This window comes from Dromaius novaehollandiae, chromosome 3 (genome assembly GCF_036370855.1).
Source record: "Dromaius novaehollandiae isolate bDroNov1 chromosome 3, bDroNov1.hap1, whole genome shotgun sequence".
NCBI lineage: Eukaryota > Metazoa > Chordata > Aves > Casuariiformes > Dromaiidae > Dromaius > Dromaius novaehollandiae.
Window position 1 is genome coordinate 520,094 of NC_088100.1, and position 1,112,269 is coordinate 1,632,362.

Genomic DNA, 1,112,269 nt, shown 5'->3' on the forward strand with positions numbered 1-1,112,269 from the left:
ATCTCCCCACCAGCCCCAGCCCCATCTCCTGCCCCGTCTCCTGCCCTGTTCCCACCTTCATCCCACCTCCGTCCCCAGCCCCGTCCCCACCTTTGTGCTCATCTCCAGCCCCTTCTCCATCTCCAGCCCCAGCCCCATCTCCCCCACCGTCCTCAGCCCCAGCCCCATCTCCCGCCCCATTTCCAGCCCTGTTCACACCTTCAGCCCCAGCCCCAGCCCCAGCCCCAGCCCTGTCCCCATCTCCGTCCCCAGCCCCAGCCCCATCTCCAGCCCCACGTCCCGCCCGGTTCCCACCTTCATCCCCAGCCCCAGCCCCAGCCCATCCCCAGCCCCACGTCCTGCCCTGTCCCCGCCTTTGTCCCCAGCCCCAGCTCCAGCCCCTGCTCCTGCCCCATCCCCACTTTCAGCCCCAGCCCTGTCCCCATCTCCGTCCCCAGCCCCAGCCCCATCTCCAGCCCTATGTCCCACCCTGTCCCTGCCTTTGGCCCCAGCCCCAGCTCCGTCCCCCATTTCCGTCCCCAGCCCCATCTCCAGCCCCACCTCCAGCCCCAGCGCCAGCCCCTCCCCGTGCCCCCGTCCCCATCCCCGTCCCCATCCCCGTCCCCCAGCCCGGCCCCCCGCCCGGGTTTGGAGCGGGCTGCGGCCGGGGGGGCCGGGCAGCCTCCGCTGGCGGGGGCCCAGCGCCCTCCCCCAGCCGCTGGCTTTCGCCATACAAGGGCAGGCTCAGGCCGTGGGGCCCCCGGGAGCCGCCCGCGGGGGGGCCGCCGCAGTGGGGCGGGGGGGGGGGCGTGGGGCGCTGCCGGCGCTGCTCGTCGGGCCGCGGCGCGGGGAGCCGCCAAGACCAGCGGCTCCCGGCTAATTATAGCATCTGGCCGGGCCGCGCGGCGGGGGCCCCGCTGGCAGGGCCTGGGCCTGACGGCGTCTGCAGGCCGGGCCTGATGGGCCGTACTGGGCCGTACTGGGCCGTACTGGGCCGTGCCGAGCAGGACGGGGCTCTGCGGGGGGCTGTGCTGGATGGCACTGGGCCATGCTGGGCTGGGCTGGTGCCGGCGTGGGGTGCAGGGGCTGGCGCTGGGTCCAGTTTGGGGCTCCCCGGGGGCGGGGGAACAGGGGGGCAGCCCCAGCCCCACTGAGGGACGAGGGCACCGACCCCGCTGCCACCCCCCGGCTCCCCCCAGCTCCCCACGTCATCCTTGGCCCCAGTCGGCAGAGCCCGGAGCCCCCATCCTTGTGCCCCAGAGCTGGGAGTGGGGCTGGGGCTGCCCCACAGAGCCCCGGGAGCAGGTCTGGGGCCAGGGCCAGGGCTGCCCCACAGCCCCACAGAGCCCCGGGAGCAGGTCTGGGGCCAGGGCCAGGGCTGCCCCACAGCCCCACAGAGCCCCGGGAGCAGGTCTGGGGCCAGGGCCAGGGCTGCCCCACAGCCCCACAGAGCCCCGGGAGTGGGCCCCAGGCCCAGGGCTGCCCCCCAGCCCCACCCCGGCACCAGGCAGCCCCGGGCTCCCCAGCCGCCCACGCGCCCCATCTCGGGAAGGGGCCGGGGCTGCCGTGGGGGCGGCGTGACCCCCCCCCCCCCCCCCCCGGGGCAGGCCCTGGCCCCGGCCCCATCCCAGCTGCCGGCAGCTGTTTGCGCTTAACCCGCGCTCGATCCCCAGATAACGGCTGGTTCCCGCGCTGCCGAGCCAAGGCGTGACGTCACCCCGGGGCCGGGGCCAAGGCGTGACGTCATGGGGGGCTGGAGTCAGGGGGGGCCTTTACATCACTGTGTAGCCTGGGGAAGCCATGATGTCATTGCAGGCCCGGGGCCAGGGTGGGCGTGATGTCACCGCACGGCCGGGACACTGTGATGTCACTGCGTGGCCGAGGTGGCAATGACATCACTGCACGGCTGTGATGTCACTGCAGTGCTGTCACTGCAGGGTCCCTGCCGTGTCCCCACGCCCGTGACCCTGCTGCCCCTGTCCCCCCTGCCGGCCCCGGTGCAGCTGAGCTTTCCGGAGACGCCGGCAGCCCCGGCCGGTGCCGGGAGCCCCGAGGGGAGGCCGTGGGCCCGGCCGGGGGGTGCTGCCCGGTGCCTCGGCACCCCCGTGCTGGCGTGCTGCCGGCGGGGACGTGCGGGGCTGGGGAGGGAGCCGTGCAGGAGCCGGGTGCCGGGTGGGGCCGTGGGGGGCTGTGGCCGTGCAGGAGCCGTGCAGGAGCCGTGCTCTGTGCAGGGCCGTGGCTGTGCGGGGCGGCGAAGAGGAGCCGGGCAGGAGCAGGGGGCCGTGCAGCACCGCGGCCGTGCAGGAGCCGGGCACCGTGCGAGGCTTGTGGCCATGTGGGGCCGTGGTGGTGCAGGAGCCGTGCCCCATGCAGGGGAGCCATGCAGGGCCGTGGCGGTGCAGGAGCCGTGCTCCGTGCAGGGCTGTGGTGGTGGCAGTGGCGGTGCAGCAGCCGTGCAGGGCCGTGGCAGTGGCGGTGCAGGAGCCGTGCTCCGTGCAGGGCCGTGGCGGTGCCGGTGCAGCAGCCATGCAGGGCCGTGGCGGTGGCGGTGCAGGAGCAGGAGCCGTGCTCCGTGCAGGGCCGTGGCGGTGGCGGTGCAGCAGCCGTGCTCCATGCAGGGCCGTGGCGGTGGCGGTGCAGCAGCCGGGCTCCGTGCAGGCCGTGGCGGTGGCGGTGCAGGAGCCGGGCTCCGTGCAGGGCCGTGGCGGTGGCGGTGCAGGAGCCGTGCTCCGTGCGGGCCGTGGCGGTGGCGGTGCAGGAGCCGGGCTCCGTGCGGGCCGTGGCGGTGGCGGTGCAGGAGCCGTGCTCCGTGCGGGCCGTGGCGGTGGCAGTGCTGGTGCAGGGGCCGTGCTCCGTGCAGGGCCGTGGCGGTGGCGGTGCAGCAGCCGTGCAGGGCCGTGGTGGTGCCGGTGCAGGAGCCGTGCTCCGTGCGGGCCGTGGCGGTGGCGGTGGCGGTGCAGGAGCCGTGCTCCGTGCGGGCCGTGGCCGCGCAGCGAGGGGCGGCAGGGACCCCGCGCAGTAGCACCGGCCGCGCTGGCTGCCGCGCAGCCCTGGCCCCCGGCCCAGCCTCTCCGGCTTTCCCTCCCCGGCCCGCCGCGTCCCGGCCTAACGAGAAGCAGATGTGCGCGGTGCGGCGCGGGGGGCGGGGGGCGGCGGCGGGGGCGGCGCGGCGGTGCCCGGCGGAGGCCGGGGCGCGCGGGGGGCGGGCGGGGGGCCCCGGGGACCCCGGGCGGGCAGCGGCGGGGCGGCCCCGCGGCGAGGGGCCGGCCGAGGCGCGGCCGAGGGGAGGGCAGAGCCGCGCGGCGCAGAGCCGGGAGGGACGGAGGGGCGACGGGACGCGCCATGCGCTCCTGAGCAGGGCCGTGCCCGCCGCCCGCCCGCCGCCCGCCCGCCCAGCATGGCCCCCTGGCTCTGGCCGTGCCTGCTGGCCGCCCAGGCCCTGGCCGCCAACTTCCCCCCCCGGTACAGCCTCTACACCGGGGGGGCCGCCCCGCTGGGCCAGCCCCAGGCCGCGGCCCCGCAGGGCCCCGCCGGCGCCCGGGCCGCCAGCCGGCACAGGTAGGCGACGCCAAGCCGGGCCCCGGCACCGCCGCACGTGCCGCGGGGGGGGGGGGGGTGCGTTGGGGGGGGGGCACGTGGAGGAGCCTCGGCCTCGAGGGGGCACGTGGGGGGGGGGGTCAGGGATGGGGATGCACATTGGGGGGGGTCAGGGATGGGGATGCACATGGTGGGGGGGGGGTCAGGGATGGGGATGCACATGGGGGTCAGGGATGGGGATGCACATGGTGGGGGGGTCAGGGATGGGGATGCACATGGTGGGGGTCAGGGATGGGGATGCACATGGTGGGGGTCAGGGATGGGGAAGCACATGGGGGGGGTCAGGGATGGGGATGCACATGGGGGGGGTCAGGGATGGGGATGCACATGGTGGGGGGGCTCAGGGATGGGGATGCACGTGGAGGAGCCCGAGCTCAGGAGTGCCCATGGGGGGGGGGGGGTGTGGGGACGGGGGTGGACATGGGGGGCTCAGGGCCAGGGGTGGACGTGGGGGGTGTGGGGACGGGGGTGGATGTGGGGGGTGTGGGGACGGGGGTGCACGTGGGGGGTGCGGGGACGGGGGTGCACGTGGGGGGGGGTGCGGGGACGGGGGTGCATGCGGAGCGCTCCGGACACGAGGGTCTCCACCGCGGTCTTGAGGAAAGGCATGTGCATGGCGGGGCTCGGAGAGGGGCGTGTGTGCCGGGGGCTGGGGGGGCCGCCGAGGGCTGGGGAGGGGGCTGCATGCCAGGGGCTGTGGGGGGGCACGCCGGGGGGCTGGGGAGGGGGCCGCACGCCGTGGGGCTGGGCGGGGGGGGTCCCGCCGAGGCTCGGCACCGCGGGGCGGGGGGGGCGCGGGGCTGCGCAGGGGGCCCGGGGCGGGCAGCGGGCGCCGGTGGCCGTCGGTGCCGGGGCTCTCCAGGGCGGTTTCGGGCCGCGGCCGGGGTCCGGCGCGCGAGGAGGGGCGCCGGGGCCGTGGGGCAGCCCCACGGCGGGGCCGCGGTCCCGCTCTGCCCGCGGCCACATCAGCGCGGCGGTGGCGGCAGCGTGGCCGCCTGGGGTGGAGCCGCACCGGCACGTCCGCGCCCGGCCGGCGCCCCGCTGCCCGGCCCCACGGCGGCCCCACGGCGGCCCCACGGCGGCCCTGCTCCCACGGGACCCGGCGGCCGGGAAGGGGGGCGTGGGCCCCCAGCCCCACGGCGCGCCGAGGTGGGGTGCGGGCACGGCTGGGCTGGGGGGGGGGGCGCGACAGCGGCGTCCCCGCGGTTGGGGGGCGCGGAGGGCCAGCCCCACGGTTGGGGGGCACGGCGGGGCCGTCGCCGTGCTCTGGGGCAGCGCGGGCCGTGCACGTGTGGGGCGGGCTCCCTCCCGGCGGCGGGGCCGGCTGGCCGTGCAGCCCCCGTTGGGCCGGGGCTGGCCGCCGTGGGGCTGGCCGTGGGGCCGGGCCTGGCGGGGGGCGGCGGGGGCGGCGGCAGGAATTCCCGGCGGCCCCCGGGCAGGAGCTGGAAGGCGGCCGGGCCCCGAGGGAAACCAGCCGGGCTGACGGGAACCGGCCGCGGCACCGCGCCGGGCCACTGCCTGCCGGCCCCCCCGGCGGGGCCATGGGGCTGGGCTGCGCCCCGTGGGGCCGAGCCGGGGCGGGGGGCCGGGGGGGGGCTGTCCTGGGACCCTACGTCGTATGGGGCTGCGTCCTATGGGGCCGAGCTGGGGGGGGCCATGTGGGGCTGTCCTGGGGAGTCCATGTCGTATGGGGCTGCATCCTATGGGGCTGCATCCTATGGGGCTGAGATGGGGGGGCTGCGTGGGGCTGTCCTGGGGAGTCCATGTCGTATGGGGCTGCATCCTATGGGGCTGTGTCCTATGGGGCCGAGCTGGGGGGGGCCATGTGGGGCTGTCCTGGCGAGTCCATGTCTTATGGGGCTGCATCCTATGGGGCTGCGTCCTATGGGGCTGAGATGGGGGGGGCCATGTGGGGCTGTCCTGGGGAGTCCATGTCGTATGGGGCTGCATCCTATGGGGCTGCATCCTATGGGGCTGAGATGGGGGGGCTGCGTGGGGCTGTCCTGGGGAGTCCATGTCGTATGGGGCTGCATCCTATGGGGCTGCATCCTATGGGGCTGAGATGGGAGGGGACTGTGTGGGGCTGTCCTGGGGAGTCCATGTCGTATGGGGCTGCATCCTATGGGGCTGCATCCTATGGGGCTGAGATGGGGGGGGCCATGTGGGGCTGTCCTGGGGAGTCCATGTCGTATGGGGCTGCATCCTATGGGGCTGCATCCTATGGGGCTGAGATGGGGGGGCCATGTGGGGCTGTCCTGGGGAGTCCACGTCGTATGGGGCTGCATCCTATGGGGCTGCATCCTATGGGGCTGAGATGGGGGGGGCCATGTGGGGCTGTCCTGGGGAGTCCATGTCGTATGGGGCTGCCCTGGGGCTGCATCCTATGGGGCTGAGATGGGAGGGGACCGTGTGGGGCTGTCCTGGTGAGTCCATGTCATATGGGGCTGCATCCTATGGGGCTGAGATGGGAGGGGACCGTGTGGGGCTGCCCTGGGGGGCTGCAGCACGTGGGGCTGAGCCGGGGGACCTGCTCCGTAGGGACGCGGCTAAGGGCCCACCCCTATGGGGCTGGGCTGGGGCCAGCAGCATGCACGGGCAGGGCCCCCTCTATGGGGCTGCGGGGCCGGTGCTCTGGGGGGCTGGGCTGGGGGGGGCCCACCGTGCCGGGACACTGCCCCCCGTCTAGGGCCGGGCTGGGGGCCCCGACCCCCGTGCAGCGCAGCGGGGACCAGGGGCGGGGGGGCTTCCCGCGGAGCCCGGCGCCGGGGCGGCAGTGATGGGGCAGGCCGTGGGGCAGGGTCCCCGTGCCCGGCGCTGGGGGGGCGGCTGCCCCACAGCCGGGGGGCACAGTCGCTGCCGGGCCCCGCTGGGGTGACCACAGGGCCCCGCGCTGCGGCGGCCGCCGGGACGTGAAAGGGCTGCGGCGCGGGGCGGGATGCGGCCCGTTCACCCGGCAGCGCCGAGCCCAGGCAGCCGCTGCCCGTGGGGCAGGGGGAGCGCGGCGCCGGGGGGGGGGTGCCGGGGGGGCGCAGGGTGGGTGCTGGGGGGTGCCAGGACAGTGCTGGGTGCATACTGGGAGGGTGCTGGGTGCGTACTGGGGGGGTGCCAGGACAGTGCCGGGTGTGCGCCGGGCGGGTGCCGGGTGTGTGCCAGGTGTGTGCCGGGTGTGCGCCAGGCGGGTGCCGGGTGTGTGCCAGGTGTGCGCTGGGTGTGCACTGGGCGGGTGCCGGGTGTGTGCCGGGTGTGCGCCAGGCGGGTGCCGGGTGTGTGCCGGGTGTGTACCGGGTGTGCACTGGGCGGGTGCCAGGTGTGCGCTGGGTGTGCGCCAGGCGGGTGCCAGGTGTGTGCCGGGTGTGCGCCGGGCAGGTGCCGGGTGTGCGCCGGGTGTGCGCCAGGCGGGTGCTGGGTGTGTGCCAGGTGTGCGCCGGGTGTGTGCCGGGCAGGTGCCGGGTGTGCGCCGGGTGTGTGCCAGGTGTGTGCCGGGTGTGCGCTGGGCTTGCGCCAGGCGGGTGCCGGGTGTGCGCCGGGTGTGCGCCAGGTGGGTGCTGGGTGTGTGCCAGGTGTGCGCCAGGTGTGTGCCGGGCGGGTGCCGGGTGTGCGCCGGGTGTGTGCCAGGTGTGTGCCGGGTGTGCGCCGGGTGTGCGCCGGGCGGGTGCCAGGTGTGCGCCGGGTGTGCGCCGGGTGTGCCAGGTGTGTGCCAGGCAGGTGCCGGGTGTGCGTCAGGCAGGTGCCGGGCGGGTGCCAGGTGTGTGCCAGGCGGGTGCCGGGTGTGTGCCGGGTGTGTACCGGGTGTGTGCCGGGCGGGTGCCGGGTGTGCGCTGGGTGTGCGCCAGGTGGGTGCCAGGTGTGCGCCGGGTGTGCGCCAGGCGGGTGCTGCGTGTGTGCCAGGTGTGCGCCGGGTGTGTGCCGGGCGGGTGCCGGGTGTGCGCCGGGTGTGCCGGGTGTGCGCCGGGCGGTGCCTGACGCGGCGTGCCGCAGGAACCGCTGTGCCTTCGTGGTGACGCGCACGGTGAGCTGCGTGGTGGAGGACGGCGTCGAGAGCTACGTGAAGCCCGACTACCAGCCCTGCGCCTGGGGGCAGCTCCAGTGCCCGCGGGTGCTCGCGTGAGTGCAGCACCGCCCCGGGCGGGGGGCCGGGGCCGACGGGCGGCGTGGGGCAGCGCGGGGCAGCGTGGGGCAGTGAGGGGCAGCGTGGGGCAGCGTGGGGCAGTGAGGGACAGGGCAGGGCAGTGTGGGGCAGTGAGGGGCAGTGTGGAGCAGGGCAGGGCAGTGTGGGGCAGGGCAGCTTGGGGCAGTGTGGAGCAGCATGGGGCAGTGCAGGGCAGTGCGGGGCCATGTGGGGCAGTGCAGAGCTGTGCAGGACAGCGTGGGTCAGCGCAGGACAGCACAGGGCAGTGTGGGTCAGCGCAGGACAGCACAGGGTAGTGTGGGGCAGTGTGGGGCAGTGCAGAGCTGTGCAGGACAGTGTGGGGCAGCGCAGGACAGCGTGGGTCAGCGTGGGGCAGTGCAGGACAGCACAGGGCAGCGCAGGACAGTGCAAAGCAGCACGGGGCAGTGCAGGACACTGGGGCAGCGCAGGACAGTGCAAGGCAGTGTGGGGCAGCACGGGTCAGCGCGGGACGCCGTGGGGCAGCGCGGGGCAGTGCAGGGCAGCCCCATGGCGATGCCCTGCTGCGGCCCCCCCAGCGCCGGGCGGCACAGCCTGGGTGGCGGGGCCCTGCCGAGCGGGGGGGGGGGGGCCCCCCCGGCGCGCTGCGACGCTGCTGTTTATGCAGCCGGGGCCGTGTTTACTTTCCGCGCAACAGCCCGCGGCCTCCCCTGGCGCCCGCCCGACCTGCCCCGACCCGGCTGCTCCGGGCGCCTCCGGCCCCCTTTCCCGGGGGGCAGGTCCCGGGCCGCAGCGGGGGCTCCCGGGGCGGGGGGGCGGCGGGGGGCCCGGCCGCGGCGTTGAGCAAGGCCCTGGCGCTGCCGCCAGCCCTGACCGCAGCCGGGGTTCGGTTTCCTCGTCCCGCGCTGCCGCCAAGGCCGGACGCCGTGGCACGGGGTGGGCTGAGGCGGGGGCAGAGCCCTGCTGGGGGGCCGGGGCGGGAGAGGGGACGGGACGGGGACGGGGACGGGGACGGGGGCAGATCATCCCTCCCGTGGGCCGTGCAGCTCATCCCTGCAGCCGGCAGTGGGGCGGTGCTGCCCAGCAGTGCGGGGTCAATGCAGTGCAGTGCAGTGCAATGCAGCGCAGCGCAGCGCCGTGCCCCCCCCGCGCCCCCCCCCCGCCGCAGCCTGCTCTGCCCGCAGGTACCGGAGCTTCCTGCGGCCCCGCTACAAGGTGGCCTACAAGACGGTCTCGGACCTGGAGTGGCGGTGCTGCCAGGGCTACTCGGGCGAGGACTGCGCCGAGGGGGGGCCGCCGCCGCCGCCGCCGGGCCCCCCCCTCCCCACCGGCCGCCCCCGGCCCCGGCCCGGCCGCCCCACGCTCTCCGGCTTCGGCAACCCGCTCAGCGGCCTGGGGGGCGAAGGTAGCGGCGGGCGGGCGGGGGGGGTCGCGGGGGCCGGGGCCCGGCGCGGGGCTGACGGCGGCGGCGGGGCCCCGGCAGGCGGCGGGGAGGCGGAGAAGGTGCAGCGGCTGGAGGAGACGGTGCAGCGGCTGAGCGCGCGGCTGGAGGAGCTGCAGGGCGCGGTGCGCGCCGGGCGGGAGGAGCTGCTGCGGGACCTGCGCCGGGCGGCCGAGGGCGGCCTGGAGGGGAAGCAGCCCGCCGACGCGGCCGCCCCGCCGGACGTGAAGGAGACGCTGCGGGAGATCCAGCGGCGCCTGGAGCGCCTGGACGGCCGCGTCCGCGGCCACGACGCCGAGCTGGGCGGCGGCGAGGGGCCGCGCGAGCTGGAGCGGCGGGTGCAGGAGTCGTGTGCCGCCTGCCTGGCCGGCACCGAGGGGCTGCGGCGGCAGCAGGCCGAGGACCGCGAGCGCATGCGGGCGCTGGAGAAGCTCGTGGGCTCCGTGGACCAGCGCAACCGGGAGGCGGTGGAGACGGTGCAGCGGCACGTGAGCAGCCTCAGCGGGCGCCTGGCCCCCGAGGCGGCGGCGCCCCTGGACGCGCTGCGCCGGCGCCTGGCCGAGCTGGAGGGGCGGCTCAACGCCTCGCGGCCCCGCCCCGACGCCGACGCCGAGGCCGAGCTGCGCCGGGCGCTGGAGGCGCTGGCCGAGAGCGGGGCGCGGCGGGACGCCCGCCTGGCCGAGCTGGAGGGGCGGCTGCAGCGCTGCGGGGGGCCCTGCCCGGCCCCGACGCCCGGCCCCGACGCGGCGGCCCCGGGGCGGCTGGAGCGGCGGCTGGAGGCCGTGGAGGAGCAGCTGGGCGCTGCCGGGGGGCTGCGGGAGCTGCTGGGGGCGCAGGGCGAGGCGCTGGGGCGGCTGGCGGGGCGCCTGGCCGAGCTGGAGGCGCGGGGCGGCGGCGGTGACGGCGATGATGGCGATGGTGATGGCGACGGCGGGGGCCCGGCGCGGCAGCCCAACGGCACGGCGGCGCGGCTGGGCCGGCTGGAGGCCGAGCTGCGGGCGCTGAGCGGCGAGCGGGACGCCTGCGCCCGGCCCTGCGACCCGCTGCGGCGGGAGCTGCGGCAGCTGCGCGCCGCCCTGGCCGCCTGCGCCTGCGCGCCCGCGTTGGAGCCCGGCGACGACGGCGACGACGACGGCGACGACGAGGAGGGCGACGCAGGCGCCTCGCACGAGCGCCTGGACGGCTTCGGCGTGTGGGGGGCCGGGGGGCCCTCGGAGCTGCGGGCGCTGCAGGGCGAGCTGGCCGAGGCGGTGCTGGGGCTCGGCTGGCTCAACGCCACGGTGGAGGGGCTGCAGGACGCCGTGGGGCGGCACCGCACCGACCTGCGGCAGCTGGGCGCGGCGCAGCAGCGGCTGGCGGCGGCGCTGGACGCGGCGGCGGCGGCGGCGGCGGAGCGGGCGGCGGAGGGCGAGGAGCGGCTGGCGGGGCTGGCGCGGGAGGCGGCGCGGGCGGCGGGCGGCTGCCCCGGGGGGCTGGAGCCGCGGCTGGCGCGGCTGGAGGGCGTCTGCGAGCAGCTGGAGGGGGTGGCGGGCGGGCTGCGGGGGCTGCGCGAGGGGCTGGGCCGCCACGTCGCGGGGCTGTGGGGCGCGCTGCGGGAGCTCAACGGCACGGCCCGGGCCCACGGCGCCCTGCTCGACAAGGCGCTGCAACCCCAGCTGCCCCGCCGCCTCGGCGCCCTCAACGCCAGCCTGCAGCACCTGCGCGGCGAGCTGCACCACCTCAGCCAGCGCCGCCCCGCCGGTGCGCCCGGCGACGTGGGCCCGGGGACGGGGGTGCGGGGACGGGGACGCGGGGACGGGGACGCGGGGGCACGGGATGCGGGGACGTGGGCGCGGGGACGAGGATGCGGGGACGTGGATGCGGGGACGGGGATGCGGGGGCGCGGGAAGGGCTGCGGGGACGGGGGCACGTGGGGGCACGGGATGCGGGGACGTGGGCGCGGGGACGGGGACGCGGGGGCGCGGGAAGGGCTGCGGGGACAGGGGCACGTGGGAGCACGGGATGCGGGGACGTGTGCGCGGGAACGGGGATGCAGGGGCGCGGGAAGGGCTGCGGGGACAGAGGGACATGGGGGCATGGGATGCGGGGACGTGGGCGCGGGAACGGGGATGCGGGGACGGGGATGCGGGGGCGCAGGAAGGGCTGCGGGGACAGAGGGACGTGGGGGCATGGGATGCGGGGACATGGGCGCGGGGATGGGGATGCGGGGGCGTGGGAAGGGCTGCGGGAGCGGGGGCACGTGGGAGCACGGGATGCAGGGACGTGGGCATGGGGACGTGGGCGCGGGGACGCGGGAAGGGCTGCGGGGACGGGGGCATGTGGGGGGCATGGGATGCGGGGACGTGGGCGCCGGGACGGGGATGCGGGGACGGGGACGTGGGGATGGGGATGCGGGGGCGTGGGAAGGGTTGCAGGAGCCGGGGGACGTGGGGGCACGGGATGCGGGGACGGGGACGTGGGGATGGGGATGCAGGGACGTGGGAAGGGCTGCGGGAATGGGGGCACGTGGGGGCACGGGATGCGGGGACGGCTGCAGGGACAGGGATGCGGGGCTGTGGGAAGGGCTGCGGGAATGGGGGGGACATGAGGGCATGGGATGCGGGAACGGGGGGACGTGGGGGCATGGGATGCGGGGACGTGGGCGCGGGAACGGGGATGCGGGGACAGCTGCGGGAACGGGGATGCGGGGGCGCGGGAAGGGCTGCGGGGGCGGGGGGACGTGGGGGCACGGGATGCGGGGACGTGGGCCTGGGGACGGGGATGCGGGGACGCGGGAAGGGCTGCAGGAGCGGGGACGGCTGCAGGAATGGGGGCACATGGGGGCACGGGATGCGGGGACGGGGGGGACGTGGGGGCACGGGAAGCGGGAAGGGCTGTGGGAACAGGGCTATGGGCACAGGGTGTGGGAACAGCTGTGGGAACAGGGACGTGGGGGCACGGGACACAGGGATGGCCGTGGGAACGGGGGCATGGGACGCAGGCTGCAAGAACAGGGCCGTGGGGACATGGGGGCATAGGGATGGGGGCATGGGGACAGGGGCTGCGGGGATGGGGATGTAGGGGTATGGGATGCAGGGATGGGGACATGGGGACATGGACATGGCATGGGGACAGGGGCTGCAGGGATGGGGATGTAGGGGTATGGGATGCAGGGATGGGGACACGGACATGGCATGGGGACAGGGGCTGCGGGGATGGGGACACGGGGATGCAGGCGGCAGGGAGAGGGACATGGCACAGGGACACAGGCTGCGGGCGTGGGGATGGGGGCATGGGAACGCAGGTGGCAGGGACAGGGACATGGGGACACAGGGATGCGGGCTGCGGGGACAGGGACACCAGGGCACGGGGACAGGGACACCAGGGCGGGGAGGACATGGTGCAGGGATGCAGGGGCACGGGGGACACAGGGTGTGGGCACAGGGACACGGGGCACGGGGGTGTGGGGACACTGGGTGTGGGGCTGCAGGGGACATGGGCCCAGACCTGGGGACGCGGGGACGCAGCTCCGTGGGGGACGCGGGGTCGCAGGCTGCGGGGACGCGGTGTTCGGGGTTGGCAGTGCCAGAGCCACGGGGCACGGGGACACAGAGGGGTAGCGATATGGGGCAGGGGGTCCCAGGGCTTGGAGGGAGGGGGACACGGGTGTGGGGCACAGGGTCACAGGACTGCGAGATGTGGGGCTGTGTTGAAGTGGGGCCTTGGGGACGTGGGAACGCAGGTCATGGGGACACAGGGACATGGGGAAGGGGGACATGGTGCCGTGGTGCATGGGGACACAGGGCTGTGGGGCTGCGGTGCATGGGGACGCGGGGCCGTGGGGTGCAGGACATGGGATGTGGGGCACAGACGGCTCTAACTCTCCCTGCTTTTTCCCAGGCCCCCCCGGCCCCCCGGGACCCGCCGGCCCCCCAGGTGAAATGGGCCCCGCCGGCCCCGCCGGGCCCCCCGGCAAGGACGGCGAACAAGGCCCCATGGGACCCCCAGGTAAGGAGCAGCCCCCACGCCGTGTCCACCACAGTGGGGCTGCCCCACAGCGGGGGGTGCTGGGGGGGTCCCTGTGCAGCGGGGCTGGGCACCCCCTGCCCTGCCGGGACCCGCCATGCATCACCCTCCTCTTCCTCCCCACAGGCCTCCCCGGAGAGAGAGGTGCGGCTGGGGATGGGGGGCCATGTGGGGCTGGGGCATGGGGGGCTGGGGAGTGGGGGGCTATGTGGGGCTGGGGCACGGAGGGCTGGGGGGGGCTGGGGCTGGGGGGGTATGTGGGGCTGGGACATGGGGGGCTGGGGGGGTATGGGGGGCTGGGGCATGGAGGGCTGGGGCATAGGGGGGCTGGGGCGGGTGTGGGGCTGGGGCACAGGAGACTGGGGCATGGGGGGCTATGTGGGGCTGGGGCATGGGGGGCTGGGGCATGGGGGGCTATGTGGGGCTGGGGCATGGGGGGCTGGGGCATGGGGGGCTATGTGGGGCTGGGGCATGAGGGGCTGGGGCATGGGGGGGTATGTGGGGCTGGGGCATGGGGGGCTGGGGGGTATGTGGGGCTGGGGCATGGGGGGCTGGGGTATGGGGGGCTGGGGGTATGTGGGGCTGGGGGTATGTGGGGCTGGGACATGAGGGGCTGGGGCATGGGGGGCTGGGGGGTATGTGGGGCTGGGGCATGGGGGGCTGGGGCAGGGGGGCTGTAATGAGGGGGGTCTGGGCCCAGGGGTCCAGGACACAGTCGGGGCAGCGGGCGCCGGGGGGGCGCCGGGGGGCTGAGCTGGGGGTCCCGGGCGCCTCCTGACCCCCGGCGCAGGCGAGGCGGGCGAGCCGGGCACCGTGCCCCACATCGCCTTCTCGGCCGCCCTGAGCGCGCCGCACGCCGAGCCCGGCACCATCCCCTTCGACCACGTCCTCGTCAACGACGGCGGCGCCTACGACCCCGAGACCGGTGAGCCAGCCCCGCGCTGCCCCACGCCCGCCCCATGGCTGCCCCACGCCCACCCCACGCTGCCCCACACCAGCCCCACACCAGCCCCGCGCCGCCCCATGGCTGCCCCACACCAGCCCCGCGCCGCCCCACGCCCGCCCCACGCTGCCCCACAGCAGCCCCACACAGCTCGCGGCATGGTGGCACTCGGGGCAGAGGGGCCATGGGGCGGCCTGGGGGCTGTGAGAGGAAATGGGAGCTGGGGGGCGGGGGGGGACACTATGGGGGCAGTGGGGCAGGATGGGGGCTGAAGGGGCAGGGGGGAAGTGTGGGGGCAGGGCAGCAGTGGGGGGACTCAGGGGGTGCAGTGCATGGCCTGGGGGTGCAGTGCGGGTCCTGGGGGCACATGGGGGGGCTCACGGTGCAGTGCAGGTCGTGGGGGTGCAGTGCGGGGGCTCAGGGGGTGCAGTGCATGGCCTGGGGGTGCATGGGGGGGCTCACGGTGCAGTGCATGTTGTGGGGGTGCAGTGCATGGCCTGGGGGTGCAGTGTGGGGGCTCGGGGTGCAGTGGGGGCTCAGGGGATGCAGTGCAGGTCCTGGGGGTGCAGTGCATGTTGTGGGGGTGCAGTGTGGGGGCTCAGGGGGTGCAGTGCATGGCCTGGGGGTGCAGTGCAGGTCCTGGGGGTGCATGGGGGGGCTTGGGGTGCAGTGCAGGTCGTGGGGGGCAGTGCGGGGCTCAGGGGATGCAGTGCAGGTCCTGGGGGTGCAGTGCAGGTCCTGGGGGTGCAGTGCGGGGGCTCAGGGGGTGCAGTGCATGTCATGGGGGTGCAGTGCAGGTCCTGGGGGTGCAGTGCAGGGCTCAGGGGGTGCAGCGCAGGTCCAGGGGGTGCAGTGCAGGGCTCAGGGGGTGCAGTGCAGGTCGTGGGGGTGCAGTGGGGGGCTCAGGGGATGCAGTGCACGTTGTGGGGGTGCAGTGGAGGTCCTGGGGGGCAGTGCAGGTCGTGGGGGGCAGTGCGGGGGCTCAGGGGATGCAGTGCAGGTCCTGGGGGTGCAGTGCAGGTCGTGGGGGTGCAGTGGGGGGGCTCAGGGGGTGCAGTGGAGGTCCTGGGGGTGCAGTGCAGGTCGTGGGGGGCAGTGCGGGGGCTCAGGGGATGCAGTGCAGGTCGTGGGGGTGCAGTGCAGGTCCTGGGGGTGCAGTGCGGGTGCTCAGGGTGCAGTGCATGTCGTGGGGGTGCAGCGCAGGACCTGGGGGTGCAGTGCAGGTCCTGGGGGTGCAGTGGGGGGCTCAGGGGATGCAGTGGAGGTCCAGGGGGTGCAGTGCAGGTCCTGGGGGTGCAGCGGGGGGCTCAGGGGATGCAGTGCAGGTCCTGGGGTGCAGTGCAGGTCGTGGGGTGCAGCGCAGGTCGTGGGGGGCAGTGCGGGGGCTCGGGGTGCAGCGCAGGTCCCGGGGAGCCCAGCAGGCCCGTGGGGGCGGCCAGGGCGCGTCGGGGCGGCCGTGCCGTCCCCGGGGGCCCCGCGGCAGCGCTGAGGCCTGCCCCCCGCCCCCCCCCCGCAGGCACCTTCACGGCGCCCGTGAGCGGCCGCTACCTGGTGAGCGTCATCCTGACGGGGCACCGCAACGAGAAGCTGGAGGCCGTGCTGTCGCGCTCCAACCAGGGCATCGCCCGCCTCGACTCGGCCGGCCACCAGCCCGAGGGGCTGGAGAACAAGCCGGTGGCCGAGAACCAGCCCAGCCCCGGCGCCCTGGGCGTCTTCAGCCTCATCCTGCCGCTGCGGGCGGGCGAGACGCTCTGCGTGGACCTGGTGACGGGGCGCCTGGCCCACGCGCCCGACGAGCCCCTCACCGTCTTCAGCGGGGCCCTGCTCTACGGCGCCGAGGACGCCTAGGCCCCCCCCGCCCCGCCCCGTTATTTATCGGCACCCCCGGCCCCCCCCCCCGCCACGCGCCCCCCCCCCCCCCGCCCCGGCCCCCTCCCGCCACCACCGAATAAAGACGCGGCACCGGGTTTTCTACCCCCGCCTCCTCGCCGGCCCGGCGGCGCTTTATTGCCCGGGGGGGCCCCCGTGCCGGGGGGGGGGGGGGGTCTGGGGGGGGGTCGCCCTCAGAAGTCCTCGTCCCAGCCCGAGAACTCGTCCTGCGCCGGCGTCCAGTCGGCCGAGAATCGCTTGAAGTTGGCGTAGGGGGGGCCCTGGGGGGGGGGGGGGGCCCGGGGTCAGCGCCCCGCTGCTGGAGCCCCCCCCGGGCCCCCCCCCCCCCCCCCGGGCCGCCCCGGCCTCACCTGCCTGATGAGCCGCAGCGTGGGCGCCCGGAGCTGCCGCAGCACCAGCTTCTTCCAGCGCAGCGCCGCGAACCACCTGCGGGCACAGTGCAGCGGGGGGGGGGGGGCCGGGGGGGCCTGGGGGGGGGGGCGTCCGCCCGGGCCCCCCCCTCACCTGTGCTTCTTGATGCCGCGGATGCCGCTGGCCGTGTTGCCCAGGCGCTGCCCCGGGCGCCGCCTGCAAGGCACGGCGGTGTGGGTGCACGGGGACGGGTGCCGGGGCCCCCCGGGGTGCTCGCTGCGCCCCACAGTGCTCGGGGCCCCCCGGGGCACCCCCTGCCCCCAATGCACCCCACGGCGCTCCCTGCACCCCGGGGCGCCCCCCGCCCCCAATGCACCCCACGGCGCTCCCTGCACCCCGGGGCGCCCCCCGCCCCCAATGCACCCCACGGCGCTCCCTGCACCCCGGGGCGCCCCCCGCCCCCAATGCGCCCCACGGCGCTCCCTGCACCCCGGGGCGCCCCCCGCCCCCAATGCGCCCCACGGCGCTCCCTGCACCCCGGGGCACCCCCTGCCCCCAATGCACCCCACGGCGCTCCCTGCACCCCGGGGCGCCCCCCGCCCCCAATGCACCCCACGGCGCTCCCTGCACCCCGGGGCGCCCCCCGCCCCCAATGCACCCCACGGCGCTCCCTGCACCCCGGGGCGCCCCCCGCCCCCAATGCGCCCCACGGCGCTCCCTGCACCCCGGGGCGCCCCCCGCCCCCAATGCGCCCCACGGCGCTCCCTGCACCCCGGGGCGCCCCCCGCCCCCAATGCGCCCCACGGCGCTCCCTGCACCCCGGGGCACCCCCCGCCCCCAATGCGCCCCACGGCGCTCCCTGCACCCCGGGGCGCCCCCCGCCCCCAATGCGCCCCACGGCGCTCCCTGCACCCCGGGGCGCCCCCCGCCCCCAATGCGCCCCACGGCGCTCCCTGCACCCCGGGGCCCCCCTGCCCCCAATGCACCCCACGGCGCTCCCTGCACCCCGGGGCACCCCCCGCCCCCAATGCACCCCACGGCGCTCCCTGCACCCCGGGGCGCCCCCCGCCCCCAATGCGCCCCACGGCGCTCCCTGCACCCCGGGGCGCCCCCCGCCCCCAATGCGCCCCACGGCGCTCCCTGCACCCCGGGGCCCCCCTGCCCCCAATGCACCCCACGGCGCTCCCTGCACCCCGGGGCACCCCCCGCCCCCAATGCACCCCACGGCGCTCCCTGCACCCCGGGGCGCCCCCCGCCCCCAATGCACCCCACGGCGCTCCCTGCACCCCGGGGCGCCCCCCGCCCCCAATGCGCCCCACGGCGCTCCCTGCACCCCGGGGCGCCCCCCGCCCCCAATGCGCCCCACGGCGCTCCCTGCACCCCGGGGCGCCCCCCGCCCCCAATGCGCCCCACGGCGCTCCCTGCACCCCGGGGCGCCCCCCGCCCCCAATGCGCCCCACGGCGCTCCCTGCACCCCGGGGCGCCCCCCGCCCCCAATGCACCCCACGGCGCTCCCTGCACCCCGGGACACCCCGTGCATGCCAGGGTGCTCGACGCACCCCAAGGTGCCCCATGCACCCCAAGGCACTCAGCACACCCGATGCGCTCCCGGGTGCCCCATGCACCCAATGCATGCCAGGGTGCTCGATGCACCCAAGGGCGCCCCATGCACGCCAGGGCACGCGATGCACCCCGGGGTGCCCTGTGCCCCCCCCCCCCCGCGCGCCTGCCCGCACCTGCAGAGCTTGCTGATGAGGGAGCAGGCGGCCTCGCTGAGGAAGGCCGGGAAGGAGAAGATGCCGTCCAGGATGCGGCTGTAGATCTTCTGCGGCTCGGTGCCGTGGAAGGGGGGCCTGCGGGAGACGGCCGGTGAGGCTGCCGGCGCGGCGGGGGGCGGGGACGGGGGGGGGGGGGGGCCGTGCCGCCTCACCTGCCCACCAGCATCTCGAAGACGAGGATCCCCAGCATCCAGAAGTCCACGGCGAAGTCGTGGCCCTCCTGGCGCAGGATCTCGGGCGCCAGGTACTCGGGGGTCCCGCACAGCGAGTAGGTCTTCTCCCCGCGCTCCAGCACCTTGGCGAAGCCGAAGTCCACCTGCGGGCGCCGGAGCCCTGAGCCAGCCCCGCTCCCCCCGCCCGGGGGGCAGCACCGGGGTGCGGGGGGCCCTGCACCCCCCCGGACGCCTGGGCTCGCTGCCCCCCCCCCCCCGGGTGCCCGGGGCTGCCCCGGGGCCGCGGCGCGCGCCGGCCCGTGCCATGCACCGCCGTGCCCGGTACCAGCTTGACGTAGCCCTGCAGGTCCAGCATGAGGTTCTCGGGCTTGAGGTCGCGGTAGATGATGCCGTGGCCGTGCAGGTACTCGAGGGCCTCCACCACGCAGGCCGAGCAGAACACGGCCGTCGGCTCCTCGAAGCAGCGCCTGCAAGGCCGTGGCGGTGGCGGTGGCGGTGGCGGTGGGCACGGCGGGGCACGGCCCCAGCCCCCAGCACGGCCCCCCGGCCCCCCCCGGCTCCGTACACCTCGCGCAGCTTGGTCCACAGCTCGCCGCCCTGGCAGAACTCCAGCAGCAGGTAGACGTACTGCCCGTCCCGGAAGGAGCCGAAAAACCTGCCAGCGCAGAGGGGTCAGCGGGGAGCCGCCACCCCCACTGGCACCCGCACTGCCACCCGCACTGCCACCCGCACTGCCACCTGCACTGCCACCCTGCAATGGCACTGGCACTGCCACCTGCACTGCCACCTGCACTGCCACCCACACTGCCATCCTGCACTGCCACCCTGCAATGGCACTGGCACTGCCACCTGCACTGCCACCCGCACTGCCACCCTGCAATGGCACTGGCACTGCCACCTGCACTGCCACCCGCACTGCCATCCTGCAATGGCACTGGCACTGCCACCTGCACTGCCACCTGCACTGCCACCCACACTGCCATCCTGCACTGCCACCCTGCAATGGCACTGGCACTGCCACCTGCACTGCCACCCGCACTGCCACCCTGCAATGGCACTGGCACTGCCACCTGCACTGCCACCCGCACTGCCATCCTGCAATGGCACTGGCACTGCCACCTGCACTGCCACCTGCACTGCCACCCACACTGCCATCCTGCACTGCCACCCTGCAATGGCACTGGCACTGCCACCTGCACTGCCACCCGCACTGCCACCCTGCAATGGCACTGGCACTGCCACCTGCACTGCCACCTGCACTGCCACCCACACTGCCATCCTGCACTGCCATCCTGCAATGGCACTGGCACTGCCACCCGCACTGCCACCCTGCAATGGCACTGCACTGCCACCTGCACTGCCATCCTGCAATGGCACTGGCACTGCCACCCGCACTGCCACCAGCACCCTGCACTGCCACCCGCACTGCCACCTGCACTGCCATCCTGCAATGGCACTGGCACTGCCACCTGCACTGGCACCAGCACCCCACACTGCCACCCGCACTGCCACCCGCACTGCCGCCCCACACTAACATCTTGCAGTGACACCGGCACTGCTACTCTGCCCCGAAACCCACGCTGACATCCTGCAATGACACCTGCACTGACACCTGCGCTGGCACCCTGCAGTGACACCCTGCAGTGACACCCGCCCTGGCACCCTGCACTGGCACCCCGTGCACGCACACCCCTCGCGCTGCCCCCCGCCCGGCGCGGCGCGGCCCGGCTCACCCCACGACGAAGGGGCTGCGGCTCAGGGCCAGCACCCGGCGCTCGGTGCGCACGTGCTCCTGCTGCCGCGTCTGCACCACCCAGTCCTTGCGGATCCGCTTCAGCGCGAACAGCCGCTCCCGGCACCGCACCTGGGCGCCCGGGGCACCGCTGGGGACGGCCGGGCCGGCACCGGGGCCCCGGGCAGGGGGGGGACAGGGCCGGGGCCCGGCGGAGGGCGGGGGTCCGGCGCTCACCAGCTCGACCCGGCCGAAGCCGCCGGCGCCCAGGACGACGCTGCGGCCCCGCTCGCGCCCCTCCTCGTACCGCACCGCCGCCAGCTCCTCCAGCCGCGCCGGCGCGGGGGGCTCCCCCCGGCCCGGGGACCCCGGCGCCCTGCGGGCACCCGGCCTCAGCCCCCGGCCCGGCCCCCTCCCACCCCGCACGGCCGGGGACCCCCGGGGCTGCCGGAGACCCCGACCTGCTCCGGGACCCCGGGATGGGCCACGGGGACCCTGCGGCACCCAGCCGGACCCAGGGCACCTGCAGCACCGGTCTGATTTGCCGCTGCCCGTCCCCCTCCTGCTGCACCCCACGCCCAAGCCCCCAGGCCAGGGAGCCTGGTCCCCTCCTTGTTCCCATCCCCGTCCCCATCTCCATCCCCATCCCATCCCCATCTCTGTCCCTGTCCCCATCCCCGTCCCCATCCCTGTCCCCATCCCATCCCCATCCCATCCCTCTTCCCATCCCCATCCCATCTCCATCCCCATCCCATCCCTCTCCCCATCCCCATCCCCATCCCATCCCTCTCCCCATCCCCGTCCCCATCTCCATCCCCATCCCGTCCCCATCCCATCTCTCTCCCCATCCCCATCCCGTCCCCATCCCATCCCCATCCCCATCCCCATCCCCATCCCCATCCCCATCCCGTCCCCATCCCATCTCTCTCCCCATCCCCATCCCCATCCCCATCCCATCCCCATCCCCATCCCCATCCCCATCCCCATCCCCATCCCGTCCCCATCCCGTCCCCATCCCCATCCCGTCCCCATCCCCATCCCATCCCCATCTCCATCCCCATCCCCATCCCCATCCCCATCCCCATCTCCATCCCCATCTCCATCCCCATCCCCATCCCCATCCCCGTCCCCGTCCCATCCCCATCCCATCCCATCTCCATCCCTCTCCCCATCCCATCCCCATCCCATCCCGTCCCCATCCCGTCCCCATCCCCATCCCGTCCCCATCCCTCTCCCCATCCCCATCCCGTCCCCATCCCTCTCCCCATCCCCATCCCGTCCCCATCCCTCTCCCCATCCCCATCCCGTCCCCATCCCGCACTGACCGCCCGGGCTCCACCAGTGCCGGTGCCTCCGTGGCCGGTGGGTCTCTGCGGGTGCAAGGGGCTGCGGGTGCGCGCGGCCCCGGGCACCCCACACAGCCCCCCCCCATGGCTCCCCGCGCCCCACGGCGGGGGCACCGGGGCTGGGAGCAGGTGCCGAGGGCAGCGGGGTCCCGGGGGGCCAAACCCACCCACAGGGCCACAGCAGAGCCGCCACGGCCGGGAGGGCCTGGGGCTGGGGGGCTGCGCCGTGGGGCTGGGGGCGCGGGATGGTGCCGTGGGGCTGGGGGTGCAGGATGGTGCCGTGGGGCTGGGGTGCAGGATGGTGCTGTGGGGCTGGGGGCGCGGGATGGTGCCGTGGGGCTGGGGGTGCAGGTTGGTGCCGTGGGGCTGGGGGTGCAGGATGGTGCCGTGGGGCTGGGGGCACAGGATGGTGCCGTGGGGCTGGGGTGCGGGTTGGTGCCGTGGGGCTGGGGGTGCAGGTTGGTGCCGTGGGGCTGGGGTGCAGGATGGTGCCGTGGGGCTGGGGGCACAGGTTGGTGCCGTGGGGCTGGGGTGCAGGATGGTGCCGTGGGGCTGGGGGCATGGGATGGTGCCGTGGGGCTGGGGGTGCAGGATGGTGCCGTGGGGCTGGGGGCACAGGTTGGTGCCGTGGGGCTGGGGTGCAGGATGGTGCCGTGGGGCTGGGGGCATGGGATGGTGCCGTGGGGCTGGGGTGCAGGATGGTGCTGTGGGGCTGGGGTGCAGGATGGTGCCGTGGGGCTGGGGGTGCAGGATGGTGCTGTGGGGCTGGGGTGCAGGATGGTGCCATGGGGCTGGGGTGCAGGTTGGTGCCGTGGGGCTGGGGGCGCAGGTTGGTGCCGTGGGGCTGGGGGCATGGGATGGTGCCGTGGGGCTGGGGTGCAGGATGGTGCTGTGGGGCTGGGGGCGCAGGTTGGTGCCGTGGGGCTGGGGTGCAGGATGGTGCTGTGGGGCTGGGGGCACAGGTTGGTGCCGTGGGGCTGGGGGTGCAGGTTGGTGCCGTGGGGCTGGGGTGCAGGATGGTGCTGTGGGGCTGGGGGCACAGGTTGGTGCCGTGGGGCTGGGGTGCAGGATGGTGCCGTGGGGCTGGGGGCACAGGTTGGTGCCGTGGGGCTGGGGTGCAGGATGGTGCCGTGGGGCTGGGGGCATGGGATGGTGCCGTGGGGCTGGGGGTGCAGGATGGTGCCGTGGGGCTGGGGTGCAGGATGGTGCTGTGGGGCTGGGGGTGCAGGTTGGTGCTGTGGGGCTGGGGGTGCAGGATGGTGCCATGGGGCTGGGGGTGCAGGACGGTGCCGTGGGGCTGGGGGTGCAGGATGGTGCTGTGGGGCTGGGGTGCGGGATGGTGCCGTGGGGCTGGGGGTGCAGGATGGTGCTGTGGGGCTGGGGGTGCAGGTTGGTGCTGTGGGGCTGGGGGTGCAGGATGGTGCCATGGGGCTGGGGGTGCAGGACGGTGCCGTGGGGCTGGGGTGCAGGATGGTGCCATGGGGCTGGGGCGCAGGATGGTGCTGTGGGGCTGGGGGTGCAGGATGGTGCCGTGGGGCTGGGGTGCAGGATGGTGCCATGGGGCTGGGGGTGCAGGATGGTGCCGTGGGGCTGGGGCGCAGGATGGTGCTGTGGGGCTGGGGGTGCAGGATGGTGCCGTGGGGCTGGGGTGCAGGATGGTGCCGTGGGGCTGGGGTGCGGGATGGTGCTGTGGGGCTGGGGGCGCAGGATGGTGCTGTGGGGCTGGGGGCGTGGGATGGTGCCGTGGGGCTGGGGCGCAGGATGGTGCTGTGGGGCTGGGGGCGCAGGATGGTGCCGTGGGGCTGGGGGCGCGGGATGGTGCCGTGGGGCTGGGGTGCAGGATGGTGCCGTGGGGCTGGGGGTGCAGGATGGTGCCGTGGGGCTGGGGGCGCGGGATGGTGCCGTGGGGCTGGGGTGCAGGATGGTGCCGTGGGGCTGGGGGCGCGGGATGGTGCTGTGGGGCTGGGGGTGCAGGATGGTGCCGTGGGGCTGGGGGCACAGGATGGTGCTGTGGGGCTGGGGGTGCAGGATGGTGCTGTGGGGCTGGGGGCATGGGATGGTGCCGTGGGGCTGGGGCGCGGGATGGTGCCGTGGGGCTGGGGGTGCAGGATGGTGCTGTGGGGCTGGGGGTGCGGGATGGTGCCTGGCCCCGACCTCCCTTGCGGGGCAGAGGCTGGAGCTGCTCCTGGCCCCACATCGCAGCTCCGGGGACGGACACCGGCGCCCGCTGCACCCCCAGCCTGGCTGCCCCCCTACTGCCCCCCAGCCAGCCCTGGGGAGTGGGGGTCTCCATGGGGCTGGGGGCTCCCCGGGGGGCTGGGGGCTCCCTGGGGAATGGGGGGTGTCTCTTGTGGGGCTGGGGGCTCCCCGGGGGGCTGTGGATTTCCTGGGGAGTGGGGGGGTCTCCATGGGACTGGAGGTCTCCCTGGGGAAAGGGGTCTCCCATGGGGCTGGGGGCCTCTTGTGGGGCTGCGCGCTCCCTGTGGGGCTGGGGATCTCCCGTGGGGTTGGGGGGGGAGGTCTCCCGTGGGGCTGGGGGCTCCCCGTGGGGCTGGGGGTTCCCATGGGGCCAGGGTCTCCCTGAGGGGCAGGGGTCTCCCGTGGGGCTGGGGGGGGTCTCCTGTGGGGCAGGGGGTTCCTATGGGGCCGGGGTCTCCCTGAGGGGCAGGGGTCTCCCGTGGGGCTGGGGGGGGTCTCCTGTGGGGCAGGGGGTTCCTATGGGGCTGGGGTCTCCCCGAGGGGCGGAGGTCCCCCCGTGGGGCAGGGGCTCCGTGGGGCTGGGGACACTCACGACTCGGCGCGCTGCCGGGGGCAGAAGGGGCTGATCTCCAGGAAGTCCCTGGGGGCAGAGGCGAGTCAGTGGGGCGGGGAGGGGGGCCAGGGACGCTCTCCCGCGCAGGGGGGTCCCGGAGCAGCAGGCACCCGGGGCTGTGCCGTGGGGCCGGGGCAGCCGGGGGGGGGGGGGTCCCCCAGCCCCCCCCATGGCTCACTCACTCCTTGGCCACGGTGATGCAGGTGACCTCCCCCTGCGCCTGGCACGACGCCGTCCGGCGGATGTTCCTGCAGCCGGGAGAAAAGCCGCGTGTGCCGGGAGCCGCGTGCGAGAGGCGCGTGTGCAGGGGGGCTGGTGTGCGAGAGGCGCGTGTGCAGGGGGACTGGTGTGCAAGAGGCACGTGTGCATGGGGAGCCGCGTGCGAGAGGCGCGTGTGCATGGGGAGCCCTGTGCGAGAGGCGCGTGTGCAGGGGGACTGGTGTGCAAGAGGCACGTGTGCAGGGGGAGCCGCGTGCGAGAGGCGCGTGTGCACGGGAGCCGCGTGTGAGAGGCATGTGTGCAAGGGAAGCTGGTGTGCAAGAGGCACGTGTGCATGGGGAGCCAGCGTGCAGGAGGCACATGTGCATGGGGAGCTGGTGTGCAAGAGGCGTGTGTGCAAGGGGAACTGGTGTGCAAGAGGCACACATGCACAGGGAGCTGGTGTGCAAGAGGCATGCGTGCAAGGGGCACTGGTGTGCAAGAGGCACGTGTGCATGGGGAGCTGGCATGCAAGAGACACACATGCATGTGGAGCCGGGATGCGAGAGGCACGTGTGCAAGGGCAGCTGGCGTGCAAGAGCCATGTGTGCATGGGGAGCCAGCGTGCAAGAGGTGTGCGTGCAAGGGGAGCTGGTGTGCAAGAGGTGCATGCGCAAGGGGAGCTGGCGTGCAAGAGGCACACGTGCACAGGAAGCCGGCGTGCAAGAGGCCCACGTGCACGGGGAGCCGGCGTGCAAGAGGCCCACGCACGCCGCAGCACGGTGCACGGGGCAGGGCAACACCGCGGCAGCCCCCGACCCCCCCCCCCCCGTGGGGCGGCGCGGGGGGCCGGGCACGTACTGCAGCAGGGAAATCTCCCCGAAGTGCTCGCCGGCGCCCAGCACCCGGATCACCTTCTCCGCCCCGTCCACCCGCCGGCTCACCCGCACCTGCGGCGCGGAGACACCGCTGAGGGGGCACGGCACCGCGTGGGGCACGGTGCGGGGTATGGCACGGTGTGGGGCATGGCATAGCACGGGGCACGGTGCGGGGCACAGCATGGCACGGGGCATGACATGGGGCATGGCATGGTGCAGAGCATGGCACGGGGCACAGCATGGCATGGGGCATGGCACGATGTGGGGCACAGCATGGGGCACGGCATGGTGTGTGGCACAGCATGGCATGGGGCACGGCACAGGGCACAGCACGGCATGGGGCATGGCACGGCATGGGGCATGGCATGGTGCAGAGCACGGCATGGGGCACAGCATGGGGCATGGCATGGCATGGGGCATGGGATGGGGCACAGCACGGGGCATGGTATGGGGCACGGCATGGTATGGGGCACGGCATGGTATGGGGCACGGCATGGCACAACGCGGGGCACGGCACAGTGTGGGGCATGGCATCAGCCATGGCACCGTATGGGGCACAGCACGGCACGGCGTGGGGCACGGCAGGGCACGGCGTGGGGCACAGCACCGTGCAGGACATGGCACGGTGCAAGGCCCTGCCCGCGCCGTGGGGCGGGGGCTGGCGGGGGGCTGGCGCGGGGGGCGGCTGCACCCACCTCGCCTCTGAGGATGATGTAGAAGCTCTGGCCCTCGTCGCCCTCGCGGATGATGACGTGGCCGGGCGCGAAGGTGCACTGCGGGGCGGGGGCAGCGGGCAGCCGGCAGCCACCCCTGCGCCCGGCTCAGCGCCAACCCCGCCGCCCGGGGACCGCGTGCACGCTCGTGTGCGGTGCTCGCTCGCGCGTGGCTGCAGGCTCACGCGCCGTGCATGGCCACGCGCTGGTGCACGCTCACCCACGGGTGCACGCTGACACGCGGCGCACGCTCACGTGTGGGTGCACGCTCACATGCGGGTGCATGGTCATGCTCATGTGCGGTGCACACTCACGCATGGGTTCACACTCAGGCAGGTGCACGCTCACGTGTGGGTGCACGCTCACACATGGGTGCACGCTCACGCACGGGTGCACGCTCACACGTGCAGGTGCACTCATGCACGGTGCGCGCTCACACCCACGTGCACGCTCGCACACGGTGCGCTCACGCGCGGGTTCATGCTCACGCGCGGGTTCCCGCCCCCGCGCTGCGCCCGCTCACCTCCTCCATGGCGTCGAGCAGCTGGGAGAGGTGGGTGTCGGAGAGGCCCCGCAGCCAGTGCACCCTGGGGCGAGAGCGGCCGCTGGGCCCCCCCCCGCCCCGGCTCCCGCGCCCGGCCCGGGGCAGGACGGGGACAGGACGGGGACGGGGACGGGTGTGAGGATGGGGCTGGGGCTGGGAACGAGGACGTGGCTGGGGACGGGGACAGGGAGGGTGACGAGGAGGGGGACAGGGCTGGGGCGGCCGGCCCCCACTCACGCTCGCAGGCAGCCCAGGATCTCGGCCCGCCGCTGCTTGGCGTTGCTGGTGACGATGGCGCGGTACCGCTGCCGGTCGATGGCCCACAGGCGCACGGCGGTGAGCGCTGCGGAGAGGGCGTCAGCGCGGCGCCGGGCGGGGGGTCCGCGGGAGGGGAGCGGCGGGGGTCCCGGGGCCTCACCCCGCACGGTGGCCGTGCGCTGGCAGTGGTAGAGGATGGCCAGCTCGCCGAAGACGTCGCCGGGGCCCAGCGTGCGGAGCGGCCGGCCGTGCTGCGACACGCTCAGCTGCCCCTCTGCGGAGACGCGGCCCCGGGGCGGGCGGGCGGGCGGGCGCACGTGAGTGCACGCGCCCCGCCTGCCTCTGCACACGCATGCACACGCGCCCCGCACGTGCACACGCATGCGCCCTGCACGCCCCTGCACGCTTGCACACGCACACGCATGCGCCCTGCACGTCAGCGCACGCGCACAAGCACCCTGCACGGGCACACGCATGCAGCCCGCGTGCCTCTGCACACGCATGCACACGCGCCCCGCACCCCCGTGCGCACGCACACACACCCTGCACGTTTGCACACGTGCGGCGCAGCCCCGGAGCAGGCGGGCAGCCCCTCACACCTGCACGTGCACACGCGCCCCGTGCATGCACGCCGCGCAGCCCCAGGGAGCCGCAGGCCGCCTGCACACGCACACGCACACGCGGACACGCACGGGCACGTGCGTGACACAGCCTTGCGCACCCGTGCTCCACGCGGGCACACGTGCAGACACGCGCAGCCGCACCAGCCCAGCCGCAGGCAGGTCCGCGCGGGCGCACACGAGCACGTGTCCCTGCGTGCCGGCACCGGGGCAGGCGCGTGACGCCCGTTCGGGCCCGCTGCCCGGCGCCTCACCTGCGACGACGTACATGGCGGTGCCCTCGTCGCCCTCGGCCAGCACGGTGTCGCCGGGGCCGTGCCGCGCCGGCGCGAAGCTCTGCGCCAGGGCCTGGGGGCAGCCCTGGCCCAGGCGCCGCAGGAAGGCGCTGCGGCTCACCGCCTCCGCGATCAGGCTGCGGTCCCTGCGGGGCGGCGGGCAGGGCAGCCCCACATTGCGCCCGGCCCCGCGCCCCACGGCGTGCCCCGCGCTGCACCCCGTGCTGCATCCCACACTGCACCCCACACTGCACCCCACGCTGCACCCCACATTGCGCCCTGCCCCGCGCCCCACGGCACGCCCCACACTGCACCCCACATTGCACCCTGCCCCGCGCCCCACGGCGCGCCCCAAGCTGCACCCCACATTGCGCCCGGCCCCGCGCCCCACGGCGCACCCCACGCTGCACCCCACATTGCGCCCGGCCCCGCGCCCCACGGCACGCCCCGCGCTGCACCCCACATTGCACCCTGCCCCGCGCCCCACGGCGCGCCCCGCGCTGCACCCCACATTGCGCCCTGCCCCGCGCCCCACGGCGCGCCCCAAGCTGTACCCCACATTGCGCCCTGCCCCGCGCCCCACGGCACGCCCCGCGCTGCACCCCACATTGCGCCCTGCCCCGCGCCCCACGGCGCGCCCCAAGCTGCACCCCACATTGCGCCCTGCCCCGCGCCCCACGGCACGCCCCGCGCTGCACCCCGTGCTGCATCCCACACTGCACCCCACACTGCACCCCACGCTGCACCCCACATTGCGCCCGGCCCCGCGCCCCACGGCGTGCCCCGCGCTGCACCCCACATTGCGCCCTGCCCCGCGCCCCACGGCACGCCCCGCGCTGCACCCCACATTGCGCCCGGCCCCACGCCCCACGGCGCGCCCCGCGCTGCACCCCACATTGCGCCCGGCCCCGCGTCCCACGGCGCGCCCCGCGCTGCACCCCACATTGCGCCCGGCCCCGCGCCCCACGGCGCGCCCCATGCTGCACCCCACATTGCGCCCTGCCCCACGCCCCACGGCGTGCCCCACGCTGCACCCCGTGCTGCATCCCACACTGCACCCCACACTGCACCCCACAGCACGCCCCACGCTGCACTTCAAATTGCACCCTGCCCCACAGCGTGCCCCACAGCTCGCCCCATGGCATGCCCCACACTGCACCCTGCGCTGCACCCCACACTGCACCCCACATTGCACCCTGCCCTGCACCCCACAGCACGCCCCACGGCGTGCCCCACGCTGCACCCCACAGTGCACCCCACAGTGCACCCTATGCTGCACCCCATGGTGCGCCCCACGGCATGGCCCACGCTGCACCCTGTGCTGCTCCCCATGGTGCACCCCACAATGCACCCCACGGTGCACCCCAAGGCACGCCCCACACTGCACCCCACATTTCACCCCACACTGCACCCCACGCTGCACCCCTCGCGTCCCGTGGGCCGGCCCCGCCGTACCTGGGCGACACGGGCGCCGGGGGGGCCCAGAGCTCGGCGTCGCTGGCCAGGGGCTCGGGGACGATGGGCTGCGCCCGGGTGCCCCTCCGCCCGTGGGGCTCCTCCGCGTCCCCGTCCCGCGCGGCCGGGGGCTCCCACTGCCCGGTGCCAGCCGAGACGGGCCGGGCCGCAGCGGGCGCCGGCGCTGGGTGCTCGGTGCCCTCCCCCGGCTGCGGCGGGCGCCCGCCCCGCACCACGCTGCGCAGGAAGGCCCGCTCCTCCCGCAGCCGCAGCTCCCGCAGCTGCTCGTCCATCCCGGCGCCGCCGAGGTGCCGCGCTGCGGGGAGCAACGGAGGGGGGGGGGCTCGACGGCACGGGGGTGGCCTCACGGCACTGCCCGCCCGGGCACGGGGCTGCCTGGCACTGCACCACCGCTGCGCTGCACGGCTGGGCACTGCACCTGGCCTCCACACTGCACGGCTGGGCATGGCACTGCCTGGCACTGCACATGGCCGCTGCACTGCACGGCTGGGCACGGCACCACTTCTGCACTGCTTTGGCACTGCACTGCCCCTGCACTGCCCAGCGCGGCCTCCACACCGCCTCGGCACTGCGCTGCCCCATGGCCCAGCTCTGCGCTGCCCACGCTGCCTCTGCACGGCACGGCACGGCACTGCCTCCGCCCTGTGCAGCTGGGCCTGGCGATGCCGGGCGCTCCGTCCTTGCCGCACTGCCTTGGCCCCGGGCCCCGCGGCTCCCCGGGCACCATGGGGCCGGGTGGGTGCTGGGGGGCCTGGTAGGGGCCACCACCCCCCCCCCGAGCCACCGGCGGGGCCTGCCCAGCCCCGGCCGTGTCACAGCGCTGCACGGGGCCCTGCACCGACGGCCGGGCTCACCCGCACCCGGGCAAAGGTTGTGCTGCGGCACGGGCGGGTGCTGTGCCGGGCCCCGGCCCCCATGGTCCCCACGGCCCCCCACGGCCCCCCACGGCCCCCACGGTCCCCCACGGCCCCCATGGCAGGGAGACCCCAGTGCAGCTGGGACCACGGGCACCGGGGGGGGCCGGGGGGGGGCCGCCCTCGCTGGGGCTGGCTGGTGCCCTGCGCTGCTGCACCCACTGCACTGCTGCACCCGCTGCACCCATTGCACCGCTGCACCTGCTGCACCCGCTGTACCCATTGCACCGCTGCACCCGCTGCACCCATTGCACCGCTGCACCACTGCACCCGCTGCACCCGCTGCACCGCTGCACCACTGCAGCGCCCGGAGGAGTCCCCGGCCCCCGCCGCCTCCCCCCGGCACCGCCGCCCTACCTGTGCCGCCCGGCCGCGATGGACCGTGTCCCGCCGCCCGCCCCGCCACGCCCGGCCGTGACACATTAACCAGCGCCGTGCGTGCCTGCTGCCACCCGCCTCCCGCGCCCGGCCAGCCCAGGGCACCCGCGCCCACGGCACCCGCCCCCGCGCCCACGGCACCCGGGCTGGGACGCGGCTGGCTGCATCGCACTGCGCGCCCGCTGCACTGCTCCATTGCACTGCTCCACCACTGCACTGCTCACACTGCACTGCTCCATCACACTGCTCACCCCACTGCACTGCTCCACCATTGCACTGCTCCACCATTGCATTGCTCGCCCCACTGCACTGCTCGCCCCACTGCACTGCTTGCCCCATTGCACTGCTCACCCCACTGCACTGCTCGCCCCATTGCACTGCTTGCCCCACTGCACTGCTCCACCATTGCATTGCTCGCCCCACTGCACTGCTCGCCCCACTGCACTGCTCGCCCCATTGCACTGCTCACCCCACTGCACTGCTCGCCCCACTGCACTGCTCGCCCCATTGCACTGCTCGCCCCACTGCACTGCTCACCCCACTGCACCGCTCGCCCCACTGCACTGCTCCACCATTGCACCGCTCGCCCCACTGCCCCACTGCCCCACTGCCCTGCTCGCCCGGCCGCACTGTTCAGCCGCTGCAGTGCTCCCCCCCATGCTGCCCAGCCCCACTGCGCTGCTCACCCCTTGCACTGCTCACCCCACGGCCGCTCTCACCCCACTGCACCGCTCGCCCTGCCCCTCCTCACCCCGTGGCCTCTCGCCCCGTCCCCGCTCGCCCGCTGGAGCCCCCCCCCCGTCCCCCCGTGTCCCAGACGTGCCCGGGCGGCTCCCGGCTCCCCGGGGCTGCAACAGCCCCAGCTGCCTGCGCGGGGGGCGGCCCCTTCCCGCCAGCTGCCCCGGCCCTGCCGCCCCCCGGCCGGCCCTGCGCCGACGTGGCCGACCTTGGACCCCGCAGCGGCCCCGGCCCCAGCCCCGCCGCAGCTCCCGCCGGCGCGTGTGCGAGCGCTGCACGGCGAGAGGGGTGGGCAAGGGGCGCGCGTGCAAGCAGCGTCGGCAGCGTGCGTGTGAGCGTGCGTGTACACACTAACGGTGCGTGCACCCGCGGCGCGTGAGCATGCAGCAGCGCGTGTGCAGCGGGGTGTGTGTGTGAGTGTGTGTGAGTGTGTGCGTGTGTGTGTGTGTGTGTGAGTGTGTGGGTGGGTGGGTGGGTGTGTGTGTGTGTGTGAGTGTGTGTGAGTGTGTGCGTGTGTGTGTGTGCGTGTGTGCGTGTGTGCGTGTGTGTGTGTGCGTGTGTGCGTGTGTGTGTGTGTGCGTGTGTGCGTGTGTGAGTGTGCGTGTGCAGCGGGGTGTGTGCGTGTGTGTGTGTGTGTGTGTGTGCGTGTGTGTGTGTGGGGGGGGTGTGTGTGTGTGCGTGTGCGTGTGTGTGTGCGTGCGTGTGTGTGTGTGTGCGTGTGTGTGTGTGTGCGTGTGTGTGTGTGTGTGTGTGTGTGCGTGCGTGTGTGTGTGTGTGCGTGTGTGCGTGTGTGAGTGTGTGCGTGTGTGCATGTGTGTGTGAGTGTGTGCGTGTGTGCGTGTGTGCGTGTGTGCACAGGTGCGTGTGCAGCGCGCGTGCCCGCCCGGCCGTGCACCATTGCAGTGCGCGTGCAGCGCGTGGGCAGCGGGCACGCGCGCCGAGCCGGGGGCGGGTCCTGCCCTGATGCCCCGCCCCCCGGCCGCCCCGGGGGGGCGGGGCGCGGGCGGCGGCGCGCCGCGATTGGCTGCGGGGCGGGGGGGCGGGGCGCGGGGGCGGGGCGGGGCGCGGGGGGTGTCGTGGCCGCCGCCGGCAGCGCCGAGCCCCGCTGTCGCCATGGCCGCGCCGCCGCCGCCCGCCGCCGCCAAGCGGATCCTGTGCGTGGGGCTGGTCTGCCTGGACATCATCAGCGTGGTGGAGGCCTACCCCGCCGAGGACACCGACACCAGGTACCGCCGCCGCCCGGGGCCGCCACCGGGGCCAGCTCCTCCCGGTACCGGGGCCACATCCACCCGGTACCGAGGTCAGCTCTGCCCGGTACTGGGGCCACATCCACCCGGTACCGAGGTCAGCTCTGCCCGGTACCGGGGCCGCCTCCGCCCAGCACCGGGGGCCGCCTCCGCCCAGCCCCGGGGCCACATCCGCCCGGTACCGAGGTCAGCTCCTCCCGGTACCGGGGCCAGCTCTGCCCAGTACCGGGGCCACATCCACCCAGTACCGGGGGCCGCCTCCACCCAGCCCCGGGGCCAGCTCTGCCCAGTACCGGGGCCACATCCACCCGGTACCGAGGTCAGCTCTGCCCAGTACCGGGGCCACATCCACCCAGTACCGGGGGCCGCCTCCGCCCAGCCCCAGGGCGAGCTCTGCCCGGTACCGGGGCCACCTCCGCCCGGTACCGAGGTCAGCTCCTCCCAGTACCGGGGCCGCCTCCGCCCAGCCCTGGGGCCAGCTCTGCCCGGTACCGGGGCCACATCCACCCGGTACCGAGATCAGCTCCTCCGGTACCGGGGCCAGCTCCACCGGGCTCTGTCGCTACTGGGGCCAGCTCTGCCGGGCTCCCCCGGTCGCTGAGGCCGGCTCCTCCCGGTACCGGCGCCAGTTCCACCGGGCTCTGCCGGTACCGGGGCTGTGCGGCGCGGCGGGCTCTGCCGGCGCCGGTGCCAGCTGCCGCCCCGCGTGCGTTGCAGGTGCCTGTCGCAGCGGTGGCAGCGGGGCGGCAACGCCTCCAACTCGTGCACGGTGCTGGCCCTGCTGGGAGCCCCCTGCGCCTTCATGGGCTCCCTGGCGCCCGGACGCGCCGCCGAGTGAGTGGGGCCGGGGGCCGGGGGCCGGGCGGGGGGTGACCCCCAGGTGCCGTGGCCCCGCGCTGACGCCCGCCCCGCCGCCGGCTCCGGCCGCCCTCGCCGCCCTCCCGCCCGCGTCTCTTCCCGCGGCAGCTTTGTCCCGGCGGAGACGTGCTCCCGCGCCCCGGCTGCTCCCCGCCCGCCTCCGTCGCCGTCGCCAGCGCCAGCCGGGGCAGCCGCACCGTCCTGCGCGCCCACAGGGGCGTCGCGGCCCGCCGGCGCCGCTGACCCCGCTCTCTCTCCCTCCCCGGCAAGCTTCGTCGTGGCGGATTTCCGGCGCCGGGGTGTGGACGTGGCGCACGTGGCCTGGCAGCCCCGGGGGGACGTGCCATGCGCCTGCTGCGTCGTCAGCGCCGCCAGCGGCTCGCGGACCATTGTGCTCCACGACACGTAAGGGCGGTGACGCTGCCTGCCGCCGGCCCCGCACGCCTGATCGCCTGATTGCCCCGTGATTCCGCACACACAATCGCTGCCAATCGCCCCCCAATCAGCCCCCGCCGCCGCCGCCGCCGCGATTGGCAACGGCGTCACCGCGCGGCCACCCGCCCCGGGGCCGTCCCCACCGCCGCGCCGGCGGAGGAGGCAGGCCGAGGGGGCCGCCGGGCTCCGATCCCGCGGCGGCGGCGTGCCGCCCTTGGAGTCCGCCCCAGGGTCTCCCGCCGCGCCGTTAATCATTCACCCGGCGCCGGCGGGATCTCTGCCCCCGGGGCAGAGTCGAGGTCTCCGAAGACCCTGGCGCTGCCCTTTGCCCCCCGCGCCGCGGCGCCGGGCCGCCATCACGCCTCCGGGCCGCCCCGCCGGGCCCCGCTCGCTGCCGCCCGCGGCGCCCGCCGGGCCCCTCCGCCCCGCCTGACCCCCCTCCTTGCCCCACGGCGCCGCAGCAACCTGCCCGACGTGACGGCCCGCGACTTCGAGCAGGTCGACCTCTCCCAGTACAAGTGGATCCACTGGGAGGTGAGGCCGGGGGCGGGGCCGTCCCGGGGCCGGGGGGCGGCGGCAGGGCTGGGCGCCAGTGGCCCCGGCTGGGGCAGACCCGGCTGCTGCAGCGGGGCAGGCCGAGGGGCCATGCTGTGCAGCGTGGTGCAGTGCAGTGCTGCGCTGTGCAGTGCTGTCCCACTGCTTACTGCCAGGCCTGGGCCAGGCCACCAGGCCATGCCGTGCTGTGCAGCGTGGTGCAGTGCAATGCTGCGCTGTGCAGTGCTGTCCCACTGCTTACTGCCGGGCCTGGGCCAGGCCACCAGGCCATGCCGTGCTGTGCAGCGTGGTGCCGTGCCAGGCCCTGCTGCACGGTGCAGCCCTGCTGACGGCTGCGGGGCTGGGGCGAGGCCGCAGTGGCCGCGGTGGCCGTGCCATGCAGCGCCGTGCAGTGCAATGCCGTGCTGTGCAGCGCAGCCCCACTGGCAGCCAGCGGGCTGTGCGGTGCCATGCGGTGACGGCGCAACCCCGCCGCTGGCCGCTGGGCCTGGTGGAGGCCACGGGGGCCGTGCAGTGCCACGCCCCGTGCTGTGATACCACCCCACGCTGCGCAGTGCAGTGCGATGCCACGCAGTGCCATGCAGTGCCATGCCCCGTGCTGTGATACCACCCCACGCTGCGCAGTGCAGTGCGATGCCACGCAGTGCCATGCCCCGTGGTGTGATACCACGCAGTGCCGTGCCGTGCCCCATAGTGATACCACGCAGTGCCGTGCAGTGCCGTGCCGTGCCGTGCCGTGCCCCGTGGTGTGATGCCACGCCACGCTGCGCAGTGCAGTGCAGTGCCACGCTGTGCCACGCAGTGCCGTGTGTTAGCACCCATCACCGTGTGTCACTGCACGGCGCGGCGCGGGGCAGCATGGCACGGGGCAGCCTGGTGCCGTGCGGGGCGGCGTGGGGCAGCGTGGGGCCCCGGTGACGGTGTCGGCGTCGGCGTCGGTGACGCGTCGCAGGGCCGGAACGCGTCGGAGCAGGTGAAGATGATGCGGCGCGTGGAGGAGCACAACCGGGCCCAGCCGGCGGCGCAGCGCGTGCGCACCTCGGTGGAGGTGGAGAAGCCGCGGGAGGAGCTGTTCCAGCTCTTCGGGCACGGCGACGTGGTACGGCCCGGCCCGGCCTTCCCGGCCCCGGGGCCGCCGCCGCCGCCTCGCGCCTCTCTATGGCCCCGCGACCGCTCTGGCCCGGCGGCGCCGCCTCGCGCCTCTCTATGGCCCCGCGACCGCTCTGGCCCGGCGGCGCTGCCTCGCGCCTCTCTATGGCCCCGCGGCCGCTCTGGCCCGGCGGCGCCGCCTCGCGCCTCTCTATGGCCCCGCGGCCGCTCTAGCCCGGCGGCGCCGCCTCGCGCCTCTCTATGGCCCCGCGGCCGCTCTAGCCCGGCGGCGCCGCCTCCGTGGTGCGACGCGGCCGCCTGAGGGCCGCGCTCGGGGAGCGGGACGGGCGGGTCGGAGCTGATTGGTCCGCGAGGCGGCGCCCCCAGCGCTCATTGGGCCTGGCAGCCGGGGAGGGGGCGGGGCTACCACCTCCGCCCCGCCCCTCGGGGCCGGAGGCGGGTGGAAGGAGGTGTGGGGCCGGAGGGACTGGGGGGGGGGGTGTGGGGCGGGGGCCGGGGGGGCGGCTGGGGTTTGGGGAGGCCTGGGGGGTCAGGTGTGGGGCTGGGCGTTGGGAGGGCCGGGGGGGGTCAGGTGTGGGGCTGGGGGGCGGTTTGGGTGCTGGGGGGCTGGGCTGGGGCACGCTGGAGGGGGCAGGGGGCTGCCTTGGGGGCAAGGGGGTGGTCGGGGCAGGCCGGGGGGGGCAGGTTGGGGGTCCCGGGGCTGTGGGTTGGGGGTCCCGGGGTGCAAGGAGGGGGATCCCCAGGGATGGGGGGTCCTGGGGGATGGGGGGCCCCAGGGATGGGGGGTCCCCGGGGATGGGGGGCCCCGGGGATGGGGGTCCCGGGGTGGGGGTCCCGGGGGTGGCGGCGGCCGGCCCGGCCCCAGCGCGCTCTCCCTCCCGGCAGGTCTTCGTCAGCAAGGACGTGGCGCGGCACCTGGGCTACGGGTCGGCGGCCGAGGCCCTGCGGGGGCTGCGCGGCCGCGTGCAGCAGGGGTGAGGGGCCGCGGGGCCGGGGCGGGGGGTGCTTGGGGCCGGGCCCCCCCCCGACTCACCCCTTCCCCGCGCAGGGCCACGATCGTGTGCGCCTGGGCCGAGGCGGGGGCCGACGCCATGGGGCCCGGCGGGGAGCTGGTGCACTCGGACGCCTTCCCGCCGGCCGCCGTGGTGGACACGCTGGGCGCCGGCGACACCTTCAACGCCGCCGTCATCTTCGCCCTCTCCGAAGGTAGTGGGGGGGGGCGGGCACAGGGGGGGGCGTCGGGGGGCACGGGGCCACCCCGCTCACGGCCCCGCCGCTCCGCAGGGCAGAGCCTGCAGGAAGCCATCACCTTCGGCTGCCGCGTGGCCGGCAGGAAGTGCGGCGTCCAGGGCTACGACGGCATCGTGTGAGCCGGGCGCCGGCGCCGCCAATAAAGCTGCCCGCGACGCCCCGCTGCCCCCTCCGCGCGCCGCTGGGCACGGCGGGAGGGATGCGGCGGGGGGCAGGACGTGGGGCGGGCTGCTCGCTCGCTGGGGAGGGGACGCACGTGGGCTGACCCCCCAGCTGGCGAGGCCCGTGCCCCGGCGTGGGGCTGCCCCGTCCCGCCCCGTCCCGCCGGCCGGCGGCAGCTCCCAGTGCCCCGCAGTGAAGGTGGCGAGGGGAGCGCGGGGCGGCACTGCTCCGGCACAGTGCACCGCACCAGCACCACGTATTGCACCAGCACTGCGTTGCACTGCACCATGCGCTGCAGCAGCACCATGCACTGCATCAGCATTGTGCAATGCACTGCGCCGTGCACTGCACCAGCACTGTGCACAATGGCAGCACCTTACATTGCACTGCGCCGTGCACTGCACCAGCGCCAGGTATTGCACCAACACTGTGCACTGCACCGGCACTGTGCACCACGCCAGCACCAGGTATTGCACCGACACTGCATTGCGCTGCACCGTGTGCTGCACCAGCACCATGTATTGCACCAGGTATTGCACCAACACTGCATTGCACTGCACCGTGCACTGCACCAGCACCATGTACTGCACCAGCACTCTGCACAGCACTGCACTGCGCACGGCATCAGCACTGTGCCGGCACCGTGCACTGCATTGGCACCGTGCGTTGCACTGCCACTGTGCACTGCACTGGCCCCGTGCACGGTGACGGCACGGTGCACTGCACTGGCACTGTGCTTTGCACTGCACCGGCACCACGTGCCACGCTGCCGCCACGCACACCGGGGCCCACGGGGGGGGACGGGGGGGGGGCAGGCAGGGCCCTGCCGGAGCCGTCCCCAGCCTACATGTCACCAGTGTCCCCCAGCACCGGGGCCACCTCGGCCTCCGAGGGGGCGGCGCTGCCCGGCAGCTCCTGCCCCACGGCCGGGCCCTGCCCCACGGCGCTCAGCTCCGCGCCCGGCTCCGGCTCCGGCTCCGGCTCCGGCCACCGCACGAGGCCGGTCCCCGCGGCTGGGGCGCCCCGGTCCCCGCCGGGCGCCAGCAGCAGCTCGGAGGGGTCCAGCAGCCCGTCACCGTCCAGGTCCTGCGTCTCCAGCACGCGGTCCACGAGCAGGGCCACCTGCGGGGGGGCGTCAGGGCGGCGGCGGGGGGCAGCGGGGGGGGGGGGCGCGGGGGGGGGGCAGCGGGACCTACCGCGTCCGGGGCCGGGCGCCCCGCGTCGCCCCGCGCCAGCGCCTCGCTCAGCAGCCGCAGCAGCTCCAGCCCGTCGAGCCGCCCGCTGCCGTCGTGGTCGTGCAGCGCCAGGAGGTAGAGCAGCGCTGGGGGCAGAGCGGCGCCGTGGGGCGGCCGTGGGGCTGCCGGGGGGGGCCGGGCCCGGCGTGGGGACGCGGCTCCTTACCCTGCTCCGGCGTCAGGCCCGGCTCCGGCGGCCCCAGGCGCTCCGCGGCGCTCCGCAGCAGCCTGGGGGGGGACCCGCTGCCCGCCCTGCCCCACGGCCGCCACCGCGCAGCCCCACGGCCAGCCCCGGGGTGCCCCGACCCTGCCCCACAGCCAGCCCAGGGGTGCCCCGACCCTGCCCCACAGCCAGCCCCAAGGTGCCCTATCATTGCCCCACAGCCAGTCCCGGGGTGCCCTGCCCCTGCCCCACAGCCGCCTGGGCACTGCGCAGCCCCATGGCCAGCCCCAGGCTGTCCTGCCCCTGCCCCACAGCCGCCCCCGGGGTGCCCTGCCCCTGCCCCACAGCCAGACCCAACACAGCCCTCCCTCTGCCCCACAGCTGGCCCCAAGGTGCCCTATCATTGCCCCACAGCCGGTCCCGGGGTGCCCCGCCCCTGCCCCACAGCCGGCCCCAGTGGAGCCCTGCCCCTGCCCCACAGCCAGCCTCTGCCCTGCCCCATAGCCAGCCTCTGCCCTGCCCCACAGCCAGCCCCTGCCCTGCCCCTGCCCCACAGCTGGCCCCAGGGTGTCCTGTCCCTGCCCCACAGCCAGCCCCTGCCCTGCCCCATAGCCAGCCTCAGGGTTCCCTGCCCCTGCCCCACAGCTGGCCCCAGGGTTCCCTGCCCCTGCCCCATGGTGCCCTGCCCCACAGCCAGCCCCAGCGCAGCCCTTCCCCTGCCCCACAGCCAGCCCCTGGGTCCCCTGCCCCTGCCCCACGGCCAGCCCCAGAGCAGTTCTGCCCCACAGCTGGCTGGGCTCTGCCTCCACCTGTTTCCCCCCCCCCCGTCCCCCCCCGTCCCCCCCACTGCGCCATGGGGCTCCCGAGGGCGGGACTCACCCCAGCACAGGCACCTCCGGGCTCAGCGGGTCCTCGCCGGGCTCCAGCCCCACAGCCGGGGGGGGCTCCGGCCTGGCCGGGACGGGGAGCCTGAGCCCTGCGGGGGGGGGGGCAGCTGGGGCCCCTCCGCCCCACGCCTGGCAGCCCCCGCAGCGCCCCACACCCGCACAGCACCCCTGCCCCACACCATGCGTCCCTGCGCAGCCCCCTCGGCAGCAGCCCCACGCCGTGCAGCCCCACGCGACCCTGCCCCACGCCACCTGACCCCGTGCACCCCCCACGTGCCCTGCACCCCACCTGAGCCCGTGCACCCCCCACCTGCCCTGCACCCCGGCTGCGCCCACGGCCCCCTCCGCACCGGTGCAGCCCGTCCCTGGGGGCGGCCCCCGCCGCCGGCAGCAGCAGCAGCGCCAGCAGGGCCACGCGCAGCGTCCTCATCCCGCGACCTGGGGGGACAGCGCGGGGCTGGGCGTCCACGCGGGGGGCCGGGGGGGCCGGGGGGCCCGGCCCTGGGGTGCCCCGTCCCCGGCTGCCCCCGCCGCCCCCTCGCCCGGTGCCGCGCTCACCTGGCCCGGCGCAGGCGGCTCCGCGGGCGGCTCCACGCTGGCAGCACTGGGGCTGGGCCCGGCACTGCGCAGGGCCGGCTGCGCCGCACGCTGCCTCCGCGGAGCCACGCCGCAGGGCGCAGCACCCGGGCCACGCGGCCTGGGCGCACGAGGGCACGCGCACCGCGCCCTGCCCCGCACGCGCACGCCTCACACCGGGCGCATGCCGCACACCTGGCACGCAGGCACGCACAGCACCCTGCACTGCATGCACACGTGTGCCACACCGGGCACGCTGCACAGGCATGCTGCACACACACGCATGCACCCAGCACCCTGCCCTGCATGCACGCACGTGTGTCACACAGTGCACGCTGCACACCCACACTGCATGCACACACACGCACAGCGCCCTGCCCTGCACGCACACGCGTGTCACACTGCACACCCACGCTGCATGCACACCCACGCACAGCGCCCTGCCCTGCACGCACACGCGTGTCACACTGCACACCCACGCTGCATGCACACACACGCACAGCGCCCTGCCCTGCACGCACACGCGTGTCACACTGCACACCCACGCTGCATGCTAGCTCATGCACACAGCACCCTGCCCTGCACGCACACGCGTGTCACACTGCACACCCACGCTGCACGCTAGCTCATGCACACAGCACCCTGCTCTACTTGTGCACGCACCGCACACCCACACTGCATGCGCACACACACACAGCGCCCTGCCCTCACACACACGCGTGTCACACTGCACACCCACACTGCATGCACACACGCACAGCACCCTGCCCCGCACGCACACGCGTGTCACACTGCACACCCACGCTGCACGCTAGCTCATGCACACAGCACCCTGCTCTACTTGTGCATGCACCGCACACCCACACTGCATGCGCACACTCACGCATCACCCTGCCCTGCTTGCGCACACTCTGCACACACTACATGCACACGCTGCACGCACACACACTGCACACATGCACAGAACACCCTGCCCTGCACACACACACACTGCATGCGCACACTCACGCATCACCCTGCCCTGCTTGTGCACTCTGTGCACACTACATGCACACGCTGCATGCACACACACTGCACCCTGACTACACTGCATGCACACGCACACGCACAAACACACTCGCTGCCCATCCCCGGCCTCACCTCACCTCACCTCACGTCGCCTCGCCCCGCCGCTCGCTGCAGCCGTCCCGGCCCGTCCCCGCCCCGCGCCACGCGGCCCCGGCCCCGCACCCGGCCGCGCAGGGGTTAACGGCGCCCTGCCCGACACCAAGATGGCCGCCGCCGCGACGCGCGCCCGGCCCGGGGCGGGGCATCACGAGGGGCGGAGCCTCGCTGGCGTCACCACCCGGGGGCGGGGCCTCGCTGTGTCGCCACTCGGGGGCGGGGCCTCGCTGGCGTCACCACTCGGGGGCGGGGCCTCGCTGGCGTCACCACCCGGGGGCGGGCCCTCGCGGAGTCGCCACTCGGGGGCGGGGCCTCGCTGGCGTCACCACTCGGGGGCGGGGCCTCGCGGTGTCGCCACTCGGGGGCGGGGCCTCGCTGGCGTCACCACTCGGGGGCGGGGCCTCGCGGTGTCGCCACTCGGGGGCGGGGCCTCGCGGCGCGGCGCGGCGATGGCGGCCGAGGGGACCCCGGTGGCGGCGGCGGCGCCGCTCCCCGCCTGGCCGCGGCCCGTCCCGCTCCCGCCGCTGCTGCTGCTGCTGGCGGCCGCCGCCGCCGCCGCGCTCGGCTACTACTGGGCGCGGGTGCCGCAGGTGAGCGCCGGCCCCGCCGCCCCCTGCCCTGCCCTGCCCTGCCCTCGCCGCCTCCCCGCTGACCGAGCGCGCTCCGTGCCCGCAGCGGCCCCTGCTCGCCGGCGGCCCGCGGCTCCGCGCCTTCCTGCGGCGGCGCTGCCCGGTGGTGGCCGAGCCCTTCCGCCCCACGCCCTGGTGCTTCGAGGGCCGCCTCCAGACGCTGCTGCGCGCCCTGCTCCAGTCCCGCCCGCCCGCCGCCTACCGCAGGTGAGGCCCGGCCCGGCCCCGCCGCCCCCCGGTCCCCCCCGGCCCGGCCCGCCGCCCACCGCGCCCTCCCCCGCAGCGAGCGGATCCGCACCCCCGACGGCGGCCAGCTGCTGCTCGACTGGACCGACGGCGCGGGCAGCCGCCGGCACCCCGACCCCCGCGCCCGCCCCACCGTCCTGCTGCTCCCGGGCCTCGTCAGCGACAGCCGGGCGTCCTACGTGCTCCACCTCGTGCAGCAGGCCCGGCGGGCCGGGTACAGGTGAGCCGCGGCCCCGGGAGCGGAGCGGGGGGACCCACGGCCCTGCCCCCGGGCGACGCCTCCGCTCTCTCCCCAGGTCGGTGGTGCTCAACCACCGGGGCTGCAAGGACGAGGAGCTGCTGGTGAGCGACGCGGCCCGGGAGCGGCGCGGCGGGGCCCTGCGCGGCCCCAGGGCGGGAGCCGCTGGCTGCCCCCAGCTCCTCTCCCCTCTCAGACCCCCAGGACCTTCTGTGCCAGCAACACGGAGGACCTGGAGACGGCCATCCGGCACATCCGGGCCCGGCACCCGCAGGCCCCGCTCCTGGCCGTCGGCGTCTCCCTGGGCGGGTAAGAGCCGGTCCCAGCGCCGGGCACGGCGGCTTTGCCCCCTTCCGCTCACCCCGGCGCCCGCAGGATCCTGGTGCTGAACTACCTGGCGCGGACGGGGCGGGCGGCCGGGCTGGTGGCCGCCATGGCCATCTCCGCCAGCTGGGACACCCTGGAGACCGCGGCGTCGCTGGAGACGCCCCTCAACGCCCTGCTCTTCAACCGGCACCTCGCGGCCGGCCTGCGCCAGCTCGCCCGCAGGTGGGGCCGCAGGGGCCGGGGGCCGGGGCGGGCACCGGGGAGCCCCCCGCGCTCACCCCGGGCACCTTGCAGGCACCGGGCCGCGATAGCCGACAGGGCCGACGTGGACTACGTCCTGCAGGTAGGGCCTCGCCCCCGCCCCGGCCCCCCGGGCCGAGCCCGGCCTGACGCCCCCCCCGCCCCAGGCACGCACCATCCGCGAGTTCGACGAGCGCTACACGGCCCCGGCCTTCGGCTACGGCAGCTGCCGCCAGTACTACGAGGCGGCCAGCCCCTCGCGCAAGCTCCGCGGCATCCGCGTGCCCGTGCTCTGCCTCAACGCCGCCGACGACCCCTTCTGCCCCCGGCGCGGTGAGTGGGGCTGCGGGGCGCCGGGCCCCATCGCGGTGAGCGGGGCTGCGGGGCGCCGGGCCCCATCGCGGGGCACGGCCGCGGCTCACGCGCCTTTCCCAGCGATCCCCGTGGAGGCCGTGCGGCACCTGCCCCACGTGGCCCTGCTGGTGACGGCGCGCGGGGGACACATCGGCTTCCTCGAGGGCCTCTTCCCCCGCCACGAGACCTACGCGGATCGCGTCTTCGCCCAGTTCGTCACCGCCGTCTTCGAGCACGGCGAGGAGCTGAGCCAGCTGGACGAGGGCCCCGGCGGCGCCGCGGAGGAGGCCGCTGAGCCGGCTGCTCCCTGACCCCCCAATAAAGCCGCTCCGGCTGCGCCTCCCCGAGCTGGGGGGAGCAAGGCGGGAGCAGGAGGACGACGAGAGCAGAGGTGGAGATGTGAAACCGCCCCCAGCACCGCGCCGGCACACAGGGACGGCACTGCCTTCGCGCTCCAGTTTTAATGGCAGCGGCGGGGCGGAGGGTTAGGCCCGACAGCGGCTGGCAGGACCGCTGCCCGCCCTGGGGCCAGCCCCACACCGCGGCCCCGCAGGGCTCCTGCGCCTCGTCCCGCTGCCCGGGCGCGGGTGGGCCCCGATCTGCTTCACAGTCTCGCGGGGGGCCGAGGCGCTGGGGGGGGGGAAGGCCAGGCAGCCGCCAGCCCCACGTCAGTCCCGGCCCCGGGCCGGGCGGCCTAGAGGAAGCCGGGGAAGGCGAGCTGCAGCAGCAGGATGGCGGCCACGATGAGCCCGGCGCAGAGCAGCAGCAGCAGCCACACGGGGAGGGAGCCTGCGGAGGAGACAGCCGCGGGAAGAGGGGGGCCGGGGCGTAACGGCCCCGATGCCCCCCCAGGTGTGCTGCGGGAGCGCGGAGGCAGCCCCCGCCCCTCGGCCCCCCGGCACCTACGGCGGCTGGGCAGCAGGTGCAGCTTGCAGCGGCTGTCGACGGCCACGCTGAGCAGCGCCGCCTCGTTGCCCGCCAGCAGCTCCCGCCCCTGCGGGCTCCTGGGCACGAAGGCAATGTCGGTGACGACGATGCCGTGCGCCTCCTTCACGTAGTACAGCCTCTGCGGGGGGGGGGGACAGCAGGGTCGGGGGGGCCCAAGGCAGCCCGGCCTCCGCACGGGGGGCACGTGGCAGCAGAGCCGCCACCGCTCCTCTCCGCAGCCAGCTTGGGCGGCCTCTGGGCTGAAGGCAGGGAAAGCCCAGCCCGGGGGGTCCGCGGGCCCGGCCGCCCCCGCGCCCCGGCTCACCTGCAGCGAGAAGGCGATGTGGATGGCGACGGAGCCCGTCACGGTGCCCAGCCCCAGGAAGGTGCCCGAATCGCTGCGGGGCGGAGGAGGGTGAGCGCCCGGCCCGCCGGCCCCGGCCCCCCGCCGCCCGCGCCGTACCTGACCGACAGGCAGGACACCACCTCGTTGCCGCAGGGCCGCGTGAGCAGCGGCAGGAAGCTCTTCCCGTCCCACTTGGTCAGGTAGCAGGGCGGGGGGCGGCGCTCCCGCTTGTGGGGCACCTGCACCGTGTAGAGCCGCAGCGCCCCGGCGTTGTCCTCCACGGCCCCGAACCTGCGGGAGGGCCGCGTCAGCCCCCAGGGCCGGTGCCGCCTCCTTCCCCCTCTGCTACGCCGAGCCCAGGCCCGCACCTGGTTCCTACCCCGTTCACACACACAACAGAGATGTTTCTTCCCGTAGCCTGGGGCCCATCTGGGAACTCCTCCCCCGAGGCACCGCAGAGGCCGGGAGAAATGCCAACGCGTGCTCGGGCAGGAGCCGGTGCCAATGCCACTCCCGGCTCCGGAGCTCCCGCACACGTGCCCAGGGCTACCTACGCGGCCGGTCCCAGGCTGTCCCCCGCGGCAGGTCCAGGCTTGGCACGTCCATTCCAGGCGGCCCGGTGCTGGCCCCGCGCCGAGGTGCGCGTGCGTCCCAGGCAGCGCTGCCCTCACCTGCAGGCCTGGTAGCGGTAAGCCTTGTCCGGGATGCCGGGCAGGTTCTCGTTCCAGCGCAGCTCCGTCACCAGCTGGTCCCGCTGCCACACGCAGCACTGGAAGTCCCGTCCCGCTGTCACCACCTGCGTGCAGACAGCGTGTGCTCGAGGACGGCCGTCGCAGCGGGGCTGGCGGGAACCTCCCCCCTCCTCCAAGCAGCTGCTCGTCACCTTGTTGTCCGGCCCCAGTGCGATATCCTCAATCTCCCCATCGTGGGCTTTGAACTCCAGCGTCTTCTTCATGCTGGGGAACTGCAAGAGCAGAGCAGGCGTCGGGGCCGCAGCTTGCGGGCCAGGGCTCCACGCAGCCCCCCCGAGCTGCCCCCGACACGGCCCCTGGGGTCACGCAGAGAAGGTGCCACGACTCCGCCCGCACACAGGGACGCGGCAGCTCGGTTTCCGCACCTCTCGAGGCCTGGCCTCCCGGGCCGGGTACGCGCCGGTGCCGGGCCGCAGCTCCCCCCCCGCCTACCTCCCAGAGGCGGAGGAAGCCGTCGGCGCCGCCCGTGACGAGCAGGGAGCAGTCGGCGTTGAAGCGCACGGCCTTCTGCAGGGCGTCGGGGCTGAAATCCGTGCGGACGCTGTGCAGGGTCTCCACGGCCACCTCGTGCGTCTGGCTCTGCGTGTCGCCCTGCCCCGCCGGGCTGGGGCCCTTCCGCTTCCGCGGCCCCTTCTCCCCGCTGCCTGCCGTGGGGAGCGGGAGGCAGAGCGCTGACGCGGCTCCCGCCGCCCCAGGCACGAGCCCCACAGCCCCGAGCAGCCGGGGCCCCTGCGGCACCGCCCCACCTCCAAACCGCCCCCAGCCCCCCAGCGCGGGGGGAGCGGGGTCTCACCGCTGCTGCCGGCCGCGCCGCCCCCGCCCTCGGGCGCCCGCAGGCTGAAGCGCAGGATGTGGCAGCTGGCGTCCTGCCCCGCGGCGATGACGTCGCCCGCCAGCGCCATGGTCATGGTGGCCCGGGTCTCGGTGTCGTGCGAGTGGAGCAGGGAGGCGCTGAGCCGGCCCCCGATCTGCTCCAGCTGCAGGAAGTGCTGCGGCACGGCGCGGGGCCCTCAGCGCCCGGGCACAGGCCCGGCCCAGCCCCCGGGCGCCCCACGGGCACCGCGGCACCCGCGGCTGGGGGAGCCGCCGGACCCCGCCCCGCTGCTGCCACCTCGTGCGCCTGCCCCACAGCTCCCCCTCCCCAGCCCCCCACGGTCCGTATCCCCCAGGTCCCTTGTGCCCAGGTCTTGAGCCCCTGCACCACCTTGTGACCCCCCAACCGCAGCGCCCCCCCCCGGGACCCCCACACCCCACCACTCACAGCCACACAGCCTCCCGCAGCTTAGCCCAGAGACCCCCCCAGCGCCCCACTCCACAGCCCCCTGATCCCCCCCACAGTCCCCAGACCCTCCCAGCACACCAACACCTCCTAGGCCCAAGGGCCCCCCCATCCCCATGACCCCCCCCAGCCCCTGGGGCCCTCTACCAGTGCTATGACCCCCCCAATCCCAGGCCCCCCCCTCCCCTGGGGCCCCCTACCAGCCCTGTGAACCCCCAATCCCAGCCCCTCCATCCCCATGACCCCCCCCAGCCTCAGGGACCCCCCCCCAGCCCCATGACCCAGCCCAGCCCAACCCCAGGCCCGGGACCCCCCCCACAGCCTCAGGGACCCCCCAGCCCCATGACACCCCCGCCGCCCAGGCCCCCATCCCCAGGGCACCCTCACCCCGTGACCCCCCCCCCCGGCCCGGCCCCCCCCACCTCCCCGTGACCCCCCCAGTCCCCGGGCCCCCCCCGCCCCCCCAGCCGCGAGGCCAGGGCCGCACCACGCCATTGCGGATGCCGGTCTTGGCGGCGCCGCCGCCGCCGGCGGTGATGGCGAGCGGGCGCCGCGGGTGGACGCGGACCGTGTAGAGCGGGAAGGGCGCGCGGTACAGCTCCGCCGGCCGCCGCGGCGCCATGGCTGCGCCCGCACACGTCAGCGCGCGCGCGACGCCGCGCGTCACCGCGCCTCGCCCCGCCCCCGCAAGACGCGCCCCGCCCCCGCTCGCCCCGCCCCCTGGCCGCCGCGCCCCGCCCCCGCAAGCCGCGCCCCGCCCCCGCTCGCCCCGCCCCCTGGCCGCCGCGCCCCGCCCCCGCAAGACGCGCCCCGCCCCTCGGCCGACCGGACGCCCCGCCCCCTGGCCGCCGCGCCCCGCCCCCGCAAGACGCGCCCCGCCCCTCGGCCGACCGGACGCCCCGCCCCCTGGCCACCGCGCCCCGCCCCCGCAAGACGCGCCCCGCCCCTCGGCCGACCGGACGCCCCGCCCCCTGGCCGCCGCGCCCCGCCCCCGCAGGCCGAGCCCCGCCCCCTGGCCGCCGCGCGAGTCTCCGCCACGGCTCCGCGCCCCGCCCCGCCCCGCCCCGCCCGGCCCCTGGCCGCCGCGCATGCGCAGTGGGAGGGGCAGGGAAGGGGGGGCGCGACGGCTGCGCAACGGGTGGTGCGTGTGTGCGACCACCGTGCAACGGGGTGGTGTGTGTGTGTGTGTGCAACTGCCGTGCAACGGACGGTGTGCATGCAACCGCTGTGCAATGGGGTGGTGTGTGCAAGCGCCGTGCAATGGGGCCCCGTGTTTGCAACCACTGTGCAACGGGGCGGTGTGTGTGTGCAACTGCCGTGCAACGGGGCGCTGTGTGTGCAACCGGTGTGCAACGGGGCGGTGTGTGTGTGCAAGTGCCATGCAACAGGGCGGTGTGTGTGTGCAACCGGTGTGCAACGGGGCGGTGTGTGTGTGCAAGTGCCGTGCAATGGGGCCCCGTGTGTGCAACCGGTGTGCAACGGGGCGGTGTGTGTGTGCAACTGCCGTGCAACGGGGCGCTGTGTGTGCAAGCGCCGTGCAACGGGGCGCTGCGTGTGTGCAACTGGTGTGCAACGGGGCGGTGTGTGTGTGCAGGCGGTGTGCAACGGGGCGGTGTGTGTGCAAGCACCGTGCAACGGGGCGGTGCGTGTGCAGCCCCGCGCGGCGTGGCGAGGTGCGAGTCCCCTGTGCGCAGCAGCCCGTGCGGGGCCCTGCATGAGCCGTCCCGGCGCGGTGACCCCCCCGTGTGCCCAGAGCACCCACCTGCGGGGGGGCACCGCGTGTGCGCCCGCCCTGGGCCCCGGGGCGGCGGGTCTGCGCGGCTCCGCGCGGTGCAGCACGGCCGGGCGCCCGTCCCCTGCGGCGGGGCGCTGTGCTTGTCCCCCCGGCGGGGCCCCCCCGCCTGCACCCCCCGCGCCAGCCCCGGCCCCCCCCACGCCCCCTGCCCCCGCCCCGCCGCGCTGCCTCCCCGGGGGCCTCGGCCCATCCTGTGCGGGAGCCCTGCCCCACACACGCCCCATCCCGCGTGGGTGCTCTGCCCCACACACGCCCCATCCCATCCAGGAGCCCTGCCCCACACACGCCCCATCCCGCGTGGGGGCCCTGCCCCACACACGCCCCATCCCATCCAGGAGCCCTGCCCCACACACGCCCCATCCCGCGTGGGTGCTCTGCCCCACACACGCCCCATCCCATCCAGGAGCCCTGCCCCACACACGCCCCATCCCGCGCGGGAGCCCTGCCCCACACACGCCCCATCGCATCCAGGAGCCCTGCCCCACACACGCCCCATCCCGCGTGGGGGCCCTGCCCCACACACGCCCCATCCCGCGCGGGAGCCCTGCCCCACACACGCCCCATCCCGCGTGGGTGCTCTGCCCCACACACGCCCCATCCCGCGCGGGAGCCCTGCCCCACACACGCCCCATCCCGCGCGGGAGCCCTGCCCCACACACGCCCCATCCCGCGCGGGGGCCCCACAGCACCAGGCCCGTGCCGGCGGGGCGAGCGGCGCTGCAGCAGGCAGCCGAGGGCCGGGGGAGCCCATGGTCAGGGGCTGCCCGGCGGCAGGGCCATGGCGGAGAGCGCCCGGGCGGGCGGGTGCGGAGCGGGGATGGACACCGAGCGCGGGTCCCCCGTGGCCGCGGGGAGCGGAGGCGCCCGGATCCTGCTGCGGGCCGGTGCGCGGTGCCGCAGAGCCGGGCCGGGGGGCGCGGGCAGGGCCCCCCACCCCCGCCCCCCCCCAGAGCCCCCCGGCAGCGCGACGGGTAAGGAGCCGGCACAGCGCGGGCGTCGGGACCCCTGAGGAGCTGCCCCACGGGGAGGCGGGTGCTGCCCCACGGGGAGGCGGGTGCTGCCCCACGGGGATGCGGGTGCTGCACTGCAGGGATGCAGGTGCTGCCCCACAGGAATGCGGGTGCTGCCCCACGGGGATGCGGGTGCTGCCCCATGGGGATGTGGGTGCTGCACTGCAGGGATGTGGGTCTGCCCCATGGGGATGTGGGTGCTGCCCCACAGGGATGCGGGTGCTGCCCCACGGGGAGGCGGGTGCTGCACCCCAGGGATGCAGGTGCTGCCCCACGGGGATGCGGGTGCTGCCCCATGGGGATGCGGGTGCTGCACCCCAGGGATGTGGGTGCTGCCCCACGGGGATGCAGGTGCTGCACTGCAGGGATGTGGGTCTGCCCCACGGGGAAGCAGGTGCTGCCCCACAGGGATGCGGGTGCTGCCCCACGGGGATGCAGGTGCTGCACTGCAGGGATGTGGGTCTGCCCCACGGGGATGCGGGTGCTGCACCCCACGGAGCCCATGGTGGGTGGTGCGGGTGATCCGGGCCCTGGGAGAGGCTCCGCAGCCGGGGGGGACGCAGCCCCACAGGTCCGGGGCGTGGGGGCATGGTGGGGGGACGCAGCCCCACAGGTCGGGGGTGCGGGGGCACGGCGGGGGGACGCAGCCCCACAGGTCCGGGGCGTGGGGGCATGGTGGGGGGACGCAGCCCCACACGTCCGGGGCGCGGGTGCACAGCGGGGGGACGCAGCCCCACACGTCCGGGGCGCGGGGGCACGGCAGGGTTGGGTCCCGGGAGGCACCGCGGAGGCGGGTGCGGGTGCTGGGGGAGGCCCTGCCCGCCCCACGCCAAGCTCGCCCGCCTCGGCCTGCTGCCGGCTGGTCCTTGCACTCCCCCAGTGCTCCCAGTGCGTGCCACCAGCCCGCCCCAGTTCCCCCAGTGCTCCCAGTGCCCCCAACGCTCCCAGTGCGTGCCACCAGGCCATCCCAGTGCCCCCAGTGTGTGCTGCCAGCCCGTCCCCGCAGTCCCCCAGTGCGTGCTTCCAGCCTGCCCCAGCGCTCCCAGTGCTCCCAGTGCATGCTGCCAGCTGGTCCTTGCACTCCCCCAGTGCTCCCAGTGTGTGCCACCAGCCCGCCCCAGCACCTCCAGTGCTCCCAGCACCCCCAGTGCGTGCCGCCAGCCCGTCCCAGTGCCCCCAGTCCCCCCAGCGTGTGCCACCAGCCCACCCCAGTGCCCCCAGCACCCCCAGTGCGCGCCACCAGGCCATCCCAGTGCCCCCAGTGCATGCTGCCAGCTGGTCCCTGCAGTTTTCCAGTGCCCCCAGTGTGTGCTGCCAGCTGGTCCTTGCACTCCCCCAGTGCCCCCAGTGTGTGCCCATCCCAGTCCCCCAGTCTCCCCAGCGCGTGCTGCCATCCCCACAGTCCCCAGTGCCCCCAGTGCTCGCTGCCAGCCTGTCCCAGGGCTCCCAGTGCCCCCAGCGTGTGCCGCCAGCCCGTCCCAGTGCCCCCAGCACGTGCTGCCAGCTCATTCCAGTGCCCCCCAGTCCCCCCAGCAGGTGCTGCCAGCCGGCCCCAGTGCCCCCAGTGCTGTCAGCCCACCCCAGTGCCCCCAGTGCGTGCTGCCAACCCGTCCCCACAGTCCCCCAGTGCCCCCAGTGCATGCAGCCAGCCCGCCCCAGTGCCCCCAGCACGTCCCAGTGCCCCCAGTGCCCCCAGCACGTGCCGCCAGCCGGTGGGGGGTCGCAGCCCCCGGGCCCCCCCGGCAGTAAACGCTGCCTGGCACCTGCCCTGCTGCCTGCGCGGTGCTGCCACGCGCGGGGAGGGGGCCGGGGGGGCGAGGGGGGGCCAAGGCGGCGGGGACGCGGGGGGCTCGGCGCGGGGGGGCTCCGGGAGCTGCGCAGGAACGGTTTATTGGGGGGGAACGGAGGGGCGCCGCGGGGAGGGGGCCGGCCGCAGCCCCGGCGGTAAGGCACGGGGCCGGGGGGGCCGCTCGGGCTCGCCCCCAGCTGTGGTCCCAGGGCCCGGGGCAGCCGGGGGGGGGGGGAAGGGGCCGGGGGCACCCGCCGGCGTGGCACTGCGCTCAGCGCAGCCTCGGGGCCGCGGCGGGGCCGGGGGGGCCGGGGCAGGGACCAGCCCCTCACCCGGCGTCTGGTGCTTCCCGGTCCAGGACCCGCAGCCCGGCCGGGCGGGCGGGAGGGGGGGGCTCAGAACGCCGTCTCCTGCACGGCGTAGGCGGGAGCCCCCGTGGCGCGGATGTAGCCCTGCCCTTCCTCCTCCTCCTCCTCCTCCTCGGGCCGGCGGACCCCCGCGGGGGCCGTGGTGCCGGCGGGGCCGTTGGGCAGCCCGTTGCTGCTCTTCTCCACGGGGTCCGCGGGCGCCGCGGCCTCCTCAGCCCCCTGCGGGGAGACCACCGCCGTGGGGACCGGCCTGCGGCCACCCCCCGGCACCCAGGCCTGCGGCCCCCCGCCCCTGGCACCGCGGCCCCGCGGCCCGAGCCTCCAGCCAGGGATGGGGGGATGCCGGGGGGTGGTTGGGCTGGGGGGATGCTGGGGGGCAGCTGCGGCTGGGGGGATGCCGGGGGGGCGGCCAGGGCTGGGGGGAAGCAGGGGGGATGCCGGGGGGGTGGACGGGCTGGGGAGATGCTGGGGGGCAGCAGGGGCTGGGGGGATGCCGGGGGGATGGCCGGGCTGGGGGGATGCCGGGGGGGCGGCCAGGGCTGGGGGGAAGCAGGGGGGATGCCGGGGGGGTGGACGGGCTGGGGAGATGCTGGGGGGCAGCAGGGGCTGGGGGGATGCCGGGGGGATGGCCGGGCTGGGGGGATGCCAGGGGTGGCAGGGCTGGGGGGAAGCAGGGGGGATGCCGGGGGGGTGGACGGGCTGGGGAGATGCTGGGGGGCAGCAGGGGCTGGGGGGATGCCGGGGGGATGGCCGGGCTGGGGGGATGCCAGGGGTGGCAGGGCTGGGGGGAAGCAGGGGGGATGCCGGGGGGGTGGACGGGCTGGGGAGATGCTGGGGGGCAGCAGGGGCTGGGGGGATGCCGGGGGGATGGCCGGGCTGGGGGGATGCCAGGGGTGGCGGGGCTGGGGGGATGGCGGGGGGGTGGCCGGGTGGATGGCCGGGCTGGGGGGATGCCGGGGGGATGGCCGGGCTGGGGGGATGCCGGGGGGGCCGGGGCACAGGGCTGCCCCCCCTCACCTGGGCAGGGAAGCTCACGCCGCAGCACAGTTTCTCCCGGTACTTCTGGGGCAGGCAGCAGAAGAGGCGAGGTAGCACGGGGTAGATGGTGCGGGGGTCCACGGCCTCCCCCGGCGTGGGACCTGGGGGGCAGGGGGGGCAGCGGGGGGGGCAGCAGGGGGGGGCGGCAGGCTGGAGCAGCCCCCTAGACGTGTAGCTCCCGGATGCACAGCCCCCCCAGGCAGGCAGCCCCCCTTAGACATGCAGCCCCCCCGGACCCCCAGCCCCTGGACCCCCAGCTCCCCCCCAGACATGCAGCCCCCCCAGACCCCCAGCCCCTGGACCCAGCTCCCCCCCAGACATTCAGCCCCCCGGACCCCCATCCCCTGGACCCCCAGCTCCCCCCCCAGACATGCAGCCCCCCCTGGACCCCCAGCCCCTGGACCCCCAGCTCCCCCCCAGACATGCTGCCCCCCCCCGGACTTCCAGCCCCTGGACCCCCAGCTCCCCCCCAGACTTGCAGCCCCCCCAGACCCCCAGCCCCTGGACCCAGCTCCCCCCCCAGACATTCAGCCCCCCGGACCCCCAGCCCCTGGACCCCCAGCCCCTGGACCCCCAGCTCCCCCCCAGACATGCAGCCCCCCCGGACAGGCAGCCCCCCAGCCCCGGGGGGGGCTCACGGGTGAGCAGGCTGACGAGGAGCCCCACGAGGATGACGGTGGCGGAGTTGTGGCCGCTGTACCACATGTACGACAGGCTGTAGAACTTCTGCAGGCCGCCGGGGCTGCGGGGACAGCGGGCGCCGTGGGGGGGGGGGCACGCGGCCGGCCCGGCCCCCCCCCCCCCCCGCCCCGCAGAGCCCCCGGGACCCCTCACCTCCGCGGGGCCGGCGTGGAGGCGAGCAGGGCGGTGGCCAGGCTGGCGGTGAGGTTGGCGGCGGTGGGGACGGCGGTGCCGTTGGGGGTCGCGGCCCCCCCGGCCGCCCGCGTGCTCTGCGCCAGGCTGCCGATGCCCACCCAGAAGGCCATGGCCAGGCCGGCCGCCAGCCCCACGATGGCGCCCTGGGGGGGGGCACACGGGGCGCTGAGCGCGGGGCCGGCTCCCCGCGCGGCCGTGCCCCCCGCCCGCCCCGCCACTCACCGTGGGGTTGGCGCAGGGGAAGAACATGCCGAGGCAGAAGAGGCCCAGCAGCGGGCCGCCCACCATGCCGAAGATGCTGATGGCCGCCTGCGGGGACGCCGGCCACGCTGAGCCCCGGCCCCTCGTCCCCCCCGCCCCGGGGGAGGTTGGGGGGCTCCGTGGGGCCCCGCACGGAGCCCGAAGCGCCGGGCCCAGCGCCTGGGCAGGACCTACCTGCAGCACGGGGCCCATCATGGAGGACACGTAGGCCATGCCCAGGCAGAGCAGCCCGTAGGCCAGCGCTGCAAGGAGAGCCGGGGTCAGCGCCGAGCGGGGCAGGCCCCCGCCCCCCCGCGTGCCCCGCGGCACGGCCGCCCCACGGCTCACCCAGCAGCTTGGAGAGCAGCGTGGCCCGCGACTCGGAGAGCCCGGGGAAGTAGGGCCGCACCAGGTCCTCCATGGTGACCGTGGCCAGCGAGTTGAAGGCGGAGGAGATGGTGCTGGGAGGACGGAGAGAAGCAGCGAGTGGGGCCGCGGCGGGGCCGGGGCCGGGGGGGCCGTGCAGGGTGGGACGGGGCGCTCACCTCAGCGACCCGCTGAAGAGGCAGGCCACGAAGAGGCCCGGCAGCCCGGGCAGGTCCTGCAGCACGTCCATGACGAAGTAGAGCACCATCTGGGGAGGGCGGGGGGGCTGAGCGCCGGCGGGGGCCCCGCGGGGCCGGGGCGCGCCGGGGCGGCGGGCGCACCTGGTCGGAGGAGACCTGGCCCTGGGCGGGGGCCAGCGGGCGCTCGCGGTCGTAGACGAACATGACGAGGCCGGTGAGGCAGCTGAGGCAGAGCACGATCTGCTGGCAGGGGAAGACGGCGTAGCAGGAGCTGCGGGCAGGCCGGGGGGGCCGAGCGCGAGGTGAGGCGACGGCGGGGGGGGCGGGGGCCGTGGGCAGCGCCGCGGCCCCCCCGCCCCCCCGCCCGCTCCCGGCCCCACTCACAGCACGGCCTCCTTCTCGCTGCGGGAGCTCAGGTACCGCTGCACCTGCGCCTGGTTCACCCCGTACAGCGACAGCATCATGAAGACCCCCCCGAAGGCCAGCGTCCAGAAGGTGTGGCGCTCGTAGGGGTCCGGGTTGAGGCTGCGGGGGGGGGCGGGGGGCAGGCGTCACGGCGGGGGGAGAGGGGGGGGGCAGCCGGCCCCCGCCCCGCGGCCGCCCTCCCCGCCTCGGCGCTCACTCGACGCCGGAGATCTTGCCCTCCTCGTCCGCCACGCGCCAGACGCGGGCGATGCCGCCCACCCGCTGGGCGCCCACGGCGATCACGGCCAGCTGCCCCGCGAACATCACCAGCGTCTGGAAGACGTCGGTCCAGATGACGGCCTTCAGCCCGCCCTGCGGGGGCACAGCGAACCGCGTCACGCGGCCCCGCCGCCGGACCCCCCCCCCCCCCCCCCGCCCCGCGGCCCGGGACTCACCAGCGTGGTGTACAGCGTGCAGACCAGCCCTATGGCGAGCACCGCGCTCCAGAGGTCAAAGCCCGTCACTGGGGGCCGAGCGGGCGGTGAGCGAGCGGCGCCGACGGCCAGAGCCGCGCCGTCCCCGGCCGTCGCCCGCGGGTCCCCTCCCCGGAGACCCCCATACCTGCGTTGAGGGCCAGCGCCGGCGCGTAGAGCACCACCCCCATGTAGACGACCTGCGGGCAGAGCAGCGCTCGCGGGGCCGGGGGGGGGGCAGCGCTCAGGCCTCGGGGGGCCGCCCCGCTCCCCACGCCGCCGGGCCCCCCCCCGCTCACCATCTGGAAGATGAAGGTGACGGTGCCGCAGATGCGCACGGCCTTGTTGAAGCGCAGCTCCAGGTACTGCCGGGGCGGGGACGGGGTCAGGGCACCGGCCCCCGTCCTCCGCGGGGACCCCCCCACGGCGGGGACGGCCCCCGCGCCCCGGGACGGCCGCCGGGGACGCGGAGGGCAGGGCCGGGCCGCCCCGGCTCACCTCGTAGGCGCTGGTGAGCTGCAGGCGGTAGAAGACGGGGATGAAGACGTGCGCCGGGATGAGCAGCCCCAGGAAGTAGGAGCAGCCGAGGAACCAGTACTCGGTGCCGAAGCGGTAGATCTCGGCCGGCACGCCCAGGATGGCCACGGCCGACTGGAAGGTGGCCAGCAGCGAGAGGGCCACGGGCAGGAAGCCCATGCTGCGGTTGGCCAGGAGGAACTCCCGCACCGTGCGCTGCCGGCCGCCGCTCAGCGCGTAGAACAGCCCGATGGCCAGCGACAGCACCAGCAGCAGCGCGAAGATGGCGTAGTCGACCGCCGTGAACTCCATGGCGAGCGCGTCCCCCCACGGACCCGCTCCCCCCAGGCCCCCCGCCCGGCACGCTCCCGCCCCGGCTCATGGGCGCGCGGGGCCCCGGCGGCGGGCGCGAGGCGGCATCTCGGCGAAGCTCCGACCTGCAGGAGAGGCAGAGGAGGGTCGGCAGCGCCGGCCGGGCTGAGCGCGGGGACGCGCCGCCCCGTCGCGGGCCGGGACCGGGAGCCGGGAGGAAGCGGCGCCGGGAGCTCCGCTTGCGCGTCTGATCTCCACCGCGTCTGATCTCCACCGCGTCTGATCTCCGCCGTCTCAAGGACCTGGCGGCGGGGGGTGGAAGGGGCAGGGGAACGGCCCCTTCCCCCTTCCGCCCCCTCCGGGCAGGGCCGGGCGGGCGCTGGCTCCCGGCGCCGCTCCGACGCCTTCTCCTGCCGGGCTCCCGCCGCCCGCGGGGAGCGCAGCCCCCGCCCACCAGCCTCCCCGCATCCACGGCGGACGGGAGCCCGCTCCGACCAACGCCAAGGGCCTGGCTGCAAAAACAGGCCCACCCGGGGCCCGGCACCGGCCCACGCGGCCGCACGCAACGCGGCCGCCCCGCCCCGGGCCCGGCCAAGCCCGGCGGAACCGGCTCACGGGGCCAAAGCCAACACGGCCGCTCCCGCGAGACGGCCCTGCCCCGGCACCGCCGCCCCCGCCCCCAGCCAGCCTGCGGCACCGGCACCTGCAGCCCCCGGCCCACCGCAGCGGGGACGGGGACGGGGACGGGGACGGGGACGGCAGGCGGGTCTGCAGCCGCGGCCCACGCCGGGCCAGCGGAGAGGCGCAGAAAGCACCCGGCGTCCTCACCCGACCCGGCCAGCGGAGCCGGCGGTCTCCGGCACGGTGACCCCCGCAACGCGCGCCCCACGCGTCGGGGGGGATGGACGGACGGGGACCGCTGCCCCCGTGGCTCCGGTGCCGGACGGAGCGGGTGCCCAAGCGCCCGGCTGGCACCGGCACTGCTCCCCGCTGCAGGCGCCCCGCCGCCTGCCCTGATCCGCGGAGGAATGCCTGCGGCATGCTCCCGGGGATTACGCTCGGCCCGGGACGGCCTGGCACCGGGGCTGGCGGGCGGCTTGTCCGGGCCTGCCCCCCCCCCCCCGCGGGCGCCGGCGGGAGCGGGGCGGTGGTGTGGGCACGGGCCCCACGCCGCCGCCGCGGGAAGGAAGGGGGTGAGAGGGCAGCACGCCTCCACCTCGGCACCGCAGCCGGCCCGGCCCCGTCCAGCCCGTCGCGGCAGCCAGGCAGGGTCCAAGGTCGCCCACGTGCTCCAGCCCGGAGACTAAACACGGCGCTGGCGGCGCCCGCTCCCCAGCACTGCCCCGCCGGGCCGGCAGCCCAAGGACCGCTGCCCGGCAGCCCCGCGGTCCCCGGCCCCAGGGCCCCCTCCCCATCCCCCAGGGTCCCTCGGGGGTCCCCCGTGCAGCCCCGGCCCCAGGGCCCCCTCCCTGTCTCCCGGGGTCCCCCAGGGTCCCCCGGCCCCAGGGCCTGCCCCCCATTCCCCGGGGCCCCCGGCCCTGCTGCCCCGGCCCTCGCTGTCCCCAGGGTCCTCCATCCAGGGCCACTGGGCCTGCCCCTCAGCCCCCCCCCCGTCCCCATCCCGAAGTCCCTGCTCCCCCACCCCCCCCGGTGCCCCCTGCTCCCCCGTCCCCGGTGCTCCCTGCTCCCCCGCCCCCCCGGTGCCCCCTGCTCCCCCGCCCCTCCGGTGCCCGCTGCCCGCGGCCCCGCCGCCCTGTGCCCTCGCGTCCCCCAGTGTCCCCGGGACGAGGCCCTGCTGCCCTGTCCCCCTGTGTCCCCGGTGTCCCCAGCCTGGAGCCTTGCCCCCCCGGCCCCGGCGCCTCCGGTGCCCCCTGCTCGGATCGCGGCTCCCCCATCCCGCCGTGTCCCGGTGTCCGCTGTCCGGGCCCGGCTCCCCCGTCCCCCATGTCCCCGGTGACCCCGGCGCGGGGCCCGGCGCCCCCAGTGTCTCTGTCATGACCCCGAGCACCGGCCGCGGCCCGGCCCTGGGGGGGGCAGCGCCGGCGGGACCGGGGGCGGCGGGGCCGGGGGGGGCGGGCGGACACTCACCGGGAAGCCGCGGCGAGCGGTGCGGCGGCGCCCGACCCACGTGCCGCCCTGACAGCCGCCGCGCGCCCCGATGGCGTCAGGACGGGCGGCCGCGGCACTTCCGCCCCTACCCCGCGCGCCCTGATGACGCACCAGGCCCGCCGCCAGTCAGCGGCGCTGCGCTTTCCCGCGCGCTCCGCGCCCCGCCCCCGCGGGGCTGCGCGGGGCGCCGGCCGTTGGTGACCCCGGGGTCACGGGGGCCGCCGGGGTCACAGCGGGGCTGGGGGGTCCCAATGGGGGGGTGACAGCGAGGATGGGGGGCAGGATGGGGGGGTCACACTAGGGCTAGGGGGTCCCAATGGGGGGGGTGACAGCGAGGATGGGGGGCAGGATGGGGGGGTCACACCGGGGCTAGGGGGTCCCAATGGGGGGGTGACAGCGAGGATGGGGGGCAGGATGGGGGGGTCACACCGGGGCTGGGGGGTCCCAATGGGGGGGTGACAGCGAGGATGGGGGGCAGGATGGGGGGGTCACACTAGGGCTAGGGGGTCCCAATGGGGGGGGTGACAGCGAGGATGGGGGGCAGGATGGGGGGGTCACAGCGGGGCTGGGGGGTCCCAATGGGGGGGGTGACAGCGAGGATGGGGGGCAGGATGGGGGGTCACACCGGGGCTGGGGGGTCCCAATGGGGGGGTGACAGCGAGGATGGGGGGCAGGATGGGGGGTCACACCGGGGCTGGGGGGTCCCAATGGGGGGGTGACAGCGAGGATGGGGGGCAGGATGGGGGGTCACACTAGGGCTAGGGGGTCCCAATGGGGGGGTGACAGCGAGGATGGGGGGCAGGATGGGGGGGTCACACCGGGGCTAGGGGGTCCCAATGGGGGGGGGTGACAGCGAGGATGGGGGGCAGGATGGGGGGGTCACACCGGGGCTAGGGGGTCCCAATGGGGCGACTGCACCGAGGCCGGGGGGTCCCAGTGTGTGGGGGTCACACCAAGGCCAGGGGGTCCCTGTGAGGGGGGGTCGCACCGCGGCTGGGGGGGGTCCCTGTGGGGTGGGGGGGGTGTCACACCAGGGCAGGGAGTCCCAGTGTGTGGGGGGGGTCACACTGAGGCTGGGGGGTCACAGTTGGGGGGGTTGCACCCAGGCTGAGGGGCGGGACGGGGGGGGTCACACCATAGCTGGTGGGTCGCAGTGGGGGGGGTCACACCGGGGCCGGGGGGTCCCAGCGTGGGGGGGTGTCACACCAGGGCAGGGGGTCCCAGTGTGGGCGGCTCGCACCGAGGATGGGGGTCAGGATGGGGGGGGTCACACCGGGGCCAGGGAGTCCCAATGATGGGGGGGGCCGCCAGGGCCAGGGGAGCCTGAGGGGGTCACACTGGGGCCAGGGGGTCCCAATGTGGGGGGGGTCACACCGAGGATGAGGGGCAGGATGGGGGGGTCACAGCAGGGCCGGGGGTCCCAGTGGGGAGGGTCACACCAGGACTAGGGGGTGGGATGGGGGGGTTGCACTGGAGCTGTGGGGTCCCAGTGGGGGGGGGGGGTCACACCAGGCAGGGCCAGGGGACAGGATGGGGGGTCACACCAGGGTGGGGCGGCAGGATGGGGGGGTCCCAGTGGGGGGGTCCCGGCGGGGGCGCTGGGGATGCGTGGCTGCATGGCACCTCACCCGCCGGTCACCGCGCCCGGGGCACGCCGCTCCGCCGCGCCTGGCAGCCGCTGTCCCCAGCCCGCGGGGCCCGGCCCCCCCCAGGGTCCATAGGGCACCCGTGGGGCGGAGGGGAGGGGAAGGGAGGGGGCAGCCGCCACCGGGCATCTTTCACGGGGTCTCCCGGGCGGCTGCTCCGGGACCCCCGGTGCCCAGGGGCCCCCACAGTGCAGCCCCCAGCGACCGAGGTGGGATGGCCGGGGAGCCCCTGTGCCACCCGGGGGCTGCGCCCCGCTGAGCCCCCCTCGGCCTCCCCGCGGCCCGGTGTCGCCCGCCGCGGTTAATGGCTCAGCTATTGCCCGCTGCCGGGGCCGGGCAGGTGTCGGCTGCGCTGGCACTTCTCGCCTCCGTCACCCATTAGCCAGCCGCCCTGCCCCGGTGCTGCTCCGCCGCCTTCCCGCCACGCTCGCGGCTCCGGCGGTGTGCCCGTGCCCGCCGCGCTCCGCGGGATGCCCTCCGCCTGCCGGGGCTGCTCCCGGGGCGGCACGGCACGGCACGGCACGGCACGGCACGGCACGGCACGGCACGGCTGCTGCGACCCGGGCAGGTGGAAGCCCCCCCCGCGCTGCGCTGGGGCCAGGTGGGTCCGTCTGGGAGCAGGGTCGGGCCGGGGCGCAGCCACGTCGTGCGGCTCCCGCCCCAGGCACCCCTCGGTGTCCCTGCCCAGCCCAGCCACCCTGGGGCCACGCACCCGCCCGCACCGGGCACGTGCACAGCTGCTGCCCTGGGACTGCGCTGCGTGATGCCGCACTGCCCTGCTCCGGGCTCAGCCCTGCCCTGCCCCGAACTGCCCTGCCCTGAACTGCACTGCCCTGCCCCAAACCGCTCTGTACTGCACTGCCCTGCCCTGAACTGCCCTGCCCTGAACTGCACTGCCCTGCCCTGAACTGCACTGCCCTGCTCCAAACTGCTCCGTACTGCACTGCCCTGCCCCGAACTGCACTGCCCTGCCCTGAACTGCACTGCCCTGCTCCCAACCGCTCCGTACTGCACTGCCCTGCCCTGAACTGCACTGCCCTGCCCTGAACTGCACTGCCCTGCTCCCAACCGCTCCGTACTGCACTGCCCTGCCCTGAACTGCACTGCCCTGCCCTGAACTGCACTGCCCTGCCCCAAACTGCTCCGTACTGCACTGCCCTGCCCTGAACTGCACTGCCCTGCCTTGAACTGCACTGTCCTGCCCCAAACCGCTCCGTACTGCATGGCACTGCCCTGAACTGCACTGCCCTGCCCTGAACTGCACTGCCCTGCCCCAAACCACACCGCACCACCGTGCTCTGAACTCACAGCCCTGCCCTGCCCTGAACTGGCCCGTCCTGCCCCAAGCCGCGCCGCACTGCCCTGCCCTGAACTCTCGGCCCTGCGCGGCCCTGCGTCACACTGCGCTGCCTCAGACCGGACTGTCCGGCCCCAAACTGCACCGCACCGCCCTGCTCTGACTGCCCTGCCCCGCACTGCCCTGCCCCGGGCTGGACCGCCCTGCCCCAGAGCACAGCACCGCGCCCTGCCCCGAGCTCTCACCGTGCCCTGCCCTGCCCTGCCCTGCCCCAACCCACGCTGCACTGCCCGGCCTTGAGCTGCCCTGCGCTGCCCTGCGCTGCCCAGCACTGCACGGCCCTGCCCCAACCACGCTGCACTGCCCGGCCTTGAGCTGCCCTGTGCTGCCCTGTGCTGCCCAGCACTGCACGGCCCTGCCCCAACCACGCTGCACTGCCCGGCCTTGAGCTGCCCTGTGCTGCCCTGTGCTGCCCAGCACTGCACGGCCCTGCCCCAACCACGCTGCCTGCACTGCACTGCACTGCCCTGCCCTGCCCTGCCCCAACCCACGCTGCACTGCCCGGCCTTGAGCTGCCCTGTGCTGCCCAGCACTGCACGGCCCTGCCCCAACCACGCTGCCTGCACTGCCCTGCACTGCCCTGCCCTGCACTGCCCCAGCCGTGCTGCCCCGCACTGCCCCGCACTGCCCCAGCCGTGCTGCCCTGCACTGCCCTGTCCCACACTGCCCTGCCCCAGCCGTGCTGCCGCTGCCCTGCGCGGCCCCAAACGGCAGTGCTCAGCAGTGCACCACCCCGCCCAAACGCACTGCAGGGCCCCCCGCCCCGCCCCACAGCCCCCCTGCCCCACAGCCCCCCCGCACCTCCCCGATGCCCCCCCTGCCCCACAGCCCCCCCCGCACCTCCCCGATGCCCCCCCTGCCCCACAGCCCCCCCCGCCCCGCCCCGATGTCCTCCCTGCCCCACAGCCCCCCCGCACCTCCCCGATGTCCTCCCTGCCCCACAGCCCCCCCGCACCTCCCCGATGCCCCCCCTGCCCCACAGCCCCCCCGCACCTCCCCGATGTCCTCCCTGCCCCACAGCCCCCCCGCACCTCCCCGATGCCCCCCCTGCCCCACAGCCCCCCCCGCACCTCCCCGATGTCCTCCCTGCCCCACAGCCCCCCCGCACCTCCCCGATGCCCCCCCTGCCCCACAGCCCCCCCGCACCTCCCCGATGCCCCCCTGCCCCACAGCCCCCCCGCACCTCCCCGATGCCCCCCCTGCCCCACAGCCCCCCCGCACCTCCCCGATGTCCCCCTGCCCCACAGCCCCCCCGCACCTCCCCGATGTCCTCCCTGCCCCACAGCCCCCCCGCACCTCCCCGATGCCCCCCCTGCCCCACAGCCCCCCCGCACCTCCCCGATGTCCCCCTGCCCCACAGCCCCCCCGCACCTCCCCGATGCCCCCCCTGCCCCACAGCCCCCCCCGCACCTCCCCGATGCCCCCCCTGCCCCACAGCCCCCCCCGCACCTCCCCGATGTCCTCCCTGCCCCACAGCCCCCCCCGCACCTCCCCGATGTCCTCCCTGCCCCACAGCCCCCCCGCACCTCCCCGATGTCCTCCCTGCCCCACAGCCCCCCCGCACCTCCCCGATGCCCCCCCTGCCCCACAGCCCCCCCCGCACCTCCCCGATGCCCCCCCTGCCCCACAGCCCCCCCCGCACCTCCCCGATGTCCTCCCTGCCCCACAGCCCCCCCGCACCGCCCCGATGTCTTCCCTGCCCCACAGCCCCCCTGCACTGCCCCGATGCCCCCCCTGCCCCACAGCCCCCCCCGCACCTCCCCGATGTCCTCCCTGCCCCACAGCCCCCCCCGCACCTCCCCGATGTCCCCCTGCCCCACAGCCCCCCCGCACCTCCCCGATGTCCTCCCTGCCCCACAGCCCCCCTGCACTGCCCCGATGCCCCCCTGCCCCACAGCCCCCCTGCACTGCCCCGATGCCCCCCCTGCCCCACAGCCCCCCCCGCACCTCCCCGATGTCCTCCCTGCCCCACAGCCCCCCCCGCACCTCCCCGATGTCCTCCCTGCCCCACAGCCCCCCCGCACCTCCCCGATGTCCCCCTGCCCCACAGCCCCCCCGCACCTCCCCGATGTCCTCCCTGCCCCACAGCCCCCCCGCACCTCCCCGATGCCCCCCCTGCCCCACAGCCCCCCCGCACCTCCCCGATGTCCCCCTGCCCCACAGCCCCCCCGCACCTCCCCGATGCCCCCCCTGCCCCACAGCCCCCCCGCACCTCCCCGATGTCCTCCCTGCCCCACAGCCCCCCCCGCACCTCCCCGATGCCCCCCCTGCCCCACAGCCCCCCCCGCACCTCCCCGATGTCCCCCTGCCCCACAGCCCCCCTGCACCTCCCCGATGTCCTCCCTGCCCCACAGCCCCCCTGCACTGCCCCGATGCCCCCCTGCCCCACAGCCCCCCCCGCACCTCCCCGATGCCCCCCTGCCCCACAGCCCCCCCGCACCTCCCCGATGTCCTCCCTGCCCCACAGCCCCCCCCGCACCTCCCCGATGCCCCCCTGCCCCACAGCCCCCCCGCACCTCCCCGATGCCCCCCCTGCCCCACAGCCCCCCCCGCACCTCCCCGATGCCCCCCCTGCCCCACAGCCCCCCCGCACCTCCCCGATGTCCTCCCTGCCCCACAGCCCCCCCCGCACCTCCCCGATGCCCCCCCTGCCCCACAGCCCCCCCCGCACCTCCCCGATGTCCCCCTGCCCCACAGCCCCCCCGCACCTCCCCGATGTCCTCCCTGCCCCACAGCCCCCCCGCACCTCCCCGATGTCCTCCCTGCCCCACAGCCCCCCCGCACCTCCCCGATGTCCTCCCTGCCCCACAGCCCCCCCGCACCTCCCCGATGCCCCCCCTGCCCCACAGCCCCCCCGCACCTCCCCGATGTCCTCCCTGCCCCACAGCCCCCCCGCACCTCCCCGATGTCCTCCCTGCCCCACAGCCCCCCCGCACCTCCCCGATGTCCTCCCTGCCCCACAGCCCCCCTGCACTGCCCCGATGCCCCCCTGCCCCACAGCCCCCCCCGCACCTCCCCGATGCCCCCCTGCCCCACAGCCCCCCCGCACCTCCTCGATGTCCTCCCTGCCCCACAGCCCCCCCGCACCTCCCCGATGCCCCCCTGCCCCACAGCCCCCCCGCACCTCCCCGATGCCCCCGCTGCCCCCCAGCCCCCCCGCCCCGCCCCGCCCCACACGGCCCCGCCCCGCGCAGCCCCGCCGCGTGCAGCGCCCCCTCGGCCCGGCAGGGGGAGGCCTGGCGCCGGCCCCGCCCCCTGGGGCGGTCCCGGAAGCGCGCGGGGGGCGGGGCCGGCGGGGGGCGGGGCGGGGCGGGGGCGCGCGGGGGTCGCGGCGCGATGGGCGCCCGGCTGCTCCTGCTGCTGCTGCCGCTGCTGCTGCCGCCGCGCGCCGCCGCGGGCGGGACGGTGAGGGGCCGCACCGGGGGGCGGGGGGTGCCCGGGGGTGCCCGGGGGGGCGGGGGGGTCCCGGGGGGATCGAGGGTGCCCGGGGGGGCGGGAGGTCCCGGGGGGCGGGGGGGTCCCGGGGGGATCGAGGGTGCCCGGGGGGGCCGGGGGTCCCGGGGGGCGGGGGGGTCCCGGGGGGATCGAGGGTGCCCGGTGGTGGTCGGGGGTGCCCGGGGGGCGGGGGGGTCCCGGGGGGGTCGAGGGTGCCCGGGGGTGGTCGGGGGTGCCCGGGGGGGTCAGTGGGTGCCGGGAATGGGGGTGCCCGTTAGCGGTGCCGGGGTGGGGGGGGTGCCCGGGGGCCGGGGGTGCCCGGGGGGGTGCCGGGACGGTGGTGCCCCTTAGCGGTGCCGGGGTGGGGGGGTCCCCGGGGGGCGGTGGGTGCTGCAGGGAGGGGTCGGCGGTGCCGGGGGGGGGGGTCACGGTGCCCACGGCGGTGCGCGGGCTCTGCCTGCCGGTGCCGGTGCCGGTGCAGTTACCGGTGCAGTTACCGGTGCGGCCCCACGGCCCGCCCGCAGGTGTGCGGGTGCTGCGCGGGGCCGCTGCACAACGGCTCCGCCGTGGCCCGGTACTGCGCGGCGCGGGCGGACGCGGAGCCGCGGGGCCGCTGCTGCGTGGCGGGGGGGCCCCCCCCGGGCCGCATCGTGGGGTGAGCGCCGGGCCGCGGCGGGGGGGCGGGGGGCACTTGGGGGACAAGGGGGTGCACAGGGGGTGGGGGGCGCTCGGGGGGCAGGGAGGTGCGTGGGGGGGTGCACAGGGGGTGGGGGGGTGCTCGGGGGGGCAGGGAGGTGCGTGGGGGGGTGCACAGGGGGTGGGGGGTGCTCAGGGGGGCAGGGAGGTGTGGGGGGGCTGCACGGGGGTGGGGGGTGCTAGGTGGGTGCATGGCGCAGGGGAGTGGGGGGTGCTCGGGGGGCAGGGAGGTGTGGGGGGTGCACAGGGGGTGGGGGGTGCTCAGGGGGGCAGGGAGGTGTGGGGGGGTGCACAGGGGGTGGGGGGTGCTCAGGGGGGCAGGGAGGTGTGGGGGGGTGCACAGGGGGTGGGGGGTGCTCGGGGGGCAGGGAGGTGGGGGGGGTGCACAGGGGGTGGGGGGTGCTCGGGGGGCAGGGAGGTGGGGGGGGTGCACGGGGGTGGGGGGTGCATGGTGGACGCATGGTGCTCAGGGTGTGCGGGGGTGGGGGGCACCGGGGGGGCAGGGAGGCGTGCAGGAGCCGTGGGGCGCTCGGCGGGTGCACGGCGCAGGGGCGCGGGGTGCACACTTTGGGGGGTGCATAGGGCTGGCGTGGGGGGACCGGGGTTGTGGGGGGGTGGGGGGTGCGTGGGGGCTGCGGAGGGGGGTGCGCAAGGCGGGGGCAGCGCCTGCTCCCCCCCCCCCCGACCGCGGCCCGTCCCCAGGCTGGACCTGAGCAGCTGCTCCCTGCGGAGCCTCCCGCCCGGGCTGCCCGAGGCGGCCGCCGCCGTCGTCGTGTGAGTGCGCTGCGCCCGCGCCGTGGGGCTGGACCCACATGCCGTGGGGCCCGGGGGTCCCGGCGAGGCCCTGGGGCGTGCGCAGCCCGTGGGGCCCGGCCCGGCCCCTGCTGGCACTGTGCCACGGGGGGGGCGGGGGGCGTGGGGAGCCCCGTGGGGCCGGGGCCGGGGCCGCTGTGGGGCTGGGACCCACGGGCCGGCTGTGCGCTTGCAGCGACCTGACGGAGAACCCGCTGCCGGCGCTGCCCAACGCCTCCTTCCTGGGCTTCACCCGCCTGCAGAGCCTGTGAGTCCCGGCAGCGGGAGAGGGGCTGCCGGGGGGGGGGGAGTGGGGGGCTCGGAGTGGGAGCGGGGGGCACCAGGAGCAGGAATGGGGGTGCTGGGGGGGGCACCAGGAGTGGGAGCGGGGGGCGCCAGGAGCAGCAATGGGGGTGCTGGGAGCAGGAGCAGGGGGGTGCTGGGAGCCGGGGGGGTGCTGGGAGTGGGGGATGCCGGGAGCTGGGGGGGGCACCGGGAGCGGGAGCAGGGGGGTGCTGGGAGCCTGGGGGGCACCGAGAGCGGGAGCAGGGGGGTGCTGGGAGCCGGGGGGCACCGGGAGCCGGAGCAGGGGGGTGCTGGGAGCCGGGGGGCACCGGGAGCGGGAGCAGGGGGGTGCTGGGAGCAGGGGATGCTGGGAGCCGGGGGGCACCGGGAGTGGGAGCAGCGGGTGCTGGGAGCCAGGGGGCACCGGGAGTGGGAGCAGGGGGGTGCTGGGAGCCGGGGGGCACCGGGAGTGGGAGCAGGGGGATGCTGGGAGCCGGGGGGCACCGGGAGTGGGAGCAGGGGGTGCTGGGAGCCGGGGGGCACCGGGAGCGGGAGCAGGGGGATGCTGGGAGCCGGGGGGCACCGGGAGTGGGGGTGCCAGGGCCGGGAAGCGGGTGCCGCCCCGGCTGCGCGGCCCGGGCTCCGATCCGCGTTCCCAGGGCGGTGCCGCTGCCGGTGGAGTGCCCGGGCGGGAGCGGCGCCTGGGAGCGGGTCAGCACGCGCGGGAGCAGCCGGCTGTGCCAGGGCCAGCGGAACCCCTGCAACGGCTCCGGGGAGCCGGGTAGGGCGCCGGGCCGGGAGCCAGCACCCACCGCCCTCCCTCCCTCCCTCCCTCCCTCCCTCCATCCCTCCCTCCATCCCTGCCTCCGTGCATCCGTCCATCACCGGGCCGGGCCGGGCTGAGCCACGGTGCCGGGGAGCAGCAGGAGCCCCGTCCCACTGCCACAGTCCTTCCACAGCCCCCGCGCTCGGCCCTGTGCAGCCCGTGGGGCGGGGGGGCCGTGGGGCAGCCCCGTCACCCCGTTTCTCTGCTCCCCAGCCTGGCTGTGCCCCGAGAACGCGCTCTGCGCCCCGGCCGGCCCCGGCCTCTCCCAGTGCCTCTGCTCCAGCCCCTTCCACGGCTACAAGTGTCTGCGCCAGGTGAGGGCTGGGGGGCCGCGGGGCTGGGTCCCCCCCGCGCCCGGGCACCGCTGCTCACGGCCGCTCTGCCCGCAGGGCGCCTTCCCGCTGCTGCTCTTCTGCGGCGTCCTGGGGGCCGCGACGGCGACGCTCTCCCTGCTGCTCTGGGGCACCCAGCGCCACCAGGCCAAGGCGCCCTGACCCGGGGGCCGCGCGCGACCCGCCGGGGGGGCTGAGCCGCGGCCCCGGCCTTTCCGTTGTACCCGCCCCGTATGTGCACGCGGTGCTGCCAGAGCCGAGGTCCCGCAGCGTCCTGTCGTTTCTCGCCGCTCCGTTCCCGCGGTGCGGGGCCCGGGGGGGGCGAGGGGAAGGGTGCGAGGCTGGAGCAGCGGTGGGGGAGGCGGAAAATGGGCCGGCGAGCCGCAGGCAGGCTGGGGAGTGCCCGGGGCTGTGCCCTGCGCAGCGGGAGCCCGCGGGCCGCCCCCTCCTCCCGGGAGACCCCGTTTCTGGCCGCTCCCTGGCGCAGCGCTCTCCCGCGTACCGGCCCCGGGAAGGGCTGCAGGGCTGCGTCGCGGAGAGGCCGTGCTGCGCGGGCTGGGGGGGTGCTGGGGGTGCTCGTGGCCGTCGAGAGGGAGCAGCTGGAGCAGGGGATGGACGCTGGGGAGCCGGCTGCCGGGGCGGCCCCGTGGCGCCCCGAGGGTCCCTGAGTTGCTTCCTGCGGGGCCGGAGGGTCCCAGTGCAGCCGGGGGCCACCGCGGGGCTGGGGGAGGGCTGGGGCTGGGGCAGTCGGGGAGGAGAAGGGCCGGCGCCTGTGTTCGCACGTGTGTGAGTGCGTGTGGGTGCACGTCTGAGTGCATGTGCATCTGTGTGTGCATGCATGTGGGGGGGTGCATGCGCATGTGCGCACATCCCCGTGTGCATGTGAATGGATGTGCGTGTGCATCCGTGTGTGCGTGTGCGTCCGTGTGTGCATGTGCAGGCGTGAGTGCGTGTGTGTGCCCATCTGCGTGTGCAGGTCTGAGTGCATCTGTGTGTGCAGGTGTGAGCGCATGTGCATGGGAATCGGCGTGTTCAGGGGAGTGCATCCGTGTGTGCAGGTGTGAGCACGTGTGCGTGTGCACCCCCGTGTCCCTGTGCACCCGCGCGGCGATGCCCGTAGGCGCGTGCGAGGCCCCAGGGCAGAGCCGGGGGCGCCCGGGGCGCTGCCGCGGGGGGCGGGGCGGAGCAGGGGGCGGGGCGTGGAGCAGGCGGGGCGTGTCTATGCAGATGAGGGCGCGCGGCACGCCGGGACACGGGCGCGGGGGAGGAGGCCGAGCCGGGGGCGGGGCGTGGAGCAGGCGGGGCGTGTCTATGCAGATGAGGGCGCGCGGCACGCCGGGACACGGGCGCGGGGGAGGGGGGCCGAGCCGGGGGCGGGGCGTGGAGCAGGCGGGGCGTGTCTATGCAGATGAGGGCGCGCGGCACGCCGGGACACGGGCGCGGGGGAGGGGGGCCGAGCCGGGGGCGGGGCGTGGAGCAGGCGGGGCGTGTCTATGCAGATGAGGGCGCGCGGCACGCCGGGACACGGGCGCGGGAGGCGGGGCCGAGCCGGGGGCGGGGCGTGGAGCGGGCGGGGCGTGTCTATGCAGATAAGGGCGCGCGGCACGCCGGGACACGGGCGCGGGGGCGGGGCGGAGCCGGGGCGGGGCGGAGGAGCGGGCGGGGCGTGTCTATGCAGATGAGGGCGCGCGGCACGCAGGGACACGGGCGCGGGGGCGGGGCCGAGCCGGGGGCGGAGCGGAGGAGCGGGCGGGGCGTGTCTATGCAGATGAGGGCGCGCGGCACGCCGGGACACGGGCGCGGCGGCGGCGGGGCGGCGGGCGCGGGCGGCGGCGCGCGGCGGCGGCGCGGGCGGGGCCTGGGGCGGCGTCGGGGCGTCGGGGGCGGGCGCGGCGGGGGCTGTTCGGGGCGTGCGTGCGGTGTGCGTGCGGTGCGGGGCGGTGTGGGTGTGTCGGGGCGGGGTGGGTCGGGGTCGGGGGCATACTTACCTGGCAGGGGAGACACCATGATCAGGCAGGTGGTTTTCCCAGGGCGAGGCTCGTCCCTTGCACTCCGGGCGTGCTGACCCCTGCGATTTCCCCAAATGCGGGAAACTCGACTGCATAATTTGTGGTAGTGGGGGACTGCGTTCGCGCTCTCCCCTGGCTTGGCTGGTTCAAAGGCAGAGGTGTTTCTCCACTGTGGTGCTGCGGCTTGTCCCCAGCATCGCTGCTCCCATGTTCCTAGCATCGCTCCCGCGTCCCCAGAGCTGCTTCCCGTATCTGTGCCACTGCTCCATGCGATGCTGGGGACACGGGAGCGGTGCTGGGGACACGGGAGCGGTGCTGGGGACACGCCGTGGGACCGCGGTCGGGGGGAGCAGGGCGCATCTCCGAGGCCAGATCCCGGCGCAGGCAGCAGCGCAGCCGCGTTGCCGCTCGGGCCCGATCGCGTGGGATTTCCCCCCCCGGGCTGCTCCGGGCTGCGCCCCTGCGGGCAGCGGAGCCGCGTCGGGTCCCGCCGCGCTCGGAGCGGCCCCTCTGCGGCGGCTGCTCCCGGGGCCGGGCAGCGGCACCCTGCTCCCTCCGCAGCCCGGTCCCAAGGCGTGTCCCCAGCACCGCTCCCGTGTCCCCAGCACCGCTCCCATGTCCCCAGCATCGCTCCCGTGTCCCCAGCACCGCTCCCATGTCCCCAGGATCGCATGGAGCAGGGGTGGGGATATGGGAGCGATGTTGGGGACATGCTGGGGAGCGATACTAGGGACATGTTACCAATGTCGGGACATGCTGCAGAGTGATGCTGGGGACATGGGAGCAGCGCCGGGAACATGGGAGCGATGCTGGGGACATACCGCAGCACCCGAGTGGAGAAACACCTCTGCCTTTGAACCGCCCAAGCCAGGGGAGAGCGCGAACGCAGTCCCCCACTACCACAAATTATGCAGTCGAGTTTCCCGCATTTGGGGAAATCGCAGGGGTCAGCACGCCCGGAGTGCAAGGGACGAGCCTCGCCCTGGGAAAACCACCTGCCTGATCATGGTGTCTCCCCTGCCAGGTAAGTATGCCCCCGACCCCGACCCACCCCGCCCCGACACACCCACACCGCCCCGCACCGCACGCACACCGCACGCCCGCCCCGAACAGCCCCCGCCGCGCCCGCCCCCGACGCCCCGACGCCGCCCCAGGCCCCGCCCGCGCCCCCGCCGCGCGCCGCCGCCCGCGCCCGCCGCCCCGCCGCCGCCGCGCCCGTGTCCCGGCGTGCCGCGCGCCCTCATCTGCATAGACACGCCCCGCCCGCTCCTCCGCTCCGCCCCCGGCTCCGCCCCGCCCCCCGCGCCTGTGTCCCGGCGTGCCGCGCGCCCTCGTCTGCATAGACACGCCCCGCCCGCTCCTCCGCCCCGCCCCCGGATCCGCCCCGCCTCCCGCGCCCGTGTCCCGGCGTGCCGCGCGCCCTCATCTGCATAGACACGCCCCGCCTGCTCCACGCCCCGCCCCCGGCTCCGCCCCGCCCCCCGCGCCCGTGTCCCGGCGTCCCGCTCGCCCTCGTCTGCATAGACACGCCCCGCCCGCTCCACGCCCCGCCCCGGCTCGGCCCCCTCCCCCGCGCCCGTGTCCCGGCGTGCCGCGCGCCCTTATCTGCATAGACACGCCCCTCCCGCTCCACGCCCCGCCCCGGCTCGGCCCCGCCTCCCGCGCCCGTGTCCCGGCGTGCCGCGCGCCCTTATCTGCATAGACACGCCCCGCCTGCTTCACGCCCCGCCCCCGGCTCGGCCCCGCCTCCCGCGCCCGTGTCCCGGCGTGCCGCGGGCCCTCATCTGCATAGACACGCCCCGCCTGCTCCACGCCCCGCCCCCGGCTCGGCCCCCTCGCCCGCGCCCGTGTCCCGGCGTGCCGCGCGCCCTCATCTGCATAGACACGCCCCGCCCGCTCCACGCCCCGCCCCCTCCTCGGCCCCTCCCCCCGCGCCCGTGTCTCCCCGGCCCGGGCGCTCGTCGGCATAGAGAGGCTCGCGGGGGCGGGCGGGGGGAGGGGGCCGTGGCCGCGGGGCGGTCGGCGGGGCTCCGCGCTCCGTCCCAGGGGCCGCTCGTCGCTGCCCGTCCTGCGGCGGGGTCTGGGGGCCGGGGCCGGCGGCTCCGCCTGGGCTGGTCTCCCCGCAGCCCCAGCTCTGCTGGTCTGGTCTGGTCTGGAGCCCGGCTCTGGCCGGGATGCGACGGGCGGACCCGGCCCTGCTGCGTCGGGCTCGGGGGAGCCCGTGACCCCGCGGGTTGGGAGCCGGCTGCGGGGGCGGCCCCGCGGCGCCCCGAGGGTCCGCGAGTCGCTGCCTGCAGGGCCGGAGGGTCCCAGCGCGGCCGGGGCCACCGCGGGGCTGGGGGAGGGCTGGGGCTGGGGCGGCCATGGGGGGAGAGGGGTGGGTGGCTGTGCTCGCACGTGTGTGTGTGTGCGTGTGTGTGTGTGCGCGCGCGCGCATGAGGGTGCCCATCCGTGTGTGCATGTGTGAGTGCATCTGAGTGTGCATCCCCGTGTGCGTGTGTGAGTGCCTGCGCCTGTGCATCCGCATGTGGACGTGTGTGCCCGTCCCCGTGTGCATATGGGAACGCATGTGTGAGTGCACGTGTGTGAGCATCCGCGTGTGGATATGTGCGTGCACGTGCGTGTGCATCCCTGTGTGCGTGTGCCTGTGTGATCCCACATGCCTGTGCACATGCGTGTGCATCCGCACGTGCATCCGCGTGTGCAAGTGCATGTGAACCCCCATGTGCATGTGTGAGTGCACGTGGGTGTGCATCTGTGTATGCAGGTGTGTTCATCTGTGCGTGCATCCGCATGTGCTTGTGCATCTGTGTGTGCCTCTGTGTGTGTGTGTGCATGTGTTTGCCCATCCACGTGTGCAACTTTGAGGGCATGTGCGTGTGCCCGCGTGTGCATGTGTGTGTGTGTGCATGTGGGTGCCCATCCGCGTGTGCATGTCTGAGCACATGTGCGTGTGAATCTGTGCATGTGTGAGTGCATCTGCGTGTGCATGTGTGCATTCACCCGTGTGTGAATGGGTGTGTGCAGGTGTGAGCACGTGTGCGTGTGCACCCCCGTGTCCCTGTGCACGTGCACGTGCGTGTGCACCGCGCGGCGATGCCCGTAGGCGCGTGCGAGGCCCCAGGGCAGAGCCGGGGGCTCCCGGGGCGCTGCCGCGGGGGGCGGGGCCGAGCCGGGGGCGGGGCGGAGGAGCAGGCGGGGCGTGTCTATGCAGACGAGGGCGCGCGGCACGCCGGGACACGGGCGCGGGAGGCGGGGCGGAGCCGGGGGCGGAGCGGAGGAGCGGGCGGGGCGTGTCTATGCAGATGAGGGCGCGCGGCACGCCGGGACACGGGCGCGGCGGCGGCGGGGCGGCGGGCGCGGGCGGCGGCGCGCGGCGGGGGCGCGGGCGGGGCCTGGGGCAGCGTCGGGGCGTCGGGGGCGGGCGCGGCGGGGGCTGTTCGGGGCGTGCGTGCGGTGTGCGTGCGGTGCGGGGCGGTGTGGGTGTCTCGGGACGGTGTGCGTCGGGGGTGGGGGCATACTTACCTGGCAGGGGAGACACCATGATCAGGCAGGTGGTTTTCCCAGGGCGAGGCTCGTCCCTTGCACTCCGGGCGTGCTGACCCCTGCGATTTCCCCAAATGCGGGAAACTCGACTGCATAATTTGTGGTAGTGGGGGACTGCGTTCGCGCTCTCCCCTGGCTTGGGCGGTTCAAAGGCAGATCACAACACACGTGGTTTTGTTTATTCGTACATTTTTTTTCAGCAGTGTCAGCGGTCTGGTTCCCCCCGGTCTGCAGGGACACCGCTCCCGCTCCCGTGCCTGGGCGGACCCGGCTGCACGCGGCCCCATCGGGCCCAGCACCCGCCCGTAGTTCCGCGGGTCTCCGCAGCCCGCAGTGGCTGGCACCGCCCACAGCGGGGCGGGCGGCGGCGGAAGTGGCGTTGCTGCGATGACGCCATTCGCGTGCGCCGCGGGCCGCCATGTTGGGCGTTCCGGTTCCGGCGGGGGCTGCGCGCGGCGGCGCGGCCCGGAGCGTGGCCGGGGCCATGCGGGCGGCGCCGGCCTGAGCGCGGCCGCCTGCGGGAGCGGCACCGCGAGCGGCACCTCGCCGCATGGCGTCGCGCACTGCCGGGGCTGCGGGGACGGGCGGCGCCGCCCGCGGGCCGCGCTGCCGGGAGCGGAGCCGCCGGTGCCGGCAGGGACGGGGCGCGGCGCCCGCCGGGCGGAGCCGCAGCCGGAGCCGCAGCCGGGCGCGGGCGGACGAGCCCTGCGCGCTCCGTACGTACGGGCGGGGGCGGGCGGGCCCCGGCGGTGTCGTTGCGCCGGCAGAGCCGTGACCGTCCCGCGGCTCCGGGCGCTGCGGCTGCGGGTGCGGCGTGCTGCGGCGGGGCGGTGCCGGGGCGGGACCCGCCGTGAGTCGGCGCGTTGAGCGGCCGCGCCCCGGCCCGCAGCGGCGCCCCGGCGGCGGGGGGGGGTCCCGGGGTCCCGCCGCTGCCCTGCGGGTCCTGCCGTCGGGGCTGCGCAGCCGGCGGCGGGGCGGCCCGGGGGGAGCGGCGGGGAGCAGCGCTGGTTCCGCTGCTGACCGGGTGCTCGGTTCGGGCAGGGGAGCTGTCGCCGCTTGCAGACTCGGACGCTCCTGCCGCTTCCGCAGACGGAGTGGAAGCCGCGAAGGCCCAGAAAAAGCCCGTCCGAAACCGGAGAGCGAGGAGGAGTCCCGGCGCTCCCGGCAGCCCGGCCCCCGCGGAGCCCGGGGGTCGCGGGGAGCCCTCGGGGGCCGCCGAGAACGGCCCCGCGCCGCCGCCGAGGGCGCCCAGGAAGCGAGGGCGCAAGTCCAAGGCGGAGATGCTGCTGCTGAAGCTGTCGCAGGGCCTGGAGTGCCCGGCGCCGGAGCCCCTCTGCGTGCAGAAGGTGCTGGGGAGCAGCGAGGCCCCCGAGGGCCTGGAGACCGCCCCGGCCGGGCGCCCCAAGCGCCGGGCAGCCAAAGTGTGAGCGGGGCGGCGGGCGCTGAGGGGGGGTTCCCCAGCGCTCCGGGGTCTCCGGGAGCAGGTTCAGGCAGGGCCTGGGTGTCCCCGGAGCGCTTGGGCGAGGCGCGGATTTGCAGGGGAAGGGCTGGCCGCGTTGGCGAGGGGCGGGAGCCGCCCTGGTCGCGTGTGTCTGTGCAGGGCTGGCGTAGCGCCTGATCTGGCTGCGGCAGGTTGCCCCGCGTGCGAGCTCCCCTTGCTGCGGGCCCTCCTGGGAAGGCCTCTGCCTTTCCTCCCCGGCTGCCGAGGGGCCGTGTGCTGCCTTAGCCCTTCCTGGTCTGTTCCCGAGCCCCTGGGGAGGCCGGGGTGTTCTGGGGAGGGGAAGGGAAGGGAAGGGAAGCCTCTGTGTCGGAGCGGCTGGCCGAGGTGCTGCCTGGTGCCGTGGAGATGGGCGCTGGTGCAGCCCGGTTTTGGGGGTGCTGAGGCAGAGCCTCTTCCCAGCCCACAAGCGGGAGGGGTGCGTCCGCCGGGCCTGGGAGGGCTGGCGGGGCCGCGTGCCGTCCCCCTGCTCACCTGCGGGCACTGCCTTTGGTGTCCCAGGGCTTTGCTGTACCTGCAGGAGCTGGCAGAGGAGCTGACGTCCGTGTACCAGCCGCCAGCTCCCGCGGAGGGTGCCCAGGAGCCGGAGCTCGAGCGCGTCCAGAAGAAGCGTCGCAGCCGGAGGAAGAAGGAGGAGGAAATAGACGGTGACGACCCCGTGCGAGATGCTGACTTTGTGCCCTCAGAGGAGGTGCTGCTGCAGGCGGAGGAGGAGGAGGGGAGCGACGCGCCGCTCAGCGAGGTCTCGGAGTCGGAGCCGGAGGCTCCCCGGGGACACAGCGCAAAGATGTCGTCGGCAGGGGTAATGGCAGGCTCTTTGCCTTGGCTGCTTCCTACTCGTCGCCCGGGGTAACAACACAGAGTGTCTGAGGTGCAGCGTGGCGCCCCTGCCCCTCGGGACTTGGGGACACCCCCAAACAGCCCCGAAGCAGGGTGCTGCCCAGCGAGTGTGAACCCAGGCACAAGCTCCCTTGGGAGCAGAGCGGGGGTGGCCGGGGCAGGGGAGGGGTGCGGGGCTCCTGCTGAAGCCGGTGGGAGGGAGGTAAGGGCAGGGTGGGGGAGGCTGGCCGGTGCTTGCTGGAGGAATAGGACTTTGTGCTGTGGCTTGGAGCGTCGTGGTCTGGGGCGACTGCTGCAGCTGGGATGGGGAAGGAGCTCTGTGCTTGTGGGCTGCATCAGCCTCGTCCCAGCAGGGGTTCGTGGGAACATCGGGGCAGGCAGAGACGGGCCGGCTCGGGCCCTTCGGCCAGGTCCTGCTCTGAGCCTGTTTGCTCTTGTGCCCAGAGGTCCAAGCCTCAGTGCCGAGGCCTCGCTCCCAACGGCTTCCACAACTCCATCATGGCCCCCGTGGAGAAGTGCTCCAGCCTCACCTGCAGCGTGTGAGTGGAGGGCTCGGGGCTCGGGTGGGTGCCGGAGGGTTCGGGAGAGGCCAAGGGGAGCGGCGGGGGTGGGTGTCCCCTACGTCCTCCCTGCCGCAGACGTGAGCACAGAGGGGTGCGTGGCGTCGGGAGCACAGGGGACGTTCGGGAGCCCCGACGGGAACGTCGGCGTTGCGCTAGCAGCCGCCGAGGACTGCGGCCCGGTCGGCAGGGGAAGCGCGGCCGTTGTGCGGAGCGGGTGGCGGCACCCTGCAGGGGTGGGCGCCGTGGGGTGCGGGCGGAGCCGCTATGGGGCAGGGTACGGGGGGGCTGGCGGTGCTGCCGTGGCGGGGCCTGGGCTGGGAAGGGAGCTCCGCTCTGATGGCCGGCCTGTGCGCTGCAGGCGGGGTCAAAATCACTCGCGGTGGGAGTTTCCTGACTGGATCCCTCTGGTGCACAAGTGGACGTGTCTCTCGGACAGGTACCGTCTCCTGGGCGCTGTGCAGAGCAGCGCAGAGAGGGAGGGTCTGGGGGGAGCGCGGGGCCCCGGCACTGCCTGGAGCCAGGCTGCGCGGTGGGGCAGGTCCCAGGAACGATGGAGGTGAGCTGGGGCGGGAGGGTCGGGGGCGGTACGGATGCTGAACCCCTGCGTCCCTCTCGGGGGGTCAGGTTCTCGCTTCCCCATCGCAGGATCTGGGGTCTCGTGGGCTTTCTCCGCGGAGCCTCAGTAACCCGCCGTGGCCCAAGGGCCTGCAGCAGGGCGGGGTGAGTGGGTGGGCGCTGGGCACGGCCGGCCGGCAGAGCCCCGTGCCGGGGGCAGGGCTGGGTGGGGGACGAGCGGTTCAGGCATCCTCTCACCTCCTCCTGCCTCCCCAGCGAAGCTGCCCCGTACCTGCCAGCGGAGGAGCAATCGCCCCTTTTCTTAATCCAGCGGGAAGGCATTGAGGAAGACGGTGCCTTGTACAGGATAAACAGGTCTGTGGACAGGGCCGCGGCAAGGCACCGCTGCGGGGGGGATGTTGCGCCTGGGAGATGCGGTGACCCCCGAGCAGCTCTTGGCGGGTGCCCTCAGCTGCCTCCTTGCTGGCAGGTTTAACTCCCTGCAGCCCCACGAGGAGCGTCTGGACGTGTCCTTCTTCGTGGGCGGCCCCGTGTGGGCCCTGGAGTGGTGCCCGGCCCCGGAGGGCTCCGCGGCCTCCCAGTACGTGGCCGTCTACTGCCACAGGAGCATGGACGAGACGCACAGCGTGGCGGGGCTCCACGGCGGCCCGGCGCTGCTGCAGCTCTGGAGCCTGGGCACGCTGCAGCCGGAGGAGGGGTGAGTCCTCCGGCGTGGGGAACGGCCTCGCGTGGCGGATGCGATGGGCTCTTCCCTTCCCTACCCCTAGGGAGGGCCGGGGGGGTGTCAGGTCCATCGGTGCCTGGCTAAGTCCTCGGCAGGACTCTGCGCTGTGCGTGCGGCTCCACGGAGCTCGCTCTGAGCAGCGGAGCGGGCCGCGGTGACCTGCCGGTGCCCGGAGGCTCGTCCTCTCCCCGGGCTGCGACCGTGGCCTGAACCGCGCAGGCTGTGCTGGAGCCCGGCTTTGCCGGCGGTGCGTCCTGCAGCTGCTGGGCGCCAGCTCCTGCCCTCTCCATGGTTCAACCTGTGCCTGCAGCTCTGCCAACAAAGCCGGGCTGGCCTACGGTGTGGCCGCTGACCATGGCTGCGTCTGGGACATGAAGTTCTGCCCGAGCGGGGCCTGGGAGCCGCCCACCGCCTCCAGGAAGGTAGGTCTGCATGGGGGGAGGCCGAGCGGGTGGCTCTGAGTCCTTGTCCCTGCTGTCACCTCAGCTTCCCCAGGCAGGGGAGCGTGACCTGCGTGGCCCCTCGCCCCCCTGAAACCACCGCGCGCGGCTGCTGGGGGCCTGAGCGTGTGTCTCGTCCCGCAGCATCCTCAGATGAGCCGTCTGGGCCTCTTGGCCGTGGCCTTCTCGGACGGCAAAGTGGTGCTGTACTCCCTGCCGCACCCCGAGGCCCTGCAGACCTGTAAGAGAACCCAGGTAAAAGGTAGGAAGAGCTGCGCCGCCTGGCAGGGGAGCGGGGCAGGGACGCCTGACCCCCGTCCCGCCGTGCTGGAGGGGGGACGGTGGAGCCCCGGGGCCTGCCTGCCCGCAGAGGTCGTGGCGTGCCGTGCTGCGGCGGGGGAGCTCTGGCAGCCGCAGCCTGCGGCCGTGGGGCCGGCCGTGGTTGCCCGAGGCAGCCCGGCAAGGAGGGACCGCGCTCAGGCTGCGCTGCCCTGTCTGGGAGCTGCGGGCGCAGCGGGGTGCCCTGAGCCCCCTGCACGTCTCCAGGCGTGATACGGGGTGGCCCTGCTGCTGTCCCCGCCGTTGGCTTTGGTCTGGCTTCTGGCAGAGGCGGGGAAGGAGCTGGGGGGTCCCGAGCTCCGTTCTGGGAGCTGCTCAGCCTGCAGCCGCGTGTTTCCGAGCCGTGCCTACGCGCCTGCGTGCTGCAGGGAGCCTCCGGGGTGGTGGGGCAGCGCGTCGTGCCCGGGCACCGGGCCTGCCGCGTCGTGGCAGAGCTGCCTGTTCCAGCCCAGCTGTGAGCGGTTTGCCGTGGCGGGGATCTGAGGTTTGGAGCTCTCTGCCGACTCCGGCTAACGGGGCTCGTAATCGTCTCATCTGCCGGGCGCTGAGCGAGATTGATGACCTGTGCGTGCCGCTCGTGGCCGCTCAGCCGTGGCCGACAGCCTGTGCGTGTTGCTGACGATGGGAAATTGGCTTCCTGCACCAGAACGTGGCTGCGCGTCGCCGGGCCCTGCGCAGCCTCCCCCGGCCCCCGTTCAGGCTGTCGCTTCCAGCCGGCCTCCGCTGCTGCCGCAGCCCCCACGTGAGGCTCTTGCGGCAGGCGCGGATCCCTCCCCAGCCCGCAGAGCTCTCGTGGACAGACACGGTCCTGTCGTGTAGCATCAGCCCCGCTGCGGCTGCGCGTGCCCGTGCGCCTTGCCGTCGGGCTGGGGGTGCTGCTGGGGGGTTGCAGCTGCGGCACCGGTGTCAGACTGGTGTTTTGGGGCCCTGCTAAGGCTCCCGGGTCAGTGTGACTGTGCCGGGTTCCCCGGGGGCCCCCCGTGCCCGTCACTAGGTCTTTCTGCCTCATGAGCAGCCAGTGCCTTCCCCGCGGCTGCTCCCTGATTCGGCTGTAATTGAAGTGCCAGGGAAGACGCATGGCTGCTCTGTGTCCGCGTGGCACCAGCTCTGCCTGCAGCTGCCGCGCGCTGAGCTGCAGATGCGCTTGTTTTTCTGCTGAAAGCTGCTGCTACCTCAGCCAGCCCCATCCGGGACGTGGGGGCCTTTGGTGTGGGGCCCTTCGGCCCAGGAGGTGTGGGACGGGGCCCCGCAGTGCTGGCAGGGCAGGCCAGGCTCCCCTTGCCCCAGCGCGGGGAATTTGGGAGGTCAGCCCCGGCGTGGCCGCGGGTTTGCTGAGCGTCTGCTCCTGCCTTCTGCCGAGTGTCGCCTGCCGGCCCTTCGCGGGCCGCGGTGGGGACGCTGCTCCGGCCGGGTGGGCAGGACGGGGACTGGGCCCCGGCCAGGGCCGCAGGGAGCAGCGAGCCAGGCCCCAGGCTGCTGAACGGCTCCCAGCACAGGGAGTTTCTGGGAGAGCTGCTGTCTGTCCTGACCCTCCTCTGCTCTCTTCCAGATGGGTCCCTCCACAAGCACCTTATCTGCAAGGTCAGTGTCCTCCACCACCGCGTTCCCATGTCGAGCCTGCACCCAGCAAGCCCCCTGCCCGGTGCGGGTGGGAGAGTCTGGGGTGGCAGAGCAGGGCCTTGCTCCCGAACCTGTGCGTCCCTGTCGCTTGGGACGCTGCTGGCGACGGTATGGGGCTGTGACGTGTGGTCTGTCTTGGTGTTTCCAGGTACAGTGTGTCGCCACCCTCCAGGTGGGCTCTATCCAGGCGGGGAATGCTTCCGAGTGCGGCCAGTGCTTCAGCCTCTCCTGGATGCCGTCCAAGCCCCATCACCACCTCGCAGCTGGTTTCTATGATGGTGAGTCCCGTCCCCCTCCGCTTGAGAGGGGCCGCAGCCCACGGCAGAGCCAGCGAGGAGCCGGGGAGGGGTCCGGTGCTCACTGCGCAGCGGACGGGGACGTGCCCTGAGCTTAGCACCCTCTTGGTCCCAGCGGGGAGCGGGAGCGGGGGATCCTGAGGATGAGGCGTGTGGACGGCGTCAGGGTGAGCAGCAGCGGGGGGAGGCAGTGGGGGCACGGAGCAGGCGCTGTGTAAGAACCCTCCGCCCTTCCCTGGAGCAGGGAGGTTGCTCTCCCTGACGTGGCTCACAGGCCCCCTCACAAACCTCTCGGCTCCAGGACTTTGCTCTGGCTTAATCCCCGTCTGACCACGACTTGCCTGGACGTGAGCTTGTGTCTGCAGGTCTCAGGTGACCCGCAGCTTTGCGCTGCCCTGCCAGGACCTGCTGCAGCTGAGCAGTGCCGTCCTGCCCCGAGCAGCCTGCCCTGGCTCTGGGTCTGCCGCTGTGCAGCACCGCTCCCGCGGCCTAGCCGGCTGCTCCTGCCCCTCGCGGTGCCGTTGCCCGTCCCCTCGGCCCGGCCCACGCCCCAGGCCCACGCTGCAGCGCTCGGCGTCCCCGCGGTGCCTCTGGCCCCAGCACAGCTGCTCTGCGGCTCGGGCACAGGGGCAGGGGAGCCGATGGAGCGGCTCATCGCGGACGCGTGTCCTTCCCCCAGGCACCGTGGCCATCTGGAACCTGCCCACCCAGTCCCTGCTGCAGCGCGTGCGCCAGCCCGACGGCTCCCTCAAGCTCTACCCCTTTCGGTGCTTCCTGGCCCACGACCACGCCGTGCGGAGCATCGAGTGGTGCAAGGCCGACAGGTGAGAGCCGGCCCGTGCTGCGTGCCGTGGGTCCTGCCTCGGGGAGCAAGCTCGCTCCTGGAAACGAGGTTCCTTCGCAGAGCTGCTCGTAAGAGGGCTCAGCGCTGGTGGCGCTTGGCCCTCCGAAGCACCAAAGCCTGGCAGCGGGCCGGGTTTTCGTGCTTTGCGGCGTGGGGGGTGGTTTAGCTGCTGCCTGCGGGAGCAGCGCTACGTCGCGGCGTCAGGCCCTCCCTCTCCCGCAGCAGGGATGGGCACAGCTCTGCTCCGGGGTCTGAGTGCTGCCTCTCTCCCGGTTCTCAGCAACTTCCTGGTCACGGCAGGCAACGACCGGAAGATTAAGTTCTGGGACCTGCGACGGCTCTACGAGCCCATCAACAGCATCAAGCGGTTCCTCAGCACCGAGGTGGCCTGGCTGCTGCCTTACAACGGCGTCACGGTGGCCCAGGACAACTGTTACGCCTCGTGAGTGTGGGGCCGGCTCGGTGTCTGCCAGGGCTCCCGGGGGCCAGCTCTGCTGCTGGGGTCTGCTCTTACCCCCTCCCAGCTTCCGAGAGCTGCCCTGAGCCGTGTTGTTACCTGCTGCTCGAGAGAGGGCAGCTCCCTTCCTCCCCTACCATCAGCCGAGGCCCCTGTGTCCCTGGGGAGGTGGCTTTCCGTCTGGGCTGCTTGGCTCTCGCTGGCCCTGGGCAGCGGCGCGGGGCACCGGCCTCACGTTCCCTTTCTGTTGCAGTTACGGTCTCTGTGGGATCCACTATATCGACGCTGGGTACCTGGGCTTCAAGGCTTATTTTGTGGCCCCGCGCAAGGGCACTGTGTGGGTAAGAGGCTTGTGCAGTGCGGTCCTGTCCCCGGGGAGCCCTGATGAGCCGCGGCCGGCGGGTGGGCGCCCACCTCACACCCAGGGCCAGCCGGCCCTACAGCTCTTGGGGTGGGGGGCAGACTGCCAAGCCCGTGTGAGCCCCTGGCTCTTGGAGTTGCCTTCTGCTGCCGGGAGGCGGGACCGTGGCAGCAGGGCGAGGTGGGGTCCCCGCCTGCGGCCGCGCTGGCCGCGTCTGTGAGCGAGGCCCTGCCGCAGGGGAGCCGAGCTGCGTCCGGGCGGTGCGTCAGCGCTGCCGCTGCCCCGCCGAGGGAGGCTCCCCCGGGCCGGGCGGTCGCGAAGGGCCTGCGGGTCCCCGGGGTCCTAGAGCCGCCTCTTCCTGCAGAGCATCTCCGGCTCGGACTGGCTGAACACGGTGGCTGCCGGAGACATCACCGGGGAGCTGGTGGCTGCAGTGCTGCCTGACCTGGCTGTCAACCCCCTCAACATCAAGCGGCCCTCGGAGCGCAGATTCGTAAGAGCCCGTCGTCCTCGGCGGGGCCCGTCGGTGGTGCGCGTGTGACTGGGGCGGGCCTGGCCCTGTCTTGCCGCACGTTCCAGTGGCCGGAACCCTCTTCCTCTGCTCCTGCCTCAGCCCACGGTGCCCCAGAGCGGGGCCGGACTCCCGAGGGTGCCCACGGCCCCAGCGTGGTCCCACCTGGCTGGGCCCGGGTCTCGGGGCAGCAGCGGCCGGGGTCTCAGCAGTGCCCCTGGAGCACAGACCGACCCCCGGCCTCAGCCCCCTCTCCCCCACAGCCAGTCTACAAAGCCGACCTGCTGCCCTGCGGCCCCGCGGGACCCGAGGGCGGGGAGCAGGCCCTGCCGAAGACCAGGCTCTACAGCGAGATGGTGACCAAGGCCTGCATCCACTTCCGCGACACGGACCTGGTACGGGGCAGGGGACGGACCCGTGGGGCCGGGGTCTCCTGACCGGGTGGGGGACCTGGCGGGTGTGGGAGCAGGCCCAGGGGCCTGTTGCGCTGGCACGTGGGGATGGCAGCGTGCGGAGATGCTGCTCAGCGTGTGCCAGCCCCTGGCCACCCGCGGGGCACGCGTTGGCCCAGGAGCAAGGGGCTGGTCTGCCGTGCTGCCCCGCATCCGCGCGGCCTGGGCCTCGCGCTGTCGTCAGCCTGGGGCCGGGCCGGACCGGGGGGTCCCCTCCCGCCGGCAGGGAGCCGAGTAGCGAGCGAGCCCAGGGCTCTCCCTGCTCCGTCACCCTGCCCAGACCCTCCCTGGAGGAACCGCCTCGGGCTGCCCTTGCAGGAGGCTCGAGGCCGTGGCTGTGCTCGGGGGTGGCCCTGAGGGGGACCCTCGTGTCTCCTGGCCGAGCAGCACCCGCCCGCGCTGCGGTCCGGGTCATACCCCGATCCCGCTCACGCCCGCCGCCCTCGCCCTGCCTCCACAGCGCAGCTTCAAGAACTTCCCCAGCCGCGAGCCCATGCGCAGGATGCACACGCAGGAGGTGAAGGCAGAGCTGAGCCTCGACCGCCTGCAGCTGGAGGCCCTGCACAAGGTGAGGCCGGGGCAGGGAGAGGCGAGCGGGGCGGGCGGGAGGCCAGGGCGGGCGCAGCCCCCTCCGTCGGCTCGCAGCCCCCTCCGTCGGCTCGCAGCCGGCGTCTGCCGCGGCCCCGGTGCCTCGGCCGGTGCCGCTGACCCCCTTCTCCGCCCGCAGGTGCGCTTCAGCCCCAACCTGGACTCGCACGGCTGGCTGGTGTCGGGCGGGCAGGCCGGCATCGTGCGGGCGCACTGCCTGGTGGGGCTGGCGTCCGCCGTGGGCCCCCAGCTGCTCCTGGAGAGCCGTGCCCGCTTCGGCGCCCTGGGCCGGGACCCGCCCGGCAGCCCCGGCCCCGGGGAGCGCTCCCCGCTGCCCCCCGAGTAGCACGGGGGGGGCCCTTGCGCTGCTCGCCCGGGCGAGAGCCCTGGCCACGCGGGCAGCCTGCGCTGGCCGGGGCCCCGCTCGGGTGCTCCTGGGCCCCTGGCTGCCTGGGGAGGAGGGCGCACCGCTCCTGGCTGTCACCGGGACCTTCGGGGCCCTTGTCCTCATGCTCCGGGCCAAGAACGCTCCTTTCTGCCCCGTTTGGCTTCAGCTGGCGTGGGGAGGGGGGTGGGACGGGTCGGGGGCCGAGCCCCTGGGTTGAACCCCGAGTCCTGCGCTGGGGGGCTCGGGCCGGGCGCGGGGGCAGCACCTCCGGGCCCCCACGCGTGCAGGGCTGTGCTGGTCCCTGCTCCCGGCTCCCCGCCGTGGGCCCGTCCCTGCGGCGGCCTCCCCCCGCCGTGGGGCACCGCGGGGCTTGCGGACGTGCCGGGAGCTCCGGAATCGCTCACATTGAGCCTGTGATCTTAACTGTGCAGTAAACGGTGTCGGTTTTGTAAAGGCTGTTTGTGCCCCCTCTCCCCCACCCTCCTCGCGGCAGCCGCCGACACCTCCGCTGCTCTCGGGCGAGTTTATTGGAGCCTGCGGGCTCTGCGCCCGCGGCCTGGAGCTCTTGCGCGACAAGACGGACAGACAGACATGCTCCACGGGTGCAACAGACACTGACGGGGGGGGGGAATGGATGGGGCCACGGCGGGGTGGGGACGGGCAGCAGCCCCCCTCGCCTCCCTCCTTGCTCGTCCCCGGCCTGGCGAAGCGCCGCGGTGCCCGGCACAGCGCCGTCCCCGGCACGGGCACCGGGGCCGAGCTGCCTCCTCGCCCTGGCCTTCTCCTGCAGCCGGGCGCAGGGGCAAGGGAGAGAGCGGTGGCGGTGCTGGGAGCCTCTGGGCTCTCGCTGCCCCGGGGCCGTCGCCCCCATCCCGGGGAAGCACGGGGCTGCGGCCCCCTCCCCACGGAGCGGGACTGGGGCGCCGGGCTCCCTCCTCCCGGGCGTGCGGTGCTGCCGGCGCGGGTCCCCCGCCGTCCTCGGGGCCGGGGCAGGGCTCGTCCCTCCGGCGGCGGGGTGGAGGCTGCCCCGGAGCACGGTGCCGTGCTGGGGGGCCGCGGAGCCCCCCCCCCCCCGGGCTCCGAGCGGGGGAAGAGGCTGGGCCCGGGCGGTCGCGCACATGGCTTGGGGTCGCCGTCCCCGCGCGGGGCCGGAGCAGGAGCTGCCGGGGCTGCGGCCCCGCTCTGGGGCAGCCCCCGATACCGGTGCTCTGGGGCTCAGGCGCGGGGGTCCTGGCAGTGCCGGCAGGCCGCCATGTCCTCCAGGTACCGCTCCACCTGCACCGTGCACGACGCGAAGCCGAACCTGCCCCGCAGCTGGGCCGTGGCGTCCCGCAGCACGGCCTCGGGGTCCGCGCCGGCCTCTGGGGGGGGGGGGGGGCGGCGCTCAGGCCGGGACCCCCCCCTCCCTCCCTCCCTCCCCGGGGGGGCCGAGCGCGGGGACACTCACCCACGGCCACGTGCGCCGACACCACGCGGTGGCTCAGCGTCAGGGCCCAGACGTGCAGGTCGTGGGCGCCCTTCACCCCCTCCACCGCCAGCAGCGCCTCCTTCACCGCGCCGAGCTCGACGCCCCGCGGCACCCCTGCGCGGCGCCCGTCACGGGGGCTCGGGGGGCGCGGGGGGGACGGGCTGCCCCCCGCACCCGCACCCCGCAGCCCCGCGCCCGCCCCAGCCGCCGCTCACCCTCCATGAGGACTCTGAAGACGTCCCGGAGGATGGCGACGGTGGAGCCGAGGACGAAGACCGAGAAGAGGAGGGTGCTGATGGGGTCTGCGATCTTGCACTGGGGCTGCAGGGAGCGGCGGCTGCGTGAGGCTGTGGGGCCGGAGCCGTGGGGCCTGGTGCCCCCCAGCAGCCCCCCACGGGGCTCGAGGGCGTCCCCGCCCGCCCTGGGCAGAGCAGGGGCGAGGGACCCACCTTGAAGTAGATGACGGTGGCGGCCACGAGGACGCCGACGCTCTGCAGCAGGTCGCCCACCACGTGCACGAAGGCCGCGCGGACGCTGGTGCTGCCGGGCGGGGGGGCCCGGCCGGGGGGGCAGCCCCCGGGGCTCTCCTCCAGCTTCGCGTAGCCGTGGCCGTGGCCGTAGCCGGCACCGGACTGGCGCAGCACGTAGGCCATGCTGCGGGGAGCGGGGCAGCTCGGCACCGCGCCGGGGGGAGCGAGGGGCCGGGCACGAGAGGGCTGTGGGGCTGGGGCACATGCATGGGGCTGGGGCATGCGTGTGGGACTGGGGCACACACATGGGGCTGGAGCACGCATGTGGGGCTGGAGCACGCGTGTGGGGCTGGGGCACACATGCAAGGCTGGGGCACATGTGTGGGGCTGGAACACGCGTGTGGGGCTGGGGCACACATGCAAGGCTGGGGCACACGCATGGGGCTGGGGGACACGCATGGGGCTGGAGCACGCGTGTGGGGCTGGGGCACACGCATGGGGCTGGAGCACGCGTGTGGGGCTGGGGCACACATGCAAGGCTGGGGCACATGTGTGGGGCTGGAGCACGCGTGTGGGGCTGGGGCACACATGCAAGGCTGGGGCACATGCATGGGGCTGGGGGACACGCATGGGGCTGGAGCACGCGTGTGGGGCTGGGGCACACATGCAAGGCTGGGGCACACGCATGGGGCTGGGGGACACGCATGGGGCTGGGGCATGCGTGTGGGGCTGGAGCACGCGTGTGGGGCTGGAGCACACGTGTGGGGCTGGGGCACACATGCAAGGCTGGGGCACACATGCAAGGCTGAGGCACACGCACGGGGCTGGGGCACGCGTGTGGGGCTGGGGCACACGCATGGGGCTGGGGCACACGCATGGGGCTGGAGCATGCGTGTGGGGCTGGAGCACACGTGTGGGGCTGGGGCACACATGCAAGGCTGGGGCACACATGCAAGGCTGGGGCACACGCGTGGGGCTGGGGCACGCGTGTGGGGCTGGGGCACACATGCAAGGCTGGGGCACATGTGTGGGGCTGGAGCACGCGTGTGGGGCTGGGGCATGCGTGTGGGGCTGGGGCACACATGCAAGGCTGGGGCACACGCACGGGGCTGGGGCACGCGTGTGGGGCCAGAGCACATGCACGGGGCTGGGGCACGCGTGTGGGGCTGGGGCACACATGCAAGGCTGGGGCATACATGCAAGGCTGGGGCACACGCACGGGGCTGGGGCACGCGTGTGGGGCTGGAACACGCCAAGGCTGGGGCTGGGGGACGGGGCTGGGGCGAGCACTGCACGTGGAAGCCGGAGCCGCGGGGCAGCAGGCTGCATGGGGGGGCCGGAGGCCAGGAGCGCGTGGGGACAGGAGGCGCGGGGGGGGCAGCGCTTGGGGACACCAGGACCGGGCGGGCGGGGGCGGAAGGTGCCCTGGGCCAGGGCCGGCGCTCGGGGCGATCACGCGGGGCCGGGGGCGGCGGGGACGGAGGGACGTACACCAGGTTGACCCCCACGGCGCCGGCGGAGGTGGCCAGCATGGCCCGCGCCTCGATCTCGTAGTCGCCGCTGAGGATGCGGGCGGCCGCCAGGTAGACGAGGGCCCCGGTCACCACCCAGATGGAGAGCACGGAGGCCAGCGCGCCCAGCGTCTCTGCGGGACGGGAGCCGTCAGCGCCGCGGGGCCGCGGGGCCGCGGGGCCGCGTGCCCCCCCCAGCCTCACCCGAGCGGTGCCAGCCGAAGCTCATGGTCCTGGTGGGCGGCCGGGCGGAGACCCAGAGCGAGAAGAGGCTCACGGACATGCTGCCCACGTCCGTCAGCAGATGGGCCGCGTCCGTCATGATGGCCAGGCTGTGCGCCAGGTACCCGCCTGCGGGCAGCGGAGCCGCTGGCACCCGGCCCGACCCGGCACCCCGTCCCCGTCCCCGTCCCCGTCCCGTTACCTATCACCTCCCCGACCATGAAGACGCAGCAGATGGTGCAGGCGACGCTCAGCTGCCGGCGGGCCCGGAGCCTCCCGGGGCCGGGGCCGGGCGCGAGGGGGCTGCAGTGGCAGCGCGGGGCCGGGGCCCCCTCCAGCTCCAGCTGCACCTCCTTCCCGGGGGGCTGCGGCGCCAGGGCATCCCGGGGGCTGGCAAACAGGCTGCGGGCGGGAGCGGTGCTCAGCCCTGGGCACCTGGCTGGGCTGTGCCCCAGGGCCCCCAGTGCCCTGGTCCTGCAGCCCCAGGGCTCCCAGTGTCCCCAGTCTGCAGCCCCAGGGCCCCCAGTGCCCCCATCCAGCAGCCCCAGGGCTCCCGGTACCCCAGTCTGCAGATCCAGGGCTGCCAGTGCCCCCATCCAGCAACCCCAGGGCTCCCGGTACACCAGTCTGCAGCCTCGGGGCTCCTGGTACCCCGGTCCTGCAGCCCCAGGGCTCCCAGTGTCCCCAGTCTGCAGCCCCAGGGCTCCCAGTGTCCCCAGTCTGCAGCCTCAGGGCTCCTGGTACCCGGTCCTGCAGCCCCAGGGCTCCCAGTGTCCCCAGTCTGCAGCCCCAGGGTTCCCAGTACCCCTGTCCAGCAGCTCCAGGGCTCCCGGTGGCCCCAGTCTGCAGCCCCAGGGCTCCCGGTGGCCCCAGCTGCAGAGCACCGGGCGCCCGGCCCCTCCCAGCCCCGGCACCCCACGGCGGGCCCGGCGCTCTGGCCCTGCCGGCCCCGGCGGCTCCTCTCCCGGCTCCCGGGGTCGCTACGCCCCGGCCCCGGCCCCGGCCCCGGCCCCTTCCCTGCCCGCCGCTACCCCGCGGCCCCGGCCCCTCGGCGCAGAGCTCGCGGCTCGGCCGGGCCCGGGACGGCGGGTCCGGGCCGGTCTCAGTCCGGGCCCGAACCCGCCGTCGCCGCCCCCGACGGCCCCGGGCCCGCCGCAGCGCCGGGAAGCCGGGCCGGGGGCCGGGGACCGGGGGGCGCGGGGCAGCGGCGGCAGCGGGGTGGGCGCGGGGCTCCGGCAGAGCAGGGGGGCTCGGGGGCTGGGTCCGTCCCGTCCCGTCCCGTCCCGTCCCCGTCCCGTCCCGGTCCCCGTCCCGGTCCCCGCACAGCCGCAGCCGCCCGCCTCCCCCGCGCTGCGCAGCGGCCGGCGGGGACGAGCGGAGCCCGGACGGCGGCGGGTCTGGCGGTGCCGGTGCGGCGGTGCAGGACGGTGCCTGCGGCGGCGGCTCGGGGCTGGGGCCGGGGCCGGGGCTGGGGCCGGGCTGCCGGACGCGGCGCCGGTGCAGGGCCGTGACGGCTGGAGAAGGGGGCGGCGGTGGCGGCGGGCGGGCAGGGCGCGGGGGCCGGGGAGCCGCGGGGGAACGGCGGGGGCAGAGGGGACGGACGGGGCATCGCGGGGGGGGACCGGGCCGGCGCCGGCGCGGGGGCGTGATGGATGGCCGCGGTGCCGGGGGAGGCGGCGGTGCCTGCGGTGGATGGCGGGTGCCGGGCGGGCGGCGGGGGATGGAGGTGCCGGGGGAGATGGTCGTGCCGGGGAGGTGGAGGTGCCGGTGCCGGTGCCGGTGCCGGGGGTGGTGGCGGTGCCGGGCTGCGGGTGCCGGCGGTGATGAAGACGATGGAGGTGCCGGTGCCGGGGGTGATGGAGGTGCCGGGGGCAGCGGCGGCGCCGGTACCGCGGGCGGTGGCGGTGCCAGGCTGCGGATACGGGGGGTGATGGAGGTACCGGGACGCGGGTGCCCGGGTTGATAGAGGTGCCAGGAGTGATGGAGGTGCCGGTGCCAGGGATGATGGATGTGCCGGTGCCGGTGCCGGGGGTGATGGAGATGCCGGTCACGTTGGAGGTGTGGGTGCCCGGGGGTGGTGGAGGTGCCGGGGGTGGTGGAGATGGTGGTCGGGGTGCCGGGGTGCCGGTGCCGGGGGTGACGGAGGTGCCGGGGGTGGTGGCGGTGCCGGGGGTGGTGGCGGTGCCGGGGGTGATGGAGGTGCCGGTCACGTTGGAGGTGCCGGGGATGATGGAGCTGCAGGTGCCGGGGTGCCGGGAGTGCTGGGGGTGCTGGAGGTGCCGGTCGTGTCGGAGGTGCCGGGGGTGCTGGAGGTGCCGGTGCCGGTGGCGGTGCGGGTGGCGGCGGTACCTCTTGAGGCGCAGGCTGCCGTCGGCGCGGCCGCCGCGGGGGCTGACGAGCCGGGCGGTCTCGGTGCCGGGCGGGGGCTCCATGCCGGGGACGCCAGCAGCTCCGCGGCCGCCGCCGGGACCCACCGACGGCCCCGCCCCCGCCTGCGGCCCCGCCCCCCGCCCCGGCGGAGACACCCCCGGGGGGGGGGGGAGAGGGGACCCGGGGCTCTGGCCCCGCCCCCAGCAGCGTGGCCCCGCCCCCAGCTGTGTGGCCCCGCCCCGGGGCACAGGTCACGCCCCCAGCAGCGTGGCCCCGCCCCCATCCGCCGCAGGGCGGGGCGGGGGGCAGGTGGTGGCCTCGCAGGGACAGAAAGGAGCGGAAGCGCAGTGCGGGGGGGGCGGGAAGGGCTGCAGGGACGGGCGAGATGTCCCTGGGGAGGCCGAGGGGAAGGACCGAGGCTGGAATGCGGGGATCAGGGAGGCCCAAGCGTGGGAAAGGGCAGAAAATGGTCCAGTCACCTGCAAACAGGCTGGGGAGTGCCTGGGGCCGTGGCCTGCGCAGTGAGATCCCGCGGGCTGCCCCGTCTTCCCAGGAAACCCCGTTTCTGGCCATTTCCTGGTCCGAGGGTCTCTCCTGCATGGGTGCCAGGTGGACGCTGCTGGGCACAGGGGGCTGTGGCTGGTCCCCAGCAGGTCCCTGTGGGCAGACGCCTCCCACCCTGGCCTGAATGGCGCAGGACAAGGCCGCGGTGCTGCCCGTGTTGGTGCTGCCCGGCCGCACCAGGCCCACGACTCCTGGCGGCTTCGCTTCGTCTGGCACCGCGTCAGCAGCCGCAAACCCCCGGTGCAGCCAGGCCGACGCGGTTGGCTGTGATGTTCCCGGGATGGCACACGTAACACTTCCCCTCTGCGGAGGGGACCAAGCCGTATTTAGATGTGTCCAGTGAGTTTTAGCCCTTTGCCAAACTTCTACAATATTGTGGGGAAAATCCCTGAGGTTTGAAAACAAAGGATTTGAAAACAAAAATTAGCTGATGAGAAGATTGAGAAGAGGCGCAAATTGGTTCTTGCGGGTGGGCTTATTTTATCTGACTGAAGCGCTGGCTCAGAGGAGCGCTGTCAGGGACCTCTGCAGTCCGGCCGCCCGGGCCGTGCTGGCGTGGGGCGGGCAGAGCCCTGGCAGCGCAGGCGGAGGCGGAGGCGGAGGCCTGCAGCCCCGTGGGGCCGGGACAGCAGCCGCGAGGGGCCATGAGCAGTCACGACAGGAGGTCCCCAGCCTACGACGGGAGAGCCCCGCGCCACGGCCCCAGGGAGCAGGGCCCCGACCTCAGTGCGACCTGGGAAACACATGCTTTTTTAACATACATGCATGCACGTATGCGCACACACACACACACACACACACACACACACACACACACACACACACACACACAGTTAGATGCTCTGTCTCCAGGGCAGCTGGGCAGTGGTCGCGCGGAGGCTGCTGGGAGCTGTAGTCGCGCGGGATCTGCCGGGAGCCGTAGTCCCGCGGGGTGTGTGTGTGTGGGGGGGGGGGGGGGGGCTGAGGTCGCGCGGGGTCTGCCGGGAGTTGTAGTCCCGCGGGGGTGTGTGTGTGTGTGTGTGTGTGTGTGTGTGTGTGTGTGTGTGTGTGTGGCGGCTGCAGTCGCGCGGGGGCTGCCGGGAGTCGTAGTCGCGCGGGGGTGTGGGGGGCGGGTCGCAGTCGCGCGGGGGCTGCCGGGAGCCGTAGTCCCGCGGGGTGTGTGTGTGGGGGGGGGTCTGAGGTCGCGCGGGGACTGCCGGGAGTTGTAGTCCCGCGGTAGTGTGTGTGTGTGGGCGGCTGCAGTCGCGCGGCGGCTGCCGGGAGTCGTAGTCGCGCAGGGGTGTGGGGGGCGGGACCCAGTCGCGCGGGGGCTGCCGGGAGCTGTAGTCGCGTGGGGGGGGTGTCGGGGGGGGGGTGTTGCAGTCGCGCGGGGGCTGCCGGGAGCCGTAGTCCCGCGGGGTGTGTGGGGGAGGTCGCAGCCGCGCGGGGGCTGCCGGGAGCTGTAGTCGCGCGGGGGCTGCCGGGAGCCGTAGTCCCGCGGGGTGTGTGTGTGGGGGAGGTGGCAGCCGCGCGGGGGCTGCCGGGAGCCGTAGTCCCGCGGGGTGTGTGTGTGGGGGAGGTGGCAGCCGCGCGGGGGCTGCCGGGAGCCGTAGTCCCGCGGGGTGTGGGGGGGGCGGAGGGGCGGTCGCAGTCGCGCGGGTGCCGCCGGGAGCCGCGGGCGCCACGCGCCGTCCCGGCAGCCCCCGCGGCTCGGCGCGGCGCGGCGCGATGGCGGCGGCGGCGGCGGCGGCGGCGGGCGCGGAGGAGCGGCGCGGCGGCTGGGGCGCGGCGGGGCCGGAGCGCGGGCCCGGCTCGCTGGACTCGCTGCTGAGCCGGCTGCCGCTGACGCCGTCGCCGCGGAAGCGCACGGCGAGCCAGTGCAAGCCGGAGCCGCCGCTGCTGCGCACCAGCAAGCGGACGATCTACACGGCGGGCCGCCCGCCCTGGTACAGCGAGACCGGGGCGCCCGTGGACGAGGCCTTCGTCATCGGTGAGCGCCGGGGCGCGGCGGCGGGGCCGGGGCCGGGGCCGGGGCGGGGCGGAGTGGGGCGTCCGCGCTCACGGCCCCGACGCCCGCAGGCCTGTGCGGCGGCAGCGCCTCGGGCAAGACGACGGTGGCGACGCGGATCATCGAGGCGCTGGACGTGCCCTGGGTGGTGCTGCTCTCCATGGACTCCTTCTACAAGGTGCGGGCCGGGCGGCGGGGGGCGGCGGGCGGCGGGCGCGGCGCTGAGCGGGCGGTGCCTCCGCAGGTGCTGGACGAGGGGCAGCAGGCGCTGGCGGCCCGCAGCGACTACAACTTCGACCACCCCGACGCCTTCGACTTCGAGCTGCTCGTCAGCGTCCTCCGCAAGCTGAAGAAGGGCAAGAGCGTGAAGGTGCCGGTCTACGACTTCACCACGCACAGCCGCCGCCGCGAGTGGGTGGGTGCCGTGGGCAGAGCGGGCCCGGCACGGGGCCAGGGGCAGCAGCGGGGCTGCGCTGCCCTGACCTGTGGAGGGGGGGGGGGGGGACCATCGGGGGTGCACTGCCCCGTGGGGAGGAGCAGCGGGGGCCGGGAGGGGCACCCGTGGGGCAGGAGCGCGGGGCTGGGGGGGCAAAGGGAGGGAAGGGGCTGGCTGCAGGGGCAGGAAGCGTGTGGATGTGGGCAGGGGAATAGGGGCTGGCACGGAGTTTGGGAAGGGGCTGTAGCATGGAGCAGGCAGTGCGGAAAGGATGGGGACAGGAGGAGGGGACGTGGGGAGAGGCCTGGGGGTCTAGAACGAGCCAGGCTCTAGCAGGGCCGGGGGATAGATGGCAGGGGTAAGAATAGGGGCCTTTAAAGGCTGGGGGGTGTAGGACGGCTCTGGGGGGCATCCTGCCCACCGGTGGTTAGAGCTCAGCGTGGGTCGAGGGTTGAGGTGTTGTCTGTACTGAGTGCGTTGGTGCTGTGCGATGGCGGGGGCAGCACCAGCGTAGCTCTTATCTGCCCACAGAAAACAGTGTACGGGGCTAACGTCATCGTGTTCGAGGGGATTCTGGCTTTTGCCAACAAGGAGCTGCTGAAGGTATTGCTGCCTGATGCGGCTGGTCTGGGGCTCCCCGGGGTGCGCGGGGTGGGCAGGGACCGCAGCGGGGTGCTGCACACGGCATGAACCAGGTCCCGAGCTCAGTGCTGCTCGTGGGGGGAGGTGGCTGGGTGTCTTTGGAGGCAGACATCCTCCCGCCGTTTGCTAACGGAGCGCCCGCGTGTGCCGTCGCTCTGTGGGGTCAGATCTGTCAGGGCCCTGGATGGGGAGTGAGGCGGGTCTAAGAGGGCCCCGGGATGTGAGCGGGGAGCTGGATGAGGGGGTGCTCACCCCTTCCAGTTTTCCAGCTCCTGGACATGAAAGTGTTTGTGGACACGGACTCCGACATCCGGCTGGTGCGGCGGCTGCAACGCGACATCATGGAACGCGGGCGAGACATCGTGGGTGTCATCAAGCAGTACAACAAGTTTGTGAAGCCAGCCTTCGAGCAGTACATCGAGCCCACCGTGCAGGTCGCCGACATCGTGGTGCCCAGGGGTGAGGCTGCGCTGCGTCTGCTGGGTCTGACCCGCGTGTCAGGAGCGGGTGTCCTGCGGGCCCTGGGACGGGGTGGGTCAGCGTACGCCTGACCTGGCTTCTTTGCTCTCCCGTCAGGTGGGGAGAACTTCGTGGCTCTGGACCTCATTGTGCAGCACGTGCACAGCCAGCTGGAGAAGGTGAGGTGCAGGCTTGACTGCTGCTAGCTTGGGGGGGGAGGAGGAGGAGGAGGAGGAGGACTCAGCACGCAGAGGGGAGGATGAGGCTGCTCACAGCTGCCTCAGCCCCCGCTGGAACCTCCAGGGCTCTCAGCGTCACCTCGCCCTTTGCCAAAGGCCTTAGCCCACCTCAGGGCAGACCGAGCTGGGATGCAGGGGCTGGGGAAGTGCAGAGAGGGCCGGGCACAGCACCCATCCCTGCCCGTGGCTCGTGGCACTTGCACTCCAGCCTGGCCTCGTTCAGCTGCTGCCCCCTCGGTCCCAAAGCCAGCTCGTCGTGATCGCACTTGTGCTCGCTTCCCTCGTCCCTCGCTGCATCCCAGGAGTCCAGTCTGGCCTCCCGCGTGTGCCCAGCAGCAGTTTCTTTTCAGTTCAGCCTCCGGAGAAGGGGTGGGGGTTGGATCTGGGCTGCCTTTCGGTGGCTCTGCCTGGCTAGTGCAGTGACTGGATGTTCGTTCTTTCTTTCTTTCCCCTTTTGCCGTCCTGAACGACTCTGCTGTGCTGCCTAGCGTGAAATCACCGTCAGGTATGGTGGAGACCCTGCCAGCTGGAGAGCGGCAGGTCCCTGGGCTGGGGGGTGGATGGCTGCCGGGACCTGCTCTTCCGAGTCCTGCCTCTTCTCTGTCCCTGCTGGCTGACGCTTTGCTGGGACATGTGAGCAGAGCTGCCCTTCTTTGACTTTGGAGGTGGCTGCCGTGCATGCAGCTTGCTTGGGGTGACTGGCTTTGGTAGGGCCCTGCACAGCCCGTCCCGCAGCAGCTATGTCTGACTTGTGTCGTTGGCTCCCTGTGCTGCTCCCGCTCCTTTCCGGACTGTGGTTCCTGCCCCGAATGATAGGGTGCCCCGGGCTGTTCCCTTGCGTGGGAGACGTGCCCTGGGCAACCCTCCCCGTTCTGCAGGAGACCATGGAGGTGCCGCAGCGGGGCGGTTCCCACACCTCTGCACAAGGTGGGCAGCCCTGTCCCGGGTGTCCTGTCTCGTCTGCGCAGAGCTGCCTCTCGCTCCCCGGATTCTGGCAGAAGCTTGTTTGTGCAGAGGCTGATGGAAAGCTGGATGTGTGGGCGGGGAGAGGCTTGTTCCGGTTTTACGGAATGGTGCTGACTTAGGGTCTAGTGTCTGGCACTAAACACGGAGCCCTCCTGGGCATGAGGCAGCGAGGGCTGAGCTCTTCCTCGTGTCTGGTCTGTGTGTCTGGTTTTCTGGGAGGTGCTTTTCCGCTCGGGAGAGGGCAATCGGGGCCCGCGGGAGCCCGGCGGGGGGGCTGCTGTGTGCGTGCGCTGTGCAGCTCTGCTCACTGCTCTCTCGTTGCAGGGCAGCCCTGGCCTCTGCCCACCAGGGACAGCCCCTGCCGAAGACGCTGAGCGTGCTGGAGAACACGCCCCAGGTGCGAGGCATGCACACCATCATCAGGTACGTCCCTGCTTCCTCTGGGGGTTTCCTGAGCGTCTCTTACGGGTGGACAGTGCTGTAGGACCGCACTGCCAGCTGCTGCGACGTTTCCTATCCCCTGTCTTCAGGGCTGCAGATAGAGGTGTTTTCTTGGAGCAGAACAGAGCTGGCTCCAGCCTGGTGGCAATTTTTGTGACAAGACCTTGGCACTTCTGCCCTAGGAGACGCAACACCAGAGAGGTTGTGGAGCCTCCGTCCTTACGGATATTCAAAAGCCGCCTGGACACGGTCCTGGGCAACGTGCTTTGGGTGCCCCTGCTTGAGCAGGGAGGTTGGACTAGATGATCTCCAGAGGTCCCTGCCAGCCTCAGCCATTCCGTGATTCTGGGGTGGCTTTTGGGCCACAGGCAGGCTTGTCTCATGGCCGGAGGAGTCTAGTCAGCTCCTCCCTAGCTGGAGCTCAGGTCTAGTAGCTAGTGCGGGGTCTCGTGCCACTGCTGCCTGCCTCCTGAGGCACTTGGTTTTAGACCCAGCTTACAGAGGGGATCCAGGCTGCTGCCCTGTTGCCTCTTCCAGGACTTTGCCCCTTGCTTGATCCTTTCATTCGCGTAGATGCTCTGTTTTATTCCAGGTGACAGTAGCGTTAGTGTAGGGTCAAGCCCACGTCCCATGGGACCGCTGCCACGTTCCTTGTTACTGCCGTTGTGCGTGTTACTGCCTTTGAAGTGAGTTAGCCGGCCTGGAGGCTGTTAGGAGGTGCCAGCTGCTCGAGTATCCCAGCACTGGAACGTAACACAGGAGCTGTGTGTGTTTCTGTCGCTGGGTGGTAAAGCAGAGAGGGCTGCTGGCCTAAGCAGCGCTGTTCTCTAGTGCCTGGCTGCTCGTGTCGTGGCTGCCAGCGCCCATGTGCAGATGTGACCGTAACCTCGGGGCCGCACACGAGCTGTGCACCTTCTGCATAGCAGGCGTGCCGCCTTCCTCTGCCCGGGTTCCCGTCTGCGCGGAGGGCACGGCTCCTCCCTGTCAGAGCGCAGGCCCAGAGGCAGGTCACCGCGGTGGTGAAGAAGCAGGCGATGTGCCGTGCCGCGTGATGTGTGCGCACCGGGAGAGACCTGTGCCGGTGTCTGGAGCCCGTTGTACCTCACCCCTAGGTCGTGGGCTCCCAGTAGCTCTGAGTTCAGGTCTGTCAGCTTCGAAGGGAGCCTTGGAGCAGGCGTGACCTGGTCCTTGCAGCATCTCCGGCACGCTGGCAGCAGCTCCTTCGCGATAGCCCGAGTTGATTTCTCCAGCTCATCTGCCGCCTGTGCCTGTGGTGCACCGCTGAACCGAGGTCGCAGGGAGAGCCCGGGGGCCCGCACAGCCAGCGGCTGAGTGTTTGCTTGGAAATGGGCAGGAGTCTTCCTTTATACCGGGCTTACGCGGGAGGAGAAAAACACGAGACTGTGCCGGAGCCCTCCCCGTCTCCGCCCTCCCTGTTCGCAGGCTCCGGTGTTGACCTTTTACCTGAGGCTCTCCTGTTTCTTAGGAGACCCGGCAGTGTTACGCTGTTTGCTGCTGTCAGACAGGCGGGAGCCTGGGCTGATGCATTAGCAGTGCCTAAATGCCGGGCTTCAAACGGTCCCTGTCCAGCAGGGACAGCAGCCCGGGAGCGCGCTGAATCCTCTCTAATCTGCTGCCTGCTGCTCCTGTCTTCCCCCTCGGTGCTGCCATCCTTTTGCCTTTCTGGGACTGGCCTGTTTTTCAGCCTGTAGCGCCTCTGCCTTTGTGCCACAAGCACCCAATAACGTTAAGCTGTTTCGACTTCGGAGTTCGTTCAGTTGCTTTGGGGAGGGATGGATCAAATGGATGTACAGTTTGGTTGGAATCTAGCACCACTGCTCATCTCAAATTACCGCAGCAACACTGTGCTTCTGGGGCTGGCTTGTGTGACTGACGGGAGTGCGGGAAGGCGGACTTTGCCTCTGCCAGATGGTCGATGAAAAATACCACATTTATGAGGGGCGTTGACTTGCCCTGTCAGCCACCCCCTCAAATCCTGCTGCAGCCCAGTAAAGCCAGGAAGACTGAAGCAATTCTGTTGTTAAGAACTCTTAAGTTGAGGAAATCTTTCAGCAAAAAGTTTCTGTATTCATCAGCACCAGGTAGCTTATATTTCTGGTGCTTACAGGTAACGTGTGATTGCTTGGCAGCACTCAGTTACTTCTGCGTGGCTTCAGCAAGGTCCTGTGTCCTCATGCCTGTGTCTCTGGACTTCCCTCTGCACCACAGGCACTGCTGCCTGCCTGCTGATGCTCTCCTGGCTTCCCTGGAGAGATCCAGGCCGGCGGAAGATTGCACGCACACTTGGCTGGTCTGCACCTTCTGCCAAACTGCCTGTGCTTCCGTTCATGAAGTCACTGTGTCTTGGTAAATCTGATCTCCCGTCTTTACTCCAGCCTCGGGGATGGCAGTGCTGTGGTGCCATCGGCTCCCCTCCGCAGTCGCAGCCCTCGTGGAGTGCCGGTGCTCCTGCTAGCACTGCGTTTCCGAGTCTCCTGGTACACCAGACCTGTTATCTGTGGATGCACCAGAGAGCTGTTAATCGGGTTTTCCCTCCAGCCTCCCTTTTTTTCATTCTGCCTTTCCCAGTGCAGTTCCCTTGGAGACAGCCTGTGAATCGCCAGGCTGCTGCTGGCCAACATCATCTCCCTGTTGTTCAGCACTGGAGGCTCCTCTGTGCTTCAGCTTCTGCCTCTTTGAGGGTCCTCCTGGAAGATTATGTTGTGGCGGTAAGCGAGCATCTCGCTGAACACGGTCACGGCAACTTGAGTCTTGGCATCCCAGGGAGAAGGGGTTTCCAGAGTGATTTTCTGCTATTGCGGAGAGGTGGAGACCGAAAAATAATCCTAAACATAGAGTAGCTGAATGATTTTATTCATGCTTAGGCTGAGAATAGTGTGTAATAAGGGTAGGGGGTCATACCTTCGAACTTACAAGACACCCCTGTGTCAGGGCTAGATCATGACAGTAGGTAGAAGCATTTCTTACCACACGTCAGGACTTCTCGGTACATGAACGGTCTTTTCTGGCCCCTTCACAGCCCTGAGAGCCTCCATCGAAATGGATGTCTGGCTGTTCGGGCATGTGATCCCTTTCAGTGGGTAATGCAGTGGGACTGAGCATGTGTTGTCTGCAGAGCCGCTTATTCCTCCCACCTCTTCTGGAGCATCTTGGGCTGTCTCTGCCACAAGGGAACGGGGCTTTCTCTCCCTTGTTTGCATCTTGGCACTCACGTACTTGTGGAAGGGCTCCAAGGCAGAAGGATGCTCCTTAACCCCCTGGAGTGCCGTCCTGAGACTGCGTGGGAACCCCTCCTCCTCTGTTAAGCTAGGGATTTCAGGACCCTCTTCCAGGTAAATACTTGTGAAGACCGCTCCGTGCTGCCCACGATGTGGGTGTGCTTGAGTCCTTGCTTCCCCTTTGGGTGCTTATCTGCTTCCTCAGAGGAGCCGTTCGCCTGTGCACTCGCCCCTCGCGGTTCTCCCGCTGCCTCACCGTTCCCCGCGGGTTCCCAGGGACGGCCGGTTGGGAAGAGCGGAGGGGCTGCCTCGCCGCAGCCGTGCGCGTGCTGGGGAGGCGGTGGGCTCCTACGCACCCCCGGCAACGCGGCCAAGAAGCCTGCGGGCGAGCGCGTGGTCTGAGCACACCCACAGCGGGAGCAGGCAGGCAGGCAGCCCGTCGTGAGACGGAGGCAGGGCACTTCTTTCTTCCCAGATCTGGACGGGTTTTCTGACTTCCTCTGGGAGTCCCCCACCGTCCCAAGGTTTGTTGAAAATATCCGTTTTAGTAGGTCACAGTTTGCTCCTTGGTCACTGCAAAGCTCTTGGATGCAAGCTGCCCGGGTCTGACTGCAAAAGATATCTCAGGATAGCAGCAGCTTTTTATCCTTCTCCTGAGCTACTGTTGGCTGGAACGTGTCTCATCATTTGCTGCGTGATGTGAGAAATGGCAGATGATGCCCTAAAATACAGAATTAAAAATATTTAGTATCCGTCTGCCTTTTCTGGACCATTGCCAACTCAACCACATCCATCTGGTAACTGGCAAATATCTTTGTTAGGATTCCTTTGTTCCTTATGTTCTCAAGAAAATATTGTGGGTATACATAGATAGCGCTGTTTTTAGATACAGGTCAAAAAGAAAAGACGGATTTCAGCAGCTCCTTATTAATACTGCCTCACAGTCCCTCAGTGCCAGCTCAGGGCGCTCTCTCTTGGTTATTGCTCAGCTGGAGAACCAGAAGCTTGTTCCTGAGGGTTCTCCAGCAAAATGACCCTTACGTTACAACCTGTTATTTATTCTTTCGTCAAAGCAGCCACGGACTGCAAGGAACAGAAAAGGGATATCCTTGGGATCTTTATGTGGTCACATTTTAAGTATCTAGCAAGTCTCAAAATTTCCCTGTTTTCCTGCTGATTGACCTCTTGGTGTAATTACTTTGCCTTCAGGCATTTCGCACTTACAAAACTACTAGTGGGATAATTCTTTTGCTCACCTGAAAATAGTGCTCTGAGAAAAGTGGGACTGGGACAGTCCTACCTGCCTGTTCTTCACAGAACTGCCTTACACACTTGTGTCACTGCTTTTTAAACCACATGTTGTAGGAAACGCATGGCTTCCTGCAGCAGTTGCTTTTGGGTAACTTGTGAGTTAGACTTAGCACAAGCGTGTGCTGATGAGCAAAACACTCCCAGTATGAAAAGCCATCCTTCTTCCCTTTCCGTCCCCTGCACTGGGGCTAGGTTGTATGTAAATGCAGTTGGCTTTTCCGTTTCTGGTGGAGAAGGAGGGAGGTTTCCTCTGAATTACCTCATTGTGTCTATTCTGTGCATCCCTTCTTGCTGCCCCGAGCACTTGGTGTGACGAGATTTTTGTCATTCATTTACAAATGTGTCTGGTTCCTGGCAGTGGTTTGTCCCTAATTTGGTACATAAACAGGAGAGTTGGGAACATGTGTCAGGAGTTGTTTTCCGTTAAGTTTCGGGGAACTCAGTTGCTCTTGACGGTGTGGTGGACTTGTTTCTTCCGTGTTCAGGGCCTCAGGAGCCAGTCGTCTCATGGTCATTTGCGGGTGTGCTCGGGTCCCAGCTCGGGCCTTACCTGACGACGGCCAACACAAGACACTCGTCCCTTGCTCCTGCGTTCCCAGTGCCCGAAGAGCCACTAATGCTGTCTGACGTTCTGCTGTTCCCTCCTCCCTTTCTGCTACTCCCCGTTTCCACGTAGTCAGCAGTTATCTTCTAAACCTCCCGCCCTGCAAATCTTCCAGCGGAGGCTCAGCGGCAGGCAGAGAGGTGGTGCTCAGAACGAGTAATGCTGCACCTTCGTGCTTGCTTCTCAGGCACCTGCATAACCTCCGTTCAGCGTCAGGATGGACGCCTAAACTAGGCTGAGGCCATGCTCACTGGTCCCTTCCTTTTGTTCTTGGTTTTATGCACTTTATTCGTCTAGCCAGCCCGCCACGCAGCGTCAGCTCTGAACCATCTCCCCTTTGTCCTGAAGAGCACCGAGCGGTATCACATGGCCTCTTTTTACTTTACACCATTTGCATTGTTTATTGCAGGCTTTACGTCCCGGTTCCAGGGAAACCAAACATTTTTCTTGGCTATGTTGTCTTTCCCAGACAACACCCTACGTCTTTACCAAGCCCAAAACATGCATTACCACTTCCTCTTATGCTCTGGACTTAATTTTCAATTTGGATGTCATTTCAGCTTCCTACCTGACAACACGTAAGTTCCCTTGCCTTGTTTGCATGCTGCTCTGATGCGCTGAAGGCTGGGACTAATACGTTTCCTCCCAGGAGGAGGTTTGATGCTGAATGCTTCAGGCCTTCTTCTGACTCCTCCGGTCTACGGTGGGCAGCGGAAGGGCGTTGACGCGTTAGTCCTGGCCGGCGTCGGTTGCTTGGGACTGCAGGCAGTGACGGTAGCTGGTCGTCTTGACCTCCAGATCAATGGCATTCAGAGCACCCTACTCCTTTCAGCATCTTTGTTAGCGAGGATGCCTGTGTTTTTGCAACATCTCTTCCTCAGACTTGCGTCGTTCTTGAGCCATTTCTGGATGGTAGTGGAACTCCCTGAAACTGCGTCAGTTTGGGATTGTCTTTGAAGTTATCTGCAGCTCTTCAGTGGTTCTGTACTGAGTTAACAACTTCTACTGGACGTTTTTAAAACTAGTTGAGTCTCACTTCATGTGAAGGTGATTATCTGCTCCAAATGGAAGTGCTTTCCCTGGAGAGCGGAAAGCCCCAGGACCTGTCTCGTCACTGCCTCTCCCTTCTGAGAGGAAGACAACAAGTCCTCCCCATGTACGTGAGACTAATCCAGCAGGCTCCTAGCTCCCTGTTCACGTTGTGTTTAGTTACTTGACTAGTTTGGGGTTTGGCCCCTCTTTTTCCCACTGGAGGAGTGGGTTTGGGGAAATGCCTTTTCTGGAGCTGTACGGTGCTCTTTGCTCTGGAGTGCTGGCAGAGACGGGCCAGCTTTGACCGCTGGCTTACCTGCCGTTGGATGTCCTCGGGACTGAAGGGCAGTACTAGCTGTTTCCTTTCCAAGCTCACCAGAGTCGTTAAGCAGCGTGAGCAGCGTTCTTTGACAGCACCTTGCTACAGGCCATCAAGTCTTTAGTGGCAGCAATATCTACGCTAAAGACTTTTGCCACAAGGTAGTTGCCTGCTACTTACGGGAAGTTACCATGATTCCTTCTGCTCTTCTTTAGCTACCACCCTGTAATAATAAAAATAAATAAAAACAAAAAATCACTGCTTTTTCTGCTACAAAGATAAAGAAGCTCTGCAGGAGGAGGGAGGTACAAAGAAGAGCAGGAACCATGGCCACGGTCACGGAGATGGTTAGAAAGGGTCTGCAGGCCACCTTTCCCTTGAGGGGAACCTGTTGGAGCTGTTTGAGGAACTGTTAATTATGGACAAAGGAGAATTATTTGCTAAAAATACGTCTTCCCCCCTAAATAGGTCCATTGCTGAAGAAGCAAAGTAGATATGGAATAAAAAGAAAGATTCTTGTAGTGACAGACACCTGGTTGAAAGGTAGGAAGTAGAGGGAAGGACTGAGAAAACAGGGGAGTCACCAGTCAGTCCTGCTGGGATCTGTGACGTTCAGCATATTCAGCCCTTTTGCCCAGATCAGTTTTGATCAAGATGACAGTTTGCTACTATTAAGTGATGAAAATGAGTGCCAGCTGGAGAACTGCAGGATGGTTTAGGCTGCGGTTTGCAGCTGTTGAGATGGAGATGAAGTTCGGCATAGTTAGGGGCAAGCAAGGCTGTCAGGAAGGGCCGCTGCTGCTGCGTGGCGTGGGCTGTGCTCTGAGAGCACCCGAACCTGGGTTTCCTGGCAGGCTCTGCTCGAGGTCGCTCAACCCGCAGCGCTAACGGCGGTGGATGTCTCGGGGAAGGATGTCTGCAGCGCAGGCTTGCCCCTGTGCGCAACCAGAGCCTGGCAAGACTGAGGACAGTGGCGGGTGCCCCAGCTGATGTGAGCCCGTGTGGTGCCAGACTGGCTTCTCCCTTACGGATTTCTGCCCTCACACGGGGCAAAGGCCCTTGTCTACATACGTGCCGTGGTGGAAGCGCTGAAAGGAGCCGCTGACAGCAGTGCTGAGCCCTGTGGGCCACGCGTGTTCGTGCATCACCTGCCACGTTGTCCTTGTAACTTCCCATGAGTAGCAGCTTTGCTGGTTGATGTCAGCAGCTGCCCTTGGCCCGGGTGCTTAGACATTTTAAGATCTTGCAGGGAATTAAGTTTCCAGGCGAACCAGCAGGCTGAGGGAAGGGGTTGTCCCTCTGTTCGGCACTGCGAGGCACAGCTCCGCACTGTGCCCAGTTCGAGACTCCAGTACCAGACAGATGTGGGCTCCCCGGAGCAAGCGGGACCCACCGGGCTGGCCGGGGGCTGGAGCACAGGACGTTCGAGGAGAAGCCAAGAGAGCTGGGTTTGTGCAGCTGGGTTTGTGCAGCTGGGTGGAGATGAGGCAAAGAGGGATCTCGTTCCTGTCCTCAGCTACCTAACGGGTGGGTGGAGAGAAGCAAGGGCTGAGCTCCCTGTGGGGGCACAGGGACAGGATGAGAGGCAATGGCTCAAGCTGGGGTAGGGGAAATTCCCATTAGATATTAGGAGTATTTTCTTGATGGCAGTAGTCAAATATTAGAGCAGTAGCCAGAGAGACCGGGACCTCCTTCCACAGAGACATTGCAGTGTTGCCTGCACAAGAAACACTGAAGTTGTTTAAGGACTGGCTAGCCTCAAGGCAAGGACTGCTAATGCAACAGGGTAGTCGTCATTTTAATGTCCAGAGCTCACACTTCTCTTAAATAGAGTCTTTGTCTGGACAAGCCGTAGCCTGGCCTCTCCTGAAGCCAGAAGGATTGTACACAAAGTCCAGTTCAGATAGAGGTTTCAGCGCTCAGCGTAGGCCCCGGGTAGGCGAGATGCAGAGGAACGGAACAGCTGTGACTCTGCAAACAGGACTTGCAGATCCAGACGGAGGGACTCTAAAGGCAGAGGGAGGAGGGCACCAGCAGGAACACTCCCTCCGAGTTACCACGACAGAGAATTTGGGAGAGCACCTCTGGAAAGCAGTAGCTGCAAAAAGGGGATGTGGGTTAATGCAGCTCAAGGACACTCAGACTGCAGCCCCCGCGGCAAGGGCTGAGCAGGGGGTGAGGAACCTCCAGCTGCCACCTTCCTGGGAACAGACCTGGGAAAAGGCCCCGTCAGGGAGCAAAGGGCGCTCGGCTGCGGTGTGACCAGGAACCTGCCAGCAGTAACAGGCAGGATCATGTGAACCTCACCAGCATGGTCACAGAAACGAGAGCCAGGAGGGCAAGATGTCGGCTGCCCTGGATGCTGCTCCAAGACTGCAAGCGTAGGAGAGTGAAGCCAGGGGGGCTGCAACGGTGCTCAGTGTCTGCAGGACTTGGCAGGGCGAGGCGTCAGCACCTGTGAAGGTCCATGGGGGGCCCAGAGGACAGAAGTGGTGATCACATCTGACCGGACATTGCAGGAACCACAGAGACAGCCTGATCGTGAATGCAGGCAGAACTAGCACAACTGTCCAGGTTCTCCCTTGGTAGGAGCCCTGCAAGATTTTAAAATGTCTGAGCACCCAGGCCAAGGGCAGCTGCTAACATCAGCCAGGTTTAGGGCTGCAGTTCTGCGCTCCCCATCCCCGGTGTGTGGTATTGGGGTTCCAGCTCTGCTGCAGCCGAGTGCCACTGTCCCTGCCGTCACATCACAGGACACGCTGATACGCCTCTCTTCCGTCACCTCCTGCTTCCTGTGCCAGACGCTTTTCCCAGCGTGATCCTGCAGGTAGAGCTCCATGCATGGAGCTGCAGCCAGCCTGTACAGCGCTTTCCCCCCATTCTGAGTGCCAGGTCTCCTGCCAAGGCCGTTCCTGCATAGGCGTCTGTCTAGCCAGAACGGCACCGCGAGAAGCTCTGTCCCACGCTGAGACTTTAGGAGGGGATGAGGATGGTCCTGTGGGCCCTGGCCCTGCTCCTCCCTGTGCAGTCTCAAGGGAGATCTCTGGATGGCCGCCTCTAAGCTGGGGGCTTAAGAGCCTTAATTAGTAGCACGTCTCATCCCCCTTCCTCCTCCCCCGGAGAGCTTCCAGGTTACCCCAGGCTGTTCCTTGTTCATTCTTGCTCTCCTTTTGAGCCCTTCCTTTGCTGGCTCCAAGGTGGAGCAGGGGCTCCGCTCTCATCTCCCGCACCGGTATCCTCCCTCAACAGGAACAAGGACACGACCAGGGATGAGTTCATCTTCTACTCCAAGCGCCTCATGAGGCTGTTGATCGAACATGCCCTCTCCTTCCTGCCGCTCAAGGTATGTGACTGCTCCTCGGGTGCAGCCGTGGCCACATCACTGTCTTCCCTGTGCCCCCGAGCAAGCCGGGCCGTGCCGGAGCCTGGATTTGTCTGCGCTCTGTTAACCTCCCCTTTCTTCAGTCGGTTACTGTGGAGACGCCCCAGGGGACAACGTACGAAGGAAAGCGGTTTCACAGGCAGAGGGTGAGACATTGTCCCAGCCCCTTTCTCCCTCGCAGACATGCAGCCCCCCATTTCCAGGGTCGGTGCTGGCTGGGAAACCCGGTGGTGCTCTGGGGCCGTTGCCGTGCGTAGGGACCGCTTGGCTAGGCTCGTTTCGGTGCAGATAACGCGTTCGGGCCTCCTCGGAGCCTCAGAGCCCCCCAGGCCGGAGGCTTGAGGGCGCTGCAAAGCTGGGGAGGGGCAGGTGAGACCGGGCTTAGGCACGAGGAGATCGGGGGCACCCGGCGGTGCTGCTGCCTCTCTGCGGCGAGCCCCCGAGGAGGCTGCTGGGCGGCCGCGCTGGAGGCAGCGCGAGGGGCTGGGCTCCCCCGCTCGAGCGAACGGCGTGCGGGGGCTCGCGGGGGTGGCCGCGCAAAGCAGCCGTGCTGCTGTCCCTTCCGCAGATCACGGGCGTGTCCATCCTGAGAGCCGGGGAGACCATGGAGCAGGCCCTCACTGCCGTCTGCAAAGACATCCGGCTGGGCAAGATACTCATCCAGACCAACCACGACACGGGGGAGCCCGAGGTGAGCAGCGCCCGCTCGCCGGGGGCCCGTTCTGGTGTGGGGGCTCCCAGCCCAGCCCCCGCCATCAGCCGAGGCACCACGAGGTGGGTGACCACGTCTGCTTCCGTCTGCAGCTCCACTACCTGCGCCTTCCCAAGGAGATCGGCGAAGACTACGTCATCCTCATGGACAGCACCGTGTCCACGGGTGCCGCGGCCATGATGGCCGTGCGCGTGCTGCTGGTGAGGGGACAGGGCTGGCGGGGCTGGGGGCTGGGGCGCGCAGCCCTCCTCCCCTGCCTGGCCTGGCTCTCACGGCCGCCTGTGCTGCAGGACCACGATGTCCAGGAGGACAAGATCTTCCTGCTGTCACTGCTGATGGCGGAGATGGGCGTGCACTCGGTGGCTTACGCCTTTCCTCGCGTCCGCATCATCACCACCGCCGTGGATAAGAGGATCAACGAGGAGTTCCACATCATCCCGGGCATCGGTGAGGGGGGACGTTGGTCCTGCGCCGCGCGCGCTGCCGCGGCCCTGCGGGCCCCCTTGTCTCGTCCCATCGTCACGGACCGTCCGGGCACCCGCTGGGTCTCCGGTGGGGTGACACGCTCCCCTGGGGCCCTCGGCTGCGCCGGGGAGGGCGCGAAGCGGGCGGGGGCCCCACGCTGCCGACGCCTCACTCTGTCCCCTCGTCGTCCAGGTAACTTCGGGGACAGATACTTCGGTACCGACGGCCCGTCCGCCTGGTGCGAGAGCGACGGCATGGACTGCTGAGCGGGCTGCCCCCGCCACCCCGCCGCCGGGGGGGCCGCCCACCTCCGCCCCCGGGAGGGGCTCCCCCCGCCAGCCCCAGGCCCTCCGGCCCCGCAGGACCAGCCCCGCCGCCGGCCTCTCCCCCTGCCCCGCGACACGGCTCCGGCGGGACGGACCGTCACCCCGCGGGCCGCTCGGAGCAGGGGCCGGCGGCCGGGGCGCAGCGCCCGCGAGGCTGCCCGGGGCGCGGGCGTGCGCGCAGGCTCGCTTGCTGCAACCTCTATTTATTTGTATTTATTCTGAGCAGCTGCCCCGGCGCTCCTGCAGCCAGCGGCCTGCAACCTACCGGGGACCGGGGCTCCTCCCGGGAACGCCGCCCCGCCGCTCCCGCCGCCGGCCCCGGGAGGGAGGCGGTGCCCCTGCAGCGCAGCCACGGTTCCGTGCTGGAGCCCGGTGCCGGGGCGGGGAGCTGGGCCTGCCCGTCCCGTCCCGTCCCGCCCGGCGGGGCTCGGTGCACCGGGGGCGGCCGGTGTCGCGCCGCTGCCCGCGCTCGGTCCTGTACGCGGCGCCCCGCGCTCGCACGGCAATAAAGGAGCAGCGCCGAGCGCCGAGTCCTGCTGGCGGCGGGCGGCGGGACCCGGGGGCGCGCGGGAGGGGGGGGGGGGCGCGCCCTCTGTGACGCAGCCGCTTCGGCCGCCGTCGCGCCTGCGCGGTGCGGGGCGCGGCGGCGCGCGCAGGCGCAGAGGCGGCGGCGGGGCGGAAGCGCCGGGCCGGGCCGGGCCGGGGCGGGCAGCGTTGGGCGCCGTGACGAGCCGCCGGTGCTCGTCGCCGCAGGCGGGATGGCGGAGCCCAGCCGGCCGCAGCGGAAGCTGTCGCGGGCCGGGGAGAGCCTCTACCATGTCCTGGGCCTGGAGAAGGGCGCCTCCCCCGAGGAGATCAAGAAGGCCTACCGGTACGGCGGGGCGGCGGGGCCGGGGCGGGGGGGGGGCACGGGGCCGCGGGGGGGGGTGCGGGCCGCGCCGTGCCAGCCCCGGTGCCCCGCAGGAAGCTGGCGCTCAAGTACCACCCGGACAAGAACCCCGACGACCCGGCGGCGGCCGAGCGCTTCAAGGAGATCAACAGCGCGCACGCCACGCTGAGCGACGAGGGCAAGCGGCGCCTCTACGCCGAGTACGGCTCCATGGGGCTCTACGTGGCCGAGCAGTTCGGCGAGGACAGCGTCAAGTACTACTTCCTCATGTCCAAGTGGTGGTTCAAGGTGAGCCCTGCCCCGCCGCGGGGCTGCCGGGGGGCTTGCGGGGCTGCCGGGGGGCTGCCGTGTGCCGCCGCCTCGGGGCTGGGGCCCGCCGGGGGGCTCGGGGGCCTCACAGCGCGCCCACCCCCGCAGGCCCTGGGCGTGTGCTGCGGCATCATCACCTGCTGCTGCTGCTGCTGCTGCTGCTGCTTCTGCTGCGGGAAGTGCCGGCCGCCCGAGGAGGACGAGTCCTACAAGTACGTCAACCCCGAGGACCTGGAGGCGCAGATCCGCGCTGAGGACAACGGTGAGTTCGGCAGTCTCTGTGCCCCCGCTGTGTGCCCAGCTCCTGTGTCTGTGAGCACCGGGCTCCCTCCTGCTGCATGGGGCTTCTGGGGGAGACCTTGTCCCGTTGGGAGAGACGGGGCGCTCGTTAGACAGTGGGATCTGACTTAGTAGCATTTATTGCTCAAGGATCAACAGTTGGTGCTGGACTTGGGCTTTGGCTGGTGACAGCTGGTAGAGGGAGCTCTTGCACAGGCTGTGGAGAGCGTCCTGTCCTTCCTCGTTCCCCCTGGGAGAGGTCTCCCTGAGGGCCCTGCGGAGGTCTGGGGTCTAGGGACACCTGGGCTCGCGCCCTCCTGGGGCAGGAGCTCAGCGAGCAGCCGTGCTCTAGGCTGGTCCGTCCCAAGTACGGGCAGGCCGTGGCCATGCGGGGATCTACGGTCTGAGGTACTCTGGGATTCGGGCTGTTCCTGGGTCATCGCTACGGGCTTCCCTGGGTGGAGGGACTGCCGGAGTGTCTGTCTGCCGGCTGGAGGCGTGGGCCCTTGTCAGACAGGGCGGAGAGCTGTGGTTCATGGGAGGCCGAACGAGGGCGTCGGCAGTCCTGAATAGCTGTTTCCCGGCGCCACGGCCTGGGGCTCCGCCGCTGACCTGCACTCTTGTTTTCCAGACCCGCAGGTCCCTATCGTGGTCCAGCCCCCGCCGGCCGGAGCGGAGCCGTCGCCGGGCGTCAGCACCAGGACGAACGCCTGAGGCCGGCCTCAGCCCCGCCAACAGCCCCAGGACTCTGGGCAGGGCCCCCCTTTGGGACCGCCGCTTCCCAGGACCCCTGTCGTGCCACCCGGGGCGGCTCTCCGGCCTCGCTGTGGCTACAATCTCAGGTTAAATTGGCCAGCATCAGCGCAGAGGCTCCCGTGCCCCTGTTTGAGCTCCGCAGAGGCGCCCCTGTGTCCAGCACTGGCGCCGGAGGTGGCCCGGAGCCCCCGGCCGCTGCGCCCCATCCGCAGTGCCTCCCCTGCCGCTGCGTCCCAGCCCCGCCCGGGGCGCCAGCGCCCAGGCGAGGCCCCGCTGGAGCAGGCGGAACCCACTGTGACTGGACTATGACCGGGGAGGGAGGCCGGGGCTGGCTCCCTGCTGGGACCGCCCGCCGGCACGGCGCTCCGGCACGGCGCTGCCGCCCCGCTGCCGCCCCGCTGCCGCCTGGCCGCTCACCAGCAGCCCCGGCCCCTCGCTGCCCCGCTGCCTCTGCCTGGCTGGGGGCCACCGCTCGCGGCCAGCGTTGCCAGAGCTGGGCGCTCTCCTGGGGCCCAGCGGCGGGCGGGGCCACCCGGCCCGGGCCCCGCGGCCTGCAGCCGGTACCGAGGGCGTTTGAGACCGTGAGCACTGTAATCCCTGGGGCTGAGCCGCTTCCCGCCCACGGGGCCCCTCCGCACGGGTGCTGGGTGCCAAACGCTGCCGGCGAGGCTGGGGCGCGGCCGCCTGCACCTCCTGCCTCTGCCCTCGGGGCCCCGGGGCAGCCGCTGTACCTTGCTCTGCCTGCTGCTGGCAGGCTCCCCGCGGGCTGGGCCCGGGCACAGGCACTTTCCTTGGGTTTGTACAGGTTTTATGGGCACCATTAAAGAGTGAGGGGAGGGGAGCGTGTTTCTGCGTGGTCTCTACGCCGCCGGAGCTGCCTGCACGCGGCAGGCGGGGGTTGCCCCGGTGGGACATGCCCTCGCCCGGCTCTGCCCTGCGCCGGCTGAGGCAGTGGCCGTAGGGGGTGGGCGAGGAAGGGGGGCCAAGCTGGGGGGTCGCAGCCCCAGCGCAGCCGGAGCCTGGCGGGGCGCCGGGTCCTGCCGGGCTGACGTGGGCTCTCAGGGCTCCAGCATTGCCGCCGCGAGGCCCAGCCCCGCTCTGTGCCCGCCGGGAGCAGCTTCGGCCCCCCCGGCCCCATTTCCAGCGCACGTGCCAGCTCACAGCTCCGTGTGTGTCCTGGATGCTCCCCGCCCTGTGCCGGGGTGGAGAAGGGCCGAGCGGCTGCCCGGAGCCCCGGCCATCGCCTCCCGGCCCGCGGCTGTGCGCGCTGCCTCACCCCCTAAATATAGCCGGAGTGTCAGGGCGAGCGGCGCGGGATGGGGAGTCCCTGGCGCCGGCGGTCCCGGGCGTCCTTCCACGCCGGCGTCGGGGGGCCGGCTCTGGCTGGCGCTCGTGGGCCCCGAGCCCGCTGCCCGCTCCGTTATCTCCCGGGAAGGGCATGTCCCCGCCGGGCGAGGGCCTGGCAGCCGGGCGCTTTTGTTCCTCCGGGGCCGGCGCATGGCCGAGCTCCCCTGACCCGGTGCCAGCCCGGCCAGAGCCGTGCGGGGCTGCAGCCAGCCGTGCACCGCCCTCCCCCCCCTGCTGCCGCGGCCCGGGCGGGGGCCCTGGACCCCCCTTGGTCCCTCTACGGGGAGCTGCGGGGAGCCCTGCCGCACCGAGGTGCCCCGGGGAGCAGCGTGGGTCTGCCCATGCTGGGCGCTTAGCGTCGGCCGGGGGGGGGGAGGGGGCAGCCCTGCGTGCCCGGGAATGGCACCCGGGCATGGTACCCGGACACGGTACCTGGGAATGGCACCTGGGAGTGGCACCAGGCATGGCACCCGGGCGTGGTATCTGGGAATGGCACCAGGCATGGCACCCGGACACGGTACCTGGGAATGACACCTGGGAGTGGCACCAGGCATGGCACCCGGGCGTGGTATCTGGGAATGGCACCCGGGAATGGCACCAGGCATGGCACCCGGACACGGTACCTGGGAATGGCACCTGGGAGTGGCACCAGGCATGGCACCCGGGCGTGGTATCTGGGAATGGCACCCGGGAATGGCACCAGGCATGGCACCCGGACACGGTACCTGGGAATGGCACCTGGGAGTGGCACCAGGCATGGCACCCGGGTGTGGTATCTGGGAATGGCACCCGGGAATGGCACCAGGCATGGCACCCGGACACGGTACCTGGGAATGGCACCCGGGAATGGCACCAGGCATGGCACCCGGACACGGTACCTGGGAATGGCACCTGGGAGTGGCACCCGGGCGTGGTATCTGGGAATGGCACCCGGGAATGGCACCAGGCATGGCACCCGGACACGGTACCTGGGAATGGCACCTGGGAATGGCACCTGGGCATGGCACCCGGACGCGGTACCTGGGAATGGCACCCGGCATGGTTCCCAGGCCTGGCAGCTGGGAACGGCACCCTGGCATGCTGTGCCAGGAGCGTGGGGCTGGGCAGGGGGCTTGCGGGGGTGGGGGTGTCCATGGGGCTGTGCCCCCGCAGCCGGCCGGGATCCAGAGCTGAGACAGAGACGGGGCGCAGGGCACGGGATCGCCGGGGACCTGGTGTCGGGGGGCCGCGAGGGCCCTGCCGTGGGCCTGGCCATGGAGGGGATCCGCTGCACGGGCGGGGGCCAGGCTGCGCCCACTGGGGCTGGGGGCCGGCGCGGGCGGTGCCGGGGGGGGCGTCACGGCCCCCGCCCGGCGCCGTGACTCAGTGTCACCCGACGCTGCTGACAGCTGCGACGGCCCCGCGCAGGCCTGGGGCGGCTAAAATTAGCACGGGCGCAGCGGCGGCAGCGGCGGGGCCGGGAGTGGGGCTGGGACCGGGAGCGGGAGCGGGAGCAGGGCCGGGAGCGGGGCCGGGTGTGCACGGAGCAGGCCGGGCCGAGGCGGGCGCCGTGGCCATGAACTTCGCGGTGGGGCTGAAGCCGCTGCTGGCGGAGGCGCGGAGCATGGAGAGCCTGGAGAAGCAGCTCATCTGCCCCATCTGCCTGGAGATGTTCACCAAGCCCGTGGTGATCCTGCCCTGCCAGCACAACCTCTGCCGCAAGTGCGCCAACGACGTCTTCCAGGTGCGGGGCAGCCGGGGGGGGGGGGGGGGGCAGCGTGGCCCTGACCCGCCGGGGAAGGGGGGCTGCATCCGACCCGGAGTGGGGGGCAATGTGACCCTCCACCCACCTGGGGGGGCCCCGACGGGCCCCACCGGGGAGGGGGCGCTGGTTTTAACTCCAACCCATTGGAGGTGGGAGCAATGTGACCCCCCCCCCCCACGGCATTGGGGAAGGGGGCGGGTTTGGAGCTGACCCACCCGATGGGGCCCATCCTGACCCCCCAGCGGGGATGGGGGGGGAAATGGACCTCGACCCACCGGGGAAGGGGCTGGATCCGCCCTGGGCCCGCCGGGCTCAGCTGCTCACCCCACTGCCGGCAGCGCCGTGGGCTCGGGGCCACTTTGGGTCACCCCGTCCCGGCCGGGTCGCCTCGGTGCGGGGTCCGAGCCGGGGCCGTCGGGCCGTCTCTGAGGCTGGCTCCCGGCCCAGCGCGTGGGGGGTGCCCGGTGCCCCCCGGCTCTGACCCCCGCCCCGGCCGCAGGCGTCCAACCCGCTGTGGCAGTCGCGGGGCTCCAGCGCGGTGCCGTCGGGGGGCCGGTTCCGGTGCCCGTCGTGCCGCCACGAGGTGGTCCTGGACCGGCACGGCGTGTACGGGCTGCAGCGCAACCTGCTCGTGGAGAACATCATCGACATCTACAAGCAGGAGTCGGCCAGGTGCGGCGCGGGGGGGGGGGGGACGGGGGGGCCGAGACCCTGGCTCTGGGGCGTGCACGGTGCTCGGGGCTGCAGGCACGGGCAGGGCGGGGGCATCGGGCGCCGGTGCAGCGGCTGGGGCCCCGGGCGCCGGTGCACGGTGGGCATGGGTGCTGGCGCGTGGTGGGCATGGGCGCCGGTCCCGCAGGCCGCTGCACGCCAAGGCGGAGCAGCACCTCATGTGCGAGGAGCACGAGGACGAGCGGATCAACATCTACTGCCTGCGCTGCGAGGTGCCCACCTGCTCCCTCTGCAAGGTCTTCGGGGCGCACAAGGACTGCGAGGTGGCACCCCTGCCCGCCGTCTACCAGCGCCAGAAGGTGGGTGACCCTGGGGGGCCGGCGCGGGGCGGGGGGCCGCCCGCCCCGCCGGCCCTCACCCCGGTCTGGCCCCAGAGCGAGCTCAGCGACGGCATCGCCATGCTGGTGGCGGGGAACGACCGCGTCCAGGCCATCATCACCCAGATGGAGGAGATCTGCAGGACCATCGAGGTGGGTTCAGGGGCACGGCATGGCCCCGCGGGGCTCTGTGCCCCCCCCCCCCAGCCCGGGGCGGCAGCAAGCTGGGGCTGGTGCACGAGAGCCGTGTTGCAGCCAGACAGCGCCCAGCCTGTGCTCTCGGAGCAGCGTTGGGAGCCCCAACAGCTCCTTGCACCCCGTCCCGCCACTGCTGGGCTCAGGATCCCCCCGGCCTCCGGGTGCACGGCCCTGGGGCAGCACGCGCGGGCTCACGGGCTGGGAATGGCCTCGGGAGAGGCCTCCCCTCCCGGCTTGCAGCACCTAAAAGTGACCCCGGGAAGCCCCAGGGGCAGCGGGGCTGGTGGAGCCGGGCCGTGGCGGGACCCCATGGCGGGGGGGCCGGGGCCGTGGGGCAGCCTGACCCCGGCGCCCGGCAGGAGAACGGCCGGCGGCAGAAGCAGCAGCTGGGGCTGCGCTTCGACGCGCTGTACGGCATCCTGGAGGAGCGCAAGAAGGAGCTGCTGCAGAGCATCGCGCGGGAGCAGGAGGCCAAGGAGCAGCGCGTGCGCGGCCTCCTCCGCCAGTACGGCGACCACCTGGAAGCCTCCTCCAAGCTGGTGGAGTCGGCCATCCAGGCCATGGAGGAGCCCCAGATGGCCGTGTACCTGCAGGTCCGCCCGGGGGGGACGGGGGGGGGGATTGGGGGGGGGGTTGGTTCCTTTGGGGTGTGTGGGGCTGCCCCAGGGCTCTTGGGGGGCTGTCAGTGGTGATCAGCCGTCAAGCCCCCTGAGGGTCCTGGGGGTCCCTGGCCCCATTGACTGAGCCCTGCTCCCCCCCCCCCCGCAACAGCACTCCAAGGAGCTCCTTAAAAAGTGAGTTGTGCCATGGCCGGGCACAGGGAAGGGTGCTGTGCTGGGGCTGTGGGGCTGTGCTGGGGCTGTGGGGCTGTGCTGGGGCTGTGCTAGGTCCATGGGGCTGGGTCAGGACTGTGGGCTGTGTTGGGGCTCTGTGGGGTTGGCCCAGGTCTGTGGGTCTGTGCTGGGACTGTGGGGCTGGGCCAGGTCCAGGTCCAGGGGGGTTTGTACTGGGGCCATGGGCCTGGGCTGGGCCCGTGTGGCTGGGCCAGGACTGTGGGGCTCTGTTGGCTCTGTGGGACTGGGCTGGGTCTGTGGGGCTGGTCCATGTCCATGGGGCTGGGCCAGGTCCATGGGTCTGTGCTGGGACTGTGGGGCTGGGCCAGGTCCATGGGGCTGGGCCAGGACTGTGGGGCTGGGCCAAGTCCCTGGGTCTGTTCTGGGGCCGTGGGACTGGGCCGGGTCCTTGGGGCTGGTGGGGGTCTGTGGGTCTGTGCGGGGGTCCGTGGGTCTGTGCCGGTCGGCGGGTCGGCGGGTCGGCGGCTGCCCGTTGTCCCCGTGCCGCCAGGATCACGGACATGTCCAAGGTGTCGCTGAGCAGCCGCCCCGAGCCCGGCTACGAGAGCCTGGAGCACCTGCGGCTGCGCGTGGAGGGTGCTGCCGAGGCCCTGCGCGCCCTCGACTTCTGCACAGGTGCTGCCGGGCGCGGGGGGACGGGGGGGGGACGGGGGGGGGGACACCCGTGGGGATGGGGGACATGGGAGGATGCAGGGAACAAGGGGGACGTGGGGGGACATGGGGCACGGAGGGGACGGGGGGGGATGCGGGGGCACAGGGTGCCCCGGTGACACGCGCCCACCGCAGAGCCTCTGGGCGAGGACGAGGCCGAAGGCCCTGCCGAAGGCAGCGAGGCTGCCGGGGATGAGGAGGGGCTGGAGGCGTCTGATGCTGCCGAGGGTGAGTCCTGCCATGGGGCTGTGCCGTGGGGCTGCGCCGTGGGGCCGTGCCATGGGCCGTGCTGAGGGAGCCGTGCGGGGGGGCCCCACACCATGGGGGCTATGCCATGGGGCTGTGCTGGGGGGGGGGGCCACGCATGGTGGAGCAGTGCCGGTGCCATGCCGTGGGCCGTGCCGTGGGGCCGTGCCGTGGGGCCGTGCCAGGAGGTCATGCATGGCGGAGCGGTGCTGGTGCCGAGCCGTGGGGCTGCACAGGGATGGGGGGGGGGGGGTCACACATGGCGGAGCGATGCCGGCGCCGTGGGGCTGTGCGGCCCCGTCTCCATCCTCCCTCCTCTCTCCCTCCGCAGACGTGGGGCCGTGGCAGAAGCCGTCCGGCGCTCCCCACGGTGAGACCCTCGGTGGGGCCGGGCCGGGCGGGCCGTGGGACGGGTGGGGGGTCCTGGCCCTTGTCCCCGCGGCGGGGGCTGAGGCCGCTCTCCCGCGCAGGTCAGCACTGAGCAGGGCCCCGGCGTCCCCGGCGAGCGAGGGAGGGAGCGAGGGACCCGCGGAGCCGAGCTGCTGCCGCCCCCATTAAACGGCGTGCGAGGAAGCCGTCTCCCTGCTCCTGCTTCGCCCCCGCGCCGCCCGCCCGCGCGTCCCCACCGCCGGCACGTGGCCGCCACGGCGCCCGGGGCGCCCTGAGCAAACAGGCGGCGATGAGCTGGCCCGGCGCTGCCACCACCGCCGGCAACACCGCCACCGACAACACCGCCACCGACAACACCGCCACCGACAACACCGCGCTCCGGCTGCGTCAGCCGCCTGGCCCGGCACCGCGGCGGCACGCGTCACGGCTGACGCCGGAGGTGGCACGTGCGGCTCGGCCTCGTCCCCTGCCCCGGCCGCCACCACCCCGCGGTCCCCTCCCGGGAGGCGATGAGCGGCGGTGGTGCAAGCTGGGACCCCCCGAATCCCCCCCAAGGAAGGGCGACGGTTCCCCCACGGGGGGGGGCAGCAGGGCAATGGGGTCTGGTCCCCCCCCCCCCCAAGAGCTGGGGCGCAGGGAGCCCGAGGGAGGGGGGGTGCGTTGGCAGGGCCAGGGGAAGGGGGCCCATTGCAGCCCCCCCGGTGCAGAGACGCCAGAGCCGGACTCTGGGGGGGGAGGGACACAGGGCGAGACGAGCGGCGACAGCACGAGCTGGGGAGGAGGAAACTCCCCGTCGGTAACCGGCCCAGCTCCTTCTCCCGAGAGTGGAGCATCCCTGGGATGGGCCTGAGTGGGGGGGGGGGGAGGGCCATGGGCAGCTCCAGCCCGCCCCAAAACGGGTCCTGCTTGGAGCTGGTGGGGGGGGGCAGGAGATGGCAGCGCTGCAGCTGGGCCCACCTCGGCACGGCCCTGCGAGACCCCCCCCCCCCCGGCTGAGCCCCTTCGGGGGGGACGTGGCAGCACCTCCCCCTGCACGGGACATGGCCAACACGGCGCATCCTCGACAGGGGACAAGGCCTGACACGTCCCCCTGCACGGGGCATGGCCAGCCCATCCCCGACACGGGGCACGACATGGGGGGGGGGGGGCACGACAGCTCTCCCCCAGCTCAGTAGCCCTCGGCTGATCTCCCTGCGGTTGGTCCCCGTCTTTCCTGTCGCGGGGTGGTGGGGCCGGGTGGGCCGCAGGGGCCGGCTGCAGTGTCACGGTGCCGAGCAGGGGAGGTCACCGCTTCCCCCCATCTCCGGCCGTGGTGCCGGTCCTGCCGCCCGCACGCTGGGCTCGTCCTTGCCAGGGCAGGGCTTTGCGCGGGGGGGAGGAGGGCCGTGCGGCCGCTCGGGGGACCGCGGCAGGGCAGGGAGGGCTGCGCAGGGCAGGGCAGAGCCTGCGGCTGGAGGGGGGGGTGATGCCGCCCCTCGGCTGAGCCCTGCGGAGGCCAAGCCTGGCGTGCTGGGGCCAGCGCTGGGCTCCCCAGCCCCGGAACGGCACGGGCGTGCTGGAGCCATCCAGCAAAGGGCCACGGAGATGGTTGGGGACTGGAGCATCTCTCATACGAGGAGAGGCCGAGCTGGGACTCGCTGGCTTGGGGAGCAGAAGGCTCAGGGGGATCTTACCAGTGCACAGGTACCTGGGGTGGGGGAGAAGACAGGGCAGGACTCTTCTCGGTGGTGCCTAGTGAAAGGACGAGGCGACAGGCACAAACTGAAATACAGGAAATTCTGTTAAAAACATAAGAAAAAGTTTCTTCCTACAAACGCTGGTGCAGGTTGTCCAGAGAGGCTGTGGAGGCTCCGTCCTTGAAGAGGCTCAAACCGCAGCTGACGTGGTCCCGAGCTACCTGCTGCAGCTGACCCTGCTCAGGGCAGGGGTCGGACCAGGTGCTCGCGAGGCCCCTTCCAGCCTCAGCCACGCCGTGGGCCCGTGACCACGCTCACGCTTGCAGGGAGCCCTTCGAGACCAGCCAGGTTTCCTGAGCTCCCTCATCCTTCAGAGGTGCTTCCCATGGGATCCACCCCCCCCCACCCCATTCCGTAAATACACTGGTCTGCACGTGCTACGCGCTTTCCTCGCTCCCTTCTGGATCCTGAACGCCGCTGTTTCATGGCTGCCACAGCCAAGGCTGCCACTGACACCCCCGGCAGAGCTGCCCGTCGGTACCGGCAGACCTCGCCCTGTCTCCCACGGCTGCTCCATCCGGTACCCGCAGCTACAGGTTAACCCTGACACCCTCCGGAAACCCCCGTGACGGCTTGCGTCCGGCTGTGCTGCCCTTCCGGCTGACACCAGGGAGGGTCGAGCCCCCCGTGAGGCCCAGGGTCCCCCGTGGGGCTGCTGCGTCGCCCTCCCGCTGCTTCAGGAAGGTTCATCCACCTCCTCTCCCGGCTCGGTGGTCTGCAACGCACCCCCCCCCCCCCGCCGCGGTGCCCCCCTCGCTGCCGTCTCCTCCGGTCCGACCCACCAGCCGGTGCCCCCCACCCCGCGTCGCCCCCGCCCCCCCCGAAGGGCCTGTGTCGCTCCGTCACGGTCTGTCCGTCCGTCGGTCCCGCCACGCTGCCGCTGCTCCTGCGACGTTGTGGCTCCCCCGGGGAGGGGGGGGTCTCTTGCCCCCACCGCGCCGCCCCTTTGCTCCCCACCACGGCCACTGCCGCCTCCTTCCCTGCGGGGGGGTCGTCACCCCCCCCCCCACCCAGGCCCCGCCGCCGCCGCCGCCCCACTCCCGCTGAGCCGGTTCCCCGCGACGGGCCGGTGCCGGTGCCGGTGCCGCGCAGCCCCCGCACTCGCTCACACCTCGGGTTTCCACCACGTTTTATTATAAAACCTGTGTCGGCCCCGAGCCGCCCCCGCGCCCGCCTGCCCCGGCGGCGAGCAGGGGGCGGCCGCAGCCCGGCGCCGCTCCCAGTCCCGGGGCCGGCGGGTTCGCCGGTGCGCGGCGCCCGGCGCGGAGGATGCGGCGGTGGCGGGGAGCGCGGCCCCAGGTGCGGCCCCCGTTGCAGCCCCCGTTGCAGCCCCCGTTGCGGCCTCAGCGGCCCCCGGTGCGGCCCCCGTTGCAGCCCCCGGTGCGGCCCCCGGCGCGGCCTCAGCGGCCCACGGCGTCGAGGATGAGGCGGTTGTCGTCGGCGCGGGCGCGCTGGCTCTGGGCGCGGGCGAGCAGCAGCAGGTGCCGCAGCAGGTGGAAGGTGAGGTCGATGGAGAGCGGCGGCTCGTCCCGCCGCGCCCGCCACGGCTCCCGGGGCGGCGGCAGCGGCGGCCAGGCCGGGCGGCCCCGCGCCTCGGCCCCGACCCCCGCGGCGGCCTCCGGGGCGGCGGCGTCGGGGCGCGCGGGGCGGGCGGCGGCGGGCGGCGGGCGGACGAGCAGCAGCAGGAGGGTGAGCAGCGCCCGCCGCATCCTGGGCTCCGTCCGCACCTGCGGAGCACCGGGCGCATCAGGGGCACCGGGGGGCACCGGGGGGCCCGGCGTGGCCGCGGACCCGGGACGGCTCCCGCACCCAGGAGCCGGAGGCGACACAGAGGCTCGGGGACCGGCCCCACTGGGGGGGCGTCCCGCACCCCGGGCCCCGGCCCCGGCCCCGTGCACCGCGCTGTCCCGCACCCAGGGCACCGTCCCTTGCCCCGTGCACCGGCCCGCACCCGGTGCACCGGCCCCGGCCCTTGCACCATCCCTGCCCCGTGCGCCGTCCCGGCCCCGGTGCGCCGGTCCCGGCCCCGCTCATTGCACCGTCCTGCACCCGGTGCGCCGGTCCCGGCCCCGTGCACCATCCCTGCCCCGTGCGCCGTCCCGGCCCCGGTGCGCCGGTCCCGGCCCCGCTCATTGCACCGTCCTGCACCCGGTGCGCCGGTCCCGGCCCCGTGCACCGTCCCGGCCCCGGTGCGCCGGTCTCGGCCCCGCTCATTGCACCGTCCTGCACCCGGTGCGCCGGTCCCGGCCCCGTGCACCATCCCGGCTCCATGCACCGCCCTGCACCCGGTGCCCCGGCCCCGTGCACCATCCCTGCCCCGTGCACCGTCCCCAGTTCCGTTGCGCACCGTCCCTTGCCCCGGCTGCGGGACGGTGCACGGTCCTCTGCCCCGCGCATTGCACCGTCCCGCAGCCGGTGCACCGGACCTGGCCCCGTGCACATCCCCGGCCCCGTGCGCCGCCCCGTACCCGGTGCGCGGTGCCCTGTCCCGTGCCGGAGCGCTGCCGGTGGAGCAGAGAGCGGTCGGTCCCTCGGGAGCTGAGCCGGCGGCGCGGCCGGTGCTTATACAGGGCCGGGAGCCCGGGCTGACGTCAGCGCCGCCACGCACCGGCCGGCGGGGGGCGGCGGGCGGGGGCGGGACGGCGGGAGCGCGGAAGGGGCCCCGGGACGGCGGCGCCCCGGCACCGGCCTTGCGCTCACCGGCACCGCCTGCGTTGCCGCTTCCGCCCCGCCGGCGCCCCCGGGGGTGCCCCGGGCCCGGACCCCGCACCGAGCGGGGCCGCCTCGCCCCGGCTCGTCGGGCGGCGCGGCCGCTACCTCCCGCTGCGCCCGACGGTTCCCTCCCGCGGCACCCGACCCGCGGAGACGCCCAGCCCGGTGCCCCCCGCACCGCTGCGGCCCCCCGAGCGGCCCCCCCGCAGCCCCCGGTGCGCCCCGTCCCCCCCCCCCCCCCCCCGCCGTGCCCCCACCCGCCGCCGGTGCCGCTGTCCGCGGTGCTGAAGCGGCGGCGGGGCCGGGCAGGGCAGCGCCCGCCGCCAGCCCCGTCCCGTCCCGTCCCGTCCCACCGCGCCGGCCCGGGCTGGCGGCTCGGGGCTGCAGCCCCCCGGCCACGAGCTCCTCCATGGGGCCCGGCCTGGGGGGGCCGCGCTGCGCCCAGCTCCTGGGCGGGCACCGGGCTCGGCACACGGCAGCGTTGGGGACTGTCCCCGGGGGGTGACGGACCTCGGCCACCGGCGCCCCCCGCCACGGGCCCGATGGGCCGGTGCGGCCCAGCCCGGTGGCACCGTGCCCCTGGCAGCACGCGCGGGCGCGGAGGTCAAGCCGCCGCGCGCCAAGGGCCAAGCGCTGCAGCAGCCCGAAGCAGCAAGGAAGCGCCGCTCGCCAAGGAGCTGTGACTCATGGTGCGAAGGGAGCGCGAGCCCGCGGCGCTGCGGGTGCGGGCAGCGTGTTCCAGCTCTGGGCACCGGCCGCTGCTGCCAAGAGGCGAGGTGGCTGCCGCGTACCGCCCGGCTCCCGCAGGCCCACCAGCGCCGCGGCCCTCCCAGCAGCCCCGAGCTTCGGCCTCGCGGTGCTTCGCAGCCAAGGGGACCTGCCTTGCCGCCAGCCCCAACGCTGGTGCGGCCGCTAAGACCGGCCCTAGGCGGGGTCCCCTCACGGTGCGGCTGTTCTGCGGGGCCTGGGGCCGTGGTGCACCGGGCCGCGGCACCGTGTTCCCCACGTGCTGTGCAGACGCGGTGGGGCACCGTCCTGCCCGCAGGGACGCCATGCACAGCGCCGCGTGGTCCCCGACGTGGCGCTGGGATGAAGGCTGGTGCCGCCTTGCCCATGGCTCCGGGGCAGAGCCCAGGCTGCAGCTCCCGGCGCCTTGGCAGCCCCACCTTGCCGGGCTGGTGCCGGGCACCCGTGCTCGTAGCTCAGGCCCGGGGACCACGCCAGGCCCTTCGGCCGGTGTGCGTGGTGTCTGCCTGGGTCTGGCCCAGGCCGGCGCTGTGGCTGGGTGGGCAAACGCAGGCCCACAGCTTCTGCCCAGGAGCTGGTCCCAGCGCGTCCCTGCCAGGGGACACCGCGCACTTGGCCGGGGACAGCCCCTGGGCCCAGCCTCCGAAGGACGGGCTGGAGGAGCAGCCGGGCTGAGGCCCACGGCCAGGCCTGGTGGCCGATGCCGGGCTGGGCCGGCACGTCTCCCGGTGCTGCTCCTGCACGGCCCCGCTGCGCAGCCCCAGCCCCAGCCCCAGCCCCAGCCCGAAATGCCCCACGGCCGCTGCCGCCCTCTTCACGGCCGCGAGCACGGCGCAGGCCGGCTGCCGCTGCGGGACGTCCGGGTCGCGGCCACGCGGGACGGCTGCAGCAGCCATCACCCCGCCGAGGGCTCCACGGTGCCGCCCTCGTCCCGGAGCAGCCCCGTCCCGGAGCACCGCAGCCAGGCCTTGCCCCCCGCCACAGCCCAGCTCCCCGGCGCTCCCAGCAGCCCCCCACAGGCCCCGGCTCACGGGAAAGGCCCCAAAGAGGCCGAAGCTGCGGCTCCTCTGATGGAGGGACCAGGCGCCGCGTTAGCACCCCAGGGCCGGAGCAGGGCCTGCCCTTCCCGACCCAGTACAGACCAGCAAAGGGCTGCGGTGAAAGTCGGCAGCGTGCAACAGCTGGCACGGGAAAAGGCTCCACGCTGGGCCTGGAAGGAGGCCGCCGGGCTCAGAAAGACGGTGCTCTGCCCGTCAGCTAACGCGCCTGTGGCCGGTTGGCACAGACCGTACCGGTGCCAGCAGCACGCCGGCACGGCTGCCTCCCGCGCTGCCGGGCTGCAGCGGCACTGCCCAGCGGGTCAGAGCCTCGGGCCCCGGGGTGAGATTAGCCACCGTGCCCCTGCTCTGCTCCGCTCCACTCCCGGAGACCCGGGTCAGGAGGCGGCAGGCCAAGGAGCCGCGGGGGAGGCCGGGCAGGAGCCGCGGGAGCCGGTGCAGGACGGGCAGCGCCACGAGGCAGCAATGCCGGACAGGCTGCAGCTTCGCGGGCCTCTGCGGCCAGGACGAGGCTCGTCCGGGGCCCCGTGTCCGGGGACAGCCAGGGGCCAGGGCCCTGGCGGAGGTCCATGAACTCGGCTGTCACAAGAATCAGGAGAGACCAACCCCATTTATTGGGTGCCAAATGCCAGCAGCAGGGCCAAGGAAACCTCCTGGCACCGCACGGCACAACCGGACCACGGTGCTCACTGCCGCGGGGCGGCGGAGGCCGGGCAGCCCGCACAGCCGCCCCCTCAGCAGCACCGACCCCAGCTCGGGGAGGGCCCTGCCCGCCGCGGGGGCCGCCCCGGCCTGCCCACGCCGAGCTGCCCGTGGCCGCAGAGAGCAGCGGGGACCGAGCCGCGCCGGGGGAGCAGGCGGCAGCAGGGGCACCCAGCTCGGCCCTGGGCAGCGCGCCGCTCTCAGGCCAGTGCCAGGCCCGGAGCAGCCCCTGGCACCAGCCTGGCTTGGGGCGGACGAGGCTCCAGCTTTACTTCCCACGTCCCTGGGAGCAGGAACAGCTGGAACAGCTGGAACAGCAGCAGATGGGGGCTCCCGAGGAGGGAGCTGGACGGATGCTGCCCTGCACACCGGGCAGCCAGATGCCCCATCCCCATCTGTGGCCCGGGGCCCATTTCGCCGGCTCTGGACGTGGTGCAGTCAGACAGCACACGGGGAGATGGGGCAGTCACGGGAGGGGGCCTCTCCGCTCACATCCGATTTGCTTTCCAGGAGAGGTAGCAGTTCCAGACGATGGCAACGCACTGGACGACGGCCAGCCTGGGGACACGGAGGGACAGCACTGGCAGCCGCAGCCGCAGGGACTGGAAGCCCCGGGGCCGGGGTCAGGGCCACCTTCCTACCTGTGGTGCAGAGGGACAAAGTAGAAGTTTGCAATTTGCACTGGCGGCCAGATCTGGAAAGAGAAGGGGAAACGGCGGTGAAGGACGCCGTGGGCGGACATGCAGCCAGCACCCCCTCGGCAGGACCCCCGTGCAGTCAGAGCATGGAGCTGAGCCCCCCGGGGCAGCCCTCGGGGGGGACGGGGCAGAGCAGGGCGGCAGCACGGCACGCACTGGGAACGCGGGCGCAGACACGCGTGCGGGGCCGACTTCAGCGCCCGCGGGCACCAGCACTTACGCAGTAGTTGGTGAGCAGGGCGTCCGCGTAGTCCTGGGGAAACAGGGAGAGCGTGAGCGTGCCACCCGGCTCCGCGGCACCCCAGCCCTGCCCGGCACGCCCGGCCGGCTGGGACCGAGCGGTTCCCCTCCTCCTCCCCGCCTGCGCCTCTCCCGAAGACGTGCCCGCTGGGGCCGGGACAGGGGAGGCAGGGACAGGAGCGCTGGCCACGGCCGCTGCCCCAGGAGCCCTTCCCACACCAGGCAGGGCCCGTGCAGCCACGGCCAGGCCACCTCGTCCCGCTCAGCCCGGGCAGGCCCGGCTGGCTGCAGCGTGGGGAGAGCAGGGGCAGCTGTGGGGCAGGATAAGGTGCTGCAAGGGCAGAAGGTGAGCCGGGACCCCGCAGCAGCTCCGGGCACGGGGACAAGGCAGGGAGCGCTCAGCTCCTCTCCTGGGCACGCGGCTGCCACCAGCCCCAGTCCAGCCCTTGGGGGCCTGCGTCCCCCGAACACCTTTCCAGGCACCATGGGGGCAGTGACGGGGAGCAGCACCAGGGCTGGAGCAGCCAGGCCGAGCACCCCGTGCGCTGCCCCTGTCCTCGCGCCACACCGGCAGACACACTGCAGCCCTGTCCCGTGGCCGCAGGACGAGTCCCCTCCATCCCAGGCCGGCTGTGACTCAGCCGGGAGCCCAGCCCTCCTCCAGCGCTGGCCGGCAGCCCAGAACGGGGAGAGCGGGCGCGGGGGTGATGGATGCTCCGGTGACGCTTCCTCTACGTGGCGAGGGAAGGATGTGCCCCAAGCCGGGGTGAAGGTGGCTGCAGGCAGGTGCTGCTCATCTCCCCGGCAGAGCACCAGCCCCTGCACGGGTCTGCGGGGCAGCCGCAGCCGGGGGGAATCACCCACCGCACGTGTTACGAGCCCTCCGGTGCTCAGGCCCCAGCCCATGCAGCAAGGCAAGACACGCAGCGGGACCCGGGCGCCTGGGAACGCGTGGGGTGCTGCCTGTGCCGCCTGCCCGTCTCCACGCGGGCTGCGAGCACTGCTGGGGCGTCCTGGAGCACCTCAGGGCTGCTGCAAGCGAGACTCCCGGCGCCGGGGCTGTGCTGGGGCCCGGGCAGAGCTCCCTCCCCAGGCCTGTGCGCGGCTGGGGCTCGGACCCCGGGCTGGGGCAGCACCCCAGCTCGCGGCCTGCGGGACGAGGGCCAGGCCAGGCCAGGCGCCCTCCACGCGCTGACCCTGGCTACGGCCCAAGGCAGCCGCCCGTGCGCCGGAGCGGCTGTGCCCGGCCCCCCCCGGGGCAGGGACCCCCGGCCCTCCGGTGCAGCCCCCCTGGCGTGATCAGGCCCCGGCCTGCGGCGGGCGGCCACCCCCTCCCTGGTGACTCACCCTCCGGACCTGCCGCCTCAGCCGCTCGCGTTTGCTTCCAGCAATTGCTGCTAATGGGAGCCATCACGGTAATGGCCCCGGAGACGCAGCCAGCAGCGGGGCAGCACGGACGTGCGTGCGGGGAGCCGGACGGCACCGGCACCCAGCTGCTGGGCCCGGTGGGACCCAAGCGAGCAGTGCTGCGGGGAGCAGCCCCGACACCGGCACCACGGGGCCAGCGGCACTGGCAGACGTTGCCTGGGGCGGTGGGACGCGGCACTGGACCCAGCAGGACCAGCCGGGCGGCTCCTGCTGCGCGCAGGCTCCAAGCACGGGGCCCCCCAGCCTCCGCCCCGCAGCTGCCTCCCCTTCCCCGGGCCCTGGCCATGGGCACCGGCAGAGCCGGCTCGGGGCTTGGGGCCGGGGTGCACGGGAGCTTGGGGCAGCCGGTCTGGGCCCGGCTGAGGATGGAAAAGCGCAACGGGAGAGCTGTTGCAGGGACCTGCCGTCAGTGCTGGGAGGAGGCAAGGCCTGGGCACGGGCATGGCCGCAGCCCCGCGCAGGAGCGGCCTGCGGCACCGACGTGCCGGGGAGCTGCCGAGGCGTCCTGGCTGCCCCGCACGGGCTGTGCACAGCCCCGCACCGCCCCGGGAGGCAGCACTCACCTGCTGCAGCTTGGACCAGTTCTCCTGCACCGACAGGCCGTTCAGTGCCCCCGCGATGGCGAGGAAGCAGCCAAGGAAGCACGGGGCAAAGCCCCCCTGTAAGAGAGGTCAGAGCCCCACGTCGAGGACCCCAGAGCCAGGCCAGCAGCAGGGCGACGGGGGAGCGCTTGGCAGGGCACCACTCCCTGCCCAGGGCCTGCTGCACCAAGCAGGGGGGCTCAGAGGACGGACCCCCCCCAGCCACGCGGCTGTGCCTTCCTGCCGCTGCCCGAGGCCCGCGCAGAAACCCCGCGGCCACCCAGCACTGACCTGGTCCAGGACCATCTTCTTCACGGCCACGGCTTTGGTAGCCCCCGGGATGAGCCGGTCCAGCACCTTGTACCAGCTGCCCAGGATGGGGCCCTGCGGGAGCCAGGCGTGAGCGGCAGGGCCCGGCTGTCCCGGGCCACGGCGGGTAGGGCTGGGGGGCTCGAGATCCCGGTGGCACTGGGACAGCGGGACTTAGGGCCTGCCCCGTTTCCCCCCCGGGCAGTGGGGCCTCCGCCTGCCACAGGGGCAGCCAGGCTTGTCCCGCTTGAGAGACGCGGGGACGCCGCAGCCCCGCTGGCCCCAGCAGCCTCCCCGCCCTTCCTCGAGCAGCCGCGCGGCGGGGGCCGCACCCGGCCGGCAGCGCCAGCGCCAGCACCAGCACCAGGACAGCCGGCCTCGGGGCTGGAACAGCCCTGCTGGCACGTGGCTGTGTCACGCGGCTGCACGTGCAGCGCTGGGCACGAGCCCCCGCCGCCCCGCGCCCGGCACTCACCACGAAGCAGAAGCCGATGGCCGTCATCTTCACGGTGCGGCGGCCCTGGTGCCCGCGCAGCCCCCTCCGCTCCACCAGCTGCTGCGCGATCACGTCGCCGGCTCCCATGAGGGCCCCTGCGACCGGCACGGCCCGCTGAGACGCCCGCCGCGCGCCGGGGCAGGACGAGGCACCGGCAGGCCCACGGCAGCCCCGTCGTCCTGCCACAGCTCTGCCCTGAGCCACCTCCGCCCCGCGGCTCCGGCCAAGGCCTGGGCCCGCTCCGACCCCCCGGGCCCGCTCCAACCCCCCGGGCCCAGCCCCACGCCATGGCAGCAGGGCACGCGGCCTGCTCCCCCCAGCGCAGCTCGCTCGGCCCCGGTTCTCCGCTCCCTGGCCCCTGGCCCGGCTCTGCGCCCTGTTCCCGTACCGGTGCGCAGGACCTTTGGCTGTGCCCTCGCCTTCTCCGCGGGGCCCTGCTCAGCTGGGCTTTTGGCAGCTCTTGCTCTCCCCCACACCCCTGACCTCGTGGACGTAACTCTGTTGGCTCGGCACTCCTCCTCCCCTCCCTGTTTATCCCTAGCCTTCCTCGCAAGACCGTTCCCAGGCAGGTCTCCAGCCCCCTTTGCTGGGCGAGCCGAGGACGCGCCGCGCACGCGCAGCCCGAGGCCGCTGTCCCCGGGAACGCCTGCTCCCGCCGCCGGGCCCCGCCGCCGCCCCTCCCTCCCTCCCGGGCCACGGGCTCCCCGCGACGGCACCCCGCAGCGCTCCACGGAGTGGATCCCAGCCTTCCCAGTGCGGTCTCGGACCCAGCGCTGGTCTGAGGGTGCCGTTTCCCAGTGCGACGCCCCGACGCAGCCCAGCGCGACCGTCCCGCACAGGCCGGGGCCGCAGCACGGCCCCCGCGAAGCCGAGGAACCGCGGAGGGCCTGGACGCGGCCCAGTGAGACCCGCAGCGGCCAGAGGAGCCGGCGGAGGCCAGCAGAGCCTGGCCGCGGTCCAGGAGGCTGGGCGGGAGCCAGGGCCCCGCCAAGGCCAGCGAGGCCTGGACGTGCCCCAGCAAGGCCAGCAGGGCCGGCCCGGGCCACCGCGGCCCCGCAGGGCTGGCTCGCTCCTGGCAGCCGCTCGCGCCGGCGCCCGCCCCTCGCCCGGGCCGCCACGGCAGCTGCCGGGGGCTCTGCCCAGGGCCCCCGAGAACCGGCACAGCCCCGGGGGCAGCGGAGCGGGGGCCTGGAGGAGGCCCTGCGTGGGGACGCCCCGGTGCCGGTGCTCATTGGGAAAGAGCCGCCAGCCGGCGTTACTCATCCCTGCCCGAGGCTCCGGGCGCGGAGCCCGGCGGGGGGCGGGCGGTGACGAAGCGGCGCTGGCGCTGCCGGGTGGGGACGGGTCCGTCTGCGCCCCACCCGCGCTGAGGAGCGCGGCCGGATCAGTCCCCTCGCGGTGACTTCACCTGCCCAGGGCCGGCGCCAGCGCTGCCGCCACCAGCCCGGTGCCCTTCCGAGGGAGACGCCGCGCGTGGCCCCACCGCGGGGCTGGAGCTCACCAGGACTGCCCGGAGCGGTGCGGCCCCGCGCTGCGCCCCACGCCACCCATGCGGCACCGGCCCCCGCGCCTGCCCCGCCGCCCGCCGGGCAGAGCACAGCCCCAGGTGCCCGCACGGGACACGCTCCCCGCCACGGCGCCGCGGGAACCGGGAGGCAGGATCCCGGCCGGCTGGGGCAGCTCCGTGCCCGCTCCGGCCCGGCCTGCCCTGGCCTGCGCGCCGGCTCTCAGCGCTACCGAGCAGCGCCCGGCTCCCGGTCAGGGCAGGCCAGGCCAGGCCGCGCCTGGGGCTGCCCCTCCCCGCGGCCGGAGCCCTGGAAGAGGCCCAAGCGTAAGTAGGGCAGGCCGTCTGCGGCCCCGCGGGCGGGCAGCAAGCGGCTGGGCTGCGTGGGACCGCTCTCCGCAGGCAGGGCCGGCGAGGTCGCTGCCACGGGCACGGGCTGCTGCCCGCCGTGCCCAGGCCCGGCTGGTGTCCTGGCCCGCGGCCCTGGTCGCGGGAGGCGAAGAACAGCCCGAGGCCACAGCTCCCACGGCCAGGTGGGACACTAGTCGGCAGGCATGCGCTGCCGGAGGCGCCGGGCGCAACGAACTGCCAGAACACCGCCCTGGCCCTGCCCCAGCCCACCTTCGGGCCTGCCTGGGGGGAGCCCCCCAGGTCCCACTGGGCCGGGGAACCAGCAGCGCTCGCCCCACACCACGGCCCCGCTCCAGGTGGGTCCAGGCCCAAAGACGGAGCCTCCTCTCGCCCACGTGGGCCGGCCCGGACGAGCCCGCTGCGCGGAGCGGCCGTGCCGGACGGCCGAGTGCCCAAGCGCCGTGGCTTGCCCAAGGACCGCGAGGCCACGTCAAGGGAGCCGGCTCATCCAGGCAGCCCCGCACTGCAGCGGCACCTCAGCACGGCAGGGCCGGGCTTTAACGCAAGAACTGAGACCAAGCTGCGGCCCGGAGCAGCCCCACGGCCGCAGCCTGCACCAAAGCCGGCCGCAGCAGCGGGCGACAGCAGCCCAGAGGGGCAGCGAGTGGCCCTGGCCAGACCCAGCTCTGCCTTGGCCCGCGCCCAGAGAGCAGGCAGAGGGATGTGCGGCTGAGCAACGCCGTGATGCAGCAGGTGCCAGGCAGTAAATTCCATCAAATAAGACAAAAATAGCGCAAGGAACAGTGAGGTGGCCTGGCAGCGCCCCAGCGGTGTGGCAGGCGGGGAACGTGCCGTCATCCCCGCAGGCAGCGGGGAGGGCAGCCAGCGGGGGTGAGTGGAGCGGGGCCGTGGCCCCCATGGTGTGGGGCAGCAGCGCAGCCCCCTGCTCCTCGCAGCCCTGCTTTTTTGGACATCCTCGGTTGGCAGCTACTTGCAAGCGGTGCGCTCGGAGCCCCAGCGATCCCTGAAGGGAGGGCAGCAACCAGTGAGCGCAGGGGAAGGACAGAGGTGGGCAGGGACCCCGCCAGCTCGCACCACATGCCGCCCCTCCACGGGCACACGCAGCACAGGCAGGACGGGCTTTCCCACGAGCGGAGCCCAGGCCCACACGGAGCAGCGCGGCCCGGCTCCCCAGGGTGGCACAGGTCCCCCCAGGCTGCTCCGCGCTCGGGAGAGCGAGCCCGGGGCCGGCCCGGGCGGGAGCATCCCCGCTCCCGCAGCTTCCTGCCCAGGGAGCACGTCCTTGAGGCGCTGGGAGCCGCCTGCCAGCACCCGGGCAGATTTATGGCACCTCCCACCCCAGCAAGCAGCGACGCTTTTACGGAGATTAAATCATCTGTGCAGAGGCCGCAGGCGGCTCCGGGAGCTGTGCGCACCTCTGCGGAGGCAGCGGGCTGCCCTCAGGCAGCGCACGGCGCTTCCCGCGCTGAGCACGAGCCTCAGCCGCAGCACACAGCCTGTGCACCCCGAGAGCCGGCGCCGCGAAGACGCTCGGGTGCTGTGCTGGCCTGGCTGTCCCCTGCCACTGCTCCCACCCGGGCCGCAGCCAGCTGAGCCCCAGGCGGCTACGTCCCAGCACCAACCCCGGCCGGATGGGGGGTCCCAAAACGGCCCCTGCGCAGAGCACCGGGGTGAGTCCTCGCGCCGGGCTGGGCCGCCTCCTCCTCACGCCCCTCATTAGCCCAGCGCAGGGCCCCTTCGCCCGCTGGGATCCACCCGCCAGCCCCGCGGGCCGCGACCGCCAGCCAGGGTGGCACCGGGACCCCCCTCAACTGCTGCCCCGGTCCCCGCGGGCAGGGCACGGGCCCGTGTCAGCGCGGCCGCGGGGCCCTGAGCTACCCAGGGGGGCGGGCCCGTCTGTGGGGCGGGCCCCACCTCGTGGGGCGGCGCCAGGGCAGGGCCCATGTCCCCAGGACGAGCGGACCGGGCGCTACGGGGCGAGGCGGGACAGCAGGGCCCGGTGCTCGGGGCGGGGGTGGGGGTCGCGGGCGCAGCTCGTTCCGCCGGGGCCCGGTGCCACCCGGGGCGGGGAGAAGGGGCGGACACGGGGCCCCACGCTACCGGGCTGGGGGCGGGACACACACGTTTCGTGCCGGCGGCGGCCCCGGGCCTTACCGGCGGTGAGGGCCTGCGCGGCCCGCGGCCGCCGCGCCAGCAGCCGCCCGTAGCCCCTCCACAGCGCCGCCATGGCGGCGACCCCGCCGCATCACCGCGCGCCGCGGGGCGCGGTGGGATGACGCAACCCGCCCCGCCCCCCTCGGCAGGCGATTGGCGAGGCGGCCGGCGGCGCGCGAGGAAGGAGGCGGGGCGAGGGCGGGCGGGCGGTTTATTGGGCGGGGCTAGTAGCGGCCGAGGACGGTGGCCAGCAGGGCCATGCGCATGTACATGCCGTTCTCCGCCTGCCGGAAGTACGCGGCGCGCGGGTCCGAGTCCACCTCCACGCTGCGGAAACAGCGTCAGGGGGCGGGGCCAGCGCTGACCCCGCCCCCCATCCAGCCCCGAGCGCCGGGGCCCGGGATCGGACCCGCAGTGGCCCCGACCCCCAAGTGCCCCAGGGCCCCGTGAGAACAGCACCGACCCCCCCGGGGTCCCCCAGCCCCCTCCGGGACCCCGGATCTCAGAGCCCCCAGCCCGACATCGGCCCCTGGGACCAGGGCAGATCCCACCTGGGCCCCCCAGCCCAGCACAGGCCCCCCTAGGACCCCCCAAGCCCGGCACCAATCCCCCCCCCCCGGGACCCCCAGCCCAGGGCAGATCCCACCTGGGCCCCCCAGCCCAGCACAGGCCCCCCTAGGACCCCCCAAGCCCGGCACCAATCCCCCCGCCCCGGGAGCCCCAGCCCAGGGCAGATCCCCCCTAGGGCCCTCCAGCCTGGCACAGGCCCCCCTCAGGACACCCCCAGCCTGGCACAGGCCCCCCCAGAACCCCCCCATCCCGGCACAGGCCCCCCCGGGACCCCTCAGCCTGGCACAGGCCCCCCCGGGACCCCTCAGCCTGGCACAAATTCCCCCCAGAGCCCCCAGCCCGGCACCGGCTCCCCCTGGGACCCCCCAGCCCAGCAAAGGCCCCACCCTGGGACCCTCCAGCCTGGCACCAGCTCCCCTGGGACCCCCCAGCCCAACACAAATACCCCCAGAACCCCCCAGCCCAACACAAATTGCCCCCGGGACCCCCCAGCCTGGCACCACCTCCCCCCAGGACCCCCCCAGCCCGACACAGGCCCCCCTAGGAACCCCCAGCCCAGCACAAATCCCCCCCAGGACCCCCCAGCCTGGCACAGGACCCCCATCCCTGTCTCAATCCAGCCGACCCCTCTGGCCCCCCCACATAGATGAGAGACCCCGGCCAGAGCCCCCCCCCAGCCGCTGCCTGGGCCCCCCCAGCCCTGCAGCCCCCACCTGATCTCGTTGACCCGCGGCATGGGGTGCATCACCACCATCTTCTCCTTGGCCCGCGTCATGATGTGCGGCGTCAGGATGAACTGCCCGAAGCACTGCGGGGGCACGGCCCTGAGCCGGGGAGCCCCCAGCACCCCCCCCCCGGGGACCGGCCCCCCTGCCACCCCCGGCCCCCCGCCGCGGCCGCGCCGCCCCGCGCTCACCGCCTCGTACTCCGCCGCCGACTCGAAGCGCTCCTTCTGGATGCGGGTCATGTAGAGCACGTCGGTGTCGGGCAGGGCCTCCTCGATGCTCTCAAACTCCTCCTGGGAGCAGCGCGTGAGCAGGGGCCGGGGGGGGGCACAGCCCCGGCCCCCTGCCCCGACCCCTCACCTGCTGGATGCCCTTGGAGGCCACGAAGTGGAGGATGTCGGGGGGCATGCGGAGGCCGCGGGGGGTGACGTAGCGCAGGTTGACGCGGTACTGGGTGAGGAGGCAGGCCAGCGAGTGCACCGTGCGCCCGTGCTTCAGGTCCCCCACCATGGTGATCTGCGGGAGCGCGTGAGGGCGGCCGCGGGGGGGGCAGGCGGCGCCCGGCCCCCGCCCGCCGCCCCCGGCCTTACCGTCATGCCGTTGACGGTGCCCAGCTCCTCGCGGATGGTGAAGATGTCGAGCAGCGCCTGCGTGGGGTGCTCCCCCACCCCGTCCCCGGCGTTGATCACCGGCTTGCGGCAGTGCTTGGCCGCCAGCTGAGAGCACGGGCCGGGCTCAGCGCGGGTACGGCCCCGGCCACGGCCCCACAGTGCCGGGGGAGGGCACGGCCCCCCAGCCCCACCGGGTCGGGACGTGGCCCTGGTCCCCCCTAAGTGCTTGAGAACGTGGCCACCACCAGCCCCCCTGGGGCAGGACGTGGTCCTTGTCCCCCCAGCGCTGGGGGAGGACGTGGACACCCCCAGCCCCGTGTCCCCGACGTCAGGGTAGGACACGACCAGACCCCCAGCCCCGCTGGGGCAGGACCGGGCAGAACCTCCTGCCCCGCGGAGCAGCCCCCGACCACCGCCATCGGGGCAGGGCCCCAGCGCCCCCGGGGCAGGACGCAGCCACCCCCCCGGCCGGCGCGGGGCCTGTCCCCCGGCCCCCGGCCCCCGGCCCCGCTCACCTCCACGGCGCCCGGCTGGGGATGCCGCAGCACCAGCACGTCGGCGTAGCAGCACATGGTCTGCACCGAGTCGGCCAGCGACTCGCCCTTCTGCACCGAGGAGGTGGCCTCGGAGAAGGGCAGCACGGAGCCGCCCAGGCGGCACATGGCGGCGGCGAAGGAGCTGCTGGTCCGCGTGCTCGCCTCGTAGAACATGGACGCCATCACCTTGCCCTGGGGGGCCGCGCGTCAGCTCCGGGCGACGTGGGGCGCCCGGCCCCTCCCCGCTGCCCCCCGGCCCGCCCCCGCCCACCTTGAGGATGTCCAGGCTCCGCTCCTTCTGCACCAGCATGCGCAGGGTGTGCGCCACGTTGAACAGATGCGACATCTGCGAGGAGAGGGGGCTCAGCCGGGGCTGCACGCGGTGCCGGGGCTGCACGCGGCGCGGGGCTCGGCCGGCAGTGCCGGGCTGCGTGCAGCACCGCGCCTCGGCCAGCGTGCACCAGCACAGGCTCGTCTGGGGTGCATGTGGCACCGCGGTCCCCGTGCATGCTTGTCCGGGGCTCGTGCAGCTCTGCGGCCTCTGTGCACACTTGTCTGGGGTGCACGTGGCACCGTGGCCCCCGTGCACACTTGTCTGGGGCGCACACAGCTCCGCAGCCCCTGTGCACACTCGTCCAGGGCGCATGCAGCTCCGCAGCCCCTGTGCATGCTTGTCCGGGGTGCACGCAGCTCTGCGGCCCCCGTGCACGCTCGTCCGGGGCACACATGGCACTACAGCCCCCGTGCACGCTCCTCCCGGGCACACATGGCACCACGGCCCCCGTGCACGCTCGTCCGGGGCGCACGCGGCCCCACACCCCGCTGCGGGCGCAGCCCTGCCTCCCAGCACCCCGCCAGCGCCCCGGGCACCTGCTCCTTGGAGAACTGCCGGACGGAGAGCACGTGCTGCCCGACGAGGGGGTGCAGCAGCGGGGAGGTCTGGAAGTGGGGCGTGCTCTGGGGGGAGGCCTGGCGCGGGAAGGGTCCCGGCCCGTAGAAGCCGCCGTCCTGGATCGCAGCCGGATCTGCAGCAGCGAGAGCAGACGTGAGTCCGGGGGTCCCGTCCTCGCCGGGGCCCGGCTGGGCGCCCTGTGCCGGGGCTGGGGGGTCGCGGGGCTGGGGCATGCGCGGCCCCCGCCCTTCCTGGACATCCCCGCTCCCGCGAGGCGCTCACCGGCCTCCGCCGCCTTCCTGCCGGCCTTCTCCCGGGCGTCTTCGGCTGGGCGGGAGAGGGAACGGCAGCGTTAGGGGCCGGGGGGCTGCAGCCGCCCCAAGCCCTGCTCTGTCCAGCCCGGCCCGGCCCCCCCGGGCAAAGGCCCCGCGAGGCCCGGCTCTAGGGTGACGGCCTCCCGGCGCAGGGACGGGCCTAACCGCGGCGCGGTGCCCCTCTGCCCGCACGCCCGGGGCCCAGCTCGGACGCCGCCCGGAGCCGCGAGCCCGGCCCGACGCAGCCCGGGTCGCCGGGCAGGCCGGGGTCCCCGAGGTGCCGCGCGGGCTGGGGCGGGAGGGCGGCGGCCGCACCGCGTCCCGCCGGGACCCGCCGGCGCGGGGGGAAGCCCCGGCGCCCGCGGCAGCCGCGCGGCACCTGGGGGAGGGGATGCACTCATCGGCTGCGGTTAGCGCCAGCGGTGCGGCCGCGTCTCCTTCTCTGAGTGAGTCCCCCCCCGACATTACCGGTGCCTCGGGCGCCCGGGCGGTGCGCGGCTCCCAGCCTCCGGAACGCTGAACGGGACACAAGGGCACGGCGTCAGCGGGGCCGCCCCGGCCGCGGCGCCCGGGGGGCACGCTCGCCCGCGCCCCGCCGCCCGCCCCGCCGCCCCCCCGCCGCCGCCGCCGCCGCGCGCCCCTCACCTGGCAGCCCGGGGTCGGAGGCCCGGTGGATGCGGGGCGGCAGGTGGAAGCGGCCCTCGGCCCCGGGGCCGGCCCGGCGCGGGCTGGAGGCTCGGCTGCGCAGCGTCTCGCCGGCCGCGGCGTGCCGGGGCCGCTCGGGGGTCTGCGAGGAGAGGCCGAGCTGGGACCGGCGCGGGCGGCCCCGCGCCCCCCGCCGCCCCCCGCCGCCCCCCATGCCCCCTACCTTCACGCTCTCCTTGGCGGGGGCCGCGGGCGGCGCCGGCACGGCTCCCGCCGGCCATTTCCTCACGTCCTGCCCGTAGCCGGGGGGCACCAGCACCTGGGGGGGGGGCAGCGGGCGACGGCTCGGCGCGGGGACGGGGCCCCGGGTCCCCCGCCGCCCCACGCGCAGGGGGACGGCGACCGAGGCGCCGGGGCCGGGGCCTCACCTGGCCGTCGATGTAGGCGACCTCGCCGCGCAGCACGACCCTCCGCACCGTCCCCTTCACCCTCATGCCCTCGAAGGGCGTCCACCGGGCCTTGGAGAAGGCCGTGTGCCTGGGGACGATCCACTCGTGCTCCAGGTCCACCTGCGGGCGGGAGCGGGTCAGGGCCGGCGGGCCGGGGGGGGGGCCGGGGGGGCGGGCGGGCCCCTACCTCCACGTAGGTGTCCTCCTGCGGCGGCAGCCCGAAGATCTTGCGGGGGTTCTCGTAGAGGCGCTGGACGATGTCCTCCACGGCCAGGCGCCCCTCGGAGACGGCCGTCAGCAGCAGGGGCAGCATCGTCTCCAGGCCGGGGTACCCGGGCGGCGGCTCCTGGCCCTGCTTCTCCTCCAGCGTGTGCGGGGCTGCGGGACGGCGACGGTCACCGTGGGGCGGGCGCCGTGGGGCCGGGCGCCCGTCCCGAGGAGCCGGCCCGCCCGGGCTCACCGTGGTCCGTGGCGAAGCAGTCGATGGTGTCCATGTTCTCCCAGAGGGCCTCCAGGTCCTGGCGGGTGCCCAGCGCCGGGCGCACGGCCCCGCGGCCCTCCCCGAGGCGCCCCAGGTCGTCGCGGCACAGGAAGAGGTGATGCGGGGCCACCTCGCACGTCACCGGGACCCCCTTCTGCTTCGCCGCCTTGATGAGCAGGATCTGGGGGGCCGCGGTGAGGGCCGGCCCCCGAGGGACCCCGCGGGCAGCGCCGCGCGCCCCGGCCCCGGCCCCAGGCGCTCACCTCCTCCCTGCGGGCCACGTGGCAGATGTGCACGGGGCGCTGGTGCAGCTGGGCCACCATGAGGACGGCGGCCACCGTCTGCCGCTCCGCGTGGGCCACGATGGGCAGGTGCCGCGGCCACTGCTCGAAGTGCTGGGGGGACGGGGCCGCCGGTGACGCCGGTGACGCTGGGTGACACCGGCCCCCGCGCGCCCCGGCCCCCGCGCGCCCCGCCGCCGCGGCTCACCTGCATCCACAGCGACACGTCGTCCATGCGCAGGTCGGAGAAGGTGTCGTTCAGGTACAGCTTGAGCCCGGCGGCCGCCCCGGCCACGGGGCCCAGGGAGCCGGCGTTGTCCGCCGAGGCGCCCAGGAAGAGGGCGAAGTCGCAGCGGGCCCCGGCCTCGGCCAGCTGCGGGGGCGAGAGGGGTCGGCGGTGGGAGATGGGGGTCCGCGCGCCCCGGCCGGGGATGCCGAGGGGACACCGAGGGGACGCCGGCGGCCCGTTACCTTCTGCGCCAGGGCGAAGGAGGCGGCGTCGGTGATGGCGGGGCTGGTGTTGGGCATGGCGCACACCATGGTGACGCCCCCGGCCAGGGCGGCCGCCGTGCCCGAGGCGAAGTCCTCCTTGTGGGTGCCGCCCGGCTCGCGGAGGTGCACGTGGACGTCGATCAGCCCTGGGGACCGGCGGCGGCGGCGGCGTCAGCGCGGGCGGCCCTCGGGGTCCGCCTCCCCTCCCCGCACCGTGCCGGGCACGGGGTCCCACCTACCCGGCAGGCGGATGAGCTTCTGGGACGTCATGCAGTCCACGTGCATCTTCAGCGGCGGTGCCGCCCCGATCTGCCCCAGCGCCTGGGGGGACAGGGCCCGTGAGCCGGGGGGCGGGGGGGCCAGGGCAGCTCTAGGGCGAGGACATCTGCCCGAATGCCCTCCTCATCCCCAACATGGCCCTCCACCCCGCAGCCAGGGACGTGCCAGACCCCCCCACGTACACCCCAACCCCACGGAAACCCCAGCGGCACCCCCCGGCCCCCAGCACCCCCCTGCCAGCCCCTCTGCCCTGCCCACAACCCGCACCCCTGCCCGGCCCCACCTCCACGAAGAGCTTGGTGCACTTGATGTCGATGATGAGCGGCACGGAGTAGTCGACGGCCAGGCGCCGGGTGCGGTAGCCCTTGGTGACGAAGGAGGAGAGCCGGCGGCCCCCCGAGTTGCGCATCGACAGGTTGATGACCATCTCGAAGTGGTTCTCGGCCAGGTAGTCCAGGATGCTGCGCTGCGTCTCCCGGGCGCCCGCCTCGCTGCCGTCCGCCTCCTCGAAGTGCCAGTCCACAGCCATCACCTGCCGCAGCGAGGCACCGTCACGGCCCGCGCCGGCCCCCGCGCCGGCCCCCCGCCCGCCAGGCCCCCCAGCCCCCACCTTGATGCCGTGCTCGGTGTAGAAGTCGGCGGTGCCCAGGCTGGCGTACAGCTTGTAGCCGAGGCTCTCCAGCGTCCGCACCGTGGGCAGCAGCTCGCTCTTGTTCTGCAACGACCCCGGGGGCCGTCAGAGCGTGAGGATGGGCCGCGGGGTCCCCCCGCCCCACGGGGTCCCCCTGCCCCACGGGGTCCCCCCGCCCCGCACCTTGTAGCTGCCGATGGTCAGCAGGATGTTCTTCTTGGGGATCTTGAAGCCGGTGCTGAGCATGGCCTTCAGGTAGGCCTCGCAGCGGTTCTCGCCGAAGCAGGCCACCTCGCCCGTGCTGGTCATCTCCACGCCCAGCACCACGTCGGCGCCCGCCAGGCGCGAGAAGGAGAACTGGGGCACCTGGGGAAGCGGGGCTCAGAGACCGCGCAGGGCCCCCCCGGAGCCCGTGCTGCCGCCCCCCGCGTCCCGCTCACCTTGACGCCGACGATGCCCGTGCCCGTCATGAGCCCCACGGGCTCCACGTCCTCGCCCATGATCACCTGGCTGGCCAGGGCCACCAGGTCCACCCCCAGGGTCTTGGAGACGAAGGGGAAGGAGCGGGACACGCGCACGTTGCACTCGATCACCTTCAGCTGGTCATCCTGCAGGGGAGGGTCGGTGTGGGGCGCGTCCGGGGCCGCAGGGACCCTCCCAGCCACCCGGCACCAGCAAAGCCCCAGCACAGCACGGTGCCGGCTGGGCACAGCCCTCCCCAGCGGGTACCTTGGCGATGAGCTGCAGGTTGAAGGGCCCGGTGACCTGCAGCTCCTGCCCGACGGCGTGGACGATGGCCTTAATGCGCTCCAGCGTCTTGGGGGTGATGTCCTGGGGGGGCGTCACCAGCGTGGCGTCGCCCGAGTGCACCCCGGCGTTCTCCACGTGCTCCGAGATGGCGATGGCCACCACCACGCCGTCGCAGGCCACCGCGTCCACGTCGATCTCCTGCGGGCGGGAGCGCAGTCTCAGCCTGCAGCCCGCGAGGGCCTGGGGGGGGACCCGGCCCCCCCAGGGGCGGCTGGAGCAGCCAAACCCGGCCCCGGGAGCCCTCGCAGACCTTGGCCTCCTGGATGAACTTGGAGATGACCACGGGCTGCTCCTTGGACACGGCCACCGCGTTGCTCAGGAACTTCTCCAGGTCGCTGTCCGAGTAGGCCACGTTCATGGCGGCGCCGCTCAGCACGTAGGAGGGGCGCACGACGCAGGGGTACCCCACCTTGCAGCAGAACTGCTTGGCCGACTGCGGGAGAGCGGGCGCCTTCAGGGGACGCGCCCAGGCCCGCGGCCCCCCAGGCCCCCCCAGCCCCACGGCCCCCACCTCCATGTCGGAGAGCTCCTTCCAGAGGGGCTGGCTGATGCCGATGGTGTCGAGCAGGCGGGAGAACTTGAAGCGGTTCTCGGCGGAGTCGATGGCCTCCGGGGAGGTGCCCAGGATGCGGCACTGCTGCCGGTGCAGGGCCATGGCGATGTTGTTGGGCAGCTGCCCGCCCATGGACAGGATCACGCCCTCGGGGCTCTCCAGCTCGTAGATGTCCATCACCACCTGCGGGCGCCACGGGGGCACGGGGACGGCTGGAACCCGCCTCCGGCAGCCCTCACCCGGCCAGCCCCACGGCGGGCAGCGCCCGGGGCTCCCCCAACCCCGGCCCCACGGCGGGCAGGGCCCTGGGCATCCTCAACCCCGGCCCCACGGCGGGCAGCGCCCGGGGCTCCCCCAACGCCGGCCCCACGGCGGGCAGCGCCCTGGGCATCCTCAACCCCGGCCCCACGGCGAGCAGCGCCTGGGGCTCCCCCAACGCCGGCCCCACGGCGGGCAGGGCCCTGGGCATCCTCAACCCCAGCCCCACGGCAGGCAGGGACCCCGGCACCCCCGGCCCCAGCCCCACGGCGGGCAGGGCCCCCGGCCCCGCTCACCTCAAAGGAGATCTCGTCGAAGTAGAGGCGGTCGCACATGTCGTAGTCGGTGCTCACCGTCTCCGGGTTGTAGTTCACCATGATCGTCTTGAAGCCCATCTGCGGGGGCAGCAGGGAGACGACGGGATGAGGCCCAGGGGCCCCCGGGGCCCCCCTCCGCCCCCGCCCCGTCCTCCCGCCCACGGTCCGGGCGCTGGGGCCCCAGCCCCACGGCTGCCCCCGCGGACGCCCGCCCGGAGCCCGGCCGACCTTGCGGAGCTCCTGGATGCAGCCCACGGCGCACCAGTCGAACTCCACGCTGCTGCCTATGCGGTAGACGCCGGAGCCGATGACCATGACGTGGGGCTCGCGGAAGGCCAGGTCGTGCTCGGTGCCGTTGTAGGTCAGGTACAGGTAGTTGGTTTGGGCCGGCCACTCCGCGGCCACCGTGTCGATCTGCTTCACCACGGGCAGGATCTCCAGGTCGCGCCGCATCTTCCTCACGGCCAGCTCGGTGCTGCGAGGGGCAGAGCGAGCGCTTGGCCCCGCGCCGGGAGCGGTGCCGGGCTGCGGCCGCCCCTCCGCCGCCGGCCCCCCGGTACCTGAGCACCGCCAGGGCCACCTGCTTGTCGGAGAAGCCGAGCTGCTTGGCCCGCTTGAGCACGGCGGGCGGCATGGTGCTCTGCTCCTCGCGGTACGACTCCAGCAGCACCGCGTGGTCCGTGATGTTCTTCATCTTGTGCAGGAACCAGCGGTCGATCTTGGTCAGCTCGTAGAGGCGCTCGATGGAGTAGCCGGCCCGCAGCGCGGCCGCCAGCACGAAGATCCGCTTGTCCGTGGGCGTCTCCAGCTCCTGCCGGGGCGGAGGGATGAGCGGGGCCGGAGCGCCCGAAAGGACCGGCCCTGCAGCTCCCGCCCCAGCGTCGTCCCGCCGAGCTCCAGCGCTCACCACGTCCGAGGCCGGCTTCACGGTGTGGTCGAAGCCCACGCAGTTCTCGTCCACCATCCGCAGCGCCTTCTGGAAAGCCTCCTCGAAGTTCCTCCCGATGGCCATGACCTCCCCTGCGGCACGGGGCGGTGAGGGGGGCCAGGGCCGCCCCCCGCCCGCCGCCCGCCGCGATGCCGCCCGCCGCTCACCCACGCTCTTCATGGAGCTGCCGATCTTGGTGCTGACGCGCAGGAACTTGCTGAGGTCCCAGCGCGGGATCTTCACCACGCAGTAGTCCAGGCTGGGCTCGAAGTTGGCCGTGGTGGAATTGGTGACGGAGTTCCTGCGGACGGGACGGGACGGGACGGGTCGGGTCGGCGGGATGGGCGCGCGGGCGGACGGGCCGGGGCAGAGGCACCTCGCGAAGCGCCGCCGTTACCTGAGGACGGGCAGGGGGATGCCCAGGGCCAGCTTGGCGGCCACGTAGGCCAGGGGGTAGCCGGTGGCCTTGCTGGCCAGGGCCGAGCTGCGGGAGAGCCGGGCGTTCACCTCGATGATGTAGTACTGCGGAGCGGAGCGGAGCGCTGGCAGCCGCGCCGGAGCAGCGGCCCCGCGACGCGGCGGGGGGGACGCGGTGGGGCCGGGGCGACCCGCGGACCGGGGCCGCGCTCACCTGCTCCGACTCGGGGTTCAGGGCGAACTGGATGTTGCACTCGCCCACGATGCCCAGGTGCTGCACCACCTTCACGGCCGTGCGGCGCAGCAGGAAGTACTCGGTGTCGTTGAGGGTCTGGCTGGGCGCCACCACGATGGACTCGCCCGTGTGGATCCCCAGCGGGTCCAGGTTCTCCATGTTGCACACCTGGGCGGGACGAGGGTCACCGCGGGCGGCCGGGGCTCCCGACCGCCCCGCACGCGCTCTCACCCCACGGCTCCCCCACGTCCTGGGCCGAGTCCCCGCCGCGTACCGTGACGCAGTTGTTGTAGGCGTCCCGCACCACCTCGTACTCGATCTCCTTCCAGCCCTTCAGGGACTTGTCCACCAGCACTTGGGAGGTGTGGGTGAAGGCCTGGCTCACCAGGGCCGCCAGCTCCTCCCGCGAGCTGGCGAAGCCGGAGCCCAGGCCCCCCAGGGCGTAGGCAGAGCGCACCAGCACCGGGTACCCCAGCCGCTCGGCCGCAGCCTGCGCCTGGGGGCGGGGACCAATGGGGCAGGGGGACGGCAGCGTCCTGCGCCCGCCTGCCCCTCCATCCTGCCCCAGGGACTGCCCCCATCCTGCCCCGGGAGCTGCCCCCCTCCATCCTGCCCTGGGAGCTGCCCCCATCCCATCCCATCCCATCCCATCCCCTCCCCTCCCATCCCATCCTATCCCATCCCATCCCCTCCATCCTGCTCCAGAAACTGCCCCCCTCCATCCTGCCCTGGGAACTGCCCCCATCCCACCCTGGGAACTGTGCCCCTCCATCCTGCCCCAGGAGCTGTCCCCATCCTGCTCCGGGAGCTGCCCCCCTCCATCCTGCCCTGGGAGCTGCCCCCATCCCATCCCATCCCATCCCATCCCCTCCATCCTGCTCCCATCCCATCCCATCCCATTCCCTCCATCCTGCTCCAGAAACTGCCCCCCTCCATCCTGCCCCAGGAGCTGCCCCCATCCCATCCCATCCCATCCCATCCCATCCCATCCCATCCCCTCCATCCTGCTCCCATCCCATCCCATCCCATTCCCTCCATCCTGCTCCAGAAACTGCTCCCATCCTGCCCTGGGAGCTGCCTCCATCCCACCCTGGGAACTGCCCTCCTCCATCCTGCTCCAGGAACTGCCCCCATCCCACCCCAGAAACTGCCCCCTCCATCCCGCTCCCTCCATCCTGCCTTGGGAGCTGCCCTCATCCCACCCCCTCCATCCTGCCCTGGGAGCTGCCCCCTCCATCCCGCTCCCTCCATCCTGCCTTGGGAGCTGCCCTCATCCCACTCCCTCCATCCTGCCCCGGGAGCTGCCCCCTCCATCCCGCTCCCTCCATCCTGCCCCGGGAGCTGCCCCCTCCATCCCGCCCCCTCCATCCTGCCCCGGGAGCTGCCCCCTCCATCCCGCTCCCTCCATCCTGCCCCGGGAGCTGCCCTCATCCCACTCCCTCCATCCTGCCCCGGGAGCTGCCCCCTCCATCCCGCCCCCTCCATCCTGCCCCGGGAGCTGCCCTCATCCCACCCCCTCCATCCTGCCCCGGGAGCTGCCCCCTCCATCCCGCCCCCTCCATCCTGCCCCGGGAGCTGCCCCCTCCATCCCGCCCCCTCCATCCTGCCCTGGGAGCTGCCCTCATCCCACTCCCTCCATCCTGCCCCGGGAGCTGCCCCCTCCATCCCGCCCCCTCCATCCTGCCCTGGGAGCTGCCCCCTCCATCCCGCTCCCTCCATCCTGCCCCGGGAGCTGCCCTCATCCCACTCCCTCCATCCTGCCCCGGGAGCTGCCCCCTCCATCCCGCCCCCTCCATCCTGCCCCGGGAGCTGCCCTCATCCCACCCCCTCCATCCTGCCCCGGGAGCTGCCCCCTCCATCCCGCCCCCTCCATCCTGCCCCGGGAGCTGCCCCCTCCATCCCGCCCCCTCCATCCTGCCCCGGGAGCTGCCCTCATCCCACTCCCTCCATCCTGCCCCGGGAGCTGCCCCCTCCATCCCGCCCCCTCCATCCTGCCCTGGGAGCTGCCCCCTCCATCCCGCTCCCTCCATCCTGCCTTAGGAGCTGCCCTCATCCCAGCCCCTCCATCCTGCCCCGGGAGCTGCCCCCTCCATCCCGCCCCCTCCATCCTGCCCCGGGAGCTGCCCCCTCCATCCCGCCCCCTCCATCCTGCCCCGGGAGCTGCCCCCTCCATCCCGCCCCCCAGACCTGCCCTATCCCCTCCCCGGACCTGCTCCAGGGAGGCCGCGGCCTCGCTGGGAGCCACGTGCTCCCCGATCTCCTCCATCTTCTCCACGAAGACCTTGCGATCCTCCGTCATCTCGATGGAGGCGACGGGGGTGCCCAGCACCCGCACGCGGTACCGCTCCAGCACCCCGGCCTTGGTGAGCTCCACGCCGCAGTTGAGGGCCGTCTGCCCGCCGAAGGTGAGCAGCACCCCGTCGGGGCGCTCGTTTCGGATCACCTGGGCGGGGGGGGAGCGCGGGGCCGTGGGGCGCGGGGCTGTCGCGGCCCCGCAGAACGTGCCCTGCCGCTGCCGGCTCCCGCCGCCCCTCCGTCGTCCCCCACCACCCCGCGTCCCCGCGAGAAGAGGGTGCCGGAGCGGGCGGTCCCCAGAGGTCCCTGCCGGCCCCTCCGCTCACCCCGGGCCCCGCGGCAGCCTCACCTGGGCGACGTACTCGGGGGTGATGGGCAGGAAGTAGACCTTGTCCGCCAGCCCCTTGGAGGTCTGCACCGTGGCGATGTTGGGGTTGATCAGCACCGTCTGGATGTTCTCCTCCTTCAGCGCCTTGATGGCCTGCGCAGAGCGGAGCGGTCGCCGCGGTCGCCCCACGCCCGGCCCGCGCCGCCCCGGCCCCCGGCCCCCGGCCGCGCTCACCTGCGACCCCGAGTAGTCGAACTCGCCCGCCTGCCCGATGGAGAGGCCGCCGGAGCCCAGGATCAGCACCTTGCGGGGCCGGGCCGCCTCCTGCCCCGCCGCCGCCGCCGCGCCGTAGCCCAGCCGCTCCCGCAGCCGCTCCCGCACTGCACACGGGGCGCGGTGGGGACGGGGCCGCCAGCACGGCTCCGGCTCCAGAGCGGCCCCCCGGCCCCCGACGTGGCCACAGCCCCACGGCGGCCCCCCGGCCTCACACCCGGCCCCAGACCCCCGCACGGGCCCCATCCCACGGCCCCGAGAGCAGCCCCCCCCCAAGCACAGCCGCCCCCAGCCCCAGCGCAGACCCACAGCCCCCGGCACGGCCCCACGGCCCTGACCACAGCCCCCCACGTGCAGCCCTGGCCCCACGGCCCCCTCTGCACACCTCCAGCCCCACGGCCCTGACCACAGCCCCCCACGCGCAGCCCTGGCCCCACGGCCCCCTCTGCACACCTCCAGCCCCATGGCCCTGACCCACAGCCCCCCACGTGCAGCCCTGGCCCCACGGCCCCCTCTGCACACCTCCAGCCCCATGGCCCTGACCCACAGCCCCCCACGCGCAGCCCTGGCCCCACGGCCCCCTCTGCACACCTCCAGCCCCATGGCCCTGACCCACAGCCCCCCACGCGCAGCCCTGGCCCCACGGCCCCCTCTGCACACCTCCAGCCCCATGGCCCTGACCCACAGCCCCCCACGGGCAGCCCTGGCCCCACGGCCCCCTCTGCACACCTCCAGTCCCATGGCCCTGACCCACAGCCCCCCACGGGCAGCCCTGGCCCCACGGCCCCCTCTGCACACCTCCAGCCCCACGGCCCTGACCCACAGCCCCCCACGCGCAGCCCTGGCCCCACAGCCCCCTCAGCACAACTCTGGCCCCATGGCCCTGACCACAGCCCCCCACGCGCAGCCCTGGCCCCACGGCCCCCTCTGCACAACTCCGGCCCCATGGCCCCAAACACAGTCCCCCACATGCAGCTCTGGCCCCATAGCCCCGATCGCTGCCCCCCATGCACAGCTCTAGCCCCACAGCCCTGATCACTGTCCCCTGTGCACACCTCCAGCCCCACAGCCCTGGCCCCATGGTCCCGAGCACAGCCCCCCATGCACAGCCCTGGCCCCATGGTCCCGAGCACGACCCCCCACGCACAGTCCTGGCCCCACGGCCCCAAGCCCAGCCCTGGCCCCACAGCCCCCTACGCACACCTCCAGCCCCACAGCCCTGGCCCCATGGCCCCAAACACAGCCCCGGCCCCACGGCCCACGTGCGGCCCCTGAGGCCCCCACGCGCAGCCCCACGCCGGGGCGTCCCCCGCGGCCGCAGCGCTGCCGTGGGCCCCCACCGTGGGCGAGGCCCTGCCCAGGGCTCCCCGCCGCCGACCCACCTGTTTTGGGGCTGCCCTCGCCCCTCTGCAGGTCCCGCACCGTCTCCACGAAGACGTCGAAGAGCCCCTCGAGGTCCGTGGGGCCGGCCCGGTGCTCGGGGTGGAACTGCACGCTGCAAAGGCGGCGTCAGGCCCGGCCCCGCGGCCCCCCGGCCTGCGGCTCCCCGGCCCCCCACGACACGGCCCCCCACGACACGGCCCCCCCACCTGAAGAAGGGCTTGTGCTCGTGCACCAGGCCCTCGTTGGAGCGGTCGTTGGCGTTGGTGAAGAGCGGGGCCCAGCCGGGCGGCAGGCTGCCGGCCTCCACCGCGAAGCCGTGGTTCTGGGCGGTGATGAAGCAGCGCCGCGTGTCCTCGTGCACGCAGGGCTGGTTGTGCCCCCGGTTCCCGTACCTGCGCGCGGAGCCGGGACGGCGTCAGGGGCCGCCCCCCCCCCCGGGCCCACCCCCCCCCCCGGCCCCCCCGGCTCACTTCATCTTGTAGGTGCGGGCGCCCAGCGCCAGCGACAGCAGCTGGTGCCCCAGGCAGATGCCGAAGACGGGCTTGGGCCGGGGGGCCGCCAACACGCGCCGCAGGCCGCGCACCGTCTCCTGGCACAGCCGCGGGTCCCCGGGGCCGTTGCTGACGAAGAGCCCGTCGAAGTCTGCGCCGAGACGCGCTGGGGTCACGCCGGGCCCCACGGCATCGCCCCGAGGCACCCCGGCCCCACGGACCCCCACAGCCCCAGCTCGACCCTACAGCCCCCCAGGGTCACTCCAAGGCACCCCGACCCCACGGCCCCCCACAGCTCCCCACAGCATCACTCCAAGGCACCCCAACCCCACAGTGCCCCACAGCCCCCCAGGGTCAGCCTGACCCCCCTGGCCCCCCACAGCATCACTCCAAGGCACCCCAACCCCACAGTGCCCCACAGCCCCCCAGGGTCAGCCTGCCCCCCCGGCCCCCCACAGCATCACTCCAAGGCACCCCAACCCCACAGTGCCCCACAGCCCCCCAGGGTCAGCCTGCCCCCCCGGCCCCCCACAGCATCACTCCAAGGCACCCCAACCCCACAGTGCCCCACAGCCCCCCAGGGTCAGCCTGACCCCCTGGCCCCCCACAGCATCACTCCAAGGCACCCCAACCCCACAGTGCCCCACAGCCCCCCAGGGTCAGCCTGACCCCCTGGCCCCCCACAGCATCACTCCAAGGCACCCCAACCCCACAGTGCCCCACGGCCCCCCCAGGGTCAGCCTGACCCCCTGGCCCCCCACAGCATCACTCCAAGGCACCCCAACCCCACAGTGCCCCACGGCCCCCCCAGGGTCAGCCTGACCCCCTGGCCCCCCACAAGGTCACCCCAAGGTACCCCAACCCCACGGCTCCCCACGGCCCCCCACGGCCCCCCCAGGCCCAGTCTGACCCCACAGCCCCCCACGGGGTCACTCCAGCCCCCCTGGCCCCCATGGGGTCACCTCAAGGTGCCCCGGCCCCCCACAGCATCACCCCGGGACACGGCTCCCCGCTGCCCCCGGCACCAGGCACGGAGACCCCCCGCACCCGGTCCCGGGTCCCACCGCCGTCCCGCCGCGGGCCGCCCACCTGCGGGGTCCAGCGCGTGGTCCCAGGGCACCACGGTGACGGCGGCCCCCCGCTCGCAGAGGCACCGCACCTGGTTGTGCTTCAGGCCGCAGTCGACGGCCGTGATGCGCAGCGACCCGCCGGCGTTGAACACGCGCGGGGCCTGGGGGGCCGGGGCTGAGGCGGTGCCCGCGGCGGCGGGGACCCGGCCCCACAGCGCAGCCCCCAGCCCCACCGCTGCGGGGACCCCCAACACCCCATGGCCCCACCGCTGCGGGGACCCCAGACCCCCACGGACCCACCACTGCAGGGACCCCCCACCCCCCATGGCCCCACCGCTGCAGGGACCCCAGACCCCCACGGACCCCTCCCACAGGGACCCCCCACCCCCCATGGCCCCACTGCTGCGGGGACCCCAGACCCCCACAGACCCCTCCCACAGGGACCCCCCACCCCCCATGGCCCCACTGCTGTGGGGACCCCAGACCCCCACAGACCCCTCCCACAGGGACCCCCCACCCCCCATGGCCCCACTGCTGCGGGGACCCCAGACCCCCACAGACCCCTCCCGCGGGGACCCCCCACCCCCCATGGCCCCACTGCTGCGGGGACCCCAGACCCCCACAGACCCCTCCCGCGGGGACCCCTGGGCCCCCAGCACAGCCTCCCCAGCTGCCCCACTGCGGGGACCCCCAACCCCCCCGCACAGCCCCCAATATCCCCTCACTGCAGGGACCCCCAGCCCTGACCACAGCCTCCCCGGCTGCCCCACTGCAGGGACCCCCAGCCCCCCAGCACAGCTCCCCCAAATCCCCCCGCTGCAGGGACCCCCAGCCCCACAGCGCAGCCCCTGGCCCCCCCCCACTGCAGGGTCCCCCCCCCCCCCCCCGCACCTTCAGCGACACCTCCTGCACCAGGTGCCGCGTGTTGGGGTCCTCGAAGGGGAGGCTCTGCTCGGGGGTCCCGTCCGGCACCAGCTTCCCCAGCAGCGTCCCCTTCTCGCGGATCCTCTTGGTCAGGGCCCGGGTGTCCACGCCTGCCGCCACCGCCGTGAGGGGCCGCCTGGCCCCCGGCCCCCGCGGGGGCAAAGCCCACACGACGCCACGCGGCCCCCTGCCCCGGGCCCCAGCCACCCCCCCACGGCCCCCAGCCCCAGCCCCATGGCCAGCCCCAGCCCCGCCTTCCAGCCCCACGGCCACCCCCGACCCTTGACCCCCAGCCCCATGGCCACCCTCCCCAATGGCTGCCCCTGCCCTGCAGCCCCCAGGCCCACGGCCACCCCCGCCCCATGGCCACCCTCCCCAATGGCTGCCTCTGCCCTGCAGCCCCCAGCCCCACGGCCACCCCCAGCCCCATGGCCACCCTCCCCAATGGCTGCCCCTGCCCTGCAGCCCCCAGCCCCACGGCCACCCCCGCCCCATGGCCACCCTCCCCAATGGCTGCCTCTGCCCTGCAGCCCCCAGCCCCACGGCCACCCCCGCCCCATGGCCACCCTCCCCAATGGCTGCCTCTGCCCTGCAGCCCCCAGCCCCACGGTCGCCCCCAGCCCCATGGCCACCCCCCCAATGGCTGCCCCTGCCCTGCAGCCCCCAGCCCCACGGCCACCCCCAGCCCCATGGCTATCCCCCACAGGGGCTGCCCCTGCCCTTTAGCCCCCAGCCCCACGGCCACCCCCGACCCTTGACCCCCAGCCCCATGGTCACCCCCCCAATGGCTGCCTCTGCCCTGCAGCCCCCAGCCCCACGGCCACCCCCAGCCCCATGGCCACCCTCCCCAATGGCTGCCCCTGCCCTGCAGCCCCCAGCCCCACAGCCACCCCCAGCCCCATGGCTATCCCCCACAGGGGCTGCCCCTGACCAGCAGCCCCAGCCCCACAGCCGCCCCCAGCCCCATGGCCACCCCCCCAATAGCTGCCCCTGCCCTGCAGCCCCCAGCCCCACAGCCACCCCGGCCCCATGGCTATCCCCCACAGGGGCTGCCCCTGACCAGCAGCCCCAGCCCCACAGCCACCCCGGCCCCATGGCCACCCCCCCAATGGCTGCCCCTGCCCTGCAGCCCCCAGCCCCACAGCCGCCCCCAGCCCCATGGCCACCCTCCCCAATGGCTGCCCCTGCCCTGCAGCCCCCCGCCCCACGGCCACCCCCAGCCCCATGGCCACCCCCCCAATGGCTGCCCCTGCCCTGCAGCCCCCCGCCCCACGGCCACCCCCAGCCCCATGGCTATCCCCCACAGGGGCTGCCCCTGCCCTTTAGCCCCCCGCCCCATGGCCACCCCCAGCCCCATGGCCACCCCCCCAATGGCTGCCCCTGCCCTGCAGCCCCCCGCCCCACGGCCACCCCCAGCCCCATGGCTATCCCCCACAGGGGCTGCCCCTGCCCTTTAGCCCCCGCCCCCCGGCCCCCCCGCGCCCACCTTCCAGCCCGGGGATGTTCTGCTCCTTGAGCCACTGGTGCAGGGAGCGGGAGGCGCTCCAGTGGCTGGGGGTCTCCGAGCACTCGCCCACCACCAGCGCGGCCACGTGGATCTTGCTGGACTCGAACCACTGCGGGGCGGCGGGGGGGGGACGTGAGCGCGGCCGGGCAGGGGGCTGCACCCGGGCGGCTGGTGTGGCTGCCTCCCCGCCGCACGGGGACCCCCACCCGGCCCCACGCCCGGGACGGGGCCGGCCGCGGGGAGGCCAGCGCGGCGCCGGCGGGGCCTGGACTTTGCCCGGGGCCGGGGGCGACGCCGGGACGGGCCGAGGCAGCCGGGAGGCCGCGGCAGGAGCTGCTCCGGCCTCGACCCGGAGGGGCCGGGACCCCCCTGCCCCACCGACGGGGCACAGACAGGGGGTCCCACCTGCACAGCACCATGCACCCGGGGCCACACAGCTCCCGGGCTGGCACTCGCCCAGCGGCACCGTCCAGCAACACCTTCCCCGCCGCAGACCCGGGTGCGGGCAGCGCCGTGGGGCACCGGCACCGCCCGGGCGTGTCCTGCCCTGCCGCCCGCCCCGGCCCGCGGCGATGCATTCCCGGCTGCTCCACGTGCGCCCGTCCCCGGGCCGCAGGGCACAAGGCCGCCCGCGTCCGCCCCTGCCCCACGCCTGCATGGCCCCGCACCGGCCCACCGCCCCACAGTTGCACAGCCCCACTGCCCTGCTGCCCAATGCCTGCATGGCCCCGCTGCCCCCTGCCCCATGCCTGCACGGCCCCACACCAGCCCACCGCCCCATGGTTGCACAGCCCCACCGTCCCCCTGCCCCATGCCTGCACGGCCCCGCACCGGCGCATCACCCCCCTGCCCCACGCCTGCATGGCCCCACCGCCCCCCTGCCCCACGCCTGCACGGCCCCGCACCGGCACACCACTCCCCTGCCCCACGCCTGCATGGCCCCACCGCCCCCCTGCCCCATGCCTGCACCGTCCCGCTGCCCCTGCCCCACGCCACCCTGCTGCCCCACACCCACATGGCCCTACTGCCCCCTGCCCCACACCTGCACAGCCCCACTGCCCCCCTGCCCCATGCCTGCACAGCCCCCGCTGCCCCTGCCCCACAGCATCCCACTGGCCTGTGCCCACATGGTCCTGCTGCCCCCTGCCCCACACCTGCATGGCCCCGCTGCCCCCTGCCCCACACCATCGCACCACCACTCCCCTGCCCCACGCCTGCATGGCCCCACCGCCCCCCTGCCCCACACCATCGCACCACCACTCCCCTGCCCCACGCCTGCATGGCCCCACTGCCCCCTGCTTGCACAGCCCCACTGCCCCCCAGCCCCACACCATCCCACTGCCCCCTGCCCTACGCCCACGTGGCCCCGCCGCCCCCAGCCCCCTGCCTGCACAGCCCCGCTGCCCCCCTGCCCCACACCACCCCGCGGCCCCGCACCCACATGGCCCTCACCGCCCCCTGCCCCACACCCGCATGGCCCCGCTGCCCCACACCACCCGCGGCCCCAGCCCCCCCCGCTCACCCTGCTGAGGCCGTAGGGGTCGGGCTCGTCCCGCGGCACCCCGTAGTTGCCCACGAGCGGGTACGTGAGCACCAGGATCTGCGCCTTGTACGAGGGGTCCGTGAGCGCCTCGGGGTAGCCCACCATGCCCGTCTGGAAGACTGCGGGGGGGGGGGGGCTCAGCGGGACGCGGCGCCGGGGGGCGGCACCGCCGGGGGGGCCCGAGCCCCACGAAAGCGGCGGTCCCGGGGGCTGCACCCGCAGGGCCCCCCCCCCCCCCGGCAGGAGCCCCCCCGGTATCGGCACCCCGCGATACGCGGGCGCCCCGGGGCCGGACCCGCCGCGCCGCCCGCCCGGACGGGACGGGACGGGACGGGACGGGACGGGACCGGGCTCAGGCCGCGGGGCTCGGCCCGGCCGCACTCACCCACTTCCCCGGCGGCGGCGGCGGCGGCCCCGAAGGGGCGGCCCCGCAGCACCGAGCCGTCCTGCAGCACCAGGCAGCCCATGGCGGCTCCACGTGCGCTCGGGCCCGGCGGCGGCGGCGGCGGGGACCGGGGAGGCGCGTGCGGCGCGGCGCGGCGCGGCGGCAGGAGGATCCGGGGCGGGGCCGAGCCGGGACGGCCCCCGGCGGCGGGAGGCGGGACGGCACCGGGTGCCCGCCGGGGGGGCGCGGGGATGGGGGGGCCCTGCCCGGCGCGACCCCCCGAGGACGGAGACAGGAGGCGCCGCCGCTCTGCGGCTCCCCGGCCCGGCGCTGCCCCGAGCGCGGAGCAGCCGCCCCGTCCCGCCGCCGGCAGCCCGGGCCCGGCCCCGCCACGGCCGGTGCGCGACGCCGAGGCTCCGGCCCGAGCCGGGCTGCGACCGCGGGAGGTGGCGGAGGCGCCGCTCGTGCAGCGAGAGCCGCGGACCCGGGTTGAGACACGGCAACGCCAAAGGGCAGCGGGGCGCGACAGGGGCCTCGGTTATCGCGCTGCGGGACAAAACCATAGAAATGCACACACGGCGCAGCCAGGAAAACGGGTTTCTGTTATTAAACCAGCCAAGCCAGGGGAGAGCGCGAACGCAGTCCCCCACTACCACAAATTATGCAGTCGAGTTTCCCGCATTTGGGGAAATCGCAGGGGTCAGCACGCCCGGAGTGCAAGGGACGAGCCTCGCCCTGGGAAAACCACCTGCCTGATCATGGTGTCTCCCCTGCCAGGTAAGTATGCCCCCGACCCCGACCCACCCCGCCCCGACACACCCACACCGTCCCGCACCGCACGCACACCGCACGCACGCCCCGAACAGCCCCCGCCGCGCCCGCCCCCGACGCCCCGACGCCGCCCCAGGCCCCGCCCGCGCCCCCGCCGCGCGCCGCCGCCCGCGCCCGCCGCCCCGCCGCCGCCGCGCCCGTGTCCCGGCGTGCCGCGCGCCCTCATCTGCATAGACACGCCCCGCCCGCTCCACGCCCCGCCCCCGGCTCCGCCCCGCCCCCCGCGCCCGTGTCCCGGCGTGCCGCGCGCCCTCGTCTGCATAGACACGCCCCGCCCGCTCCACGCCCCGCCCCCGGCTCGGCCCGGCCCCCGGCGCCCGTGTCCCGGCGTGCCGCGCGCCCTCATCTGCATAGACACGCCCCTCATTCTCCACGCCCCGCCCCGGCCCGGCCCCCCCGCGGAGGGGGGCGGCAGCGGGTCTCCCACCGGCCCCGCAGGTGCCAACAGCCGCCCGGGCCGCGACGGGCCCCGCGCTGGGGGCGGCGGCTGCTGCTCTCCCGCCCGGCCCCGGTCGCGGCGCGGGCGCAGGGAGCTCTCCCGGCCCGGGGCTGGCGCGGGAGGTGCGAGACCCGGGTGAGCCCGGACCCTCGGCCCAGCCCCGCGCTACGTGTCCCGCCAGCGGGTCCCCGGGAGGCTCCGTGTCCCTTGGGGGTCCCACAGGACGCACCCGGGGCTCCACACCGCGTACCGCGCCGGGCCCCGCGCTGTGCCGCGAGGGGCTGCGGGCGCCGGGGTCGGAGCCGACGCTCACGGCTCGCCGTGCCCCCCCGCAGCAGGGCTTCGCCCCCCCGGGGACGACGGGCTCGAGGAGCGGCGATCCGTGAGTCCGGGCTGGCTGCTCCCGACCACCCTCTTCTCCTCCACGTGCCGGGAGACGGAGCCCGCGACGAGCTGCTGCGGGAGCTCTGCGGGGCCGGGGGGGGGGGGCGGTGCCCCGCGGCTGCCCGGCTCCTGCTCGTCGCCCTCTGCGAGGGCGGGGGGGACGCTGGCTTTCTCCAGGCCTCGGCACCGCTCCCGATCCCCAGGCCCTTTCGGGGGTGTTTGATCGTGGCCTTGCAATGGCGTCGGCCAGTGCTCGCTCGCGGGGCGAGTGCACCCCCGGCCCCGAGGCGTCCTCGGTCCGTGGCGAGGGACCGGGGAGGGCAACGGAGAGGCTGCGACGCGACGGGCGCCTGCGCCGTAAGCAGGGTTACGTCGCGGCCGCGAAGCGGTCGTGCGCCGCTATAGCCGCGGGAGCGTGCCGAGCTCGGGGCTGCAGCAGAGCAGGCGCGCAGGGCAGCGTACGCCGTCCCTCGTCCCTCCCGGGACAGCCGGGCTGGGTCCCATCCCGCCTCCTCCGCACGCTCCCGCGTCCCCCCCCACGACCCCCGCGGTGGGGTGCCGGTCACCGGCCGTCCCCGTCTGTGAGCCGTGGCGGGTGTGGACAGGGGGGTTTGCAGAGCGACGAGACCGCAACGTCACACGAAACAGGGCCACGGAGAAGCAGAACCCCCGTGGGTCGGGTGGCCTCAGCCCCGGTTCGCGCGCCGAACCAGCTGGGCCGCGGAGCCCCGCCAGCACGCGGGCGGCCCTCTTGAATGCCAGCTTGCAGGTGACGGGTGGCAGTTTCGATAGACGCTGGTTCACCAGCTGCGCTGGAGCAGCACGTGCCAAACCCCGGCGTCCACGGCCGCGTCGGGGCAGAAGGTCCTCAACTGCTCCTCGGTTCTGCCACGTGCCCTGTCGCACCGCACTGAACTCTCTGTTTCGAGGCGACGGCTTCAGATGTCCAGCTTAGTCCTTGGGCTAAAGCACCAGCGACATGTTCTAACTGTTTATGATCCGAGTTACCGCCCCGGGACACCGGCTGGGCCCAGCAGCCACCCTGGAGCCGCCGGGACACGGGCGCGGGGGGCGGGGCCGAGCCGGGGGCGGGGCGTGGAGCGGGCGGGGCGTGTCTATGCAGATAAGGGCGCGCGGCACGCCGGGACACGGGCGCGGGAGGCGGGGCGGGGCCGGGGGCGGGGCGTGGAGCGGGCGGGGCGTGTCTATGCAGATAAGGGCGCGCGGCACGCCGGGACACGGGCGCGGGAGGCGGGGCGGGGCCGGGGGCGGGGCGTGGAGCGGGCGGGGCGTGTCTATGCAGATAAGGGCGCGCGGCACGCCGGGACACGGGCGCGGGGGGCGGGGCCGAGGCGCAGCCGGGGGCGGGGCGGAGGAGCGGGCGGGGCGTGTCTATGCAGATGAGGGCGCGCGGCACGTGCGGGCGTGCTGACCCCTGCGATTTCCCCAAATGCGGGAAACTCGACTGCATAATTTGTGGTAGTGGGGGACTGCGTTCGCGCTCTCCCCTGGCTTGGGCGGTTCAAAGGCAGAGGTGTTTTTCCGCTCTGGTGCTGCGGTATGTCCCCAGCATCGCTCCCATGTTCCCGGCGCTGCTCCCATGTCCCCAGCATCACTCTGCAGCATGTCCCGACATTGGTAACATGTCCCTAGTATCGCTCCCCAGCATGTCCCCAACATCGCTCCCATATCCCCACCGCTGTTCCATGCGATCCTGGGGACACGGGAGCAGCGCTGGGGACATGGGAGCGGTCCTGGGGACATATCAGCGATGCTGGGGACACGGGAGCGGTGCTGGGGACATGGGAGCAGCGCTGGGGACATATCAGCGATGCTGGGGACATGGGAGCGGTGCTGGGGACACGGGAGCGATGCTGGGGACACGGGAGCGGTGCTGGGCACACGCCGTGGGACCGGGCTGCGGAGGGAGCAGGGTGCCGCTACCCGGCCCCGGGAGCAGCCGCTGCAGAGGGGCCGCTCCGAGCGCGGCGGGACCCGACGCGGCTCCGCTGCCCGCAGGGGCGCAGCCCGGAGCAGCCCGGGGGGGAAAATCCCACGCAAACCGGCCCGAGCGGCAACGCGGCTGCGCTGCTGCCTGCGCCGGGATCTGGCCTCGGAGATGCGCCCTGCTCCCCCCCGACCGCGGTCCCAAGGCGTGTCCCCAGCACCGCTCCCGTGTCCCCAGCACCGCTCCCGTGTCCCCAGCATCGCATGGAGCAGTGGCACAGGTACGGGAAGCAGCTCTGGGGACGCGGGAGCGATGCTAGGGACATGGGAGCCGCGATGCTGGGGACAAGCCGCAGCACCACAGTGGAGAAACACCTCTGCCTTTGAACCAGCCAAGCCAGGGGAGAGCGCGAACGCAGTCCCCCACTACCACAAATTATGCAGTCGAGTTTCCCGCATTTGGGGAAATCGCAGGGGTCAGCACGCCCGGAGTGCAAGGGACGAGCCTCGCCCTGGGAAAACCACCTGCCTGATCATGGTGTCTCCCCTGCCAGGTAAGTATGCCCCCGCCCCCGACCCACCCCGCCCCGACACACCCACACCGCCCCGCACCGCACGCACACCGCACGCACGCCCCGAACAGCCCCCCCCGCGCCCGCCCCCGACGCCCCGACGCCGCCCCAGGCCCCGCCCGCGCCCCCGCCGCGCGCCGCCGCCCGCGCCCGCCGCCCCGCCGCCGCCGCGCCCGTGTCCCGGCGTGCCGCGCGCCCTCATCTGCATAGACACGCCCCGCCCGCTCCACGCCCCGCCCCCGGCTCCGCCCCGCCCCCCGCGCCCGTGTCCCGGCGTGCCGCGCGCCCTCGTCTGCATAGACACGCCCCGCCCGCTCCTCCGCCCCGCCCCGGCTCGGCCCCGCCCCCCGCGCCCGTGTCCCGGCGTGCCGCGCGCCCTCGTCTGCATAGACACGCCCCGCCCGCTCCACGCCCCGCCCCCGGCTCCGCCCCGCCCCCCGCGCCCGTGTCCCGGCGTGCCGCGCGCCCTCATCTGCATAGACACGCCCCGCCCGCTCCACGCCCCGCCCCCGGCTCCGCCCCGCCCCCCGCGCCCGTGTCCCGGCGTGCCCGATGGGACGAGGACGCGTCCGTCAGCAGAAACCGCCGCAGCGAGGATAAGGAGAGACGCGGCCTGCCCGGGGACGGCGGTGGGACCCGGTGAGGAGCAGGAGACCCCAGGGCTGAGTAGTGCTGCTGGTCCGAACCAGCGCGAGGGGCGGAGAGCTTCCACGGGAAAGTCGTAACTGCCCGGGGCGGCTTTGTGCGGGGCCCCCCTCGGAGGCACCCGGCTCGAGCTGTAATTACGGCACGCGCGCCATTAACATTGATTTATTTAATTCGCTTCGATCTGGCTCCAAGACATCCAGGGTGAAGAGGACCAACGGGACGCTCCTGGATCCACAGGGGTGATTTCTCTCTCTCTCTCTCTCTCTCTCTCTCTCTCTCTCTCTCTCTCTCGATGAAAGTCGACAAGATCTGATCAAAACGTGCGGCCCGGGACTTGTTTCTCTAGCTGACGTAATCGCCATTGAGTTATCGCTGCAAACCACAGGCCTCGTCTCTTCTGTTAACAACTCATCCAACTGGCTGGCTGGTGTCGTTTCACCTTGATTCAGTCCAAGGGCGTCCCGCACTTGGTCGCTGGTCCCCAGGGGAGGGAGGTCGTCCCGAACGACTCCTTTCGGGCCGCGACGCTCGCTCGCAGGGTGTGGCGGACAGATGAGTGAACTTTTGCCTTAAACATTTCTTGATACATAAGGTGCAAGCAAACCAAAACCCCAAACAAGCCATCTGTTCCCGGCGGGAACAGGACTGAGCTGCTGCGACCCCTGAAATGGTCTCCCTGCGACCACCCGGGACACACCGAGCCTGCGCTGAACCGGACCACGATCGGACAGAGACTTTGGGACCTGGACTGCAAATTACTGCTGCTTAACACAACTTTTATAAAACTTGCTTAGCCGCACTCCCTAGTTCAGTGAGAAAGGGCCCCAGAGCTGGTGCAGACTGGAAGGATAAGGGAGTTACAAGCAGTTTGCATTCCTATGCGTCACACTCCGGGAGGGAGGATGTTAAGGCTTTGAAATAAGGCCTGCTTGGGCGCCGGGACCCTGGGAAACAAAGCCTCCCCTCACTGCTGAAACAGTGTTAATTAGGGGGGGGTCTGGATTATATCCTCCTCGTCAGGACCTGGGAAGATAACACCCACTGTCACTGCTGGGGCAGTGCTAATTGCTGGAACAACACCTGTTTGTCAGGGCCCTGAGAAAGAAGGGCAGAACCCGAGGAATCAACACATTTGTCAGCAGAAACCGCAACAGTAAAGATAAGGGAGAAAAGCAGCCTGCCTGGGAACAGTGATGAGACCCAATAGGGAGCAGGAGACCCCAGACCCAAAGATTACTATTGGTCTGAACTACCGCGTGAGGGGCGGGAAACTTAATTTGAAAAAAGCTATAATTGCCCAGGGATTTCTTTGTTCAGGGTCCCTCTTCGGAGGCACCCAACTCGAGCTGTAACTACTGCACGCGTGTCATTACAATTTATTTATTTAATTTGCCTTGATTTGGCTCCAAACTTTTCAGCGGGAACCTAGGGTCGGACCCTGCTCGAGTTGTAATTACCGCACGCGCATCGCTAAAATTTACACCCAGGGTGAAGAGGACCAACGGGACGCCGCTGGATCCACGGGTGGTGATATCTCTTTCTCTCCCCCCCTTTTCTCTCTCTCTCTTTCTCTCTCTCTCTCTCCTCCCCTTTGCCTTTTCCCACCTTTATTCCCCACTCCGTGGAAAATAAAGTTAAAAGGTTGTACGATATTTGACCGGTTTTAGCGTCTTAATCTCGTCCTTGGGATCGTAACGAAACCCTCCCGATATTGGATCGGGACACAGGGCGAGTGCACCCCCGGCCCCGAGGCGTCCTCGGTCCGTGGCGAGGGACCGGGGAGGGCAACGGAGAGGCTGCGACGCGACGGGCGCCTGCGCCGTAAGCAGGGTTACGTCGCGGCCGCGAAGCGGTCGTGCGCCGCTATAGCCGCGGGAGCGTGCCGAGCTCGGGGCTGCAGCAGAGCAGGCGCGCAGGGCAGCGTACGCCGTCCCTCGTCCCTCCCGGGACAGCCGGGCTGGGTCCCATCCCGCCTCCTCCGCACGCTCCCGCGTCCCCCCACGACCCCCGCGGTGGGGTGCCGGTCACCGGCCGTCCCCGTCTGTGAGCCGTGGCGGGTGTGGACAGGGGGTTTTGCAGAGCGACGAGACCGCAACGTCACACGAAACAGGGCCACGGAGAAGCAGAACCCCCGTGGGTCGGGTGGCCTTGGTGTCCGAAAAGCGGATTCGTTGCCCGGTGTGCAATAAGCCAATAATCACACACTCAGGAGAGACATTTGCTTATTTATTTCAGAGTTGCGCAAGCCTGGGTGCTGGGTGGTTTCCCACAAATCGAGCACCCCCCCACTTTTCAAGTAGCATTTATACACACAAATTGCCAGATTTGCGACTTTCCCTTTTACACTGATTGGTTAGTGATTGCTCCATTCCCCGGGTCCCAGCCCTGCTTCTCAAGGTCCTGATCAGTTAACACTGCCCCAGCGGGGTCAGTAGCTGTTATCTCCCAAGGCCCTGACGAAGAGGACATAATCCAGACCCCTTAATTAACACTGATTCAGCAGTGAGAGGAGGCTTTGCTCCCCAAGGTCCTGGCGCCCAAGCAGGCCTTATTTCTCAGCCTTGGCATCCTCCCTTCCGGAGAGTGGGGCACAGGACTGCAGACTGCTTGTAACTCCCTCATCTTTCCAGCCTGCACCAGCTCTGGGGCCCTTTCTCACCGAACGGGGAGCGCGGCCTAAGGCTTCAGCAAATTTAGCTACTCCTGCTAAGCAAATTCTATCTAAGACAGAAGTTATCCAAATCTACCTGCTTCAGACATTCTTCCTGAGCTTCTCAGCGTTGCACTGTAACAGCACCAGCGACATGTTCTAACTGTTTATGATCCGAGTTACCGCCCCGGGACACCGGCTGGGCCCAGCAGCCACCCTGGAGCCGCCGGGACACGGGCGCGGGGGCGGGGCCGAGCCGGGGGCGGGGCGTGGAGCGGGCTGGGCGTGTCTATGCAGATGAGGGCGCGCGGCACGCCGGGACACGGGCGCGGGGGGCGGGGCCGAGCCGGGGCGGGGCGTGGAGCGGGCGGGGCGTGTCTATGCAGATGAGGGCGCGCGGCACGCCGGGACACGGGCGCGGGGGGCGGGGCCGAGCCGGGGGCGGGGCGTGGAGCGGGCGGGGCGTGTCTATGCAGATGAGGGCGCGCGGCACGCCGGGACACGGGCGCGGCGGCGGCGGGGCGGCGGGCGCGGGCGGCGGCGCGCGGCGGGGGCGCGGGCGGGGCCTGGGGCGGCGTCGGGGCGTCGGGGGCGGGCGCGGCGGGGGCTGTTCGGGGCGTGCGTGCGGTGTGCGTGCGGTGCGGGGCGGTGTGGGTGTGTCGGGGCGGGGTGGGTCGGGGTCGGGGGCATACTTACCTGGCAGGGGAGACACCATGATCAGGCAGGTGGTTTTCCCAGGGCGAGGCTCGTCCCTTGCACTCCGGGCGTGCTGACCCCTGCGATTTCCCCAAATGCGGGAAACTCGACTGCATAATTTGTGGTAGTGGGGGACTGCGTTCGCGCTCTCCCCTGGCTTGGCTGGTTCAAAGGCAGAGGTGTTTCTCCATTCTGGTGCTGCGGTATGTCCCCAGCATCGCTGCTACCATGTTCCCGGCGCTGCTCCCATGTCCCCAGCATCGCTCTGCAGCATGTCCCGACATTGGTAACATGTCCCTAGTATCGCTCCCCAGCATGTCCCCAACATCGCTCCCATATCCCCACCGCTGCTCCATGCGATCCCGGGGACATGGGAGCGGTGCTGGGGACACGGGAGCGATGCTGGGGACATGGGAGCGGTGCTGGGGACACGCCTTGGGACCGGGCTGCGGAGGGAGCAGGGTGCCGCTGCCCGGCCCCGGGAGCAGCCGCCGCAGAGGGGCCGCTCCGAGCGCGGCGGGACCCGACGCGGCTCCGCTGCCCGCAGGGGCGCAGCCCGGAGCAGCCCGGGGGGGGAAATCCCACGCGATCGGGCCCGAGCGGCAACGCGGCTGCGCTGCTGCCTGCGCCGGGATCTGGCCTCGGAGATGCGCCCTGCTCCCCCCGACCGCGGTCCCACGGCGTGTCCCCAGCACCGCTCCCGTGTCCCCAGCATCGCATGGAGCAGTGGCACAGATAAGGGAAGCAGCGCTGGGGACATGGGAGCGATGCTGGGGACATACCGCAGCACCAGAGTGGAGAAACACATCTGCCTTTGAACCAGCCAAGCCAGGGGAGAGCGCGAACGCAGTCCCCCACTACCACAAATTATGCAGTCGAGTTTCCCGCATTTGGGGAAATCGCAGGGGTCAGCACGCCCGGAGTGCAAGGGACGAGCCTCGCCCTGGGAAAACCACCTGCCTGATCATGGTGTCTCCCCTGCCAGGTAAGTATGCCCCCGCCCCCGACCCACCCCGCCCCGACACACCCACACCGCCCCGCACCGCACGCACACCGCACGCACGCCCCGAACAGCCCCCCCCGCGCCCGCCCCCGACGCCCCGACGCCGCCCCAGGCCCCGCCCGCGCCCCCGCCGCGCGCCGCCGCCCGCGCCCGCCGCCCCGCCGCCGCCGCGCCCGTGTCCCGGCGTGCCGCGCGCCCTCATCTGCATAGACACGCCCCGCCCGCTCCACGCCCCGCCCCGGCTCGGCCCCGCCCCCCGCGCCCGTGTCCCGGCGTGCCGCGCGCCCTCATCTGCATAGACACGCCCCGCCCGCTCCTTCGCCCCGCCCCCGGCTCGGCCCCGCCCCCCGCGCCCGTGTCCCGGCGGCTCCAGGGTGGCTGCTGGGCCCAGCCGGTGTCCCGGGGCGGTAACTCGGATCATAAACAGTTAGAACATGTCGCTGGTGCTTTAGCCCAAGGACTAAGCTGGACATCTGAAGCCGTCGCCTCGAAACAGAGAGTTCAGTGCGGTGCGACAGGGCACGTGGCAGAACCGAGGAGCAGTTGAGGACCTTCTGCCCCGACGCGGCCGTGGACGCCGGCGTTTGGCACGTGCTGCTCCAGCGCAGCTGGTGAACCAGCGTCTATCGAAACTGCCACCCGTCACCTGCAAGCTGGCATTCAAGAGGGCCGCCCGCGTGCTGGCGGGGCTCTGCGGCCCAGCTGGTTCGGCGCGCGAACCGGGGGTGAGGCCACCCGACCCACGGGGGTTCTGCTTCTCCGTGGCCCTGTTTCGTGTGACGTTGCGGTCTCGTCGCTCTGCAAACCCCCCTGTCCACACCCGCCACGGCTCACAGACGGGGACGGCCGGTGACCGGCACCCCACCGCGGGGGTCGTGGGGGGGACGCGGGAGCGTGCGGAGGAGGCGGGATGGGACCCAGCCCGGCTGTCCCGGGAGGGACGAGGGACGGCGTACGCTGCCCTGCGCGCCTGCTCTGCTGCAGCCCCGAGCTCGGCACGCTCCCGCGGCTATAGCGGCGCGCGACCGCTTCGCGGCCACGACGTAACCCTGCTTACGGCGCAGGCGCCCGTCGCGTCGCAGCCTCTCCGTTGCCCTCCCCGGTCCCTCGCCACGGACCGAGGACGCCTCGGGGCCGGGGATGCACTCGCCCCGCGAGCGAGCGTCGCGGCCCGAAAGGAGTCGTTCGGGACGACCTCCCTCCCCTGGGGACCAGCGACCAAGTGCGGGACGCCCTTGGACTGAATCAAGGTGAAACGACACCAGCCAGCCAGTTGGATGAGTTGTTAACAGAAGAGACGAGGCCTGTGGTTTGCAGCGATAACTCAATGGCGATTACGTCAGCTAGAGAAACAAGTCCCGGGCCGCACGTTTTGATCGGATCTTGTCGACTTTCATCGAGAGAGAGAGAGAGAGAGAGAGAAATCACCAGCGTGGATCCAGGAGCGTCCCGTTGGTCCTCTTCACCCTGGATGTCTTGGAGCCAGATCGAAGCGAATTAAATAAATCAATGTTAATGGCGCGCGTGCCGTAATTACAGCTCGAGCCGGGTGCCTCCGAGGGGGCCCCGCACAAAGCCGCCCCGGGCAATTACAACTTTCCCGTGGAAGCTCTCCGCCCCTCGCGCTGGTTCGGACCAGCAGCACTACTCAGCCCTGGGGTCTCCTGCTCCTCACCGGGTCCCACCGCCGTCCCCGGGCAGGCCGCGTCTCTCCTTGTCCTCGCTGCGGCGGTTTCTGCTGACGGACGCGTCCTCGTCCCATCGGTCCCGCCGCTGCCTCCCGCGGTCCTGACGAGGAGGAGGAGGAGGAGGAGGAGGAGGAGGAGGCGATTCCCGAGCCAGCAGCTCGCCCTGCCCCGCAGCGGGAGCAGCTCCGCGTCCCAGGTCCCGCCGCCCGGCGCAGCCCTTGCTCCAAGCCGGGACCTGCTCCGTGCGGGGCGCGAGGCACCGGGGCGCAGGCGGCGGCGGGGCTCCCGTCTCTGCAGCCCGCAGCACCGCGGGGGCCTTCGACCGGGGGCGAAGGGGCCTCCCGTGCCCCAGCGCGGCCTGCGGCTGCAGCACGCCCAGCTGCTCCTGCGGAGCCGGGTTTGCACCAGCTCTGCTGAGCGGCTGCCTCCAGGCAGCGGCAGCTCCGTAGCGTCCTTGACAGCAGGGCCGCGCTCGACCACCCCCGAAAGGGCCTGGGGATCGGGAGCGGTGCCGAGGCCTGGAGAAAGCCAGCGTCCCCCCCACCCTCGCAGAGGGCGACGAGCAGGAGCCGGGCAGCCGCGGGGCACCGCCCCCCCCCCCCCCGGCCCCGCAGAGCTCCCGCAGCAGCTCGTCGCGGGCTCCGTCTCCCGGCACGTGGAGGAGAAGAGGGTGGTCGGGAGCAGCCAGCCCGGACTCACGGATCGCCGCTCCTCGAGCCCGTCGTCCCCGGGGGGGCGAAGCCCTGCTGCGGGGGGGCACGGCGAGCCGTGAGCGTCGGCTCCGACCCCGGCGCCCGCAGCCCCTCGCGGCACAGCGCGGGGCCCGGCGCGGTACGCGGTGTGGAGCCCCGGGTGCGTCCTGTGGGACCCCCAAGGGACGCGGAGCCTCCCGGGGACCCGCTGGCGGGACACGTAGCGCGGGGCTGGGCCGAGGGTCCGGGCTCACCCGGGTCTCGCACCTCCCGCGCCGGCCCCGGGCCGGGAGAGCTCCCTGCGCCCGCGCCGCGACCGGGGCCGGGCGGGAGAGCAGCAGCCGCCGCCCCCAGCGCGGGGCCCGTCGCGGCCCGGGCGGCTGTTGGCACCTGCGGGGCCGGTGGGAGACCCGCTGCCGCCCCCCTCCGCGGGGGGGCCGAGCCGGGGCGGGGCGTGGAGCGGGCGGGGCGTGTCTATGCAGATGAGGGCGCGCGGCACGCCGGGACACGGGTGCGGGGGACGGGGCCGAGGCGGGGGCGGGGCGTGGAGCAGGCGGGGCGTGTCTATGCAGATGAGGGCGCGCGGCACGCCGGGACACGGGCGCGGGGGACGGGGCGGAGCCGGGGGCGGGGCGTGGAGCGGGCGGGGCGTGTCTATGCAGACGAGGGCGCGCGGCACGCCGGGACACGGGCGCGGCGGCGGCGGGGCGGCGGGCGCGGGCGGCGGCGCGCGGCGGGGGCGCGGGCGGGGCCTGGGGCGGCGTCGGGGCGTCGGGGGCGGGCGCGGCGGGGGCTGTTCGGGGCGTGCGTGCGGTGTGCGTGCGGTGCGGGGCGGTGTGGGTGTGTCGGGGCGGGGTGGGTCGGGGTCGGGGGCATACTTACCTGGCAGGGGAGACACCATGATCAGGCAGGTGGTTTTCCCAGGGCGAGGCTCGTCCCTTGCACTCCGGGCGTGCTGACCCCTGCGATTTCCCCAAATGCGGGAAACTCGACTGCATAATTTGTGGTAGTGGGGGACTGCGTTCGCGCTCTCCCCTGGCTTGGGCTGGTTCAAAGGCAGATGTGCATCTCCACTCTGGTGCTACTGTATGTCCCCATTACTGTGCCTATATCCCCAGCATCGCTCCCATGTCCCCGGCGCTGCTCCGATGTCCCCAGTTTCGTTGCTCCCCATCATGTCCCCAGCACTGCTCCCATGTCCCCAACATTGCTCCCATGTCCCCACCACTGCTCCGTGTGATGCTGGGGACATGGGAGCGGTGCTGGGGACATGGGAGCAGCGCTGGGGACATGCCGGGGAGCGATGAAGCTGGGGCCATGGGAGTAGCCCTGGGGACATATCAGCGATGCTGGGGACATGGGAGCAGCACTGGGGACATATCAGCGATGCTGGGGACACGGGAGCGGTGCTGGGGACACGGGAGCGGTGCTGGGGACACGCCGTGGGACCGGGCTGCGGAGGGAGCAGGGTGCCGCTGCCCGGCCCCGGGAGCAGCCGCCGCAGAGGGGCCGCTCTGAGCGCGGCGGGACCCGACGCGGCTCCGCTGCCCGCGAGGGCGCAGCCCGGGGGGGAAAATCCCACGCGAACGGGCCCGAGCGGCAACGCGGCTGCGGTGCTGCCTGCGCCGGGATCTGGCCTCGGAGATGCGCCCTGCTCCCCCCGACCGCGGTCCCACGGCGTGTCCCCAGCACCGCTGCCGTGTCCCCAGCATCGCATGGAGCAGTGGCACAGATAAGGGAAGCAGCGCTGGGGACCATGGGAGAGACACTAGGGATATGGGAGCAGCGGTGCGGACAAGCCGCAGCACCAAAGTAGAGAAGCACATCTGCCTTTGAACCGCCCAAGCCAGGGCAGAGCGCGAACGCAGTCCCCCACTACCACAAATTATGCAGTCGAGTTTCCCGCATTTGGGGAAATCGCAGGGGTCAGCACGCCCGGAGTGCAGGGGACGAGCCTCGCCCTGGGAAAACCACCTGCCTGATCATGGTGTCTCCCCTGTCAGGTAAGTATGCCCCCGACCCCGACCCACCCCGCCCCGACACACCCACACCACCCCACCGCACGCGCACCGCACGCACGCCCCGAACAGCCCCCGCCGCGCCCGCCCCCGACGCCCCGACACCGCCCCAGGCCCCGCCCGCGCCCCCGCCGCGCGCCGCCGCCCGCGCCCGCCGCCCCGCCGCCGCCGCGCCCGTGTCCCGGCGTGCCGCGCGCCCTCGTCTGCATAGACACGCCCCGCCCGCTCCACGCCCCGCCCCCGGCGCCCGTGTCCCGGCGTGCCGCGCGCCCTCGTCTGCATAGACACGCCCCGCCCGCTCCACGCCCCGCCCCCGGCTCCGCCCCGCCCCCCGCGCCCGTGTCCCGGCGTGCCGCGCGCCCTCATCTGCATAGACACGCCCCGCCCGCTCCACGCCCCGCCCCCGGCTCGGCCCCGCCCCCCGCGCCCGTGTCCCGGCGGCTCCAGGGTGGCTGCTGGGCCCAGCCGGTGTCCCGGGGCGGTAACTCGGATCATAAACAGTTAGAACATGTCGCTGGTGCTGTTACAGTGCAACCCTGAGAAGCTCGGGAAGAATGTCTGAAGCAGGTAGATTTGGATAACTTCTGTCTTAGATAGAATTTGCTTAGCAGGAGTAGCTAAATTTGCTGAAGCCTTAGGCCGCGCTCCTAGTTCGGTGAGAAAGGGCCCCAGAGCTGGTGCAGGCTGGAAAGATGAGGGAGTTACAAGCAGTCTGCAGTCCTGTGCCCCACTCTCCGGAAGGGAGGATGCCAAGGCTGAGAAATAAGGCCTGCTTGGGCGCCAGGACCTTGGGGAGCAAAGCCTCCTCTCACTGCTGAATCAGTGTTAATTAAGGGGTCTGGATTATGTCCTCTTCGTCAGGGCCTTGGGAGATAACAGCTACTGACCCCGCTGGGGCAGTGTTAACTGATCAGGACCTTGAGAAGCAGGGCTGGGACCCGGGGAATGGAGCAATCACTAACCAATCAGTGTAAAAGGGAAAGTCGCAAATCTGGCAATTTGTGTGTATAAATGCTACTTGAAAAGTGGGGGGGTGCTCGATTTGTGGGAAACCACCCAGCACCCAGGCTTGCGCAACTCTGAAATAAATAAGCAAATGTCTCTCCTGAGTGTGTGATTATTGGCTTATTGCACACCGGGCAACGAATCCGCTTTTCGGACACCAAGGCCACCCGACCCACGGGGGTTCTGCTTCTCCGTGGCCCTGTTTCGTGTGACGTTGCGGTCTCGTCGCTCTGCAAACCCCCCTGTCCACACCCGCCACGGCTCACAGACGGGGACGGCCGGTGACCGGCACCCCACCGCGGGGGTCGTGGGGGGGACGCGGGAGCGTGCGGAGGAGGCGGGATGGGACCCAGCCCGGCTGTCCCGGGAGGGACGAGGGACGGCGTACGCTGCCCTGCGCGCCTGCTCTGCTGCAGCCCCGAGCTCGGCACGCTCCCGCGGCTATAGCGGCGCGCGACCGCTTCGCGGCCACGACGTAACCCTGCTTACGGCGCAGGCGCCCGTCGCGTCGCAGCCTCTCCGTTGCCCTCCCCGGTCCCTCGCCACGGACCGAGGACGCCTCGGGGCCGGGGATGCACTCGCCCCGCGAGCGAGCGTCGCGGCCCGAAAGGAGTCGTTCGGGACGACCTCCCTCCCCTGGGGACCAGCGACCAAGTGCGGGACGCCCTTGGACTGAATCAAGGTGAAACGACACCAGCCAGCCAGTTGGATGAGTTGTTAACAGAAGAGACGAGGCCTGTGGTTTGCAGCGATAACTCAATGGCGATTACGTCAGCTAGAGAAACAAGTCCCGGGCCGCACGTTTTGATCGGATCTTGTCGACTTTCATCGAGAGAGAGAGAGAGAGAGAGAGAAATCACCAGCGTGGATCCAGGAGCGTCCCGTTGGTCCTCTTCACCCTGGATGTCTTGGAGCCAGATCGAAGCGAATTAAATAAATCAATGTTAATGGTGCGCGTGCCGTAATTACAGCTCGAGCCGGGTGCCTCCGAGGGGGCCCCGCACAAAGCCGCCCCGGGCAATTACAACTTTCCCGTGGAAGCTCTCCGCCCCTCGCGCTGGTTCGGACCAGCAGCACTACTCAGCCCTGGGGTCTCCTGCTCCTCACCGGGTCCCACCGCCGTCCCCGGGCAGGCCGCGTCTCTCCTTGTCCTCGCTGCGGCGGTTTCTGCTGACGGACGCGTCCTCGTCCCATCGGTCCCGCCGCTGCCTCCCGCGGTCCTGACGAGGAGGAGGAGGAGGAGGAGGAGGAGGAGGAGGCGATTCCCGAGCCAGCAGCTCGCCCTGCCCCGCAGCGGGAGCAGCTCCGCGTCCCAGGTCCCGCCGCCCGGCGCAGCCCTTGCTCCAAGCCGGGACCTGCTCCGTGCGGGGCGCGAGGCACCGGGGCGCAGGCGGCGGCGGGGCTCCCGTCTCTGCAGCCCGCAGCACCGCGGGGGCCTTCGACCGGGGGCGAAGGGGCCTCCCGTGCCCCAGCGCGGCCTGCGGCTGCAGCACGCCCAGCTGCTCCTGCGGAGCCGGGTTTGCACCAGCTCTGCTGAGCGGCTGCCTCCAGGCAGCGGCAGCTCCGTAGCGTCCTTGACAGCAGGGCCGCGCTCGACCACCCCCGAAAGGGCCTGGGGATCGGGAGCGGTGCCGAGGCCTGGAGAAAGCCAGCGTCCCCCCCACCCTCGCAGAGGGCGACGAGCAGGAGCCGGGCAGCCGCGGGGCACCGCCCCCCCCCCCCCCGGCCCCGCAGAGCTCCCGCAGCAGCTCGTCGCGGGCTCCGTCTCCCGGCACGTGGAGGAGAAGAGGGTGGTCGGGAGCAGCCAGCCCGGACTCACGGATCGCCGCTCCTCGAGCCCGTCGTCCCCGGGGGGGCGAAGCCCTGCTGCGGGGGGGCACGGCGAGCCGTGAGCGTCGGCTCCGACCCCGGCGCCCGCAGCCCCTCGCGGCACAGCGCGGGGCCCGGCGCGGTACGCGGTGTGGAGCCCCGGGTGCGTCCTGTGGGACCCCCAAGGGACGCGGAGCCTCCCGGGGACCCGCTGGCGGGACACGTAGCGCGGGGCTGGGCCGAGGGTCCGGGCTCACCCGGGTCTCGCACCTCCCGCGCCGGCCCCGGGCCGGGAGAGCTCCCTGCGCCCGCGCCGCGACCGGGGCCGGGCGGGAGAGCAGCAGCCGCCGCCCCCAGCGCGGGGCCCGTCGCGGCCCGGGCGGCTGTTGGCACCTGCGGGGCCGGTGGGAGACCCGCTGCCGCCCCCCTCCGCGGGGGGGCCGAGCCGGGGCGGGGCGTGGAGCGGGCGGGGCGTGTCTATGCAGATGAGGGCGCGCGGCACGCCGGGACACGGGTGCGGGGGACGGGGCCGAGGCGGGGGCGGGGCGTGGAGCAGGCGGGGCGTGTCTATGCAGATGAGGGCGCGCGGCACGCCGGGACACGGGCGCGGGGGACGGGGCGGAGCCGGGGGCGGGGCGTGGAGCGGGCGGGGCGTGTCTATGCAGACGAGGGCGCGCGGCACGCCGGGACACGGGCGCGGCGGCGGCGGGGCGGCGGGCGCGGGCGGCGGCGCGCGGCGGGGGCGCGGGCGGGGCCTGGGGCGGCGTCGGGGCGTCGGGGGCGGGCGCGGCGGGGGCTGTTCGGGGCGTGCGTGCGGTGTGCGTGCGGTGCGGGGCGGTGTGGGTGTGTCGGGGCGGGGTGGGTCGGGGTCGGGGGCATACTTACCTGGCAGGGGAGACACCATGATCAGGCAGGTGGTTTTCCCAGGGCGAGGCTCGTCCCTTGCACTCCGGGCGTGCTGACCCCTGCGATTTCCCCAAATGCGGGAAACTCGACTGCATAATTTGTGGTAGTGGGGGACTGCGTTCGCGCTCTCCCCTGGCTTGGGCTGGTTCAAAGGCAGATGTGCATCTCCACTCTGGTGCTACTGTATGTCCCCATTACTGTGCCTATATCCCCAGCATCGCTCCCATGTCCCCGGCGCTGCTCCGATGTCCCCAGCTTCGTTGCTCCCCATCATGTCCCCAGCACTGCTCCCATGTCCCCAACATTGCTCCCATGTCCCCACCACTGCTCCGTGTGATGCTGGGGACATGGGAGCGGTGCTGGGGACATGGGAGCAGCGCTGGGGACATGCCGGGGAGCGATGAAGCTGGGGCCATGGGAGTAGCCCTGGGGACATATCAGCGATGCTGGGGACATGGGAGCAGCACTGGGGACATATCAGCGATGCTGGGGACACGGGAGCGGTGCTGGGGACACGGGAGCGGTGCTGGGGACACGCCGTGGGACCGGGCTGCGGAGGGAGCAGGGTGCCGCTGCCCGGCCCCGGGAGCAGCCGCCGCAGAGGGGCCGCTCTGAGCGCGGCGGGACCCGACGCGGCTCCGCTGCCCGCGAGGGCGCAGCCCGGGGGGGAAAATCCCACGCGAACGGGCCCGAGCGGCAACGCGGCTGCGGTGCTGCCTGCGCCGGGATCTGGCCTCGGAGATGCGCCCTGCTCCCCCCGACCGCGGTCCCACGGCGTGTCCCCAGCACCGCTGCCGTGTCCCCAGCATCGCATGGAGCAGTGGCACAGATAAGGGAAGCAGCGCTGGGGACCATGGGAGAGACACTAGGGATATGGGAGCAGCGGTGCGGACAAGCCGCAGCACCAAAGTAGAGAAGCACATCTGCCTTTGAACCGCCCAAGCCAGGGCAGAGCGCGAACGCAGTCCCCCACTACCACAAATTATGCAGTCGAGTTTCCCGCATTTGGGGAAATCGCAGGGGTCAGCACGCCCGGAGTGCAGGGGACGAGCCTCGCCCTGGGAAAACCACCTGCCTGATCATGGTGTCTCCCCTGTCAGGTAAGTATGCCCCCGACCCCGACCCACCCCGCCCCGACACACCCACACCGCCCCGCACCGCACGCGCACCGCACGCACGCCCCGAACAGCCCCCGCCGCGCCCGCCCCCGACGCCCCGACACCGCCCCAGGCCCCGCCCGCGCCCCCGCCGCGCGCCGCCGCCCGCGCCCGCCGCCCCGCCGCCGCCGCGCCCGTGTCCCGGCGTGCCGCGCGCCCTCGTCTGCATAGACACGCCCCGCCCGCTCCACGCCCCGCCCCCGGCGCCCGTGTCCCGGCGTGCCGCGCGCCCTCGTCTGCATAGACACGCCCCGCCCGCTCCACGCCCCGCCCCCGGCTCCGCCCCGCCCCCCGCGCCCGTGTCCCGGCGTGCCGCGCGCCCTCATCTGCATAGACACGCCCCGCCCGCTCCACGCCCCGCCCCCGGCTCGGCCCCGCCCCCCGCGCCCGTGTCCCGGCGGCTCCAGGGTGGCTGCTGGGCCCAGCCGGTGTCCCGGGGCGGTAACTCGGATCATAAACAGTTAGAACATGTCGCTGGTGCTGTTACAGTGCAACCCTGAGAAGCTCGGGAAGAATGTCTGAAGCAGGTAGATTTGGATAACTTCTGTCTTAGATAGAATTTGCTTAGCAGGAGTAGCTAAATTTGCTGAAGCCTTAGGCCGCGCTCCTAGTTCGGTGAGAAAGGGCCCCAGAGCTGGTGCAGGCTGGAAAGATGAGGGAGTTACAAGCAGTCTGCAGTCCTGTGCCCCACTCTCCGGAAGGGAGGATGCCAAGGCTGAGAAATAAGGCCTGCTTGGGCGCCAGGACCTTGGGGAGCAAAGCCTCCTCTCACTGCTGAATCAGTGTTAATTAAGGGGTCTGGATTATGTCCTCTTCGTCAGGGCCTTGGGAGATAACAGCTACTGACCCCGCTGGGGCAGTGTTAACTGATCAGGACCTTGAGAAGCAGGGCTGGGACCCGGGGAATGGAGCAATCACTAACCAATCAGTGTAAAAGGGAAAGTCGCAAATCTGGCAATTTGTGTGTATAAATGCTACTTGAAAAGTGGGGGGGTGCTCGATTTGTGGGAAACCACCCAGCACCCAGGCTTGCGCAACTCTGAAATAAATAAGCAAATGTCTCTCCTGAGTGTGTGATTATTGGCTTATTGCACACCGGGCAACGAATCCGCTTTTCGGACACCAAGGCCACCCGACCCACGGGGGTTCTGCTTCTCCGTGGCCCTGTTTCGTGTGACGTTGCGGTCTCGTCGCTCTGCAAACCCCCCTGTCCACACCCGCCACGGCTCACAGACGGGGACGGCCGGTGACCGGCACCCCACCGCGGGGGTCGTGGGGGGGACGCGGGAGCGTGCGGAGGAGGCGGGATGGGACCCAGCCCGGCTGTCCCGGGAGGGACGAGGGACGGCGTACGCTGCCCTGCGCGCCTGCTCTGCTGCAGCCCCGAGCTCGGCACGCTCCCGCGGCTATAGCGGCGCGCGACCGCTTCGCGGCCACGACGTAACCCTGCTTACGGCGCAGGCGCCCGTCGCGTCGCAGCCTCTCCGTTGCCCTCCCCGGTCCCTCGCCACGGACCGAGGACGCCTCGGGGCCGGGGATGCACTCGCCCCGCGAGCGAGCGTCGCGGCCCGAAAGGAGTCGTTCGGGACGACCTCCCTCCCCTGGGGACCAGCGACCAAGTGCGGGACGCCCTTGGACTGAATCAAGGTGAAACGACACCAGCCAGCCAGTTGGATGAGTTGTTAACAGAAGAGACGAGGCCTGTGGTTTGCAGCGATAACTCAATGGCGATTACGTCAGCTAGAGAAACAAGTCCCGGGCCGCACGTTTTGATCGGATCTTGTCGACTTTCATCGAGAGAGAGAGAGAGAGAGAGAGAAATCACCAGCGTGGATCCAGGAGCGTCCCGTTGGTCCTCTTCACCCTGGATGTCTTGGAGCCAGATCGAAGCGAATTAAATAAATCAATGTTAATGGTGCGCGTGCCGTAATTACAGCTCGAGCCGGGTGCCTCCGAGGGGGCCCCGCACAAAGCCGCCCCGGGCAATTACAACTTTCCCGTGGAAGCTCTCCGCCCCTCGCGCTGGTTCGGACCAGCAGCACTACTCAGCCCTGGGGTCTCCTGCTCCTCACCGGGTCCCACCGCCGTCCCCGGGCAGGCCGCGTCTCTCCTTGTCCTCGCTGCGGCGGTTTCTGCTGACGGACGCGTCCTCGTCCCATCGGTCCCGCCGCTGCCTCCCGCGGTCCTGACGAGGAGGAGGAGGAGGAGGAGGAGGAGGAGGAGGAGGCGATTCCCGAGCCAGCAGCTCGCCCTGCCCCGCAGCGGGAGCAGCTCCGCGTCCCAGGTCCCGCCGCCCGGCGCAGCCCTTGCTCCAAGCCGGGACCTGCTCCGTGCGGGGCGCGAGGCACCGGGGCGCAGGCGGCGGGGGGGCTCCCGTCTCTGCAGCCCGCAGCACCGCGGGGGCCTTCGACCGGGGGCGAAGGGGCCTCCCGTGCCCCAGCGCGGCCTGCGGCTGCAGCACGCCCAGCTGCTCCTGCGGAGCCGGGTTTGCACCAGCTCTGCTGAGCGGCTGCCTCCAGGCAGCGGCAGCTCCGTAGCGTCCTTGACAGCAGGGCCGCGCTCGACCACCCCCGAAAGGGCCTGGGGATCGGGAGCGGTGCCGAGGCCTGGAGAAAGCCAGCGTCCCCCCCACCCTCGCAGAGGGCGACGAGCAGGAGCCGGGCAGCCGCGGGGCACCGCCCCCCCCCCCCCCGGCCCCGCAGAGCTCCCGCAGCAGCTCGTCGCGGGCTCCGTCTCCCGGCACGTGGAGGAGAAGAGGGTGGTCGGGAGCAGCCAGCCCGGACTCACGGATCGCCGCTCCTCGAGCCCGTCGTCCCCGGGGGGGCGAAGCCCTGCTGCGGGGGGGCACGGCGAGCCGTGAGCGTCGGCTCCGACCCCGGCGCCCGCAGCCCCTCGCGGCACAGCGCGGGGCCCGGCGCGGTACGCGGTGTGGAGCCCCGGGTGCGTCCTGTGGGACCCCCAAGGGACGCGGAGCCTCCCGGGGACCCGCTGGCGGGACACGTAGCGCGGGGCTGGGCCGAGGGTCCGGGCTCACCCGGGTCTCGCACCTCCCGCGCCGGCCCCGGGCCGGGAGAGCTCCCTGCGCCCGCGCCGCGACCGGGGCCGGGCGGGAGAGCAGCAGCCGCCGCCCCCAGCGCGGGGCCCGTCGCGGCCCGGGCGGCTGTTGGCACCTGCGGGGCCGGTGGGAGACCCGCTGCCGCCCCCCTCCGCGGGGGGGCCGAGCCGGGGCGGGGCGTGGAGCGGGCGGGGCGTGTCTATGCAGATGAGGGCGCGCGGCACGCCGGGACACGGGTGCGGGGGACGGGGCCGAGGCGGGGGCGGGGCGTGGAGCAGGCGGGGCGTGTCTATGCAGATGAGGGCGCGCGGCACGCCGGGACACGGGCGCGGGGGACGGGGCGGAGCCGGGGGCGGGGCGTGGAGCGGGCGGGGCGTGTCTATGCAGACGAGGGCGCGCGGCACGCCGGGACACGGGCGCGGCGGCGGCGGGGCGGCGGGCGCGGGCGGCGGCGCGCGGCGGGGGCGCGGGCGGGGCCTGGGGCGGCGTCGGGGCGTCGGGGGCGGGCGCGGCGGGGGCTGTTCGGGGCGTGCGTGCGGTGTGCGTGCGGTGCGGGGCGGGGTGGGTGTGTCGGGGCGGGGTGGGTCGGGGGCGGGGGCATACTTACCTGGCAGGGGAGACACCATGATCAGGCAGGTGGTTTTCCCAGGGCGAGGCTCGTCCCTTGCACTCCGGGCGTGCTGACCCCTGCGATTTCCCCAAATGCGGGAAACTCGACTGCATAATTTGTGGTAGTGGGGGACTGCGTTCGCGCTCTCCCCTGGCTTGGGCTGGTTCAAAGGCAGATGTGCATCTCCACTCTGGTGCTACTGTATGTCCCCATTACTGTGCCTATATCCCCAGCATCGCTCCCATGTCCCCGGCGCTGCTCCGATGTCCCCAGCTTCGTTGCTCCCCATCATGTCCCCAGCACTGCTCCCATGTCCCCAACATTGCTCCCATGTCCCCACCACTGCTCCGTGTGATGCTGGGGACATGGGAGCGGTGCTGGGGACATGGGAGCAGCGCTGGGGACATGCCGGGGAGCGATGAAGCTGGGGCCATGGGAGTAGCCCTGGGGACATATCAGCGATGCTGGGGACATGGGAGCAGCACTGGGGACATATCAGCGATGCTGGGGACACGGGAGCGGTGCTGGGGACACGGGAGCGGTGCTGGGGACACGCCGTGGGACCGGGCTGCGGAGGGAGCAGGGTGCCGCTGCCCGGCCCCGGGAGCAGCCGCCGCAGAGGGGCCGCTCTGAGCGCGGCGGGACCCGACGCGGCTCCGCTGCCCGCGAGGGCGCAGCCCGGGGGGGAAAATCCCACGCGAACGGGCCCGAGCGGCAACGCGGCTGCGGTGCTGCCTGCGCCGGGATCTGGCCTCGGAGATGCGCCCTGCTCCCCCCGACCGCGGTCCCACGGCGTGTCCCCAGCACCGCTGCCGTGTCCCCAGCATCGCATGGAGCAGTGGCACAGATAAGGGAAGCAGCGCTGGGGACCATGGGAGAGACACTAGGGATATGGGAGCAGCGGTGCGGACAAGCCGCAGCACCAAAGTAGAGAAGCACATCTGCCTTTGAACCGCCCAAGCCAGGGGAGAGCGCGAACGCAGTCCCCCACTACCACAAATTATGCAGTCGAGTTTCCCGCATTTGGGGAAATCGCAGGGGTCAGCACGCCCGGAGTGCAAGGGACGAGCCTCGCCCTGGGAAAACCACCTGCCTGATCATGGTGTCTCCCCTGCCAGGTAAGTATGCCCCCGACCCCGACCTACCCCGCCCCGACACACCCACACCGCCCCGCACCGCACGCGCACCGCACGCACGCCCCGAACAGCCCCCGCCGCGCCCGCCCCCGACGCCCCGACACCGCCCCAGGCCCCGCCCGCGCCCCCGCCGCGCGCCGCCGCCCGCGCCCGCCGCCCCGCCGCCGCCGCGCCCGTGTCCCGGCGTGCCGCGCGCCCTCGTCTGCATAGACACGCCCCGCCCGCTCCACGCCCCGCCCCCGGCTCCGCCCCGTCCCCCGCGCCCGTGTCCCGGCGTGCCGCGCGCCCTCATCTGCATAGACACGCCCCGCCTGCTCCACGCCCCGCCCCCGCCTCCGCCCCGGCCCCCGCGGCAGCGCCCCGGGAGCCCCCGGCTCTGCCCTGGGGCCTCGCACGCGCCTACGGGCATCGCCGCGCGGGTGCACAGGGACACGGGGGTGCACACGCACACGTGCTCACACCTGCACACACGGATGCACTCACACGCATGGACGCACATGCACTCACAAATGGATGCATGCACACATGCACTCACACACACATACACACACGCACACGTGTGCAGTTGTGCACATGCGGATGGGGACCCACATGCACACACGCATGCACACACATGCGCCCTCACAGTTGCACACACGGATGGGCAAACACATGCACACACACACACACACAGATGCACAAGCACACGCAGCTGCATGCACAGATGAACACATGTGCGTACACAGATGCACACCCACGTGCACTCACACATGCACACGTGGATTCACATGCACACGCACACGCAGGTGTGTGCCCACATATGTGCACACGGATGCACTCACACATGTGCTCAAATGCATGCACACACGCGTGCACATGCGTGCACACACACACACACACACACTCACACACACACACGTGTGAGCACAGCCACCCACCCCTCTCCCCCCATGGCCGCCCCAGCCCCAGCCCTCCCCCAGCCCCGCGGTGGCCCCGGCCGCGCTGGGACCCTCCGGCCCTGCGGGCAGCGACTCGCAGACCCTCGGGGCGCCGCGGGGCCGCCCCCGCAGCCGGCTCCCAACCCGCGGGGTCCCCGGCCCCTCCAGGGCCGCGGCTGGGGCCAAGGCTCAGCTCCCCCAGGCTGCAGCGGGCTCCGTCCCTGGGAGCAGCCCGGCGAGCATGTCCCACGTCCCAGCACCGCTCCCACGTCCCCAGCACCGCTCCCGGGCATCTGCCGTCCCCGGGCCCCCGGGTGCTTCGCGCTGGCCTGGGCCGTGTGCCGGCAGCAGGAGTCAGGGCAGACACGGGCACAACCACCTTTTACCACACGAGTTTATTTTAAATAAAACTTGAACACAGATGCAGGCTTTGCAACCGGTGGGACTGACCAGACAAGCGATGCAGACGGGGAGGTGGCCAAGGCGGGCGCTGCGTGCCATCCTCGTCGGACCAGCAGCGGCCGAGGGCGGCGGCAGGGGGACGGGGCAGCCGCCGGCCCCCGGCACGGGCAGCCCGCTCCCCTCCGGGACGCTCTTCCCGGGGCCGGCGGGGGCTGTGGCGGCCCCCCCGGCCCCCCCACTGCCACCCCAGCGGGTGCACGGCTGCTGCTCCGGCCACGCTGGGAGTTTTGCACTATTCCCTCGAGGAAACCGGACCCCCGCGTCCCTTTCCGGAGCCCATCCAGCCCATCCCCACGGCCTCGGGGCGCGGCGCGAGGAAGACGACCGAAATAAATACGGGGGGGTGGGGGGGAACGTGGCGAGGGCCAGGGCCAGAGCCCCCCCCGGCCGCTGGCGTATTTACAGCCGCGCTCTCCTCTCTGCAGTATATATATTTATTACGGCTTCCCGCGGGGCGGCCGGCGGGGCAGGCGGTGAGGACGCGTGAGAGTGCGGGGCGAGGCGGACAAACTCAAAACCTCCAATGTCTATGGCGGGGGCGCGGCGCGGGGCGGCTCGGCGCCGCGGCTAGTACTCGTCCTGGTCCTCCGGCTGCTGCTCCTCCAGCTCGTCGTCCTCCGGCGGGGCGAAGCCCTCCTGCGGGGCGGCACGGCGAGCTGTGGGCGCCCGCAGCACGGTGCCCGGCCCGCCGCCGCCCCCGGTCCCCCCGCGCCGGCGCTCACCTCCGTGGCGTAGAGGACGCTGACGATGCCCGTGATGATGGGGCTGTTCTCGTGCTCGTGCTCCTGGCAGATCAGCTCGATGTCCCGCAGCTTGCTGAAGTAGAAGTCCCGCTCCTTCTCCAGCCCGTCCACCGTCAGCTTCAGGTCCAGCAGCTGCGGGCGAGCCGGGTCGCACGGGTGCTGGCGGCGGGCCGGCCCCCCGCGGCCCCCCCAGCCCCCCGCGCCCACCCTACCTGCTGGTTGAGCTCCAGGATCTGCGCGTCGGCGTCGGGGCCGCCGTTGCGGGCGGCCGGGGAGTTTTTCCGCAGGACGTTGCTGGGGACGTTGCTGAGGCGGGCCGGGTTCGGCGTGCTCTTGGGGCCCGTCGGCGAGGTCCTCTGGGGGACTTGGCGCCGCCGAGACGGGCGGGGGTCAAGGCGGGCCGGGGGGCCGCTCCTGCCCGGGACCCCCCGAGCCGGGGCGCGGGGTGGGAGCAGCGGGGAGCAGGCGGAGCGCTGGGCGGCCGAGCCGGGGTGCTGCCCAAGCCGCCCCTCCCTGCCTCAGCTTCCCCGGGTGCATCGCCCCCCCCCCAAGCCCCCCAGCCCCGCCAGCATCGCGGCAGGCGGGACGCCGGGCTTTTCCCCGGGGATGCACAGAGCAAGCGGGCGCTGCCGGGGCGGGGGGCAAAGCGGCAGCGGCAGCGGGGGCCCGGGGCTGCCGCCCAGCTGGGCGCAGGCAGCCGGGGGGGGACGGGGGGGGACGTCGGAGAGCCGCGAGAGCAGCGTGGGGCGCAGGCGGCCGGCGGGAGGGCGGGGGGCAGCGCTCTCCGGAGCGAGCCGGACATTACCTGCAGTGCCAATGGGTTTCTTGGGTTTGTTGAAGATCTGATCACCTGGGTTTGGGGGGGGCGCGACGTCCTGGCCCTGCCGCGCCAGCAGCGGGTTGTACTCCTTCCCGTCGTAGTTGGCGTCGAAGAACTTCTTGAACCACTGGATGAACTCGAAGTTGTCCTGGAACTTGCCTTTCACCAGCCGCTCCACCGCGATGATCTGCGGGCACGTGGGGACGGGCTCGCGGGCTGCTCCCCGCGCCCCCCCGGCACCCCCCCCCCGCCCCGCGCCGCGGCACCCACCTTGTCCACCCCCATCTTCTTGAAGGCGGCCTGCAGCACCTTGAAGTTGTGGATGTACTCGTGCTCCAGCTTGGCCTGGAACTTCACCTTGCGCAGGTGGACGCAGCCCGGGAACAGCATGTCCATGAACTGGCAGTAGGCAGCACCTGCGGGGCGGGAGGACACGGCGGCTCGCGCAGCGCTGGGCACCCCCGGCCCCCCCCCGACCCCCCCCGGCACCCACCTGAGCAGAGCTGCTCGATCTTGGTGTAGTTGAGCTGCAGGGAGTCGTTGACCCAGGCCAGCATGTCGTGGCGGCTCAGGTTCTCGCTGGTCACCGACGTGGAGTACACATTGACGGCCATGCCCCAGCTGCCGGAGAGACGGGCCGTGGCGCCGGGCTGCCGCGGGCACGGGGGGGCCGCCCGCCCCGGCACTGCCCCCCCGGCACCCCGTGTCACCGCCGGGTCACAAAGCCCCCCCGCCCGCCCCACGCCATCACCCCCGTCGTGCCCCAAGGGATGGAGCCGTGGCGGAGGGGGGCATGGGGATGGGGCGGGGGGGCCCGGGAGCAGCACCCCGGCGGCCCCCCGGCAAGTCCTGGGGGCAGGATGCAGCCCCACATCGATGCACGACCCCCCCCAGCTCCCCGACCAGGGAGCCCGGCTGTGAAGCCCCCCCCAAACACGCTCCTGGGCACCGGGGCAGGATGGGGGGCAGCACCGGACCCCCGAGCATCACCGGGGCTTCGGGGCCTCCGCGTGGGTCCCCGCGCCGGGGGGAGGGGGCACGCGGGCGGGCGCTAAGCAGCTTGCAGCCCCCCCACTTCTGCCCTCGATCGCTGCCTAATCCGCCGGGGCCGGGATTGGGGTCCGCCGGGGAGAGGCTTAGAGGGACAACATCTGCCGAGGAGCCTCCTCCCGGATGGAGACAGGGGACGAGTCCGGCCCCGGTCCCGGCCCGAGGCCTGAGCCCGTGGCCCCCCCCCCGGCCCCCTTGCAAACACCGCGGCGAGGAGCCCTGCAGCACCGGCCAGGCGCGTTGCTGCAGAGCCCGGCACGGTGCAAAAGCTGCACGTCCCCGTCCCCGCTGCCCCTGCTCCCCCGGGCCCCCCCGGCTGCACCGGGCACCCCGCGGGGCCGCGCAGCACTTTCCCGGCTCTAATCCTCTTCCACTCTTCCTGGCGGGCGGGAGACGGCGGGGCTCGGGGGCCAGCTGCGCGCGGGGGGAGCGCTGCACGCCGCCCCCCCGGCCCCGCCGCATCGCTCGCATGCAGCAGCGAGCCCGCCGGGTATTTTTAGCTGCGGGAGCAGCTGGACGGGGGGCACCTGCAGCGCGGCAGCCCCCGGGGCCGCTCGCGGTGGGGGGGCCGGCGCCCCGGGGGGGTCGCAGCCCTGCAGACGGCACGAGAGGCCGGCGAGAGTTAAAGCTACCTATTGCATCTGCGGCGACCGCCGGTGCAAGCAGCGGCGCTGCCCGGGGAGCTGAGTCATGCACGGCGCGGCGCGCACTGCGGCGCGGCACGGCACGGCACGGCACGGCACGGCACGGCACGCAGGCCGGGCACAGGCCTTGCACGGTGCTCGGCAGTGCCGCACCGCAGCGGGGCCCGCGCCCCCTCTCCCGACCCCCCTCCGGCGACGAGGAGCCAGCGGGCAGCCAGCAGCCCCCCCGCGCCCCGCCATGTCCTTTCCCGAAATAGCCGGGGGCAGGTGCACGAGGCAGAGCCGGGCCGGACACCGGGGCTTCCCCGTCCCAACCCGCTGGCCTGCAAACCCCGCAGCGCCCGGGCTGCAGCGCGGCCCCGGCACCTCCAAACCCCGCAGCGCCCCGGCTGCACGCGGTCTCCAACCCTGGCACCAGTTTGGCGCAGCGCTGCTCAAGTCCGAGCGGAAACACCCGCAGTTTCTGGCTGCAAACCGTCTGCGAGGGGTGTTTTTCCTCTCCCGCTGCCGCAGCCCCGTGCACGCCGGCAGCGACGGGGCGGGAGGTGCCCTCGCACCTACGTGCGTTTCCCGCCGCGCCGCTCGGCACGACGCCGGGACCAGGGACGAGCCAGCACGGAGCCGCAAAACCGCCCCTCCGCCCCGGTGCTCGGGGACCGTCAGCCGCCCGAGGGTCCTGGCTCGACACAGGTGCGCGGGGTCGGCGCTGCACGGTGAAAGCCGCGGCATGGCCAAAGACCCGCGCGCCGTGCTGCAAGCACGGGTTTTTCCCTGCATAAAAAAGCAGCCAAGAGCTTTGCTCGGAGCATGTGAACGGGCAGCAGCGGAGCCGATTCGGGCCGCGCCGGCGCCGGGTGCCTGCAAGCCCTGACGGTGCTCAGAGCCGCGCGAGACGCTGCAGAGCTCGTTTCCACCCTCCGAAGCACCACGCCGGCCCCAGCGCGGCTTCAAAGCACCTCCGAGGCTGCGGCAAACACGCCCGGCGTCTAATGACAGGGGAGCGGAGGCCCGGCCTTGGCGCAGGATGCTCCCCGCCACCGCGGCCCCGCGGCGAATGCACCCGCGCTGAGCAATGCGCCTTTAGCCGGGCTGTTTTTCTTGTGGAAAAATGATTTAGCTCAAAATCCTGGCAAACCCTTGGAAAAGGAGGTATTCCCGAGCCCGCTCGCTCCGTGCCCTTTCCCTGAAACGGTCCAGACGAGCTTCCCCGTTCCCGACCAGACGTGCTTACGGGGCAGAGGGAAAATCGAGCTTACCACTGCATTTTAATTGTCGAATTGCTGAATGCGGGTTAATCAGCGACCGACTGCAAACAAAACGCTGGGACGAGTGTTTATGCACGGGGACGCCGTGCCGTGCTGACCCCCTCGCCCGGGGCGCGCGGAGGGGGTCCCGGGCAGGTCCCCGACCCGCCGCAGGGGACGAAGCCGCCGCAGGCCCTGGCGCCCCGCGCCTGCAGCACCGCGGGGTTTCGGCTAGGGTGGTCTAAAGTCCAAGCAAAGCGGGAGAATTGGATCAGCCGCAGCGCTGGGCCTGTTTATTCAGCAATAAAAGCGCCGATCGCTGCCAAAGCCGATCGCTGGCTTCTCGCCTCCATCACGGGAGAGGTTCTCCAGGGCAAGAGGGGCAGCAAGGGCACCGAACGGCCGGGCAGCCGGCAAAGGACGACGGTGCCGGATGGGCCAAGGGGCTCTGGCGGGCTTGCATGGATGCCGTGGGCTTGCATGGATGCCGTGGGCTCGCACGGACGCCGCGGGAGCCGCTGGCCCCCGGGGACGGTGCACGGGGCTGGGCCGGCCGCCCGCCGTCTGCGGCACCACCTGCTCGGAGCAGTTCTCGCCCGCGGCGACTGGCAGCTTCTATTTCGGGGCCGCATCCTTGTGGCTTTTCAAGTGACAAATAAACGAAGGCGGGAGAGGCAGACGGGCGAGCCGGGGGCTGAGCGCGGCGCGGAGCCCGGCTGATTCATCCCGGCTTGGCAGGAGCCCCTGTCCCGCAGCCAGGGATGCTCCGGCAGGTCCTGCGCGGGTGCGGGCAGCCTCGCGAAGGGCTCCTCCGGGTCCTCCTCCAGGGCTGGGTCGAGGCCGCAGCATCCGAGCGGCTCCGGGACGCGCTTCCACCGGGAAAGGCAGGATCAGCACGAGTGTGAGAGCGGCCGCTCATCCCTCCGTTCCCACCGGCCTCGCGTGGCATCGTCCTCTCCAACACCGGTTTTGGCTAACCCAGGAGACCCAGGGCCTCCTCGGAGCTCTGCCTCTCCCGCCGGCCCCTGCGGCCGTGAGGACATCGGAAAAGCGGCGTGCGGAGACTCCCAGCACGCCGGGGGCTCTGCAGTGAGCGGAGCGCGGGAGCATCCTCGCGCACCTCCGGCCGGCATCCCCGGGGGTCATCTCCTCTCCGAGGCGGTGACACCGGGCACCTCCCGGCATCCCGGCTCTTCCCCGTCTTCTCCATCCCCTGCTCATGGTTTTCCCGGTTTCCCACCTATTTAGCAGAGCGCGGCCCCAAGACGAGCAAGACGGACGGGCTGCGAGTGGAGCCCCGGGACTCGGCAGCGCGCGGGCAGGCGATCCCGGACGGAGCGCTGCGAAAGCCCACCCGGGACAGCGGGCACGGAGCGCGGCGGCCCGGCTCCTCCGGCAGCTCCGCTCGCGACTAACCTAAATAACTTTAAATAGCATCTGCAGGAGCATGTGCAGAGCGCTGCTGACTTTGGCGGCGCTTCCCACGGCTTTCGTTTAGTGCCCGTATTCCCGGAGTCTCCTACTCCAGGATAATCACCCTGCACAATATCCTCCGGAATATGAACGCCGAGCGCCTTTTGATGATTCAAATTGGGTGTTTTTTAAAGCAGCCTTGCGGAAAAGCAGGAGCGTTTGCCAGCGCGGGGAAAAATCTGCTGGCTGGCGTTTTGCGAGGAGGGTGCCGGTGACATCCCGCTCCGGGCCGCCCGGCGCGGCTCAGCCCCCCCGGCCGCGGGCCAGGCCGGCGGCAGCAGCCAGCCGGTGCGTCGCGCTTGGGCGCGTTCCCACGGCCCCCCCCGCCAGGCCCCGGCGCTGCGGCCGAGCCCTGCGCCGCAGTGCCGCCCCCCCCAGCCCCCCCCGCCCCCGCCGTCCCCGGGAGAAACCCCCCGAGCATCACACCGTGCCGGCACCGTGGCACCGGGCGGCAACCAGCACCGACCCCCCCGGTGATGCTCGGCCCCGGGAGCTCCCGTAATGCCGGCCCCGGTGATGCTCGGCCCCGGGAGGCCCCGATAATACTCAGCCCCGGTGATGCTCGGCCCCGGGAGCTCCCGTAATGCCCAGCCCCGGTGATGCTCGGCCCCGGGAGCTCCCGTAATGCCGGCCCCGGTGATGCTCGGCCCCGGGAGGCCCCGATAATACTCAGCCCCGGTGATGCTCGGCCCCGGGAGCTCCCGTAATGCCCGGCCCCGGTGATGCTCGGCCCCGGGAGCCCCCGTAATGCTGGCCCCGGTGATGCTCGGCCCCGGGAGCCCCCGTAATGCTGGCCCCGGTAAAGCCCAGCCCCGGGAGGCCCCGGTAATGCCCGAACCCGGTGATGCTCGGCCCCGGGAGGCCCCGGTAATGCCGGGCCCCGATAATACTCAGCCCCGGGAGCCCCCGTAATGCCAGTCCCGGTGATGCCCGGCCCCGGCAGCCCCTATAATGCCGGCCCCGGTAAAGCCCGGCCCCGGGAGGCCCCGGTAATACTCAGCCCCGGTGATGCTCGGCCCCGGGAGGCCCCGGTAATGCCGGGCCCCGATAATACTCAGCCCCGGGAGGCCCCGTAATGCCAGTCCCGGTGATGCCCGGCCCCGGCAGCCCCTATAATGCCGGCCCCGGTAAAGCCCGGCCCCGGGAGGCCCCGGTAATGCCGGCCCCGGTGATGCTCGGCCCCGGGAGGCCCCGGTAATGCCCGGCCCGGCGGCGGCCGCCCCGGCGCTCACCTGCCCCGGCCGTGCTGCATGTCGGCGCCCCGGCGGGTCCGGTGCGCGGCGGTGCCAGGCCGCCCCGCCGGTGCCGCGGACTACAGCTCCCGGCGTGCCGCGGCCCGGGGGGACGCGCAGCCCGCCCCGCTCCCCCCCCCGGGGCTCCGCCGTCGTCCCCCCCCCCCCCCCGCCATCACCGCGCAGGGCCGCGGCGCCCGGGGCCGCACTCACCGCGCTCGGGCCGGCGGGTCGCTCCGGCCGCCGCTCTGGCTCCGTCAGCACCGAGCCGGGCTCTGCGGGACCGGGACCGGGCCGGGACCGGACGGGCCGCCCGCGCATGCGCCGCCGCCCCCCTCACCCCCCCCCCCCCGCGGGCGGGACCGGCCCCCCACCCGCCCCGTCCCCTCCCGCCGCCGCCATGGCAACCGGGCGGGGGGGGGGGGGGGGGGCTCCTCCATCCGTCGCCATGGCAACGACGGCCGCGCCGCCGCCGCCGCCGCCGCCGCCACAGCGCCCTCTGGCGGCCGCCGCCGGGACCGCCGGGAGCCGGGAGCGCTGCGACCCCCGCGACCCCCGGGAGCGCCGGGACCCCCGGGACCACCCGGGACCCCTGCGACCTCCGGGAGCGCCGGGACCCCCAGGACCTGGGACTGTCGGGACCCCCGGGACCTCCTACGGCCCCCGGGATCCCCGGGAGCGCCGGGACCCCCGAGACCCCTGGGAACCCCTACGACCCCCGGGACCACCCGGGACCCCTGCGACCTCCGGGAGCGCCGGGACCCCCAGGACCTGGGACTGTCGGGACCCCCGGGACCTCCTACGGCCCCCGGGATCCCCGGGAGCGCCGGGACCCCTGAGACCCCTGGGACCTCCTGCGACCCCCGGGATCCCCGGGACCCCCGCGGCCGCCGAGACCCCCGGGACCCCTGGGGCCTGGGACTGTCGGGACCCCCGGGACCGCCTACGACCCCCGGAACCCCCTGCGACCTCCGGGACCCCCGGGAGCGCCGGGACCTCCTGCGACCTCCGGGACCGCTGGGACTTGGGAGCACCGGGACCCCCGGGACCCCTGCGACCACCGGGACCTCTGGGATCCCCGGGACCACCCGGGACCTCCGGGACCCCCGGGACCACCTGCAATCTCGGGGACCCCCGGGAGCGCCGGGACCCCCAGGACCTGGGACTGTCGGGACCCCCGGCACCCCCTGCGACCCCCGAGACCCCCTGCGACTTCCGGGACCCCCGGGAGCGCCAGGACCCGGGACCCCTGGGACCCCCTGCAACCTCCGGGACCGCTGGGACCTCGGAGCACCGGGACCCCCGGGACCCCCTGCGACCTCCAGGACCTCCAAGACCCCCGGGAGCCCCGGGACCACCTGTGACCTCCGGGAGCACCGGGCCCCCTGCAACTGCCAGGACAGTCAGGATCACCGGTACCCGGGACCTCCTGTGATCGCCGGAGCCCTCCTGGGTCCTCTGGAGACCCCCCCCCCCCGGGCCCCCCGGGGCGTCCCAGGGACCTTCGGGACCCCGGTGACCCCAGAGCCACCCTGGACCTCCCTAGACCCCCTGGGCCCCCCGAATCCCCTCTGGGACCCTGTGGGACCCCCGGGGCGCCCTGAGCCCCTCCAGACCCTTGGGACCCACAAGGTCCTTCTTGTGACCCCAGAGACCCCTGGGACCCACAAGGTCCTTCTTGTGACCCCAGAGACCCCTCTGGACCCATGGGTCCCCCAGAGCATCCCCAGGACCCACAGGACCCCCCAACCCCCCCAAGCCCTCAGAGCCCCCCGTGGACCCCCTGGGGCCCCCTGAGCTCCTCCAGGACCCCCCGGGACTCCCAGAGCCCTCCAGGGACTCCAGGCCCCTGAGATCCCCCAAAGCCCCTCAGAGCCCCCCTGGACCCCCAGGAGCCCCCAAGCCATCCCAGACCCACAGAGCCCCGGGCCACCCTGGGCCCTTAGAGCCCTCCTGGGACCCCCCCAGAACTCCTGGGACGCCCACACACCAGAGCCTGTCAGGACCCCCCCCCCCCGGGAGAGCCAGAGCCTCCCTGGGATCCCCCCCAATACTATGTGGGACCCCCCCGCACCCCCTGGCAGCCCAGAGACCCCCTGGGACACCCAGCAGCCCCAAACGCCAGACCCCCCGCGCCCGGGACCTCCCCTAGAGCCCCACACCACACTCACACCCCAGAGCCCCTTTGCCCCCCCCACATCCTGCCTGTGCCCTGTCTGCACCCGGAGCCCCCCCCACGCCCCATCTCCACCGTGTGCATCTCAGCAGTGCGTGTGTGCATGCATGTGCACGTGTGTGTGTGTGCATCCCAGCAGTGCATGCGTGCATGCATGTGTGCGTGCATGCATGTGTATGTCAGCAGTGCATGTATGCACATGCCTTTATCTCAGCAGTGCATGCATGCGTGTGTGCATGCGTGTGCATCTCAGCAGTGCATGCGTGCGTGCATGTGTGCATGCATACCAGCAGTGCATGCGTGTATGCACGTGCGTGTGCATGCGTGTGCATCTCAGCAGTGCATGTGTGCATGTGCATGTCCGTGTGCGCACACACGTGTGCACCCGCCTTCGCCCTCCCCGCTGTCACGCCTGCACTAGCGGTGCGGCTGCGCGCGGCTGGCGCTGCTGCGGTTCCCTCTGCCGGGGGGTGGCAGAGCCACCTCCGTGTCCCCACACGCCTGTGTCCCCAGGCAGCCGCTCCGACGCGTGGCTTTGCCCGCTCTCCTGCAGCAGCGGCCGCAGCCAGGGGCCTCTCGCCCCGCGGGTCTGCACGCCGTGGGACGGAGCCGGCCGGGGGGTGCGTGTCCCTGCAACGTGCCCCTCCACGGTGTGCGCGTGTCCTTGCAATGTGACCCCCCCTCCATGCCCGACGCCCGCAAGGCTCGGGAGACGTTTCGGTGCCACCGTGAGCACCGGACGGGCAGCGAGGCAGAGAGGCTGAAGCCGGTGTGTGCACGTGTGTGTGCATGCACATGTGTGTGTGTGCACGTGTGTGTGCACGTGTGTGTGCACGTGTGTGTGTGTGCATCCGTGTGCTCCGGGCTGGCTGCAGCGTGGAGCCCCTTCGCCCCCCCCCAGCTCCTGTCCGCCCGCCCTGGCCCCGGGACGGGGGTGGCTGCAGCCCCCGGGCGGGGGGTGCCCACGCTGGAGGGGGCTGCCCAGGTCCCCAAAGCCCCTCCGTGCCGAGGGAGCCGTAGCAAGAGGGGCGGCACAGCTGGGACACGGTGCACAGAGCGCACGCGGGGAGGGGGCACGGTGCAGAGCCCCGGCGAGCCCCCCCTCCCCGCGCCACCCCCAAGCAGGCAGCGAGGCCGGGCGCTGTGAGAACCGTCTTTAATGAGCAAACAGAAACGCACGGCAGGTTCCTAAAACGGCCAACACGCTACTACCCGGGGGGGCGGGCAGGGCTGCCCGGGGGGCCGGGCCACCGCCGCCGCCGGGACCCCCGGCCGCCCGCCCGCGCGCCTACGGCGACCAACTAGGGGGGAAAAGTGCACAAGTTACATTTCACATTTCACACTACCCCGAAGGAACAAGGCGGAGGAGACGGGAGAGGGGAGCGGGGCCGGGATAGCACCATTGCGTCGGCGGGGCCGAGAGCCCGGGGCCGGGGCCGGAGGGCGGCGGGGATGGAGAGGGCCGGGGCACGCTCCCGGCACGCGTGCACACGCGTGTGCCGCTGGAGACCCCGCGCGCAGGGCCGGGCGCGTGCACGGGGCAGCGGGGAGCCCGCGGCACGGCGCGCGGCGGGTTGCACGCGCGTGTGCAAACGGGCGCCCCCGGGATGGGACGGGCAGGGAGGGGTGGGCCGGGGTCCCCGCTTCTCCCGCTTCTCCCCTAACGCTAGCGACACAAACCACTTCAGATTATTTCCACGTGATGCACAAACAAGTCGAAAAAAGGAAAGGAAAAAAGAAAAATCACTGATCCAAACCCAACGTGCAAACAGAAAAGGGCCGGGGCGGCCCCCCGCCCCGCGCCGGCGGCCCCCCCCCGCCCTGGGCTCGGCTCGGCTCGGCGGCGGCGGCGGCAGCCACGCTGGTGCAGGGCTCGGGCGGCGCGGGGAGCCCCCCCGGGGGGGCCCGGCCGGCCGGCGGCGGGGCGGGGGCGGCGTGGGGCGCAGCGCCCGCGTCCTCAGTTGGGGGACAGGTCGCCGGCTCTACCAAATGCCGCTCGACCGGCCTCCGGGGGGAGCGAGAATCCGGGCCGAAGCTCGCTTTGGAACGTGGTCATCGATCTGAGAACCTGCAAGAGACGGCGGCCGGTCAGGGGGGCATGCGGCACGCAGCAGCGCCCGGCACGGCCGCGCCAGACCCACGGCACCAACGCAGCAGCATCCCCGGGAACGGCCGCAACAGCATCCCTGGGAACGGCCGCGCCAGACCCGTGGGAATGGCTGCACCAGCATCCCCGGGAACGGCCCTGCCAGCATCCTCCTGGGAACGGCCGCACCAGCATCCCCCGGGAATGGCCGCACCAGCATTCCTGGGAACGGCTGCACCAGACCCATGGGAATGGCTGCACCAGCATCCCCCAGGCACCACACCAGCATCCCCCAGGAACGGCACTGCCAGCTTCCCCCCGGGAATGGCCGCGCCAGCATCCCCCGGCAACGGCCACGCCAGACCCACGGCACGGCTGCACCAGCATCCCCGGGAACGGCCGCACCAGCATTCCCGGGAATGGCACTGCCAGCCTCCCCCTGGGAACGGCCGCAACAGCATCCCCCGGGCACGGCCGCGCCAGACCCATGGGCACGGCCACACCAGCATCTCCCTGACACGGCCATGCCAGCATCCCCCGGGCACCACACCAGCATCCCGGGGCACAGCTGCACCAGCATCCCCTGGGAACAGCCACGCCAGCATCCCCAGGAATGGCAGCACCAGCATCCCCCGGGCACGGCCATGCCAGACCCATGGGCACAGCCACACCAGCATCCCCCGGGATCGGCCGCACCAGCATCCCCCGGGAACGGCGGTGCCAGCATCCCTTGTGAACAGCAGCACCAGCATGCCCCAGACACGGCCGCACCAGCGTCCCCCAGGCACCACACCAGCATCCCCCAGGAACGGCCACACCAGCGTCCCCCAGGCACCACACCAGCATCCCCCGGGCACGGCTGCACCAGCATTCCCCGGGAATGGCTGTGCCAGACCCCTGGGAACGGCCGCACCAGCATGCCCTGGGCATGGCCACACCAGACCCACAGGCACGGCCGTGCCAGCATCCCCAGGAATGGCTGCACCAGCATCCCCTGGGAATGGCCACGCCAGCATCCCCCAGGCACAGCAGCACCAGCATCCCCCGGGAACGGCCACGCCAGCATCGGCCATGCCAGCATCCCCCAGGCATGGTTGCACCGGCATCCCCCAGGCACGGCTGCATCAGCATCTCCCGGGATCAGCCGCACCAGCATCCCCCCGGGATCGGCCATGCCAGACCCATGGGAATGGCTGCACCAGCATCGGCCGTGCCAGCATCCCCTGGGCACCACACCAGCATCCCTGGGAACAGCCGCACCAGCATCCCCCAGGAACGGCTGTGCCAGCATCCCTGGGAACGGCCACGCCAGCATCCCCCGGGCACCACACCAGCATCCCCTGGGCACGGCTGCACCGGCAACCCCCGGGCACCACACCATCCCCGGGAACAGTCGCATCCCCGCGGGGCCCCAGCCGCTCCCCCATCCCCACGCAGCCCCTCTCCTCCGCCGGCACCCCCCGGGCACCACCACCAGCCCCACGGGTGCCCCCACGGGACACCCATCTCTGCGCAGCCCCCCCTCCCTGGGTGACCCCCCCAGGGCGACCGGCAGCGGGCGAGGGGGCCGCCCGGCTGTGCCCCCCGGGGGGAAAACAGCCGCGCCGGGGGAGGGGAGGGAGCCCTGCCCCGGTGCACGGGGCCTGGGGGGGGGGCAAGGGCCGGCCCGGCGGGGGGGGGGGGGGGCTGGGAAGCGCCCCGTCCCCGCGTCCCCCCCGCCGCGGCCGCCCCCGCGGGGTGGCTCTGCACCCCGTCGAGGCGCCGCGGCCGGGTGGGCACGCCGGGGCCCCCGCCGCGGCCCCGCTCTTACCGGATAGGCTGAAGCTGGACTCGTGCAGGTCCCTCATGCCCCCGTGCCGCGTGGCCGGCCGCGTGGGCGTATCCGCCAGCGGCGTCCCCGTCTCTTTTTTCCCGGCATGCACGGCCACGGCCACGTCCCCCAGGTACGGGGTGCGATCCACACCCCGGAGCTTTAAACTCTGCCGGAAGGGAGACAAAAGCGGAGCGTGCCGTGAGCCGGGGTGCGGATGGCCGCGACGCGGGAGGCCACGGGGGGCCCTTCCCCGGGAGGACCGGCTCCCCGGGGCCGGCGCGACGGCGGGGACGGGGCGCAGCCGGGGACGCGGGCGGGGGTGGCGGGTGACCGACGGGGCGGCCGGCGGCCCCGTCCCCTGCGGCGGTGCCAAGCCGTGACCCCCCCGGCAGCCAGGCGCGACGCCCGCGCAGGCAAGCGACGCCCCGCGCATCCTCCGCGGCGGCCGGCACGGGGGCACGGAGCGGTCCCGGCGATGCACCGCGGGGCAGCCCCACGGCGGAGACCCCAGCACCCCCAAAGCTCTGCACCACGGCCACCACGCCGGGCTCCTCCATCCTCCTCCTCCTCCCTGCTCCTGCCCGCGGGGACCGCGCCGTGCCCCCGCGGCCCGATGCTCCCCACGCCGCCGCGACCGCCCCGGTCCCCACCGCCGCCGCGTCCCCTCCTACCTTCTCCCGCTGCACCAGCTTCTTGTAGACGGAGTCCGGGAAGGAGCGGAGGGGGCAGAACTTGCCGGTGCCCTCGGCGCACATGAAGACGCCGTTCTCGTAGACCACGCGCCCGCGGCTGATGGTGACCAGGGGCACCCCGTGGCAGCGCATGTTCTCGTACAGGTTGATGTCCCCCCCCTGCACCTGGGTGCTGGCCGAGATGGTCCTGCGCGGGGCGGAGGGGCCGGTGAGGGGGGGGCCCGGCGGCCCCCCCGGCGCCCCCCCCAGCGCCCTCCCGGCCCCGCCTACTTGGTGGCCTCGGGGTCCCACACCACGACGTCGGCGTCGGCCCCGGGGATGATGCGGCCCTTGCGCGGGTACAGGTTGTGGATCTTGGCGGCGTTGGAGCTGGTCACGGCCACGAAGCGGTTCTCGTCCATCTTGCCCCCGACCTGCGGCGGGGAAGGGGCTGAGGCGCAGCAGCCGGAGCAGCCCGCCGCGTCCCGCCCATCCCGGCCGCCCCGGCCCCGCCGGCCCGGGCCACGCACGCACCACGCCTCGCTCCCAGATGATGTTCATGCGGTCCTGCACGCCGCTGACGCCGTGCGGGATCTTGGTGAAGTCCTCCTTGCCCATGGCTTTCTGCTTGGGGCTGAAGGGCCGGTGGTCAGAGGCGACGACGTTCAGCGTGTCGCTGCGGGCAGAGGCGGATGGCGGCAGCGTCACTGCTAGCGGGGATGCACGGCGCCGGGGAGCGCGGCACCCATGCAGCAGGGCACCGGGATGCCCCGGGTGCACAGCACCCATGCAGCAGGGCTCCAGGCAGTGGGATGCCCTGGGTGCATGGCACCGGGGAGCACAGCACCCATGCAGCAGGGCACCGGGATGCCCTGGGTGCACGGCACCCATGCAGCAGGGCTCCAGGGATAAAGATGCCCTTGGTGCATGGCACCCATGCAGCAGGGCTTTGGGCAGTGGGATGCCCCAGGTGCATGGCTCCGGGGAGCGCAGCACCCATGCAGCAGGGCACGGGGATGCCCTGGGTGCACAGCACCCATGCAGCAGGGCTCCAGGCAGTGGGATGCTCCAGGTGCATGGCACCCATGCAGAACAGCTCCAGGGAGCAGGATGCCTCGAGTGCACAGTACCGGGGTGCACAGCACCCATGCAGCAGGGCATGGGGATGCCCCGGGTGCACAGCACCCATGCAGCAGGGCTCTGCGCAGCAGGATGCCCCAGGTACACGGCAGCCATGCAGCAGGGCTGCAGGGAGAAAGATGCCCCGGGTGCATGGCACCCACGCAGCAGGGCTCCAGGCAGTGGGATGCCTCGGGTGCACGGCACCAGGGAGCACAGCACCCACGCAGCAGGGCTCCGGGCAGTGGGATGCCCTGGGTGCATGGCACCCGTGCAGCACAGCTCCAAGGAGTGGGATGCCCCGGATGCACGGTGCCGGCGTGCACGGCACCCATGCAGCAGGGCTCTGGAGAGCAGGATGCTCCAGGTGCACGGCACCCATGCAGCACAGCTCCAAGGAGTGGGATGCCCCGGATGCACGGTGCCGGCGTGCACGGCACCCACGCAGCAGGGCTCCGGGGAGCGGGAAGCCCCGGGTGCATGGCATCCACGCCGCAGGGGGTCCGTGGGGCGCGGGGGGCCGGGGCCTTACTTGGCGAGCAGGCTCATGAGGTAGGCGGAGGTGTTGGTGTCCAGGCGGAGGGGCGGCACGGTGACGTAGGCCGCGGCATGGAACCAGTCCTGGTGGTAGTAGTGCAGCCCGGTGAGCGTGGCGTGCGCCGTGGTCGTCTCCGCGTACACCACCTTCCCTGCCGGGACGGAGGCACGGGCGTGGGTGCGGGCGGGGAGGCGGCAGCGGGCGTGCGAGGGGGGTGTGCAAGCCCGCGGGTGCGAGGGGTGCCGAGCATGCAGCTCTGCACGTGTGTGCTCGCGTGGCTGCGTCCCCACGTCCGCGCTGGCTGCGCGGGCCCGCGGTGCACACACGCATGCAAACGTGCCTGCGTGCAACGCACGCCCCCGTAGCAGCACCGCGCGCTGCTGCTCGCGCACGCGCCTCTTTGCACGAGGGGAGCGCGTGGCGTGATCCCGCGCGTGGCCCGTGTCGGCGCGTGTGTGCCCACGCGTGTGCCCCAGCTGTGCGTGCACACTCACCCGGGTGTGCTGCCACGTCTGCGCGTGTGCCCCACGTCCCTGCGTGTCCCCACGTGCCCTGTGCCCCCGCCCCGTCCCGCGTGTCCCCACGCGCCCCACATGCACGAGGCCCCCATAGGGCGGGGGTCCATAGGGGCTATAGGGGGAGGAGAAGGGGCCGCATAGGCGGGCAGATGGGGGGGGTCTAATGGATGGGCGGGGCCTTGTGGGGGCGGAGCCAGGTCTCACTGCATGGGCGTGGCCATGGGGAGGGGCGGAGCTAGCAGGGCTCATGCTGTAGGGGCAGGGCCCGATGGGCGGGGGGCGTGGTCACATGGAGGGGGTGGAGCTAGGGAGCACATGGGGGTGGGGCCACATGGTGGGCGGGGCTCGGGCTCATTGGGGGCGTGGCTATGGGGCAGGGGCGGAGCTCAGAGGCCGTCCCGGGGGGGGGAAGGGGGCCGCCTGCCCCCCGTCGCCGTGGGTCGCCCCGGCCGCGCCGCCCCCCTACCTTGCATCTTGGCGGCGGCGACCACGTCCCCCGCCGACATGCTGGAGACGTTCACCAGGTAGACGGGGCAGTGGGTCTGCGGGCAGCGGCGTCAGTGCCGCCCGCCCCACGGCGCCGTGGGGCCGGGACCCCGGCGCACCCCTCGTGCCGTGGGGCGAGCGCGCCGCGTCGCGGGCGGCAGGGCCCCACGGCGGGGTGCAGGGGCGGGCGCTGCACCGGGGGGCTCGGCCGCGCGCGGCGCGGGGGGACTCACCCTGTTGGCAATGGTGATGACGCGGTGCGTGGCCTCGGCCTCCAGCTGCGGGGAGAGCGGGCGCTGAGCCGCCGGGCACGGAGCGGCATGGCGCGGCACGGCACGGCACGGCACGGCCACCGCGGCGCGGCGCAGGGTCAGGCCCCGCTGGGCCAAGCTGGGGCCAGCGCGCAGGATGCGGTGCATGGATGGGCGTGCAGGTGGGTGCATGAGTGGGTGCATGGACGGGTGTGCAGGTGGGTGCACGAGTGGGTGCATGGATGGGCGTGCAGGTGGGTGCACGAGTGGGTGCACGGACGAGTGTGCGGGTGGGTGCACGAGTGGGTGCTTGGATGGCCACAGATTGATGCACGGACGGGCGTGCAGGTGGGTGCACGAGTGGGTGCACAGATGGCTACAGACCGGTGCACGGACAGGCATGCAGGTGGGTGCACGAGTGGGCGCATGGACGGGCGTGCAGGTGGGTGCACAAGTGGGTGCACGGACAGCTGCAGATTGGTGCACGGACCAGCATGCAGGTGGTTGCACGAGTGGGTGCATGGATGGGTGTGCAGGTGGGTGCACGAGTGGGTGCATGGACGGGTGTGCAGGTGGGTGCACGAGTGGGTGCATGGACGGCTGCAGACCGGTGCACGGACGGGTGTGCAGGTGGGTGCACGAGTGGGTGCTTGGACGGGTGTGCAGGCGGGTGCACGAGTGGGTGCAGGTGGGTGCACGAGTGGGTGCATGGACGGCTGCAGACCAGTGCACGGACGGGTGTGCAGGTGGGTGCACGAGTGGGTGCATGGACAGCTGCAGATTGGTGCATGGATGGGCGTGCAGGTGGGTGCACAAGTGGGTGCAGGGACGGGCGTGCAGGTGGGTGCACGAGTGGGTGCATGGACGGGTGCACAGGTGGTTGCACGAGTGGGTGCATGGACGGCTGCAGACCGGTGCACGGACGGGTGTGCGGGTGGGTGCACGAGTGGGTGCATGGACGGGGGTGCAGGTGGGTGCACGAGTGGGTGCAGGCTGTGGGGAGGGTCCCGTCCGCGCCACCAACGCCGGCCGCGACCTACCTCCTCCGGCCGGCTGATCTCGATGCCCTCGGGCCCCGTGATGCCCAGATCCAGCGCCTCCTTGGCTCCCTGCGGAAGGGGGGTTAGGCTGGGAGCCGTGCGGGCGAGCGGGCCCGGCCGGGTGCCCCCCCGCGCCCCCCCCGCCGCTCACCTCGGCCACCAGCTCGCCGTTCTCGGCGTGCACACGGGCGATGGCACCGAAGTCGCGGCAGGCGCGGAAGACCTGGTAGAGCTCGCTGTCCCGCAGCATGTACAGGTCCTTGTAGGTCATGAACATCTGGAAGGAGTTCACCCCCTTCTCCCGCACCAGCGTCTCCATCTCCGCCTTCACCTGCGTGGGGGGGGCCCCGGGTCAGCGCGGCCGGGGCACCGTGGCGCTGGTCAAGGTGCCCCGCCATGGGGCAGGAGGGGGGGGACTCGCTCCCCCTCCGTGGGGCAGGCACGGGGTGGCATGCCCCCTCCATGGGCTTGGCGTGGGGCAAGGTGCCCCTCCATGGGGCAGGCATGGGGTGAGGTGCCCCCCTCCATAGGGCGGGCCCAGGGTGAGACGCTCCCCTCCCATGGGGCAGATATGGGGCAAGGTGCCCCCCTCCATGGGGCAGGCCCAGGGTGAGATGCCTCCACCGATGGGGCAGGTATGGGGTGAGGTGCCCCCCTCCATGGGGCAGGCCCAGGGTGAGATGCCCCCACCGATGGGGCAGGTATGGGGCGAGGTGCCCCCCTCCATGGGGCAGGCCCAGGGTGAGATGCCCCCCTTGCATGTGGCAGGTATGGGGCGAGGTGCTCCCCTCCATGGGGCAGGCCCAGGGTGAGATCCCCCCCCCGATGGGGCAGGTATGGGGCGAGTTGCCCCCCTCCATGGGGCAGGCCCAGGGTGAGATGCCCCCCCCCATGTGGCAGGTATGGGGCAAGGTGCCCCCCTCCATGGGGCAGGCCCAGGGTGAGATGCCCCCCCCCATGTGGCAGGTATGGGGCAAGGTGCCCCCCTCCATGGGGCAGGCCCAGGGTGAGATGCCCCCCCCATGGGGCAGGTATGGGACGAGGTGCCCCCCTCCATGGGGCAGGCACAGGGGCCGGTGCGACATCGGTGCACAACCCTGGGGGGATTTGGGGGGGTGACACGCAGCGGGGCACAGCGGCATTTTAGCACTGGTCACCAGCATTCGGGTCGGGGACCGGTCCCGGCCGGGCGCCCGCGGTGCCAGGCGCTGCACGGCCAGCAGCCCCCGGGGGGGGCACGGCGCTGGGAGCCCTCCCGCCGCCGGGAGCTCAGCCCCGCGGGGTGATCCCGGATAAAGGCAGCTCAAAAGGGAGCCGGGGGCTAGCGCCAAACAACCCAAACAAGCGGCTAATGGGATCAGCGGGCCCAGGCAGGCGGCGGCGGGGCCGGGCAGGAATTAGCCCCGGCTGCGGCAGCTGTTAGCCGGCCGCCCACGGCCCCAGCTCCCTCCTTGCCGCGGGGATGATGGTGATGCCGTGCTCCCGAGGATGCTGTGCTCCCGGGGGATGCTGTGCCGGCCAGGGATGCTGAGCTGGCTGGGGGATGCCGTGCTCCCAGGGATGCCGTGCTCCCGGGGATGCTGAGCTGCCCAGGGGATGCTGTGCTGGCCGGGGATGCCGAGCTAGTGGGGGATGCTGCATTGCCCAGGGATGCTGTGCTGGCCAGGGATGCTGCGTTCCTGCGGATGCCGCACTGCCGGGGATGCTGCGCTCCCAAGGATGCTGCACTGGCTGGGGATGCTGCACTGGCCCAGGATGCTGTGCTGGCTGGGGATGTTGCGCTGCTTGGGGATGCTGCGCTGGCCAGGGATGCTGTGCTACCCAGGGATTCTGAGCTGCCCAGGGATGCTGCGTTCCTGGGGATGCCGCACTGCCAGGGATGCTGCACTGCCCGGGGATGCTGCGCTGCTCAGGGATGCTGCGCTGCTCAGGGATGCTGCGCTCCCGGGAATGCCGCACTGCCCAGGGATGCCGCACTGCCTGGGAATATTGTGTGCCCAGGGATGCCGCACTGCCGGGGATGCTGCGCTCCCAAGGATGCTGCACTGGCTGGGCATGCTGCACTGGCCGAGGATGCTGTGCTCCTGGGGATGCTGCGCTGGCCGGGGATGCTGTGCTACCCAGGGATTCTGAGCTGCCCAGGGATGCTGCATTCCTGGGGATGCCGCACTGCCAGGGATGCTGTGCCGGCCCAGTGACGCTGCGCTCCCAGGGATGCTGCGCTGCTCAGGGATGCTGCCCTCCCAGGGATGCTGCACTCCCAGGGATGCCGCACTGCCTGTGGATGCTGCGCTGCCCAGGGATGCCGCACTGCCTGGGAATATTGTGTGCCCAGGGATGCCGCACTGCCCGGGAATGCCACGCTGCCCGGGAATGTTGCGCGCCCAGGGATGCCGCAGTGCCCGGGATGCCCCCAGCGCCAGACTCACCTTGGGCGCCCACCAAGTGATGCCCATGTGCAGGGCGTAGTCGCAGCACACCTTGGGGTCAGCCAGGCTGCGGCACTTCTCGTAGGCGTCCAGCAGCGAGGTCTCCTTGTCGGGCAGCACGTGGCCGATGATCATCGTCGTCCCTCCCACCAGGGCTGCCTGCGGGCGACAGGCGTCAGCGGCGCCCACCGAGCTGGTCCCCGGGCGAACGACCCCCGGGGCCGGCTGTGCCCCCCATGCCGTGGGGCAGCGCTCACCCTCCCGAGCCCTGCTCACCCCCGAGCAGCCGGCCCGGCCCGGGCTCTTTGCACCGCGGTGGCCGCACCCGGCGGAGCTGTGCGGGACCCCCACGGTGGCCAGGGCCAGGCGGGGATCTGGGCTCTGTGCACACGCAGGGACCCCCCACCTCAGCCCCATGGGTGCAAACTGACCCACGCAGCGCCCTGGCCTTGCCCGCAGCTGCCCCATTGCAGGAGCGCGTTGGGGCGCAGTGCACGCCGGGGAGCCCGGGCACCGTCTGCCGCCCCTTCCCAGCACCCTGCTCGCTGCGTTTGGGGTGTCGGGGTGCTGCCCTACACGGGCCTGGGCACAAAGTCCCTGCAAACCCCCCCCCGCACTGCATCCCCGGCACGGGCAGGATGAGGCCGGCAGGACCCGAGCGGGGACGGGGCTGCCCGGACCCCGCTGCCCCCCCGGCACGGCGCGCGTGGGCAGCAGGGCGAGAGCCGCGGCGCCCCGGCGGCGTCCCCGGCTCACCCGGCCCGGCTAATCCCCAAAGCTCCTTTACCCACCCGCCCTGGCAGGCTGCCGCGGGCTGGCCGAGCCGGGGCTGGGCGCCGGGCTCAGCCACAGCCCTGGCCCTCCTTGGCACGTCGCCGCGGCCCTCCGGCCCCTCGCCGCGCCGCCCCTTTGCCGCAGCACCGCGCCGGAGCCCCCCCGTCCCGGGGATGCTGCGCTCCCGCCGCGGGGCTCGGCGCCCCGGAGCCAGGCACGGCCGGCGCTGCACAAAGGCTGCTCTGTGCGGGCTGCGGTGCCAGGCGGCCCGGGGACGAGGCGGCACTGGCCCCCGGGGCGCCGGCGGGCAGCGGCACCCGGCACTGCAGAGAACACACGCGTGCCGCGGCAGGACAGGGGCTGCAGCACCGTTCCTGGCGATGCACGGCCCCGCGCACCGCTGTCCCTGCCTCGCGCGCGAGCTCTGCGCTGGAGCAGGGGCTGATGCTGCTGGCCATCAGCGCGGCCCAGGAGGAGGTTTTCCTTGGTGCAAAAAGCTGCCCCGGCTGCAAAGAGCATCTCCGCAAAAGCATCGGAGCCCAGCAGTGCCCGCGGGTCCCGGGCAGGCACAAAGTGCTGCTGCTGCAGCCGCTCGCTCTGCGCCGCAGCGGCCCGGCGGCACCCGGGACCGGCAGCCAGCCCGGCCGGGCACGGGAGCCGGCCCCTGAGACGAGAGGCTAATCTGCCGCAAAACAGGGCAGCTTTAAATAGCTGCCCCGTGTCACTGGACAGCCTCGCCGGGCGCGCTGCGATTCGGCTCGGCGGCTCCTTGCAGGCACCGCTCGGCGGGTGCAACGGGGCGCTCCCGCGCTTGCAGCCCCGCCGCACTGCTCGTCCCTGCCACCCGCTGCCCGGCGCCAGCCAGCCCGGCGGTACCTTGGTGCCGTGGTAGAAGTCGTCCACGCAGGTGGCGTTCATGAAGGTCTGGTGGAAGTGGGTGCTGGTGTCGATGCCGCCGGGGATGACGAGCTTGCTGGTGGCGTCGATGACCTTGGCGCCGCCGGGGATCATGAGCTCGCGGCCCACTTGCTGGATGATGCCGTTCTCGATGTAGACGTCCGCCTCCAGCGTGCAGTCGTCGTTCACCACCTTCCCCCCCTTGATGAGGATCCGCATCGTGGCCGCGTTGGCCAGCATGGCTCTGCAAGGGCACAAGGGGCCGGGAGGGGAGGCGCGAGCTCGGGTGCCGCCGTGCCGCCAGCTCATGCATCCCTCGCCCCGCTCCGGCCGGCGGAGCTTCCCCAGACGAGATCCATAATTCATCCGGGAGATGAAGGTCAAACGCGATCGACCCGCCCGAGCACGGCACCGGCACGCACAAGCCGCACAGCTGCCTGGGGCAGCGCGTCCCGCTGAGGCTGGGCCACACGGCAGGCCAGGGCCCCGCGCAGACCCACGGGCCCTCCCCAGGCACGCAGCCCCGTGCCCGCCCCTGCTCTGCCCCCCCCATCACCCTGCAGCCAGGCAGCCTCAGAAACATGGGGCAACAGAGGCTCTGACGGCTCCCTGCTGCAGAGACCCCACTGCATGGACCCCATTGCAGAGACCCCGCTGCATGGGCCCCACTGCATGGACTTCAGCCACAGAGACCCCCCTGTGTGGACCCCATTGCATGGATCCCTGCTTCAGAGACCCTGCTGCATGGACCCCAGCCACAGAGACCCTGCTGCATGGATCCCAGCCACAGAGACCCCCCTGCGTGGACCCCGTTGCATGCACCCCACTGCATGGGCCCCAGCTGCAGAGACCCCACTGCATGGACCCCAGCTGCAGAGACCCCGCTGCATGGGCCCCGCTGCATGGACCTCTGCTGCAGAGACCTTGCTGCATGGACCCCGCTGCATGGACCCTAGCTGCAGAGACCCCCACTGCAGAGACCCCCTTGCATGGACCCCACTGCATGGACTCCGCTGCATGGGCCCCAGCCGCAGAGACCCCATTGCATGGACCCCAGCTGCAGAGACCCCAGCTGCATGGATCCCAGCCGCAGAGACCCCCCTGCGTGGACCCCATTGCATGGACCCCATTGCATGGGCTCCAGCTGCAGAGACCCCGCTGCATGGGCCCCACTGCATGGACCTCTAGCGCATGGACCCCTGCCGCAGAGACCCCACTGCATGGACCCTGCTGCACGGACCCCAGCTGCACGGACTCCTGCTGCAGAGACCCCCCTGTGTGGACCCCGCTGCGTGGACCCCGCTGCGTGGACCCCAGCCCACGGTGCTGCGTGCCCGCGGCGCGGGGCCGTGCTCGGCGCAGCCAGGCAGCGCTGCCTCCCTCCCCTCAAAGGCGGTGGCACACGCGTGCACGGCACGTGGCTGCCCGGCATCGCCGGCACGGCGGTGGGTCGCGGCCCGCGGCGGCTCGGGGGCCGGCCCGCGCCAAGCAGCCCCCCGCTGTGCAGGGCCCCCACGGGCAGGGGGAGCGGCTCCCTCCCAGGCTGGGGGGCTGCCCCACGGAGACCCCCCCACGCGCCAGCGATTCCCAGCCAAGCAAATGGCTCCGCGGCGGCGCCGGCGCCCGACGGCAGCTGCGCATTCCCGGCGCGGCGGGGAGCGGGGCGGCCGGCTGGGGGGCACCGGGCAGCTGCTCTCCCCGCGGGGGGGGGGCCCACGGCTTGCAAACGTAGCCCCCGGCCCCTGCTCGGCGCCGCCAGGGATGCTTCACCCACGCCAAGGCGACGCGGCCGCTCTCGGCCCGTGGGGTCCCGCTGCGGAGCGGCGGCGTGGGAGGCCGAGGCCGGGTGCCACCAGCCCCGCGTGGGATACGGGGGGGGGGGGGGGGGGGGGGCAGCCCCGCGTGGGCTGCGTGCACGTGCCGGACAGGCTCGCCGCAGCCTCTGCAGGGCCCGGGGCGCTTGCTGCTCGCCCCCGCGCGCCAGCCCCTCCGCTCCCCCCTCCGCGGCCTCGCCGGGCCCCGGGCAGGCAGCGAGCCGTGCCGTGCCGTGCCGTGCCGAGCAGCGCGGCCCCCCCGCGCCAGCGGCTCAGCCCCCGCCTTTGTGCCGCCCGGCGGAGCCGCATTGTGTGGAGGGGCTGCAGCAGCGGCCGGGGGCCCACCCGAGCCCTGCAGCAGCCGGGCGGTGCAAGGGGGCCCTGCAAGCCTGCGGTGATGGGGGCGGAGGCCGTGCGCCCCACGGCGACCCCCACGCGCGGGGGGCACAGCCTGGGGCCGAGCGGGGCCGGGGATGCACGGGGATGCCCCGGTCCCGCGGGCACCTTGGCGCGCCGCCGTGCTCCCCGCACGCCGTGCACCAGGCCTGGCCACACCCGAGCGAGCGACGGGCGCGCGCTGCATCGCAGCGGCACCGGGCTGCGGCCGCATCCCGCCCCAGGCTGCTGCAGGGACCCCTCCCGTGGCAGCAGGCCGGGTCCCCGTCCGAGGCGGGCTCCGCGCGTGCACCGGAGCCGCCGGGTGCTGCCTGCCCTCCCCGGGGTGCCGGCTCCGCTGGTGACCCCTGCCAGGCCGCCGGGCAGGGTGGGTGGCTCCGCTGGGGTGCCCGGGCGGAGGGCTGGACCCGCCTGCCCCAGGGCGCGGAGCTGGGCTGGGCACAGCCCTGATGTGGGGCAGGGGGCTCGGGGCAAGGCGCAGCCCCAATGTGGGGCAGGGGGCTCGGGGCAGGGCGCAGCCCTGCCGCGGGGTGCAGGGAGGCTCGATGCAAGGTGCAACCCTGCTGTGGGGCGCAGGGGGCTCGGGGCAAGGCGCAGCCCTGGTGTGGGGCGCAGGGGGGCTCGGGGCAGGGTGCAGCCCCGGTGTGGGGTGCAGCCCCGGTGTGGGGTGCAGGGGGGGCTCATTGCAAGGTGCAGCCCCGCTGTGGGGTGCAGCCCTGGCACAGGGTGCAGCGACGCTCGATGCAAGGTGCAGCCCCGCTGCAGGGCGCAGCCCCGGCTCGGCGCAGCCCCGGCTCGGTGCAGGGCGGCTCGGTGCAGGGCGCAGCCCCGGCTCGGTGCAGGGCGGCTCGGTGCAGGGCGCAGCCCCGGCTCGGTGCAGGGCGGCTCGGTGCAGGGCGGCTCGGTGCAGGGCGCAGCCCCGGCTCGGTGCAGGGCGCAGCCCCGGCGCGGTGCGGCCCCGGCGCGGCCCCGCAGACAAAGCGCGGTGCCGCCGCCCAGCACAAAGAGGCCGCACCGAGCCGGGGCGGGGCCGCCCGGGAGCGCCCCGCCGAACAATGGCCCGGTCCCGCGGGACCCGCGCCCGCACCTGCCGCAGCCCCGCCGGCCCCGGCGCCGCCGCGCTCCCCGCCCCGCGCACCTGCTGCTCCGCGCCCGGTCGCGACACGGCGCCGCCGGGGCAGCCGCGCCCGCCGGGGCGGAGCAGTCCCCTCGCGACCCCTCCGCGCTGCGGCGAGCCCCCCCCCGCCATACTTCGGGCTGTCGCGACGCCGCGGCCCTGTCGCGATAGGCGACCCGCAGTACGTCGGCGGGGGCGGCACGCGGATCTTCGCCGCCGCGATACCCCCCCCCCGCGAGGCGCCCCCGCGGGGGTGGAGGGACTGGCTGCCCGAGAGTGTCGCGACACCCCCGCCTGTCGCGACACCCGCACCTGTCGCGATGGCCCCACCCGTCGCGATAGAGCCCCGACAAGCCAGGTCCGGGCGGGCGCCGCCCTGCCCTGCCCCTCCCCGCCCCGCCCTGTCCCCGGTGCCCGGCGGTACCTCCCGCTCCGCTCCCGCTCCGGCTGCGCCCGCCGCACTCCCCGTCCGCGATCGCCTCTCACCCTAACCTGCGCGGCGGGGGCGGGGCCTCGCCGCCGTCTCGGCCAATCGCCGCCCGCGCCGCGCGCCGGGGGCGGGGCCGGGCCCCCAGCAGGGTCGGCTGCGCGGGGCCGGCGGCTCGCCTGAGTGACGGGCGGGAGGGGGCGGGGCCGGCCCGGGGGCGGGGGGCGGGGCCGGCCCCTTAAACCACGCCCCCCGCGGCCACCTGCCCGCCCGGGGTTGCCATGGCGACGGGGACCCGCACAAAGGCGGCGGGGCGGGGCGGGGCCCGCATCGACCTCCCCTCCGCGGCCTGGGAGCCCCCAGTGCACCCCCACTGCACCCCCCCCCCCACATTGCACCATCGCTGCACCCCCCACTACACCCCCCCCACTGCATCCCCATTGCACCCCGGGAGCCCGCACTGCACCCCCCACTGCACCCCAGGAGTCCCCACTGCACCCCCACTGCATCCCCATTGCACCCCGGGAGCCCGCACTGCACCCCCCACTGCACCCCAGGAGTCCCCACTGCACCCCCCGCACCCTGGGAGTCCCCACTGCACCCCCACTGCACCCCCCACTGCACCCCAGGAGTCCCCACTGCACCCCCCGCACCCTGGGAGTCCCCACTGCACCCCCCACTGCACCCCCACTGCACCCCCACTGCACCCCAGGAGTCTCCACTGCACCCCCACTGCACCCTCCATTGCACCCCGGGAGTCTCCACTGCACCCCCACTGCACCCCCCACTGCACCCTCCACTGCACCCCCCACTGCACCCCCCACTGCACCCCGGGAGTCTCCACTGCACCCCCCGCACCCTGGGAGTCCCCACTGCACCCCCCACTGCACCCCCACTGCACCCCCACTGCACCCCAGGAGTCTCCACTGCACCCCCACTGCACCCTCCATTGCACCCCGGGAGTCTCCACTGCACCCCCACTGCACCCCCCACTGCACCCTCCACTGCACCCCCCACTGCACCTCCCACTGCACCCCGGGAGTCTCCACTGCACCCCCCCGCTGTACCCCCCCGCTACACCCCGGCCCGCTGCACCCTGGGAGCTCCTGCTGTGCCCCCGCTGCACCCCCACTGTGCCCTGCAAGCCCCCACTGCACCCTGTGCCCCCCCACTGAATGCCCTCTGCACCTCTGCTGCACCCCCCCGCTGCACCCTGAGAGCCCTCACTGCGCCCCCCCCCCCACTGCCCCCTGAGACCCCCATCGCACTCCTTCCTGCACCCTGGGAGCCTCTACTGCACCCCCCCCTGCACCCCCCGCTGTGCCTCCCACTGCAGCTCCACTGCACCCTGGGACCCCCCACTGCATCCTCCCCCCATAGCTCCCATCCCACCTCCCCACATCCTGGGACTGACCACTGCACCCCCACTGCACCCCCGCCTTCACCCTCACACCTCCCACTGCACCCCCCCCAGTGCACCCTGAGACCCCCCACTGCACCCCCATCGCATCCCCCTACCCTGGGACCCCCCATTGCACCCAGCGCCCCTTCGCTGCACCCACTGCCTGGGCACTGCCCAGTGCCCAGCAGAGCCCAGCACCCAGGAGCCAGCAGCGCCCAGCAGCGCCCAGTGCCCAGTGCCCAGGAGCACCCAGCACAGCCCAGCACAGCCCAGCAGCACCCAGTAGTGCCCAGCACAGCCCAGCAGTGCCTGGGGGCACCCAGCCCAGCTCAGCACAGCCCAGAAGCACCCAACAGCACCCAGCACAGCCCAGCAGTGCCTAGGAGCACCCAGCCCAGCTCAGCACAGCCCAGCTATGCCCAGTATTGCCCAGTAGTGCCCAGCACAGCTCAGCCCAGCAGCACCCAGCAGTGCCCAGCAGCACCCAGGAGCACACTGGAGTGCCCAGCAGAGCCCAGCAGAGCCCAGGAGTGCCCAGCCCAGCCCAGCCCAGCCCAGCAGCACCCAGCTGTGCCCAGTATTGCCTGGCAGTGCCCAGCCCAGCCCAGCAGCTCCCAGCACAGCTCAGCCCAGCTCGGCACAGCCCAACACTGCCCAGTGCAGCCCAGCAGCACCCAGTAGTTCCAGCAGCACTCAGCAATGCCCAGGAGCACCCAGTATTGCCCAGGAGCACCCAGTAGTGCCCAGCACAGCCCAGCAGCACCCAGCAATGCCCAGTTCAGCCCAGCAGTGCCCACCCAGCAGTGCCCAGCACAGCCCAGCAGCACCCAGCTGTGCCCAGTATTGCCTGGAAGTGCCCAACAGTGCCCAGTGCAGCCCAGCAGCACCCAGGAGTTCCGGCAGCACCCAGCAGTGCCCAACACAGCCCAGCAGCACCCAGCCGTGCCCAGCATTGCCTGGCAGTGCCTAGCACAGCCCAGCAGTGCCCAGCTCAGCTCAGCCCAGCTCAGCACAGCCCAGTGCAGCCCAGCAGCACCCAGTAGTTCCATCAGCACCCAGCCGTGCCCAGCACAGCCCAGCAGTGCCCAGGAGCACCCAGCAGTGCCCAGCGCAGCCCAGCACAGTCCAGCAGCACCCAGCTATGCCTGGTATTGCCTGGCAGTGCCCAGCAGCACCCAGTGGTGCCCAGCACAGCTCAGCACAGCCCAACAGTGCCCAGTGCAGCCCAGCAGCACCTGCAGCACTCAGCAATGCCCAGCACAGCCCAGCAGTGCCCAGGAGCACCCAGTATTGCCCATCTGCACCCAGCAGCACCCAGTAGTGCCCAGCACAGCCCAGCAGTGCCCAGCAGCACCCAGCAGAGCCCAGCCCAATAGTGCCCAGGAGTGCCCAGCACAGCTCAGCAGCGCCCAGCCATGCCCAGTATTGCCTGGCAGTGCCCAGCACAGCCCAGCAGCACCCAGTAGTGCCCAGCACAGCCCAGCAGTGCCCAGCACAGCCCAGCAGCACCCAGCAGCACCCAGTACCTCTCTGCTGGGGTGTGCTGCTGCAGTGTCCCTGGGAAGCTGCAGGGCAGTTCGGGTGGGACAGAGGCGCCGGTCGTCCCCCGTCCTCCCCCCTGCCCAAGGTGGCGGGGGCTGAGCGCCCCGGGCTGCTCGGTGCAGCCGCCGAGCACAGAGGCCCCCCGGCCTCGCTGGGCCCCCCTTTCCCTTGCACCCTGTCTGAGCTGCGCTGGTGCGGCCCGTGCCCGGCCTGTTTGCTGCACCACCGCCTTGGTGGGCACCAGCAGGACATCGTGGCGGCCTCTGCGCCAGCGAGGCCACGTCGCTCCGGTACCGGGGCAGGGGGTCCCGAGCTGGACACGGTACTCGGACGTAGTGTCACGGTGCCGAGCAAGGGAGCTCACCGTTTCCCTGCATCTCCTGGCCGTGGTGCTGGTCCTGCCGCCCGCACGCTGGTGGCCAGGGCACTGCTTGCTGGCACACGGTGGGCTCGTGTCTGCCGAGCCCCCCCGGGCCTCCCGCGGCGCCGCTCCCCTGCCCACCCATCCCCAGCCCCGGGGCTGCCGGGGCTCGTCCTTCCCAGGGCAGGGCTTTGCGCTGGTCCCAGGGGTCCCGCGGGACGGCGATGTCGTCCCCGTCCTCCCCAAGCCCTGTTGCCCACGGATCCAGTTGCTTCGTTGGGGAATGCAACCACGCCGTGATTTACCCTTGGCAGATGTGTGCCAATGGCTCTGTCACCCTCCCCTGCCCATGCTGGGACCCGTCCCCAGGTCACCATGGGGGGCTCCACGACATCTCCTGCCCGTGCCGGGACGTGTCCCTGGGAGGTCACCATGGGGGGGGAGAGGGGGTCCATCACCATCTCCTGTACTGGGACCCGTCCCCAGGAGGTCGCCTTGGGTGCTGGTGGTGGTGGTGGTGGGGCTCCATCACGTCCCCTGCCCGTGCCAGGACCTGTCCCCAGGAGGTCATCATGGGGGGGGGGGGTCCATCACCATCTCCTGCCTGTGCCAGGACCCATCCCCAGGAGGTCATCATGGGGGGGTCCATCACCATCTCCTGTGCCAGGACCCGTCCCTGGGAGGTCACCATGGGGGCTCCATCATGTCCCCTGCCCATGCTGGGACCCATCCCCAGGAGGTCACCATGGGGGGGGGTCCATCACGTCCCCTGCCCATGATGGGACCCATCCCCAGGAGGTCACCATGGGGGGGGGGTCCATCATGTCCCCTGCCCGTGCTGGGACCCGTCCCCAGGAGCTCACCATGGGGGGGGTCCATCATGTCCCCTGCCCGTGCTGGGACCTGTCCCTGGGACATCACCCTGGGGGGGCTCCATGATGTCCCCTGCCTGCGCCAGGACCCATCCCCGGGAGGTCACCATGGCAGGGGGGGTCCATCACCATCTCCTGTGCTGGGACCCATCCCCAGGAGGTCGCCTTGGTGGTGGTGGTGGGGGGGTCCATCATTTCCCCTGCCCGTGCCAGGACCCGTCCCCAGGAGGTTGCCCCGGGGGGGGGGGCTCCATCACATCCCCTGCCCGTGCTGGGACCCATCCCCGGGAGGTCACCATGGGGGGAGTCCACCACCATCTCCTGCCCGTGCTGGGACGCGTCCCCGGGACATCACCCTGGGGGGGCTCCATCATGTCCCCTGCCTGCGCCAGGACCCATCTCTGGGAGGTCACCATGGCAGGGGGGGTCCATCACCATCTCCTGTGCTGGGACCCGTCCCCAGGGGGTCACCATGGAGGGGGGGGGTCCATCACCATCTCCTGTGCTGGGACCCGTCCCCAGGAGGTCACCATGGAGGGGGGGGGTCCATCACCATCTCCTGTGCTGGGACCTCCTGCACCCCGGGTGCCCCCCGTGACCCCCCCGGCTCCCTCCCACGGGCGGCCGCGGTTGGAGACCCCGGACGGCGGCTCGCCGCCCCCGCCCCGCGCGCCCGCCGGCGACACAAAGCACAGGACCGTGGGGAGGTTTTTCTCTTTTTTTTTTCCTCTTTTTTTTTTTTTTTTGCACAAAAACAGTACATTTATTCAAGTGTTCTCCAGCACAAGTACATTAGAAAGGAGCTTGTCTTTATTATAGTCTTCCGGGCACCAAAGAAAAAAAAGGAAGATGGGATGAAAGCGGAACGGACAGACTTTCTACATCTGCTGCACGCATTGACCTTTTAATTAGTTCATAACAGCTATGTCACGAGCAATACTTACACAGATACAACAGAGTGCCGGGCAAGCCCGCCGCGGGCCAGAACCATACGGTGAAATGTACAGTATTTATCGTCAATAAATAGAGAAGCGACCCTAAAATTAAAAAAAAAAAAAAAAAAAACCAAAACGACGAAAAAAAGGACCAAACCGAGAAAAATAATAATAAAAAAAAATAACAACAAGGGATCAACAGCAGCTGAAGGATGCTGGGAGCAGAGATTATCGTGGGGGCGGCGCGGCCGGGGCGCGTGGAATGTGGTCGGGGCGCGGGAGCCAAATCATACGGACAGGAGGGCACCAGAGTCGCTACGCGTTTATTCCTCGGTATGGATACATGATTCCCCACAAATAGTTAAGCGTCAGCTACTTCAATGTCTAGGCTAAAACACATGAAATCTCTCATTTAGTTTTCAAGTACAAAGTTAAAATGCCTTTTTGTTTTTTGTTTTTTTTTTTAATAATAATATATAAGAGTAAAATAATAGTGCTCTTTGAAACTCCACTACAAGAAAACAAAACAAACAGTCATTGTCCAGACAGCAGACTTAATTTAACAATATATATTTTTAATAAAATGTTTTAGCACCGTGTTTTTCACCTACTCCCTCGGCGGATCTTAAGGAATTTAGGCTTTTTGTTTTTTTTTTTTTATTTTTTTCTGTTTAAATCTAGGGCTGTGCAACAAAATTTGCCTGTTTGTTTTAAAAAAAGATGTGAGTCGGGTACGTTAAAAACTGAACTCTTTCCCCCACGCGCCCCCACGGCCCCCCCGACGACCCGGCGGCTGCGGGGGGGGACGGCGGCGTGTCCCCGAAGGCCGGGCGCCCGGGCGCCTTTCCAGTTGTGGAGCGGCAGGAACCTGCTTCCCGGCGCGGGACCCGCGCGCGGCACGGCGGGCACACGGGAGGCTGGCACCCGGCGCCGCGGGGACACGTGCCACCCGCGCCCAGCGCTGCGGGGCGGCGCAAGTCTTGCACCCGGCGCTGCGGGGCCATGCAAGTCTTGCACCCAGTGCTGCGGGGCCATGCAAGTCTTGCACCCAGCGCTGCAAGGCCATGTGCCACGTGCACGCAGCGCTGCAGGGCCATGCAACACTGGCACCCAGCACTGCAGGGCCATGCAAGTCTTGCACCCGGCGCTGCAGGGCCACACGAGAGTGGCACCCTGCGCTGCAGGGACCTGCAAGACTGGCAGCCGGCACTGCAGGGCAGTGCAAGTCTTGCACCCGGCAATGCAGGGCCACATGAGACTGGCACCCAGCTCTGCAGCACCGTGCAAGACTTGCACCCGTCTCTGCAGTGCCATGCAAGACCGGCACCCAGCTCTGCAGGGCTGTGCCAAGACTGGCATCCAGCTCTGCAGGGCCGTGCAAGACTTGCACCCATCTCTGCAGCACCATGCACGACTGGCACCCGGCTCTGCAGTGCTGTGCAAGACCAGCACCCATCTCCGCAGGGCCGTGCAAGACCTACACCCGGCTCTGCAGGGCCGTGCAAGACTTGCACCCATCTCTGCAGCACCATGCACGACTGGCACCCGGCTCTGCAGGGCTGTGCAAGACTGGCACCCACCACAGCAGCACCGTGCAAGCCCTACACCCGGCTCTGCAGGGCTGTGCAAGACCGGCACCCAGCTCTGCATCACCATGCAAGCCCTACACCCGGCACCGCAGCACCGCGCAAGCCCTACACCCGGCGCTGTGCGACCACGCGGGACCCAGGCCCGGAGCCAAGCCGGAGCCTGCGGACGGCGGCTCAGAGCTGCCTGGGGCCGGGAGGCGCACGGGCCTCATCCTGCCTCCCTCCTTTAGCAAAAGACCCAGCTCAGCCAGCTGGTGCCCAGCCGGGCCCGCAGCGCCCCGCGGCCGAGACGCCCTCGAGAAAACCCCCGCGCACAGTTAAACGGGGCCTTCAACCCCTCTTAGCACCAGCGCGACGGCGGGACGGGGGGGCCCTGCAGCTGCCCCCCCCCCGCCACCGCCTCCTCAGGTCCTAGCACCGCTCCGAGCACCCTGCGCGGCCCCGGGGGCCGCCGGCGCGGCTCGCTGCGAATTAGCCAGCACCCCGCAGCGAGCGGCCGGCGGCGCGGCCGGCCTCGGCGCCCGCCCCACGGGCGCCCCACGGGCACCCCGGCACCATTCACAGTTAGAGGAAGAGACGGCGACGGGGGCCGGAGACCCTCCGAGCCTCCCCCGCGCCTTAGCACCAGTCCCCGCGGCTTCTCCCGCGCCGGTGCCCGATGCGGCCGCCCCGGCGCGGCGATGCCCCGTGTCCCTGCTCCGCGGCGGAGGAGCCCGCGCCGACCCAGCGGTGCCCCGCGGCATCTGCCAACGCCGGGGAGCTGCTTTGCAAAGCGGTGCAACGCCGCAGGGTGCTGAGCGCCTTGCAAAGCGGTGGAGCACCTTGCAAAGCGGTGCAACGCCGCAGGGTGCTGAGCGCCTTGCAAAGCCGTGCGACCCCGCGGCAGGAGCGGGCAGGGGGTGCCATGCCTGTGGGAAAGGGGGGGCTGGGACGGCCCCGGTGCAGGGCACCGCGGGCGGCAGGGCCCGGTGAACGCCGATGGGAGAGGATTGCTTAGTCCGCGTCGAAAGCACGCTCGGAAAGGAGGAAAACGGCTCCCTGAACAGCCCCGTGCAGCAAAAGAAGTCCAACCCGAGGACAGAGCGCGGGGAGCCGGCGAGCTGCCGGGGGCCCTGGGCACGGCCACCGAGGGGGGCACACGGCCCCCGGCACCGTCCCTGCCCGCCCGGCGCCTGGCACGGCCCCGTTGCCATCGCCGCCGACCGACCGGCCCGGCCGCGCGCTCGGATGTAGCACCAGCGCCCGGGATGTAGCACCAGGGCCCGCAGCCCACACACGCCTCCCGGCCCCTCCGGCTCCCGGCCCCGCTCTCGCATCCGCCCTGCCTGCCTCCCTGCCTGCATCCCTGCCGGGCTCGGCCCCGCCGCGGCCCCCCCGGCTCGCGGCCCCAGCCCGGTTTTTGCAGCACCCTGTGCCGGGGGAGCCGGCCCCGCGCCGCCCCGGCAGGCAGCACCTGCAGGCAGCAGCAGGCAGGCGCGGGAGGGAGCAGCCCGCTCGCCCCGAGCGGCCTCTGCCCCGGCACCAGCCTCAACACGCCACCATCAGCGTCACCGCGCCGGCACCGGCCTCTCCGTGCTGGCATCAACCTCGCCGTGCGCCCCGCGGCAGAGACGGGCGTCTGCACCGGCATCGGCCCCTTTGCGCTAGCACCAGCCCCTCCAGGCACCCGGGGTGCAGACGGGCATCTGCACCGGCACCAACCTCACCGTGCACCCCGGGTGCAGACGGGCATCTGCACCGGCACCAACCTTGCCATGCCGGCACTGGCCTCACCGTGCACCTCGTGGTGCGGATGGGCATTTGCACCAGCACCAACCAACCTGGCTGTGCCAGAATCAGCCTCACCGTGCACCTCATGGTGCAGACGGGCATCTGCACCGGCACCAGCCTCACCGTGCACTCCGGAGCGCAGATGGGCACCTGCACCAGCACCAACCTCGCCATACCAGAACCAGCCTCACTGTGCACCCCGGGGTGCAGCCAGGCATCTGCATCAGCACCAACCTCACCGTGCACCTTAGGGTGCAGATGGGCACCTGCACTGGCACCAACCTCACCGTGCACCTTAGGGTGCAGACAGGCATCTGCATCAGCACCAACCTCACCGTGCACCTTAGGGTGCAGACAGGCATCTGCACCAGCACCAGCCTCACCGTGCACCCCGGGGTGCAGATGGGCACCTGCACCAGCACCAACCTCGCCATGCCAGCACCAGCCTCACCGTGCACCCCGGAGCGCAGATGGGCATCTGCACCAGCACCAACCTCGCCATGCCAGCACCAGCCTCACCGTGCACCCCGGGGTGCAGATGGGCACCTGCACCGGCACCAACCTCGCTGCACCAGCACCAACCTCGCCACACTGGCACCAGCCTCGCCGCGCGCCCGCGGTGCAGACGGGCACCTGCACCGGCACCGACCTCGCCGCGCCGGCACCAGCCTCGCCGCGCCAGCGCCCGGCTCGCCGCGCGCCGCGGCAGGGACGGACACGCGCGCCGGCAGCGGCCTCTCGCCGCGCGGCCGCGGCCCGGGGAGGGGGGGACGGGGACGCCCCGGGGCCGGCGCCCCGGGGCCACGTACGCAGAACAGCACCAGTACGTTTGTGTGTCGTCGGTTCTCCCGCGAGGGCCCGGCCGGCGGCGGGGAGGGGAGGGCGGGACGGCGGCCGCTGCCCGGAGCCGCGAAGGGAGGCGCTTTCCTTTGGGGACAGAAAAAGGTTATTGCATGACTCGGGATGGAGACGGCTTCCCGCCCCGCGCCGCGCCGCGCCGGCGGGGGCCCCGGCTTTTCCGCCACCCCTTGGCCCCGGCCCCCTCCCGCACGGCTCCGGAAAGGCCTGGCACGTAAGGCAACATGGAAGCTGATGTCTCGACTCACCCCGCTGTTTGTAAGCACCATTATGAAGTCAGGTTGTACAGTAGTAACAGTACCTTTTATATATATATATATCTATATCTCATATCTATCATATATATATAAACTGTAAACAAGAGGTAACAGCGGCTTCTAGGATCTGCTTTCTTCAAGATATCCTGTGTGGTAGGCACCCAAAATACTGTAGAAAACGTGTGGTGTGTGGTGTGTGTGTTCTTGGCTTCCCTGCGAGTTGGGTTTGCTCCGTATCACCAGGAATGGTGCTGGTGGAAAGAGTGAGGCCCGGCGCCGCGGAGCCGGCCCAGCGCCTCCCGCGCCTGCCGCCCCGGCCGAGGCGACGCGCGAGCCGGGAGCGGCGGGGCCGTCCCCTCCGTCCGTCCGTCCGTCCGTCCGCCCGCCTCTCCGGGCCGGGGTTTCCCGCTGCCGGTTCCCTCCTCCGGGAGCAGCGCTCGCGAAAGCGGCTCGTCTCGCTCGCTGCTCCGAGAAGCAGAAACCAAACGAACAGAAAAACCCAGCCAGAAAAGAGCGGGAAATTAAAAGGTTTACCCCCCAAAAAAATGGTTTTGGTTTTTGTGGTTTTTTTTTTCGCTTGTTTTTTTTTGTTTTGTTTTTGTGTTTTTTTTTTTTTTTAAATAGGCTAAAAGCTGAACATTGGGAATTCAGGAGAGGACACCGAACCCTTTCGCTCGGGGAGACGTGTGCCAGATCCCGGTGGGGCTGTGAAATCCTGTCTCTCTTCTGGGTGCTGATTCTTCTCTCATTCCGCGTTTTCACTTCTCGTGGATGGTTTAGTTGGACTCGCTCCGCGTCACCAGTTCCTGTGCGTGTCTCTTAAACGCAGGCAAAGTATTCCTTCAGGGGAGCGAAGAGGTGGCGGATCACCGGCACGCTCCAGGATCTGCCGAGCAGTCTCTGCCGGGCCAGGCGGCTCATGTTGGACACGTCTGTGTAATGCACCGGGAAGCCGAAGACCCTGCGGGGCGGCGGGGCCGAGGAAGAGGAGGGTGAGCAGGGTCTGCGCGGGGACCGCGGGGCGCTGCATCCCGCGGGAAGGGCTGGGATGCGGGGAGGTGCCTGGAGCCCCATCGCCCCGGGATGGAGCCGGGATGGAGCCGGGATGGGATGAGGGTCCCGTGTCTCGGAGGAGCCGTGCCCGGCAGCGACCCGACCCTCCGCCCCGCATCCCGAGCCCGACGCGTCCCGGCGCGGCGGAAGAGCCCTCGTCGGAGCGGGGGGCCCCGGCGGCGCCCGCCCCCGGCAGCGGTACCTCTCCATCTCCGTGCACCACAGGATGTCCTCCTTCTCGTTCATGAAGACGGGGAAATGCTGGTCTTTGCCCTGCTTGATGGAGTTGGAGCGAGTGGTGATGGTTCGCACTTTGCTGAACTGCAAGAGGCAGGGGGTCGGCACGCCGCGGGGCTCCGCGCCCCCCCGGCCCTCCCCTCCCCGCGGACCCCGCGCCGGGGCGTCGGCGGCGTCGGCGCGCGGCGCTGACCTTGGCTATCCTGCCGTGCTCCAGGCACTCCTGCAGCTCCAGCTTGTCGTTGACCGTGGAGGCGAGCGGCCTGCGGGACACGGAGAGGGCGGTGGGCGCGGGGCGGGCGGCGGCGCTGGGGGGCCGCGCCGTGGGCCCGGCACGGGCCGGGGCACCCGGGCTCCCCTCACCAACCTGTTCATCCCGGGGAGGTTCCCCCAGAAGTACCGTGCCCTGTGCGCTGCAGACACTTCTTTGGCATCAATCATGACGGGGTTGGACTGCAAGCGGAGAGAGCGGCGGGGGGTCACCTCCGGCACCGGGACGGACCCTCCGGCGCCGGCTCTAGGCCGGATCCGAGCGCCGGAGCCGGGGGACGCTTCGGGCACCGGCGGCACTCACCTCGAGGAAGCGCGAGATGTCCCGTTTGTCGCTCACCCCCATGGCCACCACGTTCTCGAAGAGCCAGAAGAAGGGCCGGTCGTCGCCCTCCTTGGGCCGGGCTTCGTGCAGGAGGCGGTAAAACTCGAAGAAGAGCCGCCCGGTGCCCTCTGGGCAGGAGAGAGCGGGGGGCCGGGGTCAGCGCCGGGGGGGGGGGCGGCGGGGGGGCGCGGGGGCCGGCGGACACCTACCGTAGAGGCCCTTCCTGGCCGGGTTGACGATGGAGAGGTCGTTGCAGGGGCTTCCTCCGATGACCAGGTCGAAGGGGCCCCATTCCTGTATCTACAAGGGAAAGCGCCCCGCGGGGTGAGCCAGGGGGGCTGCCGAGCTTCCCCGGGGGACGGGGGGGCCGCTGCCCGGCCAACCCGGCAGGCGGGGAGGATGCAACGCGGGGCAACGTCCCGGCTTGCAGGAGAGACCGCGGCAAGGTCCTGGGCCGAGCGCGGGAGCACGGGGAGGACTCGAGGGGGTCAGGGTCGGCGAGGTGCCCCCCGTCCCCGGGGAGGGGGCAGCCGCAGGGGGAGGGCCGGCCGGCAGGACGTACGTGTTTCTGGGTGACATTTCGGACGTCCCCGACGTACATGATCTTGCCCTGGTGCCTCACCATGCCCACGGTGATGGAGTCCTCGCACACCTCGGAGGCGATGTAGCGGTCCACCTGGATGCCCAGGTCCTTCAGCACCAGCAGGCCTGCCGGGGAGCGGCGCCGGGGTCAGCCGAGCGCGGGGACGGGGGCGGCCGCCATCCCGGGCCCCCCCCTCCCCGCGGCATCGCTCGGCGCGCACCAGCCCCGCGCCGTCCGCCTCCCCTTCCCCGGGCACGTGCCGCTTTTCTAAGGGGGCTTCCCTGGTGCCGCTGCGAGGAGACGGGAAGGTGGCTGGAGATGGCCCCAGCTCCAAGCCTGGACACGCTGGCTGCCCTGATGGGCGCAGGGACCCCTCTCCGGCCCCGCACGCATTCCCACACCCTGCCTCCACCGTGCAGCCCAAATCCCAGCCGAATCCACCGTTATCCCGTGGCTGGGACCGCGGTGGGACCCACCCACTGCCGCTCTTCTAAGGGGGCTTCCCTGGTGCCACCGCGAGGAGATGGGTAGGTGGCCCGAAGACGGTCCCAGCTGGACACGCTGGCTGCACCCAACACCCTCGTGCGTGCAGCGACCCCTCTCCGGCCCCGCACACGTTCCCACCCCCCCGCCTCCACCGTGCAGCCCAAACCCCACCCGAACCCGCCGTTATCCCGCGGCGGGACCAGCTCCCACCCACCTGTGGCGATGCCGTCGAAGAGCGAGAGCACTCGGATGGGCTTCCTCTTCTCGGCCGGCACCGGCGGATAAACCTTTGGTGGGTCCTGGGGGAGCACAGCGGGGCGTGAGGGCGGCGGGGAGGGCCGGGGGGGCCGCGGGGGGCCGGCGCGGGGGGGGGGCACTCACAAACTCTTGGTCGTGGTTGTTGGCGAAGAACATCTGGAGGCGGGAGGGCCAGTCCTCCCGCCGCCGCAGCAGCCCGTAGATGCCCTTATGGCCGCACATGTAGCAGTTCCAGGGGTCCTCCTTGATGGCCGCCTGGGCTGCCCCGGGGCCCACCAGCAGGTCCACGCACTCCACGCAGAAGCACCTGCGGGACGGGGCGCCCGTCACCCGCGGGACCGGCCTCCACCCCTGCTGGGACCCCCCCGGCAAAGCCCCCCTGCTCCGGATGCGGCGCGACGTTGATGGGAGCCGCAGACCTCCATCTCCTCGCAAGACCCGCCAGGACCTGCAGCCCCACGCGGGACCCGCGGCGCTGCCCAAGCCCCCAGCCCCACGCCGAGACCCCCGCCAGCCCCACGCCGGGACCCCCGCGCGCCCGGGCCCCGCGGCAGCCGTTGCCCACCTGCAGCAATTGTTGTTGCCGCACATGAGCACCTCGCGGCCACCGCAGCAGATGGTGCAGTAGGACTGGTAGCCGTCGTCGTCGTACTGGTACGCGCACTCCAAGAAGCAGTTCTGGGGGGAGCGGGGCCGTGAGCGCGGGGCGGCCCCCCAGGCAGGGCAGCCGCGGCTCCCCCGCGTCCCGCCCGGCCCCTCCGTACCTTGCAGTTTTGGCACATTCCTCCGATAAATAGAGGGTGTTCCAGGGTGACGTTGAGGCTCCCGCAGGAGATGCAGATATCTGGGTGGCGGGAGGGGAGAAAAGTTACCTTGGAGGCTTTGCAAATAAATCCCTGCCCTGCCGGCCGCTGCCCGCCCGCCTGCTCCGTGCCCCCAAAATGCCAGGACCACGGGGCACAGGATGAGCCCAGCACCGTGGGAGCAGGTTTGCCCAAACACGGGGATTTTGGGGCTCTCCATGGAGAGACAGCTCATCCGCGTCCTGCAACCGCCCCGGGCGAACGCTCACGTCCCCCACGGGGAACCGCGGCCGCAGCCGCTCCGTCCTCACCTTCGATGTTCCTGCACTTCTGCCGCACCTCGTAGACGAGTCGCTCTGGAGGAGGGAGAGCCGCGGTCAGGGCCGGCGGAGAGGGGATGCTCCCCCCCGGCGCCCGCGGGACCCCCGGCACGCGCTGCCCGGGGACGTCCCCCGCGCGAGGACGGTACCTCGGGTGCGCTCGTCGATGATCTCCTTGACCTTGGGCTTCTCCGTTGTGCTTTTCCTGGGTTTTTTGGCTGGCGGGGGTGGGGCGTAGGCGGCTGCCTCCGGCTCTACCCACATCTCCGTGTAAACTTCTTTGTAGGGGTTGCGCTCCTCTGCGAAACACGGGTGGGGAGGTGTGAGGCGGGGGGGGGGGTGCGAGGGTTGGCACCGCGGTAAAGGTCGGGGATGAGGGATGCAGCCCCCGCCGGCGGCGGCTCCTCACCTTCGGGGGGCTCCAGGCCTTTGGGGCCGGACGGCTGGAAGCCGCCCAGCGCCCACTCGATCATCTGCTTGTTCTGGATCTCCACCACCTTGGAGGTGTCCGTCTCGTCGTTCTCCGGGCAGGCGGGGAAGATCTTCCCCGCTCTGCTGCTCGCCACCTGCGAAGGCAGCCACGGCCCGGGCCGTCACCATCACTGTCACCATCACTGTCACCATCACTGTCACCGTCACTGCCACCGTCACCGTCACGGCCCGCCGTGCGCGGGCGGCTCTCACCTGCAGCACCTCGTAGATGGCTTTGCGGTACATGGGCTGCTTGTTGTAGGTGGCCTGGTGGAAGGCGCTGGAGAAGGAGCTGAGCGGCAGGAGCTTCTCCACGCAGACCTGCGGCGACGGGGAGGCCGTGAGACGCCGGCCGCGTCCCCGTTCCCCTTTTCCAAGGAAGGGAAATGGGGACGGAGGGAGGCAGGAGAGGGCAAGGAGGGGATGGCCCTGGGGCCACCAGGTCCACCCGGACCCGGCGATGCCACTCACCACCGAGAACTTGCCGTCCCCGAACCACATGACCCAGCGCGTGCCCTCGGCCGCCCGGCTCCGGCCGGTCATCCACCAGGAGACGATGCGTCCGGGCCACCACGAGAAGCCGCGCAGCTTGCCCCACACCAGCTCGCCTATGCCAAAGCCTCGGCCGTCCTGCGCCGGGGCCGGGGGGGAGAGACGGAGGCGCAGTCAGGGGCTGGGCGATGCCGGGCCGCACTGCAGGAGCACGGCGGGGGCAACGGGGGCCCGCGAGAGCCCCACAGGAGCGACTGGGGTGGCTTCGGGCTTGCACCAAAGCCACGGCACGCGCGAGGGTGGTGGAGCAGGACGCTGGATCCCCGTTTGCTCACCTCGTACTCGGGCTCGTCGTCGGCCGACTTGGACGTGCTCTTGTCCACGGCGTCGGCCACCACTGGCTCAGGCGTGGTGGCCACGTTGGGCGAGGCGGGGTCCGTGGGCTGCTGCGAGGCCGGGGGGCTGGCCTCCTCCTCCTTCTGGGGCTCGGCCCGCGGCGTCTCCTCCACCACGTTCATCACGGCGATGACCTTGGCCTTCTTCTCAGCCTGCCGGGAGGAGACGGGGAGATGTCGGGGCGCTGCGTGGAGGCAGCGATGCCCAGGGAGCACCCGCGGGGTCTGGAGGGCCCGGTGGCAGGGTCCCCGCAGTGGCACAGGGGGTGACAGGCTGGGACCAGGCTGCAGAAAGCCCACTGCTGGGGCACGAAGGGGAGCACGTGCTCCTTGGGCAACCCAGAAGAACACCGCGCTCCTCTTCCTCACCGCGCAGGGGATGCTCGGAGGGACCCGGCTGCCCCGTGGAGCGCTGCCGGACCCCGGGCGCGTGCCCTTCCCCTCCGCCGCCCCCCAGCCCGGCTGTCCCTGGCGCCCCGAGCATCCCTGGGGCAGAACCCCCCCCTCCATGCCCCCCCCGGGGCAGCAGAAACGCCTCCTCCCGGTACCGCCGCTCCCAGGCCAGCCCTCCCCGTTGGTCCCTGTGTTCCCAGTCTACCTCCCCCGGCACCAGCTCCCCCGGGGTCCAAGCACATGGGACCGGACGGGGCTGGGATGTGCCGGGCCGAGGGAAGTTGCACTGGGCCGGACCTGTGCGCCTGGGCCAGGCTGGACTGGACCCATGTGCCTGGGCCAGGCCATACCCGGGACAGACCCGTGCGCCTGGGCCAGGCCATACCTGGACTGGACCCGTGCGCCTGGCCCGGGCCATACCTGGACTGGACCCGTGCGCCTGGGCCGAGCCGGGCCAGACCCGGACTAGACCCGTGCGCCTGGGCCGGGCCGGACCCCGGCTGGACCCATGAGCCCGGGCCGAGCCGGACCGGACCCCGACCAGACCCGTGCGCCTGGGCCGGGCCGGCGCCCCTCACCGCGGCCGCCCCGCGCAGGCCACCTACCCATGCGGGCGCCGCGGCCGGGCCGGGCCGGGCCAGGCCGAGCCGGGCCGGGCCGGGCCGGGCCGCGCTGCCGGGGGCACGGCCGGCGGTTCTTTGTCTGGGAACTCCGGGTCACATGGTCCCTCCCGGCCCGGCTGGTTGGCTGCGGCGGGGAGGGGGCTGCGCGCCTGGCGAGGGGCCAGCCCGGCTGCGGCCGCCCCGCCCCCCGGGCACGCCCCGCCCCCTGCCCGGGCACGCCCCGCCCCCGGACACGCCCCATGCCCCGCCCCCTGCCCGGCTCGGCCCGGCCCGGTCCGGCAAAGCACGGCTCGGCCCCCGGCCGCCCCAGCCCGCACCCGCTCCCGGCTTCGGCCCGCTCCAGCACTGACCCCCCGGCCCCGGCACGGTTCGGTCCGGTCCGGTCCGGTCCAGCACCCCTCCCCGGCACCGCACGGTCCAACACCCCTCCCCGGCACGGCACTGCACGACCCGGTCCAGCACCCCTCCCCGGCACCGCACGGTCCAACACCCCTCCCCGGCACGGCACTGCACGGTCCGGTCCAACACCCCTCCCGGCATGCACGGTCCGGTCCGGTCCAATTCCCCTCCTGGGCACGGCACTGCACGGTCCGGTCCAACACCCCTCCCCGGCATGCACGGTCCGGTCCGGTCCAATTCCCCTCCTGGGCACGGCACTGCACGGTCCGGTCCAACACCCCTCCCCGGCATGCACGGTCCGGTCCGGTCCAATTCCCCTCCTGGGCACGGCACTGCACGGTCCGGTCCAGCACCCCTCCCCGGCATGCACGGTCCGGTCCGGTCCAGTTCCCCTCCTGGGCACGGCACTGCACGGTCCGGTCCAGCACCCCTCCCCGGCATGCACGGTCCGGTCCGGTCCAGTTCCCCTCCTGGGCACGGCACTGCACGGCCCGGTCCAGCACCCCTCCCCGGCATGCACGGTCCGGTCCGGTCCAACACCCCTCCTGGGCACGGCACAGTCCGGTCCAGTATCCCTCCCCGGCACGCACGGTCCGGTCCGGCCTCACCCGTCACCTTCTGCCCCGGCGCGGTCCGGACCGGTCCAACACCCCTCCCCGGCACGCACGGTCCGGTCCAGTACCCCCCCGGCACGGCTCTACCCCGGTCCGGCGCCTCCTCCCTGGCACCGCACGGTCCGGTCCGGCCTCACCCGCCACCTTCTGCCCCAACCCGGTCCGGTCCGGTCCCTCCTCACCGCTGCGGCCCGGCGCAGCCCTGCCCAGCACCCGGCCCGGCCCGGCCCGCAGCGGGGAGGGAGCCAGCGAGCGGACCGGAGGGGAGCGGGCCGGTCCCGGAGCTGCCGTGCGGCAGCGGGACTGCTCCCCGCCCGGGCTCGGTGCTGCCCCGGCCCCGGCTCCGGTCCCGGTCCCGGTTCCGGTGAGGGCTGTGCAGGAGCGGGTCCGCTGCCCGGAGCTCCGCTCCCCGTGCGTGCTCGGTGCTCCTCCGGTCCCGTCCCGGTGCGGGCCGTGCAGCAACGAGGCCGCTCCCCGTGCGGGCTCGATGCTGCTCCGGTCCCGGTCCCGGTCCCGGTGCGGGCCGTGCAGCAGCGGCTCCGCTCCCCACCCGTGCTCGGTGCTGCCCCGGTCGCGGTGCCGGCCCGGTCGCCGGTACTCACCGGCCGTGCCCGGCGGCCTGCGGGGCGGCGCGGCGGCAGCGCGGCGGGGCTCGGCGGGCCCGCGGCGGCGCGGCCCGGCTCGGCTCGGCCCGCGGCGGCGCGGCCGGGCCCGGCTCCCGCCCGGCGCCGGGCAGCGCGGCCTTTTGTGCCGCGGCGCCGCGCCGCACCGCGCCCGGCGCCCCTTTGTGTTGCAGAGCAGCAGGACAAAAGCGGGGGCGGCCCGAGCCCCCGGGCATGGGGCTGCCGGCGCCGCGCCGCGCTCCGCGGGGGGCCGCCCGGCTCCGGGGGGGGGATGCGGGGGGGAGCGCAGGGACCGGCCGTCCCGGTTCGGCCCGTCCATGCACGCTTGTGCTGATCCGGGGCCAGCTGTCCCGGTTCGGCCTGTCCATGCACGCTTGTGCTGATCCGGGGCCAGCTGTCCCGGTTCGGCCCGGCCGGGCACGCTTGCACTGAGCTGGGACCGGCCGTCCCGGTTCGGCCCATCCATGCACACTCGCACTGATCTGGGACCAGCCATCCCAGTTCAGCCCGTCCGTGCACACGCACGCTGCTTCAGGACTGGCTGCCCCGGTTCGGCCTGTGCCGGCACACTCACACTGATCCAGGGCCAGCTCTCCTGTTTCAGCCCGTCCTTGCACACTCACACTGATCCAGGGCCAGCTCTCCTGTTTCAGCCTGTCCTTGCACACTCACACTGGTCTGGGACCAGCGGTCCTGGTTCGGCCCATTCTTGCACACTCGCACTGATCGGCTGGCCCTGGTTCAGCCCGTCTGTGCACACTCGCACTGCTTCGGGATCAGCCATCCCGGTTCAGCCCGTCCGTGCACACTTGTACTGATCCGGGACCAGCCGCCCCGGTTTGGCCTGTCTGCGCACACTCGCACTGGTCTGGGACCAGCCGCCCTGGTTCAGCCCATCTGTGCACACTTGCACCAATCCGGGGCCACTCGTCCCGGTTCAGCCTGTCTGCGCACACTCGCACTGATCTGGGACCGGCCGCCCTGTTTCAGCCCATCCGTGCACACTCACACTGCTTCAGGACTGGCCGCCCCGGTTCGGCCTGTACAGGCACACTCACACTGCTCCAGGGCCAGCTCTCCTGTTTCAGCCTGTCCTTGCACACCCACACTGATCCAGGGCCAGCCGCCCCAGCTCAGCCCGTCCTTGCACACTTGTACTGATCTGGGACCAGCCGTCCCAGTTCAGCCCATCTACGTAAGCTCGCACTGCTTCAGGACCAGCCGTCCCGGTTCAGCCCGTCTGTGCACACGGGCACTGCACGGCTCCGGGTCCAGCCGACCCGGTTTGGAGCCCCACGCACCCTGACCGACCCGGCCGGCAGCTCCTCCGGCACCGAGGGGCCATCCCCGCTGGCCGAAGGCAGAGCCCGGCAGCTGGAGCCGGCGGCCTTTTGGCCCGGCACAGCTGGATCCGGGAGGCAACATCTGTCCACAGGCCGCACAGCCAGCCGAGCAGCACCGATCCCGCTCGCCTCGTCCCGGCGAAGCCGCCGTGGACTCCGTACCGCGGCCGGGGCCTCGTGGCCCCGCCAGCCCCCCTGGGCCGGTGCCGGAGGCGGCGCTCAGCCCGGCGCCGGGAGCTGCCCGCAGGCTGCAGCGGCGTCTGCCCCGCGGCACATCTCCGGCGTGGGGCCGGCCCGGAGCAAAGCCACGGCGAGCTCCTTGCACGGGATGAGAACGACCCAAAACAGGTCCCAGACACCCATCCAAGACCCGTGCACGGACCGGCAGCAGCCAGGGCGACAACCAGGAGCGAAGCCAAACCCCACCGCGCGACCAGCCTGGGCTCTCCTGCGAGCCCGCAATGCAGCCGCCGGCCATCGAACCCGGGTCCTGCCCTGGTGGCTGTCACAGAGCCGGCCTGTCACCTTGAGCCACCACGTTTTAAGGCCGTAGCGAGCTGGCTGACCTCTCCTCTCAGCCACGCAGGGCAGGCGGATGCACGGAGGAATTTGGGAGCAGAGCTGGCCTTGGGTTCGCTGCCACGGGAAGGCGGAGGGCAGCACCTTGCTTCTTCCAAGTCTCCCTATTGCCACAGCTCCCTTCTCCATGGGAAGTCTCGTCCTGCCTCACACCGGGGGCATTATTCTGGCTCCCCTAAAACAACCGACTCGGCCCCCCAGGGCTGAGCCTTGTGCCAGCCCTGTGCAGCCCCCCCGCACATCCCGACTCCCCGCGGGGAGAGGCCGAGGGGTTGCACCCACCTGGTGCCAGGGCTGGGGTGGCTGGTGCACGCAGAGGTGCCCAGCTGCATGCAGAGGTGCCCAGGTGCACGCAGAGGTGCCCGGGTGCATGCAGAGGTGCCCAGCTGCATGCAGAGCTGCCTGGGTGCACGCAGAGGTGCCCAGGTGCACGCAGAGGTGCCCAGCTGCATGCAGAGGTGCCCGGGTGCACGCAGAGGTGCCTGGGTGCATGCAGAGGTGCCCAGCTGCATGCAGAGGTGCCCAGGGCCAGGCAGAGGTGTCTGGGTGCGCACAGAGGCACCTGGGCACGCACAAGGGTGTCTGGGTGCATGTAGAGTGCCTGGGTGCACACAGAGGTGTCTGGGTGCATGCAGAGGTGCCCAAGTGCATGCAGAACCATCTGGGTGCACACAGAGGTGCCCAGGTGCACACACGGGTGTCCGGGTGCACGCCGAGGTGTCTGGGTGCACACACAGGTGCCCAGGTGCATGCAGAGGTGCCTGGGTGCACACAGAGGTATCTGGGTGCACACAGAGGTGCCCCAGTGCACACAGAGGTGCTTGGGTGCATGCCAAGGTGTCTGGGTGCACACAGAGGTGCCCGGGTGCATGCAGAGCCATCTGGGTGCACACAGAGGTGCCCAGGTGCACACAGAGGTGCCTGGGAGCATGCAGAGCCATCTGGGTGCACACAGAGGTGCCCAGGGGCACACACGGGTGTCTGGGTGCACGCCGAGGTGTCTGGGTGCACACACAGGTGGCCAGGGGCATGCAGAGGTGCCCAGGTGCACACAGAGGTGCTCAGGTGCACACAGAGGTGCCCGGGTGCATGCAGAGGTGTCTGGGTGCATGCCAAGGTGCCCAGGTGCACACAGAGGTGCCCAGGTGCATGCAGAGGTGCTTGGGTGCATGCCGAGGTGCCCAGGTGCACACAGAGGTGCCCAGGTGCACGCCAAGGTGTCTGGGTGCATACAGAGGTGTCTGGGCTCCTAGTCCAGGCCGTCGGGTCTCAGATCTGGGCACGTTTCTGGTGGTTTTGGCTGAGCCGCAGCACGGACACGGCTTGGTGCACCGGGTTGCCTCCCTGGCACAGCAGCAGCACTCGGGTTTCGGGGAGCGGGCTGCTCCGGTGTTAAGTGGCGGTGGGAGACGGCACTCAGCAAGACCCGCCCGTGCCCGGGACGCGCTCGGGGTGCCCTGCACCCCAAACCCAGCCTGCGGGCCCTGCGGCCGGCAGCAGCGCGGCCAGGACGGGGGTGCTCGGAGGCTGGGGAGGCCCCGCCGGCGCCGGGACCCCCGGGACCCCCCCCGGGACCCCCCCGGGACCCCCCCGGGACCCCCGGACGCGCCGCCTTTGCGCCGCTGTGTCATGCAGAGCCGGCGCTGAGGGGCCGCTTTGTGTTGCAGAGCGGTGCCACAAAAGGGGCGGATGGGCCGCTGCCCCCGGCGATGGGGCTGCCGGGGGGGGGGGGGGGGGGGGGGGGGGGGGGACAAAGCCGGCGGGCGGCCGTGGGGAGGGCGGCGGGGCTGGGGACGGGGGATGGGGCTGGGGGCTGGGGCTGAGGAATGGGGCTGGGGCTGGGGAGCGGGAATGGGGATGGGGAATGGGGCTGGGGAGTGGGAATGGGGCTGGGGGCTGGGGCTGAGGAATGGGGATGGAGATGGGGGTGGGGAATGGGGATGAGGAGTGGGGATGGGGATGGGGAGCAGGGAATGGGGGTGGAATGGGGATGCAGATGGGGAATCGGATGGGAATGTGTCTGGGGATGGGGAGTGGGAATGGGGGTTGGGGCTGAGGAATGGGGATGGGGATGTGTCTGGGGCTGGGGAATGGGGATGGGGACAGGGATGGGGAGCGGGGAATGGGGATGGGGAGCGGGAATGGGGATGAGGAATGGGGATGGGGATGGGGAGCAGGGAATGGGGGGGAATGGGGATGCAGATGGGGAATGGGATGGGAATGTGTCTGGGGATGGGGAGTGGGAATGGGGACAGGGATGGGGAGCGGGGAATGGGGATGGGGAGCGGGAATGGGGCTGAGGAATGGGGATGGGGATGGGGAGTAGGGAATGGAGGGGAATGGGGATGCAGACGGGGAATGGGATGGGGATGTGTCTGGGGATGGGGAGTGGGAATGGGGATGGGGATGGGGAATGGGGATGGAGATGGGGATGGGGAATGGGGATGAGGAATGGGGATGGGGATGGGGAGCAGGGAATGGGGGGGAATGGGGATGCAGATGGGGAATCAGATGGGAATGTGTCTGGGGATGGGGAGTGGGAATGGGGGTTGGGGCTGAGGAATGGGGATGGGGATGTGTCTGGGGATGGGGAATGGGGATGGGGAATGGGGATGGAGATGGGGATGGGGAATGGGGATGAGGGATGGGGATGGGGAGCAGGGAATGGGGGGGAATGGGGATGGAGATGGGGAATGGGGCTGGGGCTGGGGAATGGGGATGGGGAGTGGGCATGGGGGCTGGGGCTGAGGAATGGGGATGGAGATGGGGGTGGGGAATGGGGATGAGGAGTGGGGATGGGGATGGGGAGCAGGGAATGGGGGTGGAATGGGGATGGAGATGGGGAATGGGGCTGGGGCTGGGGAATGGGGATGGGGAGTGGGCATGGGGGCTGGGGCTGAGGAATGGGGATGGAGATGGGGGTGGGGAATGGGGATGAGGAGTGGGGATGGGGATGGGGAGCAGGGAATGGGGGTGGAATGGGGATGCAGATGGGGAATCGGATGGGAATGTGTCTGGGGATGGGGAGTGGGAATGGGGGTTGGGGCTGAGGAATGGGGATGGGGATGTGTCTGGGGCTGGGGAATGGGGATGGGGACAGGGATGGGGAGCGGGGAATGGGGATGGGGAGCGGGAATGGGGATGAGGAATGGGGATGGGGATGGGGAGCAGGGAATGGGGGGGAATGGGGATGCAGATGGGGAATGGGATGGGAATGTGTCTGGGGATGGGGAGTGGGAATGGGGACAGGGATGGGGAGCGGGGAATGGGGATGGGGAGCGGGAATGGGGCTGAGGAATGGGGATGGGGATGGGGAGTAGGGAATGGAGGGGAATGGGGATGCAGACGGGGAATGGGATGGGGATGTGTCTGGGGATGGGGAGTGGGAATGGGGATGGGGATGGGGAATGGGGATGGAGATGGGGATGGGGAATGGGGATGAGGAATGGGGATGGGGATGGGGAGCAGGGAATGGGGGGGAATGGGGATGCAGATGGGGAATCAGATGGGAATGTGTCTGGGGATGGGGAGTGGGAATGGGGGTTGGGGCTGAGGAATGGGGATGGGGATGTGTCTGGGGATGGGGAATGGGGATGGGGAATGGGGATGGAGATGGGGATGGGGAATGGGGATGAGGGATGGGGATGGGGAGCAGGGAATGGGGGGGAATGGGGATGGAGATGGGGAATGGGATGGGGATGTGTCTGGGGATGGGGAGTGGGAATGGGGACAGGGATGGGGAGCAGGGAATGGGGATGGGGAGCGGGAATGGGGATGGGGGTTGGGGCTAAAGAATGGGGATGGGGAGTGGGGATGGGGAGCAGGGATGGGGAGCAAGGATGGGGAGGGGGAGTGGGGTGGGGGGAATGGGGAAGGGGGGTGGGGGGGAATGGGGATGGGAGGTGGGGAACTGGGTGGGGGGAATGGGAATGGGGAATGGGGAATGGAGATGGGGAATGGGGTGTGGGAATGGGGATGGGAGATGGGGAATGGGGTGGGGGGAATGGGGAATGGAGATGGGAAGTGAGGATGGGAGATGGAGACTGGGGATGGGGAGTGGGGTGTGGGAATGGGGATGGGAAATGGGGAATGGAGATGGGGAGTGGAGAATGGGGTGGGGGGCATGGGGATGGGAGATGGGGACTGGGGATGGGGACTGGGGTGTGGGAATGAGGTTGGGAGAGGGGGACTGGGGATGGGGAGCGGGGTGTGGGAATGGGGATGGGGCCGGGAATGGGGGCAGCCAGCAGGGCCCCTGTGCGGGTGCCTACCCCCCCCCACCGTGGGCCCCCGGCCCCCCTGGACCCCCGCCAGCGGCCGCGGTGCACGGAGGGGATGGGGCGCTGGGGCCGCGGGTGTGGGGGGCACAAACGGCACCGGGAAAAGCTGGGGCTGGGGGGGGGGAACGGGAGCAGAGGGGGCTCCTCGGGCCCGGCAGCGGGAGAAGAGGCCGGCACGGGATGGGCATGGCCCCGAGCGAGGAAATCCCCCATCCCCGGCCATTAGCGAGGCGTTAGCGGGCATCTCCAGCCGATGGCCCCATCCCGCATCCCCATAACAGCCCCAGCCCGGCCCTGCCCTCGGGCCCCGCTGCCAGCCGGGCCATCCAGACGGACATGGATAACCCCGGCTACGGATAAGCCCAGGTATGGATGACTCGGCCTCGGGATAACCCCAGCTACGGATAACCTGGCTACGGATAAAGCCGGATACAGACAAACCCAGATAGGGATAACCCGGGTACGGATAAATTTGGGTATAGATAACCCTGGCTATGGACAACCCCAGCTAAGGATAAACCCGGCCATGAATGAACCCAGCTAACCAGGGCTAGGACTAACCAGGGCTAGGGCTAACCCCGGCTAGGACTAAGCAGGGCTTGGGATAACCCTGGGCTAGGGCTAACCTGGGCTGGGGCTAAGCCCGGATAGGGCTAGCATGCACTAGGGCTGACCAAAGCTAGGGCTAAACCCGGTTAGGGATAACCCGGGCTAGGGATAACCAAGGCTAGGGCTAACCCGGGCTACGGATAACACAGGCTAGGGCTAACCTGGGCTAGGGCTAACCCCGGCTAGGGCTTACCCAGGCTAGGGCTAACCAGGGCTAGGGCTAAGATGGGCTAGGGATAACCTCGGCAAGGACTAACCTGGGCTAGGGCTAACTAGTGCTAGGGCTAACCCCAGCTAGGGCTAACCAGGGCTAGGGATAACCAGTGCTATGGCTAACCAGGGCTAGGGCTATCCGCAGCTAGGGCGGACCAGGGTTAGGGTTAACCCGGGCTAGGGATAACCCCGGCTAGGGATAACCCCAGCTAGGACTAAGCAGGGCTTGGGATAACCCCAGGCTAGGGCTAACCTGCGCTAGGGCTAACCTGGGCTAGGGCTAAGCAGGGCTAGGACTCACCAGGGCTAGGGATAACCAGGGTTAGGGATAACCCTGGCTAGGGCTAACCCTGGCTAGGGATAACACAGGCTAGGGCTAACCCCAGCTAGGACTAAGCAGGGCTTGGGATAACCCCGGCTAGGGCTAACCAGGGCTAGGGCTAACCAGGGCTAGGGCTAACCCGGCCTAGGCATAACCCTGGCCAGGGACAACCAGGGCTAAGGCTAACCCCAGCTAGGGCTAATCTGGGCTAGGGCTAACCAGGGCAAGGGGTAACCCGGGCTAGGGCTAACCCGGGCTAGCTATAACCAGCGCTAGGGCTAACCAAGCCTATGGCTAACCCTGGCTAGGGATAATCAGGGCTAGGGCTAACCCCGGCTAGGGCTAACTCCAGCTAGGGCTAGCCTAGGCTGGGGCTAACCTGGGCTAGGGCTAGCCTGGGCTAGGACTAACCCAGGATAGGGATGACTTGGGCTACGGCTTACCCCAGCTAGGTCTAACCACTGGTAGGGCTAACCAGGGCTAGGGCTAACTGCAGCTAGGGCTAACCAAGGTTAGGGGTAACCTGCACTAGGGCTAAGCAGGGCTTGGGATAACCCTGGCTAGGGCTAACCTGGGCTAGGGGTAAACAGGGCTATGGATAACCTGGGCTGGGGCTAACCCAGGCGAGGGCTAACCCAGGCTAGGGCTAACCCCAGCTAGGGCTAACCCCGGCTAGGGCTAACCAGCGCTAGGGCTAACCAGGGCTAGGGGTAACCAGGGCTATGGATAACCTGGGCTAGGGCTAAGCCCAGCTAGGGCTAACCTGGACTAGGGGTAACCAGGGCTAGGGCTAACCAGGGCTAGGGCTAACCCCGGCTAGGGCTAACCCCGGCAAGGGCTAACCTGCGCTAGGGCTAACCTGGGCTAAGGCTAACCCCGGCTAGGGCTAACCCAGGCTAGGGCAAACCCCAGCTAGGGCTAACCCGGGCTAGGGATAACCCTGGCTAGCGATAACTCTGGCTAGCGATAACCTGGGCTAGGGGTAACCTGCACGAGGGCTAACCCCGGCTAGGCCCAACCAGAGGTAGAGCTAACCTGGGCCAAGGTTAACCTGGGCTAGGGCTAACCTGGGCTAGCGCAAACCCCAGCTAGGGATAACCCCAGCTAGGGCTAACCGTGTCTAGGGCTAACCCCAGCTAGAGCTAATCTGGGCTAAGGATAACCAGGCCTAGGGATAAGCCAGGTTAGGGCTAACCCCGGCTAGGGATAACCAGCGCTAGGGCTAACAAAGCCTAGGCTAATCTGGGCTAGGGCTAACCCCGGCTAAGGCTAACTCAGGCTAGGGCTAACCAGGGCTAGGGCTAACCCCAGCTAGGGCTAACCCTGGCCAGGGATAACCTGGGCTAGGGCTAACCTGGGCTAGGGCTCACTCAGGCTAACGCTAACCCAGGCTAGGGCTAACCCCGGCTAGACCTAACCCGGACTAGGGATAACCAGAGCTAGGGCTAACCCTGGCTAGCGATAACCCTGGCTAGGGTTAACCTGAGCTAGTGGTAACCTGCACTAGGGCTAACCCCGGCTAGGCCCAACCAGAGGTAGGGCTAACCTGGGCCAAGGTTAACCTGGGCTAGGGCTAACCTGGGCTAGGCCTAACCAGGGCTAGGGCTAACCTGGGCGAGGCCTAACCAGGGCTATGGATAACCTGGGCGAGGGCTAACCCAGGCTAGGGATAACCCCAGCTAGGGATAACCAGGGCTAGAGCTAACCTCAGCTAAGCCTAACCAGGGCTAGGGCTAACCTGGGCTCAGGTTAACCAGGGCTAAGGCTAACCACTGCTAGGGATAACCAGGGCTAGGAATAACCTGGGCTAGGGCTAACCCTGGCTCCGGTGTGACACCTTCCCATGGTGGCTGTGTCGAGCACCAGCTGTGCTGTGCTCCGGCTGTTCCGTGCTCCGGCTGTCCCCGCCACCGCGCCGGCTGTCCCCAGCGCCGTGCACTGCCCTGGGCATGTACCCTGCTGCTGCCAGCGCTGCTGAGAAACTGGGGAAAAATCCTAAAACCGATCCTAGGGAGGGAGGAAGGCTCCGACGGCGAGAGCGCCAGCCCTCGCGCTGCCGAGCCTGCTAAAAATAGGAGCGAGGTGACTTGATTACAGTGTTGAAGGGCCTCCGGAGAGAGAAAATAGATGGCATGGAAGGACTCTCTAATTTAGCGAGATGAGGCAGGGCTGGCGTCGGCGCCAGGCAGGTTCCGGGGGCCGTGCCGGAGCACGGTGCTCGCCGGGGCGCTGCCGGAGCCGGAGCCGGCCCGGTGCTTGCATGGGCTCCCCTGCGCCGAAGGGCCAAGGGGAAAAACCCCCACGCACCCCCCAAACACGTCAGGGCTTCTCCCGTAATGCAGGAAACCCTGCTGCATCCTGGGGCTAAACTCAGCACCGTTCGAGAAAAAAAACTACTGAAAGGCATTTTCATCGCTTAATCGTTTTTTCCCACTTTTTTTGGCTGACAAACCGTTTGGGCCGAGCTGAGCGCGGGCTTTTCTGGCAGGCGAGCGGCGCGATGGAGAACTCGTCCTGGGCCGCTGCAGGGTGCAAACGCAGCACGGTGCAAACGCGGCACGGTGCAAACGCGGCACGGTGCAAACGCAGCGCGGTGCAAACACGGCACGGTGCAAACGCGGCGCGGTGCAAACGCAGCGCGGTGCAATGGAGCAGGGGGCCGTGGGGGCCGCGGCGGGAGGTGGAGCCCGTGCATGGCTGCAGCTTGCAGTGCTGCCGGCGGCCGCCAGCCGGGGCCGAAAAGGCCCGCGCGAGGCGCAAGCGCCCGCCCTCCTCGCCGGCGCGCCGTGCCACGCCGGCGCCCCCAGCCTCCGCCGTGCCCTGCCGTGGGGCCTGCCGGGCCCCCGCGCCTGGGCCCAGCGCAAGGTGGGCCTGGGGGCTCGGCACTGCCCGGTGCCCGTCCGGTTGCGCCGGCTGTGCCCTGGGCACTGCACCCCACAGGGACCCCCTCCCGTGCCCTACACGCTGCGGGGACACCCTGGCTGTCCCCTGTGCACTGCGGGGACATCCCTGACATGCCCCGTGCATTGCAGGGACACCCCGGCCATGCCCTGTGCACTGTGGGGACACGCCGGCTGTCCCCTGTGCACTGCAGGGACACCTCAGCCATGACCTGTGCATTGCAGGGACACCCTGGCCGTGCCCTGTGCTCTGCAGGGACACCCCGGCTGTCCCCTGTACATTGCAGCAACACCCCGACTGTCCCCTGTGCACTGCGGGGACACCCCAGCCGTGTCCTGTGCCCTGCAGGAATGCTCCAGCTGTGCTCCGTGCACTGCAGGCACACACTGGCCGTGCCCTGTGCACTGCAGGGACACCCCAGCTGTCCCCTTTATACCGCAGGGACACCCCAGCTTTGCCCTGTGCCCTCTGGGGACACCCCGGCCATGCCCTGTGTGCTGCGGGGACGCCCTGGCTGTCCCCTGTGCACTGCAGGGACACCCCAGCCGTGTCCTGTGCCCTGCAGGAATGCTCCAGCTGTGCTCCGTGCAATGCAGGAATGCTCCAGCTGTGCTCCGTGCAATGCAGGCACACACTCCAGCCATGCCCTGTGCCCTGCAGGGACACCCCAGCTGTCCCCTGTGCCCTGCGGGGACACCCCAGCCATCCCCCGTGCACTGCAGGGACACCCCAGCTGTGTCCTGTACACCGCAGAGACGCCCCAGCCATGTCCTGTGCACTGTGGGGACATCCCTGCCATGCTCCGTGCACTGCAGGGACACCCCGGCTGTCCCCTGTGCCCTGCAGGAATGCTCCAGCTGTGCTCCGTGCAATGCAGGCACACACTCCAGCCATGCCCTGTGCCCTGCAGGGACACCCCAGCTGTCCCCTGTGCCCTGCGGGGACACCCCGGCCGTGCCCCGTGCATTGCAGGGACACCCCAGCTGTCCCCTGTACACCATAGGGACACCCGAGCTGTCCCCTGTGCCCTGCGGGGACACCCCGGCCGTGCCCCGTGCATTGCAGGGACACCCCGGCCGTGCCAGCGGTGCCGCTGCCGGCGCGGCGGCCGGTGCCAGGGCCAGCGGCGGGGGAGGCTGGCAGCGCGGGGCTATAAATAGCGGCGCAGCCGGCAGCGCGGCGAGGGGACGTGTTGCCAGGGAGACCCGGCTGGCGAGGGAGCGGCGGAGCAGCGGGGCGAGGGGGGGTGGCGGCGGCGGTGGCCCCCCCCGCGCGGTGCAGCCAGCACGGCAGCCCCGGGGAGCGCGGCGTCCCCGTCCCCGTCCCCGCTGCTCCGTGCACGGCGCCCGCGGCTGCAACGCAGGCGTCGACGGACGCCCGCCGCGGCGTGACGCAGGGCCCGGGCGCGCTGGCTGGAGCGGGGCGCTCGGCTCTCCTCCGCGGCCCTGCGTCACGGCGCTCGCTGGTTCCCCGGGAAACGGGCAGGGAGCGGCTCCCGCCGGGACGCGCGGGAAAACCCGCCGGCAGAAAGCGGGGGGAAAGCGGCGCTGCGGGAAGGGCCCCGCTCGCCCCCCGGGACGGCGTTGTCTTTCGAGGAAAGCGGCCGGCGTTCGGGGCCGGGCCCTGGGGCCGGGGCAGGGAATCCGCCGCGGCCTGACTCGAAGCAAGAAATGAAACTGCCCGCTCTGGTCACACCGGTCACGGTGCGAAAGCAGCCGCAACGGCGGGGGCCGGCATCCGGCTGAAACCTCGCTCGCCCTGACTGCCGGCGCCGTGGCGAGCGGGCTGCCTCGGGCCGCGGAGCAGCCCCGGTGCCACCCGGCCGCTTTGCAACGGCGGCTGCGGCGGGGAGGTGCTGGTGACAGCCCCGCGGTGCAGCACAGAGCAACACGGTGCAGCGCGGTGCAGCACAGAGCAACACGGTGCAGCGCGGTGCAGCACGGTGCAACACAGCGCAGCACGGTGCAGCACGGTGCAGCACGGAGCGGCACGGTGCAGCACGGCACGGCGTGGTGCAGCACGGTGCAACGCGGTGCGGTGCAGTGCAGCATGGTTTGGTGCAGTGCAGCAGGGAGTAGCGCAGTGCAGCACGGCACGGCACGCGGTGCTCCGGCCCTGCCGGCCGGGCAGCCGCAGCCCTTCCCGCGCCAGCCCCCATCCCGCGCCGGCTGCCCCCCGCGCGCCGCGGCGCTTTCCCGGCGCGCTGCCCGGGCGCCGCGTGCTTACCTCCCTCTTCCAGCGCGCCAGCCACTCGTCCCGCTTGCGCTTGCTGATGTAGTAGGGGTCGCCGGCCTGGAAGGTGTGCCGCTGCATGGGCCGCTGGCGCAGGCTCGACTCCCAGCCCAGCCCTCCGCGCAGCCGCCCTCGGGAGCCCTGCAAGCCCGCCGCGGCGGGAGAGAGAGAGCGGGCTGAAGCGGGCGGCGCGGGGGCAGAGTTCAGGCGAGAGGCGGTGGGGAAGGAGCGGGGCCGCCCCGCGGCGCTGGAGCCGAGCTCCCGCCGGGCACCGGGCTCTGGGGGCTGCACCGCGCCGGGATGCTGCGCCCGGGGGGCTGCACCGCGCCGGGATGCCGCAGCGCTCGGGAGCGGGACGGGGACCGCGCCGCGGGATGGGGCTCCCGGCACGGACCCGACGCGCTGCACGGGCTCTCGGGGTGCAGCGGGCTCCGGGCGCCCGGCCCGGCGGCTCCGGCTGCTCCGCCGCCCGCCGGGATGCCGCGGGCTCCTCCGGACCGGGCACGGGTCGGCGGCCCCGGCACATACTTGCCTCCATTTTCAGGGTGTCGAAGCTGTTTTCTTCCTTCTCTTCCTTGCCTGCGACACAGAACAGAGAGGAGCGATGAGCCGGGCGGCGGGGCGCCGCGGGGCCGGTCCGGGGGGCGCGGGCCGCGGGGGGCCGGGGCGGCGCGCCGAGCCCGGCCGGGCCGCCGGTTTCCTGTGCTATCGGCCCATCTCGCGCGCTGCAGGTAGGCGCCGAGCCGCTGCCGGGAAAGCGGCTAAAAATAACCGCAGCCGTTTCTGGGGTTGCAAAGCCTTCGCGCGCTCGCGGCAGCCGGGTCACGCGGCCAAGCGGCGGGGGGGCGGGGGGGACCGCGGTGCGGCGCGGTGCGGTGCAGCCCCCGGCCGCCTGCTCCCGGCCCTGCCGCGGGTCCCGGTGCTGCCCCCCCGGACCCCCCCCGCCCCGAGACGTCGGGGCTGCGTGACTGCCTGCTTGCAGCGCTGCTCCCGGCCCGCTGCAGCCTCCCCGGCTCGCTGCCCTGCCCACGCCGGGGACCTCGGCGGGGAAACTGAGGCACGGGCGAGGCGGGGGCCGGGTCGGCATCCCGGGCGGCTGTTGCACGCTTGCAAGGACGAGCACGCGGTCCGCCGGCGCCCCGTGCCGCATCCCTGCCGCCGAGCATCCCACGCCTGCCGGCAGCCCCTGCGCGGCCCCGACGCCAGAGCAGCCTCCCGCGGGGGCTCGCCGGGGGGTGGGCACGGCACCGGCACCGGCACAGCACGGCACGGCACGGCTCATCCCGGCGCGAGCAGCCGCTGTGCTCGGGCTGTGCTCGCCGTGTCCCCGGGCAGGACGGGACGCCAGAGCCATCTGCCACGCGGACGTGGGGACCTCGCCGGCACGGGCGAGGAGGGACCGATCCCGGGATGCCGCGGGGTTCGGCACCGCTCTCAGCCGCCTTCCCACGCTGGCAGCTCCAGGGAAGGGACCAGAGAAGAGCAGGCGGGAGCGGGGCGAGCACCCAGGGACCGATGGGATGGCCGGAGCCGCGCGGCCGCGGCACGGGAAGAGCAGACCTGCGGCCGAGAGCCGGGGCTGCACCGGAGGGGAGCCCAAGGGAGAAGCCAACGCACGCCGAAGAGGCAGCAATCGCGATACGAGGTGTGGGATCGCAGAGAGGGGAAACCAAGGACGTCGTGGACCCCTCCGGCAGGGCGAGAGGCAAGCAGGAGCCTCGGGACTAAGGGGCAGAAACCAGAGTTTTCTTAGCCAGAAGAAGCCCTGGTGGGAACGCAAGCCCACCACGGCCAGGTGAGGATGTGAGACATGGCCCAAGTGGTGAAAATACGTTTCTAGGAACACCTGGAAACGAAGAAAGCTCCTGGACGTTGCTAAAGGACTTTGTGGCTCACTGAGGATGGAGGAGGAAAGCAGACCACCTCCGGGAGGGACAACCGCTTCCACATCGTCCCCCCTGGATGCTTCGCCCCCGGAGCCTGGCGAGCGGATCGGCGTGCGGCCGTTGGGTTTAATCGTGGGGAATTCCAGGCTCCGGGAATGCTCAGGCGGTGCCAAACCCGCAAGGAACAAGAGGAGCGAGCGGCCGGCGGCAGAGCCCGGATGAGGAATTCGGGGGCAGGAACACGAGCGGTGCCCCGACAGGTCCGACCGAACCAGCCGGAGTGTTTCCTTCCGCGGCGATTGCAGGTCCGGCAGTAAAAGCAACTGCTCGGATTTAACAGACGGGGCTGGCCGCTTGGCTAACGTTGCACAGTTTTTGGATTAAAACGATGAGGGCTGCAAAATATTAATAAGCCACAAGCAAAGCAGCTAAGCAACAGGTTTCGGGAAGTGGATGCTTGCGGGGAAGTCGCTAATGGACCGGTCTGTCGTGCCCAGTGCTCCCCGACAGCTGTGCTAACAGTCCGCGTGCGATCAGGGCTGCAAAAACACACCAACGGCAGCAAAATACTGCGGAAGATGGAGAGCCAGGACGCGGGAGGGGGTTTCTTGGTGCCGGGGGGCCGAGGCGATGCGATCGCCTGGAGAAGAGGGCTGGAGAGCGGGGCGAGGGCAGGGAGGGGGGATTCGCAGCCGGGGGGAGATGCCCGGGGCTGGGAGCCGCAGCCAGACACGCTGCCCCTGGCACCAGCACAACGAGGGTGAGTCATGGGCTGGACCGGGACCCGGCCGCAGCGGGGGGTCTCCTCCGCTTCCCAGCCTTCGGATGGGATGAGGCCTGGCTGCAGGGCCGGCTCTGCCCAGCACGGCCCCGCGGGCTCGGGCTGCTCAGGAGGGCCTGGTCCCCCCGGTCCCATCGCGATCGCGGCAGCAGCCCGACGCAGGGGCTGCCCCACGCATGACCAGGGCCATCCCCCCCCCCCCAGCAAGCCCCCCCGGCTGTCTCTGCTGCCCTGCCAGTCTTCTCTCCCTTAGCTGGCTCCTCCGTGCCTCGTGACTGCAGCATCATCTGCCTCGCTCATCTCCATCCCCAGCCCTGCCTCGCTCATCTCCGTCATCCTCCCGGCCTTGCTCATCTCCATCCCCAGCTCTGCCTTGCTCATCTCCATCCCCAGCCCTGCCTTGTTCATCTCCACCCTCCTCCCTGCCTTTCTGATCTCCATCCCCAGCCCTGCCACGCTCATCTCCACCCCAGCTCTGCCTTGCTCATCTCCATCTCCATCCCCGCTTCACTCATCTCCATGCCCAGCTCTGCCTTGTTCATCTCCACCCTCCTCCCTGCCTTCCTGATCTCCATCCCCAGCTCTGCCACACTCATCTCCATCCCCAGCCCCGCTTCACTCATCTCCATCCTCCTCCCTGCCTTCCTCATCTCCATCCTCCTCCCTGCCTTGCTCATCTCCACCCCAGCCCTGCCACGCTCATCTCCACCCCCAGCCTCGCCACGCCGCCCCCTCCCCACCGCTGTCACGAGCTGCCTGCCGGTGCTCAGCCCCGCGCAGCCCGGCCCTCCTGCTCCGTCCCCGGCAGCCCGGCAGCGCGCGCGTCGGAGCAGCCCCCCCAGACCCCCTCCTGGGGGGCTTTTCCCCACGCAGGCCTGGACGGGGTGCTCTCTGCCGCGGGTCTGCAGCGGGGCGGCCCAGCACGTCCTGCCTTCCAGCTCGGCTCTTGCAGCGCGAACCCCAGCCAGCGCCTCGCGCGGCAGAGGCGCAGCCCGACCTCCATCCGCGGAGGAAACCCCCACCGAGCCGCTCCACGCAGCGCAGGCTCCAACCCTTCGCCGCCGCGCAACGGCCAGCGCCGCTCTGCCCGCGGAGGCCAAGGGACCGTTGCAGCCCTGGGCCCCTCGCGCCAAACCAACCCGCCCTCGCTGTGCCGAGGAGCCTTGCCGTGTCCTCCTGCTCCTCCCCAAGCCTGGCCCTTGCCCATGGTTGCCTCGGCTTCTCCAGCAGCCCAGCGAGAAGGTGCAAGGCTCCGTGAGGGCACCAAGAGTTGCCACAACTTCCCCAGCAGCAAACCAAAGCGGTGCTAAAACTTCCTGGGTCTGGAGAACCGAACGTCTGAAACCCACCCCGAGCTCACACGGCTCCCAGCACCTCCAGGCTGGCGCCTCGGGGACCCTGTGCCACATCCCGCCTGCGGCGGGGGACCCCCAGACGTGTCACCTCCGCTGCGTGACACCGGGGGAAGCCGCGCCGGAGAGGAGCCGGCACGCAGCAGCGGCCACGCTAGCTCTCCCCGGGGTGCACCGGGGCAGGGCCGGGCCGCGCCCTGCCGTAACCGGAGCCGCCGGAGCAGCGTGCCGGGAGAGGGCGAGGGGCGGCTCCGTGCCAGGCGCCGGGGGCCGGCGGCGGGAATCGAGCGGCCCCGGGTGGACGGGTGGCCGCCGCGGGCGGCGTGCCAGGGCGGGTGCCAGCGTGGCCATGGGCAGACCCGGCGCCGGGAGCAGCCGCCTCGCAGCGAGCTCCGGCTCCTGCAGCGCCCCGGGCAGCACGGGCACCGGAGCTGGTCCTGGTGCCGGGACACCACCCGGCCACACCGGCCCTGTGCCCTGGACACCACCCGGCCACAGCAGCGCTTGTCCCCTGGATGCCACCTGGCCACACCAGAGCCTGTGCCCTGGACACCACCTGGCCACACCAGAGCCTGTCCTCTGGATGTCACCCCAGCCACACCAGAGCCTGTCCCCTGGATGCCACCTGGCCACACCAAAGCCTGTGCCCTGGACACCACCTGGCCACACCAGCACTTGTCCCCTGGATGTCACCTGGCCACACCAGAGCCTGTGCCCTGGACACGACCCGGCCACAGCAGCGCTTGTCCCCTGGATGTCACGTGGCCACACCAGAGCCTGTGCCCTGGACAATACCCGGTCACACCAGAGCCTGTCCCCTGGATGCCACCGTGGCCACACCAGAGCCTGTCCCCTGGAGGCCACCTGGCCACACCAGCACTTGTCCCCTGGACACTGTATGGCCACAGTAGAGCCTGTGCCCTGGACACCACCTGGCCACACCAGCACCTGTCCCCTGGATGTCACCCCAGCCACACCAGTGCTTGTCCCATGGATGCCACCTGGCCACACCAGCCCTGTCCCCTGGACACTAACTGGCCACACCAGAGCCTGTGGCCTGGACACCACCTGGCCACACCAGAGCCTGTCCCCTCGAGGCCACCCAGCCACATCAACACTTGTGCCATGGATGCCACCTGGCCACACCAGCCCTGTCCCCTGGGCACCACCTGGTCACACCAGCACCTGTCCCCTGGATGCCACCTGGCCATGCCAGTGCCTGTCCCCTGGGCACCAACCCGGTCACACCAGCGCCTGTCCCCTGGACACCACCAGGCCACACCAGCGCCTGTGCCCTGGACACAAACACGGCCACACCAGCACTTGTCCCCTGGAGGCCACCTGGCCACACCAGCACTTGTCCCCTGGACACTGTATGGCCACAGTAGAGCCTGTGCCCTGGACACCACCTGGTCACACCAGCCCTGTGCCCTGGACACCAACATGGCCACACCAGCACCTGTCCCCTGGATGTCACCCCAGCCACACCAGTGCCTGTCCCATGGGTGCCACCTGGCCACACCAGAGCCTGTGGCCTGGACACCACCTGGCCACACCAGAGCCTGTGCCCTGGAGGCCACCCAGCCACATCAACACTTGTCCCCTGGACACTACATGGCCACACCAGAGCCTGTGCCCTGGAGGCCACCCTGGCCACACCAGCACTTGTCCCATGGATGCCACCTGGCCACACCAGCCCTGTCCCCTGGGGGACACCCTGGCCACACCAGAGCCTGTGCCCTGGATGCCACCTGGCCACATCAACACTTGTCCCCTGGACACTACATGGCCACACTAGAGCCTGTGTCCTGGACGTCACCCGGCCACACCAGCGCCTGTCCCCTGCGCACCAACCTGGCCACACCAGTGCCTGAGCCCTGGGCATAACCTGGCCACACCAGCCCTGTCCCCTGGGCACCACCTGGTCACACCAGCACCTGTGCCCTGGATGCCACCTGGCCATGCCAGTGCCTGTCCCCTGGGCACCAACCCGGTCACACCAGCGCCTGTCCCTTGGACACCACCAGGCCACACCAGCGCCTGTGCCCTGGACACAAACACGGCCACACCAGCACTTGTCCCCTGGAGGCCACCTGGCCACACCAGCACTTGTCCCCTGGACACTGTATGGCCACAGTAGAGCCTGTGCCCTGGACACCACCTGGTCACACCAGCGCCTGTGCCCGAGACATCGTCTGGCCACACCAGCCTGTCCCCTGGACACCAACCGGCCACACCAGAGCCTGTCCCCTCAACACCAACATGGTCACATCAGCACTTGTCCCCTGGGCACGACCTGGTCACACCAGCCCTGTCCCCGGGAGGCCACCCTGGCCACACTGGAGCCTGTCCCCGGGAGGCCACCCTGGCCACACCAGCACCTGTCCCATGGATGCCACCTGGCCACACCAGCCCTGTCCCCTGGACACCAACATGGCCACACCAGCACTCATCCCCTGGATGCCACCCCGGCCACACCAGCCCTGTCCCCTGGACACCGGGCTCGGCCCCGCCGGCCTGGCGGAGCGCCTTGCCCAGGCAGGGCCAGGAAGCTCCGCGCGCGGGACGGGGCAGCGGGACGCGGCGAGGCCGCGGCATCACCGTCCCCCCGCGCGTGCCCCTCCCGGCTCCGCCATGCACCCCCCCACGGCCCCCCCCGCCGCCCCCGGCGCACGCACGCACGGCTGCCATGCAAAGCACGGGGCGGGAAGGGGCCGCGGGAAGCACGGCGTGATGCCACCAGCATGCACTGCTCCGCCCGGGGCGCGGGGGGGTCCCCGGCCACCCGCCCTCGCCCCCGGGGGCCGGCACGCCGGGGGGGACCCCACGTCCCCGGGGCGGCGGCGGGGCCGCGGGCAGCCGCGGCGTCCTGCCGGCGGCCCCGTAGCGGGCGGCCCTGAACGCCAAGGTCTTACTTTTCTCGGCCGCCTCCAAGAGTTTCCTCCTGCCTCGTTTCTTCTGGGGGTCGGAAGGGGCCAGCTCACCCTCATCGGCCTGGGGGTCCAGGCCCTCCTTGGGGGTGCAGCGGCCGTTCTCCAGGGCCCGGCCCGTCTCGCCGTCCGGCAGGCTCTCGGCGTCGTCCTCGTCGCGGCGCCCGCCCTTGGGGCTCCCGTCGCTCTCCTCCGCCCCCTTCCACTGGGCGCCGTCGGCCTCCGCCTCGCCGTTGGGCACCTGCTCGGCGGCGCCGGGCTCCGGGCGCGGCGGGGGGCACCTGGGCGCGGCGGCGGCGTCTTTGGGGGCGTCGCTGCTTTCCACCTGCCGGGGCAGAGAGGGGGCGGCTGAGGGACCGGCGCCGGGCGGCCCCACGGCCCCATGGCCTGCCCCACGGCCCGCTTCCCCCCGCCCCCGGCCCCGGGCACCGGCGCCGGCCCCTCCCCGCGCTGCCGCCCCGGGGATGCCTGCCGCTGGCATGGCCACCGCCACCGTGGTCACCAGCACCACGGTCACCAGGGCCACCACTGCCACGGCCACCACCGCCATGGCCAATGGCTGCCATGGCCACCGCTGCCATGGCCACCACTGCCATGGACATCAACAAAACAGCCACTGCCGCCAGGGCCACCACTGCCATGGCCACAACTGCCACAGCCACTATTGCCATGGACATCAACACCATGGCCACTGCTGACAGGGCCACCACTGCCAAGGCCGTCACTGCCATGGCCACCACTGTCATGGACATCACTGTCACGGCCTCTACTGCCATGGACATCAACACCATGGCCACTCCCACCAGGGCCACCACTGCCATGGCCACCACTGTCATGGACATCAACACCACAGCAACGGCCACCAGGGCCACCACTGTCATGTCCACCACTGCCATGGCCACCACTGCCATGGCCACTACTGCCATGGACATCAACATCATGGCCACTCCCACCAGGGCCACCACTGCCATGGCCACCACTGCCATGGCCACCACTGCCATGGACATCAACATCATGGTCACTCCCACCAGGGCCACCACTGCCATGGCCACCACCGCCATGACCAACGGCTGCCATGGCCACCACTGCCATGGCCATCACTGCCATGGACATCAACAAAACAGCCACTGCCGCCAGGGCCACCACTGCCAAGGCCGTCACTGCCATGGCCACCACTGCCAAGGCCATCAATGTCATGGCCACTACTGCCATGGACATCAACACCATGGCCACTCCCACCAGGGCCACCACTGCCATGGCCACCACTGTCATGGACATCAACACCACAGCAACGGCCACCAGGGCCACCACTGTCATGTCCACCACTGCCATGGCCACCACTGCCATGGCCACTACTGCCATGGACATCAACATCATGGCCACTCCCACCAGGGCCACCACTGCAATGGCCACCACTGCCATGGACATCAACATCATGGTCACTCCCACCAGGGCCACCACTGCCATGGCCACCACTGCCATGGCCACTACTGCCATGGACATCAACATCATGGTCACTCCCACCAGGGCCACCACTGCCATGGCCACCACCGCCATGGCCACCACTGCCATGGCCACCACTGCCATGGCCATCACTGCCATGGACATCAACAAAACAGCCACTTCCGCCAGGGCCACCACTGCCAAGGCCATCACTGCCATGGCCACCACTGTCATGGACATCAACACCACAGCAACAGCCACCAGGGCCACGACTGTCATGTCCACCACTGCAATGGCCACCACTGTCATGGCCACTACTGCCATGGACATCAACATCATGGCCACTCCCACCAGGGCCACCACTGCAATGGCCACCACTGTCATGGCCACTACTGCCATGGACATCAACATCATGGTCACTCCCATCAGGGCCACCACTGCCACGGCCATCACTGCCATGGCCACTACTGCCATGGACATCAACACCATGGCCACTCCCACCACGGCCACTACTGCCATGGACATCAACATCATGGCCACTCCCACCAGGGCCACCACTGCAATGGCCACCACTGTCATGGCCACTACTGCCATGGACATCAACATCATGGCCACTCCCACCAGGGCCACCACTGCCAGGGCCACCACTGCCACGGCCACCACTGCCATGGACATCAACACCATGGCCACTGCCCCCAGGGCCACCACTGCAATGGCCACCACTGCCACAGCCAGCACTGTCACGGACATCAACACCATGTCCACTGCTGCCATGGCCACCACTGCCATGGCCAACGGCTGCCACGGCCACTATTGCCATGGATATCAACACCATGGCCACTCCCACCAGGGCCACCACTGTCATGTCCACCACTGCCACAGCCACTACTGCCATGGACACCAACACCACTGCCACTGCTTCCAGGGCTACCACTGCCATGGCCACTACTGCCACAGATACCAACACGCACAGCCACTGCCACCAGGGCCACCATTGCAATGACCACCACTGCCATGGCCACTACTGCCACACACACCACCACCACAGCCACCACCGCCAGGGCCACCACTGCAACGGCCACCGCTGCCAAGGCCACCACCACCATGGCAATCACCACCACAGCCACCACTGCCACAGCCAAAACCACCATGGGCACCGCTGCCACCAAGGCCACCACTGTGGCTGCAGCCCGTGGCTGCCCCTTCAACATCTCCAACGCAATCGCTGTGCTGCCACAATGCCAAGGAGCAGGCAGGGCAGCCATGACACCCAGGAGCAGGCAGGGCGGCCATGACGCCCCAGGTCCCCTTGCAGCTAGGCCAGCCCTCGCATCGAGGCTCCCTTGCAGCCCCTTCCCGCTTGGCTCGCTGTGCCGCAACACTGCTGTGGGGCCACTGCGGCCCCTCCGATGCCGATGCCGAAGCCAAAGCCGAAGCGGGTGCAGCACCCAGCAGCTCCGTCGCCCACGGGCACGTCGGGCCGGCGCAGGCTGTGCCGGCACACCTAGCAAGGGCTGCGCGTGCACGCGTGTGCCTGCGCGCTGAACCCCGCGCGCGTGCGTGCGTGTAGCATGACGTGTGCGTGTGTGTGTGTGAGACACACGCAAGGACTGCAGTACGCGGGTTCGTGCAAGGGACAGGCAGAGCCGGGGACCGCGACGTGCGCGGGCGTGCGCGCGTGGCAGGCACAGGCGGGGACCACGCCGTGCGCATGTGACAGGAAGAGCCAGGGCCGGTGACAACGTCGTGCATGCGTGTGTGCATGACGGGCTGGAACAGCCCATGACGTAGCTGTGCGTGTGTGTGTGTGTGTGTGCGTGCGCATGACAGGAAGAGCCGGGACGCGGGTGACAACCGTGCGTGCGTGCACAAGTGCGTGCCGGGCCGGCAGGCAGGAACAGCCCCCGGCGGGGCGCGTGCACGAGATGCCGAGCGGGCGGCAAAGAGGCAGCGCCGGCGCCGCGCCGGGGTCTGCAACGACGCGCGCGGGCAGCGGCCGCCCCAGCGGGCGAGGGACCCGAGAGCGGCCCGCACGGCGCCGGCACCCGCTCCGGCGGCGCGTGCACGCGTGCACACGTGGCCCGGCTCGCTGCGGCACGCGGCGCGGCGGGGCCGGGGCGATGGCGGTGCTGCCCGAGCGCCTTCCTGCGGCGCCGGCTCCTCCGGCGGCCGTGGGAGCCCGGGATGGAGGCGGGAGGCGAGGAGTCAGAGCGAAAGGACCCAGCCTGGCTCGGCGGTTTCCGTGGCGAAGGAGAGTGAAAGTGCTCGTGCGTCACTGCGAACCCAGCCGAGGCGCAAACCCGGCACCGCAGCCGGCGACCAGGCCGGGCGCCGGGAACGGCTCCGGCTGGGGGGAGCGCGGCTCTGTGCCGCCCGGCACCGCGGCTCCCCGCCGGCTCTGCCTCCCCCCGACGCCGCCGAGCTGCCGGGGGGCAGGGGGGCCGGGGGAGCCCTTGCAAGGCGGCGCAGAGCCAGCGGCACCCACGTCCCCCCCCCCCCCCCGGCCTTGGGCATGCAACCCGCGTCCCCCCCAGCGCAGGATGCACGAGGCCGGGCGCTTGGCCCCGCTTCCCGCGCTGCGGCCCGGTGCCCCCACGCACACGTCCCGGGATGCCGCGTCCGGGGGCAGCGAGCGCCGAGCGCGGCGTGGTGCCGGCCGGGCGCCCGGGGGTGCCCAGGGCACCGTGCCCGGCGCCGGGGGCCGCGGCGGGCTTCGTCCCGCCAAACTCCCGCATCCCGCGCGACGTCACCCCCCGCGCGGCTCCGGATGCCGGACCCCGCCCCGAGTCCCGATGCAAGGGTCGGGGGGGGGTGCGGGCGGCGGGTCCCCCTCCCCGCGGCGCCCCTTACCATGGCGCGCGGGCCGCGGCTCGGCGCGGAGCCCCCCGGGCGGCGGGCGCCTGCCTGCGCTAGGCGCCTCCTCCCCGCGCTGGCGCGCGGCCCCCGCGGCTGCCGCTTCCTGCCGCCTCGGCTCGGCCCGGCCCTGCCGCCGGCTCGCCGGCACAGTCACTTCCTTCGCCGCGGCCGCCCGGGGAAGGCCGAGGCGGGCGGGCGGCCGCGAGCGCCGCCGGCAAGGGGGGGACGAGCCGGCAGGGCGGAGGGGGAGGACGGGGGCCGGCGGAGGCCAGCGTGCACGGATCCGCTTGCACGGATGCCGCCCGGCCTCTCCGCTTGCCGTGCCGCCCATGCGCGGTGCCGGCCGAGGAGCCCGCCGGGCCCGGGGGCGCAAGGATTCTGCAAGCCCCCGGTGCAAACGCAGCCAGCGGGCGCAAAGCGGGACGACGGGACGTGGCCCCATTTGCGCGGCGGCGTTTGGGCCGGGACGGAGGATTCGAGCGAGCAGCCGCTCGCACGCGCTGCTGCGCAGGGAGCGTGCACACGTGCACCCATGCACTGCTGCAAGGGTCGGCGCACGCCTGCGCGCCGTGCGTGCACGCTGTGCTCGGCCCCTCTCCGGAGCCCGAAACGCGCCCTCGGGGCCGAGCGAAAACACCAGCCTTCCAGGAAGAAACCGGATCCGGCCCCCGCCTCCCCACCGTCCCGAACGGGTGGCACCTGCTGCCTCGGCCTCCCTCCGCGGGGCAGGGACCCCCGGCACGCCGCAGCCAGCGCAGGGGCTGCGAGCGCGGGGAGCTGGGAGGCGGCGTGCGGAGGGCTCGAGCAGGCAGGAGCCGCTGCCGGGGCCGGAGGCGCCCCGAAATGAGGAGGGGGCGGCCGGGAGCGAGGCGGGGGGGGGGGGGGGGCTGCCGCCCTGCAAAGGAGCCGCCTGCGCCCCGGGGCTCTGCGAGGGGCCCCCCCGCCCCGCGCCGCATCCTGGCCGCCGCGCCGAAAACAATGCCGAGGGCCGCGCGCGCTTCCCGGGAGGAAGCGGGAAGCCCGGCACGGCGGTTGGGCTCAGGCGGCGGGACAGGGCCGGGCGGCAGCAGCGCCGGCGCGGGGCAGCCTGGGAGCCCCCCGCGCCCCCCGGGACGGGGCCGCGGCCAAGCGGAGCAGATGCCGCCGCGGGGGCTTTGTGCGGCGGCGGCGCCGAGCCGGAGCGCTGGCCCCGCGCCAGCCCTTCCCTTGGCAGCCCCTTCCCGGCCCCGGCGGCGCTCGCGAACCTTCCCGCGGGCACGGCCGGCTCCTTCCAGGCCCGCTCCGGTTTCAGGAAACGGGGCGGCGCCGCGCGGCAGCGGAGCTGCTCCGGATGGCTGCGGCGGCCCCGGACCCCTCCGGCAGGGCGGGCACCCGCGGGAATGCCGGCATGGCGTGGGAATGCCAGCATGGTGCGGGAACGCCGGCATGGTGCGGGAACGCCGGCATGGCGTGGGAACACTGGCAGGGCGTGGGAATGCCGGCATGGTGCGAGAATACTGGCATGGCGTGGGAACACCGGCATGGTGCAGGAATGCTGGCATGGTGCAGGAACGCCAGCGCAGCGTGGGAACGCCGGCGCAGTGTGGGAATGCTGGCATGGTGTGGGAATGCCAGTGTGCAGTGGGAATGCCAGCACGGTGTGGGAATGCCAGCATGGCACGGGAATGCTGGTGTGGCATGGGAATGGTGGCATGGCACGGGAATGCTGGATGCAGCGCAGGAATGCCGGCATGGCGTGGGAATGCTGGCATAGCGTGGGAATGCCAGCGTGGCATGGGAATTACAGCATGGCGTGGGAACGCCAGCGTGGTGTGGGAACGCTGACGTGACGTGGGAATGACAGCATGGCGTGGGAATGCTGGCGAGGCGTGGGGACACGGGTGCAGTGCGGGAACACTGGCATGGCATGGGAACGCCGGCATGGCGTGGGAACGCTGGCATGGCATGGGAACGCCGGCATGGCATGGGAACGCCGGCATGGCGCGTGAAGGACAGTATGGTGTGGGGATGCGGGATGCAGCGCGGGAATGCCGGAAGGCGTGGGAATGCCGGCGCGGGCAGGTGCAGTCGCCTGCTCCCCACCTGGGGCTGGGGGGCCGGCTCAGCCCTGGGGGCCGCGGGCAGGTCCCGCTCGGCCGTCGGAGCGGGCGGAGGGGAGGGGAGGGCCGGGATCCGCCCCGGTGCCCCGTCCCTGTCCCCGTCCCCGGAGGCAGGCCCGGCCAAGGACACCGGGAACACCGCGGGGCCGGGGGCACCGGCTGCTTGTGCCTGCGCCTGTACTGCGGCAAAGCGGGGAGGCGCCTGTCCGCGTGTCCCCCCCCATGTGCCGTGGGGATGTAGGTGCACGCGACAGGCAATTACCGCTAACGAGCGCCGAGCGGGCGGCTCCGCCGGAGCCCGGGGAGGCCACGACGGGCCCAGGTTTTGTCAGCCGGAGCATCCTGCTCGCGGCCCCGGCCCCCTGGGGCACAGATCCCCTGGCGTCGCCTACCGTGCGCGCTGTGCACACCTGGCTACACCGTGACACCCGGCCCCGCTGGGCTCTCCGGCTGTGCACACCCGGCTACATCGCGACACCCGGCCCTGCTGGGCTCTCCGGCTGTGCACACCCGGCTACACCGCGACACCCGGCCCTGCAGGGCTCTCCAGCAGTGCACACCCGGCTACACCGCGACACCCGGCCCTGCACTCACAGATACGCCATGACGCTCAGCCTCACCAGGCTCTCTGGCTGTGCACACCTGGCTACACTGTGACACCCAGCCCCACACTCACAGTTACACCACAACACTCAGCCCCGCTGGGCTCTCCGGCTGCGCACACCCAGCTACACTGTGACACCCGGCCCCGCACTCATAGCTACACCATTATACTTGGCCCCATACGGCACTCTGGCTGTCCACACATGGCTACACCGTGACACCCAGCCCTGCACTCACAGCTACACCATGACGCCTAGTCCAGCACTCACAGCTACACCACGACACTCAGCCCTGCCAGGCTCTCCAGCTGCGCACACCTGGCTACACCACGACATCTGGCCCTGCACTCACAGCTACACCACAACACTCAGCCCTCCTGGGCTCTCCGGCTGCGCATACCCAGCTACACCGTGACACCCAGCCCCGCACTCATAGCTACACCATTACACTCGGCCCAACAGGGCTCTCTCACTGCGCACACATGGCTACACCGTGACACCCAGCCCAGCACTCACAGCTACACCACAACACTCAGCCCTGCCAGGCTCTCCGCCTGTGCACACCTGGCTACACCACGACACCCGGCCCCACACTCACAGCTGCACCATGACACTTGGACCTGTAGGGCTCCCTGGCTGTGTGCTCATGGCTACACCGTGACACCCAGCCCCACACTCACAGCTACACCATGACACTCAGCCCCACCAGGCTCTCTGCCTGTACACACATGGCTACACCATGACACCCAGCCCCACACTCACAGCTGCACCATGACACTGAGCCCTGCCAGGCTCTCCAGCTGCGCACACCTGGCTACACTGTGACACCCGGTCATGCACTCACAGCTACACCACAACACTCAGCCTCGCCGGGCTCTCTGGCTGCGCACTCAGCTACACCATGACACCTGGCCCTGCACTCACAGCTACACCATGACACTCAGCTCTGCAAGGCTCTCCGGCTGTGCACACCCACCTACACTGTGACACCCAGCCCAGCACTCATAGCTACACCATGAAACCCAGACCCGCTGGGCCCTCTGGCTGCGCACACCCAGCTACACCATGACACCTGGCCCCGCACTCATAGCTACACCATGACACTTGGCCCTGCAGGGCTCTCCAGCTGTGCACACACGGCTACACCACAGCACCTGGCCCCACAGGGCTCTCTGACTGTGCACACACGGCTAGGCCGCGATGCCCAGTGCCATGGGGCTCTTCAGCTGTGCACATGCAGCTACACCGTGACACCTGGCCCATGCGGCTCTCTGGCTGTGTACACCCAGCTACACCATGACACCTGGCCCCGCACTCACAGCTACACCATGACACTCGGCCCCGCAGGGCTCTCCAGCTGTGCACACACGGCTACACTGTGACACCCAGGACAGCACTCATAGCTACACCATGACACTCGGCCCCATTGGGCTCTCCGGCTGTGCACACACAACTATACCACAACACCTGGCCCCACAGGGCTCTCTGTGCACACACGGCTAGACCGCGAGGCACAGTGCCATGGGGCTCTTCAGCTGTGCACATGCAGCTACACCGTGACACCTGGCCCATGCGGCTCTCTGGCTGTGCACACGCAGCTACACCATGACACTTGGCCCTGCAGAGCTCCTCAACTGTGCACGCACAGCTACACCGTCACACTTGGCCCTGCACACACGGGACCCCCCAGCGCCTGGCCCCTGGGGCTCTCTGGCCCCAGACACAGCTACACCACAACACTCGGCCTCACGGGGCTCTCCGACTGTGCACACACAGCTACACTGCGACGCCTGGCCCTGCGGGGCTCTCTGGCTGGGCACACACAGCTACAGCATGACACCTGGGCCTGTGGGGCTCTCCAGCTGTGCACACACAACTACACCATGATGCCCAGCCCCTGGGGCTCTTCGACTGTGCACACAGGGCTACACCTCAAAGCCCGGCCCCATGGGGCTCTGGCCCCACACATGGCTACACCGCAATGCCCGGCCCTGTGGGGCTCTCCGGCTGTACACACATGGCTACACCACGAAACCTGACCCCATGGGGCTCTCTGCCCCCCCCCCCCACCGTGATGCCCAGCTGTGCACACACAGCTACACCACAACACCCGGCCCCTGGAGCTCTCCGACCCTGCGCACACAGCTACACCGTGACGCCCAGCCCCACAGGGCTCTCTGGCTGAGCACATATGGCTACACCGTGACGCCCGGCCCCTGGGGCTTTCCAGCCCTGCACACATGGCTACACTGCGTCATCCGGCGCTGCAGGGCTCTCTGGCTGTGCACACACAGCTACACTGACACCCGGCCCCCAGAGCGCTCTGGCTGTGCACACACAGCTATACTGTGACACCCGGTCCCCGGGGCCCTCTGGCTGTGCACACACAGCTACACTGACAGCCAGCCCCGGGGTGCTCTGGCTGTGCACACACAGCTACACTGACACCTGGCCCCCGGGGCCCTCTGGCTGTGCACAAACAGCTACACTGTGACACCCAGCCCCGGGGTGCTCTGGCTGTGCACACACAGCTACACTGTGACACCCTGCCCCCGGGGCCCTCTGGCTGTGCACAAACAGCTACACTGTGACACCCAGCCCCCGGGGCTCTCTGGAGCCACATACACAGCTACACCATCCTGCCCAGCTGTGCAGGTCACTCTGGCTGTGCACACAGCTACACCGTGCTGCCCAGCTCCTGCGGCTCCCTGGCTGTGCACACACAGCTACACCGTTCCACCCAGCCCCGGGGGCTCTCCGGCTGTGCACACACAGCTACACCGTGCCGCCCAGCCTCGGGGGCTCTCTGGTCCTGCACACGTGGCTACACCGTGCTGCCTGGCCCCAGGAGCTCTCCAGCCCTGCACACACGGCTACACCGCGCTGCCCAGCCTCGGGGGCTCTCTGGCTGTGCACACATGGCTACACCGCGCTGCCCAGCCCCGGGGGCTCTCTGGCCCCACACACACAGCTACACCACACCGCTCGGCCCTGGGAGCTCTCCAGCCCTGCACACACGGCTACAGCATGCCACCTGGCCCTGGGGGCTCTCCGGTCCTGCACACACGACTACACCGTGCCGCCTGGCCCCAGGGGCTCTCCAGCCCTGCACACACAGCTACACTGCACCGCCCGGCCCCGGGGGCTCTCCGACTGTGCACACACGGCTACACCACGCCACCTGGCCCGAAGGCTCTCCGGCCCCACACACGTGGCTACACCGCGCCGCCCGGCCCCGGGGGCTCTCCGACTGTGCACACGCAGCTACACCGCGCCGCCCGGCCCCGGGGGCTCTCCGGCCCCACACAGGGCTCCGGCTGGCTCCGTGCTGGGAGCGGCGTGCTGGGGCAGAGCCGCCCGGCTCCGGGCCCCGCTCACCTGGCCGGGAACGACACACCCCAGGCGGAATTCCTCCCGACACCTGGAAAAGCAGCCGGTCCGGTTCCAACCGCCGGGGAAGGGCTTCCTGCCCCCGCCCCTCGCCGGGCACCTGCCGGCTGGAGCGGCTCCGGCATCCCGCGCCGGGCAGCCCTCCGAGGCCTCGGGACGCGGCGCAAAGTCCCTCCCCGGGGACGCGGCCCGGCCCGGCCACCGGCCTCCCCGGAGCAGCCAGCGCCGCCGGGCTCTCCAGCTGCGAGGGATATTTATAGCAAGCCGCGGGCGGCCGCCGGGGCTTTCCCCTCGCAAACAAGCACGGAGACGCTCTCCTGGCAGTGTCCGGGCGGCGCATGGGCCGCGCCGCTTGCCAGCTCCCTCTCGCTTGGCAGCGCAGCCGGCGCAGGCAGCCCGGGCTGCACGGGGCAGCGACTGCAAGCCGGGCTGCCGGGGCATGCATGGGGCATGTGTGGGGCTGCACGGGGCTGCAAGGGGCATGCACGGGGCTGCACGGGGCTGCATGGGCATGCACGGGGCTGCAAGGGGCATGCATGGGGCTGCTGGGGCATGCGTGGGGCATGTGTGGGGCTGCACGGGGCTGCATGGGCATGCACGGGGCTGCAAGGGGCTGCTGGGGCATGCATGGGGCTGCTGGGGCATGCACGGGGCTGCAAGGGGCTGCTGGGGCATGCATGGGGCTGCTGGGGCATGCACGGGGCTGCAAGGGGCATGCACGGGGCTGCACGGGCATGCACAGGGCCGTACGGGGCTGCACGGGGTTGCATGGGCATGCATGGGGCATGCATGGGGCATGCACGGGGCATGCACGCGCCTCCTCCAGCCTCTTCTTGCCAGACACACCAATTGTGCCCCATGCCGACGGTGCCACCTCTCCCATCGACACCCGCCGGGGTCCGGACCACCGTTGCCGCCGTCCCGGCCGGGCTCACGAACCGCTCGCTTGGGCTGCTCCCTGCCGCGCGCCCGCCGCGCTCGGTGCCCCAGCCCCGGCGCCCCCGGGGTGCGGAGCCTTCGGGCCTGGCCGGGCCTTGCTGCACCGCTGCAATGCACCAATTAACGCTAATTATCAGTGCGACGCGTATCAGCGGGTGCAGAGCGACGTAGGATGGGGGTCCCAGGTGGCGGCAGCCCCCCCTCCGCTCGGCCGCCTTCCCGGGTCCGACGGGAGGATGCTCGCGACGCGGCTCCGGGCTCGCGGGCCGCCCTGCTCCGGCGACCCTGCCTCTCCGGAGCCTCCCGCTCCGATGGTCAGAAACCTCCCGGTTTCCAGGCTCCGTCTATTCCTGGCCGACTTCTCCCCGCTTGTTCCCCTGCCAGTATTGTTCTTCCACCGAAATAGCTCCTCTCCCTCCCCGGCACTTACCTCCCACCGGCTGTATTTATAGCCGCGCTCGGAGCCCGCCGCCCGCTCGGCCAGGCTGCCGCGTGCCCGTGCAGGGGCTCCCGCTGCTCCGGCCCCCGGGGTCGGCATCCCGCGGGATGCCGCGCGTGCTCTTCCTCGGGGACGGTCCCGTCGCCGGATCCCGAGGACCCGGCGGGCGGCCGCATGCCCTGGCACGCAGCGCGGCGCAGCGCGGCGAGGCCGGCCGGCCCGTGGCACGCCGGGAGCTGTAGTCTCCGCAGGGAGCGAGTCACCGGCCGCCTTGCAACGCAGCCCCGGTGCCGGCCTCGCCTCCGGCCCCTGCTCCTGTGCTCAGCACGCGGTGCCTGTGCCGGCAGGGCTTCCCCGCTGCTCCGGCAGCCATGCACAGTTGCACCATGCTCTGCACTGCTGCACCGTGCCCCGCACCGTTGTGCCGTGCCCTGTACTGTTGCGCCGTGCCCTGCACTGCCGCACCGTGCCTTGCACCGCCGTGCCGTGCCCTGCGCCGCAACACCATGCCCTGCACCGCAACACCATGCCCTGCACCGCAACACCATGCCCTGCACTGTTGCACCGGGCCCCGCAGCCCTCGGAGGGGCCCTGCACCGCTGCACCGCGCCCGGCAGCCCCCGGCGGGTCCCGGCAGCCCCCGGCGGGGCGATGCAGGCGGCGGGGCGGCCGCCCGGCCGGGCTCGCGCACTCACCTGGGCATGTTTGCGCTTCCGCCCCGGGCGCCCAACTTTCCTCATGGGCGTCCCCGGATCCTGCTTCTCCTCCTTGCTCTGCGTCTCCTCCGGCTCCTCTTCCCCCTGCTGCGGCACCGAGGGAGAAAGCGGAGGGGACGGTTACGGCGCTGGGGGTGGCGGGGGCCCCCGGCGCGTCCCCCCCCCTCCCCGGCGGCGGCTTCACCTGAGCCCCCGGAGATCCCGGCCGCGGCCGAGGCAGGAAGAGGCCGGTGGAGGGGGGAGGACGGGAAGGCGAAGGGGCCGGCGGGGGGGCTGGGGAAGGGAGAGGCCGGGGAGGGGATGAGAGCTGGCAGCCAGACAGCTCCCGGCAGCCAGCTGCGCTCGAGCGGCTCCGCGCCTCGCAGCCGCGCCAGGCGCCGGCCCCGGCCGCATTCCTGCCCGCGCCTCCCCTCCCGCTCCCCGGCCGGGCATCGCGGCGCGGCGACCCCCCGAACCGCCGCAGCGCCCGCCCGGCCTCGGCGAGGCCGCGGTTCGGCCGGCGGCACGCGGAAACGGGCGCTTCCCGAGCAGCCGGCGGCGCGGAGGCCGGCGAGGCAGCGGGCACGCGGCGGCATGCTCGGCGGCACGCTCGGCGGCACGCTCCCTGCCCGGCGGCGCCGGTTTTGCCCGGGTTGCACGCGCGGCCGGTGCAAGCGAGTCGCGTCTCTTTGCAACCCTGCCAGGCGCCCGGGCGCTGCCGGGGCTGGTTGCAAGGTGTGCGGGCACCGCCGCAGCCCCTGCTCGGCCGGGCGTCGCGCCAGGGCTGCGGTTCCGCTCCTGGCGGGGCGGAAAGCCGCGACGCCGCTGCACGCCGCGGGGCTCCGCGCGCTGCATCGCGGCCGGGGCTGCAGAGCAGGGCTGCCCACCCGGCGCGGCACGGCGCGGCACGGCCTCCAGTCCAGGCCGCCTGCCCGCGGGGGAGAAGCGATGCCGTCTCGCCGCGGGGTCAGGCCGGGACAGCTCCGCGCCGGCGGCCCACGTGCTCCGCCGGCCCCGCGGCAGCACGCGCTGGGCACCGCCGTGAGCACCGCGCCGTGCCGAGCCCGCAGCCCCTCGGCGTGCCGGATCCGCGCTGCATCGGGCTCCTCGGCGTCGCCTAGAGCACCGAAACCTGCCTCCCCGGCTGGATTTCGGAACCCGCAACCGCGCCGGCTTAACACCCTCCCGCCCGCTGCTGGAGCGGAAAGTATTTTATCGATACTATTATTTATTCATTGCTCCCAGCTGTGCCAATAACGCGCTGGACGCCTGCCAAGCGGCACACGGATCTCCCCCCCTCCGCCGAGGCCGGGAGCGGTGGCCGGAGCAGAGGAAACGCTCTCCTGCGCGGACCTGGGAAGCAGCATGGACCTGGGAAGCAGCATGCACCTGGGATACGGCATGCATCCAGGAAAGCAGCATGCACCTGGGAAGCAGCATGCATCCAGGAAAGCGGCATGCACCTGGGAAGCAGCATGCACCTGGGAAGCAGCATGCACCCGGGAAGCAGCACGGACCCGGCCAGCAGCCCGTTTCCGCCGGCGGGGAGCGGCGCCGCGGCCAAGCAAGCCCGGAGAAACTCGGATGACCCGAGCTGCGGGCGGCTGCGGCTGCCCACACGGGGCCGCGGTCCAGCTGGCCGGCCGCCCCGGCCCCCACGCCGCCTGCCCTCGGCCGCGGCCCCGGCGTCCGGCAGCCCGGCCCGCCCGCAGACGGCTCTCCGCTGCCTTCGCAGGCGCCGGCCGGGAGGCTCCGCTGGGATGCGCGGGAGCCCCGAGGATGCAGCCCCCTGATCCCGGTGCGGCTCCTGGCTCCACTGCGCCCTTCCATCGGGACAGGGTGCCAAATGCCTCTGCTCGGCCCCGTTTCCCCCCGCAGCACTAAAACAACGTGGCAAAACGCAGGGCGACTCCGGATGGGAATAACCTTCCCCGGGAGCCCGGGGCAGTGGGGACCAGGTCAACCCCGGCTGCGCGCCGCACCCGCCCGGCCAAGCAGGGCCCCCCTGGCAGCAGCCCCCCGGCCAGCATCGACCCGGCTGCACCACCCGGCCGTGCTCTGCTCTGCCCAAGAGCCGCCCCAGCCGCTCCCGGCAGCACGACCCCGATTCCCGGCCAGGAGCCGCTCTCGGCCTGCGGAGCCGGGAGGGGACGTGCACCGGGGACCGGCAAGGACTCCGCCACCCGGCCCAGAGCGGCCGGAGAGGAGGAAGACGGGGGTTCACCGGCCGGGCCGAGCACGAGGTGCCCGTGCGATGCAGCGATGCACGAGGTGCCCGCGCGATGCAGCGGTGCACGAGGCACCTGTGCGATGCAGCGATGCACGAGGTGCCCGCGCGATGCAGCGATGCACGAGTCACCTGTGCGATGCAGCGATGCATGAGGTGCCTGCACGATGCAGCAATGCGTGAGTCACCTGTGTGATGCAGCGATGCATGAGGTGCCCGTGCAACGCAGTGATGCACGAGGTGCCCGTGCGATGCAGCGACGCATGAGCCGTGTGCGTGATGCAGCGATGCATGAAGCGCCTGCACGATGCAGCGATGCACGAGGTGCCCGTGCGATGCAGCGACGCATGAGCTGCGTGCGTGATGCAGCGATGCATGAGGTGCCTGCACGACGCATGAGGCACCGGCACGATGCAGCGATGCATGAGGCGCCTGCCCCATGCACGAGCCGCCTGCCCGATGCGCACGTCCCGTCTTCCTTCCCCTCCGCTCTCCTTGCCGCTCCACCAAACCCTGGCACCGGTGCCGCTCTGCATCCCGCCAGGCGCTCCTGCGCCGGGGCCCCTGCCCGCCCCCAGCACCGCGGCTCCTCCTGCCCCACAGCCAGCGGGCCGGGCCTGCGGCGGGCCCTCCCCAGCCCCCCGTGTGCTCGCGCCCCTCGGGCCTGCACGCTGCGCCCGCCGGGGCACGGGGACGCGCCTCGGCCCTGGGCACCGACAGACGCGTGTCCGCCCCACGCACACGGACACGGCTCTGCCCCGCGTGCACGGATGTGCCTCCGCCTGTTGCACACAGATACGCGTCTGCCTGTTGCACAGGGACCTGTGTCCACCTGGTGCATAAGGACATGCCTCGGCTGTGCACACAAACACGCGTCTGCCTGGTGCACACACACATGCCTTGGCCCTCTGCACACGGACATGCCTCCGCCTGTTGCACAAGGACACGCGTCTGCCTGTTGCACAGGGACACGCATCTGCCTGTTGCACATGCACATGTGTCCGCCTTGTGCATATGGACATGCCTCAGCCCTGCGCACACAGACATGCCTCCGCCTGTTGCACACGGACACGCATCTGCCTGTTGCACATGGACACACATCTGCCTGTAGCACAGGGACATGTCTCATGTGTCTGCCTGTTGCACAGGGACATGCGTCTGCCTGTTGCACAGGGACATGTCTCTGCCTGTTGCACATGCACACACGTCCGCCTGTTGCACACGGACATGCGTCCGCCTGTTGCACACGGACATGCATCAGCCCCATGCACAGGGACACGGCCGCACGCCTGCAGCACCGCGAGAGCAGCCCGGCACGCGGGAAGGGGCCCTGCCCCAGCCCGGCCCCCCCTTGGCCCCTCCGGCCCCCGGCAGCGGGGCAGCCCCCGCCGGCCCTCCCGGCCCTCCCGCCGCCGCCGCGGCGGAGGTAACAGCCGGTCTCGGCCCCTGCACCCCCTCCCCGCTCCCCCTCGGCCAGGAATAGCTCAATCCGCTCTAATCCCGGCCGGCAGCTCAGGGCTCCCCTCGCGCCGCCCCCCCCGGCAGCAGTGCTGCTGAGACCCGGCAGACTCGGTGCACCCGCCGCTGAGACCCGAGAACTCGGTGCACCCGCTGCTGAGACCCGACAACTCGGCGCACCCGCCGCTGAGACCTGGCAGACTCGGTGCACTCACTGCTGAGACCCGACAACTCGGTGCACCCGCCGCTGAGACCCGGCAACTCGCTGCACCTGCTGCTGAGACCCGGCAACTCGGTGCACCCGCCGCTGAGAGCTGACAACTCGCCGCACCCGCCGCCGTTACCTTGTGCGTGTCGAGCGCCTCGCGGTCCGGCGCGGGGCTGCTGGCGTCGAGGCTGCCGCTGGACGGCATGGCGCGGGGCGCGGCGGGACGGGGTTAAAAAAGAAAAATCCAGGGAAAAGCAGCCCCGCGGAGGCCGGCGGAGGGGAGGCGCTCCGCTGGGGGGGGGCAGCCCTCGCCCGCGCAGCCCCTGCGTCCGGGTGTCCGTGCGTCCGTCTGGGCGTCCGTGCGTCCGTCCCGCCGCCGCCTGCTCCTGCCACCTGCGAGGGAAGGGAGAGGGGGTGAGCGCCGGCCGCCCCGGCCCCCCCCCCCGGCACCGTTGCCATGGCAAACGCCGGCCGCGGCCGAGGATGCCGCCGCTGGCACCGCCGGCCGCTTCCAGAGCCTTCCAGCCCGGCACCTCCCCGCAGGTGCCGCGGCCCCCCCCGGCCCCCAACGCAGCCCCCGGGCCGCTCCCGGCAAACCCCGGCTCCAGACGCACTAAAAACAGCCAGGCCGCGCTCGGCACGCGGGAACGCGCCGGCGGTATCCCGCACCGGAGGGCCGGGGGGGCACAGTCCCGCGCGCCGGCACGGCATCGCCGCGAGCAGCTTACCTGCGGCGGCTGTACCGGGGCCTCCCCACCCAACACCCCCCCGGTTTTGCACGCACGCTTTGTGCACGCGCTTTTTGCACGCACGCTTTTTGCACGCACGCTTTCTGCATGCACTTTTTGCACGCCCTTTTTGCACGCACGCTTCTTGCACTTGCACGCTTCTCGGCCCGTCCTCGGGTGACCGCAGCCGCCGCGCTGCCCGCGGGAGGGTCGCCGCAGCCCTGGGGGGGGGGGACGCGCGAGGGACCCCGTCCAAGGCGCTCGCCCACGCCGCGCGCGGCGGTGGGCTCTTGCTGTCACCGCTTTGAGTCAGCGCCGCCCCCCGCGCCGGCAGCGCTCCGCGGCCCCCTCCCCAGCGCCGGCAGGGAGCCGGGGTGACTCAGAGGGGCCGGGAGCCGCGCCGTGAGTCACCGGCGCCCCCGCCGCCGCCCCGCGCGCGCCCTGACTCACCGCGGCCCCCCCGGCCGCCCCCCCGAGCGGCTGAGCCCCGCCGGCCCCCGGGACCCCCCAGCCGCCCCAGGCGACGCGCGGGGCCGGGGTCGAACCCACGGCGCGGCAGCCCCCGGCCCCGCTTTGCGGAGGGGACGGTGCAAAGCGCGGTGCGTCCCCCCCCCGTGGGGACGGCGGCGGGGCAGGATGGGACCGCGGCGGCAAGCGCGGCGGGGAGGGCGGCCGAAATCGGGCGCGAGTTTCTAATTGCGAGCGGCGTCGAGCACGGCACCGAAGGCAGCCGGGAGCTGCGGCTTCCCGCGGCGCGGGCGGCTCTTCCCGTGGCCCCGGGAGCCGGGAGCATCCCCATGGGACGCAGGGCCCAGGAGCATCCCCTGGGATGCAGGCCCCAGGAGCTGGGAGCATCCTGGCGGGATGCAGGGCCCAGGAGGCAGCACTACGGGATGCAGGGCCCAGGAGCCAGGAGCATCCCCGCGGGATGCAGGGCCTGGGAGCATTCCCACGGGATGCAGGGCCCGGGAGCCGGGAGCATCCCCATGGGACGCATGGCCGTGGCCCCGTGAGCATCCCAGTGGGATGCAGGGCCCAGGAGCTGGGAGCATCCCCGCAGGACGCAGGGCCCAGGAGCCGGGAGCATCCTGCGGGACGCAGGGCCCGGGAGCATCCCCGTGGGATGCAGGGCCGTGGCCCCGGGAGCTGGGAGCATCCTGGCAGGATGCAGGAGCCGGAAGCATTCCCGTGGGACGCAGGGCCCGGGAAGCAGTGCCGTGGGATGCAGGGCCCGGGAGCTGGGAGCATCCCGTGGGACGCGGGGCCTGGGAGCATCCCCGCGGGATGCAGGGCCCGGGAGCCTGGAGCATCCCTGCGGGGCCGCGGGAGCCGGGAGCATCCTGGCGGGACCCAGGGCCCGGGAGGCAGCGCCGCGGCCCCGCGCGCAGACGCACAGCCCTAAAACACCCAGGCGAAAGGGCAGCGGGAGCTGCGCCGTCCCCGCGCTCGCACCGACCGGCCCGGCGGGACCGTCCCAAACCCTCACGAACTCGGAGATTATTTAGGCAGCGCCGCCGCCGCCGCCAGCCCCCCGCGCCGCGCCGCGCACGGCCGCCCTCTATTTCCTCGAGGTGCTCTGGACATTTCGCTTTCACAAAAAGGCCCCGGCTAGGAAGTTTCGAGCTGACTCAGCACGGGAGGCTGCCGCACGCGCGGGGGGTTGCGGCGCGCGGGGAGGCCGGTGCCTCCGCTCGACCCCGGCCCCCGCGCTCGGCCCGGCCGCGCCGGCGGGTCGGGCGGTCCCGGCGTTCCCGGCGTTCCCGGCGTCCCGGCCGCCGCGCGCCCGGTGCGCCCGCCGCGGCGCGATCCAGCCGTGACGCCGGCGACGTCAGCCCGCGGGAAGAGGCGCGGAAAGAGGAACTGAGCGCAGGGGAGGATTTCATTCGCTCGCAGGTTCTCGCACACGCACGGGCGCGCGAGGGAGGGAAAAAAAGAGGGGGAAAAAAAAAAGAAAAAGGAAGAAAACGCCAAAGCGAGCCCCGCCGCCCCGAACCCGCCGCCCGGGAAGCCGCGGGGCGGCAGGGGGGCCGGCGCCGCTGCCCCTCCCTCCCCGCAGGGTCCGGGGGGGTCTGGGGGCTTGCGTGGGTGGGATTTTTTGGTGGTTTTTGCGACTGACCTGCTGCTTTTGGAAAGTTTAGGGTGGGGGACGCAGCGCGCCGGCCGACCTCAGCTCCCGGCACGGGCGGGCAGGACCCCCCCGGCGCCCCCTCCCCGGATTTTGTGCGCTGCCAGAGGGTCCCGCTGGATCCCGGCTCCGCTCCCCGGCGTTTCTGCAGGACAACATCCACTCCGGCGAGTTTCCCGCGGGAAAGCAGCTTCCCCGTCGCGCTGCCGCGGCCGAGCTCCCGCGCTGACCCCGGCGCAGCCGTGCTCCCCCGGCACGGCGAGTGCTCCGAGCCGAAAAGCAAGGCGGGAAAAAAAAAGGGAAAAGCGGGAGACCCGACCAGCGCTTGCAGTCCTCGCCCGCAGCCGGGAAGGCGCGAGCTGGCAGCGGTAGCACCGGCGATGGCCCGTGTCCCGGGGAAGGTGCCACGGCGGTGGGGATGCCCTGCATCCCGGGAAGGTGCCACAACCAGTGGGGATGCCCTGTATCCCATGGAAGTGGCCCGATGCCCCGTGTCCCGGGGAAGGGACCACAGTGCTGGGGATGCCCTGCATCCCAGCAAGATGCCATGGCCAGTGGGGATGCCCTGCATCCCGGGAAGATGCCACAACCAGTGGGGATGCCCTGTATCCCAGGAAGATGCCACAACCGGTGGGGATGCCCTGCATCCCAGGGAAGTGGCCTGATGTCCCCTGTCCCAGGGAAGGTGCCATGGCCAGTGGGGATGCCCTGCATCCCAGGGAAGTGGCCTGATGCCCTGCATCCTGGGGAAGGGACCACAATGCTGGGGATGCCCTGCATCCCAGGAAGATGCCACGGCCGGCAGGGATGCCCGGCACCCCAGGGAACTGGCTCGATGCCCCGTGTCCCAGAGAAGGTGCCATGGCAGTGGGGATGCCCTGCATCCCGGGAAGATGCCACAACCGGTGGGGATGCCCTGCACCCCAGGGAACTGGCTCGATGCCCCGTGTCCCAGGGAAGAGATCGCAGCCGGTGGGGATGCCCTGCATCCCGGGAAGATGCCATGGCCAGTGGGGATGCCCTGCACCCCAGGGAAGCGGCCCGATGCCCCATGTCCCAGGGAAGGTGCTGCGGCCGATGGCAATGCCCTGCATCCCGGGAAGATGCCATGGCCAGTGGGGATGCCCCGCACCCCGGGGAAGTGGCCTGATGCCCCGTGTCCCAGGGCAGGTGCTGCAGCTGGCGGCAATGCCCTGCATCCCAGGAAAGCGGCCCAATGCCCCCTGTCCCAGGGCAGGGACGACAGTGCTGGGGATGCCCTGCACCCCAGGAAGATGCCAAGGCAATGGGGATGCCCTGCTCCCCAGGGAAGTGGCCCGATGCCCCGTGTCCCAGGGAAGGGAGCACAGCAGTGGGGATGACCTGCATCTCAGGGAAGTGGCCTGATGTGCCCCGTCCCAGGGAAGGTGCCGCGGCCGGCGGCGATGCCCTGCACCCCAGGGAAGGGGCCTGATGCCCCGCGTCCCAGGAAAGGGAGCACAGCAGTGGGGGAAGTGGCCTGATGTGCCCCGTCCTAGGGAAGGTGCCGCGGCTGGCGGCGATGCCCTGCACCCCAGGAAGGTGCCGTGGCCGGTGGGGATGCCCCGCACCCCGGGGAAGGGGCCCGGTGCCCCGCGTCCCAGGAAAGGGACCGCGGCCGGCGGCGCTGCCCCGCGTCCCGGCGCAGGGCCCACGTCGGGCGGCGCTGCCCCGCGTCCCGGGCAGAGGGACCCGGCGGCGCGGCGCGGCGCGGCGGGGCAGGGAACGGGGCCGGGCCCGGGGCCCCGCGCTGCGGGGAGGCGGCGCGGCGCTGCCCCGCGGCCCGCGCGGGGGCCCGAGGCGGCGCCGCCGCCGCCGCCGCGTCCCGGAGCGGTCGGTCGGCGGCGGCGCCCCGGGGAGAGGCCGCGGCGGCGGCGGTGCCCTTCAGCAGCGCGGATGCGGCGCCGTCAAGGACACGTCCGCGCCGCGGCCCGCCGACCCCCGCCCGGGCCGGGCCCCCCCGCGCCGCCGCCCCGCCGGGCCCGGGGGCGCCGCCGCCGCACGGGGCGGGGGGGGAAGGGGGGGCGCTCCGTGCGCGGCGGCGGGAGGCGGAGGAGGAGGAGGAGGAGGAGGAGGAGGAGGAGGAGGAGGGTCATGCCAGGCTGCCATGTTTTCCTGCTCCGCCGCCGTGCCCTCCCTGCCAGCGGCGGGGGCGCGCGGAGCGGGGGCGGCCCGCCCCGTCGGGAGGCGCCGCCGAGCGCGCACGGCCCGGCGCGCTGCCGGGGGGGGGGGGGGCGGCCGCGGTGCCGGGGCGGGGGGGGGGATCGGTCCGGGCGCCGCGGGGCTCTGCCCGCCGTCGGGGGGCCGCGCCGCCGCCCCGGCGCGGGGGCGGCCGGGCAGGGCAGAGCGGGGCCGGGCCGCGGGCGCCGTTACCTGGGCCGGTGCGGGCCCGGCGCGCCGAGCCGAGCCGCCGCCGCCGCCGCTGCTGCGCCGCCCGGCGAGGCCTCCTCCCGCAGCGCCGCCGCCTCCACTGCAGCACCGACCGCCCGCCCCGCGCCGAGCCGCGCCGCGCCGCGCCGAGCCGCGCGCGCGGTCCTAGCGCCCGCACGCCGCCGCCGCCTCCACTGCAGCACCGCACCGCCCGCCCCGCGCCGCGCGGTCCTAGCGCCCGCCCGCCCGCCGCCGCCGCCGCCGCCGCTGCCGCTTCCACTGCAGCACCGCGCCGCCCGCTCCCGGCGCCCGCGCGGTCCTAGCGCCCGCACGCCGCCGACACTGCAGCACCGGGCCGCGCTGCCCGCCCCGCGCCGCGCCGCCCGGTCCTAGCGCCCGCCCCGTCCCAGCGCCCGCCCGGCCAGGCCTCCCCTGCAGCACCGGGCCGCGCCGCCCGCCCCGCGCCGCCCGGTCCTAGCGCCCGCCCACGGCCTCTGCTGCCGTGCCGTGCCGAGCCAAGCCACGCCGTGCCGTGCCAAGCCATGCCAGGCCAAGCCAAGCCAAGCCGTGCCAAACCAAGCCATGCCAGGCCAAGCCAAGCCGTGCTGGGCCATGCCAAACCAAGCTGCACCGTGTCAAGCCAAGCCAAACCATGGCGGGCCATGCCAAGCCATACCGTGCCAAACCAAGCCGCGCTGGGCCATGCCAAACCAAGATGCACTGTGCCAAGCCAAGCCAAGCCATGCCACGCCAAGCCGTGCCGGGCCACGCCAAGCCTTGCCGGGCCAAGCCAAGCCACACTGGGCCATGCCAAACCAAGCCATGCCATGCCAAGCCAAGCCAAGCTGTGCTATGCCAAGCCACACCGGGCCATGCCAAACCAAGCTGTGCCAAGCCAAGCCAAGCCAAGCCACGCCAAGCCACGCCAGGCCATGCCAAGCAGTGCCCATGCAGGCTGGGCCAAGCTGGGCCGTGCAGGGTGTGCCGTGCATGGCAGTGCCAAGCTGAGCAGTGCCGTGCCGTGCCGAGTCGGTGGAAAAGCCCTGAGCCAAGCAGCTCTGTGAGATATCGGGCCACGCCGTGCCGTGCCGTGCCGTGTGCACCTGCCCCGCACCTTGCACGGCGCATCCGCCGGCGCCCTGCCGCCGGGATGCACCCCGCGCTCTCCGCAGCGAGGCACTGCCCGCGCTGCACACCCCTGCCCTGCGCCGGGCACCCCGCGAGTGCCGGAGGAGCCCGGCGCGCGCTCGCGTTCGCAGGGGCACCCCAGGGCCCGCGCCTCCTCCGGGCGCGCTTTTCCTCCGAGGCGCTCGGGATGGAAACTCCTCGCGCGGCTCAAAGCCGGGTAACGGGCGTAAACGCGCCGTGAAGGCTCGGGGAGCAGGGGCTGAATAAGAGGCGTCATCAATTAGGATGGCGTTAAGTCTTGTGATTCGTAAACACGTGTGGGCTTTCTCAGGGGCTGATTCACAGCGGTGCAGCGCGGGCGGCACCGGGCAGCGGGCAGCGAGCAGCTCCCTCGCCGCCGGCTCCCCTGGCCAGGGCTCCTTGCAGCTTTTTTTGCAAATAGGCGCCAGTAATTTGCAGCGCTTTGCACCCCCCGGGGAGGGGGGGGTCACCCCGGAGCCCCTCGGTGCCCCGCGTCCCGCTCGCTCCCGGGGTGGGCGTCGGGCTCGTGCAGCGAGCGGGGAGCCCGGCTCGTGTTCGGTGCTGGAAGGCGCCTAGCGCACATGGGGGCACTGTAAAATAAGACATTAATTAATAATAATAATTAATGCGACGTTCCCCAGGCTTCGTGCAAACGCCAGCACGATCGCAGCCGCCGCGCACGCTCTGCCCCGGCCCCCCGGGCCCGGCCGCCGCGCTGCAGCAATCGCTGCCGTGCAAAGCCCACGCGCCGCCCGTCCGCATTTTGCATTTATTTCCCCCAAAAGCACGTGCGTCCTTCCCGGCCGGTGCCCGCCGCAGCGTGCCCGGGTTCGCCCCCGGCGCGGCTCCCGCCCGGCTCCCCGGGTCCACGCCGACCGCCGCTGCTCGGAAACGCGCTTCCTCGGGGGCTCCGGTTCTCACTTTGGCAGAAAATGGGAAGTGAAGGGCTTTTTTCTTTCCCCTCCGGATTGCTGCCGCTGTTTTTCTCGCGATTTCTGCGGAAGTTAATTTGGAGAGAAATAGGATTTTGCTCCCCGCGCACACAAGCGGCGTCATAAGGTGTTATCTGTTAATTGGGTGACGTTACCAGACGTGCGCTCGACACAAGGCGGGGGGGAAAAAAAGGCAAGTTTATTTAGAAATAATTGGCACTTTTAGCTCATTTACTAGAAGAAAGGAAGTGCCGTGGGCAGCGAGCCGGCCAGCAGCTTCGCCCCGCGGCGCGGAGGCGCGAGCAGCACTGCCACCCCCCCCGCCCCACTGCAGCTCTCGGTCAGGGGGTGACAAATAAAGGCCGTATTGAACATTTGCAACATGTGCAATATTGCAATATTTTTGGAAAACGAGCCGGGTTTGGGCCCCAGCCCCAGCGGCAGGTCGGGGCCCGGGCGGCCCCGGGGCAGCACAGCTGGCGCACAGCTGGTCCCGGGGTGCTGGTGCCGCCGGGGTGGTCGGACGCTTTCCGTCCAGGCGGCTCCCGGCCCGGCAGAAGGCTTCGCCCCGTGCTCCCGCTGCTGCTGCTGGCAGCTTTCGGGATGGAAAACACGGCTCTTCAGAAAAACGCAACTTTTTTCTGTTCTGACTCCCTTTATTTAAAAGGAAAAGTCGATGGGAAAAGCATTCGCTGGGTTTTCCCGCTGCTTCCCGTCGAGCTGCAGCGCAGGGGCTGATGTAGGATGGGCTCCGGCGGCGTGGGGCATCCCGCACCGGGAACGCCGCGGGAAGGAGCATCGCGGGAATGCCATAGGAAGGAGCATCGCGGGAATGCTGCGGGAACACCGCAGGACGGAGCATCATGGGATGGAGCATTGCGGGAACAACGTGGGAATGCTGCGGGAAAAAGCATCGCGGGAACGCCACGGGAAGACTGTGGGAAGGAACATCGCGGGATGGAGCATCGTGGGAACGCCATGGGAACGCCGCGGGAAGGAGCGTCCCGGCATTTCGCGGCGGTCGCAGCCCGGGGAGAGCAGCCCGGGGTGGGCGGGCGGGCGCTGGAGCGTGCCGCGTCTCGAGGCAGCGCGGGTGCCCACGGGCCAACGCGCACATCCTGCCGCCGCCCTCCGAAAGCGCCGGGGGCAGGAAGCCGCGGCGGGGGCTGCCGGGCCGGGGGCTGCATGGCTGCACGGGCGCTGCAGGGCTGCACCGGGGGCTGCACCGGGGGCTGCAGGGCTGGGGGCTGCAGGGCTGCACTGGGGGCTGCAGGGCTGCGCTGGGGGCTCCCGCTCCCGGGCGAGCAGCTCCATTTGGGCTAATGGGGGCAATTACCCCCCTCTAAATCTCCCGGTGACAGCGGGGGTCAGGGCTGGCGGCAGGAGGGCAGCAGGCTCCTGCGAGGAGTATCCGAAGCGCCGTAAATCTCCGGCCCCGCCGGTGGTGCAGCGCCGGGAGCGAGCCGGGACAAGCCGGGATGAGCCAAGCCGAGCCGCCAGCACCCTCCGCAGCCAGGTGCCGGGTTGTCACCGTTGTTTATGGCCTGCAGCGGTGCTGGCCGGGCGTTAACGGCCCCGCTGCAGGTGTGGGAGGAGGCGGCGGGGCAGGAGGCTGGTGCCAGCTTGGCTGGGTGGCGGGTGTATCCCGCTGTGCACCTGGAGGGTGACGGCACGCCGCCGCTTCCCCTCGCCCGCCCGGCGCATCGCAGCCCGAGCCGAGCCGGAGCCTGTGCCCTGCCCCAGCGCCGCGCCGTGCCGATGCGCCCGCCGCCCTCTCCCACCCAATGCACCGATGCACCCGCCGCCCTCTCCCACGCGGTGCACTGATGCATCCGCTGCTCTCTCGCACCCACTGCCCTGACACACCTGCTGCCTTTTTCCACCCGCTGCACCAGTGCACCCGCCACCCTCTCCCACGTGGTGCACCCACCACCCTCGCACCCAGTGCACCGATGCACCCGCCGCCCTCTCCTGCCCAATGCACCCGCTGCCCTCTCCCACCCAATGCACTGATGCACCCACCACCCTCTCCCACACAGTGCCCGCTCTGTGCCGGTGTGGAGGGCACGATCCCAGCCCCGATGCCGTGCGGGGTGCGTGCCATGCCATGCCGGCCCGTCCAGGGCACGGGCTGCCGGGAGCAGCATGGGCACGTGGCCGGCGGTGCGGGTGGCCCCGCGCCATGCAGCAGCGCAGCCGACACCAGCCGCCTCTGCGCATCCGTCCCGCCCGGCAGCCTGTCCCCGTCCCGTCCCCACTTTGCAGGGCGGCTGCCTCCGGGGTTCGGGTGCAGGGACCGGTGTTGCTGGTCTCCCCGAGAGGCTGGGAGCCAAATGCAGACAGTGACACCGGGCAGCAGCAGAGCCAGAGCCACCGCGAGCGCCTACATCTCGCCTGCACCGCGGTGGCAACAGGGCCACGGCTCCCTTGCGGTGCTGTTCTTGCCACGGCCCTTTTCCCTCGGTTTAAAGCCTTTTCCATGGCTCCCCCCCGTTCCCAGGGTCCGAGTCCCCATCTGCAGCTGTCGCCGCACCAGGATTTATTATCCCGACAGCGGCTCTGCCTCCATCTTCCCCCTGGTTTCCTCCCCCTCGGTCCCGAGCAGCGAGGCTGCAGCGAGGTGCACGGAGCTGTGGCTGCATCCAGAGATTTTCCACAGGGAGCTGGGCCAGGCCATTCCCCGCCGCGTGCCCGGGAGCACCGATGTGGCCTGGGCGCCTCGTCTGCCGCTTCGGGACGGCGAAGGCTGCAAACGCCGGGCCCTGCACCTGCTTTGCGCGGGCATTTGCACCCACCGTGGTGCCGCTGCTTTTTTGCACCGCAGGGCACGATCCATCCCGCGGCGTCCGGCGGTGCCGGGCCGGGGGGAAGCGAGCGGGGCCGGCGGTGCCCCCGCGGCCCCCTCGCCCCGATCCCCCGCGGCCGGCAGCCCCGCGTGCGCCTGACCTTGTTTCCGCGGCGGATGCCTCGGCGTTATGTAATTGCTGCTGAATTTCTGAATAAACATTCGGGGGAAATATCTGCCGACGCGCGCTGCCGCCTCAGCCAGCGCTGCACCGAGACGGCCCGGCCGCTGCTGCCGGCACCCTGACCGCAGGGGCCCGGGGGCTGCAGGGGGGCTGCCCCCCATGCTCGCTGCAGCCCTGCGCCCCCCAGGTCCCAGCAAGGAGGGTCCCGAGCAGCCCAAAATGCACCGGCAGCGCGGGTGGCACAGGGCACGTGGCGGTGGCCTGTCCCCGAAGGCAGGGATGGGGACCGGGCAGGAGTGAGCTCGGCTCAACATGTGCACCTGTGTGCGTGCATGCACGCGTGCATGTGCGTGTCACAGGGCAGTGCATGCACGTGCCTGTGTCTGCATGCGTGTGCATGCGCGTGAGATGCAGGGCAGTGTGTGCATGCGTGCAACAGCTCTGTGCGTGTAACGTGTGTGTGTCAGGGCAGTGCGTGTGTGCGTGCGCGTGTAACATGGCACGGCATGCGTGTGCATTCACGTGCATGCGTGTGCATGCGTGTGCGAGCTGCTGCTCGCGTGTAGCAGCTGTGCGTGCGTGTGGGAGACACGTGTGCGGTGAGTCAGCGCCTGCGCCCGTGCGGGGATGCTGATGCGCGGGGCCGCGGGACCGCCGGGAACCGGCTTCTGGATGATATCAAACGCAACATCAAAGCCGGCTGGCTCGCCTTCGCCTTCGCCTTTCCTCTTTCCATAATTCACTTAGGTGTTTCCATGACGTCTCTGGAGCTGCGCGCGAGCGCGAGCAGCCGCTGCCGGCAGCCGGGGGGGCTCTGCCTGCCCGCGGAGATGGGCAAGGCTGCGGCCCCCCGCGCTGCGTGCCTGCGCCCAGCCGGGCTGCGCCGAGCTGCACCGAGCCAGGCTGTACTGAGCTGTGCCAAGCTGCACTGAGCCAAGCTGTGCTGAGCCATGCATAGCCATGCCGAGCTGCACCGAGCCAGGCTGGGCTGAGCTGTGCTGAGCTGCACTGAGCTGGGCTGTGCCAAGCTGTGCTGAGCTGCACTGAGCCGGGCTGTGCTGAGCCATGCACAGCCATGCCAAGCTGCACCAAGCCAGGCTGAGCTGCACCAAGCCATGCTGTGCCAAGCCATGCTAAGCTGCAGTGAGCTGTGCCACGCCGAGCCGTGCCAAGCTGCGCTGAGCTGAGTTGCACCGAGCTGGGCTGTGCTGAGCCATGCCGAGCTGTGCCAAGCTGCACTGAGCCAGGCTGTGCTAAGCTGTGTCTAGCTGCACCGAGCCGGGCTGTGCTGGGCCGTGCCAAGCCATGCCAAGCTGCGCTGAGCCATGTTGAGCTGTGCCAAGCTGCACCGAGCCGGGCTGTGCTGAGCCATGCTGAGCCGTGCCAAGCTGCGCTGAGCTGCACCGAGCCATGCTGTGCCGAGCCAGGCTGCAATGCACCGAGCTGGGCCCTGCCGCGCTGCGGGCGGGCGGGCGGCAGGTGCCGGGGACGTTGGCAGGTGCCCGCGGCCCCGGGGGCCGTGCCAGCACCGGTGCCCCCGCCGCGCCCCGCGCCCCTCCCGCTGTGTTTGCCCTGCGACGCGGCGCCGATAACCCCGGCGGGCGCCCGGGCCTCCCTCATCAATCATTAATGCTGCGCAGGGAGGAGGAGGAGGAGGCCCGGGGGAGGAAGGGCCCCGCGCTGCATCACGGCTCGCGGTGGTGGAGGAATTGATTTTTTCGGAGCCGGGGCGGCTGACGCAGCCCGGGGCTGCTGCGCGGTGCAGCCGGTGCGCAGGCCTGCAGCCACCCCCAGCACCCAAGTCCACACACAGCACCTGTGTCCATGCATAGCACCTTCATCCAGACTCAGCACCTTCATCCATGCACGGCACCCACCTCCATGCCCAGCACCCATGTCCATGCACAGCACCCGCATCCATGCACAGCACCTATACACCCCCCCCCCCACCCATGCCCATGCCCAGCACCCACCTCCACATCCAGCACCCACGTCTCCCCTCAGGGGGCCCGGGGCAGGCGGGGGACCTGTCCCAGCTGCCTCCGGTGGCAGTGGGGACCCTCGGGGACCCCCGGTCTGTGACAGTCCCTGGGGAGGTGCCCTGCACCGTGGCAGCCTGGGGCCGGGGTGCCCTGTGCGGGTTTCGGGGTGCTCAGCCCCCCTCCCGGAGCCCCCCGCACCCCTTCCCAGCCGCGCTGGTCTGCAGCAGCGACTTCCCATCGAAACCGTTTCCCTCGCTCGTGTCCGGCTCCTCCGCTCTTCCCTTTCACGTGCTCAGCAGCCAAGACGCCCCGGAGGGATAAGACGAATTTATTGAATATTTGGCAGATGACAGAACATGGCTTCCAGTTTACAGCTTTGCATCAGACGCGGTGCCGACGCCGACAGGGGCTCGAGCGGCGTTCGGTTGTGAAGCGCTCACGCGGACGCCCGCACCCGCTGCCGAATGCACCCGGGGTCGCACATGCACACGCGTGCACACGCGTGCACACATGTGCACACGTATGCACACACGCGACGCCCGGTTTCCCCGGCCAGGAGCCTTTGGCAACTGCAAAAAATCCCCAAACACACAGCCAGGCGCAGCCGTTTGCAACGCGCCCGCTCGGAAATGGCCGTTCCCACCCTGAAAGCAGGATAAACCCCATGGAAAAACACGGCCGAGCGGAGGAAGGAGGCGGTTTCACAAAAAAAACGCATTTTAAGCATTTCTGGTGTGCTAATATGCATTTTGGGTCTACATTCGTAATCAAAGCACACGTCCCCGGGATTTTCCTTCTAGCGGGCACTCGCCCCCCGGCCTCGCCGCCCTTCGCTCGCCACCGTTCCTACTGCAGTCTGACCAAAATTAACCATTGCAAAAAAAAAAGAAAGCAAATTTGAAAGGAAGGCGGCTAGCTGGGGTTGTTGTTTTTTTTACGGGCAGCTTCCCGGTGCCGCGGGGGAGAGGTGACCCTGTGGGAGCCGGGCAGGGATGCCGAATGCAGCAGCTCCGGCTGAGCGCGGCACCGGGCGCACGGGACACGCTCTCTGCCTTGCACTCACCCCCACACGCATGCACACACATGCACATGCATTGCACACGCACGCACATGCATGCACACACATGCACTGCACACGCATTGCACACTCCACGGGCGCCCTGCCGTGCTCCTCCCGGGGGCTTAAGGCGATTGCTCCAAAGGCAAACAACAGCTCATAAGCAGTTTCCAAAATTAACCAGAAGCAAGCGAGGGGCTGTTTTTTTCCCCCTGCACAATGTCACGGCATGTCACCAAAGGAAGGGCCTGGGTGACGTGCACCAGCGTCTCCTCCGCCCAAGGCGGCCGGCCGAGGGGGACAGCTGCACCAACGCTCCCCAGCTCCTCTCCTCCCTGCTGCTCCTTGCAAGGTGCGTTTTAATTACCAGATGCATTTTAATTGCAAGGTGCGTTTTACTTGCAAGGTGCATTTTACTTGCAAGGTGCCCGTGGGAAAGGGCTCTGCAAGCCACGCCGGCGTGAGGGTGGCGCAGATTTGTTCTGCTCCAGCGACAGCCCGTTAAAATCACGCCATCCTCCCAGTACAAGCCGACGAGCTGGGCTTAGGGGGTAGCTCGACACCAACCCGCAGGCCCCATCATTACAGTAACACAAAGCATCTGCTGAACCGCTTTGCGGGCTGAAATAAATGGCACGGTGGGTGAGGTAATGCAGAGCCATGGCGTGTGGGGTCACGTTTAACACACACCCCCCGTATCCCGGCGGCGTCTGTAAAAACCCCATGGATCCCATCAAGTTTTATGGACGAAGAGCAGATGCCGGGCGCTCTGCAGAAGGGAGAGCTTCCGCCGCGCCGGGGGACCTGCCGCTTTGCTCAAGGGCCCTCGGTGGGAACGGAGCCACGGCGAGCACGAGCCGCAGACCTCAGCGGGACGAAGCCCTGAGCGACCTGCTCCAGCAGAGCCCTGCTCTGCCCGGGGGGCCGGACAGGCACCTCCTGAGCATCCTTCCCGCCTGCATCGCCCTGCGGATTGGGGACACCCTCCCTGGACCACACCGATGCCTCCTCCCCTCCCAAGGGTGTTTCCATCACATCTCCTGCCTCTGAACACCAGGTCAACCGTACGGGTGACAGTGGAGGTGGGGACCTGCTGCAGACCCTGTGCTGTTGGCCATCGCGTTTGAGCAGCTCTATCTTGACCTATCTGAGACGGAGCTGGACCACAGGGACGTGCATCTGCCTCCAGCAGCAGTGGTGGAGGTGACACTCGCGGGAGGAGGTTCGGCCTCATGTTGGGAGAATGGTGGTAGCAAAAGCGAGAAGGGAAAGTAACAGGGTGAGTAATAACAGAAAAGAGGAGCAAATGCAACGCTTCGCTGTGAATCTGGGTTTTGGGCCACGCTGTGCTGTTCCTGACGGCTCCAGAAGATGTGTCCATGCCCTCGCGCCAGGCCTGATCCCGGTCCGGGCAGTCAGGGACACCAGGCCCTGGCACCCCTCAGGTACCCCCGTCCTTCTGCACCTCCACGTGGGAACGGGAGGAGGGGAAGACTTCCAGCTCACCACGTCACGTACCGCCCGCGCTCTCCTAGCACCCACCGAGTCCTGCTCCGCTTCAGACTCACGGCCTGCTGCACGGACGCTCTCACGAGCTTCGGCTTCGCTTACAGACATCAAACCCTGGAGGACATCTGCGGCCAGCCTCGGGGGCACCCGGCTGGGAAACCCGCGGGGCCGCCACGACCGTACGGGAAAGGACCCAACGGTTGCACAGACCCAACACCTCCAAGCGCCGACGGTCTTCTTCACTGCACCAGCAGGTCCCTGAGCACGGCCATGAGCAAAACACTCTCAAGTGCGTCCTGAACGCTCTCTTAAGCATCCCAAAACACGCTCATCCTGGATCCGCACAGCCACAACCAAGGGAGCTGCTGGTACTAATTCAGCTGATTCAACTGAAAGTCTACCAAGACGACCACGAAACCGTCCAAGTCCCCACAAGTGCACTGCGTTTGGCAGCCCAAAGCTAACACGCTGATCCAGGTTATCATCACTTCTCTCTCCTTCTTGACAGCTCATTCACAATATTTATATTCGACTAAATCTGTGGCCACCATGTATGTTTATTTTTTCTCTCCCAAAGGGCTGTAGGTACCTAACGAGCACTTTCCGCCAAGAACCAATGCAGCATATCGGTTCAGACAGGAAGAAAAGCTGAGAGTTGGTTTCAGGGTTTATCACTCCTTTCCATTCATCACCCTTGATAAATATTTATAGATGCATTAGGGCACTCAGCTTCTTCCACTAAAAATAACATTCCTAAGCACCAAGAAAAAAAAAGTCACTAGTGATTGGAACTGATTACAATGTTTTCTAAATAGCTATAAAACTGGAGCCTAGCAAGGACCCAGAGTGGTGAGCTTCTAACCTCAGACTACACAACTTTTTTATTTCTCTGAATTTTAAACAAAACCGAACGTGACTCTCGAAAATGAATGCACGGATGCTAAGCTAAGCCTAGCAGTGGCCGTCCCTGAATTCCCTGCTTGCAGAGGGAAGTTTTTTAACAGTCTGAAGAGAAGTGTAGAGGCAGGAACCCCCAGGAGGCATCCACCCAGGCTTCGCGGCCCGTAATTACGGCTGCTCCTCCTCTCGTGATGCATTCCTCTACCCTTGACATGCCCTGTCATTTACTCTCTGAATGACACGCAACATCAAACACTATGGCAACCAAACAGTAATAGACAGCGTGGTATTTTTAGAAGGTGTGCTCTTTTCGAAGGATCTGTACTCATAACGCCCTTTGCATTACACGCACAAAAACGCAGAAGGGTCTAACGCCGGTTTTTCATGCATACCGAGGGTCAGGAGCCAGGAGGAAACCACCAGCGTGTGATGCGATCATGACACCATTTGGTAGGAAATTAAAAAAAAAAGACCGGTGCGCTTTACACGAGCTGGGAGTGTTATCTTTCCTCTTGGTTTTAACCTCCCATAAGTTGCTGAGTCCGATGGGGCCTTGTCGGATCACCGTTAGTAAACACATTTAGGAAAATAGTACATGCAATAACCTAAGAGGCGGACGCCCGCAGAGAAAGCCCTCCAGCCGGCGAGGAGCGGGCTGCGTCTATCGGCAGGTGGTTGCGATCTGTCACGGTTGCACGATGGTGGATGGATCGGCGGAGACGTGCCTCTTCCCAAGGCCGCGGAGACGTTTTTCCGAACACGAGCTCGCTGCGCGCCCCTGCGTGCCTGCGCCGCTGCAAACACAACGCGCGGTGAGCGACGGGACCCGCCGAGCCGGGGCCTCCCGAACCTCCCGGCTGGCACCGAGATTCCCGGTGCGGTGCCAATTCCCACCGCGGTTGGGCTTGTCCAGGAGGAGCGAGGTCCAGGAGGACGTATGGTGGTCATCCACCCAAGGTCCTTTGCAAAGGAGAAAACCAGGGCGGGCATCCCGGGAGAAGCGCTGCCCTTTCGAGGTGGTTAGAAAGGGGGTTTCTTTCACAGACTTGCCTTTTTTTGACTTTCTGGAGCATAAAGAAACCCTGACACAAGTTTCTCTCTCGTATTTCTTCAGTTGTCTCTAATTTAGTGCTCATTGGGTCCAGCCCTCGCCTTTGGTGGAGGCTCTGCTGGACTTTTCGGAGGACACTGAGCTTCTCATCTTCAAACCAGTGGTTCAGGGGCGAACGCTGTCAAAGACCCCCTTTTCTCCAAACTCTTATCTGGCCATTAGCGCTAAAGGGATGTTAACAGAAAGCCACACATAGCCAGTGCAAACAGCTCTCCGGGGCTACCTTCGTCCCTAATGGTATAATTTTACTCCTTCTTGAGTTACCAGATTGTTTCCCAGCCTGGGCAAGACTTGAATTTCGTATGTAAAAACTCTCAAACCACTCTCAGGTTATCTCCGTCCATCAGCGAAGTGGCAGGGAGGCAGAAAGGGCAAAAGCCCTGGTTTTCTCCTTTGCAAATCACCTTTAGAGGACGACTGTGCCAGTTTTATCACGGAAAATTGTGTTTTACATATATCACGGCTAATGAATCTGGCTCACTATTGACTTGGTAACCGGTAATTTAAAGAGGAAAGTCTGTTTCTCCTGTCCGGTTTCTACAACTAACCAATCTACTGACTTCAAGTGCAATAGAAAAAAACCTTGAAAGAACGGTCCTCTCGCTCCCGCTCCCTTTCTGGCTAATTCAGCGTGTGCCTATGCTGTGTTTTTCGACCACACGGACCCTCCCTCGTCCCGTTGGAAATGGTGAAAGATCACCATTGTGGCTACGACAAATATCATGCGAGCGGATCAAAGCGCGGAAACCCGAGCCAGCGCCCTCCTACGGGCTTTTCCCACGGGCACCGATAGGGATCTCGCTCGGGTTCCTCGGCCGCATTGTCACCGCGGGGCTGCCGCTTTCTCCGCTAACCCCGTCCCATGCTCTCCCACCACCTGTTTGTCTGTCCATCTGCTGTGCCTTATTATAACTTAAGCTGCAGGCTCTTTAAGGGTAGAGATTGTATTTTTAGTACATCTGGATAGTGTCCATCACAATAGGGTCCTATTTCCCGACTGAGGCCTCTCGGTAGAAAAGTAACGCTTATAAAACGAGCGATAACATTGGAAATGCCATTCTCACCGAAGTGAGTGATGTGTCCCCACCGACCGCAATAGCAGAATCGGGTCTTCATAACTCAACGCTATTTTGAAAGCTTGTGGAGGAAGTGACAGGCAGGGAATGTCCCTCATCTCGCACACAAATAGAAAGGACGCTGGCAGCAGGCTACCCGGCACCCGGTCATACGCGTTACAGCGACGGGTACCGAGGAGGGCTGCTGTAAACGTGAAGAAAGAAGATACCCATACTTACTTGAACTACTGTACAGTCTGTGGTCTTCTATCTAACCTGTAATATAGGGGAAAAGAAAGATTTATGAAGTAGGTAATTTTGTTTCTTGTAAAATCAAAAATCTAACCCCCCCATGTCTTATTGCTCTAATGAGTACCTCTCTTTTCAGGACTGCAAACAGCTTTACAGGCATTTGGATAAATCTCAAGTCCGAGAGATACAAGGTAGATTAAAGAAGAGTTCCTCACCATACATGATCACAGGATTATAGAATAGTTGAGGTGGGAAGGGACCTCTTATCTAGTCCAACCCCCCTGCTCAAGGCAGAGTCAACTGGAGCAGGTTGCCCTGGACCGTGTCCAGTTGGGTTTTGAGTATCTCCAGGGATGGAGACTCCACAACCTCTCTGGGCAACTTGTTCCAGTGCTTGGCCACCTTCACCACAAAAAAGTTTCTTTTTTGTGCTCGTTGTTTCTTGTCTTTTTACTGGGCACCACTGAGACAGTCTAGCTACGTCTTCTTTACTCCCTCCCATCAGATATTTATACACACTGGTAAGATCCCCCTGAGCCTTCTCTTCTCCAGGTTGAGCAGTCACAGCTCTTTCAGCCTCTCCTCGTATGAGAGATGCTCCAGTAGCTCCATGTCTCTCTTGTACTGGACCCAGCACTCCAGGTGTGGCTTCACCAGGGCTGAGGATCACCTCCCTCCACCTGCGGGCAGCCTCATGCAGCCCAGGACACCACTGGTCCTATCCCAGTGGGACCCTTGACCAAGGAGCAATGTTTGGCACGTGTGTGAACAAGGATCCCTGTATTAATTTCCAGATTTCTGGGAGGGGTAGCACAAACAGGCAGCGGAGGCTGGCTGAACCGCAATGGAGTGATGCCTAATGTGATCAGATGGATGGAGCTTTGTCAGCTCCTCTGTGCTCTTCTAGGCCTGAAAACCCGTGTAGACAACTTCTCTTAAGATGCTGCCTAATTTGTAATCGTAATCACAGAAGACACAGCCAATTTGGAGTCTTCCTGAATGATTTCATCCTATTAAAATAGTACAATGTCATTGCAGTATCAAACGCATGAACACAAGCCTCCCCAGAGGCAGTGGGAGTCTGGGGGAAGAAACCTGTGAGCTGGATTAATGGGGACACGCAGACCTCCGAAATAACTTTGTGAAGAAACTCGTGTGGAAGCCAACGGGTACCGCTGTCCTCAAGAAACACATTGTAAGGGCAAGGCTTTGCGAGGACCTGCATCTCCCTCGTCCTTCACGCTGATGCAGAAATTTTGAAAGATACAGGCTACATGAAGGGGTGGTGTAAAGGCAGGTCGCTAATGTCCGGCATGGGGGACCCAGCAACTATACCAATATCACATTGAGAAAAGCAGTGAGAAAGATGGGGCTGATATTAGAGAGGACCTAATTGTTCTTCACGTCCGTTCTGGAGAGGGGCAGAAGTAACGGGCTTACACCGCAGCAAGGGAGAGCCTTCCTGAGATGGGGACATGAATGCAGTTGCTGCAAAAAAATAAAATCAGGGCAGCTAGAGCTCATCACGAGCACTTGGCACTGCTGCCCAAAACCCTCCCACCCCATGTAGCTGCAGCATCTGTAGCGTTCATCAGCCCGGGGTATAGCTTGATGCTGAACCCAGAGACTCATCTCCACGTGTGCTTTGGTTTCTAGAGGAGCTTCCAGCATTTCCATAGCATTCCCAAGGGTCTGAACCCTATGGGAGCACTGTAGTTTATATATTGATCGTTCCTTGATTTTTCTGCTAGATCTTCATCTAACCCTGTGGCATTAACAAACCACTTAATCTCTGGCAGCAATAATATTTACATTCCACGTGAAAGCTACTGGGGCAAGTTCTGCTTTTGGTTACGCGTCCCCAGTGCCACCGATTCCACGGCTGCAGCAATAACAAAGCCGAATTTGTCTTACTGGGTGTCTTCTAGCATACATCGTATTTCAGCTCCTCAAGCTCCCCCGTCCCTATTTCCCATGCAGGATACAATACACATTTGGAAAAAGCAGGAGTGTCATCTCCCAGGAATCTAAACTATTTAACATAAGAGGAATGTTCCAGGACAAAGAGAATTCTGTGATTTAAAGCCAATGTGATACTGCTTTGAAAAGTGTTGTTTTAGCTAAGGTCAAACTTATTGCACTTCTCTGTATAAACTTATCGTTTCGAATACTGATGGAAAAACCATCAGGAAACAGAGCAGTCCCAAACACCTGAACGCTTCACAGCACTTACTGGACAGGAGAACTTGGGAAAACAAGCTCTTTTAGTATGAAATGTGAGCCCCCTTCCTTCATGTTCGCCAGAATAAAAATGTGCATAGAACAAAAACAGAATAAAAAGTTCAAGTTTGCCTATGCTGAAATCAGATCTGGCTCAAGTAAGACAAGTGCTTGGGCTAATTCGTCCCTATCCAAGCCTCTTTCTCCAGCTTTGGTTTAAAAAGTAGAAAACACAAGTAGAGCTCTCTAAGCAAATCAGTGTCATGTCTAGAATAAAGACTGAGCTAAAACATTGAATGATTTACTTTCCTGACTACAAGAAATGTGGTATTTGGACAAATCTGCATGGAAACTATTGAATACGTAAGGCAGGAGAGTTCCTGTCACTCACTTTAAAAATGAAAGACGAACTGGCAAACTGCAGCAGTCCCCATCACGGTCTGCTGGCGTTTCCCGCTGATGAGGGCACTCTTGGGGCTCGGCGGTGGCTCTCAACCTCAGCAACAAGCTGACTGCCAGATTTGGGGTCAGGAGAGCATCTTCTCCCCAGATTAGACTGACAGAGATGGTTAAGGATTGTGCTCTCCTCCTTGGTTTGGGCAAGGTCTTTTCTCAAGGGGAGCACCGGGTGCTTCGGGCTCCGGGAGCGTGACGTGAGGAGTGGACACCCTACGGACCCTTCCAACCCAAGGACACCCTGCACAGCTGTTTGCAGAGCGCAGGGCTACGCTCACGCCTGGGGTGATCACGTCCAGCGCGGGGAGCAACCGTGCTAGCACATGTCGTTTATTCATTCACACCAAAGAAAGAAGTGGTCTGGGGAGGATTAGCATCTAGACCCGAAATCCAGGGATATCGGAGATGAAAGGGACCTGCGAAAGCCCGCTTAGCCGAGCCCATTGCCTACGTGGGATCAGCGTCGACAGAGCAATTCTGAACTTCTGTCCAACCAAGCTTATGTGTTCAGCCCTTGGTCGCACAAGGCAGGGGTTCATCGGACGACAGCTGTTGAGTGACTCTCCTGGCAACCAGCCCACGTTTTGTTGTTCCCTAACATATCACTCCATTTGTTTGAACTGGATTTCTCGCAGCGCTCAAGCTCGTCCTCCCGTAACGCGTTTCGAATATCTGTGCGTGGCCTTCGTTAAACAAAAAACACTCTCTAAACCTGAACACACGGACTGTAGAAACCGTTGCAATGACGTCATCGCAAACCATGGCAGATGTGGAGAGACAATCCGGAAAAAGGGAATGACCGGAGCGGAAAGACAAACCGGTCGAGTGTCTGCAGGTGGCAGCAGCAACAGCAGCAGCACGAGGCTGCCGCGACCCGGAATCGCTTGCACTAAAAGCCCTCTCCCGGGGCCCTGGATGGAGAGCTCGCGAGGGCAAACGGACCTCTCACAGGGGAACAAACCACAAAATGCTTTACAGCTCAGACACCGTAATTTGTCCTTTTACCTCGGTCCTTCCCATTCTGCATTTTTTCTGTTTCTTCTTCATCTTCTTCCTCTGCTTCAAAAAAAAAAAAAAGAAAAAAAGCATGAGTCAAGGAGGTGAGAGAACAGATATGTAGGGAACTTTTCTGTGGCAAGGAAGACGTGGCTTTTCAGGCACAGCTGACACTGGAGGGGATGGAGGGCAGGAGAGCAGGCTCCCAAGCAGAACTTGGATGGAAGTGCCACCACCCTTTCCATGGGCACAGTGTCTAGTCATTTCTGGTGGTAACACAGTCCCCGCTTCATCCTCATCGGATGAGCAGAGGTTGCAAAGCGCTAGCTGGAAGCAGCACCTGCAACGTCCAGTAAAGGTGTATCTGGCCCAGGTCCTAGTGGGACCAAAGTCCCTTGCGCACTCTTATTTTAGCACTGTAAGAAGCAAAGCACTACACAATACACACAGTGGAAAGGAGGCCAAGGCTTAAAACCCAAGGTCAGGTCTAGGAAAGAAAAACGAACATGGTTTATGGCGATCCAAGGCGAAACCCTGGAGGTTCCCTTCTGAAATCGTGGAGTTTACCCATTCAGGGCGTTCAGTGACACCAACGCTCACAAAAACCGCTGGGGCAAAGCTATATAACTAACAGGCTGTGCCCCGAGAGAACACGCTCATTTTATGTCTGAGAGCTGGTGGTTCATTATATTTAACTCCAGTTAAGATTAAGCGAGTTTATGGCAAGGCTCGTATTTATGTAGCAGCGAGTGGGAGCAGAAGGTCACATTCTTCCGCAGATGGTGGGTCATATCTTGCTGTGCAACGTTTCAACGAGACCTATGTAAACAGGTAACGGTCATTATGAGCGCTGATATCACTTCTGCCTCTTTCACATGCTGCCGAGAGCAAAGAAAGGCAGAAAACCCTGTAATAAAAGGCACAGTTTGAAAAACGTAGGTATTTTGAGTTGCTCTGATCAAAGGGGATCTTGACTGTCATATAAACATTTGCTCTCTTTGCTGCTTTGATAACAGGACCAGTGACACACATGGGAATCACAGCGATGAGTCCTTAATGTGGGCGCAGAAGACACCGCTGACCAAGCCTAACTCTCCCTTAGCAAGAAGCGAAGGGGCTTCTCAGTTCTGGCCCACAACTTGCCTCCTGTGCAGGAGCAGCTTTGTAGGGCAGAGGCTCAGCCATCTTCCGAAGCGTTGCGCTTGGTCCTTCCTTGGACGTCAGAAGTATCTTTTTAAGCTCCTTTTGAGTAAAGATGGTACTAAACAGCACCTAGTCAGCACCAAGAGTGTGACGACTGCCAGCAGAGGAGAAGGCAGACCCGGGGATGCTCAAACCGTCTACGAGGAGCCCGTACTGTGTACAGAAATAGGTAACCTTCTGCCAGATATACCCCGCAGCAGCGTTTCCTTCCAACGTGATCTGCTTTCTGGGTTCATGCAAAGGTACCGAGAGGCGAACAGGAGGGGCGGGCAGGGCACATAGCATCTCCCAAAATGCTCAAAACCCAGTGCCTGCGGCTACAGCTGGTGGGAGCTGGGGCTGGAGGAGCTGCAGCAGCTCACGGTTCAGCTCCTGGACAGTACACGCTAAATCCCGCTGACTCTCATCAGCTGAGTATAACTCATACTTTTCCTAATTCACACAAATGAAGTGATTTCAGGGATCCTTCTTTAGTATCTGCATATCATCAGTTAGGAGACTGTAATTAATTTGATCTATCTTCCCTCCCTCGTGAACCATAACGACGTTGCACGACAACTGGCAAGGCTGAAACGACCGTCAATAGCGCAAACGTGCTTTTTTTTGCATGTACCAAAGTCTCAGGGATTTCAGAAGAGCGCAGGAGATCGGAAGCCTCGCTGACATTTCGACTGTGCCACAAGGCACCCTGGACCAGACACCGAGCTCAGCCATACCAGTGTAAATCTGCTCTTCCATTAAAAGCAAAAAATAAATTACCGCAGACATCTGTTTTGGGCAAAGAGTTGGTTCACTGTGTTTCAGCCTAAAGGGAACACAACTGTGGGTCTTGGAACATGGTGATTTATTAAAGAAACACAAGGCCCTTTAACTATAATGGCACTAGTGATTCCTGCTGTAATACATGAAAGACTTTATTAACTCACAGCTGCCTTTGCAGCCAAGACACGAGATTTAGATGAGGTGAATTTACTGCTCAGCAGTAAAATATCAACCTGGTTTATAACTAGGGTTTCTGCTTTATAACTATAAATTCTCTATTAAGTGTGGTGGGAACAAAAACTCTAACTAGTTTTAAGATGGAGCTTGATAAGTTTATGGAGGGGATTATGTGATGCAACTACCGGATACAGAAAGGGCCTGGAGGAGACGCCTGGCAGGTCCGTGAGGAATAGAAACTGCGAGTTTCAATCTGAACGCAGAATGCTTGACTTCTTCCTTAAAACAGAAGGCCCACGAGCAAGCTGCTGGAATACTAAATAATCATATACTTCATCACCGACAACGCGAGAGTCACGGGATGCGTCCCTGGATAGAGCAGAGCTCCTGCAGCCCAATCAGCGTGTTTACTTTCGTTGGCATGGTAAAAATGCATGAAGGGAATAATTACTTTTTTTTCATGGCACTATTTAATCCTTTGCTGAAACTGGGCTCATGCACATTGTGCTACATATTTGCGATTACAGCATCCAATGGGGATTTGTTTCAGAGCAGTCTCACCTGCTGTTAAAATACTGCAGTCATCAAGCAATAGTTTGTGCGCACTTACTCAAAAATCTACCCCGACTTCTAACTTCTAGCTTTTGTTGTTAAGGAGCTCTCATTTTCAGAAATATGACTGTAAAAGCGGCAATTCTCTTGTCTAGTAAGTGTCCAGGACATGCCTGCACGCTACTCTGGAAAAGCTTTTTAGTATGATTACATGTGCACAAATCAGTGTGAGCAGGAGCGAGCGAGCTTGATTTCAGTCTGCTTCATGAATCACCAACAGCGAGAGCAGCCACGTTTCTATCTGCAGGATATTACCTTAACTATCGGTGATAAAACCAATGGACACCCTATTCAGATGGAATTTGGAGTCCTCAATAATGTTAGCTATAAAAATTATCTTTCATTTTAGCATGAAAGAAATGAACACATAATCTTGCATCATTTGTTTTAAATACAGTTTTTATAAAAAATAAATCTGAAGATAAATCTCCGAGTTGCGGCTTTAAGCTCCCCTTTTTCCGCTGCACGTGCACGCTGTTAGATCTACTCTTACCTGAATGGAGTTCCTTCACCAGAGATGACATCGTGTTTGTAATGGAATCCGCCGCTACCAGGAGATCATTGCGGAGGTTCCTCCTCGCACCTGGGAGGAAAGCAGACACAGAAGCGCTAGGTAGCAAACGCTGCATTCCCCTTTCCCAACCTACTTCCACCAAGATGCTCATGATGCTCAGGCACACATCCCTCACCAAGCTCCACATATGATTAACTCCCCTTGGAAAGGAGGAGGATAGTGTTAACACCTCTGCCTGCCCAGCGGCCTCTCAGCCCCCCCAGCTGTAAGGCAGGACCCCTCTGAAACCAGCTTGGCTTAGGGAAGGCTTCTCTGTTGCAACAGATATTGCTGAGGTTTGGGAGGAATAAAGGACAACTGCATTGCGGTCCTTTGCAGAACCCTCCTCCTGCATCGCTGGAGGACGTGACTCTCCTCCTCGATGCACCACGCAGGGAGGGGGACTGGGACCCTGCTGCCGCCTGGCCCTGCAGGGACACTGACCTACCGCCTTCCAGCAGAGCAAGTGGCCCGGGGCGCTCGTGCTCTGCAGGCCTCTGCTAGGGGAGAGTTGCCACACAGGCAACTCGAACATCTGCCATGGCTGCGTGCGTACGGCGGGGAATAGTGAGTGCCCCGAATTTGCAAAGGAAATGTGAAATTGGCCCATAAAAGCGATGAGCAAGGCCAGCGGGAGCTGCTGCGTTTCTGGGATGAGTCTTGCTGCCTCTGGGAAGATAATGATCTCGTTATTAACCATCTACTCTGCCTTCCCCGCGCTGGTCCCGCCGTCGGAGCGAGCTGTGCTCTAATGGCAGAGCCTCCCGTTGACTTCAGTCCAATTTGGTCGCACCCCAGCGACCGCAGATGTCGCGGACGTGACTTCCCGGCCTTACGCAGCCCCCTCTCCCTGGCATTTTTTCTGCGCCGTGCAGCGCTGTTACGGTTTTATGGGGAGGCTTTGATGGCATGGCTTCGCATCTTCTGCCCCGGCAGCTGGTCCTCGGCGGCAGGTCCTCGGCTGGTGGGAGCGCCGGCGCGGAGCCGAGGGCTCGCCGCGAGCGCGTCCTCCCAGCGTTTCACTGTCCTGCCTCTCGCCATTCCCCATTAACTCCTCGCAGAAAACGGCTCCAGGCTGTCTGCTGCCCGGCGCAGGCACCAGATGTCCAGATCAGCGTAGCCTCCACGAGAGCTGCTCCGATGCGGCGTAGCGACCGCGCCCTGAGGTCTCCGTGTTTCGGACCCCGTCCCGCCGTTGACTCCAGCAAGGGCAGGAAGGCAACACGTGTGGAATTAACGGCGGCATCTGATGTGACGTTCTGCAGCTGCACCGAACGGCAGTAACGACAACTGTACGCTACATGCTCACGTCTGTTTGAAGTTGGATGCCTCTTTCGTTCCAGACATGCTGCTTTGATCTCCCAAATGCTGCGCTGGCTCCGACTCTCCTCTGTGCAACGTTGTCATTAGCTGTGGCGGTGCGCGATCGCCTGCTGCTACATTTTGCCTACGGATTTTAGCGTTTTTTAGCAATGTGAGCACACGCTCTTGAGCTGACGTGCTTTCCAGCGAGGTTTCTTCTTCCTCCAGTGCTGGGACAGCGAGGTACGGGGCATCCTTAAGCCTGCACAAACACTGCGCAGTTTACGGGAGAAAAATGCAGACTGAAGGCCAACAGGTCTGGGACCTTGGCTTCGTGGAAGCCTCCACAACTCAAAAACGCCTGTGGCGATACAAGATGAAAGGAGACGCGTTTATCCAACATCCCCAACGCTGTCATTGCAAGCAACGGTAAAGCAGGGCCGCTGCCTTGCTGGGTGGCACTTCTGACAGCGCAAGGCTGCAACGCTCCAACCTGCGCCTCCTGCGAAACGAGGCACGAACGATAACGAGCCTGTCTGGACAGCTATGTGTAGAGGCCTCTGGAAGCCCTCCTGGCTGGTGGTATCAAATTATTTTATTATGTGAAAACATGGAGATTTTTATCCTGTTTCCTGCGTTCTCCACTGGTCTTGAATTTGCCTGATTTTGCATGATTAATGTGAAATCGCAGTAATTGCGCAGATTGCCTTTCCGGAAGGATCATTCCAGGAAACTTATTATGAAGTCTGCTGACCATTTTTTCTTGCAAGAATTTTTTCTAGTTGCTGAGAGAAATAAGCTCTCGCCATGGTTATCACAAGATGAACATTCACCCTTGTTTGCAGAGGTGGATTGTGTTTGCACCCGAGGGACTGCTTTCTTCTCTATCAAGATGATAAACAGCAGTATTAGTTTTCTAATGACATGGTGACCTCTGTATTCGAATATTTCACCAGGAATACCATGAGAGAATTCTTTTAATACTGCATTACTGGGTTCTCCCTGAGGTCAATTGGGAGACCAAGAAATCACCTATGGAGGAATCTCATTTTAAGGCCACATTATCAGGATCGCTGAGATCCAGTTTTTTGAAAGTTTCCTTCTCTAGATCTGCTTAGTTTCCTTCTGACCCTGACAGGGAAGCTCGCAGAAGACTTGTGATCTGGGAGGACAGACCAGATGTTGGCTCCTATTAATAAAAGAAGCTGATGTTCCTACCCATTAGTAGGTCACCTCAACAAGGAGAAGTGGAACAGAGCTGAGATCTTCACTTCTCTTTCCTCTTCCCCCCCCATTGCAACATTTCATAAGAATCTAGTAGATGTGCGTAGGTCAGCAAACATCATTAAAATATTTTTGTTAAAAAAACATGAAATAAATGCCACCTTTTTGCAAGAATTTTGTACTGCAGGCATCGCCTATAGGTTTTCTGCCTCTGCAGAGTCATCACCACTAGCAGCACCAAGCTGTTGTGATGTGCTACGCAAGTCCTTAGCCCGGCCCTAAAAAGTTTTATACAACACCTGATACATGGCAACATACATCTGAGATGCTGTCAGACCTTAAAACCTAGAAAAAAGCAGGTTTCCACTTCAGGCAATACTGACAGGTCCCGATGGAGTCCATGCCCTCGTGAACCAGTCATCCAAGCGACAGGTATCAATGAATCCTTGATGATTACATGAGCTCCTACAAGAGCCGAGGGTCCGAGGAAGGCAATTCTGACTACAAACCATGCAAAGACAACGTTGTTTTGTTGTGGCTTTAGCCTGTGTCTCTGAAGAGAAAAGCAGATGAATAGAGAGCAAATTTTGATGCCAAAGCAATATTGTAAAAAAAAAAAAAAAAAATCAAGCACGTCAGTTAATGTGCTACTATAATCATGTGTTCATTACTCATTACTCTGCAGGAAGGAGATCTTTTCATCTCTTTGTATTTTCCTCATTAAAAAAAGGAAAGGGGAAAAGGCTGAACCAGATAGAGCAGATTTTCTCCGTAACTTGTAGGACTCATTGCACTGCTGTTCCACTTTATGCAGCCTGGAAAAAAGAAAGCCAATCTGCAAAGGGGGGAAGGAAAGGCAGCTGCCAAAGAAATCAGTTGAGAGCTCTCGGCTGCACCATCAAACTCGCTGCAGAGATGAAGAGGAGGCGACCGGACCACCCACAGCAACAGATGGAGTGCTGTGCCTCTGGTATTTGGCATCGTGCCTCTCTGGAAATGCCTGCTGCTGCTGTCGTTTCTGGAAGTGTTTAGAGGGATGAGGAGCTTGCTCCTACCGATGGGATTGGAAAAAGACAGATCCTGCTCGCAGAGGGGTTGTAGATACTCGGTGTTTGCAGACTGGACTTCCTTCATCAACTCACCTGCTCACTGACCAAAATTTTGGAGAACAAATAACAGAGCCTTTAATTTTGCTGGGTGTGCTGAGGGCATGCAGGCCTTGCTGCAGCCCTCTAGACTCAGACGCTAATTAAAAGTATTCCTTGCTACCTCCTGCTCCTCTGCTACCATTTTGTAGTCTCTTTCCTCACCCTCTTCTGGCAGCAGCTCATTTTCCGATCAGCAGCTGATAAATACAAATTGTTGTTTAAAACGTGTTTGCTTTCCAAATGTATCACCAGTTCCACGTTTCCAGCTGTATCATCAGTTCCACGAAGTTTATCTTCATGGTTTCTTTGTTTTGAGAAGACCGTTCAGCTGACAAAGGCTCTGACAAGGAAGATGCTCCTGGGATAACGCGACCTGCAGTTCTGCGATTGCAGTGCGTCAGGGAAACGATGGATTTTCTACCTTTCCTTCCTTTATTGTTGGTAAGTGAAATACGAAATACGAGTGGATGTCCACCTCAAGAAATGTGGCTGGGGAAGGTCTATAACTAAATAACTAGGACTGAGGACTTCAGTTAACAACCAGCCATGCTACAGCATTAAAAGTCTAAAGGGTTGCAGGCAGACGTTGCTACTCAGAAAGGTAAAATAAAACAAACTGCTACGTACATCCCCAGGTGGATGTTTGTCCCTAAGCTGAGACTGTACCGGAGTCTCTCGTGCCCCAGTAATTCAGAAACAACCTCCGTGTTTGCCAGCGGTCCCCAGGGAGGGCAGCTCCGGAGACGGCTCCCTCGGAGCTCTCCACCCTGGCTGCTTCTGCAGTACCAAAGATTCAGAGTTCTGGACCAAAATGGGCAAAAGAGAGGAAAAGAGCGCACAAAACCTGAGTGACATCACTCCTGAGAAAAAAAGAGTATAGGCACGCACTCTTACCGAGAATGACTTCTTTCAGTATGAACGCAGCTGAAATAGGTAGGAGTGAAGAATAACTAATTTCCACCTCCCTTTTTAGAGAAATGGCTCCCTGAAGGTAAAAAGCTCTTATTTGCCAAGTCTCCTGACATCAGCCTGACAGCCAAGTCTTCGCTTGCCTCCTCCTAGCATTCCTGGAGAATCAAGCCTCCACCGGAGAAGCGAGTCTTCCTCCTCTTCAGCATCCGAGGACGAGGTCGTGGTCTGTGCTGGGTTGAACAAGTTTCCATTTCCTCCGGTTGTCTTCAAATTTTGAAGCACTTTTTGAGCCGAAGTGGCCTTGACATGTACAAGTTAGCTTTTTTTAAAAAGGTGCCTGTAAACTTTTTTTTTTTAAAAAGAAGCAGCAGCTAAGTATAAACTCACACTACCTACAGAAGTGGGGGACTAAAAATACGCATGTCAACTGCTGCCCTGGTTTTCTCCAAAGCACTATAAGCTGCATTACACAGAAACGGACAGCTTACCCCGGCAAAATGCACTCCATTTGAGCCCAGCCATATGGATTTTACCAAAGAAAGAGGATAAAGTGCACAGAGAGCAGCCGGGCTAAAACTCCTCGATTATCCAGCGCTGATAATGTCTATTTACAGAGCAGTTGGCAACAATAAGATTAGGCAAAAAGAGGGGTTTTTTGGTTTTTTTTTGTTTTTGGTTTTGTTCTTTTCTCAAATGCAAAGGGGACTAACATATAGAGAAAGTGCAAAGGAAAAAAACAAGTTTTGACATTTAGCTCAGAGCGAGGTAAGGGCAAACGGGTGTCCACGCTCTTACGTGCCCTTGGTGTTGAAGGCAGCATCAGCCAGCACGCAGCGGACGGAGAGGGGTCCGATCAGGCAGCTTGGCCTCTGCATCCTCCAAGAGCATCCTGATGCACCCAAAGGACCTCCAGAGATGACATGTCACTGCTCCATTTCTTTAAATTATCTCTTCTGTTTCTTCCTTATGGCTTTCCCCTCTCCCCTTCTCTACTCCACTTCTTGTTTAGTACTTTCTCCTTCTCCTCCTCCTCGCAGGGTTGCTGCACGTCTGTGTATCGGCGAGAGCTTGCCGTTCACAGCTGTGTACGCTGGCTAAGTGCTCCGTTCAGTACAAGCTTCACTGATTTGCACTGCAAAATTTCCACTTTCTTTTCACCTCACAACCAGCAGACAGGTAACTAAACGTTAGCTGAATATTCTGGATAAGAGTGCTACTTGTTTCTTTGCTTTCAGTTATTGAACTGCCTTTTTGCTTAATCTTTGGGTCACGTTCTGATGAGAGGGCTCCGATTTTCCTCTCGCAACACACTGCACAGCGATGCAAAGTTCAACTACACGGTTTGTAAATACAACCAGTTTTTCATGTATAACTGCTCCATTACTTGCAGGCATAACTTTGCGAGATGGGAAGATCCTTGGCGGGAAGCTCATGATCACAGAAATAATTCTATCAAGTTGTAAAGATTAAAAATATGCCCCCAATCCATTTGGTCCAGAACGCAAGAAAGTGTTGCATTAATTGCTGCGTCCGCATTTGGGAGCTACGCTTGTGCCACGCGTAATAACGGCAGGATTAACCCCAGACGTGGTCCTGCTTTGCACGATACCCACCTTGGGCGAAGGCTTCCTGCACGTCCCCCCTGACACCGGCGAGGGCGTCCTGGGGCACGTGCGTCGGGGTGGAGCCGGCGGAGGTCGACCGGACGGGCATGGGCATGGGGCGGCCCGCCCCGTGGGTGGGCGAGGAGTGGGCAGAGCCTGCTGCTTGAGCCTGCGTGGGAAACACGAGACACGGTTTCCACATTTTTAACTTTACACTTTTTGGGTCAACGTCTAAAAATAATTGTGCAAAAAAAAAAAAAAAAAAAACACCATGCAAGGAAAGGCACTTCGCCCAAATATTCAGAATCTGAGTAATGCGGATGCACGACTGGCAGACGCTAAGCGACCGCTCCCGCAGCGGCGAGGAACGGGAGGCGGCAGCAGGCAGGGCCGGGTGGAGCACGAGTCAGGCCCAAACCCGCGCGGGTTGGGCTGCGGCGTCACTCGCAGCCGTGTCCACGGGGGCTGCCGCTGCTCCGTATGCAGCTACCTTTCCCCCAGGCAACGACGCGGACAACCCCGGAGCTACGAGGTGGCACGGGGACGGTGAAGGTGCCTCCTCCTGCCACGCCGGGCAGCCGCAGCCCTGCTCCGCCGCCCTCCAAGTGCCCCCAGTTCGTGCACATCTGCAGTGAGATTCGGGGGACCCACAGCAACTTGCATCAATTCAGGAACCAACATTTAACTTTGGAAAAAAACCCACAATTGCTTATTATTAAATAAAACACAGAAATTGAGTTTGGGCACCTACCGAAAGAAAGGAAAGAGCGCTGTTTTGTAACGTACAGGTAGCATGTTTGGCGTGCACACGGAAAACCGATGACCAGAGGTTGACCAGACACGCAGGCCATGCAGATGTTTTATTAATTATTACTTGATTAATTGCATTAATTATTAAATGATTTATTTATTATTGCAATTTATTACTGTGCAAGAAGTTCTCATGTACTATTAAAATCATGATCATCACCGCAGTGATGGACAAGCCAAGGAGAGGGAGGGATGAACACACGAGGAGAGGATAAATGTGGCCGCTACCGACATGCACTTGTTGGTTCCAGGTTTTCTAGAAGACGATTTCATTAAGTGCCCGGTATTTCACGGCAGCAAGAGCGCAGAGGCATTCATCAAGCAGCGCACCTCGCCAGGTACTTCACGGCATTTTCAGAGGCTTCAGCTTCCCATTTCCCTCTTCCTGCCGGATCTGCGCAGCCCAGCTCGGGAGGGGAAGGATCCCGCCGAGACCCGGCCGGGCCGGGGCCCCGCGCCGCGCCAGCACGCCCTTCCCCTCCGCTCCCCCGCAGCGAGACGTCAATCTTGCGCGGAGGCAAAGCTGTTACTCATAAGTGCTCTGGGTGCACCGAATCCCACTTTATTGTCAGCAATCTTGTTACCGTCCGCAGTGATTTGTATCTTTCCACAATCTCTAAATCTTATTGCTCAACTCCAAACTCATCACAGATCAGTTTTGTCTTGCTTTGCTAGCGCTGATTTACGAGCTGCAACCGTATTCCTATTTAAACGCTGCCTGTGTGCTGACATTGATCGCAGGAGCGCTGCTCATAAATAACTGCATATTAAGGCTGGTCTCGCCGGGCAAACCAGCACTATTCCCACCTGCTCCACCGGGACGGTGGTTTCTGGCGGGCTTCTGGGTCCTGACGGGTCCCCAGGTCACCGGGGTAAAACTGCAACCAGCCTGAAATTGCTGAGCCTCAAGGACCGGGGCTTTCGGCAGCCTCTGCCTGCTCTGTTTCCCTCGACGCTCTTCTCGTTGCACGGGAGAGAAGACGAAGGTGCCGTCGCCCGGGACCGCAGATTTCGGCCACGCTCACACCAAGCCCTGCCCGCCTGCGACGTCCAGCTTTCCGCGGAGACGCCCAAGGACGAGATGCTGCTCGCGACCAAGCACGGACAACTACATCTGCCGTCCGCTTAGTGCCTCCCTGCCAACGCGACCGACGGCCCAAAGCCGATATTAAATGTAACGTGTGAACGTGCTCATGTGGAAAACCGTCATCCCGAAACCATGTTAATAACGCAGGGATTTAAAGAGCTGAGCAAAACATTCTTGCAACACAGGTACCAGCAGGGGAGGAGGGAAAACTGCATCTTTCAAATCATTAGTAAATAAAGAAAATGCACGCACGACACCAGCAACTCCATTTCCCTGCACTGAAAAGCAAAATAAATCCACAAAAAAAGACCTGACAATGCACAGTAACTGGCAGGAGGGTCTGGATTTGCATTTGGCCATGGAGAAAGAGTGTCCACTGCTTGGAGATGCCGGCTTTGTCCCAAGCTGGTCCTGCCAGCCCAGGGCTCGGCGTGAGCAGCGAGGGAGGGATCTGCGAGCCGCAGCCTTCGCACAGGCCCAGGGCTTTGGTTGGCAGGAAACTGCTCATTCCCACTTATCCTCCCAAACTACGTGTCAACCTTGGCAGCCACTTAGATGAGGGAAAAAACCCCGTGCGTAAATTAAGAATTAAAAACAGAGCTGAAACAAGCATTAATACCCACATCAAAGGCAGAGGCCAATTAGCTGGCACTTACCTTTCCCTACAAGAACACTAACGAAGGATGTGGGAAGTATTTTACGTCCTGAAATTTGTTCCCCAGCTTACACCTCTCGGTTACGGGACCTCGGTACACGTTACTGCTAATCACTTGAGACCTGTCTATAGCGGCAGGTGTGAGAGGGATTACAAATGAAAAGCCTTCGACGGAGATTTTATTTGGAAAAGCAAGAGTTCGATTAATAGCATAAGACTTCAGTAGTGACCTTTTCACCTTTTCCCTCCCCAAAACTGTATTCTCCTAAACCATGGATGGCCAAATCTAAGTCTGCAAGGCAAATTCAACCCACTCCTCCACGCGCGGCCCATGGCATTTGCTGCAAACGTGCCTCTCCTTGGATCCAAAGGGGACTTTGAACCCTGGAAACTTCCGTTTCGATGGGCTGAATCCAGTAGCAAAAATCAGGAGAGCAGCACCTAGACACGTCTTATCTACATTAAGACTTGAGCCCTGGGGAAGGCAACTCCTCTATTTATTGTCATTCATCTTTGAGATGTCTTGTCTATACAAGGTGCCCAAGCACTTGGGATTGAGCTGGTTTTCATCCCCTGGGCACGCAGACGAGTCGTGGCTATCGGCACACCGCAACCGCCACAGCCGAGGGGCCGGGACTGTCCCTCACCTGGCGTCCCTCGCAGTGACACGGCACCCGGAAACCTTAGCCGTGCTGAGAACGGCTCCCAAACGCACACACACAACGGATCCCAGGGGACACCAGCTCCAAGGGGGCCCACGAATGCTTGCTGGACCTGCGCATGGAGCTCGCAGAGCCGGTCGGCAAGCTCAAGACTGCTGCTGTCCCCGAGCTCTCCTGGACCTCCACCTTTGCCCCCTTACAGCTGCTTCTTGCAGGGTGAGCGGGACGTGCCAGCCCGCTGGGCTGGAAGCTCCCACCTCACAGCGGTCTCAGGCGAAGGGACTGCCCAAAAGCCTCATTCTGCGAAGGGAAGAGGACAGTGCACACCTACCATCCGGCTGCTATCAAAGGCAGCCCCAGCCTGGCAGTTGGTGGCTTATGGAAAAAGAAGGTGGGCTACCTTCTTGACCGCGGTTGGAATAAAATTCAGACACTATTCTGGCAGAAAATTAAGTCTTGAGGGTGATCTTATTAAGAAAAAAAAAGACAAATATAGGATGTACTCTAAAAGACATACATCTCTTCACTCCTTCTGACTAACAATCTCAGTATTAAAAAACCTGTTTTCATTGAAAGACGGAGAAGAGAACACAGATCCATCAAGGATGGGAGCACTCATATCCCCAAAACAGAAAAGTCTATCAGAAAACTCTGATACAGAGTCGGGATGAGAAAAACAAACTCAAAAGCCCATCTCCTGTGGTTGTACCTCATCAAACTAACAAATGAGAGAAATACTTTTGGGTCTGGAAGTTAAACCAGAATCACGAGTAGCAAGGACTGAAACTGGATACCATCTCCCAGCACTGCAGGCCAAAGTGAGAAGCATCTCTCATCACTGACCTAGAAGACCAGTGAAAAGGCACCTCATGGCAAACACCAACACTTGTCAAAGTATGAGAAGTCCTAAATATTTTGCATTACCAAGGCACCTGCCAAATGACAGGCGGGAAAGGAAATGGTCCGAGCTATTCCTGCCTGTGCGTTGCACGTGTAATCTTGCAGGAGCTGCTGCAGGGCCCTCAGAGTTCGTGTGTCCAGGAGGAAAGAACGCATCTGCTCTCCTGCATCTCTTCATGCATCAAAGACATGAGGAAAAGTGGCAATCATCACTGCAGAAATTAAAACACAGAAGTAGCACTGACATCCTGGATTAAATGAACAGAAGCTTTGAGAAGGAAAGGAGGAACGATTGAGTCCAAGTAAGTCTGCAATGATGCACTCACAAAAAAGAGCAATAAATGTTGATTCAATCTCAGCAACAGTCTCGGGGGGGCTTGGGGGTGTTTGTAGCTGCACACATTTGAGAAGGACTTCATGAATATACTCTACAGGCACTGCTGAAGCAAAAAACACTGTTGCCTTCGGTGGCTGGATGTACTCCCAGTGAGAGCAAACACATAAACAAGTACTTGAAGGAGAGGGAAAGTGTGTTTTTCAGGCTTAGGGCTGACATGTGGTTCTCCAGTTCCTGGTAATACCTGTTTTCCTCTAATTCCAGAAAAAACAAAATAAAATAAATCTATTTTACATGTTGATCTCCCTATTCTTATACTTTATACAGTGTATGCACTCTCAAATAGGCCTGAGTGTTTTCTCTCTGCACCGAACGATAACAGGTCCTGTGGAAAAAATGAGGTATGTGGAAAAATGATGCGCAACCTTTTGACAGTAATTATGATGCATATATATAGCCAAAAAAAAAGAGAGAATGTATGAGCTGTCTTTAACCTGGCGTTTCCTAGCTGTTAACATTATTCATATTACCCTGTACAGGGTCCCTCAGCCTATGGGTCTCGGGCAGCATGTTGTTTATGGGACCCTCCACTGGGACCTGCACCCCAAGAACACAAAAGATGAAACCAAAGGAGGATGCTGAGTGCCCAAGTGAGACCCGGGGACACTCGTAATGACGGCTGGTCTCACCCACAGCATCATCTCTCAGTGTCCAGAAGCAAAACACGCCTGTCCTAGAGAGCACGTCACCTACGGAGAGAGCAACGAAGACATTTGGTGGACACCAACAAATACGGCGGCAGAAAGAGCAGCAGAGCCCCTGCCAGCAAAGGCAGCGATAGCGGGAGCCACGGGTGTCAGGGTGCAACGCCGGGGCTCGGCCGGGAGGAAAGGAAGCGGTGGGAGGAGGCGGGGGTTTAGTTGCGCCTCTGCACACATGCGGCAAGCGAACCAGAACAGCCCGGGGGAGCACGGACAGATAACGGATGCTCTTGGGAACCGCTTCCAAGGCCGAATGAGAAGGTATCGCTGAGGGCAAAGCAATAAATCAGCCCCACAGCCTTCTCCAAAGACCGACGGCAAAGAGAGTACAAGAAGAAATGGGGCAAGGTCATAAACACTGGATTTAAGGCCACTCCTGTGGATTTTGAAGCTGCTAAAGTGGGTCTGTGTCGGGGCTTTTGGTTCAGTTCCTCTGCTCCCCAGCACGGGCAAGCGCGTTTTCAGCTTTGCTTGATAAGGAGATGGGGCTACGGAGGAGCAGGCGTGGGTCTAAAGCCGCATCCGAGTTTGTTGGCCGACGAAGAGGCAATGGTGCCCTGCGGAATTACAGCCTCATAAAAACCCTGGGAATGGACACGTTATACATCCTTTCCGAAAACCGCACCAAGGAGGATACAGATGATGGATTTCAACTTAGGGAAACAACCAAGGAAACCTCTGACCCAGCTCCTGAAATGTTTGGGAGCTGACTTAGATTTATTGGCACAAGTTTATCAAGTCTTGTATACAACAGTTCTGAGGTTTAATTTAACGAAACTGTAATATTTCCTGAAAAACCTTGAAGAGGCAAAGCTCTGGCCCTTGCATCAAAGATAGTTAAATAGAGGTACAGGAAGAAGTGACTGTAATAGCTTTTAATAGATATACAAAATACTCTCTCACCATCACTTCCCTTGTCCCAACGGTTTAACTGTTGTCAAATTTTCTACAATCATCATGACAGAGAAGAGTTTTAAAGGAAAACAGGATTGCTGAATCACTGAAAAAAATAGGTGGGAAGGGACCTCAGGAGGGGCCGAGTCCAAAGGTCTCCTCCAAGCAGGGTCATCTCCAAAGCCAGACCAGGTTGCTCAGGACCTTGTTCAGCTGAAGTCTGAAAATCCCCCATAATGGAGATTCCACCATCTCACTGGGCAACCGGTTCCAGATTTCAGCCACTCTCATGGGAAGGAGTTTCTTTCTTATATCCAGACAGAATTTCCACCATGGCAAATTTTGGACATTGCCCTTGCTCTGTCTCTCTGTGCCCCTGAGAAGACTCTGGCTCTGGTTTCTCCTCAGCCACTCTTCAGGTGATGGAAGACTTCAGCTGGGTCCCCCCTTTACCTCCTCTTGTGGCTACAAAACCCCAGCTCATATGGCATATGCTTTAGCACCCTAACCAGAAAGCTTTATAGACGTTGGACGTTAGGATAAATTTTTTCACTGGGAGGGTACCGGAGCACTGGAACAGGCCACCGGAGAGGTGGGAGATCTCCACCCTTGAGGTTTCCAACACTTGCCTAGATGAAGCCAGGACTGACTTGATCTAGTGCTGGCAACAGTGCTGCTCAAGGGGAAAGTTGGACTAAAGACCTCCAGAAGGCCCTACCACCCAATATTTCCGTAATTTTATGATCCTACAGATGTTTACTGAGAAATTTAAAAAATTGTTTTGCAAGTAATAGATATTTAATTTAATACTTTTTATTCAGTAACGTATTTCTGCGGATAGATTAAGATAAAAGGGATAGTGTATACGCATAAAAACAAAGCTCCGACATTACTTAGATAAGTGAGTTATATAAGTAAACATCTCATCATGCCCCAAATAAATTTATTCCAGAAGACATGGCAGAAACGGAGCAAAAGTGAGAATATGAACACATGGCCTACAATTCTCATTTTTTGTTCCGCATCTTTTCCATAGGAAATAAAGCAAGTCAGACTATGTCAAATGGCATCCAAGAAAAAACAGATCTTCATTAGAAAGTGAAATGGGAATGGGTTTTTCATCTGCATAACATACGCATCCAATTTCTAATTCAGCTGTACCCTGCTTCCTCTGCCTTTATTTAAGAAACACGAAATGGCTCTCGAGCCTGGCTTGCTCACGTCAAGCATCACGGGGCTAAAGCTGGAGAGCGTCTGTAATATTCACCCAAAGTAATTGGAGCTCTTTTTCATGCCGCAGCGGCTTTCTTTAAAACAAAAGCCCTCTCTTCTCTCCCAGGTGCTCTCCGCAGGCGGCGGCCACGAGAGGCCGGGATCCATGGCACGCTCGGCTCGCTCCGCCGCCTCCCCGGCTCGCTCGGCCCCCGCGGCCCCGGGAGCCCCGCTTCTGCCGACGGCACCGGCACCGGCACCGGCACCGGCACCACCGCGCTCGCCCGCGCGCGGGAACCGCCGCCGAGCCTATCCCGCGTGACGTGACCGCAAAAAACAGGGCAAAAACTTCCCTTTCTCCATGTGTCACCAAAAAGCTGGCAAGGAGGAAGCCAGACTGTCCTTTATGGGGATGCACAGGTCATCAGTCTAGCCGACATCATCTGTGTTTAAAATTTCACACGTAGACACAACCCGAAAGCGAGAGCGCCCTTGCATTCCTCTGCTCATTTTGGGTCCGGGCCAAGTCAATAAATAGCATGGAAGAGGCTGAAAACAACCAGCTGAGATGCTCTTTGCACGGAGGTTAATTTTGTTTAGAAAAGTCCTGTAATATTGGGGAAATTTATGAGTGCTGAGGAGTGTAAACATTTTACCGAGCAGGATAACACGGATGACGACGGGCAGGTTGGCCAGGCAGCCGTCCTCCGCCAAACAGCCCAGCAAACCAACAACCAAGAAACAGGGAAGTTTCTGACTTACGAGGGATAAACGACAGAGACACAGCAGATGTTGGGCAACATGGTTTTGCTGAAAACAGGCCTTGCCAAATGGGATTTGATTTCCGCCCTTGAGAAGATTATGAGTTTTATTGACAAGGGTAATTACGGAGAAGTAATATCCTTTATAAGGCATTTGATTTAATAACACGTGACGGTCTCAGGAAGAAGTTAGCGCTAGACAACACGGAGAAAGCACACGCTGCACGGGCGGAGAGATTTCACCGGCGGGAGCCGTTCGCCGGCACGGGCGGCTCTACGGGAACAGTACGATGGCATAAATTCAATATTTTTCTAAACGCCTGAGAACGAAGTATAAAATTGCATGAACTTTTGGAAGACAGGCAAAAAGACCGCGGGAAAGGTAACTGCGGCTGCCCAGGGCCCTCCGAGCACCGTGCGACCTCCAGCAGCCCCAGCTAACGCTGCCTCCTGACCCCGGGACTCAGGTGGTGGCACGGCCAAGCACGCAGCCTCTCCCCAGTCCTTTGGGTCCCTCCTGGGCTGCTGGGAGGAAGGAGCCTGCGCTGGGCTGGGAAGGTATCGGGCTAACGTGCTGTCTGGCTGGTCCAAGCGGGCAAGCCGGTGGTGACGTGCCATACCTGTCCCTCCGAGAACCAAGATAAACCTGCAAGACGAGCACGTTCCCTCCCAGGACATCCAGCCTGGTGTCACAACTCACGGACACCTTCGTACAAGGAGGTAGTGAACGGCAGCAGAGAAGTGATTTTTGCTGGATGGTGACTGAAGAGTTCCTCTGGGTTAATTTCTGCTAATTTCTGGACTTAATTTCTGCAAATCAGCATCCTATACACCCAACATCGCACTTCCCATTGACCCAGGTGTGAGTTGGGTTTGGTCTTCAAACAGCCACCCCACGACAACCGCGCGTATGCACCAGCTCCTCCGGCCTGACCACTTGCTTGCACAAGTCTCCCCACCTCGTTTTGCAGTTTTCTCCACTGCAATTCCCTGGAGCGAGAGCAAATCTGTTGTGAATATTCACGTGCATGCGCACATGCCCCGGAGCGGGCCAGAAGCTCCTCTTCCAGCTTGGGTCTATCACAGCACGCAACCATTACCACTCAGCTAACAAAAATAAACTCTGGTTATTGCAATTTCAGGTACTTTCTTCTGTAGTCAAGAATTATGAAAACTCTTGTTTTAAAAGGCGAGGTGCTGAGAAAGGACATTATTTGCTGACAAAGGCCTACTTTGGTCTCAAATGAACAGAATCATAGAAAAACAGAGTTGGAAGAAATCACCTAACCCACCCCTTTACACCGCAGCTGGCCCAGCTCTTCGTAATCCCTTCCTGACACATGTTTATCCAACATGCTCTTAAAACCCTCTTCATTAAGATTTTCCTAAAGTCTAAATGAAATTCCTAAATGAAATTTGCAGTAATTGAAGCCTGCTGCATGGCCCAGCCCTGGTGGATACGGACAGGAGTTCTTCCCTTTCTCTTTCCAGTTATCTTCTACTTATTTGAAGGCTTCTAAAATCCACTCCCAGTCCTCTCCTCTCTGGAGCAAACAGCCCTGGTCCTTCAGGGTCTGATGAGTCAGAGGCTTAGAAAACACGAGCTTTCTCCCCAAGCGGCTCTGGACTTTCTCCCCCTTTTTGGGAGCCCGTTGCCCCGCACGGGACACCCAGCCACAGGCCAGCGGAGCAGGGGGCTGCGCTTGTGCGTCTTCGAGAGAGCCCCAAAGTAACGTCTGCCTGGTTTTAATGCCATGACAACGTTGGCTCGTGTTTGTTTCGTGATCCAGCACAGCCCCGGGCGCTTCTCTGCAGAAGCTATCCTTCCAGCTGCTCTACGTTTTATATTTCTTTAGTTGATTTTCCTACAGAAATATGTGCAACAACCTGTCCTTATGGAGAAAAATCAACTACATTTTTTTTTTACCTTCCAGATATTGTTGCAATTTCTGAGGATAATTCTGAACTCTCATCCCGTTCTCCAGAGCCCTGGCAATCCCCTTCCACCTGATGTCATAAGCTAACCAAGTCCCTTGTAGGAAGACCGAATAGTAATTAATTCAAGGCAGAAAGAATGAACGATGGAGTTCACGTCATACATCTTTCTGCTTTAACAGGAAGCCCTTGACACCGATCTTGGAGCACTCTTTTCCAACAAAAAGTTTTAACTGCTTGACATTGGATTCCCATAGACCACGCTGCTCGCTTAACAGAGAGAAAATAAGCGTTTGCCGTAGAGCAGGCCTGCACGAATATAAATGAGAAATACAAGCGCTATGCCTGAAGTTAGCTTTCTTCTAATACAAATTTATTTTAATGGCTTTAACTTGTGATAAAAACTGAAATTGTATTAAGTCAGTTTGATATAAGGTCTTGTCCTTACAGCTTTTCACAAAGAAATCGGATGTATAGCAGAAAAACAACCAGGCCAGCACGGCCGCAGGTTGCATATACTGAATTTCATGTTACCGGGAGAGCATGGACGCTCTCCTCCCCGTTATTTGTTTTCTGTCCTGCAGACAGGGCACGGGCAATCAAAGCATCATCTCCCAGGCAAAACCGAAGTGCACGGCTCTCTTATTTGACGGCAGCATCGGGACGGGTTGGGTTCAAATGGAGGATTTGCAGGAGCAACGTTGCATCCCAGCAGCAGGACCGCAGTCACCTGAGCTACAACTCCCCTTCAACGCGTTTCACCGACATTTATTTCTGTACCGTCATTTATGGTTTTCCTCCTCACTAGTACTTTTAAAATTATTTATGTTAACCAGAAATGTAGAAAAAAGCCTCCTTTCCGTGCCACAAGGGAAACTATCGCTGCTTTTGCCTAAAGAATTTCAGCTAGACGGAAGCGTGCGCTAAAAATAATTCACGCTCCCCTTCGCAAATATTCTTTTAAGAAAACAGCTAAAACAGCAAATAAGGTCGGTAAATTCGGAGCCCCTACCAATCAGTCTTGTTAACCTTATTGTTGCACGAAAATTAAATTTGATGGTCCTCTGTGGCACATTAGCCGGGGCTATCTGCTCCCATCGGCCTGACGCTTCCTGCCTCCCTTCCACGCACTGCAGCAAAACCTACAGGAATAACCACATAAAGGAATACATAAAAAGCTTATTACTTCAGTAGGCTAATAACCTTTCTGAAGCGTTAATAAAATCCCCCAACTAAAACCTAAAGCAGGGCTGTTTTCATGGCAACGCGGTGGAAGAGGCGCTCTCGCCGCGCGCGGCCGGCTCCCCAGCGCATGGACGGCAGCCAGGTAGCAGATGGCTCGTGTGGACAATTACCTCCATTCTGCGGCAGCGTGTTTAAATAAAACACACGCCGTCCTCTTCATTACGGGTTTTCAGAACCACTGCTCACATATTGCTCAGGAAAACAGCGTGAGAAAAGCGCTCTGCGCACGCAGCGCCGGGTCCCGGCCAACGTGTATTCTGGCATCCTGACAGAGACGTAGCTATAGATATACATACAAAAATACATATATATAAATAAATATAAACAGAGAGAGCTCGTGCGGGTGTGGGTGGGAGATCGCACTGCAAACACACAAGCACGAACCTCCGGACCGACGCTGCTCTGCTTTGCATCCCTGTGGGCACCGGGCTTCTCTGCAAGGCACAGCTGTCTCATCAAACGGCGGCGTGAAAAGACCCGACAAGAGGCGACGGGATTATTAGGCAGCGCGTTGTCTGCCACGTCGCGGGTTTGGATTTAATTGTTGGAAAATCGCACCATTAAATTGGATGCACGAGGCCGTGGGGGGCTGCGAGACGGGGAATCGGGGAGCAGGGCCGCGGCGTGCCGGAGCGGCGCGCGGGGTGGGAGAGCATCTCCCCCTCTCCGGCCAGCACCCACCGCACGGGACACCCCGGGTCCAGCGGGGCCTCGGGGGAGCTGAGCAATTAACCCCCCCGCAGCAGGGCAGGATTCGTCCCCTCCTTCTGCCAGACTGGTAGAGATCCAGGCTCAGCAGTATTTCCACCGCTCTCCTGGCAACTTGATTATATTACTCAGCTCTTTTCACGATTCGCTTTCTCAGCTTCAGCTCTAACGCGCTGATAACCCATTATTTTAGGACAATTATTTCATGTGCATTTGCTGCTCTGGATACGGGACGTGGGTGTTTGCAAAGCATTGACCCTTCCACGTCGGGATGCTGCCGGGGACCGCGGTGGCATCCCTCCCGCCCGCGTCCCCTCCGCGCACGCCGGCAGGGGAGCGAGTTCACAGGGCCAACGGGGACAATCCTCGCTGAACCGTGACACGGGACGGGGGGGGGGGACGGAAAGCTCCACGTGACTTCTCCATCGGCCAGATTTAGAAAAATCCACGTGTTCCAGGGGTTACCGCTACGAAACCAAAGCTCTCCTTTATTGGTAAAAATAAACGAGATGATGTGCGAGGTTCCTGCCTCCGAAAGGGTGACGTCCACCCAGGGTGGACCTTCCTGCTGCGAGTCGGCCCCGAGCCCGGCTGCGGAGCTGAGACCCCAGACGAAACAGGTCTGCTGCTACCCCCAGGTCTGCTGGATATCAGATAGCGGTTTGAACTCCCTCGCTCATGAAATATTGTTTGTTTTCATTCCTTCCTATCCCCCCAGCTGGGGGGTGCAGAGCAGGGATCAGGAAACAATAAAAGCCCGGTCACCGCAGAGAATGCCTTCTTTCTCCTAGCTCCTTTCAAAGACGGACATTTTTGCTTTCATCCACCATTTGCACAGGCACGGGACATGTGCTGGCTCCCCTTCCAGCAGGGCCTCACGCGGGGATGCCGAAACTGCGCTCAAGATGCGGCAGACTGTTCCCCTCGCCGACAGCTAGTATTTCCTCAAATCCCGCTCAATTTGCTCTCTCGTTTGCCGCCGTTCCCAGGGCTCTTCTGCTTTCGATTCCCACACGATGCCCTGGCCGACTTGTGTTACAGCACGCTAAAAGCAAGTGTTATCTCTCAAAATTATGAGAGTTTTGTTTCCCGGCTTCTCAATTGAGACAAGTACCGTTTTTGATATTTCTTGGGCAGGGTATAGCAACGATCCCGACAGAAGCCAGCTAGATACCTGGACAAGCAAAGAGCATCGGCAGTGAGCACCAGAACTAAGGGGTCTCTGATCAGATCCAGCTTTTAAAGCCATGCATTAATTCTTCCTCGGTAATAAGACTATAAAGCTAAAAAGACGGTGCACAAACAAGTTTACGCATGAGCTTCTAAGCAGGCAAGGACCTGCGACTTTGCAAGAAAGTTGGACACAGACCATAGTTCTGTCTAAGAACATGATAGATATCGACAACAAAGAAGTAATTTTGATGAGCTATGTTCCCTTTTCACAGATCAGAAAGAAGTTTCCAACGCTTGCAACTTCAGGTGGCCATTTTAGACAAAAAGATACACATCTAGAAGCATCAGCTGAAACACTGCACAACATGCGGAGAATGAAGACTTTTTGGCTAGCCTGATACGACAACTATTGCCAAAGACACGACAAAGAGAAGGATAAGGGAACTGCAAGTGTGAGATACTGAAAAGACGGATTGTCAATTTTTGACCGAGAGACAGAAGCGTGAAATCTTGGAGTCAGAAGACGGAGCTACTACACGACGCTCAGCAAACGGAGAGCTATCAAGGAAGGTGCCCGAGGCAGAACGCAACAGCAGAGCGCCGGAGACACACCTGATATCTGGATTTGTTCTCTGCAATGCTTGCCAGCACAGGTCAGCTAGCAAGGCAGACTGCAGCTTGTGATTATATCCCTCCACAAAGGCGAGAAGAAAATGGGCTCTGCTGAAAGGCAACCTACAGCCTGGAGGATACAAGTGGAATTCCTCAAGGATTCATCTTCTTTAATATTCTAATTACGTGCACGAAAATAACTGCACTCTAATGAAACTTCCTGATGACATAAAGGTTAGGATGAATCATTAAATACACAGGAAGATCAAAATATTGTACATGAAGAACGGGATGAACTTGAAGATTAGAACAATAGAAATGGCATGAAATATAGTCATGCAAAATAGGAGGTTATAAACTTAATAGGCAAGAATTTCTAATTCCTGCTACAAGGTGGGAGCCAATCAATCAACGTCAACCGGAGAAGAGAAGACCTGGGCATACTGCACGATCACGGTGTAAGTGCTCGTTCCCAGTGCAGTCACCTAAGTAGCCCCAGGATACACTGTCAAGGTATTACCATTAATATTCCCTTATCTCTATTCTAACACACAAAATGCAGAGGAGACACTTTGCAAATACTATGTACAATTCTGGTTATTCAGGTTTCAGAAAGATGAATTCAAAACGGAGAAGGGGGGAGAGAGAAAAGCTCTCTGCTTTCCATCTTAGCAAAAGTCACTTTTAATCAGAAGTAAAAGTATTACTTATTACTGCTACCTAAGGACAATAGCGTTGTGAAAATCGAGATATAAAAATTTTACAAGTTCCTTGTGTGCCCAAACGAGAAGCACAAGAATTAGAAATCTCGGATAACAGGACAATAGAGACAACTCACAGTATGGCCACAGCGTTCACAGAGAATCTGCATGCCTGGAATGCTAAAATCCAACTTTTTCCCATTTAGGAGAATTAAAGAATGTAAAGAAAGAAAAGATGTGTGGGGGTGGTAGCACATCTTCTTAAACACTTTTTCTTTAGATATATTGCTAACTCAAAACTCCAGGATCTTGAATGCACAGGGATCAGTGAGCTAACTGACATAGGCGAAGAGTGTTCATGCAATTAAGTATCACAGCAAACTAGAGAGCAGCAAGAGCTATTTTTTAAGCACTTCCTTGCAAAGCACAGAAGAGAAGTTGTTTGGTTTTGGAGGATTTAACTTTGAGATGGGTCCGCAAGAGTTCCACGAGGAACCCCGTTAGTATTTACAAAGGTTAGAAATTACAATTTTCTTCTACAAAGAGCACTGTAACCAACACAGAATAACTATTTTGGACTTCACCAAGGTGAACAATGATGAAATAATTGATGCTGTGGAAACTGGTAGTTGTTCTGGGACCAGAATTTTATGACTTGATTACAGCACAGTATTACCATACAGTATTTCACACTATTCTCTGAAGATATTTACTTTTAAAGGCAGCGGGCCGGATAACTTCAATCTAAGAGTCCCTAAAGAGTTGCCGGAAGAGTTTTTTGGCCTAGAGATATCTCTTCTTAATAAATCCTAAAGTAAAGGGAAATTCTGCATATTAACATTTTCCCCAGACAATATTAAAAATGAAAAGCACAGTGACTGGGTAACTAAACTAGTTAGCCTAATGTTAAAACCACGAAAAGTAATAGAAAAGCAGATGACAGATTATGTTAATAAAAATTAAAGAAATATAACTAATGATGATTAGCGGGATCTTTTAGTGGGCTGCTGCGGCAAAGAGAAGTGAAGGCGATAAGAAAATAGGGTGCCAATGGCAGAAGTATTGGAATACCTGAGCAAAATAATTCTGGATACTACATTGTAAAACAGAGACTGAGAAGGAGAAGGTGCTCAAAGAATCCCCCACAAAAAAACAGGCGTTATTTAAAGATTGGAACAAGTGACTGCCAGTGATAGACTCAAGGACCTCTACCTGCTTAGCTTATCCAAAAGAAAATGAACAGATGACTTTTTCTAAATAAGTAGGTAAAGAATCCCAGAACGGTTGAGGTGGAAAGGCACCTCTGGAGATCACCTAGTCCAACGCCCCTGCTCAAGCAGGGCCACCTGGAGCAGGTTGCCCAGAACCCGGTCCAGGTGGCTTTTAAATTTCTCAAAATATGTACATTCACAGGATGAAAATATTGGATATCAGGGATGTTCAATCTAGCAAAGAAAGGTAAAATCAAAACCAGCTGGAAGCTGAAGCCAGGTACACACAACCTGGAATTGAGACAACACATTTTTCAACAACGTGTGGATGAACCACTGGGACAACTTTCAATGCAAAATAATCGATTCTGTGTTTCATCATGTTTTCACACTAATATTAGAGCCATTACTGGCTAAACAAATTAGCATAAGATGGAGCCCTAAATGGTTTCAACCTGGAATAACTCAGTGAAGCGCAATGGCCTATGGTATGAAGGATGTCAGACTAGCTCGTCTAGTGCTCACTTGCCTTAAGGCTTCAGGACTCCACGGTCTATGGAGACTAGTTTCCATGATGGGCATCCATGTTCTTAGGCCAAAGACTGAACTGAAATAAGGGAGGCTAAAAGTCTCCATGCCAATTTGACAAGGAAGCCAAGGGATAAGTGCATGAACACTTCCCTCAAGAACATTTTTGTGTAATACAGCCAGAGAGCTAAAGGTATTTCGGATGGAAATCTGAGGGCCTTGAGCGCACCAACAAGCTAGGCAACATCTGCCACCTCCCCAAAGGTTTGGCCACACGTGCTCAAGGCCGGCTCCGACATGGTGCGGCCACGTAACACGGGATGAGGCTGCTGGGAAAGTGGACTGTGGGCAGGTGGTTACTCATCGTGGTGAGCGTAGGCTTGGAAATGCGAGAGCTTAACACACGGGCAGACTCTGATCTTACACATATTGTATGTCACATACTGTCACCTAGCAAACGGCACACCGTCTCATCCTTACAAACTGGGATGTAATACGCGAACATAAAGAGCACCGTGAAATTGGTATGTGCAACATAATTTTAACATTTCTAAATATCCAAGGAGCTCTGCTACGCAAATTTAAATGTCTTCTGAACATAAAAGTATTCACTGAAAAGCGAATTGCCTAGCTTGGGGGATTTTTTAAACAAAAAATGTTTTCTACAGCTAGACAACACAAACTTGGAGGAATGTATAAATAACAGTTGTAAGGGAACAGGACTCTTCCCAAAGACTTGAAACACTTCAGTCATTTAAAAAAGGATGCTTTGATGAAAAAACACCTCCTTTATGGAAAAAACACATGACAAAAAATGCATTAACAGAATATTGTTATTTTCAAAAGAGAGAACAGTTTCCTACAGTACCATGTAATTACTGAAAAATCTGATTTTTCTGAGCTTGCTCTGTTATTCAATAAAGTCTGGAGAAAGCCAGCCAGAAAGTCAAACTCTCGAGTCAAAATTTTCTTTTAGATCCAACACCTAAATTTGCTTCATGATTTGGATAATTTATCTGACCAGTTCTGACAAGAGCATGAGATACTCCATATTTTAGAGCAATACATCTTTTAAGGAAGACATGCTCCTCTCGATGCATGCTAGGTGCACAGCTGGAAGAACGCTGTTCTATCTGGGCTATTTATTTTACTGCACCATTTGCCATAATTTCAGCATAGCCTGGCCTTGTCTTCTCAAAGGTTTTTTCCAGGAGTCAGTATTTGCTTGCAGCCCCTAGTAAGGAATCTCCCCTGCGAAAGATGTAATTGGAAATCAGCTTTCATGCCATGATGAGGAATGATCTGGGCATAAGATATTTCCTAGGATGTTCCAGTGCTTAGAGATTAAGCTTTATCCACGAGGAAATCTGGTATCCCTATCGCTGAGCTGAAAAGGTGTGTCCCCAGGGCACTCACTACACGGTAACACTACGCTCATCTAATGAATGAACATGCCAGACTGGAAGAAGTCTAAAGCTGGGCTCCTACCTCCCTGGCATACTGCTCCTGCCCATCATCACCGCAGGAGTCACCAGCCAACCTAACCGAGCGGGAGTCAGCCGTGTGCCATCGCAGCAAAGGCCAACTGTGCCCTGGGGAGCGTTAGCAAAAGCAGAGCCAGCAAAGCGAGGGCAAGGATCCTCCTTCCCCGTTCACACGTGCGTCCAGAGCGACCTGCTCCAGCGAGAACTGCTCCGAGCAGGACGTCGGACTAGAGACGTCCAGAGGTCCCTCCCAACCTACACCATTCTCCAAGGCACACAACACAAATCACCTGGCACAAATCCACAGAGCCAGTTCACGAGCGAGCAAGGACCACGAGCAACTTGCAACAGGGATCTCCATGGGCCAGGAGGATTATGTAACCGCTGCAAGTCACGGAGCACAACCTCTCCTAATGGGACCCCATGGTGACAACCGCGTGAAGGAGAAGAGCATTAATTCTGATTCCAAATTGAGCCCTGGAGCCTTTACTGATGTGTGCAAACAAAAAAAGGTACAGAACAGTCCCAGGGGAAGCCTGGTGTGGGGTGGTGATGGAAACAATTACTAATTGGGTTTGAGAATTTGCTTTACTAGGACATTCAGGCAAGGAAGCTAATGCCACTGCTTCAGATTGTGGAAAAGGAGAAAACCCTGGGTGTATTTACAAGCTCATTCATCTGATGTTTAAATCTGTGACCGTAGTGTCAGAGAGGAAGTGTAAAAGCAGCAGAGTGCTCAAGGTTTCTGCAGGACCTTAAAAGGTGTGGCTCGAGGCTTGAATTTGTTGGCAAACAGGGAGAGGAAGCCAATGAAGACAGAATGTGGGCGAGGACAGAAAACTCGGGAAAATATTTAAATTCTTCATGGCTTCCGTCACTTCCTGGAACACTTTCCCAATATCTTATGCAGTCCTTAAGGACCCCAGAGACCGTGCTTGGGAAGCTCTGTGCTGGTGCGACAAGCACTGCCGGCACAGGTATCGCTGCACCTAACCTGGTGCCAAAATAACACAGCCTGGTGTGGTGCCACGCGCATGGCCGAAACAGGCACGGTAAGTTAGACACACGCGCTGCAGCCACACATACATGTTCCAGCGTTGGCCCCGAAACGCAGGTACTGGGGCCAGCACTAGCGCAGAGCACATGAAAGCCAGCGCAACATGCTGCTTGCAGTGCAGAAACCAAGAGCTGCCTGGAATGTGAAAAAATAATGCATTATTCACGAGAGAGATCAGCACTCGTTTTGAAATCAAGTGTTGACAAAATGCCGAAGACTTTCCAGGAGTTGAATTAAGAAGGTTACTATGCCTACTTGTGTTCAGAAGTTAAGACGTGAATCCCCTTCGGCTAGCTGTCCCTAGCAGAGTCTGTAACCAGCCCCCAAGTCTTGTCTTCTCTAGCTTCACATGAAGCTTTATGCAAGCAAAACCGTAAGAAATTAGCAGTGACTCGTGACCAGCCACAGAATTTCCACGCTGCTCCCCGTAAGCAAAAGCAAGCCGTCAGGATAGGGTCTGGGGACTATTTCCAGCGAGCCCCTGAACGGGGACCGAGGAAACCACAGCCTGCCTTCGGCGTTCCCAAGAACGCCGCACAATGTTTGGCTTTTTCATCCACTCTTCCTTTGAAAAACCTTTATGTGCCTGCCCGAAAATCAAGGGAGAGACGAAAACCACTCGTCAATGGACTAAGAATAGCTGCTACGGTGAGAGCTGGGGAGGCAGGGCTTTTTGCAAAGTCCAGTTTCGCTCGGGGAGGCCAATCTCCTGCGGTCACGCTGGAGTCAAGAGTGGGACGGACAGAATAACACAAAGTTATTCAGAGCAGGAGCCTAATTCGGCCTCTCTGACTTGCTCTTGGAGGACTACTGATTACAGGCAGAGTCACGAAAACCGGCTTCACAAGCTAAACTTAGCTGTTGTGAACGTCCCCCGTGCTCCTAAAGAAGTGCTGGCATCACTAACGTCAGAAATGTGAACGCTCCCAGATCCGCAGTCTCTGGCGGTTTCAATATTTACGCTGACCCGTGCCTGAAGTCACATGCTGACCTTTCGCTGCATCTTTTCACCCTCGGCTTCTCTCAGTCTAAAGATCTAAATCTTTAGAAAGTCACACTCCCAGTCCAATTTTCACTTTTGAAAACTAACACAGATTGCAAAATACTATTCCTCTCTCCCGGTTAAAACGAACTAGTCACGCTGATGGATGCTCTTACCCAACGAGAACGTGCTGAGGATCGACCTGCATTTCTCCGAGATTTGGACGGGAAATGGGCTGCGCTGAGACCAAACGACGAATTTGACACGGGAAAATGAAAGCCCTAGAAGTCGTCACACGCTTAGTGCCAGGCTTGAGCTCCTTGTTCTGCAGCTGCTCAGATGGTTTAAGCACCCCGCGCACACCCCCAGCCCCGGTCCGGCGTGAGGACCACGGGGCTACTCCAAACCCTCTCCGACGGCACGTGAAAGGGCCCGCGCATCGCACCGCCGAGGAGCTACCTCCTCAAAGACAAGTGTTAAATGTGGATCTTTAACTCTCACAAACATCAGAAAACCTCTCTGGCCGTGAGCGCTCTCGGAAAACATGACTTCTGTGAAGAGAGCGTCTTTGAGAGAAACGGTACTCCATGTTCCCTAGAGCTTCCGAGCCTGCAAAACCTCCCTCTCTTTTTCTGGCATGGAAAACTGTCTCTCGAGAGGAAAATTTGCTCTTATGCTACTCTGTAATTTCCCCCTTACCGAAAAGTTAAAACGCAAGTCTATAAATAGCCATCCAAATCCACGTCCCGCAGCACAACTTGCCGGGACGCCAGCAGAACGGAGTAGCATGTACGAAACAGAGACGCACGCGCGGGCGATACGAGCGGCAGCGGCACGCGGCATCGTCGGACCTCGTCGGGCTTAAAACCCCCGGGTTCAGCTCCTGCAACGCGGCACCGGAGCCAACGCCGCCGGCATCGCTCCTCAAGCGAGAGAGCCCTTGAGTGTCTGGTCTTCTGCTCAAAGCGGGTTTAGTTTGCTCAGTGCTAGTGAGGTGTATCTACACCCGATACACAAAGCCAAAGTATTAAAAGGAAAGAAGATTAATTACGAAGAAGATACACCTTTCACTGACCAAAGAGTAGCATAATAAATACCTTCTTAACAACGAAACGGAAATGCATATTTTACACTCAAGTCAACAAGCTCAAAACTAATCCTTGAATTAAAAAAATACAGTTTGATTTCTCTATCTATATGTTTTCTCTGAAAAACTGTAAAGCGGAAAACACTGGTTAAAATAGATTAAAAAATAAATAAAGTATTTAATGAGAACAAAACAATACAATGAGGAATACAGTTTAATGAAAGCATACCTCATTGTTAATGTAAAATTATCAACATAAATTTCTGTGGAAACAGATCAAGAAGGAATTTTTTACTTCATTTCAGGAAGACTGTGATTAGAAAAAAATATTTATTTTGGGCTTGAGAAAAATTGCTTTACTATGATGAAATTTGTAATTTTGGGGGTAAATATAGCTATGCATTTGTAGAAAATGGAAGACTGAAAGTATCCTCAACTAGTCATTTCCCTACTTCTTGAAGCCCTGGCTTTGTAGATGTTCATAGGTAGGTAGCAACCAGTTTCTTAGCAACTATCACTACTATTCCGAAGTTTACTACCTATGCAATTTCCAAGGATTTGTCATCCTTTTTAAATGTACTTGGCTCTTAAAAAAACAAAAACAAAACACAGGCAGCTGAGCTGTCTGTAAGGATCATAGTCCAAGGAGTCTATAAATACCTTGCAAATGAATAACCTGATCCATCCGAGCAGTGAGATCACCTCTGTGTGCACTTACTCCTCAGCATGTGCCTCCACAGGCAACGGCCTACGCAAAGACCAGGGAAGGAGGAGAGGAGATAGGAAAGAGCACGACAGTAAAACAGCCTGGCTGTTTAACGCCGAAGGCTCCAGGATGAATCCGATCCATCCTCCTCCCCGCCGCCCAGCCACGTCAGTGATGCACGTGGGCTCGTGAGATGCAGGTAAGCTGGTGGCCTTAGGTAGGGTAGAGAAAGCAAAGAAGAGACAACGGTTACTTACCGACCAAAACTGGGGGCCTTTTGGAGGGCTGGATCTCCCAGGAGATGTCTAGGCACCTCGCGTGCACAAGACCGGAGTCGTCCACAGGCTCGCCAGGACCCCGGTCGAGCCCTGGAGCCCCGAGCTCCCCAGCATGGTCATCGCAGCGCCCAGGGCCGCTGGCCACCGCCTTCGCTACTCCCGAGGTGCCCACGTGAGCTGTGGGCTTTGGAAAGGAGTCATGGAGAGCATGTCATGGGATTCACGCTGACTTCGACAACCGCCGTTACAGCAGGATAAGCGTTGGCTTCCTTTTCCTGAGCATGGGTCAGTGTGAATCCCCCTATACTGGACCGACAAAAAGCAAACTGGACTTAAGCCTTTAGTAAAATGCACAAGATTTACTGGATCTGAGAGAAATCTGAGTAAATAGAATCCGCTCTAGACAGGCAGGAGAAGCATCAGCCGCTACATGAGTTTGACACCAAAAGGACGGCTCGCCCCAACTTTGCCTGAGACCTACACGAGCGTCTCACGCTTAGCAAAAAGCAGCAGGTTGCCCCATTCTGCAGCCACTGCCTTACAGCTGCTGGAGGCATGTTTTGAAAAGCAAGCTCCTCATGTCCTGGTGAAGCTCGTTTGATCTTGGGAAGGAGTGGCTCACTAGCTAATTAATAACACGTGGACACGGAGTATGACGCACTATGAGAGCCTCTCTGATGTGATGCTGTGGTCTTTCAATGAGCTGCAAATAGCCACAAAGAGGAAGGGAAATAATCTGGAAGACTCGGTCCCGTCACTGTGAAACAGCAAGGCCCAAGGAACATCCAAAATAACTCCCTTCCTCCCATTACGGACTGTGTGGCCAGATGGGAAGCTGACCGGTTGATTATTTGGCTGATCAGACTATGCACCATGCGCACGCCGATGTACGACGGTGCAGTCCCATGCACACAACATATCCTGATCGTGGAGGTCAAATGTAGGTGTTGTGCAGGAAATTTGTTACCGACTGAGATCAAAATCCCTAGGGATTTGGTCCCCTATGACGACAGTATGATCTGTTTTGTATTTTCCAGGAGCCTACACAGGAGAGTAAGAACAGGGCATACTCTGGGGGTATCACATTCGAGCTGGAGCACGGTAAGAAGAAAGCAAACACTACCAACAGGAACCTGAGACAGAACACGCTTTTGTTGCATCTTCTTGCATCAGGCACAGGAAAAAAAATCCCTCTTTTCCTTTTTTTTTTAATTAAAAAACACTGGAAATGAAAACCACAATTAGCTCCCATCTACAGCAAAAAGCATGTGCTGTTTGGGAACAGGTTCATGTAAGAAGCCTCACTTCAGTGAGGATCGTGAGATGCGCTGTATGGCACAAAACTGGATAGGGGAAACTTGGGCAATGGCTTCTGCCCCTTGTGTCTGAGGCCAGGGGGAGAGCAGGGAAGCATCTTCAATTCCCTCATTCCCAGGTGCAGGAGCAGCACGCACTGCTGTGGATGACACGGACTGGTGACCTCCACTGTAGCTTGTGTTTTCTCCTGTGGGTAGAACAGCCGTTGTCGAAGATGCTTAGGAAGGGAGCTGAGATGTAGGACAGGCAACGCACAGTGTGTGACACAGCGCACACCGTGTAAGAGCCTTTTAAGAAGTGCGGAGAATGACCAGTCCCCCTGATAACCCCAAGTCCTTAAAAATCTAACCTGGAGCCTGTTCTTTCTGAGGGAATCCCAATGTTTGCACCATGATGCCCTATTCATAATTACATGTGTGTCCTTGATCCCAGAAATGCCTCTTGCTTCCTGATCCAGTTGCCTTAATAGTTTAAAATCCCCATTATCATCTAAGAGTTTCAGTAGGGAAAGAATCACTCTGCTCCAGTTTAAGTAAAAGCTGCACTTGGCTGCTGGGGTCTGGCAGTTTGCAGAGGTGAGATGCAGAAGAGCTTGGGCCTCTGCAGTCACTAACCTTTAGACGTATTCTTGGCAAACAGATATCCCCGCGGCAACGACACAACCGCGTAGCTAGGATGGGAATGGGCAAAAGGTGCACAAATCCTGACAGAAGGGCTTAGCTCCATTTTTCCAACTACTTTCATGTCGATGGCTTGAAGGTTGGATGGTGCAGCAGCGTGGCTGAACCGAGCAGTCTCTCACTTGCAGCCTAGCTAATGCTCACTGTGCCAGCAATCACCGAAACAGCAAACCTCTTAAGAGGTTTTGCTGATAATGACCAGGGCTACTATCAGAGTCCCTAAAACTGTCATGAATTCTTCCAATAATCGTCAGTCACCTGCTTCTTTTTAGGTCTAAAGTAGTAAAAAGCTGGGAAAGACATTCTAGGCAATCAAGGCCTGCTACTCTGGTCAAGGAAGATGATGCTAAGAGGCATGAATCTCTTAACGTCACAGACAACATATCATCTGCTATCATTCTTGATTGTGAAAGTAAGGCTTTGGATCTGAAACCCATGCTGAAGGGTCTTCCATCAGGCAGCAGGTTTGTCCTTGACATCAGCAATGGCTTTATGTGGGGCTTGTGAAACTGCTTGTAACAGCTGTGCCTGGTCTGTAGCTGCGTGCAGACACTGGCCTCTACGTACGCGTGTTTAGGTAAAGTCATTTGGTACTGGAGATATATGTGCCTGCATGCTGCTACAGCCCATGATGCTCACTGAAAGCAAAGCCAGGTCTTTATCCGGCTTCAGATCTTCCTTCATGCACTCATGCCTAGCATGTTGGGGCACAGAACGATGGACATCATAAATCTGCCTGGCATAGGGAATTCTCCTTAGCAGCAGTGGCACGTGTTGTATCCATCTCGCAGTACAACCAGTACAACACAAACCAGAAGATTTGGGGATCACAGGTTTCCCGTCTTCTATGTTGAGGAAAAGGAATGTATAAATGAACGTCTAAACGTATAGGCTGGACTGGAGTGAATCCAGTTTTCAGCATCCAGTTTAGACAGGTCAAAGACAATTACTACGGTTATACATCAATGGATGAAAAAGACTGCAGAAATCTCTGAGAGAAATAACTGGAGCTAAGAATTTGTAATTCCTTCTCACCAATATGCCACCAACAGACAGAGGCCTTAGGGACCGTGGCCCCCATGCCCCCTATGACTACGATGAGACAGAGAGCATACTTGACATCTGGATGCAAAGCACCATTCAGCAGAGTCCCACTTTTGTGTGCATTCGTGCAAAAAAGCATTCATAATGGTGCAACCCAGCTAACGAGATTTACATCTCCTGGAATTCTGTATTTTATTGAATCTGATGACCTTGGTAATGTTGTCAGAAACACAGGATTAAACTCTATGATCGGAAGAACTGAGGCTGCTAGAAGCAAACATGCAATGTTTTCACATCGGTTCAGATGAATGGGGTTTGACTTTACCAAGGATGCATATAGCTTTTCTCTTCAGTCCTAGGAGGCTACTGGAAGTCAGATCTTTCTTAAAGCAAACATCACAGCCCACCTCCCCTTGGTGCATTTATTTCACCAAAGAATTCTTGTCTGTATCCATAAAAGTTCAGAGAAAAGAAAATTATTTTTCACATTAGCAAAGTTTTTACTAAACTACAGAAGCTAAAATACTGAGATTTTCTAGTTCTCTGCCGTTTCAATTCTATGTAGATTTAAGTACAACATCTGCTTTATACTTGCAAAACCGTATGGATATTTACAGTAGTCAGACTAAATCACAGATAGAATACAAGCATTTCTTTCTAGACCCAATTTGCATTACATGATGATTTTAGTAATTAGAACAACTTTCATTTCGCTTTGACAAATAAAACTCCCAAGAGGTTTCAGTTTGAAAGCATCATGAAAGGCCAAAGCTACAGCTGGAACAGATATTTCGTACAATCAGACTGCTGAGTAAGAGTAAGACTATTTTGATCTAGCATTAAGATAGATTGATTCCAGGTAAGTTTTTTCATTTTTGTAGTACAGTGATTTTTTTTGATAGTTATGCCGTAAACATGTGTTGTCACAGTGCTGTAGCCATCACTACATCACGTAAAAGAGGAAACTATCTCTATAATGACTAAGGTAACATCTGAAGTAAGCCAATAGTGAACCTCATCATTTCCAAGCTTCCCAGCTGTTTGACCGGCGATGCTTTTCTAAGATAACTGAATCAACACCAATGCGACAGCAACGAGGTGGACGGCGAAATGCAAATCCTTTCTAGAGATGTTGCGCGCTCCTCAAAACCAGGCTTACCAGCATGCAACGCATTGACGTACGCTGTCAAACCAGACTTCAGCGGCACAACCACTACTTTGAGATGGGGCACTGTGTTGACAGTTATGGGGCTGTGCCTTCTCGCCTCTCTTTAGTTTGTTCGAAGTCAGAGTGCAAAAGTGTATTTGTGGGCTGGGGAAATAGAGAACAAATTGGAGGGAGGCCAATAACCCCAAAGCAACTACCAACTTCAAAAAGATAATTTACAACACAGTTAGTCAAAAAGTGATTTATGCTCAAAGGGATTATTTTGTTGTATCAGGCCATACCTAAAGTCTTGTGCTGCGCATAACATGCTTTAACAAGATGTTTCAGGACTCCCTTTGAAAAAGACAACCCTTATAAAGAAACGAGGTGGAAAAAGGGATAGCTCCTTGCAAAAGAAAGGGCCAAAACGGAGCAATAAAGTCTGTGTAACAGATGATGAAATACGCCCCAAATTGCTGCCATCTGTTAGCAACCTTTGCCCAGTGAAATGAATTTCATGTGAGGTCAAGAAATCCCAAACTGCTATTTCCTGATTACTATTAATAAAGGCCAGGTGCCATATAAACCAGTGCTGGATCCAGATGTCCTTCATGTGGCTCTGCTTACCCTTCCATGCTCGGCTAACGATAGAAAGGAAAGTATTACAATGCACACACAGAAATGCATTTAATATTGATTGCTCCGGAATTACTGGGCAGTAAAAGCATTATATACCTTCCACTCTACTGAATGTCTACAGCTAAGCTATGTGACTAACACTGCTGTAAGGTGTGGAACAGTCCTTAAGGATGAAGTTACAGTACGTGCAGCTGCAGCATGGGCTTCTTCCCTATTTTTCACGACTGCGCACAGGAAGCAATACTTTCTACAAGTGACAGCAAAGATTTAGGCAACAGTTCTCATTTGAATTTAATCAATGATGTCCTGCTGGATAGTCTTGAATGTCTACCTAAGAATCAGTTTTCCCTGTCTCTGAAATGGGCGCACTCAAATTTATCTAGCATAGAAAGACGTGAAACTGTATGCTGACGTAGTTTAGTTAAGATTAAAACGCTATAGAAAAGCTAAGCATATCCACTATTTATGGCACTGAGCAGCTGTATTCAGGTGCCAATCCAGTGCTACAGCACAGCAGAAGGAATTGGTAATTCCAGAGAATAAACATATGCTAGGTCATATCCTAAAGGAGGAATATGCATGCGTCGTTTGCACTGCTCCTAAGCTTACTTTGATACTAGATCAGGTCTTTGACTACAAAATGAAGCAAAACTTGCTTTAGAGCGTTCGGCACGGCTATGAAATTCAAGAGGGAAGCATAAACTATTTCACATGCTGGACTCTACATGGAAAATCATTAAACAGTTACAATTTATGCTCGAAGAAAATATCTGGAAATAAATTATTCCAGAATTCTGTCTTCTAGCTTTCAACTTAGCCAAAATCATCACTAGCATCACGTTTCTTAGGGACTAAATAAACATCAAGTAGAATTAGATCTTGCCAAAGCAAGCGCAAACCCTTCCAGTACATCGCTCCAGTCACCTTAACGATATCTCCACAATAGAAACACAAAATCTATCAGCTCATGCATGTCAACCCAAAAACGTGGCAACGTTAACAAACGCTTTGGCGGAAACATGCATGTGGCATGAAAAATACCACTAACCCGCCGGAATGAATGTGCAGGGACATGCGACAAGGCCTGAAGCACCCATGTTGTAGGAGGGCATCTTCTGCAAAACAACCACTCTGGCCTCACGTACGAGATCCTCAATAGCTATATACAAAATATTCCTACAGGATAAGCCCAGAATGGAATTTTTGATTCTGTCGGATCACTACTTCTGTAGACATTGCTTATCATCAGAACACAACATAACCTTCCTTCTGATTTACTATCACACAAACAATTCTTTCCTCTCGCTGCTCCACATGAGCATTCAGCTGACCACGGCTCTGGTGATACACCTCGCCTGATCCACCGGTGCTGCCCACATCTTTTCTGCCAAGCGGCCTAAATGATTGCCGTAAGAGGATCAAACTAAGGAACTGCATTTAACCTCTTTTAGTTTGGATTTTGTATTTCTTGCAGAGTTGATGCAAGGTCGCTGAAGGTGTAGTTACAACATCTGCTGGCATCACGTTTTTTTCTAGGAAGGCTGTTTTTAACTAGGACAATTTCAGTACCCTGATTTATAGCATGGACCCTCAAACAACTGCATCAACATAATCGCAGGAGCAGTGAATACTGGCACAAGAAAAGAAACATGTCAAGCTGGCGTTGCTGTCAAAGGCAGCTTATTGCAAAGCTGAACCCTCAGTCCAAAACTTTGTTTTATCCAACTGTATCAGATAGCCCAATAAAACAGTATGGCCTCTCCCTACAAACCTGACCTCCTTAACAAAATACTAAGCTTAAAATTAAAATGTTGGCTTTGTTGCAAGAAAATCTGAGTATTAAAAATATCACTAAACTGCTAAGAAGGAAAATTTCTCATATACAAGACTTCTAGAATAAAGACATTTTTAGTATACCCCAGACGGACAGTTTGAGCTCAGACACTTCATAAATACTGTTCTTACTGCGCAGCCTTTAGAGGCCTCACCATTATCTGGACTGTGGGTCATTCATGTCACGGCTGCACAGATCTGGGGGTGTTTATCAGCTCAAGCATCTTCACCCCTACATCCAAGGTACGTTTAGGCTTGAAGACACTAAGCTCTCACATGCAGAGTACTGCTTTGGCACGATGTGGTGACCCTGTTAGCAAACGCTGGTGGATGCACTCTAACTCAGAGGGGCTGGGTGCTGCGCTGAGCTCCCAGACGTGGTGGGAGCAGGGTGTGAAGGCTCCTGCGGTTCCACAGAGCCCGGCTGAGGTCCAGCTAGGTGCACGAGCTGCAGCAGGTCAGACCCAAGCTGACTCCATGCAAACGCACTGTTTCTGCAACAGTTCTCCTGATCTCCACGTTTCTTCGCTGGGGCGCATCGTGATGCCTGAGCTAAAAGGCCCTCCGAGACCCTCAGCTTCCTGGGGAGCGCAGCAATGCTCCCCTAGATCAGCTGCAGTAAGCCTGGGGCAGCAGGACGGGCACTGACACGCTACGAAGGAGGCTGGAAAGTGCTGAGATGTGGGGCTGTCTCTGCACCACCTCCGCTTTGTAAGATTTGGGTTCTTCCAGTGCGTGGGGCATCCTAAGGCTCACTGCAGAAGTAATGGAGAATTGGCTGTATTTAACCCTCCTAAGAAACCTAGAAAACAAGTGGTGCATTATAATCAGCTTTCACATGCTTTCAAACATACAAACACCCTCCAAAGCCGTCCCTCTCACACAGCACAGAGGGCTGGCTGGTGGGACCAGGTGGCCCTACACCTTCTGCACCGACCTCAGGAGCTTTTAGGTGGGAACTCAAAGCCACGTGTCAATCACGGCCGCAGTCATTCTACCTTAATGAAATGCTTCTCGACACTTTTTGTTCCACTACCCAGCTTGCAGGATGAACAGGGAAATGTGCTACAATTTCTGAGAGTCTGCAACATGCATTTTTAAAGCACGCTCCCGTAGCATGGTGGCTCCTGCTGCCGCTACGTGCTTCAAAGTTATTAATATCAAAACGAGACATAGGAAGTAGGGAGAAAATACTTTAAATACAGAAATAACCCTTATGACTCTTGGAATCCTCTGATTACGTGACAGACGACAAGCCCTTGACTTTCCTTCTAACTGCCCCTGAGAAATCTATAGTAATTATTGTATCCTAATGCACACAAGTGCATTCTAGTGTAAAAGCTGTAATATTACTTCATTTCGAATCCTCTTTTCACAAATAATGTGTACTAAAATAAACAAGCAAGCAAGCAAGCAAGCAAAAACCTCCAGAAGATAAAAATGAGAATTTTCACGCTGGGCAGCCTCTTGACAGAGAATCTGTTTAGAAAATAAAAACAACCTCTTCAGCTGGTTTTGAAGCACATTAGAATGAGCAAGCATATTTTTCCCCAAGTCAAAAGCAACTGTAGCCACAATGTTTTTGTACTGAGCTTTGTTAAAAGTGGTAGCAGCTTAAAAGAACTTGGCATACACGTATTTCTCAGTGAAGGCAAGACTTGGGAAAACATAAAAACTGAACAAACTCCTGCCTGTTTTAAACTCTGCAATCCAAACTGTGATGAAGTAGAGGAATGCGATTTGGGAAAGACATGAATGGAATGGGCACTCTGCATAAACGGTTCTACGTTTTGGCTACTACCTCTTAATAGGACAACAGGAACATATAAAAAAAATTTCACACTTCTGCCCGACAATTTTCTCAGCTGCTATTTATGAAAATACCTCAGGTTACTACAATTCACTAAATTTATATAAGTGCTCTCTACTATTTTAATTTGCCTTGTGCATTTGATAGCACTTAGCCAGTCACCCATGCCGTGCTCTCCAGGATGGACAGAGTGATGATTTCCACTCTGGACCCAAAGCAAAAGACAATCAAGTCCCCAGCCAAGTGTCAGGAGAGGATCCTGTGTCTCGTCCTTGCTCCTTTCAAGCAGGGAACCATGCACAGCAGCCGTATGGTGAGCTACCAGACCCAACCAGGAGCTCGGTGGCAGCACTGCATTTATTCAGGAAGGCTCTGACGGACTTTGGCAGCGCTTGGCCTTGACCAGGCATCCACTGGACACACAGCGTTAGAAAGGAGAGCAGCAACCCACTTCCATCTGCTCCTGCCTGAGCCTTGCTCAATCCTCTTACCTCTGCCCTCCAGGCTTGACACAGAGGGCAAAATACAGCAGGAGAGGGCTGAGTGAGGCCACATCGACTTGTTAATGCAATACAGGGAGTGGAATTGTATCTTCTTCCTCTTCAGACAGAAACCAGCCTTCTGTAGACGTGAGCTCCCGCCCTAGGTCTACGTTTCAGCGCACTCATCCCAGCCGGTATAGGAAGCACCTCTGCATTATTCAGCGACTTGTCTCTTACCTGACATCCAGCCGCCACAGGGCAGTGTGATCCATCAGAAAGAACAGATTTCCAGGAAAGTAATCCTCACGCATATCCACGGCTATTCCCTGCCAAGCCTTCCTTCTTGTGTCAGAGAAAGTCATCTGCTAGGGACAGTGCCACCAACTCATGAGCAGGGTGAGATCATCTGCACTACTGATACCTTAGGTCAGCACGGACCCAGCCTTCCTTCCTGAGATGTCTACTGAACGTCCTTAGGTAGGAAGGTCTGGTTCCCTACACAACTTTCAATCTTTAACATCTAAATTGCTCTTTCATGAGCCTTTCTAGCTTTGATATCCTTCAGGAGGCCCATGGAAGTGGTTACTAGTTTAGAGGCACAAACTCAAAGTGTACTCTGTGGCTATTTCTGTCTCTACTAGGGAACTGAACCATGCCCAGGAGTGTGTCTGGCACTGGAACAAGATAATTTTCACGATCAAGCTGTTAGAATACCCCTGGCATGATTTTCACACGTTTCAGCTAGTGCATTCCCAAAAAATTCCCAGGCACATTGCAGTGACCATTCCCAATAGGTAGACTACCACCAGGTGTTGGAGACTAAGAAAATTTACGAGCATAAAGGCAGGCATTTCCATGCCAGTTGGCCTCTGTGTCAGAGAATTTTTCCATGTGCATTTACTAGCACAGACATAGCCCGAATGTCTCAGGAACTGTTACGGTTCTTTTCAGTTTAACCAGAGAAGTCATTTAAAGCTGCCACCGTGGTGGGTAACCAGATCTGGTCCTTCCCCTAAATCTATCTTGAGCAGGCAGTTTTGTCTTCTTAACTATATATCTGACAGACATGATCCATCAATACTGACAGTTTGCTAATCTTTCACAGAGGCCAAAGGCATAAACTGCAAGTGAACGAGGCCATGCAGTAGAAGAAAGCAGCTGATTTGCAGTATTGAGGCATTAGGAGGAATTCCTGATATTTTTGTTAAAATATAGCAGCATGTGATGGTGGGACTCGCTCATTATGGGGTCGGTGTTCCACTTTGGAGAGGAGAACAGGACCTTTGGCTGATGCAAAAAAGGACACGGAGCTGAAGAGCACTCTCGGATTTGGATATCAGTATGATAAGATTTCCTCAGCTGGTACAGGATTCTCCAGTAGCTCCCAATTCCAACATGGGTTGAAATCCCCCACTCCAAGATTTCTACATCTTCTCTGGGAATGATGCAGGTATCATTTTAACTTGCTGTTTGGGATCAGTTTTGCTATAGCAGTAGGTTAAGAAGGTTCAGCTCAGTGAAGGTTGAGTGCATTGAAAGTGAGGTGAAAAAGTACTGCTGTCCGTACACTTTCCACGCTGACTGAAGGTTGTCATCTATTTCTTCTGAAACTTCTGAATGAAGTGGGGAAAAGTGGGACTCTTAACTCACTCTCATTTGAGTTGAGGAGCAACCCTACTAAGATTTCCATGACTTCATGAAGATTATTTGGTGATAGTGTGCCCACCTTTTTGGTTTGGTACAATAACCTCAAAATCCACGAGCCTCATTTGCTCCATTACGACATACGGTTCCTGCCATCTTGCAAAAGGAAACAATTTCAGTTCCAATGTTTAAATATTCCCATGTGAGCTTCTTTGCCATGAAGCCCTTTCTGTGCTTGTTTGGCACTAGAGCAGTCCTCTTGTGTGAGAGTAGGAATGCTTGACCTTCTGCGGGGTTTCTTGTATGTATTGTACTACACGCCAAAGACATGATACATGTGATGTATATCTTTGTGAATTCTTTTAGCATTCTTTTGAATACTGAATAGTAGAGCTGCAAATGCGGCTCATTTGACTATAAAACAAAGAGATTTTAATATTTAACAGATTATTTAAGCTTCTCACCAGCTGTGACATAAAAATAGTCCTGTTGTAAATTAGGATCTACACTGGCAAAAATCTTTGTTAGCTTGGACACAATAATCTTAGTAGTAGTAGGGAATAGTGTGTGGACTGTGACTACCTTCTAGCATAACACCACATCAATGAAAAAATATCTAGCTTTTCCTCAACGGTGCGATGAGGATTGGCCCAACCTATGCAGGGCAGTCCTGCAAAGGGAGAGAGAATACAGAAGCTTTTAAAATCTTTATGGAAAATCAGCTGTGAACATGGGGCACAAAAGTTAATGGACATTCCTGTAAATACCGGGATCAGAAACAACGGATCTCTCCTGATACAAACTGCTTAGAACCTGCCATGATTTTCTGACCAAAACTGGCCAAAGGCCGTGATAGCTTCTAGGCCTTTTAAGGACTTTTTTTTTATCTGGAGTTTGGTCTCTCGGATGTCACTAAGCCCAGCTAGTCTTGCTAGAGATGGAAGTATCTGTAGATGCCTGGTGGTACTGTCAGCAGCTGAGTAACTCCTTACTAGCTCACCAGCAGAAGCTAAGATCTCCACTCAATGCTTAGGCATGCAATCTCTCTTTCTGGCTGCAAATACATGAATAAACTGCCCCACTAGGCTAAATGTCTTGATCAGCTAGGTTGAATGCTTGATCATGATGACAGCTATGCAGTTCAAAACGGCCACGCTAACCTGGGCATGTTCAGCTCCTCAAATGCAGCTTGTGTTGTCTTGGTTAAATGCAAAATGAATGAGATGGCTTTTTTCCAGGAAGTCTTCTTTGCTGGCCAAGCAACTTGCTCGAATGTAGCCAAGAAAGCCTATCCTCTTTGGCCCAACTCTGTAAATCTTGCCAGTAGTATGGAGAAGGCAGGACCAGACTGCAGCTTCACTGCAGCTTCAGCAGTGAAGGGAAATCAGAAATTGCAAAAGTGGATGCTGATGCTACTGCTCTTGGTCTGCTGCCAGTCCTGAATCAGATATTGTCTTGTTGATCTTCCTGTTATTCACCTTAACCTTTCATGTAAATTCATGCTGCCATCACCTAATCAATCCACCATGTCAAGAGTTGAGAGGATCATGACTTTAGATCAGTAAGGCACCTCGGCCTTCTCTTCCATGGGAGCTACACAATGTTCCACATTTCCCTTCATACATGTTCCAGCTGTTTCTGGACTACATCTGGTTTGGAAGCACAAATCAGCAACAAGACCTGATGTGGGTGACTATTTGAATAACCCTGCAATTATTCTCCTTGCATAGCAGGACTTGGCTAGTCCTTGCCAGCTCTTGTCCTGAATGGGTCCTGCTACAGAGAGACAGAAGTCTGTAGGGCTTTGCAAGATACTAACTGGACAGGGCTCGTCTCTAACTTCTTTTTCCAAGTCTGATGTTTGTGGGCATGGGCTGGAGCTGTCGAGCACACTGTAGGCCCCCTCCTAACTACTGTAGGGTTTTTATACACTTACGTAGAGGGAAGATGTGACTCTACAACCACCAAAACTAGCAGAGGTTCGAAAAGACAGTGGGATGTTTGATAAGATTTTAAAGTGCTTAAGTTGGCTGTGTTTCTTTAACCTGAGCTATCACAGACATTCATCCCTTTATTCAAGTATTTCTGTTGTTGGAATAAATGGATGATGATGAAGTCCTACCAAGCCAGCGTATGGTCCAATGAGTTCTTCCGGAATTCAAATTGGAGATACACCATTACCTCCCTTCCAAAATAGCACAGATACCAATACACTGGGTGATGTGTAGGGTTGTGATCAACAGCATGAAGTCCAGATGGAGGTCAGTCACCAGCGGTGTGCCCTAGGGTTTGATACTGGGTCCAGTATTTAACTTCTTCATTAATGACCTGGATGATGGGACAGGGTATGCTTTCAGCAAGTTTGCAGATGATACAAAACAGTGAGGAGTGGTTGAAACACCAGCTTGTTGTGCTGCCATTCAGAGGGACCTCGACAGGCTGGAGAAATGGGTGGAGAGGAACCTCATGAAGTTCAGCAAAGGGAAGTGAAAAGTCCTGCACCTGGGAAGGAACAACCCCATGCACCAGGAACGGCTGACCTGCTGGAAAGCAGTGTGGCAGAAAAAGACTTGGGGGTTCTGGTGGACAAGTTGACCATGAGCTAGCAATGTGCTTTTGTGGCATAGAAGGCCAACAGCATCACGGGTTGCATTTGGAAAAGCACAGCTTGCCCCTCTACTCAGCACTGGTCAGGCCACTCCTGGAGGGCTGGGTCCAGTTCTGGGCTCCCCAGTAAAAGAAAGACCTAGAGCCACTGTAGCAAGTTCAGCAAAAGGCCATGAAGATGATTAAGGGACTGGAGCATCTGCCATACGAGGAGAGGCTGAAAAAGCTGGGACTGTTCAGCCAGGAGGAGAGAAGGCTTGGGGGGGGTCTTATCAATGTGTATAAATATCTGATGGGGGAGTAAAAAGAAGACAGAGTCAGACTCTTCTCAGTGGTATTCAGTGAAAGGACAAGAGGCAAAGGCACAAACTGAAATAAAGGAAATTCCATTTAAATGTACGAAAAAGCTTTTTTACTGTGAAGATGGTCAAGCATTGGAACAGACTGCCCAGGCAGCTTGTGGAGTCTCCATCCTTGGACATTATGTCCAGTTGGGTTGGTCAAAACCTGCCTGGACAAGGCCCCGAGCAGTCTGCTCTAGCTGATCCTGCTTTGAGCAGAGGGGTTGGACTAGATGATCTCCAGAAATGCTTTCCAGCCTCACCGATTCTGTGATTCTGTGTTTTCTCAGCCAAGTGGAACACCGTGCACTAAGACCTCTAGTTTCCTCAGGATGAACCTTTACGCTTTAGAGAAAAGCGATTTCAATCTATTTCAGTCCACGCAAATGAGAAAGGATGTAAAGTTTCAATTCCTACATATCAGTAGCGTGGCCTCCAGTTGGTCAAAATCTGCTGTCTTGAGTTTCATATCCTTTTTGGCTCATTCATCATTGATTCCAACAGAATGGGACTGGGCAGGGAAACAATGTGTTGACATTGTTTTAGCAAAAGTTGGCTCTCTTATCCTCTTGTAAACGTAAGTGTTCCACAGAGAGAGGGGAAGTAAAATTGGGCAAATTCGCCCTTTGTTCTTGTATTTACCTTTTTTCTATATCCATAATCAGGATGAACATGACAGCACAGGAAAAATAAGACAACATAATACTGCATTTCCATGCAGATGCTTATTCGTAGCGATTATACTGGGTAAGAGAATGACATGTCATATAGCATTCCACTTGCACAGTCTGAAGTGGCAGGACAGGGACTGTGGTGTCTTGATTGTTTTCCTTTCTCCAGGAAATCCCTTTAAGATCGCTGCCACATGCCGCAATCTGGTCCCCTCATTAAGCAAAGAATTTCTGCAAGGCACCTGAGCAAACCCAGGGATAAATCTGCACTGGCAGCATCAGCCAAAGTTGAGTTGGGATTCGACAGAAGATGCCCACTCACCACAATCTTCTCTTTAAATTGATGACAGAGTTTTAATAAAAGGTCTTCCACGAGTCACCGGAAGCCATTTCTAGCACATGTAGCACTGTGAAATGTTTTCAGCAACAGAAGGTGCCCAGAAATACATATTTCCTTACAAAAAACAAGTTACAAGAATTCTCAATTCATGTAAGGTATCTGCTAACCATGTAAAAAACCCAGCTTCAGGAAACACAGGACTAACCTTTGTTAACATTTCATCTACAAAGAAAACTGTAGCTGGAAATGCTGAAAATTTGTTCTGCTGGAGAAGAGACACTGAACATCTGGCTATTCCTGAGGAAAGTAGAAGGGCTCCCTCTGGAGTGGATTCCAAAATTAACACAAGATTCATATTTTCGTAGGTACGCAAAGAAAATGAAAATCAGTAACAAAGCAAACACATTCTTGTCTCTTGGTAGTTTACTCATTTCGTTTACAATGAGGGTATTGGGACTAATTCAAGGAGACTATATCAGGATTGAATGACATGAATCCATGCCTCGAGTATTAAGCCATGAATTAGTTTTCATGCGTGGACTTGTATGTGGCAGAGGCAAATTAAAGGTTACCTGAAGAGATGAGAAAGCTCTTATTAGCGTGTAAAATGCTGCAAAGAATCTCCAACAAAATATATTGCAAAGCAAGCTGAGAATTCACATTTTCAACCCTGGATGGTCATGCACAATTGTAAAAAACTAATGAATGCAGTCATTGGTTGTATACTCATGGCAATAAACTTAATTTGAAAGGGAGAGAAAAATAACTGTGAGGACATATGAAAAAACATGCTCTACTGGAAACTGATGAAGATTGCTTTCTATTTTACAAATGAGAAAGACCCCACACTCCCTACCCCAAATTCTGCTGCATGGTTTATTTGCATACAATCCAGTTAACAGGAAATTGTATATTCATGCAGAAAGAAAAAAGAGTTAGATCACCTACAAACTGAAGTCAACTTACTGCCTGCTTTTGCTCTTCTTCCTATAAACGTTGGCAAGAGAAAAAGGTGAAGAGAGAAACAGGATAGATTAATTATCGTATTAAAAAGAAACATACGTACACAAATTATACAACAGACCAAATGAAAGAACAGAACATGGCAAATTGTAGAAACATCTGTATACACAAAAGGAAACAAGGAAGTCAGACTTCACAGCTGCGGTGAGAAAGCAAAGGTGTAATTTGTTCCATCTCTCAAAAGAAGTTTCTTGTCTAAAATGAACATCAGTATTTGTGAAAGTTGAATACGTGGAACAGATTTCACAGTGATCTTCTCTTTCATGCAGGACTTTACTGGCTTTTCTTCCTACACTGGACTCAAAACCGAGTCTCTAGCTGTCTTCAAGATGATCATGTTTTCAGCCAAGAAATATTAGACTACTATCCTCGAAAGTCTGCAAATACCATTTGAAGTGTGCAACGAACGGATGCACGGCATGTGGTTTCGCATGTGCACAAATCTTCCATCGCAAAGAGGAAAAATGTCGTAACTCGAGAGGCGAAATACCTCCGTTTTGGTTACCGACTGAGCACGACCACCGGGCCTGCAGGGACCTCTGCGGATCACATTTCAAAAGGGCAAGTTAAGGAGTGGCAAACGATCAGCACTAGACGGAGGGGAGAGAAACGGGGAGACGAAAGCACTAAGGCCGTGCAGTAAGTAAAGATACACAGGGACAAAGCTCTGTTGCAAAGCAAAAGTGCAGCCTCTATCAGCATGGATCACCACTAATTCGGAAGACCGAGAAAGGTGAAAAATGGGTGAATTTATCCTCTTTTGAATGACAGAAATGCACATTATGGTCTCTGCTGGGCCAGCAGAATCACTCTCTAACTTCAGCTACAGAAGCATCACTGGCCACGGGCAAAATACGACACGGCCAGGAGTCCTTGCACCACCCGCAACAAGGGGACCACCACTGCGTGTGTTCCCTCCAGCAGTGGCCGACGGTTCACAGAACTAAAATTCAGGGAATAAAGTTCCTTCTGGCCTTAAAATCTGCGAACCCATTTATCCACCTTCCCTCATTTATTGCCTATCTGAGCAAGCTAACCAGAACCTGTCCCCTCATTTAGAGTAGTTTCTTCTCACTGACCACTATATTAAAAGATAAAGACATTTTCATAACTGTGCCCTAAGGGCACTACAGGCACATCTGGAAATCACTGCAGGGATTTACAGTACTACATAACCAGAGGTATTTCTGCTTTTTTTCCTCTCAAGGCTTGAGGTTCTTTCACATATATATTTAGGCACTGATGTAGCAGATGCAGGATATGGTTCCGCTGCGCCGTGAATCAGTATCAGCTGCGGGGGCCACCGTGGCCCTCCCCAAGCTCCCGCGCGCTCCCAGTTGCTCCTTCTACCAGCGCTGAGACTCACGGGACCAGATGGTGAGCCGGGTCGGGGAAATAATCTCGAATGATCTCAACTCCACAAAAAAAGTTGCTAGCTTGAAAAATGAGGCTTTAGCATTAGCTACAGATGTGAAGAAAATCTCAAGAGACACGCAGCTTTGCTAGAAGAACCGAACAGTTATTAGATAAATCAGCAAATCAGCTAGTGAGGAAATTCTCATTGAGGAAATGGAAAAACAGTGAAATGGGATATATCTGCTGAATATCCTCGTAGCTTAAAGAAACAACCCTGCAAGAAGGCAGGCAGTTGTCCCTGGTGAGTATATACTAGGAGAGTGCTTGCTGATGGCACTAAGTGATTACAGAGGACTTCAGAGGACTTTGAAACAGAGCTGAAGAAAAGGGAAGACCAAGCCAACACCCAGATGAGCAAAAGAAGATGAAAAATAGTAGAAAGAAGCCACTGACAACACGACTGACAGATCGTCACCAGGCCCCCTTTCAGCTCAGATGGACAGCCCGTATCTCCCGTGCAACGGGCCTGATCTGCTTGCTAAAAACGGCCAGGAGGACATGAGATGCTCAGGCAGCAGGGAGCGTGGAGAAGGCCATTGCAGCAGCCCTTCAGACCCAGCGGCTGCGGCATTGAAGGACATCGCGCCAGGGTCTGTTCTCTGGCATGCCCATGCTATTAGCATCTCTTAACACGCAGAACAGGATGGCCTTATCTGAACTGCCTAGGGGGAATGGGTCCTGGCCCCTGCTAACTGCTCAGTCGTGCTTGGAGATCATCTGGGACCATGCGAGTAGGCCTGGGCCAAAAGCACGTCGGGGACCACTCCAGCAGCCTGGCCGGACGGTGAGTGGGCGTCCATCCAAGTAACGCTCTCTTGCACTAACGAACGGACCAGGGCAGGCACAGCCGGGGATTCACAAGTGTGCTGAACGATGACAGCACTCAGTAAAGAGCTGGATGACCAAAACTTCTCCTTTGGGAAAAAAAGCCCAAGAAATCCCTACAACTGTATAACTGAAATCTCCTAACAAAAATGTTAAATCACTGATTATAACCCATTTAGGCAGAAGAATAAGTGAAAGATGTGGAATGACACTCTATGCAAAAAAATCCCTTCTGGCTGTAAATTGGGTCAGTGCAGGTAGATCAATGTGCTGGCAGATAACCACCAGAGCAGGACACTGCTCGGGGGTCTGGGTACCTCTGCACCAGCACCCAAATCGGTCCAGGGCCCTTCCCCGGCTAAGGCTGATCAGCACAGCGTGGGGGTTCGCCTCTTACAGCTTCTGGCTTGGGCTCAATAAAACAAGATGCTAACGAGCCTGCGTCAAGCTCTGAACGGTCGCCGGGAGCTGCTCCAGTGTGGCTGGCTCAGGGAAAACCGTGACATGGGACATGCTGTTGATCAAGCGGCATGAGCGCCGGTGGGCCCGTGCTCCGGCCAGCGCCCTCCCACTGCCTAGTCTACTGGCAGAGAAGCAGCCTTACAAACTACTGAAATAATCCACAAGACAACGATTTTCTAAGAAAAAGATGCTGCAACCAGTCTGTGGAAACTCTCTTTTGGACTTCTTTACGATGCAGATAGATAAGCTGATTGATGACTATGGTCCTGACATGACTACATTTAATACAGTCAAGAAGAGGATGGTATCAACGATCATAAATGCTTTATGCTATAAAATGAGTAATTCTTCAGGATTTAGAGAAGTTATAAGTGAAAAGGCAGCAAAAAATTGGAATTAAAATACATGAACAAAGATGTGGAGGAAGGTCTTTAGAAATAATTGTTAGCTACATCATCAGAGAACAGTAGAGTTTGGGTAAAAACTCCCAACGTTTTGAACAGGGTTCATCTGTACCCATTGAAAAGACAGGCACCTAACACCATCTAATCATCTCGGCTCCCTCTACACTTGGTGAAAAAAGAAGAGATGAACCTCCTGGGAACAACCATGTCCTTCCAAAGACAGGCTTTCCTCTCTCTTGTTTACAGATGGAGCCAACGTACCAAACTTTCAGGCGACCAAAGCTAGGTAGGGTGAACCTAGCTCCAAATGGTAAAACAAAGGTAGCATTTAAAATGTAAGAAACAGTGTACAAAAACATGGAAAAATACAAATGCTTAATAGTATTATAAACAAAAACTTCTGAAGTGCACAAAATGATGAGAGAAGCTAAAAACTTCAGGGAAAAATTGCCTAGCAGGGCTAGAGCCACCCAGCAGAGTTTAAAATGAATACAAGTATCGGAAACAGAAGAAAGTCCTGAGCTGGTGTGTATTGTTTCTTGATAGTGATGGTAAAATTCTTAAAATGGAAACACGAGTTAATATTTCTGTTCTGTGTTTGAATAATAGGACGATGACGTATTTTTCTCTTGTAGTTTCCATTCGCAGTGAAGCAGTGAAGTACTTTCCACTAATAATGAAAAAGTTACTAAAGAGTATCTACTAGAAATACTATTTTTAGATCAGTAGGTCTGGGCAGCTCGTAGCCCAGAATCTTAAAATAATTACATGAAGAGGCACCTGGTTCAGTTAAGGTAATTTAAATAAAGTTTGTAATAGATCCTGGAACACCAAGGAAATTCTGATAGACTGGGATGTGCTGTCTTGCACCGATATTCAAAAAGGGAGGTAACACAACACAAATAAGTATAAATATCTTGCCCTGTCATTAATTTATTCAAAGTAACAGAAATACTGATACAAGATACAACTGATATGGAATATAAGTAGCATTATGGCTTCATGGAAAACAGGCCAAATAAATCTGATTTTGTTATTTGAATATATTACACGTTCGTTTGACTTTTAAAGGAACTGCACAGTTGTAATAATTTTCCTATGACACAATTTACTCACGGTGTTCTCATTAAACAGCTAGCACTATACAGAATCAGTAAAGCACATATTACATAGAATAAGAATTGGATAACTGACAGCATTCAAAAAGCAGTCATTGGTGCAGAAATGCACAAAAAGGAGAACAGTGATCAAGAGTAATGAAACTACTGTAACTCTCTGTATAGTGTTGCTAAGACTTAGAGAAGAATTCAGTTTCCTTTTTCACAATTTAAAAATATTATTAAAAATCTGGAGAAGGTGAAGAAATCAACCATAGAAATGACTGAAGTACAATACTGTGAGAAACTCAGAGAGCTCCGCCTGTTTCATTGACTTAAAAAGGAAGACTGAAAAGTGAGATGAGTAAGGAAAAAAAACAGGGGTATTGATGTACTCTGATTTAATGGAGAGGAAACCACATGCACCAAAACCAGTGGGTGCAAGCTGAATCTAAATACATTAAAATTGAAAACGAGGCATAAATTTTTAACTGTGTAAGCAAATTTGCATGGGCAGTGGATTTTCCATTTCTGGTATCTTCAGTTCAAGACCAGATGTCTTTCTAGAAGATGCTTTAACACAAGAGAAGCTTTCAGGCTCCACACAGAACTAACGAGGGGAAAATCAAAGAGCTACATTACAGAGCAGGTCAAACCAAATGGTTACAACAGTCATTGGATCATATGATAATCCAGGGTGGAAGGGACCTCAGAAGGTCTCTGGTCCAACCTCCTGCTCAAAGCAGGGTCAACTTCATCTCACATCAGGGTGCTCAGAGCTTTATCCAGGCTGGTCGTGGAAACCTCCAAAGACGGAGACAGCACAACCTCTCCGGGCCCCTGCTCCACTGTTTGACTCTCTCCATGGGGAAAAAGTTTCTCCTTATATCCAGTCCTATTTGCCCTTAAAAATTTTAAATGATTTGGGCAACTGGGGGAGTCAATGAAAACATACGAGATTCACAAATGAAAAGACTAATTAGAGGCAGCTTCTAAACTAACCAAAAATCTCCAAAAATCTCCAAAAATCTCAAGCAAGAGCTTGTTACCATGTTAATACAGATACCAAAACTGAGTCTGCCATAAAGAGGCTCCTGGAATGTGGGCAGCAAAAAAGTTTTGAATGCTAAGAGTGTGGTCACCTGAACCACACAGAATCGCATTCTTTCTGATACATCTTTTCATATTAAAATTTTTTTTTTTAATTTGCTTTTCAGTTTTGGGTGCCCATCTGCAGAGGTATTGCACTTTGACTTTCAAATGTTTAGGGTCCACAGAATTCAAGCCGAATTTTTGACTGATTGTCTTCAGCATTTTTAGAAAACAGACATCAACAGGCTGAGCAGTAAAAAATTACAATGTACAGAATCACTGGCAAAAAAAAATATCCCACAAACATTAATTCTAAGTATGTGCTCATCTGCACAGGGTAATTAGTTAAAACAGCTGCCTTCAAATGATATTCTGTTATAGCTTCTTGCGTACACATTTTTATTCCAGATTGCAAATCTAATCCGAAGAGTGACTGCACTTTAAATATATACACTACGTGAATTCATCATCAGTTTCAAGTGCAGACAAGCTCTAAATTTGTCTGGAAATATCAATATGTGCCTATAACTCTTCTACAAAACCTTGTGGTCCTATCGGTGTAATTGCTGGGCTCTCTCCCCCACGTCTTCGTTGCCTATTATATCCTTGTTGCGTCCTGTCTTAGAGGAAAACTCTTTGAGTAAGGACAACGTTTTCCCATTCATTTTATAGAATGAGGCTCTTATCCAACTTAAAGAATGGAAAGAATAAATGCATGACATCAGTTCAGACTAATGTCTGCGAGATCAACTCTGAAAAAAATAATGGATCCTCATCAGAAATCCAGACAATAACATGCGCTACACATCAGAGCCAAAACCCTACTTCTCTATAGGAAAACGAACAGACTCTACAGATGTCCAAGGATTAGCGTCGCACTACCTGGCGACACGCGCTGCCGTGCCATGGGGAGTCGGAGCCCGTAATGCGGGAACTAGAGCTTCCACTTGGAAGAACTTGGAGAACTGAACTGTCACACAGAGGAGCAGATGCGCTCTTTCCTCACTGCAATATCCCGATGATTACCAAATCTAAGTTTCTCTCTAAAGCTTTCCAAATCTTACGGGTCCTCAATAATTTTAACCAAAGAAGCAGCACATGAGCCTGAAGACCCATTAACCATCTGGACCAACATGCAGAGCCAGTAGAGAAATGACTACTGCAAACTCCTTCCATTGCTTACGGAGTATTGATAATGATAAGGCAGCAAAGTAAGAATCTCAGAACAACAGCAGCGAATGCCAGACCTGTGGAAGAGAAGGCTGTACTGCATTTCTGAAATAAAATGGCTTACTTTGAGCAGTTTCATCAGCCCTTCAAGCTGCACCATCAGTTCTCTTCTGCTCTCCTGAAGTGCAGACATCCTCTGTTCTAGTTCATCCTTTCTCTGCCTGTTCAAGTTACATGAAATAAAGTGTCAGAAAATAAATTTCAGGTATTTCAAAACCACTTCAGGAAATTCGCCGATATAGCTGCATCTCTCATCGCTCCCCCCTGCCTCCAATTTTAAAAAAATAGAGCAAACTACAGTACGATCACCATGAACCCCACATCTGACAATCAGGCTTTTCATTTAAAATCCAGAAATCTGAAGTCAGAGCCTTCGTAGTAGGAAGCACTTTTTTAAAGCACTGCATGTTGAGAAGAAAGCCAGCTTCTTTTTGAGAGCACCCTTAATAATGTCAGACCCAGGCATCCTGCAGAGTAGTCATACAAGTAAGAATGAACTATGGGAGAAAAAAAAGAAGAAAAGAGGCGTAAAGGCTGCACGTATTTGTAAAGGAAAGGCACTGGGCTATCACCCATCTTAACAGAGACTCTGCAGAGCTATTTCTATCTAATAATGTGACGTATAATCTTTGAAATATTTGCTGTTCCAGAGCCCATGTTCATTCTAACAAAATTAATAATAGGACGTAATAAGTGATCTTCACTTTCCTGGACATAATAAAAAGAACACTGTTTTTCTACAGATGCCAGAATGAATGCCTATGGGTGAGAGATTTAAGAAAATATGACTGTATGGTTCTATTTTATACTTAAAAAAATAAAGAAGTAGCTAATATAAGGAAAAATTCAGAGATGAACTGTACACATGCCAAAAGTTCAGTATCTTATAAGACCTAAGAAACGATGGACCCCACAAATCAGAGTCATAGGTAATAATAACTATAAAAAAATAGAAAGGGTTATTTATTCATTTACAGTTATTTTTGTGGCTATAATAATGTCTAACTCTAAAGTTAAAGGCATAATAAATTGTAGACTGAACTTTTAAATTTCTTAGTTTACATCTTTGTTTTATGTCATATACTACGGATAAACCATTCTGGGATAAATCATTCTTGTTCTAGATACACCTACTGGGCAGCAGAACCTGAACAAGAAACAGGCTATTTACTTAGACTGAATAAATCTGTTGAGGATGGTTTGCTTTTATTATGGTAACTGTGAATGTGGCATACAATAAGCACTCACCCCAGCTAGAAAACCGGCAAGACCGTGTATGTGACTGAATTAACTTCTTTCTATACTGGCACTTAAAAGTATTAGTTATTCTAAGTATTCATCCAATAACTTTTTGTATTTTGAAAAATGTGGTTATTGAATGCCCAAACATATCACAAAAAGAAGGCAAATAAAGAGTAGATTACACATGGATGGTCACCTACAGTATGTTAAAAAATCATAACAGACTTAGCTTTGTATGTTTATATGTTTATATGATCTGTTTTTTCTCTCTAGCTCAGTTCAAAGTCTGTAGCCCTTTTTGCTATAACTATCACCAATAATAATTAATTATTGATATTATAATATAATTAATATCAATATTTTCATAATTATGATAATTAGTTGTAATATAGCATTTTGGTAAAGATTAAAAATAATGTAAAACCAACATAGTAAATAAGTGTAGCTCTCCAAATGCATTTGTTAATGAAGAAACAACATTAAGGTGTATTTCTGATTTTGGCTTATGTTATTCAGTTTTGTTTTCAATGACCTAGGAAGAAAGAGGAGCTACTGCTTGTCAATGACAAAAATACGCTAAATGCTATAAAATAAAAATGATAGGTCAGGCTCTGGCTGGAGAGGTGTAGCCTGAGGAATATGCCTGGAGCAAGAGGATCCATGGCACCTGTGGATAAAGCAGCATCCTGTGCGCTTGTAGGCAGAAGCAGCAAAGCACATCTGCATTACAAGGCAGCACCGGGAAGTATGACAAATCCAGCCTTTCCCCATCCGAGGGTACATTTGCCAACGATGTGGTAGAGCCGACTCATCTTTAAGGGCTGCGTTGGCTGAAGATTTTTAAAAATGGGACAAATTGATTTACCATGAATCAACGTCTTCATGTTTTCAAAGCCTAAATTCTACCCGACAATTGAGATCATTTGTAAACATGTGCTTCAATCTAACCAAAAGCAAGACCGTGACATGTTGGTCATACAGGTTTGGGGGCTATCTCCTGAAAAGCCATGACTTTGTGCAGGACTTCAGCAGCACAAATAAGTAGCTAAACATGAACTTCCAGCGTGAGGCTATGCACTCAAGAAAATGAGTGTGCACCTTGAATTTATTAATGAGAGTAATGTCTGGCGGTAAGCAAGCTAATATTAGCTCTGTCTAAAGCACTACTGAGACTACTTACGGGATACTGCCGCCAGGTCTGGTGCCTATATAAATATAAAAGATGCAGTCGACTTAGAAAAAACCTGACAGCAAGCTAAAGAGGTAGCTGGAGATTTGGCCAACCTGATTTATGGAGAGACTGCAGAACTTCAAGGTATTTACACAGAAGAATGTTAAGAGCGGAAGGAATCAAAATCTCTAAATACTTACATGGAAAGGGGAATTTTGAAAAAAGAAGTCTTTAGCCTCGCAGCCAGAAGCACATGACAAAACAAGGTTTGGAGAACGGCACTAGGCATATGAAGGTGAGAAATAACGTGCACGCTTTTAGTCCACTTAGTGCAGAAATGAACTAACAACCGCGTGAACAGTGTCAAAGAACGGGGTATTCTCTCCATCATTTAAAACGAAGGCTTGAATGTCTTTCCGAAATGGAAGCTCTAGGCCAGTCAAAAAGGGTTTTGTGAGAGCATTACTGCGGGGAACTTTCTAGCCTGGGCTATTTAGACGGTCCGGCTGGACAATCGTGATGACTCTTGATAGTCTTTGTAAGCTGTAATTCAAACTTTTTTCCTCTAGTGACTATTTGCCAAAGGCATTTAAAATCTGAAGCTGAGAAGCAGCTGCAATAATCATTCAACTTTTTTCCTTTAGCAAAATAGAAGCCCTTTAATTCCTCTTAGTTAGCTCTGTTTTATGCCCAATAACCTGTATTTTGGTAAAGTATCTTCAGGAAAGACATCAAGGGACTGAGAATTCACTGCTCTTCTAATTATTGTCTCCCTTTGAAAAACATAGACCTTATTTATGGTCTGAATGTATTTGGTTTCAAGTTTAAGCTCTTGGTTCTCATTATACCTTTCTCTGCTGGATCAAGCAGCTGTTCAATACTCAGCATTTTTTCCTGTAAAGTGCTTATTCACCACAACCAAGTTGCCTCACAAGCTCCTTTTGTCCAGCTCCTGAGAAATATCTGCGGGTATTTTCTGCATCTTCTCCAGTTTTTAAACATTTTAAAAAATATGGAAAGCAGAGCTATGCAAAGCCCATAAGCTAGAGAATCTCTGAGCTAATTAATCCCATTTGGTTAGAGAGGGAAAAATGCTCAGTGAGATGCTGAAGTGGATTATAATGTAGCAGCTTCCATATGAAAAATGAATGAAAGAAGTTGAAAGCCTTAGATTTTGTAACATGGGGCTGGATCGTACTTTGCAGACACTGCCTTCTGTTGAAGCGTCTTCCTTCCAAGAGCACCACGCTTTAGAGAAAACTTTCAGACATTCAAGGGAAGCACATTTGTGCCATTTCCTAACAGGACAGACAGTATTTACCCCGACAAATGAAATACAATGTAGTTTTCAAAGAGCTCTTGCTGCCAAAGGTGTAAATTTTAGAACCTTCTTTAGATTACAGATGCCATTTTTTGAAGGTTGAACTGTGAACTAACTAGTAATAGCAGAATATTAATTCAATAAATAATGTATTCAATAAGTTATTCAGTTATTCAATAAAATATAGCCAGGGAATTCTCTTGTCAGTACCCAAACTACGACACACTTCATTCTATAAATACTGCCCTTTTCCCCTGTCACTTCAAAATGCAAAGTCAATCAGCTTTGGAAGTATGTCTGAATGTTCGGCGCTATGGACTGTCAGAGTTTTACTGATGAATCAAATAACTGACATTTATCTTCAACTTTACTCTTTTGAAAAATAAATATTAAGCAGCTAATCCCAATTCTGCTAGTTCTTCTGTCAGCTTTTCTTCTTTACAGTTTTCTGAACTATCCAAAGAATATGTTTCAAGTTACATTTTTATTTACTTCTAAATCCATTTTAAAAATGGCAAGTTATAACACGCCGTCGGTCTTCAGAATTTGGCAGCTTAAAATAACACCTTAGGGTTATCAAAGATATGCCAATATTACACTCCTCAATAACAGCAGCATTGTCTGTGCTACGGAATAGACCAAGTTATCAAATGCACATAAGCTTTAATATTTCTTTTACCGTAGAAGCCTGAGTTCGGCCAACAAAGTTGGGTTCTGCTGGGCTTTCTCAGGCGTGGGCTGGGAGGCTTGCTCATGCTCCAGTCTGAGACGCTGAATTTCTTGGAGTATCTCTCTATTTGAATTACAGAGGGAAGAATAAAGAGGAAAAAGGTCAGTCTCTACACTGCTCTTAAAATACTGATATAAACCTCCAAGCATGCTTCCCATTGGTTTCTGGCCTAAACACAGCAAGTTTTTTTCATGTACGACTGGCACAGATTCACACCCAAGAAGGGTAAGTTTGTGCAGTCCAATGAGCTGCTACAGGACACACAAAAAATTCATTACTTAAGTAATGCAAAATATGAAATCACTTCTGTGCCATATGCTGCCAATGTCTCTCCAAAGCCTTTCACGTGCTTTAGGCTCGGAGACTTTTAAATGGAAAAGAGTGACATTTTCAGCATAATCTGCTCTTCTGTTTGCACCTATGTAGGAAAGATGCACCGCCAGCATCTGCAGCAGCGCGGGCCCTGGTTCGCTTCCTGCTCACCTTTACGGGCTCTCCTGGCAGGTCAGCAGGAATAACAAAAACAACAGCTTCTGACCACATCAGCTCAAAGTAAGAGCGAGAAACTGGTCATGAGGTCTCACACGGGGATGCACTCAGGCAGCATCCCTGCTGCACCGCGTGTACCCCGAAGCGCTGCTGCGTTCGGTGCAGCTGCAGGTTGGGAGACTTATCACTGACTGCCAAGGCCTCATTTGCTGAAATGTAAAATAATCCTTCTGATCTGAGAGCGAAGATTATAATCTCTAATTCTCTCCCCCTGCTCTTCTTAAAAACTGCTGAGCTGCTCTTCCTGCAAGGTTTCGTAACAGCACTGATTTAGATCTGCTTTATCTCCATGAATCATTTCAAATACCTGCAGACTCTCCTGGTAGCAGGCTTACACCATGCAAGGATCAAACTGTTCCCATAATCTCCAGGAACTGGGACTCCTCAGAAGTAACCGTATTAAGCATGTTTGGTCTGCTGAGGGTGCCTTGGTGACGCTCAAGACCCCGGGGGCTGTGCAGACGGCAGCCCACCCAGGCGAGCTCGGGAGCAGCTGGAGCTTGTCCTCGGGAGCACACGGAGACCGGAGCACATCTGGCTGTCCGGGGGCAGCCCGCGGGCTGCCTACGCAGCAAAGCACGTTACGCTTGCAACTGCTCCAAAGGCTGGGTTTTTTTTTTAGTCTCTTAGCTTCTCTTAGCCAGAGAAACATGAACTCAAAATGGGGGTGCTGAAGAAGCAGATGAGTGCAAATATATTATTAAATAAAAACAGAGTTCTCTCTTAATGGTCTCTAAGAGGGACTTAACAGTCCCTCTGGAATAAGAGGAGGAAACGCAACTCCTACAGTCCCTCTCTATTTCTTCCAGGCCTTGCAGTTTCTTTAGACCTATTTTGTCTTCTAGTAAATGGAAAAAAATCCTCATTCTTCTCACATTACATTTGTTTGCCACAGGCTTTCAGAAATGCCCTGCTTGCTCCGCTATACACTAGCTGACTTATTCGGTTGCTGCCACCCGAATGGCTCGTTCTGCTCTACGACGGTTGCTGGGTTTGGTGCTCCTGATGCTCAGGGCCAGGTGGAGATTTGGTGAAGTCTCGGCGCAGGGAACACCAGGGAAATCATCACCCTGCTGCAGCTTCTCAGCGCGGAGGCCCCTTTGCTCTGTGCTTCTAGGTCTCCTTGTCGCGATTAGGAATGGAAACGACCATTTCGGGGCACTAAACTAAACTTTTTGGAGCCAAATTCTCCTTTAAGATAGCGCAACGTTTTCAAATCCAGAGCCACGGTGGGAGCACCGATGTCCACGCTTAAGGCAGATCTTTGCATTTTCCCGAACTGCAGCTCACGTTGGTGTCCCCAGCCGGGTTTCAGCCTGCTCCCTGGGGAAACAAGGGCACTGCAGCTGCATCGGCGCTGAGCTAAGCGCTCACTGACTCAGACACATCCTTCAGTGAAAGAGCTAGGAAAACCATCTGGTTAACATAATGCAAAAGGTTAAAAATAATAAAGTATTACTGCTAAAAGCTCTTCTCTCCTCAAATGCTGTTTGCAAAAGAACACCGATCAAAGCTTGCCCTTTACCTGTTTTTGTTTTCCAGCTCTGCTATCAGCTGTCTTTGCTGTTTATTGGCATCGAAGTTGAAACCCAGGTCTGTCGGTGGGCGAGGCTGGTGGGTGAGGAACAGAGAAAAATCAAACACAGTATTCATTACCTCTTGCTACGTATGACATGTATGGATTCAGTCCCATATCTGCTAAATGCCACGGCACAACGCTTACAGCTCAGACTGAAAAACAGCTCAAATGACTGTGCTGGGATGGACTTTTGAAGCACATCTCCACGCGGTTTTACAGCTGATTTGATCCGATCTCAGTGTGGGCTGCTGCTGAAAGGGTGATCGGGCTCATCACACTCGCTGCTACCAACATCTGGCTCAGCCACATCTAGGCAGTGCTCAAGTTAAAAGCTTATCCCTACAAGTAAGATCGGTTCCTTAATCTCCCCAGCAACGTAAGCACAAGTCATGGCACAAGACAGCAAGCAAGAACACGTTGCTGGGGCGGGGAAGGACGGCACCTCTCTCTTTCTCGGGGAGAGCGCGAACGCAGTCCCCCACTGCCACAAACGATGCAGTCGAGTTTCCCGCATTTGGGGAAATCGCAGGGGTCAGCACGCCCGGAGTGCAAGGGACCAGCCTCGCCCTGGGAAAACCACCTGCCTGACCATGGATGGTGTCTCCCCGGCCAGGTGAGCACACGTGAAGCAACGCTCTGCTTTACGACTCACGACACCCTACCTCTGGCTATGGGGCCTCTGGCTACGTTATATCATCTGTTAACGCAACCAGTCTGAAGAATTTTGCTCGCCATTTCTAAGACCTTCAGAAAAAAAATGCCCCACCGACCTGTTCCTACAGCACAGGACAGTATTTTGTCAAAGCAAGTCATCGTCTTTGCTATATGATAAATTACAAAAGCCAGAACCTCCCTGGTGAAGAGATATAGTTATATATTTTATCAGTCTCTGCATCCTGCAGCCATCAGCTGCTGGGAAGAGGTGCAGATAACACATATCAGCCGCAGCCTCGAGAGCCTCCGGAGACACAGCGGCTCTGGGGGCACCAGCTGAAGCAGACGAACCTTTGCTTTGCCACAAAGCAGGACTGCGCCTATAAAAAACAATCTAGTCCTTAACCTCGTTCCTCAGAAATCCTGTCCAAAGCCTGAAATGAGCCTCATGACCTAAAGTACTGGAGTTCTCAAGAGCAAAGACAACGCTGCAGAGCAACTTTAACTGGTGCCTTTTTAACCACCGTGCCACTTCTCCCGCGCTCTGTCCCTGAGAGCAGGCACATCCCTCATGCTGCTCCCTTTCAAACCTCGCTACCCTGAGAAGTCTTTTGGAAGCAGTGCAGTGGATATTTCATATGACAATTCAATATTTTATTTGTTCTATTTTTTTTAAGTTTGATTTTTTAGGTAACTTGGAATCACAGAACTGTTGAGGTTGGAAGGGACCTCAGGAGCCTGCCTGCTCAAGCAGGGTCAACTAGAGCAGGTTGCTCAGGGCCGTGTCCGGTTGGGGTTTGAATATCTCCAAGGATGGAGACTCCACAACGTCCTCAGGCAACCTGTTCCAGTGTTTGACCATCCTCACAGTAAAAATGCCTTTTCTTACGTTTAAATGGTATTTCCTGCATTTCAGTTTGTGCTCGTTGCCTCCTGTCCTTGCCCTGGGTGCTGCTGAAAAGAGTCTGGCTCCATCTTCTTTACTCGCCACCACCAGGTACTTACAAAGACCCCACTGCCCCCGAGTCTTCCCTCCCCTCAAGGATAAACAAGCTCAGAAGAAAACCCAGACTGCCAGTTCTCCACCAACATCTACACCTTCCAGGTTCTCAGACGTAAGAGGTACCTGATGGTCAGCCTGAAGGTTTCCAACGCAAATGCCCATGCCTAGTGAATTAAAAAGCATCAGGCAGAGGCACCGGAATTTGATCACCATATTATTAAATTTTTAGTGTGGTCCCTGACATACTTTTGGCTCAGACTGGCGAGCTCGCTCAAGCAATTCTCAGCACGGTTTGGGTTACTACAAGCTGCGAACCAGCTGCAACAGGTGGTTCGTACGCAGCTGTTCTGTTCCGGAGGGTGAGAGCGCTTAATATTACACACGTAAGCAAGGAATGGGCCCTCGAATGTTTTAATGACTGCCACAACAAACCCTAAGTGACTATCATATGCTCAGAAGTGCTCTGATCTTGATAAAGAGCACTTATCCCTCACCAAAGTTGTGCTACAACATGGACTTTGGAGGACAGGCATCTAAACTCTTGAGTACCCAAAAGGTAAGAGTGTCAGAGTCACGTGAGGTAGCATGGAGCTTGTTCGTAAATGCAATCGTAGTATATGTCTAATTGTCAGGACACATGGCCAGAAAGCATCTGACAAAAATTCCAAACATATCTGACCTTGAATGGGTCATAAAGACGCTGCTTCCGCCCCGCATTCCCGAACCGCAGGCGTATGAGATCCCGGGAGGCAGCGCTCGGGAGGCAGAGCTGCGACTCTGAGCCGGGCTTCTGGGTTCGGGTTTAAAAAAAATCCAATGGCGGTTTAGTATTAAAAAGCATCACCTGTCCAGAACACAGAGTTTGGAGCTTTGGGGTGAAAACACAGGTTAGAAAAGGGAAAGGATGGATTGAAGGCAACTCAGAGAGAGGCTTCAAGCAGACTGGGCATGATGAAACTCATCAGAGTACTTAGCTCTGGTTCTTAAATATACCTGAAACAATCCCAAAGCTTTTGTGCCCACCTTTAAAAACCCTTGTTTTCTCAGGTCAAAGTGAACTACTTTCCTTCCATGACAAAAAATCCAATCTTATGGATAGGAGGGAAACGATTAAGGTGACATACTGCTGCTTCAGCAAAGCTTTGGACATTGCCTCCCTGACAGTCTCACGCGTGGGCCAGACAAACAGGCTGGAGGAAATAACTGGAAGGGAGGTGTGGAACCGGCCTGAAAGCCATACTGAAAAAGTAATTATCATTAGTTCAGTGCCAGACTGGAAGGATCCTCTCGTGGAGTTTTACAACTTTTCTCCTGGATTTGGGTTTCCCTTGGATTTCAGTATTTTCATCAAGAACATGGATGATGGAATAAAGAATTTGCTTCTTAAATCTGCAGACTGTCATACTGCGTCAAGCTCCTACTACTTTGGAGGACTGAAAGAATGAAGAGAAGAAACAAATGAGAGGAGACGACATAAGAAACAAGCTGGCTGCAAAGAGGAAGGTAATATATTATTCTCCATATCCACTGAGATAGGAGAATTAGTAGGAAGCTCAAACCAAGCAAAGAAGAAGTATGTTATAAATCAGGAAAATCTTTTTAGTGGTAAATTAATTTAAACATTGCAACAAAATTAATTTAAACATTGCAACAAATTGCCTAGTCAGACTTCATCTGTAGTGCGCTCCATCCACTTTTTTTTTTTTTTAAAATTACTTGGATTAGCATCTGCCCAAGAATGGTTTAAGCTGATCTGACCTGCAGTGGAAAACGTCTGTACGTAGGTCCTAGCTGGCCTTTCCACTACTCAAAACTGGAGAAGCTGTGGACCTGAAAGCAAGGGCCTTCCAACTTTGATCACTGCATGTGCAGCGGAGTGCTCACATTTCCAGTACCGATCTATTACTTTGAAAAAAGATAAGATGTATGATCAAATTTTCAAGAGTGATGTCTAATTTTAGTCTTCATCCTGCAGAGAGCAACGTTGTTTGTTTTGCCATTTCCAGCCTCTCTGGATTCCTCACAGGTCACTGTTCCTTTTCAAAGAACGCAATAGAAAATCTCCATTTAATCATACAGACCTAGGTAACTTTGTTCTCTCTATTTAGATTTAGTTTGGAAATACTTAATCTTCTGCTTCCACAGATGAAACTTTCCCTGAACGTTGCAGTTTTCTAAATAGGAACGTCTCAGAACATTCTCCCTCATACATACAAATAAGAACTGTCCTATCTTTTAAAAAAAACCCCTTTCCTCTAAATCATCCCCACAATGCCGTGTAACTCACATTTCTATCAAATCCAAGGACATTATGCACCTCATCCATCTTCAGGCTTGTGAGCTAGATAAATACAGCTAACTGAATAAATAACTTCCCATCTCTTTTGTTTTGATTCAAGCCATTTTTTTCTATATTCTTTAAAATAAGAAAAATCTGACCTCCAGACACCTTTCTGTTCCCAACACTTCTCAAGCTCTATGATTAGGTATTCTCTTCCACTCTTCCTTTTTTTTTAATGTCTTTTATCATTCTTATTACTGCTCTTCTTTCAGATTGCTTTATAAACCTCTAAAGACATTTGAGAGAAAACCTCATTCCATAGAAACTAATGAAATATTTGACCAACCAATTCCCAGCAGTGAAGAACTAAGATTAACTGAGAACTCAGATTTCTTTTCCATACTTTTCTTGATGAAGTCTTCATATTTAGGTTCCATTTTTGGGTGGCTTTCCTATTAGCCCAACCATTGCATCTATTGCAACCTGCTCTTCCTCCAACTGCCTAGACCCTGGCAGTCTTAAGCAGCCTGAATTGTGCAGTATTTGTACAATATTTGACATTTTATCCACAAATGCACATCTGAGTTCCAAACTCCTAGTGTGCGACGCATCTGTATTCGCTTTTTCTCACGCACAGTCATCTTAGTACCTGGAAATTCCTTAGCAGCTACTCTGCTGACAGGATCAGTAGTGCAGCATCATCTTCCGTTGATTCATCACTGCTCAAGAATAATCCCCCAATTTCTTTATGATCTAACTGTGTAGCATAACTATTTTCTCTGTGACAAGCAAACATCTTGCAGTGGCCCATAAAAAAATACAATGTGCTATAATGAAAGACTTTACAAGGGACATGTGGATCTGAAAGTTTGTCATTATTCTTCTCAAGCCTAGCTGATTGCAGATTGTTTTGTGGAGCACACAGTTTAAGGAACCCTGGTTCATCCTTTATAGCTATCTCAAGATGCTGTAACTCTTCTGAATACAGCAGATTTCACTGGCAAAAGAAAGTATTATTCAGGCTAAAAGGATGTTGAAATATGACTGAGGAACTAGTGGATACTGGGTGGGACCTGTTGCTGATCTAAGTGTTTCAAATTAAATTAATGTATGAGTTGTGCATTATATTTTGTGCATGTGAGTATTTCAAATGCATCTCCTAAATACTACTATTAGGAGAAAATTATATAGTATGGGCTATCATTCAAATGTGCAAATACCATTTAGGCTTCAGCTTGGACATTGTTTCTAAGACAGCCCTTATTTCTTCCATGAATGAACTCCTCTGGAACACAAGGAAAGGAAATCCTGTCTACAGTCACTGCTCTGATTTCTGCCCACCATCCACTGATCATCGAGCTCTTACGGCCACGGCCTTTGGAAGAGTTTTGGGTATATGAGTATAAATATATGTATACAGGACTGTGATGGCAAATGCTATTCTGCTAAATCCATGAATTCATCTGAGGATTTGCATGCTACTAATATTTACCTTGACGAGAGCTGCCTGTCCTCTCTGTGAAGTGACATGTGATTCTTGAAATCTCTCCACTTAAGGGAAGAATAAAACCCAAAACACTGACTTCCTAGTCACTGCTCTTAAGTTTGTATTCCATCTTACTGGACAGCTATGAATATGATTTGTGTCTTCCAAGATTTAATACTGTAATTCAGTTCCGTAGAAAGCTTAGCAGTTTCAGCTCCCTACCTGCTCAGCAGCACTGAATATCAGGAACATACTCACCTTTCCACTCAAAGGCATGGGTGAAAGTATGATTACGATTGCTTTCTGCTTTCCTGCTGCTCAGCATGAATGCTGAAGCCTCACCAGTTCCGCAAGGATCATCCAAATGGCAAGTCCCATCCTCTCTCATCAAGAACTCATAAGGAAGATCATAAAATCTCCTTAAATTCCTTAATGGCCAGTAGGAACAGTAAAACCTGCTAGCACTGTGATTAGCTTTAATGCAGACTGGCCAACAATCTTTGAAGAGAGAACCACGCTGGAACTTCAAGTTGCACAGGTATCTGTAGTAAGGAGTTTGCAGCCCTCACCTACAGAATGCTTTCTTGGATGAAAGCAGAGGATTCAATGCCACTTTTCCATCAAGCCCACAAGAAGCCAGTTTGGCAAGCACCATGTAGCTGTGCTCCTCTACCACCAGGATTTGGAAGAAATTCTCAAAAAATACAAAAGTATGCTTCTCACGGCCATCAAATTCCAGATTCCTCGGTATAAGGACATCACGGCAAGTCTGAACCAGAATTTCATCTGTTCCTCACTGTGGTATCATGGTGTACTTTACGACCAGCACACAAAGAAGAGGAAACAAGTAACGAAACCACTTCATATCACTATCGTATTCAAGAGAAGAAGAAACTGTGCAAGAACCAGGCTGCAGATCTATCCTGCAAAGATGTGCAGCAGAAATTTTGCTTTAGTTCTTTATTCATGTTTAAAAAATGTTTATAAGAGAAATGTCTAAAAGAACAAAAATTAGCTGAAGGGAATATTTGGGCTGTATGTACAGCTTAAATGAGACGAGATGATGAAAGGCTTTTAGCACCACTTACTGCTGAGGGAAGAAGAGCAGCCACACACCGTCTTCAAAACAGAGCAACGTGGGCAAGAACCTCATTACTGTATTTCACCCAAATCTGAACGTTTTCCCCCATTTTTCCTCCGTCCCGGCGTGCCTCTGCTCCTGCCGACCTCCAGAGGCTGCCGCCTGCCCAGCCGCTCGCTCTCCGTCGGAAATCAGCGGGACGCAGCAGGCGCTTCTGGCTCACGGTCAAGATACCGACCTGTGCTTGCCTGAATCAGCCTGCCCGGCTACAGCAGCAGAAACCCCGCAGGACCTGGGGCGGTAGTAACAGCGGAAAATGGGGGAAAAGAGGAGCTGAGGCAGAGCAGGTGGGAGTAGGAGGTTGGGGAGATGCAGGAGGGATGGTCTGGAGAAAGAGAGGGGTTGTGCAGGACTGATAACAGAGACCTTAGGGCTGTTTTATGTATATGGCTGCATATACATATAGATTTCCTCCCCAAAAGTACACTTAACTGCCCTTCCCCTTAAAAGCATTCAGTCACCTTATATGCAGGATTAGCTGTATTCAAGTAAAATGGCAGCGTTAAGACGGAACCTGACACGAATTTAGAAGGGATTTTGTACGTGAGGGTAGATGAGGGGGTGGGAATACTGGAAGTCGTTTTCAGTTGCCTGCCTTTATCAAAACGAGGGTGTTTGAGAGGAAATACCTGCTTCCTTACCTCAGACCGATAATCTGAACAAATCAGCAGAGGGAGACAGACGAAGTTATGATCTTGAAAGACGTGATTTAAACCAACTTTGGCTTTGTTTAAATTTCCTCACTCTAATCATCTAGTCACCTTCTGCTTTTCTCTCTTGCTTTCTATCTAATCAGGCTGGCTCAGCCAGGCAGCAGGTATTTTAATGCACAGTACTTTGCTGCGACCAAACTGGCAAGCCAAGCATAGCCCTAAGCAACTTAAATTCAACAAAAGCGGTTTTGTCTTCTGAAGACTGGCTTGAAGAAAACAGGAGTAACGCAGTCAAAGCTTGTTTTGAGCCAACACAGATGAACTGATATCTAACAGTGTATAACTGCACTGGTTGCATGCCATGAGCATCTGCTGCTCTGTGGAGCAAGTAAATCCCCAGTAAAGACTTCGAGCAAAAGTTTTCCCCTAAAACTGTTAATGGAATGTACTTGCACTCATATTACAAGTGACATTTATCATAATAGTAGTAACAAGCCTGCAGAAAGCATTTTTAACATTTTTTCTACTTTGAGAAAAAGCAGAAACTGATGGACTGAGTCAGATTCAGAGCCCCATAGCCCAAGATACACTTTCCAGCAGTGACCACTGTCCACTATTTCAGGGAAATGAATAAGCAACTTTGCATTAGGCAGCTGTAGTATCAACAGCATCTTTACTTGGTATCTTCTTAATTCCCAGCAGTTAGATAATGGTTAAAAACTTAAATACAGCTGCTTCGTCCCTTCTAATTGCCCCCTCTGGAAGCTCAGTAGCTCCATTGCATCCTTTCTAAAGCATGGAGATCAGAACCGCACACGGTAATCAAGATGTGGGCACACCGAGGTTTATACAGTGGCAAAATAACTCCCTTTCTCCTGTTCTCAGTACCTTGATTACGCTCAACATTTTGTTGGCCTTTCGGCTGCTGCACTTGAAGCCGGTAATTTCAGAGAAGTGCCAATGACGACTGCAATCTCTCTTTCCTGAGTTAGAAGTTCCAAGTTCAACATGTAGGTATAGTTTAAATTATTTTTCCCTAGACGCATTACCTTAAATTTATCCACACCGACGTTCATCTGCCACCTGTTTGCCCACTGAGGCAGTTTTGTGTTATCCTTTCGCAGTTCCTCACCATCGCTGTCACATTTGACCACTGACCTGGCACAGTATCATTGCAAACTTGGAGGCTTCACTGTGCACTGCCTTCTCCAGCTCACGGTGAACATGCAAATAAAACTGGCCCCTGCACCAACCTATGAGGGACCTCACTGCTTTTCTATCCTAAGTGACCATTAACCCCTACCCTTTATTTCCCTGCCCTTTTATACCAGTTTTTAATCCATAACAGGACCTTTCCTCCAATCTCTTTTTAAAGTTTTAAAAATAATCCTTGGTGTGAAATCTTATCAAAGCTTTTTCCATATCCTAATATATTATGTCCACTGAATCTCTTTATCCATTTGCTCACCCATCCTCTGAAAGAAATCCACTAGTTTGGTGAGGTGGGATTTCCTTCCAGAAAGGCCCTTTCCCCCAAACACTGTGATTGTACATGTGCTCAGTGATGTTACTGCCTGTAGGCACTGCTTATAGGCTTCCTGCTTTCTGGACTCTTGTTTTAGGTTTTTTTCTAACTCTTTCATTTTTTCGTAGTTGCTTTTCTTGAAACTGCGTGTCTGCATACCGGATTTAGTTGGCCTGCTCTCTCCTGCTGCAGCGTTGGACGTAGCTGCGTGATGGTTGCTACTGCAGAGCAGCCAGCACCACTGCCACCACTGCCACCACCCCAGCTGGGCCCTGGGCACCACTCAGGACCGAACCCCCGACGGCCTCCTTCTGTGGGTCCCAAAACTAGTCGTTCAAGGAAACATCATTTATGGCATCAAAAAATGTTGCTTCTACATCTCCCTCTGAAGAGGCTTTGGTCTAGTCTGCACGTGGGCAGCTGAGTTTTCCCACTGTTACTACCTGTCCTAAATTTGCAGCTTCTCTAATCTCACTTAACATTTCCACTATCATCATCTGATCAGGGGTCAGTATTCATATCTGTTATTAAGAATCTGGACTTCCAGTGCACAAGGATTCCACAGTTCTTCTCTTTTCCTGTGATATTTTTACGCTGTTCCACTGTGTATTATCCTTTATGCACAACACCAATCCCCTGCCTGTGTGTCCTCCTCCATCGTTCCTGTAAAGCTGGAAGTCTGGCAACCATATACTCTACGACCATCTTTCTCCTACGGGATCTCCGAGAGGCTTTTTATATTGGGGTTGTCATTTGATGTTCCACATTTCAACTCCATATGGAGAGAAAAAGTTGTTCCTCTTTTTTGGTTTTGAATTTCCCACCCTCTAATTTGCTCCTGTCTCTTTGTCTTGATCTTACAAAAAGAATATAAAAACAAGATTGTGGCTGACAAGTCTCAGACACGCGATTTCCCCCAAACCGGGGAATCCGGCGAGCAAGCGGCACAGGCCCAGCACGCAACTCCAGAACTCCACCGGCTCTTCCACCACTAAGCTGCAAAGGCCAATTTGGACGCTAATAGCATAAAGTGTTGGCTTAGAAAGAGGGATCTCCTATTGGCAAGAAACAGTTTGAACCTGCCATAAAGTAGAGTATTTGGAAGAGAGCCTATGATTCCCTCAGATTATGAAAAACAGGTCCTTATCAGTTGATTAGTAGTTTTTCCACTATGAGTAAACACTGGACCTATTAAGCAACCTTTAGATTCCTTGCTACTAAGCTTGTGTCATGATGAAAACACACGATCTCTTCTTACTCTCCAGTCTTTCTTTCTCCATCATGTTTCAGTCCCTGAAAGCACTTTGACATCTACCTTATGATGTATCTTATTTGCATTTAAAGAAAGCAGTAGTCTGTCAAATGTCTTTAAAAGGTCTCAATAAACTCTAAATGCTGTTTTCCCTGCATCCAAAGAAGTATACATAAACAGGTTAAGGTGATTTACAGATTTTTAAATGATCAGGTTCTTTCAGAGACAGTATTAATACACTCCAATATTTCTTCGTATCTCTTTATTACTACCAGGAAAACTCAAGTCATGGGTCAGAATCCCTCCATCACCTTCCAGAGTGAAACGGATCCAGCTGTTAGCGTTTCAACAACTTCAAATTTATATAAAGACTGCATTAAAATCCCCTTTCTTTATCTAAAACATTTGTACTGTAATGCTTCATTATTTCAACACGAACATAGTTCTAGTGAACAGAATAACTTCAGAAATGCAAATACACACTATTTGACAGAGATAATGGGAACTGATGGTTAAAAATGTTAAAAGCATAATTCTTTTTTGTTAAATTTTTAAAAAGGGAAATATCTGGTCACATTTATACTACAAAGTCAGATCAGCAGCTGAATACATGCTGAAGGAACTTACAAAAAGGCGTAAGCCCATCCTGCTGGAAAGGACTTGGAAAAGAAATAATGAAAGAATGAATGAGAACACTGATGTTAGACACTTCTCTAGCCATGCCAAAATGGGGCAGGAAAAATAAACTCTGCCACACTGGTAAAATGCTTAGGGGAGATCACTCCTATCACTGGAGATTGTTGAAGACAAGGATTATATCTGAAATAGTATATGGACGATAATATGTCTTGCAAAAGTGATAACGTAGAGCATCAGTGGGGCTGACTTTGATGCATTCTGCCTGAACTTGTTAAAGCAGGCCTAAAAATGTGTATCTTTAATAGACAGAAAGCGTAGCCAGGGCTTTGAACATGTGCTAAGCCAAGCTGTTCCTAAGCAACATACTCCAGTGGAAATGTTGTAAAATGGTGGCCATAATTCAAAGCAAATCCATTCCAGCTCGGCATGCATGGAAGAATGTCACTGCAGACACTGCTCTCCTCTTATAAGGATAAAACAGCAAAACATAGATATCTATTATTCTTATCCATTTAAATGCAATTATTTTATAGAATTCCAGTAAATTCTTAGCTGCCATGACCTCCCGTGGCAATCCTCTGTTAAAGCAGTATTTATTTTTACCAATTTAAAATTGGTTGCTTTTTTGTTGTAATTTCTTTTATTATAAGTGGCTGTAAACAGAGAACTCTCTCTTTGGAAAAAATATGCTCCATACCATTTGTTATGTGATTTGTTTCCTTCAAGTATCTACTTACTTCGCTCTTCTCTAGACTACACAGGACTAATCTGCTTATTCTTGTCTCCTCTGACCTCATTTCTAATAATTTGTAGTGTCATTTCGTGTTTTTCAGCTCTGCTCTAGCCTCTTGAGAAAGCAGTATTCGTGCTAGACTAGGCGAAAAAACAAGGAAAGCATATTTCTCTTTCACATCAGATGAATACAGAAAACATGACAATCTGACGCAGCTACTAACAGTAAGCTACTAAATAAACTCTGAAAAACACCCATCCTATTCCTCAGCAAGAAAAGAGAGATGAATATTAAAAACTGGAGTCAGTTCATGTACTTACTGCACTCCCGGCTTCCGCAGCCAGCCTGGCAGCGTATCTGGCGATCAGTCGGTGCTCCTCATCCAGCCTGCTCGGGCTGTCCAGGACGCTGCGGGGGAACAAAGCCAGAAGAGCCCGTCAGCATCCCCAGCTCCTGCGCTGCACGTTGCTCCGACCGGGGGGGACAGAGGAGAAGGGGGTAGTGTTGCAAAAAATGTGAAATAGAAAAAAGTCACATCGGAAATAAGCTAGATCTTCCCTTTTTTCGTTCCCCTTCCAACGTGGGGACTGCTCTCGAGACTTTCTGTTTAGCAGTATTTCCTCCAGGATTCACGTACTCTGCTTTTAAATGATTAAAATACTTAGTTTTCAACAATTCAGAAATACTTATCATTAGGAAAAAATCAATTTGCTTCCGAGGAGCTCTTCTGTAAACCCTTTTGGTTTCCTCAGGATAAAAAGGGTGAATATACCGAATGATGAAGCAGAAGCTTTGGCCTTAGGGGATCCAGGGTGACAAGTGTCAAAGTCAGAACGATTTCCAGGAGGAAGAACTGAGGGAATCGGGCTGAGCTGAGAAGAATGGACTCTGACACTAAGCAGCATGAACAAAAATGCAAACAATACTTTGTATGTCAGCCTGAAAAAACTCAAATGTACAAAAGTGATAATTTGAGGCTTGATCCTTCGCACCTCAGCTAGTGGAGGATGAATCAATCCCCCAGGCAGCTCCTACCCAGGACCTCACATCGCCTCACCCAGACTATCGTAACTGTCTTGGAGGTGCTGCTAAAAGGGAAATATTAAAAATATTTCTTATAATCATCAGCATGAAGTGACCAAGGAAGTGGACGTTGCATACTGGAAAAGGAAAAGTAGAGACAATAAAGAGGAGAGATCCCAAATTAGGAGGTGAGAGACAACACCCAGATCCTTCTCACCTTTCACACAAGCGTCATCTCCCCTGTCTACGTACAACATGATTCAACTAGTCCGACAGTCTAATCAATGCCCAGAGCACTAAATCCGTTCCTAGAATTCACCAATAACCTTTTTAACTATAAAAACATACAAAAACAGATGATAATTCAAGTTAACTGAAATCAGTTGTTATTCAGGTCTGTTACCAGCTCAGCGTTGGTGGTGTAGTGGCTTTGCCAAAAAAAATCGGCAGTGGAAAGCCATGCGAACGAGCGACTGTTAAAGTCAGCATCCAACTGAACTATTCAGCGGAGCTGCCTGTTGTCTTACTGCTGTGCAGAAGGTTTTTCAGCACAGTCTCCCTCCGAAAGGGCGGCCAGTGCATTACTTATACAAACCAGAACATCGCTGGCTGGAAATGATCAAGTGGAAACGAGTGCGGTGTTTCATTTTGCAGTGCAGCCCTTCTAATGTTATCTTTGATGTTTCATCCAGGATTCACAATACCACGCTGGCTGCCATAAATTACGCGGTGATGCACATGGATGCATTTACCATTCAGTGCAGGACCAGGATGACGCCACAGGGAGCCAAGGAAAAGCGATACGCACCAAGCGTGGAGCAAAGGCTATTTTTAGAAGTCCACATTACCACTTTACAAGGCAATTTGCATTTCTTTAGCTTAATTCCACAGACTTGTGTTGTGTTGACATTACTTAAAGAACTACATGTATACTGTATACATTGCATTTATGTAAAAACGTGGATTTAATTTATTATTTTGCAATGCTGAATTTAACAGCTTGAACTGTTTGAGACTCAGGAAGTCTGTTGGATGACGTGTTTGAGATGGCACAGAAACATTGGACTGAATTTAGTGGACATACTACTACAATTTACACAGATAGGGCTATGATTAATGCAAACTATACTGAGTTATTACGCCTCTGCACTTGGCCTACCGGACGACCAACAAAATATATTAAACTATCTGCAGGTACTAAACAGTGCAAAGGAAGGAGCTGGTGAAAGGTGAGCTAAAACAGCGGGAAAACAGAATTAGGAAAGGAAGAAAGACAGACCTTTTGTAATAGGCTTGATGATCTTTTTGCATGTCCTCATGCAAATTCATTTTCTGAACTTTTTTTTTTTTAAGAGAGAACAATCTTTACCATCTTAATTTCTGAATTTGATGCTGTTTCCCTTTAGGCTTCCTCAGTAATTTAGGCTGTTCAAGTTTTCCTGCTTTTACAGGAATAACGACCATCCCACCCCTTTTACGCTTTTTATAATCTGGTATCTCCTAATATCTCTTTCGGTTCCTGGAACTATGATCTCTTCATATCTGAGTGTATTAGAAAATAATTATTGACAAATTCATACTTTCTTGAAGAAAGGCTGTAATTTCTTTAAAAAGTCTTTTGCATTTGCATTTAAAAATATTTTATATACAGAGAGGAATTGGATAGCATACGTCCTGAGCCTCCCATGTGTTAACCGATATAAAACACAGTATGAACACACAAAAGCGGGAGGCACAACAAGCCAATGCTGTAATACACATCTCTGTAGGATTAACAGAAAGGGCATTAAATATAATCTGCAAAATACCACAGAATTCTTTATATTGCTTCATGAAGGAAAACTCACTTCCTTGGAGTTTTAGCTTCCGTGGAGACATCGCAGAGGATTCTTACCCTCAAAACTGTGAGCTCGCTGACTTGCTCCTTTGGAGCTGCAGTTTTTATAACTGACACATTGGCAAAACGAGATGGAAAGGTCTGATTAAGGGAAATTTGGATATGCACAAGCAAAAAATAGCAGGAGGTGTTCTGGCAAGAGCAGCTTCAGCCTCAGGACAGCTCGGGGTCTACCGCACAAGAACTGAGCCAGCGAGACAGAACCGAACTGACCAGGAGCTACAGAACAGGAGGACCCGGGGGCAGGCGGGGAGGGGGAACGATGCCCATTTGGAGGTGTCGGTGGAAATATCTGAGGCACTGTAATAAACTGCAACACAGTACAGATATAGAAAGTACACTTCCACGGCCACTTTAATCTCACCTAAATGTGGGCACCGAAAGGGACATCTGCAGCCTTCGCCCTCCACCGCCGAGCTGGCGTTAGCGTCTGGTCCACGGGATGAACCAGCTCGGGCACGGACCGGGCTGAAGACTGGCTTAGCAAAACACATAATTCATATATTCACCAGTATAATTCAATAATTCACCAGTGGCCTGTTGTCAAATGCAAAAATGAGCATGGGCAACTGAATTATTGGCTAGGGATGAGGGAGCAGTAAAGGATGTAAAAAAAGATGATACAACATGGTGGGAGGTTTGAGATCTTAATTTCCTTTGCAAAACTGTTCAAGAATTCGTGATGCAGGCTGGCTGCAGAGAAGTGGCAGATGACAGCAAAGAGAAGACTTAGTTTATTCTTGTAGCTCTGATTTGAAGGGCCAAACGTCCCAACAAATGGTGACCCAAAAGTAAGGATCTTGGGGACAGAATATCTTTAAGTAAAGTGAGTTTTTCCTTCCATTCTGCTTTAGAATCAGGAGTTTTACTGACCGCTGCAGTTTCGGAGAGGTAGGGTTTTAAAGGAAAACCAAATCAAAACCAACCAACTAACCACTCATCCACCCACCTAAATCAACCAACCAAAAACAAAACATGAAAATCCAGTGGCCAGTTATCTTTTGTGGGAAATGCAGAACATTTAATACATAAGAATTATGATGTTTCTGGCCAGGCTATTTAATTTTTCTGGTGAAAAGTGGAGCTGAAATAGAGGCTCCATGGGATAGGAGAAAAGCAGGCTTGCTGAATGATGGGGGATGCAAGTTATGAATGCTGAGCTTAAGAGATACACAAAAACAACCATCCAAGCAATAAAATACCACTCAGCAGCTCCCTAAGCCTTCTGTATAACTTGCTACGCTCTGCAACTGTCTTTGCCTCTGGCACATCCGTTAGGGTGGGGATTTTCTATTATTTCTTTCAAAAGCATTTAGCCAACTTGGCTTGCTTCCACAATAATAGAGTAGTGAAAAAAAAAGAAAAACATATTACTGTAAAATAAATGAAGTCTACTGATTTCTGTTTACTAAATGTCACAGGTAGTTCGGACAGGCTTTTTAGTTGAAGAACATCAGTGAATTAAATAACTCTTAACATGATGAAAAATCTCAGGGACCTGGTTCTTTCCTTTACGAATCCTAATGGGTTAAAAGACACAGGTTTCCAGCCATTCCTTCCAAGAGAGCAAGGGGCTGTTGTTTATAGGGCTCTACAGAAAATTTGGCTTCAATTCCTTTCAACCCAGCGAGGCAGGGCAGGAGGCTCTCAAAGTTTGGCTGAAAGAGGTGAAAAAATACCGGGTAAAGAAGAGCAAAGGTAGGTGTACACAAAATCAGTGACTGGAAGTGGAAGGCAATTCCTTAAACAGTGAGAGCAATTAATCATTGGGACATACTGCCAGTGAAACGAGCAGCTTCCCCAATTTGGTATTTTCTGGAAGCTGTGCTTTTAGGTGAGCAAGGTGCTAGGTCAGCACAGGGATAATTGGTGCGAGACCTCAGAGAAGATGGTCTAATGGTCTCTTCTGGTCTTAAAGACTATACTGCTCTGGCAGGAGTGGGGTCACGATGAACGTAAGAGCAATGGGGCCAGCCTACCATCCAGCACCTGGTCTCCAAGGCAGCCACGGCAGAGGAAAGGAGGAGAACATAGCAAAAGCAAGTGGCAGTTACTACAGGAGATGCTGTCCCTAGGTGGGACTCCACTGTTGTCATCTTAGGCACAGAAACGGTCTGCAACGGCTGGCTGCAGGACACCTAGTTTCTCCAGACAGCCCGCTGAAAGCAGACAGATGTAACTTTTATATGAGCTTTTATATGGCAAAAAGAGACTAAAAGAAGTCGCAATGGCATACAGATTTCATGAGGAATGGGGAGAAGCATCCTCTCGCGCTGACCTGCAAGTCACTCCCCTGCACAAGGAGAGCAGGATCCAAATTGTTTTATTTGCATTTGGCTCCTTCTAGGCATACGCTGTTGCTCTGGCAACAGTGACAAGTGACATTTTTTAAGCTAAAGACCTAAAAGACGACTATTTGCCTGACTCTGAGAACCACTACTCCAACTGGTTGCAACGTGGCAGCTATTGCCAGCATACGGTACCTTTTTCAAACACATACACTAACTCCCAGATTTCTCAAAATGCTCTAATGACAGTGATGGACTGATGGTGAGGATCTGAAATTCCTTGGTTTTACCGTCTTGGGAGCAATATTAAGGGCTTTCAGCTGGACGGGTGATAGCAGATGATGGTGATTCGCTATCAAGAGAGAAAGTGATTTCCCTCTGTGACTTGGAAAGCCAGAATATGCTTCAATACAGCAGTGCGATACACATTTCTAGGTGACAGAGCGATGAAATACGACCTTACTCGAAAAATCTTAGCCAGAAGGTAACAAGGACAGAGCAATGCCTTTATGTAGAGCCCTCAGATCTCTAAATCTCCTTTTCCTTTCCAGCACAGCTCTGATTCGGTAAGAGCATAATTTAATTAGGCTTAAAAGTTGCCTAGGGAAAACCTGCAGGCTAGGTCCTGCGATGCAACGGCAGAGCTGTGTTTTGGGGCTTTAGGGTAAAGTTCTTCTACATAGTCACAGATATGAAATACAAATGTGCACAAAAGCACAAGGACTCAAGCTGAAAAAAAAGAAACAAATTCTCCAAAGCATTAGTATTCTTTAGAAAGGCACAGAAAGAAACTGTTGGATTATGCGGGTCATGTCTATGGGACTGAAAGAGCTTGCTTGTTTAGCCTAGGTAAATAACGCTTGTGGCAGGATAAAATATCTGTCCATGAATATACATCTGGGGAGGAGAGGTAAAAGTAATAAGGGGAAAGAAGAGCAATTAGAGTTACAGGACAGTGCTGACATAAGAACTAATGGAAGTGAGCCAGTCGTGAAAAAAATTTAAGGTGGAAATTGGATAGATTCCTACTGGTGAAATATGATATTCCAGAATGGTCATGGAGAGAAAAATTATCTTCCCAGAGCTGGAAGTACGTTAATCAGTTTATGTGAGGGATTCTGTAACACAGGGAAAGCAATAGGGCTGCAGCAGACACAAATAACCCAAGTGATCCCTCCTTATCTGATGTACCCATGTGCGTATTTGGCGTGTATGCATAGACATATCTGCGTATTTTCAGAAGATTTTAGAGAATACTAAATATATTTCCCTCACTTTGCCTACTGAGGCCAAATACCTTTGAGTGGAGTATTACTCCCCAGGGGAAACAGCATTACCAGGCCCATCCCTGCTCCAGAAACGCTTTCCTAACACTAACCGTGCACCCGTCTGCAGCCGGCTCACATAGGTTGCTATCAGGGCATGTTCATCAGCTAATCGACTGGCAGTGTCCAGGTTGTACTGTAACCTAGTAATAACGAAGGCAAAAAGAGAGCAAACAAAACATAACATAAATACAAAGCAAATAATTAACGAATGTTAAAGAAACAAACGGTTAAAATTAAAACAAACAGATAAATAATTAAAAGTGTAAATATGTTTCAGCAAATCACATGAACTTCTTCTGCAGTTAAATATTTAACCATAAATTAGAAGAATATTTCAGCACCCCAATATGCAATGAACACAGCTGAGGAGCTTCCTTAAGCCTGCTGTTAGGTGCAGTTCGGGAAAGCAGCATCACTAAGCGAAATGATCAAAAGCACCCGGCGGCTTTTGACTGCAGCGGTGACATTTCTGCCAGGATGCCCCGACCTCAGGGAGCCCCTTCTGCAGCGCGGCACGATGCAGAATCAGACCCGCCGCGGCCGGGGTGATTTTCTGGCGTCTCCAGGCTGAAGAGGACTTACCCCCCCCCTTGCTCCTGCCGTCAAACTGCTCCCAAAGCAACCCAAACACCCCGGGCTCCAGCTTCTGCCTGGAATCAGACCTGAAAGCACTCAGCCTCTCCTGTTTCTCTAAAAAACAGGTCCACCAAACAAAAACAGGAGGGAAGTGGCACAAAATTAACAAATTAACGGTTGGTATCAACAGAACCGCCTTCTAACAGGGATCCATTCAGTGACATAGCATCTTTTTGTTTTGAGGACCTATAAATAGAAAGCTGCTATGATTTTGAAATTTTTTTACAAATACAGAGACTGAGTGCAAGAGATATTGGTCAAAAACAATCCCCTATAAATAAGAAACTATTTGTCTATACAGTCGAATTAATACATGTTGCTTTCTATCAGGCTTATGACAGCAGCATCTCAGAAACCCTGAGAGAATGCAGCAAAATTATTCTCTCTGTTTTATCGCAGCAGCTGCACGGAAAGGCAGCCACATTTTGCTCTCAAGCCCCGAAGAGGGATGTCCTCAGACTTCCTCCGCATCCCTGGGAAGTCCGTTCGCAGACTCCAAAACGCAGTCCCAGCACAGGGAACGGTGCACGTGGGCGGAAAGCACCACTCTGCACCACGAGATAACAAGTCCTATGCAGAGATGAGACCGGACTGTTTCCTAAGAATGCTTCATGAACACGCATCACTATTATTTTAACATAATATACACTTCTTCCTAACATGCAAAGGTACAAGAAATTCCATTTTTCATTTCTATAGCAGGTGTTCAAGCTGCTCTTTCAATTTATAAGCTGCAGTTAATTCCTTCCCCATGCATGTCCAAGAAGGATTTGTTTCAGAAGCCTTTTAAAACATGGCATCTATTGCTTTTAGCATCAATATACTGATGCTATGAAAACAGAATTCACATTTTTCAGACATACAAACTCTTTTCTCCTCCATTACGTGCAGCGGCATGTCAGAGAAGTCTGCCAGGAGCACAATAAGACCTTATAATAAAGCAGCAAAATGGAATTACCCGCATCAACCCCTGTGGGCAAAAAGCAACCTTTGTAATAAGGGGTTTGTAGTCAGAAAGAGACTTAACATTAACCACTGCACAGACGAACTTTTACGCAATCCGCGCTCTGAGAAGCCAGACTACTGGCAAGTACGGAAAAGCTTTAGTTTAGATATGCATTATAGCACGGCTGCAACCACAACAATTAAGGCTCCAAGACCCTTTTCATTATAACTCATTGCACATGTTCCTGTGGGAAAAATAAAAGCCCAGCAGAAATGACTACTTTTTTAACTTGAAGAGAATATAGTTTTAATGATGATTAGCACTCCTGCCACTGGAAGAAAAAAAGCGTTAGTTTAACATGGGTCTGAACACTGCTCCTAGAACATATCTGATTTTGCACACACGTTTTTGAACACTTTTTTAAGCTTGCCTAGTGATATCCACAGCCCCCTCCAGAACATCAGTCCAGCAGCACCCAGACCACAGAAAATCGCAAAACGTGGAATTAAGGTGCATGCTGACAGCTTCCTCCCTGCCTCCTCCCAAGGTGGCAATAAGATAGTAGGAATTAGCTGCATGCACTGTGGCTGCTTCAATTTGCTAGGTCCAGGAATAGGGAATAATGGAAAGAGTAAAGATACAGCTCATCACACTTGTGATGACAGGACATCTGGAGAAGGAAGGTCACCAGGGAGGAGGAGATCATCTCAGTGTTGTGTCAACAACAGCGTACAGAGAGTTTCTATCCAAGGAGAATATCTATGAGCAGTGGGCAAGAGAAAGTGCAGGGCTCTCTGGCATCCTGTGGGCTGCATGACGGCATCGTAAAAATTTCGCAGGAGTGCATGTTGCTTTCACAGAGCAAAGGAAGTATTTGAATATAAAGCAAGCGTAAGTGATCCTGCTCTGCAGAACTCACGTGAACACAAGTTATGTGGTTCAAAAAAAAAGGCATTAAATGCTTACACACAGCCCTAGTCCCTTACCTGCTGAATGTTGTGCCCTGCTTGCAAAAGGCAGGCTGCATTTGTCCCCAAAAACAGAGCCATCATGGCAGTGCTGGATTATTATCCAAAGCAGAAGTTTAGGCTATGCTGACACGTACCCTTAATTCTTTTTTCCAGGGGCTCAGCTTTTATTGCATTCAACTTCTTTGGGAAAGCATGAGATAAAAGCGGACGACCTTAATTCATTGCAAACTTTTTCAATGTATCACCTATTGAACGTTAGTATAGCAATTAGTGTTCATTTAGAGGGGCTGTAGCGTGTGGATTTACAGCTAAGCAGGAGCAAGGATAGCGAAAAGCAGACGCAAGATGTGACAGTGCTACTGAGAGGACAGGGAAGGAAATCACAAACGTAGTGTGCACACTTAAATCTCAAAAACGTATTGCATGTTGGCCACGTTTAGGGCATAAAGTAACCTGGTATGATCCTCTCCTTCCCGGTCCCTCCCAGCAGAGCGACCCTGCTCTTCATCGCCAGCCACAGAGTTAAAACTCCCTGGGATGCTCCCGTAACCTTGGGTGTCTTCTCCAGCCTGGACACAGGCAGCTTTGCCCCTCTTCTCCGACCACTTTTTTCAGCAAACCCCTCGCACACCAAAAGGCAGCTTTGCAGCAGTCCCAATGAATCGTGAATTGGGGCAGAATTTGCTGAACAATTTTAAAGAAAATGAGAATGACAAACACTGGGGAAAGACAAAAATCACTCGTTTTGACGTTTATGGAGTGTTTTGTTTCTAGGCACCAGCGAAGAAGCTGCAGAGGCGAAAAGCCAGCCTTACAAAAGGGGTGAGCGCAGCGACTGGATGCCCCTGCCTCTCCGCCCTTCGGCACGTTCCCGGGATGCGGGATGCTGTGCGCCCAGACATCTGGTCTCCTGCTGAAGCTATTTTATCTGAAACACCTAGGTACTCTTCCGTTAAAGCAAATCACGCTGTCTCTGCAGCCTGGTTATTCATTTGCTGGCACTCTCCAAGCAAAAGGACCTCCGGAGCTTTGCAGCCCACCTCTCCTCGAAGGCAGGGTCAGACAGATCAGATAGAGGACGTTTGCCTCTAACCGTTGTCAAAACCACCCAACCTTGGCATGAAACCTACCTGCAGAACCAAACGACCCTTTAGCCCTACAGCTCCTATCACTTATCGGAAACCTCCTTTGCTGAGGATTAAACCTGGTGCCTCTCCCCTCCCCAGCTGGACATGGGGACCAGCTGAGCATCTCCCCCCAGCCAGCCCCTGCGCACGAGGGCTGCCGACTGCCCTAAGGACCCTGCCGAAGTCCCCCACCTCCTGCGAGAGGTGACACCGTCCATGATGTCAGTCGCTCCCGGCTTTGCGAGTTGTCCACAGCTTTCTTAGCATATGGTGTTCAACAGTTGACACAGTACTTTGGGTGACAAGTCACCACTACTCAAGAGACACTTGAGTAACTGTCTAGATATGCGTCCTAGATATGGCACTTTTCTTCTACTACAACCCTCAATCACAGTCTTAGCTTTTCATTTTTTGCAGTAACCTTGTTGATTTGCATTCAGCTTCTAATCCACTGAAACTCCCCAGATATTTTTCAGCAATAGGCTTGTTGAGTCAGTCCTTCTCTAGCTCTTATTGGTGCATTTTATCTTATAACTGTCCCCTGAAGCTGTCTTTATTCATTTCGTCTCATTGATTTATAAGAACGTCTGACTTGGAAGCTTGCCCTCTGAAGAATTTCCAACACCTCCCCGCACAACGTTGAGTACTAAATTTATGTATACATGTTCTCCATTTCATCACCCAAGCAGTCAAGGAATAAACGCAGCAACGCCGAGCTCGCAACAGACCCCCGTGGGATCCTACCTGGCACGTCCTCACTGTTTGGTAGGAAAATATTGATATTTTCTTTCTTTGACGGCAAATTTCCAACTGGCGTTGCACCCACATAACAGCAGTTCCAGCTAGTCCACACTTACCTAGTTTATTTATGAAAATATCATATGGGATAGTGTGAAAAGCTTTATGAGTCAGTACATTTCTAATTACCGCGTCCCCCTCCTTCACGAGGCCACCTACCCATTCGGAACCATCCCATTTTCATTCTTGACACAGTTTGTTCTTGACACGGATACGTCAACTATTTTTATTCGCTAACCTTTTATTGCGCTTACGGAATGACTGCTTAATAATATATTCAGCAATCTTAAGATATTCCTCCCACTTTCAGACACTTAGTTCAGCAAAAATACTTCTTTATGTAGTTTGAGAGCAAAAAAGCAGCAATGTCTTCTCCTGATACCACAATGCCAGCCCCTCTCCTTTCTCCTTTTTTTTGTCATTCAGATATATTTTGGTCAGTCCCTTGACTGTACAGACAACAGGTCCACAGCCACCGGTGCCTGTACAACCGCGGGGATGGACCACGCGGCCGAGGCGCAGGAGCTCGCAGGGGTTGTCCTGCCACCGACACAGCCACAGCTTTGCCTGTGCCTCTCTGAGAACTCCTTAAAAACCTGAAGTTTGGGGAAGCTCGTCGATGAAAAAACTGCTTTAAAATGTTACTTTTTATTTATCTTATGCTTTGGTTGTAGATGTTATCTACATCTGCCAGGAAAATTTTTGGACATCTCCCTGTAAAGTGATGGACTTATGCCTGTCCCTTAACTTGTTCTAATAGCAGGAAACACAATACCGAGGTTTCGCTTTGTTCTGCCTTTTTTTTTTTTTAAACGAATACATGTCTGATAGCAGAAACTCGATTATACTACAAACACAGAATCTTCTAGTTTTCAGAAGATGATGGCAAGGACAAAATAACACCTCTTCCTCCAAAATTAGCCACACGCTGTAACTGAACTCTTCAAAATAGCATTGAAATGGAATTTTACAGTATGTTTCCCATATTTTTCATGTAAGAATAATCAATATGCACGAAAAGGCCTACAACATGCCTGCAAAGCAATGGTCAAAAAGATAGCAAGAAATAATGTTAACCATGCTCTACTAAGGGAACAAGGGAAGCAATATTAAGCAACAAGAGAGGAACGAGGTCAGAGGAATCTGCTAAAGCAGCTCACCTCTGCCGGACGCTCCCTCTTGCCCTATTTTTCACTTGCGATGTTTGAAAATTTTGGCCTGGGTGCTTAGTCACGCCTGCGAGATACCTGGAGCTGGAACGAATATCTGCAACTCAGGAAGAGCGGGGTTTAAAAGGTCAGTTGGCTTCCACCCAGCACAGGCAGAGAAGAGACAAACATTGACTGATTGGGGAAAATAGCCCAAGAACAACCTCTGCTTTCAGGTTATGTAAAAAATGTGCAACCCTTTCCATGACGGATTATTCCTCTAAGCCATCTAGGTTTTGACATCTGAGGTGGTGCTTCTCAAATTTTATGCAAGTTACATTTGGCTCAGTAGCTTTATAAGCAACTTAATAAATTATTAAGGTATTTAAATGGTGCTTTTCATGTCTTAAATTAATTTCTATTCAAAAAATCTAAAAGGAAATCCAAGTAAAATAGACAATCTATTTTAAAACGATGAATTTTAAAGCAAGAAATCCCTCAAAATTTCTAGTATGATGGCTCACAACTTTGCAAATCTTTACAAAATTGCACAGATTTGCTCTGAGTATTGAATAAGGAAAGGCTCCTGTATTCGAAAGAACTGCCCAGACATAATCTTGAGGGATCTCTTGTTTTCTGTCCCATTACCTCCCCTCATGATTTATTTAAATAGATGTTAAGGTCAAAAGGGATAATTACCACCACTCGTCTGACTTGCTGCATAATACATGCTATGAAATTTAGCACAGTAATTCCTGAATCGGAGCCGGACTGACCCGACCTAGAGCACAGCGTTCAGAGAGAGACACAAGCTGTCCTGCAGATTTAAGGTTTTGGGGAAGCCACCACATTCCTTGGTAACTACAAACAACCTTTTAACTTCTCGTGCTGCCCTCTATCTCCAGCTATCATATGCAGGAACGACGACGAGACAAACATCTAAGATAAAAGCCACGCAGGGTAATTACCCGGGGAAGGGTGACACAAGCCAACCTCAGCAGCACGCAGATCATTAAAGCAGAGAACACAGGGACAAACCACCATCTCGTAACACCTCGGTGTGAAGCTGGTACAGGACAGGGGGGAACGACGGACCCAGCAAGGGCTGGGGAGAGTGGCTACAGACGTACAGCAGTGACAAAAGCTGTTTGTATATGTATGCTGCTATTAGCATCCTTAAAAGAAAACCAAAATTTTAAAGGGTTGAGGGAAGATGGGATTCAGTAAGACTATTCTAAGTGAAATAAGTCTGTCTAAAGAGTGCTTTGAATGAGGAGAGCAAATGTGTCTGATCCACACATCAGGAAAATTGTACCAGACGTGGAATGGCAAAAAGGGAAGACTCGAATGAAAATAGAAGTGTCAGCATGAACACTGAGATGAAATGGGCTGACACGTCTCAGAGCAGACCACCATCAGGAAGCTAGAAAAAAAAGTATAAGCAAAACGGAGTGGAAAAGAACTGAAGGAGAGCTGGAGGATTTGAATGTGATGAGAGAGGTGACGGAGGGCAAACCCGAGCGCCTGGTTAGAGTGCAACGCTCGGGATCTGCTCTGCCTGCAAGCCTTCCCTCTCTTCCCGGCGCAGCGCTTCCATGCCCGCTGCTCTGCTGGCCCTCCCAGCGCCGTGACAGCAAGACTGCAATAGCGTTATCAGCGATCCATCGTTAGCTGGAGGGAGGAAGAACGGGAACGAACAAGAGGTATCACTTCGACGGCAGCACGCACGATAGGCTGCAGAAACACTGCTTGAGAAGGGAGGAAGCTACAGAAAAGGTTAAAGTAGCTGATGTGCGAAGTGGTATAAAGGCAGATCAACGCTTCCACAACAGGAACAGGTTAGAAGACACCATTAAAGCAGCGTCAGGATTGAGAAGCTACCTTGCCCTAAGGCCTGACGTCTCAGTACCACGAGACACTTACTGCCAGCCAGAACGAGACCTCAGAGCGTGGCGTCCGAAACCCCTTTGGAGTGCTGCATCACCCCACTCGTCTGCATCCAACAGCAAGAGAGGGAAAACCTTTCACATCTGGAGTCCAAAACCAAGATCTCCTTAGATTTTATTCACATGCTTTCCTCTTGATCTTGAATCTTAAATTATACTCACTTAAGAGTACTGAAAAAGCCTCCCTGTCTGTCCCCCTTGCTGATGCCTTCTGACCATTTGGGCCTCATCAAACCCCTCTCTCTCACCTATTGCATCCTCCTCATAACCCACATCCCACAGATTCACAATTGCTCCTGCAGAATTTTAAACCACAGGTTAAAAATAAATACTGACAGGCATCTAGATATTAGTTAAAGTGGTAAAAACAAGTATTTAAACACAGAGGATTTTTTGTTTGAAATTGTTAGACTTTATGATCATTACGCTGACTCTTGTCCTCTTCCTTCCTTCCTCTTTGCTGTTCCCTTCTCTTGCATCTTGTCGTAAAGTACCGTCAAATCTCCCTTGTGCAAGGTTACACGTGGACTAGGATCTCCCTTATCTCTATAGATAAAAAGATATTTTTATCTCTTTCCTAGAAAAAGTCTATTTTGGTATTATGTACGTGTATATATAAGGCATTGTGGGATGCATTAAGGAGCATGGTCAAAAACATGCCTAACCACCCAAGCTAATCTATAAAAGCAAACCAGATAGTGACAGCTGCCACAGTCTGCCCATGCTCATGCTATTGAAACTCTCTTTAAAACAGAGTGGCCACGTGCAGCTTGCCTACCGGGAAGGATTTCTGCACCGTACCTCTGCACGGTGTTGTGCACGACCTTCTCGGGGCCTTCGGAAGCTGGGAGGGCGGTGGAGCAGCACCCAAGGGTCAAACGCGGCAGAGGGTGACGAGCCAGCGAGCCTGGTGGGTCCCAGCTGGACTCCACCTGCTCACGTGCTGCAGCATCCCAACTTTAACCGAATGCTTAGATTTTCTCTGTTTCAGATCTGACTCTGCTGTGAGGTGGCTACACGGCTTCCAGAGCTAGCAAACGCTTCTGCCCCACATCTGGCTCTGTTCAGAGCAGAGGCAGTAACTCAGAATCCACGGCATCTGTATTAGTTAATCTGTAACGTGGATAGAAATCACATAGCATTTAGTGCTGGCCAGAGACTGTACATTTTCTGTGGCTGAAACTATGGGCCTAGGGTCTATGGCTAACATGCATCTAGGTTCTCTAAATGTCACAAAGCTCTAAGAAACACAACGTAAGAAAATGAATGTACCACACCTGTGTCACAGAAAATTGGTAGAATTGACAATAACAGTAGTTTCAGTCACTTTCAGGTGGAACTGGTGACTGGACAGCTAGAAGGAAAGGTCAGAGAGATAAATGTGGACACGGGAACAAAGGAGTAAAAAGGCACGCTTGGAAATTGTCAGAAGATAAATTAAGCTAGCCAGCAAATAAAAGTTATTCTTGGTTAGACAGCTAAAAACCCAAGGGACAGCATCAATGACACAGATAGGAAATATATCGCTGCAGAGCTGGTGGTGGAGGAAGGTTTCCGGAGGCCTGATCAAACAGCTGGAAAGCACCTCGTCACGCACATCTGCAAACCCGCAGAAGGACAGGAGTCAAGGGGACAATCAGCGGTGCTGGAGGCAGCAAAGTTAAATAAGGACAAACAAAAATAAAGGCAGGAAGAGTAGGAGAGACTACCAAGAGCAGATAATCAGTGACTTTAGGAACTCTATGAATTGCAGAAGGGAGCAGAAGACTGAAAAAGACCCAAATTAGTGTTAGTAGAAAGAAAACCTCTTAGGAAAAGAGAGGTTTTTTGAATGTTGTACAGGCAGACGACATCATACCCCTTCCAACTTTAGTGCTGAAGTTGCAAATAATTTTCTTTTTAAACTGTAAAAACACAATTAATCTGACCAAATGCAGGTGCTTATAGTCTCCAGGCTCCTTGGCTGTACAAATCAGGAAAATGAATACAATATTTTGTTGTGTTATAGGTAGCAAATATAGTGACTCCTTTTATAGGCTAGGTTAAAGGACTTCTATTTTAAATGCCCTTTTCAGTTTAAGGGAGAAACTTTTGCCTCCCTGAACAGGCATTACTGTAGGTTTCTTAATATGAGTTAGTTGTCTGCACTCCCATAATGGTCAATGGGAAAGAAGCAGGCGCTGTTAGAGTGTTCTTCTCATCTAAAATCAGACATACACATCAGATCTGTTGTATCACACTCCAGAAGTGTTTATTTGGCCCCACGAACTATGTAGGGAGCCTGCTGTGACTTGCTCAGGAGGAAATGCCTCCACTGTAGACAACTAAGCAGTCGAGATGATTCCCACTCTTACATATCAACAGAGTCTACCATGGCAATGTAGTTGCATAAAAACCTTTCAGGAATCAATAGAGAATGTTCCTTCCCTCCTCTCACAGACTATATATATTCACAAGAGTAAAATACAATGCATTTAATTTCAAGCTTAGATCTGCAATGTAAAAGGTGACGCATAGCCTACAGACTGACCATGGCTGCTGAGAAAACAAATGCTGTATGTAAATGGTGTTTAAAGAGAATCATAAATGTCATTAACGTAGCTGAGGACTTGTGGTCTTTAGGAACAGAATTACCAGAAAAAGGATAATGCACATTGCTCACAACAGAAAGAAAAAAAATCTATTCCTGAAGTCATTTTTAAATAAATTAGCTAAAACAAATAATATATTTAACAGGTTTGACCTAGTCCTACAGAAGAGATATAATCATCTCCATTTATTTAGAAAGGCTTCTTGGCTGTAGAAATCAGAGAAATTCTGTGTTTTGTTGTATCATAGATAGCAAACATAAGGACAGTATAGGCAGGGTTTTATGAAAATTTGCCCTTTCTGAATGTCTCAATAAACGTAAGGAACATTTGCCTCCCACATCTGATACAACTCTATCAAATGCAAACATCCCTATTAAATCAATGGGCTTTTCTTCATCTGAAAACTTACATTTCCAAAGATATAAAAATATCAGAATTGAAGCATTAAGTACTGGGACGTAAAACAATTCCGAAGCGAAGGCTGACGGTAGCTATGCTTCGGTTGTCAAAACTTCCTGCTTCCTAGAGAAACTTCCCCGGCCTCATTCTGCCTACGGCACTTTGCGGACTGCAGCGAGCTCCCTGCCTCTTGCAAAACACAGTTACAGAAATCCTGGCGTCTGAAGCGTTCACTGCCACTCTGGATACTTTCCTGCTGAATGAAGAGGATGAGGAGATCGGAAACGATGAAGGCTCCTCTGAGACTGACTGTGCACCGACTGAATAGCAGCATTTGGTGATGGCGTTTTTGTTGTGTTTGTTTTTCAGTTATTAGTTTTTACAAGAAGTGAGCTCAGGCATTAGAAAGCCTGTCATCCAGCTCAGTCTTATCCCCAACAAAACAGCTGTCAAACAGAGGTTATTTTCCTATTTTTAGCAGAAGGAAGTAACAAATGAGAAGTTTCCTTTCCTGCTCCGCCGCAGAACGGCAGTGTTCGCTGCGCTTTGGAGGAGTTCAAAGGCTTTGGGCAAGCTCCGCAGCACAGCTACCCTCCTCCCTCTCTTCTGGCATCACTTTGCAAAGAAACGGATGCGACCATCACAAGGATGTGGCATAACAACGGATAAAACACTAAAACATATTGCCTTTCTTTGCTAATGAGACCTTAGACTGAGGATGCAACAGCGATTGCCCACTCCACCCCCAGCAGCCAGATCAGCATCTCCTTCCACGGGGCGAGAGCTGTGGGGTTCAAGGCAGAAGAGCCACTCCGACAGCAAGAGGGGCAGGTTCAGCCTCTCCCACCAGCGACCACAGCCCGGCTGCAAACAGACTGGCTTTGCTTTCCTTGCATCGCTGTGAGAGCGAGCTTGTCAATACGGACTTCCACCGAGAGACTATGTCAGTTCTATCTACAGGAAGCCCCATAAACAGCAACTTTCTAATCATACGTGAATGTTATTAAAAAATGCAGAAGCAGTTTTATTTTTCTAATAAAATCTTGCATAGGTATTCATTTATTATTCTTTCCAACTTTGCCCTCAAATAAATTGATCCAGATTTGTCCCATCTTTGGGGGAAAGAAAGCAAAAAAACCTCCACTTGACTAAGTCTGCTGTTGACAAGCTGGAATACATTAGCTAGAAGGAGGAAAGCTTGATGAAGGTATAAACAGTTATAAAATGCTCTTCAGAAGGGAAACATTTAGATAAGCTACCACCATTTGTTCCTATTATAACATTACTATTATAGAAGTCAGATATATTTCTAATAAATGCAATTGTGATTTGTTGATGCTCTGTCAGTTTTTCAGCGTTGAGCACATTTTATGGCAGGTTGAGGCTTATCCTTCCTGTTTTCGGGACGACTTTAGTGTCCACAATCAGGTAAACACATAACTTCTAACATTTACAACTGTAATTTACTCAAGGTATATAAAATACAGTTTTAGGAACTAATTCTGCCTTTTAAAAAAGGAGCCAAGCCACTGAAATGGCTTGATGAACAGTTTGATCAGCTTCAGCACATAAAAACATAAATGAGAACCACGTTCAGTTCTCGGGAAGAAATCTCGGTGACCCTGCAATCTTTATTTCATGCTGCCAAGACTTGACAGTGCCTCCAGCCAGGAAACTGAGGCCCATAATTTCAGTGAGTAATGATCTTTCACACTATGGATTAACCTAGAACAATGGTAACTGCAATAAATCTTGGGGAAAACATTTTAATCAGACATATGTGAACTGACAAAATAGAAATATAAGAAAATTTCAAAGGGAAAAAAAGTCCACTCTCTTGCCTTAACTCACTCTGTTGCTAACTACTGACACCTATTCATTCTCCCAGCATAAAGAAAAGGGGGATACAAAGACAACACAGACAAGTGCTTCTATAACCCTGACAAACTAGATGATCTATGAATCAATAATGCTTTAATATATTCAGTGGTTCAATCAATGTACTAAAAAAGTCTCAAAATATTTGGAAATATTACACCATATACGGGTGGGCATATAGCCCATTTAAGCAGTGGCGAATACTGAGTCATTCTGAAGCTGGGCAAAAGCCAAGTATTTTAGCTTTCATGCTTACTACTAAATCCACAGATTCTGTAACCATCTAGTTTGACTGGCTGTATACAGACATTATACAGTTAGTGGATCTGCAGATGCCCTTCTATGCAAGGCTAAAAAGCCCCCTGCTACTGGATGTATTTCTGTATATAAGTATATGCAGTCCAGTGATCACATCACATCTCTATCCTCCTTAATAAACTGAAGAGATAATGCTCCTTTAGCATCACATTCCCAGCTTTTAGATATTTCTCTAGCCCTCTCTAAATAATTTTGCAGTATTTCCATACCCTTTTTGAAGTATGTGTACTTGACTTGAGCCACAGTTTTAGCAGTATCAAGTAAAACCTGGTAAGCAGCGTTTCTTTGGTATGTGTGGACACCGGGCCTGATTCAGGTAATCTGTGCTACTTTAGACGTACTTTTCAGTGCAACTACTTCAGTAATGCTAGCAGGCAAGCCTTGCAGAGATGGAATCAGTCTGGATCATACAGATGCTATAGTCTGAAATGGCCTTAACTGATCATTTCTTGTAGATCCTCAGCTGAACAAACGGAGGAGTTCTGATGAAGACCTGTATTGCCCCTCACGATGTGATTAAATCCCAACAAACCTTGATTAGACTCGGACAGGTGTATGTAGCCACCGCAACTACATATTTTGCAAAGAACAAAGGTACTAAGCAGAGTCTGAATGACAATACCTTTTAATAGGTGTGATTGGGTCCCACTGCGAGCCTCAGGCACATCCCCATGGGCTTGTTGGGTGGTTATGGAGAAGTGTGCGTCCTGCAAGCTGAGAGCCTGAAGAGCTGGAATGATGGAGGCAAACATTACTACCTGAACCTGAGGCAGCGTGCGCATTCCCCCCAGGTCCAGGAAAAGATAAATACCCCCTTCCTCCTTTGGAACAAGCAAGTATAGAGAGAAGAAGCCTCTTCCCATGAACTCTTGCAGAATCTCCTAGATGAAGCAACCTTTTATAACAGATTTCTGAAAGTGGGATCCTTGAAGAGGGATGAGCCAGGACTTTGGTAAGAGGCAGGCATTAAAATGGGTATGGTGATCAGATGATGACATGTACCACGTATTTGCTGGCTGTCAGTTCTCATGGCGCCTGACAGAAGCTGACGTTTGAAATCAGGATTATTTCTGACTTTCTAAAGATTGGTTCTGGTCTGTTCCAGCGGCACTCCACACTCCTGCAAGTGTCCTGCCTCTCAGAAAAGGCAAGCTGTGGACAAAGGACAAAAATAACAACCATTTCATGGAATCTCGAGGTAGTTTCTTTGATGTTTATTCCAGCTTCTTTTCTTAGCCTTTGCTGGGGACAGTGTCTGCACCACAGAGGTCTTCATCTCAAATCACCTCAGTGCAGCCCTTCGGTCACAGAGGGAAAGGCATATTTATCTGAGTGCTGAAGAGTTCCACGCTTTTACATTGGCAGTCAGCTATAGTTACTTGCACTTTTTTGAAAACAATGCTTGCAGTAAACTGGTACGTGATATGGTAGTGATGTGGCCGAGGGTCTGCCGCAATGGCTGCAGTCACCTACGGTGCAACATCCCGTCTTCTTGATGGTTTCACTCAGCTCCCTTCCACAGACGTATGGGGCCTGAGTTAGCAATGATACCGACTCTCACCAGGAATTTTTTAAGTAAGTCTTGGTAGTTCACAATTTCAGGGTGCACAGAGGCAGACAAACAAGCTGTACGTCCAAGCAGGTCTGACTTCTTAAAGTCTTTATTTCGGAAGTATCTTCGGTCAACCTGATCTTGTCTTCGACAACAGACGGCAATAGAGACCTTCCTTTTTCATGAATAAAAAATGTGCTAACCCAAAGAGCCCTGTTATTGATCCTAGCATGTGCTTCTAGGTCAAAATACTGATCTTGGCAGTAGCGAATTACAAGAACTGTTGAACAGCTGTTTATGTTTTCCTTGATCACAGTAATTTTTATATGCAGCATTTCTGGGATTCTTCCGATTAAATCCATGCTGATCCACATCCATGCCCAGAGATCCAGATCCATGCCATCAGAGAAGAGAAAAGATTCCTTCAGTTGTGTGCCTTGGAACCGTCTCTGCTCATGAGAGGTATGAGCATCCTTGCTGTTTACACAAACAGAAGAATATGGGACTGGAGCACTAAAGCGGGCTCAGATTTGACTGCTGGATGCAGTTCTGGTCATCTCGTATCAAAAAGAAATGCTGAAAGAAGAGGTACTGAGAAGGACCAGAAGTGCGATCTGAGTTACAGAATACCTTCTGTGCAGGGAAAGATGAAGTAGTCCAAGACTCTTCAGCTAGAAGCAGGTGGGATAAACATACACGATCTTCAGTAGTACTAAGCAGGTGAACAGGTGAATTTTAAAACCAAAAGGGAAGGGTTTTCTTGCACATCTCATAACAGAATTGTAGAACCCACTGCTGTTGCATGCTGTGGATGCTGGAATTATGAATCAGCGGTTTCTATATATACTGCAGCTCAGGAAGTGAACTAATGATTGCTGCAAGATGGGAAGTAAACCAAGAGCAAAACTGCTCTGAATGACTCTGCTTATAATCTTATCTAGACATCTTGCTACTTGTCATCACGTGGGACAGGGTACAGTAGGTCAGATGAACCTTGATCAGTGTAAGCATGACATTCTTGCATCTCTAAAACCCCTGCTAATGTAGAAGTCTTCTCATAAACAATATTCTTTATAAGCTAATTAAGCTGAAACAAAGCTGTTGATCTAGATGCTATTCCACTATTCCTTAGTGCAACAGTGTATTGTAAGGTCTATATGGCCAAGAAAACAAGTTGAAAGGCCGGGCTGTAGTAGCCAGCCCTTTTCTAGTCTTGGATTTGTGCTTGATGTGGTATTTTCCTAGCTTTTCATATCGAGTTCCCTTTCTCAAATTAAGGATATAGGTAGGCTGGACCCTACCCACAGAAGAACAGAAGCATAGCTGCAGATGATGATGTGAAAGACATATCCTGAATGAGTTTCTGGATGCTGAAAGGAAAAAAAAAAGTGTTTCCTTAATTAAAGTGTACCTTAGGATCAGTATTGGCACTTGGCAATAAAGCTGATATGGGTTTCATCTTCTCATTTGCTCTTTTAGTAATAAAGTATTTGTTCACATGTGTTTGAACTGAAGTGGCAACCGGAGAGCTTATCTGTGGAGGATTGCTTCACTTCCTCCACCTGAGATGACCCTGCAGAATATTCAGTGCTGGGCTCACACTTCACGTGAGTCTGTCTGCTGGTATTTTGCAAAGCAAGAAACACAGAAATACTTGCCTTGGACAATCTTGACTCAAGTTGACTCTGTCCTCTTCTTCCAGATCAGACCTGACTTTCATACAAAAAGCACTAATAATTTAAGAAGGAAAGAAATCTCTGAATGGAGGAAGCAGCAGAATGAATGGTGACTGGGACTACATTATTCAGTAAGACAAAAAAGCAGCTGCTACGTCCACTGACCAGCACAGAAACTCATCACATGCTGGGAAGAGGTGAAACACCCATGAGTCAGAACACGACAAGACAGCAGCAGTATCAGGAAACTAAGCTCTCCCTACCAGACAGGCGGGATAGCCTTGATGACTGTGGAATTAGATGTTTTTAAAACGCAAACTGTCCAGTTTGGATTAAAAACATGGGAAAATTTAGTTAAATAAAGAAGCAGAAAGTAAGAAACAACTGGCTGGTTGGTCACTACCCAAGTTAATCGTTGTTGTCCAGGAGTCAGAACTGAAAGATGGTTATACTATTTCACCCTCGAAGACCTTTTACACAAGAGGACAAAGAGGTGCAGGAGGACCTCGCGGACACTGCTACTCAGGAAATATTTCAAGTTTGTGTGCACGGAGGATACGCATGCCTAAAACCGGATCTTCTCTGCTACACATCTAAAGAAGACAAGTGTGTTTGCACTATAGTGAACAGACTCTGACCCCTAATAAAGGCTAAAAGCTGCACTCAATGCCAGGGCAAATCCAGTAAAAGAGAAAATGTCACAGGTCATGCTGCTGCCTACACGAATTCTCTGTAAAGCACAGACTTGTCCACAGAAATGTCCACTCTCTCAGCCTCTTCGCTCATAATTCAGCAAAAGGCACATTTGAAGTAATACAGTGTACTGCATAACGTGTGGAGCTTATAGACACTACTTTGAATAATTTACAGATAGATGTTGAAATAATTTTAACATAGCCAGTTCAAAAATATGTATACAACTGACTTGTTTTGTCTTGGAAAGTAGAAGGAAAGTGGATCTTTGCATAGTTTTGTTTGAAGGACTGCTGCTGAAAATGAGGGATTGTGCTTGTTTCTTTAATACACCTTGTCAATAAAATATAAGAAAATCTTTTCAAGTTCAGTTTCTCATTCCCTGCAGGGAACTCTAATTAATACACAGCTTTGGACAAATAAAGTCTCCAGTGAACCACCTTCTTATTTTCCCTAGCATACCATAACAAGAAAGAAATAGGAAAATACATGATCCAACTAGTTTTTGGTATGTTGACTTACGTACAGCTACACTGTAATTTACATACATAAAAGGAAGTAAGTGGAAACCCAAATTCAACTCAAATTTAATATGCATCTAAAAGACACGGGCAACTCGAAAGAACTAAGGTAGCTAAACTCCGCTCAATGTGGAGAACCGGCATCAATAAAGGCAATGAAGCACACTCATTATCTGAAGTGTCTAAATTAGAATTACTATTGAAGGCTTTGTAAGCAGAGGAGCCTATGATACAACAAGACCAGTCTTTCTCAGAACAGCCTTGGAAGTAATGCTCTATTAAAAAAGAACAATAAAAATCTCTTTAGTACTGTTTTAGATATTTTATATTCAGTGACACTTATGCAATAAAGGATACTCCAGTAAAAGAAAATCATTCTTCAGAGACAACAAAAAGAAGTACTGCAAACAGTTCTTTCTTCTACGAGTGCTGCATATGCACTTTGAAGTGGCAGTGGAATTCGAAATACATTAGAAGAGCCCTAGCGATGCCAAATCCGTACTGGTTTTTTTTTTTTTAACTCTTACAGAAACAAGCAATAAATATTGCAAGGTATACATACCTTTTTGTTGGGGTAGGTGCTCCAGAGGACATGTGGGTCACCATGGTGTCGTTCATGTTAGTCAGAGGTCGAGGAGGACTAAAATAGAAATGTTTATTCCAGTTAGTGATTTTCAAAAAATAAAAAGGAAACAAAACCTGTAATAGGGAAAAGGATGTTACTGTTCCCTGTAACATTAGGTCAAACAGCAACAGCAGAAAACGCTTTGCACAACAGTTTTTAAAGAGCTTGGTCTACTGTATTCAAATTAGTTTCCAGAATTCAAGTGTTACATTAAAATGAAGATAAAACCAACATTTATCATTATATAACTGACCTTTAGTATTGTTTAATAATTCAGACAAATGTAGAAACCTTTCAAATCAGGGGAATTATTTTATCTCTTGTAAGAAGTAATCATATACGCAACAATCACATATGCTATCTGTTTGGTTTTTATTTCCTAATAAGTTGAAGTTAGTCGGACGATTCAAATTGACAGAGCCTAGAGTTCTTTAATACCCTCAAAGATAAAACCATGGAAGGATGTTTCCATTATTTGCATTTTTAAAACCCTGAAAGTTTTCCAGGTGCACAACGACGCGGGCCACCCGTGCTCTGCGAGCGTGTGTCTGCTGGAGGAAGAGGAGGAGGAAACGAGCAGCCCCTGCCCTGGACCCTGCCAGCTCTGCCCAGGAACCCGAGTCTCCGAGAGAGAAGGAATACGAGAGGAGCTGTTATCACAGAATCAATATTTGCCTACATTTCCCTCTAGTGATATCCAAACACAACTACCACCCTTTCGAGTAAGATTTTCAAAAACATGTAAGTTGTATGTGCACAGACAAAAGCTCATTTTCCACATTAGACAAAATGCGACCTGTACAAGACCACGATGGAGAAAACTGTCACATGCTTTCCTGTGTATCTTTTTGGCAAATCTGGCCCTAAAACCTTTACTCTTCTGTATTTGCCGTCATCCTGTCATTCACCTACAGTTAGGCTTACTGTAGATACTAACTCTTGCAAACTTCAATTTTACACAACACAATAGTGAAGAGCACATTTGACCTAAGAGAAGTTAGGCAGTTTTGGCTTTGTTGACATTCCTAGCGTCAGCTGCAAAGAGCCTGCTTCTGTTTTGGACATACGAATATTAGGAATTGGCTTAAGACTAATTAGCTTATTTCATTCAACAGCTTCCAGCACCCACTAATACGGAAAATCAAACGCAACTATAAAAAAAAATCATCTGGATATCAAACATATAAAATCACAAAGAACATTCTGTGTATGACTTGCAGTATGTTTTTTTCATTTAGGATTTGAGTGCAAATGTATCGGAGTGCTCAATCCTTGCTCAGAACAGGCTTGTCCAGAAATAATTATGCTGTTTCAATATTCCTGTTGTTCTAAATATAATGTTATACCAAGGAATGATTTGGTCATATGATACTTACTGAATGTGCTGTTTTGGAAAGGGAACTTATTACTGTGCAAAAAAGCAGAAATGCAATTATAACGCACTGGAAATCTTATTAGCCTGACAGAAGCGATATATTGTAGAACATTCGGAAGGTTAATTTTGTTAGTAAACAGTCTATTAAAATTAGTTCAATAACAGTGCTTTTTCTCTGCCCCTTTATCTCCTTGTTTACTTCTTCTTAACTGAATATCAAGAATACTCTGTTGGCATCTACAATGCAAAGCTTTCCTTCTTTCCCAAAGATTTTCTTACCAACTTTGCATTCTCCTGCACACTAGAAAACACTACGTGTAGCTGCAAGAAAAATACCTAAAAGAACAAGAAGGTTTTTCAACCAAAGCTATGTATTTTTCAGCAACAAATACTGCTTCACAATTTCTTTGTGCATTAGTAATGAAGGGGGCTGTTTTTCACTTTGAACCGGAAAACCAGTTTCCCTAAACACTGTGCTTTTAGACGCAATAAATACCACTTCAGTATTAATAATAACTGTGGGGTAAGTGCGGTTAATCATATGGTGTTACGTTTCAGTGGAAGGCATAAAGCAAGCTCACAGCAAATTGTTTCTGAGACACCAACGATCAGATTCCAGCGTGCTGCCAGCCTTTAATGAACGTATAGTGTGTATATCACACAGAATCACAGATCCAAGAATAGTCGAGGTTGGAAGAAACCTCTAGAAATCATCCAGTCCAACCACCCTGCCCAGAGCAAGGTCAACTAGAAAAGGTCAACCTCCCTGGGTAACACGGTCCAGTGCTCCATCACCCTCACAGTAGAGAAGTTCTTCCTCATGTTCAGATGGACCTTCCTGTGTTTCCCTTTGTGCCCGTTGCCTCTTGTCCTGTCGCTGGGCACCACTAAGAAGAGTCTGGCCCCATCTTCTTGACACCCTCCCTTCAGATACTTGTACACATTGATAAGATCCCCCCTCAACCTTCTCTTCTCCAGGCTGAACAGGCCCAGCTCCTTCAGCCTTTCCTCATAGGGGAGATGCTCCAGTCCCTTCATCATCTTAGTGGCCTTTCACTGGACTCTCTCCAGTAGCTCCATGTCTCTCTTGCACTGGGGAGCCCAGCACTGGACACAGGACTCCAGATGTGGCCTCAGCAGGGCTGGGTAGAGGGGAAGGATCACCTCCCTCGACCTGCTGGCAATGCTTTTCCTAAGGCAACCCAGGATTTCATTGACCTTCTTGGCCACAAGGGCACCTTGCTGGCTCATGGTCACCTTGTTGTCCACAAGGACTCCCAGGTCCTTCTCTGCAGAGCTGCTTTCCAGCAGGTCAACCCCCAGCCTGCACTGGTGCATGGGGTTATTCCTGCCTAGGTGCAGGACTAGAGCTGCACTTCCCTTCACTGAACTCCATGAGGTTCCTCTCTGCCCCCTTCTCCAGCCTGTCAAGGTCTCTCTGAAGGGCAGCACAGCCCTCTGGGGTATCAGCCACTCCTCCCAGCTTTGTATCGTCAGCAAACTTGCAGAGGTGCACTCTATCCCTTCATCCAGGTCGTTAATGAATAAGTTGAACAATACTGGACCCAGTGGTGACCGCGGGGGACACTGCTACCTACAGGCCTCCAACTAGACTCTGTGCTGCTGATCACAACCCTCTGAGCTCTGCCATTCAGCCACTTCTCAATCCACCTCACTCTCCACTCATCTAACCCACACTTCCTGAGCTGACCTATGAGGATGTTATGGCAGACAGTGTTGAAAGCCTTGCTGAATCAAGGTAGACAACATCCACTGCTCTCCCTTCATCCACCCAGACAGTCATTCCACCATAGAAGGCTATCAGATTGGTGAAGCATGACTTCCCCTTGGTGAATCCATGCTGACTACTCCTGATCACCTTCTTTCCCTCCACATGCTTAGAGATGACATCCAGGATGAGCTGCTCCATCACCTTCCCAGGGATCGAGGCGAGGCTGACTGGCCTGTAGTTTCCTGAGCCCTCCTTCTTGCCCTTTTTGGAGACTGGAGTGACACTGGCTTTTGTCCAGTCCTCAGGCACCTCTCCTGTCCTCCCTGACCTTTCAAAGATGATGGAGAGTGGCTTAGCAATATCTGCCAGCGCCCTTAGCACTCTTAGGTGGAGCCCATCAGGGCCCATGGCTTTGTGGGTGTCAGGTTTGCCTAAATGATCTCTAACCTGATCCTCTTCGACCAAGGGAAAGTCTTTCCTCCTCCAGACTTTCTCTCTTGTCTCCAGGTCTGGGATTCCTGAGGACTGGCCTTAGCAGTAAAGCCTGAAGCAAAGGCGGCATTCAGTAACTCTGCCTTCTCTACATCCTTTTCCATTTTCTTATTAAATGGGTCATATAAAAGCAACATTGTAATAAAATAAAGAATTATCCTTGAATCAAATAGTAGGCTGACATAAGTGAAGTTCTATGGGATGGTGGAAAATGTGTCCTCATGCAAAATTTGTTGCTTAAAATACATTAACTGAAATTAATTCTGCAAAAATTCATGCTATGTTTTATGCATCTTGTGGGCTATGAGAGAGTATGTATGTGCAGTCACTCTTTGGTGCTTTTAGTATCATTATGTGACATTTCCACAGGTTCATTCCAGTTCTATAAATACTGGTGTCCTCAAATTTCCAGCTAAATCCCTGCTCACAGTGATAAAGGCAAAGAAAAAAATTAAATATGAACATCTGGTTGAAAGATTTCTGCTTTCAGAATCCTGCCTTCTTTACCACATACAGCGAAGCCTTTCCCAGTCCAGACCATTTCTCGAGGCCATTTACACATTCCAGTGAACATACCTGCAATCAACTGGAACACCATTCAGATGGCATTATATTTTCTTGTATAACCAAGACAGAAAAAGCATATTGTTCTTGAAATCAGGAGCATGATGTAACCACTTAAACAATACCCGTGGAGTACTAAAAGAGCTCCCGTTATGATAGTAGGACTTTCAGTGCAGGTCAGCTCTATTTTATCAAAACTTGCAGTTTAAAAGGAACATAACTGAATTCCCCTTCTGAGATGCTCATGGTAGTTGGCATCTGCTACAAAAGCTAAAAGAAAGAAGATAATATTCCTGAATCTACTACAGAGGAGACATATTTCCTGCTTTGATAATCTCAGCAGAAATTTTGACTATCCAGGCATCGGAGACCTGAGAAAACCTCGAATCATAGCTGTCAGGGAAATTCAGAATGTGCATTCTAAATGGGAAGTGCCTCATCTTATTGATGTGTTATGTGTGGCTTTTATGGCGATCTGAAAGTAAACTAAGCAGTGAATCCAATAAGAAGTATATAAAATGGCTCCTTTTTAATATGTGAAAATATTTTGAAAATGTATTAAAAATATTGTGTATAAGAAGGCCAGATGAGCGGATAATCCTTTTGGGAAAAATTAAAATTCATGTCTTAACCTATGGCCCAAGCAACAGGGGAGGGCAAGACTGAAACATGAGAGAATTTCAAGGAAGCCTGAGGTTAAAAAACAGAAGTATATATCCCCAAATCAAAATTTTCTTCCAAGAAAGTAAATTATAGGATTAGAAGTTCAGAAGAACTGGCTAAGTGTTCTCACAGCATGAGAGCTGGATGATACAGAGAGAAACGTGTCTTGGAGGCAATCCGAAATGCAACTACAGCTTTGTTTGTTCTCTTAACCTATGAAACTGGTTTGCATTTTGCAAATCGTTTTTTCCTTCACTTTTGCCTTAGCATTTGTCTGGCCTTCAGGCTGGTTTCCAGGTGGGTGGTAAACATTGCCAGTTCTTTCTGGATGGGCACAACCACCTCCCAAACTGACACCCTCATAAGCTCCAACGAGCTCTTGGAAGTTGGTAACCTACGTTGTAGGAGTTATTTCACATAAGATGCCTCCTGTGTTAGAAGAGAAGCCCTCTGGTGACTGGTACCAGCTGGATGCTTCCTGGCACGGAAGAGGAGGCTGGGGAGAGCGTTGCGAATGTAACGATGTCCCAGAAAGTCTGTAAACGAAACCTGACTGCATTACAAGAGAGAAACAGATACTCAGTGCAAAGAGAAGTGAAAGTAAGCTGGTAGTTATCAAAAATGCATTTGCAAGAATCATGTAGTATTAATGCTGCTTTCTCATGAGTTCACAGAAATAAAAAGTTATACAGGTGAAGGAATAAGGAATAAAGTAACTCTGCTCCCCTCCCCTCCTGCACGCAATTAAACCGAGACATCAGAACAACTAACAGACTTTGAAGTATGCTAAGAACAGCTTATAACTTTGTTACAAAACTTCTTTTGTTTTACTGGGTTAAATTTTTCAGTTTTAACTTGCATAGCATTTAAAGTGGATTTAAGCAATCTGGGGTACTCTTGGGAAGAAAAGCATCTAAGTAAAAGCAGCATCTGTAGGGAAACCTTTTAGGTGCCTGCCACTTGGGACAAATGTGGTTACAACAGAAGTCGAGATATCATACTGATTTTACCAAAAATGCCAGACTTCATTTCACCTAATAATGCCTGGAATTAGTTTATTCTTTAGTGTAATTTGAGATCGAATTAATAGGGATAACTGCAAATTCTAGCTATAGGATTTACATAGATACCAACTGAACAGATATAAAATCCTGCATTTATTTGCCAACTTTATAGCTGAGTTTTGAGAACCTGCGAAGTTCGAAGCTAATAAAACTCCATAGGAGGTCATTATTATTTGCTCCGACACTGCTTAGGAACGCCGGCCGCAGCCCAGGCTGTGCCTCTGCAAAGGACGAAGCTGGTCCCAGCCTCAGAGAATCCCAGCAAAGACCAGCCCAGAACAGGGGGATAAACCAGTGTTAGAGAGAGGAAACTCAAAAATCACACTGACACTACATCACATTACACTACAGACAGCGGTTCAGCATAATCTCTGCCCATCATCATTCCATTTTACGGACATGCTGACAGAATTCAGAATTGGAAGGCAGGATTTAAAGGAAAAACAGTCAGTTTTATAGATATTTATGGGGGTAAAAGGTAACAAAGTTCTAGGTGCAAGGTGGGATGGCATCACAGGTAGCAGAACCTGAAGAGCTCAATATCTTAAGAGGAATTTGCCTACAGTTACATATAAGAATTGTAAAAGACTTAGGAATAGCACCCAAATCCATACTGAATCCAAGTTCAGTTTATTAACCAAACAAACCAGAAAATAATAAAAGGCTGATGAAACACAGTTGCACGGGACTGCAAAAGTAAAAACATCCCAACCAGCATGATGGTCCTTTGACATTGCTCAGATATGGTGTCAAGTGGAAGAAACATAAAAATGAGATAGATTCTCTTTTCTGGGAACTCTATAATTTCTTTATAGGAGTTTAGGAAAGGACAACTCATTGTAATTCATTTACAACTGCTTGTTCCTAACAAAACACACAGTATTAATGGTTTTCTGCTTAATACTTCCTTCCCTTCAGGTGAAAAAGACATTGATGACAAAGTACAACCTAATTTAATGTAATTCTTATTTTCTATTGCACAGTATTTTTACAGAAGCAAAGAAATGACATTTCTTTGCTTAACAACTCTCAGAAGTCCTCTGGGAGATCCCTAGGAACAACCATGCGAAAGCTAATCTCTGTCTATTAGGATGTGTCAGGGGGATTCAAAGGAACTGAGGCATGACCTGCTCTTCTCATCTTCCTCCTGGAAGAACTCTGTCAATACATTTTGTTAACAGTGCAATAATGCACCTACTCTGTCTTAGCTTTGTTTCTCAGGAGAGACCGAAAAGGATTTCTCCAAAGCATAATCATGAATTGTCACCTACAGTAAGTGCTATCCGCATGTGTTAGCGGTACTATTCAGTTATTCCATAAAAACAGATGCCGTCACTGTGATGGTTTAAAGTGACAGAGGCAAGGTTGTGCCCCCAAAACGTCTTCCCAGTGATGGCAGCTGATCTAATAAGAGAGATTACCTCTCCCTTGACGCTCTTCAGAAAACAAGTCTACTTGCTGGTAACCACAACTATGTAATTCCATCTACAAGATTTTGACTATTTAAAGCTACAGGTGCAAAAACACATTATATATGTATATATACACAACACATATCACAAAAACCATGAGTTAAGTCACCACACTTTGCCTTAACTTTAACTTACACGCGTTTGGCATTTACACACCGCTGCAGTCAAACCACTTGTATTGATGTTTGTCCAAGGAATACTGTCGGTTTTGGCACAGAAGCATGCGCTAGCTCCAAAACTCTCATGATACAACAACTGCATCCAGATTTGAGACCACATCATTGAGGACACTAAGCCAGTTTATCATGCTAACAAGAGCTCAGGACAAATTTCAATAATCCTGGACTATTTTCTACTACCATCACAACCTCCTTCCCTCACAACAAGCTTAAATATTAAGTGTCTGAGCACACTGCGGTTAAACTACGTCCAGAATTGTGTGCAGAATTTTTTTCATTTCCCCCAAATTATCACCTGAACTTTCAGTCTGCAGAGATGGATGGATGGAGCTCATTCTTATGCACCTGTCTCCCTCCCTTATTTTGCAAGTTTAGTGCTAACACTGATGGGAACATAGCACTGAAGTTCTTACAGCGTCACCAATTCAAGCCATTTGAGGGATTGCTCTACAATATATTCTGGCAAAACATGCTTCTTTTTCATGGGATCCTCTGCAGCGACACTCTTAGCTTGTTAATGCACTTGGCTGAGGAACTTCAGGCTGAATGCTCCTTATTTCCATCTGTTTCACAATGCCAAACCACAGACGATCCAGCACTATCTATTCTGACTTACGACTAACTACTGTTGCAGCGGGACCCAGAAAAGACTCAGTGATATGAGCAATAGAATTTCACCAGCAATTTTTGACTACTGGCAGGTAGGGATGGCTCCTGAAAGGTGGTTTGCAGGATGGAGACACTTGTTATATCTGCAGTCACTTCAGGATTTGTGTGAGGACCAGCAGTTCCCGTAGAGGACCACTAAGGAGGACAGCCTAACCTGGAAGGATCACACTGTTACACCAACCTGCGACAGGCAATGGGAGTGCTGGTACCTCCACAAAAAGCAGGAGACTTTCACATGGATGCACGAATAGCTTAACTTGACACTTCTTTATCTGCATGCAAATAAGGAGGAGGTGATATCACTCTGAAAGCAGGTTGATACTATCACCTGGAGATGTCTCCCGTTCTAGGTTTGTGGCACATCAGTGCTGTATCGCATGTCAGTTGGGATAGCACCAATTTATTTCAGACTATAACCTTTTTACAAGTGATAGCTTATTCATTTAACACAACAGATAATATATAAAGCCATTTTTGGTACTCACAAACCTGCTGGTTTTCTTGCCAGAGGAGCAAGTGGAACACGTGTTGTTCCATCATTATGCACACACTGATAAGTTCATAAACACCAGTGCAGAATGAATCAGAAAGGTATATTATGCTTGACATTAGGAAGATATATCATTTATTTTGTTGGAAGAACATGGACCTTATTCACACCGAAGAACGTGGTTATTAGTGGGTTGCCTGTGCTTCCAGCTGTGTAAGGGGGTCTCGTTTATCTTAAAGATGATGAGACAAAGGACCTATTACTACTGTTTTGATTTTTTAAACTTCCTTTTAGGACAATTTTACTCTATAATAATCCAAAAGCCAAAGGAGCAAATATTCTTCCAGGATAGTGTATAAAGGAGATTGTTTGTTATTTTTGCTAGTAAGCTGAGGACCCTACCAAGCAGCGGGGAAGGAAGCAAGTTACAGAGGCAATCGCTTGAAATGCACCTTGCCTGCGAATCTCAGCATCTGTATCAAATTTCTCCTGTTCAAAAATTTCATACCTGCCACAAGTAAGACAAGGCCTGGTACACGCTCAAGACACAATGCAGTACAAGGATACTGGGCTGCTAATGGGAGAACTGGACCTCTCCCCCACCCGACATGAGGTCAGACACTGCAAAATGACAAAAAGGCACGGATGTAACCACAAAAAGGAAGTCTGTCCATCAAATCCAGGCCACCTCGGCCTAGTGCTAGCACCTATACCAGTATACTCGCGCCAGCAAAGTGACAGTGCGATCTAAATGACTAAAAAGAAGGGAGGATGGGGGAAAGGGGTGAGATGTGGCAAGGAAATGGTTAGTCTCCTCCCTCACTGGAAGAAGATAAAGTCATTTTATTACACGCAAAGTGTGCCGTAAGGATGATATCAGTCATACAGTTGAAATCTTTCCTCCTTACTTTGCAAACTCAAAAAACTGTCCTAAAAATGGCAGATACTATTTACCAGGTTAAAGAGCTGGAGCCGACTACAGCACATCAAGCTGTTTCTGTGGTTTATATCTGGCAAATCTTCACAGTGTGTTTCATGGCCTGACCCAGAGCCACCTTGGCCTCATCTGTATTAGTAAATTAAACAGTGCCGGGGAGCCTTCCAACATCCTGGAGCGCAATCGTCTACTCGTTAAATTGTGAGCAGACAGCTCTGGCCTCAGCCAACCAGCGCTCTCCCAAATAATTCCTGGGAATAGTTTGGGAGCTGGCCTGAGCCAGGAACTATTCCCAGCGAGCGTTTCAGACGTGGCCCTGCTCTTTTGGAAGGTAAGAGAGATTAACAGCGTGGATTTGACCGTCCTGGGCCAGTTGGCTTCAGTGTCAAAGAACAGTCCCAGGCACATTCAAGCTAACAGCGTTCACAGTACTACGACTTGATCGAGAGCTCGTTCCTCCGACTTCGCTTCCTTGGTTCTTCTCTGATCTAAAAGCCACCCAGCCTTTAATCGGAAATTTGCCAGGGGACATTGCTCAGTCAGCAACAGGGACCCAGGCCGAGCCGTGGCATCAGTGGCAGGGAACCGACGGACCCGCAGCAGCATCCTCATCCTCGCCCCATCGTGGACAACCTCGAGTTAACCGGAGGTCTCTGGCACTGCTCAACGGTCTGCTTGATCCCCCTGCCCCAGCACCTTGAACATCGCTCTGTAACCGGATATTTCAGATGCTCCATCCAAAATCACGCTCCCTTTCCTGTTTACGTCGGAGGTGACCAAAAGCCTGCCGTGCCCCTCTGCCCCCCAGCGACATGCTACCTCGGACCACCTATCTTTGGTCTGAGCTGGGGGGATCTGCAGAAACAGAGCAGCTTGCATGCAGTTCATCACCCACATCAAGTCATCATAAACCTACGCGTGCTCAGGAGGCAGGTGGAGAGCAAGCGGAGGAGAAGACCAGAACATACAAGATTCACGTTAAAGAATGTCTAAAAGCGAAACACAAGCTTTAGCACACGTTCAGAAGCTGCACGCATTGACGTGCATTTCAGAGCTTTGTGTGCAAACGGCAAAGAGGCGAGGGCAGGCAACGTACACAGTACGGCTAACTGTACAATATGGACATACACTAAATTAAAAGAGGAGGGCTGGCACTAGAGATGGGGATATTGTGGTAAGCTATGGGATCCTGAAACCTCAAAAGACTTCAGCAGAAGTAGTCCACAGAACTACTTTCAAATAAGATTAGGTGAAAACGGTTTCAGGCCACTTCCTAAACACTGCCCTTGCTATTCCAGCCCATGTGTCTACAGAGTTCAACAACTACTTGAAACACTTTTGGAAATAAATTGTGTCAGCTACCTCTTTGCTTTGAAACTCATCAACCTAGACGTTAGTAGGTCGCACCATGCACTTCGTAACGCTGAGCACTGGATGGGTCCATTTTCTGCCCAGCGTCCTCTCTACTGAATAAATTTGTTCTACTATTTAAGAGGCATGTTGTATGAACTCTTATCCTCTAATTACTGTAGTGTGTATCACTAAATAGGAGCAAATAACAGAAAGACCTCTTTGACAGTGCATTATACATAACTAAGACCATAAATAAGACCCATTATTTATTATTCAGATGTAAATAATGATCTCAGGCTGCCTTTTCCCTCTGACTACATGCTTGAATAGGTAGAATATAAAAATCAATACATCTGTTCAATAGGATGCATTGAAGGCAGGCCAAAAAAGAGAAGGAAAAGCTATTTAAAAATGCAAAAGGTCATAACGAAAAAAAAGTACTCAAAAAACCCCAAGTAAGAACATAGTAGAATTACCTTTTTCATGGAATTAAAGGGTTGGGAAAATGACCCTGTAAAGGACATGGAGGTTCATGACAGTCAGCTCAACAAGCATCCCTGGTGCGATGCTGGATCAAAACAGCCAAACACAATAACGTGCAAAAGCAAGAGAGCGGTTTCTGGGAACTGAGGGTTTTCTGTTGCATTTGGCACTGGGAGCATACTAACAGAACTGCATCCAATTTTAGGAACTACAATTCAAAAGGGCTGCTGGAAATCAGGGAGGGCTCGGGGAAGAAACACAGGAACAACTGAAAGCTGGAAAAACATGCCTTATATCGAGAGCGCTCTTGGGTGGAGTTTGGATTAAGAAACAAGAAACTAACCCTGCTCCCCTTAAAGAAAACTTGAAAGTGCTGCCATTCTTTGAGCCAGGAAACCCCCGTGTTTAAAACATGCTGCTGCAATGGGAAAATACTACAGAAGTGGCATTGAAATCTAGGTTTATCTGTTAACTCTTTCAGGCTGGATGAATTCGGTTTCAAATAAAGCGAGGATGTTCGGATGCTACTTCGGATGTCTGCACGGTTCGTGCGTCCGCTCCAGCCCCAAGCTGCTCCGGGGCAAACCCGGCGGCTGCACCAGGCTAGGAAAGGACTACGTACACTAATTTGTGCCACCGAAATGAGCTGCTGTAAGTAACCGTGCTGGAGGCCGGCGTACGAAGCCGCAGGCACAGGCTCGGAGCACGCGGTGCTGCGCTACCGTCACCCAAATAAGCACGATGTGCATGGGAAACACCAGAAACAGACTCCGCACTGGAAAACGGACACATAAAAGCATGACAAATTCAGCTCCAATTCATCCACGGGCAATTTGCTACTGTCCAAACGGAGCTAAGTTGCTCTTAGGAATTACGTGACGCAGCTTTGCAAAAATCGGTCGGCTTGACTTGCCGCAGCTTAACCACTTCATGCAACCGTGTCCTAAACGAGGCACCATCGTTTTGCACCGCGGCATTTCAAGGTAAAGCTGCACTGGCTCCGCAAACAAGGGCAGAGATGGCTGCAGGGCAACCGAAAACTCCCATCGCTTCTTGCCTCATCTTTATGCTAGCCAAGGACTTCTTTTATCTCATCTGGGACCTGGGACAGCCGCGATGCAACTGCAGTCTCCAGCTCTGATGTTACAGTGAGATCCCCCGATAAATCCCCCAAAACCTCCAGCACAAAGCGGGAAGCTGTTCCCCAGCGTTTCTGCTGTTAAATAAAAAAGAACGTCTGTTTATCAAAGTGTGCATCACTTTTAAGAAAGAAAAGGGATCCAAGTTTCTGATGCTTGTTTAGGGTCTCTGCTGAGCAGGCAACCAAGAAACAAAAGGGGAATAAGCTGCATTTATGGGGAATAAGCTGCATTTATTGGACATGTTAATCAGTTCACTGTGTAAGTCCTAACAAACTTCAGAATGGAAATGTACTTCTGGTCATCACTGAGATGAACTAGATATAAAATTCTCTGTAGTCCTTTACCAGTGCCTTAAACTAGCTGTAGCATTGCTTAAACATTTCTGAAGAATTATTATATTGTTATTAAAATAATTTATCTGACTACAGCTTCAGGAAGGCACAGAGCATTTTTATATTGCACAGGTTGTTGTAAAATTCCAAGTACGATACGACTGTCAGCAATTCTTCATTGTAACGCACTACCTCCTGACAGCGTATTTATAGGAAAAAATCAGGAATTATTTAAAAATAGCTGCTAATATTCCTCCAGCGAGAGCCCCAAGGGCAAATACATCCATGGATATGCTGAGCCAACCTTTTTTCCCCTACAAAGAAAGAACACAACAACTGTAGTATTAAATTGCACATCACCCTCCTATTCCCATGCAAATCATGTGAGCAACTTTTAAAAAAAAATTATGCATATGTTACAGATTAATTACTGTTTTGTCCTCTTTGTTATTTTAAATAGTAAAAAATGGCCAATGGCCTGTTCTCATCTTATTCAGAAATGCTTTTTTAATTCTGGATCAGAACTGAGAAATGTAGCTCTGCTTCCCCATAATATTTTGAGCTAAGTTTCTAAAAGCCTTTACAGAGCTTCTACATCTATTTTTCAGCTATGACTAATTTTCCTACTGCCACTAAATCGTAACCAGCCAAAGCTATCTTGATGCAAAGGGAGGCCGAAAAAACATAATCCAAAGATTTAGGTAAAAAATGTATAATCCAAAAACAGCAGGCTGAATACTTGCAAAAAGGAAGCATTTTAATCATGTTTGGATATTGTATTATTTTATTACTTTACTCATTACTAAAGGTGTGATAACAACCTCCTGTCATTCAGCCTGGTTTTGCATTACCATCTGTCTGGGTCAGGGGACCCAAAGATTTCATCATTTTGCTCTGTCCTCTGGAAAACTGTAAATTTAGCTTATTTTAATTTTACAGTGTTTGTAGTAATTTAAAAATAGTTTAGAGTGTATGCTTCTGTTAAAATGACCAGAATCAAATGCAACAGAAATGCAAGAAAGTTAAAAACTAAGCACAAATCTGAAAATATATACAAATCTTTCACTGAGATTTTTTAAAATGACAAGTCCTCAGCAACACAATTCCTGAGCTTTGCAATAACTGCCAGTGAAAACATACACAATGTTCGTTTCTGAACAGTTTTACTATGAAGTCATCACTGTTTTTCATATAATAGCCAATTTATTTGTATATAGTGTCTCTAATAAGAACATTAGAGAACATTCTCCTGCTGACTGGCACCTCTAACACGCAAACGGAATAGCATTTAATGCGTCCAGACACTGACATAAATATGAGTTCGTTATTATGTCTATTTATTTATATTTATTTCTGGTACTTTGGAATACGTACATTACTTCTCACGATAAAATGTCACAGTAAATCCCAGTGCTTTCCACTAAAATGGCACATTTCTATGAATAATCTATTAATATTAATTCTTATCGCAAGCAAGACATACAGCAAGATATTACTCTATAATGACTTTGTTCTTGCGCTGTTAGAAAAATGACTAAGAGGAAGGATGGAAACGAAGCCGTCAGCGAGTTACCAATTAGGGGCTGCTCAATCAAACCCCCCGCGCAGGGTCCCTCTCCCGGCTGTTGGCACAGTCTGTTTACAACAGGCAGAAACAAATAAACCCTGACAGCACGGCCGTGCTGCAGCTCCGCGGCCGGCATCGCTCTCGCCGGCCGGCGATCGCTCACCGCAAACACCCAGATGAAAGGGTCACGGTTGAAGCGGCATCCAGGGAAGTTAACTCCGCCGTAACGACGAGCTCCAGCATCCCGAGCGCATGCAAGGACCCTCCGAACGTTTTTACGCTAACGCGGCAAAACGGCGAGGAATGCAAACGCACCAAACCTTTGTGGTCCGTAGCAAAGGGCTCTGCCTTCCTCCTCCTTCCTCCGGGCATCCTACTGCTCGACACGGCGGCCGTCTCTAAGGAAACCGGGCTGGCACGTGACCCAGCATCTCCCGTGCACAAGGTATCTCATTCTACAAAATGTTTTCAGGCGAGATGAGGCAGGCAAGAACGAATTGTCCGGCAACAAAACGACCGAGGATTTTTTAAACCTATCTAAAATATTTTGATCTGTTTGAAGGTGAAAAAAAGCAGACATGCCCATTTTGCTACCGGCCAGAAGCAGCAGAGATGCATACATAAAGTTTTCCAAATAATAAACAATACTTTGTATTTCAGCCTCTACATTCTTCCTTTAAATTAACTAATAGAAAAGTATAAAACTTCCTCTTCAAAATGTAATATCCTTTAAGGGAAACACAAGCATAATGTAGGGAATTGCACACCAAGATTCGCTGACTTTCACGGACCGAGTACGGTCCTGGCTCTTAATTAGGCGGCTCACAGTGAGCGCCGGCAGGTCCCACGTGGATGGGAGTGGGGAAGAGTTCCTCTCCTTTCTCAGTTCTAGCTCCCTGATTATTTGCAACTTGGACTTTTGTGTTGTTAATGTCCTCAGTGGATCAGGCTTTTTCCCATTTCAAGATCAGAGGATGAGCATCAGTAAATCTAAACCTTAGTATTTACAGCGTTAGCAAATGATCTCTTACTGACCATAAATAAACCGGTGAAGAAGATCCACTGACATAGTGTTCTCGGTAACACTGAGGAGCTACTTGAATGTAAAAGCGCAGAGTGGGAAGTGAAAAAGAAAAAAGGAAGCAAGAAAAGAAACAGTAAAAGATAGGAAGGAACAGAAACAGAGATGGCGACTGAAATATAGGCACAGATCTAACCAATTCTCACACAGGAATATGCAAACTCCTGCACATTTAAACTAATGATATAAAAACATATGATTCATCAATTTTATGTATAATAGAGACTATTAAATCATGTAGTCTGACCTCCTGTATACCTAAAATTATTAAATTTCAGCCACTTACTCCAACATCGAAACAAGCTGTTTAGGTTTGTCTAAAGCATAACTCCAGTGAGTATGGAGCTACGGTATCAAAGAGCAAAAGTCATCAGTGCTTCCCTTGGTAGTTTATTCCATTATTGTTTTGACCATAAAAACTAGATTTTTAATTTAAATTTGTTTGGCTTCAGCTTCAATTGCTTAAGTGTTAAAAATGTCTTAGCTCCTTTTTCAAGTATAAAAGGAGTTATATCTACTGCTCCATATTCTGACCATCCCAGGATAAGGGCGTTATTTCCAGAACATTGACTGTGAGTACAGGCATTGTAAGAAGTTAAATTATCACTAAAAAATTATTGACAATAGCCAAAAACTTGATATCCCATAACTTGATCCCATAACATAACATCTTGACAATATCCCATTGTTAAAGAACAGGCAAGAGTTACTTATTAATACTGTAAAAAGACTGCTATTTTGATATATTATACTAAGATTTCTATATTCTGTAACAAGAATAAACAACAACTATAAATAAACCCCCAAAATATAGACCCATAATTGAACTATCTAGAGGTTCCTAATCCTTTTGCTGAAAAATGTCATACTATCCTTCAAACAGCCTGAAATCAAGAAGGGACTCATCTCAACTTGCAAAAAAATACATGTACTCGCAGAAGAGCAGATAAAACTTAAACTTTGACTCCCTCTCCTTGAAAATCTTTCTAGATCAATAAAACACATCAGTTACACAGAGGCTGTGGGGAAAAGGATCACCCAACATCAGCTGCTTAACCACTATCGGGTAACTGAAGCCACTGAGGGCATCCAGCCCCTTCAGAAGCTGCTGTAGGAAGCTTTTCCTCCCATACGTAGTTTAAGAAAGCATTCTGTATATTTAAAGACGTTAACATTTAAAGGGCAAATTACAGCTAGTGTGAAGTGCAATTTTTTGCATTTGTTATAAAGAACATTCAGCATTAAAATGCAGTTAATTTTCTAAAAATCTTAAGGATGCAAAGACTTTTGTTTGCAATTATGTTAAAGAATTGCCAACTATGCATAACACAGACATCCAAAACATCTGACGGGTTAGGCTTCTAACAAACACACAAAAAAATTTACCTGGAGAAAACTGACTGAAATTCATTAATAGTAAAACAATCCTTTACCACTAAACTAGTTGCAGCTAAAGGAATCAGATCTGGACTATGTTACTGAAAGGAAAAGATTAACTGTGCAAAACATCCACTAGACAGTGAAGTATTTTTCTAAGTTACAGTGTCTAAAATCACACTTGGCACTACTGAACTGCGGTTACAGCACAGCCTCCTGAGACAAATCATTAGCCCATCGCATTATTCTTCTCAATTTTGCAGTTGGGGGAAGGGGAGTATCACATTTCTTTTCTCTATCCAATAAAAAAATCCCCTCGAACAGCTTCTTGTCATCGGATAATATACTCCGAGGCTCTTCTGGAAGTCCAAGAAGCCGCTGTTGTAAGAGCATGGTACCTTCACCTTCCTTCTGCCCCGGGCTGCCGTGGGCTCGGGGAGGAGATGCCCCCTCCCACACCGTGTCCTCAACTCCCTCTAACAGTCCACGCTACAGGTTACCCGAGAAGACCACCCAGACTAATTAGATGGTCTTGTCTAATGAACTGCTGTCGGCGTAACAGAAAATCAGCTGTATGCCATCGTACATCATTCTCCGGTACTACCGCTGAAGGTGCAGAGACAGCTTTTCAAGGAAATTTTGCACATCATTAGCAGAGAAACCATGTCCCCCATGACATCTCATCTTCCAGGATTTTGGCCACCTTCTGTGGCTTATGTAGATATTAAATGTATCAGGTCTCTAAGGAAACTGAAGCAGAAGCCAGGACAAAGACAGATTAAAACTTACATTTCCTTTCCAGCAGTACCTACTTCAAAGTACTGTGATTTTTCATGTGAGGCTTACATGAAGGAATATGTTTTAAAAAAGTAAGAAGATAACTCCCCTCAGAAGCTAAAGGCAGGAAGGAAAAAACCACGAGACTTATAGACTGGCTATAAGAAGTCATATCAATTGCAGGTTCCTCTACCAGTTCAACAAAGTCAAGGGCAAAGTCTTGCATCTTGGACAGAGCAACCCCACGCAGCAGCACAGGATGAACGACCACTGGCTAGAAAAGAGATTTGCAAAAGGGGACCTGGTGGACAACAGATTGTGCACAGACAGCTTCTCTGTGGACAACACCTTGGCGGACAACATGAGTTACTGCAATGAAAGCTAACCGCATGCTGGACTTAATTATTAGCAAGAGCGTAGGCAGCACGTCGAGGGAAGTGAATCTTCCTCTCCGCTTGGTCCTGCGGGATTGCATCGGGAGTACTGCAGTTCTGGGCTTCCCAGGACAAGACGGACACTGACACACTGGAGTGAGCACAGCAGAGGCCATGGAGACAGTCGGGTTGGAGGTCATGGCATGTGGGGAGAGGCGGAGAGGAGTTCAAAGCAGAGGAGAGAAGGTTCAGAGGGGACCTTACTTACTGGTTACAGAGGTGGAAGAGCCTGACTTCTCGAAGATCCACAAAGGACAACAAGGTGCAAGGAGGGATACTCCAGTTAGATATTACCAAACATTTTTTTCACAGCAAAGGTGGTCAGACATTGGAACAGGTTGTCCAGGGCACTGGCAGAAGCTCCATCTTTAACGGTAATTATACTTGACTCGATATGATCCCTGAGCAACATAATCTAATTTCAAAGTTAGATCTAACTTCTAAACTGGTCCTGTTTTGATCAAGGGCTTGGACCACACGACCTCCCAAGGTCCCTTCCAACCTAAATTAGTCTCTAATTGTAAAAAAGCAGTGTGCTAGAGCAGATAACACAGGCAAGTTACACAACACAAACAGCAGCCTACCAATAAAACAAACACAAGTATTTCAAATGGAAGAAAAATTTTGTTCTGTCAAGGACAACAAGGACAGCTGCAATCAAAATGAGCATGTTATCCACTGCTACTCTGAACGCTTCAATTTTAATACTGGCCAAAATGCTTCAGGGAAAAAAAACCCAACCCCCAAAGTAAACATCAGTACCATTTACAGGCCCATTAGGCTGAGACAGTTGCCAGTCATAAGGATTAAAAGCTATTACGAATTTTGGTAAAGAGCTATTACATGTTAATCCAGATAAACACTTGGTTTGTGTAAAGCAGCCAAGTGATTTAGAACCAAACAGTAGGAAATTGCCAGTCCTCCAAGAACAGCCCTGTCTCAGGGAAGGCAGGTAAATCCGCCGGGAATCATCCTCCCAGCCTGAGATAAAGATCTCGCGCACATTAGTTACTTCTTCAGTAGTCTGGAGTCCAATCTGCTATACACACTGGGAACCAATTTCAATCTAAGACTATTAGGGCAACGTGCATGGGGTATCAATTAAATCAAACCACTAACGTGGAGATACCTAAAGAGATCTTCATGCTGAAGAACGAGTTTCATGACCACTAGTGAAAACACGGAAAACATATCTCCTTCCCTGGGAGGGAAAATGCAACGCACCGGATGTTGTATTCAAATATTAAACCTAACAGAACATTAAAATGAAGGAAAATACATATTTTAAATATGTTTAGCTTTATAACTTTTAGTAGATTATAATACTATCAGCCTTCTGTTAAACATCTTTAACTTTTTAAATGTATTTATGTAATTTCGGTGGAAATGCACATAATGTGACAGAAGCAGGCGCTAATCATCAGCAGTGACAGAATAAACACGAAAGTTAAAAATATGTTATCGTATTCGAGAAAAATAAACTCATACCAAATGGTTATGCAGACATTAGGGAAAAAAACAGCAATTTTGCAAAAAATGCAAGAAGATAAAAACAACAGGATATCCAGATCTCCTAGCTGTGCGCAAGCATCAAACCGACAGCAATAATTAAGATCAGCCTCTCAGTTTTTCACAGCACCTTCTACAGGGGTGAAGTCAGAAGATAAAGATCACATTCACTCAGATAAATGATGTTCATTTGACTAAGTCAGAGGTAGCTCTCCAGATTCATAAATCAACAAAACGCATCAGCAGGCACCGGTGCCCCGGAGGCTCAGGAGCAGGTTTTGCTGCCGGGTGCCAGGAGCAAGGGGGGACGTGCATGAGCCTGCAAAGCCTGGCCTGTGCCGCACGCCCGTCCCTGCCGAGGGCAGCGCTGGCTGCTGGCATTAAATATAGTCTATTAGATGAAACAGAAACTGTAGCCGCGAAGGAAGAGAACTGCTATAGCCAGAGGAATCACCTCTAGTGCAGAAGTTCAGAGGAAAAAAAGCATGCAACATACACTGGTGCGTTCATAGATGCCTGCACACATGCACACGCACATGTGCGTGCACACGCAGGTATGCACCGGTGCACGGGGGAAGTGGCAGTGCAGAAGACGGGGTTGTCTCCGCTGTGACCTGCAACGACGGAGGGGGAAGGTGTCCACGCGCTCGAAGGCCTCCGTTCTCTTGGTAGAGTTGTCTCAACCACCCACCTTATCTCTCTCATACGTTGACCATGGAAAGACAACAGCTTTTGCTCTCTCCCGCTCCTGGTACTGGTATGGAGTTACCTGTCAATGGTTTTAAAGCTGTAGGTTCAGGCTATTGACGGCGTTGCGCTGGGTGCTACATGCAGCCGGGCCCCTCCAGCTGCACTACAAAACAGCACGACTGAGAATAGGAACTACATAACACCAGCAAAGTCGTTTTAAATGCAGTAAGGGCTGTAAGATCTCAAGAACGTCTGTCAGTGCGTAATCTTTGAAATTATGTGAGCTTACTGGAGTCTTACAGCTACTGTACTAGATTTGAGACTTTTAAAGTGTTATTAGGGATTGAAGCGCACGCAAAATTAGTCTCGATAAAAGTTGCAGATGAGACAGATTCATACAGTGGTAAATAATGATGAAACAGGGCAACCATGAAGAGCAGTCTGGATCATTTGCTAAGCTAGGCTCATTAACACAAACTGCATTTTAATAAAGCCAAATGTAAAATTATACATTCATGTCAAAAATGCAGACTACATTTACAAAATAGGGCTGTACTCCCAAAAGTGGTGACTGCAAAAAAGGATTATGGGCCCCAGGGGACAAGTGAGACAATCTGTTGGAAGCAGAGCTAACACGATCCTTGAACACATACACAGAGATGCATGAGTGTTTAGGTCAGCAGAGAAAGACAAACAAAACCAAGGCTTTTATGTGGAACACTGCTGAAGAGAAATTTGAAATAAAACATTAATATTAAACAGAGAGGACAACGATCCATTTGAACAAAGCACTATTCAAGAAATGCTATATTAAAAACCCGTTGAAATCAAGAATGAATGCCTTTATGGCAGACCGCCTTTGCGAAATACAAATTACTGGGCCCAGTATGGAAGGAAGGTGGTGACATCTAAAAACGAATGAGATACAGGAGGTCAGACTAACCAATTTAATGTTATCTTCTGACCTTAACTTCTGTGAAAAGTCATCTTTGATGCATGATCGCACTGAATACTGCGAACTTGAGCATAGTTCTTTTTCCTTTGCTTTGTGCTCATCTAGATTTTATTTAATGTATTTAAGAAGCTGATTTGGATTAGTAACTGCGGATTGTAAAAGAAAAGATCAGTATTTTGCAGAGTTTCTGGGGGCACAGGTCTCTTACAGGCAGGTTTTCCAGAAAACTTCCCCAACCGGACCGAAGGCTGTGATGTGTTTGCAGCTCTCACTAACATCCAGCAGTCCCTGATAAAGAAACCTCGTATCACGGATGAAGGAGTATAAAACTTACGGTAGCCAGACCAGTTTCTGCTCCCCTCCAGAGCGAGGTGACTTCAGTAGCAAGAGGTGTTCTACAGTATTTTACAAAATTGTTCTACTGGAAAACATCATTAGCTGGACCATGAAGCCTCTGCGTGCTTTACGGAGTTCTCTTCAAGTACTACCTGAGGATGATGAAAATGCATCACTTCAAAATGTCATGGCTGTTCTTCAGCGTCCATAATTTTCTTTCAGCAACTAGTTCTTCTATCCAGCGATAGAAATGTGCTTGCACCACTTCTGGCTGCTGGAGTTACAAATACTGCTCTTGTTAACAACTCATAGGTGACCAGAAACGGTGTGGTTTCATGACTGTTTGAAGTTGGCACTGCTGCTAAAAGAAGGTGACCCTGCTCGCTTCCTGCCCCTTGTTCTCAAACTGTCCCCTCTTTTCTTCCAAGCCTCTCGGGGCTGCGCAGGGAACCTCACAGTGCCCCCAGCCCAGTCTGCTTCACGGCTGCTTGAGCGCTTAGGCCAGGAGAAGGAGATGGGAATGAGCAACTGGGGCAAAGCAGGCCTGCCTCTTCCATGAATTAAAATAGCATACATCTTTTAGCACCACATAACCTGCCTAAGTGACACTTAACAAATAGCATGGCTGAAGACTTGGAAACAGCACTTTTGTCTTACCTAGCTCAGCCCCAGATGAGGGATGCCAGCTCTCCAGGACTCCTCATGGCTCCTGGGTTCTTCTTAGGTTTGCAACCACATGTTGGGTTTGAATACGCCTTTCTGCACCTTCCAGGAGTAACCGATTGCCTTTGGATCCAACAGTACTAAGAAGGTGCACTGGACGTGCCGGGATCTTCATGACCTGCTAGTCTAAGCACCATCCATGCCTGCTCGTCCTATAGCCCTTCTCCTGCTGCTTTTTCCTCCTGGTACTTCCACACCTACCACCCCCATGGACCCTCTGCTCAGGCCAACCTCACTGTGTCTACTACAGATCTCTGCAGGACACGAAAGCTGACAAGACTGCTTGTAACCAAGACGTATAACCACGAGCATTACTACATCGCTCTGGAGATCTAACCAAGGAACTCATCAATACTATTCACACAGTAGTTTATGATGTTCACAAGCAAATTGCTTTGTCTTCAAGCTAGTAACTTCACGTATGCACAATTTGTCATAATTCAGCTGCAAAGTCTACAATTTCCCAAACATCTTACAAAGAGCAAACTATTTCTTAAGTAACCTCTACAGCTAAAATGCACTTTAAGCAGAACACTGGTCTCTGCTTGAGGAAAACCGCTCAGCTGGAAAAGGGACTCGCATTTGTCCTTGCTAATGGAACTGATTTCCACTTGTTGCAGGAAAAATACCTCAAAATGCCTCGAGTTTGGTGACCAAGGCTCTTCAACACAACACAGATGAAACCTCAATATATGTAATGCTTTGGGATTTTTTTCTTTAAAATAGGCTTTCTGATTCCTTCTATATTCAGCTTTCTGGTAGAAAGCACTCTACCATGATTTTGTCATTCATCTCACATGATCTCAATTTTCATGCCTTTCCCTTGTAATTAATATAAAATTTGGTTTTATTTTTCATTGCGTTTTGACCATACCAGCAGGACAAGTAAGGAGATGAGCAAATTTAATTAGCAAACATTTAAAGAGAAAACATCTTTACAGGCAGGTTCCTTTCAAATGATTTTATGGTTGCTTACTATAAACCAATCTTTGCAATCCTATTTACTTCAAACTAAGCAGAATGTAACAATAATATTTACAGTAAAATCTGCTCATCTGGAGAACAGTCACCCAAATGTTGAGATAAATGTCGTGGAGAATTTAGTGGTGGAGAAATAAGACACTGCGGGACAAAGGGCACTGCATGACAGACAGAAACTTAGGGTAGATTTTTAAGATGGAAAATATGATTTATATTTATTTGTCCACAATATATTGGAATTTCCTCATTACAGTTGGCAACGCTTCAAGCAACCTTTCTGGCTCTGATGGAATTCAGATTTCCTCTTGGTTGCTCATTTTCATGCCTCACAGATTAAACCTAAGGCAGATATTGCTTTGCCTTTGGAATAGGTCAGATTACAACAACTGTTGCATGTTTTGAGGATATTTCCTGTGAAGGATAATTTTGCTTTCTGCTACAAGATCATCTTTTATTCATATTTTAAAATAAAACATTGTGCTTCACTAACTTTATAGTAGCTACAGTTTACAGGAGCAAAGCACAAAATCTTTGAAGAGACTTGCTTGCAAATAGTCCTGGCTGTCTTTCTGGTTTTTTAAGGATGATTTTTCTTTTATTATACAGCTGAAAAAAACCCCAAAGCATAAGAAATGCCCTACTGGTCAGACCCATGTTTGGTCTAACTCAGTACCGTGCAGCTGGCACAGCTGGAGGCAGATGTGACCGCAGGGGCACGATGGCCTCACCAGCACGTGCGGTCTGTTCCCCTCGCGTCCCCCGCTACCCACGCCTGCTGCAGGAGGGCTACCAGAGTGGACCTACCGATCAGAGAGAGGAGAGAAGAAGAAAAGGTTTCGACCCAAAGCAGACTCCCTAAATTAGCTAAGGATGTTTTAGCCCCACTCTTAGCATTGTGAAAACAACAGGCACAGTCTGGGTCAAGAAATAAGGATGCGGTTTCGTAAGCATATCAGTTTTTTGTTTCCACCGTAACGAACATATTTTTCAGATTTTTCAGTAGAGATGTCCATAGCACTAGTGGCAGAATAAAGAATATCATTTTTGACAAGTCATTGCCTCCTTTGGGGTTTTGAGTAGAAGCAATGAAACGGAACAGTGTCATCTCGATGCTGCCTTAGAAAGTGTTTGTGGGGAAAAGAAGGGGACAGTCATTAAATAGTTTTCAATCTGTCAAACAAAATAAAATTTCTCCCTGCCTTACTAGCAACATGCATCTGATGATCCCAAACACATGCGTAGCCCGCAAGCCAGCATTCTTACCATAACTATTCCCAAAGATCTTACAAAATACTTTTATTTTAATGTGCAAAGGCAAACCTTTGATACATTTTCACTGCAGAATTCCTGGGAGTCGTTTTGTCAGGAAATATATTCAGTGTCAAACCTGAACCTCTTCCCAACTTGGTCACAGCAGTACTGACAAAGAACAAAAAGGTCATCGTGATCTCTTGCAGTGAGCAGGCTGTGGAGAACTATGCTTCACCTAAAACTAAGCAATTTCTGACTTTTTCAAACAGTTAAGCCAATTCTCTTGATCTTTTGGACTCTTCTGAATCTATCAAGTGTCATTTTGCTAGAAACAGGATCTAATTCAAATTCTAAATTAATATTGCTAGCGAGACGCCTCACTTGTCCAGGGGCAGGTGCAATTGCACGACCCAAGCAGTTGCAAATCCATGAGAATCGGCTTCGCACTGCTGAATCAGCGGTGGGCAGCGGAGGCTAACGAAGCAGCTAACGACGAACTGACCACCTCGACAACGCACACAAAACTGCAGCTGGTAGCAAACAGGGCTTTCCGGCTGAGCTGGGGCTGCCAATGGATCTCATATGTCCCCAGCTTCCCTGCCAGAAGGAGCAACTTCATACGCCAGCGATTACTGCTCCGTTATGATAGTGGCCTTGGTTGACCAGGCACATATATGAACATACACGTGACATGACCCGGACTTTATTTTCAATCAGTCCTCCAGCAAGAGCACACATCCTTCTTGAACATTTTGTCAAGCCCTACAAATGCCTTCTCACCACATTTTTCACTTATCTCCTGACGCCTTAAAGAAGCATCCCCAGTCTTCCAGCACAATGAAGTTGACCTGAAGTCATCAACAATCCTGTATCTCTCCATGGCTTCATGTATTCTCCACCTGAGAAATTCATAGGAGATGACAGACTCCCTTCCCGCGAGCCACTGGGGTGGAAAGCACGTTCCCTCTTCAGCTCCCGCAGACCATGGCATAACACATGAGCACGAACCCACCTTCGCTGGGGGCTTACCCGAATAACCCAGGCGGGGAAGAGCGATGCCTGACGCGGTGACACGTGCCCAGTTCTGTCCCCTCTCCTGTGAGGACACAGATTGCTGGCAGAGAGGGAAGAGGAGCAGCTCCGGGTAGTAACACCAACTGCCATAACGGAATTAGGCACAGCCCATCTGTCACAACGGCATCATTGAGCTCCTGAGAATTACTGTGTTTAGCAACATTACAAAAACACCTAAGCAAGGCGATGTTTACTCTAAAACCATACTGCTAGTGGTAGCTTCTGCTGGCATAGTTATTTCAGTTAAGAATGGTAAATTCTCACCTCCTGTGCCACAGAAGGATGCATGGCAGACAACACTAAAATACAGACTTTCATTGAGGGGTTTTCAATTTTGATGGGGCCAGAACCAGGGAAAATGCTCAATTTATAACCTGAAATAACTCTGCAGGAAAGGAAAGCTTTAATTTCTCCCAGGAAAACCAATCTATGTCAAACACAATCTCTGCTTTATCATAAAATAAACTGAGAATAGTTTTTTAAAGCCTATTTAATGCCTATCCTTTCTTGGATTGTAATTCAAAAAAAAAAAAAAAAAAAAAAAAAAAAGGCAACCTTTGGAGCTTGTGGACACCAGTAACCACATTCAGAAATTCATAATTTAAAAAAAACATGATTCATGCAGAATTATTTTCTAGTGACAGAAAACTCCCACCTAGACACAGCTCAGAATCTGGGGGATGATGCAGGGAGAGAGGAAAGGGGGAGAGAAGCAGAATGCGCCAAAATAACAGGAAGAAAAAATTTCCATTTTTATAGCAGTAACCCAGCATGGTTGCAGGAAAGTCCAGCAAAGAGAGGCAGAGTCAGTTTCAGAAAATCCCTTATTTTTGGAAATATAAGTAAAGCAAATCATGACTGCCTTAATTCCACCAGCAAATCCATGACTGCCTTAATTCCACAGTCTACTGTGCTCTGCTAGTCAAATCTGTAAAATTCCTGAGTCTGAGACTATATTAAAATTTTTGTATGCACTTTTCATAGATCACGAAACTATAAGGAAACACTGTAGTAACTGAGCTTTCGTCAGACACAGAGCATCGACTGGAATTAAATCTTATTTGATTAAAACACACTCTCCTCCTGGTTTTAAAATTGCAGTGATGGAAATTCCACTACCACTTTTGATTTTGGTAATCTATTCTAACAATTAATTAGATTCACTATTAAAAATATTTTTCTTATTTTTATTCTGAATTTGTCTGGTCAGTGTCTTTTAAGCCTATCTGCTAAACCTGCCTGGGATTATATTTCCTTTCTCTAGGATAGGTATTTTTAGAAATATCAAATCATTCCTTAACCTCCGTATGTTAAATTAAATTGCTTTAACTTGAGTCTTTGAATGCAAGGTTATACATCTGTCAATATCCATTTCCAGTCCTTTAATCATTTTCATTGATCTTTTCGAATCCTTCAGTTTTTCCACATCCTTCTTGATCGCGGCTACTGTAACTACAAGGTTTTCTGGCAAGGATCATGATACTACTGAACCTAAAGGGTGAATTCTCCTGTTTATACCCTCAAAGATCACACTAGCCTCTTTGGTTACAAAACTACCCGGGGAATGCAAATTCAGCCAATTGTATACAATGACCTCCCAGTTTTTTCTGGAGTATAATATCCCCGATTTATATATTTTTTCACCATATATGAAGGACTCTGCAGGACTGAAATGCACATGACGTGCACTTGTATCCATTTGAATAAGAAATACTGACTGTTATCCCTTTAATCTTTATCATTCTTCCAATATTTGTCTCATTTGCCGGTCTAATCGGTACTGATTTTACACCTTTTCCTCCAGGGCATTAATACAAGTGCTAAATGGCACAGACGCTGGCACCAGTCTCTGTAGGACTCCACGTGAAAACACACCCTATTCAGCAACCTCTTTTTTACAGTTATATTGAGAAGAATTAGTTATTTTTTTCAACCATGGTATATGCGCTGTATTATTGTTTCTTAAATTATGCAGAGCTCAGAGTAAGTGCATTATGTCAACAGTATTCTTTTATTAATCAAAAAAATTAATCAAAAAAGATACAAACTAAGTCTGACTACAGCTAATTGCCAGAAGCCTATGCTCACTGGCATGAATTACTTCTTTTATTTACTGACCAATGAAATATCTAATCTACTGCTCAATTACTGTATTCACCAAAGTCGTGCTGGTAAGCTCACCACGTTAGAGACTGCCCTGACTGTTCCTCTTCCCCCCTGGGAAAAACATGACGTAACATGAATTTTCTTCAAGTGCTTCTGGAACGTCCCAAGTGCTCCTTGAGATATCAACGACTGGCAGCAAGCATCCAGACTCTGCATTTGACACCTCTTTCAAAACGCAGTTCAGACTTATCAGCCTGAGAGCGTCGAAGATGCAGTCAAACACCCTCTTGAACCCCCTCTGACATGGAAAGTCTGACTTCCAAATAACTGACTGCCAATTAGATGTCAAAGGACTGATTACTTCCCTTTGAGCCCAGTAGTCCAGCCAATTTCCAACCTAGCTAATAGTCCTTTTCCAGTCCACGTTTCCTCAGATTCCAAATAAGAGCTACTAAAGGTAAGTTTTATTACATCTACCATTTCCTCTTTCCTTAAAAACCAGTTACGTCATTACAGAATACAATCAGGTTGATTGAGTATATTTTGCTTTTGGTAAATTTGTTTCAATTATTCCTTTATAGACTCTTAAAACTTAAAATAGATGTGAGGCATGACCTCCTGTCCAAAAAGCCCTACTGATCGCTCTCAAGTATGTTGTGTTGATCCATGTGCTCACTCATTCTACCCTTAAACATTCGTGCACGGTACAGATATCAGATCTCTGCTCTGACGTTCCCCAGACCCTCCTTGGAATCCTTTAGAAAAGATAATGCCATCTTAGCCACCTTTCAATCCTATTTTTACTGAGGTGCTTTTAGGCAAGAGACTACACACTATTTGGAAATTCAGCTCTTTCAACTCCGGGTTCCAGACAAACGCACACGCTGGACATTCTTTAACCTCACCCTTTGCTAGGGGTAGAATAAAGCATACAGAAGACTCTCCGTTTTGCAGTCCACCTTGCCATAAGGTGTATTCCAACTGTCTGCTCTAATTAGAATCAAAGCTCTAGTTTAAAAACATGGAAGTACATGCTGGCCATGGGAGCAGATGCCTTAAGGGAGCAGCACCACAAGCAACGTCCCTCTTCGAGTAAATTTTGCATAGTTTTGGAGTTGATGCAGCTGCCGTTGCAGTAGAGATGTGGGAAGAAGCCTCACGGAGTAAATGCAGTTTTGCTAGGAGCTACTGTTGAGCACAAACCCTCTGTGCCCTCCTTTCTCAAGTTTACAACCCTAGTCTTATAATGAACGTATCAAATATGTATATCCTCTTGAAAAAGGATTGCTTTGTAAAAGATATACTATAGGCCCATAAGCAAGTAAGGTCTGAAGGATTAAAGAGGTCATTTAGCTCAAGGCAGGACCTACTATACCTGTATCATTCCTGATAAATATTCTTGTCCTATATGCATTGAAAACAACAGGTCTATTGGCATTCTGATAGGAAACTGCTCCCATCACAGAAACAAAACATATTCACCAAGTAAATTTTTTCTTATATATTATCTTACTGTAGCACATAAAGGCATCAATCAGGATCACAATCTCATTGTTCAAGGGCCGTATGGAGTCATAGTAAAAGAAACTGAGAATCAGAATGGAAAGATGTTAAAAGAAAAAAGAAAAGAGTTAAACAACTCATCCAAAGTCACATCAGATGAGGGGCACCATGGGGAAAAGAAGTTAGATTCCTTACTCTCAGTCTATCACCTTGATCTTGCAAATACGTTACCCATACCAGAAAATATAACTGATATTTCCACATTGCCAAGCATGCAGAAACACTGCAAACACTGCGGCAACGTATCTGTGTTAAGGAGTTTTGCTGTTTTCATGAGAACTCGGTCATTTTTTAAGATTAGATTGTTACTATTCAAATAATATATACGGTGAGCCCACATCTCAAGCTCTGTGTGCACTCCTGGTATCCCAGCAAGGATGCAGTCGGGTTCCTGCCCTTCCAGGGAAGGGGATCAGAACGACCAAGGGATGGGGCAGCTGCATTAGGAAGAGAGACGAGAAAGGCTGGTGCTCCGCAGAGAGGAAAGACTGAAGAGGAATAGGATGGCGGTTCACAAAACCACGAGCATGATGGATAGGCTGAATGCAGCGTAATGGTTCACCATATCCCACAATACTGGAACTCAGAAGCGCTCTTTGAAACTACTAGGAGATTGGTTTAAAACAGTTAAAAAAACCTCTTCACACAGCAGATAACAGTAAAATTGCAGAATCTGCTGGTGGAAGCAGGCAGCGTCAGCAGGGTCCACAAGGGATTAGAAAATTTCAGGGAGAACAGATTAATAAAAGGATGCCTGACGGGACTAGGCAGCATGTTCTCTGCTACATTCCCAATCCCGCAGCTGAGGATGCCGGGGAGCAGGAGGAGAAGGGACCCCAGGCAGCAGCCAGGCTAATGTGCTCCCTCCTAATGAGCGTTTCCCACCGCCGCTGGCAGAGCACCAGAGCAGATGGGCCGCGAGTCGGACCCAGCAGGCACTTCTTATTATGTAAATGGAAATCTAGTAATGGCATTCAGATATCATATTGCGTATTACCACTGGTTATGCAAGTGAATAATCAAATTAAATGACCTACTAGGTGAATGATACGCAAGCTAAAAATGCATTAACAGTTACTGACAGAAAGCACTTCATACATCATCTGAGAATGAAACAAGTGGTTGGGAGATGTTCTTGAAATATTCCATTGAGACTCAATTAATACACTGCGAAGCCATTTTTTTGGTGAGGATTTCCTTCTGTGGTTTTTGCAACAAAACACTATCAGCTGATTTGCAGAGTTATATTACCAGCATTTTTTTTTTTTTTTAATGGGCTGCAAAGATTGGCCAGAGTTAATGCATGGCTGTAGATGATGCTACACGGCGCTATGTCATTATATAAAGGAGAAAATCTGGCTGGTAGAGTTCCATAAGTTCTTCTTGGCAATGACTTGTTCGATCCATTAAAGAATTAATGTGTCCTGGCAGCAGAAAGAAGTAATTCATCGAACTTGGTAATTTGTGTCAGAGGTAAAACGTCTGCTCGCAGTCTTGGGATCAGTTCTTGTGGTCTTTCCTCATGCAAACAGTCACAATATCATAGCTGTAATTACTTCCATGTATTCTACTTACGCAATTACAGGATGAGGCCTTTCATTTTCTGTAGAAGTATTACACTGTTAACTGTTATTTTCTCTTGTAGACATTAGTGAGTTTAAAAACATGGAAGAAGCACAGAGCAAATCTATATAGAAATATATGAATTGATTCATGATCATCTGCTTTTGGTAAAAAGCTAAACACAAAATTGTTTCCTATCAGGCTAAGCAGCATCCTCCCTGAAGAAGATCCAGGTTTAAAACTTACTGACTCAAGTGCCACAACACATCTCAGCCCAGACATGGTTCTAACCCTGGGGGCAACGTACAACCTCCTCACCTTAGGAAAACACAGCACTTCAGCTTTGAATTCAACTGTGGCATTACACACTTCTGTTTTTATTATTTACAAGTGCAATTTAACAGAGAAAAACAGAACAACTATATTCCATTATATCAGATTAGCTCCTCTCACTGCAGAGGATTAAAACAAGTACTACAAAAGTTGGTAAATATTTAGCAATAAAAAACTGGAAAAAACAACCACACAGCTGAGTAGGAATCAGTAAAAATCAAAGCTATGTGTTCTTGAAAAGTTTAGTATTAGAATACATTATAACTATTTATTCTTTCTTATCAAGTTATGGATCTTCTCTGCTCTTCACAAAAGAAAAAGAAACATGAGTGTTTTTCCACACCAAGATAAGCTTTATTACTATCACCTTTCCGATGTTTTGACAAGCTAGCCTCCAGCTATTAATAAAACTATTAAGAGCAGATAGAAGCGCCAATCAATCAAAATCACAAAGCACACGGAAAGGCTGCAGCAGCACCTGCTAATATTAAACTTTCAGAGGTTGTAAAACATTCAAGTCTGAACACCTCGGTGCTCCATTCAGAAACACTGGCAAGAGAGAAAACACTTCAAGGGGAACCTAATCCTCATGACAATGTCATAAGAAAATAGGAAGAGCATCATCTTGACTTGCTCTCAGAACTGCAAATTACTGAATACTCATGAAAATGGAGTCCTCAGCATTAAGTAAATTACATCCCTTCACTTCACTCCTCTCTCCTCACTCTTCTCTATAAGCATGTGCTTTAATTCAGCTATATGAAAAGACTGACACTTTTTCTCAGGAGTCTGTGGGACATTAAAACAAATCTGTTTGGAAGCTTAGTTTATTATACACACAAACTGCCAGAATCTGGGTTTTCCCCCCATGTGAAAACTAGCAAATCAAGGAAGCAAACAGATTGCAAGTCTGTTCAAACCAATCAGTACCATGGTACTTAATTAAAATCTACAATAAGGTCACAATGAAATGGTAGCAATACTACCATTAAGCAGAAAGATACAGCAAACCTTGCAGTAAGATAAATAAGAAGGTAGAGCCAATATTCCTAGAGAGCAACAACAGGCTATATATAAGGCTAAAATCAACTGCTAATATTAGATAACATTAAGTTGCAGGTAAATACGGCCTTCAAGTAACATTATTTTGTTGATATAAATTAATCTATAACAAATAAGAAGTGATCCAATAAGTTGCTGTGTAAAATGTAACTGCTTAGTACTTTGAAATACTAATAAATGCAAGTAGAATATATAGTCAGAGCTTGGTCTAATTGTACATAAGCATATTCTGTTTCACTTCTCTTGTTAACAAGATATTCTTAAGAAAGCCATTTGTTTCAAACCATTAATTTTTCAGAGAAACGTTTATACCATTTATAGCACAGCAACTTTGTAACTCTAATCTAAGGGCTCCTTTCTGCTAGCCAATTCTGAAGTCAAATAGATGTACAAATACCTTACTTTGTATCACTGATTAAGTGAAAAATACATTAAAACAGGTACGTACACTATATGTGCAAGATCAAGTGGCTTTTCTGGCTGCTCCGGAAATATAGGACGAGGAGGTTCTCTGCTCGGTACGCAACCGAGTGATTTACTAATTGCATGGCTCAACTTCTTTGCAGGAGATTTCTGTTTTTGAAGGAATGAAAAAGAATTAGTTGACTATTGCAAAGAGGGTAACGTGCAATCAGACAACAAAGAAATGTAAAAAATGCATAGTACCAGAATAGACAGAAATATTGTTTTACATACTACCATACCTAAGAAATCTGTACAGAGACTACATTGCTACAGAGACTACTACTGCAATTAATTTTTGTGTGTGTGCCCGCACACTAGAATCTTGAAAACTGGAAGTAGTTTAATGCAGATATGTAAATGCACTAAACAAACCAATTGTCTGGGCTTTCTGTCAGGAAAGAAACCAAGGGACAGCAACATCCAGTAACGGGATTTCTTAACGCAAGAGGTCTTTGGAGCACAGGCATTATATTTTGAGGGGAGGGCCAGGAAAGAAAAAAGCCCTGGTTCACGAGTGGGTAAATAACGTGCATGTACAGATATACCAACTGCCAGTATTGCTCACGTTTCCAACCTACTGGAAATCAGTTGAGAGCTGGAGCTGTCCCCTCCCTTCTGTCCTTTGCAAAGACAACTGCTTTCAAAAGTCAGCTTTCATTTTATTTGTTCATTGTGGACAAAGCCAAGGTGAAACACAGTGTTAAGGAAAACAGGAATGATTGGTTTATTTCTTTTCTTATACAAATTCACTAACTAAACTCACAGGAGCAACTATTCTGGGACCATCCAAGGAAGACTGAAATGGTGATGACGAGTGATGCCAAAGATAAAGAAGAATCAATAGTTGGTCTGAGTCATGAGCTTAAAATGTGTTTTATGTCCACAGACATACGTACAGAAATTATGTCTTGACATGTTATTACATCCACTGAGCTCACACGAGTGATGTGGGAAGCCAGATAATGCTTCTTTGAGAGCTCAAAAATAATCTGGCAGTTCTATTAAGAATCTGGCTGTTCTATTTTTTTTTAGCAACCTCTTTTTCACTAGCAATCCATCTATCTAGTGGCTAGATTACTGATGTTTACATCATTTTTGACATTTGATGTCCTGTAAGACATTCCAAAGTTGAATTAGGACCAATTCTCAAGGTACATTCAAACTAACATTGACTTGAACATGAAGCAAGGCTATGGAGAACAGGAGTTAGACAGAAGTTTGCTAAAGTGAATATACATTAGTAGCTAGTAATTACGAGTAATTACTACTTGTTTAATTAATTACCAACCAGTGACTTTCTTCAACTATTTGCTTTGTTGCCTCTGCAACAAAGATAATTTCGCATGCAGAACCTATGCGTGTGGGAATTGTTCCCACTGTTAATTCACCTGGTTTTAATAGATTGGGCTGCACTTCAAGTATAAAGTAAACAAAGTAAAATATTAATATCAGTTGGAAAACAATCAAAAAAGATAAAAATTCTGTTCGAATTAGGAAAGAAAGATGAGCTGGGTGCTATGAGAATACCTTAGGATAGCTAGTTCATAGTGGAAGATTATCCTCCTTCGATCACCTTAAATGCTAACTGAAGACTCTAAAATGCATGAATAGAGCGTGCATCTTGGGATGCACAATGAAGTCACTATCCTGAAAAAAGAAGATACTTATGATAATAATTTTCCTTTAATTACAGGTCAGTGAATATTCGATTGGCAAGCACCTTCCCCCTTGGTAGCTACAGTGGGATTCCAGTCACATGCACCCAGCAACACCTAACACTGCCTTTACAACTCATCTGCTGGCCTGGCTGCCCTATTAAGAGCATATTGTTTCAAAAATTAAACTAGTTATTCAAAATATTATGGCCTGATTCATTTCAGATACTGGAATTTTTATGCATCAGCTCATAGATCCAACCTGTGCAATACCCCAATGCACTCCGAGCATTACAGAGAGCAAGCTGTCAGACAGCAGGTGACATGGATAATTTGATCTTCCCAAAATATATCTTGGGCTTTGGCAGATAGAAAGTCTTAGTCCTATCAAAGTACTACTGCACAAATCCTGTGATGTGTACACAAATTCTTTTATCCTCTCATCAAGAAGGGCTTTGATAAGGAGAATGTCAAGATAATTAACTGCTTTAGGTAAAAGTCTCCTATAGGGAGCTTCGTAAAACAGCGTGTTCAGAAGCACTTGAGGTTACTAATTCAGTAACAGTAAGTGCTAAAAAGACTTACTGATCGTAAGCTGATGGGGTTTTTTGGTCTTTTTTTCCCTGATGTGTTAAGAAAATCTGGCAGATAGCAATGAACAGATGATCTTTGCAAATAGTGTCGAAGTGCGTGGCATTCTCACTATGAAACGCTGTACAGATGATCAACAGCCTTTATTTTGAAAGTGAATGAAAAATATAATCCAATCTCTATGTTATTTCCCACTAAGACCACAGTAAAATGCAAATTATGCGGTATTAATTTATGACACAAATGGGATGACATCAACAGTTCCAATTTTCCTAAATTAATTCTTCATGTTGAAAATGTCCACATGAATTTTTCTCTAAATCTGTTCTCCATTTCTTCCCCTTTTAGTGTATTGCTTACTTTACCTTTTACCGTGTTCATCATTTAGTTCTGCACAGACTATCTATTCTCAGAGTGCCTTTTCTGTGACCTCTTCTTTGCAATATTTTTAGATTATTTTAAAGGTGTTTTTCCACTGTGGTATCAAAGAGCATATCCTATTGTGCCACCCTATGATTTATTTTGTCAAGCAAATGCGATGCTGTCTAGAATTCCATGCAATTGAGCACTACAGCAGCTTTGCTTTCAGAAAATTACAGAGAAAAGATAATTTCTGTTGATCCCAACTTTTTGATAATGCTTCTCAGTGCAGCTGAGAGTGAAAAGGGCACAGCGTGCTGAATGAGTAGGCTATTTCACAGCCAAGCATATCTGTTGTGGATATCTAGCTTCCCCAATAGATAAATAATTTTTGTTTCAATTAGAAGAGTCCAACCTTAGAAATAACTAATTAAAAAAACCCTTCTCTTTCATCATCGCTACTAATCTTCACCACCTGCCCATTTGGTATCTTTTGTTACCATCTTTGCATCCTGCTGTCTCCAGGTATGGGATACCTTCCTCTTGGATAAAGTAGAAAACATAGGCAGAAAACCCAGAATAACATAACCCACCACCCATCGCTGACACCAAGATCGAAAACCTGTGAACACCACAACCCCTTTGCCCATCATGGGAACCTGCACCGAACTCCTCCTCCCCCCCAAATCACACCATCCCTTTCCCCACCACCGAGAGCAGCCCTGCAAGCTTCCCCAAATAACCCGGTCCACCCACCCATCGCTGGCACCACCATTATCCTTGGCTTAAGTCTCTCCCAAAGACTCTCTTTTTCCTAATAATAACAAAAAACAGACAATGGGCAGGGATGGTATATTCTTACTGTCTTATTGTTCCCTATTTGTTCATATCTTGTCCTTCCGGACTTTAATCTGCATTTATAAGTAGCTGGTGGAAAACTACATTTTATGAAGTGTCTGTAACATCTTGTCACAACAGGATCTCTGTCAGTGTGGAATCTGGATGTACTACTGCAAAACCACTAGTACTAGTAAGTACAACCCCCAAACAAATAGCTATAAAAAAATAAAGAATTTCAGAACTTAAAAATGTTTCACACATCCTAGAATCCAATTTATGGTCTTAATTTATTTTCAGATTTGGATGGGGAAAAAGTCTGGTGTGGTTTTGGTTTCCAACACTTCCATGTACGTAACATTTCCTCCTACTACAGAAGTGTAATCAGCCAACAACTTTCTACATTCAGCTTCATCTCCATGCACTCCTGGGAATTGCAAGCAGGACGATCCGTTCTGCTTTACTTTCTAAATAGGCATGATACAAGACTCACTGGGATTTGCACCGCTGTGGCTATTATATTGGTCTGACGGTAAGAGTGGTTGACGATCAAAACCAGCCAAACATACAGAAATGCTGGTGCATTAGTCTCTGCATTATTCCAAAAGCTTCAGGAGAGATATTTGTCAGTTTGGTTCTACCAATACATCATTGCTACTCTGCAGTTTTGACTGCAAGCAGCAACAGTAGCACCACTTCTTGCGGAATTCCTACTTTTCAGCACAACAAATCTTATTAAATTTTCTAGTCTTCCTGAAATTCCTTCTTCAGCAAACTCCCTCAGTCTTCTGCATTTCTAGACCTATCAGTTGAGGATACTTACTTGTTTCCCATGTCTATTGATAAGCATTTAAAATAAAGTTTCTACTTTCTTTTTTATCATGCATAGAAAATCAAACCTGTGAGAAAAGGCTGCGACCAGTTATCATACAGGTTAAAGAATGGATTAAGCTTTTAAATAGTTAAGAATTCAACATATAATTACTCAAAATCCCAGCAGACATCCCCTTCTTTCTGAGCTGGTTATTTAAGATTTACATTTTATAGTATTCTGTCCCCTGAAACACCTATGAAGCTCACTGTCAGAGGTGGAATTTCTGAATTATATGTGAATCAATTATCAGTTCCAGAATGGTTTCTATAATACTGTCATCACTTTCTAGATCATACATTTTAATAAATTTTTCATCTGAGCCAGAAGTCAAGATGTCAACAGATCAGGTGAACATTATAAAAATATTCTAAGGGTAGCATTAGCTGCTATGCATATTTTCTGCAGCTACTGCAGGGGTAAGCTGCAAAACTGCATTCCTAAGTGGTTCTAGCTATGTTTATAAATAGCAGCAGTCAAACACAGTTTTCATGACACAAAATAGTGTCTACCTACCAGCAAGTACATCTGGCTTCTCCAGGTTTTGGAGAGAGCTCAAAAAAAGTAAAATAAACACTTCCCAGAGGTTGGAATGTTTGTTCTCTTTTGTAACAGAAAAGGTCAAAGGAGATCCTGCTCTGTACTGTACACTGTTCACTTGGTCTGACATTCCAGGTCTACAGCCGCAAGGTAAAGTCAAAATACCTTTTCCTATTAACCATTGAGTAACCCTCCTTATGACAGTTATCCTCAGTTAGAACCAAATGCAACCCAAACACTTCAGGTTTGGTTATTTCAGTAAATGTCTTTCCGACCCATCAGTCAACATCTGTCCTGGATCCTAAATTTTCATTTAAAAAACAATCATGTTTCTAATCAACTTAGTTAAAAACAAATAATTTTAACACAAACAAAATATAACCAATGCAGTGATGCCTGCAAAAGCCTGCAGCTAGCCTATATATATAAAAGTCATTTTAAGCATGAAGAACAACTATTCAACTAATTTTTCCCAGAGGTCCAGAAGGCAGATGTCAGCAAGTAGCTGCACTGAGCAAGCTCTGACTCTACTGGACCAGCCAGACGTGCACGCTGCGATCACAGCTGGAAACAGCGCTCTGCAGCTGCTTCCTGATGTCAGCGATGCAGCTTGGTGTCCGGGGGGATTGGGAAAATGCGAAGAAGGGACCTCCCACAAAAACATGGCAAGCACCGAGCACGTACACTCTTAACCAAGTTTAGACAAAACCGACTTGAGTTTGCATCTGGACAAGCGTTACCCTTCGAGTTGCCTAGATCTACACAAACAAACACGTTTGAGGTATGTACATCAAATGCAAATGGACTGAGCAGTTTCTTCTGGAAAAGCTAATGTTAGCGACAGGTACCAAAAAAAAAAAAAGTTAAATATGTAAAAGGCATGAGAAAGTTATTAGTAAAATTCAACTGTAATGTTCCACATATCTGAAAATCCATCCTATCTCTGTTGTGTGCCAAATCCTTTTCGTTTCACAAGGGTTTATAGATCCCATGTCGTTCCACCAGCCTTCCTATCAAAGGCTACATCCATCAAAAAAAAAAAAAAATCCATTGTGGAACTAAAAAGCTGGCTATAAGTTGCCTTTCTGTCTTCTTATTACCTGTGTGCTGTCTATTTATAAACCACATCCAGCTCTTTCAAAAGGGCCTAGTAAACTACCACTATACAATGGGCTCAAATTTGCAGGCAATAAAAGCTGAATTTGAAAGTCGTTTGACAACAACACTTGCTTGAAAATTAAGATTTTAAAGTTATCCTTTATTTATAGTATAAGCTTCATTTCACTGATATTGCCAACAATATCCTAACTGTAAACTACGCGGGATGCAAACACAAAATAAGAGAGCGTGCCAACCCTCCGTCTGTACTGAAAATGCGGAAGCAAAAGATTTTCCAACTCAAGATACAGACATCTTTCCCTCTTCTCCTAGCAGAATAATTCTGCTAAGCAGCTAAGGGGATTAAGCAAGAAGAAGCCAACACAACAAGTAAAATGAGCACAACACCTCTAAGGAAACAGGATTGCAAGCAGCAACGAAAACCACACATCTCAGCCTCCAGCTTTCAGCAGGTAAGTCGTTACCCCAAACCGTGTCCAGGACTTCTATTTATTTGTGCACAAGGGTAGCGTGCCCTCTGCTGGAAGCAGAACAGCTATAGAAGGAGAGATTCATTGCAGCTGAAAATACAAGCCCCTGTGACGAGGCAAGCAGGCACACACACAGCAACGTGACGGGGATGCAAAGCGCTATCTAATACGGCTTTTTTTTTTTTTCCAACTTGTTTCTGGGGCACTGAATAGCAACATGTTTAAGAATTTTTAATAACTTTAAGATAGTCTAAATGGAAAACTAAATGAACCAGAAATGTAAGAGAAGCTTGAGAGTAAAAGTGTTATTAACAACTACTGACAGTATTGCTAGACATTAACCCAGCAGATAAAAGAGCCTGCCTTTCGCTTTAGAGTTGATTAGTGCCCAGTATAACAACTTCCCAGCCAAAATCATAGATTTTACCACTGTAGAAGCAACTAAACATTTTTTTGCGTTATTGATATGTATGCTGATGCCACTATGTTAAGGGTGTTTATGAATAATAAATATTGCATTATCTATATCAGGAAGGGTGTTCTAATTCATCTACAGGTGATAGTAAGCTATCAAAACCTGTAGCTTAGGGGAGATTTTAACACTTTACGTGAAATTTATGGAGGACTACTTAACTATAGTGGACTTGTAAAAAAACAAACAAAATAAACAATGGCTAATCTACCACGTGCTTTCAAATCGAACAACTTGATTTTCAGTTCTGCTGAACATGAATAAGTTTAGTGAATCAGTGCTTAAGGCTATTTACTAAAAGCAAAACTAAAATATCCCAGAATCCTATAGGAAAAATTTTGGAAAGTGTTTGAAGTGTTTTATCCAAAAAGGCATAACTACCAGTGTGTTCATACAGCAGACCCTCTCTCTTTTAAAAAACTTTTGCACCTTTTTCTACCTGAACTTGCATTTTTATACTGTGCAATTTATAGTATCCAAAAATCAAAGACACTTGAGAATTTCAGTGGAAGAAACTTCAGAAAATACTTATTATTAAGGCTTATTCTGGGTTTTAACCATTTCTGCCTCCTGGAAGCACAATTTCTGAATTAGAAATCTCATTATTAAAAAGGGTAGCACTTCTAGATTAAAAAGATTTTAAAAAAAGATTTAAACAGGTTCAGAAAATGTTACGATAATTTAAACTGACACTAAACACCTCTGAGGAAGGTGAAAGCATAGATTTCACCTACAGTCATGAAACCAGCAGTTGCTAATAATGAAGTAAACAAGGCAGACTTTCATTAAGACCTCTGAATGAGAGCAGAGAAGGAACCATCATGTCATTTCCCTCCTGTGGAAAAAATGTCTTAGCTAGTAACTGTATATAGTCTTCCCCCTACACACTTTTATCAACGGAATAAGGGTGGGACTACATTTTCCCCAATAGCTCCGATATGCCAAGGAGCTGATTTCTCAAAGTCATTAGCAATATAGAAGAGGTTTACTTTAGACAGGGCATTTGAGATAGGACTGTGTACAAAGATCTTGTCAATTATTGAGATAAGCTACTGACACCATCATAAAGCAATATTACGTTTTGAAAACAGAGATCATTTTTCATTAACTGTAGAAACTTCTTACAAGTTAGGTGAACTGCCTCCTGGAAAAATGCACTTAGGAAGCATTTGCAAAGCAGTTCAAAGGACGAAGGAAAGAACCATAGATGAGTTGTTAGAAATGTGTTTCAGAAATTTATCTCAGTGATCTCTACACTCAGTGCTGTTGCACTGAGTTACCAATGCCGTTTTCACTTCAGCAGCAACAGCAGAAACACGTTTGGAGGCTTAGTAATACGGTCTTTGTCAGCAAAAAACCTTCAAAGGCATTATTAGTTATGTCCTGATATCTTAGTAAGTATATAATAATTTTGTAATTGTGTTCTTATGGGGAACCTCCCCTCTCCCCACATATTTAAGTATTAGGAATTATAACTACTTACGTGTACTTGGAGGCTAGGTGAAGAATACACTTTGTTCCCTAAAAGGTCTGTGGTGTAATCCTACCTATTTATAGGTTTTGAAGGAGTTTGTATTGATTATGAAAAACATAAGCAATGTATAAAGATAATAATGCTCATTTTCTTCCAACAGTTCTCCAGAATACACGTCCTGCTACCCTTGCTGGATGAGCAGCTACCCAGAAATCTCACTGATTTCTTAAAGCATGAGCATCTGTGTCTTGGTATGCATTTTGATGGGCAAGCAGCTGCAAATTACTGCTGATTCTGCCCAGACAAGAGTACACAGGTACCAGAAAAGGCATGTTATACAAGTCATGAAAGTCTTCTAAACGAAAATTAGAAGAACAAAGATAAAATTCTATGTCAAGTCTTTCTCATCTAAAACCACATATTAATAGTTACATTAACATCAGTACATTTTTCAAGAGTGTGTCCACATTATCACAGCTGCTTATTTTTATTCTCATTTTGCTAAGAGTTTATCATTAATAACTGTATGAATGCAGTTTCGTACTTTCTGTGCTCAGAATACTTTCTTATAAAGTAGATAAAGATGTGAGAAGATAAAGATGCAGAAAAGTAAGTATTTCTACAGGTGATATCAACCTCTTAGGTTTAATATGAAAGTAAGAATTTTCTCCTGGGAAACATCCCAAAAAGTAACCTTAGCTAAAATGAAACTGGAATCTGTCACAACTGAAATAACATCTCGTGAAGGATACTCTGGTCTTAGAGCAATAGCTGTATCCACCAGTCATAAATGCAGACTATAACAGGAATCAGCATCAATATAACCAGAGCTGAGCAAAAAGGTACCAAAGCTGTCAGCTTGGCTGCCTAGGTTGTTTTAGTGGAACACAGCACAAAGGAACCAGTAGAGCTTGGCACTATAGTTACTGGCATCAATGAACCAAAGAGAAATCGAGAGGGTCAACAGGGCTCCAAAGCTCTGGAAATACACAGCACAAGTTTGAAGTAGATCTTGCTGAATTGAAAACACAAGAAGATTTCTATTATAGTATCAGTGAACCAGCTAATGTCTGCAGCTCTGTCATCTGGTTAGCAGTCCTTGGGCTGTCAGTCGAGAAAATATATTACTGTTGAGTAAACATGTATATAAGACCTTTCATAAAATCAATTTTGCCTGCACTCCTAGCTGATGCAACAGCCATCAGAAAAATGATTTCAAGGTTACTATAGACATGGATTAATCCATGACTTGAGGCTTCTCTGAATGTCTCAGGTTAGAGGAGGCCACAGTAAGGTCTCAGAAGAGAAAAGCACTTGGGAAGAGGGGTTGTAGATCGGTGTTCCAGAATATGTGAAGAGTAAACAATATTGGCAAAAACATCACTATCACCCTTGAAACATATCACGAACTAATTGATTTTCACCATGATCCCAATATCTTGTATAAACTTGAGAGCATTCTCTGTACCAAGTCTGCATTACATAGGAAAATCTCATCTCTTTCAAGGTTCCCAACTATCATTATTTTTTTTCCATGCTTTCTTTCCTTCTGTTCCTCACTACCTTCTGTTCCCTGCTCCCAAAACCTCTGTTCCCCACTATCTTCTACTTCCACTTCTATCCTTTGTTTTGTGCTGCTTCTGTATCTGCAATTCCCTCTTGTCCTGGTACATGAATGCTACTGAGGTAAATTGTTCCAAAGCCAGTATCTGGCCCTAGAGCTGGTACCGTCTGACCACATCTATAGTGTTGAACTCTCAGTCTCCAAAGCAAGGTGGCTGCACCCAGATTGTCTAGTGGGCATGGTTCCCTCGCGTGACGTAACTCCTAAACCTTAGCTTAGGGACTGTTTAGGAGAGTGCTAACTGGCCCAGACAAAAGCCATGCTAGAGATTGTCCTAAGTTTTGTAGTTTAGATCATCAAGAGCCTGCAACAGCTTGCACATTAATTTCCCAAAACAGACATAGCCTGAATAGTCTCCTTTTTTATTTACATTATATCCCATTCCTCCAATTCACATCATATCTTAAAATCAACATTTTATGAATAGCCTATTCAGAATGAAAAGCTCCAAAAGTTAGTACTGGGAGCAAAAAGGGATGACAGATTCATAGATTTTAATACCAGAATGGGGACAATCCATCTAACTTGACTTGCTGCCAAAAGAGGTCAGATATTTCTGAAGTCCTCTACATTACGAGTTAAAACTACTATTTAGATATGCCTTTGTATAAAAAATCCAGACTGGATTTATGTACTTCAGAGAGTGATAATATACTAGTAATTTAGATTGAAAGTTTCAAAAGTTTATTACCTACATCACCAAAAAAAGGAACAATAATTTACTCTGAATTTTCCTCTCTCTACTTCCAAACACTGGACAGTATCAAGCCCCCATTTTCTAAATTTAAGAGTCATACTATAACAGTTCTTCCTCACGGAGATAATCCCTAATTGTTATCCAATCAACATTTGAATTTCTCTTTAAATATATAAAAGATGGGGCTTAAATCTTTCGCCATAAAATAGGTTTTGAAATCTATAATTGTCTATTTCTTGAGATGCGATTATCATATAGTCATCTACCTAAATGTTATTTCCTATATAATTTAGTTAAGATTCTTTAGTGAAGGCTCTGTGTTTTCAACACACATATTTACAATCCTCAGGATGACAATACCAGGTTTTTCTTTTAAAGAAATACCATGTTTAAACATGCCACTTGGATAAAGATTGTTGTTAGCACAGCATTGATTTAGCTTTCTGTGGAGGAAAGGATTTGCAAGTTTTATGTCTTGTTAAGTGAGATGAGAAGATATAAAAATAAGTCAGACTGTGGTAAAGATGGGAGGAAAACACATGGTTTAAGGTTTTGAAAAGAACTGTGTAGTCTTGTGTGCTTTATACAGCACTGAATACAATGAAAACCATTAACAAATGAACAATGTTATTTAAATTAAATAAAAAATACAGTTTACCTATTTATATACTTTCCCTGTTTGAAAACCTTTAAAAGTTCTGGCAGCTCTGAGTCTATTATAAAAACATCTTTAACTTTCAGAATAAATTAGTACAGAGATGGTTGTTTCATCATGACAAACAAACGCGAGTTACCCAAGAGGAATGCTCCTTCATCTGATGCTGGTTGCTATGAGGGCCATTTGCATGGCCACGCCAAAAACAGTTTTGACAGAGCTGGTAGTTGTGGCACTGCTGGCATCGGTACCGGAAACCCATCATGCTCTCGCACCGGCAATATGAACACTCCACAGGATGGAAGACTTGGTGGAGATGGGGAAGGAGGGAAAAAAAGAAAAGTAATAAGCGAACCTTAAGAATACCTCAACCACCAAATTTAATTAGAGCTTCCAAAAAAACCCCATGTTCTTAACCACTAAACCAGCTTGTTATTCTGGGCAGGTCATGGATTCTGAGTCCAGAATAGATCATTTTGGTGAGATTAACCATAAATCTAAGTTGATGATAACATATCAGTTCTATCTGACAATTTCAGTATTTCTTTTATTAGATTTCTCCCTCTTCAGATACAGTCAGACCAGAAGTCTCCATGCTAGTTCAACAGCGCAGAGAATACATACAAGTGGACAGCAGAAGCAGAAAGGGTGTATTCACAAAGGTGAATTAACTTCAGCTTAACGAGGTCGGTTCCCCCCTGCAGTCAGCTGAGAGAGCTTATTGCACAAAAGGCAAATTCATAGCATGAAAACAGGGCTTGTGCTCTGAATGTTCTCTCATTGAGGAATCTCCCCTGCTACTCACTGACTGCAAGGTGAGCTCTGTCTCTCGTACCTCTATAGCTTAAACTGAAGAAATCCCCAACATTCCTCTAAATCTTAACATCTCGAAGACTTAAAAAATAAATTAGATATGACATGCAGGTCACAAGCAGGCTAAAAAAAGACAGTTTCTTCCCTGTTCTTCTACCCATGAATAAAACATCATAGACTTACTCCATTTGAGTTTCTTTATTTTTTCCTTGTCGTTCTTTGAAGAGATAGGTCTTCAGGATAGACAAAAGAGGAATGTGAGAATGAGGTAAAGGAGGTAACTTAGTATGTGGAATACTGGTGAGGCATATCTGAAATCTGAAGAGGTGAGGCATAGGAAATGGAAGGGAAGGATGAAGGTGAAAGTGAATTACAGCAGCAGATAGTTTAGAATCACCACTGGACAAGAGCATAGGTAATTACATATAGATATAAATAATTGTGCTTTGGAGAAGATCACAGGAAAAGGAGCAGATTATTGGTCAGTCAGCTGAAATTCATAGATATGTCTATTTTAAACTATTGAAAGATGCAAGAGAAATAATTGGGAAGAGTCTTAATTTTTTGACCTATGATAGAAATTATGATTTAGCCATTTTAAGAGAGACTTGGTGCAATACCTCACAGGACAATAAAGCTAACAGGATATATAGATAATATATAGAAATATATAGCTTCTATAGGAAGGTTTGACCTGTTAAACAGTGTAGAAGTGTCTACTCCCTCAAGAGTGGATGCGTATGCCCTAAGGGTCAGAATATAGGAAAAAACTGTTGAAAACACTTGGGTAACAATTACAGAAGACAGGTTGAGTGTTAGCCTGCTCAGGTATGCTACGCATAATTAACCCAAGAAGATCAGGTGGAGATCAGGTGGAGGATGATTTATTCCAGCACATAGCAACACCATATAAAGCAAAGGACCTGGCCATGATAGAAGATTTCAGTGATACGAATGGCCGTTGGGAATGGACTATAGCAGAACTGTGGCAAGTTTTTGATCCAAAAGGTGGAGAAAGCAATGAAAAGGAAGACTTCTAGACTTGTTCAAACAGTATAAAAGAACTGGTTGAAAGAGAAGATGAAAGGTGACCTTGAGTCAACATGGCAACAGAGTTTGTGAATTTTAGGAGATGGAGGAGAGATGATTCCAACAGGGCTTCAGTAGAGCAAGTTTCAATAATCTCATGAGAATTAGTAGATAAGTTACAAGAAAAACGACTTAGGAGAACTGCCAATTCCTTAAAGAAATTATACTAAAAAAAAAATCATAAACGATCTCAGGGCAGAGAAAAGAGGAGAATGTAGTAAAAGACCAACTTGGCTAAAATCATGAGCTCCTCAATAACCTAAAATTCAAAAGCAAGCATACAGAAGCGAAAACTTGGTCAAATTATTGCTGTGGGTTAAACGAAATATGCAAATATACAAAATCAGAAGAAAAGAATGAGAGAAAACTAGCAAGGGATTTAAAGAGGACACTACAAAAATTGTAGTCATGATCATTAAAAGGAGATGAAATTTAAGATTTGCAACTACTGACTTCTCATTTTATTTTAACTTGCAGAAAACATACTGGAACAAATATTAAAGGAAGTTATTGTAAGCACTTGGAAAACAATGGAGAAATTAGTCATGGCCATTATTTGTCAAGTCAACCCAATTTCTTTCCACAACAGGGTAATTGACCTTGAAGATAGGAAAGTAGTATTACATGTGATGAATTTTTCATTTTACTTCAGCCATTTTTACAAAAATGGTCCCCATGATATTCTCATGACTGGTTTTCCCTCTCGTGAGGGAAATGCACACTAGATGAAAGGACTATGAAAGTGGATGCATATCTGGTAGGAAGAAGATCAAAGGGCAGTTAATTGTCAAAATGCAAAAATCTAGTGAGCAGGCCTCCAAAGGGCTTTATTCCAGGTCACGTAGTAGTCAATATTTTCATAAACATATTGAATGATGGACTAAAATGTCCAGTTTTGGGCGTAACATTTCAAGGAAGATACGGGTTAACAAAGCATACAGAAGAAAGCAATAATAATGTCTGAACACAATCTAAAAAGATATATGGAAGAAATGGAGGCAGCTTAGCTAGAAGGAGACTGCGAGAAAGTATCATCAAACATGTAAGAGGTACTTACAAAAATAACAATACATTCTCCAGAGCCAGTGGGCAAAAAACAGGTACCTAGAGGTTAAAACTGCAATAAGAAAAAAATCCATGCTAGAACATTAGGAAAAAAATTCTCACCTTATGAATATTTTAACATCCTACCTCAAATTACTGTCCAGAGAGGTTTTGAAACTTATGGATTGAAGATTTTTAAGCAGAAGCTAAGAAATCTTTCAAGAATATTTACATGCATTTGAGTTTGCCTTTGGAAAGAGGGAAGGATGAAGTCAAAGCTGTGTGTGTGTGCTCCCCTTGCCCCCAGAATACCCTTTCTGCCAGTGGGCAGCGGTTCTGTCTCCTGCTGAGTTAGAGCATTTGTGGTATGCTACCCTGCCTACCACTTGAACCTGTCTCATCTTCCCCACCTTTCCAAAAATGCCTGTCTGAATTCTCTGATTCGATGCATTTAGAACAGACTATTACTGATGAAATGGGGACCAAGCACTACAGAGTCTTGAACCAAAAAATAAAAAAATTTGAAACTGATATGCTTGATTTAAGGAAAGCAATAATAATATTCTGATGAAATAAAAAGCTAAAGCAAAATAATAATGGTGACAGCATGCTAAAGGCACTGCAAAAAGGATGCTCTAAAAATGACTGGTAAGGAGGACATTGGAACAGTCAATATCAGAGATTATTAGATCATGGGCAAGACAAATGGCCATCAGGGTAGAAACAAGGAGGTGTATTTTTTTATTTTTTCATAAAAGTGGCAGGGCTTAGCCATAGACAGGATATAGATAAATGAAGTGAAACTGCATGGTTCCTCCCAATACGAGCCTGCCATCTTCCCCTTCCTAGGTTACTAGTAGGTGGTATGGTATGATCAAATGTAGGTATTATTCTCTTTTCCTTTACTGTTCATCTCTAAATATAGAAAAAACGGTGTTGCAAGCTTTCTTCCTCTTCTCTCCTGATCAAATCACCCTCCTACTCCTATCTGCATAAATCCAACCGGGCTGAAGTTATCATGAAGCAATCAATTAATAACGTTTGTCACACCATTGACATTCTCATATCCAAGTCACACTTGATCCACTATGACCTTTCTGCCTTTGGACTGCAAGAGTTAGCCTCCTTTCTGCTGCTCCTTTCCTGCCTCTGAGATACCTGCTCTACTCATAAAGTGTTCATGCTTCATTTTTTCTGCTATTTCACTCAGTGATCTATTTTTTTAGTTTTTTTTAATCTTCTCTTTTGAAGCTGCCTCTTTACCCAGTGCTCCCTGCCATATATGGCAGTGGGACTTTTAGGGTTCTTTCCTCTTCTCACTCCTTCCAAGTCCTCAGTCTTTCCCTTTTCTGGTTGCAAGTACTCCAGATTCAAACTTCCCACCGGGTCTCTCTCTCGAGAGACAACCTGCTCCTTCCTCTCTTCACTCCTGCCAGCAGACCAGGTCCCTATGGAAAGTACTGGAAAAGCAGAGAAGGGCAGCAGCTAGAAAGACTGGACCATGAACCCAATTCTCCAATCGAGCATCTCCTCTTTTTCTGACTCCTGGTCACATATCTGCAGTCAGCAAGCTTTTGCTTTCTCTCTTTTTTTTTCTTCTTTCCTTCAAATAATACAGCTGGTGACCACCATCATATTTCACTTCCCTCCCCAAATGTTCTGTCTCCCACAGCAGGACACATCCAGCTATTTCCCATCCCATTTGACCCACTCCAGTATTACTAACTCTGCTCAAACTCATATATTGCAGAGTATCCCTGAAGGAAATCTCATCACAAAATTAACCTCACTGACTATAGCTGCGTCTTCTCCTTCCAATTTTGCCATCCTCCAGAATTCTTCTCCTGTAGCTAATCTTTAACTCTCAGCTGTAACCTTATCAGTATTTTTGCCATCAGTATTCAAATGTCCTCTCCTTTTATTCCCATTTCTTCTCTGATCAGGATGTGTTACAGTCTCCCAAATTTAAACTGGAAGAATGTGGTCTTTCTCCTTCTCCTCTATCACAAAGATGTTTCTCATCTGACCTCCTCCACAAATCTAATTTATTCAAAGATCATCTTATGCAATCTTGTGCTTTGCCTCAGACTCCTCATACATATTCCATTTCTTTCTTTTTCTTGTAGAAGAGCTGTCCCCCTAGCTCTCCCACCTAAAAACATATGCAAGATTTAGGTTCTCAGATATCAAAGCAACACAAATTTGACCATATTTTCTCCTCTAACTCCAACATCCCTCCATCGCTAAGCTTACTGAATGCACTATTTACTCTTGTTGTCTGATGTCCCTCTCCTCCAGTTTTGATCCCCCCCAAAACCCTCTGCCTCTCACATATCCACAGAGACACTCCAGCCAAAATCCCTCGTTACTGCTTCCCATCCAAATTTAGGTCTCTTTACTCCGCCATCAATTTTTAAACTACAACCCCAAATCTGATCTTCCTCCTTTTCTTGAAATCTCCATACAGTCCTGGCTCTGTGTATTCATCTTATCACACACTTCAACTGCTGATGCTAAAACCAGTCTTTTTCTGTCTGAACAATGGCTTTCATGGGGGGGAGAAGGAGAGATATGATTAGGGCTTCCAAAATATGATAATAATGTAAGTGATAGATTATTAAAGTGAAATAGTGAAAAAGAGTTTGAGAGGAAAATTATGAATCCGTATTTTGGCTATGTGGGTTAAAATTACCATAGTTTTAAAGATATCTGAGACAGGTGAGATGCAGGACTCAATGACAGGACTCTTGGTCTGGAAATCAGAAGCATATGAAAGCAGTCTGCTTACACATGACAGAGTGATGCCATAGGAACAAAGGTATCAAGAACAAATGGAGTCAGAAATAAACAGGGGCAAAGAACAGAGCCTTTATTAAGTTGTGTAGGAGGAATTCCAAATGACATTAAAAAAGAAACTAGAAGTTACAGGAAAATGATGACAGCTGTAAAACACAAGAAAAGAAATCAAAGAAGAGATAATAAAAATAGAAAGGTAAAGCAGGATGAAGATGGAATAAAAAAATTGAGCATCAGATAAGAGGCTATTCAATATTTTGGTGCAAAAGTGTTTTGTGGAAGACCTGGAAAAAATAGTTTGAAACTCTAGCTAAGACACTGTTAATATTGGAAGAGAAATGCTTTGAAGAACTTGCCATGACTATAAATGCAAACCTTTGTTTAAACATCTGTCTTCAAATTATTCTTTTACATGTGATACTAATAGCTACATCTGTACACAAGACACTGCTACAAGACTTTGCTCTACATAACTTTGCCATGTAAAACGTGTCTAGTATACAAAGTACGTGTCATGTTCTAGGTTTCAACTCTGATTTTTAGATTTTTCCATGGAAACTGTTCAAACCACTGGAAAGAGAACTTTTCTAGGAAATTAGCATCCTTAGCCTAAATCAATGGATAGAGAGAAACTTGCTGAGGCGACAAGTTAGAGCAGGAATCTCTTTCTATTGACTAAAGAAGGAACCTGATCTCCTTGGTCTAAATTAACAGTTGAGAATATACCCAAATACTCTTTGCTCCTGCATTCTGCTGCTGTAACTGGATAGTCCCGTAGTGAGCATTAAAAACAGATTTTCTGGCAGCTACAATCTGGAATGAAGAATTCCCAGGATATATCAGATGCATAAAAGCTATTAAAAAAAAAAAAAAAAAAAAAAAAAAAAAAGCAAAGCATCTTCCCAAGATACTTCCTGAGAATTAACCAGGTACACACAAAAAAATACCCTCCACTGTAAGGATGGGAGAGGAGACGCAGGTGAAGAGAGGAAAAGGCACTGTAAGGTTTTGGGTCCCCCCCCCCCCCCCCATCATGAGTCTCAAACTATGGCAAGAACTAGTTGGGAAAAACCTCACAAACTGAAGTCTGAATGTGAATTATGAGAGCAACGATAAAAACTTCTCACGCTTTGCCAAATCTCTAAATAAACCCCGATTTCTGGGACTAAACACATTCTGCGTCACTCACTGTTGCAGAACAGTGCTTTTCAACTTGTCATCTATGGACGCAGTGGATCAGATGGACCAGCAGATGATTATGAACAGAAGCAATTCTGCATATGCTGCACAGCAGCCTATGTAAGAGAACCTTTTAAAGTAATCTACACTCCATAGGAACAATTAGAGACTGGCAAAACAGAAAAGACTGAAAATCATTACTGAATTTTTCTCCAGAAGAAAAGATGATGGGTTTAAAACCTCATAGAAAAAGCACTTGTGAGTCACACTCCAAGGTACCCAGGCAGATGATAGTTCTAACCAGCCCTAGTAAAATATCGCAGGCATATTACAAGACCTGGCTTAAATTGTACAAAGACTTTGCTGATGAGTAATTTAACCTCTTCCTGCATTCTGCAAAAACACTACATAGATTTATTGCTTTATGCTACCTGAGTTGCCATGAGTCATGAAATAGCATACCAGGACAGCATGGACAGAAACACCCATGCAGAAGCTTATTTTTGAAATGTGTTTCCAGAGGTTTGCTACCACTAGTATGTACGAGGAACACTGTGCCTCTTAGAGAAGTAGCAGTCTCCTTAATAATAATGATGTCTAAAGTACAGTTTGCATTTTCCTTTTCCTTTCTTTAAAGCAGTCATCTGCAGAATCTAAAGAGTTTACAACTGGTCTGTAGAGGAACAGCCTTCCAAGTCAGAATACTCTTCCTTAATGACAACTTACAACTCAGGCAGCAAAGGAAATCACTTGCACAGAAGATTCGAATGATACATTTTTCCTATGGAGCCTTTTGTCTACCTACTGCAAAGGTAAACATGGTAAACCTAAAATAAAGCAAAGGCCATGCAGATCACCATGAAAATGTCCAGATCCTCTAAAGTGAAAACTGAAAAAATTCTGGCTTCCTAGTAATCATTAAAACATTCTGCCTCATAATCCTAAAAGAAATAGGGAGATTAGTTTCTCCATGGATGACAGTGATATATTCAAAGTACCAAAGGAGACACTAAATTGAAAGCATGAGATTCTGTTACCGGAACTCCTTTCTGACTATTATCATACCTTGAGGGTGGACTGGGAGGACTGTACGCTTATAACATGTTTCTTAATGGAAGCTAGAATTCACTGAATCCTGTGGAAGGTGAAAAAGATAAAAAAGGAAGCGCTAAGGCAATTCTGCTTCTGGAAAAGAAGTTTCCACTGTGCTTCAAGAAAAGCAGAGAAATGGAAATGCAACTCCCCCAGACACTGACCATATTGTTCATCGACTAACCTGCTCATTTGGATGCGAGGAGGGAAGGAAAGACTCAGACCTGTAAGAGAGGTGTCAGTTCTGCAGTAACTGAGTGTGACCTTGGTCAACCTCCACTCACCCGCCCCTAGGGAGGATAACGCTGTTACAAGTCATGTTTTCCTTGGAAATCACCTTCCTCCTTTCAACAGATGAGAAAAAGCCAAAAGAGAAAAATGGCATGATTACTGGAGTTTTGGAGGTCGTTTTACTTTTTTTTTTTTTTCTTTTTCCAAAAGAAATCTGAAAATACATTCCATCGCTAGGCTCTGCCTTTCCTTGTGAAAGGTAAAAGACTATACGATTTACCCCAGCTAAGGCTACTTAACAGCTGCTAAATAAATATCGTGCCATTTTAGGAAAGGCAGCAAGTCTCAATCCCCTTCAAAACTTGTTAAATTGATTTTGAGCTTCTAGGAAAGCTAAAGATTTTTCACTGAAGGCAGCCAAAACTTGAGTAACAATATCTGATTGAAGAACTACCTGCTGAGGTTAAGAAAGCTGTTATGGAACATCCTTTAATTGGAGATTCCTAAACAGGAACCGAGTTCCTCTATCACACACACAATTGGGTTTTTTAGTTACTACATTTAGAGTAAGATACAACCTCTACCCTAGAGAACCTATAACCTAGCCAAGTATTTCTAAGAATGTTCATATAAACTTAAGATAACAGGAAAGGCAAATTTAAAAGGAAAAAAAATCATTTTTTCGTACAGCTAAATATTCTTTTCTGTATTTTTGCTTTGTTACAAATGGAAGAGGAAAAAGAACATCGCCTGAAGCCTTCTTCCACTTCAATTTACAAAGGATCCTATTCTACAAAAGCGCAACAAAATGGATTAGTATGCTCGCACAAAAGTATACCATTATTACACTGCACATTAGCATGCAAATTGAGATGATGCCTCTCCAAAATTATGTGCTGGCTTATTTGTTTAGAACAGTACAAATCAATGGAATTTTATTTGATGTCTTGAGAGAGGAGATAGGTTTTTCTCTTGCCTGTAAATGTTATTTCTCCAATAAAACAAGCTCAGTCCACAGCTTAATTGCCTTTTGACTATATCAGACTTGAAAAGACAAGCAAGGAAATTGCAGCACTTTTTTTAAGGGTGTCAACTGAGGTGTTGCAGTGCCTCTGAAGTAACTCAGTAGTGACTGCCTCAGTAATTAATGAGAATATTTACAAACTGCGAAGGAGACAAACATCTGTCTGGAAGGAAAGGTTAGGAAACAAAAGCACTACACTCAGACAAGGTGCAATCCAGAGAAAACTAAATTGCAGTGGAAATCAGAAACTGAATCCAGAACAAGAATACTGAACAGATAATAAAAAAAAAATGTGTCCAGGATGGTAGCAGCAAAAACAAACTTAAAGGATGGGTCTTTATGGACTGAGCCTGTTTTATCAGAAAAACATCATTTACGGATTGTGGTGGGAGAGGAGCAGGCTATTTCCTACATGAAGAACTTCAGGGAACAAGTTAATGGGATTTTCACTGCCATCATATCTAGAGTCACAGAACAGTTGAGGTTGGAAGGCACCTCTGGAGCTCTTCTAGTCCAACACCCCTACTCAAAGCAGGGTCAACTAGAGCAGGTTGCTCAAGACCATGTCCAGTCAACTTTTGAGTATCTCCAAGAATGGAAACTCCACAATCTCTCTGGGCAACCTGTTCCAGTGCTTGACAAATCTCGGAACAAAAAAAAGTGCTTTCTTATGTTTAAATGGAATTTCTTATACTGCAGTTTGTGCTCATTGCCTCTTCTCTGTTCACTGGCTACCACTGAGAAGAATCTGGCTAGGTCTAGGCCTCCCATCAGGTATACGTAGTAATAAGATCCCCCCGAGCCTTCTCTTCTCCAGGCTGAAGAATCCCAGTTCTCTCAGCCTCTCCTCATATCACAGATGCTCCAGTCCCTTCATCATCTTCATGGCCCTTCATTGGACTTCTTACGGTCAATCTGTGTCTCTCATGTACTAGGGAGACTGGAACTGGACACAGCACTCCAGATGTGGCCTCAGCAAGGCTGAGTAGAGGAAAAGGATCACCTCCATACCGCAGGACTGCATTGTGCTGGCAAGGCTATCCCAGCGCAGCCCAGGATGCTGATGGCCTCCTTTGCTGCAAAAGCACATTGTGGGCTCATGTTCAACTCGTGGTCCACCAGGACTCCCAGGTCCTTCTCTGCAGAGATGCTCTCCCACAGGTCAGCCCCCAGCCTGTCCTGGTGCATGAGGTTATTCCACCCTAGATGCAGGACTCTGCACTTCCCTTTGTTGAACTTCATGAAGTTCATGAAGAGAGAGACATACAAAATTATTTTTAAGCCCTCAAATTCTCATGTAGACTGCACTGGGAGAACCATTTTATAAATATAACAATATCTCTCTACAAACCTGCAAACCTGTACCAAAAAAACAACTCAGCGCCTGTAGCAAGACATCTGTAGTAAAATAATTGTGTAACATTAGTTTTACCTTCAGCAGGGAGGTTATTTATCAAGAGCTGTCCTTCAAGATGTGCCTCAGAATTCACACCAGCTGGAATGTGGTGCTCCTCTCTCCTAGGCTACCAAACCTTCATAGTTTGCTCATCATGGAATGTGGCAAAATCATCACATGCCACGCATTATCAAGACTGTTTAAATCCAGCTGCTTCAGCTTCTTTTCCTGAGCTACAGAGCAATAACGACATGCAGAACTTGGCTTTGATATAGAGGAGAGGCAGGCGGCAGTAGGAGTATACAGCCATAAGCCTTGAGTAATTTCTCCTGTTAAACAATGTTTCTTCAATAAACTGAACGTACCTTTTTGGTGAGAACTATCCAGTTGTTGCTCTTATTAATAAGGTGTACTTACTGAAATATTGACTGAGCTCTGATGATTTAAGATAGTACATTAGTACAGATTAATAAAATATCCACTGGATTCCTGTCATTTTCTGGATTTTCACTCTTGGATCGTGACTTATGACATGCACAGAAGCATCCTCCCTTACCAATTTACTTGGCTAATGTAGCTGTCCATATTGAGATGGAAGAACTACACTCTCCACACTCCATTAGTATTGACTAGGTCTCCATAGACCAAGGGAACTTAGCTTGAGTATAAATACTTATATTAAACACCTTAGGCAAGACAAATCCCTCCTCTAGTTTCACATCCGATGTAGAGAAACTGCTTACTTTATGAAGAGCAGTTACCCTCTCATCTGGGCTAAAAACAAAGCAGAACAAGTCTTAAGGAAGTACAGGAAACCTGTCTAGAGTCCCTGGTCAAGATGTCATGAAATTATTAACGCCTGCACAAAAGGAAGGGAGGGACAAACTACAATAGCACTAAAAGGTAACATCTTCAGTCTAGCTCGACTTTGACAAGACTAATTTAATGGGAGAGCAAAGCATTTCTCATCCAAAGGCACGGTGAAACTATACAGCTTAATGAGGGCTCTTAAATCTACAGCACATTTTCCAGAGTACCCAAAGGATAAGAGATTATGCCTTTATTTCACTTTCATCAATGAAAACTTGCCACCAGTGGGGTAGGAGAAAGAAGCACATTCTAGTCACCCACAAAGTTTGCTGACATTCAACAACATACTACAATGCACACTTGAATACTCAACATCCTCAAGGAACACAAAATATTCACCAAAAAAAAAAAACCAAAAAAAGAAAAAATCAAAATGGTGATAGGCTTCCTCTTTTAGGGACCTGTAGATTTGGTCCTGAGAAGACCATTTATTCTTGTCTATGGCTCCAAAATGAATCCTCTCAGGTACAGACTGAAATATTGATACCACTTAAGACCTACTGAGAAGATTTTCTCGTTGACATCTGAATTAAATGGATCATCTGGCTCCAAAAGGTACCTTTCTCATGGAATAGTCTGTGGTAATGGCATGTGTTGTTGCTAGTTTAAACTAATGTGTTAGCTCCTATTAATGTAATTTATGGAAACTCAGAGAGTGTATGGTACCTTTCTGGTATTATTTAGTAATTACATAACTGCAGTCTAAAAGAGGATTGAAGCTTCATTATCCACATAATCTACTCTTGTTGCTGGTGACATCCAGCTTCCAAGCTCTCCTTTAAACCTTTCGGTGCAAAACAGGGGGCAAATGCATACTAAAAAGTAGAGACTTTGGGATAAAACTAAACAGACAATAATCTGTCCACCTTTTTTCCTCCAGAGATGACTGGAAAGAGATCTATGTTAAAATGGTGTATTTTCCAGCATCGTTCTAAGTGTGATGATCTTGTTTTAAAGCAGTACTGCTTTCTGGGTTTTTTTTTATGTTTTTGTCTATTTTCTGGAAAGTTTTCACCTGAAAGGCGACATGCATTCATGTAACTTCCTATAGTAAAATCATGCTCCCAATAACTACCACAAAGGCAGCACCGAGTTCGTACAAATACTTTTACTGAAGTGTCAAATAGTTATGGAAAGTGCTAAATTGTTAATGGAGTCAAGAAACTTAATATCAAACCAGCATCCTACACTGCTGCAAATAAAATCTGCATGTTGCATTGCCTTACAACACACTGCCAGCCTTAAAACATTCAACACTCAGCTGTACTTAAAACTGATTTTTCTTCAGTCTCCATTTCTTAATATTGTTTTTGTTGGTTCCAAACTGACTTAAAATTACTGTTTAATTTCCCAGAAGTCATCACTTTTCTTAATTTTTCCCAGATGCATCTCTCTCTCCCAACACGCCATTTTTATCCTTTTGACCCATAGCGACAATGGATTCTTTCACATGTTTCTAGTTTGCTTCTTCCTTGGTGGACACATCTGTAACCAAATCTGTGCCCTCCCTCCACATTTATTTTCCTACCACATTCCCCAGTAACCCCAAGCCCCTTCCTTCTGCCATTTCCATCCTTCAACCTTGTCGTTTTTACCTTCCCATAGTCAGGCCCCCCGTACCAACCCCCTTAACATTCGCTGCACGGGCATAATTTAAAGCAGCAATGCTTTCTGGGTATTTCTTATGTTTTTGTCTATTTTCTAGAAAAGTTTTCACCTGAAAGATGATAGGCATTCATGTAACCTCCTATAAGCATTCATTTCAACAAAACTTATACTTTATATGCAGAATTAGAGCATTCACAATTTTACAAAGTAATTTTATATTAACCTAGTCAAAGACACAGAAGTAGCCACTGTCAGCACAACCTTCACATCTTCAGCCTGCTAAGCCTGCTCTGGCTCGCCACATACCTCTATACATCAGCTACAATGATTTCTCATAAGCACTTTTAAGCAGATGGAGGAACTGCTGGCTTACTCTAGAGCGAAAAATAACAGATATATAAAACATGCAACAGTATAAGAATTTATGAGGAAAAAAAGTGCAGTAAACTGGAGGGGAAGAACAGTTGCAAGGATTATTAATGGCACCATAATTCAGTGTGCAGAAGGGGCTGATAAGAATTAGAAAATTAGTTCTAACGCCACAAATGTTAAAAAATTATCGTATCAAGGTACCTAAATACTAAAACCTACGTATAACAGATTTCTTTGGAGAACATCCTTGGAGATGCTAAATCTAGGGACTGGTTGACAGAATGCACGAGCAGGGGAGAATCTCTTGCTACTTGGCAGAAGGCTTCAGATGTTGGCTGTTAGAAAAGGGCAACAGCTCCCACTGAAGATGGCTTGGATTGGGATCTGCATATTACGGAGCAGCTGTATTCCACAACGAGAGCAACAGAAGCTGTCAGAGAATAAAGGAATGCACACGCTAGTCTATAAGGATAATAATATTCTGGATATCTAGTAATTCCCTCTGGGTACTTTCAAGCAGAAGAAAGATCAGACTACTGGCTTACCTCCAGATCTCTCCACCATTTCACTTATGCCCAAACATTGCGTTTAAACATTTTATCTTTGCCTTGCAATTCTATGCTGATGTATACCTCACATTCATTCTACTGCCTTTTTCCTTACTTTATTTATTCTACCACATGTGCTTTTCTTGAAGTATGAGTTTGTAAGAATGAGAAGATAAAGGAAGAGGAAGAAAGCAAAAAACTGCCCTTTTATTAGTACAGCCTGTTACGTAGCGAGAGGAAAGAGATCGCGGTACTATAGCGCACCTAATATTGTAACTGAATCAACCTCTTTCATCAGTTTTCCCATAGATCTGTCTCCATGAAATGATTCCCCCCACATTCTTTTAAAAACTACGTTTTCATACTCACAATTGCTAGTAAATGTTTGTAAATATATAGAGCAATAGGGAAATTCACCATCAGAAGTTGCAATACAGAACGAAAGGCCACTGAGCATCAGAACTCCAATCTTCTTGAGTACTATACATGTACAGATTAAATTCACAACCAGATATGCTTTCCAAGAGGATCAAGAGAAGACAAGAAAACAAACACCAAAAAAGAGCATATCCAAATCACAGCAATACTTAAACATGTCACAGGCACGAATGGCACAGAACAGAGAATGGAACATAAATCCTGAAAACTCAGCCAGAGACAGGCTGCCCAAACTTCAAAGCTGTGTCTCTAAACAGCTAGGCAAGAACTAGAGCCTGGATTTTATCTACCTGTGTGTTAAAAAGAGGAAGTTTATATACCTTGAGATGTCTATAAATTCATTAAACTGAAAAAGAGGTGACAACTAATAGGGCTAAGGGTTTTTAAGGATGATAACATGATTTTAGTCTGTGGGGAAGGAAACAGAAGATGAAGTTTAGTTTATGGATGGGGGGGGGGAAAGGAGTTTTTCTTTTCTAGAAATCACATAGAAAACACCACATACAGATACTGTGTGCAACTGCACAATAAATTAAACAAGCTACCTGTTCACTAAAAACAAATGTTTTTGATACATCTGCACAGGAGAACATTCTTCTGCAGGAAAACATTCAGTTTCCCCGAGCTCCATAACACCCTCTTTAGTCCGATTTCTCTTTCACCGGAGGAAGTTTCTCAAAGCCTCAAAAGGACTAACATTTTTGCAACATTACAATAAAACCAGATTCTAATACCTTATGAAGTATTGCATTTATCCCACCCTTGATCTTCAGTTTTCCAGCACTTATTGCTCCTTAAATACTTTCGATAGGCAGTATAACGAGGAATTTCTAGTTAAGAAAAGGTCTGAAAGTGAAGGAGCTCAGCATTTATCTCCCATATTAAAAAATATGGAAGTGAATGGTGTACTCAAGTGCTGCTCAAGACAGATGTTTGGATGGGTACCAAAATCTTTGGGAGTTAACACTTGAAAGTGCATGTTAAAAAAAAAAAAATCTTTAGCTATACTTTAAGTTGCAGAATAAACATGAATATTTAGAGAATATTTTTTTCTGCTGTTTCTCTTTTCATCTTTCACTACAAATGACACTAGAACTCTAACTTAGAAAATAAATATGATTAGTTAATCTTGCTCTGCACTATTGCTAATTATTTCATACGTAATCAATCCTCTGTCTAGGCGTACAGCATCCATCACTCCTACTAAACTCTGGGCCTAAATGCGCTGGGACCGATACTGTTACAGTGGGAACAATCAAGGCATTAAGTGTTTAGTTACACGTAAATATGCTGTTTTTTCTCATAAGTTGAGTAGAAACTTTGATGTTTCAAACAAGAAAATATTCCATTTACCATTTTCAACATGGGCAAGTCTGTGCATGAGAGGCAGCCACACAAGGCACTGAGGAGGTGGGTCAGCCATCAACGTATCTAAAAACATGTTTAGCATGATCTTTTTCTGCAAAGAAAAAAGAAATAGAACTTAATTATGAGAAAAGTCTCAATTTTATATGACAAACACTATCTCAGTCTTCAAGTCTCTCTATGATTCAGCTTCTGTGTACCAATAATATATCATACGTTATAAAGAACAGCTAAAAATCACAAGTTCTTTGCTCAGAGAGTTTCAATCTATATTAGGCAAACAGTAACGCTACAGAGAAGGTATTAGCATAGACACAGTATAATCATAAAAAATAAACGATAAGCAGGTGAACAGAAAATTGCAGAAAATGGAAGACTAGTCAGTCAGTAGTTCCTGAATTGCAGTTAAATACTCCTATTTTGAAGAGGGATACACCAAATGTGAGAGGAGTTTATTTAACAGTGTAGAAAATGGTATTTCAAACCTATAGGCAGTATGAAAAAGACATACACATAAAAAAAAGAGCAATTACAACTAATATTCACATACGATCTAAACAGTAAATTAATTTTTTAAAAAGACAAAATGAGAAAAACAAGACGCAAGGGGAGAACTTGGCTAATATTTAAAAAAATAGACAATAAAAATGAAATTGAAACGAAATCATTAGGGGAGGGAAGTCAGCAACAAGGCATTTTAAGAGTAACATTTTCTCACGTTTCAAATTCAGATGAGCATGAAAAGTTTCTGCCACAAATATAAACAGATGGGGATAACTGGTAAGAAAAATAGCTAAGAATATTATGGATACAAAGAAAGAATATTTTGGCTTTTTCATACAATAAGCTAGATAACTAGGAATTTCTCATAGGCAAAAAGCCAGCTGGCCCGACAGCACCTTCTTCTCACCTTTGCCCATGGCAGTGCTACTTCAGAGAGCATCCACAAAAGGGAAGGGAAACAGAACCGGAGCAAAAGCCAGTCTGGTTTTCTAGCAGCTGTGAAATTAGCTGTAGCTTTCACGTGCAACTGTCATGCCACAAATTAGGTACTTTTCTTGGTAAGGAGACAGCTTATATTTAAAGCATCAATATTTCTGTGATTAGTGGCAAATATATGCATCTACTGCCTCTGCAGCTAACTATGCTGGAGAGAAAATAAGGAATTATAATCATCTATCCCAGTTACAATTAAGGAAAATTTTTAGAAACATTTAATCATACTTCTTTTATCTTCTGTAAGGTGTCCTTGTTCCAGTCCCACGCTTAATAAATTAAAAGCTTTTTCTGAATAGTTAAGCTACCTACTGCTGGTACAAGAGAGTCCAAGAATCTCCTTGGCCAGATATAAAATCGGACACCACTTGGAAAAGAATGAATGTCTCAATATTGCCTGGTAATCCCAGCCTGCCTTCCGCCTCAAAAGTGAAGTCATCTCTCAGGCTATTAATAACAATATACAATCAACCTCTCTTCCCTCCCTTTGGAGGTGAAAAAAATCTAGAATCTTTTAACAAATTCACATGTCTGTAAGGCCATGAAGCACTCTAAATATGCTGAAACAAACCTTCCAACAGGGAGAGAACCACAGTTTTTAACTGCGAATTAACTGATTGCTGTATGTACGCCCAAGACCTCACAGGCTTATTCACATAGCAAGGAACCACTGTGCTACTGATGCTGAATGGTACCATCGTCTGTAACTGGTGTGTAGATAGCATTGCTTCAAATCCTAATGCAATTCCGTAACTGCTTACCTGTAAAAGCATTGGACAACTTAATAAATATTCCTCCAAGGTCTGTGACTTTGACTTAGCTTTCACTTCTCCTACTGTTTCATGTACAACAGCATATGAAAGACTTTCTACCTGTAATCCTTGTCAGAGCTAAAGGCATGCTGCAATAACTGTGCCTGACCAGGATGGACTGGAAGCACTTTATTTTTGATATGCTATTCAGAACAAAAGCGTGGAAAATTTAGACAAGTTTTTGGTTTAATTGACAGGAGAAAAAAAAGGTTATTTACCAGAAACCACAGCTCTTCAAGATATATTGTGCGCATATCCATTCATGCCATGTGTGCATACACTGTTCTTTGGTTAAAAAGGCAAAAATCTATCTCAGAGGGATTGCACACACAGATTTGCTACCCTGGGTTACTCCAAAAAAATAAAAACCGCTCATAGATAGACATGTTTTCTGGAGACAAGACTCAGGATCCATTAGATAGTGAGATGTAAGGGGCACAGTTGCAGAAGAACTTAAACCTAACCAGAGAGCTTTCTTCTATAGACAAAGATGCTCCTCAAAGGAAAAAAGGTTCCTTTAAGCAGCGAGAACCATGAAACCTTACGAGTTGTCAAAGACTGTATGGAGTAGTATGAATTCCATGTAGATGACAAGAGGAATGCAGGCTTTGGGTATTTTCTCCCAAACAGGTAGGACATTTTGAAACCAATCGACCAAACAGAATCACGCAGCATTCTGTCTCTGTGGGCATCAGCACTCAGCAGAATGACAGGAAAACAAATAGCAACCTCCTCCTCCTCCTGGGAATTAGGAATACATCAGAGAGGAGCCTAGATAAAACCTTTTTCTGAAGCAGAAGGTCTAACATTTCCTGCTGGAGAAACCACAGATATATCCTCAGTCTCCCTTCATGACGTAGCAACACTTGCATAATCTGGCAGCAATTTCCAAACCTCAAGAACATGAACTGAAAATAGGTAAATGTGAAAGCAGTCCTGAGAGTCAAGTGTTTCCCAGCAGAACAAAAGCCTTCCTGCATAGATTTTTTCTGTAATCGCCTGCTGTCTATTCTATTGTAATAACTGTTACCAATTGCTGTTAGCATACCTTCTCATCTTAACAGCTTTGTTGTCTCTTCTCCAAGGTGGATACACTGGCAGATTATTCCAATGCTACTTTTATCTTAAAAGTAGCATCATAGGCTTGTTTTGATGGCAAAAACTCAGCCAATTTTATTGTCACTATGCCAACATGATTGTTCCAACAAGATATTAATGCATATATTTCCTCAACAAGACACTGGCACAAAATCGCATCTCCTGAGCCAGAGAGAGGCAATTTCTAACTCTCCTTTACAGTGATCAAAGGAAATTACATCGATCTAAACGGCTAGGTATTAGACCCCATCTGTATCTCTAACTGTCCTGCATCTTGTGTTTAACCTGCAACTCTATCAACATCTGCTTATACCATCCTTATACACCAGATAATCCTGTGCTTAGCAGATATCTTTTCTTTATTACTCATTTTTAACAAGACTGCACATCTTGACCACACTTCTGACACTGTGTACAAGCTTAAAAATGCTAAATGAGTTCAATTATAAGCCAAAACATCCACAAGGCCTGGGTCAGTCAATACTTTAGCAAAGCAAATCATGTGAGTGAGGCATGTACAAATCAAGGCCTATCTAGGCTTATTTGTGTAGTTTGTTCTGATGAGTTTCAACATACTAATGTGCAATTTCACCTCTACAGATGCCAAGCTCCTTGGGCTCCCAAGTCTCCGAAGTGAACTTCTCAGTCCAGTAGAAAAACTGCTATGAAACTGCTCTGTAAAACACATATAAAGTGGACACTCCTCTGCAATGACAGGACAGGCTGTGCCATAAATAAAGACAGATTCTGACTAAGGCAAGGAATGTCATGATGACATGACATTTCTATGACAGATAGACTGTAGCCAGGTGAACAGAAGTTTTAGGCAAAATATGACATGACCTCTTAACATCTGTGAAAGCAGCCACTTGACCTGGAATACTAAATGATGACTGGAAGCTCTTTATACATCTGGAAACCATCACAAAGAATGCAGCTCCCACCAGAAGTGTCCGAATGAGCTCTGTTTTGCATGGGCAGCAAGTCTGAATTATTCCACCTGAGACCCCCAAAAAATCAAACGGAATTGTACATACATGCATATAATCACTGGCCTATCTGCCCCTTGACCACACAGATAGCAATAGATCATTAGCCTATTGCACCTCATAGAAGTAGCTCCTGGAACCGGGATGTCCATGAAAACTCATGAACCACTGCTGGCTTTGTCTCTCACGGTAACTTAAATAGCACCAGGGAATGTTCCTGGCACTGGAACTTAATCATGTATGCTTTTACATCATTAAACCTGTCACTGGTTTAACCAGTCACTCTCCCAAATGATCCTGGCATCAGATCAGGAGTTAATGTGGGCTAGGAATCATTCTTACTAAACAATTTGGATTTAACCACCTTATTTCAGGGACTAAAAAAATTTAGTAGTATGGATTTGGCTAGAGCACTCCAGTTGACCTTCAGACCACAGAACAGCTCCTGGCACTGTTTAGTTAACCGGTATGGGCATGGCTCCCCTGTTAGAGGCTAATGCAGCTGGCGACTTTAAGTTGAAGCCAATGCTTATTTACCATTCCAAAAATCCTAGGGCCCTTCAGAATTATGCTAAATCTATTCTGCCTGTGCTCTATAAATGGAACGACAAAGCCTGGATGACAGCACATCTGTTTACAATGTGGTTTACTGAATATTTTAAGCCCACTGTTGACACCTACTGCTCAGAAAGCAAGATTCCTTTCAAAATACTACTGCTCATTGACAATGCACCTGGTCACCCAAGAGCTCTGATGGAGATGTACAACGAGATTAATGTTGTTTTCATGCCTGCTAACACAACATCCACTTTGCAGCCCATGGATCAAAGAGTAATTCTGACTTTCAAGTCTTATTATTTAAGAAATACATTTCATAAGGCTATAGCTGCCATAGATAGCAATTCCTCTGATGGATCTGGGCAAAGTAAATTGAAAACCTTCTGGAAAGGATTCACCACTCTAGATGCCATTAAGAATATCCATGATTCATGGGAGGAGGTCAAAATATCAACATTAACAGCAGTTCGGAAAAAGTTGATTCCAATCCTCTTCAGCGGAGGAAGTAACTGCAGATGTGGTGGAAATAACAAGAGAACTAGAATTAGAAGCGGAGCCTGAAGATGTGACTGAATTGCTGCAATCTCATGATAAAACTTTAACGGATGAGGAGTTGCTTCTTATGGATGAAGAAAGAAAGTGGTTTCTTGAGATGGAATCTACTCCTGGTGAAGATGCTGTGAACATTGTTGAAATGACAACAAAGGATTTAGAATATTTCATAAACCTAGTTGATAAAGCAGCGGCAGCATTTGGGAGGATTGACTCCAATTTTGAAAGAAGTTCTATTGTGGGTAAAATGCTATCAAACAGCATCGCATGCTACAGAGAAAACCTTCATGAAAGAAGAGTCAATTGATGCAGCAAACTTCACTATTGTCTTATTTTAAGAAATTGCCACAGCCACCCCAACCTTCAGCAGCCATCAACATCAAGGCAAAAGCCTCCATCAGCAAAAAGATTATGACTTGCTGAAGGCTCAGATGATGCTTAGCATTTTTTAAGCAATAAAGTATTTTTTAATTAAGGCATGCACATTGTTTTTTTTTAGACATAATGCTATTGCACCCTTAATAGACTACAGTATAGTGTAAACATAACTCTTTTATGCGCTGCGAAACCAAAAAATGTGCCTGACTTGCTTTATTGCGATATTCGCTTTATTGCAGTGGTCTGGAACCGAACCCACAACATCTCTGAGGTATGACTGTATAGATGTAGCTGACATGTCCGTCATGTAAATGTTAAAGTCTGAAATCCAATGTCTTTACCAACGTCATCTGGAGAGAATCTGGGCAAAATGACAGGCTGTTACAGGAGAATATCAGAGAAGCACCTCTGGGAAGCTTATTTTCAAACCTAGGGGGCATAAGGAAATGGAATTGGGAGGCATAAGAAAATGGAATTAAGTTCAAGATAGGTTATCCGCTCACTTACCAAGACCAGTCTGCTTCCCTGTTTGCATAAGAATGGGAGAGATTTGTTTTGGGGCACACTCTATGGCGGGACTAATAAAAAAACCATTACCTCTCTTTACAAATGAGGCCTTACTCTAGGAGTTTTGTTTTGCTGAATAAAATTAGAGCAAAGAAATTTCTAAAAGGGAGCCAACATGCAGATGAATTATCCTTCTCGTTCATGGAAACTAGAGTTATGGAGTGCTAGGACATGCTGCAGGCAAGGCATGTACAAATGGACAGTCACTACATCTCAGCTGGCAATCATGACGAGATTCGCATCAAGGATGCTAGAACTATCAGTCACTCCTCAAAGTCAGTCTAGCTACACTAGCCTCTTTCTGCATGACAGAGAAATGTCAGCTTGCAGATGGGGAGCCGTCTCACCCTAGTATAGGTTTCAGAACAAATTAATAAGAATCATCCCTGGCTGAGACCCATTTAGTCTCTCTTTACAGACAATGGAAAGAGCACGTACAGCTTAATGTCTGACTTTTTATAGCTCTAAAGTTAGGCTGTGGTTTGACATTCAATAGCAGTGCCACTTAAGGGAAATTTGGTTTGACCAAATCAGTTTCCCTACGTGCAGAAATGGCTTGCGCTGACACAACAAAAAGGGTGGCATGTTGGTGGGAACAAGTGATGGCTTACAAACACATCAGCCAGTACTGATACCGAGAAATTATGTATTAACTGCATTGTCAGTAAGACAAATCCCTATCCTCAGTAACTCAGATGAGCTGGAGCCCTCAATTTCCTAAATCAGAGGCTGTTTCCTATTGTGTTGCACTTCCAATATACTAATTGCTAATTAGTTGAAATTTAGCAAAAGTGACTATAAATTCCAATTCTAAGCACTTCAGAAATATTTTTTCCAGAACATGATCACAACCAGAATCTAAATTCAGACATAAGATAGTGTAAATAAGCCTTAAATCAACTGTAAACATGACCTAGATAATCTTACGTCTAAACTATCTATCTTACATTATCTCATATTAGAAACATATACTCAAAATAATTAAATTACAACTAAAATGTAGAGATAAATATAGCTTAAAAGTTCTTTGGAAGCCCTTTTAAGATCAGTATTACTACATCTACTCAAAGAGTGATATGAAATGGAAATATTTTGGAAAAAAAGTAGTCATACCAACAAGCGCAACAGTTAAATTGATTTAAAAAACAAACTACGTGTAGACAACGTATTTCTTTTTATGCAGACTCAAGAAGGTAGCAATTGATTTGTTGATGATAATACTCTTGACACACCGAGAAACATTAACAAATTAGGGGAAAGTAGTAAAATGCTGTGTTTCATGTTTCAGACAAGAACAAACAAACAGAAGTTTTCCCTTACTACTCTTCTCATGGGTACAAAAATGTCCTGTTAAGAAGAAAGTGCAAAAAGGATTTGGACCAATTTAAGTTTAACTGCCTAGAGGCCTAGATGTACTATCTTTAATTAGTCAGACTTTCTTAAAACTGCTTAAATACTGTATATTACTGCCCCCAAAACACTCCAAACCCCATATAAACTATAACCAAAAAATCTAGTGGACTTTATAAGAGAGCAGTATATTAACAAGCAATAAAAAAATCCTGTTTTGTGAGCTCTTACTTGCTGTGGGAAACATGTCCGTACAGAGTGTTCGGTGTATCCGAAAGAAGGCCCTTCAAAAACAGCTGTTGGAAGTTTGAGAACTTCTTTCAAAAACTGATCAAACTTTGTAAATATCATTAGTCCATTTGAATCTGATATTTGGGAGAAAATATCTGTAAGAAAACATAATAAAACCCTAGAGTAAAAACATGTTTAATACAACGAAGAAAAAAAATAACTTCAACCTCCAGATACTTCTACTCCTTTTCATTCTGAACACAAATTCTTATTACTTGTTTTCAGGGCAAAATACATAAAGGAACATATTTGAACATACTATCATATAAGTTTTCCCTTTTCCTCCATCCCATCTCACTCATCCTTGAGGAAAGTTTCTTCCAGTGTATTACTGTAACTGCAAGAAAGTAGAAGCTAGGAGGCATTATAAAAGATTGTAGTTACAAAACATTTCACCTTAATTACTCCTTAAAAATAAAAATACCAAAATTACTTTGAGAAACCTTAGAAAATTAAAAAAGTTGTAAGAATCACAAAGTTAAAACCAGCAAAACTCGTGGTAATTGTGAACTGTGTTGAATTTAAGTAACAAAGCCTTAGAAGAGAACAGTAGAAGTAAGTATGCTAGCCAGAAACTGGGGTGCAACGACCAACGTCTCTGAAGCTGAAATGCGTAAGCGGTGCAGCCGAGCAGATGGGGAGGAGGAAATCTAATTCCATTTTATATCAGAGATGCTGTGCACAGTCAAGAACTGGAACAGGAATCTTTGTCTCTACACAAGATGTATGTTTATTATGAGAAGAGGTATGCTTTTAAGTTAGCTATGCAGGGCTAAATATACTTCTGAAATCAAAAGGAGACCAGGGCAAGAGCTCAGCAATCATGGTATATATGGAAAGGGGGGTGGCGAGGGTCTTGCACGGTGGCAAGGAGGGAGTCCAGATTAGGAGGCTGATGAGGCATCTTCCCACCTGCATGCCTGTGGGGAGGACGGCAGCAGTTTTGCAAGTATTTTCCCTCCCATGCCATGGGCCTAGCTGCAGGCAAGCAGACAGCAAGGTGTCTCCTGAACCTCCTGCTCGGGAGTCCCGTACTCCCTCTCATCACAGAGTTCAAATTCCTCCACCCCCTCTGCTCCCGAACCAAAGCTCCCGGCTCACATATCTTGTGTCCCACGCCAGGAAAAGCTTTAGCCAAACACACTCCTCTTGCTCATCCTAACACTTCTTCCCCACTGATCCAAATCTCCCCACTCCCCCTCCCCAAACACCTTGCAGCAGATATGACATCTATTAGTAGATATGCTACTTTTTCTTACAAAGCCATATATTTTTCCCCACAGTAAATTTAAAGTGTTGATTCTTATTTTCAGTTTTAAAATGTAATGAAAATTCTCCATTATTCTCCATATGGTAAAAGCATCAATTAAATTTTTATACATTAAGAACATTTAAGTTCCCAAATGAACTCATCACTTCCCAATCTATTCTGTACAAGCTATTGTACAGCATGTGTTTATCTGAGACCACATCATTACGCATATGCAAAAGACCCTCACCCATTAAGCTAGCAGAGGGCTTATTATCTGTAAAAAAAAGAGTTTCAGGGAAGGAACAGTAACTGCGACTTTTTGGAGATCTCATCATCTGTATTCCACCCTGTGCTCACTCCCAGCCAGTTTGCAGTCCCGTACCATCTGCACCCTGTACAAACAGGAAAACCACAGGACAGCTGAGCCTTTATGTTCTGAAGGGGAAAGGCAGGACATGAAGTATCCAGTGCAAACACAGGCCCAGCTGGCACTGAAGACGAAAAGAGTCCAATGTCACATGCCTGGAGAATGTGTGCAGTCACCTCGTTCAGCATTTGGATGCTACTAGGAATCTTTATCTAAGCAAAAGCTGCACAACAGCTCTAACTAGACAAACAGATCCCAGGTATTAGGCTGACAGACTGAAAGAGTCTGCAAGAATGCCTGTTGCACAAACTAAAAGTAGGCATGTTGGATGCATCTTGACCACCCGAAAGGGCAAGTCTAAAGATTTACTGTACTACTCTGCTTGATCTGTGTCTTACTTGGGATAAAAAGGGTTTTTGTTGGCCTTGATTTGAGATTTCTTCTTTGTTTTGTGTTGTAAGAATGAGAACTGACTTGCTATAGATGACCCTAGACAGAGCGAGGAAGAAAGCTGAACAGCTAAGTTACAGGTTGATAACCGCGTGGAATAAGCAATTACACAGAAAGAATTCCAACTGAACACAAAAGAACAGAGATCATAACTTGAGGCTGGGTATTAAAGGATATGTATTGTTCAACAAAATTAAAATATAGGAAGAGATGAGTAGATTCTATTAAAGGAGAATGATGTCAAAGCATGAAGCATTAGAAAACTGTGTACAGATAAAACAGAAATGCCCTGGGATCAAAAATCTCTCTGGGAAAGACAGTTCTCATACAGTAAAGCTGGGTCTCTGATACATCTGCAGAGTGAAATTACAATATGAATAAAGATTTCTCTAATAGCAGCATTAACATTAGTAAGAGCTAAAAATATTCCAAGGTGTGATGATAACCTCATAGATGATTCAGTGGCTGTTTAGTAAAGAACTCTGTTATTTAAGACACCATAAATAATTAACCTTTATAGAGGAAGTATTGACAGAAAATAAGGTTAAGTGATCAAAACTACGCCTGTAAAAAAAGATTTTGTTCCAAATGGCGTATTTCCAGTCAACTAGAGAAGTTATTTAAATCTCTTGAATAAAATAGCTCATGAAGTAGTCTAGGATGTGTAAGTTAAGGGTGCTGAAACTATCTGGAATTTGTATCACAGGATAAAAGGAAAAAATTGAACAGAAGGTCAGAAGACCTTGCTGACTGATTTGTAAGTCTTATTAGCAACAAGAAAAAAAAAATCCAGTGCGAAACGGGAGTTGGGTGGAATATTAAAAAAATGCTATATCTTAGAGAATTTAAACCAAGCACAAAAGTTATATTTAACCTGAAAACTGAATGCGGAAGCCAAGACCAGTTCAGTAATGGATAAAAATGGAAACTATGGAAAGAACTAAAACAGAGTAACAAACCTGCAGAATCCTAATCCACTCAAGATTCACTCCAGAACTGGCACATGCACAAAAAATGAAGACCTAGTAATAAACCTGCCAAGGTGAGATTGGTATAACATGATTGCAACATGACAGTACTTGTATTTAAAAAAAGGACAGAAATGATCTGGGTAAACAGTCTATTAATCTGAACTGAACTGCATGCAAGGGTTAAAAAAGGATTTTAAGGAGAAAATAATTAAAGCTCTGAAAATAAACAGAAAATGACATAAATAGCACAGGATATATCAAGGGTAAATTGAAGAACACTAACCTACATCTTGCTGTCATAAGAAAAGTGATTTTACAGTCAGAATGAAGTTGAACTCATCCTTGTGGGAAATTTCCACATGGGAAATTACTAGTGAAATTGGAGAAGATGGAGATTAGTAGGATAATTACACAGTGATGTCCTCTTTTGGAGGGCAGTATATTACCTTAAAAGAAAAAAAAAAAAAAAAAAAACCCTCAAACTAAAGAGAGTTTGAGAGGCTTACAGTGTAATTTCTCAGGAGCCTACCCAATGTTCAAACTAGCAAATTGTTGTTCAAACAATGTTGTGAGAGCAATTGGCATGTGCTAATAAAATTTCCTGATGATGTGGTACCATACTTCAATTCTCGTATAAAATTTTAGTTCAATGCTACTATATTATAAACATTCTTTAAAAAAAAAAAAAAAACAAAAAAACAAAAAAACCCACCACACACAGGGATAATGAAGAAAAATCAGAACTATAGAAACCACTGCTCCATTCCAAAAAAAGCCAAGATAAAATGGTGCTTGTGCAATTTAAGACTTCCTTTCTCTAAATATCTGTAGTAGAACTTTTACTTTATAAGTAAGAGCTCATACTACCAGCTACTGATAAAATTTTCCAACACTTGCCTTGAGTTTCTTTTCACTTGCTTATAACTTTGCCAAAATTGACTATTATATGTTTTCCATTCAAGGCATCTGCCTGATGCTTTGCAGTTTCAGCTGAAGGCTCAACCATTTCCCCAAGTTAAAAACAAAACAAAAAAAGCCAACATCATTTTCTAGGGTAACTGCCCTGGGTGTATCCTGCGTCTCACAGTTCTTACAAAGTTGTCAAATTTAACCTTACAAATTCATACAGTATTTGCTAAACACTAGATTTACTATCAGTAAAAGCCCAGAAAATCAATTTAAGATAGATGAACTAGGTTGCCTGTGCTTCTGCCGGGGCTGCAGTTTTTCTGGTCTTAATTCAAAATACATAATACTACCATAATGACAATCTGAAGAAGTATAGTCCAGCCAGTCTCGCTGCTGTTCCTTGGAAAATCATGGAGCAAGTCCTCTTCAAACGCGTTTCTGGGCAAACGAAGGAGAAGGTGACTGGGAGCGGTCACAGTGGATCTACGAAAGGGTGAATCACACCTGACCAGCTTGATCGCCTTCTATGATAAAATGACTGAATTTCTGGGTGTTATTCACCTCAACGTTAGCAAGGCTTTTGACTTTTGTATCACCCAATGTTCTTGTATCCAACCTGGGATGCTACAGCCTGACAGCTGGAGAGGGGAACAGGATCAGGCCACTGGTACTGGTTTTGGCTAAGTATTTTCTATCTAAGTTGACCTGCGTGGCTGGTTGTGCGTGCATCTGCGTATACATGCCCAGCCTCGCCACTGGTAGCTCTGGGCATATGGAGTTGCACCAGTCCTACCTCTATCAGACTACCAGATCTGACAACTCCTAAAATTCGTGTTATAGACAAGTAAGATATAAAAAGTATACACTGAACTTGTTCTATTTGAATAGATGCACAACTAACCACATATTATTATTACTTTGAACCACCGATTAGGACCAAAACAAACGCCCTCTTTATTCCAACTCCTCCAATAAATAAATAAATAGCTTCTAAAACCCAATCTCTCCACTCCGCCAAACCAAAAACCCACAGCCAGGCTAACTCACCTAGAGCAGATTACCTTTGAAGGCCTTTACTGCTGTTAAACCTAATATCTAGCATACATTATTACATGAAGTCTTATCAGAGCCAGATGGTGAGAGAAAAAAGGAGTTTGTGAGCAGAGGAAGCCAAGGACCATTGTACAGGTAGAGCTAATCATTAGAAAAATCGGACAGCACGCAGAATTAACAAGGTGCAGTCTTGATTTACTTGAAACCAGGTCCTGTTTGTAACTTACTTGCAGAAATAACAAGGAAGGAGACGCTAACTACTTCACAATGAATCTGTTTGAGTGCCAAAATGAAGTCATCCAACTCCAAAAAATTCAGCATTTTTGTTTGGCATTTCTTAGGCTTAAAATGCTATGATAGAAGTCCTAACTAGAGTCTATAGTGGCAGGCTGAGTTTATATGGTGCACAGTTAGGAGTTGCAAAGGAACAGCTTCGCAAGGAATAGCATGTCACAAGAAATGAGTTTTTTCCACTGCTAACAAATGAATATCACTGAACAACTCCCATTTCACATGTACTTGCAGACACTGTATGGAATGAAAAACCCTCCATTTGTTCAGATTTTCAGAATTCAGAAAATAAAGCCTGTATATAAGCAAGCACAGAGACCAAGTTACCATCAGTCATATAAATTCTAAGATAAAAAAAAAAAAGACTACAAATTACTGGATTTCCAGAAAGCCTGATGTTCCACAGTTTAACTGACAGACCTTTTGCAAAATAGAACGGAGGTGGTACAGGGGGAAATCAAGAGAACAGCAGTAAATTAGAAACCGAAGAAGTTCAATAATGAAATGGATCAGAAACCAGAGAGACAGGTGGGAAAGACAGGAAAGGCAAAAATAAAACAGTGTATTTGTAATGAACAGAAGAAGAAATAAAGAATATAAAAACAGCTGATGAAGCTCAGACCAAAAGCCTGTTCATCCGAACAGCAGATGGCTAAGGCAAGCACATTCCCCAGAATACTCTTCCACTCGCTGATAGTGAGTTTGTATTTAGTAAGTCTTGATGGAGTTGCCTTCAGTGAAACTGGTTCAAGGAGCAATTGGACACTACAAGAGTTAGGTATGGGCAACACACTTTGGCAAAGTTTAATAGCTTAAGGAAACATTGTTGTGTGTTGTTTGAATCTGTCACATGCTCATTTCAGCTGATGCCCTTTAGTTCCTGTATAGGAAGGAAAAAGAAACAGTTGTTCTCTACTCACTACTAACATGATGTTCATGATTGTATAAAGCTCTATCCCAGCCCCTTCATTCTTCTTTCAGGGTTGAAGACTACTGCTCTACAAAAGGCTTTTCATACCTTTGATGATCTTCCTGGTTCTTCTCAGAAAAGATATAGCAAAACTGGAAAAGGAGCACTAATCATTCAAAGCACAGACATATGGATGAACACAGTGCCTTAATAACGCTCACTATTTTGTTCTTTATGCACTTCCCAATATTTGTAACATTTGATTTGCTTTATTGGCCATTACTAAACATATAGCCAACATTTTCACAGAACTGTAACTCCAAGATCGCTTATCTGAGCAATAACAACTGCTTTTCAGCTAACCTTTGTGTGCATGAAATTAGGATTATACTCCAACTCCTCCAGCATACACCATCTTCCACAGATTCACACTGAATACACCTACCTTTTTAGTGCACAGTTACTCATCCTTGTCACATCTTTTTACAGCTCTGCATAGCATATTTTAGTTTTTGCTACATTGAATTACTTTGTATCATCAGCAAACTCTCACATCCCTGTTCACTGTATTTTTCCAGATCATATATGACAATGTTAGACAGAGTGTAAGGCCAGTACTGAACACCAATCTCAATATAGGAAAAGGATCTTTATTGCTCTTCACTGGTTGATTTTAATTAATCATTTACTCATGCAAGGACCTTACCTTTCATCCCTTTCATCAAAACTAAATTTCTTTAAGAGTCTTTGGTAACAGACCTTCTTGATTGTCTTTCCGAAATTCAAGACCATATCAGCCAGAACTCCCTTGTCCACCTTTTTATTGCCTCCTTTAAGAAACTCCTATAGTTTTATGAGACATTCCTTTACAAAAGCCATTTTTCCCCCACAATAAAATCTAATCAACTAATTTATTACCAACAATTTACCCAGAATGGATTTCAGATATACAGATCTGCAGGTCCCCATATCTCCCCTCCCAGACATTACATTTTCTTTCTCCCACTTCCTTGGTCCTGAGAAAGTATTCAGAAAGACAGGTAACCTACAACAGTTAGTAGTTCTATTATTTTATTACTTTTCTTGAGTTCTGGTAATATTCAAAAGCTTATTCCACTAACAGTAAGACACACTTCCTTCTTTCTCCTCTTCCCTCAGAAGGGCTACAGCATGAGACTTTGCAAATCCATGACTTGCGTGGATAACAAACATCCCTTAGGTTTTCTACTATACCACTATCTTCTCAGGGCACTCCTTTCCTACCTTGATTCTCTGCTTGCCCTACATACTTCCCTGCAGAGCTTCTTGCTTCAGATATATTTGAAAAAATAGTTTTTATTTTTCCTTTTTTGCATCTTCTGCAATTTTCCCTTGAAATTATTTATTGACCTGTCTTATTGTGTTCATATTTAACATGATGCAGCTTGCACAGCAGTTTTTAAAAAGCTTCAGGTTGATAGGTGCCTTCCTACCTCTGACAGCCTCTCTTACCCACAGTATAACTGCATTGTGTTATTGTGGTCTGGCAAGTTGTTTCTTGAGGAAGAGGGAGGGTGTTTCTAAAGAAAGACTCTAAAGGCTCTTTAGAGTCTTTCTAAAGTATTTTTCTCAGATGGAACTATGAGCTTACAATCTACTATCACATCTTTAAGCGGTCTCCATGATTCCTGCAAAGATTTTACCTTTTGGATGGGCCTTTGGTTATTTTTAACAAGCTGTTTCATTTTTAGGCAGATACTTTTGGAACTGTAACATATATTGCCATAGTAAATTCTTCTTCTTCTGCTGCCATGAAAGGATAGAGAATTTATGCTATAGTGACTGTTACAAGGAGGTCCTTCAACAATATTTTTAAACAAAATGTGTGCATTGCCTAGTACCTGCTTTCTCCACTGCAAGTTATCTGACCAGCTTTTCCATGAAGCAGTTTTCTTATGTAACGTCAACAAATTTGGCCTTAGCTTAGTAACAGATAATCATCATATCATTTATCCAGCGGGACATCCCTGATATTACGTCCTCCCCACTTCCTCTCAAAATATCACATTCGTTGTTGCTACCTTGGTCAGGTGGGCAACAGCATTGTCCCAGTGTTGTATACTCTCTTTTTAGCTCTGGAATTTCAGTCCAGAGTGTATTCTTTGCTACTGTAATATATTATTACAGTATTATATACATCTGTAATATATTAAGATCTTCTATCCACCACAACCTCTGTCTTTTCCATGTAATTTGCACCTTAGCGCTTTGGTATCTTAATGCTTATCTTCCTTCCTCCAAGTTCTGACAGACTTATTTCATCAATCTCCTGTTTTAAATGATTATTTCTCATGCCCTCACCTTATTATTTAGACTTCTAATATTCTTCTAAAAACACACACACACTTGGTCCACTTTTTCTACTTTTAATGCCCTGTTTAACAGAACTATTCATTCAGATTGCTCTTTATCATTTCCTATCTGAATTCTGTCTGCTTCTCCCCTATCTTTCACTTGAGCTTATCATCAAGATTTTACAACTTCAGCCCTACAAGATCCTGAATCCTGATCTTGAATCACACAAGATCCTACTATCCTGAATCATGCATTTCTAATTTTCCACAGTTTTCCATATGAACTCTCCTATAGCCTTGCGTTTGACACACTAACAGCCTAGTTCTACCTTGGTTTAGAGAAAGCTATTCCCTCACATACACATTTCCTTTGTTCCTAAAATCTCCCCACAATGTCTAACCACATGCATGGCACTGCGAGCATTTCAGAGAACAATAGTTTGGAGGTTCTGGTCTTTAACTTCCTATCTAGGCAAAGACAAGAAAAGGGGCATGGGAGGGAAGGGGAGCGTCCACACCAGACAGCACACGCGAAGAAACTGGCAAGACCTCACAAAGCAGCAGCAAGTCTGATTAAATTTACAGTCATAGATAGACAAATTTTCTTTCTCAGTTGATTTGTAAGACACGATATCTGATAGAACAACACCATTCGCCCCATAAAGAGATTGCATAGAGGCCATGGTCAACTAACTCTGTCATAAAAGCTAGCCTGAGAATATCAAATGTTGGGAAGTCAGTGTGAATGAATGACAAGGAGAAGAAATCAGTTTTAACACTAAATTTAAAAAAAAAAAAAAAGTGTTACTCTTCAAAGCACATGTCAAACACAAAAGTCATATGCTCTTTGGAAAATGATGCTGCACATCCAAACAAGTGTGTCAAGAAAATAGGGACAGCAGATACTGAGGAGAGGTCCCGGAATTACAAGGCAAATAAACATCAGCTGATGAGATTTAAGAAAGAATTAAGTAAAAGGCAGGACAACAAGGATGTAACAAAGCTATAAGAAACAGCAGTATTTCCCGAAACCGGTCAAAAGAATTTCCTTCAACTTGTATGAATGTCAGTTAAGAATTTCCACAAAAAAGAGAAGTTATAGAAGGAAAGGAAACAGAAGTCAATAGAATTAAGAAAAAGAGATACAGGGAGCTTCAACCACTATGAAGAAAAGCAGACACTATGAAGAGAGAGAGAACAGTACATTAAACGCACGGATTTACTTTTTAAGAACGACAGATCTGTTAAGTAGGACTACTGAAATCAGCTGTTCTTCAGGTGAAAATGTCTTTACTATTCACTTTTTGAACCAGTATCTTGTAGCTAAGCATAATTCTCTAAATGGTATCTAGTCTTTGTCTGACAACATCAAAAGTTTATTGGTTCCTGTAACATTTAATTCCGATGATTCATTGCCCTTTCCATTAAAAGGTCACTCTCATTACTATTTTCTACATGTGCTTCAGTGCAGTCTTGTTTATGTACATGAATAATACTCCCTTCTGTCCCAGGCTCATTCTGAACTGCTCATCTTTGGTGATCTCCCTCAAATCTTTCTTAATTAGATGCAAAACACAATCCTCTTATTGAGTGGATAAAGTCTGCATCTTTTTCCCCAGTGTTTGATCTTGCTTATTCTATAGAGGTAGTATTTTTGTTAAAAATGCTTAAGAAGTCTTAAATAACCTCTGTAGTATATGGCTGTCTTCATTACTTAACACCCTAATCTTTAGTTACCTGCAGCTTTTGTTTCTAATCAGAAGCAGTTTTAAATTTACTATGAGATAAAAAACAGCACTGGGTAATACTGAACCATGTGCAACCCTAATAGCAACACGCCCATGCAACGACTTGTCGTTACCAGTTATTTTTCAGGCCTTATCAAGTAGTTTAATTCAGTTCACTAATATTTTATTGTTTTAAAACAAATAAAGAAATAATTTAATACTGCAGAAAAGTCTAAAGAATTAGAGTGACTGAATGACAGTCATGTTGACCAGAAGGAACAAATTCTTGCAAAATAACTTTCATAAAGGGAATTCAGCATGAGGTTAAAATGGCAGGATCTTAAGAGTAAACCTGGCACTGCCAGTAATACTAACTTCCATCTTCTCAAGGTGGAAAGGAAAAAAAAAAACCCACAAAACACCCCCATTAACAACAGTATGCCTTACCGTTCCGACACAGAGAACACAAGAATTACTACTAAAGGACAAAAGACAATGTTTATGGATAGCATGTTCATGGAAACAAGAAAAACGGGAAGTAAGACTGCGGACAGAGAACAGAAATGCAATTAAAAAATAAGCAAGAAGCTGGAATTAACCAAATGAGAAGATGCAGAGAGCCTCAAATGAAGCAGAAGATGTACAGAAGCCCTCCAACATCCCCAGAAAAAATGGTACACAAATTAAGATTACTGTCAGAAAATTCAAACTTAAAGTTTTACATTTAAAAAAGAGCCCAAGCATTTTAATATACACAAATATACAGGAAAAGCCTGTTCTGTAACAAACTCAGTATGTTCTATGGCCAGAAGGTGGCATGTGTTACAAGAATCTTAATATAGCAAGCTTCGCACCAGTTTAGATTGCTGAACAAGCAAAAAAGTTAGTTTTCAGAACTTAATACAATAAAACATATGACCAACATATGTGACCAAACAAGTTTTGGAAGCAGAATATTTCATATAATGGCTTGATTTGCTTGAGAATACTTACATCTTAGTTTGTCCAGAATTTTCCCACCGCACATTGTCGCTAACATAGCTTTCACTGAAAATACCGTCAACTTCCCATGGCCCTCACTGCAAAAAAATTGCATGGTAAGTAATTACTACATGGAACGATAAGTAACGAAAATATTAAGGATCAGGAAGAAAATGCATAAATGCCTGCCATTAACTACTAAGATCTGCCAAAACTATTTAAATTTAATATAACATGAAAACAGTAATAACACTACCATTTTTAATACATTAGAAGAGTTAACAAGTGCCTAATCACAAATAGAGTTCTCTTGCAAAACTATGGAAACTGCATGAATGAGCGGAGACTAGCACTTGTCTTGTTCACCCCATAGCTGTCCTGTAACAGAAGCAATATTATATGTTAATTTTTTCATTAAAAATACATCTGTTCACTGTGTCTCTCCTCCTCTGCTACCTTCATTACTTCAAATTTTTACTCCTTGGTTTAAACTCTGACATTCAAAAAACATTTTATTCTAAAAATAGTACAGTAATTGACAGCTTACTGAGAAATTATATGACATTCTAAATTTACATAGAACAGGAATAACCTGAGCAGTGCTTTGTTCTAATTTAAGCTAATAAGGCTGCTGTGCTATTAGAACAGATGGCACAATTAGGGAATCATTTCCTAATATCAGCAAGAGAAAATGAATTTGTCTTTATGGAAAGTATGAAAAAGCCCTTTCAGGACCATATGAAATGTGAAAACATCTACAGGCATTATTCCTGTTACCAAAAAAAGAAAAATAAGTATGAAGATGTCAGGGAAGAAAACTGCCAGAAACACAGAAAAAGGCTTCCTGGGGTAAAGCACATCACAGAAGAGAACTGCAGCACAGATAATAGCAACAATTTCTGCCAGTTTAGTGCTAGTCCAGAAGTCCAGCCTCACCATTTCCTGAACTTCTCTACCACTCAAAGACAGGAGTTAGAGAACTTCTGATATATGATGATAGACAGCTGCAATACAATGATTTTAGCGTAAATCCACTGTTACTGTGAAGTTGGTAGAAAGTTAGTTTAGCAGTGCATCAGAGTGCAACAGGAAGATGCAAAAGTGCGGCTAATAGGTGTGCGACTTCTGAGCAATTTATTCCCAAACAGAAAAACTGAGTCAGTATCTTCAACTATAAACAGCAACAGTGGCACAGAATGATAAACTACCAAGAAAGTTAAGATCACATACAGAAGAAAAAGATTTAAAATAACTTCAAGTAACCATTATTAGATGTATTAGACTGCATGTACTCTCACGGGAAATATGGAGAAGAGGAAAATATTCTGCGAGTGTTGGACAGAGGAACAGACCTAGAAAAGCTCAAGAATACTTTTCAGTGGAAGCCAGGTGCTTATTTTACATTTGCACTTAGAAGACTAGCACTGGAAAGATTAAGAGATATACCACTACTGACTGGTCTCCAGCTGGACTTCATGCCCCTGATCACAGCCCTCTGAGCCCAACAGCTCAGCCAGTTTTCTATGTCTCTGTCCACTTACCTAGCCTATACTCCATCAGCTTGTCTAGAATGATGTTATGGGAGACAGTATCAAAAGCCTTGCTTTAAAAGGAAAGAAAAAAAATCCACTGCCTTCATCATAGATGGCTATAAATCAGCTTTCTGATGTGATCAGAAAGAGTCTAAAAGAGTTAAATAGGGCCAGGAGTTACTCCGAGGTGCCAGCAGGGGATCAGGGTCCTTGGAATGCGAAGGGAGCCTAGTGGCTCCGGAATAAGCTGCCAGCACTGTCAAATACCCATGTGAAGCTCTATGGGAGGAAACAACAAAGAACATCACATCACATCACACCAAAGCCCTTCCTTCCTTCTCACAACACTGCATGCAGTATGAGCCACCATTTCTGTACCATGATCAGCGTTGTTCTAAGGGTCCCAATGAAGTGTTCAATATGAGCTTCTCATACTTAACCTAACGTAAGCTCTAACTTAAATACTCCCATGGGGTAGACGCCAGTCAAATCTTTGATTCCTGTTATTATTCAGTGGAATGCTCTGTAATGTTACCATCAGTACCATGTTGCAAACAAACTACTGGATTATGTGTATTCAAGCTTCCACACAACTACCCCAACGATACAACTCCAGGACAGATGTGTACCTGTCTTTTATACAGCTCTGCCATGCTGATGAAAGCCTGGAGTGGGGGCCTCAGCCCTGCCTCTCGCCTCCCCCTTGGTCCTTCCATCTTATCCTCCCATTGCACAAAACAGAAGCTGTGATGCTGCACTTTCAATACCACGTGACAAATACAGGAAGCTAAACAGAAGCTGTTGCACTGTGTTCAGCACAAGTGTGGTGCTTGGGTTCCAGAGAAGAAGCAGAAATTGCAAGGTTCGGGGCAGGGGCAAGACAAATATACATCTCTAGCTAAAGCCTCAACCCTTTAATCCAGCCCCCAAGAAAGTGACCAGTCATATTTTTAAAGTTTGTATTTTCTAGTGTAATCTCTCCCAGGATCAATTAACCCTTATAGCTTCTCTCACATCTAATCCCAAACCGAAGCTAAAGAGAAAAATGCACTGGTTTGATTCAGAGGTCACAGCACTATTCTTGTTTTCTGAGCTTTGTGTTGTTTTTGTCTCTGCCCTGAGTAAGAAAGAGATTCTACTGAAACCTTGGACTCTTTTGGGAAACCTAGCTTCTCTTTTGGTCAACTCAAAAAGAGGATCAAGTCAGGAAAGAATCAAAGCCTGGAGACTACAAACAGAATAACTATTTGATACTGAGTGCTGCAGGCTGTCTTGGGTCAAACTCCTCGTTCTCTGTAACAGCTTTCAGACCACAAGCATTTCTGTACTGCTAGGATAGAGGGCAAAAGCAGAAAAAAGGTAAGGAGGAGGTAATATCTGACTGTAAGAAAGATATGAGAGAGAAAAAAAAGTAAGGAGAAGTGCTAAGCAACAGCTATAGATTTGCAGTTGCTACTCAGAGAACTTTAAAAAGATACCATCTGCCCAGGAGGATTAACATATCAACCCCTGATGAAAGGGGTTGCAAACGGAACACAAAATGGGACATAAAGAAAAGGTCTAGGCAGTGCTCTGAACAGGAAGTCATGAAACTTCTTTAACCCAACAAATGAGAATTTGTGGGGTCACAGTGTGTCAGAGTAGGATCTGAGCTGACTCTCAAAATAAGGTAGCTTTATAAAATGGTCTTGTTGACCAAGATTAACAAAACATTTCAATTTTTTGAAATAATGCTATATCACAATTAGGTTAACATTACGTTCCATCACTGTCTACAGAACACAGTTGCGCTTTGTCTTCAATTCAGATACAGGGCTCACAGCAATTTGCAAGCTTCAGAAGGCACTAACTCATCTTTCTCAAGAAAGCATTTTTAAAGACAGAACATCGCAGCTGTGGCAACATAAATCTCTGCAGGCACTACTATGGTCTTAAATATGTAACGTGCAACATATTCTCAATTTCATGAAATTGAGAAATAGCATATGGACAGTTTGTCAGAGATTCATGCAGTTGTTGGCTGCATTTCACCTAACTAAAAAAGAAAATCAGTTTAAATACAACTAGAGGAGTTACTAGCCTGTCATACGCAGCTATCATGAAGTTGAGGAGAAGGCTGATGGATTGCTCTACACTGATTTGGTGAGTAGAAGGCAGGCGTTTGTTTAGCTGGTAGTAGATAGATGAAATGATTGTTTCTAGTCGAGACACGTTGATCTCTGTGTTATGATCCAAAGTGTTAAGGCCATTATCTCTGAAGGCTTCAATCATATTCCAGATATCAACAAGATGAACTAAAAATAAAGGAAAAAAGTTAACTGCTATTCTATAATGCATACAAGCTTATTCTTATGGTGTTGTTTTTGAATACTATGATAGCTTTTATTTTGGAACCAACAATTACTTATTTATGTCCAAAGTGAGAGACAAACTCTTGATACTCATCGTTTGTATCACCTGGTGAAAACTAACAGAGCCCTAGCGGCCAGAGTCCTTGCGTGCCTTTTATTCCACCCTCGAACATCTGGATGTTCCGATAGCAAGGCTATATAAAGGAGAATTCATTTCAGAAAGTACCATTTGTATTCAAAATTCACTAAAAGATTGGTTATAACTACTAATTTTGAATATGCTCAAGGGACAGGCTGACTGGTAGTATTCCAGGATTGAAGGAGGAACTTGATGTTCCGGTTAAACTATAATTGTTTCCAATTCATCCCATTGCCAAGTCCAAGGCATAATACTTTGTAAATGCACACCTAGAACTCCAGAGCGTGTCCCTAAATTACACTGCTGTACCTTAGCACATATCTAAGTGTTAATGATGTTGTGAAAAAGATTTCCAAAACCACAATAAGTGATCTGCAGAAAGACATTACAGTGTTTCAAATTTTTTCAAAGCTTGAAAGGTATGCATGACTGAGAAAATCTAAGGTTCAACAGTCCATCAGTCCAAATGGAATGTGCTACAACAGTTACAAGGGATAGATTTATTTGCTAACTTTGAGATTTTTTGATCATCTTCCTTAACTCATATAAGAGAGTTTGAAGTAACCGTCTGATCTTTTAACATTTCTCACATAAAAACCACACAAAGACAAAAAACAAACTAACTTTTCACACCAAACATATGCCCCTGGATCACTGTGTGGTCCAAACAGAGATTGTAAATACGCAGTCTCATCTACACATCCATGCGAGGTAAAGGTTACTCAAGGCATATGCATGGCTACAACGAATTAGGCCTGAAGTGTGTAATGTACCATAATTAGCATATCTTAATACCTTGTTTTTACCGATTAAGGAGATTTTTTTTTTTTAAACACAAAAACATGAATTGCAGACAAGAACTAACAGTTTTGCACAGGAATGAAAAAGTGACAACCCGTGCATCAAACTAAAGGCACTACCTATCCCCAGGATATGTGGAGGAGACACAATTTGCAATATGCGTTTGTGCATATCCTCTGCGGGACTCCTCAGCTGTTCTCCTATCTTCTTTCACATCAGAAACACACTAATTCCACTTCAATTGCTGGGTGGAGGGAAGAGTTATTCCTACATACATAAATGTGTCAAGCTTTTGGTTGTTCATTTTCATACTAGTAATAAAAGGCAAAGTAGTAGAACATATCAGCTCTTGAATTAATCTTTGATTTGGTGAACTATTTAAGGTCAAAGGAACATAGAAGAGAAAGAAAACATACCTTAACTAGTATGGTGTAAACTTAGAAAATTCTCTAAGGTTGCTATATTGCATAGAAATGTGCCACCATGATCAAATCCAGACACTTTCAAGCTAGCAATTATCTGATGTTTCACCATACTCACACCTGGCTCTAGCTGTCAGCTGGCTTGTGGTACATCACAATGAAACAGGAGTTAAAATAGCTTGAAACTGTCTGCATCTAACAGTACAGAAACAAATCTACAGCAACTGAAATATGTCAAGCTGACCCATATATTTTAAATATTTTAAATACTATAGAATAAAACTGAAGCTGTTATAGAGTAGCTAACAAAAAAATCACTGCTTTTTTAATTACACATTTAATCTCGACTTGGTTCAAGGAACAACTATTAACACTGTCCAATAAAAATGTCTGTTTACTCTTGCTGTACTTAAAATTCACACGGGTAGAATGTTTCGAACCATTACGCGTGAGAAATTCATGAAGATAAAGAGTAATGATAACTTACGATTACATCGTTTTTGTACAAACCGCAGTTTACAGGCTGTCCGATACGTTGAAAGTCTGATGACATCAAAGTTCTGAGCCCCTATGAATAAAAAAAAAAACTTGTATTTTTCTTTCCTCCATGCCACTTTTTAGAGTAATTTCTTCAAATAAGTTGAGTGTTATGACTTTTCTCTTCATATACATCATCTTTATCATGTGAAAACGACAAAGATTTTCATTTCATATCTCATAGTCCTTTTTAACGGTATATTAAAAAAATGACTGACGTTTGAGACCACCATGACAACTCCTAAATCCTTAAATGTAAGTAAGAATTGGCTCAAATAGGGAGAAAAAAGAAAAAAGATTGCATTGGTGTTGGATGACATGTACACAAGAGGGCAGAAAGGGGTTTTCCTATTCTAACTGCTGCCTGCACCCGCATTGCAGCCTCCACCAGAAGCACACGTTCGGTCTCTCAAATAGATCCAAATCAATTGAGGAGTAGCAAAAGAGCGTGGAAGAACAAAGAATGCTATCCTCACCAAACCCCCCCACTTTTCAGGGTTTAAAAGCATTATATCTTCAAACAATACAGTGCTATCAGCATCTTCCAAGATGTGAACGCTATCACCTATCACTAGTCTGTGCCACACTACCAGTTCTGGCCCCCACTGTAGCTGCTACTAATATTCCAAACTTGAGCAATTTCAGAAAGTTGTGTTAACCCTCTGCCAAACAGCAAATTGATCTGTGCATTCCTGTACTAATCAAATAACATGATAAATGATGCTGGGATGATAAATGATGCTGGTCTAAAGTCCAGTGCTAGCCATTTTTAATTTGGAAGCAGCAAACAATCTAAGTTTTGAAGACCCAAATCATTATAAAAAAACAAAAATGCCTTTTAAATGGCTGCCATTTAAATAGCATTAGTTGCTCCTATAATAAATGTAGTCCTAAGATGTACACTGTAGCAATCCAGCTGCATGTGGGCAACGGCAAGGCTGCACATGCATCCTGTGCCTCTTGTGTTTTCACAGCAGTGCATAAAAGCAGGTCCTGCTGCAGTCCTTCCCGCTTCTCTCCTAACTCACAGCCTAGATGAACAGAGAAGCGAAAAACAGGGATAAAAGTGACTTGTGGAATCCAGACATCCAGAAGTTACTGTAAAAGAAACAAACCATTCTCCTGAAGAACGCCTCTGACTGCCACGTCAAGGTCATGTCCAAAGGTCAGTATATTACTCCCTGCTACAGCGTTCTGAATTCAGAAATGCAAATTCCTCATTTGAATTACCTTTCTGTTCACACCCACTGACTCACAGATGCAAATCTGAAAGGAGGAGAATCTTGTCTTTTAGACAGTTTACTACAGATTAACAAAGACGATGCCAGAGCATCTGTATACGTGCCAAAGCTTCTGCTAGTTCTCACACAGACTTGTGCACTGGCTTGGAAGTGCCATGCCAGACGAACTTTCTCTTCATCATTGATGCAGAGCACTAGGTGTAAAGACTGTGCACCAAAATCAGTGAGAATGCTGACCAGCTTCCCATTCAGGACTCTCCACAACAGCCTACGTCAGATCGGCACTGCGCTAGCCAACATCTGGTGAGCGTACTGCTTGGCAGCATGGTGCAGCGTACTAGATTATTCCACCCTATCATCTTTGGGAAACCAGTCTCTGATACACTTCCAGAAAGTACTTGTCCTCATCATTGTTCCTGGCCAGGTAGCGTAAGGAGTATCAGGATCCAGGGCTAGAATAAAATAACTCGTTTTGTATTTCCTAGCAATATTCTTTTGAAACGCTCAATTAGGGTGCACGCTCCTTTTCAACCCACGGAAAGCATGTAGATTTTCCCACAGAACAGTCTCCACAAAAATGCTTAGTTTAGCAGAAACCTTTGTGGTGTCCAGTCCCTGCCTAACCATACATCTCATGGCACAGGAACACATGCAACGCTGCTTGATCCGCTTCCAGCCCTCGCAGCTTTGACTGCAGCTGCGACTGGAGCCTGGAGACAGCACTTGAATGGAAGGCTCACCACCCACCCTGTCTCAACTTACAAAAAGGCCATTTAACAGCTACATGTAATAAGGAAACGTCTGTTTTCTCTTCCTGTCTGCCTGCATCATATGCCACAAAAGCTTCAAGGGGGTCATTCTTCTAAACCATCTGAAGAGAAGAGGGATGTGTTCTCAAGACAATCTGTAACTCCATATGCATTCTGCACTTCAGAGAAATTAGACTCGCTTGCGCAGAATTCTTGCCCGTTACACAGCTCCACCAGTACTACACAAGCAACAAAAGTGTCCTTGGGTCACCCATGCCTGCAAGGCCATCAAGTTCAAAAGGTATCATGCCCAGTTTGGGATAATGCCATAAAAATCTACTCTTGTCTCACTTAAGCAATAATCTAAATATCACTTAAGTGAATTTGCATATTGACCAACATCAAAAGGTTACTGAAAGCATCAATTTTACACATTGCAATATGAACAGAAAGGAAAATATTTACATATTCACCTTTAAAAGGAAATACTCCACCACAGGATAGACAAGGCTTGAAGACTTTAGATTTCTCATCTGACATGGTAAAAAAGCATATAGAGAAAGGCTGTTTCGAATACCTATACAGCAGCAGTTTTACTGACAAAACAGCAATCAAGATAATCAGAGGAGTTCTGAAGATTAACTATTTGGCCAAAGCTAAAAACTAGCTTGTTTTGTTCTCCCTTCTTTGGGTCAGAGACTCAAATAAGGTTTTTGAAGGTCTTTGAAGAGAGTACTGGAGAGAAATAAAACTATACAGTCATACTTCAGTACTGAAGAGATTCCAGCCTCCAGCAGAAATCATTATCTGTAAGAAACAGTCAAGGAGGACTACATATCTAGCCATCTTAATTGATCACAAGATCATTACAAGACTAACATGACACACCTAGAAAGAGGCAATCGTAATACTCTGATCTATCTGCCAAAGCTTTTCTGGTAGGAAGCGTTATTGCCCTTTTACAAGGTCCTAATGAGATTTCATCTGGGATATCATGCATAATTCCAGTCAACTTTACTCAAGCAAAACAGAACCAAGGCAGAGAAGGAGAATAAGAGATGAGGTGCATGTCAGGAAGGCTACAGGAATTAGCTTTTGGCTTGTTTAACATATGGCACAAGGGGATACGACTACAAATTCACAGAAACGGAGAAAGCTGGGGAGAAATAGGATATAACCTATGGATAGGTCTCACATGAGAAGAAGCAGGTATAAATTAGCCAGGAATATAATTGTTCTTGAAATTTTAAAATACTATAAATTCTTATAAAAATATAAGCATGATGATGCAAAAGTCTTCCAAAAAATAGTAGCATGAAAATATTATTTATTAAGGTAGACATTCATCAGCCTACAAATGGGATTATAGGACATGCTTGCCTAACCTAGGAAGTTTCATTTAGTCCTGTTTTCCAGTAGGGAAGTTAAGTAAGACGATGATGTGCAAGCATACAATCTTTAACTGCTAACATCTTTTTAAAGGTAAGTCTCATTCCTTTAAATTATACTATCTCTAGATAGTTATTTGTATTGTAGTAACAATTACAGCCTCCCTTACAAAGAATGGTCCTATACAAAAAAGACCACCACCAACAACAAAACTCAGAGTTTTCTTCCCAGTCACACTAGCACTGTGGTGCAAATTTAAATGGCCTGCATTTCTTCTTTTCTTTTCATTTTTTTCTTTCTTTTTTTGTTTTTTTTTTTTTTAAGTAATTGTTCACAAACTTCAGAAAAATCACCATAAATAAGAATGTGAATGTTCTTTAAAAAGGAGTTTTACAAAACCTGGAAACACATGACTTCGTAGGCAGTCATGACCCATCTGTATTCTCCTGACCATAAAGAAAGATCTATCATTCAGTGAGCAGCCAGGATGCTTTTCACTAGATGAGGCAATGGTCTTGTGAAAACAAGATGCAAATGATCTGCTAAAATAGTCAAAATGAAGCTCACAGTAAATAAGTGACATTATGTCTTTAAATTTCTTACTTACTCATTTCCATGAACAGCTGTCTCTTCTCTGCCATTGTCCTCCTCCTCTTCCCACTCTCCTCAATCATTCTGGAGACAAAAATTGCAAACACTGTTTGTGCTAGAATTTCTGCCTCAAAAGCAATGTACTGTGAACAAAACTATTTTATTCATCATTCAAACATTTTGGTTATATTTGGTAAATGAGAGGACCAGTAGAAAGAAATGGATGTCTCTCCATAACTACAGTATTCCATAGCATAGTGACCTATTTTAGGCTTTGTAATACCTTTTAAAGCTGGGTGTTCTGCAGGAAAGATGAGAAAACAAAATGGCAGAATTAATGTAAAGTTTGCAAAACACAGGAGCTGCATACATATAAGCAATAATATTATTTTAAAAAGTCCTCTCTTTTCAAAGGGCTTTTGTTTCCAAAACACGAAGCAAGCAAGACCTCCCTCTGAGCAGCTGAGCCAGTGAAGCCTAGAACCCTACAGATCTGCATCTGCTAGACCCTTTGGTGTTCAGAGGTGAGAGCGTATTATATTCCTTTTCCTGGCTGACAGATTAATAACATTTCTCTTCCCTACCTACAGTTTTTGGTTTTGGTTGTAAGAACTTAACTTTGAAGCCTGCTGCCCAAGTTCAAGCCACATTTGACACAGAAGTAAAGGTCTTAAAGACATTTGCCTCAAAGTGACAGCAAGTGGAACTTACACCCCAAGATAAGGAAGTATAATTTAGCATCCCTTACGTCTTACTTCATTATGTAGTCCTAAAAGACAGACACTAAATTTTTATTAACTCCAATGAAAAAGCAAGTGACTAAATTCAGTATTAGTGCAAAATTTCACTTGAAATCACTATATTAAATGATTCTTTTGCTACCAGATTCACCAGGTAATAAATGCTTTCTTTAATGCATTTAAAAAGAGAGGAAATACCAAACGCAATTATTTTACAATTATACCAGAATCCAACTGCAAAGTGAATTAGTCAGCTCATCCTCATGCAACATGGCAGGACAGATTTCATTAGGCTTAAATGTCAACCAAGGAAAGGAAAGTCGTGCCTTGGCACTAAGTATATACTCACTGACAGACTTAACAGCTTCACTCAGCAGTCTTCCACTGTCTGTTAATTATTTTCTGGTAAAGATCTCGCATCATATATTCACTTTGAAAGCCACCAAAACCTTTTTCTTACCAATTCACAAAATGAATATAGCCAGATGGTGGTATAATGTAATTGGTATATATATTTTTTATTTCCTTATTTTTATTGCTACATAAGAAAACCTTAGACTCAGAAACAATGTGCTTCTGTATTACCATTTTTTTTAAGAAAGTCTCAAAGGCATTTTTGCAGACATGTCAAAGTTCCTTTTTTCAGCTTCCTAAAATAAATTGATTTTTGTTAAGTCAAATGAATACATGCAAAGGAAGTGTTGCAAAGGAAATGCCTTATCTTCTCAAAGTTCTTCAAAATAAATTATCTCTAGATGTACTTCACTGTAGATTGTAGCATGTGCTCCAAGAGCCATACGCTGGGAAACTTTGTCTGTGGAAGTCATTTTGTCCATACACATGCTCCAGCTACCCTCATACCCTGCCTCAGTTTAAGAGATTTTTGTTTTGGAACTAATGACTATTCCCTCTATTTCCTCCTCACACAAAATACACATGTCGTCCCAAAGAGTGCCCGTTACTATATCACTAAGTAGCTTTGCTTCAAGTGCGAGCCCCTCTCTAAATTCCATGGCAGATGCACTACAAAGGGTGGATTAATTGCCTGGTCTTTCAAGTTGTTTTTAGTAGAGATTACTTTATCTAGACATGATGGATAATACTATTTTAATCTTCTGCAACACCAAGGGGAGGAAAAAAAAAGTCAGGATAATATTAAATCTCCTGATCCTTAGGCTTTGAGTGCACGTCTCTCTCCCCACCTTCCTAACCCCACACTTCCAAACCAATCTCAGTTTTAGACAAGCCTAGGATGGGACTTGCCTCACATCAGAGCTGCAAGTAAGTGATGTTGTCTCCGTTAAGTGTGGGGTAGGAGGTCTGTAACAATTATCTTGCAGAGCCCATGGATGCCAGCTAAACCCATAAGATGGACTAGCTTCAGGACCTTCACAGAAGACACAGAGAAGCGCTACCAACCTGTAGGGAAAAAGGTACAGCAATGCCAGGTGTACCCATTCACCACTGCTCAAGAGACTGTGCAAGCAGTACAGACCGGGTTCTGAGGAAAGGACTAAAGCAGAGATAAAGCAGGGTATGTAAATAATACTGTACATTGTATTAATGCACTTAATTTTGGTGCTGTTTGGTAACACACCTAAAGGTGTGACACTACCATGACATCAGTCTCTTCCCCCACTAACACTTTACTGCTTTACTAGTGTCAGGATTTTGGTTTTTTTAAGAGGTCATTCAAGCTGCACGGACCATGGTTATATAGCACTACTACACAAAATTCACAGTTAAATAGGTTACATTTACCAAGACGTATACTTCTAAAATGTTAAAGGAGCTAGCTCTACCCTTCATACTCCCTGCAAAGCAAACGAGTAACTTAGCTGTTCAACAATATCCTTGAAATGAGATCTTCATAAATAATTGGGCTTCTCCACGATTAGAATGTGCCACAGAGAGACATTAGTGTAGCGTGATTAACCCGTAATCTGGGAACTATCTTGTACAGATTTTTCAGTTATGGTCTCAGAAAAACCATGTCCAGAGGAATGTTTTCTCAGGACCACTTCCAAGTCTCTTACCTTTCTTGAAGGAAGCAAAAGAGCTGAAATTCTCAACAGGTTAATAGTACCTGCTTGCTGAGAAAACGAACGGTACTATTTAGATACACAAACTTTTCTTACAGATTCTTTCTTCTGTAATCTGTGAGGGACTGAACACCTAGAGAAATGATCTTTCTGGGCCAGAGTTATCCATTCCAAGCCAAGTAATCTGACTGGAGAGAGAAGTTTAAGGGACAAACTGACAGATACTCGGAAAAATTGTGGAAATGACACTAGGTGTATGAGATTTATTAGAATAGCTGACAAATTACAATTTTTAAAGCCTGAACAATCAGACACAGTAATATTTCTTACTGACGGAACTGGAAGAAAGACAGTTTGCATTCACTCTTAGCACTTTAAACCTATGTTAAGTTCAAAATAGAAATGAACTAAAACGAGAACAACTACAATTATGCTAATATGCAAACTAGAGTGTGCAACATCAGGAAGCCGGAGAGGTGGACTGTAGTTTGTTCTGCATTTTTTTTTTAACATTTGTGGTACAGTGCTTAAGAAAAGTGCTAAGGAACATGCATGGATCAAAATGATATGGCAGACAAAAGTTCTCCAGATGGACACATGCTCACCTCACAATGGACATATGCAGAGAAAAAAACACTCAAATATTTGTTTTATGTACCATCAAGCAACAATGCAAATTAAATGGGGATTCTCCAAGAACACACTACATGTCTAAGCAGGTACTTGCAAGTTTTTTTCTACATAATTTTATCTTTCACATTTGCAACTAGTTGCTTCTACACACTTGATATCTATCAGCAGTGCTTAGGATTAGCCGTACACATAGACCAATGTGAATCTTACAGATCTGTACTGCATTTTCATACTCTTTTTAGCATATGCTACCATATGCCAACTATACAACATACAATATATCACCACCCTATGCAAAAGAAGTCCCAAGTCCATGCCCTATGGTTTTTATTCATATAAAAAGGGCAGTAGGAACACATATCTAAAACTATCAAACCTTTACACTGTCAACAGAAGAAAAAGATCTTATATATTCACAAAACTTCAGGTTTTGACCTGAGGGTTTCCGTAACAGCAAGCCAGATGAAGCTTGTTGGATTTCAGTCATAAAGAAGAACTGAGATAAAATGATTAAAGCAGCTTAGAAAAAAAAAAGATATGCTTAATCATGCTTTAAAATCTCAATCATTTGGTTGCAAAGTTCTAACAAGAAAATAACACTGGGACACATCCATCTTGCCAAAGCAGTATCATGTCTCCAAAAGCAGCCCAAAGTAGATATCTAGGGACAAATGCAAGAGTAGGACAAGCACACAGGAAAGTTTCCTGAGAATACACTTTCAAGCTCCAAAAGTTTGCAGTGCCAAGAAATCCAGAGCCAAATTGATTCTCTGGAGTTAGTAACCATCTACAGCTTTCTCTTCCATGAGCCAGTCTGCCTGTCCTTCACCACTTATAAACTTTCAATGTCCACAACACTTAGCAACAAGAAATGCCAAGGCATAAAACCAACAGTTCAACAAATCACTTTCTTGCATTCTTTTGAACCTGCCTCCTCCTATCAGATTTTGAAGTCTTGTAGTTCTTCTACTGGGATGGATGATGGGGGAACCAACCACTATCCACCCTCTCCATGACATGCATGATTCTATAGATCTCCAACATATCTTCTCCCCAGCTCTCTTCTCTTCCACGCTGAGAGATCCTGGATTATTTTGTCATTCCTTCTACTGAGAGTACTTTATGCTCCAGTGAGTCCAAACTAAAACGTGCCTGCCAGGAAAGTTGAAGAGATAAGGCCTGAGCCAAGGAAAGGGCAAACCAAAAGAAGACTAAAGCAATTCTGGTGCATATAACTAGGAAGGACCTAGGACAGAAAAACACAACAGACTGAACAAGGAGCTGAGACAGAAGTGAAGACTAACACCAGATTACAGCTTTGCACAGGAGTGACTGGAATGACAACGAGTAGCAAGGCAGAACACATGCAGTAGTATTTGACTTGGACAAACTGAAAGATGAGAGGTAAGGATTAAAGGTTCTACAAACAGCAGGAAATACAGCTTTTCCAAAATATAATAATTCAGAATTTAGGTTTTCTTATATCAATGAAATATAAAAATAAAATGCATTTCATTTTCCCTTAGCTCTTGATCCAGAGAGGTGACAGCAATCGTTCCATTAGCTCCAGTGCAACATGGAGGTGCAAATGGATATAAACATCAGGACTTTACAGATGATGACCCATGCATAAATCAGTATGGATTCAGAAGATGAAATTAGGAAAGAGTTTTAACATGAAAACTGCCTTAAATATTAGCCCTGATTTTTATAAAAACAGTGATTACTCACAAGCACTAAGATGCAGTGTTTAAGGGAAGTGATCAGGCCTGAAAGGGCACATTAAAACCCTAAGATGTTTGACATTGTAACCTTAACATTCCTTTAAACATAGCCTTAAATCGCATACACAAAATCCAAACATGACAGATGTTTTGACCAGAGGGGGGAAAAAAAACCCACCCACACAACACGCTCAGAAAACTGCCTGATTTTCATCCATTCTGGAGCCTTGACCAACCTAGACAGCACAACTAATTTCTACATGGTAGACCTGACAGTTTCTTACTTCTTCCCTTATGCTTCCTGTCTTCTCCCCTTCAGGTGCTTCAAAGGCAAAGTTCATCAAGAAGAGCCTATACATTATGATATTAACATTTTGGATTAATAGTGTTTAATCAAAGAATCTGATCTGCTTCCTTCCTTCTCCAATACTAAATCACTACTGAATTCTAGATTAACTACACAGAAAAGGCAGGTTCACACAAAGGCCCATACATCAAAAAGAAGCCTCAATAGCCAGCAGAGATGGAAGACACCTCAACTTCTCGAAAGCCAATCGCTTTGAGATACAAGCAATACTTTTTGATATTTGTATAAAGTCAGAAACAGAAGCCACCCCCTGAATTTTACATAGTAAATTCTAAAAATAAATCTAATTAGGTTTAGAGAGATTATGCTTTAAATATTTTGAAAAAGTTGGCTTTAAAAGTAACAGTAAAAAATGCAGTACTCAGTCCTGTTTCCTATATGGTTCTTCTGCATGGTACAGAAACCTGTAAAATACCATTCTGCACTCTTGGAGACTTACAGATTTTTTTAATAGGAACATAAGACAGACCATAGTAGATTGTACCAGAAATATGGTTCCTCACCATACCCTTCCGATTGTTTTGCATGCACTACTGCCTAGTTTCCTTTCATGCTGGCTCCTGCCTCCACCCATTTCTGCACTGGAAGAGACATGAACAGTCCTCAGACAGCCATCTCTTTTCCAGGCTGAAGAATCTGGGGACTATATAGTTGTTGCACAAAAACTGCTCCTACTTTTGATCATCTTTATCACCTTTCCCTACACGTTTTCTTGTTCTGTTGTCTGCTCTCAGAGATGAAGGAGAAACAGAACTGTACACTATACTGGACATACAGGCGTACCACTGCTTTATACAGCAGCAATAACATTCTTGGTTTTATTCTTTTTTATTATTTATTAGTAATTCTTAATATTCTATTACCTTAGATTACAACAGAGCACTTGCCCAATATTTTCACAGAACTGTGCCAGAGCACCAGGATAGTATTGCTGAGGGGCAATAGATAGTTCAGAAAACGACAACGGATACATAAAGTTAGGATTGCCTGTTTCTCCTCTCCCCTCCCTCACCTCTATTTACATATCTTTACATGCATCTACACTGGCAATAAAGTAGCAGATGAAATTCAACTACTAATTGAGTCCTTCTAAAATTCTTAACAGTTGGCTTCCATTTTTAATGATGATTTCTTTCAGCACATGCCTCACTATTCACCCTCTGTTCATTTATCATTTATGAATATACTGCTGTTAGTACAGTGATGGAATGAAGTTAACCTAGGAATGCTGAGACTGGAAGGAATTGATGTCTGACTCGTTAAAGTTCTCTTCCGCAAAAGAATGTAATCTTGCTCAATGTTTTTCTTACTTCTACTCTACTGAGGCAATTTCAGCAGTCCCCATCTCCTGCCACAGAGTTTTCTGAAATAAAAATCTGTATTCTGTGAGATAAACAAACCTACTAAGAAGACACAAAAGTCATGCTCAAAGTAAACACTCTACTCAGAACTGAATCTAAACAAATCCAGAGATCTACAGAGTGCTGAAAGCGAGGGTAGCAAGTTTTTTAAACATGTAGAATTGGTGCAAATATAAATAATTAAATGATAATGCTGGAATTTAATTTCTTTAGCTCTAATACCACTCAAATCAACCCAAGGCTAAAATCTCAAGTACTTGCAGAAACATGTCTGGACACAAAACATCAAGACTGCCTACCACTAAGCTTTTCAAGGAAGGGGAAAACCTGAAATTTGATTAAGATGCAAATTTCACACACAGAGGTGTTTCATGATGAACATCCGTCTTTCTTCTTCTAGAAAAGTGTTTTATTTCTACTTTAAATAGAAAAGCAGTAGCACCAAATATCTTACTCTGCTTCTTTTCATGGTGATGAGACAGGGAGCTTTTATGGTCTGTTCTGGATGATTTCCACAGGTATTTCTTCATCAAAAAGCCTTTTGTAATATTTAATAACCTGGAAAGGTCATTTACATTATGAAGCCTCTTGCTTCACTTAAGGATGAGGACTAAGAGTAGGTTCAACCTAATGCAATTTTTTCCTTAAAGGCTAATAAAAGCACCGCAGTGAAGTTTGTGCCTGAGCAAAATTCTGCTAGCTAGGTATCTCCCAAAGTTTTACGGATTCTGGTATGCATGGAGAGCTGGAAGCAGAAGTATGTTCCACAGGTTTTGGTCTTCCTATCAGCTCTTGCTCTGATGGCATGGGCTCAGTTTATATTTACCACCTAAGCTGGAAGCACAGAAAACTCATAAGAGAGTGCACAGATGCTCTGCTCAAGTCTGACTCAGTGAAACACAGAAAACTTCTCCCTGCAGTGATAGAGCAGTTCTTGAATTAACAGTGAGAACCTCGCTGGATGCATAAAATATAGTTCTGCTTTATGTCAAGAGGCAGTAATTTTGTTAAAGGCAAAAGAAGCAAATCTGAAATCAGTTAGATGAACCCATTATTGGCAGAGCTTATCTTTTATCCATGAGAGAGGTCAGTACAGTTACTGACACTACCAATGGTCTAGAAGGCTTCACAGTGAAGTATGTTTAAGTTCAAATCAGAAGCAAAAGCGTCAGAGTTGAAGTCACTGATGCAGCCAGCACTTAAAATTGAGCGGATGTACTAAGACCGCATTTGCTGATTTATCGTCAGTGATATCGAAAGCAAGCTACAACCTGCTCCAGTTTCAGTTAGTTCTGTCATAACATATGTGTTCAGCTAACTTTTTTCAGTATTCAGTTTCCAGATGGATGCTAAGAGGCTCTTGAAAATTACCAACACATTATACCATGATAACAGTAATTTTAGTTTTTTATATAAAGAAATATATATGTATATGTGTGTATATACACAAATATATTATACATACACACACACACAAATATATTTTTAATGCAATAAGGTAAGGTAGTCCCAAGTCCCAAGGTATATTTTATTTCAAGATAACTATTATTTAAATTCATAATGCTAAGACTTAAAGGGGAATTATCTACCCTGTCATAAAATAGTCACTAAAAAACAAAACAAAATACCCAAACACAATGTAATTCTTATTTGATAACTTGATAACCTTGGGGGGGGGGGAAGAGATCATTAAATGCTATCAATTATTTGGATGTATTAGTTGCAAAGTAATGTTTACCTTGAAGCACAAAAAAACTGTAAGATAGAGCATCTTCCAAAACAGTTGAGTGTGTTTGGTGCAAGCCTTCAAAAAGTTTACAGTCTTTCTTTATGCATCCAACTTTTAGCTCTTTCAATAGCTATGATATTACTATTTAATTGCCTCATGAATAATTGATATGACAGAATTCATCTGAAAACTAATTTACAAATTCCACACCAGTAAAGGTGGAGACTTCTACACAGTCATTTTCACTATCTAAATTACCTTAAATAGCACCACAAACAAACATCTTTCAGCTTTACTCCTCTCCTTTTCTTCTTTTCCTGTTCGTATTCCATTCTTCTGTTCTACTCTTCTGCCTTTTGTTTATCTTTAAAGAAACTCTCCCACGCTCACAATATATGCATGCATTATGTTTCCTGTACTTACATCTAAAGAGAAAAAAACAATACATAATAACAAATAAAATCTGAGGACTTTCCCTTTGCTTGCTTTCACAGCTTCAGTTGCTGATGACTCTGGACTACTTATTTCTGTGGTCCTCGATTACACTTATAACTTAAGCACAAAAATGAAAGCGAGCAAGTCACTCTTAGATGGTTGTTAGGCCAATACTACAGGACCTATTTTAAAAGGTTTCGCTCTTCTTGGAGCTCATCAGCTGTAGGTAACGGCCTAAGTAAGCAGACTTTCCTCTTCAGATTGAAGAGAGGGAGACTGAGTATATAATTATTGTCAGCCGATGTAGCAGCCTTTGTTCTTGCGCTAATGATAGCCACCATCTCAAAAGCCACATTTTCTATTCTTCCCTAACCACTATCATATTGATTTCCTACTACTTTACGAACTACAAACTTTATTCTGTCATTTTGGTTCCATATCTGCAGTTTCAGGTGTTTGCTCACTGACTTTCCATTATTGTAATTTAGACACTAAATCTAGCTAGTTAACTAGCTAGAGGGATTTTTTTTTCTTTATACAATCAGTTTTGTTTTGTTTTCTATTCCACCTTTAAGATCTCCTCTTAAGGAAATTCTGATTTTCATGATTTGATAATCATTTCCATATATTGGTTCATGATGAAACACAGCCTCATCAACTGAGCAGAAGAACACAGAAATACTTTTGCATTTACGAATAACTGAGTTTGTTCAGATTCTTGATGTTGCATTTTACTAGTGGAAGTATTTGGCATCAATTGAGAAGACTACACTTGCTGTGTTAGCGAAAATTCTACTTACACTTATTTATATTCAGAACAATTTGTAATTCAGTGAAAATTCAGAACACTAGTTTGGGGCACATGTTGATTTTAAATATACTAGTTACAGTGAGGGAAGTTTAATTTTTCTGCCAATCTTCTAATTAGAATGATCTCCTCTTCACAGGTTGTTTAAAGAAAGGAAGCTTTCATCCCTTTTCAGTTCATTCAGTTTTTAAGATTTGAATGAACCTGCCATTGAGCTGAGGATATTAAATAAAAATTTAGAGCATATCTGTACTCACAGTAAACGTTACTGCCATCACATCTGGTTTAGCACTTTTAGTTATATGGTTTGGGCTTGTATGCCTTGAATTTTTATTCAATTTAAATAATTTTAAATAATTTCTATCTTGTCATAAATGTTCTCCCAGTTTTAAGGTTTACAAATTAAGTAATTTATGATACAAAGGGTCATGTATTTTTAATGAAGTGAGTCTAGGGTAAATAGAAATACTGAAGTATTTTTTAATCTTTCCTTTACTATAAATTTGAACAAAATCACGAAGATTCATTTTATTCCCTCACTTCCCTCTTTGCTCACCCCAATTATCTGATGCTATCCTCCTTTCTTACTGATTTCTTCATCTTCACTTTGTTCAAATTCCCAACCCCTTCCTCAGCAAACTTTAATATATCTAATTGAGTAAAAGTACTCCTTCATTCCCCTATGCCTCTTTCTAGGAAAAGAAAAAGAGATCTAGAAGTTATGTCAGGGGACAGCCAACACATTTAGACTAAAACTTAGAAAGATGATAGAGGAGGAGCCTTCTTTCTTATAAAAGATGCAACTAGACTGGCAACATCTCTTTAAGTATATTAAAATTTCTGATAATTCTTCTAGTTTAACTAAAATTTTAAACTCTGTACCCATAACTATTTGAAACAAACTGAAACATAAAAGCAATTGTGCAGAAAAGGATTAAAACCAATACTTTTAAAACATTACTTCTGCATACTACCACAATATATGGAAATAATATGCAATTTCTAGTAGCACAGCTATCTGGGACAAAATGGACTTCAGTCTAGAACAGCATGAGTGGGAAAAAGAAAAAAAGAAAAAAGACAGCCTAAGATCAAGACAATAGATCACATCTTAATTTCATGGAAAACAAACCAACAAGTGGATGGCACTGTTATTTTTCCCCCCTTTTAAAACAGTGGACCAAAACTACTTTTAAAGAAGATTTTGCAAAAAACCATGAACTTACTATATAGTAAACTTTCCTGAAAATTAATGGGCAATCAAGTAGTTTGCAAAAAAAACAAAAAAAACCCAAACAAACAAAAAAAAAACCCACCAAACCCCACAATTTAGTACTAAGAACTAAACATTTCCCTACTCCATGTCTTGCCACTTCCGTTTTAAACTGCAAGATTTTTTTTAAGGCATAAAATGCCATCTACGTTGTCTGCACAGCACACAGCGTGCAGCAACATGTTCTCAGCTAGTCCTTATTGCTTTATTTTACTGTTATTGACAATGAGCCTCTAAGTCCCCATATGAGACCAGCAAACTTACCTTCCCACCTAGTAGACAACTGATAAAAAGAGATTCTGCTACATACAAGCTAAGCAAAGATGTAACAACAACAACAACAAAAAAAACTATGTCCTTCAAAGCCAACGCCAGGTACAGTTCCAAGCCATTTGAATTATTGTTCCACTTGCAGCACAACGAAATTTCAGTTCATGTGTGTGACTACTGAATGCCCAGAACAGAAAGAAATCCCAATCCTAAAGGGCTTAAAGATTGGGTGCAAGGCAAAAGACTTGTCAGTGAGACAGGCACTAGGCACAGTACATTAGTAGCTACTTGTTGCTAAGTTTTGGAGTTTAAGTCATGACAGCAAAGGAAAGCTTTAGAGAATATCACAAGGTAATACTTTTAGGTATGCATCAATATGTATTTATTTTTAGTAAATGGGGAATTGTTAAGCATGGGGAAGGGCAGGCCAGCAAGCTATAAAGCACGTTTAAACATTTAGTTTGTTGAAACACAGATTTGACCACACCAAAGACGACAGAAATTAGGACACTAAGTGCCTTGAATGTAAAAATGTTTTTCTTTAATGACAGAAACCATCACAAAATCTTATCTTCCTTTATCTCCCAAAAGCCTCAGGAACACCAATGGATTCTGCAACCTCCTGAAGCAAGTTAAAAATAATATCTATACAGAATACTTACCATGAGCTTGCAAACAAGAGCAAATACAGCACTTAAAATTGTTTCCTTAAAGTAAAGGGGTGCTAATGTTAGATAACATGAATGAAGTACACCACGCTTTTAAAGCAATAAAAGCTCAGAAATATCCTAACTAATAGCTTACCTCTCCCTCTCAGGATGGTAAGGCTCATCCTTGCAACACAAGAGGGGATTTCTGTGCAGTTTGTGCTTCCTAGCTTTTCCAGTGTGAATCTTACAAAACTGTCTCTAGTCCTTTTTATCTGCAGGTTCCCAGAACTACTCACTGCAGCACGGGAAATAACTCCAAAATTGCCTCTTAACCAAAATGAAATATTTATTGGGAAAAGTCTAGAGTCATATTTTTGCCTATTTCTTCATTAACCTAGTAGAGGCAAACAGAGCAAGCACAAATAAAGAATGCACTACCAGTAGGATAGCACACATGCAAGAACTCTGACAGAATGCAAACTGATCCTGTTCTTTAGCTATCTGCTAATAGTTTGGACCTCATACAGCTGTTCTCCATCCATCCATATCAGTGGAAGATCTTATCATTTTCAGTATCTGTCATCACCTCTCCTTCCCTATCCCCCATCTTCACCAAGCGATAGAGCAGTTCATGCAAGATCTTCCTACCTCACTTCAGACAGAATCAGCTTAGATTAAAAGTTCTGGCAAATAAGGAAAAGCCTACAGAAACTGCTCCTTTGGCTCACCTGTAGAGAAGGTAAATTCCTGTAAAGGACTAGTGACAAACACCTGGGAACAGGAACTAGTTTCACCACCACAACTGAATCAGGGGAAAAAGTAAAAAAGTCTGCCCAAGGTTTAATTCTTTACATAAGGATTATTTCATCCTCTACGTTAATTCAAAATATAAAATATCCTCATTAAGTTCACAAGTTAACATTGTGAACTCTAGAGTTGTCCAAATTTTTTTTTTTTTTATGTTAGAAGTTGTTAAAAGGATATCAGAGTATAGAATGAGGAATTTACATTCATCTACATTTAAAAGGGTATCTGCCCTGGTTCAAAAGTCAATAGGAAAGTCCCTGGTAGAAGAAGACCTTAATTTTGCCTGAGGCGCCAGAAACATACAATACCTTCTTTGTTACTAAAAATCTTGGCTGTTCCCAAACCAGTTGCCAAGACCACTAGTGCCTCCCTACTCCCTCGATATTCCCTTTGATGCGATCATTCTATAAAAAAAGGAATAATATACAATAATTAAAAGGTAAGTTTCTATAAGCACTGTAAAATGTGCAACAAAAAAACAAAATCAAGGAATACTAACGTGCTTTTTAGATTACATTCTTCCTGTCCCCACGATACTTGTCTTCCTGGGTATAAATCTATTAGGCCTACACAGCTAGGTTGCTGCATTGCACAATGCTGGTCAAGCCTCTCAAGAGCTTGCAGGCCTGCTCATATTGCCAGTTATTAAAAAATTATATATTTAGACTGCATCCACTAAGTAACCAGGGCAAGAAACATTTCAATATACTATTTCACGGTGCACCTACTTCCAAAAAATTTGCTGCCTACTCTGCCATATAACCTTCAGGATCATGATCGTATGGAATGTTAACAGATACTACCACCCAGCTACATTTTCTTAATATTTACTGTTGCGAGAATTTTTTGTCGCAATCTTTTCAGCTGTTATAAACAAGTGGCCTGCAAACATTAAAATAGAATACATTATAGTAGAATTGGAAAGTTTATCCCCTCCCTGCCTCCCATCTAACTTCTCTTTGTAGACTATATGCAAAAATTCCCTTTTATGATTTCAGTCCTTACTATTCAGTTCTTCACACTCTTCTATTCTGTTCCCATGTACACTTGTTCACAACAAGTGCAGAAGTACTGTCAGGTTTTTTTTAATTCTCTATGGTTCAAAATTCCAAATATCTGACCAACTTCTGACATTAAAATGCTTGCTATTATTTCTTCCAGATTTAGGTTGCCTAAAATCCTCATCTGTCTAAGTCTTTACATAATCTGTATTACTTATGTATGGTTGAGAAGTTAGAATACTTCTGCTGTTTCTAGGAGATCTTGAAAGACCACAGGACTGGAAAAGACCCATAAAAGTATTTAAGTTTAGCCACAGTTTATCAGCACAAGCCTATTTAAACATGAAACCAAAAATACACAACACAGTCACGATTTCTTTTCCTTGGCACTCAGGAAAAAAAAATATTAACTTAAATATTATAAATTCAAATCCTTATCACCAAATAATAAAATGTTGAAACCACAAAGCCAAAAAAAAATAGCATGATAACACTTCTTTTGATGAATGATAATAGTAAAAGAATCAGGCAATTCTGAAAACCAACCCTTTGCATCCACTGGGAAAGTTGCTTTCTGTTGCTATCAGCTGATGTATTCTGTAACTGCAATGGTCTGTGCTAGAGGCTACTTTGTCTGTGCTAAGATTTCAAACAGTGATGAGGGCTGGCTTGCTAGAGAATTATTTACCTTTCCTTTTAAAAAAAGCTCTATGAAATTACATGCAAAGAGACTTATTTGACAACATTATTGAGGCTGCATAAGAACTTGTAACGCACCATCCCCATAATTGATGATCAGAAGTATGTAAACAGTGTACACCTGTATGTACAGTGCACTCTTGTTAATGATGCAAACTGATTGCCAAGTCATTAGTTTAAACTTCAAGACTTATTTTCTCTCTCTTCCAAAACTGTCAGCTTGCAAAACATACCATAGATATTGTACAATGATACCTACAAAGAAATATAAGCTGTCATTCCTAATGCCATCCTGTGGCACTGAATGTGCAATATAATTAAACTGATGGAAAAATCATACCTTTTTCTTAATCAACCTTGTTCCTTCATAACAATAGCTCTTGTTCTTGCATCACAACTTCTTCCTAAGTTTTCTTGTACCATTCATCACTAAACTTTTTTAAAAATTATCATGATTAGAACTTCTAGGTTCTATGATAAAGTAGAAGCCTGAATGTATTAGCTGCAGTACAGATAAAGTATAGACATGGTCACCATCCTAAATAACTTGCAACCTAAGACAGCAAGCAGTCTGCTGCAAAGAAATAAAGAGTTGGAAACAATACTGATCAGTATACCAGCAGTCTAAATGCTGTCATGATTTCTGTATTCATCACAACAAAGAACCTGAAGGAACGATACAAGGGGGATCATAAGGTGCTGGTGCAGAAATCTACTGGATGCTCACTCTTAAGTATGAGAACATGTAACAAGTAGGCAACAAAATCTCACATCCCAGACACCTGAAACAGTAGTAAACTGGGGATAAATCATGAAGGAACTACAAAATGAAGACAAGAATCCTGATAATGCTAAGAAGCAGAAACCCATGGAGGACTGAAATAGGACAATATGGGTAAGGCAATGGCCTGAGAAAGTTACCTTTGTAGTAGCATCTTGGACCGTTGGAAATATAGCAACACTTTCTGGGTCAAAGGAACAATGTTGCTGGAAACGTGATGTGAAATGACTAGTCTGGAAAACAACTTCAGAAGAGACCACAGTACAGGCCATGGACAGACTCCTCCAGATCTACACATCATGGTTATTGCTTGATCTGCCCTACACCATCCACATTGATTAATTATCCTCTTTCCAGCCTCCCTAAATAAGAAGCTGTCACGTCAGTAGCATGTTAGCCCTTTTATCTGAATTCCCCTCTAATCCAAAGTATTCTTCAAAGAAGAAGAAATATATGAAGCAACACAGTCTTAAACAGTTGCTTTTGAATTATCTCCATGCCTACTTTATGGTACCATCTAGCAGAATAGGATCACATACACTTTTCAAACACAACAACAAACAACAACCTCTTCAATCCAGAATCTCCCAACTTTCAAAACCTGGAACTAGAAATTTTGACTTTTTGAAACAACAGTTCAGGCACATGGAACGTTTTGTCACTTGCCAGCTACGGTAGATGACACATCAGACAATGGAAGCTGAAACACTACACAGCAAGTTTTAGGAAGCTGAGTGAGAAAAGAAAACTGAAAGTACATAACATTTTTTTTTAAAGGCAGTAATGCCTTGATCAAATTCTAACTTTAATAACTCAGATTCTATTAGACATACTGTTTTAAGCAACACAGAAACAACTTGCAAAGTATTCTTGTGCTAGCCAAACCCATTCCAGGTGGGTCACCAATCCAATCTGAGAGTACTACACCAGTGCTTTGCATGCCATTATGATTTGTCCAGGTCTCCATAAGAATATTCATCAAGCTTCACCTTTCCTAGCTAAGGGATCTGTTGCACAGATACTGTAATTGTTTGGGGTTTTTTTAAAGGGAATTGTCTCACATGAGAGTATTTTCTACATGTTAATACCTCCCTGAAAAACACAGAAATCAGCACTTCATACTTTGTCATTAAAGAAAAACTTCAATATAAGTTATGTGAGTGCGAACAAACAAGCAAATGAAATCAGTTGGATAATATAAGTTTTTAAGTTCAGTACTACAGGGTAGTCACGACAATATTACCTGAATTACACAGGGAATTCTCTCAAGGCAACTTTCACTTTCCTGGGCTCTGTTCCCTCTTTGAACATTTAAAGACAGTCTAAAAGGAAAAAAAAAGGGGGGGGGGGAAGGTTCTTTGAAAAAAATGACACATTTCCATTCTGTTTAGATAAGAATTCAAGTTATATATAAACACAAAGATTAACATTCAAACTTTTTACTTTAAAAAGGTTCCAACTGTCAAATCCAAAATACCATCTTTGCCACTATTTTAAATGAAATATGCTTAAAGTCTTCCACTCATTTTCTATGTTTCTTAGGGGAAAAGTATATATACATTAAGAAAAACAATTCTGAATAGTTTTAATCAAAGTCACTCAACTCAATCAAATGAAACATCACATCTATTTTCTTTACAGTACCTGGAGAACTCAGGGAAGGAAAGATGTGTTTTCCCCCAGGAAAAAAATTAAAATACCTCCCTCCTACTTTGCAGGGCAAACCCCAGCAGCCACCATGATTATGCTATTTTCGCCCTGATTATGTACCCTATTAGTTAAAAAGAAATGAGGTCCGGAGATCCCGCTTCTATAGGAAGATTTATCCGGTAAAAGACGAAAGGTAACGCACAGCTAAAACCGACTGGGGGCCAGGAGGTTCCCGCTGCCGGCCAACAAGCAGCGACCAGGCAGCGCGCGGAGCCGGGAGGCTCTCTCCAAGGTATCCGGGCCCGTTCGGCGGCATGCAGCACGGCAACGCAGCCCTCCTCCGCCCCGGGCCCGGCGCGGAGCGCTCCGGGCGGCACTTCCTCCCCGCCAGGCGCGGCAGGCACCGCGGCCGAGGCCCGGGGGTCCCGCTGCGGCCGGCCCGGGGCAGCGCTGCCGCCGAGAGCGTGCGGGCAGGGCGGGCACGTCCCGCGGCCTGGCCGCCCCGCCGCCCCCCCACAAGCCCCCGCGCCCCCCTCCCCGCCGCGGCCCCGCCGAGCACTCACGCGTCTCCTGCGGGCTGCGGCCGGGGGTCTCGCGGCTGCCCGGGGGCGGGAAGGACGGGCCGGCTCCGCCCGCTGCTGCCCGCGCCGCCGCCGGCTCTGCAGACACCGAGCGCCTCAGCCTCTCCGCTCCAACAGTCCCCGGCCGCTCCGCGGCGCCCGGCCAATCCGCGAACGCCTCCGCAGGGGCGCGCGCACCCCCACCAATCCCAGCCCGCGCCCGCCCGGCCCCCTCCGCGGCCGCTGGCCAATCCACAGACAAGTCTGCCAGCCCCGCCCTCCTCCCCCGCGCGACGCTGCCTGGGAGCCAATCACGCGGCGGACGCTTCCTCCGCGGCGGACGTGCGTGCGCTCACCCCGCTCGCTCCCCCCCCCGCCTCCTTCCCTTCAGCCAATCAGCAGCCGCGCCCGCACTCCTGCAGCGCGCGCTCTCCTTGCGCCAACGGGCCCCTTGGAGCGCTCGTGGTCTCCAGCCAATCAGCAGCCCGCGCCGCCTCGCGCGCTCGCGTCTGGGGCGCAACGGCCTCGGCCGTGCGCCAGCGCGCGCCCCTCGCTGCTCTCCGCCCCCCTTGGGGGGGGGGGGAGGGAAAGCGCGCGCGGCCCCGCCCCGTCCCCGGGCTCCCCTGACAGGAGCCGCGTCCACCGTCCGGGGATGGGGGGGGGTCGCGGCGTCGGGACCGGCCCTGGAGGCGGCTGCCTCTGGCTCCGGCTTCCTCACACCATCCCTTGCCAGAGCGATACCAGTCTTCTCACACAACAGTGTCTCCTGACCCATTCTTCGACCATCTGTCTCTGGATGACAGCATTGCATAGCAATCAGCTGTATTACAGCTTGGGTTGCTGGCAACCGACTGCAGTACAAACAGTCACAGCAGTGCATGAGCGTTTCCTGAGGAAGACTGGAGAGACAGGCATCTGTTTCAGGCCGTGCCTGCGGTCTCCCTCCCTCAGTCTCCCTGTGTGGAAATGCCATGGTTCCTTTCGCAAAACGTTTTCTGTTTTTGCAGGAAAGGAATAGATTTCTTACATTGTGTGTGGCGAGAAGGGACTGCTTACGTTTTGCATGTGTGGGAGGGAGGTATTTTGTCCTGAGGGAATGGGAAGATGTGGAGTATGAGAGGAAAAAAAGCAGTTTTTTGCTGTGCATGCTTAGCCACTTTAGCTAGTGCTGTATTAATGTTTATTCTGAACTACGTATGCGCAAATGATAGCACATGTTTTTTTTTCCCCAGTCCTGGAGTCAGGCCCTCTGGCAGCAGTGGAACCAGACTGGAGAGAAGTCGTGCGGAGGGCTGTTTCTGCTGGCTGCGTCTGTGCTAGTAAATTAAGTAGCAGCAGGATGTAGGCATGGCACTGGGTATGGATTGTACTGTTTACCTCTTGAAACAGTTAAACAACTCAAATAGTATGGACCAGCCTAACTGGTCTTCTCCCAAACAACTTCCAGGCACTACTGGGGATGTCTGGTGGCAGCTTGGATAGAGTCACCCTTTTGTGCAGTCTGAAAGGTTCTGATAGTAAAGCCACAGCCCATTCTGTGCCATATGGTCTCACGCCTGTGAATAATCCTCAGGTACGTTTCTCACATTAGAATAAATGTAGCTGCTGTGTTCACCCTACAGGGAATCGCTTACCTGAGGCTTTTTTTGCTGGATGTGCAATGGCTGTTCTTAATACCACTGTGGAGGCCACAGTCCAGCCTTGAGTACTCTCCACCCTGTAGCTAGATACCTGAAAGAACACTCCAGCTTGGCTTTGCTGGAATTGAAAGCCTGTCTGAAGTGCCTGTGTGGGCCTTGCTGTCAGAAAGCAATGTCAGCCGTAGCAGAGAACAGGAAATGTTGGCCACCATGAAGCCAGATGTTGATGCCCTTTGGGGAATGAGTTGCTGCCTTGTTTCAGGTGGAAGACAGATAAGTTATGACATGAATACCATGAATTTGGCCAACATAGCAAGGTGGGGCTTTCCTAAATCAACCACAACAGGCCATGGAGTCTGTAAATGGCTGTAAAATAATGCAAGGATAATCTTCATAGTTAATCTAATTCTAAGGTGGTAGTAGATGTTTTGGTATCAGAATGTGTATATCATTTACTCTCTTCCCACCTGCTGCACTGGGCAGTTCCTGGCAGGTGAAACCCCCTTAGATAAAGTACAATAAGAACTCTGCAGAGAAACATGACCTGCAAGGTGGCATCACAGATCTTATCCATCTTATCCACAGTTTTCTCCAGCATGCCCACATCTGTCTGCGCAGTATTGCTCCATTCTGGGTCACGGTTTCTTCAAGCAGTTCCAGAAGAAAAAGGAAGAACTGCAGCAATGGTACACAGTATGTTTATGCAGCTAATGCAGAACAGCAGCTGAAGGTGTGTATAGCGGGTATTTTCCCCTTGTGAAACATGCTAATACAGTCTCAAGAAAATGAGCTGAGAAAATAGTGAATGAAAGAGAGGCTTATGTTGTAGAGATGCAAAGGATAAGGCAGCAGCTATCATGCTCCAAAGTACCCTGCCTGATTTGCTGCATAGGATCCTAGAGTTAGGACACTATGAACATAAACAATTTTCCTCTGCTTGGCCTTGGAACCAGTAGCCATTTTCTAACATGGATTAAAAAGACATGGTAATTACTATGTTAGCTATGAAAATATTAGGTAGGGGGTTTGTGACTATTAACAGCATCTCCATGTTGGATTTAGATGAATAAAGAGACATTTAAATGCCTGCGTCTTTGTGAAAATAACCCTCTGAGCAGGGTTCATGTCACCTAACTTTAGAAATCTAAAAATTGGATACTTAAGTCTCATCTAGATGCCCTCGGATCCCTTCATAGTCAATTGAAAGAAATAGGTACCTTTGGACAGCAGTTCATCCAACCTTCCTTAAGCACCTCTGCTATGATGACATGACTTGCCCTCTGAATTCTGTTTCTCTGCGTTGACTATAAAGGGAAATCATAACTAGCTCAGATTTAGACATCTAACTTTTAAATGCCAGAGTTAAGGCAGATGAATCCTGTCTTTTGTTTCTATCATAATATCAACAACCAGTGCACTCCACGATCTCACTCTTATGGATAACAATTTCTAAAGGAGTGCAGCAGGTACAGCGAGAACCTTCTGAATTATGATAACCCAAAACAATAGCTCTGTCTCCTTATTGTTTTGAATTTCAACATTAACTACTTGTAATTAATTGAAGTGCTCTGTAAAATAGTGCACTGTAAAGTGTTACATTTGGTTCTGTGTATTGATAGCATTTTAAAAAAAAGCCACTTTAAAAAGTGGATTAAAACAATGAAGCTGAAGAAGCATGTTGGTGTATGGCAAGAGGATGAGAAACAACAGGCATAAATTGAAATTAGAGAGGCTCAGGCAGGTTATAAGGAAAAACTTTCTCCCCATGAGAACAGTCCAGCAGTGCAGCAGGGGCCCAGAGAGGCTGTGCCATCTCCATCCCTGGAGGTTTGCAAGACCCAATTGCATAGGGCCCTGAGCAACCTGACATGAGCTCAAGCCAACCCTGCTTTGAGCAGGAGGTTGGACTGGAGACCTCCCATGGGTCCCTTTCAGCCTGAGTTGTCTCATGATCCTGTGGTTGCTTTCAGGCTCAGGTGTGCTGCTCTCAGATTCTGTACATTCAATGAAGCATAGAATAATTTAAGTTAGAAGGGACCTCTGGAGATCATCTCTGCCACGCTTTTATTCAAAAGAGGGCCAAATTTATAGAGCCAGCTTTAAAGTTAGATCGAACTGTTTCAGTTCATATTTAAAATAGTTTTCTCCCTCCAGGGACTCTGTTTTTTTAAGTTAAATCTTTAACTTGGATTAAACTAATCGATAAGGGGAACAGTTGTTTGTGAAATCTGTCACTCTTAAGCATTTTGTTAGAAAATGATCATGTGTCTTTTGGTGTGATAGGTTTTTCTTACAAAAACCTCTGTCCTCTTTCAGTAGTGAAAGCAAATGAGTCACATCTCTCATTCATAACTCAAGAAGGTATTGTTTCCCAGTGATATATATCTTTCTGTTTCGTGTTCTTATAATGGAATCTAATTTCCTGCTTCCTTCGGAAAAAATAGTAACAGAACATATTTCCATTTTTAAGTATAGTGCCAGAAAATTAGATTAATTTGTCCCTCCTGAGTAGTGACAATATATAGTTGCGCACAGTGTTACAGTTTCTTTTAAAATGTCTTTTGATGTCTGAACAATTGGTTTCCTCAGCACGTGCAGAATTTGCCCAGTGCATACATGTAGTAATCAAATATACAGAGTTGATTTTTTATCTGTGAAATATGCTAGCAACCCAAATTAAAAGTATCTAGCATTAGCATTCACACTTAGTGAAATACATTTAAAGCATCATAAATGGCTGAGAAGTAGTTTTATAAAATTTTAATCATCAGTAATCTATAAGCATTTTTCAGTAAAATATTTTTTCCTAATGTTGTCTACTTTATTTTTTGGATCAGGGAAAGCAAGTATTTGGAGAGCCAGCTTACTTCTATGTACTAAATTACTGGTCAGAATCTGTGAGACAAAAATGCCACACTTGAGTTTTAAATATTAAGAAAGTAACAGTGCTTAGAAGCTCTGAGCTTTTATTTTCAGCTGCTTCCCGTTATTACAGTTAGCTTTCATGCTGCTTAATAATATCTGTGCAGAGAGGCTAGATATTAAACAAATTTGATTCTCCTTCCAGCATGCATTTGCACAAATTCTCTTTGTATTTGTGGGCAATGGATGTGTGCATCAGGAGGAGAATACAACCCTACAGATACTTCTTAATTCAAAATGTCATTCTCCTTAAATGATAAATAAGTAGATTAGAGTTGGTAATATCAAACAGCTTTTCCAGGCCCACAATGTTGCTCTTTTGGATGCAAAACCAACTACATACAAGAGCAGAAGAGGCTGAAGACATCATTATATATGCTTTGATGATACAATTTTGGCAGAAGTTTTTATCAGGAAAATGTACTTAGCATTCCAGAGTAGTGGTACTGGTTTAAAAAAGAAATAAAATTTGGCACTAGAAGTATTTTTTGGTTTGTTGAGACCTTTAGCTTCAGTGTCACCATACATCAATTCATCCAACTGTGAACAAAGCAAAAAAATAAAAGGAAACCTCAGATGACGTTACCTCGTATCTGAGCACAAGAGTGATTTTGCGTTTTTGAGCTGTTAAGAGAAACAAACTGTTACGGAAAATTAGGCTCGCTGGCCACCCTAACAGGGTCCAACCCTAGGTTCCTGCTGAGACAGAAGTTGAAAGCCAAATCAGAGTGAGATAAATATTAATAACACACGTGTGCAGTAATTACAGCTCCAGCTGGGTGCCTCCAGAGAAGGACCCTGTTTGAACAAACCCCTGGGTGATTGTAGCCTTCCAGTCTAGCATCCACACCCTAGTTCTGAACCAGTCATATTATCAGAGTTTGAGGTCTTCCAGCTCCCGGTTGGTCCTTTCCGTAGTTTCCATGTGTGTTTTTACTTCTTACCGCACTTCTGCATAGTCGTCAATGGCTCTTTTACTCCCTTATCTTGTCCCTTTTACTCCCTTATCCTGTCTTTGGGAACCAGTGTTGTTACTTATTTCCTTTGTTTCTTTCTTCTGTGTGCTGGGTTAAAGTTCATCTCCCTGCTCATTAATGCTAAACTGCTTATTTCTCTCTACACAAAAGCAAACTCAAAATGAGAAGATTGTGCTGGAAGGTTTATAATATTCTTTAATTTTGTGTTCTAGTAGAAAAGTATCCTGCTTGTTTGGAATACAGTGTTCCTCCTGGTGCATAGAAAATAAGTCTTGAATGGACTTTTTTTTTGTCCTGTGGAAGGACAAACATACCCATCATGACTAACTTGTTTTTCAAACCTGGTTTTTGCAGTATTATCCTTAACATTAGGGAGTAATTTCTGCATTACTCTTTGTCCTGCCTGCACTGGCTATTGAGCAAGTTGACTCCCTTCCTCTTTATAGTTATTTCTAGACTGCTGCAGTGTCCCTGGAACTTTTTCTTTTCACAGTTAAACAGCACCCCTCCTTGCAGGGCATGTTTTCTCTGCGTAAGTATTCACATACTCTTCTCTGGACTCTTTTCCAGTTGACCCACTCATCCTTGAACTGTGGTTCCCAAAACAAGATACAGTACGCTGTGTCAGTGCCGTACTGATACTGTGTACGGTAAATAACCACTTTGCAGGTCTTAAACATCTCTTTATGCAGTCCGGTATTATGTTTGCCTTTTTCTCTAGTGTGATAACATTAGTCTGAAACAATTCCTACACCTTCTTATACAGCGCTGCTGCCTCTTCTGTCCCCCATCCTCTATTTGTGCAGTTGATTGTTTGTACATACATGCATTTGTCTGTGCTGAACTGCTTTTTTTATCAGACCCAAATCATTTCAAATCGAATACTGTTTTCCAAACCGCTTGCTTTTTTCTGTACTTGGTATCATCTGTAGTTTAATTATATATTCTCTATTTCTCTATCCACATCATTCATGAACTACTATTTTCTTATTTGTGAGACCTGTTCCCCTGGAAATCAGACTGAGTTGATGTGATTTGTTCTTGATAAATCCATGTTGTCAATTACTCGTTTTCTTTTACCTTCTTAGCAAAAAGAAGGTAAAAGAAGCTTTTCCTTCCTCCATGTGTTAACGTAGGCACTATGTTTGTTCTTTTGCAGTCTTCTGGACCTGTCTAATAACTCAGGACACCTCAGCTGTAACCACTTGATGGTTTTGATTTTGATTCAGTAAGTTTGCTGCATGCCAGGTGGTTTCACTCACATCAGCTGGGTTGACATCATCTCATTTGTAAGTTCTTTTCCTATTCTGGCCTGTGTTCTTGCCACTTTGTTACAGGCGGTAGATGAGTTTTATAGTGAAGACTGAAATATTTCTGCTGTCTCTGCATCATTGGTTGAAAATTTTCCTCCTCAGTCAGTAATGGATTGACCTATTTTATTCCCTTGGTCTTCCTCTTACTAGTAGTGTTCTTACAGGATGTTTTCACCTTACCTCTTGCTAGTTGTGTCTTACTTTGTGCTTTGGCTCTTCTGATTTTGTCCCTGTATGTTTGTGACATTTTTAATGATTCTTAGTGGGTAGGCTTAGTTTTTGCACTTTCTTTTATTTTGGGATTATTAAAGGTGCTATTTTTCAAATAGCCAAATCAATCTCTTGCTATTCTTCCTAGCCTACTCTTGCATTACACTGTTCATGTAGTTCCTGTAGGGAATTTCTGACTCTTCTATACTCCTTTTTGTGAGCCACTTGTTTCTGTCTCCCCAGTTATGATGAATTAATTCTTTTCATGGTTGTGCTTTAACTGGGAGGGTGGGAATAGTAACCTCTTTTAAACTGTATTTAATAAATGGCTTATCAGGTGCACTCTGAAGGTAAAATTACTTTCAGTGTCTCCTTTATTTTCTTTCTAAGGGGGAATGTATCAGAGTATGTACACCCTTGAAATACAGAATAGCCATTCCTCTTTCCCCCAAGCTTATTCTTCCTAAACATGGTGTTTTCATTTGTTTCTATGTAGTTGAGCAGTGTAGGGTCGTAGTCAGTGAGCCAGATGAGCCTTACCACTTCTCCATAATACATTGTATTCAAACTCCTGATGGAGAGCACAGCTCTTGGGATGTCAATTTTGTTCAACAAATGGCTTCCTCGAGGTCCTTCAGGAATAAGCCATCACATAATTTCTGTTTCCTTGCTGGAATGGTGGTCATTACCTTTGGAGCATTTGTCCCCTTTTCCACTATTGGAGTTTGTTCCAAACCAAAGCATAACCCAAACTGAAGCATAACTGTAAATAATGAAGATTCCAGTTTTACTTGTCATCTGAAAGACAGGACCAAGAAGCATTCAAATGATAGTGCTAGAGTGGAGCATTCATTCAGTGTTTCTCTGAGATTAGACCACCACACATTGAATTAGCAGGATCATTTCCTGCAGAATAGTGGTATTTCCTAGAGAGCTAACAAGTTACTAAGCAGTGTTACCTGCTTTGTTGTGCTGTAACTTTCATTGCCTTTAAGTTTTGAAGTTTTTTACTTCAGAGCTGAAAGCTATTCTCATTATGATCACTAATTTTATCCACAACAAACAATTTCCATTCAGGAGCTCGCAACCGCAGCCACTTTCATTAGACATGTCAGTACTCTTCTAAGTTGGTTATTTGGTCTTAAGATTGGCCTTCTTGTTCAAGATTTCTTGTTTTCTTAAAATATTTATTCCTCTATAAACTACATTTGTATGTTCATTTTTTGCTTAGCATTTCTTTTGACGAAAGGAGTGTTTAAGTAGTATCACAGGGATTGTCTTTATAAGAAAATTGTTAAACTGAAGAAACATTTTCAGGATGTAGCTATTAATGTATTAATACTTGTAATTATATGATTTATGCAGTTGTATTTTAATAATATAAGTATGACTTTGAAGCCATTATAGACAGTGCATATCATCTAATTAGGGATAGATGTTATTGAAACTAAACTTGTTGATTCTGGGTAACTAGGGTAGTCAGAAGAGAATTCCCAGTGGGTTGTGCAGCTTATCTTCTGAGAGAAGCAGAAATACCTTGTTCATTTTGGGTTTTTTTACCACCAAAGAAGTTCAAGCTTTAGCTTCTAATAAAACTTCCTATGTGGGAACCATTTAAGGAAACTTACGTTGATAATCTACCTCCAACATCTCTTCAGACCTTCTTTCTTACACAGCCAGGTTGTCAAGCGTATGTGCTAATAGGTACCCAACCAAGTGAGGACTCCAAAGAACTTTTAGCAGCTACTACAGTTTTCCTGGTGTTCTTTCAAAAAGCCACTTAGCACAGATCTCAAGTGGAACCAACATATAAAATGCCTCAGTATCTCTTTGCTGAAATTCAGTGTCCCAGGACAGTGTGGAACATTACCATAATTTCAGTTTACAAGGCTCTATATTCAGAGACCTGCAACAGAGAATCAGCTCTTTATTTTAGTTTCTTTTTCTAACCATTCAAAACTAAAAGCAATTTTAAAGACAAAATAGCTAGGAGGACTATTCTAGTCAGTTTCCCCATACCTAGTACTTAAGAAAATGAGGTTTGGACCAACTTCAGGCACAAAAGGAAAAGATTTCAATAACTGGGAAGGGAGAATGCTAAACCGAATTTAGTAGGTGTGGAAAAGAAATACAAGCAGAAAAAAAACCTGGAGTTGGTTAGGCATTGCGTGGAAAAGGAGTGAAGGATTTGCAATGTTAGTAATAATAAAAGTTGCATAGCAACATGAATAGTTTACTTTTTCCATTATGCTGAAGTAAAAAGAAATAGTTTCAACAGGATGTATTTTTCTTCTATGTGCTTTTTTCTCAGCAATATGAGAGTATTAAGGCTTCTATCTGAAAGAGCCACAAAGAAACAAGAAAAGTGGGCAGAGCTGACACAGAGACTGGTCTGCCCACTACAACACTAAGTGATCAACAGTGAAATCTCAACTAATGCTGAGATAGCAAACTCAGACCAGGGTCATTGCAAGGGCAAGTGTTTTCTCAAAGATACATTGTGAAAAACATGGCAAAAATTGCAGTGTGTGTGTGTGGGGGAGAGAGAATCAAAATCTTTTACATTCTTCCAATTTTATGATTATTGCTTTCTTAGTAAAGTGGCAAGATGTGGCAAATCCTGCTTAAAATTCATTTGCATATTCTCATGTCTTGCAGCTGAGATAATGTTTCAAAAGATAAGCAATGACTTAAAGATCTTCTTCAGCATGTATTTGGTTTTAGTTTTTCTGTACTGCTTACGTAGGTCCCAGTACCCTTTGCAATCTCTATTCCCCTGTTGGACTCCTGAGTAAGATGGAAGCGAAACACCAGAGTGTTTGGTCAGGTGCTAATGGTAAATTTGGGGGTTTGATAGCAGAAAGTGGAACCTGCCTGTTTGTCACTTCCTCATCCAATGATTCCATTCCTTGATTCTTCTGGTTTTCTCTTCTTACTTCTTCATTCATGCAAGAGTTAGGTGTTAATTCTTTGTTAACTCCTAAGTACGTCTCTTCACTGTTAATGGCTTTCAGTCTTGTGTGTTTTACTGATATTTTGATTTTAACTAATTTATACCTATATAACAGGTTTTCACTCCATATCTTTCACATTACAGTGTACACATTTAAGATTTCTTTTGATGCCTATGCCTTCAGCATCATCTTTGCCTTTTCACTGTTCTTCATATTTTATCTGCAAGCTGTTGATAACTCTTGTTACATCTTCTTGGCTTGTAACGTCTCATTGAAGGCTGTTCTACACTTAAAAATGCTACCATCTTCATTATGCTATATATTTTTCTTTTATTTCTCTTTATTTCATGTATCATTCCTAATTTTGACCTGATTATCTTTTGCAGCCCGGGTGTTGCATTTGCCCTTGCTCATTCTTCCTGTTCCTCTCAAGTGGCAACAAAAGTGCACTGAGAACAGTGCACTGAAATTAAGTGCTTGTGCATTTGTCTGGTCGTTTGTGATCGCTTGGCATGCAGCACCATCTGAAGAGCGATGTTCAGAAGTCAGAAATCTCGGAGTTTAAATTCTTCTGTCAGCTTTCCTCAACTTTTGCATGAAGTTACGATATATATGGCTATAAGGAGAACACAGCTTAGTCCAAAACAAGTATAAATAAAAAGTTGAGGCTGAGAAAGGCCTGACTGAGAAACTAAAATAACCTTTTTGGTATCCTTCTATTTTTATTTACATAATAATTTCAGTATTTTAAATTCTGCATTTAAAATTGTTAATTCAGAATTTTGCACATTAGGAACTATCTAAGCACCAAAGAAAGAGCCTTACAGACTGTGTGTGTGTGTGTGTCTGTCTGTGTGTGTGTGTGTGTGTGTGTGTACATACACACACACACAAATACACACACACACACACACACACACACACATACATATATATAGAGCCAGCTGGTGGCTTAGCAACCACTATTTGTTGTTATGCAGTTATCTGTGTATCACAGTTTGCTCTTCCATCTCGCAGGTATTCCCAGTTAACAGCCAAAATGGCAACTGAGATAGAGCAGAAGCCGTGCTCCAGAGAGAGGGAGCATCTCGTGTGTACTCCCTTGTTGTTCCTTTTCAAGGTGACAGGATGATTACCTTGCTTGAGCTAGAAGTGTGCTCCTTATCTGTCTTTAGACGTTGATTCTGCAGCTTTTCTTTCACTTAGGTTTTTTTTTTATTACAGGTTGGCAGAGAACAAAACAAACCAGATGACTGTAAAATTGAAGCAGATTCTGTTAAAATGCAGATGAAATGCCTAAGTTTAATAAGACGTCCTTTATAGAGCTGCCTCCCAAGGGACAGAACTTACCACAGCTGACTGATTACAGTGGAGTATGCAGAGCTGAAAGAAAAGACGGGAAGGTGCAGAGGTCTGACGGTACAAGGACTTGTTGGTTACCACCTGCTAGAAGCCATAGTAGCCATATATCTACCCAGAAGGTACACATAATTAGCCATAATTATATTGTGGTCCAGTTTAACTAAGAAAGAATGAACATACCGCATCAATTTGGGACATGAAGTTAATTTAATTTATTTTTTAGCAGCATGTGATGGGAAAGGGAAACCTAACAAAGGAGCTTTTGCTGCGTTCTTAATTGAAAGATTTTTGGTGTGACCCATGCTGGATTTCGTGTGTGCTAGAATCTTCCAAAGGCCAAAGCTTTAGCAAGGGCTGAAAGCCAAGACTCTGAAACAGAGGGAATTACCACTTGGTAAGTTTGAATCTTAATCTTTTTAATACAGCCAGATAGCATTGTTACCCTTATCTTTCACAAAAGCAGGATATAGTTTCATTTAGTTTTGTAGGCAACAAAAAATTCTCACTAAAAGCAAACGTGAGGTGTGAGAGGATTGGCTTTGTGAACAGCTACTTAATGCATTTTTTTTTTCAGTTGTGTCTGGACTGTACACTCTGTACCAAGTATTAATGTACAAGCAGAGCATTTAACAGATAGCAAGCGTATGATGTTACCAGAAATGCAGCTTTGCTATAGTGTCACAGAAAATAATGTCCTGTCAAGAATGCAGATGCTGGGATCTGGGACCTACTTTACTCCCTTCCAACACAGGGCTGCAAAAGCAAAGTCTGTTTTATTTGGGAGGGGAAGCAACAGGGCCCTGTGACTTCTCGGTATGAGTGCCTAATGCAGGGTACGGTAAGCAGTGCCTCTGCTATACAAACTAGTGACATACTATTAAAAGTATTTAGAAAAAGTAACATGTAGAGGGATAATTTTTTTTGAATGCATAAAGAGACTTGCTAAGGAACAGAGTCACGTGCAATTAGAGAAGGGCTTTGTGGAACCCATTGTATTTTCGAAAAAGATCTTCACATGGGGAAGAACTTAGCAGGATTATTTGGTGTATGGTGCAGAAATTTAAACCAGTAATTAACAGGTAGCTCCACCTGGAATGGTCCCAGGGCCTTGCTAAGGATCCAGCCACCGTCCCTCCTGCTGTGGAGCAGGAGCGGGCAGCAAGCATCCACGCTGACGGGAGGATGGCCATAAGGTGCCCGAGGGAGGAGCTGCCTGGTGACCCATGCAGGGAGCACAGCAGCTGCTGTAGTGAAACTGTTGTATTGCTTCTCAGTGAGTACAGACTCTACCATACACCAACGAGATGAGGATGCCAAAGCCGACACAGTGGAAGGCATGCATCCTTCATCACACCCTGTCTCCTGAGCAGTGCGTGGCCAAATTAGCATCTTGGAAAATCAGTTCGACATGTGGTCTGCAGGGAAATGTGCTGAAGCCTAGAAAAGCAACAGATGGTGCCTTGGCATATTTAGTTATGCCTTTGCCTCTTCATGTTCAGGCTTCAGTGTTTCTTAACTGTGGGTTGTGCCCATCCTCTTCTTCCCAGGGGTCACAGGAGAGTCCAGTGGGGCCAACAAAAGCTTACGAGATTTATTTATTTATTTATTTAGCAAAGAGATAGCAATTAATTAGTCACATTAATTAAAAAAGAGAACAATAGAACTCAGGAAGAAAATTAATAGAGTCAAATGATGCTTATTGCTGGCAGTAGCTCAGTTCCTGCAAGGTGAGGGAGCAAGGAGCTGCAGCAGTCTCTGATTGCTGATGTACGTACGTATACACACATGAGGGAAGACCTGAGTACCTGCAAGTGCTGGCCCCAGCTCAGTTCCTCCAGGATAGGGAGGTACCTGCTGTGACAAGGAATTAGAGCTAATTCTCATTATTTGCCCATGAGGAGCTGAATTGCTGCCAGAAATTAAAAATAGCTGTCTGTTTTCTGGTTGGGAGGTCCCGTACTTGGGTAGGGTGCACAGATGTGGATAATACAACAGGAGCTTTTGACTGGGAAGTGGATTGGATTTCAGCAATGTAATGCGAAGTGTTTAGGGACCTTTTAGCTAAGAGGAGGAACAGAGCACAAGTGCATGAGAGACATAATTCACATACAGAACAGGAATATGTAATGTAACAAACTTTAAAGAATAGAACAATATAGATGAAAAAGCAGCACCAAGGACATGACATCAATGTTAACACATACATGATAAGGAAAGGAATTATGACAATGATATAGTGATAGGAATAATTTAAATTATTCATACTAATTACTGAGGTCTAACGTGAAATGTTTTATTCAGGAAAGTTATCAGGACATTCCTGTTGACATTTGAAAAAATATTCCTGATGACATTTGGGGGAAATGTTGGTCTGGCTAACTCAGGGAGACAGTTACACGCTTTTGATGAACTCGGGAAGAAACATTTACACAACCATTTGACCCACTCAGCTGAGCTGTTTATGTAAAATGAAGGCCACCCTCCCTCCCATCCCCTTTGTGCTGAGATAAATTCAGCTTTCTGTGCAACAGCTGTGGTCCATTGCACCCTGTATCCTCCCCTCAGCTGCCCAGGCATATGGCCTTTGCCCAGCTCTGGTGGTTTATTGATCACATGGAGATGTAACAGCTCTGTAACTCTCTTCATGTATTTTTGTTTTCTATTTTATATTGTGCCAACTCCGAGTAACATTTTTTCCTCACTTCTAAATGAAGTTTATTCACAGCTAATGTATATCCATCTGTTTTTTGTACCAGCATTGAATAGCCATTCTTCCCTCTCAATTTTTATCCTGGTGATAGATAGCCATTTGCTTTTGCTTTTCAGGTTTGGATTTTTGGGCTTCTTACCATACCAGGTGCTCTCCCTTCCTGATTATTTGGGAGCCTTTCAGTGTATTTGTTCTGGTTTGAATTAGTCTTTCTTGAATTTGGGGATCTCACTATCTTGCACCTACTTGGTATCCTAGAATCACACTTTCCTTTTCTGTGGCTAAATCACAGTTCACTTGATAAGCACATATAAAATACGTGGTACCTGACCTGCAGTTTTTTTGTGTCAGCTCTTTCAGAAGACTCTTGTCATCCAGTTAAAATGCTATGTATAACATCATCCTTAGTGGGAATAGAGGAAAAGCATTACTTTTGTTCTGGGGCCATGCCTGTAGACTATCTCACTACCTTTTCTTCTTTTCCTCTCTTTATGGTCTCTTTTTAGATAAGATGGTAGAATTTCTTGGGTTTTTTTGCTAACAGTTGCAAAATCCAACTCAGCTGGACTTCTCATATTCTTACTTGTCTGCACTACAAGACAGATTTCTTTCTGATCTTTCTTTTTCCATTCTGTGTCAACTTTTTACGCACTTAATCTGATAATTCATGCAAGTAGGTTTCAAGCCCCTTCACATTTCCTTTCTCTCTATACTTGAAATATAGATTATTGATACTTTTAATATATTTAGTGAAAAGAAATCCCAGGCTTCCTACGCATTCTTGGGCTCCCCCGTCCCACTGATTTTACTCTCTGGGCTGTTAGTGTATTCAAAGTTTACCTGATGTAAATCAAGGACCTTAGTTACAGACCTATTTCTCTATATCCTCCAATTTAAGAGAAATCAAGTTGCAATCACTCGATGAAAGTTTCTTTCTATAACCAGATCTACATCTTCATTGCTTACAAAAAGAAGTTCACACCAGTCTTATCATTTGTTGGGTCAGTATCTTTAGTGAAGAAATGAATCAGCAACCACACACAGGAACACGTGTATCCTGTGTTGCATATCAGACAGCCAAATCAGCTCTACATTCACTATATAATGGGCACAGTTATCTAAAAAAGTATACTTACTGAAAGGAGATGTATTTTAAGAAACTGCAGTTGTTGTGTCACAAAGACTGGGAAGGGAGAAGATCTGATGGTTGCACAGCAGAGAGAGTACCTTCCGTCAAGCCTAAAGTTCATCCAGTGATTGAAGCCTATGACTTGGAGAGCACATCTGTAAAGCACTCATTAGGTCAGTGGCTCATTTTTCTGACCTGTTAATAAGTATATCCTGTATTTACCATGCATAAAGGCCCCTAAAACATTTTGGGACCTCAAGAAGTAAGGCTTGAGAGTACTGCAGAGTGTTTATTAAGGCTTAGCATTAAAGCAAAGTTTTCCCCATGAAATGTGTGGAAAAGACTTTTTTCAGATATCCCGCAGTTTCTGAACCTAGAAAAATGTATTTCACTCTTGTTTATATGGGTCCCTTGAAAGGCAAAAGGTAATCACTGAAAAATCATTAGCAGTACTAATGACCATAAAATCATATGCTTTTTATTTAACATAAAATGAAACATTAAGATAAAATACACATTTGTCCATGTGTTGAAGAACTACTGTATTTTACATTCATTTATAAAGCAGGTAGTTTTACATGACAAAAATAAGTGAGGGGAAGAGGAACAGAATCTGCAATAAGACAAGCCACAGGGCAAGCTTTTGCTTTTCAAAGTGCTATTTCCTAAGGGCACGCAGATCTCAAAGTAACAGGTTAGAAACAGGCTGTTTTTAGCACTCCTCAGATCCCTGTTAATGCTGGTGAGAAGCTAAGGTGGAATCTTATACAGCAAAACAAGTAAAAACTTGTTCACAAAACAACCCTTGCCAATATGCATAGCTGCAGCACAACGAACCACATTTGTCCCTGATTTGATTGCTCATTTGCTGGAACTGGCCCATGCAGTTTTCAAATGCCTAGAAATTATGTTACTTTATTGTAAAGAAGCATGCTGAACTATGATCTTTTTTTTCCTGGTACAGACCTTGCCACATTTCCTATTTGACTGTTAACTTGCAAAAGGGCTGCGGTAGGTACGGGCTTACGATTGCACAGAAGATAAATGGCAACGGAAGGCGCTACCACCTGTCAGCCAGGTCAGCTGTTTGTGGGCACATCCTTGGTACACCTCGGGGTAAAAGATAAGAAAAACGGTAACTGAAACTTCTGTTGCTGAGGTTGAAGATGATGCCTATCGCCTCTCAGCTACAGGTGGGCTAAGAGCATGCACACGGTTAAAAATAGCTCAGTTGGCAGTCACGTATTAAGCTGTAGTAGCTCCATCGCGTTCATTTACGTGCCTTTTCTCTCAGAACCAAATTGCTGTGTTCCCTGTTAGTTCACATTCCTGGTGTTGGCTCTGGAAATCAGCTGTGACTGACTTTGGAGGCCTAACCCCCAAACGTCAAACTGCTGGCACAGCTTTTCCGATATCAAATCTGTAATGCAGCATTTGAGAAGCCTAACCAAAAGATACAGGAGACCGATTAGCTTTAAGTTTTAAATTGGGATAGGAAGGGATGGGAGATGCAGCAGTACCAGGGGATTTAGGAATGTTTTTTTTTAAAAAGTGCAGCAGATCAAAACACATTACTAGTATATATTTTTTCTAACCCATATATGTTAAATATGAAAACAAATATAAAAGCTGTAATTCCATCTCAGCACTGTGGTAACTTTCCAAGGTGTAATGTTACCACAAGACTGGGATGAAGCTGGTCTTATTATGTACACTTAGCTAAAATATAGCTCCGTGAGTGTACATACATATATATGCACACACATCTGCACAGCCCCCCCCACATATACACTCTATGCATATATATTTTTACCCAAACAGTGGGACCTCCTTATAGTGCAACTGTTTAGAGTGAAAGCCCCACTCAATGTGCAGATAGCAAGTTTTAACAAAATATTTGGGTGCCTTGTTTCATTTTGTTTTCCAGGAGATTACAACAATAACTGAAATGGTATAAAAATACCAGTTGCCTGCTTTTTCAGTTTTCAGATTTTTACTTTCAGAGCCTGACTTGTTAACGCCTCTTCTTTTTCCCACATTCAGCTTCCTTCCCCATAAGTCCCAGTAACAGAGAATTGCTGTAAACACTTCCAATTTGTATACAGCATTCCTGCAACTGCTTGCAGGAATAGTGGGATAGTGTAAATGTAATCTGAGATCCATCCAAGCCAAAATTGACATCGTGAAAAATAGGGATGAGGCAAGTACGCTCTGCCTCCTCATACATTGTGGAGCTATTTCCAGGCTTATCTCATTGATCACTAATTATGGCTCCAGCTGAGGACCTGGCAAAGGGCCTTATATATTACTACTAATATACTACTACTCACACCTCTTTCAGTGGAGAGATTTGTATTCTCACTATACATATAGAGGTGGGGCCAGCAATTTAAAGGGGCTGCAAATCTAATAGAGTCTTTCAGAAATAGGTATTTATAGAACAAGCAGTATTAACCTGCTGTATACTGTAATAAACAGGTAGTTCCATGAAGTATTCTCATGGGCGCAAGGGCATGGATGCAGTCATTTGCAACACATGTTGTGTACTTCAACTTAATCCTAAAAGGTATTTAGCGACCTTAGCTCTCACCAATTTCGGTCAGAGATAAAAGTACGACAACCTCATGATTTGGACCCTTTTGTTGACTAATGTGCTCTGCAGCTGCTTTTTGCAGTGTGTACTGGATAACTGCTCCTGAAGTTTGCAGCCTTTATCATTTCTCATCTAGCTGACATTTCTGAATACATAAAATTATGGCCAAAACTAACATTCCATTGAAACTGGTAGGAATTAAAGCAGCAATGCTTGGCAAAGATGTTCTACCTCTGTAAATTCATGCTGCTGCATCCTGGAAACAGGATTGCTCTTGGGAATAAGACCAGCAGCCTCAACAGATTGACTGGAGCTTCCTCTTAGGAGGATCTTTATGGATCCCATTCAAGTACAGCTGAGGAGAAGTCTTTCCATTTCTAACAGCTGCAAAGATGTATCATCCTCTACTGTGAGATTTTGACCTAAATTCCTACAAAGTAAAAAATCTGCTTTGACAGTGTTTCCTTGAAATCACTGGACTTTTGGTATACTGTTTGCATTCCTCATAAGCACCATAGGATGCTCACGCAAGAAATCAAGCTATCAGCAATATGTATTAAAATTCCAGTAGCACAAAAAGACTGAGTAGCTTCTGATTTTGTTTTGGTTGAGTAGCTTCAGTAACAGTAGGTCTCTTTGGCTATAAAGGTAGCATTGCTTGTATAAAAGATCCACCTCAACTTCTTGCCTTCTCACCATAGATTAATTATTCTGGGTGGTTATGAGGCAAAATAAGAGTGTTAATGGAAGGAAACACAAACAGGACACAGGACTGAAAAATGTTCTGTATGCTCTACCTAAAACTGCTAAGCTAATTCCAAAATTCATTCACGGCTGAACTTCTGGTTTCTCTACTACTCTGTAGTCTGCTGAACAGCAGCTGCTGCAGTGGTGCAGTACTCATATCCCCTCTCCCTCTCTTTTATTCCTCTTCCTTTTTTTTCTTTTAACATTATTACATACTCAAATCCAACCAGCTCAAATACTTTTTAATACACTGAAAATGTAAAATAAAGAATATATGACATACATACAGTATATATATACATATTTCAAATACTTAAAATTCTTATGTAAAATATGATTTTCTATATTATTTGTGTAAAAATACAACTTTTAAAATGGTGTCAACTTGATTTTTCTGTACATACCCTCTATTCCAATTTAAGTCCCTTTTAAAAAGGCAACAGACAGACAAAGTTTTAGTATCTTCTAAATTGTGTTACAGGCCTGTTGTCAAAACAAGAAAAGCATTTAGTAAACAATATTGGATTTCTTTTTTTTGTTAAAGAATTCCCATTTTTATTGCATTAATGGAAAAAATGGAATCTTTTCAGTTCTCCTGCCAGTAAAACTCTTCTTGGCCTTGCTGAGAAACTGCATACTCCCAATACCCTGTTTATCTAGTTCATAAATCATCCTTTATCAATTTTTTTATAGATACTAAAAATATATATTACTTAAAATATATTACTGTAAGCTCTTAAAATTGATCTTCAGTTCTATCAAATGTATAGCATTAAAAAAAATAGGTAACAAAGAAAATTCTGGATATCATTATTGTAGCAAATGCTTGAGCTGTTCTCCCTGTAAGACACCAGTGGCAAACAGACTCAAAGTCCGTGAGACACCTCTCCCACCACGTTAATTCTGCATATATCGGATTAGCTGAGGATGCTTTTCAAAGCTGCACGGTGCCAGCAGCACTAATAGCCCAGGAATGGTTGTCTTCCCTCCTGTAGCAATTAAGAGCCATACTAATCACAGCAGGGGTAATTCACGGTGTGAACATGCCTTCTACCTCCACTGTAACCACTGCATTTTCAGAAGTGGGCTTCAATTTTGGAAGTTCAAACTGGTGCCAGTCCACTTAGCCCGTGACTGGTGGGACAACTGAGCACAATCCTCTATTAACCCCCATAACAAATATAGTCACTGAGCAAAGCCAGGTTCTCAAGGCCAGTGGTGGCTTTTAAAGAACTGAGCCTAAGCAAAAAAATCCCAAAACTCAAAAAAAATCCCCCAGGACATTAAGCATTCCTGGGGAGACAGTTCTAATGAAGACATACTGCAGGCCTTTCAGCCACTTCCCTGAAACAAATCCACATTTCCCATGTCCAAGCTGCATTGCTTTGAGATGCCACAAGTGCAGCCCACCACCAGCAAGGCGGTGGCTTTGCTTCCAGCCCTGCTGCTGGCCACGTGCTTCCCTGGCTGCCCTGCCACTTTGCTGCACAGCACCGAAAGCTTACCGAAAAAATAGAGCAGGTGGGAGGCAGCATGGCCAGGGCTGGCACTAATCATTTTGCCAGCAGCCCCATTCAGCTGGTTTAAGTCACTTAGACTGCAGCCTCCCTGGAGGAATGAAGCCAGTGTCCCAGTCCAACTGGCCCCATGGTATTTACTGCCTCGGTGGCAGTGTAAGTGACACCTGTAAGAAGTAAAGACCTGTGAGCACACCTCCTGGCAACCGCTGATCTGACCAGGAACTTGCTTCCCCACCAGCTATTGCTTACTGCCATAGAAACGACAAAACTCTTGATGGGGGTAACTGCAAAGAGTACTGGCCGTTCCTTTTGATTGAAGAAGGGACATTAAAAGTTTCAAGCAAATTTCCTTCCCTGTGTTACTAATCTGTATCTCAAAACCTTAAACTCCTTTCTAGAACTGCATTCATTCCTCCACTGCAGCAACTTGCATGTGATTTTTTTCCTTTTTTTTTTGCACAATCAGTTTATGTTTCTAGTTCTCATGCTGCAGGGTTTGGACTGTGATCCAAAAGGGAATATTTAAATCTGAATATCTTTTCTTACTCAGGTGGCTGTCACTGCCACAAACATGGTTTGACATTAGGCTTTGTAAAATGTTTTATCTTATTTGTTATGAGAGCATTTACTATAAAGTGCTATTAATTTTATACCTGGGGCATCAAAGTCTAATGTTTTAAACTATGTCACAACAACCCTTTTAATTATAAATCCAGTGTGAAAGCAGGTTTATTACCTTGCTGGAAGGAACAGTAGGAAGGTCAGATGATGGGAGGAGTGGAGACTGAAGAGAGGAGCCTCGACAGTAAGGCAGCAGGCTAATACAACTTAGGGAATACTCCTACACAGGCAGCAGCATTTTCCCCTTCTAAAATACATTATTCAATCACCACCACTATAAAACATGCAAAAGTATCAATGTTCTATGTAGACTTGTACTTATATTACGATTATTACACAGATACCTGTTATCTCTTATGGTTTCCTAACTACTTAATGCCCTCTTGCAGACCTATAGATATTGTTCCATCAAGTTCCACCTAGGAGCTCATTGCATATGGTAAAATCAAAGACATGCAGTTAAAAGAATTTTTTGTCTTAAAAAGGAATAGAATAAAAGTAGCCCAATAAAAGTGCTGATCCATTAAAATATAACTAAGGCACTGAACAGAGTTGTAAACTTCCAAGTCATCATGTAAGATGGCTATACTGCCCAATAAAAAGTCTGGGATCCTACTGAAATCTTAGTGGTCACTATATAGCCAATCTTTGCAGATCTCGGATCTAGTTCCATCCTTGCTGCGGTGGTAACTGCAAAGCAGATGTGAGTTCCTGCACTACTACTAATGAAGCAGCAGCTTCCTGAATTTCCAAGTAGACTCACAGAGAGGATATGTGGCATAGAAAACTAACCATATGCTTCAGGGGACACGTGTAAAATTTAAAGGAAATAACGAGTAGGAATCATAGCCAGGCTCTCTACTTTGACTATTTTAAAAAGGCTGAGAAGAGTAATGAAACAGTCTTTTAAAGTGACAGCAAATTTAAACAAATTTACATTTTTTTAATTTATAAATTTAAATTTGACAACAAATTTAAAAGCTCATCAAAACTAAGAGCAAGCCTACAGATCACAGTGCGCTGCTCCTTCATTATCTTCTCTTTCCTTTTCTTACGCAGCCTTGTCAGCATAGAAAAATTACATGGATAAAAGTCAAGGTGTGAACAGATTTGGTCTAATTATGCCAGTAAAATCTCTTTGCTCTTATTTGATGTGACTTTTTCGGTTTAGTTTGTAATGAGGAACAATCTTTAAAATAGGTTATACTTGAGTAACTGCCTTATACAGGAATGAGTATGTCTGAATTAGAATTACAATGCTGTAACTCTTCTTTTCTATGTAGACAAAGGCTTGAGCTAATAAGGGAACTGAGAAAGGAAACATCCTGCCATCAGTTCTTCACTTCCTAAGGTACACGGCTTGAAACCACATCAGTGTGTCCTGGATTAAAAAAAAGAAAAAATGCAGAAATTCATGTTAACAGAAGAGGGAAGCAGGCAGTAAGAGGTTAGTGTCCAAATCAGTATTATTCTTATGGACAAGTCAACCCAGAAAACAAGATTATCCCTTTTAGACAGTGTCCACGATTGCAACAGCAGACGCCAACTTGGGTTTGCTGGTTTGGGTCTCTGCACATACAGGCGTGAGGATGGCAGCTGGAACACCCCCAAATCGTGTGTGGTGTTTTCTGGGCAACGACCACTAACAGTGCACGTTTAGTACAACAGAAATATTGGGAGTAATTTTTGTGGGTTTTTTTTCTGAGATTTAAGTGGTAGATTAAAAAAATATTTACTATTTATAACAACTACATTCTTTTCACCACGGGATATCTAAGCAGCTATGCATAATTCGAAAGCAGGGATCACTTGCTCCCCAGTAAATTTAAGATGAGCAAAACTAAGACAAAGATATACTGCAGGTCTTGTTAATTCACATGTAATAATCCTGGTTTGGAGGATACCATGCACTGCCGACAGGGAAGGAAAGTTTTTCATTACCAAGTGATTAAGTTTGCAAACTCTTTTTATCGTTAACAAATAAACCACCACCCACTCCTTGGAAAAACACACCATGTTTCAGAGGCAGTATTTCTGATCTTTTACGATAGCGTGTCAGGTTCTCTTCTCGTAGGAGAGGGAGGGAAAAGGGGAAAAGCAGTAGTATAGTCAAATGGAACAAATAAAAAGACTTAGGACCCCAGCTAGTAATACAGCTTGTCATACTGACTTTGTTAATATTGCTTCATCTTAAAAAGGCCTTTGGATTAAAAGTGAATTCAGTGCTTTTCCATCAAAAAGATACATAGATTTTTACCTGACCAAGATCCAGTATTCCCGCCCCTCCCAACCCCCCCGACAGTGACAGTATGGAACTGGATGTGATCACTGAACCTGATGTTGTTTCGGAAGAGAAATAACATATAAATCCTTGATATGATGTGGACATGTTGCAATACATCAAAATGCAGATTGGTCTATGTTTTTTTAGCCAGCTTATCATAAATTCCTGTTATTGAGAATATAGTACCATTTTAGAACTGTTTTAATTTTGATTGATCAAAGTGAATGAATTTGTGAACGCTGACACTCCTGAAAGTGAGGAATGAATATCACCAGCTATGTCCCATGATTAGGTAAGGGACGAGCTACGTCCCGTTACTGCGGTCCCTAAGCACAACATACCTCTGCCAGTCGTCCCCAGTCCTGACCTAATGCAATCCTGGACCTCACTGAGTAAAAACCAGGAGTCAAGTCAAAGGATTTGGTATGTTAAAACACGAAGAGACATCCAGTGAGGGATAACGATGAGGCCCAACATGATGCTTGTTCTCCTTGCCCTATACTTAGCTAAATAAAAAATCTGCTATAGAAATTAGAGAAGTCTGACTATTGTGGAGATTGATGAGCCACAGCAAGCTTTCTGGAAAACAGTATGACAGAGGGTGACGTTTAGTGCACTTCACTTCTGTAACGTGCTGTAACGATTGATGGGTGGTAGCTGTGAGAATGGCACTTTCCAGCTCACTTGAAATGCCTAATAAAGCAGGTTTCTACCGAATCCTGACGGTCCAGAAATGAAATGCAGCTCAGCACATATTAGTGATCTCTGCTTTAAATGGTTCCTGGAATTACTGATAATCACAGTTACGGAGTTGTTTTAGTGATTTAAATTCTTGAATCCTATGGTTAGTACAGTTGCCTTTTTCAGTATTTACCAGGAGCAAATCGAGATATTGCCTTCCTAAAAACAATGTTACTGCAACTGACTGCTTGAAGAGGAGAGGATATGCAAATCAAAAACACCAGCCAATATTGCACAACCCAGTATGCCTTCCAGAAAGAGTCAGGTCACAACTGATGGGCAATTGCTTGAAAGGCTGGCATAATGTTAAAGCCTTCCACTTCAGACAAATTTGAACTAAAAATCAGAGCGACAGAAGCGAGCCCATTCTGGGGCTCCTGCTTCAGTGCTCTGGGATCAGTCAGTACAAATGTTTAGGTTCTTGATTATCCAGTTCTTCTCTTTGTCAAGAGAAAACCAACAGGCTAAAGTTTTGCTGGGGGCTCATTCCCCCATCTAGAGCAGAGCTCAGCAAACATGCTGGATAGCAGGCTGGGGTTAATGAAACTGCAGTACAAGTCAAACACTATCTCCTAAAAGACTGAAAAAATATTTTTAAACAAAATAATGTGACATATTTACATAATTCCTTAAGTGCAAACTCTTGTCACAATTCACGTAGTTGAGCTCAATTTAGACTCACTGTACAAGGTGCTCTTTCTTTAATGAAAGAAGAACTCTACTCTGTATTCCTGATTCAGTAACGTGTCTCTTGTGCAAGGCAGTAAATTTCCTGTTTCTTCCCACAGTACTTTCAAAAGCAAAGACAAAAGCCATCTTCTTCCCCATTTCACATCTCAGTTACCGCACGACAAGGCAGGAGACACAGAGCTTAGAGGGGCCAATGCAATCGTCATGGCAGAAGGCACCACAACCCTTGCACATGATCATGGCTTTCAACCTGCAGTAACATTTGGAAGGGGAATCCTCCATGCTGTTGTCTTCAGCAAAGGCTTGAACCGGGATGGTCTGACTGTGGCTGCCAGAGTTCATAGCTTGGCTGGTGGGAATGGTGGTTACAGTCACCGAGAAGGACATGACATTCCCCATGCTACTAGACAGCTGATTGCATTCAGACAGCCCAGTCATAAGAGACCCTTGGTTCACATCTGGAGAGGTGGAGACATTTATTGTGCCACTGTAACTGGGACCAATGAGCTGTGCTGCAGCACTGCCACACAGCTTCGGAGGATGCGAATGAGAATGCAGGGGAGACTGGTGCTGAACAGAGTCTGATGATGGTACAGAAGAACCGAAAAGCTCAGGATTGCTATGCATTTTTCCCCTCATTGCATGTGCCATTTGCTCTTGAGCTGCTTGAATAAAATCCCTTGCTAACATAGTTCCATCGAATGTCTGAACAGTCTCCTTGTTGACTGCTGCTTGCTGAGACACGACTGCTTCTGTCTTGACGCTCTTTTTAGCAAGAACGCTGTAATCTGAAGTATTTACGCTATGTGATACCTGTTCTTTTTCACACTGATCAGAAACCTGGGTAGTCAGGGGTTCCTCTTTTACACTGGTATGTTCACGTTCGTCACCAGTACTCTCATCATCTGCATCTCCTTCATCACTGCTACTGCCGTTGCCGGGTATCTCCTCGCATTCCCCAAATTCTGTTTTTGGAGCATCAGCAGGACTGTTCAGACACAAGCGGTTTTCAGGGTTCAGGGAGAAGCCTCTCCTCAAACTCTCCGAACCACGACCGTACGTGGAAATGTTGAGCAGATAATGACCAGACATAGCAGGCTTGGATGTCCTTCTGCCCATGAAACCCAGCATAAACCTCTGGCTGGTGGAGCTGTTTTCTAACTGGAAACCTGAGTGGGTAAGGTTCAGTTGTGAAGGCTGAAGGACTGGGAATAAATTCTGCCTCTGGACCCTCTTGATAAGAGTCTGAAGGATCTGCTCTTGCGTTGTTTTACTGAGCGTCTCTTGGCACTGGTGCTGGTCAACACTGGGGTCCTTTCCTGAGAGGAGCTGAAATGTCCTGGGAATGTTAGGCAGAGGCCTGTTCTGGCAGAAGATCTTTCCAAGCTGTTGCATGGGTAAATTTGACTGTCTGTCCCCACCTTCAGCTCCAGTGCCATTCCCTGCTATGCCTGCAGTGCCGGACAGTGCCGCTCCTTTTTCTTCATTAGAAGCTAATGGGACAGTTTTCATTTCTACTTTGGTGAGAGGCTTAGGCAGGATTTGTTCCAGGGGCACATCCTTCCCTTGGAGAAGCTGGGTAACCAACGGGTTGTTAGCAGGAATACTGGAGCTTGTTTTGGGAAGGGCCCCACTTGCACTTGAAGTTACGTGAGTTTTAAGGCTAGATGCTACCGACAAAGTGTTAGAGGATGGAAGAGATGTAGATGTTATCGCACCACCAGCCTGGGCTTCTGAGCTTACGGATGCTAGTGAAGACGTCAGAGGGGAAGGAGATTTGCTTTTAGAAACATCTAAACTGGTCCCTCCTAAGGCCGTAGGCGCTACCTTAGTTACGTTTGCGTTGGTATCTGCTGTGGACACAGTGACACAGACTGTTCCATCCCTGACAGCAGATGCCCCGCAGGCCTGGCCTGGACCTGCCGGAGCAGAAGGTGCTTTCTCTTGTCTGTCATTGCTAACAGCATATGGGGAGCCTGAAACCTGATTTGCAGTCTTACTTGGGGGGCTCTGTTTCATTCTGTTAATTTTGTCTAATGCTGATGCCGCTGATGAGGAGGAGTTGGCGCCTGTATTGCTGGCGGGAGTTCTGGATTGTAACGGGGAAGTTTGCTGTAGTTGTGCTCCAGAAAGACTGTGAGGTGGTGTCTGCTCCGCGGCCGGGGTCTCCATTTGGGAACGGGTCCCTGCACCATGGGGAAGAAACCTTCGCGAACTTCCCCCGCTTCCAGTTCCGGCCAGTTCCAGTGCGTTGCCTCCAATTCCAGTTCCGCCGATCCCGCTTGCTGCTGCGTCGCTCTTCTCTCCTCCGCCGCCGGCTGGGCCCCCGCCGCCTCCCGGCCCCGGCCCCGGCACGGCTCCCCCCGCGGAGGCGGCGGCGGCGGCGGCTGCTGCGGCGGCGGCTGCCGCCGCCCTCTGAGCCTTGGCCTGCTGGGCTTTCGCCTTGATGTCTGCCAAGGTCCTGGCGCCCGTTCTTCCCGGACTGGTGACGGAGGCTGGGAAACGTGCCCTGGGAGAGACCTGGCCCCCAGGAAATGGCATCGGGGAGATTCTGGAAACAGGAATCTGAAACAGAGGAGGAGGAAAGTACGACTGAGACACGGGGAACACTTAACCCAAGTATTTAAGAACCGAAGCACTGGGAATGGTAGTCTTGGGGAAGTCCCTTAGTCTTACCTAAGATAAATATATAACAGGACATGTATGATCTTTAGATGCCTGGCACACCTATGTTAAATCTATTTCAATCTTAGTAACTCGGACTGGAAGCTCATCCCTTGCAATCACAGGTCAGTACATCATACACTACTATTCTTAAGTTTACAAGCTCCCCCAGAAAACATAGGACTCGGAACTCAAAACCTACCATCCCTTCTTCTAACTTTCAAAGCTAAATGTTTTCCTATGCAACTTATATACATTTAAAGGTTTGTGTCAGCATTCTGCTTTATTTTCAATTGCTCTTCTACCCCTGCATATCCACGCTTCTCTCCTCAATGTCTTTATACGGTTCTCTTTTATTGACAGTTTTCCCCCAATTTTGCATCATTAACACATTTTGTTAGTGCTTGCTTACTTTTGTGCCATACTACTAGTGAATATAATTTAAATGATGAACCATTTTTAAAATTTTGCTTGTACACTGCCTAGTAGAAAAGGATCTTAATGTGAGATCAGAACTCCTAAGAGATACAGTAATAGAGTAACTAATCAGTTTTCCATTTACAACTTATGCCTCAGGCCCCAAACCAGGGAGTTAAATTTTAAGTAGAGGAAATTCTAGGTAGAAGCAGCATAGACCCTATCCTACAGAAATCAAACTTGCGTATTCATGCACACATGACTGTAAAAAATAATGTTGTGCTGATTCATCCATTTAATATCTACTGCTCGGTATAACATCACTGAAGAAAGAATCAGAATTATCTGTACACAGACAATCTTGTACCTGCTTTGACTGAAAGAGTATCCAGCGTCTGAAAAGAGGTTGTTTATTATTTGCCAACTGGGTATTTCGCGGAGGAAAATGCGCTTCCATTTTCCTTATTCTAGTGGTGATTTACTGCCTGTTTCCTCTTACATGTAGATTCTTGCTGAGCCTCAGCAGCTAAAGGGCTTTTGGAATCGAGATGTTCCCTAAAATAGTCTTTCCCCGCTACTTAGTCTGACACCACGCTGCATTCGGCTGGCATAAATGGTAACTATATCATTTCTAGGTGGTCTTGTTTTAATCACAGGTACATAATTTAGTTTCTTGGCTTGAGATAATATAGGATGCTGATACCATTCTTTCTGGGTTTATTATTGTACTGCTGACGATATTCATACAGCTATGAAGGTCTGTGCGCTCTTGGGCTGCAACTTCCTTGGCTGTTATAGCCTTGCGGTTCCTCCCCAGCTCTCCCACCGTGCCCGCTACACTACTGCCCATCGTACTCATTCCTGGGCTTTCGTGCAATTGCCAAAGCTTCTGGGCAACATGTCTTTTAACAGATGCATGTGTACGAGAGAGACTTAACTTCACCGGCCAGCCAGCAGACTCCCTTCAGCAAGCAGCTAAGCTTTCACATTTTTGAATCAAGTACTTTCATCGCTGTAATAAGCAGGTAGCTAAATTTACATTGATAGAATTGAACTGACAAAGCATTTTTGTGAGAGCTCCCAGCTGAACTGACCAACATAAAGCCACTCTACGGATCTGTCTTCAGTTCCCTTTACCTTGAGTGGGGGCACACGGGGCACCTGGGTCCCAGCTGCAGGAAAGGACTGCGGCTGGGTCCGAAATGACTGCTGGTGCTGACAGTTCTCCATGACGCGTGGCTTTTTTTCAGGAGTGATTAGAGCTTCTTCCCGGTTCTCTGACTTCCTCTTATGGCCTTCAACACTGACTTCCATCTCTTCGTTTACAGGGGACTTCTTCTCCGGTGTTTCTGGAGTCGTCGCTTGACTGGTCATGCTTGCTACCACTTCACCTGCTCCAGGACTCTTTGGTTTACTTGGGGCCAAAGCTGAGGTACTCATAGTCTCTTTTACTAATATTTCCTTTGATGCAGCATGCTTTTTCTCTTCTTCTGGCTTTTGACTAATGGCAGTTTGTGGTTTTTCTTGAATGGATTCTCCACCACCTTTTAAAGGCCTGGAGAGAGGATGGTCACTGGGTTTCACTGCACCACCACCTGAGGAAACCGAGGCCTCTGCAGATTTGGCTGTTTTGGGCTGCGTGTCCTCTCTTCTTTCCTCTCCCCCTTTTTTCACTGCTGGTGCTTCCTGGACTGCTTGTGCTTTAGGCTCTAATGGAGAAGGAGTCTCCTCTGCGAGTGGTGCCGGAACGGCTGGCACGCATTTTGGCTGTTCAGCTGCTGGATTTCCAGTGTCTGGCTCAGCAGGACTGGTGCTTGCCGTCAGTCTCTTGGACTCTTCAGGGCTTAGTCCAGAACTAAAAAGAAAAACAGAATTTTTATTTTATAAAACATTTTTGAAAAAAGCATACCATCCTTATGATTCTCTGCATACCATGCCTAACGAAATATGCCACACACCCCTGATTTTATACCACAGTCTTTGAAAACCTCCAGTGCTGCTCGTACTTCCAAGTGAAACAGAACTTAATAGCTGAATTTAAAACCAGCTACATGAAATCCACGTAACATATGCCTTCCTGCATCATCAAAAACCTGGGAGTATTTCACTGTATTGTTCATCCCTCTTACTTTGTGGAAGGAATGAACAAACTGGGAATCTAACTCCCAGAGAGACATCTGATATGGGATTAAATTCATACCTCCCTCTTAACTAAGTATCAGATCTGTTTTTTTTTCCCAAACATGAATCCATAAAGTCTGATGAAGCCAGTCTGATGAAGACTGCTACGGGATTGATATCTACCAAACAAGCTCTTACAAACTTGATTTTCAACACTTTCTCACACAATAGTTTCAGAACCATCATTTCTTTCAGAAGCTGCTCTTGACAGAGGTGTTTCATGTGGTAAAATAGCTTTCGTCTCTGAGAGCTTCAGAGCTTAGGCCTTCAGTTCTCTCTAGTACTGCCGCTCTGCAAAACACATGCTGTCCTGCTGTCCCTTGGAGGAGTCTAAAGCTTGAATAATAAGGCTGTCACATTTTCATCTTCCAGCACAGAAGGCCATAATTATTTATATTCTGGTTTTCAGCACTGGGAGAATTGAGTAAGTTAAATGAGTAAAGCTCTGTGCTAATGCCACTTGCAAGATCACTTGCATTCTCAAACTGGTTATTTGATAAGTATGTGTATTCCTTTACTCAGTATTGCAATCTGCCATATATGTAAGTGCATACATACCAGCTTCCTACTCAGCCACAAAGCCCCAAACTATCAGACCATGGAATGCTAAAAATAGGGTTTAGAATAAGCCAAATGCTGTAGAGGGTTAAAACATCATAGATGAACGGAAGGGAGACTGCTGATAGTCCAATGACAAGTATAAAAGCTAACTGTAAAGATGCAGGAGGGAGAAATTCCTGATTAGCCATTTATATGCATCTGTTCATTTTCAGCTTTCTTAGTGTAAAATTATTCACACAGAAACCTAAGATCTTCTCCACACTGCAAAAGGATAGGAAAATCTCGAAGCAAAAAGAAACAGAGAGAAATACAGACTTGGGAGTCAAGCCAAGCAGGTGTCTCATTCAAGATATGGGGAAATACACTGGATTCTGTATAGCAGGTGACTTACTGAGAGTCCAAGTACACTCAAATACCATATACCTGTGGATCATTCAGATGCCTGGAATTACCCTAAAGAGCCATAAGAGAGGAGCTTCTCAAAACGTCAGAGTAAGGAGTGGGAAAGGTTAAAGGTGTAAAGCCTAAATCACATCCTCAAATCAAGGTTAAAGTGTTAGAAACCATAGGAAAGCAAACACACTGGTTCTGACCTAGATCACTCAGGCGATACTTTCTCAGTTCTGTGACAGCGAGATGAAACTGGACCTTGTTACAGGACCAATGAAAAGTAATGTTTATTAAAGGAGAGTGAGCCAAAAACTTAGGAACTGATACTCCTGGACAGGCAAGAAGGGGGGGGAGAGGGGGGAAGAGTTGAATGTCTTACCTCTGACCATAGTAACTCTCAAAAAAATGTTCCTTCCACAGCTCCACCTTCTTTTCTTTTTCTATCTCTTGACGTATTCTTAGCTGCATTTCTGGTGTAAACTCACCTGTAAAATGCAATAAAGGATATCTGCAAGGAAAGCTAGGGGTAAGGTGAATTAAGACAACCGCAGGAGCCTTCTCGCTTGCCGCTTAAAGGATGCTGTCACACAGAAGTCCCCTTCGCAGGTTGCTACAGCCCTGCCCATGACACTTGAGCGTTTGTCCTGAGCTGCAAGGTGTTTCTGTGCTGTCTCCTCCTTGCAGAGGATATGCAACCGCTCATGCCTGACAGTCAGAGCTACTTTCCCTGCCAGTGTCAACTCTTGCTCTGGCCCTGGAAGTTGGCAGGTACCTTCTTCCAGCCCTTGAGTCCCCATAAAATGATCAGGACATAAACTCCCAGTGAATGCCAGCATATATCACTTTATTTGAATTTGCCTCTAGAATCTCAGTATTTCCCAAGTATAACTTCATTTGGACTTGCTGCTAACACAAGATAACCCTGAGGGTGATACGAAACAAAGGTTTGCTTCAGCCAAACACAAAGTAACCTCACATTTGAACAAGTGGAAATAGAGGGTTGTGATCAAGCAAAACAAACATAATCCTTGCCTAAACTTAACAATTGGGAACTGGGAACTCAGAATTTTCTTGCCAAAGGTCTCAAGATGTGAATCAGCCAGAAGAATGAGGGTGAAGAGTTTACAGCAGTCCTTTTGACTCCCGGATGCTTCCCCAAGAAAGCTTATCTAGAAAGCTGGAAATTCCACTCATCAAAGTCATTCCTAAATTTTACAGTCTGTCTTGTCTCATCTTCCTTGCATGAAGTCTTGTGTATTAACTTCCATCCAGGGAAGAACGGACTCTTCCCAGACAGCTTAACATGTGTTCTGGGAATCTTTTCCAGTCTCATGATCTATCATTACTGAATATCATACGAATGGTTATAAGTACTCTGTGAAGCTTATGCTTCTTGGTACGTTATCAGCTTTGCATGCAGATCATAGACAAAACAGTAGCAAAACAGCTGATCAACTTAGCTGCAAGGAGCTCTGACTAAAATGCGTCTATACCACTTTTCTCCAAACTGCACTTGAGTCTCGAAGGAATTTTGCACCACAGGAATACAAAGGCCTTGTTCTGTAATTCAAGTAGCTGCTATAGCTGTCTTAGACATGGTATGTAAAACCAAAGCTTTAATTTCTTCCAGCCATCCCAGGATCATCTTTGCAACTGTTAGGAAATGTTAAGCCTCTGCTGTGATGCTCAACGTTTTAACTCTTGACATAACGGTCAGTGAAGTCCTCCTGAGCCACAGTCTGACTGCTTGTTTGGGATGCAAGGCTATCGCTCCTAGACCTCCCTTTGTCTATAGCAAAGCGACTCTTGGGTGCACGAGCACAAGTGAGGGGGCGGTGAACTCTAACAGAAGAAAGGAATAAGGAAAGGAAAGGAAAAGGCCTTCCAGTAACATCCACAAGCTTCCAACCAAACCAAACCAGCTGCAGGGTTCTTCAGAACGTGGTCGTGCACAACACTGAACTGGCATGACTGAGAAAGCAATAACTTCTCAGTGGATGAAGAAATCAAAACTTCCTTAAACAAATCAGCCACCAAAGGATTTGCAATCTCCTGATTAGCCTTAACAAATTCCCGTATGAGAAACTGGCTTTCTAAATTTAGCATCAATGATCAAGATGCTTCTTCATTTCACATCCTAAATTACCAAACAGCTTGCCACAGTGTAGATCTTGTGTTCAAACCCAGTGTCAGCTGTGATCCTGTGACCTGTGGAACAGTTCATACAGGGTTTAATTCTCCAGCTGTCACTACCTCCAAATTTTTGCAATTTTTAGAAAAACAGGCTGCCCAAACACCTTCCCACACCAAAACACTCTCTCCCCTCAGCATCACTCTCTTCTGCTAAACCAACTTTTTTTTTCTGTTACAAAGCCTTGGAAACTCCTGAGATATGTTATACATTATTAAGGTCAGAAAAGCCAGGCTTGCCCTAGCCACGTGAAGGTCCAACACTGCTGAGCCAGGAACTCTCAACCAACAGCAAACCGTCCCTTCTGCTACAGAGCCCTTAAATAAGATGGCTCAGAAGATCATAATTGGCATGATATTGTACTGGAAGAGACAACATTTCCCAGGATAGCTGGGGGCTAACTAATCAAGGACTGTGCAAGTCAGAGTGCATGCTTTCTAATCAGGTTAACATAAATAGGAGCAGGGATAATACATACTTTAGGTCAAATAGTGCTTATTAAATAAATATGAATGTATAGACAAACGTATGTTAGATGTACACAGGCACTATATAATTGCCATTTTCTGAAGGAACTGAAGATGTTGCCTATTCAGAGAGCACAGCAATATATCAGCTTGAAAAGACAGTCATGGATGGCTGTGGTGAGGTCTGCATGCAAGAACACCAAAAATTTCTTGCCGGGCACAAATGACAGAAAATATTCTTGGCAACTCATGCTACTCAGTCACAGGCAGGTGGGAAACAAAAAAACCTTCAAGACATCTAATGCACATTTCACACATACATCTATCACAGTTTGTAAGACCATATGTTAATATTTTAAGATTTTATCATTAGAAAAAGGGAAAGCATTTTTTTTTGCCACAACTGTAGATCTTCTCATGATGGAAATGTGACCTTCAGCCTCAAATTTAATTCATTCCAAAGGTTTATCGAGTTCTCACAGCAGTTCTCTTGTGCTCTTTATTATTGGAGGAACTAGTTATCAGATCATTTCCAACAATGAAGCTACCAAAGAGAGGATTATTTTTAAAAAGTCATAGAAATTGAATACTTTTATCAGTGCTTGGTTCGTTTCTCAGCAATTTTCCCCCTTTAAGTAAGGGGATCCCAAGAAATCCTCACTGGGGAGTCCTTTTCATCTAATGCCTTGCCTGTGTGTTGGGACCACTCAGTTTACTGGCATAGACACAGCCAGAATCCAGAAAATAAAGAGTGATCCATACAGAAATAGGTCAACTTCCATGTCACGTCATGACTGGTGCTATCCTTTACCAGAAGCTCTGGAGATAGGCTGAACGGTTGAAATCTGGAGAGGAAACGGTCCCTACCCATACTGAATGAATGCACTTCTGATTACATATCTGATCAAATCGCAGACTTAAGCATCTCTAAGTTCAAGACAGGCAACTAATTCCCCTTGTTGAAGGTGCAGCAGTCCTACAGCTTAGTAAATGGCTGTCTTTAACTTATATTGAAAAATTATGGCTTAAAGATTGCCAGAACCAACTGTGTGGCTAGATGACTTGGCTGCTGCTGCTGAGTATAACTCTGGGAATATAATTTACCTTACTCTACTGGGTTTAGCAGTGGGCTATATTTAGCTACCACAACCTGAGAATAACATATCCCTACTGTCATTTCACCAGCATTTTTAAAGCATTTATATTTCCTTTCTCATTTTGTCCAGAGACTCAGTCATTTTGCCATGTGTTAAGTTCAAAGATAATTCCTCACTGCAGCCTCCTCTCTGCCCTTCAGTCTACGTAGCTCTGGACTCACGTTTACTCTCCCAGGCCATATGGAGCACAGCTAGCTTCACCCAGGAAACTCCGCTAAACCTAGTCATTCCAGCACTTCAGTTTCTCTTCTATCGTTTTACTTCTTTGTCAGGGGAAGATTTACCTTCTGACAACCTCTCCTTCCAGCCTTGGGCAGCTGAAGTGAAGAACTCGTTGTTGAGCGCTGAACCGCTCAGCTTCATCAAACCATCTGCCCCGACCTGGAACATGACAAAACAACTACTATTAGTTAACTGAAAATGCCAATGTGTCACGCGTTGTCATATGGGATCTGAAAACAGAGCAAGAGTCCCAACACTGCCACAGATCTCTCCAGAATCTGTCTTTAATTCACTCAGAAGAAAATTAACAGCCTTCTGAAGGCCGTGCTAAGCCAAGTCTGGGTCCCAGGAGATTCTGGTAAATTTTCCTTGTCCTCACTTAAGCCCAAATCCTCCATAGTCCTGCTGCTGCACAAACATACATGCGCAACAGACGGTACAGGTGGCAAGGAGAGGCCCAAGGAAGTGCAACAGCACGGCCTCCGAAAAGCTTCTGCAGATGCCTTCTGCCCTGCAAGATGAATGCAAGGTATCACTGAGCTTCTGTCCAAAGCAACAGCTCTGCTTTCTCGTGGTGAACAGAAAAAGGTATGTGAAGGCAAATCAAGGGGCATAAAAGGAATCATTTTAAAGTAACTTTCAAATGTTTATAATCATAACCCTGGATGTTTCAGGAAGAACAGGGACAAGAAGCTCAAAACCCATTCAGTCTTCACAACAGCGATTAACCAGCTAGGACACGCATACAATAGTGCAGGACATCATGAAGAAAACATGAGGCCAAGACTGGAGCATAACATTGTGCAAAATCATAACAAGGGTAAGATATCATACGTGAGGTTTCCTTTTGCTTGTCATCCCACAGAAGTAAACATGGAATTTTTCTACGAGAAACACAAAAACCCCACATACTGTTCAGTAAGCCAGAAAAACAGTTCTGCTTCCATTTCTTGCATAAATAATAGGAATAAACAAACAAAAATCCAACTGTCCAACTGTAGGCTCTGTCCGAGTACGCTGGGAGATCTGTGCAGCAGACTTTCAACGATGCAGGATTTGGTAAACAGAAACGCTGCTTTTACTGAGGCAGCATTTACATGCAGATAATTCCATTTAAAACACGGGATGTAGTAGAAGGTTGCATAGGTAAGACTGAGTTAGAGATTTTAAATGAGGAGCTGCTGTGTAGCCACTGTAGGGATTTACAAAAGCAGAGATTTATTTTCTAATCCAAATCTCTGTTGATCAACTGTAGGGAGCAGAATTCGTAAGATTATCCTCTCCCACACATACGGTGCTGCCAGTACCTTGCAGGGGCAAAGAAGCAGCTACTGAAGGGCTCAGGGGGTCTTGGTGCACAAAGTGCCCACAGCGGTATTTGTCTTTCTGTCCTACAGAAGCATCATCTCTAAGAGCACAGACCGAGTGAGTCGCTGCCAAGCAAAACAGAACAGATAGGCAACCTTCTGCATTCGGCATATCCTGCGCTTTCATCTCTTCTCCTGTTTACTACAGCAAAGGCTTTGACTTTCCTTAAGGAACACCGCCATCCGATGCGGTGGACTGCTCTACGAGTTTTACTACAGTGAAATGTAAAACTTGGCAGCTCAGGAGCCAAGCCTATTATTTAGCTAGTCCATTTGCTCTCAGTCAAATTCGAAGTTAATTCAAGGACACTTAAACTTAGACGTCAAGATGGAAATGTCTTGCCATCTGCTGTTGAGCTTCTTGCCAGTAAACTCCAGCTGCAAACTCCATCAATTCATATTTTGATACACACCTAATTATTACAAAGGCCACAGAACTTATAAAGCAATTCCTTTGAATATTTATTGGATCAGCCTTGGCCTAACAAGTCCCTGATGAACACTGAAGATTAGAATTTATGAGGCAACGTAAAATGTTACAACTCCTCCAAACGCCAGAAGAGCGGTATCTGTTTAGTAAAGTGTCCTCTGCAAAGCAGACCACGGAGCAGCTGCCAGGCCCACAGGCATCCTTAACATGCTGCAAGAGTCAAAGAGCAGCACAACTTCTAGGATGGATATAATTTCGCTAAACACAGATGTCTGCACTGTAAGTGTCCACATCTAAGCTAGCCTCCCTGAGCAGCTTACAGTGATCTAGAAAACTAAGTGAATGGAGGTCAGGACTCAGTTCATCTCATCCTGAAGTAGACACCGATATTTTGTCACATGCTGGTGAATGTACCAGCTAGATTTCCACTTACTAGAAAAGCAGCCTAGAGAAACTACCTGAGATGTAGACTCCTGGGGAGTGACTAAGGTGTGTAAACATAGGCATTAGTACTAATTCATATATTGCAAAGTATAATATCATCAAGGACTCGTAGATCTGATATAGGACATACAGAAGATTTTTTTATGGATTGATATCTTGAAGCCAGACTTGATACCAAAGGACATTTCAAATGGCTCTAGGCACACATGTTAAGGCATATAAATCTGTGGGCATCCTGAACATTCCTACCTGAAAGGTAGGAATCCTGAAGAGGTAAATACATGAACAGGATAAAAGGAAAGAGGTATCCTTCTTTTGCTCCCCAAAGACTCATTTTAGCAAGATAGGATCCAAGCTAGAATGAGGTCAGTGCTCTTCACCAGAAAAGATGAGTTAGTCTGGCTTTTTGTTGGAGAAAAAAAGGATGAGAGTAGTTCTTATCATTTATTGCACGAAAGGAAAACACTACAATAAATAAAAGCAAGGACACTGAAGAATATAGAAATTCCGTCCTGCTCTCCTTTAGAAACGTTTATTTGCTTATCATATCATTGATCAAACATGACTTGAAGTTGGACAGTGAGAGAAGGGCCAATTCTATCTACAGGCTCTAGCTATTTCCAAACACACAGATCTCAAATCTGACACCTCCGTGCTGTTCCTTCAACCTTGTCTCTCTTACTGTCTCTTATACAGCCTGGGCTTATCTAACACTCACTCATGGCAAAGATCAAAGCTGCAGGCTACATCATTCACTGGAAAATCTTCACTGCACTGAGCTGGTACCACTCGCTGACTTACGTAAGTTGTGGCATGTAGCTGAAAGCTGAGCTACTTAAGGATGTGTGTGAATACACCAGGTCAGTAGAGAAGCTCAAGAAATAATCATTTGCTCTTCTTTTCTTCATTATCACTTGACCAACACAGATTCAGTTTAAATGTTTGGGCCCAGTCCTACCCACACACCTACCAAAACCTCTGATTTGAGGTTTGGAGGACTGAAGTCTCTGGTCTTTAGTAACTACAACAACATATGTTTAAAATAAAACTTTATTTCTACTTACTTCTTCCACAAACCTATGGACCTATTAAATCATGGTCCTTTTATGTCCTCTTTACAGTCTCCTCTCACTCGTCTTAGAATCATAGAAAAAAAAGCTGGACTGAACTCAGAGCTCATCCAGTCCACTCCACTTCCCAAAGCAGTATCACTTATGTATAGTATCTGGCACACGTTTGTCTAATGTGTTTGCAACTACCTCCAATGAGGGAGGGACTACCTTCAAGCAGAAACAAGATCCAGCCAGTTCAGATCCAAAATATTTCCTTAAATGTCTAATCTGATTTTAAATGGCTGTAATTTAAATCCGTTACATCCTGTCCTATCTACCACGAGCAAAAAAATCAGGTTATTTCCTTTCTCTTTGCAACGGCCTTTAACACCCCAGAAGACAAGTTCTCCTTGTCTTCTCTTTCAGCTTTTCAGCTCTGGATTGGTTTTCAAAGCTACTTTGCGTTCACCTTCTAGTAGCTTCATCTAGGCCACATTTCCCTACCTTGATTATGTGCAGCAGTGTCAAAAGCCTTACAAAAAGCAAAACACGACACCAACTTCTCTCTTTTCTACAAGGCCTACTGCGTAGCATACTGATTAAACAATTAGATTGGTATGACACAATTAAAAAAAAATCCATGTTAGCTATTGTTTATCTCTTTTTAATTATTTTACAAATAGTTTGTTTTATCTACAAATATTCTGGTATATAAATAAACAGATTGAACATACTTCCTGAACTCGTTCGTTTTTCTTTCTTTTACATGTAAAGGCAATGTTTTTTTTTTTCTCGTCTCTCAGTATCATCCTTGTCTTCCACAAACTGTCAAAGAAAACTGCTGTCGTGTTGAGATTGCTTCAGCCAGTTTTTATGTATTCCTTAGGATGAAATTTGGATCCAGCTGACTTGAAAATAACTGTCTCATTATCAAGAGTCCCTCAGCTGCTCTGCCAATACTGAAGGCTGAATTCTTGCCCCTTTGTCATTAATCGTTCCAATTTTCTCTAACCAGTTAAGTGAAGAGTTCAGTGAAAACCTTCATGGTTTCTTCTGTGCCACTCCCAGCACAAAGGAACCCACTCCTCCTCCCTGAAAACTTTTCCATTTTTTTAAACGCTCTTTTAGCACACAACAAGGACTTAAACAGATAATCCACAAAACAAACTGCATCCAAAGCAGACTTCCATTGCAGGCTTAGTACCTTTAATCTAGTACATGCGTTTCAGGTTAGGACACAAGCTCTTTGGAGCAGGTCCAGCCTACTCTGCAATCTGGACAGAAAAATCACTCAGTTTTCACTTTATCAAATTCAGTATTTTACAGCAGTAATGTAAGGTAATGAAAAACAGAAGAGGATGAAACTAAATTACGGCATCTGTTTGGGTAAGATGTGCGAAGGCACCTGTCTAAAAGGTTGTGGGGTTAATCCTGTATTGAAGAGTTTGGGAGGGGGCTGGAGAAAGAAAGGGAGGAAGACACTGAAATCACTCCATTCCCATCACTCTTGGCCCTTTATCAGGTCCGACACAACAGAAACATCCACCATAACTGGGAATATGGAGTTCATTGAATGGAAATAAGCCACTGGTTTATGAAATCTGAATTCTTTTTTTCAGGCAGCAACAAATACCCAAAGGAATCGCTGAAGAATTTTCTGATTTTTTCCACACCGTGCAAGAAGATAAAGTCTGTCCCATTAGATATTAATGCAGTATTTGACTATCTAGTCGGTTGTTCCTGGAGACAGTACTGACGCCGAAGAGCATCGCGGCTCGCTCCGACGGCAGACGTGACGTACCTGCCTGTCCACCTCGGGGAGCAGCAGCAGCAGGCGCTGCTGGCACTCCGCGGGCAGCACGGAGAACGTGTGCTTGTTGATCAGCGCCCGCAGGTTGGTGTTCACGAGGATGGAGTCGGGGGTTTCCACATCGATTTCGGCACACTTTGTCCTCTTCAGCTGCCCTGCAAAGAACCGCAAAGACCTAAGTAGCATCCTACCTAAGAGGGGATTAAAGGCTCCTCGGCGGAGTTCACTGTGCCTCAGACATTCATAATGCCGCTTTAGTAACTCATTTCAAAACTCGACATACGTGGTTTACCTTTGCACATACGGTTAAGAAAAAAACATAGGTAGTCTTTTCTGGCAGAGGAAGTTTCAATACCTAACATAGTGCACCCCGTGTCCGTTCACCTAACTTTTCTAGGAATCCTGGCTATCCCGCCGGAGACTGGCAAGGAGTCTTTTTCAGGAGGGTTTTTAGAAATGTTTTCAGCCACATTAATTTTCTATTTTAAGCCTCTAGTTAAGGTCAGTGTGTTCCTCTGGATTTCTCCTCGTGCATTCCTACTTTGTTCCCAGCAAAAGCATTTCAGAAAAATTCAGCAGCCCCATGTGCTTGTCTAGAAACCACAACACTACAGGCAGCAGTAAAAATGAGCAACTGTTCTCTTCTCTCCTCCTCTGTGTTTGAAGACCACCACTTCCAGCATTAACTCTCTCGTTACAGCCAGCTACATGTATGTGCTGCAACTTCAGAAAAAAATAACGGAGAAGGCATTTGTGCTGTGTACACCTTTTCCTTTGGATTCCTCCATTGCCTATTTTGGCAAAAAGCCATGTATTAGGAAGCTTCAATTAAAATTGCACTGTTAGAAAAATGGCTAATATTAAGACAGACCCTGCTCCACCTGCCTGCAGGGATGATGGTGATTATTTTTAAGGTAACAGGAGTTGACAGAATAACTTCCCCAGAGGCTTATTCCATCAGGGAAAGATGCTGTCTTCGAAGCCACTGAGAAAATGGCTCTGCAGATTTACAGTCTACCTAAGCTGCAGAATTTTCTATCCACAGTGGGAGCTGAACCTAAGCTACCGAGCGGGTGTCTCCAGCTGGCTGCACGGTACCCACGCCGGGGAGAGCTGGCAGATGCCAGTGCCTGGAGTGGCACCTGGGCATTCCTCTGCCTCATGTTTCTTTCCAGTATTTTATTCACGTGATCTTTAGAGCCTGGAAAGTCCTAGCTCAATGGATTGCAATCCGTTCTTTATACTCAGGATAAGAATAGCAAAGGTAACCTTATCCCACATGGCTCTGTTAATGTGTCTGAGCCTTGAGATAGTGGTGAGAGAAGGGGAATTTGGTCCTGAGAAGGAGACAAAAAAGTTGACAAATCAGGCCAACTGTGATAGTGATGTGTGTAATGCAGACAGCAGAACCAGGACCAAGGCCATGTCCTCCTTCTAAGCTTGGTAAAAGTGACTAAATTTAATCAGTAGCTCTTCCTTAAACCACAGTTGGCTGTTGTCAAAGGAAGGGTCACTTACAAGCTGGAGGATGGGGGAATAGAGAAATCCCAGGGAATGCAGAACAGACGGTGAATGGAACCGGTCAACTGATGGGATTTGGGGCCAGCATGTCACGAGAGGCTACGGGCTGAGAAGATATTGTCTCCCCACTCCTGTGGCCTCCAGGGACAAGGCAAGGTGCCATTGAAATAACAGTATCACATTTCAGTCCACCAAATGCAAATGTCTAAAATATAGGCATTTACAACTGAGCTAGCTGCCTGGACGCCCCTAAGAGAGGAACAGGTACTTCTAGGGTGCAAGGGATCTGGCTCGGAAGTGGAATCATCATGGAGGACAAATGCAACGTGCCCTGAAATGTGCCTGGTTTTCGGTGATAAAGGGATTCTGGGGTGATCAGCATAAACGGAGACCTCAGCATAGCTCAACGAAGTCAACTCCATCATTGCTCTACGTAAAAGAAACCACAAAAGGTCAGGAGAGCTGAGAAAGATCTAACTTCAGTGCATGGGAGGAAGCCAAGTCGCAGTGGGGCTTGAAGCATAAAGAGCTGGGAAAGATTTCTTTTTGTGTTACCAAAGCACCTTAAGTACATTAAAAAGCCTGCTAAATAATGCAAGTCCTTTTTTACTTCTCAAACAGTAAGCTGCAAATTCATAAACAGAAATCCCTGATGACAAGAAATGAGCAAAGGCTCATTTGCATATGTAAGATGTGAATTATCCTTCCTAATTCATGCAGAATAATAGCAGTACCTGCCAGGATTTTCCAGAAAACACTTTAGTAATGGAATTAAATTACACATTTTACTCATTTTGCCTATTTGGGCTTTCATTCTGTCATCAGAGCAACTAAATCTCTGTAAGCAGAAAAATACATATCTTACTTGCATGGAGCCTGTCAGATCTCTGGAAGGGTTTCTTCCCCAAGCCTGGCAGGGAGTTACCGAGCTTAACAGAGGGAGAGGAGCTGGAGGTGGAGTTCTGGGGGCTGCTTGACTGTCCATCTGATTGCTTTCCTTCCCAAGCTGCACAGGAAATTGAAACGTTTAAACACAGGGAGGTACAAAGAAATATTACATGAGACATCTGTTTGGCCTGAAACAAAGATTCTTTAACACGCATACCCTAATCCCAGCAGCTCGGGGACAAGCAGTTCTGCGATACTCACTTGTAGCACTTATTTTCCAACAGGCTGTAAAAGCAGAAGAGCCCTTTGTAGCTATCAAACTATCACAACTTTCTAAATTTCACCTGTAAAAGGTGAAAAGTATCGCATACTTTCTAAATTTCACCTGTTCTTGATTTTGTTCTTTTAGACCAACCTCAGTAATTCCTCCTCCTCTTTCAAATACTGAGATATTTTCATGTCCTTCTCCAAAGTCACTGCTCAGCCAAACTAGACAGATCTCACCATCGTGATCTATCCTTACAAATCAGTGCCACCCATGTGCTCTTTTGTGTAGCTATAGTTTTTCTGCTGGTGGGAAGCGCTTTTTCCCTAGATTCCCCCTGCCTTCCTCTCTCCTCTCTTCTAAAGTGAAATAAGAGCATGAGCAGATCTTCTCTCTGCTCTCTTTAGGTTTGTGTGCAATAACAGGTATTCACTCGATCACGGAGAGGTGCTCAGATCCCATGCCTCAAAAGAGAAACTCAGCACTACATGACTGAGTCGCAAACTGGTCAGCCTGGAGAAGAGAGGCTGTGGGAGCACCTGATAGAAGCCCCCTGTACCTACGAGGAGGCCATCGACAAGAGAGCCAGGCTCACAGTGATGCATGGCAGGAAGACAAGAGAAAACAGACATAAGTTAAATGGGATATGAGGAAAACCTTTTTCTCCATGAGAAAAGTGGAGCAGGGGCCCAGAGTGACTAGACAACCTTCTTTGATGGTTTTCAACACCCCACTCAATAGAGACCTGAGTAACCTGATGTGAGCTCAAGCCAGCCCTGCTTTGAGCAGGAGGTTGGACTAGAGACCTCCTGAGGTCCCCTCCAACTCGAGCTATCCTGCGATACTGGAAACCTGCTTTCAGAGCAGTACCAGAAAGGCTGGGTAAGCTGAGAGGCAGAATGCGTGATACCTTCCAACCGTGATGTAGCAGCAAAACATAGGGAATTCAGAGAGGAAAACAGAGATGCTGGAATGAAAGAACTAATTCTGCATTAAAGGCTTTGTACACCTGGCACTGCATTTTCTAAACACAGTCAGTTTTCCACTGGATTAATTTTGGCTTCCTTCTTAGAGCACACCACCCCAGGTATACAGGACACAAGCACAGCTTAGGACTGATTTTCAAACAAGCAAGGTGAGATTAACCTTTTCCCCCTTACTCTTTTTGAACTACAAAGCTGCCTGGAAATAGCAGGCAACATTACCTACCGTTAAATGCCCCCATCACTTACTCTGCTATTAAATGATGCATGAAGCACAGCTGACAATATATGCCTGTTCCTTTCAATCGGATATATGGAGCATTGCCTCAGCCCTGCATTTGTCTGAACAGATGTTACAAGAAACGTTCCAGCAGTATATAACCAGCAAGCCAGAACAGATTAGTTTCAGTTTGGATTTTTTAGGGCTATTTAGAAAGGCAGAATAAATACATACACTAAAACACAGAAAAAAAATCTACTAAAGAAAGGCAACAGGAGACAAGGAAACATCTCCAATTATGTAAAAGGCTGTAGAGAGAAGATATCAAATAACCTGGTCTCTATGTCCACGGTGGATAGGACAGGAAATCTTGGAATTAAATCAGAGCAATAAAAAAATCCTAATTAGAGGCTGAGAAAAACATTTTAAGGATAAAGTAAGCAAAGCGGGGGGGGGTCAGGCTGGATAGGAGGTTTTGGTCTTTGCATCAGTTGGAGATCCCTGAGCACAGACTGAAGAAACATCTGCCAGGGATGCATATTAGATCCTGCCTTGAGGATGGGCTCTCAGCGGTACTCCTGGCCCTGGTTTCCGATGAGTCTATGAAATTTCTCACCTGAAATATTTCACAGTGAAATATAGCTTTCAGCTAAACAGTCACGGGGTAATTACCCAAATTACCAGACCACTCCCCTGGCCCTGATGCCAGCTGGCACGCGCCGCCCGTGTTTACATCCTTGGGCTTCCTCTCCCCCAAGCAGGGTGGCCACATTCACGCTGCCTGAAAGGAAGGGGTTTGGGCCGTGCTCACCCCGAACCGTGCCAGGGATCGCCCGGGAGGCTGCTAGCTCGCTCTGAGCCAAAACCGTGCCGGGGTTCGGCAGAAGGGAGGAGTGAGTGCCAGCTCCGACGCCTCCACTTCAGCACTGATTAACTCGGCGGCAGGGACGCGGCTCCCCGCTGCCCGTGCAGCCGCTGCTTCTTGCCCTGAGCACAGGCTCGCTGGCTGCCGGACTGGCTGCTTGGAAGGGGAAGGACTATTAGGTTGGGAATCAGGATAATAGCTGCTCCGATAATAATAATCACGTGGCACAGTTTCCGTTTGCAGCTAATGGTTCACTGCGTTACTGAGATTATCAGGCTTTATCAAAAAATCAGTTTAAGAAGACTGAAAATAGCTTAGGATTTGGGATTGGAGATGTAGTTTTGTTGTGATCTGACCATTTTCTCTCCCTTTTTAGGCAGCCTTCATGATCCGTCAGTCCCAGGCACTGTGTCTATGAGGGACAACAGCCTACAGAGATCTCTCAGTGCGAGCGTTCCTGCTGCCCGCCTCTGAACCTTTATATTTTCATCATCTTTCTGCGATGAATCAAGATTAGTAAAATAAATCAAGAGTGAAGGATGGAAAAAATGGGAGGAGGAGAATTCCCATGTCACAGATAAAGTGTCTGAGCTTGACACACCGCAAAGCAGTTTTACCCATTCAAATTAACATAATAGATGGGGGTAAGTGCAGGGACTACAGAAGTGCACACAACTTCAGTGGACAGGGACCGTGTACACGTTGCAGAGGATGGTGACGCAGGATGAGAACCAGCAGGGCTGTGAATCAGGGGAGGAGACCCTCGCTCTCTGGAAGAGATCTCAGACTCCAAAGAGCCGGTCCTCGCTTCCTCTAGCGCACAGCGCTGCTGCTCCTGCCTCTCCGTCCTCCAAACCGTATCTAATGAGCTGTGTATTTAAGCTTGAGGAGGGCTTGACCATGGTGCATGGACAACTACAAGGGGAAGATGGTTGCCACAGAGAGCAGCTCTTCAAGCAGACAACAGCCCAGGAAGATCTATTCTTAACCGAATGCATTCAAAATAAAGTCAAAGCCAGAAGCTAGAATGTTTCAGAAGCAAAAAGCATATGAAAAGAGCACTTTCCCCTAAAAACAAGCAAAGGCAACTTACAGAGAAGAAAACATAGGAGGGTCCCTGTGACATACCTGATTTTGCCGGTGCGGAGTCACTGGCTGCCTTCACAGCCTTCAGGAGGACGTGCTGGTTAGCCGACACGGGCATGCCTGCCCTGCATTGCTGCTGCTGCTGCTTCTGCTGCTGCTGCTTCAGGGCCTGGGGAAGAGGACGGGACAACGTCACCGAAGAGAAATCCCAAATAATCGTCGTAGTTACTAACACGCCGTACAAACAGCTTGTCTCGTAGCATCTGATAATTGGATTCTGATTACAACTAAGTCAAAAGTTTTAAACGGCTTGTGAAGCACCGTTTGTACGGGATACTGATACTGCCCTTTAAATACTGTATTACAAGTAGACATTTCCTACCTTCACATCTAAAGCAAAAAGTTAATGGTTGCAGAACATCCTAAGTTGTGTTGTTTCACGGAAAAATGATTTCTAGAGAATGCAAAGAGAAGGAATTCTAAATCTGGAGTTGGTTCAAGGAGCAATTATATAAATAACTTCAAAGTAAAAGTACCATAACTTAACTCATTTCAGTCTCCTGGAGGAGCAAGTAGCAACTCACTAAAAACATTCAACGGAGACAATACCCATTAGGGAAGACTTCTTTAATTAGGAAAGTAATAAAGACTAAAATATTAAAGGGAAGAAATTAAAATGCTTTGTTTCAGAAAAGAGCCTTTAAGGCAACTATAATACAGCCTAAAAGGCACAAATGACTAATTAGACAAGGAACCAGGAAGGCAATTTGGCAAAACTGCAGCATTTACCTTACCCAAACCGAAGCATCGGATTTCAAAAAATGAATCCCAAACCCAAATAAACTTAACAGCAGAATAAATTTTTGCAGATCAAATATACAGGAGAATTTGAAATAGGAAGCAACTCTGAAAATACTATGCTGTATATATACAAATTCGTGGGGTTGTTGACTAGAGGTCATCACCCTATCTTAAAAAAACAAACAAAAACAAAAAGAAAAGAATACAATTAGGACTACGGAGAGACAACGAAAATATTTAAGAGTCTGCAGAATCTGCCACATGAAGAGAACAGAAAAAGACAGACTATCTGTTTGGAAAAGACACAAAAGAGAGAGACTGACAACAACATGATAGGAATAATAAGCTGATATATTAGATTCCTATTTATTAAATAGTTCCTATTTAGCCACTAGAACCACAGGGCAAAAAAAACCCATTCGAGGTGAAATGCAGCAAAATTATTTTAGATCCACTGGGTCAAGAGAGAGCAAGACATTTCACATTTACGTGAAGAACACAAAAATCCATAAAATAACATAGCTTGAGAAAGCTTTTACAAACTCCTGGGCTGAAGATGAACCACAAGCAAGAGCAAATGCCAAGAAAACAGCAGACTATAAAGACCACTATGCATTCCAGTATGTGCAATGGTGTGTGAATTCAAACTTATATCACTCAAATCACTTCAAGTATTTAAAGTTTTCTATACTCAGTTCCTCTCTTATTCTGCATGCTGTTTGTTTAATTGCTGCATTTTTGTCAGCTTAGGTAAAACAGTTTTGCTTTTGTTCGTTGCGTCACCTCACAGTTCTCGGTCACGCAGTGTCTGAGGTGCCCACGCCAACGGTGGCTGAGACGTGTGGGAAGAGAGGGAAGTGATTACTCATCTAGACATCTCTTTCTAAATTCCATTTCAACCTTACATTGTTTTTTCTGATATACATATATTCTTAACTAAATCTTCATTTTGAGCCCTGTCATAATCGCAGAATAATTCAGGTGAGAAAGGACCTCAGGAGGTCTCCAGTCCAACCTCCTGCTCAAAGCAGGGTTGGCTTGAGGTCATGTCAGGTTGCTCAGGGCCCTACGCAGCTAGGTCTTGCAAACCTCCAGGGATGGAGATGGCACAGCCTCCCTGGGCCCCTGCTCCACTGCTGGACTGTTCTCATGGGCAAAAGCTTTTCCTTATATATCCCACCTGAACTTCTCTTGCTTCAACTTATGCCAAGGTACTACTGGCCTTCTTTGGTGCCAGGGCACACTGCTAGTTCTTGTTTAACTCATGTCTATCGGGACCCTAGGTCCTTTTTGGTAGAGCTGCTCCCCAGCCCGTACTGTTGGAAGGGGTTAATCAGACCATGGCACAGACGTTGCATTTGTCCTTACTAAATTTCATTAAGTTCCTTTCAGCCGGATCCTCCAGCTTGTCTAGGTCCCTCTGAACAGCAGCCCTGCCCTCGAGTGTATTAACCGCATCCCCCAGCTTGGTGTGGTCTGTAAACTTGATAAGGTTTCTCCCATCTCCTACAGGACACAGAGATATTTAACGGGAGAAGTGCCAGGATAGACATGTGATGAATTCCACTTCTGACCAGCGTCCAAGTCAAGTATGAACATACCTCACTACCCTCTGAGCCTGAGCAGCCAGGCAGCTTTTTAATCAATCTAGCAGTCTAAATCCCAACTTGGACATATGGGCAGTGTGGGAGACCATGTCAGAGGCTTTGATAAGGTCAAGGTATATAATATCCACTGTTCTCCCCTTATCCACAGATACAGTCATTCCATCACAGAAGGCAATCAGGGCGGTCAAGCATGATTTACCCTTCCCAAATCCATGCTAGCTATTCCCAGCCATTTTCCTCTCCTTCATGTGTCCAGAAATGGCTTCCAACAGGACTTGGCCAACATTTTTTCAGGGACCAAACTTCCATCAGTGTCGCCTTCATTGGCTTCTCCTCTGATCCTGACCCAGTAGCTCTCAGCCAACCTGGCCCCCCGTCCGTATAACTCCGTACATTCAAACTGCTTCTGCACAAGCAGGGCACCCCATTGCCCTTTCTTCCCTGCCTCTTTCCTGAAGAGCCTTCCCCACAACACTGCAGCCATACAAGCCATCCCACCACGTCTCAGTTATTCCAGTGATGCCATCATTCTGCATCCACACGTGGAGCCCTGGCTCCTCCTGTTTTTTTCCCCAGGCTGTTTGCATTTGGGTACAGGCATCTGAGGAGGATCCCCCTTTTCAGCCTCATTCTTGAAGACCTTCTCACTCCATCACTGTGCCCCAGGCACTCATCACCCTGAGCTCTGTTCCCCCAATTCTCTGCAAGCTATTATCACCATCCGTTGACAAACCTAGTTTAAAGCCCTCCTCATCAGGTCGCCAAGGCTCCTGGCAAACGTGCTCTTTCCTCGCTTTGTCAAGGAGATCTCATCTCTCAAAGAGGGAGTGATAAGCGTGAAAGCCAAAGTGCTGCCTGCCACACTTGCCTTGCAGCCAGTTGTTAACTCACAGGATGTGTCAGTCCTGCTGAAGCCTTACTCCTTCATCCACAGCATTGAAGAAAGCACTGCTCAGGCTCCCACGTCCTTCGGTTTTGCCCCTATAGCTCTGCAGTCACTCTTCATTTGTCCCAGGTCTTCTTTGGCCATGTCAGTACTGCCCATGAGGATAAACAACACGGAGGAACAGACCAAGGGGCAGAAGAGCCTCGGCGCGCTCTCTGCAACATCCTCGACCTGGGCTCCTGGCAAACATCACACTTCATGTGGCAGCATGTCTGGTCCGCAGGGAGATGCCTCTGCTCCCTGCAGAAGGGAATCTCCAGCCACTAGCACCAAGAGGAGCTGGTGGGTGCCAATGCTCCGCTCAGGCTCAGCTGGGTCTGAAGCTTTGCCCAACGGAGCTTGCTCCCCCTCCTTGGCCATTAGGGCATCGCACGACCCTGTAGGTTCAGATCTGCGGGAAGGGAAGGTGTATCTAGGACTGCAGCTGCAACGTGAATCAGCATGGAGAGAACAGCTTGCCCCAGTTTTAGACCATTTCCTGGAGGACTATTTCTTTTTGTTTCCCTTTAAGTTGTCCTTTCTTCTTTTTGTCCTACATCCTACCACCTCATACATGCTACCACCTACCTCAGCAGAGGGCAGATGTTTCTGAGAAACGGGTGCACTTGCACAAAGGACAGCTCTGAAGTAAACATCCCTCTGAAGGGAGGAAACCATCACTTTTCTATAGAGTTGAAAAAGAACCATTGCTCCTCCTCCGGTCATTCAAAACAGCATCGTTCAGCATCCCAGGCAGTGCTTGAGAAAGACTTTAATCCTAACACTTTGATGATGAAGGGAAGCTCAATAGAAGACAATAACAGAGGAAAGTGAAACAGCAACAGTGTGAGACTGATAGTGACTCTTTTCAGAACAGAGGGTGAATTTCTAACCTCCAAATATCACGATATCTGAATTCTGGTGACAGTGGGATGGTGGCTCAAGCTACATAAGGATGACATGAGGTCAGTAGATTGGAGATGACAGGAAACAACAGAGCTAATAGCTGCATTTCCCAGCAAAGGGTGAGAAATTGCCTGTTTCCTGAAACTGATAATCCAGATCCAGAGCACCAGTGTGTTCCCTCTGGATCACCGCACCATCACGGTAACCAGGGATGTTTTCCCTCATGATTTTTCATCCTTCCAGCAGGATGCAGAAACGCAGTGGCTTGTCTCCGCCAACTTAGCTTCAGATATTGCAAACCTCTTTACTTAGGACTTTTCCAAAAGATAGTAAGGAAAATTTAGTTTGTAGAGCATGCAGCCACCTGCTTACTTACCGTACTGTGTAGTGGCAGCACTCTACTGGATGCCACCTTATTTGGCTGTAGTTTACAGTTTTAGCTCTGGTCTGTTTATGGACTGAATCCTGTTCCTTATTTCTTAAAGGATCTGGTACTTAACGCCAGCATAGCTGCAGCGCAGTGCTCCAGGGTTAAAAGTCCTCGCTTAGAAATCGGCCCTCTCTTCCCTCAAATAGTGTGATAATCACCACCTTCAAGTGGGAGCACTGAATCCGGCCAGCTGCCTTTTCCAGTGTGTAACAGGAAATAATCTAGGCCCCAGTCAATTAAAAATACAAAAGCTTTTTTAAGACCCTGAGCCTTTAAGTGGAAAAAAAGAATTACGTTTTTCCTACTGCTATAACTCATCACACTGCTGCTCTTTCCTGCCATGTATATTTGCTCATTCTATCTACTTTTTATGACTTTTCATGCTCAGAGTTGCAACGGGGTTTAGGAAGAGGTGAAAGATGTAAAATTTGGTCAAAAGGGAAAAATTCCAGTGGAATAGTTAAACAATGGATTTGGCATGCAATGTTCTTAATTTGTTCCGAAGCTAGAGAAAACCATTAGGCAGGTAAGTTGGAGTGCTGTTTTTTCCTGATGTGCCTGAGGATAAGTTATTCACTACGCTACAATCTGATGCTCTACCCTGGGACAGAAGCATTGACTTCAGGGGAGAAGAGCTGCTGTGGCAGAAGATAACAACCCTCAAAAACTGTTTTTTTGCTTCAGAAGCAACTACAGAATGGCTCAGGATAAATAGTTATGCTACGGACATGCAGGCCTCCCTGTGGGTTTTCCAGGTTTCTGATTTTTTCCCCCAAAAATCAGAATTCTGGACAGTGAAGCGGCAGCAGAGGGAATCCAGAGACGAAAAGCGGAGAATGATTAGGCAGGTAGGACCAGGCTGGGGAGGGAGGAGAAAAGTAGACAGAGTGCAGGTTTGCAAAGAGGGGCCTAGAGCGTGCAGAAGAGAACAGAGGAGATGAGGGGGAGCTGAGAACAGAGGGGAAAGATGACCATTTTTGACAAACCCTGAGTCTGTTTGATGACTTTCTTCAAAGAGAAAGACCTTTGTGGATGTTGGAGAGAAACAACTGCCAGCAAGGCTTGAAGAGGGATGAGGAAGGGAGGGCAAAGAGTATAATTAACATCCCTCTCAATTAGTGACAAGCGATACTCTGAGGATTGAAATGAAAGTGGAAGCTTGACTCTGAACTTTAGAGGAAAATCTGCCTAAAGTGACAACACAGTCTCACTTCTCTATTTCAGCTACTGGCAACGAGCAGCACCACCGTAAGGCTGATGCTTCTGTCAAGAAACAGCCAAGGGGGAAAAGACAGATGAGAGGCGATTCCCTAAAGCCGGTGTCTCTCTCTTGCTGGAAACGAGCTCTCTCAGCTGCCTTATCCTCTGACCTATCCTGCCTTATCCAGCTGACTTATCTCAGTAATACTCTCCTCATCCATGTGCGCTCATTAGATCCTTCTCTCTCCCTGCAGATCCTTCTCCCAACACCACAGATGCCTCCGTTAGCTGAACGCCATCGTGTAATCCCTGGGCGAGCGTCTCCTCTGCAACTCTATTCATAACTCTTATAGATTTGTGCTTTACCGAGGAGTAAATCTAACCCTGATAAAGCATTTCCTCAGTGGGGACCACAGAAAACTAAACCGTGCAGTTGGGGAAACACCTGCAAATAAGACACTCCGGGGACTAATTCATCTTGCATTTTTCACTTACAGAAACAAACCCTCTGAAGCATATACACTTACCCGTTCCAGACCGCACGCACCTAATAAACGCTATATGCAAAACGGTCATTCCCCGGGCACGGAGAATGATCAGTCCTCCACCTTCTCTTATAATGCAGATGTCCAATGCAAATTCACCGAGCTCTCCTTCCCCTTCTTCCCTCCCTGTAGACACACACATGGGACCCACAGAATCCCCTGAAAGTGCAGCTCTGCCCCTAACGTGGAGAGGAAGTCAGTGGATCTAGTTCTTTTCCCCAAAAGAGCTGCCATTTTCTAAAACAGACCATGGAAAGCTAAGGGCAGCCATTGAAAGGCTGGGTGAAATAACATATTACATCCATTCCCTAAAATAACAATAATAAAAGTATCCAGATACTTTTTAGGGAAAAAGCAAGGGACTGACTAGCACAATATTTTGAATCTCCCTTGACTGAGAGGGACATTTGAAGCAAAACCCTGTTTACCATGAGACAGACGGGAAGGCCTGACTTATTCCCCCGCAGAGCGCAGTTTCACTTAGCAAGGTGATTTATCAGAGAAATAAAACGACTGCAAGGACCCCTAGAGCAGGTCCAGACCGTCCCACTTACCTGTTTGAGCGCCTTCTTGCTGTGCTTCTGGGATGGGGAGATGACTTTGCCTGTTTGGATGGAGGGCGACGGGCAGCCTGACTGCGGGGAGGATGCCTGCGACAGTCTCGATGACACTAGAGGGGAAGAAAAAAACATAGATGATATATAATCCAGTCTTTATATGTTTGCTTGCAGTGCATTAGCCAGTCCTCACCATTTCAGATCATCTCACGAGGCTCAGGAAAATTGCACCTCTAGCAAGTGTTACTTTTAGCATAAAGAACCATTTCTACATCTTTCCCACCAACAGGGCACGTTTCCTCTGCAAGGCAATAGGAATTCCTGTGACCGACTCCACAGCTTTCATCTCTCACCCAGCTCTTTCTTTTATGAGCTTAGTCTCACAGCAGCTGCTCTCAAACAACACTGCGGCTTGACCAAAAGCTTCAGCTTCATGCAGGTTTAGGTATTTCAAATCTAAATGGAAACACAGGCGTGGACAACTGTTGCCTTCACCTGGTTACGCTGGAATGACCCGTGATCAGACACCTAACTGACAGCAGTGTCTGCTCAGATTAAATCTGCATCCCACGCAAGGGGGGGAAGATAAATGACATGCAAAGAAAATGGAACATGACCATCACCCGCTCCTTTTTAAAAGGAAATATTGGGAACACACACAATATACTAGTAAATAAGCCTATATGCTCAGTGAATGAGCCTAGATGCTTAACAGAAATGTCATCCTAGCCATATGGAGCCCTAAAGCAGGGCTTCTAGCTACGGCTAATTCAGACTTTCAAATGGTCTCATTGCAACCAGCAAGCCAGGGCCGGGAATTAAACCACAGCTGCTCATGTGGTCTGAGGACCCCAGTTTGGCCCAGGAGACTCCAGACCCTCCTGGCCACACTCTGGCAGCAGCAGGTTGATGTACATGCGGCCACCAGCCAGGTGAATCAGTCTGCATTCGTTATCAGCCACACCTGATCACAGTTTTGCCTCTACTGTCTTGGCAAACTTGTAGATATATAAAAAGCCGGGTAAGCAGCAGACTAGGGCTGGCCAAGGCTGTTTAGCTGCTGAGCCTGGAACGGGGCAACCAGCACCGCCTGGACGGCGGCGAGGGCAGAGCTAAGGAGGCAAAGGCAGCGTGAGCCAAGTTCTTGTGTTGGCACCCAGGGCTGAACCGATGAGGGACACTAACTAGAGCCAACATGGAATAAAATCATAAAACATTTGCTAAATACTCAGAGATCCCGATATAAAACATATTTGATCTATTGTAAGCAGTGGAAAATGCCAGATGACTAAAATCAGCAGGCTTCAGGCTTTCACACGGCTCTAAATGGACCGATAAAAACAGGCATCAACACGAAAAAACTTGACCTTAAGTATCTTCATGTGAAGAGAAGAATCTTAAAAGCAAAACTACATTAATGCGCATGACCTGCATTGCATGATGGCCATGGCAAAAGAGGCACTATGTCAACAGGGCCAAGACCATCAGTGAGATATGGCTGCACCGCGCTGAACTCTAGAGGTAGATCTACAAGACTGATTGGGTAGAGATGCTTTGGACGATAAGACTGTAGGATCAAGTTAAAAAAAACTAAGTGCAAAAGAAGGTTAGATTCCAGATGGGAGGGGGGGACCCCTCGCATTAAGGACAATAAATGGCTTCACATGTAAACTATGTAATTTATTGCTTCCTGCATAGCTCCATTAGTTGGAGCTCCATTGGTTGGCTAAACCAGCATCCTTCTGTAACAGCAAGGAGTTAAGTGATAACGTGGACAGGGCTATTCGTTAGCGATAGCTGCAGCGCGATTCTGTTCAGCATCCACGGGGAAGGGAAGCTCCCCAAAATAATGCAGCGACAGGGAGCACCAGAAAGCGACACTGCAGCAAAAACACACTGAACTAGTACCAAGTTATAGAAAGTAAGATTCTCATATGTGGCAGAGACACTTAAGTGAGAAAAAACCATCGAGATTCTTAGAAGGCATCCACGATTGAGATGAGGTAATATTGAACTCTGAAATGTCATGAAAAACAGCTCACAGGCAAGGAGATAGTAAGAAACCAGTCATTTAAAAGTCACTGATAAGCATTACCATATCCAGATGATCTGTATGTGTGATAAAGATGATACAGCTGCACAGCAAGCAGCATTACACTGAAAAATTAAAGAAAGCTTTATAACAAAGAGCCGGAAATCAAAGGTTATACCTGTATTTTAAAATAACAGTAAGAATGTCTCAGAGATTTACTGGCTTTGCAGACTTGCATTTGTCTCTCAATTTGGTCCAAATCATGGTTCTAGAAGAAAAATAAGATGCTGGAAAGACCACAGTGCGAGAGCACCTGGAGAAGAGCATCACGTCTCACCGAGGCACGGGAATCCTTTCAATGCATCAGCAAAGAGCGCTGGAAAAAAGGAAAGCTTGGCGACACGAGTTCGTTTCAACTTCCAGAGATTTTCAACATGCCTTAAAAAGAAGCCTTAAAAAGGCTTCTAAAATTATTTCCTTATTGGGTAAAAGACAAAGAATTATCATTAGTCTAATGCTGAATGGGACAGAAAGCAAAGAGCAGAGAAGAACAGTGATCAGGCAAGAAGTTACAAAAATTCTTCAAGGTTACATACTAAATGGGAAGCTTTTCAGTGCTTAGCAATAAACTGGAAGGCAGGAATAGCAAAATAATAAACACTTAGGCTGGTTAAGATCAGAGAGAATCAAGTGAAACTTCAGAGAAATACAACCCAGAGAGCAGAGGACCAAAAATACAATGTCAAATGTCCAAAAGAAAAAAGTAAGCAAATTTTTGGAGAAAAAAAAGAAATACAAGCCACACACAGAAGCTGTAGAAATCTAAATTAACTGTGTCAGCTCAGGGAAGAGCTCCATTGCGGCTGGAGGGTATATGAGAACGGACAAAAGGTGATGCAGTGCATAAGGATGGAAAAGTGTCTAAAATTCTTACGATGTCTTGCACTACCTGTGGCACTTGCACCCTGCAGTGCTCACCACAGCATCCAGAAACTTATTACAGAACCTGATGGGACTCAGGAAAGTAAAGAAAAAGGTTAATTGCATGGAAAAATTAGGGAGATTGAGAGATCTGGGATTATTCTAAGAAGGAACATGATCAAAATGTGCAAAATCCAGTCTCACAGCTTGATGCCTGCATGCTTCGGTTGTGCGGGTACCCGGGGTCATCCAGAGCACCCCGGTCCTGGCACAGCCCCTACCTGGGCGAGCGTGGCACCCCGTCCCGGCAACGCTACGTCTCGCTTGCAGTAATCGAACGCGCAGAAAACACGAGCTCAGCTGCACATCTAGCACGGGCACAGGAGCAGGTTGACTGTTGCTGGTTCTGAGACGTTTGAACAGCGGGAACATAAACCACATCCTCTCCGAAGCCTGTCGAGGCAGAAACTACCAGTTCTGCGTGAAGCAGAAGCATCAAGCCAAGGACAGGCGACTTTCCTCCTTCCTGGTTTCCCAGCCGCTGCGAGCCGCATCCTGGATCGAAGCAAAGGATCCGAGCAAAGCATCGCTGCGGCTGCTCCGGGCGCCCAAAAGTGCTGGAGGACAAACTTAAAAAAGCTAAAGCAAGCCTCGGCCTCGCTGGGAGGACATAGCAGTGGGCATAGGAAGAAACTATGTGATTTTAAAATACTGCATGAGTAGCTTGGTGCTGCTTGCACATAAATAAGGGTTTCCTTGAGCAGCTACAGCTCGGGGAGACAGTGGGACTGCACCGGACAGAACAGAATTTCGGCAAATCTCGTGAAACAGGGAGCAATCTCCTAATCCCTCAGAGAGGCACAGCAGATGGATGGATATCTTGATAATAAGCAGTTAAGGATAGAAACATCACTAAAGAGCAGTGCCAAAAGCCCCCACTCAGGTGCTTGAGAGTGTTGGGAAAGCACCGAACGCACGCACACATAGGCAAGACTATCTAGCCCCAAAACTAGCAATGCAAACCCAGCCTGAGGCTGTTACCACAGCTGGTTCATTCACAAGGTTTTATCGCTTCCTGCTGTTGGTTTGGCTGGGAAAAGAGTTTTCTGCTGGGGAAATTTTAGCAGTTCTCTCTCAGATTACAGGAGATGAGACAGAGTGGAACATGTGTCAGCAAAACCTCACCAGACCTGGGTTGGTACCCGACGCACAGACCGACCCAGCATCTTCCCGCATCCCCTTGCAAGAACGGATGCTGGCAGAGGATCTCTGCAGTCAACCACAACTGACAGCGACTCGCCAGCACTTCAGTTTTCTTACTTGAAGTGCAATGGACCCAAAAGTATTTCTTGTAATAAACGGAATTACAACAAAACTTCAGTTACATTAAAGGTCGATTAAATGAGAAATTTCAGTCTGGTAAGATCTGATGGCGTTTTACAAGGCAGCTGGTTCCTTTAAGATTTTCAAACTCTAAACCACTAGTCAATCAATATTCTTATGAACTTTTATAAAGAAACGGTGCTAACAGCAGCCGAGAGATAGATAGACTTATTTAACAGTCATTTATGGAAGAAGAAGATGGGCAATTAATTCTTTTAGAAAACCTGGGGTAATTTACTGCAAATATTAAGCGCAGGATGCAGTCTAAGCATCTTTCCTAATACACATAGCAAGACCGATGCAGTTGCATCGAGATGCTGCCTCATGCCTTCGCTTGGTCAAGTCTGAGGACTTCTGCTTGAGCCTCCTGGATAACGAGCACACGGATGAACCACAGCCCCAAACTGGCAACTAAAGCATCATCCGGCTGCACATCCAGTTTAATAGCATATGACACCACTTGTTTTTGCAAAGCTGCCAAAGGCACCGGTGGGAGGAGGCCGAGAGCTCCTCTCCGACCAGCCCGGTGCTCCAATCACCACCAGGACAAGAAGGGTCACAACCGAACCGGGTCCCGTGGCTGCTAACCGCCTACGCTGGTACCTAAAGAGAAGCACCAAGACTCAAAGTCTCCTCTGATGCTGGCTACCAGCACAGTCCTGTGCAATATATGACACTGAAAATAAGAGCAAAATAAAGACGCTTGTATCATTTCCCCCCCTTTTTTTTAGTTCCTTTTTCTTAGAAGTCTTGTAACAGCTTATTTACTTTTTGGGGTGTGAGCACAGCAGGACATTGGTCTGTTTGAAATCCCACTGGCTTCCAGGATACACATGCTGACTTTCCTAAAAAGATATTTAATAATCATATTCCAGCTCATGTTTGTCTTTCATAAATAATATCGGATATCAATGACGAGAAAACGCATGGATGCCACTGATCCTGCTTTGGGGCAGCAAGACCGAGCGCATGACTGTAATGTTCCTTTAAACCCAGCATTTCTGTTAGGCAGAACTACAAAAATATTAGCTCATTCAGCCAGTAATTCACTGTCTGATTTACAGCATATCCTCCCTTGTCACCCGTGTGGAGCAGCTGGCAGGAGGACGGGACCATCGAGAGAAAGGTTCAGCCCAACCAAGAGCACCACGGGTCCAGCCAGCGCCGGGAAGCACCTGGAGGCGGTCGGAGCCGGGGGAGCGGGGAAGCAGGGAGACGGCGCGGATGACGACGGAAGCTCGTCTTTTTGGCAGGCGCTCAGGCAATTCCTAAATCGAGATGAAGATTAAGATTTTTCTCTGCAACTCATGCTGCAGAAATGCCCGGCTGGTTCTCGCAGACTTGCTTCGGAAGAGCTGCAGCGGGAGCTGCCGGAGAAAGCAGGCAGGCAAACCGCCCTACGTGCACGCAAGAGTTTTATTTCAGCGGCTCCGAAAGAAGATGAGTCTCAGGTCGCTCAGCATAAGGCGAATGCTCAAGTTCACTTCACCAAATCCTGGCACACGGAGAGCTTGACTGGGATAAAACAAACTGTTTAACAGCACGAAACAAAACAACTACTAAAAAAAGAGCGCTCAGAAGAAAGCCAATATACATCTGTAATCGCTGGAGAATTTGGGAAGCAAAATATTTTGAAATCAGAAGAAATAAACAACATGAAGGCTGCTAAACCTTGTGAGACTGACTGATACGGACAAGAGCAATCTTGTGTGAGAGCAATGAAAGCAAACCCAACCTGGGCAACCTCTGCTAGTGCAAAGCCAGCACGTGCACCCCATCCTTCGGCACCACGGCAGGTCCAGGGATGCACGCAAGGGCACAGCGTCCGTGCAGCCCCCCGGCTGTCTGGGGCTGAGCTTTTCCTGGATCTCTCCTCATTTATCTTTTAAAGACTGGAGATAATCATAGCCCGAAATGCACTACGCAGCAGGCGAACCAGCAGCTCTCCTCTTCCAGTAACGGGGATCAAGCTGCTCTGGAGCAACGAACAGGCCTGACATCGTTGCTCTCTGCCTTTCCAAGGACCAAAGTGCAGCGCGAGATGCTACGCTGTCGGGAGCGCTCGGCAGAGCCCGCGGCGCAGCGCCGTACTCACCTCCGCCCGCTCGCGGCGGCCCCGCAGCAGCAGCTCCGCTGGCGTTTTCTCCGGGCTTGGGGCATGCGATGCAAAAAGAGATTAAAACTGTAGCTCCAGAGGTCCCGTTCAAGGGTTTGCACGCATTTCCATGGGGCTTTCTGCCTCGAAATCCACGCTTTCGGAAAGCAAAGGCTGGACTTTGCTCATTGGGAAGGAGAGTACAGTCAAGCTGAACTAAAAATACAATACTCCCCCCTTCAACTATGTGCAGTCATAAGCTTAAAATAACCCAATTTTAAACAGCTAATGGGATCCAGATGTATTGCTTGAAGAACTCCTAGTGAAAGTCATTAAAATACATTTTGAGGAGCGCGGAAATGTCTCCTGGTGATCTAGTGCCTTTCTGACTTCCCGGGTATACAGCTCAGCAGAAGGAGAACGTAAGCTCAGCCTTGAATTCCCAGCAAAACAAGATCAAACTTACAAGTGAGACCAACAGGTCTAAGAGTGCTCCTCCCACAACCGCTCCTCACCGAATGAGGGAAGAAATAAGCCCCCAAATACCGCCCAACTGCAGCTTCCCAAACTCCTGCTCCTGCACTGGCCCTGGGTAAAGCTGAAACTTAACTAGGATTGTACGTTCCTATCACCGGATTAGGCTTTTACAAACATAAAATAGGCCAACTGTTTGCTCCACACTGAGAGACTGGCCCAAAAGCTGCCCATTTGTCCCCAGGCGCCGGCCGGCTCGCCCGAGCTCTCCATCCTCCATCCTAAAGCACGGCTTTAGGAAAAAGGAAGGACCGTAAGGATGACCGATAAATCCAAGCTATCCATGACACGCGTTGGGGTAGCCCAGGGGTTTGATGGAAGCAGTCGGTCCCTCCATTGATAAATGTTCAACGCTTGCTGGTCTGAAAGTCCTTCGACAACCGCTCTTGCCAGCTGCCACTCTCTCATCTCACCCCGGCAGAGAAGACGGTATTTTGTCAGCGCTGTTGTCCTGTCCTGCTCCGTTCCATCTTGCATCCTGAACATGCGACAACTCAAATCAGAAAGGGGTACATCGCTGCAAAGATTTGGGCATTTGCTTCTTACTTTACATAAAATACCAGTTTTCATGTCACTAACACTTCCCTCTTCCCTAAAAATCACCTTTAGGGCTCAAAGAATGTAACTCATCAGCGAAAGAGAGCTGAAACACTTGGTAAGACCAAAACCTGCCAACACAGGCTGTGGGTAACAGCACTGATGAAGAGAAACACTCGGAGGAGTTGCATTTACAGCTAAACCTCTGACCAAAGGTGCCATTAGCGCAAAGGCGGATTAGAGAGAGACTTCTCCACCGAGACGGTGATTGATGCTGCCAACTAGCAACGGCCTTAAAACAGAGCGTGAGGAGGCTGCGCTGTCCCACAAGAAAAACAAACTTGTGATATGGACTGTATCTAGAAAAATATAAAAGAGAGGAGATAAACATAAAATTTAGCTTGATTCAGCACTCCGCGGTACAAACAGGTACAGAGAACGTCCCGCTGCGCTGACGTGATGAAACCGGCTATCAGAGCTGTGCAAGACCCAGCTCAGCTCCCGCACCGTGCTGCGAGAGGCAGAGCAGCTCGCCCCGACAGCAGCACACCTCCGAGGCACGCTTTCGTGAGACAAGCCTTTATTTTTGGCTTCCCGATTAGCTGTAAACACAGAGGGCTAGAGCGCGCGATGCGCCGTGGCAGCCTCGTAACGCGATGCCTGACCTTTATCACACCAGGCACCAACTGCGAGCTCCAGGCAAGGGCCGAAGAGACTCGTTGTTTTGCAAAGCAAACTTCTGGACGCGCTCCCAGCGTGAAATGTCCTTTTCTCGGTGTCAAAGGAGCTTTGGCTTTTAGTATGAAGGCCCAGTAATTATTTTGCTATTAAGATTCAGCCCTGAAGCCACCATCCTGCGGATGGTTTCACTTGCAATTTCAGTACTATCACATTCTCACTATATATCAAATAGGGATATTTACACATAAACCCCTGAAGCTCATGCACTCTAGGAGAAAGTGATGGACAACAGGAAGATCATCTTCTGAGCGCGTTGGCATGAGAATAATCTTGAAAAAGGGCAAGATTTTATGCTCTCATGCCACAAAGATTTCCAGTATTAACATGCAGCTATTGGAGAGGACAGTCTTGATGTGGCTGGTACCAAATGGACGGCGTTTTCTTTTCTGGCATCCTTTCGTTGCTCCATTTGAAGGTGGCATCTGCTCCAAGGCTCCTTGGACATGACTCTTCCCATCCTTTAAGGTATTCTCCTTCCCTGTACCTGAGCTGATAAACATCAACTAGAAGGCAGGTGTGATTTCAACAGGTTATTCCTGGACTTTTGAGTCCTTTAGGAAGAAAATTTGTACCATATGGAAAAGGCACCTCCTTGAATAACAGATGCACTGCACGTTGGGCAGGATATGGTCTCTGCCACGCCAGTACCTGTTGCAGCTCCGGGGAGGCATGCATGGGGAGAAGCTGCAGAGGAGCTCTTTTTCCTCCCATTTTTCAGATAATCAATTAAAAAAGGAACACGAAGGGGACTTCTTTAGCCCATGTGTGAAGAAGGAGAGCTTAATTACGCAACGGCACACCCACTCAGGGGCTCTGGCTGTTGCAGACCGTCGGAGGAAGCGAAGGCAGGTCACGGCCACCTCACCCTCTGCGCTGCAGCACAGGGCGTTTGGCAGCTCTGCAGATGCGGTTGCTCAGAAAACCTGGTATCTCGTGTGCGCAGGAGACGCGTTTCAGTAAAGCTTCTTCCGATACATACTCAAAAGCAAATATGTGGATACAAGAACAGAGCATCAGGCCGGAATCAGCAACGAGGTGCTGTGGAAAGAGCAGCCCAGGAGGTCTCCTGAGAAGCAGAAAGATGCACAGATGCAGCTCGTTCTTCCTCTCTGTCCTGAAAAGCTCACCTTGCAACATCCTTCAACAGTTTGGCTGAACAGCAGCAACGCCAAATTCCCATCAAGCCAGCAGAGCTTACACCCGTTTGCTCATATTAAACTGTATCAGTGCATTGGCATGTAATAGTCTGAACACCGGATTGCTAGGAATATAGGGCTTTCCACAAGTGCAATAGAAATACCAGCAACAGCACCACCAAAAAAAAAAAAAAAGGCAGCGACAGACCTATGATTTCATGCCCGTTTGCAAGCAGGACTCGCCCCCGAACAGCTCGCAGAACCCAGAGTTTCACCTCGCAGTTTCAGGTCTGAGACGCTCACAGAGCTCAAGGGAATTTCTGTTGACTGACGTGAATGCTATCGCTCTATCGGTAATAACATTTTTTTTTCTTAAGCGAGCAACCCAATTGCTATATAGGTCATTCAGCATGAGAGTATTCCTACCGAGGAAGTAACACACCTGCAACTAAAATAAACCACCAGCACACGCACTGCTGGTGCAAAGCAAGCCCCTCCAGCGAGCACGTTGCCTTGAAGAAACCCCCACGGTTATAGCGAAGACTCTTCTTCTGCTTCTATTCTTAGAGAATCGCTCGGTACAATATTGTCTATTTGGACTATTACTTCTGACTGCCCACTGCGGATACGTGGGTTCACGACTGGCACGATACATCTAGAGTGGAGCAGGTTTGTTAAGCAGCAGCAGAAAGGCCGTGAGCAAGTGAACTCCTCTAATGGTTAGCTGTCACCAAAATGAGGTCTTACGCCGCCCGCGTCGACATGAGCAGCCCCATCCCTTCCCCTGGACCGTCCTGGCATGCATCAAACCCCTCTACGAGCCCCCTCAAATTGCTCATCAGGCACAAGCCTCTCCGGTCTTTTTTCCCTCCGCTAATTCGTGTTTTGCAGGACTACTGAGATGCGCTGGCTGCGTGCAGGGTCCGGGGACGGCCAAAGCCTGCGCGGGGCACGAGGCGAGAGCAGAAAGCCCCCCGAGCAGTCAACCCCGCTCTTGGAGGCCGATGGAAAGGGGACCGCAGGCCTGCAAACGCCGTACGTACGCGAACGTGAGCGGGACTGCACGGCGCGGCGCCGTGGAAGGGGGCATCAGTGCAGGCTTCCAGGTTGCTGAGTCAAACACGGCCCGTCGGAGGTGGCCAAACATGAAACATAGGAAGTTCATGTAGGCGTCTGAAGAGGGGAAGATGTGGTCGCGTTTCTGTGAACTGTCCTCTAGGTTCCTGCCTCGCACGTCTCTAGTACGGCTGCATCAGAAGAGACGGGCAGCAGCGCTGCTCTCTCCCTGCGGTCTGAACAGCTTCATCGCAGACTGATGACAACTAATTTTCCTGCGCCTGCAAGGTGTCTTCCTCGCCAACCGCCTTAGGACAGTCTGTCACCCAGATAGGCCTGACTCAAAACAAGCATCCACGGGCAGTGCTAGTGCCTGGGAGAGGATGATTTGATCACCATGTGTTTCACAAGCACGCAAGAGTGGGAAGCACTTAAGCCTGGACTGTAACAGTGGTGACACTAATGCAGCTGCTGTTGAGATGGCACCATTACAAGTGGTTTTCTGGAGAAGAACAATAAATTACCCATTACATAGAAACACTCTAATTTTCATCCCATTAAGTAACATTTTACTGCGTTGGTGAATTTAAGTTAAATATAGGTGAGGCAGGAGCACAGTTGATTCAGGCAATTTTAGGAATTCTCCACATGTTCCCCCCCAGCACTCAAGTTAACTGTCTACTGCTAAAGAAAAGGAAGTAAATGAGCTCTTCTGACCTTGCAAGTCAGGGAACTGAGAAATAAAGAATGACTGCTTTGTTAGGAAATGATATAAATTCTACCCCAAACTCAACTTTCATGCAGCGAAACCGCAGAAGGGTAACACAAACAACGTGATCACCGGGGTCTTAACACCGGCTTAGGCTGTGGGAGAGCTGCATAGCCGAAATACAGGCCTCTGGCTTGGACTCCTAAATTAGGGGTCAAAACATATTCAGTGTGGATGAACTTAAACTGCTTCCCTGTATTTCCTTATCTGTTTTTACCTACTGTCATTTGTCTTAAGTGACTTGACTATATGGTCCCCAAGGCGGGGAATCCTGTGCACGGCATCCAGCACAGCGCAGTTCTCATCCATTAGCGGGTGCTAAAACACATCTAATTAAGTGTTTTCTACCGGAGAGGAGGAAATTTAGCTAAGATTAAATTTAGTTTTTTCTGCTGTTGAGAGGCCATTTCTAGAGACTACTGTCAATAAAATTAAAATGACGCTGTTATGGCTTTTCCTCATACAGTTGGTTGTGATTAACTCTCCCTGATTGACTCCAGATGTGAACTGTTACTCAGGAAGAAAAATGTCCACACATGGAGCTAATCGGGAACAGCACTTCCAGCTCGCACCCTCATTTAATTTTCATTAATTTGCATGTGTGCAGTAAAAAGAACCTAGAATTATTAAATCTTGTCAGTCACGACCCGAGCGCACATCAGGCCTATCGGCAAATTTAGCACACGCTGCAGCACAGCCCTCGAAACAGCGGATCTAATAAAAGCGGTCAACATGGGCCAGCCACGAAAGCGAGTCCCTCGGTCTGCCGACGGGTGCCACGGCTATCTGTTGAAAGCAAAGAAATAGCCAAGCTTAGACGACCCACAGTTCTGGTGGAAAACGAACAAGCGCTTAAAAACTTGCCTCTCCATCAGCACCAAGGTTGCCCGTTTCTGCAAAGCAGCTCAACGGAGTCTCTAGGCATAGCGAGTTGAGATGCATTTTCACGGAGGACGCCTGGCCGCCCCTCCGTTCAATGGCACGTATACACAGAGCATGCACAGTATGGGCTCAGAGCTGCTAAATCTGCTTTAAATAGTAGCTGGACAGGAAATTCAGCCAAATTCAGTGTACTTAAAACAGTTGTCATACTGCGGTCACGTCCTGCTAGAGACACATAATGTGGACAGAACTGCCACCGCGTCCGGAGCTCGACGTGCTGGTGGCAGCAGCCTTGGCAGCTGTAGAGCCTCACGGCATCACCAAACACCCTCATCTGCCAAAATCCAGGCTGGCCCACGGCAAACATGGCAAAACTCTCGAAGGGCGACAGGTTCCACCCAAACACAACATGTTTGCTCCTTCGACAGGACTCGCACAGGCACAAGCGAGGCCCTTGCACGAGACTGATACTGTCCATGCAAGGCCGACCTGAGCAAAACAAGGCTCTGCGTGTTCCTCTAACCAACACCACACACTTTTGCCCGGTCTCTCTCCGGCGTTTCTGAGTTACACAGATACACGCGGCCTTCGCGTGTTTACTATGATCTCCCGGTTTCTGCACTAGCGAGGAGGAAGTCGAGCGTGCAGACGTCACGGGCCGCCTGCTTGGCTCCACGCCATCGGACCCAGCTGCTGCTTCTCGCCTGTCCTAGCGCTTCCCCGTGAGGAGCCTTGGGCAGAGTCAAGCGTTGCACATGCGTACGATGAAAACGCATCTGATGGCAAAGAACAGCATGAGGTTTTCAAGATATTCAAGTATCATAGTCATACATGGTATGGAAAGACCGGCAAACAAGTTGGCTCATGATACTGAGTTGTTCAAGGAAAAACACAAGGGCAGACTGCAGGAGACAACCACCACGGAGAAACGTTCTTGCGGTATAAATGCTCCTATAAAAGCCTCAGGTCAACAGTGGTTACAAGCAAGTGGAATGACAGGAATTACCAGGAAATAAATACAGAACAGAAGAAAAAAGCCACACACGCACCTACTTCTTGCATGTCGTGTGCTATTTTGGCCCCATGTCTCACAGAACGAGAGAAACTAGAGAAGCACAAGGACGAGATGGCTTTTACATGAGCAATGATAAAATACGAGGATTATTCAGCCTAGAAGAGATGACTGACAAGGGATATGATGATGGTCTGTAAAATCATGGATCGCATGAACGAAGTGAACAACTACTCAAATCCAAGAGCTGGGGAGCATGCAATGAACTTAGAAGATGCTAGGATAAAGGAAAGAAAACCAGCAAAAGGAGGTATTTCTTTGCACAGCATGTTAAGCTGAGGATATCCTTACCAGAGGACACTGCAAATGCTAAAATTATACCCCAGTCAAAAAAAGCATAGGACCACTCCATGGGTGGGTATTAAGGAATAAGACAGTCTCTCTTGCTCTCCAAGTCTCTGAGCCGCTGATCGCTAGACGATGGGAAAATCCATACTTGTTCCGTTCCTGTACTCCTGTATTTTCTCTCTGGGTAACTTGTCGATCAATGCGAGAGACAGGAGACTGGGCTATCTTTTCTCTGACTCATCCTTGGTGTTTTTAAGCCCTCTGAATTTCAAGAGACTGAGGTGGATTTTTCACTTCTAAGAGGACCAATGACCTTGAGTGGTCAAGGACTGCTAGTCCTGAGGATGACTTCTGCCTTCAGAAGAAACTATCCTAGTAAGGTTTCTTCTGTATGCGGATATAGCGAACACACAACCTCAATATCACAGTAACTCCAAAGAGCTACACATGGTTTAAAAAAAAAAAGTGCTGATTCAATACAGAACAACAAGTTTTAGTTTTAAGGCATAAGGGAAAAATGGATGGATGGATGGAGAGGTTAGGGAGGATCCCATCACGCTGGTGAAACAAGAACATCAGGCTTTGCTCAGCAACAGCTTCACATACAGAGAGCTCAAACTTATCTCCTGACCCTGTATTTAGCTTTGATGAAGACAGCAGATCCCTAGCAGGCAGCTCCAAGCACTTCACCCCCAAAGCACTACGGGCCAAAGGGCCACGTGCCTTTCAGACCATCAGTCTCCAGAAAGCAAGAGTTCCTGCCATGCATTTTCAGAGAGTGGTCCTCAAGTTGGCGATGGGTCTAGCTTCCCTGCTGCTTTTCAAGCAGTAAGTTTCTGCTCAGTCCTTCCTTGCAGAGACCGCTATTAGGCTGGGCAGCGAAAGTATTTTTAACTGTAATGCAATATAGTTGGAAAAGTGGAATTAAAGTCAGTGCTGCTGTTAACCAACGTCCATGCAACAGAGTTTCAGCCTCTAGGTAAGAGAAACAGCACCAGAATGGAGCGGGAAAGCAAAATGAAAGGCCAAGACGGAGCTGCTTTTACTGCTTTTCTGATCACCCTAAGCGGCTGCAGCTGTATGCAACAGGTTTCGGTTCCTCCTTGGTCCCAAACGCCGGCTCTTTGGCTAGGATCCCCCCAGGTCACCCAGCCCGGGCTGCGGGTGGTAACCCCGAGGCTCCGGGGGCAGCAACGAGGGCCGGGATGGCTGCCCACCGCGCCGCTCCCTGCTAGCGCCGTGCCCACCGGCGAGGTCCCACGGAGTGGCTCCGAGCCGCTGCTGTCTTCTGCAGGCAGCTCCTCCGGGATCTGCGGCCACGAGCATCTTCCCGCAGCAAGAACGATCTCCGACAAAACTCTTTTTTTCCCCCCCTCGAAAAATGTTTGCCATGTTAACTTGTTAACCACTCTTCAGCGTTCTGCAGAACGAATTATGGGCTTATAAATCACATTTCCCTGTATTTCAGTGGAAGCTTCTCAGGGCCGTGCAGCACCTTGGAGACACCGAGCGCGCGGGCAGGCTGAAGGAGACCTCAGAGCAGCGGGTCCCCATCAGCAGGGGACGAGAAGCGGCAGTGACACCCACGGCTCCTCTCCAAGACCAGGCCCCAGGATGATGCCCCGGATGCTCGTTCGGGTACGGAATACACCAGTATCTGCGGTTTCTGGCTGTTTTCCTCATGGGACGGGATGTGGCGGTGGGATGAGTCCCACCAAGAGCGAGAGCGTACGGCACTGGGCAGAGCCCGGGCAGGCAAAGTCCTTGAGCCAAGAATGTCTTAAAATGCTGGGAAATGACCATAAAACACGACTCCAGGAGGCAGAGATTGAGAGCGTACTGCAGAAAACCAATCTCAGTATTTTCTTCAATAAATCTTACAGTTTTTGTAATCCCTGAAGGAAAAAAATCAACCAATCAACCACACCCCTGACATAAGAGTAGCAATTTTACAGAAGTCTCTATGCACAGGCTTTATAAACTGCACACCATAAATTGTGACTCATTTTGTGTATGAAAATGAGAAGCAGACAAGGTTTAAAATGCTAATTTTGCACACTTAAATTAGACCACCGCAGCATTGCTCCACTTTCCACCTGTGCTTGTTCGCTTACAGTCGGACCCTTCAATCGATAGCAATCCCTGCTCATTTGAATTACTCCATTGCACTCATGAGAAACTCATGCAAAAAATCTACCATAAATTCTAAACTTGCAACCTTTCTAAACACCTAAAATGCCTTCCAAACTTGAAGCCACATAAAAGTGCCTGTAATGACAACCCAGTGACCGTCTCTCACCCCGCTTCCTAGCACAGGCTTAAAAAAAATGGTGCCTGCTGTAAAATCTGACGAAAGCAAAACTTTCCTGCTACAAAATAAGCCTTCATCTGTTTTCCAGCAGATTATGAAAAACTACAGATCACTCAAAACCTGGACACCATGATACACTAACCTAAATAAAGGACACACTAACCTAAACAATGGAAAAAAAAAAAAGCAAAAGGAACATTTTTGACTCTGTGTTTGCTGGCTTCCTTGCTAAGTTGCACAACGCGATCCTTGGGACAGTTTCCGAGCCAGTCACGAGTGCAAGCAGGAACTCATTATATTTAGAAAAGCCAATATTTCTACCAAATCTTTAACAGGAAGAGCCAAAATTATATAAACCAAATAGATTTTTTTTTCTGTTTGAAACTGTTACAGGCACGCAGTAGTGAAGCACCTTCTGAAGCCAGTGCTGTGATCAGGCCGTTGGGCCTGATTATGGAAACCAAGCGGCATCACCAACGTGAAGCTCTTAGAGGAAAAGCAGGTCAAGCCCTCCAACTATGAACGGACATGTCTGTGCATCAGGACTCCGATACTTTCCTCTATACTAAAGGATAATGCACAAAATTCCAGGTATGGTTTTATCTGGTGTTTATTTTTCTAGTTTATATTTTCTTAACTATTACCATTTGCAGTGAACACTGTGTAGAAGCTTAATTACTCCAGGTATTTCTGTTCACTATATTGTTTAAGAAGAGTTCAGTAAGAGTAAAAATATTTATTTCAACCTTACTAGAATGCTCTGATCTGTTTTCAGTAAATGAAATTCAGGCAAAAGTCATAGAGTTACTCTTCGCTTTTGAACACTGAAGTGGCTGCAAAAAGTTCTGACCTCCTGGATGCCACGAGGGACCCACCAGTACGCAGGCGTTGTGCTGAAACGCAAGGTAGGCTGACAACCGGCCGGGGAGAAGGCAGAGCCGTGAGCGGTGAGATGACGTCTGTGCGTGCTCATCGGGGTCGGAAACACCACCCCGAGCAAGCCGGGAGAGCGGCTTGGGTGGCTCCTCTTTGGCTCTCATCAGGAGAAGCCAACGACTCTCCGTGAAGAGCAGCTCCGGAGCAAGCACACAGGTCCTACAAACTTTACAGGCTGAAGACAGTGCACGCTATCTGATATTGGGGAGATTTTCAAGACACCTACATTAAAAGTGTCATTAGTATTTATTGCCAGAGTGACTGCTAGAAAAGCACTTCTGGAAAGACTGATTTGCAGTTATCACGCCCAGTCTATTTCCCCCTTTATCCTTAGAGCTTACTTTACCACCTGATCTTTTTCTCTCCCTTTTACTTGCTTTTAAATACAGCAAATTTACTTTGTGATTTGCTACATAGAACAGAGCTATGATCACCATGACTCTCACAGGAGGTGCCAGTTTATAGAAGTTAAGTAAGATCCTTCTCTTTCAGGATGATTCTGATTAGAAAAGGCACACAAGGGACATGACAAATGTCAGAAATTATATAAAAATCCAATTCCCACAGCCGTATTTACTGTTAGAAGCCATGAAAGTTCAGGCAGGTCTTCAGGGAACCAGTATCTTTTGTTCATTTGTACCAGCTTGCAAAGCCAGGCTGATGCACCGATTGCAATTCCATTTAAGTCAACTGAAGTTCTGCAGCCGCCTACAGACACAAGATTAAGTTCTACGTATTTTATTTCCAGACCCCATAAGCACAAACTGTATTAGTAAACCTGAGCTCAGGAACAGTCCTAGATGTACAACAAGGTGTGCACTCAGACAGCAACTGCATCACTTGCCCGTGGAGTGCACTACAAACCACTCACCAGTTGCCCTGTGAGACAATAGTGAAACCATCTGGAATGGAGGCATTGACATTTTAAGTTTCGGGATGATTTAACATCACGAAGTCCAAAGAGTCTTGGCAGTTTCCCTTTACAAATACTGCGTTGTGTCCAGAAAGGCTTGTTTTTTATTGTCAAACTCAAAAGACAACTGTGGCTGTTTCATTTCAAGGCCAAAGACAAGATATCTGTCACAACCTCTCAGCGCCACAGAAGAACCCAATCCAAAGCAGCACCCGTTTCATCCCTTAAAGCAAAAATCTGCAGCAGCCGCCCACTGAAGCGACTTCGTCTTACCTTCCAGGGGAATCGCACAAAGCTGCTCCATGAACATTGCTTCTTGCTAGGGAAGATCTGCAGCCAATGCTCCTGGCTTCCTCCAGCCTTCTGCTCATACACAGATGTACGCACTACAATGTATGAGGTTTGTTTTTAAATTTTTTCCCCTGTGCTCCTGATTGGCTCAGTGCAATGCCCATGTGGGTCTATAAATGCTAGGTTTCTATCCTTTTTAAAATCAAAGTGTCAGTTTTGCTGCTGTCAGAGCACTTTATTTTTGTACATATAAGGAAGTGGCTGCTGATGTTATCTGAACATGCTTCCTGTTTTATATGTATATGAGTGAAAATATGTCACGTTAAGCTAAACTGCACGCTCAAAGAGCTCAAGTCAAAGCCTCTAAGCAAAATAAAATAATATGAACACAGCTCATCTGTCCACTGTCTAACCCAGTTTGCGTTCACTTCGTTGATTCTCATTAAAGTCTGCGTTCTCCCAGCAGAAGCCAAGCTCACCAACCCTTGCAAAAAATGAGCCACATACTGTAGTACCACCGCTTGCTATCGAGATCTGCAGGATAATCCAAATTACAGAGGGCTTGGCCGATGCTGACATCCATATGAGCATCTCGAACATTACAGAGGTGAAAAAAACGGTCAGCAACCAAACAATGCCACGAAACTTTTCTGGCTGAATTTTGGCTGTTCTTGAGTCCGAATGACTAGATTTTTAAGTGAGCAAGGAGGTTTCTACGTGTTTTATGTAAGAGCACACAGCCCAGGAAGTGGGAGTGTAGGAGTGTTTCATTCCAGAGTTGATACTACAGAGCTAAACACTGAAGGAATCTTTTTAATTGGAATTTAATGTCTTTCTGGTTATTTTTAAGCAGAGCAAACAAATGCAACTAACTAAAAATAAAACTTGTCTCTGTGCACTCCCGCAGAGGAAAAGGGCAGTAAAACGCAAGGAGGTTGGTTCCTCTCCGTGCACCTCTAAAGAGCATCACCGGTGCTGGTGCCACATCTCAGCCGCAGAAGCCCGATCCCACGGCCGAGAGCTGCGGCAGCTCGTAGGTTCATTCACTTCCACTTTCAAACATTACTGATTTCAGAAAAGTCACCAGGAATTAACAAGTGTGGCTGGGAGGGAACAGAAGCCCTTTGCACTTTCTACTTTCATCATACTTTTCACAGCAACTTCCTAGATACCAAATGGCAGTTAATTTTATATATAGCAATGCCATGAAAGTGCAGGTTTTGACAGAGGGAACCCAGAGAACTGACCGTCCTTCTGGATGCAAACAGTAAGTTTATTAAAAAATCAAAGAAAAACTTCTTCCCTGTGGACTTCACGTCACAACTCATTTCTAGGTACACCTCTTCGACTGCCAGCTTTTTGCTGTACAGTTGGTCTGCACTCTGAAAAACTTAAACTGATAGAAACTCAAGTTCCCCTTGGTTAAAACAAATGCTTCTAAAATGACAGTAAGAATGAGGGATAGCATGTGACATAGGAAAGATGCTTTACACATACTAGAATTTAAAAATGTTTCATGCAAAGAGTTTTTGAGCCCTTTACCGTCATTAGGACACCACAGACCCTCATTTTATCTCACTAAACAGTTCTATTTTATTTATTAATTTAATTTTGTTGCAAAGTCACGTGGCAGCCAAGACCCAGAGCTGCAAAGACAAACCAGATGTCTCAGTGCCAGAAGACTGGGAGGTATCAGAGCAAAATCAAGTAATGAGATCTAGAACTAACGGAGGCCAATTTGCCCTACATTTATGTTTGGGCACTGATTTGAATGTCTAAAAACATGGAAGCTTCAAAAGCAGTTTTTCCTGCAGTCGGGCAGCTACGCAGAACTCCTGTGCATGCTCACACAGCTCATAGGTTCATGCTGCCGCGTTTTCCATAGCAGGAGCACGTACAGTCTCTCTTCTCTCTTCCCAGTCACTTACTGTCAGGAAAAGCAGGAATGCAATCATCTTTGAAGGCCCTCCAGCTAACTCTTCAGTTCGGTTAAAATCAGCTTTAAAAGCTGTGGATGAAAAACAGGCAGCTGAGAGCGCAAGTCCTTTTATTTTATTTTTCTGAAAACAAGGGCATGCACGAGTAGACGCCCTGTCTGACTAGCCTGATCAAAACACCCAAGTTTCTGCAGCTGGTGACACAAGAAAAGATGATGTGCTCAGCATCATGCTCATCATGTCCCAGCAGAAGTGCTACTGGCTTGATTAGGGTTGGTTTCTACCAGGAATCCCTAGCAGGGCTCTCCCCTGCACGAAACATCCTTGACAGCTCCTCCACAGCTGCAGCAAGCAGCAAACAAGTTTCCTGAGAAAGGAGGGATTCATCCAGGTGATACATAAATACGTCACATTAACCATTCTCCACAGGAACCAATTATTTCCCTATAAAAACCTGTAAGTACTAAGCTGTTTCCCCAAAGCCTCAGTCACGCACCCTTGCCCACGCGCCCAGACACTCCCGTAGATAAGGACTCTTCCTCCTGTTCATACCCACCATGCTGTATCCATATAGAAAAACAGCACCATAAATCTAACTTTTTGGATGCCCCTTCTTTTCTAAAATACATTATTTTTTGTGAAGTAATATCTTTTGTTTATGAACTTCACTACATACCTCTAAAATCCCTCATGAAACCCATCGAATGCCACACGCTTGCACCATCTAAGCGTCTCGTAACCAAGCTGTCATGATCCCACTTACTCAAAATGAACATCAGATGATGTCATTTATTCAAATGCACCAAATATGCCTCTTTCAGGAGCCTGCAGTAAGTTTAGTGCTTTCGTTTTAAACCTCTGAACAAACCCTATGTTAAAGGAAATATAAATATATATATATTTATGTGTATATATATGGAGAGAGCACGTGAGCAAGCGTCCCTGCAGGTTGTCCTGCTAGTGGAGAGGTGCGAGGCAGACGTGCTTCGGAGTAGCTGGGCTTGACAAGCATTTAAGCAGCAGCAAATCTAAATTACTTAACTTAAAAAACCCAAGTCTCCGAGCATCTCCAAACGTGGTGTCTGGGAGCGTCCGGAGGAGCAGGCTGAGGAGGAGGTTTCCAGGGGAGAGTAAAAGCTAAAGTGCACGGCTGCTCCTTTAGTCTTACTGCCGCGATGGATGGCAGCAATATGAAAAAGAAGAAAGGGAGAATAATAGAGAAAGGAAATACATGCTGCAAAATAAAAGCTAAAGCAATTACCAGCAAAGCAAAGAGCGCTTGGGGAAAGCCCCCACTGCGGTTGTTAACTTCCTACGGCTTGTCCCTGACACAGCAGCACGAAAAGTCACAGAAAAGGGCAAATTTGGCAGTATGGGTGAATTTGCCCCTGTGCAGAGGAGTAATATGAGGCCACAGACACTTAACTCCATTTTTGCATTCTGCCGTAACAGCAAGTTTATTAGGAAACAAGTGCTAATACAGCACGTTGCTTGGAGCAACGCGGCAGCCACGGCGCTAGCTCCTCGCCACGAAGGCAGATCTCAGCACCGCCACGCGTCCGAAGGATGGATGAAGCTTCTGACTTCGGGCTAAGTTTGTTTTTTATTTTTTTAATTAAAGAAAACCTCCTTATCTAGAAGGAAATTTCTAAAAATGTCGTATGTGGTGCCACAGTAATGTTCAACTTCATGAAAAGAGGAACCATACCAAAACATGGAAACAAGTCACCAGGAAGTTAAAAGGAGCATCTGAAAGGGTAACGCACATACCAGTGGCAAAGACATTATTTAAATAAACCATAAGAGATTCCTGGATTATCACCTAGCAAAATTGACTCTAAAAAGATTCAGAAATAAACTTGTCTGGATAAGCAGCAGAGTAAAGCCGACTCCTTTAAACGATGGGGTCAGAGGGGAGCACTTCCTACAGAGCAACGACTGCTCAAATGTGAGCAACAGGCAGAAATAGTTGGGTTCTGCTATGACGGGGGGACATTGGTGGGGCGTCAGGATCTCAGAGTTACCACAGATGAAAATGTCACCTCGACGCTCAGAAGTAGTCAAAAAAGCATAAGAATGTTACAAAATACTATGGAAAGGAATAAGCAAAATATGTTTAGCGTATTTAGGAAAGCACCGACCATAGAGAGCAGTCTGTGCACGCACATAACACATGCGTCCTGAACTGTACGTGCGTTTCTGCCCCCTGTTCCCAAAAATCCCCTGAAAAATGCAAAATAACTGAAGGAGATTCAGAAAAGGAAATAAGTATAGTCAGAAACTTCATGCAAGGGCAGACTATGACTCTGTGAGGAAGGAGCAACAAAAGGAGAATGACAAAGGTCTAGAAAATCACTGTACATTTACTTGGCTGTTACCGTGACACAGTGCTGGAGGCACTCGCTGGAGTTAACAGATGACCTGTCTACGTGGAGGTACTTTTTGGGACTGTCAACTCATATTTGGAAATTCAGCTTCAAGGGATGTTTCAGAGGCCAAAAGTATAGATGAGCTAAATGAATTACAAAATGAACTAAGGATAGGTCCATTGGGACCTGCTGAACATGCTGGTCTTCTTTCAGTCCCCAGTGCAGAAGTCCCTAAATCATGGATGGCTGATAATCGTTGAAGAAATCCACCCTTTTCCCCTAAGTACGTGCTAATGCTCGCTTTCAGAGAGGTTACCAGGACAAAAGACTCTTCTCGTGGATGCAGCATCCTCGTCTTAGGTCCAACCTGGACTGGTGCTCGGATGTTCAAGGAAGGTTTCCAAATTTCAGAATTCCCAACACAGCAATTCCAACTGTATCTAATAACTACAGGAGACAAACTGATGAGGATCCCTGAGGACAAAGCAGGGGGACTACAGATTAGTGTAAAAAAACCCTGCATTTTTGCAGCAGAGCTACAGGCACCCAGGACCATGCAGAATTGGTTGTAGAGATGCCGAACTGCTCTGCACTGCACGTCCTGGGCACGGGGCATTTAGTACATGCTGTTTAGTCTGGAGTGCCATGAGGAATCCTGGCAATTTTTACAAATAATTCTCAAGCAATCCCCCTTCTCCCCGTGCACTTCAAACACCGTCACGTTAGTCTATCGAATCTGACAGCTGCCACCACAAATCAGCAGTAACTGCCAAACTGCTGCCCTATCTGATACACAAATTAATTGCTAAGGAACCCAAAGCTATCAGCTCTGGAGAAGGTTTGGTTTAACCCCGACTTAGTGCAAACACCGCACCCATCCACCCAAAACCGAAATGACGTCCGAGCAGCAATGACACCACTTAAGCTCTTGAAAGGTATCATTTTGGTTAAAAAAAACATGATAGGAATGAAACCCAACTGCTCCTCTCAGGTAACTATTTCACTGTTAGCTACTCTAGTATTTTCATTTGATCTGCAGTAACTTATTATTTCCACTATTTCACCTGCATTCAACCTCGTTACTCGTGTGTGCTATACAGCTCGGGTTACTAATGTATCCGGAGACAGCACTCTTCTCCTCAGCACTAGGAAACTATTCCTTAACAAAAGGAGAACTATTACAAATGAATACTATATTTATTAAGACAAAAGAAGCCCTTTAGGATGCCGAAGCATTAAGAAAATAGTGATAGGGCATTACAGGATATACGCCCTGCAGTCACATCAATATATTTATGCACTCTTTTCTTGTGAGAAAACTTTGTAATTGCAGTATAACTGATGATTTCATTAATATACACATCTACCACAAAATCATTCGTTATGCCATTAACCTAAAAAACAAGTAATGGATTCAAAATGAATTAAGGTTAGAACTGACCAAAATACTTGCATGCAATTCTGACATGTGCTTAAGTGTCACGGGAGCCAAGAAAAGCAGATTCCACATTTGCAGATGATCCTAACTTTAGATGCTTATTGTGCAGCATTTTCCGCCTGAACTCTTCGCTGTAGTCTGCCCTTACATTGAATGGAGAATGGATTCTTTCAAGACGCAGTATATTCATCCTGTTTTAGAATTTAGTCTAGAATGACCTGAATCACAGTCTAGAAATGCCTATTTCTTTACACCCAATCTAAAGCCACATTAGGGTAATGCCTAAAATGTAGCTATTCATCCTGCAAACGTTTGTTGCGTATATCCTGTCTACGTTTGCTCAGATTTTCATCGTTTGTGCCTTATGCGGGGAACTCCAATAAACACACTCAGAACTCGCAGATTCCTGAAAGTCCGACTTCAGGAACGTATCCAAGATCACACAGCAAATAAACCACAGCTGGATTCAGAACTTGTACCGCCTGATTTTTGTTGCCATCTTTCCTGGAAGTGAGGAACACACCAGCTCTAACGCTTAGATGATCTGCAAGCAGGACTGCTCGCTCTGCCAGCCCGACTTTTGAAGAGGATTTACTGAATGATAAGCAACCCTCAGTGCAGAAGGGCTGTTTAATGCAAAAATATTACGTAGCAGTTATAACGAGACTTGATATACCCTGGAAAAAACAATGTGCTTCAAATCAAATGTGCTCAGATGTAGAAATGGAAGCTGTAAGGCTTTGAAAGCATGAAAGAATCAAGTATCCACAATGAAATCCTTACGAAAGCCAACGACAAAATTCCCAGCGTTTCCACTGGACGATTCAGCCAAGCACCAAAAAATTCCTGATCTCTCTCCTGACCTTTGCTGCTATGCTCCACCGGGAAGCCCTGGCTGCTGGAACGCAGGCACATGCTTTCCACGTTCAGCATCAGTATTTTGCCCCTAGATCCACATACTTTCTTCTATTTCTCTTTAACAAGGGCCAGACACAGTCTTTTCCTTCCCACCTTCAGTATATGAGGCCGGTTGTATATTTTACTTTGCTTTTTATCAAATATAATATCTAAATTGTCTTACGAGGCAACCAATTCTATTGGCAGTGTTGCTCAATGTAAAGTCTATTCAAGTCTCTCTACAACTGGCACTAAAGAAGTCCAAGAAAGCATGCAGAAAACGAATTCAGAGAAAACCAATCACCATAGAGAAAAAGTCTGTATTAATTAACCACAAACAGATTTATCAAACATCCAGCAAGCTGCAGGTTAGCTGAAGGGTGCTAATACTCAAGAGAAAGGATTTATAGGGACTGACACACCAAGACTTAACTATGACTGAAGTTAAGTCATCCAAGCCAAGGAGGTTGAAAGCAGGAAACAATTTCCAGCAGACACATCTGCAGCAGGCTCTCTCAGAGCAATAAGCAGAGACTGTAAGACAGAATCATTTCAGAAAACGGCTGGAAAAACCTTGGAGACAACACTAGAAAGAAGAGTTTTGTGCTGACTAAAACTGAAGGTATGAAAGCCACGACTTGGTGCATCACTTCTCCTCTTGTTTCTAGCAGCTGAATTGCACCATGTTGCATTAGGCACCACATCTTCAGGCGGCTGCCAGGTCTTCAACAGCTCTTTGACCAGACCTCTGACACCCTGCACAGTTGGGCTATCACCACTGCGGCTCCACCAGCAGAACCAACACGGGAACTGCTGGCACTGCGAGCGCAAAGCCAGCTATGCAAAAAACATCCAGTCCCTGCAGAACTGATACCGAGCAGTCCTGCTTTTCAGCCCATGCTCACGTCAGTCAGTCGGGAATTTCTGCACGCCTCCCCGCTGTACCTAGAAATGCCATTTCATGCTGTCCTCATCCTCCCCATGAGCTGGCTCGTGTGGCTCAGCAGCAAAATCTCATCAACTCACAGATGCCACTGAAAATAAATCCCCTTTTCCTTTTTGTTACTAGCTTTCAGCTGGATCTGATCTCCGATTCAAGTCAGCATGCAGCAGCACGGCTGCCAGGGCTGATGCGAGGGCTGCAGTGGCACAAGGCTGGGACCACCCCTTGTAGCACTAACAAAATTTTAGGTCAGCTTCAAATGACTGCGAAACTGCACTGTGTTATACAACGATGGGCTTCTCATCGCACTTGCTATCCTGAGAACTCTACAAAGCGCCAAGTGTGAGGATAGAAGACAAATTAGGAGAAATTTCAGTGGCTGCTCTACACTACTAACAAATTAGGCTAATGTCAAGAAATCTTAAGACCATGCCAAGTCAAGAAGTATTTTGGACTCAGGTTTCTTTAGCATTTAATAATAATGATACAAATATTACACCATTGTAGCTTAAGGACTCCTCTGGAAAAGCAACACAACACCCCTTTCTGCGGTGTCACAAGATCACAACCATCAGCTTTGAGAAGGGGAAAAAAATTAAAAGCCACTATGTTTTGGAATGGTTAAAAAAAAATCTCATTCCTAAAGCAATTTTAAAATAACTCAAAAAACACAGATTTTTCTCTAGTCTGACCAGAGGCCATCAGGAAAGCAGACGGAGGTGGAAGGGACACAGTACTGGCCATTTAGAGGTGTATGCAGAACTTCAAGCAAGACCTTTTCTACTGCAGACACGAGGCTGAAGTTTGCTGCCCTATGCTATAGCAGTTACATGCTCGGAGATTTTGTACACTTCTTTTGGTGCATCTAAAAGAACGGAGCAAGTCCCTATATGCTTTTATACCAGATTATCTAGATGCCAATCTGAAATGCGAGTTTCATGGTTACAGTTAAGTAGCTTTTAATGCATTCAGTTGTATTTGGACATGTGCCATCAAAAAATAGATATCTGATTCACTTCAAATATTTATCACTGTGTGTGCTCGGTGATCTAGGCTCTTACACATGCCAGTTATTAAACCACAGCAAAGTATTTCTATCTTTGTTTTCTGCGCCTCTATTTTAGTCCAAGGAGGCTGGTGCTTTTTGGCAGAGGATAGATAAACAAGTGTTAAATCAGAAAAACGCCATTCACAAGGGTTTGGGCAGTTATGGGCTACTTTCAACTTCGTGTGGAAAATAAAATCTGCAGTTTCACCCATTTTGCTTGGAGCAAGTTCCATTATTTCAGTGGGAAAGCTGATGGTAGATCCTGATCGTAGCTGCGATGTCCTGACAGCAGGTGCCTATGTCCCGTCAAACCCTACTGATGCTTTTTGCGTTTCTTAAAAACGGTGCTGAACGCGATCCCCTAAGGCACGTACATCGTGCAGAACTAATGAGGGGCTTTACAAACACCAGGAACCGGACAGCTGAGAGGAGAAAGGTGTTGCTCTAACAGGTCCCAGCCCTTCAATAAGAATACGCCAACTAGCAAAGGTGTCTTTTTCCAGACTTACCTGTTTCCTGCACTCCACCCTATTTGCCTGCATTTTTTTTAAACATTGCTCCAAACCAGCCACAGTGTTTCAGCTGAGACCTCACCAGTCATCGCTGCACCGCACAGCAGTCCCCATCTTACAAGCAATACTCCTGGTAACATATTCCAGGAGGAGTTTAATCTTTATTGCAATATCACCACACATTGACTCAAACACGTCTCTGCTCTTACAGCATTTTTGCAAGAACTGCAGCCTAAACCGGCCATTTCAAATTCTGTATTTGTGCCTTTATTTTGCCCTGCCTAATGCAGTAGATATGCGCTTGTTTCTAGAGAGTGGTGCAATTTTAATTTGAACCCTTCTGTCAGTTTAATCAAGATAATCTTTGAATCCTGGTTCTGTCTTCCAAAGGCCTTGCATTTATTCTCCTGTAAGGGGACCTCACTGGTCCCCGCTAAAGACAGCACACTGGGCTAGAGCAACCCTAGTGTTGCTGCTGCGTTTGTACCCTATATCTACACAAACGTTTGCTTCCCATTTTGCTCTGGAAATATGGCCCTGTGGATTGCATATTCATTTGCATATATGCAAATTACCAGAGGCATTACCAGAGATTCCCTGCAGCTCCTTCCAGTAGCTAGCTGTGCCGCCCTTCCCCGTGCTGCGGGTGCTGCTCCCCTGCAGAAGCTCCTGCTGCTCTGCAACAAGTGCGATCGCACCATAAAGTGCTCCCTTTAAAAAAGGACTCCTATTTCAACATATTCACAGCTGCAGCTCTTAAAAACAATCCCTGTAGTTTAAATAAGAGAGGTGTCATAGGTTTGTTCTAAGATGGGAGGCACATCCTGTTCCGCCGGCAACAGAGATGCGGTAACATCTCAAATCACAGCTGCTAGATCTAACAGAAGATACCTGTCAGAGCACTGCAGTTTTGAGAGGTAGTGAAAGTCCTACCAACCAGGACACTTATTTTATTCTGTCCTCTTACACTCGTGCAGCTCCCAAGAAAATTAAAAAAACAGATTCAAGTTAATGCTGAAGAGAAACAATCCTGTATATGATACTATATAAACACACAGGTCTTCCTGTCCATTGTATTTTTCACATTCATTTTCATTTCACTTAGTATTTAAAAGAAAGCACTTTTCAATATGGAAAAGTAAGGAAAATTGACTGCAAAAACAAGGTTTCACCTCAGCTCTATTAACATCAGCACTCAAATAAATCCTCTGTTCTCCACCTCTCAGTAGACTTAGCTCATTACTTGTAAGAGAAGTAGCAGAAATACTCAGTGCATCATTCAAGTAAAGTCTAGAAGAAATAAATCATTATATGCATCTCATCCTGGACTTTTTGAATAGTGTAAAACAAGCTATTTTTCCCGGAGAACGCTGCAGTGCAGCTGAATGCACCTTTGCGGTCACAGCAGAGCAGAAAGCTAACCCTTCAGTTCCCCCCACCGCCTCTGATGGATTTCAGCCTGGTGTTTCAGAGGAATGTGCTAAATCCGTACATTAGTTGAGAGAAATTTTAATTCTGCTAGGAAAGTCTATCAGTACAAAGCAACTCATGGTTGATTTATGTTCTCAAGTATGAAGTTCATGTTGTCATCTTTGGCAACTAGCCTCTGAGACCTAAATATATCCAGAAATATTCCTTTACCCCTCTCTTTACTTTTCCAGTCAGGTCCAACTGCATAAAGACAAGTTTTGTGAGCACTCCTTCCTACCAGTGCATTACGTTTCAAGATTTTAAACTGAATACAGCCTATGGTTCTGTGTATGCCAAAGGTGATTTCTTTTTTTATGCCTAGTCCTGATAGTTACAATATGACACCCAAGCAAGTAATAAGAGGAACACTTCAATCTCCTATTTCATCTACAGCTAGGCTGGCAAAAAGAAAAAAGTTTCATAATTCATCACTAATTCAGCTCTGGCAGGAGTAGCAGAGGTGAAAGAGGAAAGTAGCGCTTAGGAGACACTGCTAGCCTAGGACCTGGCCTCAGACAGTAAAACAACAAAATACTGAAACCTGGCATTTGGATGTCTGCTAAAGATCTGGTGGTTTCCACCACAGCTACTTGCTTTCATGAAACTGAAATGGAAGACAGAGATGACAAAAATGTCCAGGAGAGGTGGAGGACACCAAGACGTTGGTCTGCATCTCCTGACTAGCAAGGCTTCTTCCCTCCCCTGCTGTTTGCTTGGAGAGTAAAAGTCAAAACTTTCACATCTTCTCCCTAGGAGCATCCCTAAAGAAAGTACTGCTCCTTCATGAAGGAACCCCTCCCAGTTGTCATGACTTTTCCAGGACGATAGAGATTGACCTTACAATGATGTCGCCAGTTAGCTCAGCCCCACTGGATACATCCCATCAGGTCCCACGGATTTGCATTATGTCCTATTGCTAAGTGGTCCCTAAATGGATTTTCTTCTACTGTGGACAACATTTCACTCTCCATGCTCTGTCACCAGTCTCGGGGAATGGGGAGCCAAGAAAGCCTGAAGCGAAGAAGGCACTGCATGATGTAGCCTCGTACGGAAGGGGAAAGGAGGGGTGGACTGCCCGAGGAGAATAAACAGGCATTGCCTGGGCATGCAGGATGGGATTAGGAAAGCCAAAGTTCAGCTGGATTTGAAACCAGCCAGGGATGTGAAAGGCAGCAAGAAGGGATTTTTCAGGCACTTCAGTGGTAAAAGGAAGACTAAAATAAAGGTAGGCCTGCTGATGAGTGAGGTGGGAGACGTTGTTACAGCCTCACCTACCCTAAAGGGTCTGCATCATCCCTTGCAGCACTCCAGCCATGAGAAGCATCTCACCACGTCTCCATAGTCCCAGGGACACCATAGCTCTGACTGCATACAGGCTTCTAATTCCTACCCTTTCCCTTGTTGTGTGTTCACTTACAGTCTCTTGAGATAGGTCTCCAACAGTGCTGCTTTCTCAGGAAAAGTGAGAACACCTTCCTCATCATGCTTTCCTCCACGTACTTTCTCCCTGCCCACGTGCTGCTACCTAAACTTCTCTTCTGGCTTTCATTGCCATCCCACAACATATCCCTTGATATGTTCCAGGTCTGCTTCAGCAGTGCCCACGTGGATGAACAACAAGAGGTAATAACATTGCAAGGCCAGATGAGCTCTACCAACCTCTCCACAACATTCCCGATCCGACCTCCTGGCAAGCACTGACCTCCCAAGACAACCAGTATCATCAGAAGGATGCCTCTGTCCCCCCAGGAGGGAGTCTACAATCACCATCACCAGCTGCTTCTGCTTGGTGGCAACCAACTAACCTTAACTGCTATGATAAGACACGAGATCATGGAACTGATCAGTCATCAGGAAAATTATTTCCAAAACATTTATTGGCTTAAATACTCGAGAAATCAACAGAGAAATTTGAACGGTTTCTGAGTGAGCAGCATGCAAATGCAGAGTCACTCAGCATGGGAAGTGTACCTCCTGCACGAGAAAGCAAGCAACCTGATCTGCATGCATCTCCTTTCCACTCCTGCAGGGATCTGCCAGTGCAGGTGGAATCCAGGCTCCTCAAAGGCTTTGCTGAATTCCCCTTTGCTTGGAAGCAGTTCAAATTATCTATGGCTCTAAAAACCAGTTACATAGAAACACCATTCCTGCTTTAGCAAACACATCTACAAGGAATATGAATCCCGCACTATGCCATATTGTTTTTCAGAGTCTTCTTAAAAAGAAGCTTAAGGAGAAAGTCATTTCCCTTCAGAACCTGTAAAATGACTTTCTATGATGGTTAGTGTTAAATTCATTAATAATTAACAGGTATTCACAGAAAGGAACACAATCCTTGGGAGAAGCCATTTTGAAAAGGAGGAGAACAGTCAGTAACACTAGTGATCAGAATCACAATTCTCATACTAAATACCATTCCTAAAAAAAAAAAAAGAAGTCAGTATCAGACAAAGATGAGCAAAATTTCCATTTTTATATCTATACTGAAACTGATGCTTTCAAGTTTTCTACTTTTGCGTTTCGGTTAACTTTTTTTAACCATGCTTAGCCATTTCATTCTAAGAATGCTCTTCCTTCATATGTCATTTCTTAAACTACGCGTCATCCTGTTATTTCAGTCATTCTGTAACATACTATAGAAAAGTTTTTAAATAAAAAGTATAAATATACTTCTACACAAACATTGAGATCTCATTAGAAGGAACATGTTTCATGAATTCCCTTCCAAGCTTAAAACAATATAATGTTCGATGCTGTCTCCCACAGCATCCTCACAAGCAAGCTCAGAAGTGCAGGCTAGATGAGCAGTGAGGTGGACTGAGAATGGCTGAACTGCCAGGCTCAGAGGGTTGTGATCAGCGGTGCTATGTCCAGCTGGAGGCCTGTAGCTAGCAGTGTCCCCTGGGGTCAATACCGGGTCCAGTCTTGTTCAGCTTATTCATCAATGACCTAGATGATGGGAGAGAGTGCCCCCACAGAAACTCTTATGATTATCCCAAACTGGGAGCAGTGGCGGAGACATCGGAGGGCTGTGCTGCCATTCAGAGGGACCTGGACAGGCTGGAGAAAGGGGCAGAGAGGAACCTCAGGAAGTTCAGCAAAGGGAACTGCAGAGTCCTGCACTTGGGGAGGAATAACCCCAGGCACCAGGACAGGCTGGGGGCTGACCTGCTGGGAAGCAGCTCTGCAGAGAAGGACCTGGGAGTCCTGGTGGACAAAAGAGTTGGGCCAGCAATGTGCCCTTGTGGCCAAGAAGGTCAATGGTATCCTGGGTTGCCTTAGGAAAAGCATTGCCAGCAGGTTGAGGGAGGTGATCCTGCCCCTCCACTCAGCCCTGGTGAGGCCACATCTGGAGTCCTGTGTCCAGTGCTGGGCTCCCCAGTACAAGAGAGACATGGAGCTACTGGAGAGAGTCCGGTGAAGGGCCACTAAGATGATGAAGGCACTGGAGCATCTCCCCTATGAGGAAAGGCTGAGAGAGCTGGGACTGCTCAGCCTGGAGAAGAGAAGACTGAGGGGGGATCTTATCAATGCATTTAAATATCTGAAGGGAGGGTGCAGAGAGGATGGGACCAGACTCTTTTCAGTGGTGCCCAGTGACAGGCCGAGAGGCAACGGGCACAAAGGGAAACACAGGAAGGTCCATCTGAACGTGAGGAAAAACTTCTTTACTGTGAGGGTGACAGAGCACTGCAGCAGGTTGCCCAGAGAGGTTGTGGAGTCTCCATCCTTGGAGATATTCAAAAGTTATCTGGACACAGTCCTGGGCAACCTGCTCCAGGTGACCTTGCTTGAGCAGGGGGGTTGGACTCGATGATCTTTAAATGTCCCTTCCAACATAGACCGTTCTGTGATTCTGCAGTCAGTTCACATAAATTTCAGTCTCAGAGATTCTATGCTCATTCCTTGCTAATGCGGCATCCAAAAAATCACCAAAAGAGGCCAGAATTATGCCGTACAATCCTTCTGGGAAAGAAGAGGGATAGCAGAGTGAAATAGGAAGAAATACATTCCGCTGTTCTGCTGTCTGAAGCATGGTATGCTGGCCTGCAGCTCTTATCAAGGCCCTAAATACAGCGACTTAATTACAGACCCCTTTCTTTCCCCTTTGGTGCCCCTAACAGTGAAGCAGCATCTGTGTCATGAGTTCTAATCCACGAGCACAACTGGTAAAAGTGGGCTTTTAGCCCATTATAACAGCTTCATGTTAGAATAAGGAACAGATTTATTCAATAACAACCTCAAAGTCCTTCCCAGACACAGACCATGTTACAATTATCACTTCCGAAAAGGAAAATTACCTTTCCTTTTCCATCTGCTTTTCTTCCCGTCTTTGTTACCGCAAGCATCGCTGCTGCTGCTGCTGCTGCTGCTGTTCTCCGAGCTCTGGGAGTCTGACTGCGCATCGCTGCTTTCTTCCGAGCCATCGGAGAGCTCTTTTAGGCCATCTGGAACATCCTTCTGCAAATCAAAACAGCACAAATACAGTTACCTACGCCACGTAAAATTCTCCCAACTAAAGAATACTTAAAAGTAGCAGTAGTCTTTATTTACTAAGCACCGATCGTGGATTTTCTGTGCCTCCAAACAATGTCGGGACTGCTCAGACTCTGGCCTCCTGAAAACTCGCGTCACCTTTCACTAGTCCATATAAAATACTTTAAATTTCAGCTGCCTCGTCTGTCTACTTTCCTCATTGTCACCTTTCACAAGTACACCCTTCCCTCCACACCCACTGTACTTGTCTTCTCCATCCCAAACTGCCAACTCCCATGTATGTCTGCTTTACGGGAGAGCTGGGCAATTTCTGAACTTCATGATAGAAGAAAAACAGCTTGACAACTCGGTGTCCTGCAGCTCCCAGATAACTTTATTGTGTGCCGGGTCCGCAGCAGCCTCAGACGTGCTGGTACAGCTCCGTGCAGGGATGCACCTGGCAGGTGCTTTTGTGCAGTAAGACATCTGAATTGTCGAAGCCCGTAACTCCCCGTTAATGCACGTTCCCGTGCAGGATTTTGGGCTGACGACGGCCAGCAGCAAGACGCAGCGCCGCTCGGCACCGGGAGCTTTCGCCCTGAGCACAGACTGCCCTCTAGTGATCACCCAGCCCGGACCAGCGTTTAGTCTACGCTGCCAATTAGCAACAACAAACCGATTCCTGCTGATGGGGACTTCAGGCATGGTTAACGCTCCCATTTTCCTGCCACCCAAAACTGCTCCGGACGCCTCACGGATGGATTATTTGCAAAGAACTGCATCGCCTGCAGACAGCCCGTCCCTTCCCATCCTCACCCGCCCCCTCCAGCGTCTATCAGACGGCCTCAGCTTCGACGGACGGCATATCTGAAATTAGGTCTTGCTAGGTACATAGGTGACTCTAACATTAAATGTTTACTCTACAAGGCAGATAGGAGAGCATTTGCAACAGCTGGACAAGATTAACACATCTGTGTACTTCAGAGAGGAAAGAACCATCTTTTTTTTTTTAAAAAAAGGAACAACCAGACTCTGCCTGAAGACCTGTATTTCCTTCTAGCTGCTTACCAGAAAAAGTCAGTCAAAACAACTTTCCCTTTTTAGTTAAAGTCAATTAATTTCTTGTCCTTTCTCTGAAATTAGAACTATGACTAATTTCCACGTGTAAGACCAAAAAGTACTTAAGAAGACACAAGTGTTATCAAAATTTAATTTATTCCAGACTTTTTCCATCAGCAAGGTGAAGTACTAAATGGTTTAGATATTGAATTGTATTTTCATCCTGAACTTCAGAAATAAAGTTCTTTTAACTGCACATAAAAGATTATTTGTAAACCATACTGTAAGGTAGCACCAGAAGCAGGAAAAAAGCTTGATATCAAGTGTCACCGAAGTTGATGAAGATATTAAGCTTGTGTATTTCTAATACTGATACTCCCTTCCTTAAAGCTTCTTTACAGATTAATCTTTGGAAAGATGACTTTAGTCATCGGAGACGTGTCAACTACACGTTACCTAGTTCAGACTTTTTTCCAAGACGTTTCCTTTAAAGTCTTCTGCTGCGAGAGAACCAAGCCTCTGGGTCAGGTGCCATTATTTATGGCCAGGTAGTGTGGAAGACACGAGGAGCTAGAAAACCTGGACTTCCCTGGCCTTTGACTTGATATTTCTGACTGAGAGTGAGTTAAGACGATGGGGCCAGACTCTTCTCAGTGGTGCCCAGTGAAAGGATGAGAGGCAATGGGCACAAACTGAAGTGCAAGAAGGTCCACTCGAACATAAGGAGACACTTCTTCATGGTGAAGGGAGCTGAACTTTGGAACAGGTTGCCCAGAGACATTGTGGAGTCTCCGTCCCTGGAGATATTCAAAACCCACCTGGACACAGTCCCGGGTAACATGGTCTAGGTGACCCTGCTTGAGCAGGGGGGTTGGACCAGATGAGCTCCAGAGGTGCCTTCCAACCCCCAGCTACTCTGTGAGTCTTCTTGCAGTAATTAAAACTTATTCACTCCTTCCAGTAACCATACCCAATAGTCAAATAAAAGATGGTTTTCTAGCTTCCAGTCCTATAAACACATCTGGTAAGACTTTGAGAATGTTGTTTTTAGCATCCATGGTAAAAAAAAAACAATGGAACTAGACAGACTTCCCCAAATATAAAGTTAAAACTAGTCCTGCACACTGGAATCTTCCAATTTACCAGTGAACAGCAAAATCCACTGCATAGAGTGGAAAAAATAAAAGAAAAATGCATACAGGCAGAACTGCACATGATCTTCCAAATAAGGACAGATGTGTTTCATACTGAACACTAGCAACGATGTTGGGACCAACAAACATGAAGATGGCAGGCACGAGCACGTTTGGAAATCATCAAGCATAAAAATGCCTGAGGGGTCTCCTTGAAGGCCAATAAACCAAAATACTGGGCTGCCAAATCACGCGCCTTGCAGCATGGCCAGCGGTAGCCGGGATCGAGGCGAGTCACAGCGGCAATGGGGGCTGCACGGCTGCTGCCGGGCCGCAGGATTAGGAACCGGAGCGCTGCACCGAGCGCAAGTGTGGGGGAAAGATGGGGACGGGAAGAGCTGTAGCTGCTCTTCCTCCCTCCTCGGGTAAACGCGTACCCAGCATTGACACCTACACCACAATGGCAGCAATGAGAGGAATCCAGGAGAGAAACCAAGCTATTCAGAAGGGAGAAAAAGTCCAAGGCGAAGACACGTAATATGAGTTGTTCCTCTGTCTGCACAGATTTTCTTCAGATTTTTCTGTTTTACTGCTGACTTATTTCTTAGGTCTTTTCTTTCTCAGCTTCCTGCCAGAATGACTCCACTTTCTCAGCATCAGTGCATCGACTTTCAGTCTAAATCCCACCTTGTCTTTCAAGCTCGACTTCCCTGTCCCCATTCATATCCCCCTACTTCTCCTACCCTGTCCATGTGCCTTGTCCTGGTCTGGATCTGCCAAGAATCCCAGCTTTGCCCGACTGCTCCATGCAATTCTCTTTGGGACTATTTCATTGTCCTTTATACACTAAATATCTCCCACAATCACTATCCTTTTCTTAAGACGATCTTTCCTACGCGCTCTACTAGAAATGTCTCTGTTTTAGGCATAGAACTTCACCTTTTCTTTAACAAAATCACATTTAGTTTGTGTGTTTATCTATTCACCCTCAACATGTCAATTCTTCTTGTAGGATATGAATTCTTCCAGGCACGACTGAACTTCTGTATATGCTGGTATAACCTGAAACAAAATCAGACCCTCCAGGCTCACGCAGCACACACAGCTTCTGCAAACCATGAAAAATACCATGTGAGACATTACTAGAAATTCAGCACTTCTGTTACATATATTTAAAGGTCATGGTGATTTGTTTTAGTGTTTGAGAATACTTGGAGATAATTTCCCCTAGGGGACCAAGCAGACTCTTCAGATTGCACGAAAAGTGACCAACATATCCTTATTAGGGCAAATGCAACTTCCTTCCAGATCTGTAATTGCCCCAGCAGAGCACTGCCAGCTATCTCGGGCTGTTTCACATCACTCCAGCAGTTGAGCAAGGCTGCGACATCTAATCATTCTTAAACAAAGCAAATGTTACTCTCTGCTTTACCCCTCCCCGTGGAAAGCGTGGCTGTTATCTCTGAAAGGAGACTGGCCCTATCAGTAAAACACTGAAACAGTCATTTTATGATCTAGTTTGTCCTTTACATCATTACTGCCATGCATGAACATGCCTCAGGTTGGGTGTTCCCTCCTTACCCTGCCTGCTGCAGTCAAAAATACACTGCTGTTTTCCTCGCAAAAGGGAATCCTTCTCATCAGCTCTGGATTTAACATTGCTAGTCCTCAAACAGACCTTTGCAACTCAGTAGAAAAAGCGGTCCTATTCCTGACTTGCAAACCAGGTCTTGGACGCTGTGTGTTGGGAGAGTCCTGTTCACCCTGCAAAGAGGCTCATCGCCCCGAGGAACAGAGCGCCTGGGGCATTTCAGTTCACTTCCGACTACTATAATTAGACAAAGTTTGGGGAAAGTAGATGATTAGGCACTTGATAGCAAAGCTGGAGACAAAGCGACAAGAGAGAGCAACAACAAGTCAGCATTAATAAAAGTTAATTTTGAAATGTATTCCAATCCCTAGCTACCATGAAGAACTCTCTTCTGGAGCATCTCCTGGCCACAAGTACTGAGCGAGCACCTCCAGAAACACTTAATCCTTTCAACATTATTTCACAGAACTGACAGCTTCCTGGGTAAAGTTTTTCTCGTCTGTTTTACACACCTTCATCACTAAGTTAAGTAAAACTCAAAGGAAGATCTTGGCACTCCACTAGTCTCCTTCCGACTCAGTTCAACAATACAGTGATCCAGTTCAGCGAGCCAGCAAAAACGCACATGCAACTTTGTTTTACTCACCAAGTGTTTTATTATAAGCTGTCTATTTATTTATTTTTAGGAAGTATGATTTACGGGACACCTGGCTCTCATTCATTGCATTGCAATGTACACGAGGTATTCAATATTCCTTGAGGAATGGTCATTTGTGCTGTTCAAAGCTTTCCGATTGCTACATGAGCCACCATAGTTTATTAATCGTGCAACCTCCACAGCATTTCTCATTAAACACATCATCTTTACAGTTTCCGGGCACTACGCACGGACAGAGCGTGGCAAAGGGGACCCGAGAAAGGTGTAACAGGACCGAACTACTCCCTCTTTCCTGGCGTGCTTCCAGCTTCTCACCACTGCACAAAGGTCACCGCATTCGGATTACGCAGGTCCAAGGAATGGAAGATCACAGCAAAACTGCTGTATCTCTGGATACGCAGGACGCAACACGCCTCTGGAATAATCCACTCAGCTAGTCTAGCCTACCTAATGCAGACTACTACATTTAAGCAAGTTACTCCTACGCTGAGTTAAATAATCTTGGAGCTCAGAGGAATCTTAACATGAAGCAAGATGATCCGTTTGGACTTTAGGATCTCACGAGGAAAATAAGCAAACTGAACTACCACAGTAACGTCGATAGTGTGTTTTGTTGCTCAAAGCGCATACTTATTTTCAGTTCAACTTTGCTTAGGCTTAACATGTAGACATTGGGTCTACCCAGGCTTTACACCACTAACAATGAGCTCTCAATCTTTCAAAAGGATTTTTTTCTCATCTTGAATTATTTTGTTCTTTTCTGAATCTTTTCACACAGTTTTGCCACATCGTCACACTGAGAATTCAAAGGCAATCACTCTACTACCTGCCTACTACAAGCTCTAAATCTTTCCCCGAGTCATAACCTTCTGACAAAATACTCTTTCCCCATTCTGGATTTAGGGTCTGCATTCTTTATTCCTAACATTTAAAACTTAACGCTTTCCTGTAATGAAATGAATTGTATAAAAATGAGTCCCGTTTATCAGCAAGCCAAACCACACGGATAACTGCATTCCCTTCATTGCTGGTTATATCTCTAATAAATGTACATTTTATTAAAACAGTAAGATATACTGTTTTATGCACTTTGACTTAGATGCACTGAGATCAGTTCAAACTCTATTTGCTAAAATGCTGTTCAAAATAATTCTGCACTATGTCTTGCAAAGGAATTTTTGGAAGCTCTCAAGATGTTTTACTCCGATAGCATGGGAGCTCCTTTGTTGTCACGCTACATACAAGTACTTAAGAAGCAAATAATGTGCTTTTCCGCTTCTGGTGGTAGGAAGATAAGTAGAGACAGTGAGACTGGAATTCAGCTTAATTAACTTCTGATAATGACAGCGAGGACATCTCTGTCTGGGCAACTCTCAGCTGATTCTCCTGAGAATCAACACAGTCGCATGGGCATTTCTCCACTAAAGCACAGTTTCTCAGACACTTTAAACATTTCAGGATCAGATGAATCTCTTAGAAGTTATTATTTTTCTCTATTGAGCATGGAGTGAGCCGAGGAAAGTGGTTTCAACAGAGACGCCTATGCTGGAGAGGTCCATACTTCGTAAGAGGAATCCTATCTTAAAGGAACAGTTTTCAGATTTAAATTTACAGAAAAATCAAAACCAGTGCAGGCAAGGTTAATTCCAGTAGCTTAACTAGACAAAAAGGTTTCAAATAAAGATTATTTTTAAAGATTCTAATGAAGGGGGAAAAAAAAGAACCCCAAACCCCACACTTTTTCCCCACAAATGTTCTCCAGTTGAAAGATGAGATGGTTTGGGTCTAACATTAATAGAATATGGGAAATTTTCATTTCTGGATATGAGTTCGATAGCAGCGGAGATAAAGTTACCTTTTAAGAATAAAATTTTTATTTTAATTTTAATTACTGTTTTATTTCTGGGATAATAATTAATATCAGCAAACTACATGATCGTGACTATAAAACCAGCACCCTCGCTTGCAGTTTCAGCACACAGGTGCCCTCTAGCCAAGTATGAAGACTCCACTTGCATTTGGAGAGAATACTTACGTTATAATTCATGCTACTAAAAAACAGTTCACTCTTCAGAATTAATCTAATCCAATATTTTTTAAAATAGCTAAAAGTCTCTTGTGCTTTCAAAGAAAATACTCCAGCTAAGACACTTACCTTCAGAGTGTACACTCCCATTCGCCCCGGGACCTTATAGAAAATGCCCTCTTCCCCTCGGGAGTTTGTGTGTAACATAGCATTCAGGCATGCAAGAGGAGAAGTCCCACTGAAAATAAAAACACAAGATTAATTCCTAAGCATGCTGCAAGAACACTTCTAGCGACTGTTTACTTGGTCGATACTAGTCTTTTACTGGGAGACATTGATGGCCCCTCGCCTGACCATCGAGCACGCAGACGCGGAAAGGTCCCAAATCAGAGAGGTCCCAAAGCGAATACAATTCGAAGTTGCCCTAATAAGCAATAGCGAGACCAGTCTAATGCACCAGTGTCCCAGCCCCAGAAAAAGCAAACCAAAAAATCCCCAGCTTAGCACTCCAATACTTCTCTGCAAAGCCCCAGAATGGTTGCACATTTTTAAAGCTATAAATTCTCAAAGTTGATACTCTGAAATTCAGGGCAGATCTGTTGTGAGTGAACTACTGAAGGCAGAGATATGTGAAGTCTTTTGGAAAAAAAGGAAAGCAATAGAATCAAACAGGGGTTGTGGGATAAGGAATGGAAATGAACTATGAAACGCTGCCAACTTTCTGAAGAGGGCTTCAGTCTTCAACCCCAGCCCTAACACCTGAAACAGAAGATCCATCTTTTTACCCGTGTTGGTAGTTTTTTCCCCATCCTTCTGTAAATATGCAGGAAGCAAAAATCAGCTGGACAGGGCAAGAGAGTGTCAGATGACTTTCACTCCAAATCACACCCTCTGTTAAACACGCATGCTCGTTTGCAAAACATGTGGATATCTAGCACAACTCCTACCCAGGAGCTGCGAGACTGAGACGGTTTCACCTTCCAACGTCCTGTCGTAAAGGCTGGAAACAGAATCGTCGGATTGACCGACAAATCCAAAGCAGAAGGTAGAGCGGGAGCTTTTTTTTTTTGTTTGTAGCAAGTTTTGCTCCAAATACTTAAAAAAATCTGGCTCACAAGTAGTGAAATAAGGCTTGGGCATTTGCGGGAAAATAGAAATAAATGCGAGGAACAGTACAGACCTCTGACAGTTCAGGCAGTACCCAGGCACTCCAAGTTACATGCAATAGCAGTAGAACATCTTAGTTGAATTACTAATTTCCAGTTCGGCAGAAGCCAGCATCCTGGAAAAGAGCCGTTCTCTCCTGCATGGGCGATAGATGAGCACTCAGCTCCGAGACCATGCAAGAACGTGCAGGCTAGATGAGGCAGCTCACAAATGGCATGGAAAATATAGTTAGAAGAGGACTGCTAACATTTATATTGCTAGACCAAATCCCATCTGTGCTAACTACCATGCGAACATGCATCCATATGGTGGTAGCTGGTCAGTTAGACCAGATGACTTCTAGTGGTCCCTTCACCTTCAGTTACTCCACGATTCTGCTCAAGGGCCAGAAAACAGCCTCACCACGCTGAATACACTGGTGGAGTGGTGCTGCTTTCCCGGTTTTGCCTCCCCAAGTCAGTGCCTCAGCAGATACGTTGCATCGCCAGACACTGCTGACTGCAATTAGCTTCAGGAAAAGCCAAAATGGATGTGACATAAGTGAGTGAACATATGTCCAAAACAAGGCACAGCAGCAGTCGCGTTGCTCTGAGTTCACCACATCGAGTATAAATAGCATCTCTCTCTCCTGCAGCATCTCATGTTTTCCGAGTTTTTGCAGGCATTGTGTGTTGATAAATACTAATGATAATGGTGATGAGGAGGAAATTTTTAAAACTAAAGTGCAAAGCGTATCTGATGGCTTTAGGGGACAGCTTCGACGGGCCAGTCCTGGAGTCGGGTGCTCAAGGAAGCCCGGGGCGTTAGCTCTTGGCACGGCAGGGACCACCAGCCCTTCTGCTTCCCATCTTCCACTCCGTTACGCTCCCATCGACCCGTGACTTCTCTGACTAAGGCACATCTTTCGGAAAGATGACAAATCCCGATACAAACGAGAAAAATCAGTGAACAGTTTGATCTCTGTTCAGGATTCGTGTCTGTCCTCAGACATGGCTTATTTAGCTCCAGTCCCAGCTAGAATTCTTAGCACCGAACATAAGTTTCTCCTAAGTGTATTTACACACAGTGATCAACCCCATCACCTCCTTGGCTTCCCTCTGCCAAAAACGGATCTTAGCTTAACGCTCCCCACCGCTCGCACTCTTCGAATCGTTCCTACGCTTTTATTGACACCTCCTCAAGCTGCACCGCAAGCGACGGAGCTGGGAGGTGTGATTCCTGCGTTAGCCTCACCAGGGATACAGAGTACTCTCACAGCCCTAGTCCTCTTCGCTAGAAAGCCACAGCATTGCCCTGGAAGGTAAAATTCAGTCTGATTTGCTACAGCCACCCCAAATTCTTTTTAAAGACGTTGCTTTCCAGGATACGGCCCTCCCTTCTCTATGCAAAATCCACGTTCTTTGCTCCTGTGCGTGTGATTTCTGCATTTAACTGCATGCAAGTATCTTTTATACAGCTCCAGCTTTATCTCGCAATATAACAATACACCTGCCATTCTCCCATCCCTGTTCAGCATTGTTCCTCCAAACATTGCAAAATTACCAGAATTTTGTTTTCTCCAGATCACTAAAAATATATGGAGCAACACTAAACCTCCTGAACCTCCTGAGATGCTCCCACATTCAGCAAAGGTCTCGGATACCAACAAGAAGTCTAACACGCACGTGACCTTTTACTTCATTTTGTATTTTTTTTAATCATATCATATGTTAAGCCAAGCATTTTACAAAAATCTAAGCAAAGCTACACAGTTATCCTTCAAAACTTGGAATCTCACTATGAAACGAAATCTTGGCTGGACTCACCTTTACAAAAGCTATCCTGACTGGCATTTACACTATTCCTGCTTAATTAATTCAGTCGTTTAATAACTTATCCATTATTTTTGCCCTATTTTTTTCTCATGTTGACACGTCTATAGTTACCTGCCTTCCTCTGCACATCCTTCTGGAAAGCTGGCACAAGGCTAATGCTCTTCTGACCTTTAATGAATCTTACAGAGAAAATTTTAGAAATTAACATCAGTTGACAAATCCCACCTAACCTTCAAAAAACAGGGTTCAATTTTGTTATGAAATATATGGTCTTCATGTCCTATCTCATCCCTTCTGCCTCTATGAGTGACTACTGTTGAGTGCTTGAACCCTTCCTATACCAACGAGGGTTTATTCAGGAGTAGCGCTGGGGTCGGGGACCCTCCCTGGATGCAGGGAGACGGCGCAGACCCCTCAACTGGCACCTCCAGAAGAAGCTCATGGCTGCTGGGTTACATGAGCTGCCTAAACAGCAGCTTCCAACTGACTTGATTTGACACACAAACCTCTAAACTGGAAAAAAAAAAAAATACCCAGCAGAGTGGTAGGGGCCTAGGAAAGAAATATATCCGAGAACAAGCTGAGATGCTCCCACCAGAGCTCCAGTAGTGCCCGAACAAGCGGGGTTGCACTAAACTTGCCTGAATCACCGAAAAAAAAAATGCTTTAGGTATTCTTCCTTGATAAAAGACATTATTATAACCCCTGATCCCCAGTTCTGACAATTTACTAACAAATGAACACGCGTGGAGGCATTAGCTACGTTTCCAAGAGATGAAACTTTCTTCTCTTAATAGAAAGATTTCACCTTTTTCTTGTGCTTTGCTGCCCTTTGCTCACAACCCCATAACATTAATATATTGTTTCTTCCAACTGGTTTTGTACCCAGCCTTAGAAACCTGATGCTATTATGCTGTTTTTCTATAGCTCTCTATAATGAAGGCCATCTCCTCCTCTTGCTGAGGACACACGGGCTCATTAACTGCTTTCAACAGTTCCTGTCTTTCCATCTCAAAAACAGCAGGTAGAGAAGCAGGTGAAATGAAAGACAAATTTCTGTGCTTTAGCCTGCTTCAGACTCCTCATTAACCACCATTTCACTTCAATCCCTTCTGTATTCCCTCCCCTCAAAATCCACGTTGCTCTGCACTCAGAGCCGTAGGTCAGCCGCTGATAGCCACGATCGCTAGATTCTATTAATGTGACCGTTAACATAAAAGTCATTTTGGAGGCTTCAGAAAATACCACGTGGAGTTCAGCAGCAGTCGGACATGGCTAGTCCATCATTGCTACGTTCCTCAGTGTCCCCTTCCAGCAGAGCTGTGGCTCCTTCCCTCTCCCCCTCCTCGATTTCCATCCAAAAAAATCCTCAGAAAAAAGGAGTTAAGACCATTTTTTACTTTTCCCCATTGTCTTCCATTTCCTCTTTCCCCACTTTTCTCTCAGACCACCCCCTGCTTCCACACACTATTAGCGATACCATGAAATCACTACATTTTTATTTGTAAGTATTTCATATACTAGCAGTTTAATAACACACACAGATTTTTCAATGTGCTTCAAAAACAGCCCTCTGTGACCCCTTCATGAGCTTCTCTGCTATCATGTGTAGGGGTTTTTCTTGGCTGTTTTTGAAACAAGGGAAGGCTTATGAATCAGAACAACATTTTCTTCTGCTAACAGTAGTTTGTGATGTTCTTATCTGGGGGTTTTCTTTTTAAAAAAGTAGTAGGTACAACACTAAATTTAGTTCTATGCCATCCAGCTAGAAGCCTCTTATATAAAGCAATGCAGTTGAAGGAGGATACTTCATCTAGACAGAATAAACTTATAATTTTACTGAACTGTTAAGGTTTCCCCAAGAAGTAGCTACTATATAGAAAGTTTATAAATAATGTTTTATTAAAATGAAAATACGTAACAGCCTATATCTTTGTACAGCTAAAAAAGCAGAGTTCTAGTACTCATTCCAGCAACGGTTTTTCAACCCTTGATGATTGTGTTAAGTGCACTAAGCAAATAATGTGATAAACACAGCATTACTTCACATTAGACACGCATACTGGAGATGTAGCATAAAAATAATCCAGCTAGCAGGTTTTGAGAGGAGCTGGCAGGGTGGTTCGAAGCTGTGCAGCTGAGGAAGGCTTCAGCTGAAGCTGGTTCAGTTCACGTGCTGCTGCTTTCACTGACCGACTGGAGCAGCTTCGGTTCTTGCTTTACTTCTCACTTCAAAGGGACAAGTGAAGCTCAGTTTACCAGGCTCATCCTCCCTTGCAACTCAGTGTTAACACTGAGGGACATTCCCCCTTGCCCCTTAAAAGTTAGCTGGATTTAATTATACTGTTTTCATACTGAATCTCATTTGCACACTTGGAAGATGTTATATACACAAGATATTGCAACTTTATCTGTAAAAAAATGCAAGCCATTTTTAGATATATATTCAGATGTTTCAGAGGTTCCTGCTTTAGTAGATCACTTTCCTGATCACGAAAATGTTTGCCGCACAAAAACAGGACAAATTCCTTAGGTGGAGAATAATTTCCCGAGACATCCCCCACTTCCAGAAAGTTACTGGTGTCTCGTCTAATGCTTCTGGCACGTGATTTTTGGCAAGTACTCGGTTCGGTGGCCAAAACCTTGTTCCGGTTCATCACGAATGGCAAAACCACTCCTCCAAATAAACCCGAGGAGGACGAAGCAGTGCTGAAGCATTCAGCCTCTTAGGGCAGCATCACGCCTTTTCTTTTCCTAGGCAAATACTTTTCAGCATGTTACCTTTTAGGTGCAGGCATCCACTGCCTGCATATATGCTTTTATAAGAGCTGAAACTATTCTTAGTTGCATTTTTGCTTATGCACACATAGAAATGCAGTTTCTAAACTTTTTAATTCCAGCTCACATAGGGAATAGTATTTGAGCTGACAGCAGTAGCGAAGAAAGCAAACCTACCCTAGCTAATGTGACAGAGAAGGGGATGCTCACCAGCCTTACCAATTTATCCAGTGTTCGGAGCCAATCCACTGGCAAATAAACAGCACCTTGGCGAAATGCAAGATAAACACACCTTTGTTTTCACTGTTTCATATCTCAGCTGAGTAATACTTCTAGGGATGGTTCAAATTGGAACAAAGTCTAGACTGATAAACTGTGCTTGCGTCGGCTGAAGTTAACTATTGGCTTTGTTCGTTGAAGTGAGCTTCCATTAAGGTAAAAAATATATATTTGCAACAGTTCAGAAGATGCCAATAGCTATAACAATGTTTACCTGGATTAATTTGTTTTTCCTTGGTGTTGTTACTGCATATTGAATCTTCCTGATTTTTACTTTAAGCAGCTAGAATAACATGGCTCTTCTGCAAGTCTGCCAAAAGGCTGGCAGCAAACACGGTATAAACAGGACTCGCTGTGCCAATGCCGGGAGCATAATCCCAGTCCAAGTGCCTCGACCTAGGATCTTCATCACGAACACCAGGAAACAGTGCTTTGTTCACTGCCTGACATTTTAAACCACATTACTTTCCCACCTAAATCACGTATTATCCCTACTTGCAATGTATTCCAGCTTGAGGAAAAACAAAGACAAAACACACCAGGAAGCAGAGGAAGCAGCGTGTCCATCCATTCGAAACTAGCTTTATCAAAAGCAAAAGAAATGATTCAAGTGCGCGCACAGGTGTCAAAAACACAGCACAGAGTATTTTCCTTTGCAGCTGCTGTTTAAACAAGAGATAAGTCCAATACAAGGACCCATTAATACTTACCAAGTGATTACCTGGCACAGGGAACAGACTGATAAGACTGCTGTTCTCAGCAGCATTGCTTCCACTGATTATTGCATTTCAGGAATTATTCCCTAATACTAACTTCTCAGTTTAAAAAAATATCAATTTAACAGATTTACCGGAATTTATAAACCTGTTTCACTAGTGGCTGCTACATGAGCTATGTTTTATATACTGTTGACCAAACAAGTCAAAGGTTTTTGGTAGCTCCCAAACATTTATTCGACTTTAAACATTAAAATATTCTGCATCATGGCTTCCACTTCATTAATGAATCAGAAAATTGATCTCAAAAAGTGATCATCCAGCATAAGTGACAGTTACTCTGCCTGAGGAGCGGGCACATTCGTTACTTCTTTCATTGGGTTGCTGAAAGGGCTAAAACAGTTTAGTAATACTCTTTCTACCTAAACGGTAGGTTATAGGGGCAGTCAGCTGCGTAAGCAGGAGATCGCGCTCTGGGTCTTTGCCCCTCCGAGTACTGCCCGCAGGTATTTGATTTTTCAAGCAGACAGGTACATACCGCTTTTTCCTTCTGAGGACTGCAAATTTAAGCCTTCATTAAATCATGGCATTTTACCTTCCACATAAGATTCAAAGCTTCTTCAAACTGAGCAGGAAAAGAGGTTTGTGAACACAGGTGAACGCACACGAGGTTGAGATGAGGCACTTCTGCTCTGAGCAGCTGCTGTGCAGTGGAAGGAAGGAGGTGATGCTTCCCCCTCCGCTTTCAGCGCCGCTACAGCATCCTTTCCAATCAGCCTCGTTCCTTAGCTCTCAGAAATACCGTCGATTTGTTCCGATTTGAAAACAAAGTGCGACCGAGACGTTTTTGTTCAGTCACACGTGGATGAGCTACAGGACTGAAGCCCTGCAGCATGCAAGCGGGTGGTACCGCAAATTCAGAGTAACTGTACTCGTGCAGGGTGTGTTGTCTGTCAAAAGGTTATTTTATATTAAAGCTCCATTTTTAACACGGTTAGTAGAGTTTACAGCATTTATTGACACGTGCACACCAGTACAGTCCCGCAGGTTTAGCTGGTACACCCAACAGCCCCCCTGCTACCGCGGGACCGGCTGTGCGGCCTCGGAGGATGCTGCAGACAGGCGGAGGCAGGCTGTGCCGATGCCGCTCGGCGCGGAAGCGCTTCCAGGCCCGCGTTGGTCCAGCACCAGCCGGGAGCAGGGGCGGCCGGCGGCCCGGGCGCTGGAAGGGCCGGAGTCCCCCATGGGAGCCCCCACCGCCCCGCAGCACCGTAAGCCGAAGCGCACCAGGCGCTGGGAGCACGCACACGACTATGAAACAGCCCAAACGGAGCAACTGCGTTTCGGGGGGGTCTCTGTTTCGTTCCTTGAGCATCCCTTCCTCCCCGCTCTCCATCCAAATCACACATTTACCTGCACAGCTTTTCGTTCATTAGTGCATTAACATTTGATTAAAGAAAAAAAATTAGATCTCCTGAAGGGTCAGAGCAGAGAGGTTGTAAGCAGATACCACTGTACCAACTTCAAGCTTGTTAAGACACAGGTATGATTTAGAAAAAGCTGTTTATTTTGCATGTTAAGTTTGCTTCACCCAATATGCAGTGCCAGCTGCCCCCAAGACAAAAGATGCACAGAAATACATCATGCAAATCAAGCATCCCCCTCCCCACAGATCCAGGATTGCAGACAGCGTTAGTATTAATCTGTAAGACACTAAGCATTCACATGCTGTTAGCCTAACTGACATTTCCACAGACTTTACAAGCAGATTAAGTTTTCAGGTTTGCATTGCACTAAAATGCTAATGCAAACAGCATGCACTAAAGGTAGAATAAGGCAACAGAAGCATTAACACTAGTTATACTACTATTACTTTGTTTCTAAGTCTGTGTGAAACAAGCAGTTGCTTTTTTAATTAAGGCTTTTGCAGTTTGAGTTAATAGAGAACAGCAGCTTTAGAACAATCAGCAGTGGTTCTTACCTTCTGGAGTTGGAGTGCAACCCAAAAAAAGGAGAGAAACACCCCTTTAAAAACTTGAGCATAACAATTCTCTAATCATTACCACGAACCCTCCTCCCCATCCACCAGGACTGAATGTTAAAAGTTTCAGACAGATGTGCAGTAACACTAAAACTAGGCTTTATCGTAAGCATAAACAAGGCGGGGGGGGGGGGGGGAAGATTGAAAATAAACTGAAAAAAAAAGATATTCGAAGAGGCTCCGAAGCAGCCACCAACCCCAGACAGCTGTTAGAGACAGTTTTCAGCCTTCTCCTGTTAACGAACTCCCACCGCAAGTGAGGTGAACCTCTGGAAATTAGTACAGGAATTTACTTCTCTTGTTCTTTCACACAAGCCTCCAAGTATTTGATGACTCACATTTCTAGGTAAAATTGAAGCCCAGCAAGCAGAAGCGAGACGCTGCCAGCAGCCTAACGAAGCTCAGAGCTCAGCGTTGGTAAGCCACAGGAACGAGCACGGACTACGTCAGCCTAGGCTACGTTTCCATGGGTAACCCAAGCTCGGGCCAAGCAACTAGCAATACAAACTCACGCTAACACAAACTAGCTCCATTCACACATCTCTGCAGTAGCTGGGTTTTGGGGGTATTTTGGGGGGAGGGAGGTGGTTTTAGAGCTGACCAGAGATGCCTGTGCTCTAAAGCAAGTTTGAAAATGCCAACAGCTGAAGTTCACGTGTATTTGTGAAAAAGCAAAGCAGCGTCCTGTCAAACCCGAGTGCAGCCAGCGATCGCAGCTGGAGGAGCCGCCTTAATATCGAGTGCAACCGAGGGCCCGGGAGGTGCTCGTGGATGAAGACCACCACAGCCTGGAGGACACTACAAAGCTCTTCAGCAGACACTGAAGTTGATTGCTTACTTATTAATTAATGATCTATAAAGATTGCTATGGCAAATGAATCTGACTTGCAGGAGCATTTGTGGACTTTTAATTTATGTGCTGAGGCCTGGATAAGATTAAAAAAAGACTTGAAGTCTGGTTTTCTTAGACTGTCTACAGAGGTAAGCAAAAAATTCAAGTCTACAGTGTCCACATATAAAAGATACATATGGTGCGTGCTGTTCCTATCCTTGAGAGCCCAAGCAGAGAGAATTAGTATTTTCTGTTCATAAAGGAAGAGGACAGAAGGAAGTATCTGCCCTCTGAGGCTTTTAGGGCATCGAGGATTAAGGGGGTTTCAAAAGGGGGTGGGGGATTGGCTTGGTTTGGTGTTTTGTTGGGGGGTTTTTGCCCTTTGCATTTCTGCCACAGAACCACCAGCTGGTTGAAACTGAAGACAATCCTAAAGCTCAAAGCTAGGTATCTTTTGAGATCTTAGCTCTACTGTTTCTATAAAAGAATGTCAACCTGTTGAATGCCTGTAGTATTTATCACTATAGCATCATCCTCCTTTTCTCTTTGCAAGAGCTAATGTACTTCCTTTCATGTGATAAAAAGGGACATCACTTTTATTCTGATGAGACAGCACAAACTGCTATTCCTGCAGTCTCAGCTAAGATGAGAGAAATGGACAGTTTTGTTCATTAGGGATTTCCTACCTTTGTGCAAATAATGGACATGGAAAGAGTCACCTAGACAAAGTTTCTCCTACATATAATGAATATATTTAACATTCCCTGCTAATGGTAACGACGTTGTCTCTCTGTATAGCCATTCTCTTTGAGCAATTATTTTTCAAGCCAGTATTTTCCCCCTACATGTATTATTCATGCCACCTACTAACCTATGCCCACGCTTCTGCACAGATACTCAGTTGTACAGAAACCTATTTTAACTTTTGGTTGAACTAATGCTAGCGAACCAAATTCTCTGAGGGTTTGATAAAACTGAAGTACCCTTGAAGAACATCAGCTTTTCATCCTACCGTCTACAAACGAACGAATCATTCACTTGATAAAATATGGGTGCTAACTGCAGGTAGAGACTCTAGACACAACACCAAGAGACAAAGTGCCCCGTGGCAAAAGAAATAGAAGATAAAGGAGAGTCTTGCAGTCAGAATGAGTATGCCTCTAAGGCTGACTCTACCACGTATGTTTCCAATCAACCCAAGTTTCACCTATTGACAAGACATCAGTAAAGCATCCCAGAATTCCAGCTATGAGTGAGAAATCTTGCATGCGACAACCCTTAGAAGTTAGCAACACCCTTTTAGGTTCATGGTAAGGAACTATATGGACATGTTATACCACATTATTTGCACTCTGCTATAAGAAAATTAGGAAGAGTAAAGCAATTTGGAGGTAACCCAACCCTGGTGGTTCCACAGGGGTGTGGAAACCCCTGTCCTATCCCCTCGCCACCTCGATATTATCAAATCCATGTGACATGAACCCAAAGAGGTTCCAAGTCAAGCAGTTCATTTGTAATCTTTAAATGAACTGCTTGACCTGGAACTTCTCTTTAAACCACAGATTATTTAAATGTGTCAAGTAATTTAAATGTTTGTCGGTTGATGGCTTCAGCTAGCTACAGTTCCTTCCAAGTTGATTCATAATATGCAAAGTAAAGCATAACATACAGCTTCGCACCAAAAGGGGGGAAAACAAAGCTATTCTGTAGTAATAGAGTATGAGCTACTTCAAGTGTTGTATCTCCATTTGGGCATATGAGCAGCAGTCCTTTTAGCAGTACTGCCTTTCCACAAATAAGCCTAATAATAAGGCTCTGAGGTATTGCAATGATTCATGACAATCTTAGGAGAGGCACTGAAGCTGAAAGAACAGGTCTCCACGCATTTGGTGAGCAGCCACTTCACCTAAAGAACATGAGGCTGGAAACAAAGAATTACAGAAGAATTTAGATGAAAAGGAACCCCTGGAGGTCATCTAGCCCATGTTCTCCAGCTCGAAGTGCGGTGAAAGAATTTTTCCTTACTCTAATCAGAATTTCCCATCCTGCAACTTGTTTCCATCGCCTCTCACCCTACCATCGTGCACCTCCAAGAACAGACTGCCCTCATTTATTGGAGCTTTCATTTGTATCAACGAAAAGCAAACCAGATTATGAAAACCAGTTTTGGATATAACAACTTTAACGTGGAGCTTGACACACCATACATTTTCCAGAATCTTGTGGGAAGAAAACTAGATTTCAACACTGAGTCCTGAAATTTGATAAGCTACTAGCTGATATATTTTAAATAGAAAACTGCTCGTTAATTAGCTGTTGGGTTGCTATGCAAATGTCACTAGTTTTCTAGGGGCAAAAATCTTACCATCTTAAATTAAAGGTGATGGTTCACCTACAGAAAAGGGCATCAAGTCAAAAGCTGTTGACCTGGGAGCATTAGCTAAACTTGAAGGAGCAGTTTTTACTGTAGCATGAACAGAGCAAGCTCAAGTAAATCTTCTAGTATGGTTAACCGCAGAATGCTAAAGTAATGAATAGTTTCAAATACTTTAGAACAGTCTACACAGTTTTCTGGCACGCGTTGTATTACCTGACCTCAACATTATCGAATGCCAGAGCTATCACCAGGCAAATGGAATTCCTTATTAGAGATCTGATTTTAAGAAGTTGTGAAAAGCTCTACCTGCTCATTAATTTCTTCAAATAAACAAGCCAACCAAGTGTCCCAGACCTGCTGGGTGAACCCCACCATGGCCAGCAAGTACAGTGCCAACGCTGCTCTCGGCACTGTCTCTCCCAGGCTCTTCAGCACGGCATAGGTGAAGGGTTGGGATGCCTACGGAGCAACTGCTGGAACCAAAATACTTTATCCAGTCCTTGGGTGCAGACAGAAGCCTTTTAGGGAAGAATATACAGGCCCAGGTGGCATAAACTGAGAGCAGTCACCTGCTTTGAGGCAGATTTTCCCTGCAGTTTCCCTAAGGACAAGGATTTAGGTGTGTCAGTGTCCTGCAGACCACGTGTGCCTTCAGGAGCACTTAACATGCTGAGCATGAGCTGATCAACACAGTGCATGTACGCAAAGCCCTGGCCACATTTCGGGAAGAAGCTACATATCACAGTCCTTGCCACTAAAAACATGTACTGGTATGCTTAATTTGTATTTAAGACTTTACATGGTTAGCTAAGGGCAGAGGACATTATGCAAATAGCAGTGTCCTCCTGAGATTTTATCACAACTGAATGGGGTATGGTCATTTCTGTCCGGTCTTGCCAGGTATGCAATGCTCCCACCTCCTCTGCCCCATTCCAGCCAGGCTCCCCACATAGCTTTATTTTCTTGCCACTGCTTCAAATCTGGTTTCTTCGTTTTTCTGGAGACTTCAGTACATTATTTTCCAGTTTCCCAGCATCCTGCTCTCATGAAGAGCCCAGAGGTCGGGAACAAATGCAAGCCTGCAACAGGTCCCTTCCAATCACTACTTCAAGCCTCCTTCTACAGCCTTACAAGGTATTTTTCAGGCATCTAGTCAGATTATCAGGTGACACTGAGGAAATACTAATATTGAGCCCATCAACATGTCAGATATATTGTTCTTAAAATGGCTGCAGGCTAAGTAAGTTTTTTCTGACCTGTGCTAATTTCCTTTCTCAAGATTTGAGCTTTCTGTGAGTTCAGTAGTAAAAATACAATGCCTTCTTTAAAACACAGACAATTGCAAGTTGTCTAGAGGCAGATACTCATTAAAATAAGACAGCAAGCAAACTGCATAGCAAGAAGTTGTTTCCTTAGTACTGAGATCACAGACATCAAGGACAAAGACAAAACTCATCCTGAAATCCCTCTTGCATAGTTATACCTAGGATGGAAAGCTACTCCTTACCTTAGCCAATTTTTTTCCCAGGTCATGCAGCTCTAACCTGCAAACTAACTTTTCTTTTTAATCAGAAAAAAAACAAAAAAAATCTAAAAAATAATCCCATCAGTGACAGGCTTATTAATCTACCCTGTGCAGTTCCAGAGCTTGTTAAGAGGTAGAAAGCAGCTGTTCTGGGCACTTTGTTCTTCATAACAGGAGGAAAACTTAAGCAGCTTTGCTTATAAGGAAAAGATTCCTATTTGGCTTCACTGCACTGGAAGGATTCTTACTTAAAAATATTTATTTCAGAAAACAAAGTCTCACTAAACCTCATACCATTTGATAGCTACTGTTTTTCACCTAAGATTCAAATAAAACAGTTCTTTACTCAGTTCAGTAAGTCCAGATAAGCTTCCCGTAGAGCTCTCTGGTCCTGATGCCCACATGCCCCTCAGAGTGGTGCTTCACAAGTTCCAGAAGCCTGAGACTGATAAATAATCTTATAATTTGCAAACGAAGTGTGCTGGTGTAAAGCACTGCTACTTGGTTCTCCTGATCAACATTAACAGGTGCCTCACGGTCCTTCCTTAATGCAAGTACAGCTACAGCAGAAGAGAAGTGTCACCACGCGCTTCAGTGCCATAACACACGTTGATTTGAAAAGGGTAAAAGCAAGACAGAATGCTTCCTTGTCAAGACTAGTCCATCGTAACTCATCTGGATTTGGAGACTGGTCAAGGGAGGGGAGAGGAAAGCAGGCTTTGCTGATGCTCAGGCTAGAAGACAGGTTGAGCATGACTCCAGATGCTGGGCCACCAAATAGTTACCCCCACCAGAGGCAAGGATGCTATCTACCACGTGCAGATCAGAACAGAGTTCCTCACTCTGCGCTCTCAAGGTGGCTCAACAGAGTAGAACTAATCATGCCAAAAAGGGACTTTTCTGAGCAGAGGGTGCTTATGCAGAAGCATGCCAAGATGCTCAGTATCGTTTCAGCTCTTGGGAGAGCATTTAATGAGTTGCCCACATTGCGCATGACCCTGGCTGCAGTTCTGTAGTTAGATTTCTGAAACCTTACCTTACTGCTTAATTTGAAATCGTTATCACGTTATTCTCTGGAATATGTAACATTTACATATAGAACAGTTACTCCACAAAAATCATCAGACTATCAAATATTCCACCAAGATAATTCTGTAAAAGCCAACTATGTCTAAAAAGTCGAGAAATAGCCTACTGATGTTCCTCAACTATAAGGTCATGACAAGAACTAGACTGAGGCGATGAAAAAGCTTTATTTTTTGAAAGCAAAGAAAAGCCTCTAAAGCCATAATGAAGCATTCTTAAGGATTCAGTCTATGCTTAATATTCTTTGGACTTGTGAAAACATTGAAGAACTTGACAGTCTAAAGAGGAATTGTGTTACCATGACAGCTGCTTTCTGGGAGGTAAAATTGTACTAATGAACTCAAAATCTATTGTGACAATGTAAAGTCTTGGATTTTAGCGCAGCAAATCTTCATGCAGGGTTTTGTACAGGGCCCCTTCCAGGCAGGGAGAGGCATGCCTGTACCAGGGGAAAGCCTCAAACTCCATTTGAAATGCCTGGGAAGTGGCTAGGAGAGGCTATCATGCTCTCTGCCAGACACTGGGTACATACTTCTTCCACCGTCAGACAGCTTCAGTTGTACCATTTTCCTAATAACTCTCTAAAGACTGTGAAAAATGCTTTTCAGCAGCTAGCAATTTAATTCTCTTCACCAAGACGTGAACTTTTGCCCAGGAGAGCCTTTCACTGTAGACCCACTGTGGTTTTCAAGGAGAGCTTTTTAAAGAGGAAACCCTAACAGTTTTGATAGAGGCAGCTTTTTACAGAGAGCTTCCTCTCCCCAGCTCCAAAAAGCACTTCTGTATTAACACATAATCTACTCTCACACCTAGTGTCAGTGGGATCCACAGGAAGTGGATCCTTTCCGAAAGGATTTAAGGACTCTGCATCCTTTTGGAAGTCATTGCCCCCCTACCCGCCATGTCTGTGCGTGGGGGGAGAAGTTATGTTGGAGCAAGAGTTTACTAGAACCATGCTGGGAAGGGAGAACTGCCCTGGGCTCCAGGGAGGAAGGGGCACGCGAGTCAGCGCCTCCCCCCACTGCATCTGATGTCCCAACTCTGCAATGGAAGAGAAGGAAATCAACGCTTGATGAAGGGACATCTGTGAAATATTTTGATGGCAACGTATCCTGCCAAGACTGTACATAATCACTCAGTGGTCCTTATCTGACTAGGATGAAATGTAATCCTCTAACACTAAGCATCTTCCCTCATCCTAGAGACAGTGTCCTCTAGCCCAGAGTGCAACCCAAGTGCAACCCAACCTTTGCTCGTATATGCTTATTCCAGTACTAGGATACAATGGCAAAAGCAGTTAAGATAATCAGTCCATAACACCCAAGGTTTCTGTATTGCTAGAAAAGGCGTCTTCTGAAAGACACAGCCCTGTCCAAACAAACAGCCAATTTGTCCTGCAAGTCGCAGAAATCACTGTTACTATTTTTCCCCTCCCACTAATTCTAACTGCCATCCTTCTTCCCTGCAACTCCACATCATCTGCACCACCACCAGTGCTTCTAGTCCTCCAAAGTCTGTGTGTGCCCTCAAAAGCCTCCTCCCAGCCAGCTGGCCAAGCAGCAGCACATGCCATGAGTCATTAGAAGAGAGAGGAGCTGAGTGGCCGTGGAGCCAAGCAGAAGTGATCACTACTGGGCACCAGCCAGGTTCTCTGTTCTCTGCCTCACTCCACAAAGGCTGTAGGAAAGGAATTTGTCACTTCTAAAATTATTTCCCATCTGGAAATCAAAGACAGAAAAAAAAGCAGATATACCTAAGGATATGAGGCGATAGATGCTGAACAAAAAAAGCATTGCAGTAAAAACTGACAGATTTAGCACACTATTTAGACAAACTACATAGCCTCTATCTAGTATATCTGCAATTTTTTTTTAATTATCTTTATTAAAAGCAAACCACACAGAGGAGCTATTTGAAACAGGAACGCCTTGACACATGTGAACAGGAGAGTCCTTGTCCTGCCTTCAAACTTGCACACCATTTTACCAAAGGAAAGAGCTGTCTCAAGCCAGGTAAGTGCACAGAAATTGCTACAATCTGCCATCAAAGGCTTTGCCATGGTTTCCTATCAGACTCTCCACATAAGAGGGCTCAAAAATCTGATAAGCTCCATGTGCTCATCTTGTCACTTTTAGAGCTTCTAAAATGTTTTTCCGCTAATAAATGTTCACTTGAATTAAGTCCATCTGTCACTGGCTATGAGTTATAAGCCGCGAAATCCAGCCACCAGACAAACATATTACTGGCGCTAACCAAGAATGAATTGCTGAAGAACTGATAGCCTTAAGTCTTAGTCTCAACAAAGCTTTATTACATCAATTTAATGTTTAAAGGGAAAGAGCACTGTATGGCATCCAAATACTGCTAAGTCAGTAAGATGGATAGCTGGACTAGAGAAAGCAAGTTTAGCAAGCTGACTGCTCCCACAAACACCAAACACTGAGGAGCTCTTGCTATCCTGATACTGGTTAGAGGGGGAAACGACTTTGTCAGCTTAGGCTAAATCCTCAACCCAGCAGTGATAGAAAAATTTCAGGTTGAGAAAGACTACATGGCACCATGTCATTTCTCCTCCATTTTTTGCCCTTCATTCAGAAGTCTGGCCTGGCTATCCAGACCGGATATTTCACAACATATCACAACCCTTGCCTAAGGCTCTGGCCTAAAAACAGCATTCTGTGTTACCAAAGAAGTTCACCACATTTAAAGTCTAATGATTGCTTGACTCATGCTTTGGCATCAGCAAGACCACCAGTATCATCGATGACTGCATTTCTATCTTTAGTAGCACACGAAGGGCTGAAAAGCAGGCTTAATGTTCATGGATATGCATTTGATTGACTAATGATGTTTAATACATTAATGAAGCTGTGTCTTAAGGCTGATAGGCCTTTGATATGACCAAATGTAGTGCTGCTCCAAATGAATTGTATCAACACGGCAAGAACTAAACCACTACTTCTGCCACATCTCCTGATGTTGGCTGACAAAAATTATATGCTATAGCAGTTTTAAGAGCTAAATGAGATATATTTGGTCTCTTTGCTTTTAGATAAAATGTCAAATTTCCAAAAAGCAAACATCATCTGTGTTGTCTGTAACCTGAACGGAAGATCCTGTTATCACCTGCAGACACTCTACTGCTAGGCCATCGAACCTTTCCTGCAAAGCGGATGGATCGCTATATTAAGCCAGGCAAAGAGGAATGGAGAATGTGGCCGTCCTAAGTTTGACTTGGTCAGTTATTTCATTCCTAAATAGATGAACTGGCATTCAATTCCCTTTTTGTCCCCTTTTTCTTTGCTATTAGAAAGCAGAAATAGAAATACTTTCTACTTCTTAGTAGTTACCTCAAGTCAGTAAATAAACATGTCCATCTCAAAGTAATGCATGTGAGCAAGGACTCAAGAATTAAGCTATGGTAACAGCAACTCAGAATTTGTCATCTGAGTTATTCTGCTTTTCTAACGCAGATCAGTATCACCTGAATTCTGTACTGGGCAAAGGAGGGCACCCAAACACTCAGTATGCCCATTTGCTGGGGAAGACGAGGATCTATAAAGCAGAAACACACAATACTCCAGATAATACTAAAGCACAGAGCGTAAGGAAAAAAGTATAAAAAAAAAACTTAGAAAAGTTTAAAAAAAAAAGGATTTGTAAGTGAGGCTGCTCTTTTTAGATTTAAGTTGGACAGTTTTCTTTTAGGTCATTTCCATTAAATTGTCTGTTCTATTTCTCCCCCCCCCCCCTTTTTTTTAAAGAGGAAATAAGAAACAATCAGGTTTACTTCAGTAACTGGAGCCTCAACTACCTGATCATGTCTAGTTTCATCTCACACGAGAGCTGCAGATCAGAGACAAGTAGCATGTATCTGGAAATTAAGTATGACCTTGTTTAGCTTGCTCAGTGAAAATACCAGCGACCTGAGAGATTGTTTTGAAAATGGGACCTAGAGTCCAATTCTGTAAGCATTTAACATTTCAGTCCCAAAGATGCATATGAGATAGGGTTTGATAATAAACTAAGTTGGAACCAAAGTGTTACCCTGTTTTGCTGCTATGGATACTTCACTCACCTGATTTCTTTAAGTCCTTCTTTCTGGATAACTTGAAGAATCTCTTTATGGCTCATAGGTGTATTAGGATATTTCTCCAGGACCTGGCAAGCAAAAGTAGATTGAGAGTAAGTTATTCATTTGCATTTTCACTGACATTTCACAAGTCTTATTTCAGATCAGCTGCCCTGACTAACACTGCGAAGAGAAGGAAATACATGCTCCACAGGAACAGGGTCATTTCCCGAATATCGGCATCACTTTGGAATTCTTCAGGAACTGCCGAGGTACCTCAGCTAGGACTTCCAAAATCCCAGCCCTTAATGTTTGCAAACATCTGAAGTACCAGAAATAGAAACAGATAAGATCTGCTGAGGCTATGGATAGTTGCTATATAACTGTTCATCACTTACAGACTATTTTAATTAGCATTTATGCCCTAACAAGCACAGTTCCTGTTCATGACTGCAAAAGTTTACCAAAAACACCTGGGAGAAGAACTGTCCTTTTAAAATAAAGCTTGATAATTTGACACAATTAGGATTCCCAACAAGCCTTTTTCCCAAGAAAACCAGATTTTTTTAAAAAAAATCCTTCACTTCTGGGATTTCTTCAGTGGCTTGAACTCTCCTAGGCCTGCCTTCATTCTAGTCTGAACGCAGGTATAAATCAAGCATCTGTAAAGTTTCCAACAGTTACGTCCACCATAAGGCAACAGGAAACTGCACTAGGTCAGTTAATGTCAAAGTACTAGATAAAGTTGAAATGCCCAATAATCAGTTTCATTCTAAGGATTAAAGAGGTTTAAGGAAACTTGGTGTTTAGTACCATTATGGTTCTTTGGCAGTTTTTATGTAGGAAGCATATTATTAGCCCATATTTTATGAACTTTAAGCCTGAATTGTAGGCAGAGATTTTCAAATGCGTTCCCTCCTCCATACGCCACTCAGCATCTCTTCAAAGGATACCCTGCTGCCTAAACGTCAATCACCTTTTCAAAAGGACCAGGAGGTAAAAATGTAATATAGTCTATGCAGGCAGAAGGAAGCTTAAGGCTTCCAAATGAAGCGTTAGGTGCTACGTATAATTTGGATGTTTTAAGCAGCGTTTTCTGGGAGGGGGTAAAATGACATTTCCTTCCAAGTCGTCTACTTTTGACCTACACCCAGCACGTCAACCCTTAAATTCCAGCTGGTATCTTTAACCAGAATCAGAAAGCAAATTAAATAATTAAGCATGATGTGCATCTGCAATAGCAGAAGTGACTTTATAGAAGGAAATTACGAGTTCTGATTTATCTCTTTTCAACAGCTATACAGAATACATACCTTCCCTTAAACCCTTGCACCGTTTTTCCCCTGAGGAATGCTTAAGTTATCCAGATACACGCAGATTTGGTTCTCTTTAGGAAGGATTTTGAAAGAGACCTTGCTGAACTGCAGTATGTCTCTTTAGTTTTTGCAGCTCTAGCTATGTTAAATACGATATGTGCATGTTTAAGCCTACCTTTCACAGCAACCGAAGCTATTTCTAAACTTGTTATGTGAGTTATGCTAAGCCTGGCTCACCGCAAGGAACCATACTAGCAGAACACTGAATCTCATCACAGCATTTTAAGGAGGAGTTTAAAATGGATTTAAGTGGGATTAGTTTGTCCTCACTCTGGTATCAGCCTCTGCTTCATTCCATTTCGATTCTAGCTATAAATAATTAAGGGTACCCACAGCAACGGGATGTGAAATTAAGGTGGTTAAAGTGATTCAAGTTAGACCACTTTGGTTTCTAGATTTATATCAGCACCCAATTCAGGTTTGCTTAGCATTTCCAAACAGCCAATACACTTTCATACCATTAACATGAAACAATCTGAAAGCCTGTTCTGCTCAATGTGCTGAAAGCCCATGGAGGGCAAGAAGATTTAGACAGTCTCAGTTTCCAGCTGCAAAATCAGCTGCTTCACTACAGCAACCAAAACAGACTAGAAGAAAAAGAAAGCAGTGCTATTACTTCTGGGGCATTTGCCATTTCATACATACAGAAATGTAAGTGCATTTTCCTTTCTGGGCACTGTATTTTCCTGTTGACTTTCACTATCTGGACGCACTCTTGACAAGTCCCATCTCATTCATACATAAGTGCCTCATAAATGAGTGCCTCCCCTCATCCTACGCTTCTCTTCCATGTTCAGTCTCCATCCCACAACAAACCTAGCTTAAAACCCTCTTCACTACATTAGCAAGCCTGGTCAGCAAAGTTGCTCTCATCCCACTTCATCAGATGGATCTCACCTCTCCCCATCAGTCCTTTTCCCTCAAAGAGGGTCCCATGGTCATAAAAACAAAAGCCCTGCCCATAACACAAACTGTGCAGGCAAGAGCTGACTCTCAGAATACATCTGCCTCCTGCCTGAGCCCTTCCCCTTCGCCGGCTGGATGCACGAGGACCTCACCTGGGCCCCCATGCTTCGGTCTTGCTCCCAAGGCCTGTCAATGACCTTTGATCTGCTCAAGGTCTTCTTGGGGAGGAAACCTTTTTTTCCTTTTCCAACCCAGGAAAGGTGTTGGCAAACTGGGCGGAGATCGGCAGTGGGCCACCAAGATGCTCAGGGGGCTGGAGCACTTGCTCTGCGATGAGAGGCCATAGGGACTGGGCTTGCTCAGCCTGGAGAGGAGAAGGCTGAGGGGCAACCTTCCAACACCTATGAGGGGATTACAAAGACAGAGCCAGGCTCTTCATGGTGGGAGGATGAGACACTGGGTGTAAGTTGAAACGAGAGGTTCCAAGTGAATATAAGGAAAAACTTTCACAGTGAGGACAGTCAAAAAAAATGGAACAGGCTGTAGAGTCTCTAACCTTGGAGGTTTTCAAGACCAAACTGGATAAGGTCCCAAGCAGTCTGCTGTGACTTCAAGCTGACTCTGCTTTGAGGAGGATGGACTAGATACCTTCCGAGGTCCCTTCCAGCTGAATTATCATATGACACTATCAGAGCCCACATACACAAGCAACAAGGGTTAGTAGTCCACAGGCCAGAGGAGCTTTACCATCTTCTCCACAACATCCCAGACCTAAGCTCCTTGCAACCTCCCAAGACAGTAAGTGTGGTCAGCAGATAAAGTGCCTCAGTGCCCTACAGATGGGAGTCTCCAACCATTGTCACCAGCTACTTCCTCCTGGTGGCACTGGTTCTAACTCACAGATCAGAGGCACGACCAGCCCCAAACCTGCCAGCCTCTGAGAAGTCACTGCTCTTGTTGCCAGAATCCCATATTTGTACTTCAACCAAACATCTGCAGGCAGAGAAAGCCTGTCTTCAACACTGTGGGAGTCCCTACCCCTAAACACTTGAAGGTAGCTTCTGATCACGTCTCTGAGTAACATGGGGCTCAGGCTGCTGCCCTGCAGCATCTCTTCGAATAACCAATCTCCCATTTGTTCTCCCTAATGCTGCGCAGTCTGCTGACCTCCTGCCACAGACCATTCACCTGGCAGCTCAAGTACCACGTATCTCCCGTAGGCAAGGAGACTTATCTTCAGCCCTGGCCTCCAGGTTGGAGCTCCAGGTGTTCCCTGCAGCCTGAGACCAGGGTGGTAGCACTGTCCTTCAGACACGCTGTCTGGGACAACACCTCTCACGTACTGGGTGTGCACGTGCGGGGAGTGCTGTTTCAGACAGTGCAGGGACTGACATCCTACGGTGTCTCCACCATTAGCACGCCAGCTGTAGCGGTCACGTAGCAGACACCTTCACTTGCTCACTTCATCTGTGTGAAAGGTCCTGGTGTCAAGGTGAACCTTCTTTTGTAGAATACACCAAAGAGCACAAGATAGGTGAGGAAGAAGGCAGATTATAAATAAAACTTTTGATTAGAGAAACTTGAGTAGTAAGGAGGGCCAAGTTTTATTCTACTTGCCTATAGTCATCTTCCTTCAGGAAGAAGCATGAGCAGGTAGCTGTGCAACACCAGGTCTAAGAAATATGGCACTGAATGAACGACTGTTCATGGGGTGACACAGCTGTGAGGACCCTCAAGGCTAGGTGACAATAAGATTTGAGCTGCTTGTTTTGCCTTCCCAGCTTGAACATGCTCTTTCTGAGCAGAAAGCCTAAAAAAGCAAAGAACAGATATGAACAAAATTGTTAAAAGGCAACTGAGGAACACATTTTGTTGATCTCGCAGAGAAAGTTTATAAGCTGTGAACAGTTAGCTACAGCATAGTATTACCTATCAAGCACGGGTCTTACTGACTTAACTCAGCTGAGATTCTGCTCCAATTTCTTAAGTTTCTTATCTGCCAGTATCCTTGGAAGATTGCTTTTACTGTCAGATCATATAAATAACCGCAAGTTATTTGTCAAAGGCTAAGATGTACAAGGATATTCTTCATCGCAGTACCCAGAGCACAAGAACTTGGGAGGACCTGCCTCTCAGGCACCTTCCACATACACAACTGCCATTTTGTCTGAGCCACTAAAGCGGTGCAGCGAGTTTGGGTACAGCAAAAATGGTGATCAATATGGCCCGTTCCCAAAGGCACAAGAGAAGTGTTTGTAATTCCAAGTTAACCATTAATGCCGATTTCAAAATAATGCAAGTCTATAACTGAATACACTTCCTTGGAAACGTGAGTAGCCAAAAAGGCTGCCTGTTCGCCGGGAGAGAAAATCAGGTTCCCAACCCCTAGACCATTCACTGACTTACCCTAATTGAGGTGAGATGGATGAGAAGCTTTATTTTGCCTCTCCCCACCCCACATACACCAATCAAGATTTTAGACTGCACAGAAGAAATGCTACTAACCAGATAGCTTCAGATCTTTAAGGTGCTGCTTTCCTTACCAAAAAGGGAAGAGAAAAAAAACCATCTCTACTGGGAAAAGACCTTTATGCAGTCTTCATAGACATGACTGGCATCATTCAGCTCTCAGAAGTAGAAACAACACACTAGGAAAGGAAGAGAGCCCGAAACAAGCAGTTTATGATGCTGTCCAAGCATGCAGAGATGGGGTTAGGAAAGCCGAAGCCCACCTGAAGTTGAATCTGGCAAGGGATGTGAATGGCAACAAAAAGGGCTCCTACAGGTATATCAGCAGCAAAAGGAAGATTAGGGAAAATGTGAGGCAGCTGCTGAATGGAGCAGAGGATCTGGTGACAGGGGAGATGAAAAGCACAGGCAATCAGTGTATTCCTTGCCTCTGTTTTTACTGGTAAGAATTGCCTCAGAAATCCCAGGCCCTGAGACCAATGGGAAATCTGAAGAAGACTTATCCTCAGTAGAAGAGGATCACACTGGGGGACATTTAAACAAACTGAACCTACACAAGTCCAAGGAACCTCATGGGACTTACCCTTGAGGGCTGAAGAAGCTGGCCAATGTCTTTTGCTTCCCCTCACCAAGGGATACGAGTTGATTAGATGTTACAGACATCCTTAAAGTGATGGAAACAGCCTTCAGAAAGTAGCTATGGAAGTAGTGATCCATGTAATTAACCACGCAGCAAGAAAGGAAGAGATCAGAGGACCTGAGAGTGTTTCACTTACGTTCTTATGATTACTGGGAACATAGGGAGGAAGGAAAGAAGGATGCAAAAAAGAGGAAGATATCAAAGGAAAAAATATCAAAAAAGCTTAGCGTAATGTTTCCCTCATCATTCAATTCTGGGAAAAAATAGTACATGAAATTGGAAGCCTAACAAACTAAAGATAAAACAAGGTACAGTAAGGGAAAAAGATACAAATAGCAAGTTTTAGGAATGCTCACCTGACCAGCTACCTGTGACTTTTATATGTAAGGAATAAGTGGAAAAAAATGTCCTTTTGATCCACTGCTCCTATGCCGTAAAATAAGCTTTGAAAACCCTTTTATCATGTGTAAATTCAAGGAAACACCTAGCAAGAGGAAAAACAAAACACAGCAATTATTGCGAGAGCATGAACAAGAACACAGTTCTTCATCGAAAGACTTGGATCACTGAATATATTTTATCCCATGAACACCAAGCAATCAGGTATGGTTTAAATAGAACAAAGTCACAAGAACAGTCCGAGATTTGAGAAACACGCCCGATACTTGAACTCAGTCTAGACAACCTCATCTTGAAAGAAACAGCTTTTCTGGCTGAGCAACCATGGCTTCTTCCAACAGCAGAAAGTTTGCACTAGAATTTAAAGACTGGGTTACAGTGGCCAAACGTTTCCCAGAAACCTCAAAGCATACACATCTCGTGCAGCCTGATCCCCAGGCAGACGCAGGGACAACCCAGGAATCAACAGCTCCGTCAACCCACCCCAGGAGGTGGTGAGGGGATTCAGTGACTTGTCCCTGGCCACCGCAGTGCAGACTTGGTCTTTTCCAAGGGCACGTGACCTCCCTATCAAATAACCTTAAACAGCATTCCAAACTGCAAATATCCCAACTCCTGGCCATGAAGACTTCAATCTGCACGAGCCACACCATGGCAGGACAGCTTCCTATTTAGGAAAATAAACAGAGATTGGGACACTTCCATGCGTAGCTGCCTTTAACGAAGAGGCACAGAGGCCAGGAGCAACCCACCTGCCTCCGAGCCGGAGTGCCGCTCCGTGGCCATGCCGGGATGCTGTATTTTTGCTAGCTGCAGCCAGTCCTGTGCTGCAGGATCCGAGTTTTGTACTGGTCCAACCAGCACAGGTGAAAGCCATGCAACCATCAGCTCGGTCTGCTCAGCACCACAATTGGTTTGCAGTGTCCTGCTAGCAGCTGGCACACCACGCTCTTCGAGAAACAAGCATTTTACTACAGTTCCTAAGTCTCAGCCTAGTCAGACAAGCAAAGCAGTTATTACTGCATCTCAAGATGTGAACTATGCGCTGCTTTGCGAGCCAATTCAGAAGAACCAGGTCCAAGGAGCTTAAAGAGACTCTTCTAAAAAACAGCTACGCCTAAGTCAGATCTTTTATTTAAAGCCTTTGTTTATTCACTGTGTTTAAAAAAAAAAAAAAAAAAGTAGCAACTACTCATCTGCCACACAGCTGAAGTTGCAGAAGAGATTTTAAAATTAAAAGTCAGGACTTAACTACCTTGCTGCTATGTTCAACACGAGCTGAGATCAAGCCAAAGAACAAATCAGTAAAAGCCACCACTGGATACAAGAAGAAAAAAAAACAAAAGAAGTCTTCCTCCCCAACCCCTCATTACTTGAATATAGCTATTAATACTTAATAGTGTTGATGTTCGCTATAGGTAAAGCTGTATAGTTGACAGCATGCTGCTGATGCTCAAATTTTGCTGACTCAGGCATTCAGATTCTCCAAGCTGGTTCATCACTAACAAAACCAGTTGAAGGATTTCTCTGTTTTATAGCATATATGGCACTGCATCCTCAGCCCGTCCTGGTTTCTGCAAAGCTCTCTCTTCAAAGCAATTCTACTCAGTATTACCAATTTGCAAGCGCTGGCCAGAGGGGAAGATCGTATCACACCTCAGACCTACATCAGAGCAAACAAAAGCACATTTTACCCAGGCCGTTCACACAATGGAAAAGCAAGCTCGTAACTGCATCCAAATGGATGAAGCACAGATTTGACACATGGTTCTTTACCTAAGGGAAGAAAAGCGACAGGCTATTTAGGCTTAACAGAAACAGAACACAAGCAATGGAATAAGAGGACTCCTGTTGTTGCATAAAATCCTTGTATTTTAAAGTGGGGGGACAAGGTTGGAATGGGCAGTATGACAAAAACATGGAAACACCTCGGTTTCATCTCAGTGAAGATGTTTTAAGGCAAGAGATACTACGAAAGGAAAGAAAATTTGGCAGCAGAAATTATTTCAAGACTCATGTCTGGATACGGTCTTGCTGAACTCCAGCTCACAGTCCATGTCCTACTTCGAGGCTCTGGGTCGGGTGACTACCATGCAATTCGAGACACTACCACTGCCCTGGCTGTGCTGCCTGGCATCACCCCTGGCTTTGAGAGCACCACGCAGGAGTTCAAAGCATCAGGACTCCCGACACCTACAAAGCCGCGTTTCCAGCGTTCCCCTGCACTACAAGACTTTTCCCGTAAGCAAGTGTCCCCCGAGGCTTGCAGGAAAGACTTGCTCTATGGATCTGACCACTACAGCACAAAAGCTGCTCAAGTCACTCAGGAGGATATCTCAGTTGCCACAAACCAACCAATTTAGAGGTGAATTTTTAAATTGCACTAATACACTCGACTCAAGGTACACTCCCACATTAAGTACATTATTATATTTTATACAAAGCAGATACCATGTCTGAGCGTAACAGAGCTCTGCCAAGCGCCTGCGTGGGAACAGTTCGGTGCTCACGCAGCGACTGCCGCTCGCTCGGGCGCGTAGCCTCGCCATCCCCTGCTCCGCAACGCAGCCGGGTCTGCGATCACAACGCTTGCTCCAGCGAGGCGGGCCGAGGCAGAGATCCCCGCGTTGACGGACCTGCGTCCCAACCAGCAGGCACGGAGGAGGAGAAAGGATGGACAGCAGGATGAGGCTGGAGGTGCAGAGAGAGGGGAAGGTGCAGGCAGGCGTCCTCTCAAAGGGCCCAGCCACCGGCGGGAGCCACTGCCACCTTCCCGATGGGATCCACTGCCCTGCCAGGATCCGCAGGGACCAGCGGTGATGCCTTCAGCAAACCTGCAAGCCCTGGCACTACATCAGGAAACTATGGGGCAGAAACGATCAGAATCGGAGAGATCACAGAGAGAGAAGCGTAAGAGTTACTGTATTGGGTTTCTTGCAGGCTCTCTGGAGCACATCAGAAAGATGGTGTTGCTACTGTATACAAGCTTGTCAAACGTCCACGTGAAGACTATGTGCCTTTATAACCCAAAGAGCTGCTATTACTCCTTTGCCTGACACATACCATATTTCATGGCATAGTTCATTCAAACCATGAGCGCAGTTGCAGACAACGCAACAGCATTTGTTAGTAATCCTACCAGGGTGCCTGACAGGAGGCAAAAGGGGGGAGAAAATTACAACATTTCAAGGTACACACCCCGTTTATATCCATATTACCTCTTCCCTTTAGAAGGGAAAGCTCCACACAACCAGAGAATACCTAGCGATGTCCAAGGGGGAAGTCTTGCCAAACATGATGCATCAGCCAATGTTTACGCTTACGTCCTCATGGTGCATCATTTGCAAAGGGTTCTGTCAAGTAGTTACACTCCCATTTCAGTATTTTTGTTATTATTTCCAATAGTTCAAGTAAAACCTTCTAAAACATTTATCTGTATCACCCAAATCCACACAAATCTTCAGTGCTCCAGCAGAGGACCACAGTACCACGATTTCACTGTCAAGGCGTGAGGCTTGCCAGAGAGTTTTTGATGCCAGCTACCCATTCACTCTTCTCCAAAGCCACTGGATTGCAATTAGGCTAAACCAGATGCAGAAGCCACCTATGACTCCTAATTACCTGTTACCTGTTTCACATTCCAAAACCTTTAATTTTACAAAGAACAGAACTGTCTAATCTAGGAATCTGACCTTCACCTGCCAGCATGAACAGCGGAGCAGAAAAAGCAACTCTGACAAAGCCGCTTCAGTCGCATCTGTCAGCGAATTTTCCCTTGTGTCTTTTCATAGCTTCACCACCTTGCCTAGCTATTTGAGCTTCTTCAAATGATTTTCTTCATTAGGCTCAGTTTTCAACACTCCTGCACATGAAAAATATCTACAGTTCTCATTAGGATCTGATATTTTACTGAGCAAGCAGTAACATTAATACAGGCGTTATTAGTTCTTCTAAAATTAAGTTTCATGGAGACAGTATGTCCATTTTTTCCAAAGTACCATACAACCAAGTTATCTGCATATCTCCATTACATTTCTCTCTTTCCATCTTTAAATACCAAAATGAAAAAGCTAATTGCAGACTAAAATATACTCTTACAAACTACAATCCTGGAAACAAAGCTCCTGAAGACTTCTACTACTGTTTTTTCCAGCAGATTACAGCAGGACTAAGTTCCTTCCAGTTACTTTCAACTCCAAGTCTTTGGGAAATTTAGCAACTGTTGAACAAAACCCAGTGTTCGGTGCTGACTACTGCACAAAGAAGGATGAGCACTATGACAAGGAATCTGCTCCGTTTATCACACAAAATGAATCAACATTTTCATCCATATGTACTAAGGTTTAAGACTAGTTAAGAGCTTCAGACTATCCTCAATGCATCAAATTAGCATGCACCTCACTGAAATGCAGCTACACCACCGGCAAGCAGGATCCTTAGAGGGCTGCGATGAATCATTCATGACTGCAGGAGCTAAACCCCTCGTTAAGCGTGTAAAAATACGCTCCCTCCTCCAGACCGGTCCAGCATGAGCGACTCTTACTGGGTTATACTGTTAAGTGGTTTTTCCCTTTATAACTCATCTTTGACAGAAATAAGATTTAGCCATAATTTTCAATTTAAGTAGGCTCTAAGTGATTGTTCAGAGTAAACTCGGCATGAAATACTGCGATAATTATTTGAGCAAATATTCAAAATTAAGACAAAAGCCTCATGGCAACTTGTGATTGACTACAACTTTTTTTTTTTTTTTTAAGGTGATTTATCAAGATTTAAGGGAGTAATAACCTCCAAGATATGAAAGAAAGTATCAGTCCATGAATGTTTTCAGCAAGCTTTGGTAAAAATGCACTTCTAAATGAATAACCAGTAGCAAGAATTTATAGAAAGGAGACATTAAAATTGCCCACTCTAATGCTCTGAGTATAATCATCTCTTGTAACTTTGGGCTTCTTCCTGGTACTTCTTGGAAACGGAATTTAAACTCCATAAAAGCCATGGAATCCACAGCAGCTTGAAAAGTTATTAGCTCAGTCTGCTGTATGCTCCGAGTGGCCGTGTAGTGAAGCCTGCCTATTCTGTTACATCTTAATCTTATATCTGACATGGATTTCTTACCTCTTAGTCACTTTTTTTTAGAAGGAGAATTGCAATTCCAGCTACAGAACTTGGAAATAGCAGCAAATTTCCTTACACACTACTGCAGTAAGAAATATTCTTTATGCAATGCAAATGTTTTACAGAGGGAAACAGGTCAGCTATAAAAAACACAACCTGCATGTGAAATTCCTTTTCAGTCACTAGAAAAGAGCGTATTAGGCAGAGGCAGCATGCAAAACACTGCTTCATTCTGGCAGTAATGAGAGGAGCGAGGAGAGGGACTGAGAGGACTTGACCTACATTGCAGCATCTTTTCTACTCATCCAATTAGCTAAACGCTATTCAAAGTTTTAATCAGAAATGAGGTCAAGAAGGAATGGGCAACACTGTTACTAGAAACCAAGTGCCATTAAATGCACTGTTGCATCTAATCATTTTGCACGGCATTTCAGGCTGCGGTGTGTCACGCCGCTTTTAAATGCATTTGACTAAGCAGTGAGGAGAGGCAAGATTCCAGGGAATCGGGTTTTAGCTCAAGGGCTCACTTAGGCAGTTGCAAAACTGAGCTCAACCTGAACTTAAAGGCGGACGGCACGCTACGCTGCAGTAGCGGTTTCACAGAAGCTCATTACTTGTTTCCACTAAGAAACATCACCAAAGAGGCAAGGCAGAACAAGAATACAGGTATAAGATATATAAATCGCTACCGAGAAGCAATAGGAACCTGGCTCCAAAATTGTCTATATTTGTGAACATTTCATTTCAAGGATACAGCCACCTGGAAACTGAAGTATTGCTTCAAATAAGTCATTTTAATTTTAGTGGAAAACTTGTCCCACAAGACAACGTGCGCTTCGCTTTCATGACCATCCTGAAGACTGCCACGTGGCCCCTCCAAAATTCCCACAGAGCTGCTTACTAAGCTTGGTTTTAAGTAAAGAAAGAACCGTTTGAAAGGAGCTTGACAGGACTATGGCAGCTTCAAACACTGGGACAGGTTTGATGTCTGGGATAGATACCTGGGGGTGAAACCAAGCCACCATCTCTACAAAACAACTTAAAACAGCACTTAGGAGGCATAGGATTGAATGTAACATCTTCAGGCAATAACGCGTGTACAGGACGGGAAAGGGGATGGAAATCTGTCAGTGGGGATTAACAGACTAACACCTACAGAAAGAGATCCTCCAAATTCTCTCTCAGTGCTTGAGAGGGCTGAGAAGTTATACAGGAGTAATCTAAAAGTGACATCAGAAGACGGCAATTTCTACGGAAGAGACAAGAGACTTGCTGAAACACAAGCAGCTAGGAAATGATCTCCCACTGTCACCTCCACAGACCTAAAACCCACAGAAAAAGAGCTAAAAGCTTCCATGTATGCATTTCTTGGAGAAAGCTCTAGCTTTATGGCTTCCCACCTATTATGGTGCCCATTCAATGGTTTTGGGGAAAAGCTGGTGTTTTTAACATCCTGCAACTCCCCTTTCATGTCCTTAAGACTACATTATGTCTAACACCACTACCCTTCTGCTGCTGGCTCGGGCTGGTACACTAGCCCATTACCTTCTTCCGCTTAAGTCTTCTAAATCCTTTTGAACCAGCTGTTTGCTCTTTCTTACAAGGCTCTAATGACAGATAACATGTAAGTGAAAACTGGAAAATGTATAGGTTAGTCACTCACACACACTCAAACCAAAAATCTAAGTTCAAAACTTACAGCACCTGCGGTTTTGTGTTACGGCCTGTTCCCAACCCCATGGGTTAGGACTGCAAAGACCTCCTGGCCATCCCGCACAACTCAAACCTTCAGAATTTGGATGTAAAACACTACCAAGTTGCCCCTTTCACATGTATAAGCCTTATAACATACAGATGGACCTAAGCCCCCAGTATTTGCTGGAAGCAACATTTAATATTTGAGTTTTCGTAGTGGTGCCTAAGTTCAGTTAGTGAAACAAGAGCTTGCGACAGGCAGCAAGGCTCTCCCCCTACACACCAGTGGCTCCTAACAAGAAAATAAACCACCACGGCAATCGGAAAGCAAATGCCAAACAGTTCAGTCCCAGGAACATGTGATGGCAGTCCCACAAGGGAGTCTCAAAAATAACCCATCTTCAGAAAGCCACCGTGTACAGGACAAGGAGCTAAACTGAAGCTAGCTCTTACTTCAGTCAGGCAGCATACCAGGCCTGCTGGGAGGATTTTTCAGAATTTATATATGAAAACATGTGTTAAAAACAGTGTGACCAACTACCAGACTTGCACAAGTTATTTTACTTTGCTTAGTGCAAAGAAAATACATTTGTCTCGAGTTACTGCATGTACTGTTAAAATGCCAGACTTCCGCGAGCTGATGAAGTGTCCACGCTGATGCTGAAAGATGGGCCTGCACCTTCATCACATCCCCTTCCTTCAGCAGCATCCCATCACACCTCCTATCCCGCAGCAGCGGCTTCAACAGTTTGGAAACCTGTCTTTGGCTTGCAAATATCACACAGGAGTCGTAGGAAGTCGGTAATTACATCCCTCATGGGGCCAGTCTAGAATCCTAGCGACAGGATTCCTTCTGTCCTTCTCCTATTAAGGCAAGGACACAGTCCAAAAAGGAGAATTTATATAACATTCATGAAAGCATGTGTTATGCCACTTTCTTATGTTTTGTCTACAGCACAGCACTGTGGATTTGTTAGCATTTATTTGAACGTTACACTTCCCTCAAGGTTTTACCATTCAGCGCAACAGGCTTTGAATCTGGGATCACTATTCAATATCTTATGCACATGTTTGCAGGCTGTTTGTATACATCCAAAAAGTCAAAGAGGCTGCACTTTTTTTTCCACCACACATTAGACCATAGGTGCTTGTGCTATGCATGGAGTCAACATGTTCACTTTAAGCATGATCTGGAAAGACCAACTCGATCTGCACTGCTTCAGCCCTCTCATTTCAAGAAGCCTTTTAGCAACATCACTGGCAAAAGCCAAGATACAGTGTTTGTCGGAGACCTTATAAATGCACCTTCAAGCAAGAATTGTCTTTAGTCATGAACACCATTACATTAACAATACTTCAGGTGGCTTAAATGCATAAGCTTAGCTGAAGTCACCATAACAAGTGACAGTCAAGTAATGTTTATTACTAACAATGAGAAAAATCTTACCTGAAACACCATTTCGAAATTTCACTTGGTGCTAATAATTAAGCTTGAGATACTTCTCCTCACCTGACTTTTAAACCATGCTGCTTGGATTCTAAAATTTGTCCTCCAGTACTAGAAATCAGGATAGGATTTACTATACTTCAGAAAAGTGATAGGTAAAAACAGTTATCGTCTTTTATCATCTTTTGTCCTTGCTGAAAAAAAGGTTCTCTTACGCATTTCAGCTTCCACGCTAGTCAGAGCGCTGAAGCCAAGGTGCCTCGGGAGGTTCGTTGCCTTCTGGCCTCAAGTCAGAGCTCACACTAGCTCTCAACCATGAGAGAAGTGTCAAGCACTGATGATTTCTTAACGCTGCCCAGCAGAAAACCTCGGTAGCTGCTCTGAAGTCACTGCTCAGACATGACCATCCTACCCCACCGCCTCTACTCCTGCCCTTCTGCTCAGCTCGGTCGCCCCACGCGGGACGCAGGGCTGCCGACCTACAACAGCTTGAGCACCGCTTTGTTCCTTAAGTGCTTTAACCAAGGCTTTCCTAGGCACTCCACCCGTTTTGCCGCTGGTGGATAAGGTGAACGAGAAGTGCTCCTCACCGAGTGCTGCGACGTCAGAGTTCGGGAGCGCTCTCTGAACCGGGTAGGAGACGGGTAAAAGCCGCTAGAAGTGCAACCTCACACGGCAGGCGCTCCCAGTTCTGACAGAACATGGACATAGGGTTTCTGTAAATCACCAGTCAAATTAAGTGATGTTTTATACAGAGAAATTATGTATCTCCTACTTCTCCATCCTTCTGTGTTCTCACATGAGTAGCATATAAATACCTATACTTTCCACATGTGCTGACACAAGACAATTTTCAGTCTTTCTTTCATTTCCCACTCCATCACTTGGTGTGAAACCAGTGGACAACCCTGCACCTTATGTTTCCTTTTCAGATGTACTTTCTTAAGGGAACATCAGTAGCGTAAACACAAATCCAGATGACTATGAGGCATCATTTCGGATGTGAAACTCAGTGTTTTCCTTCAACTACACAAGAACAAAGTGACCAAAATCCAGAGAAAGTTTAAGACAGCATATACAAGTATCTTGATGAAAGAAACTAGAATAATCAAGTTTCACGCAAGACACCAGTAGCTCATAAAATTCCACTGTAAAGATAAGGAGTGGGAGCCCCACAGATGACAAAACGCAGCAGGAGGTATACAAGACTTGGGGCAATCTCTCACTTCTATGTAACAGAAGAGTAAGGCAGCTGTAGTCAAGGGTCTTAGTCCAAAAATTTTTTTAATGACCGGTTCTCACCAACTGGACACCCAGCCAGCTCTAGAGCATACAGCACCTAGAGCACTATTTGGTCTCGGCATGAGAATCCATCAGCATTTACAGTTTGACAGTGCCTCACATGGTTGTTTCGTGAGTAATCCCATAGGTGTCTTCAGGACATGCAGAAGTAACTACCAAAACTGGACAGAAACAAAGACCAACCAGAATTGTATAGAACTCTCAATGCACATGAAATCCCAGCTTTGGCTATACTACCTCCATTCAGCCTCCAGCACAGCATCAATTATACATTAGCCTTCCACCATGCTTTCTCAGGCATCTTAGCCTCCAGCTTTTTAAATATCCACAAAATAAGAAGATAAAGATATGATCCTGAAAGTTAGGGCTAACTAGAGCAATCGGATTTCCACATTCAAGTAACCACGAAAGATACGGGTGAATGACTTGAACCAGGCAGTTCTTCTGGAGGATATTATTTCTCCACATTCCTTCCCCTACAGCAAAGAGGAAACCTTAATGCTCATTCTTTCCTTTCAGCACTGGAAAACATTCAGTGGTATAGAGCTCTGAAGTAGATATTAAATCAAAGATAGCTAGGAAGCTTCAGCAGCCTGAAACATCAAAAGAAAAGGCATTTGATTTACATTAGCTGCCTGCTTAAGAAAAGCATAATATTTGCAAAGAACCATGTAAATAAAAACAGTCTACTAGTGGAGTTAAGTGCTCATCCACAACTCAAAGCTTTGTCAGAGAGATGCCACTTCATCGCAAAATTTCCATTTCCATACCAAAAAGCTGAAAGCCTCCAGCTCCAGTGAGGTATGGTACTCCCCTGCTCACAGTTTCAGCATAAGGACAGTGTGGAAAACCATTTTGGAAACATCTCTTCAGAGGTGCTCCAAGATTGAAGACAGCTGTCGATAACACAGCGGTGTTGTAAAAGCATCTTCTCCCATAGCTTTCAGGCTGTTCGTTAACTGTATATCTTGAAGAAAGAAGAGCCAAATGCAAAGTTTCTTTTTTTAAAATGCTTCAGCTAGTTTTCCAAAACATGTTTGTTTAGTGAAAGCAAATATACCCAAGTTCAAGCATGAATAAGATCTTCCCAGTCAAGGATAAACCCATTAGTGCAATTCTGACATGAGCCACTCTTGTTATTTCCTCAGCAAATCTGGTGTCCAGCCTTCCAACAAGAGCCTCAGTTTGCAAGTTCAGAGGGAAACAACTCCCTGAATGCTCTGCTAGGAGCTGAGCAAATAGATCCTGGAGACCTGCAGCTGCCTCCAAGTTTTACACCAAAGAGACTTTACAAGTGCTTGTACGTGAATACTTCAAAACAGAGATTATCTAGCTCAGTGAGGCTTTAATCTTAGTTGAAACTTTAAACCATGCTGTTCTAAATGAAAGCAGCAGTTTTCCACATAACCTGCACCTAAACATTTTCACGTTTTCCTGTATATTAACCATTGAAAGGTAAGTCAAGTGAAGTTATGGTAGTACCACAAAAGAAACACTGACTTGTTCATGACAGTAAGAGGAGGATCAAATCTTCAACTGGGGGGCTGAGATGAGAATTGAATTAATTTCAGCTGAGACACTGAAGGGAAAAAACTTAAAATGGCACAATCTGTCCCTTCCTATTTCTGTGACAAACCGCATAAGAATATTTGCTTACCCTCTGCCACCACAAAAGCAATAGCCACATCACATAAAGATAAAATAAGCTTCAATTTCAGTATTTCCAGAAGTAAACTGTTCTTTAATAAGCAAGTTCACAAGAAAGCAGAACTCCATCTATTACTGCAAATACCTTTAAAGGAGGAAGGACTGCTACAGGTACTCCCTGCAACAGCACAGTCTTACAGTGGATTTTTAAGAAAGAAATGCTGAAGATGGATGCAAATTAAATATTGATAATCAAAATGGGCATAATACATATTGCAGCGCCTTTCAACATACCCGTACCATGCACTAAGTACTTGACTGGAGCCGACTCTCGGAGAATCCCACTTAAAAGCCTGTGGGCTCTCAAGATGAGAAGGGTTTGCCATTTTCAACCCTTTATCTTGCTCTATAAGTCATTTTTGAAGTAGTTACTGAAAGCATTAGAAGTTGCAAGATGGATTTGTGGCAGTGTCCCAATCCGGCTGGGCTGGCCACGACTGGCATTCCAGGTGACAACGGAGCACGTTGCAGTAACCGGCTGTCAGACACGAGGGGACACCTGTACCTTGGAACAGACACCAACAGGAACGGGCCGGACGTTCAGCTCATCGCCCCAACCAGAACACGTACACGTGCCATCGTCCTGAAGCGTTCGCTGCCTGCCAGCTTTGCTAACGAGGGACAACACTTAAGAGTGGCTTCATGCTTACAACATTCTTGTTCAGTCAACAAGTGACAGGCCACTACTTTGTTTTCAATACGACTCTGCTGAAGCATCCACTCCGTGTCACTCGAAACTGCAAGAGCCCCAGCTGCCAAGAGTACTAGCCTCCCGGAGCTTTTGAGCAGCCACAAATCTCAAAAATGCTCAGTTTGTGCGTCATGTGCCAGCAAACACAAAAAAAGAGAGAGCAGATGAGTTCTGTTGATCCCAAGGGATGACAGCGTGGGACAGAGCATAGATGGAGCTCGAAAAAGCTTGTGAAGAGCAAAACTGCAAGCCATAAGAGGTAAAGTTTATCACTGCGTCTTATGAGAGGCTTAAGAGACAGCTCAAGTCTCCCCACATGGGAAATGGGGGGGTGGCACCTTTTCCAAGCAGAATGCCAGCTGCAGGACTTGTCAGAAAAAGAGTAGGGAAATAAAGAAGAGATCTTATCCCATGAAGTTTGTATTCAGAATCCTGCAAGACATTAAGTAAGTTCACTCAAGCTCCAGTATAGCCAGCACAGTTATTGAAGGAAAGATAGCATCCAACATGTATAACACCATTAACGACAGTTTTAGGACAGTGTGTAGTTACCAGCAACAGCATTAAACTATTTCATGCTCTTGAAAATAAAGTTTTATTCTGGAAATTCAGCTCCTGCGGAACAAAAGTTGCATCATGGAAATGGATGCTGTAGGACTCCTGGGTTGGAGCTTGCCAATGGTCTTATCAGCTTGTCCTAAAGTGAACAAAACCACCATTTAAGTGAGGATTCCTTTGGATGTTCCTACACAGAACTACCGTAGAATTACATAAAACCAGAATACAGTCCATCCGCGAGGCAAAGGTTATGCTTACTTCATAGCGTTACATATGGCAGGTACAGCTGCTGCACTTGAGCTCTCTCAGACTCTCCGGTTCTTTCAGTTAAACTTCAACTGAAGATAAAAGCATACTGCAACCACCAGAGAGCTGGCAAACAGATCTTAATCCTGTTGCCTCTCAACTGTGTGACAGCTTTTATACATGCCATTACATAAATGCCAGACACAAAATTCTCATTTAAGCAGGTAAGCATTTATACAAGCCAAAGGTCAGATAACCTACCTGTCTGAATAATTTCCTACGCTTATTTTTGAGGCTGCAGAGTTTACAGGTATATACATGGTTTTAGCTAGGCAAATAAGAAATTCCGACTAATGTGAGAAGGATCTGGAAGTCAACATGCAGGTTTGAAATCGCACCATCCACTAAAGAGCTAAACACCTAACTGGCATAAAATTAGATTTTATTTCAGTATCAAAATACACCCAGGTCCTAAACAATTGCCTTAAGAGAGCTGTCATGTCCCCTAACAGGGCAATGTGATGAGATGGCAGTCATATTACTACATTCAAACGCATTATACCATGGCTACCATATACAACACTTGGAAATACTTCTGCACGAGAACAGCAATCCAAAACACATTTAGTAACACAAAACATGATTTGCTCTAAAAGTAAAGTAAGAATTAAACTGTCTGTAGGTGGTTAAGTCTTACCTGCAGTCACCAAATCCTAAATTATTTATATATTAGAATTCTAAGCATTAAAATACAGACCTTCAGTACACATCTGAAACCCGAAGTACCACCAGAAAACAGGATTAAAATCTCATTTATATTGACCACTCCCCCTCGTTTGGTATCATCCATGAACTTGCTGACTGCATATACTGTGTCACTGTCCAAGTAATTAATAAAGGTGTTAAACAATATCAGCCTCAATCTCCAAACCTGAGGAACGCAGCTGCCAGTTGAATTTTGTGTAGCTGATCATAACCATTTGTGCCTGGCTGTCCAGCTATTTTTTCCATCAACCTTATAGCTTGCTCATCTAGTTGATATCTCACCAATTTGGTTATACGGATACTACAGCAAATCATGCCAAAAGCCTGGCTAAAGTCAAGGTAAACAACATCCACTTTTCTCTCCTCATCCACAGAACCAGTCAGCTCATCAGGTTGTTCAGTTTAGGCACAGTTTGCTTTTGGTGAATCCATACTGGCTGATCCCAGTTACATTTTTCTCCTTCACATGGCTAGAAGCAGCTTCAAGGAGCACTTGCTCCATAAGCTTCCCAGGGACTGAGGTAAGGATGACCAGCCTCTGTGTCCCCAGATCCTCCTTCTTGCCCTTCCTGAAGATAAGCAGGAAGTTTTCCCTCTTTCAGCCATCAGGGACTTTCTCCACTCACCTCAGCCTTTAAGGACAGTAAAGGATCACCTTGCAATGAGGTTGGCCAGGAGGTCCCTCAGCACTCCAAGAAAGTCTTCTGTGCACAGAGGGGAAAGTAAGAAACATCTCTAGTGGCTTGAAATTGGCCTAAATACGTAGCACTAATCTGTATATAACAGGGCCATTCTGGGGTTGGATCGATCCTCTCCGGTTATCCAGCATCCTGCCTTCAACACTGAAGAAAAGCGGATTCCAAGGTGAGAATACAGGAGCAGAACAAGCACAAAATTATACTTTCCAGGATGCTCTCCTATTCTGCAATAGTATGCTGTTAGGGACTTCGGGAAAGAGGTGGAGTTTCCAGATATTCAGTCACCTGAAAAAGATTTCCACAAGCCTTTAGCATCCGCAACACCCTGTAGAAGGAAGTTCCACAGTTTACACCTCCTCCTGTGTTGTTTAAACACGAAGCTAGCAGGTGGTATGTGACACTCCTTGGCTTTTGCACTGGAATACTGTAAGTTTTTTTTTAAACTTGATCTTATTGCCACAGGGATCAAGAGACAAGCTCACATTTAGCCCTCTGAATTTTCTTATCCACTCAACTCTACCCACACCGGTCGGGTTTCTCTTCTTGTGTATAAAGAGCAAGGAGTTTCATGGTATCAGGAGAAGGTAAAAGCAGTAAGCATAACGACTTATTCAATTTCTCACATTTGAAAGGCCCTCACTAACAACACTGAAAGTTTATTTGCAATATATTCCAATAAAGCTGCCTCATTTTGGAGGAAGTGAATTCAGATTAGACCTTTTAAGGTGGCTCCACAGGTGGTAGCAGCACTGACAGTTTAGAAAGACAGGCAGAATGACACAAATTGGCTCGACTGTTCCTGGCTCTCTAAACCTCTCCTCCTCAAACAGTCCACTCAGACTAACTGCATACTTGCAGAACCTGACAACCCTATAAAAAAAGACAGATAGGTCAAGCATCAGTGTCTTTTTACTAATATGGTGTGCTTTAACATGCATTGTAAGCAACAGATGCACATGCAGAATTGACTCTAAAAGTCACAGTATAACCTTAAGTACTGGCATACTTGGGCAGTAACATTATTTTAGCTTGGATCAAGAGAGAGCTCATGATGTGAATCTCCCAAATTTCTCCACTTACTCTGCTTGAGCTCACTTTCCACAGGAGCAAGTATAAAAAGCAGATTCCATTTGGATGAAATTAGAAGCGCACCTTTCAGTTTAAAGTGCATCTAATATGTGAGTCATTAGTAAAAGTTCACCTCCCCGCCCCTCCCCAGACCAGACCTCAGGAAGCCTCACTAATGACATCTCCAGGAAAATATGCTGCTTCTTGAAGCTGAGGGGAAAGAAAAAGAAAAAAAAAGGCTTGCAGGACTGTAAGGCATTTTTGAGGGAATTTGCCACTGGTTCCATCACCCCAGACAAACCTCCCGCTATTTTAGTAGCGTTACTTGACTTTGATTTTGCACAGAAGTGTTTAGAGCTCCCGTATTTGCTACCTCAGGACAGAGGGTCCCAGGCAGAAAAGCGACAAGGACACAGCACTTATTCTACCGACACACAAAACAAGGCGGACACTTTCCCGAACTTCTGATTCCGACTTTTCCATCCCAGGTACCAGGTGTATCAGCCCTCACACCTGCCAGCTGGTGGGGACTGCCCTGCAGGGACGGGCATCCTGCACTGCCTCTGCCTCGTGCCAGCCACGACTGCACTCTCCAGCAGTTGGTACGCGTTTCCCTATGAACTCGCAGGGATTTTGAAGCCTTAAGTCATTAAAGGCCCGAGCAGGAACACACACTTTGATCTGGAAATTAATTTTTAAGATGACAGACACAGATTTGCATTACCTTGATGGGAAGAATGACAGATTCTGCAGTCTCCTAGCTCCACTAGAGCGATTAAAGTGCGTTGTTCTTCCATCTCAACCTTTCCAAATTCTATTGCCATATATTTTCTTTTAATCTCCATTTGGGAAAAATTTTTGATTCCCAAGAGGTGTTTAGAGTAGCTTTCAGTTCACTAAGAGCTTTAGCGTCCAAAAGACTTCATAGCAGAGGATACGAGCCACATTGGATCAAAACAGAGTTTGTATTTGTAGAGCAATTGCTGACTGTGCAGGAAGGTCCTTAAAAAAAAATAAAAGGCTTGAAAAAATTCAGGAAGAATACAACCAAGTGCTATGGTCCACAAGGGATAAACATGACTAAGTAGTGAAGAAAACTGCAATTCTCGGTTAGCCTCTGACAAAGCGAACAGGCTCTTGTTCTGCCTTGTGCAGACACGAGTCTAGGTCTATAGAAATATTGCCCTGGCATTTCCCTAGCCAGCAGAGTCATGAATGAAGCATGTGGCAGAATGATGCAACGTAGATGGCTTGGTCACCGGGCCAGTGGCTTTCAGCTGCTCTGTACCCCCGCAGAAGCCTCTGCGAAAACTTGTGACAGATGTAACTGAATTAAGCCCCAGCTTCTGGTCCTCAGTCTTCTGTGAAACACATCTTGTACCCAGACATAGATTTAAGATGTGGAAGTAAGCTATGATTACTCATAGGGGATTCTAAAATATATATATATATATAATGTTAAAAAAGAAACCTTAACTGCTTCAACTATCAGCTCAATTTGCAAGATTTGTTTAGCCATTTAACCATCTTCTAGCTCTCGAATTGAACAGGAAGGGCCCTGTGTTCCCAAGCATCCCCCAGATTCGTTCCAATTGATTTCTTCATTTCACCAGGCCTTCGGAGATTTGATCACTCCACTTCAAGCATCATTTGCATTTTGCACCCAACTAAGCCAAGCACTACTTTTGTCTGAAAATAGCACAATTCTGCAAGCACAATTCAGCTCTGTTGACACATAAATTGAAAAGCTGTAGCTGGACACTTGAAATAACTAGCAGCAGAAAATAACTGCACTGGCTACTAGGCTGATCACTCCCTTCCAGCCAGCCTCTAATTATTCCCAACACACTGCCATTAATGTTTTACAGAATCCTCTGAGCTTATGTATATTTTTGCAGTAGTCTTTGAACCTTTGTAGATTTTCAATTTTGGGTAAAAGAGTGAGCAAACAGCTCATGTAGTTGTATGCAAGTGGGCAACTTCCTACAGTCCAGGCTCTTCCATCCTCTCTTCTGCATGTGCCTTTTAACAGAAAGCAGGGAAGAACAGCATTCCTCAATCCCGTACTCTATTCTTTTTCTCTATCACTTTCCAGAAGATTGTACCTTAATAAAAAGCCAGTCTTAATAAAGTCAACTTGTAAAACATGCCATTTGCTTCTCTAGTGAATAAGCTTTCTACTTGATTTTGCCTTTACCTGACCACATTATCTTGTTTGACATAGCAGTTGAACAGCAAATTGGATCATACGTGCTGCAGTATCAGCTTCAGGGATGGCATGCCTTTTCCTTTTATTTAAGTGGATAGAAATGATCCATACAGACCTCTGCAGCAAGAGAGGAGAAGGCTTCATATCACAAGAGCTGCCACAAGAAGCAGCACAGCAACTTACAGTACAGCGATAGCGTTCAGACTCAATGGATAGCTGTATCTTCAAGAAATTCATTGCGATATGCTTATGATCTATTTGCTCACCCAAGAGCGCTCTCTCACTAGAATTCTTCACCTTCCACAGGCAACAAAAGTGCCAGTTTGACTCAACAGAAAATCAGCACAAATGGAAAAAAAAAAAAAATGTGGTGGCAGCATCCTGATCTCACAAACAGATAGCATGAAATGTTGCATTTTGCACTTCTATAACATCCTGGCCGAAAAGCATTTTTAAAGAGACAGTCTTCTGCAACAGCACTCTGTCCATATTCAGACAGCTCCTCGGCCTCGGCATTTTGAAGCTGCACAGTAGAAAAGTATTTTGTCAAGTTGCACTTGGGGACTTCCCATGAAAAACAAATACCAAATTTCTTCAAACTTGGCACATGACAGTGTACGCTCTCTCCCCACACATGGAGCACAAAGACAGCTTGTTTGTGGCTTATGTCCAGCAACAGGATTTCTTGTCCTGATTTAAGCAGGCCACTAACACACCACAACAGCCTGCAAGTCACAGTGCACTACCACGTAACAGACCAGAAGGCAGAAAGGTGGACGGGGCATGCTGCCGTTCTAGCGATCCCTTCCTGCTTTAGGAGGCTGTACTGAATATAAGTAAGAGAAATAGCAACAACTCAGATCCCTCAGTAGCCAAAAAGAAAGGGCAGAGCTTCCCTGCTGCGTAACACAAGTCTTGTCACCACATTCATGAGCGCAGACATAACATTACATACCAGCCCCTTCAACCACAAGCACTGTATCAGTTCACGTATGATAATAACGCATATCCAAACCGGACCAAAGCAAGTACTACTGCGTATTTGTTCTCATCTGCCCACACCAGCGGTGACAAGCATCAGCTACAGCCTTCTAAGAACCACTACAGCCCCACAGCTACAGCTACACCAGTTGCTAAGTGATACTAGGGCACAGCCCAGGCACTAAACCGCCGTCCACACCACTAAGTTAGCAGCAAGGTCCCTGCCACAGACTTGTCTGTGAGATTACAAGCTGAGCCCAGACCAAGGTCCCAGTACAGTCCAAAAATTAGCACAGGCCTGTGCTACCAAATACAGTCATTGTGTTATGAACGCTACAAGTTTAGTGGTATGGATATGCATAAACTGTGGGAGGTTGCCTCAGGGCAAGAAAACAAGCCCTGAAGCTGTTAAGTTTACCAATATAGACATAATTTATGTATTCTAGTCTTCAGCAGAATATATAGTTCAATATATAGCTGAGCATAGATCCAAGTTAATCTTGATATATCCTCTCTTCTCTAGACACTGTCCCATTGGTGTAGCTAAGCAACCAAACTGCAGAAAGACAAGACTGTTTCTGAAGAGTGTAGTTCAGTGCATTTATCTCAAACTTGAGTACTACATAGCACCAGCTTCTTACCTTTGTGAAGCTTTTTATTTTAACTGCAGGGATACTCAGCCATTGTCCCAAGAAAAGTCACAAGTTAATAGCCATCTGCAGCTGCGCATTTGCTGAATGAGCCAGGAAATAAGAAAAAAGGTTGTTTATCAACAGTAACTTCCTCCCTGAATGCACTACCCTCACCAGGCACTCTTTCCTTATTTTACACTACAATTCTGCTCCAACTAATATTCCTAGACATATAAGAACAAGAAAAGTTTGAGTCCTACTGAGTCAATCTCATCCATATGCCTACCACCTACCCTAGTTTGTTTGTTTGTTTTTTTAAAATCAAATAGATGGCCCACACTTGTGTTGCTTAACACCTGGTTTAAGACTAACACTGCAGTTTCACAACAGTTGAATTCAAGGTGAAACTACCTTGGCAGTTCCTGTCCTCTCCTCCCCCCCCCCAATCCCACCACCTCTTGCACTGGCAAATACCTGATTCCAAACAGCTGGTTATAAGAACTAAACTGGCATAAAGCCAAACCAGAACCATAATAATAGTTTTCTGCTGTTTTAGCTCCCTGAGCTACCTACAAGCACCAGTGGTGACGCGAGAGACACAGCGAGGAGGCAGACACAGGGCAGAATCGCCACAGAAACATCAACTTTGATGACCTTGAGCTGCTGTTCAGTAACCACTACAGTGCAGCACGACAGGACAGCTACCTTTACGGCTTGCCAGCAGCAAAAAATGTGGCCCCCCAAGGCCCCTAACCCTCCAGCTGTCATGATTATTTTTGACTATTAGGGCTCACTCCAGCCCATAGTGAGCTAGCAGAGAGAGCTAAACTAGCAAAGAATTAACTCCACAAAAAAGTGCAGAGATGCAACACTACACTGAATATAAACGGGAAGACTTTCAGAGTTTGAACAAGTTTTATATTACCTCTCATGAGCAGAACAGAATGCCCGAGAGCTGCCACATTTCTTAATGCAGTTGTATAACAAACCCTATGAACTCCGAGCACTGGCAGCTGAAATGCCAATACAAGTACACAAGCTAGGACAAGAACCAAAAGACATTATTTCCAAAAAATGCAAGGGAACTTTCTGAAGAGAGAAAATGGAATTGGAGTTTGACCAGAATATTTTAACATTCCCACTGAAGACACAAATAGCAATATTTGCCAAAACAGAAGTTTTGGCAAGCATTTAGTCATCTCTTCTTATTTTCTGGCTACCCTTGCCATGAAGCTAGGTATGCTACCTAGGATACCAAATAACCTTCTGTTTTGATACTTTCCAGTGCAGCTTTTCTAAACATGTGTTTTAGCACTGAAGTGGATTTTAAAAGAGATCAATGGATACAGCATGAACAGCGATGCATGTTGGCAGATAAAAAGATCTGGTCACATGGACACCCTACACATGAAACTCTTCCATTCTACTTTGGAAACAAGTTTTAAAAGATACACAAAAACATATGCAGAGAGACCAAGTGCCCACTTGCGGAATGCATCCTATATTCTTAAAATAGTTAACTGCACCATATCCCTTGAATGAAGTGCAACTATTTTGATGCCTTTCAAACTGTAAATACAAGGTCCAAATAAATTACTATTTATGAAAAGAGTTAGAGCTTGCAAGTATCAACCGCAGATGCCTATTTACATTTGCTTTCTAGGCAGACTTCAAGTCTTGTTTTAACAGATACCTCTTCCAGAATGCTTATGCTATAACCAGAACCCCTCCTCCACCTCTCTATTAAGTAGATTTGAATCTCCACTGCAAATGCAGATATTTTTCAAGCGCATGGTGTACTTCCACAATTCACTGCTTCTGTTCCACTCCTCCTGCAGCGTGCACTTGTTCAGGTTCCTCTCTCACACTTCTCCTCCTACTTAAGTTCCCTTTTCATTTATCCCTTCTCTAACATGCATGCTCCGAGCAGAGAGTATATGCAAGTCTGTCTTGAAAATAGCATAGTAACAAAGACTCTTAGACTTGGGAATCAGAAGATAAAAGTCCTCCTTCTAGGGTGAATCTTTGTATGACATGAGGCAATTCACCTGCCCTACTGCAACAAGTTCTCCTGTGTGACAGACATTAATACACTGAGAATACTGAAAATCATAGTACATGTCACTTGTTTTGTAATATTATTTAAAAGTCTTACTACTCACAGCATTTTGCAAACATGAAGAGGAAATCCCTCCCTAAAAGAGTTCCCTATCCAGATTTGCGTCTAGAAACACTAAGCAACTGGAGAACAGGTCAAAATTAAAGAAAAAGCTATTCAAATAAGAAGCACTAGGACAAAGTTGTGGGCAGAGACAGATTAAGAGCCCCTGCAGACTCTGCAGTATTGCATTTCTATGTGAAAAGCTTCACATTTCACCAGGCTCTCTCTCCAAACCCACCTGCTGCCAGACACCGAGGCTCTGCTGACCCTCCCGCTGAGGCCAGGGCTGCCCCGGCGGGTGACACGGGGCCTCGGGTGGGACTAGGGACAGAGCCCGGCCCGTGGCAAAGCCACCGGCCCTGCAGCTGATGCCTTGACAGCGTCGGAAACAAGAATAAGCGCTCCTGGATCGGCCTATAACAGCTCCGGTTCACCATAACGCACTAATTTAAAAGTTGGCTCAAACCCACGAGCGTGTCGCTCCAGCCCAGACCGCCCAGGTCTCGCCGGAGCCTCCCCGCCGAGCCCCGGCACGCCGAAGCCCCGCGGGAGGCGGCCTCGCCCCCCGCCGACCCCGCGGCCCCAGCCGGGGACGCCGGGCAGCGCCAGGGCCACCTCGGCGGCGCCGGCTCCTTCCCCGCCGGGCACCGGACGCCACGGCGGCAGGCAGCGACAGGAGCGGCCGCCCCCCGCAGGAGGGAGCCCGCATGACCCGGCGCAGCCGGGAGGCCTCTGACCCGCCCCAGCGGCCTCCGGGCCCCGCCGGACACCCTCCCCTGGCGGCGGCCCGGCCCCCGCCGCCCCCCCCGCGCCGCCCCCGCGTACCGTCCGGGCGGCCTCTGCCCAGGTCCTGCCCTTCTTCCTGCGGCCCTTCTCCCTCATGTCGGACGCGGCGGGGCGTAGCTGGCTCCGAGGTTCCCGGGCGCTCCTTCCGCTCGCGGCGGGGAGGGCGGAGGGGGGCGGAGGCGCGCGGCGCCGCGCTGCCGGGGGAGCAGGGGAGGGCGGCGGGGGGCGGGCGGGCGGCCCTAGGTCCGAGCGCTCCCAGCGCCGACTCCCCCCGCGGCCGCCGCCGCTGCCATGTTGGGATCCTACTGTAAAGGGCCGCGGTCATGTGACCCCCCGCCCGCGTGACTCCTCCTACTGTACCGGCCGCGGCGAGGGGCGGGGCCGGCCGCCGTCGGGCCCCGCCCCGCCCCGCGCCTGCGCCCTCGCCCCGCCGCCGCTGCCAAAGGGCGCTGCCCGCCCCCCCCACCCCCCGCCCGCGCCAGGGCGGCCGCCAGGGCGCGGGCCCCGCCCCGCCCCCTCCCCCCTTCCCGCCGCGCGCGCGCAGGCGCCGTCGAGGCGAGCGCTTCCCAGAGGGGGCCGCGCCGCGTGTGGCAGCCGGTCCCCTCGCCGCCGGCCCCGCTGCTCTCCCGGGCGCCAGCGAACCCCGCGCCCTTCTCCCCGCGGCCGCCAGCGACCCCCAGCTCCGCTCCCCCACGGCGGCCAGCGTCCCGCAGCTGCGCTTCCCCCACGGCCGCCGACCACCCCCAGCGACCCCCCCCCCAGCACCCCTCCCCCACGGCCGCCAACCGCCACCAACGGCTCCCCTCCCCCCCCCCACACCAACTGCCACCAACGACCTCCAGCTCACCTCCCCCACGGCCACGAACCGCCACCAACGACCCCCCCGGCTCCCCTCCCCCATAGCCACCAACGACCTCCGGCTCCCCTCCCCCACGGCCACCAACCGCCACCAACAACCCCCCCCCGGTTTCCCTCCTCCACGGCCACCAACCGCCATCAGCTCCCCTCCCCCCGCAGCCACCAACTGCCATCGGCCACAGTCACCAACCCCCACCTTGCACCCACCCTTTGCCCCCACAGTCGTCTGCTGTCACCCTCCAGCCCCTGCTCCCCCACGCTTGCACACTTAGCGACTGTGGCACCGTGACCACCAGCTTCCCCCCTCCATGCCCCGTCACCAACCTCCACCCACTTCCCACCGCCACCAACAGCCACCGAGTGGCAACCTGCTCCCTTCCTCCCCTCAACCACTGCCCAACGCCCACCTCCACCTTCCTGCTTAGAGTCAGCAAGCACCAACACTGAGACCATCCCTTCTTCCAGCAGCCAGCACCCAGCGATTGCCTGCGCTGGTCCCTGCCAACTGCCACCTTCTCCCCTCTTCATGGCCACTGAATGCTGATAAGGGCCACCCACTACTCCCTTGCCACTCACTGACCACTTGGTCCCTCTCCCTTTGTGCCCCTGACAGCTGGCCATCATCTCCCCACAGCTGCTGCCGCGGGGCTATGGACAGCTCTCCTTAAGTGCTGCCAACCACGTCCTGACTCCTGCCCGTTTCCCTTCTAGCTGCCACCGAGGGTCACCTCTCCACCTGTTGATGCTAATGACCTGCCAATGCTTTATCACTGTTTTTCCTTCTCTGTTGCACACTGCTACTCATTTCCCTTCCCCCTGCTGCTGCTAACCGCTACCTAACCATGCGCTTCCTTTCCCTCCGGTGCTACCAAGCGTCTCCCCACAACTAACCACGTGCCTCCCACTCAGTGCAGGCAGCCACCGCTTAATTACCATCTGTGTCTTTCCCCAGTGCCACTAACTACAGTCTGAACAACCTTCCCTCTGCTCTGGTATCAGCCTCCCCCCACACCTCTCCACTCCCATGGCAATTAAGCAGCAGCCGAGGTACCATCTTCCTCTCACTGTCAGCTCTACCAACAAGGCCATACACAATTCCATGCACGTGGCTACTATTCCTGCTATCTACTACAGAGGAGTAGCTCCCTTTGCTCTCTCCTGCAGCCTCCGCCTGTAATGCAGCCAGCTGCCATCCCAACTAACCTCCTACCACCATCACTATTACCCACACCTTCCACATACTGCCACAAGAGGCTGTCACAGACGTTGCTTTTCCCCTCCTTCAGCACTGCTCCATGCGTTGGCTATTCTCTTCTCAGCACAACTGTTCCCCCAGCCCACCTCTTCCTCCAAAGTGGCAATCCACTGCCATCTTCTCCCAACTGGAGAAGGCCATTTCTGCCCTTAGAAGTCCTAGGGCCTCCAAGGTGACCCTCCCAGCCCACACAGGCCTCTGATTTTATCTCTGTCTTCTTTCCTGTTAAGGAAGATATCACTCAATCCACTCTCTTTCTTGTAAGACTGGACAGAAAAACTAATTATCATGATATCTGAAAGCCAGCCCTTGTTACATATGTGCAAAGTACTTACCTCTGTGCAGCATCTCAAATGGTTGTTCTTTCGGTATCGCAGTTTCATAGAGAAATGAGCAGCTTCTTGCAATATGCAGCATCATATGTTCCTGTTTCTGTGAGAAGAGAATGTGGAAAATTGTAATATGTGTCTGTGTGAAAAAGCCTCTCATGCCAGGACAAAAAGATACATAACATTTGTAACATCCTAAGAAGTTTTAAGCTTGTATACAAAGGTTATACAATGAAACCAAAGCAGAGTAACAGGTATAAACGTACAGGCATAAACAATCATTTAAGGCGATGATGAATTGAGGGTCAACTAAAATGAGTAAGTTTTGATTATAAACTAGAACAGTCCTTGAAGAAAGTCACTGGTGATAGGGGCTGTGAAAGAGGTAAGCGAATCCAGGATCCAAGATTAAATACCATTTTTTTCCCCTAAGCACATCTCAGACTGACTCCCAGAATTATAGCTTGCTTATTTTCCTGAAGTGTAACGTGATATATGCTCCAAACTTAGAGCAGGATGTATTTTATGCATTATAAAGTCAAAGAAGTTACAGAGAACAGACAGTCATCTTTGTAACTGTCCTTCGTATGTTGTAGGCTGCTCTTAGATGACCCTTTTAGCCTACTTTCCACCAAGTTAAACAAGCTCTGCTCCCTCAGCCTCTCCTTGTGGGTCACATGCCCCAGGCCCCTGAGCATCTTGGTGGCCCTGTGCTGCCTCTCTACTTTTTCCACATCCCTCTTGAACTGAGCGGAACCCAAACGGAAACGTTATTCCAAGAGTGCAAAACACAGGGGAATAATAATTTCCCTCCATCTGTTGCCAATGCTTCTCCTAACATAGACCAGCATGAAACTTGTCTGATCTGTGATGAGGTCCTACTGTTGACTCAGATTCAACCTAGCGCCCTTTTTATCTGGGCTGTATATTCCCCCATGTACCTAGTGAGCTTACCTTAGTTGTCTCTCATGGCTAAGAGGCAAACCATCGTGTTATTCCATTTGGGATTTACGTAAAGCTTGGAGTTCTGAATCTTAAGTGAAGACCATTTAATTTCCAAACTGGAGATCAGACAACCTGGAAGATATTAATCACTGGATTTTTTGATTGATAAATAACATAGCAGCAACAGCAAGCAACTGTATATAATAGCAACTAACTGCAGGAAAAGATAGAGTAGGAATATAAACCTTTTTACAGAAAATTTCACACAAACTGATTTTTTTAAGAGGACAAGTGGGAAGGGCACTTACCTCCAAATATGTAAACAGAACTTAAAAATCTTAAAAATCTAAGATTTTATATCATGGCCATTATACTCTTTCCACAAATCAGTAACTGGGAATTGTTGGGAAAAAGCAAAAATTATCTTTGTCATTGCACACAGCTGCTCTGAAACAGTTTTAAATGTTCTCTTTTGCTGTGGATTAATGACAAAAATTCCTTCAAATCCCTAAATTCTACAGCAAACCTTCTGTCAATTAGGGCATGCAAGTGAGTTTCAGTACCAAAATACTAAGGTACCAAAATACCTTTTAAAAAAGTGAGAACTAAATCACAGGCAGATTTAGAGCTTTCTTTGCTTTGACAAAGAGGTCAGATTTAACTAACAGGTGTATGTTAACTCTAGGCTCAGCTCCATGTTACCTTAACTTAGACATTCTGGTCCAATGTCTATTATAAGACAGCCTGCTGTCATGGAAGATTTTCTGAAAATAAAAAAAAAGACAGAAAATGAGAGCTGTTGTCAGTGCATGGAAACAAGTATTAAGTTCAAATTATATAAATATTTACTCTTTACAAACAAATCAGACAAATGGCAATCCGCTTCCTTAGGTGTAGTTGCCCTAAGTCATCAGTTTTACGCATTACTTTTATCAACTTAACAACCAGCCCATCAAATAAATACAAAAAATATCACAACATGTGCATGCTTTCAAAGCACAACACAGCCATTAATTATAATTGTACCAGTCTTTTGAAAGTATCCCTAAGGTTTTTAGTCTACAGCAAGGTTTATGTTAGACTCTGTTCAAATGTAGCCATTCAGCAGACTTGGGCAAGAATCCTGTATCCAGGTAAAAATGCTGAAGGAATTAGGTATCTAGCAACGAAGTGTCCTTCAAACTTACTGTGATATCGAATTCAATATTTCTTAGGAACTGATCCCCCTACACTATCAAATTCTTCATCTATAGTACATCAGTCAGTACCGCCATCCTCTGAACAGGTTGAATCTATACTTCATACTAGGACATGGAGAACTTGGCCTTTATTTTCCTCTCCTCATTTGGGCTCTGCTCAGGGTAAAAATGGTGATCGTGTATTTCCTCTCCTCAACTAGATTTCTCGATCATTGCAGTTAAACTCCTTAGGCATCACAAATATGCAGACTGTGCCACAAAATCTGGTCCTAGCTCAGGCCTCAGTTGAAGTCTTGCATCTCCTCACAGACTGCTAGCCAACAATCAAGCTCGATGCAACTAAAACACACTTTCTGGCCACCTCCGTCGTGTTATTTTTCAGTTGCTGTGGATATCACCAGTGTCTTGACCGTAAACTCAGGAAAGTCTTCAGCCAGGCTTTTTACTGGGGTCTACACATCCAGGCAACATCTAAAGCTTATCGATTCTTACTGTGTAAAATATCTAGTATCACAGCTTTCCTCTCAATCGACTGAAAATCTTAATGAGGCTGTCACCATACCTTACCTCAGTTACTGCAAAATCCTTCTCTGCAGCCTTGACAAATTCAGTTATGGCCTGATTATATCCATCAATTTTATTTTCATCACCTTCTAGCTCATGATTACTATTGCCATGTAGCTCTTATTGGCTCTTATGTTAAAAATGAGATCCTTCCCTTCATTTTCAAAAGCCTTCACATCCTCATTTATCACCTAACATTCAAATGCATTCCCAAATCTAGTCAGCTCGTAATGCCAGCCTCCACTGTCCACTTGTTTACTTTTCAAACCAGCCTATTTCTGTCTTAAAACTTTACCTTTATTTCCTATACTTAACTGTTTTGTCTTCTTTTATGCTTAGACAGTCTTTGCCCCCAAGCATATGCTATCTTCCTGAGGTCACAGTGTAATTCTGTTCCATGACTAGGAGATCTAAATTCTACAGTAGCATGAGTAATAGCAAATCTCAAATAATAAGTATTTGTTTATTAGAAAGCCAGCCATTAGCTCATGTTTCTTATAGCACTGAGTTTTCATATCCAGCATAATCATTTCCCAATTTTCAGTCAGCTGGAATCTCGACACTGCTAGGCCAAGACCTCAGCAATTTTCTCTTGTGTTTCTGGTTCAAAAGCAGGTCCATGAAATTCACACAATCTTCCTTTGTCTGAATTGGTGGCTGAGACTGAACAAATCTTCATTTTTTCAAACACTTGAACAGCCTGGATTAGGCACCAACATTCCTTTCAGAAGACTCTCTTGCTGCTCATAAACCACAAAAGCACAACTCCTACAGCTGTTGTCCACCGCGTTCCCCATATTACTCTTTTTAAAGTCTAAAATTAAGGATAAGCTTGTATATTGTTCTGTTTACCATCCATCCAAATAGAGACCTAGTCATACAAAATGAAGCAAAGATACTATTTAACATACTTCTTTAGCCTTGTATCTGAGTTGCTTTTAGGAAACGTGCCTCCAGGAAGATAAGCCATTGTAAAACGCAATAGCCATGGTCTATTTTGCACACTGGAGCTCAAGAGCTCATCTTTCAAAATTAAAATGAATGTAAATAGGCTTTTATTATTATTATTACTACATCTATTGTGCCACAGTTTCCTTTTCAGAGGAGCACATAAGGCTAGTTCTAGAACTTAAACCAGTAACTGTTACAAGGAGATAGAGTGAAAAAACCTCCTGGTCATCAGCAGCCAAAGACAGAAGTTGCCGCCCAGGAAGCTGCAGTGCTGTCGTCGCAACAGCGGAGCTCTGCGCTCCCTGGAGAGAGCAGGCAGCTGCGCGCAGGAACCGAGTGCTCCTCTGCGTATGCATAAGTATCTGTTCACAGCTGATGTCAAATGCTGTCAGCAGCAAAATTGGCCTCCTTTTCAAATGTTTCCATTGAGTATTAAATAAAATGACCTAAGCCTTTCCCTTAAAGCTTGGGGAAAATAATTTGCTCCCCAGGTATTCTTAACAGGCAAGACTTCCCTTGTCCTTTTCCCACTCAGAAGAAATTACAGAAAAAGAATCAGGCTAAAAGCAATGATGCACTGCTTCAACCTGAAAACCAAGCAAGTAAAGACTCAACAGCACCTGTTAGAAAATTCTGTCCCCCAAGGTCTCTTCTAAGTTGCCTTAATTTTCTGCCATCCTGAGTAGTCAACAGGGCAACACGTTCTAGCATTCATGACTCCTCTTCTCTCTTGAAACTTGCTACAGGCATATGGTGAAGTCCACCATTTCCATTTCTTGCAAGAAAAGCTGCTTCAGCCGTGAACTTAACTAAATAGGTAAAATATTGACAGTCCTTGGGGCACTCAGAACCACTGCCTTCCACAGCTGCAGTCTGAGTGAGATCATGACTTTCAGCCAGCTGCAAACTGCCTTAGCTTTCTTCTAGCATTGAAGACTTGCATGCTTCTTGCTTAGAAACTCCCAGTCTACCAGTATTACAATTTCTATTCCCAATAATTTTTCTCTCTTTGTTTCTACTCAAAAATCAGAAACATATTTCCCTGATAGTTTATTTCCTGAGAAGATTGGTATAAACTCAAAACAGCTTTGCCAGCACAGCTGTATTATAGCATTAGGCAATGCACATAGTTTTACAGGAAGCTTAATTTGATATTACATTTCAGATAATTGATACAAGTTATTTTGGCTTTTTTTACCTGGCATGTCTCCACCCTACAGGTTTGCTAGTATAACTTCAGCAGCATAGCTGTACCTACAAACATTTCCAGGAACAGCCAAGCCGTTCACACAGGTTGCAGTTGCCTTTCTTCTGACAGGTGTTTCTGCTTCCACCTGTCTTTAATAACACATACAGGTGTGTTAGTTCTACTAGTTACAATAGCCTACTCTGGTAGCAACCATTAATAACTTCCCACATGATGTTATCATCCCAAGGTTTGACTTGCCCTGAATTTGCAGCTGTGCTGCAAAAAGCTCAGTATAAAATACTGCCAGATTAAATTTTTGCCTTTTTAGAGATGGATAATGTTATACCAGCATGGTTATCTGCAAGAATCAGCAGCCTGCAAAAAAATGAAACAAGCCTAAAGTTAATTGTTTGTGAAGTTCTGGATGTACTTAGAGCCTTTTTCAAGTTCATTTCCACAATTTCAAGGATTACAAAATTTTTTTGTTTAAAAAATTAAAGCTCAGGTTCTTATCCAATCATATTCTTCATGATCATGGGCTTTTAGAGTATATCTGAATGCTGTAAGACTTAGAATCAAGCAGTGAGATTAGCAATTTAGCATTAATTTTTAAGAGGCACTTGTTCACAGATGCTAACAGAAGTTAGTGGGAAAAAAAGGTTCTTTTCCCCCTTATCCATTTTTTCTTCCTTTTGCTTATTTATTAGAGAGCCGAGAGAGAGACTAATTAGCTAGTATACTACCCTTACTTCCCTCCGGTGTGATTATTATGTATTTGTGCCTGCTGAAACAACAATGAAGTGCTGATGATTTTCAAGTACAGAAAACATTGTGTATGTTCATGAAACATATTTGCTTACTCTCCTCCGTAGGGACAAAATTGCTTTGACAATAAAGACGTCCAGCACAAGACAGCCCTGTGCTGTGTTTTCCCGAAGGGGCTGTGCACTTAGCAGAACCCTCATATAAAATACCTGCACCTACAGCGATGTTAGCCCAGGTGCAGTGCTTTGCTGACAAGGCTCTCCAGTTCCAATCCTAATACCATAACTACGAGCACAGGGAACTCTGCATCCTCCTTCTTTCCACACTATAGAAATACCCGAAAGCATCTGGGAGACCCAAGGAGATTCCAGAGAAAAGCATGTTTCTTTGTGTCGTTTCCAATATTATCTCTCACTATTCTGCCTGCACCTGTGGAGGCCTACACAGAGAGTAAGTCCCTTTATGGCAGATAGTGCTCAATCCTCCACCCAAGAGCCTTTCCACAGTCCTGGGATATAAGGAAAAGGCTCAAAGCCCTAAAAGTCACAGAGAAGGAATTACACTCAACTGAAAGGCTCTTTCTGGAGAGGACATGTTGCTCTGCAAGCCAAGAGCCTGTGCTCTAGACAGGTCTGTCTTCCAAAAGCAGCTGCACAAGCCACAGAATGGGACTGTTGGTAGTTATTTCAAAACTATTCCTTAATCTGCTTTTAATTCAGTATTTATCTAGCTCCTACTGTGGCACAAACCGTCTCGGCTGAAGTACAAATTACAGCTTTTTTGATACAAGTGGTTTGGTTGACCAGCTGCTCTCAGAGGTCATTTTCCTCAGATCTAATTTTATCTCTTGAAGCTGTATAGGAGGAAGTGAAGCACGGTTCATTAAAAGTGGATCGATTCATCACTGATGGTATAAAAGAAAGATTGACCTTATTATATATGAACCCAGCACTATCCAGCATTATCCCACTTTGTAAAAATTAGAAGCAAGGTTATTATGATAGTTTGCCTTTAAGCTCAGATAATTCATATTTATTGAACAGGAATTATTGTTAAAGCAGAATTATAAGACTATTTAAATCCTATTTTTAAAGTCAGATTCAAAGCAGGCAGTGAGCTGGTTTCAGGTTGGTACTTCCAGCCAGGAAAATGAACATGCAAATGTCAGATTGCTAAAGTAAAACAATGAGCAGATGGCCTTTTACTGGGGGAGGGTTATGTGGGTATCGCTTTAAAATAATTATTTTAAGTTCTGAAAGTGATACAAAAAACAGGAACCCAATTTTTTTGTGCAAAGCAATGCATACAACCTTGTATGAGAATGAGAAATATAAAATGGACTGTAGACTGGTGTTTTGTCTCCCATTGGCAGGATGTCTGTATTGCCGTGAATGCAGATACTTGAGCTGTTGTTGTGCAGAGCAGCTCAGCTCCAGCAGGACTTCTTTGGTCGGGCGAAGCATTATCCTTATGGAATCGAAGCAGGCATGCTGCGAATCAGCTCGGAAATCTCTGCGCTCTCCTCAACAGCCATGTTTTCAGCAAGGCTTATTAGGTCTGGTATAATGTCGAATGAAGCATACCGCTTCAAGTCACGTACTGCTTCCGGAATTGAGGTAATACTTGGTATATGACTTTTATTTTCTGCAACCAGAAACAACAGAGAATGTGGTGCAGTGACAACCAAGCTGAATATTTAGGAACCGGTTCAGCTGCAGGAGCAGTAATATCTGGAATTTTTCACTGTTCATATCTCTACCTTCCATTACTTCTGATAATGGACAACTGATTTTTTATCTCTGTCTTGATCACAGACTTTTGGCAGCAGTTCTATATTGGTCAATAATATGAGGGAGAATGACTTCATGCAAGGTGTGTCTGCAGAACTCCCGTCACAGACGCAGCTGTATCTGCAAAACTGTACTTCTACTTGAGGAAGACAAAATTCCTGTATCAGTGCAAAATCTGGTTTTATTCAGCTAGCTGAGTTCACAGTAGAAGCGCTCTGCTGCTATAGAGTTTTGGTATTTCTACTGTTTAAAATTTTGCTAGCAAAATTTTGTACTTCATCCACAGTTAACATAATTTTGCTGGCAAAACTCATTGCATAGATTTTAATTTTGCTGACAGTGTATTTCTGTTGGCTAACATATGATAGGACTCACCTTGCCTAACTTCAGACATATACAATATAGATGTCTTTATTTTAATTGTCACCCTACTTTTCCTATGGCATAGAGACATAGGCACCTGAAGTATACAGTTCATCCGACCCATTTTAGATATCTCATTAGAATGAGATGAATTATACCTCAGAAGTGACTATTCCTCTCCTTTAATTATAAAGAGAGCCTAATTCATATATACGAACCTACATTTAGCCCCGTAGGATGCTATTCATCTGACCAAATTGAGTATGCTCTTCATCTGAGCAGAGGAAAAGGATGCAATGTAGGCATCTCTGCCAAAGCTAGTCTACTCAAACTGCCTTACAGTCCAGGAAAAGTCAGTATAATCAGTCTAGGGAAATGATTCAACTAATCTCGGAGTAGCTGGGATCTCAGACTGTGACTGCAAAAAGTCTGCTTGGAAGCCCTGAGTCATTCATCTGCCTGTCACCATGATTCCTCATGAGAAGCTTTATCTAAAATCTCTGCAAGTTTGACTCTGTTTGGTAGGATTGTCTAAATATCATTCAGCAGCCTCGAAGCAGCTGTTATTCAGGACAATCACAACTGTCTTTGCTGAGTGCAAGTCTAGAACAAGATGCACAATGGAATGACTTGCAATGTACTTCCACTATCGAGAATGACTGTGAAATATGCTTTATCACTGGAGTGTGAGTTCATTTCCAATAACATAAAAGCTCAGAGTTGGGGATCTCACGTGTAATACAAGTTGCATCAGCATCCTAGAAACCAGGGAGTGATGAAAGCAGGTCTAGCATTTCATTCATGCATACAAGATTGTCATAAAAGATAACAGTGGTCAATAAGACCTCTTTGTTCTATATCCACAAAAACGATGCGAAATCCATTTCCCTTTTCTTGGGAAGTGATACACTAAGCACCAAGTGCACCTTTCTACACTCCACTCGTCTGGAGTCTGAAACAGGCAGACGATTTATAGTGGATAGGTCATTTCGTGCAGCTGAATTATGGGACTTGTTTTCTGCAGCTGGAGTTCTCTGCTGTCAGCTTTTGCTGTGGACAGAAAATGAAGAGCCAGGCCCTAGAGCTAGGCTCTCACCAAGGGCCTTCACAGGGGTAATATTTCTCCTTCTGCAGGGGAGGCTGATATACTTCTTTTCTCTTCAGTTCCAAACTCAGCTGAAAGATAAGACAGGGGGCAACATGAGTAATCCTTTTCTTCTCTCCTCGACTGGAATAGCTGCTGCACCATGACCTATGCTGGCTTTTGTTGGAGAGCTCTAAGTTCCTGCTCAGCTCAGCTCATCACCCTCAGCTCAGCTATATCATCCATGCTTCATCTTCTGACAGCTCACAGCAGGATGCCACATGGCTTCTGGTATTAAAATATGCCTGCTCCTTCCTGCATAGGAATATTACATTTACTAGCACAAAATATCCAGTGGAAATAGAACCAAGGGGGCTAGATTTATTTCCTGATGAACATCAACACCAATGGCTTCCCTTCCATTTGTTCCACCTAACGTTTTAGATTACTGCTGGGCTGAAGTAGTAGATCTTCAGAGATCTTCATTAGCTTCTTGTAGTGCATTTGGTGGCCGTATCTGCTGTCCACCCCAAAGAGGAAGGCCCTCCATTTTTTCCATGCTTATAGCTTAGAGATTGCTTCAATGATTTCCCCTCATTACACACAAAATTCGTTGATGGTATTTGAGCCTAGTCTCATTTGCTCAGAGGAGGAAGTGTTTCCTCAGTGTCATTCAAGCCTTTGGCTATCAACCGTCTTCATCTTTCAATAAAGACAAACTTTTTGGTGGCTATTGCCACTGACAAGCTGAAGGGGGTGATGCAAATCCATAAGACCGATCCTTCTTCTGTTGCTTTCAATTGGGACAATATTACTATTAAAATAAAACCCAGGTTTTCAGAGAAGGTTTTGTCTGAATCTTGCCTTGTCAGAACATGGTCTATGTTTTTCTCCTGTAGACTAGATACATCTGAGGCGTCATTACATTACCTGAATGTTATCCAGACACTGTCTCTATTCTGTAGTGTGGCCACCTGGAACCCCATCCACTTGTTCACTAGACCTGATGCCATATGATGCTGTTGTTGGAAGAATAGTCCTAATGTTCTGCCATTGAGAACTCCAAAGCTCTCTTTCAGCTTTTTGGTGGTTTGGGGTGGTTCTGCTTTCATTCACAGTGTGAATTCAAATCGAGACAAGCACTCAAAGCACTCAAAGGAGAAAGAAAATTTAGTTCCTACATCTTTCTTTCCTTAAATGTTCCTAAAATTTCTTCTGAAACTGAAGGAAACTGAGAGGGAAGGTGCTTCCCGTTTGCACATGAGTGTTTGAGCTGTGGAATGGCATGGGATGTTGGTGGTGGGTATGTGCCGCCACTAATAACACTGAAATAAAGTTCTTCAAGAATCAGAGCTGGATTATGAGTATTCTCAACATGTGAATGAGCATATAAACAACACATTTTAAGAGAGAACAATCAGAAATAATTAGTATATCCTTCTACTGGCATAGGAGTTGGGGGTGAAGGGATGAGGGGGAAGTATATTCTGCCGGACATAGTCTAAATCTGGGGAAATGTCACTGTGGAGGAGGTCACAAATTGCCACAGTTCCAGTGGAAACATCACTTGGATCATCCGAAACCCACCGCTGGATGTCAAGATGTGCCACGGAGCGTGTGTGCTCATGCAGAGGTCCGTCACTCCACCATCTAAGTCCAAAGCAACAAACGTTAGCATGAAAGCAATGGACAGGAACAGGATATACCAACTAATGTTAGTAGGTGACATGACTCCCTGGCTAAAGGCCGTAGAAGATGGAGATAAGAGCCTGAAGGGAAAAATCGCTAGGGAAAAAAGTGAGGAAACAGAGTAGAAGAGTGATTGGGGAGAAAAAGGACGGAATTTTTGGGTCTTTGCACAGCTACAGCAGTACAGGGAAAAGCCCACAGGGTGTCATCAGAGCATCAAGGAAAGGAAAATGATGTGGAACAGCAAAAAAAAAAAAAAAAAAAAAAAAAAAAAAAAAAAAGAAGAGAGAGAGAAGGAAAAAAAGAAAGAAAAAGCCAACACCCAGCCCCCTGTGGAATAAAAGCTTCTCGCACAGCTTTTTTCTTGCAATGACTGTGCGCCACGTTTATAGTGGCTGGGGTCACCTCTGCAGAAATACCTTGCAGTCTACTAAAAAGTAAAAATATTTGTCTCATTTGCAACTTTTCATAGGAAAATCTCAAAGTGCCCTACAAAGATGTTAATAAGCGTTAGCAGTATTTTGGCAATGGGAAAATGGAGACACAGAGAGTAGCTTGCTCATGATGACTCAGTAGTAGAGTCAGGGAGGGAAATGTCCTCTCGAGAGCCGGGCCAGCGCGCTAGCTCAGCAGGTCTGGTGTCTCTGCGTGTGCTCCTGGGGCAGGTGGGAGACGCAGCAGAGGCTCCACCACCAGCATCGGGAATGGCAGGAGTGAAAAGTGGTAGCAGTGAAAGAGAAGCAAGGTTCAGTGACATTCAGCCTTACCAGCTTTCTTGTATGAAGCTGAGATACGAAACATTTGGTAACCCTTTGAGCTACCCTCATGTATCTGACCACACCTCCAAATATTTCAGGCCCAGAGACAAGTCACTGTCTGGGTGGCTCATTTTTCACACATAAGAGGAGAGCAAGAAGGTGAGGAACCAGTGGCTGTACAAATTTTGCCTGAACTCATCCGTCTGTCCTTGGCATGGGAGACGGAAGGGTGGACATGTCACTCCTCTGCGTCCTCCACAGCGCAGATGTGATCCTGGTTCTAACACCTGGTTCTGTTCCACACACAGAGGTCTAGATACACAACACTGACCGCATTAATATCGCTGCTCTAACAGTGAATCTGCTCCAGAGTCTAAATCCACTAGAAACGAGACTGCAGCTCTTCAGGGACAGCAGTCCCTGGCCCTGGAACAACCCAGTGCGCAGAGGACCTACCCCAAACCTCGCGCCCATGTGTTCCACCAGCCTGGGCAGCAGTGGCTCTGCAATGAATTACACCTGTCCAGTGGTGCACACAGAAATATCTGATGGGTTTTGACCCTAGTCAAGGGTCTGGGCCAGGACACTGGAGTCATCTTCTCGCAGTTTAATACCAGTGGACCACAAACGAATATGTATTTTTTTTATCTTAGGAATGCTGCCTCCTCTTCCCAGCGTGAGCTGAGAGACAGCTACCGAGCTGCATGCTCCTCAGGGAGCCGCAAGTACTTACAGTTGCTAAGGGATGCAGACCTCGTCTTGGTAGCCATCTGCCTTCATCACATCACACTCACCCTCTGCTCTGCCTTTAAAGACACACAGCTTCCTACCGACGCTTCTGCAACGTTTTCAGTCCTTATCTTTGCAGGTATTTCTGTCTATTGTATAGTCTGAACACTGGGGGCTGTGTCAGGATTTATTTAAGTTATAAGTAGCTACTCCACTTCTGTGGGTCCCAGATCTTCACAACAACAAACTGGCCATCCAATAAGTATATGTCTAATATATACTTGGTTACTTCTGCTTATACCTCCCTTGACCCTTTAGGCTGTGGCCGTTTGGTCCCTCACACATGTATTTCTACATTATGCCTGGACACTATAGTCACAGAGGGATAATTAGCCTCTGTGGACATTTTTCTTCAAAGGTGAGTTGTGGATGTTTGGCCACTTTAAAATTCTTCCTTATTGAAAAGGTAAATGCCTCCGTTTAATCTGTTTAAAGCCATAGTAATCTTAGGATAAATTTTAGATTTACCACAAAGGAAGTCCTATAAAATGTAATAAGAAAAGAAAACAAAATTGTTCCAATGAATTTACCCTAAATTTTATAAATTTCAGTAAAGAAAAAAAAAAATCTCTTCTGAACTGTCCGTAGCTGGGATATAGGTCTTTAAAATGATGTTTATATAACCTGTTTCAGTATTCTGGTAAAAACATTACTGTTTCCATGTATTCCTAAAGGAGAGTAAAGGGTGGTTATTCCGAGGAAATAATGTTATTTAGTGTTTGAGAAAAGATTCTATTTGCTGCTAAATCCACTGAATCTCTTCATCAAAGAAATTGCAGTAGACATTTGTAAAAAAACCCAAACAAATCCCAAACAGCAACCAAACAGCAAAACAAAATCACATTAAGCTGGAAATCATATTCTTGGGTGTTTTCTGCATTGCAAATATTTTGAACTAGCGTCATCAATATCCATGGGGTGCAATAGCGGAGGGCAGCCAAGTGCTGCACAAAACTTTGTGCCCGTTCTCCAGGTGATCGAGTCCTGTTGCCATCACGTGTTGGGGGGGAAGCGTGAGACAGGAGAGGAACAAGCACGGAGGAAATGTTCGTGTTTATTAAGCCAAAGTAGCAGCTGCTCTTATGACTGATGCTCTGCCGTTGGCGTAGAGAAAATCAAATGGCCCTGGGACTTTAATATCATAACACAGACAGTGCAGAATTTGCAGGAAAAGAGTATTGTTGGTGACTGGAGCATTTTTTCCTGCCTGAAGTCACTTTTTGTCCTGTGGCATAAACCATGCGCGTTGCCCAAGCTGACATTTCAGATTTTTTTTGGCAGTTATAGTTGGCATGAAACAGTCCTTTGACCTTCCCCGCACCTTTCATGCATGATTTCTGAAGCCCGCTGGTGTAAATAAACCGCCAGACTGGGTGGTAGTGCTTATAATTTATCATTTTTCCCCTTTTGTTTTCTCCATGCTACCTAGGTACATCGCTCTTCAGATCTGCTCACAATCTGTCTTGGGTGGGAGGGGAGGGATAAATTAAACATAGCAAAAGCAGACTTTCCATCTTTCTTCCTAATCTCAGCTTTTCTTCATTTCCTCCAGCACTGCCCGGGATTCTGTTATCCTCCTCGAGACTCACACTGTAGCCTTGCCATAATTTCCAATCACAGAATCATAGAAAATAGGATTGGAAAAGCTGGTCAGAGGTTATTCAGTCATCCTTTGCCCTAAAGCATGATTAACTACCTCGTAAACTGTTCTAGACTGTTGTTAGTTTAATCTGATCTTAAAAATCTCTAGTGGAAGCAATTCTATATCATACATGTTTAAGCTACTCTAGTGCGTTATTATCCTTGCAGTCTCACAAAGGTTTTCCTAAACTCTAATCTAAATCTTTATCTCTGTGTTTTAAGACCAGAAATTTTTGCCCTATGTCCTGTTGGCATATGAAACAGGATAATCTCTTTCTTTTGTGGCAGCCTTTTTTCATATTTGAAGATCATTACTGCCTTTCTCCACAGTTTTATAACCCTGGATGGACACCGCCTTATTTCTTTCAATATTTCATGTTTTCATATCATCCCCATTGATTTCTTTTGATCTATTTCCAAATGGTCCCATTCTTGCTTGAAAAGCAGCATTACTCACACGTCTGACCTAAGGCCTCGTGAGTGCTGCAATGAAGGGCTACAAATGACATTTCTGTCTCTGCATCCGTGTGATTTGTTTCTTTTGGAAAAAGACAACACTGTTAACTCAGCGCCAGCGATCTGTTATAACCTCCAGATCCTTTTCTGTAGGATCCCTTCTTCTGTCAGTGCAGTGCTTTGCACTGAGCGGGGATGGCTTTAGTTGTGGGGACAGTGAAACCCACCTCGAGCTTTTTAACCCTTGCTAGGACCTTTCTGAATCTTATTTCCCTCTTGTGCTAGGCACCAAGCTGAGCACCACAACCTCCTGGAGATGGAAGCATGATGCACCTGGGACACCCACCAGCCGAAAAGCTTTAGAGCTGCCACTGGTACTGGCACTTACTGAATTTCAGTTATTTATTTCAGACCAGTCCTCCCATTTTTCAGGAATTCACCTCCCTTTTTTTTCCCCCCAAAGCATTTTAAGTCTTATTGTGGAGAGTTTTCTGCAGATTTAATAAACATGCCTTCTATTCCCTTATTCGAATTACCAGTGAAAATACTAAGCTGTACCAAATCTAGACTCCCTGCAGAAACCACATTCTTCCAGTTTGATGATGAATCATCTTATAACTGCTTTCAGAGAGGCAGTGTTTCTCCACATTGCCTATGAAAGTGTCATACTAACCTAGGTCAACAAGTTTTATCAAAGCCTCTCAATATATCATAGCTCTTGCCACCTCCTCCATATCTGCAAAGCCTCTTAGTGTGTCTTAGAAGAAAATTAAGTTGGTTTGACGTGATTTGCTTTGGACAGAACCGTGTTGGCTGTTATTTTTCACCTGGGTTATCCTGTAGAGCTTACAAATATATTTTATTGCCTTCACAGAACCGCAGAATCACAGAAGGGTTGAGGTCGGAAAGGACCTCTGGAAGTAATCTGGTCCAATGTCTCTGCTCAAGCAGGATCACCTAGAGCACACTGCCCAGGACCCTGTCCAGATAACTTTTGAATATCTCCAAGGATGGACTCCACAACCTCTCTGGACAACCTGTTCCAGTGCTCTGTCACCCTCACAGTAGAGAAGTTTTTCCTCATGTTCAGATGGACCTTCCTGTGTTTCCGTTTGTGCCCGTTGCCTCTTGTCCTGTCACTGGGCACCAGTGAGAAGAGTCTGGCCCCATCCTCTTTACACTCTTCCTTCAGATACTTATACACATTGATAAGATCCCCCCTCAGCCTTCTCTTCTCCAGGCTAAACAGGCCCAGCTCTCTCAAAGTCTCCTTGTAGGAGAGATGCTCCAGTCCCTTCATCATCTTAGTGCCCCTTCACTGGACTCGATCCAGTATGTCCATGTCTCTCTTGTACTGGGGAGCCCAGCACTGGACACAGGACTGCAGATGTGGCCTCAGCAGGGCTGAGAAGAGGGGCAGGATCACCTCCCTCGACCTGCTGGCAGTGTTCTTCCTAATGCAAACCAGGGTACCATTGGTCTTCTTGGCCACAAGGGCACATTGGTGGCTCATGGTCAACTTGTTGTCCACCTTCCAGCTGACCTCCCAGGTCCTTCTCCACAGAGCTGCTTCCCAGCAGGTCAGCCCCCAGCCCATCCTGGTGCCTGGGGTTATTCCTCCCCAGGTGCAGGACTCTGCAGTTCCCTTTGCTGAACTTCCTGAGGTTCCTCTCTGCCCATCTCTCCAGCCTGTTGAGGTCCCTCTGAATGGCAGCACAGCCCTTGTTCAGTATCTTTTCAGGAGTTGAAGTTAGGCTGTGTAGATAATTACCCGAGTCCTTCTTTCCTCCTTTTTAGAGATAATCTTCATGTTTGTGCTGTCTCTATGTTCTGGACCCCTTACCTGTTCTTTACAAATTCTCAAAAGTACTCCCTAGCCGCTCTGAGATTTCTTTACCAACCACTCCATGTACTTCAGTACGAATTTAACCAGACCAGCTGATATGAAAACATCCAGCTTGTAGAAGTTATCTGTAATTTCCTATTTTCTTGTTTTAGCCTGAGTTCCCAGCTCTTTTTCACTGACATTTGTTGTTAGCCATCTGATCGGAGCTGATCTTTGAAGCGAAGACTGAAGCAAAAAGTGCATTAAATGCTTAGGTGTTTTTTCTTTGGTATTATCATTCATTCCCTGGTGTATAGTGAATCTTCTTTCTTTCATCTTCCTCGTACTATTAATGCACCTACAGAATGCCTCCTTGCTTCCCATTTTTTTCCCTCTCATTGGGTGCCTTGTCCCTAATTTTGTCCACATCCCTGTCCTTATGCCCAGGGGCACCCAGGCTGCATTGAACAGGGCTCACAGGGGTTGTTTCCCCAGAAGGGCTGTGGCTGAACAAGCTGGGAGTGCGAGGAAGTTGTGGCTGGAGTAATAAACTACCCTCAGCATCAGGTGGCTACTACTTCTGAAGGGTTTTGTAAACACCGTGACAGGAAGGACTTCTAAGGACGACCTTGAATCATGGTAATTTAATGGCCTTGCAGGGTTTTTTTTTTAATAATAGCTTCCCTCATGTATAAGAAGTGGCATGGGAAAAATCCAGTGGCACTTAGGAGTAAAGATGACCAGCCTCTTCCATGCTTTCAGTATTCATCTTCCCTGTTCAGCTGTCAAAACTCCTGTTTGCACCAGTGGTTCTGATATGTTTGGAAGCCTGTGGGTTCCTCCTTGCTCTCCCTGTGTGCTCTAAGTGTCTTCCTTCATCCTTGCAGAAACTCGCTTCCCTTCTTTTGCTTTTACTCCCGGTCTGTTTGCTCCTTCCTCCTGCCTCCCTCCACAAGAACCACTCCCAGCACTGCGCAGGACCTGCATATGTGTCCGGCCATCCCTCCTCCTGTGCCTGACCTCTGTCTGCCTGCACGTGCTTTGCCCCGAGCAGGGTGTAGACCATTCGCTTCAATCTATGCTGGGAAACCAAGTGCTGGGCCTGTTCCTGATGCTGTTACCAAGTTGGAAGGAAGTGGGCAAGCATGTAAAATGAAATCCTCTCTAAATCAACTTACCAGTTTCACGTGGGCCTCTCCATACCCTTCAAGCTCTTGCAGCCGCGCTGGTTAGATGTATCCAGACTGCCTATTCAGAATGATCTCTGGCCCGTGCTAATTGCTGAACCCTGTCTGGAGGTGGTCTGGGAGAGTGCAGGTGGCCCAGGCCACGTTGTGCCAGGAACAGGCTAACTTGGGGTCATAAATGATTCAGTTGCAGTGCTCATGCCCTGGCATGATTTTGTTAGCAGCATAAAAATAGCTTCTGTGGCTTAGATGTTGTCTCACTGAAGCTTCCTGCAAATTACAGTTGCTTTAGTGCAAATGCTGTATCATATATGAAAGAGGAGGAATATATGGAGAAATCAAGCCAGCCAGGCAACGTCACCCCAGCTCATGCAGAAACAAGAATCCTAATCCCAAATCTTTGCCCTAAATGCTTAGACAAAGGATCTGGGATTCCTCTGAGCAAGCCACCTGCTACGTGATGTGGAACTATGCTTAGTCAGGCTGATTTATCAGTGATTGCATCACGATTCCAGCGGGTTCCCGCTGAAAAGAGCCGCGGGTGAATGAGGCGAAAAGCACTCTTTGCAATGATGCTCATTCCTTTATTGTTGTCATTGCCGGTTTTTCGAAAGGTGCTGGCGCTTTCTGTTCGTTTCCAGCACGGAGTCAAAGCTACATTACAGAATATTGAAGAGGTGTCCATCCAAAGCCAGCGGGGGTGTGAGATTAATGACCTCTCTCCGTACAGTATGTATAATATATATATATTTATAATATGTCCTGTATATTCATATGTATAGAGTGACAAGGATGGGCCACCATACAGTAAACTTTTGATTTCTAAATAAATCACCATAGCAACAGGCACAAAAATTTGGTCCTAATCAAGGCCCTCACCTTGTCAATCAATCCAAAACACACCCAGAACCCACCCCCTGCAAAAAAATCCAAATCTGAAACAAAAAAACCTAAATAAACAATGAAACAAAAAAGCCCAAACCCAGCCCACTAACCCCCTCTGGAATTTGCCCCCCTGTACAGTCACTCACATTGAAGGTAAATAGATCCCTTGGCTACACACCCGCGCACACACCCGCACACACCTACACACATTCATATGTAAATACACACACGCCAACATACAAAGAACAAAGAACATTACAAATATACATCTGAGGTTGCTGCAGCGATGCAGGGAGGCTGTGGAGCGACCCAGCCTGTTGTACCAAGGCAGAGGGAAGACACCGCTGCTAGCTCGTTGGTTCTCGTTTTAAATAGTCACTATATATCTACAACCTTCCTTGGGTTTTGTGCTAAGAAGATTGTGAGGTTATTGGCAGCAGTGGATAGAAGGAGAGTGCACATGAGATTTTCAGACCCACACGCACAGCAGATGTGTCAAAGCAGCACTTGGACATCGAAAGCAACTCACCCCTGTTCCCTGCACACGGATACCCCCACGTGCATGCATACAGCCGCATACGCCTGTCTTCACACCATCAAGAGGGGACATCTAGCTGTGGGGCCTTCCTAGACCATAAAAGCCCCCAAAGCCAAACTCGGAGCAGGGCAAGTGATGCATCCTAACACCCACAGGCTGTGTCAGATCTCCGATGCCTGTCGCCAGCCAGGAGGGGTGTCCGGTGGGCCGACTGTTGCAGCTGGGAGGGTTTCCATGTGGATCCCATTGTGGTCACAGTCGGTCAGAACAGTGTCCTTTGCCATGGCACAGGAAAGTCCCTTTGGAGACTGGGTGCTGTGGGAGACTCCGATGTGGAGAATGATTTAACAGATTTGCAGCCCTACCAGAGAAGGTGTCACCACGTCAGGCCTCAGCTAGCTCTCTATCTGGCTGAAGGTGAACTTCAAAAACAAGGAAGAAGGGAAGAATATTTCTACTGGCTGCCCTGTAGACAGTTTCTTCTCTCCCTTAGGTCTATACTTTCCGACCCTTACTCCCAGAGGATAGCCTGAAAGTGAAAGAGAGGAAGAACCGGGTCTCTTTGGTCCAATGGGTTTTGTAAGTTCTAGAGCAAAATGCCTCATGTGATGTATATCAACATTACAGTGGGTATTGGTGGCATTTGTGGACATAACTCACCACAAGCCATGAAAGACAACAGTCTTTCACGCCTAAAACTCTCTTCCTCGTGCATCCTTCTGCTCCAGCTGTGAAAGGGGACATGCAGTGGGACAGGCCAGTTCCCTGGCCATGCCCCATGCCGAGGAGCGCTGGGTGCTCTTCTTCCACAGCGACTCCCTTCCCTACACAACCGTGCAGCCTCGCTCCTGCAGGACCTGCATTCGCTATGCAGTTCCTTGTCCGCATGCAGGCTTTCAGGGCAAGCTTGTATTCGGATGGAAACCCATGAGACAATTCAACACCCTACCAGACTGTGGGTTCTTTTAAATAGCAGGGGGCTTTGCAAGGACAGGCCTTTGCTCTCCAAAGCTCCAGTGCCTGGGACTCGGCTGCTCTGTCTAAACTGAACAGGCCTCGTGGATGGAGGAAACAGAACGAGCTGCTGCTTGAGAGAATAAGTTCAGTCCTGGGAGGAGGGAGCAGCCTACGGCCTCTCAAAATAACCTGCAACTCAGTTACCTCCCTCTGGAACAGGAGAGAAGAAGGACAAAGATTTCAAAGAGGCAGAAGGTGTTATGGGATACAGGCAGGGAAGGGAAGATGGTGGCACAGGGCAAAGATCAGGAATGCAAGGCAGGATGATGTTACAGCAGGAAGGGGAACAGATTCTGAGGAAGGAGAAGAGATCCCACAGCAGAGCAGAGAAGGTGTCAGAACAGCTTGAAGGCCTGTTCACCGCACAGCTCAGCCACATGGACAGTGCTGCTGGGACGTTCTTTTAGGTGTGATTCACACTGGTCTAAAGTAGATGCAATCGATGTCTTCTGTCCGCCTCACTGCCTCACACCCCTCCCTTCCTCCCGCAGGGCCTGAAGAGGTCCTAGGTGCAGGAGGCACCGGTCTGAGTTATGAACAGTCCTCAGAGGGAAATTCTCTTGGTCTCCAGAAAACACAGTCCCTACCTGTACTCTTTTCAGATTTGCCTCCCCAGTGACTCGTTTCAGAATACATCCATTTCAAGACCCATATCTTCCCACATGAACCAGGTGAGTCATTCCCTTATTCACCGGGATCTTGTAAAACAACTTGATCTCCCCCATCTCCACACACCTGAAAACCATCCCAGGTAGATTGCTGCTTTCTATGCCCAATTTGCTGGCCTGGCACTTCCAGAGGTGGTTTTGAGCAAGGACCCACCTCCCATGAGTTGAATTTTTGAAAGCTGAATCACTCAAGAGCACTGAATGATGCCCTGGCAACCATTTACGCTGTTGCCTGGGATGGGTTTTAATTTTCTCTGCTTTGTGCCAGACAGTTTCCTTATTGTTTGCCCCTCTCTCATCCATCTCTTCCTTGTCCCTCTCTTATCCATTACCCATTTCATATCCACTACCTCCCCCTCCGCAGCCCACGCAGTGGCCGGAGAAGTTCTCCAGGCTGTCAGGGGAATGCTGTGTAATATTACCCAGCCCAGAGGAGAGCCACTTGTCCTGGCCTCACCATTTTGTCCTGCATTTCTTCATTGCCTTTAGTTGCCAGGATGGTGGACCACATCATCTCTGGTCTTACTTAGTTAGATAATGTTGCTCCCCAAACTATGTGTTGCTTTGGGAGGGGTTGGTGGAAAGGGATGGAGATTTCCATCCACTGTTCTTGCTCTAAGGAGCTATACCCCCACTTAGTCAGGGACTGAAGCAAGCTGCATGTCAGGCTACCTAACAGGGCCGGGCCAGCCATCTCCAGAGGGTGGCACAGATGAGCAACGTCCCAGGAGCACTGGGACTGACCTCGTTTGGTTAATTTGCAACACCTCTTGGTGGATTGAGCTGGCATTCACAGAGTGACAGTCCTGCCCAGAAGTCAGTGAGATGTCACTGCTGCCACCGCTGTGGATGCAGCATGGAGAGTCTCTCTCGGTCTTTAACAAGCCCAGCTTAAGGTTCTACAACCAGGAAGTCTCCAAATTCCTGTAGAAGTTGCCACGACCTGATGCGTAATCCATATGGGAAATCCGGTGGGATCCAGCAAAGCAAACGGTAGCGTGGAGAGTTCTGAGTTGTCTCATCTCGTGCCAAAGCCATCAGAGCGAGGGAGCTCGCTCTCGTCTGCTCTGAGGAAAACAGCGGTACATCAGAGGTGAGCAGTACGTCGGTGGCACAGAGGAAACGCAGCTTGCACTCACACCCCCTCCAGCTGTGTTCCCGGTACCGGTGCCGGTGCTGCACGGTTGTTTCCAGTGTCGTAGGGAGGGGGTAGGAGCTGAGACTACCAGGGAAATCGTCTGCATGGTGCCCACCGCTAGCCTTGGATGTCCTGCAGTCTGAATGCGCCTCCTGACTCTGCATCATCAACCACTCCATAAATAAATACATTAAATAAATAAAGTGACAAATCCAGACGGAGGTGGGGGGTGAGGAGGAAGGAGGAGGCAGCTCTCGTCCCCCGGGAGCTGTTTACGAGTGTCTCACACAAACACACGCGCACACAAAGTAGCTGAAGACAAAGACGAACGGGGACTGGTGGAGATGTGGCCAGCTGGGGCCCCTTCCTTGGCCTCTCGCTCTGGAAGGCGGCCACCAACGGGGCGTAGTCCTTGCTGTGTGAAGGTGCGGGGGACGAAGGGGTCCCGGATGTCACTCCTGAGCTGGCATCGCGGAGGCGCGCGGGGAGCTGGAGGTGAGGGAAACATGCGTGGTTGAGGACGGCAGTGACCGGGGGGTCTGGCACCTGGAAGGGGAGGAGAAAAAGAGAAAACTTGTTTTCCTTGTCCTTCCTCCGTCTCTTATTCTCCCCTTCTGCCAAAAGTCCAGCCGTTTTCTCGGTGATTTGCTATACAAGCAGCATCAGGGGAAATCCACAGCACAATCCTTTGCATTTCTTATATCGGTGTCCTGCTCCTAATACTCATTTAACAACCATTACAAAAGTAATGCTAACCGTGTTTTAAATGTAATTACACACGAACAGCTCAAGGCTGCAGGAATTAGGGGAATAGGTGATCCTGCTGAACAGTAATTTAAACGGATGAATGCAAATTAGCTGTGAGCATTCACGTTCCCAGATTTGAAAATTCTGGCCCAGGCCTTGCACTGCTGAGTCTGCCTCAAAATAGCAACGGGAAATGGTTTCCTGTAGCACGGTGCTAGCACAAACGCTGTCGTCTGGCAGCTCTGGGGAGACATCCTGACTTTGGCGAGCGTGCCAGATGAGAAACTAATTAATTAGAGCCTGACTCACAGGTCCCAGGTCGCGGTGGAGGAGAAGGCGTGGCAGAGGGGACAGCTGCTGAGTGGATGGGTCTGTGGCCCCCGAGCTGAAAAGGCCCGGGGTGGGGATGGTTGGCGGGGGGATGGACACGGGGCCGGCTGGCGTGAGACACCGTTCCATTCCCAGCGCCAGGGCCCACAGCTGCCTCCATCTTTGGGTTTGCAGCTTCTTCCCTTTGTGTGTCCCCGGCCCGTGCGCTCCCCAGCATCGCTCTGTGCCATCAGTGACGTCCACCGCCCCGGCGAGCACTTACCAGGACCTGGACTTCCTCACCCTGGAGGCTGCTGGCCGTTCCAGGATGCTGTCCAGGTGCATCAGCCGCTCCAGGTGCAGAGCTCGCGGGTCCTGCTCAGCTGGGTCCCTGCTCCGCTCAAACTCAAACACGGCTGGAGGGGAGAGGTCCAGTTCCAAGAACATGATGTTCTCAGCCTGCAGCAGGACGGGGCAAAGAGAAAGCCAGCATGGGAAATCACCGCGTGGCAAAACACGGTACCGACTGAGGCAGATCAACACTGCTGAGAGAAGCCGAACTACGTGCTAGGGAGAGGGAAACTCTTCTGATTAGAGCAGCAGCAAGGCAAGCCCTGAAACTGGGCCCAGACTCCCTGGCCTACTCAGGCTGTTCAGGTCTTTCATGTTCCTGCATCCAGCAGAGAAAAGACCGAATGTCCCCACCCTTTCAGACGAACCCCAAGAGCTGCCTGAGTCAGTGAGCCGGCAGTTCAAGGTTGGTCAATACGCCCAGCTATTGATCCTGCCAGATGAGGTTGAGGTTTCTGAAGCTGGGAGTTTCATCCAAGTGTTTCAGATTGTCACAAGCTTATTTATTCCATCCACCCATCCATCCATCCATCCACCTGCTCCTCCCATGATCAAATGACTTCTTGCCACCCAGGTGTGCACCAACGTCCTCTCACTTACCCGGTACCGGGGATGGGACCCCATAGCCATGGCCACGCGGGCATATTGGCTAATGGGTCTCTTGTAGCCCACAGCTGACGTAGGCCTCTTCTTCATTTGGTTGCTGTTTCTAGAAATAAATTGTTAAGAGAGGAACATGTATTAGAAAACAAGAGTACCTCCTAAAAACTTGCCCAAACCATGAAGAACTAAGCTTGTCTACAGCTCTCTGGATTAAAGATACTGAAGAACAGCCCTTCCTGGCCTTCCTAGCACGACCAAGGCTGGGCAGAGGCGGGAGTGGATTGACACCAGCAGAGAACTGCAGTATTTCCCTGGATCCCTGCTGTCACCACACCCCCAGGTCCCAGGTCATCCCTAAGATGTCCCACCGGCGCGGGTGGAGGCCCAGCCCAGCTCCTTGCACCCCTTCTCCAGAGCTTCCCCCGAGGTGCCAGGCTGGCAGCCAGCACGGGGGCAACGCTGCAGGGAGCGGTGCGGGGGGCTGCGTTTCCCCCCCACCCCGGGCCCAGACGTACCCTCCGGCAGGCACAAGCGGCTGAAACTTCCACTGGTCCTCCTCACAGTCAAAGTACAGGCGGTTCATGATTTTGTTCTTCTCTTCCGGTGGGATGAAGTTCTCGATGATCAAGTACCTGAGCAAGCAGCACGTCAGGGGAGAGAAGGGGCAGGAGAAACAGGGCGGGAAAGGGCAGGAGAGGAAGGAGTTAATATGACAAATAACAGAAAATAGGAAGGAAAGGGAGAAGAAGGAAGCAGAAAGGAAGGCGAGGGATGTTCAGAAAAAGAGGGAGATGGGCAGGGAGATAGAAAAACAGCCAGAAGATGGTAAATGAGTGCAGGGTGGGAAAGGAGGAGGGAACAGGTGGAAACAAAGAGGTTGGAGCAATAGACACAAATGGCAGAAAGAGAGAGGCAGCGAGCGAGACGAGAGAGGAAGGGCAGAGGAAGACTATCATTCACAGACGAGCAGAAGAAATACCATCGGCTCTGAAAGCTTTGCTTTCCGACAACAACCCTGCATTTCCTGACCACTCCATTCCCCTACACGAGTCCCCAGGGCCGCTGCAATATTCAGCGCACGTTGCCTGGCACTTTGCAGCCTCAGAGCACTCTGCAAACACGGAGGCTCCTTCACGGGAAACCCCCCGCGGGCAGACACAGCCCCCCGGAGCCGGCAGGGACACGCGACGGCGCGGAGACCCGGCTGGAGGCCGCTCGTCCTTCCGAGGGCACCTGGCTCCAGCACCCAAGTGCCTCTATCGGCGGCGGGTTGAGCTGGCTCTTAGCCGGCAGCCAGTTCCCCCGCTCATCCATTTATCCCCGCCTAATTCACATGCAAAGCGCCAGCCTGTCCAGGCCGGCTCTGGATACCAACCGGTAAAAACCTCCCAATCCTCCCCGGGAGCAAAGCTACCTTAATCCTTGATCGCTCGCCCAGGTCGCTAAGTGAGTCATGTAAACTATATTGGGTAAGGTCAGAATTACAGTGACCTGCCTAAATCAGGCCGAGGAGTCACTGCGGCTCTCGCGCCGGGCCAGCAATGTCATCCTCTAAGCGCCTTTCCTCCCAGCCCCACACTGCTCTTTTTGCCTTTCTTTCTTTTTTTTTTTTTAAGGCTTAATTCATTTTCAAAATCCCTTTGGAGGACGGAAATCAGAACAGGTCCTGCTGTCCCAGCAAAAAGCCCTTCCCCGTGTGAAATACAGAACTGATATTCCCTCTTCTCCTCGTACGTCCGAGGGCCACGTTATGTCTGCCAGCTACAGAGCTGCCAGGCCAGAAAAGAGGAAAAAAAAAAAGGAAACCACAATAATACAAAATTTACCCCAAAGGGAGTCTTTTCACGTTTTGGGGGGCAAATTGAGAAGCTGTAGGAAACAGTTTCAACTAGAGAAATTGAGTCTTACTTGAGTTTGCAGGTTTTTAAAAAGCTTTAATCATGTTCGAAGGAAAATGTAGCAAAATCTGAAATGAAATTTTGTTTCTAGTAAAAAATATTTTATCTTGAAAAGGCTAAAATATTTATACTTCTAATTTTTTCAAGATACTGAATAAAATAATTGCTTGGAATGAAAACAAATCCATTAAACATCACTGCTGAATGAAATCGGCATTTCTTGGTGGAAAGTGTCTGGTGGGAAGATGCTGCCCAGCTTTAACGGGTGACGCCGCTGTGCTGGGAGCTCCCGTGTGGCAGCGAGACTGGTGCCCCAGTCAAGAACAGGTCCCCAGCTATCCCCCGTTAGGGAATATTTATTTCCAACTGCAATTGCAATGTCAGTTATCCGATTTATAGCCCACCTTGATTTTACAGTGGCTTTTCTGTTCTTTTGGTTTTTCAAAGTACTTTTAAGTCAGAAGTTTTCTATAACTCACGTGCATTCACTACACCATCGTCCTTTCCATTTGCGCTCAGAAACTCAGTATTGGCTTTCAATGTTTTTAGCACAAACTGTGGTCGGATTAAGGTGTCAATAGGTAGCTGCACTGTCAGAGGTGATTTTTTTAAAAATACATGAGCTACACCAGCTTTTTCTCCCAGTCCAAGTTAGCTAAAAAATGAACCCTAATAGTTCAAAACCTTTTCCAGCAGTTACTTTAGTACTCTTGCCTACAAGTCATCTAGCTTGAGAGGTTTAAAGGCATTTAACATCCTCTGGCATTTAACATCCTCTGCCGTTACTGATAAACTGAAGAGGAGGAGTTTTGTCATCCCTGCCAAGAGGAGCATCGTTCCCTCCAGCCGCCGACCCCAGCCCCCCCCGCCCGCGGGTGCCCGAGGCTGGCGACGCGGCCGTCGCGCGCGCGTCCCCGGGAAGGCGGAGGGACCCCTACTTGAGTTTCAGCTCCCGCGTCTGCTCGTTTTGTGCCTCCTCCAGGTCCTGACGCACGCGGATGTACTCGTCGTGCTGATCCTGGATCTCCGCCTTCACAGCCTGCAGCTTGGCGTAGAGCTGGGCGGCAGAGCAGAGGACTGCGGTTAGCACCGGTGCCCACGAGCAACCCCGAGGATTTTTTTTTTTGGCCCCTGTGCCTGGGACAAGCCTGCAGCCTGCCGAAAACCCCGACGCTCTGGTGGCCTGAAGGAGAGTGGACGAGGCTGCAGCTCTGGGATGGAGCTGGCCCTTCGGGACAGAGCCCAGCTGGTGGAACTGGGCTGGCCGTCCCCGGCTCAGCGGGGACGCGGTCGCAGCACTCAGAGCTTCGTCCAGGCCAGCAGGTCCTGGGAGCAGGTCACAGCGGCCTGAGCAGCCTGTGCTGTCAGCGGTGGCACACGGTGAAGTTACACCAGCCACAGGCCTCCACGGACTTGCAGCAGCCAACGTAAAACACTGCCTATCTGGCAGGAGCTTTGCTGAGCGTGCAGGGAGCAGGCCAGACCCCCCTCCAGTTCCTTACAACGTGGGCCAAGAGGCAATTCCCCTGGGTTGTCATCCCCCCAAAAGCCCCCCCCTCCACCGCCATGGCCCATGGGGTCTCTCACCTTCTTCAGCTTTTTGGTTTTGATCTCCACCTCCTGCTGCAGAGACGTGTAAGTCTCCCTCAGCTCCATGGTCTCCTCGTCCCGCAGCAACATCTCCTGCTGCATCTCCCTCTCCCGGCGTTTCTGCAGGAAGGCGAGAAACGCACAGAGCTCAGCACGGGACAAGGAACCGAATTCCCCTCGGAAACCCTTGTCCTGGAGCCTAAGCCAGGTGCTTTCAAGCCGGGGGGGCCCCTTTTTGGCAGGCAGGAGCCGATGCTCCGTGCTGCTGAGCTTGCCTGGCGCCTGGGCAGAGCCCCAGGACCATCTGGTTGCAGACACGTCCGCGTGTGCTGGGTCCTGGTAGCGTCCGTAAGAGTTTGTCACCTTTTGGGTGGGACACTTGAGTGCTAGTCACACAGTGCCATGCAAGAGGGGACGGGCACGGTGGGAGATCTGCCCAGGAGCACCAAGGATGGGTCTGGCCTCAGGTTTTGTGGACCGCGGCTGGGCCAGCCCCCCGCGAACGCAGCCGTTACCTGCTCAGCTATCTCCTGCCGCTTCAGCTCCAGCATCTTCTGCTGCTCGTTGGTGTGGTCCATGATGTTCCTGCCGCCGATGAGCAGTTTGCTCTCCATGGCCTGGGGGGGCAGAGAGGGGTGGGGGGCGTCAGAGGGTGTCTCTCGCCCCAGCGCGGGCTGCTCCGGTCGGGGAGGTGGGGAGGGCCCAGCACGGGCTCTATCCTCCCCACCGGTGCTGCCGTGACGGCTGGGTGCTGCCGCCGTGACCGTCGCAGCGGGTGCGGACGCTGCGGGCAGCTGCCCCGGGGACATCGCGGCACACGGGCCAGCGCAGCTGAGCACTGACCGCTTTGCGGAGCTCGAGGCTACCCACAGTATCCCCCAGCCTGCGGTGGGGACGTGCCACTGGTGGGGACAGCAGATGCCCTGAGGGACAGGACTGACCTCCAGCTCCAGCTTGCTGCAATTTGCTGAAATTTAAAGTAATGGTTAGTATCTCCGTAGCGCTGTCACCTCCCAAGCGTCTCCCTCACTCATCCTAAGGTCCATCCTCCTTTCCTCCTCCCCCGAGACAAATCTTCATCACCACGAGGGAAACCAAGACTGAAGAGTGCTGGGTGTTTGAGAGCACCTGAGACCAGTCTAGGCCTTGCCAAAGCCACCCGCAGCAGAGGTGAGGCTGGGGCAAAGGCCACTGTGGACCATCTCACCAAGGCTGGAGGCCCATGGTGCTGTTGATGGGTCCCCAATGGGCTCTTTGTGGCTTGCGAGAGGCCACAGCTGGGATCGCTGGCTGTCCCAGCAAAACACCTGGAGGAAAACGCAGCAGGACCGGGATCTCACTGGGATGTGTGCGGGGCCAGGGGGAGGGAAAGATGTGCATGGAATAAACAGCTGCAATAAATAAATGGTGTCTTCCGAAGCTCAGGGGTTTCGAGGAGACCCGGGGAAGGGAACAACCCTCCCTCTGCTCCCTCCTGCTTCCAGTCCCATGCAGGGACGCTGGAGCATTTCAGCTGCTCCTCCGGCCTCGGCAGGCAGCTTGCTTCCCCGGCCGGGGCCGAGCGCCCGGGCGATGGGAGACGCTCCGGAGGGCGGAGCGGCTCCGTCCCGCTTCCTTCCGCCCAGCTGCGAGGCCGCGGCAGGATGCGGGGCAGCGGCTTCCCACCCCGCCCGGCGAATGCACCCGTGTTCCTGCACCCGCATGCATGCACACGCATGCACACGCATGCACACGCGTGTGCGCACACATGCACGCTGCCTCCCTTCATCTACAGCGCAGCTCCTTTGCAAGCACCGCTCGCGCTCGCCCCGCCGACGCCAATGCGAGCAGCGTGATTAATCGCATCCTGCGGGAAGGAGCCGCATCCTGAGCCCGGGACCCGCGCGCGGAGGAGCTGGACCTCTGTGCGCCTCGCGGAGCCCATCCCCACGCGTCGGGGCGGCGGGGAGGGGGCCGAGGCTGCAGCCCCGCGACGTGCCCGCTCGCGCCGGAGGGCCCCGCGCCGTGCTCGCCGCCCGCCTCCCGCCTCGCCGCGGGTTTCCTTGGACTTTGTTATCGGGCCGACCACAAATAATTTCGTCTCTAATTACTCCATCTGGCGACTGCTCAGCCGCGCGGCGCTTAGACTTAAGCACAGCAAAGCCGGGGCTGGGCTCTGTCCCTGGGCTCCCTGCGCCGCGCGGGGCCCCGGCGTCCCCCGCCGCCTCGGCAGCCCGTGCACTTGCAGCCCCACGGAGGGCTGCTCTGGTGCCCTGGGCTCGGTTTTGGGGAGGGACGGGAGTCTGGCTGCTGCCCTGGCCTCATCCTGTCCCCCACGGGACCCCCGGCACCCCCAGCCCCACACCGGGGTGCCGGGGTGGCCCAGGTGGGGCGGGAGGAGGTGAGCGGGGCTGTGCCGGGGCGCGAGGGTGGTCGGTGCGCGTGGTGGCCTTCGCGCCCGCGGGAGGAACCGCTGCTTGCGGAGGACACGGGGACAAAGCAAGTGCTGGGGACAAAAGGCCCGAGTGCGCCAGCGGCAGAGCAGCTCCGGTCCGACCGGGACCGCGCACATCTGCCCGGGTGGGACCAGAACATCTGCTCAGGTGGGACCGGGCACATCTGCTCAGGTGGGACCAGAACATCTGCTCAGGTGGGACTGGGCACAACAGCTCAGGTGGGAACAGGGCACATCTGCCCAGTCAGGACAGCGCACATCTGCTCAGGTGGCACAGCACACATCTGGCCAGGTGGGGCTTCACACATCTGCTCAGGTGGGAACGGTGCACATCTGCCCAGGTGGGACAGTGAACATATGTCCAGGTGGGACCACGCACATCTGCCCAGGTGGGAATGGTGCACATCTGCCCAGGTGGTATGGCACACATCTGTCCGAGCACCATGGCACATATCTGTTGAGGGCACACATCTGTCCAAGTGCCACTGTGCACATCTGGCTGAGGGGCAGCATACACCCACCTAAGCACCATGTTGCACATCAGGCCGAGTGCCAGTGTGCACATCTGTCTGCGTGGGACAGGGCACATCTGCCTGGGCACCATGGTGCACATCTGTCCCAGCATGACGGTGGGCACGGGATGGAGGGGAGCGCCAGCGTGCCCGTGTGCGTGTGCGACAGCACCCGTGCGTGTGCGAGGGCTCCCGCGTGTGCTCCGGGCTCGCCCCCGCGCGCCGGCCGTGCTCCTCGGGCTGCACAACGGTGCCTTTGTGCCGGCGCCGGGCGCGGGGGCGAAATGCCGCGATGGTCGTCCAGCTGCGCGGGGCACGAGCGGCCCGGGAGGGCGCGGGGCCCCTCCGGCCCCCCAGCCACCGCCCGGCCCCGCGGTGCGGCCCCGGGGGCTGCGGAGTCACCGCCTCCGGCCCTGCCGCGTTCGTTACTCAGCAGTTCCCGGCCCGCCGTGGCCCCGCGCCAGCCCTGCCGCACCGAGCCGGGCAAGGAGCCGCCGCGGGACGGCTGCCAGCGGCAACCTGCGCTTCAGCACAGGGGACGAGCCCGCGGGGACCCGGCCTCCGCGCCGAGCCCCGGCCTCCGCCAGGCGCCCGGGCTGCCGCCGGCACCGCGAGGCTTGGAGAAAACCCCGAGCAGATGTGCACGGTCCCCCCTGAGCAGATGTGCACGGTCCCACCTGGGCGGGCGGCAGCCCCGGCGCGGCGGGGACCCCCAGGGCACCGCGTCACCCGGGGCGCCCGGACGAACGCAGCGACGGAGGGGCGGTATCGGACGCTGGGGGTCCGGACGCCTGGGTTCCTCCGTCCCGTGCCTGCGCTCACGCTGACCCCGCGGCCATGGCATCCCCGCCGCAGTGCCGGCCCCTGCTCCACCCCGGAGCCGCGCCGGTCGCGGGAAGGAACCCCCTGCTTGAGCGCCTGGTCGAGCCCCCCGCTCGGGTCTGAGGGCAACGCAGGTCCCATCCCCACGTCAGTCACAAGCACCTGGCGTGTGGCAACACCTACCTTGTACTTGGTGGCCAGTAGCTCCGTGGCCTCCTGCTCCTTCCGCAGATCCTCTATCATCTTCTCCTTCTCCTCCAGCAGCTTCTGCTTCTCCTCACTCACCAGGCTGTGGTCATCCTGAATAGCTGCTTTCTCCTCTTCCAGCCTCTCCTTCTGCTCCTTCAAGTAATTCTCCATGTTCTTCTCCAGGCCGTCCTCGTTGTCATCCTCCCCTTCGTTCTCCATGGCGCTTTCTCCGTCCATCGCTTTCTTCCTCCGGCTGCTCCTTCTCCTCTTCTTCCCCAGCATGCCTCGTTTCTCCAGCTGGGCTTTCAGCCGGACAATCTCCTCCTGAAACTCCCGCAGCAAAGTGTCCTTGGGGTCCTCGTTCACCCGGGGCTTGTTCTTGATGTTCTTGGCCCTGTTGGCAAACCTGAGGGTGGAGAGGCTCTCGTCGTAGCTGTGAGAAGCTGGGCCCAAGGTGGCCACCATGATGGTCTTGGCGTTGCCCCCCAGGGAGTCCTGCAGCAGACGGGTCAGCTTGGAGTCTCTGTAGGGGATGTGCGTGCTTTTGCCGTCAACTAGAGCCGAGATGACGTTGCCCAGGGCGGAGAGGGAGAGGTTGATCTTGGAGGCTTCCTTGGGGCGCTCTCCGTGGGCGCCCATTTTGCTCTGGCGCTCGCTGCCGGCAAGGTCCACCAGGTTGAGCTTGCCCACCCGGATGTGCTCCTCACCGTCCAGCCCCGTCTCGCTGCACTCGATGGTGATGAGGAAGATGGCGTGGGAGCGGGAGCTGTACTCGTTCATGTTGGTGCTGCCCACGGACCGGGTCTGGCTCCCCAGGTTCATGACGTGCTCGATCTCCTTGACGTTTTTCGTCACGAAGGAGGAGAGGTCCTTGATGTAAACCCCCGTCTCAGGGTTCTCCTTCAGCTCCAGCTTCTTGTTCTGGTCCTTTGCCAGGAGGTCTCTGATCTCCTCCTGGTAGATCTCCAGGTACGAGGCCCTCACAAGGTACTGCTGGTTCTGCGACCGGGAGATGTGGGTGAAGATGTGCTCGAAGGAGATGGGAATGATGCCCCTCTTCTCCGGCTCGGCCCAGGCCCCCTGCATAGTGTAGGTCTTGCCGGTCCCCGTCTGGCCGTAGGCGAAGATGGTCCCGTTGAAGCCCTGCAGCACAGAGTCTATGAGCGGCCGGACCGTCTCGTCGTAGAGGTCAGCCTGCTTGGAGCTGGCGTCGTAGACGGCGTCGAAGGTGAACGTCTTGGGCAGCTCCCCCGGCGAGGCCCGGGGGTTGCGGATGGTCACTTGACCCAGCTTCACGTCCATCTCCAAGATCCTCTCGTACCCCGCCGCCTCCTCCTTCCTGCTCATGGGGCGGCAGCGGGCCACCACCTTGAGCGCCTCGCTGCTCCGGGGTCTGTTGGCCATCATGATGCTGCGGCTTCCCGACGGCGTTAGGAGACGGCCGATCGCCCCCGGCCACTCCCCGGGAACGGGCAGGGATCGCAGCCCGGCGCCTGCTTTTCCGGCCGCCGCGGCGATCGGCCCCGGCGTCTCCCCCGGCGCCGCACAAAGGACGCGGTCAGGCGCGCGGCCCCGGCAGCATCCCGCGGCGGCGGGCGGCCGCCCTACCGGCTCGTCGCCCGCGAGCTGGGCGTGGGGGGCCCGGGGCCGCGCGGATAACGGAGCCGGGGCCGGCGGAGACGGAGACGCGCCGGGCTTCGGCCTCACCTCTGCTCCCGCTAGCGGCCGGGGGCCCGGGGGTGCGCGGGGCGGGGGGCGGCGGGCCGGGGGCGCCTCGCCTGCCCCTCCGGACACCCGTTCATCGCGGCGCAGCCGCTGCGCCCCGGCCGTGTGCGAGAATGAGGGAGGAAAACAGCGGCGAGGGGAGGGCTGCCGGGCGGTGATGCTGCCTGGCGGGGGGCGGCGCGCCGCGGCTGATTTGCTGGGAAGCGGTGCACACGGATGCACACACGCACACGCACACGCACACGCACACGCACACGGCCCCCCCCGGGCCCCGCTGGGGCCCCGGCCCTCCGCCCCCGGCCGGCCCGAGGCCCCGGGCACGCCGGGAGCTGTAGTCCTGCCTTTGTTGCCGCTCCGGCAGGATGCGGGATGCGGGATGCAGCATGGGATGCAGCATGGAGGAGGCAGGATGTGAGATGCGGCATATGGGATGCAGGACTGGGGTGCTGAATGGGGGATTCAAGACGCAGGATGTGGGATACGGGTGCAGGACGAGGATGGGGTGGGGAACGCGGGATGTGCGATATGGGATGCAGGAGCGGGATGGGGATGCGGGATGCGGGATGCAGGATGTGGGATGCGGAAGCAGGATAAGGATGCGGCGTGGGGATGCAGGGTGTGGGATACGGGATGCCAGATCAGGATACGAGATGTGGGATGCAGGGTGTGGGATGCAGCATGGGGATGCAGGGTGTGAGATGTGGGATACGGGATGCCAGATCAGGATATGGGATGTGGGATACGGGATGCAAGATCAGGATACGAGATGTGGGATGCAGCATGGGGATGCAGGGTGTGAGATGTGGGATACGGGATGCAAGATCAGGATACGAGATGTGGGATACGGGATGCCAGATCAGGATACGAGATGCGGGATGCAGGATGCACAGTGCAGGGTACAGGATGTAGGATACAGAATACGGGAAATGGGATGCAGGATGCATGATGCAGCACGGAGGATGCAAGATGTGGCATATGGGATACAGGCTATTGGATGCAGGATCGGGATACGGGATGTGGGGTGCAGGATGCACCACGCAGGGTGCAGGATGCGGGATGCAGGACTCGGGCTGTGGGAGACGCCCGGCTCCAGCAGCCAGGCAATGGGGAGAAGCTCTTTCTTTAGGCCTCACTGCTGCTCTGGGGGCTCTGGGGTATCTGCAGGTGCCACGGGGGGGTCCGTGCACGGCCCTGTTCGCTGCCGGCAGGGACAATCCCGGTCACAGGAGTTGCAGCAAGTGGCTCTGGTGGGAGATTAAACATTCTTGTGGCTAATCGAGTCGCAGCGGCCACGTGTTCCTGCACCAGAGATTATCCCTTAATTAATTAATTAGGGTATTTGCTCGCGTACGCAGGGCTGCTTGGGGCAACCCGAGGGCTCCGTCTCCCAGAGGAGCCTTCGCGGGGGACTGTCCCCGTCCCCCCAGCCCGGAGAAGAGCCGTTCGGCGCGTGCGCCTCAGCAAGGGGCCCGCGGGGCTGGCGAGCCGCTTCTCCCCACGGGCATCCCGCACCGAGGTGGCAGCAGGATGGGACCCGCGGCAGGGAGGTGCAGGGACCCCAGGGACGCTGGCCCCAAGGGAGTCTCCTTGACCCGTCCCGTCCTGTCACCTGCACAGCACTGGCCTGGCGTGTCCCCAAGGGTCCCAGGCTGGGTCATTGGCCTCCGCCTGGCAGCCCCCAGGTGCGGTGCCCCTGCCCCACATCCTCCACATGCCCAGGGCTGGGGTGACATGTAGGGCTGGAGTGACAGTAGGAACGGGGCGACATGGAGGGACAGGGTGACATGTAGGGATGGGGTCAGGTGGAGGGACAGGGTGACATGGAGGGATAGAGTGACATGGAGGGATGGGGTGATATGTAGGGACAGGGTGACATGTAGGGATGGGGTGACATGGATGGAGGGGTGAGATGGAGGGGTGGGGTGACATGTAGGGACGAGGTGACATATAGGGATGGGGTGACATGGAAGGATGGGGTGAAGTAGAGGGACGAGGTGACATGTAGGGATGGGGTGACATGGAGGGATGGGGTGATATGTAGGGATAGGGTGACACGTAGGGATGGGGTGACATGGATGGAGGGGTGAGATGGAGAGGTGGGGTGACATGTAGGGATGGGTGAGATGGAGGGACAGGGTGACATGTAGGGACAGGGTGACATGTAGGGACGCTCCCTCACCCGCAGGTGTCAGCACCAGACCGGAGCGGGCGGACGTGCCCAAGGCCGTTGCTGGCCGGTCCCCGGTGCCGGGGCTGGCGCTTGCCCTCGGGGCGGCTCAGGGCTGTCCTGGGGGGTCCCCAGGGCGCCTGGCACCGTGGCCCCCCCGGCGCAGGGGTGCCGCCTCTTGCCACATGGACACAGGTTCACTGCTGGGCCACCCACGCTCTGCCGTGGCCCCGGTCCCCGAGCCCCGAGCCCCGGCGCCGTGGGGCTGGCCGTGGGGCTGGGGGTCCCTGCGTGGGCGGCCGAGCTCCCGTGGGTGCTGGATTGCAGCGTCCTGAGTCACGGGGTGGGGAGCAGGGAGAGTCCCGGGAGCCGGCGCTGACTCACGGCCCTGATGGCCCCGATGGCCCCGGCACAGCCCCGGACCTGGCACCGTCCCCGCGGTCCCCGGCAGGCGACGGGGAGGCGTCTCCCAGAGCCGTGGGGGGACGGTGGGGCTGGGAGGAATCACCTGCCGCCCCCTTCCTGAGCTCCCACGGAGACCCCAAGTTTCTGAGGGCCTTTACAGCCCCACAGCGATGCTGCCCCCCCTTTCCTCGTTCATGGTCTCCTTCGATCCACGTTGCCCATCGGGTCAGTCCTGCCTGGGGCTGGGACTGGTGGGTACCACGATGGCCAAGGTGGTGAGGAACATCCCCATGGGTGACGTTGGACTGGCCAGCCTGGTGGGCTTGGGTCTGGGTGCCGCGCGGGGATCAGATGCTGTTCTGCAGATGAAGCCTCTGTGCCCTGGTGGCCCCCCCGGGACACCATGGCCATCCCTGGGACACCACGGCCACCCCTGGGACACCACATCCATCCCTGGGACACTGTGGCCACCCTTGGGACATCTGGGCAGGTTTGCTGCTTGCTGGACACTTACATTTGGGATGTTGTGGAGAGGCCAAACAGATCCCGTGGCTCAACGGTTGGGTGCTCAGCTGGTGTCAGCAACAGGATTTGGTTTCCGTGACCATGGGACCCTCTCTGAGGATCAATAACTGTTTGGAAGAGATGGGATCCCCTGACCAAATGGGCAAAAGTGTCTTTGCCAACAGGTTGGCCAAGCTGGTGGGAAGAGCTTTAAGCTGGCACGATGGGGGGAGAGAGGACAACCCCTGGTCAGGTAAGGAGGTGGTAGATGGGGTTCACAAGCAAAGGGTCTGCGAAGACATCAAGAGAAGGGAGCTCGTCATCAACAAAACAGGGCTGAAGGGGAGTCAGAGGAATGCATGGAAATCGGGAAGGGCCTGTGGGCGGTATTTTGGGGCAAACTCTCGCATCCCTTCTGGGAAGCCGGCACGCTGGGCACCTCTGTGTGCAGCTGCGAGGCTGCGATCTCACGGCGATCGTGGAAACGTGGTGGGACAGGTCACACGATGGGAGCGCTGCGACGGATGGACACAGGCTCTTTGGGAGGGACGGGCTGGAAGAGCATTGCCAGCAGGTCGAGGGAGGTGATCTTGCCCCCCTACTCAGCCCTGGTGAGGCCACACCTGGGGTGCTGAGTCCAGTGCTGGGCTCCCCAGTACAGGAGAGACATGGAGCTACTGGAGAGAGTCCAGTGAAGGGTCACTAAGATGATGAAGGGCCTGGAGCATCTCTCCTATGAGGAAAGGCTGAGAGAGCTGGGACTCTTCAGCCTGGAGAAGACTGAGGGGGGATCTCATCGGTGAGCTGTGGCCACGTGCCCCAGGGAGCTGCTGGGGTGCCCAGCACCCTCCGTTGTGGTGTAAAAAATCCCCTGGGAAGAGGTGTCTCCTCATGCTGGAGGAAGGCTGGGGCTGCTGAAGGCCAGATCCTCCTCCAAGCAGGCTGATCAGCCTCCTCCCGGGCTTGGCAAAGTGACGGGCTGCAGTCGTTAAAGATTTAACGAGGAGCAGAGCAGGGGAAGCCCTGCCAAGCCAGGCGGGTTTATGGCAAGCAGCCCCGGCCAAATCACCCCAACGCCACCTTTAATGGGGCTAGAGGTTGTTCTGATAAAGGCAGCAGTGACAAAGTAAATCCTTTGGCCTCCCGGAGGCTTTTGACTCGATATCGTACGGCGTTTTGAGGAGGGAAGGGGAGCTCCCGCCCGGGTTTGCTCAGCCTGGCACGGGTGCAGGCACCCGGCTGCTCCGGCGCGGAGCGAGGGATGCTCTGCCCTGCGGGGAGATGGGCCGGGGCATCCTGCGGTCCAACTTGGGCAGACGTCCGTGCTGTTAGTCCTGGCTTAGGGGCCACCCCCCCGCTCCCCCCCGCGACCGTGGCCCTCGTCTTGCCCCCCGGAGTCAGCCCCGACCCGCTGGCTCAGGATTTTTCCTGTGCAGGGACAGGGGGGAAGGGGGACAGGGGAAGGGAAAGCAGCCAGAAAGGAGAAAAACAAAAAGGCTGCTCCATAATTGAGCAGCAGGGACACCCGATCCCGCCGCCCCGCCGGCATCCCAGCCCAGCGCCGTGCCATGAGCCCGGCACGGCTTCGCTCGAGGGGGAGCAGGCGACGGGGCGGATCGTACTCAGCCGGCATCTCTCGTCCTCTCCGCTCCCCGTTTTCACAAGCTGGGACTTCTCACCTTCCCCACCGTCCCTCATTCCCATGCTGTTCTTCAAACTGCTCCAGGGACGGAGAGGAGAGGGGGAATCACACAGGCTGGAAGCAGGGATGCGATCTCCATGCCGACTGCGAGCTGATGGACACTGCGACGTGACTCAGGCTTTTTGTTCGGGTTTGACTGATGCGGTGCCTTGCACTGCTGGCTGGACCAACCCCCCCAAAAGCTCATCCTCCCCACCTATGAAAGGAGAAGCAAGGGCCCAGCAGCTCCCATGGGTCCCCCGGCCCTGGCCGGGACCGAAGGCAGCGATTTGCGCTCTGCTCCGCGGCAGCCCGGGGCAGAGGGGCTGTCGCCGCTTGGCTCTCACCCCGGTGCGGGTTGACGGGATGAGCAACGTGCCCTTCGGAGCACCTCGCTCCGTCCCCGGATGCCAGCTCTCGTTACACCCCAGGTCTCTGCCGGACTCGTTGTCCGACCCCGGGGGCTGCGGGCCGCTTCCCTGGGCTCTGCCGTGCCTGCTGGAAGGGGACCAGGCTGCGGGACCTTCCCGGTTGCTGCTCCCTCGGACAACGTTGGGTTCAGAGGTGGCTCCAGACAGTTCCTTACGCTCATACGGCAAATTCCTGCAGACCTGCTCATTTCGGTGCCTCTGGCATCACTACACAAAACCTCAAGAAAAATATCTTTTTCCATACTCTAGCTTGTGATTCTACTTCATTGTTAACATCACATTTATTTGATTTGTGTCACAATCCTCCTTCCATGCAGCGGTTTTGAAAGAGCCAGAAATGATGCAGCCTGCTCTGCAGCACCTCTCACCGCTGTTGCTCTTGAACAGAGCAGCTTCACGGCCCTTCGCCTTCAGCTTACTTCAAGCATCACAGTCTCTTCTGCAGCCTCCTGTATCCTTTCGATAGCTGAAACTTATTTTGTGGTTAGGTTCTGCCTATATCCCTCTGCACTCGTGTTATTCCTCTCCTGTCATATGTTCTTGACTGCTCTTGTGTCAGACTTCCCTTGAGCATCTCCCAGCTGGTGTCAGACACCTTTCTGCTCCTCTATGGACTGGATGGACTGTGCACCGCTTCTGCAAGAAGTATCTGGGCAAATAGTCTCCAGTTTCTGCAACTGTCACAGCAATGTCCTGGGCTTCTCCCCCAGCGAGCTGGGCAGCTGCAGGCTTTCCCGGCGCCGTGGTCGTGGGCTCTCGATGCCCTGCCAGTCCACCTCCTTGGGCCGAGAGGCTAGAGGTGCTCTGGCTCTATCGGGCAGCATTTCTGACCATGATCTTAGCATTTGTAGAGAGGCAGAGACCAACCCAGCCTGCCCTGGGCTCAGAAACCGCGTGGGAAGGCAGTGCGAGGCCAGCTCCTCCAGCAAACCCTGAGAAGGCAACTGGGAACTGCTTAGGTAGCAGATTTGCCCCATAGCAAGAGGGAGGGAGTTAGAGGGGCAAGCGCAGCTTAAACCAGCCCTGGACTGAGGATGGATCAGTTTGCTGGCAGCTGACTCGTCTATAATTAGATGGCAGCTTCAGTAAGGGAGCCAACTTGGAGCACAGAGCGCCAACGTCTGCCAGTCCAGTCGTATAATTAAAGGAAACCGCCCATTTTCAGAATGACTCTCAGAGGCTTAAAACAGCAGGATGAACGATGAGATGTATCTCCTGATGCACAAACGATCCTGCAAAGTGCTCCTTTTTCTGCAGGCACTTGGAGCTGCCCTTACAGGAGAAGACTCTCTGACGTGCTCCAAGAGCTCGGCGTGGTATGAATCCTCCCTGGTGAGGCAGCAGTCAAAATATAGGAGATTAATGGCTTGGTGGTAGCTTGTACCACTTTGGGTGCTCATACAAGAGGAGGACGGGAAAGAGTCGCGGCCTTGGCCAGCTTTGCCTGCTGCAGGGTGGGAGCTGGCTCTCCCCGCGCTGCCCCGTCCCTCCCATGCACGTGGCATCCGTGACCCCTGGCTCTGCTCCGAACTGCTGCGTGACCTGGGATAACTTCATCCCTCCGTACCGCGAGAGACCCTCAGGGCTCTTCCCGGCACCCCGGTGATCGCTTCGGCTGCCCTGACCCACTTCTCCTCCCGCTGCTAATGCTCCAGGCCAGAGCCCTGCCGGCGGGACTAGCGCAAGAGCTGCGGAGAAGCAAGTGCCCCGGGGCGAGTCCCACAGTCCCTCGTCCCATCTCCGCTCTCACCCAGGGGGAGCTGAAAGAGAGGGCAAAGGGGCTGCTGGAAACCATTCGGGAAGCTCCAGGCTTTTCTCTTGCATCTGAGTTTCATCAGATGTGGCGTGAGCAATATCTGTAAGGCAACTAGATCAGCATCGTTGCTCAGAGATTAAAGGATTTAATAATCTGCTGGCAAGATGTAATTGAAAGAGGCAGAGCTCCGGTATTACAGCATCAAATAAACACCCTGAGAAATTCCCACTCTTCCCCTGAGCTGCCGCCAAACTTTTCCTTGAGCAGAAGAAATCTCCAGCGTGTATGGCGTGGGCCTTTTTCCACACAGTCCCAGGGACTAAAATCTAATCTGCCCTTTCAGCTAACTGCTTATTAATTGTTAATGTGCCTCTCCAGAGCCTTTCGTTCAGAGGTCTCCAGCTGTCCTGCGATGAACGAGGAGCTACGCGCTGCATCGCCTCTGCGCTAGGTAAGCGGGCGGCGTTTCGGCGCGCCGGGAGGGAAGCCGTGCTGCGGCTCGCCTGCGATCACGAGCCGCGAGCCGCTGCTTCTCGGCCCCTTATTCGAAGCGCTGTTTCGCCCTGGCGAAAACCTCCGCCGACGAGGCGGTGACTGGCTCTGCAAAGCACTGACGGCAACAAAGCGGAGCTTCTTCCTCCGCTCGCGGCCAGCGCGGGATCATGACCTAACGTTACCACAAGCGAGCGATGCTGTGGCTGGCGAGCAGAAACGTGGTGTGCGGAGAGAGCATCTGAACGCCGTAAAGGGGGTGCTGGGCTGCCGGCGACCGCTTAGGGAGGCTGAGGAACACGTGAAGGCCAAGGCCCTTGGTCTGAAATCGGGGGGAAGCGTCCCTGCGTGCGTGTGCCCTCGTGGCGCTGGGCGCTTCCTCGCCAGCAGCGACTGTGCGCAAACACGTGCCTGGCGCTGAGACCCTCCTTGTCGCGCTGCTCGCTGCGCTCGGCACGACCTCTGCATCCTTCCAGCCGCCTTTAAGTGCTGATAAAGCGCTTCTGCGCCCGATGCCATGGTGACCGCCGTACGGAAAACCGAGGGAAGACGGTCGCTATTTCGGGGTGATGCAGCTGCGCTTCTGGTTCCTCTTGCGTGCTGCCGCTCCGGCGCAGCTGGGCTGGAGGGACGCGCGGAGAAGGAGGCAGGGCAGTACGATCCAAGGGACGGCCAGCTGGTAAAACCCCCGCCGCGCCGGCAGCTGTGGCAAGAGCCGCCCTAAACACCGCTTTATCCTGCTACGAGCAAAATGGCTTTTCAGAAGACTGCTAACGCCTAGCTGCCTAAGGCCGCTGCGGAGATCAGCTGAAGGCAGCAGAAAGGCCGGGAGGGCTGGCGAGGCGTAACGCGACACACAGAAGCATTTGTGCAAGAGAAAAGCGGCGTGGGGGACCACGCTGGTGCTCTCCCGGATTTCACATCAGGAATTCACCTTTCTGACCTTGCAGCTTATCTCTTATTTTTGGCCCTCTAAAGGTGTCTCAGAAAATGTGACCAGCTCTCACGTAGAGTTCGATAATCCGTCTTTTTTTGTTTGTTTTGAGGTCCCTGCCTTAGCCAAAAAAAAAAAAAAAAAAAAGAAGACAGACAGCTGACTGCTGCATTTGTCTTTGGCCGGGAGGTTGTTGGTATTCTGCGTGCTGGAGTTCGGCGCTCCCGAGCAGCGGCCGCGCTGGCACCCGGGCTGCTCCACGGCACAGCTCATGCTGCAGTGACCTCCGCGAAGAGCAGGACGTTGCATGGCCGCACGCAGAGTAATCTCCACTCCCTTTCTGATCCTCCTCAGACAATATGCCGAATATCTGGGGCTATTAGTCAGCTCCGGAAAGGCTCTTGTGTGTTTTTGTTCCAGAAACTCCTGAAATGTTGGGAGCTGAAGGTGCCTTGGGGGCTGGGTTGCTGCAGGGGGGTAACAGGGCTGCTGTCCCCTGTTACTTGGGGACGTCCTGAAGGGCTCCACGACAGCTCCTACCTCAAGGTGAGGAGCAGGGACCAGAAACGGTGTGAGCCAGACCCCCTTCGGACCACCCGAGTCGTGCCTGTGGTAGAGCAGCGGAGATACCGCCCCTGCCTTAGCGGGGGGCACAGCTGGAAAGAATACAGCTCTTTGCTAAGGCGGTGGGGTTGGTGATGCATTGGGTGACCAAGCCCTTTTCCTTGCTTGCACAGCCCAAGGGCTAAGCCCTGCTGTGCGAGAGGAGCTGACTAACCAGCAAAGCTAGCATGTCGCAGCGTTCCTTGGGCGAACCTCCCCAGACTTATACACCATTGCACAACTTGCTCATGAGTCACTTCTTCCCGCCCCACGGCAGGATCTGAAGTGCCTGCATCTGCGACGCGGTGTTGCAATCGCGGCTGCTTGGCAGTTCCTGACAAGTGGGCTCCTACAGCCAGCAAGGGGCTGCCAGCTTGTGCCAGCCCTCCCTTTCCACTATATTCTTCCTAACTTTGATGATTATCCCTTGGCACCTCAGTGCCCTCTTGACATTGGAAAAGAAACTCCTTGGGAGCACGCGGTCGGGAGCCCGAGAGAGCTGCCGAGAATCGTCCTACCTCTTGCAGGACATTTCCAAATTTACCAGCCTTGCAGTGATGGTCTCCTGATCAAGATCCACTGAGTAATCACAAAGCTGGGATGTCCTTGTCCTTGGCAGGGTGTCTCCCATAGGATCGACTCCCTTGGTGGGTAACATGTAGTGTCAGGGCCAGTGTTAGATGTCAGACAGAGAATACTCCATTTTGTCTGCAGTGGGATATGCACGACTTTGTATTGCTTCCTCTCTAGTATCTTAAAAGATAAACTTCTTTAAACTTAATTACAAACTCTTTATTATTATAAATGTTGGTGCAAAGATCTAGCAATGAGCTGGTACTAATGAGCCTTTGAGGACTAACTGCGAGACGTCTGCCTGTGGATTCCCCGCTAGGTACCTGCGGCAGTGTCTCCTGCGGAGTTCTCCATGGATACTGGCTTTCTCCTCCTAATCTGTTCGGTTGTACACAGCAAGTATTTTGCATGGTGCTTTCAAACTGATCTATCAACATGCTAAAATTAAACCTTTTTGTGGAGCTGTAAACTCCTGCCCTATCTGCTACATCTTTACTTCAGAGCTCCAACTCCTGCAGATAACTGCGAGAGTTCAAGGCTTCTTGAGAAACAGGTTTGTGCCCCCACTAAATGTGGGGGAAGCACACTTGCAAACGGGAGCCTGGGAGACACGCAGGCTTAGAAATCAAAATACAAATGAAAGAAACCCAAGTGTTTCTCTTTAGAGTTGTGGTAATGCTAAGCCATACTTGGGGGGGGGGGCGGGGAGGGAGGGTTATGACTTGTATTAAACCTTTTGAGTAAGTCAGCCCACAAACAGTGGGAAATTACTTAATTCTGTAAGTAAATCGTAATTGACAACGTGCTGGATCACTTCTCGCCGCATCGCGTGGCTGTTTCTGGGAGCGCTCGTTCGCTTGGGAAGAGCAACTCTTCCCTGCTTTGAAGCGAGCAGGTCTCCAGCAGCCCTGGGTGACCAGGCATGTCGAGTGGCTTCAGCGGTTGTTCTGCACCTTGGCTCTGATGGCAGAGCTCACTTTTCCAGTCTGGCGAGGCCGAGAGCTGCTGAATACCCCGAGCACCCAGGCGGCCACCACGGACCGGCTGCCCTTCTGCCGCTGTCCCGGCGGGTGGTTTGATTCAGCGTATCCCGGGCCGAACACCTTCGTGTGCTCGAGGCACCTGGGCCGTCTGCGGAGGTCGACGCACTGAGTGCCTCCATGCCATCACTCTGCCTTGTATTTGTTCCCGATTTCTGGCAGGGCTTGAATGAGACTGAATGAAGCTCCCCTTTGTTACAGTGCCTGGCTCCGGCTATTTATAGGAGCTGCTAAAAGCCTGCCGGGGAGCGACTGCTGGCAGAGCAGCACTGCTGTGCTCAGAGCCCTCGGCCCCCCAAGCAGCGGTGCCCAGGCCAAGCGGCAGCGCCCGCGGTGCTGCCCGTCCCCAGCGCTGCCGCGGGCTCCGACCGGCTCTCATGGGGAGGGCGGCTGCTGCGGGACCCGTCACCAGCCCAGGCTCCTTGCCTCGGTGGTGACGAGGACCCAGGCCTGTGTGGCGGGTCCTTGGGGCTCCGGCCTCCACCTGAGGAGGCTTTGCAGGCCCTGGGGCTTGGCGAGGGGGGGGGAGCTCAGGTCCTGGGGACCCCGCCGGGTGCTGCGGCCTGTCCTGGAGGGCGCTGGGGGGACTAGACTGTCCCTGAGAGAGCTGGTGGCCCCAGGCTGTCCCTAAGGGACTGGAAGGGCCACTGCTGACTCTGAGGGGTTGGTGGGGCCACTGCTGACTCTGAGGGGTTGGTGGGGCCGTTGCCGTCCCTGGGGGGGCTGTCGGGGCCGTTGACGACACTAAGGGAGCTGTTGGGGCCGTTGTCACAATCGGGGGGGGGTGACGGGGCCGTAACCGCCCCTGTTCGGCATCGCCCCGCGCGCGGCCCCGCGGCGACCCCCCCCCCCCGCCGAGGGTCGCGCTCGCGCCCTGCCCTTCGCTGACGTCACCCCCCCGCTGCGCTGCCCCACCCCGCCGCCCCCTCCCGTTCTGACGCCGAGCCGAGACTGGCAGGCGGGCGCGCCCAATGGGAGCGCGGCGAGAGGGTTCGGGTGGGGGGGAGGGCGGGACTTCCGTGACGCGGCCGCCAGGCCGAGGGGAGGCGGGGCCGCCGCGCCCTGAAGCCCCGCCCCGGCGTGCACGAGCGCGCTGCCGCGAGCGCGCTGGCGTCACAGCGCGGGGGCGCGCGCCGCCCGCCTCCTCCAGCCCTTTGCCGTGGCCGGGTGCTGGGGGGGGGGAGGGGAGGAGCCGCCGCCGCGCGGGCGTGCTGACGTCAGGGCGTGCGCGCGCGCGCACGTCCCCCCCGCTCCTCCCCGCCGGCGGCGCCATGACGCGGCGCGCGCGCGCCTGCCCCTCCACCTCCCCCCCGCCCGGCGGCCTGCGCGTTTAACGAGCGGCGCGCGCAGCCCGCGGAGCGCCCGTGAGGAGCCGCCGCCGCCCGCCGGGAGCCGCGCCGAGCCGCGCCGCGGGGTTATGAGGCCGGGCGCCGCCGCCGCCTCGCCGTGAGGAGCAGCGAGCCGCTGCCGTCGGCGGCGCGGGGAGCGCGCGAGAGGCGCCGGGGCCGCCCCGAGCCGGGAAGCCATTTTGTGGGCCCCCCTCCTGCTGCTGCTGCTTCGCCGCCGCCCTCGCGCGCGGTCGCGGCCGGTGCTGCCGGTCGGGGTGGGCGGGCGGGCCCGCGGCGGGGGCGCCCCGTGAGGGAGGGCGGCGGCGGCGGGGGGGGGCAAGGGAGGGGGCCGGAGCAGCGGGCGGCGGCCGCCGCGCCTCCCCATGGCGAAGAAAACCTACGACCTGCTCTTCAAGCTGCTGCTCATCGGGGACTCGGGGGTCGGCAAGACCTGCGTGCTCTTCCGCTTCTCCGACGATGCCTTCAACACCACCTTCATCTCCACCATCGGTGAGTGCTCGCCGCCCCCCCTTCCCCCCCCCCCGGGAACATGGCCCCCGCGGCCTCAGGCGGAGCCCCCGGCCCGCCCGGCTCTGCGCGGCCTCCCCTGCCCCGGGGCTTGGCGCATTCCTGCTTCCTTCCTCGTCACACGACCCCTTTTTCTTTCTTTCTTTTCTTTTTTTTTTTTGGTCTCCTTTTATCCTCGGTCCAGTCTGGTGGCAGCCCCCGCCTCGGAGCGTCCCCTTGGGTCCCCAGGGACACCCCCCCCCCCCCCCCCGTCCCCCACCCCGCTTCGCCTTCTTGCTCTCGCTGTTTACGTAAAGCCCTTGGAGAGCTGGCTGCCCTGGTCACGCCCGGCACCAGCTTCGCCTCTGCTGCAGGGAAAAATGACTTGGTTTCTCTCCGCGCTCCAGCGCGGCAGTTTTCGCTGCCGTCAGTGACCCTGGGTGACCCTCTCTTCCCTACCTTGGGGGTTGCGTTGGCAGCTCGTCTCCCACACTGTCTCTGCCAGTTAGAGCGAGGACCCACCTGGCTCCTTCTGTCACTAGTTAATCTCTAGCCCCCTGTGCGCATGAGGGAGGTGGGGTTGCCATCCCTGCACAGTATCTTCATCACTACTGATGTGGCTGGGCAGGAATGGTTGCACTTGTGGGTGGGGTCTGTTTCCTCGCATACCCTAGGAAGCTGTCCTTCCCTCTGCGAGTGAGCTGCTGGGGCTTCTGTCAAAACTCACCGTTGCCCTTTATTTGCGTGCAGCACCTCTCTAAAGCAGTTTCTTTAATGTCATGAATGAAGGTTGTGTATTTTCACAGATTTTCCTTTCTCCATGTAATCTGTGCCTTTAGATGGGCCTTGTACCTAATGTCCTTTCTCACTAGGCTTATTACAGTGGCATTTTCTTTTCCCTCCTTCCCTGAACACCATCTTGTTTTGCAGATCCAGAGTTCAGGCCAGCAACTTCTAATCTAATTGGTGACTGACTGTAACAATTGAATAGAATTAATGCCTCAGCTGTATCTTGCAGCACCCACTGGTGTAATGTGTGCAGACACCTACCAGATATCTGAAAAATTCAGGTGCTGCAGTTTGAATTGGATCTGGGTTTTTTGTGCTTAATGTAAATGTGTCAGATAATTGGCAATACAGCTGTTCACCTAGGGTAGGAGACGATAAAGGGTCAGTGCAAATCCTAGTGCTAGGTGTAAGAGTTTGTTGCTAGTCACTCCCATGTACATCCTCATCCGTGTCCAAATGTGTCCTACAAATACTGCAGCTCAGACTACAAGTCAACACAAAAAAAGGCACTCTTAAGCAAGCCTTCAGTAATTTGAAGTAAAACAAAGTACAGCTGGGCTTTAAGGGCAGCTAACTGTCAAGAAATAGTTATTGCCTAATGTGTCTTTGGGCCTCAACTAAGAGCTTTGTTCAGGAGTTCTTGATAGTTTTGGGGTGTAGGGGGGGATTTCAGTTGCTCAGGTTCTTAATCTTGCCTCTTAACTTGACTATTGAAGGCTGTATTTGTTTTGCTGTAGTGGCCATAGTTAAATTACTTACTGCTTGACCAATTCTGGCCTAGTACACATGGTGTTTGTTGCTTTCTGGGCTTGCTGGGAAGGTTTTTTCAATTATCAAAGCTAGAGTCAAGTTAAGCTGGTGGTTATATGGTGGTTCTTGCTTCACAGAACTTGTTCTTAGTGATCAATGATTTTAGGAATTACTGCTTGGTCTACATCACTCTGTAGCTTAGGCTTTCAAGCAGGATATCATCAGGCTTAGTAGCAAATGTGCACGTGCACAGTTTGGAAACATTTCTGAACAGCTGATCCAATTTTGACCAGTAGGGATTTCTGGAGTACATGAAAGAAACACTGCTGGTAGAGCCAGTACATAAGAAGGCAGATAAGTTTTATTACTAAATCTTAAGCTAAATGGCTAGTTATGGTATCTGTGAACACCACTGGATGGTGGATTGGTGGGTCAGAGGATGTTAAACTTCACTGTGAAGTTTAGCAGATTGGGGGGGCAAATAGGCTTTCCATGTGATGCTGAATTCCAGCTGCTTAACTGCACAAAGTTGGCTTAAAATGTATTTCTTCCTTATCACTTCTGCATGTAATTGTTCAATGAGAACATGTGGTGTGAAGGTGGTCTGTGCAAATGACATCTGTTTAAAAAAAAAAAAAAAAAAAAAGAAAGAAAAGGGGAGGCAGTCCATTCATCAGGGAAAAATCTTGAACTCCTGATATGGGATAAGACACCTGTCCTCTTAGTTCTAACTCTTTTGAATGCTGTGTTGTTGCAACTAAGTGACTGGGGAATATTCTGTGTGGAAAAAAATGGGTTATCTCAAGCTAACACTTGTAGCTATAGTTCTTAAGTTTTCTCCAGTTTTCCTCTGTTGAACAATGCCAACGCTGCTCCAGTAGCAATGGCAATCTGCTAATGTAACAGAGAACCTAAGAAGGTGTTTTGCGTGGCAGTAACCGTTGTGGTAACTCCTGCTGCAATAACTGCTACAGTTGTGCTGGTTCTGCGGCTGCAGCAGAAGACTTTCGGGTGAAAAAACTCAGATGGAGTCTTCGACCTGTAGCAACAAGGAAATAATATTTCCAAATCATTTGTGTACACAGTAGATGACATTGAAGGTGACTGGCTTATTGGCTGAATCTCTCCTTATACCTAAAGAAAAAAAACCTTGATGGCTTGTTAGCTCTGATTCATGTTTCTGTGTGTACTCTGAGCTCCACCAAGAACATGAGATAGTCAAGTGTATAAAATGTACTGTAGTCTTGACTGTTTTAAGCAGGGACTATTTTAGTCTTTCTAGTCTTTCTAGTAAAAGATGGGTCTCAATCCTGAAACTTTTATGTGTATGTTAAAGACGGGGGAGTAAATGTATTTTAATTCTATAAAAGCAAAGGCTTGTCTATATATGTAAGTGAAGATGCAATAATCTGCATTTCTAGTTCACATTAGTAACTTGTTTACCCCTACTTGCATCTTTACACATCTTAATAACTGATAGCACGATCAGCGGTAGCAGACTGGGGATAATTTACTATCCTTGTAATTTGCTGTACTCTCTTTAACAATTGACTTTGAATCACTTTAATGTAATATTTCCTGCTAAAACAGCAGTTAGGCTTTTGGATGTGATGAGGTGCACATGTGAATGATTTCATTACCCTGTCTAAAGGTATTATAAATAATCCAGATGGTCCTTCTGCAAGAATCCCTAAGTCATTGTAACCTCCTTGAATAGAGCAGGGGCCTTATCTTCAATTGCTGTATAGCTGTTTTTTCCAAGTAGAAAGTGAATAAACTATAGAAGACTTAGTCTATCACTAGCCACATTTATTTTTAACAGCTCTTCAGTAACTCTGCAAAAATACTTTTTTGTGTTTAATTTTGAGAAATGTTTTGATGACTCTTTTCAGTTTTGCTTTACAGACTCTCTACAGCTGGGTCAGTTCTGTCAGTGATAGCTGTTCCTGTGAACAGCAGTGTTGGTCCCTGGTGCTCTTAAGCACCGAGTTGTGGAGGCCCATCTTAGACTTCTGCCCAGAGTCTCATCTGTCTGCAAACACTGCTTATTTTAGTACTTTCTCTTCTGCCTCTAATGCTATTTGCATTTTTTAATTTAAAAAGGTTGGTATAGATAGCCTCAAATCAATATATATTTGAGACCTACATTTTCTTTAGTCAATTTTTATTAGTGTTTAGCATGTCAAGTTGATGACAGTTTGAAGAGAATCATTGAAAAAATCTGTCAAAACTCTACATGCACACTTTGTCAGGGTTGGCAGACAGTGTTAGCCCTTGCTTCCTGAGCATGAGCAGGTAGAGACGGCTCTTCTTGCAAGGACGTCAGTGTCTATAAAAACTTTAATGTCAAAATTTAAATCAAGCACATAATTGCTATTGTTTGACTCAGTAAAATGCAAATTAGGATGAGTCAGAGTGTTTTCCCATGAAATCTGGCTACCTCTAGTAGTATGTTAAGAGAACAATGCGTGTACAATCCTTTGGAGACCCCCTGTAAATCCGGTTGATTTATTTAGCTAAAACTTTTTCGTGAATCTTAACACATACTGAAGATATAGTATGTTCTGTGTTTCTGTTCATTAAATTCTGTTACGAGTTGCAGTCAGCATGAGTGACTCTCCAGTTCAAATCCAAAGAGAGATGGGAAAAAAAAAAAAGCAGTATGCTTTCAGGTTTTATTCCTGCATATCTTTCTTTGAATGCAGGAAAGTCTTTATTCTAAAGCTATGTTAGTGTACAAAACTATTCTGTTTTAAATGCAAAGATACATTAAATTGCTTTCTAACAAAACTGTAGTTTTATCAGTTTGTTATTTTAAAATTGTTATTTCTTCAGTCTTCTTTTAAAGTGATTTTTGAGTTGTTAAGCACTTGCTTTGGAATCACTATATGTTGGTACATTTAACTTGCAAAATTCAAAGCAAGTCTTCAGATATCAAAAACAGTAAATATAACAAACCTCTTCTTGCATTTTGTGATGATTTGAATGCTGATGATCGTGACAGATTGATATTAGGAAGAAAGGAGTCTCAGAGTGGGGAAAGGCTTGGTAGATTGTGGGGAAACCAGCTAAGCAGAAGTTGCGTTCTGGATTGTGGGAAAAGCTTTTAGCTGCATGGTGGGCGTGCTGAAGTTTGGAAAACAATAGTTTCTTGGGTCCAAAAGAGAGTATTGTCTCTCGTGTTGGCTGTCCTGTCCTGCTGTTTCCCTGTATTCCTCTTCTGTGTCTGTCTAGGTTGTAAGCTTCTAGGAGCAGTGACCACTTCCTAGTTTCCTTTGTATTGTGCCCAGGCTGTGAGTTCAGTATGTGTCTGACTCCTGGAATAGAGCAGGTCAATTTTAAAAAAATTCACTCATTTCTAAAACATGGGGTCTAGAAATCATCAAACAGCATGAGATGCAGAAATAAGCTTATGTGTATGTAGTTGAACTGTAAAACTTCCAAAAGCTCTTGTGACAGGAAGCCAGAATGTAAATGGAGTCAGAAAGAAAGTAGAAAATTAGTCTGAAGTAGATCCATCAGTGGCTATTAAAAATGATGATCTGGACTCAGTCTTGAACTTGGAAAATCCCTCCTCTGTTGATTGCTGGAGGTCGAGCAAGTATCCCGAGGCCTGGAAATGCTGGTTCTCACCTCTTTGTGCTGCAGACACCTAAGAGAAATGTCACAGAGCTAATTGGGCTTTACAGTTGGATATAGTATGGTTGAGCAGTTTTTTTTTATACAAATCTAAGACCATGGATAGATGATGAACAGTAGTTTTGCTTGTGGATGCTTTACACAGTTGGTCAGAAGTGTTTGGATGGATGTGTGGTGAATAGCTGTGGAACTGAGCTGGCTGGAAACCTTTTTTTTTTTTTTTTAATATAGTTATTTTTCAGCTAAGCTGTGTGAGTTCCCTGATATGGCTGCTTATGTGGCCATATAAATCTATAGTGGCAGAATGCATAGGGCAGCTGGGGACAGGGAGCCATCTGAATAGGTAGTGTTCATACTGAGTGGTTACTTGTGAAAATTCGGTTTAGGGTTGCTGTTTTATGATACAAAGCACTTGGCAGCAGCACCGATGCCTAGTGTCCCTTCCTCCTTCTCCCTGTCCCCACGGTGGTGCTGTCTCTGCCTTGGCGGCAAAAAGAATTGAAGGGTGAGAGAGCTGCTGAACTGCTCTTTCACACGGATCCTGTGCAGAGGCAACACAATGGAAGTAGGCCTGCGGTTTCTTTTTCTGTTTGTCCTTGCACCGATGTGCTATTTATGTTCAGCTGAAACTAATAGGCAGCCGTTACCTAAATGCACTAAGCGTGATCAAAGGATGTGGAAATGAATGGGAAGAGGTGTGTGGAGTTCAGCTGCTCTCATTAAGCCGGTGTTGTGTCCAGGAGGAGAGGGAGCTGTCGCTTCAGCAGTAAGCGGTGAAGATACAGGATGAAGTCACTAACACTTTCTAGGGAAAAGTGCGTTTCAGATTCAGAGAGCAGGCCTGTAGCTTCTTGTGAGAGGCCGTCCATATAATCCACAGCCTGGTCTTGAGTTTTACAAAACCATGTGAAATGCATGTTGACGTAGGTAGAGCTTGCCCAGGAACTGATAAGCAGGGATGTAGCCTTCACTTGGAAACAAAGCACTTTTTTTCTTAGTGCCTTGTTGAGTGATGAGCACAACTGTGTGTGTGGAGGGGGGGAGGGAGTGTTTTTCCTCCAGGCGTTTTGATCTGCCTCTTCTGAAATAAAGTATTTCCTTTTATTCCCCTCTTAATCTAGAGATGAGAAAATGCTTGATCTTTTCTATCATTAAAGTTAATACTGATATTTAGCTACGGAATCAGATTGAGAGTCCGTTGATAGATAGGCCATCAGGGAATAGAAGAACTTTCCCAACCTGAAGCTTTTTTAGCTGTGTTAAGCAGACGTTGCTGCCTGTTGTCCAGAGATGTTAAACATGTGGGGCTTTGTCGTGGCAGGCCACGCTCGCTGTACCTGCTCCCGGCAGCCCTCGGAGCAGGGTGTGGGCTGGTTCCGCTGTTCTGATGGCAACAGCTTGCTCCTGTCCTCCCTCTCTCTGGAGCTGTGGAAGGGCAGCATGTGCTTGCCTGTTCGTTGTGCGGTGGAGGAAGAGCTGAAGATTCGCGGGAAGGATGGCAGCTGCGAGCAGGCTTCTCCTGCCAGAACGCTTTATCCCGCCCGGGGTTGAGAAATGCCCAGGAATGAGATTGGCTGAGAACGGGTTGCACTAATCTTTTTGGCAGCAGCAGCTTGCTCCTGTTCTGTTAAGTGACCTTCTGATGACATGTGGAGAAGGGCTTCTCTCAGCGTTGACTTTTGTGTGGTACTTGTGAGGGGGACGATGTGGTAAGGTACTTCAAAACTGTTCTGTGAAGAAATGGGCTTGTTCAAATTCCTGGTGCTGTGGGAATTCCCTGTCTGGGACTGGGGAAATGTGAAAGACCTGCAGCTGGGACCAGTGCTGCTGCAAGCTCTTTGAATGTTTAGTGTTTCAGTATAGCTGAATTGTGTGGGTTTTCCTCTGTGTGGGTTCAGCTAGAAGTCTTTGCATATTTTTGTTCCTTTCTGTAGTTAAAGACCTTGAGGCTTTTTTCACTGAGATTGACTGTTTCGTGCTGCAGAAGCCTGGAGAAATACCAGGTTGAGTAGTGTCTCACATTTCCTACATGTGATTTAATGCTGTTTGAGAAAAGCCTGCTCCCTTGATTGCTGTTTATATACGTAATAGGTATACTGACAGTCATACTTGTAGAACTTTTTCCTAAAGGTTGCTATTCAAGCTATTATTTTTACTTGTATTCAGACTGATTGGCTATACACATACCATATATGCTGAAGCATTTGTTGGAATGAGGAAAAATAGGGAAAACAGTCTCCTTCAGATAAGGTGAATGTGGTGTGTTATACTTCTTTATAGCCCTGTCGGACTTTGGTCCTAAAGGAACTCCTGGTGCATAATCAAGACCCAGCTCTTGTTTCTGTTTCATTGTTTCTGTTTCATTGCGGCAACATTCGCTCAACAATGTGCACCTGGTTCTGAATAAAATTATTTCTGCTGAGGTAGTTATGAGTCTTAACTTGGTTAATGCTTGTCGCACCAGCATTTGAGTCTTCTAAAGTAATGATGATTCCCAGTGTTGGCTGCAGCAGTTGCTCCAGTATGTTTTAGACCTTGATCCGTACAGAGAATGAGGATGTTCCTGTACAGGCTCAGGCACCAGGCGTTCCCTGCGGCCTTTCCCCAGGGCAGATGCTGAAGGCAAGAGGCAGTGCACACAAGCTGCTACAAGGAAAATTCTGACTGGGTGTTAGGAAAAAACTTTTACTGTGAGGGTGGTCTGAGTCTGGAACAGGAATGCAGGGAGGGGGTGGAACTGTCATCCTGGGGGGTAATAAAAACTTGCATAGAGAAGACTCTTGAGCAGCCTGACCCTGCTTTGGGTAGAGTGTTTGGAGCACATACTCCACACTCAACCCTCTGTGTCAGTCTGTGGCTTGGCTCAGGGTGCCAGGACAGGACCTAGGTGGGAGTCAGAATTCCCAGTGTGTTTCGGAGCTGCTGCTGGATGCAATCAAAAGCACTACAGTCTGAAGAGATTGCTTTCTGGAAGCCCGAAGTACTCCTTTTGATCTTCAGAGGCTTAGATAATGGCTACCAGCTTTTAAAGAGCTTCTAACAAAATAGTGCTCTCAGAGGTGGAGAAAACCACTGATAAGAAGGCATGTGATGTCTTTCTCAGAGCAAGTTAACCGTGTTCCTCGTGTTCCTCATCTAGCATTTGTAGGAGCTTCAGCACTGCTGCCAAACTCCAGATAGGTGCTGCTTTGGTCAGACTTGCTGTCAGCAATTTTAGGTCTAAACACTGTAACTGATGGTGCAGTTCAGGTCTCGGTTTGTTTGTATAGCTGAGTCCAGTTATTGGTAAAATTCTTCTTTAAACTCTTCTTTCCATGTAAATACTAATGTAGTTTTCTAACATAGTCTCTTCCAATGTCTCAGTTAGATGCTTAGCTCCAAAGTAGATACGGGATGTACAGAGTTCAAATAGGTTTTCTGCTGAGAGAGGGTATGTAACTGTGACCACTCTTAGTTCCTTTCAGTGCAAATTAAAATGGATTTATTCCAATGCAATTGAAACCTGGAATCTCTGCAGCTGTGAGCTGCAGGTGGGCAGCTATCCTGATCATCTTGGGGCATAATGCTTGAGTATTTGCAAGGTGCTAGGTTAGGCTTTTTCCTTTTTGCAGATGAGGTACCTTGTAGCAGCATACAGTAAACTAAAAGAATCCAGACAAGTCTTATGGTCTCTGGTGCTGTCTTGGGAGAGGCTGATGTTTTGGGGTAGCAGGAACTTTTGATTCTAGGCAGCATAAATAAGTTGCTACCTGAAGTGGTGTGTGGCATTCCCCCCCCCCCCCCCCCCAAAGGTACATAATTCCTGTTTCTCAACTTTTTTCTTTCTGTGAGTTCAATTTGAGCAGAGTGGTAGAGATGTACCAATAATAGCTACTGGAGGTGATAAAAGTTTTTGACAAATGTGCTTCTGGGTAATATTGCAGTGATAGGCCGTATTTTTGATTCAAACTTTTTTACTCCTAACTAGCTTGGCAACCCAGTTGTTCATCACCTTCCTCACTGGAGAGCTTTGGTAAGAGGTTGGATAGAAACATATGGCATAGTATTCAGTCTCACCCCATGGTACAGCAGTAAAAGTAGCCTTTCCTGGTCAAATGGTGCCATGTAACTCTGGTGCTGGAAGCAGAATTGTCTTGTAGTTCTCTAATACTTAGTTTAAACCAAAAATAAATACTGCCGTACGTTGTACTGTGTGAAGGCTTTTGTTTCTTGATGCTGAAGTGTTCATAAATTAAAGCTTTTTTTTGAATGTATATGTATAAGCTGCTATTCAATAGCTGAAAATATCCTAAATCTGCTTGAGTACCTAATGAACTGTACAGACATAGTGCAAGCAATGAAATTTCCAAGTTGAACGTACCATATTTAACATCAGACACAATGCTGTTCTTTGAAGTCTGTGTAGGAAATAACAGGTGTATCTTTAACCAGCAGGTCTGTGCTGGAAATCTTATGTGGAAAGGACTGAGTCCCAGATGATCTCCAACGCTGTCACAAAAGGGAATGATGCTTCTAGGTTGCAGTGCTTACTACCTTACTAATATTAATGCATATCTAATATAAACAATAAACTTACTGCTGCAGTGTAGTCTAGGTAGCTTGAGTTAGGGTACTCTTATAAACTACCATTAACACATCCTATTTATAACTAAAGAAAAACAAACCTACTGATTTTCCAGCAGTTAGTACTCACTCACAAGCACATATATTCCTTTTAGGGAGCTGGAAAAGGCAACTGTTAGACTGCTTCCCCAGAGAAAACACTTCAAACTTCAAATACAGTAACTTAGTGCCCCCCTGACCTACATTGACTTAAAATCTCTGAAAGACTTCAGAGATTATAAAACATGTAAAGTATTACAAGTGTTTGTCTCAGATATTGATGATAGGACTATCATGAACAAACACCAAAATCGATTTAATGAAAATGGTTGGAGAATTTCTGGCTCTTCAGCTTTGCTGTTGAATGTTTGAAATACTTATGACACTGATGTTTGTTTCAGTGTGTTTAGTGAGTGTCTGTCACTTGCTGTTGTGGCTGAAACTAATCAAATATAGGTCAGTAGGTTCTGTTGAAAGCATGTCTTCCAGAAAATTGTCTGGTCCGAAAACAGTATGTGATGGTCTCTCATTCCTTTTTTTGGTAGTCTTAACAGTAAGGATTATTAATTACTTGTTTTGATGATCGTTCTTAGTTTCTCTACTGTGGTAAGTCAAGTATTTTATAATGGCTTGACTGACTAAATTTTGTAATGACCTCCAAGACACAGTACTTACTGCTTTGGCAAAGCTAATATTGTTACCAAGGCAGACAAAATGAATCTACTTGCATTCATTTACGTACTAGCTTTTTCAATCTGATCGCTATAAATTAGGGTCAGTGTTAACTTGAGGTTTGTTTTTATGTAATAACTTGAGGACAGAATTACTGTTGTAGTTTAGTGACAAATTTGTTGTTTTATAAATAGAACCAGTTTGTATGAGTGCTGTTTCATTATGTACCATATTTATTTTCTAGCTGACAGATGTAAGTAGATTATGACATGCATGGGAACTGATTTAATCAGATGTGATTGAACTTCCCCATGCTTAGTGCACATGCATGGTGGCTTTGCATGGAGCTGTGATTAGTGGCCAGACCTTTCCTTACCGTGGTTTTTGGTTTAGGGCCTGGTGGGGGTGGCTGAGAGGGGTGTGTGTAAGGAGATATGGCTGTTTCTTGTGAAGCTCTCTCTGAAAATACACACTGGCAAAGGAGGCTGACAGAATTTTACTACCTGAACCAGAAGTTAATGAGTATGTTAGAAAATGAAAGATGTAATAGAAGCAGAAAAAATAAATCAACTCTCAAACCTGGAATTCACTGATGCTAAGCAGAAATTATTGCTGCATGGGAACAACTCTGCTGTAAATATTATTTCTTGCTAAATTTTCTCTTTTTTGGCATAATAAGGTTTTTATTTATAAGGTATTGTCTGTTTTGTCTCTTGCTGTGCATAAAACACCACTAAAATAGCTCCATTGTTCACTTTCTCTTGTTTGTGGGAGTCTTGTGTAAGGTTTAGCCTCTGTAATAAAAAAAGATAAAGTTTCTTTCTTTTCAAAGAAGTAAAAAAAAACCCGTGTGTGTGGTTTCGTAGACCTAAGTGGTAGCAGCGTAGGTGGTGTCAACAGGAAGCTTCAGTTTGCTTTCTGAGCAGAGATTTTTAAATGGTCATTTGAACTGTAGTTTCACATGGCTTCTGAGAGGTTTTTTCTGGAAGGCCTCATGGTTTAAAAAAATATATATGTATCCTGTGGGATCCTCACTGGTTGGTCTGCCTGCTTTCTCTAGCCACCTAAAGTCTTCCTGCACAGCATCCTGTAATGAGGGTTGTCTAACAGAGTATTACAGGCTACTTATAGTTAGACTCCACCAGGCAAAGTTTATAAACTAATGTTTGTAAAGGAGATGAAGGCAGCTGGGAAGAAGAGGATGAGGTTTCATAATTGATTTTGACCTGGAAAATTGCTTTTGTCCTGATCTGTATAGCAGAGGTTTTATGTGGCAGGTTACTTGCACCAAAGTGAGACTCTCTCAACTTCTCATTGCCTGGGAACTTGGTCTTGGTCTGGCTGGTGTAAGTGTCAGATACGCTTGCTGCACCTGAAGTCGATGGGAGCTGTGCTTTGAACGTGTGAACTAAAATGATGCTTAAAAGTTTAAATGTGCCATATGTTTTTAAGCACGTCATTTGAGGTCCAGAACTTTGTGTCTGCATCCATTTTGTTGGGAAATGGTCCCTTTCCTGGTGATCTCCTGAACTTTGCCCAGGCCCTGATATGGAGAGTGCTGGCTGGCCAAGACCGGAGCCATACCAGGAACACTTAAACAACCGGATGAAGTTCTCGTCCTAGGAACTTGCACTGCAGTCAGCTGGTGCGCTGTTAGAAGTGCCCGTAGCATGCTGTACGATGTTTAATACCCTGAGGTTCTCGGAGGCCAATGTTGATGCATATAGCTGCAGCCATTAAACAGTGTGCCTGAATTGCTCCACCCTGTTGCTTTGCCAGAGATGATTTAAGGAGAAAAAAGAACCTATATGTGTTATTTCATTCTGTCTCAGCCATCCACATTAACTTAAATCACTGGTGGTGTCTTTGTTAATCATGCAGAATTGTGGACTTGGATTGCTGAGGCATGAATACGTTTCTGCCTTTGCACGTGGGGGGGAGGATGTCACACTTGTCACAAAGGTTGCTAGAAGCCTTTTTTTTCTTTTGTTGATTTGAATTTAGCTCATTAAGATACTGTTCCCTACAGACTTCCAATCAGGCACCTCTGATTAATGTTTTTGAGCTCATATATCTTCTTATTTCACAGTTCCTCATTTCACAGGAATGTTTTTCTTCTTAATGTGGTGGCTTGTTTTTTTGTTTGGTTGGTTTTGTTTGCAAATAAGCTTCATTGCTAGCCTTTCCTCTACAGGGCTGTAATTAAATGTGTGCAGTAGATGCAACAGAGGAGCTGAAACTTGGTACCTGTGTAAGATTCTTAGCAACTCACTGTCGATTTTGTTGCTTGAGGCAGTTGCATTTAAATACTACTGAAGTGAATACATGTGATGGGACACCAGCTAAGGCTGTGTAGCGAAGGGTAATATTGTCATTCTTGACTTCTCATTGTTTGGATTTGCTGTTTTAATTGCAGGTATGGGGATAAATAGCACTTTAACCTGTATGCTAAAGCTTACTTTCTAACCAACTTGTTAAACATCTGAGCAGTTTAGCAAAGGAACTTCATGGAATTCCTGACTTTTTAATACCTCTTGCTGCTTAGGAGCCTTGTAGCTTCTGAGACCTGTATGTGTGGACATAATCTGCATTTAAGAACTGTTCCTCTTCCAGCAAATATAGAGACTTACCTCTGCAAGTATCCAGTGTATAATGGGAAGGTAAGGGACTTATCTCTTCTGGAGGGGAGTAAGGCAGAATGAAAGCTGTCTCAAGGTTTGTTTCTGAAGATGGTTAACTCTTCTAATATAGGTGACAAGATGGTGAAAGGAGGGAAGATCACAGTGGCTAAGTAGGTGGAACAACCTGGTGTAGAGAGAATAACCAAGGAGAGAGACAAGGGCTTGTGAATCATCCATGTGTTTGATGTTGATCTTCTATGAGCATTGCCCTCAAGTGCTCTTAAAAAATTCCTGGTAGCAATATTGTTGACTTTTGTGGTGATTTACTCTAAAATTGGCATGTAAGTGTTAACTTATTTGTGGCTTTAATATAAATATCTGAAGAGTGATATTGGAGGAGATCTCAAGTGAGGCTAGTGGTGAAAGAAGATTTTTGGTGCACCTGAAGGCTGTAGTCTTGACCTAATTTAACATTCATGCTTGAAACAGATGCACAAAGGAAGCTTGCATGCTTACAACTTATCTGTCCCTTTGAAGAGAAGTGGGAATATTTTAAAAATAAACTTTAAATTAGGAAAGTGTCTTTTGCTCTTCTAGTTCTGAACCTCATTGTTCATCTGTGGACTGCCTGGTTGACTGTAGGCAGAGTATGAGGCAAACTGCCTGCAAAACTCCAGCAGGGCAACTCTAGATGGGGAAACTGCAGTGCAGTGGGAAGATCCCCTGTTTCTGAAAAGTTTGAAGATATGAATGAATTCAAAGAATGTGGCCTTGCTCAGATAAGAGGTCAGTCTATAAAACAATGGCCTTCTATTGTTTTGGGGGGGTTATAAAGCCAGAGTCTTGGATTGTCACCCAAAATGAATATTCAGCCGGGTCCACCTTATTGGTTGGTCAACGTTGGTTTCATATATCAAATGTCTCTGTAATGTTTATTCCTGCAACACTGAGTCTCACTTATTTCAGTTTCTTATTTGTTCATAATGTATGACAGCATTTGAAAGCACAACAAATGTGTATGTCTAGAATGGAAGAATGTGGGTCACACTGAGAAGCGGCTGTCTTGCAGGCTTGTCATCTGCTTCGTTAACAATGGATAATCACTTGAAGACGATCTGGCAACAGTGCTACTGGTGATGACTGTGCTCTCCCTTACAAATATGTTCCAGAGATGTTCATGTATTGACATGGTATCAGTGAAACTTAACTTGTAAAGACAATTTTCTAAAAATACTGTAAAAATCATACTGAAAAAATGAAGACTAGGGAAGAGCTGTGGCAGTGATTCAGAGGGACTGGTAAACCTACAGGAGAAACCTGCTGTTCAATCCAACTCATGTCTAGGTTTTAGAAGACAGGTAGGACTTGATCAGCCTCTTGAAAAAGGAATGAACCTTTTTGAGAATCTCTGCTATGGTAGATTTTGTTAAAAGCTGAAGATAAGTTTACTGCTTGTCTGGATTATGAGAATCTACTTCATTCTTAAAAGTAGTCATGCTCTAAGTAAACGTGTGGTTTATTAAGATACATAACATCACACTAGCAAAAATTACTGTGTAAGAATCTTCAGTTTATCTTTTTAGAGAAAGATGTCTGGTCATAATGATTTATCTTGGTACCTAGTCTTTGAAAATAGCTGTTTCCAGGATAGTCCGGAAATAAACCTCTTAATTATTCATCTTGTCCCATGAATGCCAATTTTAGTACATGAAATACCTGTTGAAGCTATAGCTATGCCACACACAGTTTCTCCGCTTGTTTTTATGAATGCGGTCTAAGAAAAGCTTGTTCTATATGATGGCAGTTGCTATCAAGGTGTTGTCGATTGAGGCTGGTGACCTCACTTAAAAATGATAGTTCATGAGGGTCCTAAAACTAAGTATTTAATTGGTTGCATAAATGAAAGATTGTTTAGCAACTAGATGGCTAGCAGAGCCTTTAGGGAAGGTCCTTTTTGAAAGGAGAAGCAGCTAACTGTTAGATTCAGTCTGAAAGTAGAAGATTAACAACAGTGCCTCAAGGTGTGGGGGAGAAGAGCAAAAAAAAGTGTAAAAAACCAATCAAAACTTCATTTATGGCTGGTGGACTTAAACTGTAATTAAATTACTTGTTTCTCTATTGTCTCTCCGTGTCCAGCTCAATCAAAACCAAGCTCTCAAACAGGGTGCTTCCATGGATGTCTTCTGTTAACCAGTTGTTAGTTGAAACTTTGTTAGACTACTGGAATTAAGTAAATGTACATTTTCTAAGACTTTATAAAAGATGCACATTTTGCTATTTAGATGCAACTTCTGGTGTTTCGTAACTGCTAAACTGTCATGACTTGGAACCTTCCAGAGCAGGAAAGCCGAGTTCGTTCTTGTTGCTCTTCTAGCTTGCGCACTCTGCATTAACAAAAACTTACTGCAGAGCGGATGAAACACTAAAGCACACTAATTCATTGAATTTCTGTTTTACTACTGCAAAAATTGCTAGTTTGCTCATATCTTGAATACTGTGTTACAGTGCTGTTCACTGACTATGAAAAACAAAAAAATTTAAGGTTTAGAGAAGGACAGCCAAGAAATCCAGAATGCCTTTCATGCTGGGAATGATACAGTGAGTTAAGATTCTCCCTTTGGGGTAGCAAGAGTGACCAGAGGGAATGCAGTAGAAACCCTTAAATAAGGAAGATGAGGACTTGAAAACAAGGCAGATATGGGCCTCATGCTTGAATGCTGTAAGTAATTTTGTGACAGTGAACACAAAGCTGAGGTAGTCAGTGGTTCCTTCGTCTCTGCTGTGAAGGTCTTCAGTGGCAAAGTCTCCTGTGCCCTTGGGCCTAGAGGCAGGATTCAAGGAAGGAGGAGAGAAACCACAAGTAACTCGCAAGGAATAAGTCAGGGACTACTTGAGAAAACACAGTAAGTTCATGGAACCAGCTGGGATGCTGAGAGAACTAGCTGATTTCATTATAAGGCCACTGTATCTTTGAAAGGTGATGGAGACTGGAGAAGATCTCCAGTGATAGGAGAAAGGTGAATGTCATGCCCATCTTCAGAAAGAACAAGAAGGATGATCTGGGGAACTACAAGTCGGTCAGCATTGCTTTGGTCTCTGGGAAAGCCTTGGAGCAAGTTCTTGTGGAAGCCTTTTCTGGTCATGTGAAGGACTACTGGGAATAGCCAGCATGGATTTACCAAGGGTAAATCGTGCTTGACCATCCTAATTGTCTTCTCTGCTGAAGTCGCTAGATCTCTGGATGAGGTAAGAGCAGTGGATATTGTAAACCTTGAGCTCATTGAAGCCTTTGACATAGTCACATGTAGCATCTTTATATCCAAGTTGGGATGTTGCAGTCCATCCATCTAGAATGCAAAATAGCTGAAAAACAACTGGATCAACCTCCTGATTGCCATAACATTTCAAAGGTAATAACAATCTTACCATGGCATTGACCAGTTATGGCCAAATACATCTCGGCTTGTCCCATGGATTTGTGTGGCTTCAGTTTGCTTTAGTGGTCCTCTACTGTAAGTACTGGCTTACTGCAACTAGTTTTAAGGGACTTCACTAATAAAAACAAGTGAAGAAAACATCGAGTACCTTGGTGTTTGTGCCCCAAGGAACAGCCGACCCATATTTTCCTTAGCTTTCATTTTGCTGCCAGTGTACTCTTGTCTTTCATATTTGTCACTTGTTTCAACTCCACTTTGCTAATTCTGTCCCTAGTGCTTGACTTTCTGCGCACCTTTCTTGTGCTTTGAGGAGGTTATTCTTGAAGATTAACCAGCTGCCTTGGGCCCCTTAGCCCTCTTCAGGGCAGTCTCCCTTGGGACTCTCCTACCACACAGATCCTTAAACAAGATGAATGCTGTTCTCCTGAAGTTCAGGGTGATAATTATTTGTCTTGCTCTCTTCTTTCAGGATATTAAATTCTGAGTTTGTGATTGCTGCAGTTGTGGCTGCCCTCAGTCTTCATATCTCTGTCTAGTTCTTTGCTTATGAGTAACAGAACCAGCATAGTGTCCCCCTTAGTTTTATTTGTTGATCACCTATTTCAAGAAGCTGTCTCCAAAGCACTCCAGAAATCTCCTGGATTTCTTGTGGCCTTTTGTCTTGCCACACTAGCAGTAGAGATAGTTGAAGTCTTCCTTGAGTACCATGGCTTGCAAGTGTGAGGCTTTTTTCAGTTGCCTGAAGAAGGCTTCAGCTACTTCTTGCTCTTCATTGGGCTGTTTGTAGCAGATTCTCACTGCCGTTGCACCCATGTTGGCCTGTTGTCCAGTCGTTACTTGTAAGCTCTCGACTGGCTTATTACCCGTTCTGAAGGAAACGTGCATGTGTTTGCGCTGCTGTGTGGGGCACATCCCTGCTTCCTGGCCTGTCCTTCCTAAAATGTCTCTATTTGTGCATTGCAGTGCTCTGGTCTTGCGACCTGTCCCACCGCAACCCTGGAATCCTAGTAAGATCAAAACTCTGCAGCTGTGCGTAATTTCTCCTGTTTCCCATGCTGTGGATGTTTTGTTCAGCCACTTGAGAGGGAGCCCTAACCATGCTGCTTTCACAGGATAAGCAAGAGGTGAGAGCCTCCTCCATCACCTAGTCCCCGAATGCTTCCTCATTGCCCGTGAACCTTTGTTTCCCTCCAGGCTTTCGTTGTCATACCTAGCAAACCTAGTGTAAAGCCCTCCTCTCTACGTTAGCAAGTCTGTTGCTTAAGATGCTTTTGCTGTGCTTTGGGATGGATCACATCCTTCCCCAGCATTCCTCTTCAGAGGTGGTCCTCTGTCATGAAGGCAAAGCTATGCCTGTGACACCCACAGAAGGTGCCCGCTCCTACCTAAGCACTTTCCCTTTCACTGGCAAGCACAAGGAGGACACTGCTGGGACTGACATGACACTTCCCCAGCCCCCAGAGTCTCCAGTCACTCTGGATATATTCGGCATCTCCCTCGGCAGTGTCAAGGGTGCAGACACAGATGAGCTGCAAGGGACAGCAGGCCAAGATGAGCCATATCAGTGTTTCTGCAATATCTGAGACCCAAGTCCCCAGTAAGCCACAAACCATGGGAGAGAGGAAGTCTGGTCAGGGTATAGGTGCTTCCAGTGCTACAGAAGGGAGTCTCCAACTGTGCTTGTTGGCTGCTTCCTATTGGCGTTGATGTGTTCAGGCTCAGCTGGCTCTGATGTCTCCCCTGGCAGAGCTTGTTTTCTGCTTGCATCTGCAGGTGGGCAAAGAGGAACCTGGTGAAGTTCAATAAAGGGATGTGCAAAGGCCTGCACCTAGGGAGGAATAACCCCATGCAGCAGGACAGGCTGGGGGCTGACCTGTGGGAGAGCATCTCTGCAGAGAAGGACCTGGGAGTCCTGGTGGACCACGAGTTGACTATGAGCCAGCAAGATGACCTTGCAGCAAAGAAGGCCAATGGTATCCTGGGCTACATTAGGAAGAATGTTGCCAGCAGGTTGAGGGAGGTGATCCTTCCCCTCTCCTCAGCCCTGGTTAGGCCACACCTGGAGTCCTGTGTCCAGTTTTGGGCTCCCCAGTGCAAGAAAGACATGGACATACTGGATCGAGTCCAGCAAAGGGCCACAAAGATGACTAAGGGACTTGAGAGGCTGGGACTGCCCTAGCCTGGAGGGATCTTATCAGTATAAATAAATACCTGATGGGAGGGAGTAAAGAAGGCAAAGCCTTCAGGCTTTTCAGCGGTTTCCAGTGAAAGTACAAGAGGTAATGGGCACAAATGGAAGTATAGGAAACTCCATTTAAATGTAAGAAAAAGCTTTTTTACTATGAGAGTGATCAAACACAGGAACAGGTTGCCTGGGGAGGTTGTGGAGTCTCCATCTTTGAAGGTATTCAAAACCTGACTGGACTCAGCCCTGAGCAAGCTGCTCTAGTAGATCCTGCTTGACCAGGGGTTGGACTTGGACAATCTCCAGAGGTCCCTTTCAACCTCAACTATTCTGTGATTCTTGATAACCTCCTTGCTGGTGCTGGGGGCTGCTCTTGGATCCCCCTTCAGTCTTTTCTTCTCCAGGCTGAACAAGCCCAATACCTGTAGCTTCTCCTCACTTAAGTGCTCCAGCCCTGAACATCTTGGTAGCATCTGCTGAAGTCACTCCAGTTTGTTGATGTCTTGTATTGGGGGACCCAAGACTAGACACTGTGTTCTGGATTTGGTCCAAGAGTTGCTGAGTAAAGGGCTCACCAATTGCTGCTGCTGGGAAATATGCTTTGTGGCACCTCACCACATTCACAGTGGTGGCTCTGGGAGTCCTGCACTGTCCTGAGTGGTTTTCTGGGTCCCTTTCTGCGCAGACTGCTGAGACCCTGCTATCCTGCCCTGCTGCTGCACTCCTGGAAGCTGTTGCTTCTGAGCAACGGTTATATATAATGTGTGTATATATATATAGCTGCTTTCTCGATGAATGGGAGACCTGTGAGACAACTAAGAGACCATATCATGTTAATTTGTATTGTGAAAGTTTGTAGTTTTTTCTTAAGCATTTATTTTAGGTCTGAGCAGCATGGTAGTAGCCTTTAGTTAAAAAGAATGGGCATTTGCTTTTGCGTAGGCACTTCCTTCTTGATTTGTTCCATAGTAGTACTTGCTTTTACTGGATAATGTCTCTTCAGCTTCTGGAGTTGTCCGCAATGGTTAATGTACTCACAAGTTTTAGTGTGAGGTCAAGAAAAATCAAAAAGAAAGGACAAATTTTGCTAGAGAGCTTAGCTTACTCTGTGTATCTACTGTCTGGGTGCTGTGTCAGCTCTTTTTGTTGAAACAGAGAAGATAAAATTGACCTTAGAGCCACGTAAGTAATGTGCCCTGGTTTTTCTAAGGGAAGGAACTGGCACCAAGGCTGCAAATGTAATTATACTAGCTAGAATTTTTACATCTCTTTGTGTAAAGCTTCGCCTTTGACTATACAACTCCTCTGTTAATCCCGCTCTTCCTCTTCCTTTACCTAGTTCCCCATCTGCAGATGGAGAACACAGCATGGGCAAGTACTGGAGCAAAACCTGAGGTGCCTAGTTTCTCTTTCTGCTTCTGAAATGAGCCACCTAAAGATAGGCCAGGCCTGAGGTCTCTGTGGCCCGTGCGGGCTGCCTGACCTATTTGTGTATTCTGCGGTAGGTTAGCGTTCTTGGGAGCGATCCATGGCAGCCTGCAGCTCTCCTTGAGAGCTAGGAAAGAGGTTTGTGAGGCTGGGATACTAAAGCGTCCTCTGAGGACTTGCATGATTTTTGGAAAACTTGCGTTTGAGATAAGCATGTGTACAAAGTAAACTTTCTCCTGAAAGAGGAAGACTGTCTTATTTGCTCATGGGATTAAATATTAAATCTATTTAAAAGCTGGGAAAGGAGGTAGATTCAGTACTGTAAAACCCAGAGGTGGAAAGCTGTCTTGATAGCTATTTGTACATCTTCCTGCAGAGGTGTAAGCAAAACTAGTATTTTCTGCTTAAGCTTAGACTAAGAGCACTGGGTACTTGTGTGTTGTCAGACTCTAAAGCATTGATGTGCTTCTCCTGGTATTGAATGGATTGCTCTGTTGCTGGTCTGCAGTATTTATTTGGTTCCTTCCCCAAGTAGCTGAACATGTCACAGCTGATCAGGGCTAGATATAAGGAAAAGTTCAAATGCAGTGTAATCCTTGATTCCTGCTGAATAAATACCCTGTTAGAGAGACTAGTTATAATCTAAAGTATCTGTTCTTTACCTGGATCTGCAGTTTCTCAGTATCCCCTCAGAGAAACTAGGTAGTCCAGGTTTTCGGGATTCCTGGCAGGCTTTGGTAATTCTTTCAGACTTGCTTTAGTGAGGAAGAGCTTGAGACTTTGTGTAGTGACTCCTTGTATTCTTTTTTATTGCAATCATCTGCTGAAAAAAGAAACTTCGGGAAGAACTTATAGCCTAGCAGATCTGCCTGTTAAAGAAATCCATGCAAGGTCTAAGCGACAAATGATACAGGAGGATAACCTGGCATCCAGTTCCATTTGTAGTTACTGGGATTTTCTGCCATCTCTGACTGAATGCCATGCTTTCTTCCAAAGGTAACAAATCTGTATTTCAAAATGAAATAACATGACTGTAGAGGCCTGTCTCAACTAGCCTAAAGCTTCCTGTTGCTTACCTTGTCAGCTGAATTTTGTACCTATGAAAAAACTTATGCTTTCACATGAGCTTTTGCCAAAGGATGAGAATATAAATAACTTCAGTTTCTGTTCCAGAAGAGTCTGGATAATGATTAGTTTGGAGGCTCGCTAGGGATTTCTAAATACTCTATAAAAAAGTTGTAATTCTTAAAAGTGGTATCTCTTGATGAATGCCTGCTGCTTCCCTGCGTGCATTGGACCTGTGAAAGGGAACGTCCCAGGGAGCTGTAAAAAGGCAGCTCCTGCCGACCCTGCAGCCGTTTTCCAGGCAGCTCTTGCTAAATTACAGCCTGCCTAGCAAAGCGGAGGAGCCATGCTGCAGACGAGAAGACGACTACCCAGTTCTTCTTCACCTAGAAAAAAGCAGTCATTCAGATTTCCTTCTGAAGAATCAGAATTGAGATTATCACGGGATAACATGATTTGTGTGTTTGTCAGGTAGTCATGTAATGCTTGTTAACAAGTCACTGTAGTATCAGAACAATTCAATTTTCAGTTTTGCTAAGCGTGGCGGAGCGCAGCTGCCCCCCTGCCCCATGTTGGGCTCAGTGTGGCGGAGCACAACTGCCCCAGGCCCCCCCTTGCCTTGGGCCCCAGCTGACTGCAGATAACCAACAGCACCCAGGGCTGACCAGGAGGAACTAGGCGATGCTGGTTGCAACTGGTGAGGCCAGAAATGGGCCACTCCAGAAATGGAGTGGTAAGAAACCGAGACTCGGGCAGTAACGAATGTGCAGTAAGGTTCGCTTGCTATGACTACGCTGTATAGCCATCTTCACTAAATCTATTTGCAATAAACCCAGAGATAATAATACCATAATAATAACCCCCCCCCCAGACACTAAGAAGCAAGTTTGATTTTTTTTTTGTTTTTGTTTTTAAATGAAGAACCTGATCTTCAAAGTCTTAAAACATGTTGGTGATATGCTTGTGTAATCTGCATGGACTCGCACAGCTCTCTGCGGAGGTGGAAGGGAATTGCTCCCAGCATACCGAGGTACAAGCTGCTCTTCTGGCGTGTGGTTTGCTGTCCTTCCTCTGAAATAATTTTCTGTCTGAATCTTGTACTTAAACCACTTTCTAGCCACAAGTGCGAAACATTTTCATCTAAGTGCCAGACCCCAGTATTGTGTACAACATCTGCAGAATCCAGTACTGAAACTTTGTGCTGTGGTAGAGATGTGAAGGAGGAAGCGATACCTTAAACATCTAGCTCATGCAGTTAAAGCTTCTGAAAAACACTGTATGCAGTGAAAATGTCGAGTGTGGTTGGGAATGTTGTATACTCGTACCTTGTAGGTATGAATACCTTGTAGAATAAATATTTTGAAAGACCTAATTAGCAACTGAGATCACTAAAAGCTTAGTTAAAAGTGGAACTCTCATCTCTTGCATGATACACTTGTGTTGGGATTTCTTTGAAAGGAGAAAATGTATTAACATCCAAAGATTTCTTACAAAGTATTTGACCTTAACTTTATTGATAACATGTCTGCTTATTTTTAGTAAAATTAACATTCTGACGTACTAAAACTCATATACAAGAATTGTGATGACTTCAGAGAGTTGATAATTCTGGACTGTTGATGTATGTGAAAGCTAGTTACTAAGGGGATTGATGGGGCACCTTTTCCATTAGTGTTGTGCCCTAGACAAATTAATACACTTGATAAAGCAGTACCTGGCCTGGGAATTTGTTTTAGAAGTCATCTTCTGCATTAAGTTGTTAAGCTTAAGGAAGTCGTCTCGTGTATATCTGCCTTGAGAATGCTGGGGGTCTCGTGGTCCAGTAGTTCTGTGTAAAGAGATTAGACATACTTAGAATTAAATCTGTAATTTCGACCCCTTCCCCTCCACACCCAACTTAGGCTGCAAGCTACTGCTGTGTTTTCCTGCTGCCAGTAAGCTTTCTTCTGTTGCATTTTTGCTTTTAAATAAAAACTCTTTTTAGGGCTGCTTACTGGGCCCTGCTGTAACCTCTGCAGATAACTAAAGGATAGCTGTTTTCTCGCTGGCTTTGTGGTGTTTGCTCTTAGTGGTGCTAACAACATATGCTAGTTCTTACTATTAGTATTAATGCAATGTTTATGGTTGTGGTTCCTTGTTATTCTGAATTTGAAATTTATTCATTCAAAGAAACATAGCAGGTAGATCTTTTTTTTCCTGGCTGGTCAGTCTCTCTCTTATGCTGGAGTTTCTAACAAGGTAGGCAGTAAAGATACAGTTTTATATCTTTCTGTAGCAATTAAAGCAGTTGGAAAAGTTCCACCTTGGTTTAGTTGTTTGAAGTGGATTTGTGGGGGGAATATTCAGTTATATCTTAAATCTTACTTTGGAAAAAATACTATAGGCCAAGCTGAGAGCTTCCTCAGCAGACATTGTAGAAGATTACTGATCACTGGGAATGGATGCAAGTAAAAGATGCCGTTCAGATGGCTCTGAGTATTTATCAGACAGTTTGAATGTGGCTTCAGTTGTATCATGTTAATTCAGGTGTTGCCATTGCTATAGTTGAAGTACACTGTTAAGAAAAATACCTGCCGTTGCCAAAGGCTGCAAGTTAAAAGGTGGACGGCTTGAAGACGCAAGACTACAGTGCAAATTTCTGCGCTTTTGCTTTTCTTACCAGAGTTGAAAGCAGGTAATACTGTTAAGGTATGTTTGTAAAACAGGTACTAATTAATTACAAAAGATACTTATTTATATGCACGCACTTGGTATGCACAGTGCGCAGTTGACGGTGATTTGCACTGTCAGGCTCTCAGCGCTGCAGCATCGCCCCTCTCCTGCCGTGCGCTCCGTCTCCCGCTGCCCAGTGTCCTCGCTGGGCTGAATGAAATCTTTGTTGTGAAAGAATGCAGGCCGGATTCAGGCTCTCTGGAAAGGGCTGGCTCATCATTTGTAGCTCTGAAATGGAAGGGAAAATAACGTTCGCCTTCCCTCTTGTATTGATGGCATTCTCTCTTTCCCTTTTCAAGAACAGTTGGTTTGTGATTTAGCAATGGAAGAGTGATCTCTGCAGAAACTCGGAATGGGCTCGAGGAGGTGAAATGTGATATGTAACTGGGTGCAGTGGTTATGAATTTTAAATATTGTCCTTCTCTGAAACAGGTCCTGAGTCTTCACTATAGTCTGAGTGATGGAAACTCAGAACTGATGAGCAAGTAGTTCTGTATTCACCAGCACCTGCAGATATTTAAGCTTAGGCACATGGAACTGGAATGCTGTATCAGGAGTAACTCAACATCTGACGCTTCTGTTGACACAGACGTAAGAGCTTGACTTCGGTGGCCTGAGGTAGAAGCCTAACATTTAAGCTTCTGAAACTGCCTTTGGCCTATGTGTAGCAGTTCATAGTCGGTGCTTTATGGTGAATAGGCATAAGTGGCTTTCAGTGTTTGTAATGACAGATTTTGTCTTTTACATATCATGAAATCTAGTAACTTTTTTTTTAAGCCTTGATACTAGAAGTCTAGAACCTAAAGAAGGCATAGATAGTTTCTATCTTTTTAATGCTGTGAGTTTGGTTTTTGGTCAGTCCTAGGCCCATACCAGTTGTTTAGAGCATCATAAGAGACTTGAAATTTGGAGGAAGTCCAGAAGTGAGCTGGAAGCCTTGGATGATCTGCCTGTAAGAAAACTTTGTTATTAAACTGTGTGAGCTACACTAAAGCATAAGAATCTTTCTAAACTTTTATTTGAAAATGTAGAGTTATCTTAAATGTTTTTATGTTGTCGATACACTTCCAGGATTTTCTGTGAATTCCACCTTGCTCTAAACTGTTAGAATTAGTGAATATTTTACCAACACTTAATGAGGGAATAACTTCATGTTCATCTTTAATTCATTAATTCTTCAAATTTGCAGTTCTTCTATAACAATAATATGGCCATTGATAGTAATGTGGCCATTCTGCATGTCATTTGATGTTTTTTACCTGTTATCCCTCTTAACCTCTTTCCTGAAGTTAATCTTAATGTCGCTGGAAATTCCCCGTATCTGTAATCCGTTCCTCTGAAGCCTGAAGGCCCTAGCTGGAGAGCTCTTCAGACAGGCCTAGAGCTGAATTAGTCATAAAAGCGATGTAAAAGCCCACTTTTTCCTGTCTGTTAAAACTAATTTGAAAGTATTTATGGGCAAATGTCCACTGCTATTTATAACTTTCTTTCTGTTACAAAGGCTGAACTGGTATTATAGTGTGGTTGGAATGGAAGCAGAGTGTAACATGGAATTAGAAATTTATTTTATCCCTAACGTGAGCTGAATCCCTCTCAATGCAGAAAAGAGTTAATTTATTTGGCCAGCTTAGCAGCTTGCTTTATCTTAATGCATAAAAAGTGCCTGTCAAACATCCTGCTCTATCTGGGCAGAACCTGAAAGTAAGCATCACTGCATAAAAACACTTTTATTCACGATCCTTTGGCAAATGCTCTGTGCTATTAATGTTTGATACGACAGCAAATACTGCCGGGGAGCACTACATCATCACAAACAGCCTGGCTAAAAGCAGCAAAACGGGGGGTGGTTAAAACTTTAACTAAACTGCTTTTGGGGCAGTTTTGTGTATTGGCTGTTGGCCATTTGGCGGGTTTGTTTTTCAAACCCCATATACATGATCCCAGCTATGTTGATTTACAAGTTTGACTTAACGTGAGTAATGAAATATTGCTTGGCCAGCTGGAAAGAATCGAACGCTTTGAGCCGTTGTCCTCTGCCGTGCCGCCAGCTCCGTCCAGGGGAGCCCCCATCCAGCGGGGCTTGAAGCCGGAAGGGAGGAAACTTGCTTCCTTTAGAAGAAACCGCTTCACGTAGGAGTGTTCCTTAGTGTGTTATTTTTTAAAGCTGTAAATATTTTGCGTTGTTAGAGGCCTTTAACAAGGTGCCTTCGAATGCCCGACTACTTAGGTTTTGTTGAAGCTTCTGCAGAGCTCCATAGAAATGTTCCCTTTACTGGTATCACGCTGGACTCCTGCAGGCTTGACTTCCTGACAGCTAACTATCCTGATTTTTAGGTAAAAGAATGTAATATTTTAGTATTTCAACTTTAAAATGAAGTACTGTGTACAGTATATTTTGGGTGAAAGGAGTTAAACTGTGCAGACTTTAAACCAGACTTCCCATGTGGACTTGTTATATAATAAGCAATGTTTCCTAAACTCTATTTAATCTCAATTGGTGTAAAATGACCTTGTAGATTTAGGAGGGAAATTTGTGATTTCAGCTGCTGCTTCAGAAAAGGCTAAATGTAAGCAGATATTTAGAAAACATGGAAAATCATCAGCATTGGTTCTCTGGTTTGAATTGAAAACCAGACCTCTGACATCTAATTACTGTCAGAGCATTTGAGAGTACGGCCGTTGGTGTTGCAGCTCCCCTGGGTGCAGCCTGTGCAGATAACTGTGAGCCTTTGGGGGAAAAGGAGGTTGAAACAAGACACGGTCCTCGAGTCCCTCTTGATCCGGAGGAGCTGGTGGGGGTTCCTTGTCCTCACTTGCCTCGTGCCGCATCCCCTTCAGTGCGAGCCCGTCTTTTCTGGACCAGAGTGACGAGGTTTTCACCAGGGTCTTCCACGATGATGTTCATATTTCCCTAACTTTGCTGGAAATTTCTCACTAGGTGTATGCAAGACCATATTTGTTCATTTTAGAATTCCCTCTCTACTGGTATATAGTTATTCTGTGAAAGCAAAACGGTAATCCCTTAGCCTTCAGCCTTTCCTCTTTTTGTCACTTAGAAACAGCCGCTGATTTGTAAAAGGAATTCTTGGTTAACAGACATGTAATAATGCATTTGGTGCTACTGACAGCCATCCCTTGTTTTTTTCTGTCTTCAAGGTTATCGGTTTCTTATTTTGATTGTGCTTTCTAGAACGCCTCTCAATTTTGGAAGCAGGACACTTTAATATGACAGTTTATTACACCAGAATTAATAATGCAAATATTAAATACTGGTTTCAGTGCCCATCCTGGCTAATGATCTGTCTCCAGTTTGATAGTTTCCTCTTTCCTGCGCCTTTTTGTACAGCTGTCCTTCAGCTCCCCTTTGGTCAGTCCTTGCACATCCCATATTTGGCCAGCTTTCTTGCAGTACCATTTCAGATTTTGCCACAATTTAACAAGTGAATTATTTTGTGTTAGTTGGTATTAAAAATAAAACCTTATTCATGCTCTGTCATTGAAGATGGTCTCAGCTTGTCCTAAGTCTTGAGAGACATGGTTAGGCCCTTCTGTCACGTTGTGACTTTGCTTGTACGAAGCCAGAGGCAGGACCAGAGACTGGCTTGGGTGAAGAGACGTGATGGTTGGGTTCCAAGTAACTCCCATGAAGATAACTTGTGTTTCGTTGCTGGTAAAAGCTTCATGTCACTTAAAGCTCTCTGTTTACATCAGTGAAGCTTGAGGTTGACTGTTTATAAGCTTTGCATGTGTGTTTAATTCAAGAGATGTTTCAGGGCTTCTGCTGCTTGTATCAATGGTGTAAAAGGCAAGCTGACTATTTTTAATAATCTGCGGTCTTGTTGCGTGCTCTGTTTTAAGCTCTCCCACTGACCTCTTCAAATTAAGTTAAACAGGTAACAAGCATTAAGATTTTTGAGGTTAATCTTATTCTTACAAGTAGATTACTTAAGATTAACAGAAAGCAGAATCTCAGAAAAAAGTTTGGCAATTTTTTGAGAGGCAGTTTCTGAAATAGTGCCTAATCAAAAGGATTAGGCATAAAAGTTATTTTAAAAAAACCATAATTTTTGAGCATCTGCAAAATACCATGGTTTCCTCTTTTGGGGAGATAATATTTTTAAAAAATAAGAAAAAGCTTGCTATTTAATTAGGATGTTTAAATTTACACCAAACCCCCAAATTTCCTTTTTTAGAAGTTCTTCAGAAAAATTGTAAAAGCTTGATATTTTTCATTGCTCTTAAAACTAAGCAAGATGTTTAAAAGTCTTTTAGGCCAGATCATCTTAAACCCTTGGAAGTGTCCAAAGTTTGACTGATTATGTAGACCCTTTGAGGCCTTGTTTGCATCAGTAGGCATTCTCTTGCATTCCAGCTTATTCTGATATCCTTGATTTGCCTGCCAGTTCAATAGAGGAAGAGAAATAGCTGTTTGTCTGAAATAATTCTGAGTTAATTTGGAATTGCTCTTTTGTAAATAAATACCAATTATTTATTTATGTATTTATTTGTTTTAGGGATAGACTTCAAGATTAAAACTGTTGAATTACAAGGAAAGAAGATCAAGCTACAGATATGGTGAGTAATATACCCAAAGAGCTCCCTGGTGGCATTCTCTCGGATAGCTTCTTTCAGAAGCAGGTTTTAGTGAAGTGTAATCTCAGAAGAGATTGAGATTGCTGAGATTACATTCAGGAGTCTAATTTTGTGACTGTGTTGTGTATTTCCAATAGTGGTAAAACTCCATGTGTTAAAACTGGAAGGTGGAGTGCCAGAACTGTTTGAAGTGGTTTAAACTAGTGTGACATTTTAATAGACCCTGCTCACTCTCTGCAGCTTTTTCAAGAAAGAGGGAAAAAGATCTGTCTCGCATGTGTAACTGCTGTTACTGGGCCACTGCTTTGGACAGACTGTTGGCGGATCTCCTGTTTGGAAGGACAAGGATATTAGTAGTCCATGATTTAGTGGGAAGTGTTTTAAAACTGGAATTTTTAAACTCCAAGTTGTCTTGAATCTATTTTAAATTGACCTGTCAGCCTTCCTTTGCATCAGCAAGAAACTGCAATCCATCTCTGCACTTATTTTATATTTTTCCATAATAAACTGTGGACAGTTTTTCAGTTGGCTGAGATGATGACTACTTTTCTGAAGGAAAGTCTAACACGAGGCAAAACTTAAACTTTGTTTTCCTTTAGCTTTTTATGCATGTCTAGCTGGAGATTCTTTCCATTTTAATAGCCCCTTAGCAAGTTAAGTCAAGAAAGTTAATGGCTTCCCCTAGCTCACATTTTTGTTTAAACTCCCTCCTCCTCAGCCAAGTGTACGTACCACTGACACACACTCTAGTTTACTTTGAGTTCAGAACTTGAGTTTGCCCATTTTGTCACTTGCTAATAAAAATCCTTATTTATTGCTGGATGATGTTTGACATTTGTAAATGCAGAACTCTCAGTACTCCGCAGCGTGGATTTTAGCCAGAGGGAAGTGTTGTTCCTCCTCTGAGCCGTCATTCTGATGCCGTAAGACTGGCTGAATGAGCAGCCTTCGTCACAGATGCTTTCCGAATCCTTTGTGTTACCACTGCTCTGAGTGTGCGCTGTCTCTCAGCTCTTTCTCATATCCCAGTCCTCTGAGCACCTCCTTAGCAGAAATAGGCCAACTTAGCTATTTAGTTTGTGTCCAGTGAAGAAGAGTTGTCAAAATTGATTTTGTTTTGAAAACTGTGTATCTGAAGTAACTCTGTGCACAGGAACGCTTCGTTGGGGAGCAGCAGAGGGTAACCTCTCTGTAAGGGCAGTGTTTTAGGTTGGGATGTCTAAAGAAAGATATGTTTAGATAAGCTGGGAACTGAAAGCAGAACAGAAAAAGGAAGAGACTGAGCCATTCAGGCTAAAGAGGCATTCAGGTGTGATACAGCTTCCATGGCTGAGTTACCGGGCATCTGTTGCTATGATCTTAGTCCGTTGGACTGCTAACACTCAGATTTTCACCCCAGATCAAAGCCTAACTTTTAACAATCGTTTTGTATATCATGTATTTTTTTTACCAAACCAGGACGGATGCTGTGAATTGCAATAGGTTAGAAGGACAGCACAAAACACTGAAATGACTTAAAATGAAGTCTTAGACTAAACATTGGGAAAAATCCTCACGAAATGTAGTAATTGAATATATGGAATACTGAGGATGTGGAATGTGTATAGAGACAGACAAGCAAGCTGTAATGAAATTGTAAGCACTGTGGGGTTTAGTTGCTTAGAGAAATGAAGAAGGGTTTGGATGAGCTGAGTTTTATTCTAATACAAATATTAATCTTATAGGTTTGGCAAGTAACTTCAGTTCTGTCAGTTTTACTTTTTTTTTTTTTTTCCTCCTTTGCAAGACCTTAAAGTTCTAAGATACAGGTTCTCAGTGTGGTCATGCTAACATGTGGTTCTGATTGTTAGATATTGACATAATATTCATATTTTGTACCAAATAAATTAACACTGACAAGCTCATGCCCTAGGTATCTTGGAATAGACTGCTCCTAATCGTTGGACATAGAACGCTTCAACTGAGCAGACGTGGGATTTTTACTAGGAATACTGAAGCGTAGTTGCAACCTTTAAGTGTTGCAAAGATGAGAGGTGGTTTGTGACTCTACAAAAGCATGTTCCCTGTTCCTGACAGTTCAAAATTTCACTTTTGAAATTAAACTTGTCAAGTATGAGATGAAGTTTCCTGTTGCACACGCTCGTCGTGCAAAAAATATGGGGCTTTATCTAGACTGTTGTTTCCATCTTTGCCTCTAAAAGGAATTTTGCCCAGCAGTGGTTTGCTGGTAGCTAGAATAGCAATGTGTTTTGGTTAAGATACTTTACTTGGTGTAATGCGTCTATATTTAACTGTCGCTTCCTGTATTTAAACTGAACCTTTATTTCTAGGGGTTATGTAACATATTTCCAGATCTACACCTCGTTCCCTCCGCAGTCGCTTAGTAAGCAAGGGACACATTCGGGCTGAGGGTTTCCCGTCTGAGCTTAAGGCCGTACTGGTAGCTTTTCTTGTTTGTGCCGAGAGTAGGGACTGTGCTTCTGTAGCTGATGTAAATGCACAATAGCTAACAGAGTTGAAACGGTTTAAAGCATATATTCTGAATCATGGGTAGGATTTAATGGGCACGCAATACCATACTGGAATAAGCTGATCAGAAGATAACAAAAGAGCTTCAGTGAAAAGAAAACAGGCTCAATTTTGGTTAAGGACAGGAGATGAGACACTTGGTACTTGTGTACTTTCAGCTACGTTGCAGTTACGCTTGTGCATCAGGTATGTTTTAGGCTTTTTAAACATCTTGGGAAGCAAAGGTAGTTTTGTCTTGTGTTACAGTAGTAGTAGTGGTGCTTATTCAGATTGATACCTAACTTGAGGTTTTTCAGTACTTGACGTTCATCATTGTTTCAGAAGAGTGAACTTCAGCTGTTTCCAAAATGACAGATGCTAACAGATAATTTTGTGCATTAAAGAACTCAGTATATGTTAGCCATTTTCCAAATATGAAGGAGTTTCTTTATATAAAGTTGCCCAGGGTTTACTAAGGAACTGAGCTGGCAAAAGCGGTGGCTGAACAAACCTGTAGCTTACAGAGCAAGCCTTGAAGGGTTTCTGCATCAGTGGGGACAATTAAGTACTTGATTTAATAGCATTTGGTATTTACATAGGTGAAGGATGTATTTCTTTTCTCATACGGAAAACAATAGAAATAAACTGTTTCTCAATTTAAAATTACTACATTAACCTGCCTCTCACTGTACCATGTAATCTTCCGTCATCCATGCATTAAATCTTTTACATGCTGGTGTCCTTGAGAGTTGCTCTGTGCCTACAAAGCCAGATTGTTGTGTTGTGCTACCCTGCAATGTCTTCAAAGACCCAACGCTTATTATGCTTTGATGTGTTGGGTAGTGCAGATTTTTGTGCTCTTTGGGGTGGGAGCAGTCTCTTGTACCTTGTCTAGCACAACGAGAGATCAGCGTCACAGAAAAGCAGCTAATGGCCCTTTCTAACAATGCTCTGCCCCTTTCCTAAAAAGCAGGATAGCTGACTACCTATTACAGGGTGTGAAGACTGAGCACATGTGATGATATCTCAGTCATGCCTTGACCTTTAAGATATGCAGGAGTGAAGTAAGAATACCCAAGGTCAAGCTGAGTTAGACCTCACCAGAGGTGATAAACAACTTGCGATTCCATGGCTGCTGAAAGGTGGAGTTGCTGTTCAGTAAAGTTCGAGCTAGGATTAAAGATATTGCTCCAAATGTAAGTGTGCGTCTTCATTGCAGGGTGGTGTTGCAATGGCGAGCGAGGAGGTTGGGACAAAGGGAAGTGCAGAACGGCGGGGCTGGGTACAGTAACCTAAAGTTTATGATATAACGTCACATGGAAAGTTAGTAATGGTTGGGATTAGTACAGGATTTGGCAGAAAGGTACAAACATTTGGAGGTGAAAATATTCGTTAAGGGTGGGACCTGGAAGGAAGGGCACAGATGAATTTCTTGGAAGATACTAATATTTTCAATAATGGTCATAGTACAGAGAAGGGAGCGAAAAGGGAAGAGCCAAAGGAGGATGATTACTGCTCCAGAAAGAGGTAATATTATCGTTGTAGAAGTGATGAAACACTTCTGAGGAACAGAGTAATAGAACTAAAAATTCAGCTGTGGAAAATGTAATATCATGCGCTCCGGGAGCCTGGATGCAATTGCTTTGCAATGGAAGCTGAAAGGCTAAGGCATCCTATAGTTCACTGAACTTGCTAGCATAAATGCAGCAGTTGAAAAATTAAGTGATTTTTTTTCTGATAAAATGGGTGAGATCATTTCCTGTGGGCAGGTTTTGATTACCATGCTTCGGAAAGGACAGGTAAGAGGATCAGAGGGATGTAATAGCTGTTTTAGAAGGAACAACTAAAAAGATTAGGATTCTTCAGGTTGTAGGAGAAGTGACCAAAGGGGATTTTTAAAACCATGAGTGTCTTGGAAAAGGTAAGTAGAGATTGGTTTGCTCCTTGCCTCTTCCAGTACAAGAATGTTAGTTCTAGCCGAAGGCTGGAAGGTGGCATGTGAAAACCCCCAAGGAAGTGGCTCTAGCACCTAACGCAGTTAAGCTGTGAAACTCATCATCACAGGGTGTTGTGGTAGCTGCAGATTGACACGGCTTCAAAAGGGAATTCACGAAAGAGCAGTCTGTTCGCGACCGTTAAACATAGGGATGTGATCTGCGAAGTGATTTCAGAAGTCCGTGAGCTACAAAGAACTGCGAGTTGTGGAAATGTCCTGGGGAAAACCTCTGCTGTTGTCTGCTGCTGGGGAAAGGCTCGCTGAACCTCTGGCGTGACCAGCTGTGGCTGCTGCGTGCTTGTGGGTACATGCAGGAATCAGCTCCAGGTTTTTCATCTGGGGAAGCGAAGGCTGAAAAGAAATATTATAAAAACATGGTGGTGGCAGATGGCAGAGGAAGAAATGAGTGCTCTTTGAGCTCAAGGACTGTGGAAATCAGCAGGGATGGGAGACACTAGAAGAGGTTCTAGTTCAGGGTAATGGGGATGAGGTAGAGAAAGGAAAAGGTGGAGATCTAAAAAGCTAGAATAAGAGGCTGAAGAACTTCCAAGGCCGAGGAAGACAAATTACCATCTTCTCTTAACTGGGAAGTTCTCCTCAGTGGTATATACAGCAGCTATACTTAATAGTGTTATAATAGAACAGCTATTAATATGCAATCAGCAAGAGGACAAAATTGCTTTTGTAATAAAAAGCACTTAATTTGGAGAATTGAAGACATTATTTCTTTTTTCCTGCCTAACCGCTACTCTGATCCTCGTGTCTTTACATAAAGCTTGAATGTCAGTGTGTTTTCAGAAAGTCTGTTTGACTGACTCCAAATTCTAGAAATAACTTTATTTTTCTAAATATGCAATTCTTAAATTTGTGTAAAAGAACATGAAGTAAAACTTGTTCTGTAGTGCATCATAGCTATGTAAATGCATTCCCAGCTAGAAAACTTTCTGCAAAATTTTCTGTTTTGTACTTCATCGAGCTTCAGAATATGAATTTTTCCTAAAGCAACTTACCTTTCATGCCTAGTAGTTGCAAAAATACTCACCCCGGCTGAACACCAGCCTAGGTAAAAGAAATTTGCATCAGTGTAGCTAACTGAAATAGTTACACACGTATGGATTTCCTACTGTATGCAAGAGCTGGCATGTAGCAAGGATGGTGATGTCCACCTAAAGGTGCAGACAGCCCCACTAGTTGGATATGATCAATCTTACTAATTTTTGTATTGCCCCAAGAATGTCTAAAAGTGAACTCTTTCGCTGTTGACAGCTTTTGAGACCATTTGGCATGGATAGATTTCTATATAAATTTTTTCTGGATGGATATTTCTTCAGAAAAGCTGAAATTTGCCAGTCATGAAGTGTCTTTCAGATGTTCCCCTGTGCAGGAGTCTCTTACCCAGTTGCTCAAGCTTCTGGAGCGTACCCCGTATTAGCAGCGCGGTCTCAATCATTCAATGTGGTATTCTGCAGCGTAGGTTTTTTTTTTTTTTTTTTAAATTACTAGAAGATACAGTGAGACACTATTAAAAACTGTAGGATTATTTTTCTGGAAATTATTTGATTTAATACATGAAAGACCTTTATTTCAGGCTATGTGGACTGGAAGGACCTTCATAAATCATCAGGTATTATCTCTTGTTGCAACCACATAGACCTTTCATAAACAAACCGTGCTACACTGAGGTTTTTTTGGTCTCTGCTAGGTCAGTTTTGGAAAGCTGTCCCAGAAATTCCCTCCTCTTCTGGTTAGACTTTTAATATCACATAGTGCAGACGTATCTGAATGTTGGCAAGTCAGTAATAGATTTTTCTCTTTTCTTGTGCTTTTCCTTTCCCCACTCTTACTATTTACACAAGACAACCTTTTTTGCCTTCATTTTGCAGTGAAACAAGCGCTGTTCTCTTAGCTCTCTTGTGCAGCAGTGTCATTTTGCTTGGCTCCCCTGATAGTCCTCGCCTGCACTGCTTTTAGCTTGGAGAGCTTTGTGCTGTGGTTGGGCTGGCCGGGGAGCGCTCGGACCCTGGTGTAGCTCTTCCCCAGCCTCCGCAGATGCTTACCCACAGCAGGCATTTACCAGGCACCCCTAGCTTTCGAGCAGGTTCTTATGTCTTAGAGGCTTGAACAAAAGAACGGAAACTTGGGTCAATAAACAAGACATGGTCTCAGGTCCGCTGATGCCATTTACACAAGGTGGATTCATCAGTCTCAGGCAGTTTGAAAACATAACTCATTTCCCCGGTGCTGTTTGCTTCAATCAGTTCTCTAACATCAGATCCATTAAGAGTTATCTTTGAATAATGAATGGAGAGATCCATTAAGAGGGGGAAAGGGCAGATATAGTTCCTTGCTTTTTCCCTCCCCAGCCTTCTTTTCATCCCCTTGCGAAGTTTCAATTCCCAGAAAACATACCGGAGGAGTTAACTAAGCAGGTCAGTCGAAGGCACCTAGGAGGGGCACAAAACTCGTGGGGGAGGAATTAAGCTAGGTGCAAGTAGGAGTTTTGCAGAGATGTTTGGCAGGAGTCTGCCCTGAGTTTCATGATAGGCAACGTTTTCTTTAATGATTTGGATGAAGTAGTAGTATGGTTATTATATTTAGGATAAGCAGGAAAAGATGAAGTTGCAGAGTATTGATTATGTAGAGGACTGGGTTAGAGTTCAGGCTTTTTTTGACTGATTGGAGAAATACCCGTGGAAAAAGCTCTGTGAAATGCATTAGAGACAAATGCAAAGTTATAAGGTTCAGTAGATATAATTGATGTCATGGGGTTTAAGGGCTTTCTGAAGGAGGAAGCTGGTGCCTGTGGGTCAGGCAGGAATGCTGTACCTACGCCTTGCTGGTTTCTATTAGAGGCTAAAGAGGTGCTTCTGAAAGAGTTTCAAATACCTATAGTGAATTTCTCAAAAAAGCACAAAATTGTGGAAATCTGGACCGAAATCTTTCTGAAGTCCGTTAGGGAATGTTTAATCACACCTTGAATCAGTTTAAATGTGGAGATACCTTTGTTTCTAGCTTGTGTGAGTAGCATCATAGAAAACTGCCTGTAAATGTGGACTGTCAGGTTTATGCCCTCTGACAGGCACCTGCATATGCACTTAACTCTAAATACTCGACTTAATGGCAGGCAAGTTGTTTTTTTTTTTTTTTTTTTTTTTTTAACCAAATGCGATGCATCCCATCAAAGGTCTCATGACTAGAGGAGAAATACGCCTTCATTAACCTTTCATAATCAATGTTCAGCGTCTTCCTGATAGAAATCGATAACATAATGTTAAAGTTACAGTATATATCTTAGATGTATTTTATACCCTTCTTTTGACCTAAAATTTCAAGATTATAAACTTCTAAGATAAGTTTGAAGCTTTATAAACCTGATCTGAAAACACATTTTCTTTCTCTAATATATATTATATATGTGAGTCCCAGAAAATGTTGAGCCGCTGCCTTCCTGGCTGCTGAGCAGCTGCGGAGACGGAAGGGGAGCTTCTTGCTCACCGCACTTTTGTTGGATCTGTTACTGGGGTCAGGTCATCCCCGGCTGCGGATCTGGTCTTTTCCGACTGCCGGAGCAGCACTGCCAGGCAACCTGGAACATTTTAGGAAGTGTTCAGAGACTTCGGTCCTGGATCTGCTGGGTTTGCGCAGTGCCTCCTCAAGCTGCTCGGTGGCTATCGTGTTTAACCTCAGTGCTGCGGTTGGAGTCCTGAAGTGACTCGCAGTTGTGTTTGTTTTGGAAGAACTGCTCTGTAAAACGAGAATGCTTTGAACGACAGAACATTTCTAGGGTTACTCGGACACGTTCCCAACAGCGAAGCTCGCAGTTGTGTTGAAATATTATTAGAGCATTTCTTTCTCCTGGTTATATTCTGTCAGGTACCGGGTTTCACTGACACTCCAAAGTCTTTGGGACACTTTAAGATATGAAACTGCAAAATAAAACCATCATCTTCTGGGCAGAATTTTCAAAGTTTTCAACTTACTTGTGATGGCTTCCAGTGAAAAAAGTTTAAAATTAGCAAATTTCTATCATAACTTGATACCAGCTTTATTTAATATTATAACTTACCACTTTGCTGTTCAACAGGTAGCTTCATGTTCTGCCTCCTAAGTTATGCAAACTGAGTTAAGCAGTCCAGTATCTCCTGCCTTTGGTGCAGCTGACTCTGTGGTTTTTAAAAAAATCCCCTTTAAAGTAAAATCCGAAAGAGAAAAATTCCAAGCTTAACTTTCTGTATCCTTATTACGAGCCTGGGTTACTGAGGCTTGCCGTTTTTGTTCTCTGAATGTTTAACCGTGCCTGGGAGGGAACGGCCCTTCCTTGGAGCTCCTGGGAAGCAGGTGGTGCATCCTGCCGTTCGCTGGAAGAATTGCACGTCCCGGGTGATGGAGCGATAGAGCCCGAACCCTCCTGGCCGTGCCCTCCTGCTAACACATCTGCCGCGCTGCTTGCTTTAGTGCTCGCCTCTGATGTGCCTCTCGTCTCCTCCTTGCAGGGACACGGCAGGGCAGGAGCGATTTCACACTATCACCACCTCCTACTACAGAGGTGCCATGGGGATCATGCTAGTATACGACATCACCAACGCCAAGAGCTTTGAAAACATCAGCAAGTGGCTCAGAAACATAGATGAGGTGAGTAGTGTCTTTAAGATCCTAGGCTTTGAGCTGTTTGTTGTGACCCATAGAACATGTGATGAGTCCCACAGACCTCAGTTTGGGGAGTGCAGCTTCTGTTTCGGCCCAGGCGGGAGGTGCTATGGATAACTTAATATGGGGATTTGGATGCTGCTCTTAGACAGACTTGTGTGTTGCTTCCCTTCCTCAACTCTCCCTTCAGCAGTGGCATGAAGGGTCACAACGCTGCACTGTGGCTGCTGATGTCACTGCAGTGAAATGGCAGAGTTCAAATGTGAACAAAATTAATTTCTGTGCTGGAGAATACTTGGAGGAAAGGGATGCATGATTTTAATGACTGGGAACTGAAGTTCTCAAGAAGAGCTGCCATCACGACGTGGCGCGCAAAGAAATCACACTACGATGGAACTTGTGGAGTAGCTATGAGGATAGATCACCTCTAGTACTAACCTATTTTGTTAAGCTGTGTAAATCCTCAAAGATAATTCAATGTGATTCTCTCCATTCCCTCAAAACTGATGCTAGGCTATGTTTGCAGGTTTATTTTAGCTGACTGTTACAGATAGTATTGCAAGCTGCTTTTGTCAAATGTTAGCAACTTACTCTTGAAGCTGATTTCTTCCTTTGTTAGGAGGAATACCAAAAAAAGAGATTGGTAAAATTTCTAGGGAGGTCAAATGGAGCAGAGGAAACCAGTGTGGAAACCAAAAGAGACTAGGTCCTAAAAAGTCCATTCTTGGGGAATCCTGAGATGTTAGCAGCTCAGCTGTGAGTTTTCGCTCGTATTGTGCTGTCTTCAGATGGAATAAATGTGTGGGTTTTCCAGTTTTCTTTCACCCTAGAAAACATGGAGAAGAGCTTGTGGAACTGAGCATCAGGAGATAGGTGTTGCCAAGCTAGTTGAAGCATTGAGGCTGGTGAAAAATTCTTACAGATCAAAAATGTGATATTAGGCCTTTAATTTCCTTGTAGGAGAAATGGAATAACACACACTGTTTATGGTAAGGTGTAGATATAGCTGGGTAGAGAAGTGAGACACAAAAATATAAGGCAGCAAAAGAAAAGACTCTGCAGTTTGCTGAATCTTAGCTTGAAACCAAGGTTCTGCAGTTGCTTTGTTTAAAACAGTTTAATAGGTGATGTTTGACACCTCAGGGAGTGTTTTTATTGTGGAAGAAGCTCACCCATGAAGTGCATGGGCAGAAGTAACGGGTGAAGTCATTCTACTGCGATTCCAGCTCGTCTTCAGACTTCTCACTAAAATCAATGACAAGCGTTCCCTACTCATGTGCACGGGATTATTGAGAAGGGTAGATGCAAGAAAAGTGGCTAAGTGCTTTGGTTTTACAAGGAGTTAATATTTTAAAGGATATCATCTCAGTGAGAATTTTTAATAAAGCAAACTGATGTTCTAATTTGCAGTTTTCTGCAAGGAGGCTCTTCTGTAGGATGCACAAGCCCTGATTTAGAAGTAAAGAGGAAAGCTAAAGATGTTTAAGGATATTGTAACTTCATAGTTGTTAAATAATTACTTAAAGGTCACAAGTTCTGCGGAGGTATACCATTCATGGACTTTTCCTCCTGGCTAGTAGGAATTAGAGGAGTTATTCAAGTACTCGGTATTATGTGGTCAGGCTGGCTGCATTTCAGAGATGCCTGTTGCTATGTAAATAGCTCTCTGTGCGTGAAAAGTCAGTATTTTCAGTGAACAAGATAATCTACCTTTGCCGTCTGGTTCCTCTTCCTCCTTGTGACCTGAAGGAAAGAAATGGGATGATTCTGGTCACACTTCATTCTCCTGAGGAACATGAACTGGGTTAGTACTGTAAGCAGGAATACTGGGTACAGGGATCTTTTGCCTCCTGAATTCTGTTAGTACTTCTACCATAGAGAAGTATTAGGGCTGTTGGAGTGAAAGTGCAGATTAGACTTTCCAAGAAGCTTCTCATGTCAGATTTCAAAATACTTCCGTTATCCACTTAAGTGATGCTTTGTGCTGTGGCTGCTGGAATGTTTCAGCTGGGCTTATGTCTATCTTTGGCCTGTTGTTTCCTTACTGTAATGGACATTGGCAGTATTTCAGTGATTGAACTGCCTGGATATTTTTGCTCGTTCAGTATTCCTTGAGAAAGCATTGGCACCATGTTCTGCCTTACAAAGCTGATCCCCTGTATTCGTGGTCCTACTTTTACTTGAACTTGGAGCATTAGCATGGCCTCGCTTCAATTTTCCCGTTGCGATATCCTGTTTGTGTGCACTTGGTATATGGTCCGAGTCCCATTTCACTGTGTAAGTGTGCTGCCAGCTTTTCTGTGAGGCACTTTGCAGGAAGATCTAAGACACAAAGCTGACACACAGTCTTGCTCTGTTTTCAACATCAGAGGAACAGCGTGATGCTAGATCTCTAATTTCCCTTTGTTATTTGACCCAGTAACTCCTCTGAAAATAAACAAAATATAGGCGAGAGGACTTTTTAGTAACTTAGTTATTTGGGTTTGCAGTGGTTGAAAGCATAGTTGCAGTTCTTAGAGACTTGCTTGTCTATAGTAACACTATGCAAAGTAACCCTTAAACACCAAGAAATTAAAAATACTGTCAACCAGAGCCATTTCAGGACCTGAAGCTTGATTGTTGGAAACTGTAGACTTGGGATTTTTTTTGTTCTTGTTGTCCCATAATGTCTTGGCCTACATAGCATCTTTTTTTATAAATGCGTTTGTCTAGAGCATATGAAACCTGGCACCTCTAAGTGTGAGGCAGGAAGCTGATTCTTCTCCCAGGTCATTGAATACGACTTAACCAATGTTCGTTGGGTTAAAGTCCTTGACTAGAAGAATCCAAGTTGCAAAACATCACTTAGTCCTTGTCATAAAGGAAGACTTCCTACTAAGACTACAAGAATAAAATGGAAGGGGAAAAATAACTAGTGCTGGGGTGGTGGCAGAGCTGTCTCAAAGCTGTAGCTGTTGTCTCATTCCCCTGACAGGATATGAGCTCTTTAGTCTAAAGGCACTGTCTAAAAGAATGATTTCTAGCAGTCTTTGTTAGGGCTCGGGAAAGTGCAGGTCAACTAGACCTGTAAACATTAGACTGGACTTCAAACAGCTTGGAAATACAAAGGTAAAGTAGGTATTTACTGTTTGTTGGAGGAGGTGCGTATGTAAACCTGTCTCTTGATCTTATTTTAGCATGCCAATGAAGATGTGGAGAGGATGCTGTTAGGAAACAAGTGTGACATGGAAGATAAAAGAGTTGTCCCTAAAGCAAAAGGAGAACAGGTGAGTGTTGGACAAAAACTTGCTTATCAAAGTAAGCAAATCAGTGCCAGAACTTCCCGCCATCTCCAGGTTGGCAAACAGAATGAATTCAGCTGCCATTTCTGCTTTCTCTGGTAACTAAAATTTTGCAGACATCCTTTTATTAAGTTGCTTGTCACGTGACAGGCTTGTATGCTATCTATCTTCTTACGACCAGGCATTGACTTGTAATTTAACACACTTTTATTGCTGTCCTTTAATCATTAAATTCTGAATCTTCTACTTTATCTCCCGTCTACTGCACTAAAAGAATATTATATGCTCATAAATTTTGCTCGTTCCAGAGTTATAGCAGCACCAATTTAGTAACTCTACCGTAATGCTAACCTTCTGCTTTCTTTTTTTTTGTTCAGATTGCTAGGGAGCATGGTATTAGGTTTTTCGAAACTAGTGCAAAAGCAAATATAAACATTGAGAAGGCATTCCTCACATTAGCAGAAGACATTCTTCGAAAGGTAAGTGCTTACAGGTTTTGTTTGTCTGATCATTTGAAAAAATGTCCTAAAATTATAGCTGCTGTTGCTTTTGAAATTTACCTGAATTGTTGCGGCTTCTTATTTTGCTGCCCTGAGATCAACAAGCTCTTGAAGGAGGAATACTGTACAGTTAAAGCTTCTGATAAGCGTTTGATGCTTCATTATTATAGCGGTACTGCCTGGAGGGAGTAACAGACATCAAAGAGCCAAGGAATCTAAACTAGTGGTTGTTCTGTCTTAAACTCATAATTGTGTTGTAGATGTCTTGGAGATAAAACATCTGAATTGCACTAGAAGGGAGTTCTCCTTCCCCTCCTGCCTTCTTTCTTTCCTCCTGCGTGAACAGGGAACCTGAATGTTTATGGCTTCCTGTCCAGGATGCCTGAAGTGGAATCCCGAGGAGACCAGAGTCATGGAGCCCATGACCACTGGTGTTTTCCTTCCCGTTTTCAGTCAGTCCGTGTGCGAGGTGGGCCACAGGGCTTCCTTGAATTTCTCTTGTGACTATAAAGTGTCCCTTACTAAAATGCTCGGTCACAGTTCTAAAATTTGCAGTGATGGAGAATCTATAGGTGCCTCCATAAACTGTTCTGTAGGTTACACTTTAAAACTTACCATTTTAAAATGTGACCTTTATTTCTGGTATGCCTCACTCCGTTGTATAGTTGTTGAATCCCGTCATGATCTTTTCCTTAAATAAAGGAATCCTCTGCCTTTTCCCCTCTTCTGCCACTCTGACTTGGTGCTTGCTGGTTTATTAGTTACGCCTTCAACCATCTCCATCAATGCACAGTGTTCTTTAAAGGCTCTGAGTGTCTGTCAGGAGTGGTTTGGATATGGTTGGCAGATGAAACAGATGGACTAGATCTGTCACTTCCTACCCCGCTTTTAATGGTTAGCTCTTTCAGCCTCAGGATTTTGTTGGCTGCTTGCATTGGAGGCTTACTTTGTAACTGTGAGAAGAGCGTGGATAATCCGTCCTTCTTGTGGTTAGTTCTCCATCCTGTAAAGTGTGGCCTGCCATGAAGATGGCTGTCTTTACTGAGTTGCACACCCAAATCTTCCTAGACCCAGAGCTGCAAGAGACCACTATAACTGAGAGGACAAGGTGTAGGGCAGGCTACCTTTCATAGGTAGAAAATGTTTTGTTTTCTAATAGCTCCTGCTGTTTTGTTGTGAGATTGGGCTGATCTGGGTATGCAGATGGCAGGGACTTTACCATCATTACGATCTTCCACTCCTCTACTGCATGAACGCTGTTGATAATATTTTGTCTGAGTTAATTGATGAAAGGTTTAGTGCGAGGTCAAGGCCAAATCTTTTCCCTTTTAAATACGTATCTACTCAACAGCTTCTTGTTTGCAGTTGTGATTTTGACATGTTGCTTAATCAGGTCTTGACAGGCTTTATGTGAGAAATCAGATGAAAATTGTTGGCCGGTGGTAAATAAAGGCTGGACTAGTGACTCTTAGTTGACCCTTTGGACCTCTAAATTTTTACTTTGGGCCTCTCTCCGCTTACATGAAGAAGTGGGGGACTTAACTTTTGCATGGCTGCAATAAGGGAGAACAAGAAGAGGAAAGGAACAGAGATGCTAAGCTGTAGTATTCTGATGAGTGTTTATATTAGTATCTAAACAGCTGAAAATAGATGTCAGCATCTGATCAAAACCACTTGACTTTAATTTTTGCTTTGGTCTAACCAAGTTTACATCCCGTGACGCAGACAAGCCTGTTTGTGCACTGCCTCAAACTGGTGTCCTGAGTAACTGGAAGGAAGATGCTTTTGAAGAGCCCTTCCTCATCCATAAATTACTCTGTGGCTTTTTAGGGTCATTAGTTCACATAATTTAACTACATCTGGCGCTAGTTGTACACTATGATTTACTTACCCCACCAAAGTCCAAGTGTCAGTTCTAAAAGCAGGATCTAGAAATAGTTTTAGTTTATTTTGGGGTGGGCCAAGGTCAAAAGTTTGTTCCAGATTTCCAGTTTTTGTTGATTTAAAACAAAACAAAAAACCTCACTGATGGGTTTTGCACACTTTTGCTGACAGGGGGAGGAGAATTCCCCACATTTTCATGGATGTGTTTGTCCACAGTTTATGCATGATACTGTTTGATGCAAGTCTCTTTGTAAGCCTCTACCTCTTCAGCACTGAATACTTGCTCTGTTGCAGAATGTCGCAGGAGTTACCTAACTTTTTTACTTGTTTCATTGCAGACCCCTGTAAAAGAGCCCAACAGTGAAAATGTAGATATCAGCAGTGGAGGTGGGGTGACAGGCTGGAAGAGCAAGTGTTGCTGAACGTTCTCCTATATCACCAATCGCCATCCACCGCCCCTTTTTTCTCGCTGCAAAACAAACCACTCTACCCGTTTTTAACCTTAAACCAATGTTTTGTTCCTCATCTTAACAAGCTGCTGTCTCCCTTTGTCTTTCTGTTTAGGACAGCTTGCATACTATAATTTTCTCAACAACATGTATAGGAAAATCATGTCCGTGACTTCATTTTTTAATGTTCCTGCTCAACTTACCACTACGTTTTGGTTGTATTATAGTCCCGTTCTTCCTGACATTAAAACATATAGCAATCATATTCAACTCTCTTCTGCAAATTGTATAAGAATAAAAGTTAGAATTAACAATTTATTTTGTACAACAGTGGAATTTTCTGTCATGGATAATGTGCTTGAGTCACCATATTCTCTAGATGCATCAGCAAAAGAGCCAGGAAAACACTCATTTTCGCCTTGAGTATGTGAATGGGGTTTATTTTGTCCTGTGCCTTATGTGGAAAGGAACTTTTGTTTTTCACTCTCTCCCCCCCCGTTTTGGTGGAAGCATGTGCAGGAGACATCCCATCCATACCTGACCATTTTAAAATACTGAACTCCTTTGTGATTGCTTTCTGTAATTGTTGGTGTAACGCATCGAGGACAAAGGGTGGTGCAAAAAAACATTACATTTAATCTGCTATGTCTCCTTTTTGGTGATCTAGCCATTCAGAACTGTTCCCGCTCCTGTTTTTTTTTCCTCACTTGCAACTCTTTCCTTTTGCCTGCATGCTGCTTTTATTTGCTTTTCTTCATGGTGTGATGTGTTAATTAAAAGGACGGCAACGTGGTATGTTTGCCAAAAAATTTAATACAAAGCACTGATTTAGCTTTCAAGATAAAATGTTGAAGATACCTACTAATTTCCCTCTAGCCAATGTCGGTTCACTAGTATATCTCCTCTCTCCTCCTGCATAGCCATTGGGTTTTATGATATGGAAGAGTTATTTGCATGCACTAGTTTTCTATGGAGGGTGATGTGGTTGTCTACTTTATGTGTATGAATATAACACGCGGTTCCCAAACTGACAGCAGTTGACATGAACTTTAAGTTCTCTCGTACTGTTAGCCTCTCCGACCGGTTGTGCGGTAGCCTCGCAAAAGGCCGAGTAAAACTAGATTTTAAAAAGAAAAAAATGGCAGTTTAATTTATCGCCTCCCTGAAAACTTTGCATTTCCCAGTGTTAAAAGCTCCGCGAGTCGTTTGTGCTCCAGGCAGCCTCACGCTCGCCCCGGGAGCCCGGGCACGGAGCGGGCGATGCGCCCCGGGCTCGCGTCCGGCGGCGTCGGCTCGCTCTTCCCGGCGGCCGTCTCTCCCCGCCTGCAGCCGCTCCGGCCCGGGGAGGCACCGGCGACTCCGTGGCTTCCTCCATTTCTGGAAGAAAAGAGGGTCGAGGACGGCCGCTCTGACTCCTCCGACTGCTCCTGTCGAACTGGACGTCGGTCTGTGGCAGCATCTGCGCTTCCCCTTGCCTTGCGTTTAAAATACCACCTAGGAGAGCTGCTCCAGCCGAGGACACGCAATTACTTTAGACACCCCCCCGCCAAAAGCTCCCCTTCCGCTTTGGGGTCGGACAAGCTCGTCCGCTTGGTTTTTGGACTTCTCTCCAGTAAATAATTGAAGTAGTAAATAATGCTGATTTAACGTTAATGAGATGACGGTGTTTTAACATTGAAATCCTAGTTTTGACCTGCTTTGGGTGTAGTCCCTTTGCTGACGTGTGTCCCCTTGCTCTGTGTCTCGGCGTTTTGTCTGTCCTTGTTCACCCTTCCCGGCCGGGGGCCGCGGGGGGCAGGACGCGGGCTGCCACCCTCGGCCTGGCTCCCTTTCGCCCGCGCTGTAAATAGAGTCCGGCTACCTTTCTGTTCGACCTGCACTTTTTAACATTGTCAAAAAGGGAAAAATGGAGAAATGCACATCAGTTTTTTTTGTATAACCTTTGTTTTAAGCGTGCGCTTCTTATTTGCGCGGAGGGGCTCGGCTCCTTCCCCACGAGTCTTGGGGTCCTTGGCAGAAGCCGCGTGCGTTGACGCAGCAGAGAGCAGCCGCTCGGGTACTACTAGCTACCACCTCGGTTTCATATTCTACTTACCACGTTAATAAACTGAAATATTTCTAGATGGTCGTCTTCTGCTCATATAAAACCATGAGTTTTAACCGTGTGGCTTGGCTTGCTTTCGTTTGTGGAGCGCAAGGCCCAGCTGAGGAGGAGCCAGCAGCGGGAGGCAACGCCTGGGCGCTAGAAAGTCAAAACCGTGCCGGAGGAATTTGCAGCAACTTTATTTCTGCTGGTACCTAAATTTACCGCTAGCTAGCAAACTAACTGCTTGTGCAACCTGTATTTGGGCGGCACCCCCCTCCCCGGCCCTGTGGGTGGAAAAAAGCCGAAGGCCTGCGTAGAAAACGGTCTAAAAGGAGCCGTTTCGCAGCCGCTTTGCCCTGATGCACGCGGGAGGCGAGCTCGTACGTGTCACGGCGAAAAATGTAACTGCATTAAATCGGTGATGCCAAACTAAAATCCGAAGTTGAATCCATCGCACAAGTGTGTTAACCGTTTTATCTTTAGTCCTTAAATGTAGCGAGCGTCGCAGTCACGGTCGGGATCGGGACGGTTAAAGCGAGGGGGGCTCCGAAGCCCAGCGGAGGTAAAGCCGCGCTGCGTGTGCCTGGACTCGGATCGTGGGAAAACAGCATCAATTTGTAAGGTCTAGGATTAATTCCCATGCCTACAATTTTTTACTTAATCTTTTAATATTTTTGCTACTCCACTCTGGCTTTTTATTTAAAACACATTCTTTTGTACCACTTACTGTATCAAATTGTATAAAAGATCACTGTCCCATTCTTGGTCATACCAAGAGCAAATAAAAGCTTTTCTAAACTTGCAGTCGTTCCTTCGTGGGCCCTGTTAGATACCCCGGGGTCTCCTGCGGCCGCTGCAGGGCCCTGGGGACCGCGAGGCGAGTGCCCTGCTCCGCTCCGCTCCTTCCCGTGCTGGCGATGGGGTCGGCGCAGGCAGGAGGGAGCTTTGCGTCTCCGGCGGCAGCGCGGGGCCGAAGCTGCTGTGGCTGCTCGGATGCATTGCTAGAGCAGCCAAAGCCGATCTGTGCTGCTAAGAAATCGCTTGAGTTTTGGTATAGCTGCTCCTTTCCTCTACTTGTTTTATTTAGGAAGCTTTAGATGGTTGTTTTTCAAGGGCAGGACCACGGCGCTAAGCGAAAGGGCCCGTCTGAGGCTGCCGAGAGCTGGCGGCTGGTAGCCGGGGGTGAACCGGGCACTCGAGAAGGTGCCGCCAACCCCGCGATGCCCATTTCTGTAGGGAGGTGACAACTCGGCTCTTGCAAGAGTAGTTAAAAACCGCCCTTTCTCCTTTACCTCTGAGCACCCGCAAGCGTTAGCGTGAGCGCAGCTGCCTGGGGCCTGGGACAGGCGTTTGGTTTTACAAGGGCGGCTGCTCCCCTGGGCTTTGGGCCCTGCCTGCGCCGGGGTGAGGAGCCGAGGGGCTCCAGCACGGCGAGGAGGGGTCCTGGCCCTGGCGCCCGCTGCGGGGGCCGTGCAGCCAAGGGCACCGTCCCCCCAAAGCCCGTCACGGCTCCCCGTCCGCCCCGGTGCTGCGGCCGGGCCCCCGCAGACCTGCGCTGAGCTCGAAGCCGGCGCGTGGCCCCGTGTGGCAGGGTTTGCAAGGGGGTGCAGGGGGTTGCAAGGGGGTGCAGGGGGTTGCAGGGACTTGAAGGGGTTTGTGGGGGGGTGCAGGGCTTGCAGGGGGGTGCAGAAGATTGCAGGAGGGTGCAGGAGTTGCAGGGGCTTGAAGGGGGTTGCAGGGGAGTTCAGGGGGTTGCAGGAGGTTGTGGGGGTTGCATGGGGTTGCGGGGGATTGTGGGGGGTTGCAGGGGGGTGCAGAAGGTTGCAGGGGGTTGCAGGGGCTTGAAGGGGAGTGCAGGGAGTTGCAGGGGGCTGCAGGGGGTTGCACAAAGTTGCGGGGGGGCTGCAGGGGGTTACAGGAGGTTGTGGGGGGCTGCAGGGGGGTTGCAGGGAGTTGCAGGGGGCTGCAGGAGGGTACAGGATGTTGCAGGAGGTTGCATGGGGGTGCAGGGGGCTGCAGAGGGGTGCAGGGGGCTGCAGGGGGGGTGCAGGGAGGGTGCAGGAGCTTGCTGGGTGGTGTAGGGGGGGTGCAGGGGGTTGCAAGGAGGTGCAGGGGGTTGCAGGAGGTTGCAGGAGGTTGCAGGGTTTGCAAGGGGGTGCAGGGGTTGCAGGGGGATGCACAAAGTTGGGGGTTGCAGGGGGTTGCAGGGTTTGCAAGGGGGTGCAGGGGGGTGCGGGGGCTTGAAGGGGAGTGCAGGGGGGTGCGCAAGGTTGCGGGGGGGTGCAGAGGGTTACAGGAGGTTGTGGAGGGTTGCAGGGGGGTGCAGGGGGCTTGCAGGGGGTTGCAGGAGGGTACAGGAGGTTGCAGGAGGTTGCACAGGGGTGCAAGGGGGTGCAAGAGGGTTGCAGGGGGCTGCAGAGGGGTGCAGAGGGTTGCAGGGGGGGTGCAGGGAGGGTGCAGGAGGTTGCTGGGTGGTATAGGGGGGTGCAGGGGGATGCGGGGGGGCTGCAGAGGGGTGCAGGAGGTTGCGGGGGGGTGCAGGAGGTTGCTGGGTGGCATAGGGGGGTGCAGGGGGCTGCAGGGGGATGCGGGGGGGGTTGCAGGGGGGTGCAGGGAGGTTGCAGAGGGGTGCAGGAGGTTGCAGGGGGGTGCAGGGAGGTTGCAGAGGTTGCAGGGGGGGTGCAGGGAGGGTGCAGGAGCTTGCTGGGTGGTGCAGGGGGATGCGGGGGGGCTGCAGGGGGGTGCAGGAGGTTGCAGGGGGGGTGCAGGGAGGGTGCAGGAGGTTGCTGGGTGGCATAGGGGGGTGCAGGGGGCTGCAGGGGGCTGCAGGGAGGTTGCAGGGGGGTGCAGGGGGGGTGCAGGAGGTTGCTGGGTGGTATAGGGGGGTGCAGGGGGCTGCAGGGGGATGCGGGGGGGGTTGCAGGGGGGTGCAGGGAGGTTGCAGAGGGTGCAGGCGGGCGCAGGGGGGCTGCAAGGTGAAACCCGCTCCGAAGGCAACACGAAGCTTTCCCGGGGGGGGGCCGGGGGCGGCTGCCCGCACAGCGCCCATCACCGCCGCCTTCCCCCCCCCCCGCCACCCCCGCCGCGGGCTCCGTCCCCTCCCCGCTCGCCGGGTGCCCGGTCCCGCTGCCCCGCGGCGGCGCCCGCAGCCCGGAGCCGCTGGCGCTCGGCTGCCGCCTGGCGCCGCTCGGCCGGGAGAGGGGGCAGCGCGGCGGGACGCGGCGGGGCCGGAGCCGGGGCCGGGGCGGGGGGCGGCGGCCGGGAGCCCCCGGGCGGGGCGGGGGGGGAGGCGGAGCGGGGCGGGAGGGCGGGGGGGGGGGGACACGGGCGGGGGCGCCGCTGCCCCGCAGCCCCGCGCGGCGGATGGAGCCCGGCGGCGCCGCCGCCCCCCGCGGCCCCGCGGCGGCCTGAGCCCGGCGGCGGCGGCGGGGGCGGCGGGGGCGGCGGGGGCGGCGGCGGGGGCGATGCGGCGGCCGGCGGCGCCATGGAGAAGGTGGCGGCGGGGCTGGCGCGGCTCCGCTGGGGCCCCGCGGCGCTGCCCCTCGACGTGATCGTCAGCAAGTGCCGGCTGCCCACGCTGGTGTGCCTGGGCCACGGTGAGGGGCGCCGGGGCGGAGGGCTGGGAGCAGGGAAGGTGGTGGAGGAGCCCGGTGGGATGGAGGGCTGGGAGCAGGGAAGGTGGTGGAGGAGCCCGGTGGGATGGAGGGAGGGGAGAAGGGAAGAGATGGAGGGGCCGGGGCAGATGGAGGGCTGGGAGAAGGGAAGAGATGGGGGGGCCGGGGCAGATGGAGGGATGGGAGTAGTGAAGACACGGAGGGGCTGGGGGAGATGGAGGGATGGGAGAAGGGAAGAGACAGAGGGGCTGGGGGAGATGGAGGGATGGGAGAAGGGAAGACAGAGGGGCTGGGGGAGATGGAGGGATGCAAGTGGGGAAGGCGGCGGAGGAGCCCGGCAGGATGGAGGGATGGGAATAGTGAAGACACGGAGGGGCTGGGGGAGATGGAGGGATGGGGAAGGCGGCGGAGGAGCCCGGCGGGATGGAGGGATGGGCACAGGGAAGGGGTGGAGGGGACAGGCAGCAGCAGAGGGATGGGAGTAGCGGCGGGACGAGGAGTGGTGGAGGGGTGGGAGTATCAGAGCGATGGAGGGGACGGATGGGAGAGCGAAGGGCTGGGGCGCGACGGAGGGATGGGAGTAGCGAGGGGGTGGAGGGGACAGGGAGTGATGGAGGGATGGAGCAGCGGAGGGATGGAGGGGCGATGGGGAGGAGGAGAGGGATGGAAGGGCAGGGTTGGCAGGGAGGGATGTGGGGAGGGTTGCAGGAAGGAGGGATGAGGTGGGGAGGGAGGGATGAGGAGGAGGGAGGGATGGTGGGATAGTGGGATGAAGGCTGGAGGGATGGGAAAGAGGGAGAGATGGAAGGATGGAGGGATGAGAAGGAGGGAGCTATGGAGGGATGAAGGTTGGAGGGATGATGAGAGAGAGGTGAAGGCTGGAGGGATGGGAAGGATGGAGGGATGGAGGCTGGGGGGATGAGGAGGGAGGCATGGAGGGATGGTGGCTGGAGGGAAGGGGAAGAAGGAGGGATGGAGGATGGAGGGATAGGGAGGAGGGAGGGATGGAGGGAGGCTGAGGAGAGAGGCCGAGGGCCGGGTGAGGCAGGGTGAGGCCGTGTGTCCCGCGCGAGGAGCTGGCGCACGGTGTTGGCCCGGCTCCCCGGGGAGCCAGGGGGGTGAGGGGCAGCGGGTGCGCGGAGCCGGGACCCCCAGGGACCCCCAGGGCCAGCGGGGACCCCCAGGGACCCCCCCTGGGGCCAAGCGAGGGCAGGGGTGCAGGAGGAGAGGAGCAAGCGTGTGTGAGTGTGAGTGCATTCGAGTGTGTCCGGGTGTGAACGTGTCCGGGTGTGAGTGTGTCTGGGTGTGAACGTGTCCGGGTGTGAGTGAGCGCGTCCGGGTGTGAGTGAGTGTGCGAGTCTGTCCAGGTGTGAGTGTGTCCGGGTGTGAGTGAGCGTGTCTGGGTGTGAGTGAGTGTGTGAGTCTGTCCAGGTGTGAGTGTGTCCGGGTGTGAGTGAGCGCGCAAGTGAGCGTACCCAGGTGTGAGCGTGTCCGGGTGTGAGTGTGTCGGGGTGTGAGTGAGTGTGCGAGTGTGAGTGTGTATGCAAGTGAGCGTGTCTGGGTGTGTGTCCAGGTGTGAGTGAGCGTGCAAGTGAGCATGTCTGGGTGTGAGCGTGTCCGGGTGTGAGTGAGCATGTGAGTGAACATGTCCGGGTGTGAGCGTGTCCGGTTGTGAGCGTGTCCGGCTGTGAGCACGTGTGCAGCTGAGCGTGCCCGGGTGTGAGCACGCGCAGGGGTGTGCGAGCGCCTGTGTGCCCACGTGCGCCTGTCGCGGGGGGCTGCGGGGGCCGCGGGGCGCTGGCGGGCGCAGGGGCAGCGTGTGCAGTTGGGTGGCCCCCCCGGCTGCAGCCCGGCGCAGGACGAGCCGCTGCTCGGCGCAGCCGTCGCTGGGTGCCGCAGGGCGAGGAGCCCCCCGAGACCCCACGCGAGCCGCAGCTGCAGCCGTGCAGGGGGGCAAGGGCAGGGCAGGGGGTCCGGGGCAGGGGGCATCATCCCCCCGGAGCAGGGTGCATGCCCCCCCCCCTTCAAAGCGGGGTGCATCATCCTCCCCGGAGCTGGGTGCATCCCTTCGCTGGGTGCATCTCCCTCTCCGGAGCTGGGTGCATCGCCCTGTCTGGTGCATCCCCGCCCTGGAGCATCCCCTTCCCCGGAGCATCCCCTTCCCCGGTGCATCCCCTCCCTGGAGCATCCCCTCCCTGGAGCATCCCCTCCCCGGAGCATCCCCTCCCTGGAGCATCCCCTCCCTGGAGCATCCCCTCCCCGGTGCATCCCCTTCCCCGGTGCATCCCCTCCCCGGAGCATCCCCTCCCTGGAGCATCCCCTCCCCGGAGCATCCCCTCCCTGGAGCATCCCCTTCCCCGGAGCATCCCCTCCCCGGAGCATCCCCTCCCCGGAGCATCCCCTCCCCGGAGCATCCCCTCCGTGTGCCCAGGCCCGGCAGCCCGGGCGGGCGCCGGCTCCCGCGAAGCCTGGCAGCCCCGGGCCCCGGCTCCGCGTCAATAAACTTGTTGTTCGCCGCCGCTGCTGCAGCTTTTCAAGAAGGACAAAGAAATTGTTTCCAGGGCAACTGGCGCCTCTTGGCAGCGGGCACCTGCTCATCCGGCGTCCGTCCATCCGGCCGGGCCGCCAGGGCCTCGCCGGGGCCCCGGCTTTCGGAGGAGGAGGAGGAGGAGGAGGAAGGCCAGGCCGGGGTGCTGACGGCCCGGTGCCCTCGCAGGGGAGCGCGTGGAGGGGGTGAGCGCCCAGGACGTGCTGCTGGTGCACTCGTGCCGCCAGTGGACCACGGTGACGGCGCACAGCCTGGAGGAAGGCCACTACGTGGTGGGCCCCAAGATCGACATCCCGCTGCAGTACCCAGGTAGGGCTCTGACGACCGCGCTGAGTGCTCGCCCGGCCCTAATGAGTCCTGCTAATAAATAAGTCATGGGCGATGGAGCGGGGGAGGGCTGGTCGCCCGTTTCGGGGGGCCGGGGGGGCAGCTGGCTCTGCTGGGCTCCTCCGCGCCGGCGCTGGTGGTTCCCCGCTGCTTGGTGGCCGTGGCGGTGGGCTGGGGGCATGTGGTGGCCTCGGCCACCGCTGTCACCCAACCCCGGCCCGCAGCCCCCTCCCCGGCTGCCCCCGCTGCTGCCCGCGGCCCTGGCGTGGTCCTGGTGTGGCCTGGGCAGACGGCTTCCTCCTGCTCCTCTTCCTCCTGCTGCTTCTCTTCCTCCTGCTCTTCATCTTCTTCCTCCTGTTCCTGTTCCTCCTTCTTCTGCCCCTCATCCTCCTTCTTGTGCCCTTTGTTTTCCTCCTGCTCCTCTTCCTCTTGCTCCTCTTCCTCCTCTTCCTCCTCCTCCTTGTCCTCCTTCTGCTCCTTGTCCTCCTCCTTCTGCTCCTTGTCCTCTTCCTCCTGCTCCGTGTCCTCTTCCTCCTGCTCCTCCTGCTCCTCATCCTCCTCCTGTTCCTCGTCCTCCTGCTCTTCGTTGTCCTCCTCCTGCTCCTCATCCTTTTCCTCCTGCTCCTCCTCTTCCTCCTGCTCCTCTTCCTCCTCGTGCTCCTCTTCCTCCTTTTACTCCTTGTCCTCCTCCTCCTGCTCATTCTCTTCCTGCTCCTAGTCCTCCTCCTTCTGCTCCTTGTCCTCTTCCTCCTGTTCCCCTTCCTCCTCCTCCTGTTCCTCATCCTCCTTCTTCTGCTCCTTGTCCTCCTTCTGCTCCTTTTCCTCCTTCTCCTGCACCTCATCCTCTTCCTCCTGCTCCTCCTCCTCCTCCTTGTGCTCCTTTTCCTCCTCCTCCTGCTCCTTGTCCTCCAGCTTGTGCTGCTCTTCCTCCTCCTGCTCCTCTTCCTCCTTCTGCTCCCTGTCCTCCTCCTGCTCATTCTCCTCCTCCTTCTGCTCCTCCTCCTCTTCCTCCTGTTCCTCTTCCTCCTTCTTCTGCTCCTCATCCTCCTTCTTGTGCCCTTTGCTCTCCTCCTGCTCCTCTTCTTCCTCCTGCTCCTCCTCCTCCTCCTGCTCCTTGTCCTTCTCCTGCTCCTCGTCCTCCTGCTCGTGCTCCTTGTCCTCCTCCTCCTGCTCATTCTCTTCCTCCTGTCCCTCGTCCTCTTCCTCCTGCTCCTCACCGCGGCCGGATTAGTATGCCGGGCAGGAGCGGCTCCCACCGAGCCTCATGCTAATGACAGCACGATTCTGCTCCCGGCCGGCGCCTCCCGCTTGCTGCCCCCCCGGCCGCCGCATTAGCAGGCAGACGTGCGTGGCCGAGCCGTCGCCCGCCCCGGCGGCTTTGTGGCAAAGCCCCTTCCCCTCGCCAAGCCCCGGCCCTGCGGCTCCGTCCTGCATCGCCGCTCCGGAGACCCCGGTCGCTCCCGCTCTGTGTGTAAAAGGGCTGGAGAAAGCGGGCAGACCGGCACGATGATGCAGGTGCTCATGAGCATTTGCACGCGGGGCTTCGTGCCCCAACAGCAGCCGGCACAGCCCAGCCAAGGCGACCGCAGCCTGCAAAGCCCATAGAGCTGGTGTCCTCACCATGGGGATCCTCTCACCACCGTGGGTCTGGGTGTCCCTCGCAGGCAAGTTCAAGCTGCTGGACCAGGACCGGGACATCCGCGAGCCTGTGCAGTATTTCAACAGCGTGGAGGAGGTGGCCAGCATCTTCCCGGACCGCGTCTTCGTCATGGAGGCCATCACCTTCAGTGTGAAGGTTGGTGTGGGGACGGTAGAGGGCGTCAGCGGGTGGTGGTGAGGCATCAGGGAAGGGTGGTGGGACATCAGGAGGTGGCAGTGAGGCATCAAGAGATGGTGGTGGGACATTAGGAGATGGTGGTGGGACATTAGGAGATGGTGGTGGGACATTAGGAGGTGGTAGGGAGGCATCAAGAGATGGTGGTGGGACATTAGGAGATGGTGGTGGGACATTAGGAGGTGGTAGGGAGGCATCAGGAAAGGGTGATGGGACATTAGGAGGTGGTAGGGAGGCATCGGGAGATGTGGTGGGACAGCAGGGGATGGTGGTGGGAGAGCAGGGAATGGTGGTGGGAGAGCAGAGGACCTTGGGAGATGGTGCTGAGACACGAGGCGTGGCAGGTCGCGGGGCTGCCAGGTGGCACCGGCCGGGTGCCCCGCTCAGCCGCTGGCTGCCCGGGGCAGGTGGTGTCGGGGGAGTTCAGCGAGGACAGCGAGGTGTACAACTTCACGCTGCACGCGGGCGACGAGCTGACGCTGATGGGCCAAGCGGAGATCCTCTGCGCCAAGACGGTGAAGGAGAAGTCGCGCTTCAACACCATCCTGCGGAAGCTGGGCAAGGCGGCGCCGGCGGCCGGGGGCAAGCAGGTGAAGGGCAAGATGCCCTGCCTGATCTGCATGAACCACCGCACCAACGAGAGCCTCAGCCTGCCCTTCCAGTGCAAGGGGCGCTTCAGCACCCGCAGCCCGCTGGAGCTGCGGCTGCAGGAGGGCGAGCACACCATCCGCAGCATCATCGAGAAGGTGCGGCTGCCGGTCAACGTGGCCGTGCCCAGCCGCCCGGCGCGCAACCCCTACGACCTGCACGCCATCCGCGAGGGCCACTGCTACAAGCTGGTCAGCATCATCTCCAAGACGGTGGTGCTGTGCTGCATCCTCCGCAAGGACGAGCTGGTGCCCTTCCACTTCCTGCTGCTCGCCGACATGCCCCGCTTCCAGCTGCCCGAGGGGCTGCTCTGCGGGGACCCCCAGCTGGAGAAGCTGCTGCGGGACAGCGCCGCGTACTGCCACGAGCGCTTCAACCCCGACGAATACTCCCGGGCCGTGCGGGAGGCCAAGCCCGACTTGTCGGAGGACTGCGGCAGCCCCCGGCGCATCCGGCTCTGCCTGCAGGGCTGCGCCCGCGAGGAGCTCAGCCAGCCCTTGCAGCGCCTCTCGCTCTGCGTCTACCGCGGGGCGCTGGCCCACCTGCCCGAGGACGTGCCCGCCCGGTGCCAGGACCCGCTGGGCGCGGGTGGGGGGGCCCCGCACGAGCACCCGCTGCTGCCCGACTTCTCCGACCCCGACAGGGAGTACATGACGCCCGACTGGGCCGAGCCCGAGTTCAGGACTCAGGAGCCGCTGGAGATCCCCTACGAGGAGCTTTGGAGCAACCAGAGCCTGGAGAGCTTCTCGGAGCCCAGCAGCAGCCCGCTGGGGCTGGGCTGCCTCAACAAGGGGCGGCAGGACCTCGTCTCCTTCGGGGCCGCGTCCCCGCTGGGCTCCCCACACCGCCCGGGCGCCCCCAGGGACGAGCCCCTCGGGGACACCCCACCCCCCGTGCCACCCAAATCGGAGGCGGTAAGAGCTGAGTGCCCACCGCGGACCTGCCCCTGGGGACCGGGAAATGAGGGCCCCCCCGAGGGTCTCGCCTGCCTTGGGTGCACGGCAGGAGCCGGGTGGCAAAGCTCAGCATGGCTCCTGCGGACATCCCTACGTGGTGGGCAGGAGATGCACATCGTGGGGGGGGGTGGTCTTGCTGTGAGCCCCCTGGCTCCACGGCACGGCCAACCAGATACCCCCAGGTGCTGTGGGGTGGCAGGGCTGGGAGCTGGCCCACGGTGGTGGCCACAAGTCAGTCCTTCACCTGGGCCCCCCTTGCCTTCGCTTGGTGATGACGTGGCCAGTGTGGGCTGTGCTGGGAGCCCGGGAGCCTGTGTCCACCTGAGGCCCGGCCCCTCGTGCCGGGGAGTGTCTGGCCGATGGGACGGGGAGGTCTCACTCCCTGGCTGCTGCCCTGGGACTCGCCTGGGCTCCGGTCCCCAAGGGACCCCGGACTGCCCTGTACCATGGGATGTCCAGAGCCTCCAGGACCCCCTTGACCATCGGGAACCTGAATCCTCTGGGCTGCCCTGCACCAGGTGCCCAAAGCCTCTAGGTCCCCCTTGACCAGGGGCACCCAAATCCTGTGGGCTGCCCTGCACCACTGGCTATGCAAACATCCAGGTTCTCCTGCACCATGGGGTACCTGAACCCCCCCCCCCCAGGCTGCCCTACACCATTGGGTATCTGAAGCCCCTGGGCTCCCTGCACCAGGTGCCCAAAGCCTCCAGGTCCTCCTTGGCCATGGGATACCTGAATCCACCAAGCTGCCCTGCACCATGAGGTGCCCAAAGTCTCCACTTCCTCCTTGGCCATGGGATACCCAAAGTCTCCAGGACCTCCTTGACCATGGGGGTAGCTGAATCCACCAAGCTGCCTTGCACCATGGGGTACCCAAAGCCTCCAGGTCCTCCTTGGCCATGGGGTACCTGAATCCACCAGGCTGCCCTGCACCATGGGGTACCCAAAGCCTCAGGGCATGGTGGGGGCTGGCTGGACAAGTGGGTACCGATGGGGGTCAAACCCCCGATTGCCCCCCCGCATTGCCCCAGCCTCCCTCAGCCTCCCAAACTCGGGGTGCTGGGGATGGAGGGGCCCTGATCCCTGACCGGGGATGCTCCGCAGGTGAAGGAGGAGTGCCGGCTGCTGCAGGCCCCCCCCGTGCCGCCCCGAGGCAGCCGCCCACCGGCACCCGGCAGCCCGCCGGCACCCCTGCGCGTCCCCCGGCTCCCGCCGGCTCACTCGCCCAGCCCCAGCCTCTCCTACTACTCCGCCGGCCTCCACGACGGGTGAGTGGCTCCGGCCGCGGCGGGACGTCCCTCGGGCGGCCGGGGGGGGAGCATGTGTCCCCCCCCGCCCTGACGCTCTCGCCTTCCTCCGGCAGGTCCGGCCCGCGGAGCGGCAGCGGCTCGCCCTCGCCCGACGCCTACTCGCTCTACTGCTACCCCTGCACCTGGGGCGACTGCAAGGCCGGGGACCCCCCCGGGCGGCCGCTGCCCCCCGCCGCTGCCGCCACCGCCACCGCCTCCTGGTCCGAGCCCTGGGCCTACGGCGAGGCGGGCGCCGGCGGGGCCAGCGGCCGCTCGACGCCGGGGGCCGAGCCCCCGCTCAAGCCCTGCCAGGGCTGCCCCCGCCTCAAGCCCCCCCAGCCCCAGAAACGCTTCGCTCCCTTCGGGGCGCTCAACCCCTTCGCCGGCCCGGCCTACGCGCCCAGCCCGGCCTCCTCCGCCGAGTGGCTGGAGAGCCTGGAGTGGCCCAAGGCGGCGGCGGCCTCCTCCTCCTCGCCGGAGCCCTCGGCCTCCTTCGAGGCCCCCGAGGCGGAGGGGCGCGGGGGGCCGGCGCCGCCGCGGCCGCCCAAGGGCTTCGAGGGCGACAACATCGTCATCCGCAGCGCGGCGCCGCTCTCGCCCGCCATCCTGCGCGGCGCCGAGGGCGGCGTCACCCGCGTCTACCTCACGCAGGGCGTCATCGAGGTGCCCCCCGCCGCCGCGGCGGGGGCGCGGGGCGAGGCGGGGGCCCCGCCGCCCGCCGCCCCCCGGCCCAGCGGCGACGGCTCGCCCTGGCTGCCGCCCGCCGACCTCTCGGCCCTCTCGGTGGAGGAGGTCTCCAAGTGCCTGCGCTTCATCGGCCTCTCCGAGGACGTCGTCAGCTTCTTCGCGCGGGAGCGCATCGACGGCAGCATCTTCGTGCAGCTCAGCGAGGAGATCCTGGCCGACGACTTCCGCCTCACCAAGCTCCAGGTGAAGAAAATCATGCAGTTCATCAAGGGCTGGCGGCCCAAGATCTAGCCGGACGCCGGGGTCCCCCCCGTGCCGGCTCTGCTGGCAAACTCCGTGTGCCTCCCGGGCCGTTGCCCCGTGGCCATGGCCTCACCACCGGTGCCTGCCTGGCCACCCTGGACCAGGAACATCTGCCCTGCCCCGAAGCCAAGCCAAGGAGGCTTCAGGGCTCCCGTGGAGCAGTGAGAAGTCACAGCTCCGGCTCTCCCTCGTCCTCTCCCTGTCCCTTGGACTGAAATCTCCCCCATGCCCTGCTCTGGGAGGCCCGTGCACGGCCGTGCCTCCTCCCAGGCCGTCCCCCATGAGCTCTCCTCCTCCTCCTCCTCCCTTGGCCCCCGTGGCCGCTCGCCCCATCCTCCCAGGCAGCTCGCCCCCATTGCCCCATCCCATTTTCTGTTTTAACACTGGACGGTAATTTTGGCCCCAAAGGGCTGGAAAATATTGAAGTTTGCTTTGACTGGTTTAACTTAATCCTTGTGGATTAGCGTAATAAACGTATGGGAGAAAACGAGCCACTGGAGAAGCCCCTTCCTTGGGGAAGCAGGGCAGAAAGAGGTCCTCGGGGAAGGCGGCGCGAGGTGCTGCTCCCACCCCTGTGCCCTGCACATCCTTGGCATCTCGCCTGCAACGGGTGCACGGAGGTGCCCCATGGCATCACCCCTGGGAGCAGGTCGGTGGCCTTTCGAGGCTGGCCACAGCCCTCGTGAAGCCCCATCATCCCAAAACCTCCCTGAAATGACATCCTCACGCCACCCACAGCCGCAGCTCAAAACCCCACAGGGTCCTGGGCGTGGTGGGGATCACCAAATCCAGTGGGGTCAGGAAGGAGAGGACAAGCAGAGCCCCCCAGGAGAGCCTGAGACCCTAAGGGCCAGGGAAGAGGAGCTCAGCCCCATCCCAGCACTGCTCCCAGGGAAGAGGGACCCAGAGAGCACCACAGAGCAGCATGGACAAGGCTCCTGGGGCTGCTGCTTTCCCTCCGGGGAGGGTTGAATGTTGTTTTCCAGCTCTGCGAGCAGCCGGATGCCTCCCACAGTGTTACCGAGGACAGCAGAGGCAGGAGGAGATTATGCCTCAGCCTGTTTTTATACCGGTAACTTTGAGAAATGAGCACAAACACCACCTGAAAAGAGCAGCATTGCCCAGGTCCTGGCCTGAGGTAAGACGGAGAAAGGCTGGAGCCCAGACGAGGCAGAGCTGTGGCCCCAGCACCACTCCGAGCCAAGGAAGTGGAGGCCAGGCCAGCTCTGAAATCAGTGACAGGTGCACAGAGATTTAAAGCCTTTTAGTTTAAATTGAGCTCTCCCCAAGGGGGACCCTTCTGGCCTTTGGCTGCTTGATTTGCAATTACAGGAGGGTCCATCTGCCAGGATAACCCTGGCGGCAGCGCTCAGGGCCAGACAAAAGAGCCAGAGGCTCCTCACAAGCACTGATTGATGGCGGAGGTGACAGAACAGGTCTTTGTTCTGCGCTGCTACCCTCCCCTGCCTTTCCCCACCCTCTGGCAACCGCCGACTGCCTCTTTGTCGGTCTCACGGCTCAGCACGCTGCTGGCCAGCGTGGGCGGCCCCTAACACATCAAGAGGACCCCAGAGGATTGCCTGAACGCTTTATTTCCAGCCCGAGTGGTTCCATTCCTCAGAGCCTAGAGGCTGCTGCCCCAGTGAGACAGGATTAGAAGCAGGCATGGAGTCTGAACTCAGGAGACGGGGATTTATTGGTGGAGGTTTATGGAAAGCAAGGCCTCAGAGCCAGCCGTGTCACGGACGCTGCCTGCCATGCCGGGAGCTCTGGTGAGTGCAACATGGAGGTGAATGCAGAAGGATTTCTCCCAGCACGGAGACCCCGGGTCCACACTGGCAGGGGACGGAAGTGCCCAACATACGGTAGCTGATAAGGCACTTGAAATGACTACAAGCCCCGAGGCAGTCCACTGCTTCCCTCCTTCCTTCCTTGCCTCCCCCAGGTACATTGCAGATTAACCTACAGAGAATCAGGTGTCATGGGAGAGCCGGTGTCCCCAGCTCGAGCTGTCGGTGCATCACGGGCAGGAGGCATTGGGCCGCTCTCACTGGTGGAATTTCTTGCTTGGGTCGCTGGCGTAGTCCAGCAGCAGCTGGCACGGCGTGAACTGGCTTCCGTAGACGGCCTCGTACTTCCGCAGCTTGTCCACCAGCTTATTGGCTCCAAACGAGTCTATGTACCTGAAGGGACCTGCCAGGGACAGAGGGACAAAAGTGGGAGACATTTGTGCTACAGCAAGGAGAAGCACCAAGGTGGAAGGGTGAAAGCACGGGATTCAGCTGATCCATCCTTAGGGGGAAGGGATCCCAACCTCTGGACAAAACGCCATGTGGGCAAGTGGTGCTGGAACCCTGCTCTCTGCCTGATGATCTGCACTGAGCAGAGGCAGACTGAGCCACTTGGGTCATCCCTTGAGGACATGCTGGGGGTAATGCAAGACTTGTGAGCACAAGGAAGGAGACAAGCTGGGGCACAGATCAGTTGGGATTTGTCTTTGAGTCTGGGCTTGTCTGGAGAAGGTAAAGTGCTGGGTACTCAGCAGCAGCACAAGCTTGTGACCGAGATCTCCTAGTACCCTTCAACTGTGACCCAAACCTCAGCTTGTGCCTCATCCACTGCCCAGACTATGGCTGTGTCCATCCAGCCAGGTTGCAGATGGGTCCAAGAGAGCCCTGCCCATGCTCTTGCCTGGCTTAAGCAAGCGAGTCTTGGCCTGAAAACCACAGCTGCACCATGTTTATCAGCTCAGCTTTATCCACGCCATTTGCAGGCATGAGGAGGGGGAATAGTGGGTACTTGAGCACCATTCCCGAGCTCTGCATGCAGCGGGAGACCGGGATTCCAGAAGCATTGCAAGAACTCTGCTTGCCCACCCAGGTGAGCAGCTATGGCAAGAGAAGAGATACCAGAGCTGAAGTCCAGCCTCACTTTCCACTGGCTATGAGACACAAGACCGCACAAGAGAAAGCCAGAGATCTCTTGAAAAATGTAGGTTCTTTGCAGATCTCCCACGTACCCCAGGACTAACAGCCATGCTAGAGGTCTTCCTTTGGGGTTATCATGGAAAGGGCTGACAAGGTTGGGGCCAGCATGGCTCTGCCTTCTTACTCATTCCTGAAGACACAGCAAATGGCCCAGATTGATCTCTTTGATCCTCATCATCCTGGAAAGCCCCGTAATACAGCTGTCCCAGCAGGGAGGAACTCTGCAGGGTCCTGGCAGAGATTTGTCACACACCTTTAAGCAGCTCTCAGCCCCACCACCCCCTGTTGCGAGGCTGGCAATGCTGGAACAACATCTCTGGCTCAGGCTTTACAGGAGAGTTCAAACCTGGCCTTAAAGCCTGCTTATCTCTGGTGGCTAGAGCCCACTAGGCATGCCCACTACACCGCTTTTGAGCCAAATCGTGCAGTCTCGCAAGCACCCCAGCTGAACCCACTTACCTCCCAGGTACGGTGGGAAGCCCAGGCCAAACACAGCACCGATATCTCCCTCCACGGGGTTGCTGAGGATCCCCTCCTGCAGACACATGGCCGCCTCGTTCACAAACCTCGTCACCAAGCGCATCTGGATGTCCTCCTCAGCGCAGCTGGAAGGAAACAGTCTTCAAGGCTCTGAAGGTAACAGCGATTTGATGGAGGAGCACGTGACGCCAGCAGAGAAGGGGGACAGCGCGAGGCTTGGGGTGGGGGGAAAGAATTGTTGCTCACTGGGACCACCCTAGCTCCATGAGGCTAGGAGTACTAAGTTCTGTGCTGCAACCCAAGGCAGGCAAGTAAAGTGGCAAGGACTCGATCAGGCCAAATGGGAACTGCTCCAAAAGACACTTCAGTGCCAGGCTGTCCAATAGGTGTGACACCAGGAAGGTGAGGGTTCAGGGAGGGAAAGGCAGGGGCTGCACCAACCCACCTGCTCCAACAAGCTCAACCACAGGGAAGTTTTCTGCAGAGGTGCTCAAGCGAATGCTGATAAATTCAGGCACATCCATGTCCCCGCTAGCACAGACTCTCCAGAACTAACAGCCTACCCCCACACATGCCAGCTGGGACCAGCCAAATGCCATCTAGAGTGACTCCATGTTCAGCCCTGTTCTCCAGCACTGGCTGGTGTGGCCCTCCTGCTGCTGCTCAGAGCCAGGAGAAGGAGCACGTGGCAGGGGGTAAGAGCCAGCCCGCACAGCTGCTCAGCTTGTGCAGTTACTTACACTTCAGGCTTGGCTGGCACCTTGAACCGCGCCAAGATCTCCTCCATGCCAGAATTCACACTCCTGTTCTTCACGCCCTCCTGGTAAATGTAAAAGCCTTTTCCTGCCTTGCGGCCTGCCAGGGAAAAAAAGACAGTCACATCCTGCTACGCGTCTCACTTGCTTGGGACATCTTTGCCCCCGAGCTTTTCTTGTGCTTCTGTTAGCACAAGCAGATCCTCCCAGCACAGGCAGCTTCTCTGCACTTCAAAGCACACCTGTTTGCTGCCTCACCAAGGACAGAGAGGGAAGAAGACCGTCCATCTGACTCCTTGGCAAGACGCTGCCATTGTGCCAGGCCCAAATGCCTTTGCTATGTGCACACAACACTCAAAAAATGTCACCGCTTCCACGGCTACAGCAGCAAAAAGGCATAGTCCTTGTACATGCTTGGGAGGGAAGGACAGAGATGACAAAATCTTCCCAGTAACTCTCATTGCCAGGTTCGGCCAGAGGTGATGTCTGTTTTGAGGGTAAAAACAGTCACGGCCCAAGTGCAGGTCCCACTGACTGGCACTGCTCTGGCCCGGCGTGTCCAGCAGCACAGCTGCCTCAGCACCTCGTACCACTGCAGAACAGCTGCCATACAGAGGAGCCATGATCTTTCCTTGCATATAGCTTCTAAACCTCAGCTTGGAGCTTGTTTCACTTGAGCACCTGTATTTCCATGTGCTTCCTCCCCACATTCGAGTGTTCATGCAGGTTTAATGAAGGGGCCAGACAGGGCTTCGTGTCATCTCATCTGCTGCCTTGGCTCTGGGCAGCATCTTTGCCTGCTGCAGCCATTTCTGCAAAGGAAGGTCTGACTGCAGCCTAGGGTTTACTCAGGGTACCTACTGCTGAGAGGGACTCCTGCCCCATTCCCAGGACTGCTTCTTTGACTGCCCTCTTGCCTGAGGCAGACAAATCTGATGGATGCTAGTACTCTTCCTTCAACAAAGGGGAAACACGTTGGTTTAAATCAGCCTAGTGTCTCACCTAAGAAGCCCTTTTCCACCATGAGCTTGACCAACTCGATGTTGGCTCCTCCAAAGCGCTCGCCAAAGGCTTTGCCGAGGTCCTCAGCCACATGCATGGCCACATCCACACCCACCTCGTCGATCAGTGTGGCAGCACCGACGGGGAAGCCGAAGGCTGTGGAGATGGTGTCTATTTTCTTTGGGTCAATACCCTCCTGCAGGAATAGGAGGAGAAGCAGTAAGATCTCTCTGGATGAGGCCCTCTCCCCATCTGGGGCCACTGAGTGCAACCAGCCCCGTTAGCTGTTTGAGAACAGACAGGAGCAGCATAACTGTGCTTGCGCCACTCCTGACTGTCCATTGCTGCTGTGTAGGGAGGGAAGAGCCTCATCACAGCCTACACTGGGTCCCGTCGCACCACAGCTCAGGTAAGAGCATGCTGGAGACATCTGGGGAAACCGCAGCTGGCATCCCACTGCCACTTGTTGACACAGTGTGATGCAAATTCCTTACAGCTGGCACCACAGCTGGGGCAGGACAGGGCTCTCTTCTGCAAGGTGCTTTGCCTTGAACAAGACAAAAACCTGCTCACCTCAAAGGCCAAACAGGGCAAAGGCAGGACCTGGTGGACGGGCATCTGCTCACGGTCTGCCCTGGCATTGCAGGCCATGCCCTGATGAGGACAGCCTGACTCATCACAGCTCTCAAGCCTGCCCAGTGGGTCAGCAGCAGAGTCAAGAGAAACCTGCACGCTCACTCCTTGCCTTGCTCCCAGCTGCCGTTTGGACTCCTGTGGTTAAAACGCTGCTCTCCGCTTTGCAGCTCTGGGCTGTTTTGCCAGGGAGGGCAGCTGGCAGCTTAGGGGAGCTGCCTTGCAGACAGGCAGTGTCCATGTCACACGTCACACAGCACAGGTAAAGGGGCACCCTTGCAACTGCAACGCACCCCCTGCCTCACACGTGCCCTGGATGTTTTCAAAGCTAGATATCGTATTGCAACAACTGTCCAACCGAGCTTCCTGCCAGCTCTGGGTAGGAGATGTGGCTGACTGGACATGTACCCAAGCAGGAACCGAGCGCAGCGGCTGGACAAAGGGTTTGCTGGATGCACAGCAGCTGAGCGAATACAAACCTGGAGAACTCGGATCACTTCTACCAGCATTGGCCCCAGACACCTGGTGGTATAGAAACCAGGCCCATCCTAGGGGAGAGAAGTGCAACAGGAAGGCAGGTAAGTTCAAACAGCAGGAAGACTGCCTTTATTGATCACACAAGAACTGTTTCACAGTCTGAGCTGCAGTTCAGGCACTGACAGGCAGAGACACTGAACTGCTCTATTTTTAATGGTATGTAATTGACTCCTAGAACAGGTTTTACCTGTAGGGCTCACAAGGGTCTGAAGACCTTCATAAATTTACTCCCTGGAAGTCTCCAGAGTGTTTTTTATTTAAAATAGTGCCTGGAGGTCCCAGGCAGGCTGCAGAAGTCCCCTTGCTTCACACCAAGCCCAAAAGGCTGCCTGGGGGTAAAGGGTGCTAAGCATTAATATAACAGGCATTAATCTGTTGTTTCACCTGCTGACATTGCCCACAAAGTCAGGAAGCAACAGATTAGCTGCAATCTGCCATTGAGGGAAGCATCTAATCTGCGAGGGAGGATTAGAGAAGCACAGTGACTCCACCGGCCTATAGAGACAGCTAGAGCACTTGTAGCCAAGCCAATGTTACCAGCACCACAGCAAACACCTGCTCCGCAGCACTGGCGACCTCACACTTCAATGAAAAGACAGATCTGAACATACACTTCTCAAACTGCTCTGAACCTACAAGCTAATCCTGCCACACAGGTGAAATGGCATCACTGATGCTTTCTGTTATGGAGCATGAGACCTGCTCTGTTTAGAGGGGCATGTGCTTAACAGCAACTGTCAGCCTAACAAACCAGCCAAAACCAATGGCTTTGTGCTCTGCTGCCTCTTCCTAGAGGCCACCACGGTTCATTCACAGCTCCTGTGCTGAGCTGCACTCAGTCCTCTCCCCTTGCTTTGTGCAGCTCTTTCCTGACACCTGCACATGTATTTCTGCCCTTCCTCTCACACAAGATTTAAATCCAAAAAGAGAGGAGGCTTACTGCTCACAGGTCCCTCTATTTCTGCTGCTCTGCAGGGAGAAGAGGCAGTGACAGTCCTGCCCAGACTCTGCTCTCGGATGCCACTTGAGACTTCAGCCTCGATCACCTAGGCACTAGGCCTCTTCCAACCTCCATTTTGACTTCACAGCATGCGTAGCTAATGCCAGTGTATTCGCAGCCATGTTACATCCTCACCTCAGTGCACAAGACTGACCTTTATTTATTAACCCAGCTCCTATTTGGGCAGTATTCCCTCACCTTTACCACGATGACAAATTTGCCCTGCTTGAGCCCGACAGCAACAGCAGAGGCAGCTGTGTCCTGGGATGTTTTGTCTGTGGTGATGATTTCCAGCAGCTGCATTCTGTCAACAGGGGAGAAGTAGTGCATCCCGATCACCTAGGGCAGGAGGAAGAACGGAGGGTTAAAACAGACTCTGGTCTCAGACTCACAGGAACCTCTAACAGTTGGGACACAGATTTTTACTCTGTAACTTTTACAGGTGTCCACAGAACTTCTATAGGAAGATAAGCAGCAGAGGCAGTGAACTGCCCTGGGTAGATCCGAGACCCTTGTAGGAACTGTAGGAATTTAGGGAAGCAGCTGAAGGCACCTGTGCAGCAGCGTTTGTGTAACACTTTCTGACAGAGCTCTAGAGCTTCCCTTTCCTTCTCCCAAAGCTGCTACTGCCTCCCCTCCCCACCTATCTCAGAGAGCCTGGTTCTTGCCGTGGGACCATCTTGCCGTGGGACATACTCACTCTGGCCTGCATCTTCTGCAGCCTGCAGCAAGCAGGCAAAGCAGATTCCTCAAGCTAGGGGAAAGCATTTTCCCCTTGTTGTATCAAGGCCGCCCAGACTGATGATTAGCTTTTGGGAGGTGACTCTACCTGATCCCTCGCACCACTCTGGACACTGCAGTGTCATGTCTGGCCTCTTGCTGCTGCTCCTGAAGGGTGGAGGTCTCCTGTAAGGCCTGCGTCAGATCTGCCAGCCTCATGTTAACGGATTATCACAGATGCCCTCAGCAGTCATGGACACCACTACAAAACTGTGTGTGCAGCTGACTGCTCCCAATCCAGTGCTTTTGCATGCCTCAGATAGTAACTCCACCAAATGTGTCCCTCAGGGCAGGCTGCTCCATGTGAAACAGAGTTCGACCCGGATATCCTTTTCTGGACCATGCCTAGGGGATGAGGATGCAGCTACCAGGGAGAAGCAGGCCATGGCATTGCTGTTTAGACTTGGGTAGAAGCAATAAAGAAGTACCCTGTTCAGGCAGATCATTTAGAGCCACAGAGAAAACCCACCACCTGCCTCAGGAGCTGATCCTACAGCTGACTAGTAAAAAAAAATGGGTCCATGGTCCCAGTTTCAGCACCTCTGAGTTCAGCTACCAGCCACTGACTTTTCTTCCCTTTTTGCTGTTACATTAACACCCTTCTCCCTAGGAAGGTACTTCCCCGCCATGGCAAGTGACTCCTATGTCTAATGAATTTTCTCAGCTTGAGTCCTTCCACAGCTTCTCTGCCTCCTGTGTGCATTGATGCTTCCTGAAGGACTGATCTCCCTGCTGCACCAACATCTCACTTGGGTCAAGTCCACCTTCATCCCCTTTGTACCTATCCAGGGTCACAAGCTCTTTGTTCAAAGCTTGCACTGGAGGCAGAGGTCGAGCTGTTTCGTGTTCTGAGGAGGAAGCAGAAGATCCCAGCCCTCATCAGCAGCAAAGCCATTTGCCACTAGCAGGCAGCTCAAGACTCACAGCAGGCCCATGGTGTCAGGCACTCACCTTCTCTGGCCTCTTGCTAACAGCAGCAATCTGGCTGATTGGGAGGGCAGATGTGTTACTGGCAAAGATACAGTGAGCAGGGATCACCTGTGGAGGAGGGAGGAAAAAAGACAGTTTAAACATCCAAGGCCAGATTTGGACTGCGATGCACAAAGCCCTGAAAGAACAGCACTAGCAGAGCATCCCAGCATTCAGTTATGCCTTACAAACAAGACAAACCTCTTTCAGTCTGTCAGGGCAGACAGCATTAGAAACTCATCCTAAAGCAGCAGTCCAAGTCAGCCAGATCTGACTTGCAGGACGACTACACTGATCTCCCTCCAGGTTTGTGACACTGGTCTGTCTCAAATCCACCATGATTCTGCCAGTTCATTGCGACCACACTAGAAACTGTGAGGGACCCCAGGGAGGAGCACAGGCCGACTCCTTTAACAGACACAGCCACTTTCTCAAGTGTACTCTTCAATAGAAAAGGAGCAGTGGCAGCAAGCTAGGGATAGCAGGTAAAGGACTATACATTGTGGAGGTACAGAAGGACATACCTGTCACATCAAAGTACTCAGACAAATGGAAAAGTTTTTGGAGTGGCTCCCAGGAGTCCAGGTATGTCAGAACTGGATAGGAAAACTGCCGTTGGCACCCACCCACATACTGAAATGAGTAAATAGTACCAAGCACTAAACCACAGCACAGAGGAGACATGAAAAACCCAGGAGGGCAAGACACACTGAGTCTCCATCGTAGAGGGGCTATGTCCAGCACAAGCTGCTCAGAACCGACACTCACAGCCTCCACTTCCTTCAGCACTTTGTGCTTGATGTTAATGTCCTCGAACACAGCCTCGATCACCATGTCTGCTTTCTCAAAGCCTCTGTAGTCCAGCTGGCTAGTCAGGTTGCTGAGAATCGAGTCCCTCTCAAAGGAGGTGATACTCTTCTTCTTCAACTTGCTGTTCAGCCTAGGGAAGGACAGCTCCGTCAGAGCTCTAAGGTAGGCCCTGGTTCATTGTGACACCAAGCTCATCCATCCCTCCCGGAGCTGGGACCCAAAACACCATCTCCAATCCAGCAAGACTGTCACTCTGCCTACTGGACCCTCTTTCCATCCGAAAGGAGTAGGGCCCTGCTCACACAACTCTTGGTATATTAGTCTGAAGGTCAATCGTTTACAATCCTTAGAGTTGTGCAGCTGAGCACTATCTCTGCTGAGCCAGGAGCATGGGGGAAAGAAATCCAGCTTTTCAGAGGTCTGACCCGATGCGTCCTGACACGGGCACACCCCTCCCCTTAGTTGTATAAGCTACTGCTAAACCTAAAAACTAAAGCAGTCACGTATTAGGTGGTCTACCTACCTAAGGAACTAAGGCTGAATACACTGGACCTATTTCGTAGCAATATCCCAGCACACTGCATAGGGCAACCTTAAAAGAAAGCACTGTTGTGATATCTACTGGAAGAAGACTCCAAAGGAACAGACGTGTCAGGAGTTCCTGATCGCCTAAAAGTAGAAGAGTATTTTGACTAAAGGAGGCCTCAGCCACTCCTGAGTGAATGCCTTTAAGCTCACATACCCCTTGAAGACCTGCTGCTGTCCTCTGTCCAAGCCTTGCTGTACTGTGTCCTTCAGAATGGTCTTCAGTCCTTTATCCACTGAAACCTGTGCAATTCCAGCTCCCATGAGCCCTGCTCCCAGCACAGCCAAGGTCCTACACAGAAAGGAGACACACGTTCAAAGCCAGAAATAGCTGAATTTCTGCTGCCAGTCAGACTCCTGCAGATCCTGTACAGATCCATCTAGGCTGTACTTCTAGTGAGGTCACACAAGAAGATTTCACTTGTGAGCAAGACCTCTGAACTGCAGAAGATTGGCCTTCTGGAAATCTCTCTGCTGTGCTATGCTGCTTTTCAGGGCTAGGCCAGTCAGCCCCAACAGCCTTTCTTCTCCAACTGCTCCTTTAGGCATCCCACACTTGCACTTACTTGACCTCTCGCTGAGGTGTTCCAAACTTATTCTTCTTGCATTGCACCTGCCCGTGGTAAAGTCCAAGCAGCGCCTTGCTTTCTTTAGTCATTGCAAGTTGGCCAAAATTCTGGAAGAAGGGAGAGAGGGAAGCAAAAAGTTGAGCCTTGAACAGCTGTCACACTTCCAACATGCACGCATCAAAAATATGGCAAAGGGGCAGCACAATCACCCATGCAATTGCACAGACTAGTAACCTGAACAGAAACGGAAGAGCAGACAGGGCATGTGGGCCCTCTTTTCACAGAGTTACCTTCAGTGCTAAGCCACATAGGCTGCCAGAAGGCTGCTCTTTCAATGTCCTTTTCCATAAAGGGAACAAGAATAGCCATGACACTTCTATGTCCGAGTCCTTTGTACCCACTGACCCACTCACAGCTTGTTTTCATTCCTCGTAGGACTCTCCCACCACACTCTAGGAAAGAGCATTCACTGGCAGTTCACTGTTGTGCTGGTAAACCAGATGCAACCCTGCTGCGGAGTCAGTATGAGATCAATGCAGGAGCCAATTTACTTCCCCCAGTGGCAGGATTTTACTTCACTGATAAGTGACCAGGGCAAGTATGTGGCCCCTTCCACCCCACACACATCCTCAGCTAGCAGGGGACCGGTGCCCCAGTGACTGCCAGGTAAAAGGATCCTGCCCTCAGACTTTGAGGCACTTTAACTTTCCAATTGTTAAACAAGCCAGCTCTCACTGAGAACTGTAACCTGATGCTATTTTCAGATGATCAGCGGTGGGCAACAAAATCAAAGCAGTCAGCATGAAACAGGAATGGAGGCAGGAAGACAAGAGACAGTCTAAGGTGACAGCAAACTAACAAGGCTGTCCAAGCCAAACCAGCTAAGGAAAATCCAGCTCTAGGAAAACCATCAATACAATATTTTAGAGCAGGCAGTATCTTCCTTCACTACTGTCCTGTGAGTTAGAGACTTGTTAAAATACCAGATGCATGAAGCCTGTAAGAGAATCTGCAAGCCTCCTATCCTGGGGGAAAGAGAGAAACATATTAAAAAAAAAAAAAAGACATCATACAGACACTTTGTCTTCACAGGGTTCTGGGAAGATCTCCATCCTGCTGCTATTTTGAAGAAAAAACATTCATTCTCTTCTGAAAGGAACAAAAGGGTCCCAAAACTTTTATTTAGCCTCAGATCAAGTGTAGGTGGAAAGAATAACTGGAAGAGAAGGGGTACATCCAGGAGGTCACTGTTACGGTATGAAGCAGATGGCTACCAGGTCAGACCAGGACCTAGTCACTGGAAGAGAACAAAAGAAACTACTAGACACAGCATGAGAAACTGCTGGACATGGCAGGTAACCAAGTGAGAAGGCGACAAAAGCTACAGATGACAACAGCCATGATGAACAGCTGGATTTCACTGGTGGTTAAGGGGGAGTGACATGAGAGATGACCAAACTGCACAGATAAATGGATGGGAGCATTGGGGACCTTCTGGGGTGTCAAGCCTTGCAAGGCCAGCAGTGCCCAGGTAACCATATCAGTAACACTGTGTAAGGCCAAGATTACCTTATCAGTGTCAAAATTTCCAATGTGGGTATAGATATCGCAAAATTGGGGCCAATGAGGGAAAAGTAATTAGGAACATGTTTATTAGGGAGAAGACGAGGGCAGAGAAAGGGAGGGATCGACATGGCTGGGGGAAGAACAAGCACATGAAAATGAAGAGAAGTGGGGAATAAAAGGGTCAGGCATAAGCGAGCTCTTGGTCAGAACATTTGTCCGGCCAAGCACTGCACCTGATCACCACAGGCTGTCTTGTCTGCACATTAAACTCTAGGCCTGTCTTTCTGTGTGTGTGCATGTCTCTCTCTAACTACTAGCAAACTTCAAGCTGGACTGGATAGCATGTAGGATAAGAGGTCTGGGTGCCAGCAACTGGAGAGAGTGGGCCCTGGGGCCAGCTTCTTGATAGACCAAACATCTTTAGCCAGCTACTGCAGGGATGTGTGCGTGCGCACATACACACACATATAACCACCAGCAAGTCTCAATTCTGACCAGCCAAAAAACAGGAGTAACAGCATTGGTCATCCCTGCTGTTCATGTCTACACAACCGCTGTTTATGTTCGCGTGGGTGCTAGTAAAGGCGCTGATCTGTCTGTGCTGACCCATGCGGCCAGCTGTGTGCGTATGTATCTGCATCTTTGCAAAACCTGCTCATTCTCACCACTGGCTGGACCTATGAATGGGAAAAAGCAGCAAACGGTCTGAGAGGAGAAATACTTTGTGCCTTAAAATGCACAAGGTTTGACTTCCCTTAGCAGTCGCTATTGGTACTAAACTTAACATGCCAAGAAACTAAAGGACTGAGGGCAAAGGATCAGCGAAAGAGAGGCTTATTTCAAAGAATCACAGAACACTTCAGCTTGGCAGGGAGCTCTGGAGATTGTCTAGTCCAAACCCGCTGATCAAAGCGGGGCCAGCTAGGACAGGCTGCTCCGGACTGTGTCCAGTCAGGTTTTGAGCATCTCCAAGGACAGAGACTCCACCACCTCTCTGGGCAACCTGTTCCAGTGTTCAATCACCCTTACAGTAAAAAAGTTTCTTCTTATGTTTAGGTGGAATTTCCTGTATTTCAGTGTGGCCCATTGTCACTTGTCCTTTCACTGGGTGCCACTGAAAAGAGTCTGGCTCTGTCTTCTTTACTGCCTTCCATCAGGTAGTTACACACATTGATAAGATCGCCCTGAGACTTCTCTTCTCCAGGCTAAACAATCCCAGCTCTCTCAGCCTCTCCTTATGTGTCATATGCTGCAATCCCATAATCATCTTCATGGCCCTTTGCTGGACTTGCTCCAGTAGCTCCATGTCTTTCTTATACTGGAGAGTTCAGAACTGGACACAGGACTCCAGGTGTGGCCTCAGCAGTGCTGAGTAGAGGGGGAGGATCACCTCCCTCGACCTGCTGGCAATGCTCTGCCCAAGGCAACCGAGGATGTTGTTGGCCACAAGGGCACCTTGCTGGCTCATGGTCAGCTTGTTGCCGACCAGGACTCCTAAGCCCTTCTCTGCGGAGCTGCTTTCCAGCAGGCTAGCCCCCAGCCTGTACTGGTGCCTGGGGCTATTTTTCCCCAGGTGCAGGCCTTTGCATTTCCCATGGTTGAACTTCATGAGATTCCTGTTTGTCCAGTTCTCTAGGCTGTCAGCGTCCCTCTGAAAGGCAAGCACCAGCCAGTGTTCTCACTGGAGCAGTAAATAGATAGGTAAGATCCACAGAGGGACAGAGAAGAGAAGTCCTGTTTTGGATGAGAAACAAGAACTGAAAAACAACATCTATTCAATTATCCATGGGTGAAAAAGGGCTAGCACTAAGTATCTGGACTAGAAAACATGACAAACAGCAAAACAAGTAATGGAGAATCAACACTCTAAGCAAAGATGATGGTGGAAAGAAGGTGGCAGAGGAAACTGAACACTGGTAAAAATGAAGGGTAACAAGTTTAGGAAGAAATGACTTATTTGCACCACATTAGCGAGGAATACTCGTGAGACTAAGACAGCACTATACCCACCTATAAAGTACCTGTCCCATATGACAATCGAAAAGAAAAGAAAAGAAAAGAAAATCCTACTATGGGACATGTAGAGTGGTAAACTTCATCTCGTCACTCCTGACTCAAAAATATAAAAGACAGGAATAAAAAAGGCCACAAGCTCTTCTCATAGATGAAGAAACTTGAAAAACATTTCTTTTGTTTAAGATAAGCCATTTTTCACAGTCCCACTCCCGAAAGAGGGGGCAGGGATCAAGACACCATTTTAAGCAGCCTATGAAGAGTATTTTCCTTTGTGCAAGGCTAAACACAAATCTTCCACATCCATATAACCTACCAATTACTACTAGGGACCTAATCTCCTTACCTGGGATTCAGAGAGGTATCCAGCGTCATGCCCCTGATCAAGACCAGTCTTTACAACCTAGTCAAAGAAGAGCAGTAAAGATACGCCACTGTTAAGGCATGCCTGCCAACAGCTACAGTTTAATTACTTGTTTAGCTGTGCCTCCTGATTTCACCATCAGTTCCTCCCCAACATGCAAGGGACAGTTGAGACTCTCTGGGTCCTGTCAATGCTGTCCAAGGCAGAGCTATGAACCATCCTGTCCTTCTAGCACAGAGTAGCTACAATGGCAATACACTTTCTGTTAGGTTAAGTTTTACACATACCTTGCACTTTCAGGAATTGTTTCAGTAGGACTGTGGTCCCAGGGTCAGAGGGGCACATTCACGGCTTTTAGAGAAGTCTTGGCAACAATTTAAATGGTGAAAAGTCATTTTAAAATAATTCAACCATGGGCAATGTTTTCAAGTAACACAATGCCTGTGTTACTTAGGGGACTAGGTATTAAAGTTTTGGGTGCTTAGTGCTATGAAAATAACAACTTCCCTTGCTTCAAACAGGTTAATTATCTCATTAAGAACTGCACAGGAAATCTGAAGAAACTGCAGCTGAAAGTTGTACAGAAAGTATTCTAGCTAAGCCTTCCCTCGTTCACGAATATTGATCTTTCCCTTACTGATGCCAGTACCACATGAATTGCTGGTGATATTCTGGGAAGCTATTCTGAATTTGAATGTTTGCTCAATACAACACACAGCTAGCACCCATCAAGGCTGATCTTCTGTAAAGTAACGTATGGTTTGACTCAGACAAAGGAACCACCTTCCCTCTCTGTTGCCATGTTATCCTGCAGATTCACCTTCATTGTAGTTTCATGTCTCAGCAGGGGTTACCTCAATGATTTTTAGTGGAGCAGGGTAGAGTCCTTTGGTCTGCTTCTGAACTTTGCTCTCCACTCTCTTGTAGACTTGCTGCCTCACAAATGGAATAGCCATGGCATAATCTGTTATCTCTGTAAGATGAGACAAAACACGTCTCAGCATGGCCCTATATGCATAACCAGCCTTTAAATGACTAACCTGAATGCTGAAGACTATAGGTGTGAATGTTGAACAGCTGGAATAGAAAGGAGCCCCTGAAACCCAGTTAGACACAGCTAGCATTGGGCTGGTCAGGTGGATTTCTACGGCTTGTTCCAAGGACATGTCCCTTTTAGGGCTAAACTATCCTCCTAATGCAGTCAGTGACAGACTGCAAAACTGACCTGTGGAGCAGAACTTGCACAGACAAATGTCATCATTTATTGGCTCTGCTAATTGCATAAGGGCTCTGCTGAAGAGGATCAGTGCAGTGCAGGTCCATGTGCCTCTTCCCACTTGATTACACAAGCTTGGCACAAAACTTGCTACTAAAGCTGACAACATGGATAGTCCTCTGGAGGAGGTGCTGCTTCCTCCCCCAGGCCTGGCTCCCTCCTAGTACACTTCAGGAGCCACCATGCACAGCTCTGGCAATGCCACTTGAAGATCAGACCTGCAGAGTCATCTTTTCTCTATCAACCCATCTGGTTCTAGAGACTATTACAACAGGAAAGAACTTTGTTTTGAAGCTGGAATTAAGAAAGAGCGTGAACATACCCCCAAGAATCAAAGTTGCATTATACTCACTACAGTCTCTTGGGAGTTGGCTATGATACCCATAGACTTACTCTGTATCAGCCCTTTCGATCTTTTGGCAGACACAGTCTTGTTGGCTAGTCCTCTGGCAAAGCCAATTGCTACTTCCTCCAAGTACTCAATTGTTCGCACTTCTGGAGTTTTCAGACCTGGCCCTGTGAACAAAAGAAAAGTTATGAACAAGATGGAAAGGCTCAGCAGGAAAGCATTTGAAGAGACCAAAACATTTAATATCCATGGCATTACACAGAAACGCCAAAATGCCAACCCCCAACAGGAGCAGACAACAGTATGTCATTTAAACGTCAACACTGCTTTCATGGAACCATGGAATAATTTTGTCGCAAGGGAAGACTGGAGGCCATCCAGTCTAACCCACTGCTGAAAGCAGGGCCAACTTCCAAGTTAAATCCAACTTTGGAATTACATCAGGTTGCTCAGGGATGTGCTCTGACATGTTCTGAGCACTTCCAGGGATGGAGATCCTGCCACCTCTCTGGACTCCTGTTCAACGTCTGACCATCCTCATTATGAAGATCTTTTTGTAACATCTAACTGAAATTTGTCTCTATTCCTTCTCATCCTTTCACTTTTTGTAGCTGCAAGCAACATCTATATCTTAACAGAACATGTGTCCTGCCTTCCCACCTCTTGTTGCACATTTGCTTTCTTATGTGGTACAGTAAGCCTGCACAATTGAGTTGTACTATTGCTATTAAATATCCAGGCAACACTTATCAACAGCAACATCCTTAAAAATTGCCTGTACTGGCGCCAATGTACAGTAAAACCTCATCAACCTTTGACCTTAGGTGCAGGAAATCTCTCACTTGCTTTAGCTGGTACCAACTACAACAAATTCTGACGAGATCCCAAGTGGCATGCAATCCACCTCACTGCCCATCTGTGCTAAGTCCAAGCTGTCCTAAAAACAAACCAAGCCATTACAAAGGCATGTTTTAGCAAACTCTGGGGGTGGGTTGCACAATTTCCAAGCACGGGGCTGATGTCATTAACACAGAACAGAGTACAGAGTTGAAAATGCAGTTATGCATATTAAGCTGTTGGAGGCAAATAAAATGAGTCACTAATGAAGGAGCACTGCCCAGTAATTTTTCACAGGACCACCACAAGGAAACTGCAGCTGAAAGTGCAGCCTTGTGCTGGGCTGCCGCTGAACTAGCAGAACAAACCTGACAAGATTACAACTCTGCATCCTTAGGCTGGGCAATCTCATTAATCTTTGCTGGAAACAGCTCCGACCACACCCACGTGCTGTACAGGGTCCTCAGAGCTAAGAACATACCACAGCAGACAACTCCCTGATAGGAGAAACAGTTTTTCAAAAAAAAAAAAAAAACCCAAAAAACCCAACAAAAACAAAGAAAAATCACCCCCCCCAACCCTATACAACTTGAAGGTTTCACTTTTCTTTTCACAGAAACTTGAGAGCACATATTCTGCAGACTCCAGATCCTGCTGGAGGGTCTCCTGGCAAGCAGCAGATAAAGGAACACACTCATTTTGACCAGATCATAAGAGCTCACCATCAGGAAGTTTTACCTTACCCTGGCAGTAAGTCAGAGCCAGTTTAGAGAAAAACTGTCCAAACTTAATGATATAGCAGATTTCAATTTACAGTCAGCTCAGAAAACTTACCCCAGAGCTGCTGCCTAGTCTGTATTTCACCAATGACCAACAGCTTCTAGAGCATTCATTGGAAACTTGAGAGCATTCCTACCTCTAAGGGTGAAGGGATTTCTGAGCTGAAACCTTACCAGCCTCCCAGGTCCCTTCCACCACTTCAAGGCAACATGGGACCTTTAGCATTAGCAATCTGAGGTGCTACAGTATGTGAATACCTGATTTCCCCTTTCCATTAGCTTTGTGTTCAATGCCCACAAGCTCTGGACTTTGATACTGCAGCTGGAGAAAACACTTCATTTATACCACCTGCTTCTGCACCATGCACACTAGATGAAATTGCATCCTGATTAATTCTTTCTCCTTTAAAGCTTTCCATTATCAGTTAAAGCATCACCACAGATAAAGCTGCTTTTGCCCAGATGTTCAGAATGAACATGAGAATACTCAGCAAAAAGCCTTCTGGCGCTGGGTGCTGCTTGGATGAACGAAGAATGCCTCTAACGTTCACAGATTTTTTTTTTTTGTTGTTCCTCCTAAATGCTTATTTGGTCTGAGTTAAAATTCCTAACAGCTCTTTGGAAGTTCAGGTTTTCTTTTAGCAAGCCAGACTAATCATTGGTATAAAAAGCCATATTTACAATACCATGCTTAAGCAACTATGCAGTGGTAAAGTTTATTCAGCAGATTTTTAACTCAAGCCCAGGTACCACTGACCCATTTCATAAGTCAGAGGAAAGCTAAAGACATCTCACGCAGCTGAACAGTGCTATGTGAGAGAGAACAGACACTGGGGCTTCCCCTGCTTTTCTCAGGATGGGCAGATTTTTTTGTTCATCAAATTAAGGCATGAATGGCCCACTGGGTCCTTCAGCCATGCTCTGGCTGGGGAAACTGAGCTCAGCACTCTGCAGCTACGTGGTAGTATCAGCTGCCACAATGGTTTCTTTCTCCCTGCAGCAGCGGTTCAGAGCTTTCAGCAGAGGCTGCGGAGGGTTGGCCCCTCCAGTTACCTTCCAAAAAAGTGGCCCTGAGGCAGGAAGACCAGAAGCAAGCAATTATTCATTAGCCCACTTAGTAGCTGGAAGTGCAATTAGGTCTGCACCTTGCAAGGAATTTCTCCATCCAACTGAAAGTCAGTTAGCAAGTCAGAGCAACCAAGCTGTGGGTGTTGGCTTCTTCTCAAGATCTTGTCATTGAGATTAACATCTGCAAGCTGCATAAATGTAGGCATGGGTCACCTATTCTCCTTTTATTAGGGGTTGCAATCTGTCCCTCAGACATGATAAATGAGGAATGCAGGTTCTTATCTGCATAATTAGCTTATGCAAGAGAGCCAACAGGCCGACCCTTTATTCTAACCTTTCCCAATTAGCTTTAGCCTGAGCCTGACATTTCAAGGTCCCTGTGCACATGCTTCTCAGGTGGGAATGGTGATTGCACTGCAGAGCATTGTAAGGACTTTCCACCAGACCACACACACTGCCTGCATGGATGGCTTCTGCACCCATTTCAGCACGGTGGGGAGGTTAACCGACAGGCAGGAGATCAGCTCCCTAAGCAGCTGGAAGACAACGCTAGCATCCTCACGTCTGACCTAGTGGGTCCACCAGCTGGTCAACCAGACCCATCTTCTTTGCTCTGTCAGCACGGATGTTTCTCCCAGTCAGCATCATGTCAAAGGCAGCAGGAAGTCCCACCTGGAAGGGCAGAATGGGGTTTTCAGAGTGGGAGCATGCTGTGAAGCAGAAGGGGATATTAAGAATTTTTCTCCTACTTACCATTTTCGGCAGCCTCTGAGTGCCCCCTGCCCCTGGCAGGAGTCCCAGTAACACTTCAGGTGCGGCCAAGACTGTTTTCCTCTCCTTCGTTGCTATTCTGTAGTGACAGGCAATGGCAACCTTAAAACGGGGAGAGAAAACAACTCAGGATTTCCCTTCGAGAGACCACAGAAGAACTGGGCACCCATCACAAAGCTCCCTTCCACACCCTGCCCCAGCTCTCCTCCTGACTCATCCCCAATTCCCTAGGTCGACAGCCCAAATTCCCTCTGTGCTCATTCATGGCTTCCTCCAGTGAGAGGAGGGCAAACAGGGCTGATGATAGCAAGCAGCTATTGGCACGAACACAAGGGTACAGATTTGAGCCAAGCTATTTTTAAAATCTCATTTGGACTCTCAGGGGCTAAATTCATTCACTGCACTCAAGAGCGCAGTCCCATTTATAGATCAGCCATGATGCTCGGTCTGTCACTGGATCACTAAGTCCAGATTCTTCACTATTGTGCTTGCAAAAAGCTGAAATTGCTTGAGAAATCAGTAAACAGCTGAAGAGACTGCATTCCCAGAAACAAAGTTATTCCATTTCAGTAAAAACTAAACAGGATTGCAGGAACAATCACAGAGCCTTTCAATTTACAAAGCCGCTTCCTTCCGCATCATTACCCTGGGCAAAGATGAAAAGATTAGCTACTTAAGAGTGCACAATCCTAAATAGAAATTATGAAGCAAATGCTGCACCCAGCTGAAGCGGTAAGTGAGAGGGAATGTAGGCCAGGTTGGAGCCTGACCAGGTTCCCCACACTCACCCTCCTCGCAGAAAGAGAATACAAGAACCTTTAAAACAACAGAAGTTGCTGGGATGCGAGGCTTATTTCAACTGAAAAGAAGATATTTCCAGCCTGGATTCTGCCAGCAGCATTTATCTAGATCCAATGCCTGCTGGAAACAGCTTGGTTTCCCAGGAGTGCTCTCATCTAAATATTAGCCTAGCACACACAGATTCATATTTGATTAGCTCTCTTTCAACAGTAGCAGAAAAAATAGCATGGCAGAGCCCTGAAGCATGACCAAACCATTAATTTGCCACAGATTTGTTTGAATGGATGTACAGAATTCACGTCAGGTCTCAGATCTCTCTCTCTTGCACCCTTTCAGGATAGTCCTGCTGGCATCATTTGGCTAGTTTAGAGAACCAGTGCTACCAACTGCCACTGCTGCTTGGCAGACCCCAAACTGTCCGATACCTCCAGTCCTCCTCCCAGGCAGGAGCCACTGATGGCAGCAACTATGGGCTTTGGAGACTGCTCAATTTTTTCTAACATCTTCTGTGCTTCCTGAGAGAGCTGAGTCACTTCCTGAGAAGTCTTGCAGGCTTCAATCATGCTGCAGTGAGGCAGAAAGGCTGATCAGCATTGGAAAAGCACTGAGAAAACAGCAGTAAAATGGAGAGTGCTTCAAGGATTTTATTCCCCCCTTCCCACAAAGCTCCAGTGACTGACAGACAGGCAAGAGCTATTTAGCCCCACAGATTTAGATCAATGGACAACACAGGAAGACTACTAAAATCAGTGGGTTAAGTCACTGCATACTGACATTGGACTGTGCCTGCAGGCAGTGAATGAGTTTCCTTGTGTCAGAGCTCTGAAAGCCTTTTGGGGAGAGAAGGAAGGGTCATAGGAAGCTTCAAAGCACTTGCCAGGAAGGGTGGAAGGGAGAGCCCAGGATCACTTTTTAGAGAAGCAGATGGCCAGCGCTCTGACGTTGCGCTCCGCCAATTAGAGACTCCCCGAGCCAATTATTCTCACAGAGGCTAGCAGTGTTTGCCAGGCAGGCACAATTCAGCAGGCTCACAGCATTGAGACCAGCAGAAACTCCTTAAACGCAGCCTGTCCTTTTGCCCTGCTGATCAGCTAAAGCTACTGCCTCCTTCCCACCACAGGACAGATCAAGTCTCTGCTCCCGAATAAGGCTGGACAGAAAGGTAATAAGTTTTTGAAGGGCTGATGTGTAATTTACCTTCTTTGCTCAGAGCTCCCTGGCTTTTAATGTCTTTAGACAACTGTTCTGTTGTTACGAATGCAGGACTGACAACCAGTTGCGCTCCAGGCCCAGGTGAGAGCACCCACACCGGAGCTACTCACACCCTGCGAGAGTTATTCAGCCTGGGAAGCTGCTCAGATGCTCCATACGGCAGAGAGCCAAGGCTGCCTAACCAAGAGGTTGTGTTGGCAGACCGCCAGGCACTCGAGAACCAGCCTAAATGAAGTTCTGCATGTAAATTATCTGCTCTTGTTGCGCCCCAGACCAAAGCACCCCTGAGCCAGAAGGGGAACTTTCCTTGGTTGCACCCTGGCATGCAGGAAGGAGTGACCCAGGGCTAGAAGCAGATGGGGTTTAAGGCCTAGCCATGTTCCTCTTTATCAAGGCCCTAATTTCATTTAAGCAAGTCGCTGCGAAGTTACACATCCTGTGCACATGGATTTCACATCCATTCTCTGCCTCACCCCTGTGGAGATGTCAATGACAAACTGCTCAGTTTTCACAGCACGCCAGACCTTTTGCCCCGGATGCCGGGCTTCAGAGAAAGCTCCATCAGCATAATTTCTACCGCCACCCAAACTTACTCAAGATCTGCTCCAGCGATGAAAGAGCCTGGCTTTGAAGAGATGAGGACGACACTTTTGACAGTTTCATTGGCCCAGATTTCATTCATCACCTCAGTAAGCTCTGAGTGCAGTTGTCTGGATAGAGTGTTCACCTGAAGGCAGCAAATACACATTGTAAATAGAGAGCCCAGGAGACAGTGGAGTTAAGCCTCTCATTAAGTGCTGGACTCGATCATCATATCATCAGAAAACTCTCACAGAAGAAAGACCGAACAAAAAGCCAAAGCCAATGATAATCCTAAATGGATTTTCCAATCTGTCTGAAGCCAGTAGAAGCAGTAGCTCTACAGACTTTTAAAAACTGCATTCTGGCACGATTATGTTTCCGGGCACACAAATTGAGCGCAGATTTGCTATAAAGTTTATTTCACCCTGTGTCACAACACAGCCAGAAAGAAAACCCCAAGAGGAAACCCTGCAGCAGGTCATCATGTCATTTGTTCTTAAGAACTTCCTTCCTCAACCTCACAGACAGTGGGTTTGTGACCTCAAAACCCAGGTTTTAATAGCTTCTAAGCTGTTTTGTTCTACAGAGCAGGCACTCTCCTTAAACATTTTGAATTCAGAACTTAATAATGTTCAGTGATATCTTGTGCTGGTGAGAGAGACAAGTTAATTCGGTACATACAAAATATTTCCATTGGGCACTTTCCAGTATCTTCTTTTATTATATGCCCTAATTCTCATTCTCAAATTTCTACTTTATTGAAATCTGACAGACAGCAGGTTAGAAAAGTTCTTAGTCTTAAATTAGCAATTTTCCATGCCTTCTCTGTACCACCTGTATTCCTGCTATTTCCTCTGATATGTCTATTAATCACAGCCAACAAAACCGTACCTTTGCATTTGGTGCGTTGAAACGTACAACAGCAACATCTCCTTTGATATCACAGGTAAGGTGCGTTCTAGCTGGAAACAAATGGAAACACTTTATCAGCTTGTATTTAGTGGATTTTTAGGAAAGAAAAATCAAACTCACATACAAAAGCTTTACGCTTACCCTGAAGAGCAGTGGAGGTGGAGATGCTGCGGCAAGCATAACCTAAGGGAGAGATGTTGCATATGTTACAGGCATTCTCAGCAAGCTCCTGAGGAGATCTCAGCTTAACTGCCCATAATTAATACACTCTCCCATCTTCCCTTATCTGCTGAGGCCGGTGTTTCAGAGAATCCTGAGTATCAGCCAGTTCCTTCAGCTGTGGCTGGACCTGTGCCACCCCCAGAATTCAACGGACCCTGTGCTACTGAAGTGACATTCACAGTACAGATCCCATAGGGGACTTTCCAATACCAGGAATGCCAAACTGAGGGTAAAAATCAAAACCTTCTTACCAAAGAGTTGACAACAGATTAAGCAGGGGACCTACAGGGGTGTTTTGACATTAGGTGTGCACAGTTCAACACTTCATGTGCTAAACTAGAGAGACCTTACTGCCTTTTGGACAGTTTCAAGCCTGCATGTTAAGTTCTCCCCAGATCAAACACAAATAACCTAGAATATTTCTGCAAAAATACACTATTATGCCAGTAAATTTTGCCACTGCAAGTGTTACTTCACCGATCACAGGGAACATACCTGATGAGCCACAAAGAAACAGCACAAAATGTTTATTCTCTCCTCCACAGTCTACCAATGAAATAGTTGATCCATCTCTACAAATTACATGTGCAAGTGCCTAGACAAACTTGTCTTGTTTCAAAGCACTCTGAAATATCAGAACGAGGTATGACCAAATTCTGTTTAAAAGTGAAGTGCTACTTTACTCCCACAAACATCCCAGATTCCCCTTTCCTGCCAAGAACTTGTATATTGCCTGATGATCTCTCACTATGCAAATAAGTCTCAGTTCTATTCCGGTGACCTTGATCTTGACTGAGAGGATCCTCCAACGCAGATCTAGGCTGAATCTTAGTCAAAGCTGTTTTAATTCTGAAAGTCTAAAAGTATTATTTCTTAAGCAACACACTGTACACCTCCCAGCTGGAACACAGCCATTTACTACTCAGCACTGGTAAAATGCTCAGAGCTGAAACAATCCCCTTCCCAGCAGCAAGAAGGCAGAATGTCCAGAAGAGTGAAAACAGCCTTAAAACCTTGGCCTGCACCTTGCAAACAGGTACATTTCCCTCCCCACAGCCCCGTGACACGGGCTCAGGGCTAGAGCTCCTTTGTACTTTGACCCTCTTTCCACTTTGTCTCGGCTGCTGGCACCGGGGAATGACCTTTGTGCTCCATTCCCGGAGCCCAGGATACCGGCGGGATGCCGCGGGGTGGGGATGGAAATTGTGTGTCAGCCCATCCCAGCAGACTCCTCTCTGACGGGGGGTGTCATGTGCTTGCAATACCATTTCATAAACAACGTGTGAACTGGTTTCCACTCCAAAGCTACTTTAAAATATTTCTGGACTGGAACAAGGCCCAGATTGCAATTACTCAGGTCAGCATTAATTTCCTTAGACTTTTTGTGCACTGAAGTCGGGTACTCCTGAAACTAAGCACCAACTCTCATTTTCCTCAAAAGAGCATTGCCTACCAACAGTTTCTCCACTGACATAGGTGCCTCAGCAAAACGTGATGCGCTTTATCGGGTTAAAATAACCCAATTAATGAGCCACCCACAGAATCACAGAATGGCTGAGGTTGGAAGGGACCTTCAGAGATCATTAGTCCAAGCCCCTGCCCAGGCAGGGTCACCTAGAGCAGGCTGCCCATCCAACTCCAGCACATTAGAAAGGTGAGCACTGAACAATCTTACTGAATTTCGTCACTTTAATCCTTGCATTGCTCCACAGTGATAGGCATGGCAGAAGGGAGAATCTGATCAAGCAAACATCTCAGCTGCAAATCAAGTGATAACGCTTCCCTTCCACACCCTCAGTCGGGCATCTCCTAAAGCCGGGAGAGGGGAAGGTGAGCAGCATATCACTCTCTCCAACGCATACCCAGAGCAAGGCGCTGACTATAAAGCATAACTACATAGTATACAAAATAGACAATCTCAATTCAAAATAGAAAAGTGAACAGATGAATTATTCTTCTCCTCTTTCTATAGGCCAACACACTTTGTCCTTTACTCTTTGAAACCACTTTCTGAAAACACTGCTTCCAAGAAAATCTTAAACCTTTGATTCCACTTCACCTTTCAGTTTTAACATAACAACAGATACAAAGCAGGAAAAAAAAAATCAAGGGCAAGACAGAATAAACCTCACCGCATTTTAACATGAGCTCTTTGGGGAAATACACTGTTAGAGTAACAGTTGCTTAATATCTGAGTAAGAGTTTTTTAATTATAACTTTCTGTGTTCTATTCTTGACAGTATTTTATTTTAGGGTCCAGTATACTCTTGGAAAACAATTTCTATGTCTAAAATTAAAAGCGCATTTATGCAGTCACAGTCATAGTACAACTGCTCTAGGCTTTGATTCATTCAGAATTAGCAGTGATAACTCGCCAGGATCAAAGCCAGAAAAATCCTCTTCCAAATTCTGGAGGCATAACAGCTGGCCAGATGTACACTTCTACCATTTTATTACTGCTCATTCTAGAACTCAAAGCCCCGAATATATATTCAATTTTCACTATTTCACACTCTTTGGACAACTGAAAGACTGTCTATAAAAAGGAACACCAAACACTTCAGAAAATTGCTCTCAGGATTTAGCAGGGAGCCTCAGAAGGAAGCAGAGAATGGAAAAGGCCCCTTTCATGCAGTCTAGCTGGGACCTGTTTCTTCCCACTTTCTCTTTCCTCTATCATTTCCCTGGCGGCTTCCTTGTCCTGCACTTCTCCTTCCTGCCCTTCCAGTCACCCGGAGACAGCGCGTCACTTGAAGTGTGAACACCATCCACAGATGGTTTGGGAGAAAAGGCGTCTCGTAGCCCTGGACTGAGCCAAGCACCAGCAGAACAAAAGAGCTGAAGCTCACGACGATGGCTACTGCCTACACTTCCAGTCTGTACCTGCGAGCTGACTGCGCAGAACAATTCTTTTTTTGGTGAGCCCTCAACAGATTTGCATCCATTTTGGAAGATGCTTTGTTATGGAAGAACACCGCTTAGGAAGACTGCAATGAATTATGCCGAATGACAGAGTCCTGATAGCAGTCCCAGAAGAAAGTATTTGTAATGAAGAATATTGCCAGTTATAACGAGAAACCCACAAGCGGCAGTCTGAGCAACCTCTGGAGTTACTGCAGTGCCGCTCGTTATCAGTTGCGGTGCTCTGCTCCTCTAGCAACCAAGTCACATATAAACTTGTTCCAATCCTGTTTTCATAAAACAGGTATTAGGCTTAAATGAAACATTGCCAGATTTCAGCTCTACATCGATACCACATCCTAAGGCCCTTCAAAGCACAGAAATAAGAGCTTGTTCCCAGTGACTCTAAGCCTCAGCCTTAGGCCCGCGCAGGGGCACCTGGCACCTCCTTCCTTTGGCACCTCTGCGACAAAGCACCAAGACTCGACCCTCAGCAGTCACTGAGCACAAGCAAGAGGGTGCTGGGGCTTTGCCTCGGTCAGCACGTCACAGGGGAGCAGTGGTCAACGACGTGACGCTTGTAAACATGACCTAGACACGGTCTAAAGCCCTGCAGACACAGATGGACACGAGGATGTTCGCTCCTCTCCTCCATACAGGGACACGGGATACCGTCCCCTCAGGGCCACGCACACAGACCCCGAGGACAAAGCTCTCCCCCGGGGGGCACGCACACACGCGTGGGGACACAAAAACCCCCTTCCCTCATGTGTGGGCAAACGCTCCTGGAGAACAGGCCCAGTCCTGGAGAACAGCCCCAGGAGACACAGGTGCAAGGACACGGGGACACCCCCGTGCACGCTCGCACAGACGCAGCGTGTGAGGACGTGCGGACACCCCCTCCTCGCACGGCAGCTCGCACACACAGCACGGCCCTGCCTGCAGCCCCGGCCAACACCAGGCTCGCAGGGACCGCCCCCCCGCCCCAAAACGCGCCCACCTGCGTGGACATAGGGACACCCACGCAGGGACACAGAGAGCAGCCCGCCCCAGGGACACGCGTGGGAGCCCCCCCCCGTGGGGACACACACAAACACACCGCCGTCCCCCAGGACACCCGGGCACAGACCCCCGCCCTGGGGACACCCGGGGAGGGGGCACGGGGACACCCTGGAGCCCCCCCCCCCCCCCAGACACACGCCCTCCGCGGCGGCAGCCCCCTCCCCGGCGCTCCCCAGCGACACGGACACCCGCGGATGCCCCCCAGGGCGACCCCCCCCCTTCCTCAGCGACTCCCCCCGCGCACGCCTCATCCCTCGCAGCCCCCCCGGGACACGCACACGCGTGGGCACCTCCCCCCCGCCCAGGGAGGCCGCGCCTCCTCCCGCCGCGCCGCTCGCTCGCTCCCGGCCCGACCCCAGCCCGGCCCCGGCCGCGGGGCCCCTCCGCTGCCGCCGCTCACCCGGGAGCCGCGCACGGCGGGGCGGGCAGTACTTGGCGGAGGCCGTGAGGCGCCCCAGGCTCCCGATAGCTCGCACCGCGGCCGCCATCTTTGCTGCGCGCGAGGTCGAGTGAGGGAGGGGCGCGCGGGCGCCGTCCGGGGGCTTCGCTGCGCCCTCCCCTCCCGCCCCGCCCCGCCCCGCCCGCGGCTGCCCGCGGCGCTGCCTGCTCCCGCCGTCGCCTTCGGCCCCCGCCCTCCTCGCTCGGCTCCGCTCCCCGCGGGGCCTCGGCCGTTTCACACCTTTCGCGAGCGGAGGCGACGGGCAGGGCGGCGGGAAAGCGGGGGCTGGGGCTGCCCGGCCCGCCGCCTCGATCAGGCGGGCGTTGGGGCAGCCCGCAAGCGGCGGGGGCGGGGCGGCCGCGGGGCCCTTCCTGAGTGGCGGAGCGGCGGACGGCGGCGGCAGCGGCAGCGACAGCGCGCAGGCTGCGGTTGGGACGGGCCGGGCTGGAGGTGCGCGGGCGGCGGCGGCGGTGGGGACGGTCCTGAGGGGCGCCGGGTGAAAGGGGGGGGGGAGCGCAGTGGTGTGGGGGCTGTGTGTATTTTTATATATATGTATATACACATACACACACACACACGTATATGTGTACGTTATGTGTCCGGGGAACGGGTGCGTGGCGCCTCTGGGGCGGCCGTGAGGCGTCTGAGGTGCATGAGAGACAGGGACGTGTAGCCCGGGGCGCGTGTCAGGAGCGGGCGTGTGTGTGGGGGAGCGTATGTCTGGGGTGCGCGGTGTGTGTCTGGAGTGTGTGTGAGAGAAGCAGATGCATAGCAGGGGTGTGTGAGGAGTGTGGTGTGTGTGTCTGGGGTGCACAGTGTGTATTTGGGGTGTGCAGTGTGCGCCTGGGTTGTACGGTGTGTGTCTGGGGTGTGTGTGAGAGAAGCGGAAGCATAGTCAGGGTGTGTCTGGGGTGTGCAGTGTGTATTTGGGGTGCGTGGTGTGTCTCGGGTGTGTGTGAGAGAAGTGGACGTGTAGTAGGGGTGTGAGGAGTGTGTGCGGTGTGTATTTGCGGTGTGCGGTGCATGTCCGGGGTGTGTGTGAGAGAAATGGATGTGTAGTAGGGGTCTGTGTTTGAGGAGCGTGTGGTGTGTGTCTGGGGTGCACAGTGTGTATTTCGTGTGTGGGGTGTGTGTGAGAAGTGGATGTGTAGCGGTGTGTGTTTGAGCTATGTGGTGTGCGCGTCTGGGGTGCGCAGTGTGTATTTGGCCTGTGCGGTGTGTGTCTGGGGTGTGTGTGAGCACGGGGACCGGGTGTAGTGTGTCTGGGGTGTGAGAACTGTGTGAGCTGCGTGGGGTGAGTGTGAGGGGAGCGGCAACGTAGCGTGGCGGGTGTGCGTGGGACGCATAGGTGCAAGGAGTGGGTGCATGTGCTAGGGATGAGACTGGTCAGACCTGTGTCTGTGGGCGGGAGCAGCTGTGCGGGGCGCAGCGGGTGCATCTGCTCTGGGTCCCTGGAGAGGAGGGGAAGCAGGTGACAGGTGTAAACTGAGCAGGGACGATTGGGGGGGAGGTTCAGTCAGGGAACTGTGAGGAGAGAGCTGGACACAGATGGAGGAAGGGAACTTGCACAGAGGCAGCAGAGAAAAGGGTGTCTTGAAGGAGGTCTCTTTTTTTTGGACTGAGCTCTGAGAAGGCTGCAGAGGAAGCTGTGGGGGGTTGGTTACCAGCTTGTTCTGCCTCCCACAGGGATGCACAGCAAAAGTTACTGAAGTTAAAATGAGCAGTTAAAACTCAGGGTAGTGGCATGAGGTTGTGCCAAGGAGAGCGCGTTAGGAGAGTCATGCTGGCAGTGAGGTTGGCTGGGCTCTGAGACAATTTTCCAGTGGGGAAGTGGTGGAGCAGTTATTGCGAGGGGAATCTAAAACTGTGCTGGCTGCTGCACTGCTGATAGTGCAGTGCTGGGTCATCAGGGAGATGACTATTTATTTACAGGAATGTTTGCAGGACATGGTCATAAGCCGGACTAATCCTGTGTTAGATGCTGTTCAAAAAGCATAACAGAAAGTAGTGCCCTGTGCTGCTGCACTTGACTGCCCTTGATGTGTCTTCTCTTTCTCCATTTTTTTGACTTGTGTGAATCGGGCAGACTCCTTACCATGAAATTGTTCTGAATTAGCCAGACTGGACTAATAGCAGTGTTTCTTCACCTCTCTAGATCTCAAAATGACTTCCATGTTGACCTGTGTCATCAGAAACCTCCCTGCTTCCTCAGCATGGGCTGCCAGGGTCTGTAAGTATCTTTACGTTCATTAAAGACTTGAATTGGTAGGTCATAAAGTTCTGTTTGTTTTAAGCATTACATTTGGAAGGGACACTTGTGTCTGAATCTCTGTTATATTGTAATTTTTCTTTTAACAACTAATTCCATTGTTGACATATTTGTTGTTTCCCACATCTTCCAGTGTGGGAAGAATCTCATGTTAACTGGTAATATGTACTCTATTGTTTTAATGAAAACAGTAGACTTTAAAAAAAGCTTGTAAATGTTCAGGTGCGCTTGTCATATTGGAACATGATCTTTTTTAACTTTTCTTACAAAAATAACTAGAAATGTTTTTATCATTTATGATTTGACAAATCCTACTTTTTTGGTTCTTATTTTCCAGCTGCGAGGTCGCTCAGCTGCTCTTCGCAGTTACAAGCAGCAGGTAAGGTAAAAGCATCAGGAATCTCTGTGGGTTTGTATTAGAGACTATTTTTGAAGCTGCCTCCCTTTTCCAGAGACTCGTTCTACATAGATTTCAGAAATACAAGGCAGTCTTTGTTAATCAAGAGTGCCCTTCTAAAGTCGCAAACTAGAAAAACTATGGGAAAACAGTGTTTCCAGTGAAGAGTCCTCTAAACACCCGAATCCCCCTCTTCCCTGTACCCGGTCTGGAGCTCGTGCCACATTATCACCTGATTGCTATTTCTAGGATCCGAACGGAGAGGCTAAGCTAGGAGGTTCTGAGTTGTGTGGTTATAACCAGGCCCAGGAGGGGTGGGCACTGTCCCTGGCTGGGAGAGGCTTGTGGAATTAGCTCTGAGATCCGGTAAGACCCGTGAGAGGCTCAGGTCTCAATAGAGCAGCTCAGCGCGCACAATTACATTGATTGTTAGATGTGACTTTTTTTAAGCAATCTGGGTAATGGGGGGTTCTGGGGCTCATTCTGTGCTTGCTCAGGTGACTGTGATGCTTTGAGCTGCCTGGATTGTGGAAACTGGCCTAGACTGCAGCTCCCGCTTGTCTCCTTAGCTTTGCCCGGAGAGCCCTCTCCTATAACTCAGGGGTACTGCTGGAGTTCCATACTTGTGCTTTCACTTGCTTGAGCACAGTATTTAGCTGGATTTAATCTGCTTTTACGTGCCTTTTCCTTTTCTGGCTTGTAAATGCAGCTGCCTCATGCTGTTGTGTATGTTGATTAAGAATTTGAACTCATTGATCTCATTGAACTCCTTGTTAATTGTCACTCTAGAATAGCTGTGACAGTGGCCTATTAAATGATACTGTATCATAACCTTGCTTTATCTCAAACCTAAGATACTCCCACGCGTTATGAGGAAGTAGTAAGTTACCCACAGCAGCCGTATGCACTTTTTTGCTTCTACTTTCCTATGGAAGTGAAAGTTAGTTGACTGCCTGCACTGTGTTTTGATTTACTGTGAGTTATCTCACCTTTGCTGTGCAGTAAGAGCACATATGTGAGCAGTTGCTGTGGAATGTGGATTGTTGTTTGCAGTCCTTGCTGCTCCCCAGGTGAGAGACTTTGAGATCTTACTCTGGTTGCAGGGCTTTGCTTTGGTCTGCCTCATTTATATCCGAAGTCATTCAGCATTTTTAGAGGTGTCTTTTCCTGCAATTTTTTTGTCAGTAGGACTGGAGATTGAGAATTATGTGCCTTTATTCTCAGCTGTGCCATTGCCTCAGTGTAGCTATAGATGAATCTCTCTGCTGATGGGGGAAGATGAAGTTCTGTGTTGTTAAATCATTTTTCACAGATTACATGCTCAACCAGAAACAAGATTTCACCCCAGGTCTCCTCCCTACTCCGTTTTTGATTTATACACCAAAGGGGACTCTTTCTGAAGTTTTCTAGTAGCTTTAACAGGATCTTGCTTTAAGCTTACTCAGATTCGTGTTAATAATTACTTAAACTTCTCTCTAAGCTGTCCAGCCTAAGAGTAAGAAGACATTAGCCAAAAGTGGCATGAAGAATATTGTTGTTGTAGAGGGCGTCCGTATTCCATTTTTGCAATCTGGCACCTCGTAAGTATAAAATAATAAGAAAATATATGTTTATTTGGTTAATAGTAGATTCTTTCTGTGAAAAATGTTGGGTACAGTTTGCTCTGTTGATTTCAGTGTAGTTACTTTTGTACATAAAAATACTGAAATGGCAGAGTTAGACTGCTGGCAGGGTTTTTTTCCAGCTTATATTATGAAGAAATGTGACTTGAGGAAGATTGGCCATGAATGTGAGTTCAAAGGAGAATGCAAATTTGTGCTGCACATCTGGAGGACCCAAATGATGCCCCTATAGCAGATAAAGCAAAGAGTTTCCCAAAACTAGCTGGAGCGGAGAATCTGCTGTAGACTCTTTCTTGTTAGACTATTATACCACCCAATTCACAGCCGAATTAGGACCACAGGGGATATCTTTATTCTGTTACTGCTGCTTTTCAGTGCTTTAGTATAGTGACTGTATGCTGACTTACACGTAGATAGTCCTCATAACCTCAGATTTGAAATGTTTGCTTACAAGTGCACTGTCCCTATGATTCAGAGCATTTCTGGTGTCTTCACCAGTTCTGTGCTGCTGGTGTACACATAGAGCGCCCTGGTGAAAAAGACACCTGCATTGGTTTCTGACACTGAGTTTCTGCCTCTCTTCTTAAAACTTCCAGGTATGCGGATCTTATGCCACATGACTTAGCCAGAGCAGCATTGCAGTAAGTAAACTGAATGTCAAAAGAGCCCCAAAACTGTCTTCCGCCGGACTCCTGGGGTCCTGGTGTTGGTACAGTGGCTTCAGCAAAGCTGAGAGCCAACGTTCTAGTTTTATTGCTGAACATTACAATCCAAGTGCTTCATTTTTCATGATCTGCCACTGCCTTAGTAGGTGGTTCAAGCCGTAGGGTGTACAATAGACTTGTGCGAAAGGGTATTGTTAAAAGCAAATCGCATTGTTGTCCTGCTTCTGCTTGACTAATTTCAGTTGATTTGAATTCTGGCTGTGTATGGTTTTCTAATAGAGGTCATAGCTACTGTCTCTGTGTGCTTACAGCTCAAGACAAAAACACCTGGGCAATTCAAAGAAGCTAAGTGACTTGGAGAGTAACAAGCTAATTCTGTTGTCTTGCATGTCACTTCCATCCTGCTTGGATTTGACAGGAGCTGTAGGTCTCTAGCAGTGGTTTTTTTTTTTTTAAATTAAGAAACAGGGCAAAACACTGTAGAGAAGAGTACTGTTGACCAGGCATGACCTGGACATCTCAAGTCATGAGGAAAGATTGCGAGGTGCGGGGTTGGGTGCAGTCATGCCAAATCCGAATGCCATCTTCGGGGAGCCAGAGGAAGGCCAATTAGGTCGACAGGCACTGTGTTAAGTGTGTGAGGGCTGTGCCCCAGCGATTGAAGGCTGAGGTGGTTTTAATGCCCTGCTGGAGAGAAGGTCTTTACTGAGGTGTTTTTAGTTTTATTTGGTGTTTTGCAATGCACGAAACTACATTTGAATTCCACTAGCCTTAATCAGTGCCCACAACGGGATGTGCTGTCTTAGCACAGTTGCCAAGATGTTCTGGCAAATTGTGCGATGTGTTTTCTAATGAACTGTGAAAACTTAACTGCTCATTTTCTGTATGTCTTTTTGAGACTCTTACATGTTCCTACACTGAAGGTAATTGGCTTTGTTATCCCTAAGGCCTTATTCCTTTAATTTTGATGTCAGAATATTTCAAATTAGGGAAGATATTAACAGCCACTTCTCTGGGGGAAGAAGAGTTAACTGCTTTCATGAAACTACCTATATAGTCATTTCTGTAGTGGTAGTATCACTAATTATTTGCAGTCTATAGTCAATTACACCTTTCATTAAGTGTATGTGCATGCAAGATTTCTTCTGAATTAGGGGTACAATATGTAGCTTTGCTGTTGCCAGACAGATGTTTGAGGACTATGGCAAGGTTATTGCTTACTTGGTGCAAATTCTGTTTGTTTGTATGTCCTCCTCAGAGGGTTGCTGAACCGGACCAGTGTCCCAAAGGATGTTGTTGATTACATTGTTTATGGCACAGTTATCCAGGAAGTGAAAACAAGCAACGTTGCCAGAGAGGTGGGTAATGTGCAACATTTCTCCTGTAAGCCTGATTTAAACAGCTAGCATAAAGATAACAAACCCTGTGGAAGAGAATCTATTTTTGTAGTTCATTTAAACACAGTTTGGGAATATAAGCTAGTTGTGCAGTATTGTCCATAAAATAACTGTGTGGGACTCTGCCTCCTGTTGAAATCTACCATAGATGAAGTTTATTTTGATGCTGTGAAGCCTCTGCTTGATTCTTCCCTGGAAGGGGAGCTTTTGTTAATGATTGCAGATCACTCAACCCTAACTGCCAGTTAGACTCGAATGCTGGCTTGCCAGAAGTACTTGACAGGATCAGAACATGCTGTGATATGTTGCTTTATTGTGGTATTTATTTATTTTAGTTGGCTCATCCGATGCAGCACTTGAAAGATTTGAAATGTAGTAGCTTGGCTGTGTATTCTTTTGGCAAGCAAAAAACCACAATTCATGTCTGATACAAAGAAAAGTCCTGGTCCACTAAAGTAATGTTACGGAGATGGCATGTGATTTTTCTGTAATCTGGAGCCTCTGATGCTGTTTGCAAATACCTGAAAGCATTATGTAACCGGTGCTGGAAAGACTTTAGAGATGATTAGTGTCTCTAATTCCATTGGCAGTTTTATCCTTGTGTATGTAAATACTTGCTTTGGTCATGTACCATCAGGTGATGCTGTGGTTTAATTTTAACTTGGGAACAACTGTTGAACTTTAAACTAGTTGGCCACGTCTCAACTAGGGAAGGTCGTGGTGCAGGCGGTTCTCCTGTAATGGGAACCTGTGCTCTCGGCTGGGTCAAACGAGGCACTGCTTTCTGGCCAGTTGAACTACAGAAAGTGTTTTCTGTTCTGCCCAGAGCAAGTCACAGTGCCTTGTGCTCAGAGGCCTAGCTGAATAGTTCTTTTCACGTGCTACCTTTGCAAATAAGGGGAAGCAAAGACAATGTTGTGTGTTTGAAAGCTCTTTTTGGAATCGTGAGGTGTATGATTAGCTTGTCCCTTTATTAATTGGGAGTGGGTGGGGGGAGGACTCGTGGTTGCCCCCATAACCTGACTGAGATCCTGGGCAGCTGGGCAGCTGCCTTCTCTTCCTGTTTCTAGAGTCCGGCCGGGGAGGGGGGGATAGCTGATGCAATAACTGGTTGGAGAGAAACTTGATGCACTTGTTTTCAGCTTAGCCTGCAAAGGTGTGTCACTGGGCAGAAGGCAGCTCTAGTGCTGCAGGGGCTTAGGTGTAACAGTCATTCTTTATTGCTCGTAGGCTGCCTTGGGAGCTGGTTTCTCTGACAAAACTCCAGCCCACACAGTCACTATGGCTTGCATTTCTTCAAACCAGGCTATGACTACAGGTATGTTGGCTGGAAGAACGAGCTGTGGTTTTGAAAGCTAAGCATCTGAAGAAATTCTCGGATGGAAGGGGAAAGTTTTTTGAACCAACAAAATACAATACAAATTGAGTATCTGCTGTAGGCCTGCCAGCAGCTTGACACCATTTGCATTCATCAGTAGTCTCTGCTCAGGCTCCATGTTAGCTTGAGAGGTTAAAGACTCAAGATTGATCAGGAAGTTGCTGCCTTTTAGGAAGGCTACTGTCATCTTTGATTTAGCCTGAATTGAGCAAAAAACTGAGACCTAGTTACTATCCTGAATCACTAAGGAGACTGTTATCCCAACTGCCACATGTGACAAAGAGAAGTGGAGGTAGAGTTATAGAGCTAGTATGAGTCAGAAAACTCACGTTCAACCTGCTCAGTCTCTGTTTAGTATGTGTTGTATAACTTGGCTAAAGCTAGAGGCTGGAGAAGGAAACAAAATGTAGTGACATCCAAGGACATCTGCAGATAATGCTGCGGTAAGTGTTACTTCTCCCCACAGTTCTCATGGGAAACTCTGTGTCGTTCTGTAGGTGTGGGTATGATTGCGGCTGGCCAGTGCGATGTCGTCGTAGCAGGGGGTGTGGAGTTGATGTCAGATGTTCCCATTCGTCACAATAGGAAGATGAGGAAGACTATGCTCACACTTAACAAAGCCAAGACTTTGGGCCAGAAGGTCTCTCTGATTTCCAAAATTCGCCCTGGCCACTTTGCTCCTGAGGTAATTTTTTCATGCATTTAGATATTTGAGCTAAAGTATTTTATAAGGAGGTGTGAAACTCACTGGAGAGGTTAAAAGGATTTAAGAAGGGGTGAGACTGCTTTCTGTGGCTCACCTTTATTGGATGTCTGTCATCCTGTGCTTTAGGTTGGAATTGCAGTTGGTTAATGCAAGTTCTGTAGCATTCTTGAATCTCTGCTTTGTTTTTAATTTGTTTTCTTACATGTTGGTCTTCAGTAGGCCTAACTTATTTCAAGACTTCAAAATCCCCCTCTCTTTCTGCATCTCCTAGCCCAATGTGTGCTGGAGACTCTACAAAGAAGCCTTTTTCATCAAAATAAGGCTTACGCAAGAGTCCTAAAGGGTCAAAGGAATTTTTGTTTCCTTAGTAGTAAAAGTAACACACTTAATATACTGAGGATGTTTGTCTCTGATATTAAAGTAATTGTTGTTTGATTAATGCATCTGAAATACACAATTTAATGACTCTTCCTGGCCAAATCCTGCCGGGTACTGAGTGTGTTCAGCTCCCATGTGTGGGCTGTGATGAGAACTGGCAGTCTTCTGGTTAGTGTCAGGAGCTTACTGTAGAGGGAGCTGCTCTCCTCCGTCTTTGAGATCATGAGAAAGGTGAACTGTGAAATGATGGAGATGGGAAGGAAAAGTGTTCCCTTCCTCGCTACCAGTGAGCGACCTGAGAAAACTGTGTGCATTCATGCTGCTGACGGCCTCCTTTAGCTTGAGTGCTGCGAAGCACGGAATTGCAGTGTACGTACAGTAGAGATGAGATCAAGTCCAAATAAGGTATGAAAATTGCAGGCTTAAATGCATGCAGGAATTTCCTGCGTGCTGTTGGAAGAATAAAAGCTCAGCTGAACTTAGCAACCAAGTTCACTCAGCAGCTAATACATTTGATGAAGTGGATTCTGGTATGGTGCCACATGTTGTTTGTGTAGCTCTAACAGTGACTGCTCTATTTAATGGGAGGACCTCACTGATTATATAGGGCTTAACTAACTTCTGAACTTTAATCATGTTTCATAACTGCCTGTAACTGCTGCAGGGACAGGTGTGTATGTGCTGACTTTACTTTTCCTTTCTGTAGCTACCAGCTGTGGCAGAGTTCTCCACCAATGAGACTATGGGGCACTCTGCCGATCGTTTGGCTGCTGCCTTTTCAGTCTCCCGCGTGGAGCAAGATGAATATGCCCTCCGTTCACACACACTAGCCAAGAAAGCCCAGGATGGAGGCTTGCTACTCGATGTGGTACCCTTCAAAGTGCCAGGTAAAACTGCAAGTGTTTCTTAGCTAGCATGTGGTAGCTCAGTAAAGAAATATTTTATTTTAAAAAGGAGAGGAAGGGCTGGACTCAGATACGTAGTTTTCTGTGCATCTCAGTTATGGATTTTAACTCTTTGATATGCAGCCTGTTTGTCCCTGAAAAAGTGCTATCTAAGAACATGTTTCTAAACTGTTCTTGCATGTCTCAGTTCTGTAGTACCCATCTTCTCTCCCTGCTAATGTGACGATAGAGCAAGGAAAATCAGAACTATTTGATGAAGAATCCCTCTGCTCTTTGAGTCAGACAAGAGAAGAAATTTTTATACCCCAAACTATTAATAGCAAATAGTAAGCCTAATGAAATCCTGGTTTGATAAATCAGGTGTTGTTTAGGAAGACTTAAAATGTGATTCACTTGGAAGACTTCAGTTCACCAACCATCATGGTCATTGCTCAGATATGAAGCAGCTTGGGGACAAATTTTAAACTGTCCCTTCTGTGGACTGATTTCCACCCTCATTCTGCAGTCAGCCAGTGGGAGGGCTTTGGTGTACCTATTAATTTGTACTTTGTCGTTAGTTTCCTAAAGAGACCTTACTTATAGATCCACAGTCAGATAGTCTTTAAGCTAAAATTGGTACTTTCTGTAAACTGCCTTATTTAAGCAGTCAATATAGTTGAAGGTGAATATATTTGTTTCCTCATGGTGGTCTGACTTCCTCAAGATTTGTGACACAGGCATGTACTGATTTAGAAACAGTTCTTCAATTCAGATTTTATAATCTAAGTTTAAATTCTTTTATCAAGTTTTATTTTTCAAGTGGTAATTTTTTCTTATGTAAGTAGACTTCAGCACTTAATATTTTGGTCTTTAAAGAGAAAGTAATGTAGCTTCAATTTTTTAAGTGTTAATTTTTAGCCACATTATTCTGATACCATTAATGGATTTTTCCCTTTTTTCTCCTCCCACTTCTCATAAAAAGCAGAGTTTTCTGAATTTTTTTCTGGACTTCTGATGTGCAAATTCATGTATGTCGCTGATTTTTCTTAATATAAATACTTTTTTTTTTTTCATCAACAGGCAGAGATACAGTAACCAAAGATAATGGAATCCGTCCTTCCTCAATGGAGCAGATGGGCAAGCTGAAGCCGTCTTTTGTCAAGCCGTATGGAACTGTCACAGCTGCCAACTCATCCTTCCTGGTAATGCATGTTCCCATCGCCGTGTGAGCTGCAGGGGAAAACTGTTTTACCCTCTGCTTTGCACGGGTACCTAGATTAAGATGGTGTAATCTGTTTGAATGAATCAGCTCCTAAGTGATACCACCTGTTTTAAGACTTTGCAAGGGTAGCTTTGAACTGTGTTTTACCTGTTCGTGTTTTTGGTAACTGCCTTTTGAAGAGGACAAAGCAGTCGGTGTTCAAAGGCACATGCAGAAATTCTGTCCCAGGATGGGATTAATCATATTTTAAATCTAGAACTCGTCACTTTAGGGCTTACCCTGAAATCCACAGAGGGCTGTGAGAGATTTCTTTAGCGCATTTATGATGAGCTCTGTTGTTTGAAAGGTGCAGCTTTCTCTAGTACCTTTAGAGGGAGCCTTTTAGATGCTGAAGTCCAAAGTAGTAGTGTAAATTAGGCTAGGAGAATCTGAGCCCCAGTTTCTGTGACTCAGTAGAAGGTGATTGCCACGGAAAGTCTCCCACAGAAGGCTTGAGGTGACTGTCTTTTTCCTGCATGCGGCCTTGATGGATTCTTGTATGTTTAAAAGGCAATTTCACACTCCATAATGAGTACTTCAAAGAAAGCAAGTAATTAATGCTGGGGCTCTTTCAGCAGCAATTACGCTTACCCTTTAGGGTTCATTGGGGGGACTTACAAAAGCCTGGTAATGCCATAGTCTTGGTGTTGTTAGGAACTGTTGAGTCACTGTTGGTGTGCTGTACAGAGCAGATCTGTAGGCCAGCTTAGGGGTGTTATCCCAGGAATAAGTGACCATGAGCCAAGGACATCATGTTCATTTTTTGCAATGTGATGAACCCATGGCTTGTGTCATCTGAGGATTATACTCCAGTTTTGGAATGGAGCTGAACAGGCAGGTGAGTGTTTGGGAAAATCAGCTTGTCCTCAGGGTTGACAGGGCAGTTAGGCACCTCTGTCCTGCTCGAAATTAGGGAGTTTGGGTATTTGGACTGTAGTGAGGTGCTTCAGCAGTGTGTTTGCTAACATCATTCACAGATCACCTATCCACCTGCTTAGTCATGGAGGCTCGTTTTTTGTCCCCTACCATAAGGCTTCTGCATGTCCTAGGAGATAAATAATTCCTCGTGAAAATGTCCTCTTGTGTGAGGCCTGTGTCTGGTTATAGCTCTTTGGCAAACAGTTATTCATGGGCATGCAGCAGCAAAGTCTGCTCTGAACGTCTTTGGGTGCCGTGGCAGAGCCTGGACACTGGTTATGTTTGGGATACTGTTTTGCCAGCTGCTCTGCAACAGTCGTCAGGCTCATTTTGCGTGCATGGCGTGGCTGCTCTTCCGGCAGTTGCCTGACTGGTTGGTTTGTCTGCCTGTTTCAGACAGATGGTGCTTCGGCAGTTCTGCTCATGTCCGAGGAGAAGGCTCTGGCCATGGGATACAAACCAAAGGCCTACCTAAGGTAAGGAGGGAGTGCTCTGGCCTCTGAAATCTGCCCTTGCTCCCTTCCTCTCCTCTTTCTGTTACTAATAGCATTTTTCCTCTGCAGGGACTTTGTGTATGTGTCCCAGGATCCAAAGGACGAACTGCTGCTCGGGTAGGTGACGATAATGAAGAGCATCCCCTAGCAGTCCTATACTACCAGCACAACAGCCTTGTCTTACCATTGCATTTTTGCTTTTTGTGAAGTGGCTAATTAAAACACTGCATCTCTTCAGGCCTTCTCGCAAGGTGCGAGAGCTGCTGTATCAGATGCGACTCAGTTTGGGGAGGTGGCTGACATGAGAGAGGAGCTGTGGTAGAAACATTCACCTTCATTTGCTGAGGGGCATCTCAGCCTGTTGATGCTACTAGTAGTTACCTGGGGTTGTGTTTTGGTTGGAGTGGAACAGGCTGGGAACTGTACCATGCATCCTGGAGAGGAGGAATGTAACATGGCTCGCTGTGGAGAAGGGGGCAATACAGTGAGGAAACACATTCATGTTTAACCTCTGTTTCTTAACTCTTATTCAGCCCAACGTACGCTACTCCCAAAGTGCTAGAGAAGGCTGGTCTAACCATGGCTGACATTGATGTATTTGAATTTCACGAAGCCTTTGCTGTAAGTAACTCTGGAACTCTAAGGCATCTCTAGCTGTAAAATTCCGTTCTGTAAACTTCTGTTTTCCTGTTGGTGAAAGTTCTTATTAACACTTTCACTAAATGTAGAGCTGCATATAGATACAAGTATAAAATTACACATATGTGTAAGTACTGTATACATTTTAAATATATAACTGACATTTTGTACATTAACATAATCTGTGCTGAAGATGGCTTATGTTGCTTGCAGTCACCAGGTGAGTACCGATTCTTCTAAAACAGTCTGAAAAATCGTACTTCACCAAGACCCTTCCTTGTATGGGGGAAAAAAACCCACTTCTCCAAGTCATCTACTAATTGGTTTGGGGATATGTATTAATATGGTGACATGGCATGTTAATTGGACAGTGTATTTCTCAAACTAGGTTTGCGCTAATATTGGGGTGATCCTGTAAAATACTTTTCTGCAGTTGGATGTATTAGGTTTTTTGGCTGTAGCTAATCTCAAGATATCTCTCAGTGCTGGATAGCTAGCACTGTCCATAGGCTTTCCTTCAAGTCTGCTGTTATCCCTGTTCAAGTTGCCCTCTTTTCCCTTCTAGGGGCAAATTCTGGCCACCATGAAAGCTATGGATTCAGACTGGTTTGCACAAAACTACATGGGCAGAAAGTCAAAGGTAAGGACACAAATCAGGAAGCTTTTATCTCTAGTTTTAGTATTGTTCATATTCCACGTGGCAGAAAGATACACCAGTGCTGCAGAGCAAGGCTTCTGTTATGTTCCGTGAGAAGTAATGTTTCATGAACTTTGGGTTAGCAAATCCCAGTATGAGCAGTTTCTTTGGGAATGATGGTATTCCTGGTGACAGCAGGAGGTGGAGATCTAGAGTCGTAATACTAATAGTTGAGGAGGAGGAGATTAAAAGTGATGGGAGAATCTTTGTCCTTCTGCATACCTTCTAGCAGCTTGTGGTATACCTGACTGCAGATGAAGCAGTAAAGCCTTTGGCATGGTTTTGTACTGTCATTAGGTGTTTCTACGTGCTAAGGAACACTTTGCAGCCGCCCAGGCTGGCCTTGTAGGTTTGGTGGTGTCGTGGCAAGGCCAGGAAGTCTCCGTCCAGACCGGTGATTGTGTGTGTGTGTGTCTCTGTGTGTCCTTGCAGATTGGAGCCCCACCGCTGGATAAGTTCAATATCTGGGGTGGCTCCCTGTCGCTGGGACATCCTTTTGCTGCCACTGGTTGCCGTCTAGTGATTACTGCTGCTCATAGACTGAAGAAGGAGGGAGGACAGTACGGTCTGGTTGCTGCCTGTGCTGCAGGAGGACAGGTAATGATGCTCCTAGTCTGTCCTGTTTCCTCAGAAGAGGGGCAATAAATGTCTGGAACAATTAACCCTTTCTGTGACTGTTCTTCTGTCTTCATTTCAGGGGCACGCAATGATCGTGGAGGCTTACCCTCAGTAATGGGACAAGGGACTGCTGAACGGATATTCATACGTCCTGTGCCTGGCAATACCATTTCAATGCACTAATAATAACACGTATAATCATTCTGAGGATTTTTGGTGGCCTTTGTAAATATCTTCTAGCTACTCAGCTAATAATTTTCAACCAAGGAACACACACTAGGAAAATATTCCCCAGAAGAGTTGATATGGTTCTTAGTCTGTCTAGGGTCCTTGTAACCAAACAGATTTTCACTGTAAATCTTTTATAAGCAAGACTTTTTTTTGGGGGGGGGATACGGAGAAAAAGAATGATTCCAAAACTATGTACAAAGAATTACATTTGGAGTTAAGGAGAACTGTAAAGTGGTGAATGTCTGCAGGGTAAGATGTGAGCTAGTGTGCCCTTGTAGAGAGTAACAGTTATTTTTAGAAACAGGTTCAGACTGAGTTGGCTGACCTGGTTTGTAAGGAGGAAGCGTGCTGCAGGATGTCAAAACAGCACTGGATTTAGCAAATTGCTTCTGAGAAATGAATATCACTGATGTTAGCCACAATACAGCCACAATAAAAGGAAAAATAAAGTTTGACCTCCCCCTGCTTCTCCTTGCCTGCAATGTATAGACTTTTTCTGCGCTGTTTGTTCTGAAGGCTGTGTGCTCTGAGATGTTACCGGGTATCTGCTTTCTGATCTCTTGAAAATGGGACACAGACTGTCTGAAAACTGCCCAGAATTCACCTTGATCTCTAGAGCCTAAATAAATCACCAAGGTAACACATGCTTTTATGAGAGGTTCTTTTTTGGTGATTCCTGCTTCTCTGTGAACCCCTAATTGCACATTTTCAGTGTCTAGCATTTTGAAAATGCAGAAATAGTGCAACACTTACTCCGAATCAAGTTGTTGATAAACTTCAGTTGTTCTTAGCCTTTTGGTTAATACTCTGGATTATGGTGTCCTGCTTCCCAGGCATAGCTGAGCAGTTGGCAGATCAGAAATGGCCGTGCAGCGCCGTACTGAAGAGATGTGGCATCAGCACCCGCCTGCGCTCTTGACAGACACCTTGGGGGTTGAGCTGCAGTCAGACTCATTTGGCATCCAAAGTGACTGAAAATTGGTCCCTACATCCACGTTTAGGAAAGCAAGCTAAGTCTAATCTGAGCTTTGTGGTATCTGGGCTGAGTAAGCAGAACTGCTGCTGCAGACCTGCGCTTTCTGTTATTAGTATAGAGATCAGTCGAGGTCAAATGGCAGGGAGAAATGCTGTAGTTTGGACTGTGCGAGGTAAGGTGTGAATGTGTGTGTGCGCACCAGCCTTTCTGTGCTCCCAAGCCGTTACGTTTGCACACCGCTGCAAACTTTAAACCAGTGCCACTGCGGTGCCCTTGGTTCCCCTGTGTGTTAGTGCGTTTTCCATAGCTGTGTCGGAGCGGAGATGTTAGGAGCTCTGTGCGTACCTGCATGCACAAGAAAAGGTCCTTCCCACAGCTGCAAACTGCATAATAACTTCATGCAACCTTATTTTGCAGGATGTGCTGAGTTAAATGGTCTTTAAAGATAACGAGCTCCATGCAACGAAGATAGGTAGCTGCTTGGAAGCTGGGGCTGTAGTAACAGTTCTTATGCTCTTCGTGAACGTGCGGCCTGAGGAGGAGAGGTGGTTCTGGTCTGCTACCTGCAGTCAGGGGCAAGTTGCTGGGTTTTATTACATTGCACATATCTTTTTTTTTAAGGGGATTATTTCTCTGTTTTACCAAGAGTTTACAAATAAAATGGGTGTGACGGGGAGAAGGGGAGCTGGTGCAGGTCACGACGCTGGGGCTGTGCTAGTCCTAGGGTGTCCTGCCAAACAACAGCTTGGTTTTCCTAAGCTTAAAGTCAGAGGTGGGACACAAAATGGAAAAGGTTTGAGGGTTTTTTTTTCCCCCTCCCTTCTTTGAAGGGACTACGATGCAGCTTTAAGAACATAAAATTAAATCTGAAGCTCTTGATTTCTGCTTTTGGAGAAAAAGATGAAGTTTCAAGGCTTTTATGATGTGAAAAAGGAGAAAAGCACAAGGATAGACTAGGCCCCCTCCACTCGCTGAAAGCCTCTTCAGAAACCTGCCGTGTGGAAACCTATCTAGAAAATAGATAATTAGAAGCCATTTGGAAGAGATTAAAGTTAGTCCATTAATGAGGCGAGTGATGTTTGTCAAGATCTGTAATCGGCCAAATGCTATGGGCTAGTTAGGCTGAAATACCTAGATGCAATTTCTCCCTGGAGGTTGAATAAGCGGGTTGTGAAAGGCAGAACATGGCTTTGGATGATAATGCGAAAAATTGCTGTAGACTGGGGCCCTTGGTGCAACACAGCATCAAACAACTTTTAATTTAAAAGAACTTCTCCCCACCCCCCTGCCAGGGCCATGGTTGTAATTCGTGGCAGCTCCAGCTCTTTTAGTATTTGTATTTTTCTCCCCCAATTTATGATTAAAAAAGGCAGCTGGAAAAGCATCTTTTTTTCATTAAAGCAGCCATCACCACTCACCACCTTGCTAGCCGGCAAGCTCAGCAGAAAGCGCTTTGCTCATGTCCCAGAGCGGTTCTCCCTGGCTGGGGCCCTGCTCAACCCTTCTGTCCTGCCTGTTTCGTCTCTCTCTCGTCACCTTCTGGTCTGGGTATCTGTGAGCTGAGGTCCGGCTGGTTATTGATTATCGGAAAATACTGCGACTAGCCTAAAGACGCGGCGCACGTTGACTGTGGAGGCTGCTGCATCCCCGGGGTTGTCGGCCGGCCGTCGGCAGGGTCCTCGCTGCAGCCAGCGCGGTGGGTGCTTATGTCCCCCTTTTGCACGAGCTTCATTTACTTTTGGCTTTTTTGTGCCGGGGAGACACGGAGCATCGGCGTCAGCGGCACCCTGCCCCACCGGGCCGGCAGGGCAAACCCGAGGCTGCATCCCTTGCTGGTGGAAGTGGAGATGCCTGGTCCTGGGTCCTGGGGCTCGAAAGCTGCTGAGGGCACTCAAGGGGATGAAATAAATCCCCTGGTGGGGCAATGGGATGAAATAAATCCCCTGGTGGGCTTTCCCCTTAGCCAGGGCGGCTTGTGCAGAACAAATGGATGCGTTTACTTCCAAAAACGCCCCTGGGGGCTGGAGAGCAAAACACATGCGGTGCCAAGGCCATTTTTTTTGCAGGCACAACCCTTGTCCTCTCCTGTTTGCACTGAGAGCTGGGTGGTGTTTATTAACAGTTGCATTAAAGCGTCAAAGTTGTCCTGATGGGTCAGGAAAGCCACGTTTTTGGCGTCCGAAATGACTTTCTGAGTCAAAATTGCTCCCGCGCTGCCGTGCCAGCAGCCCCATTCCCCGCAGCCGCTGACCTTCCCGCGTCCCTTCTCCTCCTAACAGGTCTCCAAGCAGCAACCTTAACGAGAGCAGACGTCCCCCTGCTCTGCCGCCTTATCGATGGTGCTGTCCCAACCCCGGGGACCATCTATGGTCCTGCTCCTGGGCCCAACTTCTCACTGCTCGTTGGCCTGGACCCAGCCAGAGGAGAGGTCCTGCCGGTGCCCTGGGGGAGACCCAGGACAGCCCAGGGGACAGCTACACCGAGCGTTTCTGGGGGATTGTCCGCTCTCCCGGACACCGGAACGCCACCAGGGCCGTTCCCGAGCCTCTCCCACCTTCCTGCAGGATTTCCTCGGCAAAACGCCCCCAGAGCCCCGGTGGGGGCTGCTTGTGTCCAGGCCGGGCCTGGAGGCTGCAGGTTTAATGTTCAGGTTTCAGCCTGCGGTGCCAAACACGTCACAGACCGCAGCGCAAGGCAGGGGGGGCTGCTGAAATGCTTATCATTAGGTTTCAGAATTAACAGACTTCTGGGTAAGGACATGGCTGCATTAGGACACGATGAAAGAGATTACTGCATCTCTGTTCCCCGCTCACCACCGACCTGGGGATGTTCGGGAACAAGCAGCTTCGGAGAGCCCAGACACCGGCTCAGTTTGTATCTCCAGCTTCCTGCACCCTCCCCTTTCACTCCCTGTGCCCCGATTTTTGGGGCAGATCCATATTTTCTTGAGCACTAAGCCCCATCCTTGGCACCGGGCTGTCTCTGCTCCTTTGGGAACGATGATTTTTTGCAGAGGCGCTTGAAGGTCCCCTCCGAGGTTCCGTTTCCAAACGTCACTTTGCTTTGGGGGCTGCAACGGGGCAGCGAACGGCCCAAACTGCTCAAGAGCGAGATGGAAACTCCTGCTTGCGGCTGGGCCAAGCGCTTCCGTGGACCCATGTTACTCCCTTGGTTTTGTTTTGAGGGGGTCGTTTTGCAAAGAAGAACCCCCTCCTTCCTGGGGGGCAGCTTCAGAGGAAAGACCTGGATCTGAACCCTTTGGGCAGGGTGGAAAGGAGCAATCTGGGCTAGAAGGAAGATGAGAGAGACTGCGTTTGCTGCGTGCCGCCGCGCTGCCTCCCGCTCGCCTCTGAGCCACTTTCTTGCTCCTCTGCAGGCGAGCGGGAGCGGTGGGTTGGCAGGGAGGGTCACGAGTCTTCAGAGCCGCTCTTTGAGCCTTGAAAGGACTTTAAAAGTCCTTGAAAGGACTTAAAAAGCCGGCCACAGGAACCCCCACATCCCAGTGGCCTCTGGAGCCATCCCAGGGATCTGGCACCGTGCGGCAGTGCGGGCACCGACCCACGCGGGACTGTTGCTGTCAGGCGACCGCCGCTTGTTCCAGGCATCCCTCTGCAAAGGCGCTGGTGTGGGGGGACCCCAGGGAAACAGCAGCACTCGTTGGATCAGCGTCTGTCCCCCGTCTTCCTCACAGCTCTGCGACGGCCTCGAAAGGCTGCAGCACGTTCAACCATTCCTCCATCGCCTTCCTCCTGCCGACAGCACAGGCGCTGGCGGGGAAGGTCCTCCCCCCCGGCTCTTTGCACAGCCGCCAACCTCCTCCTCCTCCACCATCTGCAAGGCAGGAGCGCCCTGTCCCGTCCCACCCCACCGCAGGAGACCCTCTCCATTTCTCCTAGTGCTTTCAAGCGATTTCCTCACCTCTGCTGTCTCTGGATCGTCTTTCAAGCTGTGCAATCTTCCTTGCAGCGCTTAGGATCTGGGGGGCTTTTAGCACCAAGCTGTATCAATTTTAAGGTGCTAAATACCAGTCGGAATAGTGCTTAACAAGAGCATTTAGGTTGTTTGACAGCTTCACCTCTGCAGCGAACACTGCTGGCACCGTCAAGCCCAGCAGAAGCATTTTCAAGCTTAGCAGAAACATTTGCACATCCAGTATATGCATCCTTGAGCCCAATAAACTTTCCTGAGCCCTGACCCAAGTGGACCCTGCAGAAAGCGCCCTTGAGCTTGTGCTTGGGGCTGCAAACAGCCTTTCTTCTGCTCTGCTGGTGCCGAAGGCAGCTGGGCGGGTGGTCGCATCCACGCTGGTGGACTGAAGAGTGATGGGACACGTTTGCAGGCGCTTTCCCTGGGCTGCTCACGCTGCGATGCCACCTGCCAGGTCCGGTCTGGTTTATTTGTGCAGAGTAAGTGATTTCCTCATGGTTTCCCCCGTGGCCACAAACGTTCCCTTAATAACAGCTTCCTGCAAATTGGAGATTTGACCCTCTGCCCCTGTTAATTGAAACTGTGCTTCGTATTTCTGACGTTATCCGTCCCTTCTTGTGCTTGTCCTGGCCCGTGTGTCCTTATTTCTTTTTGTACAATTCCTTTTTTGATATTTTGGGGTCATTGATGAGCTCCAAATGCAAATGCACCCCGCTCAGACTGGGTTTCCCAGCTTTTCTCCACCTCTTTGAAGCCTCCTCTTTCATGCTCTGCGTGGTCGTATCCTGAACTGAGCGAGCCGCAGAGCTGAGGAGCAGCGAGGCCTGCGAGGAGCAGCGGGAGATGTCAGCGCTTGCAAGGGGACTTGCTCGGGCGCTCTGGCGAGCTCAAGCACCAGGGAGGCCTTTTAGGCATGGGAGCACTGGGGCAGCACCGGCTCCAGCCTCACGGGACTTTCCCCGGTGTCCAAACCCCGGGCAAACGCTGGGCACCTTCTTGGGCCCAGGAGACCTGCTCCGTCCACCAAAGACACCTCTGTGTCCCCAGCTGTGTCACTGCTGCCCTGGCTGATGCATCAGCTAAATCCTCCCTGTCTGCTGGCCAACGTAACTAAATTGCACCCAATTGTGGCTGAAGGAATGCACATAATTAGCAGGGATGCTGATGACCATTATAACGAACCGTTTGGGTGGGTGAAGGAGGATTTCTTCTGCTTGGAAGGAATGTGGCCAGGTGGGAAACGCTCCCTTCCCAGCCGTGACCCTCCAAGCCGTCCCGCGGATGGACCGACCTCTGCTCAGCCTGGGGCTGGGCTGGGCCGGGCGCGTTGTCCAAGCGCCCGTGCCAGGTCCTGCGACAGCATCCCGGGAGGCTCTGCTTAAGTTATTAGCACTGGTGTGACTTGGTTTTACCTGCTCTCGTTGGCAGGCAGCCCGCGGCGTTGCGGCTCTGGTTATCCCGGGGCTACGAAACCGAGCCGGGGAGCAGCCAGGCTGCAGGCAGCAGGACGCCGGGGTCCACCAAGAGCCATCGCCAGCCCGGTCCTTCCGCCTCCTCGCAGGGCCCGTTCGGCTCAGCAGCGCAAACCGTGCGGGCTTGCAAAGGCCTCCTGAAGTGCTCCCTGGGGCAGCTGCGCTCCCGCTCGCCTGGCTGTTGCTTTTTAATGACTTAATGGACTGATGCGCTGTTAATGAATTTTGGTGTCTACACTCCCAGTGCAAGTGTCTCCGGCATCGTCACTTGTTTGCTGGCAAAGCAGGGGGAAGGGAGCTCCGTCAGCCCGGCCCGTTGGCGGAGACGAGCCGCGATTTATAGCTGTCCCTCGCGCGGGACGCTCGGCATCTCCATCGGAGCAGGGCGTAGGCAAATAAATCACTGCAGCCGTTCCCGTTAAGGCTCTCCCTGCTCCACTTTATCCTTCTGACAGCCTAATTAATGCATTGGGCCTTGGGTAATTAACACCATACAGCATAAAAATTAAAGCGTTATTTAACTAATCCACTCTAAATGCTCAGCTAATAGTTGTTCTCCAAGAAAAGCGCTTGGAGGGAAGCCCTGCGTGCTGGAAGGAGCCGGTGTGGGAAGGGGCTTGCGACGGGCTGGCATCTCCCTGGGCAGGACCCCGCGGTACCCGCCGGATCCGGGGGCTTGCAAGGGATGAGCAAGCCCCAGGCAGGGATTCGCCCTGCTCCGGCCTTTGCGCTTGTATCGCTCGGGTGCGATTTGCTGACGCTGTTGGTCTGGGGGGTGATGAACACGGGGGCCGTTCACCTTGGTGCAGGGGAGGTTTTATTGCCTCCTTAGCAGCTCCCGATGCGGCGCAGAGGCCGGGGAGGAGACGGAGGGCAGCCGTGTGCTCAGAGGAGAGGTGCTTGCGGGGCACCGCTGTCCCTGGAGCAGCCTGGATGAAGCCCAGATCTGCCCTAAGTGCCACCGAGTCCAGATGACCCAGGTCTTGGCTCATCCGGGGCATTTAGGAGAGCGCCTTCCCCTTTTCCACCTCTCCCTCCCTCGAAGCTGGCGCATCCCTTGCCAGGCTGGAGAGGAGCACGGCCGTCCACGACCGCCTGCACAGCAGGGCACCCATGGGTGCCTTCTGCTAATTGAAAGTCCAGGTTCCTCTCCAGTCTTATCAGGGGACGAGCAAAGGTGAGGCCAAGTTCACTCAGTAATCAGGGAGCGATCACAAGGTGGGGTGACGTGATCTGGCAGCTCACAGCGACTCGGGGTGGGAGCGTCCGGTCCGCACACATCACCCGCCTCCTCCCAGCCACGTCCTCCCCCTGCTTCCCGTGCACTGGTGCTGGGTTTCCCCAGGCTCTTCCATGGGCTGATTCAACTCTCCAACCCGGCTGGAAATTCAGACAGCCCAGGAAAGTCCAGCGAGCAAAAAGGGCCTGGTAAGTGCTGGAGGCAGCAGAGCCACGTGGCCAGGAGCGTGCAAGGAGGGCGAGGTGGTGGGAGGTGAAGAGAGGCTGCAGGATGCGACGAGCCTGCTTCTTCCCTGCTGGCACCTGCACCCCGGAGAAGGGACTGTCCTTGCCGTGGCTGTGGCTGAGCCAAGATCTCCTCCCTGCAGGCACGATGACGAGAAGCTGCTGCGCAGCTCCAGCCCCCTGTTCATGTGGCACATGCAGAAGGCCATTTGGTTGGGGTGCTGCAGACAGGGCTGAGTGCGGATCAGACATGTGGGGCGGCGGGGTTCAAGCCCCTGGAAGGGGCTGCCAGGCGGCTGGAGGCCTGGGGCAGAGCTGGGGATGGTGGGGCAGACAGGGCTGAGAGCAGGACCCCAGTGTGGCGGGGTGGGGAGCGCAGATCGAGCCCAGGTGTAGGGACAACTCTCTGGGTAGCTTCAGGTCCCTCCTGGGTGTCTTGTCCCATGTCTGTATGACGGGGACAGGACTAAGTAGCAGTGTACTTTGAGGTCCCACCAAAGAGGACTTGCAAGTGCCCAGTGCCCTCATCCAGGGCCAGTTTCCAGACTGCTCAGGGTGCTGGATGTTGAGCTCCTTGGAGCATCTGGCCACACTGTCAGGACCTGGCCCGAGGCAGACCTGGGCTGGCTGGCTCCTTCCTGTCCCTGGCTGTAACACCAGCTGCCATTTCTGCTTCTGTCCCTTCGCTCTTCCTCCATCTCTTCCAGATCCCATCGGTAACGCGATCTATAGAGGAAGACAAAGTGCCGGCCCTTCGGCAGCAGACTCAGCTCCTGTGGGAGACCTGTTTTTCCTCTGCAGAGAAATTTGTGCTGACCACACTGGAGGCAAGGACTGCAGCTGGCGGAGAGAGGGTGTGCAGCGATGCTGCTGTGGGCGTTAGAAGCAGAGATGATGCCTTCCAAGGCAGCTCTCTCCGTGTGTGCACGCACACACGCTCCGTGTGTGTCCGCTCCGCCTGTGCATGCGTGGGTAAGCCTGTCTGCAGGCAAAGGGGTGTGCGTCCGTCTGCCTGCCAACAGGGAGGACTGTGCACCCGCAGCACCAGCCCCACGGCTTGCAGGGCTCCCCAGCATATTTGGGGTGAACATAAAGGTTTTCTAGCTCGCTGCAGGTAGGACTCGTGCAGCCCGAGAGGCCCTGCTGGGTTGCATTGCCTAGTGCATGATGCAGCCATGGGTTTGAATCCTGTCTGTGTCCCTGTGTCTCCTGGCAGTCTCCTGCCTTGGCTCCCCAAGTGCTAATCCGTGAATGGCACGTGCCCTGTAGCGTGACATTTTGTCCTTGGGCAATGCAAGATCTATCAGTGTGTGGTACTGATGGGATTAGTAAAACCTGACCTGCCCATCTGACATTGCCTAAAAGGTTGCTCTGTGCCCCATTTCTTTCTCTTCCTCTGAGAAACTTGGAGCAGCCCTCGGCACAGAGCACCAGGTGAGCTGAGCTCAGCGCGGGCTGGATGAGACATCACAGGGATGTGATGGCTTCAGCCCAAACCAGTCACTGCTGCAAGTCATGCTCACAGACCAGGGACTGCTGTCCTGGAGCAGTCCCAGATCCGGAGAGGAGCCAGCTGAGGCCCCACTCCGCAGAGGACAAGGCTGATAAGAGAGGTCTCTGGCAGGGTGCTCTGGGCCAGGCCAGAGGAATCCAGCAAGAAGCCAGCTACCAAATGAGGCATAAAGCACAAGGGACGCTGCCCTAGTCATGGGACTGGGCAGACTTGGAAAGAAAAGCAACTCCCTGGCTCAAGTCATGCTGCAGCCAGAATTCACAAAGACATGGTCTTTCAAAGCTGTTCAAGAGAGGGCTCCTGCCCACAGCAGAGAATGAGTCATTTGCCCTGGCGAGGGTGAGGGGCTCTGGGAAAGCCTTTGGAAACTCCACAGTTCCCCAGGGTCTTCAGTATACCAGCCCAAAACGTCTCTTGCTGATGGGCTCTGTGATGCAAAATTGTTCCCTTCCTGACTTTGCTGCTTTCCCAATAAAAGGCACTGTGGAGACTGGAGGAAGGAAGAGCCATTTATTTATGTCTTTCTGTATTAAATAATTACCAGCTGGATCATTAGTGCCTGGCCTATGCTAAAAATCACGTGGGCCCTGGGATAGAGCCCTTTCCTTAGAGGGCTGGGGGAGAGAGTTGCAGGCATTCGGCATGATGATGCAAGCCTGTCCCTCTCCCACGAATCTTCAAATCATCGCTGCAGCAGCGTTCACCTCCCGGAGGTCCCAGGATGGCAACACCCCAGAGACAGGGACTGCCTGCCTCCCTTGCATGGAAAAACCCTAAGACCAGAGAGCTACGAGGAGGTTTCTCAGCAAAGCGCCTTGTGCAAACAGGGCTGCTGGGCTTGCTAGAGGTGGAGCACGGCTTCATAATCCCTCCTGTTTGAGAGGTTGTGGCACTGCTAGTGTGAGCAACCAAGGATGATTTAGTGCAGAGACCTGGTTTAACTCTAACCTGGACAACAGCAATGAGTAAGAGCCTGCACCCCTGTTTTGGCAGCGACAGCCCACCACCAGCGTTCCTCTGCTCCTCTCTCCTTCCCCCACGCACACCCTCCACCAAACCCCAGACACCTGTCCGCACCCAGCTGTATACATTTTATAAAGAACCATCTGTAAAATACAAAATCCCCATTCAAATAGCTGTGAATGCACATTTTGTATCAGGATTTGTTGAATTAAACTGAACCGGCACTTTTTGTGGAAGCCTGTGCTCCGATTTCTGTCCATGGTCTTTCCAGGGTGGATTGATCCGTGATCTCACTGCACTGTGAGCAGGTACAACTATTGCGGCATTGATTTTCTGGATGTCAGAGCTCAACTGTCTTCTGTCCCTGCCCTGGGCAGGCGGAGAGACTCCAATACACCTGTAACACTCTGCAACAGGGGAAGGATCCCATGCCAGGGGGTTCCAGGTCCTCCATCCAGAGGGAGGCCAGCAAAGCTGCCCTTCTGAGCCTGTTTCAGAGGAGTCAGAGATGTGACAGGAACAGCCCGTGGCAAGACCAGCACTGAATAAGGTCTGAACATGCTAAAAGTGTTGATGACTGGTCCACCAATGCACAGAGGTGCTAACATTACAGCTACAGCAGCAGGATGACCATAGGCAATGTCTACAGCAGCGGGGAGCGTGGTGCAATAAAAGCACATCTGTAGAGTGCTCCTGGGGACTTGACATCTGGGCTATACATATTTGTAGGTAGCTCAACTTAGCTCTGGTCTGGCTGCATGTTTGGAGACCATCTTTCGGTTCAATTTCACTGGAATGATCCAGTTTATGCTCCAAGACTGCTCTGCAACAGAGCATCCTCTAGCACAGAGTAGGAGACACCAGTATCAAGCCATGGATAGTATATGAATAGCAGCTTATCCCAAGAACATGCACTTTCAGTGGCCCCAAACCCTGGTGCTGAGCACCTGTTTCAAGGTGCTGAGGATCTCAGTCACCTCCAGAGGCTCTGGGTCCTGTGGATCCAAGGGAAACAGCCCTGGAGACTCCCTAAGCTAAGGGAGAGTGATTAGATTAGAGCTAAGAAGAGCTAAGATTAGTGCCACAGGATCAGGCCAAGGTGCAGAGGGATGAAGTGGACACAGACAGACCTAGTCAGTGTGTGGAAACTGGAGCTATTTCTTTTTCCCTTTCCCATTCCTGCAGGTACCAAATCTCCTGTCCCGAGCATTGGATGCCACCTAGTGCACAGTGCAGAGCAGGATTCGGCACGGAGCAGCATGCGCTACGGAGGGACGTGCACGTTCTCTACAGCATCCCTCTGTGGGGATGGACTTGCCTGGAAGGCAGGAGGGGCTCAACTCCCTCCATCCCATTCCCTTCCCTCACATCGCATCGCATCCCTACATCAGCACGTGCCGCCTGCCCATTCACGCTGTTGCTGTCTCTACCCTTGGAACATCTCCTGCTCCATTGCTGGGTATCCAGCAAGACAAATCCCCTCTCCTCAACAGGGAGATGTCCTCCTAGCTCTGGCAGGGCAGCTTCAGCATACCCTCCAGGCTGTGCTACCTGGAGCTTGTGGGTGGTTGAGCTTCCTCCTCCTACCCACAGAAAAAAATCAGGTCTGAGCAGAGTCCTTCAGGCCTTTCAGCTGCCTCTCCTGCCCTGGAACAAGATGTTTTGCCTGCTATGACTGACCAGGGCGGGTGGTGCATGCACACCTGGTTCCTTTCTCTCCGAGCTCAGACAAGGGTGGTTGTCCCCTGCCTTGGCTGTTTTCCCTCTGCAGATTGCCTGGCTGGAGGTGCAGATCCTGGCCCTCCAGCTTTGCCTTCACTCAGAGCATGCAGGACCCTGCGGGGCTGCGGACACCTAGAGCGGCTGGGAGATGGGCTGCAGAGCGTGCCGGGCGTGGGGGGGCTGGTGGCGGAGGAGGCAGTCCCCGCAGGGCTGGTGCATGCCATGCCATGCCTCCACGGAGAACCGCTGATGGGCTGGGGATGAGGCAGAAAGGGTCTGTGGGGATGCTGCAGTGCTGGAGAAGTGGGTAGGGCCCCAAGGCAGGCAGCCCAGTGCTCAGGGGGCCCTGCCAGTTGCTAGATCCTGGAGGCTGAAGCATCCTTCACGGTAGCCCTGAATGGTAGCACGCATGATGCCACCCAGGTGAGGGACGTACCAGGCTCTGCCGAATGCGGAAGAGCCCCAGCTCTGCCCTGTGTTGGGGCTTTCCCAGCTTGAGCGAGGAGCTCCCCATCCACCACATCCTTCCCCCACTATTCAGATCCTTGGATCTCACAAGGGGTCCTTCGTGAGGGGACTCCCTGCGCCCCTAAGCCTTCAGGGTTGCTCGCTGAGTATAAAGGCAAAGCAGATGTGCCACATGGGTAGGCAAGGCCTTCCCTAAATTACAGGCATGGTTTGGAGAGGCTCAGAGGGACAGATGATTAGTGGATGCTGTGTGGACAGAGGTGCAATGTGCTGCCTTGCAGTTTGCACTACTGAATCCTGTCTAACTGCACCGATTTCAGCTCACAGGTCTCTCCTGTGCGCTAACCCAAGCTTCCTCCATATAGATGATTCCTTCTGGCCTTATTTCACTGACAAACTTTGATATGGCACAGCAATGTCAGTGAGAGGCAGAGTGATCGTTGTCTAGCAGCTGGGAAGAAAAGCACAGATGCTGCTGTGCGTGCTGAGCCACCCGTGTGCTTGTTGGGTGCTGTGCTCCTGCTGCTGTCTCTGGCATGGGTAAAGACCATGCTTAGTGTCCCAGCAAACTGGTGATGGAGGTGTTTCTGCTGGCCCTAAGCTCCCTGCAAAGCAGGGTGGGCTTACGGTCCACAGAACTTAAGCTAAAAAGCACTGCGTGCAATCTACCACGCGATTAAAACTGAGACTGTTTCCTTCACAGCTGGAAATGACTTCACTTCCTCCAGATAAAAGCAGTAAGTTAGTCTGGCTGCCAGGCCAGAAAGGGAGAGGCCTAGAGAGACACTCGAGGTTCGTGAGAGGTTAAACAGCAGATTTAATGAAGGATGTACGCTCCAGACTCCCGGGGAACCTTGCCAAGAGGCCGCAGATGGGGGCTGCGGGACGCAGGGGTTGGACGACTGGGTGGGACTCCTCTATTTACCAGAAGTATTTCCTTATGTCGACCATGCTAAGCTTGGGTAGTTCACAGCCAGTAACAAAACGGAGTACGTATGCCCGGCCCTGGCTGGTTTCGGTCAGGGTGCAGATACACCGGGGCTGCTTTCACGTACTCGGCCAGGCACCCGACTCCTTGCCAGATCTCCCGCAGGTGTCCTTGCTACAGCCGCCGCGAAGGTGGGCTAGCGAACACAAAGGGCAGCAAGCAAACAGGAGAAACACGGACTGGAAACCTCCAGATGCTGGGTGTGAAAAAGGTGATGGGGCCTATTTCAGAGAGGGCTGCAGAGCAAGTGCGAGGCTTGAAGGCAGCTGTGTTTATAGCATACCATCACTTCTCAAAGTGACACTTTCAGGAAAATGGAGGAGTCAATCACGCAGACCGGGGAAGAACTGCTGCATTTCGAGTGAAAGGAACCCAACAGCAACCACCCTCAGCAAAAGTGGCAGCAGTTTCTCTTGCTAAAAGTAAAAGCAATGAAAAGCTTGAACAGCTCATAGAGGTGCCACAGGCTCTTTAATAGCCACATGCACTTGGGGCATCCCAGCAGCAGCAGCAGTGGGAGCAGCAGCCTCACAGCAGGGATTTCTAGCCCTAGTATTTCACAAGCTCATTTACTAGCCCTACTGGCATGGCAACGGCAGGAGCAGGGTCACCGCAATATTCTTTACTGACAGTTAAAATCAGTAAATATCAGTTCTCTAATGATACATAGTTGGCAATGAAGAGCTATCTGATGGGGGAGATTTCCTCTGGTCTCATGCCCTCTTGAAGCAGGAGGCAACCTGTATTTTCACTTGACAGTCATAAGCAGTCGTGTTCTGACTGTTAAATTGATGGATATTTATCCAAAGCAGATGTTGCAACTGAGAGCTGTAAGTTTTGTGGGTAAAAAGAAAATGCATGAACAGGACAACACCTTGCTCTGAGGAGGCTGATGGTCAGGTGGAAGCACGGCACGTGAAAAGCTCAGGGCTGGCTTGTCAGAAGAGTCATTCCTGTTTGCAGCAGGGAGCATTTACAGCTTGATTTGGGGGACTGTGCCCATTTTGCTTCTGTCTTACCTGAGAGGGTGAGGTATGATCAGATGGTTAACAGAGCCTGCAGTGCCAGCAGAGCTCAGGTTACAAAAAGGGAAAGACCAGGTTAGAGGCCACTTGGGTGGGAGAAATGTTTCCAGATCTTCTAGGACTGACAGAATTCATCCCCTCGGAGAACTGGCCAAAGTCAGAAGCCAGAGCAGTTATCCTGGAGGGTGGGCAGGCTGTGTCTGTGCCAGCAATTCCCCAGTGCCATGGCTGGGTGCTGCACCTTGACCGTCAGCCCAGGCCTAGCATGGGTGCGGGGGGGCAGCCAATGTGCCCAGCCTCAACCCACCCCTGGCAGGGTCAGGGGTTAGCCCGGGCCAGGGCATCCCTGGGGCAGTTCTCATGGCTTTCCTTCTTGGGGACGGCAAAGGTGAGGGAGTTCATATCAGCAGCGGCTGTCACTCTGCTCCTCTGTGCTCTCTCCTTGAGCTACAGTAATAAACTGCTACTGCTCTGACCTGAACCTAAATTGTATTCCATTTTTTCCCATGACAATAGTGCTAGATGTTGCAGTTTTAGAACATGTGGACAAGCTGTCCAGAGGAGATGAGGGAAAGTTGCCAGAGATCCAAGAAAGTACAGCCTGTGGGGAAAAGCTGAAGAGAAGAAACATGATAGAGATCTTCAATGATGTAAGAGGTAGCTCCAAAGTGAAAGAAATCGAACTCTCCTCTGTGTCCTCTGTAGCTTAGATTATAGTAAAGGAAACCCAAGGTAGGGCAAATTTTTCAACAAGACTAGGAAGCACTCAGATAGTTAGATTGTCCGATAAGGAATTAAATATTCATTTTTGGAGGTGCTTATGGGCAAAGATAACAACTGATCATGCTCAGAAAAGCTTTACATGACTTCTCAAGGTTTTAACGACCTCTCAAGATCTATGTAGTCCTATTGTTTAGAGTCATAGAGTGATTCTAAAAAAGATGCCTTGCAAAATAAAGTTGGTACAGGCTCTGCAGAAAGACAGGACAGTTTGCTAAGGTGGGCTGTAGCACCTAGTCTCAGCAACAGGCATGTGATGTTCCCATGGCAGGTGCTACTGTTTGGCCATTGACAATGACAGACCCGTAGAGATCCCAAATGACATTGGCTCTCAGAGTCATTTTTAGGTAGTTTAAAATTAGTCCACGACTTCATGTTAAGCATCTAAGTCCCTCTAGAGTAAAAGAGGTGTTTCTCTGTACAGCATTTTGAAGAACTCACTGGCCTTAGTCACCTAAACTTTACATGGCTACAGAGAAGTGAGATGAAGCCTCTTTGGTGGCTCTGTTTCTTCAGGACAGCCTTGGGCTATAGTATTAATGTTGGCCACTGTCAAGGCTTACTATAACACAGTCCAGATTCAGGAGCTACAAGAGCTAGCAGCAAGAAAACACTTGCTGTGCCATCAGTTTTGTTCATCATATTTAAGATCTGCCACATATTCTTTTAGGCTCCCTGCAGTGTGAGGGTGCAATGGGGAACTTCCATTCTGCTCTTTTCATTAAGATGCTGCACCGCAAAAGCCGGGAAAGGCAGCCTAGACCTGCTTGACTGATGGAGTTGCACCTCCTCAATGAATCTTACTGAGAGTGGTGGCAATGAAGACAGACTTTGTCCCTGTGTGAACGTAATGGATCCAAAAAAGCTGTAGCGAACCTTGGACACCCACATATATGTAGTAGTGAAGAAATATTAGCCCAGCTCCCTGATGCACAGCGTTCTCCTCTTGACTTAAAAAAACCAACACAGCCCAGGCTCTCCAAAGACCCAGAACTTGTGGATGGTTTCATTCCATAACAGCAAAGCCTGAAAAGACCTGTAAGTCTTGCTACACTTGTGTAGACATTCATGTCTCATTTGGGGATGAGTTTGCTGAAGAAAGACCTGTTGAAGCTAAAGCTCTGCAGAAGCTGCCTCGCATGTAAGTGTGGCAGCAGCTCAACACTTGTAGGGTAGGAACAAGGCGCTAAGAGGGGGTCAGTCCCAAAGGGGTGTTTGGGTGGGACCACTCTGTCTGTAAGCGGGAGAGAGTTTCATAGCAGTGCCATGGCCAGACTGGGCCAATCGTGGCAGAGAATGAGCCTTGGCACGTGTTGGTTAGTAGTCATTTGCCTGAGCAGCTTACAAGATTGCAAAACGCCTTACAAAAGTAACTCCAGTATGACCAGAACAGTGTCACTAGTCAAAGTCTGCAGAGGGCTAGAAAATAATGCATCTTCCAGGCTGAGACAGCCTCATTCATTTCAATGAAGAGATAAAATTACTGACATTAATGTCAGAACCTGTTTTTTTTTTTTTTTTTTTTTTTTTTTTTTTTTTTTGTCATTTCTGCAGATAAAAGCAGGTAACAAAGAGAATGGCTGGTTTTGTCGCAAAGTCTTTCCCTATCTGCTGTTCCTGGAGCGTGAGCAGTTTTAAGTCCTTTCTAATGTGACACCCCACAAAACCATGCAGGTGTGTTTGGACAGTGACAGCTGTTGTCTGGGGAAGAGCTGCAACCACACTGGAGACCTCAGCTCTTCTTGGAAAAGAACGTATCTGACTAGAAAGGTAGAGCAGACTGACATAAGACCAGCTCAGCAGGAGCAAAGATTGTGAAAGCAATGTTAACCACAGAGTGTCCAGGCTGAGCAGACTATACAAAAAACAGTCTGCAATGTGTAGTTGAAGGAGTCTCGTATTTTGCATGGGGTTGGCAGGCTTCATCATGAAGACACGGGCTGTGTGTTGCTCTGCCACAAGCCCTTGACAGGCCTTTTCAGCAAACGAAGAGCGAGGCATGCAGGACCTCAAAAGCAGGGTCCTGGGGAGGACTGGGATCAGGGCAAACTGTGTGGGAGGGACTGGGTTTGAGAGGATGTGGGGTAGCAGGTCTATCTGGTTGGCGATATCTACTGTTTGGGCCGGGCTGGGCCTCGGACCTGTTCAGCAAGGTGAGTTGGGGCTATCAGCACCCATGCTGAGGATCTGTTTATTCAGGTAGCCTGGTAAGCTGCACAGTGCTGGCACATTCTTGGGTTGGCATCCACCAGTGGACAGAGGTGTCCAACAGCTACAAGCCCAAAAGCAGCAAATTCTGCCTCTCCCTTCAGAAATGCTGCTCTCCATGACATTGTATGAGTTGACTGTGCAGTCAGTCCCCATGTCCAATCCTCTGATATAGCCCTGACTTCTCTGTGACTGTTTTCACTGTTGCTCATCAGGCTCCACATCGGTTGACAACAGCCAGGACTTCCTGATTTCACACAGGCTGAACAGCTTCCCTCATGTTTTACAGCTTCTCATCAACTGGTCCTTCGGTTCTTGCAGTTAAGCACCCCCAAACCCGAAGGAGAAGGCAGTAGTGGAAGTGGGAAAGGTGCCTGGGCAGACGCCAGGAGCAGAAGAGCAGTGCAGGTGCAGGAGTTGGATGGAGGGCTGGATACTGGTGCAGGCTAAGGAGACTAAAATGTCCTGCAGACAGAAGTGAGGGCCAGGAACCTCAGTGCACTGGCTGGTGGCTGGGCTAAAGGGAGAGACTGGCTGTGTCCAGGCTACAAGACACAGAGTCAGGTCTTCTCTGCTGGGAGCAGATCATCTATGCTGCAGTTTGGGCCCAGATGAATTCAATGTCCTCTCTGTTGACTTGCCAGCATGGCCCCTAGCATGAGGGGGCACAGGCCAACGTGCCTGGCCCCATCCCATCCCCAGGCAGGGGCAGGGGTTAGCCTGGGGCAGGCATCCTCAGGGCAGTTTGGCTGGGCCCTGATTGGGAGGAGAGTGTTTGATGGTTTGAATGTGGCCAAATGGTACCAGGAGTGCCCAGGGAAGGTGGTAAGGAAAGGCAAAGCCACTTTCTTCACAACTCTTCTACCGGGTCAAGCTTCTGCCGGTTTCATAAGATGTTATGGAAGGTTAGGCTTGCTGGCCACCATAACAGGGTCTGACCCTAGGTTCCTGCTAAGAAGTTTGAAGCCAAATCAAAGCGAATTAAATAAATATTAATGGTGCGCATGCAGTAATTACAGCTTGAGCTGGGTGCCTCCAAAGAGGAACCCCAAACAAAGAAATCCCTGGGCAATTATAACTTTTTAATCTAAGTTCTCCACCCCTCATGTGGTAGGTCGGACCAATAGTAATATTCAGGTCTGGGGTCTTCCCGTTCCTTATTGGGTCCCATCGCTGTCCCTAGGCAGGTTGTTTCTTTCCTTACCTTTACCGCTGTGGCTTCTGCTGACGGATGTACCTTCGTTCCTTGTTGGGTCCCACCGTTGTCTCTCAAGGTCCTGAGGAGGAGGTGGTAATTCCAGACCACAACAATTAGCACTGCCCCAGCAGTGAGAGGAGGCTTCGTTTCTCAAGCTCCTGACGCCCTGCACAGGCCTTATTTCAAAGTCTTGACATCCTCCCTTTTGGAGTGTGACACACAGGAATGCCGACTGCTTGTAACTTCCTTACCTTTCCAGCTTGAAGCAGCTCTGGTGAAAAGTTCCTTATGTTATCCGAGTGCGGCCGAAGGCTTCAGCAAATCGAGCTCCTCATGCTATGCAAGTTTTATATAAGTTGTGCTAAGCGGCTACCTCTAGACAGTTTCAGTTCAATATTCTTTAACATAAGAGAATCTACTATTATCAGAAAATCCCTGAGACACATTAGGGTGCTGATGATAAATCCTGGTTAGCGCATTTGGATTTAGGACCAGCTTTTAAGATACACTCTCTGAGCCCTGCTGCCATTTCCTGTTCCAGTGCTAACAGCAGCTTGCTCTCTGTGTCTCTAGTACCCTTGAACACCCTTCTTGGCCTCCTCTTACAACTTGGCTATGAGGCTATTTTGAGTCAATCTGTCTTAGGTGCCTTGCACTCCAGATGTCCATGGGGATGGGTGAAACAGGTGATTTCACAATTCGAGAGACTGGGGAAGAATGACAATTAATTCTCTTTAGGGTTAAAAAAAATCTTCACTGACTGTCTTTAGGGTATGTCTGCACAGTCTTATAACACTTTAATCTAAATACCCTATCCCCTTCTTTGTTAAGGGAGTCCACCCTTTTCCTGTGTTTAGCCATTCCAACAGAGTATTTATATATTGGTTTTATTTGCATCGCTATCTCAGTGGTTTTTGGGGATCAGTCTCAGTGTGCAGATTGGCACTTTTGTATCCCTTGGTCTCTGGCTCACTCTGTTCAGGCACCTTTTGCCATGTATATAGAGACTTTGCAAGCTTTTACCTTAAAAGTAAAAAGCAATTATTTATTTGCTACTGTACACAATAGACGGCTAGGACTAACGAGCTCTCCGGCTCAGAATTAGTCAGCTTAGTACCCCCAGCGAGGCCCTGGATGAGTCTTTGGTGGCTGGGCCATCATCAGTCAGGAGGGGAAAGGTCAACCTCCACTATTCTTTAGAAATGATCCTAGATGATGCTAAGTCGTCATCTCCTGACTCTCTGTTCTTTCATTTTGGGGCAAGACTGGAGAGTGATCAGAGGGTCAAAGGTTGAAGGTGAAGGGAGAGGGGATGAAGAGCAGAGCAGGCAGAAAATGGTGGCAAAAGTGACTGTGATGAGTAGAAGGCTGAGGCTGCGATGGGAAAAGATGCAGAGCAGGAGAGGAGAGATGAAAAGGAATGACAGGAGACTGCCTTGGCAGAATGGGAACTAGGTGGAAAGAACTGGAGCAACTGGGGGTGGCGTCCAGCCCTCAGACCCCGGGTAGGCATACCTAGGGGTAACCTGGGCTCCGTCTCCAAACTCCCACTGTGCCCAACCAAGCCTAGAGCAAGAATCAGCTTGCCCCAGGGCAGACAACCAAGACTGGCTCTTCCATGGAGGCAGACGGACACCTCACTGCGGAGACCTCATGCTGCACAAGCTGAACCTCTCTGAGCTGCCCAGCTCAGCTGAACAGCTGTGGTGTGAAACCTGGAGAGAAACAACTGACATAAAATGCATGCAATGAAGGGGAAGCAGACGTTTTTGAAGAGAATGAATGAAATCTGTAAGAACAACAGACAGAAAGATGCAAAAGTGGGCTCGAGGAGGATGCTACTGAGTGAAAGAGGATGGGGAAAGAAGGACTGGGGGGAAGAGAAGCATGTCAGAGAGATTTTCAGCAGGGTCTTGAAGGCTGTCCAACTCCTGCTCTTTGCTCTCTCCCTTTAACACTGAGATCACGGTCAGCAGCACCACTGTGCAGAAGCAACAGAAACAAAGAGGGAAAAGCTAGGGAGCCAGGAATGGAAATCTAGCTCCCTCCACAGGGGCCAGATGTTGCTCTTCAGTTGACTGCTGCAGCTGCCAGGTTTCACTTCCGCAAGCTGCCTCAGCGGTGCCTGTGAATACATGTGATTTCCCAGAAAGCGCACACCCTTTCCACCGGTCTGCATAAAGGGGAGAGGAGATTATTTTTAAGACGACTTGTGTCCATATAGAAAGAAGAGTTTGAGCTGGGCTGAGAACACGGCAGGGAGATGCAGAGCACTGGAGAAGAAGGTATGATTTTTCTCTGCCTATGTGCTCTAGGGCAGGGAGGAGGGGGAAGCAGGACTGACTGGGGGTCTTGTTTGTCCTCTGCTTTGCATCTGATGTATTTTTTTGATGAACTGAGAGATGCCAGGGAAGGAGAGAAGGGATTTTAGCACACGAGACAAAGGGGTGTCTGCTCTGGAGCGTGGGATGGAGAGAGCAGCTTTTTCTCGTCAGAGTTCAAGAAGCTCGTGGTGCCTGTGGTGTGAGGGCAGAATTGGGAGGGTATGACGGAGGCAGGAGGGTTGCATGCAGGAGCAGGCTGGAAAGAAGAGATCCAGAGAGGGTTTCAGGGACAGACTGATGTAAGCCACAGCCAGCCTGGGAGACTCTTCCCACCAGCCAGGGCTCATCCAAGCTGCCCTAGGGATGCCCCTTCCCTGGGCATATCCCTACCTTCTCTGGGAATGGGCCCTGGGCTGGGTGTGCTGGCCTGAAGCCCACCCGTGCCAGGGGCCTGGCAGTGTCCCAGAGTGGACGGCTGTGGAGTTGTGCCTGTGCCCTGGTGCTGTTCTAGAAACGGAGCTGTGTCCAGAAGCCGACTGCTGAAGTCAGGGCAGGGTGTCAAGTGTGGAAGGCAGCTCTCCACTGCTAGACCACACAAGTGAGGCTGGTGATGTAGCAGATATCTGCAAGGAGGGGCTGAGCTCGGAGCTGGGAGAAAGATATTCAGGAGCAGGCAACAACAAAGTAGGTCAGCAGCAGAGTGGTACAGCTCAAAGAAGCAGGGATGGACCTGGGGGGAGTGCAGCACCTGATGAGCGGGTGAGAGAGCAGGCTGGAAGCTGAAGAGTGGCCCCATAGGAGTCAGGAAGGGGTAGTGCATTAAGAAGGGGTATGGTGGGATTAGTGGTTGCATGCTGGGTCCAGGAGCAAGGCAAGAAGGTGAGATAAGGGGAGGGATATCCAGAAAGAAGTGGGGAATGCTGCCAGGTTTCACTTTCACAAGCTGCCTCAGCGGTGCCTGTGAATGCATGTGATTTCCCAGAAAGCGCACACCCTTTCCGCCAGTCTGCATAAAGGGGAGAGGAGCTTATTTTTAAGACGACTTGTGTCCATATAGAAAGAAGAGTTTGAGCTGGGCTGAGAACATGGCAGGGAGATGCAGAGCTGCCAAGTGGGGAATGGAAGCATGAAGGAACCAAGATCTGGATATGGGAGTATTGAGCAAAACCATGCCAGCCATTTCAATAGCAGGCTGGCCTGTTTCTAGCCTGGAGGAGCTGTTTTTGGATACAGTCAACGTGTAAGTTCTTCTAGTAACAGAGTGATTGAACAGGGAAATTCAGGGAGCAGGGGTCAGGAATGGAAAATGTTAAGGTGAATTTGAGCAGGTGTCCCTGGGAGGAAAGTGGGGCCCCATCAGAAAAGTCTTGCCAGCTCTGGAAAATGAATCACAGAATCACTGAATGGTTGAGGTTGAAAGGGACCTCGGAGATCATCTAGTCCAACCTCCCTGCTCATCAGGGTCACCTGGAGCATACTGCTCAGGATCCTGTCCAGAGGGCTTTTGAGTATCTCCAAGGATGGAGTCCACAACCTCTCTGGGCAACCTATTCCAATGCTCAGCCACCCTCACAGTAGAGAAGTTTTTCCTCATGTTCAGACAGACCTTCCTGTCTTTCCGTTTGTGCCGATTGCCTCTTGTCCTGTCACTGGGTACCACTGAAAAGGGTCTGGCCCCATCCTCTTTACACTCTTCCTTCAGATACTTATACCCATTGATAAGATCCCCCCTCAGTCTTCTCTTCTCCAGGCTGAAGAGTACCAACTCTCTCAGCCTTTCCTTATAGGAGAGATGCTCCAGTCCCTTCATCAACTTAGTGGCCCTTTGCTGGACTCGATCCAGTATGTCCATGTCTCTCTTGTACTGGGGAGCCCAGCACTGGACACAGGACTCCAGATGTGGCCTCACCAGGGCTGAGTGGAGGGGGAGGATTACCTCCCTCGACCTGCTGGCAATGCTTTTCCTAAGGCAACCCAGGATACCATTGACCTTCTTGGCCACAAGGGCACATTGCTGGCTCATGGTCAACTTGTTGTCCACCGGGACTCCCAGGTCCTTCTCCACAGAGCTGCTTTCCAGCAGGTCAACCCCCAGCCTGTCCTGGTGCATGGGGTTATTCCTCCCCAGGTACAGGACCCTGCATTTCCCTTCACTGAACTCCATGAGGTTCCTCTCTGCCCCCTTCTCCAGCCTGTCAAGGTCTCTCTGAAGGGCAGCACAGCCCTCTGGGGTATCAGCCACTCCTCCCAGCTTTGTATCGTCAGCAAACTTGCAGAGGTGCACTCTATCCCTTCATTCAGGTCATTAATGAATAAGTTGAACAATACTGGACCCAGTGGTGACCGCGGGGGACACCACTAGCTAGCTACAGGCCTCCAACTAGACTCTGTGCTGCTGATCACAACCCTCTGAGCTCTGCCATTCAGCCACTTCTCAATCCACCTCACTCTCCACTCATCTAACCCACACTTCCTGAGCTGACCTATGAGGATGTTATGGCAGACAGTGTTGAAAGCCTTGCTGAATCAAGGTAGACAACATCCACTGCTCTCCCTTCATCTACCCAGACAGTCATTCCACCATAGAAGGCTATCAGATTGGTGAAGCATGACTTCCCCTTGGTGAATCCATGCTGACTACTCCTGATCACCTTCTTTCCCTCCACATGCTTAGAGATGACATCCAGGATGAGCTGCTCCATCACCTTCCCAGGGATCGAGGCGAGGCTGACTGGCCTGTAGTTTCCTGAGCCCTCCTTCTTGCCCTTTTTGGAGACTGGAGTGACACTGGCTTTTGTCCAGTCCTCAGGCACCTCTCCTGTCCTCCCTGACCTTTCAAAGATGATGGAGAGTGGCTTAGCAATATCTGCCAGCGCCCTTAGCACTCTTAGGTGGAGCCCATCAGGGCCCATGGCTTTGTGGGTGTCAGGTTTGCCTAAATGATCTCTAACCTGATCCTCTTCGACCAAGGGAAAGTCTTCCTCTCTCCAGACTTTCTCTCTTGTCTCCAGGGTCTGGGATTCCTGAGGGCTGGCCTTAGCAGTTAAGCCTGAAGCAAAAAAGGCATTCAGTAACTCTGCCTTCTCTGTATCTTTTGTCACCAGGGCACCCACCCCATTCAGCAGCAGGCCCACATTTTCCCTAGTCTTCCTTTTGCTACTGATGTTTTTAAAGAAGCCCTTCTTGTTGTTCTTGACATCCCTTGCCAGATTTAATTCCAAATGGGCCTTAGCCTTCCTCATTGCATCCCTGCATACTCTGACAGTGTTCCTATATTCGTCCCCTGTCCCTTCTTCCACATTCTGCATACTTCCTTCTTCTGTTTGAGTTTTGCCAGGAGCTCCTTGCTCATCCATGCAGATCTCCTGCCCTTTTGCTTGACTTCTTACTCATAGGGATGCACCGATCTTGAACTTGGAGGAAGTGATGCTTGAATACTGACCAGCTCTCTTGGACCCCCCTCTTCCTTCTAGAGCCCTAACCCATTCCTAACCCATAACCCTAGCCCAATTCCTGGGCTAATGTACACAATGGGTATCTGGGTTTAGCTCCCAGGCTAAATGCTAGTCTGCTCGTACCCCCAAAAGCTGCTGATGAGTCTCTGCTGGTTGGGCAGTCACTGAGTGGGTAGAGAAGGGCTGGCTTCCATAGCTCCCTGGAATGAATCCTTGATGTTCATGGGTTGCCATCTCCTGACTGCCTGTTCTTCTCCTTTAGGGTTTTGTAACTTTCCATCTTGCTGTTTTTATTCTTGAATCCTTGAGGTGCTCCCTATCTGCATCCTGCCTTGTTGACTGAGCCTGATGTGTGACGGTTGAACTTCCCTTTATTGTCTGGAGAGCCAACCATCTGACCAAAAAGAGCAACTGCTGTAGGGTGAGATGGATCAGATCCCAAATCCATTAGCTGTATTGCCTAAATATACAATGACTGTAAAATACAAGTTGACATTAAAGGCCCTGAAAGGTCAAAGAGTACAGTAACAAATATCTAGGATCAATACCTATGTTGGACAAGGTCAGTAAGAAAGTGTAGCAGGTGGGAGGAAAGCTGAATACACATGGAAGTTTTACGCACTGCAAAATTCTCTTCAGTGACAAAAGTATGTTTTGCATGACAAAAGTATGTTTTCCTCCTTCACAGCCACGGATTCCCAAGAAGGCAAATCAGAGGATGCCAAAAAGGGACATCTGGCTAGAAAATTACTGGCAGAAAGCTGCGAGAGAGAAGGGCTGGATGCAGCATACTGGCTCCCGAGGCTGTCGGACATACTGGGGGTTAGGTCCAGAGAAGCTCTGAAACATCTGCAATACGAAGACTACCTTAAGCTGGAATGTAAAGTAGAGCATCCCTGGGAAAAAAAAGCACTCCAACAACTCCTGGAAATAACAGACAAGAAGAGAACTATTGAGGAGTTGCAGAAGAAGCGCTTGGAGATGACAAAAAAGAAGCAAGAAGCAGCCAGGTTAGCCCTGAACGAGTTGAAAGAAATGTACAACAGCAACAGCCACACCAAGGAATTTATAAGAAAGAAAGAGGAGGCACTGTGGAAAGCCTTGGACATTCCCCAGGAGTACTGGACACTATCTGAGAAGACATCGGTGGAGGTGTTGGAGAGGATCCAAAAGCAACTGGAGCAGGAGGAAGAATCAGTGTGCAGGAGTGAGAATGTCTCCGATAAGGAAGTCTTGCGGCGAGCATCAGGGGGACTGGCCCTGCAGGGCATTTACAGAACCAACAGCCTCCCAGACATGCTGGCAAAGCGAGAGCAGCTCATCAACATTCCTGATGGATTCAAGCTCGATGGTCCAGAACAAGGGTCGCTGCTTGAGAAGAAAGAGTTTTCATCTTCTGCAGCAGAAGCTACTTTCACCAAGTCCATGCAGCAGCTGGGGTTCAGCATCAGCGTCGCTGCCGAAGCTGGGTTCTGGAAGCTTAGTGTTGCAGCTGCTGTAGATCACAGCAGCTCCTCACAGTCAGAGGAAACCCACAAGTCATGCTCTGAGCAGGCATACATTTGTACCACCAAGTATCAGTACATCCCTCTGGCCTCCTGCTACTTCCAAAAGCATCAGCTTCACCTCTCAGATGTGGCCCTGCAGGAGCTGCAAGGCATTGAGCAACTTTTGAGCATCACCCCGGAAGCAAACAGGCTCAACATGCTGAAAAGCAGGTGTGGCAACTTCTTCAGCAGGTTTGGCTCCCACATAAACCAGGGCCCCCTACACTTTGGGGGAATATTCTGGTGGAAAGCATCTACGGAAGGATTCAAGGCTGAACAGAGGGAAGAGATGAAAAGACAAGCATCTGAAGCACTAAACCGCTACATTGGGGCCACCTTTTATGCCTCTCCAGCAGTGAGTGTTGATACTTCAAAATCCAGTTCTGAGGCATCATTTCAGGGAAGAGACAGAAGAGACGCGCAGACAGCAATTCAGCTATTTGTGACCAAAACAGGAGGCCCATCAGAGGTGGATTCCCTTGCTCAGTGGAAATCTGCGCTAGTAACTAGTAACACAACTTGGTCCGTTATTGACCGAGGCTTCCAGCTCATCCCAGTATGGGATATAGTCCTGGCTAACCACAGCAATGACTTTAAATCTGTTCATCAAATGAGTAGCAGCCTCCGGACTGCATATGAAGCTCTAACTAATCACAATGTCAGCGTGTTGTTTGGAGAGGAACTAGTCAGTGCGGTGGAAGAGGCCAGAGCTTTCTTAGAAGGAGTGAAGGCCTGGGAGGTCACAGTCGATGAAAATAAATTGTTCACGTTAATAGATTTCAAACAGCATCTGAATGAAAAAACGAAAAATCACAGTGTCTGGATCCATGTGTGCCTGTCAGACAAAGCATTGCAGGAGTTCCTGGTAAACACCGTTTTGTCTTGCCAGAAGTCATCTTCAGAAAACACCACATATATCAAATCTCTGCTGCAGTGCCTGCTGGATCCTCATGTGTATTCTGTTAAGGATTTTCCCAGGGCTTCTTTTATTATGCAATGGATCTTTCACACTGAGCGCACAATTCCTGAAACTCCCAATATTTCTGAGTTTGAAGATCTCACTAAGACACTGCTGCAAATGAAAGAGTACATCCAGGAAGTCACCTATGCACCAGAAGCCTCTGCATCTGCTATTCACGAAGCAAAGATAAAAGCCACTCTGACCATAAGTCTATCTGTTAATTCCTTACTCCGGTTTCTCCGAGACAGGGTGCAGAAAGACCTAGAACTGTTAGTGCTCTTAGTTACGACCAGCACAGGGTACCAAGTGGAAAGCAGCACTTTTCAGCACCTCCTTGGATGTCCAGAAATCAATTTCATGATAAAGGAAATGGAAATGGCCCATAAAGAATATCTGAATCTGAAGGACCAGGACGTTTACAGAGCTCAGGCCTTCCTGCTGCTGACGGGTCTAACTGTAACACCCGAATATAAAGAGCTGTCTCTTGAGCAGAAGTATGACCGTTTAGTTGTCATGAAAGATCAAATGAAAAATTCATGGTCCACAGAGATAAAAACTCTCCTTGAAAAGCACGATGCATACAAAGACTGGGAGATGCTGGAAAGAGACTTGCACTCCTTTACCAATGGACGCTTGGATGACACATGCAGTGATCTGAAACAACACAATATAATCAAAGACATGGAAGACACTTTTCAAGAAATAAAGCCTTCTAGTCAATCTATATCAAAATCGCAGCAGAAATCTTGTAGTGAATCCAAAAGAAATGAAGAAATTGCAAACCAGGAGTTCCTCAACTTACTCAGGCGCCTTGGACTAGAAAGTTACTATCCAAGAAAAATGGGGACAGAAGACTTCCACCTAATACACACGACATCTTTACATGACAGCCAGCCCAGCAAGAACAATGAACTACCATTTTACTTCTTGCAAAAGCTATTAACGGTGGATTATCGGGTGAGATACATAGTTTGCAAAGACGACAGTAACCAAGAAGTAACACGTATAACAAAAATCCCAGAAAATGAGCATGAACCCCCTGACACCTTCGATGATTTTTTCACTGATTTTGGTGAAGCGTCCAATGAGTCTGCAAACAGGGAGAGTCATGTGCACCCCATGGACCTCCAGATGGCGATTTTTCATTGTGCCAATGATTTCATGAGACAGTACCTTGCAACAAAGCTCGCTTTCTGCCAGTTTGCGCTTCCCCTCCTGGTACCAGACCCATGCACCTCACGGATAGAGTTCCCTCTCTGGTCCCTCAGCCAAATTAAAAAGAGCTGGAAAGGGAAGGCAAAATTGGGAAAGCAGACCACAATTAAGAGTCACAAAAACAAACTGATTTATCAGGCAGAGACACCCATTGTGTCCTTCATACGGATTGGGAGTTCTCCTTCCTCTTCCAAGTCACAGATCCTGAATGCTCTGCTGAGTAAACACAGACATGACACTTTCTTCCATCGACACTGCAAAGGCAGCACCAAAGACTGTCTTCTGATGAAAGGTGTTGTGGAGATCTCTTGGTACTGTCCCAGTGGCAGTGCTGATGACACTTTTGACTACTGTGTTGCCTTCTGTAATCTGCATGGAGATGCAAGAGACCATGAACCACAACTGCAGTTTTTACAGGAGATATCTTCTGTGAATGTGGCGCTTTTATCTGAGTCTGAGCAGAGTGACAAGAAAGGCATGAAGATTTTACATGACCTGTGGCAGTCTCAAAAGCCTTTGATTTGTCTTTTCACTGAAAAAGAGAATGTTGCACCTGGCCGATCTGGTCGGAACAGAAAAATAGGTATCAAGAACAGAAATGAAGCAGAATTAATAGGTGAGCTGATAGAAACAATCAGAGATCTACTAGCAGGCTCAAACAACCTTTTAAGTCTTGATGCCTGTCAGGACGTAGCTCGCCAACATGGATTCGTTGTTGATGAAGATGCAGAAGAGTGTGTGACAGCCAAAGCAAAGGCAAAAACCTTGGTGCAACTCCTGAAAAAAGAGAAATTGTCTGAGATCAAATTACAGCTATTGCCTCTTCAAGGAAAACTATGGTATACATGGTGTAAAAAGGACAAAGAGCTCACCCGCTTGCAGGAAAAGAGGAACAAGAGCATAGAACATCATCGGAGCCAAATTGAGTCAGAGAAGTCTGCAATACGAAGAAAGCAATTAGACAGAGCATTCCCCCTCAATCAGCTGATGAAATCAGTCCTTGGCTTTCTCCAGTCACAGTCAGAAGACACCAAGAAATACTTCCTGCAATGGATGAAGATCTTTATGGATGACCTGTCCTCTGACCGCCTTGATGAACTTCGGAAAGAATATCATCAGTTATGGTATCAAATCCTGGCAATGAAGAAAAGCAACGAAAAAAAGAATCTGAAAACTCTATTGCTGGATAAATTAGAAGCCCTCTCAAAAGAAATCAATGATTCATCCATTGGTCTTGAGCATATTTTGAGAGAGGTAGGGCAGATTCATGAAGCTCTAGAATCAATGAACTCAAAAGATAAATGTTTTGTCAAACTACCTGAAATTGCAGCCGATCTGATGGTTTCAGGGTATCCAATTGAACTGATGGATGGTGATGCTTCCTATGTACCAATGCGATGGGTTGGGGCAATCTTTGACAGATTAATTGAGAAGCTGGGGGACAAAAGAGTGTATGTTCTTTCAGTGCTTGGCATCCAGAGCACAGGGAAGTCAACCCTGCTGAATGCCATGTTTGGTCTTCAGTTTAATGTCAGTGCGGGGAGGTGCACCCGGGGAGCAATTATGCAGCTGCTTAAGGTGGACGAGAATCTCCGACAGGATGTGAACTTTGATTACATGCTGATTGTTGACGCCGAAGGACTTCGTGCTGTAGAGATGGCCAATAAACAGTCACTTAATCATGACAATGAGCTAGCCACCTTCGTCATTGGCATTGGCAACATGACTCTGATCAATATCTTTGGAGAAAATCCTTCAGAAATGCAAGATGTCCTTCAGATAGCTGTGCAGGCTTTTCTGAGGATGAAGCAAGTCCATCTCTCCCCAAGCTGCTTGTTTGTTCACCAAAATGTCGGAGAAATAACTGCAAAGGAACAAAACATGGAAGGGCAAAGACGCCTGCAGGAAAAGCTGGATGAAATGACAGTGATAGCCGCCCAGCAGGAATTCTGTGATGTCACCTGCTTCAGCGAAGTCATCCGCTTTGATGTGAACACCCACATTCATTACTTTGCTCACCTCTGGGAAGGAAACCCACCAATGGCGCCACCCAACCCCACTTACAGCCAAAACGTGCAGGAGCTAAAGAGCAAAATCCTCCAAGCTGCCAAGAAGGAATCGCAGAGCAGTATTTTAAGGCTCTCAAGCTTGAAGGTTCGTATTAGTGACCTGTGGAATGCTTTGCTGAATGAAAACTTTATTTTCAGCTTCAAGAATTCAGTCGAGATTGCCACATACAAGAAACTGGAAACAGCATTTAGCCAGTGGACCTGGCAGCTGAGAAGTCACATCCTGGATTTGCAAATGAAACTGGACAATCGAATTCGGAACGGGGAATTGCAGGTGGTCACCAGAGAATACCTTGAAAAACTAATGCAAGAAAAATATAATGCCATCATGACAGACCTGGAAAAGTATTTCAGTGAAGATAAAGACTGTGATATACTGGTTCAGTGGAAATCCAATACTGACTTGAAGCTGAAGGAAACAAAAGAGTCACTTCTTGCTGAAACTAGCAGGAAATGTGAGAAACTTATTGAATTAAAGAAGAACCAGGGTAAACTGGATGAAAGGAAGTCAAAATATGAAAATGAGCTCCTGAAAAGGAGCAGGGAGCTGGCTCTGTCTCTAAAAGGCCAGAAATTAAGTGGAAAAGAATTGAGAGAGAACTTTGATGGTCTCTGGGCCATCTTTGTTACTGAAATGTCCTCTGCTGCTCTGCCTCCAGAACAGGTTAATATTGATGTAGATATAGAAGATGTCCTTCTAGACTATTTTAAGGAGCCTAATCTAGCAGCAAGAATGGAGATATTTTCCGAAGAGCACAAGTTTTCTGTTGACTTGAAGAAACATATCATTAAGAAAAAATCTTGGGGCATGTGGTCTACCAGTTTAGATGATGCTGAGCTGAACAACATACATCGCATTACACATAACATTACAGAGCATGTGGGGGCAAACATTGATAAGAAAGAGAAGGACAAAATGGATTACAGTAGAAATTTTATTTATGAAATACTGAATGAAGTAGAGAAAGGTATAAACTCTGTCCCTAACAATGCAAAATATAGTTTAAATAAAGATTACAGAATAGATTTATCACTGTATCTGTGCGGAATGGCAGCACAAAGGTTTAAAGACATGCATGCAGCATTCAAAAAAGCAAATGATCCAGTCATCTACCTGGAAAGTAAGAGAGAAGATTTCTTTAAATGTTTCCAGATTTCCTGTGAAGGAGCAACTTCTATCACAACATTTTCTGATTTTCTGTGCAATAAGATTTCTCCAGCTCTTTGCCAGGCAGTCTATGGGAAGACAGCTCTTGTCATAGCTCAAGACATGAAGATGAAAATCCCAGATTTTGGTGGCAATAGATCTCAACTGGAGGCTTGCATATTGAAATACCTGGCACAAGAGGAAAATTTTGAGAAATTCAGTCACTACCTTCATTTCCCCAAAGATTTTTTTGAGGAGTATATCAAGGAACGTGTTGATGAGTACTGTTTAGATAAGAACAGGAGGCTGGAGATGTTCTTAAAGGACTCTCTTACTCATTACTATGAAAACATTCAGTCAGCTGTTTTTACATCAACCAGAGTTGTCAAAGATAGAAACGACAGAAAGGACAAAATCTCTCTTTGGCTAGATGAATTCTGCAACACACTTGGAGACGTGCTAAACTTGCCCAGAAAGGACCTGAAAGGCATTGAACATCTGAAGCTAACAGATATAGAGTTCTTGAAAAATGCCATGACAGAAGCACTGGCTCCCCTGCGAGATGAACTGGAGCAAGGGTTTGCTAACGCTGATATGAGCTCATTTGAAAGGCAGCCACACACCATTCTGGCTGAGCAGTTTGCAGGGTGCTGGGAACAGTGTCCCTTTTGTGGGGCTGTTTGCACAAACATGTGTAAACACGACGGAGACCACCAGCTTCCTTTCCATCGTCCTCAAGCTTTGATTGGATACAGGTGGTTTAAAACAGACAATCTAGTTATTGACATTTGTTCTAGTAGTGTTGCAAGTAAATGTTTATTCAAGATTGGTGAAGACACATACTTTCCTTTCAGGAAATACCGGAATGCAGGGCATCCTTATTCCACTTGGAAGATTCTACCTGATTCATCTATGCAAGCATACTGGAAATGGTTTGTGTGTCATTTCAGGACACAGCTAGAACAACAGCACAAAGGGAAATTTCAAGGCAAAGGAGAAATACCTGATTCATGGGAGAGAATTACAAAGCAGGAAGCAATCTCTGAACTGGACAAATTTTAGATTAAGTTGATAGGAAGGAAGAACTGCAAGTGCTCTGCATTTTAGAAGAATGTAATACAAGTATATCCAGAAAATATTGTTATGATCATGTCCTCAAGCCATGCAAAGAAAACTATCTAACTGCTCAGAGATTTGGGTGAAATAAAGGGCGCTACTCCTGACCCTTACTCCTGCTCAGTTCTATTGCTTCCTGATGAAGGCAGACTTTTCTTCCCTTCTTGCCACAAGCATTCAACTCAGTTTTGTGTTAGAGCAAAAAGAAAAGCATTACTGCAGCAAGCAGTCATATGGTCAAGATCAAGCACCAGATGAGGAGCAAAGATGACATTAGAAAGCACCAGTCTTATCAGCTGTTAGGAGAAAATGGCACTGCCAAAAATTAGCTTCCCTGCAGCAAATACTTGTCTCACTTACAGAGAGAACTGTGGTATCTGAGAGCAGTTTGACAGTTGTGGGGACCTGTGCTATTTTGGTTTTTTGGAATTATTGTTCGTTTCTACATAATCAAGTGACTTTCTATCTGTCTTTGAAGTTGCTAAAGCAGTTAATAGCAGCAGCCTGTGTGGCCTTAGACAGTGATTTAATTCATGTTTATTAGGTGTATCTCACATGTTAAGATGTACCCAGGCTTCCGTGCCCCAGTATTACTCAGGTGCCTGGGCCTAGCTAAACCTCCTCTAGCTCTTAGCCAAGCCAACTGCTTTTGTGATTTGCTAGTTGTTAAGAGCTTTCGTGCAACCAATTTAGAGAATGACATATTTTGCAGCTTCAGCAGCAATTGTCAGCGTGTGATCTTAGTGTTTCTGCTGTCAAGACAGACAGGTGTGACTTGTGTAATGGTGTGGAGAATGTGCAACCGGCTGAGACTGTACCAGTGACCAAGGAGACAGATGGGTAGGTGAGTATGGAGTGTTTGCTCCACAGTTCCTGCAACACACCTGGAACTTCAAGGACCTGAGACTCCTGCAGTTGGCCAAGGGTGGTGATTTGTTACAATCCCTTGTAGTCTTTGATAATAAATGTGCTGCATTGGAGCAGACTGGTCTCTGTAAGCCGTATTTCCACGTGAGTCACAAATTGTGATCACCCCCAAGGAACACTGAAGCCGAATCCAGGCAGAACGTCAGTGCCCCTCTGCTGTGTGGGGAAGACTTCCTGTGCCCAGTGCAGCAAATTCATATGCAAAGCACCCCTCATGCCCCGCCCCAAACCCACATGGGTGTCTCTGCACACTTGGGGCATTAGAGGCCCTTCCCAGGGCATGCTCAGCATGCTCCCAGCCCATCTCCTCCACGCCTACCTCCCAGGGTAGGCGAAGAACTGGGTGAGGAGCCCTCTGCTCCCCAAAGACTGCCCATGCCATATTGAGAGTAGGGAACCTGTCCTCATGCCCCAGGCCACCCTCCACATGCCTGCATAGCCTCCGACTACAAATAAATGCTGGGCATTTCTATCCCAGCCTCCTCCTCAAAGCAAGGTCAGCACTTCAACTGAGACCTGCTCAGCCTTTGTCCACTCTGTTCTTGAAAACCTCCAAAGACAGAGATCCTGCAGCCTCTCTGGGACCCTCACTTCACTGCAAGGGGGTACAACCAGCCTTCCAGAAACCTTGTTGGACCCAGCTCCCTCAGCACTCCCGTAACAAGCCCGGCTCTGCTCGGCTTCCCCCCAAACAGGCCCAGCTGCCCTACAAGGCCCAGCACCCACGTAACAGGCCTAGCTCCCCTCAGCTCCCCCATAACATGGCAGAGCACCTCCATAAGAAGCCTAGTTCCCCTCAGCTCTCCCAAAACAGGGCCCAGCACCCTCACAACAAGCCCAGCAAGCCTACAACAGACCAGCTCCCCACAGCTCCCCTGTAACGGGGCACAGTACCCCCATAACAGGCCCAGCTCCCCTCAGCACCCCCATAACAGGCCCAGCGCCCCCCAGACAAGGCCCAGCTCCCCTCAGCACAGGGCAGGCAAAGCCTCACGCTGCTGGCCTGCTGCCTCAGCAACCAGCCAATCAGGAAACAGCTAGCAGTCCTACACCCACCAATCAGGAGACACCTACCAGGAGCTGTTGCTTACAGCAGCTTCTAGAAGCTTCCCCAGGCTGGTGAGGATTTAGGAAATGACCAGAAGAAACGGACACAGGAAGAAATGAATCCACAAATAGCTGCTTTGGGGGCAGAGAGCATCCCCACAATCCCCCCTGTGTCCGCGTTAGTAAGCCCCCAAATGAAAATTAGTAAAAAACACCCCAAAGAAATGGCTGGGCTGTGTGGTGGCAGAGAGTAGCTGAAAAATAAACAACCACCAGACCCGAACCCAGCCACCTTCAGATGGATAAATAAATAAAACCCTATGGTATGTAAGTAAAGGAATGACCCTACGGGTGATTGCTTGTTGAGGGGGTGGGGGGAACCCTGTTGAAAAAAACCAAGATAATTTCATAAAAAACTTCCTAAGTAAATAAATAAAAACCCTGCAAACAAGCTGCTGAAATATGGGGAGCCACCACCCTCAATCTGCCAAAAACAGGGAGAAAAGAAAAAAAGGAAACAGCTGAAAATCAGAAAGGAAATGTCCCCCTAATAAAGGGAAAACGTGGGGAATCCTTCCCCTTCCCCGCAATAGCTGCTCAAATAGCAGTTTGGGGTTGAGAAGGCTGCGGTGGAGGCTGCTGCGGTGCAGGCTGCTGCGGTGAGAGCCGTCTGCGGCAGGACCTCCGGCTGGGCCACCCCCCGTACGGCCTCCTGGGCACTGCTGCCCGGATGGCTTCTCCCCTCGCGCCACGACGACTGCCCACGTCTTGGGCAGCTCCTGGAGCGAGGACCTGCCCCTTGTCTCCCCACCCCACTGTCTCCAGGACCAGGAGAGGCCGTGGCTAGCGCTGGACCCGCTCTCCTGGTTTTCACACCTTGTCTCTGCCCTGGCCCTGAGTCCGCATTGCTTAAGTTGCTGCACATCTGTGGCAGGAGCCGTGGAAATCTCTGTATGCACCACCTGAGCCAGGAGGGAGAGGTGGCCCTCTCGGGACAGCCTCCGGACCTCCCCGTGGAGCTGAGCATCCTGGGCCTGATTTTCCCACAGGAGAGCGTGACTGACTCTCACCAGGGTCAGCGGGAGACACCTGGACTCTGCGGCAAGGAAGTAACGGGGCTTGAGGACCCCCACCACCAGCCCCACAGGATGCTGCCCACATACAACGAGAGTGTCAGGAAGTGAGAGTACAAAACAACACAGAGACCTCTGGGAAAGCGCAGCTCTCACGTGCCGGTTCTGGCCCTGCACGACTCTGTCATTTTATGCCTCTGTCTGCCCTGGGACTCTGTGGCCTCCTGGGGTGCATGTGGCCTTCTTTGCAAGCCATTGCAGCTGAGAGAGGAAACCTGACTGGTCCCCCAGCTGCCAAATGAGAGCTAGCACCTTCCTCTCTGGCCCCCTGCTTCCAGCAGCAGGGAGAGGAGGTCTGTCTGATCCGTGCAGGGGGGATGAGGCGTGAGGAGGAGTGAAAGCAGAAGCTGTGACGGGGGGCTGAAAGAGGGGACTGAGGAGCTGGGAGGCAGGCAGGAGAGTGGCATCAGCTGTGCAAAGGCAGGGCTAGATGGTGCTAGAAGGAGGCAGAGAGGGGCAGGTCCCATTGTAGCAACTTCACGTTCACCTTCACTTTCACCTTCTCACATCATCCTCGTTGGACCTGTCCCCCTTCCCCATGTGCCCCCCTGCAGGGTTCCAAACTCGAATCCCTTTTCCCCCCTGCCCCTGGAGCCCATGGGCTCTTCTCACCTGGGATTGTCACACCCTGCATGGCATTTCCAACCTGCCTGCAGCCACCCAGCTTTGCCATTCCCCAGACCCCTCGCTGCAAATGTGCAGGACAACAAGGGGAATGCACTGCAGGGATGTCTTCCCCACCTGAAGACTCACTGGGGAAACAAAGACTGACCTCAGCTGAGATGTTCTGGTCTCTGAGCCTTTTGGACCACCTTTCTATTTCCTTTAAATTGAAAATTATACAACTGCAACAAAAATTAGAAGTGAAGTGAGCAGGACTGAGAGTGGGCAGATGTTCCTGTGAGACAGGAAACTGAAAATATCAATGCTTTTCTTTCCATCTGGCAGCAAAGTCAGAAATCCCAGAATTCCTCAGTAAACAACAATGAGGGGGGCAGAGGGAATGTGAGGGGCACAGCTCTGTTTGGCAGAATTTGTCCTTGATAGATAAAGATGTTGTTGCAATCACAGCCTGTGACCCGTCCACCCCTGCCCCCCGCCGCTGCTCTCTGCACTGCCCCATAAGGCACCCCCATGGTCTGATTCCCACCATGGGCTCCCTGCTGCCACACGACAGGCTGCACCCACAGGGCCCTGAGTGGGTCACCCCTGCCCACCTCCAGCCCCATCGCCCCATCCATCTGGGGAAGCAGAGGGCACAGCCCACCCCTGCTCCACTTCTGGCAGGCTCCCATGGCCAACATACTGCTAAAAAATATCTTGCTGTCCCTAGCAAAAAGTGCACGGGTGCCTTTGTGCCATGGCTGGATCATCACTCAGCTGCCTGCTTGACTCTGCCCTGGGAAGGAACATGCATGGGCCCCAGGTGCAGCTGGTTGTCTCATGTCCCCTCTGTGGCCCCAAAGCCTCCTGCATCAGCCCCAGCTGGATAGGACTTTCTGCCCATGGGCGCAGATGTCAGAGGGATTCCTGTGCTGCCCAGTCGCCTTGGATGTGGCTGCCCAGCAGGTTTGCATACACTTGGGTATTGCAGAAAAACCTTCCTGTGACAGCAGTGCCAGGAGATCTTGGCCCAAATGTGCCTTGGCCCTGTGCTGGGCCCTGCGGTTCGTAGATCCTTGCTAGCCGCAAGACACGGTCCCACAGCCAAAGGCAGACGGTTGTTAAAACCGGTCAGCTTCTGCCCATCTCCTTTCACTGGAAAGAAAGCCTGTCCTGAGGAAAGGCACAGAGAAATAACCCCTTTTCCTTCCCCTGAGGAAGGATTTCTTTTTAATTGAGTACTTCCTCACTGTCCAAGTGTGGGAAAGAGGGATGCGGAAGAAACTGGGGAGAGCCATGCTGCCCTGAACGCCTGCTACTAGCACTGCCTCTCCACGGGAGGAAGCACTGCAAGTTTTACAGAGGCAACTCACATTTTCTCCCCACACGCAAGTTAGCAGCATGCCATGCTACTACAACCTCAGAGCTCCTGGCATGCTAAAAATCCATTGGATTTATGAATTTTGGGAAAAAGAACGACTCTGGACTCCCATTGAACCTTGCATAGAGGTTTATTTATGGTGGCCCGGAGGTGACAAAGGCGTCCAGCTCAGCAGGGCACTGGTTACTGGAGCATGTGCCCAGGCGCTGAGCTCTCTGCTTCCCCGCGGCAGCTGCTCCTCGCCCGGCGGCTCCTGGGCACCCGTGGTCTCCTTCCGAGCAGGGCGGCGCATCTGCGGATGCCCTTGCGCAGGGCTCGGAAGCCCCCACAAGTGCAGCCTGGGCACAGCAGGGAGCCCAGCGCCGCTCTGCAGCCGGCGTCGGCAGCGGGAGGGGAGGGCGACGCTGCGGGTGGGGGCCAGAGCTGCATGGTGGGCCAGCGGGGCAGGGCCGTGGGACCCGAGGGCTCCGCTTCGCTTGGGCCCCTGGGCGGCTCCGGGGGCGAAAGAGGCCGAGCTCTGCCCTCCCCGGTCAGCGGCACGGGTGCCCAGGCACACTGCAGGATGGACTTGCGGGCAACGTGCGCTGGCCAGTCCATGTGGGGCGCTTTGGGGAGGCAGTCGAGCAGCTCGTGGCCTTCCTCGCTGAGCAGCACGGTCTGGTTTGCTCCAAAGTGGACACGCCTGCGTGCTGGGCATGGTGGAAGGGCTGTGGGGATGAGCAGCTCTGCCGGCACTGCTGCAGGCGTGGGGGGAGCCACCAGCACCACCACGTCTGGCTGCAGCGGCACAGGGAAGTGCACGTCCCATCCGTCGGTGTCCTGCAGGCAGGGCTCGTGAGGCTGTGCAGGAGGCAGGGAGTCCTCGCTTCTGAGCCTGGGAGGAGGAAGGAGGTGAGGAGGGAGCCCGGGGCTGCCTGTGGCCCCCCAGCAGGAAGCCCTGCTGCCGGCAGGCCCCAGGAGACCCAGGCTGCGGGCGGAGGGGGGCCCTGGGGCCAGGACTCCAGCAGTGGAGCTTGGGGGTATGTGAGCATCTCTGGGGCATCCCCTGCATTTCCCAGGGCCCTCCCCAGGCCGTGACCTGCTCTTCATGGCCTCAGCCCAGCACCAGGTCGCTGGCTCTGTGCTGCATCCCACCCTTGCCCGCTGTGGGCCGACCCAGGGCCATGGGGCAGCCCCCCTGCAGGGCAGGGCTCCGCTTACCCTGCCTGCCGTCTCCCTGCAGGCTCCTCCACGGCTGCCGTGGGCAGGAAGGAGGCTGCTGCAAGAGGAGGCAGAGAGGCGGTGAGCGAGGGCAGCCCCTGCGCAGAGCCCCAGCCGGGGCAGAGGGTGGTGGGCGCAGGCAGCAGGGGCTTTTGCCGGCAGGGAGCCGCTGCAGACGGCGGCTACGCTCTGGCCCGGGGCTGCTCACCTCGGGGCTGCTCCTTGCGGCCACTGCCCAGGCTGCCAGCACCGCGCGGGGGCCCCTGGAGAGGCCCAGAAAGCGCTGGGTTAGCAGGGAGCGTGCAAGCTGCGCCCATGCGCCCCTGCTCTGGGAAGGGCTGCCCTGCGGAGGGGGAGCTGGGGCTGGGGGCAGGCTTGGGGGCAGGCCAGGCAGGGCCATGCCGCGCCTGACTCCTACCTTGGGCCAGCGGATTTGCATCCCTGGCACGAAGACCACGGCCATGCTCAGCGCCATGAGGACGTTCCAGGCCGAGGGGACGTCGAGCAGGCACACGAGCAGCAGGCTCACTGCCACGAGCCCGCGCACGGCTCTCACGCGAGGCTCCATGCCGCCAAAGCGCGGGTGCCTCGAGCGTGCAGCCGGCACGGTGCTCTGCGCCCAAGTCCTGTTTGCAGAGGGCAAGCCAAAACAGGGCACACAGCTCTGAGCAGTGCTCCCCTGACAGCCACCCTGACCCTCCCAGCCCAAGCAGGGCAGCACCGCCAGACTCCTCTGCACCAACAACCTTCCCACGCCGGTCCACCAACCTCCCCGGCCCTGACCCCTCTGCTCTACTCTGGGGCTCACCCTTCGCAGGATCCTCCGCTCCCCACGATTGACGGCGTCAATCTGCCACAACAAGAAGAGCCAAAGGCCGCCGAGAGCCAATCTGGAAAAAGAGGGGCGCAGGGCGCTCACTCCATGGGCTTCCCTGGGTGCCCGCTGCCGGGGCTGGTTTCACAAGCGCTGCGCTGGCAGCCCCCGTCCTCAGCAGCGAGGCCGCAGACTGGTCCCCGCAGGCTGCTGGGCTGCGCGGAGGGGACGTTTGCGTGACTGTGGCCCTTGCAGCGGGATGGGACGTGTCGAGGCAGGGGCAGGTCAAGGCCAGGCTCTAAGCCAAGCGGCAGCGCATCCGCCCGGCTGCCGGGGCGGGCGCTGCCCAAGGAGGGAGCGTGCAGCGGTTTGTGGGCTCTGGGGAGGCCGCCAGCCCCAGGGAGACGAGGGCAGGAGAGCCTGGGCAGGGAGCCCAGGAGCCAGCTCTTACCCCGCTGCCTGGCTCCTCTGTCGCAGCTCAAAGCTACGCTCTTCACCCGCTCGCTCGCTGGCTCGCAGGCAAAGGGCCACCTGAGGCTGCCCCAGCCCCACCTCTAGAAAGGGCCCGGGGTTGTGATGCGATGGCCACATCACCTCGACACGCCTCGGCCACAATGGCACCCCCAGGGCTGAGCTGACACTGCTGTCACCCAAACACCGACCAGTCCCAGCGCAGCAAGAACAAGCCCCAGACAGCTCCGGCCAGCAGAAACCCCAACACCACCAGAGACCCATCACTGCCAAGCCCATACCAAGGCCATGGCCTTTTCCTGGCCACGCCAGACTCCTGTGTCCTGGCCATGCAGGCAATGCCAGCAGCGATGTCTCCCCAGACACTTTGCCCCGTGCCAGCACACCGCACAGGCTCCCTGGCTGCCGGGAAGCCAGCTCCTGCAGGGCCAGGCACTGCCCCTCGGCCCCGCGCCATGCCGTGCCTCAGCTGGGCACGCGTGGGCCCAGAACAAGGAGCCCTGCCCCAAGCCGTGCCCAGGAGGCAGCAGATATTGCCCAGGGCAGCGGGCAGGTGTCTTGTGAGCTGCCTGCGCTGGAGACCCAGGGCCTTCGCTTGTGAGCATCGAGGGTGCTCTGGGGCAGCCGGGCTGCAGGGCTGAGCCAAACGCTGGCCCTGCCATTGCCGGAGGCTGTCGCAGTGGGGTGGATTGAGAAGTGGCTGAATGGCAGAGCTCAGAGGGTTGTGATCAGCGGTGCGGTGTCTAGTTGGAGGCCTGTAGCTAGTGGTGTCCCCCTGGGGTCACCACTGGGTCCAGTACTGTTCAACTTATTCATCAGTGACCTGGATGATGGGACAAAGCACACCCTCTGCAAGTTTGCTGACGATGCAAAGCTGGGAGCAGTGGCTGATACCCCAGAGGGCTGTGCTGCCCTTCGGAGAGACCTTGACAGGCTGGAGAAGGGGGCAGAGAGGAACCTCAGGACGTTCAAGGAAGGGAAGTGCAGGTCTCGTCCTGCAGCTAGGCAGGAATAACCCCATGCACCAGGACAGGCTGGGTTTGACCTGCTGGAAAGCAGCTCTGTGGGGAAGGACCTGGGAGTCCTGGTGGACAACAAGTTGACCAGGAGCCAGCAAGGTGACCCCGTGGCAAAGGTGGCTAGTGGTATCCTGGGCTGTATTAGGAAGTGCATTGCCAGCACGTCAAGGGAGGTGACCTTTCCCCTCTCCTCAGCTCTGGGGAGGCCACAGCAGCAGTGCAGTCTTCTGTTCTGGGTGCCCCAGCAAAAGAGAGAGATGGAGCTACTGGAGCAAGTGAAGCCAAGGGCTACTTAGATGATGGAGGGACTAGAGCATCCCTCACATGAGGAAAGGCTGAGAGAGCTGGAAAACAGAAGACTGAGGAGAGATCTTCTCCATGTGTTTCAGTATCAGAAGGGAGGGTGTAAAGAGGATGGGGCCAGACTCTTTCCAATGGTGCCCAGAGATAAGGTGAGAGGCAACAGGCCCAAGCTGAAATACAGGAAGGTCCATCTGAACAGAAGGACACAGGTTGCCCAGGGAGGCTGTGGAGTCTCCATCCTTGGAGATCCTGGGCAATGTGTTCTCCGTTCCCCTGCTTTAGCTGGGCAGTTGGGACTAGATGGCCTATAGAGGTCCCTTCCAGCCAAGAGCATTCTGTGCTTCTGTGAATATCTGCTGCCTCCTGGGCACGGCTTGGGGCAGGGCTCCTTGTTCTGGGCCCACGCGTGCCCAGCTGAGGCACGGCATGGCGCGGGGCCGAGGGGCAGTGCCTGGCCCTGCAGGAGCTGGCTTCCTGGCAGCCAGGGAGCCTGTGCGGGCAGAGCTGCGGGCAGAGCGCTGAGCGTGTGGCTGCCGGGGCACGGGCACACGGGCTCCCTCGGCACCAGGGAGCTGCAGCCTGCCAGGGCCCTCAGCACCCATCAGCCGGGCGTGCGGCCAGCGTGCCGTCGGCTCCTCGAGTGTCAGGCCGTGCGGTGCTGTCTTGAAGGCAGCAGCCCTGAGTCAGGCATGTCGTAGAGGGGGCCTGTAACACCCAGCGGGCACTTTGCCAGCCCTGCCACGCAGCCCTTGGGCAGGCTGCTGCCTCTGCAGCCATGCGGGGAGCAGCGGGGAAAGGGCCTGACTCTCCCTGCCACCCCAGGGCCCTGGCAGCTCCTCAGCTGCACACGGGTGCAAAGGAGACCCGCGCTGCGACCCTGAACTGCTGTGGGAGCTGGACCATGACACAGCTGTCTGACATCGTGTCGTGAGCAGACACTGGGGAAAATGCTCAGGGACATGTCACTGCTGCCACCAGCAGTGCCATTCGCGGGGCAGCCCAGCACACACAACCGGGCCACTGCTGGCGAAACAGCATCGGCTTTTCACCAGCCTGGCAGTGCAAGATCGCAGGTTTTGTCCCGGTTTCTCATGGCACAAGCTGACTTGGCCTTCTTCTTGCTCTGCGTTTGGGTGACACTCCAACTTCTTGACAAGCGTTTGGGTGACACCACGTTCAGCTCAGGCTTGGGCGTGCCATCGTGGGCAGAGGTGCGTCCAAGTGATGTCACGGTCGCATCATAAGCGTTGGTTCAGCTGAGCTCTGGGAATGCCAGAGCATTAGGTTAAGGTGTGTTGAAGTGATGTCATCATGGCATCATAACTGTGCGCCCCTTCTTGAGGTGGGGTGGGGGAGGCTCCCGTGTCACTTTGCCCATGAGCGAGCGAACGAGCGAGCGAGTGGGAGGAGAGTGTGGCACTTGAGCTGAGACGGAAGAGCAGGAAGCAGGGTAGGAGCTGCCTCCTTTGGTCTTTCCCAGTCCCTCCTCCCCTCAGGCTGATCTCCCAGTGTTTGTCGGCCTCCCCAGTGCCCACAAAGCGCTGCGAACCCCCTCGTTGTGGCACGCCTGTCCCAAAAAGCTCTGCGAGGATGCACTGCCAGTTGGATGGCAGGGTGTGACTGAACCCACCCTCCCTTTCCCAGGCCTGCTGGGAGTGCCAGCACCATGCAACCTGAGGACTACTTTCAGCCCAGAAGGCTCAGGGGTAGATTTTGAGTCTTTTTTTGGTCTTTTTCATTGCATTTTGCATGAGCTGTTTCTGTCCTGCTGAGACAGGTTGCACTGGGAGCGTTAGGGTCGGTGTCCAAGGACTCCTCCTCCTAGCTGCTTGTTGTGTTTTGGACCAGATTGTTAAAGCAGAAGGAAGATTGAGGGAAAACTGTTCTACTCATATCAGGTGTGCTCCCTTGAGCCACGATGGAGGTTTGCAAGGTGATAGCCATATCCTTCCTCCGTGGACTGAGCTATTCTGCCCTCTTACTGCTGGTTGTGATCTTCATGGCAGCGAGGAAAGTGGACGCGGCCGAGGTAAAGAAGCACCCCAGCTTCCACCCCCAAAGCAGGCGGAGAGGCAGGAAGGAGGAGCCCAGAGGTGAGCAGCCCCATCCGAGAGTGCAGGAGGGCCCTACAGCGGGTCCCCAACAAGAAATACCGCTGCCGCCCGCACCCACATCCCCCTGCCCCAGGCAAGGCTCCACGGAGGGGCTGCCCTCGCTCACTCTCTCTCTCTGCCTCCTCTTCCAGCAGCCTCCTTCCTCCTCATGGCCGACAGGGAGGATTCTGCACAGAGCCAGGAGGCAGGGTAAGCGGAGCCCTTGCCTGCAGAGGTCTGCCCCTCCGGGAGCCCCTGGTAGCGGGACCCTCGTCCTCTGTCCCTCTGCCCTGTGCAGATGCCCCACGACCTTGAGGAGGCCCAGGCTGGGGGAGAGCAGGATGCAGCACAGAGCCACAGACCTGGCCATGGCCCTGAGGAGCTGCAGACGCTGAGCAAGGGATGGGTGGTGGGGGCCACGAAGGGAGGGCAATAGGTTTGGGAGGGCCATGCTGAATGCAAGGGCTGCCCCAAGAACACCTGAAGCCTGCTGCTCACACGCACACCATAGCCCCTTCTCTGCTTGCCCACTAGTGGAGCCCAGCCCCAAGGCCTACTCTGCCCTAAGCCTGTGCCACTTCAGCACCTGCCTGCCCCAGGGGTTGCTGCCTGGGGAGAAGTGGGAGTCCAGCCTCACCTCCTTTCTCCCCCCCAGCTTGCGGAGGAAGAAGACTTGTCCCTGCATCCCAGAGCAGCCCCTTAAGGCCCCTCTGGTGGCTCCCACTTCAACAGGAGGGCTGCGCAAGGTCATCTCCCCACCAGCACAACCAGCACCTCCACCGCACAGGAACACCCATGTCCGTTTTGGTGCAAACCAGACGGTGTTCCTCAGCGAGGAAGGCCACGAGCTGCTGGACTGCCTCCCAAAAGTCCCACACAAGGACTGGCCCGCGCACGTGAGACGCAAGTCCATCCTCTGTCCTGCCCGGGAACCAGCACTGCCCGTGGCACCTTCCCCTCTAGCTGGCCCCGTCCTGCTCAGAGGCAAAGGCAGAGCTCGGCCCGGGTCGCTCCCCAGGCACCCAAAGGCACAAGGGCAAGAGCAGCCCCCCCATCCCTCGGGCCTCGCTGTGACACAGCAAAGACGCAGGTCCAGCAGGGAAGGGTCTGCCAGATGCCAGCACAGGCGCTCCCGGGGCAGCAGAAGCTCAAAGGCATCATCTTCGCACGATGACGAAGCCCAGGGAAGAGGAAGCTGGGGGATGCAGCAGGCACAGAGGTGGCCACAGGGAAGGAGCGAGGGACAGCGTGAGAAGGAGGAAAGGACTCCTCCTCGTGCAAAGGAGCCAGCAGCACGGTCTCCCTCCAGGAGCGTGCGCTCTGTGCGGAGAGCTGCGCAGAGGGACTTTCCTTCACACTCGTCCCCCGCAGCACCCCCACCATCACGACCACGGCTGTCCTCCCCTCCCAGAGAACCCAGGGGCTGGAGAGCTGTCTTGCAGCCCCTGCTTTGCTCAGGGTGCAGCCATGCGCTGCTGAAAGGGATCCAGCAGTGCGCTAAGAGGTGCTGGTCCCAGCTGAAGGAGAAATGCACAGCGAGGAGCCGCACCAGGAAAGGGGACGCGCCTGCGAAAGACAGAGGACTCGGCACCCGTGGGCCCTTCTGGAGGAGAGCTGCAGCAGCCACCGCTTGCTCCCCAGGCTGAAGAGCACGCACTCTTCAAGGCTGTGCTGCTGAGTGTGTTAGAAAGCGATGCCCCCCCCAGGGACAGGAGGCAGCTCTGTGGCACGCTGCTGGGGGGCTCCCGGGTGTGAAGAGCCCCCCAAGATGAGAAAGGGAGTTTGGCCAGGCCTGACGCCCAACTCCAGAGCTCTCTCATGGCACTGACCCATCCCATAGAGAGACAGTCTGCTATGCATTTCACAGCAAAATGCTCTGGTCTGCTCTGGTCACAAGGAGTGGTGGCTCTTTCTTGGTGTCCCTGGCACTGAGGGCTCAATGCAGTGTTGGGCTGAGGGGAAAGTTGCAGGCTCAGTTGCAGATTAGGGAATCTCAGGGTAGTAGTGAGGAATCTTCAAGAAAAAGGCCAGGAGAACTTCCCATCGCCTTAAGTATCTGTGAGTGTGATATTTTGAACATGGAGGGAAAGAACAAAAACAGAACCACCGCTTGAACAACTGTCTGCAACAAGCAGAGGCCACGGGCGAGGCTTTTTAATTCAGAGTTTGCTGTTTCCCTGGGACTTCTACTGAAATTTTCTCTCCTTTCCCAGTCTCGGAGCTCATCTGGTGCTTAATTTCTAATTAGCAGAGCCAGCTCTGCTCAGGAAGTGCAGCCCAGGTCTCTGGTCACACCAATGAATTTAGGTCCTCCCACTGGAAAATAACCAAAAGCCCCCCCCCCCCCCCCCGGGCACCCTGAGGCTTCAAGCTGTAATGAAGGGGGCAACCATGTGGCACCAAGGTCTTGCCCAGAGTGATGAGCACTTGTGGTACAACACTGGGCATCCCAGAAGACTTCTCCAATGGGCAACACTGAAACCCCTGGGAACCTGACAGCCCTCGACCAAGGCTCTGCTGCAGCCGGCATGTGACTGCACAGCTATTGCTGCAAGGAAACCAGAACCAAAGCAACATTTTCTCTGTTGCTGCACGTACGAGGGGTAACTGTGGGAAGAACTGCAGGAGGTGAAGAGATTGAGTGTGGTGACAACTCAGACCACTTTTAGGAATGCCTTGAGTCAGGCACACAGCAGAGGGTGCTGCAAACACACGAAGCGCTGGAGCTTGAGCTCAGAAAAGCTTCTGCACTGCTGCCTGGCAATGCTGGTAACAGGAGAGCAGCCCAGAACAGGGCAGCGTGGAAACGGCCAACCATCGCTGGAGCAGGAGGTGCTTCTCAGGGACGACTACGGGGCCTCCAGCATCTCACAAAGTTGGGTGCCATGGAAAAACATCAAACAGGTTATAAAACATGAGTAAACCACAGAGCTGAAAGAAAAATGAATTCCTGCTGTCTTTGAGAACAGAAGCCCAATGTAAGCTCCAGTTCATCTATGCTCCACCAGCAGCAATAGTGGTTTCTAAGGAAAGTGGGTAAAACATCCAACACATAGAACAGGAAGGTGAGATTAACATTTGTGTTTGTACCGTGCTGACAATAGCAGGCTGTTGTAGAGACTGGGGGGTGAGAGAAGGCAAAAAGACACCTTGCGAAGTTTGGAGGGGCCCATAAGGAGGGGAAGGATGCATCTGAAATCAGTCATTGGATGTGGATCGCTGTAGGGTTATGAGCAGAGAGGCTGTGAACGGTTTGGCTAGGAGAAATAAGAAAGGAGAAAGTGCTGGCAGGAACTGCTGCTCTGACATTAAAGAAAATAGCTGCTCAAGACTGAACACCATTTACAAGCTGCCGACACTTTTCCTTTGTCACTAGATACTCAAATGGCCATGTTAAAGAAAAAGAGCCCTTTCCCAGGGAAATACGAGCTGAATCAGCAATTCTGTGGATAGCTCCAGGCTAAAGGATGCCAGGTTTTAGCGGCTCACTGAGAATAGTAAGCTAATGCAAGGCAACTGAGTGGGATAAATCACCTGGGATGCTCAGTGAGGGACAAGGAAAACGAGGCTTTCATTCTGCCCAGAAACCCACGTGGTTTCAGGGCAGGCATCGGCTACTGCCAAGAATAAAGCATAAGGGAAAATAAAATACCCTGTAAGTCTGAGGGATGGTTATTTGCTTTAATCTAATTTCTGCTGACTGCTGAGAGAGATGATCTCCTTCTGGAGGAGCAAAATAGTCAAATTACTAATAGAGATGCCTAGCAGAGAGGAGGGGACAGACCAGCGCACTCCCTCGGATGCCGGGACACAGGCCCAAACGCTAAAGGTGGATAGGTCAGCAGAGCAACACGCTGCTGTTCATAGTCTGCAAAGATACAGAGATGTCTCACTGGTCCTGAGCCTCCCTTTTTCCTGCTGAGTGCAAGGGATGGTGGGATCAGCCGAGATGCTCTCACTGTGGCAGCCAGACCCAGGAAAGCCAGAAACACGGCCATAAACACGTGCAGCCCTGCCCAGGACAGAGGAGCCAACACGGCTCTGTGTGCTGGCTCTGCAGGAGCAGGAACACGTTGCTGTGTCACATTGGGATGCAGGTCAGGCTCCTGCACCATGGGACTGAGCACAAACCTGAACAGAGGACCTGGGTGCAGGGGCAGGAGGGGATGCTGCTAGCAGCCTGCCTCGCTCCTGCACCTCACCAGGAATGTGCCTATTTGAAAAACAGTCGTTGGCTGCAGTTTCTGTTCTCAAAAAGCCTCCTTTGGCACTTTGAAAGCCCTTTTGTCCCTTCCTGGAGTGTTCACTGTAGAGGAAAGGCTCAACACTTGTGCTGTCTCGAGCATCCATCCCATTGCCTGGGGGCCTGGGACCAATCCTTGAGCTGTCAGCCGTGCCACGGAGCAGGGACCTACCGGCTCGGATGGCACCAGGCATTTGGATGAACGTCAGCATGAGGCTGTGAGGAGACAGCAGGCCTTGATTCCCAGGCACACGCTGACACGAATAGACTTTGCAAGCTGCCCTGACATTTCCCTGTGAGCATCGGGGTGAACCGACAGTGTCCATGCTGGGCAGGATCTCCCAGTGATTAAAATCTATATGTAGAAACCACAATGTCGACATTCGAGTCACACATGTGCAGCACCCAGCACCCCCAAGTCCTGTGTCACCGGGGCCAGAGGGTCTCCGTTCCCTCTGGACATATCAACCAAGCCTGTTCAGGACAGTTTCATCATCTCCCACTGTTCAAGCAGATTCCAGATAGGTGCAATTCTCCACCACAGCAGCTCCTCTCCTCAGAAACAGCTGAGTGTGTGACCAGACATTTCCAGCGACGTAACTCCCCAAGCCTGGGCCACAGCTCCAGACAGAGCAGCCGCAACCTGCTTCATGCAGGAACGGTGCTTTTTGCAGGCAGGGGAGTCAGCGCACCCATTGCCATCACCCAAACTGTTCAACTTTTGCCTTGAGTTACTGATCATCCATTGCACTGTTGGTGTGTGCAGTCCATGAGATGCAGCCATAAGGCCTGAGCAGACGTGTTCAGAGGGAGCAGGCAGCAAAAATCACAAGTAGAGGAGGATGTTGTGACCGGCTGGTGAGCTGGGCGGGAGCTTCTGCCCCTCGACAAAACGGGGCTACACAAGGAGGAAAATTACAGCAGAGGAACAAGTTATTAAAGGACAAGAGATTAAACCAGAGTCAAACACAAACCATGAGCAAAGCACCAGCAAAACCCCAGTAATGGGTACTCGCTGCTGCCGTTTGTCCCCAGCCTGCGGACACCCTGCCAGACCCTTCCCAGACATGTGCCACGGCAAGGCTCTGGTCTAAGCAGTTAGGGAAAAGCTTAGCAAGGCGGAGGCAGGAAAGAGAAGGGCAGTGACCAAGTTTGCTCACAGATTCAAGAGCTTGCTGCAGACCAGGCCCTTTTCTGCACCTGCAGATCGCCCACAACCCGCAGGACACGTGGCCAGGCGGGAGGCAGAGGGCTCGGGTGCCGGGCACTTGGCCCCGCTCGCCAGAAGCGCTGCCAAGAAGTTATCAGAGGTGGGTTTGTCAGCTTGAACTGGGGATGCAGGATTTGCTGTCTGTCACAGGCACCTTTGAACTGCCTCCAGAGCTGCGAACGGCTCTGCGTGGAGAAGGGAGCACAGATAAGCTCTGCTCTCCCCTCCCAGGATACACTGATCGCCCAGTTCCAGTGGGAATTACTCAGCTCCCACTCTGCGGTGTTCCTGGAGGCAATAAAAAACCTTATCAGCACTTGCACCCGCTGCCCCGACTGCGCACCAGCAAGTCCAAAGGTAGACAAAGGTGTCGCGTGGCTGGGAGGAGCTCACGTCTTGGTTCCCGTGGCACAGATGGTCAGACAGGGCTTCCCCAGCAGCTTGCCAGCCAGCTAACATCTGCACAGCGTTTCGGGCACGCGGAGGACTGCCAAAACGCTATTGTTATTAACAATCCCTTAAGTATATTACACCTACCACAGCAATCCTCTTAGAAGCAGCCCTCAGGATGGCTGATAAAGGACGAGGCGTTGTTTAAATACACCTAGGCTTTAGCCCAGATTTAAAGAGCATGGCCGAGAGCATGGGAAGAGGCTGCAGGACTCCTGGGTTTTTCTCAGGGCTTTGCCACCAGCCTCCTTTCCTCTCAGGACAGCTGTAGCCGCTGAGTCCACGCCTCTCCCGGCACCCCATGTCCCAGTGTGCCGCTCTGAAGATTTCCAGTGCTGCTTGAAAAACTCGGTCCCGCAGTGGCTGCCTCGCGCAGGTCCCTTTCCTGCAAAGCCAGGTGAACTTCCCTTCCACAGCACCGTGCAAACAGGGCAGCATTGCACACTCACAGCCCTCCCGCTTCCTGGCCCCTCTCCCAGCAGCTCCCTACGCCTCCTCCTGCTCTGACACTGCATTTCCCTGTGCAATAGGAAGAAACAGCCCTTCCTGGGCTCCCCACGTCATCCCAGCCCAGTCCCCAGGCTTCTTTTCTGGATCTCCTTACAAAAAGGGGGACATGCCAGCCTCATCTTCCCCACTCTGCCTGCATAGCAAAGCCACGTCCTGCACTCGTGGCTCATGCAGCCCCCAGCAGCCTTGATACAACCCCGGGTACCCTCCCGAAAATCACAACAGCTCCCACCTCCTGGCCCAGAGCAAGCAGGGCACGGCGTTACATCTGCGTCAAAGGACTCTGCTCGGTTACGGGGTCACGCTAGCAGCAAACTGCAGGTTGACTGAGCATGGGCCCTGCTATTCCTATAGGCACCATATCCTATAAATTCCTTGCTCCTGTATAAGAGGAGTTTGGCTGTGCATCCCTGTGCACTCCTGAAAGAAATCTTGGCCCCTTTGTCCTGGCTCCTCGCCCTCTGCACAGGTTGAGTCCACATCCTTCCCAGCCCTGCGGTGGTGAGTGGGGGGGGATACGGACAGGACAGGCAGAGTTGGTGATTGTATCCTGGAAAGAGTCGCCAGCAGGTATTGGCAAGCAGGGTTATAGCCAAGCCTTGGGGCCTGTCCAGCGATGTGGCACCTCTCAGCCTTCCCGCTCTGGTCCTAGGGGAATAACCCACCCTGCCCATGCTCTCCGAAACAGCAGTGTCCCTTGGAAAGGGCTCGTAGGATCACGAGCCACCTTTGCCCCAGGCCTCATCTCTCCTAGAAACCCTCACGTGGGCCCTTCTCAGTCCCTCTCCTCCCATGCAAGCAGCCCCAAGGGGATGCACGCTCAGAGAGAAAAGGGTGGAGGGGGCTAGCAGCAAGGATTCAAGGTTTCACGTTCAAGGATTTAATTTCAGAAGGTGAACTGAGATTCAGCCCTTGGATTCAAGCTTATTCGAAGGCCCCAGGGAGCACTCCCAGCTCTTTCTCATGATCCTCCATCTGCGGGTATTGAAGAAAAAACCAAGAGTCCTCAGAGGAGAAAGCACGTGATTTCTCCAACCATAGAGAAATAGATGAACTATGAGGGGGTGGCGCAGGATAAGGATTCCCTTGAAGTTCAGATTCAAGGGTGACTGGGACAGCGCTGGGAACAGAGGGACCCTGGCAAGGAGGACTGTAAATGCTGGACTGCTGCAATCGAGCAGCCCCATCTCTGCTCCTACCTAATAAGACATGGAAGAGAAGATGTGGATGAAACCTCCTCTGGTCAGTGCTGCTCCATTGTCCTCTTGGGAAATGCAGTGGGGGAGATCCTGGCACTTCCCCTCTCTCCGCTGAGAAAAATATGCCAGCGGGGAAGGCAGACGGCCGCTGAAGCGCCTGACTGCCACCCTCCCTGCTCAGCGCAGGCTGGGGGAGACACCAGGCTGTGGAGGGGACCAGGCCCTCTGGCCGAACCAACCCCAAAGGCAGAAACTGAGCCAAAGGCTCTCCAGAGCCTTGGGTCAGCTCTCCAAGCTAACAGCACTCAGAAGCCTGGGTAGGTGCCCACAGACCAGGGGTTTCAAACCCTCTGCAGACCCCCCCACAACTCTGTGAGGTTAAGTAAAGCACGGTGAGGTTTCTTCTCCTGTGATCACATGAATCCAGGAACGTGAGCGTACAGGAAAAGCCCCAGGCAGTGAAAACGCATAGGACAAAGCAAACCGACAGAGGAGCTGCCCTTGCTGTGCCCAGCGCCTCCTTCCCAGAGAGCAGGCTGGGAGCCAGGCGTCACGAGCAAACGTGGGAGCCCTTGAAAGCTCAGGTAGAGCTGCAGTGGTGGCAGACTGCATGTGACGTTGTCTTCAGGGCTGCAGTGTCCCTGGTGGTGGTGGTGGGGGGGGATGGCAGTGTGCCAAGGGGCTGTGGGATGCAGAGTGGCCTCTTCGCTCGGGGAGCAAAACAACCTCCTGGGACTCTGTTAATACCCAGAGCTTCATAGGCAGGAGACTGTGGCTCCTGCTCCAACAGCACCATCCCTCACACACCTTTATTTAGAACAATTCTTGTTATTTTAAATATAAACCCCAGCAGGGTCAGCTGGCTCCAGGAGGTCACCAGTGAGCCAGCGCTGTGTTGGGGTGCAGAGCACTGCCAGCCCCAAGCGTCCAGCCTGGTGACCGGCCCTGCAGGAAGCCAGCAGCTTGTCACTGCTGCCTGGCATGGGGCCTTCAGGAGCCCACGTTACGATGACCGGACACATGACGAGCAAAGAAACCAATTCCTTTCCATTCAGATTTGTGCCACCGTTGAGCCTTCCTGGGCATGCTCCGAGCTGCACACAGAAAGGAGCAATTCAAGCCTCTGGGTCCGACTCCTCCATGATGCAGTTTTGTGGTCACAAAGCATGATGCCTTCAGCCTCCATGGTACGTGTTTGGAAGGGGGACAGCAGCTCTTCTCTTCCCTGTGGCTGGGGCTCACCGGCCACTCTCCTTCATCCTTGTCACAGACACGGACTAGTTGTGGTCGGAAGGGACCTCTGGAGATCGTCTGGTCCAGCTAGGTCTCCCTTCTCTTTAACTGCCCTTCTCTTCAACTGCTTCCCGCCAGTTCAAAAGCAGAGGGCTGAAGGGGGACTGCCCGCTATGCACGTGGCGGTCCCCTAATGCTGCAGCCTTCCCCTGCTGCTGGGCCATGTGCCGGAGCAAGAACTGCGTCTCCCGGTCCTCTTCCCATCCCTGCCCCAGCAGAGCTCACCCGATCTGACCCAGGCCAGCGGGTCTTCAGCAGCCCTTGAGGACACCAGCTCCACTCCCCCCCTACCAGGACGCAGCAGGGTTGCAGCTTGCTGGGAGATTTTTTTCCTAATTCATGACCTCAGTCTCCCCAGCTAAAACAGGCATCTGCGGCTTCCAGCCCTGAGCACAACAGACGCGGGGAGCAGCTTATTCCCTTGTGTGAAGCTCGGTCTGCTTTCATGGAGGGATAAGGCCTGGATCACCCCGATTAGCACTAAGGCACTGACAGCGCTGCTAAGAGATCGCCGTGATCACAAGGAGCTTTGTCCAGGCAGAGCCAAGTCCTGACTTGTCTGCCCGGGTTACTAAGAGGATCCAAGCCATCAAGTTGTCACCAAGAAAACACAATTTCCAGTGTTACCCAACCTCTTCTCGGGACTCGGATAGGGCATTTTTTCCTGAGGGTGGTTGGGGTGAGCACTACAGATATGACCGGGAAAGCATCTGGACGAGTGACTGGGAAAGCAGACCATGCTTGGAGAGGGCAGGGAAGGGTCATCTAGCAAAACTCAGCGCCTTTGTCCACTGCATCTTCCAAGCCCCTCACTCGGGAGCAGAGCCGTCCCTGGGAGCACTGGCAGCCCCTTCGCAGAGGCCCTGCGCAGTTGCAGCACCAAGCGAGCCTGAGCACTGACGGAGCAGGCAGCAGCGCTGGCTGAGCCCTGGACGCCGTCCATGGAAGCTCGGCATCAACCGTAAGGGCTTTTTAGAGATTTAATCACTTGTGTGGGGCTTAGGGCTAACCCCAGGCACATGTGTCGCAGAGCAAGGCGTGCAGCCTGGAGAAAGGACAGATCCAGAGCCTCCTGCGCTCAGCAAGGCTGGGACCAGCACCCGCATATGGGGCAGCCCAAAGCAGGTCCCACGCTGTGCAAGGAAAGGAGGCCCTTTGTGTGCAGGGCAAAGCCCAAGAACTGCCCAGCTCCTCTGCTCTAGGCTGCGACCCCCGGCACGACCAGCTTTGCTTGCTGCAGAGCCAGTTTCCGTGAGTGCATCCCGCCTTCTCCCCCCAGCCCAGGGGAAGTAACGTCCACAGAAGAATGAGAAGCTTCGGCCAAGCCTGCCAGCCTTCCCCAGTGACCTACTGGTCCCTGTTCAGCCAGGGGCCTCCTACCCCCTCCACCAGTGCAGCGCAGCAGAGAGGGGTTTCTCCCAGCCCTTTCTGACCCTGTGCTCTGCCCCGGTGCTTCCCCTTCCCCTTCCGCATGCACATCCTGCTTGTCTCGCAGCAATAGCTATGCCCACACTTCTTTACTCACGGCTTTTACTCACTGCCTTCTCAGACCCACAACTAACTGCTCTATCCATCTCGCAGCAAAGGAGGAGCAGAGGATCAGCCAGTGATGGAGAAATCAGCTCCCTGCACGCTGCCCTGGAAGCGACACCCCTCTGCTTCACACCATCGTGTGTGCACTGATAAAGCTAATGGGTGAGTGATAACTTACAGGGACCTAGGAGTTAATGCTGGAGCAGGGCACTGGCTGCAGAGGCAGAAAGGAAGAGTCAGAAAACATAGGCCCTTGCTTGCTGTACAGACCATGGAGCTACTGAATTCAGGGTGCCCACCTGCCTCCCATGGTCCCTGCTCTTCCTCACCCTGTCCCAGCTCAGGTTCTCCAGCTCCTCCAAGCCTCCTCCCCAGGAGCACAGGCAAACTCCGCGGCAGAGCCGCAGGGCTGCAAAAGGCACCAGGAGCAGAAGGTCGAGGCCTTCGAGCACCAAGGGCCACTTGCCAACACAGCCACTGCATTTGTCCTCTCCTATCTCCAATTACTCCAGATTCAACCATTGCTGGAGCCTGTTCAGGGAAGCAGGTGCTACTCTTGTCACAGGTGCAGACACCCCTCGGTGTCTGACAGTGAGTGTGACAGAGCAAAGGGCAGAAACCTCCAGCCAGCAGAGCCACTTCACTGCTGGGATCCCTATGATGGAACAGGAGTAAGACCCCACGGGGAAACGCAGCCTGGCCCAGACAGATCTCTTCCCTGCAGCCTTCCACAGCACATGAACAAACAGAAATATTGTTCAAGTGGGAGCCTGCAGTAGTTTTTGCACTTGCTCCCCGGCAAAAGCAGTTCCTGAAAGCAAGGGTGCCAGGAGGAGGCCCTGGAGCCAGCCCCTGCTCTGCCCTGGGCACACAAAGAGGATTAATTGAAAAGACAGACAAACACCATTAAAAGGCTTGGAAAATTTTATTCTTTAGTGAACTTTAATAGATTTTTGTTTTTACACAATAAATATTTCAGTAATAGCATTTAACAGGCTGGAATTCAAACCCACTTCAGTACCTAAACTCCCAGCGCCAGGACGACTCTGGTGAAGCCATCGGGAGCCTCTGCGAACGCAGCAGTGCTGAGAACCGCTCACGGCTAGGGCTGCTCGTTTGATCGGTGCTTTACAAGGGAAGCAGATGAGCTGGTCCCAGCCCAGCACCCAGGCTCGCTTGGCTTCCTTGGTGCTGTGCAGAAGTGGCAGCTCTTTGGACATACAGCGGTGGGGAGAGTCCGGCCGCAGCCTCCCTGTACAGCACCTACCACCCCGCGACGCGGTGCCCAAGCCATGCCGCTGCCCTGCTAGCGCCAGCATCTCAGAAAGGCTCAGTGGGGAAGGGACAGAACCAAGCCAACACAAGGACCAAGTGCTTCTTTGTCCCTGCTGTTTTACAGTCCCCCAGACCGCGGGAAGGGACAGCGGACAGAGCCTGCTAGCAGCAACAGCCGGCCAACGCTGTCCCTACCCAACAGCCAACCCTGTCCCTACCCAACACCAGGTCTGCAAGATTAGGCCAGGCTGTAAACAGCAACAGGTCCAGTTAATGACTCACTTGTGAGGTCTTTCATCCCTGTTCACCCCATGGAGCCCTTCCACAGGTTTGCTTTGCCTTCAGTTATAGAGTTACAACTGGAAAAGAGGCTTTGGTACAGTGCTCACTCAAAAGGAGACCTGGGCTGAGAATATCCTTGCATGAATAACCTTCCCCTTCCAGACAGGGCTGGCAACTAGCAAAAACATTAATCACTACTAAAACCAGAACATATTTCAGCTAAAAGCTCAGGAAACAGTACCAAGCAAGTCTCCCTGCACAGGGGAGGTAAGATTTTGACTAAGGAGGGCCCAAATCTTGACCCACTGTTATCAAACAGCCGCTGTGGATGCCATTTGCCGAGACACAATGGCACCTTCTGGGATGGTTTTGCAGCAAGTGTCATTGAGGGCTGCAATCCTCTGAACACCTCCTTGGAGGCCAGCCCAGAGGTGCTTCCAGCCAGACAGGGCATTGAATACTTGCTCCCCCAGGCATCGGGGGGGCTTGCCCAGCCAGGACCACTGGAAATGCCTCAGCAAGTGGTACCTTGTAGGGTTTTTTTTTTCCTTTTTTCTTTTTCTTAAGCCCAAAAGTAACTATACCAAACCAACAGCTACCAAAGGTCCTGGCAGACTAAACAAGGCAAGTTCGCATCTTTGAACGAGGCCACCACCGATTAAAAAAAGGAAATACTAGTGAGCTTCTTGCTGGAATGTCACCAGCACAGCCACAGCTCTCCCAGGGGCTCTCCTGGGCTTGGAGGTCCTCCGCCCCTGCAGGCTGAGCAGTGCTTTCCTCTTCCCTTCCCTGCTGCATGGGGCTAAGAGCACCAGGTGATGCTGACCACACCTGGCTGGGCCAAAGGATCGTCTACAGACTAACAGAGACCTTTTCCATAAGTGGGAGGTTAGTGCAGTGTCCGTCTTCACCACGGCCCAGGCCAGCACTGAGCAGCCTCCACGTCGCCTCGGCCATCGCTCCGACGCAGCACTGAGGTAGAACAGGCGGGTAAGGCAAGCGAGATGCTCAAAGCTGCAACTCCGTGCCAGGGTTGCAGATCTGTGTTAGAGAGGCAGAGTGCAAGCGAGCTTTAGGCTCCATCTCGGGTCAATCAACCCCGCTGACCCACAGCACCTAAGCAAGACTGACACTGCACTAAGATTTTGGAATGGGGGTGCGTAAGGGAAGGGATCCTTCAGCACACAACAAGAATTCCCACTTTCCAGGTAAGTGATGCAAGCTAAGCAAAAAAGGGACAACTGTAAACAAGACACTGTTTCAGCCAAGTGACCTAAATGCAAGTTTGAAAAGGATACAAAACCCCTGTGCAGTTTTGCCACGAGCTAAGAGCACCAGAGCTCCAGCTGACTGCTTGCACTTTCACACAAAGCAACTGGATGCAATAGAGTATATATAAAAAAAATCTGTTTCAAAAACAACAATTCTCTAGAGGAGACTTTCCAGGTCTATTACAAGCAGGTACAAATGCTCTCAAAGGATAAGAATTTAGGGGCCTTGCTAGAACTGACCTGTTATTCAGAAGCACAGATCAAAACAGCTCTCAGACTAGAAACCGCAGGTACTCGATGCTCCTGAAAAGTAACATCAGGCCAGCTCTATTTAAGGAGCTTAAATATATGTTTCAAGAGCCTTAGAAGCGCATGCTTTTAACATTCTGCTCCCGCGGCTCTGGCAAAGCTGCCGTTACTAGATTACTGACGTTTAAGAGCCAGGAGAGACCGTTACCAAGATCCTGTAGTGACTGAGCACAGAAAAGAGAAGCTAATTGCAGTGCAGGCACATTGTGGGAAAGGAATCAACTAAAACCACAATACTTAAGTGCTTGATTTTCCTACATTTGTAAGCCCACAGGTCAACTATGGTATTTGTACTTATAGGATGTTGGTAGCGTGACAGCCACTTTTACCCAAGCTCTAAGAGGTCCCAAAACCTACACTTCGCCTTCAGCTTTGGCCCCTCCTGTTAATTCCTGAGCTGGGTTCCTCGATCAGCTCAGAGGCAGGAGCTGCAGATACGTACCACAAAACCGAGTTAAAAAAAGGGATGGATTAACTCAGCCTGGAAGCGAGGCTGCCTCTCCACCTCGGCTACAGGATTCCTGCACTGACACTGGCTAAGGTGTCCCAGGCTTCCAAGAAGACCTGCTTCAGGTCAAAGGACCAGCCACAGTGCTGTAAGAAACAGGAGCAGCTGGCAGCGCTGGCCACCTCTTTCCACGGTGCTAGGACATGGCTGGAGCCCAAGGAGAGGGACGGGCATGCCGGCAGCAGGACTCAGCGGCACAGGAGCCGCACAACATGCATTGGCTCCTCTAGCCAAGGTCAGGGTCCTGAAGGACTGTAGCCCTCAACTCCATTCCCCAGAGCTAGTCCTGGCAATATTCTGGATAGAGACAAAACGTGCGGTACTGAACAGATTTAGGAAAGCATAAAACAGCTTCACTATCAGCTCAGCAGGTCCTTCAGTCATTAAGAAAGTATGATTAAAACTACGCCTGGAAGAAGAGACAACACAGACCAGCTCTCAGATACATGATAAAAAAAAAGTAAAAGGTTGAGTGCATATATTACCAAATCTGAACATGATTCTGTCCATTCCCAGGAGAGCACCATCATGCCAAAAGGACTGTCCATTAACAGAAAGAGAAGATCTGAACACAGAGTCTAACCAGCAAGGCAATTAAGTACTGCCATAATACAATTACCCTCAGATAGTGTTAGTGAGAAAGGAATAAGTTTATTCTTAAGACTTAAAACAAAACCATTATTATTAATAAATAGTTTGTTTCTCAGCATGCCACACCCCATCATGGCAAAATCAGTTTGGTCTTTCTGTTCAAGTATTTCCATTCCCCCAGAACCTGTGAGAAGCAGTCATTCAGTTTAAAATAGCCCAAACAGAAATCCACACAGCTTTGCAGCAGAACGTGTCAGAAACGGTCTCGGATGTGCACCGAGATCCGGGTCTGCTCTCACCTGGCTTTGCCACAAGCCCGCCTTGTGATAAGCAGCACTAGAGACAAGCAAGCCTGTTTTCCAGCACTGGTTTTTAGTAGATATTTTTCTAGCTTGAAGGTGCAATAAATTAAGGCACCAAAATCCAGGACTCTCCAAAGATGAAGCCTGTGTAGATAGGAAGTGGTTCTAGATTTAGAGAGATGTCTTTGTCTCACAGCTTGACAAATATTTGCAGGATTTTAGAGAAGAATCCTGCTTATGTTTAACATGTTAACTTTCAGAAACAAAGGGCTTTTTTTCAGGATATATTTCTACATGTTACCAAAGAGCATAAGCCCACAGGTAGGTGAGACAACAGACAAACTGTGCGTTAGGGAGACAAAGTGACATCCCAAGATTTAAGATCAGACATCTTCTCACAGCATTAGCACTGGCCCAGTCCCTAGGGCCCAGCAGCGCTAAGGAGAAGACACAGGACAACACAAGCTCCAGCCTTGGGACCCCAGAACTCAACTGAAAAGTTGAGGGAGCAGCTCAGTCATTCCCTGGTCCTGCAAACACCCAACCAGAGAGAAATCATCCAACCTCCACTTTGTGTCAGCGCTGCTAGCGCACTTGTCCTACCTGAACACGTTCCATGTATAAAACTGTTGTGTCCCGTTTCAAAGTTCCCTGTAGTTCTTGTGCAACTGTGATTTAAATCTCCCTCATAATTCTATTTCATTAAATAGCAAGAGTCAAAATTCAAGCACAGCCCAATTCCTCTGTACACTTGGTTCTTTTTTCTGTACAATGTCAGTAAAATATACAGAATAAGCTACTTTATTAAATAAACTCTGAAAACCATTTGCCCCCTCTCTCAGATTAGACACCCTTTTCCAGACACATAGCCTTACAGACACATGAACACAGACATTTAGTCCCACGTTTCCACGCCAAGCCCTCCCCGCGATGTTAGCGCAGATGAACGTTCCCGTTCTCTCCTCGCAGGGCGCACCGTGACCAAGCGACCATGATTTCACACGTGACAACACACAGAGCAGTCGTGCTCCACGTACAGTGAATGCCATGAACCAAAATTCAAGATTTCAAGTCTCGTAGTCTGCATGACAATGATTCAAATTTACAAAAGAAAAAGCGTTAAATAGTAGTTACAGTTTGAAGGTTTCCCACAGCAGGAAGATTCTTCACCTGCAGAAGGAAAATTCTGTGGCCAAGCTTCTACAAACCACGTTGCACAATAATCAGTATAAGCAACTTTGTTCCCATGGTAAATTACATATGAACAATCTGCTGTGCTTGTTCGCTTCCGGATGCAGCCTTTCCAGAGCCTGGGTTTAAGCTACACTCTTCATTCAAGCACAAATCTTCATTAAATAAAGTGAACAATAAAAAAAGAAAATCAGCATTCAGTCTTCACCACCCCACTCAACTCAATTGAAAAAAAATCAAAAGATAAAAATCAATGAAAACATGCCTTTTACAAATGGACAGTAAACAAATATATCCCTGGATGAGACATGCAGCTGTTGGGGACAATGGTACTGAAAATAAAGTGGTAATTGAAAAGGACCCCACCACACACCTGTGAGCTTTCTGAAAGTGAACACATAAACCACCAACACATTTATTAAGGTGCTTTTCTAAGCTGTGGATTTGCTGCTGATGGTCTAGTGGGAAGGGCTATGCGCAGAGTGGGCCTGGCTGTAATGCTACAAAACAAGAGGTCCAGGCAGCATATAGTGACCCAACGGAGTTGACCTTGAACAGCAAGTTCATACTGGTACGAAGAAGGAGTTTGGCTCTATGTTACAGAGGCTGTTTTAAGCCACTTTTTGCCCCAACCACTGCCAATTGGAGCCCACACCCCAAATGCCAGTCAGGGAACACACATGGACAGACAAGAACAGTGTCGAGACATGGTCCTAGGTACCCACAGGTGGATCAGGGGAGGGGGAAGCTGCCTTCCCACTTTTAAATGAGACTGAGTCCTGATTCCCAAGCCTCCCAAGTGGAATACTGCTAGAAATTATTCTTAAGAAGTTGCATGTATTTGCCTGAATAGGCGAGTGCAGGAAGGCAGGACAGAATGGGAGAACTGTCACCAGCTCTTCCTTAAGTACTGGCGCAGGACAACGTTTGTCTAACAGGATCAGGGACAGAGAGGAATCCCCCTACCAACAGGATGTTCTTCTGACCTTGCAGAAATTGCTCTGCCGTTTTTGGTGGCAGGGTGAGGTGCTTTGCTCAGGTAAAGTCACCTGCGTCCCTGACCAGCTTTATCTGAGCAAGAGCTGAAATCTGAGGTTTCACTGGGAACATTCAGCTGGTCTAATATACAGTAATAGAGACCTGAAAGGCTACCCTCCTTGTCCAGTTTCACCAAATAACTGTAGGCTTGTGTTCACACAGCAGCGGGGGCCGTCCTGTACCAGTCCTGCCCTGGCTGCACTGGAAACCATGCGTACTTTGCCCTGATGTCTGTCCAGAGGATAGGTTTAGATCTGTGGTGATGGTTGAAGTATTTACAGGTATTTGCAGCAGTTATTTACAGTACTTCTGCAGACTGCAAGCTGATTTTCTCTTCTTCCACTCCTAGTCAATCCGTTGTGGGCTTCTTTAGTGAGAAAGGCCGTATATTGAAGTGCCTGCTCAGCTGGCTCACCTGGGGACAAGGCAGACAAGACGACTGAGTTAGCGAGGCTCAGACAGATGAGAAGGAAAGTGGGCAGAGAGCTGGACCAGTTCCTTGCCATGATAACACCTTCCTGCACCCATTTTCTCATCATTGCCCACTGTTTGTTTCATATGGTCACAAACTCTTGGGCTTCCCCAGACCGTGCACAGAAGCTTGCAGGTCCTGCACGCTCCACATGTGCGGAGCAGACCTGAGCTGCAGCATCTGCCCTGTGTCACGAGGCTGGCCAGGCACACAGACCTGCCACCCTCCCTAGTCACCAAGCTCTGCCCCTACCAACCCAACATCAGGGGCAGCCAGGTGAAAAGCCCCGGGGGATGCAGCCCTGCCTTCCCCTCACGTGCCGACTTCTCCCACTGCACCAGCTAGGGCTGAATTTCTCCGCCCTCTTCTCTGCCTCTTTTGAGGAAAAGAGAAAACCACACAGGATTAAGAGCTTCATCAGGAAATGTGCTTTCAGACACGGTTAGGCAAAGAGTTCCACCAGGCCATTAGCCCCAGAAACACCACTTACTTCTAAGTGCTCTCCGGCTGGCAACATGCAGAGTGATGGATGAACAGCCAGGTCTCCAGGGGCCTGCTCGCCCTGCTCCCCAGCCCCACCGCTCCCTGCCTCCCCCCAGCCTGTCCAAGGCAAAGGGCTTCTCCGCAGGTGCCAGTGCCACCAGCAAACACAGCAGCTGCCCTTCTGCTCAGCGTGGGGCCAACAGCCCGACATCTCCAAACAGCACAGTTTGGGGTGTACTATTGCTGACAGCAGCGACAGCCCTCAGGTCTGCACCATGCGCAGGAAGACACACAGCTTCATCACCTCCTCTCCCACTGCTTCCCTGCAGCCTCCACACCAGGATCTGAGCTCCCTGCCCTCCCCTGATCTCCCACCAGCTCAGGCCCCACTTCCACCAGCCACTGCAGTCGTGCAGAACCAGCCGTGGCTGGGTCTGGGGTGCACAACGTGCTACCAAGCATCAGCAACCGCTTGTGAGGACATGAGCCCACCAAGAAGAACTGGGAGGAGGATGCTGTGACCGCAACCCCTTTGGACCGGTTACAGTAAGCCTCCCACAGCTCAGAGACTTCCAATTTACAGGATGAAAGAAGTTACCCTGCTTCAGGTATTTGGCCTCTTTCTTTCCATATTAAGGTGAATTAGCAACAACTGTAGAACTACAAAGAAGCAAAGCAGCAGACAAGAGGATAAAAAGCACAGAGCAGCACAGGCATTTGATGATTGTAGAGTAAAAGTCATTACAACAATCAGAAGCAAGCAGTGCTGAACAGCCCCAGACACTGAGCCAGGCAGCAAGTCAGGACAGAGGATTTATTCCAATTTGTTACTCCCAAGTCAGGAATAGTTTGGGATTACATGCCATTCAAAGAGCCTTAAAAGATTCTTCAACTTAATACAGGCTCTTTTATCCTGTTAGAGGAGACTGTGCAGATGGACCTGGAGCAGGTAGCTGAGGGAAACGAACTCAGCTGAGCAGAGCACCAAGAAACTCACTGCAGGGGTTGGGCAAGCACAGGTAGGGAGAATTACACCTTCTCATTAGTCCCCCATCTTCAGCTATGATTCCCAGACCAAATTTATTTAAGATACTTCGCTATTTCAAACCCTTCTTGCATAGAAGCCTCATTACACTAATTTGAGAGACAAGACAACCTGGGAATTGCTTCCTTACTATAAGTACAGTTCAGACGTGACTCTGGAGGCTCCACATTAGACCTGAAGTTCCTAGGGGACAGGGCTTCCCAAGGAGGGGGTACACACACGGTAGCAACCAGCTCTGCACAGAACCTAGGGTCGCTTGCCCTAGTTTCTCAGCAGCGTCCTGGGGCATTTCTAATGGGACTCCTCAGAGCTGGTTTTCTCTTCCCTATTAATCAAAGCTCAGGGAGTCGGGCAGTGTTTGCACTGAGCAAAGGGAGTAAACCAGTCCTTGGATCTCTACGCAGCCCTTGCGGCAGGGGTGAAGGCTGAGCAGTTGCAATGTCACCATGTGCTCTGCAGTGACACCTCCTCTCTTCATCCTGACGCTCCCAGCAACGTGCGCAGGGCAAACCAGGAAGGTCACAGACTGAACTTATTAGACAGAGTAACAGTAACAGCAGTTTAGTTTTTTAATACTAAAAACCCCAAATTAAGAACTCCTACCTGACACCCAGACAGCATCTACCACTCTGGATATCTGCTGGAATGGCCCTTCCTGCTGCCCGAGGTTCTGTGGCAGGGAGCCCAGCCTCGGCCAGACATCAAGGCCTAGGCAGCACGTGCCAACACGGATGAAGTGCCTGAAACTCAGCCTCACACCCCTCATCACCACTGCTCTGCGTTACTGAATCCTATTTACCTATAGTCACAGCCCACATCCTGGGTCCCAGTTTGATCACAGCTTGTTTGACCCTTAACACAAGCCCTGTGATCTTGCTGGTGACCCAGCTCAGCTTGCATACAACTGCTGGTCTCCAAGCTGCAACTGCCACCAAGACAAGTTAAACACGGCAGCAGAGATGCAAGTATTTATTTCAAGCCAACCTCTGGTACGACAGCCCCCCATCACATTGTGGAAAGCTCGTTTCCAACCTATGCAACAGCCCACACAACCTTGCAAGGAAGTTGCTTCAAGTTTCACACGGTCACAGACAGCGTGAAAGAAAGCTGGGTGCCCCCAGCTCTTTTCACCAATATTCCCATTTTTAAAGCAGAGTATTCTCCACCCCAGACACCACTACCCACTTAAATCCTCTGATCAGAGCACGGCAGCTAAGCCCAAAGCCTAAATACTGAGTTTACGTACCACTATTACTCCGTAGTGGATGTGCGCCAGGGTGAGAAGAGTAGTTAACAAGTAGAGCAGAAGTGTTTCACTGTTTGGTGCGAGTCCAGACATCACCACAAAGAGCACCACTGCTATGGGGATCAGCATCCAGTTCAAAGGCTGGCAGCGCGTGCTGCTCATCTGACAGACAATTAGCTGGCACTGTGGGAAGAGAGAGCTGTCAGAGGCACCTGGCTTGCGTCCGGTACCAACTCTGCAAACCCAGAGCTGTCCATAACGCAGACAGGAGGGTCACGAATATGTACATGTACCAACTTCTGCACTTACAACTCCCACCACTGACTTCACCCCAGAAAACTCAGGATCTTTCTTTGCATTAGAATTCCTTCAGGGCACATGAAACAGGGCAGACAAGTTATAGGAGAGCAGGCATCAAGGGCATCTTTCAAAAAAAGGAGTTCCCTTGAGTTGACCAAGCCTCCCCAGCATTATTTGCAGAAAATCCTGCCAAGCAGCAGGCTCAGCTGCCGGACGCAGAACATGGATACGCACACAGCTACATGGCTGCACATCTGGGATGGCAAGCACAGATGCCTCAGGTTTCCAGCAACTACAAATGCAATATGCAGCTAAGTCAGATTCTGACAAAAGCTTTAGTCCCTCCCATTTTAAGTTCAGCCAAAAAAAGCAGGAAATCCCTCAATATTAGCAGTCTGCTATTCACAACCCAGAGGATGCATGCAATTTAACTATTTCTCTGGTTTCTCAAGAGCGAGAGCTGCAGTACAGAAATGCCTGTGAAATCTGCAGACTTTACAACCTCTGCCCACTTTCCCATTTGTTTTTTCAGTCAAAGTAAAATAGAAAAGCTGTTTTAAGCTAATCTTCACATCTCCCTTCTTTCTTCCAGTTGGAACCTGGTCTTTTTCTTCCTGCCTCCCAAGCATCCTGGGAGGCTTCAGTTTCCCAAAGGACAGATGAGAGCATAAAGCACTTACAGAAATGTTGGCGAAGGCTGTTCCAACCATGAAATAGAAGAGCCTGGGATGGACCTCCAGGATGTCTGTCGGTGACACAAAGATCCAAGTGGTGCAGAGCACAAAGAGCAACACTGGGGACACCAGTGGTAGCGTGATTTCATACACGGAGTGGTGCTTCAAGGTGTTATTTTTATAGGCCCTGAAAGGCAAGAGGTCAAAGAAATGAAAATACCTGGAACCACAACTATGAGATACCTGGTCCCAGCTTCCACAAGAGAACTATAAGATATCATTGGTCACACTGTCACCCAAAGGTGTTGATATCAGTCCATAATTGCAGACACATGAGGAAGATATGCACTTTGCTTGTTAACACTGTTAAAAAGCTCCCACATTAGAGGCACCTCACTGGCTTTATGGGTTGTGAACAACAGGGCAAGCCCTCAACAGCTGGTGGCCCTTCTGCAAGACCCTGTTCAGCAGGCTGCCAGCCCGCGCTCTGTGGTGGGCTCTACAAACTGGGACCCTCTGATCTGTAACAGCCACCTTGTCATACTAAAGACAGTCATCCAAAAACCATTAAGAAATTCAAGTTATAAGAGGGTTTAGGGGTTCTTGCAAAGGTGTTAGCATGGGGAGGGAGGCTTGCAGAGGAAGAAACTTACTTGTAGAAGTTATACAGACTCATTGGCAGCGTCACAGTGAGCGCACAAGCTGGAAGAGAAAGAGCCACATTACTGCCCCACGGTAGAGGGAAGCTCCGGCACGTGCACCTCAGGAACAGACGGATGGTTGTGCTCTGCTTTAAGTTGCTTGCAACAAAAATAGCTCGGAGGTGCACCAAAAATAGCTTAGCACAGTTAAAAGTAGGCAATCATAATTCTGGTTCAAGAGCTGTAGTTACAAGTTAAGGCCTGCTATAAATTAAAGACTTCTGAATTTTAAAGAGTTGCATTAGTGAGCCCAGCTTTATGTTTTAAACTGTTACAAGGTTTAATTATATTGTCTTTAACTGGACATGAAGTGAGTTCAAACTCTGCAAGTAGTCACACTGCTGAGCACTAAGGACTTTTCGGTCTTAATAATAAAGCCAATTTGCTACTTCTCCTACTATGTACAAGCATTTTCAGTTCCCATTTGTGGGAAAAAAGTTATTTTCAGTTAACTTGACAAATGATACAAAGAGTGTAAGTGTTGTTTCTTAATGAGGCTGAGGTTTTCAACACCAACAGCCACACTCAAACCTATGAGAGTCTATCACAACTTCTTCCCTGCTTATCCAGCACTAGGTATTTTAATAGAGCTGTACATATTTCTGCTTTAAATAACCCAGCTCCTATCCAACTCCTATCCTGGTACACAAATTTGGTCAGCAAATGCGTCATGCTCCATTTTCCACATAAGAAAACTGACTAAGTGCATTTATTATTCACATATTAAATTACATGGCTGCCAAAGCAAAGCTCGGATATCCTCTTGATTAAGAAAAAGTGCAAGCATTAGGTTTAATGTAACCATTCAAACATATTAACTTGAAATTAAGCAGTGATAATTAACCCCTAAAGAAAGAAAAAGATATAGATTAAGAAAAATTAAATTGAACAAGAACTTCTGAGTAAGTCAAATTACATTAAGCAAAAATAGTTCTCCCCCACTAAGTTTCACCCATGTTATTCCCCTGTTCGCAGCAATTTGTTCTGAATGAGCACCAGAGGGAAAGGCCAGGCTTTTCTGGAGAAAGGTTGTACACCCTTTTGTTTAATTCTTGGATGGGTGGGTGGAGGGCAGGATCTCCAGAAAGGAGAGTGCATTTTCCCACCTCTTCAGCTAAAACTTTCCTCCCTGCAACAGCCTCGGGTAACTGCCTCCCAGCCGGGCAGGCAAGCCCAGCCTAGAGCAGAGGTCACATCACTTTGTCAGCTCTAGCTCAACCCTGAGCAGCTCTCGTTTGCTCAGATTCAAACCCAGCTATGCTGCTCCAGGCAAGGAACCATTTCATGCCTGTCTGCACAGCACCTTAAACCCAGCCACGCAGCACCGGGCTAATCCCAGGAGCAGCAGTATGCTCTCCCACCCTTGGGATTAGCACAAAATAAATCCAAAGGCACGATCCCAATATACACACTATTTCCTTCTCTTTCAATCAACATAGACCCAGGTTCACCGGGGCTAGTTAGCTTCTGCCAATTAATTATGCAGATCAAAGGGCAGGCTGCAAGAACATCCTGATTAATCACTTCAGTAACAGCCTGCAATAACTTTCATTAGAGCAAACAGAACAGCATTATAAAATAATTAAGACATTCAGTTTGGGTAAAAGTTGGTGTTTAAAAGACAGGCTTCAACATGGAGTTTCTTACCAATAATCATTGCAGTGAATAGGTCTCTATATAAGAAATTAAACAGGAAAGGTGCATACCAGGCCTCAACTCCCACAATGGCTGTCACTATGTAGACAATTGAAATGGTCTGAAAGAAAACACAGAACAGAAGCAGGCGTGAGTAACCAGACGGACGAGTCTGGCAGCGTGGGACTTGGCAGGGCGAACAGGCACGCCAGGTAGCTTCAGCGAAACGCAGCTCTCCAAGTATGCTTTAAACTACATAGTGTTCGGTTATCCCCACCAGCACTGGTGGGAGGGGGGGAAACCACACAAAACAAAACCCAAAACACCCAACCCAACCTTGAGCTGCTGAAAACTACACAAGTCATCATGTTCTTATAGTGAGAGAAAAGCAGATGCAGAGACTAGGATCTGTTCCTCACAGCATAAGCAAAGACGCCCTTGTGCAGCTTGAATTCACAAAATGCTTAAAACAAGACTGGTTTTATACTACAAGTTGCAATGACCAATTCTGGTATACTTTCTAGGAGTAAACGACAACCTTGGAGGATTTGTTCAGGGACCCTTTCTTATACCTGCCTGTTGAAACAATACGGAAAAAATAAACCTAACAAGGGATTTTTTTTAGTTTAATAGTAGTCCTCAAGTCGAGTGAAACACTGCAGGGTAGTTTAGTCCTCAACCCCCCACCCTCCTGTGGAGGTCAGGGATCCAAAAGCTTTAGGGTTTAGCCACGCTTTTGGAGAAAGGGGTCGGAATACAGCTAGTCAGAGGAGAGCAGCTAAAGGTCTCCTTTTACTTGTAGGGATTGTTACTGCAATTAATACTGCTGTACCTGGTCACTCCCCTTCCAAATTCTTGCATTTCTCATCCAGGATCTGATAAGCCAGAAGACAAACAAATATTGTGCACTGCTGAGTGCTGCAAGACTACACACCGGCTAAGAAAGACAGTTTCAAGTAGTAAAGGTGAACTTTACTCATACAGAACTGCGTCTCAGCTCTGGTGAACTCTTCAGAAGGAGTTTCCCTCTCAGAAGTCCTTAATGATAGCAGGTCATGCTGACGTACCTAAGAATTCATCATTCTTACTAAAAATCTTAGTGTCCACTGTCCAATTACCATGGTACAGAGTGGCACCTCCCGGAGGAAACCTTTGCTCTGGGCAGAGAGTGATCAACATGCCAATTAGTTACTCAGCTACATTTTGGCACACATCCTGCTAGTGCAAAAAGGCACCTCAAACTTCTTGGACTTCAGTGTACGTACCCATGTTGATGCAGCGTAGGAAACTAGCTAGAGCAACAATTCAAGTAGCTAACACATGAAATCACAGCACAGCAGAGAAACCAGGCACAGGAAATCCAAGTCAGTATCCATTTTTTAAGGCTAATTTCTTTCCTGCTAGTACAGAAAGTCCAAGAGAAAGCACAAAAGCTATTCGGAACACAAAAAGCCACACCGTACCACATAAACCTCCTGGGACCTCATTTTTGGGAAGCTGAGTTCTAATGCGACATGACACTTGCTCATTAAAGCAACTGTAACTCAAAGGCATGCAAGGAGCCTGCTCCATTCTGCATGCAAAGGCCTCGGCGCCTCACCTTTGAGAGGGTTCCCAATGCTGTGCTGCTCAACCGAGCGCGCACCCGGCACATGGCTCAGAAAGCTCTCCTCCACAACGCCTAGACACAGGCAGAGCACACTCACACCCAGACAGCATTGCAGCGACTGACTGACAAGGTTTTAGACACAAGCCAGAGCTACATGCATCTCTCAGACACCTCAGTGGACAGCATTACCCAGACATGCTTGCAGTTTATCAAATTTCTTCAGCTGAAATAGAGCAGTGGCTGTGACATGTACTTACCACCTGGCTGATGTCATATCCCCAAGGCAGGAAGAGAATCCCTGTGTTATATTTCTCCCAGTGAGAGAGGATGAATGAAAACAAGACCACCCATAAGAGGAGGTACAGAACGAAGACACTGACGCCCGTGGAGCCCCGTCCAAAGGTGGAGTAGACTGTCACAACAAAGTACACGCATGCCCAGCTGTCCAGGCCATGATCAAAGAGCTCTCCCAGTGGTGTGCTGGAGTTGGTCCGGCGAGCTTGTTTCCCATCAACACCATCTGGAAAGAAAGTAAAGAGAAATATGGAGTTGCACTGGAAATCCCCATGCAGAGCAGTGGGCCTGCTCACAACTGAAGTTATCACAGGGAGTGAATGCCAGCTTCCGCTGCCTCCATCTTCTATGGAGAGTGTGGTGTTTTGGGGTTTTGTTTGTTTTTTTCCCTTTTCTCCCTTCCCCTCTCTTTGTAATCAAAACCTAGAATAGAAGGAAAGTCTTATTTACAGGTTAAGATTGTATTTAATGTTGTCCAGAGCCAGAATTTCACAAATCATCTCCAAGCCAGTTCCAACATCCGCCTTTTGCACCCCTTGCTCTGAGCCAACTTGCTTCCATCCACTCTGTAAAATAACTTCTGGAAACCGCTCTGGTAGCCCACGCAGCAATTAGATCAGGGCATGGCAGAAGCCCAGAATCAAAGAGTTTCTCAATGGGCATGGAGATAAGACGACATGCAACTGCAGCATGAACAGATGACTGACACTTCACAACCTGCCCCCCAATCGATTGCAACTAGATAAAGCCTTACCTAACGTATAGGCGATGAAGTTGAGGAGACCCACAACAACCCACACTCCACTTGGAACGTGCTGGTGGTCAGGAGCTGCAGAGATCAGAAAGACCCAAAACAGGACAGCTCAGTATGTACTTTCAGTAGGTTTATTTTGGCACCATAAGCACAGCAACAAGGACCAGTGGCTCACCAATACAAAGCACTCACGCAACTGAAACGGTGAAAATGAGACATTAGCTTCCCAGGATGCAATGGCAGTGCGAAACCTGGATAAACCAGGTGAATAATGTGAAAATGGGTCAGTAAGAACAGGAGTCACAGGACTTCATTTTCCAGGACCTACTTCTCTCTCCTCACTTCCCCAAAGTCACAGGATCAAAGAACTGGTGACAGCAGCCAGCAACTGTAGCCCAAATACACGATGGGAAAGTGCACACAGACTACATTATCCTCAACCACTTGCTAATAGAGCCAACATCGAGCAGAGCAACTCCCTGCTGGCCAAGTGACTATACCCCTCCTCTCAGACACGCAGGGAATGCCTTCCCAGTCTCCAGCCCGTATCCTGCTGATCTAAACGGAGTTCTCACTTCAGAATACCACCCCTTCCTTCAGCACTGTTTTGACAGATAGCCAGCTTAGTCTTCTGCAACTCTAAGAGCCAAAAGGTTGCGTTTCAAAAAAAAGCAAGAAGAGACACAGCCTCTTTGCAGCAGCCTCTCAGGAAGGCACGTGGAGGTCTTCTAGGAGGAATGATGATTCCACCTAACAGTGCCTTGCGTTTCCTTAGAGCGGCATAACGGCGCTTTTCCAGCAAAACTAATTACAGAAACTGCAAAGCATCTCAAATCTACGAAACTGTCCAAAAAGGAGGGAAGGTACAAGCCTCTGGAGGCCTCCTCAGCAAAAGGAAAATAAATGTTCTTTTTCCAGGTAGGACATGTGTAACATGCATATAAAAGGGTCCCAAAGCACAAGTTTGTTCTGCTGTGCCTTTGGCAGAGCCAAAGTTTTGGGACATCTGATCTTCCAGGGATCCTTACACTGAGAACGGAGGGAGAGTACGTGGGGAGCACATTGCAATTTCCACCCTTAGCCACTCTCTGCTGTTCTGAATCCAACAAAAAGGCAAGATAAAGTTTTTAAAGCATGCAGTTAAAAAAAAGTTGTGTGCATCCTTGCAATATGCAGAACGGTAAAACAGAGATAGAGGGTTCTTTGTTAGTTTGAACGTGGTGCTGGCTTGTTTTTGCACGGGGGAAAATTAGCTGGGATGCAAACAAGGCTCTGTTTGCTGACTTTCAGGAAAGCAGTTTCACACTTCATACTGTTTGGTTTCAAAATGAAGGCGTTAGGTTCTTCTCAACTCTGAAAACAGAGCTGCTTCCTACTCAAAAGAGTTTGGTTGTTTCCTCCTCCCTTACCCACACACCCCCAGCCAGGCACACATCCACCCAGCAGCTAGAAGGGAGGTGTCACATTTGGGCAAGCATTTGCCATGAAGCCCAGCCGCTTTCACTCTCAGCTCTTCAAACTGTCCTTCCTCTGACACAGCCACCTGGCTCTGGGAATACCCAGAGTAACAAGGCTAATCATCGAGCACCGGAAGTTGCTGCAGAGACGTTAAGAGATTTTTACCACTCCGATGCTTTACAAACAGAAACAGGTAGCCTTACCAGAAGCATAAAAGTCAGGGTCGAAGTATGCCATGAGGAAGAAGTTGAAGACAAGCAGCAGGAAGCCAGAAAACGTTATCAGATTTGGGGCCAGCCAGGTAGGGAAGATCTATGGGAAATCAGCAAAAGAACACATGAACTCATTAACACATGTAATAAGGAGTAGATGTTGCTCTTGGCCATGGCAGAAGCCTGGTTACAGTCATGGGCATTAGACAACGCTGCTTAGTCACATCTGACTTATTGCAGAGCAACACAAAGCTTTAGGCTATGCTGCAACGAGCTCTGTGCAGGCTGCAATCTGGAAGATTGCACCCTTTGCATTAGTCACGCCACAAACCAAACAGGTCCTTTCGGCCAAAGCAGATCCTTTCAGCTGACAGTGTTGTGTGCAGAAGACTTCACAGAGACCAGAGTTTTGCTGTCCCCGCTCACGTGGCACACGAGGTCTCACCTTCACTATCGTGTTCCAGAACGGATGCATGACGTACAGAGACAGGGGGTTGCTGTCCACGGCACTGTACTGGAAACAAGAACGAATAAACAGCAGTTACGACTCCAGTAAATCTTGCAAGAAGGTACAGTTCCTGCATATCCAGCTTACCCTGCAGATACTTGTGTATCCGTGGCCGGTTCCCTTCCCTCCCTGTATTGTGGAACTGAGGCACAGAACACAACTTAATGTAGTTCCCACCTAGCTATTGGCCGTGTTTAAATCCTGTTGAGTCCAGCCCTAAGTTTTCAAGACCAAGCAGTTCTCTCCCAAATTAACACATCCAGGGACCAGCTCCGCTCAGCAAAGGACATCACATAGAAGGACAGGAAGAGACTGCCCTGCAAACCATGAGATGTGGAGCCATTCCTATGGCCCATCAGGTAATTAGCTCATGCACTTGCATCCTTTTGCCAGAACAATTTTAATTCCCCCTTTGTGGGGTCCCTACAAGCAGGAGACTCTGTTCATTGACTGACAGGTCAGTAATTGCTTGAGAAGGCCAGGGCTAGAGGGACACATTTCTGCACTGAGCAGTTCAAGCACAACCAGTGACTGCTCCCAGAGGTCCCAGACAAGAGCTTGCTTATTTTGGCCACAGACTAAGCCCATCAAAATAGCAGCTATCACTATTTCACCTACGTTCAGTCACTTAGAGGAGACTTTCTACTTTCAGAAAGATAGAAGATATTCACATGGTCTTTAAGTAACAAGCCCCTACTTTAAAAATAGAAGAGCCTGCAGCATTGCAGCACAACACAAGTGACGTAGCAAAGGAGAAAAGAGGAGATGCTCAAATCCCAGACCCAATTTTTTTACTGCCAGCTGGAGGGTAAATAAAAGGACTATTCCAGCATCCCAATCCCTTGTCCCACAGGATCTATGGATACTTCAAAATGCCACATAGACTACTACATCACCATGCAGCCCATGCACGACTGTCTCCAAACCCCACATATGCCATTATAGTTTAAAATACAGGGGTCATTCAGCATTAAAAACATGGGAGAAGCGCAGACAGCAGCTTCCCGACGCAGTGAGACGGGCGCAGTCCGGGCTGGTTCACTGGCACCGCACAGCGTAGGACTCCCAGCTCCACTCAACCTCACCACAGCAGGCGGGGACTGAAATCGGAGCAGGCCAGGGAGCACAAAGTGGCCGTGGTGGGACGGGCCACGGATGTCAGCACTTGTCTCAAGCCACACCTGATATTACAGAGGGGAAAAACAAACAGCCAAATGCTGCAGCAGGGCTCACTGGGTGAGAAAAGGTTAAGACAGCAACTTCTTTTCTCTGTCCTTAAATAGAGGCAGCTGGAAGACAAGAGGCTAGAGAACCCAAGAGGACGATTTTTGCCTTGGGCAAGCTCTGTGTTCACTGCTTGCAGGTAGGACCCACATCATTAGTTTATTACATAAACACCGAGTGATTTGAAGCAGAGGTCCACTGACCTGTTAAAGCATCGTCTCATTCCTGGTCCATTCCCAGTTCTGCACTCCAGCAGGGCTGGGAACTGGAGCTCGTGTTTCCAGAGGGAGACAACCGTCGAGCAAACATCAAGATGCCCTTGGGTATCTCATGCAGGACAGCTCTCAGAGCACTGATCAGAAGGGCTCCTTTTAATTAAAGAGCCAAGACTTCTGCAGAGGCCACCATTCTTCTTAGGAAATGGGGAGCAGGAGTTCTTGCCCCCCAGCCCAAAGATTTTTGGTCATTTGAGAGGAGGGGAGAGGGGAAAAAAGACAACCAAGCACCAGCACAAATACAAGATCCACACGAGTCACAGAACAGTTTCCCTTTAGAAAGTTAAAATTTCACAACATTGGCTCCGAAGAGCACCAGACTGTTATCTGCCTTCTGCCTCACAGCCGTTTACTAGCAGAGATTATCCTGTCTAAAGTCCTCTTCCCCAAGTAACAGTTTGATAGATTCCCAAGAAAAATGTCATAAGCTATAAAATTCCTCCGCTCACAGGCTCAGCACCAAGCGTGGAAATCTCAGGCACCCGCTGGCTCTGAGCAACGAGCCCAACGGCCAGGACACCGAGACACAACGCTTGCACAACTCCTCCACTGCATCAGACATTGGTCCCTACTCTCACCCCACGCTATGATCAAATCCCAGGGGAAAGTTTAAGAGCAGTGTTGCCGAGAGCAATCAAAGCCTCCATCTCCCCCGCAGAGCCACCGGCATAGCCTATGCACTCCCTGAGATACAAGTCGTCCTTGGATTGCTAAAACGAGACACATCAGCCGAGATGATGCAACCACAGATCCCCACCCACTCTAGGGCCTCGAACCACTAACCAGCATCTTCTCTTAATCAACAGCTCGTCCCTTCCTCTATTCTCCACTCTGTTGGAAATCCCATTCCTCAGATTGGGATTTTGGGAAAAAAGGACGTTTTGTCCGTTTCCAAAGTTGGGAAGAAGGAATGAGCTGTCATTCCAGACTGCTGTCATGGGAAAGGGAAAAGCTACAGCTCGCAGAAGACATGCTCACGCGAGGAAAAGGCACCAGATCCAGCCAGCCGAGCACACAAAGAAGTTCATGCTCCAAGCGCACAGATTAAGAGCTGTCTCTCAGGCAGTGGAGAAGCCCCGCTAACTCGTTTTGGGGCTGAAGTGCTTGAAGAATCAGAACATGCCCACTCCTCTAAAGATCTGCGAAAGCAGCATTCACACAGGGTTTCGTTAATGCCAGATCTGTTGCTTGCACCTCTGAACACAGGCCTGCAGCATGGTCTTTTGACAAACGGGTAGAAGAAAGCCCACCTACTTTTTTTCCCAATCATTACAGCATTTTTAACATTTTATTCCCACATTCCCAATTGTGGGAAATCCCATCCTTGGTGGACACTTCTTTTTCTCCCCCCTGCAGATTTTCCCTGCCATCCCTGTGATGAATCCTCCCATACTGTCACACCCTGTGTTAGCTGAACACTGCTTATTGGCCCATTCCAGTCTCACCATACCAGTAAGTCTGGGGGAACCGCACAGCTACAAAGCCAGAACGAAACCCTGAACTCTGGTGCTTTACAGAGATGAGGTTTAAGCCATGAGGAATTTCCATCCCAGCTTAATGCAATTTTGAAAGACAGAATTCCAAATGCTTTGTAAGATAATAAGATTTGAGCTCATGTTTAGGGGAGGAGGAGACCTGGAGACCAATTAAATCTCATTATCTCCATTACAGCCTGGAACGAAAAACCAAATGGAACATTTGGAGCAAGCCAGAAGCAGCACTTTGGAGTTTATATGCGTATGTTATTACGGGACCTTCGTGAAGTTTCCCCAAGTCCGTGTCGTGGGAAGCTTTCCCCTCCTTCCCCCCTCCCTCGTTTGGGAGATGGGGATAACCGGCAATAAGCAGCTTTTCCCCATGGTCACACATGTTCCTGTCTTGCACACAGGACTCCAAGCCCCCGAGTGACCCATTTCTCAGGGGGAGGAGGAAGCCCTTTCGCCGGGGTCCGCTGACACGACCACCATCAGCCAGTCTCCTGCAGGGACACATCTCTGCCTGCTGAGCAGTGGGTCAGTGCTTTGCCAGCTCAGAGGACACCAATAAATCAGAAGGACTGAGCTGCAGCTGGCTACGGCGCAGGGCCGCCTGCCATGCCAAGGAAACGGCACTCCTGGGGAGCCGGGAACCGGGCTGGAAGGCTGCCCGCCCCGGCTGAGCCGCTTGCAGCGGGAATACCAACAACCTGCCAGGCATTTTCAGCTGCAAGACTTAAAAACAAGCTCCGCACCCAGCCTCCCTGTGACTGCTTTTCACCTGGCTTCCTTGCTGCAGGCCTAACTAAAATCACCACTTTCATCCCTCTAGCTTTCTGCTAGAGAGGGGGTTTCCCCAGCTGCACAGTTTGGGGGTATACCCTCCACAGGGCAGCGGTGAGCCGGCAGCTTTCCCGGGAATGCCGGCAGCAAGCGGAGGAGGACAGGCAGCAGCTTGTTCCTAAAGGAAGCCCTTACCCAGGTCCTTGTTCCTGCATCAGCCCTCTCGGGTAAAAGCTTTTGGAGACTGATATTCCTAGGGAAAAACAGCCTGAAAAGGAAGAGGATATCTGTCTTGATCTACCTGTTCCCATATACTTTGCTCTCTTCTTCTATATATAAGCAAGGGATGCTTCACTCTGTTGCTTGGAAGTAGCGTGAAACAGAACCTGCAAGCAGAGAGACTGGTTTCCAGACATGTGCAGTAGGGTCTACCGTGTTAATCCCTGCCTCCCCGCGTCTCACAGCGATCAAATCCATCTCGGACCTCCAGACAATTCCCAGCTGACAGAATTAATCCAGCTGCATTAGCTGGTCCGTCTAGCCCAAACATTACCTTTGATATTAGCAGGAGCCACCGGAGCTCTGGAAGTAAATTCAGATGCAGCTTAAAGCAACATGCCACTTTCCTTAGCATAGCTCATTTTTAGGGTTTAAAGCTTGCACGTTCTAGTTTCCTTCCTAAAAATTTAATGCCTTGAAGCAAAGCTAAGAAAGAAGCACAACAGCCCATTACAGCAACAGGTTGAAGAACAGCCTGTGTACCTGCAAAGTGTGTCTCCTGCTCAGCTGGTTCAGTTGTTTGATGAAATACTCTCAAGGCCATAAACACAGTGGTGCTTTGGTTTGCCACAGCACCAATTCTACCATTGTCACCTCATCCTTGCTGCAAATTAGCACTATCTTTTTTGCTTTGCATCTCTACATACTGATTGAGTGACTAAGGCATTCAACTAGTAGTCTCCAAGCCAGTCTTCTAACATGGCCAGTGACTGCCATCAATTAGGACGGACTTCTCCCTCGTTTTCAGCGAGAGAAGGTCAAGTGAAAGGTACCAGTGCATGGAAAGAATTTCACACACTCCACAATCTCCTTCCCAAAGCAAACAGACATTTGTAATGGAGCCTGTTCTAAAATAGCATCGCACACACAGATACCACTTCTTCTAATGACTGCAGGAAGCAGCCAACCTAACCCAGACGGTCTCCTGAGGGTTTGGGTTTAAACTCCCTTAGAAAGGGGCAGAGACAACTTTGCAGCGACAGCCTTGCCATTTGCGTCGTGCAACACAGCCGCTCTTGTGCCCTGTCCATGCCAGGATGGCCACAGGACACGTTCCCGGCCGGAGGGCAGTTTAAGCACCACCCCAGATCTATATACAGCATAAAGACACCCAGATTGGGACACTTCCTCTGTGCAGGGAGACACGGGACACAGAGAAAGCCCTGCCCTGCTCAGACCCCTGCTTGCTCCATCCTGCCACCCTTCAGAGACAGATGCCACCCAAATCCATCCAGCTTACACACCCTTGACAGCTCTCCCCTACGCACCCCTGAGCCACACGAAGCATGTGAACAGGATACATCCCATCAGCGCTGAAAGGGGATTTGCTCCTTGGGAGCTTTTTCCTGGCTCACACTGCTTTAAAGCGATCCTAATCATGCAACCGGGACATCTCTAGAAGATCCAGTTGTGTCCAAGGAGGAAAATAGAAATTTATAGCCCAGATTCTACTAATAGCATTCCTGTCCAGAAAAATAATGCAGCGTTGAAGTAATTCAGTTACCAGAAGCCAGAATTGGACTAGAACATTGTTGTATACAGCACCCATACCAAACTTTCCAATACGATCCGGGGGTGGGCTGGGGGAGGACCGCTGGTGGCAGACCAAGTCACATCACCAGCGCTGCCCAGGCTAAACCTCTCCACTTAAAGACAGATCCCATGCATTTGGGTTGATGTCAGCCTAGACTGGTGGAAGAGGGCTGGCATTGCTAGTTAGTTCACATCCGAAAGCCTGGCTCTATCCCACAGCACATGTCCCTCTTTACAAACACTGATCTGCACCACTTCCCTTTTGGGGAAGGGTGAGAAGAGAAGGGAGAAGGCTCCTTGGAGATGAAAGCCTACAATGCAGAAAACCATATTTTCCACTTGTCAAACAGTCACGTGCTCATTCCTTGCCCGATTCAAATGGACTTTGAGAGGCCGGTCCCTGGTGGGGGGATGGAGGCATTATGGCCACTGAAGAATGAACGGCATTTATTCCAGGAGAACCCGATCCTTTCTGCAGAAAGGCACCCACAGCCACGGAGGGGACAGAGCTGAAGACCGCAACTGAAGACCCATTCGTACGCCCGTTTTGCTTGCAGAACTAGGACACTCTCAGGACTCGGGCCAGGTGCACTGCAGCCCACGCTACGCAGATGCAAGTCTTCGGAGAGCCGACATTTCACCGCCTGTAGGTCTTCCCAAGGCTCGTAACCAGGGAGTTTCAGCACCGCAGCTCCAGCAAGTCCATAAGGCTGTTTCCTATAAATCTCCAAGCATGAAGAAGGCACAAGGCAAGAACATTTTCCCATCAGGCCTGAGATAAGCCTGGAGGCAGTGAACTTGACAATCCCCGATAACCGAAATCGCGCAGAGCCGTGCCAGAGCAAACAAGTCACGTTTGCACTATGCCCACACACTGCTGATGTGTTAAAAGCCGCGTCATGCTTTAATAGTACTTATTAACTTGAGTTCTGTTTATCTTCTCTAAGGTCATTTCTCAGATGGTGAAACAATGAAGCATTTTTACAATGGCAAATCTGCAATCACCGCAAGAACCAACAGGTTTTACTCCCACCAGGAGCAGCAGCAGTTCACACTTGCAACAGCTCACCAAGAAAAAAAGCGGTGTAAAGGTGCCCGTTCTGCCTCCTGCACAGCAGCACGGCGAGATGCCCAGAGCAACGGGACACCAAGCGCTCAACACTGCAAGTCTCAACCTACATCACTTTCCTCCTCTTGGCCATTTTTCATTCCCCACTGTAAACATTTGAGACCTCTAGCAATGAGGGATGCTTCAAAACACAGCACGAGGTGGATTGCACTAGGTCAAAGCCCCTCTCCTCCAAGAAGAGCTACTACTACAACAGCTAGAAGCTTTGTTTCAGCTCCGTGAAACCCACAGGATGTGAATTTGTTGAGAAAGAAAGACTTCTTCTCTGCCAACACCCTGTCACGCTCAGAGCCTCAGCTCTCCCCAGCACCATCTGGGAGATGATCCCCATCTTCTGTAAACGCAGACATGGGACCAGTCCTCCAGCAAACTGCTGGTGATGAGCGGCTGGGAGAAGCTCCTTCTTCCTCGCAGACAGGGGCAGCTGAAGAGGCTGCAAGCTCGGTGGCTGGAGGATGCACAGCGACAGCCCTGTGCCGGCAAGAGGGAGCAGCTGCGGGAAGAGGAACGCTCATCAGGATGACAGGTTTGCCTCAAAGCAGATGTATTGTGGAGGGATAAAACACACTGGGATACAAAGCAGCAGCCAGCACTCACACACAGCATGTCTCTGCCCGGCTCATCCCCAGCCTGGCCCCCCTCCACGGGGACGTCTTGCTCTCCAGCACAGCAGCTCATTAACGGTCCTGTCCATGGCCGCTGCAGGGTGGCCACAGAAGCTCAGGTTACAAAAGCAGAGCCCCGCTCGAGTTGCTCCTTGGCTATTTGAGCTCGAGCCAGCGCCTTCAGACAGCTGCAGCTCTGCGCTGGCACCAGTGTCACCCCATGGCGGGTCAGGGCAGGCAGCCACCACCCTCCTGCCAAGTCCCAGCCCCATCCCATCTCCGGGGGCAGAGGGAAATTGTTTCCCCACGGATGCGTACCATGGAGCAATGAAGTGTGCAGAACAGGCTCCCGAGTGCAGCCGGCCAATTTCTACTGCATCCACGAGCACGCTCGCTCCCTCTCTCAGGGAGCTTTAAATATATACGAATATGGGTCACCATCGCTTCCGCTACAGTTCAAAGCAATCAGCGGCAGCAAGGATACACAGACGGCAAGCAGAGGAGTAGGAAAGAAGAACTTAAGGGGCCCAAGGCAGGGATGCAGTGAGAGGATAAGCCGGAGACCAGCCCCTGGAGCGAGAAGCCAGGGATCAGGGTAGTAACTCTGGGGAGGAAAGACTGGGGACACACACACACACACACACACACAAAACCCGTTACAACAACGTTGTGACAGCCAAGAGACTTTCCTACTCCTGCCAGAGCTGTGTCAGACTCTGAACAAGAGGACTGATGTATCTGATGGGGAGGATCAGAGCTTGAACAGGCAGTTTGCAAGTCAGGAAAGGGGGAAAACAGCCTTTTAATAGCGCTGAAGGAAGGAGAGTGGAAGAGACCAGGAAAAGCAAGATAGCAAAACCCAGGAAAGATGTTCTGCTCTCCCAGAAGGCTCCTGCTACAGCTTTGAGCAAGCTGACAGCCCATGCGGCAGGGGAGGAGAAGAGGAGGGGCCTGCTCTTGCTCTGCTTCTCCAGGCACACTTCCACCATCCACCCTGTGCCCTCCCGGGGTTCCTAGCAGAAGGATAACCAAAAAAATCCATTTCCTGCTGGATTAGCGAGTTGAACTGGCTACTTGGAGGTTGGGCTTCCCCTTTCGGGGCCAGCGAGCCATCAGAGAGGTGCAGATATTCACAAGACCACAGCCTCAGTCTCCTCTTGAGATGGCCACAAGGCTGGGGCAGAAATGCTCCGAACCCAGCACAGAGCTGCATTTGATACCAACCCATTTTGGCTCCCCAGGAAAGCATGCAAGGCCATGCAAGAACAGAGGATCCATGACAATACCAAGAAAAAGAACCAAACTTTTAGGTACACCTATCAAAGCAAAACCCAAACCCGCACGCATTAGGAAATGATTACAGATGAAGCAAGGTACTGCAGGGGTGGAGGGGGGGAAGACTCCCTTCCTCAAGTTCCAGCAGAGTCTATCTGAAAGGAACAAATAAAAAAAAAATTTTCCAAAGCATTTAATCCACTACAGAGCAGTGAGACACTGCTCCCTAGTTATATCCCTCAATCCTCCTCTCTTGAAAGAAGCAATTCACAATTAACACAAATACAGAAAAAGAGGTGTTACTTTGTAAGCCCAAACATCCTGCTTCGTGCAAGACAAAGCGCAGCAAGCCAAGCCAATTATATGAGCCCTAATAACGCAGCCAGTTTCCGAGCCAGACACTGGGAGTGATACTTTAATTTCTGCAACGCACTCAGGTTCTCTTCCAAGCAGTTCCACCAAGCCAGACACTTGCTGCTAATTAGCGGAGAATGGCATTTATGTTGGGTTCATTGCAACCAAGATTCAACACTCAACAAGAAATGTTACAGCAGACTTTCGGTCCAATTAGAGACTCAAGACACACTCTGATCTTATCAGTTTCTTCTACCTGGCAAGGGAAAAAGAATGCTTTTCACCATACACTCTTGAGAGCAAGCAAGGCCTCCTTGGGAAGCTATAAACCCTCAGAGTTCACTACAGTTATTTCCCAGTATGCATTCCTTGCCAGACAAAGCACGCTGTTCATGCTGTCGCAGCACACGGGGGAAAATTAACTTCTAGAGAGCTACTTATCTGTGCAGAAAACAGCCTACTCCATTTAAGGCTGTTGTGCAAAGCAGTAACTTTACACATCTTGCGGCACTGGGTCAGCCCTCGAGGAAGAGCTGCAATGAAGCTCTCTGCTGAACATGATGCACCAACCTTGCCTCTCCTTCCCTTCTCCGACAGGGCTGGGAAGGCTCCTCCAGCACACGCAAAGGACTCAGCCAAATACATCAGCTCGGATACTACTGGCACCCACCTCACCTAGTTCCTCCTTTTCACGTCCTTGTAGCTGGGAGTTTTGGGATGGGGTTTTTTTGGTCGACCCTGACAACAGGAACCCAGCAGAGCCAGGAGTGCTCTGCCAGCTGCCCGCTTCCTACAGAGAAGGGCACGGAAACACAACCATCACAGCAGACTCCCAGCAGGACAGCAAAGGAAGAAGGTGCATGCGAAGATTTCTTAGATATTCTGCATTTTTGCTTTGGGTAAGAGAGATTTTCAAAGGGGAACCTGAAGAGCAAAACACTGCTGAGAAGTCAGCTCTGCTTCCTACACCCCCACTGCACACACTCATGCAAGAAGGCACCTGATTTTAGCAAGAGATGTCCCCAAATACCAGCCGGGGCAGCAACCTTCCATCTCAGCATGGGGCAAAGGCAGAGAAGTGGGTCGCAGTCAGCTGGGCAGGACAAGAGCTGCATCCTTCACCTCCACAGCAAGAGAAGAGCTGGGAGGGCTTCCACCACGGGACAGGACAAGGACTCCACTAGCTGCATCTACTGCACCCGCAGGCTGCCCAGTTCAGGCCTTTAGTTTTAGGGTCTATAGCAAAAAAACCACATAAACAGCAATGCACAGGCCAAAGGCAGCTCTCCTCCCCAGAAAAGGGCAGGGGTTGTTTGCCAGCAGCACAACTGTTGGCTCATGAGTTTTACAACAGACCAGCACACAGAAGAGCAGCCTTCGCCTGACAGTCACACTGATGCATCTGCCGTTCGGCAGTGAACACAGCCGAGCTAAGTACTCCCAGACAAATCATCTTCTCATACAAAAACCCACAGAGGTTTGATGTTCCTCTGAGGCAACTCTGCAGGACCCACTGTGCACCAGAGCAGCAGTACGTCTTCAACCACAAAGCGATTCCAGCACTAACCGCTGCCACTGGGTGACTAAAAATAGAGAGATTGGGAAACCCCCACCAAAACATAGTTCAGTACCTTCAAAATCTTGTAAAGCAGAAGATGAAGTCCAGAAAACAGATCTGTGGCAGTAGCACACAGCACCCTAAGCTGTTAGCAACAATTACAAGGTTACTCGAGATGAAGGGATGTGGGCACACACAGACTAGGTCCTGGGAAAGAACTAGCTCATCACAACTCTGCATGTCAGAAGTGTTTCTAGAAAGGAAGCTAAAATCTCTAAACCTCATCTCAGTGCTTAGCACAGAGCAAAAGCTTAGCAAAGGCTCATGGGGCAAGCTGCTTGCTTCCAGCTAACCTGTTAAGTGCTGCTACTGTCTCCTCCAACCAAGACAGCTGGGCAGTTTTCAGACCACAGGAGCCGCAAGGGAGACTAAGCTGGGCAGAGCTTCAAACCTTGAATTTAACTGAAGAACAGTGGAAGAAAGAAGGAAACCCCCTCTCTATCCCATAGAAGCTTGTCTAAAAAGTCATGAAATCCAGGAGGTCTTCTAGGCTTTCCTACAGCATCCTCTGCAACACTGCGGCCGGAGCAGCACTTAGAAAGCATGGCATTGTTTAAAGGTGGCCACACACCCGCCTCTGTTTCAGAGCAATTAAAGGAGCCTTTGGAGGAGTTAGCGATTCAAGAACAGGGCTCAAAGGCTTCCCCTCCTCCACATCCTTCATCCTAAAGGACCCTGCAGAAGAATGCAAGCTATTAGTCTGGAGGTGGCAAAGAGTGGCCTTTTATCATCATGGCCTCAAGGCTCGCATCCACGCTGTTAACATCAAAAAGCCTTCCTTTTTGCTGCTTCACTACCCGTTGTCTTGTTTTTCCACTGGTCTGAAGAGTCACTGACACACAGTGATCTTCCAACACTCTGGGGAGCCAACCCTGAAGAGGTATCTTTACCGACTCATATTTCCCGAGAAGCCTGAAGACCACAAAAACAAAACGAAACAACATCCCGCTATAGACAGCTTCCATCCATTTGCTTGCTGCAGCATAGCATCTGTAGCCTTGCTTGCTGTGGTAGTTTTAAGTGTGCTACTCTCAGCAAGTTCAGAAGTGCTGAGGAGACAGCAAGCATTCTCCAAAGCCCATGGAAGGAAAGGTTTCTGGAGGCTGAGTTAGAAGGGAAGAGCACCCTCTTCCTCAGGGACAAAGGTACAGAGAGGAGACGGTGTGGAACCAGCAGTTCTGTTTCATGCCATTTGCTTAACAAACCTAGAGAATCTGCTCGATCAGCAGCTGAAGTGTGATACACGCACAACACTCGGATCTGTATTGCCCAGCACGCTCTGCTGGCCGGTCCTGCCTGCTGCTGATGGCCCAGCCTCAGCGCAGGACCTGAGGAGCTCTGACCTGGGGGAGGATGTGAAAAAAGGAGAAAAGCATCAGGGAGGCAGGTAGTTTATGTACACAATCCTTTAAACTAGGTGTCTAGTCTTTTGAGACCTGTGTATACACTCAGCACATCCAGCTTCCCAAGTTCAGCTCTCACCTGACACTGCAGCACACCTGCGCTTGACAGACACCACCGCGGACCAAGTCCGCTAAGCATGAACCTCCACAGGGATACAGGGATGGAAATGGATGGATGTCAGGGCCCAGCAGTTTTGCTACAGAAGGCCCTCTCTCACTTTCCAAACCCCAGTTCACTCCCTCTTACTGAACTCACGTTCGCTCCCAAAGCCTTTGGGGCAAAACACTGGCCTGTTCCACCTTCGGACCCAAACACGATGCGTGTCATTGCCTTTCTTTGCACACGATAGCTCAATACCTCTCACGCCACATGTGAGGAGCAGCACTCCGACTTCCTACTTTCCTGGTGTTCCCTCTAAATCATTACTCCCTAAAATAACAAATACCCTTAAGGAAAGCCTGCGGTCTAGTCACCCGCGCAAACAGGCCCAAGGCTTTTACTTGCACTTCTACCCAACTCACAAGACGAGGAAAACACACAAGCAGAGATCAATTACAGATGTCAAGAGCCTCACTACATTAACACTGCTATCGCTTGAGTATTCTCTTTGCTTCTATATGAGCTGGATGAAACAGCAACATTGTGAGGGTACATCTGGCTGTAGGATGTGGTCCAAGAACAGTCATCAGCAACCACATCACACTGGAAGGCCCCACTGCGGTGCAGGACTGCACATGGCATTGCTGAATAAAATGAAGCAGAATTGCAATGGACCCAGACCACACAAGGCAAGGAAAGGCTGCCGGAAATTTGGGGCGCTTGCCTGGAATCCAAGAAGACAGACCAGCGAAGCTGTCTAACAAACACGATGCATTAAAGTGGCAATGCTCGGCCCTCGCTCAGTCAGTCTCATTTCTGCAATTGCTCTCCACACTGTGGCAGCTGGTTTACCAAAAAGCACAGCCTCCCCGACGAACTGCAATGAGTCACAAGAGTCACGATGCTGCAGAAAGCAGCAAGCATCTCACCGAGACATGCAAACACGAGTAATAGGAGTGCTGTGTGAAGCCCACGAAGCCATCCTTCCACCCTCCTCTGCGCTGGCAAGGCTCCTGCTCACACACACCGCTCAGCTTTGGGCACCACCTTGCAGGAGAGGCAGAGACAACTTGCACAAGGGCGAGTTATTTGTGCTGCTCTGTGAAAACACGACTTCAGGACAGTCTGGAGGGAAGCAAGGGGTAGATCTTCTCCCTAGAGAAAGCAGTGCAGGTGCAGACGTAACAGGCAGAAATCCCTGTGAATGTTCCAGATGGTCCCACTCTCCCCCCTCCCATAATTTTATAGAGCAGAGCTGCCCAGAAGTCTGCTAGGAAGGGATTTCCTATCAACTGACTTGGGGAGGAGAAGAGACAAGGCATACTCAGGAGGGATGACAAGAGGCTGTTTCCCTGCACACATCCGCCTTCTAACAGACAGCTTCTAAGAAGCTGAGCAAGTCCGTTGGTATCCAAGTGCAAGGTTTACGCTCCTGAACAACAGCATCTGACTACACCCTTTTTTGGCAGGGGACATTCAATACCAAACGGTAACAGAGCATCTGTTTTGCTTATGTCCTCTGAAGGCCAACACATGCATCCTGCTCTACAGCCTCGGAACAAGAGTTTTATTTTTGACATCAAGAACTCTGTCCTGCCAGAAGCATCAGTCATTTGCACTGAACTGACAAGTCAGTGGAAACACCAAGACAGACACAAACCTCAAGTACAGCGTCACTGTGTGGGGAAGCCTTATCACAATTAAGCCAGATGCATGAGTTAAAACAGATGTATTCATTCCAATACAGAAGCCTCTCTCATCTAAATAACTCATTTTAGGTTAGTTCAACTTAAATTGCCTCCGAAGCTATGTAAGCTACACCTGAATAGCATGGTCTCCTACTGAAGGAGAAGTTTTACAAGGTGTAATTTCACAAGGTGTAAACAAGAAGTTTTAGAGGTGTAACTATAAGATGCTACAAGTGCTACTGCACTTTTTGCTGCACAGCTTCCTTGCACAGACAAGCTCTTCGATGCTTCTCCAAGAGCAGATAAAGGACTGTTCTCTGTACAACAATCCCACCAGCGGGAATTGGGCTGGTCCGTGACAGAAGGAGCACACACCTACTTCTCCCACAGCCAGCAGAAACGTGTGATCTACAAAGCTAAAACCATCTGGCAGCTCCTGACTTGCTGCTTTCCGTACCCACTCCTGGCAGCAGCACAAGGAACAAACCAGCCAGAGCTGTAGTTATCAGCGGATCATCTTGCATGAAGCTCTTCTGCTCCCGCTGTAGCAGCTCCAGGGACACCTCTTCAAGAGAAGGGACACGTTCCTCCCTTTGGACGCATGCTGCCGCCTCCACCTCACCCAGAAGTTGCTTGCCGTCCTCCAAATCTATTGTGTGTTGGCCTGGAGAGCTACCACATGAAGGCCCAGATAAAAGACAGAGGCAGCATCAAGGGCAGCAGAGATTGTCGGTTTGTCTCACCTAAGAGCAATCACTTGTCCTATGCTGCTTTCCAGCTCTGCTGGCTTTGGGTACATACTCAAGTCATGGCAATGTGAGCCACACTCTCAGGCAGCCTTCTGTGCAGCTGCCGTGTACTTCAGGGAATACTTCCTCCCCTGAAGTTTAATGCAAACCCACCTTGGCTACCAGCCAAAAAAAAGCAGCTCACCAACATATAAGTTACCCTTCTCTTATCTTGTATTACCACCACTATACATCCCACCCTGCACCTTTCTTGCTCTATCCATTTCAGGCGACAGCTTACACCATCACAGAAGTTTTCTGGGTAAGAACAGCTAGTGTTCAGCAACAGAGCAGCAATGGATCTAGATTCATACATTCATGACATGGAAAGAGCAGAGCAGGACAAGTCTCATGACCTCTGAAGCAAGGCTGGCATCCGTAACCCAGTATCAGAGATTCATGCCTAGATCAGCCACTTTCTCAGGACTATAAAAGCAAAGAAAACAGGAAACTCCCTAAGCAAACAAGACATCTAGGAAGGGAGCACTGCAGAGGGACTATCTGAGGCTTCGTTAACCTTAGAGCAGTCTGTTGTGTCAGTATTAATTGCTTTTCTCAAAACAATTTATTGAAATCATCAGCAAAGAGCTTTCATCTAGAGGTACTTACAGTGGCAGCATTACGGAGCCCTGACAAGCGCACGACAAGGTCTCAGCACACACCAGAAAGGATACTCTTTGAGCACTAAGTGTGAACCCGTCTGCTTTATCAAAGTTCCTATTGATTCAGTAAAACCACAATCTCTCGAGCAAAGCTACTTCTGCCAGTAGGACCGCACTCGTGCCTTTAGGGCATACACAGCTTTATTGGCCTCTGCTTGTTCAGCTGCGACAAGCGGGGAATGATACCTCCGTAAGACACCTACTTACACGTTTCAGCACTGTGCCATCCCAAACCAATGCTAGTAAGTGTAATGCCAGTGTGTGACTGGCAATAACGAGCAGCCTATGTTGCCCACACAATGCTTTACATGCTAGATGAGACTTCCCTCCTTGCTCCAGTCTCTGTTCAGAGTCCTGTGAGCAGATGTAACTCGGCTGCGGTTTCCATCAGAGGTGTCTCCAGGAAGACCACGACCTGGGACCAGGTAGCTAGTGTCTGTTAAACGGGAGGGAAGGACACTGCGGTTGTTTGGACCCTACCGAGGTCAACTCCAGTCACCACCACAGGTTCCTGCTGTGGTTGGCCAAGCAAATGCCCCATGCCCAGAGCAGAGACCCTCCTCACTCCCCAGGTACTGCAAGGAAAGGTAGCAACACCATGAACCAGTCAGGCACTGCTGGAAACAGGCTTAAAACACCACAGTCTCCCTCCTTAAGCAAGGGTATTGCCTTCACAAGGGCAAAATTAGTCAGCTCAAGAGAGCTGGCTCGAGGCTGAGTGTGTTCTCCTCACCCTTTTTTTCCAACACCCACACAAAACACATGTTTCGTTGCCTTTCTAAACACACTGAGAATTTACTGCTGCATACATATACAATCTGTCTTCTGTGGGGAACCTCATGCAATCTGTCACATGGGTCAAATCCACACCACAAAGTTCATTTATTCTCAGTACATCAGCTACAGGTGCAGAAAGGGAGGGCAAGAGCAAGCCCTGATCACCCCTGTCTCCAGACTGCTCTGGGAGGAGATCCAGACCAGCGCTGACAGCATGAGCTGACTGTACAAGTACTTCATCTGCTTTGCTTCCTGAGTGCATCGGACTTGTCCCAACTGTCCTGCATGTTTAAATGACGCCCCAGGAAACCCCTGGAAGGGAGGGCAGCAACATGGCCCAATATGACGAGCACTAGAACAAGAGCAAAGCAAGGAGAAGGTGAGAAGAACCATGCTCCTGCCACAACACCGGGATGCAGGACATCACAGACACAAGTCACCAGGCTGACCCAACAGCCCTGTTCAGCAGAACAACGGCCTGTTCTCCCTATCCTGGTGACCAGCTCAGCTGCAAAAGGCTGTTTCCATTACCACAACCCCCCAAGAGCACAGCCAGGTGCCCAGGAGACAACCTGGGAGAGAAACACCTTCCAGACCCAGGTTTGCATGGAGCTGGGACAGCAAATCTGCTGTGTTCCAGCCCCACATAACGGGTCCCATTTGCTGCGAGCCTCCTTCTCCCAGCGAAGGGAGGTCCAAGGGAAGGAGATGCCCCCCTAAGCCCTCCTCCTCCCAGCTGGGATGTCCTCTGGCCCTGGTGGGAGCCTGCATGCACCCAGAGCTCCCTCCTTGGGCCTTCCAGCATGGAAGCAGCCACGGCACAGCCCAGCAAGGCTGCGCTTGCTCCTCCTTGCTGCATGCAGCGACATGCCACAGATGCCTTGCCTTGCCTTGCCTCACCACGCTGCTCCCAGTCCAGCCATGGCGGGGGAACGCAGGCGAGCTGGTGCAGCGCTGCTCGCAATCACACCTGCGCTGCCCGCGGCATTGCCCACTCCCAGGACGGCCTAGGGGCGCAGGCTCTGTACGCAGTCACGCCACGCAGCATCACACTGTGCTGTGCAACACTGGACCACGTGCAATGTGTCCCCAGGCCAGGAAAACGGCCTGGGGGTGCACGATTTGTACACAGTCATACTGCCACTGCCATACTGCGCTGCATGCAAGGACTCCTCCTTCTTGGAGGGGCACACGCAATTTGCATTGCGCTGTGTGCAGCGCAGTATGGTGTGATCAACACAACACCCCTCCGGGAATGGCGTGGGGTGCGCGCTGGCCGCGCACGGCCATGCTTACGCAGCACAGGATCACAGCACGTTGTACTGCGTACAACATCCCCTGCCCCAGGGGCAGCCCGGGGGCGCCGGCTCTGCCCACGACCACGCTCGCGCTGCAGCACGCCGGATCGCACCACACAGCATTGCCTTTCAGCGTAAGAACTGGTCCGGTGCAGAGGGAGGGAGAGGCTCTTCGTACACAGCCACGCTCTCGCCCTGCGCTGGATCACAGAGCATCACGTACAGCGTGTTTCTCCGCCGCCCGGGGAAGCGGTCAAGCATGCAGCACTGATCCCCGCTGCATCGTGTACATCGTTTCTGCCCTCAAGGGACGAACAACCCGGGGGCATCCGCTTTGCATACAGACACGCTGCGCCGTGCTGCACCCCACAGCACTGGGCCTCGCTGCACTGCGCACAGGAGACCCCCGCGGGGGGGGGGGGGAGGTTTGCAGCCACCCTTGCGTTACCCTGGACCCTGCTGTACACAGTGTGCCCACCCGGGGGTAAAGGGTGGGGGACACTCTGCAGCCACCCAGCACTGGACCTCGCTGCACTACAAACACCCCTGCTCCCCCCTCGAGGGGGGGGAACAGCCTGGGGGCTCCCCGCTATGCGCCCCCCCCCACCTCGGTCCTTACTGCACCGCCCACAGCGTCTCCCACGAGGGGAACCGGGCGGGGAGCACTTTGCAAGGGACCAAGCTTTCACTGCGCAGGGCCCCCACCGGGAGGGAGCCCGAGGCGGCGGGGGGGGGGGGGGGGGACGACGACACACTGCAGGCAGCCAGCAGCAGGCGGAGGCAGCAGACAACCCCCCCCCCCCAGCACCGGGCCCCACAGCGACACCCCCCACGGCCTTCCCCCGAGGCGCCCCCCATCGCCTCCTCCCCAGCCCCCCCAAACGGCTCCCCTCCAAGCCCCCCCCCCCGCGGCCTACCCCCGGGGCGGCCCGGGGGCACGCGTGTCGCACGCAGCCGCGGGCGGAGGACGGGAAAGGGGGGTTGGGGGACGCGCAGCCCGGTGTCTCCCCCGGTACCTTGTACTTGCTGAAGCCGGCCAGCTGCTCGGCGCTCACGTACTCCATGGCGCCCAGGGCGGCCCCGCCGCACGGCCCCCCCCGCCGCCTCGTCTCGCCACACCACGCCGCCCGGCGCGCACCCGCTCGGCTCCCGTAGCGCCGCTCCTGCCGCCGCCGCCGCTTCCTCACCGGCCCTGGCGGCGCGCCCTGACGTCACCGCGCGCCCCGCCCCGCACCACGCCCCCCTCCTCCCGCGCGCCGCCATCTTGGCGCCGTGCGCCCCCTGCCGGGCGGGAGGGGCACAAGATGGCGGCGCCGCGGGGGCGGGGGGGCGCTTGGCCGTGGCGGTGGCAGCGGCAGCGGGTCCCCCAGGGAGCTGCGGCTTCCCGGCCAATCCCGGTCGGGGACCTCGGCGAAGGCGCTTTCTGCGGTCGGCAGATGGCTGCCGCAGGCCGCCTGCGCCGCTCGGTCCCCGGACGACGCCACGGCATCCTGCAAAGGATGCCAACAGGGGTTGGTGTGTGGGGAGATTGATGAGGGGGCCCATAGCAGAGGGCAGCCGTCTGGTCTACAGAGCTACTTTGGGGGGAAAAATAGAAATAAAAGGAGAGAGGGAGGGGAGGGAAAGGAAAGCTCTACGCAGGGGCCTCGCTGGCGTTCCTCAAGCAGGGATCCCCTGCCAGGCAGGTCACCACTCCCCAGCACCCTTCCCAACATGGTGGTGCCACGTCCACCAGGGCCTGCTCGGCCTCCTCGGTGGCTGTTCCTGCTCGTGACGCTGTTAGCACCACCCGCGGCACGTGGTGGCCGGGGACATGGGTCACTAGTCACTAGTTTTGGGTCACTAGTGTGACCCAAAAGCTACAACATGCGGAGGGAGCAGGCTCTTTGCTTGGCTCTTCGGTGTGGGGGTGGAAGTCTTGCAGCACCGTTGGCCTGTGAAAGGGGTGGCCTTGGCAGTTTTTGTAACCTCTAAAATGTGCGCACATGCCCACACACGCACACGTACACGCACACACGTGCATGTACACACACGTGGCCACACATACATGAACACTGCCACTAGGAATGTTTTATCCAGCAAACTGCTAGCCATCAGTAAACAAACAGAAGGAAAAATATTTCTGCATTGCAGCTCCACTCATCTTCCTCAGTTAACCTGTATTTCTCCACTTTTTTTTTCTGGGATCCTACCTAGCTTGATCCTGCATACAGCTCTACTGATTTTGGACTGACTCTGCTGTCTTTAGCAGACTTGTGCCAGGCTGACGTCTTCTCTGCAGCAGCTCTCCGCTGAGGTTTTGTAAGCAGATGTATGGGCAGTGCTGGTCACTGGGCTCCTTTGCCGAGCGAACAGCACTCCCTGCACCATGACGGCCACCGCACACGGTGCCCAGCCTCATCCAGGAGCACTCCCTGTGCTGCATCGGCAGGGAGGAGGTTGCTCAGTGAAGACAGCTCCATGTGGAACCATGCTCACAGAGTATCCAAGAGCCCAGAGGTGGGTGAGGAGGTGGGCAGGATCCACACAGACCCAGATACCGGCCATGTCACTGCAGTAGCATCCTAAGCTAAGTAGAGGAATGCCACTGTCGTCTCTGAGACCCCAAAGGGAGCTTCAGAGAGGAATGAATTGCTGCGGATTGACCACCGTGGGGTGGTCACATGTCCAGGGAGGTCTGATGGCAACGTACCATCGCAGCCCTGACTCAGTTTTCCTTTGTCTGGATTCCTCCAGTTACATATTCTATTGACAAGTTTCATTAGCACACTGAGGTCTCATTCAGATGCATTTTCTCTAATAGCTTGTTTTTAAGCTTTATTATCCTTGAACTTTCTTGTTTTAGACCTTATATTTATTTATATTTACTTAAACCTCCTCTTTTGGGGGCTTAGTTCAGAAAAATCTAGCAGAAGATCAGTTTTCTCTTTTTTTCCCCCAGGGCACTTCAGATGGCACCAGCCCCACTGTTCAGGCCACTAAATGGAGTCCCGGATCACAGACACCCACCACGCAAGCTCAGACCAAACCCTACCATGCCACCCTTCCTGGGCACTCCAAAACACTGTAGAAAAGAACATGTACAGAGATTACAGCGTTTTAGAAATGCTAAGGGGAATTCAGCTGGACCTGCTGGGTTGCAATGTCAGTCCTCAGCAGATTTGATTTACCACCCTCCTGGCTTATGAAAGCACCAGGAGGGATACCCCATCCCGATTCTCCCCAGTGCCTGGAATTGCCACCCAGCTGGAGACCCGTCTCATCTGGGCTATCCTTCAAAAGCATCAACTTGTCACCACTCCCAGCACCACTCCTATACTGCCACAGGAAGCATACTTCAGGATTCCCCTTTCTGACAGATCCCAAATGCTGGTGAGATCCCAAATGCACCCGCAGATGAGGGAAAAGCCAAAAAAACAACAACAAAGCAGAGCCCCAGGTGAGCAGACGAAGAGCTGCTTCCAATGAGCATCTCTCTAAACAGGGAGATGACAAAAAATTGAGGCCAAGGGTAAATCCAACAGATGCCCGAGAAGACCATGCCCACTGGCCAACCCACCCAGTCCTGACAGATGGATGTGACTTGCTCTTCCTTGTCCCACTGCAGCCCCTCATGGCCCCACTGTTCGCTCCCCTCACACCTACAGCAGTGCTGGGTGAGCTGGTCATCCCCCCAGCCCTACCTGCATACCCACCACGCAGGCCTGTCTGCTTTGTGAATAACAAGGTGATGTTAATAAGCGAGAAAGGCAATGAGCTGCTGAACTGCCCCACAAGACCCCACACAAGGACTGGTGAGCGCAAATCCCACGCAAATACCTTCTGGGGGCTTCCAAGGACTCTGGAAGGGCATCCGGAGATGCACCTCCCTCCTGTCAAGAAGACGAGTGCCAAAGAACTACAAGGCGAGGAGATGTTTAAGACAAGGAGAGACCTCAACGCCGGGGCAGAGGCACCATGAAAGCACCTGCTTGAAGTAGATGCAGTTGTCCTCTCAGGACCAGCAGCCTTTTTGGAAATTCAAGATGCGATGGGAATAGAGTGATACTAATTCCCAGATGTCACCAAGCAGTTCATTTGAACCACTACCACAGGCACAGACTGTTGCAGGAGGACAGAAGTGCCTCTCTCTGTACCAGGCCATTGCCCACAAAACCTCAGATGAAAAAGACAGTTGAACCTGTACCCATTAGTCTTGCCTTTGCCTGCAGACTTCCTCCCAGGTCCTTCCCCACAGAGCTGCTTTCCAGCAGGTCAAACCCAGCCTGTCCTGGTGCATGGGGTTATTCCTGCCTAGCTGCAGGACGAGACCTGCACTTCCCTTCCTTGAACGTCCTGAGGTTCCTCTCTGCCCCCTTCTCCAGCCTGTCAAGGTCTCTCCGAAGGGCAGCACAGCCCTCTGGGGTATCAGCCACTGCTCCCAGCTTTGCATCGTCAGCAAACTTGTAGAGGGTGTGCTTTGTCCCATCATCCAGGTCACAGATGAATAAGTTGAACAGTACTGGACCCAGTGGTGACCCCAGGGGGACACCACTAGCTACAGGCCTCCAACTAGACACCGTGCCACTGATCACAACCCTCTGAGCTCTGCCATTCAGCCACTGCTCAATCCACCCCACTGCGACAGCCTCCGGCAATGGCAGGGCCAGCGTTTGGCTCAGCCCTGCAGCCCGGCTGCCCCAGAGCACCCTCGATGCTCACAAGCGAAGGCCCTGGGCCTCCAGCGCAGGCAGCTCACAAGACACCTGCCCGCTGCCCTGGGCAATATCTGCTGCCTCCTGGGCACGGCTTGGGGCAGGGCTCCTTGTTCTGGGCCCACGCGTGCCCAGCTGAGGCACGGCATGGCGCGGGGCCGAGGGGCAGTGCCTGGCCCTGCAGGAGCTGGCTTCCCGGCAGCCAGGGAGCCTGTGCGGTGTGCTGGCACGGGGCAAAGTGTCTGGGGAGACATCGCTGCTGGCATTGCCTGCATGGCCAGGACACAGGAGTCTGGCGTGGCCAGGAAAAGGCCATGGCCTTGGTATGGGCTTGGCAGTGATGGGTCTCTGGTGGTGTTGGGGTTTCTGCTGGCCGGAGCTGTCTGGGGCTTGTTCTTGCTGTGCTGGGACTGGTCGGTGTTTGGGTGACAGCAGTGTCAGCTCAGCCCTGGGGGTGCCATTGTGGCCGAGGCGTGTCGAGGTGATGTGGCCATCGCATCACAACCCCGGGCCCTTTCTAGAGGTGGGGCTGGGGCAGCCTCAGGTGGCCCTTTGCCTGCGAGCCAGCGAGCGAGCGGGTGAAGAGCGTAGCTTTGAGCTGCGACAGAGGAGCCAGGCAGCGGGGTAAGAGCTGGCTCCTGGGCTCCCTGCCCAGGCTCTCCTGCCCTCGTCTCCCTGGGGCTGGCGGCCTCCCCAGAGCCCACAAACCGCTGCACGCTCCCTCCTTGGGCAGCGCCCGCCCCAGCAGCCGGGCGGATGCGCTGCCGCTTGGCTTAGAGCCTGGCCTTGACCTGCCCCTGCCTCGACACGTCCCATCCCGCTGCAAGGGCCACAGTCACGCAAACGTCCCCTCCGCGCAGCCCAGCAGCCTGCGGGGACCAGTCTGCGGCCTCGCTGCTGAGGACGGGGGCTGCCAGCGCAGCGCTTGTGAAACCAGCCCCGGCAGCGGGCACCCAGGGAAGCCCATCGAGTGAGCGCCCTGCGCCCCTCTTTTTCCAGATTGGCTCTCGGCGGCCTTTGGCTCTTCTTGTTGTGGCAGATTGACGCCGTCAATCGTGGGGAGCGGAGGATCGTGCAAAGGGTGAGCCCCAGAGCAGAGCAGAGGGGTCAGGGCCGGGGAGGTTGGTGAACTGGCGTGGGAAGGTTGTTGGTGCAGAGGAGTCTGGCGGTGCTGCCCTGCTTGGGCTGGGAGGGTGAGGGTGGCTGTCAGGGGAGCACTGCTCAGAGCCGTGTGCCCTGTTTTGGCTTGCCCTCTGCAAACAGGACTTGGGCGCAGAGCACCGTGCCGGCTGCACGCTCGAGGCACCCGCGCTTTGGCGGCATGGAGCCTCGCGTGAGAGCCGTGCGCGGGCTCGTGGCAGTGAGCCTGCTGCTCGTGTGCCTGCTCGACGTCCCCTCGGCCTGGAACGTCCTCACGGCGCTGAGCATGGCCGTGGTCTTCGTGCCAGGGATGCAAATCCGCTGGCCCAAGGTAGGAGTCAGGCGCGGCATGGCCCTGCCTGGCCTGCCCCCAAGCCTGCCCCCAGCCCCAGCTCCCCCTCCGCAGGGCAGCCCTTCCCAGAGCAGGGGCGCATGGGCGCAGCTTGCACGCTCCCCGCTAACCCAGCGCTTTCTGGGCCTCTCCAGGGGCCCCCGCGCGGTGCTGGCAGCCTGGGCAGTGGCCGCAAGGAGCAGCCCCGAGGTGAGCAGCCCCGGGCCAGAGCGTAGCCGCCGTCTGCAGCGGCTCCCTGCCGGCAAAAGCCCCTGCTGCCTGCGCCCACCACCCTCTGCCCCGGCTGGGGCTCTGCGCAGGGGCTGCCCTCGCTCACCGCCTCTCCGCCTCCTCTTGCAGCAGCCTCCTTCCTGCCCACGGCAGACGTGGAGGAGCCTGCAGGGAGACGGCAGGCAGGGTAAGCGGAGCCCTGCCCTGCAGGGGGGCTGCCCCATGGCCCTGGGTCGGCCCACAGCGGGCAAGGGTGGGATGCAGCACAGAGCCAGCGACCTGGTGCTGGGCTGAGGCCATGAAGAGCAGGTCACGGCCTGGGGAGGGCCCTGGGAAATGCAGGGGATGCCCCAGAGATGCTCACATACCCCCAAGCTCCACTGCTGGAGTCCTGGCCCCAGGGCCCCCCTCCGCCCGCAGCCTGGGTCTCCTGGGGCCTGCCGGCAGCAGGGCTTCCTGCTGGGGGGCCACAGGCAGCCCCGGGCTCCCTCCTCACCTCCTTCCTCCTCCCAGGCTCAGAAGCGAGGACTCCCTGCCTCCTGCACAGCCTCACGAGCCCTGCCTGCAGGACACCGACGGATGGGACGTGCACTTCCCTGTGCCGCTGCAGCCAGACGTGGTGGTGCTGGTGGCTCCCCCCACGCCTGCAGCAGTGCCGGCAGAGCTGCTCATCCCCACAGCCCTTCCACCATGCCCAGCACGCAGGCGTGTCCACTTTGGAGCAAACCAGACCGTGCTGCTCAGCGAGGAAGGCCACGAGCTGCTCGACTGCCTCCCCAAAGCGCCCCACATGGACTGGCCAGCGCACGTTGCCCGCAAGTCCATCCTGCAGTGTGCCTGGGCACCCGTGCCGCTGACCGGGGAGGGCAGAGCTCGGCCTCTTTCGCCCCCGGAGCCGCCCAGGGGCCCAAGCGAAGCGGAGCCCTCGGGTCCCACGGCCCTGCCCCGCTGGCCCACCATGCAGCTCTGGCCCCCACCCGCAGCGTCGCCCTCCCCTCCCGCTGCCGACGCCGGCTGCAGAGCGGCGCTGGGCTCCCTGCTGTGCCCAGGCTGCACTTGTGGGGGCTTCCGAGCCCTGCGCAAGGGCATCCGCAGATGCGCCGCCCTGCTCGGAAGGAGACCACGGGTGCCCAGGAGCCGCCGGGCGAGGAGCAGCTGCCGCGGGGAAGCAGAGAGCTCAGCGCCTGGGCACATGCTCCAGTAACCAGTGCCCTGCTGAGCTGGACGCCTTTGTCACCCCCGGGCCACCATAAATAAACCTCTATGCAAGGTTCAATGGGAGTCCAGAGTCGTTCTTTTTCCCAAAATTCATAAATCCAATGGATTTTTAGCATGCCAGGGGCTGTGAGGGTCTGGTAGCATGGCATGCTGCCAACTTGCGTGTGGGGAGAAAATGTGAGTTGCCTCTGTAAAACTTGCAGTGCTTCCTCCCGTGGAGAGGCAGTGCTAGTAGCAGGCGTTCAGGGCAGCATGGCTCTCCCCAGTTTCTTCCGCATCCCTCTTTCCCACACTTGGACAGTGAGGAAGTACTCAATTAAAAAGAAATCCTTCCTCAGGGGAAGGAAAAGGGGTTATTTCTCTGTGCCTTTCCTCAGGACGGGCCCTCTTTCCAGTGAAAGGAGATGGGCAGAAGCTGACCGGTTTTAACAACCATCTGCCTTTGGCTGTGGGACCGTGTCTTGCGGCTAGCAAGGATCTACGAACCGCAGGGCCCAGCACAGGGCCAAGGCACATTTGGGCCAAGATCTCCTGGCACTGCTGTCACAGGAAGGTTTTTCTGCAATACCCAAGTGTATGCAAACCTGCTGGGCAGCCACATCCAAGGCGACTGGGCAGCACAGGAATCCCTCTGACATCTGCGCCCATGGGCAGAAAGTCCTATCCAGCTGGGGCTGATGCAGGAGGCTTTGGGGCCACAGAGGGGACATGAGACAACCAGCTGCACCTGGGGCCCATGCATGTTCCTTCCCAGGGCAGAGTCAAGCAGGCAGCTGAGTGATGATCCAGCCATGGCACAAAGGCACCCGTGCACTTTTTGCTAGGGACAGCAAGATATTTTTTAGCAGTATGTTGGCCATGGGAGCCTGCCAGAAGTGGAGCAGGGGTGGGCTGTGCCCTCTGCTTCCCCAGATGGATGGGGCGATGGGGCTGGAGGTGGGCAGGGGTGACCCACTCAGGGCCCTGTGGGTGCAGCCTGTCGTGTGGCAGCAGGGAGCCCATGGTGGGAATCAGACCATGGGGGTGCCTTATGGGGCAGTGCAGAGAGCAGCGGGGGGCAGGGGTGGATGGGTCACAGGCTGTGATTGCAACATCTTTATCTATCAAGGACAAATTCTGCCAAACAGAGCTGTGCCCCTCACATTCCCTCTGCCCCCCTCATTGTTGTTTACTGAGGAATTCTGGGATTTCTGACTTTGCTGCCAGATGGAAAGAAAAGCATTGATATTTTCAGTTTCCTGTCTCACAGGAACATCTGCCCACTCTCAGTCCTGCTCACTTCACTTCTAATTTTTGTTGCAGTTGTATAATTTTCAATTTAAAGGAAATAGAAAGGTGGTCCAAAAGGCTCAGAGACCAGAACATCTCAGCTGAGGTCAGTCTTCATTTCCCCAGTGAGTCTTCAGGTGGGGAAGACATCCCTGCAGTGCATTCCCCTCGTTGTCCTGCACATTTGCAGCGAGGGGTCTGGGGAATGGCAAAGCTGGGTGGCTGCAGGCAGGTTGGAAATGCCATGCAGGGTGTGACAATCCCAGGTGAGAAGAGCCCATGGGCTCCAGGGGCAGGGGGGGAAAGGGATTCGAGTTTGGAACCCTGCAGGGGGGCACATGGGGAAGGGGGACAGGTCCAACGAGGATGATGTGAGAAGGTGAAAGTGAAGGTGAAAGTGAAGGTGCTACAATGGGACCTGCCCCTCTCTGCCTCCTTCTAGCACCATCCCCCTGGTCTCTTTCCAGCCTCAGTCCCATCTCTTGCCTTCTCCAGCCATTTCCTCTCTGAGCCCTCCTCCATCATCATGCTCTGCCGTTTCCCATTCCCCGTGTGCTCCCTTCCCTGTGCCCTGCCTTTGCACAGCTGATGCCACTCTCCTGCCTGCCTCCCAGCTCCTCAATCCCCTCTTTCAGCCCCCCGTCACAGCTTCTGCTTTCACTCCTCCTCACCCCTCATCCCCCCTGCACGGATCAGACAGACCTCCTCTCCCTGCTGCTGGAAGCAGGGGGCCAGAGAGGAAGGTGCTAGCTCTCATTTGGCAGCTGGGGGACCAGTCAGGTTTCCTCTCTCAGCTGCAATGGCTTGCAAAGAAGGCCACATGCACCCCAGGAGGCCACAGAGTCCCAGGGCAGACAGAGGCATAAAATGACAGAGTCGTGCAGGGCCAGAACCGGCACGTGAGAGCTGCGCTTTCCCAGAGGTCTCTGTGTTGTTTTGTACTCTCACTTCCTGACACTCTCGTTGTATGTGGGCAGCATCCTGTGGGGCTGGTGGTGGGGGTCCTCAAGCCCCGTTACTTCCTTGCCGCAGAGTCCAGGTGTCTCCCGCTGACCCTGGTGAGAGTCAGTCACGCTCTCCTGTGGGAAAATCAGGCCCAGGATGCTCAGCTCCACGGGGAGGTCCGGAGGCTGTCCCGAGAGGGCCACCTCTCCCTCCTGGCTCAGGTGGTGCATACAGAGATTTCCACGGCTCCTGCCACAGATGTGCAGCAACTTAAGCAATGCGGACTCAGGGCCAGGGCAGAGACAAGGTGTGAAAACCAGGAGAGCGGGTCCAGCGCTAGCCACGGCCTCTCCTGGTCCTGGAGACAGTGGGGTGGGGAGACAAGGGGCAGGTCCTCGCTCCAGGAGCTGCCCAAGACGTGGGCAGTCGTCGTGGCGCGAGGGGAAAAGCCATCCGGGCAGCAGTGCCCAGGAGGCCGTACGGGGGGTGGCCCAGCCGGAGGTCCTGCCGAAGACGGCTCTCACCGCAGCAGCCTCCACCGCAGCAGCCTCCACCGCAACCTTCTCAACCCCAAACTGCTATTTGAGCAGCTATTGCGGGGAAGGGGAAGGATTCCCCACGTTTTCCCTTTATTAGGGGGACATTTCCTTTCTGATTTTCAGCTGTTTCCTTTTTTTCTTTTCTCCCTGTTTTTGGCAGATTGAGGGTGGTGGCTCCCCATATTTCAGCAGCTTGTTTGCAGGGTTTTTATTTATTTACTTAGGAAGTTTTTTATGAAATTATCTTGGTTTTTTTCAACAGGGTTCCCCCCCCCCCCCCCAACAAGCAATCACCCGTAGGGTCATTCCTTTACTTACATACCATAGGGTTTTATTTATTTATCCATCTGAAGGTGGCTGGGTTCGGGTCTGGTGGTTGTTTATTTTTCAGCTACTCTCTGCCACCACTCACCCCAGCCATTTCTTTGGGGTGTTTTTTACTAATTTTCATTTGGGGGCTTACTAACGCGGACACAGGGGGGATTGTGGGGATGCTCTCTGCCCCCAAAGCAGCTATTTGTGGATTCATTTCTTCCTGTGTCCGTTTCTTCTGGTCATTTCCTAAATCCTCACCAGCCTGGGGAAGCTTCTAGAAGCTGCTGTAAGCAACAGCTCCTGGTAGGTGTCTCCTGATTGGTGGGTGTAGGACTGCTAGCTGTTTCCTGATTGGCTGGTTGCTGAGGCAGCAGGCCAGCAGCGTGAGGCTTTGCCTGCCCTGTGCTGAGGGGAGCTGGGCCTTGTCTGGGGGGCGCTGGGCCTGTTATGGGGGTGCTGAGGGGAGCTGGGCCTGTTATGGGGGTACTGTGCCCCGTTACAGGGGAGCTGTGGGGAGCTGGTCTGTTGTAGGCTTGCTGGGCTTGTTGTGAGGGTGCTGGGCCCTGTTTTGGGAGAGCTGAGGGGAACTAGGCTTCTTATGGAGGTGCTCTGCCATGTTATGGGGGAGCTGAGGGGAGCTAGGCCTGTTACGTGGGTGCTGGGCCTTGTAGGGCAGCTGGGCCTGTTTGGGGGGAAGCCGAGCAGAGCCGGGCTTGTTATGGGAGTGCTGAGGGAGCTGGGTCCAACAAGGTTTCTGGAAGGCTGGTTGTACCCCCTTGCAGTGGAGTGAGGGTCCCAGAGAGGCTGCAGGATCTCTGTCTTTGGAGGTTTTCAAGAACAGAGTGGACAAAGCCTGAGCAGGTCTCAGTTGAAGTGCTGACCTTGCTTTGAGGAGGAGCCTGGGATAGAAATGCCCAGCATTTATTTGTAGTCGGAGGCTATGCAGGCATGTGGAGGGTGGCCTGGGGCATGAGGACAGGTTCCCTACTCTCAATATGGCATGGGCAGTCTTTGGGGAGCAGAGGGCTCCTCACCCAGTTCTTCGCCTACCCCGGGAGGTAGGCGTGGAGGAGATGGGCTGGGAGCATGCTGAGCATGCCCTGGGAAGGGCCTCTAATGCCCCAAGTGTGCAGAGACACCCATGTGGGTTTGGGGCGGGGCATGAGGGGTGCTTTGCATATGAATTTGCTGCACTGGGCACAGGAAGTCTTCCCCACACAGCAGAGGGGCACTGACGTTCTGCCTGGATTCGGCTTCAGTGTTCCTTGGTGGTGATCACAATTTGTGACTCATGTGGAAATACGGCTTACAGAGACCAGTCTGCTCCAATGCAGCACATTTATTATCAAAGACTACAAGGGATTGTAACAAATCACCACCCTTGGCCAACTGCAGGAGTCTCAGGTCCTTGGAGTTCCAGGTGTGTTGCAGGAACTGTGGAGCAAACGCTCCATACTCACCTACCCATCTGTCTCCTTGGTCACTGGTACAGTCTCAGCCGGTTGCACATTCTCCACACCATTACACAAGTCTCACCTGTCTGTCTTGACAGCAGAAACACTAAGATCACACGCTGACAATTGCTGCTGAAGCTGCAAAATATGTCATTCTCTAAATTGGTTGCACGAAAGCTCTTAACAACTAGCAAATCACAAAAGCAGTTGGCTTGGCTAAGAGCTAGAGGAGGTTTAGCTAGGCCCAGGCACCTGAGTAATAATGGGGCACGGAAGCCTGGGTACATCTTAACATGTGAAATACACCTAATAAACATGAATTAAATCACTGTCTAAGGCCACACAGGCTGCTGCTATTAACTGCTTTAGCAACTTCAAAGACAGATAGAAAGTCACTTGATTATGTAGAAACGAACAATAATTCCTAAAAACCAAAATAGCACTGGTCCCCACAACTGTCAGACTGCTCTCAGATACCACAGTTCTCTCTGTAAGTGAGACAAGTATTTGCTGCAGGGAAGCTAATTTTTGGCAGGGCCATTTTCTCCTAACAGCTGATAAGACTGGTGCTTTCTAATGTTATCTTTGCTCCTCATCTGGTGCTTGATCTTGACCATATGACTGCTTGCTGCAGTAATGCTTTTCTTTTTGCTCTAACACAAAACTGAGTTGAATGCTTGTGGCAAGAAGGGAAGAAAAGTCTGCCTTCATCAGGAAGCCATAGAACTGAGCAGGAGTAAGGGTCAGGAGTAGCGCCCTTTATTTCACCCAAATCTCTGAGCAGTTAGATAGTTTTCTTTGCATGGCTTGAGGACATGATCATAATAATATTTTCTGGATATACTTGTATTACATTCTTCTAAAATGCAGAGCACTTGCAGTTCTTCCTTCCTATCAACTTAATCTAAAATTTGTCCAGTTCAGAGATTGCTTCCTGCTTTGTAATTCTCTCCCATGAATCAGGTATTTCTCCTTTGCCTTGAAATTTCCCATTGTGCTGTTGTTCTAGCTGTGTCCTGAAATGACCCACAAACCATTTCCACTGGTGGATGCCAACCCAAGAACGTGCCAGCACTGTGCAGCTTACCATGCTACCTGAATAAACAGATCCTCAGCATGGGTGCTGATAGCCCCAACTCACCTTGCTGAACAGGTCCGAGGCCCAGCCGGGCCCAAACAGTAGATATTGCCAGCCTGGAAGCCTAGACCTGCTACCCCACATCCTCTCAAACCCAGTCCCTCCCGCACAGTTTGCCCTGATCCCAGTCCTCCCCAGGACCCTGCTTTTGAGGTCCTGCATGCCTCGCTCTTCGTTTGCTGAAAAGGCCTGTCAAGGGCTTGTGGCAGAACAACACACAGCCCGTGTCTTCATGATGAAGCCTGCCAACCCCATGCAAAATACGAGACTCCTTCAACTACACATTGCAGACTGTTTTTTGTATAGTCTGCTCAGCCTGGACTCTCTGTGGTTAACATTGCTTTCACAATCTTTGCTCCTGCTGAGCTGGTCTTATGTCAGTCTGCTCTACCTTTCTAGTCAGATACGTTCTTTTCCAAGAAGAGCTGAGGTCTCCAGTGTGGTTGCAGCTCTTCCCCAGACAACAGCTGTCACTGTCCAAACACACCTTCATGGTTTTGTGGGGTGTCACATTAGAAAGGACTTAAAACTGCTCACGCTCCAGGAACAGCAGATAGGGAAAGACTTTGCGACAAAACCAGCCATTCTCTTTGTTACCTGCTTTTATCTGCAGAAATGACAAAAAAAAAAAAAAAAAAAAAAAAAAAAAAAAACAGGTTCTGACATTAATGTCAGTAATTTTATCTCTTCATTGAAATGAATGAGGCTGTCTCAGCCTGGAAGATGCATTATTTTCTAGCCCTCTGCAGACTTTGACTAGTGACACTGTTCTGGTCATACTGGAGTCACTTTTGTAAGGCGTTTTGCAATCTTGTAAGCTGCTCAGGCAAATGACTACTAACCAACACGTGCCAAGGCTCATTCTCTGCCACGATTGGCCCAGTCTGGCCATGGCACTGCTATGAAACTCTCTCCCGCTTACAGACAGAGTGGTCCCACCCAAACACCCCTTTGGGACTGACCCCCTCTTAGCCCCTTGTTCCTACCTGTTAAAGAATAGCAAACGGAAACTGTCTAGAGGTAGCCGCTTAGCACAACTTATATAAAACTTGCTTAGCATGAGTAGCTAAATTTGCTGAAGCCTTAGGCCGCACTTAGATAAAATAATGAACTTTTACTTAGTCCAGTAAGAAAAGGGGCCTCAGGGTTGGTTCAAGCTAGGAAGACAAGGAAGTTACAAGCAGTCTGCATTCCTGCGTCTCACAGTCCGAAAGGGAGGGTGTCTGCAGGAATGCGTCTCACACTCCGAAAGGGAGGGTGTCAAGGCTTTGAAATAAAACCAGTGCCGGGCATTAGGACCTTGAGGGACAAAGCCTTAGCTCACCGCTGGGGCAGTGTTAATTGTTATGATTTAGAATCACCTCCTCCTCCTCCTCCTCAGGACCTTGAGACACAACAGTAAGACTCAACAAAAACAGAGGTACAACCGTCATCAGAGACCACAAAAAAACAAAAATAAGGAGAAAAACAGCTTACCTCAGAATGACGATGAGACCCAATGAGGAGCAGGAGACCCCAGACCGAAAAATTACTATTGGTCTAACTACCACGTGAAGGGTGGGAAATGTAAGTTGAAAAAACTATAATTGCCCAGGATTTGTTTATGTTAGGGTCCCTCTTTGAAGGCACCCAGCTCGAGCTGTAATTACAGCACGCGTGTGATTAAAATTTAATTATCTAATTTGTTTTGATTTGGCTCTGAAATTTTCTGCGGGAACCTAGGGTCGGGCCCTGTTATGGTGGCTGACAAGCCTAATTTCCATAACACAAGGGAGCACACCTGACATGGAGACAATGATTTTCCCTCAATCTTCCTTTTGCTTTAACAATCTGGTCCAAAACACAACAAGCAGCTAGGAGGAGGAGTCCTTGGACACCGACCCTGATGCTCCCAGTGCAACCTGTCTCAGCAGGACAGAAACACCTCATCCAAAATGCAGTGCAAAAGACCTCCTCATCTCTGCCCTGCTTCTCCCATGTCGTGCTGACTTTTCCCACCTTTGCTCCAGTCCCAAGTTGGATGGCATTAATGCACCAGCTTACCAGCACTGCACCTTGAGAAGAGCAGGGGCACCAAGACAGCTCTGCAACCCCTGGGTGTGCTGGCAGGGGAGGACGGCAGGGCTCTTGGCTGTGTGGGGCGAGTGTGGGAGAAAGTCCCTTCCCCAGCTTGCTGCAGAGCTCTCACACTAGTAGACAGAGAGCGAGTTGCTCGCTCCTTTGCACGAGGAGGGGCCCTTCCCTTCCTCTCATGCTGTCCCTCGCTCCTTCCTATTGCCACCTCTGTGCCCGATGCATTCCCTGCTTTCTTCTCACCTGGGCTGCACCATCCAACATATATGATGCCTGTGAGCCTCTGCTGCCCCAGGAGCATCCCCGCAGGCAGCTTCACCACTTCAGCATGACAGGTCCTTCACCACTGCCCGTGGGAGTGCTGATGGAGGTTATAGACTGTTCCCCTTTCTGTCTCTGTGCCTCTGGAGGCCTATGGAGATTTGTGCCGTTGCATCTCTGCTCTGTCTCAGCAAGGCACAAGGGATGTGGGGGCTCCTCTTGCCCATGGCTGCTTGGCATCACAGGGAGTGGCACCACTACAGCTCTGCCTCCCTTTCTGAAAGGGATGGGGCCAGACCTGGGGCTTCCTTGAGGACTCCCGCCTAGGTGCGAGCCACCAATGACACTGTGAGGGGCTGCTGTTGCACAAGGAAGACCCAGGAGCACCTGTACGTCTTCCACAGGCAGCATGAGGCTAGTCGGATGCTGGGCAAAGTCTCCTTGCTCAAGCTGGGAGGGAGAGAGGAGGTGACGAGGCACCCCAGGGCTCCCTTCTGCCCTTGAGCAGAGACCCTGGGCAGGCCCCACCTCCACCGCGGCCCAGGGAGCCCCCGGCGTGCGCAGTCAGTGGTTTTCCCTCAGCCCATCCCTGGTCGCAGCAGCACAGAAATGCCTCCTCCAAACGCAGCTAAAACCGCCGCGCGCAGAGTCCTGGAGCCGAGGCTGCCGCCAGCATGGCGGGAGGCTGCCCTGCCGCAGGGCCACGGGCAGTTTCCAGCCACCCTGGCCGGGGCGGCCCAGGCAGGGCGAGGGCCTCAGCTGCACTGCGCGGGCCTGGCCCTGGTGGCCATTTTGTGCAGAGGCAGGCCCGACCCCGGCGGCCATTTTGTGCAGAGGCAGGCCCGACCCCGGCAGCCATTTTGTGCAGTGCAGGGGTTGCCCCGGCAGCCATTTTGTGCTGAGGCAGGGGTGCGCTGGCCGTTATCTGCTGGTGATCAGGAGCCACCCCAGTGCCGTTTTCGGGCACCCGAGGGCTGACTCCAGCTGCCAGGCTGTGCTGCACGAGGGCTGCCCCCGGCTGCCCCCGTGTCTGAACGGGGCCCCTGAGCACTGCTAGAGCTGCAGGGCGTCTCCGTCCTCCTCCATTGCTTCTCCGAGAAGGCCAAGATGAAGAAGGCGTTGAGTACCTCGGCCCTTCCCAGGCCTTTTGCCACCAGGCCCCCTTCCTCGATCAGCAGCAGGCCAACATCCTCCCCAGCCCACCTCTCCCCTGTAGTGCCCTTCCCAGAGCTGAGCTGAACCTGGCGACCCTGACCATGGATAACTGTCAGGACAGGCAGAACCATCTCCCATCCGCTCGGGACGGCCGTTGGGTGCTTCAGAGGCCAGGGCTGAGGGGGCAGGAAGGGGGAAACCTCCCGGCTGGAGCGTCCCACCCTCCCTCTCCTCAAGGCTGCAGGTGCAGGGCCAGAGCACAGAGATGCCTGCATCCACTCAGGGGGAGGATGGCAGCAAGGTGGCTGCAGCTGCCCTCAGCCATGCTTCCTCCTGCAAGCCCCACGCCCAGCAGCCAGAGCAGAGACAGAGACTTCAAAAGCATGTCCTGAAGAAGGAGAAGCCAGCAGCAAGCTGGCATGCGGGCAGGGGGGGAGCAGAAGCAAGGATGCTTTGGAGGCCCAGCAGCACCGGCGCCAGCTGATGGCTCTCAAGGACAGAGCAGATCTGTCCACAAAGGGGTTGTGGTTGCCAGGCAAGACCAAGCCCAGGGAGGCTGAGACACATCACTGGCACTGCTTGGCCTCTGTTGTGCACACCAGAGATCCTGGCCAGGCCCCCTGGACACCCACGATGCGGTCTTTGCCGGGCTGCAGGGATTTGACTGAGGGAGAGTGAAGTTGTGGTGGGAATGAGCAGGAGTGGGTGAAAACAACTTGCTTCTAATTGAGGGTTATGAATGTGTCACCATCCTCTTCCATAAGCTCCGACGCTCAGTTTTATTGCCCCTCTTTGTGACATGCTCAGCAGCACAGCCTTGAAGAGTGCGTGCTCTTCAGCCTGGGGAGCAAGCGGTGGCTGCTGCAGCTCTCCTCCAGAAGGGCCCACGGGTGCCGAGTCCTCTGTCTTTCGCAGGCGCGTCCCCTTTCCTGGTGCGGCTCCTCGCTGTGCATTTCTCCTTCAGCTGGGACCAGCACCTCTTAGCGCACTGCTGGATCCCTTTCAGCAGCGCATGGCTGCACCCTGAGCAAAGCAGGGGCTGCAAGACAGCTCTCCAGCCCCTGGGTTCTCTGGGAGGGGAGGACAGCCGTGGTCGTGATGGTGGGGGTGCTGCGGGGGACGAGTGTGAAGGAAAGTCCCTCTGCGCAGCTCTCCGCACAGAGCGCACGCTCCTGGAGGGAGACCGTGCTGCTGGCTCCTTTGCACGAGGAGGAGTCCTTTCCGCCTTCTCACGCTGTCCCTCGCTCCTTCTCTGTGGCCACCTCTGTGCCTGCTGCATCCCCCAGCTTCCTCTTCCCTGGGCTTCGTCATCGTGCGAAGATGATGCCTTTGAGCTTCTGCTGCCCCGGGAGCGCCTGTGCTGGCATCTGGCAGACCCTTCCCTGCTGGACCTGCGTCTTTGCTGTGTCACAGCAAGGCCCGAGGGATGGGGGGGCTGCTCTTGCCCTTGTGCCTTTGGGTGCCTGGGGAGCGACCCGGGCAGAGCTCTGCCTTTGCCTCTGAGCAGGACGGGGCCAGCTAGAGGGGAAGGTGCCACGGGCAGTGCTGGTTCCCGGGCAGGACAGAGGATGGACTTGCGTCTCACGTGCGCAGGCCAGTCCTTGTGTGGGACTTTTGGGAGGCAGTCCAGCAGCTCGTGGCCTTCCTCGCTGAGGAACACCGTCTGGTTTGCACCAAAATGGACATGGGTGTTCCTGTGCGGTGGAGGTGCTGGTTGTGCTGGTGGGGAGATGACCTTGCGCAGCCCTCCTGTTGAAGTGGGAGCCACCAGAGGGGCCTTAAGGGGCTGCTCTGGGATGCAGGGACAAGTCTTCTTCCTCCGCAAGCTGGGGGGGAGAAAGGAGGTGAGGCTGGACTCCCACTTCTCCCCAGGCAGCAACCCCTGGGGCAGGCAGGTGCTGAAGTGGCACAGGCTTAGGGCAGAGTAGGCCTTGGGGCTGGGCTCCACTAGTGGGCAAGCAGAGAAGGGGCTATGGTGTGCGTGTGAGCAGCAGGCTTCAGGTGTTCTTGGGGCAGCCCTTGCATTCAGCATGGCCCTCCCAAACCTATTGCCCTCCCTTTGTGGCCCCCACCACCCATCCCTTGCTCAGCGTCTGCAGCTCCTCAGGGCCATGGCCAGGTCTGTGGCTCTGTGCTGCATCCTGCTCTCCCCCAGCCTGGGCCTCCTCAAGGTCGTGGGGCATCTGCACAGGGCAGAGGGACAGAGGACGAGGGTCCCGCTACCAGGGGCTCCCGGAGGGGCAGACCTCTGCAGGCAAGGGCTCCGCTTACCCTGCCTCCTGGCTCTCTGCAGAATCCTCCCTGTCGGCCATGAGGAGGAAGGAGGCTGCTGGAAGAGGAGGCAGAGAGAGAGAGTGAGCGAGGGCAGCCCCTCCGTGGAGCCTTGCCTGGGGCAGGGGGATGTGGGTGCGGGCGGCAGCGGTATTTCTTGTTGGGGACCCGCTGTAGGGCCCTCCTGCACTCTCGGATGGGGCTGCTCACCTCTGGGCTCCTCCTTCCTGCCTCTCCGCCTGCTTTGGGGGTGGAAGCTGGGGTGCTTCTTTACCTCGGCCGCGTCCACTTTCCTCGCTGCCATGAAGATCACAACCAGCAGTAAGAGGGCAGAATAGCTCAGTCCACGGAGGAAGGATATGGCTATCACCTTGCAAACCTCCATCGTGGCTCAAGGGAGCACACCTGATATGAGTAGAACAGTTTTCCCTCAATCTTCCTTCTGCTTTAACAATCTGGTCCAAAACACAACAAGCAGCTAGGAGGAGGAGTCCTTGGACACCGACCCTAACGCTCCCAGTGCAACCTGTCTCAGCAGGACAGAAACAGCTCATGCAAAATGCAATGAAAAAGACCAAAAAAAGACTCAAAATCTACCCCTGAGCCTTCTGGGCTGAAAGTAGTCCTCAGGTTGCATGGTGCTGGCACTCCCAGCAGGCCTGGGAAAGGGAGGGTGGGTTCAATCACACCCTGCCATCCAACTGGCAGTGCATCCTCGCAGAGCTTTTTGGGACAGGCGTGCCACAACGAGGGGGTTCGCAGCGCTTTGTGGGCACTGGGGAGGCCGACAAACACTGGGAGATCAGCCTGAGGGGAGGAGGGACTGGGAAAGACCAAAGGAGGCAGCTCCTACCCTGCTTCCTGCTCTTCCGTCTCAGCTCAAGTGCCACACTCTCCTCCCACTCGCTCGCTCGTTCGCTCGCTCATGGGCAAAGTGACACGGGAGCCTCCCCCACCGCACCTCAAGAAGGGGCGCACGGTTATGATGCCATGATGACATCACTTCAACACACCTTAACCTAATGCTCTGGCATTCCCAGAGCTCAGCTGAACCAACGCTTATGATGCGACCGTGACATCACTTGGACGCACCTCTGCCCACGATGGCACGCCCAAGCCTGAGCTGAACGTGGTGTCACCCAAACGCTTGTCAAGAAGTTTGAGTGCCACCCAAACGCAGAGCAAGAAGAAGGCCAAGTCAGCTTGTGCCATGAGAAACTGGGACAAAACCTGCGATCTTGCACTGCCAGGCTGGTGAAAAGCCGATGCTGTTTCGCCAGCAGTGGCCCGGTTGTGTGTGCTGGGCTGCCCCGCGAATGGCACTGCTGGTGGCAGCAGTGACATGTCCCTGAGCATTTTCCCCAGTGTCTGCTCACGACACGATGTCAGACAGCTGTGTCATGGTCCAGCTCCCACAGCAGTTCAGGGTCGCAGCGCGGGTCTCCTTTGCACCCGTGTGCAGCTGAGGAGCTGCCAGGGCCCTGGGGTGGCAGGGAGAGTCAGGCCCTTTCCCCGCTGCTCCCCGCATGGCTGCAGAGGCAGCAGCCTGCCCAAGGGCTGCGTGGCAGGGCTGGCAAAGTGCCCGCTGGGTGTTACAGGCCCCCTCTACGACATGCCTGACTCAGGGCTGCTGCCTTCAAGACAGCACCGCACGGCCTGACACTCGAGGAGCCGACCGTGCCGCTGACCGGGGAAGGCAGAGCTCGGCCTCTTTCGCCCCCGGAGCCGCCCAGGGGCCCAAGCGAAGCGGAGCCCTCGGGTCCCACGGCCCTGCCCCGCTGGCCCACCATGCAGCTCTGGCCCCCACCCGCAGCGTCGCCCTCCCCTCCCGCTGCCGACGCCGGCTGCAGAGCGGCGCTGGGCTCCCTGCTGTGCCCAGGCTGCACTTGTGGGGGCTTCCGAGCCCTGCGCAAGGGCATCCGCAGATGCGCCGCCCTGCTCGGAAGGAGACCACGGGTGCCCAGGAGCCGCCGGGCGAGGAGCAGCTGCCGCGGGGAAGCAGAGAGCTCAGCGCCTGGGCACATGCTCCAGTAACCAGTGCCCTGCTGAGCTGGACGCCTTTGTCACCTCCGGGCCACCATAAATAAACCTCTATGCAAGGTTCAATGGGAGTCCAGAGTCGTTCTTTTCCCCAAAATTCATAAATGCAATGGATTTTTAGCATGCCAGGGGCTGTGAGGGTCTGGTAGCATGGCATGCTGCCAACTTGCGTGTGGGGAGAAAATGTGAGTTGCCTCTGTAAAACTTGCAGTGCTTCCTCCCGTGGAGAGGCAGTGCTAGTAGCAGGCGTTCAGGGCAGCATGGCTCTCCCCAGTTTCTTTGTCATCTCCGGGTCCCTGCAAATAAACCTCTGTGCATGATTCGGTGGGAGCCGAGAGTGATTCTTCTTCCCCAAACTCACCAAGCCCCTTGACTGAAACCATTCACACAGGTGCGGACAGTTGCAGCAGGATGCAGGTGCCTCTGCCTGGGTCTCTCCTTTGCCCATGAGACCTCTCGCCTTCCCCAGACAGCCAGCTAGGCAGGCACCCCAGGGATGGCGCAACGTCAAGCCCTGCTTTTGCAGAGAGCCCGTGGATGTGGAGCAGGTGGGCAAAGCCCTGGGCGAGAGTTGAGGAAGAGAGTCGGGGGAAGGCGGGTGAGACGGGCAGAGCAGGGCGAAAGGGCTCCTTGTGCAAAGCAGCCCGGCACACGGGCTCTCTGCACCAGTGGCACAGCTCCGTGCTGGGCTGGGCACAGGGGCTTTCTCCCACTCACCCACCCACCCACCACCCCCACGCTGCCCCACTGCCCACAGCACAGACACCCTTGGTGCCCAGGGCAGCCTGGGCTGCAGAGCTCTCCTGCAGGCTCTGCTTGCCTCCAAGGACTGGGCTGTGCTGTGCTGTGCTGCTGAGAGGCCTTTGGCAGTGCTCCTCGTGCTCCTCCACTGCTGTGCCCTGCTCACAGCCTCTCCCCATCTCCCTGAGAGCATCCTCCTGGGACCCCTGCTCTGTCCCTTCTCCTTTAATGAGGAGCCCAGGTGTCTTTGCCTTCTGCAGTTCTTTTTATTCAAAGAAGTGGGCTTGCTGGTGGACACCCTTTGGAAACTGCAGCAGTCACATATAGCCAGTGCAGGATCCACTAGCCCACCTCCTGTCACGGCCTTCAAGTAACACTAAAGACTCATATCACTAGGTAAGTCTCAGCCAGGCCTTGGCACGTGTTCTGGAGAGAAAGAGTTATCTGATTACCTAGGCTCTGCCCTCTGGCTCCCCTGATCACCCAGCCCTTGGTGGTCCTCACCTTGTCTCCCTCCAGTCCTTGGACTTGCAGCCAGGGCTAGAGGAGCCCGCTCAGCATTGCACAGACTCCAAGCCCAGGGTGGTGCAGAAGGAAATGCCAAGTCCTGCTTCCAGGGAGGACTAACTCCATGCACCAGCACAGGCTGGGGCCCACTGGCTGGAAAGCGGGAAAGGCCAACAGTATCATGAGCTGCATTAGGAAGAGTGTTGTCAGCAGGTCGAGGGAGCTGATCCTTCCCCTCAGTGCAGCACTGGTGAGGCCACACTTGAAGCCCTGTGTACAGTTCTGGGCTCCCCAGTACAAGAGAGATATGGACATACTGGAGCAAATCCAGTGAAGTTCTACTAAGATGATCAAGGGTCTGGAGCATCTGTGATGCAGAGAGAGCCTGAGAGAGCTGGGACTGTTCAAGCTGGAGAAGAGAAGGCTCAGGAGGATCCTGTCAGTGTGTGACAGGGGGAGTAAGGAAGAGAGAGCAAGACTCCTCTCAGTGCTGCTGAGTGACAGGACACGTGGCAACTGGCACAAACTGAAATACAGGAAATTGCACTTAAATATAAGAAAATACGTCTTCGCTGTGAGGGTGGTTGAACACTGGAACAGGTTTCCCAGAGAGATTGTGGAGTCTCCATCCTTGGAGATATTAAAAAGCAGACTGGACATGGCCATGAGCACCCTGCTCCAGCTGGCCCAGCTTTGAGCAGAGGGTTTGGACTAGAAGATCTGCAGAGGTCCCTGACCACCCAAACTATTCTGGATTCTGTGGTGGCGTTTGAGATCCATGTTCACAGCCTAGTGGGCAGTGGGTCTCTGCCCTGGGGGTCCAGTCTGCACTGGGGGCTAGAGATGAACCACCAAGACATGTATGGCTGGGTAATGGAGGGTAGTAGCAGAGAGCAGCTCTTCTGGAAGAGCTTAAACCAACTTTTATTGACAGATCCAAACAGCATCATCCTAAAAACAACCCCAAGAGTTCCTCAGGTAGTGAGTAAGGATCTTGCACACTTGAAGTTGAGAAAGGTGGGTCTTCAACAGCTTAATATTTCAGTGGGCTGAGGAAAGAGCCCTTCCTTCCCTCCCTCCCTCCCCCAATATACACAGCAAGAAATGCCCCAGACCCAATAAATAGTGATCAGTACAAAATGAACCAGTAAACCAGCCAGGTTGAGCTCACACTGCACCAGAGAACCTGGCTCCATGTGAGCCTCCAAGGAAGTCCCACCACCACTGCTGGCTCCATGGCCTTAGAAAGATGTATGAGCTGCTGGAAGCCTCCCTTCCTGGGGATGGGGCAGCCAGGTTTGCCACTCGCAGAGCCCAGGGGCTCTGCCCAGTCTTGACTGCTGGTGGTGGTGGTGTCCCCAGTAGTGAGATCAGCCCCTGCAATCGGGGCAGTGACTTTCAGGGCTAGGAGGGGGGCAGTGGCAGTGCTGGCATGGAGGGCAGGCATTGGGGCTGCTCTGTGCCTCGTCCCCAAGCCGGAGGGCCCTGCATGCTCCCAGCCAGCCCTGGCTGCTCTGCCCCAGGTCACTGTTTCATCACCGTTTTAAAGTGTCCCATGAACAAGCATTTAGGCCGCGTTCCCACAGCTCCAGCAATGCAACTCTAGCGCTCGCTCTGATTTCCACTGGGACAGAGGGGCCAAGCTGCCTGGGGGGCACTGGTCTCTGCCCCCCCCGGGCCAAGGCATATGAGACGCCAGCATGGGTGCCCCGTAGTCGCCAGCCAGGCATCTCTGCCAGCTCAGGTGAGGGGCACAGTACAGCCTTGGGATTGGAGCCCTTCTCCAACACCATTTCTCTGAGACTAAAGCCAAGAAAGGGATCCACAAAGCAGAAACTCAAAAGAGGAGACACAGCAGCAGCAAGAAGCTGTCCCCCAAGGCTGCTGCAAGGCAGAGGGGAGGAGAAGGGCATGGGGCTGGGGCAGGTGGTGGCAGTGGGCTGGGGGTGTGAGGGAGGCCCGTTTGCTTCACGCTCCTAGGAGCTTCTTGACCATGTAGCCTGGCATGCTGTAGAGGAAGAGGGCCACCATGATGAGGAGCAGTAGGGCCAGCACGATTTTGATGATGAGCCACTTGTAGCGGGTGCAGATGAGGTATTTGATGGACTTGAGCGGATTGAGGAACCAGATGAAGGATGTGTCCGGGCGGCTGTTGGGAAAGCAAACACCTCTCATGAATGCCGTGGCCATGGAAAGGGCAGGAACAACAGGTAGTACAACCAGAGCAGCAGCCATGTGAGCAGATGTGGTGACAGCATGATGTCCCATCCAGCCACCCCAGCAGGCTCTCTGGGTTGGAGGCACAGCAACCATCCTCACCCAGATGTGGCTTTCCTGTGGCTGCCCAAGTGCACGATCCCCCCTGGCTCGCCACAGCCTGCTCTCAATCTGGCACAGCCCTGCCTTACCTTTTACAAGCCCAGCTGGCGATGAAGAGGGGCCTTGTGAGAGAGCCCACAATCTCCTTCCCTGGATAGCTGTTCATGGAGTGAAAGAGCCTGACCTTGAGGATCAGGAAGGTTTCCAAGAGCAGCCAACAGAATTTATGCCAGAAGGAGTAATGCAGGGACTTGGGGGGGGGGGGGGGTCAGTTGAGGCTGATGTCCTGGCAACTAGTACCAGAGGGGAGGAAGAGGAGGTGGGAGGCTGGGAAAGTGGCATGGAGTTAGGAAGGGAGGGAGAGGAGGAAGAGAGCAAGGCAAGGCAGGTGGGAAAGTGAATAGAGGGCAATGGGGTGAACCAGGAGAGATGCCTCTGCCCCTTTTACCCCAGCACCTTGTCCACAGCCCTCATTCCTACACCCCAGAAATGTGACACCTTCTCACCTCTCCGTGCCTGGCTACCTTCCCAGGAACCACCCGATGCAGCATCTCCCCCAAGCCCAGGCATCTCCTGGGGAGAGGGGTCTCCTACTTACTTGGGTTTCTCCAGTGGATCGGGCTCGTTGCGAGCAAGCCCAGCGGGGGATTTCTCTGCCTCCTCTGCTGTCAGGAGGTGTAGTTCAGCCTCGACTTTCCCCTGTGGGGAGCAGAGAGGCCTGCTGAGGCACAGGCAGTGCTCCCCACCGCAGCCCCCAAAGACTTTCCCAGCCAGGGACGGGGTGAGCAGAGGGGGCCTGACGCAGCAGAGGCAGGCGTGAAGGGGCTTTGCAAAGGGGCCTCCACATACACAGAGGGTGCAGTCCCCAGGATAGAAAATTCCCCCCACCTCTCCCCATCCTTACTGTGATCTCCAGCTCATCGTTTTCATCCCTGGCCACGAACGGCCACCAGCCCTTCACTCGCTTCTGCTTGAAGATGGAGACCACGGGCAGCTCTGCCTCATTTGTCACCATCTCCAGGCTGCACTGCTTCGCAGTCTTGGCTCCCCGGGGAAAGCGGTTCAGGTCCAACTCGATTGCCCCTGGGAGGAGAAGAGGAAGCACAGGGGGTGGCACCCCGAACTGTGAGTCTTTGGCTGGAAGTGGGCTGGGCCAACATTGCCTGCCTCGGAGAGCATTTTTGAGCTGGGTATCCTGGGATCTTCCCACACGTCTGTGGCCGGGCATCCTCTGAGAACTACATCTGACTTTTTGGGTCATGTCCCCACATCCTCTCCATCATCTGCTCACAGCTTCCAGCCACCCTGCACTCCACAGCTAACTTGGGCACAAAGCTCCCAGGTTGGGAACTAAGGTAAAAAGTTGATGTCTTTGAACAGGATCAGCCTTTGAACAGCAGCATGAAGACAAGGGCTCTCATCTTGCCTGTTACCACATGCAACATCCAAAGGGGTTTGTAGGACATAGTTGGCTTAAGGGCCAGGGCTGTTCTTCCATACTCTCTTCCTACATAAACCTTGTCTCACCCCACATCCCTCCTTGCTCCACCAGCCGTGTGACCTCCCACCCCCAGCTTCCCTGTCACCCTCGCTCGCCTGGCCCTTCCCACTTACCGAGGAAATCATCGGCCGAGAAGTGGTCGGCGTCCCAGACCTGCAGTGTGAGGCGAGCTGGAATCTTGTACTCAGTCTCATCCCAGGAGAACATGGACTCTTTCTTGGAGATGACAATCTTCTCCTCTGCCATCAGGTAGTCAAAGGGGAAGATGTAGCGCCAGTTGAAGTTGCCCTCACCAGTGAGCGAGTGGTAGTGGACGTCTGTGTCTTGCTTGTCCTCCTGCTGTCCCTTCAGCCACCTGCAGGGACCAGAGGGGTGAGAGGGGTGGCACACATTAGCAGGAGGGAGGAGAGGGCACAGGGCCATCCCGTGCATGCAGCTGGGATGTCTCCAGGCCAGCAAGGCAAGGATAGACTGGAAGGACTCAAGAGTCATGAGCAATGGGCTGGGGTTGCTCAAATCACCATGGCAGCCTCTCCAAGAGGCAGCAAGGGCATGAGGACCCTGAAGGGAACAGGGTGGTTGAGGGAGAGAAATGCAAGCTGGTTTTCAGGGGTCTTTGGGCAGGGGAATGTTAAAGAGATGGAAAGGAGCAGAGAGCATTGCTGGGAAGTCTGGAGCAGAGCTTGCTGGAAGGATGTCCTCATCCTGTGCTGGTGGAGCAGACAGGCCCAGGTGAGGCTGTAGAGACCATCTCACTCCAGCATGGGGTAGTTTGACCACCCCTGACATCAGGTGTCCATGCAGACACAGCCCTGTGTGTGCCGGTCACCACAGGCTCCCTGTATCAGTCCACATCTATCCAAGCCCATACCCATCAGAGGGATTTAGGGCCTGATGCAGCTTGTGTTTTAGGGTGGGGTTGTATCTACTGATCAGATCTCTAGCTAAGGGACCTGAGGTGCCCAGTTCAGCCAGGCACTCCTCCACTGGAGACAGTGGGATCCCAGTTTTGTGGCCCTTGGAGACGGGGTGAACATGCTGACCTTGCCATCGCATATGTTCGTGTCTCCAATTTTGTGGCTCCAGTGAGCAGAATGCTTTGAGCAAAAGGGACATGGATAATGCTCTGCACTAGCAAGCCTTGACCATGGGGGAAACATAGCTTCATTTTGAATGCTTCTCAGCTACTTTGACAAGACAGGAGGCCTCCATTCCTCAGGGTGCTCTCAGATTTTTGTGCATCTGTTGGTCCCAAGGGGCTGCAGCCAGCAGGGAGGTGGGTCTGTGCTTAGACACTTAGTACAGGGTTGTTCCCCTGGACTCTGAGCATGCTGACACCCCACTCTGTCCCTCAAAACACACAGAGTAAGTGATCCCACCTCACGCACACAGGGAAGGCCTGTTGCATTTCAGATTTAGAGCCATTGCAGAAAAGCCACATGTGCACAAAGCCACCTACTTACCTCCCTTGAAACAGACAGTGACAAGACCTTGTCCCTCTGACGCACATGTGCACACACACGTCTTTCACAGGTCTGCTGGTATGCAGCAATGGCATGAATGATGTAGAGAGCATGGGTCCTTCCAGCGCGTTAAAGTTCATAGCTCCAAGGGCACCTGCTCTCTGTGCAGCATGGCACTGGGAATGCCGAGGCAGGCACTGGATGCACAGTCCTAAACAACCCTCCACTGCACTGGGCAAACAGGACCAGAGAGAGAAAATGGAACTGGTTGTCTAAGAGTAGCATGAGGTGCAAGAGGAGGAGACCTGGCCTCAGCAGACAAGGCTGCAGAGCATCAGTGTAGCTTTTAGGAAGCACTGAGTGGTGGTTTAGCAGGGAAGTGTGAAATTACTGCATGGTGTGAGGTCAGCCATCAACCTTAGATGCTGTTATATTGATTTGATCTTCTTCCTCATGCATCTTTGCCATGGCAAGGGGTTTAAGGCTTTGGAGAAAGCTTGTTTTCTCGCCAGCTGAGCACTGCACCATAATCTAGGTGTGCCTTAACCTGTGTGTGTCAATCTAACATGAGTGAAAAGATCTTAGTTTGCAATCTGGAAAATCCAAATCCTCTCTCGCTTAAGCAGGACAGTCCAGGCAGCTCCGCAGGGATGGGAAAGGAAAATTGGGGGTCCAAAGTTGGCAGAGCCCATATTGAAAGCCAGTCTCAGAGCCCTGGTAGATGAGGACAGGAGAAAAGGATCTCACAAGCATGTTAAGGTAAATCCTGAGCCAGGACTCACTCAGAGATGGTCCATAAGCAGCACCTGCCCCATGCTGAAGATGGGGACGGTCAGTGGGGCCTGAGACAGTGGGGAGGACTGGAATTTTAACGAGTGTTTCCAGTAACAGAACATCAGATCTAGAGCTACAGCTAACCTTCTCCACCCCCCTGGATTTAGCTGTATGCTGGCAGCTCAGGAGAGAAATGTCTTGTGAAGAATTGCTATGTGAAGGTGTGGATTCCCTTGTCTCTGGACCAGGCGTGTTTTGGAAGTGGTTCTCCCTGGCTGCTGGATGAGAGAAGAGGAGAGAGAGGCTTGCCAGGAGACTAACTGGAATCTGGATCCAGGTGCTGGAAGTGGAGGTGTGTTGGGCTGAAGAGCCAACTGGGAGCACCAAGACCAGAGCCAAGGGGGACAGAGGCACTGTGCCTGCCAGGAGCTCTGAATGCAGGGAAGCAGCCCTGAGGGACAGACAAGCAAGGGAACAGCCCGCGCTCAGGTCCTGTCCAAGGGGAGAGGGACAGAAGGGACCAAGCAGCAAGGCCATGGCCATGACCCCCTGACATAGATGTCAGACATCTTCTCTCCCACCAGGAAAGCATCATCTTCCAAAACCACCTCATCGGTGTTCCAGATAATGACCCGCAGCTCAAATCTGGGCAGTCGGGCCAGGCAGCGCAGACAGACACGTGCAGCAGGTCAAACAGCCAGCAAGAGAGACAAAGAGGCAGAGACAGAGCACAAAACACGACAACAGCATTGGCGCTATCTGGCCCTTCCCATGCGGAAACCCTTCCTGGCTGCATCACAGACGCCCCTCTCCAAAACCAGCCCGGGGGGCTAAGTGAGCAGCAGGACACCCCACCACCACCACCCCAGGGAGAAGAAGAAGAGGTGACACTGGCCAGCCACACCGTACATACCCCCTGACAAAAATGTCACTGGATTTCTCGCCAGTGAAGTAGTCGTCGTCCTCCAGGATGACCTCGTCTGTGTTCCACACTATCACTCTAAGCTCATATCTGGCAGGAGGAAGGGAGACAAGGAGGTGAGGCACGGAGGAACGGTGGGAAGGGGCAGGAGGAGGTGGGGTGAAGCTGCAGGAAACTGGGGCCAGGCACGCAGACTGCAGGGCTCCGCTCGCAGGGGTCTTGTCCTAGGGACCAAGCGGGCAGAAACACAGAGGGGAGTTGTGCCTGAGCTCGAATGCAGCCCAGGCAGGGTCAGCGGAGCAACAGAGGGATTTTTACCTTCATCTACTCTGAACTGCTGCATGGCTCAACCCAAAGGCACAGGCTTAGTCTTAGGTAGATTTGTGGTTACAATGGGGTCTGTTGGTCCTGCAAAACAGTCTGAGTCCAGCTCTTTTCCTCATTTCCCCACCTTACCCAGCAGGGCCACCCTCTTGGAAAGAGGGGAGAACTTGTCTCTGCCTTCAGAAGTCAGCTGCAAGGGCTGTGCCTGCTCCCATGTCCCAGGCAGTCCATAGGGCATCACTGTCTTTCCTAGGACTCCAGTAAGTTCAGAGACTGCACGATACTCCCAGCTTTGCCTTTTGTGTGCAGCCACCTGGGGTTTCCCACCGCACTCGTTTTGGTTGGGAATTTTGGTGATGGATAAACCAGCTCCAGTGGGAGTTGGCAGAGGAATAGCGGGAGCCAGTTCCCTTGGACTGGAAGCAGCTTCAGTGCAGATGGGCTGGGGGACAGTGGCAGAGAAATGCAGCCATGCGGCCACAACCACATCACATGGTTGGAAGTGCCAGGGACTCCTGCGGGACTGTGAGACTCCTGCCATCTTCCGCATCAGCACCCTCCTGCCTGCTCCCATGGGTGGGAGCTTGCTCTGTGTGATGCCTCCACAGCACCTAGCATTTGTCCAAGCAACACAGGGATACTCCTCACAGCTAACAGACCACGCAGTGCTGAAACTCCTGGCAAAGAGAGGGGAGCTGGGTTAAATCCCTAGGATGATAAATAGGCAGAACCTTGCTGAAATACAGTGTCTTCCTACAGACACAGGCACTCACATATGTGCTCTCCAGGGCACGTGTGAAGACATGCGTAGGTTGGTGTGTCAATTTGTAACTTGGCTGGAGCTCACATTTATCCCTGCCAAAACAGAGCGACCAGAGCCATGGCCCTTCCTGCTCCATCTCCCCACAGAGGAGGGTGCATTGGTGTTTTTAAGGCTGTTGAAACCCTCCCTTCAGCCCCTCAGTAGGAATGTCGCAGCTCCAGCTCACAGGGCATTACTGAGCATGGCTGCCCCTGGCTGCATTACAGATACACCTCTGTTTTTCCAGTCTGCTTCAGTGGCTAGACCTTGCCTTGGCTTCAGCTTTCCTGCAGCTGCCTGCTCTGCTCTTCAAACCCAAGCTGTGGCCCTCTGAGATAAGAAGAGATTCTCTCCAATTTCAGTGTGCTTTGGATCCTAACACTAGTCTGCTGAGCACAGGAGTGCAATAGATTCCCATGAGGATGCAAATGCTGCCTCTGCATCCCAGCCCTTGGGGATGGGCAAAAGGGGCCCAAGGACACAGTCTAGCTGGGCAAGACAGGGATAGGATGGAGGCTGAGGAAGGAAATGTCTTTCCTCTCTCTAAATGACATCTAGATGGGCTGAGCATCAGAGGGGAGAGGGGGAGAGGACAGGAATGGGATGAACTGAACAGATGGGATACCACCCTGCAGGGTCAGCTCCACAGACTGTGGGGAAGGGTAAGACATCATTTGATGCCTCTGGTCTTGGGATCTGTGGACATGCCAGCATGGTTGGGGTTCCCAGGCAGATGGCTGTGCCAAGGTTGGCCATGGAGAAGCGGTAGAATAAGGGAGAAGCAGGGCTTCATCCCCAGCCACAGGTTTTCCCTGGGGTTTGTTGGCTGGGAGATTCCTTACTTCTTTGGTTTCCTGGGGGAAATATCAATGGCAGGACCTGGTGCCGGCATATCCATGGGGAACATGTCCACCCACATCTCCAGGCGACCCTGCAAGGTTGGAGAGGTGCAGTCAGGTCCCCCAGATCCTCCTTGCCCAAAGATGCCTGCAGCATCCCCCCCCAGCACCTCCTGCCCTTCAGCATCAGTAAGGCTGTGCCAGTCCTGCCAAGGCAGTGCAGGGCCTGCAGCACCACACTGAACCCTGCCAGATGTGGGGCTGGGCAGGGCCTGCAGCACCACACTGAACCCTGCCAGATGTGGGGCTGGGCAGGCCTCCACTGTGCTGTTTGTCCTTTTTTTTTGCCCCTTTTAGAGGAGTTTTTTCTGTTATGGCATGGTGCCGAGAAAGAAGAGCACAGCCATGGGGGAGGCAGGGGACCCCGAGACTTGGGGGTATGAAATAGATGCCAGCTGGAGATGAAGCATTGCAGATTTAGTCAGCTGGGGTCAACAGGGAGAGCGTTAAGGGATATTATGCCCAAGTGCCACCTTTCGTAGGCTGCCTCCCTCCCCACTGTTCCCTGTGACAAGGTAGGTTGCAGGTGCTCTGCCCAGCTGAGATCTCTCCTCCCTGCTTGGAGGCTCAGCAGGCCCTGCCTTTTCCCCCCTGCTCTGGGGCTGTGGGGACCTGTTCAATGCCTGGCTTGTCCGGGTTCAGCAACGGACGTGTCTCCACGTGCTCAGGGACCAGCCTGCAGCCTGCTCGTGGGATGTCTTCCCAATGATGCAGCACGGTCAGGGCTAGGTGTTCATCTGTCTGCTTCTTCTGTCCTGTGTGAGCAAAGGGAGGACTGAGTTTGGAGAACTGGGCAGAAGAGACACCAGGAACAGCAAACAACCCTGTTCCTCCACCCCAAGCAGGGCCCAAGCTCTTACTGACAGAAGTACATTCAGTCTGGGCTTGCAAACTTCTGGTGACATCTCCTTCCCCAAGGCTGCACACACTGCTCCTGTTAGCTACCTCTTCTAGCTCCAACCTACTCCAAGGGAGCAGAACTGCCTAGTGGTTGCTCCTCTCATTTTCTTGTACCCACTTTGTCCTTGCACCAACACTTCCTAACTCCCCTCTTTCTCCTCTTCCTACTCCTAGGCATTCACAGGAACGTCCAGACTCCCTACCAGTCTGTATTTTCCCAGGCTAAACAAGCCCTGTAGCCATGGACACTGCTGTCCTCCTCCTCTGTACCCCTCCTGGTCTACATTCAACTTTGCTGAGTACATACAAGTGATTTGGACATAACTGCTGTTTGGGGATGCAGCTATGTGGACAGTGGCTTCCTAAACCCTGGAAGGGCCAGGATGGTCTGTCTGCAATACCCTTTGGACGTAAACTGCCAGGAAGAAGTTTTCAAAGGCAGCTTTGATGTTGCCATGCCGTGGATGCTCACGAGCAATTCTGACAGCAACCCTCTGGCCTGGGTGGTCTATAAGATGCTGGCTAGCTTGCGACATAATGCAGGCCCCACACAAGGCAGTGGCTGGAGAGACATTGCAATGCTGTGTGGGGTAATGGGATTCAGTTCTGGATGATAAGGGGACACCCCAGCCCCCTGCTCCCCTTGTCACCTTCATGCAATGGGGTGGGTACCATTTTCATCCTCGATCTCCGTGGGGCCAGTGAAGACCCGGTTGGCGACTTTCACTCTTCCTCCTGGCCCAAAGTGTGGCCCATCCACCTTGCCCTCTTTGCACAGCTTGGACAGGATTTGGGAGGGCTTCATGGGGTCACGCCAGATGTTATACCCATGTCTGTGAACAAGAGGGCAAGGTCAGAGTAGTAGCAAGATTTGGAGGAAGAAGGAATTTTGTTTCCATCTGCCAGGAAGGCAAATGCTACTGCCCCTCAGGACCCAGGATTCATACGGGAAGAATCTGAGGCCCCAAATGTGAAACTTCAGAGGAAGATAGGGCCATCTGTGCCCCAACTCTAAACTTTGCCAATACCTTTCCACTCCAGTGCCTTTACTCTGTGCTGACCCAGACCAGCAGTCCCCAGTGAACTCTGCTTGACTACTGATGCTCAGCTCTGCTGCCTTGGCCCAGCTGCTATTTCAGTGATGGTTTCACTTCTATGCTCAGCCCTACCAATGCCCCTTAGCCCCTTCCTCCTTGCCCTGTGCTCCTGCTCACCACCTGCTCTCCTGCTACCCTGCTCTGCTGGTCCCGAAGCCCATGTTAAGAGTGAGGGCACAGCACAGATTCCCTCATCACCAGGCAATGAAAGAGGGAGATTCCTACAGGAGATCTAGGCCTAGCATGGAAGATGAGACCGAGATTAATCCAGGCAAGAGGCTGGACAGGGAAAGCTTTGCTCGTACATGGAGTAAGTCTGTGACACCCCACAAGTAGCTCGGTGCTTGCTGTAGTAGCGGTTCTCCAGGTCAATCTTGGTCTCTCCGATGAGGTCGTCGGTCCCCACCAAGTCCCAATCATACACGGCCACTGTCAGCATGGACTCCATAGGGAAGGTGGCCTCAATATCAAAGGATCTATGGCAGGAGAAAGCAGATGAAGAGGGAGAACAGGCTGTAGCCACTGAAGGGTTTGGATGGTGCTCAAGACAGACATATGGGTGAGGTGGGTCTGCTCCAGTCTGTAGATAGTGTTTGATTACATCTGCTACTGCAGTACATTCAATTTAGTGTTGTAACTAATTCTCTGCATGGACTGTTTTGGAACCAGCAGCCCTAGACAGGAGATGGATCAGGATGATTGCTGACCTGGATTCCCAATAGCCCTGAAACTAAGTTCGTGTGTCGCTGGAGAGCCAGGCAACACTGTTAATTGGGTTCAGGCCTAATGCTTCCTAAAGTGGGTATCCATCTTGATAGATATGGCTCTCTCTTAAACACTCTTGACAGTGTTGACCAGATTGCTGACAAAGAAGGACAGATGACTTAAATGAGGACACCTACACTGCACTCAAGTAAAGTTCAGTGTGATCAGTCCCGTCTTTCGACCCCAAGCTGTGGCTGTGGGATGGGTAGGGAGCAGGTCCAAGGGCTGATGGGCTTAGCTCACTCTTCAGAGTGAAGACAGCTAACAGGGCTGGGGCAACTCACTTTCCGAAGACAGGGTTCAACTGCTTGGAGATGTAGTTCTCCTTGTCTTTGATGTCTGTCTTCCCCAGCTTGATGGCAATATAGGGATCAGCTTTCCCATTGATGTCAGCTGGGTGCAGGTCTGTGGCCTGTAGGGAAAAGACAAGATACATCCGCCCAGTCCATGCTAGTCAACAATTCAGAGACAGTTCCTATTCTCCATTCCTGAGAGCAGCTGGCCCTATCTGGCCATAGCCATGTGGCTAAGTTCTTTTACCCCCCTAAATATGGTGGGTCAGTTTAAACCAGGGATAACTCCTGCCTTTTGCTAACCCTGCCTGGGGATGGGTTGATGCTGGGTGTGTTGGTCTGGGCTGACTCATGCCAGGCCCAAGTGGCCATGGCCCTTAGGAAAGACATAACCACTGTCTCCTTTGGCTTCTCTCTCATCAGTGGAAAGAAACAGGTTCCTCTAGATAGAGACCTACAGCAGAAACTTGACTGAGATGTCAAGAAGACATCCCCTGGTCTTTCTCTTTCTCTCCACTGACTTACTGGGCCAAGAGCTTCTGGCTTCTCCCTGTAAGCAGGGGTGAGCCTCCTCCTGGTTTGCTCTGCATGTGCCTCATTGAAGTGTTGTGGCTTTGCAAGGAACCAGAATCTTGTAATCTGGGCTGATCCAAATTGTTCTCCAAATTGGTCTTAGGTTGAGCATTAGTACAAACACCTCAGTCCACCCTATATGCCAGGTGTCTGGAACTGACACAGGCTCAGTAGCCCAGTGGTTAGAGCACAAACCTATGGAGACACCCTATTCAAGTCCACATCAATGAGCTGCTTCGGTCCTCATGCTGCATCCTTGGCCTTGGTGCCATCTGTTATCATTTGGCTGCTGACACCAGCAGCACCAAGAACTAAAAGTCAGCATCCTTGCAGCTTCAGGACCAGCTCCTGCGTGTGAGTAGTGTAAGGGAACATAGCATCACACCTTGGCATACCACATGGTTCTACTCACCCGCACAATATAGACTCGGACCAGCACATTGATGGGGTCATTGCTGGGGATCCCCTGGAACATGCCAAAGTTGGGGTCGTATCCTGCCTCCTTGGTGATATCATCAGGGAGAGGCACCTTGTAGACACACATGGAGCCCTAGTGTAAGAGAGTGCACAGCCTGATTACTCCTGTTGCTCCAGAGGCTCAGGGTGAGCAGACCATCCCAAACCATCCTTCCTGAAAGCTGAGTTTCTATCCTTGTTTCTAGCCATGTTTTGTAGCAGACAGGCAAGGTCTGGAAGCTTCCTCTGCCTCACAAGCATCCCCTTCAGAGGATACAACCATGAGCAGAGAAATTGGACAAAGTGAAGGAGGCCTGCAGAGTAATCCAATGAGCAAGGTGTGCATGGATAGGGAATTCCAGGAATAAAACTGGCAGAACACCAATAGCAATGGAAATAAAAGGCATTGTCAAGGGAGGGTCTGGGAAATCCAGGAGCTACCAAGTGGAACACAGTTGATTTCCATGTTTCCTTATCATTTGATCTTAGCTAAAGTGGGGAACTGCCAGCTCATCTCCTCTCCTAAGCAAATGAAGAGTAAAACTGGCATCGACAGGCTTCATTTGGCTAAGATCACCCCCTCCAAGAAGAGGGGGCATGACTTATATCCACAGTGAGCAATAAAGAGGATCTGCTTTTCACTTGGCCTTCTGTAGGAATCACTAAAGATCTGTTTGCTGCAAATCCCTCCCTCTGCGATGCACTCTCTGAAGCCATCTGATTCCTGGGGCTATCCTTGGAGGCTTTTCCTCCTGCAAGGAGATGTGGTTGGGTCAACGCAAATTGGCATCTGTTGCATCCAACCTCCTTTAGCTAATGCACCTTCAGGAGCGAAACCTGTAGGCAAGGCTTCCCCAAGCTGTCCCTGCCCTGACCCAACTCAGCAGCCAGGCTCACTTTGAACCTCCCCACTATCCGCTCCTCTTCTGTTGCATTGTCATCGTTGTCCCCAATCTTCCCACGGAGCAGGTTGAAGGTGTGCAACCAGTCCTCGAAGTTATCAAACTCTGTTTCCAGCTCTTTGTTGAAGACCTACGATGTCAGAAAATTAGAGGGAATCAGGTAAAAAGAATATGAGGAAAATATCCAGTGGTTACCCAAGGAAACTCAAAGTGAGCACGAACACCTTAGTTCCCAGTGCCTAATTCTCTAGGATGGGAAGGAATTGGGTCAAGGGCATTGGGTTGCACCTTGATGCCACAAGCACCTTCACAAACTGGTTGCGTAGAAGAAGGAACCTCAGCTGAATGGGCTGTGCAGCTGTCCTCCTTTTGTGTATGATTCTGGTTCAAATCCCTTCTCAGCCCCAGATTCACAGATGATATTAATCTAAGTAAAGCCCATGGACCACTAAACTGAACGAAGGCATTTCCCTGTCCTGAGTCTCGGCCAGGTTGGCCATGGCCCAGCAGAAACTCTCCCCTATCCAGGGCCCATCCAAACTGCCCTTGTGATAGCCTTGCCCCAGGCTATCCCCTGCCCCTGACCAGCAGTGGGATGGGGCCAGGTACATTGGCCTCGGCCTCCGGTGCCAAGCCTGGAGGCAGGGTCCTGGTTTGGGTGCATGATGGGCAATGCCTGTCCCTGATCCATCTCCTAATACAACTGTAGACTGTGATTCCACAGTGGGGAGGTTCCTGCTGCCATCAGACGTGTTTCAATCCTACATACAGCAGCTGTTTGCGCACTCAGGGTGGCATTCACGTTAGCAGCTTTAGATGTCTACTTGCTGAGCATGGGATCTGCCAGATCAAATGTGGGCATCTCTGGATGGGCAAGTCATACGGTCATATGGGAAGCAAGGTGGGAAGGGACCTCAGGAGCTGGCCCTAAAGACAGGGCCAACTTCAAAGTTAGAGCAGGTTGCTCAGGGTCAAGCTCCAGTATCTCCAAGGATTGAGGTCTCTGCAGAGTTGCAGCACATTCAATAAATAATTTCATTATGGGAAATCAATGATGCTTTGTGTCCAACAGGAATTTCCTTTGCTGCATCTTGTGTCCATTTCCTCTCATCCTTTTGCACTCTCCTTTGTCCTCTGCCTTCTCTGTGACTCTCTACTATGTACCATCAACGTACCACCAATGTACCACTGCCAGCTGAAGATGGAAATTAGATCCCCCATTCACCTTGTCTTCTCCTGGCTGAACAAACCCAGCTCTCAGCCTCTTCCTCTTCTTGTATGTCATGTGCTCCAGACCTGTGACCACACTGGTGGCTTCTACCACTGGACTCACTGCAGTATGTCAGTGTCTTCCTTGTGCTGGGAAGCACCAGTCAGCATCGAGAAACCAGACGGGATCTGACAAGTGCCAGAAAGAGGGGAAGAATCCCTCCCCTCAGCTTGCTGGCTGACTCTTGCTAATACAGCCCAGTGTGCAGTTGGCCTTGACTGCTACAAGGCTGCACTGCTGACTTTTGCTGTCCCCAGGATCCCAGGTCCTTTTCTGCAAAGCTAGTTACCTTTGACTCTCTCAGTTTATGGAGAGAATTTGGCAGTCCCAAGGCACATCTTACCTAGAGTTAGGTACCCCTCAGACAGGTGAGATGCATCATGCAGGGCTGATCCATCCTGCTGTGTTTTCCAGATGGCTAGGATCTGACTTCCAGCCTGCTGTCAAGCAGACAGAGCCTCCTCCTCCTCCCCCTGCCAACACACATACCTTCAGCTCATCGATCTTCTGCTTGTTCTTCTTCTCAGGAAGCTCGGGGCCCGACTGCTGCTTCTTCTTCTTGTCATCTTTGGGTGCCTTGAACTTCTCCTTGTTCTTCATCTGACTCTTGGAGCCTTTCGTGGGAGAGTCATCAAGTTTGATTTCTGAGTCCAGGGGGAAGCGATAGGAATGGAGGAGATGGAAATGAGGGTGAGGTGGAGCAGGGGAAGACAGGGAAGGGGGACATGATCACAGGTATTCAAACAGGAGGAACATGAAAGCTGACAGCTGCTACTGCCTGCAACTCCCATCCCAGCCCTACAGAAACCCTTCAAACTGTCTCCTGTCTTTCCTCAGCTCAGGTCACAGCATTTGCAGGAGCCCAGAGGTCTCTGTGTAGGGAGCTTCCAGAGCTGACCTGAGCAGGAGTCATTTGGAGGACTACGAAACATGGACTGAGAGCGCTAGGCTCTGTCTAGCTTCAATAGCAGTGAAAATATCTGATCCTGCCCATAGCAGGATAGCCCTTTTTTTCTTCCTTCCACTTTTCCTGCTGGGCTGGTAGTACAATACCCTTCCCAGTCTTCCTTGGAGGGCTCGTTTCCCCATCTCACTCTGGTCTGCGTTGTGACCTTGAAGCTGACAGTCAGTCAGCAGCCAGTGGTGTTGGAGAAAAGAGAAGGGAATGAAAAACATTAAGGGCACCCTGCTAGACTGGCCCGTGGAAGAGAATATTTCCTGCACCCAGATGCCCAAGACGTGTGCAGCCTGGAGAGTAAAGCCCCTGCCTGGGTATCACTGAGGCGACGATGCTTGAAGCTCAGTGCCAATGCACAGACTGTTGCTCTTGAAAGGTGATGGCAATGACCGGCTGCAACAACAGGGTGTTGGGATCTCTCTGTTCAGAGTGGCCACCAGCTAAGGACACAGAACAGGCGGCCTAGAAAGGCATGTTGGAAGGAGGCTGGACAACACTGCACACTTCTCCCACCCATGTGCAATCCCTGGCCCTGGCTGCCCCCATCCTGCCAGCTTTCATGACTGCTGTGCAATGCAGATGATAACAGACAGATGACAACAGCCAAACCCTTGATGTGGAAGAGGGAAGGAGTCAGGAAGGGGAGTGTAAAGGAGAAATGGGCCCTGCTCAGAATGACTGACAGAGAACAAGGAGGGACACAAGACACCCCCCAACAGCTCTGCTGTGACAGCAAGCCCAGGCAGAAGCTGCTCAGAGTCATCTCCAAGATGCCAAGATGCCAGCAACACCTGGCCTCATCTTTCTTGTGATATGAAGGCTAGTCTTTAAATAGCAACCAGGCTCTGTATTTTTCTCAGCTAATGAATTCTGCATGAACAAAACAACCCCATGCATGATATATGGAGAGCAGGGGAAGCAGATAGTGCTGGGAATTCAATGCTATCTGCTGCTGCCCTTCTTCACTGCACTGCCCATTTGGTCCATCGGGCAGCCCTTTGCTGAGCCTGTACACAAGGGCTCCTAACCTTCTGCTCCTTGCCATCCCCCCCAGAGCTGAGCTGCTCCACCACATGAAATAAATCCCTGCAGTAAAAGTGAATGCTTTGAACCCATGTCTGGGGCTGCATGGGAACGTCCAGCCATCTCAGTCTTCATGACTGAGCTGGGCAATCAAAACCATGGGTAAGAGTCCTTAGGGGAATACTTTCCAGCCTTGCTGGTGGGACTCCCAAAGAGCCTGCAGTGTGGACAAAGTCACCCTTGGATAGCAGTTCCTGGCTCACTGATATTCTCAGCCTACATCTCTTTTGGTATGAAATTTGTCTTAATCAGCCTGAGGCATCTGCAGTGCCCCATATGAGCTACTGCCTTCCCAGACTCCTTGAGAGAAAAATGCACTGAGGGCGCAGTTCATCTTATCTTAAGATAGTATCCAAAACACGTCAGAGAACTTGCCCTAAAAGTGCATAATTTTCTTTACCGCTCATTCTAGAACACCAGAAAAGAAGAGCTCTACACTGAAGATAAAAGCAGTTAGTTTAGATGAATCCTGAACATTTTGTCTGGTTTAATCTTCCCTGGCAAAACTGGGGCAAAATAAGGCGGCCTCCATAAAGTCTCCTCCATGGTGGGGAAGGAAAGCCATGTACAGGTGATTTTAAAGTACCTAGTCCTTGGTTTTCCCAATACACTTTGGGCACGCAGCCTTGGAGCTAACACAAATGCATGGCCAAGGTGACATGACTACTAACTTTTGACTGCACAAAAATGTCTTCAGTCAATAATACAGATCCTAGTCATTGATCTCGTTACTTCCACACAGCCTTCCTTCCAGCATGGATGAGCTGGAGGCTGCCACAATACCACACTCTGAATGGGTGTCACCTGGCATGTCCATCCTAATATGTCAGCCCAACACAATCCACAGCAGGTCTGCATTCACAAAAATTGATCCTGCCTGGGGATATGCAGCACACCGGGAACATCTGATTGAGCAGAAGAGCAATTGCATGCTCTGAATTGGGTGCCCAAGCACCAAAAGGAATCCTGGTCCTACCCTTCTGCCCCGTTCCCTCCCTTGCTTGCAAACAGCTCACCCTCTGCAATCTCCATTTCCTCCTTCTCTTCTGCTTCTGCTGCGGCCGCTTCCTGCTGCCGGAGTTGCTGGGGAGAAATGAAGTGAGCAATGAGTGGGCAATTGCACTGAGGTCTTTGTGCTCGTTGAAAGTGTCTAGCTTAGGGGTCACAGCTCTCTCCTCCTAGTCTGAGCAGTGAGCTAGGATCTAGCCGAACTGGAGAAATCAAAGTTGCTCAATACAGTCTTGATGCTGCTAAATGACTGCGTTCTGAATACAAACCAGAGAAATTTAGTACACTGAAGGAAGAGAAATCCTGCTCTGCTCTGCCAGTTGAAAGCCTCATTGACAGATGAGCTTAGCAAGGAATGCAGCATGGCCCCAAGCCTTTGGGCACAAGGCTGCCCTGGTCTCTGTAAGAACAGCCTTCTCCTCTCACTGTCCTATTTGGCATCTAAAGCAGTTTTACGCCTCTCGTGTTTGTTTGAATTTTGTGTCTATCCAGAAGCTGGACAGAGCCCAGGAAAATGGGGATGGCTCTGGGGTATCCAAGGGTGGCTGGAGGAGTTCCCAGGGATGTTTGTGGTGGGAAGATCCTTTAGTGTTAAGGTTCTTCTTTGTAACAGTGGAGGACCAGGCCCCAAAAGAGAAAATAATCAGGCAGAAACAGAAGCTATTCTCTGCTTCCCTACTGCCCCATTTTTCACACTGGCTATGGGGACTTTAATGCACACACTTCCCCTCCTTCCCCAGGCCGGCAGTCCCAGCCTTAGTGCTAGGAATGGGCAGTGTTTGCGTTTAAAGAGAAGTCCACTGCTGTGCCACCCCAAAAGGTATCAGGATTGTGCTGCTGTGCTGAAATAGCCGAGACCTTGCAGGCAGGAAACACCACCTTCCTGTGCCCCTCTGCATACACCCCTCCACTGCTCTGCACCCACCTCCTTCATCGTCTCAATTGAAGCAAAATACTTGGACCACCAGTCCAGCATGCTCTCATCCGGCTCCTCCTCTTCTACTTCCTCTCCTCCTCCTCCTCCTTTCTTCTTCTTCTTCTTTTTCTCCTTCTCTTCCTCAGACTGCAGGAAGAAAGGAAGCAAAGACAGAGAGGAAGAGGGATCAGATGGAAGCGAGATGTCTCAAAGTGCCAAGGTGATGGGTAAATCACTTGGAAAGGCAGAACCCTCCTAGTTGGGCTGTATCATTAGCACTGCCCCCCTTTACAGCTGGAGAAACTGAGGCACAGAGTAGCAAAGTGGGGTGCCCAAGGCTCCAGAGAGACAGTGACAGAGTGCTAAATCTGAGACGTCCTCACTTGTTCATCATCCCTTTCACTCATGCGTTTCCTAGGCTGAAGGACCTGAATCTCACATGGTACCAGGCCCCCCGTCCCAGCAAGGTATCCTGAGTCCACTTAGTGTCACCATTAAGCCTTTTGGAGCTGGTACCACAACCAGGTAGCTGTGATGGGAATAATCATCATGCACACTGCCAGGATGCTGTCTGCCCTGCTCCTCCCAGCCCAGCTGTGCTGTGAGGTGCTCACCCAGATGTATTCCCGAATTTGTAGGGACCAAGCTAGTGCTGTAGCTATGATCTAAGCAACATTGCTCTGTCTCTGCCTTGGGATGAAGGGGCCATGGTCCCTGCTTATTTGGGAGGTGCTGAGGATGCACGAGGGTGGCTGGTGCCGTGGCGTCCGTGCTGTGCAGCCCAGCCCAGCCCCACTCACACCCAGCAGCAGGAGGACAGGCAAGGCAGAGGATGACTCACGGGAAGCCACACAGAAGGGTAGGATGGGGGGTGGAAGGGTAGAAGCAGGGATGCAAAGCAGATCCATCACTTACCACGTCCACCTTCACCACTGCATCTGAGTTCTGCCGCCAGGGGTAAAAGGGAACAGCGAGAGGGAAGGGCGGGTTAGCGTGGCAACTGCACCACCAAAATGCAGCCGAGTGCAAATGCACATAGACACATATTTGCACAGTGAGCTGAGAGAAGTCACAAACAGCTTCCTAGGAATGCAGGAACCAAAAGCCTTGAATGAACAGCCCTGGTTGGGAAGCTCTGCATAGAAGGGAGAGGTCTGCTGTGACACCCCGAACCCACCTCCTCTTGGGAGATCTCTGCTAATGAAGAACCACGATCCCAAACAAGCATGGGCCTGGAAAGATACCTGGGCCTTGGGTGTGGATAATACCACTCTGCTCTCTTGGAGCTTTTTTTGTCTAGCTAGGGAGGTTTGCAAGTTTTTCTGGTAGATTTCAGGAAGCCAAGAAGCATGTGCATGCCGGGGCTTTTCACACATGCACACATACTCTGGGAGTCCTCTTGAACACAGCTCTGCGAACAGACTCCTTGTGAATGCGAATGCACACGATAGAGCTTTTTGTGCATCTGCTAGGAACTCTGTGTATAGGTGACTGTTGAACAGGCATTTCGAAGAACTGACATAGGAATTTACATATCTCAAAACCATTCTTGAGGAAAGGGCTGAATAGTGAAAAAGGGAGAAGTATCAGGAAAATCTGTTTAGCCTTGGCTGCTTGTAGAGATCGTACACTGTGTGATGCTTTGAAAGGGCAGGATTGCTGCAGCTGTGTATGAGGGACATTACTGATGCTTGTGCCTGCACCATTCACAGAATGATGGTTCAGACCGAACAGCACAAGGGTTATGCTCATGGGTGCTCGTTCCTATTTAACTGTCTTTGAATGAAAACATAAAAATACCTAATTTCCTTAGCCCAGACAGTCTTTTCCTGGGCAGCAAGCACTAGCTGATTTCAGCCAAGAGAGAAAGTGATTGATTTATACAACTGACTGTGACCTCAAGGCCTTTAATTCCAGGCATCAGTCCAATTACATGTCCAACAGGACAAGGTGGCCTCTGCTTGTGGGGGGATCCCTGAGTTATTTGCAATGCAGTCAAGAAAGAAATGCTGAAGTAGTGCTGACACATGGATACTCACAGCTTCCAACTTCACCATCGTCTCCATCTTCTTGATGGGAACCTCAGGTTCCACATTGACAACAATCTCCCCTGTGGGGCGAGAGCGAGGGCCTCTGTTGGCCATTGCCAGACAGCCATTGAGCAGTTTAACTGGACAGAGGACAGAGAAAGAAAGAGAAAAAGAGAGAGGGGATAGTGCAGAGTAGAAACTGAGAGCTCAAGTGAGATCCTACAGGGTTCAGGCAGGAGTGGTGTGTGACCGCCTTGTTCAGATAAGGACAAAAGCAGGGAAATGAGCACATTGGCCGGGATTCAAACAGTGGCCGCCTCGCTGCCAGGAACACTGCTGGTCTTGCTGCTGTCCTCCTGACATTTAATCTCCCCTTGCTATAAATGTCCACAGGGGAGGCATCTCCATCCGAGCAAGCCATCCCAGGTTCTCCTTATAATCACTGGAGATCAAAGTAATTCAGTCTCGTCTAGAGCACAAGTCTTGTTCCCTAGACATAAAAGGTAGTTGCAATGACACAAGAATGAGTCCAGCCCTCCAGACTACATTAAGTGTATTGACTGTATCTCCTCCATGGGAGCCTGAGCTGTCTGTCCTGGAGGTGTTTTATCACCAATGGAAATCTGAATACAGTCATCAGAGTTTAGGGCAAGGCGCAGCTGATCACCTGCAGGCACCTGCTTTAGGATGAGGCATTCCTAATTCAGACTTCAGTGCTGTGTCCCGACTAGATGACCAGCTCGAATGGAGACTCTAATGCCACACACAACAGCTAGGTCCACCCTAGGCCCCAGTGTGGACTCTGCTTAATCAACATATTGATGCATCAGGCAATTGAACAACCACACACTGGCCAAAGCACAAACTATGCAGGGCTTTGAATGCAAGCAGACAAATGGGGAGCTCACTGCTTCATCCACCAGCTGGACAGGACCTCAAACCTTCCCCATCACCAGTGAGGAGAGATCCCTGAGAAAACCAAGAGGCTGTTTGTGGGACAGGTCTTGACGGGCCTTTGCACCTTTGGTTTTTGCAGCTTTCTAGCCTTTACCCAAGGAATAGCAGTAGCATGCACAGAGCATGGCAAATTCATCTCCCAGTCTTGAGGGGATTGTAGAGCCATAGAAACACAGATATGTCTGAGGTGAACCAGTCTTTCTTGTCTTACAGGTATAAGGAAGAGCAGGCAGTCATCACAGTGAGACCCATGGATCAAAAAACTCAAAAGGCAATGATGGCCTCATACCCCATGGTTTCCCACTCCTTTGATGGGAACCCTGAATCACAGTTTGCTTAACCAACAAGCAAACAATGTCCCATAGTCCTAACAACCCGCTACCCATCTCCCTCTTTTCCACCTCCTCCAAGTTGCGTGCAGTGCCCCACTGATGACCCACACCAGCCTGTCCCCCTTGGCCCAAGCCTGGTACCTGTCATATTCCAGTGTTGGGCCTTCTTATCTGGTGGGCGATAGATGAACTTTCGGAGGGAGCTGACGGCATGGGACCCTACCAGGGTGTAACGCCCAAAAGCCCGGCAGTCCACCACCCGGATGTTGAGGGGCGGGTGGAGCAGTTCATTCTCTGGGAGGTCCTGGAAGCAAAGGTATGATGGTTATCCAGGGCTGGATGTAGACTGAAGGATGTCTATTTTGGTGGTTGAAAATGCCAGTAGGGACTAAAACAGGGATTGTGGTGGAGGAAGAGGTTTCGTATAACTCCAGTAGAGCTGGGCCTGGGAGCCATCAGGGAAAGGCAATCAGCAGCTGGGCTGGAGCTCACTTCCTTCGTTATTGTGGGGGAACTGAAGCAAGGGGCCAACAGTCACAATTTGGGCTCCAGGAAAGCCTGGATTTTGGCCAAGGGCTCAGAGGAAAGAGGGAACACTCACCACTTCAAACCACTTGACCAAAGTGCTGAAGTTGGGGTTTTTCTTGTAGTTCTGGATTAGGGCTGACTGGACACCCTTTCCAGCACACTCAATGTCCACGCGGGGCCGGTCCACCTGAGCCAGGTTCACTCTCTTCAGGTCCCTGAGTCCCCAGAACAAGATCTATGGCAGCAGCAGGAGGAAAGGCATGAATGTGAGAAGAACTGCTCCCAGCTGATGCCATACCTCTTTATTGGAGCCAAAGAAGTTGGTTTTTCTCATCCCCTGGGAGCAAGGACCCCTCCCTGCACACACAATCACCCAGGGAGCGATGGAGCCCTGAAGCTTTTTTTCTTTCTTCATGCAGCCCAGGGGTGCAATATGGTCTCTCGCTGACACCCCATGCAATCCACACCATGACTGATCTGCAACAGCCTAAGATCTCCTTTCTGATGCCCTCGACACTCCTCTCCTAGACCTTTTCAGCCCTGAGACTCCACAGAACAGGACCAGACCAGTTTAGCCCATCTGCAGTGGCTCTTGATCCCTTTAGAGTCATCGGGGATCTAGTCAGCAGCATCTCAGCGTAGCAGAGATACCTACAACAGCCTGCTGAGTCACACACCAAACGTCACTGTCTTTATTGCCCACATCACCACAGTCTACCAAGACAGCTCAGGGTGGGGAGCCCTGGTGGATGTGTCATGCTGGTAGACGCCTACAGATAAGCGACAGGCATCCCATCTTTGATGTCTGAGATTGATAGTATGAAGCTCATTTGACCTAAACTGATCTTTTCTTTCCCCCACTGATACTAAGGGAGAATCAGGGTGATTGCTTCAGGTGTAGATTTATACCTCTAATGTGCACTCCACTGAATTTCAGCCCAAGTGCCCTCTACTGCAGGCCCAAAACTTGCTATGGTGCCCAAGGTTAAGAGAGCAGGCAGCTTTTTTTTAGGGCTACTGCAGCCTAGCTCCCTGTGCAGGCAGTAGAGACAGGTCTTTGCAATGCAAACGTCTGGCTGCAGATGTATAACTTGTCATCAGAACCACAGAGATCCCTCCTGGCCTTCAAACATCCACTGACGGAGTCTTCTGCCTTACATCATCCTTGCACAACAGATGTAGCCCTCATAGTGTGATCTGTCTGAGGCCATGACAGCATAGTACTTTTTGCTGTGTAACCATCTGGTTGATGGCTGAGCATTAAAGTCTGGTGCCCCAAGATGAACCCCTCTCCTGCCAATGCAATTACCTCCACTCTGTATTTACTCAGCACCGGACGAATCCCCAATGGCACTGGCAGGATGGGACCCCGGTCAAAGTCAGTGGGTCCATCGATAGGCGGCAGGTCTGACTTACCCCCAGCTCCAATCTGGAAGAGATGCATCATGGATTAGGATCTGCTCAAATCCAGACATCTCCTGGTCTGCCTGGTCAATGGAAAGAGATGGGCACCTACAGAGGGAGATTAGTCCCACCCTGAGCTCCTTGCCAAAGACACATGGGATATATGATCTTCCTCTATGGACCATAAGATCTATAAGAACAAGAGAGTTTCAGTATATGGGAAAGGAGGCAGAAAAGAGGGAGGGCTTAGTTCTGCTACCCCTAGAGACTACAAAGCAAAAGTTTTGCCAAGCTCTTGGGATGCTGGTATGAACTCATACCCTTTTTATCTGAGACCTTCTCATTGACGTCTCTGAGAGGCCCAAGACTCCCTTTGGTATCTTCCATATCCCAGTGATGTTGTAGAGAGTTTGCACTGGTGCAATGCTTTAGTAGGGTTCCCTGTCCAGAAACAAGCTGGAACTCACTGCACACCACCTTGACCAGTATAATTCTGCAGGAGCTGCCCTCACACTGAGCTGCTAGCAGCTGCGGTAAACCCTCCTAGCTTTTATAGGATGTGTGAACTAACCACTCTTTGCAGCACCTAAGAAATATAAGCATGGATTAAACGCAGCTCTCCCTCACACCCTCTCCCCATCTATTCCCTCCCCTGGTCTGGGATGGCTTTGTCCAGCTGGTACCTGGAGTAGCTCAAAGGCAGCCAGCAGGTCGCCTGCAGTGGAGTTGCCCCGGTAGATCTGGTAGTACTCCAGCTGCGGAGGGAAGCGTGGAGGGCAGTACTGTTCATCTGACATCTTCACCACGGGTTTGGCAAAGGTGCGGCCCATGAAGTCAGCTTTGCCCTGCAAAGACAAAGCGAGCACTTGGGTTTGTTGCATGGGGCTTCTTGTCTGACTTGAGAGACCAAAAAAAAAGGACTACAGCACTCCCCAGAAAGGTCAGAACAGGACCAGCCTGCTGGACATGTGCAACCAAAGCTCAGTGCCACCTTTTACTGGTGGTTTTCCATCCGCAAGGCCCTTCCTAATGCACCAACATCTTAAAGTAAGGTGAAGGAGGTGGTCTAGGGCTGGGGCAGCAAGGAGGCCAGGACGGAGCACTGTTCTAGAGGGAGAGACTAGAGTAATATCTCCTTGCCTCCAGCCTCACATGAACTCCTGCTTCACTGTCCAAACATAAGATACCAATAAGCTGAGCCCAAGAGATTAATGGGCAGCAGAGGCTCCTAGTTTCTTTTTTGCTCTGGGAAACATGGAGGAAATATCTTCCACAGGTCTGATCTCAGCACCTGAATCAGAAATGCTTTCCTCTGCTGAGATTCATCTTACCACTGTGTCCTGGTCATAGATTTCAATGACAATTATGGGAGGGTCGTCTCGCATCTCATGAGCTTCTCCATATAGCTCCAGGTTGTCAAAGACCAGCAGCTGGTCCCAGGTTGGGCAAAGGGTTTCATTGAGAACCTGGAAGAACGGAAGCAGGATTTACCACTCCAGCTAGGATTACCAGCCAGGGCCTAAGGGTCTGAGCAAGGGGAGCAGACAGGACATTGATCTCAGTTTTCCTGCACCAGGACATTTGCAGTGCTGAGAGCAGGATGGAAGTTACTTTGAAAATATGAGGGGATTTATCCTGTGTCACATTACATGTCCACAACATAAAGGCTCCACTGCTTCACGGTAGTCACCCCAGGATTCCTTTATAGGTAGTGGAGAGAAAGCAATCTCCTTATGGTGCAATTTGTCTCTTCCTAAGGCATATGACTAAAATAGATTAAATGTATTTTGCCCATTAAGGATCCTTTTATCTCCACTGATTATTAACAGAATTTAGGCAGCTCTGATGCAGATGTGCACACTGTGGCAGTCTGCAGTCGACTGAGTATCAGTGCCATTGCCAAGCAGTGCATTGGTTTGCAGATATTTATTGGATCAGTGTGTGAAGGCACCTGGTGATAAACAGAATGTAGAGTTGATGGCTCATGGGGCAAGAGATGGGACAGATCCACAATAGGATCCGAAGCCTGACCCAAATGAAGGGGAGTTAAAGGTCTAATTTGCTTTGCAGATCTTGACCCAAGATGCTTGCATCTCCCAGAGCTCATCCCTGGCTCTGATATTCTGATTTTCTCTGCTTGAGCATCTCCTTCCTTTTGTAAAATCAGGGCAAAACAGTACCCTGCAAAGGAGCAGCACAGGAAGGGAAGGCACAGAAACACCTTCTGTTTCCAGCATGGACCAGTGTCTCCTCACCAGATAGGTGAAATCTGAGCCACACAGACATGGGGTGGTTGTGTGCTTGTGCATGGGGACATGTGGTGAAAGGGCTGCTGGCCTTGCCTGCAGCTGGAGAAGAGGCTTCTGGCAGGGATCCTTTGAGCACAAGATTGCTTGAGACAGTCAAACCCCAGTGCTATGGCTGCTTTCCCACCCCAGGACCGCGATTCACCAGTAGTCAGGAGACCCAGCCCCATGGCAGGGTGCAAGATGGGCAGCTGATGGGACAAGGATCACATTCAATCCCGGAGACTGCCCAGTCCTCCAGGTCAGGAAACAGTGTTTACCTCGGTGCATTGGCTCTGGGTGATGAAGAAGACTCGGGCAAAGGGATCCGAAAGGCCACTACTGTCAGCAGCAAACAAACTCCTAGCCTGGTACATGTGGGCTCGCAGCTGAAACACCTGCTTCTCTGTGACAGAGAGAGGGGGAAGTGAGACAGCTTGGTATGCATCCCTGGAGCTCAGCAAAGGAGAATAAGGTTTCAGAGGCACACTTTTGCTCAGGGCCAGCATGTATGAAGGAAATTGGCTCAAAGCATGGACCCTGAATGGATATGGACTTCCTCAGAGTCCTGCTCATGATGTGCAGAATGACAGCTGTGAAGGGGGTAAGGAGAAGGGTGCACATTTCCCCCACCCCAGTTCCCCACGGGAGCAGCGTGAGACCTCAGATTGGGACACCTGGAAGTATTTCCCCCTTAGTTCCTGGAAGCCCTTGGCCCTAGTCGTGTGGAACCAGGCTCCCTCCTGCCTTCTCCACATCCTGCCCTCTTACTGGTGTAAAGGAGGCTGATAGGTGGAAAGGACGGCAGGTTTTGGCCTCTGGCTGTCTTCTTCTCCTCAAAGCCACAGGGCAGGCCACTCAGGAAGTCTTTGCGCTGCTTGTTGAGGCCCAGCCACAAGTAAATCTCCATCTTGGCTTGAACTGTCCAGCCTGCAGGTCCAAAGCCCCTCTTCCCGGGTAGCTGGGCACAAGGGACAAGAGAGTTTACAGGGAGATAGGAGAGGCCTTACAGATCGGACAGATCACCTCTTGCAGCACCCACCTCGTTCTGGTGCCTCAGCTTGTACCACTGCTCCTTAAACCCAGGGATCTACCCCTCATCATTTTGGATCATGTTCACTACTCTATCTCAGGCATCATATTCTTCCCAGCCTGATGGCTTCCTCTTTTTAAGCCAGTATCTCCTTTCCTAGCAGAATGGGTAAGACATCTCTCTCCTTCCAGACATTTATCACCTATCAGAGTGGTAAGACCAATGGTTCACACTTTCTAGCAACAAACTTCCACAAATACAGGTGGAGTACAGGTCTGTTTTTCCTAGTATTCAATCACCAGCAAAATCTGGCACCCAGCTTTCCCATTTCCATGCCCCATCCTCCCATCCTGCCTCTGCTCCACCTCCCTCCTCTTGTTTCAGCTCCCCCAGGGAAGATGGGCAGGCACCTTGAGGAAGACGGTCTTCACTTTGGAGCAGTCCTTGCCCATCTCCTCATCCACAATGGAGTAGAGGATGTCCTTGGAAGGGATGCGGGCGTAGGCAATGCGTTTGTTGTTGCTCATCATCCAGATGAAGATGTCGGGAATGGTGTGCTGGGGCTGCGAACACCAAGGAAGAGGCCTGTCAGCATCTCAGCCCTTTCTGACACTGAGGCATGGCTGTCCATCCTGGTACACTGTCAGCACAAGCCAAAATGCCCAGCTCCACTCCATCCCCAAGTGAGGCCAGGGTTAGCCCTGGACAGGGCATCCCTGGAGCAGTTTGGATGGGACCTGGCTTGTGGGGGAGGGAGTTTCCCAGCCTGGTCCAGGGCTCAAGGCAGGACTCTGGCCTGAAGTAGGCCACCAGGATATTTTTGGCCAGCTGGCAGCTTTGCATAGTCAGTCTATAAACTGCCCCATGCCTTCAAGGTTTGCCCATATACTACCATTATAATGGGTCAGCATTAATATAAGTTAAAGAGCCCTTCCCAGATAGTAACAGAACCGGGTCCTCTTGCAGTTGAGCGAAAGGATGGCTTTGCCTGCCTTGAGCCATAGCAAGGCCATGCAGTTCCCCAGGGGATCAGCCATCAGAAGGTGGCAAACGTCCACACAGTGTTAAAGTGAGCAGCCTGCAGCCATCTCTGATCTTTGCCAGGTAGAGAATTGTTAAAGTAAGTAGCTCTTTGGAGAGCTTTGGGAAAAACCTGCAGGACTTGTGAAGAGGCCTCTATCCATCCTAGGTACTGTGTCCATCCCAGGAGCTGTGTCCACGAGCTGACCCAGCTAGCAGGCACTCTCCATGTGGAGGGCGACTCACCTCATCAGCCAAAAACCGGAGTTTCTGCAGGAAGTTTTGCACCAGCTTCAGCTTGTCTTTCATGGTGTTCTTCTTCACCTGCGACCGCAGAGTCGTGGCTTGCTGCCCCATGTTCTCCTGTGATTAAAAAGGAGCCCAGGACGCATTGTGAACGAGAGCAGAATGGAGCATAGAGAAGGGAAAAGCAGCAGACAGGTCTCACTGTCTTTGGGAAGAGGTGGTGGGGAGACAAATGCCTTAGTCCCACCATGTGCATCCAGGTAATAGTACTTCTGGCACCCATTTGTTAACCTTGGCAGGATGCAGGAAGGGCCCTTGGACAGCTCAGAGGTTTCTGGCCCAGCAGAACATGCCACAGGACAAGGAGGTGCCAGTTGTGCTTACGGCATCTTGGGGTGGCTTCAAGCCTTGTGCTAAGGATAGTCTCTCCCCTTTCTCTGACTCCACTGTAAATCAGCATCTGGCAGTTCAGAGCAGGGGATGCAGAGGCTTTCACATGTTAAATTCATCACTGTGTTCTATGCAGCTGGCTAATGAAGCTGCTGTTTCTTGGCCGTGCCAGCTGGATAAGCCACTTGATCTTTGTGCCTCTCCTTTTCAAGGAGCTGGGCTACCAGCTCCAAATATCTAGGCCGTATCTACCCCTGGAGCAGCTGTGCTCTGCAGGGTCCCCTAAATTCCTGCTTCCCAATCTCCTGAACTCCTTGACAATAAATTAGCTCCTTGTCTGCACCCCTGGATTTCTTTCCAATGCAAAGCAGAGTGTGATGGAGGGGAGGTAGTGGTGTGGACCCAAGTGTCAGCTGGGACCTGTGCAAGACAGAAAGTGCTCTTGGGTTCCCCTCTTTAGAAATAAACCTGAAACCATCAATCCGCAGAGCCTGGAAATCAGCACCCCTAAGGACCAAGGTTCCCCACTGCATTGACAGGGTCCAGCCCCATTCCTGAATCTTCCTCCCTTTCCTCCCCAGCTGAATCACACTTACCAGCTCCCTCATGCAGGACTTGAGCCTTTCTCGATCCAGCTTCGTGCGGGAAGAGTGGTGCTGGTCCTTGTCAGCCAAGGTCACGAAGTGCCTGATGGAAAAGGTCATCAGCACGAATCCCACAAGAACCTGCTGGCTCTCTGCAAGCAGCCTTGGCAGGCTGGATCTCTGCTAGCAGTAGGGCACCTTGCTGGAGGGAAGTGCCCTTGTTCCTTCAGTGAGCACTGCAACCACGGCCAAGTGGCCTATTTACACCCAGTGCTGAAAGTCATGCATGAGGAGTAGGTACCACTCAGGTACCAGTCTGTGGAGGCCACAAGACTGAGTCCTTGTGGCTTTCATCACTGGTTGAGGGTTTTTGGAAAGCAGATGTGAGTACCACCTTTCCCATGCTCCAAGCCGCAAGGCAGCCAACGTGCTAAGGCAAGAAAATGCTTGCCCATCATCTCAGGGCATAAGGCAAGGTGAGCTTTTGCTCTCAGTCCCACAACCTTGCCCATTACCCAGCCGAGAGCACAGGTCTTTGGTGTGCAGTCTTTGCTAGGCTTTTACTCACAAGCAGCCACTGCTCAGTTCCTCCAGGACCCCTCGGAGCCGGCGCTCCGGGTGCGGCTTCTCCGTCTTGATCATCTCCTGCACATCATTGAGGCCTTCCTCCTGGAATAGTGATGGGGGGAAGCAGTGAAGGGCTGCAATGGGGCAGAGCCCCACAGCAGGGTGAGGTTTAGTACCACGGCTGCCCCATGGAGACCAGCCCTGGCACTGCCAAAAGGAAGCATATGCTTCTTCCCTAGGCTTTCCTGCCACAGAGCCGGGTCTGGCACATGTTTGGCTGGGGGAAGCTGGCTCCAATTGGTGTGAATTTCACCACCTCCCTGAGAGACTAGCTAGCCAGGGTCAGCCCATCTCTGCTGGATCTCTCAGGCTTTCCCTTTGCAGAGCTCTTGCTAGGAAGCGCGTTGTGGCCCTCTTCACTCGGAGCCATCACAAAGGCTCCTCAGGAATTAGTTAAGACTACAAAAGAGGCTCTGCCACAAAGGTGGTTTACTCTGGGAGTCCACGGAGGCAAAGCTTCCCCACCGTCCTTCTCCCTTCTGCAGGGACCTCTGGGTCTGACCCACACCAAAATTCATTAAACTCCCGGGGTTTGGTGATTCAATCTGTGCAGTGTTTACTTTTGGGAAGCTTTATCCCTTCTGGCATGAGTTTGCTAAAGGCTCCCTGGAATGGTTTGTCCCTGCTTTGTGACAAGCTGCAGAAATGTGCATGGAACCTGGATGTGCCGTGTGGCCTGTCCCATGCCCTGACCACGTACTGACCAGCTTGTCCGCAATCTTGTCCATGATGTTGGCATTATACAGTCTCCGGCGCTGGTCTTGCCACCAGCTCTTGATGTAGATGCAGGGCTTCTTCTCAAAGTACGGCAGGTGGAAGTAGTTCCTGCAACGGGAGGCAGAAGGATGCTCTGTGGTAGGATCACTCCCAGACGGGAATGGCCACTGTCCCCCACCTCTCCTGGCATGTCAGAGAGTGCTGTGATGGGGAGATGGATATATATGAGCACAGGCCAGGAAGAAAGGGGGCTGGAAGCAGCTTATATGAATTGCACACTCAAGGACAGAGACATCATCTCTCCTCGCACCCTTCTGCATCTGGAGTCCTGTGTCCAGCGCTGGGCTCCTCAGTACAGGAGAGACATGGAGCTACTGGAGCAAGTACAGCGGAGGGTTACTAAGATGATTGAGGGACTGGAGCATCTTTCATATGAGGAAAGGCTGACAGAGCTGTCAGCCTGGAGAAGAGAAGACTGAGGGGGGATCTTATCAGTGCATATAAGTATCTGAAGGGACAGTGTAAAGATACTTTTTTCAGTGGTGCCCAGTGACAGGCTGAGAGGCAATGGGCACAAACTGAAACATGGGAAGTTCTGTCTGAACATGGGGAAAAACTTCTTTACTGTGGGGATGACTGAGCACTGGACCAGGTTGCCCAGAGAGGTTGTGGAGTGTCCATCCTTGGAGATATTCAAAAGCCTCCTGGACACGGTCCTGGGCAACGTGCTCCAGGTGACCCTGGTTGAGCAGGGGGGTTGGACTAGATGATCTCCAGAGGTCCCTTCCAACCCCAACCATCCTATGATTCCTGGTACCAGACCTGTCCCTGCCCGAGACCGCAGCTGGGGCAGCCATGGCTGCGGGAAACTCTCCTCTCCCAGCCAAGGCCCATCCAAACTGCCCCAGGGATTCCCTGCCTGTGTTAACCCCTGCATCTGCCCAGGGTTGGTTGGGGGCTGCGTGCATTGGACAGGTGCTCCAGTACGATAGCACACGTGGCCAGAGACCATGGATGAGCACAAGTGAAACCAAAGCACACGTGGCCAGAGACCATGGATGAGCACAAGTGAAACCAAAGCACTAACACCCTATTCTGAATTTCTTTTAGACTCCCTGGCCTTTATAATAGGCAGGGGTCTCTGCCGTTTGCAGCACTGTCAGATTTCCATTCATCTGTGGGATGGAGGTGGCATGGAGAAATAATAGTCATGGCACAGATAAAGGGAGGAAGAGGCTGGATCACCAGGCATGCCCTGGAGAACAGGTTCACATTTCTGGTCTGCCCAAGGCAGTCTGAGAGTCTGCTGCGAGCCAGGATTCACCCTGGATAAAGCTAGTGCAGATCCTGTTGCACGTGGGATCACCCTTAGGTAAAAAAACAGCTTCAGTTCATCTTGCGAAGCCATTTGGATTATTTCTAGCCAGAAGATGTCAGCAAAGCCCCACAGTTGTGTGTGAAACACCCTGTACTCTTGTAAGGGAGTATGAAAAGCAGAGCCCAGGGGAATATGCTCTTCATTATTGCGTTTCATCTCCCTTTTGCATTCACCTTTCCAATGGGTTGGTGAACAAGTGCAGGAACCCCAGGTAGACAGTTTTATCTAGAATGCAAATAGCCTTGTTTCAATTTAGTTTGCTTCATTTCCCAGTTGAATTAAGTCAGTCAGTTAATTTTGATTAGGAACATCTATCTGCTGGTATGGTAGTTAAAATAATCCACTTTAAGTGGATCTCATTAGGTTAAATCTGATTAGCTTTCCTGAGTACAAATCCTTTGTGTTCAAATTTTGGCCATGGATGAAACCCAGCCTAGACACACCAAGACACGCTCCCTGATCCTGTTTGTTTCTGGGCTTTCTGAAAAGCCTTCCGAAGCTCCAGCTGCTTGGGGTAGAAAGCATCAATTAGATTCACATTTGTAACTGTCTGGATCGTCTGTATTTTAGGATAATTTCCACCTGCACATCACAAAGAATTGTCTCAATTCTATAGATGGAGAAACTGAGGCAGAAAGTACAGAAGTGATTTGTCCAGTGAAAACCAGCAGTTTTGGCAGTCCCAGGAATAGGACCCAGTTTCCCATATCCTGGTTCTCTGACTCATGAGAATGAGACATGCCAATAGTTAGAGAGAATGGAGATAGACAGACTGACCAAAAGAGAGATGCTACAAATAGAAACACTGAAAAGATTTTAAGACTTTTAGCCCAAATTGCTGCTTAACCCATCGTCATGAACTTCCTCCAGCAGTTTCTGCATCCTCCCCATTGTTTGTGACCTTGTCTGGCTTTTAAGATCCCAAGCGAAGCAAAATGCACCTTATTCCAGCACAAAATACCTTCATTACAGAAATCTATGCCTTACTTCTAGGCAGACTTTGCCAGTCTCCAAATGGTCTCTGTGATGTTTCTATATGTCAGGCAGATAGAAAAATCAAAGATGCAAAGCCCAGACCTCTCCTTTCCTCCCTGACATGCAGAAGTGGGTTTGTGCATTCACACATTTGCTGTGTCATCAAGGGGTCCTAGGGAGGGATCTTTTCTTTTTTTTAGGTTGATTTTCTAAATGTATGAAACTTGTATTTACAGAAGTGAATTTGCTTTTTTAATGCCAACCAGTGATTTTGGAATCTGCTGGTTAATTTTCCCCCTAATTTTCCATACGGGTGGAGTGTTGAAGGTGTGGATAGCTATGAGTGCTGTGCACATAACTGGCTAGGTAGATGAGAGCGGCCCTCTGTGGGGTAGGCTGAGAGGTGAATTCAACCTTTATTAGACATCAGAGCATCTACAAGAGTGCTTAGGACTGCAGGAAATGGAGGTGGGTGTTCAGCTGTCGGACTGCGGGTCTCTACAAGCAGTTATCTAAGCTCCCATCACAGGGCACAGAGATCTAGTGCCCGCTGCTGCTCCTAGGTCTGGTTGACTGAATGACTCTCCAGGCTCTAGGGACTGCATTGACTTCATCTCTGCTGACTCTGGTGGGAGCTCAGATACCTGGCAAACATGGAAACACCTTCGGACAATGAATTAAGAGTTGTATTTCTTCCCAGGAGCTTTTGGGTCTGCTGCTCACAGAAGGGCCTGTTTCTAAACCCTAATTTGTTTCCCATCATCCTACAGATGTTTCAGAAACCAGATGCTAATTCCGTCTCCTGCAAGACAAGGGAGCATGCCACCCATCTGTATCCCAGCTGCTGGCGAGAGAGACCTCTCCTACCTCATTACAATGCTGCCATGTCCCTTATCTCACTTTCCTCTTGCAATGTTCAGCAATGTGGCCCTTTGGTGGGCACACTTACCTGTCTGTGACCAGGGGTTTCATGGGTTGAGATGAGGAAATGGAGATCAGCTCTCCATCCTCATCACCATCTTCCTCACTTGAGTTCTGGAGCAGCTCAGACTCTTCTTCATCCCCATCCCCTCCCTCTTTCTTCCTCCGCAAGGTAGGTTTGGTCATGCCATCGATTTGGTTCCCATAGTTACCTCAGAAAAAAAAGTCACAGGGCTGTAACTCACATTGGGGTTAAATGGACTCAATCACCTGGCTTTAATTCAGGTTGAGGAGCAACCTTCTCTGCAGGAACCATGGGGGACAGTGAAGTTCAACTTTCTGAAACCCTGACCAGGAATTGCAAACTAATGACAGAAATCTGCCCCCTACTCATGCCCCCCTTCGAAGCCATTAGGAATATATATCCTTCCTTTGGTGGTTAACCTCAGGAGGCACAAAGCCAGGTTCTCTCAGCTGAGAGATGGAGCAGATCCACTGCTGACACACAGCAAAGGGTTGATCTAGGGACACACATGGCTTGTGCCAATAAAGTAGCCATCACTTTCTTCCTAAACTGAGAGGTCTGGATGCTCTATCAAGTTTTAGCATAGAAAGAGGGGGTAGAAATGCTGCTATTGGCCTTAGATCCTGCATTCTCTGTTAGGCATGTTTCAAAACCAACATCCCCAGAAAACAACCAACCTATTGTGACCTCGAAGTTGATGGGTTTGTCACCAATCTTCCTGTCAATCATGGTAGCTTCCAGGAAGGCTCCAAAGAGGAAGAATTCCTCCATTTTCCCAGTACAATTCTGCAGGAGAAAACCCAGGGAGTTAGGATGGAAGGTTAAGGTCAGCCAGACGAACCCTTAGGAGAACAAGCCACTGGGCAGGGAGTCCCAGAAGGCCACATTTGGCACCTTGAGCACCCACACGGGCTCTATGGAGGGGAGATGCCACTGTCTGGGTTTTCAGGGAGACTGTGAGTGTTTTCTCTCCCTCAGCTTGAGCCATCTAAGAGGTAGGTGTCTGTCTGAACTGGGTGTCCAGGCTCACTGCATTTTTTTTTTTTTTGAATGACCATAAAAATCTGAAAAATCTTTGCAAGATTTCCTACTGTGCTGGGGGATCCAGCACATTTAGTGCAGCACTAAATGAAATTCTCGGTCTGTGAGACCAGGTGTAATTACCAAGAGGACTGAGCAAGCTAATAGCAACACCCAAGATTTGTCACTGGCAACCGAAGGGTCAGGGAAGACTCACGTCGGCAACTGAGGTGGCCTGCTCAACTTGCACCTCAGTGGAGCTGTTGATCTCCGGGTTGCTGGTGTCCAAGATCTCCACAGCAAGGCTCATCAAAAGCCTGGCCCGGAAGGAGACGCCTTCACCCAGACCCTCGTTCAGATCCTGGTGCTCATCCATCAGGGTGTAGTTCCGAGTCGAGCCATACATGTTCACCCACGCGGGGCCAAAAGTAGGCAGGAAGCCTGCAGCAGACCAGACACACGTGTAGTGAAGGGGATGTGCAAGGAGGGCACGTCTTTGTCTCAGGGCTCAAGCTGGCTCATGGAATGACATCACTTTCTTGGTGTGGGTATGGTAGCACAGGCTTGATCATGCGTGTGAGTTTGCATGCACAGAGAAAACACATGCTTGCAACCACACCTGGAGATGGTTTTGTGGTGACAGCAGTGAAGGGGATTGTGCAGTGCACCAGGCCCAAGACAGAGATAAGCATCCCATTGGGCAAACCACCCAATGTGAGCCACAAGAGAGGAGAAACCCTCATTAGCCACTTTCCTAGGGCTCTCTTTGGTTTTATATCGGTCCTGCCCACATGTGTGCTGATGTGCTTGTGTGCGTGTGTGTGTGAACGTGGGAGCCTGCCAGATATTCATCCATCCATGGCCATGAATTTTTAGGAAGGGCCAGTTGTTCTTGGGTGTCTTTTCTTTCAAGTGTCTGACTGAAGGCATGTCATGGGGCTTGGTTTTCAGTGAACTGGTGCCCAGTGATCTCAGAAAACCACTGCAGTGAATAGAGGTCTCTCCCACCGGGCACCAAGGAGCAGCTTCTCCAAGGGTGGAGAAGGATCCTGGACTATTTTGCTAATTCTCTGCCAGAGGGATGTCTCTCTATCATGAAGAAGGTGTCTCAGTCAACCCCCACATAAGCTTTACCTTTGTCTCCTTCATTAGAGATCTTCCGTAAATCAATGAAATGGGTCCCAATGGCCACATCATTGACTTTGTCCGAGTCCCGGATCTGGATCTTTATCCTCTTGCACAGTGGGGGGAACATTTCTGTGAAGACTATTTGCTCATTCCAGAGAGGCTCGTAGCTGCTCTTCTGCACAGACGTCTTCCCCTGCCAAGTGGGAGGAGGAAGCAGATGTTTCACAAGGGTCTGAGCTCACAAGCCACCCACCTGCTTTCAGACCTGAACTCCTCCCTTGCTAATGACCCTTGAAACGTGCTCTGCTTGTGACTCGCCTTTCCCAAATAATAAGCTCCTTTCCTTGACTGGAGACTGCTGCAAGTCCCTCACAGTCTGGACAAGAGAAGGGAAAGTGGTACATGGCAAACAAGGCAGCTTTGTCAGGCAGTTCAGCATCTGCATGCCAGGACAGCTGAGATCATCTTCGGCCACATGGTCCCAGACCTGCATAATGGTTGGTCCTGCTCACGTTACCATGTCACAGCGATACAGCAAGCACCTCACTCACCTTCTGCCCTGCAAAGAACACCTGCACATAGGGGTCCACCAAGTCCTTGTTTTCCCCAATGAGAGCCTTCTTCACATTGGCCATGATGCTGGTGTTCATGCGGGGCAGCCCTTCAGCGCGGTAGATCTTGATGTAGAAACGAGCCCATTGCCGCTCTGGAGGAACTCCATCTGGAAGAAGGAGGTTCCTGCAACATCAACAAATAGGGCTGGAGACAACTGCTGGGCCTGGCAGGTTTGTCAGGAGAGGCCTGCAGAAGAGGGTGAAGCTGCCCCACTTTTGGGGCAGTAGAGCCTAGGGGAAGACTAATCTCAGCCTATTCTAGGCATCTAAAGCAGGCCAGATGCATGGGATATTAGAAGGGCTTTTTATTTTATTTTATTTTTTTTAAACCAAGGCATAAGTGGAGCTGGGGTGGTTATGTTGGGGGGGGGGGGGGATTTGAGTTCCATCTTGGCTTCTCTTGCCAGGTTTTTTTTCTTATCTCTTCCCTGGGAGCTATGGAGGATGCTGTGAACAAAAGTCCGAGAGAAATTGCTAGAGTTGTCCATGATAAAGTGGGATAATATCAGCATGGAACAACCGTCCAAAGTAGTACAGATGCTGCCTCAAGCCCCTTGGTCTCCAGCAAGTCAGGAAGGTTGCACTAGCATTTTGATACTAGTGTGATGAGCTTAGTTTCTAACTACTTGGGCAGAGGCTGAGAGATGGACTTGAAAGTCTGACTGCACCTGGAGATATTTAATTAGCTTGAAACATTCAGAGCTGGAACTGAGTTTGAAACTCTCTTGACTTTTTTTGCATGGCCTTTTAGATGCTCTGGGGAGTTGAAGAGCTCTGCCCACTCATGCCGCCTGGGAAACACTTACACAAGCTTCTCCCCTCTGTCCTGGCAGTGGGTGATGAGACCCCCATCCATCATATCCCATCTTCCCTTCACTCTCTCTTCGGTGGCTCCCATCCAAGGGCCAACAGGACCATTAGTTAAGCAGTGCAGACATCATCTTGTTTTACATCAGGCTGGTGCCAGTATGGAGAAGTGAACAACCAGCAGCAGATGGTCTGAACTGATATAAATGACTGGTCTGTATTGATGTGACCAGGATTTGCACCAGTAATCTATCAACTATTCTCTCTCTGAGAAGCAACCTATTTGGCACTTCTGATTTCACTGCACAAGGTAAGTATGGGTATTAGAGGGGCTATCAGCCTAATCTGGAAGGGATGCTGTCCTCATTGAATAATCCAAAATAGAGAGACCTGAAAAGCCCATAGCTCATTCCCAAGTAAGGCTATATGAAGCTGGCTCTGTAAAACCTTACCCCTCAATATCATCCTCATCCGTCTCATTGGCTTTGTGTGGTGTCTTGATGTTGTCCCCTTTCCCTACCACAGCAACGTCACACTTCAGGTAGCCTTTCAGCCCAGCGGTGAGATCCTCAGGATCAGAAAGGATGGCCCATTTGTGATAGAACTGGTGCTCTGAAAGCCATGGAATGAGACAGCCATTTATCAGAGTTACAGGAATTACTGTGAGGACTGGAAACATCTGTCTGCTTGAGTGGAGAAGCCTGCATGCACGTATAAGAGACAGCTTCAGGTGTGAGGAATTCCAGCCAGAACCCCCTGAAATATCCATTGGGAAAAATCTGCCTCATGTTGAAGACAGAGAAGCAATGAGATGAACTGTCTGTAGAGGGGTAGAGTTTCTACCATCAGACATTTTTAAGGCCTAGCGTGCCTCTTGGATGTGTGAGAAAGATTTGATCCTTCTGTGGAGTGGACCAGACTAGATGCTCTCCTAAGACCCCTTCCAGCATCATTTGATGAGCACCTGTGAAACAAACTCTGGAGGCTTCATTTGCACCTTAGGTCTCAGGACTCTTCATAAGGGCAGAGTGCTGCAAAAGGCCTGATGCATAAGCAAAGATAAAATCCCAGTGATTTTGGAGGTATCTTTTCTAGAGGGAAGTTTCAGGTGTTCCTTACTCTGGCATGCTGCAAGCCCTGGGCCCTCCAAGGGGCAATGCTGCTCTGTACAGAACGGGCATTTCTTAGTCTTTTGGATATGTGTTTGCTTCATCAGTCTACCAGACAGGTCCAGTATTATTAAGTGATTCAGTGACTGAGCTTTTCAGGCAGAAGTGCACTGGAGAGCCTGTCAGGGAGTAGGGCTGATCCTTCCCGGGAGCAAGGGTATGGACTGAATGACCTCTCCAGGGACACTTCTGGACCTCTTTTATACAATTCTCTAAACTAATCCCAACCGCGCCAGCTCTTGCTGCACACACCAAGGGTACCGAACGCTTTCACATTTCTTTTATGGTTCTATAAAACAGGCTTCTCTGAAATGGATGTGCTATAAACAAAGCCCACGACAGCACAACGGATTTTATTAGCACTCGTTGGGCCCATCTATGCTAAGTCAAGGCAGGCTTTATCGTCAGTGAGCAACACGACATTCTCACAGCAACTCTAATTAACCTCTCTTCATTTGCACACTGGGCACCTTCCTGTCCTGGTTTAAATGCCAGCCACAGAGGGCAAGATGCAGCCCATGGCCTTCAGCTAGCTGAAAGGTCAATATCTTGCCTAAGTTGTCTAAGCTTCTTCAGGAGGTCGGTGGAGAGAGACTGGCAAATCCCAAGGACAATTCTGCCTGTGTGCATTATGCCTTATTCCTGGGTGGGATATTCCACCTTTTGGAAGTGCTGAGGGCTCTTTTCTGACTGCAGAAGGAGCCTAGATGACATGCTTACGTCTAGGATGCTAAAATTAACTAAGTGTCACCCAAGGAAACTAGTGACCGCCTGGCTACCTTGCAAAGACACTTATTTGATGGTGCAGGTGGACATACATGACCAGTTGCAAATCATCGTTACATACCAGGCTGGGTGTAAACAGTTCCAACATCCATCTTGAAGGAGCCTACCAAAGTCCCACTGCGCAAGAGATTTTTTGAGTGGATCACCTGGAAATTGAGGGAGAAAAACAAGCCAGAGTTTTTCCTGTGCCCAGCAATGCTGGGAGGGGTAGGGCTGTTCCTAGAAGAGTTTAGTGTCAAACACGGAAGGATTTGATGCATTTTGCTTGGTTTGTGGAGGAGATATCATCACATTATGAGGCACAGTGGCGTTGGCAGCTCTTGTCTAGCAGTCTTGCAAGCAAATGTATACTTGCATTCAATAAAAATAAAAAAGTAAAAAAAAATTCATCTTTGAAACAAGATGCAGTCTTCCAGCCGCTATGGCAACAAACACTGGGATATTTTCCTGAAGAAGTGTCTCAAAGACGCTTGAACTCTATGCTTTAATTCCCTTCCTGGGAGAAATTACACAGCCAGACTGTGCATGGGATAGATGTGGATACTCCTAATTAGTCTGCTTTGGTCTGTGAATCTATGAATCTCCTTCCTAGTCTTTGCAGCTCTGGGGAGAGCTGGAGTGTCTGCTTTGCTCTCATTATTTGCAATTCTGAATTTCCTCAATAGCTATAGCCAGTCTCATGCTTCAGGGAAACCACTGGCAGGCTCAGGAAGGCATTGCTTCTCCCCAAGCCTAAATACATCCTGAGACAGGTTTAGTTTTGCCTAGCTCTGAAATACCAGAGATCAGCCACAGAAGAAGAGAGGGAACATGAGTGGAGCTGTGCGGCTGCAGCAATAAGGATGGTGACAGAGAGAGGGATTGGGGGGTCTGCAAAGGAGACAAGGCTTGTAGGACGTGAAGGCTGAGAGAGGGGGACTGAGCACCTCAGCTGCTGTCAGGGGTCTCACATCAAGGCTCTTAAAACCATCCCAACATGTAAGAAAGACGTGCTGGTTTCCACCAAAGCCCAGTGAAAAGGACAACACAGCCGTGCTCACTTACAGACAGCTTGATGATCTTATCGAACATGACGTCTGGGGGAACGTGGAAATCGAAGACAAAGTACTGAAAGAGAAAGAGCATGTGTGAGAGCATGTGAAAGAGAAAGAGCATGTCTTTTGGGTTCAAAGATAATATTATGGTCCACACCCCACCAACAGAGACATGTCTGCAGCTCACGTCACAGCTGGAGAGGGACCCACGTCAGTGCAACAACTGACAGCATCAGTGGGCTGAGAAACTGAAAGAAAGCATTAACTTCTTGGAAAAACTGAGAAAGTGGGCACAGGCTCATTTAATTTGACCCTGATCAAGTGAGTGTATTTTTTTTTATCCTTTCATAAAATACAAGAGGGCAAAGGCTTCATCTCTCTGGCTGCATGGTCTGAGATTTCATCTCACTCTAGCAAAAGGTGCTAGAATAAAAATAGATTAAAGCAGAATAAAAAACTCAAATGACAACAAATTACATTTATTTGACTAACGGCAATGTAGGCCCTGAGGAGCAGTCAGCCTGGAGCAGCTCCTCAGAAAAGACCCAGCTCACCTCATTGTAGTAAGGGCAATTAGTCGATTCCTTCATGGACGTGTATTTCTTTTCATCCCCAACCTCCACACACACCACGGGGTCCATGTTAAGCCCAACCAGCTGCCGTGCCTCGATGATTGTGATGCTGACCTGGGGAAGAGAGACTCATGGACCTCCACCTTGGCTGCCCTAACCTGTGTCTCCACCTGGTTCTCCTCTAGCAGCTGCTTTCAGCAGTGGGGTGGCAGCTGGGTGGTGTCTCCTCATCACACAAAAGGGACAGGGCTGCTCTTGCAAGCCTGAGCGAGCTGCAGCATGGCGTGGGAGGCAGGAGCATCGGAGCATCCCCGTCCGTTCAGACGGGGCTTCTGCTCTGAGAGCACGTAAAGAGCAAAGTCGAACTGATTTAGCTAAGCTGTGGGAGCAGAGGCTCTGCTGCTGATGTCCTAACTGGCTTAACTTGCTTCTGACAAAAAAAACAAAGGTTAAACTGCTCATAAAAGGAGGCTGATAAAAGGCAGCAGAGCCCTCTAAGGAAGAGGACAAGACTGCCTGGCATTTATCGCTGCACAAACAGACTTGCTGCAGAGGAGCTGAGCTGCAAACCCAACTTCCTATCCTTCACCCAAAGCTGCACTGGCTTAATGAACCCAGCCCAGTTTTGTTCCTCATTTAAAGTGCAGCAAACAGTGAACAGCTCTAGATGCCTTTTGAGGAGGCAAACCTCTCTCCTCCAAGACCGCCTCTCTATACCTGCCCCTACTCATACCGGGTCCTCTAAATCACTTCATTAGCATCCTTCATTAACAGTTCGCTCTGTCCCATCTTTCCATCCCCACTGCTACAAGAGACCAAGGCATTTTCTTGAGGTTTCCCAGTGATAGGGCCTGCAAGATAAAGTCATTTCCTCAAATTTTTAAGTGTTCCACAAAAGCCAATTGTTAAAGGAAAGCAGAGATGTGAAGGTCTGCCAAGCAAGCACCCTGTCCATGAACCAGCCACTCTGCAAATTCTGTTATACTTCAGAAATTAGCCATATCTTATGAAGATCAGCCTTGAGATCCTCCTGTTTGCACTGGCCAATTAATTGGACCTTTTGTTCTTTCCATTTCTTGCTTGTAATTTATCTTGCACCTTCCCCCTCCTCTTTACATTCTGGTTATACTATTCCTGAACCAGGTATACTCACTCCCTGTCATCCTCACAACTTGTGTCAGACTTTTTATGTGTATAATTAAACCTCTTCCACATACTGCTCTACTGCATCTTCTGATGTCGTTTGGTCTCTCACGGGAGTCAAGAGTAGATGCTGCAAATGGTCCACAATAAATCTCTAATAAAAATCATTATTTGCATTGTTCACAGATATCCCTAGAAATGTGCCATCATGCTGACACGCAAGGACATAAAATTAAATGGCTGCTGAATCAGCATGACTTGGTGAAAATGAGAAGAGGAGCCAATTTATGAACCACCTTGGCACCAAGCAGTAAAAGAAAAAGGGAGCAACATGTATCATATGAACCCTGGGAAACTAAATGCGTAGTTCATCTAACTCTAGATTAAAATGACAGGAACAAAGCACCCTTGAACAAGGTAACAGCAGCTGGGCACCAACCCACCAAAGGAAATCCAGCGAGTACTGCCAGCCAGGCTGCATCAGTCTTGAATGCTAAAACGTGTACTGAAAGCACTTGGAAATTAAGAGAACTGTGTTGGAGATAGCCTGCTTCAACCCCAGGTTAATCTGGGCTTTCTGGGCTTGTTGCAATGGACAGCAAACGCCGTTAATGACTCCTTGTAAATGCTCTTCCTCCTCGTAAATGCTCCCTGTGACATGGTCCCTGTCTGGGCTCTGAACCCTCTGAGCTGAGGTCGGGAGCACAACACCATCTCCTACCTGATAATCCATCGGCCTCCCAGCACTCGGCTCCATTTTGATATCAGGCTTGGACCTTCAAAGGGGCAGAAGAAACCTTCAGTCAAACAACAGATGAACTTGCTGCAAACCGTGACAGAGCATTTCCCAGGGTTCCTCCTCACAGCACCTGCTGTCTTTGAATCTGAGGAATATAAACTCCAGGGGCTGTGAAACACCCCTGAACATCAGTGCTCTTTGTTCAAGTGTTTCTGAAAATGGTTGCACGGGGCAATGTGATTTCCAACATATGCCAGCTCAGGGAACGCATGGCTCTGGGGTGCAGACACGTCTGTGAGCTTGGCATCTCCTGGCTTGCACAAGCTCACATCTGGCCCTCACCTCTTGTTGGAGACATTGGTAGTTACGGCCGTGACGGAAGCCAAGGAGATTGTGTCTGGGTCCAGTCCACCTCCTAGTCTCATGGCTCTTCGGTCCAGGTCTTCTGCTTCCAAAACAGCAGGTTCATCTGCATAAAGGCACACAGACAAAAGAATGTCACTTACTGTTTCCACTCTGTGAATAATTAAAGACTCGGAGAAAGGTAACCAATACATCCTATCAACCTCACTTGATAATACAGAGAACAGTGGTCACCAGGTCAGGTCACAGACAACCTGGTTTAAAATGGATTAAAAAAGAAGTCTGCATAGTGTGACACATTATTCCACCTGTGCAGCATGCCAGCACACAGTTTTATGAAGGCAATAAGCTCTGGAAAACTGAACTCTGACAAATGAGCAATGCAGATTTCCAGAATAAAAGAGCATTTGGACATGTGCTGCAGCTCTAACTGCCAGGATGGTGGTTGCAAAGCCCACCAGCTGTCCAGCTTCAAGGTAGAGGAGTCTGCAAGAACAGGAGAAAGGAGTCATTTTCCAAGAAGAACCCAGGTCCCATGGGGCACAGAGAGATGTGGCTGAGCACAGACATCACTTTTGGGAAACAGGTTTGCCTTATGTCAAGTCTTAAGCACAAGATGAATGCCCTGGCACTGGGGAGAGCAGGGAGATTACCAAGGTTTCAGTATTCTGCCTCTACAGTCTGGTGTCTCTACTTACACTGGTGTCTCAGGCCAAATTCCTCCTTTCCTGTCTTAAAAGCTGGCTGAAAAACAATGAAGATTTGCCCAGGAAGAATATCTAACGGAACATGTTGCCTTCCTCCACACAAAGACATTCCCCAATTTCTTTGTCACTGAAACATAATAATTTGATCCGAATGGAAACAACAACAACTTTCTGATCGCTAACCATCTGCATTCCCAGAAAGTGTCACATTTCAGCACTGCTGCAGGTATAGAGCCCTTGGGACAGACAACGCTGCAGCAACGGAGCCCTACATCTTACTGTGCTGCTGGTCTCCATGCACCACAGAGAAGAGGTGAAAGGACTTCATAATGCTTTTTGCTGCTACATTTGCAAGTTATCCTTAAAATAAGGCAGAAGCTGCCCACCTGACTTCCAGGTTTCACCATGATCTCACAAGGTGGGTGATATCTGGCAAAGCCTTCAGTGGGAGACTCTCCATCTATCCCTGCTTCCCGTTTCCCCCATGTAGACTCTCTCTCCAGCTCTCATCCTGTGCACCAAATGCTCCCTGTCTAGTCCTTGAGTTACTGACAGTGTTGATGTGAGCCACTTATGGGGTCTCATCCCCATGGACCAGGGGCTTTCCTGGAAAAGCAGTACTGGATCAGGGAGAAACCTCCTCCCGGCACCTACCTTGCTTCCGATGATCATCCTTTGGCGGACGTGTCTTGCCAAGCTTCATGGCTGAAAAAACTCCTTTCCCGGCTCTGGAAGAAGATGTGGGAAAGAATCATTCATTGAATCCTGCATTTTTAGCGTTGCTGTCGGCAATGCAGGGGTGAGAACAGGAGGCTTCACAGAATCACGGAATAGTTGAGGTTGGAAGGGACCTCTGGAAATCATCCAGTCCAAACCCCCTGCTCAACTGGGGTCACCTACAGCACATTCCCCAGGATTGTGTCCAGGAGGCTTTTGAGTATCTCCAAGGATGGACGCTCCACAACCTCTCTGGACAACCTGGTCCAGTGCTCCATCACCCTCACAGTGAAGAAGTTTTTCCTCATGTTCAAACAGAATTTCCCATGTTCCAGTCTGTGCCCGTTGCCTTTCATCCTACCGCTGGGCACCACTGAAAAGAGTCTGGCCCTATCCTCTTTACACCCTCCCTTCAGATACTTATTCACGTTGATAAGATCCCCCCTCAGTCTTCTTTTCTCCAGGCTAAACAGTCCCAGCTCTCTCAGCCTTTCCTCATAGGAGAGATGCTCCAGTCCCTTCATCATCTTAGTGGCCCTTTTCTGCTCTTGCTCCAGTAGCTCCATGTCTGTCTTGTATTGAGGAGCCCACAGCTGGACACAGTACTCCAGATGTGGCCTCACTTGTGTTGAGCAGAGGGGGAGGATTACCCCCTTCGACCTGCTGGCAATGCTCTTCCTAACACAACCCAGGATACCATTGACCTTCTTGGCCACAAGGGCACATTGGTGGCTCATGGTCAACTTGTTGTCCACCAGGACCCCCAGGTCCTTCTTCACAGAGCTGCTTTCCAGCAGGTCAGCCCCCAGCCCGTACCGATGCATGGGGTTATTCCTCCCCAGCTGCAGGACTCTGCACTTGCTTTTGTTGAACTTCGTGAGGTTTCCCTCTGCTTTTCCAGCTCAAAGCAAGAGTAGAAATATCAGCTGAAAGCAGCTGAAAGCAGAAACTACTGCAAACAAGGGCTAACATGCCTGAAGGCAGAGTCAATATCTCAGCTAAATGCACTGCCTTTGAGTCTTGAGTCCCTTTTTTTTTCCTTGGAGAATACTCCAAAGCTGTGATAACATACAGGGCTGGAGCACAGTCTTATCCACCAGCGAACTGTTGGACCTTCTGCTGCCCCAGACCTCCAGGTCTGTCTCTGCTTTCCCCTGCTGCTCACAGCCTTGTCATTCTGTCTTGACCTGCTCATGTGATTGCTCCCCAAGGCAGTTATCTAAAATAGTATTTTTATTAAAAATTAAAAATTCTAACCACATTCCCCTCCCACCTTCCCATCAAAAAACCAGTAACCTCTTTGACTAGATCAGCAACAAATCTATGGAGATCTTAAAGTTTCCCAAACTGTCCATTACAGCAAAATGATTTTTCCTCTTTCAATGCAGTTCTCACCAGTACCAGGTCAAGAGGATTGGGGTATCTCCAGGCAGAGGTCACAAACATCATCCATCGTCTTGCCTGCATGGGACCTGTGCTTAGTTCCTCCATCACTTCTCTGGGCTGTGGCTGATTCACTCAGAACAGTTTGAGCTAATTGGCTGATAAGATAATGGTTTGCTAATTGCTTGCTATTCACTTCCTGAAAAATACTTACCACCTTAAGCCAAGTTTAAGAAGTATAACTTGTCTTATCTCCAAATGCTTCAGTGGAGCTAGGACCATAATTCCAGCTCAGAATTTAGCCCATGAAATCACAAGTGCATTGAAAGCCTAGACTCATTGTTATATGGTATTTTTTATGTTTCCCATTTTGACAGAAATATTTCAGGTGTCTGACATAAATGCTTTGGCTTCTGGAACTCAGAATTCACCTGATACTAATGCTTCATTTAAACTTTGTCTAGTCCAGCCAAGAAACAAGCAGATGTTCAAATTGATATTCAGATGGATATATCCTGGGGTATTTTCTTAAGTCATCACAGCCTCATAACTGGGACAATTTAGATGAGTTAAGATCTAGTCTCTGGCTTGTTCTGTTACACTACCAGCTTCACAGAGAAATCTTCTAGCCCGCATGCAGTGCAGTACAAAACACAGCATTCAGTGAATGATACGATTTCTGCATTGCAAACTGGATTGCTCTCAAATGCAGATCTAATAAACAGGCGGAGATTGTTAAAGACAATAACAAACTTCCAAATATTTCAGGGAGACTGAAACTCCATGTATGTAACTCCCTGTTGCTGATGCAACAAGATGAGAACTTCTGAGTTACATTGGTGAAAGTTATGTTGTCTAAGTGCAATGTGGATTTTTAGCTTGAAGATTCAGCTGAAAACCTCACTAGGAAAAAGCCTCCACAATATCTACAAAACTGAAATCAGCAAGAAACATAAGTCAGACCATGGCATATCCCCACTCCATTAGTAAAGAGTAAAGAGCTGGAGAGTTACTCAAAAGAAATAGTTTGCAACTGTCCCAAAAGCCACAGGTGATAAAGCTGACAGGGAATTTTGAAGGTGAAAAATTTCCATTAGCTGAAATTGATGCCCTTTGCAAAACCCATCAGATTTGCTGGACATATTCTCAGGCCAGGTTAAAAGCAAAGAGGACCTCCCTTCCAGCTCGGTTAACAAGCTGGGGGGGCCAGTGCCCAGGACCTGGTCTGGGTATAGCCAGGATTGAGCTGCATTGCCCATGTGCCAGCTCTGAAACTTCAGGATTCCCCTAAGTCTCAGCTTTGTTCACAGCTGATTGGGACCAAACGATGAAGCCTGGCCATGTTTTCACAAAAATGAAGACGTTCTGGCTTTGCAGCCAGCCTGATGTATTTGTTCTCTTAAATAACAGCTGGAAGTTTGCAGGCTGCTAACACAGCCAGAGCAAATGAGAAGAAAATTCAGGGGAGTAGCAGGGTAATGTATTCATCAAGGGAGGGGGAAATTCAATTGGGGCAGAAAGACCAATATAAGGTACAGGAACTTTTCATAGCTGAGATTCAATTGGGACCAAAGCAATGCTCAGGCCTCAGGGGAGTCTCTGGAAGCTGTGATTAATTCACTTTACCAACAAGATCTACGAAAGGGCAGTTTCTCAATGGACAGAAAGTAAAGACAATGAGTAGATTTCTGCATCTGTAACGCTGCCAAGGAACATCTGCCTTGAGGTGCTATGGAGGAAGTAGCACTGTTAAGCCACTTGGAAACTCCTTTTTACGAAAAAAAGCTGTTCACAGCTCAGGCTGTGAAATTCTGCTCTGAGACCATTCTCCACCACCGAGTCTCCTTACAGCAGCTGGAGGAAATCCAGCGGACAAACAGCTGCTTGGTGAGACACTGCACCTCCGGGGGTGATTACATTCCCTTCTTCTCAGTTTATTTCTTAAAAAGGGAGGGGAAAAAAAATCCTGCTAAACCCAGGAGTGGCATGAAGGAGATTTGCCTGCAGATGGTTAAAAAACACTGTAGCTGTGCCAAGAATCACTGAGTTTCTTTGGGAAATAAAACAAAGCACAAGAGCAACTGGTACGGGTGATGGTGCCAGGAGGACTCGGCAGGGAAGACACCAGTAGTGCTGGTCCCCTACCAGGACCCAAAATAGCAAGCTCCTTGCAAAGACACTGAGGGTATACTGGGTCCTGGTTCAAGGTGCTTGCACAGAAACCCATCCCAGCAAGACCAGCCCATCTCAGCCTCTTCCGGAGGGATGCACGTGGAAGCTGGTGCTCACCCCCCCTCCCATCCCTGGGCCATGACCCCTCGTTGTCAGCTGAGCCTCAGTCAACAAGTGCTGCGGGAGCCTCTGACATTTCCTCAAGGACAGTTTTGCTGCAAAAGACGCCTCAGGAAATGGGAAATGGCTTGATAGTCTCTAGTACATCCGCAAGACGAGCCTCAGCTCTAGCTGGCTTTGGAGAGCAGAGTCCGGAGGGTAACAGGGTCCCTCCACAGCATAAAATTTCAGGTGCTGTCCTCATGCCTGCACCCCAGCTGCATCTCTCCACTGCTCATCTCAGCCCCAATATAAAAATCTGGCACTGCCTCCTTCCTTTACGACTGGCCTCACAGTTATTATTTCAGAGGACTGGAGCCCTGAGGAGGAAAATATCTAGGAAACAGGTGAGTTTGGAGAAAAAGAAGACAGAGGACTTCAGCAGCGTAATTTCCAAGTGCCAAGGAGAAGGGAAGAAGCAAAAGAAGGAGCAAGAAGGGAGCAACCCCTGGATCCTGCAGAGCTCCTTAGAGCTGCCGCGGAGGAGAATGCAGCCCTGCAGAGGCAGATGCCCAGGTGACCCGTCCCGGCAGCTCCCGCTCCTTCCCCCAGCCCCTTTCCAAGCTCCATCTGTCGCTTTTTCCGATCCAGGTGAGCACTGACATGGCCCTTCCCAGCTCCCAGCCCTCCGGGTACTACCTTCACCAGCTGGCAGTCCGGGACCCGGCTTTCCCCAGGAGACACTGGAAGAGCTCAGTCGAGACGGGAGAGCCACCAGCGGCACGTCTAAGGTGGGGCGGCCATCCCGGCCCGGCCCACGTCCACGGGGAAGAGGCGACCCACGGGCAGGCCGAGGCCAAAGAGGGACAGGGACCCCGGCCAAGTATCCTCTCCACGTACAGCAGGGTCTTTGCAGCGTTAAACAGAGGTTGTGCCAACCCCTCCCCACCCCTTTGCCCCCCTCCACCGCTCTGGCAAGGCTAAAACTAAGAGGGAAGCGGCTGTACCAACCCAGAGAGCGCCGATGGGAAGCCGGAGCTGGCTGAGAGCTGACACCGTCCCTGCATGAATATTACATGAGGGACCGAGAACCTGAGATGCCAACACAGGCAGTGAGAGCCTCCTCCTTTGCAAAAACCTAAGTTTAGCCTGAAAAATCGAGCCCCCAGGGAGGAGGCTTCCAGAGGACTGTCTGCCCTGTTCCCCTCCAAAACACTCAAATCTGCTCAATTGCAACCGAATTTGACAGAAGGGTTGAGACCAGGTTCCCACAAGTTTGGGGGTGAAGGACAGAGCACCTTGACTGCGTTCCCTGCCAAGCAAGAGTAACCCTGTATTAGACACCAGAGTAGCCACCCAGCCTTCCATAGTGCTCTTCCTTTGGGATTCTCTGGTGTCTAAGATGCAGTTGAGCAGATGAATCATCTTCAATGGGTGGTGAAGTGCACATCCACTGTTTTGTTTGCTCCTCACAGAAGCACTTAGTTTTGCTCTGTAGGGTTTCACCCACGTGGATGTCCATAAAGTGATCAGGGAGAGTCGGATGGATTTTGAGGCACGTGCGTGCACAGGGAGGGGAAAAGCAGGCTCTCTACCAGCCTGCTTCTAGTTAAAGATCTGGTTGCAGGTTACCAGTTAATTATTCATGGTTAAACAGGACATTGTAATCATTGCTTTTTACTGGGGAGTTGAGGGCAGGGAAAGGGAACAAGGTTTTTATGGCTCTTTTTTCTTTTTTCAGGAATCGTGCCCATCAGAGGGGGTCAGTGGACCCTGTCTCCATTCTGATGATCCCTGACAAGTGCAGTAGCCAAATCCTACATCGTACAAATAGATAAGGCCTCTTCATCCCCCTCACCTGGCAGCCCTTGTCAGAGGAGATATCACCAGCCCTCGCACTCACTTTGTATCTCCCCCTTTCCCACACAACCAAACTGGAGAGAGGAGCCAGACCATGACAGCAAGGACCAGGCTGTGTGACAGAAACATCAGCCGTGACCCAGTGGTTCCTGCAATTCCTCACTCCTTGAGGACTTTTCTCTCCCCACCTCATCTTCCCTGTTCACGCTGTTTAGCCAGGAGGGTCTGTCTGTTCATACACGATCAACACAATAAGATACTGCCCCAAAACGGTCTTTAAGCAGCAGTGTAACAAACACGACCCAGCAGAGACCACACCGATTGGAAAGTGCTGGCTATAGGGATCAGACCTGGACAGCAGGATATTAGCATGCACTCACTGGAGGATCAAAGGATAAATTTTCAGCAGATTTGCTAAGTCAAACAGCTGGAGGTTGTCTTTTACATTTGGCTTTTGCTGTAGATAAAAATTCCCTGCAGGCTCTGAGGTTTCAGGCCAGACATCCAAGAGACCCAAGCTCCTGCAGGCCTGACACGCTCAGCTTTAGAGAAAGGAAGAACACACCATGTACTGGATCAGCCACGACACATGCTGGAAAAGTTGGAAACAAGAAGGAGGAGGAGCACGGAGAGCAAACCTACTTGTGCTCCTTTGTCTTCTCTTTGCCTTTGCTGGAGCCGGTGGCCATGCGTCAAGGGAACAAAAGGCAAACAAGCTTCAGTTCACTTCAATCATAAAGAGAAACCAGAAGAGATTGTTCTTCCCTTTGCAGCTTTCCTCACTGGTGCTCCCAGTACCCCATCCCTGGGCTGTGCTTTTGGATCACCTTCTTGAGCAGGGCTGACCCCTAAATGCCTGCACCTGTAATTTAGATCTCTGCATGGTCCTTTGCCAGGCTAGAGGGGCTTAGGGGGACCATGACTCCATGCAACTAGGAGCTGGAGGAGGTGTGCACTCAGCAGATGTGTGCATAGGGTCAGTAAAGCAGATGTGCATGTGCATGCACAAATGTGAAAGGATGTGTGTGTATGTTCAGGCTGTTGCAGGGGCAGAAGACAACATTTCTTCCCCTTTTTGGCTGGGGGAAAGGGGGGGGGACCATCTTGCTCATCCTCCCACAAAAGTCAACTTCATATCTTCCCTCCAGCGAGGGATCAGCTGGATGAAATGGGCTGGATCTGAGGGGTCCCATCTCTGCCCAATCTGACACTGTGTCCTCCTGCCCTGACATCACGTAAGTAACATTGGCTCTTCACCTCCCTGCTTTGGTCTGCAAACCTCTGTTCAGTCTCTGCCTTCTGGCTTTTACTCCCTTTCTGTTGTCCTTTTCTCAGGGCTTCTACATTTTTCTTTTCTGAGCCTACCTCCCTGTTTTTTCTCCCCTGTCATGCTTTCTTCCCCTAGCGAATCTCTCCCACCCAGGGTCCTCCCGTACTCCAACAGCCCCTCTGAGCAGCAGCAAAAGCACCCTCTGCCCTGCTCCCCCACACCAAAAAAAGCTCTTGCCAGTTCCCCAACCTTTGCCTGCCTGCTTGGGAGCAGAAGGGCTTATGCATCAGCAAAGTGGGGAGGAGAAAGCAATTAACCAGTTCTAAAAGGTAATCAAGAGGGCTGGTTTTAATTACAGTTTGTTACTCTGCTCCCAGAAGCTGGAAGGGGAGCAGCTTGTGGGGATGATGAGAAAATTGCACTGGATTGGAGCTGTGCCCTCACCAGCGATCGAAGGAGGAGGTCCTTGAATGAACTCCAGATTTGCAAGGATTGGTGGGGATTTGCACTGGAGACAGGTCACTTCCCTTTACTACACAGTTCAGCCTCATCCAGGGTAATTCAGGGTAAGAGACACCTGCTTTCCTCCTTTGCACTGCTGTGGCTCATTGCAAGGAGGGATTTCATCCCACGGCCATGGGATGGACACAGAGCAGGAGGGTGGCTTCAGAGCCATGACCTCTGGCTGTCTGTGCACTGAGCTGCTTGAAAGCCACCCAGGAAACCAAAAACTGGATAGTTTGTTAGGATAGATGAGTCTGGAAGACCAGCACCAGCACAAGGGAGGGGGCAAGACCCACAGCTGGAGGGTAGGACCCTTTGGTGAAGAGTGGGACCTTCTCATTCAGCCCAACATGGACAGGAATCAGCTTAGAGCCTGGGCTGGAAAATGGCCAAGGAAATCCAACCACAAGCTGCCTCTAAAAGGGGCATTCCTGCACTCTCCCTGCACCAACACTTGTTCTGAGAGCAAACTGGCAGAAACTTATTCTCTTTGATTTTACAGGAGAAGTTTCCTGCCAGCTGAGCTTGTCAGGGGAACAGACAAATATCAGTGCCAGCAGCTCAGCTGGTTCATCTGCATTGTAAAAACTGCCCTAGTGCCCCTGCTCGGGAGCAGGGAGAGGATTTCAATAACTCCATGCTTTCTCCCACAGCTCGTGGATGTTGTCTGAGCTCCCTGAAAAGCCATGGCTCACCGCTAACTCACCCCTGCCCAGTGCCACCTCCCTCGCACTGCTGGCTCCCAGCCTCACCTCACTGAATATTTAGGTTTTACTTTCTTAAAGCCTCAACTCCTGGGCCTCATCTTCCCTCTCTCTCTCAAAAAAACCCCCCAAAAAGTGGGGGGACTATTTGAGTTTTCTGCATTAGGGAGAAAAGCAGAAGGAAACAATGGAGACATTATAAATTAGCAGAAGATCAAATACAAAAGAAAGACCAGCAAATCGCATGCCTGGTAAAGCAAGCGTTTAATTTTGGAGATGTTTTTGGACTATGGGAGCTGGACAATGCCAGCAGGATCAGGAACTGCTGAGCTGGCTGCCCGTCATGCCGATGATGTGGTGTATTGCTCCCCAGCGTCTGCCTATCTGTTTGCGCCCAGTGTTCATGCTTATTTGAAAACCTATCACAGAAGCTCCCCAAAATGATTGCTTATGGTCCAGACTTCATCAAACTGTTCCTGCTCCTACGTGGCTGCCTCAGCTGTGTCTGAACATTGAACCCCTTGGCATTGACGTAGGGACGAGCAGCTGCATCTCCCCAAGTGACTAACCAGTGCAGGACCCTTCCCTGCCATGGCCTGGCTGGGACACTTTCCTCCCCACGCCAGGAACTGCCCTGGGGATGGCTCTGCCCAGGGATGGGATGGGGCCGGGCACTTTTCTGAGCTCCCACCATCCCAGGCCCAGGGGCTGCATCCCAGGGTGGGTGGGAAAGGGATGAGCCTGCACCCTTGCCCAGTTCATTTTACTGGTCTCAATGTGGCCGGCATGTCCCTGGATGGAGGAGGCAAGAACATATCCCTGGCTGCCCTCTCGCTCTGCACCTCTGCCTTCTCCCGCAATTCCCTCCTCTCCTCGTTCTCCCGCACGGCAATGAGGGATGCTGCTGGCCCAGCCTCTCTGGACACTCGGATAATTAGTGCCTGGGTGAATTAGCTGATGGCCCCTGAGGGGGACATCTCAAAGCCTCCCCAGATGTGCTTGCTGTGCTGTGCCACCGGGGTTGGGTACATCCCCTCCACTGGGAACCACGGTCTGACCTAACTTGGCGGTGTCTGAAAAGGGCACTGATTTCCCATTAGGGGCATCACCAGGGAATTCCCATTTTACGTCTTCAGGCAGCTTAGTCTTAAGTATTTTCATTAGCACAGAGCAGCCTGCGGTCCTGTCCTGGAGCTGATCTAAGCGGGTCAACATACACTGAGTTAAACTCTTGCAAAACAAAGCCACTTGGACACAAAACGGCATCTTGTACTGGGGCCAGGGAAGCAGCCCAGTAGATCTGGGCATGGAATATGCATCAAATTCCCTTGTCTCAGTAGCTCGTATTGATATATGTGTGTGTGTGTGTATGTGTGTGTATATATATATATATGTAAAGTGTAAGATATACGTATAGCCATATATTGGCATGTGGACTCGTCAGTCAAACATTGTTGACAAGTAGACCTTAGAGAGAAAGAAGACCACAGAATTAATGTATATACATACCCCCACATACTTTGAAGGAGGGAGAATGAAACATATGTATATATGCCATACATATACACATGTTAAGAAGTCTGCACTGTCTCAGGAATGAGAGGATGTAAGGCCAGCTAGTGGGACTACCTTTGGCTTTTAATGCTCTTGGAGATAAAGCTCCCCTGAATTATCGGTGCATGCTAGTTGTGTCCATTTGGGCTGCACTGGAAAAAACTGCTACCTATGTAATAAATCCTTTCCCAAGGGGAATGACCTGGAGCCAGGCAGGTGCTACCAGCCTCCTTACTAATGGACTGCCAGCCAGACTGGTCAGATTATGGAGTACTCAGGTGCTTCACTGAAGCTTTTCCTTCTCAATTTCGGCAAAAGCTTGTGCAAATCATTGCCCTTTTCAGCTTATTTGGCACAGATCTGTGTTGCTGTCATAGGGAATTTTGGTCAGAAGCCTGCTCTAAACTCTGACGATACAGCATCACCATGTAAGATCCCACAATATTCTTGTTTTCACTTTTCTTTCATCTGGAAAGAAACAGGTTTCAAGCCCCTCAGCAAGGGATGGGGAGAGGCAGGGTTGAGAACTGCAGCAGCACTGCTACTGATGGCTAGAGGCTGAAACTGGAAAGGGAGCAAGGGACCAAACGGTCAGGGAGCAGGGAAGGAGGGAGTCAGGATACCTGAATGGTAACGTGAGGTGTCTTTTCTCTTTTCCCTTAGCCTTAGCTCTGCAATCACAAAGAGCAATTGATTCGGATGTGATTCGGTCAAAGACCCTTGCCCACCTTCTCCTCTCAAACCCCAATCAGCAACATGCATCAAGCAACCAACGAAGCCCAGTTCGAAAGCGTGACAGGGTGAAACCTCACTGCAGCAAGACTTATTCACCCACTGGCATCCAGGGAACTGGGCGCATAGATGGGAGTAACTGGTGATGCTGGAATGAGCAGGGAGGAGAGAAAGAGAGAGCAAACAAGGCAGACAGACAAAGAGCATTGCTTCAGGATGGATGGAAAGATAGGACGGCAGCGGGATGGCTCTTTGGCTGGTGCTATGCATAGATGGATGGACAGAGAGACTCACACAGGAACGGATAGATGGATGGGTGGATGGATGGACGTATAGACTGGTTTTGGGATGAAGTGATAGACAGACCTCTACTGGGGTGGATAGATGGATGGAAAGAATTACACTAGGGTAGGTAGATGGAAAGAATTGCAATGAGATGGATGGATGGATGGATAAATGGATGGATGGAGAAAATGGCATCAGGATGACTGACTGGCAGCTGGTGAGAACTGCACTGGGATGGCTGGGTGGACAGCTAGGCAGATGGACAAATATTATTATCCAAGCTCTTTTGGAAGTACCATGAGTAAAAAGAAATACATCCTTGATGGGCATATGGGAGAACAGACTGAATGCAAAGAAGTCCTGACCATTGGGAGGAGAGGTGAGTACAAGGAAGCTCTGCCCCCGCATTGAGAAGAGAGCAGGAAGCACTTAGGATCTTTCTTAGGGTCCAAATGCCATGCAGGGATTGACACACCAACATGCATGTCACACACATGCACACACCATGCCAAAAGAGCCTGAGCTAAGGAGGAACGTCACGCCTGGTACCTGGGATCTTCAGGGTCATCGCTGTTTGGAGGAGACACAGCCAGGAGTGTGAATGTGAGAAAGAACGAAACACACAAACACCCCCAGACAGAACTCATCCAAACTGCCTTGGGGATGGTCTTGCCCTGGGCTAGCCCCTGCCCCTGCCCGGGAATGGGTCAGGGCTGGGAACATTGACCTGGGCTCATACATGTTGGGCAAATTTACATGCACAGGTGTAATCTTATTCATGGTGTCTTTGAGAGACCACTAGCTTTACAGAGAGGCCTTATCAAGAAGCATAAGTGTATTATCTGGAGTATGGCTGCAAAGGGAATGCAGGACCTGCCTCTCTTTCACAACACATCACTGCAGCAGGTTTTGCAATTGCGGCTTGGTCTGTAGAGCTCCTGGAGTAGAGCTCATCTCCTGCTACCGTAGACTTCTTCCTCCTTTGCAGTCTCCAGCTCCAACTTCAACACACTGAGGTGTCCCACGCTTTTCCAAAGACTCAGTGCTATGATGCTGGTGCATGAAGCGCTGGCTTCACACCTGACCCTTGTCCCCAGCCAAGGCAGCAGCAGGGCCAGCTCCCCCCAGGTCCTCACTCCTTGCCCTATTCTCTTGGCCCGAGAGCCAGCTCAGTGGTGAAATCTCCTAGGCACTGAACATGCTTCACATCCTATGCTGAGCAGCCAACTAGGAGGAAGCTTTGGGGTTTAAAACAGATTGACCTGTATCCCAAATCCTGGGCCTATTTATACCTGGACAGTCACATACTTATGGTACACGGGGAGACTGGGATGGGCTTGAATGACAGCAAACCCCCATAAAAATCAGGATCTCACCAGTCATGACATTTTGGTACCTTGCTACTGACTTGTATCCGTCGTTAAACTTAATCCTGAGTTAGGTGCAGAAAAGAGAGGAAAACAAAACAAAACAAAACATGGTATCAGGCTTATTGAAGCAAGCCACCAACAGCAAGGGAAACATTGACCCAGTTAATGGAGACATGCTCCTAGCAAGCCAGTCTGTAAAGCTACCCTTTCTTAGGAGAGGTGGCTGAATTGCCACAGCCACAATTCCCAACCACCACGTGCTTTTACTGCTTGCTGTAACAGGGTTCGTAAATTGTAGCATGGGGTTTGCTTCAAAGCGGGGCCTGGCAGCGGTGACGCCTGACTTCCTACTGGGAGAAAGGCTTCGACTGTGTGCACCTGACCTGGGGTACTCTGCTTAGGCTGTCTCCAGGAAAAACCCAGTTGGTGGTGGGATCTGAACTTCTGACACAGGACACAAGTTGTCACCACTCTGGTAGCACTCAGAATCAGCTGGTTTGGTTCAAACAGCATGTGAAAATGGCTGGGTGATAGCAGGTGATCAATGGAATAGAGTGACATTATGTGTTGCTCCAGCTAGATCTGGAAGATCTCCTATGCTGGATCAGTTTGGAGCCAACCTAAATCACAGGTGCTAACAGCTACATGCTAATACATCAATCTGCTCCTGGAGGTTCTACCTTGGGACTCAAAACCGCATCCAATTCATTGCTTTGAACACCTTGTTGTGCCCTTTTCCTGCCCTTTCAGGATGCATTTTTCCTACCAATTTAATGGTACCTTGGACGGTTGCAAAAACAATGGAGGAAACTTGACAGGGACTGATAGCTTTTGGGGGATCCTTTGGCTCTCTTGCTTGCTCAGGCTGAAAATGACCCCAGACCTGCCTTCTGGATGTCTCCATTGCTCAGCCCTCAGTCCAGGGCTTAGCTGCACACACTGACTATACTGATGGAGGCATGGGTCTGCTGTGTGACATTCCTGGGATGTGGACCCAAATGCGACATCTGAGTTAGCAATTTCAGACCCTGCTTACCTATTTGGACACTTAGGAACCTCTTTGCACTCATCTTCCATGACATCCAAGGATGGAGACACACACATCCCAAGGCTGAGTCAGATCCTACATGGGTAAATGACCCTTGGGATGTTCCTCCCTTTCCTTTGACTATAGGGGCAACCTAGGAATATTGGGGTCATAGTAAGATCCTTGGTGAGCTTTCTAGGCCCAGGTAGGATGGTGATAACTTCCACCTCTGTATAGCCACAGCAGCTCCTTTCGCATACATTTTCATCAGAAAATTCAGTGCTGGTGCCTGGCAATGACCCCAGCTTCAGAGCAAGTGACCTATGGGTATATTTAGTGGCAGGTGGAGGGTTTAACCCAGCCCAACACATACAGGATCCATTGCGCACGCACAAGAAAAGGCACGATCAATAATTCACAGTGACCAGATTGTTTTCGGCTGCAGAGCTCTGTCCTGCCCATGAATATTTCAAGGTCAACAGCTATCAGGTGATGTTTCCTGGGATCTCAGTTTCGGGGTAATAGGGTGCTGTGACGTGCACAGCCCCATCCCACCAAACTTTGGGCAGGCCGGGGGGCACGTTCTCCCTTAATCACCTCTGGAAGTGCCTGTGTCTCTGCACCAGCCACAGAGGGAATCTGAGGATACTTCCATATTAATAAATAAAATGGACCAGGACTCATTCTCTGGCCACAGGGCTGACTGCTCCAGCACAGCTTGTGTCCATAAAGCCTGTTTCCTCCACAAACTGTATCCATACTACCTGGGAATACCTTGGGAATACTCCCCGGCCGGTGCTATCATAAACCGTCCCAGACATATTCTGAGAGGGTCCTGTCTGGCCTGACCCCAAACCATACCATGGACCATGCTAAGTACTTCACAGATGGGAGAGTGCCACTGCCCATGCCCTGGCCCTGCTTTGCTCGGTGGTACAGAGGCTGCCTAGGGTGAGTGGGCTCCTAACTTATGAGCCTTGATGAAATGCCTAAAACTAGATCAGGTGGATCTGGACCTCCAAATTCTGACATTTAGGCCTGGATTTTAGAAAGTGCTCTTGAGAGAGCAAGACTTTGAATGTCTCAGCATGGCAGAGCCAGTGTATCAAGGTCACCAACTGAGCAGGGCTGGTGTGGGTATTTACCTAGTGTTCTGCTCTTCTTCTGCATCGTCTCCAAGGCTAGGGCATTTTCAGAGAGAGAGGGAAAAAACAAAACACTATGACATGAATTTACAGGGCTCTTCCATTGCCTCAGCATGTTAAAAACAGGATGCCTTGCTTCAGTGCAAAAATAACTTCAGAACACACCAGCACAGCAAACCACCCCATGCATGTCTGAAATCTCACAACCACCATGCTCCTCCACTGAGACCTTCTTATGACTCCCAGCATTTCAAATCAGGGACAGAGGAGTCATCAGGACCTGACCCTATGTCTGCCACCAATGCCACTCTCTCCTGCACTTGTAGGGTGCATGCATGAGCTAGTCTGGCTTTTCTTTGGCTATTTGGTTGATCAAGCGCCATGTTAGGGTGGTAGTGAACTGGTTTCCTACACCCTGACCTCCTTCCCCCCATGTTAGCTGTGCCATGAGTGGGCTTGGGTTCTGTGGGTTCCCCTGTAGTGAAGTTTGACAGTTCAGTGGTAATATTATAAACTGCATAAGATTTTTCTGGAAGGATCAGGAAGTTAATACAGCAGCAAAGGAGAGATAGCTACGGAGCAGCAGGGTCTCCCATCTGCTTGGGGTGGATTTGCTCAAAGATAAAAGCTGCCTAGGCTGGAAGTGGCTGTGTCAGACTGCCCAGAAGGAGATACGACAACTCACCTGTCCTGCACTCTGTCAAGAGCATTAGGCATTACGATGGCGCATGGCTCTGTCCCAGTGCTTGAACTATTCTTGCTCCTGGAGCTACCTCAAAGCATGCCAGGTCCCTCCGCAACAGAAACACAAGGCCAGGAAATACAGACATTACCACAGCTTGCAAACTCAGGCTCCATCCTGCACACACCTGGGAAGCACCATCAAGGGTATTTGGCACCGATATAAGGGGTCTGAGAATAAAGCTCTGATGTTTTTAGTAGCACTGGTCAAAGACGTTTCTGCTCCCAGCTCTGCTGCAGAAGCCACCTCACCTCAGAGCAGACTCTGACGATGTTAGAAAATGGGGAAATGCTCCTGCCCTCCCTTGCAGAGCACATCGCGATCTGCACGTGGAAAGCTGTAAGATCGCACAGACGCTTCTGTCTGTGGGACTGCAGACACACCACGACACAGGAGGATAAAACACACACACAGGCACCCTGCAAACAAGGGGAGAACTCAAGGCTGCCTGGTGTCAGACCAGGGCACGTCCTCCAGGATCTAAACTAATACTGGCCAAGGGGGAATGTCCTAAACAGGTATAAGGCCAAGGAGAGCATGCCATGATACTCCCTGTGCCAGCTTTAAACTTCTCAGCATCCTGGTGGGGAGTTCAAGAGTTTAACTGCAGTTGTGAGGAGAGAAGAGGAAAAAAAAAGAAAAAAAAAGGAAAAAAAGGAAAAAAAAAAAGTCTTTGTGCTTGCCACCTCATTGATTTCATCCAATAACCCTAATTCTTATATTGGTGGACAGTTATTCCCCGTTCATCTTCCCCAGGTTACTCAGCAGCACAGAGACCTTCATTATACCCCTTCAATTTTTCCTCTTTCCAGGCTGTAGCATCCAAAGCTGTGTAGTCAGTCCTCAGTCCTCAGTCAGAGACAGCTCCTGCCTCTGAGCCTCCTTGCCATCCTCCTGGGTGCCTTTTCCAGTCCCACTACATCCTCTCTGGGGAGCAGAGACAGGAACCGCACACTGCAGTTAAGCAGCAGTTGAACCACGGGTTTAGTACCAGAACAAGGTCTCTGTTTACTTTCTCCTCCTTTCCTAGCAATTCCCAATATGCAGCTTGCTTTCTCAGCTGCTCCTGAGCGCAGAGCTGCTATGTGCAGAGACCAGATCACTTCTGCAGGGTAAGAGCCATGCCAGGGTCCAGAACGGTACGCATGGAGTCAGGACTTTTTCTCCCCAAACCACATCACTTTAAAGTACTCTGACCATCTTTCTGGAGGCTTTTTCAGCTGGTGCTGTAATTGCATCCCTCCTCCTCGTTTATATCAGATGAGTTTTACTTGTCTCTTCTCCAGCTGGCTGCCAGCTCACCCAGCCACGCAAAAAGCATGTAAAAAACACCAAGGCAGCCCAGTGGGACCAGACTAGCAGTCAAAACTGAAAGCTGTGAGGTCAACAGAGATTTACCGCTGGATTTCAGCTTTGGGAGGGCTTTGATCATACAGTCAGCTCTCCTTTATCTAGCAAGTGGGAAATGCCAGTAACAGCAAACCCTGGTCATCCGAGTGGTGGGAACTTGTTGTGGAGGCATTCACTTGGCCCTAAAGAGCTGGATCAAATAAAGCTTGCAGACCCTTTGCTGAGTGCAAATGGGTCTGGTTCCCCCGGTACTGGTGGCATGGAGTGAAACCCTGGACTGAAAGCCTGGATGAAGATTTGCAGGTGCTTTGCACCACTCTGCTCCATGGGAAGGTGGCAGGGCTGCCCCAGCACCATGCCTGGCTCTGCAAGCAGCGCAGCCGTGGTTGGGTAGGGCTGCACCTCTGCTAGCAAACCTGCCAGAGCTGCATGGTCCCCAGGCTGAACCAGCTCAGGTAGGTCCATGTCGGAGGCCCAGTGGACTGGCCAGGGGAAAATGGAGAGCACCGGCTCTCAAGGCAGGGAGGGGGGTGAAAGGAAGGCAGAGCAAGGAAAGAACAAGCCTGAGATCACAGGCAAGGCCATTTGCAAAGCTGGGGGTTAAACCAGGTCCCCACATCTCCATGGCTGTGAGCTGGATTGGCCTATCTCTTACTCTGCTCTGGTGAAATTCAGGGGACAGAAAGGAGATTTCCACATCCAGTGACAGCCTGAGGACATCATAGCTGATGCTGCCATTTCAAGGTTGCAGAACTGCCCACAGTCAGGGCATAAATTACAGATGCTGAAGGGCCAGCCCTTGGAGAGATCGAAAAGGGCCAAGTTGCCTTAGCTCCCCTTCTCTCTGTCCTTTTCCTCCCTGCCTACTCTCAGTCTGCTCCTGAGACCAGGTCCAGCTGCCCTGAGGCAAATCGCCCATCTTCTAAGCAGGTATGAGAGTCTACGTGGCTCCCTCGGGCTGGAGGAAGGAGATCCCAGGGGCACGCTCCAGTCTGTGATCCACCTGATCCCCAGGGAAGGGAACTGAGGGATGAAGGTTAGGACAGCCAGGACACAGCCCAGAAGAAACTGTTCCAATCCACATTGATGTCAGTTTTTGAAATGCAGATTTGACAACACCAATATATATATATTTTTTTCTTTTCTATTGTTTTTTGGTGCAATTTTGTCTTGGCTCTGGGATCTGTCAATGGTGGAAGTGAAAAGACATTTCAAAGGAGCTAGGACAATTTTGTTCATATTAACAGAAAAAATTTAAAACAAAGCGACTCCTTTTTCTTGATTCAAAAGGATGGTTCACATCAAAGTGCCTTTTGATTCCTTTTAAAAGCTTGAATGTGAAGCAACATCTTTTCTTTCTTTCTTTCTTCTTTTTTGATTCACAGCAAAAGACCAAGACAGGTTTGCTACAGACTGAGCCAGGCACAGCTCTGCACAATGCCTCAGACTTTTTTTGTGCCCCCCCATGTAAAAAATCCTTCTGGCGCCCAGGGAGCACAATGAAAGATGCAGTCAGTTGTCAAATGCTGTCGACACCCTTGGAGCTGCTGCAATCTGCCTGGGGAAGGACCCTTGGGTGGCTTTGCAAGGGATGGGGACTTGACCCCCTCCCTACTCCAAGGCATCCTCCCAGGGTTGGGATGGGGTAGTGTTTCCCTGCATCTTCCCCTTCCTGCTGCAAGCTTGCATGGATGCATCCAGCCCTGTTTTGCAAGAAAAATCTGCCTCCTGTAGTTACGTTTTCTCAGCTGCTGCAATCTCCCTCTCTCTAGCTTTCTCCTCACGTCTCGGTAATCCTTTACTCCATCTCTCCCAGTGCTCTACCCCCAAGGTCAGGTGGGGAAACCCTCCCCTCCCATCCAGAGCCCATCCAAACTGCCCTGGAGATGGCCCTGCCCCAGTGTCCCAGGGTGGGTGATCAAGGTCCAGCTCCCATCTCTGGCCCCGTTATACAGACAGAGCCCTTGGCTGCAGCAAGGCCAATAGAGAGCCCTAAATTGACTTTAAATTAGCCCATCAGCTCATCTGCTTCACTGAGGGGCAAATGCAGGGCACTGGGAGTCCTTGCACACTTTTGCACGCTGGCACAGGCTCCCTGCGTGGCCGTGCAGGGCAGGAACAGCAGCTGGAGAACATACCCAGAGAGATGAAGGCTTATAACTTCTGTACAGGAGCTCAGTCTGCATTTATCTGTCTTGTGAGCATCAGCTACAACTGGTAACCTCCTTGGGCTGCCCATGCAACCCCTGGACCCAGGGACCTCGCGACTTCTAAGCCACCAGGCAGGGGTGACCCTGGCTAGTAACCTAGCCAGAGCTTCACGTCTGCTCACACGCAGGTTTGAGCTTCTACACAAAACTGCAAAGTCTGAATCCAAGCTGTGGCTCAAGAGAAAAGGTGGTGTTAGGTTTTAGCAGCCTTTCCCTCCCTTTACTCCTTGGCAGCCAGCTCCTCTGGTGCACGATCCTACTACGAAGTGGAGCAGGAGAGCGATCCAGTTTTGGAAAACAAACAATAAAAGCCCAGAGTCATTATTTATTTATTGCTGGACTATTTTTCCAAGTGAATCTGTCCCCAATCTGTCCCTTGCCTTGGCCACACAAAGAGGTGTGTCGGCAGCACAGGGGCGATCGAAGCGCTGCATGCATCAGAGCAAGGAGAGCGAGTTTTACCTCTGAACACTTTGCAGTGTCAAACCATTACCCCCTTTGCAGCAGGGCCATTCCTTAACACCTGCCCAGCAGGGCCAAGGGATCTGCAAACCATTTTCACTGAAACACTGAATTTTGACTGTGGTTATGGTTTTTGCTGGCTTTTGCTATCCCATTCTGATATAACCCTGTCTGCCAGCACAGGTTTCCAACATGCACTTCTCTAAGGCAAGATTGCAAACAACTGGCTGAGAAGTTTCTGGCAAGCACAGCACTAGTTATATATTCCTCGCTGTTGATGCTGCTTTTCCCATTTCAAGGTCTGTTTGTTTCCCCCCCTCCACCTCCCCTTAGGAAAGAAAATAAATTGAATAAGGAAATAATGTCCCTAATGAGCCAGGGGAAGAGGTAAACAGCTTTGTAATGGAGATGACACTAATAGAAAGCCTGTGGAAATCAAGGGAAATCCTTCCACTGCCTTTAGGCAGATTCAAAGCCTCTCTCCAGGAGGACACAGGTGATGGAAACAGGCTATGGAGACACAGTTTCTCTCCTCCCACCCCTACAAGGTGCCTCACTTTCCAGGGACTCCGGTCCCTGGAGCTGAGCAGTGCTGAGTCCTGCCCCTGGATCACAGGAGGTGGACAGCGTTGCACAGGGAGACCCGGTCCAAAGCAAGGAGTGACGGCTCACCCAGTGATCGGTAGCTCTCAGAAGCATCGGGTTGGCCCCTGGATTTTACATGAATTTTTCTTTGCTGCAGTTGCTCCCAAAATTCTCTCTGACATATAGCAGGAAACAAGTTCACAGCACTGCACTGCAAAAAAAAGCCACTGCAAACAGAACCAAATCCTCATGCATATCACAGGAAGGGAAGGACACTGTCTGTGTGTGCAGACATGGATTATGGCAGAGGGAGAAATAGCGCTGGAAATGGAGACACTTTCCCCAGGAAAGCTAGGAACAACCTGGGGTAAGACTTTAAAGGAGGGCCATCCAGCCTTGCAAGAGCTACGAGCTGAGCAAGCTATGCATCTGAGCTTCCTCAGCAGACCAGTGGAAGAGAAACCCATTTAATGAATTTGCCAAGGCATATAATCAGATGGAGCGACCAGTTTGACAGCCTTGTGCGACAACTTACTTTGTGGCCAGGGCTGATGCTGACAGCCCCGGAGAGCAGGAAAAACCGCAGCAAGGCCTTGGGAGACCTCCCACAGGCACCCCTGCCCCTCTGATCTCCAACACCCCAGAGGTCCCTGGTTGCAATTCCCCCATAGCCACGTTGTGATATCAAAGGGCTCTTCACCATGCACTGGGCACCGCTGACCTCCGAATCTGGGAACAACTGTGCCTGATGGGTGGTGGGACCTGGAGAAGGAAAGCGGCCTCACAGACAAGGCGACCTGACTGCAGCCTCATCCCAAAGCTCCTTCTCCATCCTGGATCCCAGCACCCCTCCCAGGGGCTGAGCATTCTTGCAAGGGTGCTTTTACAGCAGCTCCATCACTGCCCCCTCCCCGCTCTCTTGCAGCTGAGAAAGGGGAATCCAGGGGCGATGCTTGTGCACAGGGACACGGCAGGAGCAACACAGCACTGCAAAACCCACCGCCAGCAGCACAAGTGGGTGCTGGCTGGCTCCCTACCTCGTGTTGAGGGACCCCTGGCTAAGGGTGTCCCCCTCTCCCAGAAGTTCATCTTCGCTGTGGTAATACATCTCGTCCTCTTCCATCCTGCACAGGCGGTGACACAGAAAACATGTCGTGCTTTTTTGGAGTATCTGCTAAGGGATGCTCCATCCTCCTCTCCCTTAAAACAGTTTGTTTATTAGCTTGCTTACATTGCATGACTGCTGAAAGTCACTGCCTGCTGCTGTGAGCCAGGACTGTGAAGCAATGGGAAGGAGCTACAAAAATCAGTTCTCTTGGAAGAGCCCAAGAAGAGGTGTTGATCGGTCACTTATAGCACTCGGCCTCACTCAGGATAAGCCCTATGCAAAAAAGGTGTTATTTTTAAAGTATTGTGGAACTGAAGGAGAAACTGAAGGCAAATATCAGAGGCTTTCGCTTGACTGTGACCAGCAAGAGCCACCTTCACATCTGCTAAGAGGCACTGACCTGTGGAGGAAATGCAGCGAGAGGATGAATGCCACCGTGGAATTTAACTTCCAAACATCCCTGATGCTGGTTTATAAACTGCTGCATTTGCTTTCACTAAGCATTTTCCATTGACTATGTACAAACCCACTTCAAAAAGGCCTTTGGTTCAGCACTGTCCAGTGCAGCCAGGACCAGGCTGCAGCTGAGCGACCTTCAGCCACAACACAGACCCGTGCCGACGGGCGGGAGTGCTCAGCAAACATCACGACTTCTCTTAGAAAAGTGCACCAGGATGGGATCTGTCAGGCCAGTTGTGGCTGTCCTAAACCTCCTTCCAAGCTGGTGATCTTCAGTTTTAATTTGCAGTCCCTGGAGATCCAGCCTCTGAGCACGATTCGTCCGACCACCTGCGGGTGTCTGCTGCAGGCGAAGCATCCGCCACACAGCTCTGCTGACAGCGTTAATTCGATCTCCGGCGTGAAAGAAGTGATCTGAGTCACATCACATCTTGGAAGTCCATGTAGTGCAGACAGGATGCTGCTTTCCTAAGAAACAGGGCTAACGGGGCAGACTGGATCCCGCTGTGCCAGAAGGACAGATGCTGGGGGGTACTGGCCGGATTTGGCCCTGCTACGAGAGGTCTCGGTAAACGGGGCTGTGCCTGGTACGCTGCCACGTGATTCCCCTTTTACGGCCTTTAGCATCTTCCCTGTTTGGCAACATCACAGTCCATTGAGCTGGGAAATGAATCTGCACTTTCAATTTGCCTGAAAATTCACACGTTCCAACCCAATTCACACAGTTAATTAACTGCCTAGGAGATACGTGAGTGACTGGGGATGTCTTCCCTCAAACTTTCACTGTGGGAAAAAAGAAATCCTGCCCTTACGTGGCCACAATAAAGTGCTAAGCACAGACAGAAAGCAATATCACCGAAGCACGCGAGCGCATAAACCCAGCGCGGGAGATACAGGGCTGCAGCAGCTCCTGAGATGTAAATGCCTTTGAAAAATACAGCTGATTCCTAGGGACACATCTGGATTTATGTCTCTAGGCTGGGCTCCCATGTAGATTTATTAAGGCAAGGGTTGTCCGCCTTTGGACAGCCCAAGAGAAGGTCTCCACTAGCAGCTTACAAGCAGTTTGCGATCCTCAAACAGGGGCTGTGCCAGTCTGGGGAGATTTTTGGGTGCTCTGAGGTCCCAGCTCTGTGACCCCCTGCCTGGGTCCCCTGTGCCCATGGCCTGTCCAGCCCATCACATCCCTCACCAGGCAGGCAAGGCCCAGGAATGTCTTCATCCTCCTGTTCCCAGAGGCTGCAGGGAAAACTTGGCCGTTTTGCAATATTTTCCATCTCACGGCCCCAGGAAAGCCAGCCAGTGCACAAAAAATACCTGACCAGGTCTAAGTGCACACAGCAGTATTTCCCTCATTTACAGACTCTCTGTCCTCTGCTAGGTCATCTGTTTCCACATGATTTTTAGGAAGTTCAGGACTTTGAGGTCTCTACTCTTCCAGCTGAAAAAACTACATAAACTTTGGAAAGCAGCCTAAAAATCTGGATTAGCAGCCCACCAACCCAATATATGTATACACAAGTGGTTTTATGCTTGCAAAATAGTTCTGTTATCTGATAAGCTGGGAGAGGATTTCAGCACCAGGGTCTGGGCACCTGCGATGGGGTGGGCTGGATCTGGCCCAGCATCACTGTGTCTGCAGTGCTCTGGCCTCAGTGTCCATCCTTGCCTCGGCCTTGTGGCTGGCGTTTGAGGTGGAGGTGGTTTGTTCCTCTAGACTGAGACCTGAGCATCCATAGGCTGTTGCATGGATGCAGGGATGGATGCAGAATTGGTGCCATTTGCACTTTATCCCAATGGCAGCGTCCCCCAGGTCTGAGCCCTCTCCACTCATCCAAGACCTGGAGGGAGGCTGCTGAGCTAATTTTTTTCTCAGGCATCGTTCCTCTGCAAGAGAGGAGCAGTGTCTTGAGGCACAGTCTGGCTCGGTCCAGCTGGAAAGACAAATCCACCCCACCCCACGCTCTCCCTGGTTCCCAAGAGCGCAGCAGTTCCCATAACAAGAACAGACCTACAGCCGACCCCTCCCCAGGCCATCTGCCACCACACACCTGCGAGTATTTATTTTTCACATTACCTCCTGAAGCTCCTCTCTGCAGACTGCTGGTTGGATTTGCCCGGAGACACGGCCGAACCCTGCCGATGGCCAGCGAGGAGGCTGTCCGTCTCCAAGGGATACCTGCCGTCCCCCTCGGACTGGAGGCTGGGGGTCTCCAGGAATTCCTTGTCATTCCACGCACCCACCGTGCCATCCATAGCCTGGTACCTGACCTCTATGGAGACGCTGGTCTGCAACACACAGCAGAGACGTGAGGGCAGCGCGACGCAGCACAGGGAGGAAGGCAGGTCCTGCCAAGACCTGAAGGCAAGAGGTGCTGATGCTCTCTTGCTCAAGTTGGTTTGACCTGCGCATCACAAGCCGGAGCTGTCTGCTGCCCTACCGACCCACCAAGTCTCTTCCCCCCCATTGCGTGCAGCACCTGGGGAACGAGCCTCCAGCTCCATCCCGCCGGGCACAGGGCCCCGGGAGATGGTCCAGCTGCTCCGCAACCTCCCTCCTGCCCAGGGCCCCCATCTGCCTGGCTTTGCTGGTGCAGACCGGGTCAGCTGCATCAGATATGAGTGACATCAAAGGCCCTCGTGCTGCAGAGCCACGCGCCAGACACAGCCTTGCCTGGAGGTGGGCAGGCAGGAAAATCTGACAGTGTGATACCTGAATTACCTCTCTGCCCAGCCCACTAGCTTGTGCTGCATTAAATCACCTCCTCCAGGCTCCCATTGAGCTGTTGAAGGCACCAAGAGCCGCTGGTGACAACTCAAGTTGGTGTTTATTTTATTTTATTTTATTTCACTTTACTTTATTTTATTTTTTCTCCTGTGGTGCATCACTTTGCTAAGAGTTTGTGCAGGGCTGCGGTGCCAAGTCTGGTCACTGCATCTCTTCTTGCTCCTGTCTAGCAGCTGCAGGAGCCCTGCGGTATCCCAGACTCCTTCCTTTCAGCCTGCTATAGCATTAAAATAATCAGCGCCAAGGCCGTGCGCTGCTCCTCAGCTGTCTGTGCCCATCTCCATTCAGCTTCAGCTGAGAAGTTAGAGGTTATATTTGATGCAAAAACGATTGATTTTAGACGCAGGGGCAAAACCTTCCTGGCACCAGGCTCAGCTGTTAGCAAAAATGTGTGATTGTCACAGAAGGTTTTTAAAGAACAGGTAAGACACATCTCTGGGAGAAATGGGTGGAACCGATCCTGCCGTGGGGAAGGTGGGCTAGATGCTCCTTTCCAGCTCGGTGACTCAAGGCTATTTCTGGGTATACAGAAATTTCTGTGATTAATATCCACTTAGGAGTCAACTTTTGGGAACTAGTGAAAAGGCAAACAAGCCAGGAGCAGGAAAATTTGCAAAAATATATATATTTTTTCATCTGTGTTTTTAGGAGGAGACATAGTATCCTGACTCCCTCTAACCATAGCTTGTCACAGGTATGTTGAAAGGTTGGAAAATATTAGATATGAACCCAAGGAATTTAGTGCATTTAACAAATGCAAGTTAAGAGGTGACTCAAACACAGTTGGAAACAGAGCTTCGTGGAAGGTTTTGATTGATTCTATTCTGTGTAGTGCAAAATAGAAAGCTGAGTCAATCAAAATGATTTGCCACACTGTGCTGACCTGACCAAGCTGTTTCAGCTAGTTTAAAAAAGAAAATACAAAGGAAAGAAAAAGATCCATGTTGAACCATTATTTTTTCACATTTTCAAGCCACTTCAAGACTGTTGTAAAACACTTAATTTTGAAATCTCATTTTTAATAATATTTCAAAGTTAAATCTATAAAAAGAAATGAAAAATTATAGATCCAATAAAATGAAACATTTGGTTTGGGGCTGAATAAAACCATCACTTGTTTGGGATGAAGTAGCAGCTGTAGGCTGAAACCAAGGGAAATTCATAGTGGAAACAAAACTCTCATTTTAAACAGTAAAGCAAATTAACCAGTGGAATGGTTAGCTGAAGGGCTGGTGAATTCCCCTGTCACCAGATATTTTAAAATCATTTTTATTTGTCTTTTCCATAAGTTTAATATAAATTAATAAATTATGAGACTTCCCAGAGCCTCTGGTGTAAGAGGGCAGATTACCTGGCTGTAATATCCCTTCTGGCTTTATAATTCCTGAATCTTGCCCCCTTACAAGGGCAAGTCAATAATGTTATTAGAGCTGGCTGAATACAGCCAGCGATGTTTTGCAGTCAGCACAGAAAAAGGAGAACAATTTTCAACCTTTCCTTTGTGTTTGATTACAGAGTGATGAAGCTATGCCTGGAAATTACTTTCCAAGAAACGCCTGCAGTGAAGAAAAGAAACGTGTATCTCTGGCCAGAAAATGACCCTTTTTACAAACAGCCCTTCTAAACGCCCAAATGCTGTTGCTGATGCTTTCACCAGACGAAAGCTGCAAAAGGGTGAGCAGCACATTTAAGTGCAAAGCAGCTCGCCTGCCCTGGAGCCCATGGCATTGGGCTCTGCCTGTTGTCCAGGGGCCAGTTCCCACATTTAGGGTCTGAATCACCCTCCGGGGGTGATTGCTGTCTCCGCGGACTACGGCGGCACACACGGACGTGCGAGTCACATAGCTGTGACTACATGTAACATGCAATCCTTGCAGGTGATTTGTTTTCCAGCTTGCTCGATATGGGGGGCATGCTCCTTCCAAGGAAATCCCTTTCCCTTTGCATCTCCAAGGACCATGAGTTCAGATGGCCAGTTATCCCGGCTGACAGGCAGCGGCTTTCCATCCCTGTCCATCTCTGCCTCTTAATAATGTCTAATCATTCTTCGGTCCCCTGCCTCCTCTCCGCTTGCAACAGCCCTTAATGGATGTGGCCCAATCCTACGCCCTGGAGGCTAGGAGAACACGGGACACCTCTCTAGGAGAGCTGGCTCTGATACCCATCAGGAGCTATTCCCAATTTGTATCTCCACCAACTTCTCCCCATGCAGAACGCCCCAGGTGTTGCCCTCTGGATTCTCTTCATGAGGGTCCCTCAGTCGGAAGTAATCCACCTTGCTGGAGCAAAGATTGGGAAAGGATGGTTTGGAGAGAGAGTTTATGAAGCTAAGTTGTCTCTCTGTCCCTGAAGTTGCTATGGATACGGCATGGGAGAAGGACTCTGAAATCCTGCTAAAAGCACAGAATACAAGCACACACCCTTATCTACCAACTCCGGATATAACAGGGGCGATCTGGGGCTAAGACCATGTCCCAGAAATGCAGGAGAAATAGAGGGATGTGGCATTTATTCCCAAAGCAAGCACCAGAAACCCAGGATTTGTGCCTGTGTACGCGTACAGCTTGAGGGGGTGGAGAACATGTGGGGTCTTATTGCGTTATCCAGGAGGGATCCGTCTTGTAAAACCTGCCTTCCCTGGGCTGCCTCCATTTTGTAGCAATACACAACTCTCAGTATTTTCATTTTCCAGAGAATTCTGCAGATACCAACTAACAAAAGTCACAGCAGAGCTGCAATGAGACTGAGGAGACACAGCAGTATTTTTGGCCCTGTGTTACAGATGAGGAACCTGAGACCCTCAGAAAGGGTGTGATGAGCCCAGGCTATTCAGCACATCAGGTATGAGCTGGGGAAAGGTTGTTTGCCTTCTGGTTTCCTCTAATTAGATATACACGGCTTTTAAAAATACGAAGGGTAACAGATCATTTGCTTTGACCTACTGTGCAGCATGCACCAAACTCCTGGCCAGGCCACAAGACACCAGACCTTGGTCCTAGGTTAATTCATTCTATCATCCATCATCCTCCGCATTAAGAAGTTGCCTCAATTTAATTTCCAGCCATTGATTTTCCTCTCTCTCTGCTACACTGAAGGGTCTTGAAAACATGAGATTTTTCTTCCTTAGGAGGTTCCCATGGACTTCATGGGAGTCCTGAAATCACCATGTCTTGGGTCTGCATTTTTTCCCCCTCCTCAGTACTAGAGGGGACTAGGACTTTGTACTTACTAGGACTTAGTCCTTGTACTTTTATTGGTTTCATTCCCTCTCGACTGGCGGGAGAAGTCATCTCCTGACTCCTACTAATGAAACCACTTGTCTTTTCATTTCTAATTGCCTGTTGTTAGCACCGAAGGTTGTATGCAATTGCGCATTTCTTTTATGCTGAGCCTAGGAAGCAGCTTTTGATGGAATTGAAAAATGGGGTGGGGTGGGGTGGGGTGACTGTTCAAGGTTTTATTTTTTTAATGAAAACACCAGGGGTTTGATACACAAGAAGATTAGAAGTAGCTGTATTTCCAAGTGTGTTATAAAACTCAATCGCCATTGGAAACAGCTCCCATGAGATGTGCTAACTAGATTTGAAAAACACTGAGTTATAGAGCGGCTGATATGCAGAGAGGGTGTCTTTTCCTCGGTATCGGGGGCTGCCAGGGAGGGGTGAGGACTCGGACAGAGCGGGAAGCCTCGTCCTTGCCAAAGCTCAGGACAGGGACCGTGCAATCGCTAAACCCCGTGTTAGCAGTGTCAGACGGCTGACGTCAAACGGCCCACTCTGCCTGGTGTTTTCCCAGGTATTTGGGGCAGGACTGTCTGCAAGGCAGGTCTCCCTGCAGGTATTCCTTATCCTGCCTTTCTCCACAGGAGTATAAAGAACAGGACGTTAGGCCAGCTGCTGTGTGAGATATTTCTCATTTGCTATGAGCCACGGGGGTCAGATAAAGGCAGTGCTGGGGGACAGGGACAAACACTGTAAATGCAGATCACTTCAAACAGTCAGTACTACTGAAAGGGGCATGGCCAGGAATAGACACACACAGGGCTGGTCATGAAAAGAGACAACACAGGGTTGCTTGGGGGCAGAGGCTGTCTGGGTCTATTAGGAGTCGGAGGAAACATGGGGCTGGTCCGGATAAAAGCCGATATACTGATGGCTGGGGCAGAGCTCCCATGGGATTGCTCAGGAGCATCGAGAACACAGAGCTCAGCGTGGGACTGTGGTCGAAGCAGTTGCTCAGCTTCTCTGCTGGGATCTGAAGACCATGCTGTGCTCTGAGCTGTCATAGGTCTCCAGTAGCAGGGCTTTGTCAGGCTTTTTCCAAGCTGTGCATAAGCAATTGCACCTTATCAGTGTGAAAATCAGGCATGAAGGGCACGCAAACCTCACCCATTCCTGTCTGCACCCCTACCCGACACTCGTGTCTCCTCACAGCGTGCAGTATAGACAGCTTTTACTGTGCCACCTACAAAATAGTCCCAGCTGCCTTTGGCCTTAAGACCAAGAGTAATGTGATGGAGAAAGGGGTGAGGATTTGGAGATTTGGGTGCATCACACAGACACATATGTGACTGTTCCCTTGGAGAGTCAGCGGAGATACAACCAGAGAGAGGAACTACTTGCTGAAAGGCAGCAGTAGCCATGTATTCCTCGTGACCTACCTGAATGGCTGAATTATTGTCATCTATGAGTGTGTCTGTCACCTCTAGGTGCCCTTCCTCCACCACTTTCTGCAGGACCATCCGGAAAGTGCCAATGAGCCTATGGAGCAGAGAAGAGAAAGGTCGGATGAGCTGTTGCGAGCCCCCGCCAGCATCCATTCCTACTGGGAGAAGGCTTTGCTGGCCAAGTCACCAGAGGGTGTATGAGTGCTTTCCCTTCCCGTCGCCCTTGCAAGGATGTAGACATGAGATGCAGGACTGCTGCCGGGCCAAGGAGCTGCAGCTCAGAAATAGATGAGGAGCGTTCACATCCCGCCAGACCTGCCGCAGGTGGTGGTGATTCCCACCACGGACTGGTACAAATGCTGAGGCTGAGGTGCAGGCGTATGACGTCTTCCAACCGGCATGGCCAGTTCTCCTATGAGCATCTGACCACCACCTAAATTCCCCCAAGATGAGCGGGATGTAGGCTTCTAATTGCTTTGAGGCTCACTGCAGCCTGCTGCTCTAGCAACCAGGGAGTGCGGCATCGTGTGCAGCTAAGTGCAGCCACATTCATTAAATTAAAGAATAGAATGGATACCATAGAGAGCAGAGAAGCCTAGTGCTCCCTAATAGAAGCCATTACTTATTTGCCAGCTCACAGCTTGTCAAGGAGCTGTGGCTTTATGTTCTTCATGTTCTGGTGCTCCACCAAAGGGACCTTCCCAGACTGGGCTGAGTCAGCCTGAAAAAAGAGGCAGCTATGAATCAACGAGTGACTCCAGGAACAGCAAAAGCCCTGGAACAGTGAATACTAAGTTGCCTTATGTGAGCTGCCTTGCAAGTTATCGCCAGCACTATAATCCCAAATGACGGCAGAGATATTACAGGGCACATCAGGAATAATTCTGCAGTGTTCTGCTGTCTGGGGCCAGGGAGAAAGCTGCTGCTGATTAAACGACTTCCTTGCAAACCTTAGGGCATCACTCACTCATTGCAATGCTGATTTATCAAGACATCACTTCAGAGAGGGAGATAAATACTCAGAGTGCTACGCTGGAGTATATTGAGGGCTCCTATCCTGTTTCCGTCACTGTTTAACCCAAACACCTGATGCTGTGTCTATATTCACAGCCCTCCAGAGAGACAGAGCAGCCAGCAGACCAAGGCACGCGGGGGTCATCAGCCTTGTCCCATGTCACAGGGGCATCTGTGGCAGAGCTGAGGATGGGCCATGTCTTTCCCAACTCTCAAGCCACCCTGTTATGCTTGGAGTCATCTCTGAACTGGGGCTGGCTGGAAGAGCAGGGTCTGCTCAGCCCTGTGCAGCTCCCTGGCGTTTTCACTGACGCAGGGGCTGGAGTCATCTCCGTCCTGCTTCTGCCTTGACATTACTGCTTTGGGTGTTTCACTGATCAGGGAGCAGAAATCAGACTGCGGCATACTTACTCCATTACCACTGATCAAACGACCTGCTCCAGAGGGTGACACCTTAATAAACTCCCTAAGGGGGAAAAAAAATCCACCTTAACGTTGCTTTTCCACTTGCCTGGCTCTATCTGACCCGTAGCAGCAGGGGAACTCTGCTTTATGACAAACCTCTAATGGTCCCCGTTTTAGCTTGCTGCGGCTGCGTGTGATGCTTCCTGCCACGGCAGACCTGTCTGGGTATGTGGTGCAGCACGGGGTCCTTCCCAGCTCCTGCTCACCGACCACCCTGCGGGACCTTCACCCCTTCACCTCAGCTCCCGTGCTGTGCACACGGGCAGACCCTGGCGTTAAGCTCTTTTAGCCCTATGATCAAGACTCGTAGGCCATTAAACATGAACACCTTTTCTTTGTGTATTTCGTAGTGCTTTTTATGCAAAATGAATAATGCATCGTCGCCTCCCAAGGACACCTACATCTTCTTTCAGAATGGGCTCATCAGGGAAAAAGGATGCCGTATCAGCCAGGATTTCAGGTTTTGCCACTTAATGTGATTCTCCGTTAGCAGCTCTGTGTTGCTTTGGAAAGGCTTCCTTGAGGAAAGCTTGCATTTTATTTGTCAAGATTTGATCTCAGGCTCTGCTGTAGGGCTCTGGAGGGCTGCTCTCTGCTCATGGCTGGATTTGATATCAGCAGGTGGCTGTTCAGAGAAGCCAGGTTTGTACGGTTGCTCTCATAACCTGAGCTCTAAAATCAAGTGATTTTAGTATGGCTGCTTACCAGTTGGATTTGTTTGTGTGGGATGTGAGGCTCAGCTGTTAATGAATGCGCTGTGCAGTGCTTGCTCTTGTATGTGTTTGTGGGAGTCAGTATTTAACCTGTTTGCAGGTGGCACATTATATAAAAGCAGTCCTCTGGAAACGCTACACAGCTCATGAGGCAGAGGCTAAAGTGTGTTGGCTCCACCGCTTCACTCAGATTCAAGTGGACCCAAGTATCTTTGGCTCATGGGTGAATTTTGCTGCAGAGTGGCCTGCTGAAGGAGCAGGAACCTTCTCGCAGAGCTGCAGCAATGGCAGATGTGTCTGCAAGTGGGGACACTCCTCACCCATGAGGAGTCTTCGCTAGCAGGATGGGCAGTGCAGAATGACACGGAAGAACCTGGAACCAACCTGATTTCTAGCGAATTTACCCTGGGCTTAGACTCCCTCCCAGCTCACTGTGGTTTATTGAGTTACCCCTCAAGGAAGAGCTGTGGTTTCAAGACAGGGTGTCCTCCCTCTCCAAGGGACGCAATTGTCTCTTGTACAATTTAATGCTCTAGAAAAGTGAACTTCAGGGTATTTAACATGAGACTGCAATCAGGCCCCCAATTCAGTACCCTCAGACTCAGGGAGGGAGGATAAACAACTGTAACTCTGCAGGGCCAAGGATTTGGACATTTCTGCTTTCCATTGAAGCTGCAGAGTCTGCTCTAAAATGCTTTCAAGCTATCTTGTTTTATTTTGCAATTGCAAAGGGTTAAGAATCTGCCTGCACTCATTTCTCACAGCCCCAACATGTCTTCGTTTCCCACTTGAAATCCCCTGCAGCCCAATAGTCACAGCTGCTGTTTCAGTAACAAATCAATGCTGAGTTGATTTTTTTCCTTAGGGATCTCATTGCCGGCCACAGATCTTCTTGTTCAGGGTCAATATGTCAGAACCAGAGAAATGTTATCTGGAAGGGACCTCCTACGTTGAGCAAGACCATCACCAACTCTAGATGAGGTTGCCCATGGCTTTGTCTAGCCACGTCTTGAAAACCTCTTTGGATGGAGATCCCCAGCCTCATTGCTGACCTTTCCCAGGGCTGTACCACTTTTTCCTAATGTTCAACCTGAACCTCTCAAACCACAGTTTGTGCCCATTGCCCCTTATTATTTCATCTGTCACTACCGTTATCTTTGAAACTCCCCTTCAAGTAGCTGTAGGTTGTTGCTAGATTGTCCCTGAGCCTCCTCTTCGCCAGACCAAACAGACTCAGCTCCCTGCACCTCTCCTGTTAGGTTACATGCTTTAGGCATTAGTCAATTAAGGGGCCAGTTTTGTGTAGTGGTGGTGGTAGTTTCAGATGATGGCTAGTAGTGTTGACCCCCAAAGAAGTAACTGAGCTATTAGTCTTAAATGAGTAACGACAAAAGTCTACAGTGAATTTTTGCTGCCAGGGAACTGCATTTCATAGGAAACACCTAAAGCCAAAGCTGAGAGGGTATACTGGGGGAAGGAGGGGCTCTTCTGACACTTTCTGCTTCCTCCAGACCCCTGCTAGTGGATGGTGGTGGGACAGGGGACAGGAGTCCCTTCCTAACAACATGAGCCAACCTGCCAGACACCCCCTGCTTCTGTGACCTGCTTCTCTGCTCTCTCCTGTCTGGGACAAGGTCACTTGAGAGGAGTCCAAAGAGTAGAGCAACATCCTATCTGTCCCCAGCACTTCTGTACTCGCTCCAGCTGGGCTGCAGTTGAAAGCACACGCTGCCTTTGAGTGCTCGTAATTGCGGGCTGTTGCTATAGCAGGGGGAGGATAAAAGCAGGTACCTTCCAGCCGGTTCTAGCCCCGTACGACAATTTCTCCCCAGCCACAATATCTGGACCACACAAAGAGCAGGCACTCCTGTCTCCTGGGAGGACGGTGAGATGTAGTCCCTGCCACTGTCTTCCCATCATATCTCTGTAAGCCCTTCAGCCTGGCTCGTGTGCCTTGCCTCTGCCTTCCCCAGCTCTCGCAGACCCAAAGCCAGGGCTCAGCCTGTAGGAAAGTGTGTGAATTATTAGAAAGATGCATCTGTGTTAGGCTTGGGATAAAGGTCTCCTTCCTTGGACCCCTCCCAACCCACTTCCCCTGGCAGGCAAGAGCCAGGCAAAAGGGAATTAAATATTCAGCAGCTGTCTGCACGGTATTTCACTTCCAAGCGTTTCATAATTCATCAATGCCCTGCTCCCTTCCCTGGCAGTTCTGCTGACGGAAAGAGAGTTTTTTCTGGGTCACTCGTAATTTTATCAGACTATAGGAACATCTTTTCTTTCAAACCCGCAAATCGCTAGCTCCAGGCTGGGCTGATTCGGTGTTTAGTGCTAGCTCAAAGCCTCAGACCAGGACAGTCTGGGGCTGCTGCACACCCCAAAAAGCAAAAGCTCAGGTGCCCAAGGAAGGATTCAACCAGAGCAACAGCAATAACCTCAGGGAGAACTTGTCCTGAACCACTTCTGAACCACTTGGAGTTGTTGGCTCTGTCTAAACTGGTGAATTAAACGGTGCCTGGGCACTGTCCCTTGCCTGTCCACACCGGGATGCTGCCTGCCAGGCTTGGCCCAGGACAACGTGCCCTGCCCCAATCCATCATGGTTTTGCCAGATAGGGATTAGCCCAGGACAGGGCTGCTCCTGGGACAGTTTGGATGGGCCCCATTTGGGAGGGGAGAGCTTCGCAGCCTGGCCATGGCCAGCCCCACTGGGGACTTGGGGCAGGGAAGGGTCCTGGGGATGTCTGGGGAGGGCACTAAGCTAGGTGGAGAAACTGGATCCTATCCAAATAGAAGATGTGAAATTGAAAGTACGATTGCAATCCAATGTCGAACAGAAAAAAGCAACAAAATAAATAAAACAGTTACTGCGCTGAAGCAACATACCAACGAGACTCACCTGTCCCCCACCCAAACAAGCTCTCGATGCTCTTCATCCCCCAGAGTGTCTGAGAAAAAAATGGTACCCAGGAGTACTGTGTGGGTGGAGAGGGCAGCCAGGAGCAGCCACAGCACCTGCCCACTGAAGCATCTTCTCTCTGCCTCCCCCTGCCAAGATGCCTTCTCACACCCTGACACTACCAGCTGCAAACACCAAAGGACTCAGTTACAACCCCCCAAGCTGGAGCAGCAACATCTCCAGAGTCTTAAACCTCAGCTACAGCCCAGATTATGCCCTGAGCGCTGCCTTGCTCACCGGCATCCCATTTGGTCCTGGCATCTGCAAAGATGGCAGTGGGGTCTGGTCACTTTTGGGTTTTGGGGTCTGCATAGGGGAATTTGTCTCCTCTATTGAGATGTGATCATGGGAGATGCTGATCCTTCTACATGGACCATCGATGGGTTATAGATGACCTCATAGCTTCAGTCCAGCCAGCCAAAATTAGCAGAGATGATGAACCCCTGATGATTTGTGTGATAGCCACCAAAACCCCATTTTTCAGGTAGCCACTCCTATGCTGTGATCACCTCTTAGTTTCCTTATCAATAAGCCAAAGAGACAGCGCTGCTGATGTCCTCAATAAAGGCAGATCTATTAAGGTTTTAACCAGTCTCTCTGCTCCTCTCTCATCAACCCATTTTGGGGCATCCTTCCAAAACTGTGGGCCCTAACACTAGATACATTTTTTCAGGGCCAAACACATAGATAGAAAAAGCCTTTCTACGGCTGCACATTCCCCTGTTTACCCTCCCGGGACCACGCTAGCCCTCTGGGATACAGCATTGCCCTGAGAACTTGCACCCGCTGTGACTGCTGTGCCTTTCCCACAGAGCAGCAGCTCCAAAATGCAGTCACTGTCCCACAATCTATGTTTCCAGCTACCCCTGAGACCTAGTTGCGTGTAATACTTTCACCACACACCATGTCAAGTTTTGCAGATTTTCCATCTCCTAATCAAAATACTGTGCACGACTAAGTCAAACACTGTACAAAAGTCTAAGTGTATCCACGTCACTGCCATTACCTTTAGCAACCAGATCTGTAATCTCATCCCAAATTGGAGTTACCTGACAGGATCTATTTCAATAAGACAATGCTGACTGGCATTCATTATACTAGTCTCCTTGTCTTCCAGGGTGAAATGAAATCCATTTATATTTAATGAGAATTTTTGGAAGACTCTGCTGAAAAAAAGTTAATTCACTGAAGCAACTTTTAATATCTGGAGGCTGCTCAGATGAAACAGCTGTTGTGTCCTACATTTCACCAGACTCGTCCAAACATTAACATGCAGGCCCGATACAAAGGGGGCAATTATTGAGGTAAGTAATTTAGGAAGCCTTAACTTGAAAGGGTCAGATGTTTAAAGAAACAGCTGCAGTGGCTATACAGTGAGAAAGGCTCTTCATTTTGGTTCAAGCTCCAGGGCATGCGTTGCATGAGGCACAAGAGGAAATTATTTGCATTTATCAGTATTGCACAACAACTGTGTGTAAATGCAAGCACTGCAGCTCCCCAGCACACTTTCAGCTCCCCAAATACCCAGCAATAACTCAGTTTCAGCTGATGTGCTTTCTACTTTCTCTGTGAGCTCCCAGCGTGCCATCGCCTCTCCCCCAGGTATTCCTGACGAGCTTCACAGATTTTTCAGTCACATGAATCTAGAAGCTGTATGGAAACCACTGTAACCCCTGAAAGATCATTTTACCAACCCACCACTGACAAAACATGCAAAGTTTTGAGGCATAAATTGCTCAGGAATGTCATATTTGGCCTTTGCTGGAGTTTGTGTTAAGCTCATCTACGCTCTCTGTGCTTTTAATACTTAAATATAGGGCTGAGGAATCTTCAAAGACTCCCTTTTCCCGAAACAGACCTTGCTCGATGACCAAAAATGTATTAAACAAACAAAAAAAAGCAAGCAAAGAGCCCTGATGCAGCTCAGATGAAAAGACCAGAGTAAAACGCACTGCTGCAATTGCTCCCTTTTCTCTGTCTGCTTGCCTGGGAGGCCACCAGAGAAGGATCATTTCACCTGGTCGAAATCACCTAGCAGTTTGCTGTTAGTCGCTGTGTCCTCCAGGCTCTCTGTGCTCAAAGGGGAGAAATCTGTCCTCAAAGGGAGGGAAATCACGGCCTGTGTCTGTGTCTGGGAGGAAACGCTCATGGGAGGTTCTGGTCTTTCGCTCAATGACTTAAAATGAGCCAGCCAGTGCAGCTTCTTCCTTTCCTGCTCTCCTCACTCCGGCTTTTTGGAGAACCAAGATTATCCTTTGCACCTCTTCCTGGGAAGTCTGGACTCTGCAGATCTCTGCGCTCTGCAGCTTCCCTCCCTTGCGGGATGCGTCCAAATTAGCTGTGCTTCCCCATCAGCTACGTGCAGCGTTTCACAGCCACAAACAAGTGTGCTCTTTTCCTTTTTCACGTGCTGGCCTTGCCGTGCAGAATTGAACAAGTTGTATTACACGGTATCACTCGCGGAAAGGCTGAGCCGATACCTCTGAAGACATCTCAGCTGATCAGCTTGCATCTCTCATGTATGGAAACTTCTACCGTTCCGAGTTCCTGCCCCTGGTGACACCAGTCCTCTCAGGTCATCACCAACCATGCCCTTTCCATTCATCTTTTCCCTTCCGTGGAAGCTGATGCCAGAAAGCCTTAATGAAGCAGCAGACTTGCTCGCTGCAGTCATCCCATTGCAAGGGGGTTTGTGCAGGAGGAAGGTTTCAGCTGGATGTCACGTTGGCTTTCAGACCTGGCAGCCGTAGATGCACTGCAGACCCCAGGCCTAGGGGCTGGGACCCTGAGCACAGCTCTGCAAAACCTTGAGCCACAAAACCCACCTCGGGGAAGTATCTGCGAGAGGAGACACTCGCTCTCCAGTGACATCCCCACCACACTCATTCTGCATCACCAGGAGAAGTCGTCAGACTGAGACCTTCTTCAGAGGTGAATAATTCCTCAAGAAGTGCAGCGGAGAAGAAAAAAATACATATGTTGATTTAATAAAAACATGAAAAGAAAGTGTGCGGCCAGCAGACAGGGAGGAGTGGGGTGGCTGGGCTCTCAGGAGAGGACAAATCTGTAATGATAGCCCTGGTGGATTAGGAAGGACCACAGTTCATCAGACCCTGTCTTGCAGAATATGAGTCTTGCGACCTACGTGAGATATCCACCTCAGGGCTCCCTAGGCCGGAGAGGATATCTTTGCATTCAATAACTCATACAGATTTTTCTTCTATGAAGCCACCAAATTAATTTTTGAACCTGTAAAATTTTGGTATCCACAAGATCTTGTGGTGAGACATTCCACAGCTCACTGGTGTTGTCTGGAGACCCGCTCCCTTTGGCTCCCTGAGCCACCTTCTTGCTGTTTTCACTTAAGCCTCCAAATTTTTCTAAGGAAACAGACAATGAGTAATTGCTCCCTCTCTAGTTTACCCATGTGGCCATCCATTATGCCCCCTCTGGAAGAGTCCTAATTTACTCACTGTTCCTCATATAAAAGCTGTGCCAGAGTTTTCATCCCTTTCTCTACATTTTCCCATTCTATTAGATCCTTTTTGCTACTTCATAGAGAATAATGCAAGACCATAGGATACGTACAGACTGCAGCAGGTTAAAAGGACAGCCTATGACTGCACTGGAAAGCAACTTTCTGTGTTTCCAGTGCTGAAAGGATTACTTGGAAAGGCTGTTTTAATGGTGTTTGGGTAGACAAGGTTACTGGATTGTTGCCAAGGACTAAGACAGGCACAACATTCCTCCAAGAGACCCACCTGGACTGGATTTCAGGTAACAAAGCTTGGGAATCCAAAATACAGCTGAAAACAGCAAATACAAACAATGAGATTTAGGAATACCCCCAAACCTGATCAAGATCTTCCCATATGAATTTTCGGCTTCCCAGTGAAACTAGAAAGGAACTCAAAGAATTGTTCTGAACTGGAACAAAATCAAATGAAGCAAGAGGTTGGTGTGCTGCAATGTGATGGAAACACTTTGTCTGGATCAAAAACATATTAAGTTTCACTTGAAGAGGTTTAATTGTTTTCTGCATCTTAGCAATTCTCTAGACAAAAATAACATCTTGAAATGCGCACCAGAGGCATCACCTATCCGGTGATCCAGCGTGTCAGACGCAGACACCCAGATGTGATCTGAGGGTATCCTGGGGCTCTCCCACACTGAGGGAAAAAATTTGGGAGCCCTGAATCCCCTGCTACACCGACAACTCATCGAGGTCTGCAGCTCAGACTTCTGTGTTATTTAAGCAAGCTCGGAGGCAGAATGACTTGCCCAGCTGCAGTCCAAGCGCTGTCTCAGGGAAACTGTGGCACTTTCTGGTTTGCAAACAACAGCTCCTGCAATTCGTCTCTTGGGTGGGGACAACAGTCAGATAAGATGAGCAGCATACTGCAGAATATGGAGTAATTATTCTTCCATTATACTATTTCTACAGTGATTCTGCACTGGATTATTTTGTGCAGATGAAATAGGGAGCACTGGGAGTCTGGGCTCTGCAAGTTCAATTGGAGGCAGTTTCATGCAAAAGACATGAATTCTACAGTGCTATTAATCATTGGAGAAGCCTTAACACAAAGGACAAAACAAAGCTCTATTTTTATCCTGGAGAGTACAGTGCTGTATTAAAAGCACTTGGAATTAGTCTCGTTGTCGTGTCAGGTAATGAGAGCCAGCTCCCGCCTGTTCTCTCCGTGGATCGGTTTTCTGTAGGTGGATGTTATCTGTGCCCCCACCCCTGCGTCACCCACTGAGACAGACAGGGAGTGGACAGGTCTATAACGTGGCTCTCGGCCTTTGGCCGGATCTGGTTTCTGCTTCCAGCCCTCCAGAGGAAAACAGTGACATATGCACAGCTGGGAGGAAAAGAAACTACACTCGAAGCAAGAGCCATTCATTTTTGTTTTGCACAGGGGGACAAACATGTGGCACAGAAGAGGCTTGTCCAGGCTCTCTGGATGGGTCAGAAATGGGAGTAGGCAGAAGGGATCAGACTCCTGCATCCAAGGTTATGTTTTGGTCGATAGACTGTACAGTCTTCCTCTCTGATGTCTCACCAACAAGATATCTCACCAGCAAGAGGGTACGACGTGCCGTCCTGGCCACTGCCTTGACTTGTTTCTTGCTTCTCTGTGCCTCTCCCACGCGTATGGTCCATCACACATTGCTCAAACACATCTCACAGTGTTTTCCTGTGCTCAGACACACACACGTACCCACACCTGGTACCCTACAACATGCACATCCCCTGCACATGTCATCTCTCAGGGCCCTTGAGCATGGGGCCTTTTTCTCATCTTGAAAGTGTTTTGTATTTCTCCCCAGAGGACCAAAAGGGAGAGGACAGAGATGAAGTGAGTGCTGCATTCCCAGTAGAAACTTTGTATTTCTGCTCAGGTCATCCCACCATGCATCGGTTGTTTGGGTTCATGAGCTGGTTTCCAGGAAGAGACATGTGGCATTGGATGAAACACCTCATGTTCTTCAGGATGCATGCGTAGGATCCACGAATATTGGTCATTCTGTTGTGTGGGGGATATTTAGAGTGCATCTACACTAGTAAATTAAGCACTGGCAGGCCGTGGCACTGCCCCTTGTCCACACACAGCAGGGTCCTGCCAACCAAGTCTGGCATGAGTTTTCCAGCCTGGCCATGTCCAGCTTGGCCAAGGGCTCAAGACAGGCACTGGAAACCTCCTGTGGTTTCATGGTAGAGTTGTATTCATTGTGGTGACTGTGGAGATGCACCGACAAGTTTTGCGTATCTTGCCCTGGTGTTGCCTGTTTCCACTCAGTCTTGCTGGCCCCGAGAAGTCAGCTCCTGATGATAGTTTGGCAACATCAGTAGAAGAAGGAAAGAGGATGGTTTGGAGACAGAGAAGAGGCATTCAGGGGAAATGGCCTTAGACCACCATAGAAATCAATTTCTTATATGTTTTTCCTGAAGAAACTGCTGCCTGCCATAGTTGGAGATAGGTTTCTGGGCTGGAGGCACCATCGGTTGGGCCCATTTGAGCTGTTCTCATAAACCATCTCTCCACCTCTGTGGTCTGTCCCTTCCTTTGGGCATTAAGACATGCAGAGCCCTGAGGAATGGCTCTCCAAGAAAAGTCATGTGCATAACCTGCCATCACCTCTCCCAGTGGCAATACCCCCAGGCACGATGCCCATAGCCTCTTGGAGGAGCCAACGGACCAACAGATGCCGTAAGGAGGCCGAGGCTCTGTGCCAGGTCCAGGGAAGGATTGCGTTACCAACTAATTAGCTGCATGGTGATGGCTACCCAGGCAGGAAACAAAAGCAACACAATGAGCCATGCAGCCATGTCCCGGCACCAGTCCTCTCCATTATTCACAGCAGACCTGCATCAGGTGTCAGGCCTTTATCTGAGGCTTTGCTGAATAGCGCTAATCAGCTGCACGTGAATTATTCACAGGGACCATGGCTCACCTTTCCAAACACCCACTGCCAGGGCTCTGCTTCTCCCCAGTCCTCTTCCTCCTCCCCAAGATTTAAGTCTATCTACCCTCCTGCTAAGACTCGTTTTGCACTTCAGGGTGGGTGGCTGTGGGGTAGTGCCCTTGGCTGGGTCTTGGCACTCTTTAATTTAATGATGTGGACATTTCCCAGCCAGCAGGAGGAATGCCGTCACTCGGAACATAAATCCATGGCTAATCCCTTTATATTTGTGATTTGGAGTAGTGTGTTCTGCAAGCTGTTTCCTGCCGCTCATGCTCAGATAGGACATTGGAGCTACAGGAGACCCGGTCCTTCCAGAGCAACCCAAAGGACACACTGACATGTATGAGCACCTGGGCTGAGCCCTAAATCCCCATAAACACATATATCAACAGTGAAACAAGATGAAGCCACTTTTGGGATTCTGCTTCCCACTACCATCAAGACGAAGCCAACCTGGGGCATTGCCCTTATTCACACAAGCCCTTGACACAGTAATTCACTACAGTCATTAACTACTGTCTCAGGACAGTTGTTGCTTTGGTGGTGTTTGGAAGAGTGAATTCACCCCCAAAATGTGGGTTATTTGGGTCAATGGAAAGCCATTTTCTGAAACCTCATTTTACCATAGCGATGCCTTGGTGAAAGCCTTGGGGTCTGTTATCCTGAAGTCACACTGCTGACATCTCGCGATGTCCCAGAGGAGATGCCAGATGATTTTGTAGATGGCACAACTCCAGCAGTGTGAGTTTTGCATGATACCGTGACTTTGTAGGCAAATTTTTTTAGGTTGTATGGTTTTCTGGGCTTCAATAAACCCTGCTTCTGCCTTTGTGTCATCTACACCGCTCACATTATTCAGCAGTACAACATGGAAGTTTTGAGGGAGACTAGCTGCAAAAAGGGCCCCTGGGACAAGTGTCCTTTTCCACTTGCAGCTGGTGCTGCACGGGTCCCTTTGCTGCAATGCTTGAATTACAAGGCTGTAACCCCCACTGCTTTGGATGTGTTCCCAGCTCCACACTTCAACCCAAATCTGGCTGCATGACCACAAGATTTCAGGACTCCCTCAAAGCTTGTTCACTTCTCAGATTTAACATTTTACTTGTCATTGCGTCTTTCATTTTCTGTCTGAGATTGGAGACGCTACAGTGACATATTCTACAGGTGTAATTTCCCTAAGAGTCACTTTCTTCTTCAGAGGTTGTCTTGCCTGGCATTTGCTGAAGGGGCTCTCTGATCCCCATTCCTTTCCTTGTCCTTCGGAGACTCCTTTTCCTGATCCTCACGAGGCACCTCCTACACGGATCAGCTGAGAAAGCACTTTGCTTATCCTCTTTCCACAGCTGCTCTAAGTTCCTCCACAATGTCGTCCATCTGTTTCCCTTTCCCTTTCCACTTTTTATCACTTAGGTTTTTGTTTGTTTGTTAGATCATTTCCCTTTTACAGTTTTTTTTTTCCCTGTAATCTTTTCTGAAGCTGTTTGGTTATTTGTTGTGGGGGGTTTTTTGGTTTGTTTTTAAAGGAAGTGATAATTGCTTTTGTGCTTTTTGTTTCTTTGTCTCTTCATGCAGCCAGGCATGAAGGAGAGGGCTGGGGGAGTGCGGGTGGCCGCAGCAGACCAATAGACTCCAGGTACTGTGAATAACTGTGGGAGTTGCTTTACCTTGCCTGAAGCGTAGTTACAGACCACCTGAATGCTGTTAGCCCATGGCAATATGAAATAAGGTAAATTTAGGACTCCAGGCCTAGAAACCATCCCTTGCTATGCCACATCTGTGATGATATCACCCGAAAGGTTTTGATCTCTCAAGAGATTTGACTTGTCCAAATCAGAATCAACCTAGACCAGAGCAGAAATGGGGCTCTTTACAGCCTCACTGCTCTCAGGGAGGTGATCCCACGTCAGGCATGGAAAAGCCCGTGCTTCGCATCCCGGACTGCTGAGATGATGGCTCCAGTGGCTCCAGACTGAACACGCATTTCCACAAGCGTGTTTCTGAGACCGTTTTACCGTTGTGTATAAAATGCCAGCATGAGGAAACTGTTTCCAACCTGAAGGGCTTTTTAATTTAGCAGAGAAAGAGAGAGCAGGTAATTAAACTCTGCAAAAAACCTCTGCAGGGAGATGCCAGATGCTCCAGCACTGTGCGTCTCTTAATCAAGATTGCGTTCTTTCTGCAATTAGCTCAGTGCCACTGATGGAGCCTCTGGGCAGCCCAGAGGCCCGATGCATAAAGGCAGGGCATTTATGTCCCTGCTATAAATGGAGACACGCTCCCTTCAGCACGGACCAAACCGAGCCCTGTGGTCTAATCTGGCCAGTGACGGCTTGGTGCTTTCTTCCAGGGAAAGGGAGCTTCTGTCAGAGCAGGGAAAACTGCTCAAACAAGGGAGAGAGGCTTTTCCACACCAGAGTGAAAGGAGGGAAGGAAGAAGGGGCAGTGGCCCAGCACAGATGGAGAGGACACCAAGGGCGCATTGCCTGAAGGGGCAGGTTTTCTCCAGGCCAAGCCCAGGCCAGCTCCGGCTGCAGCCCATGGCAGGGCAAGACGAGACTTTGAACTGGGACCTGGTCCCAGTGCTGCTGGGAAGGACGGACTCTGCTTTTCAAGGAAAATGCATCCTAGAAACAGGAGCAGCAGTCCCTGTTCTAGCCCATAACGATGCAAAAGAGGTGAATGTGCTGGATGAATGGTTTTTTGTTCATTTTTCCAGGCCAGCAGCAGTTTGTGTGTAATCATCACAGAAGAACTGGCAGCCTCTGATCCACCAATACCATTTTTAATGAAAACTGGAACAATAGAGAAATCCCAGAAGAGCAAAGTATTCAGACAAGGTGGATGGAGAGAGCTGGACTAACCTGGCAGCCATTCTAGGAGAATCATAGAAAAGCTTGTACAGAATTCAATGAATAAGCAATTAAAAACAGGAGTGTAATCAATGACATTCAGGGTGATTTTATGAGGAGTTAGGGCCTGTCAAAACAAGCTTGGTTTGCTTCTTTGAAGTCAGTTTTCCTAGTAACTGCATGAAAGGAATATAATGTTGTAAGATGTTTGGTTTAGTGCTGCCTGCTATTAATGTTACATACTAGGAAACAAGAACAGCTTAATGGAGAAATCCTAAAAATAGGAAATCCATTGAGAATCATCTTTGAGTGACAGTGTTACGGTGCAATTTTGCTATTAAGCCCATGATTACTACATCTGTGACTGGGATGTAAAAAGAATTTATATAATTTATAATAAAATTTCCAATATAAGGACTGGTGGATGGAGCAGGCAGTCATGAGAGAATGGAAGCAGCCACACAGAATCGCGAGCATCTTAAGATGTGCCTAAGCCAAACAAAAGCCAAAACCACTTCCAAGATCAAGCGTTTGCACCTCAGACTGACAGAAAGCAGACTGGACTTCCACAAAGACAAGAGCTCTGAAAAGCGTGCAGAGCATGCAGCACACCAGCCCAGCATGACGCCTGGTGAATAAACACCCAATTGATCCATAACTGTATAAATGAGGGAGGAATGGGTGAGAACAGAGAGATGTTTTGTCTTCAATCTATGGTGCTGGGGAGAGGTAAGGAAGAACTAAGTGGAGGTTTTTAAGAACATGTTGGACAAGTATCTGCCAGAAATGTTTTAGGTCGGGTTGCTCCTACCCTGGGACACAGACAAATGCCATCTTGAGAGCCATACCTTCCCAAATTCCCATGAGTCTCTAAACACCCAAGTGTCCCCCAGACTCCAGGATGAGGTTTCCTCTGGAGCTTCATGCCATCGTGGATGGAGGGCTGCTCCGTCCCTTCATGTCACCTAGCTCAAGGCTGCAGAAAGCACATGGGAGCTGGAGGAGATGGGGCCTCCCTACTCAAAGGACTAGCGAAGCTGAAAGGGCAGGAGGAGGGAGAGGAGCTGCCTGCCACCCCAAGAAGGGAGAAGACAGCTCCGGACGGCAATGGGGAGAGGGCAGGTAGGGGAGGAAGACCCTGGGGAACAGGGCAGCATCAAGGCATCCTCCTGGTGAGCCTGCTCCAAGAAAGCCATTCCCTCCGCTGCAATAAACCTGCCTTGGCTGCATATACATTACACTACGCAGCTGTAACAGTACCCAGAGCAAGAAGGCTGCTTGCTCAGACCAAGGGAGTCCAAACTCAAGGAAGGCACCGAAGGAGCATCCAGCCAAAGAAGTGCCACTGCCGGCACAGATGCAGTATAAACAGCAGGTCCCAGAGGCTGGAGATGACACTGGTCCTCAACAGCCAGGTAGGAAAGGAGGTGAACGTCCCAGGGCTGCATCTGTTCCTCTCCGGTTCCCATCCACCCGTCTGGGCTGCACAGTCTCCAAGGAATCAGTTCACACACCGTCCCTTGGACAATCCGTGGCTGCTGAGATCTCCTATTGCATGTGCCCTGAGTAGACATCACTCATGAACTTGCCATAGCTGCACTACCTCAATGTAAGTGCCCATAAAAACCAATTTGAACACAGCTTGAAGTGACCTGCACTAAGTATGGACCCTGTGGCAGAGCAGAAATCTCACCACAAGCCCTGGTCCATTCTTCTTGTCCGTATCTGCCTTTCATTGCCTACCAAAATTGGTCAGCTGTGCTGAGACCCCTTGGGGAGCTCAGGCAAGGCAGCCCCATTGCCTTCCTCCTCCCAAACAGCAACCAAATAAAACAAGTTCTTTCAGCTCTCCTTCTGCTACTCAAGCTCCTATTTAAAAGCAGGACAAAGATAGGTAATTCTGGGAGTTTGCTGTTTTATTTTTCTTTTTTTTTTTAATCACATGTATTTAGCATTCCCACCCTGCACTCCATCTGTCTGTCTCTTCACAGCTTCACAGCTTCACTTTTTTGGCTCCGAAGCAAGCTTTTGCTGGCAGTGAACATGTGTGTGTGTGTTTGGGAGATGTTCTGGAGACCCTGCTGAACTCCAGCCAGGGAAGACACTGGATTTCAGGGCAAAAATGATTGCCATAATTATTCGTTATAATAAATTATTACAACAGTGTATGTCCCACCTGGGATCCAGACCCAATGATTAATGCAATGCCCAAACACAAGGAATAGCCCTTCCCTGGCCCTGAAAGAATTTATAAAAGAAGAGACAACAGGGTGGAAAGGGTTGGGATGGCACAGAGAGCCCCAGGTCACACAACTGCTGGGGTGGTATCCTGCAATAAAGGCATACACATGGGAGGACAGTCTTTCTTGCATGGGAAGGACTCTGCTTTTGATGCCAAAGGCTGTAAGTTCAGTTCCCTCTAGCAGCATTTTGCTTTTTCTATGGGAGAGGCTGAGCTTCTACCATTTAGTGGCGTGGTGGTGGCTTTTTAAGCCAGTGAAATAGTCTTCAGTATTGATTAGCAACCTAAGTACCTGATGTAATTTTGCCCCTTCCATTTTAACACATATTTTCTATGAGTGCTAGCATTGGAGCTACTGACCCCTTTGAACACACATCAGAGTGAATTCCCCTTACCCACAGGGTAACCAGGAACATTTCCTCTCTCAAGCTCATTACTGATTTGTGGGAAAAACTCAGAAATAAACCTTAAAAATGTTAATAACATTGCACGTAATATAGAACTTCTGGCAACCATCAGAATGTCTAGGTGAGAAAAACTTAGGGTACAAACAGAGTAAGATTAACGAGCAAGCGCAGAATTTGCAAGGCTGTGGAACCAAATTTAGGAACTTCCACCTTGATAACAAATTAAAATACTTAATTTTCTCTTAAACACATGTAAATAGCATTGAATCACATGACAGCACCTTTGGAAAATCATAGATATGGAAAATCATAGTTTTGGAAAACCGTAGATTTGGAAGTGACCATGATCTGATTGCTAGCCATTAGCAAATTAACTCAGTGAGATGCATTACTCCAGGGGCATTATATCAGGTGTCTACACTTACAGGTGGTTTACCGAAGTGTTGAAGATGAAATCTGGTCTCTAACTTTGGGCATTTGAGTGTGTAAATTCACATTTTGCCCTCTATGCCAGGGAATCGTTGTTGCTCAAAGACAAAGAGAAAAGATTGCATCTGAGCTTCCTCGCCCTACCCAGAAGACATCACCACTGTATTTCTCCCCCTCCAGTCCCCAGACCAAAACAGGGATGTGGCTCCAAAGTGGAGCAGACTCAGAGTGGGACAGGTGGGAGGGAAGGGAAGACCACGCTCTCACCTGTTGGTGAAGACCTTGCTGTAGTTGAACACCTGGATCTCCAGGATCTCATTCCCGTCGATGTTGCTGGCAACCGGCCAGCGGAAGGTCTGCAGAGAAAGGACAGGATGGAGATGTTAGGCTTGGTTAAGCTGCCGGAGAGTCGCTGCAGACTGAGCTGAGAGGTCCACAGAAAAATGCTACCTATCCCTCTGCCCACTGACAGTGAGACACATTCCAGCCCCTATATATATATATATATATATGTATGTTTGTGTGTGTGTTTATATATATATATATTACACACATATATATCACTTTCATTTGGAGATTTTTTCCCCCTCTCCAAGCCAAGAAATCAGTCTGCCAGCATAAATCACTGGAATTTCACCAGTTTTCCAAGTCATGGATCTCTTGTGGCTTCCCAAAGCTGATCAAACCCGTGATCGAGCTGCTATCAGTGCCTCGCAGGAAGGCAGCAGCGCTGAGTGACTCAGAGCCGGAGGGAGTGGGAATGCGACTCCCCAGATGCTGATGCAGCAGGGCAGATTCCTAAGTCGGTTAGAGGCATGACAGGATTGCATTCAAAGTCTTGAAAGGAAAGTGTTTATCAAGCAACTTCACAGGAAGAAATTTGCAACTTTTCAGAAATACGCCAACACTTGTCTTGTAAGCTAATCTTTTCCCCTTTACGTTCTTCACAGTGAGTCAAGGAAACAAATGAAAAAAATCCTGAAATATAAAAGAAAAAAAAACTAGAAATGGGCCCACAATAGTAATGTCATTTTGCTTGTCACAGGGAATGGGAACAAGGGCCCTGTACCCAGCAAAGCTGCTGTATAGCACATTTGCAGAACAGTGGCTCAGTTAGGGTGCTTCTCAGTAAATGGACATGGGATGAAGTGGCAGATAGACCGCAGAGAATACCCCAGTGAGGACACTTCTTGGGGCATCCCACAGGCATCTGCTTGCAGCCCAGTGCTAGTCAATGGCTTTATCGATGTGCCACTGTCAGCGGTCAGAAGATTAGGAAGGACCTCCCAGATACGTCAGCCCAATGCTGCTGTGACAAGCAGCTACGTTTGGTCAAACCCTGCAAATAAGGCGTTACTCTCCCATAGATGCTCCAGGGATATGAAACCAGATGATTCAGGTGGCAGAGTATCCAACAGCAGGATCTCAGCCTGTCCATGCTACAGCCTGGGGAAGGTGCCAACTCTGCCGAGCGGGGCAGACTGCCTGAAGCACGTGGTACCGACGCTCTCCAGCCTGCCCCTGCCCAGATAGGAGGGCTCCGATTGCAGGCAACTGTGCAGGGAAAATTTGTTGCAAGGGACATGCAACGGACATTTGCAAGGGGATGACCGCCACCCTGATGTCCTCGCTGGTGGTCCTCACACCAGTGAAATTCCTGGCACATCAGGAAGGCAGGGCACCTCTACTTCCTCCTGATTCACCCTCCCTACCACCACCTCGCTCCTCGTTTTATAGTTGCACTTATTTTAACTTCTCCACCGTGGCGATGAAGCCAGTATGTAATTTAGGCTTTCCTCATACAACATGTGCATTGCTCTCTGCTTGTTTCCCCCCACTGCTTTGATGCTCAATAAGCCAGTACTAGCTAGGCTGACAAACAGCACAGCTATGCAGGCAGTAATCCCAAGATTCATTCAGTAGATGCCTGTTCCCTCCTGCAGTCACCACACATCTCTGGCCTGAGAAGTTGTCATATCCTGGCTGTTCAGTGGGTGCAGGTGGACAGCCAAAGCACACAGTGCCCAGACAACGGAGCAGATGGTTCAGTATCAGGTGCTCTTTCCCCCAACATGTTCTTTTCCATCATGACCCTCAGAAGGTGAAGGGGACAGAGCCCACATGCATGATCGCATCAGGAGCCCATCGACTTCCACAGTCTTCTAGATGTTAAACCGGTCCCATCTATTATTTGCAGTTTCAGCCAGACAGAGGACTTCCCATCTTACTTTGCACCAGGAGGTAATGTTTGCAGGGTCTGCCCTAGAGGTGGCTGAAGAGATCGATAGGTGGATATCAGGGTTAAGCCTTTTCGAGGGCCAAACTCTTAATTTTTAATGATAATAATAATTTACTATTTGATAAGCTCATTTTCTAGGATCAGGACTTCTCATTGCTTCTGACACAAAGAGAAAAGGCCCAACCGTGAGGAACGTGATTTCTGCCTGGATCTTCTTGATGCTGTGTCTATGCATCCTCATCATGTCAACATAGCCTCAACTGTTCTCTGTATCCTCAGCCCTTGGCTATTACAGGACAGACCCTGCTATCTCTAGAGAAGAATAAACCACAGTCCAAGCGCAGGTGCTTTTCCACTCATGCATACCTGACTCAGGAGCAAGACTTTAAAAGAAGTCCTGAGGCTGTTCATGAAACCCCAGCTGAGCTCAAATCCTGGACACAGCTACGACCTTGAGCCTCACTGGGGGAAAAGTGGCTTAGGTTTGTAGCCCAGCTCTGGCAGTGAGCTGGGATTCAGGTGGTTGTCCTGGATGTTGGGGTAGCTGGTTCAAAGGAAACATCACCGGTAGAAAGTGGCTCTGGTGCATTTCTGAGGGCCAGCTGCAGACAAAGCTGTCTGACCTTTTAAGAAGCCACCAGAAAGTCTTCCTTGAAAATATCATCCTCTACTTATCCATAGACCAAATCTGGGGGAGGAACCCGAATGAGCGAGTATCCCTGCCTCTGTCACAAATGAATTTGGGGAAGTCTCTGTTCCCCATTTCTTGGGCTATACACGCAGAGGACAGAGTCTATCCCTTGCTCTGTGTGCACGTACAAAACCAAGCCCACAGGGAAGTCCTGGTCTACAACTAGGTCTTCTCCAAAAAGCTGATCCTAGGCCTCAGGTGTGGCTGCCAGGGTGAGGTGCAGAAATAAAGGTAGGCACCCCACTCTCTGTTAACGGTGTGTCAGGAAGCAAAATAGCAAATAAGGTCACTTGGAAAGTGCAGCGGCCTAGAAAGACTCCCGAGTTCCCCACAGAACTGCCTTTCTGAGAGCTTTCTGCTTCAGGAAGCCTGTTCAGGGATGCTGATCGCGGCCCATACACAGCCAGAGAGCAAATGCTGAAGCAACGCACACCCAAGAGAGTGCCTGCTCCCGCAGCACAGCATGGCAGCAGGCTGGGCACCGCAGGGGACCAGCAAGGGAAACACGATGCCGAGGAGCAAGCTCCAATCTGCCGTGCTCTGAGACTGCGACGTATTATCCTGGGAACATTTTTCACTGCTATTTCCTCTTAATTATTTTTGGCCTGGGGCGCGCACGTGCCTCTCTGTGAGCCCTCGCTGCTGTTGGAGGATGTCTCCAGCCCTGGGAAGAGTAGCAGCATTGCCTAGCCAGCAATCCAGCTCCAGAAAGAGACTGTTTCCAGAGGGGCTCACATTTGCAGAGCCTCTAGTGCAATTTGCTTAAGGCACTGAAGAGTTTTGGCTAAAATCTTGGCAAATGCAATATAGGGAATCATTTTCTGCTGTCAGAAAAAAACCATTCATGGAGTGCAACTACGAGTCTTTCTTGGGGTTGGTCCTCAAAAAGGAACTCTGAGATCTGAATTCTGCTGCAGATCCCCTGGATTTGGCTCAACCATTTAGGACAGAATCCACACAAGATGCCCTCAGTTTTGGGGGTTAAGAATCAGGGACAGGATTCCTCTACCTTGACTTAAAAACCTAGAGGTTACTTACTTAAATCAAAGCCAGTTTGTGTGGGCTCTCTGTCATCGGAGAAACTTTTAGCACTTCCAGCATACAAACCAAGTCAAGACTCATGCTTTGGGGGCCCACACTCTTTCTGGACAGGGTCTATCTAGCCAAGACGATGTGCCTTAAATCTAACTGACTAATCAACTGATTTGTGGTACCCCACCCTGTTTCCCATTCGTTTTACAGATCCATTTTTCCATGCTTCTAGTGGTGAACCCCACAGCAATCTCTCTGCTCATTGCTCTCCCTTCGGCTGCTGTGTGTTTCTCTGACTGTCGTTTGATTTTGAGCTCTTTGGAGACGTGGATGTGGGATCTTGAGAGTCTGGGCCATGTCTAGCACATCGTGGGAGTGAGTCTGACAATAACAAGTGAACCTGACTGCATCAAGGAGGCTGCAAAATAGGAGACGGATGGAAATGAAAGTCTCTGTACTTATCTCTGAGTTACAATCACCGCAGCCACAGCAGCTATAGCAGCAAAAAAATAACTCAAAGGAACAAGTTTATAGCTGCTTTCTTTCCTAGGATAGACTTTTTTATGTTATTTTTTTAAGCCTGGAAAGGATTATTAGAGTCACATACCCTGACCTCTTAAAAAACCTAGCCATGAGTTTTCATCTTTCACTCAGAGGCTTCTAAAATGCAGATGCCTTGCGGCTGAATCAATGTGTTTTGTGAAGGGAGAGGAAAAAAAAAAAGAAGATATCCCGGAATGCAAGCAACAATTAATTATACTTCCAGATAAGCAGCTTCCACAGATGATTATCTTCTGTGGTAAACATTTGCACCACATTTCTACTTTAAATTCATCAGCTTCAGCAATCTGGCCTTGGCTCTTGTTCAACCTTTGCCCACCAAATTAAGCGGCTACCAAAACTCCTTCATTTAGCCTTTTAGCAGCTCCCTCTGATTTCGTCCCTTGCTGCCTCTGGAGATGCATTAAGCCCTTGCGCTGAAGCCACAGCCCTCCAAGGCAGCATTGTTTGCAACCAGTCAGAACTGCATTTTCCCCAAAAGAGCCAAAATAATCCGAGTGTGGAGCTGCCTCCTTCTTCTAAGGGAAATGTGTGTCTTTGGTGCAGGTCAGAGTAACACGGTGCGAGAGCGTTTCTGCAACCTGCTCTGTCTCACTCTGCGCGTTGCTTCAGACTGGACCCGCAGTGTGCAACGAGGTGCAAGGCTCGGGGCAAAGCAATGCCCTAAGCCTGGACCACGAACAGCAGGGAGACCCGAGATGGGCTTCGTGCTAAAAGCACGTTACGCTGGCTCTCCAAGGAAGCAAGCACATCATCTCATTGCAAATTCATGTCACTGATACCAACTCAGCTGCAGGTCACCCAAGGACCTGCGCTGCATTCACACATCCTCGTCCCTTTGCAAGCAGGTTTTCTTTGCCTTAACATCTCTGCAGGGCGCTGCCCTCCATGTAAGCGATGAAAGAGGGTAAACGTTTGGACTGAGGTTTTCTCAGCTAATTTATAACAGGCCCTGAGGGACCACTTTCCTTCATCAATTCAAAGTGCCTGCGCTGAAGCAAAACACTGTGTGGCATTTAATGCAGCCTGAGAAGCTAACACGAGCCAGCACGCCTGTACCTGCAGAGCAATGCAGAGGCAGAGGCAGCAGGAGTATACATTAACTCCCAAGCTTGCATTCCAGCTGCTTTCCACTAAGCCACTAAAATCCACCTGCAACAGTGACTGTGATCCACCCCCAAATCTAAAAGCGCTCCCTGAATTTGGCAAGCATTGAGATTCGTTGTCTGTCCTCTCCGATGCAGCCCCTCCTGTGAGAGCCTGACCTTTGCGTGGGGCTGCCTTACGTGGCTGCTTTTCACTGTATATCCCTAATAATCCATTATCCATAATGATGCCAGAGGGCTCCTGGGACAGGGAAGCAGGGGACGGCTCAGAGGCAGGCTGGAAGGCTGCTGCTGGAAAGTGTCTTGTATCTGTTTAAAAGCTGGCAATGGCCATTCTGCTTCAGCAAGAGCAGTGGAGTTGGATAGCCAGGTGAAAGCCACACACTTTAAATTTATGCAGTGCAAATAGGCAGGCTTGATGGCCCACGGTGTCACCAAATCATGGTGAATGACACTGGGAGGGCCTCCGAGAGCACGTCTCAGCTGTCCTGTGGCATCGGCTTCAACGAAACTTGCAGGTCAGTTTTACAGAGATGAACATCCAAGTGTTTTGGAAAACAGTCCTGCTGTGCCACTGTGGATGCAGGCTAAGGAACAAAGTAAATTGGCAATAAGCAGTAATAACTGAACTTCACATCTAACCAAGGAACGTGTTCGAGGTGCTGAATGCTTCTTGCTGGGGATGGCAGGTTAGACCAAATCTGCCAACGGTGAGGTTTTGGTTTTACATCTCCTTCTGAACCACATGTGGGACCAGCTGGACATCTGTTCCCTATGGTTTCCTCTCCCCTCTTGTCTCTCTGCACCTGATCTCTTGGGACTGGTGATTTCACATCCGTAAAGAACCCCTCCAGCTGAGGAGCTAAGCACTACGTCACTATTAAAATAACAGAATATAGTGTGTGTGTGTGTGTGTGTGTGTGAATTATAGTGGCAGGGGGCTAGAGGAGCCCTAACCTACCCTCCTGCTCTGTGCCCACACCACCGTCTGCTGCCTGCACTGCAGCAGGGCGCTGAGCACTGACGCAGCTCACATCCCCGTGCACAACAGTAAAGCAGGGCCGATTTCTGCTTCCCGTGAGCTACCGCAGCCCAGAAGTGCCCCGCACACCTGGAGGGGTAAAACAAAAGCCTGGAAGCTGTGTTTGCACCAGCCATCCCAGTTTAACCCACCACCAGCTCTAGCTGAACAGCAGCATAAAATAGACACAAGCAGGAGCCTGGAGAGGATGTAAACCCTCATGCTCCAGCACACAGTCCATCTTCTAACTACCGATGTCAGGAGGAAATTATCCCTGGAGGACAGCTATCCCAGAGGTTTCCGTCAGGGCCAGTCCAGCTGTGTGCCAGATGGGGCAGAGGGAAGGAGAGGGCTGCACAGCTGGAGCAGCATCACGTAGATCCAAAGTGCCTGCAAAGCGGCGCTGGCACTAGTGAGGATGGAAAGAGAGATAAAAGCAGAGAGGTGAACAGAGCTGATCTGACCCTGCTTAATAACTACCAGGTTCCCAGGGGAATGAAGCTTTGCACAACTAAAGACCACTTCCATTCCCCTGCCCAACATGATATGGCTATTCCTTATTTTCCCTGTTCTGTCCAGCTGCAGGAAGACTGTCTCTGAGCCATTGCAGGCTGGCAGCGATGCAAAGCTGCCAGCATTATATACCCTACCCTTCTCCGTCGAGCCCAAAAGCTCATCCAGAAAGCGGTGAGTGACTCTCCTCCCTCCCTCCTTGGCATATCTGAAATGCCACGTAAACTGCCTGGTAATTTAAACAGAGGAAGGAGGGATAGTCCTTGGAGAGGAGAAAAGCAAACAGTTCCCCCTCTCGATTCCATCTCGTTTAATTTCTTCTGCAGTGAGGGAGCTGCAAATTAACAACTCGCAACCGCTGATGAGCTCAAGGCCTGGCCTCAGGGAGCGGGGACCTCCCGCTGCAGAAATGCCGGATGAGGACGTTCGCTCGCCCATCCGAGGGACTGCCTGGCAGCAGGCTCTGCCCAGGCTGCCTCCAACCCCACTCGCCCCTTCCAGCCCGTTTTCGGCTGGGTCGATAGCGAGCAGCGCTCAGCTGGGACTCAGCACCGTCCTGACTGCCTCTGGGATACTCTCCCTGCTCCCTCCCCATCACCGTGGCATTGCTCGGTGCTGGGGCTGCTCCCGATAGCTCCCTCCCTTTCATTACCCTTCTTCCTTCCCTCGCTGGCTGGCTGTTTATTCTCCTTACTGGTTTTATTGTTAAAAGCCGTATTAAAAGTCCTGTGGAAAGCTAAGCAAGTGATGTCAGCTGGGTCAATTTATTTGTTCTATTAACGAAGGAAAAAAAAAAGATAGAAGCACAGAAATGCCCTTGCAGAATACAGAAGCCAGACACTTTCCACCGAGGCTGTTTTTAAGAGAACTGGGAAAAGGCATCTTTCACAAGTGATGTCTCCCCTTTTACAGCTGCTGGTTTTTTGCAGCACTTAGGAGCCTTTGCTGGACGCACGTCCTGACACCACCCCTCTCCCCTGGCTTTCCAAGATACGCAGGTGCCTTTACAAGATTTCACGGCTCCTGGTCATAGGAAGAATCAAAACGTGGCCACATTTAAGATTACATAAGGCATAGCCAGGGACTTAATGGGCTATCTAAGCCCAGCACCATTACTAGGCTTCTCTTTTCCTTCAGCAATACCTTCTTCCTATGGTTGTGGGAGAGCAGCAGGACAAAGCCCTCTGAAAAGGAACCATTTGGGATGCACACAGGACACACTACAACTGTTCCCGATTACATAAAACAGAGCCAAAGAGCTGCATCTACCCTCAGGAATAGCCAGCAGCTTATCTTCCCCAAGCTCTGGAGAAGCACAGGTTTTGCATAATTCATTAAGCAATGAATAAAAATAATTGCAAAAAAAAAAAAAAAAAAAAAAAAAGAAAAAAAAAGAAAAGAAAAGAATGAATCCAAATAAATAGAAATCATTGGGGCAACTCGAATTCAGCCTGCTAGCAGGTTCTCATGAATGTTAAGTAGTGGCAGGGAAGGCTGATGTCCTCGTTAACTCTGTCTAAAAAGCTTCTGGCTTCACATGAACCTAATAATTTTCTGCTTGTCCCTAGCTCCGAGACAAGGCAGGGAGCATCCTCTTCATCTTCACCCTGCTTCATGTCCCCTCCCAGAACCAGCTCAGCTGCAAAAGCCTTCCCCAGACTGAGGATAAGAAAATCCCCCATCCAACCCCCCCATCCTGACGCAAGGTCACTATTTTGCCCCATCGAGGGGGAAGCGGGGGAGATGGGGTCATTTCTGAGGCTTGTGGTTTGTATACGCTTGGTGCTCCAAGGAGCCACCTGAGCACTATGAAAACACACAGATAATTGATAAGTAATGTGAAATAATATCCCACCTCTCTCCCCTGGCTGACGTTAAACACATTGCAATATTCCAGGAGAACTAGAAAGTTAAAGAGGGACTAAAACTGCGAGTGTCTCTGATGATGCATCAGGCTTTGCAGAGGGGCAGTGCAAGTCGGATGGACCTGCTGGGGGGACAGGCAGACCCTCCCATTTGTCTTTAACTTTCCTAAACCATGCAGTGCCCCAAAACTGATGCCATACGCAGTGCTCAGTATTTCTCCGGTGTGCAGCCGGGGTCACAGTGCAGGATCCCAGCTCTCCGGAGCCCCCAAGGCTGGCAGACTGCCTCGCTGCAGCCCAGCACCACCACCCCCAACCTGCCATGCATCTCTCCACAGAGCGATGCACCCCGTGCGCCCTAAGAGCCCAGCTGCTGAAATCACCCTCCGAGCTCTTCCTCGCTACTAGGGTGCAGTGGGCATCACCGGTGGTCCCCTTTGCCTAGCAGTTAATGGAAAAGTCATAGAGGCTGGGTCATGGAGCAATCGTATCTCCGTAGTGAGCTGACACCCACATCCTGCTCCGCACGTCCTGCTCCAGCCAGGGGACACTGCCCATCTGGAACAGAGAGCGTCATTTTTTGCCCAGCCCATGTGCACCCATCACTTCACTGCATGGGGGAACACGTGGGGCTGAGCCTCACATTGGGCACGGCGCCTTTCCCCTCATGGTGCTCCCCGCAGGTCCTGCCCCGGCTCGATGTCCGAGATGTTGCATAAACCTCCTTTGCTTTAAATCTGACATAACCCACTACCCCTGCAGCACCGGCTGCAGAGTACGGGCCAGGAAGGCTGCTAGGCACAAGCCATCCGTGCCGCGCATCGGTGGCTCCCTCCGGCTTCCCCAGCGGCAAGGATCCTGCCAGGATACTGCTGATTGCTACGCTTGGACGTGGACATGTGCGAAGGACAGGACATGCCCCTTCTGCCTATCCCTTGAGGTTACACGCCAGGCATGGTGACTACTGCCAGTAAAACTTGCCAGCTGGACTTGTCGTCAATGACATGATGATTTGCCATGTGTGCACACAACCCAAACAGAAATATCTGCTTTCCGGACCGCCCTGTCAGCTAATTACTACAAGCAATGCAAGACATTTACTACTTCATGACAGATTTCTTGTCACTCCAGTATCCACACTTCTATCATGGCCATTGCATCAGAAAGTCCTTCAGCAGCACCAGATAATGAGAGATTTAATAGAGGAGGAGGAAACAGGGCTGCAACTCTAACATTTTTTTGGTGTGGCTTGTGCTCCGCACTACATGATAAGAAGCATGCACCTAAGCAAGCATCCAGCCTGTTCCCCCTGAAGACAGCTCTATCCAGGCCCAGTTATCAGCCGTGCACTAGCAGGGACCTCCGTCCAGCTTCTCCGTGCGTGGCAGGGTTACACCACTGGTGTTACTGCTCTTAGAGAGCTCTGAGCAACTTAGAGAGAAGGGCAAGCAGCAGCATCCCCGTTTCAACACACACAGGAGCCAAGGCGCCTTCGGTCTAGTCTTGCAGATTTGGCTGAATTCACAGCCAGTCACCAGCAGAGCTCCAAAGGTGGACCCAGGAACGTAGGTTTGCCTTTCCCTCCAAACTGCAGTAATGTAGACCTCATCGATAGTTCCCTGTAATTTTTCCTGCCCAGAGAAAATGTGTTTTCGATATTGCTCACTGTGTGCCACCAGAACTCAACAAACCATTTTGTTTTGGGCCAGCTGGACAGCATCGTGCCACGGATGCTATAGCAGAAGCTGTATGTCTGATGTAGCATCAGGCACATGTTTAAGCAACTGAACACTCTATGGAGCAGCTATACCCCTCTGGGGTCATCGATTAGACCCTGTGGAGATAAACCAGTTCTTTTAGGATGGGAGTCACATCCACCTCTGTCATTAGAGTAGGAACCACGGGATACCTCTGCCGTAGGTACATGATGCACCACTTGCTGTGCTGGGATCCTGGGGTGACTCGCTGAGACAGAGCTGGTGGGCACTGAGAGTTAGGCAGGATGAAATCCTCTCCTCCCGCCTCTGCTCTCCCCATTACAAGTTCAGATTCCCAGGTGGACTACGAGTCCCCTGATGCATCACACTGCCGTAACATGAGTTGCTGTGACAGCTCAGCTGGAAGGAGACGTATCAGGATAGCATCAAAGATGTTTTCCAGAACATTTTTTCATGAACAAAACGTCATTATTCATCTCTGAGGTCAGCTCAGGACCCCTTTGAAGAGTTCTGGTGAAATTTAGCGGTGTGCTATCTAGGATGAGGTATCATCTAGCTGAGTTTCCTAGCTGAGAGCTTTGTTCTGCCTCCTTGGTCTGCCAAAAGCTCTGTGGACTCTTTCAAGTTGAAGAGGACCAAGAGGAACTCCTTGCCAGCAGCCTCGTGGCTTTGTCCCCACGTCAGCCCCCAGCAAAGCGGGAACACAGGCGTCTCGGCCAGCCAAATCGATGCCACAGCAGTGCTGCAGAGACGTGGCTGAGCCATAACAACGGCCAGGGGACTGACAAGGAGCTGAATATGTCTGGCTTGTCCTGGTGACAGCTTAAGTGAGGAAAGGAGAAACGAGCTAATGTGCAGACCTGTGAAAGATGCCAACCTCAGAGACAGAAGAGGATTTCCCAAGGGTACAAGCCTCACTGATGGGACAGTTTTTCAGGGCATGAGCACTCTCCTATTGGCACACAAGAGACTAAAGAACGTGCTTAATTTAAAATCAGTGGGATTATTTATACGTTTGGCAAGTCCCCAGCCCTGGAGTGAGTGGCATGCAGGGGCCGTGTCCACACTGCACACCAGCTGTGTGCTCCGACGCCGTCTCCGTCTGCACTGGATGCTGGCCTTGGTCCCTGGCGCAAAGCGACCTCTTAATCCTGTTGGAAGTTTCCTCTTGGGTGGAGCCAAGCGCTCCATGGAGCAGATCAGGGTGTTTGCAAGGTGGACAAGCAGGGATGAGGGGGAAGCCTAACTGCTGCTGATGCATCACTCATCACCCAGCACAAGGAGACAAGAGCCCAAAGCTTGGCCCAGGCACACAAGGTCGCTCCAGAAAACTTATCTCACTCTGCTGCAATTCACTGCGTAGATGCTACCAAGCTGATTTTAACCAGGTTTGCAGCGAGGCACTCACGCTGGGAACTGTTACAAGCATGACAGATATGGGAACAGTGTGAGACTCACCCCCACACAGGCAGTAAGAGGCACTAGACAAAAATAGGATGCACACTGTAGAGTCCTAGTGTACACCTACAGTTCAAGGCTTTCTTATAAGTGTTCTCCTTTAAGCTCTACAGCCTCTGTCTTCATGATGTGCATCTCTTTCCATCCTCTCCTGCACACTGCCCGGGGACACAAGTGGCTCAGAGCTCGGTTGGGATGCTCCCAGATCGTTGTGCAGCACCAAGCACTCAGAGCAACCTGCATCTGGTATCCCACGACAGCAACAAGCCTGAAATCATGAGCTGAACGGGTGCTTCCCCTGCCTCCAGCCCTTTGGTGCAGGGCAGAGAAGGATCTCTGTATTGAAAGCATAGCGGGTTTTGAGATAGAAGCAGCTCTAGCAGTGCATATCTCTGTCATTATTATTCAAGTCAATTATTATAATAACAAATTACCCTGTGCACATCTATAGAAATTGGCATCCCATTAACATGAGCAGCTTCCCCACAGCTGACTCTATTCTGTAGGAAAGCGGTTGGAGACCCTCCTCCTGTTATCTCCTTGCTGTGCATCCTTAATCCCATGCAGCCCTGGAGGCAGCAGAGGGGGAGTCTACCCTGCCGTGCCCTCGCTGTCCTGGGCTTCCTCTTCCCTTTATCCTCCCTGGCAATTTGGGGAGTGCAAGAAGATTAAGATCTTGCCCTAAAACTTGGGGCAAGGGCTACTCCTAATGGCAGAGCGTGTTATCTCATGGCTGGACTCTCTCTAGACTGAGTCTAGTCTCTCTCTAGACTGAGTTGAAAGGGTCTCTGGACACGTGTCCATCTCCATCTAATTTGAAGGCCAGTCTGTTACCTGGGTTTGCATCAGGGCTCAGAAACCGCGGATCCACTCTGCAAATCCTGCCCCAGAGAAGAGGGGTTTGCTCCAGACTGGCCTGGCCCAGCTCCACCACTGTTTCTCACTTCGTCTCCCCAGCCAGGGTGGGAATGGGGCTTGGACCACACCGTGCTGGATCACCAAGAGGGGCCAGAGGGGCTGAGTATGCTTCCAGCTGCACAAGATGGGAATGCCATGGGATTTATCGCCCCACCAAAATATCCCTCACCTGGAACCAGGAAGAAAGCTTATACTCTTAAGGTGAAAAAGCTTTAGAAAGGGATAAAAAGTTTAAAGATCTCACTATTCCCCATAGCCTCCTGTATTCTCCAGCCCCTGGGAGCAGGTTATCTTCTCTGAGCAACACGAAACAATCAAAGGAAACATTCATTCTCTTTTGAATACATATTTCCATTTTGAATGTGACTTCTTAGCAGCATCTCTAGTTCCTGCTTGTGTGGGTGACCTTATTTCAGTCTTCCCAGAATATTTTCAAGATAACTGCTGAAGACAAAGCTGCATTTCAAAACTATAGAACCTGAGTTCCAATTCCTTCTTCTCTTCCTTCGCAAGCCCAAAGCTGAGAGCTAAGAGCCAGTACATCTTCCTATTTGCACCAAAAGACAGTCAAAAGTGAACAAACTGGCTTGTCACCTGGTTTGATTTGAGGAATGCAAAAGGGGTCAGGGTGGGGGTCGAGGAGGCTGTCATGCGTTTTATGAAAAAATGAGGAATGGGGAATTTGTGACAAGGGCCTGAACTCAGGAGTTCTTCCCTTTTATGCAAGGAAAAGGAGAGCCACAAGTCCAGCAGTATTTGCCCAGTGGATAAGAGAAATTTTTCCCTGAAACTTCAGTACAAACAACATGGTTTTTTTTTCTAATTAATCATTTCCCAAATGCACCAGCCCTGTTTGTGCTGGGACACAATAATGCTGTGGTGGAGGGGAAAGGCGGGCATAAACCTAAGTCAAGCTGCCAAGATCATGGCAGGATTTTATCCCATGGGGAACGAGGGGGCTGAAGGTCCTGATTAGCTCAGCTCTTCCCATGTCGGGGGCATCCCACAGCCTCAGCCAGGCCCCTGCCCTTATGGCCCCCCCTCAAGAGACCTGTTTGGTACCTGCATGGAGAAACCCTGGAGCAGGAAAAAAAAGATGCCAGCACACTCAGATTTGAGTTCTTCACCTTTAACTACTTTTCCCTCTGATAGCAGCTGTTGCTGCCATGGGAATCCCTCTCCCCTCCAGGCACCAGAGCGAATAGTGAGACCAGCTCAGCATCTCTGCCCAGCATCGCTCCAACGTGGTGGCATATAAGAGGAGACCTACCCTGAGGAGGGCATTAAAATCTGAAGATGGACATGCCTGGAAAGGAGGTCACTGAAAAACAAACTAAGTGCAAGACAGACCACGAGGAAAAGACATCTCTTACCTCATCAAACCTGGCCTCATCCTCACAGTTCTCAAGCACTCGGGTGTAGAAGGACAGCCCTGGAGAGAGGAGAGGAGAAAGAGGTTGGTTAGACCAAGGCGAGAAGGCAGCAGGCCTGGGAGACGTGGGCAGGAGCTGGCACGAACCCGACAGCAGCACTGACGTGCAAGGGCAGGAATTGATTGAGCAGGGGAGAACGAGCCGGTGAAGGTGTACGAGCACAGCAGCAACACGTGTGCACATGATCGCACGTGTGCAAGCACGCGTGTGGGCAGACGGGACACACAGCATGCCAGCAAGTGAACCCAGCTTCGCTAAAGGTGGAAATTCGAGAGCAGATTTTGCCTTGTTTGTCGCGGCTGTGAAATAAGTGAGGCAATTTAGTCCTGAACGGGAGAGCCCACACTGGCACTAAACACATTAACTTGCTTAAACTTGTTAATCCTTTAATTGAAAAGGATTTTCTGGAGTGCCCCTAGTCGGTGTGTTCAAGCCTGGCCATGAGTATTGCAGAGCAGATGAAACACAGCAAACCCCTGGCTCTGGATCACAGCAGCTTCTGCAGTCACTTTTATCCTGGTCTAAGGTGGGGACCTCAAACTTAGGGATATTTGAAGACCACCTCAGAGGGTTCACATGGCAGGTAGTCCACGGCCTCTTCCTCACCACGCGAGCCCAGCACACGGCTGTAGACGTGACCATTGCAAGACCAGTAGCTGGACGCTCATGGTAGAGCTTGCTTAGAGGGGCCAAGCATCAGAGGCCAAGTCCAGGCTGGTCAACAAAAACACACGGGCCCTGGGCTGGCCATGCCCAGGGAGAAAATCTCCCTTTCCAGCTGAAGCTGCAGAGATGCAGCAAGATATGGGACCAAACTAAAGAGGAGACATGCACAGACACACGCTACATGTAAGCAGTGGCTCGGAAAAGATACTCCAGAGGGGACAATCATCCACTGTCTGACCTATTTCTCCTGAGAGCACGTATTTCGACAAGTGCCCATGGTGGGAACCCCCAACCCCATGTTATCCTAGCCTAGCTGAGTATAACAGTAATTGCTTCATTAAATAATATCATTATCCACTAGTGTCCAGTGGTGCCCAGGGCTGGTGGTCTCTGTGAATGATCTCTCTCATTTACAGGCAGCTAATCCAGAGAGGAAGCCTGGCCAAGGAGCTCTTTTATAACTCCATCTGCGATCGATTAGCTGACAAACAGTCTAATTACGCCAGGGCTGTTCAGGTCCCCTCCTCCCACAACCACAATTATGCTGATCTGAGAGTGAAAACCCTGCTGCAGGCAGGAGCAGCCCCCAGGGCAGGGACAAGCTCTTGCACTGGGCTGAGCACTACGCTATTGAACCAGTGGGTCCACCAGCCCCAACTGCAGCACGCAGGTGTCTGGTTTGGGAGGAAAGATGTCCCATCTTGGTGTCAGGGGGTGTAGTGCACGCAGGGGCAGCTGGGACAGGCGTTTGCAGGGTGCTACGTGCTTTTATCCCAGACAAAACTTGCAAAAACTCAGTCCCTGCTGGAGGACAGACGTGCATCCGCATGTTGGCTGGGAGGTGGTAGGGAGCAGGCACAGACCTCATGGGCAAGTTAAGAAAATTCACAGATTCACACTTCAGATCTTCCCACTCCCTTCACACCTGTTTGTTCTCCCACCCCGGACATTTTTCTGGTCTTCCTGCTGAAGCCAGCCTGAAAAGCAACTCTTTGCACAAAATCCTGAATTCACTCGTAGGTGAGCTCCACTTGCAGAGCAAAGAGGTGGAGAGCCGGGAAGCTGCAATGGCAACTGATTTGGGGCTTTTGATGGCCGTTTCAGCCAGCCTGGAGCATGCACAGGGCAGCTACTGTGGACTTGTGATGCTTCATAAGTCACCGAAATTAAAAAAACACCCCCAAATCTCTTAGGAATAATAGAGAGGGTCACAAAGGCAAGTGAACCTGTAGGTTAGCAACCTCCCCTGCCCCATTGCCCCAGGGTAAGACTGGCCCCAGCACCCTGTCCCTGGGAGCTTGGCAAGTCAAGCGGCCTGTGCCATCATGGGAGATTGGTCCCTGTTATTTAGGGCTGGGATCAAATTTTGGCCACTCTGATGGGGAAGGGGCAGAGCCCATGTCACCACTCCACTTCCAGATTAGGAGATGGAAAACTTGACAAGTCTTCCTGGCTTCTGCCACGGGTTCAGTGGGAAATGGTGAGCAGGAACCTACTCCTCTCTGTGCCTCAGTTTCTCCTATTTGCAACATTCAAATACTGATGTTCAGCTATGCTTCATACCGGCTCACGGGAATACAGGGATCCCCAGAAGAACAACAGTGTTATTTTATACTCAGCCTACACTTTAGTCAATCTCAGCCCTGCGCTCCTAAATGAGTCTTTTCTCAGGAACAACCATTTTATGAGTTGTGATTTATTAATCTCCTAATTGAGCTGAAGTCAAGCAGCATTTCAGAGCGCTACTCGCTGCAAAAATGCACATGGAAACCTGTCACTGGAGTCACTTTCTTTAACTTTGTGCAATAATAGATCCTCTCAGCCAAATGACCAAAACTCACTTGGAAAGCTCTGCTCCAGCCTCCCAGGCTGTGATGCTGGCCGGCAGGGAAAGGGGAATGGCTGGCCGGCAGCAGGACTAGCCAAGAGAACAGCACTTTCTGCAGCGCTCACTGGGCTGCAATAGCCCTAGGAGAACCAGAATAATCACGAACGTCAGCACGACACTTCTTGTGCAAATTTTGGAGTCCTTAGCAAAACCTGCAAGTTGGCGTGCTCTGCATTTGGGGATCGCGGCTTTGCTCCACGGGGCACTGCAGGCACTGCTGGGGTGGAAAGGGGAGACATTCCGGGTGGGATGTGGAGGATGGACAACTGGACACGCAAGAGGCAGCAGAACTGAGCAGGGACTTGACGGGCTGGTGGAGGTCATCTCGCTTCAGCTGAAGCATGAAGCGTCTGGTCTAAACAAGTCTAAAGCTCCCTCTAGAGTCAATGGAGAAAGACAGGGACAGCAAAGCCCTGCCCAAGCCACAGAGATGTTAAACGCCAGTGGAAACGCTGCCGCATCCATGCACGGAGCACCCACAGCAGCACTAGGACAGCTCATACCTACCCCCAGCACAAGACTTGGCAGGGGGAGAGGAAACATACCCCATTCCCAAATCCCAGGACGTGGTTGGGCACCATCTAGTACAAGTGCTATGCCCGCACTCTAAACATCCCAGTTCATGCTCCAGAAACGCCCCTTTCTTCCATTAATTACAAAGGGATCCCAGGGTAGCCACCCTGGATGGAGGCATCTCCCTGGCAGCATGAGGAGGGACGTCCCAGAGCCTGCAGGGTTGGGGCAGGTTTTGCTGGGCAAGGCCTACCCATGCCAGGCCTGACTGTCCCAGGTTGGGCAGGCGAGGGGCAATACTCAGTCCTGGCACTGAAATTCCAGAAAACAGGAGCCAGGAAAGCCTTCTGTGAAGCCAATGCAACTCGTGTCGTGTTACCTGGCACCCTGGTCTCAGCCCTATCCCACAGCCCAGAATGTGGATGTCTTGCTTCCAACAACTATCCGAGGGATCTGCTCCCGGATTTCCCTCTCTGTAAGGCAGAGGCAGAGCACTCTCCACCGCCATTCCCGCTTTTGGGACCGTACGTAAATAGACTTTGGAGCTGGGTGTGCTAAATATTAACACGGCATTTTAAATTGCTGCTCCATTTACGAGCAATGCTTTCTGTGGTTTCTCTCCCTCAGTCCCTTTGCAGCTCGCTTTGAAACCCATCACCCCGCTAGTGGGATCAGCCGGATTTGACTGTCACAGCAACACAGCGGGAACACACCAGGGCTGCGGAGCATCCCGGGGTCTGCGGACAGCCCAGGGCCAGGCTGGTTATTGGGCTTTGCTGGGCTTGTTTCCCCATCGCTCATCAGCTTGACTTGCTGTCGCACACACACAGAGGGCAGCACGAAAAGGGAACGAGACCAAAATCTCGGGATTCAGCCCTGCTGGGTCTGGTCACCAGGAGCAGCTGCTCTAGCTGGACTGAACTCGCAGAGCGGAGCGACGTTAGGGCTCCCGGTCGTGAGAGTGCCGTGGCTGTCCAGAAAAAGCAGGGAAGAGGTGTCCCTGGCCGCATGTAGTGGTGACACCCTCCACATTCACAGCGTGAGATAAATCCCTGCTTTACACAGAAGCTGCTTGAACAGACTCCCAGGAAAGAAACGTGTTTCCTACCCCTGACCCAACTGTCCTTGAGGACAGCACCAGATTTCTTTCTGGCAAGGAAATGTCCACAGGGAGCCCAGCTCCTCACTGCTCAGGACCGGGGGAAGGAAGCACAGCTGTAAAGTTTAGCAAAGCCCTGACGGGAGCGAGCACTGCCTGGCACGACAGCGTGGGACGACTGAACTGGCGATGGGGACATGGGGGTCCTGGACAAACGCCTGAAACCGCATGCAGGGTTTGACAAGGGAATTGGCAGGAGCATTAGAGGTTGGATGAAATGAGAGTGTAACGGGGGGGGGATAATATCGCAGGCAGGCGCATCTCTAAAGCAGGACTGCGGGGTCCCAGCGGAGCCGTGCGACAGACAGCAGAGAAAGGCAGCACACCAGAGCAAGAGGGACGGGCAGGATGGCGTGGGAGAAGCTTGCACCTGCTTCCACTCTCTGAGACACTACGGGGCCAGGAGAGGCAGAGCTAACCCTGCTGCAGCATCCTGCCAGGTCCTCATCACCCCTCACCCCCCGCGGGCTTGTGCCGCTGCCCGGGCACCCAGCTGCATCCCAAAAAGATGCATGGCTATGAGCCTCGGCAGCGCAGCAGGGCCCAGGGAGCATCTTTCAGCCTGGGTGTAATTTTCCATCCCGTTCTTCTAGGCCAGCAGTAACGGACCCGTGGTACTGAGCAGCCAAAGAGCAAGGGGGACTTGGCAGGGGCGGCGAGGCAGATCTTCCTGCTCTACAGCTTTGGTGCTATGCTACGAATGGCAGGAGACCCTCCGGGGTGCTAAGCAATGCGGGGTGGTGGGGCGAACCTGCAGACCCCCAGAGATGGGTGGTGTTGCCCGTCAGCCAGACCTTATGGTCTCTGGTAAGGACTCTTAACCGAGGATGTCGAGGCAGGGAGCAAAACGGGGAGATTGTGTGTGAGCCCACAGCTGTGCACAGCTGGGACTGGAGACCCAGTCTGCCCTAGGTTCACCCGGAAAACCTGCCATAGCCTTCAGCCCTCCTGCAGATCCACCCTCACTGCTGGCTGGAGAAGCAGTGGGGCTTCTCGGGGGTGTTTTTAGGGCTAGGACCACTCAAGCCTTCAGTGTCAGCCAGCGATAACACCTGTTGCTGATGAGGTTATTTTAACTGCAGCTGCGCTGATGTGGGATGCAGTGGCAGAGAAGTGGGGAGGGGGGAATTGTGTTGCTTTAATGACATTAAAGCATTAACACAGCTCAGCTGGGGTTGCAGACAAGGTTGTTTCAGGCAGTGCTTGGTGGTCTGGCTCTACGATGGTGAAAATATCCGTTCTCCTTCTCTGCTGTGCTGCCTCTGTGCAGGGAAGGGATTGCTATTCCTGACTCCCAGCCCCATGAGCTGTCAAACCATCCCATGTACTCCTCTGCCTGCCGCCGGGCTCTGGCACGCAGAGCGCGACCGGAGCCGTCGCCGCGCCGTGAGCTCTCCGTGCACGGCTGCACCTGCGGGGAGCCCGTCCCAAGCCCCCCCGGGCTGTGCAGGGTGTTTGCCGGGTGCTGAGGATGCACCTTAAAGAGTTTGTGCTCCTTTTGCCGCTCTTCCCGGATGGCTCTGGAGCTGGCAAAGACCAGAGCAGAAAAGGACAAAGCTGCAGCAGCCTTAGATAAAAATCCACGCACGCGCTGGGTCCCTGCTCAGGCCCATCTCGTCTCCGGGCCGTTGGAGCGACACTTCTGCGTTGGACGGCTTCGACACCCGAGTTTCAGCCCGACCCTCCGGCAGGGCTCTCCGGGCAGGGGGTCCCAGCCCCGCTGCCTCCGGCACCCGGGAGGGTTTGGCCACGCTGGGACTTTGCCGACTTTTTCCTGGACGAATCCCCCTCCCCAGGGGCCTCCCCCGAGGGGTAACGCTGGGGGGCACGGTGTCCCCGCCCGGGCGCTGAGAGGCAGGGGAGCAGCCCGGGCGGGGGGCTCACGCCCACCACCCCCGCTCCGGGGAAGGGGGGGGCAGCCCGCAGCGCCAGGGGCCGCGGGTTCGCGTCCCACCTCCCCCGCGAAGAGCCCCGGCCACCCCCGCCGGGGAAACTGAGGCAGCGACCGGCGGAACCTCTCCGTCCCGTGTGTCCCCCCCCCCACAACACCCCCCCCCGACCCCCCGGTACCTCGGAAAGCCGCCTTGGCGATGCGGTCGGCTTTGCCGCGGAGGCCGGAGACGGCGCGGAGCCGCAGCTGCAGGGCCATGGTGCGGTGCGGAGCCGGGATGCGCTGCGCGTCCCCCCCCCCCGCTCCGTCCCCGGCCCCGCTCAATTATTCACCGGCGGCTCCTCCGCGCCCGGCCCGGCTCCGCGCACCGCCCCCGGCCGCAGCCTCGGCGCCGCCCGCCTCCCCCCCCCTCCTCCCCCCCCCCGCCGCCGTCCTGGCCCCGCTGGGAAGGAGGGGGGTTTGGGGGGGGGCGGCTGCAGGAGACCCCTCTCTGCACGGTTGCGTGGGGAAACTGAGGCAGGGCTTCCCCCCCCCCGTGCACCGCGCAGGTACAGGGAGAGCCTGGCCCAGGTGCTCAGCCCCCTCCCTCTTCCCCCGACCCACTGAAGTGGTAGAGTGTCCCCCGAGGTGTGCTGCCAGCTGGAGCCTCCGCCACAAGATTTCTGCCCCCTCCCCTTGCCCGAGCCCCGGGGCAGAGAGGCAGGAGGGTCCTGGGGGACCTGAGCGCGGACCCCCCAGCTTGGGACCATCAGGAAGGCCGAGAGGAGGGCGGCGAGGTGACAGCGGGTGACCAAGCAGAGAGGTTGTGCTGGCTCCTGCCCAGCCTCATCGGGGCGATGCCACCCCCAGGGGTGAGCACCCGGCCCGGGCAGGGTCGGGGCAGCCCCTGCCCCCTCCCCATCCAAGCTGGGGTTGACGTGGAGCCTTCTGCCCAGTCCAGGGGCTGGGAGCACTCCCCACCCCACGGGGCTGCCAAGAACCCCCTCTTTTGGGGCTGCCCCCTCTTTTGGGGACTCTGCTAACAGCATCTCCTGGGGTCATTAGCAAGACGTGAGTGGGCAGTTATCCGGGGGGGAGGAAGGAAGGATTAAGACCACCACCATGCACCACCCACTGCTATGGGTTATCGGATCACGGTCCTTCAACTGGCCCATTAACAGATTTGGGTTAAAGGAAGGGATACGTATACGCCTTGCTGGAGCATTGCTGCGTGCAGAAAGGGACCTGGAAATACAGACAGCACGTCGGTGCGCTGCGTGGCTTTTTGATCCCAGCTTGGAAGAGCCGTTCCTCCAGTGCCAGCAGCTGCCTCACTCTGCTGTGCGGTTTATCTGAGCTGTGCCTCCGCTTTCTGCTCCACGCTCCCCTTCACAGACTACGCTTGCCAAAGACGGGCAGACACTTTAGTCTGAACCTCAACAGGACTGAATGGGGTTTCAAGACATAGATAATAGCTTCAAAATCTGGACTTTCAGGCTCAGTTTGGTGTGGGCCTTCCCTATAGGATTGCACATGAAGCTCTTCTTTCCTGGAGCCTTAAAACTTGTCCTTCCTTTCAAGGAAGATGACTAACACACATTTTATGGTTGCTACATAGGTCTGGGAAGAAAGAGCATAGAAGTCAGGGCGTCTCGTGGGCCTGCCTGCCTTAGACGCCTTCCTCCTCCTTCTTGGGCCAGTCCCCGGAAGAATATGTCTATGGTGAAGAGCGAACCCAGGAGAGCTTTTGTATCATCAGACAGAGAAAGGCAAGGGTGAAACCTTCTTAAAAAGATAATAAAACACTGGAAGTGAGGCATCCGTTTCCATCTGCCACATCAAGATCTATTAGAGAGCTTGGATTCCTGTCATCCTGCTAGCAGAAAAGATCGTTATGCTCATTTGTAAGCGCCTGTGAGCGAACAAACTTGTGGGGATTAATATGGAGCGTCACTTCTTATTAAGCTCATAATTATATCCCGGCAGCACGTGCCCGAAGGTGGCAAAGCTGTAACGCAAAGGGAGAAGGTACCATGAAGGCACCAACCTGCTGGGCTCACGCTGCTGCTGAGCACAGCGTCTGCTGAGACGAGTCTCCGTCGACTCCTACTACCAGCATCACGAGCTGCTTTAGTAAGATGCAGCAGTTACAGCCACGAGAAATGCCTCATGCAAGGACTGCTCATTTTTCTTGTGATCCAGGACAGCAGCTGTCCTCAGCTTTACCTTCCCCAGCTCTGCTCTGCATAACACCAGCGCTGGCATCACTTCCAGCTTTCGAACTGAGTGAATTGCACCAGCATTTCTAGGAGTCGCTTGCAGAACAGCGCACTTTGCTTTAGAGGTGGAAGTACCACAGAAAACACGTTGTATATCATGTAGCAAAATTTAAACCCCTCATTTGATATCAGAAAGTGGGTAACTAAGCAAAAAAAAAAAAAAATCAAAAGTAAGGTGCATTGGCTGAAGATACTCCATGCCTCAGAAAGTAGGACTGCTCGTTTAGAGGTGCAACATGTGGTTGGATGAGTGGTGGTAGGTGACCATCCTGAAAACAGCAGCATATGCTAACAAGTGCAAAAGATTTTTTTAAAAAAGGAGCTGGTTAAGATTATGATTTTTTCCTGCTTTTGTTTTATATGAAATCCCAGGACATGATTTAACTGTTGCTACTGGAAGAGTACAGGTAGAGGGCCATTATGGAACAGTAAACCACAGTTTTGTTCCCAGACTTAAATAAAGACAAACAGCAAAGCAAGGAAGAAGAGGTCAAGCCAGGAGAGGATATCACACGTGGGTCTTTATCGCAGGACATCAAATCTGACTGTGGTCTGGTGACCGTAGTCACTGAGAGCAGTGCAAGAAATTATTGCCTTTCAGCAGCTGGACTTAAGGTCTTCTTAACATGCCACAACCCAGTGAAGCCAGTCTGGCATGGCACCAGCATTTTACAGTCCCTTCAGCCTATACAGGCTGTCACGATGGTTAAAATGCAAAAAGTGTCCGTCTAGATGCTCCTTCCCACAGTGAGAAGCGAAAAGCAAACCCTCGTTACTGAGTATTTCAACAGATTAGGAGTGAAGCCTCCAGCCAGCAGCAATGGAAAATACTTCAGCATGTGCTTAGCTTTTGCAAGCATTTGCATCTTGCTCTTTGTGGTGGGATTTAAGCACCTTCGCCGTTCTCATGGGTGGTTTAAGGTTCCTTCTGGAGCAGAGGTGTGCCATAGCAGTGCATACGCGTAAACTTCCCCCGCGGTTCATGTGTTCGTACCTAAAGAGGCTGCCGGAGCTCCGTGTTGGAGTCATCCCTTTCGGATGGTGGAAGGTCTATATTGTGTGCCCCTGGTGATTTATCTATCCATTATACCTCTAAATTGGATAATGAAAACGAGTAGGAGCAACACAGAAACCCAACCGCAAAGAAATCAGCAAAACACACTAACTGTGAGAGCTCGGTGCGTTCGAAATGTTCTCTCCATCTTGAGATGTAAAGAAGCCCGGGTATCATTAACAGAGCAATATGAGAAAATGCCCTTTATAAACATTAATTTCAATTTTCACAGTGTCTCTGCAATTTTCACATCGCTGCATGTGAATAAAATTACACACCCACCTCTGAATCACTGATGGTTGTTCCTATTTACTATGGGTTTACAGCAAAGGCAAGGAGCTGCTTGCCGTGGCAGAATCAGGCCTTAACCAGCCACTCCAAGCACACTTCCCACAGCACCAATATCCCATTAAAATATATCCAATCACACATGCTGAAGCAATAGTCTTATGATGATGCTACAGAACCTTAAGCCCAAAATTAATGAAATTTTCTCCTCTTAACTCTTTTTCTCTTTTTTTTTCCCAGCTCTTTGCTTCCCACGCTTAGAAAAATCATATCAGCCTCCCATTTGTCAAACAACTGAGATCCTTTATTTTAATTACAGAAAGTTGCCGTGTTTTTCTGTGTTTTTCTTTTCTGAATGTTTGTGGGCTGTATCAAAGACGTCGTGTTTAGGGACTGATTTCAGTCCTTTTCATCAACAGAAATCTCTGGACTAGGCTCTGACATTTGAGTGCTAATGGGATGCTAATATACCGTGTGTGTGTGTGTGAGAGAGAGAGAGAGAGAGTAGATATATGGATGTATATTTTCCTATGCTGAGTATGTTTCTCTTCTCACATCATCCAGGGCACTTTAGAAAATACCCAGGAGCCCAATAGTCCAAGTGGATCCAGGCGGTGGTCAGGTGCGGTTCTGCTGAACCGGGAGAAGGGGGTTCACGTTCCCATAACACATCAGTATCGGACTTACAGCACAATAAATTCACCCACATGGGCCATCTCTGTAAAATAATCCTCTCCAATCTTTTTCCGGACTGCTAGGAAGCCTTGACGGATGCCCGTGCAAACCCCTTTCGTTGCATCTGCTCAAGGAGCAAATTGGCGGCACGCTGCTTCTCGAATCCCTCCGGGCAGGAATCCGGCATTCAATAAAAACAGCAATAAGGGAGAGTGTTTCATGCTGCTGGACCGGGGCACTGACCCAGCTCTCCACGAGCCTGCTGGAGAGACATCTGCAAAGCCCTGGGTGCAGCGATCGGGTGCTCCCAGGCAGATCGCATTTCACTTCGCTCCTCTTGCTCCTGCAGGGATGCAGACAGGCGTTTAGCACGGTGCAGAGCACCAAAGGAGCGAGCAAACCCCACGGATGAGGGCACCCAGCGCCCTGCTAGTTGCAAGCACCGCGCTTTGGGACGGCGCGTTGGCAGAGCCGTGGTGCTGGCAAGGCCAGCGTAGCAGCAGGTGGAGAGGAGAAGCACAGAACGATTATGCAGCTCCGGCTGGAGCGGAGCTGGGCTCCTTTCAAACGCGTGCAAAATATCCTCCTCGGAGAGCTCTTGAGCTGGGACACGCAGCAGCTTTCTGCGAAGATTTCATTTTCCAGCGGGTGATTTTGCTAAGAGAAATATTACCTGTCTTTTCCCCCAGGCTGCTTTATTTATTGTATTTTTTTAAAGCCTGCAGTGCTCAGCTCTGCAGATTCCCATGCTGGAGTCTGCTGAGGTCACTGGAGGCTTCAGCTTCAAAACCTGCAGCAGCTTGCCACTACACCACAGCCCTCGCTTGCATCCACAACTGCGGTCCCAAATCCAGGTGCAGAATAGGAGCAGCAGCAGACCTGGTTTTTCCAACACCATCAGCCTGGAGGGCAATCCTGGCTGGATGGGAAAGGGGCACCCAGGCTCCATCAGCCCGTGGCTGTTGCTGAAGCACAACAAAAAGGAGCAGAAAAGACCCTGTCTTCTGCAATGCAGATGTTCCTCAGGCCAGCTCCAGGGCCTGCCATCACAGCCAGCAAGTACCAGAGCTTCTTGGCTCCAAGGGTTAGAAATGGGTGTTGATTTATTTTCCACTGGGACTCACCTCCGTGCTGTTTTGGCCCTGCTCTTCCTTGTGCAGACTCTGCCCCATCACCCCAACAGCAAATTTTGAGCTATTGGAGCATGAGTGACAAGGGGGAACATCCAAACCAAAGCTCCTTTCTGGAGACAGGGTGCAAACAGCAGCTTTGATTCAACAGCAAGAAGACTGTCGCCCCAGCCTGGCCTCCGGGCTCTTGCAGCATGCAGCATTTCTGCTAAGCACAGCTTTGCGCCCAAGTGATGCTAGAGACGTTGGCTGTCTCCCAGCTTGCCTAGTCTCCTGGCCACGTTCCCGTGCGCACGATGCGGTTTGCAAACAAAAGCTGAACCAGGCCTCCTTCCGTGTGGAAACCTGCAGTAGGTCCTCACCAGATTCATCAAAAGCTGCATTGGGTCAGGATACTCCTAGATGAAGAAGAGCAACACTTCTCCAGGCCTTCTGCTGAGGAGCTGTCAAGCGCTTTACAAATCTCACTTGCACATCACAACAGCTCCCCAGAGAGCAGTCACATTAGTTTAGCCACACACAGGAGGAAACTAAAGCACCTATTGATGAACCGCCCTATGGACTGTTAGTGCATTGAGAGCATCTAAGAAACTCATCAATGACTGCAGAAATCTGGTCCAAGGAATGAGCAGAAAAAGGGCTGGGAGCAACCTTTATTCCCCGCAGTCGTTCATCTCTCTGCTCACACGCTCTCTGTCTTGCAGATCCCAGCTGGAGGACTCTCTTCCCATGCTTGACTCTGCTGCTCAAAGTTTCTCTCCATCTGTCATCATCCCTCCCTCCCTCCCCCCCACAGCTGAATTGTTCAGTTCTGAAGGGTTTTGGGGATGCAACTATCATGAACGAGGCTTTGTGGGGTAAAGTTACCTGGTATTATCTATAATTTTGAGTGCTGCAGTGGGCGGCTCTCCATGTGTGTATTAGTTTCTGGGGAAAAAAAAAAAAAGGAAAAAATGCTGTGGCAACAGTTTCTGTGCATAAACAGAAGTGTGAGCAAATTAAAGGGCTTGCTCGGAAAGGAGGAATGCACAGGACCAGTCAGTCCTGGGAGCAGAAACTTGCCTTTTTAAATCAGTACTTGCAAGGTGGCTTCATGAAATCTTCCTAACAGACTGCAACCACACCAGGGAAAGGCATGAGCTCTGCACCTTTCATAACAGCAAGTCCTGCATTCACAGGATCATTGAGGCTGGAAGAGACCTCTGGAGATCATCTAGTCCAACCCCCAAGTTTCCCCTGGAGCAGACAACAAGACCTCTACTGAGCTCCAGAGAAACTGAATTTGAGCTCATGTCACAGCTATCCAGGCCCCTTTGCTCAGACCACGCAGGGAAGAGAGATGCAGGAAGGCAGGCCAGGATGTGCCGTGCCAGGTTACCTCACTTCTGCCCGGGTTTTTGGGGCAGGACAGAGATGGTTTGGGCATGCACGGGAAGCCTCGTGCTTCCTAGGCACGGGGGACGTATGGTGCATGCACAACCAGTGCAGCCTCTCCCGGCAGTGTCCTACCCTCCACATCTGCAGGGGAGACACCTGAACCCTGGCAGCCCACCCAAAAGCAGCATTTGCAGGCAGACAATGAAGATGTGCTCAGAGGAAGCCAAAGGTTTGGGAGCTCTGAGACAACACTTCCCGGCACCTCAGCATTTTATTCCCTCCAAAACCAGGCTCCATGCAAATGGCTATTAAGTATCTGCCTCTGTTCCTGCTAGTGGAAAGCTGTTCCTGAACCACACCGATCTCATTGCCAGGGACCTGTGGCTAATTTCCAGAATCACCCTGCTCATGGTGAGACTCCTGCTTCAGCAAAGATGTTAGTTATATTATTCTTTTCCCTCTTTCTCCCTCTCTTTCACTGCTTTTCATCTCCCCGCTCTTACCTCTGAATGAATTTCCTAAGAGCAGTCCTCTCCCTTCAGCCTTTTTTTTTGCTTGACTGAACAAGTCAAGCTCTTGCCATGTCCTCCTGAAGGACAGGTCCTCCCTTCCCTGATGGCCCTTCCCTGCATCTCTTCCATGCTGGACTCATCTTCCCAAGCCAGGGTGAGCACAGTGGTGTCCTGGGCTCCTGGTCACCTCCCCAGGCCTTGCTCACAGGGAGAAACTCTCCTGGTCTCCTCTGGTACCTGCTAGCACCCCGGCTGCCCTCCTCCAGCTGCCCATGGGGCTTCCAGGAGCACGAGGACAGCTCTGCTTGCACCCAGCACCAGGCAGCAAGGAGCTGCCTTGCACAGCCCCGTGAGTTATTCCCAATGCAGTGTTCCCACCCTCCTTCCCCATGGAGCATCCCAGCTTGTCCTCAGCTGCTTTATCTGCTCTCTCCTTCCATGCCAGGTTCATTAATGAAAATGTGAAATGCAGCAGGTCCCAAAATTTGGCTGCTGAAGGACTTCACTGTTAAGCTCTCTCCAACCTGACTGCTCCCTTTTCACTTCAGCCAACATCCCTCACTCTTTTAGCAGGTTCTTCACCCAGTTCACAAGTCTTATATTGATTTCTACCTCTTCCAGCTGGGCCAGCAGTTAACTTCCCCTCTACCAAGCTGTATTAACCGCAGCTGGAGGAGATCTGTTCCCTTTTCTCAACTGGAGGATCAGGTGTTTTCAAAGAAAGCAGTCTAGCTGATCTAGCATGATTGACTTCTTAAATCCATCTGGCCTTTTACACCATTTTCCATTTACCTTCTTCCCATTTTTTCCCTCCCAGACCAGTTTGAAAACCCTGCACACTGCTGATATCAGGGCAACAAGCCTGCAAGGAGCCAGATCACTTCTCCTCCTTTCTTAAATGCCAGAGCTATAGTTGCTACCCAAGAGCCGTAGCAATGCAGCAGCTCTGTCCATGTGCAGAATCCTTTTACAAACTCAAGCATTGAGGATTCCCCTTTTTCCTGAATTCAGCGCAATTTAAGAACGTAACTGTCCATAGCTATCCGTGGGGCCTCTCTCCACCAAAGCCGGCTGCCTCTGGGCCCTCAGCTCGGCACAGCTGCCTGCAGTCCGACAGACTGGGTCCCTGTGGACATCGTGTTGCATCCTCCTCCTGTATTAAACATCTTCACCAAGTCGTTCCTGGGGTGAGAAGTTAAGTGCCAAATGCTTTTAACTTGGGGAATAATTCCAGCCTGGTAAAACGCTTGGATAAAACACTCGAATTTTGGGTTAATTGAGAAAAGCCCTCCTGCAGCACATTTGGCCAGACTGCAGGCTGGTATTAATCCCTGTAAATTCCCACCTGGGTGGAGATCGGGGCCATCCCTGTGCAGCAGACTGGTTCACCTGCGTTCCAGTTTCTCAACAGACCCGTGTTGGCTGATGGGGTGGGTATGGAAAGCCCCTCTGGATTTCTCTTTTCTTTCTTTCTTTTTTTACTTACTTTTCTTTTGTTTGCGGTATCGCAGAACGTGGATCAAGATGGAGATAAAGAACAGTCCACTTTAATCCCAGCACCTTCTCATGCCTGAGCGCTTGCCTGTGCAAGCTTAATGATGTTGTTTGAAGAGATGTGCATCTGTCTGTGGGTGCAATTATTTTTTTTACGCTGGTTCCTCATATGCAAGTGACCCTTCCCAAAGGCTTTAGTGGGCAGGTCCTCGATCACCTTCCTCGAGGCAGGAAAAGCTCTCAGAGCACTGGGGTAAAGGTTTGAACCCAAATCCTAAACCCGTTCAGATTTGTCAATATCAAAATACTCTTAGTCTGCAGGACATTCGTAGGGGGGGGCAGGAGTGGGTTGACACCGTCACTGTCACCGAGATCCACTGCAAAGGGGAACTGGCCAAATCCCGATTCACTGCCCTTGGCTCCTCCTGCGGCACGGGGGGCTCCGATGGGGAGAGGTGGGTGCAGGTGATGCTGGGGGGGGGGCAGCATTGGGGGAGCCAGGGGAAGGGAGTTTTAGAGAGCTGCGGTGCAGGGGGGCTGCAGTGGGGCGCAGGGGTTGTTGGGGGGGTGCGGGCAGTGGGTGCTGGGGTGGATGTGGGTGGTGGGTACCGGGGTGGGTGCTGGGGGGGGTTGCAAGGGTAGGTCCTGGGAGGTGGATGCAGGAGAGGTGCTGGGGCACAGCAGCTGTGGGTGCCCAGGGAGGTATGGGGAGGGAGCAGGGTGCTGGGGGGATGTAAGGGGGGGCGCCGGGGGATGTCAGGGTGGGTGCACCTGTGGGTGCCCAGGGGAGTACTAGGGGGCTGTCGGGCTGTTTGGGATGCTGGTGAGATGTAGGGGGGTGCTGGGGGGTGTCAGAGGGGGTGCAGGGGAGGTGCCAGGGTGGGTGCAGCGGTGGGTGCTGGGGGGGGGACATGGTTATTGGGGTGCTGGCGGTGCCGCGGTGGGATAGAGATATGGGGGTGCTGCAGTGGGTGCTGTGGTACCAGGAGGGGGACAGGGATATCAGGGTGCTGGCGGTGTTGCAGTGGATGCTGGGGGGGACATGGATATTGGGGTGCTGGGGGTACTGCAATGGGTTCGGGGGGGGACATGAATATTGGGGTGCTGGAGAGTGCCACGGTGAGTGCCGGGGGGGACAGGGATATGGGGGTGCCGGGGCTCCCCCCGTTGCCCGGTGACGCTGTTTGTTGCTGGCCGGGTGGAACCGAGTGGGACCGAGCCAGGCCGGGCCATGGGCAGCCGCTGCACAGGGACCCTCTGCAGCCCGGGCACAGCTGGCACAGGGTAAGGGCTGGGCGCAGCCAGGGTCCCGCCTCGGACCCTGCACCCTGCCCCAGGGACCCTGCAGGAACCCCGCATCCTCCCCCAGGGACCTTGCACCCTGCTTTGGAGACCCTGCATGGACCCCACACCTTGTCCCAGGGACACTGCACCATGCATCGGCCCTGCACCCTCACCCCAGGGATCCTGCATGGTCCCTGCACAGACTCTGCAAGCCCCCACCTCCCCACCCGGGACCCTACAGCCTGCACAGACCCTGCACCCCTACCCCGGGGACCCTGCACCCTGCAATGACCTTGCACCCTGCAATGACCTTGCACGCCTCCCCAGGGACCCTGGGGTGGGGGGGGGCATGCTTTGACCCTGCATCACCCTGCATTGACCCCCATGCATTGACCCCCATATACGACCCTGCATGAGCCCTCTGCTCCCCACACGGACAACATACCCTCACCCCAGAGACCCTGCACCCTCCACACGGACCTTGCATCCCCATCCCATGGACCCTGCACAGCCCCTGGACCCCCATCCCATGGACCCTGCAAGGATCCTGCACCCCCCCACAGACCCTGCACAGGCCCTGCAGGTCCCTACCCATCATCCGCCCCCCCCATGGCCCCTGCGTCCCCGGGACAGATCCTGCTCTCTCCACGCTTTGCACCTCCTCCTACCCTATACCTCCCCACCTCCCACCCGTGCCTGGACCCCTGCAGAGAGACCCTTTATGTCCTGCACCTCCAGCTCCACCCTGCACCTGCTGCCCCCTCCCCAGACCCCTGCAACCCCCCCATTTCCCTTCCCCCTGGATCCTGCACCCTGCGTCCTGCACGGGGGAGACGGTGAGGGGGGAACCTGTTGGTGCTGAGGGAGAGATAAGGGGCTGGAGGTGAGCAGAGCTGACCCCTGGGATCTCCGCAGGGGTATTAGACACTCGTTTGGTGGGCTAGAAAACACCCTGAAGCTGCTTTTTTCCCTAAGGTTACCCACAGCCCTTTATTAGGTCGAAGGACTCTCTTCTAGCATTGCCTCCCTGTCCCAAGCGAATTTGGGGATCTAGAGCCCAGAAGCTGGTCTCCACCACGGGGAACTGCTGCCATGCGTGCTGGTGATTTCCTAATTTCCTACCAGCGTGGCCAAAGATCAGCCCTTAGTGCGATGGTGTAACCCCCAAACCCATTCGCTGCACCCCACTGCTGCGGTCCGGGTGATTTGCTGTTTTGTCGAAGGAGCTGGGTAGTTTTTAGGGCTGCACGTGGAGGGACCAGGACAGCACCCGGTGAGCTCTCCCTAGACCTGGCCGAGGGACGGGTGCTCTGGCTTTGCTGAGCCGCAGGGCTGCCCAGTCTGTCCTCGCCCAGTACACACCGTCCTTGCCAGTACACACCGAGCAGTGTGTTTTCCACCACCCTCGTTAATTAAATTGCAACCCAACGTCTGCTCATTTCTAGGGCCATTTCGCATGGGTCAGAGGTTCTTTTTTATCGACGACTGCAGAAGGAAAGAGCAGCGGATTTTCTCACCTCCTCATGAATATCGCATGCGAGCGGTGAATAATGCATGTTGTCCCTGAGCGAGACAGGCTGCTCAGGTGTGCGATGCTAAGGTATCTGCCGTCTCCTGAGAGCAGTTTGGTGGCTTTTGGTCTCCCAACAGACACAAAGTGGCTCCCATCCTGGCGAGCTGTGCTGAATTTCGGCTCTTTCTCCGTCCGTCCTCTCCAGCAAGGATGATCCTCCAGCACCTTCTTGGCCTCTTCTCCTGCAGGGTTTTGTGCGTGGCTGGTGTCAGTCCCTCTTGCTGCTGGTTTCTGAGCAGCCGGTGTCCCTTTCTGCCTCACAGGCAGAGTTATGTTTGCAAGGATCTGTTTTTCTTTTTTCCTGGTTATTTTAGAGGCTCATTTTCAGCCCGCCAGTGCCCTGCTTGACAGCCCACTCCCAGCTTGCATCTGCAGGACTCTCACTGCTTTAACCCCAAAGTCGATTTGCTGCCAGATCCATCGCTCTCGTTTCCTTTTATCCAGTTGCTCCAGCAAACAGCAAACTGCAGCTACTCTGCAGAGCAAAATACCTGGCAGGACCGAGACATCAGCAGCTCCCAGGCCACAGGCAGCGAGGCCCGCGCTCCCTTTCAGGCTCTGGGCTGCAATGCACAGGCACCGTGGGCCTTTTTGGTCTGCATGCACACTTAAAATACCCCCCACACGTATTTTTGGCATGTGTATCTATTCCCAGAAGTGTTCGCAGCACTGCAGAGCGTTGCAAACAGCTGGGCTAGTTACACACCGGAGAGCTTTGTTTACTGGTTTGTCTCTCATTCTGGCAGCTGGGTGATAGTCCTCGTGGTGAAGGGAGTTGCAGAGCAGGTCTCTAATCAGCCGCACATGATCCCTTTTGTGTTTTAAGAGATTCAGACAATAGAGGTGCTCATTAGCTGGCTGTTAAACTAAGTCTGAGCCTCCAACTTTGTCAGTCTGCTTTCCTTCACCTGCGATTTGGAAAAAAAAACCAGAAAGTGAGCAGTTTTAGCTGAACTCATTTCGAGAAGCCGGGGAAAGTTGCACTCTGCAAAGACCAGCAGTGGTTTTAATGCTCGAAGCATCTCAGTGCTCAGTGACCTGGCCCCAACAGCGGGAAGCCCCGGGCTCCCCTGGGCTGGGCAAGGGTGGCAGAGTGGACCGGAGACCTGGGGCAACGCAGCTCAGTGGGCGGCCCCTTTGCATGCATTTTGCTTGAAAACAGCCTTGAACGAGATCTACCTTTTGCTCCCCAAATTTCAGACGCCAAAAATCCTGGCTGCAGCTTTGTGCTTCCATTCTCCGTCTGATGTCCTGCAGACCAAAGGCAAGGGGTCATATATAAACGTGTGTCCCTGGTACATAAGCAAGAATTGCTGGCAGTTTAATATCCTCATTGCACCAGTTGCCTCCACGTCTGAAGTTGCCAGTGATCAGGATTAATTTAACCCAGGAAATCCGGATTAACAACTTTCTCTTGCGAAAAATCATCAGGGTCCTTAAAAAAGCAAACCCCTGGTACTCTGCAGTGTGAAAATCCCTGTTCCTGGTTTCAGATACACCATGGTGACTGGGCAGTTTTGTGCAGAAAAAGTTCACATAAAATGGACTTTCCCGGGAAAGCTGTTTTTATGCTGTATTTTATCAGCCCTGGAATGCTAATGTGTCCAGGCATTTTAAGGAATACCCATACCAGAACTGGCTGTGGTGAGTGCTGGACGTTAGTGCAGGATGGGGACCACCAGAGCTGGCCTGGGACTGGATCTGGCATCCAGGGGACCGAGTGTCAGGCTGGCTTCAGGCACTGAAACTCCTCCTGCTCTGTGACACTGGAAAAGGTACTCCAAAATATCGTTTATCTTGCCATAAATGTTATCAAGAACAAATTGTACTCCTGCGTTTTAGTGAGGAACTGGTGTCCAAAGCTAGATACGGCCATTCGCTCTCCATCAGCCCCTTAAAACAGAGGTGCTGCCGGGATTTTTCAGATCTCTGGTCCCCTTGGGCTTGGGAACGGAGCTGCATGAGGGCCACCCAGCCCAGTCCGCTGGGGCAGCAGGCTGCAGGGGGTGGTTTCACCCCGGGGTCTCCAGCACACGAGTTCCCAAAGCAGCCGCTGCAGCATCCTTCGGGAAGGGAGGGCTCAGCCAGGCCCAGGGTCTCCCTTAGCAGAGGATGCGTTAAGTAGCTTGACATTGATTTTCTCAGTTATTTCCTTTCCTTGGCAGCTCTGTTTTCTTCGCCCCGGCAGCAATGGGAGAGGTCTGTTTTCTTTCTCCTTTTCTTACGTATTTCCTTTCTTTCTGCTGGGTTTTGCAGAACGGCACTGCTCTGTGCTCAGAGCAGAAGCAATTTACACCAGCTGAAATGCTCTTTTCAGCCAATATGCAGACCATCTTAGCTTTCAACAAAATTAACTCCAAGTTCCCAGGTGAGTTTGCTTGGCCAAGAAGAAAAGCAGCAGTCTCCGCCGACTGCCGTGAAACCTGACAGCGCCTGGGAATATTGGGCGTTGCAGGAAAGCGGCTTGCACACAGCAGTTACGACTAGCTGCGGGGAGAATAATGCCACATTTACAAATGCTGGGGGAACATACTGTGAGTCTAACGAGCTGTTCGAGGGATCTGAAGTGACAAATGCATTATAGTGCTGCAGCACTCATTACTGGTGAGATCTGGATTTTCGGCTCTGAACATGCAAAGAGCTAAGGGGCTTCCCAATACTCTCTTTGGGGGCCAGATCAAGTGGCAGAAATAAAGATAGCTGCTGGGAAGTCAGCAGAGGCCGAGGCCAGTTTGTGCTGTACATCCGTCCTCTGCCCCTTCCAACCTCTGTCAGAGATAGGCATGGTCATGGGGGGGGTGAGAAACTGATATATTGGCTCACAGCCCAAGGCTGAGTTTGTCCATGGAGAATTGGTGGTCACGAAGGCCAGGAGAAGGGGATGACGTGGCTGGAAATGCAGGGACCTCACTGGACAAGCGCATCATCAGGAGATAACTGGAAATGGAGAAACATTGAGATTCAGTGACATTTGCATGTGAGGGCAAGAGAGAGGGCTTCCAAGGACGATGCTGGTGACAAGCAGATGCTTGTGATCAGCAACTTATGGGATGTGATGGGGAGCCAAGGTTGGCACGTGCCGAGGGAGCAGAGCAAGACGAGGCAGCGACAGGGGACACGGAGATGGGTGCAAAGGCAGGTGTGTGTGCAGGGTGGGGAGAGAGCTGGCCGGCATTTACTACCATGGTCCCTAGTCAATGCCTGATTGAATTAATTGCTGCCTCATTTCCCATCAGAGGGAACGTCCTCCTTGCCTTGCCTGGGCCACATGCAACCAGCAGCTGCTTGTCTCAGCAGTGCGGTTGTTTGCAGAGTTTGTCCCACTGCAGCTTTGCCGTGTTGGAGTCGGGATGTCGCAGAAACATCCCAGACTCTCCCGCACCTCCTGCTTTCCAGCTCCCTATACCGGCATTTCCCTGCAGGAACAGCAAATGCAATTCTTTGATGAGCTGCAATGCTTCCCAGTGCTCACCGCTCCTTTCTTCTCTTCAGGATAGATATTTAAGTGTCTCTCGTTTTTTCCCAGAAGTTACTAAGTATGAGCTTTGCTCTGGGAAATTCCAGAGTTTTGGTTCAACCAGACAGCCGAGGCTGGGACCTGGGTCTGTCCCGATCTGAGGAGGAGAAGCGAGCTCCCTCCTCCCAGCAGACCCCACACCGAACTCATGCTTTCCCCTGCAGGTACCGAAGGCATGTCCCAAACATCACATTTTCCTTGGGAGACACCTCCAGAAACACCACCGTGAAATGCTTCCAGGATTTCCGGAGCACTGCCGCGGAGAAGAGCCACCAGTTCCCTACCCTCTCCTCTGGCCGTCCGGCACCGGCGTGCCGAGAGCAGGGCTGGCACCAGCACCCGTGCACCCCTTTGCATTCCCACTCCAGCCCGGGCAGCAGCCGTACGGAGGAGCTGAGGACCTTCTACCAGGTGAGGGTACAGGCGCAGTGCTGGGATTGCATCTGAGCAGCTTAATTTGGGGGCTGGTACAAGCCGGAGGGGCAGGGGCACAAAATGGGCATCTTGGATGCAACGGGTGCTGTCTGCAGAGCAGCCTAACCACCGGATTAATGAGGCGAGCGTGGATGCTGCTCATTAACGTACTTTCTAGCACGGCAGCCCACACGTCTGAGGGAGGACAGTTTAGGAACACAATTGCTATTGTAGTTTCTGCACCATTAGAGGATGTGTTTTACTGCTGTGCGCCTGCAAGGGTAATGAAATCCCTGTGAAATCCTGGTGCAAATAAGGTTTCAAACACCAAAGGCAGGTGGACGAGAGGCAAAGCAGGTTTATCCACTGCTGGCTGCACTGGTGGTTTCGTGGTTTAACTTTGAGCTGGCAGATGTGTCCCGGCTCCTGGCTGCAAACCCTGAACACTTGCTTTTCGCTGCTTTTAGCTGTCCCAGCAGCACCGGGAGTTTTACCGGGACAAGACCAGGACACTTCACGTCGTTCCCTACTTTGTGTTGCCTGCAAAAGAAAAGGAAAGATACCCTCATCCACTTGACCTGTGAGTGCCAAACGCGGATCTCCCTGTCATCCCTTCGGCCAGGTGCTGGGATGCAGCAGCACCCAATGCCCAGAACTTGGGTCATTTGGACAAAACCAGTGCGGGTGGTGGGTAGTGCCAACCCTATACCTGATTCTCCCTCTATCCTTCATGAAAACCTCAGAAAACAAGGAGAGAGCAAACCAAATTAATGTGAAAGGAAATAATAGGTGGGTGGAGTGCCAGGTTTGCTGGCTTTTTTGTAAGTCCTGGCTTTCTTGAAAAGCAAGCATCCTCCCGGCTCTGTGTGACGGATAACCTCAGGGACTGAGTACCAACACATTTAAGTGAGAATTTACCCTTCCTTGCTGTGACTGCCCTTTCTCCGTGCTTTCGCCTGCCAGGTTGACTTTCTGCATATTTCTGACCAGTTTTAGAGTCGCCCACCTTGGCAGTCTCAGGCCACTGCACATGGGGCCCCCAGACTCCAAGGAAAAGTTATAAATCAATACTCTTTCCATTATTAATGTATTTCCTTTAAATCCTGGGTGTTTGTTTATTCCAAAGTCTCCACACATTTGCAACACTGGAGCAGCACCCTGGACCTCTCCCACCACCAGCAGCGCCTGGGTCCTGCCACCCCGGGCAAGGGGGCTGGGAAATGAGGGTCGAAAGTGGGTTTTTTCTCATGCAGAAGCTGTCAGGCAGGAGGAGGAGTGGGCCCAGGAGGTATTTCTGTGCGAGGAGGAAGAACAGGGGGAGAACTGACTCATCACAAATAGGGCGTGAAAAGCATGTGATGGAGAGAAGCTCCTGGGATTTCCTTATTCCTTCTGGACCCGTCTCCCTGGCTGACAGCACTGAGGGTCCAAAGGATGGAGCTGATCCTGGGGGGAAGCTCTCAGACGTTGTTCCCCACCCACCTCTTGGCATAACTCCCCCTTCTCATGGGTGGGTTTCATTTAATGTATCCCACAATGTGCTATTGCATGGCTTAGTTATCTCTGTACTTCTCAGCTTCCATACTAGCACCTGCATTTGGGTCACCGCAGCCTTACAGATGTCTTCCCTAAACAGAACAAACTCACCCACCAAATTGTCTTTTATCACCCAAAACTAAATCCTTCCTTTGTCCTGCTGAATGCATCCAGCTCTGCACCCCAAATGAACACCCCACCTCCCCTGGCAGAGCTGCAAACCAGGACAGACAAAGGCTGCTGCTATTTTAGAAACAAGGCATCCGGCTTTGCTCCTCTTCTGCCAGTGTTTGCTGCTGCTCTGGGAGTCCTGGCCTACAGCATATATGTGCACTTAAGCATTGCAGGGCCCTGTGCGGATAGCCTGGGGTGCGTACACGGGACGTTGCAGCACAGTGCAGAGGGCATCAGTGCAAGGGGCTGTGACGGTGTGATGGGAGGTGAGTGGAAGAGCTCTGTAACCCCCCAAATCTGCATGCACTGGTGTGTCTGGGACGTTAGTTTGCTGCCAGGCATCCCAGCGCGCCCAGGCCAGGGTTGCTCCAGAGCTGAGCTGAGCTTCTGCTTAGACATAGCAGAAACGTCGTCTTTGCTAAGACCTCCTTGCTAAGAGGCGGTGGCAGATGAGCTCCCCAGTGCCGCCCTCAGCACCGGCGTGCACAGACGGAGCAATCCCAACACTCCGCACTGCGAGAGGAGCTTCTCCTTCTGAAAATGCCAGAGCAGATGTTGCAGGAGAAGCTGGATCATCTGAAAGGCCACAGTGTCTTGTTGGCTCATGAGTGCCAAAGGTGAGCAAAAGAAAACACAGTGCTGCTGAAATGTGGATTAAATGACTGGACATTTCTCTCTGGTGCTGCAAGCACAGCGGGTACCTTGGCGACGGAGAGAAATTGATATTTTCAGCAGGGGTAAAAGGAAAGAGAACTTGGTAGGGATGTGAAGGAGCTCAGTCCACAGTCCAAATTCAGGAAACAGTGTTAAATTCACCTGGAGAACCTCTGCCTGGCCCCAATGAGCATACTTTTTGCAAGATCATCTTTAACTGCACAGTCGTGGTTGCAAATCACGGAGCAGTTACAGACAGCTCTACCAAATCCTGCAACGGGCAGAGTGACCGTCGCAGCAGCATTTTCCTCCCAGCCTCGTGGGTTGTAGCTGCCATGCAACTCCTGCTAGCGCTGATCTCTGAGCGAAAGGTTTGCCTCCTGGGAAGATTATGCTGGGCATGAAATAGGCTAAAAACGTATTTACGGTGCTCTCTGCCCAGGACTGGGCACCGAGCTGTAATTGCTGGGAGGCAGCTGGACTCAGCTGCCAGCAGAAATACGTGAGTGCCCTCTAGTGCTACTTTCATGTAGCTTAACAGAGGGGAAAATGAAGTATTCGTAGATTTAAAACCCAGAAGTAACCCTTCACGCACTTTCAGATGGCCAGTGTGTCCCCAAGAGCAGAACTTCAGGCTGCTGGACCACGTTCATCAGACTGTGTGACTCTTGCTCTGGGAGCAGAGCAAGACACAGGACCGCGTGCTGCCTTGTCCATGAGCAACTTGGCTTTCCCACTGCCTGGTTTGCTGCTAGGTTTCCCCCTTCTCCCTTCTGGGTGGCAGTGTTGTCTCTAGCCTGCTCTGACACCCCTGTGCAACACGGCACGTAGGGACAAATACTCTTTTTCCCTCTTTGTCCTTAACAAATGCTTATTGGAAATGGGGTCTTGGAGGGTTGGTCAGGTCATTGCTGCAGTCAGGTCGCAGTCGTGGAATAACAGCAGCTGAAGGGACCCCTGGATGTGACCCCTGTTCAAAGCAGGGCCAGAGCAGAGCAGGATGCTCCGGTCAAGATTTGAGTATCCCCAGCTATGGAGATTCCTGCCCCTCTCCCGGCCCCTGTTCCAGGGCTTGGCCATCTTTATGGTGCAAAAATTTTTCTTATATCCAAACAGATTCTTCCAGTGTTGTAATTATTGCCCATTGCCTGTCGTCCTATCACCATGCACCTCTAAACGGAGTCTGTCACCATCTTCTTTATATCCTCCCACCTGTGACATCTCTACATCCTCCAGATCCTATCTTCTCTACTACTTATCTTTAGGTAGTTGGCAACAGTAATAAAATCCCCCTTTGCCTTCTCTTCTCAAGGCTGAACAAACACATCTCTCTGTCTCTTCTTGAACATCATGTGCCCCAGCCTGCCTCAGTGGTCTCTGCTGGACTTGCTCCAGTATCTCCATGTCTTTCTTGCACTGGGGAGCCCCAAACTGGGCACAGCACTGCAGATGTGGTCTCATAAGTGCTGAATAGAGGGGATGGATCTCTCTGTTTCCACGTGGTGATACAGCCCAGGAGAGGGTTGACCTTCGTTGATGCAAGATGAGAAGTCACAGTGGCAGCAGCAAGGCCCGTCACAGCCAACCCTTCTTTCCTGGAGATCCATGAATCTATGAAATGACGTGGCATTGAGCTCAGAGAAGTGTTGTAGGAACCAGGCAACTGAGCTGCAGCATCTTCATGGCCATGTGGCCTGTTGCCATTTAGGAAAGGTCACCACATGAATCACCAGCGCTTAAATGTGTAGATAACTGATTATTATAAAGCCTGGCGGGTCAATAAACATCTGTCTGGTCAGCCTCTATGCCGTATGCTGCTCCCATCTAGCCTGTCTAACGCTTTCTCCTTAACCCTTGGCTGACCATCCTAAATCAAGGTGCAGCATCCAGGAGTGGGGGAGGTTGTCCTTCACCCTGACTGCGTGGGGGTAGAAATGTGTAGGAGCAGGAGAGCTGAGAACGAATAGATAGGAACAGAATAAAACAGAGGCTCTGCCAGGGCCCTGAGCGCAGCCCCCTTTCAGGATTCTCGTTGGATGTGTTCAGGACTTGAGCTGGCTGTGCCCAAGGTCGGCTCCTTTGCTGATAAGAGCTGTTGTGAAGAAAGCTGGAAGGGGGGCCTGGCCCTCCTTGCCCTTGGGAACTGCTTTTGAGCTGAGTTTTTATCGCTGGCCCTTGTTTTTACTGTATCCCAGCTGTGCAGCAGCCACATCTGTGCCCAGCATCCTACCTCTGCAGCTCCAACCCTGACCCAGACCCACCGGCTTGGCCCCCGGCTCAACTTTGGACCTGCCTCATCGCTACAGACTTGCTGGGTGATCGCTGGGCTGCGCCTGACCCTGATCACCATCTCCAGACCCAATCATGATCCTGACAGACACTCACAAAAAGGACTTGGCTTGAAAACTTGCCCAGTTCCTGGAGCGTCAGGTACATGTCCCTGCTGTGGCAGGGGACTCAATGGAGCCATGGTCCACTTGCAAGTAATTTTCGTGCTCCATCTGGCCCTTCAAGCACGTGTGTGACTTCAGCTCCCCCCTCTCCACAGTCCTCCCTCATGCAAACGTGTGATTGAACCGACCAGGGTGATGCCAACATGCAAAGCTGCTCCCGTATTAACGTTTGCGGGATGTGGGTCATGGACATTTACCAACAGGGAGCTGGACATTTACAAACATTTTGCCTGCTGCATCAGCTCTGGACGTACACCAATAAAATCCCTAGGTACAGCTTGCTTCCACAGTTCCTAATGCCACCTCCCACTCTTTTTTCTTCTTCTGGTTATCATTAAATGACGATTACATCTGTGCAACCCGTGCAGGCCATGTGTGCACACAGGCAGTGCTCAGCAGTGACGTGGAGCACGCAGAGCCGCTGGGAGCACGGGAATTGGGAGCCCCGTAGTTGAATCGGTTCAGTGCAAGGCCTGACAGAATAAATCCTGCTGGGAGGATGAAATCGTGAGTTTGCCTGCTCTGTGGCTGACGCCCAGCGCTTTTGCAGCTCGGTTAGAGGGACACGGCGTGGGCGTCTCTGCTTGACCCATCCCTGCCCCAACACGTGGCTGAGCACCTGTGTTTCGGCGCTTGCCATTTGGCACGGGTCTGAAGACCCAGTTTGAAGCTCCGTAACCATATTTTGTTGCTCTCTTCCTCCCCAGCCCTCCACTCAGCGGGAAGACCCGGTGGCATTTATTCCGGGTGTCACCAGAGAACCTGCGGACGTACCAGACCTTCCCCTCAGGAGAAAGGGTCACCTCCCAGGAGAGGGAAATCCGAGACAGCTTTTTCGAGTACAGAGCATAAGCGACGGCATCCGCACTGCCTGGCACGACTTTGGCAGAACCCGGTTTCCCAAATGAAACAGCCGCAATAGGAAAATAAAGCACGGGGAGCTGGCTGCTCTTCCAGGCTTTGCATGCAAGGGGGACCTGCTGCAGGGAGGCAGGGAAACGCTTTCTCGGGGGCTTGCAAGGGGGACGGCACCTCCACGGAGAGCAGGCAGCTGTAAGTCACAGGTGGCTCCTCCTGCCACGTCAGATCCGTGAATTGAAGAGAGATTTGGGACCGGCAGGGGATGAGCTCAGTTCGGCAGGATCGGGGCCTGCCAGGCGACACGACTCGCTCTGCCCCTGTCAGCAGGTATTTCTGCGTCCTTTGCAGAGGTTGGGGTGGAAATGCAGCTCTCCCCGTGCTCCAGGCATCGCTCACGAGAGGTGTGCTGGGGCATGAGCACGACACCTGGACTAGGAGGATTGTTATAAACCACCCTAACAGATATGAACCTTTGGGGAAAAAACACAAGGGTTTTGCAAACAAAAATGCTATCGTCTGTATCTCCTGGATTTCTTGGAAAAGGTTAAGGAATAGGCGGAGAAGGAAGATGTGGTGGATTCCACACCAAAATGCTTTGAAATCTCATCAGACACTGTGAAAGAAGCAGCCATGGGGTAGCAGGGGAGGTGCTTGCGTGAGTGAATAACTGAGGGGATTAAAACAAGCAGAACAAGGACTGGGGAGAAGTTATCGGTTTTCACAGCGGAGGAAGGTAACTGGGGAGTCTTGCACAGTTCCATGCTGGGACTTGCACTGCTCAGCACAGAAATGATCTCGAAGGTTTGCAGCCAACACTAAGTTATACAGAGTAATAAAGACAAGGGCTGGCTGCAGAAGGATCTCATGACGATGCACTTAGGGAAAATACTGCCAAATCACATGCACGCGGAGCCCTGGGCTCCAGGCTGACTGGCATCACGCAGCAGCGAGGCGGTGGATATACGGTGGACAGGCAGTGGTCAAAAAGCAAATCACATGGCAGGAATAATTAGGAAAAGAGGGGAGAGCAGCTCAGTGAGTGGTGCGAGCTAATGCATCAATCCGTGGTTTCCCCAGACTTCAAACACTGCACGGTATGACCACCCGGCCTCAAAGAAGAGATGCTAGACCTGGAGAAGATTCACGGAGGGCATCAGCGTCACAGAAACATGCAGCAAGAGACAGTTTGCAGCATCCTTCAAAAGCAGCCCAGGGGATAGGTGGAGGCTGTGGGGAGAGTTGTCCTCTCCAGCCAGCCGTTCTCTTGAAGCTGCCTCTTTCTGCACCGCGTCCTTTTGCTCAGAACTGGATTTTCAGACAACCAGAAAAGGACGATGCGTGCACAGACACTGCCGGGCCAGCGAGCGTGGACATCTGCTAACTCCAGCATGGTTTAGGAGTGCAGCAGACTAGGATGCCTGTGGCTCGTAGGTATGCTGGGGCAGGGTGGTGGAGAGCATACATCCAGCACATGCAACCTGTAAAATTATCAGTGCCAAAATGCAAATCCCATTTGAATGTGGATCTTGTTAAAGAATACATAACAGATCTTCTCTTTGTTCTTCGGTACTTCTGCTGAACAAAACCTACAAGGGTGAAGACAGCAGGCAAGCCATGGAGGACTGTTAAATGTTGATGATCAGCCATTTACCTGGAAGCACCCAGGAGAAGGAGACGACAAATAGAAGTGTTACATTTTTAATAGCATTCAGAGAAGTTAACTCTGCCTTAACAACAAGCTCTTGTCTCCTGACAGCATGCAAAGACCTTCCTAACATGTTTATACTAGCAAAAGCACAATGCCTGTGGTGTGGGTAAAAGAGATCAATGCAGAAATAACGTGGCAGAGTCATTAACCTGCAGGCGATGATGGGCTGGGAGGAAGGGCCGTCAGTCGAACTCGCATTCACACCGTGCCCTGGGCTGGCTGGCGGCACCAGGACAGCGTCCATGGCACGATCACTGCTGCCCTGGGTGGCCATGGACAACCACCTGGACTACCTGCTTTCCCATTAAAGCAAGGGTTCGAGCAGCTAGGGTAAACCCATCATAGCTACTTTCCCTTCCCCAAGCCCCCGGGCCAGGCTGGCCGTGGCTGGGCTGGGAAGTTCTCCTTCGCATCCAGGACCCATCAAAACTGCCCTGGGGATGCCCTGCCCCAGGCTACTCCTGCCCCTGCCTGGTCTAAGCCATGCCAGGACTGGTGGACAGTGTCTCAGCATGACCAAGGAGCCATACAGCTAGGGTAAACCCATCATAGCTACTTTCCCTTCCCCAAGCCCCTGGGCCAGGCTGGCCGTGGCTGGGCTGGGAAGTTCTCCTTCGCATCCAGGACTCATCAAAACTGCCCTGGGGATGCCCTGCCCCAGGCTACTCCTGCCCCTGCCTGGTCTAAGCCATGCCAGGACTGGTGGACAGTGTCTCAGCATGACCAAGGAGCCATACCCAGCGCTAGTCGTCATTATTTTGAGAATGCAAATTGTCTCCTTCCCATGATTTTGGAAGTGGGCAGGTCAACATCGCAGTGCACGTACACAGTCTTTCAACTGGGGGCCAGGCAGCACCTCAGCTACTCCCACGTGGTGACAGCCTCCACGTGCCACCCATCCCTTGAGGTCTCTGGATGATGTAGTACCTCTGGGTCACCAGCACGGAGCAAACACCCTTGCAAGCTGTGGTCAGAGTCCATCCGTGTTTGAGCAATACCTGGTTACCTTTGTCACTATAAACAGCAGCAGGGCACAGATTTGAGCAAACACGCTCATCTTTGCTGCTTCCTGGGGAAGGAGGATAGGGAAGGGAGCCTGGGTCTGGTGCAAAAAGCTGTGTATGCCTGCACGACGGGTGCTGTCTTCTGCGAGTAACTCCAGCTCACGTAGGCAGGCATCAAGCTGGTGCAGAGCCTGAGCTAAGCAACACGCAGCTTATTCACATGGAGGTGCAACCCCTCCATCTCCTCCTGCACTGGAGCTGGTGGGAGGGATGGCAGAAACAGGACACCCAACGCACACCCGTCGCTTTGCCAGGAACGGGAGCCTGCCGTGCACCCACCCCGCTGCTGTTGAAACCTGCAGCTCCCCAAGCTGTTTCCCATTTATCTAGTTCATAATCAGCCTCTTCCAAGGCCTGTATCGGATTTATGTGCACAGCATCTGATCTGAAATGCAAAACTGCCTGAGCGATGAGGGACTCTTTATAGTAGCTATTTTGGAAACATAGAGATGTTTTTAGTAGCCTTTTATTGATGTTTTTTTCCACTCCCTGACATCTGAAGTCAAATAACCCTTTTAAACTTATCTCCTCATCATTCCCCCAGCGAGCACATTTCATCCAATTAGAGCAGGCTAATGGGGACTACTACAGAACTTCAAAAGCTTAGATTTAACGCACGAAGGAAAGTTCTCATGTATTTTAGTTCATTTCTAAAATCACTTCAAGCTCCTGTCAGTGCGTAATTTGCAGTGAGCAAAGTCGTGCTTGCTTTTTAGGACTTGTTCCTGGCAAAGCTCACTTACATAGCATTCGCATGGAAAAGATGCATGCAGCAACCACCAGGAAGAAAGTCAGTTTGCACCAGTTGTGCGAAGATCAGACACCAAGAGACAACTATTTCTTTGAACTATAAGAGAAAAATCATTAATGGCACCATTTTCACCAAATTTAATTTGCCCTCCGGGAAAGCTTTGCATGTTGACTCTGAAATAGCTCCTGATGTGTCCCAGACAGATTTTTATATTGGTGGTGTCTCAATTCATACGATGGATCCCTGAATAAAACATTTTGAAATAGAGGTTTGAAATTTTGGGTGGAAATCAGTAGATCGCAGGGGTCACCCTTTAGAGGTCCAGGTTCTGATGCTGAAAATACTTGTAGGCACACAGAGTGATGCGGCAGGAGGGAAAAGCGAGCATCTCCCCAACGACTGCTCGGCGAGGCAGGACCGCAAGTGTCTCTCTGGTCACCCAGCTCCCAGGAGCTCCCCGGCAGGTTTGTGTTAGTTGCTGTTTTTCATCTCCAGCCCCATCTCCAGGAATCAGGTGAAAATAACAGCATGCACTGAAAAACAGCACAGCAATGAGCTTGCAATGGAGATCAGCTGAGATGCACAACCCCAGAGTCTCTGAAACTAGAAAGCCTGAATTAGCTGTAAAATGTTTCTTCATTCCAAGCCAATCTGCTGGTTTTGTTGGCCTGAAGGTATCCCGATTCAGATGCATAACCCATGGGTTGAGGTCTGTTTACTCTCCCCTAGTGAAAACTCTCTCCCAGGGACTTTCCTCATCAACCTTGGATCCGGGCAGGCTTTGGGCACGCGTGGCAGCCCGGATCTCCAGTGGGCTCTTGTCCGTGGGGTGATGATCCACCACTGTTTCCCCCTTTGAAAGTGCCTCCTGCGAGCTTCACTTGCTGCTCCCTACCTCTTAAACTGAGGGATCCAATGAGCTATTGCTCCTTAATACCCTCTCCAGAGTTTTTTACACCTCTCTCACACCCTTTTTAAGACGGGGTAGAGCCATGGGAACTGCACTGCAAGATGTGGGTGAACTGTGCGCTTGCAGTATCTTGCTAAGCTCTGTTTTGTCCTTGCTGAGCACAGAGCTGATCCTTTTGCACAGCTATTACAGCTCCCAGATCTCACTCTTCAGTGGCCAAGTCCAACATTTTACATGCTAAGTCAGGAGCTTTTTGCCTTCTTCTTGCCCTCTCAGAGAGTCCTGTGAGATCCCTCTGCAGTTCCTCACCATGAACCTGTGTCCTGGCCCTCCTTGGCCCTCAGCATCACCCACTACCCTCCTCGCAGATCCTCCGCAATCCTGGCCTCGAGACTCGTCGTGGAGTCATCAAAGCTGCTGCTGCAAGTGAATCTCTTTTTTTTTCCTTTGCTCTAGCCAAGATTTCTAAGACAGACTCATCCTTTCAGCCACCCCAGCACGTAGAAAACCCCAGGCAATTTAATCTGCGCTCGGCACGTTCAGAACATGAAGCTCTTTAAGGTTACTTCGGGCGGGCTCTGCTCTTGTCGTTGGAAAATCTCATCCCCTTGTTTCTGCTGTATAAAATACGGTGGCAGGAGACAGGGAGCACATGGGTTATAAAACTGCAGGCCCTAGAAGATGACTCATCTGTCACAGCGTCAGCTCGATATAACCCACTCTCCGTGCCCCCTGGGAAGGGCTGAGTGGCGTGTTTGCTCGGGGAGCTGACAGGGGAGGTTATCTTACCGCAAATACGAAAAGCAGAGCCTATTTTTAGCCTGGGACATGCTTTGTCACTGGAAGCAGAGGCCGTTCCCAGCTCGTCCTCAAATGCAGAACTGCCGTGTGCGGAGGACACCCTGCAGATTCAGCCCCTGGTAGGGCTTACTGGCAGCCAGAGAAAAGGGGGTGGTCTTAATACATTTTATGGGGTTTAGGAACAGGAAAGCAAAAGGAAACAGGCTTGAAAAGGTCCTGTGGTGAAGGAACCTTCCTGAAAACATCAAGATGGCTTTCAGAGCTATAAACCGTGCCAGCAATTACTGAGTCTGGTGTAACTGAGACAGGGGCCACCTCAATTGCTTTCCAGACCCCTTTTCCCTCCTGCTCCCCATTGTCAAGGCACTGAGAATATCCCTGTTTTTCCATGTGGCTTCAGAGGATGTTTTGCAGGGCCAGCTCTGGTGCTGCAGAGCACGAGACTGACTTTCAGGGCAGCCCTTAAATGAAAGCAGTAATGGAGCTGTAGTTAGCACCTGAGCATCTAAACCTCTCCAGCAGCACATGCAATCCTTGAAACATTAGTGAATATTTTAAATCAGAAAAGTAGAGGGGAGGGGATGATGACAGCAGCGCTGCAGCTTCGCCTTGCACAGACTTGCCCACTTTGGCCACAGGATGCCAAACAGGACCGAGCTGCTGATGGGTGCCTGGGGACGGGCGTTATTTCGCCCACGGTTATGAATGCTAAGATGGGATCGGGGCTGTAAGCACAGTGTGGCATCGGCCCCGCAGTCCCGTTCCCAAGGGGTATTTCTACACAGCAGAGCAATCCTCCTTCTCTCCAGACCATGAGGCCCTGCTTCAGAAGGAGAAGAAATGTGTCTTGCAGCCACTCGCATGTGCGTCTTGCTGCAGAACTGGAATTGTTGGGGAAAAGCTGTCTGGGGAGTTTTTTCCCTTTGCTTCTCCCTTTAGAGGGCAGTGCAGCATCGTGGTCCCAACCCGCAGAGCGGTCCATGGGCCTCAAGATCCTCCGGCTCCTTCCAACCGGGTCAGCCTGGCCCAGGGCAAGATGCAGCCTGGTCCCAGCAACCCGGCTCTGGGAGAGCTGCCCATGCCCTAGTGCAGGCGCCCGGATCCGGGACTTCACGTTGGCCCAGGGTGTTTTCTTCCTGGGCAGGACACAACACCGTGCCGTCTCACGGGATGGGGCATGGAGGCGTCTGGTCCCCGCTGGGGAAGAGCAGAGGTTTTGAAGCTCTGTCTGCACCAGGAGTTTGTAAACTGTGCTCCGTGGCTGCTGGGAATTGCAGTGCTGTCAGGTGGGTTATAGGACACCCAGTCCCGGGAGCAGGTGTCTAAGGGCCTGGCTGCCTGCATGGATGCAGAGGGGCTCCTCTCCATCTCCATCCGTATTTTGCCGTATTCCAAGAGCACTCTGGCATGGGGCTGTCAGGGTTTGCTCTGCCTGGCTGCCTCAGCGTGGGCAGCAGTGATTTCCTCCGTTGGAGACAGCAGCCCCGCTGCACGGTGCCTGCTTGTGCATGAGCCCTGCACTCGAGCATCCCTCCTGCTCCGCGAGCCCTTCTCCCGACCCAGGGAATGGCACATGGTAGGGGGTCCGATGCAGGAGGGATCCCGGAGCTGTGTCCCGATGCATGAGACCCCGGCTTGGCTGGGGCGATGGAGACAGGACTGTGAGGTGCACCCAGGGCACCGAGCTTCTGACAACGGAAGGGCAGAGTAAAAATAACTCTGGTTTTCGCTCTGCCTCCTACCAGACCGGCAGAGCTGGGGGCAATGGAAAGACTTCTGGCAGAAAAAAATGCTGATGCTTGCAAAACCTGGCTGTGTTTTCCAGCCACTTTGGCAGCTGCTCTCAACCGTCCGAGATGACAGTGCTCATCTGCAGGCTCCTTCCAGGACCCCGGTGCCTCCCCACACGCCTGGGGAGAAGGGAGAGCTGCAAACACCCTTGGGGGCCAGGGGGCTGGAGGAAACCATGGGGCTGTCACTGTCCAGAGCCTGGGGACAGGGATGGCTTAGCGGTATCTGGGATTAAAACCCATCATCCAACAGAGCATATCCCGTGGCACAAATGGGAAAAGCCTTTTCTGTGCAGCTCAGACGGAACCTGGTTGTTTTGTCCCGCTGCTTCTGCGGTGCTGAGGGCTGGACCATCCCTTCTGCAGCAAAAGCCAAGGGTGGGAAGTGGAGATGGCCTTGAAATGGCCCAAGATTTTTGGAGCTCCTGGGAGAAATTTGGTTCAAAAACCTGCTTCATCAACCCTTCAGGAGTCAGACCCTCCCCTACACTGAGCCCCTCTGAAAATACCCCAAACATGCAGGCTCCCTAAGGGGGAGGGGGGTTACCTGCAGACCCCATCAGTGACATCTTCTATCCAGCCTCCCCACCCGCAAAGGACCCAGGAGTCCTGCAGAGGTGCCACTACGCAGGCGATAGCACAGCCACAGCTTGTCCCAAAGCCCTTGGGCTGCTCAAAGCAGCCCCATCCCTGCTCTGGGGGGTCACAGACCTGCTCGTAGCTGTGCGCAGGGGAGAGACCTGCTGGGGGTCGTCCCGTGGGGAGGAGCTGGTGGTCCCGGTCATCCCGACCAGGGATTTAGCACCCTGCCCTTGGAGCACTGCTGGATCCCCAGGCAGAGAGCTTGGAGGCGGGGGCACCGGGGCAGTGATCCCGGGATCCTCCATAGGGAAGCAAGGCAGAGTTCCCCAGGAACCCGGCCTCGGAGCCAGCGAGAGTTCACTGAACCTGAGACACCGAAGAAACAAAACAAAACATTTGGAGCCCAGCATTTTCCAAAAGAATTTTACTTTGCTGGAAACACTCCAGCCATCAAAAGGATGATGTCGGGATAAAATCCACAATGTCACAGAGGACTATATAAGGAGGCGTATAGACAGAAATATGTCATCATTCATTAAAATATATTAGGAAATGGAGGTGCTTGGTTACTATGGAAATTTGGGGGCCACGTAAACCTCAGAGGGGAGGAAAATCAGCTGCTGCCTCAAAGGCTGAGAGCCGGAGCTGCTAAGGCAGTGTCACCGGGAGGACCTTGGGATTTACGCAGCCGGAGAGCTGCACCTTCGTGCCAAGTCGCTGGTGGGAGCTGCCACCAGACTCCGAAGGAGAGGCACCAACGTGGCCGCAATGCTGACGGGATAGCGCTTGCCACCGGCAGCCGAGCCACCCGCCTGGCCGGCACGGGACATGCTCTGGCAGGGAGGACGCAGGCCAGTGTCACTTGCAACCTGATGTCCAAAGACAGTGAAATCTCCGTTACGTGCCAAGCACATTTCTGCAGCTCTAGGAAAGGGGAAACCAGGCTCCTCCACGGTAAAGCTGCCAAGACCTTTGGTGCCCTGGCCAAGAGATGGGCAAGCCAAAGAAAGGGGTTGGTTGCATCCCTGTGGACACAATTTGGGAGCGTAGCGTGCACACCTCTGTCTGGGGAGTGCTGAGACACGATTTTGTGAGTACTGACCTCCATGAATGGGGTGGTCCCAGGGACACAGGTCCTCCGGGGAGCTTTGACCACGCTGGAGTGGTGGCTAGTCTCAAAGACCCAAGCACAGACAGGAGACGAGTGCATTTCAGACCACTGGTGTGGCATATTGGTTCTGCTTTTCCAGCAGCACGCAGCTCTGCAAGCTCTAGGGCATCTGCTAGCCATGTTCACACTGGCTAAACTCAAGCTCACTTTGGCACGTCTGCATTACTCTGGGGCTGGAGAAGTGGCATACCTGGATGTCACCAGAAATCTTCACACTTAAAAATGTCTTTTCTGCTACTAGCAGTGGTTCTAGACAGTAAGGAATGGCTCTGTGTGACCTGGAGGGTCAGAGATCCCTTGCTGGGTCAGATGCCTGCTCTGGGGTGGGTCTAGCCCGGGATGTGAGTTGCACAGTTCACAAATGCACCGTGTGAACATGGTCCTCCTATTTTGTTCTCAAACCCCGGTCTTTCTCATAGATGCCCTTGTAGGAAATACAGAACCGCAGTGTCCTTCTTCCCTTTTCCAGATCACCCCACACCTACAGATTCCCCTCATATCCCTCCTCAATTGCCTCTTTTCCAGGTAGAAGAGACCTGATCTGGTTATCCCCTTCTTGTCAGGCAGCTGATCTGCACTTCTGCCATCCTGCACCAGCTAACGCAGCCTTTCTTGGGATGGGGTTTTCAAAACTGCTCACCCCCCTGCAAAATGCAGTTAAAAAGTGATGTCCTCTTCTGTTCTCTCCTGCATTCCTGGTAATCCCTCACATTTCCTTTGCCCGCCTGGCTGCAGCTGAGCCCTGGGCTGGCGTTCTGCAAGAGCTATCGACCGCGAGTCCCAGATCTCTCGGAGCAGTCACGGCTCATTTATAACCCGTCACGGCTCTCTCTTTCCTCTGCGCACTACTTTGCACTTATCAATGTCCAATTTCGTAACTGCTCTCATGCCGCGGCTTCCTTCACAGGGAGCTCCTTTTGCAACTTTTCTCACTCCAAAATAGGTTTGAGTGCACTGGCCAGTCTGGTGTTACTGGTCGTCTTTTCCACATCGTCTGTGGATGCTCAGGGCAGCGCTAGTTTGGGCGCAGGGCTTTGGAGAGCCCAAACGGCAACTTTCCTCCGCTGTGAAAAGGGACCACACAGCCCCACTCGTGCTGTCCCCCACCTTCCAAGCAGCTCTGAAGCCACCGGAGGACATCCCAGCTCATCCGTCTGTCTCTCAACAGCCTCTGGTGTGGGTCTTCATCAAAAGTGCTTGGAAAACCCAACACACTGCTGAATATTCGAGTGCCCTGAATTATTGCTAGCAGAGATTCCTGCCTTTTGCACAGGCACAGGTTAGAGGCAGAAAGCAAGGAGGAAAAGGGAAGGAAAACCCTTCATTTCCCACCTCATTTCCTTCATCCACAGCAGCAGAGATGTCACGGATAAATGACATACTTGTTTACTCCGCTCTTCCCACCCTCCAGCAGATTCCATTAATTAGATCGGGTTTGGTGTTTTGCAAATGCAGGTTGACTTTGTCCAGACCCAGATTATGTCTGAGCAAGGCTGCTCCTCCTCCTCTGCTCCTGTGAAATCACCTCTCTGATCAGCGCTGCCCTTTTCCCAGCTCATCCACCCTGATTTCACCTTTCGGGACATCAGCCTTTCATCCCACCCATCTCACACTCCTGGAAGTAGGAGTCTCTCCCTGCTGATCAGCCCACAGGACTAGCTGGCACTTAAACGGGCACAATTTATCCGGCTAAAGGTTAATCCAGGTCTGCACCTGCATTTCCTGGACCAGCTCCGCACGCTATAACCTGTTCTTTTTCTGGCTAAACAAGCAGCCAGGTGGATGTTTATGGAATCGATCTGATGCTCTTTACCTTCTTGACAACTTGTTTAATCTTTCTGCGCTTCAGCTCCCCCGAGCCAGCAACGCTGGCTCTTTTCCCGTCCTTTTCTGTTTAGACTGCAAGCTCGTTGGGGCTAAAGATGCGTTTTATTGCGTGTTCATTCAGCAAGCAGCACCAAGCGGCCCTGAGCTCAGGCAGGGCTGTTAGATACTTGCATAAAACAGATGATCTGTAATAATAAAATGTTTGTTTTCAGACTTCCAGGAAGAAAAAAAAAAAAAAAAGGAGCCCTGTCCGCCTCCCCCAGCCCTCCGGCTCTATACAAAATGCTTTTGTACAAAGGCGAATCAGCGCCGCTTCCTGACAGCGCTGAGTTATCTGCATAAATAATCAAGGCAGGCGAGCGCGAGCTGTCTGCTGGAGCCCGCGGTCTTGCCGTTGCGTGAACGTGCAGGGCTGCGTCTTCTTTACTGCCTCTTCGGTGGGTAGTGACTGCAGAGGCACCCGAGCAAGGCTTGCTGGAGTGTTTATTCCCTCCCCAAATGCAAAGTGTCCGTCTGAAATGATCCATCGCAGACGCTTGGCGAGACTCGCGCTGTCTCCCGCGCGCTCTGCATCAGGGCTGCCGCATGCATAAATAAGAGGGGGGAGTCTCAGCGCGGTCCCTCCGGGGGCTGGCGGGAGGCTGGGTTTGCTTCCGAAGGGGGGGCCTCCTGCTTCGGAGCGTGACGGCTCCCGGGAGCCCTGCGAGGAGGGAGGATGGAGCTGCCTGGTGCAGTGCAGAGCAAGGCCTGGGGGTATCGGGGACAGGGCCCCGGAGGACCTGCCTGCAGGAAGGGACGTCCCCAGAGCCATCCTGGGGGGGCCCAGTCCCCATGGAGAAATCACAACCCATGAGCTGGGGCCTCTGTATCCAGGAGAAGCCCCTCCGGACAGGAGCTTGTTGAGAGCTGCACAGATCTGGAGAGGGGAGATGCAAAGAGACCGGAGGTGCCCTGCACTCCCCCTACCCTTGGGGACATTCCCAGCCCTGCAAAGGGCCATCTCAAGGTGCCCTGGCTCGTGGATGAGCCTCCCCACTGTGCAAACATGGATCCAGGGAGCGTCAGGCGAGAGCGGGACTGCAGCCCCACAGCCGAGTGGGCAGCACTGGCACGGGGCAGGATTCACCTTCAGCAGCGCAGTGCATGCCGCAGAAACGTCTTCCTCAGAGTAATCCACCCCATCGCAGCCAACAGCGAGAAATGGGCGCTTTTTAAGGCTGGAATTGTGTGAATGTCTTTAAATGTCCACTCCAAGAGGAGGTAAATCACACCCAAGAAGTGTCTCTTTGTCTCCACCACCTACAAAGACACTTAAGGTCTGGACTGTCCCAGTGCCCAGACACCTTGACCACGCTCCATTCGTGAGCCACCTCGTTGGCACAGCCTTTGTGGGTGGTTTCCATCCCATCTGCTTTGCTTAGAGGGAGGTTGAGATGCTGTTCTGATCCTCAGGCTCTTCAGATGTCCTGCTAGCATGCAGGGGAGAGGGATGCAGATCTGAGGATGGGGCAAGCCAGCATGTAAGCAGAAACAAGCAACTGTCCAAAAAAAGCATCGGAAACCTGGCAGAGGGAAAGCTGTGCAGAAAGTGGCCCAAGAACTAGGCCAGCTCATGACCAGAAGAGGAGAGACCAGCCTTGTTTCCTACATGACCTGCAAGACCCTTGCAGGAACCCTTCTGCACTGGTGACCACAACCTCAGCACTACCCGGCTTTGAAAGGGATGAGGACCAGCAGGATGGAGTCCCAAAAACCAGGAGCCGGAGCAGCTGGGCATCTTGGAAAAAGATTCAGCAAGAAACAACTGCAGATGCTGAGACTGCACAGCTGCAAGGAGGGAAGGCGAGGGGAACATCCCCAGCCCACAGGTAGGGAAGAGGAAGAAGAGGAAAAGCCTTCATGATGTAGAGAAGAAAAGCTGGTGCTGCACTGGAAGGGGTGGATGGGATGACCTCCCAGTGACCCTTCCAACCCTATTTTTCTCTGGTTTTACGACTCTGGCACATTCCTGAATCCAGAGTGGAAGTGGCTGGATTGCCTATGTCCCTGGTAAGCAAAAAGGAGGTTTCCAGCAGGTATTTCAGCAGCTCAGCGAGGTGCTGCTGCAGTCTCTAAGGCCATGGACTGTCCTGGCAGGTCCTGAAGCTGGCCTTAAACTCCTCTGGTCTGTAACCCCATTTTTTGCAAAAGACCCTGTGATCCAGATAACATGCAGGATATCTGGATCAGGATATCCTGGATAACTGGTGTTTTGTTTTGTTTTTTTCCTGGCTCACTGGCTGGATGAAACGGACATTCTTGGAGCTATGTGTTGCCTGGAAACACCTGTGTAGTCCTTGGACTTAAGTGGGACACCGCAGACAGTCCCGAAAAAAGAAATGTCTGGGTAACTTTGCCCGAGGGAAAGTTGCTCCACACTCGTAGACGTATGAACATGTGAGTTGTGTGGATGAGCCACAAAGGGGCTTAGGAATGTGAGTTCCTCGCACTTTGTAAGGGGAAAAAGGAGCATTACGGAAGGCATCAAAAAAAGAGTCAACCAGGGGAAGCAGGATGATTTTCAGCCTCACATGGTCTGAATTTTGTACAGAAACCTTCACATCTTTGAAATGCAAAGCTCTGTTGCAAGATCAAGCACAGGAACAGATACAGATTTGAGAAATGTGGGCAAACATGTTTTTTAAAGCATCTATTGTTCTTTTACATTTGGTTTAGAGGTGTAAAAATTCTGGAAATTCTTAATTGCTGTTTTTAAAGGAAAAGAATGCCAAAAAAAGTCCCCTTCTTTTAAGAAGTCCCCTTTAACCTGTTTGACCAGGATGTGCTCGGGGGTGGGCTCGCTCTTTCGGCTCTTTGGAGGTGTTTAAGCCCATGGGCAATACTTCACTTTCAAGAACAGTTTGGAAATCTTCCACCATCTGCAGAGGTTTTCCCTCACACTTCTCAGTCCTTCCCTCAGGCCCCGTGTAGGAGATACGGCACACAATATACGGTGTGGAAAGCAGGGTGGGCAGATAGCTGGGTGGGGATGGGAGGTGCAGAGCAATCATATCTGCATGAATAACTTCATATATAATATCCTATCATGTCTGCACAGATGGCTGCATGCACCTGCTGAGGACACAGTAAAATACGGAGATGTACAACCCTGCTGGGAGGTGCTGGCGTAGGAAATAACACCGCGCTTGTAGCTTTGGACAACACATGGCCGTGGGCTATAGGTAGTACCCTGGTCTGAGCGCAGGGGAAGGCAAAGCTGCCCTGTGTTGGGAAAAAAACTAGTTATCGGATCGGAAAAGGCTTATTGCTAAGAGCAATAGCAATAAGGGCACCTGGCTGATGGGAAGGGGTTGTGAAACTCGGTGGGCAGAGAGGCATTGCAAAGCATGAGCAGGTTGGGACCGACCCTTCTCCCCTGGCTCTCCAGGCAGAAAGCCACCCCAGATCGCAGCCTCCGACAAGCTCCAAGGGGGCTTTTTTCAATGGAAAGCTGCCCTTTAAGGCAGAAATCCCCCGGAGATAACACAGAGCTTGGATGGTGCCCAACGGCGGGGCCGGGCACCATCCTGGCGCCGCGGGCAGGTGTCTCCCACGTGCTCCGCCGGCACCATCTGCCACTCCGGGGACAGGGACAGGGATTTCCGACGGCGTCGCATCTCCTGCCTCCGGAGTGGCCCTGGGGGTGGCACAGGGGGTCGGTGCAAGAGGAAAGCAGCAGCTTTGCTTAGGGGGGAGGCGAAGCACGGCGATGCAACGCTGACGACGAGCCCCCTTGGAAATGCCACCGGCGGCCGCGAAGATCATCTCAGCGCTGGAGAAGAGCTGCCGAACCGAAAAAAAAGCACGAAGTCTGCCGTGGCTTGGCGTGTTTACATAGCTCCAAATGTCAAGTGGTGCACGTGAAAGCAGCGGAGCGGGTTATTAAAACACAGGCTAATTAGCCCTGGCTCTCAGGCGACGCGCGGGTGACGGCGGTGACATCTTCGGCAGGACGGCTGGCACCAGGTGGGAAATCGGCTCCTTTCCAGGGAGCTTTTGGAGTTGCTGAACTTTGCTTTTGCTTCCCGGCTCCGGCGGGGGCTCCTGTCTCTGCCTGGCACCAGCCTCGCGGCCCCCAGTAAAAGCTTCCTCCGTGCTCCTCTGCGGCTTGGACTTGCAGCCGGGGCAGCGATCCCGTCTATCCCGGCAGCCCGTGCAAGGCCAGACCGTCGGGCGAAGGGGTACCCAGAGCACAGCTGGGCACGAGGCCCGGCACGCAACGGGTCTGCACAAACGGCATTTCTCCCCAAAAATCACTGCAGGAAAAGTGAAGCAGCAGCAGGGGCTGCGGGACACGCACGCGGCAGAAAACCAGGCTTCATGGGCTCGTGAGCGAGCTTATTAATTTTAAAACACTCCAGATTTTTTTAGCAATGGCAACATGCGTGCGTGCTGTTGTTGCAAATGCCACCGCTGAGCGCGGGGTGCAGCAGGGTTGGAGGGGGCACAGGGGATATTGGGACAAGTTCCCACCGCAGCATCCCTGCCCTGGCACAGCATCCCACCATGCCAGGTCTTGATCTGCACCCAGAGAGCAAAAAAAAGCCTGCCCAGGCTGGACCCTCCCTCCCGTTCCTCCTCCACACTCGGGGATGCAGCGCTCCTCCTTTTTTTGCCTTGTTTTGATTTTTAATACTTCTGAGAGCTCTTCGCTCGTAAAACATTTGTTCTGGGCACTTGTAAAGTTGAGCTGCGAGATTTGTGCAGCCCTCATGCAAGTAACTTTAATTAAACATGAGAAAGTCAAACACACTTGGCATAATTCAGGCTGACAGTGTATCTAAATATATTTGGTTCCTGGATTTTAATTAAGTCCTCTAGAGCAATTGTTTGATTCCTCAAGCGCAACTCGGTCTTTTTTGCTTTTTACTTTTTTGCGGTTCCTTGGGAAAGAGGAACGTGTTTCTCAGACAGATATTTGCATCCCTGTGATTACACATATTTTGAGTCGTCCCAGACAGGTGATGAATGCTCACGATGTCGGGAGGAAATCTGGATGGGTTCCAACGAGAGAATCCCTCTAATTACAGAAACAGAGAGTTGCTCATTTTTTGCTTTCTGAAGGAAACAATTGCTTTTTTTTTCTTTTAGAGATCATCAAAATCCCAGAAACGTGACGTCAGCACAGAAAATCCCTGCGGGAACTCTAACCACGGGGCAAAGGTTAATCCACGAGCGCGGGCTGCGCTTGTGCAGCCCCCGTTGCGCCCTGCCGTATGCGAAGGGGGGTCTTAGGGGTGGCAAAAGGAGGGGGAACGAGCTCTGCTCCTTGCAGCAGAGGCAGGTGGGAGTTTGCTGCTGGCCCATAGACTGGGCCAGTCTCTCCGTCCCCCCACGCCGGCTGTCCCCGGACGCTCCCCTTTGGCTGCACAAAGCTGGTATTAAGTGAAAGGCCGGTATTAAGCGCAACGCACTTCTTTTCCCTTTGCATGTGCCCTGCTTTTCCCCTAATCGGTGTAATCCCTGCAACTGTGCACATAAATTAGTGATGGGCAATGGCCAGTCGGGACTCTGCAGCCTCCAGGAAGGGCTCGTGCCCGGCTGTCGCAGGGTGCCGGCGCGGCTGGAGCAGAGGCTCCCGCTTTCCCAGTGTCTCCCAGTTCCTCGCTGAGGCTCCGGCTTCACGTGGGAGCCACAGGTCCCGCTGCAGCCTCATGGCGAACATCTGTCCCCCACGGTCCCCCCCCGCCATCTGTGCTATGGAGGAGAAGTGATTAAATGAGACGGTTCATTAAAATGTTCTTGACTTGTGCTACTAGCACCCTGGGAAAGGAGAGGCCTCTTCCCTAACGAGGACGTGTAATTGCATGGCAGCACCAGGAGTGCCAGAATTTCACGTGTATGACTTGGGTGCTCTCCATGGGGTAGGTACAGGAAACTCTGGTGCCGCCTCCTCTCTTCTTACCATTTTTTGACCTATTTCTTCCCTAAATAGCTCCCTTCCTCTATCCCGCTCTTATCTGGGGTAATTTGTGCAGTAATTATGCTCAAGCAACTGAACTTTCCCGTGGCTGCAGGCAACGCGAGGTGCAAAGCGTACGCAGGGAAATGGGGTGGTGGGCAATTCGGGGATCCCGTGTAACAGTGTGTTGGCAAGTGAGTTCCAGCACAACCGTTTTCCCATGGCAGGAGGCAGCTGCGAGGGCCTCGAGGAAGCTCTGCTGCGAAGAACAAACCTGTCCCGGGGTGCCGAGCGCCGAAGGCGGCGACAGCTCAGAATGCAAGGTCAAGATTGAACCAGGCCAGCTGGAGCTAGCTGAGGAAAAACAAACCCAGGAGCAAGTCTCAAACATTGGAGGGTTTTCTTTTTTCCTGTTTTGTTTTGAAGTGACTGCTTTGACTCTCCCTTACACTGTTCTCCATCACTGCCAGAGTTGGAGAAGTTGCAAAGCAAAAAAAGGAAAAAAGGGAAAGCAAGAGGAAAAATGTGAAAAGAGGTGAATCTTCAGCAGGATTCTTTTCTATAAGAGAGAAAAACCTGATAAATCCGCTTTGGTTTTTGCAAATGTTTAGAAAAATCTCACGTACTGCAAGGTTAGAGGGTGGCCAAGCCCCCCTGCAAAGATGGTGTGAGGGAGGGCAACCTTTAGCATGAGTTCAGTGTAAAATCCCAGCTCCTTGTGGATGTAAAAACATTTTGCAGGGGACTGGCTTTTCCAAGGCTTGGCCTGCAATGTGACGGCCATGCTCCCTCTGTCCCTCCAGGGCCACAGGCCAGGGCTTGCCCCTAAGCGTGGCCGGGATCACACCTGCTTTGCTGGCAATTTCTCCTGTCTATAATTTTTTGCTCTGAGGTGAGAGCTCCGGATGAGTCCTGCAAAAAGGCAAGTAATAGCAGGGTGAGCAGCAGACCCAAATCTTATGGAATTCAGCATAAGTTTGGCTGCAAAAACCAAACCTCTAACACATTCATAGGCCACTATCCTGTGCTAGGGGTTTTGCCTTCAAATGGCAAATGTTGCATTTTTGCGCGGAAGCACAAAGATGTTGGAGACGTTATTTGGGCTCAGCGCCATGCGCCTCAAGCAGGACCGCATCCCCATCTCGGAAACTGCTCCTGGAGCTACCAGGATGTCCCACAACAGCCTGGGAAAGGAGCTGCTGGCAGAGCCAGGGGACACCAGCACTTAGGCCAAACCCAACCTATGGGCGAGGGACAGAAGGACCCCAGAGGACGACCACTCCGAGGAGGCTGGGCTGGCTGAGAACACATCGAGCCCCTGCTCCTCCGAGTCCTCTTTCCCTTCACGGCGACTTGTGCGTTGGCCCGTTTTTCCACTTGGTGTGCCAGGAAATGAACACTCACCAGCATCCCCAGTAGCAACCCTGACAACCGGATAAACACCCCTCCACCCCGCTGAGGCACAAGATGCCAGTGTAAATATAATGTTACCCTCCTGCGTGGGGCATCTTCTCCCACCGAGACCTCGGTGATATTGCTCCTTGCTGTCAAGTATCGCCCACTGGCAGCCCTGCAGCATGTGCAGCCTTCGGTCCTGGGCAATGCATAAAACTCTGCTGTAGCTCCGTCCCCACTGTTTGCATGCTTTTGCCTTGCCCAGAGCTCAAGGAGCTTGGTAAGCAATTAAATGTGCTACCCAGGCCAGATTTTTAACACCGGCACTGGAGGAGAAGCATCTGAAAACCTTCAGGAAGATTTCCTTCACCTTAATTCCCGGTGCCCATGGGTAGCCCAGTCCCGTAGGGGAGAGTCGTCCTGGGAAGTTCTGGTCTTATGGCTGTGGTCACCTTTGCTCACTCCAGCTTTCACTAGTCAGCTCTTTGATCCTGCCTTTGCCTGCTGGATTAAAGAGCCCTCTGCTATCACGTGTCTTCTCCCAGGAGAGGTGATTTTATGCTGTGACAAGTTTTCTTCCTCACCTTTAGTTTGACAAGTGAAATGGCCTGAGGTCCTCGCCTGCCAAAGTAGGAAGGACTTTGCAGCCTGGCGGGGTCCTGGGACCTCTTTCCCGAGCACTGGCTTTTCCACGTCCCTTCGAGACACAGACCCTGCTGGGTGCAACGTCCTGCCCGTGCAGCCAGCAATTCCCTCCTGGCCTCTCCATCCCCCCAGCAGCCTTGGCAAACTGGCGGCATGAGCACTGGGCGAAGAGATGACTGAGAGCAAAAGCGACAAAGGGGGACGCAGCAACGCTCCGAAGGCTGGAGAAGGCGAAGAGGAATCAACTGTCTGCTCCTTCTCCAAATGCAAGAACAAAGGGCATCAAATGAAATTTTCAGGCAGAAGCCTTGCAACGAGCATGAGCCGGACGGCTCAGTTCACCCGAGGGACTCATTGCAGCGGGAAGCTGTAAAGTGCAAGAATATTAATAGGTTCCAAAAATCGGCTAGAACAATGCAAAAAAAGTCTATTGAAGCAAAGGGACCCATACCCATGGGAGATTTTCAGGGAGCTCTGGGGTGCTTCTTGGGTGCTCTGCACACCCGTAAGGAAGGATGAGCGACAGGAAAGGCAGGAGCTCCCTCTTTTCCCCCTTCGAACCCAGCCCTCCTGGTGCTGTGGATGGGGCTGCCAGGCTGTTGTGCAGGTTTGGACAGAGGGGATAAATATAAAAGAGGAGGGAGAAGGGGAGGCCAGACCTCCGCAGGGCTGAGGGGACGATCAGGGCTTCTCCATGGCGTGCGACCTTGCATTTGGCCGCGCTAAAGCATGTGCTGCTTAATTGTCCCCACTTTCCCAAAGTGATCCGCATCGCTCTGCATCAGCGTTTTAGCCTGGCCATTATTTTCGCATTGATCATTGTGTCAGAGGCAAAATCTATCAGGAAGGATTTAACATTTTGTCTGCGCGCGGTGACAAGAATACTGAGCAGTGCAGGGCTGGGAACAATTCATTAACCTTGCTGCCTGGACGTGCTTTTTCCTTCTTATTAGGTCGATAAAACAGCAGCATTTCTGAAATCTTAACATCTGTAGCTGCGCTGTTAATAAAATATAGACATTATTCCTAGAGCATACAGGAGGACCACTAGCTTGCATTGAGTCACCTCTTTCAGGGACATGAGATATATGCAAGAATTTTCTAATGAGCCGTTTAATCCCCAAAGCATGCAAAATGATTGGGGAAAAGGGGAAACATGAAAAAGGGAAACAACAAAGGGATTTCTTTTTTTTTAAGAAAACACATGGCTGCATGCTATGCATATGTAATTCCCTTCAAATGCAATATAATGAATTGGTTAATACCAGGTATACACCTCTTCTGGACTTGCTGGGCTGCCTGCATCGAAAGTGCTGCTCTCTGCAGGCAGTGGAAAATGTGCTAAACCCAGAACCGCAGTGGGAAGCTCAAAATGATTTTCGGATCAGCTGAAGTGTGACGAGGCTCCTGCGTGTCACTCCGTGGACAGGACAGATGTTTTCCCAGGTGGGAGATGCCTCCTCCAGAGACGAGCAAGCTGTGCTCGCTTGCTCCAGGACCGTCACTGTCAGTGTCACCTTGCACGACCTGAGTGTGCTGCTTTGAACAAGTTTGCTGGCCAGACCGAGACACCCAGAGAGCCCCCAAGTTTCTTCAAGGCCATCAGAGCCTAGGTGCTCTTGTCCCATTAGCCGTTGCTGCTGGAAGATGTACTGGAGAAGGGCTCCAGGTGTAACATCTCCAGCTGGACGTGGCACCAGAGAAGAGAATAGATCCTGAATTTAGCTCCCTGCCTTGTCCTACCATGATGAAACCTCATATTTAAAGGGGTGTAGCTAGCTCCCCAGATTTCTTGTACTGCTTCTTGGTAACACAATAGGACTCCTTGTTTCTCCTTTTCTCCATGTTTAACAGCCAACATCATCCCATTAGCAGGCATCAGAAAATCCAAGCTGGAGGATGCTAGATGTAATTTGGCTTAATGAATTTCACTGTTTACAGAATGACCTGGCTTTTTGACTCTTCAGCTCAGGCACTAAATAAAATTATCCCTTATTTACCCTACTCTACTCAGCACAGCTCTTGTTAGTATCCTCCTTTCATCTATGACAGCTTCAGAGATCAGTGGATTTCCAAGGGCAATGGATTAGCTATGAGTAAAACAAACCATTTGTTTCCATCATGCCTACCACCTGTGGGAGGTAACTAATGAACAAGGTTTGCAGTTCACACTTACCCTGAATACAAATCATTATGTGCACTTGCACACAGAGAAGCTAAAAAAGAACATCCATCCGAATTGTCACTGGGCCAGAACCGCACATAGAACAATCCAATTTAAATGGAATTGCTGGGATTCTGCTGAAGTTTGAGGAGATTAATGGGAAGGCAAATGGCTTTGTCTCATAATACGGAGTTCTGCTCATGGGAATTGGGGAAGCTGGAACATTTACCCACTTGCAGAGCCAGGGCCCCACGAAACGCAGGGCTGAGAATGGACACCAACCACAGCAATGCTTCTTTGCAGCATCCCCAGGGGATGGTTGCACTGAGGGGGAGAAGGGAAAAGCAATGTTCGCTCGCTGGGATAAGCAGGACCTTCGGTCCCCCCACGACAGGATCTGAGGGAGCTGGGAGAAGCAGGGGTCCCCCCGAGTGCTGCAAGCCCTCGTTGTCTCTCCTGAGCTTTGGCAGAGCCACAGGGACACCAAAACCCTGTTCCCGGGAGGAGCTCTGCGTAACGAGATGTTTTGTCCCGCGGCTGATGGTGCCACCCGGCCGGCAGCATCCCAGGATTGACCCTGCCCCAGGACTTTGCTCCAATATTGTGCTCTCCAGCTGCCTTCGGGAGACAGCTGAGCTGCCAGAGCCACTTTGTCCCTTCTCACCCCATGGGGTTTCACGGGTGGCTGGGACACTCAGCGCCCTGCTAGGACATGGACCCCTACCAAAGGTACCAGTGCCTCTACAACGAGTTTGGTCTCCAGGGTTCCCCTGTTAGTTGCTACTGTGGATACCTGTTTTCCTTTTTTCTTAGGAGACACAATCTCTGATAGTTCCTATCTTCCGTCTCCCACCCCCTTGAGCTCTGGAGCTCAGCGGGCACTTGCACAGGCTGGACGGAGTGGCCCAAGTGCTCTTTGCCTGGGATAAAGGTGGCAGCCATGCGGTCCTGGTCCAAGCCAGCAAATTGCCTGCCACACCATGTGGGGACCTGGAGGTGGTGGGTGAAGGCCTGCTGAAAGTTAGACTGCAAAAGCTGAATGACCTGAAAGACTACATTAACCCTCTACATCTCAGATGGGGGAAAAGGAAATGGAAAGTGGATGCTCTGACCTGGATTTTCTTTCTGGAAGTTGGCTGCGTTGAGTTGTATCTAGGGTAAGGAGCATCCCACTACCCTTGACAGCCCCGTGGCAGGATGCTCTTCGCAGACCCATTTTGGGGGTAAGACAGCCCACCCCTATCGAGTTGAATATCTCTGTGTCTGCAAGCTGCCATGAAGGGTTCATGCTCTCGTGTTCACTGCAATGCAGTCATTGGGTTCATATCTGGTAAACACCTCTGCAGTTGCTCTTCTCAGCTGCCCCCATGGCTGAGGACACATCAGAGCTGTCTGCTTCTCCCAGAAATGGCTTCCTGAAGAAACACCTGATCGAGGAGGGCCTCACAGGACATATTTGCAAGGCCTGATCCCAGGATCACTAAAAAATACCTGCCTGCTCTAGGAGAGGAGGTATACTCAGTGACTGTCCCTCAACACTGGGAGGAAAAGGGTGCCTGAAAAGAGCAATTGTTTTGAAAGACTCCAAGCTTCTTTGCACGGAAGGAAGTCTTTCCCTTGCGAGCTATCCCAGGCAAAAGCCTGTGCTGCCCCGGAGGTATGAACTCTCAGAAATATCTCTGCTTCCTATGCCAGGTGCATCTTTTCTCTGCCCCATCCCATCTCATTAACAGCAGCAGGAAGGCAGATATGTTTTTAACAGATCTAAACAGAGTTCTCTCCATCACATCCATTTCCTCCCGGGCCTGTGGGAGGACAGACTGATAAACTGGTTAGTGTGCACTGAATCATTTCCAAAGGGTGCTCGGAAACAACGGAGGAGGAATGCCAGCAGCACCCGTCTAGAAAACATTCTCCCAGGCTCAGACAGGTCCCCAGGGCAGGAGCCAGCTCCAGGTCCAGGGCCCAGGCTGTGTCTTGATGCCACTACCTGCTCCAGGTGTCTGGCTCCCATTGCAGCCCACAGAAAGCTGGCCCGGAGGTCCCAAGTGCAGACCCCACTCTTGGAGGGCTGCATTGCTCTGGGCTCCAGCGGCTCTGTCCTGATGCCCACGTAGAGGAGCCTGGGGCCACGTGAGGCATCCCTGAGCATCTGCCTGCCTCTGTCTGCTGCTCCAGGAGGGCACAGGTCTCCTGTAAGACCCTTGTTACGGATCCAGCCCCATGTGGGTGTCTCCGACACCCAAGGGCATCTCATTTTTTTATGACACCTGACATCCCTGCCTTGCTCTAACAGGGAGCAGTCACTAAAGGAGACAACCGCAACACATTTAAAACAGCAAGGAAAGTTCCTGACAGCTTTGTCCCAAGCACCCTCCTGAATGGCTGCATGTGGGAAGCACTAGTAGCCTGGGTAATCGAGTGCTATACTTGGAGGAATTAATTTCTCTGGGAACTGGATAGATAATTATTGCCCTTTTAGCGTGTTATTTGGATGTATTGGCTCTATCCTGCCTCTATGCCCCTAGCTTGCCTGTATTTTCTCAATCATCAAACACATTTGGACAGTGAAATTTCCAAGAAAATGTAATAAACTGATCCTTAGAGACTCCATTTCACATCTCATCTGAGATGAAAGCTAAAAGGCGCTGGGTCACACAAGAGCTCCCTGCACTTATAAAAGCTATCTCCACTTGGACCGTGACTCACAGCCTGTCCTCGCCAGGCGACAATGCCAGACGGGCCTGAATAATGGGAAAAAGCTCGTTAGACCATCGCTTGCAGCTGTGCAGCATCTGGATGTACCCACCCCAGCCAAGCAGACTGACCTTCCTCCATCGAGGCTCTGGGGTATGTGGGGCAGCAGCAGATCAGAGAGATCTGGGGTTACGCTCCCCAGATACAGACCTGGAAGTCTTTTGCAGGGATGTCAGCAGTTTTAAGACCAAAACATGCTCAGGGGCTGGAAGAGGTGAGCAATGGCCTTTCTGCTTTGCAAGCCATGGTCCTGGAGTAATGTAAGAAGAACATTTGGAGAAAATGAGAACTACTGAGGATTAGGCGGCATTCGTAGATGTGCACTGACTCGGACCCTTACACACACAGCCTGAGCTTCTTTATCTTTCCATATCCAGCCCATGAAGGAAAACACCCTCTTACTTTTCTCTGTCTCGAAAGAGGCTGGAATGAGCTAATTTTATACAATAGTTGTTCTCTTCTGTTTCGCTGTTTCTCCATGTGTGAAGGGAACCAAGGTCTTTCCTAATTAAATTGTTGTTGTATACGTAGATGTATAAGCCACTAAGGAGTGCAAAAGAATAAAATAAAATAGATTGCAGTGTTTGAGGTGTTCTCATTCAGGAGAATGAAGCTGTGCGGGGCTATTATCTTTTTCTATTGAGTTTTAGTACTGGAGTGATTAAACTCCCCTCTTCATGGAAGCAGGATTCCAGAAAGCAGCAGAGTGAAGATAGCATTTCTGCCTGTTGAACACTGAGTGTAGAAACTGTTGCTTCTTATAGAGGTGAGATGTGAAAGTGGAATGAAAAGGGGGAAAAGGGATATACTTTTCTCCACCAGAGCAAAAGTTTACTTTGGAATTCAATGGAAAGGCAAGCTTGTTCCTCCTGGGGTAGAATTACTGTTTCAGCATGTTCGACTGGTGGGTTCTGCAGATGCTCAGGAGAATGAAGACATCCCATCAAGGCAGGGAGTCTATTCCCTGCTCCAGCTCCCACGGGTTTTGCCTCCCCACAGGTGTTGCCTTCTTCAGCTGCCCTAGTCTCCATCTCTTTGGGGGCTTTTAATGAAGAACGGGAAGGGGCAACTGAGTCTTCTACTCAAGTGCCCTGTAATCCCCAACACCATCTCACCTCATCTCATCTCCACAACCGGAACAAAATTAGGCTTAAAAGCACTATTTCTTGATCTAATGCTCCAGAACCATCTTGCTTAAATGAGGAAACCAGTCTCTTCATGAAATTATCAGATGGGAGCTGTGAAACAGGAAGAACTCCTCCACCATCCAGCACCACAGTACCGATGCAGCTCTTTTCTTGCTGAATGAGTAAAAATGTTCAAGTCATGGTGGAAATCTCCTTCAATGACTGTTAGATATAAGAGTATAGGTATTGTGGTGTGGGAAGACCTAAGACCACCTCCAATCACCTGGGGCAGACAGCTCTCCTGCACTGTACTGAGGAATAGAAGAAGGGCAGATGGCATGGGAATAAGGTCCATGTGGCCCAATAACATGTTCCTGCCGGTCACCGATAGCAGATGTCTGAGAATCAGGGTATGGTGATGCTTCTCTGGTACTTTTACCCAGCCTCCACTGAATTGTGTTTCAGGGAGCCAGAGATGGAGGGGTCACTAGAAAACACCTTGGTCTTACATGCTTTTTCTGAGCAACCACTGCTGAAAGTAAGGAGGATGGATATGAGCTAGACAGTCTTTGGTCTGAACTGAAAATGGACACTCTTACGTTATTAATTCCTTCTAATTCACACACACAGTATATTCATTTGCAGCCTATCTCCATTCATTCTTACGCTATAGCTTAGACAACCTGCCTCCCCACCTCTTGTGCTCAGCATCATAAATTTATGGGTAGGACACATATCTTCTCAGCTCACCAGGTTGACCAAGCCTTTTGCAGTAAATCTCTTACTTTTGCCTTTCCTGTAGTCAGTACTTTGTTCCAGATAAATTATCTGGCAGCACACACTCTGGTGTCATCCAAAGTGGTTGGACTTTCAACCCAGGGAGAAGATAACAGGCTTTAAACACAAACAAGGAAGTATTTTTGCACATCACATGGCTGTCATCAAATAATGTCAAAGATACAAATATACATGGATTCAGAAGAGAGCTAGACTGATTCATGGAGGAGAGGTCGATCAACATGATGGTCTGACTCAGGGAGTCCTTCAACCTCTGGCTACCAGCAACCAGGAGTATCTGACCGGAGGAATGGTCAGTTATATGTCTCCTGTTCCAGGCTTCTGCTACTGGACTTGCTTGGAGATGGGATCCAGGACAGGAGGGACCTTTGGTCTGATGCCTTAGAGCTATTCTTACTTTCATAGTGAAGCATGTGACATTATCCTCTCCAGAATGGCTAAAGTCAAGTCAACAAAACTCGCAGCCTCAGGCTCTTGGGGGTGCTGGCAAATTGCCTGAATTGCATCCATCACCAAACGAGGTAGGGAATGGCTCCTATGACCCAAAATGGGTTTCTCAACAGCTCCACGGAGTCAGGGAAAGGCAGGCAGCGTAGTTCAAGTTGTATAAACATGACCCCCACTCACTGCCTCCCAGATATTTTGGTTCCGGTCCTCGCGGGGATTAGTCTGTTTGTTTCCATTGTCCACAGCAGAATCAGGTTATGCAATGTCTCTTTCCTTGCATTATTACAGTTTCAGCACTCCTCCACTTCACATCCCTTAATCCACTTGCTACCACAAAATTCAATTACGTGTCTTAGGCAGATGTCTCTCACCATTTCTGCTAGAGTGTTTATTAAACCGCTGTTGCCGCTGAGCGTGAGCATTTCAGCTCTCTTCCCTGGTGTCCTGGAGACATGACAGCTTCTTTGTCGCTGTTTGAACTCAGAGGGAGGCAGAGTACAGTGCTCAGAGCAGGCAGCTGGGAGTTAAGACTTCACAGATTTTAATCATTGCTCTGCCACCAACATCCTCATGGCCACTGAGCACTGGGAGCTGTGACGGATGCACGGTGCCCTGGTAGAGGAATGTCTCCCATTAGCTGGTTTGCAAAGGGTCATCACACACGTCCCGTACAAAGCTGAAGGAACGTTTCTGACTTTATTCCCTGTTTCTAAGAGCTCTTCCTGCAGAGTGCTGAGTCCTTGTGAGACTCAGCCCACATGTGTCACAGCACTGAGGTCTCTGGCAACTAGACGTCCTGAGCTTTTTGCCAGCTTGACTGTCTATGTTTGGTACTTTGGGGAAGAAAACCCACTGCTGTTTATCTGCTGAACCAGCCTCTTTACTGTGCCTTAACCACACTTACTCGGCTGTGTGCGCAGATGCTCAAAGCACTCAGTTACAAATGCACTTACAGGCGGAAACCCTCATCTCCATCGTCTCTGCAGGATATGCAGGGATTCACTCCAAGGCTGCCTGTGGTGAGACCACCCTCTTACCCTGCCAGTTTGCAAAGGCTGCCAGGGTACCTGGCAAGGCTGGAAGCTTTTTCTGCCTCTTTACAGCAGAGGCTCCTGGTCTGCGGTGACGGAGTCCCATCACGGTGGCTGAGAAGAGGCGATACTTCCCACGATGCTGCCTCCCTCCTCCTTCCCAGCCGTATTGCAAGCCTCGAGACATTTCACGGCTGCTTGTCCTTGGGGCAGCAACTGTGGAGCAGTTGTAGGAATGGGAGGAACGTGAGAGGACTCTTTGGAAGAGGTTTGTGGGGTGCCAGCCCCGACGCTTTGTGCATGCCGCAGTGTCCAGCAAGGGTGTGCAGCAGCAGCAGTAACCAGCTGGGCACCATCAAACAGACGACCAGTCTCTGCAGAGGGAAAAAACTGCATTTCCTCCCTGTCCTGGTGCTCCTCAGGACAAGGCAAGGACCCTGAGCGCCCTACGCGACACAGGAGAGTGAGGTTAGACACTCGAGGAGCAGGTGAAGGGAAGTAAAACTCTGAGATAGTTTGGGCTGGGGTGGAGGCTCCTTTCCAGGGCAGGCTGAGAACATGTTTACTCACATCTATCATAGATGAAAGTGTGAAGAATTGCTCCCAGTTCGGGGCAGGGCTGACATTTCCTAGGCACCCCCACGCCGCCTCATCCCTGCTGTTTCTCTCATGCCGGTGTCAAGCGTTCATGCTCCAGGCGAAGGGATGCTGCTGGGTGTCCTCCTGGCTCCAACATCACGTCACGTTGCAGTTTTCCAGGGAGATCTGGGTTGGTTTTGGCTGCCTGCTTACTGCTGCTGCCTTTGAGCATCCTGCTCCAAGAGTTGTGGGTGTGGAGCTCAGGACGAAAGCTTAAACCATCCTGCTTATGTAATTAAATTAAGCTCCTTAATAAAGCCAGTTGTTATTTCCTTAATTCCCTCCAGACTTTCTAATGCTATTACCTCAACAAAACACTGTTTAAACAGCTTATTATTGATTGGTTTGCAAAGCAAGCTTGCCATTTACTGTGGCACAGGACATTTGGGAGACCAGATCAAACAGAGGTGGACAATGCTGTCTAAAGTGCAAGAACACAAAGATGCAGTCAAGGTGAAATCCAGTGTTAAAATCTGCCTGAGGCCCATGATTGGGACCCAACAAGGCTGCCTACACGACTGACTGGGCATAGCCTGGGGCTTGTGCTCCAGGCCAGGGTCTTCTGCTCTGCATATTGCCTACGCACACGTGCAAGTTCAGCTCAGGCTGAATCCAGGCTCTGGATCTCAACCACATTTGGTGCCTTAGAGCAGACAGGAGCTGGATTTAGTTCCTTACTCAAGGATATTCTGGCTATTCTTAAGCAAAGTAGGGGTATATAAAGCTGAGCTGCTGATGACACCTGCAACAACACATGGCACCAGCAGTGCTGCATCAGTAACAGCAGTCCTGGCCCTTCCTAGAAGGCTCTCACCCCTCTTCAAATCTGTGGTGGTCCCAGATGGGAGCAGCCTCATACAGCAGTGGAAAAGGTACCTGGGCCATCTCTGATGCCACCAGCACTGGTCTCCTTTGCTTTAAGACATGAGACAGTACCAAACGAGGTGAGCTGAAACAAGTAAATCAGCCTCCACCAGGGCCCATAGACTGGACTGGGACGCCCTGGAGCCTGTGAAATGGCCCAGTCCCAGGCCCAAAGGCAGCATTACAACCTGTCCTGCTCTAGGACCCTCACTCCATCCCCACCTGGCCCCTGGAGAACCAGTGAGACCAGTACTAAGCTACAGGGTCATTTTTTTCCTGTGCCACCTCTGTGTGTGTTTCCTGTTTATTTACTGCAGGAAGAGAGAGAAAGATATAGAGAGAGACTCCAGCCTACACTGGGTTTAATTGCATCTCAGCATCTGCGGGAAAGGAGGTCTTCACAAAGATTTTCTTCCTTTCTCAGAGGCTGCTCTTTGGCTCAGGTCTTCGCATCTTTTCCAATGGCAAAGTCCCGTGATCCGTGAGGGAGTTTTCTGGCCTAACTCACCTCAATATGCAGTGTCTGTAGGAGACGGTGTCTATAGGGGACAACCTGGAGATTGCCTAACCAGGCAAAATAGGTCGTTACGTCTCCCTGGGTCGGCGGCCTCGACTCCCTTTGGAGGGAGGGGGAGAAAAGGTGCTTCTAGGAAATGATTCATCTCGGCTAAGAGACGTAGCTAGTGCAGACAAACTCTTCCCTGTAACGGCGTATTTATCTCTGTATAACAAGAGCATGGGGTGATTTATCGCCAGGTAAACACTGAGGCTGTAGGAGAGCTCAAAGGTGAAATGAATCCTACCTGTATCCGGCATACCTGCCCTGTCTTGGTCACCCAGCAACAGTGTTTGATCTAACACCTGTGGTGCCCTGCAGCAATTAATTTACCTATAATTTTGCCAGATTTGGAGATGTCTTGATTAAAATTTTCCACACCAGGAAGCAGCCCAGGGCTAAATTTGGCTGCAATATTTCAGACAAACGGTTGAGCTGTATCTTAGATCAGGAGGAAAGATGTTCCTTTTTCTTTTATTTGATGGTTTTCCTCCAAAGAATTGCTCATTTGAGAAGCTCCGTCACTCCTTTGCTTTCCAGATGACACTGACGTACGCTCGGAGCGTGGGGGCATGCAGTAACTGGGGTGACGACACAGATGTATTTTCAACGCCTCTGTTAAATAAAAAAAATAAATTCCATCTAGATGTGTTCAAATTGCCAATCTCCGAACTGAAAAAACAGCCCTGCTAATTGCACATGTCGAACGCGCTCCAGCCGAAGCTGCAGCAGCAGGACGGGAGGTCCTGCGCAACCGCTTTGTTGGTGGTTTCTCCCTTTCTGAGCCCTAGAACTGAAGACGACCAAACGTCAAATGCTCTCAGGGCTGCCCTTTGCCGACCATGCTGTTTGTATAACTTGGCATTTTGCAGAAATGTAAGCAGGCCCAAGCAGACCTTATTAGGAGCTTGGATTGACCCCCGCGTACGACTGATGGGTGTGCTGACATATCAGAATGAGCCTCTTGCCCGGAGAGCTGGAGTGGCCTTGCTGTACTGGCGAAGGGGAAATCCAAGAGATATTAGCTGTGTTAAGTTGTGATTGCTTGTGGTTATTATCGGAAATTTTTTTGGTAGCTGACCAAGTGTGAGGTTACGCTGTAATAACAACATAACCATGGCAATAAGATAATAAATGCTGATGTAATAAATTGATGTAAAATTCAGTGATTTGGGTAGTCTGTAAGAACTCAATATCCATAGAGTAAAGCAAATACAGTTCAGAAATTACTTGGAGATCTCCAGAGGCAATAAGAGGCAGAAAGGCCTTATCAAGGTGGAATTTCTTTGGAGCTGGTGTGGGCAGGGGGTGATTTGTACCAATCTCTCTTGCTCCCATTTCCTTCCACCAAATTAAAAGGGTTGATGGCATCATCAGGATGGACAGAGGTTTCACTGATGCTGTCGACATCCCAGCGTCAGGGTGCTCTGACCACGTCTGGCCATGGCCAGGCTGGGAAACTCTCCACCTCCAAGCTGCCCCAGGGATGCCCTGGCCCAAGATAAACCTGCTCTACCTGTTTCCCTTGCAAGTTTCAGGATTATTCATCCGGGTCAACGGGGCAAAGCCACCAATGCTCGCCTGGCCCCATCCGCGCTGGTGGGTCAAGCAGCTGGCAAACCTGAACCCCCTTCCCAGCTCTTTCTCCAGCAGAAACTTTGGGGAATGCAGCCAATGTCACCGCTGTGCAAACCCAAGGGGCTGCACGGAGGTTTTATCAGCAAGCTTAGTTCAGGCTGAGCCTGGCCTCTGAATTTCTGGGCTTCTCTTTCTTATAATGGGCTTTGGATCTCATGGTTCTTTCCACCTTGCTGGATTGATTCCCAGGTTTCTGCAACATGAATGTTAATGATTATCCCCGTGCAGCCGAACAGGGAGCACTACAAATTGCGCTACAAATCTGGCTTGAGCAGATCAGATAGGGTCAGCAATATTATCTTTGCAAGGATCTTGTTTAGACTCTGCAAGAAGAAAAATGGGATTCTTTGGAGGAAAGTGGAGTTTAAAAATAAACCATTTGATTACTTCAAAGACAAAAATCAATTCCTCGTCACTCTTGAGAGCAGCCAAGAACCTGACACAGAGCAGAAATGCCAATTCGAGTCTCGAAGAACTGGACTGATGAGCTTTGCCATAAGGCACAACGTGCTTGCTCCTCCCCACCTCCAGCCATCGGGAATTTTTTTTTCCTTTAAAGAAAAAAAGAAAAAGCACGCATTTTTTCATGGGACGCCAGGGCAACGCTATTCTGAGAGCCACAAAGTGGACTTCAGTTGCATGAGAACCAGGCTAAAATAGTGGGTGAGGGTAAACTTTCAAGAAAAAAATACTTTTTCTCCTGGGTCTTTCAGACGTGCTGGTGTTAGAGGTGAATGAGGAAAACAAACTTAACATTTGCAGCAGTTGCATCCTGCCTCCATCATCTAGTGTCTGTCCACATGGAGTAGGTTGGCAGGAGAGAGAAGATGACTTTTCAGGCCATCCTGGGAAGCGTCATTCTGGTGGTGTCACTTCCCTGATGTAAAAAGTCACCCAGGGAACCAAGAGGCCTGAACTATGGCCATTTATCCCTTTCCATCTCCAGGTAACCTCGGTTCCTCTCCTGCCATCTGCCAGCAGTTTGTAACCAGGCCTAGGATGTGTTTGTTTTTTCACTGCCCTCCTCTGCAGTGCCTCAGGGAGACTGACGACCACTGGCCTGCCGTCTAAAATCTTCCTTTCTATTGCAAAACACTATCCAGTGACACTGCAGTGGCATCCAGCCCTCTGGAAACTGCAGGTAGCGGAGGTGAGCATGGATTTATCCGAAAGGCCAGACCCTGCCATGCAGGTCCTGGCTAGTGCGTGATAATTGAAAGCTGCAGCAACCCAGTTGAGCTGGGCTTTTTAGTGCTCTGATTGCAGTTTGGAGACCTGTTGCAGCAATCTCCATTTTTCATCAAATAGCCGGGTGGTCTAATAAACATCTGTCACGCCAGTGCAAAAACTTTGGTTATCCTGGCCTGCCCTTTCACCATCCAGCCACTGAAGGCAGAGCCCCAGGGTGAATGCACGAGGGCTTCACGGGTTTCTTCTGAAGAAGGCCCTGCTGCTGGCCTGGGTTGGGAACTGGCTGTGACTGAAATGACCTCGTAGGCCCACAGCAGAGCCCGTGATGCCATGCTGGTCACTGGCTGGCTCTGGTGGACGGGAACTGGTGGGTCTTGGCCTGGTAGGAAGGTGGCCACGTCACAGTAGTCACCACAGCTAGTGGCTCCCAGGTGCAGGCAAACAGGCCACCGCCAACCCTGGAGATGGTCCTTGCACCTGGGGGACTCTTCATTCTACTGGCTCAGCAGGAAACATCTGTGAAACCTGCTTTGCTGTCACCTGGTTGCTGCCAGGCTGGGGACGGATGGGGTGCATCGGGGCACCCTTCCTCGCGGGAACTCCTCGGGCTGGGGCGCTCTCCATGGGAAAATGTCATCAATGCCACATCCCTGGGTGGGTCACTGGCAGCGATATCCGAAATGCACCCACCATCTGTGTCTCCCTCTCTCTCTGCACGCTGTTCCCTTCACCCCCAGCCACATTCTGGCTGCTGCATCTCATACATGCTCACTCCCCATCTGTCTCCACCCGCACATCTGGCCCTAATCTGCCCGTATCTCCAGTTTTGCGCACGCACAGCATCTGTTCTTCTACCAGTCTGTCTTCTCATTCAGACGCATGTTCTTATCTCTTCATTCACCTCCTAGGGCTTGCACACATCCATCCTCTCTTCCTTGAGACACGCTTGGTGCCATGTGACACCTCCCAGTGCAAGATCCATTCTGTGCAGCTCCCACCACCATCTCCTGCCTGTGCTGCCTTCTGGGCAGGGACGTGGGGACCCTCAGGGCTGGTCCTTTCAGGTTGAGGTCTCTGGAAGGCGCTTTGTACAGCTCTCAAAGCACTACCATGGACTTTCCCTGGCACTGGTGCCAACCTTCTCCTCTCCACAGGCAGCTGTCAGCTCCTGCTACAAAGAAAGGGATGGAAGTAAAAGGGTCAAAGACAGAACGATTCCTGCGCTGAGTTTCAAGGCAAGACTTTGCCGCAGTAGAAATCCATCAGGGAGGAAGAACACTGGTTGTCTTCCCTGTATTTGTCCATCATCCAGCTGTTGGTGCTAAGATGGTGAGCAGGGAGGTGGCTAGCAAGGTTGATGTGTTTGTAAATGAATATCTCAGTTTCCCCTAAGAGAGCTGCTACTTTGGATGGAGAAAGTTGTGAGGAAGGAGGCTGGGCTGCTCTTTCTGTTCAGCTGAGCTCCCCAGGTGCCCAGGGAGGCTGAACGATCTTTCCCTGGCAAGAACATGGCTTACTGCTCCTCCTTGCTGGTCCTACCTCCCACGGTGGCAACTGGTGACAAATGAGGAAGCAAGATAGGACTAAATAGGGTCAATAAGATAATGAGCAGCCAGAGGGACCGGACATGTGCAGACACAGACGTACAAATTTAAGCATTACAGGGATAAATGCCGGTACTTCCCACAGTCTCGTTTAGAGAAACTGATTGTTTCCTTTCCCAGCCTCGCCGAGGAAGAGTCTCAGAAGGAGCAAAGAAGCAAAGCAACAGGCTGTGGCGCCTGAGAAAGCCTTCAAACCAGGGGACCCAGCCCCAAGCACGTGTTAGGGTCTTCCCTGGAGTCAACAAGGGGATTCATGCTCCTTGTATTGGATGACCCAGTTTCCCAGCGCGGTGGCATCCTGCCTTGGCACAGGATGTCACAGAGAAGTCCTGTGCTCGGAGAGGGATAGGAGTGACTCGGTGTCTGCCATGGGTCAGGGCAGGATGTCTCCGGGGCTCTCTCCATGGCTGGTGAGCTCAGGAAGGCTGAGAGGGTGCTCCGGCATCGTTCCCTGCATGCAAGTGATGCCAGCCCTGGGAAGCCTGTGGCTCTGAAGCTGACTTGCACCAGTGGAGCCATGCTGGGACCAAATATAAGTCTTTGCTTCAGCCGTTTCCCTGTGTTAATAATGATGAGAACATTTTATCTGAGCTACTGCTGAGGGCTAGAAGCTGAGTACTGGGTACCTGATCTCTGTCGGCTCACAAATACTTCTCACTCCTTCGCTTCGGTGAGTGGTCCTGACACCAGTGACAGCCTTTCAAGGGGAATTGGAGCCAGCAGATGTGCAGAGTTCAAGCAGAAAAGATGTCAAAACACAGGACTGAGGAGACCTGGGCTGAATTTCTTTCTCGCCTCTGGCTGTCTGACCAGCCTTTCCATTACTCTCCTACTCTGTTTCCTCACCTGCAGGTTAAACCTGATAATTGCAGCTAACCTCTGAAGGGTGTAATTCCTTGAGCAGTGCAGAAAGGCAGGTACTTTTCAAAGCCAAATTGCCCTTACCAGGGAAATAGGGATGAAGATAAGCCAGGTATTGGGAAAAACTGGTGGTGTAGCTGCTGATGGAGAGAACAAGGCAAAGAAACTGAAGGCTTTTCTAGGTGAAATACCTGGAGCAGGACGGTTATGGGGCCATGGGACATCTGTGGTCTCCAGGGAACATTTCTGTGCCAGGGCTGTACGCGGAGCTGTTTATTCCCAGGGAGCTGCCTGATGGGGCACTGGGCATGCCAGGTCCTCCCTGGCCTGGGGGGCCCAAAAAGCGGCTGCCGGTGTCCGTTTCAGAGGTTGTGACCCTTTTTGTCCCATGGACAGTGAGATTAGCAGCAGCAGCTGGGTAAGACCTCGTGCAACATGCTGAACGCACGATGGACGGGCTTGCTCGAATCAAAGACACCTCGGAGCACCTCCTTGCCCTCCAGCCCATCCTTTTGGGGCTGCACTGGAAAAGATTGCTCAAGGATCGAGCAAAAATCTGATCTTTTCGCTTGTGCAGAGGCTGAGGAGCTGCGGCACCTGTGCCCCCTCCCTGCTTCTCCCCCCTTTCTCACGCTTGTTTACAAAGGCAGCGTTCAGCTAATTTTGGAGCAGGATCTGGCTGTTCTCAGGTAACGGAGCAGCCTGCGGGATTAGCACTTCCCCGCTGTTGTGCTCGTCCCAGCCGGGCACCGCTGCACTTGAGCTCAGACTACCCAAGAAAGCAGCAGCCGGGAGCGTCTTGGCAGTCCAAGTAGCTGAGCTGTGCATCCCTCTCTTCCCGCCTCCCGGATCCGGGATTAAAGCCTGCTTTTTTGTCCTGACCTGGAAGCAGGCCCTGGGGCTGCTTTTGTTCCAATAAAGTGAGCAGGGACAGGGTGGCCCCTGTGTCAGGCACAGTCCCCTGGGGCAGGCGGATTCCTGCAAAGTGACTCACACGCATACGGCAAGGTCCACTCTTTGCTGGGACTGTTTCCCCTAAATGCCTCTCAGTCCTTGATTTACAAAGCTCTGGCACCCAAGCCAAGCTGAAAAAGAGCCTGTGATTTGGGTGGCCCAGCGTGGTCTGTGCATCCCCAGCCAGCCCCTTCCCTCCCCAAGCCCCTTGGTTCCCTTCCCAGGTCAGACCTGGTAAATAAAGTCAGCTGAATCACCCCCTGGATTAGGGGCTAAATAAAGCCTTGGAAGAACAGCAGCTGAATGGTGTTAATGATCCAGCTGCCCCCCGAGGCTCTCATGTAGGGTGCAAGCCAGGGGAGATCCTGTGTTGCGGGCACAGGGCAAGTGGTGGAGCTGACTTGCTAATGGGGCAGGACAGGGGCTGCCCTGCTTCGCCCTGCTCCTCAGAGGGAGGCAGCTGGACCGGGGGCAGCAAGGCCAGCTAAGTCTGGGGAAGTCTTACCCCTGCTCTCCCCCTTCATAGGGATGCGTGGGGCAGACTGGCTCAGTCAAGCAGTCAGCAAGAAGCACCTTGCTTTCACCTGGGTCAGCCCCGATCTGCTCCCTGCTTGGCCGTGGAGGAGGAGACCAGGAGGTGGGACCCAGTCTGGGGCTGCAAGGACCAGCGTAGCTGGGGCTGCAGGGGCTAAGGAGGCTGGGGCAGGGTCTGTGCGCTAGCTGCAGGTGTGTATAGCCAGGACCAGGTTCTCAGGGAGGGAGGACAGCAACGCGATGGTCTACAGGACGAGCCTGGGCAATAGTGGCAAATCATGGTGCATCCTGAGCTCAGCACAGGGTCACAAAAGGGAGAAAGGAAGGCAAATTTGCGGTTCACCCCAGCTGCAGCACGATGCAGGGGCGTCTCTCCCACTGTTGACCCAAAAGCCAAGGGATGGGTCTGGGGCCAGGCCCACTACTCATGCCTGGTTTGCAGAGAGCCAGAGCTGCCCATGCCTGGCTGGGCGAAAATGTGGGAGGCTGGACCTGGGAGAGCATTGCAAGCTCAGTCCCTGGTTTGGTCCTCACCTGCATGAGTCACTTCATCCATCAGCAGGGGCTGGATGCTAGCTGGCAGTCCGTATGCAAGCTCTTATGCGCTGTCTCCTGCAAGACCCGGTGACAGTGATGGTCTGCTGTGCCTTTCAGAGCAGCTACTGTCCCCGGCAGTGCTTGTGCCCAGCAGGGCCCTGATCTCCACTGCAGTGCACAGAGCGATGGGAACAGCCCCTTGGTTTCTGTCCCTGCTACCCCTCCTCTGCAATGTAACAGCATTACAAGCCGCTCAGTCGGGATCGGGGTATATATAGCTCTGCATCTTCCCTTTGCAGGTCACTGCATGTTCGTGACCCTGTGTAACTCGGCAAACTTCTGAGACTCAGTTTTCTACAGCTGCATTTTCTGTTCCCGTTTGCCACTGACTCTGTCTCTGTCCCTGTTTCAAGGGGGCCTGGCTGGGCTGATGCTTCGAGAGCATCCTTCCTGAGACGGTCCTTTCTGTAACAAGCCTCTCCCGCGGCAGGGACAGAAAACCAGAGCGAAAGGCTCAGCGAAACAACAGGGCGGTGATATCCTTCCTGCCTGCAGCTCTCCCAGCTCTGGCTCTGGTGTGATGAGCTGCTGGAGGCCGAGCAGGGGCAGCGTGCGTGGAGAGCACCCGCCGGCAGTCTGGGGTGGGTCCTGGCCCCTCCGAACCGATCCTGCCTTTGGATCCGGCCGTGAGAGGTGTCACCCTGGGGCTGGAGCCTGGGGACGGCTGCTCCCGCAAGTGGAGCAGGGGATTTGCAAACCAGGACAGTGCGAGGACCAGGGGAGGAGGAGGAGGGTGGGGTTGGCATGGGCACGTGAGAGAAGCAGCTGTTAATCAGAAATGCTTGGACATCACGAGGTCGATCTCTTACCTTTGGCTCAAAACCTGCTGGGGATATGAGGAAGGGCTGCTCCGGGAGAGGAGTCCCTGCACTGATTCAGCTCAAGATCACTTGCCTGGGCTGTTGCAATCCCTGGATGGTTACATCCACCGTGGAACCAGCTCTGCCTCCCTCCCGGCCCCCACCAAAACCCCCATTTTTATATCATCAGCATCCCAACCCCGCCAGCATGTTTCAAGCATAAGTCTCCCTCTTTTCCCTGCCAGCAATCCCAGCCTTTTGGATGAATAGGCTGGGCATATTGCAACACATCAGCAAAGGCACCAGTTACATCATGCTCTGCGCCCTGGCAAAGGCAGGGCTCATAACAAAATCTGGGCCAGCAGCGTTATTTGGCCTTCTCATGGTGTGCAAGCGCGCTGTGCTGCAGTGGGACTATTCAATACCTGCCGCACAACGCTCCTTGGATGCCGCGTTCGGTTGCTGTGCCCGATGAATTATTTAATCCCTGCCCTGCATTTTTATTTCCCATTGAACAGTTAGTGGGAGAGGGGTGTGGGGGGAACGGATGCTGACAGATGGCAAGCGTAACAAAACCCCCAAAACGCAGAACACGACGGGATTTTTAAATAAAAGAAGCTGGTGCAGATCCCTGCAATGCCGAAAGCTGGAGGAAGAGACCAAACCTCGCAAAGGCATGGGCCACCCAGCCTTTCAGCATCCTCTTCCTCCTGGTTTTGGGGCTGGCTGTCCTTCCCGGGGGATCCTTGCAAGGATCAGCACCTCTGATCCCACACCCCCGGCATCCCAGGGGGTTGGCTGACCCCGAGCCCGGCATGATGGTCACCCGCAGACACTGCTATTTATCAGGCGACAGCCTGCGTGGTCGGTAAATGGCAAGAAGCGAGTCGCGGGCCCAGAGGATGCAAGACACAGGCTGCACCTGCGCTCGCATTTGCCTCTGATTACATCTGCCTTTGGAGTGAGTCAGGGTTCCTGTGGGCAAAAATTATCCTCGGTCATGTTATTAGGGATTGAGTCATCGTGTGTACGGACACGGGGGTCAAAACGAGTTGTCTAGGCAACTGGGATTCTGGCGTTTCCTACATTTCAGACACTTCATTTTTTTTTCGCCCTCCGTGTTTTCTGAATTAAGTCATTTGGGATCGCACGGAGCCAGGATGACAGCACCACCTCCTACACGGCGAACCCCTCTGACAAATGTCTGCAGCTCGGGGGAACTTCCCGGCTGTGCGCTCACTAGAGAGGAAACCAGTGTTATTAAAACAGGGTATTTCTGGGTCAAACCGCCCTTGTACATGGGCACGGGCCAGGTTCTCCTGGCAGCCTCCAGGCTCTTCAGTGCATCTCTCCCTGCCCGGAGCAGATGCGTAGTGTCACGGAGAGCATCCCTGTCCCTGCACGGGGTTTGCCTGCACGGTGCAGCCACCGAGGGCGGACCAGGACCGCACACGGCACGGCCACGCCGTTGCAGGCAAGATGCGCTCAGCCAGGGTTTGCCTGAGCTCCGTCTTCCTGGGACAGGAGCTGAAGCAGCTCATAGCGGGTCCGTGCAAGGAAAAGCAGAGCCTGGCAAAGGGAGATCCTCTTTCCACACCCTTCTGTGTTCTGTGCTGTTTGAGGAGGCAGCTGAGCTGGCACTTGTCACCCACAGCCCCTGCCAGCCCGATCCCCCCCAGGCACGTTAACAAGGGTCTGGGATCTTTGCAGCCTGCATCTGAACATGTGCAATCCGTGGATTGCAGCCAAAGGATCCCCCACTCTCCTCTTCTTGGATGTTTGGGATTGAGGGGGTCTGGCAGGGAGGGACCTGGGTCTGGGGGCTCCCTAGTGTCCCCAATGCTCCCTCGCTGATGCTGCCCCCCCCCCCCCAGATCGCATCAGCAGCACCGCATGGGTAGGACTGGCCAGGTGGGCAGGAGCAGGGCACAGCTGGGAACAGCTGCCTAGGCCTGGCATCAGGCAAGGATTTCCCCTAATTTCAGCATTGCCCATAGAGCCACCAGCTCACGCTGGCTTCTCTCCCTGAGACAGGGCTTTCAGCATCCCCAGGTGCAAAGCTCAGCTTATGCTGCTGCAAAATTCAGGATCAAAGCAGGCTCAGCAGCAAGAGGCCAAATCTGAGCCTTGTGGGATTGCTCCTGAACAACCTACCAGCCAGGGTACATGCATAGATTCGGTCTCCAGGGAGGGTTATGGGCAGCTAGCCCTGTGCCAGCGTCCCTACCAGGGCAGACGTGGGCAAAAGGCAAGGCTGCGGGTGACGCTCTGCCAGGACTGAGCCTTGCAGGTGGCAGAGGTGTGTGTTATTGCACATGGATGCAGGACTGCAGGGAGCTTCCTGCACCTCCCAGGTCCAGCCCTGCAGGCAAAAGCACAAAAGGGTAAAACCCAGAAGCTTTGGGCTCTCCTGCTCCATCTGGGAACAGGGGGAGACTTTCCCAAGGTCACTTGGAAAGCCAGTGCAGAGCCAGGGAGCAGCTCGGTGAGCCGGGACTCTAGGCTGATATAGCAGCTGTCTGTGCTGGTGCTTTTGCTCCGGGTTACCTTTCCCTTGACTTGCCAGGCATGGGACTGCTGGGCTGCAGCTGGCAGTCCCAGGGATCTCTGTGACCCCTGCAGAGGCCAGCGCTGGCTGTGACACCCCGGGAAGCCAGCGCTGCTGCTGGGGAAGATGATGTAAATTGGTGAGAAGGAGGCTTGAGGGCTTTAGCTGTAACCGCTCTTGAGCAGGGTGGCTATTTTTAGCAGCTTTGTGCTGGAGGCTTGTGGTGACGTTGCCCAGTGCACTAACACAACGCTCCCCTCCCTTGGGCATGGGGGGGGGGGCAGCGAGGTGGGGGTCCAGGGGCCCGGACACCGTCTGAACGTGCATCATGTGCTGAGGGGCCAGCTGGGATCCTGGGACCTGTGTTGACGGGTGGGATAGGATGCTGGAAGAGGTTCAGGTGAGGACCCTGCTTTGGGAGGGCTGTTTGCTGCTGCTCAATCCTTTGAGTCGCTGCAGCATCCCAGAGTAACGAATATCCTCTCAGACCCCTCTGCCTTAGGTATTCCTTGAAAAGGAGGGTGGGAAGAGATCACGTATAGGATAGGGACAAGGGGGGATGCTCTTCCCATCCGGCTCTTCCCGTGGCAGCGGGTGGATCAGAAAACCTGCGCTGCTGCAATGGGCAACCCCATTTCTTCCAGGACACACTCAGAGGCTTCTCAAAACATCTACTGAGCCTGTGCCTTCATCCTGCCCTGTGAGCTCCCATCCCTGTGTCCTTGTCCCCGCTCATAATTCTTCCAGCTCTTGACATCCGCCTTTGCTTTCCCTTCTCTGGTTTCCAGGCATTTTGCAAAAGATGCTGTCAGGACACTGTCAGGACGGGCCAGTTCCCAATGTCCTTCACCTCCAGCCAAGGAACCATCCTCAGGGATGTGTGCTGCTGTAGCCGGGGAGCTGGATCGGTGCAGCTTGGGGGTGGATGGTTTTGTTTCTCTCTGCATGCTTGGAAAGCCTCCGACATGCCGTGGAGGGCAGGGGAAAGTGCCTGCTTGGGCAGGCAAAGCGGGCAGCCACCTGCGAGAGCACGGCACTGACATCTCCTCTGGCTCACCTCCATCACCACCAGCCCGTCGGCGAGCTCAGGGGCCAAGCCGGAGGTACGAGGCCCCAGTTTCTATTCCCGGTGCTGCCATTGATCGTCTGCACGACTTCGGGAGAGTCAGAAAGCGCCAGTCTCCCGCTTTGCCGACCGCAGCCTGGCCTTGAGGGCCTCGTAAATGGAAAGCATTAATATTTAATGGCTCCTGCCAGCTGCTTTGCTCTCAAGGTGAAGGAGAGCAGACCCCTATCACTGCCCTGCCTGCCTCTGCGTGATGGGAAGCCACCGAGGGGCTAGTGCTGTCCCCCTGCGTGCCACAACCCAGCCCCTCGCTGCAAAAGCACCGCTCGTTTTGGGGCGAGAGGTGGAAAGTGAGGGTCTGCAGGAGGGAGCCACGATGGAGGCAAGTGTGCACGGACTTCGGAGGACAAATCAGCCCCGGAGATGGACAGGAGCTGCTCAGCAGCTCGGGGGGACCCATCTGCCTCGTTCGCCAAAAGGAGACGTGGGAATGGAGGTGCTGGACCTGGCGGCCAAGGGAGATGCTGGCGGGCCAGGTTGCAAACCTCTCCCGCCTCCGCTGCAGAGCCCAGCACGCGGGCCGAGGAGCAAGAGCCGAATCCCTGCGGATGCAGCGCTTGGCCCTGCAGCCCGGGCGCGGGGGCTCTGCTGCTGCATCCGCAGGCGCCTGTGCACGGCTCGGGGGAGATGCTGCTCTCCCCCACGGCAGCGGCTATCTAACGAGATGGGCCTGGGAAAACCCTGCGGTATCTGCATCGGATGGCAAATACTTTTGCCTAAATTGGGCATAGGGATCGGTTTCAGGAGAAGCCGAGTGCTCCGTCGCGTCGCGATGCCATTTTGGCAGAAACGTGGGCTTTTTTGTGCATTAGGTTGTTCCCCTTAAAATAGCTGTTTGTATTTCATTATTCATATCTTTTTTTTCATCGAAACAATAAAGAAAGAGAAGGAGGGCCTCCCTTGGTGGGGGGAGGGAGACAGGCACCTCCGAGCGTGGATTTGCTTGGATGGGTGCTTGTTGTCTGGGGCTGCGTCTGCCTGCACCAGTTCAGGCCGCTCCGTGTCTCTCGAGTGAAAAAACCATCACTGCTGTAAAAAATCCTTATCCAGGACTAAAAGGTGGGAGCAGAGGGGCTTCCGCATCACACCAGAGCAATTAAAAGCAATTAAAGCCTGTGGGTACGTCGCCAGCTCTATCAGCCTTTAGCAGAAGAGGGAGCTGGAGGAGCTTGGGGCTCCAATAAACATCCAACTAGCAAAGTCTCTGTTGGGCTCCTTTGCAGCTCCTGATGTAGCTGCTACACCTGCAAAACCAAGCAGGATCCGGGACCAGACGGATCAGGCTTTTGTGCTTTTATCCAGGGCCTCAAGCCCCCGGCAGCCTCTGGGAGAGGAGCTCGCCGTGGAGGGAGCTCGGAGGAGAGGCAAGCGAGTGATGAAGCAGCCAGAGGATGATTTATGAGTGGATAATCCTCCACCGTCCCGTGGGGAGAGCCGTCCTGCTGCACCGCTCAGCGTTCCCCTTCCCATAGAGCCTCGTCACCGCTAACGAATGCTGCAACACGCAGCTCCGGCGAGGTAAGCCCAAAAGCATCCCGACTTCACCATGCTCAGGAAGGCAGCTGATGGCATCCCCGAGCAGTCAGAGATGCGGGGTTTGCTCTCCCTGCTTTCACCGGGCAGCAGCCCTCAGCTGCGGCAACGCTGGGCTCAGGGGCTCCTTTGGACGGCCAGAGCCCCCAGAGCAGCCTGTTTGCACCCATGCAGCTTGGCTTTGCAAGAGGAGCCCCCTCCCCTGCTGCAGGCTGCGGATGCACCTTGTGTGCTCCCATAAAACGACCTCTGCATCCCCATGGGATAATCCATGCATTAAGGAACATGATGATGCAGGAGCCACAGCACCGGCGTGCAGCTGAGGAGGGGGATCTCCTGCACATGGGAGAGCTGAGCACCCCAGGCAGGCAAGGAGTGGCACCAGGACATCGGTGGCCTCAGCACAGGGTGTCCCAGAGGGAGAGAAGCTGCAGTGCTGTGGCCCGAGTGTGAGATCCAGGCCTGGCTCTGGAAAATCGGGGTGGAGGGCATGCAGTGGGGCAGGGAGGTTTGCAAGGTCTCTGGGAGAGGCCAGGGGAACAACAGGGTCTCTCAGCACTTGCCTCCTTCTGCAGCCTCAGTGAGGTGAAGCTGGCCTGGTCCAGCAGGCTGTTAGGCAAAATATGGCTTTTTCCACGTTTGCCTGCAAGGTTTTATGTCAGGTAGACACCTGCTCTGAAAAAGGTAGTAATAAATGATTAAGAAGTAAAATCTCTAAAAAGCATCACATGGCTCCAGGACGCAGCTGCCTGACAAATGGAGCCTGAAACTCTCACAAGCGCCACTGTCTCTTGGTCCTGCAGCACCAAACTTCTTGCAAGGCCTCTCTGCTGCTCCAGGACTCGATGCACCAGACACCGATGCTTGCTGTGATCTGCAAACCAGCTGCCAGCAGCATGTCGGGTCACGGAGCAAGGCAGAGGCTGCAGAGAGCAGGTCACCCGGCGAGTCCAGAGGAACTGCGTTTGAGGGTCAGGTCTCCAAATGTACCTTGTGCTGCCGTCTGTCCCCAGCGTGGCCTCGCATGCCACTGTCTTCACTGTTAAAGCAGAGGAAATGAAAGAGATAGGAGACTATAATGTGCTTCGAACCATTCGGGGGGGGATCTCTGCCCCTCACCCTCTTTATCCATCACAGGAGACCTCCAGGGCTCAGCTCCCACCTTGCTGAGACCCCCCACCCCATACAATAAAGACAGTAGAAATTGGGTGGTCCCAGCTCTGCTGTTGAGCTGGCTGAAACATGGGGACCACGTTACCTGCAAGAACAGGCATTTTAAAGGGCAATCAGAAGGTTTCTGCTGGAAGATGAAGCCACTTCTACCTGTCCTGGTCCCCAGGAGCTGGAGCGCAGCCTCTCCAGGGCAGCCATCCTGCATCCAGCAGCCTCCCGGGCTGGGCTGCAGCCTCCAGGATGCCACAGAGACTCCCAGGATGACGCTTTTGCTTAGAGGAGAAACAGCTTGTTTTGAAGAAATTGCATTTCCTGCTCTCCAAACATCAAAACTCGCCCGAAGGAGACGGGCACTTCTCACAGTAAATAAATACATAAACAAGTAATGGTACTGAAAGACTGTGTGTTTCCAATGGCGAGAGAGTTTTGACAGAATTATTTTCTCACAGGCATGCTGCCTGCTACCTGCTGCGTGCTGATTTTGTGCAGCTATTTGTATAATTAGATGGGAAAACACAAAATTACAGCATAAGCTTTGTGGGCTTGCTAAGAAAACACGTGGATTAAAAAAGCTGGTAATGAAATACTCAGCGAACACATGCAAGAAATTGGCCATGAACACCCCTATCCCAAATATTGCCTAGAAAAGTGTTGTTATCTGTGTGATAAGCACCTTGGGAAGGCAGCACACCTGCAGACCCTCTTCGGCCACAAGAGCTGGAGTCCCGCCCCTCCGAAGGAAAAAGTGCCCCGTGCCCATCTCCAAGGGAGGAGTCTGATGGGAAGAGTCTGCAAGAGAGGACAGTGGTGGGATGGGAGAGATCCTCCTTGGGAGCCTGGGTCCATCCCTCTCCCCAGAGCAGGGGACGTAAAACACATGCACGGGTGGGGTGGCCCTGAGCAGGTGGACACCTGGACGAAGCATCCTTGGCCAGAGTCTGGCTGGGGTCCTGCAGACTGGCTCCATGCCACCTGGTCCCCTTTGGCTGCTCCCTGCTCCCCAGATGGCTCCTTGCGAGGGCTGTCCGTGGCGTAATGCAGTCATCAGCTTTGCCCAAGCTCCCCCGGTGCTCGCTGAAACACAACTGGTCTCCTGTGCCCACGCGACAGTGCAATCCAATTTCCTACATTCGATTTTAAAAGGTACTGGTACAAGCTAAAAAAAAAATGCCATGGGGACAGGAGAGGGGAGAGGAGACAAAAACTTGACAACATTTGATGTTTCTTCCCAAGGAGTTGAAAGAGACTTCGTGTTTTATTTATTCACCAGCAAACCAAAATAGCTGCTAGGAAATGGAAGGGCTTTTTGAAAAACACAGACCTGGCTGGGGCTGAGAGCCAGCTGCCCTCACTGAGGACCTGCCAGAGAAAACCCCAGGGAGCCTGGCTTGCCGTGACACCTCCAACACGTCTCTTAGACGTGAGGCTGTTGACCCGCGATGATATTTGCACTGCAAAGCCTTTGGGGAAGGCACTGAGGCCATTAGATACCCATGCAGCAGCTATCGTCCTCCCGGAGCGAATTAACTGCTGCTAACGTTTGCCTTTCCAACTCACTTTAGGTCACGGGTGGAGCTGAAGCAAACAGGTTTTCTCTTTTTGCAGATGAAAAAGAGCTAGAAAAGTGGCCACTCGAAGCCCTGAGAGCCCAGTGGGAAATACAAGGCGGCTCTTTGTGAAAAGGCAGTTTTATCAAAGGGCAAGAGAGACGGAAAGTGCTGTGGCAGGACAGTTCGGCATCTGCCTCTCAGCCCTCGCTGTGCTCATCTCCCAGAAGAGATGCGTTTGTACATTCGCACTGGCTCCGCAAGAGCCAGACTTGTCACTTAAAAGCAGAGCTGCCTGGCTGAGGCGAGGGAGGTTTCAGCCTCGTTTCACTCGCTGTTCGTCTCCGAACGCACCAGCCTGTCTGCAGGAGCTCCGGGGTCTGCAAAGGCCAGGCAGTCACTGCAGCCGGGGAGGGGACGTTGCAGTTCAAAGGGAAAGGGAAACCCGTGCCCCTGTGCACGGGCACCCTGTGCCCCTGCTCCAGGAGCCGCAGGGCTCTCGGCGTGCTCGGATGCACTCCCTGCTCCTTCACTCTGGAGAAAGTCTGATGCAAGCCATGGAAAAGCTGAATATTGCCTCAGGAGCTGGCTGGAAAGGTCTTGGCCAGGTGACCAAGAAGGCTAAATCTCCACAGCCAGCACAGGGCTCAGGGGAATGGCCAGGGCAGGTGCTTTTCCGCTGTCACTCCTTGCTTCTTGGGGATCAGTAGTGACCCGGGTTTAGTGCATTATGCACCTCTCTGCAGCCTCCTTTCCCCCCGCAAGAGCAGCCCATCCCTTGCAATCAGAGGGTGCCATCAGCACCCTTTTTTAACAACTTTCCTGGTACTGGCAGCGCAGTTAAACAGCATCCCGCGCCCCTCCTGTGGTCAGCACATCGGTTTCGGTCAATGCACGAGATCTCCCCTTGCCGAGGTACCCACCGAGGTCCTCCCCGCTGTCGCCGGCCTGGGATCCAGCCTGAATCCATCAGGGCTCGTTAGCTCAGACGTTGCCTCTCGGGCACCTTTCCGTGCCCCCGATCCCCGAGGGGTTCGTTAGCACAGGCAGCGCGCACCACCCGCACGGCACCGCGCTCCAGGTAACAAGCTCCACTGGGACCACAGCCCTGGGAAGGGAGGAGCGTGCATTACCGCCTGGGCTGGGTTTGCAGAAGACATCCCCGTCGTTTCTGGGGTTCGTTGTTACCCCCAGAAAAAGGCCTGCTGGATGCACGCTGGTGCCCGCTGCATTTGGTTGTGCGCATCGCCTGGGAAAGCAGCGGTTTTGGGAACACGCTGTTCTCTTCCTCTGCTCGCTTGTCAGAGTTTATTTTTGCTCCCTGGTAGAAATTGGATTTTCTCTGATTTCATTCCTCTGCTGTCATATCAGGTGCTTGTGGCTTTCATGCCTCTATCCGCCCTCCAATACTCCTCTGTTCTAGCTTCAAGCAACTGTTGGTGCAGGATAAAAAAGCTTCGTTGCTGTCGTGATGCAGAGTCTCTTATTCCCCTGTGCTTGGCACCGCGGCCGATGCAGATCCCTGAGATCTCACGTTGCTTCACTGGTGCTCTCATTCTGATCGTTTTTGGCAGTCCAGAAAATATGACCTGCAACCTGACCAGTCAGGAGGAATGGGAATTGCTCTAGGGTAGAGCAGAGGCAGGGTCAGGGAGACATGGCCATGTATTACAAATGCATAAAATGCGTCTGCAAACAGGAAGGGAGCATCTCCTGTGTCCTGAGGAGCAGACAGGAAAGCCCAGGATTGAAATGCAGTAAGTAAATGGAAGTTAGGGAAAATCTTTCTAGAAAGAAAAGCAAAGTGCTGGTCTGGACCATCCAAGGTCAGGGTGGAATCTCCATCACGGGACATTTTTAAGATCAGCTTTAAGAAGAATCTGCCTGGAAGTGTTTCGGGCAAGCAGAAGGTTCTGCCTTGGGGCTGGAGATCAGAGTTTTTCATCCTCTCTTGATCCACAGACCACTTAGCCCCATTTGAAATAAAGCCCCCAGCCCCTTTGGGCTGCTCAGCTGACACGATGGCAATCCCTTTGCGTTGCCGTAGATGTGCGAGCCAAGAAAAGTTCAGCTGAGCAGGGACTGTGCCTTTCTTCCTGTTCTCTTTGCTTTCCCACCACTTGCTGGCCTGCTCAGGGATACGTGGCACTGGCAGTTGTCTGGGTAGCTGGTTTTGTTGTCGTTTTACAGTCATCCTTTGGGCTACCCCCTGCCATCTCGCACAGCCTGGTGACCACCAGAGGAGTTACGGTGGGCTGTATCACCCCTTGAAGGTCCTTCCAGCTTGCTTTTCGTTCGCTCCATTCTCCTCAAGGACACCCCGTGGTTAGCTTTGCCCGCAGAGGTCCCAGCCGCACTACTGAAGAGCTGAGACCACAGCAGGCCCCAACGCACCCATCCTTGTGCCCGGTGGTGTACATAAACGTATTTCCCAGGAAAGGGACCACGTCCCATTAGCCAGCTGTGAAGCTGCACACATGTGCAAACACAGCCCAGGCCCTTTCCTGGCTGTGACTGCTGGAGCAAATAGCTGTGGTACCTTGAACACATGGTTGAGGGCTTTGTCTGTGCACCTCTGAGCTTGTCTGCAGCCGGTTAAGTGTGATGCGGGGTTTCTATCAAAGTCCAAGCTCTCCCTTTGCTTCTATTCCTCACCCACATAGATGCAGGTGCAGCTCCAGAGCTGTTTGGAGGAAGACCCAAAGGGTCCTTGGCACCAATGGGGCTGGTCCAGATTCTTGTTGGTCAGGGAGGAGGAAGGACATGCAAAGCTGAGCAACCGCCCCGGTCCTCCAAGCAATGTCTTGAGCTTGGCAGTTCCTTAACATGGCAGCTGCCACACATCTCCACCCAAGCTGTTCACCCTCAGAGCTATTCCAGAGCCCTGGAGAAAAATACGGCTTCCTATGTGCATTGAAATGAATGTGCTGTACTGTGCTCAACTGAGATGAGCCGCTTTGCAAAAAAAAGCCCTTCGAGCAGAAAGGGAGCATGAAGAACTTTGTCTGCTGCTAAAGAGTCACGTCAATCACCTAAACATAGGTGGCCAGATCCACCTGAAGTACGCATGGCACCCAAGAGGGTACCCAAGACATCCAAAGGGGCTGGCTGAGAGGACAGAAGAAGTAAGAGAAATCCATGGCTTTCTGGACCAGCAGGTGGGATGCCTGAGGGCATCATGAATGACACTGACACTTACCTGTGGGCATCTGGATCGCACTTCAGGGGTCAGAAATATAAACACTTACTTTTGGTCAGAAATGCTCCCTCGAGCTTGCCCAGTTTCTGAGCTAGCAGCCAACTAACATCCAAGGAAAGAGCGTTAGGCACAGGTCTTGTTGAGCTTGCATTCACTCTTAAGCCCGTTCTTCAGTTCTCAGTTCAGACACAGGCAGGATGTTTAGGGAAACTATGGTTGACTTGATTTTCAGATGCTGAAATCCAGACAGCGGAAAGAGCACAAGCTCCTGAATCAGATGCTCTTGAGGCATCTCCAAAGAGGTACTGCCAAATCCATACTACGTCTACCTCGCCTTGGCCTTGCTCAGAGCTGTGTGTCCCACAGATCCTGAGCAAAGCTGTAGCAATAAGTACATCTGCCTTCCCATTTTGCAAGGCATTATGGTTTGTATTTTAGCTCATGGCTTTTCTCTTCTGGCCTCAAGAAAAGCAATCTACAGTTGTACCCTATGATTCACACCACATCCTTGGATAATCCTTTTTTCTTTTTTTTTCTCCCCCTTTTTTAAAGGGAAAAAAGTGTTTAAATTTCCTGTTGGTAGACTGCAGTTCCCCACCACAGACCTCAGCAGGACCAGTAGATTTAAGGTTTCAGCTTAATATTTCCCCACGCGTCTGTATCCGTGAATCACTTATGATGCTTGTTGCACTTTGCTGTTCAGAATGCAAATGCCAGAAAGTGGCTCCCGGTGGGAGCTGCGGGCAGTTTTCTGTTGGAATTACCCAGCTTGCACATGAGCTGCCTTTGGGGCCCGCAAAAGGCAAGGGATCCCTGTCATCCCAGCCCAGCAATTGTCCTGTGCTCACTGCTCTTTCCCAGGATTTTTAGAGCAATCTTTGGCTGCCTGAGCGAGGATGAAAGACAGCCAAGTGTGTGGACCACTGCCTAGTTTCAAGCTGGTTAGAAGAGAGATGAATTGGGGTTTGCCCTTCATAGCCAAGCAGAGTTAAGTACCCGGGCCAGATTCTCAACCGGTGCCAATTTGCCTAGCTCGTCTGATGCCAGCGTTTGGTGATCTGAATCACGAAGGTCAGCGAATGCTCAGACTAGTGTAGAAGCTGCTTTATTTCCAGCAAAGGCTCTCACACAGCCTTGGACTCCAGAACACATCTTGCCGAGAGAAGGAATGTGATCTGGGTCATAATGTCCCAAGGACCAAGCCCTCCGGATTCCTGAATGGGACATGAGAACCTCTCAAGAACAGGCTGGTCTTGGGTCTACCCGGAGCTGGGGCTGCGTTCCTGGGACACAGCCTCCGAAACCGAGTCCAAGCCAGTGGGTGGCCTGTCCAGCGCGGATATAGACAGCAAAGGGTCAGCCCTTAGCTGGAAGGAAGAAACCACAGATTTTAGTAGAGCAGCTCCATCCTTTCATCCTTCCTAGCAGCTGTGGGAGCTCAGGACTCCCAGACTCAAAACCGTGGCCATGGACTAGCTGATCTTAAGAAGAGCTGCCTTTGAGATGGTGCTTGCCCACTCCAGGACTCTGAGGCCCTGGAGGTTTTGTCTCTGTGTATTTCTTCACTTTAGTGGAGCCACAGATTTTCCTTGAAGTGGTGATACGAGTGGCTTTTCAGAGTGAGGTGTTTGGGACCTTCCTCCCACCACCTAAGTCACCTCTGCAGGGATCTCCGGGGCCCATCACACTCTCTTTCCTCCCAGGACTTCTGTCTTCTCTGCAGAAGAAATGTGTGGCATCCAGCGCGCAGACGCTCCCATGAGCAGAAGGGGAAGGTTTCATCTCTCCTGGTGAACTAACCATCGCCAGGGCCCCCCACCCTAGGAAACTCTCCCCGCAGCTGGCACCCATCCAAAGCACCACAGATATATCCTGCCCCGGGATAACCCCTGCCCCTGCCCAGAGATGGGTTGGAGCTGGGTGCATTGGCAGGGGCTCACCCACGCCAAGCCTGGCAGGCAGCAGTCCTGGTGAGGGCTAAAACCTAGCAGTGGGACAAGGTGGGTGCTGTTTTGAGAGTCACTTCCCAGCAAAACGGCAAAACCAGGCTCCCTGGAGCCTTGAAGACGCTCTTGAGCGGCGCAGAGGAAGAAACTGCAAACTGTCCTTTCCGGGAGAGTTTGCAGTGTTTGTGCCTGGAAGAGCTTTCACAGGAGACCTTCTCCAGCCCAGCTCCCACAGGGAGGTGCGTGAAAGCCCGGCTGTCACAAAGCAGCAAGCGCTGGTCAGGCCTCCAGGGCCCGTGGCGAGCAGAAGGCTGCACTGTCCAAGGCAGCAGGGATCCAATGCAATTTGCTCCAGAAGGTCATTTATTAAAGTCAGCCAGAGCCGGAGCCAGACTGGCCCACATGGGAGGGGGCTCAGTCAAGAAAACTCTGCGAAGGGAGCTGAAATCCCAGGTTGTCGTGACAACAAATGAAAAGATTTGAGAAATAGGATTAAAATGCTCAGCTCTGCAAGCAGCATGATGCATTTCACTGCTGAATTGTATGGGGAGAGACTGCAACTTCTTCTTCGGCGCTTCCCCCAGGGATGCTGTGTCGGGGGGGCAGAGGGGGCTTTACTATTATGGCTACTTTCCCCAGTATCTCCTGGGAAGCCAGACTGCCGTGATCCCACCAGCTGTCATTATCTGCTTCCCCAGAGATAACCTGACCAGGCCGGGAGGTAGAGAGCAACTAGTGTTGTCCTATTTCTATGGCACTCTCTCATATGCTGTTTTTTTTTAATCCTCCTTCAATTTTCTTCTTTCCTGTCTCATTTTTGCCATCAGCTTCGTAAGATAGCAGTCAGCATGCCCAGGACGGTGCTCTTCTTTTATGCTGTGGCCAGAGGGGCATCTAGAGGCAGCATCTCATCAGCCCATCAGTGCCTGGATTTTGCCAGTTCTCAGAATGGCAAAGAAGAGCTCGCCACGTGTTTTTCTAGCCATCAGTGCCAAGGAAACATCAGCCCAGGACACGGGACCTGTGTCATCTGCCTTAGCTGTTCTTTCCACTTCCCTGTTGTGTGTCCTTGTCCTAGCGAAACACGATGGAGCAGCAACTCCAACACATCTCAACTGAACCTTCCCCTCACTTGCCTGGAGAGTGCAAAACAAGCGAAGCTGGAGGAGAAGAGCTGGGGACGTATCTCAGCAAGGCAGCAGATCCACGCAGGGATCTGCCTGTGGGCAATGATTCAGGCTAGATGAAGACCTTGTGTTTGGAGCCATCGCCTTGCAGAGGCTCAAGCCTAGTCAAGCCTAGACAGCCACAAAAGAGCAGTCTTACCACGAACTGCACCTTTAGGACACTCTTCTTGAGTTTAATACAACTAATATGACTAAGGATGGTCATATCGGGTGACTTCAGAAGATTCACCCTCCCCACTCACTTTATAGTCAGTAGGACTAGTATTTTCCTTTGCACGCGCTGCCAAAGATTGCCCTTTTACTTTCAAGCATAACAAGCAGATTGTTTGGCTACAGCAGATTCTTTCTGTATAGCGTTCGCCATCCTCTGTCCAAACTCGGAGACTTTTCCTTCAGCAACTGCAAGGCACAAGCGTGCAGTCACGGTCCTCTGAGGATGACACTCCTAACCACACCGTGTGCTTCAAGACCTCAAGCGAACCAAAGTTACTGTGCTGTTTCTACCTATGGGACAAGGCAGCTAGTAGCCACTGTAAATGGATGTGAAGACTGAGCTAGCTGCTACGCTAAAACATCTCAAAATGCTCAAAACTAAGGTCAGAAACATGTAAATCAGTAATACTACAGGGAGGATATCAGTCTGCTTTCTTATAATAACAGCATCACAAAAGATCTTTCATTCTGTACTAGTCGAAGACCCCAGTTTGGGGCAGGACATAGCAGACGTGCTCCGGAGAGGACTTCTGCTCCTCCCAGCCTTCAAGCCTATTCCATGGAAAAAGCAGGGCAATATATAACCCATTCATTGCTGGCAGCTGGGAGCCTTATTTGAGGCTCGTGCTTTTGGAAAGCTCCTTCCCGAGACACCTCGTAATAGTCACTGTCGGAGTCTGAGCGAAGGCGACCGGTCTGGTTTGTCCCAGCTCAGCCGTTCAAATCTTAAGTCTTTCTCATATATAACCCAGGACTTTTCCCAAAGCACAGAGTTTTCTCCCCAGCCGGGCACATGCCGGTTGTGATTCCTCGGCTGACCTGGGCTTGGCCGCTGCCTGAAGAACGGGGCTGGAGCCCAGAAGCGAGGGAGGATTTCACGCTGCTCCGAGCAGGTGCCGAAAGCCTGTGGATTGTGCGTTTGGCAGAGGAAAAGGACATTGGCAACATTTCACGGCTCGGCCAGACCTCAGCCAGCCAAATATTCCTGTTGTTATTGCAGCTTGTTGTGTTTTACATAAGATTTGCAAGACCTTGGGAGAAATCTTCCTGGCATGGGGAGGCTGACGGGCTCGTGGGCGCAGAGGCAGCTCCCAGCACCCTGCGTGAGAGGACCCCGGGCAGTTTGCTGCAGCTCGGCAGCTTGCCCTTCGGCAGCAGGTCGCTTAACTCGGGTCGTGCTGCATCCCTGCTCTTTCTGGGAGAGCAGGAGGCTGGGAAGCACCAGGCTGAGCCCTCCTGGGGTGGGAGCAGGGGACCTGGCCATGTCACCGAGACGCGCCAAGCTGGCTGCTCCTACCACGCGTGGGCAAGGATCAGATGGCCCTTGCTAGAAGATATGGTCCCAGAAGGAAAAAAGCAGCAGCTGCCCAAGAGGAGGAGTGTTGAGGTGGTTGGTTTGGGGAACCGGTGCATCCCTCCTGGAGCCAAGGTCCACGGATGAACCTACACCCAGGTATAACCATGGCCAAACCCAGCATTGCCCCATGCACGTCATCCCAGGACGTGCCCCAGGCCTGGCACGGGGGGTCCAGGCCAACATGCCCAGTCCGGGCAGGGTTAGCCCAGGGCAGAGCATCCCAGGGCAGTTTGGAAAGACCCTGGATGGAAAGGAGAGATTCCCAGCCTGGATATGGCCAGCCCAGTGCAGGAGCTCGGGGCTGGAGAACAGGCTCTGGCACAGGTAATTTCATGAGCAGAAATGGTGACACTCCAGCTGGTTTTGGTGCATGGCAAAGCAAGGTATCCAGAGAGCTGCATGCACATGGACAGATGGACACCAGCACATCAGGTATGCCCAGGCACGTGCAGCCCCGTGCACACTCACCTCCAGCCTTGTGCTCGCCTCTCGGCAATGTGCAATGAGGCACCCGCCTGCAAGAGGTAGCCCCGGCTCTGCCAACTTTCCTCTGTCCTTTTCTGACCATGCACGTGGCATTGCAAGAAACTGGGCTTGGGCTCTTGGATCGGAGAATCCAAATACTGTGTTTTGGTCTTGAAAGCCGCACTGATGTGTTTTGGACTTGGAAACCTGCTTCTAATCAGTCTATGATGTTGTTAAGGCAAAAAAAAAGCTATACCCACGGTGGGGCTATCGGCTCCTTGCAAAGCTCTGCCTTCCAATCCCTTGCTATGTTTTGGAGTACAGGGCTGGTGCTTCGTGTGTTACTTAAAATCACTGCAAATGTTGTTTTTCTTTGTTTTGACTGCATGGCTCTATATTTACATTGCTTTTATTTTATTAGCATTCTTGGTTTTTCTTTCTGTGACAGCAAAAATATGTACCTCAAATGAATCAAAACATGCGTTCGGGAAAGTTTTCTGGTGGCTTCCAGTTTTCTGGTCTGCTCGGGTTTTTTTCGTCTCATCCTGCCAGTGTGTGTGCTCTTAAAAAAGCAATCATTAAACAGAATTCATTTGCTCTCTGGCCCTGCCAGAACACGGGACTTGAAAAAGCTTCCGCTCGTCTCTGGTGAGTCCTTCCTCATCCCATTTTAGGCTGAACACCTTAGGTTAGCTTGGTCTACTTAAGTAGTGATGGTTGCTTTCTTGTCATCTCACCGTAGCCAGCTAAATGTTTTACGGCTATTTGAAGTCTAGCAGCTTGTCTCCTTCCATAATTTACGGTGCGAAATCACCATCTTAGAGGTGCTTCATCTCATCCTGCTTTAAAAATGCCTCTCCGAGGATGTGCTGAATCTCTGCTGCGCTCCTCCCGATGGAAGTGGGTTTGGGAGCGCTCCAAGAGGGCAATAACCTCCTGGAGATGAGAAGGTCTGTGTAGCTGCAAGCAGGGCCCGTTTCCACGGCACAGCTGGATCTGGAAGACAACATCTATCCGGAGCCTCCGTGTTGCTGTGGGCCCAGAGCCGGGAAGGTCTGAAGCGCCCGGAGAACCGGGGTCACCGGAGCAGCAGAAGCTCAATATTTCCTCAGCGAGGCTCATAAATGAATGCAGACGCACGCGAGGCTGTGCCAAAAGAAAAGTTTTTGCCTATAAAACTATAAAAACAGTTTACTGCATCTTCGTGCTCACTTTTCACCCCTGTGGTCACCTTACCCCATGGTGGAATCGAGCTGCTTTGACAAGACCTTCAGTCCATAAAACCATGAATTATATCCAGAGCTTTCCCTCCCCACAGCCGAGTTTTACATCAGCAGCTCCTTTCCCTGTCCAGGATTTTCACTGGGGTCACGGGGCCACCCGGCTCCTGGGGTCCTGTGAAAGCCATTTGGGGCTGCAGCACCAGGATTTGATAACACAGCAGCTGCCCTGGCCCTCTGACAGCACATGCCCCAGGTTACTTGTTCCCCAGAACTATTTTTTGCTTAAGTTGCATCGATGTTAGGGCTACCAAAACCCGCCAGGTCGGTGTGCTAACTCTCAGGAGGAATTTTCCACGTGGCGCATAACTAGCTGGTGGGACCCCTTGCCACAAGATGTGGCAGCCAAAAAGCGAACAGGCAGATTCATGCCACAAAGCTCCATCCCTGACTATTTAAAATAACAGTTCAGATGTGCATTCGGGTTTGGGAAATCTGTAAACTGCTGAAGGTGGAGGGCTCCCGAGAGGGGTAGGGTCATTTTGTGCATGTCCTGTTCTCGAGCTGCCCCTGTTCTCCACAAACGGAGACAAGATCCCGGGCCAGAATAAACCGCAATGAGTGCTGCTCTCAGGAAGGTTTCCCTCTCCTGCTGCTTCTCCGTGGCAGTCATTAGGCTCCAGAGTTAACAGGCCCCCTGCAGCATGCACAGGGACTGTTCCTTCTTCAGAGAGGCTGCGGCAGCTGCGAGCATGGTCAGATGGGGAATCCTGGTCTTTTTTGGGAAGCCCTCTTTAGTGGGGGTGGCTGTTTTGGGGGAGAGGCAGGTCCGGCAGTTTGGGCTCCGTGTCAAAATCTTGCTGCTTCACCACTGTAGCGGCTTTTCCAGAGGCTGCCGAAAGATCTGGGCTGTCCCCGCTTTGGGGAAGAAGAAAACCAGGCCCCTAATTGTTTGGAGAGGTGCTGCTGGCGGGGAGGGCACGGCTGAAAGCCCTGCGGGAGGGCTGGCAAGCTCCGCCGGGCACCAGCCCTCTGCCCGGAGAGGGTCCAGCAGTGACGAGGCAGGAGGCTCCCCAAAATCCCCGTGTGCCGGCACCTCGGGTGCTGCCACTCACCGGGGCTCTGCGGGAAGCTGAAATGAACGGGGAAAAACAACATAGTAATGAAAAACCAGCCCTGCTCCTTTCGCTGTGCCCGGGACCAGACCTTTGTGTTCCTGATGGGTGAATAACTTACAGCAAGATGATGTATTTATAGCAACCAGCTCATGAGTTTTTAATTAAAATTCCATTTTCTTTTGCTCCAGATGGCACGAACGGCCGCTTTGGTGTTTTCGTTGGGTTTTTAAGGGCTCACGTGGCTCTCGCCGGGCCGGGTGTGTTCTGGGGGTGTGGAGGGGGCCGGGGGGGGTGTTTGCACCCTGCGTGGCACGTCGGGTTTGCTCGGGCAGGGGAGCGGTCCGGGGGGCAGCCCAGGCACTGGCCTCCCCCTCCTCACCTCCGCCGACAAGCGTCACGTCCTCGGGGACGGCGTGCGGCCAGGCCAGCGCGGCGGGCAGAGCAGCTCTCAGGTCAGGGGCGGCTGCATGTCAGAAAAAATCAGATCAGGAAACCAAGCCATTTACCGGCGCTAAATCGAGTTGGCCGCGGAGGCTGATGCATTAGGGAGTGGCGGCGGCGGTCTGCGCCCCGAAACGCGGGCGTTATGGGCTGATCGGGATTTTCCCTGGGAAACAACCCGCGCAAAAATGAGCTAGCCCCCCCAAAATTTGCATTTGACAGAGCTGGTGCCTTGCGTGGTGCTGTCAGTGTGGGATGGGAATGGCAAAGCTGGGAATGGCCTGGATGCAGCCAGCGCAGACGACCCTTGTTGAGGTCATGGTGTTGGGTCTCCCCTCTTGCAGGATCCCCTCCTCAGCCCACCAGACCTGGGCTAATAAACAGCGACCGAGGCAGAAAGAGCGGGGCCAAGTGCACGGGGAGGATGTGTAGGGCAGGACATGCAAAACCCAGGTCCAAACCCCGGCTCTGCTCTCCTCCTAGGTCACCAAGCCACTTCCAGGTGCGCCAAGAGCTACTTCCCCGCGGGGCTTCGTCCCGACTCGTGGTGAGTTTGGGATCGCCAGTGCAGGAGAAGCGCTGAGCAGGCATGATGGGCCAGCACAGACTGCCGGTGGAGGCCAAAAATTCGGGAAGATCTTGGAGCGGGTGGATGTCCTCAGCGAGGAGCAGGGAGGGCAGGAACTGAGGACCCCGGTGAGGGCTCAGCTCCCGGCTGCAGGTCCCCGATGGAGGAGTCTCCACGTGAGCTGGACACCTGAGCTGAGGCATGGAGCTCACCCCGGGTTAGGCACCAGCCTTTGGACAGGCAACTGCTCAGCCTGAGACCCAAGCAGGTTAGAAAGCACCAGGAGGACATTTTGGGTCATTTCCATTGTCCTCTGCATGAACAACTCAGCGAATTAGAGATGTATTGTGGAAACCTTCCGTCTCGGTGGCCCTATAAAGATACACGAGGCCCGTATTTTGTCGGCAAACACACCTGGTTATACAACAGCTGCCAGGTGCCTCCCCGTGAACCCCCAGCAGCAGGATGGGGCAAAAATGCTGCCAGAAAGCCAGCGTGGATAGCTCCCCCCAAACGAGCAAGCGGGGAGCTGTGCAGCCTGTGCTGAGGAGTAAAGCAGGATGCACGGGGTGAGGTGCTGGAGATGGGATCAGGGGCTCCCATCGAGCTGCAGGCTCAGGTCCTCCCCGGGATGGTCCTAGGCTACATCCGTGGTCACAACCAAGTCAGACCCAAGGGCAGTGTTAGGCCTGGGCTGCGCAGGACGGGAAAACTGCGGGATCAGGCAGCATCTCGGCATCAAGGGAGCGGGACCAGATGTCTGGCAGCCCGTTGCAAGGAGCTGGCTCTGCTGTTCCAGCTGTGCCACCGGTTTCCAGTTCTGTTTTAATGCTGCCGACCGGAGACAAACAAGGGGCTATCCGTCCTCCTGGGGGTCCAAGAGGACCCTTGGCATCTCCTGCCCAAGCCGGTAATTGCTCTGCCTGGAAAATCCCTCACGTCCCATCCTTTCCTCAGAGGGTTTTGGTCTTCCAGCCTGAGCAGAGATGCAGAGAAAGGCAGAGCACGGCCCACTCGCTGCGTGCCCAGCTGGGGGAAAGGCAGGAGGTAAATACGCTGCTCAGGGAGTGCAAACCGCCCTGTCCATGCCGGTCCCCACGTAGGAGACCATCAGCCGGTGCAGGCACCAGATTTGGGCAGGGACGGTGCGGCTGCGGGTCCTGCACCCGCCTGCACAACCACGGCCCCGAGAGCGGTCACAAGCTGGGCACAACCCCCTAAAACAAGCTGATCGCAGCCATCACACGCGGGGGACCTCGGCGCGGTGTGGAGGAGCCTCCTGCATCCCTCTGGATGTCGGGGCGGAAAGGCACAAGGGCCAGCGCGGATCCTGCGAAGACAAAATAACCTTCGGGAGCGACTCCACAGCGCAGCCGGAAGAGACACAGCACAGTTTTCTTTTTAGGAGGTTTTGAGGGGTTTTTTTCTTCTTTTTTTTTCTTTTTCTTTTTGGCAGCTGTGACAGTAGCAGGAAGAGAGCAAATGGCCTTGCTCGAGCCGGGATGCATTAGCAGCTTTCGAGCGGCGGCAGCGGCTGGAGATGCTCGCGGGCGGCCGACGGCAGGGGAGCGGTCTGCAAAGCCCAGGAGGCTCCTGAACTCAGGCCGGGTCACAGACTGCGGCGTCTGCCCGGTCTCAGCAGCAGGTCCAGGGCTGGTTGCACACGTGCCACCCTGGTAGAGCTGAGCTTTGCACGTCTTCGCCACACAGTGCACGGTGGACCTGCAAAACCCCCCCACCACAACGCGGAGGAAGCCGAAAGCTTGCACAGGGTGCAAATGCAACCAGCTGCCTTCATGGAGGAACAAGCCAGGGGTGGTATTTTCCTGCACAAAGCAATGCCTCTGCTTCGGCACGGGTCTCGCTGCGATGACGATGCAACCGCAGCGGGAGCCGGGTCCCTCCCTGGGAGCAGCCGGTCGCGGGGGCTGCAGGTTTCCACGTGCCTTTAACCCCTTCCTGCTTGGCCGACGCAGGTGCCTGGGCTGGGGCAGGCAAGGGGGTGTCAGGGCAGGCACAGGGACCCCCATCGCCACGTGACACTGAGCTGCGGGCACCGTCCCCCCGGGTGAAGCAGTCTGGATGCCCATCTTCCTGCAAGCAGCAGGCTTAAATAGCCCGGAGGAAAAGGAGATGATGCCATCGCTTGAGCCCTTTCCAGGCCGGTGCTAGAAATAAAGCCATCTGCTCACACCCTGCTTGTCTCCGCTCCATGCAGAGGTAGCTGGGCAGGGCCTGTCTCTCCTCCCCATCCTCCAGCCCTTTCTAAAACCATCCTCCTCGAAGTGGTACCCGAGGGGATCCGATAGCCTAGGAAAGGAGCAGGGCTGGGGCCGGGTTTGTCCCGGGTGGCCCCGGGATGAGGAGCTGCTGCCTGTGCCTGGCCCGGGCTCCCAGCCCTCATCCCTCCGCACTGGGATGCTGCAGCCAGGAGCTGGTCCAGACCATGCAACTGCGCTGATGGGGAGCAGGGTTTGGGAAAGGGGCCCCTCGCTGCACCCGTTCCCCGCTCAGAGGGCTGAGGAGGTTTGGGGGGCTTAGGATGGGGCTGGGTGCAGCTATTTTCCTGTTCCTCCACCCTTGGGTGCCCGTCCGACAGATGTGCCTCCAAGCAGCATGTGGGGACACCGACCTCAGCCCCCTCAGCCCCCTCCTCTCCGAAGGGCTCGCTCCTTTTCCCATTCGCCAACGGATGGAAGTAGAAAGCTCGGTCCCTTTCTGGAGCCAGATCTTGCCCACGCAGGGTCTTCCCTGGGGCTCGAGCCCCAGGTCTGGGCCCTGGGGGGGTCAATGGGGCAGGCACTTGCCAGGTGGGATGCTGCCCGGTCCGGCTGTCCCTCCTGGATAGGGGCTGGAGCCCAAAGCAAGAGGTCCCAGAGCAGGAGAGGACACCCGGGCTGTGCTGCAGCCAGGTGACATCCATAACGCAGGAGCTTGGGGCTCTTTAGCTGTCTTGCACAGGAAAGGGAGCAGAGGCAAAACACGGTTAATCCAGGGCTGGCAGGAGACACCAGGGGTGAACCCAGGTGTGTCGGTGCCCACCGGAGCACCTGAGGTCCTGGGACTGTTCAGGCTCTGCTGCTGGTCCTAGTCATCACATCGCACCTCCAGCAGTGCCAAAGGCTGGTGGGCAGCGCAGGAGGGAAGCCAAGCCCACGGCCTGCAAAGTGGCACCTTTCTATTAAATATTAATCCTTTGTTATTGCCTGCTTAATAGCACGGTGGCTAATTCAGCACGTCGCTTCATCTGGCAATGGCTGCATTTGGCTTCCCAGGCTTATTCCTTATTCCTGGAGTCGGCAGGGAGAGACAGGCGCTGCCAGGGGTGAGACCATGTCCTGAAACAGGCGCTTGGAGCCAATGAATCCCCCGGCCAAGGTCGCAAAGAGGCTCCAAACGCGAGGTGGGAAGGCAGCTCCCCGTTGCACGGATGGGAAAGGACGCTCCCCATCCCCGGGGTGTCCAAAGGACTTCCAAAGGGGCCTTTTGGGAGCCATCGGACGCGTGCATGCCCAACACCCATGGAGGGCTCAGGGGAGTCCCCTGGCCTCATCCTGTCCTGCCTTGTCCACTGGCAGGGTTTTTCCTCCATCTCAGAGGCTGATGAGGACCAGGAGAAGCATCAGCCCAAGCCACGGCTCTGGCAGGTCCTTGCCCCCACCCCTGCCAAGGTTTAGCAGCCCTGGACTGTTCTGCAAATCTGCATCTCTTCCTTCTGCTTGGGCAGCTCCTTCCAAACCTGGACATAAAATTTCCCCAAAGTCATTTTGCATTTTCTGGATGAGAAACAGCTCTGCCTTTTGTAAGACCTGTTGATTAAGCGCACGCAACGCTCCAAGAAATCTGAGATCTGGGGAACATGCTGCCGGCAGCAAAGAAATCACATCTGCCTCCTACATTAGTATTATTTCCTCTTTTTACGCTTTGCACCTCCCTGAAAAATCTTTTTCTCCTCCTTTTGCTTTTGCTGGATGCAAACCTTTTCGTCCCTTCTTCCAGATCTGCAGGGCAGCCGAACCTCCAGCATCCCCTGGAGCAGGCACGCTGCGCTCGTCCTCGTCCCGGCAGGCAAGGAGCCCCGGCTCCAAGCTGGAAAATTAATGAAATGTTCCTGACTGGGGGGGGGGGGGGGGGGGGGGGGAAGCAGGTTGTGAGCTGGGAAGGGTAATTGTCACCTCCCGGCACAAGGGCAGGTCCCCAAGGGAAGCGGCCGCTGACAGCTAATTTAGTGTGACCATGCTGCATCCTCCTCCCTCGTGCCCTGCGTCAGAGCAGTGGCTGTGACATTCAGCAATTCCCCGGCTCTCACATCCCCGCCAGCGCTCGCGGCAGCCCCCGTTTGCGCTCAAGCCCGGCTCCGGCAGGATTTGCTCCCCCTTCCCGGGGTGCCAGGGTGACAACGCTGCTGCTCCATCAGTGCGGCAGCCCGGCCGCAGGACTCCTGGGTCCCCGCAGTGCCCACGGCACCGCTGCGTTAAGACCCCCCCAGGGACCGGAGGGGCCCAGGAGTCCTGCTGCTGCCGCACGTGTTGCTGTTTGCCGGCTGCTTGCCCGAGGGGCCGACAAATGCGCAAAGCACAACTGTTCCTCATTTCGGGTGGCGGCAGCTGACGGACCGTGTCCCGGGGCCACGTTTGCAGGCGGGGATGATTTTCTCCGTGTGCCAGACAGGGCGGACAGCGAGACCCATTCCCGCTCTCACCCCAGACATTCGCATTTGGGGCCTTTCTCCCCAAAACCTCCAATGCTCTGCGTAGCCGGGGCCTGGGGTGCAGCAGATCGCGGTGCATTGCAAACACACCCCAGGGCATTGCCACCTCCTTGGAGGCAGGGAAAGCCCCAACCCGGCTGCTTTTGGGAGGCTTCACCTCCGTCCCCGCGTGGTGCACGCTGTGGCCCAGGCACAGACGCATCCGCACGAGCTCCCTTGCTGGTGGGACGTTGCACGGGGAACGAGCAGGTCTTGGACGTGCTGCAGGGCATCCGGCAGCAGACTTTGCTGCCTGCGTTATTTGCGCATTGCTATGAAAATGGATGAATTAGCTTCCTCCGGGCTTTTTCTGCTCTCCGCAGACGGGGAGGGACGTACCTTGGCGCCACGCTGCTGCCGCCCAGGATGGGAACAACACGGGCTGCTATTCCCAAGGCAGCAGAGGCCGCGACGGCGGTGCCGCAGCGGCTGGCCCCAGCCGAGGACGCCTGCAGCTGGGGAGGGCGCTCCACCAGCCCCCGCCACCCCAAAACCCCCTCTGCCCGGCAGCCCGAGCCCTCCTTCACTCCGGCTTGTGCTAATGCAGCCCCCCCACCCCTGCCGGCTCTGGTTCCCAGCCCTGCGTGACCCCTCTTTGGCAGGACCAAGTGCGTCAGGGACGGGGACGCCGGCCGCCACCCCCGGAGATGCCAGGAGCATCTTGTGCAAGGCGCAAGCCGTGGAGGCGCGGGGCTGCCAAGGGGCTCGGCAGCCTCCTTCCTGCCGAAGGGAATAACGTCCCCGAAGCCCTCTGCAGAGCCAGAGCTGCATGACAGGCTTGGGGCAGCGCAAAGCCGGCCGGGAACAGCCACAAAGGCTCCTGGAGGCAGTGACATCCTCGCGGATGGCCACCTCTCACGGTGCCACCGCGGGAGCGGGTCCGCGCGGCTGTACGGCTCCTGGCAAGGACCGAGGGGCTGCAAGGGCTTGGGAGAGACTCAGCTCTGCATGGGGTGGGATTGCTGTGGGGTGCGAGACGCTCTCTGGGCCCTGTGTGTGTCTGTCCATGTGTCCGTGTGTCCACGTGGTGTGTCTGGGGCGGGGGGACTGTGTCTGTGGGTCTGTCCCTATGTAGCTGTGGGTGTTCACGTGCGTGTGTGTGTGTGTGTGTGTGTTGCTATGTGGGGTCTGTCTGTATCTGTCTGCCTGTGCCTGCCTGTGTCCGTGTGAGCTGCGTCTGTGCATCTGCCCATCCGTGCGGGGTGCGTAACTGTCCCCACAGCACTCGCGTTGGTGCAGGGCGTGCGTCTGCGTGTCCACGCGGCCGTGTGTCCGGCAGGGCAGGGTCTGTGGCCGTGTGCCCATCGGGGTGTCTGCGTGGCCCTGTGCCAGCGCAGGGTGCAGGTGCTGGTGCGTGCGGGTGCCGGCGTGGTGGCTGGTGCTGGTGCGGATGTGGGTGCTGGTGCTGCTGTGTGCAGTGTCCAGCGCTGGTGCAGGTGACAGTGCAGATGTGGGTGCTGGTGCAGGTGCAGGTGCAGGTGCTGGTGCCAGTGTAGGTGTGGGTGCAGGTGTTGGTGCCAGTGTCAGTGTTGTGGCCAATGTGGGTGGAGGTGTGGGTGCCGGTGCTGGTGCAGGTGTGGGTGCTGGTGCAGGTGTGAGTGCCGGTGCTGGTGCTAGCGCAGGCATGGGTGCAGGTGTGGGTGCTGTTGCTGGTGCTGGTGCCAGTGCGGTGGCCGATGCAGGTGCCGGTACCAGCGTGTGCGGTGTCCAGTGCTGGTGCCAGTGTGGTGGCTGATGCCAGTGCGGGTGCAGGTGTGGGTGCTGGTGCAGGTGTGAGTGCCGGTGCTGGTGCTAGCGCAGGCATGGGTGCAGGTGTGGGTGCTGTTGCTGGTGCTGGTGCCAGTGCGGTGGCCGATGCAGGTGCCGGTACCAGCGTGTGCGGTGTCCAGTGCTGGTGCCAGTGTGGTGGCTGATGCCAGTGCGGGTGCAGGTGTGGGTGCTGGTGTTGGTGCCGGTGCAGTGACCGGTGCCCGTGCCAGTACCAGTGCTGGTGTTGGTGCAGGTGCCGGCGTGGTGGCTGGTGCTAGTGCTGGTGCTTGTGCCAATGCGGGTGTGGGTGCTGGTGCTGGTGCTAGTGCCAGTGCAGGTGCTGGTGCCGGTGCTGGTGCTGGTGCTGGTGCCAGTGTGGGTGCGGGTGCGATGGCCAGTGCTGGTGCTGGTGCAGGTGCTGGTGTAGGTGCTGGTGCTGGTGCAAGTGCTGGTGTGGGTGCCGGTGCCGGTGCCGGTGCTGGTGTGGCGGCCGGTGCCAGTGCCGGCGGCGGCAGTCGGTGCCGGGCGTTTCGGCTCGGCTCGGCTCGGCTCGGCTCGGCTCGGTTCAGTTCGGCTCGGCTCGGTTCGGTTCGGCTCGGCTCGGTTCGGTTCGGCTCGGTTCGGTTCGGCTAAGTTCGGTTCGGCTCAGCTCGGTTCGGCTCATTTCGGTTCGGCTCAGTTCGGTTCGGCTCGGTTCGGTTCGGCTCGGTTCGGTTCGGTTCGGCTCAGTTCGGTTCGGCTCAGCTAGGTTCGGCTCATTTCGGTTTTGCTCGGCTCAGCTCGGCTCGGTTCGTCTCGGCTCGGTTGGGTTCGGTTCGGCTCAGTCCGGCGCGGGGCGGGGCGGAGGCGGGCGGGGCGGGGCGGCAGCGGCGGTGGTGCTGAAGGACAGCTCCGCCCCCGCCCGCCGCCCCCGCCCCGCCGCCGCCGCCGCCCCGCCGCCGCCACCACCGCCGCCGCCGCCGCCGCCACCGCCGCCGCCGCTACCCCCTCGGCCGCCGCCGCCGCCGCTATCCCTCCGCCGCCGCCATGCCCCAGACTGGGCGCGCCGCCGCGGCCCCGCCACCGCCGCCATCCGCCGCCGCCGGCCGCGCAGCATGAAGCGGCAGAACGTGCGGACGCTGGCGCTCATCATGTGCACCTTCACCTACCTGCTGGTGGGCGCCGCCGTCTTCGACGCGCTCGAGTCCGAGGAGGAGACGGCGGAGCGGCGGCGGCTGGAGGCGAAGCGCCTGGAGCTCAAGAGCAAGTACAACCTCAGCGCCGAGAGCTACCGCGAGCTCGAGTGGGTCGTGCTCAAGCTCAAGCCGCACAAGGCCGGCGTGCAGTGGAAATTCGCCGGCTCCTTCTACTTCGCCATCACCGTCATCACCACCATAGGTACCGGGCGCCCGCCGCCGCGCCGCGCACCCCCCGCCCCTCCCCGAGCTCCCAGCCCGGCCGGCCCCGGAGCTCCCGGCCCCGTGCTACCGGCTCCGGTGGCCACCGAGCTCCCAGTCCCGACCGTCTCCACAGCTCCCAGTCCCGCGGCACCGGCTCCGGTGTCCCCCGAGCTCCCAGTCCCGCAGCACCGGAGCTCCCAGTCCTGTGGCAGCGGCCCCGGTGTTCCCCGGAGTCCCCAGCCCCAGCCGTCCCCGGAGCTCCCAGCCCCGTGGCACCGGCTCCGCTGTCCCCCGAGCTCCCAGCCCCGACTGTCCCCAGAGCTCCCAATCCCCTGGCACCGGCTCCGGTGGCCCCCGAGCTCCCAGTCCCGCAGCACCGGCTCCACTGTTCCCCGAGCTTCCAGTCCCGCAGCACCGGAGCTCCCAGTCCTGTGGCACCGGCTCCGGTGTCCCCCGAGCTCCCAGCCCCGGCCGTCCCCGGAGCTCCCATTCCCGACCGTCTCCACAGCTCCCAGTCCCGCGGCCCCGGCTCCGGTGGCCCCCGAGCTCCCAGTCCCGCCGCACCGGAGCTCCCAGTCCCGCGGCACCGGCTCCGGTGTCCCTCGAGCTCCCAGTCCCGCGGCACCGGAGCTCCCAGTCCTGTGGCACCGGCTCCACTGTTCCCCGAGCTCCCAGTCCCGCAGCACCGGAGCTCCCAGTCCCTCGGCACCAGCTCCGGTGTCCCCCGAGCCCCAGCCCAGCCGTCTCCACAGCTCCCAGTCCCGCGGCACCGGCTCCGGTGTCCCCCGGAGCTCCCAGTCCTGTGGCAGCGGCCCCGGTGTCCCCCGAGCTCCCAGCCCCGACCGTCTCCACAGCTCCCAGTCCCTCGGCACCGGCTCCGGTGTTCCCCGGAGTCCCCAGCCCCAGCCGTCCCCGCAGCTCCCAGCCCCGTGGCACGGGCTCCACCGTCCCCCGAGCTCCCAGTCCCGCAGCACCGGAGCTCCCAGTCGCGCGGCACCGGCTCCGGTGGCCCCCGAGCTCCCAGTCCCGCAGCACCGAAGCTCCCAGTCCTGTGGCAGCGGCCCCGGTGTCCCCCGAGCTCCCAGCCCAGCCGTCCCCAGAGCTCCCAGTCCCTCGGCCCCGGCTCCGCTGTCCCCCGGGAAACCCTCAGCTCGACCCTCCGGAAAGTCCCCAGCTCTGCGGTATCGGGGCTACTTGCCGGCTCGGCTGCGCTGTCCCCAGAAAATCCCCGCTCCGACCGTCCCCGCAGCTCCCAGCCCCGCGGCACCGGCTCCGCTGTCCCCGGAGCCCCTGCCCCGACACTCCCCAAAGCTCCCATCCCCGTGGCATCGGGGCTACTCGCCCGGCCGGCTCCCCCGCCACCGGGAACCCCGGTCTGGACCTCCGCCCATCCCCATGGCATCGGGGCTACTCGCCCGGCCGGCTCCCCCCGCCGCCGGGATCTCCTGCGCGGACTGTCCCCGCCGCGCCCATCCCCGAGGCATCGAGGATCCCCGCTGGCGCGGCTCCCCCGTCCTCGGGGACGCTCACCAGGGTCTCTGGTGTCCCCGCCAGCCCCGTCCCCCGGTCAGCTCCTGTCCCCGCAGCCCCGGGCTCCTCACCAGTTTCCCCCCCCGTCTTTGGTGCCCCCCACTCAGACGCCCCCCGCTCCATCCCCACGGCCGTGGGGCTCCCCCCCCCCCACGGTCCTCCCTGTCCTGGGGGGTCTCGCCCGATTCCCCCCCACCCCAAATCCCCACGTTACAGCCCCCAGGGTGAAAGCGGCTCCGGGACGGCGGGTCCGGGGGGGTTCGGACGGTTGTCTGGGGCCGGGACCCCCTTTCCCAGCCCTCGGGGATGGTTTTGGGGGGGGGGGGCGTGCGGTGCAGAGCGCCTGGCGGGGCCGAGGGTGCTCGGGGGGGTCCCAGCGGCGGGGGGACGCAGAGGCGAAACAGGGAGCGGGACGAGCCCGCCGGCTACGGTGCGACAGGGGATCGGGGGGGGCACGCTTGGCCCCCCCAAGGCCAGCGCCCATCCCTGCAGTGGGGACCCCAGGCTGGTGAGAGTGGCACCGCGCGGGGGCCGGGGACATTTCCCCCCCCCGGTGTCCCTTCCCCGTTCCGCACACGTTTTCCGCAGGCGGTGGAGGAAGGTCCCCTGGGGACATGGCAAACCGCTCCCGGCCCTTCCCGGGGGAGGGAAGAGGGGGCTCCCCCGGGGGCGACCCCCCCAAAAGCATCGCAGGTCACCCAGCTCAGGGTGGGGGGGAGGCTCGGGAGGATTTGGGGACTCGGAGTCCGTCTGCTGCCGCCGCTCCAGGACCCCCAGTGCACAGCCGACCCCAGCCAGCGCTTAGCGTTGCTTTTATCCAAAAATCTCCTAATCCCTAAGGAAGACGGTAGCTCCCTTAGGAAGGTGGTTTCTGAAGCAGGCCAGGTCGTAACAGCGAGGAAAGCAAAATCATCGCCAGTCCCCAGCTCCCGGCAGGGAAGAGGGGAAAGAAAATCCCGTTATTTCCGCGAAACGGCATTTCGCGGTCCCGCTGCTCAAGGCCGGGCGCTGCATCCCGAGGCCGGCTTTAAAGCGGGATGGAGGGAAAGCACGGAGGTCAGCGGGTCCCGTTCAGAAAGTTTTTCTTCCATTCTGTTTTTCTTTTTCTTTTTTTTATTTTTATTTATTTTTCCCGGGAAAAGAGCCAGCGGGCGACGCAGGCTGAGGCTCCCAGTGCCGCTCCAAAGGTCTCTCGGAGCCCTGCGCTCCGCAAGGCACTCCCTGCCCCGGCGCCCCTCCGCTCGCCGGAGAGGCTCTGGGATGTCTCATTGCACTAGCTGTGCCTGCCACGACCAATCGGTGGTGGCAATGGGTGCAGACCCATAAACATGCCTTTGGTAGGTTTCAGAGTTAACGTGCTGGAGGGAAAAACTGCAACAGTTTTTCTCAGGGCTGGAGCAGCAGAGGTTCACTACGGCAGGGCTGCTCATGCCACCCCTGCAGCTTGTCATCACAGTCCGGTCACTCAGATCCCTGCTGCTGGAGTCCCGGGATGCCCCTCGGGAAAGGGGCTCTGAGAGGTCCTGGTTTGGGGGTCTCGGTCCCCCCCAGTCACTCCCAAACCCTCTGGCTGAGTTTGGCCAGTCCCAACAGAGGAGAAGCCTCGAGGGCACCAAGCGCCTGCAAATTTGGGGAAAATCAGTGGGCAGGGAGGGGGCCCGGGTTTTTGGGGCCTCCCTGGGAGAAGGGCTGTGCTCCGGCCCCAGCAGCGCGTCGCCGGCCAGAGGGGCCGTGGGCTCTGCCCGGCCCGGCACCAGCTGGGAATGCCAGCGGTGTGGAGACTCCGGCACCACAGGGTTTGGAGGGATGGAGGAGAGCAGGACAGCTTTCCTTCCCTCTCCAGTTAGACATAAAGCCACTCTCTGTCAGCTTTGCCTGTGGCATCCTGGGATTAATCTAGGATGTTCACTCTGAAACCTAGTGAGGGCATATTCACCAGCAGCACCTCTGCCACTGTTCCTTTTAGCAGGGAATGAGTGAGAAGAGGTCTGGCAGGATGGGGAGCTGCCATCAAGAGGGTACATACCCCGGGAGCAGAGCAGCGTGCAGGCCGTATCCCAAGGCCGAGAGCGGGTTTCCAACCTTTTCCACGTGCTACGAGCTCTGGGGCAGCGCCCCGGCAGCATTTCCGCCAGGCGATCCTTGCTCCAGCCCTGCTCCCGCTCTCACCCTTCTCCCTCCTCCCCGGCCACCCAGGCTATAAAATTTCCATCCCGGAGAGATAACAGCAATTAATAACTGTCTTCCCTGCCCCCTCCCAGCCTGGCCTCTCCCAGCTGATGCCTCATTAAACTCCAGCGCAAGCCCGACTCCGAGCCAGGCATAAACAACACGTGCTGGGGCGGAGGTGCTCGGCGGCAAGGGGGATTTATCGCCCGGGGCCGGGCAAGCGGGGCTCGCGTCCCCCCCGGCCCCGCTCTGCCTGCGCCGTGATTTACGAGCCGCCTCTCGGCATTTAGCGCCCGGCAGCCGGGCCGCAGCGGCTGCGGCGGGGAGGATTTATGGCCGGCGTCGCCACCTCGGATAAATCCTGGCCTGCCAGAGAGGGAGGGAAAAGAGCGGCTGTGGGGCTGGGGATGCGTCGTGGGCGCCGTGCCGCTACCGAGGGGATGCAGAGATTCTCTGATGTCTACTAAAGGGCTGAGCCCCCCAAAGCGGCTGCAGCCACCAGCCAGTGTCCGCCTTGCTGTGAGATTTGCAGGGACATCGTGGAGGTCTCCCGGCCCCTGCGGAGCTTGGCTGATGCTGGCCAGGGCCCCCAGGGGCTTTTCGGGACAGTTTTTCATGGGGAAAGATGTCGCACTGGTAGGAAGCATTTGGAGCAATACCCCTGAATTTATCCCCCCCGGAGGCCCCTTTCCCCTGCGCTGGTGCAGGGAGCAATGGGAGCTCTCGATCCAGACCTCTCCGGGCCGGAGGTGGCTCATCCCGACGGCACGGAGTGGCCGCCACGGCTTGTCCCTGAGCGCAACGCTCCCGCCGTCACCCGCGGCATCGGAGCCCGGCTCTCCCGGGATGCTCCCGGAGCCGGGAAGCACGGCACGGCCGTGCACCGGGGCAGCAATGCAGGATGAGTGCCGGCAAGGCCGTGCCGCCTGGCCGGGCTGGGGCGGGGGCTTCCCGACCATGCACCCCCCGGTTTGCGCTCCTTAGCGCTCCCCCCGCCTCTCGCCTGCTTAATTAGGGGGTGATTAGCTTGCAGAGCGAGGCTGAGCAAACATGCGTGCAAATAACCGCCCCGGCAGCATCCCAGCACCCAGGTTTGCGGGTGGGTGATGCACCCCGGGGTGGTGCATTGACACGGTGCATCAGCTTCCACCTGGATTTAGGGGATGGATGAAGCCCCCATCCATCCCCTCCTGCCCCCGCCGGTTGGGGGGCCAGCGGCTCCCACCCGCCAGGCGAAGAGGCCCCGGGCAGGAGGAGGGGACGGGCCGGAGGCGGCCGAGCTGGAAGGAGCCGGGAGGGAGACGGGGCCTGGCGGCGTCCCAGGGCGGAGCGCGAAATCGCCGGTCTCCCTCGTCGGCGCAAACAGGGCCCTTGGCCGGCGAGCGGATTTTCCATGACACCATCGGCCCTGGCGCGCGCTCGGCCCCCCGCTAGGGAAAGGCTGGGCCCCGCCGCGGCGGGGGGGCAGCTCCGGTGGCAGCGGCTGACGGAGGTGGTCTCCCACCCCGGGGCAGAGCTGCTGCCCCCCCAGCCCCTCCGTGCTGCCCCCCTCTCCCCTGAACCCCCCTCCTGCGTGCAAGAGGGAGTTCGAGGTCTCCCTCCTCCATCCTCCCTCCCTGGCACGTCCCGCGGGACACGGGTGGCTCCGAGTCCCCGTGGCGCTCAGGTGGGACAAACCTGGGGTGGGAGAAGGGGGTCACGGTGACGCTGGGGGCCAGGGGAGCTGGTGTCTCCGCAGGACGTGCTGAGAGGAGCAGCAATCCAGGGACGGTTGCAATGCGTCCTCCTGTCCCTCCCGGCATGGACGCATGGGAGGATGCATGGATGGATGCAGGATGGATGCATGGATGGATGCAGGGTGGATGCATGGATGGATGCACGCGTGGATGGATGCACGGGTGGATGCATAGATGGATGCACGGGTGGATGCATGGATGGATGCACACGTGGATGGATGCAGGGTGGATGCATAGATGGATGCACGGGTGGATGCATGGATGGATGCACGCGTGGATGGATGCAGGGTGGATGCATAGATGGATGCACGGGTGGATGCATGGATGGATGCACGCGTGGATGGATGCACGGGTGGATGCATAGATGGATGCACGCATGGATGGATGCACGGGTGGATGCATAGATGGATGCACGCATGGATGCATGGATGGATGCGTAGGTGGATGCATGCACGGATGGATGCATGGACGGATGATTGTGTGCGAGGATGGATGTCCGGCTGGCTGGATAGATAAATGGATGCCTGCTTAGACAGATGGACGGATAGCTGTGTGTGAGGTTGGACGGATGGGCAGGTGGATGGATGGAGACAGACCCCTGTGGAGGACTACATGGGTGAATAGATGGGACGTGCCTGCTGCACAGCCGGGGAAAGTGCCCCGTCTGGGGGACGGACCCCGGCAGCGTGCCGCGCGGTGACAGATGTGCATCCCTTTGTGCTCGGCTGCCGGGGCCGTGTTTGCTCAGGGGGGGCTGGCGGCGCCGGTGCCGGTGCCACATGCCACCTTTCCCAGCCGCTATCTGCCGCCGTGTTTGCTCAGCCTGCAGAGATGGGGCATTTCCCGGATAGGCGCAGCCCGCTCGCCGAGGGGCACTGCCACCCCGTGCCAGGGTGACATGGACACGCAGCCGCGGCGTGCACAACGCACGGACCATGCACTGCACTCCCCCCAACCCGTACAACCCCCCTGCTCCGGGCTGGACCCTCCCTGCCAGCCCTGGGGGACGGCCGAGGTCCCCGTGCTGAGGCCTGACGCTGGTTGATTCACGGGTCTAGATGCAGCCCGTGTTGCTCTTGGCCGCAGTCAATGGAGAGAGCTTGGCACTGCCAGCGCGACTTGTAGCTTGGCTGAACTCGTGCCACTGATGCGGGGCACACTTGGGGAAACAAGCTGCCTTTAAACCTCCTCCGTCTTCAGGGGGACCCCAAATCCCCTCTCCCTTCCGGCACTGCCTGGAGGGAGCTGTCTGCTCGGATAATCTCAAGGACGTGAGACCTTGGTACCTCTCAGACGATCTCGTGGCCCCCCTGCCCCAGGCTGCTCGGATGTGTCCCAGCCAGCAGCCCCGGCTCACAGGCTGTCTGCCCTCGCTCGCACTCGGTGCCTGCCTGTCCTGCAGCGCTTTAATGTGGCCGGGAGCTTGTTTCCTGCCCCATCTCCCAGCATTGCTGTCCTCTGGGATTTTCCATGCTCTGCTCTGCCTCCTTGCATCCCCAAACCTCGCTCTGCGTCCCTGCATGCCTGGGTCCCTGCATCCCTGCATCCTCAAACCCTGCCCTGCATCCCTGTATCCCCATTTCCCTGCATCCCCAAACCCTGCCCTGTCTCCCTGTATCCCCATATCCCTACATCCCCACACCCTGCCCTGTCTCCCTGTATCCCCATATCCCTACAACCCCACACCCTGCCCTGCATCCCCGCATGCCTGTGTCCCTGCATCCCTCCATCCCCAAACCCTGCCTTGTATCCCTGCATCCCTGTATCCCTGCATCCTCACACCCTGCCCTGCATCCCTGCCTCCCCCCACCCTGTCCTGCATCCCTGCATCCCTGCATCCCCAAACCCTGCCCTGCATCCCTGCATCCCCACACCCTGCCCTGTCTCCCTGCATCCCCAAACCCCGCCCTGCATCCCTGTATCCCCACACCCTGCCCTGTCTCCCTGCATCCCTGTATCCCTGCATCCCCAAACCCTGCCCTGTATCCCTGCATCCCCACACCCTGCCCTGCCTCCCTGCATCCCTGTATCCCTGCATCCCCAAACCCCGCCCTGCATCCCTGTATCCCTGTCTCCCTGCATCCCTGTATCCCTGCATCCCCACACCCTGCCCTGCATCCTTGCCTCCTTTCTTCCCTGCCTCCCCACACCCTGCCCTGCCTCCCTGCGCCCCAAGGCCCAGCCTTGCAACACTCTCTGCCTTCCCAGCCCTTTTCCCTGTCCGGCTTTTCACCTCGGAGACGTTTCCACCCCCCTCCCACCCCCGGGAAGCGACGCCCTCCGAGCCCTCGCTGACAACAGCCCGGCAGGCCCCTCCTCGCCGCGCGGACAGCTGCCCCGCTAATCCCGGCCATCCATCGTCCCCGACAGCCGGGGATTTATCGCAGGCCGGGAGCCAGCTGCGGCGTGCACCTGCTCCCCGGGAATAACAGGCGGATCCACCCCGGTTCCTCCGCGGGTCCTAAAAAGGACACGAGCCGGCCGCGTTCCTTGGGGACATGCCACGTATTCCCGCGGGGACGCCGTCGGAAACTCTGACCGCGTCGGGTCTCTTGGGAAGAGCCGCCCTGCGGCACCTCCGCTCGGTGCCACGTCGCTCCGAGGTGCATCGGGCGCTCGGAGACCCCCGGATACCCCCAGCTCCGGCAGTGCCGGCGGAGGGCGGGAGGTGACGGAGCGGAGCAGGGATGCTGAGCGCATTTTGCAAGGGCGGCCAAGGAAAAGGGCGATGGAGCCGGTCCCGGCCGGCCGGGGGAATGCCGGGAAGGGAGCCCAGCGTGGGAAGGAGGCAGCGAGCAGAGAACCGCGGGGGTCAAGGGTGCTGGGGCAAGGAAAGCGCGAGAGGCTCTTGCAGGGAGCCCGGGTGCCTCCCCGGGGAGGCCGGGCCGGCCAAGGGAGCCGCGAGCCCGGAGCGGGCCGGGGACGAGGTGAGACACGGCGATAAATCAGGCATATTTATTTGGTGGGGCTGCGGGGAAAGCAAAGCCGCTGTTGCGCTTGGCAGTGGCGGAGACTTTGTCACATTCCCAGGAACTTCCCAGAAGTTCGCGCAGGTCCCCAGGGATCGGGCAGGCTGCGAGCGGGGGGCGAAGGAGCCCGCGCTGCCGCTGCGCGTTTGCAGCAGCGATCGCTGCCGGTTGAAGCGCAGGTGCAGGAGGGGCTCAGGGGAATTTCGGATCTGTGCAACCTTCACCGCATCCTCACGTGGGATTGCAATCAGGCGGGACAGGCTAACGCTGTTGGCGGGGGGCGGCTGACAGACCGATGGTGCACGTACAGGCGGCAAGAGCCCGGAGCTTGGATGCTGAAATCCCATCCTCGACGTGCCGGATCCCTGGAGCAGGTTCGCAGAGCCGGGATGGAGCCAAGCCGCAGCACCATCCCGGGGGAGCGGGATGCCACCCGGCTTTGCAATGCACCGTCCACCCTGCTCCGGGAGCCGGCACGGCGCGGAAGCACCCCAGCTCCGGGAAAAGCCCGCTGATGGGGTGTCCTTGGGAAAAGGGGTGCTGGCAGCCACCTCGGAGCCAGGATTTGGGATCCATGCATGCACCAGCACTGGGCCTTGGCATCCCATCGGAGAAACCCGGAGAAACCCCCTCACCAGCCCCACTCTTTTAGCCGGGGGCAGAGGACTGGGAGGACGGAGGCGTTTGGGGCTGCACCCTGAGATTTTGGAGGTGCAGCCACGCTCTCTGCAGAGCCCAGCGCAAGCGGCACCGGAGCCCGGCGGCTCCGACGGGTGGGAAAGGTGGTGCCAGCTCCTCGGAGGCGGTTTGGACGGAGATCAGACAACTCTTCCTTTCGCCTCGCTCCGGCACTGCTTAATCCTTGGCCTCTCGGAGGCTGCCAGCGCGGATGACAGTGAGAAATGCTCCCTGCCTCCGCGGAGCAAGGATTAAACAGAGCCAGGACGGAGCGATGTTCCCGCGGAGGGAGGACGGCCTGGCGGGGAGGGGTAAAAAGCTGCTGAGAGCCAGAGAGGCAGGGAAGGAGAAGGAAAAGGCAGAGGGGAACGGCAGCTGCCCCGGGGGTGAGGGCACCTTCGGGGAGCACCACACACCTGGGTTCACTCCCCGAGCTGGGACGAGGGCTGGAGCGGGACCTGAAGGACCATCCAACCTGCTGGTTATCTCTCCTGGCAGCTGGGAGGTGTGGGCTCACCTGGCCTTGAGCAGAAAGGAGCCCCCCTGCCCTGCTGTCCTCTGCTAAAGCCAGATGTCACCTCACCAGGAGGCTTTGGCCAACAACCCTTCGACACTTCTGCTCTCCTTCCGAGTGAAACTGGTCTCTCTGAGCTGAGCGTTGTGACGTGGGTTAAACAAAACCACTATTTTTTTTCCCTCCTCTTCATGTACATCAGCAGAAAGCTGGACAAACCCTGCGACACTTGGGTCTCCATCCAATCCCACCCCCAAAAACACTCTCATGGTCCTCCAGGTCATGCCAAGACGGAGACAGGGATGGGATCCAGAGGGAGAGTCCTGCCACCCGCCCTGGCTCTGGGACCTGGTGCAGCACATGGAAGGTGCTGGAGCCAGAGAGGGGCCAGGACCGTCACCAGGGCATGGATGGGGGCTGTCCGGACCCCAAAGCACCCAGCTGGGGAGGCAGCAGCAGATTTCCGCAATCTCAGCTGCCCTTTCTCCGCTTCAACCCCCCAGCATCCATCCGAGGCAAATAATCTGGCAGTGCAAAGAAAGAATAAGTCCTCTTTGCGTGTGTTTTGCGCAGGAAGGAGATTAATTGAAATCCAGATGGGCCCCGGGGCCAGGTCTCTGGTGCACGCTCCCTCCACCTGCTCTTGATGGCTGGTGGTGGAGAAGCAACGACCCGTTGCCCCCAGCCAGCCCAGGGACCACAGCAGGGGCATCTTCAGCCCCCCCGGCTCCTCTCTTTGCAAGATGAGGGTTTTCCATTTTTGTCTCTGTCTTCTCTCCCCCCTCCCCGTTCTTTTTATTCTGAGGTCCCGTTATCCTCTTAGTCTGGAAAAACATCTGCAATCCTTCGTTGCGTGGCAGGGGCGAGGGCAGCATGGGTCAGCAGCTGGGCTTGACCGCTGGGGAGCTCAGATCAGGGAAGCGATTCGCGAGGGAAGCGTGAGGACAGGCCCCCGAGTCTGCAGGAGGGCCTAAAGATGGCAAATACCATCCTGCAGAAAGTGCTCAGAGGTCAGTGGATGCTTCCAGGAAAGGGGGATGCTCCAGGAAAAGGGGATGCTCCAGGAAAAGGGGATGCTTCCTCCAGGAAAGCTTCCAGTGTTGCCCTTACAGAGCTGGGCAGCTCGCTGTCCCTCCCAGGAGCTTGCTCCAGGACGATGCCACCCTGGGATACGGCCGTGGCCAGCTGCCCTCGAGCAGCAGGAAAAGGGAAGCGTGTCGTGTTGCGTGTGCAACGACCAAGCCAACTCGCTCTGCCTTTGCTCCGCAGGGTACGGCCATGCGGCCCCCAGCACGGACGGCGGGAAGGTCTTCTGCATGGTGTACGCGCTGCTGGGGATCCCCCTCACCCTCGTCATGTTCCAGAGCCTGGGCGAGCGGATCAACACCTTCGTCAAATACCTCCTGCACCGCATCAAGAAGTGCCTTGGCATGAGACGGGCCGAGGTCTCCATGGCCAACATGGTCACCATTGGGTTCTTCTCTTGCATCAGCACCCTGTGCATCGGGGCAGCCGCGTTCTCCTACTACGAGCACTGGAGTTTCTTCCACGCCTACTACTACTGCTTCATCACCCTCACCACCATCGGCTTCGGGGACTACGTGGCCCTGCAGAAGGACGAGGCCCTCCAGAACAAGCCCCAGTACGTGGCCTTCAGCTTCGTCTACATCCTCACGGGGCTGACGGTCATCGGGGCCTTCCTCAACCTGGTGGTGCTGCGCTTCATGACCATGAACGCCGAGGACGAGAAGCGGGATGCCGAGCACCGGGCTCTGCTCAGCCGCAACGGGCAGGCCAGCAGCGTCAACGCCGCGGACACCGCCTCGTCCGCCGCGGCAGCCGTGGGGGGCGGCGGGGGCGGCGGCGGGGTGGTGGGCGGCGGGGGCGGCGGGTTTCGCAACGTCTACGCGGAGGTGCTCCACTTCCAATCCATGTGCTCGTGCCTGTGGTACAAGAGCCGGGAGAAGCTGCAGTACTCCATCCCCATGATCATCCCCAGGGACCTGTCCACCTCGGACACGTGCGTGGAGCAGAGCCGCTCCTCGCCCGGCCGCTACCCGGAGACGCCCTCCAACAGATGCTTCTGCAACGCCCAGCGCTCGGCCATCAGCTCCGTCTCCACGGGCCTCCACAGCCTCTCGGCCTTCCAGGGACTCATGAAGCGCCGCAGCTCCGTGTAGCCACCCACGACCCCTCTCCTTCCCCACGTGCCCCCTCGGCCAAGGGGAGGTCGCGGCGGGAGGAAACTGTCCTACGACCGGCAAAGCCGGCGGGGGGACCTGGGCATCCCTGCCAGGGCACGGGATGTCCACGTACTGCAACGCCGTCGCCTCGCTGAGGCTTTGCTGGTCCTTTCCGGAGTGGGAAGAGGGGGCTGCTGGTCTCTTTTATTTCATGTCATTATTTTATTTTATTTTATTTTATTTCGCAAACCACTCCTCAAAATGTGAAACTTGAACCGAAGACCTGGAGAGCATTTTAACCCGACGGAGAGCCGAGGGGAGGAGATGGGGCAGCCCCGGGGTGGGGGACAAGTGCGTCGGGGCTGCGCCTGCATCTCGCGCAGCTGCACCTCGCTGCGTTGCACCCGGCGCGACCCTGCCCGGCCCCGTGAGCCCCATCCCGGCTGCGGCCGCAGCCTCCTCCGTGGCCAGGAGCCAGCTGGGATAAGGGACTGTGCAGGAGGGTGTGACGGCATCGCTGTAAATGGGGTGTGTGTGTGTGTGTGCAAGCGTGTGCAAGCGTGTGCAAGCGTGTGCGTGTGCACCGGCGGCTTTGCAGAGCAAGGGCATGCCGGTCGTGCACAGTGCAGCGTGTGCGTGCTGCTGCTGACCCACGTATTTGTGTCGCGGGATGCCCACGTGTGCGTTCCCACCTTCCCTGCAGCCGCTTACGGGGAGAGGAGGACGTGCAGCTCCGTGCACATCGCGGGGGCAGCACCCGCGGCCCCTTCCCCTCGCCTCGGCTCCAGCTCCGGACACGCCGGCGGAGGCAGCAGAGGAGCCGGGCAGCGAGACCGGCTGCAACGGCCAGCGTGGTTTCCGCGCCCAGGGAGATGCTGCTCGCTGCACGATTCCCGGCATCGCTCCGGCCGGGAGCGATGCCACGGCCAGGTGAGCACGGCACGGAAACCTCCCGGAGGGCATCGGATCAGGGGATTCTCCTCCTCCTCCTCCTCGCCTTTTGCCTGCCCTTGCTCCTGGGCACAGCTCCCACCTCCCCATCCACTCATCCCCCCTGCTCCCGGCACAGCCCCGGGGCACGGAGGCGAAGCAGGACAGCTCCCGGCTCCCGAGGGGCCAGGGATGCTGCCGAGGAGCCGTGCACGCATCAGCAGGCAAATCAGGCTAAGAGGGGCTTAGACGGAGCTTTTTCTATTGCTGGGCACATGATCCTGCCACTGGGGCTGAGAAAACAAGCTGCGAGTCACGTAGCCAGCCGTAAACGCTGCCGGTGGCTCGGGCCGGGCCGGCCGCAGCTCCCGCTTGGCTGCCGAGGCGGGCGGCAGCCCCGGTATTTTTCTTTTAAACTTTTTTTTTTTTTTTAACCCTTTTTAGAAGGCCAAACCCAGGCATTTCCGTACCTTCCCCAGTAGAGGCAGCAGGAAGCCCTAAAGCATCCCCCGGAGCACCGGCGGAGGAGCTGGAGCCGGCTGGTGCCCCCGAAAGGCTCCTGACGTCCTGCGGAGCAGGGCTGGGAATGCAAAGCGATCCCCGTTTCCGCGGTTTGTGCACATGAACTCGGTATTTGCGTCCCTCTCCATCACGCTCCAGGGCAGCGCCCGGGCTGCAGCCGTCACCCGCGGGGAGGGCAGCAGAGAAGGCTTTTTTGGGAGACAACATGGAGCATGAAGGGACTTTTCCCACCCATTCCTCCTCAGTCATCTGTTGCAACCTTTGGATATATATCCTTTGGATATCTGTTGCATCCCTTTGGAGCCTGCGCCCCACCGTGTCCCCGCACTGCTGGGGTGGGGAGGTGCCTGTGCCAGGAGGATATAACCCTCCCCTGCTCCCACCCTCCCCAGGATACCCCGTGTCCCACGGACAGCGGTGCCACTTTCCATCCCCAGCCCAAACTAGGGGCCTCCTCTCCCCGGCGAGGGTGGGCGGGATGAGTGCAGGACGAGGGCTTCCCAAGGGAGCGCAGCTGCGGGATGCAAGGAGCAGGAGCGTCTCCTTGGGATCGTCCCCGCTTTGTCCCCAGCGAAGGACCACCACGGGGCAGAGCTCGGGCTGCAGCCTGGGGCTCCTCTTATTTTGCAGCGCCAGAAAGAGCAGGGAGCCAAGTGCCCCGGGGTGGTCCCTCCCGCGGGATCGGGATGGAGAAGGGCAGCAGAGCCTCCTTTCCCGGTGCAGCCCGCGGGAACACAGCCCACGGCCACCGGGATCCAAGAGCACATCCATAGGGAGCAGCTCCTGCAAGAGGAGCATCCGCCGAGCTGCCAGGCGGAGCCGGGTCCGGCAGCAGCCCACGATGTCCCGCCAGCGAAGCAGGGACGGCAGGAGCAGTTTCCCACGCCGTGGCCCGAAGCCAAACTCGCGGGGACGACGACGGAGCAAGCACCCCCCTCCCCGGCGCGGCACTCACTGTCTCCCCTTTTAACGGAAGAAAAACGATGTATTTCTAATACTTGACGACGTGTACATACTGTTAGATATCAGAGAGGATATTTATTACAAATGACGCTATAATCATATCTATAGAAATCTATAAATATCTGTTGCAAAGGAGTCGTGCGGGAAACTTGTCGATGACTCTGGGAAATTTCTTTTCGCTCTCAGCATCTTTCTCATCCTTAGTCACCGACGGGGAACGAAACTCCCTCCAGCAAAGTTTCTCTGTTTCTCATTCCAAAGTATATTTGTACTGCTGATTTACTTTCGCGATAGAGAGAAATAAAGGCTGATTCCAACCTCAGGGACCGCTTCGGCTCCTCTTCGGGGCGGCAGGGAAGCTGGGGTGCCGGCACCGGGGCCGTGGGGAGGCCGAAGGCTCTGGGGGCCGATGGATGTGGGAAGGGGTGGGCAGCGGAGCGGGGGGTCCCGGCACCTTGGACCTCCCTGTGCCGGCGGCTCCGTGCCCCCACGCCTTTCTGTTTGCTCTTTTATTTACTTTGGGGGCCGGGAAGTGTGAGAAATTCCTAATGGGAAGTGCGTGTTTGCCCGACTCCTGACTTTTCCCATGGATAAGAGAAAAAAGGGATGGGGAAGGAAAGACTCGGCTTTGAACTCTTCCAGGGCTGCAGCATCGTCTGACGGGCTCGTCCTGAGAAGAGGAGGGCCTGGGGCTGCTGGTGAGGTCGGACCCCCTCTCCTCCAGCCCTCTCCTGCCCCACCGCGACCCACTGGAGCAGGGCTGGAGGGGCCCTGCAGCAGCTTTTCCCACCCCAGGTCTCCCCAGGAGCCCGTGGGAACCCCTGAAAAGCAGCAGAGCCGTTTTCCTCCTACCACTGCCCATAACAGCGTCTTCTCCAGCCTGCGCTCCACGGCCCAGGCTGGAGACCAGCTCCCCGCTTTGCTCCACGCAACAGCCAAGAGATGTTCAACCTCTGCAAGCAGCTGTGATCTGGGCACCCGCAACCTCCTTCAAGGGGAAACTGAGGCGCAGATAGATGGGGCAGGAGGCGGACGCCCGTGCGGAAGCGCCTCGAGGTGTTTGCAGGGCGAGGAGGTGCTCAGACGACGGAGCCGGAGACTCCGGTGTCTCCAAGGCCAGGATGCACGGCGCCCAGGCAGCCCGCCCGGGGCGTCCCCGCGGCTCTCGGCTGCTCTCCTGCCTTTAAGTGGATAATACACGCTCTGCTCAAACCCAGTCAAGAGCAGCCCTCTAATCTAATAACGCTAAGCCCTGCGAGGAGCAGATCTGCCTCGGCAGCAGCTTACAGAGAGAGCAGCTTATCTGGGGAGGAGCTCAGAGCAAGCACCCATGGGCACGCAGGAGCTTCCCTGCTTCCCAGCGGACGTGGGGACCAGGGAGCTCCCGTGCTTCGGTCCTTCTGCTGGTCCTCTCCTCCTGCTGCTCTCCCACTCTTCCCCCGGCCCTTGCTGAAGACGCAATGCCGAGCTAGCGGGAGCTCTGCTCCGAGCCTGATGGCCGATGCTGGGGTTGCCCTGGCGTTTTGGGCCCCCAGCCCTCTCCACGCAGCCGGAGGAATAACCCCAAGCGTCGGTACGGGCTGGGGGCTGACCTGCTGGGAAGCAGCTCTGCCGAGAAGGACCTGGGGATCCTGATGGACAACAAGGTGACCTTGAGCCAGCAAGGTGCCCTTGTGGCCAAGAAGGCCAATGGTATCCTGGGGTGCATCAGGAAGAGCTTTGCCAGCAGGTCTAGGGACATGATCCTTCCCCTCTGCTCAACCATGGTGAGACCCATCCAGAGTGACGTGTCCAGTGCTGGGCTGCCCAATACAAGAGAGACATGGAGCTACTGGAGCGAGTGCAGCGGAGGGCTGCTGAGATGATGAAGGGCCTGGAGCATCTCTCTTAGGAGGAGAGGCTGAGAGAGCTGGGACTGTTCAGCCTGCAGAAAAAAAGACTGAGGGGGATCTCATCAACGTGTATAGATATCTGCAGGGAGGGTGTAGGGAGGATGGGGCCAGACTCTTTTCAGGGATGCCCAGCAATAGGACAAGAGGCAAAGGGCACAAACTGAAACACGGGAAATTTCATCTAAACTTCTAAATGTGAGGGTGACTGAGCACTGGAGCAGGTTGCCCTCTGAGGTTGTGGAGTCTCCATCCTTGGAGATGCTCAAAAGCCATTTGGACATGGTCTTGGGCAACCTGCTGTAGGTGGCCCTGCTTGAGCAGGTGGTTGGGCTGGATGATCTCCAGAGGTGCCTTCCCACCTCATCCGTTCTTGGTTTCTGGGGAAAGAGCCTGTCCCTGGGGAAGCAGCAGGGCCCTGGAGAGCGAACGCAGCTGTGGCTGAGCCCATGGCCACCAGCAGCCAAGGCACCATGGGCTGGTCCCTGGCGAGGCCGTTGACCAACCTAGGGCAGGGCCACCAGCATGTTCGCGGTGGGTAGAGGTGTCTTTTATGGAGACACAGCACCCGGTGCAGCCCTGGGAGGTCTCATTCGTGCCAGGGCCGGGTGCCTCACGTTTCATCCTCTGGCCAGGTGATTTCCCCCCCCCCCCCCCCCCCGAAGCGTTTAAATTTCCTTGTCATTCGTAGCCCAAATATTTACAGGGCGCTGGAACCACTTCAAATTCCTCGCTGGCGTTAAGCAGCCCGGCAGCCTGCCCGCGGGCAGGGAGGGAGGGCGTCTGCAGGCAGCGGGGACTTCTCCTGCCTCCTTGCACCCCCCTCTCCTCCGGGACCCTCCTGCATCCGCTGCAGCCAACGCAATAACCCAGGAAGCGGTAACCCCTGGCACCAAGCAAAGTGCCAGCGCTGGGGCAAAGCCCCCCACCGCGGAGGCACCTCCGTCCATCTGCCCGGGGGCTTCGTGCTGCAGGTGACGCCGAGGGTCCATCCCTGCATGTCCCCATCCTTGAGTGCCATGGGATGATGCTGTGGTCCCGGGGGGGGAAAATCCTGCTCCTGGTCCCCCCCCACCAGCAGGTTTGGAGGAGGCACCTGGTGTCTTCGTAAGAGAGAAGCAGCAATATGTTTTATTGAGATCCATGGTAGAGAAGACAGTGGTTTAACAAGATTTGATGACAAGGTCCACTTGGTTATTTACTGTGTAGAGGACAGGGTCAGCCAAAATCATCAAGAGATGATGCTCCCCAGGAGCTCCCTGGGCTCTGGGCTGCCCCTACTTATGGGGCAAGATGATTGACTCCTGGTCACATTTGCATGCCAGACGTGTTTGGGTTGGTGTGTGCCCCATGGGCCCTCGGCTGTCGCGGTTATCTGTCTCCCCAGGGTCTGCTTTGAGCTGGATGCAGCCATCACCACCGCTGCTGGGGTTATCTCCTAAACTGGGGGGGGTCAGGTCTTGAGCAAGGTTAGGGAGGAAGGTCAGGTGGAGGAGGGGGGAAGCACACCGTCACGCTCCACCCCGTGACTACAGTCAATTTATCTTCTTCACGGAGTGGCGGCACGGTCACCTCTTGCCTCTGCCATAAACAATATATTGATAACTGATGCGCTTACAGGTCCACGGCAAGCAAACAGTTTTTAGCATAAAGTATTGCTATTAATTATGCACTAATTTATACCTCTTGGGTGCTTGAACAGGGGTTATTTGTGTCATCATGTACCAAACCTTTATATACAATTCGATTATAAGTAATAGGCGTAATAATATTAGAGCTAGTAAAATCACAGCTGGATGAAACATGAGATTAAAAATTCCTGTTGCTGTCAGTGGCCATCCAAGGAGAGTTTCCCACCAAAGATGTTCTCCATCTTCTTCCACTCTTTCCAGAGCACAGGGTATCTCTGCTGTATCATGATGAACGGCGATTAGGGTTCTTTGTCCATCGTTTTGGGTGTGTTTCAGCAGTTGACACAGGTCATCGTGCTGTAGTAGTTTTTTTCACCAATGTAAGATTCATTCCGATGGGGATAGGCAATAAATCTCGATTTAAGGTATAATTAGGTTGTAACAACTGATGAGACGTAACAGGAGCTGAATAATTAAAGTTGCACCCCATAATTTCAGTAACATTACAAGCACAAATATTTGAGTGATTGCTTGTATCTACAATAGTGTTATCAACAAATATAAAATCACAAAGAGTTCTCATACAAACACATCCTTTTCTAAGATAGACAAGTACAGTTTGGGGGGTTCATTGGGATATATTTCAAAATGACATTTTGTTCGGTGTCAGGACAAATGTCTTGGGCTTTGATACTATTACTCTCACAAATAAATCCTTGTTGTTCCCATACAACACATGCGTTAACATCAACAGTTTGCCATTTTGCTGGGCCCACACCCCATGTTCTAATGAGTTTGGTTCCATCATGATTTAACCCCAGTGCAATGATTGGGTATATGGTGTACACCGAAGCATTGCGTATTGTTAAGACAAAAGCTGCAACATTATTTTTGATGGGGTCATAAGCAAAATTAACTAAATACCACCAAGACTGCAATTCCCTTTCAAACTTAGTTGCATTATCCCAAATTACCTTCCGAATCTCAGCGGGGAAGGTGCCCTCTTCACCTCCTCTTATAATTGCTGCTACTATAGATTGCATCCACAGCTGAACTCGGATACAACTAAGAGCTGGAGAAACATTATCTTGGGCTACATCGAGTGCGTCCACAATTAATTGGTGGTTTCTTTCACTAGTTCTTTGCCATTGAGGCAATATATCAGATAAGAGCCATTGGGTAGTTCCCAATCCTAATAGCAAAGATCGCAATGGATGTTCTGATTTATACAGATCACTTGCTCTTGGCCTGCATATTTCATCGCATATGGTCCAATTTCAGTAATTTGTGGGGGTAGGTTTTTCTCATCCTTTTTAACAGCAGAGATATTTATGCCTGGGGGAAACAGTTCTTCCTCTCATCTTGTTGGATGCCGCAAAACAAAAAGGTAGGATAGACCCATCTCGGTGGGGTTGTCCAGATAAGCAACCCCGTTAAAAAGAAGGAAAAATCCTGTGCATTAATTCTATGTTTTGCACCACTGCTATCGGTAGCTTCTTATCTATATATTGGTACAGTTTCACATCCTGAGGGAATGAGATTTTCTGTAAAAGCTCAGCAAGTGCGGCATGAGCAGTCGTGGGTGTTTATACCCCTGTGGGAGTCTGCTCAAGGTATATCATATTCCCTCCCAAGGGAAAGCGAACTTCTCTTTATCCCCCTCCTGCAAGGGGACCATAAAGGACGCATCTTTCACATCGAGTGCCACCATCCATGGGAATGCAGCTGCTTGCAAAGTAGCTGTTAAGTTTGCAATATTTGGTACAGCAGCTGCTAATGGGGCTGTACTGGCATTCAGACGCCCATAATCAATTGGGAAATGCTGCTTCCCGTCTGGTTTCCAGACTGGCCGGACAGGTGAGTCATACGGGAGCGGCTTCTGGAGATGATTTGTCTTTTCTGTAGCCTCCCCATTTCTGCTGGAGTTGATCCAAAGGACCCGTCGCACGCTGCCATCCAGCAGACGCCAGGTTCATCCGCTTAAAACATCAAAACCTAAAATATTTCCGTTGTGATCCTTAACTACAAAGCAAGTAGCCGGCATGCGCTTCTCACCCGGGAGCTGGAGATTAACCTTGGCAGTCTGGCACACATTTGCTCCGTTCCCATCGGTCATTTTAACTCTTTGCCGTCCGGGTCGCAGACCCAACTTCTCGGCGTTTGGAAGAGCTAACACTGGAAGAGTTAATATGGAAATTTGTGCTCCCGGATCTATTAAGAACTTCACTAATTGTCGTTGAGGACCGATTGGAATCAATACATGGGCCATTATCACTTCTCCGTTGATAAGCCTCCTTGCCGGACAGGCAGACTACTCGTTTTTTTGCTCCATGCCCTGCGATTCCTCCCCGAGGGGGAGGAAGGGATCGTCGCTCCCTCTGGGAGCTGCCGCCGGAGGAGCCGAAGTCCGCTCCCTCCTCTCGCCGTTATCTCCTTTCTGGAATGCTTCGGCCGGGCTCCAGATAGCGGCGGTGGGGAGACCTCGACCTCGCGTCGAGGCTCGGGGAGCGCCCAGGGCCAAGGCTTTCCTCCACAGCTCCTTTCTCTGCTCTCGAGACTCTGTTTGCGGATTTTTGGGTTTATTTCCCTTTGATTTGGTTTCTGTTCCCCATTTCCCAGGTCTCACGCTATGGTCTTCTCCGTGGGGCTTCAGGTTGGGTCTTTCAGCTGTCGGATCGCCCGTTTCGCGGCTGTGGTTAACGATGCCGTGCATGAAGTGCATTAATTCCACCCATGTAGGCAGCTCCCTGCCGAGGTCGAGGTCGTTACCACCCCGTCTTTCATCGTATTCCAGGTCGTTACCACCTCGTCTTTCATTATATTCCGTGTCTCTTTCTACCTCATCCCGTTTTGCAACTAAATAGGGTTCAAGAGTCGCAGGGGCTCCTCTAATTCGTGGTTTTAACACTGCCGAATCTACTGTAGCAGGTACTGGGATGTTCCTGGGTCCCCGTTTTTCTGAAATCTGGGGGAACGGCGCGGTTGCATTTGGCCGTGTAGGGGAAGGCGACCCATATTGGGGGGTGGCTGTCACGACGGTGGGGTTTATTGTTGTGCTGAGCCCAGTGATGCCTATTTTAAACTTAAACGATAGTCCCACGCTACGGTGGGCCCAGAGGCAGACTACAAAAACAGGTTGCACTAAGGTAAAATTGTGCCAACAGTCCAGCCTTTCGGTGGCACAATTGTTCCCTTCTTTTCTTTTCGGTTTGACTTCGGTCACAGAGATTTGAGTTGCCTTCTCATGGGTGGACCCACTGACCACCCGGCACCCTACCTTTATTTCTTGTCCTGCCTTTCCCAGGAGCTGGGGCAGTCGGTTAGCGCTATCCCAGCTCCATTCGTTTTCTAAGTACACCTCGTTTCCGTGCATGACCACGGTCGAGAGGTTCAGGTCTTTATTAGATTTCAGTCCCATACTTCCCGTGTACTTAACGCGGGCTTGGGACCACAGCCACTGCCCGGTGCTCCGAGCACAGCTTAGGAGGAGCAGCATCGCCAGGGCTTGGAGTAGCAGCGTGAACGCGGCACCTCCGTCTGCCATCCCGCGGGGTGCTGTAAGAGAAAAGAGAAACGTGTTTCGGGGGGTGATTCTGAACAGGTCACCCCGTTAGGAGGAAGGAAAGGTCCATCCAGCACTAATTTTATGTTTAAGGATACTACTATCCGTAGCCTCCCAGGTGAGCGGGCCGTGGGGTCTAGTTAAAGTCATTGGCGCGGTGCCAATCGATGGTAACTCAACCATCACAGGTTGCCCCGGCTGTAGAGCTCTGGGGTATTCTTTTTCTTTGGATGGTGGGTCTCCAAGACCACCTTTTGGAAACAAGGCTCGGTTTACCCGGCTTCCCGTGGGTCCGTATCGGTTATTCAGTGGATGGAGTGCTTTGGGGAGCCGGGTATCCCAAAGGTCGTCATATCACTCAAGCCTTTTCTTGAGCAAACCATTAATCCTTCCTACCATCCCAGTCAATTGGGGGTAACATGGGGTGTGAAATACCCACTGAATTCCTCCTCTTTTCACCCAATCTTGTATTTCTTTACATGAGAAGTGGGAACCATCAATCACTCTGGATAACATCAGGGTTTGGCAAGTTAGAAAACCAAAACGATGGTCCTCTTGTAGTACTCTTTCCGTCTGCCCTTCGACAGGCCGTGACTATGCATAAGCCAGGAACCACTTAACGTGACTGTTCTTGCTTTAGTCAGTCCATCCACCCTGCGATCCCATTTTGTAGCCGGTTGATTGTCCTCAGCGTGAGCTTTCACCCATCCCAGTTTAAGCGGTGTTTTTCTCGCTATACCCAGCAATAGCTGCCAGTCCTGATTTCTCCAGACTGGGGACCTATTTATGTCCCAGTTAAGAGTTTCCCATTGGCAAAGCCAGCGTGTGGCATCAGCCCACGCAACGTGGGACAACACTGTTTTACCAGTGGGTCTCGCTTCGTGTCCAGGGGGATTTGAGGGGAACAAGGGGTCCCTCTTCTCCTGGCTCGCTAGCGTCGGGATCACCCAGATGTCCCCATCCCGGGGGGGGAGCCTGCATAAGCACCATCCCCACCTTTCCTCCCAACTTATCTCCTTTTCCTCCTGCAACTGTTTCTGCAGTTGTTCAATTTTCAAAGACAGCAAGACCGCAGCTGCCTTTCTGCCTGCTTTCTTTCTTTCTAGGCATTCCTCCGCAGCCTCTCAGCTATGCTGCTGGTCACGAGCCCGTTCTTCCGAGAAGGCTTGGGCTCGCTCCCTGCCTCCGTAAATAACCGGCGATACTCCTTGCCTTCCTGCCGGCTGCGCCAATTCGTCACGGGTGAGCGAGGAACTTCGCTCGCGAGAGAGAAGCAGCAACACGTTTTATGGAGATCCGTGGTAAACAGGACAGGGGTTTAACGAGCTTCGATGGCAGGGTCCACTCGGTTATTTACTGCATGGGGGACAGGGCCAGCCAAAATCATCGAGGAGACCCTCCCGTTGAGGCGTGAGGTTCAGAGCAGACCCCGTTGCTTTCCAAACCCCTTCTCAGAGGGGTCCAGGGGCGGCTGGACCCAACCTTAGTCCCAGACTTGGCCAACGGTCTACGTCTAAAGGACGATGTGCACAATCAACGTGAGATGCAACTTAGCTTGCAAAGCTTCGGCGCGCTATTAGCCACTCACCGAGGATCCGTCGCGGGTGAGGGACCTCTCGACGTTGAGGAGCAGCGGTGGGACACGTCCCTGCCCGAGGGGAGAGCCTGGCACGCAGCCCGCTCCCCGGCTCCGGGCTGCCCCTTATTTATGGGGCAGGATGATTGACTCCTAGTTATCTCCTGAGCTGGGGGGAGGCAGGTCTTGAGCAAGGTGAGGGAGAAAGGTCAGGTTGGAGGGGGGGGAAGCACACCGTCACGCCCGGCAAAACAACACCGGGGTTCTTCTTTTAACGAGAATAAAAAGAGAAGAAAACCACCCCGGCTCCGGTTTCCGAGGCAAGAAGAGGTGTCGGGAGGGATGGAAAAACGCGGCTTTGAGCCGAGCCAGCTGCAGGCACTGCCGGGCAGAGGGCCCCATCCATCAGCGGCCGGAGAAGCAGCACGGCCCTTAAGAGGAGAAGCAGCCGCGCCGGGAGGAGAAGCAGCCACGGCCCCGCGCCGCCACGGCAGCACACGGGGAAACTGAGGCAGGGTCCCGCGGGTATGCACCCCCCTCCCCAGGCAGCCCCCCTCGGCCATCCGTACGGCCCCCCCAGCACCCCCCTTCAGGGTGCCACCGCAGCCAGGGCTGTGTGGGGGGCACCACCACCTCCCCACTCCTTTCCTCTGTGGCTCACTAGCCATGCGCGAAGCAGCCGGCAGTGTTGCAGCTGGTTTTGCAGCTGGCAGCATTGCAGCCAGTTTTGCAGCAGGCAGTATTGTGGCTGGTTTTGCAGTGGCAGCATTGCAGATGGTTTTGCAGCTGGCAGTATTGCAGCCAGTTTTGCAGCAGGCAGCATTGCAGCAGGTTTTGCAGCCAGCAGTATTGCAGATGGTTTTGCAGCTGGCAGCATTGCAGCCAGGTTTGCAGCAGGCAGTATTGTGGCTGGTTTTGCAGTGGCAGCATTGCAGGTGGTTTTGCAGCTGGCAGCATTGCAGCGGGTTTTGCAGCTGGCAGCATTGCAGCGGGTTTTGCAGCAGGCAGCATTGCAGCGGGTTTTGTAGCTGGCAATATTAAAGCCAGTTTTGCAGCCGGCAGCATTGCAGCTGGTTTTGCAGCCATCAGTATTGCAGCCAGGTTTGCAGCCATCAGTATTGCAGCCAGTGTTGCAGCTGACAGTGTTGCAGCCGGTTTTACAGCTGGCAGCTTTGCAGCCAGTTTTGCAGTTGCAGTATTGCAGCCGCATCTGCAGCCAGCAGAATTGCAGCTTGGTTTGCAGCTGGTAGTATTACAGCCGGTTTTGCAGCTGGCAGTATTGCAGCTGTTTTTGTAGCCACAAGTATTGTGGCTGGTTGTGCAGCCAGCAGTGGTGCAGCCGGGTTTGCAGCTGGCAGTGCTGCAGCTGCTTTTGCAGCGCGCCAGGGAGCCCATGGACACCGGGGGGTTACGTGGGGCTGGAAGGGGCAAATCCCTCCACCACCGTTTGCTCCCTCTGCTCACGGGTTGCCCAGGTCCATGGCCCCATTCACAGCGGTGCTGGGTCCATCCGGCCCGTGAGGTGTGGAGGGGCATGTCGTGCACGTGTGGTTTCGGGTGGACGCCCGCGTGCATGCCTATGGGTCCGTGCACACGCGTGTGCGTGTGTGTGCACGCATGCACGTGCAGACCGGCGTTTCGGTGTCACGTGCCTGGAGCCGGCGGAGCAGCGGCCGGGGAGGGCGGCCGGGGGATGTTTGTCTTTCTGTCCGCGGCGAGGGACGATGAGGGATGGCCGGGCGCGCCGTGTCGCCAAAGAAGGAGAACTCGGCGCGGCCGGCGGGGAGGGGGAAGCGGCGCGGCCCGGCCCTTGTCGGTGCCGCGGGGACTGCGGGGCCGCGGGCTCCGGGGCCTCCCGGACCTGGGGTGCTGCTGCGGGCGCAGCCCCGCTACGAGCCGCCCGAGAGGCCACGGCACCGTTGCCACCCCCAGCACCATCTGCCGGCAGCGGGGAGCAGGGGCACCGTGGGGGGCGCGGGGACATCGAGGGGGCACGGGGACATTGCAGGGAGAGGGGGACACGGGGACATCGGGGGGCATGGGGACGTCGGGGGGCACCACTGGGGAAACAAGGGGGAGCGGGGCCCCACGGGGGCAGGGGGACGCGGGGGGCGGGGGGACACTGCGGGGGCACGGGGGTGGGACAGCACGGGGACAGCAGGGCGGGGACACCGGGCTGCAAACACAGCGCCGGGACCCAGCGTGGGGACCCCGCACCGGGGGGGGCGGGGCCGAGCCGGAGGGGGCGGGGCCAGGCAGAGGGGGCGGGGCCGGGTGGAATGGGGCAGTGCTGGGCTGCAGAGGGCGCTAGCAGGCGGGAGGGGGCGTGGCTGGGCGGGAGGGGGCGTGGCCGAGCAGGAGGGGGGCGGGCCTGGAGGGGGCAGCGCCGGGCTGTAGGGGGCGGTGCCGGGATGGGGGGCGTGGCCGGGTGGAGGGGGAGCTAGCAAGCGTTAGGGGGCGTGGCCTATCAGGAGGGGGCGTGGCCGAGTGGGAGGGGGCAGTGCCGGGCTGCAGGGGCAGCTAGCAGACGGAAGGGGAGTGGCTGGGAGGGAAGGGGCGTGGCCGAGCAGGAGGGGGCGTGGTCTAGCAGGAGGGGGGCGGGTCTGGAGCGGTTAATGCCCTGCTGTAGGGGGGCAGTGCCGGGCAGGAGGGGGCGTGGCCGGCCTGCAGGGGCCCTCGTAGGCGGGAGGGGGCGTGGCCGGGCGGGAAGGGGCGTGGCCAGGCGGGGCGGTCCCGGCGGCGGCGGCGGCGCCCGGTGCAGCGCGGGAGGAGGCGCCCGGCGCGGCGGCGGCGGCGGGGCCATGGCCTGGACCCGGTACCAGCTGGGCCTGGCCGCCCTCATGCTGCTCACCGGCTCCATCAACACCCTGGCCGCCAAGTGAGTGCGGGCGGCCCCGGCCTCCCCCCGCGGTGCTCCCTGCCGCCCCGCCGGCCCCCGCGCCGGGCGCTGCCTCTGGGCCCCGGGCAGCCCGAGGCCTTCGCGGGCCTGCGGTGCCCGTTTGGGCCCTGCGCCCCCCCCTTTCACCCCACGGTGGGTTTGGGGTTCCCACTTTGGGCCTGGGGGTCCCTCCCCGGCCCTGGGGCCCCGCTTTGGGCCCTGAGGTGGGTCTGGGGTGCGGAGGTGGGTCTGGGGTGCTCCCTTCGGGCTCTGCAGTCCCCAAAGGTCCGCGGAGTGGGCATGACGTCCCTGTTTGGGTCCTGGGGTCCCCCCTTTGGGCCTATGGTGACCCTGGGGTGCTGCCTTTGGGCCCTGGGATCCCTTCTTTGGGGCCTAGGGTGAACCTGGGGTGCTCGCTTTGGGCCCTGGGGTCCCCCTCTCTGGGCCTAGGGTGGCCCTGAGGTCCTCCCTGTGGTCCCTGGAGTCCCCCCTTTGGGCCTATGGTGGCCCTGGGTTGGCCTCTTTGGGCCCTGGGGTCCACCCTTGGGGCCTAGGGTGGCCCTGGGGTGGCCCCTTTAGGTGCTGGGGTCCCCCCTTTGGGGCTATGGTGACCCTGTGCTGCTTCGTTTGGGCCCTGGAGTCCCCTCTTTGGGCCTAGGTGGCCCTGGCGTGCTCACTTTGGGCCCTGGGGTCCCCCCTTTGGGGCTAGGGTGACCCTGGGGTGCTCCCTTTGGGCCCTGGGATCCCTCCTTTGGTCCTTGGGTCCCCTTTTTGGGCCTATGGTGACCTTGGGATCCTCCCTTTGGGCCCTGGGATCTCCCTTTTGGGTCTAGGGTGGCCCTAGGATGCTCCCTTTGGGCCCTGGGGTCCCCCCTTTGGGCCTATGGTGACTCTGGGGTCCCCCCTTTGCACCTAGAGTGACCCTGAGGTCCCCTCCTTTGGGCCCTGGGGTCCCCCCCTTTGGGCCTAGGGTGACCCTGGGGTCCCCCCTTTGGGCCCTGGGGTCCCCCCTTTCGGCCTAGGGTGGCCCTGGGGTGGCCCCTTTAGGTGCTGGGCTCCCCCATTTGGGCCTAGGGTGACCCTGAGGTGCCCCCTTTGGGCCCTGGGTTGGCCCCTTTGGCCCTTGGGGCTCCCCCTTTGGGCCTAGGTGGCCCTGGGGTGGCCCCTTTAGGTGCTGAGGTCCCCCCTTTGGGGCTAGGGTGACCCTGGGGTGGCCCCTTTGGGCCCTGGGATCCCCCCTTTGGGCCGATGGTGACCTTGGGATCCCCCCTTTGGGCCCTGGGGTCCCCCCTTTGGGTGTAGGGTGACCCTGGGGTGCCTGCTTTGGGGTCAGGGTCCCCCCTTGCACCCTGGTGTGGCTTTGGGGCCCCCTCCTGTACCCTGACGACCTGCCACCGCTGGGCCTGAGGGGACTTGCTGGGGCTGCTGCTGCAGCGGGGGGGGGTCTTCTGCTCTTGGCGATGGGGAGAAATGGGGGGGGCTCATCTCCCCAGGTTCCCAAAAACTGGCCGGGCGGGACGGACCTGCTGGGCCAGCTCAGCCCGGTGCTGGAGGCACCAGCGCTGGCCCATGTGGCCGGTCCCCAGCGCGGTGGCACCGATCCCGGTTGGCTCCTTGGCATCCTGCCATCTCGGGGACACCCAACGGGGAAACTGAGGCAGCGGTGCCGAGCTCCCGGGCGCCCCGCAAAGCCACGTGCAGCCTAACGAACGCCCCGCTCGGGCCGGGGATTTGCCGCCGCTTGCGAAACGCGGAGCCGGGCCGGCACGTGACGGAGGGGCTGCCGCGCTCCGGCGGCCGGTGACTCACGCCCAAATCGCGCTGGCCTGTGCGGGTGACCCCCCGCAGCGCGGTCCCGGTGGCCGGGTCCCCTCGGCCGGCAGCGATGGGCGCGGGGACACCGGATCCGTGTGTTGTGCGACACGGCGGTGTCCCTTTCCCCGCCTGTCACTCAGGGCCGGGGACGCGCGGGAGCCCGGCCAGGAGCCGCTCGCGGAGCCGCGGGCAGGTCAGGGCGGCTGCAGAGGTGTCTCGCCTTCCCCTGTGTCTGGAAACGGGTGCTGGGGACCGGGGACAGCCCTGGCCACGCTCTGGGACCTGGCACCAGCCCTCGCTGCCGGCACCGGGGCTGAGCACAGTACAGGGAATTTCCTTGCTCAGCAGCCGCGCTGGGAGCAGCTCTCAGCCACTTCCCCAAATCTGTCTCGCCTTCAAATGCCACCAGGAAGGAGCCAGGATGAGCTCGGAGCAGCAGCTCGGCTCGGCCAAGCCCCTCCGGCGGGGATGGCAGCTGGAAGAGCTGGGTGCTCGTGCGGAGGACGCTGCGGTCCTGGCCCCAAAGCCGGGAGCTGCTGCTGCTGGCCTGGAGGGCAGGGAGCAGGTCCTGCACGCTGCTGCCTGGAGCAGGCTCAAGGCGGGACTCGACGTGGTTAGGGAGAGGAACCACCTCAGTGGGCCGAAACTCGCTCACGGCCCTCTGTACCGCCTCTGTGTCCTCTGCCCTTGGGTGCTTCTCCACGGCAGCCAAGGCAGCGCGAGGGGCAGGGGAGGGAGCCTCGGGTCCCCCAGCACCTCTGGGTGTACCCCAGCCCCGGGCAGGGTGCTGCGGGCCTTCAGCTCCTGCTGTGGAGACCAGCAAGCTCTCAACAGGCTGGAGCACCCCAAGGTGTCACAGAGCTGGACCCAGGAGTCCCCTTCACCCTGCTGCCTCTTCCAGGCATCCCCACAGACGGCTGGTCTCCTAATGTCCCCTGTCAGATGGAGGTCCCTTTCTTGCTCGTTGGGACCAGCTGGGACCATCTCTGCTTCTCCAGGCAGTGGGAGAATGAAGACAGCCCTGGGTTTGCTCCAGCTCCCCGACTCCCCGTGCCTAACCGTGACCTTCTTCTCCTCTGCTTCTCAGGTGGGCCGACACCTTCAGCGCCGCCGGCTGCGGTGGGACGGAGGACCATGACTTCGAGCACCCCTTCCTGCAGGTGAGACCCAAGCGTGGAGCGGCTGGGACGTGTGCCCTGGGGCTCACTTGGAGACGTGACCACCCCGCGGTGGCTCACAGCACGGTGGAGATTCCCCGTAACATCTGCCTGGCAGGACCACCCATAGCTGGGTTTGGTGGCTGGGCCTGGCCTTCGCGTGCTTGGCCTGACAAGGGGCTAGGAAGGGCACGTGCCCCTTAGGGTGCCTCCAAATAGGAGGTTCCTGGTGTTGCTGACTCCTTGTCGTGGTGACCAAAGGTCCTGTTAGGTTGCCCAGTGCTGTCTGGGCCATGGGGCTGCCCGTGGGGCTGGTACCGTGCTGCTCACCCTGGCAGGCTGCTCCCCATGTGCTATGGGCTCTGTGGGGCCGGTGCATCCTCACCCATGGCTCAGCAGAGCTGCCAGAGCCCATGGGCTTCTCCGGGGCAGCAGGACACGTCCGTGTGTGTGATAACCCCGTGGCTTCACCCAAGGCCATGGGATGTCACAGCCTCCTGCAGAGGAGAGGCCTGTGGGCCAGCAGTAGCTGGAGGTTCACAGCTGTTTCGGGGGGTAAAATGTAGATACGGAGCTCTGGGGAACCTCATGGTTGTGGTAGGGGTTACCACCAGGCCTACCATCCCTTGCCTACTTCTCTTGCAGGCCGTGGGGATGTTCCTGGGCGAGTTCTCCTGCCTGGGGGTGTTTTACCTGCTGGTGTGGAGGGACCGGAGCAGAGCGGAGCCCAGCATGGCCCCGGCGCAGCCCTTCAACCCGCTCCTCTTCCTGCCCCCCGCGCTGTGTGACATGACGGGCACCAGCATCATGTACGTGGGTAAGTGCCGCGCACGGGGACGGGGACGGGGACAGCTCTGAGGCCTTGGAGCAGGGAGACAGGGCTGTGGCCTGGCACGAGCCCTTCTCTTGCTGATGGCTTTCAACATGGTGGACAGTAGCACTGTCCCGTCCCCTGGTTAATCATCCATCTGCCCTTAATTACTGCAGCACATCTTTAAGCAGGGGGACGGTGGCGTGAGCCCTGCCCTGGGCTGCTCGCGGCAGCTGCAGGAGCACCCGCAACTCACGGTCCCTCTTTCCGTGCGCAGCCCTGAACATGACCAGCGCCTCCAGCTTCCAGATGCTGCGAGGCTCCGTGATCATCTTCACCGGGCTCCTCTCCGTGGCCTTCCTGGGCCGGAAGCTGGAGCTGAGCCAGTGGCTGGGCATCCTGGTCACCATCGTGGGGCTGGTGGTGGTGGGGCTGGCCGACCTGCACGGCACCCACGACCAGAAGCACAAGCTCAGCGAGGTGATAACTGGTACGTGGGGGCCGGGGGCGGACGTGCCGCTCCGGCATCGCCCCGCCGGCGCCGGGACGGCCGCGCTCCCCGTTTGGGCGGGAGTACGAGGGCCCCGCGTTGTCCCCTCTCCCCAGGCGACTTGCTCATCATCATGGCGCAGGTGGTCGTTGCCATCCAGATGGTGCTGGAGGAGAAATTCGTCTACAAGCACGACGTGCACCCGCTGCGGGCTGTCGGCACCGAAGGTCTGCGTGACCCTGGGGCGGCGGGACGGGCGCTGGGGCTGGGGGCCCTGCTGCTGGCCGGGGAGGGGGCTGGAGGGGGCTGAGACCATGCTCAAGGAGGTGCTGGGTCCTGCAAACCCAGCAGTGGATGGCTGCTGGGCTCCTCCAGCCCCTCTGCTGTGGGGCAGGACCAGTTAGCACTGGGGAACCAGCAGCCCCCGGCCGCCACGGTGCTGGGAGCTGCTGCCCATCTCCTGCCACGTCGCCCGCTCGCTTCGCAGGCTTCTTCGGCTTCGTCATCCTGGCCCTGCTGCTGGTGCCCATGTACTACATCCCGGCGGGCAGCTTCAGCGGGAACCCGCGGCGGACGCTGGAGGACGCGCTGGACGCCTTCTGCCAGGTGGGCCACCGGCCCCTCATCGCCCTGGCCCTGCTGGGCAACATCAGCAGCATCGCCTTCTTCAACTTCGCCGGCATCAGCGTCACCAAGGAGATCAGTGCCACCACCCGCATGGTGCTGGACAGCCTGCGCACCGTGGTCATCTGGGCCGTCAGCCTGGCCGTGGGCTGGGAGACCTTCCACGGCCTGGAGATCCTGGGCTTCGCGGTGCTGCTGGCGGGCGCCGCGCTCTACAACGGCCTCCACCGGCCGCTGCTCGCCGGGCTGCCGCGGCGCTGGCGCCCGCCGGCCGTGCCCGGCCCCGGGGCGGAGAGCGAGGCCTTGCTGCGCCCCGAGAGCTCGCCCATCAACAGCGCCGGTGTCCCCTCGCTTTGACGGCGCCGGGGGCCGGCAGGGCCGCGAGGAGCCCCCCCCCCCGGGGGGGGGGGCCGCTCTGCCTGGACCTGGCTCGGGCTGGCCCTCCGATTTGCGTCTGCACCCAATAAAGTGCATCGGCCTGGTACCCGCTCCGGGGGTGTCTGCGGCGGCTCCGGAAAAACCCCGTCCTGGGAGCTCTCGGAGCAGGGTGGGGGGGTACAGCACGGCCCCCCCCCCCATGCGACGGGAAGAAAGAGGCACCTCGGGCTTGGACTCTACCTTTATTTTGCATTTGGGCCCCCCAGGACCCCGGCAGCGGGGAGCGGGCGATGCAGCAGCGGCCGAGCCGCGGCGAGGGCAGGAGCGCGGCGGCTACTCGCTGTCGGAGGAAGAGGAGGCAGGTCGGTGGCGGCTTGTCCCCACGGCCACCCCCCCCCGCCGCTGTCCCCCCCCCGGGGACTCACAGGGCGCGTTGCTTGTAGTGCTGCAGCGCCTGCTCGGCCACCAGCTCCATGAAGCGCGGGTCGTCCCAAGCGATGGCCCCCGGCACCGTGAGCACCAGCGGCTCCGAGTCGAAGAGCTGCACCGTCACCTGCGTGTCCGGCGCTGCCGACGGGTCCTGCGGGTTGGGGGCCTTGGAGAGCACCTGGGGGGCAGCGCGCAGAGCCCGGCTCGTCCCCCCCGCCGCGCTCGTCCCCCCCCCCAGCTCGGTGGCCCGGCTGTTGTGCGCGGCAACGCTCCTGGCCCTGCACAATCGCCTCTTTCTCCCCCTGACCCACTTTCCGCTGCCGGCGCCACGGGGGAGCAGCCGGGCTGCTCCCAGGGTGGATGAACCCCCCCCCGGCGTGGCCCGGCCTGCAGAGCCCCGTGCGGGGCCTCGTGATGAGCCTTGTGCAAAGCCCCGTGCAGAGCCCCACAATGAGCCTGGTGCAAAGCCCCGTGCAAAGCCTAATGCAAAGCCCCCCCAGAGCCTTGTGATGAGCCTTGGTGCAAAGCTCCGTGCAAAGTCCCGTGATGAGCCCCATGATGAGCTTTGTGCAAAGCCCCGTGCAAGGCCCCATGATGAGCCTTGTGCAAAGCCCTGTGCAAAGCCTAATGCAAAGCCCCCCCCAGAGCCTTGTGATGAGCCTTGGTGCAAAGCTCCGTGCAAAGTCCCGTGATGAGCTCCCTGATGAGCTTTGTGCAAAGCCCCGTGCAAGGCCCCATGATGAGCCTTGTGCAAAGCCCTGTGCACAGCCTAATGCAAAGCCCCCCCCAGAGCCTTGTGATGAGCCTTGTGCAAAGCCCCATGCAAGGCCCCGAGATGAGCTCCATGATGAGCTTTGTGCAAAGCCCCGTGCAAAGCCCCATCATGGGCCTTGTGCAAAGCCCCACGCAGAGCCCCACGCAGAGCCCCTCGATGAGCTCTGTGCAAAGCCCTGTGCAAATCCATGACGAGCCTTGTGCAAGGTCCCATGCAAAGCCCCGTGATGAGCCTTGTGCAAAGCCCCACGTGAACCCCCATGCAGAGCCATGTGCAAGGCCCCGTGACGAGCCCATGATGAGCTTTGTGCAAAGCCCCGTGCAAGGCCCTGTGATGAGCCTTGTGCAAAGCCCTGTGTGAACCCCTGAGCCTTGTGCAAGGCCCCACGCAAAGCCCCACGCACAGCCTTGTGCAAGGTCCCATGATGAGCCCTGTGATGAGCCTTGGGCAAAGCCCCATGCAAAGCTCCGTGATAAGCCTTGTACAAAGCCCAGTCCAAAGCCCCACGCAGAGCCCCGTGATGAGCCTTGGGCAAAGCCCCATGTGAACCCCCAGGATGAGCCTTGTGCAAGGCCCTGTGCAAAGCCCCATCACGGGCCTTGTGCAAAGCCCCAGGATGAGCCTTGTGCAAGGCCCCATGCAAAGCCCCATGCAAAGCCCCATGATGAGCCTTGTGCAAGGCCCCATGCAAAGCCCCATGATGAGCCTTGTGCAAGGCCCTGTGCAAACCCATGATGAGCCTTGTGCAAGGTCCATGCAAAGCCCCATGCAGAGCCCCACGCAGGGGCCGTGGCCCCTCGGCGAACCCCCCCCCCGGGGGGCTGCAGACCCACCGTGGTGACCTGGAGGAAGCCGTCGTCGCGCTGCGTGGCGTTGGCCAGGCGCGAGACCCAGCCGAACTGGCGGTTGAGGTGCTCCAGGAGGCCGGTGGTGTTGAGCATCTCGGCCTGGAAGGCGCCGAGCAGCTCGTCGTAGCGGCGGGTGAAGCGCTCGGCCAGGCGCAGCGCGTCCTCCAGCTGCTCCCGCAGGCGCCTCTGCTCCGGGTCCGTCTGCGAGCAGTCTGCGGGCGGCCGGCAGCGCGTCGGGGCGATGCCGCGGCCCCCCCCGGCCCCCCCTGTGCCATGTGGTCCCCCTGCCAAGGCTCACCCATGGTCAGCAGCTCCCGGCACTTCTCGCACTCATCCCGCATCTTCAGGCAGCCGGCGGAGTTGCGGCGGATCTCGCGGCACACCATGCGCCCGTCGGTCGTGTTGCGGGACTCTGCGGGGGGGGGGCACAGCGTCAGGGCACCCCGTGACCCCCCCCAAAAAGCACCAGGCACCCCGCAGCAGCATCACCCCACAGCGGCAGCACCCCACGCTGAGAATAACACCGTTTTCCAGGTTTTTTAGCGTCGTTTCGCTTTGCTTTTCCTTTTTTTCCCACGCCCTTGCCGCGATGTGGTCCTGGCCCCAAATGGGCTGGTTTTCCAACCAAAAGGGGGGTGTTTTTTTGCATCAACTTCAATTTTGAAAGCCACCCCCGCGGCGGCACCATCAGCCTTGCAGAGCACCCAGCCGGGCTCTGCCCCCCCCCAACGAGTGGATTCTCCGCTGTGTCGTAGCGGGGTTGAGCCGGCGCCGGGGGCCGCGGGGAGGCGGGGGTGTCCCCTACCCTGCGGGGGCAGCCAGGGCTCGCGCTGCGCCTCCTCGAACATGCGCTGCGTCAGCTCCAGCAGCGGCTGGAAGAGGCGGTGGAAGCCGGGATGCGGGAAGCCGGGATGCGGGAAACCGGGATGCGGGAAGCCGAGCTGCGGGAAGTCGGGATGCAGGTCCCGGGCGACGCGGGAGGCGCCGGCGTAGACGTGGGCCACGTCCTGCAGCAGGTCGCCCACGCCGTCCTCCAGCAGCCTGAAACGCTCCTCCAGGTCCTCGAAGCGCCGCTCCTGCCACCGGTCCCGCTCCAGCAGCGCGTCCACCCGCTCGCCGTCCACCCAGACGGAGAAGGGCGACGAGCGGTTGAGGAGCTCCTCCAGCTGCGGGCGGTGGGATGCCGTGGGGCCGGGATGCCGCGGCCCCGCGTTGCACCCCCCCCCCCCCAAAAAAAAACGCCGCGGCCCCCGGCTCACCTGCCGCCCCACCAGCCCGGCGCCGCTGTGGCACGTCTTGGCGTAGAGGCGGACGCAGCTCCGCTTGAGGCAGGGCTTGCACTCGTCCCAGAGGGCCAGCGCCGTGCCGTTGCACGCCTCGCGGCGTCCCGCCAGCTGCCGCTCCTTGGCCCGCGCTAGCCGCACGGCCGCCTGCGACGCAGCCCCCGCCGGGCCTCAGCGCCGGCCGCCCCCGGGGGCTGCCCCCCCCCCCCCCGGTGCCATCCGTCCGTCCATCCATCCATCCATCCCCCTTCCCACCTCCTTGCGCCGCTTGGTCTCCTCCAGGTCGTGCAAAGCGGCCCGGTGGTCCTTGCTGGTCTTGTCCATGAGGGTCTTCATCTGCTTGACGCCGTTGATGGCGTTCTCCACCTCGGCGTCGATGTACTTGCTGCCGGCTGCTGACAGCTCTGCGGGGAGGGGGGGGGACGGCGGGGGGGGGTCCCGGCGCCGTGTTGTCGGCCGCGTTTGCCCGTGTGCGGGGTGGGCACGGGGTGAGGGAAGAGCCGCCGGCAAAGCCACCGGTCCCGGGCATCGCATCCCCCCCTCCCAGCCCCATCTCCATCCTCATCCTCATCCCCGGCCCCAGCACCACCCCCGTCTCCAGACCCGTCTCCATCTCCAGCCCCAGCCCTGGCCCCAGCCCCATCTCCATCTCCAGCCCCAGCCCCATCTCCATCTCCAGCCCCACCCCCATCTCCATCTCCAGCCCCAGCCCCACCTCCAGCCCCATCTCCATCTCCAGCCCCATCTCCAGCCCCATCTCCATCTCCAGCCCCAGCCCCAGCCCCAGCCCCATCTCCATCCCCAGCCCCATCTCCAGCCCCATCTCCATCTCCAGCCCCAGCCCCATCTCCATCCCCAGCCCCATCTCCAGCCCCCTTCTCCATCTCCAGCCCCATCTCCAGCCCCAGCCCCATCCCCAGCCCCATCTCCATCTCCAGCCCCAGCCCCATCTCCAGCCCCAGCCCCAGCCCCATCTCCAGCCCCAGCCCCATCTCCAGCCCCATCTCCAGCCCCATCTCCATCTCCAGCCCCATCTCCATCTCCAGCCCCATCTCCATCTCCAGCCCCAGCCCCATCTCCAGCCCCAGCCCAGCCCCATCTCCAGCCCCATCTCCATCTCCATCTCCAGCCCCATCTCCATCTCCAGCCCCATCTCCATCTCCATCTCCAGCCCCATCTCCAGCCCCAGCCCCATCTCCATCTCCACCCCCAGCCCCATCCCCATCCCTGTCTCCATCTCCACCCCCTCCCCCTCCCCGTCCCCCTCCCCGTGCCCCTCCCCGTGCCCCTCCCTGTCCCCGTCCCCGTCCCCGCTCACCGCTTGAGCTCGCCGGGGGGGACGAGGGCCCGGCCCCCGGGCCAGGCGAGCAGGGCGCCCAGCAGCGCCAGCCCCAGCAGCGCCATGGTCCTGCCTCCGGCGCCCACGGCGTCCCCAGCCCGGCTGCGAGCGGAGGGGCAGGGAGCGGCTGAGCCCGCCGCCCCCCCCCCGCTTCCCGGCCCCCCCGGCCCGGGCTTCCCGGCCCCCCCCCGGCCCGGTCACCCGCCCTGCGGAGGAGCCGGGCTGGCGGCCAAGGCGCTGCCCGGGCCCTGGCGCGGCCTTGCCGGGGCGGCGCGTTCGCACGGGGAGGGGGCAGCGCTGGGGGAGGGGGGGGGACAGGGCCGAGCACCCCCCTCCGCCGCCGCCAGCCCCCGCGGCTGGGCAATGCCCAAGATATATTGTGCAATAGCCTGGGCTACCAGCCCCCCCCCCCCCAAAATATATTGCGCAATGAACCCAGCTGCATTGGGCTACCAGCCCCCCCCCCCCAAATATTGTGCAATAGCGCAATGCAGCTGGGCTACCAGCGCCCCCCCCCAAAAGATATATTGCGCAATAGCCCAGCTGCATTGGGCTACCAGCCCCCCCACCCCCCCCCAAAATATTGGCCCAGCTGCACTGGGCTACCAGCCCCCCCCCCGAAAATATATTGTGCAATAGCCCCAGCTGCATTGGGCTACCAGCCCCCCCCACCCCCCCAAAATATTGGCCCAGCTGCACTGGGCTACCAGCCCCCCCCCCCCCGAAAAATATATTGTGCAATAGCCCAGCTGCATTGGGCTACTAGCCCCCCCCCCCCCCGAAAAAATATTGGCCCAGCTGCACTGGGCTACCAACCCCCCCGCCCCCAAAAATATATTGTGCAATAGCCTGGCTGCATTGGGCTACCCCCCCCCCCAAATATTGACCCAGCTGCATTGGGCTACCAGCCCCCTCCCCCAAAATATTGGCCCAGGCTGCGTTGAGCTACCAGCCCCCCCCCCCCCCCCCCCGAAAAATCTATTGTGCAATAGTCTGGCTGCATTGGGCTACCAGCCCCCCCCCCCAAATATTGCGCAATGGCCCAGCTGCGGGGGGGCCACTAGCCTCCTTCAGCACCCTGCGAAGGGCGAGTCATAGGGTGGCTACCAGCCCCCCCCAGCACTGCCCCGGGGGCCACCAAGCAGCTACTGCTGCCCCCCCCGGCACCGGCAGCTGGCTGCCGTCATGGGGCTGCCGTCCCCTCCGCCCCGGCACTGCGCACTGGGCTGGTCACTGCGGGGCTACTGACCCCCCCCCCGGCACTGTGCCATGGGGCTAGAGCTGCACGGTGGCCACCAGCCCCGTCACTGAGCCATGGGGCTAGAGCTGCACCATGGCCACCAGCCCCGTCACTGAGCCATGGGCTAGAGCTGCACCATGGCCACCAGCCCTGTCCCCATGCCATGGGCTAGAGCTGCACCACGGCCATCAGCCCCGTCACTGAGCCATGGGCCATAACTGCAGCGTGGCCACCAGCCCTGTCCCCATGCCATGGGCTAGAGCTGCACCACGGCCACCAGCCCCGTCACTGAGCCATGGGCCATAACTGCAGCGTGGCCACCAGCCCCATGGGCCATAGCCACAGCGTGGCCACCACCCCTGGCACTGAGCCATGGGCTAGAGCTGCAGTGGGGCCACCAGCCCCATCCCCATGCCATGGGCCATAGCTGCAGCGTGGCCACCGCCCTGTCCCCACACCATGGGCTAGAGCCACAGCATGGCCACCAGCCCCATGGGCCATAGCTGCAGCCTGGCCACCAGCCCCGTCCCCGTGCCATGGCTAGAGCCACAACCGTGGCCACCAGCCCCATGGGCCCATAGCTGC

General features: G+C 54.2%; 35 protein-coding genes, 2 long non-coding RNA genes, 14 other non-coding genes and 1 pseudogene across 82 annotated transcripts; 24 read left to right on the plus strand and 28 right to left on the minus strand.

The window, feature by feature from the left end:
- Positions 1 to 3,128: 3,128 nt before the first annotated feature.
- EMILIN1 (elastin microfibril interfacer 1) lies at positions 3,129 to 16,047 on the plus strand. The gene is made up of 8 exons (XM_064508149.1): positions 3,129 to 3,537; positions 7,555 to 7,680; positions 8,869 to 9,089; positions 9,168 to 10,865; positions 13,005 to 13,112; positions 13,257 to 13,274; positions 13,921 to 14,055; positions 15,590 to 16,047. Exons 1-8 carry the CDS (start codon positions 3,377 to 3,379, stop codon positions 15,919 to 15,921), a joined length of 2,799 nt encoding a protein of 932 aa, XP_064364219.1. The 5' UTR covers positions 3,129 to 3,376; the 3' UTR covers positions 15,922 to 16,047.
- A 37-nt stretch (positions 16,048 to 16,084) lies between these two features.
- LOC135327754 (cGMP-dependent protein kinase 1-like) lies at positions 16,085 to 29,389 on the minus strand. The gene is made up of 19 exons (XM_064508150.1): positions 29,097 to 29,389; positions 27,621 to 27,787; positions 26,907 to 27,020; positions 26,726 to 26,831; positions 26,468 to 26,531; positions 25,927 to 26,004; positions 25,215 to 25,303; positions 24,338 to 24,403; positions 24,135 to 24,182; positions 21,323 to 21,367; positions 20,235 to 20,373; positions 19,999 to 20,129; positions 18,831 to 18,920; positions 18,591 to 18,732; positions 18,245 to 18,408; positions 18,051 to 18,167; positions 16,468 to 16,530; positions 16,314 to 16,389; positions 16,085 to 16,223 (listed from the first exon to the last, which is right to left on the minus strand). The coding sequence occupies exons 1-19, from the start codon at positions 29,387 to 29,389 to the stop codon at positions 16,137 to 16,139; spliced, it is 2,079 nt and encodes a 692-aa protein (XP_064364220.1). The 3' UTR covers positions 16,085 to 16,136.
- A 2,803-nt stretch (positions 29,390 to 32,192) lies between these two features.
- KHK (ketohexokinase) lies at positions 32,193 to 36,758 on the plus strand. Its single transcript, XM_064508151.1, has 8 exons — positions 32,193 to 32,373; positions 33,112 to 33,228; positions 33,523 to 33,657; positions 34,149 to 34,221; positions 35,195 to 35,341; positions 36,238 to 36,326; positions 36,401 to 36,558; positions 36,637 to 36,758. Exons 1-8 carry the CDS (start codon positions 32,261 to 32,263, stop codon positions 36,720 to 36,722), a joined length of 918 nt encoding a protein of 305 aa, XP_064364221.1. The 5' UTR covers positions 32,193 to 32,260; the 3' UTR covers positions 36,723 to 36,758.
- A 493-nt stretch (positions 36,759 to 37,251) lies between these two features.
- On the minus strand, positions 37,252 to 39,824 carry CGREF1 (cell growth regulator with EF-hand domain 1). Its single transcript, XM_064508152.1, has 6 exons — positions 39,609 to 39,824; positions 39,401 to 39,488; positions 39,043 to 39,114; positions 38,167 to 38,228; positions 37,962 to 38,086; positions 37,252 to 37,887 (listed from the first exon to the last, which is right to left on the minus strand). The coding sequence occupies exons 2-6, from the start codon at positions 39,478 to 39,480 to the stop codon at positions 37,609 to 37,611; spliced, it is 618 nt and encodes a 205-aa protein (XP_064364222.1). The 5' UTR covers positions 39,481 to 39,488; positions 39,609 to 39,824; the 3' UTR covers positions 37,252 to 37,608.
- Positions 39,825 to 41,175: 1,351 nt separating this feature from the next.
- Positions 41,176 to 43,209, plus strand: ABHD1 (abhydrolase domain containing 1). Of its 2 annotated transcripts, none has more exons than XM_064508154.1 (9): positions 41,176 to 41,380; positions 41,466 to 41,626; positions 41,703 to 41,885; positions 41,962 to 42,007; positions 42,100 to 42,212; positions 42,279 to 42,452; positions 42,525 to 42,573; positions 42,638 to 42,838; positions 42,906 to 43,209. In XM_064508154.1, the coding sequence occupies exons 1-9, from the start codon at positions 41,240 to 41,242 to the stop codon at positions 42,954 to 42,956; spliced, it is 1,119 nt and encodes a 372-aa protein (XP_064364224.1). In that variant the 5' UTR covers positions 41,176 to 41,239; the 3' UTR covers positions 42,957 to 43,209. The 2 variants fall into 2 exon arrangements, with proteins under 2 accessions (XP_064364224.1, XP_064364223.1); XM_064508153.1 differs by having other exon boundaries at positions 42,638 to 42,803.
- A 61-nt stretch (positions 43,210 to 43,270) lies between these two features.
- PREB (prolactin regulatory element binding) lies at positions 43,271 to 46,835 on the minus strand. Its single transcript, XM_064508155.1, has 9 exons — positions 46,616 to 46,835; positions 45,643 to 45,838; positions 45,282 to 45,493; positions 44,981 to 45,061; positions 44,769 to 44,893; positions 44,215 to 44,388; positions 44,077 to 44,149; positions 43,731 to 43,890; positions 43,271 to 43,613 (listed from the first exon to the last, which is right to left on the minus strand). Exons 1-9 carry the CDS (start codon positions 46,748 to 46,750, stop codon positions 43,519 to 43,521), a joined length of 1,251 nt encoding a protein of 416 aa, XP_064364225.1. The 5' UTR covers positions 46,751 to 46,835; the 3' UTR covers positions 43,271 to 43,518.
- A 3,972-nt stretch (positions 46,836 to 50,807) lies between these two features.
- On the minus strand, positions 50,808 to 57,732 carry SLC5A6 (solute carrier family 5 member 6). Of its 2 annotated transcripts, none has more exons than XM_064508156.1 (16): positions 57,605 to 57,732; positions 55,187 to 55,641; positions 54,988 to 55,053; positions 54,837 to 54,888; positions 54,671 to 54,738; positions 54,433 to 54,587; positions 54,195 to 54,335; positions 53,952 to 54,081; positions 53,790 to 53,878; positions 53,593 to 53,705; positions 53,440 to 53,507; positions 53,227 to 53,313; positions 52,963 to 53,147; positions 52,767 to 52,870; positions 52,108 to 52,229; positions 50,808 to 51,309 (listed from the first exon to the last, which is right to left on the minus strand). In XM_064508156.1, the coding sequence occupies exons 2-16, from the start codon at positions 55,514 to 55,516 to the stop codon at positions 51,118 to 51,120; spliced, it is 1,902 nt and encodes a 633-aa protein (XP_064364226.1). In that variant the 5' UTR covers positions 55,517 to 55,641; positions 57,605 to 57,732; the 3' UTR covers positions 50,808 to 51,117. The 2 variants fall into 2 exon arrangements, with proteins under 2 accessions (XP_064364226.1, XP_064364227.1); XM_064508157.1 differs by having other exon boundaries at positions 54,433 to 54,548; positions 57,605 to 57,724.
- A 6,171-nt stretch (positions 57,733 to 63,903) lies between these two features.
- ATRAID (all-trans retinoic acid induced differentiation factor) lies at positions 63,904 to 67,254 on the plus strand. The gene is made up of 7 exons (XM_064508158.1): positions 63,904 to 64,033; positions 64,588 to 64,718; positions 65,462 to 65,533; positions 65,748 to 65,819; positions 66,496 to 66,617; positions 66,876 to 66,976; positions 67,052 to 67,254. Exons 1-7 carry the CDS (start codon positions 63,965 to 63,967, stop codon positions 67,154 to 67,156), a joined length of 672 nt encoding a protein of 223 aa, XP_064364228.1. The 5' UTR covers positions 63,904 to 63,964; the 3' UTR covers positions 67,157 to 67,254.
- A 1,720-nt stretch (positions 67,255 to 68,974) lies between these two features.
- LOC135328036 (U1 spliceosomal RNA) lies at positions 68,975 to 69,138 on the plus strand. The gene has a single exon (XR_010388762.1). It is a non-coding gene; the product is annotated as a U1 spliceosomal RNA (small nuclear RNA).
- Positions 69,139 to 69,871: 733 nt separating this feature from the next.
- LOC135328037 (U1 spliceosomal RNA) lies at positions 69,872 to 70,035 on the minus strand. Its single transcript, XR_010388763.1, has one exon. It is a non-coding gene; the product is annotated as a U1 spliceosomal RNA (small nuclear RNA).
- Positions 70,036 to 72,520: 2,485 nt separating this feature from the next.
- LOC135328038 (U1 spliceosomal RNA) lies at positions 72,521 to 72,684 on the plus strand. The gene has a single exon (XR_010388764.1). It is a non-coding gene; the product is annotated as a U1 spliceosomal RNA (small nuclear RNA).
- On the plus strand, positions 72,523 to 83,499 carry GTF3C2 (general transcription factor IIIC subunit 2). Of its 4 annotated transcripts, none has more exons than XM_064508159.1 (18): positions 72,523 to 73,265; positions 73,591 to 73,972; positions 74,549 to 74,849; positions 75,332 to 75,426; positions 75,809 to 75,886; positions 76,282 to 76,380; positions 76,496 to 76,723; positions 77,061 to 77,172; positions 77,335 to 77,452; positions 79,079 to 79,110; positions 79,298 to 79,427; positions 80,125 to 80,269; positions 80,570 to 80,731; positions 81,000 to 81,087; positions 81,472 to 81,600; positions 81,882 to 82,013; positions 82,531 to 82,638; positions 82,798 to 83,499. In XM_064508159.1, the coding sequence occupies exons 1-18, from the start codon at positions 73,100 to 73,102 to the stop codon at positions 83,002 to 83,004; spliced, it is 2,712 nt and encodes a 903-aa protein (XP_064364229.1). In that variant the 5' UTR covers positions 72,523 to 73,099; the 3' UTR covers positions 83,005 to 83,499. The 4 variants fall into 4 exon arrangements, 3 of the variants coding, with proteins under 3 accessions (XP_064364229.1, XP_064364230.1, XP_064364231.1); XM_064508160.1 differs by having other exon boundaries at positions 77,335 to 77,445; positions 80,590 to 80,731; XM_064508161.1 differs by having other exon boundaries at positions 73,639 to 73,972.
- A 641-nt stretch (positions 83,500 to 84,140) lies between these two features.
- SLC30A3 (solute carrier family 30 member 3) lies at positions 84,141 to 89,189 on the minus strand. The gene is made up of 8 exons (XM_064510190.1): positions 89,067 to 89,189; positions 86,920 to 87,119; positions 86,700 to 86,846; positions 86,476 to 86,629; positions 84,964 to 85,168; positions 84,730 to 84,835; positions 84,494 to 84,628; positions 84,141 to 84,407 (listed from the first exon to the last, which is right to left on the minus strand). Exons 1-8 carry the CDS (start codon positions 89,147 to 89,149, stop codon positions 84,262 to 84,264), a joined length of 1,176 nt encoding a protein of 391 aa, XP_064366260.1. The 5' UTR covers positions 89,150 to 89,189; the 3' UTR covers positions 84,141 to 84,261.
- Positions 89,190 to 91,305: 2,116 nt separating this feature from the next.
- Positions 91,306 to 106,734, plus strand: LOC112992619 (uridine-cytidine kinase-like 1). 2 transcript variants are annotated; one of them, XM_064508163.1, is made up of 14 exons: positions 91,306 to 91,620; positions 91,710 to 91,816; positions 91,883 to 92,008; positions 92,606 to 92,677; positions 92,986 to 93,175; positions 93,293 to 93,354; positions 93,903 to 93,919; positions 94,705 to 94,803; positions 104,576 to 104,669; positions 104,792 to 104,854; positions 105,277 to 105,399; positions 105,513 to 105,620; positions 105,711 to 105,867; positions 106,078 to 106,734. In XM_064508163.1, exons 1-14 carry the CDS (start codon positions 91,359 to 91,361, stop codon positions 106,149 to 106,151), a joined length of 1,554 nt encoding a protein of 517 aa, XP_064364233.1. In that variant the 5' UTR covers positions 91,306 to 91,358; the 3' UTR covers positions 106,152 to 106,734. The 2 variants fall into 2 exon arrangements, with proteins under 2 accessions (XP_064364233.1, XP_064364232.1); XM_064508162.1 differs by having other exon boundaries at positions 91,307 to 91,620; positions 91,883 to 92,053.
- Positions 106,735 to 106,845: 111 nt separating this feature from the next.
- Positions 106,846 to 109,285, plus strand: DNAJC5G (DnaJ heat shock protein family (Hsp40) member C5 gamma). The gene is made up of 4 exons (XM_064508164.1): positions 106,846 to 107,082; positions 107,175 to 107,388; positions 107,518 to 107,671; positions 108,320 to 109,285. The coding sequence occupies exons 1-4, from the start codon at positions 106,970 to 106,972 to the stop codon at positions 108,400 to 108,402; spliced, it is 564 nt and encodes a 187-aa protein (XP_064364234.1). The 5' UTR covers positions 106,846 to 106,969; the 3' UTR covers positions 108,403 to 109,285.
- A 1,932-nt stretch (positions 109,286 to 111,217) lies between these two features.
- On the plus strand, positions 111,218 to 115,106 carry TRIM54 (tripartite motif containing 54). 2 transcript variants are annotated; one of them, XM_064510192.1, is made up of 10 exons: positions 111,218 to 111,514; positions 112,035 to 112,207; positions 112,395 to 112,566; positions 112,642 to 112,737; positions 113,142 to 113,375; positions 113,554 to 113,576; positions 114,127 to 114,251; positions 114,423 to 114,515; positions 114,865 to 114,903; positions 115,004 to 115,106. In XM_064510192.1, the coding sequence occupies exons 1-10, from the start codon at positions 111,347 to 111,349 to the stop codon at positions 115,012 to 115,014; spliced, it is 1,134 nt and encodes a 377-aa protein (XP_064366262.1). In that variant the 5' UTR covers positions 111,218 to 111,346; the 3' UTR covers positions 115,015 to 115,106. The 2 variants fall into 2 exon arrangements, with proteins under 2 accessions (XP_064366262.1, XP_064366261.1); XM_064510191.1 differs by having other exon boundaries at positions 112,395 to 112,737.
- A 5,720-nt stretch (positions 115,107 to 120,826) lies between these two features.
- Positions 120,827 to 765,611, plus strand: HADHB (hydroxyacyl-CoA dehydrogenase trifunctional multienzyme complex subunit beta). Its single transcript, XM_064508191.1, has 16 exons — positions 120,827 to 120,835; positions 752,567 to 752,643; positions 753,020 to 753,061; positions 754,560 to 754,659; positions 755,298 to 755,342; positions 756,625 to 756,724; positions 757,994 to 758,081; positions 758,639 to 758,826; positions 759,932 to 760,112; positions 761,190 to 761,311; positions 762,685 to 762,764; positions 762,852 to 762,899; positions 763,316 to 763,403; positions 763,987 to 764,061; positions 764,551 to 764,715; positions 764,816 to 765,611. Exons 2-16 carry the CDS (start codon positions 752,577 to 752,579, stop codon positions 764,849 to 764,851), a joined length of 1,425 nt encoding a protein of 474 aa, XP_064364261.1. The 5' UTR covers positions 120,827 to 120,835; positions 752,567 to 752,576; the 3' UTR covers positions 764,852 to 765,611.
- On the minus strand, positions 121,768 to 129,812 carry MPV17 (mitochondrial inner membrane protein MPV17). 2 transcript variants are annotated; one of them, XM_064508169.1, is made up of 7 exons: positions 129,661 to 129,811; positions 125,610 to 125,725; positions 125,117 to 125,209; positions 124,808 to 124,903; positions 122,797 to 122,829; positions 122,520 to 122,572; positions 121,768 to 122,436 (listed from the first exon to the last, which is right to left on the minus strand). In XM_064508169.1, the coding sequence occupies exons 1-7, from the start codon at positions 129,731 to 129,733 to the stop codon at positions 122,367 to 122,369; spliced, it is 534 nt and encodes a 177-aa protein (XP_064364239.1). In that variant the 5' UTR covers positions 129,734 to 129,811; the 3' UTR covers positions 121,768 to 122,366. The 2 variants fall into 2 exon arrangements, with proteins under 2 accessions (XP_064364239.1, XP_064364240.1); XM_064508170.1 differs by lacking the exon at positions 122,797 to 122,829 and having other exon boundaries at positions 129,661 to 129,812.
- On the minus strand, positions 129,855 to 150,484 carry CAD (carbamoyl-phosphate synthetase 2, aspartate transcarbamylase, and dihydroorotase). Of its 4 annotated transcripts, XM_064508167.1 has the most exons (45): positions 150,284 to 150,484; positions 149,878 to 150,017; positions 148,335 to 148,464; positions 146,816 to 146,958; positions 145,944 to 146,085; positions 144,834 to 145,005; positions 144,570 to 144,755; positions 144,363 to 144,475; positions 142,942 to 143,087; positions 142,729 to 142,860; positions 142,294 to 142,527; positions 140,359 to 140,580; positions 140,064 to 140,252; positions 139,830 to 139,954; positions 139,600 to 139,733; positions 139,412 to 139,524; positions 139,065 to 139,315; positions 138,733 to 138,979; positions 138,484 to 138,582; positions 137,888 to 138,112; positions 137,627 to 137,809; positions 137,296 to 137,514; positions 137,007 to 137,174; positions 136,750 to 136,932; positions 136,546 to 136,650; positions 136,219 to 136,467; positions 135,896 to 135,977; positions 135,636 to 135,802; positions 135,373 to 135,537; positions 135,147 to 135,278; positions 134,863 to 135,064; positions 134,590 to 134,780; positions 134,382 to 134,522; positions 134,177 to 134,272; positions 133,954 to 134,095; positions 133,777 to 133,824; positions 133,277 to 133,321; positions 132,973 to 133,127; positions 132,374 to 132,448; positions 132,082 to 132,294; positions 131,546 to 131,671; positions 131,316 to 131,471; positions 131,147 to 131,248; positions 130,944 to 131,038; positions 129,855 to 129,987 (listed from the first exon to the last, which is right to left on the minus strand). In XM_064508167.1, exons 1-45 carry the CDS (start codon positions 150,363 to 150,365, stop codon positions 129,885 to 129,887), a joined length of 6,768 nt encoding a protein of 2,255 aa, XP_064364237.1. In that variant the 5' UTR covers positions 150,366 to 150,484; the 3' UTR covers positions 129,855 to 129,884. The 4 variants fall into 4 exon arrangements, with proteins under 4 accessions (XP_064364237.1, XP_064364236.1, XP_064364238.1 ...); XM_064508166.1 differs by having other exon boundaries at positions 139,065 to 139,524; XM_064508168.1 differs by lacking the exon at positions 133,777 to 133,824 and having other exon boundaries at positions 150,284 to 150,467.
- Positions 150,905 to 151,068, minus strand: LOC135328039 (U1 spliceosomal RNA). The gene has a single exon (XR_010388765.1). It is a non-coding gene; the product is annotated as a U1 spliceosomal RNA (small nuclear RNA).
- Positions 153,306 to 153,448, plus strand: LOC135328050 (U1 spliceosomal RNA; annotated as a pseudogene).
- LOC135328040 (U1 spliceosomal RNA) lies at positions 154,283 to 154,446 on the minus strand. The gene has a single exon (XR_010388766.1). It is a non-coding gene; the product is annotated as a U1 spliceosomal RNA (small nuclear RNA).
- On the plus strand, positions 154,864 to 155,525 carry LOC135327760 (uncharacterized). Its single transcript, XR_010388135.1, has 2 exons — positions 154,864 to 155,095; positions 155,297 to 155,525. It is a non-coding gene; the product is annotated as an uncharacterized LOC135327760 (long non-coding RNA).
- Positions 158,443 to 158,606, plus strand: LOC135328041 (U1 spliceosomal RNA). Its single transcript, XR_010388767.1, has one exon. It is a non-coding gene; the product is annotated as a U1 spliceosomal RNA (small nuclear RNA).
- On the minus strand, positions 159,280 to 159,443 carry LOC135328042 (U1 spliceosomal RNA). Its single transcript, XR_010388768.1, has one exon. It is a non-coding gene; the product is annotated as a U1 spliceosomal RNA (small nuclear RNA).
- LOC135327735 (uncharacterized) lies at positions 160,183 to 162,734 on the minus strand. Its single transcript, XM_064508083.1, has 3 exons — positions 162,716 to 162,734; positions 161,129 to 162,082; positions 160,183 to 160,928 (listed from the first exon to the last, which is right to left on the minus strand). Exons 1-3 carry the CDS (start codon positions 162,732 to 162,734, stop codon positions 160,699 to 160,701), a joined length of 1,203 nt encoding a protein of 400 aa, XP_064364153.1. The 3' UTR covers positions 160,183 to 160,698.
- On the plus strand, positions 162,708 to 162,871 carry LOC135328043 (U1 spliceosomal RNA). Its single transcript, XR_010388769.1, has one exon. It is a non-coding gene; the product is annotated as a U1 spliceosomal RNA (small nuclear RNA).
- On the minus strand, positions 163,681 to 163,844 carry LOC135328048 (U1 spliceosomal RNA). Its single transcript, XR_010388774.1, has one exon. It is a non-coding gene; the product is annotated as a U1 spliceosomal RNA (small nuclear RNA).
- LOC135327736 (uncharacterized) lies at positions 164,953 to 167,569 on the minus strand. Its single transcript, XM_064508084.1, has 3 exons — positions 167,551 to 167,569; positions 165,964 to 166,917; positions 164,953 to 165,763 (listed from the first exon to the last, which is right to left on the minus strand). The coding sequence occupies exons 1-3, from the start codon at positions 167,567 to 167,569 to the stop codon at positions 165,534 to 165,536; spliced, it is 1,203 nt and encodes a 400-aa protein (XP_064364154.1). The 3' UTR covers positions 164,953 to 165,533.
- Positions 167,543 to 167,706, plus strand: LOC135328044 (U1 spliceosomal RNA). Its single transcript, XR_010388770.1, has one exon. It is a non-coding gene; the product is annotated as a U1 spliceosomal RNA (small nuclear RNA).
- On the minus strand, positions 168,516 to 168,679 carry LOC135328049 (U1 spliceosomal RNA). Its single transcript, XR_010388775.1, has one exon. It is a non-coding gene; the product is annotated as a U1 spliceosomal RNA (small nuclear RNA).
- LOC135327737 (transcription initiation factor TFIID subunit 4-like) lies at positions 169,790 to 172,409 on the minus strand. Its single transcript, XM_064508085.1, has 3 exons — positions 172,391 to 172,409; positions 170,801 to 171,757; positions 169,790 to 170,600 (listed from the first exon to the last, which is right to left on the minus strand). The coding sequence occupies exons 1-3, from the start codon at positions 172,407 to 172,409 to the stop codon at positions 170,371 to 170,373; spliced, it is 1,206 nt and encodes a 401-aa protein (XP_064364155.1). The 3' UTR covers positions 169,790 to 170,370.
- LOC135328045 (U1 spliceosomal RNA) lies at positions 172,383 to 172,546 on the plus strand. The gene has a single exon (XR_010388771.1). It is a non-coding gene; the product is annotated as a U1 spliceosomal RNA (small nuclear RNA).
- On the minus strand, positions 173,356 to 173,519 carry LOC135328047 (U1 spliceosomal RNA). The gene has a single exon (XR_010388773.1). It is a non-coding gene; the product is annotated as a U1 spliceosomal RNA (small nuclear RNA).
- On the minus strand, positions 174,823 to 182,466 carry MAPRE3 (microtubule associated protein RP/EB family member 3). 5 transcript variants are annotated; one of them, XM_064508173.1, is made up of 7 exons: positions 182,328 to 182,466; positions 176,965 to 177,092; positions 176,742 to 176,887; positions 176,457 to 176,658; positions 175,864 to 176,015; positions 175,631 to 175,783; positions 174,823 to 175,544 (listed from the first exon to the last, which is right to left on the minus strand). In XM_064508173.1, the coding sequence occupies exons 2-7, from the start codon at positions 177,083 to 177,085 to the stop codon at positions 175,476 to 175,478; spliced, it is 843 nt and encodes a 280-aa protein (XP_064364243.1). In that variant the 5' UTR covers positions 177,086 to 177,092; positions 182,328 to 182,466; the 3' UTR covers positions 174,823 to 175,475. The 5 variants fall into 5 exon arrangements, with proteins under 5 accessions (XP_064364243.1, XP_064364245.1, XP_064364241.1 ...); XM_064508175.1 differs by lacking the exon at positions 182,328 to 182,466 and adding an exon at positions 182,115 to 182,222 and having other exon boundaries at positions 176,502 to 176,658; XM_064508171.1 differs by lacking the exon at positions 182,328 to 182,466 and adding an exon at positions 182,115 to 182,222.
- Positions 185,430 to 200,729, minus strand: DPYSL5 (dihydropyrimidinase like 5). Of its 2 annotated transcripts, XM_064508176.1 has the most exons (13): positions 200,664 to 200,729; positions 196,892 to 197,156; positions 195,242 to 195,400; positions 192,964 to 193,143; positions 192,813 to 192,881; positions 191,755 to 191,799; positions 191,502 to 191,577; positions 190,512 to 190,668; positions 189,395 to 189,536; positions 189,152 to 189,294; positions 188,861 to 189,068; positions 188,187 to 188,355; positions 185,430 to 186,358 (listed from the first exon to the last, which is right to left on the minus strand). In XM_064508176.1, the coding sequence occupies exons 2-13, from the start codon at positions 197,150 to 197,152 to the stop codon at positions 186,273 to 186,275; spliced, it is 1,695 nt and encodes a 564-aa protein (XP_064364246.1). In that variant the 5' UTR covers positions 197,153 to 197,156; positions 200,664 to 200,729; the 3' UTR covers positions 185,430 to 186,272. The 2 variants fall into 2 exon arrangements, with proteins under 2 accessions (XP_064364246.1, XP_064364247.1); XM_064508177.1 differs by lacking the exon at positions 188,187 to 188,355.
- DNMT3A (DNA methyltransferase 3 alpha) lies at positions 206,083 to 259,770 on the minus strand. 2 transcript variants are annotated; one of them, XM_064508180.1, is made up of 23 exons: positions 259,626 to 259,770; positions 254,518 to 254,774; positions 250,489 to 250,596; positions 238,080 to 238,350; positions 231,609 to 231,655; positions 231,071 to 231,217; positions 215,886 to 216,098; positions 215,530 to 215,688; positions 215,272 to 215,379; positions 214,997 to 215,153; positions 214,737 to 214,886; positions 214,579 to 214,623; positions 214,229 to 214,308; positions 214,030 to 214,142; positions 213,588 to 213,771; positions 213,421 to 213,505; positions 212,700 to 212,845; positions 212,347 to 212,437; positions 212,117 to 212,265; positions 211,910 to 211,995; positions 211,736 to 211,805; positions 211,508 to 211,626; positions 206,083 to 211,213 (listed from the first exon to the last, which is right to left on the minus strand). In XM_064508180.1, the coding sequence occupies exons 2-23, from the start codon at positions 254,584 to 254,586 to the stop codon at positions 211,072 to 211,074; spliced, it is 2,739 nt and encodes a 912-aa protein (XP_064364250.1). In that variant the 5' UTR covers positions 254,587 to 254,774; positions 259,626 to 259,770; the 3' UTR covers positions 206,083 to 211,071. The 2 variants fall into 2 exon arrangements, with proteins under 2 accessions (XP_064364250.1, XP_064364249.1); XM_064508179.1 differs by having other exon boundaries at positions 238,011 to 238,350.
- Positions 266,966 to 478,269, minus strand: DTNB (dystrobrevin beta). 9 transcript variants are annotated; one of them, XM_064508183.1, is made up of 22 exons: positions 478,062 to 478,268; positions 477,092 to 477,170; positions 460,545 to 460,612; positions 456,509 to 456,589; positions 454,389 to 454,602; positions 450,789 to 450,874; positions 439,473 to 439,627; positions 431,930 to 432,035; positions 416,216 to 416,382; positions 404,695 to 404,819; positions 371,855 to 371,932; positions 354,143 to 354,232; positions 347,877 to 347,964; positions 336,136 to 336,221; positions 334,011 to 334,124; positions 329,662 to 329,758; positions 323,015 to 323,035; positions 285,717 to 285,876; positions 279,458 to 279,547; positions 276,220 to 276,270; positions 272,527 to 272,562; positions 266,966 to 270,914 (listed from the first exon to the last, which is right to left on the minus strand). In XM_064508183.1, exons 3-21 carry the CDS (start codon positions 460,609 to 460,611, stop codon positions 272,558 to 272,560), a joined length of 1,881 nt encoding a protein of 626 aa, XP_064364253.1. In that variant the 5' UTR covers position 460,612; positions 477,092 to 477,170; positions 478,062 to 478,268; the 3' UTR covers positions 266,966 to 270,914; positions 272,527 to 272,557. The 9 variants fall into 9 exon arrangements, 7 of the variants coding, with proteins under 7 accessions (XP_064364253.1, XP_064364251.1, XP_064364252.1 ...); XM_064508181.1 differs by having other exon boundaries at positions 276,220 to 276,273; XM_064508182.1 differs by lacking the exon at positions 478,062 to 478,268 and adding an exon at positions 477,701 to 477,850 and having other exon boundaries at positions 276,220 to 276,273.
- LOC112989872 (U1 spliceosomal RNA) lies at positions 336,643 to 336,810 on the minus strand. Its single transcript, XR_003260934.2, has one exon. It is a non-coding gene; the product is annotated as a U1 spliceosomal RNA (small nuclear RNA).
- On the plus strand, positions 358,247 to 365,990 carry LOC112989865 (uncharacterized). Its single transcript, XR_003260933.2, has 2 exons — positions 358,247 to 358,537; positions 358,997 to 365,990. It is a non-coding gene; the product is annotated as an uncharacterized LOC112989865 (long non-coding RNA).
- ASXL2 (ASXL transcriptional regulator 2) lies at positions 493,732 to 617,002 on the minus strand. 4 transcript variants are annotated; one of them, XM_064508185.1, is made up of 12 exons: positions 616,658 to 617,002; positions 588,771 to 588,853; positions 570,207 to 570,315; positions 563,436 to 563,595; positions 530,621 to 530,736; positions 523,695 to 523,821; positions 520,211 to 520,351; positions 517,816 to 517,979; positions 512,784 to 512,880; positions 509,064 to 509,169; positions 506,690 to 507,407; positions 493,732 to 505,036 (listed from the first exon to the last, which is right to left on the minus strand). In XM_064508185.1, the coding sequence occupies exons 1-12, from the start codon at positions 616,712 to 616,714 to the stop codon at positions 502,622 to 502,624; spliced, it is 4,293 nt and encodes a 1,430-aa protein (XP_064364255.1). In that variant the 5' UTR covers positions 616,715 to 617,002; the 3' UTR covers positions 493,732 to 502,621. The 4 variants fall into 4 exon arrangements, with proteins under 4 accessions (XP_064364255.1, XP_064364256.1, XP_064364257.1 ...); XM_064508186.1 differs by lacking the exon at positions 616,658 to 617,002 and adding an exon at positions 610,574 to 611,120; XM_064508187.1 differs by lacking the exon at positions 520,211 to 520,351.
- KIF3C (kinesin family member 3C) lies at positions 636,819 to 651,519 on the minus strand. The gene is made up of 8 exons (XM_026111261.2): positions 649,951 to 651,519; positions 646,515 to 646,616; positions 645,997 to 646,119; positions 645,348 to 645,466; positions 643,027 to 643,143; positions 642,509 to 642,617; positions 641,841 to 642,016; positions 636,819 to 641,047 (listed from the first exon to the last, which is right to left on the minus strand). The coding sequence occupies exons 1-8, from the start codon at positions 651,361 to 651,363 to the stop codon at positions 640,954 to 640,956; spliced, it is 2,253 nt and encodes a 750-aa protein (XP_025967046.1). The 5' UTR covers positions 651,364 to 651,519; the 3' UTR covers positions 636,819 to 640,953.
- RAB10 (RAB10, member RAS oncogene family) lies at positions 663,516 to 710,750 on the plus strand. Its single transcript, XM_064508189.1, has 6 exons — positions 663,516 to 664,105; positions 692,517 to 692,577; positions 701,593 to 701,731; positions 704,923 to 705,012; positions 705,405 to 705,506; positions 707,750 to 710,750. Exons 1-6 carry the CDS (start codon positions 663,979 to 663,981, stop codon positions 707,831 to 707,833), a joined length of 603 nt encoding a protein of 200 aa, XP_064364259.1. The 5' UTR covers positions 663,516 to 663,978; the 3' UTR covers positions 707,834 to 710,750.
- On the plus strand, positions 713,431 to 722,642 carry GAREM2 (GRB2 associated regulator of MAPK1 subtype 2). The gene is made up of 6 exons (XM_064508190.1): positions 713,431 to 713,542; positions 716,277 to 716,417; positions 718,100 to 718,230; positions 718,677 to 719,831; positions 720,978 to 721,141; positions 721,237 to 722,642. The coding sequence occupies exons 1-6, from the start codon at positions 713,431 to 713,433 to the stop codon at positions 722,138 to 722,140; spliced, it is 2,607 nt and encodes an 868-aa protein (XP_064364260.1). The 3' UTR covers positions 722,141 to 722,642.
- On the minus strand, positions 723,727 to 750,530 carry HADHA (hydroxyacyl-CoA dehydrogenase trifunctional multienzyme complex subunit alpha). Its single transcript, XM_026111258.2, has 20 exons — positions 750,375 to 750,530; positions 745,931 to 745,972; positions 745,769 to 745,839; positions 744,889 to 745,022; positions 743,509 to 743,647; positions 742,265 to 742,384; positions 742,081 to 742,183; positions 738,872 to 738,994; positions 738,057 to 738,175; positions 737,185 to 737,241; positions 733,257 to 733,366; positions 732,848 to 732,982; positions 732,064 to 732,235; positions 731,278 to 731,364; positions 729,745 to 729,885; positions 728,489 to 728,557; positions 727,377 to 727,572; positions 726,360 to 726,474; positions 725,599 to 725,744; positions 723,727 to 724,345 (listed from the first exon to the last, which is right to left on the minus strand). The coding sequence occupies exons 1-20, from the start codon at positions 750,460 to 750,462 to the stop codon at positions 724,200 to 724,202; spliced, it is 2,313 nt and encodes a 770-aa protein (XP_025967043.2). The 5' UTR covers positions 750,463 to 750,530; the 3' UTR covers positions 723,727 to 724,199.
- A 20,184-nt stretch (positions 765,612 to 785,795) lies between the features above and the next one.
- On the plus strand, positions 785,796 to 798,485 carry LOC112989871 (interferon-induced very large GTPase 1-like). The gene is made up of 2 exons (XM_026111263.2): positions 785,796 to 785,956; positions 790,139 to 798,485. Exons 1-2 carry the CDS (start codon positions 785,935 to 785,937, stop codon positions 797,449 to 797,451), a joined length of 7,335 nt encoding a protein of 2,444 aa, XP_025967048.2. The 5' UTR covers positions 785,796 to 785,934; the 3' UTR covers positions 797,452 to 798,485.
- Positions 798,486 to 819,840: 21,355 nt separating this feature from the next.
- SELENOI (selenoprotein I) lies at positions 819,841 to 855,568 on the minus strand. 3 transcript variants are annotated; one of them, XM_064508192.1, is made up of 10 exons: positions 855,375 to 855,568; positions 837,030 to 837,098; positions 836,576 to 836,684; positions 834,915 to 834,989; positions 834,124 to 834,386; positions 832,270 to 832,378; positions 830,575 to 830,623; positions 829,928 to 830,108; positions 828,948 to 829,130; positions 819,841 to 826,116 (listed from the first exon to the last, which is right to left on the minus strand). In XM_064508192.1, exons 1-10 carry the CDS (start codon positions 855,420 to 855,422, stop codon positions 826,000 to 826,002), a joined length of 1,203 nt encoding a protein of 400 aa, XP_064364262.1. In that variant the 5' UTR covers positions 855,423 to 855,568; the 3' UTR covers positions 819,841 to 825,999. The 3 variants fall into 3 exon arrangements, with proteins under 3 accessions (XP_064364262.1, XP_025976020.1, XP_064364263.1); XM_026120235.2 differs by lacking the exon at positions 855,375 to 855,568 and adding an exon at positions 838,520 to 839,356; XM_064508193.1 differs by having other exon boundaries at positions 825,959 to 826,116.
- A 23,070-nt stretch (positions 855,569 to 878,638) lies between these two features.
- Positions 878,639 to 989,103, minus strand: OTOF (otoferlin). Its single transcript, XM_064510193.1, has 52 exons — positions 989,025 to 989,103; positions 982,669 to 982,727; positions 968,441 to 968,529; positions 950,626 to 950,725; positions 945,255 to 945,466; positions 942,648 to 942,734; positions 936,262 to 936,297; positions 934,116 to 934,151; positions 933,269 to 933,289; positions 932,326 to 932,373; positions 928,313 to 928,342; positions 922,094 to 922,167; positions 920,712 to 920,838; positions 920,352 to 920,406; positions 918,470 to 918,601; positions 917,926 to 917,988; positions 916,943 to 917,027; positions 915,379 to 915,538; positions 914,057 to 914,243; positions 913,512 to 913,698; positions 912,595 to 912,818; positions 912,035 to 912,143; positions 911,361 to 911,544; positions 908,046 to 908,166; positions 907,283 to 907,383; positions 906,727 to 906,817; positions 905,741 to 905,857; positions 904,885 to 905,037; positions 904,213 to 904,402; positions 903,723 to 903,847; positions 902,488 to 902,622; positions 901,840 to 902,001; positions 901,062 to 901,181; positions 899,826 to 899,987; positions 899,366 to 899,528; positions 897,945 to 898,075; positions 896,821 to 896,850; positions 895,915 to 896,052; positions 894,998 to 895,064; positions 892,430 to 892,584; positions 890,666 to 890,800; positions 889,725 to 889,862; positions 888,731 to 888,858; positions 887,987 to 888,157; positions 887,257 to 887,417; positions 886,297 to 886,439; positions 885,628 to 885,716; positions 883,651 to 883,749; positions 880,614 to 880,855; positions 879,904 to 880,082; positions 879,598 to 879,698; positions 878,639 to 878,829 (listed from the first exon to the last, which is right to left on the minus strand). Exons 1-52 carry the CDS (start codon positions 989,101 to 989,103, stop codon positions 878,649 to 878,651), a joined length of 6,312 nt encoding a protein of 2,103 aa, XP_064366263.1. The 3' UTR covers positions 878,639 to 878,648.
- A 14,925-nt stretch (positions 989,104 to 1,004,028) lies between these two features.
- On the plus strand, positions 1,004,029 to 1,010,090 carry CIMIP2C (ciliary microtubule inner protein 2C). The gene is made up of 3 exons (XM_064508086.1): positions 1,004,029 to 1,004,418; positions 1,004,889 to 1,005,001; positions 1,009,946 to 1,010,090. Exons 1-3 carry the CDS (start codon positions 1,004,029 to 1,004,031, stop codon positions 1,010,088 to 1,010,090), a joined length of 648 nt encoding a protein of 215 aa, XP_064364156.1.
- A 64,274-nt stretch (positions 1,010,091 to 1,074,364) lies between these two features.
- KCNK3 (potassium two pore domain channel subfamily K member 3) lies at positions 1,074,365 to 1,086,824 on the plus strand. The gene is made up of 2 exons (XM_064508194.1): positions 1,074,365 to 1,074,763; positions 1,085,631 to 1,086,824. The coding sequence occupies exons 1-2, from the start codon at positions 1,074,481 to 1,074,483 to the stop codon at positions 1,086,539 to 1,086,541; spliced, it is 1,194 nt and encodes a 397-aa protein (XP_064364264.1). The 5' UTR covers positions 1,074,365 to 1,074,480; the 3' UTR covers positions 1,086,542 to 1,086,824.
- Positions 1,086,825 to 1,100,317: 13,493 nt separating this feature from the next.
- Positions 1,100,318 to 1,105,876, plus strand: SLC35F6 (solute carrier family 35 member F6). The gene is made up of 6 exons (XM_064508196.1): positions 1,100,318 to 1,100,495; positions 1,103,398 to 1,103,470; positions 1,104,113 to 1,104,284; positions 1,104,556 to 1,104,768; positions 1,104,885 to 1,104,995; positions 1,105,256 to 1,105,876. The coding sequence occupies exons 1-6, from the start codon at positions 1,100,419 to 1,100,421 to the stop codon at positions 1,105,747 to 1,105,749; spliced, it is 1,140 nt and encodes a 379-aa protein (XP_064364266.1). The 5' UTR covers positions 1,100,318 to 1,100,418; the 3' UTR covers positions 1,105,750 to 1,105,876.
- Positions 1,105,877 to 1,105,995: 119 nt separating this feature from the next.
- Positions 1,105,996 to 1,110,578, minus strand: CLU (clusterin). Of its 2 annotated transcripts, XM_064508198.1 has the most exons (8): positions 1,110,425 to 1,110,578; positions 1,109,361 to 1,109,509; positions 1,109,082 to 1,109,252; positions 1,108,628 to 1,108,988; positions 1,108,121 to 1,108,234; positions 1,107,808 to 1,108,034; positions 1,106,196 to 1,106,377; positions 1,105,996 to 1,106,110 (listed from the first exon to the last, which is right to left on the minus strand). In XM_064508198.1, exons 1-8 carry the CDS (start codon positions 1,110,507 to 1,110,509, stop codon positions 1,106,104 to 1,106,106), a joined length of 1,296 nt encoding a protein of 431 aa, XP_064364268.1. In that variant the 5' UTR covers positions 1,110,510 to 1,110,578; the 3' UTR covers positions 1,105,996 to 1,106,103. The 2 variants fall into 2 exon arrangements, with proteins under 2 accessions (XP_064364268.1, XP_064364267.1); XM_064508197.1 differs by lacking the exon at positions 1,110,425 to 1,110,578 and having other exon boundaries at positions 1,109,361 to 1,109,654.
- Positions 1,110,579 to 1,112,269: the final 1,691 nt, after the last annotated feature.

What these genes read in the sequence shown, in the direction of transcription:
- EMILIN1 (XM_064508149.1), top strand. Translation starts at nt 3,377, where the DNA reads ATGGCCCCCTGGCTCTGGCCGTGCCTGCTGGCCGCCCAGGCCCTGGCC. An exon ending in CAGTGCCCGCGGGTGCTCGC is followed by an intron (nt 7,681 to 8,868) that starts GTGAGTGCAGCA and finishes CTCTGCCCGCAG; the next exon opens with GTACCGGAGCTTCCTGCGGC. An exon ending in CAGCGGCCTGGGGGGCGAAG is followed by an intron (nt 9,090 to 9,167) that starts GTAGCGGCGGGC and finishes GGGCCCCGGCAG; the next exon opens with GCGGCGGGGAGGCGGAGAAG.
- LOC135327754 (XM_064508150.1), bottom strand. Translation starts at nt 29,389, where the DNA reads ATGGACGAGCAGCTGCGGGAGCTGCGGCTGCGGGAGGAGCGGGCCTTC. An exon ending in TGCTCGACGCCATGGAGGAG is followed by an intron (nt 26,005 to 26,467) that starts GTGAGCGGGCGC and finishes CCCGCCCCGCAG; the next exon opens with TGCACCTTCGCGCCCGGCCA. An exon ending in GCTTCGGCCGGGTCGAGCTG is followed by an intron (nt 20,130 to 20,234) that starts GTGAGCGCCGGA and finishes CCGGGCGCCCAG; the next exon opens with GTGCGGTGCCGGGAGCGGCT.
- KHK (XM_064508151.1), top strand. Translation starts at nt 32,261, where the DNA reads ATGGCCGCGCCGCCGCCGCCCGCCGCCGCCAAGCGGATCCTGTGCGTG. An exon ending in GCCGAGGACACCGACACCAG is followed by an intron (nt 32,374 to 33,111) that starts GTACCGCCGCCG and finishes CGTGCGTTGCAG; the next exon opens with GTGCCTGTCGCAGCGGTGGC. An exon ending in ACCATTGTGCTCCACGACAC is followed by an intron (nt 33,658 to 34,148) that starts GTAAGGGCGGTG and finishes ACGGCGCCGCAG; the next exon opens with CAACCTGCCCGACGTGACGG.
- CGREF1 (XM_064508152.1), bottom strand. Translation starts at nt 39,480, where the DNA reads ATGAGGACGCTGCGCGTGGCCCTGCTGGCGCTGCTGCTGCTGCCGGCG. An exon ending in CCGGAGGTGCCTGTGCTGGG is followed by an intron (nt 38,229 to 39,042) that starts GTGAGTCCCGCC and finishes GTCCCCCCCCAG; the next exon opens with GCTGCTGCGGAGCGCCGCGG. An exon ending in GGGCCTGACGCCGGAGCAGG is followed by an intron (nt 38,087 to 38,166) that starts GTAAGGAGCCGC and finishes CTCTGCCCCCAG; the next exon opens with CGCTGCTCTACCTCCTGGCG.
- ABHD1 (XM_064508153.1), top strand. Translation starts at nt 41,240, where the DNA reads ATGGCGGCCGAGGGGACCCCGGTGGCGGCGGCGGCGCCGCTCCCCGCC. An exon ending in CCGCCCGCCGCCTACCGCAG is followed by an intron (nt 41,627 to 41,702) that starts GTGAGGCCCGGC and finishes CCTCCCCCGCAG; the next exon opens with CGAGCGGATCCGCACCCCCG. An exon ending in GCCCGGCGGGCCGGGTACAG is followed by an intron (nt 41,886 to 41,961) that starts GTGAGCCGCGGC and finishes CTCTCTCCCCAG; the next exon opens with GTCGGTGGTGCTCAACCACC.
- PREB (XM_064508155.1), bottom strand. Translation starts at nt 46,750, where the DNA reads ATGGCGCCGCGGCGGCCGGCGGAGCTGTACCGCGCGCCCTTCCCGCTC. An exon ending in CACTGGGGCCGGACAACAAG is followed by an intron (nt 44,894 to 44,980) that starts GTGACGAGCAGC and finishes GTCTGCACGCAG; the next exon opens with GTGGTGACAGCGGGACGGGA. An exon ending in GTGTCCTGCCTGTCGGTCAG is followed by an intron (nt 44,150 to 44,214) that starts GTACGGCGCGGG and finishes TCCGCCCCGCAG; the next exon opens with CGATTCGGGCACCTTCCTGG.
- SLC5A6 (XM_064508156.1), bottom strand. Translation starts at nt 55,516, where the DNA reads ATGGAGTTCACGGCGGTCGACTACGCCATCTTCGCGCTGCTGCTGGTG. An exon ending in TGATGGGCCCCGTGCTGCAG is followed by an intron (nt 53,314 to 53,439) that starts GTAGGTCCTGCC and finishes GCGTCCCCGCAG; the next exon opens with GCGGCCATCAGCATCTTCGG. An exon ending in TCCCCTGCGCCAACCCCACG is followed by an intron (nt 53,148 to 53,226) that starts GTGAGTGGCGGG and finishes GCCCCCCCCCAG; the next exon opens with GGCGCCATCGTGGGGCTGGC.
- ATRAID (XM_064508158.1), top strand. Translation starts at nt 63,965, where the DNA reads ATGGGCGCCCGGCTGCTCCTGCTGCTGCTGCCGCTGCTGCTGCCGCCG. An exon ending in GCGCCGCCGCGGGCGGGACG is followed by an intron (nt 64,034 to 64,587) that starts GTGAGGGGCCGC and finishes GCCCGCCCGCAG; the next exon opens with GTGTGCGGGTGCTGCGCGGG. An exon ending in TTCACCCGCCTGCAGAGCCT is followed by an intron (nt 65,820 to 66,495) that starts GTGAGTCCCGGC and finishes CCGCGTTCCCAG; the next exon opens with GGCGGTGCCGCTGCCGGTGG.
- GTF3C2 (XM_064508159.1), top strand. Translation starts at nt 73,100, where the DNA reads ATGGCGTCGCGCACTGCCGGGGCTGCGGGGACGGGCGGCGCCGCCCGC. An exon ending in ACGCTGCAGCCGGAGGAGGG is followed by an intron (nt 76,724 to 77,060) that starts GTGAGTCCTCCG and finishes CTGTGCCTGCAG; the next exon opens with CTCTGCCAACAAAGCCGGGC. An exon ending in ACTTCCGCGACACGGACCTG is followed by an intron (nt 82,014 to 82,530) that starts GTACGGGGCAGG and finishes CTGCCTCCACAG; the next exon opens with CGCAGCTTCAAGAACTTCCC.
- SLC30A3 (XM_064510190.1), bottom strand. Translation starts at nt 89,149, where the DNA reads ATGGAGCCCCCGCCCGGCACCGAGACCGCCCGGCTCGTCAGCCCCCGC. An exon ending in CATGGTCGGGGAGGTGATAG is followed by an intron (nt 86,847 to 86,919) that starts GTAACGGGACGG and finishes CGCTGCCCGCAG; the next exon opens with GCGGGTACCTGGCGCACAGC. An exon ending in GCCGTGGGGGTCAACCTGGT is followed by an intron (nt 85,169 to 86,475) that starts GTACGTCCCTCC and finishes CGCTCCCCGCAG; the next exon opens with CATGGCCTACGTGCTGCGCC.
- LOC112992619 (XM_064508162.1), top strand. Translation starts at nt 91,359, where the DNA reads ATGGCGGCGGCGGCGGCGGCGGCGGCGGGCGCGGAGGAGCGGCGCGGC. An exon ending in TGGCCGTGCGCGTGCTGCTG is followed by an intron (nt 105,621 to 105,710) that starts GTGAGGGGACAG and finishes CCTGTGCTGCAG; the next exon opens with GACCACGATGTCCAGGAGGA. An exon ending in CCACATCATCCCGGGCATCG is followed by an intron (nt 105,868 to 106,077) that starts GTGAGGGGGGAC and finishes CTCGTCGTCCAG; the next exon opens with GTAACTTCGGGGACAGATAC.
- DNAJC5G (XM_064508164.1), top strand. Translation starts at nt 106,970, where the DNA reads ATGGCGGAGCCCAGCCGGCCGCAGCGGAAGCTGTCGCGGGCCGGGGAG. An exon ending in TGTCCAAGTGGTGGTTCAAG is followed by an intron (nt 107,389 to 107,517) that starts GTGAGCCCTGCC and finishes CCACCCCCGCAG; the next exon opens with GCCCTGGGCGTGTGCTGCGG. An exon ending in GATCCGCGCTGAGGACAACG is followed by an intron (nt 107,672 to 108,319) that starts GTGAGTTCGGCA and finishes CTTGTTTTCCAG; the next exon opens with ACCCGCAGGTCCCTATCGTG.
- TRIM54 (XM_064510191.1), top strand. Translation starts at nt 111,347, where the DNA reads ATGAACTTCGCGGTGGGGCTGAAGCCGCTGCTGGCGGAGGCGCGGAGC. An exon ending in TCCAAGGAGCTCCTTAAAAA is followed by an intron (nt 113,577 to 114,126) that starts GTGAGTTGTGCC and finishes CCGTGCCGCCAG; the next exon opens with GATCACGGACATGTCCAAGG. An exon ending in GGCGTCTGATGCTGCCGAGG is followed by an intron (nt 114,516 to 114,864) that starts GTGAGTCCTGCC and finishes CTCCCTCCGCAG; the next exon opens with ACGTGGGGCCGTGGCAGAAG.
- MPV17 (XM_064508169.1), bottom strand. Translation starts at nt 129,733, where the DNA reads ATGGCGGCGCTGTGGAGGGGCTACGGGCGGCTGCTGGCGCGGCGGCCG. An exon ending in CGCGCAGGCCCTCACCGCCG is followed by an intron (nt 125,726 to 129,660) that starts GTAAGGCCCGGG and finishes TGCCGGTCGCAG; the next exon opens with GGGCCCTCATGGGAGCCGGC. An exon ending in TTTGTCCCTCTGCACCACAG is followed by an intron (nt 122,437 to 122,519) that starts GTAGGAAGGTGG and finishes CCGTGTCCCCAG; the next exon opens with GCTGGCCGTCGTCCAGTGCG.
- CAD (XM_064508166.1), bottom strand. Translation starts at nt 150,365, where the DNA reads ATGGGCTGCCTGGTGCTGCAGGACGGCTCGGTGCTGCGGGGCCGCCCC. An exon ending in GAAGCTCATCCGCCTGCCGG is followed by an intron (nt 135,803 to 135,895) that starts GTAGGTGGGACC and finishes GCCGGTCCCCAG; the next exon opens with GGCTGATCGACGTCCACGTG. An exon ending in CAGGAAGGCGGCGGAGGCCG is followed by an intron (nt 133,128 to 133,276) that starts GTGAGCGCCTCG and finishes TCGCTGCTGCAG; the next exon opens with ATCCGGCTGCGATCCAGGAC.
- LOC135327735 (XM_064508083.1), bottom strand. An exon ending in GGGGACGGCGGTGGGACCCG is followed by an intron (nt 160,929 to 161,128) that starts GTGAGGAGCAGG and finishes TCTGGCTCCAAG; the next exon opens with ACATCCAGGGTGAAGAGGAC.
- LOC135327736 (XM_064508084.1), bottom strand. An exon ending in GGGGACGGCGGTGGGACCCG is followed by an intron (nt 165,764 to 165,963) that starts GTGAGGAGCAGG and finishes TCTGGCTCCAAG; the next exon opens with ACATCCAGGGTGAAGAGGAC.
- LOC135327737 (XM_064508085.1), bottom strand. An exon ending in GGGGACGGCGGTGGGACCCG is followed by an intron (nt 170,601 to 170,800) that starts GTGAGGAGCAGG and finishes TCTGGCTCCAAG; the next exon opens with ACATCCAGGGTGAAGAGGAC.
- MAPRE3 (XM_064508171.1), bottom strand. Translation starts at nt 182,134, where the DNA reads ATGCAGCACGGCCGGGGCAG. An exon ending in ATGCAGCACGGCCGGGGCAG is followed by an intron (nt 177,093 to 182,114) that starts GTGAGCGCCGGG and finishes TCTCTCCGGCAG; the next exon opens with CTGGGGCATGGCCGTCAATG. An exon ending in TCCTGGAGCTCAACCAGCAG is followed by an intron (nt 175,784 to 175,863) that starts GTAGGGTGGGCG and finishes GCTCGCCCGCAG; the next exon opens with CTGCTGGACCTGAAGCTGAC.
- DPYSL5 (XM_064508176.1), bottom strand. Translation starts at nt 197,152, where the DNA reads ATGCTGGCCAACGCGGCCACGATGCGGATCCTCATCAAGGGGGGGAAG. An exon ending in TGGGACCCCGAGGCCACCAA is followed by an intron (nt 189,069 to 189,151) that starts GTAGGCGGGGCC and finishes CGCCCCGCGCAG; the next exon opens with GACCATCTCGGCCAGCACCC. An exon ending in AGCTGGTGCAGCGGGAGAAG is followed by an intron (nt 188,356 to 188,860) that starts GTAGGAGGGGAC and finishes CCCTTCCGGCAG; the next exon opens with AGTTTAAAGCTCCGGGGTGT.
- DNMT3A (XM_064508179.1), bottom strand. Translation starts at nt 254,586, where the DNA reads ATGCCGTCCAGCGGCAGCCTCGACGCCAGCAGCCCCGCGCCGGACCGC. An exon ending in AGGCGCTCGACACGCACAAG is followed by an intron (nt 250,597 to 254,517) that starts GTAACGGCGGCG and finishes TCGGTGCCGCAG; the next exon opens with CAGGGGGAAGAGGAGCCGGA. An exon ending in AACCTCCCCGGGATGAACAG is followed by an intron (nt 211,806 to 211,909) that starts GTTGGTGAGGGG and finishes CGTGTCCCGCAG; the next exon opens with GCCGCTCGCCTCCACGGTCA.
- DTNB (XM_064508181.1), bottom strand. Translation starts at nt 460,611, where the DNA reads ATGATTGAGGAGAGTGGGAAGAGGAGGAGGACAATGGCAGAGAAGAGA. An exon ending in TGTACAAAAACGATGTAATC is followed by an intron (nt 454,603 to 456,508) that starts GTAAGTTATCAT and finishes CTTTATTTTTAG; the next exon opens with TTCATCTTGTTGATATCTGG. An exon ending in ACTTGCCCATGTTGAAAATG is followed by an intron (nt 416,383 to 431,929) that starts GTAAATGGAATA and finishes ATCTCCACCAAG; the next exon opens with TCTTCCATCCTGTGGAGTGT.
- ASXL2 (XM_064508185.1), bottom strand. Translation starts at nt 616,714, where the DNA reads ATGAGGGAGAAGGGCCGCAGGAAGAAGGGCAGGACCTGGGCAGAGGCC. An exon ending in GGGCAGAGGCCGCCCGGACG is followed by an intron (nt 588,854 to 616,657) that starts GTACGCGGGGGC and finishes TTTGCTTGCCAG; the next exon opens with GTCCTGGAGAAATATCCTAA. An exon ending in GAGAGTTACTATGGTCAGAG is followed by an intron (nt 507,408 to 509,063) that starts GTAAGACATTCA and finishes TTTTCTTTTTAG; the next exon opens with TTCTGGACTAAGCCCTGAAG.
- KIF3C (XM_026111261.2), bottom strand. Translation starts at nt 651,363, where the DNA reads ATGATGGCCAACAGACCCCGGAGCAGCGAGGCGCTCAAGGTGGTGGCC. An exon ending in ACGCGGGAGCTGAAACTCAA is followed by an intron (nt 643,144 to 645,347) that starts GTAGGGGTCCCT and finishes CTGCTTGCTCAG; the next exon opens with GTACTTGATCATCGAGAACT. An exon ending in GGTCCCATCCCCGGTACCGG is followed by an intron (nt 642,017 to 642,508) that starts GTAAGTGAGAGG and finishes GTCCTGCTGCAG; the next exon opens with GCTGAGAACATCATGTTCTT.
- RAB10 (XM_064508189.1), top strand. Translation starts at nt 663,979, where the DNA reads ATGGCGAAGAAAACCTACGACCTGCTCTTCAAGCTGCTGCTCATCGGG. An exon ending in CACCTTCATCTCCACCATCG is followed by an intron (nt 664,106 to 692,516) that starts GTGAGTGCTCGC and finishes TATTTGTTTTAG; the next exon opens with GGATAGACTTCAAGATTAAA. An exon ending in CTAAAGCAAAAGGAGAACAG is followed by an intron (nt 705,013 to 705,404) that starts GTGAGTGTTGGA and finishes TTTTTTGTTCAG; the next exon opens with ATTGCTAGGGAGCATGGTAT.
- GAREM2 (XM_064508190.1), top strand. Translation starts at nt 713,431, where the DNA reads ATGGAGAAGGTGGCGGCGGGGCTGGCGCGGCTCCGCTGGGGCCCCGCG. An exon ending in GCTGGTGTGCCTGGGCCACG is followed by an intron (nt 713,543 to 716,276) that starts GTGAGGGGCGCC and finishes GTGCCCTCGCAG; the next exon opens with GGGAGCGCGTGGAGGGGGTG. An exon ending in TGCCACCCAAATCGGAGGCG is followed by an intron (nt 719,832 to 720,977) that starts GTAAGAGCTGAG and finishes GATGCTCCGCAG; the next exon opens with GTGAAGGAGGAGTGCCGGCT.
- HADHA (XM_026111258.2), bottom strand. Translation starts at nt 750,462, where the DNA reads ATGGCGGCCGCGGTGCGAGCTATCGGGAGCCTGGGGCGCCTCACGGCC. An exon ending in GCCTGGGAGGAGGACTGGAG is followed by an intron (nt 742,385 to 743,508) that starts GTATCGGACAGT and finishes CCCCGTTTTAAG; the next exon opens with GTTGCCATTGCCTGTCACTA. An exon ending in AAGTGATCCGAGTTCTCCAG is followed by an intron (nt 727,573 to 728,488) that starts GTTTGTATTCGC and finishes CTATTCCTGCAG; the next exon opens with GAGGGTATTGACCCAAAGAA.
- HADHB (XM_064508191.1), top strand. Translation starts at nt 752,577, where the DNA reads ATGACTTCCATGTTGACCTGTGTCATCAGAAACCTCCCTGCTTCCTCA. An exon ending in AAACCAGGCTATGACTACAG is followed by an intron (nt 758,082 to 758,638) that starts GTATGTTGGCTG and finishes GTCGTTCTGTAG; the next exon opens with GTGTGGGTATGATTGCGGCT. An exon ending in ACATGGGCAGAAAGTCAAAG is followed by an intron (nt 764,062 to 764,550) that starts GTAAGGACACAA and finishes GTGTCCTTGCAG; the next exon opens with ATTGGAGCCCCACCGCTGGA.
- LOC112989871 (XM_026111263.2), top strand. Translation starts at nt 785,935, where the DNA reads ATGCAGAGCACTGGAGAAGAAG. An exon ending in GCAGAGCACTGGAGAAGAAG is followed by an intron (nt 785,957 to 790,138) that starts GTATGATTTTTC and finishes CCTCCTTCACAG; the next exon opens with CCACGGATTCCCAAGAAGGC.
- SELENOI (XM_064508193.1), bottom strand. Translation starts at nt 855,422, where the DNA reads ATGGAGTACGTGAGCGCCGAGCAGCTGGCCGGCTTCAGCAAGTACAAG. An exon ending in GATATGACATCAGCCAGGTG is followed by an intron (nt 832,379 to 834,123) that starts GTAAGTACATGT and finishes GTTTTCTTTCAG; the next exon opens with ACCATTTCAATTGTCTACAT. An exon ending in CAGCCTTCGCCAACATTTCT is followed by an intron (nt 829,131 to 829,927) that starts GTAAGTGCTTTA and finishes CTCTTCCCACAG; the next exon opens with TGCCAGCTAATTGTCTGTCA.
- OTOF (XM_064510193.1), bottom strand. Translation starts at nt 989,103, where the DNA reads ATGGCCCTGCAGCTGCGGCTCCGCGCCGTCTCCGGCCTCCGCGGCAAA. An exon ending in GAGAAGACAAAGGAGCACAA is followed by an intron (nt 922,168 to 928,312) that starts GTAGGTTTGCTC and finishes ATCTTCTTCCAG; the next exon opens with AGCCGGGAAAGGAGTTTTTT. An exon ending in GAACTGAGCAGTGGCTGCTT is followed by an intron (nt 906,818 to 907,282) that starts GTGAGTAAAAGC and finishes CTTTTCCATCAG; the next exon opens with GCACTTCGTGACCTTGGCTG.
- CIMIP2C (XM_064508086.1), top strand. Translation starts at nt 1,004,029, where the DNA reads ATGAGCTTTGCTCTGGGAAATTCCAGAGTTTTGGTTCAACCAGACAGC. An exon ending in AGCTGAGGACCTTCTACCAG is followed by an intron (nt 1,004,419 to 1,004,888) that starts GTGAGGGTACAG and finishes CGCTGCTTTTAG; the next exon opens with CTGTCCCAGCAGCACCGGGA. An exon ending in TACCCTCATCCACTTGACCT is followed by an intron (nt 1,005,002 to 1,009,945) that starts GTGAGTGCCAAA and finishes CTTCCTCCCCAG; the next exon opens with CCCTCCACTCAGCGGGAAGA.
- KCNK3 (XM_064508194.1), top strand. Translation starts at nt 1,074,481, where the DNA reads ATGAAGCGGCAGAACGTGCGGACGCTGGCGCTCATCATGTGCACCTTC. An exon ending in CACCGTCATCACCACCATAG is followed by an intron (nt 1,074,764 to 1,085,630) that starts GTACCGGGCGCC and finishes TTTGCTCCGCAG; the next exon opens with GGTACGGCCATGCGGCCCCC.
- SLC35F6 (XM_064508196.1), top strand. Translation starts at nt 1,100,419, where the DNA reads ATGGCCTGGACCCGGTACCAGCTGGGCCTGGCCGCCCTCATGCTGCTC. An exon ending in TCGAGCACCCCTTCCTGCAG is followed by an intron (nt 1,103,471 to 1,104,112) that starts GTGAGACCCAAG and finishes CTTCTCTTGCAG; the next exon opens with GCCGTGGGGATGTTCCTGGG. An exon ending in CACCAGCATCATGTACGTGG is followed by an intron (nt 1,104,285 to 1,104,555) that starts GTAAGTGCCGCG and finishes TTCCGTGCGCAG; the next exon opens with CCCTGAACATGACCAGCGCC.
- CLU (XM_064508197.1), bottom strand. Translation starts at nt 1,109,639, where the DNA reads ATGCGATGCCCGGGACCGGTGGCTTTGCCGGCGGCTCTTCCCTCACCC. An exon ending in CCGGGCTGGTGGGGCGGCAG is followed by an intron (nt 1,108,989 to 1,109,081) that starts GTGAGCCGGGGG and finishes CACCGCCCGCAG; the next exon opens with CTGGAGGAGCTCCTCAACCG. An exon ending in GCCCTGGCTGCCCCCGCAGG is followed by an intron (nt 1,108,235 to 1,108,627) that starts GTAGGGGACACC and finishes CCCCCCCCGCAG; the next exon opens with AGTCCCGCAACACGACCGAC.